The sequence below is a fragment of the Triturus cristatus genome, chromosome 11, assembly GCF_964204655.1.
Source record: "Triturus cristatus chromosome 11, aTriCri1.1, whole genome shotgun sequence".
NCBI lineage: Eukaryota > Metazoa > Chordata > Amphibia > Caudata > Salamandridae > Triturus > Triturus cristatus.
The window spans coordinates 114536749-115690181 of NC_140594.1; the positions used below are offsets into that span (position 1 = coordinate 114536749).

At 47.4% G+C, this 1153433-nt stretch overlaps 4 protein-coding genes, 1 long non-coding RNA gene and 1 pseudogene across 20 annotated transcripts; 3 read left to right on the forward strand and 3 right to left on the reverse strand.

Annotated features, from left to right (window-relative positions):
- Positions 1-13814: 13814 nt before the first annotated feature.
- On the reverse strand, positions 13815-669478 carry GGT1 (gamma-glutamyltransferase 1). 16 transcript variants are annotated; one of them, XM_085636048.1, is made up of 14 exons: positions 669462-669478; positions 606984-607120; positions 124541-124711; positions 121474-121604; positions 91363-91452; positions 78701-78893; positions 70439-70599; positions 63953-64102; positions 46336-46472; positions 40476-40663; positions 37236-37363; positions 36981-37093; positions 17669-17782; positions 13815-14592 (listed from the first exon to the last, which is right to left on the reverse strand). In XM_085636048.1, the coding sequence occupies exons 2-14, from the start codon at positions 607061-607063 to the stop codon at positions 14446-14448; spliced, it is 1803 nt and encodes a 600-aa protein (XP_085492174.1). In that variant the 5' UTR covers positions 607064-607120; positions 669462-669478; the 3' UTR covers positions 13815-14445. The 16 variants fall into 16 exon arrangements, with proteins under 16 accessions (XP_085492174.1, XP_085492173.1, XP_085492180.1 ...); XM_085636047.1 differs by lacking the exon at positions 669462-669478 and adding an exon at positions 645341-645560; XM_085636054.1 differs by lacking the exons at positions 606984-607120; positions 669462-669478 and adding exons at positions 178261-178445; positions 211295-211426 and having other exon boundaries at positions 124541-124708.
- LOC146783449 (uncharacterized) lies at positions 19479-20149 on the forward strand (annotated as a pseudogene).
- LRRC75B (leucine rich repeat containing 75B) lies at positions 551509-732091 on the forward strand. The gene is made up of 4 exons (XM_085636064.1): positions 551509-553968; positions 707917-708045; positions 713828-713940; positions 719463-732091. Exons 1-4 carry the CDS (start codon positions 553714-553716, stop codon positions 720007-720009), a joined length of 1044 nt encoding a protein of 347 aa, XP_085492190.1. The 5' UTR covers positions 551509-553713; the 3' UTR covers positions 720010-732091.
- Positions 585031-589967, forward strand: OPA3 (outer mitochondrial membrane lipid metabolism regulator OPA3). Its single transcript, XM_085636436.1, has one exon. It carries the CDS (start codon positions 585455-585457, stop codon positions 585923-585925), a length of 471 nt encoding a protein of 156 aa, XP_085492562.1. The 5' UTR covers positions 585031-585454; the 3' UTR covers positions 585926-589967.
- A 121462-nt stretch (positions 732092-853553) lies between the features above and the next one.
- LOC146783452 (uncharacterized) lies at positions 853554-879842 on the reverse strand. The gene is made up of 3 exons (XR_014970431.1): positions 879297-879842; positions 855980-856039; positions 853554-854548 (listed from the first exon to the last, which is right to left on the reverse strand). It is a non-coding gene; the product is annotated as an uncharacterized LOC146783452 (long non-coding RNA).
- A 44099-nt stretch (positions 879843-923941) lies between these two features.
- On the reverse strand, positions 923942-938664 carry SNRPD3 (small nuclear ribonucleoprotein D3 polypeptide). The gene is made up of 4 exons (XM_085633387.1): positions 938531-938664; positions 926877-927026; positions 924935-925127; positions 923942-924175 (listed from the first exon to the last, which is right to left on the reverse strand). Exons 2-4 carry the CDS (start codon positions 927000-927002, stop codon positions 924114-924116), a joined length of 381 nt encoding a protein of 126 aa, XP_085489513.1. The 5' UTR covers positions 927003-927026; positions 938531-938664; the 3' UTR covers positions 923942-924113.
- Between the last annotated feature and the right edge of the window lie 214769 nt (positions 938665-1153433).

The following is a 1153433-nucleotide window of genomic DNA, read 5'->3' on the forward strand; positions in this document are numbered from 1 at the left end:
GATCTGGTGACACATTCCCCAATATATGTGGGGTCCTTTGGTGCCGTTTTATATTTATTCCATCCCTAGGTGTGACAGCTCTGGTTTTGCCTGGGTCTCTAAATAAAATTTCCAGTCCAGCGTTTACGCATGCTTTGTAGCATCAGCAGATGGCGTATCAATCTCTCTGTGTTAGACTGTGTTTCCTGAGGAAGTTCCCTTCTTCCTCTACCACATGGAGTTTCACCTTGTGATGGTCTGCTGCACACTGGATGATGTATGGTATGAGGTGGCATTATCAGGTGTGGATGGCTTGATGCCGTATGGGTCCAAAGACGGGTCGACCTAGGGATCATTATAATCACGCCAAGGCATTTGCTTGAATTTGCTCTTCGTAGTGGTCTGGAAGATCCGCAGTAGTGTCAGGAGCTGCGTTTGTGTGAACAGAGAGTGACAGGACAGGGGCTGTTCGGGTGCCTGTGCTAGTGATGGGTTGAATCCATAGGATAGTCTCCTTAGGGATAGAACATACCCAGAGCATTTCCGAGATTGCCTCCTGAAATGTAAGATGGCCTTTTTACATGTGAGACTGGCCAAGTGGAGGTGATGCAGTTTGAGGAGGAAGAGCTAACAATGTCCCTTGGAACCGGGTCTATGTAGATTTTCTTTTATCTCACTTCAGACCACTCGCCTTGCTCTTTTTGTGGTGTCGGGTCACTCGGCATCAAGCTGGTGGCAGTTTTGTGCACAAATTCAGAGATGACCTTGATTCTGAGAAAGGGAGCCCTTGGACTCTGGGCCAAGAAGGAGTCTTTCAGTGTTGAGGGTCGCACTTTGCTGGGGCCCAGATTGTCTTTTGGGGCTGAGATCGCTCTGAAGAAGTGGTCGTTGACAACTGTTGAGGCCATTGTGGAGGTGGAATAGGGGTCGAATCATGATTCTGTGGAGACCGTTCTTTGCCCTGGATCTGAGGTTTACTTGAAGGTGGAACCCAAAAGAGAGGATCCTCAGAAGGCGCTGGCTGGGAAACCGGAGGTGTAGTCTTTATTCCAGGTATGGATTTCACTAGGGTTCCTGGAGAAGGATGTTTTCCAAAGTCAGTCATTAAATGAAACATACTCTGAACTCTGTTTCCCTGGGTTCCTCAGATTACCCGAGAGCCCTCCCCATTCTCCTGCCAAGTAGGTGCTCTTGACATCTACACCATCAGGCACGGTTGACGGCTCCGAAGCATCCCAGTGCCTCATTGTATCATGCGCCCACCACCTTTCCCTGTTGTACTGAATGGCCGTTTAACACTTGAAAGCAGGGCCAGCTGAACTGGTCGATCCTTCTTAGGCCCCTTGTTGTTGGAAGTTGCTAACCCTAGGTTGATCCAACCACAGGAACCTGCTATTACACTTCGGACAAAATTGGAAGGTGTATTCTCCATAACCACCCCCTGCCCTCCATTCTCATAGGACAGATCTTCCAGACGTTTGGTCAGAATCTGTTTAGAAGTGGTCAGCAGTCACATAATGTCTTCATGTGTTGAAATTATCAATTCCAGTGAAACTATAAAGAGGTTTTTGCTATTGTTGCAGAGCTCCAAAAGAATCGGCTGAACACAATGGTGGGAAAAACAATTTAAGGTGGAGTCTATGCCCTGGTGGATTGTGTTTCAAGGGCGGTATCACGAATCACCTTGAAATCTAAATCTCTGCTTCAAACAAAAACAACTTGCAACATCCACACTCAACACTAGATAACAGGAGTGTGCATTGTATATGATCAATTGCAACACAGACTGCAAACAAATGAGTACTGTGCCTAACATTTTTTACGTTTCGGCTAGACGGCGCTTGCGCTTTCTCTCCAAGACATGTTGTATATACTTTGTGGGCTTCAGCTGACCCATAGGCTTCCCATTTGCTGGCTCCATCATCGCTTTCCTATTCTTTCTCCCCATTTGTCCATGGCATGGATGGATCATGCCTCTTCCTGTGTTTAGACCTCCTTGAGAGCATGGACCAATTTCTATATCAAATCACTGGTTTCATTTTAGCATCTATTTTAGGAACTACATTTTTCTTTGTTGTAAAGCAATTCACACGATCGGTCCTGTTTTCAATTGCTCCAGGCTCTGCTTCGTTTCTGTAACAGCCCTGTAAATCTTGTTCTTATCTTGTCACATTTGCTAATCATTCAAACTCAGAGATCAAATGTCAGACGCTGTTTTCAGAGGGCACCTGTTCCTAACCCCCACCTCTTCCCTCATCGCTGCTTGTTTTATTAGGAAGGGCTGGATGTCTGCTTTCGGTGATGAGACGACACAAAAACATTTAAATCCAAGAACTCAGTCTGCCTACTGGCACAACCCCGTCGCATGTGGCTTAAAAAAAAAAAAAACCTGTATGCACGGTCAACACTCTCTGTGTGAAATGAGTAAAAATACATTTAAGGAGCTGTTTCCATTTTAATGTGTCATTTTCATGGTACGCATTTGAGTGTCATCTTACGTTTAGATGGTCTTAAAGTGTCGTGTTGTGGTAGTTTGTTTGATTTGCCTGCCTCTTAATGTAAATCAATCAAATGAAATTGTCTGTACTCCATACTAGCAAACTAAGGATATCACAGACCCTTCAAACATTTTGCTTCAAGACTGGAGTCTTTTTTACTATGGCCCACTTGTATGTCTTTGGGATGTCATTATTTGTTAATAGTAGCTCAGGGGGAAGTCAGCAAATAGTGAAACACCTTCATGTCACAGTTAGTAAATAAAAAGCATTGGCAAAGGAAATAGGTTTCTTCCAAGTGAGATCTATTGACTTTGTCAAAGTTTTTTACATGTGGCACACACTCGTGGCTTAAAATAAAAAAAAGTGCTATAACACAGTCAATGCAGGTTCGCACTGCTGTGTAACATGTAAAAAAACATTGACAAAGCCAATAGATCTCACCTAGGCAAAACCTATTGGCTTTGCCAATGCTTGTCTTAAGAAGACACTGCCTGTTTCCACTGCTAGGGCCAACGCTTCAACCCTGGGCACTGCACACAGTGCTGATGCATCTGCCCACCAGTGCAGAACATAAACAAGGGCATCAGAAGTCCAGCTCCTGGACCTCAGTGTGGCACAAGGTGGGTGCTCTGTAATGTGTGATGGACTGGATTAGGAGGAACGGAAAGTTACTCTGAATTCATAGAACACAGAGAGAGCACAGTACAAGTACATCCACAGTAATGCTACCTGTAACTTTTCCTATTGCAGGAGGAGGTGTCTCTTTGGATGAATGCGCTTTTAATGTAATTTCAGCTCAGGTGTTACCTGTCCATAGTTTAACCAACACTTTCCATTGCAGAGCTCAAGGCTTGTAGTTTTTATTGATCATGGCCAGCATCAGCTCAAAAGCCATAGAATGCAATGCCAGGACTGTCTGAAGCTGGCACAGATGGCATGGGGCCTCTTGGCAGCTCTAACGGTTGGATTCAGTCCCTCTGATCTCCTCTGATATCTGGGGTTACGGTGTCTGCTTTAAGACACAGTCGGACCCCTCACTACTCCCACATGATGTAGAGCAGTCACAATGAAAAAAACAGCACTTCTCATGTTTCCAGTTGTGTCTCCTCAGTCAGTGGTGCAGTGAGACTGGAGGGAACACTCGGTCGCACAGGTAGAACCCCTCTTTCCTCTGAGGGGTTTCTTGCACTGCCAAATACATGTCAGCATCAAATCTCTTACTTCCTATGATTTAGAGCCTGCAGTGCTACTGTTAGTGTCCTCGTTCACTGCTTCACAGAGTAGGGACTCTGCAGTTTGTACTAAATGGACACAAGTGATTCCAGTGCCCCGACCCCTGTTTAATGACGGCTGCTACGCAACCGTGCCGCCGGCGCACCAAAGTCAAGCTCATCTGCGCCCGTCCACGACCCGACTGCAACCAGCACCAGGAACCCTGGATCTCTGCACCACCAACGCTACGACCCAGCGGCACTCCACGCTCTCAACCCAGGCCGCAACAACAACTGCAAGCTAGCATCACCAGCCGACACCCACGGACCCTTCAGCTGTCACCGCTGTCGGCACACCTGCAGCACCGCCAAACCCACAGACCCAGCGCAACCCGCCCGCAAGAACACAACCGAAATGAAGACCCTGCAATGCATCCTCCTCAACATCCGATCCCTCCAAAAACACGCCACCGAAATCTGGGACCTCCTCGACAGCACCGTTCGGACGTAGCATTCTTTACTGAAACCTGGACCAACACCACCTCGGGACCGGACATCGCCATCGCCATTCCCCAAGGACACAAGATCTCCAGGAAGGACCGCCCCACCCGCCCGGGAGGAGGAATCGCCAGTGTCCACAAATCCACCCTACGCCTGAGCACACTCCCCGATGAGCCCACAGACCTGATGGAACACCTTCACTTCAAGATACTGGCCATCCCTACCTCCACCCTCCGAGGAGCCCTCATCTACCGACCCCGCGGACTTTTTTCGCCAACTCCATCACAGACATCATCTCCCCGCATGCCATCTCGTCCACCAACTACACCCTACTGGGAGACCTCAACTTCCCCCTCGACAACCAACTGGACCCCAGCACCATATCCCTCCTGGACAACCTCCACAACATTGGACTCCGCCAGATCGTGACCGAACGCACGCACTCAGCAGGACACACCCTCGACCCCCTGTTCACAACAGGAAACTCCATCACCTTCAGCCACACCACCGAACTCCCATGGACTGACCATCGATGCGTCCACTTCACTTTCAGAACACCCACCATCCACAGACACCAGCACCTGCTCCCATGAAGAAACTGGACCAGAATCACCGACGACCAACTAACCTCATCACTCAGCAACACCACCCCAATCATTGTGGAAAACGACGACCCCAACTCCGCAGCCCAAACCCTGCACAGATGGATCTCCGACAGCGCCAACACCATAGCCCCCCCTCAAGAAAATCCACAACACCCATGCCATGAAAGCTAGATGGTTCACCACCGAACTTCGTGAGTCCAGATGCACTTGCCGCCGCCTCGAAAAGGCTTGGAGGAACACCAAATCCACAGAAGCCCACAACAACCTTAGTGCTGCCACCAACGCCCACCACGAACTCATCAGAAAAACTAGGAAAAAAGTGATTGTAGAGAGAATCTCCACTCATGCACACAACAGCAAAGAACTCTTCAACATCATCAAGGAGTTGGCCCAACCCACCAGCGAGTCCACCGACATCCCTCCCTCACAAGACCTCTGCGACAAACTCAGCACCTTTTTCCACCACAAAATCAAGAGCATCTACGACAACTTCGACGAAGACAACCAACACACTGAACCCTCACCAACCACCCCCGACACCCAGAAGCCAGTGATCGACAACTGGACAGCCCTCACAACCGAAGACACACTGAAGACGATGAAGTCAATCCACTCCAGGGCCCCCACGGACCCCTGCCCCCAGTACATTTTCAACAGAGCCGCCGACACCATCGCACCCATGCTCTGCCAGACCACGAACCGCTCCCTGGCAACCGCCTCTTTCCCTGATGACTGGAAACACGCTGAGATCAACCCCCTCCTGAAGAAACCCTCGGCGGACCCCAGCGACCTAAAAAACTACAGACCCAGCTCCCTGTTCCCGTTCCCAGCGAAAGTCATCGAGAAAGCCATCAACAGCCAACTCGCCACATTCATCTAAGAGCACAAAATCCTCGACTCCTCCCAATCCGGCTTCAGAAAAAACCACAGTACGGAAACCAACCTCCCCGCCACAACAGACGACATCCGTACCTTACTGGACAAAGGAGAAACAGCAGCCCTCATCCTCCTCGACCTCTCAGCGGCATTTGACACAGTCTCTCACCGCACCCTAATACGCAGACTCCACAACGCAGGGATCCAAGACAAGGCCTCGACTGGATACGCTCCTTCCTCTCCGGCAGAACGCAGCGGGTCAGCCTCCCCCTTTCCTCTCGGACCCTACACCTACCACCTGCAGAGTCCCCCAGGGGTCCTCCCTCAGCCCTATGCTCTGCAACGTCTACATGGCTCCGCTCATCCCCATCGTCAGAAGCTACGGACTCAACATTGTGTCATACGCAGACGACACCCAACTCATCCTCTCCTTATCCAACGAACCCAACACCACCAGACACAACTTTCGAGAAGGCATGGAAGCAGTCGCCAACTGGATGAAAAACAGCTGCCTACAACTAAACACCAACAAAATGGAAGCACTCTTCATGGGCCCAAACCCCGATGCCTGGAACGACACCTGGTGGCATCCTGCCCTCGGAAGCCCGCCCACCCCCACGGACCACGCACGCAACATGGGAATCATCCTAGACTCAGAGCTCAAAATGGATTGCCAGATCAACTCCGTCTCGTCCTCCTGGTTCCACACCCTCTGCCTCCTACGTAAGACCTTCAGATGGATCCCCCTTGAACACAGAAAGACCATCTCTCATGCCCTGGTCACCATCAGGCTCGACTACGACAACACACTCTATGCCGGAATAAACAAAAACCTCACCCGCAAGCTACAGAACATCCAAAACGCCGCCGCAAGACTGGTCCTCAACCTGCCAAGAAACTGCCACATCTCCCAGCACCTGCGCACACTCCACTGGCTCCCCCATCGAAGCTAGAGTCACCTTCAAGATGCTAACTCACGCTCACAAGGCCCTTCACAACACTGGACCTGCATACCTGAACAGCCGACTCAAATTCCACGCACCCCAAAGGACCCTACGATCAGCCCAGCTCTCCTTCACCGTGGTCCCCCACACCAGAAAGACCAGATCAGGAGGCCGCTCCTTCTCCTTCCTCGCGGCCAGAGCCTGGAATGCCCTTCTGCTCCACCTCCAACAGACAGCATCGCTTCCCATCTTCGCAAGAAACCTCAAAACCTGGCTCTTCGACAGACCCCCTCCTTGATGGACTGGAACTAGCGACCCCCCCCCTCCCACTCCCCAGCGCCTTGAGACCCTTATGGGTGAGTAGTTGCGCTTAACAAACACCTGATTGATTGATTGATTGATGAAGTGGGAAATGGATCTAGCTTCTTGGATGTGTAGGGTGTCACTGCACCACTGAGCCAATGCAACCTGAAGCAACGAGAGAGGTTCGCTAAGGAACCTTCCATCTCAGTGACAATGTTGTAAGTAATAGAACTGATTGCCAGGTTATAACATTGAGCAGGCACTGCAGGATGTGGGCAAGAGGACAGGTGTCGGGGGAGCGGAAAAACACGTGTCATACCACCTCCTGGCTCTGAGGCAAAGTTCAGGCTATTTCAGAAACAAAACTCAGGTCAGGGCAAAGATCACTCCATCATCCAGACCTGGCATGAAGGAAGTCTGACACACTGGCTCCCCTTAATCCACAGTTCTGCAAACCAAAGGGACTGTCAAACCTACCTTTGTGGTTAGAAACTTAGTGTCTACTCAGGCCAATTCAAAAGGATATACCTGTAAGGCTTGCAAGTCCAGAGCTACATCCCAAAGAGGGGAAAAGCACAGGAAGGACCACAGGAGAACTTTAGAAGTAGATAGATAGAGCACAATTGTATCGCGTAGAAAACCAAGGATTGAGGGGAAAACCTGAGACCAAAGGTGACGCAGAATGACATGTTCACCTCTGGAATGTCCACCGACAGCAAGCATGTGACCCCAAAGTGGACTCACTGCAGGATGTTCATGTAATCATCTAAATGACTAGGGAAACCCGTGTTCTGCAATATACACCTTCCAACCTTGAAAGTGGAAGGAACCATCTCCTTGTGCCACAAAATACCTAAGTACTAATCTGTACTGGAAGACCAGTGTTGAGGCAGACAGCTGATCACACTTAATGCTCCCCAAACACATCCCCTTCTTACAGTGCAGGAAGGGAGACATGGGATAGGCAAGAGACAGCTGGAGCGCTGAAGAACATCTGTACAACGTCTTCTTTATATGTTCCTAAATAAAGCAAAAAGTATATATTTCTCCTGTGAAGATTGCTAATCTTAAATATGAACAAAATCCCTCTTTAGTACACACCTAGAGATATTCGGAGTTTATCTCTGCCTCTGACTCTATAAAACAAAACTTGTTATATTCTGGATAAAGAAAATAAACTTGGTATATTCTGGATAAAGAAAATAAAAAAATAAGTTTACTACTTTTACATGTATGATACATTCATGGAAGTATGTTAAATATAAACACTAGATACTACACGAATATCAAAATATTTAGTTGTGTTACTTGACTGCAATCATTACTGTATTATAGTTGTTAGAATCCGGTTAGCTCCCACAAAAATGTTTATGAGAAACAACCACATCACAATATTTAAGGAAAATGTTATAAAATATATAACTCGCAGATGAGCACCAAAGTTCTCTAATCATATCGAACTAAAAGTATAACAATAAACAAAAAGACTCCAAGACTCTATGGAATCCAAAAAGTGGAATCCTCAAAGAATAAGATGGTTTTCTTCTTACCGCAAACAATACCACCCTCTCAGTCAAGAACTCTCAATTAGTAGACAAAATAGAGCAACCTAAGAATTCAAGAGCTCAGTAAACAGGAACCAAAACGATGGAAACTGACTTCAAAGTGCAGCCAGGTCGGATGGGAAGCACCGTTTGTTGTTACCACTAGTGCTTAATCTGTGCCAGTGCTTGCCAGTGCTCGGCACAGCCACGGGGATGTGGAATAGGCATATACGTCACCATGAAATCCCCTGATGATATTAGCGGAATGGTTCTCTGAAGTGTCTCCATTTTGAAAGACATTGCTTTTACCCATCAATTTATAACCTTCAAGTCTAGGGCTATCCTGAAGTCTCCACCATCTCCGGGACCAAGGGGCAGAGTTGATCCCATCACCATTTCTCGTGCTAGCGCTGAAAACACTGCACTCTTCCACCAGACACCCCTAAAGCTCCTGAGATTGCAGCTCTCTTTGCTGGACATTTTGCAAATGAGTCAGTTTGAATCCTGAATCCAGCGGGGAGAGGAAGACTCAATCAGATGACTCTCTCAGGACCCTTCTAGCACCCAGGAGTCTGAAGAAGTCAGAAAGGGCTAAATGCGAATCTTCCTTTTCTCCCATCTTCAGATGTGCGCCAAACAGGCAACCCCCCTCAGATGGCATGCCGTTGACTGCTTTGAGTCATCTGTATCCCAGTCTTTCAGGAGAAGGTTGTGGGCTGCTGCCACCAAGGATCCACGGTCCAATGCCTGAACAACATCAAAAGAGACATATGATAGGAACGCGAGCTCCTGGTCCATTGCATCCCAAAAATACACCGCTCCCTCTTCCGCAGCCTTAATCAATTCTTAAAATATTGACGTACAAGTCAACAACATCGCCTCGGAACAATCTACAGGAGCAGGTCCTGGTAGTTTAGACTCCACACCTAACAGAGGATAGAGGCGAGCCATGCAATGATTCTACCTAGAATCTAGATCATTCTATTCCCAGAGAACCTCTTCGAGGGCGCAAGCTTAGCTAGGAAGGCCACCAGAAGAGAACATTCAGTCTGATGCAGTTAACGGTCTGCTGTGGAGCCAGCGTACTCAAGAGCCGCTGATCCCAAGGACTCTCAAATATGAGAATCAATTCTAGGCAGATCCATTCGTGTCCTCCTCAGGGGTGCCCCTCATTGTCCCCTTCTTCCGAGTTAGAATAGACCAAGTTAGACCTCTTCTCAGGGGAGCCTACATCAGGAAGGAAGACACCGTGGGGAGATTTCTCTTTAAGACGGACTGTCATCTCCTTCACTATATGCCTCAGTCTCTGCTCTTCAAACGTCGCTTGAAACGTGACAGGTGCTTGTTCTGTCTGGTGAAGGGACTTTGAATAGTAACAAGAAGTGGAGAATTTCAACTGGTGGTGCTTGCTAGAGTGCTTGCTCATACTACACTAAAGGCGTGAAGTCGAAATCAAGAGAACATAGTCCAAGACACAGAGAGCTATCACAAACCACGTACCTCAAAGCCCAATGAATGACAGGTGGGCCTTGCAATTTCCGAGAGGTTCCTCTTTTAAGATGGGATTCATCTCACAAGTAATGGCTGGGATGAGGAGATACTTACAGGTAATTTGCCTTATTGCACACACTTAACTGCTCTGTTCAGCATGCGATTAAGTGTTACTCAAGTGTCAGACATAAGGTTCACAAATGTCACTCACAAGCATACGGCAAACATGGAAATGTCACAAATGAAAACTTTACTTCTGTGCATTTACTCTGTATTAGTTACTTGTCTTCAACAAGTGGGGTTCACAGGCAGGGACACCACACCGCAAGGGCTGGTGATATCGCCAACTCAGATTGTCACCCAATCCGCAGCTATGTGTCAGCGACAGTCGCCCACCCAGCTCGAGGTGCACACAGATGCCCCCCCCCTGCTTTAAGGGTGCAATGCAACACATGGTCAGCACAGAGATGGGCCTGATCTGTCTGGGGTGGGTGGAATGTGACTTGAGGGTCCAAAGTGGTGGGGACAAACAAGGCATGAGTGGGCAGAGACGCGCTCTTGCGAGGTCTCTCCTGTGTGGCTCGAGGTGGACCTCGCTTTCTTGGCCTGTGGTCTCCTATATGTAGTCTGGGTGTCACCTGTGCTAATGGTATGTCTCAGGCATGTGCTTCAGTCTGATGAGAAACTCTTATGTCGACTGAGGTCTCACCTGCTGTCTGTCTTGAGTGATTTCAATGTCCCTGGTTTGGTCCGCAGTCTGCTGTTACTAAGGGTATTCTTGTATGTTCTGAGGTCTCCGCCGTGTAGGCTGGGCTGTTTCTCTTGTGCATAGACCTGTTTGCATTATGTGCTGGTTTTCCACTGGTGTGTCCTGGGTGGGATGGTATTTGGTGTGTGGACTCCAGACTCACTTGAATGAACTAAGGTCTACATTGTATGGACTGTGCCCTGTGGATGGGTTCCCTCTTATGTGGGATGGGTCTTTCTTGTGTGGTGTTGGTATGGTCTTCTATGGATGGCATTTGTCCTGAGTGGTCTAGCGTCTCTCCTGTGAGGACTGAGCTCTCTGGTGCCTGGGCTGAGCTCTCATCCTGTAAAGTTTGGGGCGCGGCATAAGTCTGCTGAGTTACCACTTTTCAGGGTGTGGTCTTCCTTTGTGTAGCATGGCGTCATGCATATGTATGTTGGAACCTCCACTATGCTGGATGGGCCCCCTATGATGCCGCCTGTCTCTCCACTGTGTATGCGCCGGGACTGCCCCCTTGTATATGCTGCAATCTCTGCTACCTGGCCTGAATTGGGTGGAAGGACCAAGGTGGTGGGTCGCCACGAGAAGGATTGTGTAATAGGAGTGACTTTTTACAAGCAGCTTTGGGTAGGTTAGTCTGTAAGGCGCTGGCGCCAGTTGCTGCAAATATTGATGTAAAGCTCTGAAATTTGTCAATAAAGAAGACTTTTACCAAAGAAAGTTGGTGCTGTTGTTGATATCACCCAAAGTCTCCATGCCAACCTCTCCCAGGTTGAGCCAGCTCCTGTAATCTTGTGCATGCGACAAGCTCAGTAAACCATGCAGCCAGTCAATAAACCCAGGCAGTCTACAGTGGAAAGTGCCAACCAAAGACCTGCATTTAGAAGTAAAAATCAAACTTAAAGAAACAGCCAAAAGAAAAAAAAAGAACCCAGATCCTCCTTCTACCATACAGAAGCTTCTCACCCCAAATTCTTAGGCTGATTTTGCCAGGAGTAACTCATGGCAATGGACTAATGCAAGTTGCCGGGGTGCCACTTTTCACTCCAGTTCCCTCCTAAGTGATGCGACCCAAACCAGGGTCAGAGCCCCACTCATGCACAACACAAGAACACCCACCCTTCCAACCACACAGTCCCTCGCGTGTCACCTGTAGTATGCCAAGGCAGATAATGAGCTGCAAGGGATAGAAATGGCTACACAAAGGCAAGTGTAATTACACTATATTCCTTTGAGACACAAATGGTTTCTGGGGTGTGGGGACGTTCTATTATTCTTACCGAAGAGACCCCCACTGCCATCTATTTCCTCCTTCCAGCTCCACACATCCAGCATTTCAAAAGCCATTCAAGGTGGACCCAATGGGCAATCATATGGTAAGCAAATGGCTCTGGATTGCGAGCGGCGTGGTGTGGCGTGGAATAGGAATCATGAGACGGGGCCAGCAGCTGCAGTCCGTGCAGGTAACAGTGGTGGGGCGCTGGGGCCAGGTAAGGGGGGATTTCCGGGTACAATGCGGAGGGAAAATTAATTATTTATTTAATTTTCCCTCGGCATCGTCCCTCGAAATCCCCCCTTATCTGGCCCCACCGCTGTTACCTGCATGGACCGTGGCTGGGGGCCAGTTGTTGCCCACACTTTGGGAGTTAAGCGGCAAGGGCATGTCAACGCATAGGCTACTGATCCACCTGGGGGAAAACATCTGGTGCCGTTAAGGGGGTTAGAGCTGTTGAAGATGGTCAAAAGGGAACCGAAAGCAGCTCAAGATAGATGGGAGTGCACCAACATTTTTTAGACCCGGTTGTTGCCGAGGAGCGTGTGCTTGCAAACCGCAGCCATCAATAGGGCATGTAAAGAGGTAAACAGAGAGATAGCTTTCTGTAAAGCTGCAAACATGGGATTAATATTTCGTGAGGACATTCAGGACAAATGTCCAGTGCTCGGGCAGCATGGTGTGCGCGTGTCCCTCCTGAAGAACATGATGTACCTGGTGACGTTGATGGAGTTCTTGGAGCGTTGGCACGGACAGACAGTCTGAAGAGTGAAGGGGGGATTGAAAGAACACCGCAGGAGAGGCGCTTTATGGTGGCAGATGAGAGCACTCAGGTTAAGGCATGGGGAGAGCAAGGATAGTTTACCGGCCAAGAAGTAGCGATAAAGGTGGTGTTGGACCGGCCTGCTGGGCAGTCTGGACTTGCCAGATGGGTGAGCTTGACAGGACCGGGGTGCAAACTGGTTCTTGTAGTCCCTTCACGGCCCATGGAACCAAGAACATAATGGCCCACCCTTTCAAGCTGGCCCGACTGACAGAGCTAAAGTATATCAAAAAGTGATGGGTGGAATGCTTGAATTAATCTCAATCACTGGTCATCACTTGGACCACATCCCAGTCCGTCATTCTTTCGCACACCAAGCCACATCAGTCTGGATCCAGCCATACACCAATCAGTCTTGACACTGCTCCAATAGGAACAGTTCAGCCTGACAGACCAGGTTCTCCCCGAACCGGAACACTAGCACCCCAAGACAGGTTTTGCCCAGATTGGGGGCCTTCACTCGGCTGTGCACTTGAACACTTAGGGTGACCGACTGAAGTATACCAAAGAGTGATGGGTGGAGTGCTAGATTGCCAGCCTGCCCAGCATATCAATCCAACTCCAGTGAAAGAACAGCAACCAGAAAAAACAGAGACAGCCTGGGCCTGGTGTGGTCAGTTTGGATAGGAAACAGTTCGAGATTATGTTTGAAGTTTTTTAAGTTGAACGGTAATGAAGTTTGGCAATAAGGAAGAGGAGGGAAGTTAGACATTTGTGGAGGGCATGTTTTAGGGTGGGGGATGGGTCCAATTTAATTCATTACTCAATGTTAGGGATCTTAGTGTGTACAGTTTGACCAAAAGGTATACTATTGATAGCTCTGTTTCCTTCCAAACAAAACTGCCTTTACCACAAAAGAAAACTGTGTCAGGAGTCGGTCTTCCCAACAATAGTAGAGAAACACTAAGAAATATTATAGAGATTGCAAGCCTTGTAAGATCCCCTCCACCCTGCAGCTAACCTCAAGGACAGGCATCTCCGAGGTGCAGCTAAAAGACCACAATATCCTGAAAACAAATTCAATCATTCCCACCATATAAAATTTAATGTTGTCGATTCGGATGCAGTAAAGTGCAAGACAATGCAGCCAGAGAACAATTTAAAACATGGCTTCCTCAAACATTTGGTAACATTTGGTAACATATTCAAGTAGACCACCAAGACGCAAAAAAGGTAGCGATCCATGTATATCTTCAACGAGAAGAAAGCTGATGAATGTTGGTCCAAACTGTTCCTTCTTTCTGTAGAATATGTTGGCGTACAATGGACGACGACTTGGTACATTGACATTTGCTAGATCTGTACTTGAGTTACAACTTTTTCGCTCAAAAATCGTTAAAATCTCTGGACATTTCATTCGAGGCAATCATGTGAATGTCTACAAAGGCATCAGAAACTGGGAGAACCAGCCCCACACTTCCAGAGTGCAATACCATTTCTGATCTGTGGACAAAGAGCAGTAGGATGTGTGTATAAAAAAGTAGCAGCCATTAACAGTCGAGTGGATAGAGAGGATTGAAGGACGGGTCCTCTCTCCGCTAAACCAAGCCTTTGGCATTGGGGAGGCCCCAGCTGGGCCAAACCCCATCTTCTCTTTAAAAGCAGATCTGAATCCCTGAGATGTGTCTCTCTGTGCATTGTAAGCATGGCTAGTAGCCAGCTGGGAAGCCCCCTTTCCTGGAGTCGGAGGCAGCAGCCCACTTGCCCTCAGCGCGCACAATGGCCTGAACGACAGAACCAGCATTGTTAAGGAGCTCGACAATATGATTCCTCGCCTTCAGTCGTTCTTCTATACCCTGTGATGGAGACAAATAAGTAGAGCATATTGGAAATCTTCAATCCATGTACCATAGAAGAGATGTTGGGTACAATAACTTGCACTATAAAGTGGTTTCTAGCTGTGCCGACATGGGGCACGAGGTGGGTATATGCTGTAACAGAGCATCTATCCTATTTGCCATTTTTATGTGCAACTTAATTCAGTGTTGGGAGGTATTTATAAACAATGGAACCTGTTTAGGAAACTTCTATCCCAGCCGCAATGTAACCCAAGTCAAGCTAAATACAGGCCTGGTCATGACGTGTTTGGACCAGTGCTTAGTTTGTGCCAATGTTGATGGTGCTTGGCACTGCACGTAATTCTTAACAGCACTGTTGGTACTGTCTGTCTATTTTTTAACACAGGACATGTCCACAGTGGTTATGAGTTAAATATACATTAAATATCCTTACAACTTTAGTTGGCCTGGAATAGTTCAAATGGTCACATTAGCGGAAGTGGGATACCTCTGGGCAGTGCTGGCCGGGGCAGCAGGTGGTGCAATCTGCAGTGGTCTCCTGTAAAATACCTTAGGACCAAGCACTTCTTTTCCTAAAAATGAGGCACTGATTTGGACTATGAAAGTATAATGTACACTTATGGTAAACAGATCATTCCATGTTGCTAGGTAATCATTTTACCAGTGATGGCCTTTTATTTAAATAATCGGTGAATTATGAGATTCTGCATATGTTTGTTTCAGTTGAGCCGATGGGACTAACACACCAGGTAGTGGTTTGTAAAAATGGAAAGCTCTGGACTGGAAACATGAGCTGCAGCCAGACTCAATCTCGACCTTCCCTGATGAACCCACATTACACCCCACCTCAAGCAACTCTACTGGCTCCCCGTATAGAAGAGATGCCAATTCAAGTTGCAGATCCATGCACACAAGGCTTTACACAAACAAGAACGTACCTACATTAACCACCGCCTGAACTTCCACCAACCGTCAAGAAGACTACGCTCTGCCTCCCTGTCACTTGCCCCTACTCCCGCATCTACCGAAGCAGAGGTGGAGGATGTCCCTTCTCCCGCACTTCAGCAAAGACCTGGAACAGCCTCCTCATGCAACTCGAACCATCACCTCACTTCCAGAATTCCGAATGGCTCTCAAGACCTGGCTTTTCAAATGAGCCTCCAGGACCTGCAAGCACCTGGATACCCATGAGGTGATTAGACATGCTTTATAAATCCCGACTGACTATTTGATGCTGTCCTGCAGACACAGAGTGATCTGCCACTCCCATCTCTCTAGGAGTCACAAAAAAAGTTTATGAAACTCTGAAGGGTGCACAACACAGAATTGAGAATGTGCTTCGTGCACTGGCTACTCATTGAAACAGCACTGTGTTATGAAATGATGGGATCGTTTTATGCAAAATGTATTTAGGGACCCACAACATTCCCATCACTATAACCTTATAGTCCACCTAGCAAGGAATACACCGGTTGTTAAAGACCCTGAACCCAAGTTATAGACCGAAGTCGCAGGTGAGGGCCTAAAATGAGGGAGAGGGCCTTTAACAACCAGTATAGACCATGGTAGAAGGGCAATAGGGCTATTAGAACATTCCAGCCATTCAGGCTAGAATGTTCTAAATTAAAGAAGAGGGAAACAGAAAGACAAAAATTGGAATGTTGGAGCAGAAGGTTCATTCCAGCCCTTATTAGCCCTGAGCCACTACAGTGTTTTCAATTGAGGTCTCAGCATCCCAATGTCCTAATATAGCCTTTGAACCCGCCATAGTGGACTCTACCCGGCCATTAAAATCCCGCTCCAGCGTTTAAGGCCCTAGCCTTCGGCTCGGGCCTTTTATCAGGGCAGCGGGCCTTTAATGGCCAGTAGAGCCTGCTACAGAGGACTCTCAGGCCATTAGAAAATTCCGCCCCAGAGGTCAGAATGTTCTAATTTGTAAAACAAAGGCCTTACGGAGCCTGAGGGGGTTGAAATCCCCTCGGGCTCTGTGAGGCCTTTGATAAACATTGGAATGTTGATGCTCCCGGCGCTCAACATTCCATTGTTTTAATATGGTGCATACACTCAACAAGAAGCCTGCACTGCTAAGCCCAAAAACATGTCCCCTTAATGACAATGTAGCATTGCTGTTCTTCCCCCAGTTTTAATGAGGGTTTGGACCGCCTGCAAGGGACTGCAGGAACTGCAGCGGTATTTGTTGACTTTGAGGGTCAGGTTCTTGCCATGTAAAGGTTGCAAAAGATACTCTGGGGCAACAATCACAAACAGGGCTGACTCCAGGGAAACTCACGAATATTTAGCGCACAGTCTTCCTCTGGGGAGGGGAGAGTGAAAAATGTCACTTAGCTTAAGGTGGCAGAAAACCTAGCCCAAACCCTGTCAAGAAGCATTTAAGAAACATGCCTCCAGATATCACCCCTCAAAAAACACAAAAATTGGCCAAAACTGAATAATCAATCAAGTAAAATATGGAAGGTCTGGGCTTGGCAGTAGGTTCTTGCATGTCAACATTTAAATCGGCAGGTCTCTAATCTGCAAATTTGGTTGTGTGAATCTGAACAGTATCACGGCTTTCAACTCAGAGTACATGTGTTTTTCAATTAAGGGTAGCAGTGCTATTTGGGCAGCTAGTCATAGTTTTTAAAAAAAGGTAGCAATGGGGGAGGGAATAGGCCCGATGCCCACCACCCCCCTCAATTTCAGCATCCTTTATGACCCTCCGACTCCTGCTTCACGCCCCTGTGGCCCCGTACCCTCCCCGGCACCTCACTGGCTGGTCTTCCGTCGAAAAGGGTCCAAATCTGAAACCGTGCAAAACTTCACAGGTGGAAACAAACTTTGCACATGCTAGATTTTTACAGTGGTCAAGGGATTGTAGGCTAATCTGGTCTGCCGTGTAGTCGACTATGGCACTAGAGACCCTCTTCAGTCACTAGCTCTGTTATTGTTGTTTGTTCATAGGTGGGAATTGTTCCTGCCCCATTCCTAGTTAACTAGTTGTTGGCCTATGCTTTCCTGGTACAATTTTACTACACACCTCCATAACTTCCACTAATTTCCCAGGAGCACCTACCTGCTCCATGGTATGTTCCAGAAGGGTGGTGTTGGGAAACAGTTGGTTATGAAACCGGGGTTCTTCCACAGCCTTCTTCACGTCATAGCCAAACCACAGAGCATTCATTATCACCTGCGGGAAGGAAGGAAGGAAGATCTGAGCACAGACGGACTACTTTAGCAGAAGTACAGGCGACTTCAATTACATACCTTTAACATAGCGCTTAAACCCAAATTGAATGAATGAATGAATGAAATCAAATTTGTACCGCGCTACTAAGCCCAATGGGCGTCAAGGCGCCTAACCAAAAGCTAGCTAAATAAAAGAGGAAAGAACTTACTGATAGGCTTTAGAAAAGCACCAGGTTTTAAGGGCTTTTTTGAAAAGTGCCAGAGAAGGTTGGGACTTAATCTCCAAAGGGAGAGTATTCCATAATAGCGGAGCAGCGATGGAAAAAGCTCTGCTGCCCCATCTAACCTTCTTGGAGCGAGGGACTACCAACAAATTAGAGTCTGAGGAGCGAAGACGCCTACTGGGAACATAGCGGGTTAACAAAGACCCTAAAGCATCTGAGGAACCATCCAGAAGAGCTCTATAGGTAAATTAGGCATCCAAGCACTGTATAAACCAGGTGAAGTTATTACCCAAGTTCATGCCACTAATCTGATCACTCTGTCGGCTTCTGGTTCGAATTGCCTCACTAGTCTTCCTGCTAAGGGCCATGGTAAATTCCAAGTTAAATAACTAAACTTAAAATAAATCCATAAGGGGGAGATGTCTTTTTAACAGGTAGGTGTGGTAGCTGGAATCTTAGAATGCAGCTGTGATGCGGTAGAACAGCATCACAGCTAGGATTCCAATATTGACCAGTATTCTCTGTAATGCTGGATGTTGTAGACGTTATTTCTACTCAGCAATAAACTTCATGAAGAAACTGAAATTGAAGCTGTGTGGATTACTACAAATTTTGGCAATGAGTTGGTCCTGCGCAGAGAGCAGGAGACACTACAACTTTCACCTCTGGAATGCCGTTAATTAATTATTAGCACTATTGAAGAATTTTCCATGTTGTTTTGAAAGACAACTGCATCAAACTGTGAGTTATATGTGGTAGAGTTTTCTGCCAGCACTCTTATATCTTGGATTTCTTATTTGGCCTTTTATTTAAAAACAAAAAATGTGTTCCTCGCTTGCCCTATTCGTTAACAAGACATTGAGCACGAGAACCGCGTTTAAACATCACACGCGAGTGTCTTTTCCTCGTGCTGTTCGCTGCCTAGTAACAGAGCACCGTATTTGTACATGCGAGTGTCATTTCCTCGCGCTGTGCGCCATCCAGTGCTGAAGCATGAGTACTGCGCTTGTCGATGCAAGGTTTTCTGCCAAGTGAAGGAGCACTGCTTTACCTTATGTGTGAATGCCTTCGTTTCTTCTGCTTGATCTAGAACAAGTATCAAAGGTAGAGTGAAGGCCAAAGAAGAGAGCTTCATCGTGATATTAAAAGATTAAAGGAAACTGTTGAAGGACTCCAAGTTAAGGAAATTGAAGAAAGACTTTTAAATATCTTTCTCTATATTGAAAAGGAAAAAGGGACTCAAAACTCCTGCTTCGAATCAAACAAGAGCCTAGAGCTAGAATTCCTTATTTATTTCAATTGGTTATTTTAATTAATTGTTTTGATTGGTTATTTTAATCCGTTATTTTAATCCGTTATTTTAATTGGTTATTTTAATCAGTTATATTAATTAATTATTTTGGATTGTTATTTCACCTTATATTAAATTGTTATATTATTCTCCTATTTTAGTTTGTTAATTAAACTTTAGGTATGACAGAACAAAGTATGTCTGCACCTCCAAGTTTTTTACCAGTTCCAGGGGAACCACCTATTCCCTGTAAGCGATGGAAAAATATTTTTTTTACTTACCTCTTAGCAATTGGAGGAGACAAATATGGTCCCTTAAGGAAACAAGCCATACTTTTACATCATCTTGGAGTAGAAGGGAGGAGAATATATGATGATTTGCCTGAAATATCCTTAGGCATGGGAAATGGTCAACCAATGAATCTCTACAATATGTCTTTACAGTTGTTAGAGAAACATTTTACTCCTAAAGTGAACGTCGTTTTTGAAAGACATACTTTTTTTGTAGAGTACAGAACCAAGATGAGGATATAATGACATATGTGGCTTCTTTGCGTGGCTTAGCCGTTACATGTGAATTTCAGGGTCTATTTGACTCTTTGATAAGGGACCAAATTGTGAGATGTACAAATAATAAAAAGGTGAAAGAAAAGTTACTCTCGAAGGATCCTACTTTGGAAGAAGCTATTCAGATCGCTCGTAGTATGGAAAATCCTACTGTATGGATGAAAGAAATTGACAAAGGAAAGAGTCCGAGTGCAAGTGCGGTAATAACTATGGGAAAGGAAGTACGTGCTGAAGTAAAGGAGATTAAAAGAGAAATTGTTAAGAAGCCAGTTAATAAAAAACAGTGAATATGTGCCTATAAAATTTGGAGAGAGACGACCCATAATTTGTTATAGATGTGGGTGTCCAGGGCATGTGAGTTCTAGTTTTCCATGTGGAGCAAGAAATTCTACATGTAGGTCGTGTGGAAAAAAGGGACATTTGGCAAAAGCTTGTAGATTGAAAGGGAGTGCGCAAATTACCAGCGTCAAGGAAATTGAAGATAAAACTGACAATCGTCAGGAGTTATTCTTGTCTGTAGAGGGTGCAGAATTGGTTTCATCTCAAGTTATTGAATCTGTGGAAAAGTTCAATTTTGACTCAGTTATGACTATACAGGAGAATAATTTAAATTTGAAGAAAGAAAGTACAGAGCAACTGGAAAAACCTCATTGTAAAATCATTTTAGATAAAGGAAGGGTCAAATTATTGGCTGATTCTGGTAGCTTATTTACTTTACTTTCTAAAGAGACTTTCGAAAAGAACTTGGGTGGACAGATCAACAATTTATTACAAGCAGATGTGAAGGCAGTTGGATATGGTGGAACAAAAATTAACATTTTGGGAATGCAACGGATGAACATTGTCTTCAATAAGAATGGTGTTCATGGAAGAGTTTATGTCACACATGAAGGATCCGATCTTTTGGGTTGGCGGCATCAGAAGGACTTGAACATTATACTTGATACTAATGCTGCAGAACCGGTTATGGTTGTTGAGCCAGTAATTGGGAATATATCATCTAAAGTGGACATGGAGGAGGAGTGGGAAAAAGTATTTATGAAAAAGTATTCTCATGTTTTTACTGATGATTTAGGTGTGTTAAAATGATTTTCTTATCGAATACTTCTAAAAGAATAATGCTAAGCCTGTTGTAAATAAGGTTAGGACAATACCATATATGATGAGGGAACCAATTCAAGGTGAATTAGAGAAGTTGGTGAAGGCCAATGTCATTGAACCTATATAGTCATCTGAATGGTTATCTCAGATTGTTGTTGCTCCTAAGGATGGTAACAAAATTCGTTTATGCATAGATTTGAGAGATTTAAATAAAATATATGGGTAGATAGACAACCTTTACCAAATATTGGAGAAATGATAAGCATGATGGGGGTGGCAGTGTCTTCAGTGTTCTGGATATGTCATCTGCTTACCATCAGGTAAACCTACACCCTGATTCACGTCCTTTGCCATCTTTTGTAACACCTTTAGGGGCATTTCGATATTGTAGGATGCCTTATGGTTTGGCATCTGCCTCTGCCGTTTTTCAACGAATCATGCAAAACATTTTTAAAGGAATGGGAAGGGTGTTATGCTTTCAGGACGATATCATGGTTGTGGGGAGGTCATTTGAAGAACATGATGGATTAATGGAAGAAGTTTTGCAAAGAATTGCTATGCATGGATTGACGATCAAAAAGGAAAAATGTTAATTAAGACTAAGACAAGTCAATTATTTAGGTCATCTGATATCCGCTAGTGGTATTAGACCAAAAGGTAGCATTGTAAAGGCTATAAGATATGCTCCTTGTCCAATTAACAAAAAACAGTTAAAATAATTCTTAGGACTTGCTGAATATTGTTCTAAATTTCCACCAAACTTCGCAGATCTTGTAGAACCCATGAGACTTAGTCTTTAAAAAGGAAGTGTATTTGAATGGGATTCTATATGTGAGGATGCGTTTGTTAATCTAAAAATAAATTCTTTCCTGTGCTCCATCTTTGGGACGTTTTGAACCAAATAAAAAATCCATGTTGATCACTGACGCAAGTAATGTTGGGCTTGGGGCAGTTCTAATGCAGATGTCTGAAGAAGGTGAGAGAATTATTGGTTTTGCGCAGATTACACGGAGCCGAAAGTTCTTTTTCAACCATTGAAAAAGAGGCATTAGCTTGTTGTTGGGGAATGGCACATTTTCGGTATGACTTGTGGGGTTTGCCTTTTGTTGTGAAGACTGATCACAAGCCACTTGCACATATTTTTAAAGGTGGTCGTGGTCTAGATGGAAGCGTAACTCCTTGAATTTCAAGGTGGCTTTTATCGGACTAGATTACAATTTTGTTGTGGAGTACGTTCATGGTAATAAAAATGTTATCGCGGATTGTCTTTCTTGGATGCCTGTGGACGATGATTCTTGTATGGAAATTATGGAGGACCAAGGGGTTAATGTGGATGATGAGTTTGCAGTTGGACAAGAAGAATGGAAAGAAGCAGTACAAAATAATGAGGAATATAAGGTGTTGATGGAGCTCATTATGAGTTGTTGGAAGGATTTTGATGGTTGTGAGGAAGTGGCAAAGCAATTTTTGACAGTGAAAGATGAGCTTAGTGTGCAAGGTGATAACATTTTAAGGAGGAGTCGTATAGTTCCCCCTAGTTTGTTGAGATCGAGATTGTTAAGAATTGTCCATGAGGGACATTTGGGAAGGAGTTTAACGAAGAGAAGATTGAGACAGTTTTTTTGGTGGCCGGAAATGGACAGGAATGTAGAAGATTTAGTGAAAAATTGTCATGCATGCAGGAATAGTGACAAGGTGAAAGTAGTCAGAGAACCTCCTTTGAGATGTATAGATTTGCCTATGAGGCCTTGGGATAAAGTGGCATTGGATGTGTTAGGTCCGATTGACAAATTGGGTACCAGTAATCGTTTTTTAGCTGTGTTGGTGGACTACCATAGTAAATGGTTTACATGCAAATCCATGGGTCAAGTTACTACTGCTAGTGTGATAAGATTTCTTGAGGAAGTATTTTTTGAAGAGGGTGTACCTAGAGTTTTGGTGACTGATAATGGTCTTCAGTTGGTTTCTTCTGAAATGGGAAATTTTCTTGCTAGACTTGGAATCAGACATGACAAGGTGGCTTTGTTTCGTCCACAGGCAAATGGACTTGTTGAGAGGGTAAATCGTATTGTGATGGAGTGTAGGCAGCTTTCTCTTTCAAATGGTTTATCATGGAAAGAGGAGTTACGGAAGATGATGTGGGCTCACAGAATCACACCTCATTCTGTAACGGGGGTTTCTCCTTTTATTGCATTGAAGGGAAGAGAGCCTGGTACTAAGGAATCTCCAATGTGGCTCGATGAGAAGAATCAAGTGTGGGTTGATAGAGAAGAAATGAGGTCAAGGGTTTCTGATTGTCAGTGGTGTAATAAAATTCACATTGACAGTAGGAAACATGTTAAGGAGTTGGACATTGATGAGGGTGATTGGGTAGTTGTGAGGAAAACTGGTTTTGTGAAGAAGGGTGAGAGTAAGTTTTCACAGCCCCATAAAGTCATTCTAGTCATGAGGCCAGTGGCTCAACTGGACGATGGTAAGAAATTGAGTTTTGGGGATTTGTGTATAATATCCCGTTCCAGTAGTGTACAATGATATTGTAATGCATCTTATTCTTAGAACATATATTATTATTGTTATGTTGTTAGTTTATTGCTTTATCTGGCATTAATGTACTATTTTTGTGTATTGTTTTTCCCTTCTTTAGGATAATATTGGGGGGAGCTATGTGGTAGCTGGAATCTTTTGATGCAGCTGTGATGCGGTAGAACAGCATCACAGCTAGGATTCCAATATTGACCAGTATTCTCTGTAATGCTGGAGGTTGTAGACGTTATTTCTACTCAGCAATAAACTTGATGAAGAAACTGAAATTGAAGCTGTGTGGATTACTACAGTAGGTAGTCTTGAGTAACAGAGGCCCAGGGATAAAAAGGCTTGGGACAATCGAAAACATTTTAGTCTAAAAGCTCTTAGGTGTGCAAAGGTAAGGGTTATGGTCAGGTGTGGTATAAGGCGTAGGATTAGATTAAGGGATAAGGTTATAGTTGGAGATGGGGGTTATGATTTATTCAAACCTGGACCAGAAACAGAGCACTGCTAAGGGAACCAGAAGCCGAAAGGTGTCAATGGAATTCGGTGGTTTTTAGAGTACAGCGGCACTGTATGAAGGCTGGTCGGCACAGCCTGGCACGTGAATGACTCTGCTTTCATAGCCAGGGTGTGATGCATCCCTCTATAGACCTTATAGCTCAGGAAGCTTTGTCTCACTAGAAAGATGATGTTGCTTCCAAACACTGACAGCAGGCCAGAACTCCATCGCCATATCCATCCTTAAGAGTGTGTTTGTCAATATGGGTGTCGTGTGTATGGATAGCGGGTTATGCAGAAATCTCGGGCACCGCACCAAAGTTTTAAAGGGGCCCTACTTTTTTTTGGTAATGCTACTACCATGGGGCTTTTAGAAGTTGACCTAAAAGCTTTAGATTCCCCTATATGCCAACTATATGTAAACGTGCCTTTGTCTCTTCCCCACAACAGTACCCACCCCATCAATACATAAGGTTGTATTGTAAATAGCGTGTTGACAACTTGTTCCTTTTTCTGTATTTTTAAATATAATTAACCAATTTAGAATGTAAAAATGTGAAAATACCTTTATCTTTTGCCTTTCTTAATTTGCCTTTTTATGTTGTAGTTTAGATGATTGACAGCAAAAGAAGCTAAGATTTTACTGCTATAGTGCATACAGAAGATTTGAATAATGTCTAACAGAAGACTTTTGTGATATAGACCTAAAATTATAACAAACATACACAAGAACCAGTATAAGAAGCCGCTGCTAACTAAGGTCATAATCACAGATGATAAGCATAAACAACTGTAAACTATGTTTGAACAGATATTTAATGTAAAGAAAACAAGTACAGCAATAGATTAAAATATAGGCAACTGGCAACATTTGTAAAATTAAGATGTGATTTTGCCATTAAAGTGGAGACGGTGTCTATCATACGTTTGGGAGTAATTCTTCGCCTGATTGGCACATCTAAATCTTTTATTTAAATGGAAAGGCATGAATATGTACAAATCTTTTTATTTAAATGGAAAGGCATGAATATGTATAAATCAGGGGAAGTTAATTTATACTAACTATTTGGGGCTGTATGTTATGTTAAGTATGTGTAGTGCAAGCTTTCATGGCAAGAGATTAGCTGATTGAGGAGAAAAGGCTGAGATAAGCTTATCGATAAAGCCTCATTGTCAGCCCACAGCTCAAGCAGGTATAATATTTTTTAAAAAATTTAAAAGTCAGCAGGTGTACATTTCACACCTTTTGCTGCCTGGACTGAAACAATGTGTTTTCTTCACCTGGCACACCTGAATTTCAGACTACATAGCTTTGCTTTATTTGCAGATCTCAGTTGCTTTGAAGATTGGCATCTTTTGAAATGTTTTAGGAAAAAGGCTGCCCTGAAGACCAAAGGAACCTTTGGCCCACAGAGAGAAAACAATGTAGTACAGATATTGGTTAATACTGAAACTGGCAAAACATAACATCAATCAAAGAAGCAGATGTCAAGCGAGTAAGCAGATGTCAATCAAAGAATCCAATACATATATTAATCAAAAGAATATAAAAAAATACAAATGAAAACAAGAAATCACTCAAAAATATATCAACCTAGCAGATTTCAAATGGGTAGATAGGAATGAAACAAGCAGATATCAAAGTTATACACACCATTCATACAATATATACTAATAAGCAGAAATCAAGCAAGTGTATATGTATTATGGAAATTAATGACAGTTAAAAAAAGACATCAGCAAAAGTATATATCACTTTAAAGCAGATATGGGAAAAAAGGTTGCTATCAAACGTATAGTTCCACCAGATGAGTAGATATACATTTAATAAGCAGCTATCAAGCAAGCAAATATCAAATGAACATATATGAAGTAAGAAGATGGCAATACAAGAAGCAGATATCAAACAAGTAGATATCACACAACATAACATCGAACAGGACAATAACAAACAAGCAGATATCATCTATGCAGATAGCTTTCAAAAAAGCAAATATCAATCAAGCAGATTTAAAACGATTCCAGTAGAAGTAGTCTGTATGATAAAGTACATCTCAATCAAACACATATTAAGCACAAATTACAAAACAAGAAGACAAGAAACAAGCTGTGATGAAACATGCAAATGGCAAGAGAGTAAACAGGAAGTATGTAGATATCAAAAAAGGCAAAGCAATATCTGTGAGACAAGTATATATCAAACACACAGATATTAAACCAACAGATACTAAACAAACACAAACCAAAACAGTAGAAATCAACTGAGCAGATACCAAACAAGTTATTATCACACAAGGAGATATAAACTTAAAAAACAGAGAACAAGTAGACTCAAATGGGCAGAAAAACACAAACACTCAGATACTAAATGGGAAAACAATATCATAAATTGTCCCATCTATATACACCAATCAATTTTTCTGTGATTGTTGTATCCCTTGTTGTATGTTCAGTGAAAGGATAGGCCCTGACTTATATTATGCTCCAGTGGCCGACCTGTAGACTATATTTAATTAAGAGGCGATAAATTCATTCAGTACCTTGGGCTTGTCATCATAGGCATGCTTCTTGAGTGAGAGTAAGAGGAGGAGGCCACAGATCTCTACCTTGTCTAAAACAGGATTTGTTTCTGGGTTAGTTGTGTTTCCCTCTAATGAGCTGCATCCCAGTCAGTTCTTCTGTATGTCATTGTTACCCCTTTTATTAGAGTGGCCTTCTCTTATTAAAGACAGAAATTATGTTGTCTTTGTAAGTAAAAAAATGCGTCTTAGATAACCATTGATCTTTATTTGTCTGTGCCACACAGCACATGAATAACAAGCATTTGCAATGCAATAGGTCTTGCATTACTGATAGTTTGAGGTATTGGCATTGCAAATAATAATGCAGAGCCAACAGCTCATACTTTCAGTAATGCGAGACCTAGTGTATTGCAAATGGTTGGGTAGTGAGCCAGGAACATACATTGTGTGTCTCAGTGCAATACCGCAAGCTGTTCCTAGAGTGCCCCAGTGAGCAAGGCACCAGCACTGCATGTCTATGTGCAGTACCGTAAGCTGCTCCTAGTGGTCCCTAGTAAACAAGGCACCAGCACTGCATGTCTAGGTGCAGTACCGCAAGCTGCTCCTAGAGGTCCCTAGTGAGCAAGGCACCAGCACTGCTTGTCGAGGTGCAGTACCGCAAGCTGCTCCGAGAGCTCCCTAGAGAGCAAGGCACCAGCACTGCTTGTCTAGGTGCAGTACCACAAGGGCGGCGGAGAGGCAAGTAAGGCTGCACCTGCAAAACCAAGCACCAGGGCTGGGAAGGCTGGTCCCCAGAAGGACTCCGTGCCTAAGGCAGGTGTATCTGAAACCCCCACTGCTGCCAAACTTGAAACCCTAAGCTGAATTCGCCATCTCAGCAGGATGGGAATTGGCATCGACGGAGAAGAGGATCATGGTTGAGATAACCAACTCCCACATCCCAGACAAGGACATCGCGTAACTTCTCCAATGGTAAGGTACTATCAAGACAGGACCCACCAAGGTCAGAGACAGCAAAGGAATCTGGAACACGACCTGGCAAGAGATTGTCAGCCTTCAAAAGGACCCAGCATCAAGGGATGGCCTGAGACACACCAGTGAGCTTCTACCTAGGAGCCGACGAGGTAAAGATCAAATACCAATGACAACCCTTCAAATGCCTGAAGTGCCAGGCCATGGGACACAGCAGAAAGGAATGCCTGAAGTGCCAGGCCATGGGACACAGCAGAAAGGAATGCCTGGAGAAGTTCTGCTGGATCTGCAAACAGACTGGACACGAAGCAGGCTCATGCAGCGGGATCAAGAAGTGCACCTTCTGCGCAGGAGAGGGTCACACCTACTACCGATGCCCCAAGTCTGACCTGCCAAAGACCTACACAGCGGCAGCAGCAGGGACCCCAGCCTGGAGACACACCAGACTGGCGGTATCCCGAGCAGACAAAGCCATGTTGAACGCCTTCCTACAGGATGCCAAGCTACAAGCAGCCAAAACATAGTAAGCACTCAGGAAGGCTGAGCAGAAGGGCCAGGCCCCGAAGGGCCCAAAAATCACAGAGGACCCCAAGGCAGGACCAGCCACAATGGACGAACCAACGCCACCGACTGGGACGGCACAAGCCAAGGAAGTCCCTCATCCCGAGGGCGCCCCCGAGGAAGGAGCACAACAAGTAGCCCCGCCAAAGGAAGCCCTAAAGGACACTGACCCGGCACCGGAACCAGAGGCACTGGAGGAAGAGAAGGCGACAGAAGACACTGCAACGGCAAAGGGAAAGAAGAAGAAAAAGAAGATGGGGAAACAACCCAAAATGAAGGTGGAAATCAGCAGCAAGGCCGACGATTTACTTCAAGAGACATGGAAACAGGTTCAGTCCCAGATGCTGCGCCAGAAGACTGCAAAAGAGAGGGAGGAGGCAGAGGAACGGAGACGGTCCAACACCAAGGCCCAGCAGGCAACCCCGCATGAAATACCACAGCCCGGACCCAAGCCGGAGAAGTTGGAGGAGGAAACACCGGACACAACACCCCAGCAGGGAAGCAGGAAGAGGACACTGGCGAGGAAAGAGGACTTCCTGGCCAGCAAGAAGTTGAACAAAGCAGGCATAGAGGAAGAGGACGACTAGGTCATTGCAGAAAGTGAAGAAGACAACCACAACTAAGAGATGGAGGACGAGGAAGAAAACCAGGAGGAGCTCCAGTCGTTACTCCAAGAGCTCCATCAGCAGCTAAACATGATGGGAACCACAGAAGAGACAGCACAGTGAATCCCAGACATGGGATCAGAGGTGTTCATCGGGAACACTGAAAACAGCACAGGAGAGGGAGAGCAGTACCACCAGGTGGCTTAGCACCCTAAGAAGAGGACCCCAGGGCCTTCAACCCCAGTAGGTTTCGAACCGGAAACTGATTGCTAGCACGGAGGCAATGGCTATATCATTGTTCACCCTAAACGTCAGAAGTGTGAAGGATCAGGTTACGGTGGGTTGGCACATTGCGCTTCCTGGCCGCTCAGAACCGAGATATCTACTTTCTGTAGGAATGCGGCATTCCGTACACCCAGTCGTACAGCCAGCTCTGATCAAGGGGAGGCATTTCACCGTGGACAAGGTCACGGAGCAGGTCAACGGCAGAGTGCTAGTCGTGGACGGCTCATGGGACGGTGAGCCAGTTAGGCTCAATGTCTATGCCCCCCCAGGGAAGAATGAGGGACTTGAGATGTTCGGAGTGCTCAGGATGCAACTTGTGACCTCCCGAACCATGATAGATGGTGATTGCAACTGCATAATAGAGTTGGATGGACGCACTGGGTCAGACTCTGTTGGGATAGACGAGACGTCCAGGCTGTTGGTAGAGATGGTAGGTGAGATGTTTCTCCAGGATGTCATCGAGAGAATAGGACGAACACCAGGAATTCTTCCTGGAGGAGGCTGGACGGATCCGTGCGTTCATGGATCGACTTCCTATTCACCTCCCCAACGGTAAAGCCTGGGCGAAGCTCCATGGTCGCCGTACACTTCTCCGACCACAGAGCAGTCACTTTCAAGGGGGAATTTTCAGTGAAGTTTCCCTCCAGCCCAGGATTGTGGAAACTGAACTGCTTGTTGCTGGAAAACGAGGAGTTAGTGGCGAACCTCAGATTCGCGTATGTAGAGTGGAGAGACATGAAGGACCTCTTTCACGCCACCAGTGAGTAGTGGGAATGGGTGAAGGACAGGTTCTGGAGTTTTTTCCAGGATGCAAGCAGAGCTGCAGCACGGGAAAAGAAGAGGTCGTTCAGGAAGCTACAGAGCAAACTGTAGGAACTTGAGCTCGGAGGATGGAACATGGATGATGAACTGGAGGAAAGCAAAAAAGGGCTCAATGGGCACTTCAGGGAGGAATCCAGGAAAATCATCTTCCGGACCAAAACTGAGAAACTCGAGAAGGACGAAAAATGCAACTCGTTCGTCTTCAAGAAACTTCACTTCGCCCGCACACCGCTGGTAGAGCTTCGGGACTCGGAGGGCAACCTCCAAGGTGAGAAAGAGCAGGTCATGAGAGTCGTAACCGACTTTTATGGCAGGCGTTACTCACCGAAGTCATCAGAGAGAGCCTAAGCGGATAATTTCCTGGAGGGCATCTCAAAGACACTGGGTCCGGCAGAGAGAGAGGGCCTGAAAGCACCCTTCACCCTGGAAGAGCTGCACTTGGCCGCTACGACCTCCAAAAACTCCCAATGGAACTTTATTTCAAAATGTGGGACCTGATCGGGCCGGACTTGCTGAACCTCTACGAGGAAATGGTGGGCAAGGGCAGTATGCCGCAATCCCTGCGAGAGGGTATGATAACACTTTTGTACAAGAAGAAGGGAGAGAGAGAAGACCTCAAAAATTGGAGGTCTACCTATCTCCTCAATGTGGACTACAAAATTCTCGCGAAAGTGATGGGCAACCACTTAATGAAGGTAATAGCGAAGATAGTACACCCAGACCAGACTTGTGGGATACCGGGTCGGCAAATCGTGGACAGCCTGGCCCTGGTCCGGGACACGATCGAGTACGTCAAGAGCCGCAAGGTTCTAAATGCCTTGATCAGCCAGGATCAGGAAAAGGCTGTCGACCGCGTTTCCCATGAGTTCATGGACCGGACACTCAGAGCACTGGGGCTGGGAGACTTCTTCTGTGACGGGGTCACCACAATGTATGGAGATATCTCTTGCACGGCGTTGGTTAGCGGCTAGAAAACCGACCCCTTTCCCATCCTGTAAGGCAAGGCTGTCTGCTCTCGCCTCTTCTGTTCATCTGCGTGATTGAACTACTCGCCGAACGCATCAGACAGAACAGGAACGTCAGAGGAGTGATTGTCCCAGGAAGCAATGGAAAGGGCGAAGTGAAGTGTTCCCTCTACATGGAAGAAGTCTCTATCTTCTGCACAAACAGACCATCTGTGAGAGAACTGGAGAGGACTTGTATCAAATTTGGAAAGGCGTCAGGAGCGAAGAGCAATAACGCCAAGTCAGAAACCCTACTCTTCGGACACTGGACCCCCACCTGAGACCCACTGCCATTCCCCAGCAAGCAGGACTTCCTGAAGATCCTTGTAGTCTGGTTCGGCAGAGAACATGCTGCGGAGAAGACATGGGAAATGAGACTGCGATGACAAGGCAGCAGCTGGAACTCTGGAGCCTCCAGAAGCTGACGATCGAAAAAAGTCTTTGGTCCTGCAGAACGAGACCCTGCCAGTGCTCCATTATGTTGCCCAAGTGTGGCCTTTGCAGTCCCACACGGCCAGAAATATCACGAGAATGATCTTCTACTTCATTTGGAGCTCAAAGAGGGGAATCTTCATGGTCCACTGTGTGAGGAGCACTCTGAGGACCAAAGACAAGAGCCACGTTGGCTTTCTGATTGCACAATTCTTCCTGTTGCCAACGTGGAGGTGCCTTGGATGGGCAGAGTGGGCGAGTGCCGTCTCGTACAACTGGGAGACCCTGTGGTTCTACAAGGAAGTGGAGAAGTTCATGGAGGAGTTCGGGCTGGAGGCTGCTGCCCCCGCCACATGGACCCCGAAGCTTGTCCAATGCCAGATACGAGCAAAGGATATTAGTGACATACCATCTCTTCTGGGAGTGCACATATGCACAGGACCTGCTGAAGGCCCTAGGCACAGAGCTTAGGGCCTGGATACCTACACCCTGCATCAAAGCGGACTCTGTGATGTATGGTTTGTTCCCAGGGACAAATGCACTGAGTGACCTCCAGAACCGCTGGAGGCTCCTGTGCTGTTTTAAAGATGTTCTTCGGTTTTCCAGAAAATGCCTGGTAGTAGGGAAGAAGAAGACATCAACCCTGGCGCGCCAGAAGATCATCCACAGCCTCCTGCGCAACTACGCAGCACTTGACGGATCAGCTGAAGACATCGACGACAAAACCTGAGGACATACCCGTTACTGATAGTACCTGCGGTGAAACGTAAGAGTATTAACAAATTTGACTCCCAAGTTTTTGGCCACTTCTACTGTTGATGGGTGGGGGAGGAATAGAATCTGGCCACCACATCAGGGGAGAAAACAGACTTGATTGCCCGAACAATAGTATTTCTGTCTTGTCAGTGTTACATTTTAGCTGTTTATTTCCCATCCAACGAATGGTGTTAACAAAACTGTTTATAAAATTCTGTTCGGTCCCGTAGGAACCCTTGTCCAAGGACAGGATCAATTGGGTGCCATCTGCATAAGAGGTAGTTGCAATTTCAAAAGCTGTAATCAAATTTATGAAAGGGGCCATATAAAGATACAGTAGGGCTAAAAGAGGAGCCCCGCGGAACACCAAATGCTGATGATCTTTCTTGCAAGGCATACCGACAAATAGATACTACCTGTGTTCTGTCAGTCAGAAAATATGTCAAGCAAGCCCAGGTTTAACCAGAAATGCCAATATCTAGAAGATGTTGGAGCAATATGGAATGAGAGATGGTATCAAATGCTGCTGACAAATCTAATAAAATTAGGGCAGCATTGTTACCAGAATCTAGTCATCTTCATAGTTTGAGAGATCTATAGGATCCGATTCTGTAGAATGCCTGGGTTTCAAACCATATTGGTAGAAATGTAGTGACTTGGAATCTTAGGTGATCAGTGGCATATTAACGAATTTTCTAGGGTTTTACCTGGTGCTGGGAGCAATGAGATGGGTCTAAAATTGGCCAGCATAGAGGTGTATGCCGAAGGCTTTTTTAATAGAGGCTTAACCACTGACACTTTCAAAGACCTAGGAACCTCGGCTAGGGAAAGCGATAGATTTAAAAAAAAAAAAACACTTTTTATTTGAATCAATGCAAAGTTCAATCCTATAGCACTTACATATATTGCAGTCCATTGTTAAACTTTCTTTTGACATTTTGCACATCATTATTATCCACAGGCATAGGTATAGCAGTATTCCCTGTGTTATTCTCATATCTCCCCTCCATCCTCCTCATCAGAGACCTCGTCTGTCTGCAGCCTGGGTGGTTCACAGATGTAACCCCTGAATTTATTCCAAGCCCCCCCATACTTTATTCCATTTTCGAGGACATCCTCGATTGATGAACACTGCTTTTTTCGGCCACCATCGCTGTGTCCATGTCTTTGCACCATACGGTGAGTGTTGGCGACTCTCCCGAACCCCATTTTTGGGCAATATTACGCTTTGCAATCATTATCCCCAGTGTAGCCCAATCTTGTGCTGGGTGAGTAAGGTCATTCGGCTCCCAAACATTCAACAAACACCTCTTGGGTTCTGGCACCAATGACACCTCCTCTGTTTGTGATATCGATCTCATTACCTTTACCCAGTATGCTTCAATCTTCGGACATTGCCATATGGTGTGATAAAACGTACCCTCCTCCCCACATCCCCTCAAGCAGTACGGGTGCGGGGTCGCCCCTATTCTGCAGAGGGTTAGTCTAGTGTTAGTAGGTACAATGTAATATCTTGAGTTGCACTAATCTGAGTTTCGAGGGAATTCCCACTTCACGCGGGGACGCTATTGCCTCCTGCCACTCGGTGTCGTCAAGTTCCCCTACATCTCTGGTCCATTTTTCCCTGAGTGCCACCGTAGGATCAGGTAAATTGTTAACGAGCTTTCGACAGGTGAGGGAAGTAGCCTTTTTGTGCATGTATTCAGTGAATAGCCTATCTTCTAGGGGAGTGGCCTCTCGGACCTTGGTGCCGGGTGATAAGGCTGCCTGCAGCGCATGTTTGACCTGTGTGTATCGAAATATTTCCGAGGGTGCCAGCCCATACTGTTCTTTAAGGCATTCAAATGTGACCACCTCTCCTTTATTCCATAGGTCACCCACCGTGGAAATGCCGATTGCAACCCATTGGGCAAACCCCTTACTGTTCTTGAGTCGCCCAAGCCGCCGCGTATCCCAAAGTGGAGTAAGTTGGGTTATAACTCCTTGCCAGACCAATTTAGTGTGTGCCATATGTTGACTGTCTGGAATGTAGGCCCGATTAATGAAGGGGGTCGTTTTTTGTTGTAAAGTGCTGACATAATTCCTTCTTCTCCCAACCCATGTCTATCTGCTTGGAACGCGGGGTCTGTTTGCGGGGCGTGTATCCACGGATTAATGATTTTCAACTGAGCTGCCCAGTAGTACAATTGTATATTTGGAAGAGCTATTCCGCCATCATACCATCCCCTAACTAATTTGACCTGTGCGATGCGCGCTGGCTTGTTCCCCCATAACAGACTTGAGATCTCTGCCGCTATCGACTTGACGTAACCCGGAGGTACTGGGAATGGCATGTTTTCCAATGCGTACAGGAATCGGGGGAGCACCATCATTTTAAAAAGCGCTGCTTTTCCTTGCAGTGTCAGCGGTAAAGCGCCCCAGTGTAACGCATCCCTTTTTAAACGTCCTAGGGGAGGTACTAGATTCCTTTTTAAGAATTCATCCGGGTTAGCCGTTATATAAATACCCAAATAAAAAGCGATAGATTTAATAATGGGTTTATCACTGGGTTCACCGTATCAGTAGCCTTATGCAATATCACCGGTGGACATGGATCTTGAGGGGAGCCTGATTTACATGAGAGAATAGCTTGACATGATTGAAATAATGAGATGGACTGAAAATTGGATAGGGTGCATTGAGACAACGGGGCACTCAACACATCACCATGTAACTGACATGATTCAGGACAGTAGACATCAAAGCCCTGGTGAATTTTTTCTTCAAAATAAGCAGCAAGCCTGTTGCACGTAGCCGGAGAGTGGAGAATATCCCTTGATAAGGCTTTTGGTTGTAGATATAATTTAGCAATTGAAAAACAAACTTCCGGGACAAACTGTAGTTGTTCCACTTGGGACGTGAGGTGGACTTTTTTTGCATCCCTAATCCATTTGTGATAGGGTTTCTGGGCTAGCCTGAACTGGTTGAGGTCCTCGGATTTGTAGGCAGAGCGCCCTTTATAAGTTGTGTGCAATGTAAGTTTTCTTTAGCGAAGTCTGACATGTACCATGGGGCGGATGGAGTGGGCTGGTCTTTGCCTGTATACACCACAGGTGCTAGCTGATCAACAGCAGCCAGCAGCCAGTAAGTTAATGCATCAAGGTCGTCCAGGAACCTTCCCCTAATGACGGAGTAAGCCGTGGCCAACAATGTTGAAATGTTGGAGCTCATGAGTTTCCTCCATTTCCGAGAACCGGAAAGGTTCCCATCAGATGATGTGTAAAATAATGGGCTGGCCTCTACTGTTAATGTAAAAGGGATAAACCAATGATTGGACCACTCCTGGATCACCGGTTCGCCTGGGATTAGTAAAGGGAAGTTAGGGCCAATCCTGTCAAGCGTATGGCCGGCAGCATGAGTAGACCCCCCCACTAACTGGGAGAGACCTAATATTGTGAAGATTTGTCCAAGATCTTTTGTATTCGGATTCTCTAGTTCATCAAAATGACAATTAAAGCCACCTAGCAAGGTGAAATGTGTGCAATGAAATCGAGCTGGGGCAACAGCATTGCCTAAAGAGCCCAGGAAACTAGCACAGGACATCCTGCAAATGACGGTGAGTGACAGATTTTGAAGCAAAAGCCCAAACCCTCTGCCCCTCTTAAGTTGGGCAACTCAAAGGAACTAGCTTGGAAGGATTCTCCAAAAATAATTGCTAAACCTCCACCACGCCTCTCAGGTCTGTCACATCTAAGTAAAGCATAGCCCGGGGGCAGTGCGCTACAAATGTCTGGATTAGACCACGGCTTAAGACAGGACTCAGTGACAAAAAAAAAATCCAAATTGTGGTCATTTAACAAGCCACACACTTCTTGCGCGTGTTTGGGAAGGGACCGTACATTGGGGAGTCCCCCAGAAAGTGATTCAATAGCCAGAGTCCGTTCAAATGAATCCTCACCACAGGTCAGGCACCAGAGCTTAATGTAAGCCAGGAGCTATCCTTTCACTGTACAAATAACAAGAGATACAGCTATGACAGAGAAAATGACTGGTGTATGTAGATTGGGGAAATTTTGATATTATGATAAATGGGTGGCGGGTGTGCCATCTATTTCCGCTCTAGGCTCCTATATTCAGATAACTAAACGACAAGATGCCAAACAAATAGATATCCATCAACCAAGTTAATATTAAGCATGTATACATTAAACGCATAGATACCAGTCACTAAGGTATCAGATAAGTCGGTATCAAACAAGTGAATATCAAACACGTACATATCAGACAAGCAACTTTTAAATAATAGATCTGAAACAAGAAGATATTTCATCTAATCAAGCCGATTTCAACCGAGCACATACCAGACAAGCAGCTATTAAACAAGCAATTATCAAACAGGTAAATACCAAATGTTTGGCCACCAAATGAGATGAAACGTGTAGATATTGTACACATAGGTAATCAAAGAAACATGGATCAAACAAGCAGGTATCAATACCCGCTTCATACATATGATCCAAACATGCAACTATCAGTTAGGGAGGATTATAGGAAGTGGATAGCAACACAACAGGTATCACACAACAAGTGTGAGAGCATACAGATGTTAAACAACTAACTATGAAACAAAAACATACCAAACAAGTAAATACTATATAAGCAGATAAAAATTAAACAATCAGATATCAGACAGGTAGATAGCAAAAATGGAAATTGCAAAGAAGTAGACACCAAACACACAGAGATTAGGGGTACTAAACAAGGAGATACCAGTGTGTAAAATCAATACAAAACACAGATGTCAAACAAAGATATCAGAACAAACGGATCACACTCAAAGAAATAGAATAATATTTCCACCAATATATCAGATTAACATAGTCATCTTTATTCCTAAATATCGATTCAGGCAAGGATTAATCAATCTCCTTGTCTGCATATCTTCCTACTTTCTCAGGCACATCCTCTAATGAGTGTATTCATCACATTATCACTGTCAGTTTACCCCTACCATGTCCCCATCAGCTCATCATTCCACAGATTGCACCATACCAATGCTGTTGCCGTGGTAATTCGCGACCCTCCAGAAGCCCCAATGACCATCTTGACTTTCTTGTCTTTGTCCAGCAAGAGTACAGGGCACATGGAAGATAATGGGCGTTTCCCTGGAAAAAAATGCAAATAAAAAACAATCAGTCCATCACCAGGGTAGGATTAGCAGAGGTTAAGCAGACTCTGAATGAGAAGCAATCACCCAGTAAAGGCTTCCTTTCATGGTGATTGTCCGCAGAGGAGGAGAGACGCTACCTGGCTTAATGAAATTAGCAGGCGAGGGAGGAAGCCCAAATCCATTCACAAAGTTGGGGGAGCTAAAGTCATCCATCTCGTCGTTGAATATGATTCCACTTGTAGGAGAACGAACTTTAGACCCAAAGCTGTCAACAGGAAAACAGCAATAAAAATCCCAAATCACTGAAAATTTAAACAAGTAAAAAACTGCATCAACCCTGATGCTAATGTGTGTCAAATGGGAAACAGCCATTACAACGAATCTGTAACAACGCACGCCATTACATCGCATGCCATTACAACGCAAGTGGCATTACATCGCATGCTATCACAATCCATGCCATTACAACGCATATGCTTTTACCATGCATGCCTTCACAATGAATTTCGTTGTAAAGGTATGAATGGTAAAGGCATATGTGTTTTACATCCAAGTATAAAGTAAGTGTAAATATATATACATACATACATATATTATATATATATATATACACGTATATATATATATATATATATATATATATATACACACATACATATTTTACTAACGACACTACATGCCCTTCGAGAAAATACTGCTGAGTCCAGTGGTGAGGAGCCCAATACACAAGACATTGCCCAAGCAGAAGGCATCAATATATCGTCCCCTGGCCACAGTCCATTTAAAGCACCGTCTTCCTTTGTGCTGATCATGCCACGAGACGCTTTGGACATCTTCCATGATCGTATCACAGATGAACTAAAAATATTGTACCGTAAATCTCTAAGGTATAAACACAATCGGAACGGTAAAAACAGTGAATATTTTCAACTCACGGATAAACTCAAGAACAATGATGCTGTGGTCATTAACAATTCAGACAAGGACGGTAACATTGTTTTGTGGGACAAGCAACTTTATAGAGCAGAGGCTTACCGGCACACCAACAACGAACAATGGTATGAACTATCTGATGCCTCTTTTGTCAGGAAAATCAATAGAGACTTCAAGAGTGAACTTATGTCTTGGCAAAGGGAAGGTCTTGTATCTAAAGATGAATTCAAATTCTTATTCAAGGAATTCCCGACTCTACTCACGTTTTACCTTATTCCAAAGGTGCATAAAGGCATTGATCCGATGCCCGGTAGACCTATCATTTCTGCTAAAAACAGCACATTTGAGTGCACCTCAAGCTATGTAGACTTTTACCTCCAAGAGCATGTTACCAATTTGCCTTCATACTTACGTGATTCAAGTGATTTTTTATTGTAATTGAATGCAGTACAATGGTCCAATGAATATCTGTTTTTAACATTAGATATCGCCACTCTTTACACTAGCATAAGACATGATGATGGGTTAAAAGCAGTTGACTTGCACCTCAAACAAAGATGCATCTCTATGTACAAACATAACGCCATGCTGATGAAAATGATACATTGGTGTCTCTTCAATAATGTTTTTATGTTTGATGGTAAAATCTTCAAGCAAAAGCAGGGCGTGGCTATGGGGGCATGCTTCTCCCCCAGCTATGCATGTTTACAAGTAGGCTGTTGGAAGGAGCATGTCCTCAATGTCAAACATGGTGCTCTTTTTAACGAAAATGTCGTGCATATGTGGCGATATATTGACGATGTGTTCATTGTGTGAAAGGGAACCCATGCTGAGGCCTGTAACTTCATTAATGTCATCAACACAAATGAACTTAATTTAAAGTTCACGGCACACTTTGACTCTGTTACCACCAATTTTTCATTGAACAAGGGATTATCAAAACTTGTTTATTTAGGAAGCCTACTGCAGGCAATACTTTATTACATTCATCAAGTTTCCATCCCCACCACACCATTTCTAGTCTCCCCTACGTATTCGTAGGGCGTGCAGTTCTGTAACCTCTTTGACATTTGCACAACAAGCTGCCACTTTTACCAAGTGTATGCCTTTACCACTCATGCCTTTGGGTTGTAATGGCATGCATTGTAAAGGCATATTCGTGGTAAAGGTTTGCGTTGTGATGGTAGGTCATGGTAAATGTATTGGTGGCGTAATAATACCTGCATTGTAATGTGCCAGATTGGGATAAAGGATTTGATTAGTGGGGAGCAACAGGAGTTTCGCAAAGTTTGAAGCTCTGAAATGTAAACTATAATATAAGAGGCTCTATCTTTGTAGTGGCAGGAAACAATTTTCCTGGGTGGAGAACTTGCTCAGAACAAATGGGCGACTCATGCAGATCTGCATGTCTTCGCTCACTTCTTGGTTCCTGATCTGAGCTCTTCCACTAAATTTTTCCTGTCTGGCTCTGCCCTCCAGAACGCACCCTCCACGCTGCACAAAGACCAAAGCTGGCCCGATGCCCAGGCATCGATCACCCACCACTCCAGACTTTGGGCCACTCGCACCATGCACACATTAATGCCCCCCAGGACTCTCACTGCCACCTATAACCACTAGTCATGGGCGATTCCGCCATTTCCGTTTCTGAGATGTTCCACCCATGGAGCATCATGGAGTAGACATTGATCATGGTGAGGTGGACTAGATTTTTTTAAAATATACGTTGTGGAATTGGGTATAATTGGAACAATATGGCCAACTTGAAAAAGTCTATAATTTCTTGATTTCGCATGGCAAATTGGGCTTAATAAAAAGAAAAATAAGTTTGCTTATTCCTCAAATTGACTGTATTCTACTCACTGTTTCCAGTGAACTCCTGGAACTTAATTAAATGAACTTAATCCCAATGGTATCTTGAGGACACCTCATGTGCAATGCTAACCACCACAGATAGCATGTTTAATTCTACCAGCCGCAGTCCGTGCAGGTAACAGCAGTGGGGCGGTGGGGCCGTGTAAGGGGGAATTTCGCGGGGCGATGCAGAGGGAACATTTTATAAATAAATAATTTTCCCTCTGCATCGTCCCTCGAAATGCTCCCTTACATGACCCCACCGCTGTTACCTGCATCCTACTCATTTACACAAATGCAAGTTGGGTTGAGCAAACTACATTCACCACAATGCATTAGGAGCTGAGACCATGGGCTGTTAAATTCAGGACTGGGTATAGCAGATGACCTATGAACATACAAGTACAAGGTCCAAAATGCAGTGGGAGATCTGAAAGCCATGGATTCAGGTCCCTTTGACTGGACCATGATATGCTTTTTTTGACTGAAGTTGCGTTAAGAGTTATTGATAATGTATTGAATCCTGCCATACTTCACGCATTAAGCTCTGACTGCAAGACTGGCCCATGGAAGAAAGAATGGATTCTTACTATTGGTTTATGGTGCTGGTGGCTGCCACAGCGCTGCCATCTTCCGCTACAATGGAGATGTGTGATGTGCCGTGGTTGTCAGGAGAGTAGAAATCTGGTTCATAGTAGGACTGTTCGTGGGTTGTGTTGTCGGTGATTTTTAAGCGGAGCCGCTCAGCGAAATACTCCGATGTCATGTTCTGTACGACCTGTTAAAAGAAATGATGGTTCTGCCTGAGTGCATGTAACTTTTATTACAGCTGTAAAGACCACAACTCTAGGAGACCAATGTCTTGCCTACATAAGAGGGAACCTCCTAGACTCAAAATTCCTCATGTACAAAGCACAGTGGAGAATGATGGGGTAGTGCCAGCAGGCTTAAATGAGAGAGTTGCACAGTGGATGCATTGTCTATATACACAATTCACAGCCCCTGATGCGACTAGGCTCAGGGTATACGTGGAGGCAGCTGGCCTCCTTTATGTAGTGAAGGAACATCATGCCTTGCTGGACCGGGCATTGACTAGCGAGGAACATTCTTGCTAAGTTGGAGATCAAAAATGTTAGGACTCCTGGCACAGGTAGGTTACCAGTAGAATTTTAGCACAATAACCCTGCACGGCTTATTGGTAAGCCCCTGGAGGTGTGTGGTGGAGCCCTTGCGACTGGCATCCTTTCTGCTACTACTATGTGAGAGATTGTCCCAAGCGGGATAGAGACCCAGCACACTGTGGGTTTTGTCGCCCGCTATTCATGCTAAATAGTGACTTTAAGTTTTTGAGTAAGGCTCTCATTGAGGGCGGATTGTTCCCTCAAACATGTAGGCTGGTTGGGTTTGTCCATCGGAGGAAAGCAAATAATAATTTGAGACATCTTGCAGTTATTTGCTACAGCCTAGAGGGCAGCGAGGGGATGACTGGGCAGTCACCTTGTCTGACCCTGAAAAAAACGTCCAGACTGTAGGATGGGATTCCTCAATTGCCACACTGCAGAATTATCATTTTGCCCTTATATTCTTGCCTGAATTTGGTTACTTTATAAGGGGCCCATGGCCTGTGTGAAGACTGGAAAGATAATCTTATTTCATTCGGACCTTCAGAGAGCTCCAGACAGGGTGCCTTATCTTACCACTTTTGTTTACCTTAGCAACAGAACCCCTGGCCGCCATGCTCAGGACTATGATGAACCCCTGGGAATGCGATTCCCATCTAAATGGACTTAATAAAGGCAATGAATGATGGAGGTCAGCAACTTGGAAAACCGTATAAATATCACAAAATCAAACAGATGGATGTAAGAGCTTCCCTATATGGATTTCACCTGGCTGGGGAATGATACTGCCATGGCCTTAAACAAGTTAATGAAGTTCAAGGCTCAAGAAGAAGTATGTAATCAGAACAGTGTATGCTAGGACTCACAGACCGCACATCAAGGGAGCTGATCAACCTGGGGATTCATCAACAGGACTGTAATGAAGCGGCTGATGGTCAGACTTCACCAACACAGGCTTACTGAAGGAAAAAAAGGAGTTTCTCTCAAATGTAGACCTAATCCACTGATGAATGTGGGAAACATCACCGCCGGCCTAATCAACATGATGAAGGTCAGGGCACAGCAAGCACAGACTTTTTGAAGCCGCTGAATGTCAGAGCCCCACGACATGGAACTATCAAACTTAGAAATAAGAAGTGTCATCAGCAGGGACTTGATCGAGCATTCGAATGTTCAAATTCATCAATATGACTTAATGAGGACTTAATGTGAATCTACCCAAGGCAGGGAGTGTTGGAACTTACCTCACCAACAGTGACTTAGACACGGAAACGTTTGTTAGGATTCATCAACATGGACTTAATCAAGCAGGTGAATCCTGGAATTCATCATTATTGACCTTAATGAAGCGGACACATTTCAAAGCTCAACAATGTCATATCTAGTCAAGTCAGGGAATGATAGGACCCGCCAACAGCGGCTTAGTTAAGGAAGTGCAGATTAGGATTCATCAGCATGGACTTAATCAAGCACATGAATGTCAAAAATCATCAATTTAAGGGAAGAGGGTACATTTCCAATTTCAACTCAAGTCAGGGAATGTTAGGACTTACCGTCAGTGATTAACTCGAGATAACACTCATTCAGATTCACCCACATGGAAATTATCAAGCTGCTGATTGTCAGAGATGTCTATCAAAGTATTATTGAAGGAAAAAGAAGCAATTACACACCAACATTGATTCAAACACATGAATGTGAGGGACTGATGTGGACATAATGAAGTCCTTATGTGTTAGTAATCAGACTCACTGATGGAGACTGGTTCAACTGGCCAGAGCCAGAACTAATTAACATGACCTTAATCAATCAAAGTCAATGATAGCCAATATCCAACATCTTTAGGGCCCGATTACAAGTTGCAGCAGTGTGAGGGGTGGCGATACGCCACAGCCATGCCCCCGAACTGCTGAGATGCGCCGCTGTCCACCTGCCAGATTGCAACTTTAAAGTGGTCTGGCAGGCGGGCGGTGTGGCAGTCCTGCGGTGGTGTTAGAATTGAAATATTACTGCCATATTGCTTATGCTTAATTCTGTGTTAAGTTAGCATTCATTACACCATTTTCTTGTTCAGCGGCCATTTTGAATCATGATTGAAACTTATTTCTGCTTTCATTGCTAAAAGCTTTGCTGATGCATTTGTGTCTCCAAGGTTAGGCCTCGCTGAAGCACATACCTTTACTGCTAGATAGAGGTTCGCACCCACTATTCCAGCTGCGGGTACAGAGAGGATGACCTTGCCAGAGAGATAGGGTGTGCCCAGTCTCAGACTCTAAGCTCATCTCTGTGTGCCCCTTTGTTTAAGCTGTCTCCCTGTGGAAAGTTACTGGGTGGGCGTGTACCTGTTTAGTTCCGAAATGTATAATTGTTACCTTTATGCTTGTGAAGATCAGACCCTCAGCAGTCATCCTAGGAGGCTGGTCAGACTGGGCTCCGCTGCAGCGCAATCATAATAAATAACTAGGCTTGTATTCTCTACTGTCTGACTGACTCTTCCTTTGTGTGGAAGGCTGAGAGGTGGTTACGAGAGACCCGGGTGGCCCTAATCGGGTCACTTCCTTCAGTGGTGCCTCTGTCACAGGCGGCGGTGCCTTTGAAAACAGCACCGCATGGGGACCACACAACAAGGTTCCTCATGGCATGGACTTGAAAGTCCATGCCATGCAGGAACTGGTGTGCATGCACACAGGGGGCACGTTATGCCCCTCTACGTGCATACACATGCTGTGGAGGCACAGGGGGTCCTGTAGGACCCCCTTATTTTTCCTCTCTGCCACGTTGTACATGGAGGAGGAACCTCCATGACACCACCAGTGGAGAGGAAACTCGAAATATGCTTGGCAGGACCGCGGCGGTCCCGCCCAGCCTATTGTAGCCTCTGACTGCAGCACCATCAACAGGGAACGGTGGTTTCCTGGCGGAAGCAACTCGCACAGGTAAGAGCGGTGGGGGGGGGGTGTAAGTCGACAGACATTGGGTTAAGTAACATTACATTTTTTTTAAAAACACTTCCTTTACGCTCGCGCATCTGAGCGCAAAGTATGTCAGTGCAAAGTACGTGGTTTTCATTATTTATTTACTTAATATTACTTATCCCGTCGTCTGTCAACTTTCTCCACCACCCCGCCCCCCTCCCCTCCCCACGGCTTTTACCTGTCAGTCTCAGTCGCAGTCACGGGCGGTCCGACTGCCCAACTTATAATGGGGCAGTCAGACCACTGGTGGAGTGGTGACTTGGGGGTGAATAAAATCAATCTGGCCACTGTGTGACCACTCCATCTTGCTTTATTTAGTTATTTTTCACATTTTGAACCTTTCATTTCTCTGTCCCACGGCTTCACTCTCGAATAGAAAAATTTCAGAAAAAGATGACATTTCAAGCAAAAGTGTTTTTCTTTTTTGGATCCATTGCAGGAGGAACAATTAAACAAAAGGAGAGGACAGAGGGAGTAATAACTGTTTATTGAAGTCATGGTTTTCAGTAAGTGAGGAGGAGCAAGACAGAAAGAGCAGGAGGCAGAGTAAGAAAAGGGGGGGGGGCAGCTGCCAGCGGCAGAGAAGCAGACGTGGACACTGTCCTGGTCTTCTCTTTCTCTGGGCAAGAAGGAAAAAACAGAGTCCTTTTCGTTCTCTGCCCACACGTCCCCGAAAGGCCACGTAAGCTGAACCTTATCTATAGGCCTTGGCTATTCTGCCGTCCTGGGACGCGTGTTTAAATTTAAAAAGTAGGGGAACCAAATCTATTAAATTAAAGAAGTATGGGCATGCTGTGTCCTGCCGATCCCACCCACTTCGACCACTGCTTACATGTAGGTATAATATATTATATGTATATTACCTACTGGCGGTCGCCAGTAGGTAGATATAGTTAGGACCTATTTTCCATAGGAAATCTGCAACTTTCTATTTGGAATAACTTTGGCGCCGATTGACGAATCTTCGCGAAAGTTTCAAAACTTTTGGCCAGCTCTGGTCCGCTCCTACCCTGAAAGTTTCACGGTGATTCGTCAAGCGGGGGCCGAGAAAAAAGGGGGGGCCCAAAATGAGTTTTCCCCATGCAATTTCCCATAGGACCTTTAGCCGCAGCTACAGCCCGAACTGCTGAACGGAATTACACCAAATTTGGCAAAGAGGTAGTCCTTAGTTCAGACTCGTGCCTTTTGCTTCAATGGTGTAAATCCGTTCAGTAGTTCCTGAGAAAATGACATTTAAAAGTACATATATATCTATGGCCTCGGAGGATCCGCACACCCTATGCGCACCCAGCGCAGAACCCTGCCGTGCACAAGCTGTATTCTAATTGGCTGTCCACACTCCAAATCAGGAAGTGTTAGCAGCCATCTTGTGCCTCGGTAGAACTGAGGCACAAGAAACCTAAGAAACAAAAGCGCAAAACACGAAAAGGGGGCAGGGTAGAAACACCCTGACCCCCTAGGCCTGCTCAGGGGGTCCCGCAAGGACCCCCAGGGCCAAAAAAAGCATTTTTGTTTTTAAATAAATGGGCGAGATTCTCGCACCCAGCGCGAATTTTGGCCGAAAAAAAATTCCCGGCGGCATAAAAAAAATAGTGTGGGGGGGTCCCAATCCCCCCCACACTGCCCCGGGGACCGCCACCCCCCAGGGCTTATTATTATTGGGTGGGGGGCTCTCAGGGCCCCCCAGCCCCGGTGACCGCCACCCCTCAAGGCTTATTATTATTGGGTGGGAGGGCTCTCAGGCCCCCCCAGCCCCGGGGACCACTACCCCCCGGGCTTATTAAAATTGGGTGGGGAGGCTCTTAGGCCCCCCCAGCCCCGGGGACTGCTACCCCCCGGGGCTTCTTCAAAATGTGGGAGGGGGGCACCCCCCTCCCCATTAAGATAAAACAAATTAATGGCCGGCCCCGGGGGTTAAGTTTCCTTGCCCGAGGGCCTTGTCTAGATATGGTTGAGCAAAACCAATAAAGGCTTGGCACAAAGAGGATTCACACTTTTACTTAGGACCTACACCTCTAGTGGGAACACCTATCTTCCCCCCAATCTCTGGCATCATGCCCAATGTAATGTAGTCCTAGACCTCTTGGATTTAAGAAAAAATGGAAATAAAACTGCAAAACAGCACTCCGCTACCTGACAGTAACTCCCCCACAGTAGGTGAGTAAAGAAAACTCAACAAAATAAATGTGAAAGTGAGAAGGCACCTCACGTACGCAACACCAGGGAGGCTACCAGACGGTTCTCGCCAGTATGCCCACGATATGGTTGAGGACAGAACACAAGAACGGGGCATTCTGCTTGAATTGAGCAGTATTGGAGAACTCCCTTGAGCAACAAGAAGCCTGGGTGCTTACCGCTGTAATGTTCTCAAAGTTGGGGTCTCCCAGGAGGGTCCTCTTGGCGTAGGCGAATCGAAAGGCTTCCAAAATCCGGTGGTAGGTCAGCGCCTTGTTGTCAATGGTTTTCACACTCTCACTTGTGAACCTGAAACCTGGTGAAACAGGTGATCAAAGAGGGTAGTCAAGCTGAGGAACGATATCACACACTAAACAGAGATGGTGGTAAACACATGCAGGTTGGCACACGGTACACATATGTTGGTGGGTATTTTCCACTGAAATGTCCACTACATTTGCACAGACACAGATCTACTGATAAAACTATGCGTTAATCTGTGGAAATGGGGTTTCAGTAAATATTTCATTTGAGCATCACCCAATATCACCTTGAAACCAGCCACTTGACCTCAAGAGACACACAAAAGGCAAGTACACGGGGAAATAGAGGAGGGGAAACGGTAAATGAAGCGGAGACAGACATTTTGCCACAGAATAATCACTGATGTAAAAACTGCATCTGTTAAGCCAGCTGTGAAAGGTCAGCAAATCCATTCCGTCCAGGGGGTCTTCTACCCTGCGTTAATAAGCAAGGTGGTGCAGACAGAAACACACTTGACATGTTGTTCGTGTGCTCTGATACCAGAAGGGTCTGCCTCCGCACCAGCATATGTAAAACTGTGAAATATATGTCACTGCTTGAAATACCATAGCCCTCTCTTCCTCTTTCTCTTCTCTTTCTCTCCTTTCCCCTCATTTTGCTTGCCTTTCTCTTTTTTCCTTTCCCTTTTCTACTAGGGTTCACTTGGGTTGGATTCGTGTTATCCATGTAGGCGTATCAACACCACTATACGACTGTCACGTGATAACATTGCCTCACACTTATATTATATTGTTTGCTAACCCTGAGACAGTATTATTTTGTAGATGTAGTTCCTTCCCAAAAAATGTCAATAAAGTGTTTTGAAATTAAAAAAGAAGTCCCAGTGCTTGGCGGGCATAAGTGATATAATTCTCCAAGTAGTATTCCCACTTTGTGTGCCTGTCTTTGTAAATAAGAGAAGTGATGGGCAGTTCGACATGCTGCTGAGAGATCTGCAGACATCTCGCCGCAGTCCAAGCAAACCTGCAAATAATCCCATATGCAGCACACACGCAGCATGCAGCAAACCTGCAATTAATCCCATACGTAGCACACATGCAGTACGAAGCAAACCTGCAAATAATCCCATACGCAGCACACACGCAGCATGAAGCAAACCTGCAAATAATCCCATACGCAGCACACGTGCAGTACGAAGCAAACCTGCAAATAATCCCATACGCAGCACACATGCAGTACGAAGCAAACCGCAAACCTGCAAATAATCCCATACGCAGCACACACGCAGCATGAAGCAAACCTGCAAATAATCCCATACGCAGCACACGTGCAGTACGAAGCAAACCTGCAAATAATCCCATACCTGCAAATAATCCCATACGCAGCACACATGCAGAACGAAGCAAACCTGCAAATAATCCCATACGCAGCACACGTGCAGTACGGCAGGTGATAAAGTAGACAATCTTCAACTGCTGCTGTGTGTTGGAACAAAACTCAGCTTTTTTGTACAGACCCAAATGACAAGCAGAGCAAGTGCCACAGGTATGAAAACCTATTGGGCATTTGGAAAGCCAATTATCCACTTTCAAGATCTTTGGGAGCCATAATTTGGGCGGATATACCATAAAGGTTTTTCCGTCACACGCAAGGGATTGGCATAAAAATAAAATACCGCCCGATTTGAGCCACATGAATGAAATGTCCCAGCAAAGTGAGCGACTCGGCGACCCCCACCTCTTCTATTAAAGTGTCAGTGGGCTTTGTCGCCCAGAGGAAAAAGCTTCAGAATGATTCATTTTACAGCATGATTTGAAAAGAATGCACCTTTACTAGCACTGACTTCTTTCTTTGATTTATTCTTTCCTTTCTTCTCTCCATCTTTCTTTCCCACATTCTATTTCTTTCTTTCATCCCTTCCCATTCTACTCTCATTCCATTTTTCCATCTTTCTTTTGTTCTGTCCATTCTTCTTTCAGGTGTCTTGAGCTTTCTGTCCTTCTTTATATTCATGTTTAATTTTCCTTCCTGCTTTCCATTGTTCCTTTCCTTAATCTCGTTCTCACATTATTGTTCCTTCCTTTCTTCTTATAATCCTCTTTGCCTTGCCACTTCTCTCATCTCTTTCTTCTTGAATTCTTTTCATTTGCTAATTCTTTATTTTCTTTCCTTCTACCTCCCCACCACCATCTCTCATTTCCTCTTTGCATTATTAATATTGTCTGCCTTCCTTTCTTTCTCTCCTCCCATTTTTATTTCAGTTTTTTCCTTTTTCTTTTTGCTACTTTTTCCTAATTTCATTCTTTTCTTCTGCCTCCCATGTTTTCCCTTTCCATCCTTCTTTTGTGCCTACATTCCATTCTACTTCCTTTTAACTTTCCTCCTTTCTTTTCTTATTTGCATTCTTCTTTCCTTCCTTCAAACTATTTCATTGTACTTGCCTCCAACTTACTTTTTTCTTTTATATTCAAAAAATTATCTTTCATTCTGTCAGCAATTTAAGCTTTTTTCTGAACGCCTCCACCCCTTCCCCATCCCACAGTTGTACTTATATATTATTTTATAATTTATAGCTCTTTCCTTTTGCCTTGCAATGAATTGTCAGCCAGAGATAACAATAAAGAAGGGCCGTTAATCAGTACAACTCACCCCCACTTATGCTGCGAAAGCGGGGGCTTTGCTACGCCCTTGGTCACACGTTAAATCATACCCAAGATAGAGCTTGTTACATGCGCCGCTTGGTGGAATGTTCCATTGATGGCGAATCTATTTGGTATGGATGTTACTAGGTATGACCTATGAGTTTACCTCAATTAATATGTCCTATTGGAGAATTTTACTAGCAACCACTAACATGCTCCCAAGAGAGTTAGTTGCGCTACATATACATTTATTGAGTTTCCTCTTTGGCACAGAAATGCATCGAACAGTCTACAATCAAGAGCACACTACACCCTGGCAACAAAAAGATGCCAAGTCAATTGTAACTTGGAAAATAAGAATTGTATGTATAAGCTTTCATCGTTATTGAGGCATTTTGAGTAGGAGTGTAAGGTATATCTGAAAAGAAATGACTTACTGCTACCTTGACGGTGACTGATGATGGAGCAAGGTTTCATAAAGAAGAAACTTGCTCGGATGCAATCCTCTCAAATAACGCACAACACTTTAATCAACTTGTTTGTAAATACTAATATTGAATTACACACAATATATGGTATCTAGGGGAAGCTCTCCTATGTGTATTACTAACCAGTAACCCGAGTGTCTTAAAATGGCCGACAAAATGCAGGAATATCACTACGCATGCGTCTACAGCATCTACGTAGTAGGACGTTTTCTATGCTTGGAGGGAATCTTTTGCAGCTGCGCAATAGCGTTTAAAATGGCCGCTTGAAACTCACATGTTAATGCGCATGCTACTGCTTAATCTAAACCTTGCAAGTTCTACTAACTGCTCATGCGAAAGATTATTATAAGTAAATGAGATTAGAGTAGTGATAAGTGGTATACAGTGAATTCATTTATTTTCGTATTCTAACATTTCTTTTTCTGACTTTATTATTAGTTATTATTTGGGCCTTGAGGGTGACTGAAATCCCTACCTTACCTGACTTATGCGCACGCGCACTAAACTCTGCCCATAACCATGACGACACCGTTGAAACCCAGCCAAGGACAAGCTGTGGAGAATCTCGTGAGAACTTAACCCATCGACCCAGACAAGAGCAACAATTATAACAAAGTGTTTAAATTGTATTGATCAAAATATGAAATGCGGGTGGGAATAAAGCTTTGGGAAAGTAAATTAAGGGGCGGAAACATAGAACAAAGAGCCTAAAGAAAAATATTACATTTAATATGCGGTGATGAACTCACCACCTTGCCCTGTCCAATCAGAAGTAGGGGAATACACGATATTGAAACATTTGGGGGTGGTACACGAACACAGAATAGTATAATTGAGGTAAGTTAGTTAGAGATCTGTCAGACCAGAGCCCGAGACCCGTCTGTCAGACCCGTCATTCTGAATCCGACACGTATGCTGCCACAGACGCTGTCTCAGACTTTGCAAATGCCAGAGACCCTGAATGAGAGCCTGAAATACTGATAATCCAGTCACCTAGACGGGGAATTGAGGAAGAAAGATCGAGGAGAGTAGTGCCAGAGAGGGGTGCGACGCTGGCGTTGCACTTAGAAGAGGTCACCTTCCCAGTTCTGAACCTGTCCCGTTGGGACTCCATCTGGCCCATCTTCAAGGAGTTGGGTTCATCTATTAACTTAGGTAAATCTAAATCTGTGAAATCTGTCCTTGTACCTGCTCTCTTCTTCTCCCTTTACAGGTACTGTCATCATAATATTGTATTGAGACTTATTATTTGAATTAAACTTGATTTCTTTCCGGAATGAAACTTGATGTTAATATGTATTTGATATTTGACTCACAAAATTGTTGATTAGATAAAACTTTTAAAACTTTGAGTCTGTGATTATTGGAGAAACCCTTTAATGTTATTTCTACCTATACTATTAGCTCCTAGATTGATTGACCAGAGGAAATTTATTGTCAAGGAGATTGTATTGGTAAGATTTGGGTAAAGGTAACAAAATCTTGCAGGTAAACAAAATTGACTCCGGCGGTACTACTAGCTTATTTGTATGAATGTTTATGGGCCCAGGTGAGTATATGGTGTGTGAGTAACCCAAGCTGGTAATCTGCTGGATTACTGATATTAACTCTACATTGTAGGTATAAATTGATCATGCCATGAATATATGGACCTTTAGAATAAAATAAGGAGCTCGGGGTTATCTCTAAAGGTATGTAGTCGATATAATGTTTTCATAATTAAATTAAATTGTACATGTATAAAAAAATATATATTTTCGTATGGATTCCTCCCATATCTGCCACATATTGATACCTGGACTCTCATTTCTTGATAAAGAAATCACATTTGTCCCATTTTTGATCACAATAAAAAGAAAGAGTCTTGGTATAAGAGGAGTGTACAATATAATGCAAGAATGTATGAATACGGTGAAAAGCATACCTAGGATCCGTCAAATATTGTGACACATTTGTATGTGGTATAAGGAGATGTTGATTACGTTTTGATGGCAGTCTTTTGATTCCTTATTTATAAACTCTTTGGGTAGAAAGAATTTAATTGAGATACATTTTCTTTGATTAACAGCCCTGAGGAAGTTCCTTCTTGTGGAACGAAACGCGTAGGCTGCATTTTGGATGTCTTTTGATAAGATGAATGAAGAATTGTTTTAAGAAGAATAGAAGCTGTTGGAGTTACACACGCACTTCCTGCGATTACACACTTAATCCAGTCCCTGCCATTCAGTGTTAGCCTGCTGTAGACATGAAAATAAATCAAAGTGTTCGCTGTTACCACCACACTAAAAGGGATTTCAGCAGCATTTTTATTTACCTTTAGTGGCTTCTTTAAAACATGAGCAAGTGGTTTGTTAGGTCTCCCCTCAGCAGTGCATGCGCTGTCTCTTCGACACGTGCTGTATTCAGGATATGTCTGTGTACAAACAACAGCTGTGATGCACTCGAATTCAATCTCTTTTCTTAGTATTCAACACTATTCAAATTCATCAAACTTGGTGTGCACTCTCTGTTACATGCACAATAGTGTTACATAGAATAATATCGGGACTCTTAATGGACTTGTTCCTTTTATGTTTGTTAATTTAATGTACCGATCGGCACAAGCGCAATATATCTATAATAGTAAGACATTTCTGAATACTTGTAAGGCTTAGTCATATTGTGGTTAGTCCATCTTTCATTTCAATAATGTAGAAACCCATCATAAGTTGTATGCAAAGTAGTGTTGTACATTTGTTTGGCGTATACCTCAGAAGTTATAAATGTGACAACGTGGATTATTTTTGATTTTGTTTTGATGAAGCACTATTATGGTTATTCTGCTCGCATTTTCAGTGCATTGTTATTTTTTCCTATTCTCTCATTACTATTCCAGCTGCACATGTTTCCGGCTATCGCTACTTTTATATTTTATCTCTAGTTGAGCTTGAAACACTCAGGCGTTCATTCGTTTTTCATTTATCTCTGTCACTCTTCTATGTTCAATATGGCCGCAGTCATTTAATAGGGACTCTAGATGCCGCAGGTCCCATTTCTATGTTTACATTCACGTAACGCGCGTTCCACGATTTGTTAGACACGAGGAAGCCCTTTTTAGGTCTCGCCTGATCCAGCGCTTGCGCTGATCTGGCCGAGACATTTTGTATACAGGCTTTTCAAAGTGCTGCCGTGGCCTAAAGCTTCAGTGCACGTGAACGTGCATGCGCGCAGCGCCATGTGTCTTTCCAATCGCGATCGCGATCACTTTCACTTTCGTGGCTAAAGCCATTTGTTTTGCTAATACCAAAGGAAATGGCTTTAACTTAATAAAAGGCGAGGCTTATTGCATTTTCAATGCTTTTTTTTTGTGGCCGGCTAAACTCTCCATTGATGGGGCTGCGGGAGTCTCTCCTCACGCTGTTTTTTTTTTTTTGTATTGGAGACTCCAGCAGGTCTCCTCGGGTTTCAGGTTCACTTCGTGTGCAAGGAGAATTGGATACGTAATTCTGATGGTTCGTTTGTTATCAGTATACACAGCTTTAAAAGTCAGCAGCCACACTGGAAGCACTGTGCTTTGCTAACGTGCTCTCATGGGGACACGTGCGTGATTAAACTCGTAGTGCCGCAGTGTGTTTTCCTGGATTGCTGACTTGTAAAGACGTGCATTTAAGGGGTATGCATATTGTATACAGCACAACCTTAATGTTCTTTATTTGTATTTTTAGACGTTCGCTAAAACTTGAAATGTTTCGGGGAAAATGCAGTGCGTGCTGTATAAATGAATCCCATACATGGATTAGCGTGCCTCGTCCGTATGTCAGATTCATTTTGTAAAGCACGGCGCTAGCTTGGAAACCGCGCTGTGAGCAGTATCCACAAAACGCAAGTGCATGTGGCAGTAAAATATTTGCCTGGGACAGTGGCCAATATAAGACTGATGACCCTTAGAGATGGAGCCTATAACTTGCGTGATCGTTCGATATAAATATTAGTTGTGAGAAGGTTACCACACGTAGGTCGCGGTTCTTCAGTTTGGCGACTAGGGCTCGAAAACACCATTCCAGCAAAAACATTACTTATCGAAATTAACACAAAAACTACTTTTTTTTTTTTTTAAGGTCACTGCCAAATTAGTACATAATCGTGGATATGGCTCGGCCAGTGGTATCGCTTTCTTCCGTGCTCCGGGCACTACCCTTGCTCCCTTTCATCTCAGGGGTTCTGAAGGCATTTTCAGGAGCAGAATGTAATCAGTCGTAGGGTTGCCTTTACATTCTATATGCATTATGGGTATGCTGAATTCACCATATCTTCTTTTTTAGATGCTCTCATTCGAGATTTCCTGCAGGCTAAAGACTGAAATTCTACTGAAGACCGACAGAGGGCCGCGCTCGGAATTAGGTTGTCATCCCTGCTGTTATGACTGCTTCGAACAGCTAGGGTGACCACCTTGCACTGTTGCAAATTCAGGACTGTGAAAGTAAAAATTCAGGACAAGCATTTGCAATGCAATAGGTCTCGCAATTGCGAGATATTGAGCTATTAGTATTGTAAATGACAATGCCTTTTGATTGTTTAAAAAACCTGCAGTAATAAAAGGCATTGTCGTTTACAATACCAATAGGTTAAAGTTTTGAAAATGCGAGACCTATTGCATTGCAAATGCTTGTTTTAAATGCGCGGTTAGATGAACGCGCTTTAAGCGTCTTGAACTTTTTTGGAGCAATGTTTAGAAGTGGTGTCTTACCTGTTGCTATCACTACAAAAGTAAGTATAACACTGCTGGGTTGAGAGTTGGCAGGGAGGGCGAGCCAACCTTCGCTTATTGGTCTTTCCACACAATTTGTTGCAGACCTACGCACAGTGCCGGATTGGCAGCATCTAACCGCATTGAGGGGAGATTCTCTATTCGATTCGGAGCATCAGAGTGCCGGTGAGTTAAGCTCCAAGAGTCTAGACATTTAGCACGATTTAAGTTTGCCCATTAACACGTGGTTTATTTAATGTATATTCTCATTACAGGACAGCGCTTAATTTATCGGGTGGTTTGTCTTAATTCGACCCTGCAGGAAATTGGGGAAGAATTATTGCGCTGCACATTAACGCATCTCAATTGAGGCTGTTTTGGCCTCAGACAGACTTGTGGAAGGTATATTGGTTTACTGGTTTCTTGTATCTTTATGGTACAGGTACAATGGCGGACATATTGGGATAATTAACACCTGACTTAACTACGATAGCTTTTCTGCGGTCACACAATTTTCATGCTGTATTGTTTGTCTGGATGGTGGTTTGGTGCTTTTCTTTACTATTGTCTATTCTAGTGGTATTTCCATCGACTAACAGTGCCTGAATGTTGCCTTACACTTCACAGAGGTTTGATCTGTATACTGGATGCCCTATTCTTCTCTATCAACACTGGGATCTAAACCTTTCCCAGATTTTAAGGGTCTATTTTTGAGTTATGTAGATGTTTAAAATCTTACAGCACTCATTTAAAATGGATATGATTTGTTTGTAGAATTCCCCTGACGAAGGGTGTTGGATACACCCGAAATGCAGTGGGAATGGTATCATCTACGTTTTTTAAGCTTTCTTGAATTGATTTTAAAGTTGCACATGATCTTGAAGTATACATTTAGGAAAAATAAAAAAGAAGCACTACAGCAATGACGGATGAAGTTATTGGTCTTTTCTTGAGAAGAATCAACAATCATCCTTGTTTAATTTGATTGTTTAAAAGTGTTATCAAATTGTGAAAGAAGATATTGAAGATTTGTTAATACACACTCGCTTTGAGTGTATCCAGTAGTGCACGCTCTGTCTAGGACAATTTGCTCTGGGAATTTGTATTCAGAATATGGGCATTAAGCTCTGCCCATCTTCTGCCCATGTATTTAACTGGCTTTTTTAGTGTCTTTTGTAAATGTTTTTTTTCATTGGTTAATTTGCTTAGGAGTACCTCCTTAGTATCGCCTTTTCTCCTGTTGTAACCTCCCATGCGGACTGCCCTGTTACATGTGTTGTTACTCAGTATGTTTTATTTAAAGTTTGTGAGCACTGCTTTCTTAATGACTTTCTTTTGAATGCTGGTGCAGGCTCGACACGCTCTTCCACAACCCGTCCTGGTTCCACTGGCTTTGGTTCTTTCCGCTATATTTTGCAACGCTTCATCACACAGAATGGCCTTGCTGATTTCTCTTTAAAGTTCAGCCCCGAAGGAAAGCATAGGCCTCCGTTTGCTTTTGTGGATGCTTTATTATGCACATACAGCGTGGCCTACTGTGCTTTATCACAAAGAATGGCCACGCAGCTTTCTTTATTTATGCACGGACATGATGCTTCCCCGTAAGTCTCCCCTCAGATCCCAGTACCAGACAACAAGCTCCACAGGAGACGAAACAGAGCAGTGACGACAGAACGGAGATCCGAAGGAACAGTGTAGGAGGTTGACTAGGTCAGGTGACTGGTTCGGTTTCTATTCCTCCTCCCTTGACTCTAAGCTGGCTTCCCAGAGAATTGTATTATCTGTGGTCCACAAGCAACAGCACGTTATGCAGGAGCTTCGAGTGTAAATTACAGTCCACACGATGCAAAGCGACTCGCTAGCTATAGCCTTTCTGCAGGCGCTGCCACAATACACAGGGGGAGGGCAGGGTGGACCTAAAATCATTTCTATTCCTCCCTTTCATGCAGAGTCCTAGAGCATTGTTGGAGTTGTATTCTAGGTACGTTACCACAGTTCTGAAAAACTGCCATTGTACACCACAAACCCCGGCTGGCAGAGTGGCTAGTTTGTTGCACGGGGTTTTTGACAGTACCGATGACAATGCAATTTGTTGTAGGCCTCAGGCTCTATCGAAGAAAACATCTTATCAAAAGAAACTCCTCTCTTTGCTTCTTTGAGTGGCTTACTGGACCAGTCCACAGGGAGAAACGCTTGTTAGTTGTTAGCTGAGCTTGACAAGTACTAGTCAAGCACTCAACCATTTGGAAAGTTACCTTTTTAATTTAGTAAAATGTGCATTAGTCATGTTGATAAAGTTTGAATAAGTAGTGATGCTTTGCTCATTAAACATTTTAAGTAGCAGCATAAGAAATCTTTAGTAATTCTCCTCAACCTCCCTTAGCAGCTTAAAGTAAGATTTTTGCACTTGATTCACCCCAAAAGTAACTTTACCTTCATCACACAGCATGGCTTCGCAACTTTATTTATGCACAGCGCTGCTTTCAGTTTAAATTTCAGTCCTGCCGGGAACACGTGGGCTTTTGCTTTCGTCGAGTTCAAAAACCCATTCTTTATTCATGCATGGCATGCCGAAAGACTCAACATTCAGCTCAAGGCATGGTGCCATGCAAATTTCCCCAGCAGTCTCATTGGACAAGTGAAGATTTTCTTTTCAAATATGGCCGCCCTAATTGCAATCGGTCTGTTTGTGTTCTGCTAGGCTGCCCGGGGGGGGGGGGGGGGGGTTGCGCAGCCCCCTACAAGGGCGGCCGCCTTAGTGCCGCATGAAGGCACTGGGGGCAGCCGGTCTAGTTCCTGGTCTTGGGCCAGGGAAGACGTCCGGCAAAGGATACTTCCGGCGGGAGGGGGCAGGGGTATATAGGCTGTCCCCGCCCCTTCCTCGCCCTCTTGTCCCTCCCGTCTCGCCTTTAATCGCGCCAGGCGCATTTTCACAGAGCTAAGAGGTTTCAGGCATGGTGTTATACACGCCGAGTCCACAGGGTGCTTGGAGGGAGATGGGGTGCACCTCTCTAGTTTAGGCATGGATCTTTTCCTACTGGACCTAGTGGAAGCTTTGGCTGCATAAGGTTGTAAGAAAATAGGTCTATCCCTGTGGGGGGCCCTGGTAGTGACGGTGGCCACTCCCAAGGCTGTGGAGGAGTTACAGGGCGATCCAGAGTCTGCAGATACCAAGGGGTACTTCATGCAGCAGCACAGCGTGGTGCTAAGCAAGGATACCCAGGGATGTTTAGCGTTGTCCCCTGGAAGAACTACTGCACCCCGTTAGTCCTACGGGCGGTTGTGGGTCTGAGCTACCGGGGGCTGCCATAATACGCGCCGCCCACCTCTTTCGGGGGGGGGGGGGGGTGGGTGAGTAAGCAAGTGGACTGGTGGTCCACTGATGGGAGGGGTGGCCCCTCCCAAAGTTTGGTATGCACCAATTGGCGACTGCCACGGTGTAATTTAGGCTTATCAGACGGGCAGGCGGCATAGGGGTTTGCCTGCCCTGGGATCGGATCGCCCGTAAGATAACCCACCATGTTTGCATATTTGGTTATGCTAATAAACCTGCAGCAATATTTCTCCAACTACATATGTGTCGTGTGGTTTATTTATGTACTTATGTGTGTTGTGACAACAGTTGCCGATATTGTCACTATGTACGGTATTCCATTTTCTGTTTTTACCGCCACTGTTCCGGGTATGCTCTGGCGTTTTGAGTACAGCTCAACGGTTTAGGAATGCCTTGCTGATAGGGGAGTCACAGACGCCCTGTGCCGCCCTGCTGTAAGTGCTATAGAGCCGCCAGGGCTTAGCAGGGTACAGCCCGCTCAGAAAAGAGTGTTAGGCGCTGCAAATGCATATCTCTTCCTGTGGCATTGCTGCTTCCACTCTCATGCCAATTAGCTTGGGTTATAATATGACCTCTGGCATCTAGCAAGAATTCCGTATCTTTCGTACCGCAATCTTTGTGTATGCTCATTCACACGGCTTTGCTTACATCGGCCTTTATTTACATAATACCTTTCCACTACACACACTACCACATAATTCCAACAAGCAAATCCACTACACACCACACACAATGTCACAACTAACAATTCCAGTACAAACAACATAATTCCACTACACACCACATGCATCCACTACACTACAAACTTAAACTCATACGTAAAACATATTGTCATTTAAAACGTCAATAGCTCTAAGTTCTATTGTATTGAAAATGCTTGTGTTGAGGAAGGCACAATGACTGTGTTTTCCTAAGGAAATATGGTATAGCCAGTGGAGGCTGGCAGGGAACAGAGGTGGCGGGGCATGGGGATGGGGGAGTTTGAAAAAAAAAAAAAAAGAAAGGAAAGAAAAAGAACACTTACCTTTTAAATGGCCGCTGTCTCTCCGTCGCGTTGCCGCTGTTCTCGGCAAGGTCCGAACCGGAAGCACCTAGGCTCCCCATAGCCAATCACAACGCTCCAAGGCAGCGTTGTGATTGGTCCAAGTGCCGACAGGGAGCCTGTGTATGCTCAACCACCAGGCTGTGCATTACAGCGTGGTGGGGAAGATGCAAAATGCGCATGACTCTTTGTCCGGCCCATGGCGGCCGGCAAAACAGTCATGCCCACTTGGACTGTGCAAACCACTTCTTACCCTGTGATCCCAGCCCTGCCCCGCCCTAACCCAGCCCCATAGCATAGAAAAATAAAATGATAATAACGAGGTTATTATCGTTGTATCTTTATTTTGTTTCTGGTCTGTGAGCAGTGGGGCGACGCTCCCCCGCCTCAGTGGAGGAGCCGCTCCTGGGTGTAGCATCGCGCTACAAAGAACCACAGACACTTCTTGTGGTACAACAGGAGCTTTATTACTTCACGTGTTATCTCTGCCTTGTCCCTACTCTAACTGCCCCTATCCTGTCATGACTCCTCCTCTTCCTTACACCACCCTGGCTCCGCCCTCCCCGACTACTAGGCTGCTAACTCCATTACATCTCCCCCTTTCTTAATAAAACAAACAATCAACAGTGTTTCAGTCCATTTCTACAATGAGTCTCTTGGGTGGCTGGATTTCACGACGTGGCCGTAGTGACATGTTCCCAGTGGGCACACTCGGCACTGACTCACTCAGCTGACCTCTGCCTCCAGTGTCACTAAGGTCAGGTTCTTCACGTGCAGGCGTGATAGTCGGGTTTATCCCTGGTCCTTTCGGGTCTCGCGGACACCTCTTGACATGGGAGACATTTCTGGTGATCCTACGCTGTTCAGATTCCGCTGTCAGCATAGTGCCCTTCTGTTGGGTAACTACCAATGGCTCATCACGGAAGCGGGAATCAGTCTTTTCCTGCTGCTCTTGTTTGATGAACACATGATCCCCTTCATGCAAGGACGGAGACCTCGCTCTTCTCTTAGCATCAGCATACGATTTCATTCTGTCCTTGTTGTGCTTGTCAGTCACAGCCATTTCCTGGTGAATGTCGTTTGGCGATACCACTTGCAAGGCACCTTCCCATGTTGGGATGCGATTTCTCACCGGCCGCCCTAGCATGAGCGCTGCAGGGCATTTTCCGGTGGTTGAGTGAGGAGTTGTCCTGTAGGTTCTGAGAACTTCATTCAGAGCTGCCTGTAGTTCTTTCTTCTCAGCAGTGGCGTGCTGAAATGTCTTTTTGATCGTAGCCATAAACCTTTCGATGGTGCCATTTGCTTGGGGCCAGAGTGGTTTGACTTTTCTGTGCTTAAAGTCCATGTGTTTCGCAAAGGCACTGAATTCGTGTCCATTGAATGGGGGTCCATTGCCCGTTGTGATTACTTCGGGGACACCCCATGTTGCAAATACCTCATCTAGCACCTTGAGAGTGCAGGAGGCGCTCATAGACGATATTTGTGCGATGGGAAATCGTGAATATTCGTCAATTATGGCAACCACATATTTTCCAGACTGCAGCGGTCCATAAAAGTCCATGGCAATTTCTTGCCAAACTCCACTGGGTAGGGTGGTCATTTGTAGTGGTGCCGGTGGATTGCTTTTGCTGGTCAGCTGACAGGGGTGCCAATCCTTTAGTGTAGACTCCACCATCTGGTCCAAAAAGAGGAACCAGACGCGTTCCTGTAGAGCTCGTTGAGTAGATACTACTCCTCTGTGGCCTTCATGGGCCAAGTTGATGACTCCCTGCCGTAGTTGACTGGGGATGACGAGTCGTTGACCTCTTAGAATGACTCCATCAGTGGTGACCGACAGCTCATCACAGACGTGCCGGAATGCCTGAATCTCTTTCTGGATTGTCGAATCTGTGTCTTTTTCTTGCGGGTAATAAATCCATCTATTAGTTTGGATCCGGTGTAGTACCATTTGCAAGATGGTGTCTTGGGCGGTGACCTCCCGAATGACATCCATGGGAATGGCAGGTGGCAATGCTCGGTCAGCCACAAAGTGGATATATTCCTCGGCACTAGATGGTTTAGATTCTGAGGATGGTTGAGGGTGGCGGGACATGTAGTCAGCCGTGTTCTCCGCCTTCCCCGGTTTGTGAACAGACTGGATGACACCGTTCCGATCGTCGTTGACTTTGAATAGAACTTCCACCAGATGAAGACGCTCTGCGGTGGGGAGGCTAAGTAGGCAGTCGGCTTCAGGTCCTTCGATGACATGTATAACCGCCTGTACGGTGATGTCATCATGGGTGAGAGTTGTGAGGAATTTACCCAGACAGGGTAGTGATTTCTTGGACATCCACGTGAAGACACGGACTGGTGCAAACGTTAGTGGGGGTTTCGGGACCATTTTCTCATGTTCCGTAACTGGAATATAGTTCAGCGAGGCTCCGCTGTCCAATACGAATTTGGTGTCGTGATTCCCCACTCTAATGTCTAGGCGTGGATACTTTTTCAGTTGATCAGGGTCCACAATCATGTTCACGTATTCAACAGTGTAGATCGAGTCTGTGGGGGAAGATGATCTCGAGTCCCGAGATGGGGAACGGCGTTCCCATCGTGACCTGTATGATTCCCGGCTGGAATCTGATGAGCCTGGGGACTGCATGGACTCTCCTTGAACAGTTGGTATGTGATGTTTCTTTGTGTCTGAGCAGGACGATCTCGTTGTTTCACTTCGCCTTTCCTTGTGATAGTCCCCGCACATTGCTTCGAAGTGGTTGGATCGCCCACATTTCCTGCATCGCTGACCCATGGCCGGACAGGTGTCTATATGAGGATAGTCATACCCACACCGATCGCATCGTTTAGTCCTTTCTGGCTTTCGGTCCCTTCGCCCGTGGTCCCTTCTCCTGTACTCCGGGCGTCGTTGGCGAGACGACAGCCTGGGTCTCCATTGATTCTCCTGCGCATATTTCCTTCTGCTACGATGTTGATCTTGAACGCGGTGTGCTTGTTCATGACTGACGTTGTGTCCTGTTTCAATGGTAGCGGCGTGTTCATATATACGAGTCATTTCTTCAATCTCCTCCAATTCGTGGGGTTTCCTCAGTAGCCGTCTCCGGAGTGTTTCTGAGTGACAGCCGGTTATGATTTGTGATTTAATGGCAGCATCAGGCGAGAAGGTTTCAAACTCACAGTGTCTCAACAGCCGTCGTAACCGGGTGATGAATGCACTCATGGCTTCCTCCTTCCCTTGACGTGCTTGGTGGAATGCGTGGCGCTCATAATCCACGTTTCGTTTATGAAGAAACTTCTTATTCAGTGCCTCACGCACTTTGTCATACGTTCCCGTATCTGCAGGCGAAAGATCCTTGATGATTTTGCTTACTTCCCGGCTGGCTAAGTTGCGGAGGGCTATTAACTTCTCTTTGTCTTCCGTCACTTTGGATCCCTCAATATAGTCCTCGAAATCTTCTAACCATTCTTGCCACTTGGGGCCCATGCTCCCTCCTGTGGTCACGGTCAGAGGTTCCGGAGCTCGCAGGTGTGATCCTCCCGCAACAAGGGGCTTCCGCTGTGGTGAGGTCGCCATTTTGTCGTTGTCTTCTTTCCACCCCTTTGTTGGTGCCTGTTTCTTTATGTATTCTCACCAATGCTTGTTTAGTTACTCTTGACAAGGCTAGTTTATTTCTTCTTGCCAATGCTTGTTTATTGGCTCTCGTCAATGCTGGTTTATTTGCTCTTGTCGGTGCTTGTTTATTTGCTCTTGCCAATGCTTGTTTACTTGCTCTAGTCAGTGCTTGTTTACTTTCCTTTCCGCCAATGCTTGTTTGTTTGCACTTGACAATGCTTGTTTGTTTGCGCTTGACAATGCTTGTTTGCACTTGATAATGCTTGTTTACTTCTTCTTGCCAATGCTTGTTTATTTGCGCTTGACAATGCTTGTTTGTTTGCACTTAACAATGCTTGTTTGACGTCTCCCCGCCAATGCTTGTTTATTTGCACTTGACAAGGCTTGTTTGTTTGCTGTGCGCCTGACTTAAAAATGGCCGCTCTGCAACAATCAAGGGGTCTGTCTTGAGAAACGCCTGACTCCAAGATGGCCGCCGTCACTGCACACGCACGAGACTTTCTCTCCTGGCTCATTCAGTCCTTTTCATGCTGGACTCACCGGCGGGCAGCTTCAAGGGTGGCACTCCTCAGTCCCCGCTTCTCCCCAACGGCGACAGCTATCAGGTGAGGTCGGGGTGAGCTCCCGCCTTATTCTGTAGCTTCCCGCGTTTCTCCTCGCGACAGCGTGCCGAAACTCACGCATCGGGCGTGCGATCTGCCGGCATCAACGGGCTTTCCAGCTTCTACTTCAACGCGCTCAACGGCGCTCGCTGGCAGGCCTTCAGGGACAGCGTCTCCGACGTGGGGGCACTTCTCTTTCCGCTCTTGGGCACAAAGCAGGGTCGGGGTGGGCTCCCGACTTCGGCACTCACTAGCGTCATCCAAGACACACGCATCTAGCGTGAGTCGCGCTACGGAGCAAATCGGCCTCGTCACTTCGGGCAGGTCCACACTTGTTCCTGTGGCTGCTCCCGGCTCCTCTACGATCTCTGGGGCTCCTTGGTCAGTGGGGCTTGGTCATCCCACCCTCGTCTCCAGTTGTAGCATCGCGCTACAAAGAACCACAGACACTTCTTGTGGTACAACAGGAGCTTTATTACTTCACGTGTTATCTCTGCCTTGTCCCTACTCTAACTGCCCCTATCCTGTCATGACTCCTCCTCTTCCTTACACCACCCTGGCTCCGCCCTCCCCGACTACTAGGCTGCTAACTCCATTACACTGGGTTTAACAGAGAGTTTTCCATTTGTATCTAGGACCGAAAGCCTTGAGACCGAAACTTTATTTCAATGTTTTTTTTGTCTGCAAACACAAATAAGATACTTGAGATAAAGAAAACATATTCACCACATTCAAGGATTTCCCTTGCACTGTGCTTTTTCCCCAGATCTTCAGGCTAGCGGAAGTAACCTCACTTTTCCCTTGAAGCCCCACTGGCCCTGTAGGAACAGACATCATGGTGCACAATGATGGTGCGTTGTACATTTACAATATTTACAGAAATATCGGAGTCTGGTGCATGTACAAAACCACTGAAGGCTAAGAGACACTGAAGCTGCTACAAAGAGCCAAGACTCACGGTAATGCCAGTAGGCAGGCTGGTGTGACTGCAAGGCCGGTTACCAGTCTGCGGGGCTTGCAAGCAGCAACCTGGGGATAGCAATGGTTCCAGCGGGAGATCTCAACGCGAGGTCCCAAGCAAGCCGTGGACTCACCTTTCAGAATATTCAGGATCAGCATGAGCACCGGGCCACTGAGAGGGGCATCTGGCCCATACACCGTGTAGTCCCCGATCTGGATTTGGAGAGGGTTTTCAATCAGTTCCGCCTTGTAGTTTCTCAGGTCTTCATCTGTAATGATCCCACCTGCAACAGAAAGACACCTTGCGGAAGCAACGGTGACCCTGGGCAACTGGGAATGACAGTTTACTCTAGTGTAGTCTTGCAGTGCAGTTCTCCAAGTGATCTGTAATGCATGTGACCTCTTTATTGCACTCTGCCACCTCAAGGCGCTACAGAGAAACCGGTAATACCAACGGACCCGTTAAGGAGCTAAAGGTCCCATAAGGGTTAAAAGAAGTATTTCGCCCTGAGACTCCAGCTGCTGCAGTCTCATTCTCTATGTACAACGACAGTAAATAAATAAAATATAGTTACAGCAAACACCGACAGATTCACCGGCACTGAGGCCCTGGTGAAGGCAGGCCTACAGCGCTAGGCAAACTGGTGCCTGCTGTGGTGCACGCAGGGTGAGAACCAGGACCAGTGGTACAGGAAAACACGCTGTACACTGCATCTGGGTTGAGCACCAATCAGAGGCGGGGATAAAGCTTTGTTTCAAGCTACACCCTGCATGTGAGAAAAGCACCAATCACAGGCAGTGTTTATGCTTTGTTTCAAGCTATGTAGTGCACCTGTGGAAAGTAACCAAGCAGGAGTGGGGTTATGCTTTGTTTCTGTGGAAAGAACTCACCAAAAGTTGCACTAAGCAATGCTTCATTTGTGCCGGTGATTTCTGGTGCTTGACAGGGGCACTTATTCGTGAATACCATTTAAAAAAATGTATTAAACCACCACATGGTGGCGCTGTGTTCGTGCATTTTTAAGAAGCACTTATTAGTGCAGCATTAAACTATGTAATATAACTTTACAAAAATGATAAAACTTGGGGAGGAGCCTAGCGCACAACCAAGATGGCCGCGTAGGTGCGAGGCTCCCGAGGACCTCCGCAACCTCCTACGTTTATCCTGTCTTCATCCTGCATCGGTTGAGGGAACTGTGTCGGTGAGCCTGAGCCGAGGTGGTACCCGTTTCCCGTTTTCGAATCGGACCTCGGGTGCCAGAGTGAGCACCGATTGAAGTTTGCGGCCTACTTCTCTCCTGACCCCGGATTCGCGTTTGGGGGCGACCCGGTGGCAAAGTGAACAACAACGGCGGGCTGGGCCTGGCGAGTCGCGTACCCCGCACTTTCACTTTCACTTTCGCGCTCCCTTGCTGTCTTTGCAAGTGGGATCGCGGCGCTCTTTGTGTTGGGGTGGCCTCGCTGGGAGACCCTGTCTGCCTGCCTGCTGTGGCCCGCTCCGCCGTCCTGGGGTGGCCCCCCGGAGCTCGTGGCCTTGATTGCTCGCTTTTTACTGCGTGGCTGGTGAGGGTGTGAGACCCGCGACGATGGCCACTAAACAAGATGGAGATCGGTTGAAGGCCAAGTCGACCCGGCGTGGCGCCGCACATCAGGCCAACATCATGGACCGCTACACCCTCCCGAAGGGATCTCCCGGTGGACCGCACAAGTCCTCTGAGTGCCCCCCGGATGCCCCGGATTTGCCCACAGATCTGACTCTGCACGACGTCATGGGCGCCATTGCTGAGATGAAGGCCTCGGTGGGCCAGCGGTTTGACACGTTAGCGCATAAAATCGACGCGGTCCTCGTTGATGTCAACCTGGTGAGAGCTGATCTCTCGAAGACCAATGACCGGGTCGATTCTTTGGCCCACACCGCGTCGGGCCTCACGACTGAGGTGGCGGCCCTTCAGACGGAGGTACACCGGCTTCGTCAGGCGAGTGCGCTCATGGATCGGCGCCTGGAGGATTCCGAGAGCCGGGCCCGGAGGAATAATATCCGCATCATCGGAGTACCTGAGGGACGGGAGGAGTCGGCGGCGGATCTTTTTGTGGAGGACCTGATCACTACCCATCTCCAGCCTCGGGGACTGAGTAAATTTTTTGCGGTGGAGAGGGCTCAGAGTTCCCGGGGGAAGGCCGAAGGTCGGAGCCCCTCCGCGGCCTCTTATTGCCCGTATCTTTAATTTTCGGGACAGGGATGCGATTCTGCAAGCCTCCAGACTGCAAGGGCCGATTAAGTTGGAGAACATGGAGGTGAACTTTTATCCTGACTTCACCCAAGCGGTCCAGAAGCAGAGACTGAGCTTCTTGGGCGTCAAGCGGCGGCTTCGGGACATGAACTTAAAATACGCCATGCTCTTCCCGGCCAGGCTGCGGGTGGAGGTGGATGGTCGCACTCACTTTTTTGACCGTCCTGAAACGGCCGGGGACTGGCTGGACACTTTGTCTGGGGGTCGGGATCGGGATGGCGGGGGGTGGCTGCGGGAGGAGAAGGCCCACTGGACCGGGACTGAGGTGCTGATACTGGGACTCACTCTGGACGAAGATGCTGCCGCTTTCGGCCAAGCTTAGGGTCTCTCGTTTTTTGTACTCGTTCTCCCTCCTTTGTAGGTGGTGCGGGGTCTCGAAGGGGTACTCTTTCCTCCTCTAGGGGGTTTACCTAGTTTCAACTATATAGGGGCAACAGGCACACTGCAAGTTGGGGGGGCTGTTTGGGCTCATGCAGGGGTGCAGGGAGGGGGGAGTTTTGTTGGGGCGGTTGGGTTGGGGTGGGGTGTTGTTCATTTGTACCACAAGGCAAAAGTATCGTCGTGCTATTCCCAAAGTGCTCTCGGGGGGACGAGTGATTGCTTTCGTTTATGATGGGGGGTAGGGGACTGAGTCTTTTGTCCTGGAACGTTAATGGACTGGGGGACAGGATAAAGCGAGGTGTGGTCCTGCAGTTCCTGAAACGAATTTCACCTGACATAGTTTTTCTGCAGGAGACGCACCTCATTGGCAACTCCTTTCGTGCTATGAACCGACGGGGCTACCGCCTTCTGGCCCATTCGGGCTTCACGTCGGGTTCAAGGGGTGTGGGCATCATGGCCAAGACCTCGCTCCCGTTGGAAGTTGATGAGGTGCTCCATGATGACAGGGGACGTTACACGGTTCTGGTGGGTAGAATGGAGGGCAGAGTGATTATTTTTGTTTCTGTCTATGTCCCGCCAGGGTTGCAGACGACCACCTTTGCGGATCTGGGGCGCCTCCTCCTTGGCCTTCCGGAGGGGATTCTGGTGGTTGGGGGGGATTTTAACGCTGTGGTTTCCGGAACTGAGGACCGTCACCCCCCTAGGGATCTCCCCCGTGCCCAAGCGTGGTTGTCTGGCCTATTGGATGCCTTGGGGCTGGTGGATTGTTGGCGTTTGAAACATCCTACGCAGAAACAGTACACTTTTCATTCCGGGGCCCATGGCAGTCTATCAAGGCTAGACTATGTCCTGGTGCCGGCGGCACATGCGGGGAGGATCGGGGAGGTGCGCCATTTGGCGCGGGGTATTTCAGACCACTCCCCGCTCTTATTGCACTTCGATATTCTCCCGAGGGGAGAGGGTAGGGTGGCCCCAATTAATCCCTGGTACCTGCGTGACCCCACCATTCGCGCAGAGTTGGTTAAGTCCCTTATGCGATATTTTGATGATAATAATGGGGTCGGTGTCATCTGCGGTCTCGCTATGGGAGGCATTTAAGACGGTGATTCGGGGGGATGCCCTGTCCCTTATTTCCCATTCCCGGAGGCGCGAGCGGGAGGAGGTGACCCGTGTTGAAACTGAAATAACTGAGTTGGAGGGCGACCTCGAATGTGGGGAGACGGATGACAAATTACATGTTCTCCGACTCAAGCAGGCGGCCTATAAGGCCCTCGTCACGGAGGCGGCCAGGGGCCTCAGTAGAGAGCAACAGGGGAGACTGTATGATGTGGGTGATAAGGCTGGGAAATTGATTGCGTGGCTGGATAAAAAGGAGAGAGCGAGTCGAGTTGTCCCGTCGATTGAGAAACTGGATGGTGTGTGTGTCACGGAACCGGAAGAAATAGTCGATTGCTTTGCAGAATATTTCCGTGGGGTGTATTCCCCGGTGTCCTCCCGCTCGGAAGAGGATTCCCATGCCCTGCTTAGGGATATCGCGCTGCCTTCCCTTTCGGAGGAGGACAGAGTGTTGTTGGACGCCGCCCCAACCTCTGAAGAAATTGCCCTCGCCATACGCTCGGTCGCTTCCGGCAAGGCCATGGGTCCTAATGGTCTTCCCATCGAATTGTACAAGCTGCGACCAGATACGCTGGCGCCGCATCTCCGTGCGATGTTCCTCGCGGCCCGTTCGGCGGGTTCCCTCCCGCTAGACCAGCGTCTGGCTACTATCGTGGTCATTCACAAGGAGGGGAGGCCGCGGGACCGGGTCACGTCCTACCGGCCTATTTCGCTGCTGAATGCGGAGCCCAAAATTCTCGCCAAGGTGTTGGCCAATCGGCTGGTTGGCGTGGTGTGCGATTTGATTCACCAGGATCAGTCCGGCTTTATCCCCCATCGCAACACTGCGCTTGCATGGGGTGCTCGCGCGTGTCCCGTTTATACGGGAACCGGCCATTTTGGCATCCCTGGACGCCACTATGGCGTTTGACACGCTTGAGTGGCCATATATTTGGGCGACACTGGCGAAGTTTGGGTTTGGCCCGGGATTCATCGGTTGGGTGAAATTGTTGTACTCAGGACCGCTGGCGCAGGTGGTTGTGAACGGTAGAGTGTCGGCTCCGTTTGAGCTGGGCAGGGGCACGCGGCAGGGCTGCCCATTATCACCGCTCCTCTTCGCGCTTGCCCTGGAGCCCCTGGCGGAGTGGCTGCGGTGGGATCCTTCTATTCGTGGTCTCCGATGGACCCCCGAGTATGAGGACCGCGTATCTCTTTACGCTGATGATATTCTTCTGTACCTGGCTTCCCCACGTAAATCACTGATAGTACTGGTTGATGTATTGCACTCATTTGGCCTCAACTCCGGCCTGGTCATCAACTGGGCTAAATCGTGTGTGTATGTCCTCTCTGGGGAGGATCCTATCCTTCCGCGGGGTTGTCCTATCCAGATCGCCCCGCGGGGATTTAGGTACCTGGGTGTCTTCATTACCCTGGACGCGGAGGCCCGATATAACCAGAACTTGCTTCCCCCCCCCCCTCCAGCGCCTGAAGGAGGACGTCGCGTGTTGGAGGCGCTTGATGGATTGGAGCTGGATGACGAGGACTGGGTGTCTGCGGTGGCCTCCCCGAAAGAGGTGGCCATACCGGCCCGCCTTCGCTTCGTCCAGCTCAAGATACTCCATAGGGTCTATGTTACGGGGCCGAGGCTGATGCGTATGGGCTATGCTGTGGACGGGTTGTGTAAGCGTGGGTGTGGTTCTTTGGGGACCTTTCTCCATATTCTGTGGGAATGCCCGGAGGTGGTGCGATTCTGGCGTGGTGTGCATGAGGTTTTGCAGGTAGTTACGCATGTGCCGCTGTTGCCTGAGGCGAGGGGATGTCTTTTGAATGTATGGGAGCCAACCGACTACTCAGTGCCGCAGACGTGGTGGGCGACTCTGGGATATATGGTGGCCAAACGTGACATTGCGCAACAGTGGTGTTCCCAGAAGTCGCCGACTGTCTCGGCGTGGAAGGACAACATGGATTGGTGTATGTTTCGGGAAAAGGTGGTGTATGTTGCGAGGGGTAAGCCTGGGACATGGGTGAAAGTATGGGGCCCCTGGAACGCTTACCGTGGGGGAATCTGTACCCCGCCGCTACTGTCTGAACCGTCACCTGCCCCGTCTCCTTAGCCTGTTTGTCTTCCCGGTTCTGGGCAATGAGTTTACTTAGTCCCCGTCCGAACCTATTCCCCCCCTCGATATTCCTATGAATCGGTGGGGTCCCCCCCCTAGGGGAGCACATGCTGTTGTTTCCGATTGTGGGTTGCCTTGTGGACTTGTTTTTTGTTGTTATTTATATAAAAATGAAACCGTCGTGTGGGGTCCGGATGGTGTGGCTGCCAACGCCTCTTTCAACTCCTGTAAATTCCCTTTTGCCGCAGCGTGCGTTCTATTGTCTGTATTACATGCTCCTTCTGTTTGCTAGTGGCCGGCCTGAAGGTTGTAGGCCCATCTTTGTATATTCTTTGGATTCTGTAATAAACGGTTTAAAAAAAAAAAAAGATAAAACTTGAACTGAAACCTGCAGTGGAAAAACGAGGTAGGTTGTGCAAGGTACAGTGCACCAGTGAGTAATATCTTGGGCCCTGGCGCTTCATATTTTACAACTCAAGCACTGGTGTTAAGGGTGTGCTTCAAGTTTGTCTCTGCTTCTACAGAGAGATTGCTTTGTTCTCCTGTCCACCTCCGAAAAGGCACCTAGAAGAGATGGGCTTTGCGGTTTCTTTCAATACCGCCCATCTGTGTGTGTGTGTGTGTGTGGTGGTGGGGTTGGGGGGGGGGGGGGGGTCGGTGGGGCAGTGGTTTGTTTCACGCATAAATCTCCCCACCGCGAACCGAAACCTTCATGCACATGGAGGCGCACGCTTACCTGCGGCCTTGATGTCTTTCACCACCTGCGCAGCCAGGGACCCCGTGTAAAAAGCTTCCGCGCCCTCTGTGGCTATGGTCTCCAAAGTCTTGGCGAGCTGTGGAAACTTGATTATTTCCCCCTCGGTCAGGACCTTTCCTTGGGGATTGCAGAGGATGTCACTGGGGAAAAGCGAAGAAACAAGAATTCAAGACAACAAAAAACAGCTTTTCTAAGAGATGGCGTTAACGGCTCCATACACAAACCCGTTTTCCATAGGCAGCACAGCTCCTTGACACCCTCAAGGCGCTTTATAAGACCTTGACTGATTGGTTGGTTTCGTTGGGATTTACCATTAGAATTTAGGAACCACGTCAGGAGTAAAAGGTATCTATTGAACTGGGACCACAATTTTCACTTAACAATGCGAAGGCTACACCTGTGTGGGACAGTATAACAGGCCCCTATTCTAGTTTTCAAAGGTCTCGCTCCATATGTCTACGTAGCTGTGATGTCCATCGTCCCTGGAGAGGGGCAGCCTCTTCGCTCGGAGAAAACCCTGGACCTGGTCTTTACCGGGCCATCCCTTTGGAAGAAAGCTCAGGACAGGCTAGATTAGGAAGACGCGAGCCACATTTATTGTCACCTCTGCATTGTGCCATATATTGAGAGGAATCCCTAATTAAGGGGTTCCACAGCATCGATAACAGATCCAAGAAGAGCCTCGAGCCTTTTCTATCATGAGAACTACTTCTGGTCGAAGAAAACAGTCCCAAACTACTAATGACTGATAATTGCTTCATTAGTGGCCACATTACAATAGTGACCACACCTTACAGGATTACTAGTGGCGACCACCCAGGTGTATGTCACAATATTGAGTTTGGAGAACATATATCCAGAAAATTGACCAATACAATATCATGAAGGTGCACATACACAGACACACACACACGTTCAGTATAGATTTCCTATTCTAAATTTCACATTTACATACCTTGAAAATAGATAGCTCTTCAAGATAAATAAATGTGGCATTACCAATGTAAATCAAACCATATTTAATAACCTTCGTGATATGGCAGCCTATATTCTGGAGACAATAATTTGGCTGGGCAATATTTAAAATTATACTAGCAATGTCAGGAAAAGCTTCATCATAATAAAATGTGTTCAGGTGACTACTGAAAACAGCCACAGCAGCAGGTGCCCACTGACAGAAAGGAAATACTAAAAGCTAAAATCTCTACAGCTCAGTATGACCCATGATTCGAAGAGCGGCTTATACAGGTTTTGGATTTTCATTCATTTTGTTTTCAAACATCAGCATATCTGTTTTTCACAATACATGGCTATCTATCAATATGCACTTTCCAATTTGGGTTAACACACTCCATGTTGATCAAAGCTCAATTTCTGACTCAAAAATCAGATTAAATGCATGGGCTCCAAATGTCAGCTTGTGATGTCCCTGGAACCAATGCATCATATGGATTCGGCCTCTACCTAGGATTTACCAATCATAAGCCAGGGATGTCCACTATATTGACAATGATGCCTACCTTATGCCAAGGATGCCCACCATTATATAAGGACCACAATTGTGGCATTTTCTCTCTGAACTGCCTCCCTGCTGCCCCTTGGTCTTTAGGTCACTTTACAGAAAATAAAGAATATTAAATAGAGACACTTTCACTGATGTACCCTCTCTCATTCAGTCTCTTTCTCTGTGCAGGATACGCATTAACCTACCAGTCTGCTTTGCTGGCATATGAACCACTGACCTGCAAGTTACACACATCACTGCAGCAAGCATACAACCTCCGGAACTATCTTTTTGGGATTGCTGCCCATTAACTGCAGTTGTCACAGTTTCTATTGTATAGCATCCTGTTAGCTGCTCTAAAGCTCTGTTTATCTTTTAATGCAACACACAGAGAGTGCACAGAACATTACTTACTTTTCAAAACATCACCCTCTCTCTTACTGCTGTGTTACTTGTTATGTTATTTTATGCTTTTTGTTATGTGTTGCTTTATAATATAACATAACACAATAACACATACACTATTTGATGTGAAGTTATGTTATGTGTATTTGTATAGTGCACTACTCACCTGGGAAGGAATCCTGGTTCAGAAGCTGTATGTGCCAAGCCAGGGCCTGGACTAAGTGAAGAGGCAGGACTTCAGTGTCTTTTGGAATTCAAGAACTGAGGGGGCAGCACTGATGTGCTGGGGCAGGTCATTCAAGCTTTAGGAGTGAGGTAGGAGAAGGCATGCCCACCGGATCTGGTTCTGCTTTTGTGCGTGTGTGGGGGGGGGGGGGGGGGGGAAGCAGGAGTCCGGCTGAGCAGATGTGTCTGGTAGGTTTGTGGAAGTTTATGCGGTTGTTGAGGTGCATTGATATAGACAGTCTGACCTTGACACCTTGTATTGATACACACATTAGAAGTTTGCGATTGACCATCACAACGTACCGCTGTTACTTTGGATCCTAATGAGGAGAGTGGTAAAGGCTATAGCTCACAGATACTCTCCCTTGTAGCCCCACAATCTGATCAAGGACTCTTACCATTAAGAGTTCAACAGACCACTTCTGTAGTGGTATCACAGGCTCCCATCGAGAATACATCTTCGGTGAGCCTTTCTATGATGTCATGGAATGTTGCTGGATTGTCCTCTAAACTTCCTTCTAAAGATTGGTCGGATTTGGTGGACTGTCACGACCTATTGTGTTACAAGAGACTTGGTCACTGTCCATTATTCACCGACCGGGTTATTTGGCCTATGGGAAAGTGGCCACTACCAAAGGGAAAGGACGGCCTAGTGGGGGATTATTAATCTGGGCCAGGCAGCACTCATCCATTCGTATTAAGGAAATGCCCACGGACAATGGTGACATTTTGGCTTTAAAAGTTTTGAGGGAAGGCGAGTTAGCTTTCATTCTAATTAATATCTATTCGTGAGGGTTAGCGGGGGGTAGATCATCCCCTACTATTCAGCATCTGGACACCCTCATTGATTGGTTTGAAAACCTTAAATCGTTAGTGATTATTGGTGATTTTAATTGCACTTTCGAGCCCCTAGGGATTGAAGATGGTAAATTTACTGCTGAAGAGGATAGTAACTGGGGTGTCCCATCACTGTCTATAGCTCCTATTAAAAAGTGCTCTGAGGCGGCCCTTCAACTAAAAAGTTTTTCCTTGGGGTGGGGATTGAGAGCCGCTAATGGGAGAACTGTATCAGACAGCAATGGCAGTAATACCTTCTTTAATGGGAAGAGTGGTAGTCGGATTGATTATATCTTCGTTAGTTTGGATCTTTGGTCTAAAGTGCTGGATATGGTCGTGATTACCAGACCAGAAAGTGATCACGACCCTCTATCCATGAGGTTAGAAACTAAGCCACTTGTGAGTAATAGCTCATTCCGAGAAATAATGGAAGGAGATATTGTATTATCAAACGATCTACGTCGACTGAAGTGGGCTAAAGTATCTGACAACGCAAGCACTCAAAGCCTGCTTCGAAAGTCTCTTAAGGACTCACTCTCTCCTTAGAAGAACCCCGTCAATGTTTAAAGGGAGAGCATGAGGCTCTTTTTGATAGATTAAAATTATTACTTACTACCAAAAGGAAGGCAAATAGACCCATCCTATCAAAATCATCAAAATGGTATGATCAAGATTGCTCAGCAGCCTTTAAATTGCTTTCCCTAGCAATTAAATCTAATGATGTTCAGGCTATTAAAATAGCTAGGGTTACATATAAAAGGGTGCTTCTTAAGGCCAAAGAGAGCTTTGATAAGGACAGATGGGAGGAATTAACCAAAGCCTCGGAAGAGAAGAATTGGCTGAGATTTTGGCATCTAATAAAATGGGGTAGTGGGGTGTCTGAGCCTACTCCCCTCAATAATGTTCCTCCAGATAAATGGGTGTCTCACTACCAAGCCCAGTTCACCTGTCCCTTAACCTCTGTGTCTGGTTACAATGATATTGTAACTACGGAGGTTTTAACTTTCGGCCTGGCGGAGATTGAGGCAGCTATCGAAGCAGCACCGGCAGGCCGGGCGCCCGGTCCGGATTGTATTCCTACGGACCTTTTTAAATCAGATTAAAAAAACTGGGCCACTTACACTCTTTTTGATAAACGCCTTGGCACGGGGTGCACCCCTGCCTGCCTCATGGCAAGGCGCGGAAATCATACCTATTTTTAAAAGGGAGATCGTTCCAGCCCATGTAATTATAGACCTATTAGTCTAATTGATTCTCTCCAAAAAATTGTGGCTAGGACCTTATTGCTTAGGGTCAACGAATGGATAGATGAGTCTCAGGTATTATCCACATATCAAGCTGGCTTCCGGTCTCATGTCAGCACTATTGACCAGGTATTTAGATTCACAATGATTTATTGGAAAACGGTCACTCTATCGGGGGGTACCCTGTTTGCAGCTTTTGTAGACCTAAAATCTGCTTTCGATCTAGTCCCCCGTAGTAAGTTATGGGACTCCCTCAAGGAGGCAGGTATGCCTTTGGCGCTCCTATCCTTTATTGTCAAACTTCATACCTCCAACTATGCTCAAGTTAGATGGGGACAACAGGGTGAGCTTACTGATAAATTTCCTGTTAATAGGGGCGTAAGGCAGGGGTGCGTTTTAGCCCCGACCCTGTTCTCCTTGTTTATTAACAGGGTTATTTCATACTTTACCAACTACCCAACCGATGCTCCATCATTAGAGGGTTCTAAGATCCCACTTCTTATGTTTGCAGATGACACGCTTATACTGTCCAAAACACAATCAGGTCTACAGCGGGCCTTAGACAGATTTCTGGTCTTCTGCAATGACCATGGCCTGGCCATTAATGTTGATAAGACTAAATACATGGTAAGATGCACAAAAGTAAAATATTTAAGAGTAAAGTGTCAATGAATTATATACCTCTAGAACAAACTGACACATTTACCTATCTGGGGATCACCATGGGCCGGAGGTTGTCCTGGAAGCCACAAAAAGATTTACTTGTTCTCAAACACAATCAACTAGCTGGTGCCCTTCTGAAAGAACATAAAGCTTCATATACGAAACCTGGCGGGCCTGCCATGGCCCTGTATAAAGGGAAAATAAGAGCCACGATTATTTACGGGGCTGAGATATGGGGCTTTGATAATCTTTCCCCCTTAGTTATAGCCCAAAATAAATGTTTGCGCTCACTGACTGCCCTTCCCCAGTCGACACCCATCCAGCCTCTACTGCTCGATCTGGGCTGTAGGGCGTTTGACGATGATGCTGGGTTTAGACCCCTCTCTTATTGGAGAAGACTGTGGACTACACCTGAGCTACTTCCTTATGCAAATGAAATCTGGTATATTAAAGATCAAGATAAGCTTAGGAGAATAGCCTGGCTCCAATATATTAAAAGTGGTTTGCACGACATGGGATTGGGCCACCTCTGGTTGATCCTAGGGGCAATCAATTTCCCAATAAATTGGATTTCAAAAATGTATACTGGGAATCCAGGATTGGGAAATTATGGTCAGTGACTAACAGCAGTTCACTATCTGGTCTCTTTATGGATCATAAGTACTTTTGAACCATACTGGAATTTCATCTCCAGACCAGATGATCGCAAACTATATCATCAATTTAGAGTGGGGTCCCTCCCTCTCAACTCCTTTAGGAATAAATGGTAGGGTGGTCACGATAGGTTCTGTCTTACATGCTTAACACAGGAAGAATCAATTACCCAGGTTTTGTTTGTGTGCCCTGCCTTCGCTCAACCTAGGCATAAATGGCTTAAACCGATTTGTTCAAACTTAGGCACCAGATCGCATATAACAGCATTGCGTATTCTGAGAACCCATACTTGAGAGGATATAGTTATTGCAATGGCCAAATTTTTGAGCTGGTCATGGGCCATTCGTAGATCTATTGCGAAGAGGGCTATTCCTTCAGAACCTCCTATTCATGGTATTTAATTGTATAAAGGGCCCAGTTGTTATTATTAAGCTTATTATTGATCTCATCACGTAAGGAAAGATCGCAACGCTGATTTTATGAATTGTATAGTAGCTTTCTCCTGGGCTGGACTCAGTTATAGAGATATCTAACGCTTTAAAGGATTTTAGCTTCTGTTTTGAATCTTTATTTGCATTTGTATTTGTACCCTTTTTTATTCTGTCAAAGTGTATCTTTCATGATGTAACAATCGAATAAAGATTTGTTGATGATGATACACACATTCAGACCTTGACACCTTGCATTGATACACACATTCTGGCCGTGACACCTTGCATGGATACACACATTCTGACCTTGACACCTTGTATTGATACACACATTCTGACCTTGACACCTTGCATTGATACACACATTCTGACCTGGACACCTTGTATTGATACACACATTCTGACCTTGACACCTTGCGTTGATACACACACTCTGACCTTGACACCTTGTATTGATACACACATTCTGGCCTTAACACCTTGTATTGATAAGAACAGTCTGGCCTTAACACCTTGTATTGATACACACATTCTGGCATTGACACCTTGTATTGATGCACACATTCTGGCATTGACACCTTGTATTGATACACACATTCTGGCCTTAACACCTTGTATTGATACACACATTCTGGCCTTGACACCTTGTATTGATGCACACATTCTGACCTTGACACCTTGCATTCATATGCACAGTCTGGTCTTAACACCTTGCATTGATAAGGACAGTCTGGCCTTGACACCTTGTATTGATACACACATTCTGGCTTTGACACCTTGTATTGATGCACACATTCTGGCATTGACACCTTGTATTGATACACACATTCTGGCCTTGACACCTTGTATTGATGCACACATTCTGGCCTTGACACCTTGTATTGATGCACACATTCTGGCATTGACACCTTGTATTGATACACACATTCTGGCCTTAACACCTTGTATTGATACACACATTCTGGCCTTGACACCTTGTATTGATGCACACATTCTGACCTTGACACCTTGCATTCATATGCACAGTCTGGTCTTAACACCTTGCATTGATAAGGACAGTCTGGCATTGACACCTTGTATTGATACACACATTCTGGCCTTAACACCTTGTATTGATACACACATTCTGGCCTTGACACCTTGTATTGATGCACACATTCTGACCTTGACACCTTGCATTCATATGCACAGTCTGGTCTTAACACCTTGCATTGATAAGGACAGTCTGGCCTTGACACCTTGTATTGATACACACATTCGGGCCTTGACACCTTGTATTGATACACATTCTGACCTTGACACCTTGTATTGATGCACACATTCTGACCTTGACACCTTGCATTCATATGCACAGTCTGGTCTTAACACCTTGCATTGATAAGGACAGTCTGGCCTTGACACCTTGTATTGATACACACATTCGGGCCTTGACACCTTGTATTGATACACATTCTGACCTTGACACCTTGTATTGATGCACACATTCTGACCTTGACACCTTGCATTCATATGCACAGTCTGGTCTTAACACCTTGCATTGATAAGGACAGTCTGGCCTTGACACCTTGAATTGATACACACATTCTGGCCGTGACACCTTGTATTGATGCACACATTCTGGCTTTGACACCTTGTATTGATACACACATTCTGGCCTTGACACCTTGTATTGATGCACACATTCCGACGTTGACACCTTGTATTGATACACACATTCTGGCTTTGACACCTTGTATTGATACACACATTCTGACCTGGACACCTTGTATTGATATGGACAGTCTGGCCTGGACACCTTGCATTGATACATACATTCTGGCCTTCACACCTGGTATAGATACACACACTCTGGCCTTAACACCTTGTATTGATGCACACACTCTGACCTTGACACTTTGTATTGATACACACACTCTGGCCTTGACACCTTGCATTGATACACACATTCTGGCCTTGACACCTTGAATTGATATGGACAGTCTGGCCTTGACACCTTGTATTGATACACACATTCTGGCTTTGACACCTTGTATTGATACACACATTCTAGCCTTAACACCTTGTATTGATACACACATTCTGGCCTTAACACCTTGTATTGATACACACAGTCTGGCCTTGACACCTTGTATTCATACGCACAGTCTGGCACAGTCTGGCCTTGGCACCTTACATTCATACGCACAGTCTGGCCATGACACTTTGTATTGCATTCATGCGCACTCTGGCCTTGCTACCTTCCATCCACGGACATGCGCAGTCTGCCCCCGGTACCTACCACAGAGACTCGTCGGCCTCTATGAACGCGGCGGCCTTACTGATTCCTTGAAACAGACCCTTTCCTACGGGAAAGCCTTCTCTAGCCAGCCTGATGCTGGGCTCGAACAGCCGCCTCCACGGCAGCCTCCCGTGGCGCTGGTAGGCCAGCTGGTAGCCTCGGAGCTCCCCGGGCACGGCTATGGACAGTCCCCCTGCGGCAGAGAGGAGACAAGAGGAGGAGAGAGGGGCACTGGATTACAGACCTGTCAGAAGCGATGTGGGCACCAGGGCACGTGAACACAACAGACATCAGCAGTATTACCAGCCTGTTCATGTGCACCGGGGCCAAGTCCTTTCCAGCACAATCATGTAGCGCCTACACATTTCAGAGCCATTCCAAGCACAATGGATTGTCCGTGCTGTGGGAGAATACAAGGCTCAAGCGTGGGAAGCGGCTGCAGTATCTATGACCCCACAATCAAATGCACACACACTAGTGAGCACCACAATCAAATGCACATACAGCGGCGAGCACCCCAGTCAAATGCACCTACACTGGTGAGCACCACAATCAAATGCACATACAGCGGCGAGCACCACAATCAAATGCACATACACTAGTGAGCACCACAATCAAATGCACATACAGCGGCGAGCACCACAATCAAATGCACATACACTAGTGAGCACCACAATCAAATGCACATACAGCGGCGAGCACCACAATCAAATGCACATACACTAGTGAGCACCACAATCAAATGCACATACAGCGGCGAGCACCACAATCAAATGCACATACACTAGTGAGCACCACAATCAAATGCACATACAGCGGCGAGCACCACAATCAAATGCACATACAGCGGCGAGCAACACAATCAAATGCACATACACTAGTGAGCACCACAATCAAATGCACATACAGCGGCGAGCACCACAATCAAATGCACATACACTAGTGAGCACCACAATCAAATGCACATACAGCGGCGAGCACCACAATCAAATGCACATACAGCGGCGAGCAACACAATCAAATGCACATACACCGGCGAGCACCACAATCAAATGCACATACAGCGGTGAGCACCACAATCAAATGCACATACAGCGGTGAGCACCACAATCAAATGCACATACACTAGTGAGCACCACAATCAAATGCACACACACCGGTGAGCACCACAATCAAAGGCACATACACTAGTGAGCACCACAATCAAATGCACATACAGCGATGAGCACCACAATTTAAGTGCACATACATTAGTGAACACCACAATCAAACACACATACAGTGGTGAGCACCACAATCAAATGCACATACACTAGTGAGCACCACAATCAAATGCACATACAGCGGTGAGCACCACAATCAAATGCACATACACCGGCGAGCACCACAATCAAATGCACATACACTAGTGAGCACCACAATCAAATGCACATACAGCGGTGAGCACCACAATCAAATGCACATACACTAGTGAGCACCACAATCAAATGCACACACACCGGTGAGCACCACAATCAAAGGCACATACACTAGTGAGCACCACAATCAAATGCACATACAGCGATGAGCACCACAATTTAAGTGCACATACATTAGTGAACACCACAATCAAACACACATACAGTGGTGAGCACCACAATCAAATGCACATACACTAGTGAGCACCACAATCAAATGCACATACAGCGGTGAGCACCACAATCAAATGCACATACACCGGCGAGCACCACAATCAAATGCACATACAGCGGTGAGCACCACAATCAAATGCACATACAGCGGTGAGCACCACAATCAAGTGCACAAACAGTGATGAGAACAGTCAAATGCACATACAATGGTGAGCACCACAGTCAAATGCACATATACTGGTGAGCACCACAATCAAATGCACATACAGCGGTGAGCACCACAATCAAGTGCACAAACACAGTGATGAGAACAACAGTCAAATGCACATACAAGGGTGAGCACCACAGTCAAATGCACATACAACGGTGAGCACAACAATCAAATGCACATACAGAGGTGAGCACCACAATCAAATGCACACACAGCGGTGAGCACCACAATCAAATGCACATACACTAGTGAGCACCACAATCAAATTCATATACAGCGGTGAGCACCACAATCAAACACACATTCAGCGGTGAGCACCACAATCAAATAAACATACACTAGTGAGCACCACAATCAAATGCACATACACTAGTGAGCACCACAATCAAACGCACATACAGCGGTGAGCACCACAATCAAATGCACATACAGCGGTGAGCACCACAATCAAATGCACAAACACAGCGGTGAGCACCACAATCAAATGCACTTATACAGCAGTGAGCACCACAGTCAAATGCACATATACAGTGGTGACTACCACAAACACATGTACATATACAGAGGTGAGCACCACAGTCAAATGCACATATACTGCGACGAGCAGGCGAGCACCACAATCAAGTGCACAAACACAGTGATGAGAACAACAGTCAAATGCACATACAAGGGTGAGCACCACAGTCAAATGCACAGATACTGGTGAGCACCACAATCAAATGCACATACAGCGGTGAGCACCACAATCAAGTGCACAAACACAGTGATGAGAACAACAGTCAAATGCACATACAAGGGTGAGCACCACAGTCAAATGCACATATACTGGTGAGCACCACAATCAAATGCACATACAACGGTGAGCACCACAATCAAATGCACATACAGCGGTGAGTACCACAATCAAATGCACATACACTAGTGAGCACCACAATCAAACACACATACAGCGGTGAGCACCACAATCAAATTCACATACACTAGTGAGCACCACAATCAAATGCACATACACTAGTGAGCACCACAATCAAACGCACATACAGCGGTGAGCACCACAATCAAATGCACATACAGCGGTGAGCACCACAATCAAATGCACAAACACATCGGTGAGCACCACAATCAAATGCACATACACTAGTGAGCACAACAATCAAATGCATATACAGCGGTGAGCACCACAATCAAACACACATTCAGTGGTGAGCACAACAATCAAATGCACATACAGCGGTGAGCACCACAATCAAATGCACAAACACATCGGTGAGCACCACAATCAAATGCACATACACTAGTGAGCACAACAATCAAATGCATATACAGCGGTGAGCACCACAATCAAACACACATTCAGTGGTGAGCACAACAATCAAATGCACATACAGCGGTGAGCACCACAATCAAGTGCACAAACACAGTGATGAGAACAACAGTCAAATGCACATACAAGGGGAGCACCACAGTCGAATGCACAAATACTGGTGAGCACCACAATCAAATGCACATACACTAGTGAGCACCACAATCAAATGCACATACAGCGGTGAGCACCACAATCAAATGCACTTGTACAGTGGTGAGCACCACAATCAAATGCACGTATACAGCGGTGAGCACCACAGTCAAATGCACATATACAGCGGTGAGCACCACAAATAAATGCACATATACAGCGGCGAGCACCACAATCAAATGCACATACAGCAGTGAGCACCACAATCAAATGCACATACAGCGGTGAGCACCACAATCAAATGCACTTGTACAGTGGCGAGCACCACAATCAAATGCACTTATACAGCAGTGAGCACCACAGTCAAATGCAAATATACAGCGGTGAGCACCACAAATAAATGCACATATACAGCGGTGAGCACCACAGTCAAATGCACATATACAGCGGTGAGCACCACAGTCAAATGCATATATACAGTGGTGACTACCACAAACACATGTACATATACAGAGGTGAGCACCACAGTCAAATGCACATATACTGCGACGAGCAGGTGAGCACCACACTAAAATACACATATACAATCAAATACATATATGCAACGGCGAACACCACAATCAAATGCACATGTACAGTGGTGAGCGCCACAGTCAAATGAACATACAAAGCGATGAGCACCACAGTCAAATGCACACAAAGAGCGGCAAGCACCACAGTGAAATGTTCATTCACCTGTGAGCACCACAGTCAAATGCACATACACATCGGCGAGCACCACAGTCAAATGCACATGGGAGTTAACACGGACGTCAGAAGGAGCTAGTCCTATCCAAACCAGGTTATGTGAGAGCGAATGGTAAATATTATGAATCTTTTGTTGAAAATGCGCTGCAGGATCATCGCAGAGCACCTGGGATGTGGGGATCGTAGAACTACAAGTGGTCGGATTGGTGAATTCTTTTAGCTTTTTAAAAAGCTCTTTTGAGTAATTCTTTGCAGAATTAATACTGTCAACTATGTGGGTCCTTCTTGCAGTACTGCAGTTTAAGTATTTCCTTAAGGCTGTTTCATGGATGTGTTTTTCCTCTTCTGATTTAGTTTTTCCTCTATTTCCGCCCACGTCTTCTTCATATAGACTTTTCCTTTTTCAGGGTTTCAGTGTACCAGGGAGCGAGAGTATTTTTTCTTTACATTTATTGCTCAGTGTCAGAGGGGCAATGGTATCCAAGGCCTGTGTAAATGAAACCTCAAAAATATTTAAAGCAAGATCTAGGTCTTCATAGTCCCTAAAAAAATGAGGAGTAAAAACAGGGAAGAAGGTGGAGGAGAGAACCTTCCTCCAAGGTCTAGTAGGTTTCAAGACATTGTGGTGGACAGCACTAGGTTTCTGAACGTCTAAGAGAAAATTTAGAGAAAAGTGATCAGTCCACACCAGCGCAACTGGGGGATCAACCACTAAGTTAGGGGCATTGGTGAAAACTACATCCAGGGTATGCCCGGCTATGTGGGTGGGACCCACTATCTTTTGGTAGAGGCCAAGAGATTCTAAATCTGCGAGAAGATGAATAGAGTCAGAGTGAGATTGATTATCCATATGGTAATTAAGACCCCCAAGAGCAAAAAAGCATCCGCTGCGAAGATATGTGGGGCTAACCATTCCATAAGCTTCGAGCTGAAATCTTTCTTTTCGCCAGGTGGGAGATAAGCCAATGCCCCCTTCCAGTTTAGATTGGAGGTGGTTTCTAATTGAAATCTTATGATCCAGCCAGGGAGTAGAGCAGGAGTCCAGGAGTTTCATCTTTAACGGATTTCGTCCGCCCCCTTTTTTTAGCTGCCTATCAAGCCTAGTTAAATTATAATCCTCCGAGAACGCTACTGCACTAGATGGGGGGGGCAGAAGAGTGTAGCCAAGTTTCAGTGGTGAAACATTGGTCTGGTTTGGTTGTATCTAGGAGATCCCAGAGCTCCGAGCCATGCTTTGGAATAGAACGCGCATTAAGATATAAGCCATGTAACCGAGGGGAGGTACGCTGGGCGACATCAGGAGAGATACTATTACTGCCAGTTAAAGGGTTGTGTCCTGTGGGTCCAAGAGCCTCATACTTGCTTTGGGGAAGGAAGGAACGCGGGACAAATTGCACATATTGCAGTGCTATGGACCTTCCTTATCCAAAGGAGGTAATTCCCCTATACAAGAGGCACTAGAGTTAAGATTCCTTATCTTTAAAACTGGTATAAGATAGGAAGCACATGGTTTACCTAATAAAAAATACCACCTTTCTGCCAGCAGGCGGCGTCCAGGCACGGACGGGTGCAGACAGGATTGCCTTTGGCGCGCCCGCTGCGTGCGTCCGCGGCGAGTCCACATCGGGGCTCCGTTTAAATAGCCAAGTAAAAGCCCGGGAAAAGAAGTATGTTAAAAACCTAGCGGTACAGAGAGGAGCACTGTTCAGACACAGGGCGAGTAATTCTTATTAAAAAGTTATTCTAATCCTTTAAGATCGCCGATTAACATCTGTACCAAAAGAAGCAGAAAGATAAAATGTCGCCTACAGCTATTTCAATCAAACATAGTAATCAAGTGTGACCTGCATCTGCTGCTGCATCTCACTCTCTCTCCCTCTCTCGATCTCTCTTTGCCTCTATCGCTCTCTCTCTCACTCTCTCTGTCTATCCCAGTCACTCTTTCTGTCTCCCTCACTGTCTGGATCTCCCTTTCACTCTCTCTGCCTCTTTCTCTTTCTCTCACTCTCAATCTCTCTTTGCCCCTCTCTCTCCCTCTCTGTCTCACCCTCTTTCCCTCCTTCTCTCACTCTCTGGATCTCTCTTTCTCTCGCTCTCTTGCTCTCTCTGTCTCTTTCTCTCACTCTCAGGATCTCACTTTGCCTCAATCGTGCTCTCTCATTTTCTCAGTCTCTCCCAGTCACTCTTTCTGTCTCTCTCTCTCTCTCTCTCTCTCTCTCACTGGACCTCTCTTGCACTCTTCTCTGCCTCCTTCTCTCCTTCTCCCCATCTCTCTTCATCTCTCTCTGCCTCTATCTCACTCTCTGTCTCTCTCTCTCTGCCTTTCTCCCTCTTTCTCTCACTCTCTGGATCTCTCTTTGACTGTCGCTCTGTCACTCTCTCTGTCTCTCCCATTCACTCTTTCTGTCCCTCTCTTGATCTCTCTTTCTCTCTCTGCCTCTTTCTCTCATTCTCTCGGTCTCTCAGTCTCTCTTCATCTCTCTCTACCTCTCTCTCTCTCTCTGGATCTACTCTTTGCCTCTGTTGCTCGCTCTCTCACTCTCTCCGTCTCTCCCGAACACTCTTTCTGTCTCTCTCTCTCTGGATCTCTCTTTCGCTCTCTCTGACTCTCTCATTCTCTCGATCCCTCTTTATCTCTCTTTGTCTCATCCTCTCTGCCTCTTCCTCTCACTCTCTGGATCTCTCTTTATCACTCTCTGCCCCTCTCTTTCACTCTTTGGATCTCTCTTCATCTTTATCTCTCTCTGTCCCTATGTCTCTCTCTTTCACTCGCTCGGTCTCTTTCTCACACACACACTCTTTCGGTCTCTTTCTCTCACTCTCTCTGCCTCTCTCTCACTCGCTGTATCTTTATTTATCTCGCTTTGCCTCTATCTCTCTCTCTCTCTCTCTCTCTCTCTCTCTTTCTAACTCTCTCTCTTTCTCTCTCTCTGTGTCTCTGGCTCACTCTCTCTGCCTCTTTCTCTCACTTTCTGTATCTTTATTTAACTGTCTTTGGCAATATCTCTCTCTGCCTCTCTCTCACTATCTGGATCTCTCTCTGCCTCTTCCTCTCATTATCTCGCTCTCTCTTCATCTCCCTCTGTTTCTCTCTCTCTCATTATCTCTCTTTATCTCTCTCTCTCTCCCCCTTTCTCTCACTGTCTCTTTATCTCACTTTCTGGGTCTCCCGTCATATAGGTCTGCTTCTATCTATCTCTCTCTCTCTCTCTCTCTTACTTTCTGGATCACTCTATCTCTCTATAACTATATGTCTCACTCTTTCACTCTCTCCGTCTCCCTCTTACTCTCTGGATCTCTCTCACTCTCTCGGTCTCTCTCACTCTGGATCTCTCTTTCACTCTCTCTGTATCTCTCTTTGCCTCTCTCTCTCACTGTCTCACCCTCTCTGCCTCTTCCTCTCAATCTCTGGATCTCGCTTTATCACTCTCTGCCCCTCTCTTTCACTCTCTGGTTCTTTATTTATCTCTCTCTCTCACTCACTCTCTCTCTGCATCCTTCTCTCACTCACTCTCTTTGGCTGTCTCTCTCTTTGGCTGTCTCTCTCTTTGGCTGTCTCTCTCTTTGGCTGTCTCTCTCACTCTCTCTCTTTGGCTGTCTCTCTCACTCTCTCTCTTTGGCTCTCTCTCTCACTCTCTCTCTTTGGCTCTCTCTCTCACTCTCTCTCTTTGTCTCTCTCTCTCTCTCTCTCTCTCTCTCTCTCTCTCTCTCTCGGCTCTCTCTCTCTCTCTCTCTCTCTCTGGCTCTCTCTCTCTCTCTCTCTCTTTGGCTCTCTCTCTCTCTCTCTCTCTCTCTCTTTGGCTCTCTCTCTCTCTCTCTCTCTCTCTCTCTCTCTCTTTGGCTCTCTCTCTCTCTCTCTCTCTCTCTTTGGCTCTCTCTCTCTCTCTCTCTCTCTCTCTCTCTCTCTTGGCTCTCTCTCTCTCTCTCTCTCTCTCTCTCTCTCTTTGGCTCTCTCTCTCTCTCTTTGGCTCTCTCTCTCTCTCTCTCTCTCTTTGGCTCTCTCTCTCTCTCTCTCTCTCTCTCTCTCTCGATCTCTCTCTCTCGATCTCTCTCTCTCTCTCTCTCTGGATCTCTTTCACTCTCTGCCTCTTTATCCCACCATCTGCTCCTCTCTCCATATCTCTATGCCTCTCTCTCTCTCTCTCTCTTTCCACCTGTCAGTCTCTCTAGCTCCCCTCTCTCTCTATTTCACACTCTCTTTAGCCCCCCTCTCTCTTTCACACTCTCTCTAGCTCCCCCTCACTCTAGTTGCCCCTCTTCCTCTCTCTCTTTAACACTCTCCCTAGCTCCCACCTCTGCTCTTTCACACTCTCTCTAGTTCGCCCCTCTCTCTCTTTCACACTCTCTCTAGCTCCCACCTCTGCTCTTTCACACTCTCTCTCGCTCGCCTCTCTTTCGCTCTCTCTCTTTCACACTCTCTCTAGCTCCCACCTCTGTGCTTTCACACTCTCTCCAGCTCCCCCCTTTCACTCCAGCTCGCCCCTCTTTCTCTCTTTCACACTCTCTCTAGCTCTTCCCTGTCTCGCTCTTTCACACTCTCTACCTCCCTCTCTCTTTCATACTCTCTAGCTCGCCCCTCTCTTTCACACTCTATCTAGCTCCTCCTCTCTCTCTCTAGCCCCCAATATCTCTATATAGAAGCCCCTCTCTTTCACACTCTCTCTTGCTCCCCCCTCTTTCACACTCTCTCCAGCTCCCCCCTCACTCTAGCTCACCCTCTTTCTCTCCCTCTTTCACACGATTTAGCTCCTCATTTTTTCTCTCTCTCTCTCTCACACTCTCTAGCTCGCCCCTCTCTTTCACACTCTCTCTAGCTTCCCTCTCTTTTACACTCTCTCTAGATTCCCCCCTCTCTTTCACACTCTCTCTAGCCCCCCTCTCTTTTACACTCTCTCTAGATTCCCCCTCTCTTTCACACTCTCTCTAGCCCCCCTCTCTTTCACACTCTTTCTAGCTCCCCCTCTCTTTCACACTCTCTCTAGCTTCCCCGTTCTCTTTCACACTCTCTCTAGTTCCCCCCCTTCTCTTTCACACTCTCTCTAGCTACCGCCATGCCTGCCAAGTACCACGCATCAGGTGTGACGCTCACACATTTCAGTGTGGTGTTCCGCATCACCACACTGAAATGCATTGTCAAGCATTATTGCCCCACTCTGAAACTCTGGCTATGCAGGGTGCCAGCGGGCGCCGCTGGCGCCTGTGCACCTGTGTGCTGGCTTTCAGTGCTGCTCTGAGACGTGCTGCCAGCAGCTGCTGGGCTCAGTAAGTTAATAGTTAATTGTCTGCTCTCAGCTCGAGTGGCTGAGAGTGACTGCTACAATGTTACAATTGTCCTGCCCAGGCCAGCGGCCTCCTGTCATGCCTGGCTGCAGATTACCTGCCGCGTGGCTTTGACACTAATCAGACGTCGGGGCGGGGCCTGCCCTCAGTGGTTGCTACTGGCTGTGGCACACCATGGGGGGCCCGGGATAGGATGTGACCGTAGTACCTGGTCACGTCCGGAGGAAGAGGAAGTGAGGTAAGGTGGGTCAGAAGCGGCAGGGAACTCAATCAACGTGTGGAGTCGGTGGACGGCCGACTGTCTGTCTGTCTGTGGTGCGCAGCACTGCAATAAATCCCCCGACATTCACGTTGCCAGACCGGCGGGGAGCCGAGGCCAGATCAAGACCAGAGAGTGACTGAATAATTTCTGTTACTGACTCACCGACAGGACTGTGGACACTGAGGGTCGCCCGCGCAGCGCGTCAGAGGCATCAGTGATCGCGGGCGCAAACTAGTGCAGCCGGACGGGGGACGAGTCAGTGAGTCTGCACTCAGTGTCTTGGAGAAGAAGACTGCTGTAGAGTGCATCATGCAGTGTCCTGCAGCTGCTGTGCGGCTGCGGGTCCCTGTGCGGCTCATGCCGCGGACGCCGGACATACTGGGACGACGACGCAGAGACAGCAGTCTGAACTCGTCTAATTCATTAACGAAGTGATACAGTTACTTACTTTGGCCAACGCGCTGCACGAGAGGCAGAGCCGTGAGTGACTGACTTTAGTACTGTACACAGTTAGTTTATTGTACTGGTCACGTCTGTCAGCGCCGCCATGGAGCGGCATGCACAGTCTGATCAGAAAAATTAATTTCACACACAATATCATTTTTCTTTTTCGTTTTGTTTTCAACGAAAGGGTGCATTTAAACATTTGTGTTTGACGCACTACCAAAGTCTTTTCATAATTTATATTTTGAATTAAGATTGTGAGGGTTCTGCATCATCAGGTTTAAAGTCATAATTTATTGTTAATTTAGGCAGCAATCACTGCATTTTGGGCTTTCTACAATTGTTGTGATTATCACTTTTCCTTTGCATTGTGCTTGGTCTCATTCGCACGTAGTAAACATGGTGAATGAGCACAGTATAACTGCAGAGAGTCACGTATTTCTTTTATTTCTTTTCTTGGCTCAGCTTGCAGTCACATGTTTCTAGATTAACTCCGCCGCATGTCTAAAATGATTGTTTCCGCGTGAGCGTCGAGGACACCATCAAGACCATGAGCACAATCCACTCCGGCTCTCCGTCAGACCCATTCCCGCACTACGTCTTCAACAAAGCAAGCAGCTCCATCGCACCCCACCTGTGCAACGTCATCAATCTCTCCCTCAAGACCGCGACATTCCCAGAGAGCTGGAAACACACCGAGATAAACGCCCTACTCAAAAAACCTAAGGCAGACCCAAGAGACCTCAAGAACTACCGGCCCATCTCTCTGCTCCCCTTCCCGACCAAGGTCATCGAGAAAATCTTCAACAGACAGCTAACCCGATACCTCGAAGAAAAGAGAATCCTGGACCCTTCCCAGTCAGGGTTCCGCAGCAACCACAGCACCGAGACTGCTCTCATTGCCGCCACCGACGACATCAGAACCCTGCTGGACAACGGTGAGACCGCAGCACTCATCCTCCTAGACCTCTCCGGCACCTTCGACACCGTCTGCCACCGCACACTAAGCGCACGCCTCCACGCCGCAGGGATCCGAGACAAGGCTCTGGAATGGACCACCTCCTTCCTCTCCGGCAGAACCCAGAGCGTCCGCCTACCCCCATTCTGTTCCAAAGCCTCCGAGATCATCTGCAGCGTACCCCAGGGATCCTCCCTCAGCCCGACACTGTTCAACATTTACATGGCCCGCTCACACATGTCGCCCGACAGCACGACCTCAACATAATCTCCTACGCCGACGACACTCAACTGATCCTCTCCCTCACCAAGGACCCCATCACCGCCAAAGCCAACCTCCATGAAGGAATGAAGGCCATCGCCGACTGAAAGAAGATCAGCCGTCTGAAGCTGAACTCGGACAAGACGGAGGTCCTCATCCTTGGCTCCAACCCTTCAGCCTGGGATGACTCCTGGTGGCCGACGGCACTGGGGGCAGCCCCGACCCACCGAACACGCACGCAACCTGGGAATCATCCTCGACTCAACGCTCTCAATGACCAAGCAAGTCAACGCTGTCTCCTCCTCCTGCTGCTTCAACACCCTCCGCATGCTCCGCAAGATCTACAGATGGATCCCGACAGATGCAAGAAAGACAGTCACCCAGGCTCTCATCAGCAGCAGACTCGACTACGGAAACGCCCTCTGCGCGGGAGCCCCGACCAAGCTCAAACGACTACAACGCATCCAAAACGCCTCGGCACGACTGATCCTTGACGTACCACGACACGGCCACATCACTCCCCACTTGAGAAACCTGCACTGGCGCCCCGTCAACAAGAGGATATCCTTCAAGCTCCTCATCCACGCACACAAAGCACTCCACAAGACCGGCCCAGCCTACCTCAACAGACGGCTCTCCTTTTACATCCCCAACCGCCAGCTACGCTCCGCCGGCCTCTCACCTGCCACCGTCCCGCGCATCTGAAGAACAACCACCGGCGGAAGATCCTTCTCCCACCTCGCCGCCAAGACATGGAACACCCTCCCACTGAGCCTAAAACACACCCAAGACCTGCTGACCTTCAGGAGGATACTCAAGACCTGGCTGTCCGATCAGTAGCGCCCCCCAGAGCCTTGACACCCTCGCGAGTATGTAGTGCGCTTTACAAATGATTGATTGATTGAATTGTTTATGACGAGTTTGCCAACTATCACTTTGTTTGGCGGATAACTTTGTTTGTATTAGAGTTGGTATTATGGGCGGCTAAGTTGCTGACATTGTCCTGAATATGCCGATTTCCACACTGGCTCTTCTCTCTACACATGTCGTAAGTCAAGCATTTGCTTATGTTTGGCTTATTATTAGTTTTCATGGATGCTTTTACTCAGGCCACCACGCAGTGCGGGCGCATTGATTGGCAGAGGAGCTCGCCGTCGCTTTTTGCACCCCACCCCTCTTAGTGCACTTTACTTCAATTACTTCTTAGAGTTTCTTGTTGCTCAAATGGATGTAATTTCTGATATTTATATGTTTCCCTATATGTTTAATTGCTTGATTTTTGATCGTGAGAAAGTGTCACTCATATTCGTTGAAATGTCACTCATAACTACACTGAAATTATTAAAATGTCACACATAGCAATCTGAAACCTTGGCCGCTATGTCCCGTCTTTCTCTCTCTCAGGTTCTCACCTGTTAGTGCCAGCTCTGTGTTGTTCCCGTACATGTCCACGGACGCGTTGCTCGGCGCCACCTCTCGTGCGTTGATGATTTCCACTCTTCCTGTAAAAAGATACATTTTAGGATCAGAGGAGGTTCTTGCCTCCCTGCTCGGCCAATGGCTTTTAAGGAGACCTTTCTAGAAGCCAAGGGGACTCTATGCAATGACAGCAGCACAGGCATGGGTTCTACTGCTGTGTCTCAAATGGAAGGTAACTCACACTTGATTTAATTATGTGTTTATTGATAAAGGGGTGGCAGGGCCGGCTTTAGGGCAGTGCGACCGATGCGGCTGCACTGGGCGCTGGCCTGTGGTGGGGGCACTGACCTCAGGTGGGGGTGCTGCGTTAAGCAATAATTTATTATTGGAGAGATATGGGACACTGTTGCCAGGTGGAAGTGAAAGAATCGTAGGAGGCGGTCATGTGGTGTGGGGGCGCAAAAAATTATTGTTGCACCGGGCGCCTCCAGCACTAAAGCCGGCCCGGAGGGGCGGGCTGCACTTTTGAGGCTGTTGTATGGTACATGAGTGTAAGCAGAGGCGCATCTAGAGCCAGATTTCTGGGGGGCTACTAAAAATTTCAGGGGGGGCTAATTCTTCCAACGACGGTCAGAGTAGAGATGCAGGGGCTCTAAGAAGGGGGGAAAACACAACAAATCCTTGTTAACAAGTAAATGGTCTTTTAAAGACCTGTGAAGTACTCAGATGTGGCTGCAATAAGAGGGTCCCCAGCCCGGGAAGCTGTCTCAGCCCAGGCTGACACGCACAAGGGGCCCTTTGAGCCCGATGGGCGTTGCGCGTCTGAGTATAAGTAAATACATAAATATTGACGTGTATATAATACATGGGTTTCTGTAAGCCCTGTATATTCACCCATCTCTAATTTCTTTATAATAGGCGGTTTATGTCAGGACTCAGTCCAGTTTTGACATCGCAATGCGTGCTCCCAGAGCCAGCACTCAAGGTGAGGCAGTGGCGTAGAAAGGGGGGGGGGTGAGGTTTGGGGGCAGCGATAGGCCAGGACCCCGCTACTCCTTTCGCCATCCGCGGGCGGCAAACGCAGGCGCTACAATAGGCGGCATAAGGCCTAGCTACGCCACTGAGGTCAGGTCTCAGAACAAAGCATCTGTTTAGAAACACTGCTTTTCTTTTTCTTTCTCCTGCTCTTTTTAAATAGCTTACAATGATAAACAGAGAGAATTTGTTTATTTTTTAACTCCTTAGATACAGAAAAGCTAGAATCTTTCTGCATGCTTCTACACATTCCGAGCTACTGCAATTTTTATTTTTAAAACTGACCTGGTATTGAACTGCTTCTAATATCTGTTTGCAACAAATCTCTTACAGGTTTTTGATGTGTTTAAATTTGCACTAGAGTTTTATCTTTATTCCTCATGTTTGAAAACATGCTCACTCTTTCAGATGAAGGAGCTACGCACCAAGGGTTTGAGTGTGTTGTGGGAAAGGTGATCCTGTGACCATAAATTATATGTAGAACCACTGGAATTATGTGGCAGGGGAGGGCCTAATTTTGGGGCAGGGTTGACTTAATTATGTGGCAAGAAATGCCACATTTTGTGGCATAATGCGCACATTTTGTGATAGAATTACTTCATTATTTTTACACTTATTAACACTGTCTTGGCATAGGTTGCCCCTCATTAGTACCAATTTAAAACCCAAATATAGCAATAAGCAACAGAAAGGTGACCAATCAACCTTCAGCAGCACGTCATTGTGTTTTTATTAACTTTTGAACCGTCTGAGTTAGAAACAAAATCATTTTTGTTCAAATCTGCAGATTATGCACTTGATAGATTATTTGGCAAAAGTGGTAAATCAATTATTATGCTAGAAAAATCATGGGCCCTCAATCGCATTACTTCGGTGGCTCTGATTATGAGGGACAAAGCGCCCCCTGGCGTACATAAGGGATGTATGACGTTACAACGCACACTTTTACAACGCATGCACTTACAACGCATTTTTTACAACGCATAATCCATTACAACGCATGACATTACAACGCATGACACTACAACGCATTTTTAAAAACTACCTTTACAACGCATTTCCATTACAACGCATAATACCTTTACAACGCATACCATTACAACGCATAATATTAAATTGCATTTAAGGTAAGTATTAGATAGTATAGGGGTAAAAGTTACTTTTCTAACTCCAGGGGGTGCAACAGTAGGGTAAGTGTTGGATATTATAGGGGTAAAAATTACTATTCTAACTCCAGGGGGTGCAACAGTAGGGTAAGTGTTGAATAGTATAGGGGTAAAAATTACTATTCTAACTCCAAGGGGTGCAACAGTAGGGTAAGTGTTGGATAGTATAGGGGTAAAAATTACTATTCTAACTCCAGGGGGTGCAACAGTAGGGTAAGTGTTGGATAGTATAGGGGTAAAAATTACTATTCTAACTCCAGGGGGTGCAACAGTAGGGTAAGTGTTGGATAGTATAGGGGTAAAAATTACTATTCTAACTCCAGGGGGTGCATCAGTAGGGTAAGTGTTGGATAGTATAGGGGTAAAAATTACTATTCTAACTCCAGGGGGTGCAACAGTAGGGTAAGTGTTGGATAGTATAGGGGTAAAAATTACTATTGTAACTCCAGGGGGTGCAACAGTAGGGTAAGTGTTGGATAGTATAGTGGTAAAAATTACTATTCTAACTCCAGGGGGTGCAACAGTAGGGTAAGTGTTGGATAGTATAGGGGTAAAAATTACTATTCTAACTCCAGGGGGTGCATCAGTAGGGTAAGTGTTGGATAGTATAGGGGTAAAAATTACTATTCTAACTCCAGGGGGTGCAACAGTAGGGTAAGTGTTGGATAGTATAGGGGTAAAAATTACTATTCTAACTCCAGGGGGTGCAACAGTAGGGTAAGTGTTGGATAGTATAGGGGTAAAAATTACTATTCTAACTCCAGGAGGTGCAACAGTAGGGTAAGTGTTGGATAGTGTAGTGTAATATTATGCGTTGTAATGGTATGCGTTGTAATGGTAGTATGCGTTGTAATGGAATGCGTTGTAAAGGTAGTTTTTAAAAATGCGTTGTAGTGTCATGCGTTGTAATGTCATGCGTTGTAATGGATTATGCGTTGTAAAAAATGCGTTGTAAAGGTAGTGCGTTGTAAAAGTTGCGTTGTAAAGGTTGTTCCCCGTACATAAGTATATTGCAAGTCACCACGAAGTTTCATAATCTTATAAAGGACTCAGCCTTCAGTTCCGCTCCTCTATATGGCTATGGAACTGCTCAGTGACTTGCAATTTCCTTATAATGTATGGCAGGGGGTACTTTATCCCTTATATTAATGGTATGTGACATTATAAAGTCACCCATTGCAATTGTGTGAGATTCAAAATTTTGCAGTTTGATAACGTTACTATATATCAAGTTGCTATATTTTCTTCAGTAACGCTACTGGAGAAAGACTCACATTTTTTAGAAAAAAAAAATTCTGCAAAGAGTAAGTTTTAATTATAAGCAAAATAAGAGATATTTGTAAGGGGGTTTGTTTTCTTTTGCTTTAAAAAAACATAAGGAACATTTTAACATGCAGTTCTTTTCTTCAACAACAAAATATCTTGTTGACTTTTTTTTCTGAAAATGAAATATAAAACTTCACAAACTTATTGGACTTTCATAAAATTTGGAAAGTTTACAAGAAAGCTTCACAAAAGCAGTAAAAGTGACGCCTCCTATTTTCATATGACCGAAGAGGGAAGGAAAGGGTAAAAGTGTGTGTGAGAGAGAGAGAGAGAGAGAGAGAGGCCAGAGAGAGAAAGAGAGGAGAGATTGAGATTGAGAGAGAGAGAGATTGAGAGAGAGAGAGAGAGAGAGAGAGAGAGAGAGAGAGAGAGAGAGAGAGAGAGAGAGAGAGGCCAGAGAGAGAAAGAGAGGAGAGATTGAGATTGAGAGAGAGAGAGATTGAGAGAGAGAGAGATTGAGAGAGAGAGAGAGAGAGAGAGAGAGAGAGAGAGAGAGAGAGGCATTGAGGGGGAGAGAGGGAGTCAGAATGAGAGACGGCAAGAGAGAGACGTTATGCACACTTATATTAGAGACGGCAAAGGTCATGTTGCATTTGATATAGTGTGGAGCAATGTCAGGCCTTTTGTTGGGGTGCTGGGATACCCTGGTGTTGCTACTGAGCAGTGCCCTTGTGATTAACAGACCTTCACCACTGTGCACCACGGCCTCTGGGCACTAGTCCGCTGCACGGCGATTGCCAATTATTCTTACAAGGGCAAAGAGGTGAGCAGGGAAGTCTCACTTTTGGAAGATATCGGGCTTGTATAGCAGAGTTTGGGCAAAAAGTAATGACATTGAGCAGAGGTCACTGTTACGGCTTAGTGCATATATTATGTAAATTAATAAAATTACACAATAAAACCGTTAAAATGAATGCAAACACAAAAAAGAGAGTGCCTCGGCGCCTTCTGTAGCCAGGGTATAGCCCAGACTGGCTTCTAGCACTTAGAAACTCTAAGCATGTGCCCTACAAATTCTGCTATAACGATGCTATGATGGTGACTGGTTGGCATTCACTACTCTGCACACCGTGCCAACGGCATCGGTTACTAAAAGGTCAACGGGTATCCACCTGTGTAGCATGTCCAAGCTTCTTACAGTCACATCTAAAGCTCTGGGTTCAAGTGAGGCAGCTCAGTGTGCCTGCGCGCATGCGACAGCGACTGTAATCCAAGCTCAATATCCCACCTTCACCCAAAAGTGAACTGGACCCCATCCTACAAATAGAAGTGCTGCTGGTTGGCACCCAGTAATCTGGGCAGCCTCTTAGCTTTGGGCCACTGGGAACTCCAGTGGTCAGTGAGGACAGGAGTGGACACTACAGAGCCCAGTCTCTTTCGAAATGTTCACATGCTGATGTTACGGGAGCCGCTTCTGTAAGGAAAGTAACTCACCACTCACCCTGCAAACTAGGGGTAGATGCCCCACTCGAACAGCTAGCCAAGGTGAAGGTTTAGGTGCAGGGGAGCTGCAGGGTCTTGGGCAGCCCTGATTCTCAAAGGTAACTGAGAAAGACAAGGTTCGGAAATACTGGACCCTTAATGATTAAAACCCTTAGAACTGTAGGCATTGGAGAGACGCTTCACGTGTAGCAAAATGAGGCTGACCAGCCTCGGCCGACAGAATAGTTCTGAAGGAACAAAATAAACTGCTCAGAGCCTTGTGTTGGGACGAGTAGTCTTCTGCGTGTCTCTGGAGAGCGTGCTACCCCTGCCGTATGCGGATCTTCATGAAAGTCACGTAAAAGCTACTGTATGTTTTCTGGATCCCTACTCAGTGAGCATGACAATCATGCATGTCCGCTGAGGGTCTCCCTGTTTACATGGATGGAGACACTAAAGCTTGGCTCTGAAGTCGAGCTGGGGTCATGCATAGTGCACCACTACTTCAGAGAGTGGCTACGGCCCTCTCTACCCAGGTGGTGGGCGATGGACACTGGTGGCAGCAATAAATCTGTAGTCAGACATCCCTGTATTCGAAGACGGGTGGGTTACTAGCCACCCTCCTGATCAAGTCTGTGCAGTCTCCCTTGCCTGGGGGCCTGTTGCCTTTGTCTATCTGGGACGTGTGTTTGAGATACAGTGGGTGTACTGGGAAAGGATTGTGAGATGTGCAATGTGAGCTGTTCTGCTGGACATTCCAGCTCAGAGTGCCTCCCCTTATTCCTCGTAGAAGCCTGGTGGGCTGGGGGTAGACACTCGCTCTGATCTGTGTTTAGCTGTACTAACTCTGCTAGGAGGGACCGTCTCCCCCTTTTCTGCTGGGTGATGGTCAGGGCCTCCTGGCTTGGAGAATAATTTAAATTCTTCTCTTGGGAATAGCCCGGGCTGGTACAATGAGAGACAGTACGTCATCGTTTGCACGCCTTGGAAATGCAGTGAACATGCCACAAATGTGTCTCACGACTGGAGGGGCAACCAGGATTCAAAAGTAGCAGACCCAATGATTGGATCAGCCTACCAATCAGAGGTGATAAAAGCGTGGCTTTAGAGGTCAGTTTGTATTCAAGACTGGTCTACTAGTCTGAAAGGGTGACCCTACACGGGTCCATCTAAGGCAGCCAATCACACCCCTTGGTTTGATGGCAATATAATAAACGTGCTTACCGCATCTTTGTCCCCCTCCCCACCCCCGATAAGGGTGGATTTGAGGACGTTTACTCTGTGACTGATGGATTATGCTGCAAAGGAGTTGGCCAGTTTGACAAGGAGCAAGAGCATCGGCCAGAGAACCAGCTATTGTGAGGCTTGTGAAGCTGCCGCTTGGGAACACAAGGAAATTGCAGACAGCAGCTCAAGATAAAGAAGCTTGCAACATATCAACAGAGATGGGGAAGCTTGATCCGAGTCCTACAAGGTGAGATCACTTTGACCAGACCCTCCCCTGGGCTGTGGGAGCCTGTGTGGTACTTCCAGTTACAATCTGTAGCTGGTGAAGAGTGTCCCGCAGTGCAAGCCTCACCTTCCTTTTTGAGACATCAAATGGTATAAGGGTGACACTCTGGCCAGTCACTACCCTCCCACAGCTAGCCAGTGGCTACTGTTCTAGTGGGACTCTAGTAAACTGTGCCAATATTATCAGGCACCTGTGATCGGATCCCTGAAGCCACTAGAGCCGTGGCCACTCTCAGGATGGAAGGCACTTCGGTTTCGTTGAGTGGCAGATTAAATGCCGATCAAGAACATTTGACTTCACATCAAATGCTGAAACTATATTATTTCAATGCAAGGATTAGTATCACGGCTCAAGCGAATATGAGCAAAGTCTGTGCAACACGGTCTGTCATATGCAATGCTAATGGAGATGTTAACTGTGCTTTTGTAGTGCTTGGCGTCTAGCAGCTCTAATACTGTTTGAGGTCAGAATTCTAGCCCAGAGGGTGGTAGAGACATCTGCCTTTCACTGTTAATCCTAATTGTATGTGTAGTATAGTTCTCTCATGTGTATTAAAGTACTTTTCTTCTTAAAAAGTAAAGCACTGACTGGACATTGATTTCATCAGCTGGTAGTACGGTGCGCACTGTATTCTGAATTCTAAACCCACCGCACCTCTTTGAGTAAGACTTGGACTGCTCTTTCTCACTACCCTGAGAGAATCAAGTGCTGGAGAGGAGTACTTAGTTATCCAGTTTTGCGTCCACTAGTATTGAGACCGCAGGACACCAGTGGGGATCACTCCAGTTCATACGATTGGAGCAGAGTAACCTCTGAAACCGGGTCTAACACCTTGTGGCTCTCTTGGACCGAAAAGGAGGCAAAAAGGTTCCCATAGAATCCATCAGGAAAAGGGACAGTGCAAGCTGACCGGGCAGGGCAGTCCTTTTATGGTCTCAGTGCATGCACAAGATGCAGTGCAGGCTGACCAGGCAGGGGAGTCCTATGGCCTCCGCTCATGCAAGAGGGTCAGTGCAGGCTGACCAGGCCTGCACATACACAACCATCTAATGATGCAGATATCTTCAGTGTGGGCATGTCCAGTTGGGCTACGGATTGCAAGAAGGCTCACTTTCACTCGTCACTCTCCATGCAAGGAATCTGGTATTTACCAAGTCATGGTTAGCTCTTCTCTCACTGCTCTGCCAGGCACGTGCCCTAGCCACCATTACTAACAGCCACCATTTACCGTCAGTTAATATTCTGCAATCCTGCGTTACAAGCAGCCACAATCTACCTCAGTTACATTCTGCAGTCCTACGTTACTAGCTGCCACAATCTACCCAGTGGCGTAACGAAACTTGAGGGGGCCCCCCTGCGAAGAATACAGAGGGGCCCCCCCTGGCAGTTCAGCTCACCACCTACCACTTTGCCCCACAGCCCAAAAATCTGATATATTTTGATTTGAAACCTCAAACATTTAATGAAATGGTTCTATATTGTCTTTAGCAAAAAATTTTTAAGAAAGTGGGAAACACTCTTAACATATAAACTTCGCCATTTGTAACATTGCGAAGAGCAGATTATTTAACTGAGACAGCAATTAGAGCAATGCCAAGGAGCGATCCTATTGTCTCAGGACCCACCTATCGCTAAAGAACAAAGAACAACCATGAAGGGTCAGACTCTACTGACATATACATGAGTACACAAGCTATAAAACAGTATCCTGCCAACTCCAAGAGAAAAAAACATGAATTTGTGGGCATGCCACACACTTGTGACTGTCCAGTGTTGTGCATGATAGGGGGTGTACTCAGCTAGGTAATTTCATCCATATAATCAACGTTATTGGCAGGAGGTGCATGAAGTGATCAGTGAGGTTCTGGCAGTTGTTCTCCGCCCGGAAGCACGCAGGTGCCTTTTAAACATCTGAGAACCCACTGATCTCAACACTTACACAACACAATGGGTTACACTTGGACTTATGGAGGCCAAGAGGAATATCGCACAGACCTGGGGAGCTTTGCATACACCCACAATAGCAGATTGGAAGAGAGACCTCGACTGGTGTATGCACAGGGAAAAGACAGTCTACATAGCCCAAGGTTGCCCACATAAATGGTCTAAGATTTGGGACTCCTGGAACTCGTATCGTGGGAATAAATGTGTCCCACCCCGGAATATCGACTGCGATGATGTCCCTTCTCCATGACACCCAATGTAATACCCTACTGTTCTTGTGATTGTAATTGGTCTCCACTGTGTTTTCAAATGTCTTATCCACTCTACTGTAAGTTTATGTCGATACATATAAATAAAAAGATATGTAAAAAAAAAAAGTGTTGTGTATGATAATAACATGAACAGTGTAAGCAATTCAAATTTCTACCATCATGTCTTTATGAGTAAGCAGGACAGAAACAGGCAGGCAAGAGGCTGAGGATGAAAACTGCTTGGGTGTTTCAGAACATTGATGCGAATGTTTTTCAGTTTGTAAACAATGCTAATTACAAGATTTAAGGCCTACGTATTACAAACAAGTGCAATCAACACCATAAATAGCACAAAATGTAGTATTAAAACAAACCATATCAGCAAGTACCTAATTACAGAATCTATACAAACTGTAGTTGGTAAAGTAAAGGAAAAAGTGCAGATACTTTCAAAGTGCATAATAAAACAATCACCAGTCCAGCAATATACTAAAAAAAATCAAGCATGTTTTGTAAAACAATTCCCCTTTACTCTTGCATCAAGGTGAAAATACTTTTATAGTGCATGATAAAAAAAAGTCCAGCAGTATTAAAAAATAAAGCCAGGTTAGTCTTATAATTCTCTCTTTGGTTTGTGCATAAAGGCACACTTGTATCAAAGCAACTGACAAGTACAGCTCAGCACCAATAATCAAACCAGTTTAGGCAAACAATTGCCTTTTTGAAGGCACACATATTTCAAAGTGACTGGTAAAACGATAACAAGTACAGCAGGCAGCAGGATACAAAAATCAAACTAGTTTAGTCAACCAATGCCCCTTTGGTTTGTGCACGAGGGTGCAAATATTTCAAAATGACTGGTAAAAAAATAACAAATATAGCAGGCAACAGCATAAAAAAGAAAAATCAAACCTATTTAGTCAAACTAATTTGTCTTGTTTGTGCATGAATGCACACATATTTCAAAGTGACTGGTAAAGCAATAACATGTTTAGCAGCAGAAACATCAAAAATAACAACGCCCCTTTTATTTGATCATAAAGGCACACACTTTTTAAAGTGACACATGGTGGTGCTGTATATCGAATTTAGACATGCAGACAACAACTGTTGTCTATTCATTCAATAAACCGTAAAAATGACTAATCCTTGCCACTCAAGTCATTCTTATAGCACTGGGACATGGAATATTCTGAAATGTCACACTTGTAGGAGTGTGATGGTTAGTAGGTATGTTGGTACTGGCATTTGCAGCACTAGATGGGGCATTAGGTGTTGCAAGCTGCAGTTACCTCCTTACGAGGGCCCTAGCAGTTATTTTTTTTTACAAATTAAGCACTACTCTGAGGCCACTGTTCACCCACGTCGTGGTGTGAAATATTTGGAGGTACATGCACAGTGTGCTTGCAAGTGTACCTCATGTGAGTATTGTACGGCGTGGTGTGCAACTCGCTCCTGGCAGCCAAATATGAATGTGGGCCAGTAACACAATCATCCCAAGTATAGAGGAAACTCCCAAAGTTGCATGGTACAGGGTGCCACTGCTGATTGTTCCTTAGACTAAGCTCTGTCCTCACAGCTGATTGGAATGATTACAGAAGCAGGGATGCTGCTCACACTGTATTATGTGGTCCTCTTCACCAGAACTCATCATCAGATGGAAGATCGGTCTCTGCTGTTATTGACAACCTGAGCTACGTAATGTCACATGATGCAGATATCAGGCCAATGTGGTCACCTGAGACCTCACACACCAAGGATAGGGGAAGTAATCAGTGGTGACCTTCAGACAGCAATCTGTCTGCCAAATACCATGGCATTGTCTTCTGGGGTGCTCTATTCTAGGCCTTTGGCTTCTTTGTGGGTTTCAGGTCAAGAACGAGAAGCTACAACTCCAGGGGATAGAGATTCCTGGCTGTTCTGAGGGTAACCAGTGACCATAGCGAGGTCAGTCCCATCCACATTTAACATTGTCATTTACAATTTGCAAAGCTCATTGGGGGAACATTTTTATTTTGGACCTTTGTGTATTTAAATGTTAGGTTTTTACCACCAGTAAACCCCAAGGATGACACCTGCATATTCGAGGCTGCTGGTTTCTTATGTAGGTTGGAGGACTTCATAACTTTGTCTGAGGATCATCAGGGTTTATTTGCATTCAGTCCTAGGGCCCTTTGCAAATAACAAAAAGAACTTCATAGCTGAAAGGAAAGGGGATAGAAAATGGAGGGAGGACAGCAAGAGTTTAGTGATGGCATAGTATACTAATAAAAACAAGCATTGGCAATGCCAATAGCTCTGCCTTTAAAGTGATAAAACATGCAAAGACCAGCTTACACAAGTGTGCAATTATGTAGGCGTGTGTTTGCATGTGCTAGCATGTTAAAGCCAGATCTATTGGCATTGTTAGTGATCATTCCTAATGCGTATTCCTGCTCCATCAGGTGAACAAAGTAGGTTGGCGTGTCTGTGCATGATGAAGCACTGGCTATGGGAATTACATTTGATCTGTTACGATCACTTTATGTTTTCATCCTCAATTTGGTTTTGAATTTTAATTTACTAGATATTACACATTTAGATAGTAAACTATGGGTATTGTCATTCAAATGATACCTCCATTGTGAGATAATGCACAGCGGCCCATGTTGATTACATCTTTTGCAGGCAATCCTTTTCATGTTTTTTTCAGTTCTCCCAAAAAATAATTTCCTTCGCTATGTGCAAAGCTAATTGAGGCACACACAATACTACAGCAAGCAAAAAGAACTCTAGATTTAGGTAAGCCACAAGTACACCCCAAACATCCCATCAATATAGCCATGCTGGCCAAGCAAATCATTTATATGGGCAAATGTGACAAATAATAAAGGATTCCAGCGTGCAGCAGACAGCAGTGTGCAGCACACACTAAGCATAACCACACCTCCTTGGCAAGTGAGAAGAGGCATCAGTGGGTGTAAATGAACCTGAATCTAAAGAAATACACACGCAGTAAGCCTTTGGAAATAATTATGTAACAAGTGAAATCAGAAGAAAAGAGCACTGCAAAGAATGGAGTCAGTGAGAAAAAACACAAGGAGGAAAGATAAATAGGAGGAAAGACAGAAAAAGAAGTTTAAAAAAACACAGGGATGGGGAAAAACGAGTGTATAAATGGAGAAAAAAGTGAAAGTAAAGAATAAAGAGAGCAGGCCCAAGTTCGGAAAGAAACAGACCAGGAAGAAGAGAGGCGAGCTGAGGAGCATTTGACTTGATGCCACCTGGCCGTGTTTGCTTCAGCTACAAACAACTCATTTTTGCACTCCAAAGGCGCTTGAAGGTTACCTGAGGCACAGAGATCAAGAGCAATTAATAATAATAAAAAAAAGGCAAAAATGTCCTGCCGTTATTTTAGTAATGAGGTGATGTGGGAGGCTGTGTGAATGCTGAGTATATGAGCAGGGTTGGTTTGGGACCACAAATTGGCCTGGGCAACCCGTAAAAAGTGGCCCACATTCGTGGAGTGCAGCTTTTCACAAAACATTGCTTGGTTAATATCAGGCATCTCATTTTTGGAGAAATGCGGGGGTAAATTAAGCATTGTAAAGCTTGTAGGGTCAGGACTGGAAATACTGCAGATGTTAAAAGTGAATAATCATAGCAGTCTCAGCACCGTGTACAATGTAGTGCGACAACCATTCCCAATCAACTGTGCCTTTGACCAAAATTACCATATAAATCACAAATTGAACACCAAGCCAAGGGGTAAAGGGGCTAGGTCAGGATCTTTGGGAAGAGAACAAATAGAAGGGACTCTGAAAACCTCTTCCTGATGATTTACTATAGAGGGGTTTCAGAGAATAAACACTTTCATTTTCAGTGGCAGCTCTCCCTTGTGTCTGCCCCCTTCTTTAGCTCTCACCTGATACCGTGCATGGCCTGTCGCTTGCAAGGCATTTCGTAAACCTACAGTGGGCTTAGAGGCTGCCCATCGCTCACCTTTAGTTTGCTTTATCATCATTTTGATTTGCTTGCAGACTTCCCTTACTCTTTGTTTATTTGTCCCTCTCCTGAAGCATGACCAAGTACTTGTGTCCGTCCACTGCTTGTGCATTTGGAGCTACTTTTTTCATTTTGTTGAAATACTCCATAAGAGTACATGGTTTTGAAGGCTGTCTCCCTCCTGTGCTACTCTCCACCCTTCCTTACAGATGTGCTTTTGACCCCCTTGCTGCTGTTGCTTGCACCCACTTACTGTCTGTGTTATTGCTTGTCACCACCAGCTGCACATGCGGTTGCTTGCCCCCTTCCACCCTATGCTGCTGCTTGCCTTCAGTTGCTGTCTGTGCAGTTGCTTGCCCCTCTCTTCCTCCGGATTGTTGATTGCCTTACCCACCCTGCTCACCCCACTACCCTCTCTGTGCTGTTCTTCCTGGCCTCGTTCCATTGTCCATGTTCCCTCTTCACTCACATGACATATAAAAAAAATGCTAGGGCGTGGCCAGTGCTGGCTGCATCAGAGCTTTAAAAAATAAATAGATAGAGAGATAGAGAGATAGAGAGATAGAGAGATAGAGAGATAGAGAGATAGAGAGATCAATCCCTACTCCATCCCTCCTGTTGTTGTTTCTTTTCCCCATCCCTGTGGTTACTGCTTGCCCCCACCGAGCTGCTATTATACAAAAATGTCCTATGACGAGGACACTAATGGCTTGGTCATAGAGCTTTTTTTTTCAATTTCAGGCATGCAACACAGAGCAGCGTCGCAATATCACTAACAGATTGACAAAGCCAATAGCTTGCGTAGCGGATATCTTTTAGCTTTGCCAATGCTTGCTTTTAATACTAACATTGTTGTATAACATATTATTTACTTTCACTACTAAGAAGACTTTACTACACCCAAAGAAACCATTATATCAGCTTTAGAATAAAGAAAATGGAGAAAAAAAGAATACGGTTCTATTCCGATGCCTTGCAGTTGCATGCTGCTCCTTGATGCTAAGTCGAAGCTCTCTCCTCTCTGTGCTACAGTGGAAGAGTTGTAAGCTATGAACTCCATGTAACAATAGGATCTCTATGACAAAACTAGTAACCCACATACTTATCTACATAAAATACCATTCTGCAATCAGCATGTTACATGTTGTGCAGCAAGCACATTTACCCTCCGTGTGAACTTAAGAGGAGTCAAAACTGTTGTCAGATAAAGCACTGATCTTTCAGGCAAGAACTTTTATTGGTGTTTGAAAAATTGAACATGTGCAGGTAACTTAATTATTGGAATTGGGGAAGCTCGGTCGAGGTTAAAATGTTCTCAGCCTCTGCACACTCCCACACTCTGCATGGCCTGAAAGTGATGGTTTGTTAGAGAGGTCAGCTGAAACATATTGCTTCTGCGCTGGGCTAGCGCCTTAAGGCTGATGTGAGAATGGCCGAAAAGGTAGAGCAAAACCTCACCTCTCAGCAAGGCCTGTGAATACTACCTGCACTCCCCCGCCTACAACGGAAAAAACACAACTTTTAGGCTGTCGAGTAGTCCTAGGGCCCATTGTCCGCAACACCTGGCCTGTCCTCCACAGTCCCCTGTGTATCAAGGCACAGTGTGGCGGAATGGCAGAATGGACTGTGGAATAGTACTGCTTGTGAGGTCTGGGCTAAGGTGACGATGGCCCAAAATAGTACAGCCACAAAACTAGCCTCTCACTTGTTGCAGCTCCCCACCTCTAAGCACAGCATTTTGTGCTGTAGTCTACTTACACATTCGATAGTAGCCTAATCAGGATCGCCATAGTGGGGGCAGGGAGGCCAGTATGATATTGTGGGTGATTGTCCTCCATGAAACCGGCGCACAGGTGGTATTTAGGCATCGTCCGTCCGCCGAATGCCCGCTTTGCTAATCCAACCCTCTTTTATTTAATTATTGCTGTGTATGAGTACAGTCAAACCAATGCAGCGACTACTGTGCTTTTGTTAGGCTCCTATCCCTCTTCTTTCATGTGATGTCAGCCCCAGGCCCCTGAGGCCTCCCAGAGGCTCGGAAAGGGGGACAAGCAACCGCCTCCTCTTAATTACGTTTTCCACCACCCACCGGACTCTGGTCCACACCGGGGGGTATTTATTTCAGTAGCACACATTTTTTAAGAAAAGGTTTTTGGGCCCCAGAAGGGGTCCTTCTGGGACAACCCTCCCCCCATGCCTAGGTGGTCAGGGTATCCTTACCCTGCCTCCTTATGTCTTTTTTTGAACTTTTTTTTTCAGGACTCGGGTCTAAGTCCTGAGTCCTAAGATGGATGCCGCCACATCGTTGCTGATGTGGTGGCAGCCAATTAGATCTTATATTGAGATCTGACAGTGCTGCAGAGCTTCAGTGGCATGATCGATCAAAAATGTTTTGCCTTAATTGCTCAAAAACTACTGAACGGCTTTACACCATATCAGAAAAATAACGCTTTTGGTACAAAGATCTTGATTACTGCCAAATTTGGTGTAAATCCGTCCAGCAGTTTTTACAGTATCAATGTTCAATTTTACTATGGAAAAATGAATGGGGAAAAGTTGTTTTGGGGGCCCCCTTTTTCTTGGCCCCCGCTTGACAGATCACCTTGAAACTTACCAGGAAGGAGCTGAGGTGGACAAGACTGTTTTTTGTGGAACGTTTCGTAAAGATTCATGAAATGTGTCAAATTCATTAGGAGAAAAAAAAACATTCCTATGGAAATGCAGACCGAACCATATATATATTCACTGAAAAAACCATAGGTTTCAGGGGTGTTATAGTTAGCTGGACTTTTCACTTGTACAAAACCATTGAAATTACCCCGTTATAGTTAGTTCAGCTAACTATAACTCGCGCGCCCGCAATGCACTGCTGATGACGTCACATATTACATCACTCATGACATGGTCAGTGACATCACTCATGACATCACTGATGACATCTCAAATGACATCACTGATGACATCACTGATGACATCATCCAGTGAATGTGTGTTTTTCTGAAAATTAAATATGTTTTATATATGTATATCTCAAGGTCGATGGAAGAATAAATGGGTATATAAGTGTCTAAATGGATGATTTGTTTTTGAAAAATTGATTGTGTAACTGACTGATTAAGTGTATCATAGTGAATACATGGCTTAGTGAGTAATGTTTAAATATGTAAATATCTGTATCAGTCTCTCACTTTGTGTATAAGTGGCTGCATGGGTTGGTGAGTAGCTACATGGGTGTCTATATAGGTTATTAGTTGGTTTTTTGAGTATCAGTCTGAGTGTCTGCATGGTTCGGTGGGGGGTATTATGTAGTGCATAGGTGCATGAATGAGTGACTCACTGTTTGTATGTGTTGAAGACAGCATGTGTGCAGGACTGTATGGGTGGAGGAGTGTGTGTATGGGTGTGTTAGTGAGTGAATGACTGTCTCAATAGTGTCTTTATGAGTAACTACATATGTTTTAAACTAGTATATGTGACTATTGGTGTATATAAGTGAGTATATGTGAGAGTGAGAGATTGAAAGAGTTCCTGTATGAATAAGTATGTGTTTCTATAAGTGATTGTTTAAAAGACTAAGTATGTGTAAGTTTCCGTAGAAGTAAGTGTGGTGGTGTGTGCATAACTGTATATGCAAGTAAATGTATGTTTGATTCTTTATTAGCATGAGTGACTATGTGTGTGAGTAACTCTATGGATGAGTGGCATTGTGTAACAGGATGTATAGGTGTATGAGTACATATGATGAGTGAGTACATGTATGAGTGACTGTATAGGACTGTTGGTGAATGAGTGGATGTGTATGTGGATCTTAGAATTACTGAAGAGGTTGTTGTAACTGGTATTGGTATGTCCATTGTTTTGAAAATTTTAGTTTCTATTTTTGAATGTGTGTATCAAAGGTTATATTAGGGTGAGAGGAGGTCTGCCACTCTATCACACGGATGATGTCATCAGTGATGTCATTTGAGATGTCATCAGTGATGTCATGAGTGATGTCACTGACCATGTCATGAGTAATATGTGACGTCATCAGCAGTGCATTGCGGGTGCGCGAGTTATAGTTAGCTGAACTAACTATAACGGGGGAATTTCAATGGTTTTGTACAAGTGAAAAGTCCAGCTAACTATAACACCCCTGAAACCTATGGTTTTTTCAGTGAATTTCTGAGGTTTTTTAAATGCTAATTTCTAACTATAACATGCCTGAAACCTATGTTTTTTTCTGTGAATTTCAAAGGTTTTTTAAATGCTAATTTCTAACTATGCCTACAGAGATAGGACATGTGAAGAAAGAAGAAAAAATGCACAGAAAGAAACAAAAGAAGTGCAGAAAGAAGCAACAGAAGTCCTCAAATACGAAGATAAGTGCAGGAAGAAGGATAACGTGCAGAAAGAACAAAAAGAATAGCAGAAAGAATCCTTGTTGCAAAATCATCCAGTACCCTCAACTTTTTAAGACGGATTCTGGTGGTAACTGAGTCTGACTAACCAGTCCTAGAGCCAGTGCTATGTTAAAAGACACTTAGAATACAGTGAAAACACCTACATACACTAGGGAACATTATGCGTTGGGGTCCCCCTGTGATTAGCATGACCTCCTCTGTAAGCCCCTAGTATATAATAGGGCAGGGGGATTAAAACTACCTCTTAAAACAGGCCACAGGGCGTTTTTGCACACGTTAACTCAGGCCCCGTCCCCTCCCTTCACCACTGTGTAAACACGCCCTGTGTCCGTTTTTAGTTGGGAGATTACGTTCATTTGAATCCTGAGGGTCCCTAGGGTCCAACTAGCCCACTAGGTACCTCCAGTAAGTGCCACAGAGCTGCGTTGCAGAGAGGAGTAAAAAGTGGCACAGCCTGGACCACCTCTCTGCAATGCAGCTCAGTGGCGCTTACTGGAACCACTTGGTGGGCTAGTTAGCCCCCAGGGGCCCTCAGTATTGAAGGGAAATTATATCCCCAATTTAAAACGTGCCATAGTGCGTGTTTGCACACGTCACCTCAGGCCCCGTCCCCTCCCTTCACCACTGTGTAAACGCACCCTGTGGCTGTTCTAAATTGAGAGATTAAGTTCCCTTGAATCCTAAGGGTCCCTAGGGTCGAACTAGACCACTAGGTACCTCCAGTAAGCGCCACAGAGCTGCGTTGCAGAGAGGTGTAAAAAGGGGCTTGGCCTCAGAACACCTGTCTGCAGCGCAGCTCCCTGGCGCATACTGGAGATGCCTGTTGGGCTAGTTGGCCCTCAGGGACCCTCAGTATTGAAGAGGAATTAATTCCCCAACTTACAACTCGCCAGGGGGCGCGTTTGCAGAGTGCTGCAAGGAGGGGGCGTGGCCTCCGGCACGATGCCAGTCTTTTATTTATTTTAATTTTTTAAGAAGGGGGGGCTGTGTGATTCCCCTTCTTATTCTAATTTATTGGCCCTGATGACCCCATCCCCCAGGGCCTGTCTCCCAATTATATTTTTTTGACCCCAATCCCCAGGGCCGGCCACTGTTTTTTACTATTTTAAAAAATATATAAATTTGTAGACACACCTAGGACATGCTGGACAAACCGTACGTACCTATCACCATGACGATTTGAGTGATATTCATTAAAAGGCGACTATGCATACAATGAATCCACGTGGAATGTGTTTACACGACTAGTGAAGCTCTGACATGTCTGATGCCCTACCGTGCCTAATCCCGGTAGACACCCTTGTCGTTTATTTATACAAACATGGGTAGCTATTGACGGGCACATTTAATACACATGCACACCAAGCCATTCAAAGGAGATTCGACAAAAATTCGACCAAAACTATGTAAGAAACCCCCCTCATGGTTAATATAACACACATCCACTGCCGGATGTGTAATACTTTTTATTTTACTCTCTGGAAAGGGGACGAACATCACTTGAGAGTCACAGCGTGCTCCTGGCAGAGCCCAATGCTGTGTTACACCCACCATTGCCTGCCGAGTGCCACACACCTCTGTGTTGTATTCCACCAGCTAGTGCATATGCTATGACACTCTCTAGCCCATGTGCACTGTAACACCACCCTGTGAATATGTCATGCCACACTTGTCTTCGCACGGGTTATATTGCCCCATCTAACGTGCCTTCCTCGCTGCCTATGTTATAACGCACAGTGCTATGCCATACATATTACAATCTGGGATCCATATCTTTGTCACAGTGCATATGCAACGTTACACTCCCCAGCACATATTTTATATTACAACTTTAGAGACTAGTTAGGTTACACAACACTGCCCTGTGCATATTACACTACAAGGCGCACATCGCATAGCACGCGCTAGTGCCTGTGCTATCTCGCGCTCTCCAATGAATCTGTCATTGCGCACAATGTATTGCATATTATATTTCACGCCCGGTTCATCTTATATCACACTTTTTGGTGCATACTTTATACCATACACTATATCTAGTTTTCATTTTCAATCGTGCTCTCAGGACTATGTTCTATATAACACTGTGTTCACCTACCCTTTTCACGGGCATTACATTTTGCGATATGGGGTGGAGGGTCAGGGGGTGAGTCACAGTCACAAACGTCCTCTTCTTCCTGAATAAAAGTGAGATTATGCTGCATACTTGTTCATATTTTAAGTAGTTCGCACAGACACACGTTTTAAAAACAATAAAGTTCCTAATACCCGCCTTCTCTGAACAGTTAGCTTGCTGCCCCATCCCCCTCCTCCCTATCCTCTGTTGTGTGAATCCATGGACTAGCCTCCTCCCTCCTGCCATGCATGGTCTGATGTGCTGCCACTGTCCTCAATTTAGTATGATGTACCAGTCCCCTCCTCCTGCCCTCCATTGCCCAATTCTATGCCCCATCATTGACCCCCTGCTTAAACTCTGTGCTTAGCTTGCTGCCCCTATTCTCCTTCCCCCTGCCCTCCGATGTTTTTGTGCATGCCCCTGCTCCAACCTTTTTGCCCACCATGTTCCATGGACCTGCCACTCCTATCTACTCTGTGTTCTGTTGAGCTGCCACTCCCCTCCCACCTGCCTAGCATTGTCAGATGACTGTAACCTGTCCCTGCCACCTCCACCCTGCCTGTCCACATGCCATGTCCCTATCCTCTTCCTCCTGTCCTACATGGTCCATTGTACTGCCACACCCTTCTGCCCTCCCTGGTCTGTTGTGCTGCAACTGCTCCTCCTGCCTGCCCCGTGCGGTCTGTTGTGAGGCCCCTTCCCCTGAACTTTGTCTGTGCACAGGTCCTGACCCTCCCTTCTATCCTCCATCGTCCTTTGTGCATGCCCCTGCACCCTCCTTCTTGCCCATCATAGCCATTGTGCTGCCACTAACCCTCCCACTTGCCATGCATGGTCTTCTGTGCTGCCATGGCCCCTCCCACCTTCCCTCTGTGGTCAGTTAGCTGCCCCTGACCCCCTTCCACCTTCCCTCCATGGTCTGTGTGTATGACATCACAGTCTCACTGTTGCTCTTCATGGTGTGTCTTGCTTCTAGTGCCCATACTGCCTGACCTCCATGTCTATCTTGCTGCTCCTGCCCTGCCCCCTTGCCCCCAGCCCTCTGTTTACATGTGAAGACCCCTACTCCCTCCCTCCTGGCTTGTCTGTTCCATTGTAATGCCCCTGATCCGTCCCTCCTGCCCTTTATGGTCTGTTATGCTGCAGCTTTCTCTCCTGTCTGTCCATTATGGTCAGCTAGCTACCATTGCCTCTTGCCCCTCTGTTCTCTGTTGTCCATGTGCATGGTCCTGTCCCCTCCCTCTTGCTTTCTATGGATTGTTGTGCTGCACTCCCGTCCCGCATGCCCTGTGTGGTGTATTGTGCTGCTGCAAACCCTGATGCCTGCCCTGCAGGGTCAGTTTGGTGCACCTCTCCATGTCCCTCCTGTCCTCTGTTATCCAAGTCCATGTCCCTACCCCATTTCCTTCCATGATCCAATGTACCATACTTGCGAACATTTTGAACTTGGTAAGAGGGAGATTTTGAAAAAAAACTGGGGTATTTATTTTCCCCTTTGAGTTACATTGAAAAAGAGGAGATTGTAGACAGGAGACAGATCAAATAAAGCCCATTTGAGCTTAAAAACATTGGACATTTCCTGGCTGAATCGGGTTTGTTGGCATGTATGGTTGTACTACCATTGCCTCTTCCTTCTGCCCACAATGGTCTATTACATTGCCACAGCCTCTCTTGCAAGTCCTGTATTATTGGTTTGTTGCCCATGCCCCCCTTTCCACTGCCCTCCATAGTCTGTTGTGCTGCCACGGCCCTTCCTGCCTGCTCAGTGTGGTTAAATTTTTTTGCCTTTGCACCCTCCTACCTGCCTTCAATTTTCAGAGTCCGTGCCCCTGGCCTCTGCCTCTCAACAGTATCCTAATGAACAACTAGATTGCTAACATTCTATATTTATTACAAAAGTGTGGAACGCCTGACGTCATCTTGATGTAATCAAAACTGGAATACCTAGAGCATTTCCTTTAGAAATTACATATATGAGAGGGTCTTATTGGCATCAAAATTATGGTTAGTGCTCTAAAAGACTAAAATAAGGACATATTTTCTGAGTTTTCAAATAGAGACAAAGCACTTTGAAATTATTTGTTATCTTTATGTTTTTTTATCCAGTTGACCACTTGATTAAATGTTGCACTTAGGGGAGAGGATGTGGTGTTACTTCCAGAACTGCAGACTTTGCAACTGGGGAACCAGGTTGGAGTTTCTGCTTCAGCTCGACATTCTGTGATTCTGGTCAAATCACTTAGTCTCCCCATGTCTACAACCAAAATGAATTTGTTCTTGTGTGATGTAACCAATGCTCATGTAAAGCACTCCAATACCTGACAAGTCTGCACTATATAACACTGCAAAAACACAAAATAATAAGTGTTTTGCACACTTCTGTCATTGGGCTATATTTGGGCTACATCTGGGTGATTTTGGGCTACATTTGGGCTCTTTTGTCTCCGGTGGCCATCTTGGGAGATTTATTTGTTATGAAGTTTCCTAATTTCCTCATGTACTGCAGTCTCCTCAGTAGGAAATGCTTTCAGTTTTTTACTTTGATTCCATCATGAAGGTATTCAGATATGTCACACATTTGCCATAAATTCTGAAAGTTAGCACTCTAGTTGCTCATTAGATCACTGTAGTAAAACTACTGTTCACTATGGAAGTCTGCTCCTGGTATTAAAAGTGCATGTTTCAGTCTGCATGTCAGAATTTTTTAATGAAATAGAAGAGGATTTGAGAAGTCACTCAAAATGTGCCCTCGTTTTCTTTCTGCAGCACTAATCATACTTTTTATGGAAAAATAAACCCCCTCGTTTTCTTTCTTCAGCATTAATCATAATTTCTATGGCAAAATGAACCCCCTCATTGTGTTCCTTTTTAAATTAAATGTTTTAAGTGTTACCAGTTTATTCCAATCAAGATGGCTTCAGGTGTGCCATACTTTTGTCATAATGAAGACAGTAAGCGCCCTAGTTGTTTTTAAGAACACTCTGGGACATTCTGTCATTGGGCTATACTTGGGCTACATCTGGGTGATATTTGGGCTACATTTGGGCTCTTTTGTCTCATTAGATCACTGTAGTAAAGCTACTGCTCACCAGGGAAAACTGGTGCTGGTATTGAAAGTGCATGTTTCAGTCTGCATGTCAGAATTTTTTAATGAAATAGAAGAGGATTTGAGAAGTCACTCAAAATGTGCCCTAATTTTTCTTTCTGCAGCACTAATCATACTTTTTATGGAAAAATAAACCCCCTCATTTTGTTCCTTTTTAAATTAAATGTTTTAAGAGTTACCACTTTAATCCAAGCAAGATGGCTTCAGGTGTGCCATACGTTTATCATAAGTAGGACTGTTAGCGCTCTAGTTGTTCTTTGGAACACTCTGGGAAGCTGCAGTAGAACACAAAGGAATCAACTGACAGTCTCTGCCCTTGTTGGATGTACATGTTTTACTGAGAATGTCAGACTTCATTCTCACATGACTGAGAAAGATAATGTAAATTTACAGAAAATAAGCTCTCAGTTTAGCTTATAGATCACCTTCCAAACCTCTGTGGGAAAAGCATGAGAAAATATTTTTCTCTCAATCATGATATCCCAGCAGAAGGCTTTTTCACATGGTGAAATCACCTTAGAACATACCACAATTCCTAAAATGAGTATGGTACCATCAACAAATGATTTATAATGTAACTAAAGTATTAAAACCTTCTATTAACTGAAATGCTTTTTAATGAGGTGCTATCATGTATATTGGTCCCAAGATGGCTGCCAACACTTCTTGGATGAAGTGCTGACAGCCAATCAGATCTCAGGATGAGATGTGTGGTTAGGCTCCGCCCACATATATATATGATTTTACTTTTGATTTTCTCAGGAACTACTGAACAGATTGACACCAGACCTGCAAAAGGCACTTCCCTGAGCTGAGGACTACCTCTCTGGCAAATTTCAAGTAATTCTGTTCAGCCGTTCGGGCTGTACCTTGGACTAAAGGTCCCTATGGAAAATTGCATGGGGAAAACGCGTTTTGGGACCCCCCTTTTATCTCAGCCCCCGCTTGACGAATCCCCCCCGAGACTTTCAGGTTAGGAGCGGAGCGAAGCGCCCCACCTATTTTGAACATTTCGCGAGGATTCGTCAACCGGCGCCAAAGTTATTCCAAATAGAATGTTGAGGATTTCCTATGGAAACACGGTCCTAACTATAACTATCTACTGGCGACTGCCAGTAGATAATATATATATATATATATATATATATATATATATATATATATATATATATATATATATATATGTCGCTCCAAGTACACCAAAATACGAGTCACTCGTTGCGGGCGGGTGCCGAGTGCGGTGGTGTACCGCACACGATATGGGCTCCAAAGATTCCTCCGTTTTCTGGAAGGAAAGAACGGCACTCACGGGGCTTCGTTTCAGCAGAATTTAATAATTTAAACCGAATGCAAACAGACGCGTTTCAGAATAGATCCTTCTTCAGTGTTTGCCTAATGCGCTGTGAGGCGCCATTAAAAAGAGTTACATCGATTAGCCTAGAAACAAACAAGGGGCTGGCGCATTTTCCATCATGAGCGCCATCTTGGAATGGTCAATTATGCGAGGTCTTTTTTAAATAAAGTTGATTGAATACAACATTTTAACCCCTTCCATGCTGCGCAGATTCCGCCGCTGTGCTGACGGAATCTTGCGCGGGCGTGGTCATGACGGAACGGTTCCGTCATGAGCACAGCTCAACCGTGGCTCATGACGGAACCGTTCCGTCATGAGCACCGAAGGGGTTAAGCATTTCACGAGACAATTCATAAACATGCTTGATTCTGTTATCATAACCTTGCCATGACCCATCAATTCATTGCATTTTTACCGTGGATCAGTTAATTGCACCAAACAGATTATGTTACATGTTTCCCTCGTTTGTCATTATTTAGCCGTGAATCGGCAGAAGCTTTCGATGTTCCAGGTTTTCACCAGTCAACATTTCAACGATCAATGATCACTTTAAATTACATAACAATTAGTTACCCAGATGAACTGTCAATTCTTCCCCACCGTTTAACCCATTTGGGGACTTGGATTGGAGATCTATAATATATCGTGATTCAAGTCTTCGCAACTTCAGAACTCTGTCTCCTCCCCTTACATCAAATGGAATGCAGTCTATGCTGAAGTACTGTAACAGATCCCTGTTACTATTGTGTTTAAGGGCAAAATGACGTGCCACGGGATAGTTAAAATCTTTTTTGGCAATTGCACGCATGTGCTCTAAGATTCTAAGTTTCACACAATGTATCGTACTCCCTATGTATCTTAACCCACAGGGGCATTTCAGGCAATAAACTGCGTGGGTGGTATTACAGGTCATGAACTTCTTGATTTTTTTAGGTGCTTTCAGGCCTTTGATCTCATACGTAAGCACCCTTTTGCTATACGCACAGGCCTTACATCTCCCACAAGGGAAGAAACCCTTCATTTCACTAATGGTTCCCTGTTTAGATGGTATAGTATCCAGATGGCTGTGAACCAAGCTATCTTTGAGGGATCGGGCCTTTCTGAAGGTGATTAGTGGTCCTGCTGGAATGTCTGTGCCAATAATGGCATCAGTTTTCAATATGTGCCAATTTTTTCTCATTATTCGTCTTAGACTGTCGGCATCTTCCGAGAAGGTGGTTATTATACGGAATTTGCCGGTTTGATCATCACGGACCTTTTGCTGAAATAAGTCCTTTCTAGGTATTTTTTCTACCTTCTTGAGTGTATTCTCAAGGAGGCCTGAAGTATAGCCCCTTTCAATAAATCTATTTATGCTTGCTCTGGCTGCCAATTTAAAATCGTTTTCTTCAGAGCAATTCCTTTTCAGTCTAAGAAATTCCCCATATGGGATGCTGTTCTTCAGTTTTTGGGGATGGCTACTAGCAGCATGTAGCGTGCTATTTCCAGCAGTCAGCTTTCTATATAAGGCTGTTGTAATCTTCCCTTCCTGTATCTCGACTCTCAGGTCAAGATAGTTTACTGCCACCAAACTTATCTCGCCTGAGAATCGTAGATTGATCTCGTTCTTATTTAGGTGTTCAATATATCTTTCTGCCTGATCAACCGTGCCATTCCATACCAGGAAAAGGTCGTCTATGTACCTATACCACGATATGACTTTATTAGTCCAGTCTGTTTTCTTCAGACCATGCCACCTGCTCCTCCCACCAGCCCACGAACAAGTTCGCGTAGCTGGAGGCGAAGCAGGTGCCCATCGCGGTACCCGAGATTTGCCTAAAGAGGTCCCCCTGGAAGATGAAGATGTTATTGTACAGACAGAATCCGATAAATTCCAACAACATCTCGTTGTGTATGCTGAATTTCAAGGATCGTTTCTGGAGAAAATATCTCACTGCGTTTATGCCTTGTGTGTGGTTAATGCAAGTATATAAACTCGTGATGTCTAAAACAATTAGGCAATAAGATGGTTGCCAAGTGAGTTTCTCAATCTGTCTTATGAAGTCGGTAGAGTCTCTAATGTAGGATTTTAGTCCCAATACGGCTTCAAAGAGGAAATGATCCAAGAATCTGGAGAGATTCTCTGTCAAGCTTCCTATAGAGGAAACTATCGGTCTACCCGGTGGTTGAGTTCTATTTTTGTGCACCTTGGGTAGGTGATAAAACGTGGGTAAGACGGGGTTATTGGTTCTTAAAAACAAGTATTCATCAAAGTCCAACATTGAATGCTCATACCACTTTTTTATTAAAGTGTGTAATTGTTCTATGCTTGTCTGGTATTTTGCCATTGTAGTTGTCTCATAACAATTTTTATCTCCTAACTGTCGTATGGCTTCTGCTACATACAGTTCTCTTGGAATCAGCACGATGTTTCCTCCTTTATCAGAAGGTTTATAGATGGTTGTATTGTCCTGTTCCAAATCCTTAATGGCAGTTTTTTGTGCTTCAGTTAGATTGTCTTTTTTTCGAGTTTTCCCATTGTTGTTTCCTCTGAATTTGATTAGCTCCTTAACGACAGCTTCGGAGAAGGTATCAATGGCGTCGAAAGGCATCTGTGGTAGAAACTTAGAGGGTAGTTTCATGCCGCTTTTGGGTGATTCTTGCTCTATGCCGACTCGTGTGAGTCTTTGACTCGTAGTAGTTGTGGACTCTGGATCTTCCAATGTCCCTTCTTGTCGTAGGTCTTCTAGGATTTCCAGGGCAATTAAATCATCACCCACCAGGAGATCGGTGGTGTTATACACTTTCAGCATTTTCGTTTCTTTTGCTGTGGGTTTTAGTTTGAAATGTTTGTGTTACTTTAGTTTTCGAACAAATTTAAATAAGTCAATCCTTGTTTGGGTAAACTCCATTCGATTTTGTGGGCAAAACGTTAAACCCAATTTGAGTACTGATTCTTCCACTGGGGTCAGTACCTTAGATGTTAGGTTGACTATGGTCAGATGGTCACTTTCTACCATCTGCCCCCTCTTTTGTTCCTGGAACCTCTGGTCGACTGATTCGCTCTTGTTCTTCCTCTTCCGGCCCCCCCTTCTGGTTTTTCGTTTTCCGGGGGTTTGCTTTTGCCTCCCCGCAGCCATGACTGTCTGATGACATTGAACTCCTTTTGAAAAGGGGTTTTTGTTAGATCTTCCGTCATGCCGGCTGCGTCATCTTCCGACTGTTCGTTCTCTGTTACATCGGATTCTGAGGTATCCACCCTGGGAGGTTTTTCAGTGGTTCTTACTTTGTTACCGTTTCTCACTTCTCTTCTAGATTGCTCGAATTTTTTCGCGAAGGTGAGAACTCTCCCCATTGTGTAGTCCCTTTCGTCCCGATCAGATTTTTCTTGTTTGCGTGTTTTGATCTTCACTTCGTATTTCACGAGTCGTTGTTTCATGGCATCTCTTAGTTTCTCTTGTTGGTCTTTGTTTGAATCCTTGGTCAGCTCTTCTTCCAGCGTTTCTATTTCTTTTAAGGTTTTAGTGACAGAGATACCAGTTTTGCTTGTAAAACGCAACGATCCCCAAAGCCTGGAAAGGTTCCCTGCTTCAACCGATCCACAAAAAGGGCGACACCGGAGACACATCTAATTATAGGCTGATAGCCCTTTTGGATATTGAGGCAAAAGGATACACAAGCCTCTTGCTGCAAGACCTGCAAAATTGGGCAACGATAGAGAAATCTTACCAGTCTACCAATTCGGATTCAGGCCGGGGGCATCAACACTGGATAACATCTTAGCCCTTGCTTATCTGGTAGAACAGTCTACTCAGAAAAACCAGCTTCCACTCGGTGCATGCTTTGTGGACTACTCTGTAGCATTTGACTGTGTCAACAAGAACCTGCTGTGGTGGAAACTACAAAACTGGGGGATTCCGACTATGCTGCTGAAAGCAATTATCACCCTCTATAGTGGAACTTGGGTACGCGTGAAATTATCGACGAACTCAGCAACAAAACAAATCTACACAGATTGAGGGCTAAAACAAGGGTGCGTACTGGCACCTCTGCTCTTTAATCTCTACACCGCTGACCTAGGTAAAACAATATCAAAAGCCAATTTGCTAGCACTGAAAATCGGGTCAACCAGACTATTTCTAATGCAGTACGCTGACAACATGGTGCTAATGGATCACACTAAAACAGGCATGCAACGAACATTGGATGCATTAAACATTTATAACAACGAAAATGATTTAATAGCAAACGCAGGAAAAACAAAGATAGTAATTTTCGGCAAGTATGCAAATAAACTTAAACAACAATGGAGAATGGGCAATTTGAAAATAGCAACAACAACTAAATACAACTACTTGGGGGTACGGATTATGAGCAATGGGAAGTCTGCAGCATATACTGCATCCATCGAATTAAAGGCCAAGGCAGTGACATACGCCCTATGTAAATTGAACCCATTGGAAAGGTTATAAGAGCTAAGCTACTCCCTTCAATCACATACGGTCAACTTGTATTTCCTGCGGCATTAATTAACATCACGGAACGTGCCAACTGCGGAGCGTACAAACAGATTTTTCACATACCCGCTCATGCCCGGAACGTCTTGGTACAACTTGAATTCAGGCTAAATAAACAACGCTACGAACATTGGGCATCGATTTTTTGGTACTATCGAGGGGCCTGTGCTTCACCACCGAATACAATAAAGGCTATTCTGAAGGAAATTTTTGTGAAAGGCAATAATCCATGGGCCAATGGCCTTCTTACTGCTTGCACTGAACTGCGCCTTGACCTGTCGAAAGGGCAAGATTTTATCCACCAACCTGAAATTTTAAAATCCATCTTATAAAAACATGTCAGACTACTATCGAAGGAAGATGACATGAAGGAATTAAGGTCTTCCAGTAGCAACATTGGGCTATTAGCTAGTTCCTTCCATGACAAACTGAGACAGCCATACCTTCATTCTGCCTTAAACAAGACAGTTTAAAAGCAAATTCTGGCCGTGAGGCTGATGGTATTGCCAATAAAAGATATCAACTCTCACTGGAAAACATTAGAGGCGGTCACCACTTGCAGACTGTGCCACCCGTATGAGGAATCCATGGCTCACTTGGTTTGCACGTGCCACTGTTTGGACTATGCACGTCGCACTTTATTGAAACCTCCGTTTTTAAAATATGGCATACGCACCTGCACAGAGGCTTGAATTTGGAGACTCTAATGGAACTGGCCAGATCAGCGAAATTTGTATATCAAGTGAAAGAACTTTTAAGTAAACACTCAAACAAGGACTAAAGGTAGATTGTAGTTCTAATTGAGTGTTTCTCACTGCTACCTTTTGCTCATTGTTTAGTGTTGCGACTACTAGATTTGTTTCATGAAATGACTATGCTTTAGATATAAATAATAGACTTGTCAAATTAAATTATTATGTTTTAACTATGATTGAAGGAAGCGATCGGATGGAAAGATTCCCGCCCAGTCTCTTTTGTAACAATTTTAACCAATTGAAACAATATTTGAATTCATTCATTCACAGGTACATAGAGAACGGTTTCTGAGTTGTAACTGTAGATCTTGTAATATGTACCGTTGGCCACCAGAGGGCACAATTTCATCAGAGTTTACCTACACAAGCACACAAATAAAATAAAAACAGTCTCTCTTTGCAGTTCTTTATTCAGAGATTCTTCCCAAGCCAAGGCAAACACAGAAGCCGAGTGCATGTAGATTTTTTTCCAGTCAGCGTCCAAATTTTAGCTTCTATGATTCGAAGCAAAAACTATCAATAATGACATGATCTGACAGCTGTGTTTAAACTTTTAACCGAACTGGTATTTTTAAGTATTGTTTACAGCGGAGGCTTAAAATATAGCTGAAGCCTAGGTCCAAGGTCAGTGTTCACCGTTATAAAATACATTTTTATTGTAGCAGGAGGATATGGAACCTGAGGTGCTTTACGCACATAAGTCTTGTGTGTGTGGAGTCTGGTGGGAATCAGATTGCAGAACTAGATGCGATGATGGGGTTGGAAACGTGCAATTCTGGCAGTTTTCGCACACTGCATGGTTTTTGTTTTTTTTAAGTTACGTGTACACATATGTTTACATTTCAAATATATTCATAATTTCATGCACATCAATGGAAATCAAGGTTGCAAGCTGCAACTTGCCTTCTGAAGCTAATAAACCAAACTATTCCAGAACCAACGGGTTAGGGTTCCAAACTTGATCCATGTTAACAGGACATCCTGTTTCTTTCCTTTTAAAAAACAGTTAACAGCTGCATTAGTCCAGTTGGTTCAATAGAAGCAACCAAACTACAACTCCCACAATGCATTGATTTAAAATAAATAAATAAAAGCGCTTGGGGAAGGGAACACGACGCGCTGCATAGTAAAAGTTATTTCACTAGTCCTCTTGCAACCATAATATGGACCCAATCTGCCGATCCAATGATGGGCCCCGCGAAATCCCACTCTTCGCTAGTGCCCAGTGCCACGTACCGGTCTGGGCGTCATAGATGGTGAAGTAGAGCCCGCCTCCGATGCCCATGCTGTGCGCATTCATGAGCCCGTCACAGATGAGAGCCGCGATGGCTGCATCCACCGCCGAGCCCTTCTCCTTCAGGACGTCCCTGCACGTAATAGAAGGACAACCAATCAGAATGTCTCCTCACAATGCACAGAGGAGGGATGTGTGGAGGCCCTGGTCCCAGGTGTGAGATACACCCTCACTCTGATGAGGGCCAAGGCCAAAGAAGTCATAAGGAGGTGAGGTGGCAAGGCAGGAGAGTAACCAGCTAGCCATAGGCACTGAAGTTAAGTGGGAGAAAAGGTTAGATGTTATGGTCACAGAGCTGTCAAGATCCCCAGTTCCTTACATGAACAAATCATTCAATTCAGGTTTTTACTTTGCATGCTGGTTGGTACCCGAAGTCCTGTCTGTGCTATTAACATGTGAGGACTACAAGACCCAGAATGCAAGGAAAGCATCTGTAATAAATGAGTTAATCAGGCACAGAACTAGGACACTTGAGAGCTCTGTGGGCAGATTAGTCTGGTTGAATTTACAGGCACTACCACAGAGAATGACAGGGTGCCGAAGCAAATATAGTGACCGCTTGTGGCCTGGCTTCATGGACAATGGTGCGTTACAGACAGCTGTGTCATCACTCAAGCCACTAGAGGGCGCTCGATTGCAATAATTTGTCTCAAAGACAGCCTGGTTTGATCAGAGAGTCTGAATCAGTGATACCTAAAGTACGACTCGGTGGCCGCCTGCGCCCCTCTTGACCTTTTAATGCGCCCCCTGGTGACCAGCACCAGCTGCTGTTTATTTGCTAGCACTAATATTTAGAAAAATATGTTAAATAAATGGGCAAGCATTTATTAACCTGCAAATAAATGCTTGCCCATTTATTTAACATGTTTTTGAACCTCCTTACACAATCCATGACCCACCCAGACCCCCTCCCGCCACCCTGCTGGCATCAGTGAGGCCCTTGGTCACACCACAAACCGTATTTTGTGGCCCTTGGGCAAATGTTTGTGAGTAACCATGGTCTGAATCATGGCAAATTGTAATTTTGCTTGGGGACCTGAAAATCATTGTGCCAGAGCTGTCATTCTTCAAGCAGCTGGAGACTGCCTATGTTGTTGCGAGAAGGAACACCCTCCCACTGAGCCTACGACAGACCCAAGACCTGCTGACATTCAGGAGGATACTCAAGACCTGGCTGTTCGATCAGTAGTGCCCCCCACCAACCTCCCTCCAGCGCCTTGAGACCCTCGCGGATATGTAGTGCGCTTTACAAATGATCGATTGATTGATTGATTGATGAAAACCACACACATGTGCGTGCTATGAGATGTCCGGTTTCTTTTTTTTGTTGCAGTTTTTATACAGCGGAAGCTTGACCCAAAGGTATTGGAGCGCTTTACATTAGCACCAGTTACGTTACACAAGGACACATTCATTATTTGGTAGGCATAGGCGCGGGGAGATCAAGTGATTTGCCCAGAAGATGTTGAGCCGAGGCCAAATGCAAAACTAGGAGGATGTGGCATAACTTTGGAGCTGGGAAACCAGGTTCAAGGCTCCGTCGGCTCAACATCCTGCGATTCAGGGCAAATCACTTACTCTCCCTGTGCCTTCCAAAAATGAATGTGTCCGTGTGTAATGCAACTGGTGCTCATGTAAAGCGCTCCAATACCTTCGGGTCGAGTTAGCGCTATATAAAATTGCAACAACAAAAAAAAGTCGGCAGCTCTGGCGTTGTAGCACATCATTGCTTGCCAGAGGTATCATGAGCCTTTGTGAGACCGACATCTTGAAAGCACTTCAAGCTCCTTTGCTCTCACAGCCGAGTGCGCCTCAACTCTTCAGTGTCTGCCCCACGAAGCGTTAGCTGGCTGTTAGCAGCGCTAATAAAATGCATAACTGCTGACTCAGGCCTTCTTGTGGGTTTACATTGTGAGATTGACAGCATTATACTTGCATGTGAAATAGCTACATTTTGTGCTTCACAGTTTTGTACGTTATGAATAATGGCGCCACCATGTGACTACTCCCTGTATTACAGGGAAGCCACGTGTGTTGTTTTTGCCAATTCTTGTCATTTTTAGGTGTCGCCTAGACAGCGCACCTGCTGAATCTTGAAGACATTTTGTTTTAAATCAGTGATCTTAGAGACCACCTATTGCTTAAAATGAGTTGGCTTCACTGTCATTTCATTTCATTACTTCATCTGCTGTCATGTGTTGGTCCCTCCCCACGAACATGGACGCATTACTTGTGCCCTTCCACAAGTCCTTTTTAGGGTGCTAGAAATGCTGCCCACACTCTTTTCAAGTCTCTGTACCTCTCACTGGGTATAGGTGCATCAACCAGAGCTTGTCAGCTCATTAGCTTAAAGGAGCTTCATCAAACGTATGAAGGATGGAAGCGCCCTGCCTCCCATCAGCATTTCCAGCACATCTAAAGAAAATTGTTACTATCTTCTGAAGGACAACAATGCTGAAACATGTCTAGAGAAACATAGCACTGGCTGCACCAACAATGGTGAAAACTAAAGACTTTTACTGAAGTAAGTGTTACCATGCACTGCATTTACCATAATGCATCTGAGCGAACGGAGTGCTGGGATGTGAGGAAGTGCGCTCCCTTCCCCCTTTGAGCGGAGGAGATAATGCGCTCTGGTTGACGCGCCTGCGCTCTGTGAGTGGTAGAGAGACCTCAGAAGACTGAGCAGTATTTTCAGCACATCTAAAACAAAATTGTTACTCTCTACTAGAGAAGGACAACAATCCTGAAATGCGTATCAAGAGATACACACCATTGGCTGCACGAAGAATTGTGCATGTTTGAGTAGAATCTCCCCAAAATCTAACCATTGTGTTGAAATTTGTGGAATGTATTATTTGCAAAAAAGCTGCCATTTCATGTCAAGAATTTGTTTTAAACTCCGCAGGATTTGGCAGAAGAAGTAATGTGGCATTGAAGAGCTTGGACCCAACAGTCCACTGTTGCAAACCATTGGACAACCACAAAAAGGACAGTTATGAGAGGTACCTGCCGATCTCCGAGCATGTGCCCGCATCTGTGGCCACTGCGGCTTTCCCGTAGATATGGCTGCTTGTCGCCGGCTTTGAGCGGAGTCCAAAAAACAGCCCCAAAAACAGTGCCACGGCCACCAGGAGCACGGCGAGGATGCCAACTGACACATACCTTTTCTTCATCCTGCTGGGGAGACAGAGTGTGAATTTGTGTGAAACCGGGGCAACAATCTCCTGTATTTGACAATTTATAAAATTGGCGAAAGTTGCTACAAAAATAAAGTTGTCTATTCACAGAAAAAAAAAACACGCACACACACCTCCGTCTCACACTTTTGAATACACCGCAGTACAGATTTAACACACCTTCATTGCAAGCCCCTATCTCACACCCACACACTCTTGAATACACACGCAGTACAGATTTAACACAGCTTCATTGCAAGCCCCAGTCTCACACCCACACACTCTTGAATACACACGCAGTACAGATTTAACACAGCTTCATTGCAAGCCCCTATGTTATGTTAATTAAATTTATACAGCGCACCTATACCCTCAGGTGTCTTGGCGCTACCCGTGCTGCATACTGTGCTATGGACTACTGCTCCTAAAAGAGCCAGGTCTTCAGGTATTTTCTGAACTCAAGAAGGAAGGGAATTTTTCTGAGATATAAAGGAAGGGAGTTCCATTCCTTGATGGTATTATAACTGAAACTCCTCCCGCCCCAGTTCATCTTTTTGATTCGGACCACCAGCATCAGATTGGCATTAGCCGAACGCAGAGGTCTATAAGGGGAGTACCATCTAAAAAGGTCCGCTTAAAATGTTTGCCCTTCTTTGTGCAGTGCCTTGTGGGCGGTGCAGAGTGCCTGAAACGTTATCCGCTGACCGACTGGCAGCCAGTGAAGGTCTCGAATTGCTGATCTAACAGACTGATATTTAGGTATGTCTAGAATCAGTCTTGCGGCAGCGTTTTGTACTGCCTGCAACTTTGAGAGGAGTAGATTGCACATGGATATATAATCCATTGCAGTAATCAAGTTTAAACAAGACTAAAGCGGTTACAACCAGCTTTCTAGAGGATTTTGGAATGAATGTGAGAACTTTTCTTATAGTCTTGATTGTGAAGAAAGAGGAAGACACAACCTTGGAAACTTGAGCTTTAAAGCTAAGTTTCTCATCTATGATAACCCCAAGGTTCCTGGCTTTATCCACAGGGGTATCTCACTCCCTCACCCGTGAATACACACGCAGCACAGATTTAACACAGCTTCATTGCAATCCCCTATCTCACACCCTCACACACTTGAATACACAAGCAGGACAGATTTAACACAGCATAAATGCAAGCCTCTATCTCACACCCACACCCTTGAATTCACACGCAGTACATATTTAACACCGCTTCACTGCAAGCCCCTATCTCACACCCACACACACACACATACACACGCAGTACAGATTTAACACAGCTTCACTGCAAGCCCCTATCTCACACCCACACACACTTGAATACGCACACACTAGAGATTTAACACAGCCTTATTGCAAGCCCCTGTCTCACACCCACACGCATGTGAATACACACGCAGTACAGATTTAACACAGAATCATTGCAAGTACCTGTCTCACACCCACACGCACACACAGTACAGATTTAACACAGCTTCATTGCAAGCCCCTGTCTCACACCCTCACACACTTGAATACACCGCAGTACATATTTAACACAGCTTCATTGCAAGCCTCTATCTCACACCCTCACACACTTGAATACACTGCAGTACATATTTAACACAGCTTCATTGCAAGCCTCTATCTCACACCCTCACACACTTCAATACAAACGCAGTACAGATTTAACACAGCTTCATTGCAAGCCCCTGTCTCACACCCTCACACACTTGAATACACCGCAGTACATATTTAACACAGCTTCATTGCAAGCCTCTATCTCACACCCTCACACACTTGAATACACTGCAGTACATATTTAACACAGCTTCATTGCAAGCCTCTATCTCACACCCTCACACACTTCAATACAAACGCAGTACAGATTTAACACAGCTTCATTGCAAGCCTCTATCTCACACCCTCACACACTTCAATACAAACGCAGTACAGATTTAACACAGCATCATTGCAAGCGCCTGTCTCACACCCACACACACTTGAATACACACGCAGTACAGATTTAACACAGCCTTATTGCAAGCCCCTATCTCACACCCTCACACACTTGAATACACTGCAGTACATATTTAACACAGCTTCATTGCAAACCTCTATCTCACACCCTCACACACTGCAGTACATATTTAACACAGCTTCATTGCAAGCCTCTATCTCACACCCTCACACACTTCAATACAAACGCAGTACAGATTTAACACAGCTTCATTGCAAGCCCCCATCTCACACCCTCACCCGTGAATACACACGCAGTACAGATTTAACACAGCTTCATTGCAAGCCCCTATCTCACACCCTCACACACTTGAATACACACGCAGTACAGATTTAACACAGCTTCATTGCAAGCCCCCATCTCACACCCTCACACACTTGAATACACACGCGGTACAGATTTAACACAGCGTCATTGCAAGTCCCGGTCTCACTCCCTCACCCCAGAATACACACACAGTACATTTAACAGCTTCATTGCTCTTCTAAGGTAAATAATAAAGCCATACATCGCCATTCTTATTCAGCAGCTACCTTACACAAATTACGAACACAGCATAAGACCAGCCGCACACAACAACTCCTATGCGCAAAAAGCTATCCACATTTACCAGAGGGTCCCATGGCATGCTATAAATGTCATTTTCAAGGTAAACTATGACTCTGGGTATTGTACGGGGAAAAGCCCCCCCCCCTCACCCCCCCCCCCCCAACACAGCTGAGTACGAGTTAAAAAGCTTCCTCTGCAATGTAAGGTCGCAACCTAAACATGCAAAGGAAATATGGGATACAATCACCTCCCGGTCTCCGGATATCTGTTTCTTAACAGAAACATAGCTAAATGCCTCCAATCTTCCAGCTATTGCGCCAGCAATCACAGAGAACTACAAACTCATTGAAGTTGATCGAGGCATAAAAACGGGTGGGGGTATTGCCGTAGTTTTTAAAAACACTAGAAATGTAACATGGATCACTACCTTCCTTTCCGACACTATGGAGCTAGGTATGTCTAAAATAAAAGTCTCCGCAAAGGATAGTTGGAATGGAGCCTTAATATATCACCCACCTGGGTCCAAGACCAACTTTAGCCAACAGCTGGTGGAAAGGATAGCCACTTATGTCCTAGCCTCAAAGAAATTCCTTCTCCTTGGTGATTTTAATTTCCACGGGGAAGACCTCGCCAACCTGGAGGTAACGAAACTACTAACGGACCTAGAGACCCTGGGACTCTCCCACAGAATTAGAGGTCCCACTCACACCGCAGGCCACACACTTGACCCACTATTCTCAAACCTTGACTGTGTGGATTGTAAGGCTCCAATACTTCTCACGTGGACAGATCATCATTTAATTCCTTTTGGTGTACAGTCAGCACATCCCCGGTCTAATATCAGGAACAGTAGACAAGCAGGTGACACCTACAGGACATGGCATAAACTTATTGCTGAATCCTTTCAGAAAGTTTTCCATCTGAACCTGCCACAAAATTATTAAATGGTCTCGAAGCGACTGGAGTCTTTATAAACTGCTCTGACAGCGGCATTGAATACAATCGTCCCTCTTAAAACCTGCCGTTCCACCCATCATCGGCCCTCGGCCCCCTGGTGCACACCAGAAATAGAAAAATCTAAATTTAAGAATTTAGAGCGGTGTTGGGGTAAGAGTAAAAGCCCCTGAGACAAGGATGTGTACAGACAAACGCTGACCTGTTACCACCACAACATCAAATTAGCCAGGCATAGCTTTATCATCAATCAAATCGATCCGGCAGGGAACTCTTCCAAAGTCCTTTTTAATATAGTCCATGACTTTATCATGCCTGTGGCATGCTCTCAGTCTCTGCTTGAGTCCAAGAATTTCTGCCACTCGTTGGCCAATTTTTTCCAGGACAAAATCTCCAACATTTATTCAAAACTGCATATCGTCCCTCATCAAGACCCAAAAATTTCTACTTCTAAACCTAAGCAGCCAACAACCACCTCTCACATTTTAGAGAGTTTTGAGCCGCTCACTGAAAGAAATCCATAGCTCCTTGGTATCTGCAAAGTCAGGTTCTCCGTTGGATACCTGTCCACCTAAAACAATGTCCTTGGTGGCCACTCTTTGCACCCCAGGAATCTTAGAGATCTTTAACTGTTCAATCAAAACAGGTACCATTCGGTCAGAATGGAAGATGGCCTGCGTACGTCCCATTCTGAAAAAAATACTTCTTTGGATCATAAATCGCTAGCCAACTATCGACCTATATCCTTATTTCCTCTTTTGGGTAAACAGCTTGAAGGTCTTGTCAATAAGCAACTCAGCTCTTATCTTGAAATTAATCAGATCCTTGACCCTTCCCAATTTGGCTTCCGCCCAGGCCATAGCACCGAGACAGCACTTCTGGCAGTAACTGACTCTCTGCGTCTGTAAGTGGATGCAGGAAACCCAATGATACTTGTATTATTGGACATCTCCTCAGCCTTTGACACCATTTCCCATTTGAGGCTGATGGAAAATCTACAAGAAATTGGCATTCAGGGTCTGGCATTAAAATGGCTCCAACATTTCCTGAATGATCGACATCAAACTGTCATCATGGGTTCTTATTCCCCACGCAAAATAACCCTAAATAAGGGCGTGTCGCAGGGCTCATGTCTGAGTCCCACCTTGTTTAATATCAATAGGGCACCTTTGGCTGGGATTGCAGAGCGCTTTGGCTTCGATATAATCTCTTACGCTGACGATACCCAGCTGATGATTACACCAGGCCAGGACTTGGCAGCGGAAAAAGAACGGTTTTCCTTAGGCATGCTAGCCATCTCAGACTGGATGAATAAGAACTATCTCCAGCTGAATGCAGATAAAACCGAGATCATGCTGTTCGGTTAAGCCCCTGAAATCTGGGCTGATGATTGGTGGCCGCAACGACTGGGCGCCTCCCCTGCGACCAATCAAGCAGTAAAAAATCTGGGGATAAAACTGGACCAAGCCTTAACTATGAGAGATCACGTTCTGGCCACCACTGGCTCATGCTACCACTACCTATGCCTACTGCGCAGAATCTTCCCTTACCTCCCAATCTCCGCCAGGAGAACGCTGGTTAAGGCCATAGTAATAAGCAGACTGGACTATGGCAACGCCCTGTTGGCCAACGTCAGTGAAACACTTATCTCTAAACTTCAGGCTGTTCAAAATACAGCAGCAAGTCTTGTGCTCCACTGCCCTTCTGGCACCTCTTCGGCGCCTCTGCTGAAAGAACTACATTGGCTTCCTGTGAGGAAACGCATATATTTCAAAACTTGCCGCCTCACATATAATGCCTTAAAGGGCGAAGGCCCACTTTACCTTCAGAAAAGATTAAAAGCGAATGCCCCCTGCTGTAATCTAAGATCTGGCTCGAAAGCACGGCTGTGGACCCCACGCATCCATCTATCTAGAAGCAGCGGAAAGGCTTTCTCCCTTCTCGCCCCCGTGTACTAGAAGAAGCTCCCTCTTCACGTACGTTCCTGCCCAAGTTACTGTTAATTCAGGAAACAACTCAAAGCCCATCTATTTTAATAACACCCGCACCGACTCTTGTCTTTAATCAACAAGCAGCGCCGAGATGCCCTGGGGTGATTTGTGCGCTATATCAAGTCGCTCTAACATAACATAACATAACATTGCAAGCCCCTATCTCACAGCCTCCCCAAGAATGCACACAAAGTGCAGATTTAACAGCTTCATTGCCATCCCCTATCTCACTCACACCCACACACACTTGAAAACACACTTAGTACAGATTTCACACTGGTTCATTGCAAGCCCCTATCTCACACCCACACCCACACCTGTGAATACACACGCAGTACAGATTTAACACACCTTCATTGCAAGCCCCTATCTCACACCCACAAACACTTGAATATACCGTCATTCGTGAATACACACGCAGTACAGATTTAACACACCTTCATTGCAAGCCCCTATCTCACACCCACACACACTTGAATACACAAGCAGGACAGATTTAACACAGCTTCATTCAAGCCCCTATCTCACACCCTCACCTGTGAATGCACGTGCAGTACAGATTTAACACAGCTTCATTCAAGCCCCTGTCTCACACCCTCACACACTTGAATACACACACAGTACAGATTTAACACAGCTTCATTGCAAGCCCCCAACTCACACCCTCACACACTTGAATACACAAGCAGGACAGATTTAACACAGCTTCATTCAAGCCCCTATCTCACACCCTCACACACTTGAATACACACACAGTACAGATTTAACACAGCTTCATTGCAAGCCCCTGTCTCACACCCTCACCTGTGAATGCACGTGCAGTACAGATTTAGCACAGCTTCATTCAAGCCCCTGTCTCACACCCTCACCTGTGAATGCACGTGCAGTACAGATTTAACACAGCGTCATTGCAGGCCCTATCACACACACTCACTGCAAACCACTAATCCCTTGACACACGCAAACACAACAGGTTGACACAGAGATTCTGCACAGACATGCAAGGGCTATTATAAAGAACACAGATTCAGCACAGATTTTATTTCAAACTCCTACCACACCTAACAAATTCAGCCCTTACAATAATGGTGCAAACTCTTTTAACACACATAAGCAGAAAGTCCTGTCGTACAGAGAACAATTACTTCACACATAGCCTTGGTGCACACCCCTATCACACAAAACAGATTTAGCATGGTCAACATCAGTGCTAGCTTCTAGCACACCAACAATTGATTTATGTAACACAGTCAACATCAGTGCAAGCTTCTAGCACGCTGAAACAAGATTTATGTAACACAGACGATCATCAGTGCAAGCTTCTAGCCCACCGAATCATGATTTATGTAGCACAGACCGCATCAGTGGAAGCTTCTGGCACAGCAAAACATGATTTACATAACACAGTCAGCATCAGTGCAAGCTTCTAGCACGTTGAAACATGATTTATGTAACACAGACGATCATCAGTGAAAGTTTCTACCACACCAAAACATGATTTATGTAACACAGTCAGCATCAGAGCAAGCTTCTGGCATGCTGAAACAAGATTTAAGTAACAGAAGATCATCAGTGCAAGCTTCTAGGACACCAAAACATGATTTATGTAACACTGTCAGCATCAGTGCAAGCTTCTAGCACGTTGAAACATGATTTATGTAACACAGACGATCATCAGTGAAAGTTTCTACCACACCAAAACATGATTTATGTAACACAGTCAGCATCAGAGCAAGCTTCTGGCATGCTGAAACAAGATTTAAGTAACAGAAGATCATCAGTGCAAGCTTCTAGGACACCAAAACATGATTTATGTAACACTGTCAGCATCAGTGCAAGCTTCTACCACACCAAAACATGATTTATGCAACACAGTCTACATCAGTGCAAGCTTCTAGAACGCCGAAACATGATTTATGTGAAGATGCATGTAGTTTGCCGAGAGGGAGTTCTGGACCCCTCTGTCTCCACCTCACCTGGCTCTGATGATGCATGCAGTGTACAGAGTGGGAGTTCTGGACCCCTCTGTCTCCATCTGACCTGGCTCTGAAGATGCATGCAGTGTACAGAGTGGGAGTTCTGGACCCCTCTGTCTCCATCTGACCTGGCTCTGAAGATACATGCAGTGTACAGAGTGGGAGTTCTGGACCCCTCTGTCTCCATCTGACCTGGCTCTGAAGATGCATGCAGTGTACAGAGTGGGAGTTCTGGACCCCTCGGTCTCCATCTGACCTGGCTCTGAAGATGCATGCAGTTTGCTGAGAGGGAGTTCTGGACCCCTCCATCTCCGTCTCACCTGGCTCTGAAGATGCATGCAGTGTACAGAGAACGAGTTCTGGACCCCTCTGTCTCCATCTCACCTGGCTCTGAAGACGGATGTAGTGTACAGAGTGGGAGTTCTGGATCCCCTCTGTCTCCATCTGACCTGGCTCTGAAGATGCACGCAATGTGCCGAGAGGGAGTTCTGGACCCCTCTGTCTCCGTCTGACCTGGCTCTGAAGATGCATGCAGTGTGTAGAGAGGGAGTTCTGGACCCCTCTGTCTCTACCTGGCTCTGAAGATGTATGCAGAGTGCAAAGAGGGAGCCCTGGACCCCCCTTGAGCTGACGGGTAGAAACATCCCTGTTTTTGCCTCAGCTGGCTTTGAATATATATGCAGCGTGCAGAGATGGAGTTCTGGACCTCTCTGGAGCTGACAGGATGCCTCTATCTCTGACTCACCTGGCTCTGAAGATACATGCAGCCTACAGAGAGGGAGTTCTGGACCCCTCCAGAGCTGGCAGGTAGAGACCCCGCTATCGCTGACACACCTGGCTCTAAAGACGCATGCAGTATGCAAAAATATGTCCTTAACCCCCTCAGGAAGTGGCATGTAGAGATGCCCCTGTCTCCACCTCGCCTGGCTCTGAGCTGCAGAGGGCTTGTGCAATGTGCAGAGAGGGAGTTCTGGAAGCCTCTGCAGCTGGCAGGTACAGCCACATCTCTCCCAGCCTCACCTGGCTCCAACGATGCATGCAGCATGCAGAAAGTTAGTTCTGCACTCCTCTGGAGCCACCAGGTACAGACACACCTCTCCCAGCCTCACCTGGCTCTGAAGATGCATGCAGCATGCAGAGAGTTAGTTCTGGGCTCATCTGGAGCTGCCAGGTACAGGCACACCTCCTAGCCTCACCTGGCTCTGAAGATGCATGCATCATGCAGACAGAGTTCTGGACCCCGCTGCCAGGTACAGGCTCATCTCCCCAGCCTCACCTGGCTCGGAAGATGCATGCAGCATGCAGAGAGTTAGTTCTGGGCTCATCTGGAGCTGCCAGGTACAGGCACACCTCCTAGCCTCACCTGGCTCTGAAGATGCATGCATCATGCAGACAGAGTTCTGGACCCCGCTGCCAGGTACAGGCTCATCTCCCCAGCCTCACCTGGCTCGGAAGATGCATGCAGCATGCACAGAGTTAGTTCTGGACTCCTCTGGAGCTGCCAGGTACAGGCACATCTCCCCAGCCTCGCCTGGCTCTGAAGATGCATGCAGCATGCAGAGAGTTAGTTCTGGGCTCATCTGGAGCTGCCAGGTACAGGCACACACCTCCCAGCCTCACCGGGCTCTGAAGATGCATGCAACATGCAGACAGAGAGTTCAGGACCCCTCTGGAGCTGCCAGGTACAGGCTCATCTCCCCAGCCTCGCCTGGCTCTGAAGATGCATGCAGAGAATTAGTTCTGGACCCCTCTGGAGCTGGCAGGTAGAGGCCCCTTCCTCGGCATCGACTGCATCGGAGCTGTAGAGTGCCTGTTGCGATAAGATATCTGCAGTGTGCAGAGAGGAAGTTCTGGAAGCCTCTGGCAGGCCGAGGCCATAAATGAGTATTGACTGGCCCTGAGAAACGCCATCAGTGCTCGGCACAGTCGCGAGCCGTGGCTTTCCGCCAGGTAAAGTTGGAAAGAGGGATGTAGTTTTCTTCTGTAATAACCTCTCTACTTATTTCTTTGAGAAAATACTTGAAAGCAGGAGCACTCTCGGTGTGAATGCTAAGCAGGCGGGTGCCATGATTACCTCAACCCTACATGGGCGAGACGCTACCCTCATGAACGTAGCTTTTAATTTAGCATGTTTATTTTGGACCGGTTACTCAAAGGTTTGGTGCCTATCCAATGTACAGAGATGTCCATGGTGGGCTCTACTAAAATCATTGCCTTCACTCAATCCTTGCTGAGGTCATCTCAGTGCTGGTGATAAGACAACATCTGCCCTTAATACTCCAAGTCTTAGAATGTTGGGGACAGGCTCTTTCCCCTTGGCATCTACGAATGACCGGATCTGCCCTGCTGTCAAGAATCTAGACCTGGAACCATGAAGATCAAGCAGCTACCCACCACTGCTGACGGACGGATTGCAGCAACCATTGTATCTATGTTGGGTACTTGCTCCTAGTCTAGGGTTTTGTCGAGCATTACATTTGACGGTATCTGTGCCAGTCAGGGTAGCATCCTTGGCATGCCATCCGTGCTGCCTCTTTGGGAAGATGTACCAGTGGCATCTCATTCTCCTTAGTCTTCTTGATATGAAATTCAGCAAATGGTTTGAGAAGTTTCTCGCTGAGCGCTCAAATGACTTTCCGCTGGAGTCTAAGGGGGATATGTACAAGGAAGTGGGAGAGTGAGGCGTTAGCCATCATGGCTTAACGCCTCACTTCAGAGACGCAAGGCTGCACCATATTTACAAGGATAGGGTGAAACCTTGTGTTTCCCCCTGCACTGACACTACACTTAGCAGTGTAGTGCCAACACAGGCACCCTTGCACCATAGTGCAAGGGAGTCTGCGTGCAGGGGAAGATTGTTTATGTGCAGGAAGGTCCCCCTTCCTGAACGTAAACAATCTTTAAATGGTATTTTGTCACTTCTATGTATGCTGCTTAACGCGGCACACATAGAAGTGACAAAATGGCATTTTTAAAAAGATTGTTTATGTGCAAGAAGGTGGACCTTCCTGTACATAAACAATCCAAGGCATTTTGCTTTTCCCATGTGTGCTGCACAAGGCACGAGGAGAGATGATGCATTTCTCTTCGTTTCACCAAGTTAAGACCAGGTTTTCCCTGGTCTTAATTTTGGCACTGCCTCCCATTTACGCTGCCCTTGGCAAATAAGGGGCAGCGTCAAAATGAATTGGTGTTGCGGTGAAAGTAAGCTAAGCATAGCGTGAAAGGGTTCCTTACTTACGAGGCAGCGTTAAGCCACATTAAGTGGCTTAACGCTGCCGTGTAAATAAGGCAAAGGCCCTGCCGCCACCACAATGTCGTCAAAAGTGACATTGTGGTGGCGATAGGGGCTTGTAAATATGCCCTTAGGTTTGTAGAGATGCCAAAATGGCGGAGAGGTAGTTGCAAGTCCAGTACCCAGTGCAAGTCATACTGTGGGATTATCAGAACCCCAGAAGAGAGGTTAATCCAGAGTTCTGACCTCGACTATGTCATCCATAATACTTCCTGGATTTCAAAGATGATCTGAAATGAGTCAGCCATGGCATTCCTCTTACCTCACATAAAGTCACCAACTCAGCAACTTTCTATGTCCCTTGTCCCTTCATGGTCCTCACTTTAAGGGGTCCCAAGAGTTCCATTTCAACCTTACACACTTCAATATTTACCCTTTGCTCCATCCCACACCTCATTCCTAAATCTGGGACATTACTACAACCCTATACAGAAGATACACCTTCCTCAAACGGGCCAGTCATCAATGTGACCAGTTTATCATTCACTGTACTTTTTTTATGCCAAAAAATCATAGATGACTGATCGCTTGACTCAACCCAAAGAGGGGGAATCGAATGCCTCATTCGAGATGCCCCGGTAATCAAACCCCGCCTGCCCATGTCCTCGTTCTGGACTTCTTGTGATCCCTTCGTACTCTCAGGCTTGGCCCTGGACTCTTGGAATACTGGCACGTTTTTCCAGGTCCATGGAACCAGTCAGTACATCAACAACCACTACATTGTCAACGTTCACGTTGTCAGACCACAACACCTTCACTGTATACTTAGTACGTATGTTACCATCACATTCGAACCATTCCACTGTCATTGCCTTTCATTGTCTGCTACTCTAACCCAACCCCTAACCTCAACGAGAAACGAGTAAATCGAGTGGATCGAGCAGGTGACCGCAGACTGATACGTGAGGTCGATTGGAAGACAGGGGCGCAGTGGAGAAACGGGCCATGTCAAAGAGTGGGATAGAAAGAATACGAGGGTGCAGGTGAAGTGAGAAAAGTGCCGTGACCAGGCTCTCGAGCGTCAGTCCTCGGTTGCCTCCTTGAATCACTCGGCTTCGTTCTTTTGCCCGTGCACAGATGCCCTTACCTTTGTTTACTTCTTCTGTCTTCCTGATTTGCTCATTGCTTGTCTTTGCTCTCTCCCTTGTTACCCCCTCATCCGTTGGTTATCCCTCACTTTCCTTCCTCCTCCCTACACACCTCCATCCTTTTCCCCCCTCCACTTTCCCTCCCCTCCCACCCCTTTTTTCCCCCTCCCTTCACCCCAGCCGTTTTCACTTACGCGCATTTTCCTGCACCTCATTGGCTGCCTAGGATTCTTTCACCCCCGGTCGCCTACCACCGCCCGTAGTCACTAGCAACCACTCCGTTGCACGACTTTCCTTTCCTCCTTTTACTGGTCCATTTTAATTGAGTTCCTTCCTGAGATATGTTTCTCTGTTACCCTTAGCACTGCCCCAAGTATGTGTAACCAGTCCTGATGATGGCCTAGATCGTTACAGGCCGAAACGCCGTCGACTTCAACAGCGTTACTTTTGGCGCCCTTTTGGCCATGGGCATTTGCTCTACTGTTCCTTGAAAACCTCCAACATTAATTGTCTGAATGCCCTAAATTCGCCAGATTTAATGTACCATTGTTCTTTCTGTTGCGCCCCTTTTTCACCGCTGTATATACCACTTTATGTGTCACTTGCGCCGTCACAATTTTCACGAGCACTTGTGCACAGTATTTTGTTGGTTACATTGCCAGTAAATGTCACGCAGTGCTTCTTGTGGGACACTCCGAATCCAGCTCCTGGTGGTCGTCGACACCTCCTGGACCACGTGGCTGAAGAGTCAAAACACCCTTGATCACCTGAAATCACCTGACGACTGTGGGCATCCATCTTCCTGGGCCCGGGTCACTGGCAAGTGACATTGAACACTGTCTCCTCTGCTTTCAGGTCTTCTTTCTTCTCAATCGAGCCTTGGATTCCACCGGACACTTCTCCTGTCTTCACAAGCAGCAAGTCTTCTTTGGCTCCCATTGAAAACGACGCCGCAACCAGACACCAAAAGACACCTATGCACCCGGCTTCCCTGGGTGAGGTAACTCCAGTACTACGGTGCTCCTGTGTGTGTTGGCTCTAGAACTACTTACCCTGAAAGTGACTTGCTTGTAGACTCTCTCGAAGTATCCTAAAACTCTAAAATTCCAACCGCGACTTGATCCATTGAAGTCTATTGGGATCCTTGGCTGTGTTCTCACACTGAATGCGTCTCCCGTGGGTCCTTTACTTACCTGCCTTGGGTTGATTAGTGAGGCCCCAGCGCTTCTGAAGGCCCTAGGCCTTGCCCCTTCGCAAGTCGATATTCCCAAGTCTCTTTTTTAGTATATGGTCTGGTACACCCCTAGGGCCCCAGCCATATTTGTGCTTAATTTATTGTGAAACGTTGATTTGTGCATATGTTCCTGACTTCTAATCTTATAAAGAGATTAGTAGAGTGTGTCTAGTAATAAATACATATATATTTAATATATATACACCTGTGTGGTGTTCTTTTATTTAGTGATTCAAGCGATTATAAGGTAAAACAAGCTGCTTTACATTCCTCTAAAGACTTAGCCTGAAGGCTGCTCTCCACAGCTACCACTAGGATAGCTTTCCTTGAAAGGTTGTCTTAAACCTATCTACCATAAGAGTCGAATTGTACTGGTGCAAGGTAGCCACTTTAACTAGTGACCAGCATATACCAGGCCAACTTCTCACAACAAGCAACCAGTTTCACCCTGATTGCAGATCTTCGGTCGGGTCTAGCTTGTTCGGGGCAATCAGGGCGATACTGGTCCTGGGTTGCTTGTGTTGCAGTGCAAAGAGAACCTGGCTTGGCAGCTCGGATGGACTGTTCCTATTGGAGCAAGGTCAAGACTGATTTGCATATGGCTGGGTCTAATCTGAGGAGGCATGGTGGGCAAAGTACGATGGGTTGGAATGCTACTCCAAGTGATTGCCAGGGGTTAGACTTCTTGCAAGCATCTTCCCATCAGCCTTTGGGTGTTTGATGTATCGCCCCAAGTGGTAAGGGTGAGTCCTCATGGGTTCTTGGCTCACTGTGCACTGGATCCAAGCTACACCTAACGGAACAGCCCGAATCTGGGCGACGCCAGCCTTAGAGTGCTTCTGTTCCTGTTCAGGGAGGACAAGGCCTGGCAATTCGGGCTGGACTGTTCTTATTGGCGCAGGGTCAAGACTGATATCGATGTGTCCAAACTGAGGTGGCATAGTGGGCAAAACAACAATGGGTTGGAATGCCAGCCTCAGCAGTTGCCAGTAGGTAGACTTATTGAAAGCATTCCTTCCATCACATTGTTATCAAAATAACACATGATATCACTTCCTGTGATATCACTGTGGGACAAAGGGCATGTGATGTCACGTCCGCCACTCCTGGCTTTATAGCAGCTCTGGCCCCGTCCATTAGCAATTACTCTTTTGCCACTAACAGCTCGCCATGGGCACCATTTCTCATTTTTGGGGGGCAGGCCTTATTTTGTATCATTAGTGCTTGAGTCCGAGTACAGCCCCTGAAAAAAGGAGAAAGTATGGATGAGAAAGAAGCTAAAGAAATGAAATAAAGAGAAAAGAAGTGTGGGCAGGTGGAAGACAGAGGCTTGAGGTGGACTCGGGACTAGGGTTCATTATCACCCCGACATTCGCAGCGCTGGCAGAGGGCTTCCTACAATAATAACTAATGCAACTCTTAATGGAAACACTGTGGTATGAGATCAGCAGCGTGGAGGAATCTGAGGCAGTGCTTAATTTGTTCCACTGTTTGCCTGTGCTCAGCACCGGCCTTTATTTCTTAACAGCAGCCCTAATTTTGATAGTGCACTACATGGTGGAACTCTCTCGCTAACTTTTCTTTTTTTTTTAGCAGCACACATGAGCAACGGTTTGTTTCAACTGAATACACATTATTAAAAACAAATACCAGGTCGCTAAGTACATTCTCACAGCCTGGGAGACCTGGTATTTTCAGTGGGTGACATGGAATCGTTGGAATTGTGACATTAATTGGAGTGTGATGGTTAGTGGGCATCGAGGTCACTGGCATTTGCGAGATCTGTTTTTAGGTCAAGCTTTCGAGACCTCCTGTATGTACTTTAGTATATACTTATATGTGTATGTATTTTGTGGACTCTGGAGATCCGCCCTAGGACTTGTCTGATTCCGCTTAGGGGACTTTTTTTCTGCTCAATTGCCTCCATTTAACGGTCTTAATAGAAAAAGACCAGCAGAGGTCCCAAAGGCGAGACCAATTGCATTGCAAATGCTTGTTGGAATGTGCGACTGCCTTCGTCTGAAATTCCTTGGACCTTGGCCCTTTAATTTTTTTTATACAACTGAAGTCCTGGTTTGATGTTTTCCGTCAGGTGAGAGGTCGTGCCCTTCTGCGCACGGATGTTGCCAGAGCATCGGAAAGTTACTGCCCTCGAAAGTGGTATGAACAGGAACAAACCATTAGATTCGCGTCACGCGGGGGAGGTGTGGAAACCGAGCCTCTTATATGGAGCGCACTTTGAACAAATACGTGACATATTGTGAACGCAGCGGAGCAGTGGTTTCCTGGATGCAGATGCAAGCGTGAGATAGGGTGGACACTTTCAGTAATGCGAGAACAATTGCATTGCAAATGCTTGTTTTCAGAGCTGCTTTTGATTCCCTGGTACGACCTTGCTAGCAACCAGGCCCATTCAGAAGCCTTTTGTTGTATTCTGGCACCCTCTTGTGGCGGGTTGTGTTAGCGTCCAGCATCAGCCTGTAGAACCTAAAATCTAGGTAGGCCAAGTGCTAAAAACTTACAACAGAAATGTCCTAGTAGGAAAAACATGCACTGGTCCGAGGACGCATCTCCTGTTCGCAATTATGAACGTCAGTGTGGTTTTTAACTCTCGGATCTTATTCAGGGAGTTTTGGGATGATTTGCAAGTGTGAGATGTTTTTTTATCAACCCCCTGTGAATTTAGTGTCTTCTGGGTGACGTGGATTTAGTACCTGTGGGTTGTCGTCTGGAGTCGCCCAAACCCTGTGCCACCTTTCGTGATGCACGAAGTGCCAGCTTTCTCAGGGCCCACTAGCCCCATCTGCGCATAATGTTCACCAGTGGCAGCTTCTATCAGCCCCCCTCCCCAAGCCACCTCTTCACGCTGACCACGGGTACCGGTTTCTCATGGTGCATAAGAGGGCCAGATTCTCCCCCTGCCCACAAGTGCCACATTTCCACAATGCTCACTGATGCCAGCTGCTCCCACTGCACCCACGGTGCCATACTGTCCACCAGTAAGAGTGTCTCTCCACTCATGGCAACTTTGCACAATGTGCCCCAGCGCCAGCTCCTCACGCTTTACTCCATGGCCGGCTTGTACACTGACCACCAGAGCCAGTTACTCACACTGACCACAAGAGTGTCACAGAGTCCATCAGGGACAGGTCCAGATACTGCCCTCTACTGCCCTTTTCAAACACTGGCCCTCTCTGCCAGCCCACAGACTGGATGCCCTTATATCAATCAAACAGGATTTATAAGCACAACTAATCACCTGCAAGGGTAATCAGGCGAATCCAGACAAATCCAGACAATGCTAAAAACGCTATTTTTCGGCTCATAACTTGGACTCTAAACATTTCTTCCTGACCCCCCCCCCTTTTGCCTGATTTCTGCCATATTTTACAACTCACTGAAATTTCTGTTGTTGTTTCTCCTTCTTCCTTCCTTAACTTCAGAGAGCCTGCTCTCGTGTCTCTCTGAACTGTAAAGCGCTTTGATACACCCAGGAAATAACAGCATATAATAATAAATCACTGAATAAAAGTGCCAGTGCCCGCTCACCATGCCCACAATACCAGCTGCTTACTCTGCCCACCTGTGCCAGCTCTTTACCCTCAGCACTGGTAAGGGATTCCCTCAGTGCATGCCCGCTTCCCTGAGCGCCTCTGCTGCCTTTCCGCACACGCTGCCAGCAGCCGCGCCAGCCAGGAGCCTGCGCGGAGCATCGCTGCGGGCAAAGTAAAGAGGCCCAGCATCCGTTTCAGGGAGAGTTGAATTCCCTTCCGAATGACAGGGATTTTCAACGTCACATTTAAGGTTTGTTTTTCTTAGGAGTTAAATGACACAGGGCTCAGAGCGTCTGAAGTTAGATGTTTGTCATTGATCTCTAAGCAATACTCGCTGTGCCGTTTACCACTCCAAGTGATTAGTGATTAGGCTTATTGTAAGCATCCTTCCACCAGCTTTGTGTGTCCAAGCGGCCATGGGTATGCCAAGACGTGGGCTCCAGACGTGGGACGTGTTACTGGGCCACGAAAAGTGAGCTACACCCGACGGAGACCCAATCAGGGCGAAGGAGGTCGTGAGCTGCTTGTGTTGCGGTTCAGAGAGGACCTGGCCTGGCCCTTCAGGCGGGGCTGTTTCTATTGGAGCAGGACCAAGACTGATTTGCATATGGCTGGGTCCAAACTGAGGTTGTGTGGTGGGCAAAAGAGCGATGGGCTGGGATGCTACCCTGAGCGATTGTCACGCGTTGCAAGCATCTTCCTGTCATCTTTGGTGTGTTTCAGTTTGTGCAGGAGACTCTAGAAGTGTGATGTCTTTGAGGAGGGGTGGGTCCTTTGCTGTGATTCACTGATAAGGTCCAATCAGGCGGAAACTGATCTGAGGTTGCTGGAGTTCCTGTCTAGAGAGGACTTGGTCTGGTATTTCCTGCGGCTACTGGAGCAGGACCGAGACCAGTGCTTTAAACGGGTGAAAATGAGAAGCGCAGGTACTCACTAAACCTGGTGTAGTGGGGAGGGCAGATTTAAATGCATTGTTTATAGGAGGGCATTAATGCAATCTAATAGCCGTGCAACAGCTGTGAAAGTGGCGGGCTTTTGAAAGTACACTAGTGAAAACTTCCAAGTCTCTTCAGGAGTACTGTATTCTCTCAGATGCCTTAAGACAGTTTTGAGAGAATGGTGGCAAAGTGGAACATATTTCAGCACAATTACCCCCCCCCCCCAAATCTCTAAAAGTAAAACCCCTCGGTGACAGAGGTACTTTCCATTATGAAGGTGAGCTTGGTCTCAAATCAAGGCCAAGTGCGCACCAGTTTTCCTCCACATTTAGGGCCTCATGTAGGTAAATAAAATGTACCGATTCTTAAATACCGAACCGTACCGAATCGGTATTTAAGAATCGGTAAGTTATATGTAGGTAATAATTCGGTAATATTTACCGAATCGGTAACATTCGGTATTCAAGAATCGGAATTTACCGAATCGGTAAATACCGAGGTGGTATTTACCGAATCGGGAAAAGAAAATCACATGACTGGATGAAACAGCCAATCCTGTGCAACCAAACCCCACCCAACCAGGAAGTGGCCACACCCAGGCAGGTGCACACAATCAACAGACTCTTGAGAGGCTTGGAGTGCAGAGGAGAGGCAGGGAGCCAGTGCCTGTTTGTGCAGCTCAAAATCATCATGTCCAGCCAGAGGACACAGAGAGATGGAGGGGAAAGGAGGAGGAAGTTGAAATTCAGCCCCAAGGAACTCCAGGTGCTAGTGGAGGAGGTGGTGAAGCAGCACCAGAAGCTGTTTGGGAGGCAGTCCCTGCAAGTGCCGGAGTCTGAGAAGCGCACTATATGGCTGGGTATCCAGGCGCAGGTCAATGCTGTGGGAGTGACCCACAGGGACATTGAGGTACTCAAAAAGCGCTGGTACGACCGGAGGATTGTGACAAAGAGGAAGATGGGGGAAATCCAGAAGGAGGCCAGCCAGACTGGAGGTGGAATCAACAGGGCACCTGCCCTCACCGAACTGGAGGAGCTGGTGGAGGCCACAATAGAGCACGAGAGCGTCGTGGGGCTTGGAGATGCCGACAGCTCTGCCAGAGCCGCCACCCAACAAGGTAACACGAATGCACAGCAATGTAGCCCCTCCTACCCCTATCCCACATCCCCCATTGTGAAATAAGTATCCCACTCCAGTCCATGTGTTAGTGCAGACAGGCAATGCATTATGGGAGATGTAGTCAGGGAACCCCCAACCATGAAGTGAATAGCACAGGACAACAATGCATGGTACACACATTAGCCAAAAGCAGGCAGAGGACAATGTGAGAGTGTTACATGAATTTATTGTGATGCTTGCAATGCAGCCCTTCAGGTACACTGAGCTGATGTTGCATTTCTGTCCACAGATGTAACATCGCGCAGGACTGCACATGGTACAGGAGAGAGGGCACACCGGCAAGACAGGTCAGCTCTGGCCAGCACGAGTACTGCACAGCCAGCATCACCACCACCACAGCCTGCATCACCACCACCACAGCCTGCATCACCACCACAACAGCCCGCATCACCACTCATGCATGAGTCACCGCCCACATCACCACTTGCAATTGTGATGCCGAGGAGGCGTGCTGCTGGCAGGTTGGCAGCGTTAGAGACCTCATCCGACGACAGCAGGGGCCCGGAGCCAAACACAATGCCCCAGGATGGGAGCCATGCGACTGTGCCCTCCACCTCACAGGGAGCACACACGGGTGCAAGACGGCGCCGCAGGTCGCGGGTTCAGAGTCCACCAGCAGACGGTGACAGCCATGGGGTCTTTGCGGGACTTGAGGGCAACATGCTCAAGCAGCAGCGCCTACAAACAAAGGCAGTCATGTCAGTTCAGCGGCATGTGCGGGGACTGAGAACCACATTCAAAAACATGGACAGGAACATCAGCGCAATGGCGGCGGGGATTACTGACATGGCAGCGGGCCTGCGGGACGTGTCACAGTCCATGAAGCTGTTGTGCAGCAAGTTAGACGCAGATAGAGCTGCAAGGCGCCGGGAACGGCAGAGGGGAGACAGGCACACCAGGGCACTCAACCGCCTGGCAACTGCAACTTCACTACTCTGCCGGCGCTCAGTGAACATGCAGGAGGGCCTGACACACTGCAGCAGCGACGTTACTAGGGGGATGGTGCAGGTCACCAGTGCCCTGGAGGTGCTATTGACCAGTCAGGCGGCCACAAGTGGTGCAGGGGATGCTGCTGAAAGCATCGACACCAGCAGCAGGAGCAGCATAACACCCCCGGTCCCAGAAACACGCAGGAGCAGCAGGCGGCATGGGGCTGGCACCAGTGAGGAGGCTGAATCCGTGCCATCCCACACTGTAGCGCGTGGCCGCAAACATTGATGCTGCTCCGCGTAGCAAAAGACAATTGGGTGACGTAACCCTGGACTTCAAACTTGTCAATACGCAATGTTGCCAGATTGGCATAATCTTGGTTTCGTGGCGTAGTGCCGCATTATTAAACTACGTCATGACATACAACAACTGGCTGTGTCCCCTTACTTACTCAGAAATAGTTGCATGTGATCTCTGCCCGTCTCTCTCTCCCATCTGTTGCTGTTGGCACTCCAGCAGCGTTGTCCTCTGGCTGACCTGAATCATCATCATTGTCCTCAAAATCTGTTAGTTCCACCTCTGTACCTCTCTTTGTGGCAAGGTTGTGCAGCATTGCACAAGTGGCAATGATCTTGCAACAGATGATGGGTGTGTACTGGCGTGCGCCTCCGCTTTTGTGGAGGCAGCGGAACCTGCTTTTCAATAGTCCAAACGTGCGCTCCACCACGTTGCGTGTAGATTTGTGTGCCACGTTATATCGTCTCTCACTCTGGGTTGATGGGTGTAGGTAGGGAGTGAGGATGAATGAACGCACGGCATATGCACTGTCGCCTAGGTGAGTGAAAGTGAACCATCAGTCACATGTCTCAATACACTATGATTTGCAAGTCTCATGGGGCGTCACTGTTACTTACCTAGCAGGTATCCGTCTCCAAATTCTCCAGCAAGCAGTCGTGTGTAGATCCCACTGTTCTGGAAGATGTAGGAGTCGTGGGTGCTCCCAGGAAACTTCGCTACAATATCAGTGATGATGTTCCCTGCATCGCAGATTACCTGCACATTGATGGAGTGGGTGGACTTTCTGTTCCTGTAGATGTGCTCAGTGGCAGCTGGTGGGCAGATTGGGATGTGTGTGCCATCAATACAGCCAATGACATGGGGGAACTGTGCCATGTGATAAAAGTCAGTTTTAGTTTTCTGCAGTTCAGCCTGTGTGTTTGGGAAGCTGATGTAGTGGTGCATTCTCTGCATTATGGCATCCAGGAACTTCCTGAAGAAACGGGACAGGCAACTCTGGGATACACCGCCCACCGCAGCTATCACCCCTGGTAACTGCCAGATGCGAGTAGATGTAGGCTGCAGAGCACCTGCACATGTGGTGGTATGGCATGCGCCCTTCTTGTTGGCTGGTCCAGGAGTGGGTGCAGGTCCCTGATCAGGTCCATGATGGTTTGGGGGTGTAGCCTGTACCTTTCATGTATCTCTGCGTCAGTCTGTTGAAAGAGTGTGATGCGCTGTCTGTAGATGCGTTTCTCCCGTCTCCAAATCCTCAGACCTGCTGCCTGTAGACGTAGGCGCCTTGCAATGACATACAGAGCGGCCATGTTGTCCACGCTGTTGCATTTTGGGATTGCTTATATGCACTGTTGATGCTTACCACCTGCTTTCAATCCGTGTTAATTACCGACTCTTAATTACCGAATTTCATGGATTTCTTAATTACCGAATTTACCTACATGTCTTTTTCAGTTTTACCACTTCATATTTACCACTTCATATTTACCACTTCGTATTTACTGATTCGGTAAATCTGTATTCGGTAAATATAAATCGGTATTTACCGCTTCATATTTACCGAAAACTGGTTTTTGGCCTCCTACATCTCACTTGACTAAATACCGATCGGTAACGGCATATTTACCGAATTTCGGCCGTTACCGACCGGTATTTAGCTACCTACATATGGCCCTTAGTGGGCTGGAAAATGGGCTGCAGTGTGCTAGTGCATCATTGTGCACAACTATGTTTCTGGCAACCTATCCAAGGCAAGTCTGATTGTCACTATATATTTACAATGGCAAGGGTTAAGCGGTTTAAAGACACTCTCTTACAAAGTCCAATGTTGAGTCTTGATGTCTGGTTAGTCATTGGTTGCTAAGTCAGCCCTCTGGAACTGGTGCACACTTTTCTTTCTTTATTGCTCCCCTAAAGAGATCGAATGCCCAAAGTCCATTCGCTCATAATATCCCAAGAAACAGGAGGTTAATGGTCACAATATTTTACACCTTTGCTCTGTTTTGGCTTCTCATCTCGAACCTCTCCTTTTAAAAAATGTGCACACTGTTTTTGTATGGCTTCTAATACTAATGATTAGTGTGCACTCTGGCACTGTCCTATTGGGCAGAAAACAGGAATATCACTTAGGCTGGGCACTGAGGCGATTTGCTCAGAATCACACAATTTAGAAAAGGAGGAGGCCGTGAACACATTTAGGGCCATATGTATCAAAAAAGAGTTTTGCGATTCTCAAATTGCGATCTTTAGCGAATCACAATTAGAGAATCGCAAAATGCAATGTATGTAGGATTTGCTAACATTTTTGCGAATCCTACATATTTCTTATTTGCGAATCGCAAATTGAGATTCGCAATTAAGTACTACCTTCCCATTCATTCCTATGGGCTAGAAGGCCCACATGAATGAATGGGAAGACATTCTCATTTTGCGATTACCAATTAGAGAATCGCAAATTGAGAATGCAATTTCAAGGTTGCAAGGGTGTCAAAAGGACACCCTGTTGCACCTCTGAATTATGTATGTGTGCACATTTTCTGCACATACATGCCCTAAGGGCATGTATGTGCGACATATGGCACTTAAAAAAATCCAAAAAGTGCTTATTTAAAGAAAATCGCAAATTACCACCAACTTGAAGTTTGTGGTAATTTGCAATTCCTTAAGGCCAAATAGCACATTTCCGGTGCTTCCAGAATTGCATTTAAGGAATCGCATTTGCAATTCCTTAATTGCATTTGCAAAATAGAGAATCGCTAATTTAGCAATTCTCTATTTTGCGATGGCCTTTTGGGATGATACATCTCAAAAGGCTTTTTCCCGATCGCAAACGGGCCGATTCTGATAATCGGCCCGTTTGCGAACGGGTTTAAGGCTTGATACATATGGCCCTTAGTCTCATGTATCCACAATGACATCTTTAACCCCTTTCCGTGCTCATGACGAGCTGAGCTCATCATGAGTCACAGTGGAGCTGTGCTCATGACGAGCTGAGCTCGTCATAACTGCCGCGGCCCGCCCACGTGCGATTAATTCCCCGCCTGTGCGGGAGAATTAATCAGTGGGCGGGATCGTGACGAGCTCAGCTCGTCATGAGCACAGCTCCACTGTGCGTCATGACGAGCAGAGCTCGGCCGCGGCCCCCCCGCGCCGCAGTGGAATTACCCCCGCAGGGAAGGGGTTAAACATGAAACTGCATTAACATCCCTCAGCCCCTAATTTATCTGTCCAGATGTCCTTTAATTACTGGTGTGGCAGAACTATCCAATGGACAACCGGGATTTGGTTTTGTTCAAAAGAGGTGAAGGGGTCATAATGCTTCCTTGTTCAGTGACATTATTACTCACCAGGGGCAGAATTCATTCCAAACATAGACAATAGCCCACTAACCTATGCCCCATATTCTGCATGTGAAATGTGATGGTATCTACCTAGGGATGGAAGAGTGTGCTGATGTTCTCACCCACAGAAAGGATGGTCACCCAATAGGAAGCTTTGTAATATGCGATGTTAAATGGAGAGCAGAATACTGTTATATTCCCTAACCTAGGCCTAAGTAGCAAAGTGACCTTTTACCTACATTTGTCCTACCTTGCTCTGCATAATGGTTCTAGCAATGACCTTTTACCCAGTTATGTGCTGAATAAAGGGAGCATCACCTCTGACCTCGGTCCGAGGCCTGCTCTCTCCCCAGCAGCTCCGCAGTGCTCTGCCGCAGAAACTCTCAGCTCACCCAGGCAGGGTTCGAGGCCACCCTGTGCAGAGTGCCCACCTCGCTGGTATTTGTGTTATTACCCTCTTGCTGTGATTGTTGTTCTGTTTCTACACTTGTCCCCTCTCGTTGTGTTGTTGTGACCTTCATTGTAGTTTTTTGCGCCTGTCCCCCATGCTGTGATCATTATTGTAGTCCTTTTTCCCCACTTGGTGCTATTTTGTGTCCTCGCATTCTGCCCAGTTTGTTGAAATTCATTGCTCTGTAAATTGTGCCCTCCGTTTTATTTTGCTTGTGTCTGTTACTTTCCCGCCGCCCCTACCGGCGCCTCTGCTCCCATGACCCCTCCCCCTGTACCGCTCCCGCCTCCCAGCTACACGTCCCTTCCCCCTCCCCTACTTAATGGCAGCCGCGCCGCTATCGCACCAAAGGTGCGCATAAAGCAAGCCCGTCTGCACCCATCCGGGACCCTACCAGCGCCAGGAACCCCGGATCTCGGACCGTCCATCACTATGACTCCCCCGCCCTCCTGGCACTAAATCCCGGAAGACCCAGAGACTGCCAACAGGCCTCACCGCACTCGACCCATGGCCAGTTCTCCTGCCTCCACTGCCGCAGGACCTTTACCGCGACCCAGACCCTCAACACCACCAACGCCAGCACCGACGACACCCTCAGATGCATCCTCCTCAACGTGCGCTCCGTACACAGACACGCCATGGAAATCTGGAACCTACTCGACTCCCTCTCACCAGACATCGCCTTCTTCACAGAGACCTGGACCAGCTCCACCTCCACCCGACATCAACACCACCATCCCGGACAGATACAAGATCCAGAGGAAGGACCACCCCAACCACCTGGGAGGAGGCTTCGCCATCGCCCACAAGCGCGCCCTCCGCTCACCACCTCCAGCAAAACCGTCCTTACTTATAACAGGTTTTATTGGGGCCCCATGGAGGAGATGTTGTAGGAGTCCTCTGTGGTCACATACCAAAAATAGATCACTGGTTAAAGGAACTATAGGCCATCTTTATGCTTTTATAGTAGAGAAAGGAAAGGGTCTTACTTCTTTAAGAGAGACTCGTAGTTCATGACCTATGTGCCCAGTGCACCTCCATTGTTATGCAGTTCTGGGTGATCTAATATCTTCTAAGGAACAAAAAGAGGATGTGGTGATACACATATATTGAGTACTGCAGCAGGTCACGCAAGTAGTAATATTAAAGATGGCTCATCAATTATTGTTCACAGAATCATAGTTACAATTCTAGGCTCTGACAAATATTAAAATGTTTCATAACAAGTGATCTAATATCTGAAGATATAAAGATCAATTGTGTAAAATCACTTAAAATCTTGCCGTGCTATGTTTACGTCAGGGGACACTGAAATGTTTGGGAGCAATGTATTAACATTCTGTACATCCTGCGGTGATATTAAAACTCTCCGGTCTCTTCCGACATCCAGTATTATGTATATAATGCAACAATACTTAATTTATTATGGCTTGATTGTTTTGTTAGAAGATATTAGATCACGCGTTATGTTCGTCATACATCTGGCCATGAGAGGAATTGCTAATTAAACTGTGGTACTAGGCACGGATCTACCAACCCTGATGAAGTCCTTATGGATGAAACGCGTTGGCTGGGCTGAATGACATTTGATAAATAAACTCCTCGCTCGATGATGAATGAACTGAATTTGATTGGATGGTTGATGTTTGAGACTTTCGGATGAAAAACGTGATCTTCGAACCTCCATTACTCAAATGAGACAAACAAATTGCGATTCCTAGAGCTACTTTTTCCATTTTGCGTTGAAAAGTTTGGATACAGTGTGATCCCCAAGCAGCAGTGTCACTAAAAGTTGAGCCCACCAGGTTGAATTTATGAAATAGATAACAATATGCACTAGTGCAGTTCTAGACGGCCTGCACGGCTTCTGTGGTTGTTTCACCCTTTATGAGACATTGCTGCAATCATACAGGCCAACCAGAGCCGGCCTTTGTCACGATAATGCACTGAGCAGAGAGACATTTAGTACCCTTGCTGATGCTAGTTCATTAAAGGAGACAGCAGCAGCAGCCCCATTAAAAGGGCAGGCCCCGGCAGAGCAGTGACTGGCCCCTGACCACAAACATCCCAGGACCTACCCCCGCACACCTGAATCACCGACAGCTCAGCTGCCACGCTGCTGATGATGGGTTTGTTGGTGTGCGTCATCAGCGGTGAAGGGAGGGCAACGGGGTGGTAATGGGATGCTAAAAAAAACAGTGCCCACAGTGAGCTAATGAAGGATTAAAACCAATTTAAACTGGCAAATCAGACAGAAATGTGCACCCAGGCACGGACAAGGCTGGAGCAAGATGACAGGGGTTCTGCTGTTGGCATTACCTTAATGCACACAGCTCCGTGCGCTGTCAAAAGTAATGGTGTTCTGGGCCGGAGCCCAGATCGCCCATGCTAAAGGCCAGCCCTGATGCCAACATTTTACAAGAGGAAAGTGGGAGGTTTTTGAAAAAAAAAAAATCAGGAGAATTAATTTTCCCGAATGACTAGAAGTAGAAGCAATTTCAGGCTAGAGACTGCCAAAATAAAGCCTTTTCTTGGCTTCAGACAGTAGCTATACATCCATTAAAGATTTGACCCTCCATTATACTAATGACTCTAATAAGCATCTGTTCCCTTTTGAGGTAACACTGCTTTTGACGTCTCTCATGGCCACCGTGGTGTGACCCACGCTACCTGGCAATGCCAGGACGCTTCAAGCTGCCATTGTACCTCGAAGGAACTCCCGCTGAAGGCATCTGTGGCTCTAGGAGGCGCGCCAGGCACAAAGGTAACAAAGCATCAGCCTCTCTTGACGAAGAAAGGCCCTTTCCCCTGGGTTGTACTATTGACGAGCATACACATGGCATTTAGTTCCCTTACCCAGTGCCCTATTTTCAGTTTTGGTGTGTGACTTCAGAGGGTTCCTGTGGCATCTCCTCCAGGGGACCCCAATAAAACCTGTTATGGGTGAGGACTGGCTATCTGCACTTGTGCACCATTTTGAAAATAAATAAATGCACGAGTGTGTCACTGATGCTGGGGGCAACGGTTGTGTATGTGTTTGCAGTGGGGTGTTTTGCTTGTGTTGGAAATGACATGACATTGCACAAAGAGACTGAAACAAACGAGGTGGAATTCCACATTGCGAGTTGTTTGGTTTAGCTTGCCAACTGGCATTTATCTTTACAGGTCCCCAACTCTTCAAGTATGAAGAACATTAACACACGCATTGAGATGCAAAGCATGGATGTGAATGCATGGCAGGGAGCGGGGCAGGGCCACCCACACAATCTCCCGGTCGTCCTTCTGCGGCAATCGAGAGGCAGTGAGGGTAGAGACACGGCCTAAGCGGGGCAAGGATCCGGGTCCTGAAGAAAGCCGGGGACCTTCAGGGAAGTCAATTCACTCAAATGCCCGGGGTAGCAGAAGTTGCATAATGTGCCCTTTGACCCTGAATTACGTCACAGGAAGTGACATCTAACCAATTCACAGTATGTGACACCCTCTGACATTTTCAGTGATAAAATCACAACATGTGACATGATGGAAGCAGATTGAAAATTATTACAAATTTGAATCTCCAAATTAAAAAAATTGCTAAACTCTTGCTGAAAATACTTCACATATGTTGGCAGTGTCAAACACTCCCCTTAGATGTAGTCATTCACTAAATAAAACGGTGTGACGATTTAGATAAAATCAAATGATTCCGATCCGGCTCATGGCCTTTCAATGAGTTCTGCCACTACTCATTATATACAAACGCATATCATTTTTATGTACTCATTATATTAAAAAAGTGGGCAAAATTCAGACTTGTCCAGGGTAGGCGCTGGTGTTTTAAATAGTACTTCCTACTACAATTCTGCCATTTCTAACTACCGTAAATAATGTTATTACCAGATAAAATGATGCTCAGTTTACTGGCCTCGGGGGATAGATGGCCGAGTTTGACAGCCGGGATTCAAACTCTACAAAACTGTGATGTGAAAAGTATGCATGGCTCACTGCAAACATTCAACTCACTGAGATATACTGTCAGCTGAATTAATATCAACATGAAGCCGAGAAAAAAGAAAGTCTAAGTTGTCCATTGAAAGACTCAAGTGTTGTAAGTTTGACGAAAGAGCTAAAACCAAGGCAGAGGGAATTTTTGAGACAGAGCGGATCAACGCTTTCTTTAAATACGCAATCATCTGCAAAAATGATCTATAACAAAAAAGGGCTGACTCAGATAACTAGTGCCATTCATTATGCAACAGCCGTGAAGTAATTTCATACGGCAATATATGTATCCCTTTTTTAATAAACTGGGACTCACCCGTTAAACACGCCATTTCAATGGAAAGTTCTGGTTCAGCAGGATTCAAAGCAACAATTACGTTAATTGAGCCAGTGCTTAATTTGAGCTGGTGGTTTCCGATCCTCGGCACCACCACTCAATTGTCAACACCAGCATTGTGACAGTCTGCCACATGGTGGTGTTGTTTGCCTAAATTAGACATGAGCACAACAACAGTTGTTTATTATTAAATATATTTTAAATAGGGTTGATACCTGCCACCCAAGCCATTCTTATAGCTTTAGGAGCCTGGAATAGTCTAAATGAGAACACTTGGAGGAGCGGGATGTGTAAGAGCTGTGTTAATACCATCATTGGCTGCGATGGCAGAAGCAATGGGTGGAGCAAGCTGCAGTGGCCTCATGATGAGGTCGACGCCTCTCCAAGCCATTTAGCCCATCACTATGGGTCATAGGGAAATCCAGATTTGGGTGGGAGTTTCTGTATGAATCAGGATTAGAAGGTTTTTGGGAATACGACACACCATAGTTCCTTTCCATAGGCATCCAAAAAGCATTGTGCAATTTACATGGGGTAATGGCTATGAAATGATGGAAACTATGTGAAAATCAGTGGCAAACACCAATTTCCTCGGTAATTCATCATTCCCAGGTTTACAAATGTTATAATGATGTGGCAGTACCACACCCTTGCATTACTGTTGTCTGTGGTGTGAATAATGTAGGATGCCTCATTACCCAAGCGGTTATCCATCAATAATCCGATGAGGCCCCTAGTTGGTTAAACATTTGCCACTCCAATAGTACACTCAGTTCAAGCATTAAACACCTTTAGCTCCAAAAATACATAACACATTCAGCAAAACTCCAGACTCCATCATGCATAGCAGGCTCCAAGCCATCCACTGAGGGATTTCCATCCCAATGGCAAATCTAGATCGAGCTAAACATGCATCGGAACTTTGGCCAGCAGTGCACTTTGGAATTACCCCCAGACGCCCTGTTTGCACAACACTGCCCCATGCAATGTTGTTAGTTGGGCATTTCCCGTATAACTGTACACTTATTAACTATCCTGATGACACAGTCACACACGAAATCCACATTACGGTCAAAGATTTTTTGAAATCACACAACCACCTGAGCTGAGCAACAGATAACAGTAGACCACAGCAGAATAAAAACAAGAGGCAATGTTCTTCAGCACACACATACATTCCACACAGAACAGGAACTGCCAGGCCATTCCCAATATAAGCCATCACTGGCAATACAATAATCGACCTCAACGCCGCCAGCTGTTATCCAATGTGTCTCACACCTCAAACAGTGCGAAACACAAACAAAAACAGTTCCACCAGACCACTCTACCGGAGTATTCCAGAACCATAAGGATCCTGGATTTCGAAGGTGAATTAGGCGAAATATTTGGAAGGAATGCGCTATATTATTGCACTTAACATAACGTGGGTGGCCGTGTCAGTGGGTCCTTCCAATGAGTGCAACATGCCAAGTAGTGGGTGGCTTGATGGCAGGCTTTTCAGAAGGCTTTGTGAAGCCTGGTGTAAAAACTTGATAGGGGACCCTCTGGACGTTTCATCTGTTTTTTTGCCGTGTGCCAGAAGCACCTATTTCTTTCTATGTGTTAAACTACTCGAGGGAAAGAAAAAATATGGCACCTGAGTTCATTAGTGTTATAGCCATGTGTAGTAAGGACGTCCAGTAGCCGAAGTGCAGTTAAATATCATTTATTTAGCCTTAGTTAGAGGTTGGAAAGTTCATGTAGAGCAGCCCCACCAAGAGCAGTCTGCCTGCTGCTCAGCCTATACTCCGACTGTCACACTCCACCTCACAGATACCCCAACATTCCATTACGCATCACCACACGGACATTCCTCGCAGCACATTCACACTGGCTGAGCAGCTAGGGAGAAATCAACAGGATTCATACATATACAGGATCCTACATATTCTCCCCCCTTTATAGAACACAAAAATAAAACTGCAAAACTGAATACGGTTTTTACCAAGAATAACCATAAAAAAAAGAAAATACACTAAAGTACAAAAATGCAAGCAGGAATAAAGCATAAACCAGAAAGAGCCAAAATACCTATACAATGAAAAACCACAGTAAGCATTAAAGAAAAATATAAAGAAGATGCACAGGAAAATATGCAAGAGAATATGAAGTAGATGCAGTAGATAAATGTACAATATACAATGAAGAAGAAGCAATGGATGCAAGATAAAATGGAGAAGAAGATGCATAGATAAATATGCAGGAATAAAATATCACACATCATCCCCCCCTCTATGAATTTCTTAAAATATGACATAAAAAAATGGCAGAAGAAACAACATGTTAGATAAATGACACAATCGCACCTATGACTACCAACAACCACACCCACTGGCCAGACAGGCATAAAAGGAGTCACAACACAACCCAACATGAACTAGCCGTATGAACGACTGACACTCATGTATAATATAAAAGTAATGGGTGTAGTACACCTGACCAAACATCCCCAAAACAAAAGTGAGTGGTGTAACCTGTAGCAACAGGTGACACTCACACCCAACCAACATCCTAGAGTAAGGAAGAGTAGAGAACACTGTGAAAATGGGTGAATCCCACCCATACAGCATCTCCTCATGTGAACGCAGCAAACAAATGTGTGAAAACGGGTGTCTTCAGCCAGGCGTGCAACGTCCAAAGGGCTAAAAGGGCTTCAGCCCCCCCCCCCCCCCCGTCATGTGTCTCAGCCCGGGCTGCTGCAGTTCGAGCTGCTGTGGGCTCGGCTAAGCAGAGTCTGCAGTCTTATCTCCAGCACGCATGAGTTTTTCACAGGTCTTTTAAAGACCATGTGCATATTTACACACCTTTGTAAACTCGTTGCCGAGGCTTCGTTTTTAGGTCTCGCCTGAGACAGCGCTTTAGCGCTGCTCTGGCGAGACTTATAGTAAGCGACTTTTGGAAGTGGAAACGAGTGCATTTCAGGCCGCCAACTACAGTGCATGTGCTCCGGGCGCGCGCACCATTTGGCAGCCTGAAAGCATTCGTTTTCTTTCACTTTCGCGGCCGCACGGCCGCCCGCGAAAAGTGCTCACCATTTGCCAGCCTGCATTGCCGCTCTCCCCTACCCCCTCCCTTATCCCACTTCCTGCTTGTTGTTCTTGTTCTGGAAATGTGCCAATTACCCTAACAATTGTTTGATGGTGACATCTAAAGTCTAGAACCGCATGACTTCTAATAGAAGGTAATACTCTATGAAACCCTAAACTGAATAGACCGGGCAGAGCACTGGCAAATGCATTATTGCCTCGTTTTGTATTTCCGAGCTTTCACAACCGTAATTATACGGTTTCAGAGCCTGATTCACATGCGGTGCAATGACATGTCTGGCAGGCTCCACAACTCTTTAGTGTCTTTGCAAATGGTGGAAACATAAGAACAATCAACCTGCCCCCGCAGTTCTCTCCTCTCACCAGAGCCGTAATTGCACGCCCCTGTTCCGGGTTTATTTAAATATCACACCTCTTATGGAGTCTACCGCAGTCTGAGGAAACGCACAAGGGACTTTGATTTCGCTTTGATTACACATGAATCTACAAGACTGCACCCAGACGTTGCTTAAGTGAACAGAAATTATTCACTTTCGTAATTATCCCAAACCACTATTTCCAGAAGCTGCTAGCTAGCCCGTTCCATAGAAAACTAGTAAAAGCAGCCACCTGAAAGTCCCTGCTGCTAAAACCCGTGCACTCGTATCTTAGGTCATTAGCCACGTTTGGAAGGGGGGCGTAGCATGAGAAAGAAGTCTTGCCGAATAACAACAACTTGGGTAATTGCAGGGCTCTGTCAGCGCTGCCCACACCTATCATTGTGCATGCGCTCAGCTAACTAGCCTGTGGAGATGGCGTCGACAGCAGCAGCGCGGTGTCTGAGGAATTTAGAGACGCTTTTGTGCCGAGCTCAGTGAGAGCGCAGGAATTACACCTCTCCCCCCCCCCCTCCCCCTTCCCCCCCCAATAGAAACCCATCTGCCTGGGAAAGGCCGCCCAGCCCCCCACTGGGCCATTGGCGGCATCTGAGACAGCCCAAATCGGCCACCACACTGGCCAAAAGGCAATTTAGGGCTGCATCTCCAATACACGCCCATTGCCCGAGTGCCCGCCTTAACAATCGCTCCTGTTTTGCAAGTGAGCTGTGGGCCAATTTTTTTTTTTTTTTACAACCGGTGGTGCTTTTTGACCAAAATGGCAATAAAGAAATGTAAACAAAGTATGTGCTTTACAAGGCATGGGAGACGGCATCGTGCAGGCAATGTTTGTTGTAAAATTCGGGGAATCCACAGTAAAACCCGGCCCACTCGCCCACAAACAGTCAGACAAGCATTTGCAATGCAATAGGTTTCGCATTTATACGAGTTTGAGCTATTGGCATTGTAAATGACAATGCTTTTTATTTAAGTTTGGTTTTTTTAAAACATAAATAAAAGGCACTGTCATTTACAATGCCAATAGCTCAAACTCGTATAAATGCGAGACCTATTGCATTGCAAATGCTTGTTTTTCTGGTTACAGTAGCCCCTGGGCCCCCAATCTGCCTATTCCTTACGTTTGTATTTTACATTTACTGCCAAGGTGTGAGAATGCATTTCATGAAAAGGAATATAAAGTAGGGTTGCCAATAGAAAAATGCCAGCCACGTGTGATTTAAAGACTCTGCAAAGACCTCCTCTTCACACTAATAAGGGTTATAAATAAAAAAAGTATGTATTCATTTGTAATGCGACTTTTCTGTCTTTGTTCCCTTTAATTGTCATTCATGGATCATTCAGGCAGCCCTAGAACACAATTAAAAGTGATTTCTATTTATATTTGCTGTTCGAAGTATGCACAGATGAGTGCTGAAAATACAGCTCTTGGTGACCGTTTATTTTTGTACAGTCTGGGACATCAAAATAATGAGCTGGCAACCCTAATCATAAGACTGGAAGTTTGTTGCAGGATCAGCACATTATTTATTTTCCTCCACCCTTGGTCCCTGATAAATGCCATAATAGCAATACTTTAACTTATATCTGAAACCCTATTCCGCCCTCAATTACATGCGGAGCTACTTCAAGTGTCTGGGAATGCACCCTGCAATCTTACAACTCACTCCTCATTCTCGTCCTTCACTTTCATGCTCACCCTTCACTCACAGCGATCACCATGCACTCACACCATTCACCTGCTCACCCTGCACTCACTTCACTTACCTGTCCCCCTCACTGCTCAATCTGCAATCTCACTCAAAGAAGACCATCACTAACCATACATTAATTCGTCCCACTCTGCACTTACATCCGCACCCAAATTCATATGGTCACCTCACTCACCCTGCAGTCACTCCTCTTACCCTACTCTCACACGGTTGCATCACTCACCATGCACTCACATGGGCACTCCTGCCACCCACACAGCTCAGAGGGTTAATGTGCCTGCTACAAAGAACGTCTACCATGCAGATCACAGACCTAAGTGTGAGTAAACTATGAGTAGAGCTATAAAAAAATAAAACGTTTGTCAGAAGGGTGCTATAGAGATATGAGGTGCATTGTTGGTGAGTGGTAGTGAGGGTATTCATGGAGAAGGAGGAAATGGGGGAGGGGTGCCAAAAAAGACTTGCACCCTGTGCGACCAGTGCTAAGGCCATCCCTGGCTGGGAGTGTTAGCCCCCCCTGAAGATCGGGTCTAGTTGCGCCCCTGACTCCAGCTCATAACACCACTCCTAACCTAAGGGCGGTAAACAAAACGTGCAGCACAGGGTGACTTACACACCGTCCAATCATCCCTCATGTGAGGGTATGAAACCTGATCTGCATAAAAGGGACTAGAATCCATTGGACACCCAGAATGTAAAGGTCTACAGGGTAAATTGTAGAAATAGGACTTACACCCATTTCCACCCCTCATGTAAGGGTGTGTAACAACAAATATAGAAATAGGGGACAGCCATCCACCTAGAGGGTAAACTAATAGACTTTGAAAAGGGGCAAATCCCACCCATAACGCAATCCCACATGTCAAGGTTAAACCAACTTCAATTTAACAATGTAGAGAAGATGTAGCGTAAAATGTCAGCATAACTCAATAGCGTAAACTGTGAAAAACTCACGCTCCAAGCAATAGAATTAAAGCCCAACACCACGCACACTCACAGTATACGCTAAGAATAAAATACAAAAAATCACCACACCACCTCAGTAGCGACACCAATGCAAACTTGTGCACAGAATCAGAACAAAACACTGTGAAAAAAACCCTGCTATAATGTGAACAATACAGCAAGAGCAGTAATGTTTACATATTGGAAAGCAGTAATGTATGACGAAAGCAGTAATGTATGGCATTGGAAGGCATTTAAAACAGGGTCAAAACCAGGCACACAAAAACTATGATTGTACAACAGCAGAACACTACTCCAGTGAGCGACCTCTCACCCGTGTATTGCACACTGCCCAAAACAATGCAGGGGTGTAACAAAGGCCCCCGCAGCCCCCGTGGTGCGGGGTGACCCAAGGACCAGGGGGCCCCCTCAGCGCATTGCAGACTGGCTCAAAATATCATCGCACGGTGTCACCTGCACGCATCGGCTGGACACGGTCTCCGAGGCAGGAGAGCATTTAAATAATGATACTGGCCTGCTGCCCGTGCACTGCAGAGGCTGACTCTGAGCACGGGCGGCAGGCCATTATTAAAACAGGCCCTCGACCTCAGAGACCGAGTCTTGGATCACGCAGCCGCACGTTAACTTTTGGTGCGCAATCTGTGCGCCATCACGCATGGTGGGTGGGGCAGGGTGGGTCATGAGTGCAGTGTAAACTGCATGTGCGATAGCACCAGCAGTCTGTGCCCGCCTCCATGGACACTACAGAAGACTGCAAGCAACTAAGTTAGGTACGTTTTTTAGGTCTCGCCTGACCCAGCGCATGCGCTGGTCTGGCGAGACTTATTGAGAGGGCTCCAAAAAGTGCTACCAGGCCAGCCTAGAGCTACAGTGCATGTGCGCGGGCGCGCGCGCCGCTTTTAACCGCAATTACTTTCACTTTCGCGGCCGCTTTGATGTTTGATCGCGATCACTTTCACTTTCGCTGCAGCACGGCCGCTTGGCATAGCCAATAGGTCTCGCTTTTGGGACCTTATAAGTATTTAGTTATGCAACTGTTGCATGGCTAAACACTTATAAGGTCCCAAATGCGAGACCTATTGGCTATGCCAATGCTTGTTTAATGTGGGGATGGAGCTGTTTATAACTTTTTCCACCACTATCCCACTCCCGATGATGGATTTTGTCACTGACCTGGACGGTGAGCGCCAGATTTTGATGACTGGAGTCCTCTTATTGGGCCCCGCTTTAGTGCACACATTTCGTGCTAACGCTTGCTTAGGCAGACCCATGGCCTCTGCAGGACTTGGGGGCTATCGCTGGAGATCTGTGAGTGTGCTGCTGCACACGTTTGTGGTCATCAGGGAATATGGGGCTGGGAGGTGACTGACGGTAGTTCTACCCCCCTTCCAACAGCTGTGTAAGGCCACCCCAAGACCCATGCAAGGGAGAGAAGGATTTTGCAGGGGTGGAAGAGAAGGGAGGCTCCGAAGAGGACACGGTCCTGGGAGTGTTGGCCACGTTAAAAAGCGGTCACCATTGTGCTGTCTTTGCTGCAACTCCAACTGGGCAGGCCCGTGGAGGTAAGGAGAGGCTCCCTGCCCTTACCTCGTCACAAAGCAGCACTCAGCCCTGCATGCAATATTTTTGGGTCGAATTAGCGCTATTGAACTGCTTAAGATGTACTGGTGAGCCAACGCCGCGCAGCAGATGTAGGAACGGTTAGGCTTTAAGGTACTCACTCACAGAGGCGGGCTCGGCTTGATGTGCGTGATAATTAAGCATTGAGGTTGCCTACAGTCTGTTCACAGACATGCATGTGTGACCTTTAAATCGTAAGTTCGATTCAATCAAGACTGACTCGACCCTTTAACCTTCTAGCACTGATAGCAGAGTATTGCATTCATTTTAACCCGCAGAAGTCGAGTATTCTCTTTATGTGCAGCTGCTGCCGCCCTGACTTTACGTGCGCGGCTGAATCCAACTCTGTGTAGACAGACTGGCTGCGTGCAGAGCTGCTGTCTGTAACTGAAGCACTCCTAAAAGTAAATTACATTAGGAAGACAAGAACAAATAGCAGCTTGACACTTCACTTACTGTGTCAGCTGCGAGCACGGTCATTGAAGGTACGAGCCAGCTCTGCGACCTTTGCCCTGGTACAGTCCCGGGCAGCGCGGCCACAGACCAGATCGGACACTCCACTCTGAATCTCGTGGCATCGGCAGAGCTGGCTGCACTGGACTGCACGCAGCAGCTGAGCAGTCATGCTGATGCATCACCACGGCCGAATCATTACGCCGGCCGGGCCGCGCGTGGCGAGGTGAAGCGGCAGGCCCAAAGTGCACAGGCTGCCAAAGAACGGAAACTGTGCTGCGCAGCCGCGCCCACCCACAGCGCCTAGGGTGATTGGGCAAATTAAGACTCATGAGGTGACCTCAGTAAATGCGCGGTATCGGGTGAAACATTGTAGCCAGCAGTGAGCTAAGCCAGCCCCCAAGCCTCCCGCCACGAGCTGAGCCATCCCCCAAGCTCAGAGCTTTGGCAGTCAGTGGAGGTGCTGAATAGCAGCGTTCCTGCAGACAGCTGAGGTGCTATAAATGCGCGACAATGCATTTCATAGCGGTGATGCGGACCACCACACTGAAATGTGTTAGTCTAACGCCTGATGCGTGATATTTGGCAGGGCTGTTCAGCTGGAAGTCAAGCCTTGACAGTGTGTCTGCAGGTCATTGTGAAAAAGCCGCATCACCTTGGTTTCTAAAGCTACGCATTCTCCATCTTCCTCTCAATGACTCCTGCAATGCAGGAGTATTTATTTATTTTTATAAACTCTGTACTTCTATCTTTTTAAATCAAGTCTGCACCAAAGAAATAAAGTTACAGTGGTGCAATGCTAAATTAAACTATGCATGTGAGAATAATAGGTACGATCAAGCATAAAGCACTCGTACTTGATGTGAGAGTGTAGTGCGTGTGGAATTTGGCTACAGAGGGTCTTGCTCTTAGACATGAGATAATTCATTGCCCTCATTTGCTTGCAGAGATATACGCCAAGCACCGCACCAATGATTAAGGACGAGAGACATCTTAAGGATTTTGGGGGCCCCTGTTCGGAGCAGTTTTGAATTTTGATTCAATATCAGGGCTTTCACATTTCAAAGTATTTTATTGATTTTATATACAAGACATTGCGATTTCTGGGCTTTCATGCGGGCAGTGCACAGGCACATTGGTTCAAATTCTAAATGTTATTCAGGGATAGTGACGTGTGTTTTCACTGCTGTAACACAGCAGCAGCCCACTAATATTACTGCAAATAATCTCTGTGACATCCTCCCATTTCTTATCTGTGAGGCCCTAGTGTGATCTAAAAGAAACTATTTTTCATGGATTTTGCATGAAACATTCCATGCAAAATGTGTGTAATAGACTCTCATACGTTTCCTATGTTAAAAATATGTTAAAGGAAAACTGCATTTAAAAGAATCAGTTTTTGAATTATTCAAGGTTATCAGGGCAAGACTCTCTGCAGAACAGAGCTAGCTGTATGGGGGCCCCCTGAAAGCCTGAGGCCCTGGGCCAGAGCCCACTTTGCCCATGGCTTAAAACGTCTCTGTTAAGGACAGGGGAACCAGAGTGAACACTACAAATGCTCCTGTCATGGCAGACTCTGGTTATTCTGGCACGAACATAGAAGGTCCAGGATACCAATGTAACCTTGGAACCTTGAGGGTCTCCTATTTCATTTGACTGAAATCCATTTATTTACTCTGCACCATTTTTGGTGACACCTTAAATTGGCGTCCCCAGAGTGCCTACCCGATGACCCATGACTGTTGCATGCTCTACTTTTATAACCATAGTGAGAAATATCACTTTAGCATTCAAAAGAGATTGCAAAATATTTTAATCTTGAAGAGAAATATTAGTGCTTACCTACTGTGGATCTTTCTTAACAGGAAGAAACTCAAAATAGACAATAAAGTAAGAGGAGATGTTAACAAATCCTATGCATATTCCTTCAAAGATAACGCACACGCAGAAACGGTTGGATTTGGGGCCTGGACTTTTAAAATAGCGCCTGTGACCTTTAGATACTTAGGCATACACATCCATTGGGAAACACAGGACCTACTGGATGGTAATTTAATGCGCACTATCACACTTCAGTCACAGATAAAATTTTGGATCTCCCTTCCCCTATCAGTTGTGGGACATGTGGCAATTAGCAAGATGGTGCTGTTACCCAGGCTGCTATACTATTTCACTAATCTTCCAGTGCTTATATGGGGAACTGGGCGCAGGTGAATAGGCTTAAAGAAGCTGCAACTGGACACAAGGAGTGGTGGGTTGGGGGCACCGGATTTGAAAGCATACTGCTACGCGAGCCAATTAAAATGGTTAACATACTGGATTATAGGCAGAAATCTACAGGCAATTGATATGTCTCAGCAATCTTGGGAGCATGGAAGTATACATAAGTTTACATTACCGGGGGGACGGGGGGGGTGGTGGGGGGGGGGGGGGGGGAAGGACTACTCCAATTAAGCCTCATTTATTGAAAGTGGCGTTGTCATATTGGAATAAGGCAGTGCGCTACACACAGCAACTACCCCCATATGCCCCTAACGTACCATTACTTGGACTGCCACTACAATCGGGGACGGTCACATGTAGGAATATTCTGGCTTGGGTAGACGAAGGGGTCAGTACTATCGGGGCATTCTTTACTGATGGTACCATCATGACTCATGCCGCCTTTGTCCGAAGGTACGGGGTACCAAATACACTATTTTTATTACACGCCCACATAGCCAGTTATATACTCACCACGTGGGCCCCAAATGTCCAGGAACCTCTAACGCATGAACTACTGAACATGCAATATCTGATGGGAAACGGTAGCCACATAACCAAATGGTTATATAGGGGTATCCTACAGTGGTGGCGACCCCACTCCTCTCCACTCGCGAGAAATGGGTCACAGAATTGGGCCACGAGTTTGCTGGCAAGGAATGGGAGGCTATACTGGAACAACCCAGGAAAACTTCCAGAAACCCCAAGTTTAAATGTATTCCGTTAATGATTGTGCATAGAGCTTATTTAGCACCACATAGACTGCACAAGATGTTCCCTGGGGTAGCGGACAGTTGCCCCCGTTGCCATGCGCCAAACGCAAAATTGTTACACATGATATGGAGCTGCCCAAGATTACTCCATTATTGGTCAACAGTGCACAAAATCCTGCATGAAATTGCACCGGGATTAAATGATGACTCCCCAGAACACTGCATACTCGGCTTGGGTGCTAGAGGCAAGAAGGCCCGCACTGTCCGTAGATTCATGAATCTTGCACTTATATTGGCAAAGCACAATATTACAATGAGGTGGAAGACCGCTAAACCCCCGTCATTACTAGGCTGGTATACCGAAATGACTAGATGGGGCAGAGCAGAGGGTGCTGAAATTCAAAGAGAAGAAAAAAGGGGCCTGCGTAAAAATATGATGTCCTTAGACCGGAACGTGATGCTGAAGGGGTTTATAGCTATGGATATACAAAAATACTGATTGAGAGAATTGGTACACATCAAGGTTATTGTGCCCGGTTTTGGCTAAATAAGAGATCTAATACGTGCAACCACTGATTTTTCATTTATAAAACTTGAATGGGATATCCATAAAGAAAGACGAGAGTACTCTGATTTTCTGAAAGTTACCTGGAAATGTTTATTACAGCTGAGTCGGTGGGAGGAAGGTTTTAAACAAATGTTCACTTGACAGAAAGAGATAAACAGAGTTTATTGCACAAGACGAAACTGGTCATGCTAACAGATCATTATGTAAAGAACTAGGATAAACGATACACAAGAGGTTAATAGAGTATACATATGTTGTTTATTGCTCTATAGGTGTTTATGGTGACAAAGATGGAGACCGCGTTATTGCTATGATTCCTTTGAATTTTGCACTGTTATCAATGCTAGCGTGTTACTATGTATGCCCATTTCCTGGAAGGAAATGTTGGACATGACTTATTTTATGTTATAAAAACCCAATAAAACTATGTTATAAAAAAAAAAAAAGAGTAAGAGGAGATGTTATAGAAAACCTAAGTGTTACGCCAACTGCTTACCTTCAGGCTTGAAGAGAAGAGTAACAAGCTATTTGCCTACAGAGATAGGTTTTCGAAACCTACAATCATGATCTTGAGCATGGCAAGAAATGCCTTAATAATGGCATTCAAATTAATTTTTCCCTTTAAAGAATATGGTGTGTATATGTACTGTTGTCTGGATTCCAAGTGCTGATTCTTTTGTCATAGGTGAGAACAGATCACGTGGGTGAACATGACATAGGCCGGTCTCACGGAATGCGATCTTGTTGGACCAGGAGGGGCACCCAAAGTGTTACCCTCGTAGTGGTAGAAGGCTACCGCCTTCACCAAGAGTTAAACAGCACAAGGGAGGTGGTGGCAGCATACTGTGTAGGGATCAGTAGTAGTGAACAGGTCCTTTGTAGGTCTCGCCTAGCTATCGCGTAAGCGATCGCTATGCGAGACTATAGAAAGGGGCTCCCAAAAGTGCTCCGAAAAGCGGATTGCATGGCGAGCACGCGCACAATCACGTGCATCATACCGCCATGCAATCCACTTTTGGGAAGCGCTTCAGCCCACTGGCGCCCTCGGCATCAAACGTCAAAGGGTCCGCTCCCCCGCCTGTAATGCACTCCCCCGCCCCCGCCAAGCGCGTGCGCCACTCCGCCACGTCACAAATTTACTTTCACTTTTGCGGCGGGCGCTCGTTTATTTCAGCAACACAGTTTATTTCAGCAACACAGTATTTTGTGTGCTTTTGATACATGCACAACGGCCACCACTGCCTCATGTAACGTAACTTTTGTTTTAGTGTTTTGAGTATCTGCCATTTATTGCAATTTTTTTACCTCTACGTGTACCCAATATGCTCTTTTAACCTGCACACGTCACTTTTTCCTTTTGTAACGTATCATTTGCTACCTCTTGTATTTTGTTTGCTCTTGATACTTGCACAATGGTCACTATTGCCTCCTGTAACGTACCGTTTCATTTTGTAACATGCTTACTTGTAATTTTTCTCCTTATGTATTATTACTGCTCCTATTGTGAAGCGCTCTGACACCTTCGGGTAAAGTCCGCGCTATATAAAAACGCATTAATGAAATAAATAAACAGCTCGTGCCAGTTTTCCGCCGGGCATCCCTTCCCTATCCTATCTCGTATCTCCATTCCACCGCTGGATGCACAGCATACTCGTTTAGGAATGTGGAACCAATTGTGAAAGACAGTAGGGGGCCAGACTACAATGAGAGCAAACTCAGGAACATCTTTTGCAATATCCCCAGTGGCTGCCTCGGTGACCCTTTCTGAAAAGGGTCTTTGCTGCTTGGGTTGTCAGGTTGTACCAAAAGCAGGTTATTCAAGTACAATGGAACGCAGAATAACAGCGCCACTGTGAAGGTTGCCTGAGTCACTTCTTTCCACTACAATCGTGTGAAATTCCACTGTGCTCGCTGTTAAATACTGATACTGATGCTAGCCATGATTATTTTTTCCCCCCCCCACAAAAACAAACCTCGTGCGGTCGAAACAGCCAATGGAGCACCCCATTAGCAGGGAGACACATTAATACCTAACCCACCTACAAAGCTCGTAAGATCTGCTTTTATATTGCAAAATCATTTGCTTAACCAGACACCTGCTAGTCAATTTTTTTATTTTCTTGTCCTTTCTCCCAAATGGAACTTTGCGCGGGTGCTGTAGGCTTCGGTATGCCCCTACTGGCCCTCCTGCCTCACCATTGCCACCATCTCTGGCGCCCTCGGCATCAAACTTCAAAGGGTCCGCTCCCCCGCCTGTAAGGCACTCCCCCGCCCCCGCCAAGCGCGCGCGCCACTCCGCCGCGTCACAAATTTACTTTCATTTCTGCAGCGGGCGCTCGTTTATTTCAGCAACACAGTTTATTTCAGCAACACAGTATTTTGTGTGCTTTTGATACATGCACAACGGCCACCACTGCCTCATGTAACGTAACTTTTGTTTTAGTGTTTTGAGTATTTGCCATTTATTGCAATTTTTTTACCTCTACGTGTACCCTATATGCTCTTTTAACCTGCACACGTCACTTTTTCCTTTTGTAACGTATCATTTGCTACCTCTTGTATTTTGTTTGCTCTTGATACTTGCACAACTGTCACTATTGCCTCATGTAACGTACCGTTTCATTTTGTAACATGCTCACTTGTAATTTTTCTCCTTATGTATCATTACTGCTCCTATTGTGAAGCGCTCCAACACCTTCATAGAGCTATGACGCCACTATCCCCTCTTCACCACCCCACCCGATTACCAAAGCCAACGGCTCGCTGGTGATAGTGCGGAATTAAGCACTGATAAAACCTACCGCTCTGGGTTTTGTATATCTTTACGTTTCAAGGACTAGCGTTCGGTCTATAATTATACAAAACCAAATGATATTAAACTAGTGAGCATGATGTACCTTGTTTGGAGTTTAAAATGATTACTATGATCTGACGTCACCGTTTCAAAAAAACATCAACCTTCAGTTACTTTTTCTCTGCTTATGAGCTAAATGAAAAAAAAAAAATTGGCTGTTGCACAGTTATGGAGCCGCGCACATAATCTACAAATATGAAAAACACGTGTTTGTTTTAGGTTTGATGTTATGGTTGTTGTGAAATTCTAACCCGTTAGTTTTCTAGCTGCCTCCCTACATTGTGAATTATTTATTTTACTGCATTTTTGAAGGCTCCCATGTGAGTGTTTTGGATGTCTGAAAGACTACACTAAACGCTGCACTTTTAATTTGTAATCTCCCCCTCCTGTTTCTCCTCCAAGCCCCATCCTGTTTCTTCTCCCCCTCTCTGGCGCCCTCGGCATCAAACTCAAAAGCGTCCGCTCCCCCACCTGTAACGCACTCCCCCGCCCCCGACAAGCGCGCGTGCCACTCCGCCGCGTCACAAATTTACTTTCATTTTTGCGGCGGGCGCTCGTTTATTTCAGCAACACAGTTTATTTCAGCAACACAGTATTTTGTGTGCTTTTGATACATGCACAACGGCCACCACTGCCTCATGTAACGTAACTTTTGTTTTAGTGTTTTCAGTATTTGCCATTTATTGCAATTTTTTTACCTCTACGTGTACCCTATATGCTCTTTTAACCTGCACACGTCACTTTTTCGTTTTGTAATGCATCGTTTGCTACCTCTTGTATTTTGTTTGCTCTTGATACTTGCACAATTGTCACTATTGCCTCATGTAACGTACCGTTTCATTTTGTAACATGCTCACTTGTAATTTTTCTCCTTATGTATCATTACTGCTCCTATTGTGAAGCGCTCCAACACCTTCATAGAGCTAGGACGCCACTATCCCCTCTTCACCACCCCACCCGATTACCAAAGCCAACGGCTCGCTGGTGATAGTGCGGAATTAAGCACTGATAAAACCTACCGCTCTGGGTTTTGTATTTCTTTACGTTTTAAGGACTAGCGTTCTGTCTATAATTATACAAAACCAAATGGTATTAAACTAGTGAGCATGATGTACCTTGTTTGGAGTTTAAAATGATTACTATGATCTGACGTCACCGTTTCAAAAAAACATCAACCTTCAGTTACTTTTCCTCTGCTTATGAGCTAAATATAAAATAAAAAATGTTGGGCTGTTGCACAGTTAATGGAGCCGCGCACATAATCTACAAATATGAAAAACACGCGTTTGTTTTATGTTTGATGTTATGGTTGTTGTGAAATTCTAACCAGTTTGTTTTCTAGCTGCCTCCCTACATTGTGAATTATTTATTTTACTGCATTTTTGAAGGCTCCCATGCACTGCTATGTGCACTTACACTTTCCAAACAGCCAGGGGCAATAGCAGCAGCTTCTTTCAAAGGAAATAGGTCTTGCATTTACATGCGAGGAGCTATTGCCATTTTAAATGACAATTGCTTTCATTTATTTGTTAATTATAACAAGAGATAAATAAAAGGTATTGTCATTTGCAATGCCAATAGCTTTAACTCTTGCTAATGCGAGACCTATTGCATTGAAAATGCTTGTTACCCTGTGTTACTGCAGCGAGGCCTACAGGCTTACTCACTTTTTTAAAAGCTCAGCTGCTGTGTGATTGACTCACCCTTGGCCAACTTCAGGTAGATGGGCAGTGATGCGCAGGAGTAGTGACTGACCTAGAGGTTTATGTGCCTGGGAAGGGTACAGTACATGGATCTTTTTATGCAGTTGCTTGCTGTAATTGCTATTGTTTAAAAAGTCACTGTGACATATTTATACCTTCAAGCACAAACCAAAGGGCCATAGTTTGATTAAACTGGTTTGATTTTTGTATGCTGCTGAGCATGTTATTGTTTCACCCGTCACTTTGAAATATTTGCGCCTTCATGCACAAACCAAAGGGGGAATTGTTTGACCAACCTGGCTTCATTTCTGAATACTGCTGGACTTACATTTATCATTTTACTTAAAAGTGTTTTCACATTGATGCAAGAAGAAAGGATTGTTTTACAAAACACACTTGGGTTGTGTTTATTGGTGGATTGCGGATTGTTTAATTATGCACTTTGACAGTATTTGCACTTTTTCCTTTGCTTCTCCGGCTACAGATAGTATAGATTCTGTCATTAGGTACTTGCTGATATGGTTTGGTTTTATCCTAAATGAGGTGTTATTTATGGTGTTGTGTGCACTTGTCTATAATCTGTGGACCTTAAATCGTGTAATTAGCATTGTTTACACTAGAGAGATGATGAATATAGACAAACATCTGCATCTATGTTCTGAAGCATCCAAGCAGTTTCCATCTTCAGCCTGGTTTGCCTGCCTGCTTTTGTCATGCTAACTAATAAAGCCATGATGGTAGAAATGAAAATTGCTTCTTCAGTACATTTTAAATACTATAGAATGGTTATTATCATACACACCCCCTGGCAGAAACAAGTGTGTGGCATGCAGATCATTTACACCAGTTTACTTCTCTTGGAGCTGGCAGGTTACTGAGTTATATCTTGTGCACTACTCGTGTATATTGTCAGTGGAGTCTGTGAAATTGCAGGTTTGGGATTGTCTTTCAAGGTTTCAAGTTATTTTCCATCCATGTCAATTCTAATCCAGACCCTATGCAGTTATTCTATGTTCTTCAGCCATAAGCAGTTCCTGAGACAATAGGATTGCTCCTTGGCATTGTTCTGATTGCGGTCTCAGAAAAATAATCTGCTCTTAACAATAATGTTACAAATGGCGTAGCTTATATGTTAAGAGTTTTTTTCACTTCCTTATTCAAACTTTGAGCTAGGCAATATAAAGGCATTTCATTAAATGTTGGAGGTTTCACTTAAAAACATACCAGATTTTTGGGCAGTGGGGCAAAGTGGTAAGTCTTGGGTGGGGGCCCCCTCCATGTACTTTGCAGGGGAACCCACTCAGGTTTCGTTACACCACTGAAACAATGTCTTGTGTGCACCTCTGACCTGAATAAAGAGTCCAGGGCAAGACCATCACCTCTCCGATCCGAAACGTACGATGGAACCCCAAAGTAATGTACACAGATAATTCTCCATCCTTAACACCTGCAAATTACTGCAAGATTTCAACGTTGCCGAACGATCCAAAGCAGCAGAAAATTTGTGCTCGAACAGGACACCGGTTTGACCTGCTGATTGCTTAATGTCATAGTAGCTTACCCAATCTAAAACCATCGAATTGACGGAGACCATCTTTTTAACTTTTGAACCTAGAATCCTCTGTGGTGAAAGCGCTACACGATACCCAAAACTGGGAGTCATGTGTGATACAAATATGCGCTTTGGATCATCACACTATCATCCTCCTCCGTGATGGCAATCAAAGATGGCGGAATGCACATGACGTAGCGCCAGGTGGCTCTAGGCGTGTGCGAGCACCAAAAACATCATTGACGCGCTTGTGCCCCGGATGAGAAGAGACATGTCGAAGATCTTCTTGCAGACCATCACGTGACACCGAGGCAATGGTAAGGGGTGCACGCGCAGCACTTCCGTAACAGCAAACACAACTGTGAGGGGTGCGCGTGCCCCATTTTCAAAATACGCTACCCGACACTGACTTTCGCATCAAAACAGCAGTGTGCAGTTAACAAAACATGCAAAATTCCTGCACGTTGCTGAGCCGGAACCGTCTCATAAGGATTCATCAAACAGTACATACCGCTGCTGGGTTTTTGCAGTGTCAAAAAAATTGAACATGCCTTGACAGCATAAGCAGGCTCCAACCATAAAACGCAACGTGGCTGGTCTCAACCAATACTTTAAAAGTTGTTTATTTGTTTAAATTTAATTTTATTTTACAGAGTTTTATATAGCGCAAACTTGACCCGAGGGTATCAGGTATTAGAGCGCTTTACATGAGCACCAGTTGCATTACATGAGGACACATTCATTTTTGTTAGGCAAGGGGAGATTAATTGATTTGCCCAGAATCACAGGATGTTGGACGTCCTTGCGGAGACTCGAACCCGGTTCCCCAGCTTCGAGGTCGACCGCCCTAGCCGTTAGGCCAACTCCTCTCCCCATTGTTACTGGATACAGGAGAATAAAATGATGTAACCAGACACATGCTCTGCCTGGGGCCAACCGATGTAGAGGTCACTAGTGGGGCTGGAAAACTGTAGAGCATTGTGTCTCTCCTCACTCTTAGTTACCTACATTTTCCTAAAAAAATTCTACTTTGTCACCTCATTTGTAGCATGCAGAGTTTCCTTTAGTTAAATCGTCGTCAAAAATGTGTAGTAGGGACGTCCAGTAGCCGAAGTGCTGGAAAGGGTGGGGGTCTGTGGCAGAATGCCCTTCTGGCCTCTCCTCGCCCACTTATGACAGCCCTGCTTGATGGGTATACAATATACAACAGTCATTGACCTCATCAAAGTTTGGGTCACCAAGTATGAGAAGTTCCAGGGAGTAGTAGCCAGTCTGAGCTTTGGTATAGATGCCTATTTCAGAGAAAAAGACAATCCCTTAGTTGACAACACTCTGCACTTCACTGAAAATACCGGAGGAACTAAATAGTTTTGGGCTTAAGCCACATAGAGGTTTCGGCCTACTTAGGCCTCGTCAGCGGGATGTAGCTGGAGTCCTGTGGTACAGTGAGCGCGGGACCCATGTCTGGGCCTACCCATCGCACTTAGTAAATCTACTGCAACAAAGAACAAAGTGATGGAAGGGACGCTGCATTAATCTCAGACTCTGGTGATCACTTGGGCTGCATTGCATCATTTTATTCCCCACTGCAACATTCTAGACACAAACAAGCCATATGCAAACCAGTCGAGAGCCCGCCTCAATAGGTACGGTCCTGTCCAAACTGCTAGACAAGGCCCAATCCTTGAACACAAGCAGCCCCAAGACTGGTTTCTGCCTTGTTAGGTCTCATCAGTGAGTTACAGCTCGAGTCTTGTGGCACAGTGAGCACAGGACCAATGTCGGAGAATACCCGTCGCTCTTATGGCATCTACTACGACAAACAACAAGATGATGGAAGCCATGTTTAAATTAAACTACAGGTGATGGCTCAGGCTGCTCTCCAGTCCACTGTTTATGACCCACTGTGGCACTCTACACAGAGACCAGCTAGCTGCACATCAGCCTGGACCCTGCATCTACAGGCACAGCACAGCCGGAACTGCCAGGAGACGTGGCCACCAAAATGGGGCACAGTTAACCCCGATTAATTTTATAATCAAGCTTCATCCCATGAGCTTCTTGGTTCCCATTTTTCCAAAACATATTGCTAAATCCACTCATAATTACAAAGGCAATTTACTCACTCTTGGTCCAATTCTCAGGACCGAAGCAATTTGCATTCAATCAACACCATTCATACCAAGTGATAGTAGTGACTGAAACCAGAGCACGTCTGCATGCTCCCTATATTTAACCAGCTTCATTCTTCAAAACGATGTCCTGAAGAAGCAGTAATTCTCTTCTCTCGAAAATCCACTATCACCTTTGACTATTTGGTAATTCGATTAACAGAGAATTTGCGATGGGGCAGCCAAATACAGAAGGTCACACTAGTTTTGAGACAATAGCCTGGAGCAGTTTTAAAGTTTAGACATCAGGCCGGTGCCAGAAGTAGGAGTGTTATTTTACAAATATATAAGCAAAGGGTAGTGGCGGCCGCACTGTATGGTGCGGAACTATTGGGGTTTGGGAATGTCCTCCCACTCCAAGGGGCCGAGAATAATTTCCTCCGAAGTTTGCCGGGGCTTGGGCCAGGTACACCTCTAGCCGCACTGTACGCAGAGCTTAATCTCATTCCTATATCAGAAACTATTGCTTCCAGGCCAATTTTTTATTGGGTAAGACTGGTAAGAAACCCTAAGACCACAGTTTATTTAGAAACCCTTGAGGAAGTCACAGCTAGTTGCTCCTGTTGAGGCCACACATGGTCATCACATGTACAAAAAAATGTTAAAGGAACTAGAGTTGATATCTTTGTGGTAAGCTCCTGGTAGTGTTAGACAGGATATTGCAGCTTTGATTAAATAACAGTATCATGAATAAATGCAGATTTAAAAAAATGATGGGGAGCTAAAGCCGGGATCTCTTACGAGCAATTATTTCAGTAACACCTATGGCTTTTCGGGTCCAGTCTATCTAAACATGCTATACGCTAAATAAAAGTGAAGATTGTACTTAAGATTCCGTCTAGGTATCCTCCCACCCAGGGATTTCTTTATGCGTATACATTTGTTTGATGGCCGATCTGTTTACTATGATTGTAACTTTGGTGGTCTGAATAATCTAACCCATTTTATGCTGTTTTGTAAAAAATATCCAGCGACCCGGAAGAGGCGGCTCTTTCGTCCTTTCGAAATGCTATGGGTCAGATGTGTTAAGCCAGCAATGGAGCTATGCATTAAACCAAATGATATGAATGCGGTTACCTTCGTAGCGTCATATTTATGGGTTTCGTGGCCCTGCCTGAGAGAGTTGCCCTCCGCTCTAGGATTGTGTTTAAAGCAGGTAAGCTCCATGAACCTGGTTGTTTCCCATTACGGAATATACGGTTACTTTATGCAAAAGTTGCACAATTTTGCACTACTTTCCTGCACTGGACTTTTACTCCGTAGGTGGGTCGACAAACTGTTTACGGCTGAGAACAAGACAACTCCCAAATGTTCTCATGTTTTTTTTAATTAATAGTGATGCATATGTGTTTTTTTCTTATTCAGGAGGTTGCCAGTGACAGTAATGTGTGCCTTTCCCATTCCACTCGCACTTTACTGTATCTGAAGACTTTAAACATGCTCTTTGTCTCAGTTTGTATGCCTTAGATGAAAAGACACTTTTCTAGCATTTTATTGTTTTTGTATTTTCATTTTTTTCCAATGAATTTATTGATAGAGTGCTGTGATCACGTTTGTCAGCCGAAACAATAAATAAATAAACTAGAAACGATCACCTTTTTTAACGTAAACGCTACAGGAGGCTGCCACCTATATGTCTAGGAGACACACATCCTGCTGGAATGATCTTGGTGTATCTGCAGCTTGAAAAGGAACCCGCTCCACGCATGGAGATAGATTTGGGTGCATGGAGTGGTCAAGCAACCTTCACCTGGGGGTGTCCGCCCCTCATTTACAATTATTAAAATAAATGACAAGTTTCCTCTAGTGACATCTACAAGGGCATCGCTGCCAGGTACCCACGTGCCAAGGGTGCTTTCTTCAGTCAGTCCTGGTAATGTAGCCAACCGCACTTGGGGTTCTGGCACTTGTAGTTCCTATATTCAGATTGCAGGAACGGGCCTACATTTCCCAGCTAGAAGCCAGGACTCCCTGGAGGTGGAACAGCTAACGTGTCCATTTGAAATAACTATAAGGACTTGAAGTATAAGAGAAGCCTGATTATGGCTGTGACAGGTTAAACAAGCATTGGCATAGCCAATAGGTCTCGCCTTTGGGACCTTATAAGTGTTTAGCCATGCAACAGTTGCATAACTAAACACTTATAAGGTCCCAAAAGCGAGACCTATTGGCCATGCCAAGCGGCCGCAAAAGTGAAATTGATCGCGATCAAACATCAAAGCGGCCGCGAAAGTGAAAGTAATCGCGGTAAATATGGCGCGCGTGCCCGCGCACATGCACTGTAGCTCTAGGCTGGCCTGGTAGCACTTTTTGGAGCCCTCTCAAAAAGTCTCGCCAGACCAGCGCATGCGCTGGGTCAGGCGAGATCTAAAAATGTATATGTACCCCACTATACCCTGCATGGGCTGAGCCAGCAGGGAGGGCTGCCCTGGGCAACTGCTGGCAGATCTGTGCCCTCCCCTCGCATGGACAAGGAGGCCAGTGGAAGAGAGAGTGTTCAGGCCAGGGGGGGGGGGGGGGGGGAGATGGGTCCTCTGGCCTTTATGCTGTACTGTACAGACCGTACTCGTAACCCCAGAGTCCGTGATGGTCTGTCGGTGGTGATCGGTATGGCGAGAGGGAAGACGGCTGGTTCTGTGAAATCAAGGTAAGTTCACTCCGGGGGGGAAGGGATTTCCTTTATGAAAAGTGTGCCCAGTCCTCCTGGCCCTATAAATATGTATTTTATTTACCCTCCTCAGGACCTAGTAAGTGTTTTAATGCCACTCTCGGTACAAAGGACCTTGAGAACTCGGTTTGTGTGCCAAACTGCAAACCATGCTTCTTAAACCAGTGCTTAATTTGAGCAGGTTCACCGGTACTAACCATCAACACCTGCGCACCTGTACTTCACCAAACACCTGCGCTTTCCATTCATTCATGGCAGGCAACTGACAATAAAGTAATTTGCCCAGAATCACAGGATATTGAATTGAACCGTCGCCGAGACTCGAACCTGGCTCACCAGCTCCGAAGTCGGCAGCTCTGGTCATTATGCCACATCCTCTTTCCACTTTCATGGATCGTAGTTGGTTCTGTTTTAGGCCGCGCTAACAGGAGAAATGGGCTGGTGGAAACTGCCTCCTGACAAGAGCCCCGTCGCTATTTCTTTTTTTTTTTTTCAAATGAACCAATGTTCTTAACATGGAAACAAGGCATTTTAACCTGATGCGCTCTGGCACCTCGGATGTCCTCACATGGCTCCAGGAATGTCTTTAGACAATGGTCTCGATGACCCCGAGGGCGAGTTTGTGAACCATGTAATGACGTCAGACCTAAAATGGTGAGCTCTTCTCAGCTGGTTCGGGAGGTAGCCCAGCTGGTTCAAGCACCTCTCAAGCTAATATTGCACTTACACCCCTTTAGGTTGTGTCCTCGTCCCCCGAGGTTGGGGCGTGCTCACTTTGTGACCACACTGCCCTCAAATACCTTATTCACAGCTAAGAGCGCCCTCAACCGCAAAATGCCCGATTGGGCAACAAATGTCTCAGCCAGTCACATACCAGATTAAGTTCACAGCTCAACTGCCAGATATATGCTATTCTATTCATTTGTGAATATATGAATATTTAAAAAAACACAACTGGGCAGATTTATATCAAACAAAAAAATCATTAAAAGTTGGACGATGTTGGACTAGCTTCATGCCAGGGGTGGTCGATCCAGCAAGCACCGGCTCAAATTAAACACTGCCCATCCCATTTACGTGTAAGCATACTTACACTGCCAAACTTCATGGCGATTCGCTTTTCTTTTGGACTAATAGATTTAACCACAAACCTAGATGGATTCCACGAGCCCCTAGGATGCAATAGTGAAAGAGAGTAGTTCCCACATTTTGCTTCTCAATTGTCCTGTTGTTGGTGGAACGCCCTTGCACACTTATTCCTGGCACGCGACAGACTCATATGGGGTGACCGCAAGTAACTGACTCTGCCCCAGACCCACTTGCCTTTTCGAGGAGAATGCAAAAGTGACTAAGCTTCTCTTATCCCCTACAGATTTCAGTGTGATCTGTGCATACATTTTCTATAGAATACATTTTCATGAGGATGCCTGCGCATCGCACATGAAAAGACAATCCATGCTGCAGAAATTGATGAATGTTGTTTAAATGATCTTGCTTAAAAGGAATGGACGATGCATTCCTTCTCATAGCCTCCCTGCATGGGGGCGTGACTTGCAAAGGGTAAAGTCTGACACCACAGGGTGAAGTTAAATCAAGCCTGGGTGGGTGGATGGAGAAGAGAGAAGGTAAAATACTCTTCACCTGTCGATCATTCCCAGAGCACTTCCACCATCTCTAGAAACTCACAGAAAGCTACTTTTCTTGAATTAAGCCTGTGCATCTGTAGAGTAGACATGCTCCACAGCCTGCGAACATTGAACTGAAAATCAGCTCTCGCTTATGAGCAGCATTTAGCTGTCTGTTGTTGAAAAGACCTATTGAGGACTAAATCAAACAAGCATTGGCATAGCCAATAGGTCTCGCCTTTGGGATCAAATAAGTGTTTAGCCATGCAACAGTTAAATTTATTGCACCGAGGATATTGTGCTGGATACAGAAACACTTATAAGGTCCCAAAGGTGAGACCTATTGGCTATGCCAATGCTGTATCATCACAGAAATGGGGGAGAAATCAAATACCTGTTTTGTTTGAGAGGAGTGATCCCGGAGAGCCGAAAAACATAGGTTTAGGCTTTAGGATTGGCAGTGGCCAAGAAGTTCATTTATCCTTTACCAAAACAACATTAGCAGTAAAATAAAGTGAATACCTTCCAGCTAAGAACTGGAGGGAGCGACTCTTGCCCTTTCTGGTGCTAGATGGAGAAATCCATGGCTACCCTGAAAAGATTGTGTCTGATATTTTCTGTCAGAGATTTTTTCCTACTCTTTGTGAAAGCTAATGCCTTACAGATAGCAGACCATTCAATGTGTAGTGACCTTGAAAACACTTAACATACTATACTCAACTGGTGACGAGGTACCTTTTCCAAGTGTAAATGAGGCAATGGCAATGCATTTTAACAAAGACGTATTTTAAAAGAGATTAGCTTAATATTAATCAGTTAACTGTTCCTGCTGACTCCATCTAAGACTATAAGATTGACTGGTAATTTGGTCGCATAATGATGCATGCAGAGAGGCGCCAATGAAACAAGAAGTATGAACTGAAATATGGGCAATACAAAAAGGGTACTTTTTTAGGGGGGGATATCACAAGAAAATATACTGCAGCTAAGCAAAAAATGTAAACCATTATACAAGCAATGAGAAAAGTAAAGTATAAAACGTAAATTATCAAATAAGTCCATACAATACCAGCTGTAACAGAAAATATTAAAACAGTAGAGGGCAATCTGGAACAACTTACATTAAGGGACTCTAATCGAAAATGACGACCATTGTACAAGCTGCAAAAATATGTTTTATGGTTATGGCTGAGTGGGCATCTGCAGAGAACAGCGGGAGAGGAGCACATGCCTCTTTGACCCTGGCCGCCAGATGGTGCAACACGGAGGAGAACGAGCACATTGTTACACAAGCGCGCGCCTCGCTCTGTAGGGGAAAAAAACAAGCACTGAGTACAAGTATTGATTAGTGACGCGGATGAGTACAAGTATTGATTAGTGACGCGGAGCAGGGGCAAAAAGTTTCTTAAATTAAAAAAGTAAAGGACGGTACTTTACAAGGGACATTGCTGCGCGCGCATCCCTCGCGTGCTTAGCACGTCATCGCGGTGAAAACGAAAGTGATCGCGATGACGTGCTAAGCGCGCGAGGGATGCGGGCGCAGCAATGATTGGAGAGGTGGAGCCCCTTCCTAACGTCGAGCAAGCAGCGCATGCGCTGCTCTAGGCACGACCTAAAAACCCAGATGGCAGCTGTGCACGTTCTCATGCACTCAAGCTTTAGGCCTGCAAAATCATGTGGGCAGCACTTTCAAAACCCATATACTAAATGCTCTCCGAGCAGCGCATGCGCCCTGGCTCAGCGAGACCTTAAACTGCAGTGGGCTTTAAGCCAACACACTGATTGTCATAGGAGGGCTTTCTTATCAGCCTTGGTTTCTTGCTTCTTATTCGAAGGCTTTCCTGCGTCTTCTTACATTTGCTTCTCCTCTGGAGCATAGCTTTTTTACCATCCTGTTGATGGGAAGATGTGTGTCCTTCCATTGTTTACATTCACTGAACTACTATTTTAGTTTGCTTCCAGCACTCGAGAAGAGCGCATGTGTTTTCTTGCTCTCGGCCTCATGTGTTGCATCTACCCCCAATTATCCCCTACACATGCACAATGTTGCTGCCTTTTGTCAGGATTCACACAAGAAGAGGTCATGCCTCACACTCTAAGAGTTGCAGATGCACATGAGAACCAAGGGTCAATCGCCCAATGTGAAGATAACATGGAGTCTAATAACTAGGAGAGGGGGGAAGGACTCACATGTGTCAATGGACTAAAGTCTCAGGGAGATTGTTTCGGAGACCCTCAACCACACTTTAACAGCTTGCGGTGTACGCTCATGTGGCTTGGTGGACAGTGTTATTATAACATAACACTTGTATTTGTAAAGCGCACTTCTCACCCATGGGTCTCAAGGCGCTGAACAACAGATGTTTATTGTTAACCAACTCAATGGTACTCATTTTATCGACCTCAAATGGATGAAAGGCCGAGTGGACCCGCCGGGATTTGAACCTGTGACCATGAGGTCAAACACAGGCCCCTGCAGTGGATGCATTAGTCCACTAAGCCAACAGACCTGGCTTATCTCCTATCCTGGTCCAGAAACTTTATTAAACACAATCAACCAGGAAAGGGATAAGATTAAAAGAAAGAAAATGATGTTCAGTGGATAAATAACCAGTCAAGTCAACATGTTTCGGCACGAGAGAGACCAGCAGTACGTTCTTGCAGCGGCGGCTCCTATTAAGGCCTTCATTTACCTGCCAGTGCCCTCTTATTTTCCCTTGGGGTAATAACAACCCCTTTATCAGTTATGGGCCAAAGTCTGTTCCTATAACACCATGCAGTCAGGAGCAAAATAGTAAGCCCGGACAGGCAACTCCACTCCGCCAGCGGAGTTTACGGAGTTTTGCCTAATCTGCGCTTTGTTGCATATGCAGGTTTAGGCAAAACTCCGACTCTGTGGCGGAGCAGAGTTAGCCGTCCCCTCCCTAATTAATTATAATTTTTAAAAAGGCACTAACCGGCTGTGGCTACCTCCTCCTCGCCATGGCTGCTCTCCTTCCTCGTCGTCCTTGTCCATTGGAAACCCCTACGTTGTACGTCTTGCGTGTGCGCATGTACAACGTAGGGGTTTCCAAATTACAATGACGGCAAGGACGAGGAAGGAGAGCGGCCATGGCGGGGAGGAGGCAGCCACAGCAGGTAAGTGATTTTTTTTAAAAAGCATAATTAATTAGGGAGGCGGGAGGGAGTAAAGCGGAGTTTTTTTCCAACTCCATGGAACTCCGCGTAGAGGCACTACACCAGCTCCACCCGGGGTTACAAAATAGACTCATTGATGAAGACGGGTGAGGGATTTTACTTACCCACACTACATGTGGAGTGTCTAGAATTTGGTGGCCCTCCATTCCATCATTCCTGATGAAGGGCAGTAGACCTTTAGGGCCACCTTGCATGGCTGAAACATGTCGACCTCACTACTAGGTGTTGTCGATCAGATACTTATCCACTAAACACAGTTTTCTTTCTTTTAATCTTATCCCTTTCCTGGTTGATTGTGTTCAATAAAGTTACTGGCACCGGATAGGAGATCATTTTGAGCTCCTCACAACTGTCAAAACCCAGACAGTCTCCCTTCTGGTGGAGGCCAATGGAGTCACTTGGAGAACAGAACACTCAGACAACTGACCCAATGATGACACTATCCACCAAGCCACACGAGCAGAGATAAAATATACACCGCAAACTGTGGAAGCGTGGTTGAGGGTCTCCGAAACAATCCCCCTGAGACTCTAGTCCATTGACACATGTGATTCATTCTCGCCCACCCGCCCCGTCCTGATTATTAGATTTTTGTCTTCGGAATTCGAATGAATCACTGCTTCTACCTACCTCCTTTCCTTTTGAAAGATAGCATGGAGTCTACAGCTGCCTGGGACCTAGACACTGGGTAACTAAGCATGCAGGAATCCAGTGTCTTAACCATTCTAACATAGGGGATGTGCACTGTTTAGTTTGCTCATACCTCTATAACCTATTTAATATGTGTATAATGCATTTTTATTACGGTGGAGAACAGGACTCATAACATTATATATCCAGGTGTTTCTTCCTTTCTGTTCCCTTCTTCACTGTTTCCCCAGGACCTTATTCCATTCGCTTGTTTCACTAATATAAGTACCAAGCATCCAGAATCCTACACTTCATGTCACGGAGGCTTGGGCCTATCTGCCTGGATTGCAACCCTACCTAAGATCGACATATCTTCCTCGCCTGCCAGCTGCGATTTGCTGCCACGCTGCTCCATGTTTAGCTTTCATGCATATACATATATTTTAATTTAACACTACAAGTGGCATTGCCATCTTGGAAGAGGTAAATAAATTAAAATTAAAATAGTTGGTGCTTCGTGCCATATGTGCACCATCAGCTGGACTGTCACGCCATGCACACTTTTTCATATTTTTTTTGGCTGATGCTATAGCATCAGTGAAAAACATTTCTTTTAGTTGATGCTGCACAACATTAGAAAATCCAATATGTCGAAATGGTTTGCTTTGCCAATGCTTGCCTATACAAACATATACAAAGAGTTAGTGTCATGTAGACACTCCCAAGGTTAGCAAATAAAGGGATGTGGCCAAGTGAGGCATTCGCTCGGATAAAGACCCAGGTTTCCTGCTCCACGGCTGGCACTTTACCCCGTACCAGTGCCCAGGCCTTATGGCTTCTGTCAAACACATTCACGCACAAATTGGCAACAGCAGCGCCTCGGCTCATAAACACCCGCAAGACCTAAGAATATAAGGGGAGAGGCCTAATTAGCGTACAACATGTTATAGTGTCACAGGAAGTGATGCTGTGGGAAGTGATGTCACAACCATGTGACAGACATCCCTTTAATGGGAATGGAAAATGCTAATGAGCATTTAGTGAAGTCAAATAGATAAATACACATTTTTGGATTTATCTAGAGCAGATCTACCTGGGAATCTGCACAAGTGCAGAGGAAGGTTCATGTGGGTGGAGTATGTTTACACATTAGACATGCTGGTTTTTCCCAGTAGGTCTCTTATTTATGCTTTCGAGTTAAAATCATACATGAATTAAACTCATCGTGATAAGCACTCATACCACAGATTTGAGTGGCCCGCAGGCACATGTTCCGATTTGTTGGCCTTTCATCATACCAAGGCCGATATAATGAGTGCCAGGTGGGACATGTTCTGTGTAAATTGCTTTGGAACTCATTTGCTACAACAACGTGTTCTTCTTTCAGTTGAGAATATGTAACGCTTTTGATTTCTTCACATACTGTTGTAACCGGAGAGAAAGCACAGAAGTGCTTATCTCGGCCTTGACACACGGATCAGAGTGGGGCGAGAGGGTGCAGTTCTTTCTGAGAACAGTTAAGAGCTCTCTGTGAGCCCCCATCCTTGGCGGGGGTGGGAGGAGGGAGGGGGGGGGGGGGAAGGGTGCGGTGCGGGCGGGGCGGGGTGGTGGGGTGCAGCGGCTTGGTTGTTTAAAGCACCAGGCGTCGCCACATTGCGCCTGTCCCACCACAGGACATGACGAGTACACGTTCTAACACTGCACCCGCCTCTCTCTAAAAACGCTGGTGGGGGGCTGTCCACTAGCTTCCGCTGTCCACCCGACCCGGCATATTCGGTCTTTCAAGGCACCTTCATATAATAAGTGAGACGGCCTCCAAATTAAAGGCAATTTAATGGTAGTATCATCTTTCAAGGGTAGAAAGCAAACTGCAAAGATCTGCCCTTTAGGACAAGCATTGTTCAAGCCAATAGGTCTCGTATATGTGAGAGCTTTTCGCTTTGCCAATGTCTTTTAGACATGTTGTACAGCAGCGTGGCTGCTGTTGAGCATGGCTAAAAGTTAATGGTGTGGAGCAGAGTACAGTGGTGTATAGGAGAGTGGAGTAGTGTGAAGTTGAGTGGCATAGACTGGTGTAGAGTGCATGGGTGGCGTAGCATGGAGTGGCTTAGGGTACAGTGGTGTAAGGTAGAGTGGGTTAGAGTGGAGTGGTGTACAATACAGTGGCGCACAATACAATGGCATAGAGTAGAGTGGCAGAGAGTACAACGGTTTAGAGTAGAGTGGCATAAAGGGGCATAGAGTAGAGCAGAGTGGCGTAAGGTGCCATAGAGTGGCACTGTGTGGAGTGGATTGGCAGAATGGCATAGACTAGTGGCATTGAATAGAGTGATGTAGAGTGGAGTGGCATAGAGTAGAGCGGCATGGAGTTGTGTTGAATAGAGTGGTGTAGAGAAAATTGGAGTGGCGTAGAGTAGAGCGGCACAGAGTAGAGTGACACAGCGTAGAGTGGGTAGAACGGCATTGTGTGGTGTAGAGTGACGTAGAATGGAATGGCGTAAAGTGGCCCGGCGTACAATGGAGTGGAGTAGAGTGGCATATAATAGAGTGGCATGGAGTGGGGTGGCAGAGTGGGGTAGAGAGGCGCAGACTGGAATGGTGTAGAATAGCTTGGAGAAGTGTAGTGTAGAGTAGAGTGGCATGGAGTGGAATGGCACACAGTGGAGTGGCGTAGAGTGTTGTGGCATGCAGTGGAGTGGAATGGTGCAGCCTGACTTAGTAAGTGGCGCAGATTACAGTGACGTAGAGTAGGGTTGCATAGAGTGTTGTAGGGTCGCATTGTATGCAGTAGAGTTGCTTAGAGTGGAGTGGTGTAGAGTGGAGTACAGTGGAGAGTAGTGGAGTGTAGTTATGTACAGTGGCAAAGAGTAGAATGCTGTAGTATAGAGTGGCAAATACTGGCATAGAGAGGATTGACATAGAATAGAGTGGTGAAGAGTAGAGTGGCGTTGCATAAAGAAGTGGCGTAGAGTAGAGTGAGAATTTGGAATGGCATAGAATAGTGTAGAGTAGAGTGGCATTGCGTGGAGTGGCATACAATTGAGTGGCGTAGGGTATAGTGGATTGGTGTAGAGTGGCATAGCTTGGAATAAAGCAGAGTGGGGCTGAGTAGAGTGGCGTAGAGTAGACTGCTGTAGAATAGGGTGGGGCTGAATACAGTGGCGTAGAGTAGGCTGGTGCAGAATAGAGTGGGGTTGAGGGGAGTGTCATAGAGTGGAATGCGTTGAGTAAAGTGGCATAGAGATGAGTGGCATAAGGTGGCATAGAATAGAGTGGCATGAAGTGGATTGACACATAGTGCCATAGGGTGGCATTATGTGGAATGGGGTGGAGTGGCATGGAGTAGAGTGGTGTAGAGTAGAGAGAAGTGGAGTGCATTAGAAAGGAGTAGAGTGGAGTATACTGTCAGAGTGGAGTCGACTTGCATAGAGTGGCGTGAGTGGTATAGAGTCCACTGGGATAGAGTAGAGTGGTATAGAGTAGAGTGGTGTAGAGTAGCATATTGTGAGGAGGAGTGGAGCAGAGTGGTGTTGAGTAGAGTGTCACAAAGTGGAGTGCTGCACAGTAGCGTGGCATAGGGTGGAGAAGTATAGAATGAAGTGGCGTAGAGTGGAGTGGTGTGGATTAGAGTGGAGTGGCATAGAGTGCCATATAGTGACATTGTGTAGAGTGGAGTAGAGTGGAGTGGTGTGGAAAACGTATACACGATAGAGTCGAGTGGTGTAGAGCAGTATAAACTGGAGTGGCACAGAGTAGAGTGGCATAGAATTGCATTGTGTGGGGTGGGGTAGGGGGGCATAGAGAGGAATGGCGTAAAGTGGAGTTGTGTAGAGTGAAGTGGCATAGAGTGGCATAGAATAGAGTGGCATTTAGTGGGGTGGCAGAGTGGAACGGTGTAGAGTGGCTTGTAGTGGCGTAGAGTAGAGGGGTGTGGAGTGGAATGCTGTAGAGTATGCTACAGCAGAGAGAAGTGGTGTAGACTGGCATTGTGTAGAGTGGCATAAAGTATAGTGGCACTGTGTGGAGTACAGTGGCGTTAAAGGGAGTAAATTAGAATGGCGTAAAGTGGCATTGAATGGCATATAGTGAGTGACGTACAGTAGCACAGAGTAGAGGGTAGTGGCATTGAGTAGAGTGGTGTGACATGGAGTAGCGTGGCGTAGAGCAGAGTGGCATAGAGTAGAGTGGCATAGAATTCCGTTGAGAGGCATAGAGTAGAGAGGCCTAGAGTGGCACTGTGTGGAGGGAGTGGGCGTGGATGGGCATACAGTAGAGAGGCATAGAGTAGGGTGGATTGGTGGAGGGTGGCATAGATTGGAATAGAGTAGCTTTGGGTGGTGAAGTGTAGAGTGGCGTAGAGCTGATTGGCATAGAGTGGTGTAGAATCGAGTGGGGGTGGAGTAGATTGGCGTAGAGTAGAATGGTATAGAGTGGAGTGGCAAAGAGTGGTGTGGCATAAGGTGACAGAGTAGAGTGACGTAAAGTGATGAGACCTAGTGTGGCACTGTGTGGAATGGAATGGAGTCATAGAGTAGACTGGATTAGAAAGGAGGAGATTGTCATAGATGGAGTAGACTGTCGGAGAGTAGAGTGGTGTAGAGTGGAGTGGCATAGAGTGCCTTAGAGTGGCATTGTGTGGAGTGGAGTGGTGTGGCATAGAGTTGTGTGGAGTAGAGTAGCGAAGAGTAAGGTTAAGTGGAGTAGAGTTGAGTAGAGTGGCATAGAATGACGTAGAGTAGAGTGGTGTGTCGTAGAGTGGTGTGGAGTGTGCGTACAGTAGGTTGGAGTGTCAGAGTAGAGCCGCGTAAAGTGTAAAGTGGCATGGAGTAGCGTGGCATTGAGTGGAGTGGTGTAGAGCGGAGTGGAGTTAAGTAGCATAAAGTAGAGTGGGTTAGAGTAGTACAGTTGTGGGTGTAAGTAACTAAAGCATCAAAAGAGAAGGCAGATAGTATGAAAGCGACATTAATGAAAAGCTCTATGCCTGTGTTAAAAGTAGGAAAGCATATTGTACGTACAGTGCAAAAGATGAGGAAGAACAAAGAGGGGGGAAGAGCACATGTACTTCCTGCATGCTTCAGGGAGGAGCCAACACAAGAAAAGAAGGGAAACCTATGAAAGCTAAGCTATCAAAAGATTGCAAATGACAATGACAACAAAAAGAACTAATGCTATTCTGTGGACAGGTTGTAAGCCCACTGAATTGTAATGTAAACAATATGTCTCACAGCACAACGCAAGCAAGATGTAAAAAAGACTCATGCTGCACCAAACAAGCCTTGGCACCTGCAGGGGACCAGTGTATGCAGTCAGAACAATTCCAGGAAACAAACGTGTGCACAGAAAGTGGATTGTGTCATTTGTAGGCATTCTGCCCCTCACGGGTGTCGGTTCAGACGTCGGGGAGTCCTTGAAGTCACACCCGGTGCAGATCGAACTCCATGAGATCAAAGCCAGGAGCGCTGACGTTCAGCCGTGCCAGGGATGTGGGGTCATCACAGGTGGCGCGTCGTGCACTTCACAATGCGGTGTTCATGGCTTTGGTGCAGGCAGTGGCGTGGCATCGGTGCAGAGTGCTGGCGTCCGAGTCGATGACTGCAGTCGGCAGCCCAAGTCTGCAGTGTTGTTGAGGTCAGTGTGGTCAGGTGGTGCCCACAGCTGCAGTGCAAGCAGTGGAGTTGATGACACACCTTAGGCGGTGGCGGTGAGACCAATGTTGTGGTGCAGTAGAAGTTGGTGGGACGAGACGGTGCCCACGGTCGTGGTTCTGGCAGTGGCGTAGATGTCCACAAGAAGTGTCGTCGTCGGTGAAACCAGGGCTGCAGTGTCATCGAGGTCGGTGCTGTGCTCACCCAGTGAGTGGTAACCATGGCACCGGTGCAGGCAACGGCGTCGTTGACTTGTCAGGAATGCTTTTCTTGAAGTTACAGCTCAGCAAACACCTCCAATGGCCCAGAACTGGAATTTACACCACTTGGCAAGTTCAGGACTCCCAGCAATAGAGTCCAAGGACTGTCTTTGATGACCATGAGACTTCCAACAGGAGGCAAGTACACACAAGCCTTTGGAGGAACTTAGAAAGCAGGATTTCAGAAAGCAAAGTCCGGTCCTTTCACTGCTTACAGGCAAAAGCAGCAACTGCAGGCCAACCCAGCAAAGCAACACACAGCAAAGGGGCAGTTCTCCTTCTGACAGCTCTTCCGCTCCTCTTCTTGGCAGAGTCCTCAATCCCAAAGGGTTCTAAATGTCTAGGCGTTTTAGGTCCAATACTTATATGCCTTTTGGCCTTTGAAGTAGGCATTCTTCAAAGGATTGTCTTTGTAGTGCACAAGTTCTTATCCTGCCTGATCTTGGCTCCCGACACACTCCAGGAGTCTATTTAGGTGTATGGGACAACTCCTCCCACCCCTTAAGCTCAGGAAGGCCCATCATTTTGGTGATAAGCTATCAGGATATGTTGTGTAGTTCCTACTATTCCGTAGGATCTGCGCATTGTTTGGACAACATAAACTAAGGGCTTGGTGTCTAGACTGGTTCCGGTTACCCCGCAGGATATGTTGGACTATAGACCAGCTAGCTCACAGTCCCATCTTAAGCTCCCCCACCCAACCTACCAGGGAGAGAATAGTTTCTGGCAACCACTGAACATGACAACCCTGATCACTGAGGCATTGTGGAAACAGTCCATAATCTTTTGCTCAGTCACTCGTGTTTACTTTTTCTCAGAGAAGTATACAGAATACACAGTAGGACGTTTTCAATATGTTTATTGAACCAACGTTATTCTTGTATAAAATACGTGTGCTGCAATGATTAGGAGACAGAAGCAAATATAGGAGATTACAAGAACCAAAAGAGTGAACAGTAGATACATTTCTACCATGGTTCTGAAACAATGAATATATGCAGGCATCTATGCAAAATATGGTAACCGAACGTACTCCTATGATGCGGACTCTACTCTGGGTGCACCTAGAGTGTGTATGGTTGTAGAGCCAATAATGCCCCCAAGGGACGTTCCGACCCCATTACCTGATCGAATAGAGTGCAGGACCCCGTCTTGGTCTCGAGTTGGACACCCCTCATTGAATGTCAGAGTGGTGCGTGGTTGATTCTCAGCATCCATGGACCTTCGATGTCAGTAGAAGTGCCTCCTCTACCAATCCATCGGGATGCCTATTATTTATAATAAAATCAGCCTTCGCGATGTGCGTGTTAGAGTAGTGATGTTATGGATATGTAGATAGCCCTGTCACCTCGCGGATGAAGATAGGACGACTTTTGTAGAGAGGCCTAGTGCATGATGTTCAAGGCATCGTGATCATGCTGTGTGAAGCTGGAAGTGTAAACAAAGTAGTTCCAGAGAAACTAATCCAACATTGTCGTGCATGCAAAATGTAAGAAATAGGCTGCTTCGCTACATGGGTCAAATTCGGGAATATACCAGATATTCAGAGACAACCTAAACTCCCTTTGTGTGACTGTCTAGAGTGAATGCATAAACAACCCAGCTGTCAGTCTAAAGTAAACCAGACGTTCATTCCACAGGCAGGCAGAGGTACAGGATGGTAAAGCAAGAAAATGCCCATTATCTAAAAGTCGCATTTTCAAATACACAATTTAAAAACCACCTTCACTAAAAGATGTATTTTTCAGAGAACCCAAACTCCAAATCTCTATTATTTCCCAATTGAAATTTACACTTGTAAGATGTTACAAGGTAGCGCCAATGATAACCTATGGGAAAGATAGTCCTTACAAAAGTGAAAAATGAAATTGGCAATATTTCACTATCAGGACATGCAAAGCACACCAGCAAATGACCTATCTTCCACATACTTGACCCTGCCATGGGGCTACCTTAGGTCTACTTTAGAGGTGCCTTACATGTAAGAAAAGGGAAGGTTTGGGCCTGGCAAGTACATTTGCCAGGGTGACATGGCATTTTAAAACTACCCTCACAGACACTGCAATGGGAGGACCGAGACATGTTCAGAGGACATGGTTTTATGTTATGGATATTTGTAGAGCGCATGGCTACCCAAAGGCGTCCCAGTGCTAGCCGAGTGTGAGGCAGGTCATGACAGCTTAATAGCAGGGGTTTTGAAAAAAGCAAGTTTTCAGAAGTGAAGGAGATTTGGTTCCGATCGTAGGTGGAGTGGGAGCGTGTTCCAGAGCTTGGTGGAGGTAAAGCGGAAGGAACGACCACCACTTCTCATCCTGTTGATTTTAGGGACCGCAGCTAGGTAGCGACTGGATGAACGTAGGAGTCTATTAGGGTGGTAAGGGGAGACGAAGGCTTGGTGGATGGGGTGGCCTTTCTTCTAGAAAGATTTGTGGGCAATACATAGAGACTTGAATTTTATTCTTTCCACAACCGGGAGCCAGTGCAGGGTTTTCAGAGCAGGCCTTGCGGAGTGGCGGTAGGGACTCATAAAAAGCATCCATGCTGCACAGTTCTGGATGACTTGCAGTTTCTTCGTGGTAGCCCTAGGAGCTCCTAAATACAGAGCATTTCCATAGTCGTGGATGGCACTACCAGTGCTGCAGGCTCACTAGTTGAATTTGATTTACAGGTCCTGGGCACCCATAGTGCACTTTACTAGGGACTTACTAGTAAATTAAATATGCCAATTATGTATAACCAATCATAATTTACACAGAGAGCACTTGCACATTAGCACTGATCAGCAGTGGTAAAATGCCTTTAGAATACACAAACCAGCAAAAACGAAATCCAGCATACCAGGAAAAATACGGGAGATAGAGGCAGGAAATCACGCCAAGTATGCCGGGTCAAACAGTCATACCTACTAATCCAAAACCCTCACTGACTCAAGCGAAAACAGGATTGAAATACACATGTAAGCTGGCTCACAAACAACCTGTTTGTTTAAGGTGTGTGCCTGTATTTAAGCTGTCGCTAAGTGAAAGGAGACCTGTAGGTGGTTAATAAAGCGTTGTAACAATCAAACAGTTGACGGATACAGCATCATCTTGTAACAAATACATCAAAAGCACAAAACTAAAAAAAATAAAACAAAGCTGAAAAACGATTAAAGGACACAACACACTTAAATTACATAAAGCTGGTATATTTCAACCTCAAAAATACCTAAACCTCTTTGGAAATAAACTCAATTAGCAAGACATAATGAAGTCTGGGAACCTGGCTGATAAAATAGTGTGCATGTGTGAATTGAGGAAATGAAACATCTGCTGATAAGAAAAGGGCTCAAGAGCATTAGAAAAAGTACCGATGAGACACTAGGTCTGGGGCCGAGTGAATCACATGTAAGTCAGAGGCTCAGCCTTTCAAAGTGATTAGGCCCTTGAAAATTCTCTTGATGTGCCAGAAGGCTGCCAGTTTGAGAATATGTGACAACATGAATGAAACCTTTTTTGTTATGTTATACAGCGTTCTAGCTCACTATCACCTGGGAGGGTATCCTGGCGCTGAGCAGGTGTGAGTCTAGCTACACCTGGGCCTAGTGGGACTACTGGAAATGCCAAGCTACTTGCAGGATTCAAGAAGTGAGGAGGCAGCTCTGATGTGTAGCGGCGGTCGCTCCACACATTAGGAGTGATGTCGGAGAAGGCTCGACCGCGAGATCTGGCTTTCCGCATTTGTGGAATGTGTGCAAGTAGGAGCCCGAACGAGCAGAGGTGTCTGGAAAGTTCGTGAAAGCAGATGCGATTGTTGAGGTGTGCTGGCCAGTGTTATGTAGTGCCTTGAAGGTGTGGTCAGGAGCTTGAATTGTGCTTGTTTGTGTATAGGGAGCCAGTGGAGCTACTTCCAGAAGGTGCCGCACAATGATGTTCTCTCCAGGTTCACCTACTAACACACTGCTGGATGCGCCCAAAACACCCACATTTGTAAGATTGTTTTTAAGTTCTTGTTGTGTAGCTTCTCTGGACTCACAAACAGACGAATCACGTGGCGTACAGGAATAAATCCTTTGAGCCATACATGAGTCGCTTTGTGTGAACATAGGGAGAGTGCAGAAGTCAATCATATCTACTAATATCCAACAAAACCAACAGTTGGCATCTGTGGTGCCAATATGCAAGGGATTGACTTGGGCTTGATGCACAGGGCACATCAGTCGCACCCCTGGGCACCCTTCCCGAGCGGGGTCCCCACAGGGGGAGGTGTAAATCTGGCACCTCCTGTTCTTTCCCATCCGACACTGCATCACTGCAGGTATTAATCTGACAAAAATGAAGGTACCATCGACGGCATGAAGAACTGTTTCAAAGACATTTTAATTTTATTGACTATTTTTTATTTGAGATATGTATATTTAAACACTACATAAAATGGTACATCTTCAAGTTATTAAAAACATTTTTTGCAAAATAACTTGTTTAACATCCTGCTTTACATATGCATTTCATGCTAATGCTCAACGTGAAAAATAACTTTACATCACAGACTAAATATCTACTGTTATAATCAAAAATGTAAACTAAAATGCACAGCTACTGAAGCATATGGAGAGCAAAACACACAGCCATGCTAACACTGAAATATGAATTGGAAAATGAATCAAAAACAGAGATGATAACGCTAGAAGGCGCCGTCATGACAGTAAGGCCGGGCATTCAAAACAAGCAAAGCACCACAGACATTTAGCATCACTTGTACAGGCACGTCACAACCGCAGCATGACGACAGGAACAGTCATTGGTCTGCCTGGTGTTATGGATGTGGTCAGGATGGTACCGCAGGAATAGCACTGTATCATCCGTAAAACATTCTAAAGGGGAGATGATGCCAAAGAGTGAGATCTCTGCTGGGAGGGACTCACTGGAACGAATGACTAACCAGGCACCTGGGAGAAGAGCCGGGAAAAGGGCCTTACTTGGCATAGACCTTTCAAAGGCTGCGTGGTTGGCACCTAAAAGTGTTTTTGTCATTCACACTGTATCCTGCTTGGAGGATTATAGGGGTGGGAGGGGAAGGGGGAGAAGAGGGTGAATAATATTAGTGAAACGCAGATGACATGCTGAGCACACTGGAGTGGAATGGGAAAAGTGAGGTAGAGCGGGGGACACTGGTCCCAAGACGAATGTCCTATGACCTCAGTTAAGGTGAGTGTGAACCAAAGGAGTCTCGCCACCTCAGGGGCTGTATTGCAATGGGGCCTGGGCGGGGGGAGGCGTAAAAGGCGGTTGCGAGCACTGTGCGCGCCCCCAGGGCACTTTGGTATTATAGAAGGGGGCACAGACGCTGTTGCGTCTGCTTCTATAATACCGATAGCGCTGGCTAACTGAAAGCGCCAGCACTATCACCAGAGGGTGTTCCCTCAGTTGCATAGGAGTGTGCCCTATGCAAATGAGGGGATTCCTTTGACTCTGTGCCCGCGCTATATTACAGGCGTGGGCACTGAGTCAAAGAAGCCCTCAGAAGTCGCACAGATCGTGTGCAATTTAAAAGGTGGAACAGGGTCAGTGCGCCCCCTGAAAGCAGCCCTCTGCAGCGGGTCAAGGGGGGTCCCATGGACCACCCAGACATGCCCTTGCAGGCGGGTACAGTCACTGACTGCACCCGCCCACAAGGGGATCTCTAAATCCAGTTTGAAAGTGTAAGCGGATGCCGCCTTGCTCCGTGTTTTCACATGAATGCGCTGCCCCCTGGGCAGGGCATTCACCATAATGGGGTGAATTGGCATGGTGCACGACATTGTGAATGCTGTGCAGTGTGACTAAAATCCACAGGCAAAGCCAATAAGACACAAAGGCGGGATCTATTGGCTTTGCCAATGCTTGTTTGAAATTACTAAGATTCCAAAGTTACGCATGTAAACCTGCAACAGTGTCAGGTTTCCATGAGAACTTCTGGAAACCTTTAGGGAATAAGCAATCGCGAGAATTTTAAGGCATTTCGGTGTGCGGAGTTGTATATTGTGCACAACTGAGCATGAGGAAATGATATCACATTTGAGCCACGATTTATTTATTTTTCGGTAAAACAATTTAAAAATTCTTCACAGGGAAAATATGTTTCCCTTTGAAGAAACGCCTGTCCCTCCACTGCCACCAATTGTGGAGGTTCCGATAGCCTTCCTGTAGTGGGCAGGTATTGACACTGTCCTTTTCCAGGAGGGGAGGGATCTGAGAGGAGTTTGTGAATGCCTATGTTAGTTTGGGGGTGTGCAGAAACTCACATGACATTCTACTACTGCAGCACCTACTCTCTGCCTACTACTACCTACTCCTGTGAGTACCTTTACTCAAACAAACTCTTCATTTGAGAAAATCCTTTTACGGGTGTGAAATGAACTTTTAAGAACTCCAGAAGTGTTTTTGCACCTTATAAAAAGAGCTCTTTTTGTATGTTAACCTAAACTGTCACATGCAAACAGATATATGAATGGACGTCCGGCACCCTAAATACCACCTCGGACGCACACAAACATGGGAGTATGGTTTGAAGGGAGTCTAGAGTGGATACATCCAGACAAGTCCAAGTCTGTTAGTTTCCTGTTAGGAGAACACCGCGGACTGAATGATAGTGCTTCATTTGAACCGGGGGTTGCTGGTGGTGCCCACCCGCACATTTTAACGACTGGCACATATGCCAGTGGAAGAGGTGTGGTGCAGCGGCCAGGGCGACAGACTCCAGAACCTGGGGGCTTGTGGTTCGATCCCCAGTGCCGGCGGCAGATCAACTTAGCACCATGTGACTGGGCAATAGCTCGCTTAATCTTCCCGACGGCCCCCAGCGTCTTGAAACCTTCGAGTAATTGTTCGCGCTTTACAAATACTGGACATTTACATAGGTTTCTTTACTTTGACAGAGAGCAAGAAAAAGACAAACACACAAGGTGTAAAAAGAAGGAACGGAAAGACAAAAGAACCGTGACAAAGGGAGAAAGCAGGGATTAAAAACAACATGCAAGAGTGAGACAGCTGGGCAGGCAATGTTTGGTGGTCAATGAAAGACCTGGGGTTGATTCAAGACTGGGCAGCCTCAGAGTCCAGCACCCCAACATTAGCTAGTGTGGAGGGTCACTGAACTAGACTGTGGGCCTATCACCTATTCATTCACAGATGAACAGTGGCGTAGCTAGGGGGGGCGGTCCGCCCCAGGCAGCACTATTTTGGGGGCGGACAAAGGCATTCAGATAAGGCTCGGCTTGCTTTGATGGACGTTCGGGGACGGGCAGAGAAGGAATAGGACTCGGGCAATGTCCTCTTCTCTTTTGTGCTGGCAGTTGTCCCCCCTCTCTTCCTATTATCCCCTCTCTTTCTGTCTTGCTCCTCACTTACTGAAAACCGTAACTTGAAGAAACGGTTCACAACCTCTTTCCTTCTTTCATTTAGTTGCTTCCCTGTGAAAAGGATCCAAAAAAGAAAAAAACACTCTTGCTGGAAATGCCCTTTTTTCTGACATTTTTCTATTCCAAAGTGCAGCGGGATGGAGAGAAATAGAAGGTTTTAAATATGAAAAATAAATACATATCTAAATAAAGCAAGACAGAGTGGTTGCAAAGTGGCGAGATTGGTTTTATTCACATCTAAACACATTAGCCTCACTTTACACACTTTACAGTGAAGCGCTACTTTTGTTTTCTCGTCTTTCTTTGAACAGCATTGTTGTCCCCAGGTGGGGAAGTGCACCATTCCTGGAGGTACTGCAATACCTGGTTGATGGATGGATGGATTGGAAAACAAAATGTGTACCATGGCTCTGTTTATGGATGTGGTCTTTTTAAACCATACTGCTTACGTTTATTAAGGATATAAGCAATGGACATCGAAACGGTTCCCTTCAGGGCCCTGTAGTCATGTCCTTAACTTTTCAGGTAAAACCACTCGCTGATTTCTGAATAGTGAGTGAGAGATCGTTAAGGTAACCATGTTGTTTCTGCTTACATTTCACATGCTTTACTTAATCTTGCATTCCCTATGACTGTTTGCTTTTACTTTTATTTTTTTGGCAGCATTTTACTCTTATCAAGTGCATAATTTGAATTGAGCCACATCCAAGTGTTTATAGCGGGCACAATTAGGTTGTAGCTGAAGGCAGTGCGAGTTTCTCTCAGTGGGGCAGTATAGTGTTTAGTGGGGGAGAGGATGTGGCACTATGGCCAGAGCTGTCGAATTGGGAACTGGGTTCAGCCTTCATGACCAGTCCACCAGACCACTCTACTGAGGGGGCATATTCCCATGCTAGACCTTACAAGGCCCCACTAGACCTTAGAAGGCTTGATGTCTTAGCACAAGCAGGTGTACACTAGTGGTGTCAATTGTGAGTTAACCTTGAAGGCCTGTCCACCACAATCCATACTGAAGTCCATCTCCAGTCTTGCGGGCAGGCCTACGAAGCAGCACACCCTAGAGCAACAGTGATCCAGTCACTGTGACTCTGTCACTGAGGTCACAGGAACCTGGAGCAGGTTAGGGCGGTGCGAACAGTGTGGCCGCACTGGGTACCTATTACGGGTGGGTGCGTAGTGTTTGCAAGTATATTATGGTTTTTAAAAAAACTTGCTGCCACCTTCCTGGCCTCCAGCAATTTTCAGAAACAATAAAAATGTCATGATAACTTCGGTGATTAATGTTCCTCCTAGAGAGAGATCCGAGTTTTGTCTAGTGGAAGGGTTGACTCCTGGAAAGGTAGCACAGAGGGTTAATATGCCTGCTGCAAAGAACATGTACCACGCAGATCACAAAGTGCACTGCTTTAATGGGGGGACCATGATGAATGGTCATTTAATGTCAGCTGTCGATGATGGATCCCTGTACAGTGTCATGTATGTGCATGTTTGCATTGTGCTGAGGGGATTACCAGGTAATTGTTCACGCAGCTCTCTGATGGATGTCACATGTGGTTTTCCTGGGTCCCCAGATAGATCATGCAGTCTGTGTATTCTCTTTTGTACTGCCAGTCACCGGTGTATTCAACTGTGTAGCCTTGGACCGTGTCATGTATGTGCATGTAACTTGCATGATCGAGGTAACTATTAGCGGCGATACTACGTGTCTCTCGGTCCTCTTTCAAGTGCATGCCGTCCTTTATCCCCAGCATCCCCCCCCCCACCCCCCAGGGGCAGCAATCTGAGGGATAGTCCCGGGCGCCACAAGCTCTAGCTACGCCTCAGCGGATGAAGCACTGATATATTGTGCTTTACAATCTGCAGTCACTTCCACTAAACCAATACAATTCTAAATATTTTCCTGGAATAGAAAATCAGGCAAGCGTTGCCAAAATTAAAAGATAAACTTTATTAGATGTCTGCTAACAGAGTAAATATTTCTGTTTCGAGGCTATTTCGAAGCCTCTGTTTTATGCACTGTGTTTTTTTGGGGATATCAGTAGACATGTTGGCGCCCTCTCCACTGTATTTAACAGGCTGATGCACAGTTTGTCTTGCTCACTTTATTAGCACACACTGGGTTGCGTTACACACAAGTGCCTTGTTGCTCCCCCAACCTCTCTGTGTGGCAGCCGCGTTACTCGTGGCTCTCAGTAGCAAGGCTTGTTCAGTCCCCTGCACACAGTTCCTGCATGCTACCCAGACCTCCTCTGGCGCTGTGGTGAGCCGTGGAACTCCCTCCTATCCAGTGCAAGGGTCAGTGGAGCCCAGCTGAGATGAGCATTTGCTGTTCAGGCGCTCCCCGTCTCCACACGTCATTTATCGTGCCACCCTTACATAGCCCTGACTTTTAATTAGAATTAAAGACTTATCTGTTCCGGAATTATCCTGAGTAGGTATTTTTGAAAACATACTTTATTGCACCTCTGTAAAGAAAAAAGCTTGGTAATTATTTTATTGGTGTGTATTGCTTCATGTTTTATTGCGTTTTTTTATAGTGCTCAGACGACCAATTTAGCAAAGTTTGCACTGTTAGCTATGATAGTGAAATGCTGCCAAGCAGGGTCCCCAGAGAAGGGCCTGAGGGCACCTGGTGAACAGATCAGAGGAGCTCAAGGCCAGAGCCAACTTCCTGTGATCCCCTGGCCAGCCAGTGCATAATTTGTAAGAGAATGTATGCCGGGGCCACAGCCCTGCTCGGAATTCTGCGCCCGGCGCTATTAAATGTTGGAGCATTGAATACAACAGCAGCGCCGTTTTTATTCCACCTGGTGCCTCTTTAATCCACTACTAGACATACCTTACCCCTTATATCGCTTCTGTAGGTTCCTGATTTTCCCATTTGAGACTTTTTAGGTCTCGACCTGACGTCAGCAGCGCATGCGCTAATCTCGTCATATGAGCCTTCTTGGAATCGATACGATTCCAGAAGCCTCGTCCCAGCTCTGCCTTCAGCTTTCATTCGTGCATGTCGTTTGGCGTCACAAATTATGCCAAAGGCAGTGCAATGATTGCACTGAAGGCATGCCAATCATTCCTTGTTGCCACCATGTCTCCTTTTAGGCACGCCCACCAGGATTGGATCGTTTACGGGTGGATTTACACTCTTTCCTTTAAAGGACTCTAAGCACTATTTTTTTCTCATTTGCAGCGCCGTCCACACGCTTGTAATGGCCGCTGACAACCTCTCCTGCTTCAGCCCCCCACCCTCGCAAAATGTGGAATTCTGCTGCATCATCAACGCACCTTATCTCTCTGGTGTTTAGCTTTTTAAAGCAATCTATTCATTTGCGCATTATGATGAGCTGACAAGTATATTGTGTGAGGCGGGGTTGGACTACAGAGGTATGTTTGAATGGTCCTAGTTAAGGATACAATGTATATTTGTAATACATGTTCTGGTTTGCGGACATGAACCCAGTGGTCTTCGGGTAGTTAGCCAGGCCTTGGAAGAAACATGGGCTCTCGTCACACAGGGAGTGCAGCGTCATCTTAGATCTTGCACGGCAAGGATGTAATGAGCCCCAGTGGGACAGTCATCGCTTAAAGGTGATGCAGACACACCACAGAATGAACACAAGTGCCTTTTGTGCACCCCGCATGTGCGTCTGTTGTGACTCCGCGCTTGTGCCCTGGTGCTGTGCACACGGAAGCAGGGCCGCGGGATGCAGGGCTGCGGGAACAGAGGTACCTGGAGGGTACTCGGCCTTTGTGTACATTATCGTGACCCTCTATCGGGCAGCAGCTCAGTGCTGTATTTAACGATTGGAGGAGATGAGACCCCCTGATGTACACACACTCTCTGTGCATCAAGAGGCAGAGAACCAGGTCAGCAGAGCTAGCTGCTGTAGAGCCAGAGAAACCAGGTCAGCAGAGCTGCTTTAGAACCATAGAACCAGGTCAGCAGAGCTGCTCTAGAGGCACAGAACCAGGGCAGCAGAGCTGCTCTAGAACCAGGTCAGCAGAGCTGCTTTAGAACCAGAGAACCAGGTCAGCAGAGCTGCTCTAGAGGCACAGAACCAGGGCAGCAGAGGTGCTCTAGAACCAGGGCAGCAGAGGTGCTCTAGAACCAGGTCAGCAGAGCTGCTCTAGAGCCAGAGAACCAGGTCAGCAGAGCTTCTGTAGAGCCAGAGAAACCAGGTCAGCAGAGCTGCTTTAGATGGAGAGAACCAGGTCAGCAGAGCCGCTCTAGAGCCTGAGAACCAGGTCAGCACAGCTGCTCTAGAGCCTAAGAACCAGGTCAGCACAGCTGCTCTAGAGGCAGAGAACCAGGTCAGCACAGCTGCTTTAGAACCAGAGAACCAGGTCAGCAGAGCTGCTGTAGAGCCAGAGAAACCAGGTCAGCAGAGCTGCTGTAGAGCCAGAGAAACCAGGTCAGCAGAGCTGCTGTAGAGCCAGAGAAACCAGGTCAGCAGAGCTGCTTTAGAGGGAGAGAACCAGGTCAGCAGAGCTGCTTTAGAGCCATAGAACTAGGTTAGCAGAGCTGCTTTAGAGCCAGAGAACCAGGACAACAGAGCTGCTTTAGAGCCAGAGAACCAGGTCAGCAGAGCTGCTCTAGAGCCTGAGAACCAGGTCAGCAGAGCTGCTCTAGAGCCTGAGAACCAGGTCAGCAGAGCTGCTCTAGAGCCAGGGAACCAGGGCAGCAGAGCTGCTCTAGAACCAGAGAACCAGGTCAGCAGAGCTACTCTAGAGCCAGAGAACCAGGTCAGCAGAGCTGCTCTAGAGCCAGAGAACCAGGTCAGCAGTGCCGTTGTAGAGCCAGAGAATCAGATCAGCAGAGCTGCTCTAGAACCAGAGAACCAGGTCAGCAGAGCTGCTCTAGAGCCAGAGAACCAGGTCAGCAGTGCCGTTGTAGAGCCAGAGAATCAGATCAGCAGAGCTGCTTTAGAGCCAGAGAACCAGGTCAGCAGAGCTGCTCTAGAGCCAGAGAACCAGGTCAGCAGAGCTGCTTTAGAGGGAGAGTACCAGGTCAGCAGAGCTGCTCTAGAGGGAGAGAACCAGGTCAGCAGAGCTGCTTTAGAGCCAGAGAACCAGGTCAGCAGAGCTGCTTTAGAGGGAGAGAACCAGGTCAGCAGAGCTGCTCTAGAGCCGGAGAACCGGGTCAGCAGAGCTGCTCTAGAGCCAGAGAAACCAGGTCAGCAGAGCTGCTTTAGAGGGAGAGTACCAGGTCAGCGGAGCTGCTTTAGAGCCTAAGAACTAGGTCAGCAGAGCTGCTCTACAGCCAGAGAAACCAGGTCAGCAGAGCTGCTTTAGAGGGAGAGAACCAGGTCAGCAGAGCTGCTTTAGAGCCAGAGAACCAGGTCAGCAGAGCTGCTTTAGAGCCAGAGAACCAGGTCAGCAGAGCTGCTTTAGAGCCAGAGAACCAGGTCAGCAGAGCTGCTCTAGAGCCAGAGAACCAGGTCAGCAGACCTGCTCTAGAGCCAGAGAACCAGGTCAGCAGAGCTGCTCTAGAGCCAGAGAAACCAGGTCAGCAGAGCTGCTTTAGAGGGAGAGTACCAGGTCAGCAGAGCTGCTTTAGAGGGAGAGAACCAGGTCAGCAGAGCTGCTTTAGAGCCAGAGAACCAGGTCAGCAGAGCTGCTCTAGAGCCAGAGAACCGGGCCAGCAGAGCTGCTGTAGAGCCAGAGAACCAGGTCAGCAGAGCTGCTCTAGAGCCTAAGAACTAGGTCAGCAGAGCTGCTCTACAGCCAGAGAAACCAGGTCAGCAGAGCTGCTTTAGAGGGAGAGAACCAGGTCAGCAGAGCAGCTCTAGAGCCAGAGAACCAGATCAGCAGAGCTGCTTTAGAGCCAGAGAACCAGGTCAGCAGAGCTGCTTTAGAGGGAGAGAACCAGGTCAGCAGAGCTGCTTTAGAGGGAGAGAACCAGGTCAGCAGAGCTGCTTTAGAGCCAGAGAACCAGGTCAGCAGAGCTGCTTTAGAGGGAGAGAACCAGGTCAGCAGAGCTGCTTTAGAGCCAGAGAACCAGATCAGCAGAGCTGCTCTAGAGCCAGAGAACCAGATCAGCAGAGCTGCTTTAGAGCCATAGAACCAGGTCAGCAGAGCTGCTCTAGCTGACACTGACTGACTGACACTGACTGACACTGCCTGACACTGACTGACTGATTGACTGACACTCACTGACAGACAGACACTGACTCACACTGACTAAAATTGACTGACTATGACTGACTGACTGACTGACACGGACAATGACTGACAGACTGAAACTGACTGACTGACACTAGGTCTCGCCTTTCATTAAGTTAAAGCCATTTGCTTTGCTATACAACACCATTAGCAAAGCAAATGGCTTTAACTTAATCAAAGGTGAGACCAATTGAATTTTCAATGCTTGTATTTCCGTTTTTCTCATCCTATTCCTTCCTCCTTTGTGTGTTTTCCCCTCTCTTTCTCTCGGTAAATGTACAATGAGGACAAATAAGTTGATGGTCCCTAAAACCAGGGCACAAGTCCAAAAGAGGAAGTGGGGGATAAACCAGGATAGGCAGTATGCAAGTGAAATCATGACGCGTGCCATCACAGTGCATGATGTCATGAAGCGCGACATTGCACGTGACATCAAAGGAAGTGACCTCGTTGGAAGTGACATTGCAAGAAGTGACATCAGATTAAGACCTCACACATATGTTTATCAGGTATATCATGAGTAAATTTAAGCGCATTATGAGATTTAACAAATGAGATCTGGGGTTTGCCAAAAAATAGGCGCAATCCCGACTCAAAATCTGGGCCTCAGTTAATACATTTATTTTTTGGGAAACCCTGCCACAAAGAAATTGTCAACAGGGAGAAGCATGGTAGTAGATCCGTTATGCCTAATTGGTCGCAAAGTCTACATTTTAAAATATTTGATTGGGTTAAGGCATCTGCTGTGAAGGTGCCCAGTAAATCTCAGGGAATAGTAATAGTGGGGAGATAGCTCTGCTGGTTAATGCACTTGCTGGAGAGATCTGTGCTTTGTAAAGTCCCATATTTGAATCAAAGTAGTAGAGAAGGTAAATGCGTCTCCTGCAAAGCACATCATCTAACACGCAGATGACAGATTTTGAATTTATGTATGTGGTAAAGTGGGTCACTGCCTTTAACACAGAGATCCTGATGTTACCTGCAGTTCATAAAGTGTAATCCTTCTAAGAGATCCCAGTGAGGGATGAACGACATGTGTCTCCTACACCTTGTAACCGTCACTGTCTCATGTAACTCATCTTGTACAATGATTAACACATGTACATGACTTATTGTCAATGTATAATGTGCATGTAACGTAAAGAGCTCTGACACCCTGCATTGGGTTGCATAGCGCTATAAAAGAAATAATACAGCGCTATTGAAACTATTATTTGTGTAAATACTGGGACAGACAAACCCACCTGACAGTCTTAGTGCATGCATCTCTGGTACACAGGGACTGAACAAAGGTAAAAGCTGCCTCTCTTAAGTGCCTGCGAAGAGATAACAAGCTATGTGCCTTTGTTACTCCTCCATGGCATTTACATTCAAGTGTGGGATTCCAGGCCACCCCGAGTCAGGATATTCAAACAAAAAGGGGCCTGATGGCCCCTTAACTAACCCTGGGCGTAGTACTACGCTAGCGTAGTTTGCGCTACTTCGCACTACGTGAATTGCACGTAGCACAGTGCAAAAACACGTAGCAGGCATTTTTTGCTTGCTTGCGGTCCTCAACGTCAAGTTGGTGACCGCGAGCGAGCAAAATGACATCCAGGCGAGACTTTTTCCTCATTCGCAATCAGCAACATCAAGTGCAAGTGGTCGGTTTCTGCTGCTCGAGTAGATTTGTACTCGAGCGGCAGGCAGTTTTCTCAACGCGGGGAGGTCAGGTTTCTCATTGCGAGTGGTCGCGTATGCTCAGAATGAGAAACTACCAGTCCGCATTGAGAAAACTGCCGCTCGAGTATAAATCTACTCGAGCGGCAGAAAACGACTGCTTGCACTGTGCAAGATGCCGTTTGCAATGATTGCACAGTGCGGACAAGCATCCGGCACTGTGCAATCAGTGTGAACAGCATTTTCCCTACCGCACTATGCAGCTTGCGTAGTGCTAAGTGCACTTCACGTAGCGTAGCGCTACTACGCAAACTACGCCCAGGGTTACCCTTAACTTCGGCCCAGCTGGAGGGGAAAGACAGCTCACTCCACGCCTGCAGCAGGCTGCCTGCACATTGCTGCTAGCAATCGAAAGCAGATAATGCACAGGCCCTGCTGAAACGTGTCTGAAAATCACACCAGGACAAGTTCAGCATATTTATGTGGGGCCCAACTTCTTGGCAGGGGAGATGGCGTCCACTCTGTGAAAATAGGAGGTGAAGGCCGTGTACCTGCGTGTACCCCCGACTTGTGCCCTGCCCAAAACTGAGCGACGTGTGGCCCACCGGCTCAGATAAAGTACTGCTCTCGGCTCCCTCTCCCCAAGTATTTTCTTGGTGCTTACTGTAGCGCTTCTCTTCTAAAGGAGGCACTATGCTTTGTGCTGGGCATGGGAGGTGTGGAAGGACCTTCTGCCGCTTCATAGTGGCTTAGAGCACCATTAAGCAATCCGTTTTGTGGGCGAGTGGCACCGGAATTTGCAAGAGTACAACTGGTCAGTATTTTCTTGCAGAGAATTGCACAGTTTTCTTTGTTTGCATCATATCCCACCATATCATTATTATTTTTATTTCTGCTGACGGTAGCTCAATAAATAACGGTTTGCACAAAAATTCAAATAATACCTATAGACTTTCTTGCGCGCACATTTAAAATTGTTTACTGATCTGGGATGTACTGCTGATAAAGTGAATGCAGCCACTAAAAGCTGATCACGTGATGTAGAACTAGGGCTTCTGGGAGGCCTGGGACGGAGCACGTGTTTAGATGAATATCTCAGGCAGAGGCTTCAGCGCTGGGGGCACAATGTGTGTTGTGTAAATCAGCGTATAGGAATTGTTACATCAGACAGAGGACTACAGGGTGGAGGAGTGACATCCATTCTTGTAGACCGGATAGTTTAAGGGTGCTTAGCCTGTCAGCGCTCTCTGCTTAGTCTGCTCGGGGTAGGCTAGCAAGGAGCCGGCTGTCAGTGCTCTCTGCCTAGGATGCAGGGGGGAGGCTAGCAAGGAGCCGGCTGTCAGCGCTCTCTGCCTAGGATGCAGGGGGGAGGCTAGCAAGGAGCCGGCTGTCAGCGCTCTCTGCCTAGGATGCAGGGGGGAGGCTAGCAAGGAGCCGGCTGTCAGCGCTCTCTGCCTAGGATGCAGGGGGGAGGCTAGCAAGGAGCCGGCTGTCAGCGCTCTCTGCCTAGGATGCAGGGGGGAGGCTAGCAAGGAGCCGGCTGTCAGCGCTCTCTTCCTAGGATGCTCGGGGTAGGCTAGCAAGGAGCCGGCTGTCAGTGCTCTCTGCCTAGGATGCAGGGGGGAGGCTAGCAAGGAGCCGGCTGTCAGCGCTCTCTGCCTAGGATGCAGGGGGGAGGCTAGCAAGGAGCCGGCTGTCAGCGCTCTCTGCCTAGGATGCAGGGGGGAGGCTAGCAAGGAGCCGGCTGTCAGCACTCTCTGCCTAGGATGCAGGGGGGAGGCTAGCAAGGAGCCGGCTGTCAGCGCTCTCTGCCTAGGATGCAGGGGGGAGGCTAGCAAGGAGCCGGCTGTCAGCGCTCTCTGCCTAGGATGCAGGGGGGAGGCTAGCAAGGAGCCGGCTGTCAGCGCTCTCTTCCTAGGATGCTCGGGTAGGCTAGAAAGGAGCCGGATGTCAGCGCTCTCTGCCTAGGATGCAGGGGGGAGGCTAGCAAGGAACCGGCTATCGGCGCTCTCTTCCTAGGATGCAGGGGGGTAGGCTAGCAAGGAGCCGGCTGTCAGTGGTCTCTTTTTAGGATGCAGGGTGGTAGGCTAGCAAGGGGACAGTGTCAGCACTCTCTGCCAAGGATGCAGGGGGGGTAGGGTAGCAAGGAGCCGGCAGTCAGCGCTCTCTACTTTGTCTGCTCGGGGTAGGCTAGCAAGGAGCCGGCTTCAGCGCTCTCTGCCCAGGATGCAGGGGGGTAGATTAGCAAGGAGCCTGCTGTCAGTGCTCTCTGCTTAGAATGCTCAGGGTAGGCTAGCAAGGGGACAGTGTCAGCACTCTCTGCTTAGGATGCGTGGGGTAGGATAGCTGGGGGCTGGCTGTCTGCGGTCTCTGCTTAGGATGCAGGGGGTAGGCTAGCAAGGGGCCGGCTGTCTGTGCTCTCTGCCTAGGATGCAGGGGGGTAGGCTAGCAAGGGGATGACAGTCAGCGCTCTCTGCCAAGAATGCAGGGGTGTAGGCTAGCAAGTAGCCGGCTGTCAGCACTCTCTGCCTAGGATGCAGGGGTGTAGGCTAGCAAGGAGTCGGCTGTCAGCGCTCTCTGCCTAGGATGCAGGGGGGTAGGCTAGCAAGGATCCAGTTGTCAGCGCTTTCTGCTTAGGATGCTCGGGGTAGACTAGCAAGGACCCGGCTGTCAGCGCTCTCTGCCTAGGATGCAGGGGGGTAGGCTAGCAAGGAGCCGGCTGTCTGTGGTCTCTGTTTAGGATGCATGGTGTAGGCTAGCTAGGGTCCGGCTGTCAGTGGTCTCTGTTTAGGATGCATGGTGTAGGCTAGTTAGGGGCCGGCTGTCTGTGGTCTCTGTTTAGGATTCATGGTGTAGGCTAACTAGGGGACGGCTGTCTGTGGTCTCTGTTTAGGGTGCATGGGGTAGGATAGGTAGGGGCCGACTGTCTGTGGTCTCTGTTTAGGATGCATGGGGTAGGCTAGCAAGGGTCCGGCTGTCAGTGGTCTCTGTTTTGGATGCATGGGGTAGGCTAGCTAGGGTCTGGCTGTCTGTGGTCTCTGTTTAGGATGCAAGGGGTAGGCTAGCTAGGGGCCGGCTGTCATTGGTCTCTGTTTAGGATGCAGGGGGTAGGCTGGCAAGGGTCCAGCTGTCTGTGGTCTCTGTTTAGGATGCATGGTGTAGGCTAGCTTGGGGCCAGCTGTCATTGGTCTCTGTTTAGGATGCAGGGGGTAGGCTAGCTAGGGGCCGGCTGTCTGCGGTCTCTGTTTAGGATGCATGGGGTAGGCTAGCTAGGGGCCGGCTGTCAGTGGTCTATGTTTAGGATGCATGGGGAAAAATAGCTTGGGGCCAGCTGTCATTGGTCTCTGTTTAGGATGCAGGGGGTAGGCTAGCTTGGGGCCGGCTGTCTGTGGTCTCTGTTTAGGATGCATGGGGTAGGCTAGCTAGGGTCCGGCTGTCTGTGGTCTCTGTTTAGGATGCATGGGGTAGGCTAGCTAGGGTCTGGCTGTCTGTGGTCTCTGTTTAGGATGCATGGTGTTGGCTAGCTAGGGGCCGGCTGTCTGTGGTCTCTGTTTAGGATGCATGGGGTAGGCTAGCAAGGGTCCGGCTGTCTGTGGTCTCTGTTTAGGATGCATGGTGTAGGCTACCTTGGGGCCAGCTTCCATTGGTCTCTGTTTAGGATGCAGGGGGTAGGCTAGCTAGGGGCCGGCTGTCTGCGGTCTCTGTTTAGGATGCATGGTGTAGACTAGCTAGGGGCCGGCTGTCAGTGGTCTCCGTTTAGGATGCATGGGGTAGGCTAGCTAGGGGCCGGCTGTCAGTGGTCTCTGTTTAGGATGTATGGTGTAGGCTAGCTAGGGGCCAGCTGTTTGTGGTCTCTGTTTAGGATGCAGGGGTAGGCTAGCTAGGGGCCGGCTGTCTGTGGTCTCTGTTTAGGATGCATGGTGTAGGCTAGCTAGGGGCCGGCTGTCAGTGGTCTCTGTTTAGGATGCATGGGGTAGGATAGCTAGGACCCAGCTGTCAGTGGTCTCTGTTTAGGATGCAGGGGGTAGGCTAGCTAGGGTCTGGCTGTCTGTGGTCTCTGTTTAGGATGCATGGTGTAGACTAGCTAGGGGCCGGCTGTCAGTGGTCTCTGTTTAGGATGCAGGGGTAGGCTAGCAAGGGGCTGGCTGTCATTGGTCTCTGTTTAGGATGCATGGTGTAGGCTAGCTAGGGGGCAGCCGTCAGTGGTCTCTGTTTAGGATGCATGGTGTAGGCTAGCTAGCGGCCAGCTGTTTGTGGTCTCTGTTTAGGATGCAGGGGTAGGCTAGCTAGGGGCCGGCTGTCATGGTCTCTGTTTAGGATGCATGGGGTAGGGTAGCTAGGGGCCGGCTGTCTGTGGTCTCTGTTTAGGATGCAGGGGGTAGGCTAGCTGGGGGCCGGCTGTCTGCGGTCTCTGTTTAGGATGCAGGGGGTAGTCTAGCTGGGGGCCGGCTGTCTGTGGTCTCTGTTTAGGATGCATGGTGTAGGCTAGCTAGGGGCCGGCTGTCAGTGGTCTCTGTTTAGGATGCATGGGGTAGGATAGCTAGGGGCCAGCTGTCAGTGGTCTCTGTTTAGGATGCAGGGGGTAGGCTAGCTAGGGTCTGGCTGTCTGTGGTCTCTGTTTAGGATGCATGGTGTAGACTAGCTAGGGGCCGGCTGTCAGTGGTCTCTGTTTAGGATGCAGGGGTAGGCTAGCAAGGGGCTGGCTGTCATTGGTCTCTGTTTAGGATGCATGGTGTAGGCTAGCTAGGGGGCAGCTGTCAGTGGTCTCTGTTTAGGATGCATGGTGTAGGCTAGCTAGCGGCCAGCTGTTTGTGGTCTCTGTTTAGGATGCAGGGGTAGGCTAGCTAGGGGCCGGCTGTCATGGTCTCTGTTTAGGATGCATGGGGTAGGGTAGCTAGGGGCCGGCTGTCTGTGGTCTCTGTTTAGGATGCAGGGGGTAGGCTAGCTGGGGGCCGGCTGTCTGCGGTCTCTGTTTAGGATGCAGGGGGTAGTCTAGCTGGGGGCCGGCTGTCATTGGTCTCCGTTTAGAATGCATGGGGCAGGCTAGCTAGGGGCCAGCTGTTTGTGGTCTCTGTTTAGGATGCAGGGGTAGGCTAGCTAGGGGCCGGCTGTCTGTGGTCTCTGTTTAGGATGCATGGTGTAGGCTAGCTAGGGGCCGGCTGTCAGTGGTCTCTGTTTAGGATGCATGGGGTAGGATAGCTAGGGGCCAGCTGTCAGTGGTCTCTGTTTAGGATGCAGGGGGTAGGCTAGCTAGGGTCTGGCTGTCTGTGGTCTCTGTTTAGGATGCATGGTGTAGACTAGCTAGCGGCCGGCTGTCAGTGGTCTCTGTTTAGGATGCAGGGGTAGGCTAGCAAGGGGCTGGCTGTCATTGGTCTCTGTTTAGGATGCATGGTGTAGGCTAGCTAGGGGGCAGCTGTCAGTGGTCTCTGTTTAGGATGCATGGTGTAGGCTAGCTAGCAGCCAGCTGTTTGTGGTCTCTGTTTAGGATGCAGGGGTAGGCTAGCTAGGGGCCGGCTGTCATGGTCTCTGTTTAGGATGCATGGGGTAGGGTAGCTAGGGGCCGGCTGTCTGTGGTCTCTGTTTAGGATGCAGGGGGTAGGCTAGCTGGGGGCCGGCTGTCTGCGGTCTCTGTTTAGGATGCAGGGGGTAGTCTAGCTGGGGGCCGGCTGTCTGTGGTCTCTGTTTAGGATGCATGGTGTAGGCTAGCTAGGGGCCGGCTGTCAGTGGTCTCTGTTTAGGATGCATGGGGTAGGATAGCTAGGGGCCAGCTGTCAGTGGTCTCTGTTTAGGATGCAGGGGGTAGGCTAGCTAGGGTCTGGCTGTCTGTGGTCTCTGTTTGGGATGCATGGTGTAGACTAGCTAGGGGCCGGCTGTCAGTGGTCTCTGTTTAGGATGCAGGGGTAGGCTAGCAAGGGGCTGGCTGTCATTGGTCTCTGTTTAGGATGCATGGTGTAGGCTAGCTAGCGGCCAGCTGTTTGTGGTCTCTGTTTAGGATGCAGGGGTAGGCTAGCTAGGGGCCGGCTGTCATGGTCTCTGTTTAGGATGCATGGGGTAGGGTAGCTAGGGGCCGGCTGTCTGTGGTCTCTGTTTAGGATGCAGGGGGTAGGCTAGCTGGGGGCCGGCTGTCTGCGGTCTCTGTTTAGGATGCAGGGGGTAGTCTAGCTGGGGGCCGGCTGTCATTGGTCTCCGTTTAGAATGCATGGGGTAGGCTAGCTAGGGTCTGGCTGTCAGTGGTCTCTGTTTAGGATGCAGGGGGTAGGCTAGCTGGGGGCCGGCTGTCTGCGGTCTCTGTTTAGGATGCATGGGGCAGGCTAGCTAGGGGCCGGCTGTCAGTGGTCTCTGTTTAGGATGCACGGTGTAGGCTAGCTAGGGGCCAGCTAGTTGGCAGTGTTCTCCCCTTGAAATACCAGGGGCAGATCAGCAAGGTGCAGCCTGGCAGCGGTTCTAGTTGGGACCCGGGGGCACAGTGCCAAGGAAGAGCTGAGTCAGAGCTCTGTAAATGTTTTCTATGCAAATTGTGCGACAAACATAGAATAATGTGATAAATACTCCTCAAAATGCAGAAATGTGTGTTTCTTTAAAAAAGGGAAGAGATTCACCTTAGTACATCAGATTCTATCACTACTCTGAGAGGTGTGTTAAAAATGTTAGTTTTTAACATGAACTTTGAGACATTAATGCCCCTCCGCCCGGACTACATTGCCGTTAGTGACCGAGAAAAGGCAAGTCATTCGTCACGTGAACCCTGCTTGTGGCCTCAACTCTTATGACACACGGACCAACATTATAGTCCATTAAATCAAACTCGGGAGCTGTTTGTACTGCGCACGGCTCACTCACCTCAAGGCGCTGCCATATGGGATTATGAAGAAAACGAATTTTAGATGAAAAAAAACATTCGCCTAGGATCGCACAATTCGGTCAAGCAGGGAAGCCGGGATTGATCTCATATCTTCTGGTTTTACATTTTTCAATTCAGTCACTAGATTTGCACCTCTTTTATTTCGTGCACCCCGCCAGGAGGAAACGAGCGGAAGGATTTACTGAGGCCGGCAAGGAAAGAAGAATTCTTGAATGCCATTGAAATGGAGCTTTAAACTGACACAAGAACACTGCACCACCACACTCCGATCAGCCATGCCCATGCACAGAGTGGGAAAGCCTGCCACGCAACACGAGCCATCCCGGGCCCAGGGCTCATGGTGCAGCTAGAAGCGAAGGGAAATAGCGGCACCACCGCGACCGGTCATCAGACGCGCTCAGGATTGGTTGAAACAGGCATCCCAACTGGAAAATAATGTATTTCTATCCAAAACCTCAATCTTACAAAGTTTTGCCATCAACAAGAGACAAGACTCCACAGAGTTTATCCAGTCCTAAGGCCCTGAGGAAAACCCCATAACTGACACGGGGGTCGAAACGCGTCGGCGTTGACTGCTACTGGGATAGAATAAGAATTGAACATTTCTTGACTGTTGGGAGCGAGTTATACACAAGGTCTTGCCCTAGCAGACCACTAAATGCGCACTCCGTAGACCACAGCCCTTACAGTGGAGATACATTGTTGTAAGGCAGATTCACCCCGCTGTTGCTTTGAATATGGACTGGATTTAACCAGAATGCAATTTTGTTTATGTTTTTTTTTGTAAATATCGTTTGTGTAAACTGTATGTTTTGTATATATTTGTCAAGAACTGGTGAAGGTAGGTGGTGTGTCTTATGGAATGACATGCTCCAATAATGAAATGAACGCGCAGAGAAAGTCTTAAAAATATAAGTTAATAAATACTTAAGACTATTCGAATCAGGGATAGTTCTTGGTCTGTTAGAAAGCAAACAAGCACGCTAAAATGTGACGGCTAAGTACTTTCTTTGTTACATAATGAGTCCAGTGAGTCCAGGCCCCACCCAGCAGTCCTCCGGCCAAACCCCTCCGTTTGCTTGTCTCTAATTCTAGGCACGTGATTTTACAACAGGGTCAGAGGCAGAAACCGCGCGGGAACTTGGCTCGAGGGTCAAAGAGGACCCCGAGGAGAGCCAGGCATCTGCCTCGAGCTTTCAGTGGTTCGCCCACCTCTACTTCGGATACAGGGGGCCGGCTTGCGGATGCAGGGGGCCGGCTTGCGGATGCAGGGGGCCGGCTTGCGGATGCAGGGGGCCGGCTTGCGGATGCAGGGGACATGTTTTTTTTTTAAAGAGACAGGCGAGCAGAGGTTAGTGCACGCGGGGGTTAGGCTGGCAACAGTCTCCGCGAGCGGGGGGCAGGCAGGTTGGCATGCACCTGGGCCGAAATAGGACAGGCTGACATGGGGCAGTGGCCACCCTCCCCCGCCTGCCCTTACCTGCCGGTGCAGTGCTTCGCTCAGCACATTTAACGCTTCTGCTGAGCTCTGCACTGCTCCAGGGATGGACTTGTACCCACACAAGCGGCTTCTGGAAACACCTTGCCATACTAGCGAAGGGCGCCCCGAAGCCATGCTAATACGAGGATTTGCGCTATGTAAATGATAATGTACACACTGGCTGTTAATAATAATGATCGCCGCTCGTGTTAAGCTTAAAATGCGAAATTATAACAAGAAGGATCATTCTGGTTTCTAATGTATCCAACAAAGCGCTTTCATGCCGAGAAATCCTATCAAAGCACTTCCTTTGTTTTATGAACAAATATTCCTACCCAATGGAAACTGGTCCTCATTTTTCTGCCGCCGATTGACTACCTGGCAGACTCACCACTAATGGGAGGTAAACCCCAGCAGCAGGTCGCACCGCAGACCTCAGCAGGGAGCGTTTCACCCCGGCTGCTAGGCGTTCCCCCACAGAATCGAGTATTAATTATTGTTGTGCCAGAGAACTGGTACCAAAACACAGTCCTCTACATTATTGTCAAGGTAACTAACTATACACAGGTGAGTATGCACGTGCTATACATATCTCCACATGTACACACATCTTCAAAAGGATTATAGTTAAGGAGACTAAATCTGTACTTACATCACAAGATTATGGTGGTGGATACTTTGGCCACAATATTGCGGCTGGGTGAGATTTTGCCACTCAATGGTGGGGCATGCAATACTGGGCTATCTTCGCTCGCCCAAGACGCACCTGCAAGCACACGGGCTGCACTAAGATTTCTGCAGCAGACGCATTAACCCACGGAGCTATCCTACCAGCTCCAGTTCCATGACAAGGTAAGACAGAGGGGAGACTGGCCACTTACCTCTTCTGAGAGGACGCCGAGGCTGCCGTGACTCCTAGCGCCCAGGTGTGCAGCACCGTCCACTCTGCGCTCTTCCCAGGTGAATGGCCGGGTCTGCCCGCATCGCGCTCTCTTCCCTGGCTCCGTCATATTTAAAGCCGTGATTCAGAACTGGTTACTTTTTGCCAGAGGGGCGTGGCTGAGGAAACGCAACAGGTGAGCAGCGGCATTCCGCGGTAATCTACGGCGCGGTGTGCCGGGCTGTTCCAGCGCTGCCTGCCAAGTACCTCTCTGCCAGCTCCGAGGCGCTGTAGAGCCCTGGATGCTGAGGTGGGAAACCAGGAAAGACTCACCGGGAGAGGAACAGAGACCCCGAGTAAAAAAAAAACCCGATTCAAACCATCACATAAGGTTTAGCTGAATCTTTAACGAGTCAGCAGTCAATGAGCGGTCTGGAGTGGGGATCGTCCTGCATAGGTTGTCGTCAATTATTGGTTCCGAGTACAGCTTTTTGTGGCTCCTCGAAGGGAGGCCAGCGATTTGGAAATGCACAGTCAGTGATGTGCACAGGGCACAGCGGACCCAAATGCAAGGGAAGGAATTGGGCCCCATCCCCTGGTGGTTTTGTATTTTAAAATAGAGCTACTAATTAGGTTCCAGGTTGGCTCTTAACACTCCTGTGCGACTGCACCCGCCGCACTATTGATAGCCATGCCCCTGCACAAGTGAAATAAAGGGCCCTATTACAATTTAGGCGGTGCAATGTGCCAGGTTAGGACACTGGATGTTGCTCTGCCTGGTCACAACCGGCCTGGTGTTCCTGCACTCAGAATTATGCATGAGAGCAGGGTCGGATTAAACCCTGTGGAGCCCCCTAGGCAGTCGACCCCCACCCCACCCCCGCAGGTACGTTTCTAATTTAACCAAACAACAATTTAAATAAATCATTTTTATTGCACAAAACTAAACATTAACAACTATTAATGTTATTAAACATTTTAATTTTTTTTTTAAAACCCATAAAACTTTAAATTATCACTTTCCTCAATTTGTTTGTGGTGAAATCTTTCCGGATATCTTGGAGTCTACCATTTGCAAGACTTCTTACTCATTGGAGTCTTTAATGTAGAGTTTTGGTTTCTTTGAGTTGATTATTTTTTTTCCTATCTTTTGGAAACAGTTTAAGAAAGCTTTATTGTAATTTTCTTTCAAGATCAAATCAATATTTTTTTGATCCATTGTCGCGGGGCCCATAAATGGAGTGGGGCCCATAGGCCGGGGCCTACTTTGCCTATGTGGTAACCCGGAACTGCATGTGAGAATGCTGGGTGGATTCAACCGGTATGCATCTTCCTTCGAGCAAGCGCTCAGGGCAAAGGTACAGGCTGGCTTCCACAGACCACCCCATCCCCACGGCAGATAAACCCTACAGGGGGACATGGGAGTCAAGTCAGCAAAATGCCTGGGGTAGCGGAAGTGACATCACACACCCACTGACTTAATGACACTACAGGATGTGACATCATATGACCGTTATTAATCACAGAAAGCTGCTCCTAGAGTAGTGTGACCCTACTACAGTTCTAGAATTGTTGTGAGTTGGGACATCTCACAAAAAGTGACGGACTGGCCTCACACACCACCTGGTGTCATGCTTCATCATCGGCCAGTCCTCGCCCTCCAAAACCTTCGTTTGATGGAGGGCGGGCATACACCTGGAGACAGGGATGCACTTCTAAACTAAAGAGTGGGGGCCCGTGGGGTGGAACGTGAGGATAAAAATCATTATAGTTACCAGAAAAATTATTTATTGTGACCAATAACTATATGATAATAAAAACAAAAGGACGGTGAGTGGGGTATTTAGTGTCCCCTAGCCGTCTTGTGCAAGGTCGACATGTTTCTGCCTAGTTGGCCCGAGCGGGTCCAGGGCATTCATCAGAACCTAGAGTTACAAAATGGGGCTCCGTTCTTACCAACAGGTAGCAAGAAAGTACCACTGCGCGGGTGTGGCGGGGGCCACACTCCACTACCTAATTGGCTTCCAGCTGTCAAGCCTATAGGGGAAAGTGAACAATCAAATGTAAAGAAAAAAACTGTAGAAAAAGGGTCAAGATATGAAAACATTAAATGGAAAGATACACGCATGCGTAATACCTTACGGTGAGTGACTAATCACGTGACATGTGCCACTCTATGTGAGTACACAAACATATCGAGAGTCAAAAAGTGCTCTCGTAAGGCTTACCCTAATTGGAACAACTACTTGCCACATGGGGGGAAGGGAGGAGACACTCCTGTTCAATCTAAAGGGAGAGAAGGAAAATATAATAGTCAACAGACTATAAGTGCCCAGAGTATGGACCCTTGCAAGCCTGCACGCAGGAAAAAAACACAATCATTCATACTGTAACCCACCAGAGGGGTTAAGTTACGTAGTATTAGCATTCATACTCTTACTGTCTGAGGCGGGGTGTCCCGTGTTCAGCCTATGGTGTTGCTCCTCGTCCTCCCGAATGTGGGAGTGAGACCGCGGGGTCGAGTTTAAATAGTGTGCTTGATGGTTAGATTAGAATCAGCCTGATGTAATTGCGGCTATGAAGAAGTTCCTGGTGCGTTACTTCCAGAGTCCGGAGTGAGCGTGAAGGGGATGCATGCAGCGCGGTGCCTGGTTGTGCAATGGCCGTTGGAAATGGCCAATCAAATCGTCCCGGCTGCAACGTGAGCCCAAATAAGGGTGGCGAGTCAGCGAACCCGCCCACGGAAGTCGTCACGTGTGAGCGTGCGCGTCCTGAGTTGTCTGGGAAACGCAAAGGTGACGTAGTGAAAGTAAACAACGACACGTACTACGAAGCCCAGTCGAGGGTGTGGAAGTGGGCGTGGGCCAACATGCAAAGCCCGTAGTGCTTGTAGAGACGGGGAGAGCGTAGGGGGTTGTCAAGGTGATGTGAGGATTGCGTGATGCAACGGTAGTGATCCGCAACAGACCCCCTACAACACTCAGAGCTAAAGTTGCCTACAACTTGGTTAAATATGAAAGAGCGACTCAAAGATGGGGGGGAGGAACCAAAAAGCCACAGAGACGTGCGTGGAGTTAGTGTGTTGTCGAGCAGCTTCTGTCTCTCGGTTTTTGTGCTTAAGAGTAAGGGGGGACAAGGGGCGATATTACCAAGCCCTAGAGGCGCAATGGGAGACAGATGAAGGGGGGGTCGGTTATCGTAGCCATAGAAGGTATTACCAAGGGTATGGTACAATGGACAATGGCACAGAGGGGAGGCCAGGTTCCAGTCAAAGACGGTAGATGTACATAGGTAGATAGATTATCTATGCAGTTGAAGCCATGGGATGTCGTCGTTAAGGCCCTTCTCGTGGGATCGCAGGCGGAATACCCAACGTTGTTCTTTAATATGAAGGGCTTTAGAGAGGTCAAATCTGCTTCTGTTCATGACTTCGAGGATGGTCCAACGGAGGTCAGTGTCTTTATGGTGTTTTTCCAAAAAGTGGCGTGTGAGTTTTGTATTCGTTTTTTTGCATCTTATGGTGCTGCAATGTTCATTGATGCGTACCTTGATTTTTCTGGTTGTCATGCCCACGTACTGGAGATCACAGGGGCATGTTAGAAGGTAAACAACATTCTCAGTATTGCAATTGCTAAATTTGCGGAGTTGCCACGGTTTACCTGTGCCTATGTTGACTTCTTTGGTGTTGGTAGTAAGCTTGCAGGAAGTGCATCCACCGCACGTGAAGTGTCCCATCACTCGTGGTTGATCCCAAAGCCTCTGTTGTTCCGTGACCTCTGTGGTTGGCATGGTGGCGTGAACAAGTTGGTCTCGCAGGTTTTTGTTCCGTTTAAAAGCAAAAAGTGGGGGGTCCCACTGTTTTCCGGCGCTGTTCAGGATGTTCCATCTTTTCTTGATTATCTTCTGTACTGTGTTTGAAACAGGAGTGAATGTTGTAACACATACTGTTCTTTCAGTGTTCTCCTTTGTTATATCCCACCGACAGAAATAGTCTTCTACTCTACGAGAGCTACCACCCCAAGGCCCTGAGACAGAACCTCCCGGTTGGACAATTCCTTCGAGTTAGAAGGAACTGCTCTGATATCTCCACATACGAAGAACAAGCATCCCACCTTGAGAAAAGACTTGTTGCTCGCCACTACCCCAAAGAAATGGTACGTAAGTCTAAGAAACGAGCAAGGAACAACCCTAGGGAAGCACTTCTGGAGGATATAACAAAGGAGAACACTGAAAGAACAGTATGTGTTACAACATTCACCCCTGTTTCAAACACAGTACAGAAGATAATCAAGAAAAGATGGAACATCCTGAACAGCGCCGGAAAACAGTGGGACCCCCCACTTTTTGCTTTTAAACGGAACAAAAACCTGCGAGACCAACTTGTTCACGCCACCATGCCAACCACAGAGGGCACGGAACAACAGAGGCTTTGGGATCAACCACGAGTGATGGGACACTTCACGTGCGGTGGATGCACTTCCTGCAAGCTTACTACCAACACCAAAGAAGTCAACATAGGCACAGGTAAACCGTGGAAACTCCGCAAATTTAGCAATTGCAATACTGAGAATGTTGTTTACCTTCTAACATGCCCCTGTGATCTCCAGTACGTGGGCATGACAACCAGAAAAATCAAGGTACGCATCAATGAACATTGCAGCACCATAAGATGCAAAAAAACGAATACAAAACTCACACGCCACTTTTTGGAAAAACACCATAAAGACACTGACCTCCGTTGGACCATCCTCGAAGTCATGAACAGAAGCAGATTTGACCTCTCTAAAGCCCTTCATATTAAAGAACAACGTTGGGTATTCCGCCTGCGATCCCACGAGAAGGGCCTTAACGACGACATCCCATGGCTTCAACTGCATAGATAATCTATCTACCTATGTACATCTACCGTCTTTGACTGGAACCTGGCCTCCCCTCTGTGCCATTGTCCATTGTACCATACCCTTGGTAATACCTTCTATGGCTACGATAACCGACCCCCCCTTCATCTGTCTCCCATTGCGCCTCTAGGGCTTGGTAATATCGCCCCTTGTCCCCCCTTACTCTTAAGCACAAAAACCGAGAGACAGAAGCTGCTCGACAACACACTAACTCCACGCACGTCTCTGTGGCTTTTTGGTTCCTCCCCCCCATCTTTGAGTCGCTCTTTCATATTTAACCAAGTTGTAGGCAACTTTAGCTCTGAGTGTTGTAGGGGGTCTGTTGCGGATCACTACCGTTGCATCACGCAATCCTCACATCACCTTGACAACCCCCTACGCTCTCCCCGTCTCTACAAGCACTACGGGCTTTGCATGTTGGCCCACGCCCACTTCCACACCCTCGACTGGGCTTCGTAGTACGTGTCGTTGTTTACTTTCACTACGTCACCTTTGCGTTTCCCAGACAACTCAGGACGCGCACGCTCACACGTGACGACTTCCGTGGGCGGGTTCGCTGACTCGCCACCCTTATTTGGGCTCACGTTGCAGCCGGGACGATTTGATTGGCCATTTCCAACGGCCATTGCACAACCAGGCACCGCGCTGCATGCATCCCCTTCACGCTCACTCCGGACTCTGGAAGTAACGCACCAGGAACTTCTTCATAGCCGCAATTACATCAGGCTGATTCTAATCTAACCATCAAGCACACTATTTAAACTCGACCCCGCGGTCTCACTCCCACATTCGGGAGGACGAGGAGCAACACCATAGGCTGAACACGGGACACCCCGCCTCAGACAGTAAGAGTATGAATGCTAATACTACGTAACTTAACCCCTCTGGTGGGTTACAGTATGAATGATTGTGTTTTTTTCCTGCGTGCAGGCTTGCAAGGGTCCATACTCTGGGCACTTATAGTCTGTTGACTATTATATTTTCCTTCTCTCCCTTTAGATTGAACAGGAGTGTCTCCTCCCTTCCCCCCATGTGGCAAGTAGTTGTTCCAATTAGGGTAAGCCTTACGAGAGCACTTTTTGACTCTCGATATGTTTGTGTACTCACATAGAGTGGCACATGTCACGTGATCAGTCACTCACCGTAAGGTATTACGCATGCGTGTATCTTTCCATTTAATGTTTTCATATCTTGACCCTTTTTCTACAGTTTTTTTCTTTACATTTGATTGTTCACTTTCCCCTATAGGCTTGACAGCTGGAAGCCAATTAGGTAGTGGAGTGTGGCCCCCGCCACACCCGCGCAGTGGTACTTTCTTGCTACCTGTTGGTAAGAACGGAGCACCATTTTGTAACTCTAGGTCCTGATGAATGCCCTGGACCCACTCGGGCCAACTAGGCAGAAACATGTCGACCTTGCACAAGACGGCTAGGGTACACTAAATACCCCACTCACCGTCCTTTTGTTTTTATTATCATATAGTTATTGGTCACAATAAATAATTTTTCTGGTAACTATAATGATTTTTAACCTCACGTTCCACCCCACGGGCCCCCACTCTTTAGTTTAGAAGTGCATCCCTGTCTCCAGGTGTATGCCCGCCCTCCATCAAACGAAGGTTTTGGAGGGCGAGGACTGGCCGATGATGAAGCATGACACCAGGTGGTGTGTGAGGCCAGTCCGTCACTTTTTGTGAGATGTCCCAATTCACAACAATTCTAGAACTGTAGTAGGGTCACACTACTCTAGGAGCAGCTTTCTGTGATTAATATTTGTAATGGAGGCCGCTAGCTCCTAGAACCCCGCGCCTCTCGTTCCCCCCTCCACACACTGTGGAGTTCCTCTTGTGATTACATCATATGACCGTTGACACATTTTCTTTCCAGGAAGTGATGTCACATGACTCTACACCTAAGGATATCACAATCATTGCCATAACTGATGTTCAATAATAACTGCATGATTCATGTAAAAATAACACATAGAGAAATGTCTATTTTAGATACCACATATAGTATGGACCGACATGATCTTTGAAAGTGATGGGCAACAATCCTTGCCCTGAATTGTAACGAGTGAAGCAAATGAGGCGGACCTCCTCGAGGGAGTGTGTAGAGGGGTTCTCAAACCGAGAACATGTTTTAAAATATTGGGTTAAAATAGGGCATTTTAAAGTACATTTTGCACATGAAATAGGTAAAAAAAACCTCTATAGCCTCTGAAACAGCACTCATTAAATATTTATGTCCCTGCACGATGTGCCAAGCCAATGAACCACATTTTTTCGAAATGTGCTATGGGGAACACATATGTAAAAAAAAAATATCTTCATTGAGTCTTGGTCAGCATTGTGTCATGCCACCCCCACCCCTTCATATGCCAAGGATCCCATCTCTTGCCAAAAATCACATACATAATGCCAGTGCCAGAATTCTGCCATTAATGCCAACTGTATAGCACGGTTAACCCTTGGGTAAAAAAAAATCCCTAAAATGTCAGGACCAGCATTTCATCACAATAGCCCCCCATATGCCACTGTTGTGCCCCCTTACACCAGATATTCCCTCCAACATGCTAGCACCAGTATTTTGTCACAGGGGCCCGGTATGCTAAGAATTGCTTCCAGTATGCCGGCACAGCTATTTTGCCACATAAGTCTCTATAAGCTAAGAAATACTTTCAGTATGCCCAAGCCGACCAAAGACATGCAAGCATAACCACCACATTCTCAGTCTCGCTCACTTACATTCACTCATTCGGACTCACTCTCACTCATTTACACTCACTAACCCTCCTCTTGTTCTACGCTACCCCTTATGCAGTGGAGTAACGAAAATTGATGGGGCCCCCCCTGTGAGGTACGTGGATGGGCCCCCTCCGGACTCTATCAGGAGCTCTCTGGCCGAAGTGCTGTGCTGAGGGGGCCCCCTGGAGCTTGGGGATCATCCCCTGCACTGCAGGGGCCTGTGTCACGCCCCTGCCCTTATGCACTTGATGAGCTGATTCAATAATTCTTTCTCTTCACATTTTGGGAGGAACAGACTTGTTTCCACTCTTAATACCCCACTCATCTTCACACAGTTCATCTTCGGCACGATCAAAGCATTCTAACCCTATATGACACTTTGGCCAACCATCTCTGATCCAATGTGAAACGATTCTTACCTCTTCATCATATTCCACAGCTTTTTACACTTATCCTCAGGAATTGCTTGTATTTCCGTACATGCAACAGCTGCCACCCATGCTAGTTCTACTTTAGTCTCCAGGTTTGTACCTGGTTCACCTTCCTTACTGATTATGATTCTGACAATTGACAAATCCATTGATCGTTCCTGCCAGGTATTCCACTATAACATCAAACCCCTCAAGACTTGCCAACCATTTCATAATTCTTGGAAAAGCTGACCCTGACTGTCACATAGTTAATTATTGTATTGTATTGTATTGGAATAGCATTTATATAGCGCTTACTACCCATGATGAGGGGTCGAAGCGCTTTTTCGGCGAGTAGCACGCTACTCCAGAACCCATAAAGGATTAGTGTTGAATAAGTATAGTGAAATATGAAAAGAATTTGAGTGGTGGATAGGTTAGTCAGTTATTTGGATTCAGAAGCATACTGGATGGATAGAAGAGGGAAAAAGTGTATTTATATAGCGCTTGTTACCCCAGATGGGTGTTGAAGTGCTTTTTTTGGCGAGTAGCATGCTACTCCGGGAACCATAAAGGATTATTGGTGAATTAGTATAGTGAAATATGAAGGTAATTTGAGTGGTGGGTATTAGTGAATAAGTACATTTTTATTGCATAAGTTAATTAAAACCATTGCATAACAATAAAACCATTAAAAGAACACAACAAAGATCATAAACTTTTAAACCTCGAGATAAGTGCATTGATTATGTCCTGACGTTTATTTCTGGGCTTCCTCACCTATGTGGCTGGTCCCCTATGCGAGTAACAGCCATCTCACTCCTCGCATCCACTGGGATTCTGTCGTTACCGTGCCCGTGCGTTTTTTTGAAATAGTCCAGTATCAACGTTTGGATCTTGCGAGGGTTAGAATGAGGGGCAGCTCTCGGGTGTATAGAGTCTCTGATCAATTGGACAACTCTTCCACAATGGGCCAGGATATAAGGTTCTTTTTGGGCGAAGCATACTGCCGAGGCCTCATGACAGGCGGTTGCTTTTTCTCTCAGGCATAGTTCTTTCAAAAGAAGCCTCCTTTCCTTGGCTAAAGACGGACAGCAGCACAAAAATGGAAGCCAAGATTCGTGATTGGATTCACACTGTCGGCACGCTCCTTCTGTATTTTGGCTTGCCCCGGCACTCCCAAAGTCCATAATTGGTAGTGCCAGCAGTCGCATACACATGATCTCTCTCCTGGCTTTGGGGTTGAGCAGGACAGTAGGGTAGAGCTGAGGTTTGTTTATTGTATATAAATTATTTAATGAAATCAGAAAAGATAGTGTTTTTAGTGTGGCCTGATCTTGCTGGAAGGAGACTAGCTGGATTTGTTTATTAATGCACGATTTCCAGGTGACGTATGAAAGACAGGGGATATCAAGTGCTAGTTTGTTAATTTCCAGGGAGGTCATGGCTCTCGAAAGCTGTTTATTGTGGTGGGTATTAGTCAGTTATCTGTATTGAGAAGGATAGCAGAGGGATAGAAGAGGAAAAAGGTTTGCATTTATATAGCGCTAATGGGGTGTTGAAGCAATTCTTTGGCGAGTAGCACGCTACTCCAGAACCCATAAGGCTTCGTAGTGAATTAGTATAGTGAAATATGACATTTGAGAAGTGGACGTGTTAGTCTGTTATTTTGATTGAAAAGTGTAATGTAGGGATAGAAGAGTGAAGGATTTAGACTTCTTTAAAAAAAAAAAAAATTATGGGATGTCACAGCAGTAGTGGCAGCCTTGGGATGAGTACAAAGGGAAGTGGAGGGGAAGAGTCAGAGGGAAGAATTTAGAAAGGATTGTTTTGGAGGATCAGTATATTAAAAGAGGTGTCAGATGGTGCAATTATTATTTTTTTTTTTTTTTTTTTTTTTTTGAAACCGTTTATTGCAATCTCAAATATATACAAGTATGGGCCTACAACCTTCCGGCCGGCCGCTAAAGTGACAGAAGCAAATGACATACATACAATGAGGCACTTGGCTTTGCATAGACGATAAAGCAGGAGGTATCAACAACGCGGGCCACATAACTCTGAACCCACAATACGGTTTCGTTTTATACAACACAACAACATAAAACCACACCCGCAAGGCAACCCACGATCGAAAATGACGACACGTGCTCCTCAAGTGGGGGACCCCAACCATCCAAAGAAATCCAGAGAGGGGGAGGGAAACAGATCCGGGACTGGGAGAACAATGTGCCCAGGGAGGGGGTCAACTATGGGGATGGAGCTGGTGAAGCGGGAGGCAACAACGGCGGCTCGCAAATACCCCCGCGGTAGGCGTTCCAGGGGCCCCATATCTTCACCCATGCCCCAGGCTTACCCCGCGCCACATATACCACCTTTTCTCGGAACATGCACCAATCCATATGTTCTTTCCAGGCCGACACCGCCGGGGGTCTCTGGGATCCCCACAGCTGAGCAATGTCACGTTTAGCTATCATATATCCCAGAGTCACCCATCGCGTCTGCGGAACCAAGTAATCAGTCGGTTCCCACACATTCAGCAGGCATCTCCTCGCTTCAGGCAACAGCGCGACATGCGTAACCGCTCGCAGGACCTCATGCACACCACGCCAGAATCGCTCCACCCTCGGACATTCCCACAGAATGTGTAAAAAGGTCGCCAAAGCACCACACCCACGCTTACACAATCCATCCTCGGCATAGCCCATACGCAGAAGCCTTGGCCCCGTCATATACACCCGGTGGAGTATCTTAAGCTGGACGAAGCGAAGGCGAGCCGGGATGGCCACCTCCTTCGGAGAGGCCACCGCGGAAATCCAGTCCTCGTCGTCCAACTCCAGCCCATCGGCAACCCAAGCCTCGTGGAGGCCAGTTAGTAAGCCCGAGCGGTCATTTATCAATTTCTTGTAAATGAGGGAGATCGTGCTGTCCGGAACGTGGCCATCTAGCACTCTATCCTCCAGGGGGGAGGACTCCGGGATGGAGGCCACGTCTGGGAAGACGGAACCCAGTGCGTGACGGACCTGCAGGTAGCGAAAGTATTCACTGCCCTGCAGCTGAAACTCCGCCTGCAGCGTCTCGAATGTTTTGAATCCTCCCCTCGTCCAGAGATCTCCCACTGTACTGATGCCTATCATGTCCCACCTCTCGAAGCCCTTCGAGGTCCACAAAAAACCAAGCCTCTCCGACGCATACAACGGTGACGCCCGGGTCAAACGGTCCTTCCATCCCATAGCTGCATTAGCCGCGTGCCATACTCGCACCATGACACGCGTGGGTCCCGTCAAGCGGGAATCGGGCACGCTAGTGTAGAGCGCTCGATTGTAGTCGCCACCGGGCAGGAGCATTTTGTCCATTTCAAATGCCGGGTTTAGGGCGGGCCCATAGAAGCCGTGATTAATTGCAGCTAACTGGGAGGCCCAGTAATACCGCTTAATATCCGGGAGGGCAATCCCTCCGTCATACCACGGGAGCGTCAATTTTGCCAGGGCTATACGCGGCCTCCCGTCCCAAAACAGACGGCGCTGTAAGCTTTCCACCTCACGGAAGTAGCGCGCTGGGACCAAGTCCATAGTGTTCTGGAGAGCGTACAAAAAGCGCGGCAATGACATCATCTTGAACAATGCCGCCCGGCCGAGCGGCGAAAGCGGCAAGCGCCGCCAGCGCGCGACGTCCTCCTTCAAGCGCTGGAGGGGGGGAAGCAAGTTTCGCTCGTAGCGGGCCACCGGGTCCAGCGTAATATAGACCCCCAGGTATCGAAATCCCTGCGAGGCAATCTGGATCGGACAGCCCCGAGGGAGGACAGGAGCCTCCCCGGAAAGCACATAGACACAGGATTTAGCCCAGTTGATGACAAGGCCTGAATTACGGCCAAAGGAGCGCAGAACATCGACCAGGACAATCAGTGATTTGCGCGGGGAGGCTAAGTACAAAAGGATATCGTCAGCGTAGAGGGACACGCGGTCCTCATACTCGGGGGTCCAACGGAGACCTCGGATAGAAGGGTGCCACCGCAGCCACTCCGCCAGGGGTTCCAAGGCCAATGCAAAAAGGAGCGGCGACAGGGGACAACCCTGTCGCGTGCCCCGTCCCAGCACGAATGGGGCCGAGACTCGACCATTCACCACCACCTGTGCCAATGGGTCCGAGTACAACAATTTGACCCAACTGATGAATCCCGGGCCAAATCCAAATTTCGCCAACATCGCCCAGATGTAGGGCCATTCGAGCGTGTCGAACGCCATGGTGGCGTCCAGGGACGCCAAGATGGCCGGCTCCCGCACGAACGGAACACGCGCGAGCACCCCGTGCAAGCGCCGCAGATTAAGGGCCGTATTGCGATGGGGAATAAAGCCGGACTGGTCTTGGTGGACCAAATCGCCCACCACGCCGACCAGCCGGTTGGCGAGCACCTTGGCGAGGATTTTAGGCTCCGCGTTCAAGAGCGAGATAGGCCGGTAGGATGTAACCCGGTCCCGCGGTCTGCCCTCCTTGTGGATAACCACGATGGTAGCCAGACGCTGGTCCGGCGGGAGGGAGCCCCGCGAGTGAGCCGCAAGGAACATTGCGCGGAGGTGGGGTGCCAGTACGTCCGGTCGCAATTTATACAACTCGATAGGAATGCCGTTCGGGCCCATGGCCTTGCCAGAAGCGACCGAGCGGATGGCGAGGGCAATTTCGTCCGAGGTGGGGGCGGCATCCATCAACTCCCTGTCCTCCATTGAGAGGGAGGGCAGCGCGATGTCACGCAGCAGGGCATGGGAATCCTCCTCCGGGCAGGGAGAAACCGGGGAATATACCTCGCGGAAATAATCCGCGAAGCAAGAGACAATGCCTTCCGGCTCAGTTACACGTACACCATCCATTCTTTCAATCAGCGGGACCACACGACTAGCTCTCTCCTTCTTATCCAACCACGCAATCAACTTGCCAGCCTTATCACCCACATCATACAATCGCCCCTGTTGCTCTCTGCTGAGGCCCCTGGCCGCCTCCGTGACGAGGGACCTATAGGCCGCCTGCTTAAGGTGTAGAACGTGCAGCGCAGCGTCAGTCACCCCACTCCCCAGATCACCCTCCAGTTCAGTAATTTCGGCCTCCACCCGGGTCACCTCCTCCTGTGCGCGCCTCCGGGCATGGGAAATAAAGGAGAGGGCCTCCCCTCTAAGCACTGTCTTGAAAGCCTCCCACAGGGAAATGGCCGACGGGACAGACCCCACATTCTCCTCAAAATACCGTTGCAAGGATTTAATCAAGTCAGCACGAATAGTGGGGTCGCGCAGGTACCAGGCATTGATTGGAGCTACCCTGCCCTCCCCCCTCGGGAAGACATCAAAGTGCAACAGGAGTGGGGAATGATCTGAAATACCCCGCGCCAGATGGCGCACCTCCCCCACTCTCCCGGCATAGGCCGCAGGGACAAGAACATAATCAAGCCGCGAAAGGCTACCATGGGCCCCCGAATGGAAGGTGTATTGCAGCTGAGTGGGATGCTTTAGACGCCAACAGTCCACCAATCCCAGCGTGTCCAAAAGGCCAGACAGCCACGCTTGTGCCCGGGGGAGGTCCCTAGGGGGATAGCGATCCAGAGTCCCAGAAGCCACCGCATTGAAGTCCCCCCCAACCACCAGAAGCCCCCCCGGAAGGTCAAGCAGGAGGCGTCCCAGGTCCGCAAAGGTGGTGGACTGTAACCCCGGTGGGACGTACACTGAGACAAAGACGACTACCTTGCCCTCCATTCTCCCCACCAAGACAGTGTAGCGTCCCCTCTCATCATGGCGCACCTCGTCTATTTCTAGCGGGAGCGAGGTCTTGACCATAATGCCCACCCCTCGTGAGCCTGATGTGAAGCCCAAGTGGGCCACCAAACGATAGCCACGTCGATTCATGGCACAATAGGAGTTACCAATGAGGTGTGTCTCCTGCAAAAAGACCACATCAGGCGAAATCCGTTTCAGATATTGCAGGACCACACCCCGCTTAATCCTATCACCCAGTCCGTTTACGTTCCAGGACAACAAAGTCCGGTCCCTACCCCCCATCACATACAGAAGCCATCATTTGTCCCCCCGAGAGCATCTCAAAAACTCCAATACAATGAAAGGTTTGCCTTGCGGTAGAAACGAACCACACCCCACCCCAACCCACCCATCCCAACAGAACTCCCCCCACCCTGCACCCCTGCATGAGCCCAAACAGCCCCCCCAAAGTGCAGTGTGCCTGTCGCCCCATAGAAAGAAAACGAACTAGTCCCCCAGAGGAGGAGGGAGATCCCCCAAGAGACCCCACACGACCTCCACAGGAGGGGAACTTACCCTAACAGTCAATGGTGACAATAACACAGTCCAGAGCAAGGCCTACCATTAGTCCCTCAGTCCTGATCCGGCGGGCCCTCCCCACCAACCGCTCCCCCCCCACCCCCCCCGGCCCCGATCTCCGGGCAGAGTGTCCAGCCAGTCCCCGGCCGCCTCGGGACGATCAAAAAAGTGCGTGCGGCCATCCACCTCCACCCTCAGCTTAGCCGGAAAAAGCATCGCATATTTGAGATTCAGGTCCCGTAGGCGACGTTTGACACCGAGAAAACTCAGTCGCTGCTTTTGGACCGCCGGAGTAAAGTCAGGATAGAAATTGATATCCATATTGTCAAGTCTGACCGGCCCTTGTAGCCTGGAGGTCTGCAGGATAGCGTCCCTGTCCCGAAAATTGAAAATCCGGGCGATGAGAGGCCTCGGAGGGGCTCCGGCCTTAGGCCTACCCCCGGGGACCCTGTGGGCACGTTCCACTGCAAAGAATTTACTCAGCCCCCGAGGCTGGAGATGGGTGAGGACCAAGTCCTCCACAAACAGATCCGCTGCCTCTGCCTCGCGTCCCTCCGGCACCCCGATAATGCGGACGTTATTTCTCCGGGCCCGACCCTCGGAATCCTCCAGTCGACGATGCATCAGGGCGCTCGCCTGGCCAAGCCTGCGCACCTCCTGTTGGAGGGCCGCCACGTCAGATGTGAGGCCCGAGGTAGAGTGGGCCAAAGAATCGACCCGGTCATTTGTTTTTGAGAGATCGGCTCTCACGAGGCCCACGTCCACGAGGACCGAGTCGATCTTCTGCGCCAGAGTGTCAAAGCGCTGGTCCACCGAGGCCTTCATCTCGGCGATGGCGCCCATGACGTCTCGGAGGGTCAGGTCCGTGGGCAGAGCAGGAGCGTCAGTCGGGCCCGTAGGGGATCTACGCAGCGCCTCTGGAGATCCCTTCTGGAGGGTGTAGCGGTCCATATTGTTGGATTGATGGGCCGCGCCACGACGGGTCGACTTCACCTTAGCCCGGTTGCCATCTTGTTTTGTGGCCATGGTCGCGGTCCCAAATCGAGCCAATCTCCTCAAAAAGGGGGTAGACAATCCCGTTCAAGGGCTCCGGGGGGGGGGCGACCACCGCTCCGCAGGACGGACCGCAGCCGGCGGGCCGGCAGGGCACCCCAACGCGGCCACACCACCGCACACCGCTTCGCGACCCTACCTCGCCTGGCAGCAAGGAGGGCGCAAAAGCGAAAGTGAAAGTGCGGGGTGCGCGAGTCGCCCAGCCTTGCCCGCCGCTGTTATTCACTTTGTCGCCGGATCGCCCCACAACTCCAGTACGGGGGGCCGGTGTGGAGAAGGCCGCAAACCTTAATCGGTGCTCCCACCGGTGTCCGAAGTCCGAATTGAAAACGGAAAACGGGCGTCACCTCAACTCGGGTTCACAAACACAGTCCCCTCATCTAGGACAGGATTCGGTCAGGATTTATGCAGGAGGTCGCGGAGGTCCTCGGGAGCCTCGCACCTACGCGGCCATCTTGGGTGCGCGCTAGGCTCCTCCCCCCGATGGTGCAATTATTGAACTATTTTTTATGATCTGTGTGGATCTTGAATAGTGTTACAGTTCTAGTGCATTTTATATCTACTTCGGTGCTAATGACGGCTCCCGGCCGACATGAGTCCAGTAGGGAAGGTGTTGGTATATTCCTTATGTTGGAGCACCATCTAGAGCAAGTCCAGTAGGGAATGTGTTGGAATAGTAGCGCGCAATGCTTTCCAATGGGGCGACCAGATGGCCGGGCTTCCCTGGAAGTCCAGATGAGGGCTCATTTGCCTCCCCGATCCCAGCCAGGGCTCCAGGAGGTCGGGCACGTCCATGCCTTCGGTCCCCTCAGTCTCGGGGTGCGCACGGGTTACCAGAAAGAGGGGTAGCCTTCCTTTGGATTACTAAGGGCAGGGTATGCCAGAACACCCCTCCCGGGCTGGCGGTTCTCTGCCGGGGACCAGATGGGCTATGCCCGGGCATCACCTCCCAGGCATCTGGGGCAATCCTCACATCACCTTGACAACCCCCTACGCTCTCCCCGTCTCTACAAGCACTACGGGCTTTGCATGTTGGCCCACACCCACTTCCACACCCTCGACTGGGCTTCATAGTACGTATCGTTGTTTACTTTCACTACGTCACCTTTGCGTTTCCCAGACAACTCAGGACGCGCACGCTCACACGTGACGACTTCCGTGGGCGGGTTCGCTGACTCGCCACCCTTATTTGGGCTCACGTTGCAGCCGGGACGATTTGATTGGCCATTTCCAACGGCCATTGCACAACCAGGCACCGCGCTGCATGCATCCCCTTCACGCTCACTCCGGACTCCGGAAATAACGCACCAGGAACTTCTTCATAGCCGCAATTACATCAGGTTGATTCTAATCTAACCATCAAGCACACTATTTAAACTCGACCCCGCGGTCTCACTCCCACATTCGGGAGGACGAGGAGCAACACCATAGGCTGAACACGGGACACCCCGCCTCAGACAGTAAGAGTATGAATGCTAATACTACGTAACTTAACCCCTCTGGTGGGTTACAGTATGAATGATTGTGTTTTTTTCCTGCGTGCAGGCTTGCAAGGGTCCATACTCTGGGCACTTATAGTCTGTTGACTATTATATTTTCCTTCTCTCCCTTTAGATTGAACAGGAGTGTCTCCTCCCTTCCCCCCATGTGGCAAGTAGTTGTTCCAATTAGGGTAAGCCTTACGAGAGCACTTTTTGACTCTCAATATGTTTGTGTACTCACATAGAGTGGCACATGTCACGTGATTAGTCACTCACCGTAAGGTATTACGCATGCGTGTATCTTTCCATTTAATGTTTTCATATCTTGACCCTTTTTCTACAGTTTTTTTCTTTACATTTGATTGTTCACTTTCCCCTATAGGCTTGACAGCTGGAAGCCAATTAGGTAGTGGAGTGTGGCCCCCGCCACACCCGCGCAGTGGTACTTTTTTGCTACCTGTTGGTAAGAACGGAGCCCCATTTTGTAACTCTAGGTCCTGATGAATGCCCTGGACCCGCTCGGGCCAACTAGGCAGAAACATGTCGACCTTGCACAAGACGGCTAGGGGACACTAAATACCCCACTCACCGTCCTTTTGTTTTTATTATCATATAGTTATTGGTCACAATAAATAATTTTTCTGGTAACTATAATGATTTTTAACCTCACGTTCCACCCCACGGGCCCCCACTCTTTAGTTTAGAAGTGCATCCCTGTCTCCAGGTGTATGCCCGCCCTCCATCAAACGAAGGTTTTGGAGGGCGAGGACTGGCCGATGATGAAGCATGACACCAGGTGGTGTGTGAGGCCAGTCCGTCACTTTTTGTGAGATGTCCCAATTCACAACAATTCTAGAACTGTAGTAGGGTCACACTACTCTAGGAGCAGCTTTCTGTGATTAATATTTGTAATGGAGGCCGCTAGCTCCTAGAACCCCGCGCCTCTCGTTCCCCCCTCCACACACTGTGGAGTTCCTCTTGTGATTACATCATATGACCGTTGACACATTTTCTTTCCAGGAAGTGATGTCACATGACTCTACCCCTAAGGATATCACAATCATTGCCATAACTGATGTTCAATAATAACTGCATGCTTCATGTAAAAATAACACATAGAGAAATGTCTATTTTAGATACCACATATAGTATGGACCGACATGATCTTTGAAAGTGATGGGCAACAATCCTTGCCCTGAATTGTAACGAGTGAAGCAAATGAGGCGGACCTCCTCGAGGGAGTGTGCAGAGGGGTTCTCAAACCGAGAACATGTTTTAAAATATTGGGTTAAAATAGGGCATTTTAAAGTACATTTTGCACATGAAATAGGTAAAAAAAAAACTCTATAGCCTCTGAAACAGCACTCATTAAATATTTATGTCCCTGCACGTTGTGCCAAGCCAATGAACCACATTTTTTCGAAATGTGCTATGGGGAACACATATGTAAAAAAAAAATATCTTCATTGAGTCTTGGTCAGCATTGTGTCATGCCACCCCCACCCCTTCATATGCCAAGGATCCCATCTCTTGAAAAAAATCACATACATAATGCCAGTGCCAGAATTCTGCCATTAATGCCAACTGTATAGCACGGTTAACCCTTGGGTAAAAAAAAATCCCTAAAATGTCAGGACCAGCATTTCGTCACAATTGCCCCCCATATGCCACTGTTGTGCCCCCTTACACCAGATATTCCCTCCAACATGCTAGCACCAGTATTTTGTCACAGGGGCCCGGTATGCTAAGAATTGCTTCCAGTATGCCGGCACAGCTATTTTGCCACATAAGTCTCTATAAGCTAAGAAATACTTTCAGTATGCCCAAGCCGACCAAAGACATGCAAGCATAACCACCACATTCTCAGTCTCGCTCACTTACATTCACTCATTCGGACTCACTCTCACTCATTTACACTCACTAACCCTCCTCTTGTTCTACGCTACCCCTTATGCAGTGGAGTAACGAAAATTGATGGGGCCCCCCCTGTGAGGTACGTGGATGGCCCCCTCCGGACTCTATCAGGAGCTCTCTGGCCGAAGTGCTGTGCTGAGGGGGCCCCCTGGAGCTTGGGGACCATCCCCTGCACTGCAGGGGCCTGTGTCACGCCCCTGCCCTTATGCACTTGATGAGCTGATTCAATAATTCTTTCTCTTCACATTTTGGGAGGAACAGACTTGTTTCCACTCTTAATACCCCACTCATCTTCACACAGTTCATCTTCGGCACGATCAAAGCATTCTAACCCTATATGACACTTTGGCCAACCATCTCTGATCCAATGTGAAACGATTCTTACCTCTTCATCATATTCCACAGCTTTTTACACTTATCCTCAGGAATTGCTTGTATTTCCGTACATGCAACAGCTGCCACCCATGCTAGTTCTACTTTAGTCTCCAGGTTTGTACCTGGTTCACCTTCCTTACTGATTATGATTCTGACAATTGACAAATCCATTGGTCGTTCCTGCCAGGTATTCCACTATAACATCAAACCCCTCAAGACTTGCCAACCATTTCATAATTCTTGGAAAAGCTGACCCTGACTGTCACATAGTTAATTATTGTATTGTATTGTATTGGAATAGCATTTATATAGCGCTTACTACCCATGATGAGGGGTCGAAGCGCTTTTTCGGCGAGTAGCACGCTACTCCAGAACCCATAAAGGATTAGTGTTGAATAAGTATAGTGAAATATGAAAAGAATTTGAGTGGTGGATAGGTTAGTCAGTTATTTGGATTCAGAAGCATACTGGAGGGATAGAAGAGGGAAAAAGTGTATTTATATAGCGCTTGTTACCCCAGATGGGTGTTGAAGTGCTTTTTTTGGCGAGTAGCATGCTACTCCGGGAACCATAAAGGATTATTGGTGAATTAGTATAGTGAAATATGAAGGTAATTTGAGTGGTGGGTATTAGTGAATAAGTACATTTTTATTGCATAAGTTAATTAAAACCATTGCATAACAATAAAACCATTAAAAGAACACAACAAAGATCATAAACTTTTAAACCTCGAGATAAGTGCATTGATTATGTCCTGACGTTTATTTCTGGGCTTCCTCACCTATGTGGCTGGTCCCCTATGCGAGTAACAGCCATCTCACTCCTCGCATCCACTGGGATTCTGTCGTTACCGTGCCCGTGCGTTTTTTTGAAATAGTCCAGTATCAACGTTTGGATCTTGCGAGGGTTAGAATGAGGGGCAGCTCTCGGGTGTATAGAGTCTCTGATCAATTGGACAACTCTTCCACAATGGGCCAGGATATAAGGTTCTTTTTGGGCGAAGCATACTGCCGAGGCCTCATGACAGGCGGTTGCTTTTTCTCTCAGGCATAGTTCTTTCAAAAGAAGCCTCCTTTCCTTGGCTAAAGACGGACAGCAGCACAAAAATGGAAGCCAAGATTCGTGATTGGAATCACACTGTCGGCACGCTCCTTCTGTATTTTGGCTTGCCCCGGCACTCCCAAAGTCCATAATTGGTAGTGCCAGCAGTCGCATACACATGATCTCTCTCCTGGCTTTGGGGTTGAGCAGGACAGTAGGGTAGAGCTGAGGTTTGTTTATTGTATATAAATTATTTAATGAAATCAGAAAAGATAGTGTTTTTAGTGTGGCCTGATCTTGCTGGAAGGAGACTAGCTGGATTTGTTTATTAATGCACGATTTCCAGGTGGCGTATGAAAGACAGGGGATATCAAGTGCTAGTTTGTTAATTTCCAGGGAGGTCATGGCTCTCGAAAGCGGTTTATTGTGGTGGGTATTAGTCAGTTATCTGTATTGAGAAGGATAGCAGAGGGATAGAAGAGGAAAAAGGTTTGCATTTATATAGCGCTAATGGGGTGTTGAAGAAATTCTTTGGCGAGTAGCGCGCTACTCCAGAACCCATAAGGCTTCGTAGTGAATTAGTATAGTGAAATATGAAATTTGAGAAGTGGACGTGTTAGTCTGTTATTTTGATTGAAAAGTGTAATGTAGGGATAGAAGAGTGAAGGATTTAGACTTCTTTAAAAAAAAAAAAATTATGGGAGGTCACAGCAGTAGTGGCAGCCTTGGGATGAGTAAAAAGGGAAGTGGAGGGGAAGAGTCAGAGGGAAGAATTTAGAAAGGATTGTTTTGGAGGATCAGTATATTAAAAGAGGTGTCAGATGGTGCAATTATTGAACTATTTTTTATGATCTGTTTGGATCTTGAATAGTGTTACAGTTCTAGTGCATTTTATATCTACTTCGGTGCTAATGACGGCTCCCGGCCGACATGAGTCCAGTAGGGAAGGTGTTGGTATATTCCTTATGTTGAGCGCCATCTAGAGCATGTCCAGTAGGGAAGGTGTTGGTATATTCCTTATGTTGGAGCACCATCTAGAGCAAGTCCAGTAGGGAATGTGTTGGAATAGTAGCGCGCAATGCTTTCCAATGGGGCGACCAGATGGCCGGGCTTCCCTGGAAGTCCAGATGAGGGCTCATTTGCCTCCCCGATCCCAGCCAGGGCTCCAGGAGGTCGGGCACGTCCATGCCTTCGGTCCCCTCAGTCTCGGGGTGCGCACGGGTTACCAGAAAGAGGGGTAGCCTTCCTTTGGATTACTAAGGGCAGGGTATGCCAGAACACCCCTCCCGGGCTGGCGGTTCTCTGCCGGGGACCAGATGGGCTATGCCCGGGCATCACCTCCCAGGCATCTGGGGCTCCCTCCTCCGGCCAGTGGTGTGGCAGAGTGCCCAGGACGGGCTCCATGGGTCCTGGGCAGTCCTACCCCGGGCGTGTGGGCCCCGAGAGCTCCTGCGGCCTCCCCATGCCTGAGGCCCAGCCGGGGTCTCCGAGCCCCTGGGAAGCCAAGCCCCCGAGCCCTGCTAGGGCAGGCGGGGCGGCCTACCAGGAAGGACCGTCCCGGCTCGGGGCAGGCAGATGGGAGTCCTTTCGTTCCCGGCCATCTGGTCGCACCTTTCCCCTCGGCCATCTGGTCGCACGCAATGCTTTCCAATGGAACAATCAGATGGCCGGGCTGCCCTGGAAGTCCCGATGGGGGCTCATTCGTCTCCCCGATCCCAGCCAGAGCTCCAGGAGGCCGGGCTGGTCCGTGCCCTGGGTCCCCTCCGTCACACGGTGCGCACGGGTTCCCAGAAAGAGGAGTAGCCTTCCTCCGGATTACTAAGTGCAGGGTATGCCGGGTCACCCCTCCCAGGCTGGCGGTTCTCTGCCGGGGACCAGATGGGCTATACCCGGGCAACACCTCCCAGACGTCTGGGGCTCCCTCCTCCGGCCCGCGGCATGGCAAAGTGCTCGGCACGGGCTCCATGGGTCCCGGGCATCCTCCCCCGAGCGTTCGGGACCCGGGAGCTCCCGCGGTCCTCCCTGTGCCTGAGGCCAAGCCAGGGTCCCCGAGCCCCCCAGGACGTGCAGCCCCCGAGCCCTGCAAGGGCAGGCGGGAGCCCTACCGGGAAGGCTTGGCTCGGGGCAGGCAGATGAGAGTCCTTTCGGTCCCGGCCATCTGGTCGCACCCAATGCTTTCCAATGGGGCGACCACATTGCCGGGCTGCCCTGAAAGTCCCGATGGGGGTTCATTCGCCTCCCTGATCCCAGCCAGGGCTCTAGGAGGTCGGGCGCCTCCGCGCCCTGGGTCCCCTCCGTCACTCTGTGCGCACGGGCCTGGCTAGGGCTCAGAAGGTGGGACAGACCCTGGGGCTTGAGCTCCGCCTGGCGGTCCCAGTGGTGTGGGAGCCCCCCGGCGTTTGCGCTCCGTCCAGCGGGCCCCGGGGTGCGTGAGCCCCCCGTCCTGCAAGCCATCGGAGGGTCCGGGCGCTGGGGACAGGGGTCCACTGGGATCTGGGGAGGCTCTCGCCGGTCTGGCTAGGGCTCAGAAGCTGGGACTGGCCCCGGGGCTTGAGCACCGCTTGGCGGGCCCAGTGGCGTGGGAGCGCCCCATCCTGCAAGCCAGCCGAGTGTCTGGGCACTGGGGACGGGGGTCCACCGGGGCCTGGGGATGCTCTCCCCGGCCTGGCTAGGGTTCGGAAGCTGGGACCGGGCCCGGCGCTTGAGCTCCGTCCGGCGGGCCCCAGGGTGCGTGAGCCCCCTGTCCTGCAATCCATCGGAGGGTCCGGGCGCTGGGGACGGGGGTCTACCGGGGCCTGGGGAGGCTCTTCCCGGCCTGGCTAGGGTTCGTAAGCTGGGACCGGGCCCGGTGCTTGAGCTCTGTCCGGCGGGCCCCGGGTTCATGAGCCCCCTGTCCTGCAAGCCAGCCGAGGGTCCGGGCGCTGGGGACGGGGGTCCATCGGGGCCCGGGGAGGCTCTCCCTGGCCTGACTAGGGGTCTGAAGCTGGGACCGGGCCCAGGGCTTGAGCTCCGTCCGGCAGGCCCCGGGGTGCGTGAGCCCCCCATCCTGTAAGCCAGCCGAGGGTCTGGGCACTGGGGACGGGGGTCCACCGGGGACTGGGGAGGCTCTCCCCGGCCTGGCTAGGGTTCGGAAGCTGCGACCGGGACTGGCGCTTGCGCTCCGTCCGGCAGGCCCTGGGGTGCGTGAGCCCCCCGTCCTGCAAGCCATCGGAGGGTCCAGGCGCTGGGGACGAGAGTCCACCGGAGTCTGGGGAGGCTCTCCCCGGCCTGGCTAGGGTTCGTAAGCTGGGACCGAGCCTGGTGCTTGAGCTCTGTCCGGCGGGCCCCGGGTTTGTGAGCCCCCTGTCCTACAAGCCAGCCGAGGGTCCGGGCGCTGGGGTCCATTGGGGCCCGGGGAGGCTCTCCCTTGCCTGGCTGGGGTTCGGAAGCTGTGAACGGGCCCAGGGCTTGAGCTCTGTCCGGCGGGCCCCTGGGTGCATGAGCCCCCCGTCCTGCAAGCCAGCCGAGGGTCCGGGCGCTGGGGATCGAGGTCCACCGGGGCCTGGGGAGGCTCTCCCCGGCCTGGCTAGGGTTCAAAAGCTGGGACCGGGCCCGGTGCTTGCGCTCTGTCCGGCGGGCCCTGGGGTGCGTGAGCCCCCTCTCCTGCAATCCAGTCGAGGGTCCGGGCGCTGGGGACAGGGGTCCATCGGGCCCAGAGAGGCTCTCCCCGGCTTGGCTAGGGTTCGGAAGCTGGGACCGAGCCCAGGGCTTGAGCTTAGTCCGGCGGGCCCCGGGGTGCATGAGCCCCCTGTCCTGCAGGCCTTTGGAGGGTCTGGGAGCTGGGGACGGGGTCCACCAGGGCCCGGGCAGGCTCTCACCGGCCTGGCTAGAGCTCAGAAGCTGGGACAGGCCCCGGGGCATGAGCTCTGCCTGGCGGGCCCAGGGGTGTGGGAGCCCCCATCCTGCAAGCCAGCCAAGGGTCTGGGCACTAGGGACGGGGGTCCACCGGGGCCTGGGGAGGCTCTCCCCGGCCTGGCTAGGGTTCGGAAGCTGGGACAGGGCCCGGTGCTTGCGCTCCGTCTGGCGGGCCCCGGCGTGCGTGAGCCCCCCGTCCTGCAAGCCATCGGAGGGTCTGGGCGGTGGGGACGGGGGTCCACTGGGACCTTGGGATGCTCTCCCCGGCCTGGCTAGGGTTCGGAAGCTGAGACCCCACCATGAGCATCGCAGTGCCACGCCCTCCCCCTAGTCCCCCCCCACACCCCCCCCCCCCACACCACGGCAGAATTCGAGCCACAGCGAAGGGGATATTTTTGTGGATTACTAACAACAAAGAATATGGATACAATTTCACATTTATTTGTGCACACTGACATCATGCTATTACATTTGAAATCAATTTCCTATGACATGTAGAAGTCTGTTTTCCTGGCTTTTGTTAACTAGGCCTCATTGTAGGCCCACACACAGTCTTGCATCTTGTTCAAAATGCATGTCTCCCCCTGCACATTTCACTGTTCATTATTTCTGCAGCACACAGTCAAGCAGAGTCAACTTTATTTATATCCATTGATGCTGTTCTGATTGTTCTCGATTAAAACCTTCCACAATAATGTTTCTTCTCTCAAGAACCGTCCACTAGGTCACTATAGCCTTTCCTTTACAACAGTTTTCTGCTGTTCTTGTAACTAGTTAACTTTGTGTTTTATTTTTTTGCTTTTATTATCTGTGTACCCTATCTTTTGAATTTTTGTAAAAAATCTTTTAGTTTTATTGGTGATCTAGAACTCACTCGTTTAGTGAGCCCTTATTTGAGTACTGTATTTTGATATGCTGTGGGATGCCTTGCCTCCAGGACATAATGCCTCATAAAACTGAGTTTTAAAACTGTCTCCGATACATCAATCCGTGACAGAGTTGTTAAGGTAATATTTTGGGATGCATAATTTTAAGGACTCCCCCTGCATCCACAATAGTATATCCCATATATGAGATCTGATGTCTTTTACTGCCCAATATTGCTAAAGTCCCTCAGCATAACCTACAAAACTGCTCTATGTTTCTCTCAATGAAGAAGAAGCACGGCCATTTTGTATCAGACTTAAAACGGAGCCCAAAATACAAGAGCTTGCATCTATAGGAAGCAGCTTTATTAAATATATTTCAAGTCAAATATGCCTAGAAGTGGGGCATTTATGTTTTCCTCTTTTGCATTTTCAAACTTGTTTTGAGAAAACTTGTCCCATTCATTTTTTTCACATTTCCCTAATAATTCTTGCATTGCCATGGTCTTGTCGGAAACATGTAATACAAATTTGGAATGGAACTTAATTACACCAAAAAAGATCTAAACTCATCCTTGTTGGTTGGTACCAAATCATTTAGCATAGAATGTACCAACTTATTTTAGGTCTTGTGCCCTTTTGATCAATAACATGACCCAAATATGTTACACTGTCACCTTCAAGCTTGCACTTTTCTGCTTTGTCAAACAAAACCCTTTATTGTAAAATGGTTAACACCCTACTCAACCCGTCATCCCGCAGTACGTCTGCCCCTGCATGGACCAAAAGATCACCTTGAAACCCGCAAACGTCTGTTAAATATCACTGAAGCCTTCCCTCAATCTCTTAGACATGGCTGATGCTAGCACCAGGTCCCATTCTACATTCAAGCTGAACAGAATGCCCCTGCATGCACAGTCCAGAGCCAGTAGATGTATTTGTGGTGGATCTCTCCGGTCTCGAGGTAGGGGAGACTTATAAAATGTTTTCTAACTACGCAGGCGAGATGCAAGACTATATGTTTGGCCCTTCCAGGGAGCAGAGGTCAGTGCATTTCTATCGTTGGTGTGATATTCTTGGCAAGGTGCAGAGTTCTGCAGAACCTGAAAGTTACATGAACTGGACATTGCAGTCATCTGTTGGCCTGCAAGTCCCGCCAGTGAAGGACATCCCTTCTCACATCCAAACCAGAGAGTCAAGCGCATATCACAAGCTAAGCTCCTTGACAATGACGCTCGTACACCACGGCTCACTTCCATGGCCTTGACTGCTTCTCTCTACATTGGGACGCACGCGCCAAATAGGGGCTGGCATGCCTTTGAGAGGTGCTCTCAAAAGAAAACGCAGGCCTGGCTCTAAGTGGCCCAGAAGACCAACATGAAACCTTACCACGATGAACCAAACTTTCATGCAGTGATCCAAGCCCTGCCCACGTGGATGGTGAACAGCATGCACCCCGTAGAGGCTCATGGTGAGTATTCTAGCAATGATCCACGCCCTGTCCACGTAGATGGTGAACAGCATGCACCCCTTAGAGGCTTGTGGTGGGTATTCAAGCAATGATCCACTTCCTGCCCACGTGAATGGTGAACATCATGCCCCCCCTTAGAGGCTTGTGGTGGGTATTCAAGCAATGATCCACACTCTGCCCACGTGGATGGTGAACATCATGCACCCCTTAGAGGCTTGTGGTGAGTATTCAAGCAATGATCCACACATTGCCCACGTGGATGGTGAACATCCTGCACCTCTTAGAGGCTTGTGATGAGTATTCAAGCAATGATCCACTCCCTGCCCACGTGGATGGTGAACATCATACACCCCTTAGAGGCTTGTGGTGGGTATTCAAGCAACGATCCAAGTAGGACCCGGACATGTTGACTTCCATTACTCGCTTGTAATAAAACTATTACATGCGGGTAGCAATATAATTATTTTATTTTAGGTGCATTCTGGCATCAGAACATGCCTCCAATATGGCTATTATGCACTACTACTAATAATAATAACATTTTAGGTGGCTTGGCGCTGAATAAACATGGCCACCTAACAAAAGAGCTTGGGCGGGCAGACGGCCCATAATTTAAAAACCCGTAGTTCCATTCGATCTCCACAACCTTAAAAGTGCTGGTGTTGGGAGCCTTACCTGCAGGGATCACTCGAAGTCGACTGCCGGGTTTCGGGATGACCGGAATGACCATGAACCGATCGAGCACTCAGGCAAAAGAAGGTACGCCACATCCTGGCTGAGGCGATTCAGGCAAAGCCCCGATCGGCAGCGGAGAAAAGGCAGGGCAGGGAATGACAACGACAGGGGAAATGGTGACCAGTGGAATCAAGATCCGGCAGCGAGAGTAAATCCACAGAGACGAGCGCAAAGGAATCGAGCCGCGTCGGAGTGAAGTAAACAGCGGTCACACGGGGTGGACTCCGACATATGAGACATCGAGGCGGGCGCAGTAAGGCCTGAAATAAAGGGCGGCGCTAGGAGACCAAAATCGGAATACTGATATAGCGGGAAGGGTCCCCCAATCTGCCCCAAACAGTATGATCAGCAAGACTGAACAATCCTGGGTGGCTGGAGGATAGAGAATCAGTAGGCGCCCGGCTCAGAGACATAAAGCGTAAAGAGGTGATGGAGCCATCCCTGTTTGGGGTGCCCGGGATGACTGCAACTTCGGGTCCGAGTCGTTTTGGGACTGGTAAACTACAGAACAGAGACTGGGCATTTGGGTCCTGGTCTATTTAGAGGGCCAGAAGTGTTGTAGAAGAACCACAGGAGTGCAAAAGCTAACAAATAGACAGACCTGAAGAATAAGGCGAACCCCGAGCTGGTGCGGGGTGGAGAGAAGACCCAAGAGCGAACTTTCCCACTACAGGGAGACAGGCATCAATAGTCCAGTTGGTCGCCTCATGAAGTCGGAAGGGACAGACCCAGAGCGATTGGGACCCGGCGGGATTGGCCTGGAGGAAAATGCTGGGGGAGATGCCCCTCCACCCCCCTTGGTGCAGCAGGGAAGCTCTAGGTGGAAACGGAGGGCAGAGGCCTGTGGACCCCGGGGGCGATTTGCCTCTAGGGGGTTCACAACAGTGTCTGAAAAGCAAACAGAGTCTAGAAATAACACTAACTAAAGAACTCATCAGGAAGGAGGAAATAAAGCCCAAAGTGAACCCACTGCCGTAATCTAACGAAATGGAAAAGTACGTGGTCCCTAGGACCTATCTAGAAGAAGGCGCGGGTGCCACGGGACCAGTGCCTGCAGAGGAGCCCTCCCTGGGAGCCATAATGGCAGCAATTCAAACCCTTCAGTCCTTCCTGGAGCCTAAAATAGACTCAGTGACAACGGAGGTGGGCCTCCTTCGAGTAGATCTACACAAGATGTCTGGAAAAGTTTATACGGCGGAGGTAGATATTCGGGATCTTCAGTCCTCATCGAAATCAGTGGCGGAACAGCTGCATACGTTAACTAAGCAGCAGGAAGTGTTGGAAGCGAGAGTGGAGGATCAAGAAGGGAGATCCAGACGAAACAATCTACTTATAGTGGGAGTCCCTGAGGGAGCAGAGGCCCAAAGTGTGGACCTCTTTGTGAAAGACTTGATCTTTCAATCACCTGCAACCCAAGTGCCTGCCAAAGTTTTTCTCAGTTGAACGTGCCCACAGGGCCCCGGTCCCATGTCCAAAACCAGGAGCCCCGCCATGTACTATCATAGCCAGGATGCTGAACTTTAGAGATCGAGATGTCATCCTGCAGGCAGCCAGATCAAAAGGAGATCTCAAATTCAAGAACTCCACAATCTGTTTCTTCCCTTACTTCACATACCAGGGTTAAAAACAAAGGAGGGGTTTTGAGGAAGTAAAGAGGTCCCTGAGAGAGAGAGAGACATCATATATATGATGCCTTTCCCAGCCAATCCAAAAATCATGGATGATGGGAAGTCCTGGTTCTTCACCACACCGGAGGAAGCAAGGGATTGGCTGGAAGGGTGGAGGATGAAAGGTCCCAAACACCAGAGAGGTCCAAGAACGACCCACCCGAGGGTCTCAGCTGAGGAAGGTTCCCAGGCGAGCGACGACGACACACGAATGGAGAGGGGTCTTCGCCTGGGTCCTAAACCTGAAGTGGAATAAAAGGGAACGGACCGGAGCTCGAAGTCCCACGCCCTGAAATGAGAATTGTGGGGATGTAGCACTCGGAGCAATTACAACGGGGTAGCCAAGCCCCCTCAGATGTTTTTTTAAAAATATTTATTTTTATTAAACAGTTCGACCAAAACACATCAATTAGTTACAGGCAAACAACTTCATCATTTCTCATTGACATTGTACACATTCCAAAATATACACGGTTATTATAGTGAGTAGATCAAGGGGATTCAAGCGCATCAGTCTCTATCTGCCGGTCTGGCGGGTGACAAATATCGCCCCAGAAACGGTTCCATGCTTCCCACACCTTATTCCATTTCCCAGGGCATCCCCTGGCAATGTAGACTGATTTCTCCCTGAACATGCACCAGTCTAGATCCTCCCTCCACCTCCCTACTTGAGGCGGTTGACAGGCGCCCCACTGTTGTGCGATGTTACGCTTCGCTACCATGAATGCTAGCGTTGCCCATTGTGTGGTGTAAGTGGTGAGATCTGTGGGTTCCCAGACATTTAATATGCATCTACGAGCCTCTGGCTGCAAGTCGACCCCCAGGACCGCTGGCAATGTGTGATGGACATCTCTCCAGTGTGATTGTATATATTGGCAGTGCCACAATATTTGAATGAATGTGCCCAGTTCCCCACATCCCCTTCTGCACACTCCACTTTCTAAATGACCCATTCGAACCAGGCCAGGACCCATAACGTAGGTTCTATGCAGTATTTTAAGCTGCACTAATCTCAGCCTGGCCTGGATTGCTACCACCCGTGGGGAAGAGACCGCCTCCTGCCATTCTTCATCGTCTAATTCTAGGCCATCTTCGTTCCAGTATCTTTTAAGGGTTTGCAAAGGATCCTCCATATTATTGACTAATTTCCTATATATCAGAGAAATAGTCTTTTCTGGTAGGTGTCCGTCTAGCACCCTGTTTTCTAGGGGAGAGGCGTCTGGTAGAGTCGCATCCTTTGGGATTTGGGTGAGCAGGGTGTGGCGAACCCAGAGGTAACATCTTTGATTCGTGAGATCCCGATGAGATCCCACTTGTCAAAACCCTTAGATTCCCAGAGGTTCCCCAGTTTCTCCGAGTTCCACAGTGGAGTGGCTAGTGTGAGTTTGTTTTCCCACTTCAGGTGTCTAGTGACTGCATGCCATATCTGGACGGCGTGCGCCATTGGGCCAGTCAGTGGGTATCTGCGGGGCCTAGCATATAATGCTCTACTATACTCTCCCCCTGGGAGCTGCCACCTATCCATGGCGTACCCCGGATCATTGGGGCAGCCGCAAGCTGGGACGCCCAGTAATATTTCTTTAGGTCGGGTAATCCTATTCCCCCATCATACCAATTGAGAGTTAACTTCGCAAACGCTATTCGCCCCCTCAGATGGTTGAATTGCAGTTCTGGGTGACAGGCGCTCTGCAAATTGGGGAAGTGGAAAGTTTAAGTCCCACTGTGCAGGGTGGCAGGGAGGGGGGAGTTAAAAGATTTAAGGTTTTATTAGTTGAAGTGATAGTAGTTGATCAAGATACTAAAACTGAGAATGTGACATATAATGAACGACAGGAAATAGTAAGTCAGGGGGCATGCTTCAAAATCCAAGAGGGCTCGGAACAAGGAGGAACACACAAAAAAGTAAAAGATGCAAGATCAGCGTAGGCTTAAAATTATGTCATGGAACGTAAATGGCTTGGGGTCCAAAATCAAGCGCACACCAGTACTTCAGTTCTTCAAGTGACACAAACCTGATGTGGTTTTACTACAAGAAACACACCTGCAAGGGAGTAGCTACAAAGCATTAGATAGGTGGGGCTATAGATTAATAGCATATGCCGGGTATACGTCAGAATCACAAGGAGTGGGTATTCCCCTCAGAGCCACTGTCACATATTTCCCGGAGAGGACATGGCGAGGTCCACTGGGCAAAATAATATTGCAGTCCGGGGGCTGGGATGGTGGAACTTTGAACCTGGGCTCAGTATACGTCCCACCAATGCTACAAAGTGAAACAAGGGCAGTTCTAGGAGCGCAACCTTAGGGGCGCAACCACTGGAGTTACCGATAGGCATACTAATCATAGGGGGTGACATGAATGATGTAATGTCTCTGTCAGGAGACAGGTGGCTGGGGAGGGCAGTCACACACACTGAAACTTTCCTGGAAGGCTTTACAAGGGCACTGGGTTGGGTAGATCTTTGGAGAGCCCACAACGGGGCGGAGCGCCAATACACACATCAGTTGGCGAGGCATGGAAGTTTATCAAGGATAAACTATCACTCCCCGGTAGTCACCTGGTGCAAGGGGTAAACAACAAGTGGGGTGCTACCGCCTAGGCTGGAGTTGTGGCATTTAATAGACAAGGAATTTGTAGAGCAGATACGAGAAGTCACTAAGAATTATTTTCAACAAAAAGAAGGAATTGTGGACTCAAGTTGTGTTCTATGGGAAGCATGTAAGACGGATATAAGAGGACAATATCAGGCCTCAGCTGGCATTAAAAAGAAAGTGGACAGACACAAATAGCATGAGCTTGAACATAATAAATATAGAATCTGAGTTGGTGGGAAGGGAGGACCAGGAGGGGGCCCTGAAACGCCAGTTAAATCTAGCACAAAAGGAACTAGCAGAGGGAGCAGCAAGGGCCCATGCATTGTCAATACAAAGGAGGGTTTACGAGGTTGGGGACAAGGCCACGAAGCACATCACCTGGCTCGAGAAAAGAGATAGTGAAAGAAACTGGGTGAAGGAAATCCTTGATCAAGAAGGAGTGGGACATACGGGAGATGAGGCGATAGCCGCAGTAGTTGCAGATTTCTATGAAGAAGTATATACCCCTAGGTCCACTAGGTCTAATAAAGAATGTGCAGAGCTGTAAGAAACAATGAACCTAAACACTTTATCAAAAGATGACTCAGAGTCACTAGATAGTGATATAACAGTAGAAGAAATAAGGGGAGCCTTGGGAGATCTCCAATCGGGTAAGGCTTCGGGCCCAATTGGGCTACCCCTGGAGCTATTCAAGAAAACTGCACAAACATTGACACCCCAGCTCCTCAACATGTTCTTGGAGGCTAAAGACAAGGGGCAAATGCCAGAGGACCAAAGAACCACCACTATAGTGGTGATACAGAAAAAAGGCAAGCCGCAGAGGGTGTGTGCATCATACAGGCCCAATTTTCTGCAGAATGCAGAACCTAAAATACTAGCCAAGGTCCTCGCAAACAGGTTAGCAGGAGTGCTATCTTCACTGAATCACCCGGACCAATCAGGCTTCTTCCCAAAGCGCAGTACATGTCTAAACCTAAGAAGACTATATGGGGTACTACACCTAACAAGGGAGTACGGGGCAGAGGATGTGGCAGTCCTGTCTCTGGACGACTAAATGGCTTTTGATAGCGTGGAATGGAATTACTTATTTGCCTTATTGCCTCGACTGCGAATTGTCCCATATTGTTGTGCATGGTTTGTTTACTATATGAGGGACCGAGAGCCAGAGTGAAGGTGAATAGTTGTATATCGCGAGCAATAGAACTACGGAGGGGCAAGAGACAAGGCTGTCCCTTGCCCCTCATGATCTTTGCATTGGCTCTGAAGCCGTTAGTGACATGGGACCGCGGGGACCCGCTTATACGAGGAATAGCAGTAGACGACAATTGGGAGGAAAAAATATCACTGTATGCAGGTGATACTCTGTTGTATATAAGTAGGCCCTGTACCTCCATTACAATAATTTTACATACTTTTAGTCTTTTTGGGAGCTATGCAGGGTACCAAATCCCTGATGTTGCCGCTCACCCAGGGTCCCCTGTTCTCATCGAATAGGTGCCCAGTCCCAGTAACCACAGATGGGTTCAAATACCTAGGAATTGAAATTACTAGAGACGAAAACCTCTTCCTGACTCACAATGTTGTTCCCCAGATTGATTACTTTCGGGCGTATGTGGGTCATTGGCGCGCACTCCCTCTCTCGCTGATGGGAAGAGTGGTTCTCTTTAAAATGATGACCCTCCCTAGAATCCTATATGTTTTCCAAAGTACACTGTTAGACCCGGCCTCGTGGCATGGCCATCCCTGTCCCCGCACCACATATCCTGACCCATGCACCTCATGCAGCCCCCGAGCACACGGCCTAGCCGATCCTTCCCACCAGAACACACACACACACCCGACCCGGACTTCCCCGTCCGTGGCCTTCCTCCTTTCGGCCACACCGGGCCCACGTGCCCACTTCATGCACCAAGATGGCCGCCCGGCCCCAGCGCGACCCTGGCCTAGAGGCGCCACTCCGGCTGGAGGACATCGCGCTCCCATTGGGATGAGAGAGGGAGGAGCAGTTTCCATCGCACCTCTGAGCTCCCCTGGGAAAGTGGGTTTCGATCGGCCCTCCGGCCTCCCCGAGGGCTGGCTCCACACCTGCTGGGTGTCTGGGACTCCTCACAACCCGGCCCTGAAAGGATCAAAAGACAATGGCAGGAAACCCCGACAAGCGACCCCCAGGTGACAAGACCCCTGCCTGCACAGACTCCGGACATCAAAGAGGGGTCGACCTATAACAAGGGGTGCTCTGGGACTATCCGGCAGATTCGCCTTTGGAAACACCTGAGCCCTGCTGAGTGACTCGCGGCTCCCTGAAGATCGTAAGACCTCCGAACTTGTGCTTGAGCCCTGCTGAATGACTCGTGGCTCCCTGAAGATCGTAAGACCTCCGAACTTGTGCTTGAGTCCTGCTGAGTGACTCGCGGCTCCCTGAAGATCGTAAGACCTCCGAACTTGTGCTTGAGCCCTGCTGAGTGACTCGCGGCTCCCTGAAGATCGTAAGACCTCCGAACTTGTGCTTAAGCCCTGCTGAGTGACTCGCGGCTCCCACAGACTCTCCTGGTCCCGCCGGACCCCGACGACGACAAGCGTATCCCCCAGCTCGAGGATTGTGAGCTGTGCGCCGGGTAGGCCCCTGCATTTGATCCATATCCCCAAAGACTGTCCCGCTACCTCCTACCCCCCCCCCGAGACTCTGTGAGCCCGTGCTCTACTTGTATATATTTGCCTTGCTGATCATAAAGATCCTACGACTCCGATTTGATAGAGATTTGTTCTTAAGAACTCACGGTGTGGCGTCTCTTTGTCGTGTGGTGCTGAGTGTACGATCCTAGATACGAGATTCCTCCCCTGAGGAGTCTCCCACCAGTGCCCGGCTACGATACCCCGAGGGTTGGTCTCAGGATAGTCAGGGCCCCCTCCGGGCTCCTCTGAGGTCGCCTTCTAACATTGGTGGCAAGGGACGGGATTCGGGCCCATAATCTAGAGATCGTACCGTGAACGGCTGACGCACCACCGACAAAGATGGCAGAAGGAAACACCATGATTCTCACAGGAAACGACACCAGTACCGTGTTCCAGGCGGAACAACTGGAAGAGTACACGCACAGAGAACTGAAGCAATTCTGCAAAGAACTAAAAATCGCTACCACTGGTCTCAACACCAAAGAAGATATGCAGAAGGCACTAAAAGCTTGGGTGGATTCTGGAGCCCCCCGCCCAGAAGGAGCGGTGGAGCTCCACGACGAAGCTGGACCCTCCCAAGGAGAACGCAGCAGCAACCAGGTGCGAAGCTTCGTACCAGACGGGGGCCTACCCCCGGAGGAACTCGCAGAAAGAGAGAGAAGTCGCCATCACGAACTCGAATTGGCCAAACTTAAAATCGAGGGCGAGTTGAAATTAGCCGAGAAAAAGCTAGCAGTGGAACAGATGCGAGTACAAGGAGAACTAGAAGAGAAGAAACTCCAACGGGAACACGAAGGAAGGAGGCTCCAACTGGAGCACGAACGCAGCTTGAAGGAAATCGAGCTAAAAGCAAAAAGCGAAGAAGCGCGGCCCCCGGGAAACTGAGAGGCGGACTCCCCGGCGGAGCAGAAGGTCCACATTCCCAAGGATGTGGTCAAAGAATATTACAAAAACGATGACATCCAACAGTGGTTCAGGGCATACGAGGTCGCCATGACCTCCCATCGGGTCCCGCAGAAGGATTGGGGGGCCGGGTTGTGGGGACGATTTCTGAGCGAAGGGAGAGACACCTTGCTCGACCTACCAACCTCCATGCAGACCTCCTACAACCACATGAAAGAGGCCCTCCTCACAAGGTACGGCCTCACCCCGGAGATGTACCGCCAGCGGTTCCGGGACTGCAGGAAGATCCCGGGCACCACCTGGGTGGAGTATGTAAACTTCTTCAGCCGTGCATTCGATGGGTGGATCAAGGGCAGCAAGGTAACCACCCTAGAAGAACTAACCGACCTCCTGTTGTGGGAACACCTGGCTGCGAACTGCTTTGTGGAACTACGCCAGCATCTGCTCGACAGCAAGCTCACGGATCCGAGAAAGCTGGCTGTCGAGGCGGATCGCTGGACCAACACCCGGGTCTCCCGGGGCCCCGTAGGAGAGTACCCCCGAGCCAGTCAGGGACCACCCCGCCAGAGAGGGGGGGAAACCAGGGAGGGCAGAGAGAGTCCCAGTCCAGTCCCCCGAAAACCCAACCTCCGCCTTTCCCGGCGCCCCCACCAGCTGTATCCGGCCCACCCGTGAGACGGGGGCACCGGGTGACCATCACTTGTTTCCGTTGTCAGAAGCCCGGGCATTACGCCAACGACCCTGAATGCCCCATGGCCCCACACATCACCCCGACAGCACCCCCCGCTAGACAGATAGCCAATGTAGCACTGGGGGAGGAGGTTGAGGAGACCGTAGAGTGGGAACCCGCCGCCATGGCCCTAGCATCATTAGGAGATAGAGAAATGGTCCCTGGAAGCCTCCTGCCCTCCAACACGAAGAAATATGGGCAGCTCGTAACGATCAATGGCCACCAAGTAGAGGCCCTTCGTGACACCGGGGCCAGCATCACCGGTGTCCTCAGTCATTTAGTCAACGAAGACCAGGTCCTCCCCAACGTCTTTTGCCCGGTAATTTCCACTGACAATACGGAAAGTCTGTGTAAGGTAGCCCTGGTGCCTTTTGAATGGGGAGGGGTGGTCGGTAAACTGAAAGTCGCAGTGAGAACCTCCCAGCCAGTCGACTGTCTCCTGGGGAACGACCTGGAAAGTTCCCCCTGGAAACAAGTCGAGCGCAAGACCCACCTAGGGATGATGGGTCTCCCTGAGTGGGTGTGCGCCACCACCCGGTCTATGGCAGCCCGACTGACCCCCCTTGGGGAAGTCGAAGGCGCCCCGACCACAGAAGACAGGATGGTCCCCGCTGAGGGTCCCCACATCCCCCCACAAGGAGGGTCGGTCGCCAGCGACGAACCCCCACCTTCCGACTCCGCACAGGTCACCGAGTTAGGCGATCTGCCCGAGTTGGCCCAGTGGCGCCACGAGGGGGGCCCCTCCCGAGAGGAGTTCTGTCGGGAGCAAGCTACCTGTCCTTCCCTGGTCGGGCTCCGGCAACAAGCAGCGGCCCAGGCCGCGGGCGACCAAACTGGAACGCACCGGATGTATTGGGAAAATTACCTTTTGTACAGCGAGCAGAAGTCGGTGGAGCTAGGATCCGCCCGGGTGCTGGTGGTACCCCTACGCTTCCGAGACCTCCTCCTGGGCTTGGCCCACGACTTCCCCCTCGCAGGCCACTTGGGCCAGGACAAAACCTACAGTCGCCTCGTGACTCACTACTACTGGCCCAGAATGTAAGCGGATGTAGAAGCCCACTGCAAGTCCTGTCCCACGTGCCAGGCTAGTGGGAAGAGCGGAGGAAAGCGCAAGGCTCCCCTCCAACCCTTCCCTGTCGTCAGTACCCCTTTTGAACGGGTCGGGATCGACATCGTGGGGCCCCTGGACCCCCCAACCTCCCAAGGTCACCGCTTTATCCTCGTCCTGGTGGATCATGCCACCCGATACCCTGAGGCCATACCCCTGCGCACCGTCACAGCCCCCGTGGTGGGCCGGACGTTGATGGGAATCTTTTCCCGTATGGGTTTTCCCCGCGAGGTCGTGAGCGATCACGGTACGAACTTCATCTCCAAATACATGACGTCCCTGTGGCAACAATGTGGAGTGTCCTATAAGTTCACCACCCCGTACCACCCCCAAGGAAATGGCCTGGTAGAGCGGTTTAACCGGACTCTGAAGGGGATGATCGCGGGCCTGGAAGAGCCCCTCTGGCGTAAGTGGGACGTCCTGCTCCCCTGCCTCCTGTTCGCCTACCGGGAAGTCCCCCAGAAATCCTTGGGGTTCAGCCCCTTCGAGTTACTCTACGGGCACCCCGTCCGGGGGCCCCACAGCCTGGTCAAGGAAGGGTGGGAGGCGGCGCCCCGAGGCCCCCCCGAGATGTGTTCCGATACGTCCTGACGCTCCGAAACCAGACTAGGAAGTTCCGAGAGCTGGCCGAGGCCAACCTGGAGGCGAGCCAGGAAGAGATGAAGCGCTGGTACGACCAGAATGCCACTCTGGTCGAGTTCCAGCCGGGCCAGCAGGTATGGGTCATGGCCGCCGTGAAACCTTGCGCCCTCCAGGATAAATGGACCGGGCCCTTCAAAGTGATTGAGCGGAAGAGCCAGGTCACGTACTTGGTGGACGTCCAGTCACCACGGGACCCCCTCCGGGTCCTTCACGTGAACCGCCTCAAGCCTCACTTTGTGCGGACGGAACTGAGCCTCCTGCTGGCCACCGATGACGGGGCCGAAGAGGAGTCGGATCCCCTCCCTGATCTCCTGTGTACCAAAGAGAAGGATGGCTCCGTAGAGGGAGTGAACCTCTCCCCATCCCTCACTTCCCAGCAACGGGAGGATTGCCGCCAGCTCCTAGGGCAGTTTTCCGGCCTATTCTCTCTGGTCCCCCAAGTCACCGACTGTTGTGTCCATGACGTGGACACCGGAGACAGCCCACCGGTGAAACACCGAGCCTACCGAGTCCCTGATCGTGTCCAGTCCTGCATTCAAGCCGAGGTCTCGAAGATGTTGACCTTGGGAGTGATCGAACCCTCAGACAGTCCGTGGGCCAGCCCCGTGGTCCTGGTCCCGAAAGCAGCTGCCCCCGGTGTCGCCCCAGAACTCCGCTTCTGCGTGGACTACCGGGGACTCAATGAAGTCACCCGAGCCGATGCCCACCCCATTCCCCGAGCCGACGAGCTCATTGACCGACTCGGGGCTGCTCGGTTCCTCTGCACATTCGATCTCACCTGCGGCTATTGGCAAATTGCGCTCACAGAAGGAGCCAAGGAGCGGTCCGCCTTCTCCACCCCGGATGGGCACTATCGCTTTCGCATGATGCCCTTCGGGATGAAAAATGCCCCGGCCACCTTTCAGCGACTGGTGAATAGAGTCCTGGCTGGGCTGGAACAGTTCAGCGCTGCCTATCTAGACGATATCGCAGTTTTCAGTTCCGAATGGAGTGAGCACCTCCAGCACCTCCGGAGGGTGCTAACCGCCCTGCGCCAGGCAGGCCTCACCGTGAAAGCCAGCAAGTGCCAGATTGGGCAAGGTTCGGTAGTCTACCTGGGGCACCAGGTCGGAAGCGGCCAGGTCGCCCCTCTACAGCCCAAGATCGACGCCATCCTAGCCTGGGAACCACCCACTACCCAAACAGAGGTCCGAGCCTTTCTGGGCCTCACGGACTAGTACCGGAGATTCATCCGGGGGTACGGCAGCCTGGTCGGTCCCCTCACGGAACTCACGTTCAAGAAACAACCCAAGAAAGTGCAGTGGACCTCTGCCTGCCAAGAGGCGTTCGATGCCCTGAAAGCGGCCATGTGCACTGCCCCCGTCCTCCAGGCCCCCGACTACTCCAAGGAGTTTGTGGTACAAACGGACGCCTCCGAGCATGGGATTGGGGCCGTCCTGTCCCAGGTGAATGACCAAGGCCTAGACCAGCCCGTAGCCTTCCTCAGCCGAAGGCTGTTGCCCAGAGAACAGAGATGGAGCACCATCGAGCGCGAGGCGTTCGCCGTAGTCTGGGCCCTCAAGAAGTTACGCCCTTACCTGTTCGGCACCCATTTCAAAGTCCAAACCGACCATCGCCCCTTGCGATGGCTCATGCAGATGCGAGGAGAAAACCCCAAACTACTGCGGTGGTCAATCTCCCTCCAGGGGATGGATTTCACCGTGGAACATCGCCCTGGTACTGACCACGCCAACGCCGATGGCCTCTCCCGGTTCTTCCGCCTCAGCGAAGAGAACCCCCAAGAAGATGGGTAGTTCTCTCCGGCTTTCAGCTGGGGGGGACGCGTGTTAGACCCGGCCTCGTGGCATGGCCATCCCTGTCCCCGCACCACATATCAGCCCCCGAGCACACAGCCTAGCCGATCCTTCCCACCAGAACACACACACCCGGCCCGGACTTCCCCGTCCGTGGCCTTCCTCCTTTCGGCCACACCGGGCCCGCGTGCCCACTTCATGCACCAAGATGGCCGTCCGGCCCCAGCGCGACCCTGGCCTAGAGGCGCCACTCCGGCTGGAGGACATCGCGCTACCATTGGGATGAGAGAGGGAGGAGCAGTTTCCATCGCACCTCTGAGCTCCCCTGGGAAAGTGGGTTTCGATCGGCCCTCCGGCCTCCCCGAGGGCTGGCTCCATACCTGCTGGGTGTCTGGGACTCCTCCCAACCCGGCCCTGAAAGGATCAAAAGACAATGGCAGGAAACCCCGACAAGCGACCCCCAGGTGACAAGACCCCTGCCTGCACAGACTCCGGACATCAAAGAGGGGTCGACCTATAACAAGGGGTGCTCTGGGACTATCCTGCAGATTCGCCTTTGGAAACACCTGAGCCCTGCTGAGTGACTCGCGGCTCCCTGAAGATCGTAAGACCTCCGAACTTGTGCTTGAGCCCTGCTGAGTGACTCGCGGCTCCCTGAAGATCGTAAGACCTCCGAACTTGTGCTTGAGTCCTGCTGAGTGACTCGCGGCTCCCTGAAGATCGTAAGACCTCCGAACTTGTGCTTGAGCCCTGCTGAGTGACTCGCGGCTCCCTGAAGATCGTAAGACCTCCGAACTTGTGCTTGAGCCCTGCTGAGTGACTCGCGGCTCCCTGAAGATCGTAAGACCTCCGAACTTGTGCTTGAGCCCTGCTGAGTGACTCGCGGCTCCCTGAAGATCGTAAGACCTCCGAACTTGTGCTTAAGCCCTGCTGAGTGACTCGCGGCTCCCACAGACTCCTGGTCCCGTCGGACCCCGACGACGACAAGCGTATCCCCCAGCTCGAGGATTGTGAGCTGTGCGCCGGGTACGCCCCTGCATTTGATCCATATCCCCAAAGACTGTCCCGCTACCTCATACCCCCCCCGAGACTCTGTGAGCCCGTGCTCTACTTGTATATATTTGCCTTGCTGATCATAAAGATCCTACGACTCCGATTTGATAAAGATTTGTTCTTAAGAACTCACGGTGTGGCGTCTCTTTGTCGTGTGGTGCCGAGTGTACAATCTTAGATACGAGATTCCTCCCCTGAGGAGTCTCCCGCCAGTGCTCGGCTACGATACCCCGAGGGTTGGTCTCAGGATAGTCAGGGCCCCCTCCGGGCTCCTCTGAGGTCGCCTTCTAACATATACCATTCAAAATCCCAGACTCTTATTTGAAACACATTAATGGTATCTTGCGATTCCTATTATAGGATGGGGGGAGGGGGGTGGCACGAATCTCGCTGGCAAAACTGCAGCGGTTAGTCTATGAGGGTGGTCTGGCAGTCCCAGACCTCAGGGCCTATTACTGGGCTGCCCAACTAGCTGTAGTGAATGACTGGGTGTTTGGGGATAGACAGGAACCGGCATACAGCGTTCATCGCCGGGCCATGGGAAGTAGAGACTACCCAACGTTCATTTACGGCAGGGAAGGCCAAAACCGGCTTCCGCCTCACAAGCTGGCGGTAATAACAGCTTGGAGGACAATCAACAGATGCTTGGGATGGGAAGGGAAGCTTACAGCAGTAACCCCACTAAGGAACAGTGAAGGGCTAAGTGAAGTCAAGAAGTTGAGAACATACACAAAATGGCACATGATTGGAATTGAGAAGCTGGGGGATGTTTGGAGATCAGGCACTCTAGTTACTGTCGAGGCACTAACGACTGAATTTGACCTGGCACAGAGAGAAATGTTTAGGTACCGACAGTTACAACATGCCCTAAAAAACCATCTGCCTGAGGAGGAGACGATTCCAGAATACTCTCCCCTTGAGGACACGCTGCTATTGGATCCGATGCCCTTTAAGGCAGTATCCCGGACATATAAAATGACTATGAATACTATGCCTGACAATCTTGGTCCGCTAAGAGAAGCGTGGTCAGCCGACCTGGGAGAAGTAGACGACGAAGAATGGACTGAAGCACTTCAATGCCCAAGAAAGATAGCGATACGGGCCAAGTTCCGACCAGTGCAGCTCAGGATACTGCACAGATCCTACCTGTCCAGGACAAGAGGGTACAAAATAGGTCAGATAGACTCGGCCGACTGACCAGGGGATGCGGGGAGCTGGGCACATTTTTTCACACACTTCGGTCCTGCCCTATCATACAAAATGATTGGTCCAGAGTAGTAGCAACAATGAGAGAGGTAACACGTGTGCAAATACCATTAGAGGCTAAGTGGCCATTGTTGGGAATGTCAGTAGAGGAAAAGTGGCCTAGACACGCCAATACTTGGCTGGAAGAGGCGGCTATAGTGGCATAGCGCCACCTCGCCGGGCTGGGGAGCAGGGAGCCCTCCAGCCATAAAAGATTGCAAGGAGGACCTGGGCCGGTGCCAGCAGGCGGGACAGACAGCCTATCGCGCCAGGGGTTGCCCACGCGAATTCCAGAAAATATGGGGTCATTGGATGCAGTACCAGGGGGTGCTTAATCAGACTGGGGAGGGGGCGGGAAATGTACTTGAAGCGTTGGAAGGGAGGTAAAGGAATGGGAGTCGTAAACCGCCGATGACTACGCAGAACATTAATAGAAGCCAGAACTGACATTGTAAAGGAGACCCGCCCCCTGCGAGGGGCCCGCGAAGGGAAAACTGACCCGCATGATTGCTATGTGTCATGAATCAACTGTTAAATAAAAAGATGTTTTAAAAAAAAAAAAATAACATTTTAGTTCATTGGTATTAAACTATTAAGTTATTGGGAGGTCGGTCAAGATAAATTTGTTAGTAGTTTATTAGTTGTCTTAAGAATTCGGTTTAATAAAGGAATGAAGAGTATATTTCAAACACCTAATATGATAACATATGAAGAGTGAATATATATCTGTAATATTGTAAACTGTAATCTGGGTGTTTTGTCTACTGTGCCGTATCATGTTAAGGTTTGTATAGTGTATTCACAACTATTGTGTTGGTACTCACATATATGGATTTCACGATCTCAAGAATTCGTCATGCCCTGTCAGACTCTTTAAGGAAAAAAACTTCTGAAAATGTAATTCAACTGTGTAGAAATAATTGGCAATTTTCGGGACATTTCATAACATTTGCATGGCTTTTTTCCACTTGTGGGAGAAAAGTCAGCATAAATCGATTTTGTTGGATGAAAAAACACGCACATTGACTTTGAATTTATATGCAGCAGACGGGAGAATTTTAAGACGGGCTTGGTACAAATTAAATATGTTGCATCTAATTGTAAAAGAATGAATTTCACCCAAGTAGGTGTCGTAGTTGCACACATCCCGTGTTAACTCGTGTAACGAAGAAAAAAAATACTAACAGAAGTGAAGAAATGAAAGTTGGATATAACAGGCATCCAAGAAGCCACCTGAAAGAGGTCGAAGGTCAAAAATTCAGAGTTGGCTGGGAAGCCACAGTTGATTAAAATGCATACACCCCAAATGATGAATAAAATACTAGATGAAAAAGACGAGGAGGGTGCCTTGTGGCCTGAGTGAGGATTATAGTTACAGTGGCAAAACTCAGGACTAAAGGTTTAGTGGCCAATATACATGCTCTGTACTCTAATCATAAACTATATTGTCTGGCCTTGGAATCAGGGGATTTGCTGACGGGCGGTATCTCTTTCCAAATTAGGACCATTTACTGGACAGATCAATGACTGGCAATTTGTGAAAGGTCATAAAACACTAGTTAACTTAAAATAAGACTTTGAATCGATGGATTTATGGAGCTAATTAAATCCATCTGGTAAAGAATTAACCTTAGACTCAACCCTTCACTTTAGTTTTCTCACAATGGACCAATCCTACCCTCTCGAAATTCAGTAAAGTAGTTTCTTTATGTGGTTTGCAACACGAAATATCAGATTCTAATCTGTAAAATCCCCTCCCACTTTTTAGGCAGCAAGATGGGGCAAGAATCCACAAACTGCTAGTGTAAAATTCTACTTTGAGATTTGAGGGAGGGCATATCAAAACTGAGACATCCTGCAAAAAGTTTTATTCTATCTGTACCGTGTGCCCATCATCACTCAAGTGGCTCTCATAGGGTGAAGCAAAGGAATTTAAGATGAAGGGGATGTTTACATAGTTTGCAGCGATGTATGGCTCTACTCCCAAGGCTCCAGCCTGTTCCCCTGCAGGAACAGGCTGGAGCGGGATAAACAGATTCTGATTGCAGGTTCCTCACTGGGGCCCCTAGGAGCAGTTCTGCTGACTCAGGTTCTGTATAGAAGGTAAACATTTCTGGTTGAGAAAGATCATTGCGTAGAATATTCTGCCTTCCCTCATTCGACTGACCTCAGACCAGATCTCCTTTAGGAAAGAGTTGAAGATCTGGGTGTTTGACAGATGCGTTGTGTTGTCCCCAGGGGGTTTCCCTCTTATCGATTGGTCAGTATCCAGAATACCCCTAAAGGCTCCACTGCAAATATACAAATCAATCACTCAGTCGCGCTCCTGGAGTCCGCTTTGATGACGGCTTATATTAGACTATCGCATAAATGTTTTATTTTATCTCAGAATCATAATACCTATTACATTTATACAGCACACTATACAAACAGAGATGTGCCAATATCCTGGTAGCCCCAAAACCAACAAGGTGATGGATGGAATGCTTGAATTAATCTCATCCACTGTCTACCGCTTGGGCCTCATACCAATCCATAGTTTTTTGCCGACCATGACCCCTCAGTTTGGTCCCAGCCATATGCAAATCAGTCTTGACCCTGCTCGTCATGGGAACAGCCCAGCCCGCACTTCCAGGTCAGGTCCTCCCTCAACTGGAACACAAGCAATCTTGGACCAGCTTCATCCTGGTGAGGGCTCTTCAGCCATGTATAGCTTGGTTCCAATGGAACAGTGAGCCTGGTACCCACATCTGGGCATACTTGGCGCACTTAGGACCAGGATTCTTGATTCCGATTTGCATATGGCTGGGTTTAAACTGGAATGGTGTGGTAAGAAAAAGATTATGGATTTAATCCGATCTGTGACTGGTGGTGAATGTTTATTTGTCCAGCATTCCGTCCATCATCTGTTCTTTTTGCTTTTGTTGCTCTAAGTGGGAAGGGTATTACCAGATGTGGATCCCAGGCTCGCTATGCTACCAGATTCAAGCTAGCCTGGCTGATGAAGGGTGATACCTCGAAACTGGTCCTAGGATGATTGTTTCCATTCCAGGGAGGACCTGGCCTGGCATTTCGGGCTGGACTGTTCCCATAGGGAGCCGGTTCATGACTGATTTACATATGGCTGGGTCTAAACTGGGGTGGCATGGTGAGCAAAACAAAATGATGGATTTAACCCAGATCTGTGACTGGGGGTGAATGTTTGATTTATTCAGCCTTCCGTCCAATCTCTGTTTTTTTCTCGCAAATATCCTGGTAACAGTTGTTGTTGTAGGACTGAATAGTGCTCATTTTATTAACCTCAGGTGGATGAGAGGCTGAGTGAGTCCACCAGGATTCAAACCTGTGATGTTCAGATTACACTCAGATACTTGCGGCAGATGCATTGATCGCCTGAGGTGATCCTCTACGCCTGGCATACAAAGCACACAAGCAGAGAAAGCACTGCCGTCACCAGTCACCTTCTTTGACTGTGATTACAGCACCGTGTGAAGAAGAGGCAGAGACAGAAGGTAAGATCAATTCTCTAGCAATGCTCTTTGAGAGGAGGCGCAGCTCACCTCTCTACAACTCCTACCACTACATGCAACCGCCCCACAGGATGATCTAAGCACAGTCTAACCAAAGTGCATGTGGACACCCACACACACTCACAGCACTGCACACTGACATGCTCACGAGACAGGCCAACACTTCTCATAAGGATACAACAGACTGGATCAGGGAAGCAGCTTGATGCAAGCCCTCTACCCCAACACCACCCTACCCAGTGGAGCACCACCACCTGGAAATCAGGCTTGCACTGGTGCAATTCGAAGAAGCACCGCCTCGGTTCATTGGACGCTGGCACTAGTGCCTCTCATGCCCACGTGCCCTGCCACAGTAGGCCCTGCAGTCCACCCTACCGTACCTTCGACTCGCATCACCAGCGCCTTCGGTCCCACCCACCACCATCCCTTGTTATTCCCATTCTTATGTTTTTCTCGTTGTTCATATTATTATTGTTCTTATTAAGAGTTTTTATAGCACCAAATTGGCCCTGTAGGAGCAGTTTACAAGTAGGAAAGTCCAAGTCAAGATATGAGCAGAGGCGTTATCTTTACATTTTACGACATGATGGAGGAAAAACTGAATAACAGAGGCTAAACAAAATAACCAGCTGACAGGAGTATCCCACTTACACCTGAGGTGAGAGAACCATTAACAGAAGGAGTTTCTTCCACACAAGGAATTACACCATGCCAATGATATCAACCCTCTAGGGCATGTGTGGCTTAATGCTGGGGCTGTACAGTGTGTAGAGTAGATAGGGATGAGGGATATTAGACAGAGATGCCAAGTGGAACCATTATTCATATGATTTGCCTTACAAGTTGTTGTACATTTTCCCTGGTGTATTTATGTTTCTATGTGAATAGTTTGAACCTTTTAGCTTAAAAACGTCACTGAGCCCTGGAGATTTATGACCCGGCCTAAGTGTAGACTTACTAGTTTTTAGGTCTGACCTAGAGACTGCTTTAGTTGTGTTGCAAGCCTCATGTAACCAAAAAAAATGAATAAACAAAAAGTATATAGATGTACATATATAGTTTGAAGGCCATTGGGTCAGCCCTCTTTATTAATTGGCCTGTTCAACTGTCATTCAAATTTTTGCTTCCACCCACCATACAATACAATATAACATAGGTTTAGCCATTGGCTCTCATGCACTGTGAGAGACTGTATTTTACCTCATCACATGTGCACATCTGGCTTAAAGAAGTACACTTCAGTGCCTGGGCTGGTGGACCAGTTCTTTGCCAGAGCTTATTTAGTATCCATTCTTCATTCTGGTCGTAGTCACCCTTCTGTGTTTAACCCTTTTACTGCCAGTGTTTAACAAAATTGCATTGGATTGTTCAAACACATTTATAAGCTTCATACCAAATGTTTTTCGAACTATATATTTCAATCTATTAGCCAACTATTGTATGTAGCGCATTCCGTTGCATGACAAAATAAGTCTGAGCTTTACAAATAGCAAAGTAGAATAAAGGTCCAAACAGTGCCAGGCTCCTTTCTGGGGCGAAGACACTAACATCTGTGCCCCAGGAAAGAACTGGTCATGGTTCACATTTTTCCTTATATTTAGAAAAAATGCCAACAGTACCTGAGCCAGTGGCTGGAGTACAGATGTACACACAGAAGTCTGCACTCTAAATGAGAATCTGAATGCTGTTTGACTTTATTTTTGCTTCAGAAAAAATCCAGCTCATCGCTGAGGAGCCCTAACGAGAACCCCCAGACCAGTGCCAGGCTCCTTGCAGGGGCACAAAAACACAAATCTAATCCTGGGGTTGTCCAGAACCTAGGGAAACCTACCATCCTCAGACATTTCTGAACACTAGACACCAGAAAGAGTCCTGGGTGTTGTGACCTGCATGAATACTACCCCTTGTTCTTAACCAGAAAGCCCTGCATAGGTCAAACATTGGTTAAAAAAAGAATTTACTTATATTTCTGTAATGGACAATTCCAGAATTTGTGAGGAACAGCAGATGCATGACTACCCCAGTTCCCACACTTCTATCAATACAAACAGCATTTCACATGTGTGGGTGGGTCAATCGTAAGTGACAGGAACAGGACAAATATGTACCATTTCAAGTCAATGTAGTGTCAAAGTGGTGTTCACATGGTTACAGATCTGACCCATTGCTCTGTGCAGCATATTCACCCACGTGTGGTGTATTGCTTTTATTGGGAGAATTATGAAAACAGTGGATGTCAGGACCTTTTATTTTATTACTTAAACACAAAAAAGGAAGAATTGTGATTTTCTTTGCTAATACTTTGCCAGCTACAGGTGCTTCTGTGTAACAAATGGTGTTGGTATTCATGCACACCACATCACTGTATAAATCCAGGTGTATCTGATTTTCAGAAACGTTTGAGGATGGTAGGTTCCCACTGGGTGCTGGCCGATGCCGTGCCCAAATGCCATAGACATCCCCCTGGAATCTCTCTTCATCAAAAAACATTCCCTTGTAGCGCATGAATCCGTGCTCGAAACCAAAGAAAACCCATGTCTGCTAACCCGACTCTCGGAAGACCTAAAGGAACGGAGCTTTGGGTCAAGCCTTGGGAGGGATATCTTCCTGAATGAGGAACATAGAAGGAAATTTCCATGTTGTGAGATACTAGGTTCTTGTTACAGTATGCCCCAAGCGTTGCCTGGTTTTTGATGCAACTTTGACTGAGGTGTACTGGGTCCCTACTAACCAGGTTCCCAGTCCCAGTGTTCTTTCCCTAAAACTGTACCACAATTGTCACAACTTCAGCAACCCCAATAAGTCTCTAGTAAATGGCACCCCTGGTAGCTAGGGCATTGGGAGTAAAGAGTTCACTGGGGCTGCAGTAGAAATTATACCACCCCAGAGACCCCTCACCAAAACCATGCAAACTGCCATTGCAGGTTGCGTGCCTTGGTATAGAGTCAACATGGCTGTGTGCCATGGCCCCATACACTGCATGCGGTCACCCCTACTGCAAGCCTCCCAGCCATAAGGCAGGTTGCACTATATCCCATGTGTGAATGTATCTGCATGGGCAGATATGACCCTGCAATATCTGAGCCATTCTTGGATTTTGGAAGTGCACAGGGAAGCCATAAAGAGTACATGGACTGGATACTTATCATCCCCAGTGTCCTCGCTCCATTATGGCTTCACTGGACCCTAAGATGTTTGGTACCAAACATCATGTCTTAATAAATTATCGCTGATGCCGGTGTTGGATTTATTAATAAGTGCACGCAGGAGACCCTTTAGAGGGTTCCCCGAAAACCTACCATGCACTGGTGTGGTCTCTGACTAGTCTTAGCCAGCCTGCCACCACCAATCATGTGTCTGACCTCGTGGAGTGAGACCCTCTGCTCTCAGAAGCCAGAATCAAAGACTGCTCTGGGCAGGGGTGCTTCACACCTCCGCCGGGCCAGGACGGCCTTCCAGGGAGAGAAGCTTCAAAAGTGATGCCACCTTTGAAATGCAACCCAGGCAGCTCCAGATAGTGGAGGATGCCAGCCCCTCTTTCCTGCTCCACATTTGGTGGGAGGACCAGTGGGAATATTAGTTTAATTAGGAGTTGGGTCCCCATTCAGCCAGCACCACCACTAAGGTGGGGCAGGTGATGTGAAGCCCACTTTTAATTTCCCTCCATCTTGGTTTGTGAGGAAATTAGCCAATTAGGGTCAGGGTACTGCCACTTCCCATAGGAAGTCGTCACTTAGAGGGCGTAGACACCCTAAAGGTAGGTAGCCCATTGGCTACTACCTGTCACTCCCTTTAACGCCTCTAAATTTAGTATTTAGGTGGCATCCCTAGACCCTGAACTTAGATGGACACATGGAAGAAAAGGACAGAGAAGAACTGTTGATTCGGGGACTGAAGCCCTGCTACAGAAAAGAGGGACAAAACCGTGCCTGCTGCCTTAAGAACTCGACAGTTGTGGTGTGCTGTCCCGTCCTGCAACTGTGAGGCCTCCAAGAGCACCAGAGCTCGTTCAGCCTTCTACAAATCACCAAAGAACTCCCTTGGAGTGGAGGTACTGCTCTCCTGCAGCCCCAAGGCACAGAACCGCAGAATCTGGTTGTACCGACTTGCTGCTCCCTGGCGACTCCGATGCAGCAGCTAAACTGAAAGCGGTGCACCAGCAGCTATGGAGAGTCATATCTGTCCCCCTACCAAGTTTGAAGACCCCAGGAGCCACCGAAGCCGTGCCGCATCAATACCCAGGGTGCCGGACCCTCTGCAGCATTCACCGAGATAAATAGTGCAATCTGGACTCCAACTGCCCAGAAACCAAGCACCCATCAGTGGACACTGAGACCACTGCACCCCACTTTGTGAGTGGCCAGGCTGTCCCGAAATCGCACCTCCAAGCTGTCTGCTCCTGACCGCGAGGACATCTTGATATGCACGGCCCAGCTAACCTATTCTCTCTTGACCCAGCCTGCCCGGCCTGGGAACCGACGAATCAGCTGTGCTCCTCTGGTCCTGAAGGCCCTTACAACCTGCTCTCCTGCGTGGAAACATTCAGACTTACCTTTAAGTCCCTTCGAGCAGTGTGTTTTCAGGTGGACCCCTTCCCTGTAGCGCACCAGTTACCAGCTACCAACGACCTCCGCACCCTGCCCCTGGCCAAATCCGGGACACTTCGAGAATCCGCTGGTGGAACATTGAGCCTGGTCTTGTAACCTACATAAATTCCGAAGGTGAACCTTGAAATCAAACTGTGTGATTTTATATGCATTTTTATCTTTTCTCCCATTGACTTCAATTGTGAAAAATTGCGCACAAAAATAATTCGTGTTGCGAACTTGTAAAATTCATAACTTAAAAAGTACTTACTGTAGAAGAAATTTCTTGGTCTGAAAAATTACATAAAAATCAGTGTTATGTTTATAAATTGTTCTCGGATTTATTCTTGAGTGTGTGTCTCATTTGTTGCCTCTGTAAGTGCAACAAATGCTTAGCACTACCCTCTGATGAGCCTGGCTGCTCGCCCACACTACCACAAATAGAGCGTTAGTATTATCTACTTTTGCCTCTGTATACCAATCTGGGTTTCACTGGACTCTCTGCACAGTGTACTTCATTTTAGTGCACTAAATAACGAGCCAGCGTCCTATGCATGCTCTGGAAAGAAAATGTTACAAAACTGACAAGCATCATGTTCACCGGCCAGCCATTTAGGCATGGGCGGTTAACTCTCTTTGCAGAGTTTGCAGAGTTATCTGCAGTCCGCGCTCCGTGGAGCTTGCGGATTGCAGAAAACTCTGCTACGAGAAGTGCAGCGGAGTTTTTCCCGGCTCATTCTTGCAAGCGGTGAGTTAGCGAGCCCGGTCAGCAGTTTGGGTAGAATTTCTACCCGAGCAGCAGGAAGACCAGCACGAGCGGCAGTTCGGACTGCACTTTGCCACTTGCGGAACTCCGCAGAATTTTTGGTCACTTCGCGGAGTTCCGTGTGGCGAAATTCCGCGAACCACACCAAGTCCTGCCATTAAGGGAGGCCTGGCCCCTAGCGATAGAATCCATAGGGCATGTAAATGATAAAAATATATGGTTGTTTAGTTTCCATAGAACCCAGGGGTGATATCTGTGACCAAGCCATAGGCGCCCTGAACCAGGATTTCACTTGCAGCTGATTTCTAAATTCTCAAAATGCACAGCACCCTGCATATTGCCTGTGGGTACCCTGAACCCTTAGAAAACCCGCACATATCTGATATCGCTATGCCCATAAGACCAGGAGGAACAAAGTTGGCTGTCAAGCCTGGGCAAGTTATGTTCTTGAGCAAGGAAGACTGGAGGAATTTACAATGTATAAATGAAAGAATACTGAAAATCTGACAAACGACATGTTAATTGTGTTCCACGTTCCGGTAAGTCATTGCAAGGGAGGTCTGAATGCAACCAATAGTTTCCGTAGTTCATAAAAAATTATAAAAAATATAGTTTTTATTGTTTCTATGTAGTATTGACTTTGATCTTTGTCCTGAAAAGAGCCGAGCACAGTACACCAGGACTCTGCCTGGATTTCATGGGCTGGCATTACATGCCAGGCACACAGGAACCGCGGATACCTCTACAGAGAGGGTCGCCACCAACTTCAGGGAGTTTGTTTTCATCCATACATATGTGACTTGAATATTTTGCATATTTAAACGCCATACATGCCAACATTTTGAAAGTAGAAAGAGGAACATTTTGAAAACAAAATCAGTGGACCTTATATTCCCTAGAGACGTTCATTGCAGAAGCAATGTTGGACAGGAGACTTCTAAAACAAAGCACTTTTTAGCTTTAAATAACTCAGGGGTCTCGCGCCTGAACCTGGTCTGTTGGCACGTATGATAACCATGGATTGATGCACGACCGAAAAGATTACCCGGATGAAGTGTATTGTGAAACACGTCTTGGCATTTCGGTATCTTGGAATAGAATTATGCAACAATTAAGTTGGCCAGTGAATGGGGCTGCCAACTTATTGTTCAGAGAAACCATTGCGCAATCAAGTATTGGGCGAATGCGAATGATCGCAGTGGTTGTGTGATGGAGCCTAAACACTGAAGTCTGACATGGCATAACTGATTGTGTACACTGCATCACATACGTGGCATAGCCAGGCTGCAGGAATTCCGGATGACATTTATTGGTTAACGTGCTGGTATTTGAGTTTGACCATTTGTGAAATGTCACAAAAATATTGTGCAAATTCATCAAAATGTTAAATAGCTCCACACTTTTCATGATATTGTCAGGCCACAATGAGATATCGATATGGGGTTTACACCAATACTTAGCACCGCATGTGCTAAAAACAGGTATACTTTGTATGGGCGCACACAGAGACACATCTGCAAACGAATGCAGCTTAAAAAATAAAATCTCCAGCTCAGAGGAGCACACACACACACTGCGGCAGAGAAAGGGTTAACAAAAACCTGCAACCTGTGTCCTTCTCAGGAGGATTGGAGGTGTGACAAAAACGGGCTATGACAGAAAACCTCTGCACCTGTAATCGCAGAGCTTCGTTGGTAAAATAAATAAAAACGCAGAGCCAGAGAGTGTTTCTTATGAGCCCGCCGATGGTGCTGAAGAATGCCAAGGTTGCCACATACCAAGATGGCCTACACTGGACCCACCTCGTGCCTCTCTCCTGTGCCACCCTACATTTCCTGTCTCTTTAACTCACTCCTGCTGTTTTTTTCCCCCGGTTTTCTCCTTTGCTTCTCGATCTGAGGCAAAGTTGGAGGATGGAAAATATGCGGTAGACCCAAAAATGAGTGCCACGGCCCACTACCTGCAACCACCATCACAAATTAAGCACTCTTCAAGTCCCTGCAATCCAAAGCTGCAAGCTGCGGTCCCATCCCTGCTGTGCAGCAGCGCTTTGTCCTGAGCCCTGCTCTCAGTTCTTCATTCGCTCCAGCAATTCAGGAAGGGCCTCCAGACCTGGATGATCAACCAATGGGAGAGCAAGCAGCATGATCAGATAGCGCCTCGAGACCCTCATGGGTGAAGCTCTACAATTCCTGATTGGTTGATTTGGTTAGTGTCTTGTTGGCATGGGCTGAACTCTTATTACAGATGGAGCGAAGAGGGTTTGAGCATGACTGCAACGAGGAGTTTATTGCAATAATGCAGAACAACAGTACCCCATCTTTGGCTCCGCGAAGGGTATTCACTAGTGGCATCTGGGTCTGGCAACCTTACTCCGTGGTTCACAGTAGAGCCAGAGCTGGGCTAGTGTTCAGAGGCAACGTGCAGTAGGCCTTTGGTAATCCCTAAGTAAATGCACTGTGATTGGTGCAGCATTACAGCTTTAAGCTTCAGTGGAAATTCAGCCAAGCATGTTCAGGCATTGGCAGTCCTTCAGGCTACTAACTCTAGGCTTTAAACGTCAAGCACCCTACGAGCTTTCGGCTTTTGTCACTGTCCAGCCAAGCAGCTTTAGGCTTCAGTGGCTAGTCAGCCAACCAGGTTTAGGACTGGTTACAGTCCAGCCAGCCAGAGTATGCCTTCAGTGGCTGACCAACCACCTGTAGGCTTTGATGGCCATCTGGCCAACCACCTTTATTCTGCAGTAGTGAGCCAGCCAACCAGATTTAGGCATGAGTTGTCATCCAGACAACTCGCCCTTTTGGGAGGAGATTCAGAAGTGCTCTATGCATCTTTGCTAAAAAGAAATAACTTTTCACTGTCACATGTTTGTGGATTTATATTTATAGAGAGATTACCAGAGTTTGATCCGAGGGAGAAGGTTTCATTTCCTGGTTGACTAATTGCTCTTCGTTAGGCTCCAACTCGACAAGAAGACCCCTGAACTATACTCTGTAAGACTCACCAGGTAAGACCCGAGACCCCTGAACTGCTGGCTCACTGCAGGTTTCTCAAACATGTTCTGATCGCCACTACGAACCTTGTGTGCATCCTGCACCCTTTCCAGCAGTTGCTTTATTTGAATCTATTTATTTCTACGCCAATGCACCCGCTTGTGTATGTTTTCATTTATATTAACTGTATTTCATCTGTACTTCCTTCCCGTGCTGCCCTGCACCTCGCTTTATACAAGTCTGAAGGGTGCATTGCTTGCTACAGAAACTAGCTTTTTGGTAGATTTAAAATGAGTTTTCCGAATCTGCTCCGATAAACCCATTTAGGCAGTGGTGTTGGATTGGAAGATTTCAAAGTATTTCACGAATCTAGTGTCCTTTCAACAGGTAGAACAATGTCTACTCCTTGTAGTTTTCACCCCTAAACACTCCTGTGCACCCCATGCCTGCCCTCAGATGTCTCCTGTGCGTGCGTTTATGTGTTTATATGCAGGGCTTTAAGTGGGATGAAAAAAATGGGTTGTCTCTCAAAGGGGCGTGGCCAATGCATTTAAGGGTGTGGCTTAAAAACACGTAACCTAAAATCTGAGCTTAGCATAGTGCGCCGCCCGACTTGTATTTTGCTGTTTGTCTTTGCATCTAGATATATGATACAACAAGTAACATCATACCTACAACAAGTCAGGCCTATTGGCTTTGTCAATGGTTGTTAGTTGCATAATATAAATAAGCACCAACTATGGCTTGTTGTATATAATATTGAAAGAGCTTCCACTTACAGCCCTGGTGACATCACAACAATGTTGCTGCTCCTGAGTTTCAAAAAGAGAAGGGAAATCCAGCGCAGTGCTTTAAATGGGGAAAAAATAAATGCAGGCACTCATTAAATTGAGCTAGGGGCGTGGCTAGTGGGCGGGGTTAGAGGCGGAGCGAGACATGAGGTTACTACGACATTTCTATAGAGTATTCATTTTGCCCGTGCATTCCCTTTGATAGCAGTGGCGTCACTAGGGTTGGTGTCACCCGGTGCGGGTAACTCATGGTGTCACCCCCTCACGACTTACCGCATGGACCTCCTCCGCTCCGAGTCCGGCTTCCTCCTCATTTCAGGGCGTGCCTGGCGGTTTAACCAGATTTAACAAGTGGATGCGTTTCTGCCAGGCAGCTCTCCACCATGGTGGAGTCGTGTGACAATAACACCGTAGTTGAGCCTCCCACCGAGGCGTGGACATCGGGGGGAGGTGCTCCTACAAGCTATTCCAAATAAAGGTCTCAGATCAATAGCACATAAATGCCCAATAAAGGGCAGCCAAATATAGCCCCCGCCCCCCTTCCTGTACTCTTATGGGAGTGACAGAAGTAAATGGTCGGTCTGAAAAATGATAGCGCCACAGATTCACCCCTTGTGTCGTCTTCACATTTCAAATTACAGATGGCTGCCAGGACACCAGGTCACATGATAGTGAATTTTACAGCACATTTTTCATTACATATTCAAATTGTATCAACTTTCAAAGCACAGTAAATAGTAGATGATGACCTTAAAGAACATCAGGTTACCCACCCAGTCATATGTACCCATAGACATTCTTTCAGAGAGCACCAAAAATAGACACAAGTAGTGAATCAGAGGGAACAAAGTAAAAGTGAGACCAGCCCCCACATGGTGTGTAGCGAGCAAGCGCAGTGAGCAACCACTACTAGGGGGAGTTTGGGGGGTTGAACTTCTCCACCCCAAGAAAATTTGGGAGACAGAAAGGGCAAAACAAAGCATTTTTCAACACATTGATCATTACATATTAGATTGTATTAACTTTTAAAGCATAGTAAATGATTACCTTATAGAGCACCAGGATATCTAGTCATAAATCACAGACATTCCTACAGAGAACACTAAAAAATGAAATGTCGAGCATGAAACATGAATTTAAATATAACCAATTTATTCTTCTACCACCCAAATCTGTGTAGACAGTGAGCGCCCAGCCGTGCCTCAGCAGACTGAGACCCCTATGCCTGTTAACAACAGTGTGATAATGACTCATTAATCAGGTTGTACAGTGGGCTACCTGCTAGTCAACAGTTTATTGGAATTTATAATATCATAGGTATGGTACTTTATACTGGTGTGGTGTTCCCACTATCCGGCAACATGAAATATCAGTGGTCGAAGTGGGGGGGAAAAAAGTAGGGGAACTGTGGGTGGAGAATCAGAGGGCGGGAATAACCCAAGGATTGGATCAGTGGGCGGAGCCAGAGGTGTGGCCAGAATGCGCAAACATCCCTATTTTTTTGTATTTGGTTTGACTGCCCAGTTTAATCAACCAATGGATACACATGATTATTTGAGGTTATAATGAGTTATTGACAGTAAAATGTATTCACAAAGTGGGATATACTTCTAATCACAGAATGTCCCCAAATACGATAAAAAGCACAAGCCATTTGTCTCCGAGCCATGGAGTTTCTGTCATCAGCACTTCTCCCTTTTCCACAACAGCAGTTCAAACATGAATGGCTAAAAATCCTAGTTTGCAAATGTTTTCTAAATAATAATGGCTCTGCCATATTTGCCTCATAATGCAAGATCTGCAGCATGATCTGACCATTTAAACGAATAAAATGTTTGTAGCTCAAACGTATCAAAAGTTAATAAAAAATGTGACTTGTGTTGCTGCGGAGTAGATGACAGTTAATAGCTCACTGTTCTATGTTAGGATTTTAACTTATAAACTGCAAGTAACAAAAGGTTCTCTCTGCCAAAAGCAGTAGCCCACTGGCCTATTTACATTATGTGCACCTTGTGATCTGCATGGTACATGTTCTTTGCAGCAGATACATTAACCCTCTGAGCTACCTTTCCATGAGTCAAATTTTACATTAGACAAAATTCCGATCTCTCTCTACGTAGAACATTAATCACCAGAGTCATCATGACATTTTTATTGTTACCGAAAATTACTGGAGGCCAGGAAGGAGGCAGCAAGCACTTTTAAAACCATAATATACTTGCAAAAATGATGCCTCCACCTAAAGTCAGCACCTGCTGCGGTCACAGTGGTTGCGCCACCCTAGAGCTGGCCCTTATCAAGGGTCCTGTGATCTCAGTGACAGGGTCACTGTTGTTCTAGGGTGTGCTGCTTCATAGGCCTGCCCTCAAGACTGGAGGTGAACTTCAGTATGAATAGCTACGGTCTCCCTGCTGGTGCTACGACACCGGGGCTTCTAATATAAGGTCTAGCATGAGATAGTGCTCTCTCAGTAGAGTGGTCTGATGGACTGGTCATGAAGGCTGAACCTGGTTCCCCAGTTCCAAATTCAGCAGCTCTGGCCATAGTGCCACATCCTCTCCCCCACACTGAACACCATTCTGCCACACTGAGAAAAACTCACACTGCCTTCAACTACAACCCAATTGTTGCCAGCTATAAACACCTGGATGCGGCTCAATTGAAATTACACACTGGGCAAGAGCAATATGTGGCCTACATTTACAACAAGAAAAAAGTGACAGCATCCTGGAAAAAGCAAACAATCATAGGGGATGCAAAATTTCACAAACCATGTGAAATGTAAGCAGGAACAACATGGTTACCTTAACGCTTTTACACTCACTGTTCAGAAATCAGTGAGTGCTTTTGTCTGAAAAGTTAAGGACATGACTACAGGGCCCTGAATGGACCTATTTCGATGGCCATTGCTTATATCCTTAGAAAACGTAAGCAGTATGGTAAAAAAAAGACAACATCCGTAGATACAGAGCAGCAGTACAAATTTTGTTTTTCAATCCTCACATTGCAGTACCTCCAGGATTGGTGCACTAGTTCCAAGCCCAGGGAAAACAAAGCCAAGACAACAAAAATAGCGCTTCACTGGCAAACTCTGTAAAACTGGCGCTAATGTGTTTGGGTGTGAATACAATAAATCTGGCCAGTTTGCTACCACTCTGTCTTACATTATTTAGTTATTCATTTTTCATATTTTTAAACTTTTATTCACGATGCTGCCCTTTGGAATTAAATGTCAGAAAAATACGACATTGATTTCCAGCAAAAGTGATTTTCTTTTTTGGATCCATTTCACAGGGGTGCAAATAAAAGAAAGGAGAGGAAAGAGAGTGAGAACCCCGTCTTGCAGGCAGCCACTGTTTTCAGTAAGAGTCAGACTAGAGAAGAACTGCCGCGCTAGCAGGCGAGACTGAGGCCTGAAGTTATTTACAACAAGAAGAGATACACACAGTATAACACCCTTCGAGGTACAGACACGAGCGGAGATCCACCTGACCCACATGGCTTAATCAATTGGTGCCGCCCGGTCTGCAGTGCCGGAGAGAAACACTCACCTGCTGAGTTGGCAATGGTGGCAGACAGGGGGGGGTGGGACTACGTCGGTCGGTCGGTGGCTAGCCTTAAGCCTGGCTCCTTAGAATAAAATTAAATTATGGCGGGCGGTCAAACCTGCTGAGACCTCCTCCTCAACCCTCGTGATGCCGACTAGTCACGCGCACTTAGGGCCCAATGCGCATGCCGGATTCCCGGTCCGGGCCGGATTCAAAATTACGATCACTGTGACTGCACCCCTCTAGTGACGATGCCGAGGCGCGCAGACGCGGTGGAGGAGGAGACAGTGCGCACTGTGACTGTGCACAGGCACCTCCTCCTCCTGAAAGCAGGTTAGGTTGCGTTGCGCCACGGTTGCGTTGCTCTGCACAGCCACTGCCACACACACCGGCCCATTGGTGTCACCCCATGTGAGGGTGTCACCCGAAGCGGTCCGCACCCCCCTAGTGACGCCACTGTTTGATAGTAGCTTCAAACTTCCCATATATGCAAATTAACAGCTGCATATGATGATAAAGAGTAGTGTGAATACCTGCTGGGAGCAGGCCCTAAATCAAAATAGAAGGAGCTTTTAAATCAATGCATTCAAGCCAACAGCACTATTCAGGCTAATTATCAGTGTGCCTCAGAATAAAAGAGATTTTGGAATACCAGCATTAATAATGAGTACTACGCCAGTTGCAGGACATACCAAAACATGTGAGAAAAGTATCAATATAAACAAAAAAACGTGTTCACTCATTACACAAAATAAAGACCTAACACAATATGTTAAGGTTTCCTTGTCTTGCAATATTTGTAGCCTCTCACTGTCATACTGTTCCTACTTGGTTGCTATTGGCACAATACTTCAAATACACACAGAAACAAGCAGACAATGTACACACAAAAGCATTCGACGCATTTCTTTAAAATTACCTCCTGAGATTGTCCACATTCTTTTCCTCTCTGAGCTTGCTTTTTCTCTCACACTGAAACATACACAGAAGCAGGCGCGCACACCAGGTGTGCAACGCCCATTGGGCTCAAAGGGCTTCAGCCCCCACCCCCGCGCCCCCTCCCCTCCATTGTGTGTGTCAGCCCAGGCCGAGACAGCTTCCCTGGCACACACAGCCGCACCCGAGTACTTCACAGGTCTTTAATAGACCATTTGCATGTTCATGAGGCTTTGTTGTTTTTTTCACCCCTTTTAAGAGCCCCTGCATCTCCACTCTGCCTATTGGTGGAAGAATTAGCCCCCCCCCCCGAAATTTGGCTCTAGTTGCGCCTCTGGTGCACACACACACTACACTTGGGATTGTTACGGCACAGCAAGCACAGTGTGAATGTGATTGACAGAGAAGGGCCTTAATGGGCCCTTCTCTATCAAACACAGCAGGGCGTGAAAATTCAAAAACAGGGCCATCCTTTGCATAACGCACGAGTCGCTGCTGAATGGTTCAGCAGGTACTCACCTACGAGCTAGAGAGGCGCTTTGGTTATCAGAGTGCCGTACAGATCTGCTCCCCTCTGACTGCCTTGAGCTCCGCAGCACTAACACCAATTAAATTATCTCCAATGAGTACCGGTACTCTCCTTAGCAGTGAAGAAGTGCCGGTACTCTGATCGGTAAAAATAAGAAGTGCCGGTACTCAGTACGGGTGAGTACCGCCCATTTAAAGCACTGAGAGAAAATGACTCTCTTTACAGGATTTCCCTTCCCCTACAAGGCTCACCTGGCATGACGTCATGCCACAACTTCTCCACTAGTGAGGAGTGAGCAGCGTACATCGATGTGCCTGTGAGGCTGTCACTGCAGTCCAGGAAAAAAACGGACCACCTGTGCCAGGGCACAAAACAGAGCCCGATAGAGATCCGTTTCGAGGCCCCCTTTAATAAACTGTCGGTGCTCAGCACCGGTGAGACCCGGCCCACTTAAAGCCCTGTTGATATGCCTACTCTGACCCGCTGTCACCCCATGCACCTTCTGATCTCCCCACATATGCCCCCTTTCTCTACCTCAAACCAGTACTCACACATCCCATACATTTGCGGTCAGCTGACCCTTTAGCCCTTCATGCCTGCCTCACCCCTCCACCTGCCATAGCTTTCCTTCACAGAAAGAAACCTGCCCACCCCTCAGCCCTCCCCTACACCTGCTCTTAGGCGACCTTCCTGTTTACCCTCAGTTATCACCCCTGGCTCCATCAGAACTCCCCTTAAATGACCTCTGGTTTCCTATACCAACCCCTCGACATCTTCCACACCTGCCATCTACTCTCCTCCATAGCAATATACCAGCCCGCCCGGAACACTTTCCATCCCTGCAGCCCCAGGCCCGAAATCTCTGCCCAATTTAACGGCTCTCTTCCTTCACTACCTCGCCTGAGTTACTCCTCAAAGGCTCTAATGGAGCATAGATTCCCTTCTATGCCACAGCCTACGTGTAGTGCGTCATGTCCGGAATCCTTCCCACACTACTTAGAGGGTCCGGTATCTTGCAGGGCATGTTCCTTCAGCTGTAAACTAAACAGCTCAACTAGCTCGATGCCCGACGCCTCGCTAGACACAGGCGGCCTGAGCCCAATTTTCATTCTATGTAACACTAGGTCTCTAGCCAAACACCCTACCGAAATCTGGGATATGATCAATTCACATTCCCCAGACCTGTGTTTCTTTACAGAAACCTGGCTAAACCCTCTTAATCACCCCCAGATTAGTCTAGCTATCCCAGACGGATATAAATTCATCCATTTAGACAGGCAGGGGAAAACGGGGGGTGGAATTGCTATTGCTTTCAAAGATCATCTAAACGCCCAGTGGACTGCCACTCACCTCTCGGCTACACTAGAAGTAGGCTTTTTCAGGCTGACAATATCTCCATCTGTGACTTGGAATGGGGCCCTGATCTATCGCCCGCCGGGGCCTAGGACTAACTTTTCAAATGAACTGGTAGAGCTGATCGCTCTCCAAACACTATTGTCCAACAACTTTATCTTGCTGGGAGAATTTAACTTTCATGGGGAGGCCTCAGAAAACCCTGAGACCGATAATCTCCTAACAAGTCTAAAACAAATTGGCCTTTCCCTCCTCTCAAAGGCCCTCACACATAGAGCAGGCCACGCTCTGGATCTGATCTTTTCTAACATGACTTATCTCGCTGACCTCCCTCCCCTTCCCCTAATATGGTCTGACAATTTTATGGTCCCTTTCATGTGCCGACCACAATACCCTACCTCCTTACCCGAATCTGAACCTCGCTCCTCTCAATTTCGGAGACCCTGGAATAACCTATCGCTAGAAGCCTTTTCGGCTGCCTACGACGCCTTACCACCATTACCCTCTACGTCAGGCTCAGACACGTCAGAGTTGCTGAAGTCTTTCTCGTCCAAACTTACCACAATGTTTGACTCTCTAATCCCTATAAAAAACGTTTGGTCCTTCCAAACAACGCAAATCTGCCCCATGGTATACAGAAGAACTTAGATTAGAAAAATCAAGGTGCAAAGCCTTAGAGAGATACTGGAGAACTAGCCAAACTCTTGCGGACCGAAGGACATCTAAACTCTCTCTGACAAAATATCACCAGAATATAAAATCAGCAAGAAAAACGTATATATTAAAACAAACTGACCAAGCTACCAATTCTGCTAAAACTCTTTTCAACATAGTTAAAGACTTTGTTAACCCACAGGCGTGTAGATTGCCTCAAATAGAGTCTCAAACTGTATGCGACTCCTTAGCAACCCATTTTGAGGAAAAAATCAACCTGATATACGCCAACTTTGCCCCCACGCGAACTCACACCAATACCCAATCCACAAGCTATACCGAACCTAATCTACAGCCTTCAAGCCAGTTCAGTCAATTTGAACCGCTAATCATTAAGGATGTACACTCCTTGCTCGCATCTGCTAAGTCTGGGGCTCCCAGTGACCTGTGCCCTCCGAGGGTTATGGCCATTATTGCACCATGCTGTGCCTCAGAAGTCCGAGCTATATTCAACAGCTCTATGGAAACAGGCACCATCCCTCCTAGCTGGAAGGAAGCCTTCGTTCACCCTATCTTGAAAAAGCCAACTGCAGACCCCCTCATGTTCGCTAACTATCGGCCCGTATCACTGCTCCCTCTACTGGCTAAATCACTAGAAGCAGCCATAAACAAACAACTGAACCATTATCTTGAAGCGAACGATCTCTTGGATCCTTCGCAATCAGGCTTCAGACCGGGCTTCAGCACGGAAACGGCTATCCTTGCGGTCACAGACTCCCTGAGGCTAGAAATGGATGCAGGAGGATCAGCCATCCTGGTTCTCTTAGATCTCTCCGCGGCATTCGACACAATTTCTCACTCTAGGCTGCTAGAGAGACTGAGAGGTTGTGGCATTCAAGATCTAGCCCTGAAATGGCTTCAAAATTTCCTGACTGATAGGAATCAAACAACTATGCTAGGGCCTTTTAGATCAAATAAACATAGTTTGGATAAAGGTGTCCCTCAGGGTTCATGCCTTAGTCCTACCTTGTTTAACCTTTACATGTACCCTTTGGCCAAAATAGCTGAATCATGCGGGTTTGAGATTATCTCATACGCGGACGATACCCAGCTTATTTTTAAAATTGACCCTAATGCCACGTCAGAAAATCTACGTTTCGCAGCAGGAATTAATACTATCTCTAACTGGATGACAGAGAATCTTCTCCAGTTGAACCCTAGCAAGACGGAAATCTTGTTAGTAGGGAAAGCCTCCTTCTCCTGGTCCTCAGAATGGTGGCCTAAAGAGCTTGGATCTGCCCCGGTTCCGAAGCAAAGGGTGAAGAACCTGGGGTTCACACTAGACCAGGCCCTTTCAATGAAAGACCATGTTGCTACAATCATTAGTTCCTGTTACTACAGCCTGCGACTGCTGCGGAAGATGCTTCCTTATCTCCCCATTAAGCACCGTAGAACACTGGTACAGGCCATGGTCACCTGTCGTCTCGACTACGGCAATGCGATGCTCGCCGAACTTGGCCATTCCCTGCTAAGGAAACTGCAGGTTATTCAAAACACGGCTGCCCGGATGATCCTTGACCGTCCGGCTGGCTCACCCTCAGTCCCCATCCTATCAGAGCTCCACTGGCTCCCCATTAGGAAGCGTTCCCTTTTTAAGACCTGCTGTCTGACCTACAAAGCCCTGAACGGCTTAGGCCCCAAATACCTGAGGAACAAATTAACAAAAAAGTCCTCAACTATTAACTTATGGTCCAATGCCATGGAACTGCTAAAGATCCCCAGAATCCGCCGCGCCCGATCAGGGGCTAGGTCCTTCTCTTGCCTCGCACCGCGTTACTGGAATTCACTTCCTATCACCATCAGGAATTGGCCCTCTCTCGCTATCTTCAGGAAAAAACTGAAAACCTTTTTATTTTTGACACTTTAATGTTTGACGTGGTGCCTCTTCCCTCCTCCCTTCCTCAGTGAACGACTAAGCAAGCGCCGAGATGCCCCCGGGTGAGTTGCGCGCTATAGAAATGGTCATAACATAACATAACATGCCTGCCTCACCCCTCCACCCGCCATAGCTGCTCCTTCCACCTGTCTTCGGCTGCCCTACCCACATGGCATCCTGCCCGTCCCCGCCTCTCCTTCACACATTATTTATTTAGACTTTATGAGGATACATCGAGACATTACAGTAAATTAGCAAGGGAGAACCTCTCTAAACAAACATGGATTAGAAGTAACTGATAAAAAGAAAATGAATGTCGCAAAATAAATATCGAAAGAAAGAAACACTTTCTATAATAAAACTCCACGTCCCTGTTCCTGTGGCAGGTCAACCATCCTTTCAGAGCTGGGAGGTTTCACATCTATGTTCCAGTGCTCTATTTTGAGTATTTGGTTACATTTTCATTATCTTAGGATATGTTTCCTTTCCTTGCTGTAGGTATAACTTTCTGTATCCCCAAAAAAATCACCGAACTTGTATTTTGTTTTATCATCAACCCATATCTTCCATCGGTTGTCAAGCTATCCTGTACCTGCTCTCCGCTGTCGTCACAGACCATTCCTCTGCTGTCCCTTAGACCAAGCAGAATCAGTCACTGCATGCCTGCCTTCAGCTGTCATCTTACACGCTCGCAGCTATTCCTGCCCTCAGCTGTCACCCCATATGCTGTCCTCTATACCTGTCCTCAGCTGTCACCCCATATGCTGTCCACTATACCTGTACTCAGCTGCCACCCCATATGCTGTCTGTTATACCTGTCCTCAGCTGTCACCCCATATGCTGTCCTCTATACCTGTCCTCAGCTGTCACCCCATATGCTGTCCGCTATACCTGCCCTCAGCTGCCACCCCATAGGCTGTCCTCAGCTGCCACCCCATATGCTATCCGCTATACCTGCACTCGGCTGTCACCCCATATGCTGTCCGCTATACCTGCCCTCAGCTGTCACCCCATATACCTGCCCTCAGCTGTCACCCCATATGTTGTCCTCTATACCTGCCTTCAGCTGTCACCCCATATGTTGTCCTCTAAACCTGCCATCAGCTGTCACCCATACAGTATCCTCTATACCTGCCTTCAGCTGTCATCTTATACGTTCACAGCTATTCCTGCCTTCAGCTGTCACCCCATATGCTGTCGCTATACCTGCCTTCAGCTGTCACCCTGTATGCAGTCCACTATACCTGCCCTCGGCTGTCACCCCATATGCTGTCCGCTATACCTGCCCTCAGCTGTCACCCCATATACCTGCCCTCAGCTGTCACCTCATATGTTGTCCTCTATACCTGCCTTCAGCTGTCACCCCATATGTTGTCCTCTAAACCTGCCATCAGCTGTCACCCATACAGTATCCTCTATACCTGCCTTCAGCTGTCATCTTATATGTTCACAGCTATTCCTGCCTTCAGCTGTCACCCCATATGCTGTCGCTATACCTGCCTTCAGCTGTCACCCTGTATGCAGTCCACTAAACCTGCCCTCAGCTGTCACCCCATATGCTGTCCGCTATACCTGCCCTCAGCTGCCACCCCATATGTTGTCCTCTATACCTGCCCTCAGCTGTCACCCCATATGCTGTCTGCTATACCTGCCTTCAGCTGTCACCCCATATGTTGTCCTCTATACCTGCCCTCAGCTGTCACCCATATGCTGTCCGCTATACCTGCCTTCAGCTGTCACCTCATATGTTGTCCTCTATAACTGCCATCAGCTGTCACCGCATATGCTGTTCGCTATACCTGTCTTCAGCAGTCACCCCATATGCTGTCCTCTATACCTGTCCTCAGCTGTCACCCCATATGCTGTCCTCTATACCTGTCCTCAGCTGTCACCCCATATGCTGTCCGCTATACCTGCCCTCAGCTGTCACCCCATATGCTGTTCGCTATACCTGCCCTCAGCAGTCACCCCATATGCTGTCCTCTATACCTGTCCTCAGCTGTCACCCCATATGCTGTCTGCTATACCTGCCCTCAGCGGCCCCCCATATGCTGTCCTCAGCTGTCACCCCATATGCTATCCGCTATACCTGCACTTGGCTGTCACCCCATATGCTGTCCGCTATACCTGCCCTCAGCTGTCTCCCCATATGCTGTCCGCTATACCTGCCCTCAGCTGTCACCCCATATGCTGTCCGCTATACCTGCCTTCAGCTGTCACCCCATATCTTGTCCTCTATACCTGCCCTCAGCTGTCATCCATATGCTGTCCGCTATACCTGCCTTCAGCTGTCACCCCATATGTTGTCCTCTATACCTGCCATCAGCTGTCACCCCATATGTTGTCCTCTATACCTGCCATCAGCTGTCACCCATACAGTATCCTCTATACCTGCCTTCAGCTGTCATCTTATACGTTCACAGCTATTCCTGCCTTCAGCTGTCACCCCATATGCTGTTGCTATACCTCCATCAGCTGTCACCCTGTATGCTGTCCGCTATACCTACCTTTAGCTGTCATCTTACATGCTCTCAGCTATTCCTGCCTTCAGCTGTCACCCCATATGCTGTCCTCTATACCTGTCCTCAGCTGTCACCCCATATGCTGTCCGCTATACCTGCCCTCAGCTGTCACCCCATATGATGTTCGCTATACCTGCCCTCAGCAGTCACCCCATATGCTGTCCTCTATACCTGTCCTCAGCTGTCACCCCATATGCTGTCCGCTATACCTGCCCTCAGCTGCCACCCCATAGGCTGTCCTCAGCTGCCACCCCATATGCTATCCGCTATACCTGCACTCGGCTGTCACCCCATATGCTGTCCGCTATACCTGCCCTCAGCTGTCACCCCATATACCTGCCCTCAGCTGTCACCCCATATGTTGTCCTCTAAACCTGCCATCAGCTGTCACCCATACAGTATCCTCTATACCTGCCTTCAGCTGTCATCTTATACGTTCACAGCTATTCCTGCCTTCAGCTGTCACCCCATATGCTGTCGCTATACCTGCCTTCAGCTGTCACCCTGTATGCAGTCCACTATACCTGCCCTCGGCTGTCACTCCATATGCTGTCCGCTATACCTGCCCTCAGCTGTCACCCCATATACCTGCCCTCAGCTGTCACCCCATATGTTGTCCTCTATACCTGCCTTCAGCTGTCACCCCATATGTTGTCCTCTAAACCTGCCATCAGCTGTCACCCATACAGTATCCTCTATACCTGCCTTCAGCTGTCATCTTATATGTTCACAGCTATTCCTGCCTTCAGCTGTCACCCCATATGCTGTCGCTATACCTGCCTTCAGCTGTCACCCTGTATGCAGTCCACTAAACCTGCCCTCAGCTGTCACCCCATATGCTGTCCGCTATACCTGCCCTCAGCTGCCACCCCATATGTTGTCCTCTATACCTGCCCTCAGCTGTCACCCCATATGCTGTCTGCTATACCTGTCTTCAGCTGTCACCCCATATGTTGTCCTCTATACCTGCCCTCAGCTGTCACCCATATGCTGTCCGCTATACCTGCCTTCAGCTGTCACCCCATATGTTGTCCTCTATAACTGCCATCAGCTGTCACCGCATATGCTGTTCGCTATACCTGTCTTCAGCGGTCACCCCATATGCTGTCCTCTATACCTGTCCTCAGCTGTCACCCCATATGCTGTCCTCTATACCTGTCCTCAGCTGTCACCCCATATGCTGTCCGCTATACCTGCCCTCAGCTGTCTCCCCATATGCTGTCCGCTATACCTGCCCTCAGCTGTCACCCCATATGCTGTCCGCTATACCTGCCTTCAGCTGTCACCCCATATCTTGTCCTCTATACCTGCCCTCAGCTGTCATCCATATGCTGTCCGCTATACCTGCCTTCAGCTGTCACCACATATGTTGTCCTCTATACCTGCCATCAGCTGTCACCCCATATGTTGTCCTCTATACCTGCCATCAGCTGTCACCCATACAGTATCCTCTATACCTGCCTTCAGCTGTCATCTTATACGTTCACAGCTATTCCTGCCTTCAGCTGTCACCCCATATGCTGTTGCTATACCTCCATCAGCTGTCACCCTGTATGCTGTCCGCTATACCTACCTTTAGCTGTCATCTTACATGCTCTCAGCTATTCCTGCCTTCAGCTGTCACCCCATATGCTGTCCTCTATACCTGTCCTCAGCTGTCACCCCATATGCTGTCCGCTATACCTGCCCTCAGCTGTCACCCCATATGATGTTCGCTATACCTGCCCTCAGCAGTCACCCCATATGCTGTCCTCTATACCTGTCCTCAGCTGTCACCCCATATGCTGTCCGCTATACCTGCCCTCAGCTGCCACCCCATAGGCTGTCCTCAGCTGCCACCCCATATGCTATCCGCTATACCTGCACTCGGCTGTCACCCCATATGCTGTCCGCTATACCTGCCCTCAGCTGTCACCCCATATACCTGCCCTCAGCTGTCACCCCATATGTTGTCCTCTATACCTGCCTTCAGCTGTCACCCCATATGTTGTCCTCTAAACCTGCCATCAGCTATCACCCATACAGTATCCTCTATACCTGCCTTCAGCTGTCATCTTATACGTTCACAGCTATTCCTGCCTTCAGCTGTCACCCCATATGCTGTCGCTATACCTGCCTTCAGCTGTCACCCTGTATGCAGTCCACTATACCTGCCCTCGGCTGTCACCCCATATGCTGTCCGCTATACCTGCCCTCAGCTGTCACCCCATATACCTGCCCTCAGCTGTCACCCCATATGTTGTCCTCTATACCTGCCTTCAGCTGTCACCCCATATGTTGTCCTCTAAACCTGCCATCAGCTGTCACCCATACAGTATCCTCTATACCTGCCTTCAGCTGTCATCTTATATGTTCACAGCTATTCCTGCCTTCAGCTGTCACCCCATATGCTGTCGCTATACCTGCCTTCAGCTGTCACCCTGTATGCAGTCCACTAAACCTGCCCTCAGCTGTCACCCCATATGCTGTCCGCTATACCTGCCCTCAGCTGCCACCCCATATGTTGTCCTCTATACCTGCCCTCAGCTGTCACCCCATATGCTGTCTGCTATACCTGCCTTCAGCTGTCACCCCATATGTTGTCCTCTATACCTGCCCTCAGCTGTCACCCATATGCTGTCCGCTATACCTGCCTTCAGCTGTCACCCCATATGTTGTCCTCTATTACTGCCATCAGCTGTCACCGCATATGCTGTTCGCTATACCTGCCTTCAGCAGTCACCCCATATGCTGTCCTCTATACCTGTCCTCAGCTGTCACCCCATATGCTGTCCTCTATACCTGTCCTCAGCTGTCACCCCATATGCTGTCCGCTATACCTGCCCTCAGCTGTCACCCCATATGCTGTTCGCTATACCTGCCCTCAGCAGTCACCCCATATGCTGTCCTCTATACCTGTCCTCAGCTGTCACCCCATATGCTGTCTGCTATACCTGCCCTCAGCTGCCACCCCATATGCTGTCCTCAGCTGTCACCCCATATGCTATCCGCTATACCTGCACTCGGCTGTCACCCCATATGCTGTCCGCTATACCTGCCCTCAGCTGTCACCCCATATGTTGTCCTCTATACCTGCCTTCAGCTGTCACCCCATATGTTGTCCTCTAAACCTGCCATCAGCTGTCACCCATACAGTATCCTCTATACCTGCCTTCAGCTGTCATCTTATACGTTCACAGCTATTCCTGCCTTCAGCTGTCACCCCATATGCTGTCGCTATACCTGCCTTTAGCTGTCACCCTGTATGCAGTCCACTATACCTGCCCTCGGCTGTCACCCTATATGCTGTCCGCTATACCTGCCCTCAGCTGTCACCCCATATACCTGCCCTCAGCTGTCACCCCATATGTTGTCCTCTGTACCTGCATTCAGCTGTCACCCCATATGTTGTCCTCTAAACCTGCCATCAGCTGTCACCGTACAGTATCCTCTATACCTGCCTTCAGCTGTCATCTTATACGTTCACAGCTTTTCCTGCCTTCAGCTGTCACCCCATATGTTGTCGCTATACCTGCCTTCAGCTGTCACCCTGTATGCATTCCGCTATACCTGCCTTCAGCTGCCACCCCATATGTTGTCCTCTATACCTGCCCTCAGCTGTCACCCCATATGCTGTCTGCTATACCTGCCTTCAGCTGTCGCCCCATATATTGTCCTCTATACCTGCCCTCAGCTGTCACCCATATGCTGTCCGCTATACCTGCCTTCAGCTGTCACCCCATATGTTGTCCTCTATACCTGCCATCAGCTGTCACCGCATATGCTGTTCGCTATACCTGCCCTCAGCAGTCACCCCATATGCTGTCCTCTATACCTGTCCTCAGCTGTCACCCCATATGCTGTCCGCTATACCTACCTTTAGCTGTCATCTTACACGTTCTCAGCTATTCCTGCCTTCAGCTGTCACCCCATATGCTGTCCGTTATACCTGTCCTCAGCTGTCACCCCATATGCTGTCCGCTATACCTGCACTCAGCTGTCACCCCATATGCTGTCCGCTATACCTGCCTTCAGCTGTCACCCCATATGTTGTCCTCTATACCTGCCCTCAGCTGTCACCCATATGCTGTCCGCTATACCTGCCTTCAGCTGTCACCCCATATGTTGTCCTCTATACCTGCCATCAGCTGTCACCCATACAGTATCCTCTATACCTGCCTTCAGCTGTCATCTTATACGTTCACAGCTATTCCTGCCTTCAGCTGTCACCCCATATGCTGTTGCTATACCTCCATCAGCTGTCACCCTGTATGCTGCCCGCTATACCTACCTTTAGCTGTCATCTTACATGCTCTCAGCTATTCCTGCCTTCAGCTGTCACCCCATATACTGTCCTCTATACCTGTCCTCAGCTGTCACCCCATATGCTGTCCGCTATACCTGCCCTCAGCTGTCACCCCATATGCTGTTCGCTATACCTGCCCTCAGCAGTCACCCCATATGCTGTCCTCTATACCTGCCCTCAGCTGTCACCCCATATGCTGTCCTCTATACCTGCCCTCAGCTGTCACCCCATATGCTGTCCGCTATACCTGCGCTCAGCTGCCACCCCATATGTTGACCTCTATACCTGTCCTCAGCTGTCACCCCATATGCTGTCCGCTATACCTGCCTTCAGCTGTCACCCCATATGTTGTCCTCTATACCTGCCCTCAGCTGTCACCCATATGCTGTCCGCTATACCTGCCTTCAGCTGTCACCCCATATGTTGTCCTCTATACCTGCCATCAGCTGTCCCCCCATATGCTGTTCGCTATACCTGCCTTCAGCTGCCACCCCATATGTTGTCCTCTATACCTGCCCTCAGCTGTGACCCATATGCTGTCCGCTATACCTACCTTTAGCTGTCATCTTACACGCTCTCAGCTATTCCTGCCTTCAGCTGTCACCCCATATGCTGTCCGTTATACCTGTCCTCAGCTGCCACCCCATATGCTGTTCGCTATACCTGCCCTCAGCTGCCACCCCAAATGCTGTCCTCTATACCTGCCCTCAGCTGCCACCCCAAATGCTGTCCTCTATACCTGCCCTCAGCTGTCACCCCATATGCTGTCCGCTATACCTGCCCTCAGCTGTCACCCCATATGCTGTTTGCTATACCTGCCCTCAGCTGTCACCCCATATGCTGTCCTCTATACCTGCCCTCAGCTTTCACCCCATATGCTGTCCGCTATACCTGCCCTCAGCTGCCACCCCATATGTTGTCCTCTATACCTGTCCTCCGCTGTCACCCCATATGCTGTCCGCTATACCTGCCCTCAGCTGTCACCCCATATGCTGTCCGCTATACCTGCCATCAGCTGTCACCCCATATGTTGTCCTCTATACCTGCCCTCAGCTGTCACCCATATGCTGTCCCCTATACCTGCCTTCAGCTGTCACCCCATATGTTGTCCTCTATACCTGCCATCAGCTGTCACCCATACAGTATCCTCTATACCTGCCTTCAGCTGTCATCTTACACGTTCACAGCTATTCCTGCCTTTAGCTGTCACCCCATATGCTGTTGCTATACCTCGATCAGCTGTCACCCTGTATGCTGTCCGCTATACCTACCTTTAGCTGTCATCTTACACGCTCTCAGCTATTCCTGCCTTCAGCTGTCACCCCATATGCTGTCCTCTATACCTGTCCTCAGCTGTCACCCCATATGCTGTCCGCTATACCTGCCCTCAGCTGTCACCCCATATGCTGTTCGCTATACCTGCCCTCAGCAGTCACCCCATATGCTGTCCTCTATACCTGTCCTCAGCTGTCACCCCATATACTGTCCGCTATACCTGCCCTCAGCTGCCACCCCATATGCTGTCCTCAGCTGTCACCCCATATGCTATCTGCTATACCTGCCCTCGGCTGTCACCCCATATGCTGTCCGCTACACCTGCCCTCAGCTGTCACCCCATATACCTGCCCTCAGCTGTCACCCCATATGTTGTCCTCTATACCTGCCTTCAGCTGTCACCCCATATGTTGTCCTCTAAACTTGCCATCAGCTGTCACCCATACAGTATCCTCTATACCTGCCTTCAGCTGTCATCTTATACGTTCACAACTATTCCTGCCTTCAGCTGTCACCCCATATGCTGTCGCTATACCTGCCTTCAGCTGTCACCCTGTATGCAGTCCACTATACCTGTCCTCAGCTGTCACCCCATAATATGCTGTCCGCTATACCTACCTTTAGCTGTCATCTTATACATTCACAGCTATTCCTGCCTTCAGCAGTCACCCCATATGCTGTCTCCTATACCTGTTCTCAGCTGTCACCCCATATGCTGTTTGCTATACCTGCCCTCAATTGTCACCCCACACGCTCTCAGCTATTCCTGCCTACAGCTGTCACCCCATATGCTGTCCGCTAAACCTGCCTTCAGTTGTCACCCTGTACGATGTCTAGTATGCCTGCCCTCAGCTGTCACCCTGTATGCAGTCTGCTATACCTACCTTTAGCTGTCATCTTACACGCTCTCAGCTATTCCTGCCTTCAGCTGTCACCCCATATGCTGTCCTCTATACCTGCCCTCAGCTGTCACCCCATATGCTGTCCGCTATACCTGGTCTCAGCTGTCACCCCATATGCTGTCCGCTATACCTGCCCTCAGCTGTCACCCCATATGCTGTCCGCTATACCTGCCTTCGGCTGTCACCCCATATGCTGTCCACTATACCGGCCTTGAGCTGTCACCCCATATGTTGTTCTCTATACCTGCCCTCAGCTGTCACCCCATATGCTGTCCGCTTTACCTGCCTTCTGCTGTCACTCTGTATGCAGTCCACTATACCTGTACTCAGCTGTCACCCCATATGCTGTCCAATATACCTGTCTTCAGTTGTCACCACATATGCTGTTTGCTATACTTGCCCTCAATTGTCACCCCACACGCTCTCAGCTGTTCCTGCCTTCAGCTGTCACCCCATATGCTGTCCACTATACCTGCCCTCAGATGTCATCTTATATGTTCACAGCTATACCTGCCGTCAGCTGTCACCCCATATGCTGTCGCCATACCTGCCTTCAGCTGTCACTCTGTGTGCAGTCCACTATACCTGTCCTCAGCTGTCACCCCATATGCTGTCCGTTATACCTGCCTTCAGTTGTCACCCTGTACGATGTCCAGTATACCTGCCCTCAGTTGTCACCCCATATGCTGTCCACTATACCTGCCCTCAGCTGTCACCCCGTATGCTGTCCTCTGTATCTACCTTTAGCTGTCATCTTATAGGTTCACAGCTATTCCTGCCTTCAGCTGTCACCCCATATGCTGTCGCTATACCTGCTTTCAGCTGTCACCCTGTATGCAGTCCACTATACCTTTCCTCAGCTGTCACCCCATATGCTTTCGCTATATCTGCCTTCAGCTGTCACCCTGTATGCAGTCCGCTATACCTGTTCTCAGCTGTCCCCATATGCTGTCCTCTATACCTGTCCTCAGCTGTCACCCCATATGCTGTCCGTTATACCTACCATCAGCTGTCACTCTGTATGCAGTCCACTATACCTGTCCTCAGCTGTCACCCCATATGCTGTCCGTTATACCTGCCTTCAGTTGTCACCCTGTACGATGTCCAGTATACCTGCCCTCAGCTGTCACCCCATATGCTGTCCACTATACCTGCCCTCAGCTGTCACCCCGTATGCTGTCCTCTGTATCTACCTTTAGCTGTCATCTTATAGGTTCACAGCTATTCCTGCCTTCAGCTGTCACCCCATATGCTGTCGCTATACCTGCTTTCAGCTGTCACCCTGTATGCAGTCCACTATACCTTTCCTCAGCTGTCACCCCATATGCTTTCGCTATATCTGCCTTCAGCTGTCACCCTGTATGCAGTCCGCTATACCTGTTCTCAGCTGTCCCCATATGCTGTCCTCTATACCTGTCCTCAGCTGTCACCCCATATGCTGTCCACTATACCTGCCCTCAGCTGTCACTCTGTATGCTGTCCTCTGTATCTACCTTTAGCTGTCATCTTATAGGTTCACAGCTATTCCTGCCTTCAGCTGTCACCCCATATGCTGTCGCTATACCTGCTATTAGCTGTCACCCTGCATGCAGTCCACTATACCTTTCCTCAGCTGTCACCCCATATGCTGTCGCTAAATCTGCCTTCAGCTGTCACCCTGTATGCTGTCCTCTATACCTGTCCTCAGCTGTCACCCCATATGCTGTCCGTTATACCTGCCATCCGTTGTCACCCCATATGCTGTTCGTTATACCTGTCCTCAGCTGTCACCCCATATGCTGTCCGTTATACCTGCCGTCAGCTGTCACCCCATATGCTGTCCGCTAAACCTGCCTTCAGTTGTCACCCTGTATGATGTCCGGTATGCCTGCCCTCAGCTGTCACCCTGTATGCAGTCTGCTATAACCTACCTTTAGCTGTCATCTTACACGCTCTCAGCAATTCCTGCCTTCAGCTGTCACCCCATATGCTGTCCACTATACCTGTCCTCAGTTGTCACCCCATATGCTGTCCACTATACCTGTCCTCAGCTGTCACCCCATATGCTGTCCAATATACCTGTCCTCAGTTGTCACCACATATGCTGTTTGCTATACCTGCCCTCAATTGTCACCCCACACGCTCTCAGCTATTCCTGCCTTCAGCTGTCACCCCATTTGCTGTCCGCTAAACCTGCCTTCAGTTGTCTGGTGTGCCTTCCCTCAGCTGTCACCCTGTATGCAGTCTGCTATTCCTGCCTTCAGCTGTCACCCCATATGCTGTCCACTATAACTGTCGTAAGATGTCACCCCATATGCTGTCCACTATACCTGTCCTCAGATGTCACCCATTATGCTGTCTGCTATACCTGCCCTTAGCTGTCGCCCCATATGCTGTCCGCTATATCTGGCCAGATGTCGCCCCATATGCTGTCTGCTATACCTGTCCTCAGCTGTCACCTCATATGCTGTCCGTTATACCTGCCGTCAGCTGTCACTCCATATGCTGTCTGCTATACCTGCCCTTAGCATTCGCCCCATATGCTGTCCGCTATATCTGAGCAGGTGTCGCCCCATATGCAGCCCGCTATACCTGGCCAGCTGTCACTCCATACGCTGTCCACTACACCTGCTACCCTGTACGCTGTCTGCTATACATGCCCTTAGCTGTCACCCGTACGCTGTCCACTATACCTGCTGTCCACTGTACCTGCCTTCAGCTGTCACCCCGTTTGCTGTACGGATACCTCACGATACTTCGCTCTACTGTCACCCATCCGCTGTCTGATAAACCTGCCCTCAATTGTCACCCCACATGCTCGCAGCTATTCCTGCCTTCAGCTGTCACCCCATATGCTGTCGCTATACCGGCCTTCAGCTGTCACCCTGTATGCAGTCTACTATACCTGTAATCAGCTGTCACCCTGTATGCAGTCCGCTATACCTGCCTTCAGCTGTCACCCTCTATGCTGTCCGCTATACCTGCCGTCAGCTGTCACCCCATATGCTGTCCGCTATACCTGCCATCAGCTGCCACCCCATATGCTGTCCGCCATACCTGTCCTCAGCTGTTACCCCATATGCTGTCCGCTATACCTGTCCTCAGCTGTCACACCATATGCTGTCCATTATACCTGCCGTCAGCTGTCACCCCGTATACTGTCCACTAAACCTGCCTTCAGTTGTCACCCTGTATGATGTCTGGTATGCCTCCCCTCAGCTGTCACCCTATATGCAGTCTGCTATACCTACCTTTAGCTGTCATATTATACGCTCTCAGCTATACCTGTCCTCAGCTGTCACCCCATATGCTGTCCACTATACCTGTCCTCAGCTGTCACCCCATATGCTGTCCACTATACCTGTCCTCAGTTGTCACCCCATATGTTGTCTGCTATACCTGCCCTTAGCTGTCGCCCCTTATGCTGTCTGCTATATCTGGCCAGGTGTCACTCCGTATGCTATCCACTATACCTGCTACCCCATATGCTTTCTGCTATACATGCCCTTAGCTGTCACCCCATACACTGTCCACTATATCTGCTGTCCACCATACCTGCCTTCAGCTGTCACCCCATTTGCTGTACAGATACCTCATGATACTCCGCTCTACAACACCCCACTCTATGCCACAACACTCCACATTACTCTACTCTACACTACTACACTCTGCGCCACTCCATTTTATGACACTCTGCTCCATTCCATTCTCCAACACTCTACTACAGTCTATGCAACTCCACGTCACTCTTTGCCACTCCACTTTATGATACTCTACTATACAGCACTCCACACCGCTCCCATTTAGGACACTCTACGGCACTCCAGTCTACGTGAGTCTATGCCACTCCACTCTATTACACTCTACAACACTGTACTCTATGCCACTCCACTCTAAGACACTCTACTCCACTCTATGCCATTCTATCCTACTCCACTCCAGGACACTCCACTCTACACCACTAAATACTACAACACTCCACGTTGTGACACTCTCCTCTATGCCACTAACCTTAAGCTATGCTTGTGTATAGCATGGGTAAAACACATTGACAAAACCAATAGATCTCGCATGTGCGGGAGCTATTGGCTTTGCCAAAGCTTGTTAAATACTGCTGGAGCTACCTTGAACATCCACCCACTTAAGCTCTGATATACACACACATTCTCTCCTACACACACACATACTCTCTCCCTCTGCCTGCAAAGACAGACAGTAACTACTCTCTGGAGGGTTGACCTAAATGTTTTTGATCTCGTCAGATAGAGAGATCAGTTGTGTGGTCTTTACTATCAGCCTCATGCATCAACCCAAAATCCAGTCGGTAAAATACCGATTCGGTAATAGCTCCCGGTATTAAGGAAAAAATACCCAATCCCAATGCATCAACCCAAAAGCAGAAATCGCTATTTAAGGAATCCTTAAATAGCGATTCTTTAAATAGGGATTCCTTAAATACCGATTCCTTAAATAGCGATTGCATTTAAGGAATCCCAAAGTGAGATTCCTTAAATGCAATGCATCAAAGTTAAAAAATTAGCGATTTCGCTAATAGGGGGAGCAAATTACCATGAAGATGAACTGCATGGTAATTTGCAAAAACTTTGAAAAATGCACTTTTGTGCATTTTTCAAAGTTTCATGTTGCGCGCACACATGCCCTTAGAGCATGTGTGTGTGCAACATATGTGCACATATCATTTTCAGGGGTGCAACAGGGTGTCCTTTTGACACCCTGGCACCCTTGAAAGTGCTCCCGCTATTAGCGATTCGGTAATACCGAATCGCTAATACAGACTGGCTTTACATTCATTCCTATGGGCCTCCAAGCCCATAGGAATGAATGGGTAGGTATTCCTTATTACCGATTCGGTATTACCGATTCGGTAATAAGGAATATTAAGGAATCGCTATTTGAATAGCGATTCCTACATGCATAGCCTTTTGCTATTCCTTATTAGCGATTCCTTATTTTTCGCTAATAAGGAATCGCAAATGGCATTGTTGATGCATAGGCCCCTATATCTCTAGAGAATGTGGGATCTGCACCCAGGTAAATTAGTGCAATCCTGGCATCTCAATTGATATTTTTATAGGATCCTTGCCCACAAGTACCACTTGTGGCGTGCTTCATCATCGAATCCTCACTCACTGCACCTGGTGTGAGTGGGTGGGGTCAACCCAATTTGTAAGCGGAGCCCTTAAAGTAAGAGCAAGAGATCATGAGTGAGTTAAAATTGCCTGCCAGATCCTAACTTTCTTTACTGTAAAGGTCCTTAGGCAAGGGTAAAAACAGCGGGATGTCGCATGGGTATTATAGTCCAGAACATCAATAGGTAGACATGTTCAGCATGTCAGTAGGCTTTCTTTAGGACCAGGAGATGTATTAAATCCCTACGTTGCGTGGTTGGTAGATCCAACCATTACACCCATGCAGTCAAACAAACATAATGGAGCATGCACGCAAACATCCAGACCATAATGGACCTTTTCTTCCTGATGGTCTCTACTAAGGAGAAAATATACAATTAAATGTCATGTTATGGGGATTGTTAGTCCCCTGCATTGTCTTGTCTCATGTTTTGGCACAACATGTCTATTGTGTGCATCGAAGCATGCAAACACGTGCAATTACCAATTCATCACATCAACAGGTTTCAATCTGTACAAATATATACAACTAAAAGGCACACACAACATAAGGAAAAATATAATAAACAAAGTGAAGGACAGTGCACGGCATACACACACATGTCAATAAAAGAGCGGTCTCATCTGTGACCTCAGTGTGAAAGGACACCAGATCCCTCAGAAGAGGCAGCTGCACAAACCCTCAGTGTAGAGTGAGATCAGATCCCTCAGAAGAGGCAGCTGCACAAACCCTCAGTGTAGAGTGAGATCAGATCCCTCAGAAGAGGCAGCTGCACAAACCCTCAGTGTAGAGTGAGATCAGATCCCTCACAGGAGGCAGCTGCACAAACCCTCAGTGTAGAGTGAGATCAGATCCCTCAGAGGAGGCCGCTGCACAAACCTTCAGTGTAGAGTGAGATCAGATCCCTCAGAGAAGGCAGCTGCACAAACCCTCAGTGTAGAGTGAGATCAGATCCCTCAGAGGAGGAGGCTGCTCTAGCCCTCAGTGTAGAGTGATATCAGATCCCTCAGAGGAGGCAGCTGCACAAACCCTCAGTGTAGAGTGAGATCAGATCCCTCAGAGGAGGCCGCTGCACAAACCTTCAGTGTAGAGTGAGATCAGATCCCTCAGAGAAGGCAGCTGCACAAACCCTCAGTGTAGAGTGAGATCAGATCCCTCAGAGGAGGAGGCTGCTCTAGCCCTCAGTGTAGAGTGATATCAGATCCCTCAGAGGAGGCAGCTGCTCTAGCCCTCAGTGTAGAGTGAGATCAGATCCCTCAGAGGAGGCAGCTGCACAAACCCTCAGTGTAGAGGGAGATCAGATCCCTCAGAGGAGGCAGCTGCACAAACCCTCAGTGTAGAGTGAGATCAGATCCCTCAGAAGAGGCAGCTGCACAAACCCTCAGTGTAGAGTGAGATCAGATTCCTCAGAGGAAGCAGCTGCTCTAGCCCTCAGTGTAGAGTGAGAGCAGATCCCTCAGAGGAGGCAGCTGCACAAACCCTCAGTGTAGAGTGAGATCAGATCCCTCAGAGGAGGCAGCTGCACAAACCCTCAATGTAGAGTGAGATCAGATCCCTCAGAAGAGGCAGCTGCACAAACCCTCCGTGTAGAGTGAGATCAGATCCCTCAGAGGAGGCAGCTGCTCTAGCCCTCAGTGTAGATTGAGATCAGATCCCTCACAGGAGGCAGCTGCTCTAGCCCTCAGTGTAGAGTGAGATTAGATCCCTCAGAGGAGGCAGCTGCACAAACCCTCAGTGTAGAGTGAGATCAGATCCCTCAGAGAAGGCAGCTGCACAAACCCTCAGTGTAGAGCGAGATCAGATCCCTCAGAGGAGGCAGTTGCTGTAGCCCTCAGTGTAGAGCGAGATCAGATCCCTCAGAGGAGGCAGCTGCACAAACCCTCAGTGTAGAGTGAGATCAGATCCCTCAGAGGAGGCAGCTGCTCTAGCCCTCAATGTAGAGTGAGATCAGATCCCTCAGAGGAGGAGGCTGCTCTAGCCCTCAGTGTAGAGTGAGATCAGATCCCTCAGAGGAGGCAGCTGCACAAACCCTCAGTGTAGAGTGAGATCAGATCCCTCAGAGGAGGCCGCTGCACAAACCTTCAGTGTAGAGTGAGATCAGATCCCTCAGAGAAGGCAGCTGCACAAACCCTCAGTGTAGAGTGAGATCAGATCCCTCAGAGGAGGAGGCTGCTCTAGCCCTCAGTGTAGAGTGATATCAGATCCCTCAGAGGAGGCAGCTGCTCTAGCCCTCAGTGTAGAGTGAGAGCAGATCCCTCAGAGGAGGCAGCTGCACAAACCCTCAGTGTAGAGTGAGATCAGATCCCTCAGAGGAGGCAGCTGCACAAACCCTCAATGTAGAGTGAGATCAGATCCCTCAGAAGAGGCAGCTGCACAAACCCTCCGTGTAGAGTGAGATCAGATCCCTCAGAGGAGGCAGCTGCACAAACCCTCAGTGTAGAGTGAGATCAGATCCCTCAGAGGAGGCAGCTGCTCTAGCCCTCAGTGTAGAGTGAGATCAGATCCCTCAGAGGAGGCAGCTGCTCTAGCCCTCAGTGTAGATTGAGATCAGATCCCTCACAGGAGGCAGCTGCTCTAGCCCTCAGTGTAGAGTGAGATTAGATCCCTCAGAGGAGGCAGCTGCACAAACCCTCAGTGTAGAGTGAGATCAGATCCCTCAGAGAAGGCAGCTGCACAAACCCTCAGTGTAGAGCGAGATCAGATCCCTCAGAGGAGGCAGTTGCTGTAGCCCTCAGTGTAGAGCGAGATCAGATCCCTCAGAGGAGGCAGCTGCACAAACCCTCAGTGTAGAGTGAGATCAGATCCCTCAGAGGAGGCAGCTGCTCTAGCCCTCAATGTAGAGTGAGATCAGATCCCTCAGAGGAGGAGGCTGCTCTAGCCCTCAGTGTAGAGTGAGATCAGATCCCTCAGAGGAGGCAGCTGCACAAACCCTCAGTGTAGAGTGAGATCAGATCCCTCAGAGGAGGCAGCTGCTCTAGCCCTCAATGTAGAGTGAGATCAGATCCCTCAGAGAAGGCAGCTGCACAAACCCTCAGTGTAGAGTGAGATCAAATCCCTCAGAGGAGGCAGCTGCTCTTGCCCTCAGTGTAGAGTGAGATCAGATCCCTCAGAGGAGGCAGCTGCACAAACCCTCAGTGTAGAGTGAGATCAGATCCCTCAGAGGAGGCAGCTGCATAAACCCTCAGTGTAGAGTGAAATCAGATCCCTTAGAGGAGGCAGCTGCTCTAGCCCTCAGTGTAGAGTGAGATCAGATCCCTCAGAGGAGGCAGCTGCATAAACCCTCAGTGTAGAGTGAGATCAGATCCCTCAGAGGAGGCAGCTGCATAAACCCTCAGTGTAGAGTGAGATCAGATCCCTCAGAGGAGGCAGCTGCACAAACCCTCAGTGTAGAGTGAGATCAAATCCCTCAGAGGAGGCAGCTGCTCTAGCCCTCAGTGTAGAGTGAGATCAGATCCCTCAGAGGAGGCAGCTGCACAAACCCTCCGTGTAGAGTGAAATCAGATCCCTTAGAGGAGGCAGCTGATCTAGCCCTCAGTGTAGAGTGAGATCAGATCCCTCAGTGGAGGCAGCTGCATAAACCCTCAGTGTAGAGTGAAATCAGATCCCTCAGATGAGGCAGCTGCACAAACCCTCAGTGTAGAGTGAGATCAGATCCCTCAGAGGAGGCAGCTGCACAAACCCTCAGTGTAGAGTGAGATCAGATCCCTCAGAGGAGGCAGCTGCACAAACCCTCAGTGTAGAGTGAGATCAGATCCCTCAGAGGCGACAGCTGCTCTAGCCCTCAGTGTAGAGTGAGATCAGAACCCTCACAGGAGGCAGCTGCATAAACCCTCAGTGTAGAGTGAGATCAGATCCCTCAGAGGAGGCAGCTGCACAAACCCTCAGTGTAGAGTGAGATCAGATCCCTCAGAGGAGGCAGCTGCACAAACCCTCAGTGTAGAGTGAGATCAGATCCCTCAGAGGAGGCAGCTGCTCTAGCCCTCAGTGTAGAGTGAGATCAGATCCCTCAGAGAAGGCAGCTGCACAAACCCTCAGTGTAGAGTGAGATCAAATCCCTCAGAGGAGGCAGCTGCTCTAGCCCTCAGTGTAGAGTGAGATCAGATCCCTCAGAGGAGGCAGCTTCACAAACCCTCAGTGTAGAGTGAGATCAGATCCCTCAGAGGAGGCAGTTGCATAAACTCTCAGTGTAGAGTGAAATCAGATCCCTTAGAGGAGGCAGCTGCTCTAGCCCTCAGTGTAGAGTGAGATCAGATCCCTCAGAGGAGGCAGCTGCATAAACCCTCAGTGTAGAGTGAGATCAGATCCCTCAGAGGAGGCAGCTGCATAAACCCTCAGTGTAGAGTGAGATCAGATCCCTCAGAGGAGGCAGCTGCACAAACCCTCAGTGTAGAGTGAGATCAAATCCCTCAGAGGAGGCCGCTGCTCTAGCCCTCAGTGTAGAGTGAGATCAGATCCCTGAGAGGAGGCAGCTGCACAAACCCTCAGTGTAGAGTGAGATCAGATCCCTCAGAGGAGGCAGCTGCATAAACCCTCAGTGTAGAGTGAAATCAGATCCCTTAGAGGAGGCAGCTGCTCTAGCCCTCAGTGTAGAGTGAGATCAGATCCCTCAGAGGAGGCAGCTGCACAAACACTCAGTGTAGAGTGAGATCAGATCCCTCAGAGGAGGCAGCTGCACAAACCCTCAGTGTAGAGTGAGATCAGATCCCTCAGAGGAGACAGCTGCTCTAGCCCTCAGTGTAGAGTGAGATCAGATCCCTCAGAGGAGGCAGCTGCATAAACCCTCAGTGTAGAGTGAGATCAGATCCCTCAGAGGAGGCAGCTGCACAAACCCTCAGTGTAGAGTGAGATCAGATCCCTCAGAGGAGGCAGCTGCACAAACCCTCAGTGTAGAGTGAGATCAGATCCCTCAGAGGAGGCAGCTGCTCTAGCCCTCAGTGTAGAGTGAGATCAGATCCCTCAGAGAAGGCAGCTGCACAAACCCTCAGTGTAAAGTGAGATCAAATCCCTCAGAGGAGGCAGCTGCTCTAGCCCTCAGTGTAGAGTGAGATCAGATCCCTCAGAGGAGGCAGCTGCACAAACCCTCCGTGTAGAGTGAGATCAGATCCCTCAGAGGAGGCAGCTGCATAAACCCTCAGTGTAGAGTGAAATCAGATCCCTTAGAGGAGGCAGCTGCTCTAGCCCTCAGTGTAGAGTGAGATCAGATCCCTCAGAGGAGGCAGCTGCATAAACCCTCAGTGTAGAGTGAGGACAGATCCCTCAGAGGAGGCAGCTGCATAAACCCTCAGTGTAGAGTGAGATCAGATCCCTCAGAGGAGGCAGCTGCACAAACCCTCAGTGTAGAGTGAGATCAAATCCCTCAGAGGAGGCAGCTGCTCTAGCCCTCAGTGTAGAGTGAGATCAGATCCCTCAGAGGAGGAGGCTGCTCTAGCCCTCAGTGTAGAGTGAGATCAGATCCCTCAGAGGAGGCAGCTGCACAAACCCTCAGTGTAGAGTGAGATCAGATCCCTCAGAGGAGACAGCTGCACAAACCCTCAGTGTAGAGTGAGATCAGATCCCTCAGAGGAGGCAGCTGCTCTAGCCCTCAGTGTAGAGTGAGATCAGATCCCTCAGAGGAGGCAGCTGCACAAACCCTCAGTGTAGAGTGAGATCAGATCCCTCAGAGGAGGCAGCTGCATAAACCCCCATATAGTAGGATAGGAGACAACCCAGAATCCCCACCACCCACTGTAGAAGAACCAGGACTTAATACCACGCTGGCCAGAGCTGGCTTGTTCCTAATTATGCCTCAGCCTTGCGTGAAAGAGAATACCACGTCACTGAGAGGAGACACCTCCACCAGCCCCCGCATGTAAGAAAATACTAAATCTTTCAGTGAAGATAAACATTGTGTCACAAGAGTGCATCGCTCATAATCATTTGCGAGGAGACATTTGTAAATCATGATTAGGCCAACCAATACAATCCTCTCAACCCCTCCCTGGATGCCCTGGTCTGAGCAGTAACAAAATGTGGAGGTGCTAGAGCCGGGTGCTGAGGCTCATTTGAGTGTTGTGTCATAATCAGGAGGAAAGATGTGTGGGTCAACCAAACATCCTGTGAGAAGCCCAGTTTTGTGGCTTCACCTCTAAACACATCGCATGGAGACAGCGGGGTCGTTTAACATCTCTATTCAAGCAATAAATGCACTGGCTTTGGAGTTTGCTAGAGTGCACCTAGTTGGCCTGCAGCCTCTGCAGAATGAAATTTACTCTGTTGGTGCGGGTGATGGTTGTTGTCAGAGGAGCCCAGTGGTGTCTGCAGGCATAGTTACACCTTAGGAGTAGATTGCAGGTGTTTCATGTTTTGAGGCTGCTCCTGCCTCCCTTTCTGGCTTGGAGTCATGTTGGTGACTCGGAATGGCTTCTAGTAAGTCATGCCATCATTAGCACAGAAGCCTCGATATGCAAGAAACATTTACAAAGGCTTAATCTAAAGCTAAATGGAAGCCATTTACAAAGTCAGTATCTATCCTTGAAATCAGGCCTGGATGTGGCCCACCTGGATCTGTAGCTCATACTACCCCAGGCTGTGCGCTGAAGCGCTGTAGGATGTCTTGCACGCAACTCTAGAACCCAAGGTTAGTGATTTGTCCAGAGAATATCGATGGTTATTATCATCAGGCGTGTGCTCTCAAAGAAACCATTCCATGCCTTGTGTAGGGCACATCAGGACATGGATTTGGTACTTTCTTCTACCAGGATGCAGTGGCTTGATGGTAAGTCTTGGAATAATCAGGTTGACGTAGATCCTGACCTTTGTTGGTTTGCATCCTGTGCAATGCCTGGTATTTTTTTGCACGTGCCCACGTACAAAGTGATGCACTAGTTTAACCATGAGAAAACCCAAGATCCGGTTAACTTTAAGCAAAGGTCAGATTGTTTTAGAGGTAGTTGTTTTCCTTTCACATTTAGGTGCTAAGTAATTCCTTTGGCAGTGGACTTAGGTCAAGATCTCCATCAGAAATGACCTGGCCTGAGGTTCCACAAGGAGCCCCCAGACATCTGGCCCAAGTAAAGCCGAGGTGGCTTCTAGTTCAGGCATTCACCACCAGTACCTGTGTTTTCTTGCCGTGGAGACTCAAGACACACATCTGTTTGTACTCTTGACATCTTGAAATGTAGTTCCATTCCCCATCCTCCATCCTCCAGGTCAGTATGGATGTCATTGCATAAATCTCGACCGCAGAGTCCTCCAGAGTGACTCCACGTCTCTTGTTAAACCTGCTCACCCTGAAGTCAGCTCGTGCTTTGGCCTTTATACTACTCTCCACATGGACTTCAGACAACTTTGGTCTGCAAATTAGGCCACAGAGTAGTGAAAAACAGAAAGCTTTGTGTCAAGGGGTCTGGATTAGGTGTCAGAAGTTAACAAATATCGAGAACCTACTACAAGCTTCACCTGAAACCTGTAGTGTGAAGCAACCACGTTGTGAGCAACCTCCCATGTATCATCTCATATATTGTCGTAAACGAAGGTCACAGGTTCGAACCGAGGGACCAGCTCATGGCGTCTTTTATTCTTCTCGTGTGAATAAAATCCACACCACTCGCTTAAGTAGTAACTCCTCTTAATTTCGCTACTAAACTGCAGCATACACTCTATGTAGTAGAGAAGAGAGTGTGAGTGTGCGTGTATGTGTGTGTGTGTGTGTATTCACCTACATGTCAAAAAGTAATCGTGTCGAAAAGGGCCATTCACTTTTATGAGGTTGGAACTTAAAGCAACTCTGCTGGGACTGCGGGAGAGATAGCTTGAAGACCTCGGCTATGGGAGAAGTACATGCTGAGCAGGAGAGAGGCATCGAGGACCATTGTGGCTCCCCAGGTTATCCCGGACACACCTGTTTGGGCCTCACCTATTTAAATATGTTGCCTCTGCTGGAGAAAGGGATCCAGTTGGGGCAGTTTCTGGCACCCCGTGATAGAAACATCATTTACCCGGCAGTCTTTACAGCGACCAGCCTTTACAACGAGGTTGCTACCCCGCTTGCAAGGTTACCACCAGTTACTTTACAACACAAGTCGTTACAATGACTTGCTATAGGGGGAGCATTGCTGGACTGGTGTTGGATTTTTAAGTCCAATCCTTCCCTACTGTTTTGTATACTGGAGTTAGAATAGTAATTTATACTATTTCAGACTCCAGCTCCCCCTAAAGCAAAGTAACGACTTGTGTGCTAAAGTAACATGCGGTGCCGTTGCACGCTGGGTACTGACTGCGTTGTAAAGGTGTGCAGGGTAAATGCCTGCGGGGTTCTATCACGCAGACAGGCCTCTGAGTAGCATCTCTGGTACTCCATGTCAGAAGTGGTGGGCAGTACGAGGAGGATCAGGTCCGCTGGCTGATGCTCTTCCTGGCGTTGACTTCTGACCGTGTGTGCTACATCACACGTGTACATCTAAAATCCACCTCATGGCCTTGTTCCACTCTTCACATTGTTCGGGGGACCTCACTCTCCAGAATCGTATGTTGCCAAAGGTATTTCTGAAGATGTTCACTCCCTAAATATAGACCCTAGAATAGCAATGAAACACAACATCGAGGACAAAAGATTGAAAAACAGTTGACAGCTGTGTAAGTGCAGGTTGTTTTTATACCTAAATCCACATATATATGTGGCACATATATCTTCAAGGTATGGTGATGTGGAGTTAGGAATAGTAAATCTATACCTCCCTACATGCCCCATGCTTTGGATATTTTGTTGTGTGATGTTCTTGTACCGCGTCATTGTTGGTGCCGATATCCAGCAGTACAATCGGGCCGGGTGAAGATGGCAGGGCTGCGGAGTCGGTGGAAGGTGACTGCCAGGGCAGGCTCAGGACTGCATGCTCAGACAGGTTTGTGATGACACAATGGGCTCTGCTGATCCCAGTTGGACCACAAACATGCCAATGCAATGACTAAAGGTGACACTTTGGAAACTCCATACGGGGCACATCTCTACCGTATGCCCTGTGAACGTAGGGAGGCGGGGGCTGCCTGCCAGGCAGAGACACTCAGAGGCACAATCTGCAGAGAGATGGGAGTTCGTGCACCACTGTGCACATTAGTAGCAAACCTCCATAATGGGTCTAGTGTCCAGTTGTATATTTAACAGGCCCGCTTCACACAACTCAGGCAGAACGTGACTCTGCTTGGGTTTCACCGAAGTCTGAAATATATTTATGGCTTATTGACAATTCATAAAGTCTATTAGGAGCCTCCCTTTGAAACTACCACTGTCCTGATTTACTCCTGCTCTGGTAGTTTGTGACTACCCTACATTTCACATACCATTCTCGTGTAACGTTACAGTTTACACATGTAAATTCATGACCTTATATATCGCACACAAGGTCGAACGGTCGCCAGCCCTTGACAGATACAGGCTGCGATGACTCCCTGCTGTAACAGAGCGCTGTATGGTTCCATACCTGTACACTTGGCGCTCGCCGGCTCCTTGTACTCACACACACTGTGAATGTCTGTCAAAACACCCACCACTGAGATCTGTTTGATTATGTGGATTTTATGTTTACGGGTTAGTCTTTTCTTCATGTTGTTTACATTGACTGCGCAGGAATACTTTCATTTTTTTCTTAACTCTTTAAAATGTTAACCATGAAAGGACTCCAAAGTGAACCACCGTTGCTAATGCGTTTACTTCCCCTGGTTCACAATGGCAGATTGGGCTGCCCTTCTTTCTTATGACTCGGTCCCCAGAAGGACAAGAGGCAATGTCTGGGGGCTAGCGAGATGGTAAAGCGTGGGGGCTCCGGCAGCCTGGGTGAGCCTCCGTCCCCTTGATTTAAGGAATGGGCAAAGTGGGTGATTACCCAGGGCCCTCGACCGCTAAAGTGCCCCCTGAGCAGTGGTCAAAGTGGGCAGTTGCCCAGGGCCCTCAGCCTCCATGGTGCCCCCTGAGAATTTCTCTCTAGCTCACCTTTGCCTATTTCTATACCTCAAACTCTTTCAATGTCTCGGCATACCTCCTCCTCTGTCTCCAACTCCTTCCTCTGACTACGCCTACCTCTTCCTCTGTCTCTACGAACCTTTTCCTCTGTCTCCTGCCACCTTTTCCTCTGTCTCTGACTCCTTCCTCTGACTCCGTCTACTTCTTCCTTCGTTCTCCTCCTACCTCTTCCTCTGCCTAACCCACCTCTTCCTCTCTCTAACTTCTTCCTCTGTCTCCTCCCACCTCTTCCTCTTTCTTCATCCACCTCTTCCTTTGTCTCTACCAACCTCTTCCTCGGTCACCACCCACCTCTTCTTCAGTCTCTGCCTCCTTCCCCTGATTCCGCCTACCTCTTCCTCTGTCTCCTCCCAACTCTTCCTCTGTCTTTGCCAACTGCTTCCTGTCTCCTTCCACCTCTTCCTGTGTTTCCTCCCGCCTCTTCCTGTGTCTCCACGTCCTTCACACACTACACCAAAGCACTCTACCACAGTCCACTCTACGCCACTGCCATCTTCTCTACTTTGGAACACTCTACTCTGCCACTGAACTCTAGGCCACTTCACTCTACTTTGCACCACTGTACTCAATGCCAATGCACTCTATGCCACTCTACTCTAAATCACTGCACTCTACGCAACTGAACTCTATGCCACTCGGCTCTACTACATTCCATTCCACTGCACTCTGTCACTGCACTCCTCAGCACTATATTCTACTCTGCACCACTCTATGCCATCGCACTCTCTGCAACTCATCTCAACACCACTCTACTCTACATCACTGCAGTCTACGCCACTGAACTCCACACTACTCTACTCTACTGCATTCTATGCCACTGCACTTTGTTATTGCATTCCCCAGCACTATATTCTACTCTGCACTCTGTGCCACTCTACTCAACACCACTCTGCTCTACATCACTGCACTCTATGCCACTGAATTCCACCCAACTCTACTCTACTGCATTCTATGCCACTGCACTCTGTTACTGCACTCCTCAGCACTATATTCTACTCTGCACCACTCTATGCCACTGCACTCTGTGCCATTCTACTCAACACCATTCTACTCTACATCACTGCACTCTACATCACTGAACTCCACACAACTCTACTGCATTCTATGCCACTGCACTCTGTTACTGCACTCCCCAGCACTATATCTACTCTGCACCACTCTATGCCACTGCACTCTGTGCCACTCTACTCAACACCACTCTACTATACATCACTGCACTCTACGCCACTGAACTCCACACAACTCTACTGCATTCTATGCCACTGCACTCTGTTACTGCACGCCCCAGCACTATATTCTACTCTGCACCACTCTATGCCACTGCAGTGTGTGCCAGTCTGCTCTCCACCTCTCTACTCTACGCCACAGCACTCTATGCAACACTCTAATCCATGTCGCTGCATTGTACACTGCTGAATTCGTTGCCACTGCACTTTATGCCACTATATCCTTCAACACTCCACCCCAATGCCCTCTACACCAGTCCCCACCACTCTACTCCACTGAACGCCTCCATAAGCAACTCCACTCTATGCCACTCCAATGTGCGACATTTTCTGCCATTTGACTCTACAAAACTCTACTACACTCTTCATCATTCCACTCCACGCCACTCTTCTCTACGCTACTAACCTTTATGCATGCTGAACACCAACCACGCTGGTGTACAACATGCATAGGCTTTGACAATGCTTGTTTTTTACCGTTGTATCACCACAGATAAGAGGACGGCAGTCATCAACCTACATGGATGTCTAGGTCTGGCTTGACAGTGCAACTGTTACCTGAATTTTTAACCTACTCCAATACAGCTCTACAGTTGTTTGCTTTCGCCCAAATCCATATTCATTTCCATGCTACTGCTTCTAGTGTTTCCCATTGCCATATAACATTTCTTTAAAGCCAGACCTATTGGCACTGTCAATACTTGTTCTGTTTCTTGGGTGGAGATTTTAAAACCCGTGGGTCCCTCGAGTTGTGGGTGTCAGCCTTAAAGGCCACTGGTTTCAATGATGTTCAAGGGTTCACTGACCCCTTTGAGGCAAAGGTCTCGCCTCGTTAGGGTGCGGACGAGCGTAAACACCCACGTGTATCCCACGTGTGTTCCATGCAGGGGGTGGGGGCACAGTATGGCACTAAATGCCAGGGGTGCACCTTCCATTGGTGCAGCAGGTGCAGTAGCACCAGGGCCCAGAGGCCTGAGGGACCCCCTGATCCCTGATTATTGCTATATTTTGTAATTCAAACTGCAGCCAGAGGGGCCATTTCCTTTCTTGCACTAAGGCCCATGATACACTGGCTACCCTACTGGGGAGGGTTGGTTCCACTTCCTCTCTTGCACCAAATGGAGCCTGGGAGGCGCAATCCTCTCTCTCCCAGGTAAGCACCACAGTCACCAGCCAGCCCCCGAGCTCAGTGGCACTCACTGGGGAATCTCCGCAGTGCTTTCTTTCAGCAGGTGCAGTAGCACCGGGGCCCAGAGGCCCGAGGGACCCACTGATCCCTGATTATTGCTATATTTTGTAATTTAAACTGCAGCCAGAGGGGCCATTTCCTTTCTTGCACTAAGGCCCATGGCACACTGGCTACACTACTGGGGAGGGTTGGTTCCACTTCCTCTCTTGCACCAAATGGAGCCTGGGAGGCGCAGTCCTCTCTCTGTCCCAGGTAAGCACCGACGTCACCAGCCAGCCCCCAGCTCAGAGGCACTCACTGGGGAATCTCCGCAGGGCTTTCTCTCTCTTTTATTAGATCCATGTACAGCTCTTCTGAGTCAGTGAGTGTCTATAGGGAACATCCCCTACAGTGTTGGCCGGGATGACGTCAACTTCCTTCCCTTCCCAATGTCCCTTCATTCTGCCGATAGTTTGACCCCGATGTGCCAAAACTACGGCCACCTCCTGTTTGGGACAAGGTTGGGAATTAATTTAAAAAGATGTATGAAAAATACGTGAAAATGTATTTTAATTTCCCCAAAATATGTGAAATGAATTGTAAACAAAAAAAAAACACCAATAGGAGAAACTGTACATCAAGTTCCAAATTAAAACAAATAGACACAATAACTGGAGGTGTGTTCGCTGTGCCTGTTCCATTTTATAGAAGGTCTGAGGTCAAACGGAGTCACTGCTGTGGCAAAGGTGAGTTAAATCGATTCATACAGGGGTGCATGGGGGAAGCTTACCCTACGCCTCCGCATTTGAATAGGCGGTTCTTATAGCGCTAAGGTGCCACCTTCCGGCCGCTACAGAATACTCCGAAGCATGGTAAGAATGAAGAAATACCAAAACAAGTCGGGAAACAGACAGTTGTGGTGAACAGAGTTAGCATTGGCCTGCCTCTGGTGAGTCTTGAATCCCTCCTGGTGACCCCCATAGTCCACGAACACCAGAATCAGCAAGGAGGAGAAGCACGGTGCTACAATCAATCAATCAATCAATCAGGGGAATTGTAAGCACACTACTCACCTGTGAGGGTCTCAAGGCGCTGTAGGGGGGGTAAGCAGCTCCGTGCAGTCGAAGTCTTGAGTGTCTTCCTGAAGATGTTCAGGGAGGGGGTGTGTCTGATGTTGATCGGGAGCTCGTTCCAGGTCTTGGCTGCGATGTAGGAGAAGGCCCTTCCACCTGTTCTGGCTCTGTGGATGTGGGGGATTTCGGCGAGGTCGGCGGATCTGAGGTTTCTTTTGGGTCAGTGGATGGAGATTCTCTCATTGCGGTATTGGGGTCCGGTGTTGTGTAGGCATTTGTTTACGTTGGTGAGTATCTTGAAAGTACCTCTCTTCTCAACGGGGAGCCAGTGGGGGTTCCGCAGGTGTTGGGTGATACGCTTGTGTCTAGGGATGCCGAGTGCGAGTCTGGCTGCGATGTTCTGTGTGGTCTGGAGTCTGTGAAGTAGAGACGTGTTGATCTCGGCGTAGAGGGTGTTCCCATAGTCGAGTCTGCTGGTTATGAGTGTCTACAGAGGCAAGGATGAGCTTTGGACTGAAGATACTCTAAGTACAAAGGTCATGATTAGAGTCTGCTCAGTGCACTGCTGCTCAAGCAGGATTGGAGGCTGGCCGTGGCCCTGCTGGTTTCGGATTCATTTTAGGTCGGACTTTGATCCCTGTGGGAATTATTTGAATCCAAGTAGACCAATAATTGATGCTTGGTGTGAGACTAGCTCTTTCGGCGGGCCTGTGCTTGGCTGTTATGGTTATAGGTAGCTGTGGGTGGGGGGCTCACGTCAGGACGAGGGAGTCTGCGATGTACCTGTGCTGTGTGGAGGGTCTGCATGCTGACACCCATACACTGTATCTTTCCCGGTTGTGGTTTCTGAAGCTTGTGCTCCTGCTTCTGCCAGTAATGTATCAGGACTGTTTGTAGTCTGTAAAGCTTTAGCTGCTGCTGCAGGCACTGTATCTGTTGTTTGAAGTCTGTGAAGCTCGCACTGCTGCTGCCGGGACAGTATCTGTTCTGTTTAAAGTCTGTGCAGCTTGCACTGCTGTAGGGAATGTATCTGTTCTGTTTGTAGTCTGTGAAGTTTGCACTGCTGCTGCAGGCACTGTATCTGTTCTGTTTGTAGTCTGTGAAGCTTGCACTGCTGCTGCCCAGACGGTATCTGTTCTGTGTGTAGTCTGTGAAGCTTGCACTGCTGCTGCCAGGACTGTATCTAGTCTGTTTGTAGTTTGTAAAGTTTGCACTGCTGCAGTGACTGTATCTGTTTATTTTCTACTCTGTGAAGCTTGCACTGCTACTACAGGTACTGTATCTGTTATGTTTGTGGTCTTTGAAGCTTGCACTGCTGCTGCCAAGACTGTATCTGTTCTGTTTGAAGTCTGTGCAGCTTGCACTGCTGCAGGGACTTTATCTGTTCTGTTTGTATTCTGTGAAACTTGCACTGCTGCTATAGGGAGTGTATTGGTTCTGTTTGTAGTCTGTGAAGCTTACACGTCTGTTGATGGAACTTTATCTGTACATTTTGTAGTCTGTGAAGCTAGCACTGCTGCTGCAGGCACTGTATCTTTTCTGTTTGTAGTCTGTGAAGCTTGTACTGCTGCTGCCGGGACTGTATCTGTTCTGCTTAAAGTCTGTGCAGCTTGCACTGCTGTAGGGAATGTATCTGTCCTGTTTGTAGTCTGTGAAGCTTGTTCTGCTGTTGCTGGGACTGTAACTGTAGCTGTTCTGTTTGTAGTCGGAGAAGCTTGCACTGCTACTGCCCGGACTGTATCTGTTCTGTTTGTAGTCTTTGAAGCTTGTACTGCTGCTGCCGGGACTGTATCTGTTCTGCTTAAAGTCTGTGCAGCTTGCAGTGCTGCAGGGACTGTATCTGTTCTGTTTGTAGTCAGTGAAGCTTGCTCTGCTGTTGCTGGGACTGTATCTGTTCATTTTGTAGTCTGTGCTGCTTGCACTGCTGCAGGGACTGTATCTGTTCTGTTTGTAGTCTGTGAAAGGTGCACTGCTGCTGCCAGGACTGTATCTGTTCTGTTTGTGAAGCTTGCATTGGTACTGCAAGGACTGTATCAGTTCTGTTTGTGATACTTGCACTGCTGCTTCAGGGACTCTGTCTGTTCTGTTTGTAGTCTGTGAAGCTTGCACTACTGTTGCTGGGACTGTATCTGTTCATTTTGTAGTGAGCGAAGCTTGTACTGCTGCTGCTGGAGGCACTGTATCTGTTCTGTTTGTAGTCTGCGAAGCTTGCACTGCTACCAGCACTGTATCTGTTCTGTTTGAAGTCTGTGCAGCTTGCACTGCTGCCGGGACTGTATCTGTTCTGTTTGTAAAGCTTGCACTGCTGCTGGGACTATATATGTTTTGTTTGAAGTATGTGCAGATTGCACTGCTTCCGGGACTGCATCTGTTATCCTTGTAGTCTGTGAAGTTTGTACAGCTGCTACTAAAACTGTGTCTGTTCTGTTTGTGAAGCTGCACTGGTACTGCAAGGGCTGTATCTGTTCTGTTTGTAGTCTGTGAAGCTTGCACTGCTGCCGGGACTGTATCTGTTCTGTTTGTAAAGCTTGCACTGCTGCTGGGACTATATATGTTCTGCTTGAAGTCTGTGCAGATTGCACTGCTTCCGGGATTGCATCTGTTCTCCTTGTAGTCTGTGAAGTTTGTACAGCTGCTGCCAAGATTGTATCTGTTCTGTTTGTGAAGCTTGCATTGGTACTGCAAGGACTGTATCAGTTCTGTTTGTGAGGCTTGCACTGCTGCAGCAAGGATTGTATCTGTTCTGTTTTTAGTCTGTGAAACGTGCACTGCTGCTGCAGGTACTGTATCTATTATGTTTGCAGTATTTTAAGCTTGCACTGCTGCTTCAAGGACTGTATCTGTTCTGTTTGTAGTCTGTTAAGCATGCACTGCCGCTGCCTGTACTCTATCTGTTTTGATTGTAGTCTGAAGTTTGAACTTTCCCGTTTGTGGTTTGTGAAGCTTGTGCTCCTGCTTCTGTCAGTAATGTATCAGGACTCTGTCATCTGTGAAGCTTGCACTGCTGTTGCTGGGACTGTATCTGCTCGGTCTGTAGTCTGTGAAATGTGCGCTGCTGCTACCTGGACTGTATCTGTTCGGTTTGAAGTCTGTGCAGCTTGCAATGCTGCAAGGACTGTATCTGTTCTGTTTGTTGTCTGTGAAGCTTGCACTGCTGTTGCTGGAACTGTATCTGTTCATTTTTTAGTCTGTGAAGCTTGCACTGCTGCTGAGGCACTGTATCTGTTCTGTTTGTAGTCTGTGGAGCTTGCATTGCTGCTGCCTGGACTGTATCTGTTCTGTTTGAAGTCTGTGCAGCTTGCACAGGTACTGTACCTGTTCCATTTGTAAAGCTTGCACTGCTGTCGGGACTGTATCTGTCCTGCTTGTATTTTGGGGAAGCTTGCACTGCTGCTGCTGGGACTGAACCTGTTCTCTTTGTAGTCTGTGAGCCTGCACTGCTGCTGCTGGGACTGTATCTGTTAGATTTGTAAAGCTTGCACTGCTGCTGGAACGGTATATGTTCTATTTGAAGTCTGTGCAGCTTGAACTGTTTCCGGGACTGTATCTGTTCTCCTTGTAGTCTGTGAAGTTTGTACAGCTGCTACCAAGACTGTATCTGTTCTGTTTGTGAAGCCTGCACAGCTACTGTAAGGGCTGTATCTGTTCTGTTTGTGAAGCTTGCACCGCTGCAGCAAGGATTGTATTTGTTCTGTTTGTAGCCTGTGAAACTTGCACTACTGCTGCAAGGACTGTATCTGTTCTGTTTGTAGTATTTTAACCTTGCACTGCTTCTGCCTGTACTTTATCTGTTTTGATTGTAGTCTGAGGTTTGCACTGTTGCTACCAATACTGTATGTGTTCTGAATGTAGTCTCTGTTGCTTGCAGTGCTGCTGAATGTACTGTATCAGTTGTGATTGTACTCCTTTATGCTGCACTGGTGCTGCCTATATGGTCTGTGTTCTGGTTATAATCTTTAATGCTTGCACTACTGCCGTCGGGACTGTATCTGTTCTGATTGTAGTATGTGAAGCTTGCACTGTTGCTGCTGGGATTGTATCTGTTCTGACTTTAACTGTGAAGCTTGCACTCTTTCTGCCAAGATTGTGTCTTTTCTGATTGTAGCCTGTGAAACTTGTACTGATGCTGCTGGGACTGTACCTGTTCTGACTGTAGTCTTTGAAGCTTGCACTGCAGCCCCCGGGACTGCATCTCTTCTGATTATAGACTGTGAAGCTTGCACTTCTACTGCCTGTACTGTATCTGTTATGATTGTAGCCTGTGAAGCTTGACCTGCTGCTGGGACTGTCTATGTTCTACGTGTCGTACAGGAGTTTAAGGAATCCTAGCCTCTGTAAATAAGCACTGGCAAAGCCAAAAGGTTTCCCCAGTGCGAGACCTTTTGGTTTTATTAATGTTTTTTAAAGATGCTGTACAACAGCTCGAGCTGCTGTGCATCATGACTCAAAGTAAATAAAAACAAAGTGCTATGGCAAGGCCATCGTGAACCGCGTCACAGCGCTTTTTTATGTTTACTTTAAGCCATGTTGCACAGCAGTCCACCCTGCTGTGCATCATCTTTAAAAAGCATTAACAAAGCCAAATAGGTCTGTTCCTGTACAATTAAACATCGGTGTGCCGGGGGTGAGGGCTCTAAAGAGCCCGACCGCAAGATAGCAATCTCTCTGTGAGGCTCTGCGGGCTGGACAGCTAATCCGCAAATTATCCATCACAACAGGCAGACATCGCAGCCGCAAAGGGAATGGTGGTAGTTCCGCTGTTACTGGGGGCTTGGAGGGTCCTTCCTCCGGGACGATAAGTGCCAATGAGAGGGCTGTTGTGGAGAATCGAGCAGTTGCGCGGCCCGCGACATAAGATAGCAGAAGGGTGAGGCCTGCAAAACTTTGCACCACAGAGAGCTTTTCTTGATGCCGGTGGCCAGCCAGAACTGCCGTGGCGGTGCCCAGGGGAAAGGCCTAAGTGCAGCGATACATAGGTAGGCACAAGTGAAGAGGCGGAGAGGCGCGTGGACCCAGAAACTCAGCAGTGATGACCCTGTCAGAGCTGACACCTTAGAGGACGCCGGAGGTGGATGTGAGATGCCAGGAAGGAACAGTGGGAAAAGTGAGGCCATCAACATTGGAGTGAGCAGGCCTCCCTTGCCTGAGGTTTAAGCTTTATGCCCGGGTAGAAGACTACCCGCACTGACAGGGCCCCCGGGTGCTTGGCAGGCTGAGGCATTTCCCCCACCCAGGAACAAGCCGGCAGGTCCAGTAGTGCTTGAAACTCTTTCCCAGGTTGGCAACAACCTGTGCAGCAGCACCCGACCAGTCGCTCTACTGGGGAACCAGGTTGCAGCACTGAGGACTGCAAGCCCCGGAGGGCTACTTTTGTAACCGGCTCGTTAACCGATGGAACAGCGATCATGAGCACCGGGCCGGCCACTATAGGGTAGATGTGGGGTGTACCCAGGAGAGCACTCGAAAGTAAGAACACCATGGGGAAGACAGACGTCCGAAAATCTAAGCTGGTATTCGAACAGTGCAAACCATCTAGAAGCACAACACCCATGGAGGAGGGTCAGCAGGAGATAGACACAGAAATGGCGTCCCCACACAAGCCAGATATCTGAGAGATGTTTAATGACTTCAAGCAATCTCTCATGGCTATTGACCATAAAATTTACCCCCTTTCGGACAAACTAGACCGGCTGAAAGACAAGGTGTCCAGTCATGACGAATGTATCGGGCAACTTGAACAACGCACCTCTACATTAGAGGATGATGGAGCAGCAACACACGAGAAGCTGCTCAGTACGGAAAAAGTCCTAGAAGAGATCCGAAACGAAAACGAGAACTTGAAAGCCAGGTCCATGCAGAACAATCTGCGAATAATGGGAATCATGGAATCCAAAGCCATGACACGGGTAGTGGACTATGTGGAGGAAATGCTGTGGTCCCTAAATGGAAACTCATTGTCACCAGTATGTATAGTGGAAAGGGCACACAGGACTTAGGGCCAAAACCCCCAACGGGAACCCCCGCTAGACACATAATTGCTCGCTTGTTAAACTATAGGGACAGAGACGTTGTACTCCGGTTGGCGAGAGATCAGCAAGCAGTTGTCCATCAAGTGAACACTGTGTCATTCTACCCTGACTTCACCCTGGCGGAGCAGGCGGCTAGACGAGCGATTAGGCCAGTGAAGCGGTTACTCCAAAACAGGACATCAAGTACTCTTTGCTCGGCCCAGACAGTTGCACTTTGGCACCGGGCGACAAAAACGCTGGGGTGGCATAAGAAATTGACACTGCTCACTCCCCTGTGGGAATCAAAACAACTTGGTCTATTGAGTAGATGTCCGGATTTTGATAAATGGGACTTAATTGGCATCTCTTCCGTTGGGGATCTATGGAAACGTAGTGAGATGATCCCATTCAGTGAACTACAAGCAGATTACCAACTGGCAGAGTCAGAAACGTTCCGTTACTTACAAATCCGTCACGCACTGACCTCGGTTGTAACTAGTGGTGAGGCTCTACTCGTGGCATCCCCACTGGAGGACCGACTCTTAACAGACCCCCTGACATGCAAGGCTATATCGCTCACATACCCAAATTAATGAACAACAAGCCTGACCCGCTGGTGTGCCTCCAACAGCTGTGGGAACTGGACCTTGGGTATTTAGAGGAAGATGACTGGCAGGAAGTCCTCTCCACCCCCAAAGAAGTTGCAATTCCAATGCGATTACGACTGATTCAACTCAATATCCTACACAGAGTTTACTTAGCAGCACATACACTGGTTAAGAAAGGACGTCGACCAGATCCAGGGTGCCTTAGAGGGTGCACAACTAAGGGTACCTTTTTCCACACGTTTTGGGAGTGTCCAGCCCTTCAGCCATACTGCGTGAAGATCGTTCCCACACTCACTAGGGTAAGCGGGAAGAATATCACTCACTCCCCGCGACTTTGTCTATTGGATGTGTGGGAGGCTACTGATTTGACTCACACTGAGCACACATGGGCATCACTGGGGTTTGTTCGAGCTAGGAGGAATATTGCCCAGATGTGGGGGACCAGGGATCTGCCTAACTACTCAAAATGGGCTAACGACATGGAGAATGCGATGATCCCAGAGAAGGCTGTTTTTGAACACAGGGCTTGCCCCACGAAACGGGATCATAAATGGGCTAAAGGGAATGCATCATGTGGTGAACTGTGTGTATCTCCATCAGTCGAATTGCGCAGGACAGATTTGGACAGTAATCTCTCCCCTCCCAAATGATATGTAATGCAGATGTCCATTGACGCATGGTATGTGTCCTTTTTTTATATTTATCGTGGATTGCTATGTGGCCTCGTGGCCGTCCACGGTACTATCACAACTGTTTAATAAAAGAGAATTTGTTTTTAAAAAGTACTCTTTGCTCTACCCAGCGAAACTGCACATCTTTCATGTGGGCAAGACCTCGTATTTCACCGATTCAAAGACTGACACAAAATGTGTGCGTAGTCTCTGTCCAGCTAGACAGTCCCCGCGCATGGAGAAGGACACTGGGCAAGTTAGCTGCATCAGCGACCACAATTAAAAGGGACCTGACACACCAGCCCCTTATAGATTGGGGCCGGGACCGAGACAAAAGGGCGGCTACTGTCAATCCACAAGAATGTAACTATTCACCGCTATTGAATTGTCTGCTGTCTGCTTTACCAGCAGCTGGGAGTTGTCTCCCTGCTGAGCTCACATGGTCCAGCCACCCAGTTACCTACAGCTGGGAAGTGCTGAGCGCCTAGTGTTTTCCCTCAGGGATGATTCCTATTTTTTGTATACTTGTTGGCCACAGATGGCTTCGTCAGGGGTGGGGGGTCTTTATTCAGCCAGGTTGGGTGGCTGTAGTGGGAGAGGGGTGGGCCATACCGGGGTTATAATGGTGGTTAACATGTTTTCTTGCTGTTCTTTGTCCCCCTCCGCCCCCGCTCTCGCCGGCCTCCTCCTGCATTTGTGAGCCTAGGGTTTGGCCCTTAAGCGTGAGAGGGAGGATGCTATGGAGCATCTGATTGTGTGAGGTGAGAGTAGGACCCGAATAAAAATAATAACCTAGAATGTCCAAGGCCTGAATGATAGATGGAAAGCTTCTTGGTAGCCTCATAGTTGCACTGCCATGGAGCGGACATTTGCTTCTTGCAGGAGCTAAACTTGATGGAACACACGTGCACACGCCTCTGGGCACACGTGCACGCGCCTCCGGGCAGGGTGGCTGGGAGAAAAACATGTAGCATGCTACTCTAACTACGCACGTAGGGTGGCCATGATCAGCAGGCAGTGGCTGCGGCGGTGCACGCAGCAGGTTCTTTGCAATGTACAGGGAAGATAAGTGATGCTGGAGGGCACAATGGGGGGACACCCAGCCAGGCTAGTCTCGATATACGGCCCAATGTAGATGACCCGGACTTCTTTGGAGAGGTCTGGCGGCTGATTGACACTTTAGAACTTGGCACGATCTTGTGGGAAGGTGACTACAATGTAGTTCTGGACCCTCGCAAAGGTAGATGGGGCACCGCACTGTGCCCTCACCCAAGAGTGACAGCACAATTACAAACCATTATAGCTGGCAATGATGTGTTAGATATGTGGCGCAGTAGAAACGCAAACAGCGAGGAGGGTACCTGCATGTCTTCTGCTGGTCCCTCCCGGTCAAGAATCTAAAATCGTCTCACCTCGAGAGATGCGCTCGCCTGGGCCACCACTGTTACACATTTAGCTAGAACCCTGTCTGACCACTCCCCTGTACTCTGCCGGTGTATCTGAGCAAAGTATTTAGTTGGCAACTCCCGCTGAGCGCATTGCGAGACCAGGTATCCAGGGAAGCTATCTGGATGGCAATAATAGATTATTTTACATTCAATGAGGGCATGGATGAGTCCCCCTCTATGCCCTGGGAGGCGTTTATAGCCATGATGCAGGGTGTATGCATTGCACAACAGGCAGGTGTGCTGCGCTCACTGTAAGGGGACCCTAAGCGCCAGGAAGAGGAGATACAAAGCCTAGAGAGCTAATTCTTTGCCACCCGCAATAATGAAATCCTAGGAAGCATTAGGGGCAATATTGGGAGTGGGAGAGGCAGCTGTAGGACACCAGCAGAATTACTAAAAGAGCCCTGGGCTAGCAATTATATGAGACAATTATGGACCTCAGAAATTGAGGCAGCCGTCAAGTCCGAAATGATCTCTTTTTACTCTTCATTATAAGAGGCGAATCACAGATGCCGCCTCCCCCCCCAGCCCCTCCGGATCTGGGTGATTCTTTTGGCTCAATCCAGCTGCTATGACTATGGAACGGGTATCGAAGGTATCTGGACGAGCCGTTCTCTGAGGAGGAGGTGACCAGGGTCATTCGTGCTTTACCCGGCGCGTGAGTGGCGCGTTGGCCGCCCTCTACAAAGAATATGCACCATTGTTAGCACTGCATCTTATAAATATGTATGAGGAATCACTGGAATGGGGAGTGCTTGCCCCGTCGTTTCGAGAAGCGCTCATCATCACGATCATAAAACCTAATAAGACCCATTGAAATGTGATTCCTATAGGCCGTTGTCTATGATTCATCTGGACAACAAACTCCTGGCTAAACTCAATGCATCAAGACTTCTGCCCCTTGTAATGCGTCCTGACCAGTGAGGTTTGTCCCTGGCAGGGCTAGGACTCACAACCTGCGCAGTTTTTTTGCCACAATGCAGAAAATTGACCCCCTCGCTTCAAGCTGCTGTGACATTTCTGGATGCTACTAAGGCGTTTGATTCACTTGAATGGCCATATCTATTCGTACTTCTTTCCCGTCTAGGCATTAGTTCCAAATTCATGAAACTGATTGCTCTACTATACCCTAGTCCCACGGCGAGGCTCTGTGTTAATGGAGTGATATCCCCCCTTTTCCAGTATCCCAGGGCACAAGACAGGGGTGCCGATTGTCCCTCCTTCTTTCCGTCATCGCTATGGAGCCCCTGGCGGCCCAGTTGATGCAGCACCGCTGTGTTGCATTCATTCTGCGGGTGATACTTGTCACCTAATATGCAGAGGATCTGACTCTGTATTCAAAACGCCCGGCCAAATATTTAGAACCTCTGATTAGGGAGCCCATGTTGTCGGAGGACTCTCGGAAATGTACATCAATTGGGGAAAATTGGTAATCTTCTCACTAACGGCAGTTAGAGAACAGTTCCAATCAGAGTATCCACTCTGCTGGGCGGAGGGCCCGGTGAAATACCTGGGAATCTGGTTGAGTCGCAATGTTGAGGAACTTTGGCGCTTCAATTATCAAAGACTCATGGAGTGAATGGAGAGACAACTGAAGCGGTAGTTGGAATTGCCGCTGTCCCAGGCCGGGCGATTGGCAATAGCCAAAATGGCCATTCTCCCCAAATTCCTCTACATGTTCATTAACCTTCCGCTCCCTCTCAGAGATCGAACTTGATATCCCTTCCCTGGGCCGGAAATCAACCCAGGGTCTCTTAGGAAACCTTAACCTTACCCTTTGACCAGGGTGGATTGGGCGCCCCAGACATGGATCTTTACTATAGCTGCGCTCAAGCTCAATTCGGTTTTCACTGGCTATATCCAACACAATTTATGGCATATACAGCGTCAGAAAACGACCAAGCGGCCGCAATACCTTTGAATTCGGTCCTTTACTGACCACGGCTTAGACTGCGATTTAGGGTGGATACGATTGGCTGCACGGTGTGAACATGGCATGGGCTGAGACTCAGGGTGTGGCCGGCGGCGCTGTTTGCCCCCTCCGTGCCGCTGCTCAGACACCATGCACTGCTGTTCTCGGTGGCAGTGGGGTCCTGCACCAGACTAAGGAAACTCCAACATCATACAATGGGAGATGCGTTCCCGGAAGGAACCCTTCATAGAGCCATGCAGGGTGCTGGCGGGGGAGGAGAAGGAGTGGTACATAGAATGACTTACTATCGCCTTCAAGATGCATTGCACGCGAGTTTTGCTTCCTTCCCGGCAGTGCCGCTCACGTTTTAGGTGCTGGAGGACTTCCTGACTAATCCCTCGCCCCACAAACAGATCACACGGCTATACACAGGCATGCAGCGTACAGTGCTGATATGCGTTCCCAGGGCACGGCGGGAGTGGAAGGCACAGTTAGACATACCTATATCAGAGGACCAATCGGCGTACTGCTGCAAGCAGGCATGGGAGCTGTCCCTCAATTACAGGCTGCGTTTAATTCACTTTCACTTCCTACATAGGCTATACAGGAGCCAGAGTGGTTACACAAAGTCGGCTTGAGTGTGGATGTGTGATGCTTGAAATACCGTCTTTCCTGCACCTGGGCTGGGACTGCCCTGATATTAGTCATTACTGGGGAACCATTGTCAATGCTATGGATGGGATGCTAGAGTTTCATGTAGGAAGCTCCCCCTTGACTGCGCTGCTTGGTTGTGTGAGCATTGGGCCTGGGGACAGTCGGAAGCTAGTGTCCATGCTCCGGGTGCTTGCGAAACAGCGAATAGCGATGTGCTGGGGCCGCCGCCAGGTACCTCGAGCTGCAGATTGGCTCAGAGATGCGGGATTCTGCCATGGGCAGCTGTCTACCTACTGGGAATTTATGCCTGTACAGGCACGCCCCAGGGACATATGGGGGCCGCTGCAGACGGACCTCCAGATGAAAGCACAGGATCCAAGTGTTCCCCTCCTTCTGGCCCGGGGGCGGCCACACAGACCTAAAGAGAAATGTATCAAACGGTCGGCGGTCGATAAAGATGGATTAACAGTGCATATTTTGAGGAGGCCGGCTCCCCCTCCTTCTCCCTCCCTTCCCCCTCTTCTTGGTTTCCCTCTTCTGTGTTGGGGGCGCGTTAGAACGCCCTGTGCTCAATGCAGGATCTAATGGAAGATATAAAATGTGGACTTATATTGGTGGCTGTTATGTATGAGATAGACTAGAACAAGAAAAGGGTTTAGGCTCTACTCAGTAAGGCCGTGCCTTATAACCAAAGTAACAATAACAATGCCAGTACTGATGGACTTTTTGACTCCACTTTCTTATGTGGGAACATTTCGAAAGAAAACAAAATGAACGGGGGACCTTTTGTTTAGTCGATTTAATCAATCTGTTTATGCGTTTTGTTTTTAATTTCACAAAAAACTTTTTTTGTGTATTTCCACAATTAACATTGAACTAATAACACGAAATATTCACTGTACATAAATAGACACATTCAACCACAGTCGTATTCACATTCATTCCCATACCGCACTGGACAGTCCAGAACCAAACATACTATGTATAAACAAGCAATCTAAATTCTTTTTAAAGACACAATTTACAATTTGGCCATAGAAAAAATGGTGTATTCTGTAGGGAACAATATTGAGGGTTCCAAATGTTTCTTTACGTTCATTAGGCCAAAAGATAGAGGTCGACGCGTTTCAAGCCCCTTCTAGTACTGGGGCTCTCATCAGGACCTGGGAGCTGAAAGGAGAACACAAAAGGACTCTTACTAGACTGCTTCCTCCTTTTAAATGCAACAGCCTCGTTATTAAAAGTGAGTTGTACCTGTGAATGATGTGTCCACCAGATCTTTTGCCGTGTAAAATCTAAGTAAAAAAGTTAGACCAAGATTCAATCCAACTATGTCGTATTACCAACCAAAATTCAAAAACAACCAAACATACAAGTGACATTTATACTGTTTGACTTACGTGTATAGATGATGGGACAGAATTAATCTAAAGAGGAATAAAGGAACGATGTCAGGTCGTTGTCTTATCAGGCACGGGATGTTACAATCAGATACCTGTGATGTATCAGATGCGCTGTACACGCGGCTCAGAGGCGAATAGCCTACCTTGAATCTCCGGGTTGTAGGCAAAAATCTATTGCTTTCGTCGATTGTCATGCGTCGTGATCAAATCACTGAAAGAACCAAAAAAGGGGGGAAATTTGTCAGCGGAGTTGACGGCCGCCAAAGGCACAGATGTGCTTAAATGCATTAGAATCGTCTTCGTACCTTTGTTCGTTTCTTCTCACGCTTCAAACTCGGAGGAAATGAGCTTCCGTGTTTGTATTCCAAGTCTCGTGTGAATATAAACTTGTTTCACGCGCTGGTTGTATTCTGGGAAATGTAGTTTATACTGTGTTTGCCGTTTCTAATGGAGCATGTAAATACACTTCTCTTCACGCAATTTGGGTGTCCATGTGTGTGACGGACAGATAAAAAAGTGCGGCCAGTCCCGTACTCGAAAAAAAGCGCTGTGTGAACCAACAGCGAACTTAGAATTGGTTAGCCGGGAAAAAGTCTTGGGGAAGGAGTGTCAAGCTTTTAATGGAAAGCGCAAACAGGAGTTTTCCATTGTCCTCCACTGCGGTTTAGATCAATTCAAACCTGATGGTGTTTGGTCAAAGATTATAAATTTCGGATAGTTCATTGAGGCCGTTGATGGCTGAGTTAAATTTAACAATGAGCATTGCTTCACGCTGCGAGAGTTGTCGTTCGAGGTCACCACCTCTTGAATCAGCATCCACTTTTGAAATAACAGTCCATTTTAGATCGGTTACTGAATGGTTGTGCGTTTTCCAATGATGGACCAGCGGAGCATTTTGGACATTTTTATTGATCCGCGATTTGTGTTGCGATATTCTCACTCTGATTTCTTGGCTCGTTTTCCCGATATACAATAGTCTACATGGGCAACGGATCGCATAGATCACATTTTTACTTTTGCAATTCGTAAAACAGTCATGTTTCCAGTATATTGAGTTGTGTGTAAATAAATCCCCTTCTTCTGTTGACGAACAACAGGCACATGTGCCGCATTTATGGTGGCCAGTTATTGGAGGGAGGCCTACATATTCTCTTAGGGATTTGTTAGTTGTTGATGGCATAGAAGCTCGGACTATTTGATTGGAAACGCTGCGATCTTTTTTGAACGCAAAAAGAGGATAGTCACTTAGAGAGGGGTCCAGATTCTTGACCAAGTGCCAATTTTGTCGAATGATCCTTTTCAATGGGTTAGAGTTTGGACAGAATGTTGAAACACATACAATCTTCTGGAGAGGCGATTTTTCTTTCTGTTTTAAGAGATCTTCACGTGGTGTCCACCACGCTCTTTTCATGGCTCTTTTTAGTAATTTTTTCGGATAACCTCGCATTTTTAAGTTATCAAGCAGATTACTTGCATGAAGGTAATACTCATCTTTAAAGGTGCAGTTTCTTCTAATCCTGAGAAACTGCCCGTAGGGCAAGTTCTCTCTTAAGTTCCTCGGATGGCTGCTGGTGAAGTGTAGTGCTTTATTCCGATCAGTTGGTTTTTTGTACAGAGTTGTCACTAGTCCATTGTTCGCTGGATATACCTCTACATCCAGAAAAGGTATCTTGGTCTTAGAATGGTTCAGGCTAAATTTGATGTCCTCCGTACGATTATTGAGCCAGTCATGGAACAGGACCAAGTCCTGTTCATTACTTGTCCAGATCATAAAAACATCGTCGATATAGCGAACCCATTTACCGATGTGGTGGGAGAAGGGGTTGCTATTATAGATGAATTTCTCTTCATACTTGGCCATGAAAAGGACTGCCAGTTCAGGAGCGAAAGGACAACCCATTGCAACTCCTCTTATTTGATAATAGAAGTCACCTTTGAACTTGAAATAGTTCTTTTTCAGAGCGAAGCTTGCTAGGTCCATAATGAATTCCGTGGGAACTCTCGTTGGTTTTGGTCTACTCTCCAAATACAATTTGATCACTGCCAGGCCTTCTTCTTGCGGTATTTGAGTGTACAGATGTCGTTTCACTTTCAACGAGAGTTCCCACGGAATTCATTATGGACCTAGCAAGCTTCGCTCTGAAAAAGAACTATTTCAAGTTCAAAGGTGACTTCTATTATCAAATAAGAGGAGTTGCAATGGGTTGTCCTTTCGCTCCTGAACTGGCAGTCCTTTTCATGGCCAAGTATGAAGAGAAATTCATCTATAATAGCAACCCCTTCTCCCACCACATCGGTAAATGGGTTCGCTATATCGACGATGTTTTTATGATCTGGACAAGTAATGAACAGGACTTGGTCCTGTTCCATGACTGGCTCAATAATCGTACGGAGGACATCAAATTTAGCCTGAACCATTCTAAGACCAAGATACCTTTTCTGGATGTAGAGGTATATCCAGCGAACAATGGACTAGTGACAACTCTGTACAAAAAACCAACTGATCGGAATAAAGCACTACACTTCACCAGCAGCCATCCGAGGAACTTAAGAGAGAACTTGCCCTACGGGCAGTTTCTCAGGATTAGAAGAAACTGCACCTTTAAAGATGAGTATTACCTTCATGCAAGTAATCTGCTTGATAACTTAAAAATGCGAGGTTATCCGAAAAAATTACTAAAAAGAGCCATGAAAAGAGCGTGGTGGACACCACGTGAAGATCTCTTAAAACAGAAAGAAAAATCGCCTCTCCAGAAGATTGTATGTGTTTCAACATTCTGTCCAAACTCTAACCCATTGAAAAGGATCATTCGACAAAATTGGCACTTGGTCAAGAATCTGGACCCCTCTCTAAGTGACTATCCTCTTTTTGCGTTCAAAAAAGATCGCAGCGTTTCCAATCAAATAGTCCGAGCTTCTATGCCATCAACAACTAACAAATCCCTAAGAGAATATGTAGGCCTCCCTCCAATAACTGGCCACCATAAATGCGGCACATGTGCCTGTTGTTCGTCAACAGAAGAAGGGGATTTATTTACACACAACTCAATATACTGGAAACATGACTGTTTTACGAATTGCAAAAGTAAAAATGTGATCTATGCGATCCGTTGCCCATGTAGACTATTGTATATCGGGAAAACGAGCCAAGAAATCAGAGTGAGAATATCGCAACACAAATCGCGGATCAATAAAAATGTCCAAAATGCTCCGCTGGTCCATCATTGGAAAACGCACAACCATTCAGTAACCGATCTAAAATGGACTGTTATTTCAAAAGTGGATGCTGATTCAAGAGGTGGTGACCTCGAACGACAACTCTCGTAGCGTGAAGCAATGCTCATTGTTAAATTTAACTCCGCCATCAACGGCCTCAATGAACTATCCGAAATTTATAATCTTTGACCAAACACCATCAGGTTTGAATTGATCTAAACCGCAGTGGAGGACAATGGAAAACTCCTGTTTGCGCTTTCCATTAAAAGCTTGACACTCCTTCCCCAAGACTTTTTCCCGGCTAACCAATTCTAAGTTCGCTGTTGGTTCACACAGCGCTTTTTTTCGAGTACGGGACTGGCCGCACTTTTTTATCTGTCCGTCACACACATGGACACCCAAATTGCGTGAAGAGAAGTGTATTTACATGCTCCATTAGAAACGGCAAACACAGTATAAACTACATTTCCCAGAATACAACCAGCGCGTGAAACAAGTTTATATTCACACGAGACTTGGAATACAAACACGGAAGCTCATTTCCTCCGAGTTTGAAGCGTGAGAAGAAACGAACAAAGGTACGAAGACGATTCTAATGCATTTAAGCACATCTGTGCCTTTGGCGGCCGTCAACTCCGCTGACAAATTTCCCCCCTTTTTTGGTTCTTTCAGTGATTTGATCACGACGCATGACAATCGACGAAAGCAATAGATTTTTGCCTACAACCCGGAGATTCAAGGTAGGCTATTCGCCTCTGAGCCGCGTGTACAGCGCATCTGATACATCACAGGTATCTGATTGTAACATCCCGTGCCTGATAAGACAACGACCTGACATCGTTCCTTTATTCCTCTTTAGATTAATTCTGTCCCATCATCTATACACGTAAGTCAAACAGTATAAATGTCACTTGTATGTTTGGTTGTTTTTGAATTTTGGTTGGTAATACGACATAGTTGGATTGAATCTTGGTCTAACTTTTTTACTTAGATTTTACACGGCAAAAGATCTGGTGGACACATCATTCACAGGTACAACTCACTTTTAATAACGAGGCTGTTGCATTTAAAAGGAGGAAGCAGTTTAGTAAGAGTCCTTTTGTGTTCTCCTTTCAGCTCCCAGGTCCTGATGAGAGCCCCAGTACTAGAAGGGGCTTGAAACGCGTCGACCTCTATCTTTTGGCCTAATGAACGTAAAGAAACATTTGGAACCCTCAATATTGTTCCCTACAGAATACACCATTTTTTCTATGGCCAAATTGTAAATTGTGTCTTTAAAAAGAATTTAGATTGCTTGTTTATACATAGTATGTTTGGTTCTGGACTGTCCAGTGCGGTATGGGAATGAATGTGAATACGACTGTGGTTGAATGTGTCTATTTATGTACAGTGAATATTTCGTGTTATTAGTTCAATGTTAATTGTGGAAATACACAAAAAAAGTTTTTTGTGAAATTAAAAACAAAACGCATAAACAGATTGATTAAATCGACTAAACAAAAGGTCCCCCGTTCATTTTGTTTTCTTTCGAAATGTTCCCACATAAGAAAGTGGAGTCAAAAAGTCCATCAGTACTGGCATTGTTATTGTTACTTTGAGATAGACTAGAGGCATGTCATTTCCCAGCGCTACAATGTTTGTAATTGGTCTAACTACCTGCCTTTACACACCGCTGTTTTCAACAAAAATAAATACATAAATAAAAACATTGGTGTGGCGACGAGCAAGGCTGGTAGTATTAAATCCACCTCATGCCTCTTTTTTTCCACTACCAGACACTCCCTGGTCATCTCACTCTTTCAGGTTCATGCTTTTTAGGTCTCGCCTGACCCAGCGCATGGGCTGGTCTGGCGAGACTTATTGAGAGGGCTCCAAAAAGTGCTACCAGGCCAGCCTACAGCTACAGTGCATGTGCGCGGATGCGCGCGTCGCGCTTTACCGCGATTACTTTCACTTTTGCGGCCGCACGGCCGCTTTGCATAGCCAATAGGTTTCGCTTTTGAGACCTTATAAGTATTTAGTTATGCAACTGTTGCATGGCTAAACACTTATAAGGTCCCAAAGGCGAGACCTATTGGCTATGCCAATGCTTGTTCTCTTTGGGATGGTTTTTCCATCTCTCTCATCCTCAGTCTTCACGATTTGTGTGTTTTTCCATCTCTTGATTTCAATGCAGGAAAACAAGAGCTGGTCGCCAAAAATAAGTGCCGATGGCTCCCACCAGCTCAAACTAAGCTCTACTTGCTTGTTGTTTTGTTTTCTTTTGCTCTATCCGTTTCACTGACTGCAAGATACATCTTTCAAATTACTCCTGGAATACAAAATTATTCTTAGTTACTTCAAAATTAATTAGAAAGGCCAAATGTGGTGTAATTAAAATTAAAATAAATGTTTTTGAAGCAGATGTTAAAATCATTGCTCATTTCGCCAATGTCTGATATTGCAGAAAAGTATTATCAGAAAGATACAATTGATCACAAAAGTCACACAGTTTTAAATGTAGTGAAATAAAGTTGTGTAAGGTGTTAATACAAGCATTAGTATCAGAAAAAAGACTATGTATCAAAATGTAAGATGAAAGTATTAGAATAAGGTGAATGTGACCCCCCCCAAACTCACTCTGGGTGAGGTGAAGTGTTACCCAGGATCTTGGAAAAAGGGGAAAGAGGCACAGGGTGGGGAGTGAGGACATGATTCACTGCTCCCCGGCCTGGCCCTGCTCACAGTATTCTTTTAAGGATTATTAGAACCCAGAACAAGATATATTTCGAGGACCCCTGTTTCTAGTAACTTTGAATTTTGTTACCCATTTTCTGCTAATTGTTCCGCATCATGCAAGTTTTAAACTTTCAGAAACTGGGTTCACACAAAAACTATTGAAATATGTCTTTTCGTGGGCCCAAACGTCCTAAAGATGGCCCTAGGGAATGTGACAGGAAGTCAGAGGAAGAGGTAGAGGTAGATGGAGGCAGAGGAAGAGGTGGAAGGAGACAGAGGAAGAAGTAGGCGGAGTCAGAAAAAGAGGTAGGCAGAGGAAGAGGTAGACGGATGCAAAGGAAGAAGGAGACAGGAAGAGGTAGGCGGAGAAAGAGGAAGCGGTGGAGGGGACACAGGAAATGGTGGGAGGAGACAGAGGAAGAGGTAGGCGGAGAAAGAGGAAGCGTGGAGGGGACACAGGAAATGGTGGGAGGAGACAGGAAGAGGTAGGCGGAGTCAGAAGAAGAGGTAGGCAGAGAAAGAGGAAGAGGTGGAGGAGACACAGGAAATGGTGGGAGGAGACAGAGGAAGAGGTAGGTGAAGTCAGAGGAAGGAGGCGGCAACACACAGTAAGAGGCAAGCCGAGACATGGAAAGAGGTTGAGATATAGAAATAGGCAAAGGTGAGGTAGAGAGAATGTTTACTTTCTCTGGGGCAATGGTCGAAGTGCATTAAAAATGTAAGGAGACTGTGATGCTGCGCAAAATGGGGTGGGTGAGTAATCATGGGGGTGGGGTTAAAGGTGTGACTACAAAAACTAAACAAGCTGTAACTTTTTGGAGCCTTTTACCTTCATCAAGTATGTACATATTAAAAAATAGAGAGCTTACATGTCAAATAAAAGCAAGTTAAGTTAATCAGTGGGATTGCACTATCATACTTTATGAAATCTCTATTAGAGGTGCTGTGTCTGTAACCAGAGAGCCACAGAGTTGAATCTTGGTTGGAGCAGTGGAGAATAGAGGCGTACACAGAACCCTGCAGCCCCCACAGCCCCTGCAGCCCCCGCAGGGGCCTGTTTACGCCCTTTTAAAAAGAACAGACTTCACAGCTCAGCTGATAACTGCTTTCCAAAACCACTCAAAAATAACAGATCTGTCTCCTCATAAGTGGCAAGTGATTCCATTAATTATAGTCAATACGGGCATCCAAGCTCGTTGTGCAAATTTACATTTCTTCTGGTAAGCAGGCACCCTGGTAAGAAGGCTTGTTTAGCAGTCTGCCCGCCTTCGGCTTCACAGCACAGACGACTCCCCGCCTTACACTGTGTTGGACTTGGCCTTTTTTCCCTGAATTTTTTAGTTTTTTAATGCCTGTTAGATCAAATAACCAGTGTTTATGTGCAGGTGTTCCCTTCTCCCAAGATGGCTGCCACAGGCCCCTGCTACTGCAGAGTGGCCTTTCTAGTAGCACCCTAGCTGCCAGGAGCTGGCTGGAACCCCACAACAATGTTGCGACACCAGCCCGCCTTTTTTGTCCCATAGGTAGAATGGGGAAGCTCCTGGAATGTGCTGGAACCTTCTAGAAGGGAGGTGTGGTTTTACTTTTGCCGCCTTGGATAGAGGTCACCTGACCTAGGGCTACTTAACAGAGGGGGGGAACTTTTTCTAGTCAGTTGGCCAGTGGGAGTAAAGCAGACCTGGGGAAAATCCACGCAGGAGTTTTAGGCGGTAGGGCCTAGCCAGGGACTTATGCCTCTGAAAGTGACAGGACTTAGGTACTGCCTTTTAAGTGAGTGAGGGATCTTGTACAATCCACTGATCTAGCCCAGTGATAGGAGAACCCAGGGGCCATCTGCCAAGCTTGACTAGGAAGGAACTAGTCACCAACTCAATCCCTAACCCCAAGGAACAGAACTCCCCAAGGGCGCCAGTGACAACTGCGCCACAAAGACTGAATGCTGAAACTTCATGCCAGAACTGAATGCTGAAACTTCGTGCCAGAACTGAATGCTGAAACCGATTGCTGAAACTTCATGCCAGAACTGAATGCTGAAACTTCAAGTTACAACTGATTGCTGGACTGCTGGGGATCAACACGGTACTAGCGCTGTGACCCCTGCGCTCCCTGACCTGGCCTGGGATCCCCTGCGTCAGTCCCACGTTGAACGCTGAGCTCGTAGTCATCGCGCTTAATTTGTCAAACCCCCCCCCCCCCCCTGGCGTGGGGACCAGAAGCGCACTCACCGCCGCGGCCCAGAGGCCAGAGGTTGCCCTTCAGCGAGTCGGGGCCCGCGGAGAAGCCCAGGGCCCCGTTGCTGCCGTTGCCGCCGCTGCCAGGGTCGTAAGAAGCTGTGGACCGTCCCCCGTCGCGGAGCACATTACCTGTGGGGCCCGAGGCGGCGAATAACGCCTGCCGCAGTGAAGACTCCTAGGACGCCAAGTTCAAGGGAACCCCCGGGGGCTGGGAGGTAGCGTGGCCGTGCGGAGGCCTGGGACTCACCCCCCTGCTCCCCGGGAGACTTGGGAAGGACCCAGTGCGCCCCCTGTTGATCGGGAGCGGCACCGCACTCGGAGACTCGGGATCCCCTCCGTGGGATTCCCTCCTTGCATCGGAGACTCGGATTCCCCTCCGAGGGATTGCCCCCCCTTCCTTGAGACTGCCGCATATCAGGAGACCGCCTGCTTGAGGCCTGTTAAGTACGGGTAGCGCTGAGGGTTCACGAACTGCTCAGAAGGGTGCAATGCCTGAATATGACGAGTAGTGCTATGTTCCTAGGCCCTGCTCAAAAGTGTTTAATGCTTGCTTATTACGAGTAGCACTGTGTTCTTAAGGTCTGCCCAGAAATGCTTAACGCCTGATTATTACGAGTAGTGCTATGTTCTTAGGTCCTGCTAAAAAGTGTTTAATGCTTAATTCTTGCGAGTAGTGCTGTGTTCGTCAGTTCTGCTCAGAAGCGCTTAACGCCTCATTAGTTCGAGTAGCGCTGCGACCTCCAGCTGAAGCGCTAGTGGTGTCATGAGTAGCGGTGAGCCCGCGAAGTGTGCCCTGAGTCGCTACTAGTTACCAGGTGTGGCGCTACGGTTCCCAGTCCTATTTCACCGCGCTGATCATTACCAGACGCTGCGCGAGGTGCCACGGCGGAGCAAAACGCTAGAGGTGGGAGGGGCGCAGCGCCAAGATTAACCGCTGTATTTACCGCTCCCCCCAGGTTCGCCAGGTATCACCATTGAAACTATGAATAAGGGCTCACGAATCTGATGCTAAGGTATACAGGCGTGGCCATTGCCTCTTAGTGAATCGCTGGTGAATATAATGCTGATGTATTTAGGTACTGCCTATGGCACCATCATGAAATGCTGGAGAATCAAATGCTAATGTATTAAAGTAATGCCATTGCCATCTAATGAACTGCTTTTACATCTGACTGCTTAGATAAACTTGAGTCATTTGCATAAATCCTACTGTGTGGCGTCCCTTATTGTGTGCGTCTCCTGCCTCAGAGGATGTGTGTGTTGTATGGTCGCTTTACACATAAGCCTTTGGGTGCCCAGCCGCTCGAGTCACGTTACCCCCTTAGGGCTTGGTGACCCCAGGTCCTACACACTGCAGCGGAAGCATTTCAACTCTCGGAATTAACCGTCCTGGGGTGGTTATCTTTTCACAGAAAGGAGGGGGACCGTTTTCCTTAAATTAAAAAAGTATGGGCACATCGTGCCCCTCTGATTCCGCCCACTTTGACCACTGCTCAGGGGGCACTTTAGCGGTCGAGGGCCCTGGGTAATCGCCCACTTTGCCCATTCCTTAAAACACCGCTGCCTTCTCAAGGGGATGGAGGCTCACCCAGGCTGCTGGAGCCCCCGCGCTTTACCATCTCGCTAGCCCCCAGACATTGCCTCTTGCCCTTCTGGGTACCTAGTCATAAGAAAGAAGGGCAGCCCAATCTACCATTGTGAACCAGGGGAAGTAAACGCATTAGCAACAGTGGTTCACTTTGGAGTCCTTTCATGGCTAACATTTTAAAGAGTTAAGAAAAAAAGGAAGTATTCCTGCGCAGTCAATGTAAACAACATGAAGAAAAGACTAACCCGTAAACAAAATCCACATGATCAAACAGATGTCAGTGGGGGGTGTTCCAGGGCTCAGGTGGACAACCGGAAGGACAGACATTCACAGTGTGTGTGAGTACAAGGAGCCGGCGAGCGCCAAGTGTACAGGTATGGAACCATACAGCGCTCTGTTACAGCAGGGAGTCATCACAGCCTTTATCTGTCAAGGGCTGGCGACGGTTCGACCTTTTGTACGATATATAAGGTCATGAATTTACATGTGTAAACTGTAACGTTACACGATAATGGTATGTGAAATGTAGGGTAGTCACAAACTTTAGCAAAACGCAATGACTCTTCCTGCAATCTAAAATGTACTCCTTTAAGAGCAGGAGTAAATCTGTTGTAGACTGAGACTGGCGCAGAAACACCCCCAAAACAATCGCTGTTTTGGAGCAAAAATGCTTGCACAGGGAAAATATTTTCCTCGTGGAAAAAAACAGTGAAGTTCTCTCGCACATTGCATGGGGTTGCATAAGTGCATGTAGACATGAACAGTAGCTGGGGCGAGATTGGAATTCACAAGAGGCTCAGGAGTACTCCGGGAAACACGAGGACAGTGGTAGATTCAAAGGGAGGCTCCTAATAGCCTTTGTGAATTGTCAATAAGCCATAAATATATTCCAGACTTCGGTGAAAACCTAGCACAGTCACTTTCTGACTGAGTTGTGTGAAGCGGGCCTGTTAAATATAGAAGTGGACACTATACCCATTATGGAGGTTTGCTACTAATGTGCACAGTGGTGCACGAACCCCCATCTCTTTGCAGGTTGTGCCTCTGAGTGTCTCCGACTGGCAGGCAGCCCCCGCCTCCCCACTGACACAGGGCATACAGCGGAAATGTGCCCCGTATGGAGTTTCCAAAGTGTCACCTTTAGTCATTGCATTGGCATGTTTGTGGTCCACCTGGGATCAGCAGAGCCCATTGTGTCATCACAAACCTGTCTGAGCATGCAGTCCTGAGCCTGCCCTGGCAGTCACCTTCCACCGACTCCGCAGCCCTGCCATCTTCACCTGGCACGATTGTACTGCTGGATATCAACACCAACAATGTCGTGGTACAAGAACATCACAGGACCAAATATCCAAAGCACGGGGCATGTAGGGAAGTATAGATTTACTATTCCTAACTCCACATCACCATACCTTGAAGATATATGTGCCACATATATATGTGGATTTAGGTATAAAAACAACCTGCACTTACACACCTGTCAACTGTTTTTCAATCTTTTGTCCTCGATGTTGTGTTTCATCGCTATTCTAGGGTCTATATTTAGGGTGCACACCTTCCATAATACCTTAGGCAAAGTATGATTCTGGAGAGCGAGGTCGCCGAACAATGTGAAGAGTGGAACAAGACCATGAGGTGGATTTTAGATGTACGCGTGTGATGGAGCACACGGTCAGAAGTCAACGCCGGGATGAATATCACCCAGCGGACCTGATCCTCCTCGTACTGCCCACCACTTCTGACATGGAGTACCAGAGATGCTACTCAGAGGCCTGTCTATATGCATGGGTGGTTGCATGGCGGAACCCTGCAAGCATATACCCCGCACGCCTTTATAACAAAATCAGTACTCTGCATGCGTCGTTATTGCGAGTTACTTTAGCACGCAATTCATCACAACGACTTGCTTTAGGGGGCCCTGGAGTATAAATTACTATTCCAAGTCCAGTCTGTGCAACAGCAGGGAAGGTTTTGGACTTGAAAATTCAACACCAGCCCAACAACGCGCCCCCTACCACAAGTCGTTGTAACGACTTGTGTGCTAAAGTAACGTGTGACAACATTGCATGTGGGGTACCATCCTCGTTGTAAAGGCTGGTTGTTGTAAAGACTGCGGGCTAAATGATGATCCCCTCACAGGGCACCAGGAACTGCCGCAACTGGATCCCTTTCTCCAGCAGTGGCAACGTATTCAAATAGGTGAGGCCCAAACAGGTGTGTCCGGGGTAACCTGCTCGTTTGTGGAGGTGACCGCTTTCACTCTGAAATTATCCGTTGGGACATGTGCGCCATTGGAGGAGTTTCTGTGTGGATACACTAGATGAAACGTGCTTGTTTACTCGACTTTGAGATGGAGCCATGATGGTTTTTTAAATTGACGAGAAGAAAATGACATTATGACAAGTTGAAAATAAACATCAAAGGAGTAGTTTATTGACAACAGACTGGTATCGACATTCATCTTGATACACAGCATTGAATTTTTTGGGAAGCGGGTGTCCTCCTATATGTTATCGGGTGTATATCATATACCTCAGTGGTGGATAATTGGTAACAGAATCCCGAGGGTGTAGAGAACACTGGCTTGTTATCTGGCGAGTCCTGATGAAGGTGGCACTTATTTTCTTTCTATGCCACCGAAACCCGTTGACCAAGGCCATTTAAATCCTGCTATATGTAGTTGTCCTGAAAGGGTCACAGAGACTGAAACCAACATTATGTCTCAGCTTGCACAGATATATGTGGTTGTGAATGGAATATGTATGTAGCCCTAGATCTATACCGTCACTGAATCAGTATCCTTCCTGTGATTCACTTACAGGCTTAGCATGTGGTTTCCAGCCTCAGTCCCGGGCCCTGCCTCCGAGCACTTTCAAGATGGCCGCTGTTTCTGTGAGGCCTGTCCCAGTCCCCAGCACTGATCTGGGCCCCTGTACGCGGAGCAGTGTAGCTTATCTAACTTTGGGGCAGTACTTAATACTTAGCCCTTTTGCAGATGAGCTCACAGCCAGCAGCCAAGGAGTATCATGGGGGGGCCAGGCATAATTTACTGCCCATTCATTCTAAAGGGCTGCATCGCTCCCCTGCATGTCCACAAGTCTCCAGCAGTGGGGCCTGGCCGGGTCACAGGACAAATACGGTCGTCCCTGATGTGGCCGATCACTTGGGGGCGTCTCAAGACGTCTCCGGCGCTATCCTCAGTTTCCCTCAGTACTTAGAATGGGGCCTTCCAGTCCGCCCCTCACCCAGTCCGCTCATGGCAGCCTAGTTGTCCTGGCAGCGCTCACCTTAGCAGAGCCGCTCGTGGGCTATTTCTCCACTGGCAGTGGCGGCTCCCATCCAGGGCTTTTCAGCTATTCCCTGCATGAGCCTTCAGCCCCCAGGCTGGCCGCGGCTCGCCACAGTATTATCGCATTGCGGCCGGTCGCCTAGGTCACACACCTCGTTTCTCTCCCAGTTAAGCCTCAGCCACACCAGCCGCTCACTTCGCGGCTCGGCCCAGGCACCGCCGAGCCCATCCTCCCACAGCAGGTAGCGTCCTTCTCCTTTGGACGACACTCCCCCTCACTCACATACACCTCCACGGGCAGAGACCCAAAGCCCGGCCTCTCTGCTTTTCATCGCTCTTCCACTGGGCCGGCACCGCAGGGCATCACCGCCGCAGATCATGGTCCGCCGATATCCTCAGACCGCGTTCCGTTTCCACTGTCTGTCCTTCAGGTCACGGGACGCTTTCCACCTTGTTTGGGGTCCCAGATTCGCTGTGTTTCTCGGCCTTGGCGAGCGGAGCTCCGGAGAAATGCTGCTACTCCGCCTTCTTGGCAAAGCCCCCAGATCTATGAGCATGATAGTTTAAATAAACATTGAAAACTTCCTTCATGTCTCTGTTATATCTTATTGTGGATGAGTGTGAGAGCGAAAGGGAGTGTCCGGTTACCGCGATCCCTGAGAGGGTCAGGAGAGTTGAGTTCTGGGGTGTCAATTCACTTGTCTCTCTAGGTATGGTTAGGAGGGCAAGTGAGACACTTTAGCTAATCGGACACGGGCTCATAGGTCCCGAGGTGGTATGGTGACTCAGTCCCTATTTACTAACGTTCTATGGTCACAAGCACAGTTCTATTCCTGAGCAGAATACCTGCGACTGTGTCCTTCTACATTGAGGCTTAGAGCAGCTGTCTCCTCTGGGGGATCTGGTCTCACTCTACATTGAGGGCTTGTACAGCTGCCTCCTCTGAGGAATCTGGTGTCCTAGAGGAAGGATCTGTGCAGTTTCCTCCTCTGATTCCTCTGAGGGATCTGGTGCCTTCTACGCTGAGGGTTTGTGCTGCTACCTCCTCTATGGGATCTTGTGCTCCTTCACATTGAAGGATATTGTGTCCTCCTACACTGAGGGATCTTGTGTCCTTCCACATTGAAATTTAGTGCAGCTGCCTCCTTCAAGGGACCTGGTGACCTTCTACACTGGAGGTTTGTGCAGCTGCCTTCTCTGAGGGTTCTTCTGTCCTTTCTACACTGAGGGTTTGTGCAGCTGCCTTCTCTGAGGGATCTTCTGTCCTTCTACACTGGAGGTTTGTGCAGCTGCCTTCTCTGAGGGATCTTCTGTCCTTCTACACTGAGGGTTTGTGCAGCTGCCTTCTCTGAGGGATCTTCTGTCCTTCTACACTGAGGGTTTGTGCAGCTGCCTTCTCTGAGGGATCTTCTGTCCTTCTACACTGAGGGTTTGTGCAGCTGCCTTCTCTGAGGGATCTTCTGTCCTTCTACACTGGAGGTTTGTGCAGCTGCCTTCTCTGAGGGATCTTCTGTCCTTCTACACTGAGGGTTTGTGCAGCTGCTTTCTCTGAGGGATCTTCTGTCCTTCTACACTGAGGGTTTGTGCAGCTGCCTTCTCTGAGGGATCTTCTGTCCTTCTACACTGAGGGTTTGTGCAGCTGCCTTCTCTGAGGGATCTTCTGTCCTTCTACACTGGAGGTTTGTGCAGCTGCCTTCTCTGAGGGATCTTCTGTCCTTCTACACTGAGGGTTTGTGCAGCTGCCTTCTCTGAGGGATCTTCTGTCCTTCTACACTGAGGGTTTGTGCAGCTGCCTTCTCTGAGGGATCTTCTGTCCTTCTACACTGGAGGTTTGTGCAGCTGCCTTCTCTGAGGGATCTTCTGTCCTTCTACATTGAGGGTTTGTGCAGCTGCCTTCTCTGAGGGATCTTCTGTCCTTCTACACTGGAGGTTTGTGCAGCTGCCTTCTCTGGGGGATCTTCTGTCCTTCTACACTGAGGGTTTGTGCAGCTGCCTTCTCTGAGGGATCTTCTGTCCTTCTACACTGGAGGTTTGTGCAGCTGCCTTCTCTGAGGGATCTTCTGTCCTTCTACACTGAGGGTTTGTGCAGCTGCCTTCTCTGAGGGATCTGGTGCCCTTCTACACTAAGAGTGTATGAGGCTGCATCCTCTGAGGGATCCGGTGTCCTTCTACACTGAAAGTCAGCAGAGCTGACCTCCTCTGGGGATCTGATGTCCTTTTACATTGGGGGGGGGTTGTGCACCTACTTCCTATGATGGATCTGGTGTCCCTCTACACTGAGGGTTTGTACAGCTGCCTCCTCTGGGGGATCTAGTGTCCTTCTGCACTTAGGATTATGTAGCTTCCTGTCTGAGGGATCTGGTCACCCCTGAAGGTGGGAATTGGGATGGTCACTTCTACAAACCCCTGAGTCCAGCTGTGAGATGGCAGAAGTCTCCACCATGAACAGAGTTTACCATGGGAGACATGTTGTCTGAAGAAATGTTTTAAATTTGGACCAATTGTGGAAATTTAGCTCGCAAACTGAACATTATCTGCGCCATCTTGCCCCTCCCCAGCACCACGCACAAGCGAACGCACGGCCGCCATTTTAGGCACCCCACTCTCTCCCCGCTCACTCTCGACCGCCAGCGCTTTCCCCTGGCGCTGCAAGCATCCCCCGCGCGCTGGCCACCCCCGCTCTCTCATACAGGCCATAAACCCTCTCCTTCTGCGCGACCCTGCTACGGAACCACTTCCGACCGACAACCCTTACATGGTCATGCCTCTCCTTTGATAACCCCCTTCCTCTGCGCCCCATTGTCTGAACTGGTCCCAGGCCATCGCCTAGCCCTGCGGATGCAGTTCATTGCCCCTACTGTAAGGGAAACACCCCACATCAAAGGGATTACAGTAGAATCAAAGCCCCTACCCCTTGAGACCCGGCCGGTTGCACACACCCCCGGGAATTAGCGGAATTCCCTGCTGCGCGATAGCCATCTCCCACTGCGGGTAGGGTGGGAACTTCTACTGTATCTATGTGTGGGATCGGATCTGAGCCGGGGCTTCAGGGGATGTTCTTTCAGGCATCAAGGGAATCTCAAGAATATACTGTGTGTAATAAAGCAATAAACCAGTGTATAAGAGACCAGGTCTCAGAGATGCAGTTAGAGCACCTCGTGACGATACCTTGCTGTCTGATCTGATGTGTTCTGCTCCGACGGAATAAAACCTTGTTTCCTGCCTTCCAGTCTCCGGCGCCTGCCTCTTTTATTGGTAAATTATCGAGTGGTATGAGAGGCGATTACCGCCGGGCAAATACTTGAAAGGTTATCGACTGAAACTGCCGCTACCATTTAACAATTGGCGTCCCAAACGTGGGGCCCATCAGCGACACGTGGATCCAGTGGGAGAGGTCCCGACGACAGAGTGAACGACTGCAACGATCGGGAGAGCTCCTGCCCAATAGACCCTCGTCTGGCAGCCGATCATCCGAACTTCACTGGTTCCGAGCAGACCTCTCTCGAGTGATCTACGGTCCTGACTGGGAACCATCAGGAGTGCCGCGGCAAATACAGAGAGTAGAGGACGATCGGGCGCTGGAGGCGGAAGACGAGAAACTGTCCACGCGGTCCGGGTAAGGTCGTGAAATACGACAAAAGTGCGAAATAATTGATTGATTGTTTGAATACTAGTATTGCTCATTGATTGTTCTCTTTGAGATATTCGCTGTCTACAAACGGGGAGGAGTAGAAATACTCTCTCTCTCTCCCTTTGCAGATAGTGAAGGGTAGGTAACGCAGACTTTTGTCCCCGTTGAAACCCGTCGTGTCTATCTTTATCTCCCCATTGATTGATTGTCCGAACATTGATTGTTTTGAAGAATAGTGCTTTTTGAGATATTCTCTGTTTGCAAATAACGTAGAATAGGAATATTCTGTCTAGTCTTTGCAAATAGTGAAGGGTAGGTAACGCAGACTTTTGTCCCCGTTGAAACCCGTCGTGCCTATCTTTATCTCCCCATTGATTGATTGATTGATTGTCCGAACACTAGTTGTTCGATATTGGTTCTTTGGAGGTATTCTCTGCTTACAAATAACGAAGAATAGAGATATTCTGTCTAGTCTTTGCAAGCAGTGAAAAGATAGGTAGTGCTGACTTTTGTCCCCGTTGAAACCCGTCATGCCTATCTTCTCCCCACTGATTGGTAGTTGGTTCTGCCCGGACCGCTTATTAGAGGTGAACCACCCGGCTCCACTGGAAGGCACCCCTAATAAGGACATGTTCACTAAATATGGACTAGTCGCCGTAGCTTATAGCAAGCTGTGGCATAAATATACCAAGAAGGACCCCGAAAGTCAGTGGCCACTGATGGGATCCTTCGACGACCACAAGATAGAAGCGCTAGAAGTAGCTCTGCGTAGCAATAAGACGACGCCTACTATGCTTGACAGTATTGGCATGTGGCGCAAAGAAGCGACGCAACGGAAAAAGAGGGAAGAAGTAAAAGCAGAAAAGGAATTACGAAAGGCAGCTCACCTTGCCGCTAGAAAGTTAGAAGAAGACATAAAGGAGAGAAGGGAAACTAAACTAAGACAGGAGCCCGAAACCTCAGGCCAGTACGCTGTTAGGACCCCTTCTTTGCTCTACCCTGAGTTGTCCTCCAAGCAGCGAACGAATGACGAATTACTGTTAGGTCCCCCGATTATTTACATGCCCCCTCCGTATGCACCCTCCCAATCAGTAGTGCAACACCCACAACCCCCGAACACGAGCGAAAGCAGTACAGGGGCCTCGGCCCTCACGGCCTCCGCGCCGGCTGAGCCTCTTGTACTGAACCCAATGTCGACTACAACGCTAGATGACCATGAGATGGGAAAGAAAGAGTCCACCAGAATGAATCGATTAACTAAGGATGAACGAACAGGAATCGACAAGATAGTAAAGGCACTGGTAGGATCCTTTTTGACCTTACAAAAACTAAAATAACGCTAGGAGTTAGCCCTTTGTGGGACATATGAAACCAAGGGAAGGAGTCAAGCTCACGGTCGAGACGACCACGAGATAGCCCGACTCCATTACTCTCGCTACCTAAACATGTCTGCCCTACTGCCCACCCCGCCCAATAAGCATGACAAAATCCCGCACAAACGGAAGCCTGCTGACACCCACCATCGACGTCACCGAACTAGGGCTAGATCGCGCACAATTGGGCTATGTTATTTTTCCGATTGCACAGTAACCTCCTTGTGCTCGTCATCAGACTACAAATATGTACAAACACTCCAACGAAGTAATGTAGTTATAACATTTTAATAACTTATAGGATATAACAAACACACCAACAGGGTAAACAGGTTAAAACACGTTTTAAAACAACTATTTACATGACAGTCTGCTGCAACCTCCATCCCAAAGCCTTAACGTCCATGTGACACCGTCCTCGCCTCTCCTTCCTCGAAATTGCAACATTGGCCTGTTTTGGGCGGTCCCTCTTAGTTGACTTTGGGCTATAAAAGCCATGCAAAAATCCATTGACATCAGTGGCGAGCGATTGTGCGAATAGGCCGGAGGCTATACGAAGCGCCGAAGTTCTGGCAACACCAAGGCGGAGCCCGCCACGCTGTGCGGGCCTTTCCGCTTTCTCTTCTTCTTTCTTTAATGAGGGCTGGTGCCCTGGCGGGGGGAAGCGACGCGGACGGGCCTCCCCCACCTCCCCAGGTGGAGGCTTGCCGGGCACCCCAACCGTCTTTGACTCTCCGGCCAGCTAAGCTGCACCCAACCGTCTTTGACTCTCCGGCCAGCTAAGCTGCACCCAACCGTCTTTAATTCGCCGACCAGCTAAGCTGCACCCAACCGTCTTTCACTCACCGGCCAGCTAAGCTGCACCCAGCCATCTTTTTCATCGGCCTGCTGAATTTCACCCTGGCACGCTGTGCGGGTCTTCCCAGTCACTTCTTCCTTCAATAACGGAGGGTGCCCTGGCGGGGGGAGGCGACGCGGACGAGCCTCCCCCACCTCCCCAGGTGGAGGCTCGCCAGCAGATGAGGGCACCCCAAACCGCATCTTTCACACGTCAGCCAGCTGAGTTGCGCCTTACCACTTCATTCGCCGTTCGGCTGAGCCGGCACCCCTGCACGCGGCCGCCAGGCAACCACCCAAGCACCGGGTTCACCAGGACTGCCGCTAGCACCCGACGTGAGGAGTGGGCCCCCGCAGCAAGGTAATCGGGGACCCACCCCGGTAGTGATACCATCCAAACTGCTGTTGTCACTGCTACTGGAATCTCCCCGGTGGCAGTACCATCCGAACTGCCGCTGTTACTGCTGCTGGCTCCTCTCCGGTGACTGTACCGAAGAGCTGCTGCTACTGCTGCCCTTGAACTCCGGCGGTTGACCCCTCCGGTTCCAGGCCTGGCCCACCGTGAGACAATTCTGGACTCGAAAGCTTGTTTGCTAGGGCATGGGCCCCACCCTTGACAGAACGCTCCCCTCAGCCTTGCAGAATTGGTTGGAGTCATTTGACGTTCGACTCCTGCGGACTTCCGGTAAGGACAAAACCACCACCATTGCTCTTTTTGCCCCCGGGCGGCAGCCACCTTGCCTCCGCTTGATACAGTGAGACAGTAAAGCGTCGGCGGAAGAACCCGCCTGCTGCCCCGCCCTAAGAACAAACCGTGGCATTGCTACAAGGTTGCAGTGACGCCATGCTGACGCAAAGTTGACGCTAACGAAAGTTCTCGAACTACCGAAAGGGATTCTGGTTCAACTGCTAATTCATGGAAAGACTTAGACTGTGCACTGGCCCGACCCCGCCCTAAGATGGCGCTGATGTAGGAGTGGCCTACAACTCCTTGTGGCGTTCCAGTCACGTGACATTCGTGTTAAAAAGAGATATATATACATGTATGCGATGCTTTCACACATGGCGGTGGGGGAGAGGGGGGAACCGATTTTTATGTTAATCCAGTGTTGCTCATGTTGCTCGACGCCTCTCACACCGTGGCCGGTCTATGGCGGCTGTAGGCCCGTACTTCCATACTGACATTGTTTTAAATAAAGGGCTTCTTAAAAAGGAATTACGAAATCAGTGTCATGACTAATCATCTGGGTTGTTGAAAGTTTTTTTCTTTTAAATAAATGATTGTTACTCCTAAGCGAAAGCATACAGATAATACAGACACAATTTGCCTAAAAATCTTTTTGTTTAACGGAATTTGTACCCATCACGCCTGCCCTTTTTCCGAGAATTGTCGAATCAATAATGAACTATAACTTAAGGTACATGTCGCATGCAAGGTATGGTATCCTGCACCATAATACACGACCAATTGAGAAATACATGCACGACCAGGGAACGCGAATTTAGGAGATGAATGAACTAGAGCATCTTTGCCTCGAACTAAAGAATAATGGGTCCGTGGTATTACCCACCCCTGCGGCTAGCCTGGTACATGGTAGGTAGAACCTTTCGTGTCTGCGCGCGCTGGGGTATTTTGAATACTGCACCTCCCCTCCCCTCTTATTTCCCCTCTATAGGTCACGACGAAGTTCCGACTGAAGAGTGGAGTGGACCTGGACCGCACCGAGTTCAATATCAGGGAAAACATAGACAAACGTTGTGAGATAGTGCGTAAAATTACAGACCATCATTGGGAACATGAAAAACCGTATGATATGATTGTGCGTGTGTACTACGATTATACGCTATGAATGTGTATGCATTTCATGTTTGGATCACTTGAAGAGAGCGTCACTGTATGATTGGAGTGCTTGTCCACCGATCAAAGGGAGGAGAATAAAGGGTCAGACACCCCCTAAGATAAACTACAAAGTGCTAAAGGTACGCCACATGCGTAGGAAATTGGGGACAGGAAAGGAGAGGTCCCCGTGCTCAACGCAGCCCCGAGTCTCCATCTTGATGCATGTACTGTCACCCCCTATCCGGCATTTGTGTGTACGCGATCACCGAATTTATGTCTTTTCCCCGCTTGTGTTTTCTTACATGGAACAGACCCATGCTACTCCATGTTGTGTGTGCACCAAGTGGCCTATTATCTTACCCATCTCTCTCTCTCTCGTTTTGTGTCGTATGTACGCCAGAATAGCCTACTTGATGCACACGTCTCTCTCTCTCTCTCTCTCTCTCTCTCTCTCTCTCTCTCTCTCTCTCTCTCTCTCTGTCTCTCTCTCTCTCTCTCTCTCTCTCTCTCTCTCTCTCTCTCTCTCTCTCTCTCTCCTCTCTCTCTCTCTCTCTCACTCTCTCTCCCCCTCCCTCGCAAAAGGCTCTTTCTTGTCCTCTTTCTTCTTGAATAAATTAACGACATACACCTCTTTGGTAAGTGTATAATTGGCCCAAACACGGTGGTGTTCGAACAAAATTGACAGAAACAAAAACGACCATACTTTACCACGATTACTACCTCTCCTTTCTGCGAACGTTAAGCCTAATCGGCTGAGAAGGAAAGGACAGGTAAGACGACTGATGTCTCCCAATCTGACCCTCAACACGGGGACTATATGTCAGTGGTTTTTGTTCTTAAAGGACACCATCTCCACCACCCAGAATTACCCCTGACCAATTAGCCCGAAATAGAATGTCTAAAGCACCCTGTTCTCCCAGAGATAACTCCAGCCCTATACTAAGCCGTCTCAGAGTATCCCGAACGAAACAACTGATGGCCCTGTTTTAAACTGATAAAGGGTCACCTACTGTATGAAAAGGATACTCATGAACGCATGACAGTAGCACCTCGCACTTACGGGTACTACCAAACCTTGTATTATAAGGCGCAGAAACCGACACCTAGAAGGCCAGACGATGGACAGGGACACCCATAGAACCCTGCACCACAGCAGTAATTAATAGATTAGTAACACGCACATTAACATCAGAGTTAATAGGCACCAATCATGTGGTAACAGATAAGAGCATTTCCGCAACTACTCAGTGGTTGGGAGAGAGAAATGAAGTATGTAAATGTCTTCCCTGCCAAGATCTCTAAGACTTTCGTTTCTTATAACCTATTCAAGGATAACCTGCAGCCATCGGAAGAGAGGGGTCGGACGTGACGCACAGTCTGGCTGCGGATCATAAAACATCTATGACATCGACCAAGGGGGAAGCGACGAAGCAACAAGGGTGTGAGACGAGACACCGTTATCAGAACGATGAGCGCGAAGGGCTACATCGAGGCCCCTGCTCACTGACCAGCGTGCCTGAAGTCTCAACCCGTCGGGCCCGATTGATGGGCCCAGTGCTGAAAAGATTCTGCTCTCCTTGGTCCGCATTTTTGATCCGATCCCATGCCACCCCATTCTCTCTTCCTCCTTCATTTGGGCTATGAGTTTGACCTACTACCGAGGAACAAAAGGCCGGCACCCTGTCTCAAAAGTACCTGTGGTGAACTGTGTTAAGGAACAGGACTGTGATCAAAGAACAGTGAGTGGTCACACCCTGCCACGTGAAGAAATCGGATTTGAGCTGGACCTTAGTTCCACCGCCGGTGCTCAACAGTGCCAACGAAAGAAGAACAACAATGAGAGCTTACCAGTGATAGCTCTTTATGAAACAAGGACACTGGAAAGAAGAACCCATGTCAAAGTTGAAAATCCTCTCCCAACCACCTTATTATATTAACTATCTTCTTATCAAGTTTTTTATGATGTTGCATCAATCACTTCCGACTGTACACTGAGAAGTTAAGAAAATGTAACTTTGTATAGTAACATTCATACAACACCAGCCATGTACACGACTATACTGCAACTTTGAATGTACTTCCTCCTCGCCTACTTTATCAAACTGTATGAGACAATGTACAAATGTGTCAGATTACTCCTGCCTACCCTAAACGACTCTGTATCTTTAAAATGTGTGACGAACATTGACGATACTGTAACTGAAAGGCTAACAAAGGCGAATATTGGCCGGACAAGCTGGCGAGATATGTTAAAAGGGAGGACTGTGGAAATTTAGCTCGCAAACTGAACATTATCTGCGCCATCTTGCCCCTCCCCAGCACCACGCACAAGCGAACGCACGGCCGCCATTTTAGGCACCCCACTCTCTCCCCGCTCACTCTCGACCGCCAGCGCTTTCCCCTGGCGCTGCAAGCATCCCCCGCGCGCTGGCCACCCCCGCTCTCTCATACAGGCCATAAACCCTCTCCTTCTGCGCGACCCTGCTACGGAACCACTTCCGACCGACAACCCTTACATGGTCATGCCTCTCCTTTGATAACCCCCTTCCTCTGCGCCCCATTGTCTGAACTGGTCCCAGGCCATCGCCTAGCCCTGCGGATGCAGTTTATTGCCCCTACTGTAAGGGAAACACCCCACATCAAAGGGATTACAGTAGAATCAAAGCCCCTACCCCCTGAGACCCGGCCGGTTGCACACACCCCCGGGAATTAGCGGAATTCCCTGCTGCGCGATAGCCATCTCCCACTGCGGGTAGGGTGGGAACTTCTACTGTATCTATGTGTGGGATCGGATCTGAGCCGGGGCTTCAGGGGATGTTCTTTCAGGCATCAAGGGAATCTCAAGAATATACTGTGTGTAATAAAGCAATAAACCAGTGTATAAGAGACCAGGTCTCAGAGATGCAGTTAGAGCACCTCGTGACGATACCTTGCTGTCTGATCTGATGTGTTCTGCTCCGACGGAATAAAACCTTGTTTCCTGCCTTCCAGTCTCCGGCGCCTGCCTCTTTTATTGGTAAATTATCGAGTGGTATGAGAGGCGATTACCGCCGGGCAAATACTTGAAAGGTTATCGACTGAAACTGCCGCTACCATTTAACACAATAGGACTGTGTCATAGTGTGCCCACATCCTACAAAGACAGGAGACCTGCGAATGGGAAGACCACAGAGTAAAGCAGCGTTCCCAGTCCTGTTAGACGGCCGCAGAAATTTGCACCCAGCGCCTGCAAGCAAGAGCACTCCTGGCTCCAGGCTAAGTGGCCAGGTGCCTCATTCACAGGCCCTTACAGGGCCAGACAAAATTTTGTAAGCCTAAGAGCTTCACAGGCTGCAGCTGGAGTTTAATGTCAGTTTTCAGTACATGCAGAGCTTGTCTTAGCTTAGCAAGCATCAGGTCAACAGTAAAGGATCACAAATAGATTTCTGATGCCAATTCAGGCTCCAGATTTTGGGGCCCAGAACCTAAAAGGCACTGCTGCATGCACAGAAAATGTTGAAAGCAAGTAACGTACTGGATCCGCAAAGAGGCAGATCTTAAGGGCCTTACTGGAACATAAAGTGGTTACCAAATTTGATAGAAAAACACAGTGGCTGCCATGAGCACTGCTCAGTGTGGTGTGATAAGAGGTTTAAAGAGGGCATTCAGCGTAGAGAAAACAGTTCTCATTGCCTAGTCCTGCATTTCTAACAGTCTCCAACAAGAAACATTCTAACATGTTTGTTTGATGAAATCAGCTGGAGTCTTGAGATCTACTGTGACGTCAGTCACCGGATGGCCCCTTTAAAGAGAATACTTACCTCTTTTGAAGTCAGCACAGCTACCAGATGTGGGTAAACTTGAGTCATCCCAAGGCTAGTTTCATGGCCATGTTTTTTATTCTATGCATCTTGATCACTATGATATTGCAAAGCCCTAGATATAGAGCATTCCAAAGTGCAGGGGAATGGTGGCCCCAATCACCCCAGCATGGCGGTCTACTGGGAGAAAAGAATGAGTTTCTGCTCCTGAGCGCTAAGCGTGAGATTTTGGTCAAAGTTAGCACCCAGGTTTCTTGCTATGTGGACTAGAGCTGGGAGGAGCCCTGAAAGGGCCTCAGCCCACCTTTTGCCCAACAGGACTGATCTCCACCCAAGATCAGCCCATCCTCTTCTCACCCCAGACTTAAAGAAAGCTCTGGATCTCCAGCTCTGGATGGAAGGAATATATTCTCACGATTGGCCAATGGAGTTGAGAGACAGCTGATCCGACGTCAGCAGTGATTCCTCTGCGTGCGGAGTGTAGTGAAGGACATGGCCCAACGCGCACCTCAGCGGAAGGACATGTAGATTGAATGATGTGGAACCAGAATACAGGAACAAAATGTCATCCAACAATATCTAGTCCTATTAGGGTTTGAAGCGTATTGCCCCATTGGAGTTAATAATGGAAGAAATAAAACCATTGAAGTCATATTTTTATTTTTGCAAATGATATTCTGGCAGACAACTAGATTGAGTATGATTGGTGAAATGGCCGACTCTTGCAGCACCCCACAGACCACATGCTATACAAAAAGTGCTATTCAAAGTTACAGTAAATGATTACAAATAATATGGTGTTGAGGGCTGCCCATAGAAAATTAAATGTTTATAGTGATTCAAACAGGGAGTTAGCAATCTGTATGGACAAAGGGGTACCAAGGCATAGTCTCAGTCCCGTGGCCAGCAGGATAGGAAGCACCTTTACCCCGATTGCTGAGGGCGGGCTTCCACCAATCAGAGGTCATTCTGCTGGACACTCACCTTCAAACTTCTGATGTTTGAGATAGGGCCGGGTGGCCAATCACGGAGACTAAATGGCCACATATTCAGATTTTCCACCTTCAGAACTTCCGCTTTATGAGAACCAATATCGTTTCTGTACAATGAGACCCCCAGTAAACACTGACTGTAAAACAAAAGTGCGGGTCCTAAAGTTGTTAGTAGGAGTCCATCGCAGGAGTTGGTAAATTCTAGGGGCGCCTATTCTTGATTCTACTTCTTAGAATCAATATAGAGGGGCCCCTCACCTCCTGGGGACAGGGCACCGTGCAAGACTACCAAGTCAAAAAAGTCTCCCCTTGCATTCAGTCAGAAGAACATACATTCATTCAGACTTCTACACCTTCAAACTTCGTTCAATATTTGGTTTCTGAACCACAGTCCACCCAAAATGTGATGCCACACTGATCTCCAAAAAATAAGAACTTTAATATCACAATTTACATAAACACATCGGGCCCGATTCACAAAGGAGAACGGAGACAAAAGTCTAACTTTACGACTTTCGGCATTCAAACAAAGCGCATTTACTATTCGTAAATGCCCATTGTGAATACTGAAAGTCATAAAGGTAGACGTTCGTCTCAGTTTCCTTTCTGAATGGAGCCCATCCACTTTGAATGATAGTTATTCTTTTACAAATAATACAAACAGCAGACTTATTGTTGATGTATAGCACCAATTTAAAACAGTGACATATATTTAAAAATAGTGCAAAGAATGTATCAATCAATCAATCAATCAGAATGTATAAAGCGCTGCTAATTACCCACTAGGAATCTAGGAGCATGCAGTTCCCGGAGGCTTATTCGAACAGCCAGGTCTTGAGGGCCATTTTGAATTCCGTAAGAGATGTGATGGTCCGGAGAAGCATGGGGAGGCTATTCCAGGTCTTTGCTGCAATGTGGGAGAAGGAGCACCCTCTACTTCTGCTTTGGTAGATGCGGGGAGTATGGGCAAGTGAAAGGGAGGCGGAGCATAGTCTTCTCAATGATTGGGGAAAATTCAGGCATTGGTTAATGTAGAAGGGTCCTTGGTTGTGTAGAGCCTGGTGTGAGTGGGGCAGCAGCTTGAATTGGCATCTCTTCTGTATGGGAAGCCAGTGGAGTTTCCTGAGGTGGGTTGTGATGTTATTTTGTCGGGGAAGGATTAGTCTGGCTGCGACGTTCTCTATGGTCTGAAGTCTGTGGAAGGAGTGCAGCGAGTCTTATGTAAAGGGCATTGCCATAGTCCAGCCAGCTGGTGATGAGGACTTGTGTCACTGTATGTAGGGGTAGCCACTTGAAGATCTTACGTAGCATGCAGAGAGTGAAAAAGCAGGCGGAGGAGACGATGTTGATTTGTGCTTTCATGGTGAGCTTATCAATGATGATGATTCCGAGGTTACTGGCTTGGTGGTGTTGTGTAGTTCCTAATAATCCATAGGATCTGTGCATTGTTTGGACAACATAAACTAAGGGCTTGGTGTTAAGCCTGATTACAGACACCCCCACAGGATATGTTGGCCTATAGACCAGCGAGCTCACAGTGCCACCATAAGCCCCCCTAACCTCACCAGGGAGCGAATGGACTCTGGCAACCACTGAACATGACAAACCAGCATTACTCAGGGATCGTGGCAACAGTACAGAATCTTTCGCTCAGTCACTCATGCTTACTTTCTCTCAGAGAAGTATACAGAATACACAGTGTGATGTTTTCAATATATTTATTGAACCAATGTTATTCTTGTATAAAATACGTGTGCTGCAAGGATTAGGAGACAGAAACAAATAATGGAGATTACAAGCACCAAAAGAGTGAAAAGCAGATACATTTCTACCATGGTGCTGAAGAAATGAATATATGCAGGCACATATGCAATATGGTAATCTAACGTACTCCTACTATGCAGAACCTACTCTGAGTGTACCTAGAGTGTGTACGGTTGTAGAGCCAATAATACCCCCAAGGGACGATCCAACCCCTTTACCTGATCGAATAGAGTGAAGAACCACAACTTGGTCTCGAGTTGGACACCCCTCACGGAATGGTGGATTCCCAGCATGCGCGGACCTTAAGTGTCAGTAGAAGTGCCTCCTTAACCAATCAATAAGGATGCCTATTATTGATTATAAAAGCAGCCTTCGCGATGTGCTCATTAGAGTAGTGATGCTATGGATATGTAGATAGCGCTGTTGCCCCGTGGATGAAGATAGGGCGACTTTTATACCTAGTGCGTAAAGAGGTACATGATATTCAGGGCATCGTAATAATGTTGTGTACAGCTGGATGTGTAAAAAACAAAGTTGTTTCAGAGAAACAAATCCAACATTGTCATGCATGCAGATGTGTTCACAAGTTCACCTCTGCCATGTTATTTTCTAGGACAATGTAAGGAATAAGCTGCTTTGCTACATGGTCCTAACTGGAGAATACAACAGTGGGAGGGAGTGTGTGTTTCCTAGATCTGATGGCTACCAGGAATAGTTCAGTGTGTTGCTGCTATTGCCAAAGATCAGTACTTCCAACTTTTCTGTGTCCAGCTGTAGGCAGTTGTTCTTCATCCAGTCGGCGGTGTTTGTCATGCATCTGTGGGAGTCGGTGAGTGAGAGGATGAGTTGGGTGTCATCTGCGTAGGAAAAGTATGTTGAGACCGTTGGATCTGGCGATGTTGGCCAGTGGGGTCATATATGCGTTGAAGAGTGTAGGGCTGAGGGGTGATCTCCATGAGATCAGAGGTGAAAGGTGGGAGCTGTTTGTTGGGTTACACTTTTAATGTAATTATGCATAATTATGGGTAATTTTGTGGTAATTATGCAAGAGAGAATTGTGCCAGTCATGCCATCCCGTAGTCCTAATATCCCTGCATTGTCTTACCTGGACTGAATTGTAAGTGTTATGGGCTCTTCTTCTACCTGTACTGTTCTCGAATGAGCGTTGCCGATATGGTTCAGCGTTGTGGTGGCCACGCTGGGATCTAGCTAAGTGGTACATCACCACAGTCTTGAAAGGGTGAGGCGATCCGTCTGAAGTGTGCTGGAAGCAAATGCTTGTTGATGTTTAGTGTAAAGGGTTACTGGGAGCACACTGACAAGAAACTGACTCTAGTGATTGCCTTGCAATGTTTGCTTATTCAGAGCTCTGCCTCATGTGTTCGGGAGAAGGTTGCGTAAGGTTTGGGAGGCCTATGACAGTCATTGAGGGCATAGCTGAGGTTTTGTTGGGTGCACCCATATGAGGAAATACTAAAATAAATGTTTGTCTTAGAGATAGAATTATTTAATCTACAAAAGGATCACTTGTTCCACTCTGTAGAGGAAGTGGATAGAATGAAAATGCTCCCTGTAGCCACGCCCTCGACTTTGAACTGTGACAATTGCACAAGAAAAAGATCCTGTAACAGGTGACTTGTCCACAACCTATTTCCTGCTTCCCCGTCATAAATCACCTTAATCTAAAAATAATATAAATAGGGCTCTGAGGATTAAAGTAGGGGTATGCAAAATAAAAATTCCAGTAGTAAAGTTCTCAGCTATTACATTTCGGATAGTTTTGGAGCTTTTTAAACTTTGCTTTTCACCAAGTTTCCGGCAAAAAAAAAAGACTCAGAATATTACCTCAAAATGCAGCCACGGCCGTGCAGGTAAGAGCGGTGGGGCCGGGTGGGGGGCATGGGGGGGGGGGGGGATTCCGACACATGACGGCAAGGGAAAAATTAAATACATTAAATAAATAATTACATTTCCCTCGTTGTTGTCTGTTAAAATCCCTCCCACCCGGCCCCACCGCCCCACCGCTCTTACCTGCACGGGCCGCGGCTGTCAAAATGGATTTTTGGTATTTTTTTCTGACAAAAATTATTTTGAATTCGGTTTCTTATCTGCTTTTGTTTTAAACATTGTGAAAACGTTTTCATCCTGTGCAGTTTCACTAACCCATTATTACAACACTTAATCCATCACTATAAGTTTTGATAGCTCAAAAATTGAGAATGCAGAGTATATCTCTTTCACTTTTACAGGTAAAACAGTAGCTCCACCCAGTTACCAGCCATGTCGAGCTTTTGGGCCCAAATAAGGGAATAGCCTGTGAAATTCAGAATGACTAGATCTAGTACTGGATGAGAATCTTGGCCCTTTTTCCGCAAACATTTTCCACCTGCTTCCGCAAATGCAAGACATGCACAGGAAAGCATTCTTTTCACCTGGTGCTGAGTGCTTAATTGGAGCCGGTGGTTGCTGGTGGGCCCACAGAGCTCATTATCAGGGCCCGTCACTTATTTTTCATGATCCGACATTTACCAAAGGCAAGAGAGGGAAAAACACACAAAGGCGAAAGAAGGAGAAAGAGAAAGCAGAAAAACTGTTTCAGAGGGAGGAGGCAGGAACGGGCGGAGTGAGATAAATGGACAGAGCGTGTCTGGCGGTCGATTAAAGCGCCATGGGATGGATTCAGCTCCATTCAGCCTTGTTATTCGGCATGCCGACATTTAACTGTGCCAGCTGCAGGCTTATGAGCACAGCTTTGGGCACCGGCACTTATTCCTTCACAAATTAACCACTCCCAGGATAGTGCACTGTGGTGTCTGCACAGGTGAAGCCACTCCACACAGAGTGCAAAGGGTGCCCTGTGCTGAGAAATAAAAGTACAAAGTAGACTGAAGGCGAGACGGTAATTGCTCGAGTCGGCCCTGCTGGAACCTCAAGCCCATAACGAGCCAAGCTTTTATGTGGCTTCTGCTCGCCACTCTGCCTTCTGCCTGCCACCCTCCCTCCCTCCTCATGCACAGAGGTAAAAACTAAGTATTAAAGTTTGTGGTAAAAAGAAGAGACAAAGAGATATCCATTTAGAGGCTGTTTTGTACTAAATGAAAACAAAAAACATGCATTAATCACAGCTTCCCTGCTTAACCAAATTGTGTGATTGTTGGCAAATATTTATTTTACTATTCCTCCAGTTTCTTAACTATTGCCTATGAGAGCACCTTCAAATACGGAGTTCAGAATGCCAGCTGTGCAAGGTTCATGCGACCAGTGTCTTGCCGCGTAGCTCTTTAATGACACTGTAGCAAGGATGAGGGCGGGGCAGAATGGGTTTTTTTTGTGCATATTTATATAGCGCGAGCTCGACCCGAAGGTATTGGAGCGCTTTACATGAGCGCCGCATTTACATTACACGTTCAGGCACGGGGAGATTATGTGATTTGCCCAGAATCAATGGTTCTATGTGTTTACAAAATATCACCTTTAATAAGTACTTGTCCGTGCAGTGCTATAATGTGACGTATTAGTGTCAAAGATTCCACATGTTAAATAAATATACACATTTATAAATGTTGAACAGATGTGATATTTGTTGTATGATTTACATAGCAAACATGTTCCGGGTTCGGGTCGTGCACGGGCTGTACAGTCACGCCAGACCCTTGGCGCGGCTCGCCCTGGTCATTTGCTGGCACGCCCCCCTCTATAGACAGTGAACCACAGGTGAATGACCCTTTCTACAGGCTTCACCGTTACTGCTGACGAAAGAGGAAACACCTTCGGCCCTGGTTCTGAGAAAGCACTGATTTTCAAGGATATTGTCTGCTATCTACTGTGCCAGCCGTTCTATGACGTCTACGGCGCCCTGCTCCAAGACTAAGCCAAATGCATGCACTGTGCAGAGGTTCATAGCGCTTTGCAACCACCGCTTATGCAGCGCGGAGTCTGCTGGGCAGTGGTTGAAGTGCATTATGCAGAGGTTCGTAGCGCTTTGCAACCACAGCTTATGCAGCGCGGAGTCTGCTGGGCAGTGGTTGAAGTGCATTATGCAGAGGTTCGTAGCGCTTTGCAACCACCGCTTATGCAGCGCGGAGTCTGCTGGGCAGTGGTTGAAGTGCATTATGCAGAGGTTCGTAGCGCTTTGCAACCACAGCTTATGCAGCACGGAGTCGGCTGGGCAGTGGTTGAAGTGCATTAAAAAAATATGGGAACTGTGATGCTGCGCATAATGGGGCGGGGTGAGTGAGCGTGGGGTGTGGTCAAAGGTGCGGCTAAAAAACACAAAATATCCTGTAACTTTTTTCAGGCCGGCGCCTTCAGGTATCAACATATAACATAGCGCACAAGTAAAATAAAAATGAAATGCAAGTTATGCTGATCAGTGGGAAATGCACGTTATGAAACTTGTATTTTATAAATGAATCAGACTCCAACGCAGGTAAGACCAATAACCTTTATTCTGATCATCCACCCTCCTATCTCTCAGAACTTGTACTCCAACATTCTAACATGAACTCCCATGGGGGATACCAAGTGCTAGGAATGGAGGGGGGGGGGGGTTGGATAAATTAGTATGATGTGTATGAGATTGCTCTTATGAAATTAGAGACACACTTTGGAGACAAAGTCAATGTGGTTCTGGAACGCCACAAAGTTATGTGAATTCGGGGATCTAAATGACTCTCTCATACGAGACCAACTTGTCCGATGCACGAACAACAGCAGGGTTCAAGAAAAACGACTTGCTAAAAACCCTACTCTTAGAGATGCCATTTCGATTGGGGGGGTGGACATACCATTAGAGGAATCACACATTACAGTAAAATTACAACAGAAACCTCTCTTAGTAATTGCACTGCACCAGAGTCCCAGATCCGAAACCTGGCTGGTGCGGTGGAGAACTGTGACTTGTGTATGTTTAGTGCTGCGAGGTCCCAGTCTGTGACATAAAGCACTGTGAATATGAAAGTCATTATTTTAAGCTTGCATTAGTCATACTTGTGTTGATGTAACCGAACCTTGACGCCAGGGCTCTGTTAGAATGTCAATATTTGAAATGCTGGTCAGTTTGTGCCGAGGCTGACGAGGGGAAAGCCATGTTGTGGCGCGCGAATAAAAGAACCCTTAATGGCTTCCTGCGAGCGGTTCATCTTCATTTACAACACTTTACACACTGTATGTATAAGACAGGCAGCTCCAAAATGCTCAAAAAGGGTTACGATAAAAAAGTGTTTTCAAAATATAGATTTTAGTAATACCCAGACTGTACATAGTGCAATGTTTTTTATAACTGTTTTAGCTGCCACTTAGTTGGTCGCTCCCTTACAATACCTCTCCAAAAGAATAACCGTGCGCCATCACAAAGCTATTTTGTTATAACTGTCTTTTAAAAGCACACACCTCACAGCTTAGCTGGTAGCTCCCTTACAATGCCACTCACAAAGAATACACGTGTGCCAACAGGAAGCCTCAAGTGATTCCATCAGTGAAAGCCAGTACCGGCTGCCAAGCACCCTTTACATTTGCGGATTGCCCAGTTCCGCACCTTTGCATTTCTTTCAGAGAGGCCGGCACCCTGGCGAGAAGGCTTGTTTACCTGTCTGTCCCTCCCTGGGTTCTAGAGCCCAGGAGACTCTTTGCCTTACACATTAACTGAAGCATTTCAGCTCTCTGAATAACCATCCTGGGAGGGATGTCTTTTCACAAAAAGTAGTGGAATTGTTTTTTTAAATTGAAAAAGTGTGGGCACGTTGTGCCCCTCAGATCTCCAGCACTTCGACCGCTGCTGGTGGGGATGGGACCACAGCCCGAGTGCGATCCCTCCTATATTACTATTGTTGTTATTGTCACATTCATTGCGCTCTTTAACGCCACATGCAGTATGAGACTGCTTCAAGGCGCTGCATGAGTTGGGGGAAAATGAAGGGGAGAAGACTCAACAGGATTGGGCCTGTCGGAAGAGATGTCTTCAAGGCGCTCATAGAGACAGGCTGATTGCATACCTGCCAACTTGAAAAACAAGCATTTGCAATGCAATAGGTCTCGTATTTACGCGAGTTTAAGCTATTGGCATTGTAAATGACAATGCCTTTTATTTATGTTTTAAAAACGGACACAAAAATAAAAGGCATTGTAATTTGCAATGTCAATAGCTCAAACCCACGTAAATGCGAGACCTATTGCATTGCAAATGCTTGTTATTGGGAGGAACGGAGAGAATAAGTGATTTGCCCAGAATCACAGGATGTGTAGTCGACCCCGATTCTCGAACCTTGGTTTCCCATTTCCAAAGTCGGCAGTCTAGCCATTAGACCATATCCTTGTCCGAAGTACGGCAGGTGCTCCTAGTGATTGGTGTCTCGTGTCTTAGCGCGTGCTAGTATTTCAATGTAGAACTCTTGAGAGGCGCCTGATGGAAGTTAGAGGGTGGGCACCAGGGAGACCTGTGCATGCTGAGAAAAGAAGGAACATGCCTGGATTCTGACTGCGGTGAAACTCAAGCGAGGGCGGGTGTAGGGGAAGTGGAGGGCAGAGGGAAGGGGGTCGGAGGATTGCTGACAACAACAGTGAAATGCTGCTAACATGACAAGAGTACATTTAAAAGCACGCTGAAAAAGCGTGCAGCCAGGGGGAGAAAAACAAAGGTAAACGGCAAGCGGAAGGCTTACTTACATTGGACTTTGGTAGAGGAACGGTACTGTATGCAGAAGAGAGCAGCCTAGCAATCATCTCTGTATGAAAGAGAGCGCGTCACAGCAAGAACCGCTCCGCGAGGTTTCCTGCTGAAAAGCTTCACAGCTAGCTCCTCCACAGTGGCCACTCTCACAAGCGCTATGCACACAGCGGTTTGAAAGTTAGAAGTAGGGCAACTTCACCATCAAGAAATAGAACTGGAAGCAAGCAAGCGGTGATGTCGTGGGACGGCAATGTTTATTTATTTAACGCACAACAGGAAGCGTGAGGAGATATTTTATATAGCTCACCTTAAAAGCAGAAGCTTGGTCTGCGCAGTTATTGAAAGCGTACTTATTCACATGTTGTTTTGAATGCTAGCAGGAAAGCGTTTTCTCAGCAGGAGGGCAAGCAGCCAGGCGTTGGGATGGCCAACACAACAAGCATTGGTCGCGGGAATGCAGCGGGGGAGAGAGGCGAAGGCACGCGCGCCCCCGCAAACATGCGAGTCGTGCGCGCGCAGCAGCGCACAAAGTGAAAGTAACTGCACGTTCACGCGAGTGTGAACGCAAGCATTAGGCCAGCAAATGCTGGTGGGAAGCACTTTTAAATCCCACTTACAAAAGTCGAGCAACAGCGCATGCACTGCTGTAGGCTCGACCTAACAATCTCACAGTGTGAGGAGGGGCAGGGCCTTGAATGGGGCAGGGGCTCGTGCCAAGAAGTACCTACGAGGCATTTTTGACCCCCCCCACCCCCAAACCCCTACTGCCCCCCGCCCCCCCAAAACAAATAGCTAGCTGAGGCTGCCACCGATGTCCTGGGGTGTTTTCACATCCCTTAATGGATGTCTGCAATTTAAAACCTCGGAAAACAAGCTGGAAAACCTCTATTTACAGTGGTTTTTAGCTCGTTATCCCTGCCACTGTGTGATATTGGCTCCTCACTGGGAGACCGTATGATGGGAGCCGATATCGTGCGTCACACGGTGGCACCGTGTGAGTTGGCAGCTCTGTGGTTGACTTGTTGGTCTAATGATGTAGGGTGGTGTTCCAGAGTCTGGGCCTTGACCTGAGAAGCCCAGGTATCTGCCTCTGGCATGCGTAACGCAGTGGGCACAGGGTGGGCAGAATTACAGGTTTCGGCTGGGAATCTGCGCGTTACTGAAGTCTTGCAGGTGGGATGGGCCTAATTGTAGGAAGGTGGATATCTGACTATGGTTACCCCCAAATTTTTGCCTAGTGTCTAGCTGGTTTTTCGACTTAGTTGGCCTGAGATCCTGCCATTCAGGATCTCAGCCTGGCTGTTCTCTCTTTAAAATGGACTCCATGTACCCTAGGTACATACCCAATTGGTTGGATCACCCTGTCAGCCCCTGTACCAGTGTACACTAGGTACCCAGGGCATTGGTGTATCCAAGGCCTGCCAGGGGCTGAAGCATGTATTATACCACCCCAGGCTTGGCCTAACAAATCTGACACAACTGGCTGATCACTCAGCTGGGGTAAGTTGGTGTAACCACCTCTTACTTAGGTGTAGTATACCTATACCTAACCTTAAATGGGACACCTGGTAACCTATAAGTCACTCCTATGGCAGGCCTTAACAATCCTGAAGGCAGAGTGCTTGGTTCCATGTGAGATGGTGCTCTGGCATGAGCTGAGCCTGTCTGCAGTGGTCGGAACAACTTCCTTCTACTGTTTCCAGATATCGTCATACCATATACTCTTAAGTGCATTATGAACCTCGCGGTTAAATGCTAACTTTGGTTTGGCTTTATCAAAACATGTCGAGTAAGGTGTCATACGAATTGGAATACTAACCCCTCGCCAATTCTGGCGACGGGGTTAGCATTCCACCCTTCTAGAGGGACACGACATGTACAGTACCTGAAACCCGGGTAAAATCAGACATAGCCTCAGCTCCACAAAATGGATGCTGCCACCACAGACACAAGTCTGCCCTCCTGCTGCTGGGAGTCCTTCCAGCTTGGGAGGTGTGGACAAAGGGTTTCCTGCCAGGGGAGGTGCGTGCACCACCCCAGACAGGATTTTGTGTATTGGTCAGGTAGGGCTTGAAAGAAACCAGACATGCCTGAGGCTCACAAGGAGCCTCGGTGCATATGCCAGTTCAATCCGGTCCTGGGGCACACCAGTCCCGGGCCTGGGGCGAGCTGGACAAAGGATTGGGGGTGTAACCACCCCCCTTCCTGGTCCCACCCTTAGGGAGGGACCTAGCACGTAGTCCGGCCCCTAGAATCCGCTTAAAGGTAGGAGCTGTGTCCTAAGACTTCAGACATCCTGGAATCAACTTGAAACTAAGAAGAAGACGGGAACTTCGACGCTCTGCCGCACAGAGGACTGAAGCCAATCTCCCCTGTGGTCAGGGAGTGACCACCTTGCTAACGCAAGCACCATCCAGCGAATCAACGTCTGCTTTGCCGCCGCCTCCCGCCGGAGCCCGAGCCCAGAGACTGACAAGACCTGGACCTCCAGACCTCTCACCACCCGATCCACAGTCCCTGAGAAGAGGAGACCCGTGGAGGCACCGAGACACGTGGAGCCAGCCATCTTGAAAAGACCACGACAAGCTGCAAGCGCAACAACCGAGGCTCCCTCCAAGTTGTGCTTTGGGATCTGAGAAGCCCAACACCCGAGCAGCATCTGCACCAAAGGTGAGCCCTCCAGCATCTCCACGATCTGCGTGGGGCCCTTCTGCATTTTGCCACTCGACGCGCCTAACCGGTTGCTGGCCCGCTGGCTAGTGGCCATCTTGGCGACGAACTTCAAGAAATACACCGCTGGTCTGGTTGCTCCAGACTGGCCCTTGCTCCCCTCCAAAGGAGCAGTCCCTCTGACCTTGCTGGTCAGAGCCATCAGCTTATTTTGTTTTCCACAACAATTGCTTTTGCCAAGGCTTGTTTGCTTCGACCAAGTCGCCGACACCGCCGACAGCGAGAGCCTGCGTGGGACAGCTCGTGAACCGACTCCTGGACGTCGTCGACCTTCAGGGACCACGTGGCTGTAGAGACAAGCTACACCTTTCTTCCTGTTTGCACCCGACATCGCCTGGTACCCACCTGGTGCCACGCTGGTCACTGGCTAGTGACTGTGAACACTGTCCCCTCTGCTTACAGGTCTTCAACATCTCCTATCCACTCTTGGATCCACCGCATCTCTTCCGGACCGACCGGCTGCAGCATCTTTGTCTTCAGGCTCCATTGAACAGATAGAAGAAACCCGACGCACTTCGACGCCTATGCACCCGCTTCCTGTGGGTGAGGTAAAGCTGGCACTCCGGTGCCCAAGTGTAGAGTATCATCTCTAGTGTCTGTGTTTCCAATCTTGAGTTCATAGTCCATCCGGAAGATTCCTTTTGCAGTAACTTTGTACTTTTTACGCACCCATTGAAAACCTATGGGAGCTCGCGTGTGACTATTTGCTCTGCACACGCAACCCGTGGACCTCCTGGTCACTAACTGAAGTTAGCTCCTTGTAGGCCCAGCGATTCTAGAGGCCCTAGGCCTTTTCCCTTTTCTGTTCGTGGTACTTATACCACTATTTTAGTATATGGTTTGAGCGGCCACCAGGGCCTATCCATATAAAGTGCAACTTCTGTGTATTCTACTGTAATCTTGTTTAACGATTTGTGTTCCTGTGCTCATAAAGAGTCTAGGGGTTACTTTGAGAAATAAATACATATATATTTTCAATATATATCTGTGTGGTGTCCTTTCATTGGTATAAAAGGGGGTTACATTTGGTAAAACAGCCTGCTTAACACGCTTCACGAGTTTAGCCTCAAAGACTGCTTAGCCTACGCTACCACTAGGGCAGCTAGTCCGAAAAGGTTGACTTACAACCACACCATAAGGGTTGCTTGGCATGGTACAAGGTGATCACTTTAACTAGTGAGCATCATATACCAGGCCAACTTCTCACACTAATGTATTAATTGCACGGTTGTTCTAAGGCTGATGTTTAAATGCAAACCTCTTTGTGACAGCTTGCCACTGGGGGACAATGCGGAGGGGAAGACAAGATATTTTGGTTTGAGTTCAACGATCCATCACGTGACTCGGTTTTGGTCACAGTTGGCCATCATCCGGTTTTTGATGCAAACATTAGTTTGTTCTCGAAAGAGGATTAGAGGCTTAGCCCAAGCACAAACTGAGCACTCGGGCATTTTTGCCAGTCAGATTTTCGTCATGTAAATAATGCATGTTTAGCTGCTTAACATGCACTGTTTGTGACCTCAGAATGTGGAATAACATGCACAAACAGGGCATCAGTGCCCCCTTCTAGTGTACAGTGTATTGGGAACCCTTTACATTTTGAAACCCACACCATTAGTGTTAACTGGGTCAGCAATCATGCAGTAAAATTTAAATATTGAACCCCAAAGCTTTAGTGTTTACAGAGTGTGCAGTCACATTTATTTACTGAGTTTGCAATCTCTATGAACCCCACACCTTTTGTTTTTACTAGGTGTGCAGCCATGCAGCGATACTTAAATATTGGACCCCTCACCTTTAGTGTTTACTGAGTGTGCAATCATGCAGTGATATTTAAATATTGAACCCCACGCCTTTAGTGTTTACTGAGTGTGCACCCATGCAGTGATATTTAAATATTGAACCCCACACCTTTAGTGTTAACTGCGTGTGCAGCCATGCAGTGATATTTAAATATTGAACCCCACACCTTTAGTGTTTACTGAGTGTGCAGCCACGCAGTGATGTTCAAATATTGAACCCCACACCTTTAGTGTTTACTGAGTGGGCACCCACACAGTGATATTCAATACTGAACCCCACACCTTTAGTGTTTACTGAGTGTGCAGCAATGCAGTGATATTCAAATATTGAACCCCACACCTTGCAGTGATATTCAAATATTGAACCCCACACCTTTAGTGTTTACTGCGTGTGCAGCCATGCAGTGATATTTAAATATTGAACCCCACGCCTTTAGTGTTTACTGAGTGTGCAGCCACGCAGTGATATTTAAATATACAACCCCATGCCTTTAGTGTTTACTGAGTGGGCAGCAATGCAGTGATATTCAAATATTGAACCCCACACCTTGCAGTGATATTCAAATATTGAACCCCACACCTTTAGTGTTTACTGAGTGTGCAGCCATGCAGTGATATTTAAATATTGAACCCCACGCCTTTAGTGTTTACTGAGTGTGCACCCATGCAGTGATATTTAAATATTCAACCCCACGCCTTTAGTGTTTACTGATTGTACACCCATGCAGTGATATTTAAATATTTAACCCCACGCCTTTAGTGTTTACTGAGTGTGCAGCCAAGCAGTGATATTTAAATATTGAACCCCACGCCTTTAGTGTTTACTGGGTGTGCAGCCATGCAGTGATATTCAAATATTGAACCCCACACCTTCAGTCTTTACTGAGTGTGCAGCCACGCAGTGATATTCAAATATTGAACCCCACGCCTTTAGTGTTTACTGAGTGTGCACCCATGCAGTGATATTCAAATATTGAACCCCATGCCTTTAGTGTTTACTGAGTGTGCAGCCATGCAGTGATATTCAAATATTGAACCCCATGCCTTTAGTGTTTACTGAGTGTGCAGCCATGCAGTGATATTTAAATATTGAACCCCACACCTTTAGTGTTTACTGAGTGTGCAGCCACGCAGTGATATTTAATTATCAAATCCCACACCTTTAGTGTTTACTGAGTGTGCAGCCATGCAGTGATATTTAAATATTTAAACCCACATCTTTAGTGTTTACTGAGTGTGCAGCCATGCAGTGACATTTAATTATCGAATCCCACACCTTTAGTGTTTAGTGAGTGTGCAGTCACTTTTATTTACTGTGTGTGCAATTACTTTGAACTCCACACTTTTAGCATTTAATGAGTGCACACCGTTGCAGTAATATTTAAATATAAACCCCACGCCTTTAGTGTTTACTGAGTGTGCAATCAAGCAGTGATATTCAAATATTGAACCCCACACCTTTAGTGTATACTGAGTGTGCAATCAAGCAGTGATATTCAAATATTGAACCCCACATCTTTAGTGTTTACTGAGTGTGCAATCAAGCAGTGATATTCAAATATTGAACCCCATGCCTTTAGTGTTTACTGAGTGTGCAGCCACGCAGTGATATTTAAATATTGACCCCACACCTTTAGTGTTTACTGAATGTGCAGCCATGCAGTGATTTTTAATTATCGAATCCCACACCTTTAGTGTTTACTGAGTGTGCAGCCACGCAGTGATATTTAAATATTGAAACTCACACCTTTAGTGTTTACTGAGTGTGCAGCCATGCAGTGACATTTAATTATCGAATCCCACACCTTTAGTGTTTAGTGAGTGTGCAGTCACTTTTATTTACTGTGTGTGCAATTACTTTGAACTCCACACTTTTAGCATTTAATGAGTGCACACCGTTGCAGTAATATTTAAATATAAACCCCACGCCTTTAGTGTTTACTGAGTGTGCAATCAAGCAGTGATATTCAAATATTGAACCCCACACCTTTAGTGTATACTGAGTGTGCAATCAAGCAGTGATATTTAAATATTGAACCCCACACCTTTAGTGTATACTGAGTGTGCAATCAAGCAGTGATATTCAAATATTGAACCCCACACCTTTAGTGTTTACTGAGTGTGCAGCCATGCAGTGATATTCAAATATTGAACAACACACATTTAGTGTATACTGAGTGTGCAGCCATGCAGTGATATTTAAATATTGAACCCCAAACCTTTAGTGTTTACTGAGTGTGCACCCATGCAGTGATATTCAAATATTGAACCCCACACCTTTAGTGTTTACTGAGTGTGCACCCATGCAGCGATATTCAAATATTGAACCCCACACCTTGAGTGTTTACTGAGTGTGCAGCCACGCAGTGATGTTCAAATATTGAACCCCACACCTTTAGTGTCTACTGAGTGGGCACCCACACAGTGATATTCAATACTGAACCCCAAACCTTTAGTGTTTACTGCGTGTGCAGCCACGCAGTGATATTTAAATATTGAAACTCACACCTTTAGTGTTTACTGAGTGTGCACCCATGCAGTGATATTTAAATATTGAACCCCACACCTTTAGTGTTTACTGAGTGTGCAGCCATGCAGTGACATTTAATTATCGAATCCCACACCTTTAGTGTTTAGTGAGTGTGCAGTCACTTTTATGTACTGTGTGTGCAATTACTTTGAACTCCACACTTTTAGCATTTAATGAGTGCACACCGTTGCAGTAATATTTAAATATTAAACCCCACGCCTTTAGTGTTTACTGAGTGTGCAATCAAGCAGTGATATTCAAATATTGAACTTCACACCTTTAGTGTTTACTGAGTGTGCAGCCATGCAGTGATATTCAAATATTGAACCCCACACCTTTAGTGTTTACTGAGTGTGCAGCAATGCAGTGATATTCAAATATTGAACCCCACACCTTTAGTGTATACTGAGTGTGCAATCCAGCAGTGATATTTAAATATTAAACCCCACACCTTTAGTGTTTACTGAGTGTGCAGCCACGCAGTGATATTTAAATATTGACCCCACACCTTTAGTGTTTACTGAATGTGCAGCCATGCGGTGATTTTTAATTATCGAATCCCACACCTTTAGTGTTTACTGAGTGTGCAGCCACGCAGTGATATTTAAATATTGAAACTCACACCTTTAGTGTTTACTGAGTGTGCAGCCATGCAGTGACATTTAATTATCGAATCCCACACCTTTAGTGTTTAGTGAGTGTGCAGTCACTTTTATTTACTGTGTGTGCAATTACTTGGAACTCCACACTTTTAGCATTTAATGAGTGCACACCGTTGCAGTAATATTTAAATATAAACCCCACGCCTTTAGTGTTTACTGAGTGTGCAATCAAGCAGTGATATTCAAATATTGAACCCCACACCTTTAGTGTATACTGAGTGTGCAATCAAGCAGTGATATTTAAATATTGAACCCCACACATTTAGTGTATACTGAGTGTGCAGCCATGCAGTGATATTCAAATATTGAACAACACACATTTAGTGTATACTGAGTGTGCAGCCATGCAGTGATATTTAAATATTGAACCCCAAACCTTTAGTGTTTACTGAGTGTGCACCCATGCAGTGATATTCAAATATTGAACCCCACACCTTTAGTGTTTACTGAGTGTGCACCCATGCAGCGATATTCAAATATTGAACCCCACACCTTTAGTGTTTACTGAGTGTGCAGCCACGCAGTGATGTTCAAATATTGAACCCCACACCTTTAGTGTCTACTGAGTGGGCACCCACACAGTGATATTCAATACTGAACCCCAAACCTTTAGTGTTTACTGCGTGTGCAGCCACGCAGTGATATTTAAATATTGAAACTCACACCTTTAGTGTTTACTGAGTGAGCACCCATGCAGTGATATTTAAATATTGAACCCCACACCTTTAGTGTTTACTGAGTGTGCAGCCATGCAGTGACATTTAATTATCGAATCCCACACCTTTAGTGTTTAGTGAGTGTGCAGTCACTTTTATTTACTGTGTGTGCAATTACTTTGAACTCCACACTTTTAGCATTTAATGAGTGCACACCGTTGCAGTAATATTTAAATATTAAACCCCACGCCTTTAGTGTTTACTGAGTGTGCAATCAAGCAGTGATATTCAAATATTGAACTTCACACCTTTAGTGTTTACTGAGTGTGCAGCCATGCAGTGATATTCAAATATTGAACCCCACACCTTTAGTGTTTACTGAGTGTGCAGCAATGCAGTGATATTCAAATATTGAACCCCACACCTTTAGTGTATACTGAGTGTGCAATCAAGCAGTGATATTTAAATATTGAACCCCACACCTTTAGTGTATACTGAGTGTGCAATCAAGCAGTGATATTCAAATATTGAACCCCACACATTTAGTGTATACTGAGTGTGCAGCCATGCAGTGATATTCAAATATTGAACAACACACATTTAGTGTATACTGAGTGTGCAGCCATGCAGTGATATTTAAATATTGAACCCCAAACCTTTAGTGTTTACTGAGTGTGCACCCATGCAGTGATATTCAAATATTGAACCCCACACCTTTAGTGTTTACTGAGTGTGCACCCATGCAGCGATATTCAAATATTGAACCCCACACCTTTAGTGTTTACTGAGTGTGCAGCCACGCAGTGATGTTCAAATATTGAACCCCACACCTTTAGTGTTTACTGAGAGGGCACCCACACAGTGATATTCAATACTGAACCCCAAACCTTTAGTGTTTACTGCGTGTGCAGCCACGCAGTGATATTTTAAATATTGAACCCCACACCTTTAGTGTTTACTGAGTGTGCAGCCACGCATTGTTTTTGAAATATTGAACCACTCACCTTTAGTGATTACTGAGTGTGCAGCCACGCAGTGTTATTCAAATATTGAACCCCACACGTTTAGAGATTACTGAGTGTGCACCCATGCAGTGTTATTTAAATATTGAACCCCACACCTTTAGTGTTCACTGATTGTGCACCCATGCAGTGATATTTAAATATTGAACCCCACACCTTCAGTCTTTACTGAGTGTGCAGCCACGCAGTGTTATTCAAATATTGAACCCCACACCTTTAGTGATTACTGAGTGTGCACCCACACAGTGATATTCAAATATTGAACCCCATACCTTTAGTGTTTACTGAGTGTGCAGCCATGCACTGATATTCAAATATTGAACCCCACGCCTTTAGTGTTTACTGAGTGTGCAGCCATGCAGGGATGTTTAAATATTAAACCCCACGCCTTTAGTGTATACTGAGTGTGCAATCATCCAGTGATGTTTAAATGTTGAACCCCACACCTTTAGTGTTTACTGAGTGTGCAATCATGCAGTGATATTCAAATATTGAACCCCACACCTTTAGTGTTTACTGAGCGTGCAGACATGCAGTGATGTTTAAATATCGAACCCCACACCTTTAGTGTATACTGAGTGTACAATCATGCAGTGATGTTTAAATATTGAACCCCACACCTTTAGTGTTCACTAAGTGTGCAATCATGCAGTGATGTTTAATTATTGAACCCCTCACCTTTAGTGTTTACTGGGTGTGCACCCATGCAGTGATATTTAAATATAGAACCCCACGCCTTTAGTGTTTACTGGGTGTGCAATTCAGCAGTGATATTCAAATATTGAACTTCACACCTTTAGTGTTTACTGAGCGTGCAGCCATGCAGTGATATTCAAATATTGAACCCCACACCTTTAGTGTTTACTGAGTGTGCAGCAATGCAGTGATATTCAAATATTGAACCCCACACCTTGCAGTGATATTCAAATATTGAACCCCACATCTTTAGTGTTTACTGAGTGTGCAGCCATGCAGTGATATTCAAATATTGAACCCCATGCCTTTAGTGTTTACTGAGTGTGCAGCCACGCAGTGATATTTAAATATTGACCCCACACCTTTAGTGTTTACTGAATGTGCAGCCATGCAGTGATTTTTAATTATCGAATCCCACACCTTTAGTGTTTACTGAGTGTGCAGCCACGCAGTGATATTTAAATATTGAAACTCACACCTTTAGTGTTTACTGAGTGTGCAGCCATGCAGTGACATTTAATTATCGAATCCCACACCTTTAGTGTTTAGTGAGTGTGCAGTCACTTTTATTTACTGTGTGTGCAATTACTTGGAACTCCACACTTTTAGCATTTAATGAGTGCACACCGTTGCAGTAATATTTAAATATAAACCCCACGCCTTTAGTGTTTACTGAGTGTGCAATCAAGCAGTGATATTCAAATATTGAACCCCACACCTTTAGTGTATACTGAGTGTGCAATCAAGCAGTGATATTTAAATATTGAACCCCACACATTTAGTGTATACTGAGTGTGCAGCCATGCAGTGATATTCAAATATTGAACAACACACATTTAGTGTATACTGAGTGTGCAGCCATGCAGTGATATTTAAATATTGAACCCCAAACCTTTAGTGTTTACTGAGTGTGCACCCATGCAGTGATATTCAAATATTGAACCCCACACCTTTAGTGTTTACTGAGTGTGCACCCATGCAGCGATATTCAAATATTGAACCCCACACCTTTAGTGTTTACTGAGTGTGCAGCCACGCAGTGATGTTCAAATATTGAACCCCACACCTTTAGTGTCTACTGAGTGGGCACCCACACAGTGATATTCAATACTGAACCCCAAACCTTTAGTGTTTACTGCGTGTGCAGCCACGCAGTGATATTTAAATATTGAAACTCACACCTTTAGTGTTTACTGAGTGAGCACCCATGCAGTGATATTTAAATATTGAACCCCACACCTTTAGTGTTTACTGAGTGTGCAGCCATGCAGTGACATTTAATTATCGAATCCCACACCTTTAGTGTTTAGTGAGTGTGCAGTCACTTTTATTTACTGTGTGTGCAATTACTTTGAACTCCACACTTTTAGCATTTAATGAGTGCACACCGTTGCAGTAATATTTAAATATTAAACCCCACGCCTTTAGTGTTTACTGAGTGTGCAATCAAGCAGTGATATTCAAATATTGAACTTCACACCTTTAGTGTTTACTGAGTGTGCAGCCACGCAGTGATATTTTAAATATTGAACCCCACACCTTTAGTGTTTACTGAGTGTGCAGCCACGCATTGTTTTTGAAATATTGAACCACTCACCTTTAGTGATTACTGAGTGTGCAGCCACGCAGTGTTATTCAAATATTGAACCCCACACGTTTAGAGATTACTGAGTGTGCACCCATGCAGTGTTATTTAAATATTGAACCCCACACCTTTAGTGTTCACTGATTGTGCACCCATGCAGTGATATTTAAATATTGAACCCCACACCTTCAGTCTTTACTGAGTGTGCAGCCACGCAGTGTTATTCAAATATTGAACCCCACACCTTTAGTGATTACTGAGTGTGCACCCACACAGTGATATTCAAATATTGAACCCCATACCTTTAGTGTTTACTGAGTGTGCAGCCATGCACTGATATTCAAATATTGAACCCCACGCCTTTAGTGTTTACTGAGTGTGCAGCCATGCAGGGATGTTTAAATATTAAACCCCACGCCTTTAGTGTATACTGAGTGTGCAATCATCCAGTGATGTTTAAATGTTGAACCCCACACCTTTAGTGTTTACTGAGCGTGCAGACATGCAGTGATGTTTAAATATCGAACCCCACACCTTTAGTGTATACTGAGTGTACAATCATGCAGTGATGTTTAAATATTGAACCCCACACCTTTAGTGTTAACTAAGTGTGCAATCATGCAGTGATGTTTAATTATTGAACCCCTCACCTTTAGTGTTTACTGGGTGTGCACCCATGCAGTGATATTTAAATATAGAACCCCACGCCTTTAGTGTTTACTGGGTGTGCAATCCAGCAGTGATATTCAAATATTGAACTTCACACCTTTAGTGTTTACTGAGTGTGCAGCCATGCAGTGATATTCAAATATTGAACCCCACACCTTTAGTGTTTACTGAGTGTGCAGCAATGCAGTGATATTCAAATATTGAACCCCACACCTTGCAGTGATATTCAAATATTGAACCCCACACCTTTAGTGTTTACTGAGGGTGCAGCCACACAGTGATATTTAAATATTGAACCGCACGCCTTTAGTGTTTACTGAGTGTGCAATCAAGCAGTGATGGGACGGGAAACAAGCATCCTAGGACCGGTTACGGGGTTTCACCCCTCTTCAGCCAGGATAGCTTGATTCCAGTGGCATGGAGAGCACGGGACCCACGTCTGAGCATACCCGTCCCACTCGGGGTGACAAATGCAAAAACAACAGTTGATGGACAGAATGCAGAACAATGTCATACAGTCATCCCAGAACAGAGATCTGGGCCTGAATCCATCGTTTTTTTTTTCTCACCATGCCATTCCAGTTTGAACCCAGCCATATGCAAATTAGTCTTGACCCTGTGCCTCATGGGTACAGTCCAGCCCGAACTGCCAAGCCGGGTCCTCCCTGGACTGGAAACAAGCATCCTAGGACCGGTTTCGGGGTTTCACCCCTCTTCATCCAGGATAGCGTGATTCCAGTGGCATGGAGAGCATGGGACCCATGTTTGAGCATACCCGTCCCCCTCGGGGTGACAAATGCAAAAACAACAGTTGATGGACCGAATGCAGAACAATGTCATACATTCACCCCAGTACAGAGATCTGGGCATAAATCCATCGTTTTTTTGCTCACCATGCCATTCGTATAATTTTGTTCGCCCTAAGTTGGCAGGGTATGCCCAGACATGGGTCCCTTGCTCACTTTGCCACTGGATTCAAGATAGCCTGGCTGATGAGGGTTATGAACCTGAAACCGGTCCCAGGATGCTTGTTTCCGGTCCAGGGAAGACGTGGCTTGGCAGTTCAGGCTGGACTGTTCTCATAAGGCACAGGGTCAGACTGATTTGCATATGGCCATGTCTGAACTGGGGTGGTGGAGTGAGCTAAAGAATGATGATGGATTAAACCCAGATCAGTTGACTGGGGGTGAGTGTTTGATTTGCTCAAGCGCTCCGTCCATCATCCCCTTTGGTATCGTGCTGTAGACAAACAGGCAGCTTATCCTGCACTCTTCTAATGTATCTAGGACTGGGCTCGCCATAGCACTTGGCAAAGGCCAAGCTACGCAGCAACATTTATAAAAGTTTCTTTTAGATCAAAATCAGGTTTTCATATAAAAGAAACTGGAGGGGTCTCAGAGAGTATTTTGCAGCAATATTAATGAGCTGCTGCTGTCTTCAATATTGAGTTGGGTCTGGTGGCTTAGGGGACTAATGTGCCCACTATAGGGGCCTGTGTTTGACCTCATGGTCGCAGGTTTAAATCCCGGTGGGTTCATTCAGCCTTTTATCCTTCTGAGGTTAATAAAATGAGTACCATTGAGTCGGGTAACAATAAACATCTGTTATTAAGCGCCAAGATGCCCTCTGGTGAACGTGAGCTTTGCAAATACATGTTATATGAAATGGTGGCAGAACTCCCAAAGATGGATATTCAGGGGTTTAGTTGAGGGCTCTGGTAACATTTCTGCATCAGAGTTTCAACCAGTGGCAGGCTTCCTAAGATCATCAACAGCGCCAACCAACTTCCAGAAGGGGTCAACTGAAAACAGAGGGAGTCATATGCTCACATGTTTCAATGCAGAAATACTTAGACACTCTACAGAAAGCAACTTAATTAACACAGATATACTGTGCGTAAAAGGTATTGTTCTACACCACAGTGCCTCACTGTCTGTGTGTTCAATGTATTTTCAGATTTGGAGCTGTCAGTGTATGCACTTTGTGTCCGTAGCTAGTTGTGGTTTTCTGAACCTGGCCTCCCTGCTTTATTTTGAACAATCCAGCAGTCCTCTGTTTACTGCCCTCCTTCATTGTCGCGTTGATGGCACCGCTGAAAGCCGCGCGCCTCCTGCCAGAATTCCATTTCCGGCCTGTTGGTGCACATGCCCCGGTGACTCTCGTAAACACAGCTGTTAATTTATGTATTTATTTATAGAGAGCAACATTCATCCAATTGGGATATCACGGCGCTAATGTAGCGGGCGGTCAGTTGAGTTGGTCCAATTAAGGTCAGTGGCAGCAATTCTAAGGAAATAGATATGCTTTAAGTTTTTTCCTGAATGTCATATAGTCTTCAGTTAGCCGTAGTTCCAGCGGAAGCTTGTTCCAATGTAACGCTGCAAGGTGTGAAAACGAGCGTCCACCTGCCCTGCTTCTATTGATTCTTTTAGTCTCCGCTAACACTAGAGAGCGTGACCTTAAGCACCTGGGCGGGACGTAGAATTTGATTCTATTCTGGAGAATCTTGGGGCCAGTACGATGGAGTGCTCTGTGCGCATGTCCTAAGAGTTTAAATCTTGCTCTTTGGCGCATAGGCAACCAGTGAGGTTGCCTCAGGCATTCCGTCGCAGAGCTGTATCTGCCATGTTTGCACACCAGTTTGGCCGCTGCATTTTGTATCACTTGCAGACGTTTAAAAAGATATTCTGGCATGACAAAAAAAAAGTGCATTTCCATAGTCCTGCCTACTGACAAGCTGGGCTTGTGTGACCGTCCTCCTGCTTTCCAATGGAATCCAGGGAAAAAGCCTTTTTAAGAGCTTCAGCGTGGCAAAGCTTCTTCCACACAGGATCCGCACGTGGTCCTGCATTGATAGGGTGTTATCAATAGTGATACCCAGATTTTTTACACAGTGCTTTGGTGCTGGGGCCACGCCCAGAGTGGGGCCACCATGACGCATCCCAGATATGGTTGGCTCCACCAAGAAGCATGATTTCGGATTTCTCGGCCTTGAGCTTTAGGCAGTGCGCTGACATCCAAGTTGCCATTTCAGTGAGACAGTTATTGAGGTTGGCTTTAGTGTCATCACTCCTGTTTCCGATGGCTGTTGACAGTTGTGTATCATCCGCATAGGAGCAAATCCCAAAGCCCCATTTCGTACCAATTTTTGCCAAAGATGATACATAGACATTAAATAGTGTGGGGCTCAGGGATGCTCCCTGCGGGACACCACAGCTGAGTTTTTTGGGGGTATATTAGGAGTCACCCAGTTGCACAGTTTGACTTCTGTTACACAGAAATGAACTGAGCCATTGAAGGGCTTTTGCATGTATCCCTTTTTCATGCAAAATTTCCAGTAAGATTTGGTGGGAGACCGTGTCGAAAGCCGCCGACAGGTCTAACAGGATCAGGGCCACTGCCTTTCCTTGGTCCAATAACGATCTTATGTTATCTAGGACAGCTAGGAGAGTTGCCTCCGTGCTGTTTGTGGCCCTGAAACTGGTTTGTGAAGGGTCCAGAAACTCATTAGATTCTAAATAGTTAGATAGTTGTCTATTGACTAGTTTTTCCAGTACCTTGGAGAGATAGGGGAGCTGGGAGATTGGCCTATAGTTGGCTGGGTTGTTTACATCTGAGCCTATCTTTTTTATTTGCGGAGTCACTATGGCTTGTTTCCAAATCTCTGGGAAGACTGCTGTCTCCAGAGATTGGTTAAACCGCTTTGTAATATGGGGGCACAGGGTAGGTATGATTTGTGAAAAAATAAAACGTGGGCAGGGGTCGAGAGGGATCCCGATTTGACCTCCCCCATTGCCTTAGCCACCTCTTTTTCTGTGAAAGGAACTAAGCTGCCTAAACGTGCAAGGGTGTCGGGTTGAGGGTCCCTGCTTTCCCAGTTGATGAAATTTGCTGGGGTGATGGTATTAAATGACGAGTAAATTGTGCATATTTTGTCCATAAAAAATTCGCTGAGTTTTTCACAACTTTCTGCTGAGGGATGCAAAGTTTGGGATATACAGGTCGGTTTGCATAGTTTGCGCACTATTTTATATAACTCTTTTGCAGAGTTTGCGTTCTCGTTTATTCGTTGTGCAAAGTATGCCCTTTTTGTCTTCTTAATTGCTTGGGTGTAGCCACTAAGTTCTATTCTATACGCCGATTTATCCAGGTCCGTTCTGGACAATCGCCAGTTGTGTTCCATTGTTTTGCACTTTTTTTCAGTGCTTTAAGTTCTACTGTACACCACTTTTCGGATACTGTATTTCTCGATTTAGATTTGAGTTTTGGTACGCATTGCTCCAGTGTCTTAGTGATCTCTGTTTCAAGGTTCACTGCACCTTTATTAGTGGGTAGTATTCCCAGTGTTGCTAGATCGTTAGAAGCGAAATGGAGATGAAATGAGTCAGGCGTGACTAATTTCCAGGCTCTACAGGTTCCATGTATGGATGTATGACGTTACAAAGCACACTTTTACAACGCATGCACTTACAACGCATTTTTTACAACGCATAATCCATTACAACGCATGACATTACAACGCAGGACACTACAACGCATTTTTAAAAAATACCTTTACAACGCATTACCATTACAACGCATACTACCTTTACAACGCATACCATTACAACGCATAATATTAAATTACATTTAAGGTAAGTATTAGATAGTATAGGGGTAAAAATTACTATTCTAACTCCAGGGGGTGCAACAGTAGGGTAAGTGTTGGATAGTGTAGGGATAAAAATTACTATTCTAACTCCAGGGGGTGCAACAGTAGGGTAAGTGTTGGATAGTATAGGGGTAAAAATTACTATTCTAACTCCAGGGGGTGCAACAGTAGGGTAAGTGTTGGATAGTGTAGGGGTAAAAATTACTATTCTAACTCCAGGGGGTGCATCAGTAGGGTAAGTGTTGGATAGTATAGGGGTAAAAATTACTATTCTAACTCCAGGGGGTGCATCAGTAGGGTAAGTGTTGGATAGTATAGGGGTAAAAATTACTATTCTAACTCCAGGGGGTGCATCAATAGGGTAAGTGTTGGATAGTATAGGGGTAAAAATTACTATTCTAACTCCAGGGGGTGCATCAGTAGGGTAAGTGTTGGATAGTATAGGGGTAAAAATTACTATTCTAACTCCAGGGGGTGCAACAGTAGGGTAAGTGTTGGATAGTATAGGGGTAAAAATTACTATTCTAACTCCAGGGGGTGCAACAGTAGGGTAAGTGTTGGATAGTGTAGGGGTAAAAATTACTATTCTAACTCCAGGGGGTGCATCAGTAGGGTAAGTGTTGGATAGTATAGGGGTAAAAATTACTATTCTAACTCCAGGGGGTGCATCAGTAGGGTAAGTGTTGGATAGTATAGGGGTAAAAATTACTATTCTAACTCCAGGGGGTGCATCAGTAGGGTAAGTGTTGGATAGTATAGTGTAATATTATGCGTTGTAATGGTATGCGTTGTAATGGTAGTATGCGTTGTAATGGAATGCGTTGTAAAGGTAGTTTTTAAAAATGCGTTGTAGTGTCATGCGTTGTAATGTCATGCGTTGTAATGGATTATGCGTTGTAAAAAATGCGTTGTAATGGTAGTGCGTTGTAAAAGTTGCGTTGTAAAGGTTGTTCCCCTCCATGTATGGGTTTGGTGACTGGCTGGTATCGTGGGTGGGGAGAATGAAAAGCTAATTAATGAGTGGTCAGTCCATGTGACTGGTTTGATCTCCTTGACTAAGGTGGATTCTATGTTGGAAAACAATAGATCCAATGTATGCCCTGCAATGTGTGTGGGACCCTTAATCCATTGTTTTAGTTGAAGGATGAACATATCATTCTCTAGATGGGTTATCGCAGTATTGTTGATTTTTTCAAAATGGACGTTGAAGTCTCCAATGACCAAAAAATTATCAATTTAACTGGAAAACCCAAGCGTAATTGTCAGTTGTGTTGCCTCATTAAACGGTGTCCGTTTCAGGATGCTGGGCATAATAAGGAAAAGCAACGACAAAGTATTGATTGCGTCACAGAACTGCCTTGTGCAGCAGCATTACAATATTGTGCAGTAGCGTAAAAAATGCTAGGCCCGAGCGTATTTTTGCTAAATTATTCTCTCAGTGAACGCTTGGCCTGTAGCTTGCTAACTGCCTGCAAAGAGCTGCAATTTTTAGTTGTTCAAAGCAGGTGCTTAGCAATGCTATGCTGAGCAGCAGACACCAATGAAAGGTAACAACATGGAAAGTAAAGTGTCAGCCAGGTTGTTGGCAAAATAATGAGGGAGGGTCATGTGAGTAGCTGAAAAATCCTCTTCGTCTAGCTTCGGGCACAAACCATCCGCAGTACAGGAAGAGATGGTGAGGGACACCTGTCGGGCACACAGTTACGTCGGTCTTGGCCCTCTGCCCATCATGGGCAGAGGCCTTTAGATTCAGGGGCACTACTGATCAGGTCCGATAGGACATATGCCCTCTGTATGAATTGTGACAGTGATTGGTTTTGCCATGAGTGGCATATGGGATTTACTGGCAAAACCCTAGAAAAGTGCAGAATGTGTGCCAGGGCCTGAAAAGTAAATGCTACTAGTGGGATTACAGCTGGTTTTGCCACCCACATAAGTAGGCCGGTAAATGTATCACAGACTTACCACCGCTGGGTTGTTTTGGCATGTGATTTCTATCCGTTTAACAAATGTTAAGAGGACTAATCATCTGTGTTTGTGTTTATTTATTTATGGAACGGATTCCGAGTGATAACGGGGACGAACCACATCACGAGGACGGCAAGATGCTTGCAAAAAATTGGACCGGAGGATCCGGAACAGGCATGGTCTAGGGCCGAAGGATCTCACAGGTCAGGAGTTCAGCTCCTGCTATACTGTCATGCTGCCCTGAGGTGGCAAAGTTGTTACATACTGCATTTAACAGAGTTTAGTGGCAAATGTTAAACACTGTTTTTTCTACTGCTAGGCTGTCGGGTTGTCATGTAGTGGCAAAGGTGCACATATTGCTTTTAAACAAGATTTAGGGGCAATTGTTCAAACTCTGTTTTAACAAAATTCGTAGTAGCAGAAGGGATTTAACAGTCGTCTGCGAATCAGAGTGAATGTCTTGCCTTTCATGACCAAACTGGGGAGGCGGCCAGTTGAACAGGTATCTACCAGAGGGCAATATTCTACTGCACGTGTGCATGCAGGGGCGACTAGCTGTTCTCCGCTATCTGGGGGATAGGTCTGGCCAGCATGCCTAAACTCAGGCGGCCGCATAGAGAGGCAGCACATTGGCAGCTTATTGAACGGGAAATAGTTGGGACTGAATGGTTAAGGCGATGGACGACAAATCCATTGGAGTCTCCCAGCGCAGGTACGATCCTGTTGAATATGGGTTCAGTTAGGTCAGTAGGCTGAAAGGGTGCAGGGGCCTGCGAGTCACTCTTCCAGCAGGGACGGCCCCCCCACATGTGAGGCAGTAGTTTACTGCACTCATGCACGCAGGCGCCATCCAGCAGTCCGCTGCGAACCAAGGACTAGGTCTGGCCAGCGAGCCCAAACTCTGCAGTGCTTATAGAGCAGCATTGTATAAATCCAGCCATTTGATCGGGCGAGCTGGGGTTTTCCTGCGTGAATCATTCCAACACGGGGATTTGTTCCAGCAGTTAATGATGGCAGGGGCAGGGATGGGGGAAACAATTCCCCAAGGCATGTTATAGGTGATCAGACATGACTCCCCATATCACAGTAGAAGGAGGGGTGAGGCTGTCGGGGATCCTGAATCAGGCAGGAGCACTATTCAGGAGTAAAAAACTGGGAGCAGTAGGGCAGTGGTGCCTTCATGAGAAGTACTTTTGGCTACAGCATGGGATACAGCTTCTAATGATGGGGGAGGCCAGGTAGTCGGGCAACTATACAGGCCTGTGGCGGTAAGGTCATGATTGTTGAGCATAGTTTCGGTTCGTAGCGGGCATCACCAGTTATCAAATTGGGGACGCCCCCCGAGGGGGAAACAGAGGGTCTCACATTGAGTAGGCTGCCGCACGCGCATGCGCACAAGGGCGCAAGGATGCAGAATTGCAGTGCCCCGTTATGGCGTTAAGGCTCAGGGCGTAGGGGGGCCCCGGGGGAGATATCTGTCCCGTAAGCTGGACCCCCTACGCAACGTTTACAACTCCAGGGGCAGTGACAGCCGGTCGGTAGGCTGTCAGGTTGCGGGGGCCAGGTGAGTTACTCTTTCCAGTAGGCCTGTGACTACCCTCGCACACGTATGCGCATCAGGGCGTAAATATGCAGAATTGCAGCCTACGTTATGTAGTTAAGGCTCAGGGCGTAGGTGGGGCCCGGGGGAAAATATGCAGGCCTACTCCAGTGGAGTCTTTTTGTCGTTTTACCGGGATCTGGGGCTGCCAGTCATTGACCTTGCCGTAGGCTCTATCGGGGACACGCAGAAAGTAATGTATATACATGTGTGGATTACGATAGGAATGATGTTGTATTAGAAACATGTTAAGGTTAGCCAAGTACCGCATGTATCGATCAAGGTACCCGGACTTTCTGCGTAATTATACATAATGTAAATAAAATCAATGTTTTAATTATGTAATAAATACGGCCGGGGGGCTTACTCCCCCTAATCCTAAAGAGTGTGGTCTGAAATGCTTGCCTTAGAGGAGGGAGGGAGTCCTCATCCCAGGGTGGTCTTGGGTTTTTAAAGAAACGGGGACTTAGGCAGTACCAGACCATATGGGCAAGGCCTAGTGCGACCTAGCATGGGCAGCCACTATGGCGGTCGTGCCAGTCCCCGGTGCTCGGAGGAGGTGGGGGGTCAACGTGCCCTCTGACGCGGGTCCCCACCTCCCCCGAACAACCAATGACTGTGCCTGTGGGAGCGTGAACCGGAAGCACTTTAGTGCTTCCAGTTCAGCGCGACCTGTACACACTGGGGTAGGCCGGTTTAGACCGGTCTGCCCTGTGCCCCCCCTTTTAAAAGGGGGCGAGGGGAGCGGGAACAGTCTCTTGTTCTCTCGCTCCCCCAGCATACGGGTCCGGGTCGTAAGAGGGCCCGTAACTTGTTTTTCCCCACCCATCATCCCCTAAGGCAGGCAGTTCATATGAGTGTTGCAGTCATAGGGGTATGGCTTTGTTTTTTTTAAATTTTGTTGCAGGTATCTCGAGGGACAGGGTTAAGAAATAATGGTGATTATTGATGAGTTTGGTATTTTGTAATAAAGTGTCAGTATATGTCGTTTTCAGTTACAGGTAATGTGTAGCGTATAGTTATGTGTTGATGCTATGGTAATGTGTAATAAAAGTGTCAGTATATGTCTTTTGAGTTACAGGTAATGTGTAAGGTAAAGTTATGCGTTGATGTTATGGTAATGTGTAATAAAAGTGCCAGTATATGTCGTTTTCAGTTACAGGTAATGTGGAACGTACAGTTATGTGTTGATGCTATGGTAATGTGTAATAAAAATGTCAGCATATGTCTTTAATTTACAGGTAATGTGTAATGTGAAGTTATGTGTTGATGCTATGGGAATGTGTATTAAAAGTTTCAGTAGAGTGTATGTTTGTTGCAGGTAATATTGTCGTATTTTTTTTTAGTTTGGTGTCCTTGGTCAGGCGGTAAGGTCATGATTGGTGAGCATAGTTTCGGTTCATAGCGGGCATCACCAGTTATCAAATTGGGGACGCCCCCCGAGGGGAAGACAGAGGGTCTCACATTGAGTAGGCTGCCGCACGCGCATGCGCACAAGGATGCAGAATTGCAGTGCCCCGTTATGGTGTTAAGGCTCAGGTCGTAGGGGGGGGGCCCGGGGGAGATATCCGTTCGGTAAGCTGGACCCCTACGCAACGTTTACAGCTCCAGGGGCAGTGACAGCCAGTTGGTAGGCTTTCGGGGTGTGGGGGCCAGGGGAGTCACTCTTTCCAGTAGGCCTGTGGACACCCTCGCACACGTATGCACATCAGGGTGCAAATATGCAGAATTGCAGCCCACGTTATGGAGTTAAGGCTCAGGGCGTAGAGGGGCCCGGGGGAAAATATCCGTCTGCTAAGCTGTTCCCCCTACGCAGGCCTACTCCAGTGGAGTCTTTTTGTCGTTTTACCGGGATCTGTGGCTGCCAGTCATTGACCTTGCCGTAGGCGCTAGCAGGGACACGCAGAAAGTAATGCATATAAATGTGTAGATTACGATAGGAATGATGATGTATTTGAAACATGTTATGGTTAGCCAAGTAACCTCGTATTTCAATCAAGGTACCCAGACTTTCTGCGTAATTATACATAATGTAAATAATATCAATGTTTTAATTATGCAATAAATGCGGCCGGGGGGGGGGGGGGGGTTACTCCCCCTAATCCAAAAGAGTGTGGTCTGAAATGCTTGCCTTGGTGGAGGGAGGGAGTCCTCATGCCAGGGTGGTCTTGGGTTTTTAAAGAAAAGGGAACTTAGGCAGTACCAGGCCATATGGCGCCTGTAGAGCCGGCCATGCAAGCTCTCTCTCCCGGTCAACCCTCCTCCTGGTATGCCTTGAGTCCGTCAGGAATTACATGTACAGGGGTGCGGCAATTTTCTTTTGGACATGATCTCAGTTGTGCACGATGCCTATTTTTATCTACATTCACTCTCAATATCGTGCCTTCCCTGGTGTCTCCCTTGTGGTGCTTGGTCAGGACGTGGCACAGCCTCTCCAGCAACCGCGATGCCCCCGAAGATTGTAAGAGGAGCGAAAGTTCGCCGTCCGGCTGACACTTATGAGTCAGCGAAGGGCAGCTCCGGTGTGCAGCATGGGGGGGGGGCAGGCACTACTAGCAATATGGAAAGCACTGCAGCGAAATCCCGGTCTACCTATCCCGGGAAGAAATCTATCCCGACGCTCTTTTTACCTGCCAAAAACAGAAAGAGCCAACTAACTGAGATGGACAGGGAGGTTATCAGCACCGCTGCGGATGGCTGAGTTGTCAGCACAGGCACTCAGAGGAGCCAGCAAGAGGAGGCTGCGCCATCCGGCCATACTATTGCGGTGAGCCTGGTCAGTGGTGATAACCCAGGTAATGCAGGTGAGGCTTCTAAGCTCAAAGGGGTGTTGAAGAAGAGTGGCGGGCCTCTGTTGGGGCAGACCTAGGGCTTATACCTGCATCAATTAAAGAATCAATACCGATGCCGCACTACTGCAGAAACTATCTCTGAGTGCGAGAGTGTAGCATTCTGCATAGAGTTCAACGCAAACAGCTCCTTCTCAGGCACCCTGATCTACCGCCCCCCTGAGCCTGTAAAAATTTTCCACAGGTCTCTTCCTGAAATTATAGCGGAAAGAATTCTTTCTTCCGCTATCTACACGATTCTAGGGGACTTGAATCTCCATTTTAACTCCCCGTCAGACCATATTGCTCAGGAACTACTAGACGACCTAGAAGCTCTCCAACTGTTTCAGCTGGTTGAAGCCCCGACCCATGAAAAAGGCAACTTACTGGACCCTATATTCAGTAACTGCCCGGATATAACTGTTGACCAACCCATCCCTCTTCCATGGACAGACCATTTTTTGGTCCCGTTTACCTGGGTCACACCCAAAACCTCCAAAGCACCTCCTCAAGCCACCACTAGGAGGAACTGGTCAAAACTCCCTTTGGAAACCTGGCTGCACAACCTGGACGCCACTCGCCCGGCACCCTGCCTAGACCCTAATGTGGCAAACGTCAACTATGAAAGTTGGATCAACCATTCGCTAGATTCGATCCTCCCGTTTCATAGATCCTCCTCGAAGAGATCACAGAAATCTGCCCCCTGGTTCTCTGACTCTCTAAGACAGTTAAAACGCCGTTGCAGGCAACGAGAGAGAGCCTGGCGTTTAGACTTCCTCCCAGACAAAAAAGCCGCCTATAAAGAGGCGATTAAAGCCTACAAAGAAGGGATCAGAGCGGCCCAGGCAACCCACTACGCTGAGAAAATTTTAGGAGCAAAATCAAAACCCAAAGAAATTTTTCAAATTATAAAGCAATGTACCAGTACCAACACGGCACCCCCTCCTAATAAAACCCAGGACCAATGCAACGAGCTTGCAGATTTCTTCTACAATGAAGTTTTAAAAATGTATTCTTCTTTTTCAACTACAGCAACTACCGCGGACGTGGGGGGCGCTAGAGGGCGCCGAACCAAGATGGCCGCACAAGAGTGAGGCTCCCGCCAGACCGGGCACTTTCAAGATCCTTTCTGCCATCCTGACCAGGCTATCCTCTGCCTCGCCTCCACGGCTGTATCCGCAGTGACCTACGCTGCTCCCCGATACCCTCCACATCTCTGGAGCCTGCCGGAGTGCGGAGATACTCGCTGGAGTTCCCGCGGCCGGGGGTGAGGGCTCATCTGCGGCCGGCGAGCTGCGGGAGGCACGATCCACGAAAGCCCGGGGCTCCGGGGCCTTCGCGACTCTGGACGGCTCCGATTGGTGGGGCTGCAAAAGACGCTGGAGGATCGGCGGCAATCCCTACCTGGGACAGTTGCTTCGCAGCAGGCGTGCGGCGACATCTCCGAGGCTGGGCCGAACCGGGGGGCCCTTCGCCCGCTTGGCCTCCGCTGGCTGAGGCCTACACCCGAGGCTTACGCTCGCAGGCTGCCGCCGACCCCACTTTGGATATCCGAGCACTGGCTTGGGGGCTATCCTGCCCCTCCCCCTCCCCCACACGCATCTTCGTGAGGAGAGACACCTACCCGGGGCCTGGCTGCCGGATCGCGCCGAGGGGGGCTTCGGAGCGTGGCCCCGTCGGCGCGTGCTGTCCTGCATTGACCGGCTGCGCGGTCTGAGGGGCCGCGACGTCTGCTCCCCCCTCCTCGGTGACTGTGGCTGCGGGCGTGGGGGTTTGCGGCTCCGAGGACGGAGGCTGCTTGGACCCCTTGACCCGCCATATACTGCAGAGACCGCGTCCGAGCTTGACCGGCCATTCCTTGCTGCTGGCCTCCACTGGGCGGATTGTGGCCCACTATCTGCTATCCTGTGAGTGCGGGGCCCGGAGACTGCTGCCGCCCCCCCCCCGTTACCGGCCTCCCTGGTCGCTCGCTCGCTTGGGGGCTGCCCCTGGACTGGCCGCCTCCCTCACTTCAGCGATCCTCGAGGCGGGCGTGAGTGGCCGCGCCACCCCTGTCCACTCGCGGTGTTGCGGCCTGGCTTGGACAGAGCCCCCTGCCTCGCCTGGACTGCTGGCGGGGTGACCAGGGCGGGTTCGTCCGCCGTGCGCCATGGGGTGCAACGACGCGCGACAGTCCAAGCTACCATTTGATGCCAAGAAGGCCCCCGTGCCGGCGGCCGAGCCTGGCCCACCCGCCGCCGTCCCTCCTGACGAAGACTGGAAATCTCTCCTGCTGGGATTAAAACAAAGCCTAACAACCATAGACTCTAAAATTGACACCATCACTACCAGGCTGGATGGTGTAGTGGCCAAACTGGAGCGGCACGATACCCGCATCAAAGAGACGGAGGACAGGATCTCCACACTGGAGGACGGCGCCGCCTCTTCAGGCCGACATGTTTCCCAAATGGATCGTCTCCTTAAGATCATTGCGGATAAGAATGAGGACCTAGAAGCGAGGTCCCGTCGCAACAACGTCCGCATCCTGGGCCTTGCGGAGACCACCAACACCGGGAAAATGGAGGTCTTCATCGAGAACCTGTTGGCCGACCTGTTCGGGCGGGAATCCTTCTCCCCTCACTTCATTGTGGAGAGAGCCCACAGGTCCCTTGCTGCCCGCCCCCCCCCTGGCGGCCAGCCCCGGCCCATAATTGCACGCTTCCTTAATTATCGAGACCGGGATGTGGTGCTCAGACGTGCGCGGGAGATGGGAACAGTGCTCTACTGCAACACTACGCTGTCCTTCTTCCCCGATTTCACTGCATCGGTGCAGGAGGCCCGTCGGAAATTTGCTGGGGTAAAAAAGAAGCTGCAGGCCCGGGAGATTCCGTATGCAATGCTATACCCTGCTAAACTGAAGATCTCACACCAGGGCAAACAATTGTTTTTTCAGCAGCCGCAGCAGGTGGAGGACTTCCTCAGGCGGCAACGTGGAGATTCGGCTGGGGGGGCTGCTGGGCCGCGGCCCTCTCGGACACCATCGCCCTCACCGATGGAGCAGCAGGACTGAACATATCGGGGATGCTGTTCCCCCCTCTAACTCGCACTGCTGTTGGGACAGCACTTGCCCGACTGGATCAACGTCACTCCTGGTGAGGTACCTCTCTTTGTTTCATGACAATATCACTTGGCTTGGTCGTTGTTATATTTTGTGCCCGGTCGCCCACCTCCGTCCCACTTTGAGGCAGGGGTAGTTGCTGTATTTTTTCTGTTTGTTGGGTTGGGTTTGATGGGAGGGGGAGGGGATGGGTGGGTACTGTTTACCCGGCCAGTTGGGGTAGCCGGCGTGGGTGGTCGAATACTTCAATCCGTATCTGGATTAGCTGCCTCCTCAGTGCAAGATGCGGGAGGACGGGTGGGGGGGGTAGTTCAATGGGGTTTTGTTATGGAGTTCGTTACTAAGTGCTACGAGCAATTGCAAGCTGTGAGAACATGCCACTTATGCCTTTACACGGGGTAATGGGGGACTTAACTGATAAGCGCCCTGCGCAGAACTTTCAGTTGCTTTCATGGAATGTGCGCGGGTTAAACAACCCGAGGAAGAAGAGGCAAGTCCTTAGCTACCTGACTCGGCAGGGAGTGTCCGTTGCCATGCTCCAGGAAACGCACCTACAACCGGGGATGACCCCCCCATTTGCGTCACGGTGGGCTACGAACAGGGTGTTCTCGTCATACTCGAGTTACGCGAGAGGGGTGACCATACTAGTGAGACGGGGGATGGGGTTTACATTGGCGGGTACTGAGGTGGACTACTGCATGGCTTGGGGGACACTACACTCGCATACAATATTGTTTGCCTGTTACTACGGCCCCAACACGGATGACCCTTCTGCACTCCTCACTATGTGGGGTAAGATTCAGTCCCTAGGTATTTCCCACATTATATTGGGGGGCGACTTCAACACTGCACTCAGGCCTGGGATGGACAGGTCACACCCGCAGGCGTCGCACTACACGCACACACAACGCGCGTTGTTGAACATAGTGGACGAGCACCGCTTAATTGATGCTTGGAGGCACTTTCACTCCACGCTCCGGCAGGGCACCCACCACTCCGCAGTACATTCCACCTGGGCGCGTATTGACTACGTATTCCTTTCATCTGGCCTCTCCCCTTGGTTGAGTGGAGCACTCCATCTTGCTCGCACATTCTCTGACCACTCTCCGGTCCTTCTGTCCCTGCGTCTTCCCCTCACGGTCTCCCCATACCTGAGTTGGCGACTGAATCCTGCACACCTCACAGACTCGGTGTTTCAAGCGGAACTTGAGCAAGACATAAAGGACTTTTTTGAGCGAAATATAGATTCCGTTTCCAGCCTTACTACAGTCTGGGAGGCGTTCAAAGTTACCGTGAGAGGATGGTGCATAGCTAAGGGAGGTGGGGTCCTTAAGTTTCTACGCGGAGATTTAAGCAGGCTCGAGGCTGAACTCCGTCAGTTGGAGAACGAAATGGAGCGAAATGGGCGAGAGCCCGGCACAGCGGCGCAGATGCGAGAGAAGCTAAATGAGTACACGGAAGCCGCAGCCAAGGAGAGTAAGTTTCTGGGGAGACCCTATGTCTCCCGAGTGTACGGCGAGGGCGACAGACCTGGCAGGGCATTAGCCTCCGCGACTCGTTCCCCTAGGTATAGCAACTATGTTGCTGCCTTGCTGGATGAGCATGGTACCCCGCAGCGGGATCTTGCTGACCAACTCAAGGTCCTCACGGATCACTACACTAGGCTATACTCCTCCCACAGGACCGCTCCGATAGTGTTGCATGATTACCTTGATGACACCGCGCTTGCATGGCTGGGCCCCACACAGCAGCAGTTCCTCCATCATACACTGGAACTAGATGAGATAACGGACGCAATTATGTCCATGAAGTCGGGAAAGGCGCCAGGGTCGGACGGGTTACCGATCGACTTCTACAAAGCCTTCAAGCATGTGCTGGCCCCCATTCTACAGCAGGTGTACTACTCTTCATTAGAGGAGGGATCCCTGCCTGCCACGATGCGAGAGGCCCTCATAACGTCTTTGTTAAAACCTGGTAAGTCGCCGGAATATTGCGACTCCTACAGGCCCCTCTCGCTGTTAAATACAGACGTTAAAATATTAGCGAAGGTCCTGGCTACTCGCCTTAATCTCCTGATGGAGCGCCTCGTGCTCCCAGACCAAGCCGGGTTTGTTCCCAACCGTGCAACTTCTCATAATTTGCGCACTCTCCAGGCGGTGATACAGGATATTGACCCGAAGAGCGAGGCAGCCGCGGTCTTTCTCGACGCCACTAAGGCGTTCGATTCCCTTGAGTGGGATTACCTCCTGGCCTTGCTGGAACGGATGGGCATGCCCTTCAATTTCCTGGACTGGATCCGACTGTTGTACTGCCGGCCTCAAGCAATGGTGCTGCTTAATGGTGCCCGCTCCCCCCCTTCGCGATTCACAGGGGGACCCGACAGGGTTGTCCCCTCTCCCCGGTGCTGTTCGCACTTGCCATAGAGCCCTTAGCAGCCAAGCTTCGGCAGCATCATAATCACCGATCTCTTATCTACCCTGAGCGCCAACTGCTCATTGCACTATATGCCGACGACATGACTCTTTATGTGCATAAGCCGCGCGAAAACTTGAACCCTTTGCTGCGGGAAGTCACTAAATTCGGGGCCATCTCGGGGATTCAGATAAACTGGACGAAGTCTGCCTTGTTCCCCTTGACGGACAACACTACACGGTTCCCTCTTGATTATCCCCTAGTGTGGGAGCAAGAGGAGATCAAATACCTGGGCATCCAGGTGACTAGAAATCGGGAAGCCCTGATTAGAGCCAACTACGGGACTGTTGTGGATAAAATCACGGACAAAGTTTCCCAATGGATCCGTCTGCCATTGTCAATGGCGGGACGGATCTCACTGATTAAAATGGTGGTCCTCCCCAAGCTGCTGTATCTCTTTACAAACATACCATACAGTCCTGGCGCTTATTTCTTCCGCGCCCTCAACTCCCAGCTATCTCGACTTATCTGGGGAGGCAAGCAGGCCCGACTCGGGCTGCGAACCCTTATGCTACCTTACCACCAAGGGGGGTTTGATGTCCCCAATTTCCAGTGATATTATGATTGCGCACAAGGTCACTTTGCCGCTTATTGGCTTCACCCCCCCCCCCCTTTATGGCTCACTTGGCAGTCGAAGATGGGTATATGAGGCCGGAACAACCTTCCGGATACTTGTACACGTCAGCCCGAATAGAACATAGAGACCCCACCACGGTCGACTGCACTGTCAGTGCCTGGAAACGACTGGCGGACCACATGGAAGTGAAATTCCTATACTCCCCACGTATGGCCTTGGCCCACGATCCAAGGGTGAGTGTGGCCCGTGAGGAAATTGGCCGTAGAATGCTCGCAAAGCTTGCGGTGCACACCTGGGGAGATCTGTACCACCAGGGGAGTTTCCGCACGGCTACACACTTCTTCAGGGACACCACTCCTTCCGTTATGGATACCTTTCTCTACATTCGGCTCCGGCAAAATATCAAGGCAGTCACCCCCGACTTTCCGAGCGAGCCTGATACCATGGCGCCCCTACATGCCCTACTGCAGAAGGGGACTCCGACACATGTGGTCTCCATGTTATATACCCACGCGCAGGCTGCCCCGTCCCCCCCCACTCTCCGAGCGCGTAATGACTGGGATTGCGATCTGGGGGAACCACTGTCGGACGCCCAGTGGGAGGAGAGCTGCTCCCATACCAGCGCGGTGACGGGAAATGCCCGCCTCCGCCTGGTTCATTTTAAATTTTTGCATCGCCTCTACTTTACACCCGCTAAATTACACCGCTTCGGACTCCGGGACAATGATTGCTGCCTGCGCTGCAGAAGGCCAGGGGCGGACTTCATGCATCTGGCGTGGTCCTGCCAGGCCGTTGCCGCCTATTGGGGGGCGGTGTTTACAGCTCTCACTGAAATGATTGGGGTAAGCATTGCTCCTTGTCCTAAGATTGCCCTGCTGGGCCTCTCCAACCACGCGGTTAAGGCGCACCGGAAATTCTTTGCGATGGGCCTTCTGTTGGCAAAGCGCCATGTCGCTTGCAGGTGGGGGCGAGGACGAGCGCCTAAATTCAAAACCTGGCTGGATACGATGACAACTTGGCAGGAACAACTGCACAACTATTCGGACCTTCTACCTCACAAATCGCGCCCCAAGGACCTTTGGGGTCCCCTCACTGCGTATCTTCTAAAAATACAGTTCCCAGACGAGCCCACGACAGGCGCGAGTGGGGATGAGCCAGTGGAGGGTCGGTCTACCTCGCCGGCTCCAGCACCTAATCCACTACCAGCTGACACCGATTTGGCCCCCTCCCCTCCCGCACTCCTTTAGTTCCCCATACATGCTACGCCGGCGCTCTCGCTACACTCGGCTGGGCTTCACGCGTCCCGTGGAATCACCTAACACTCACGGGTTATGCGGGCGGAGGGAGCCGCGAGCTTATTGTGTCCCCCCCCACCCCCCCACCCCACTACGGCATAGCATGCACGACACTACAGGAAGCAGCATCATGTCATGCTCTCTAAATAGGGCCATTGCCATGCCCTCCCAGCTAACTAGACAGTGCCTTGGGGCGCGGGACGTCGGCACCCTGGTTGATGCCGGCGCGCCATGGCATGATACGCGATCCGTACAGCCAAGCGACACATTGCCATGGATGCCTCGGGCTGGGTGTGCTGGATCTCTGCTGGAAGGGCACAGTTTATGTAGCACTTGTTTGGTTCCGTTATTAAAGTTGAATGAAACCTCATGTTCCTCATACTGGATCACTTCATGCAGCTCTGATTGTCCACTACTACATGCCTACACAGTTCTAGTTCCTATGCTACGCGGCCGGCCCGTTTGGGTTGTAGGCGACATGCTGTGTAAACCAGAGATTGCTTTTCGAAATGTGTTCATCGATGCCCCCACTGCATGTTGTCGCTGCCGGCCTGATTTTTCAGGATGTAGGCGTACAGCTGTGTACTGTTTCTTCATGCTCAATAAAGGTTTTTTAAAAAAAAAAAAAAAAAAAACTACCGCGGACGTGATTAATCCACCCCCCCCTAGATCACCCTGCCACCCTGACCAGCCTCGTCTCGATCACTTCCCTCCTCTGGACCTCGACACTTTAAGCAAAGTGGCTCGACAGGTCAAGTCGGGCTCTCCCTGTGATCCTGCCCCCCCAGAAGTCCTGATGCAGGCTAGCAAAGCCATCCTGCCTGTAGTTCTGGATCTTCTGAACTCGTCCATATCTGCCTGCTCTGTCCCCACTGCTTGGAAGCAAGCCATGGTACGGGCGCTATTGAAGAAACCTAGTCTAGACCCAGACGACCACTCCAGTTACCGCCCCATCTCACTTCTCCCCTGGGCCAGTAAGGTACTAGAGAAATATATAAATGCACAGCTTGTCCAGTTCCTGGAAGAGCATTCTCTATTACACACATCCCAGACAGGCTTCAGACCAAAACATGGTACGGAAACTGCCTTGTTAGCGGTCACCGAAGAAACTAGAAGGATACTGGATCAGGGAGGATCAGTGGCAGTGATCCTCCTTGATCTAAGTGCCGCCTTCGATACGGTCAGCTACACCACCTTGCTGGACCGTCTCCATAACATCGGAGTTTCAGGTGATGCTTTAAGGTGGTTTGATTCCTTCCTGTCTGGTAGGTCGTTTCGGATCTTCGACGGTGAGACAACGTCCTCTAACAAACCCTTGAGCTGCGGAGTACCACAGGGCTCCTCCCTAAGCCCGGTTTTGTTTAACGTGTACATGGGGCCGCTGGCGGGTGTTGTCGAACCATATGGCATTAAAATGGTGTCATACGCCGACGACACCCAGCTTGTGGTCTCGCTGACAACTGGGAATGATAGGCACTCCCCAGCCAATCTGTTAAAATGCTTAGAGGACATCAAGGGATGGATGACCACCTCCTCCCTCAAACTAAATGGAGAAAAGACGGAGCTCATGCTCCTTGGTCCAACCTCTCCTGTACCTCTCACCTCCCTGTGGCCCAGTACTCTGGGACCCCCCCCCCCCCCTCCCCTAAGGAAAGTGTTAAAAGCCTGGGAGTATGGTTGGACAACAAACTTTCCTTCTCCATCCAGGCCACAAAACTGTCCGCCTCATGTTTTGGCCTACTTCGAATCTTGAGGAAGGTTCTCCCGCTACTTCCCTTAGAGGCAAAAAAGGTGGCTGTACAAGGTCTCATACAGTCTCGCCTGGACTCGAACAATGCCCTATACGTGGGGGCTCCTGAGATGACCCTCCGAAAATTGCAGGTTGTGCAAAACTGTGCAGCACGCTCTCTGCTGAAAGTCCCGCGCACCCAGTCGGCTAGACCTGCTCTAAAAAGCCTCCACTGGTTGCCAGTGAGGCAGCGAGTGGCCTTTAAGGCACTGTGCCTGTCGCACCGCGCCTTCTGGAAAACGGGCCCAGCAATTAATAACGACCTTGTCATCCCCTACCACCCTAACAGGAATCTTCGGTCGACGGAGGCGTTCCTTGCCGTTGTTCCCAGAGTGAAGCGAGCCAGGTCTGGGGGCAGGCTGTTCTCTTTGAATGCCGCCAAGCTATGGAATGCTCTCCCTTTTTCACTTCGTTCCAATCCGGATCTTTTCTCATTCCGTAAAAACCTGAAGACACTGCTGTTCGCCAAATCCTGCGTACCTTAGCTCCTTCTCCCTTCACCTCTCTGATCAACTTAGCGCTTGGACGCCTACGGGCAGCAATCGCGCTTAATAAATACTTTTACAATTACAATTACAATTACAATTTCTCCGGGCATAGCAGCAGTTGGTGAACATCTAGAACCAGCCCCGATAAACAATATAACCCTCTAAGACAATCTATGAAGAAACCTGAGAAGCCTAAGACAGGGAACTACAAGAGCCAGAGCTGATTGCAGGATTTATGCAGGAAGAGCCTTAGTCGCGAGGACTCTGAGCAACTAATACTTCGATCACACTAGACAAGTTGGAAGAAGCTATTAACACATTGGCCATAGGTAAGGCATGCGGCCTTTAGAATTTTATGAAGTCTTCTTCCAAGAGTTGAGAGACTGATATGTTGGTTACATTCCAGGAGGCACAGATGGGGCTGGCCCCGCGGTCCTGGAACTTGGTGAATATTGTTATGTTAAAAAAAAAGATAAGCCACCTACATTACCGGGGTCGGATAGACCCATCTCTTTGTTGAATTGCGATGGCTAAATCTACGCAAAGATCCTGCCAATGCGTTTAGCCAGGGTCATTAACCCGTTCGTCTTGAATTGTCAGCACAGGTTTATCCCGTGAAGAGGCACAGTCAATCTTATCAGCAGGGTGGTGACTTTATTTGGTCTGGCCAATGTGCACCAAACCCGCTAGGGCTGGTGTTACCTGATGCTGAAAAGGCATTTGACCTTGTCTCTTGGGAGTTTTTGTGGATGGTTCTGTGACGGCTGGGTTTTGGGACAGGTTTTATTAAATTTATAAGGGCCATGTATAGGACATCTACAGCCGGAATTTGTGGGAGGGGCTTAGATTTAGGGCTGGTTGCTATTTCCAGGGAGACGACGCAGGAATGGCCATGTTCTCCTTTATTGTTCGCTCTATATATTGACCTATTGTTGACCATGTTGGAGCGCAGTATGATTATTAAAGCGATCGAATATAGGCAGGAAGATTTTAAGGTGTTTGCCTATGCGGATGATGTGGCCAGTGTTGCTGCTGAACCAGCTGCAGCAATTTCTGAAATAGAGCGATTGGCTCTTTTATTTTCTGGTGTAAATTAAATATAGATAAAACCCAGATTATCTGCATAAATCAAGCTTGTTTTGGTGACTTTAGGGTTACTGATGAAGTAATGTAACTTGGCATCAAAATTAGAACATGTCTGGATGAATTGGTAGCTGTGAATTAGGGTGCTATGCTGGCCGGAATAAAAAAAACAGCTCAATAGAATTGAATAATTACATCTCTCGCTGGTCGGAAGGTGTGATGTGCTTAAAATGAACATATTACCTAAAGTGCCTTACTATTTTAGGTCGGTGCCATTAGAACTTAGCAGCACGCAGCTTCAGAACTTGCAGTCGATATGTGGCAGGTTTATTAGGAGCCAGAGGAAACCCTACAGGGCAATGAAATTTATGACTCTAACCCCAAAGTGGGGCGGTTGAGCAGTCCCAAATGTTGCACTTTACTATTGTGCTTGCCTTCTGCAGAACATGCAGAGCTTACGTACCGGCAAAGGCATTAGCGATGTGGCAGAGGATCGATCTATCTATCTATCTATCTATCTATCTATCTATCTATCTATCTATCTATCTATCTATCTATCTATCTATCTATCTATCTATCTATCTATCTATCTATCTATCTATCTATCTATCTATCTATCTATCTATCTATTGCTGCTTTGTTCAGAGACAGAGAGGTGTTTATTTAAGATGGTTGAACCAAGCTACTATAAGAAGACTTGCTTTAAGGTTCTGTTAGCGGCCTTTAAAGTTTGGAAGAAGGTTCGTAGATGTTTTAAGTTAGATGGGGTCTATTATTATACACCCACTTCTGCGTCAGTGGTATTGCCCTCTATCTTTTGGGACACGATGATGGCTAGATGGAGACAAAAGGGGTTGATAGTAGGAGAATTTTATAAGAAACATTATACTCTCCCATCTCCGCATTGACTGGAAAATAGCTTCTCACCATACAGATTTCTTTCAGTTTTTACAGATTCCGGATTTTTTGCAGAGAAAGCTGAATCAAGTAGTCGTAGCTGAAAAGGCTTTGATCGAGGCAATTAGACAGAGAGATAGGGTTGGCAACCTGAATAACTGTTTTGTTGAAACTCAGCAGGATGACTTGGAGGCTCAAAATCTTAAATGGAATATTACACTGTGCCAAGGCGGGGAAATTTAGTTGGAATAAATTGAGATGGCGGAGAAGATCTTGATTTTTTCTAATTAGAAGGCACAGCATTTTAAAACTATTTTTAACCTTTATTATACTCTGGCTAAAATGTTTAAATGGGGGGCGGATGAATTTTGGCAAATGTTTTCGCTGTGGGGTTGATCAGGCAGACATTCTCCATATATTTTTTGCATGTTCTCTATTAAGTCAATTTCTGGGGGGAATGGAGGGCTTCTTAACTGATTTGATTGGCGCAGAAATTACAATTACCCCTACAACGATGTTACCGGGCCTGGTGGAGGGGTCGGTGACTAGCCGGGCTACGCAGCGAGGCAGGTATTTGATATTTATGGCTACTGCAGTTGCCCGACTCACCATAGCTTCCTCCTGGTTAGAGAAGGAAACCCGAACTTTCGAGATGCGGAGAGCAAGATTTTATGCCATCTGTAATCTCGTGCATAGCTTAAACGGCCACGTAGACCCAGATTCGGTTTAAGGATTTGGGGGCTAGTGTTAGATCATATGAATGCCGAATGAATCGTGAATCTTTCTGTTATTCACCATTTATTCCCTCACTGCGGTGATTATCTTTCTTAGGCCTTTTAAGACTCTGATGAATTTGTGATATATGGTATTTTTTGATATCCTTATGCTCTAAATAAATGTAACCTGCTTAATTGTGACATGTCCTGGCAATAAAAAAGAAAAAAAAAGAAAAAGAAACAGGTAGTTATGCAACCCTATTATGTTCCATAAATTGATGGCTTTGCGCATTTGACACATATCCACTATATGCTATATAATTTGTAGATTTTTCAACAAAGAAATTCTTACTAAATTTACTGGACATGCAGCTCCCCACAGGTTTGAAAATAATTACAATAGTTAGGCATCGGAGAGGTGAGAATGTTGCCTCTGAGGTATCAGCCCCATTCTTTGCCTGAAGCAAGAAATCAAAAATTCAATTCGAGAGGGTGGAAAGGATCGTCCATTCTTTGGCATAAAACGATTTTGTTTCACTGTTTATTCGCACTCGTGCATTTAACACCGTGTTCTCGACCCTATGTTTGGATTACAAATACCTGCAAACTGAGGCCAAGGAGATAAGCATTTGCCAGGAATAAGAGGATTAATGCCAAGTGGCGAAGGTGGAAACAGAACCCAGGTCTCCAAGCTGCAATGTAATAATAACGTGTTTCATTTATAAATTATTACAACTTTGCTGTTTGCGGGTTCTATAAATATCAGGTGTCACTATTCGCCAGGATAAGGCTAGTCCCTGCGCTCGCGCCCATTCACCTGGAGCTGTTCACTCCATGCAGTTCTATATTTTGTCATAGAGTTCTGAGCAGTCGGGTTGTATTGTTTACATGCCATAGTAGGCAGGCCATTATTTTAAATTACTTTTGTGTGCAGTGCTGTTGTCCCTTGACTTCAGCACTGCGGATTGAAAAGGCACTCACAGCTGGAAAGCCCATAATTGCCACAAAGCTTTATATGAATGAATGAATGAACGAACAAATGAATGAATCAATAAATGAATATAAGCTTTGTAAAGCGCGAACTTAGCCCAGGGGCATCAAGGCGCTGCGGAATATCCGCCAGGAAGATTAAAATCGACGGACAATAACAAGAGATAGTAATATATTATAACAATTAATAATATATAACACTTCATGCCACACATCTACTGTTCCTAAGTGCTGTAAGAAAGTCATCGCATTAACCAATGTTTCTAGGAGTGGCTGGTGAACGGTGAAAAGCAATCTAAGTCTGTATGACAGGCAATACAGCTTCTACGCTTTGGCAAATGCATGCCACCTCAAAGAAAAAGGTTTGTTGTTAAAAGGATTAATGCAATCGAAATGTTTAGAAAGGTCTGAAACAATATACTACGTTTGTTAGGACATACAGATGGCATTTGTACTGGTTAATTCTATCCCTATAAAATGTCTTAAACGTGTAGTAATATATAGGGATGTTGCAAAAGCACTTCCCATCGACATTATCAGTGCACCGACCCTACTCCCTTTCATGTAGGAAATGGAATGTAAGGCGCTTTGCGCCTCACACAAAGATCCTACCACCCCCTAAACATTGTAAACAATCCTGAAACATCTCTGGGCTTTATCCTGGTTCAATACTCCCTTGCAATCCAGGAGGGTTTGCATTACACACATACCATTCCAAACATACATTACATGCAATTGATCCATGTTGTCTCCTTCCTTACCTTAAACAATGTAAAAGTAAGAGATTCCTATAAAAGGACAATTTCTCCTAACCTCTCCCTGCATGCATTGCCAGAGCCTTTTTACAATATATTACCCTACTGGTGAAGAAAACTTTGTCCTGGAAATGTTGAGAGGAACCTGTGATCATTGGCCACCATGTTGGCCCTCTGCTGCTACCACACACTGGGTTTTGGACATGTGTGGAGAATACTTCAGTTGTGGTGTGTGACTGGGTGTTGGTAGCTACTGGCAATCATCTGGATGTATGACACAATCACACATGCTCTTGCAACGCATGCCATTACAAAGTGGGCAATACAACAGACGCGTTGTTACCAGTTACCACGCGTTCCATTACCAGGCAAGTCGTTACAATGACTTGCCTTAGGGAAGCGCTGGACTTTGGAATAGTATATATTAGTATTCCAACTCCAATCTGTGCCACAGTAGGGAAGGTGTTGGATTTAAATTTCCAACAACTCGTTCCCTAATGCAAGTCATTGTAACGACTTGTGTGGTGATGGAACGCGTCGTAACAATGCATTCGTTGTATTGTCCGCTTTGTAATGGTACTGCGTAGTTCTAGCTATATAGTAAAGGCTGTTTCCTGCCCATCTGATCCAGGTGAATTTAGCCCATAGAGCGTCTCTTATTTTGAGCCTTTTCATATAGTGCACATTCTCCAAAATTTCTATGCTGTAACTGAATCCAGTAGAAAACATTCCTAACTGGTAAACTCAAACTTCTACCAGTTCCTGTCTTCTCCAGCCGTATGCAGGCGGCGCGGTGGCACCTTCCCTAATGCTATCATGAGCTGGAGTCAGAGCCCCGTAAGGGCAGGAATGGGGTTTGAAGGAACCTGGTGGTCGTGACGAAGTCGTAGAGACCACAGCTAAGTGCCTCCAACTAATATGATGAAGACCACAAAAAGCTAGGAGCAGAAGATGTTATTTTACACACCATTACAGTCTGATATGATCAACACCTTATCTTGCCCAAGAGCTACAAACATGGAAAAGGGTTTTAGGGCGTTAGCACAGGGATGTTCCTTTCTCTGGGCACCGCCCTGTACTGCTGGCAACGTCCTCAGACACTTAGGGAATGATTCACAACGGGCCTCCGCACTGGTGGTGGCGAGGTCCCGCACTCGTAGCAGGACCTCCGTACTGCAGTTACCCATTGCAGAGGTCCCTCCACGAGTGCGGGGCTCCCACCACAACTGCGGGGCCTCCGCCACGAGTGTAGACCTCCTCACACAGCTATGAAGTGAAGAGGGGGTGGCTTGCTGATAAACCTGTAGAAAACTCTCAAATTGGCTGGTGCTGCTGAAGGCTCACATATGCGTGGTTAAGGCATATTCGTGGTTTAGACAAGTGTGGTACCACCTGCCTGGTTCAGCCCCACGTAGGTCACACTGTGTGGTTAAGGCTGTTTCCCCATACAGTGCACATATGTGGATGGGTGCGTATTGTTTTCATTTCGAGCATGAGCTCCCTGAGAGTGTGGCCCAAACTTGTCACCGCAGTATGTTAACACACCCACACTTAAATCTGTATCCAAAGGTAGGTTTGAGTGGAAGTGAAGTTCATCTGCGTGGCTTTATAGGAGAGTCTTTTTAGAAGTCGCACTGTGTCAGCGGACTGTGTCTACTACATGACCATCTGTCTCCACTCTTAAGCTGGCAAACTTACGAGGATATTGGCCACCTTGTAGAAGCTGCTCCATCAGTCACAGTATCTGTGTGAACACTTGGGAAGGAAAGAACAGTGCCAGCAGTAGCTTGAGCAATAGTCAGTGTGGACTCAGGGAAGAGTGGGACTGGAGGAGCCAGAGTGAAAATGTGTGAGTTGCATGAAAGATCAGGCCAGAGGCTGAGGAGAGCAGGGTCTGGATCCAGAGTGGAGGCAAGAGTCTCAAGTGCATATGTCTGAGTGTGTTTTTGTGCCTGTGGCCCTCCCCAATAAACAGCATACAATAAATCCCCAGAATACAAGGACTAGCAGAAGTATATGCTGTCCTTCATCATAAGGGGTTCATCTTTGGCACAACTATATCTGTTCATGGAATAATAGTGGTAATGGCATAATAATGGTCATACTTGATATATTTTGGGCATTCCTGGCCTATTTTTGGCATACTGGTACTAGGCGCAGGTGTGAAATTCCACTCTGCTCGCAGAGTTTTTCCCTCTCGTGTTTGCCGTAGCACGTGGGGTTCCAAAACTCTGCTCCGTGTAGTATTTTCCTCATGCGTGCTCATCAACATTCAGTTGCGAGTGAAGAAAATCCTACTTCAGACCACCTCCCTGCGAGATTTCTCAACACGGGCGGTCGCAGATGGCCGCTACTGCTTGCGTTGAGAAACCTTCCATTCACATTGAGGAAGCTGCTGCTCGAGTAGAGGATCTACTCAAGTGGCAGAAAGCAGCACCCTCTTGCACTGCGCATAGTGTCGTTCGTGATCATTTTACAGCATGGGACAAACACCTGGCAATAAAAATCTGTGTGAACGGCGCGACCTAACAAACTCCATCACTTGTGGAACTCCGCATGGCACGACAGTGGTTTTTGGTCATTTCACGGAGGTCTGCGGAACTCCGAGAACTCCACCCAGGCTATCTGGTATCATATCATTGACATATTAAGAGCATGACTGGCCCACGTTTTTCTGATTTGTTGGTCACCCCTTGCATTATAATGACCGTGACAGACATATTGTGCGAATCCCAGCCATTATGTTGTCCAGGCTGGTGGCCTTGGTGTAATGGTGGGCATTATTGACATACTATTGGTTTCCATATTGTTATGAAGAACGTCCACGGCCGGCGATTCTAATACTTGAGCATTTGAAGCAGAATCTGTCCATGTGAGGCATCTGTGATAAAGATGGCCAGCTGATTTTTGGCTCTGCGTACTTCCTAAAAATTAAAACTAATATTTTTTTTCTGAAAAGTGTTTTCATATGCAAGATTGAGTTTGTTTGCCCAAAATGGAAGGTGGTATTTGATTTTTAAAAAAGGGGTATTTTTAGAAACTGCTAGTCTGATGAAGACAACAAAATGCATTTCCCAAACACATATAAAGCTGTAGGTCACTAGAAATGTTTGTGCGGTCATTATAATCCTTCTCAGGTGATCACTAGCGTGATTTCGTCTCCATTTTACAGTTTAGTAATAGTTCAGGAGGATATTCCTTGACAGAAGTAGCTCTTTTTGTAGGAGAGGTTGAAGACCCCTGTCCTGGAATGTGAATGTCGAGAGTACCATGAAAACATTGAAGATCAGGATTTTACAGCATTTCAGAGCCATAAAGAAGAAAGATACACCGAGTCCAATTGCAAAACATCAGTGGGATTGTTAGACCTGGCACCATTGGCGTGAGTCTCCCTTCCATTTTTCGCTGTGTCTCCTCTGTTTTTGCTGGTTATAGATGCTCTGGGCGCAGTGCCACTGCCATTCAGTGCCACAGCGCGAATGCTTTCTGTGTAAAGTTGACATGTGAATTGGTATATCCGTGATTGGCTTATTTGGTTTACCTGTTAGTCCCCAGTAGCGTGGCCTGTGTGTGCCCAGGGCTGGTAAACCAAATGCTGCTGGTGGGCCTGCAGCGCTGGTTTGCGCCACCCACAGAAGCAGCTTGTAAAGTGTGTCTCAGACCTGCTACTGCAGTGTCTGCGTGCAGTCCAGAACTGCCATCTTGGCTGTGAAGTTCACCCACTTCCCAGCCCCTGAACCTTCCCTTGGCATCATGTAAGCCACCCCTATGGTAGGGTGCATTGTATGTGTAAGGTAGGACATGCTCTGATGCGTGTAGCATGTCCTGGTAGTGAATTACACCCAATTTTGTTTTTCACTACTGTAAGGCTACCTGTTCTTCATAGGCCAGAATGGGAGGTTTGGCTATTACATTCTATAGTCCTAACTGACCCCCAGAACATGGTAGAAAAACGAATTTAGTATGCCTGAGCTCAGAATATTAAAATACATCTTTTAGTGAAGTTTATTTTTATATTCTGCGTTTGAAAATATCACTTTAAGAAAGTAGATCCTTCTTGCCTAAGCCTTCCAGTGTGCTCTGCTGGTATGTGTATTGGCTGTCTGGTTTTGGAGGGACAGGGCAGGCTGAGTCAGACCTGGGTTGAATAGAGAGATCTGCATTGGAGTATGGGGAGGGGTAGCTCCTGGACCTGAATAGGGCTGTGTCTGGCAAGGTGAATGCTGGCTCCACCTCCCACTGTGCGTCTGATGGCAGAGCCCCTCTTTCTGAAAGGAAGGATGCAGCCTGGTAAACAAAGTGCTCCAGGGCTGGGCAGAACTGGTTCTGGCTGGGTTCAGTGACTAGAAGCTTCTGAGAACAAAGACTTTTGGGGTATAAATTATCTGTGCCCCAACCCCTACAATTTGTATTGCTCCTGGACAACAAGAAGAACCTCTGTCTGTGTAACTACAGGAATCTGCAGGAGAAGGACTATCCTTGTGCGTATGTGCTGTTTCTTGGACTGGCCTTCAGTGGTTACTACTGGACTTGGAAGAAGAGGAAAAGGACTTTGAAGGAACTTTTATTTTTGCTACAGCAATCACCCAAGGGCTAGAAGAGAGCTAGCCTCCTGCAGGAGTCTCAGGCACATCAGACTCCACCACCAGCCTCCTGTTTCCTCCCAGCAAGGATTTCTATCTGCAGGTGAGGCTCCTGTGAGTTCCAGGGCCTCTAGTTCTACTGTGGAGAAGAGAGCGCTGAAAATCGTCGCTAACCCCCGTTAGCGAGTCGCTGCAGCTGGAAAGCGTGAGGAAAATCGTCGCTCTGCTGCTGCCGAGTGCTCGCTACCGGAGATCATCGCATCACCTGTCGACGGGGACTGAAAACGCTCGCTAACCCGAAGATTATCGCATTGCATGTCAGCGGGCCCCAAAACGCTCGCTAACCCAAGTTCGTCGCATCACCTGGCTGCGGGCCTGAAAACGCTCGCTAACCCGAAGATTATCGCATTGCATGTTATCGGGCCTCAAAACGCTCGCTAACCAAAGATCATCGCATCGAGTTCTTCGCTTCACGACATCGCACCGTGGACGCCGAGCGTTCGCCATTTTCATCGCATCACATCAGGATCGTCGCTCCCCCACGGAGTGCCATTTTCTTTCATCACAACAAGATCGCACACGCAACAGGCTCGGCGCATCATCCTCCCTTCGCGGCAAGGATTTTATCGCATCGCCGGCTTAGCGTGCAGAAGTTTGTCGCTTTGTCCTGCACACAATCCAGCGCATCATCCTCCCTTGTGGTAAGGATTCAACGCATCGCTGGTTAGCGTGAGGAAAATCATCGCTACAACTCCTTAGCGACATTATTGTTGCTTTGCTACAGAATCCAGGTACCTTGTGAGTAAAAGGGTCGCAAAGACCACCTCTTTGTGCACCTTGAACTATTTTTGCATAATTTTTAGAGTAACCCTATTTTTTTTAGTATTGTTGCTTTTTACTGTTATTGGTTTTGTGTTAAGTCTATATATAAAGATACTTATTTTTTTATAACTACATGAGTGGTGTCCATTTGTAGTGTTCTTCACTGTGTTACTGTGTATGGTCATAAATGCTTCACACACTGCCTCTGAGATAAGCCTAGCTGCTTGTGCTACGTTACCACAGGATTGAGCAGGGGTTATCAAAGGATGTAGTCTGCTTACTCCGACTTAGGCAGAAGGGTCCCTACTTGGACAGTGGCCAGCCATTGCCAACTAGAGACCCCCATTTCTAACATAGATCAACATAATGGAAACCCACAGAGCCCAATCTTCCATGACATCAAACATATTATGAAAAATCTACATGGCAGAAATCGTGAGAAGACTCAACAGAAGAAGAAATCAAAGATTATTTTGTTATTGTGCAGCTAATTTCTTTGGAGGAATAACCAGGGTGCAGAAATGTTTGCTCACTCCCAATGATGCCCAATAATCTGATTAGGGGATTTTCTTATTCATATTTAACATCTTGTCCACGGATTTATTGATGTGGCTACAACTCTGAACTTAGAGCAAGATTGAGACTCTGGAACTTTGCACAAATTTGGTCAATCATATGGGGCCCGAAGACCGATCACTTGATGCTATTGACTTTGATTGATTTTGCATTGACAATAACTTGAAAATGATTAGTCACTGAGCAAGACTTAGACCAAGAAATTACATTCTCTATAGTTTTGCAAGAAGTGACTCATGATCCAAGGATACTATAGATAGGTGATGTGTGTTGACAGAAATCCAGGAAAGGTGAATGCATCTTTTATTTAGGAGACCTACACTGATCATTTGCACATATTGATTTTGACAGCATACAAAATTAATTTTCCTGCAGTATTCCCAGGCTTCTGACATATGCTACCCAGACAAGGTAATAACAGGGCTGTGACTGGACTCTAACACCGCAGCCTGGGGCGTTTTGTGCATCCATAGCCAGTCATTACTCAGGTGTGGTCACAAACTTTAGACAATTCTTCGCATGCGTCAACTCTACACGTCATTAGCATACATAAAGGCTTGTGGCCTCTCCACAGTGGCCTCTCCAGCAGCGCTGTCTTGGCCTCAGGTGTCCTACGTGTTGTATTAGTTCACAGTACTGTGCAATCCTTTATTTATTTTTGCTGTTTTTATATAGTGCAAACATGGCCCGAAGGCATTAAGAGTGCTTTACAAGAGAGCTTGAAGTATGTTCTGGTTAACAAATATAATAAAACATCCTCTTAGCTCGAGGAAAACAAGGAACAAACAGTTCATACCAGGAGGAACATTACATTATGGTACTCCCTCCACTCTGGAGGTCCACAGGTTTCAAACCTTGTTCACAAATGAACTGCCAGAGGCTCCAGAGAAGATTTGACTGGTGACACGTGCTTTTGGCCATGGTGGAGATTTGCCTTTGGAGGTCTAGATGGTTTTCAAGGATAAAGCCCAGAGATGTGCCATCCTCCACAATGGCTGGTCTGCTGAACTGCAGTTCAGGGGAGAGAAAGATTCTAGATACTTTTGGACAGAGAGGTTGGATATTTTCAGAGATATTAGTAGATATTCAGTTTTATTTGGATTTTTTGATGGTGGGTAGCCATGCATTTTTTAAACTTGTCGAGGGTGAAGGAGAGAAGGGGAGAAGGCAGATGCCTTCAGAAAACGATATCTTCAGGTAAAGCTGGGTGGCATCTGCAAATTGATGATAAAGAAATCTAGATTTTCTCATTATCTTGCCAAGAGGTTCAAGATATAGATTAAAAAAGGGCTAGGGAGAGAATTGAACCCCACTGGCCCCTTGTTTTAGGGTAGTTTTGCTCTGGAATGAGCTCCATATTTTCACTGCCTGCTGGTTAGACAAATAGGAGTCAAACCACCTTAGGTCGGTCCCATCAATGCCCATCCGTTCCTTCAGGATGCTGATCAGAGAGTGGTGGTTGACTGTATCAAAGACAGCCAGGAGGCCCAGCAGCTCAAGTAGACAAAGTTCCCTGAGTCAAGGAGGCAAAGGGTCACCCACATTTTGCAGAAGGGCCATTTTTGTCCTACAACCCTGCCTGAGGTCAGATTGGGAAACATTGAGAATGTTATTGAACTGGATTTGGAACGATGGCTGTGATACTTCCAAGCTTTCTAATACCTAACCTCGGAAGGGAAGTGTTGAAATCAGGTGACTGTGTACCCGCAGTCTTAATTCTTTTTTTCTTCCTTTTCTTTCTGTCTTTTCATTCCTTTCATGTACATACATCACCCATCCAATTTTTCCTTCTTTCCATCTTTTGTTCCCTTCTTTATGCCCATCCTCTTTATCTTATCCTCTTTTTTTAGGTTGACGCCTACCAGACACCGCAGCTGTTTGGTTGCAAATAAATATTAGGAAGGTGCTGAAAGCTTCTGAGGGAATGCATTTTGCCCATTGCTCACTATTGACTTTCAGCTTTGTAACTCACATTTGCTTGCTTTTTATTTGCTGGCTTTTTTTGTTTTAGGCTGCCCAGCATGTCTTTGTCCCTCCAGTAGAGATAGTCTGCTTACCACCTACCTCTATGGCTGACTTCTTGTATTGTTCTTTGAATGTTCCCTTCCTCAGAGCTCTTTTTTTCTTTTTCATGAGTCACTCCATAAGGGTACATGTGTTTTTAGTTGTTTCCCATGTGTGCTAGTTCAGGAAGCAGTAAATGTGCTGCATTTCTTTGAAAACGTTTTCTACCTCTCATCTTTGTGCTTGACTGATTCTACTTTATCAATCTTGCCGTCGCGTGTACGTTAAGAACAATGATTTATCTACAAGCTTGTTTATTTTGGTCAGTGTTCTTTCCTGATAGCTTAACTTAAACAATCCTCTTCCTCAATTTCACACCCATGCCATAGGTGATGTAGGTAGGGGAGCTGGGGGTATTGTAGCACCCCCAAAATAACCACGCTGAAGTTCAGAAGTGAATAGGCAATAAGCAGGCTTTGAAATTTGGTTTTTATCTTGTCACGTTTTCTGTGCATTCAAAGACAGAAGTCAAATGTTAGGCTCTGTCTTCCAAGGAGGTTGGTGTTTACTTTTTTGCTCTGACTGCAAAGTGACAGGATTTATAGGACCACGAGAGTAGCCATAAAATTAAAATACCCCCCCACACACACTTTGAAACAAAGCTCTTATGGCACCAAGCAAACTAAGCAAGTCAACGCAACCCTCCCCAGAAGAGCTCTCTTGTCTCTTTCTTCTAAGCATCTGATGGACCTGACAGCCTTATGGTGGTCTTCCCCCAACTTTTTGCAGTGCTTCCCTCCATTTCTCTGTGCTCGTTTTTGCTAGCTTTAGGACTCCGCACACTCGACCACCGCTTACCAGTGCTAAGGTGCTTGTGCGCTCTCCCCTAAGCAGAGTGATATTGGCTCATACCCAATTGACATATTTAATTTACTTTTTTTAGTGAAAATCTTTTTATTGAAACCATGCTCATCATACATTGTATACCATCGAGACATATCAAATATCGTAATACATACATGGCAGTCAAGTAGCAACCATAGCCAAAAAGCAGAACATTAATCACAATCGTTTGGGGCGTTTGTATGGCCCATCACACTTTATGTTGTAGGTGTCCCTCTCTCACCACTCTTATAGAACCATCTGTCATCTGGAACGCACTGCCCACTCATCAATAGCCCCTGTAAGCCTACCATGCCCCAACGCCTTTTCCCACTTCCTGGGGCAGCCCCTGCTTTGGTGGACTATCTTTTCTTCTCTCCATCTCCCAACCCTTGAGTCGCGGTGGATCTGCACTACCTCATGTTCTCACAATATTCCGCTTGGATACCTCGCGGCCAGCAGCAGCCAAATTTTCAAATATTTTGGCCAGGGCTCCTTTCCCGATAAGTAGCCTCTTAATCATTTCTCAGGCCGTCACTGCAGGGCCTGTGTGTGCAATTTACTGCCACTTCGACTTGGCATTTCAAACTACTTACCAAGCCTTGAACTCCCCTTTTATTACATATAAGTCACCCCTAGGGAAGGCCCTCAGTAATTCAAAGGGCAGGATGCTATGTAAGTAAAAGGTAGCGCATGTACGTTTATGTTTTTACCTGTTCTAGTAGTGACAAACAGCTAAATCTGTTTTCACTGTTGGGAGGCCTATCCTTCTAAAAGGGTAGCACCAAGAATTCCTTAAAATACCTTTAAGCTGTAATTCCTGATCAGAAAGGAGTAGCTTTTTCATGTTTTATATCTTTGAAATTGTAATGATAAATCCTCTTTCTTCGTAAACTCAGGTTTAACATTACTATTTTAGAAATGCCAATGTTAGTACGTGGACATTTCTCTGCTTTTACTGCTCTGTTTGCCTTACTGCCTTTCTCTAATACACATCTGGGCTATGTGACAGTTCCCTTGGTGCATGCCTTTTAGACAGTCACAGGCACAGGAAGGGCTGGGTGTGATGTAGCACACATCTGCATTCATCTGCATTCCGATGGGACTTCCTGGGCAGGTGGGAGGAAGGGGCTCACCCCAACACTTCAAAGGCTAGTGGCCTAACCCCACAGAAAGGACTGATAACCCCCCACTGGTAGTATGGACTGTGGTCTGGGTTGGAAAGGCTCTTGGGGCACTTCAAAATCACTCTTTGTAAGTTTATCTCACATTAAAGGCACATTTGGGTTATGAGGTCAGCTGCCAGGAAGGAGACCAGGACTCATGCAGTACTCCAGTTGTTGTTGACTATGGGGAATATAAGACACCTGGTGAAATGGCTCTATAGAGAACTGTTAGAAATGATGCAGAAACCACTTCTAGCTCTGAGAACTACATTGGCCACCCTACTGGGATGTGGGTATCAACAAACACGTGCCTGAAGTTTACACAATTTAATTATACTCAATTGACCTATATAACACCCCATAGACTACAGGTCATTTATGGTGGAGAGCCATGCCCCTGCCCCAGATGTGCTGTATTGGATGCTGATTTTGAACATATGACGTGGAGTTGCCCCAGCATGTGCACATTTTTGGGAAGAGGTGGTGTGTAAATTGACCAGAGTATTAGGTTGCCCACTTTCCTATTCCTTGGGCTCATGCCTGCTGGGTCTGTTCCCTAGACCCAAAGCAAAGAAAGTGGGGTTGGCTAAGAGGCACATAGCTCTTGAATGGAAGTCAGAGGGGGTGGCCCCCAGCTGGAGGCCTGGGCATGAGCAGTGATGAACTGGGCTCGGGCAGACGAGAGAGCCCTTATCAGGGAAGATGCTAGAGGAATGCTCAGGGGCCCTATCCCAGACTTGTGGTCCAAGATACTGCGCAAACTGGGATGCCCTGGAGATGCCGATTGTATAGTAGGAAGCGAGGGAGGCAGTGAGGGAGGTTAGTCCCTCGCAGGACGGGTTAGACACTGGAGACGCAACATATGTGATCCTCCAAACTAGACACAAAGAGATCTGTATCTGACCCAGAATAGGGGTGGGCGTACCCTTGATCATATGCTGGTCCGCATGCTCAGAGACGAAGGTGCACACACCACAGGATGAGAGACGGCTGCAGCATGCCCCAGCAAACCTTGATGTATGTACACATGTGCACACACTCCCACTGCCATTAATACTCCTCTCTCTCTCTTTAGAGTGCTAAATTGATGTATGGTGGACTGGCGGTAGGCCAGCCCTGATATGTGACCGTGAAGACCCTCCCGATGATAGTTAAATTACACACATTGGTTGCAAATTGTTTTTTTTCTTTTTCCTTTCTATATGGACTAATTAAATGGTTACTGCAAAGGACCTGTCCTAGCAGTGGCGTAATGCACTATGACATTGGAGACGGTCTTGTATAATACCCAGGTCTGCTAACCAATGCTTCAGTGGCCTAAGGTTATCAGGTGGGCAGTTCCCCTTGGGCTGGCGATTGGTTTGGCTTGGCTGGCCTGAACGCTCGAATTGCTGAAAAAATGAGATGGTATAACTTTAATTGTAAGTGGAAGGATAATGAGGGGTTACCCAACTGTTGCATATGTTGCCTAAAACTAATGGAACCTATTGTTGCGATGTGCATTGACTATATTGTGACAGTATAATGCAAAATGCCAATACATGTGTGTTTAAAAAAAAAAGGCACATTTGGGTATAAGTATTGGATCTCTGAACCCATCAAATCAAACACTTGTGGATCTGCACTGAATCTCTGTCAGTGGATTGCGGTGCTGCTCAACAGACTCAACTGGACTGCTTTTCTGGAATGACTGCTTTCCTGCTTGTTGCTCTGCTGTTACCTCACTCTACTGGAAAAAGAGCTGGTCTCCATCTTCGTTCCAAAGTGATCTCCAAGGGCTTGTTCACTTGCCTCCTGTTTCTGAAATCTCAGGGACACAAAAGTCTTCCTGCTGTTCTACTGGTGCTGCTGGCTTCTGTGAGTCCTACCCTTGCCTGAGGTGCCCCCTTTAGGTTCGGGGCTTCAGAAGTGGGTTCTGCAGCCGAGTTTCTGCCGAATCCAACATGAAGCAATGTGAAGCCTTCTAAAGCCTTGCCTGTCAGCCTCTCAGAACCCACGCTGGATGGGGCAAAGCCTCGCCACGCAGACTGCACCCCAGGATCCAAGGTACTGTGTTCAGCTGGCCCAAGTGCATTCCTGTAGCAAGTCCGCACTCCATCAAGGTCAGCCTGAACTTTGGATTTGCACCAGTCCCTGGTGACCTGAAGTAACCTCATGAGCATTACCTGCTTCTAAGCGCTTCATTGCAATTATTTCTACAAAATTCAAGATCTTGACTTCTACTTGATGGATTTTGAACATTTTGGTCTTGTTTTACTCAGATAAATATTATCTATTTTTCGAAACTGTTTGTGTTGTATTTACTGTGTCGTTGCATGGATTATTGCACAAATACTTTACACATTGCCTTCTAAGTTAAGCCTTCCTACTCTGTGGCAAGCTACCAGGGGGTAAGCACAGGATAATTTGGGATTGTGTTGTGACTTATCCTGTCTAGGATTGTGGTCTCTACTTGGACAGGGTGCAGATCTCTGCGACTAGAGCCCCGATTTCTAACAGCATCTATCCATTCAACTTTTCTTCCACCTGCTGATATCAACCATTTCACTTTTACATTTTGTCATCCGTTCATTCTTTCATCCATCATTCAGTCTTTCACCATTCAGTCCGTCCACCCATCCATATCCAAACCTATCCATCCATTTCCAAACCTATGCCTTAAACCTATCCATCCATCCATCCTCCCTTTCACTCATCCATCCACTCTTCCACCCATCCATCCATCGATCCACGCTTTTACTCATCTGTCCTATTCACACTCCCTTTCACTCTTCCATCTGCTCTTTCACTCATCATCTCATTTTCACCCTTTCATCCATCCACACATCTTCCCTTTCACTCATCCATCCACCAACCCTTTCATTCCATTGTCCATCCTCCCTTTCACTAATCCATCCACCTCTCCATCCATCCATCCCTGCTTTCATTCATCTGTCCATCTATTCACACTTTCTTTCACTCATCTAGCCACTCTTTCACTCTTCCTTCAATTCACCCTTTCATCCATCCATTCACCCTACCTTTCACTTATCCATTCACGTCCAACCTCCTTTCACTCATCCATCCATGCTTTCACTCACCGATCCTCTCATCCATTCACCCTTTCACTCCCTCCATCCGTCCATCCTCCCTTTCACTCATCCCATTCATTCTTTCACTCACTTATCCATCTATCCTTTCATCCATCTTTCCATCAATTCAACCCCTCTTTCACTCACCCATCAATCCATTAGTTCTCTCATCCATCCACCCACCCTTTCATCCACCCTTCCTTTCACTCATCCATTGGTTCTTTCACTCATCCATGCTGTCATTCATTCATCCATGTACCCATCCATCATTTCACTTACCCATTCACCCCATTTTAACTCATATTCATCCATTCATCCTATCACTCATTCACCTTTCTCAAGTTGCAGACAGAAGAGTCCCATAAAGAACGTCACCCCTGCTATAGCTGTTAAAGTTGGGGGTACATGACACGCCAGCAGCTATCCTTATACTCATACTTTCGTTCACCCATCTATCAACTCTTTCAATTCATCCAGCCAATCACACTTTTACTTCACCCATCCATCCTTTCCCTCAGCAATCCATCCTTTCACTCACTCATGCATTCATACTTTCTCTCATCAGTCATTTTACTCATCCACCCAGACACCCTTTCATACATACATCCTCCCCTTCATTCATCCATTTACTTATCCATCCATCCACCCTCTTTTTCACTCATCCATCCTTATATTTAATCTTTCACTCATTTATCTATTTACCACCATCCAACCGGTCACTCACCCTTCCATCCACGCTTACATTTACACTCCCATCCATCCATGCAGCCATACTTTCAGTCACTCATGCACCCACCCACCCTTTCAGGATGTTTAAGAGCCTTTGTCTGCCAAGTTGTGGACAAAAGAGTCCCATCAAGAACTCCACCCCGCTGTTGCTGCTAAAACATGTGACAGTATGTTCCTGTATGTGGCCATCTTGCTAGGTAGAGGGAGTCGAAATGGAAAGCTGTAGGATGTTATGTTTTACTAGCACACGACAAAATGTAAATGCCAGCAAATGAACTGTACAAATATTTCAGAATATACCAGAATTAGAAAAGCACAAATGAAGCACTTTTTTTTATAATTCTGAAGTGTGATGGAAACAAATATTTAATTCATAGATCCAATAGGTGTTTGATAGGTCTTTCCCCACTTTAATATTCCTCCATATTGGACTTAACCCTAACTCCAACCTTTTTAATTCCAGGTCCGATTGATTCGGCATCGTTCTGGTTTTCACTTCAAGTTACACTATTTCTTTCAATCATTAATTCAGCCTGCTTTTTTATGCTGATGTATATTGATTTGCAGCACTACTATAGGCAGGATCCTTTCAGGCCCTCCATGTTCTTTATCTTTTGTCTAAGGTCGTCCCGGCCTAATTTTGGATCCTGGTGCGACCACAGTTTAAAGAAATAAAAACACATAGGCGAGTCCACCATATAATTTCACGACCTGCATCTTTGTTCGGCTTTCTCTCCATACATTTTAATTTTATTGATTGATGTGCCAGTAATTATTTCCAGCACATCCATTGATTGGATCCCTTCGGACCACTGTTAAATGCTATGCTGATCTTCTGGACTCCAAGCGCCTTTTTACCCTGAACTCGAGGCCCACCTTTAATTCCCTACCTGTGACATCTAGGTGAGTTACACCACCTTTATGTTGGTACCCTGTATATACACTCTAATGACATGGGAATTGATTAGATCACCCCTACCTGCATTTCTTCACAGGCTGCTCTTCTCTCTGTCCTGAGGAAGACCCTGTTGTAAGGAATAATCTACATGCCCTCCATTTAGGGTCGAAACTTGACATCTAGAACTATATAGCTACCTGTACTGGAGATACTATCCTCTTCTTAACTTTCTCTAAAAATGATAGGGTGCTTTATAAGACGGTGGATGATAGTTTTACAAGGTAGTTCCAGCCAGGTTGTATTTGTATATATTTGTTCTACATATTGTATTTTGGCACTCAACTTTCGCCCCTTTCTTGATCTCTTCACATGCACTTTTTCCTATCACTTCCCTTCTCCTTACTCACTGTTGAGCAACTTCATTAAATTAAGATATCTGAAAAAACATAGTGGCTATTTAATTTATGATAAAGCTATGAATTTTTTGTGTGCATTTTTTTTTTTTTATTTATTTATAGAAAATCCACAGTATCAAAATAAACACAAATCACAAATCACAAACCAGAATACATTAAAGGGAACAGAACAGCAAGGGAGAAAAGAATATAAAAATAATCATAACATATTAATTTCATCCATTCAGATGCTTATGCATGACCCCCCAGATGTACATACCAAATTTACGCTTTCTTAATCCTTTGAATGAATATAAACTAAATTCCATATTATATGTATTATAAAACCTTGCACGCCACATTTCGAAAGATGGTGCCTCTGGATGTAACCATGTGGAAGTTATACACAGCCGTATTACTGCTACAGCAATAAACAGGGGATATCTAAACTTATACATTGGTCTCCCCGCCAATAAATCTTTCCCAGTCCCGAGCAACATAATCGAAGGTGATATTTTTATAGCTACTCCAGTAATCTCTGTTAGCACTTTCTCAATATTTTGAATAAACACCGTCAATTTAGAAAAGGAGTAGAAAACATAAAGGATGTCAGCATCATCTGCACAACATCGAAAACAATTCCCATCATAAACACCACCCCATTTCTTCATCTTTGCGGGAGTATGATACAGATTAAATATAGATTTATAATGTTGTGTTTTCAAATTTGCAGCCATAAAATTTTTTCCAGCCATATCTATTGAATCTTCTAAGTAGACCTGTGTTTCTCCCAAAATATCCCTCCACTTCAAATTAGGTTTCTCTAAATCACCTACTTCGGCGGTTTGCAACTCATTATAAAGAACCCCAATTCTTCCTTGCCGTCTAATAATTTCAACTATCTTATATTGTTTTAGCGCGGTAACATGCTTATTTAAGAAGTCGCATATCTGTAAAAACTTAAAAAATTGGCTTTTAGGTAACTGATATCTTTCCGCCGAAGCTGAAAAAGAAGAGAGGGAGCCACCAGCCTCCATAAGATGCCCCAATTGTGTAATGCCGGCCGATTCCCATCTTCTCGCTATATGATCATAAAATATCGATGGAAAGATCCCTACAGCAGACAGTGGTGTATAAAATGATATCCCCTCTGGCTGAAACCTTCTCCGTACCACCTTCCAAACCTTATATACAGCGCTCAATATTTTAAAGCGAGTTCTTTTGTAATAATTACCATCAATTTACTTAAAAAGACAGTTTTTGCCCTCAGCCTCCAATACCATCTGATAAATTGATGGAGACTCAGCAAGGTTATCAATTCCCCAGTTAGTAATAAGCGTACGTTGCTAAAATGCACGCATAATAATATAATGCAAAATTAGGAACTGACCACCCCCCTGTATTATATGGCACGGTCATATACCGTACAGCGCGACGTGGTTTCCCAGGGGCCCATAAAAATTTAGAACAGATTTGTTGAAGCTGTTGCAGTTGCATATAAGAAATCTCCAAAGGAACAGACCTAAAAAAATATAGCACTTTCGGCAATATATTCATTTTAAGATTAGTAACTCTCCCTACCAAGGATAGATGGAGACATTCTCATCTCGAAAGAGCTTGTTTAATATTTCCGGTAATAGCCCCCCAATTGGCATCAACCAGCTCCTTCAGACACACCCGTATCTTAATACCCAGATATATAACTTCATCATCACTCTCGGGTCATTATTCATGATATGGTTAGTACACAGAATCTGAGTTTTAGCAGAGTTAAGTTTATAACCAGATAGGCAGCCATATTCATATGCTAGATGTTCAATTCCGGGTAGTGCCAATACCGGATCTGATGTTACTACTACTACATCATCAGCATATGCGAAAACGCAAAACTAGTCCTGTCCTACCGTAAATGGTCCTATCCTAGGGCTTCTCTCCAACATCTCCAAAAGAGGGTTAATATACAACGCAAATAAGAGCAGGGAGCAGGGACAACCCTGGCGTGTACCTCTAGAGATTGAGACTGGTTCAGATGTCATTCCCATAGTACATATCCTAGCGACCGGAGAACGATATAAAGCCTGTTCCGATTGGACGAACCCTTGGCCAAACCCCATCGAATATAAAACCCCTCAGAGGAAATCCCATGACACGCGGTCGAACGCCTTATTGGCATCAAGAAGCACTATTCCTAAGTCTCGAGACTCTACTTGAGCAATGTCAAGCAGAGTAATAACTCTAGCGATGTGATTCACAGTTCCCCTTCCGGGGATGAACCCATGTTGCCTTAAAGAAACCAATGGGGATATGACCTTAGCCAGTCGATTGGCAAGAATTTTAGCATATATCTTTCCATCACAATTAGTGAGGGAAATTGGATGATAGGACCCTGGAAGATCACCTGGCTTATCCCGTTTTTTAAAAACCACAATGTTGGCGTCATCCCATGTCTGTGGGGGCATGCCCCATTGAGCGGCCTGAAAAACAGCGAGAAGATCCGTTTGAAGTTCCTGAAAAAAGGTCCGATATACTTCAGATGGAAGTCTAGCGGGCCCGGAAGCCTTACCCCTCGATACATTTTTAACAGCCTCCTCCAGTTCCTCCATTGTAATCGGGCTATCCAATATAGCACTCTACTCCTGGGGCAAACGTTGACATTTTAAGTTAAGAAACCCCCGATCTATAACATCCCGCTCAATCTCTTGCTCTGTATAAAGCTCTTGATAAAACTTGCGGAAAATCTCCAAAATTTGGTGGGGATCATACACCATGATACCCGCAGGGTCCTTCATACCTTCTATACTATGTGCCGCCTCTTTGGCGCGCAATCTCTGCTCTAGACACCGACCGGTCACTTCTCCATATTCATAACATTCTTTTTTTTAAAGCTGATACCGTGTTGCGTTTTCTTTACTCCAGACCAAATTAATGTTGGATTTAAATCTAGCTACAAGGGTTTGAAGCACACTAATATTGTTGCCCTGCGTTATCCCATTTGCCAGATTTTCTTCTGCAGTTTTCAGTTCATTATATAGACCCTGAATTATGAGCTTTGCTTGTTTCTGTTTATGTAATCCGAAGCTTAGCACTTCACCTCTAAAGCATGCTTTGAAAGTATCCCAAACAGTCCCCAGGCTCACGGTATCGCGATTATTTTGAAAAAACAAGCATAATCCAATTTCTCATATGTTCAATAAACACATAATCTAACAAAAGCTTCCTATCAAAAGTAAACCCCCTCGGAGTTATATTCATACCCAAGGCAGGAATGTCCAAAACAACAGGAGCGTGATCAGAAGTAATTCTGTGGAAGATTTGTATCTGAACATCTGTAAATAGTGAAGGTGAAATAAAAAAAAAGAATCCAACCAAACCAATTTGTTGTGTGGGCAAGAATAAAATGTATGTCCTGAATTCGGAGTATTAAGTGCACCCCACACGTCAATTAACCCATGATCTAACAATAAATGGTATAAAGCCTTAAAGACCTTGGGTTTCCGTCCATGATAACTCTGAGCACCTAACTGTAATTCCCGCCCCAACAGACTGATATTAAAGTCTCCACAAAGCACCAATGGAGTGGGCCACAGTGTTAATTCAAGATTAATTTGTTCGAGGACAAGAGTTTTGTCAAAATTAGATCCGTACACGGTACTAAGCGTGAACCTAACACCCCCCCATTATACACTCTACAATTGCCCCTCGTCCCTGTCTATCCGTTAGGGTACGCCCGGAAGTTTGAATCCTAGAGTTCGCCAACACCACTACCCCTCGAGTCATTACAGTCTGTTGCGAAGAAGCTAAAACAGAATATCCAATTTCCGACAACAACCTACGCTTCGCCCAGGGAATGTGAGTCTCTTGTAAGCAGACTATATCCAGATGAATCACCCTAAGTTCTGCAGCAGCCCTCTGTCTTTAATTATAGTTATGAAGCCCACAGACATTAAATGAACAAATTCTGAGGCTTACCTTAGCCATAAAATAAACAGATAAACCATCTCTTGTTCACTTCCCTTAGTTAACTTCTGATTTCTCTGAATCTTCGTAGGTTTAACTATACTGTGGATTAATGCTCTTTTTTTTACCCCAACCCATCCCCCCTCTCCACCCCTCCCACCCGTGCCCCCCACCACCCACCAGACCTCCCCCCGCAACTCCCCACCCCACCCCAACACTAAGGCAATAGGACTCATGTCCCAGTGATGACAAGCTCCCACCACCCGGGTGGCCCCACTCCACTCAGACCAACACAATCTATTCTAATAAGCTCTCCATAGTGAAGCAAACCCCGATATTCAAACGGCCCACATATTACAATGTCTAAAGTGTGTTAGCATGTACACAATTCCTCTAGAAATTGCACTACAGATACCAACCGAACTAACCTACCCCCTATATACACGGTACACTGGAAACCCGGCAATCATCGGGTAATCATTCCACTCATGTTTTCTGGCGGTAGAGTAAAGAATAAAGCCACTAGGTCCCTGCAAGATGCACATGTAGAGGGAAGTGTGAATGCATTAGAACCCCCTGACCCTGTTCAAAATATGGGGGAGTTTGATACTACTGTTCCTGGCAGCAAGGTGGCTCACGGTAATCCCGCGTCTGTAACATCAACGGCAGATGGTGTGGTTGGGAGGCTCATTCATAACGTTAATAGTAATAATACCCCTATTATCGAAGAAGGTCCGGAGCATTTATTGACTATGGTGAATGACAGAAATGCTAAACAAGAGTTGGTTGCAGAAAGGGACGCACGAAACAAAGAAATTCCCTTGAAGGAAACTGACTCTGGTGATAAGTTCTATTCTCTATCAGACCATTCTTACTCCTCTAGTGAAGAACTGGAGCTGGGATCAAAGATATATGAGGGATTGCTCGGGGTTGGTGGCAACGATCTCAGCAACACTCAGCTGGGCGATGCAGACGGGGATATTTCCAATGATAGTCCTCGTACGGTTCCAAAGAAATATGAGCTCAAAAAGGGCCCGCATGTCTAGATAACAGTAATGGTGATAATGCTATACAATGGGATTATTCTTTAACAACCAAGTGGTGCTGGGATTGAGGCAGTCAAAGGAAATGCATCAGGCCCATCTGAAGAGATTTCACTGGCTCTGATATATCAAACTATGTTGACTCATAGGGAAGAGACACGGATAGAGAGCCAGAGAATGCAAAGCTCCTGTCGCAAGCTCCAGAACCCGATGCGTCATATTACGAATACCTGTATGGAATTTACAACGAGGTTCAATGAAGTTGAGACACGGATTTCCACCTTAGAAGACGAATTGGTTGTACAGAAAGCTGTGACTGAGACTTTATGCTCTGTTAAGGATGATATTCAGTGGAAATTAGATGACTTAGAAAATCGAACTTGTCGTAACAATCTTAGAGTCCTGCAGATTCCGGAGGAGATAGAAGGGCAAGACCCTCGCAAGTTTATCGTCGAGCTATTTTCGGAGTCTTTTCCTGAACCTAAACACTGGGACTGGCAGAGAGAGGTGCAGAGGGCACATATATTTCCGTTCTCTATTTGTTCTGGTCCTGGTCAAGCTACTGCATGACCCAGAGCTATTCTGATTTCTCTTAACAGTTTCCTTGCTCGGGAAGCTGTGTATGAATTGGCCCGCCCTGATGGGAAAAGGGCAGGCAAGGGTTTGGAATTTTTTGTACGTTCTGACTCTTGCCACCATACTGTAGAAAAACGTTGGCAGCTTCGGCAACTTATAGCAACATTTCAGGCTAAAGGGGCACAAGTCTTTTTGCTTAATCCTGCTAAGTTAAAAGTTGTGTTTAAAGACCATACCAGATTTTTTACTTCTGAAGCCCAGACTAAAGAGTATTTACAGTCTTTGTAATTTGGCATGATTTAATGTTGAGGTACTGTGTGCATTTTTTAAGTGTTTGTTATTAATTAATTTTTGGGTACCGGAGAAAAGATATTCCTTTTGGGGCCAATTGTGTTTTGTACCACTTCATACCCAGGTCCTATGGTTATTTGGGTTCCCCCATTGTTTTGTAATGCTTTTGCTCTCATTGTGAGAGCAACGTCGGGATTGGCTGTAGGGAAAGCTGGGAGCTTCAACCTGTGCCAAGAGGAGAAGCCCGAGCAGCACAGCCGCGAGCGGCAGGCTGGCGGTTAAGCTTTCTTTAAAAAAAAAATATTTTAGACCCCTGGCGCTGCCTATTCCCCCTGTGTTCCCCATTGCGCTGCCCACCCTGCCCCACCACATTTATCATACATCAGCTGCTACTGACTCTATGACACTGTACACCACTCCATGACCTTACACCCCTCCGCTTTATGCCACGTCAACGCCAATCCACTCCATACAACTCTCCTCTACGCCATTCATTTTTAGCCATGCTGAACATCAACCATGCTGGTGTTCACATGGCTTAAACACCTAGGCAAAGCCAACAGCTCTCACTTAGGCGAGGCCTATTGGCTTTGCCAACGCTTGTCTGCCTTCCCCTTCTTTAACTTTTTGGTTTCCTATCTTCTCTTCCTTCCATTACCTCTTTTCTCTTCTCATCCCTTGTATTCCTCATTTGTTTTCTATCCCATTTTCTCTTAATTCTTGCTTTTTTGTTGCTTTCTGTCCTTGTTTCCCATTATTCCCTTTCTGTTGTCCCCTCCTGGCTTCCCTCCATCTGCCCCCTTTCCCTCCTGCCTCTCTCTCCTCAGTCTCAGGTACACGGAGATCTGCTGCTTGGGTGGCCCAGGGCCTGGGTGCTACCAGAGCCACCAGGCCCCCTTAGCTCCTCTAAAGGTCAGAAATTCTTTCTGAAGCATTCAGGAACTTGAATGCCCTTTGTCGCGAAAGGGTTGCAACTTTCAGGCCAAAGGTAATGAAAGAAACAGGGGTGCTGGGGCCCAGCAGTTGCCCTTAGTTCTCCTTCAGTTGTATCTTGTTCCTGTTGCTCCAGAAAATGTGAAACCCCTTACCCATTGATTTATGAATATGTGAGAAAGTTTTCTGAGCATCAGGTAAAAATATTAGGTGTGAGGAATTAATTCCGATGTGTAGAATCTTCTCTTTATTTCACGGACTTCCAAGCCTTGGTTTGTGTTTTTCACAAGTCTTTTTAATACATGCATGTGATCATAGGACAGCCATTTTACAAAACAGATCAGCCAACATGTGTTTTGCCCTTGGCCCTCAAGCCGGGGCTTTTTCAAGGCGTTAATAAATAAGGTTGTCCCAGCGGCGTCACTATGGGGATGCGGGGGGTGCGGACCGCACCGGGTGACACCCTCACATGGGGTGACACCAACAGGGTCGGTGTGCGCCTAGCAACCTACCCTTTCAGGAGGAGGAGGTGCCTGTGCGCAGCGCGCACTGTCTCCTCTCCTTTCTTTTATTTGCTTCCCTGTGAAATGGATCCAAAAAAGAAAATCACTTTTGCCGGAAATCAATGTCGTATTTTTCTGACATTTAATTCCAAAGTGCAGCATCTGGAATAAAAGTTTAAAAATATGAAAAATATATAACTAAGGGCCTTATGTAGGTAGCCTAACATTTACCACTTCATAAATACCGAATTTTACCGATTCGGTATTTATGAAGTGGTAAATGCTATGTAGGTAATTAGTCGGTAAAAATTACCGATTCGGTATTGGTCGGTAATTAAGAATCGGTATTTACCGATTCGGTAATGGTAACTGGCTTCCCATTGATTCCTATGGGCCAGGAGGCCCATAGGAATCAATGGGAAGCCAGTTACCATTACCGAATCGGTAAATACCGATTCGGTAATGGGGGGAGCACAATCAAGGGTGGCAGGGTGTCACAGTGACACCCTGTTGCACCCCTGATTCCTGCATGTGTGCACATGTGGCACACATACATGCCCTAAGGGCATGTATGTCTGCCACATTGCACACTTCTAAGGGCCAAATAATGTTTTGTCTAAGACATTAGTCATTTACCACCAACTTTTAGTTGGTGGTAAATAACGAATCCACACTACACCCACACACTCCCCCTACATCTCATTTCAGGATTCGGTATTTACCGAATCGGTAAAATTACCGATTCGGTAATTTTACCGATTCGGTAAATTACCGAATCCTGAAATGTCCCCCCTACATACCAAAAGCCTGAATACCGGTCGGTAACGTGATTTTTACCGAAAATCGGCCGTTACCGACCGGTATTGGGCTTCCTACATATGGCCCTAAATAAAGTAAGACAGAGTGATAGCAAACTGGCCAGATTGATTTTATTCACACCCAAACACATTAGCTTCACTTTTACAGAGTTTGCCAGTGAAGCGCTATTTTTGTTGTCTTGGCTTTGTTTTCCCTGGGCTTGGAACTAGTGCACCAATCCTGGAGGTACTGCAATGTGAGGATTGAAAAACAAAATTTGTACTGCTGCTCTGTATCTACGGATGTTGTCTTTTTTTTACCATACTGCTTACGTTTTATAAGGATATAAGCAATGGCCATTGAAATGGGTCCATTCAGGGCCCTGTTGTCATGTCCTTAACTTTTCAGGCAAAAGCACTCACTGATTTCTGAACAGTGAGTGTAAAAGCGTTAAGGTAACTATGTTGTTCCTGCTTACATTTCACATGGTTAGCAAAATTTTGCATTCCCTATGATTGTTTGATTTTTCCAGGATGCTGTCACTTTTTTTTGTAGGCCACATATTGCTCTTGCCCAGTGCGTAATTTAAATTGAGCCGCATCCAGGTGTTTATAGCCGGCAACAATTGGGTTGTAGTAGAAGGCAGTCTGAGTTTCTCTGAGTGTGGCAGTATGGTGTTCAGTGGGGGAGAGGATGTGGCACTATGGCCAGAGCTGCTGAATTTGGAACTGGGGAACCAGGTTCAGCCTTAATAACCAGTCCACCAGACCACTCTCCTGAGAGAGCACTATCTCATGCTAGACCTTAGAAGGCTTCGCAAGACATTAGAAGCCCCGGTGTCTTAGCACCAGTAGGTGGACCCTAGCATGACAAGTGTAGGTTAACCTTCAAGGCTTCTCCACCACTATTCATACTGAAGTTCACCTCCAGTCTTGCGGGCAGGCCTATGAAGCAGTACACCCTAGAACAACAGTGACCCTGTCACTGAGATCACAGGGCCCTTGAGAAGGGCCAGCTCTAGGGTGGTGTAACCGGTGTGACCGCACCAGGTGCTGACTTTAGGTGGAGGCATTATTTTTGCAAGTATATTATGGTTTTAAAAGCACTTGCTGCCTCCTTCCTGGCCTCCAGTAATTTTCGGTAACAATAAAAATGTCATGATGACTCTGATGATTAATGTTCGTCCTAGAGAGAGATCGGAATTTTGTCTAATGGAAGATTTGACTCATGGAAAGGTAGCTCAGAGGGTTAATGTACCTGCTGCAAAGAACATGTACCATGCAGATCACAAAGTGCACATAATGTAAATAGGCCAGTGGGCTACTGCTTTTGTCAGAGAGATCCTTTTGTTACTTGCAGTTTATAAGTTAAAATCCTAACATAGAACAGTGAGCCATTAACTGTCATCTACTCCGCAGCAACACAAGTCACATGTTTTATTAACTTTTGATATGTTTGAGCTACAAACAATTTATTAGTTTAAATGGTCAGATCATGCTGCAGATCTTGCATTATGAGTTAAATATGGCAGAGCCATTATCATTTAGAAAACATTTTCAAACTAGGATTTTAAGCCATTCATGTTTGAACTGCTGTTTTGGAAAAGGGAGAAGTGCTGATGACAGAAACTCCATGGCTCGGAGACAAATGGCTTGTGCTTCCACATTTTATCGTATTTGGGGACATTCTGTGATTAGAAGCATATCCCACTTTGTGAATACATTTTACTGTCAATAACTCATTATAACCTTAAATGATCATGTGTATCCATTGGTTGATAAAACTGGACAGTGAAACCAAACAAATACAAAAAATTGGGATGTTTGCGCATTCTGGCCACGCCTCTGGCTCTGCCCACTGATCCAATCCTTGGGTTATTCCCGCCCTCTGATTCTCCGCCCACAGTTCCCCTACATTTTTTCCCCCACATCGACCACTGATATATCGTGTTGCTGGATAGTGGGAACACCACACCAGTAAAAAGTACCATACCTATGATATTATAAATTCCAATAAACTGTTGACTAGCAGGTAGCCCACTGTACAACCTGATTAATGAGTCATTATCACACTGTTGTAAACAGGCACATTTTGTAAATATAGGGCCTACATTTACAAACGTTACTAAGGATTCTGTATGGTCCCGTTATTTGCCAACTGTGTCCACTGGCGGAGCGGAGGAGGTCCATGCGGTAAGTCGTGAGGGGGTGACACCATGAGTTACCCGCACCGGGTGACACCAACCCTAGTGACGCCACTGGGTTGTCCTTACTACTGGTCAGTTTCCATTCCATTGTTCCTTAAGGTAAGCTACCTTGAAGCTCTTATGACTCTTTTAAAGACCGTCCTTCTATTTTTAGCGTAGTCAGTGTGTAATTTAGACGCATCGGTTTCCCAAGTTGGTAATGTCAGTCAGCTGCCAGCAAGGCTTGGAAGTCCGTGATATAAAGAGAGGATTCTACACATCGGAATTAATTCCTCACACTTAATATTTCAGGCCAAAGGTGTGAGTCCTGACTGAGATGACCCAGGTTTCCATGCTGGATTGTATGCCTGTCATTGAGAGCCTGTCCCACAAACATCTGAAGAAAACCCTCACCAGAGAAGTGGACCAATCATTTGTGGCCTGTTTCTGACAGGGCTCCATTGCTGACATTAATTCAGACAGGGAAGTAAATGAGTAAAACTCTATCAGAGAATAAAGCAAGAAATGAAGACCTCAAGGCACTATCACGCTACAACAATATCTGCATAATTAAGATACTGAAATCTTCCTATATTGGCAGAGTTGGATTCTTTTTTGTGTTCCTATTAATCAAAATGTTCGGCTGGGATCAATTCTCAAGCACCTTGATGCTCATCGGTCACTTGGTCCTTAGTGCCACCCCACATCCAGCTCTTGCTAGATTGTTGAACTACAATGATAGAGATGCTGGGATCCGGCTGCCTAGAGCTAAACAAGTCTTGACCTACCAGGCCATAAGCTGTCAATATTTCTGGAATTTCCTGCTGGGGTGCAAGAGGCGGCCTTGTATTTATATATGTGAAGAAGAAAATTATGACAGCAGAAGTTAAGTATGCCATTCTAAACATGGCAAAGTTAAAAGTTTAATATAATGGGACAAAACTAGGCCTGGAGGGGGCTCACTGAGTTTCATTCTGCTGAATTCCACAGAGATGCCGAAAAACTCTGCCAAATTCCGCAGAGATCCGTGAGCGGGCGGAGTATTGCTCGACCACTCCTAATAAAGTCCTCTTGGCTGCTGAGGTCATTGGGGGACAAGAACCCGTATTGTTGCTACAAGTAAGTCCCTCACAGTGGGATTGCTAAGACATCGTAGGGAGACCACACCCTCTTTCTCAACCACTCTGCAAAGGGGCCTCCTGACGCACTACCGGTTGGAGGATGAAGTCCCCTTGGCTGCTGAGGGTTGTTGGGGCCAAGAACCCCTATGGTTGCCAGATGTAGTCAGAGGCCCGCCCCCTTTCTCAACCACTCTGCAAAGGGGCCTCCTGGCGTGCTAGTGGTTGTGGGTGAAGTTCCTTTGGCTGCTGACGGTCGTTGGGGGCCAAGAACCCCTATTGTTGCCACAAGTAAGTCCCCGACAGCAGGATTGCCAGACCTCGTTGAAGGCCCCACCCCCTTTCTCAACCACTCTACAGAGAGGCCTCCTGACGCACTACTGGTTGGGGGATAAAGTCCACTTGGCTACTGAGGGTTGCCCAGCTGCTTGCAAGCACCCATCAAGTCTTGTCGTGCTCCCCACGCGTGCGAAATGTTGTGAAGAGCGCACAGATAGAAAAAAAAATCCGCTCAGTTGCAGAGTTGATTTGTTAACTCTGCATTCTCAGCAGAACGTGGAGTTTCGGAATCCGCAACCTCCGCGAGCAGAGTGGAAACTTATGCCCAGGCCTAGAAAAAACACTTCTTCACTTTCCCATCAGATGGCAATGGGTTTATCAAAAAACATTGGATAAGATGATAGCAGATGACGACTATAACAGAACATAATGTGCATTTGTAAAGCGCACGTTCAACAGTAGGCCTCTTGCTGCTGAATAACAGATGTTTATTGTTACCCAACTCAATAGTACTCATTGATACAAACTCACAGATACAAACCGTGACTCCAACAAGAACCCATCAACATCTTATACTATATGACTTTGAATGATGTTATAACCCATCAAGTTCCAGATTACAGATAAGGTAATCTTTTAAGCTGCCCAGCTGAAATAGCATAGCTGTCACCTTAGATGTGATTTGTGATCGTTGAACACTTTGTCAATGCATGCGATCTTTGATTCTGTTGCAGTATGTTTGTGGGTATGGTTGTGCCGAGACAAGAATAAGTATGGTGGAAGACTATACGAATGCTCAATCCAAGCACCTAAAAATCCTTGAGCGTTCCATTTCCTTAATGAAGAGAGAGCTCAAGAAACAGGAGGACTTCAACTGAAGGAGCAACCTTCGTATCTTTGGTTTGTTGGAAGGAATTGAAAACTCTGGCTGCTGGGTTGCCGACTTCGTAATTACTTGGATCCCAGAGGTCCTCCAAATTTCCTTCAACAAAGACTTTGAGCTCGAAAGAGCCCATAGGGTTCCAACTTTTAAACCACAAAACATGTCAGCTCCAAGACCAATGATCTTCAAATCTGTATGCCATCAACACATGGAGCACATCTTGGCACATATGAGGAAGGTTCGGATGATCCAGTGGCAAGACCACAAAATCTCCATCTCTCAGGACTATGCTAGAGAAACTCATTTGCCGAAAATGCTTCCTTAATTTACGGAAACGGCTCTCAGATATGGAAATTCCATTTTTATTCTCGGGCCCCTCAAAATTTCGAATTACGTTTAGAGGCCAGACCAAAATCTTCTCGCAACCGGCAGATCTAGCAGACTTCCTAGACAACAAATTGGAGTCACAGATAGACTCAGACTCTTTTCCTGGCACCTGAACAAGGCTTCACACTCCCTGACCTACAGGAAGATATTTATATGCTGAAGTCGACATTATGGATATATCCTTTTGTTCAGTCAGAACTCTGTTGGCAGGGGCGTAACACAGGCCCCCGCAGCCCCCGCGTTGCGGGGGGGCCCCCACGCTCCAGGGGCCCCCTCACTTCGTCATGAATTAAATGGTGCACACAGCACGCACGCCTGGGCCCCGTTCGGGCCTCAGAGGCACTTCATTGAATTAAATGGCGCGCAACTGCTGCGCAGTGCGCACGCGCGGGCCCCTGAGCCTCTTCCTTACTTAGCGCAGGGATGGCAAACTCGAGGCAGCGTCGGGATTCGGCGCTAATCCTGCACAAGACAGACCTCTCCTGGTAACAAAGGAAGGGAAGCAAAATTCGCACTATTACATCCATTCCGGACCTAGAAGAGGTATGTAGCCGGTGTTTGCAGCACTTTGATTACAGCTGCGTCCGTTTTACGTAGTTATTAATACAATTGGGCAGTCATTTTCTAAGCATTAACAAGTGTATCAAGATAAAGTGATTTGCGGATTGTAGTGTCGCGGTCTAGTGGACGCGCGCACTACGGAGTGACGTAGAGGCGCGTAGCGGACGTCGGACGCTACAGCGCATGCGCGAGGCATAGCGCGCGAACGAGGGACGCGATCGGAGCGTGTTGCCCGGCGCTCTCTCCATAGGTGCTTTAGAAGTTGAAATAAAGGTCTACCAGCACAGAGAACGTCTCCAGTGAATCTGTGGGGGGTGAGCAACACTTACCTGGCACCCAGCATCATTACAGTGGCGACGAGACTGGGACAAGAAGAACCCCAGGTGCAACAGGCGGAAGGTGCCCCCCCTACCTGCATCAGAGAGAAGCCCACCAGGAGAGACACCACCATACGCGGTGAGAGACCGGAGAGACAAAAAAAGCAGACACCTACGCACCGGGAGAGCGCGGCAGAGGCAGATAGAAGCCGGAGAGTGGCACGTGGGCAACGAGGAGCCAGCCACGTGGTAGGGGATATCGCGGACGGACGGCGGAGCCGCAGAAGAGACCCTGGCGGAGTCAGGGGACGACGGAGCAGCCGGCTCGAACGCAGTCCCAGGTACCCGAAGCAGGGGAGTGGGGACGGACGCACCAGGTAGCCCAAGGAAGCAAGTGGACGCCAAAATGAGTGCACAGTCAGCGACCCTGACGACGCCGATACCTTTCCTACCACGCCCGGGAGAACCCATAATGAAGTGGGAAGACTGGAGGGAGTACTTCAGAAACTACCTGGAAGCGCTAGAAGATGAGAACGAGGAGGCGTTCTCTAGCGCCAGGAGGAAGAGGATACTTCTACACAACCTAGGACCAGAAGGGATACGGGTGTTCCAAAATCTCACACCGATCACCAGACCAGTAGGAGACACAGACGTGTTCACCCACGCCATAGAAGATTTAGACAACCACTACCGACCAGCAGTGTACACCTCCATCGACCGCTATAACTTCCAGCAGAGGAAGCAAGAAGCGGGAGAATCCGTGGATGACTACGTGGCGGCACTGCGGAAGCTGGCGATGACGTGCAGGTATGGCGGACTGCAGGACGAATTCATCAAGGACCAGATCGTCATGCACACGACAAGCAAGTCAGTACAGGACAAACTATGGGCGAATGGAGATGCGACGCTGAACGAAGTGATCGCCATAGTGAAGAGAGCGGAGCTAACAAAACGCTGTGCGGAAGCAGCCAAAAGAGAACAGGCCCCCAGACTCACAGTCAACAAAGTAGACGACGCGGACTACCAGGCGCGGGGGAAACAAACGACGGGGGAGTACAGAGGAGCGGCCACAGGGAAACCAAGACCCGGACCGACATGGAAACAGGGCAAAGGCGAGGCCATGAAATGCTACAGGTGCGGCAGCTCGAATCATGCAGCGCACGACAAACGGTGTCCCGCATTCAGAGCCAAGTGCGCGTTCTGCGGCCTAGTCGGCCATTACGAAAAGGTTTGCCGCAGGAAAGGAAGACAGCAGGCGGTAAAGTTCGTGGCACAGGACGAGGGGGAAGAAGCAGAAGGCCGTGAAGAAGACGAGGAAGTCCTGTGTATAGAAGACCAGGTACTGGGTATAGAGGAGAGAAGATCGCGCAAGCCCCAATGCGACATGATAGTAGGAGGCATACCCATCACCATCGTGGCGGACTCAGGATCTCCTTACACGATCATTCAACGTTCAGTATGGAGCGAGAAGTTCAGACCCACGTGGGGCGCACACCTAGAACCCCCCGACATTCGACCGGTCACCTACACAGGGGACCCAATCCCGATGGTAGGGTTCAAGACAATGAAGTTCCAGTTCAAGGAGAGGAGTGCGATCTGCAAGCTGTACGTCGCGGAGAAAGGACCGTCAGTCCTGGGCTGGATGGACCAAGGAGTGTTGGGAATACAGCTGAACGCAGGAGGGGACACCCAAGTGCTGGCGACGCTGGACGGAGAGGAGTCGACGGCAGGAAAATGGCGGAGCGGGCACCCGAAGGTCTTCGGCGGGAAGATAGGGAGGCTGGAGAAGTTCTCCCACAAAATCGTCCTCAAAGACAACGCCCGGCCAGTTGCGCACAAGGTACGGAACATCCCGATTGCCGTTAGGGAAGCGGTGCAACAGGAGCTCCTCCGACTGGAAGAAGGAGGAATCATTGAGCCCATTGACAGCGCGGAATGGTTGGCTCCCTTGGTGGTGGCCATGAAACCGTCAGGCAAAGTGCGCCTCTGTGTGGACCTCAGGGAGTTGAACAAGTGCATAGTGGTGGAGAGGTTCCCCTTGCCACGCATTGAGGAAATGTTGGCCCGCACGAAAGGAGTAAAATGGTTCTCCACCATAGACTTGCAATCGGCGTACCATCAAGTAGCACTACATCCGACAAGCAAAAAGTTGACATCGTTCATCACGCCGTTCGGCTGCTACCAATTCTGCCGCATGCCCTTCGGTCTCGCCTCGGCAGCGGCGGTGTTCCAGAAGCTAATGGCCCGCCTATTCAAGGACATTGAGGGAGTGCAATACTTTCAGGACGACATCTTAGTGATGGGGACGGAGCAGGAGGACCACGACAGGAAACTGTCGGCAGTACTGAAGATCCTGGAGGAGAAGGGCCTCACAGCAGAGTGGGAGAAGTGCCATTTTGGGATGACATCTGTCACCTACCTGGGACACGAGATAGGGGCACAAGGAATAACGCCGAAGAGAGGGAACGTAAAGGCCATCTGCGAAGCACCGCCACCCACGTCCAAGGAGGAAGTACGGTCGTTTCTAGGGATGGCAGAGTACTACAGCAAATTCGTCCACCACTTTGCCACGAAAACCCACCACATGAGGCAGCTCACGAGAGACAAGACGGCGTTCAGATGGACGGAGGAGACGCAAAAAGAGTTCGACACAGTGAAACGGGAGATTGGCGGAGCGATCCCGCTGCAAGGATTCGACCCCCAGGGGCGGTCGATATTGATGACGGACGCGAGTGAAAAGGGGCTGGGAGCCGTGCTCATGCAGGAAAGACCAGAAGGCGGAACGGAGACGATCAGCTTCGCGTCCCGGACGCTGACAGCATCGGAACAAAAGTTCAGCGTGATAGAGAAAGAGATGCTAGCGGTAGTGTGGGCCATGGCGAAGTACCGTCAGTTCCTGTGGGGGACCAGATTCCAGGTGAAGACAGATCACAAGCCTCTCGTGAAAGTACTGACATCAGATGGCCATGCCAGCGCCACGCCCCGGATAGCGAAAATGACACTGAAACTCCTGGAGTACAGGTACGACGTGGAGTACATCCCGGGCTCCAGGAACAAAATAGCGGACTACCTCAGCAGGGCATCTGCGATGGACAGCGCTTCCAACGACAGGGAAGATGACGACGAGATGGTGGCTCTGACGGACGATCCGGAAAAGGCCATCAGCAGGCAGGACTGGAAGGACGCATATGAGGTGGATGCCGACATGGAGGAAATCAAGACGTGCATTGTGCGGGGATGGCCGGACAGGAGGAGACAAGGTCCAAAAATCAGGCAGTTTTACGAAGTCAGAGAAGAGCTGTCGGTGGGCAACGATGGAGTATTCGTCTACAGGGGTGACAGGGTGGTGCCGCCGGAGAACATTGTACCTACCCTGCTAGCCATACTTCACGAAGGCCACCTGGGAATTGTGAAGACAAAGGCCAGAACAAAACAAACTTACTGGTGGCCAGGGATGGACACGCATGTTGAGAGGCATGTGAAGGACTGCGCGCAATGCCAAGGGGCAGACAAGACTCTCAAACCGATGAGACCACCCCTAGGGAAATTCACTAACCCCAGCAACCCGTGGGAAGAGGTGGCAGTAGACATCCTGGGACCAATACTGGACGACCAAGGCATCCCCAAATATCTATGTGTATTAGTGGATAAATACTCGAAATGGCCAGAAGTGCACATCAACGAGGTCATGGACACGGACGAGATACTACGCTTCCTCAAGGCTATGTTCCTTCGGGAAGGCATACCCAGGAGCATTATCAGCGACAATGGCCCCCAGTTCATCTCCGACAAGTGGGTCACGTTTGCGAACAGGAATGGCATAATACTCAAACACACCTCGATATACCACCCATCCAGCAATGGACAAGTAGAGAGGTTTAACAGGGTGCTGATGGGCTCCATACAGGCGGCCATCACAAGAGGTAAAGACTGGGAAAAGGAGGTGCTCAGCACGATATGGGCATACCGCATCACCCCCACGGGAACGGGGTACAGTCCCTTCCAGATCTTACGGGGACGGCAACCCTTTACCAAAGACAATGTGGCATGGCAGGAGAAGACCATCACCAGCAAATGGTCCCCCAGCAGTGGTGCAGCACAACCTGCAGAAGGCACAACGCATCTACACGGAGCACTACAACCGCCACAAGAAGACAAAAGATACGGCGTTGGAAAAAGGGGAGTGGGTCAGAGTGAAGCTGGCTGTCCTTAAGCGGAAAGGAGAAAGCAAGTACTCCCCACCCCTCAGAGTAAGAGAGGTGTATGACCGGGCGGCACTGCTCAGTGATGGTAACGTGTGGTCACACGAGCGCATGGCCAAGTGCAATAAGATCTTACAGTGGCCCCGAGAGGGCACGGAAGGGGAAACCCCGGCAGAGGGGGTGATAAAGGACACAGACTCATCCGAAGGAGGCCCCGGAGAGGACATGGGCGGTGAGCAAGAGAGAGAGAGAGACAACTCAGGGAGAAGACCCTTGGGGGAGACCACGAGAGAAGATGGCGAGGTAAAAGAGAAAGAGAGTCCGGGCACTCCGAAAGGTACCGACGGAGGCCTGGTCACAGAGGGAAGCCGAGAAGGACATTCCACTCCGGTAAGACACACCCGGGGGGGAAGAGCAGTGGTGAGACCATCCAAGTTCAGAGACTTTGAAATGGACTGACCTCCGGGTCGGGGACTTTGTGTGAGTGGTGTGAAAAGGGGGAGATATGTAGTGTCGCGGTCTAGTGGACGCGCGCACTACGGAGTGACGTAGAGGCGCGTAGCGGATGTCGGACGCTACAGCGCATGCGCGAGGCATAGCGCGTGAACGAGGGACGCGATCGGAGCGTGTTGCCCGGCGCTCTCTCCATAGGTGCTTTAGAAGTTGAAATAAAGGTCTACCAGCACAGAGAACGTCTCCAGTGAATCTGTGGGGGGTGAGCAACACTTACCTGGCACCCAGCATCATTACACGGATCACACCCTGATAAGTCGGCAAGCCGGGATTGGAACTCGCTGCTTGCTGCTTCTTTGGTCAGTAACTTCAACAGAGACCACGTTTCCTCCCGTGAAAAAGATATTTGACATTCAAGTCACCTGGCAACTGATTTGGATCTGGAGTCTTACTGGGAGCGGAACTATAAGCACGTTCAGGATTTTTGTTTGAGAAAAAGACAGGGCGATGATAACTGGAGTGCGCCCCTCCCCCCTAAAAAAAGGAAGCAGTCAAATCCCTAGAAAAATCTGGGTAGGACGTCATATTATTTTTTACTAAATTCAGTGCCAAACATAATCATCCAAACTACATCAAACTGCACTCAGTGTATTTTATGTATTGTCTACATTCAATGTATGGCTGTCGAGCGCACTGAAGCATGAAGGGTCTGTGCTCAAGGACGTCACGAGGGCTTCTGCAGTTTACAGTGGGGTGTTGGACAGTGATGTCACCTCACTAAAGGCAAAGAGGATATGTGACAGTGTGCGTTTGAAAATACAACAGATGCTGCCAGAACCAAACATTTGAATGACCCTTTTATTGTTCATTCCCATTATAACCTGTTACAAGATGTATTAATGGGGGCGCTTCCTGCCCCAGCGCCATGGATCTGTGTGTCCTGATGTCTGTGCCTCCTTACCCCTTCACCGACATTTCCCTTCAGCCTCTCTGTGCACTGATGCCAGAATCTCTCCCCGCCCACCTCTTGCCTTGGCCGGTTTGGCGCGCATGGGTACCTAAGAGCAGGTGACGTAGGTCATATCAGTAAAGGGATAGAAGTGAGCCCGCGCCATGTTACTCAGCACCTGAAGTAGTAGCTTACTGTGCGAAGAGTTACTGCGCAGGTAACCGCTGCTTGGCCTAGTATGTCAAGAAACTGAGTTGCTAGTACTTAAAACAAGCATTGTCAAAGCCAGTAGGTCTGGTGTTAACTGCCAGCCTTTTGGCTTTGTCAATGATTGTTTTGACATGTTTTGTGCAACTTTATAGTTGGGAAATCAGCCAGGCCCTCCTCAGTCTAAAAAAAAAACATTGGCTAAAAGCAGAAATAGCGTTTGTTCTCAAAATGCACACATAGCCAAAGTAGTCCCTGTCACCGAACGGAACTACATTGTGTGTGGATGTTATTTTTTTTGAATGGGTAGAATGTCGTCACCTGAGGTAAAACAGCCAATGGATGAAGTGGGCTGACCCATTACCCCAAGCTGCATGCTATAGCGGGCGTATACAAATGTTAATGACTCAACAACAGACCAATGTATAAAGAGGGCCTGCTGAAGGCCCTATAAGTAATTATATCGCACATATTATTTCTAGATTCTGTAAGATCAAAAGGTCTTGACGAGAACCAGACCTAATTCTGTTTATATGAAGTACTGTCAGATGTATCCATAGCCCTGGATCTTTAACATTGTTCATTACTCCTTCGTTATGATGGTTTTGCCGACTGTCGCCTTCTTTAAATACAAAAAATTAGACCATTTCGAAAAATCTGCAGGAAATTTACAAGATGTCCCCAATCCACAGGAAATTCCAAAATCTGTGACTAGTAGGAATAGAGGGAAAGTGTTGTGGGTGGCATGGCTGTCCCCAAAACCTTGATATCTCACTGAAGAGCATTACGAGCATCTGGGGCTGGGCCTGTGGCTGGAAGGAAATGGGAAGAGAAAAGAGAGGTATTGGGAACCAAGAGGTAAGGGGTAAAACTGGGTGGGAGGCTGACAATGAGGAATCGGGGCATGGGGAGAGTTGAGAGTCATGGTGAAGTGTTGGAGAGACTAAAGCAGTCCAGGAACAGCCTCCTCCCATCTGGACACTCTCTACAGACGGATCAGTCACGCCGCCTGCCTCTAATCCATGCTTTTACCAGTCTGCCCACAGCAGAAAGGCTGTTGGGTGCAGTACAAATAACTCGATTGCAATAGAAAGTGGGTGATCCGTACACCAGAATCCAGAATCAAAACCACTTTATTCGATTAGTTAAAATCATAAAAGTGTACAATACATTTACACAGATAAAGACGAAAAACAATCCATTCATATACATATTAAAAAAATAAATAATTTACCCCAATATAAAAACTAATTGATCTCTTCCAAAACAGTCAATCTTGATTTCCTTGATCTAATACAGGCAACTAAAAAGCTAGCCACACAAAACATAGTTGTTGGTGATTCCATTAATTGCAAAAATAATAATGCTGGTTTTACCTGGACAAAAGCCACCTTTCTTAAAATAGGCCGGATAAACCTTTTCCTGGCCTCTAAGTACAATGGACAAAAAAATAAGAAATGCATCACATCTTGGGCAGAAAAGTTGTCACATCTGCAAGGAACCCCCTCTTCAGAACTAAACCAACCCTGCGGAACACTTGATGTATTTGGTTAAAACGAAACTTTGTCAAAAGCCACCTATGATAATTGTTCGTAACCATAGACAAATATGGGTGCATGACCGTGGATAAATTAAGCAAGAGGTGAGCCCTGACTGAGATTTTACCGAGCTCCTGAGATTCTCTCTCAACCTCGCAGTGCTTAATAAAGTACGTCTTGACCCACCCTAAATCAGCTTTCCTTAAACTTTCGGGGTTGGAAAAGAGTTCAGGTCGTCCTACCGTCTTTGCAATTAATTTAATGTAAGACAGCCACTGAATATTCTTCCAATTATCCAATTTAGAACATTCTTTCAAGATATTGTGATTCATTGTGAGATCCGGGTTCAACCAGGTTCTTATCCATAGCAAAAGTGGGGCTAACTTTAAAATGTCAGAGATATATCCCGTCCCCAATTCTAGATGTACTGAATAGGTCGCAGTGGATTGGGGGAGGCCAAGAAGGGCTCGGAAAAATTTATTCTCTTCTACTTGGATGGGTTCAAGATTAATATACCCCCAAATAGCGGCCCCATACCTAGCTACTGATATAGTTTTAGCTTGGTAAATTTTCAAAATAGCCTCACAGGGTTTCCCTCCCAACCTTTTTGCGAAGCTCAAAATTGCAGCCGAGGAGCTACGCACAGCTTTCACCTTTGTAGTTACTTGGGGTAACCAATTGCCTTTGTCGTCAAAAACGATGCCCAAGTAGGTGAAAACTCTTACTCTAGAAATAGCCGCTCCATTGCAATAAAACGTTTTAAGATGGTTTTTTCCCTTCCCCAATGCCATTATGTGGGATTTGCCGTTATTAACCACCAGGTCCAGTGATGACATAAAATTACCAAAAGAATTCAATAGTCTTTGAAGACCAAGTGGAGTCCGTGCCAAAAGAGCGGTATCGTCCGCATAAAGGAGCACAGGTACGGGAATACCATCAATCCTAGGGATATCAAGGGAGGCAGCTAGCAAACTATCTTCCAGGGAATTTATATACAAAGTAAATAGCAAAGGGGCAAGAATACACCCCTGGCGTACCCCTCTACCAGATTTAAAGCTAGCAGTGCATTTCCCCTCCTTAGTCATCCTAATTGAGGCCTTCAGGTCTTTGTGTAGTTCTGCCATAAAATACACGAGGGGCTTGTCCAAGCCTAACTCTATGAGTATCGACCAAAGCGTAGACCTGTTAACCAGGTCGAAAGCCGTAGACAGGTCCATAAAACCTGCATAAATCGATCCCTCAAAAGCTTTGGTGTACTTTGCGATAATTAAATATAAATTCAGGCATTGGTCCTCTGTACCCCTCCCTGATCTAAACCCATACTGGGCGTTAGAGATAACCCCTTTGTCAGTTGCCCAGTTATTTATCCTGGCCAGGATAACTTTTCCCAAAATTTTGAACGAGGAATCTAACAGGGATATAGGTCGATAGCATCTAGGATCACCCCTTTGACCCTTCTTGAACACAGGGATTATAATAGACTGGGACCATGATTTCGGTGGGGCTACTGAAGATGCAGAGTTAAAAACATTCAACAAAACTTTGGCCCAGTACTTGGGATTAGCCTTGTACATGTCCGTAGGCACCCCATCCGGACCTGGTGCCTTACGACCGGCCGAGCCCTCAATTGCTTTCTCCACCTCTTCGATAGAAAAAATGATAGGAGGGAGGGGAGAGCTAGAAATTGGGATCTTAAATACTTCCTGCTCAAGATTACTCCCATAAATATTTTCAAAGTGGGCTAGCCAGTCTTCCTCCGGAATATTTAATTCCAACGCCATGTTCTGGGAACCGGATAAAAAAGGAGAAATAATAATTTCCCAGAATTTGGAACTATTTTTCAGGGTAGCGTTATCCATTAGGGCTACCCAAGCTTCTTCTTTTATTTCCCTCTTCCGTGTCATTATTACTTGAGAGTATGCTTTCCTTAACTGCGTGACCAATCCTTTGTTCCTTGGTTTTTCATTAAGGGCTTTTTTAAGTTGTGTTAGAGCTGAAGTACAGCTATGATTGAACCAACCTTGGACAGTTTTGGGTTTAACAGGGCCTCCTTTGGTGGTAAGTTCCGTAGCTACTTGAGAACAAATGGTTTCAAAGGCCATAATTATATCTTTGTCATAAGAAGATGGGTCGGTACATGTATTTAATTCGAAACCAACCTTTGAGACAATTAAATTAAAAAAATCTTCAGGGATAACCTTGGACCATTGTAATCTCCTCCCTTGATCTTTAGGATTCACCGAAACCACCACAGGAGTCAAGTTACGTTTATCTATAATTGGAAAAACATTGGCCAAGATCAATATCACCGGGTTGTGATCGCTAAAACAGGAGCGCTGGGCGTTATAAAAAAGTACATAATTTAAAAGCCCTGCTGATAAAAATAAATAGTCAATTATGGTTTCCCTATCCCTAGCAACATAGGTGGGGACACGAGAATGCATATCCCGAAATCCAACCTCATAGAGATCGGAATTTGCCAAAAGGGACTCCATGGCAACCCCTTTAGAACTATGTTCAAAGTTTTGGGGGTTTGAAAATTCAGGGCCATCCTTATCTCTATAGTGACAATTAACATTACATGAATGAACATTAAAATCACCCATCAAAATATAATGGCAAAAAGTGGTATGATTGTCCTTATAGGATTTTAAAAATTCGGTCAGCCAGAGGATATGCTCGTTAGGGGACTCTTCTTGCTGGGAATTATAGCAGTTGATTAACAAAAACTTAACATCATTTGCCAAACTAACTTCCAAAATAAGACAATTATAGGAAGTACTTACAACCTTCTTGACACAGCCCAAAATATTTACAGTAACGAGGAACATGAGGCCTCCCCTATCTCTTCCCGCATTAGAACTCTGGGCCGGTACAAAATAAGAGGTATAGCCATCCATCCAGAAGTCACAGTCCTTGTCCCAAGTCTCTTGAAGGGCAATGATGTCATATAGTTGTAAAGTATCTAACCAACCACGGTCACTCTTCTTTGACCGTAAACCCGCAATATTCCAACTCATAAATTTTATGGTTTCACCTGAATTAGAAACAATATTAACGGAGTTTGATTGTGAGGTTTCATGGTGCATTAGGGTTTCAGCATTTACTCTGGGGACAGGATTTACCACACCAGCGCTCCCCTGAATTACAGAATCCTCCTGTCAATCACAGGCGTCTAGGCCTGAGAGTGCCTCAAATCTATTTCGGGTAATAATGTTATGGTCTTCCCTACAAAAAGTTGCCCTATTGTCCCACTGGGGTTCTGGAAACCTCTAGGGGGCCCTAGCTAGAACGGGTTTTGACACCACTCTGTTCGGGAAACTCCCATAAAATTTGTAGAAATAACCCAACGAGCGCGCACACACACTAGTGTTTTCAGTTGTCAAGGAAGCTGCACGTATCAGGACTGTATTAACATGTTGTGGGGATCTAAAATTAACTATAACACAGTCCCCACTGCAGCCTTTCTGGGACGGACCAACCCACTTAGTCCTTCTGGTGGAAATAATTTGATCAGCAAGATGTACTGGGAAGCCACATCTTCTATTGAGCCAAGCTATAGTTTTGTTTTTTAGCGACTTGTGTGTTTCCTCACCAGAATGGGCGTGCAGATTTCCTAGGACGGGCACATTAGTCAAGACGACCACATAAGGAGCACACTCGGGGGGAAGATTAGTAAAACCAGAGGAAGTTCCAAATCTAGAAATAGAAGTACCATCCTGTCTCACAGAGGGTAGCTTAACTGGAATAGTGGGAGGTGGAGGGTCAGAACAAGCAGGAACTGGAAATGCGGGTGCCTGGGAAGGTGGTAACGGAGATTTTATAACATTATCATCAATGACCCCAACACAGCCAGTATCTGGCGACTTAGATTCCCCACTACGTAGCAAAAGTTTTGCTACCAGCTCACCAAGCCTCTGTACTTCCTTGTTGGAATTTTTTAATTGGAGCAGTAAGGATTGCGTATGCTTGGCTAACAGGGTCTCAAATTTAGCCTCAAGAGTAGCTATTAGTGACGCAAATTGGACTGTGTCTAGAGTATTACCACCAAGTCTACTTATTTCCTGTGGACCAGACCCCGAAGCAGTATTATTTTGAACTTTGTGTAAAGCTTCTGCTCTTTTTTTGACAGGCCTCCCCCCCCTTTTATTTAAAAGTTTCCTACAAGCTCTTACTGGTCTTGGGCTAGGGAGAACCTCCTCAGTAGCATCGGAGGCCAAATCCTGAGGATCGAAACATTCCTCCGAGTTTTCAAATAGAACCTGGCCTTCTATCGATGCAACTGGGCTAACACATACACTAATATTATCGTCAAAAGGGTTTACAACCACAGGTATACATGTGGTATCAGGCAGAACGGAGGGGCCCCCCTTCCCAAGTGAAAGCCTACGATCATTATTAATTTTATTGACCATTTTCACTAAATAATTATCCATAGGGCCGGCCACAACTGTACCCGAATCCGGTTTGTTGCTCGACATAGTCAGAACACAAATCTAACAAAAATGTCAACTCCAAAAACGAGTAGGTATATACTGCCCCCAGTCAAAGTTCTCGTTAAGATATCGTAACTATATATCACGCAAGTCCACAAGCATCCAGTTCGTCACGACGAAGGGTTAACAGCAAACTCACGTGTCTTGGGCTCAGGAATGAAGTCACAAGAGTCGTGGCCCAGCCCTGCCACGGTCTGCCCCGGACGGCCACAGACGGTCCCGCCCTTGTCCCGGGCTTCTCCCGGCGCCCGCCCGCGCGCGTCCCGCGACGCGGGGGAAGCAGCAATCTTTTATGCGCCTCCGGGCGCTTCGATGTCGTCAGGGAGCGCCGGGGCACCTGGGAGTTGAAGTTTTCCCCGCTCCGGTCAGCGCGACGAAGTGGCAGCCCACGGCCAGCGAGGGAGCACCAACAGAGCACCACCAAAGCCAGCGGCGCAACAGGGAGGGCAAGGACGGCACCCCCGTCAAGGAGCAGGAGCAGGACAGTCCGGTAGGTTTTTCTGTTTTCGCGCTTTCCCCGATCCGTACACCTTCGAGAGAGAGAGAATGATCCCCCCCCCCGCTCTTTCTATTTTTAGGGAGCAGTCAACTTTGGAACTGGGGAGCTAAGTTCTAGTCTCGGCGCTGGCTCAACATCCTGTGATTCTGGGCAAATCACTTTAATCTCTCAGTGACTATAAAATAAATGTGTCCTTGTGTAATGTAACTGGTGCTCATGTAAAGCGCTACGATGCTTAGGGAGAGTTCACACTATGTAAAACTTCAGCGAAAATTTTAATAGATAGGGTGGAACATCATCAAACTAGTCCTGGAAGAGACTGTGCATCGCATCACTGGACGTCATCACATCTTAACACAATTACACAACATTTGAGAAAGTATAGAAAAATATACCAAGTATAGCATCAAATTCTACATCTGAATCCTCACAAGAGGTTGAAAAGTGCTAAGTGCCAGCACAATGCAGCGTTCTTTCCTTGCTGTGCTTGTGTGATCTGTTATTTCACTTGCTGCGTGTGTTGTAGGTTGTTTCAGTGTCAGTGATGGGTCAGAGCAGCCTTCAACGTCTGCTGTTGGAATTGCAAGCATACTGCATGTGAAGGCTGTGGAAATATGGATTTTTCTGATCAGTTATGTCCCCTATCTTGGACCCCAACGGTTTCATGTATGAATCACAAGTACATGTATGTTCCCTCCAGTTCCAGTTATAAAGACGCAAACACATGTGCGTCCACCGTCAACATGTCCTCTGTCAGATCCGCCATGAATAGGCCGGATATTCCATTCCTAAGTATGAAAGGCCACCGGCTTTATATGGTTCACTTATGCTATTTTTCAGTCCAGGCAAGTAGGCCCTGATTCTGTCATCAAACTCTTCTTGCCTTCTGCCTCTGAAAGCTCCAGTCTGAGCCTGCATCTGCGACCATGAACTTTGTCTCATTCTCTGCGCGGCTCACGAAGCCTGACATCAGCCTGCTGTCTGCCAAAAACTGTATTTCACCTTCGAAGTTATCTGCTCCGTTCCCTGCCCGATGCATTCTTGTCTAGCAGTTTAAGTAAACATTCTTCCAGCTACCGAGCAAAGGCTCGGCTTCTCTGTCTTTACGCAAGTAATTCATAGCCCTATTACTATGGAAGATTTCCGCCCTCGCATCTAGTGTAGACACTTAGACGCTTGTACACGCACTAACAGTCAGTATAGTCAGTATAGAATAAGATTCTACTCGAAGAGACCTCTCTTTTGGATAACTTAGTTCTTTAAACATAGGATGTTAGATATGATTTGGGATTAGGTTGACTTGACCCTCCAGACTTCTGTCGCCACATGTAGAGCTAAATGTCAAGTCCCCTTCACCCCCTAGTTACACGTCAATTACACGTCATGCTGCTGCGCGCGCATTTCTGCCAAGTATTTCTGCTGACATTGCGAAATTCTTTCATGTAACCACCCTCTTATGACATCACATCTGATGACGTTCTTTCATCACTCCCAGTTACGCCTATTTTTGCTACGCACGAATATATTATCACCACTATCAATTGTTACGCCTCTTGTATTTGCTTCACTGTAATGCCTATTGTATAAAAGTAATTGATTGTCAATAACGTATGTACTTCACTTCCTGAACCTTCGTGGTGATGGAACCTGGAGCAACCGATTATAATCGACCACTGGAATAAAGCCCATTCCGAACCTCTAATACCACGGATTCTGCCTCTTATTTACTGAGCTAATTTATTATGTTTCTGTATCAAATTAAGTCCCGGTAATTAAATTATTTACCACATGAATGGCGCCCGAATAGGGACACTTTCTCATCTCACGCGCCGGCGGTGCGTTGCAGGCCCGGTCTCCTGCCACAGCTGGACGGACAATAACGCGTACCAGCAGGATTTCCTGTATCTCCCTCCGGTCAAGCGGGGGCGACTGAGGCTGCGATCAACACCCAGACGAGGCGGTGAGAAGTGCGAAGTATCCCGACCAGAGCCTAGCTGAGAGAGCAAGATCCGAGGTATACAGAGGCCCACCAGTTTCCGAAGTCCCAAGTCGAGTCCAGTGTCCGAAGTGTTCGAGTCGAGTCCAGTCCGGTTCAAGTTCAGTTCAGTTTCCGAGGCCTTCCGTTTCCGAGCTACCCGGTGAGTACCATTACTGGGGAGGCGTTCTGACGTGCACATAGGTTGTGCCGGTCAAGACGGGTTTGGGTACACAAATCCGGTCTGCACTGTTTCAGCAGTGTATCTGTACTGTTTAGCAGTATATCTAGTATATCAAGTATATAAATTCAGAATAATCCAGTTAAAGTCGAGTATTATGTTTAGTGATTAAGTTTTCCTTAGATCGTCATTATCATCGTTGCTCAGTTAAATGTTAAATGTTAAATGTTTTAATAACGTTCTGCATATTGTGGTGTGAATGACTGTTCATTATTGTGTTTAATGTATTAAGTTTGTTCAAAATCAAGTATCAGATCAGTTTTCAATATGCCGCTCTTTTCGAAATTAAGACAGATCACAACAAGAAAAGGGGTACTCGAAGAAGCCGTTCCTATTCCTCCTAGGGACACTCCAGGGTACTTCATGTATCATAAACATGGCTTAGACGCTATATTATTTCTTGATTTATGGGTAGACTACACCAAGGAATTACCAGAAAGTCAGAGGTGGCCCGCGGCTGGGACCTGGGATGCAGAGTGCATCGTGAAAGTAGAGGAAGAATTATGGAAAAAGAAAGCTAGACAATCACAGAAAGACGCCATTGAATTATGGCGTAAAGAATCGTATAGACGTACAGAAAAAGCACGTAGACAGGAAGAGAAGAGTAAAGAGAATTCAAATGAAGTCCGAGAAAATCTATTAATTGAGGAAGGTACCCGAGTGAAATCAGAACAAGTAGACAGACAAAGAAATATAATATCGCCATAGGTAATACAAAAGAAAGACCACGGCCACCTAGACAGGATCAGAATGAACAAGGAGCCCCACAGCATGCGCAGTCCATGCCAGCTCCACCACAGTCTATACAGTTTGTGCCTGCTGCACCAGCGCTGCCTGTTGCTGCCACACAAACGACGACAAGACAACTGTACCAGACCGCACAGTATGACTATCCTGATTATCAACGATACGCATGAACAAGCCTAGAGAGGGAAGTTGACTTACCCCTTATCGAGATCCCTGTAGATCAAGAAGGACCTTATGTACATAGTGAATTATTAGGCCAAGACAGAAAATTTTTACTCGATACAGGGGCAAGTCGAACAACTATAAAACGTAGTGAAGTTCCAGGGGCACCCCTCTCAGGCTCACAGAATATTTCCCTTGGTTTTTCAGGAAAACCTATTGTTAATGAAGTGTCACAACCTCTTCCACTTACGATAGGACCTTTGACCCGAACTACAGATTTGTTGCTTACTAAATCATGTCCAGAAAACCTGTTAGGAATAAAAACACTGAAAGCTCTAGGAGCTATAATATGTTGTTCTCCGGAAGGAGTAAGATTGTTTTTACGTGATTTTAAAGGTCATTATGTGTCTAGAGACATGGATCCCCGATTGCAGACTTTACCTACACATCTATGGGCACAAGGCCCTACTGATGTTGGTTGCATGAATATTACACCATATCGAGTCACACTAAAGGCAGGAGTGGTACTACCACGAATGCGACAATACAAGTTACCACCAGATGCTGTAGTGGCTTTACTGCAAATCATTGACAAACTCATTGCCCAAGGAGTGGTTGTGGAAACAGACTCCAATGTATGTAATTCACCGATAATTCCGATTCTTAAACGAACAGATCCGAAGGCCCCGCCAGTATATCGATTGGTTATTGATCTACGCGAATTAAACAAGTGCATTGTGCCACAATTCCCTGTGGTCCCCGATATCTCATCATTACTGACAGCTATTGATTCCGAAGCAACATTCTTTACCGTAATTGATCTCAAGAATGCTTTTTTCAGCGTCCCAATAGATCCGGAAAGCCAATATTTGTTCGGATTTAGTTTAAATGGACGTAGCTTTAAATTCTCCCGCGCACCTCAAGGATTTACAGAAAGCCCCAGCATCTATAGCCAAGCACTGAAACGAGAACTCGACAGTATCCACATGCCAGTTAACACTGCTTTGCTTCAATATGTCGATGATCTGCTGATCACCGCGAGAAGCGAACCCGAATGTGAGAAAGCATCACTGACAGTTTTACAATTTCTAGCCGAAAAGGGGCACAAGGTGTCCCCTTCTAAGCTGCAATTCTGTGTCCAGCGAGTTGTTTATCTTGGACACTCGCTGTCCAAGGAGGGAAGGCAGCTTACACCCGACCGCATTCAGTTAATAGCTAACATGCCAATACCCAAGACACAAAAGGAGGTACGGGCTTTCATAGGTCTCACTTCATATTGTAGGCAGTGGATCCCTCAGTATGCATTTCTAGCAAAATCACTCATTCAGTTGACAACACAGGAGGCAGCCACATCGACTGATCTCCCTTGGACTCAGGAACATACACAAGCTTTTGAAAGCCTAAAGAAAGCTTTATGTCAAGCACCTGTTTTAGCAACACCATGTTACAGTAAACAGTTTATACTCTTTGTTACAGAACGCGAAGGTACTGCCTTGTCAGTACTCACACAGGAACAAGCAGGAGCACACAAACCATGTGCTTATTTTTCTAGTACATTAGATCCCGTAGCTCAGGCTTTGCCTGCGTGTCTGAAATCAGTGGCAGCGACAGCTTTAGCAATCAGACAAAGCGATGCCATAGTGTTAGGACATCCATTGACAGTTCAAGTACCACATGCAGTAGAGGTTCTTGTAAATAGAACGCAAACACAACACTTGACTATAGCACGACTTACAGGGTATGAACTAACATTGTTTCAGCCACATATAGAAATCAGACGTTGTAACACATTGAATCCTGCCACACTTTTACCTGTAAATGGAACAGACCCACTAGCCCATGACTGTATTGAAGTTATTACAATCACGACGAAACCCAGACAAGATTTAACCGATGTCCCATTATCAGACCCAGACCTGACGTTGTATGTAGATGGTTCATGTATGAGAACAAGTACAGGGGAATTAGTGGCCGCTTACGCAGTCACAACAGATACTGAAATCATTGAAACAAATTGCATAAATACCTTGTCAGCTCAAGCCGCAGAGCTCATCGCTCTGACACAAGCCTGTATTCAAGCCACAAATAAAAAAGTCAACATATACACTGATTCACGTTATGCATTCGGAGTTGTACATGACTTCGGCGTGCTGTGGCGAGAGAGAGGTTATTTAACTTCTCACGGTACCCACATTCAGCACGGACCCCTCATTCATGCCTTATTAGAGGCAATACATCTACCCACTGCAATATCAATTATGAAATGTAAAGCTCATACGAAAGTTACTGATATCATTTCTCAAGGTAATGATCTAGCCGACAGAACAGCTAAACAGACTGCTCAAACTCAAACATCCGACATGACAAAGACAATAGTCCCGACGCCAACACATTGTATGACGGTTAAAGATCCTACTCTTGACGTAATTGACATACAGTCACATGCTACACCAGACGAAATAAAGAAATGGACTGAATTAGGAGGGATCCAAACCGATCAAGGATGGATGATGAAGGAAAAGTCTGTGTGGTTCCTTCCTGATTCAATGGTCCAAGTTATAATTAACACTGTACATAGTCCCGCACATCTAGGAGAAAAAGCTATGCTAGATAGCATTCAACACATTTGGTTCAATAAACATTTACGAGCAGCAGCCAAACAAAAAGTTCGTACCTGTATGATCTGTTGCCAGTTCAACCCAGGAAAAAGCGTTCCCGTAGAACAGGGTGGATTTCAGCCTCCTGATCACCCTTTTGAAGTCCTCCAGATGGATTATATCCAGATGGAACGATGTAGAGGATTCAAATATGTTCTCGTAGTTGTGTGTGCTCTTTCCCGTTGGACGGAGGCATACCCGGTTTCAGATTACACTGCCCCGACTACTGCCAAACAGTTGGTTCGAGAATTCTTCCCACGATACGGTTTACCACGTGTTGTTCACTCAGATAACGGCCAGCCGTTCTCATCCGAATTAATGAAACACGTTTCACTTTTGTTAGGCTATCAGTGGAAATTCCACTGTGTCCGACACCCCGAGGCAGCAGGTCTCGTAGAAAGACATAATCAGACTCTGAAAATTAGATTGTCCAAAATATGCAGAGAGAAAGGTGTCGACTGGGTAGTAGCATTACCAGTTGCACTCTTTTACACAAGAATGGTAGCACACTCACGAACAGGGCTATCCCCGTATGAAGTGATCTTCGGCAGACCACCAAATATGTGGGGGACGCCTATACCACGCAAAATAACGGATATTGACTGTAACATGCTGACAGATTACTTGGCTTCCTTGATGTCTGCACTACAATCTTGTCGTTCACAGGTAGCTGCAGCTTTTCCCGACAACACCGAGGTGAAACCCCATGACGTAGTTCCGGGAGACTTGGTCCTCGTGAGGAACTTTGATCGAAAGACTCAGCTGGAACCTAGGTGGAAGTTGCCTCAGCTGGTGTTGCTCACCACAAGGACAGCCGTGAAGATCGAGGGCAGAAAAGGCTGGATTCATTCAAGTCATATCAAGAAATTTCATGGACTACCAGCAGATGTGAATACCACACCTCGTGTGTCTTCACCCATTGACTCAAAACTTCCTCTTGTTGAAAGGAGTAATTCCGAACATTATAAACTGAAACTCAGGTCCAATCAGTCGAGCAATTTGATTGTTTAAGTCCTCTCCAAGGTGAAGCGGTTGAATTGTCTCTGACATGTATCCCTTGGACCTGAATAGAGAAAACACCCGAAAAATGTTGAAACGACAGGCGTACTGTAAATCACTGCGTAGTCATTGCATAGTGACATTAATAATTTTGTTTTTCTTAAGTCTTTTAATAATTACTGCAAGTATATTGTTGCACATATATTATCCTATTTCTAGACATGTTTACAATGTTACTGCTGAACATTCTTTTAGTGAATTACCTCCGCTTGAGTTGTCTTATAGATTTGCGCTGCGCAATAACACGTTTATCAGTATGTTACATCATTCCCATCAGGTTAGCAATGCTACAAATTGTTGGATATGTGGCCGACTCCCTCCCTATCAGAATTATAAAGGAATTCTACCTCTCTTTCCATACCCGTTCACACACAACGGCTCCTGTGGAGCATGGTTTAGTTTAATTAATTCTCTAGATTCGAATTCTGCAGTTTATCAAGATAACTGGGTATGGGGAAATTTGAACTTAGTTTTGCTTAAAGTCTGCCACCCTAACAAGGAGGGACTTCCCCAGAGAACAGGAACTGATCTAGAAAATGAAGTGTATGGATTAGGTAATTTTACGCTTAATCTTATGATCCTAAATGTCGAATCAGAAGCTACTCCAATTTTGCTCGCTATGTCAATATTTCCAGTAAAGGGTGAACTATGTGTAAGAAAAAATGGTTCCATACACATGGGCCATAGTAGATGCACCACTGTAGTAGAATTTAGTGATCAAGGCAAGTCTACATTTAGAGCTTCTCGCCATTCCTATTTCATATGTGGTCAGACGGCATATGTACGTTTGCCTCTAGATTGGGATGGTACTTGCTATATTGGATTCCTTTTGCCACCTGTTTTTCTAGCTCCTCCTGATTATCACAGAAATACTCATTTAGTATATAATAGAGTAAGGAGAGATCTCCCAATAGTCGATTACACTGAAACAGCATGGGAAAAATACACAGATTTCAATAAGGGTCTCTTTCCCTATATAGGTACCGTTACTAATAGTAAGCTGATACGTAGATTAACTAGGACCCTTGAAGCAGTAGTGAACGAAACTATTTCCGCCTTAGGCAATTTAACAGAAGAGCAGTCTGCTATGCGGATTGTTGTGCTTCAAAATCGTCTTGTCCTTGACGTCATCCTGGCCGATAGGGGCGGAGCTTGTAGGGTCATCGGATCAAGCTGTTGCATTTTCATACCAGAAAATTCGCCATCTGTATATAAAGCCATAACTCGCCTTCATAAGATTGTAAGCCAGATACATCAGAACCCAGGCACCTGGACTTGGTCCGGTTGGTTTTGGAGTATATTATCTACCTTTGGATGGAAGGTCCTATCTTTCCTAGGTATTGGCCTTCTCATACTATTCAGTTGCTGTCTATGTCTACAATGTGGACCAGCGATCTGTGGTCTGTGTGCCACATCGTGTGTCCCATCACCAGGATTTCATTCGTCACAGAAGAAGAAAGAAGAACAAATGATGCTATATGAACAGATCAATGGATTGATGAAGACTGATATCTCTTGACGGGCAAGTAGGGGACAAGGAGGGAATGTGGAAATATGGATTTTTCTGATCAGTTATGTCCCCTATCTTGGACCCCAACGGTTTCATGTATGAATCACAAGTACATGTATGTTCCCTCCAGTTCCAGTTATAAAGACGCAAACACATGTGCGTCCACCGTCAACATGTCCTCTGTCAGATCCGCCATGAATAGGCCGGATATTCCATTCCTAAGTATGAAAGGCCACCGGCTTTATATGGTTCACTTATGCTATTTTTCAGTCCAGGCAAGTAGGCCCTGATTCTGTCATCAAACTCTTCTTGCCTTCTGCCTCTGAAAGCTCCAGTCTGAGCCTGCATCTGCGACCATGAACTTTGTCTCATTCTCTGCGCGGCTCACGAAGCCTGACATCAGCCTGCTGTCTGCCAAAAACTGTATTTCACCTTCGAAGTTATCTGCTCCGTTCCCTGCCCGATGCATTCTTGTCTAGCAGTTTAAGTAAACATTCTTCCAGCTACCGAGCAAAGGCTCGGCTTCTCTGTCTTTACGCAAGTAATTCATAGCCCTATTACTATGGAAGATTTCCGCCCTCGCATCTAGTGTAGACACTTAGACGCTTGTACACGCACTAACAGTCAGTATAGTCAGTATAGAATAAGATTCTACTCGAAGAGACCTCTCTTTTGGATAACTTAGTTCTTTAAACATAGGATGTTAGATATGATTTGGGATTAGGTTGACTTGACCCTCCAGACTTCTGTCGCCACATGTAGAGCTAAATGTCAAGTCCCCTTCACCCCCTAGTTACACGTCAATTACACGTCATGCTGCTGCGCGCGCATTTCTGCCAAGTATTTCTGCTGACATTGCGAAATTCTTTCATGTAACCACCCTCTTATGACATCACATCTGATGACGTTCTTTCATCACTCCCAGTTACGCCTATTTTTGCTACGCACGAATATATTATCACCACTATCAATTGTTACGCCTCTTGTATTTGCTTCACTGTAATGCCTATTGTATAAAAGTAATTGATTGTCAATAACGTATGTACTTCACTTCCTGAACCTTCGTGGTGATGGAACCTGGAGCAACCGATTATAATCGACCACTGGAATAAAGCCCATTCCGAACCTCTAATACCACGGATTCTGCCTCTTATTTACTGAGCTAATTTATTATGTTTCTGTATCAAATTAAGTCCCGGTAATTAAATTATTTACCACAAGGCTGTTGTAGTAACCAGTCTGTCATTGAAGGCTTTTGGGTCTATATTTTCAGAGTTGTTTGGCTGTCTTTGCTGCGTTGGTGATCCACCACCAAACTATTTGTTTTCTGCCATTCCAGTTTATTTGCTTTGTTTTATGCATTGCTTTGGTTCTGCCATTGCAGTTTTTGCATTCAGTGTTTGAAGTGTCGGTGATGTGTCTGATGCGGTTTTAGGTTCTGCCATAGCAATGTTTGCAATATGTTAATACAGTGCCTGTGATCTGCACTTGCAGTGTTTCTGATACTGTGGTCATTATCTGGTATTGCACAGTTCTTGATGCTGCATTGCAAAGTTTGTGATCTAAAATCTCTGTATTCATGATCTGCTGTCTTGTTTTTTTGTCTGCTTTTGCAGTGTTCTTGTACTGTACCTGCAGTATCTGTGTTCGATGATTGCAGCAGTTGCAATGTGACTTTGCAGATTTCTTTATCTGGCTTTGCAGGTGTTTTTTTACTTGACACTGCAGTGTTTGTGATTTGTCTTTGGAATGTTAATGATCAAGCATTGTGTTGTGATTTTAGAATGTTTTTGGTTTATCACTGCAGTGGTCTTGGTCGAGTTATTTCACTGTTCATATTGTGTCTTTGTTCTGTACCATTGCAATGTTAATGATCAGGCTGTCCAGTGTTCATGATAGTCCTTTGCAGTGTTCGTGATCTGCCAGGGTAGTGCTTTTGGTTTGTTTTTGCAGTATTAGTGCTTTTCATTGCAGCGTTCATGTTCTGTAATTGCTCTGCTCGTGCTTTGTCAATGCAGTGTTCCCAATGTGCCACTGCAATGTTCATCTGTTGAAAATGAATTGAATGGAAAAGGACACATCTCTGGTGTCTGATCTGGGTCTGGCCGCGCCTAAATGTTGAACATAGCCACACCAATAAAAGAGAGGGGCACTCTAATGGGGAAGCAGAAGTTTTAATTTTTGGGTCTGCCCTATCAGACAGCAGAATCTGTCTGGTTGCAAAATACCTATTGTGAGCTTACCAAGAACGTACAGTAGGCTTAAATCCCCCCATTAATTACCATTGGTTGACTTTATTGACACCGTCATTTCCCTGCTTTTTAATTAGTGTTTTTTCTTGTCAGTCTTGGTCCATCTGGTCTTTGTCCCTCCCCTGGAGCATAGCCTCTTCACGATCCTTTTGGTTGGCTGACTTGCGTTCTTTAACCGCTTACTTTTAGGTACCTACTTTTTAGATCAGGATTGACAGCACATCTGTCGCCAGATGTAATGTGAAAAATATTAAAAAGACCTTTAGCGGCACTACAGAGAGGATGGCTTTGGCTCCGGACACATGTTAGGCAGGAGTACTTGTTATGATTGAGCAAAAGTTGTGTGATTCCACAGAAGAAAGGGCTTCCTCTCCATGCAACTGTGATTATTTTATTTATCCAGCTCCTGAGCCAGCCGCAATATGGCTGCCAGAGCATGAACTTTCAGGAGCACACACCTGACATCATAACACTGTTAAAGTGTCTTAGATAACTAAATAATTGACAGCGTTTGTTTTCCTCTGGTAGCAGTACAGATGGTAATAGGACATTCATGAGTAATGTACTGCTTCCCTTCCATTATTAACTTTAGACTTCTGAGTGCAGTTTTGTGTATGAGAGCTGTATATGAAGTCCAGGGCGACACAAATCTAAACAGATTTTTATGTCTTGCTTGATAGTGTAATTGTTACCTTACTTTATGCTATCAACAAAAAAGAGCTTTCAGACTACTACTGAGAGAGGTGCTAAGGCTCCACCCACCTGCTGGTTGCTCTGAGGGCGGCATCTGATTGAGCCAACTTTGTCCACTAAAAAGACTGTTTGTATTGCACTTTTTAGCTTGTAGCAAAGCTTATGCCTAATACATCAGAAGTTACTTTTTCTGGGGTAAGCCAATCAGTGGCGTAACAAAGGCCCCAGCAGCCCCTGCAGTGCGGGGGGGGGCAGTAGTGCGGAGGGCCCCCCAGCTCTAGGGGGACCCCTCCAGGCAGTACCCTGGCCTGAGAGCTCCTGAGTAAGTCTGGAAGGGGGCCCCTCCATGCTCTTTGCAGGGGGGCCCCCTCAGGTTTCGTTATGCCACTGTCTGTTGGCTGTCGTTGGTTGTTTTCTATTTCAAGATCACCAGGTCTGTTTTTCAGTAACACAGTCTCTACCTGTTTATAAGCCTGTATGTTTTCACATATCACAGTTATGCCTGTCTTAAGCTCAGATGCACTATTCTCTCATCATTTTCTTAGGGATGATTACAGTCACACATTTTGCCACACACTTAGGACAATAGGTACAGTAATAAGTCAGACTCTATCCTCTTAGATGTTGTTCTCCATTCTCACTCAAATACATGGCACCTTTATCGCTTGTGACCTATCAACCCCATTCTGCTGTCGCACTTGTAGTGTGCTAGAGCTGATATTCATCAATAGGCCCAGTCCATTGCATTGGTAGTGCACTTATAGGCAGTCATTGGTTCACACACATTGCTCCTTTAACTCTGCCAGCTGTTTTGGTGATGATTCTCCAGACAACCCTGGTTAATAGCACGTTATTAGGCTGGTACTAGTTGTGAATAATACACTTAATCTCCTGACCTACACATAAGATACTCCCTGTAACCTTACAGGAGCCTGTTACCACTGAACCATGTGCTAATACAGGTTTGTTTTTGCAAATAGATGTTTCAGCAATTACCATCAGTTGCAATGCTATTCTAATCACTCACAGTGGTAATCCTGGGCTGGTCAGAGGGCAGGCAAAATTGCTTCCTTACAAATTGGTCAGACGACTCCTCACACAGCTCCGGCTAATAGCATGTCACTACGTATGTACTAGGCATGGACACATACGTATTCTCCTGTCTTAAACATTAGATACACCCTGTAACCTTACACCTTGTTACAACGGGATCATGTGCCGATACATGTTTCTTTCTGTATAGAGACGTTTTAGCCATTGTCACCAATTGCAGTGTCATTCCACACACTCCCAGGTGTAGCCCTGGGCTGTTCGGAAAGCCAAACTACTTCCTTACAATCTGGTCAGAGTACATTCTGCATAATTATGAAGCATGTAAGACTCTGTAACACCAATACCCACAAGTGTTGGTATATTGAATCATGCAACTAACTGGTATTCAGTGCTGGGCCGTGTCTACTTTCCCCCAAGAGGATCCTTGATTGCTGCCTTTTACGCCCCCACCAAGAACAACTGGTCAGGAAACATAAGCCCTTCACTAACACCCCTATTAGCTTAGGTGCTTAATATTAAATTACTGTGCTATCGGATAACCTGTATCTCTATCTACCTGTTACAAGTATGTCTTAGGTATATATGTATTTTATTATCAGGTATGTATATGTTTTTTAATATTAGGTAATTATGTTTTCGCACAGATTGCTAAACTGTATTTTGCTCTCCATCTGTGTCTAATGTGTGCTGAACTTTGATTGTGTTCACCCTCTAGCGTAGAGCTCAACCTTTACTGGGCTGCCTTACTTTAATCATGTCTGATTGTGTCATATGTTTTCTCTGTAGTGTAGTTCCTATAGTACCCTTCATGCAGGACCTGCACTGTTTTTGGATAACATATACTGTGGGTCGGGTGGTGGACTGATTCTGTGCACCCCCACCACGTATGTTAGCCGTGTTTTGCATTAGCTAGCTCACAGTGCCACTAGAGTCTCCTTTTATCAGAGAGTTTCGTTTTTGGCAACCTCAGAACACAACAAATCCTGATTCCTCAGACTCGTGGAAACAATATACTACTTTTCACCCAGCCACTCATGCTTTCTCATTTTCTCTCAGAGAGGTACACAGAAGAAACAGTTGGGCATGTTTACAATAAGAATTTATTGTACCTTTGTTCTTCTCATGTAAAATATATGCGGTGCTACAACTGTTACACAGTAGCAGAGATATAAGATCAGCAGTACAGTGAATAAAAAGGAATAGTACAGTTCTACCATTTTGCAATAGTCATGAACATATACATGAATATAAAATGCATTTATAAAATAAAGCGCATACTCCTAAGATGCCTGTCTAGATGTACCTAAGTGTACCTAGCATGTGAGTAGGTGCAAAAGAGCTAATAAGCCTAGAGCCTAAAAGTCTAAGAGCCAAGAATCCCGCTAGGATTTAGTCGAACCCCATTACCTGAATAGTGAGAGTGTGGGACTTCAGCCTGGACTTGAGTTGGACACCCCACAAGGGATAGTCAGACCAGTGTCAGCTGGAGCGATTGCATGTCGGAGCTTCAGCGTCTCTGGTCAGTGTGTCGGCCTTGAAGTCTCGGTTCCCTCCTGCCTACTGATAGCAAGAGGTGCTGTATTTATACAGTCCATGTGAGTGTGTTAGCCATTGTTCAGTATGAGGATGATGTTGGGGATTAAACCTTGTGCGTAGATAGGAGAGGTGAAGTATACCCCCTGGAGAGTGTTCTCATAAATTATTCATATGTGCTAAGGATGAAGTATTAGTAATATCGATTGGGAAAAACACACCCTTGGCATGGAACTAGGTGAAAGGTTTAGTCCTTAAAAGGCATCAGTCCTTATAAGGCTCTATGTCCCAATAAGGCATTCTGTCCTTATTTGGAGTTATGTCCTTATAAGGCTCGTTCATATGAAATGAAGGCGAGATGATATAGGAAAAGTGTACGATGTTCCCTAGACCTATATTAGGGTACCGATATGAAATATAACACTCTTTACACAATTGTATGATTAAGATGTTCAAGTTATGCATGCCATGCACAATGACACTTCTCACGCCATCATACTTACATTCACCCTTCCCCCGCATTACTTCTTACCCGGCCGGCCTCCTATGCCGGACAGAGCCACTACATCTGCACTTCACTACAACATTCCCCACGCACCACTTCTCTTCCAGACATCCTTTGTTGGAAAGGGGCGCTAGCTTGTCTCTAGGATCCTCCGGAGCTCATGCGGGCCCCCCTAGTTATTTGTTCTCCCACTCTCACTCCTCCCTAGTTCCCCTCCCAAGTGGGTTATCTGGTCCTATGAAGAGTTGCCTAAAATTAAGACGGCCTTTTTAGGTCCCCTTACATGAAGACTCCCATCAGCGACCAAGAAAAATGTCCAATGTCTTCAATAAACATTGTCTCCTCGAATAACATGGGGTTGAACCATCCAGTAAAAAGATCCAAAATCCTAGACTATTGTAAGGAACTTGCAGGCGACTTAGTACTCCTACAAGAGCCCAAGATCAGTTTCAAAGAAGCCAGGTTAATGAGGAAAGGTTGGGTGTAGGACGTGGCCTGCTCTGAAGCTCCAAGAAATCTGGTTTAAATATAGTCGCATCGGAGCATGACACCAATGGCAGATGGCTACTTAGTAGGCTAAACAACGCTGCACATGATCTTTATGTCATGAACATATATGCTCCCAATGTAGACGACCCAATTTTTTTGTCATACCCTTAATAAAAAATTAGAAGACATCCCACATGATTTAAAAACAATAGTGGGGGGGGGGGATTTTAACCTTCCACTGGACCCCTTTCTTGATTGACACCCAGCGTACAAATTTAGAACTCCCAGGGCACATAATCAGTTGTTCAACCTTTGCTCCTCACACCGCCTCCTTGATGCTTGGAGAATACACAACCCTAATGGCAGTGACTTTACATTTTTCTCTCCATCACACTCTAGTTTTTACCGTATTCATTATCTTCTTTCAAATCCTCACATGTAGGGCCACTTCTGATGCTAAGATCCACCCAATCCTTGTACCACACTATTCTGCAGTCTCAACGTCCATTCTTAACCTTTCTGACAAAGGAGGAAATTGAACCTGGCACCTAAACATTAAAATTCTAGAAAAGGAACCAGACATTGCGGATCCACAAAACTAACTAGAACACTTCTTTAGAGAAACCGAACATTAGGTTAAATACCCGGTAATTCTATGGGGCACGTTTAATGCGCTGTAAGAGGGCAAATTATTAAACGAATGTCCCTAAAAAGCGGTGAAATTAAGAAAACAATACAATCGCTAGGCCATACTTGGAGTAATAAAGAGGAGGCGTTTAGACATTCTAACAGCAAGCAGTTAAAATTCATCCTTCACTCCATAGTCAGTAAAAGGGCTTACCTTGGTATACATGCCAAAAAATCCAGACACTTTATACTCCGCAACAGAGCTGGAAAAATGCTTGTCACCGCTCTCAAGTTTAACAAACTCAGCAGCCAAACTACTCATATTAAAGCCCAAGACTGTTCTAAAAAATGTGAAACCAAAGAGATTCTTGAGGTCTTTACAGAATTTTATAGGAAATTTTACACCCCACAATCATCATGCAATAAAACTAAGTGCCTAGAATTCATCAATTCTCTCCCTATTGCCTGAGTTTCCGAAGATGGTAGAGTACGCTTGAATCAGCCATTAGAAATGGAGGAGACTGTTAAGGAAATAAAATCTATTCATTCAGGGAAGGCACCAGGACCCAACGGCTTCCCCATTGTTTTTTTATAAAAACCTTTACATCCTCGGTCATCAGGCACCTCAAAAATACCTTTGATCACTTTGCTCTACATGGCAAGGTCTCTGGCACAGCCTACGGAGCCAAAAACAGTGATTATTCCCGGAGAGGGCTAAGATCAGTCTGACCCCAAGAATTTTCATCCTATTTCTCTTCTAAATATGGAAGCTTACATTTTTGTCATAATCCTGGCCAACAGGCTTCGAAAACTGCATACCCAAACTTATTTATAACTCCTGAATGGGGTTTGTCAAAGGGCGTCTTGCCAGAGACAACATTCCTACATTCTGCCATCTAATTGAAAAGGCCCGTCTTTCCTCACTCCCGACAGTGGTGATCGCACTTGATGCCGAAAAGCTTTCGATAAAGTGTCCTGGCCTTTTCTCCATACTATGCTTGAATCCCATAAACTTGGCAACTCATTTATTAAGACGATGTTGGCGCTCTACACGAATCCCAAAGCAAATATCAGCATTAACAGCACCTCCTCCACATATTTTGATCTTCACCAAGTTACAAGACAGGGATGTCCGCTCTCCCCCTTGCTCTTTTTACTTACTATTGACCCTTTATATCATCTGTAGGCTCCGAGGGGTCTCTGGATACAACTTAAATAAGGACAAAATTGAGCTATTTCCTTTCAAACCACTATGCCTCCCATCACACTAAGGTGACTCAGGACTGAAGTGGCAGTCCAAATGTCTTAAATATCTGGGGATTTGGTTATGCAAAAACCTAACAGACTCACTACTTTATAATGAATCTCAGATAGTCGCCAAAGTTAGAGATCTCCTGACTGCGTGGTCGCCGAAATTTATCTCATGGTGGAGTAGGCTTCAAATGCTCAAAAGGATGATCACTCCAATAGTGAATTTTCGGTCATTCATGCTACCCTTGAACCCCCCCCCTCCTTTTTCCAGGAAATATATAAAATCACCTCAAAGTTCCTTTGGAATAATAAAAGAGCTAAGATCTCATACAAATCCCTTAGGAAGAACTTCCCTCAGGGAGGCTGAAACCTGCTGAATTGGAACCACTACCAATTAACCTTCCTGGCATCTCAAGGCACGGTCTGGCTAATCCCAGAAACACCAAACACCCCACTTTGGGGGAGGAGCCTAGCCTGCAACAGAGATGGCCGCCTGAGCCCTCGGCTCCGCCGACTCGTCCGCTTCCCTCCCGTACCGCTTCTTCTCCTGATTGCGGAATCGTGCCTCTTGTGCGGTAACGGGTCTGGGAGGCGACGCTGCATCCGATGGTAGGCTCCCCGTCGTTCCTCCTGCACCGGGAATGAAGAAATGCCCTGAACTCCTGCAGACAGCTGCTGAGTGGGTCCGGTCCTTTGTTCGCGGCAGCGTCCGGCTGGAAGGCAACAACAGCGGCCATTACATGAGAATCTGAAACCGCCGGCGAGACGCGACAAACCACCGAGATCCTCAGAAGTGGCGCAACAGTTTCTTTTGGAGTCTCGCCGCTACGCTGCTTTACTACCACCGATGCAACAAATGTATCCCCCTTTTTGGAAGTTTCTCTTTGATTTCTCGCTACGTAGTGTAATGGAAGGGGCCATTTGTATTGAGTGATCGGCGCTTATACACGGCGCCTGGTTGGACCGTCACTGTGCTGTCCCTGTGCGTGGCGCTGGACTAGAGGTTGCTGCCCTGTCCCCGTGGTTTGGCCCTGTCTTTCTGGGAGCTGACCTACTAAACAACGCCTAGACATGTATGCTAAAGACTGGGCTCGAGGGTCGCCATACGCTTGCGGATTCCGGGGACAGGGAGCTGGCATCTCTTCCTCTCACGTTATGCCCGTGAGCATCGGCGACGTCCTGGAAGCTTTGGCTGCTATGCGAGCTGCTTTTTGTTCCAACGCCCGTGACCTGGAGCGCCGGTTGGACGACGCTGTGCCCGTTCTCTCCTTGGCTGACCGGACGGGCGGCTGTGCGCGGAGCGGATCGCCGAGCCCAGGACTCGGCAGTCGTGTGCAGCCTCTCCGGGGAGACGTAGAGGAACTGACTGTGAGTGCACTTAACATCACCGCCGCTCGGACTGTCGCAACTATGGAGGACACAGGGCATTCTATATTTGGACGGAAACTAGAAGTTCGCCGTCGGATGCCAGGACTACCACCGCCAGCGGGTGCTGCTGACAAGATTGCTCTGCTTACTTTGAACATGTTGCCCGGGAGTGAGTTGCCTAATTTCGGTGGGCTATCACTGTACGCCTGCCCGTACTGCACTCTTGGGGATAACACTGTCCTGCTTTGGATGGCGATTACTGGCTGTTGCCATCTCTCTAGGTGGTCACATCGGATGCTCTTCCTACTCTACGGGGCTACGCCGCAACTGCACTTTGCTGGCGCACTGGAACGTAGGGGTCAGGGTTGAGTTTGTCTTTTTCTTGCCTTGATACCGGTCACTACATTCCTGGGACTGTGCTGGACTGACGAGGAAGCTGGACTTTGGGTATGGTTTGCATAGGGGTCCGGGAAGCGATGGCCGGATACACTCCTGTCGATTATTTTTGTTATCATGGGTTGGCCCTCCTCCGTTGATAAATGTTTTGCACCGTTCTGGCGAGTGGGGCAGCCGGGGACCTAGTTTTCTCTGAGTGACCGGGACATGTATCGGTGGTGCTAGAAGACTATTGCGGGGGCTTACGCTTATCAATCATGGCTTGAAGATTCCTTGTTGATATTTTGGATGTTTCGGTTGGGTGTTGCTGCCTTACTTACCCTGCGCGCTGCTGCTGTGACCCCAGTTTTCTCGTCATATTGGGCATGTTATTATTATTGGGTGTCAGACTACTGTTGCTATTATTGGTGCGAGATGGCGGAGCTGGGGGACGAATAGTGGGCTCCTCCCCACCTTTCTCAATTTTATGAGAGTCTTAGGCTTCTATCCTTTTCTTACTTTCTATATTTCGGGACTCCTTTTCTTGGGCGACAGGCACACTGCTAGGGGGGGACAGGCCGTAGCCAGCTGCAGGGGTGCAGGGTGGGGGGTACTTGGGGGGTGGGGTTGCTTTCTTTTTTGTTTTTCTTTTTTGTTCTATGGGCCTTCTATTCTTTGTCCTTTTTCCTTCCCTGGGGTTTAGACGTTCCTTTCTGGGTGCCACGCAGCGACCCTGGTGTTTTCTTCTGCTATAAGATTATCTATCCTGATTGTCCAACACCAGTATTGACTTGTTGTGCTACGATATCCTGCTTATGTCTATCCTACAAGGAAAACTTTTAAAACTAGACCTCAGTCCTTCTGTGATGTATCCTCTGTGCTTTCAGTAAGTTGTAATGTACCGTATGTGTGAGCCCCCAGGGCTCTTTGTTGATTTGTATTTGTTTTTTCTCTCAATAAAGGTCTTTCAAAAATAAAAAAAAAAAATAAAAAATAAAACACCCCACTTTGGTTGAAGAATGAACGTGACCTGTTCCCCCTTTAACACGTCTTCTTTTATTACAATGTCGAAATTTATGCCACCTGAACCCTAGAGCTGCTAGACAAACGTTTGCCGGAATCTATGCATAGTTCCAGATGGGAGCCATTATTGCTCAATCTAAAAGTCAATGCTGACGTCACTGCTACCATTCCACTTTCGTGGGCCTCCAAAGGCATCAGGCTAATCAGGGACATTTAAGACAATAACAACAATCCGCTCCCTTTTCAGCACTGGCGGAAACATACTAATTCTCCAACTTAGACTACAGTTTCCTAAAGGTTTAAGTTCAACTCTCCAAGCTCAACCATTCTAAACACTCGATTCTAGTGATCCGACTCCCCTTATGGTAACACTCAGGGCATATTGCCTCTAAAATTTACACATTTTTATCTGACCCACAACCATCACAGATTTCGATTGTACATACCAAATGGGCCAAACATCTTGACACAGAGGTATTTGACCGCATCACTGTCGATAACTGGCATAAGATTGGCAAACTCTTTCTATGCAATGAAATTGGTCCCTCTCTTATACAGTCCAAAATCTTTACATTGCATTGGATGGACCCCCTCCAGACTGCATGAATTAAACTTGTGAGAAGACGAAAAATGCTGGAATTGCAACCCAGAGCCGGGCTCACACCGACGCATGTTTTTTTAATGTCAAATTCTTGGCTCATATTGGATACCGATTAAAAAAAGAGTTGTCTGCTATATTTAACATACCCATAACGTAAACCTTTCCCATGGTAGCACTGAGTCCCTGGGCCTCAGTGACCGCTTTGACCCTAGAAGACAAATATATGGCACTGCTGGACCTTCTCCTGACCACTGCAGTAAAAGTCATTCTTTCCGTATGGAAATCGTCCAACCATTTATCTCATCACACTATGTGGGCATGGGTCACATATCTTCAAGGGGCACATAGCTTACAGTCCAAAAACCAGTCCACCCCGCAATCTCCAGTGCAGAATGGCGATCCCTCGAGAAATACATAGAACTAAATTCTTAAGGAATTGAAGCACAACCTATAACAGGTTCTTGAACCTGAACACCCACTTACTCCTAAATAGCAGATTTCCCACCCACCCTCCTCCCCCACCAGTTCTTTTTCACATTTGTTTTCTCTTACTACTAAGGCGATACATCATTCTGATATACGCCTCTGGCCAATGTACACTTGCTAGATATTAAACATAGAAGTCACGACAGCTCTGTCCCCATCTGCCTACGTAATCTTCTTGGCTTACTGCAAAAGTTGTTTGCAATGTGGGTACCCAGACCCAGCAGTGCTTTCATCCTTGTGACTTGCATATCGTATCCCCATCTCGATTGATTTGTTTACCTAACTGGGATTGATATAGAAGTTATAAGTGTATGCAAGTCAACAGCGCTTCGCCTGTAATCTGTATATCATGTGGCTAGCAGTACCGATGCAGCTGTCCAACCTTTTTCCGTATCACAATGATATCTGACTGTATGCTTGTTTATTTTCTTAAAATAAAATACTTTGGAATAAAAAAAGAAATAGACTGAAAAACTACTGGGGTTGCTTGAGAACACACCTTACCAGCAAGAATAAGACTCCACCAGCTTCCGAAGACTGAATGCACTACTTTTGTAATGCTGACAGTCATTGCAGGGCGTGCTTCTGAGGATACTTGGGATGTTTCTAGTGATAACACCTGATATACAGGTGCAAAGAGATGATTCCTGTTGGAGCAGCCATCACAAGCTGAGATACTGGCTCATTGTGTCCTGCCTACTGTGCACCTGAGCATGACGCCTGAGTGCAGTTATTCATAGCAGGCGTCTGGGCAGACCAGGGTCTGGTGAACGGGTAGGGTCCAAAGCTGAGACAAAGCAGCATATTGTGCAGTCTCCCACGAGGACAAGGGGAGGCCATTCTCAAGGAGCAGAGATGACAGATCCAGCTGCATTTCAGTCATTTTTAAGATTCCTTAGAAAGTTCCTTAATGTTCCCCCCAGAACTGCTTCTAAGCCCCTCCTGGAACAGCTACACTGGCTGTCGATCCGTCAGAGGATAAAATTTAAGATATGTTGCCTTATCCACAAATGCATAAATGGCCAAGGGCCCGTTTACCTACAAAATAAATTTGTTCCCTACATTCCGCTCCGATCACTAAGATCTAGCAATAACCTCCTCCTGGTGATCCCTCGTGCAAAAAAAGCCAGACATGGGAATAAAGCTTTATCCATTACAGGCCCCACATTGTGGAATAAACTTCCTTTATCATTAAGACAATGCAAGGAACATCTTACCTACAGGAAACTTCTTAAAACTGTGCTGTTTAGGAATGAGATCTAACACCTCTTTCATCTTATCCTTGCTTTACTGATTACTGAAAAGCGCAGAGATACTCCATTGGAGTCGATTCTAGCGCTATATAAACTAATAAATAAAATAAATAAATAAATAAATAAAGTGTCCGCGTGCCGTGGGCAGAGACCCTTCCCATCTGAAGCCATGGCTTGGAAATGCAAATCATGCTGTTAGACCTGGTACCATTGGCGTGAGTCTCCCTTCCTTTTTTCGCTGTGTCTCCTTTTTGCTGGTTATAGATGCTCTGGGCGCTGTGCCACTGCCATTCAGTGCCACAGCTCGAATGCTCCCTTTGTAAAGATGACACATGAATTGGTACCTCCATGATTGGCTTATTTGGTTTACCTGTTAGTCCCTAGTAGCGTGGCCTGTGTGTGCCCAGGGCTGGTAAACCGAATGCTGCTGGTGGGCCTGCAGCACTGGTTTGTGCCACCCACAGAAGCATCGCCGCAGCACCTGTCTGCGGGCCTGAAAACGCCCGCTATCCGAGGATTGTCGCATTGTTTGTTAGCGGGCCCCAAAGCGCTCGCTAACCCCAAATTATCGCATCAAGCTCATCGCAGCGCGGACGCCGAGCGTTCGCCATTTTCCCCGCATCGTATCCAGATCGTCGCTCCCTCGCGGAGCGCCATTTTCTTCAACGCAGCAGAATCGCACACGCAACAGGCTCGGTGCATCATCCTCCCTTCGCGGCAAGGATTTTATCGCATCACCGGCTTAGTGTGAGGAAGTTTGTCGCTTTGTCCTGCCCGCAACCCAGCGCATCATCCTCCCTTGCGGTAAGGATTCAACGCATCGCTGGTTAGCGTGAGGAAATTTCTCGCTACAACTCCTTAGCGACATTTTTGTTGCTTTGCTCCAGGAACCAGATACTGTGAGTAAAAGGGTCGCAGAGACCCCTGCCTTGAACTAGACATAATTTTGTGCATCCTGAACTATTTTTCCTTGCAGCAGTTCTAAAGTAATTATATTTTTATAGTATTGTGGATTTTTTACTGTTATTGGTCTTGTTATTAAGTCTATATAAAAATACCTATTTTTCATAACTACTTGAGTGGTGTCCATTTGTAGTGTTCCTCATTATATTACTGTGTATGGTCATAAATGCTTCACACACTGCCTCTGAGATAAGCCTAGCTGCTCGTGCTACGTTACCACAGGGTTGAGCAGGGGTTGTCAAAGGGTGTAGGCTGCTTACTCTGACTTAGGAAGAAGGGTCCCTACTTGGACAGTGGTCAGCCATTGCCAACTAGAGACCCCCATTTCTAACATTGGTGGCAGCGGTGAGGATCTGGACTTGCATTTATGATTGCATACAGTAATTATAGTGTACACTACTAGTGAGTGCAGACCATAACATAACCACGTACGTTTTTCAGATTTTTTGATTCTATTTTTGATCGTTATTGCCAGTTATTGCTACAATGGGCAAGCCCAGATCTAATGCCTCTGAGGATCTCTCCTGCGAAGAAGAGAAATTAGAAACCTACAATGCCAAGCAGCTCAAATATTTTTGGAAACGCTTCACAGTCCGTATCACAGGTCTCACTAGAAGGGAAGAGTATTACAAGGCGCTGAAGGCCTGGTTAGAAGCCAGGGATGCCCCTAGGAATATGGAAGGGCCTGTGGAGGGGGGAGAGAATGCAGGAGAGCAGCAGGACGAAATTGTAGATTTGGTAGGGGATAAAGCAGTTTCCAGCCCGGGCACTAGTGTGTCCTCAAGGGGCCTGACTCCAGAAGAGATGGAGGAAAGGGAGAGAGATAGGCGGCATAATATGGAGATGGCTAAGCTTAAATTGGATGGTCAGAGAGACCTAGAGAATAAGAAGTTGGAAGTTGAGATAATGAAGATGAAATTTGAACATGAGAGAGTTTTGAGGGAGTTGGAGATTAAGGACAAGAGTATTGAGATCTCCCCCTCTGGTGGCAGCATACCAGTAGTGCATACTGAGAGTAGAGTGTATATACCTAAAGAGGTTATTAAGGATTTTCATAAAAGTGAGGATATTGGGCAATAGTTTGCCGCTTATGAAATAGCCCTGGTGTCCCACCGGGTCCCTGAGAAGGATTGGGGAGCGGGGTTGTGGGGACGCTTTGTGAGTGAGGGGAGGGATACCTTGTTGGACCTACCCCCAGAAAGTAGGATGATTTATGCCCACATGAAGGAAGCTTTGATTACCCGATATGGTTTGACCCCTGAAATGTACAGGCAGAGATTTAGAACCTGCAAGAAGATAGAGGGTACCACGTGGGTTGAATATGTGTCTTTTATTGGCAGAGCAATGGAGCGCTGGGTAAAAGGCAGCAAAGTAGAAACTTTTGAGCAACTGTATGACTTGATTGCATGGGAGCATTTTTCTAGTAACTGTTTTCCTGAGCTACGCCAGCATCTGATAGATTGCAAGCTGACTAACCCTAGGAAGCTTGCTGAGGAGGCGGACCGCTGGGTGAGCACCCGGGTTCGCAAGGGTCCAGTGGGAGACTTCGCCAAAGGTGGGCAGGGTCCCCAGCAGAGAGGTGGGGGGGACAGGGGCAAACCAAGGGAGTTCCACCGAGGGCCCCAAGATAATTCCCAAGGGAACCAGGCAGTGGTGTCCCAGCCTCCCCAAGATAAGAAGCCAATGCCCCCAACAGGTAGGCCTGTTCCAAGGGGGCCCCCTACTTGTTTTAAGTGTGGCCAGGTGGGCCACAGGTACTTTGATCCCCAGTGTCCCCAAAGGCATACTCCTGCACCACCCCGTGCACCACCCCGCCAGCTTGCTAGTGTAGCCCTGGGGGAAGAGGAGATGGGTGCCCAAGGTGGGTGGGATCCCGTAGAATTGACCCTTGTCTCACTAGGAGACTTTGAAATGGTTCCTAAGCCTGCACTGCCTGATAACACTAAAAAATACAGGCAGTGGGTAACCATCAATGGCCATAGAGTGGAGGCTCTGAGGGACACCGGAGCCAGTGTAACTGCTGTCAGCTCCCGGTCGGTGTCCAAAGAGCAGGTTGTGCCCCATGCATTCTACCCAGTAGTATCTGCAGACAACACAGAGAGCCAATGTGAGGTGGCTCAGGTTCCCTTTGAGTGGGGGGGGGGGGGGTCTCAGGAACTCTTCAGGTGGCTGTGAGGCCTGCCATGCCTGTGGACTGTCTGTTGGGCAATGATTTAGAGAACTCACCGTGGGCTACAGTGGAGAGGAGAGCTCACTTGCAAATGTTGGGACTGCCTGAGTGGGCATGTGCTACCACTCGGTCCATGGCAGCCAAAGAGAGTATTGAGAAAGACCTGGAGCCTGAGAATATGGCCCAGGTCCCTGCCTTAGAGGGAGGGGGCAGGGGGCGCGGGAAACCGGCCCCCTTGGTTCCCACGGCCCAGGAGGGAGCAGACCCTGAGGGGGATGTCCTGGAGCCTACCGGGGAGCAGAGTACCAACCTGGGGGACCTGCCTGAGCTGACCCAGTGGCAGCAGGAAGGGGGGCCCACCAGGGAGGAGTTTTGTGAACAGCAGAGAACTTGCCCCTCTCTTGAGGGTATGCGGCAACAGGCTGCAGCCCAGGCAGCAGGTGATATGTCCGGTTCACATCTGATTTATTGGGAGAACAGTCTCCTGTATAGCGAGCCTAAGGTTGCTGAGCCGGGGTCAGCCCGTGTGCTGGTGGTACCCGAGTGCTTCAGAACCTTCCTACTGGGGTTGGCTCATGACATTCCATTGTCAGGACATCTGGGGCAGACCAAGAGCTTTGAAAGGCTGGTCACCCACTTTTATTGGCCCCAGATGCGCAAGAGTTCAGATACGTATTGTAGGACCTGTGAGACTTGCCAGGCAAGTGGGAAAAGTGGGGGGAAGATCAAAGCCCCACTCCAACCCTTCCCAGTTGTTAGCACCCCATTCGAGCGAGTGGGCAATGACATTGTGGGGCCTCTGGACCCCAAGACAGCCATGGGCAACAGGTACATCCTGGTCTTGGTGGACCATGCCACCCGGTACCCTGAAGCCATCCCGCTCAGGACAGTGACTGCCCCCGTGGCGGGACGTGCACTGATGGGGATTTTCTCCCGTGTGGGGTTCCCCAGAGAGGTGGTGAGCGACAGGGGGACCAACTTCATCTCCCAGTATATGAAGTCTCTGTGGAAGGAGTGTGGGGTGACTTACAAGTTCACCACTCCTTACCACCCCCAGGGTAACGGTCTGGTTAAGAGATTCAACCGGACCTTGAAGGGCATGATCATGGGCCTAGAAGAGCCCCTGAGGCGTAAGTGGGACGTCCTCTTGCCATGCCTGTTGTTTGCATACCGTGAAGTGCCACAGAAGTCCTTAGGGTTCAGTCCCTTTGAACTGCTCTATGGCCATCTGGTAAGAGGGCCTCTGAGTTTGGTCAAGGAAGGCTGGGAGCAATCTCCCAGGAAACCTCCCCAGGATGTGTTTAGCTACATCCTGGCCTTCAGGAACCAAACTCGGTGTTTCAGAAACATTGCTGAGGCAAATCTGGAAGCCAGCCAGGAGGAGATGAAACGTTGGCACGACCAGAATGCCACTCTGGTCGAGTTTAAACCTGGTCAAAAGGTTTGGATACTGGCCCCAGTGGAGCCCTGTGCGCTCCAAGATAAGTGGACCGGTCCATTTGAGGTGGTGGAGCGAAAAAGTCAAGTTACCTATTTGGTGGACTTTAAATCTCCCAGGAACCCCCTGCGGGTCCTGCATGTGAATCGCCTAAAGCACCACTTTGAGAGGTCTGAAGTGGGCATGCTTCTTGCCACAGATGCAGGGATGGAGGAGGAGAGTGAGCCTCTTCCTGACCTCCTGTGTGCAGGAGAGAAGGATGGGTCAGTGGAGGGTGTGGTCCTCTCCACCACACTGACCCAAGAACAGCAGAGAGATTGCCACCAGCTGTTGGGGCAATTTCCAGATTTATTTTCCCTGGTACCTGGTGTCACTGACTGGTGCGTCCATGAGGTAGACACCGGGGACAGTCCTCCTGTCAAGCACAAGGCTTACAGAGTGACGGACAGGGTAAGGGCCTGCATTAAGGAGGAGGTCTCCAAAATGTTTGCCCTGGGGGTAATTGAGTCCTCTAGCAGCCCTTGGTCCAGCCCCGTGGTCTTGGTACCAAAGGCTGCAGCGCCTGGTGACACCCCAGAACTTAGGTTCTGTGTGGACTACTGAGGTCTCAATACGGTCACGAGGACCGACGCGCACCCCATCCCCAGATAAGTCCATAGATCGGTTAGGGGCTGCCCGGTACCTCAGTACGTTTGATCTAACGTCTGGGTACTGGCAGATCGCCTTAACTGATGGGGCAAAGGAGAGGTCAGCATTCTCCACCCCCGATGGGCACTACTAGTTCCGTGTGATGCCCTTTGGAATGAAGAATGCCCCTGCCACCTTTCAGACGTTGGTCAACCAGGTGTTGGCTGGGCTGGAGGATTTCAGTGCCGCCTACCTGGACGACATTGCCGTATTTAGTTCCTCATGGGAGGACCACTTACACCACCTCTGGGAAGTGTTGATGGCGCTGCGCAGAGCAGGCCTCACAATCAAGGCCAGTAAGTGCCAGATTGGGCAGGGTTCTGTGGTGTACTTAGGACACCAGGTAGGGAGTGGCCAGGTGGCACCTCTACAACCCAAGATTGCAACCATCCTGACTTGGGAGCCCCCAAGGACCCAGACCCAGGCGAGGGCCTTCTTAGGACTCACGGGTTATTACAGGAGGTTTGTCAAGGGGTATGGCAGCATCGTTGCCCCCTTGACTGAGCTGACTTCCAAGAAGCAGCCAAAGATTGTGAACTGGACTGACACCTGTCAGCAAGCTTTTGATGCCCTCAAGACTGCCATGTGTACAGCACCCGTACTCCAGGCGCCCAACTTTGCTAAGGAATTTATTGTCCAGACAGACGCTTCAGAGCATGGGGTGGGGGCTGTTCTGTCACAGATGAATGAGGAGGGACTAGACCAACCTGTAGCCTTCATCAGTAGGAGGTTACTTCCACGGGAACAGAGGTGGAGTGCGATTGAGCGAGAGGCATTCGCTGTGGTCTGGGCACTGAAGAAGCTGAGACCATACCTGTTTGGGACTCACTTCCGGGTTCAGACCGACCACAGGCCCCTCAGGTGGTTGATGCAGATGAGGGGTGAGAATCCCAAGTTGTTAAGGTGGTCCATTTCCCTACAGGGTATGGACTTTACGGTGGAACATCGCCCTGGTACAGAACACGCCAATGCTGATGGTCTGTCCAGATTTTTCCGCCTTAGTGATGAGAACCTCCCAGGGGATGGGTAGTTCTCCCCACATTTCAGCTGGAGGGGACGTGTGTTAGACCTGGCACCATTGGCGTGAGTCTCCCTTCTTTTTTTTGCTGTGTCTCCTCTGTTTTTGCTGGTTATAGATGCTCTGGGTGCTGTGCCACTGCCATTCAGTGCCACAGCGCGAATGCTCCCTTTGTAAAGATGACACATGAATTGGTACCTCCATGATTGGCTTATTTGGTTTACCTTTTAGTCCCTAGTAGCGTGGCCTGTGTGTGCCCAGGGCTGGTAAACCGAATGCTACTGGTGGGCCTGCAGCACTGGTTTGTGCCACCCACAGAAGCAGCTTGTAAAGCGCGTCTCAGACCTGCCACTGCAGTGTCTGCGTGCAGTCCAGAACTGCCATCTTGGCTGTGAAGTGCACCCACTTCCCAGCCCCTAAACCTTCCCTTGGCATCCTGTAAGCCCCCCTTATGATAGGGCGCATTGTATGTGTAAGGTAGGACATGCTCTGTTGTATGTAGCATGTCCTAGTAGTGAATTACACCCAATTTCGTTTTTCACTACTGTAAGGCTACCTGTTCTCCATAGGACAGAATGGGAGGTCTGGGCTATTACATTCTATAGCCCTAACTGACCCACAGAACATGGTAGAAAAACGAATTTAGTATGCCTGAGCTCAGAATATTAAAATACATCTTTTAGTGAAGGTTATTTTTATATTCTGTGTTTGAAACTACCACTTTTAGAGTATAGGTACTTTCTTGCCTAAGCCTTCCAGTTTGCTCTGCTATTATGTGTATTGGCTGTCTGGTTTTGGAGGGACAGGGCAGGCTGAGTCAGACCTGGGTTGAATAGAGCGACCTGCCTTGGTGTGAGGGGAGGGGTAGCTCCTGCACTTGAATAGGGCTGTGCCTGGCAAGGTGAATGGTGGCTCCACCTCCCACTGTGCGTCTGAGGCAGACCCCCTCTTTCTGAAAGGAAGGATGCAGCCTGATCAACAAAGTGCTCCAGGGCTGGGCAGAACTGGTTCTGGCTGGGTTCAGAGACTTGGGACCCCTAAGAACAAAGACTTTGGGGCTATAAATATTTGTGCACAAACCCCTACAATTTGTATTGCTCCTGGACAACAAGAAGAAGAACCTCTGTCCGTGTGACTACAGGAATCTGCAGGAGAAGGACTGTCCTTGTGCTTGTGTGCTGTTTCTGGGACTGGCCTGCAGTTGTTACTACTGGACTCAAGAGAAGAGGAAAGAAACTTGGATTGAACTTTTATTTTAACTACAGCAACTACCCAAGGGCTAGAAGAGAGCTAGCCTCCTGCTGGAGTCTCAGGCACATCAGACTCCACCATCAGCCTCCTGTTTCCTCCCAGCGAGGATTTCTATCGGCAGGTGAGGCTCCTGTGAGTTCCAGGGCCTCTAGTTTACAGTTGAGAAGAGAGCGCTGAAAATCGACGCTAACCCCCGTTAGCGAGCCGCTGCAGCTGGTGAGCGTGAGGAAAACCGCCGCTCCGCTGTCGCCGAGTGCTCGCTAACCCCGAAGATCGTCGCAGCACCTGTCTGCGGGCCTGAAAACGCCCGCTATCCGAAGATCGTCGCAGCACCTGTCTGCGGGCCTGAAAACGCCCGCTATCCGAGGATTGTCGCATTGTTTGTTAGCGGGCCCCAAAGCGCTCGCTAACCCCAAATCATCGCATCAAGCTCATCGCAGCGCGGACGCCGAGCGTTCGCCATTTTCCCCGCATCGTATCCAGATCGCCGCTCCCTCGCGGAGCGCCATTTTCTTCAACGCACCAGAATCGCACACGCAACAGGCTCGGTGCATCATCCTCCCTTCGCGGCAAGGATTTTATCGCATCACCGGCTTAGCGTGAGGAAGTTTGTCGCTTTGTCCTGCCCGCAACCCAGCGCATCATCCTCCCTTGCGGTAAGGATTCAACGCATCGCTGGTTAGCGTGAGGAAATTTCTCGCTACAACTCCTTAGCGACATTTTTGTTGCTTTGCTCCAGGAACCAGATACTTTGTGAGTAAAAGGGTCGCAGAGATCCCTGCCTTGAACTAGACATCATTTTGTGCATCCTGAACTATTTTTCCTTGCAGCATTTCTAAAGTAATTATATTTTTATAGTATTGTGGATTTTTTACTGTTATTGGTCTTGTGATTAAGTCTATATAAAAATACCTATTTTCCATAACTACTTGAGTGGTGTCCATTTGTAGTGTTCCTCATTATAGTACTGTGTATGGTCATAAATGCTTCACACACTGCCTCTGAGATAAGCCTAGCTGCTCGTGCTACGTTACCACAGGGTTGAGCAGGGGTTGTCAAAGGGTGTAGGCTGCTTACTCTGACTTAGGAAGAAGGGTCCCTACTTGGACAGTGGCCAGCCATTGCCAACTAGAGACCCCCATTTCTAACACATGCATCTTGGTAGAATCAGGACAGCCACTGGTACTGCAAGACTCTTCCAACCTTTATGCCTGGCTCTAAAGGCCCTGGACCCTCGAGCCCAAAACGAGCCGAGTTTACACGTGGCTTCCGTCTGTCAGAGACAGTGCTATGCCAAGAATGAAAGGCAACGCATTAAGCTTTGATGCAAAATAGGAGAACAAGAGAAGCACCAAGTGGCTGCATTGCAATATGTGAAACTAGAAAACCTAGGATCGTTCCTGCCTTTCCTACTTCATCTCCATTATTTTCTATGGAAGAGTGTTGCAGTACTAGTGGTTGTCCATGTTTGGTGCTGGACTTACTTTGGCTCTGAGATGGAGTAATTTACTACTGCTTTGGGTCTCTTTTTGGCTGTAGTAACATTAAAAGTGCAGTTTGAGAATAGCAATGGGCTTACTCTCTTGTGGGTGGGTGCACATTCCTCAACAAACCCTTCCTTATTCCTCCCACTCCCCTCCCTTTTAGTAGTAAGTATTCCCATTTTCCACCCACTCCCCTCTGTCTCTCCTTATTCGCTAATAAAATGTATACTTATGAGTGTGGAGACTCCACAGTCAGGATGGAGCTCTCCACGCAGAAAAAAAGGAGAAGACGTAGACGCCAATCTGTACAATAAGATTTATGAATACCATTTTGTAACACTAATGTAGTACTACAAAATATAGTTTGTGAATAGGCTCCTTAATTCTTCTTTAAACACTACTGCCATGTCCCACCTGTTCCTGTATTTCTCGCCATCTTACTGACTCTACACTCTTCTGCAATTGCCAATGCAACCTCAGGAGTTGATGTATCTCGAAGTGAGGTTTCCATTAGAAGTAGCACGTCCAGGCATCAGCCCAAGAGTCTCAAACAGGTTGATTTCGAGCTACCGCTAGCTTTCAGCCTCTTCAGGGTAGCTCGCTTTCTTCCTCTTGAGTCTGGGAGGATGGAGCTGCCTCCTTGCAGATGCTACGCTTTTAGGGCGAAGACTGCCAGACAGCACAGCTGTCTAGTTTGCTAAAGACATCTTGGGGACATTCGGAAAGCTTCGCCGGGAATGCATTCCGCCCACTGCTCATCATTCGCTTTGTGGTTTGTAACTCACATTTGCTTGCTTTCTATTGGCTAGCTTTATTTTAGTGTGTTTAGCCTTAGTTAGTCCATCCCGGCGAGCATAGCCCGTTTACCAGGTCTCACCTTTCCACGAAAGAGTCCATGAGTGCTCTTTTTCTGTAAACAGAACTTTAAATGTTCTTCTTATCTTGTCACGTTTGCTGTACGTTTAAAGCAGAGGTGAAATGTAAGGCTCTGTGGTCCAAGGGAGCTTGCTGTTTACTTTTCTTTCTCTGACTTCAAAGTGAGAAAATGTATGTAACAATCCTGCTGGGTACCCATGTGAGACAAAAGGATGCAGGATGTTATTTTTTTTCTAGCACACAATAAAATTTAAATGTCTGTATATGAACGGTACAAATATTTTCGAATATATCTTTTTTTGTAATTGTGAAGTGTCGAGGAAATATTTTAATATGGTCGAAACAAATCAATACACTTGATGATGCCATTTCCACACATTATCGTTGAATAGTTTTATCAGCAAAACTGTATGTCTGTCCAAATGTAATGGCCATTTTAATTGCAGATGGGTTGTTTGTAATGGCAGTGTGCTTTCACACCACTTCACTCTAAGCAACTTCACTCTACAACACTCCATGCCACAATATGACACTCTACAACCCTCTCAGTTACGCAATTCCACACCACTCTACGTCACCCAGCTCTACGACACTCTACTGCAGCCCCATAAGTGCAACTGAAATGCATTTAGATTTATAGAGAGTTACCCTCACCTTCACTGGCCTAAGCCCCAGCATTAAAGCAAAATGAAAAACTGCTTCAATCGTTCTAGAGAGTGCGCGCTCAGTGTCCGCAAGGAGCCCCAGTCATGCTGGGTACCAAAGGAATACCTAGATAACAGAAACCTTCTACTCTGGGGACGAAGCTCCCTCAATTTGATGGGCTTTCGATTTTGTGTATTTGTGCCCGCAAATCACGATACAGGACTTTGAGCGATTTACGTTCAAATCCAGTGAAATCATAAACTCAAAAAAGGCATCCATCAACCGCTGCAGGATATTTGTGGTCCTTGCGATCAGGACCACGTCATCAGCATATATTATTATTTACGTATTTTTATAGCGCACTTCTACCCGAGGGCGGGTGAATGCCCCCCTTCGGGGTATATAGCCTGTTATGGAGTAAATATCCATCAAGACTTTATATAAATTCAAAATAAATTCAGCACTAAAATGGGAATGTGATTGGCCGCAAGCCAGCGCTGGGATGCCTAAGGGTAGCCATGCGCTATAGCAAGAATCGATTAATAATAATAATAATAATAATAATAAAATACACCCTTGGCAGACTCCTTGATTGCTGCTTAAAAGTGATGTGCTTTACCCCCTTAATCCGGAACAGATTTTAGCCAAGGTATCCCTGGGGGAGTCGGCATAATAGTGTAACTAGAGTTCCACCCCCCCCCCCATGTTATCTCAAATTGCCCAAAGCTTAGAGCCGTTCACTATGTCGAAAGCATGAAACAAATCCGCAAAAGATAAATGCAGTGCGCATGTCTTTACTTGAGCGTTCTTGCCAATTGAAAGAGAGGGGGTTAAACACTGTTCTACAGTACCAGGTCCTTGTCTAAAGCCATACTGGACCTCTGAAAGGATATTGTTTGTCTCAGCCCAATCCTCCGACCTCGCAAGAAGTACCCTGGCCAGAATCTTCACTGTGGAATCCAGCAAGGATATTGGACGGTAACAAGCTTGAAAATTGGGAAGATCATTTTTCTTTCTATGTGGGTATTTTTTTTTTTTTTAAATATCCAGGGGACTCCAAAACCGGGGCCTTGCCACCTTGACTCTTCTTAATTGCACCAGCAATATCCTTGAACCCAGAGGTATTACTAAACTAAAGACCTAACTTCCTGTGAAACGCTGACAGTTCTCGATCGCTGAGGGGCTAGATGTCAAATTTGAACACTTGGGTAAAATAGGAGGCCCAGTAGTCAGCTGGAATTAAGCAATCTATTTTTGAGGGGGGCCTAGTTCGACTTCCTGTCCCTAAGCACCTCTTTGTAAATCTTGAGGGCTGAATTAATGTTTTCCCACTTTTTCAGATGGCTATTTAAGGCTGCCTTAGGCTGTTTATGGGCATTGGAACAAACTGTGTTAAATCTGCGCTGCGGGGTAGAGGTAGCCAGCGTATGTTTTGGTGTTAATAATTGGGAACTTGAGTGACAGATGGTAATAAAACTGTGTATTATGGAACAAGCCAAAGTGTTGGTGGATGGACACTTCTTAACTGCGTCCAAATTTCAGACACTAAAGTCGCAGAAAACATTATCGGATTGACTGAATCCCGTATACTCTACTCTACGCCACTCTGATTTACTCTATGCCACTTCACTCTATGCCAATTTACTCTATGATACACAATGACACTCTACTCCACTCTATGCCACTCCACTCTAGGCCACTTTAGTCCACTCTCTGCCCCTCAACTCCAGTCTACTCTTCCCCACTCTATGGCACTCTACGACATTCCACTGTATGACAATCTACTCCATTCCACTGTGTGACACTCTACTCTACGACACTCCACTCTACGACACTCTACACCATTTCACTCTAGGCCACTCCACTCTACGACACTTCACTCTATGACAGCCTACAACACTTAACTCCACTCTACGGCCCTTTACTCCACTCTAAGGGACTCGATTTCCCTCTGCTCCTCTCCATACCTTTCCGTTGTATGCCCCTCCACTCTACTCCGCTCCATGCCACTCTATAACCATCCAGTCTATGACACTCTACTCCATTCCATGACAGTCTATTCTAAGACACTCCAGAACACTCTACGACACTCTATGCCATTGACTCCACTTTTCACCACTCCACTCTATGCCCCTCCACTCTATTTCCCTCCACTCCACCTCACAACACTACTTCAAGGCACTCTACTCCATGAGACTCTAAACTCTAAACCCTCAACCCTACAGACCTCCACGACACTCCAGTGTATGACACTGCACTCTACGACACTCAATTCCACACAATGCCAATCCACTTTACCCCACTCCATGGCACTCTACTCTACTCTTTGACACTCTACCCCACTTTACAACACTCCACTCCATGCTATGCCACTCTAAATCCCTCCATGTCACACTACTCCACTGTAGACCACATCACTCTATGCCCCTCTACGCCCCACCATTCTACATCATGCCAATACCCTCTACTCTAATTCATGGCACTTCACTCTACAACACTCTATTCCACTCTATAACACTCCACTCTACGCCACGCCATTCTACTCCATGACACTCTAAGCTACTATGCTCAACCCCATTCTGCACCATTCCACTGTATGCCCACTGTAAAAAAAGAAATCTGAATTGCTTCTGAACATTTCTTTGCTTACCACGTGGCAAGAATTCTAACCAGTGCCAAAGTCCCCCAAAGTGTCACCTAGCCAAATCTCAAGGAGATGTTTCACATATACACCAATTACACTGAACACTTGGTAGAGAAGGGTGTTTTCAAACTCTAGTTTTTTACTTATGTCCACTACAGCGGTTATGTTTTCCTGTAAAAATCCAAGAATGAGGTAGCGTGTGCTTTTTTCACATCACTATCAATGTGAGAACAAAGATCCAAGTGACACTGCATTCCACGGTTTCCAAACGTCTGGTGTCATGTTTTCACCACTATCCCAGCTGCTTGGTGACAGCACTCTTTTCACATATACCTGTCACTACACCTTGCACTGAATGTTTAATGCGTGGGTTGTATGGCAATTCACCTGCTATCAATACTGACTCGCTAGAAAAGGGGGCTAATGTATCAAAAGAGTTTCACCCATTCTTTGTCTGTTGGTAAATTTGATGGTACATATTGGGAAAGATTTTTATGAAACCAGCCATGTTACCTATCAGTAAAAGAATCAAACATAGCCAAAATATCAAATATGATTTTGATATTTCCTAATTCTCCACAGTTTATTAAATAATTAAATAAGACCTAAAACATGCTTCTAAACCCTGCATCTTTAGACCTAAGACAACACAACTGAATAAAGCAAAAGGAAGAAGAAACAATATTTTAGTTACATCCCTAAACAACAACAAGCATTGAAAATGCAACAGGTCTCGCCTTTGATTAAGTTAAAGCCATTTGCTTTGCTATACAATACCATTAGCAAAGCAAATGGCTTTAACTTAATCAAAGGCAAGACCTATTGCATTTTCAATGCTTGTTTGATGTTTCTTGCCTTTATTGTGCATGCAACACAAAACAATAAATGTTTGGACAGAATGTGGCGCTGTTTTAATGTATCTCAGTTTGCATAAGAGGAAACACCAGACACACCATTCCTGATATGTTAGTGAAGTGTATTAGAACGTGTGTACGGTAACCCATTCGCTTTTACGAGCTGCTGATGCACCTAGTTATTGCGTAAAGGTGGGATTTATTGGCGAGAACTGGCTCAGTGTGCGTCAGGCAGGGCTTGACCCTGAAAAAGAGTAATTGGATACAGCCTATGTGTCATCGTGGGGGCCTAGAAGTAAATCACTAAGTCTTGGTTGCGCATGGCATTGAGCTTTGCCCTGGAGTCTGCTTTCGGCAGGTCTGTGAACTGTGTGTGCGCCCTCGAGCTGTGCACCTGCGCTACTGGCTGCAGCTCTGCTTAAAACGGTTGGGCTGTGCGGCTATCAGCCTCATTCAGTAATACAGACCCTCCCAAAAACCATCATGCCTCCATGGATGTCCATTAGGCCGCCTTCTTTGCAGGCCAGTGAGTATCGCCCGCCAAAAGTGATATTCACCCGTCGCCTATACGTGCCATGATCCCTCTTAAGCATCGTCCCTCGCCCTCATTTGATGAGAGCCACCTGGTTGATAGGTGTGCTAAAAACTCTAGAGCTGTGCGTTGAAGCTACTCTGTGGAATTAATTTCAGGAACTGCAGACAGACATTCGCCCTTAGCACTGTACATGTGTTTGTTGTTGCAGTGTGCTTTAAAGCATTGGGACCATGTTTCTCTGGACACGTGCCTTGAATATTTGCTCATGGGCGTAGGACAGGGGCAGATGACGTTAGAAACTCAACCCACGCTGCCGTTGCCTCATTCCCAAATAAAACAAGCGTTGAGATGAAAATACTCCAGTGAAAAAGTAAAAATACATGTTGGAGGGGATGTGGCATAACGACCAAAGCTGCAGACTTTGGAACTGGTGTTCTAGGTTCGAGTCTTGGCATCGGCTCAACATCCTGACCAAATCAATTTATCTCCCCGTGCCTACCAAAAATGAAGTGTAATAACAAGTTCGCGCTATAAACAACCGCAACAAAAAAGATGCAAATTAGTATTACTTTTCAATGAGACTTTCAGTAACAGAGAATGCTCTGCCGGAGAAAGCTGGCTTCGCCTGGATCATAAATCGATGAGCAGGCCTTTCTAGAGGCTGATCTCACTGAAGGAGCTCGTTATGCCCTGTCAAGACAACATGGTACAGCTCTCACTTATGAGAGTTCACTACTAGGGAAAGCTGACAAAAGATGGTATCTAAAGCACTGATGTGTTCTTACTCTGGCCCTGAACCCTCAAGCACTGAGAAGGCACCTCTAGGGGGAGGGTACTCTGCTGGAGACCTCCGTTTCAGACAACACCTCCACTTCTAGAGGAACGTTACGCTCTTGCACCAGGAAGATTCACGGGGGGAAGGCACAGTGCTGGACCACCTAGTGCCGAGAAGAGACTTCTGGAAGAAAGGCGCTCTGCTGTGTATAGCAGTATGAAGACACTTGTGGAGGAAAGGCACACTGTTTAAGCTCTGTGGCATGGAGGAAGTGCACGCTGCTGGTGCCCCCTGTAGGTCTGAGAAGACACTTATAAAAAACAAGACTTCCTTGTTGTTAAAGTGATCTCTTTGGCTTCAGCGTAGGGCTCGCACCCCCTCCCGCCCCTCCCTCCTGCTGTCGGTGGGCGGCGAACACTTCTGTTCGAGGAGTCCTCGGCCTGCCTTGTTTTTCTGGAAGACAAATGGCTTCCGAGCCGTTGTTCATTACCCACGCTCAGGGAGACAGTTCCGTTTAATGAGCAGCGCAGAGTGTACCCCCTCGGGGACGCAGGTCCTCATCAAGGCATCAAGTTTAATTCCGCTAATCCAGCGCACAATGAAGCTCGCATGCTCAGACGCAGGGGACGACTCTGCAGGCGCGGCGGGCTGACTGAGCTGTGCAGACAAGCGGTGCGCTGTGCAGACAAGCGGTGCGGGCAGGCTCGCGACAAGAAGGATCATGGGAGGGAACCTGTACATGTCCTGATAGTTACAGCACAGGCACATCAAGCAAGACCCTATACCGATAGGAAAACAATGTTATTGCGTGCTTTTGACTAGAAAAGAAGCACCATTCTCAACTGATGTGCTGTTTCACTTTCAATATGTATCAGCTCCACTGAAGGTTCTAACACCCAGTGGCGCAACTGAACCCACACTTCGGGGGCTAACACTTCCGTCAATGGGGCGGCACGAGCATCCATCAATGGTGGTGAAGCTGTCCTCTTAGCCACTATGAGAACAAGGAGTGTCCTTAGGCAGAGCAAAAGGCAAGCGCTGTCCCGAAAGTGAAATCAGACCACGCTGCATACGATTTCTTGTCTTTATGGGGCCATGTGGTTAAAACACATGGCCCCATAAAGATAAGAAACCTTTTGCGATGCACTGAAGGCAGACGAGCCAGTCCAAGTGGGACGGCTCAAAAAGTCGAACAAAAACGTCACAAAGAGCTCTTTTCCAATGGCTGGCCACCGTTTAGCATAAACGGTGACGCCAGCCAATGGAAAAGAGGGGCGGGGCTTAATGCCCTTTACAGAAAATACCCGAAATCATTAAATCTCGCCAGCGAGACTGCGCATGTGCGCAGCCTACGCTAGGCGAGACCTAAAAATCAGGCAGAATAATGGTAGCCCAGACTTTCTTGCTGCTGCCTTGTATAACAAAGTTACATTGTATAGGCTCCTTAAGGAAGAAATAAAAATAACTCTTTCACTCACCTTTTCCTTTCTTCGAATGGCATTTAGTTTGTGGTTGCAAAGGTGTTTTTTCAGTGTTTAAATGTTTATACTGGTGAGGCTATTTTCCTTTCGGTGGAGTTTTATCAGTTATTATAGGTTTAGACCTAAAACAGGATAACCTAAACATGGCTAAATACATTGGCAAAGCAAATAACTCTTACATGGGCAAGTCCTATTGGCTCTACCAATGCTTCTTAAACTTTCTGCACTTGTCCTATTATACAGGCTCGGTGATAGGGGGAGTAGGCACAGCAGCGTCTCCTTAAATAAACAATGTTGGTGCTTGGGAAAGAATCTTAACTATAAATAAATGTTTGAGATTAGAGCATACTGTTTGAAATGTTTAACCCTGAAAAATATTGCTTTCATGAACTTGTATTTAATTAAACTCTATGCAAAATGTTTGGAGGGTTATTACACTACATTCAAAACACACATTTTTCAGAGTTGTACCACACTTATTTTGTCTCTTCATCTTTATTTCTCTCCCGTTTTCTTTCTCATCATATTGTGTCCCCCTTTTTTCTTTCTCTTCATCTTTATTCCTATTTTCTTTTGTTTCTCTTTCCTTCTCTTTTCCTCATCATCTTTCACTTTCTTTCTCCCTCATCTTTCTTTCTCTCCAATTTCTTTCACAATATATTATCCCTCCTTTTTTCTTTCTTGTCCTTTTTTCTCTTCATCTTTTTCTTGCTCTTCATATTTCTTCTTTCTCTTCATCTTTCTTTCTCTCTTCTTTTTCTGTTTTCTTTCACTACCTTTCTCATCATCTTTGTTTTGCTCTCTACAATTTTCTCTTTCTCTTTATCTTTCTCTCTCTTTCTCTTCATCTTTATTTCTTTCTGGATGTCTCTCCTTTCTCCACTGTCTTTCTGTTCTTTCTTGAAGTCCCTCTTTTCTTTCTCTCCTACTTATTGTTTCTTCCTGTTTCTCTATTCATCTGTCTTTTTACCCCTCTTTTCATGCTTTTCTTTGTGCCTTTCCTTGTTGCTTCCCATTTCCAAGTGTGTTTCTTTATTTTTTGCCTTCATGTCTTCTCTCCTTTGTTCCTTTCTAGCTTTCCTTTCACCCTGCATTAAGTTGTTTCTTTCTTTTTCACCTTCTAAGATTCTCTTTAATTATATCTATCTAAAATGTGTTAACTATCTGCAGTCCTACTTTCCTTTCCTACTCAGCTACTCCATTCTTCCTTTCTTTCCTTCTCTTTCCCTATTTATTCTTTATTTCCTTTTTGTCTCTACTTCAGTTCTTTTTTTTATCTCTTCTTTGTTCCTTTTTTTGTTACTTTGTTCCGGCTTTCCTTTTCTACTTTATTTTCTTTCTTTCTCTGTGCCTTTTCTTTCTCTCCCTTCTTTCTTCCTTCTCCTCCTTCCTTTCCTCTTTCTTATTTCTTATCCTTCATCCCTGCCCCTTCCTTTTTTCATTCCTCTCATTTGTTCCTCCTCTTTTCCCTTTTGAATTTCTTACATTCTCATTTTCTTTCTCATTTCTTTCTCTCGCTTTTCTCTTCATTCTTTCTTTCTCCATCTGCTTTCTTTCGTTTTCTCCTTCCTTTCTTCAAGAGGACTTTAATTCCTAAAATAATCTCTTAGTTCAATAATTTGTGTTTAATTTTTGCCTCAAATATATATACATGGCAATCGGTCTGGCTGCATAAATATGTTTACTTTTAGAGCCCCATGAAGTCTGCATGGACATATTGCTCACGGTCATAGTTAAGGATGAAATGTATATGCTAAAAATAAAGTTCCTATTTAGTTTGTGTGTCTACGTGTGCCTCAGAGTGTTTGGGGATTTCCTCCTAGAGCAGAGAATTCTCAATAGCTGTTCCAACCATCACAAATCTTTAAGGCAGGGTAGATGTCCAGATCTCTGACAGCAACTATGCTATACTTACTTACTATCAGATGTAAATTCAGGCACCGATTCACCGTACCTAATCTAGGAGGGAAACCATATTGACATAAAATTGGATAAAATACTCTTATCTACAGCCCATATCTGCAAGAAGTTAAAAATAACCCTCCTCAATATCTTTATAGAACTATGCAACAAAGAGATAGGTCAATAATATTTTGGTGACCACGTATCGCTTTATTAAAAATAGGCACAATTATAGATAAGGACCAAGACTCGGGATAATGCAACATAAAGAGTTGTTAAAAAGGTTTGCAGGTAGGGGTCCCCAGGGTTCAGAATTACATTTCTAAAAATCCATAGGGATCCCGTCGGTGCCCGACGCTTGCTTCTATAGCATCTTCAACGTCCCCGGTAGTAAAGGGTAATAGGATAGGTGCAGTAGAAGAGATAAAAAGTTGTTTCAATGCATCCTCTGGTTCAAAAACCCTTTCTGAGTGATAAAAGCCTGTTTACTGTTGCCTCAAAAATCTTACTGCATTTTTGTGCCACAGCCAGTTCTAACATCTCCCAATCCTTAAAAAAAAAATAAGTTTCCTTTCTTTAATAGTAGATCTATAAGACTTCCTAGCCGCATGGATTGCCACAGAATCCCTAGGATATCCGTCTAACATTTTTCTCAAATGGCGATTAGCAGCAGAGCATTTCCCTTCAAACCACTGTGGATTTTCAGATACAGATGTAGGGGGTTTCAACAAAGAATTCTTGATGATAATACATAATTGCTGATAATAATGAGATAACTCGACTCTAGATTCATCAACTAGGCATCCCAAAAAAGTGGTAAATTCTTCTTTAATAGATCCCTTAGAATAACCGAGGGATCTTTCATGCGCCAAACTAACCTTAAACCATCTTTGGAATGTTTGCTAATACCGTCTTTTGATGATGGGCTTTTGTCCCTAGATAATGGGAGGACTCCTTCAACAAAAAGGCCATTGTGATCACTCCACTGTGTTTCTTTTATAGTGCTTCGCCGGCACTGCTCCCAAAAATCTTTGATGGGAATATATAATCAATGGTAGACACTGGCCCATTTCCTCTGTATGTTGGTTTGACTAAGTTACTCCCTTGAAAAAACTAATCACATCTTTCGGGTCCATTTCAGCAACTAAATCCCTCAATTCCAAACCCCTGGCATCCCAAATCGCAGTATCTGTACCAATGCATCGCATGTCCACGTCGTCAGTTACACTCCCCATTTTTGCACAAAATCTCCACGAATTAAAATCCTTGGCAAAGGACATTTGCTATTCCCTGTGGTTTCAAACCTGCCAAAAAAATCAAATAATTTGTCGAATAGGCTAAGATAAGACTTTGTGAAATCATTATTATAAAAAATTAACCAACTAGAAACTAAAAAAACTTCTAATATCTTTAATTAACAAAACCTGGAATGCAGGGCTACCAGTATTTATTATAGACACTATCAGACGAAGGTCAAGCTTAACCCGGGTGGCGAGGCCTCCTTTAGCTCTCCAATGGGGCGAGGCAGCAGCTGGTCAAGAGTAGCTTGAAAACCCAATGCACATTATAGGATTTAAAGCGCTGTATTTCCTGAAAAGCGATGAAATCATAACAATTTTTAAAGGCAAGCCGGTCCGGGTTAAAGACCTTACTTTTGACCGCTACTGGAGATAAAGAATTATTAATTGAGCTAGTGTTGATTACATTGACCATAATATCTTTGGCGGAGACCATTTCGTCATTACTCTTTTGCAGGGCAGCCAATCCATTAAAACCAGAAGACAATTCACGGGTACTCACTCAAGGAGTCTGACACTGAGTGCTAGTGCCATTGGCTGTAATATCTGGGATAAAGATGATTCCACCCTTGCTCTTTTGCAAAGCAATAATCCATTAAAACCACTAGTCAGTTTACAGGTATTGACACTAGGGGTTCTAATCTGAGAATGAGTTGCATTAGCCATATTGTCAAAGACAAAACCAGTTTCATTGCTGCGGTTTTGCAGGGCATCTATTCCATCGGATCCCAGGGGCAGTTTACTAACATTGGGACAGAGGGTCCTAAACTGGGGACCCAGAAGACGTCAATCCTGGCCATCCAGATTCGCTAAGGGTGCCAATATTAAAATTCTCAGTACCTGGGTGCAACAACGGACCCTGGGACCACTCAGAGAGTGACTCAAAATAGAGCGGCATGTAAAAAAAAACCCACGTGGAAGAGTGTGAATATCAGTATTCGCGCCCTGGGCTGAAAGTGCCGAGACAGGATTCTCCCCGCAATTATTGGGTGTCTAAAGATCATGATGATACAATCCCCTGGAGTACTCTTGTGGGAAGGACCAATCCATGCAACTCGAAGTGTCATTAAGATATTTCTATGGTCCTGCACACTAGAATTTGAATTTTAAACCAACCAATGACCACCTTATTGTAGAGCTCAGTAGGGGACTCTTGGGAAGAAATTGACACAGGGGGTACACCTGCTAAAACAACAACATATGGACAACATGGAGGTGGCAAATTAATCACCGGAAACAGAGAATGCCTTGTCACAGACAGAGAGACCCTGGAAGTGTTGGTCAATACTCGAATAGGGACAGCAGAACTCGGAGCGCTAGAGACTTGAGCTGGAGTGCCCAAGGACTGGTTGGACTGCATATTCAACACAGATCTCTGGCTGGCATCAGCCTTTGTTGGTGCTGGAGTGCAGTCACTCACTAAAGGAGGGACGACAACTCTGAGCTCACACGTCAGCTATGTTAGCATTCATATACAAGGCCAGAGACCCTTACTGGAGGGATTTTTGTTGCTCCTGACTCACAGATAATAATTTCCAACCATTGACTCCAAAAGATCTAATCTTTACCTTAAAGGCCTCAAACAATCCTTTAAAATTAAGGTAAATTTACACAACATTGTGTCCCACATAGAGTCTTGCATATCTCCCGTATGATGTGTAACACCTAAGCCTGACCTCGGAGTGAAAGAAGGAGATACCGGGTCTCCAAGTCGCCTGGATTTGTCGCTTGCGCTTAGTATCCGTCTGACTTACTGGTGGCGAGATAACTGAATAAACTCGCTGGACTTAGTGACACCAATTCCACCTGGGCAGTTTGTCGGAGTTGGAGTCTCGGAGCTTGACCTAACTTTATCCTGTTGTTCATTCCTTGCTGCTTCTCTTCTCTGTCTCGTATACCATGATCGGGAAGGGGGCACTCCCACACACCCACTTTGACAGGCGTCTCTCGGCTAGATCAATTTCCTTGGAGACTGCACTCACTACTCTTGCCACTGTGGTGGGATTGCCTCCTGTGTTCGCCTTGGTGTTGATGGCTCTCTTTTTGCTCATTTTTAACGGACTTTAACGCATAGTAGTACAAGGTATTGGATTTACCCCCAAACACTTTTGATGTCCCTTTTCCCTGTGGACTCCTTAAATGATATACGTTGCAGCCTGTGATTCAAAGGGAAGATGCTATCTTCATTCCATTCAAAATCCTCCTTATTTTTCTAAACACATACTTTGTGAAAAAACCAGGGGGGAGAGGAGGGGGGGCGACCCACCCAGGTGCGACCCACTCACGTCCCATACTGCGGGACGCCTCTAGGATTTATGGTGTTCCGGCACCCATAATCAACATTGTGGCCTCTGGGCAGGGAATGCTGGGGGGGTGTAGTCTCCCTTCCCCCAGCAGGACAAACACAGCGGGCAAGCAGGCACATAAGTAGGGTCCATGCTGCTGGACGCCTCTCTTGAATTTATGAAGCTTCTGCACCCATAATCAACGTCACGGACTCTGGGCCGGGAATGCTAGGGGGTGTAGTCTCCCTCCCCCCAGCAGAGGGCAGGCAGGCACAGAAGCAAGGGTCCCATTCATGCAAATTCCTGTTAATCCAGAGCCGTGCTTAATTTGAGTCAGTTGTTTCTGGTGTTTGGCACCGGCATTTAATTGTCAACACCGGCACTTATAACAGCCTGCCACATGGTGGCACTGTTTGTCTAATTTAGGGATGAGCACAATCACATTTCTTTAATGATTTAATATACATTGAAAATGACTAATACCTGCTACCCAAGTCATTCTTCTAGCTTTGGGGACCCTATAGTAGTCTCAATTGTCACCTATGTAGGAGTGTAATGGGTATAAGTTGTGTTGGTACTGACATTGGCAGCGCTGGTAGCAGGGCCGTAGTGGGCACCGGCCATTTCACCGGTGGGCCGCCAGGGTGGGGGCCGGTTTTGGCCCCCTGGGGGCTGTTTTTATTACCGGGCCGCAATATCAGCCCCCTGTAACAAAATCGGCCAAAACCGGCCCTTGCAAACAGCTCAGCCGCACCCCCAGGCTGGTAGTGGCAATGGGTGGTGCAAGATGCAGTGGCCACCTGATGAGGTCCCAGGAATTTTTTATTTATTTTTTTACTAATTAAGCACTGATCCAGAGACACTCTTCTCATAGCACAATATTTCAAAAGAGTAATTGGAGAAAAACCTGAACATTTTAGTTCTCTTTCTAAGGTTCAATGATTTAAATCTTGCAGTGAATGAGAAAAATCAAGCGCTAGACCACCTCCCAGCCAGATTTCTCAACGCAGGCAGTCACGGCAGGTCACTACTGCTCACGGTGAAAAAGTTGCTGCTTGCGTTGAGAAAGCTGCCAAAAATCTACACAAGTGTCAGAAAGAAGCAGCGCCCTCTGGTGCGCCGCGTTGTGCCGTTCACGTTGGTTTCACAGCACTGGACCAGGCCCCACCACAAAAATTCAGCACGAGCAGTGCGACGTACCGAACTCCGACGCTAATGGAACTCCGTGAAATCTTGCAGAGTTTTAAGGTAACTCTGCAAAATTCCACAGAGTGAAACTCATCAAGTTTCGCCCACCCCTAATTATTACGTGGGACTGTGTTTAATGGAAAGAGGAACACCCTACTTTTAGAGGGCCACAGCGTGTCTACAAGAAATAAATCCAAAACTGAGGATAAGCTATAAAACATATTTAGGATACACACAATAAAAGCGGTGGACCTTTTATTACAAGACATGGGTACATATAGACTTATTTTCTGACAAGTGCTATGCTGCATGTAGTACACAGCACTTGTTGGTATTTAGAAAGGAGCGTGCAAAAAAAATGCTCTATAATGCCGCGTAATCTGCCTTCCCTCGTTCCATAATGTAGTCACATAGTTTGGTAGTCCGCTGCTGCATAGTTCCAGTGTCACTGCTTATACAATGAAATCTAGCATCTGATCAAGGGGAGCCCTTCCCATACCCTGGTTGGATCCCGATCTCCTCCAGCCCATTACAGTCTATGTAGCCTTCGTCACTAAGAGCCTGCTAAAGTGTTTATAGCACTCTGAAGTAATCAAAAAGAGACATATAGTGCTTTATAAAACTAACAAATAGAGAATTGCAGACACATCACCCAGAATTTTGTTTATCTCCTGTAAAGTTCCATCTGCTCATTATTCAAGGGATGGTCTCTGAGTCCATGCACCACCACCCTGGTGCCAGCACTATGTCCTGCCCCCTGGGCCCTTGATCCTGGTTGGCTGGAGGGCAGCCGCGGTCCGTGCAGGTAACAACAGTGGGGCGGTGCTGCCTCGTGAGGGGAGAACGAGGGACGATGCCAAGGGAAATGTAATTATTTATTTAATTTACCCTCTGCATCGTCCCTCGAAATCCCCCCCTCGTGACACCAATGCCCCACCGCTGTCACCTGCACGGACCGCGGCTGCTCCTGGGCCCTTGATCCTGGTTGCTTGGAGGGACACAAAAAGTACCTGATTCACAAAAGACCATCGCACTCGTGGGGAGGCCCCTCACTCGTGGGGATTCTCCGCACTCGGGGCCAAATCTCTACAATGGCAATTCCCATTTGTGAATCAGGCTCTCAATATCTTGTTGAATCTCATGCATGGACTCCCTTGTCTGCTTGTTGGGAGACTGCTGAACAGCTTTTCACTGTACGTCTGGGCGTGAGCTCTATTGATCCCATAGGATAAATCTAAGCAGGTCCCCATAACTGTATCACAAATTAACATTAATAATTAATGTTTGGGTAACAGGAAAATGTGCCCGGCACTTCACTCCCAGATCACCGGTAACCCAACCAGTGTGTAACCCATGTCCACATCAAATAGATCTGAGAAACTGAGCACTCCAAATGCAACTATTTTGTCTTCAATATAAATAACTCGTTATTGAAGATAATCTCTGAATTAATAGGTAAAAATGTCATCATTCCATTGATCTCTGCAAATGTGCAACTCATGACATATCACTGAAATGAATTATGAACATCACATCATTCAAGGGGGCATGAGAGTTAATAATGAAACAACACAGAGTCTTATCAACATTAATTAATCATGCCATAGGGAGATCTGTACCTCTCCAGCAGAGGATATGGCGATGAGGAGCACTCGGAACAGGGATCTGCCAAATTTTAAAATATTTGTCATCTATGTATATTGAACAGCCTTTAAGGGGAGATCTAAACCTTTCTATCAGAAGATGCGGCAATGAGAGGAAATTGTAACAGTAAAACCTCTAAATTTTCAACTAATTGTAATCTATGTATAATGAGGTACTATGGCGCACGTAATTTGAACTTTAGTGTGATATTGTATTGATGACTCTGTGCTTTAATTCTAATAAAAAATTATAAAAAATAAAATAAAATTAATCATGCCATAATCAACCCATCCAAAGTCCACATAACCTAAATGACTGTAATACTCTCTCAATTACAGTCAGAATATTAATCCTCCTCCCATGCTGTCATGGTTATATCCCATCGGTGTGAACATTCCAATCTGAGATAACTTACGTTCACCTCCCTATTTGTAAAGGACTAAGAATCCAATTCATCAAGTTATCAAAAGAAAAATGAACTCATTATGATCTCATATCTCTCATGGTTTCCATTCAGTAGTTTTGAGAAATTAACATTCAAAAACGTTGTATATTTCATGCCACGGAGGATCCACGGAGCCAACAGACCTCAAGATAAGATCTGATCGGCTGCCAAGATATCAAGAAAGATGTGGCGGCAGCCATTTTAGGACTCAGGGACAGAGTCCTCAGTTATGAGAAAAAGATTTTAAAAAGATAAAAGGGCAGGGTAGGGCCCAAGAGGGTGGCTTTAGTGCTGGTGGTGCTCAGAGCAACAATCTTTGTTGGTGCCCCCCAATGACCTCTGCACTGACAGATTCCCTCATTATCACCCTCCAACAGTGGCCCTCATCTCTCCATAGCCCATCTCTCATACATACATTTCCATTTATAATAGTATTCTTTAACAGTGTTGAGTGTCGGAGCACTTTAAATCACATATTACAGAAACAATTAAGTGTGTAAATCAGTCTATGGGAAACGTTGCATAAAACAATGAGGATTACAAGGTGTACGAATCACGTCATCCATATTGGGAGGCAGTATATTTTAAGAGTGTTTGGTCTAGAGAAACACAAACTCAGGATTTAAAACAAACCCTAGTGGTTTAGATTGGCCCCGCTGGTTGGGGTTGGCTTTACTAATAAGAATTGATTTCCACCCAAAACACCTTTTAAGCAACATTAGCATAATAAAAGACAGAGGAAAAAACAAAGTTCTAACCTATACAGTACAGCTAGCAAGCAGCTCTTTGATGACAGTTCATAAGTCACTGTGCCATACTAGGAATATTAGCTTAGGAACTTCAAGTAACTAAATGATCTCTGTGACAAAAGAAGTGACCCACTGAGCTATCCACATAAAATAGAGTTCTGTGTTCTCCATGGTACACATGCTTTGCAGCAGGCATATTAACCCTCTGTGCTACTTTACGATGAGTCAAAACTTCCACTAGACAAAACTCCTCCTCTCTCCAGCGGAGCATTAGTCAACACCACCCTAAGGAAGCCCTGCTCCACAGCCATTCTGAACCCACGTATTTGAGGGCGCTCTTGTATATCACAATGAACGAAAAAGAGGCTCAGCATATAAATATTTGCCAAGTCTTAAAACAAAATAATCCAGTTCAACGTTTCATTGCTCTGTCAAATCACATATATGTTTATTTCACACTGCAAGGGATCAGCCTCCTAAAATGCTAAAAAAAAGATAGATAGATAGATAGATAGATAGATAGATAGATAGATAGATAGATAGATAGATAGATAGATAGATAGATAGATAGATAGATAGATAGATAGATAGATATTCATCAACAATTCCTAAGTTTAATGTGCATGGAATCACAGAACACCATGTTGATAATACTGTCATTTCTACCTAAAGTGTGCACTCCAGGTATGTTTTAATACTGCCCTTTCTCTGGCCTACAGTGACTCCCCACTGCAGAGCCCCAGAAAGTGCCTCTTTCCAATACAAAACAGACTTGCTGAACATTAGAATCTGTTTCATACTTATTATTTTTATGTCTCACTGGGATTTCTAACATCTATCCAAGAGGGTTGGATCCACGTCACATTTTGAGAACATCCATGTAAGATCAAGGTACATACAATAAATCAAATGAAAGCCTTGTATGTAGTCAGTGAGTCTATACAGCTGGCATGGATCTGCCCCCCTCGGGTCTACGTTGCAAACTCCTGCACAAGTACTTCGAAATTAAAGGCACTAGGACTTAAAAAAGAAGATGCAACATGTTTGTGATTTTTCTAAAAGCTGAGCTCCCTCTTGCAATAACTGTAGTTCTAGGTCTCGGCTGGCGATAGCAGCGCGCATGCGCTGCTTTGGGCATTCGAGAGCTTCTTGAAATAAATACGTAGTTATTAGGTCTAGGCTGGCGATAGCAGCGCGCATGCTCTGCTCTCGGCATTCGAGAGCTTCTTGAAATCAATACGGTTGAGGAAAGGGACTTGAAGCCCCGCCCCCTCTTCCCATTGGCTCGCGTCATAGCTTAGGCTAAACGCTGGCATTCTATTCTTAAGGAGGCTTTTTAGTCCCTCCTTGTTGCCGCCCTGTCCACTTTTGGCCCCGCCCACCGGGACTGGATCTTTACTGGCGGCAGTATATCGGCTGTTTTTTATTGCTTTTAAAAAGTGCGCTCTTGCCGTCCGCCCGTGTTGGGCTTTTGTGTGCATCAGCACGCCTCCTGTGACTGTGAAGACACACGGTTTATTAGGGCGGTGCGTGCTCCATTGCTCATGTGTGCGCGTCGTGGTATTTTATAGCAAAGCAAATGGCTTTAACTTAATGAAAGGCGAGAACTATTGAATTTTTAATGCTTGTTAGAAGAGTGTCTCTGAGGTTGCAAGTCTCTCCAACAGGAGTCATTATATTGTAATCTAGCGCCCTCTCTTGGCCAATTGCGATGGGGCCATCAGGCACCTGTCTGCAGTGGACTTACTGCGGCACCCCACACATTCTTTAGTTGTAGTCGGGGCTTCTGGAAAAACATGATTTTGTGGCTTCTTCCACATTTTTCATAGTTGTAAAATTGTAATAAAAATAAGAACATTAATCAAAATTTGTGTGCTGCACAGATGTATCAAATGTCTCCCTATACAGTGACTCAGAATTAGTGACCTACGATGTAGGGCATACGATGAAGTGGGGGTGCATGCTCTGATGTAAACATTAATTTGCAAACATAGTGAAAAAAAAGTTTTCATAACAAAGATGGAATCTTCCACCCCGTTTGAATCATATTATTGTGTTTTTTAAATCTCCAAATTATGTAGCAAGTAGTGAAGAATGTGGAAAGTGCTGCAGATTCACCGGTACTCCCGCCTCTGGGGGATATGTGCCCTTTGTTATTAAAAAGAAGTATAAAGTGACGGTTAGAACAAGTGTGGAAGGCCAGGACAGTATGTGACACTCATTTTAAAAGTGATTTTTACGTGGAAGGTTGGACCAGCATTTTACTGTCGATGAAAGGCATTAGACTGAAAAGATAATTTTGAGGGTCATTGCTGGAAAACTCAGTTTTCGCCCTTAGTTTGGTTTGCCAGTGCCCGGGGCAGGCAAGTATCATTCCACTTTTCTTTTAACATTTTGCTCCCTTAAGAATGCTCCTAAGAATTTTGCGCCAAGGGCAAACGCCCCTTTGCTCCCTGCTGAGTGACCCAGTGACGTCATCGTGATCCCTTGATCTGCAGAGACAGCCGGATCTCAGTCGAATGACTGAGTGTTCATTTTCTAGAGCGCATCATTAAGCAGGTGTGTCCTGAGCTTAGAACGGGGGAGCAGGCCAAGATTATGAAGAGTACTTGTGGGGTTTGACTTTCTTCCTGAGAAAAAGATGGTCTTAATTTGAGTAGCGGAAACAGGAAAAGGGTTCAGAGGAACCGAAGCGCCACTTGAAAAGGAACTAAACAAGCACTGGCAAAGCCCATAGGTCTCGCCTATGCAAGAGATATTGGCTTTTCCAATATTTTTTAGCGATGTTGTACACCAGAGTGGCTGCTGTTCAGCATGGCTAAAAGTTAGTGGGGTAAAAGAGAGTGGTGTAGAGTGGAGTAGGGTGGAGTGTTATGGAGTGGTGTACAGTAGAGTTGAGTGGCGTGGCGAGGAGTGAAGTGGAATGACGTGGAGTAGCGTGCAGTGTTGTAGAGGGTTGAGGAGGGAGCAGAGTGTTGTAGAGTGGAAGGGCGTAGGGTTGAGTGGCGTAGAGTTCGAATCCAGGCAGGTTTACCAAACATTTGATCGTTTCAGGTTTTATAAAATGAGTACCAAGGAGTACCACGGAAATAGGTAGCAATAAACGTCCGTCATCTGTCAGTAGAGCGCAGAGATGGACTTGCAGATGAACAAGCACTCTACAGAGATACTAATTATGTTATGCTACATTAGGATATATATAAGATGGCTGTACAGTCCAGGGAGCCTGGAAGAGCTGGAGCCTGAAGTGTTTGCTAATCAGGGTCTTGCGAGGGTTGGAAGGGGTGAAGGACACATGGAAATGAGGATGCTGTGGGCAGCTGCATGCTGCACTGTTTGAAGTACGCTCAGAAGCCCAGTCCGAGGGTGTTCTCATAATAGAAGCAGCAAACATAGCGGGTTGGTTGGGGAGACATGGGCCTTCGGTCAGAAGGAGAGAAAGGATCTTTCGGAGCGACTTCAGCTGGAAAAAGCCGGTAGATGATGCCTTGTTCATTTGAAGGATGAATGTATGAAAGCATCGAATGTGGCAGGCTCTGAGCTTTAAGCACAGTTCTGTGCACTACTGACCCAATGTCTCAAGGTTGGTACAAAGCATTCAACGCGCTCCTGGCCCTGTGATGTGACCGCAGTGCTGAGCTCAGTGGATTTATTGATTGAAATGTATGGACCTCCTTCCCAGAGGTGTAACAGTCCCTCCTAGGAGATGGTGCACTGCCGAGATCTGAAGAAAAGCATTTTGTGAAATCCGTAAAACAGTTCAATGTGACATCAATGCAGACCAAATCAGCAGCTGTTGTGAGCGCACGGACGGACATGCAACTCCTGCCGACCACCAGAACAACCAGTCAATCAGAAGCAGTCACTATCTCCTGTCACCAGAACAGAAGGCAAAAAGCAAGAAATTCAACTCTCTCCACCTCCTGATAGCAACAAGGGAGAAGTCATATGATCCCCACAAAACTCCAGAGCCACCAGCCAATCAGAAGCAAGCCTCGTCGTGGTCCTCCTTAGATCAGCATGTCCAGGCAGCTACAGCAGCTACTGACTTGCAGCTCCTTTGAGTTCCTCTATTGCCACTTCCCAGAGTCACTAGATGAGATGTTCCCTTCTATCTGACCATCCATTCACCAGCAGGTTGTACAATATCTTAACCGCATCTCGACCCACCAGCCAAAAATATCTTGCTCTGAGGTTTTAACCTCCCAGGCAGCACAAATATTGGGACCATTAAAAATAGCCTTCCATGAACTGGAAATAACTGAACTCAAACCGCCGGTCATGCTGTGGGACCAAAATCAAGGCAACGCCATGGACATCATCTGCTCACCCCGCATCTACCTCACCTGTCACGCCCCTAAACACTAGGTCTAGACAAGCCATGCAGGAAGCGCTTTCAACCGCTGCACTCACAACCTTCCATCCAGAACCGCCTAAAAAGAAAATAAAAATAACAGCCTTAAACAAAACCGACAAAGCAACAGTTGCTGTCTTTCAAGAACATCCCAACAACGCACTCCTTGAGAACCCAACCCTGCTGGCTGCGACATCAAACAAGGACAACAATATCAAATCCTTGCATTCAACCTCAACAGCATCCTCACGAAGTAGACACACATGCTTCCACCAAATCACACTCATCAGAAGCAAGTCCAACACACCGTAGAACACGCGCGAGCTTACAGAGAGCAAAAGTTGCACAAAAAGACAAATAGAGGAACAACTTTGCATGCAGCTGAAAGAATATCTCATGAGCCTGAAGGACCCGTGCGCAGCCGACAGAAAGTTCAGCACAGCAGGAAAAGCATCCTACTGCACAACCACCCTCAACAAAACCTCCACAAAACCTATCCTCACCAAACCTTTGAACAATCCATTGAAAACACACCTTACCACCAAATTCCACGTGTCAAATGTGGACAAAAAACAGCAGCACATTGAAAACACATAGGCAGTGACATTCCCACACTCCTAACACACCATCGTGAAACCAGCTCAATGCGCTCTCCATTGACGACGATCAATCACGACTTCTCAATTAATGGAACTTGAATCCTGTGAGGACAAACTATATCCCAGCACTGACAGTCAAGACCATCTCTGGAGAGCAGAAGATATCAGAATCTCAGGTGGGCTGTGCAACACGGCTGTAACACTGCAAGGCGTAAAGCAGAAGGCGTAGGAAGAAGATGTCAGATGGCAAGCCTTCTTCTGCTATGCATCAACGTCCTGGAATTCCATTCCCACCCCCAGCCCCACCTGGAAAGCTCTCTCTCTCCCACCTTGTGGCTGAAGACTCATCTTTTCAAGCAACACCTCTGCCCCCAGACAGTCGTCTGCCTCTAAAGAGCCACAATAGTGGGCCTTTCTCCACCCCTAACCCCTCTTCAATCCCCATCCCATCTAGAGCTCTTTATTGCTTTGCAGCTGGGTTTGCACTTTATAAGTATCGCATATAAATACGTACAATTTGGAAACGTCTTGCGCAGGCTGCGGAGGTAGCCCAGGAAGGATGGCACCGTGGGCAGCAGCCAAGCAGGAATCAGGAAAACATCTTCTTTGCTGATTTTTCAGCTTCGCTCTGCTCCTGCTGGCAGGTGGGCAGCGAGTACAGTGCCAAGCTGGCATCCTTCACCAGTACCAGCTCCTGCGAGGGTGTCTTGTCTCCGACAGCGCGTTTCTAAAGAGTTGGCTTGAAGGAGGGGTGTCGTAAACAGCTCCCCAGGCACTGCCTCCCTCAGAATCACGCGGTTGGGTTCGTCCGGGTGCTGGTGCCCGGTTCATGTGTATCACCACCTCTCTCAACAATGCCCCACACAGATCATTCAGTCTAGCACCCTTGCCACCAGAGAGAGGTAGGGGTGCCCTCCTTACTGAATATTTAAGGCCTCATCACAAATGATGGAGGGTTAGAGAACAGGAAACCACGGATCCAACGGAGTTCAGTTCTCCCCTACTGCAGCGCTGCCACATAATTACAGGTTCTGCGGGTCAGAGTGAGGGGTAACATGTTTTACACATTTTGCCCTGTACACATAGTGCAAGGTTTTGCCTGAGAAATTTGTGGGTAGGGAAAACTGCAGATTCAGAGCAAACTTTGTGCCAGTCCTGGGACCCTCAGAAGTGAGCCCTTGTGGAACAGGAGTAAATTCCATAAATTCAACCAACACTTCTCCGGTCCGTCCCCTCGTCCCTTCTCCCCATGCACACCTTGAATGTTGTGATTACTTACCGGTAATTCCATTACTCTGACTTGTTTCTTCCCCATGGGACCAGGGAAGGTTGTGTGGGAAGAGATACGCTCCTCATTGTGTAAAGAGGAAGTAAACACTGAGGTAATGTAGCTTCCGTAGATGCTCAGACACAATATGAATGCGGATTAAGCGTATGCGCAACATTAAAGAACTGTGCATTTTGCAGAACCCCTCTGGGGGGGCAGTGCCTTCTTTTTCCAGAGGAAGCAGGATGAGCTGGAAACTTGTCTTTTCCACAACTCCCAAAACCTTCACCCAGAAAGAGTTGCCACAGAGTGGTGGGGAGGAGGCAAAAGGACGGTATTAAGATGGTAACTGAAGACCTCATAGATGCAAAGGCAGGTCAGAGATCACGTGCGCATCCAGTACTTGATTCCGTGGTTTTGTACCGCACCGCTTTGCCATGGGTCATTAGTGTACCATACGGAGACCTGGAAGATACAATAGAACAGGACGATTTGGGCAGTAGAGCCTGGCTCCTAAAACTGGCAACTGAGGGAGTGGGGGGAGGTGCCAAGTGACCACTGGCCTAGGGGCTTAATGTAAAGTGGACGCAGAGCCTCTGCTCCATTAAGGCCACTGCATGCAGCTGCCTTAAGGCACTACCACAAAAGGCCACAAGGTGGTGCCATATTGCAACAATCTAAACAAGCACTGGCAATGCCAATAGGTCTGGCTTTAAAGGAATGCTGTATGGTAATGTGAAGCATTACAAGTAAATGGCATGTGAATAGATATGCATTTGTTTGGAAGCAAAGAACTGAATAGTAAAATTGGTGTAGGTTAAAAGGTCAGGTGGCAGTGGCGCTGTCCATCCAGACCTAAACATTGATGTAGGTTAAAGACTGCACTCCTCTCATCTCTGCTGCTGTAAGAGAAAAACAACAAATGATCCTGTTATTTAAGGCAGTTTCATAGCATTCCAATGCAGGGCCGGCTCCACTGTTATGGCGCAGGAGTGTCGCCCCACTGCAAAATAAAATGATAATTAAACTTCTTTATTATCGCTGTATTTTTCATTACTCTCAGCCAAGGTTAGGGCGTGCGGAGCCCTCCTGCCGAGGGCCACAGTCAGGGAGGAGGAGTGTTTGGGCACTTGTAGGTGCACATGTCTGTTTAGCCGGCCGTCTCAGGCAGGGCAGACATGCACACTCATGTTTCTCCAACCCAGCTGTGTTGTACAGCCCTGGGCCTGAGCGAGCGTCAAGTCAGCCGGCTCAGGCCAATCACAGCTCTGCTCTCATGCTGGTATTACCCCGTGGGGGCCTGTGCAGCATGACCAGCATTGGAAGAGGAGCACCGAGGCAGCCGCCGCAGGAGCAAGTACGTTTAAAAACAAATATGTATAAAATATTGATCAGGTCCATGTGAAATCATCCCTTTTTTCGTGCGTAGAGGGGGTGGGGGGGGGGGGGGGGGCAAAGGGGCGGTTGCCCTGGGCGCACAAATCTTAGGAGCATTCTTACGGGCGCCAAATGTAAAAAGAAAAGTGGAGGATACTTTCCTGCCCCAGGCACTGGAAGACCAACCTAGGGGCGAAAACTGAGTTTTCCAGCAATGACCCTCATAATTATCTTTTCAGTCTAATGCTTTTCATCTACAGTAATTTGCTGGTCCAAACTTCCAAGTAAAAATCGCTTTTAAAATGAGTGTCACATACTGTCTTGGCCTTCCACACTTGTTCTAAAGGTCACTTTATACTTCTTTTTATTCAAAAAGGACACATATCCCCCAGAGGCGGGAGTACAGGTGAATCTGCAGCACTTGCCACATTCTTCACTACATGCTACATAATTTGGAGATTTAAAAAAACACAATAATATGATTTACACGGGGTGGAAGATTCCATCTTTTTTATGAAAAAAAAAGTTTTCTCATCATGTGTGCAAAATAATATTTACATCAGAGCATGCGCCCCCACTTCATCGTATCCCCTACATCGTAGGTCACTAAATCTCAGTCACTGTATGGGGAGACATTTGATATTTTACAACTATTAAAAATGCGGCAAATTCATATGTATGTGGAAGAAGCCACAAAATCATGTTTTTCCAGAAGCCCGGACTACAACTAAAGAATGTGTGGGGTGCCGCAGTAAATCCACTGCAGACAGATGCCTGATGGCCCCATCGCAATTGGCCAAGAGAGGGCGCTAGATTACAATATAATGACTCCTGATGTAGGGACTTGCAACCTCAGAGACACGTTTCTAAATACTGCAGTGAAACATCAACAGAACATCATCATGAAATAATAATTCAAACTGAACCCCTGTACACCCAATATTTAGACCTCCGAGCCCTGCACATGTAACCCAACATAAAACAGTCTTAGCATCGGGGCCAATAGTAAATAGCCGGAAACAGGGCAAGAGAGAGGGTTCAAAAATTATTGCACCAGAGGCCATTGCTGTAGATTTAGTACTATTTATAGAGCCCAGAAGACGGTGTCACAAAAAGTGCAGCTACACAAGTGCCAGCAAATAGCACCCAAGTTATATGGTTGGTTGAAATTTTATTTAATTATTTAGTTAATTAAAACCAGAACAATTTTCCCACATAAACCAATTAATAATAAATCAGCATTTAAAATCACGTTAACTAAGTTACCATGCAAGTCCCATAAAATAATACCTAAACTCAAACCTTACAAATCTGTCTAAATTGACCAACAAGTCATCAATTTCAGAATGGAGTTAAAATTACAATATAAACAAGCATTTGCAATGCAATAGGTCTCGCATTTGCGAGATTGGAGCTATTGGCATTGTAAATAACAATGCCTTTTATTAATTTGATTTGAAAACCTGCAACCGGTGCATAAACACGCACTTTGTACGTATAGTCCTTGCTTACGAGAAGCATGGCTGTCAGTAAAATAGACTGCCAGCTTTGCTTCTCATAAGCAAGGACTATAAGTACAAAATGCTTGTTTACGCACAGCTTGCAGGTTTTCAAACGCATAAATAAAAGGCATTGTCATTTACAATGCCAAGAGCTCAAACTCTCGCAAATGCGAGACCTATTGCATAGCAATGGCATGTTCAACAAGCATTTGCAATGCAATAGGTCTCGCATTTGCGAGAGTTCAAGCTATTAGTATTGAAAATGACAATGCCTTTTATTTATGTTTTAAAACCAAAAACATCAATAAAAAGCATTGTCATTTACAATGCCAATAGCTCAAACTCACGTAAATGCGAGACCTATTGCATGCAAATGTTTGTTTTAAAATATGCATTGCATCCTTCCAATATGTCTGTTTGCCAGTTCTGTTGCATATGCATGTGCAGGGAAGCCATTGAACTTTTTTTCTCAGGTGATATGACATATGTGTAGGACACAGTTCTCCTTTTGCATAAGTTCAACACAGATGTCTCAGGAAGTAAACAATCCCACTGGTGGTTACTCTGCCTATGGCGTGGAAGATTTGCCACATTACAATCGGCAGCGATACCTGTGTCCACACCTACGTGTTTGCTAGCACTTGTATTCCTGGATTATGAGTGAAACCTAATGGCTAATGCCACACACAAAGAAATGTGAGAGCGTGCTCTCTGAAGTCAGGAACGGCGTTACTTACATCGCCTACATTTTTGGGATGAATATTGAGGCCGCATTTGGCAGAGTAAAAGTCAACCTGCTAGCCACTTGAACGAATATAAAAGTCACAGGGCCCTGGGGCGGGAGGGGGCAGCAGGCGGCAGGCGCCATTTGTTGTGTGCACAGTGTTAATTTAAATAAAAAAACAATGGTGCCGAGTGCACAACAAAAGAAAGTTGTGATTGTGCCATATTAAAGCTTGTGGCGTGCCCCTGCGCACTCCCGCAAGGTGGATGCCACCACAAGCATGAGTATGTGCTTCGAAAAAGAGCTGAACGACGGCTAAAGGTCCTCCTATGGAACGCCTGCGCGCTGCGTAGGTGAGACCTAAAAACTTCAGTTGTCAAGCTGTGCCTGGTTAATTGCGATTCTGTCCAGCACTGGTTTGTCCACTTTAATTAGATTTCTAGTTCAATGTGTCCCAGACCTGCCGATCAGTGACCTTACGATGATTTGCGTAATATTACTTCCTGGGAGTAAATCAATGTACGTAAACCCAAACTATATGTATCTCACATATATGTCAGAAAGTGAAGACGGATCATACTAGAGACGAATGCCTATTGGAGTATTGTACAAGACAACAATTCATCCCAGAGGATATTGCCGCAGGACATGATGTCAAATGATAAAGCCACCATGACATGAAATATGTGTCTACTTAGACTCTGAAACATGTCACCTAATATTAGAGCATGGTGTGACGCTCTAGATTCCCAGCTGTTGACGGTGCTCGGGGGATGTGCCATAAAATAACCCCACAGAAAGCATGAGCGAGTATTGTGCCGGATAATCAGGATTTATGATGAAGAGCAATTTTGTCTGCGACACACGGCACAACGTTTTTAGGTCTCGGCTAGCGAAGGCTGCGCTTGCGCAGTCTCGCTCGCGAGATTTAATGAGTTTGAGAAGAGGGGCTTGCACCCGCCCCTTTTCTCTCCTGTTCTCCATTGGCTGGCCTCTTAAATGCTGGCCAGCCACTGGAGAAGAGGTCCAGTCACTCCGATTATGCCCCGTCCTTTTCGGATCGGGGGGCGTGTTTTTTGCGAGAAGTCTCAGGGAGGAGACAACAGCAAAACACGCCCCCCAATCCGAAAAGGACACTCCCTTTCTCCGAGGCATTTTCTGCTGTGCCTCGGAGAAAGGCGGTCGTGTCTTCCGGTGCCCTCGTCGTAGATGTTTAAAGGTTAGTTTTGTTCTTTTTTATTAAATGGCTGGTGGAGGGGAAGCTGAGATCGTGCAGGGGGTGGGAGCGGTGGTGGAGAGAGGTCTCGTTGCTATTCCACAGCATCCGGCCGTTGTTGCGCCCCCCAGCCCTTTCCACATTCTGTCTGACTGAAACAATACAGGTTCTTCTTAAGTCAGAGTTCGAAATTCGTTTTTAAAAACTGTTGTGCCATGTCGGAGGGTCCTAGGGGCGACTGGGTGTAGTAGGCGAGTACCGGATCTGGCGGTGAGGATAGTAGGCGGGGTGTAGGGCAGCATCATTGTGTCGCGGGACGAGGGACTGCGGGGTGAGCCCACGGGGCCCGCGTCCAGGGCTTTCAGGGTACAAAATGTATCCTAAAACCAATGCTTGTTTTGGTTGCTGGGTCGCCCATCCTAACCCAGAGAACCCTCGTCATGCGTGTATCTTAAGTTGTAAGCTTAATCCTCCACCCTGCCCACCTCACCACCAGTATCTACGCCCCGCAATTAAATGCCGCGTGTGTTTCACAACTCCACATTACGTTGAGGGATGCTTCCTTATCTGAAACCCGAGACTGCCCCGCGACAACCTCCACTCTCAAGATGGCACCCGCTGCCGGCCAGTATAACTCCGCCCTGTATCCAACCTTAGACTAGGAAACGAGAGCAGAGCTGGGAATGGAAACCGAAAGTGCTCCGGGGCTGAGCGGGTGCCTGGGCTTCTCGCTGCCTCACTCGATGCAGGCGGGCACAGGACGGCACTCGGCCTAAGAAGTCACCCGGGCCAACCATGGCCACTTAATGATTCCATCGGCACAAAACCTCTAAGCCCCGGACCTCCAGCGACCCGCGGAAGCCGTGGCCTATCACCAGCCTCCCGCCGACCCACCCGGCCATGGTCTATGGCTGACAACCGGGAACCGAGCGCAGATTTGCATTGGCCCGGACACGCCCCGACTCGGAAGCAGAGAGGGCCACCGGGGCTTGGATTCCAGCTCCCCGAGGCCGCCTCCATGACTTTCATGACGCCGCCACACACTGTAAGAGCTCAACAGGTAACTGGCGCGTGGGCGGGAAGTAAACTACGAATGCAGAGGGTACAAAATGTATCCTAAAACCAATGCTTGTTTTGGTTGCTGGGTCGCCCATCCTAACCCAGAGAACCCTCGTCATGCGTGTATCTTAAGTTGTAAGCTTAATCCTCCACCCTGCCCACCTCACCACCAGTATCCGCCCACAGTTCACAGCAGTGCTTCTTAACTTGTCTGTAGATCCCCACTTCACTATTGGAAGTCCGGGGCTCCAGCCACAGCAGTTTCTACGAATTGATCCTCAAATACACGAAACTACACAAGTATCCATCAAGCAAATACACAAGCTATTAACTGCTTTCTATAATTCACACTAAAAATGACACAAAACGAAATTGTATTTATTAGGTTGGTTGTAGCCAGTGCCCTAGGTTTCTACAATTTTATTGTGTTTTTTTGTTTTTACTCCTGATGCATTCTCACTTTTTATTTTTGTATACTCGTCCTGATGCATTCTCGCTTATTATTTTTGTATACTGGTGCTCCAATTTAGGCCACCAATCCTCCATACTTCTTTCTATGTCGTTCTCCCACGAACCAAGCAAACATGTCAACTTAATTTTTAGCCTCCAATTTCACTTTCCTTCATATTTGGAGGGCTTCTTGACGTTTTCAATTTGTCTTTATGTGTTTATTATTTATTAATCTGTTAATATTCTATAATTGTCTAAATGTTCACAGACTCCCAGAGATGACATCTAGGACCTGTGGTGTCCACGCATCTTGGGTTAAGAACTACAGGTCAGCAGGGGAGCACCGTATAATCTCACTGCGGCCACTTTTACTGGAATTGTAGCTAAATTGCACACAGTTGGACATCTGAATTGAAAGTTTCAGTGTACGCCTCTCGCAATGTCTCATCCTGGCATGTTACATGTTTTTGTTAAATGATTTTTATAATCACTTTGCTGTCACATTGGTTGCACATACAAACCCATTAATCCAACTTTTATGTGCTGTGTAAATATTTCAAGAAGGGAATAAATGCTTGAATTTGATCAGCCTCCAGTGATCACTCGTGCTATATTCCAGACCATCGTTTTCCTCTCACTTTGCCACTCTCTACAAGGTACCTGCTATATGCAAATGAGTCATGGTCTTGCTCCAATAAGAACAGTCCAGTCTGAACTGCCAGGTAATTTCCCCTCTAGACAGTAGACTAGCAACCAGAGACCGGTTTCTGGAGTGGGCCTCACCTGGGAATTTGGGAGGTTCTAGCCCCACGATGAGCAGAGTACGTACCAAATTGCATCAGGTAGGGCTGAATCAATAGAAGCAGAATGGCCGAAAAATGATGCCCAGAGTGGTTGACAGTGGTTAGAATATTTGCAAGCATTCCCCTCAACCTTTTTTGTGTTTTTAATGTAAAACAACCACAACGTTTCCCTGATGTATTGGTTCTTTTTACTATTTCAGATTTTTACTGTATTATCCCACCCAGAATCATGATATTCATATACTACCACATCTTTCCTATCATCTTGATTGCCGTAGGAAGTAGCTTTGTTTTATTGCCTCATGTATGCCGTTTTACCATTTCATCCAAAATAAATACACTTTGTTGTATTCCCATATAACATAGTTTATTTGTAAAGCACCAACTCTGACCAAAAAACATTTTAAAAGCAACGATCAAAAGTGTGTTAAGATCCGGCTGTCAGGCCGGTTTGTTGTATTTTGTGTAGTATATTGCTCTTCAGCTTACTATGAGGTCTTGTGTGGACCGTAGTCTAGAAATGCACCAAACACTAATCTGTGCAGATCTTAAGAGTCTACACCAGATTGTGTAAGGGGCAAGGGGGTGCACTTTATGTTTGAAGAAAGGAGCAAAGACCATTTTTTTTAATGGTCTTGGTTGACAGCTTAGCTGTCACCAGACAGTTATGCGAGTACCACTAGAGAGGGGCTCTGTCCATGTGTTGTGTGCCGATATATATGTGTACGCTTTTCCTCCTTCTCCCACTCATTCAATAGCTACTCAGGAAATTCAGACACTAATCACTCAAAATGATCCCCATAGTTCCAACATGGGCACAACAGCCAGGGTACACTACATTACTAGCGCTGTCCCTAATACATCACAAAAAACTTCCCAACGTTCTAGATCTTCTAACTCAGCAGCAAGGGCAGAGTCGGGCACCCAAATGCACAACAACTCAACCTTGGAATCTGGATCCTGAGGTTGTAGAGTTTGGGTACTTGCAATTACCACCAGAATGTATGGACATTCTAAAGGAAGCCAGGAGACCAACCACAAGGGCGTGTTGTGCAGCAAAATGGAAACACTTTTTGTACACTGTCCTGGATGCAATATAGACCCATGCACTCCATTTGAACAGCAACTGGTATGTTACTCGTTATATCTACAAAAATCGCATTAAGCATATACTTCAATTCGCATTTAGCAGCAATTGCTGCATATCTTCTGAACAGAACACATACATTTTTTTATTCTCATACCAGTAATGAAACCTTTCATGGAAGGATTTGAGTAATTTCAACACATACACCTCCTCTACCATCATGGGATTTAACAGTGTTAACAAGATTGATGCCCACACCTTTTGAGCCTATGCATAAATGCAAGTTGCAGTTTCTAACATGGAAAGTGGCTTACCTCTTCACAGTTGCATCCTTAAGGAGAGTTAATGAAATACATGCCCTAACTATTGAGAAACTTTATTTCCAGGTTTTCCAAGACAAAATCAACCCAAAGTTTCTGCCAAAAGTAATCTCACCTTTTCACTTGAATCGCTCTAGATCTACCGGTTTGCTTCTTCGAGCCAAAGACCATTCAAAAAGGGCACCACACACACTTGATATAAAAGGGCCCATATGTGCTATGTGGAAGGAACCAAAACCTTTCGAAAAAAACAATTGTTGCTTTATCAAACCCAAGGAGGGGTAATACCATCTCAAACGCAGAAATCGCGAGATGGATTCTTAAATGCATTCAAATTTGGAACATAAAAGTGAAAAGAGTACTACCTCAACCCCTATGGGCTCACTCCATAAGGAACAAGCATTTACAATGCAACGCTCTCGGCATTGTTAAAGTTAGAGCTATTGGCATTGCTCATGACAATGCCGTTTCTTTAAATGTTTTAAAAACAAAAACAAACAAAAACATAAACAAAAATAATGTCATGAGCAATGCCAATAGCTCTAACTTTACCAATGCCGAGACCATTGCATTGTAAATGCTTGTTATTTATCTGTTGTGGCTCTCAAACAGGAGTGCCATGAAGAGGACATAAAAGCTGCAGAAAGGAACCATTTACAATATTGTGACAAATATATTACCATGTCCCTTTAAAGCCAGAAACAGCTAATTACGTTTTTACTTTTCCCTCACCCCTATCTCCACCTGCCCCCCCCACCGCCGCATTGCCCCACCACCCAAAAATTGGAGCAGCTGCCCTGGGAGCCGGGAGATAAGCTCGTTTGTGGAATTTGTGTTCTCTGGTGCAGCATTGTGGGGCACTTGTCATGGTTACAAATCCAGATCGGTGCTCTGTGGCAGTCTGGGCTTCTGGGGCACTATCATCTGGCACAACGTTATGAGGTGCATTGTAGGTCGCCCGTGTAGTTTTCAAGTATTATCTTATGAGAGAGGAGTTAATGGCATGTTTTCTCTTGCACAAACGCCTCACACATTATCCTGCATCAGTTTCCAGGGCCACCGTCCCCTGCCCTAATACTCTCAGACACTATTCTCTGTGCAGACTCCAAGTATGAAGGCCTTCTGATGGGTCCATGACTTTCTTGGACAATACTCCAACATGCACTATTGCCCTCTGGCGCACGCGTTCTGTGGGTATTCGACCCTGCCACAATTTCAAGAGAATCAGCTGCTGTGTGGTATTATCATGTAATGCAACAGCATGGGAAGCTGGGCCCTGGAACAGTGTCAGGAAGTGCATCACCCCCAGCACAGGCTTCATAAGGGTTCATCTTTGTCACACATTCTTCAAATAAGATATGCTCAGCGTTTATAGTTTTTTTTCTCAAGAAACCCTTTTATTTTATATGGAGCTGGTATCTATTTTGTATTAAAGTGTGTTGAAATATCAAAATGGCATCGTAAATCGTGCACAGATAATTCTCCATAGTTTATTTCCTTGCTGCATAAGTTGGAAAATCCAGATGCACAAATTAGCCTATAATCGCCACATTATTCCTGTGGCCCTTCTTCCAATTTATAACCCTGTTTGTTTATTTTTAAAAAAAGATTTAAAATGCTCTGCTGACTAATGAGGCTGCCTTTGTTCCAGAATGTCTAAAAATACTACATACACCAATATTGCAAATAGTGCATGTTGTTGAAAATGTTGATTTTTAAAGTGATGCTCATCTTGTGAATTACTCTGCTGTGAATCTATTGATTGCAAATGTTTTATGTTGGTGCAAGTATTGTTGAAAATCTATCTGAAAACCATATTTTTGCTGAAGTGAGGAAAGGGTGGAATCGGTTTTCTTTTGTTAATGGTTGTAGTAACAGGTAGCGCTAAAGCATGGATGAGCTGGATGAGAGGAGCTAACCTTGGAAAAGTTCTGGTGCTCTTTCGGTCTGGTGTTGTGTCCTGCGAGACACGTTCTAGTGTCTCAACAGGCACAGAGTTAGTAGACACTCCCCTATGGGAGTGGGCACACACACACCTGACACCCGTCCATCACCGGTGTCACGAGTGACGTGACCCGGCTAATAAAGGGGCCCCAGTGCACGTGCTCGTGGCCAGTCATCTAACTATCGCAACTGTGTCTGTGTCAGTCAATCAGCAGTATGTGGGCCTAGCGCCCACAATACAACATTTGGCAACGAGGCGGGCCTGACCCCGCGTGCCTGCATCTCAGCGCTTCAGCATCCCTAAAGGGGAGGGAATGAGCCCGGGATGTGACTTTCAGACAGGCTGAGGAGCGAGCTCGCCACCGTCATGGTGTGGCGACCGTAGATTGGCTGTCTCTCACCCTCGCTGGCTCGGGTGGAAAAGGAGAGGCAACGCCGATACCCCACTCCGGTGTGAGCGTGATAAACCTGCTGCTGTTATCAGGCTGCCACGGCAGGAGCTGAAGAGCCCACTGCCCCTACTGCGACGCTGGCATCACCCCGAATGCAGTGGTGGCAAACTACTGATGCAGTGGTGGTAAGCTGTAGCGTTGGCCGGCTGGCGAAGCAGCACAGCAGAATACCCCCCTGAAGCACCCACGAGCACCTCCCTTAAAGACGTGGCTTGCACTGGAAGAAGGCCTTGATCAAATGTGCCTGCAATAGCGGCCTGCCTGTGGCGAATTGAAGCGTTACAACAAACAAATGATGGACGGAATGCTGACAATGCAGACATTCTCCCCCAGTCAAGAGATGGGTTAAATCCATCGTTCTTTTGCCCACTACGCCACCCCAGTTTAGACATGGCCATATGCAAATCAGTCTTGACCCTGTGCCTCATGGGAACAGTCCAGCCCGAACTGCCAAGCCATGTCTTCCCTGGACCGGAATCAAGCATCCTAGGACCGGTTTCTGGCTATCAGCCGTCATCAGCCAGAATAGCTTGACTCCAGTGGCGTAGTGAGCACGGGTCCCACGTCTAGGAATACCCATCCCACTTAGGGCGAAAAGCGTTACAACAAACAAATGATGGACGGAATGCTGACAATGCAGACATTCTCACCCCAGTCAAGAGATCTGGGTTAAATCCATCGTTCTTTTGCCCACTACGCCACCCCAGTTTAGACATGGCCATATGCAAATCAGTCTTGACCCTGTGCCTCATGGGAACAGTCCAGCCCGAACTGCCAAGCCATGTCTTCCCTGGACCGGAATCAAGCATCCTAGGACCGGTTTCTGGCTATCAGCCGTCATCAGCCAGAATAGCTTGACTCCAGTGGCGTAGTGAGCACGGGTCCCACGTCTGGGAATACCCATCCCACTTAGGGCGAAAAGCGTTACAACAAACAAATGATGGACGGAATGCTGACAATGCAGACATTCTCCCCCAGTCAAGAGATCTGGGTTAAATCCATTGTTCTTTTGCCCACTACGCCACCCCAGTTTAGACATGGCCATATGCAAATCAGTCTTGACCCTGTGCCTCATGGGAACAGTCCAGCCCGAACTGCCAAGCCATGTCTTCCCTGGACCGGAATCAAGCATCCTAGGACCGGTTTCTGGCTATCAGCCGTCATCAGCCAGAATAGCTTGACTCCAGTGGCGTAGTGAGCACGGGTCCCACGTCTGGGAATACCCATCCCACTTAGGGCGAAAAGCGTTACAACAAACAAATGATGGACGGAATGCTGACAATGCAGACATTCTCCCCCAGTCAAGAGATCTGGGTTAAATCCATCGTTCTTTTGCCCACTACGCCACCCCAGTTTAGACATGGCCATATGCAAATCAGTCTTGACCCTGTGCCTCATGGGAACAGTCCAGCCCGAACTGCCAAGCCATGTCTTCCCTGGACCGGAATCAAGCATCCTAGGACCGGTTTCTGGCTATCAGCCGTCATCAGCCAGAATAGCTTGACTCCAGTGGCGTAGTGAGCACGGGTCCCACGTCTGGGAATACCCATCCCACTTAGGGCGAAAAGCGTTACAACAAACAAATGATGGACGGAATGCTGACAATGCAGACATTCTCCCCCAGTCAAGAGATCTGGGTTAAATCCATCGTTCTTTTGCCCACTACGCCACCCCAGTTTAGACATGGCCATATGCAAATCAGTCTTGACCCTGTGCCTCATGGGAACAGTCCAGCCCGAACTGCCAAGCCATGTCTTCCCTGGACCGGAATCAAGCATCCTAGGACCGGTTTCTGGCTATCAGCCGTCATCAGCCAGAATAGCTTGACTCCAGTGGCGTAGTGAGCACGGGTCCCACGTCTGGGAATACCCATCCCACTTAGGGCGAAAAGCGTTACAACAAACAAATGATGGACGGAATGCTGACAATGCAGACATTCTCCCCCAGTCAAGAGATCTGGGTTAAATCCATCGTTCTTTTGCCCACTACGCCACCCCAGTTTAGACATGGCCATATGCAAATCAGTCTTGACCCTGTGCCTCATGGGAACAGTCCAGCCCGAACTGCCAAGCCATGTCTTCCCTGGACCGGAATCAAGCATCCTAGGACCGGTTTCTGGCTATCAGCCGTCATCAGCCAGAATAGCTTGACTCCAGTGGCGTAGTGAGCACGGGTCCCACGTCTGGGAATACCCATCCCACTTAGGGCGAAAAGCGTTACAACAAACAAATGATGGACGGAATGCTGACAATGCAGACATTCTCCCCGAGTCAAGAGATCTGGGTTAAATCCATCGTTCTTTTGCCCACTACGCCACCCCAGTTTAGACATGGCCATATGCAAATCAGTCTTGACCCTGTGCCTCATGGGAACAGTCCAGCCCGAACTGCCAAGCCATGTCTTCCCTGGACCGGAATCAAGCATCCTAGGACCGGTTTCTGGCTATCAGCCGTCATCAGCCAGAATAGCTTGACTCCAGTGGCGTAGTGAGCACGGGTCCCACGTCTGGGAATACCCATCCCACTTAGGGCGAAAAGCGTTACAACAAACAAATGATGGACGGAATGCTGACAATGCAGACATTCTCCCCCAGTCAAGAGATCTGGGTTAAATCCATCGTTCTTTTGCCCACTACGCCACCCCAGTTTAGACATGGCCATATGCAAATCAGTCTTGACCCTGTGCCTCATGTGAACAGTCCAACCCGAACTGCCAAGCCATGTCTTCCCTGGACCGGAATCAAGCATCCTAGGACCGGTTTCTGGCTATCAGCCGTCATCAGCCAGAATAGCTTGACTCCAGTGGCGTAGTGAGCACGGGTCCCACGTCTGGGAATACCCATCCCACTTAGGGCGAAAAGCGTTACAACAAACAAACGATGGACGGAATGCTGACAATGCAGACATTCTCCCCCAGTCAAGAGATCTGGGTTAAATCCATCGTTCTTTTGCCCACTACGCCACCCCAGTTTAGACATGGCCATATGCAAATCAGTCTTGACCCTGTGCCTCATGGGAACAGTCCAGCCCGAACTGCCAAGCCATGTCTTCCCTGGACCGGAATCAAGCATCCTAGGACCGGTTTCTGGCTATCAGCCGTCATCAGCCAGAATAGCTTGACTCCAGTGGCGTAGTGAGCACGGGTCCCACGTCTGGGAATACCCATCCCACTTAGGGCGAAAAGCGTTACAACAAACAAATGATGGACGGAATGCTGACAATGCAGACATTCTCCCCCAGTCAAGAGATCTGGGTTAAATCCATCGTTTTTTTGCCCACTACGCCACCCCAGTTTAGACATGGCCATATGCAAATCAGTCTTGACCCTGTGCCTCATGGGAACAGTCCAGCCCGAACTGCCAAGCCATGTCTTCCCTGGACCGGAATCAAGCATCCTAGGACCGGTTTCTGGCTATCAGCCGTCATCATCCAGAATAGCTTGACTCCAGTGGCGTAGTGAGCACGGGTCCCACGTCTGGGAATACCCATCCCACTTAGGGCGAAAAGCGTTACAACAAACAAATGATGGACGGAATGCTGACAATGCAGACATTCTCCCCCAGTCAAGAGATCTGGGTTAAATCCATCGTTCTTTTGCCCACTACGCCACCCCAGTTTAGACATGGCCATATGCAAATCAGTCTTGACCCTGTGCCTCATGTGAACAGTCCAACCCGAACTGCCAAGCCATGTCTTCCCTGGACCGGAATCAAGCATCCTAGGACCGGTTTCTGGCTATCAGCCGTCATCAGCCAGAATAGCTTGACTCCAGTGGCGTAGTGAGCACGGGTCCCACGTCTGGGAATACCCATCCCACTTAGGGCGAAAAGCGTTACAACAAACAAACGATGGACGGAATGCTGACAATGCAGACATTCTCCCCCAGTCAAGAGATCTGGGTTAAATCCATCGTTCTTTTGCCCACTACGCCACCCCAGTTTAGACATGGCCATATGCAAATCAGTCTTGACCCTGTGCCTCATGGGAACAGTCCAGCCCGAACTGCCAAGCCATGTCTTCCCTGGACCGGAATCAAGCATCCTAGGACCGGTTTCTGGCTATCAGCCGTCATCAGCCAGAATAGCTTGACTCCAGTGGCGTAGTGAGCACGGGTCCCACGTCTGGGAATACCCATCCCACTTAGGGCGAAAAGCGTTACAACAAACAAATGATGGACGGAATGCTGACAATGCAGACATTCTCCCCCAGTCAAGAGATCTGGGTTAAATCCATCGTTCTTTTGCCCACTACGCCACCCCAGTTTAGACGTGGCCATATGCAAATCAGTCTTGACCCTGTGCCTCATGGGAACAGTCCAGCCCGAACTGCCAAGCCATGTCTTCCCTGGACCGGAATCAAGCATCCTAGGACCGGTTTCTGGCTATCAGCCGTCATCAGCCAGAATAGCTTGACTCCAGTGGCGTAGTGAGCACGGGTCCCACGTCTGGGAATACCCATCCCACTTAGGGCGAAAAGCGTTACAACAAACAAATGATGGACGGTATGCTGACAATGCAGACATTCTCCCCCAGTCAAGAGATCTGGGTTAAATCCATCGTTTTTTTGCCCACTACGCCACCCCAGTTTAGACATGGCCATATGCAAATCAGTCTTGACCCTGTGCCTCATGGGAACAGTCCAGCCCGAACTGCCAAGCCATGTCTTCCCTGGACCGGAATCAAGCATCCTAGGACCGGTTTCTGGCTATCAGCCGTCATCATCCAGAATAGCTTGACTCCAGTGGCGTAGTGAGCACGGGTCCCACGTCTGGGAATACCCATCCCACTTAGGGCGAAAAGCGTTACAACAAACAAATGATGGACGGAATGCTGACAATGCAGACATTCTCCCCCAGTCAAGAGATCTGGGTTAAATCCATCGTTCTGGCATGGTGAGCAAAAAAACGATGGATTTAGGCCCAGATCTCTGTACTGGGGTGAATGTATGACATTGTTCTGCATTCTGTCCGTCAATTGTTGTTTTTGCATTTGTCACCCCGAGTGGGAAGGGTATGCTCAGACGTGAGTCCCTTGCTGTCCATGCCACTGGAATCAAGCTATCCTGGCTGACGAGGGCTGAAAGCCCGAAACCGGTCCTAGGATGCTTGTTTCCAGTCCAGGGAGGACCTGGCTTGGCAGTTCGGGCTGGACTGTTCCCATGGGGCACAGGGTCAAGACTGATTTGCATATGGCTGGGTTCAAACTGGAATGGCATGGTGAGCAAAAAAACGATGGATTTAGGCCCAGATCTCTGTACTGGGGTGAATGTATGACATTGTTCTGCATTCTGTCCGTCAATTGTTGTTTTTGCATTTGTCACCCCGAGTGGGAAGGGTATGCTCAGACGTGAGTCCCTTGCTCTCCATGCCACTGGAATCAAGCTATCCTGGCTGACGAGGGCTGAAAGCCCGAAACCGGTCCTAGGATGCTTGTTTCCAGTCCAGGGAGGACCTGGCTTGGCAGTTCGGGCTGGACTGTTCCCATGGGGCACCGGGTCAAGACTGATTTGCATATGGCTGGGTTCAAACTGGAATGGCATGGTGAGCAAAAAAACGATGGATTTAGGCCCAGATCTCTGTACTGGGGTGAATGTATGACATTGTTCTGCATTCTGTCCGTCAATTGTTGTTTTTGCATTTGTCACCCCGAGTGGGAAGGGTATGCTCAGACGTGAGTCCCTTGCTCTCCATGCCACTGGAATCAAGCTATCCTGGCTGACGAGGGCTGAAAGCCCGAAACCGGTCCTAGGATGCTTGTTTCCAGTCCAGGGAGGACCTGGCTTGGCAGTTCGGGCTGGACTGTTCCCATGGGGCACAGGGTCAAGACTGATTTGCATATGGCTGGGTTCAAACTGGAATGGCATGGTGAGCAAAAAAACGATGGATTTAGGCCCAGATCTCTGTATTGGGGTGAATGTATGACATTGTTCTGCATTCTGTCCGTCAATTGTTGTTTTTGCATTTGTCACCCCGAGTGGGAAGGGTATGCTCAGACGTGAGTCCCTTACTCTCCATGCCACTGGAATCAAGCTATCCTGGCTGACGAGGGCTGAAAGCCCGAAACCGGTCCTAGGATGCTTGTTTCCAGTCCAGGGAGGACCTGGCTTGGCAGTTCGGGCTGGACTGTTCCCATGGGGCACAGGGTCAAGACTGATTTGCATATGGCTGGGTTCAAACTGGAATGGCATGGTGAGCAAAAAAACGATGGATTTAGGCCCAGATCTCTGTACTGGGGTGAATGTATGACATTGTTCTGCATTCTGTCCGTCAATTGTTGTTTTTGCATTTGTCACCCCGAGTGGGAAGGGTATGCTCAGACGTGAGTCCCTTGCTCTCCATGCCACTGGAATCAAGCTATCCTGGCTGACGAGGGCTGAAAGCCCGAAACCGGTCCTAGGATGCTTGTTTCCAGTCCAGGGAGGACCTGGCTTGGCAGTTCGGGCTGGACTGTTCCCATGGGGCACAAGGTCAAGACTGATTTGCATATGGCTGGGTTCAAACTGGAATGGCATGGTGAGCAAAAAAACGATGGATTTAGGCCCAGATCTCTGTACTGGGGTGAATGTATGACATTGTTCTGCATTCTGTCCGTCAATTGTTGTTTTTGCATTTGTCACCCCGAGTGGGAAGGGTATGCTCAGACGTGAGTCCCTTGCTCTCCATGCCACTGGAATCAAGCTATCCTGGCTGACGAGGGCTGAAAGCCCGAAACCGGTCCTAGGATGCTTGTTTCCAGTCCAGGGAGGACCTGGCTTGGCAGTTCGGGCTGGACTGTTCCCATGGGGCACAGGGTCAAGACTGATTTGCATATGGCTGGGTTCAAACTGGAATGGCATGGTGAGCAAAAAAACGATGGATTTAGGCCCAGATCTCTGTACTGGGGTGAATGTATGACATTGTTCTGCATTCTGTCCGTCAATTGTTGTTTTTGCATTTGTCACCCCGAGTGGGAAGGGTATGCTCAGACGTGAGTCCCTTGCTCTCCATGCCACTGGAATCAAGCTATCCTGGCTGACGAGGGCTGAAAGCCCGAAACCGGTCCTAGGATGCTTGTTTCCAGTCCAGGGAGGACCTGGCTTGGCAGTTCGGGCTGGACTGTTCCCATGGGGCACAGGGTCAAGACTGATTTGCATATGGCTGGGTTCAAACTGGAATGGCATGGTGAGCAAAAAAACGATGGATTTAGGCCCAGATCTCTGTACTGGGGTGAATGTATGACATTGTTCTGCATTCTGTCCGTCAATTGTTGTTTTTGCATTTGTCACCCCGAGTGGGAAGGGTATGCTCAGACGTGAGTCCCTTGCTCTCCATGCCACTGGAATCAAGCTATCCTGGCTGACGAGGGCTGAAAGCCCTAAACCGGTCCTAGGATGCTTGTTTCCAGTCCAGGGAGGACCTGGCTTGGCAGTTCGGGCTGGACTGTTCCCATGGGGCACAGGGTCAAGACTGATTTGCATATGGCTGGGTTCAAACTGGAATGGCATGGTGAGCAAAAAAACGATGGATTTAGGCCCAGATCTCTGTACTGGGGTGAATGTATGACATTGTTCTGCATTCTGTCCGTCAATTGTTGTTTTTGCATTTGTCACCCCGAGTGGGAAGGGTATGCTCAGACGTGAGTCCCTTGCTCTCCATGCCACTGGAATCAAGCTATCCTGGCTGACGAGGGCTGAAAGCCCGAAACCGGTCCTAGGATGCTTGTTTCCAGTCCAGGGAGGACCTGGCTTGGCAGTTCGGGCTGGACTGTTCCCATGGGGCACAGGGTCAAGACTGATTTGCATATGGCTGGGTTCAAACTGGAATGGCATGGTGAGCAAAAAAACGATGGATTTAGGCCCAGATCTCTGTACTGGGGTGAATGTATGACATTGTTCTGCATTCTGTCCGTCAATTGTTGTTTTTGCATTTGTGGCGAATTGAAGCCAGTGTGGCAAGAAACGCCCAACCAGCCGCGCTGGCATAGCGCAGCCCCGACGATTGCGGTGTGAGCCTAGCCGGTAGATGTGGCGCCTGCATGACGCAATCACGGCCCCCAGCACCTGAATGTCCAGCCCGGGGGCGAGTCGCATCCACACCAAGCCTGCAGTACACTAGAGAGGGTGGCTGGAGCGCCACGGTGCTGCTGTCCACTACAACGCACTGAGGCATGGGGAGAGTGCCCGGAGTGCAAAGCTGTATGCTCAAAGCTGCTGCAGCGTGCGAGAGCGGCCGGCAGAGCCAAGGAAGCAGCACTCCTGCCATTGCCGCTGCGCCCTGCCCCTAGCATTGAAAAGGAGAGTGGATCAGCTCGAGAGAGCAGGAAAGCTGCCACGACTCCCGAGCAACTGCTGTGCCCCCACGTACCGTTTGGAAATTCACAGAAAGAAGGGTGGTCCTCCCTTCTCCGCTCGAGGGAGATGTAGGAGTCAGCAGCGTCAGGCAAAGAATACGGGAGCCGGCCATAGGCACAAACACTGCCCTGCCACCTAGTGGCCACCAGTGGTACTACACCCAACAAAGCAAGCACATGAGTGCCTGGGCCGGTTGTTACCTGGGGAAGAGACAGCCAGCCCTCAAAGGAATAGCCAGGTCGAATCAAGCAGCCTGTTGCAGCCACAAGCCTGTCAAAGCAAAAGCAGGCCCCCAGTAAAACACAGAACTGCTGCCAAATGCCCAAGTCGCAAGGAAGCATGCATGAAGCCCGCACACCACCAACATGTAGAGACGCTGCTAGAGCCCCGAGAATTGTGCGCACAGGCAAGCACGACGAAAGTGCAGTTAACCGTTTCACAATGCAGAAGAACGCGCTGAGTGAAACTCCTCAGCACTGTGACAGCCCTAGTACTTACACAGGGAGAGCACCTGCAGTTCCCACTATAACCCCTTACACACAAAAGAGAGGCCACAGCGTTTCCATGCCCCAGGACTCTGTCAGTGAACGGAGCACTGCCTGCCACCTCTGCACCGTACGGGAAGAGACGGACAAACCTCGCAGGGAGGTGCCAAGCCACTACACAGCCCTAAGGATGAAGAGATAAGGCGCAGCCAGGCACCAGGAGTTAAGGAACGCAGCGCCAAGCACGTGCGCAGCAACACAGTGAGTGCATGAAGTAACACAACACTGCACCTAAAACGACAAGCTCCCACACCCACTGTACTGGTCACCCCAGCCAAACATAAGGAGAGGACAGAGTGGGAGACACTAAGCAATGGTCAAGACGTCACAGCAATAGATGGACCAGAATGATGCCACCTGCCCCATGAACTGCATGTCAGGTTGACAAAAAGAGACTGATGCATCCAGCAGAGAGCCTCAACAAGCCCCAAGTTGCCCAGCCAAGTATGCTGCCAAGGGTCCAGTGATGCCAGGAACAACCAGAATGCAAAAGCCTCCAGCCCGCTGTACCCATCTCAGCACACAAGAAAGACTGGTGCAGAGTGCAACCCCAGTGCCAGTCTTACGCCACCGCAAGTGAGACGAGTGCGCCACATGCCCCTGGCAGTGAATGACCATCACCGCAAGGAGAAAGAGCAGGCACAGCCGGTGCCAGGAGGGGGTGCCCTCACAAAGAGGAGCACGCAGTCCGAGACACGCGCCGCATGCACCCAGAAGCGCGCCAGCACAAGCGCATGCCCAGAAGGAAGAGAGATCTCTCCAAAGAAGCACTGATGGAATCAGCAGGGAGATCTCAGACATCTCCACAGCAGCCATGAAGCAAACGAAGGGCGCAGTCAGAATCTCGCCGAAGCGATGCAAACAGGGAGAGCACAAAGAAGTGGTTGCGCAGACACACAGAAGCACGAATACCCAGAAGAGGGTAGAAGAGCGCCACGTCCGAGGTGCGCGACAAAGGCACCCAGAAGTTTGATTGCATGGGCAGTCGCCCAGGAGAGCAAGACCTCTTCGAAGAGAAGGGGCCAAACGCAGAACAGTGTCCTCCCTCACACTGCCTCACACCGGAGTCGTCAGTAACCCAAGGCTGACGAGAGGAGAGTTGCACACCACAAGTGGACAGCCACCCCTACTAGCTCACTACTGCCCACGGAAGTCATTCCCTGGAGAGGGAACTCCCGGAATAGGGGCGTCAAGAAGCTGCCTGAAGAAGGAGCACCCAAGATGAGCGGCTCGCCATGCAGCTGAAAAGAGCGATTGAAGTCTCACCTGGATAGTCAAGAGACCATTGAAGTTAATAGGCCCGTTGGCCTTGTTAGCACATGGTGCATGTCACTGCACCCGGAGGAGAAGCAAAAGAAGAGAGAAGATCGTGTCACCACCACGACGAGCTGGACAAACGGAGGTGTGTCAAAGACACAGGAAGGAGAAGCAAGAGGACTCATAGCACCACAAGCCAAGAACACCACCAAAGACACCAGACAGCCACCAAGGGGGACCGACGGCCCTGGCGACAGCACCAAGGGAGAACCACACGTAAGCCGCAGCACGCGCAAACCGCGTTGCTCCCATCGCTTCACAGTGAGACCGTCTGGCCCGAGCGTCGGCAGTTGGAGTTGAGTGGCATCCCGGCCCCTGACTGCAAATGCCAGATGTGTAAGAGAAGATACAGAAGAAGCAATCATGTGGCTATGACGTCCATCCAGAAGCTTCATCTCCTAGTTAATCATCACCACTTGTCGTCCAGTCCCAATGGCAGCTATGTCATCAGTGCCATATACATGACACCGCACTCAGCAAGAAAATGTGGAAGTGTGACCGGAGGGTCCGCACCGAGAATCGGACAACCAACTGAGGCCAGAAGGGGAAGTCATGAGTGGCAGGGCCGGACGATGAAGAGAACCCAAGCTACAACAGGAGTGAGTCCTGACACAGCGACAGCAAGGGAAGAGGATGATAGCCCAAGAAGGAACTGGCAGCCGCACAGCGGGAGTCCGAGAGTAAGCCGCACAGCCTGCGCGAACCGAGTCTCAAGCCTTATGTTCCTCAGCGTGTTCATCACTCCTCTGTCATCAAAGTCCCAACAGCCCAAGAAGCACAAGTTCACAAATGCCAATGCCTCCCCAGAGAACATGGAAGTACCTGGCCACTCCCTGCCTCAGGTGATCGACTCCCGACTAGATGCTTGCACCCACTGGCTACTGGCTCCTCGGTGGCTTGCAGCTGCCCCCAGCCGGCACATATGCAGCCCCAATCGCAGCCTATCAGCAGTCCCGTGGTAAGCCTGAAGAAGGGCCTCCCCTGGCGGGAGAGCTGGAAGAGACATTGTCCCACCGACAGGTCACCGGACACAGCAAAGCAGCCTCATAGAGACTTCCGGCTATACAGAAATAATCCAGTGAACTTTCACCATGGACTCCAACCATGATCTTGACGCACCCAGTTGATGAACTGTTGTTAATCACCACGCACCATCCTCAAGGTCAGCGAAAGGAAGTCATCTGAAACCAAAGGGCATGATTCCACAGACACGTTACTAGAGTACCTCAGACATCTTCAAGCAAGCATTCGTGTCCTGAATCACACAGGTTAAATGATGAAGGCTCGCCGAGATCGTCCTGCGACCGTTGGAATCACCCGTCCTGGTCTGCTGTCTTCTGGATGCCTGACCCGAGAAACTCTTGGACCCTGTGGTGTATATCTCATTGTTATTTCTCCCTACAGGTTGGACTAGGGAACTTTTGTTTTATTAAAATTTGGGAGGAATGTTGTGTCCTGCGAGACACGTTCTAGTGTCTCGACAGGCACAGATTCCTCTACCATTGCGCTCAGGGACCTCCACTGGCTGCCAGTCCCTCAGCGGATCGAATTTAAAGCCCTCTGCATAGTTTTTAGGGCCCTTCATGAACAAGGTTCCATCCCTTTGCAGAACATGTTCTCGTGGTACACTCCGTCTAGATCTCTCCGCTCTGCCACAGCCTGCTTGGCGGTAGTCCCTAAAATCCTGAGGACTCGGTTGGGAGACCGGTCTTTCAGGTTCTCAGCAGCAACTTTGTGGAACTCTTTACCGCTGGCTTTGAGGAGTGTGGGAGATCTTCCTTCTTTTAAGAAAGCTTTGAAAACACATCTCTTCCCAAGAGTGGCGTAAATCATACAGTGGTTGATAACATCGTGCAGGTTCCATCAAAAGTCTAAGCGCCAGGATGCCCATTGGGTGACATTTAATGCGCTATACAAGTGTACCTATACATACATACATACATACATACATACATACACAGAGTTAGTAGCCACTCCCCTATGGAAGTGGGCACACACACACCTGACACCCATCCATCACCGGCGTCACGAGTGACGTGACCCGGCTAATAAAGGGGCCCGAGTGCACGTGCTCGTGGCCAGTCATCTAACTATCGCAACTGTGTCTGTGTCAGTCAATCAGCAGTATGTGGGCCTAGAGCCCACAACACAACATCTGTGACGGTGGAGCGTATATTGGATTTATTAGGTATTTGAAAACATATTTGGTCCATATCATTGCTCAGACCCTCATAGAATTTAAAGACGATTTTATGTAGTAGGCTATCTACCATATTAACCTTTTCCCCTCTTCTATCCCTCCACTATCCTTCTCAATCCAGCGAACAAACTCACATGTCCACCACTCAAATTACTTTCCTATTTCACTATACTAATTCACCACTAATCCTTTATGGGTTCCGGAGTAGCGTGCTACTCGCCAGAAAAGCGCTTCGACACCTCATCAGGGATAGTAAGCGCTATATAAATGCAATTACAATACAATACATCTAGACAACAACTGGCGGAGTCTGCTTTAAAGGGACATGGTAATATATTTGTCACAATATTGTAAATAGTTCCTTTCTGCAGCTTTTATGTCCTCTTCATGGCACTCCTGTTTGAAAGCCACAACAGATAAATAAAAACGTTGTGCCGTGTGTCGCAGACAAAATTTCTCTTCATCATAAATCCTGATTATCCGGCACAATACTCGCTCATGCTTTCTGTGGGGTTATTTTATGATACATCCCCCGAGCACCGTCAACAGCTGGGAATCTAGAGCATCACTCTATGCTCTAATATTAGGTGACATGTTTCCCCCGGCCAGAGTCTAAGTAGACACAATTTTCATGTCATGGCGGCTTTATAATTTGACATCATGTCCTGCTGCAGTATCCTCTGGGATGAATTGTTGTCTTGTACAACGCTCTGATAGGCATTCGTCTCTAGTATTGTCCGTCTTCACTTTCTGACATATAGGTGCGATACATATAGCTTGGGTTTACGTACATTGATTTACTCCCAGGAAGTAATATTACGCAAATCATCGTAAGGTCACTGATCGGCAGGTCTGGGACACATTGAACTAGAAATCTAATTAAAGTGGACAAACCAATGCTGGACAGAAACGCAATTAACCAGGCACGGCTTGACAACTGACGTTTGTTATATTGTAATGTTAACTCCATTCTGAAATTGATAACTTGTTGGTCAATTTAAACAAATATGTATGGTTGGAGTTTAGGTATTATTTTATGAGACTTGCATGGTAACTTAGTTAACGTGATTTTAAATGCTGCTTTTATTATTAATTGATGTATGTGGGAAAATTGTTCTGGTTTTAATTAACTAAACAATTAAATAAAATGTCAACCAACCATATAGCTTGGGTGCTATTTTCTGGCACGTCGTGTAGCTGCTCTTTTTGTGACACCGTCTTCTGGGCTCTATAAATAGTAATAAATCTACAGCAATGGCCTCGGTGCAATATTTTATGAACATTTTTCCCTCTCTCTTGCCCTGTTGCAGGCTATTTGCTATTGGCGCGATGCTAAGACTGTTCTATGGCACAGCATCCGGGGGCACCCTTCGGTGGCACCACAGACTGGAAGCCTGACCAATGCCACCTCTCTCTCTCACGAAGGAAATACCCCTTCGTCGCTCAGCTTGACCCCTCCAGCCCAGGCCATCATCTACTCTCCATAACAGCAGTCAATTAATCTGCACCTTGTATATGAATTTTAAGTGCCTTAGCGGTTATGCCGCTCTTTTATGATTTAAATTAAATCAATAAAGTAATTTTTCATTCATCCATAACAGCAGTATATAATACAACTTGAAGCTAGACACCGGATTGCATATGAAGCAGTGTTGTGATACTGGAGCAAGTAACCACACGGCCAGCATACCTATTCCATCAGAGCCATTCCTGTACCTACAGCAGAGCAGCACACTTCTGACAGGAGTCTTACAATACTGCTGTGTCTTCCTTCTGAAATACCAACACGGTTTTTAATGTCTTCTGTTTTTTCTTTGAGGTGTCCTGATCCCACCAGATTTACAACGCCATATAGTATGGATAATTATAGTGGTCCTCAGTATGTTACTCTCAGCACCCTAAAATGTTTCTCTCCCGAGCATCAGTCCCTCACTAGGCCTTCTCTGTCAGCTTTCCAGTGCGCATCCAATCTATTTGGGTTTTTAGGGTGGATAAGAATCATTTTGCGATTGGCTATCATGGACTGCTTCCTACCGGACATGTGTTATACAAGGAAATGGCCTGGTGGAAGGATACTGAATCTCGAGAAACCCTTGCGGCTGCCTTAACACTGAGCCAGTGCTTCTGGAGGGCACCTTTGAGGGCGACTCTTCTTTCCCAGACAAAGCTCAGAGTGGGAGGACGCTTGTGGTGGCAAATGAATCTTGTATCTGAGCAAAAGTTGAGACCTTCTTCCACATCAACAATAGTCTGGTTGGGTTACATGTGCAGGACTCGGAGGGCTAAATATTGGGTGTACAGGGGTTCAGTTTGAATTATTATTTTATGATGATGTTATGTTGATGTTTAAATGCCATTTCGAACTAACATAGCTCCTCGCCAGTGTTTAATTTGAGCAGGTGGTTTCCGGTGCTGGGCACCTGCACTTAATTGTCAACACCGGTGCTTGTGACAGTCTGCCACAAGGTGGCGCTGTCTGGCTAATTTATAGATATGACCACCACAACAGTTAAATGAATATACATTAACAATGACTATTATCTGCTGCCCAAGCCATTCTTATAGCTTTGGGGGCCTGGAATAGTCGGAATTGTCACACTTGCAGGAGTGTGATGGTTGGTAGTTGTGTTGTCACTTTCATTGGCAGCGCTGGCAGAGGCAATGTATGGTGCAAGCTGCGGTGGCCTCCTGATGAGGGCCCTGGCAGCTATTTTTTATTACAAATTAAGCACTGGCTCCTGCTTCCAATGAGAACACAATATTTACACACTTACTGTACTTAATTTAACACTGTTGAAAACACAGTAAGTGTTCATGTACAATGGACACTTGCAAGAAAACCTAATAAAGAGTGATGAAAAAACCCAATAGTCTGGTATCGGTATCCTATTTTAATTCAGGTGAGTGGAGTCCTTACTTGGGCTGGTGCAGGCCCACTGGTGGCAGTAGTACAGTGGAGTGCAAAGCCTGACTGACTCAACACCACACAGTGTCTGACCCAAGTCCAGCCTATTCACTCAGCTACCAGGGCCCAGGAAATCATAGCTGTAAATCATGTGCCACCAGGGGCATTATTGAGCGAGCGGTGTGCTTACTGGGGGCATTATCAACAAAGTGCGGAAAATATGAGGTATGCAAACTGTCCATGTATGTGAACTATCAGACTGTACCAACTGGGGCATCACAGAAACCTGTTCTTGTGCAAATTGGACTTTATCATTTGTGCAATGTCTACAAAGAGTACTAACTACTCCAACGTGGAAAACTGCAACATTGTAGTTGTCGCATTATGGAATATAAGCAAAAGTATATTTAGAGGAAACCCACCAAAGTCTTCTACGAAGTGGGGTTTGAGCTCTAACATTTTTCACAATTTGGCCATCATCTTTTTCAAAAAGTTTCATGACAATGTTTTTCAGCTTTCTTTAATTTGGCCTTTCAATTCCTATCAACTTTTTATTCATTTCACTGGCCTGTATTGTGCAATGCAGCGCACATCCTGCCATTCAATTCCCTCTAAATTTACTGTAAACTTTCTGTTTGTTTACATGTGTCTTGTCTAATGTGGAGTTCATTAGTTGTAATTCATTCTTTCTGAAATCCTTGTACCAGCGCACGCATGCCGAGAGGTTCCATCAAGGGTCCGATGATGCTCAGCATTTTCTTTCATATACAAGTGTTGCTTATTGCCCACAAAAGGCTGGAGAACTCTGCGATGAATGCTACACTCTTCCGTCACTCACCATAATTCTTTCCTATCATCAGCGTTGTTTTATGCCAATTTAATCTCAGCCAGTGGTGTCCACACACATATGATGCATTAAGTCAATGCAAGTAGCCAAGGTCCTAGTTCATACCTGTAGGCCCTATTCCCCCTTTACCTCTGCCCTCTTTGAGTCCCGGGGGTCCAGGTCCTCTCTCCAAGGTCATGGTTGTAGTCTTCATGACCCCCTTGCCCTTGCGAGGTACTGCTGAAGTCGGTGACCTGGAAGAGTGTCCTATTTCCAAGGTCATGGATGTAGTCACTAGTACCCGTGCTCCCGTGCGATGTGTTAATGTAGGTTGGTGTCGTGGGGGGCAATCCTCTCTTCAAGGTCACGGCCGTAGTCCCCATCACCCCTGCTGCATCTGATGTGTGAAGTCAAGGTCAGTGTCTTGGGGGTGTCCTACCTCCAAGGTCGGTGTCCGGAGGGGTGTACTATCTCCAGGGTCATGGCTGTAGTCCCCATTACTCCTGCCCTCCTGGGGTGTATTTAGTCAAGGTCGGTGTCCTGGGGGGTGCTATCTCCAAGGTCATGGATGTTGTTGTCTCTGCCCCCTGATATATATTACCCAAGGTCGGTGTCCGGAGGGGTGTACTATCTCCAAGGTCATGGCTGTAGTCCCCATTACTCCTGCCCTCCTGGGGTGTATTTAGTCAAGGTCGGTGTCCTGGGGGGGCGCTACCTCCAAGGTCATGGAAGCAGTTGTCTCTGCCCCCTGTGATATATTACCCAGGGTCGGTGTCCTGGGGGTGTGCTTGTGGGAATAGTCCCCATTACCCCGGACATCTTTGATGTAATAAGCCATGGTCGGTGTGCTGGGGGGTGCCCTGTCAATCACCAAGACAGACTTATGCACCCCTGCCGTCCTGTGATGCATTATCCAATGCCGCTGTCCAGGGGGCGCCCTACCGCCGAGGCCGCATCTGTCTGTAGCCCCCGTTGCCTCGTCTTCTTGTAATGGTGGCGGGCTCGGAGCTCCCTTGGGTCTATATTTTCGTTTGTGAGTGAGGCAGACACGGCACAGAGTTCAGCCCTAAGCCAGTGATTTATTCGCCCATAAGCGTCAGTTTCCGCCGAAAGGATGTCTCCGCGGCTCGTGAGGAGACTGCTGATGGAGCCTGGAGACGGAACCGGGGACTTGGGCTCTGGAAGCGCGCAGCCTCCCGCCTCTGCGTGCCCGGGACCGGGTACAGAGGGCCCAGGAGAGCGCCTGTCGGAAAACGCCACGTCCGCAGTCCTCAGTGGCGCGTCGTCTGATCTTATACGTGGTACATACAGTACAGGTTTAAAAACATATAAACTCTTATATACCCCATTAGAACAATTTACGAGCACTGCATGAACAACATCTTCAAATTAATTTACTTTAATGCACTCAGTCGTTACTTAAGTCCTTAGAGTGCTCCTGAATGCGTATTTGCTCAATGACGTAAACCTCGCAACCTATCCTTTAAACAACAGAGTATCCAACAAACACAGGAAAGGAAACTGGGTGCACAGAACATGTACCAATGCCTGCAACTCCTTTAGGGGCAGTTGGCGCCTTTGCTCAGTTGTTACAGCCTGAGGGCAAGGGGTCTGAAGATGTGGGTCATGGACTCACAGTCTCATAGGACTCCGGCTGTAGCTCAAGGGCGAGGAGCATGTGCAGACAGTGGACCTCTGCCCACTGTATCATGATAGGACTCAAGCTGTACCTCACTGGCTGAAGGATACACACAAGACGTGGGCCCCAGGCTCAATGTATCATGATAGAACTTAAGACATCCCTCATTGACCAGGGGTGTGCACAGACATGGGTCCTGCACTCCCTGTATCATAGGACTTAAGCTGTACCTCACTGGCTGAAGGGTATTCACAGGTGTGGTTCTTGCACTCACTGTATCATGATAGGACTCAAGATGTACCTCACTGACAAGGGGTATGAACAGGAGTGGGTCTGGGGCTCAGTGTATCAAAGGACTCTGGCTGTACCTCACTGCCGAGGGGTCTGCACACACTGCATCATAAGAGTCAAGCTGCACCTCACTGACAAGGGGTATGAACAGGAGTGGGTCTGGGGCTCAGTGTATCAAAGGACTAAGGCTATACCTCACTGATGAGGGGTCTGCACACACTGCATCATAAGAGTCAAGCTGCACCTCACTGACAAGGGGTATGAACAGGAATGGGTCTGGGGCTCAGTGTATCAAAGGACTAAGGCTGTACCTCACTGATGAGGGATATGCACAGGCGTGGGTCCCATGTTCACTGTTTCATAGGGCTCGAGCTGAACCTCATTGACGAGGGGTATGTAGAGACTTGGACTATGGTCTCACGGTGTCATAGGCATCAAGCGGTACCTCACTGATGAGAGGTATGTATAGACGAGGGTCCCAGGCTTACTCTATTATAGGCATCAAGCTGCACCTCACTGACGAGGGGTATGAACAGAGGTGGGTCGGGGCTCACTGTACCATAGGACTCAGGCTGTACCTCATTGACAAGGGGTAAGATCAGTAGTGGGTCCGGGGCTCACTGTACCATAGGACTCAGGCTGTACCTCACTGATGAGGGGTATGCACAGGCGTGGGTCCCATGTTCACTGTTTCATAGGGCTCGAGCTGAACCTCATTGACGAGGGGTATGTAGAGACTTGGACTATGGTCTCACGGTGTCATAGGCATCAAGCGGTACCTCACTGATGAGAGGTATGTATAGACGAGGGTCCCAGGCTTACTCTATTATAGGCATCAAGCTGCACCTCTCTGACGAGGGGTATGAACAGAGGTGGGTCGGGGCTAACTGTACCATAGGACTCAGGCTGTACCTCATTGACAAGGGATAGGAACAGGAGTGGGTCTGGAGCTCAGTGTATCAAAGGACTCAGGCTATACTTCACTGTCAAGGGGTAAGATCAGTAGTGGGTCCGGGGCTCACTGTACCATAGGACTCAGGCTGTACCTCACTGATGAGGGGTATGCACAGGCGTGGGTCCCATGTTCACTGTTTCATAGGGCTCGAGCTGAACCTCATTGACGAGGGGTATGTAGAGACTTGGACTATGTTCTCACGGTGTCATAGGCATCAAGCGGTACTGATGAGAGGTATGTATAGACGAGGGTCCCAGGTTTACTCTATTATAGGCATCAAGCTGCACCTCACTGACGAGGGGTATGAACAGAGGTGGGTCCGGGGCTCACTGTATCATAGGACTCAGGCTGTACCTCATTGACAAGGGGTAGGAACAGGAGTGGGTCTGGAGCTCAGTGTATCAAAGGACTCAGGCTATACTTCACTGACAAGGGGTAAGATCAGTAGTGGGTCGGGGCTCACTGTACCATAGGACTCAGGCTGTACCTCATTGACAAGGGGTAGCAACAGGAGTGGGTCCTGCACTCACTGTACCATGATAGGATTCAAGACATACCTCAATAACAAGGGTCCTGCGCTCACTGTATCATGCTAGCACTCAAGCTACATTTCACTGGTGAGTGGTATGCACAGACGCAGGTCCTGCGCTCACTGCATCATAAGTCTCAAGCTGTACTTCATTGACAAGGGGTATGCACAGAGGAGGGACTGAGGCTCACTGAATCATAGGATTCAAGCTGTACCTCACTGACGAGGGGTATGCACATATGTGGGTCCTGCATTCAGTGTATCATGATAGGACTATAGGATGACGATAATACACAGAGATAGGTCCTGCGTTCACTGTATCATGATAGGACTCAAGATGTATCTCACGGATGAGCAGTAGACACAGACGTAGGTCCTGCACTCACTGTATCATGCTAGGACTCAAAATGTACCTCAATGGCAAGGGTCCTGCACTCACTGCATAATAGGACTCAAGGTCTACCTCACACAGGCTTCGGTCCCAGCTCCACAGTTTCATAGGGCTCAAGCTGTACCTCACTGATGAGGGGTATGCACAGGTATGTGTCCTGCACTCACTACCATGAAAGGACTCAAGATGTACTTCATTGACGAGGGCTATGGTCTCATTGTGTCGTAGGCATCAAGCTGTACCTCACCGACGAAGGGTATGCATAGACGAGGGTGCCGGGCTTACTGTATCATAGGCATCAAGTTGTACCTCACTGACTATGGGTATAAAATGGGGTGGGTCCAGGGCTCACTGTATCATAGGACTCAAGATGTACCTCAATGACGAGGGGTATGCACAGGCCTGGGTCCAGGACTCACTGAATCATGATAGGATTCAAGACATACCTCAATGGCGAGGGGCATGCACGGACGTGAGTCCTGCACTTACTGTATCATGATAGGATCCAAGACATAACTCAATGACAAGGGTCCTGCGCTCACTGTCTCATGATGGGACTCTAGCTACATTTCACTGATGAGAGGTATGCACGGATGCAGGACCTGCACTCACTGCCTCATAGGTCTCAATCTGTACCTGATTGATGAGAGGTATGCTCAGAGGTGAGACTGGGGCTCACTGCATCTCAGGATTCAAGATGTACCTCACTGACGAGGGATATCCACATATGTGGGTCCTGCACTCATTGTAGCATGATAGGACTAAAGATGTATGTCACGGAGGAGGGGTATACACAGACTTAAGTCTTGTGATTACTGTATCATGATAGGACTCAATATGTATCTCACGGACGAGGGGTATACACAGACGTAAGTCCTGCGATCACTGTATCATGAGAGGACTCAAGATGTACCCCACTGATGAGGGGTATGCACAGACAAGGGCCATGGGTCCACTGCATCATAGGACACAAGCTGTACCTCACTGACGAGGGGTATGCACAGGTGTGATTCCTGCACTCACTGTATCATGAAAGGATCAGGATGTACCTCATTGACGAGGGGAATGAACAGACATGGGCTACAGGCTCACTGCGTAATAGGCATCAAGCTTTATGATGTTCCTGGGCTCACTGTATCATGAAAGGACACAAGATGTAACTCACTAATCAGGGGTATGCACAGGCGTGGCGCCCAGGCTCTCTGTATCAAGATGTACCTCACTGGCAAGGGGTATGCACAGGCTTGGATCCTGCACTAACTGTATCAAGATAGGACTCAAGATTTACCTCAATAACAAGGGTCCTGCACTCACTGAATCATAGGACTCAAGCTGTACCTCACTGACGAGGGTTATGCACAGGCATAGGTTCCAGGTTCACTGTTTCATAGGGCTCAAGCTCTACCTCACTGACAAGCGGTGTGTAGAGACTTGGGCTATGGTCTCACTGTGTCATAGGCATCAAGCTGTACATCACTGACGAGGGGTAGGAACAGGGGTGGGTCTGGGGCTCAGTGTATCAAAGGACTCAGGCTGTACGTAATTGATGAGGGGTATGCAAAGGCTTGGGTTCTGCATTCACTGTATCATGATGGATCACTGACAGAATATCGACAGTGAAAATATCAAGGTACAAAAATATCGAAGCAAAAATATCGATGTTCAGAATATCGAAGTTCTATCCACATAATGGTAAGTACAAAGATATCGGTAAAAAAATATCGTTGTTAAAAATATTGTTGTTAAAAATATCGGGTTTTTTAATGTTTAAAAAATAATGTAAAATAAAGTAAATAATACATGTAATTAAAAAAGCAGTTCGAATTATTAGAAAATGTTTAAAATTATAAGCAATACATATAATGTAAAAATAAATTAAACATACATATATGTGAAATATAATATAGATGCTTACTTAATAATATTTATAAATAATTATTTTAATAAATTATAAATTGTTAGAAACATAATAAAAATGATAAATACATATACATACACATAGACCAAATTTTACACTACATTAACTAAAACAGTAGAGAAAATATTGGATAGCAGAGCGGATAAAATTACTATTCCCACTCTAGAGAATGTAACAGTAGGGAAAGTGTTGGATAGCGTAGGGCAGTGGTTCCCAAACTTTTGACTCCTGAGGACCCCTATTGAGTCACCACTGGAAGCCGGGGACCCCCAAGCAATTTGCCGGATTTAAATTTCAAACATTAAAACAGTAATTCGAAAAAAATAAACACACGTGTGCACACAAAACAAATACTCCAATTACTAAGGATTTTAGGGGCATATTTACAAGTCCCTATCACCATGGGAATGTCACTTTTTGCGATGTTCCTGTGGCGATAGGGGCTTCGCCTTATTAACAAGGCAGCCTGGTCTTAACTTGGCGAAACGAGGAGAAATGCCTTATTTCTCCTCCTTTTTGCTTTATCCCACGGAAAAAGCGAAACACCTTGGATTGTTTATGTTCAGGAAGGTGACCCTTCCTGCACATAAACAATCTTTAATAAAAATGACGTTTTGTAAATTCCATGTGTGCTGCATTAGGCAGCACACATAGAGGTGACAAAACGGCATTTCAAAATTGTTTGTGTGCAGGAAGTGGGAACTTCCTGCACATAAACAATCTTCCCCTGCACGCAGACACTCTTGCACTATGGTGCAAGGGTGCCTGTGTTGGCTCTACACTGCTAAGTGTAGTGCCAGCGCAGGGGGAAATGCAAGGCTGCACCATATTCTTGTAAATATGGTGCAGCCCTGCATTTCTGAAGTGGCGGAGTGTATTGTTAAGCCAAGGAGACTAATGACACGCTCCACCAATTATGTTGTAAATATCCCCCTTCGTATTTTATATTGAAAGAATTTGCAAAGAAACCGAACCTTTCAATGGGACGGTTGGTGCTGCATCTCCGTAACTAACTTTTGAATAGTTGGTTTTATTTCGCAGTACGAGGCTCCTGCTCGGGTCTGACTGGTAAACCAAAGCAGCCATGGCAAATGTTTTCAGACCAGTCCCTATACGGTGCACACAAAGTGCAGTGAATGAGCCTCACCACTACAAAGGGGGCTTTGGGAGGCTCTCCCCACAAAACAATTTAGGAAACAATGGTGCAGTCTACAACACTTTTATCATTATATAATGAATTGTATTAGCTTTTAAAGAATAGTAAATAAAGACCTTACTATGCACCACGATACGACAATCTTTGTTGGGGTTCTTCAATGATTCTCTTATTATCACCCTCCAACAGTGGCTCTCATCTCTCCATAGCCCCGCTGTCACATGTATTTAATTTGTTTTAGCATCTCTTATACCATTGTAGGATGTCAGAGCACTATGCATCACACACATATAGAGATAATGAATCATATGTGTAAATCAGTGTATAGAAAATGTTACATAAGGCAAAGGAGACTACAAGGTGTAGGATTCACATGTCATTCATACTGGTAGGCATTTTTCAAGAGTGCTTGGTCTGGAGAAGCACAAAATCAGGATTCAGAACATAACACAGTGGTTAGCATTGACTTTAACAAGAAAAATGTATTTCCACCCTAATAACCCTTTTTTAGCAGCATCAGGATAATGATAGACTGGGAATAAACATATGTTACTAACTTTCACCATGCAGTTTGCAAGCAGCTCTTTGATGACAGTATATAGGTCACTGTGCTAGATTACGATTGTCACTTATGAACTGCACAGTAACAAAAGTATCTCTCTGACAAAAGCAGTAACCCACTGACCTATGCACATAAAATACAATTTTTTAAAATGCATTGTACACATTCTTTGCAGTAGGTATATTAACCCTCTGTGTCACATTAGATAAGTCAAAGCTGCCACTGGACAAAACTCTCATCTCTCCAGCAGGTACATTAATCACTGGCATTTTCTTGACACTTTTATAGTTGCTGGAAAACTGCTAATTTTACAATGAACTTTGCAGTGCTTTTAAAACTGCTGCCTGTGGACCCCCTGAGAATAGAGCGCGGGGATGCCCAAGGGTAACCAGGCGCGTTATAAAACTCTTTAATAATAATAATAATAATAATAAATGTGCCACGGACCCCTGGGGGTCCTCGACCCCAGTTTGGGAAACACTGGCGTAGGGGTACAAATTACTATTCCAACTCCAGAGAGTGCAATAGTAGGGAAAGTGTTGGATAGCAAAGGGGTAAAAATTATTATTCCCACTCCAGTGAGTGCAACAGTAGGAAAAGTGTTGGATAGCATATGGGTAAAAATTACTATTCCCACTCCAGAGAGTGCAACAGTAGGGAAAGTGTTGGATAGCGGAGGGGTAAAATTTACTATTCCAACTCCAGTGTGTGAAACAGTAGGGAAAGTTTTGGATAGCGGAGGGATAAAAATGACTATTTCCACTCCAGTGAGTGCAAAAGTAGAGAAAGTATTGGATAGCGGAGATGTAAAAAATACTATTCCCACTCCAGAGAATGCAAGAGTAGGGAAAGTGTTGGATAGCGTAGGGGTAAAAATGACTATTCCCACTACAACGAGTGCAACAGTAGGGAAAGTATTGGATATCAGAGGGCTAAAATTAACATAATTATCAATTAAATAATTATTAAAAATAAATAACCAATTAATAATTAATTGATGATAAATTAAATATAAATACTAATAAATATTAATAATTACTTTCTTATAATTTAATTACTTCCCACCCTATTCCCTTATAAACCCACAAACTACTCCTAAAAAAACAATTAATATAATTATCATTTAATTAATTAAAGTTATTAACTAATTAATAATTCATAATAAATTAATTATAAATACGAATAAATAAAAATTCATAATTACTTTATTATAATTAAATTATTTCCCACCGTATTCCCCTATAAACACACAACCCGCTCCTAAAAAGTAACACAATTAATTTAATTATCTATTAATTAATAAAAAATTAATAACCAATTAATAGTTAATTATAAATTAATTATAAATACTAATATATAAAGATTAGCAATTACTTTTTTCTAATTAAATTACTTCCCACCCTGTTCCCCTATAAACCCACAACCCGCTCCTAAAAAAATAACACAATATAATTATCTATTAATTAATACAAATTAACCAATTAATAATTAATTAATAATACATTAATTATAAATAATACATAAAAAATCATAATTACTTTATTATTATTAAATAACATCCTACCCTATTCCCCTATAAACCTACAACCTGTTACAGATCTAAAATACGGAAAAATTGATGTACATGAAAGTAATTGTTAAAAATGTAACACATACATTATAAAGAAGCTACACTTATACCAAAATATTACATTACAAATTTCTAACACACATACTAAAATACGGAACACTAATATAAATATCGATATTATTAACAACAGTGTTTTTTAAAACGATATTACGGTCTTCAATATTTAAAAAAACGATATTTCTTACCTTACTGTCGATATTCTGTACCGCAATATTCTTGCAGTCGATATTGTTGTACTTCGATATTTAAAACACAAAATTATGGTACTTCGAAAAAAACAACTCGATATTCTATCAGTGCACCATCATGATAAGACTCAAGACATACCTCGAGGACAAGGGTCCTGCGCTCACTGTATCATGATAGCTCAAGCTACATTTCACTGATGAGAGGTATGCACAGACAGGGGTCCTACGCTCACTGTGTCATAGGTCTATAGCTGTACTTCATTGAAAAGGGGTATGCACAGAGGTGGGACTGGGGCTCACTTCAACATTGCACTCAAGATGTACCTCACTGACTATGGGTATGCACATATGTGGGTCCTGCACTCAGAGATTCTTGATAAGACTAAAGATGTACCTCATGGACGACGGATAAACACAGACCTAGGTCCTGTGCTCACTGTATCATGATAGGACTCGAGGTGTACATCATAGACGAGGGATAGACACAGATGTAGGTCCTGCACTCACTGTATCATGATAGGACTCAATATTTACCCCACTGATTGGGGGGCAAGCGCAGACGTGGGGCATGGGTCCACTGTGTCATCGAAAGCAAGTTGTGTGACACTAACAAGGGGGTATTCGCAGACATGAGTCCCAGGCTCAATGTATCAGTACATTCAAGCTGTACCATACGGAACAGGCCCAATAGCCTGGATTGGTAGGGGGATTCTTCTTCAGAGCGGGCCTGGCCGTTCATGCTGGACTGTTCCCATTGGAGCAGAACCAAGCCTGATGCATGAGAGTGGTTCTAGTCTGGACAGGCAGTCTCCAATACTTTACAGGCAGGAATGCAGTCCACAGTAATTGCCAGCAGCTAAGATTAATTCGAGCATTTCATCTGTCACCTTTTTTTGTTTTCCTCAGTTGTTGCTAGGCCAGCCCATGGCCCAGGAGCATCTAATAAATATTTCAGCTTGAGGCCAAACTCACAGAAAGAGCTCTTTCACTGGGTTCATATAAGTGCCCAAGTATTGCAGAAGCTTCCAACTAGGAGATGAACTCCAAGTGGGTGGAAGATTCCACCCCCTTATGAGAACCCGCTTGGTCAGAAGTGGTGAATCTTGTCAGTGGTGGATTTTCACCAGTCGGGGCCTTATCCATTGACAGAAAGACAGACTGGGTATCATTTGTATAGGGCCAATCCCCATGTAAAACAGACCCTCCCCATCACAGTTCTCACTTCCTTTACTATGAGTGATGTAATAGGTGGGGTAAGTAGCAGTGCATGGCGGGAGCGAGAGTTACTTTAGGGAATTGTACCACCAGGCCTAGGGGGTTAGGGTATTCCTACCCTGCCTCCTTATATCTTTTTTTAAACTTTGTTTTAGGACTCAGGACTGAGTCCCGAGTCCTGCGATGGCTGCAGCCACATCATTGTTGATGTGGTGGCAGCCAATCCCATCTCTTTAAGAGTTCTGTTGGCCTGTAGATCCTCTGCAGTGTGATATATATACATATATATATATATATATATATATATATATATATATATATATATATATATATATATATATATATATATATATAATACAAAGTTTTTGAGCGTTCATTTCTCAAAAAGCACCAAACAGATTTACACCAACTCACAAAAGCACTCTTTGTGGACCAAGCTCTAGCTTTCTAATACATTTGGTGTAAATCTGTTCTGCGGTTTGGACTGTAGCTGTTTCTAAACTATGGAACAATTAATGGGGAAACACATTCTAGGATGCCTCCTTTTTCTTGCCCCCCCCCCTTTGACAGATCCCCCCTGAAACTTTCTGTGCACAAACTAGTCTAGAAGAATCACTTTTTTGGAAAGTTGTGTGGAGACTCGTCGAATGGCGCCAAAATTGTTAGCTATACAAATATAAATATATAGTCGCTTCACCACTGGGTTGGATATATATATATATCAAGCAATCTGCTTGCAAGCAATTCCTTAACCGGAACAGACCGACACGGACCATCGTTCTTCATGCTAAGATTTGTTTATTATTGGACTGTCTGCTAGAACGCATTTCCATTGCCTACTACGGCCTTGATCACATGACAGTGCTGCAATGTGAGATCAATTATTTAAAGTGACATGTGCACTAACATTTCCAATGGACATAAAAAACAGACTGCTTCCACATCTAAGTTGATGAATTTGTATAAATATTTATAAACAAATATACATAAATATATAAAAATATATATAGTCACGTCAATATAAAAGTTGCTGGTTTACAGGGATATATACACGGATAAGTAGTTGCATAGGACTCATGACACAGGTTTAAAATCACTGTAAAATACCATATAAAAACCTGTACTGTTTGCATTTCCAATATTGCAATGTATGATAGCATCTTGTCATATGTACAATTCACTTCTCATGTAAAGTATTGGCATAAACTCTCCTTGTGTCCCTATTGTACCTATAGTTTCAACATATATTCGAGCTGTCTGCAATGTTCCATTTAAAGTGCCAAAAAGAATAAAGTGCAAATGTGCATCACCACCATAGTAAACACTTTAAGTTACTGTAAAAAGTGCCTAAGTGCATTATGATATTTCTTCAAATATGAGGGCAGCAGTAATCCCTTCAAAACTCCATAATAATTTTCTGCAGGTTCACATAATGACACAAATTCTAAATCTCAGGTTCATAAAGTGACAGTGCCAACAATCAAATTTGTTTAAAATTGCATCACAGATGTTGGTAGGGAATAATAGATGATTATACATACAGCATGGCCTAGTCACAATCATATTTCAAAGTTATAAACAGATGTATAGATCTTCGCTGGTATTGAGACCCCGCGGACGTTTGGTATCACACTCTAAAATATAACGTGCTTCCAACTTCCTAAGTAGGGCTTCTCTATTGCCTCCTCTCCTAAGTTTTGGGACCGCGTCCAGTAGGAAGTATTTAAGGTGATTCAAATTGTTATCATGTGTCTGTGTGACGGGCAACCGGGTAGGTAGAATCAGAGTTGGTGATGGCCCTAATGTGTTGTAATATGCACTTGTGGGCTTGTAGTTTGGTGTTCCCAATGTACTGGAGTCCACATGTGCATTGCAGCACATAGATCACATGGCCCGTCTTGCATATAAGAAATGTATTAATTGTCTTCTCTGTCACAAATGGGGTTGAGTATAAAACTTTATTTTCCCCAAATTTACATGCTCTGCAAGTAGTGCACTTAAAAAAGCCCTTTCTTGTAGATAACCATGTCCCCACTTCCCCTATTTCTGGACAGCTTTTCACCAAAGCGTTACTGATGGAAGCAGTTTTCCTGAGCCCCACCCTCTTCAACATCTACATGGCCCCTCTCGCAGCCATCGTCAGAAGCCACAGACTCACCATCATCTCCTACGCCGATGACAACCAGCTGATCCTCTCCCTCAGCAATGAACCCTCAACTGCCAGAACCAGCTTCCATAGTCTTATCCTAGGACCCAACGCGTCAGCCTGGCATGACTCCTGGTGGCGGCCAGCCACCCTGGGTAGCCCCCTCACCCACAACAGACCACGTACGCAACCTTTGCATCATACTGGACTCTTCTTCGCTCATGATGGACCGCCAAATCAATGCAATTTCCTCAGCCTGCTTCCACGCGCTTCGCCTGCTCCAAAAGACTTTCAGGTGGATTCCCACAGAATCCAGAAGGGCGGTCACCAATGCACTCATCATCAGCAGACTCAACTACAGCAAGGCACTCTACGCCAGGGTCACACAGAAACTACAGTACCTCCAAAATACCACCATCAGACTGGTCCTCGACACCCCCTGCCACCGCCACATCATGGAACACCTCAGACAAATCCACTCGCTTCCAGTCAACAAGAAAGTCATTTTCAAGCTCCTCACTCATGCCTACAAAGCCCTGCACAACGAAGGACCAACGTACCTTAACCACCATCTCACATTCCACGTACCCGCCAGACAACTCTGATCCTCCCAGCTCACCCTCGCCTCCATCCCCAGGATCCATAAGACCAGAACCAGAGGAAGATCGTTATCCTTCCTCACCACCAGGACAAGGAACTTCCTGCCCCTGCACCTCAGGCAATCGGTGTCACTGACCCAATTCAGGAAGGACCTCAAGACCTGGCTCTTCAAAAGATCCTCCATCCAGTCCAGACAGCAGCTTCCAACCATCCTCTCCCCCCAGCGCCTTGAGACCCTCATGGGTGAGTAGCCGCACTTTACAAGCCCCCAATTGATAGATTGATGAGTGATGTAAAGTGTGAGGTCATAAGCAGTGCACTGCGGGGGTGTAGGCTATGCTTAGCTCAGGTAACTATAACTACTGAATTGCATTGATTTTGTACGAGTGAAATCTGAGCCTAACTATAATGTCCCTGTAACCTTTGGCTTTTTCTCTGAATTTCTAAGGTTTTTTAAATTCTATTTCCTAACTATAACGTCCCTGTAACCTTTGGTTTTTTTCAGTGAATATTCTATCTCTAGTATAATTGCATGTATCAGCAATAAAACCAAGTTATAAATATCAGGGTCATCATTGGGATAGAAAGTGTTAAGCAACTGTGTTAGAATGTTATGGTGGCCATGAAGGTTCAGGAAGAAACAAAGGACTGGAGTTACTGCAACGAGGTCCTGTAATCATGCTTGATAAATTAATTTAAAAAAACACTCCCAGGAAATTAGGAGCAGTCAAACAAAGACATCAATCATGGTAAAGTATCAGTGTGAATATAAAAACATGAATAAACCCTGATGGGTCCATCTCTACAGATTGGCCTTCTGTTGGGGTCTCCGCTCGGTCACAGTTGGACTTGGTTCTTGTGGGCTGCTTTGCTAGCTTTCCCCTAGTGCTTTCCAATTTGTGGGGGGTCCTCTTCCTTCTTTGCTAGGAGAGGGTCCCTTTAACTTTTAATTTGGGCTTCTACCCAAACCAACTTCCTTTTTAGGAATAGATATCCGGGGAGGTGGACTGCAATGTTCACTTATTTTACAGCTTCTGAGCGTGGCTAGACTTTTACTCCAGACTGGCACCCCTGCCCTGTTTATTCTGCTTCATTCTGCTTTCGTATTCACCTGTGGGTGTGCTTCTCTTGCTTCCCGTTAGACGTGGGGCTTGTAGTTGCTGGCCATGAGTTCCTTGGTGTCTCTTCATGCCGGTCTTCCCTCACTTGTATTGATTTTTGAGCGCCATGGCAGTTGGATTTGAGTGACCTTCCCAGTTTGTAATTTGTCTCTTCAGAAAGACATGTTTTTGTGTGTTTTAAGCCCCTCTCATCACTTTGGTGTGCAAGATGGATGTAGGCTGTCCCATGTGCGTCATGTTGGAACTTATTCTTCCTCATGGGTAGTATCTTTATATCCTGTTAGCAGTCCTTTCCACAATCCATGGTGGTCTGGCTGTCCCACTGCTCATCTGGGCAGATCTTTGCTTTGAGGCATTCCCTGCCTTGGCCTAGCTGGGGGTTTCAAGGCCTTCTAGGGTGACCATATCTTACTTACTAGGTTCTTTACTGTGTGGCTCATGCTTGGCCTCTCTTCTGGCTCTCTAAGGGCCCGAGTATCAGGACTAGGCTAAACTTGAGGTAGGTTCTGATGATATTCCACCATTCTCCTTTCTGGGGGAGCAGGTAAGTAAACAGAGATATAGAGGCTCACCACAGTGAAATCGATAGGTGATGATGGAGGGCAAGGGATTAGAAAGTGGATAAAACGCTGATGTTGCACTTCGTCTACTGGATTCAGTGTGAAGTTCCCTCCCTATCCGGTTTACAAAAAAAAGCGCTTCTGATTACTGACAGACCCCACTTCGCAGCCCCAGCTTCCACATCCAATATGATACCTTCTCTAAACTAGGCAAGTTCTCGCTCTACATGTCTTGTTCTGTGCTCTTTTTGTATGTGTCAATCTTAAGGCAAGACTTTCTCTCTTCCTGTTGAAGTGCTTGTCTTGGAAACTCTGTCTAACTGTTTTCTGATTCTGGGGCTGGGCATTACTGTTCCCATGATTTAGCCCTTTTATCCTTCGGGTGTATGATGCTCAAACCTTTTTTGCCCTGTGCCTTGTAGCCTTGTGGTAAATATTTCATTACCGGTACTATTTTTTATGCGGTAAAGTCTAGTAAGAATAACTCAGTAAATATAAGAGGCAGAATCCGTGGTATTAGAGGTTCTAAAAGGCTTTATTCCTATACAAAGGAATACAATTCGAATTGTAGGCTTCTGTTCCATCACCACGAAAGTTCAGGAAGGAAGGGCATACATTATTGACAGGTAATCGTATTTATATGGAAAGCATTACATTGAGATAGATGCAAGAGGCGTAACAGCTGATAATACAGATAAAATAGGCATACGTAACTAAAAAGGCGGATATTTAGGCGTAACTTATAAAACGTCATTATACATGATGTCACAAGTGGGTGGATCCATAAGAGAATCCTGCAATGTCAGCAGAAATATTTGGCAGAGATGCGCGCGCAGCCGTATGACGTGTGATTGACGTGCAACTAGAGGGTAAAGGGGACTTGACATTTAACTCTACATGTGGAGACAGAAGTCTGGGGGTTATGTCAACCTAATCCCAAATCATATCTAATATCCTATGTTTAAAGAACTGCGTTATCCAAAAGGAAAGGTCTCTAGGATAGAATCTATTCTATACTGACGGTTAGTGCGTGTACAAGCGTCTAAGTGTCTGTATGAGATGCGAGGGGGCAGGAATCTTCCATGGTAACAGGGGCTATGAATTACTTGCATGAGGACAGCGAGGCCTGGCCCTTTGCACGGTAGCTGGAGGAATGTTTACCTAAACTACTAGACAGGAATGCATCGGATGAGGAGCGAAACAGATAATCTTGAAGGTGAAATACAGTTTTTGGCAGGCAACAGGCTGGATCAGGCACCGTTAGCCGCGCAGGGAGTAGGACAAAGTTCATGGATACAGATGTAGGCTCAGACTGGAACTTTCAGAGGCAGAAGGCAGGAAAAGACTTGATGACAGAATTCTGGGCCTACTCGCCTGAATCTGTAAAATGTGGAAAGGGAACCACATAAAGTCGGTGGCCTTTCATACTTAGGAATGGAATATCTGACCCATTCATGGCGGATCTGAAAGAGGACATGTTGACGGTGGACGCACATGTATTTGCGTCTTCAAAACTGGAACTGGAGGGAACATACATGTACTTATAGCATGCACATGGAGCCGTTGGGGTCTACGATAGGGGACATAACTTGATCACAAAATTCATATTTCCTCATTCCCTCCTTGTCCCCTACGGACCCTCAGGAGATATCGATCTTCATTAATCTATCGATCTGTTCATATAGTATCATTTGTTCTTCTTTCTTCTTCCGGGATCTTGAACGAAAACTTGGATGTGGGATACACGATGTGGCACACAGACCACAAATCGCTGGCCCACATTGTAGACATAAGCAACAACTGAATAGTATGAGGAAGCCAATACCTAGGAAGGATAGGATCCTCCATCCCCAGGCTGACAACACGCCCCAGAACCAACCGGACCAAGTCCAGGTGCCTGGACTCTGGTGTATCTGGCTTATAATCTTATGAAGGCGGGTTATGGCTTTATATACTGACGGCGAATTTTCTGGTATGAAAATGCAGCAACTTGATCCGATGACCCTACAAGCTCCGCCCCTATCGGCCAGGATGACGTCAAGGACAAGACGATTCTGAAGCACAACAATCCGCATAGCAGACTGCTCTTCTGTTAAATTGCCTAAGGCGGAAATAGTCTCGTTCACTACTGCTTCAAGGGTTCTGGTTAATCTACGTATCAGCTTACTATTAGTGACTGTACCTATTTAGGGAAAGAACCCTTTATTGAAATCTGTGTATTTTTCCCATGCTGTTTCAGTGTAATCGACAATTGGGAGATCTCTCTGTTGTCTATTGTGTACTAAATGGGTATTTCTGTGATAATCAGGAGGAGCTAGGAAAACCGGTGGCAGAAGGAATGCTATGTAACAGGTACCATCCCAATCTAGAGGTAGATGTATATATGCAGTCTGGCCACATATGAAGTAGGAATGACGGGAAGCTCTAAATGTAGACTTGCCTTGATCACTGAATTTTATTACAGTGGTGCATTTACTATGGCCCATGTGTATGGAACCATTCTTTCTTACACATAACTCCCCTTTTACTGGGAATACTGACATGGCGGGCAAGATTGGTGTAGCTTCGGATTCAACGTTCAGGATCATGAGGTTAAGTGTAAAATTACCTAATCCATATACTTCATTTTCTAGATCAGTTCCTGTTCTCTTGGGAAGTCCCTCCTTGTTAGGGTAGCAGACTTTAAGCAAAACTAGGTTCAGGTTTCCCCATACCCCGTTGTCTTGATAAACTGCGGAATTTGAATCTAGGGAATTAATCAAACTAAACCATGCTCCACAGGAGCCATTGTGTGTGAACGGATAGGGAAAGAGGGGCAAAACTCCCTTATAGTTCTGATAGGGAGGGAGTCGGCCACATATCCAACAATTTGTGGCATTGCTGGTCTGGTGGGAATGATGTAACATACTAATGAATGTGTTGTTGCGCAGCGCAAATCTATAGGACAACTCATGCGGAGGTAATTCGCTAAAAGAATGTTCTGCAGTTACATTGTAAGCATGCTTAAGAATAGGGTAATACATGTGCAATAGTATGCTGGAAAAGATGATCAGAAGACTTAGAAAAAACAAAATTAATAATGTTACTGTACAGTGACTACGAAGTGATTTACAATACGCATGCTTTTTAAGCTGCATCTGTTGATTTCTTTCTCTATTCCGGTCTAGAGGATACATGTCAGAGACAAATTCAACCGATTCACCTTGGAGAGGACTTAAACAATCAAATTGTCTGACTTGCTAGACCTTAATTTTAGTTTGTAAAGTTCTGGTTTTGACTGCTCAACCAAGGGGAGCTTTGAGTCTGTCTGTGAGGGAATACAAGATTGAGTATTCACACTGGATGGTAGTCCATAAAATTTCTTGATATGACTCGAATGCAACCACCCTTTTCGTCCCTCGATCTTTACGGCTGTCCTTGTAGTTAGTAGAACTAGCTTCGGCGACTTCCACCTAGGCTCCAGTTGGGTCTTCCGGTCGAAATTCCGGACCAGAACCAGGTCACCAGGAACCACGTCATGGGGCTTCCCCTCAGTATTATCGGGGAAAGCTGCGGCTACCTGTGAACGACAAGATTGTAGTGCAGACATCAAGGAAGCCAGGTAATCTGTCAGCATATTACAGTCAACATCAGTGATTTTGCGAGGTATAGGCGTCCCCCACATATTTGGTGGTCTACCGAAGATCACCTCGTACGGGGATAGCCCTGTTCGAGAATGTGCTACCATTCTCATGTAAAAGAGCGCAACTGGTAAGGCTACTATCCAATTGACACCTTTTTCTCTACATATTTTGGACAATCTAATTTTCAGAGTTTGATTATGGCGTTCCACGAGACCTGCTGCCTCGGGATGTCGGACACAGTGAAATTTCCATTGGTAGCCTAACAAAAGGGAAACGTGTTTCATTAGTTCGGATGAGAACGGCTGGCCGTTATCTGAGTAGACAACACGTGGTAAACCGTACCGTGGGAAGAATTCTCGAACTAACTGTTTGGCAGTAGTCGGGGCAGTGTAATCTGAAACCGGGTAGGCTTCCGTCCAACGGGAAAGAGCACAGACAACTACGAGAACATATTTGAATCCTTGACATCGTTCCATCTGGATATAATCCATCTGGAGGACTTCAAAAGCATGATCGGGAGGTTGAAATCCACCCTGCTCTACGGGGATGCTTTTACCTGGATTAAACTGACAACATATCATACAGGTACGAACTTTTTGTTTAGCTGCGGCTCGTAGATGTTTGTTGAACCAAATGTGTTGAATGCTGTCTAGCATAGCTTTTTCTCCTAGGTGCGCTGGACTATGTATTGTGTTAATGATGACTTGAACCATGGAGTCGGGAAGAAACCATATAGATTTTTCCTTCGTCATCCATCCTTGATCCGTTTGGATCCCTCCTAATTCAGTCCATTTCTTTATTTCTTCTGGTGTAGCATGTGTCTGTATGTCAATTACATCAAGGGCGGGATCCTTAACTGTCATGCAATGTGTTGGTGTCGGAACTATTGTCTTTGTCGTGTCAGTTGTGTGAGTCTGATTCTGAGCAGTCTGTTTAGCTGTTCTGTCAGCTAGGTCATTACCCTGAGAAATGATATCGGTAACTTTTGTGTGAGCTTTGCATTTCATAATCGATATTGCAGTAGGTAAATGAATCGCGTCCAATAGGGCTTGAATGAGGGGTCCGTGTTGGATGTGGGCACCGTGAGAAGTTAAATAACCTCTCTCTCGCCACAGTACGCCGAAGTCATGGACGACTCCGAATGCATAACGTGAATCTGTGTATATGTTGACTTTCTTATCTTTGGCTTGAATACAGGCTTGTGTCAGAGCGATGAGCTCTGCTGCTTGAGCTGACAAAGTGTTAATACAATTTGTTTCAATGACTTCAGTGTCTGTTGTGACTGCGTAAGCGGCCACTAACTCTCCTGTACTTGTTCTCATACATGACCCATCTACATACAATGTCAAGTCTGGATCTGACAAAGGGATATCTGTCAAGTCTTGTCTGGGTTTCGTCGTGATAGTAATGACTTCGACACAATCATGTGCCAATGGATCTGTTCCGCCCACTGGTAACAGTGTGGCAGGATTCAACGTATTACAACGTCTGATTTCTATGTGTGGCTGAAATAATGTCAATTCGTAACCGGTAAGTCTCGCTATAGTTAAGTGTTGTGTTTGTGTGCGGTTCAAGAGAACCTCTACTGCGTGTGGTACTTGTACTGTCAATTGGTGTCCTAACACTATGGCATCGCTTTGTCTGATTGCTAAAGCTGTTGCTGCCACCGATTTCAGGCACGCTGGAAGAGCCTGAGCTACTGGATCTAATGTACTAGAGAAATAAGCACATGGTTTGTGTGATCCTGCTTGTTCCTGAGTGAGTACTGACAAGGCAGTACCTTCGCGTTCTGTAACAAAGAGTGTAAACTGTTTACTGTAACATGGTGTTGCTAAAACAGGTGCTCGGCATAAAGCTTTCTTTAAGCTTTCAAAGGCGTGTGTATGTTCTTGAGTCCAAGGGAGGACAGTCGATGTGGCTGCCTCCTGTGTTGTCAACTGGATGAGTGGTTTTGCTAGAAATGCATATTGAGGGATCCACTGCCTACAGTACGAGGTGAGGCCTATAAAAGCCCGCACCTCCTTTTGTGTCTTGGGTGGTGGCATGCTAGCGATTAACTGGATGCGGTCGGGTGTAAGCTGCCTTCCCTCCTTGGACAGCGAGTGCCCAAGGTAGACAACTCGCGGGACACAGAATTGCAGCTTAGAAGGGGACACCTTGTGCCCCTTGTCGGCCAGAAATTCCAAAACCGTCAGTGACGCTTTTTCACATTCATGTTCACTTCGGGCGGTGATCAGCAGATCATCGACATATTGAAGCAAGGCAGTGTTAACGGGCATGTGGATACTGTCAAGTTCTCGTTTCAGTGCTTGGCTATAGATGCTGGGGCTTTCTGTAAATCCTTGAGGTGCGCGTGTGAATTTAAAACTTCGTCCATTTAAACTGAATCCGAACAGATATTGACTTTCCGGATCTATTGGGACGCTAAAGAAAGCATTCTTGAGATCAATTACAGTGAAGAACGTTGCTTCTGAGTCAATAGCTGTTAGTAATGAAGAGATATCTGGGACCACAGGGTATTGTGGTACAATACATTTATTTAATTCGCGCAGATCAATAACCAATCGATATACTGGTGGTGCTTTTGGATCCGTTCTTTTAAGAATCGGAATTATCGGGGAATTACATACATTGGAGTCGGTTTCGACAACCACTCCTTGTGCAATGAGCTCGTCAATGATTTGCAGCAAAGCCACGATAGCATCTGGTGGTAACTTGTATTGTCGCATTCGTGGTAGTACTACTCCTGTTTTTAGTGTAACTCGATATGGTGTAATGTTCATGCAACCAACATCAGTGGGGCCTTGTGCCCATAGATGTGTAGGTAAATTCTGTAATCGGTGATCCATATCTCTTGACACGTAGTGACCTTTGAAGTCACGTAGAAATAGTCGTACTCCTTCCGGAGAACAACATATTATAGCTCCTAGAGCTTTCAATGTTTTTATACCTAACAAGTTTTCTGGACATGATTTAGTAAGCAATAAATCTGTAGTACGTGTCAATGGACCAATCGTAAGTGGAAGAGGTTGTGTTACGTCATTAATTATGGGTTTTATACATCTGTTGTGTTGTCGCTTGTGTTGCAGCAATAGGCTGCGTTTGTGGTGGTGCTACGGTCTGTTGAGGAGCTGCCTGTTGCGTAGCTAGTTGTTGCAGAGCTAACCTGGGTTGTGCATGCTGAGGGATTTGTTGTTGATTCAGATCCTGTCTAGGTGGACGTGGTCTTTCCTGGGTTCTACCTGTGGCAATGTTATGTTTCAGGACTGGACAATCGTGTATATAATGACCTAGTTGTTTACAATAGTTGCATGTCCCTTTCGTAGGACCTGCGGAATCACCCTTTTGATGACCATCAGCTGGAACTGACTGAGCAACATGCATTTTCATTTTTGTATCTTTCATACGTCTTTGTTCGTGTTCTTGTTCTTCTCTAATTCTATTGTGGTGATATTGTAACATCTGTAACATCTGTGATGGGGTATTACCTTGCCAGGCACTTTCGAATTTCAATACTCTATTCTTGACTTGCAGCAGAGAATTTTCAACTAATTTTGTCACAAACAGATGTGGATATGACTCACTACTGGCTTTTATGCCACTATTTATACCAAAACATTTTTCAAATCGGGAATAGAAATCACTAGTGTCTTCATCTGGCTTTTGTTTACAGGCTGAGATTGCACCCCAGTCTTCCTTTTTCGTAGTTAATAAACGTGGCAATACCTGTACTAGTAGTCCTGCTAGTGCTGTAGTCTTTTACCCAAGTCCTGCTCCTGCAGCTCGGGCCCTTTCTTCGTTTTCTAATGCTGTCCAATCTATCTTTTGGTCTCCCACCTCCCATTCCTTTTCTTTGAGTTTCTCGTAAACACCGGCGGGTAATAGGACTTTTAATATTTTCATAATGTCGGGGTAGGTATACTCTCCCATGAGTAACATGTCTTTTATCTCGCGATGGAAACCTGCTGGGTCCTTGTCATGACTGGGTACTACTTTCTTCATTTCTAATAATTCCAGTTTAGTTATAGGCGTGTACACAAACACGCGTGTAAAGTTATTACCGTCACCTCTGATTGGGTGTACTTCGCGTAACGGGTTCTGTCTATCTATGTGATACATTTTTCTTCCCTTAATGGGAACTGGAACGTGTTCTGGGCATACGAAAGCTATATACTGGTTTCGAAATTCTAGAATTTAATTAATTAAATCAGTACCTGACCCTCTCCATTTATTCGTGAGTAGTTCTGTCAATATGTCAGGTAAGGGTCCTGGATCGGAATGTTGGCTTTTATATAATATAAGGAGGTGTTGAATCATGTATATACTGGCTAAACGCTGTTCGTAGGGGTCAAGGTTCAGAAACGTGTGTGCTAGTGCATCATCATTGTATTCGCTGGGACTGTCAGCCCATTGTACTGCTGACCTGGCTAATTCTTGTTCGTCCATGGAATCAAGCATATGGTACCCCCTTCGATCTCGGAGTAGTTTATCAGCGGCTTGGAATAGGTGTTCAGGGGATCTTGTATTTAACATAGGGTTTGTAAAATGTCTATTACATTCCGGACGCATCGGACGTATCGGATCATTAAAGCCTCTAGTATTATTATGGGGTCTTCCTCTACCTACGTAAGCTATTGTTTCTAATTGCTCTGATTCTTGCTCCTCCTCTTCCTCTGATTCAATTCTGTCTGCGTCTCGTCTTTCTTTATGTATTCGTTCTATTTCCTTGCGGATCTTTCGACACATAACTACTATGCATGACTGTTTATCATGTTTCTCTTCTGATATGTTCTGACCCCATTTGGCAAGTTTTTGCATGGTATCATGATCTGCCCCAGGCCTGTCTTGGTTCCTAATTACGCAATTTATGAAAAAGCGTAGTAGTTGTCTTTGTACATCCACTTTCTGGTATTCCATAGCTTCGTTAATACTTTCTGGACCTCGCCCTGTTTGGACGAAGCGATATATATTGTCTAGGTGTTCAACCATTCCTGGTATCGTCATTAAATACAATGTAGCTCGTCGTATACGTAGTGATGATATGAGCAATTTGTCCTGTCTACCTGGTACTGGGTCGTATCTACAATCCACAAGCTGTTCTTTAAACATGTCGGATGTCGCTAGTTGGGGTGTACGCTGGAGTGCTAAATCTCTAAGGGTCTGTTTATTTCGCGGCGGTGTGGCAAACATGTCTGTCGTACCTCCTGTAGCACCATCTGAAGTGCTGGGCAAGAAAGGATTCGTTGGACGTAAGATAGAAATCGTAGATGCGGGAAAAACTGTAGAAACGGACGGACCTGTGGGAACTTGTGTAGGAGTTTGTAGTTGCGGGGATACAGACGGATGCTCTTGGTGTTGAACACCATCGGCAAGCGGTGTGTGTGGTATGGCATTAGCATACTCGGGAGCTACGTCATCTAAATAGGAGGAAAGGAAAACGTCCTTTGCTGTTTTGGGATGTGTTTTGGGATGTGCTTTTATCGGGAGCAATGGAGGAGTTAAGTCTTTTGGTATTTCCGGGGTAGCCTTAGGTAACCCTTCGGCCAGAAGAGGATACATACCATTCATAAGAGTATTTCTTTGTCTATCTACTTGTTCTGATTTTACTCGGGTACCTTCCTCAATTAATAGATTTTCTCGGGTTTTATTTGAATTCTCTCTACCTTTCTCTTCCTGTCTGAGCGCTTTTTCCGTACGTCTATATGATTCTTTACGCCATAATTCAATGGCATCTTTCTGTGACTGTCTGGCTTTCTTTTTCCATAATTCTTCTTCTACTCTCATGATGCAATCTGCATCCCAGGTCCCCGTTGCGGGCCACCTCTGACTTTCTGGCAAATCCTTGGTGTAGTCCACCCATAAATCAAGAAACAATACGACATCTAGGCCATGCTTATGATACATAAAGTACCCTGGAGTGTCCCTAGGTGGAATGGGAACAGCTTCTTCGAGTACCCCTTTTTCTAGTTTTGATCTGTCTTAATTTCGAAAAGAGCGGCATTTTTAGACGGTTACTAGAACACACTTTATACAATAAACACAATAATGAACAGTCATTCACACTACAATATGTACAAAACGTATTAAAACATTTAACACTTAACAGTTTTACGAATGATGATAACTAATAGAAAACTAGTTACTGACATAATACTGACACTAGATACTACCTTTTTTATATGCAAGACATACTATATATATACTGCTAAACAGTACAGATACACTGCTGAAACAGTGCAGACCGGATTTGTGTACCCAAACCCGTCTTGACAGGCACAGACTATGTGCACGTTAAATGCCTCCCCGGCAATGGTACTCACCGGGTAGCTCGGAACGGAAGGCCTCGGAACGGAACTGAAACTGGACCGGACTGGACTCGACTCGACTGGACTCGGAGCTTCGGAACCTGGTGGGCCTCTGTATACCTCGGATCTTGCTCTCTCAGCTAGGCTCTGGTCGGGATACTTCGCACTTCTCACCGCCTCGTCTGGGTGTTGATCGCAGCCTCAGTCGCCCCCGCTTGGCCGGAGGGAGATACAGGAAATCCTGCGGGTACGCGTTTTTGTCCGTTCAGCTGTAGCAGGAGACCGGGCCTGCAACGCACCGCCGGCGCGTGAGATGAGAAAGTGTCCCTGTTCGGGCGCCAATTTATGTGGTAAATATTTCATTACCGGTACTATTTTTTATGCGGTAAAGTCTAGTAAGAATAACTCAGTAAATATAAGAGGCAGAATCCGTGGTATTAGAGGTTCTAAAAGGCTTTATTCCTATACAAAGGAATACAATTCGAATTGTAGGCTTCTGTTCCATCACCACGAAAGTTCAGGAAGGAAGGGCATACATTATTGACAGGTAATCGTATTTATATGGAAAGCATTACATTGAGATAGATGCAAGAGGCGTAACAGCTGATAATACAGATAAAATAGGCATACGTAACTAAAAAGGCGGATATTTAGGCGTAACTTATAAAACGTCATTATACATGATGTCACAAGTGGGTGGATCCATAAGAGAATCCTGCAATGTCAGCAGAAATATTTGGCAGAGATGCGCGCGCAGCCGTATGACGTGTGATTGACGTGCAACTAGAGGGTGAAGGGGACTTGACATTTAACTCTACATGTGGAGACAGAAGTCTGGGGGTTATGTCAACCTAATCCCAAATCATATCTAATATCCTATGTTTAAAGAACTGCGTTATCCAAAAGGAAAGGTCTCTAGGATAGAATCTATTCTATACTGACGGTTAGTGCGTGTACAAGCGTCTAAGTGTCTGTATGAGATGCGAGGGGGCAGGAATCTTCCATGGTAACAGGGGCTATGAATTACTTGCATGAGGACAGCGAGGCCTGGCCCTTTGCACGGTAGCTGGAGGAATGTTTACCTAAACTACTAGACAGGAATGCATCGGATGAGGAGCGAAACAGATAATCTTGAAGGTGAAATACAGTTTTTGGCAGGCAACAGGCTGGATCAGGCACCGTTAGCCGCGCAGGGAGTAGGACAAAGTTCATGGATACAGATGTAGGCTCAGACTGGAGCTTTCAGAGGCAGAAGGCAGGAAAAGACTTGATGACAGAATTCTGGGCCTACTCGCCTGAATCTGTAAAATGTGGAAAGGGAACCACATAAAGTCGGTGGCCTTTCATACTTAGGAATGGAATATCTGACCCATTCATGGCGGATCTGAAAGAGGACATGTTGACGGTGGACGCACATGTATTTGCGTCTTCAAAACTGGAACTGGAGGGAACATACATGTACTTATAGCATGCACATGGAGCCGTTGGGGTCTACGATAGGGGACATAACTTGATCACAAAATTCATATTTCCTCAGCCTCTGCTAGGGAATTAAGTTTGAGCAGTCTATTGGGCCTATGAGAATAGACTAACATGTGGGGGTCCTGAAGATGTTTCTTTTAGCTGGTCCACCTTTTCTTCTTGGTCCTGATGGGTCAACCTGTATGTGGGTTCCAGAAGTGGACTACCTGGATGAGGATTGAGGATTGAGATGAGGAATGAGGAATGAGGATTGAGGATTGAGATGAGGATTGAAATGAGGAATGAGGATTGAGGATTGAGGATTGGGATGAGGATTGAGATGAGGAATGAGGATTGAGGATTGAGTATTGGATTGAGGATTGAAATGAGGATTGAGTATTGGGATGAGGATTGAGGATTGAGATGAGGATTGAGGATTGGGATGAGGATTGAGGATTGGGATGAGGAATGAGGATTGAGGATTGGGATGAGGAATGAGGATTGAGATGAGGATTGAGGATTGGTATGAGGATTGAGGATTGAGATGAGGAATGAGGACTGAGATGAGGAATGAAGATTGAGGATTGAGATTAGGAATGAGGAATGAGATGAGGATTGAGATGAGGAATGAGGATTGGAATTAGGATTGGGATGAGGGATGAGGAATGAGCATTGAGATGAGGAATGAGGATTGAGATGAGGAATGAGGATTGAGATGAGGATTGAGGAATGAGGGATGAGGGATGAGGGATGGGGGAGGGAGATGGAGATGAGATGTGATGCTGACTGGGTTGAGCTAAATGGGATGGGACAAGTAGGTAGGAAGAAGCTAGGTAGTGCAGAGGAACAGGCACCTAGTGAGAAGTGTTTAGACCAGTGATACTCAAAGTACGGGCCAGGGGCCGCATGTAGCCCTTCTGACCTTTACTTGTGGCCTCCAGGTTAATAGCAGCCCTGGGTTTCGACTCAGAAAGAACATTAAGAAGATGCTAAATAAACAGGCATGCATTTATTTATCTCAAGGTTAATTTAAGTGTAAGAAGTAAAGTAGCCAAGTTGCCCTTCACAGCTTAAATTTAGAAACGCCTTTTAAAAGAAGTTAAAAAATATGATAAAGTCTGTTCAAATTTCAAAAAGTGTATATCATTAACATGCAGAACCGTTTCACCATAGTACATCAGATATTATATTGAGAAAAAATATATATTTAGAGATATATATATATATACACACATACAAACATACATACATACATACATACATTTTCGGAATCCCACAACCTCTTACACCCCTCTCAAACTGGCTTTCGACCGCGTCAAGGAACAGAAACTGCTCTTTTAGCAGTTGTCGATGAAAATCCTATCAAGATCAAAAAATCCACGTTTTTTCGCGCCGCGCTGGACAGTGCAAGAAATAGACCCAAGGAGCTCTATAACATCATCAGGCAACAAACCTCCAAGCCCGCGACTTCCTCAATACAGGCATCCAAAGAACTTTGCGCCAACTTCGCCAACTTCCTTAATGACAAGATCACCAAGATCAAACTCTCACTGGACACCAACAGCACCCCCCCCCCCCCCCCACAAAGAGCAGCACGGCGCAGGCGTTTGATAATGCTCCCATACCCACTAACAAATCCTGGCTAATCTTCCACCTCATTCAAGAAGCTGAGACAGTCAAACTTATCTCCACCTCCAAACCCTCTTCTCACGCCCTAGACCCTATACCCCCCCAACTGACCAAAAAACTGAAACTCTCCCTAGCACCGCAGCTCCTTGAAAAACAGAATCGTTCCAGATTGCCTTAAAGTAGGGCAAGTCACGCCACTGCTGAAAAAACCCGGCCTTGACATAAAGGATTTGAACAACTTTAGACCCGTCTCCAACCTTCCTCTTTCCAAAATCCTAGAAAGATGTGTACTCCAACAACTAACCCAACACCTGGACAACATCGACCTCCTTGACTCCCATCAGTCTGGCTTTAGAAAAGGATGCAGCACTGAAACCGCGATCCTCAACACCATCGACGATATCCACAAATCACTTGACTCAGACCATTGCTGCCTCCTCATCCTCCTAGACCTATCAGCAACTTTCGACACGGTAGACCACAAACTTCTCATTAAGGCTCTCCAAGAAAGAGTCGGACTTGGCGAGGTGGTCCTCGAATGGTTCTCATCCTTCCTACACAACCGCACCCAAAGAATCAAAATCAAAAACTTTGCGTCCGACCTGCATCCAGTCAACAAAGGAGTCCTGCAAAGTTCAGTGCTCTCCCCGCAACTTTTCAACATTTACATGGAACCCCTCACCAAACTACTCAAAAAAGCCAAAATCCACTTCCATCTTTATGCAGACGATACGCAGATCTACCTGGAAACCTCCTCCATCAAGGACATCCAAAGACTCAATGACATACTGAGAGACATCCAACATTGGCTGTCTAGAAACCACCTTAAACTAATTCCTGATAAAACCGAAGTTCTCCTCATCTCGAACAAAGAGGAGAACCCTAAATTGCTGAATGGCTAAAAGCTATTGATGCGCTCAACGGGAACCCCACCCTGGCCGACTGTGTCAGATCACTAGGTATCACGCTAGACCCGAAACTGGACATGACCTCACACATCAAGAACTCAGCTAAGAGCGCCTTCCTTAACCTAAACCTACTGAACAAAATAAAGCCTTTCATCCCGCCCAATGATCTCAAACAGGCCACCCAAGCATTGGTGTTGTCAAGACTAGACTATGGGAATGCAGCCCTCACAGGATTAGCAAAATCACATCTTGCTCCCCTCAAAACAACGCTCAACGCGGCAGCCAGAATGGTCACCAGAATCAAGAAATTTTATCACATCTCTCCGGCACTCAGAGAACTTAAGTGGCTCCCAGTGGAAATGCGGGCTAGCTTCAGAACAGCCTGCCTCACACACAAAGCCTTGTACACCGGCAAACCCGAATATTTGGCGGCCAAACTCAAAAAAGCCGGTCAGACCAGGAACCTCAGAAGCTCGAACTCTCTTCTACTCATTCCGCTGAAAACTCGAAAACAAAAAGCTGCGTCTCGATCCTTCGCCGGGAGCGCGCCCAAAATCTGGAACTCTATTCCCCCCACATCAGAACTACTACCTCTTTTGCAAAATTCAAAAGCCAGCTCAAAGTCTTGTTCCTCGACCGCTGCCTAGGGAACCGATAGGTGCAGCCAGAGCGTAGAAGCAGACACCTCTCGCAGCTTCGACTCTATGTCCATAAGCCTCAGAACCAAACTTGCTGCTAATTGACCTACATTATTACTGTATTTTGTGATTCTCTGCATTGTAGCTGTTGTAAAGCGCGCTTATACCTTCGGGTCAGGTAAGCGCTATAAAAAACTTCTTAAAATAAATAAAAAGATTCTTGACACCAGAGGCTCCACAGCTGTTATCCTCTTGGACCTCAGTGCAGCCTTCGACATGGTCAACCACAAAATCTTGGTCCAGCAACTCAGAAGTTTGGGGGTGACCGGAGTAGCTTTAGCATGGCTGCAATCATTCCTGGAAGAGAGGTCCTTCCAGGTTTTGGAGGGGGATATCACTTCAAAATCCATGCCTCTCAGCTGCGGAGTCTCTCAGGGATCATCCCTGAGTCCCTCCCTATTTAATGTTTATATGACCCCGCTTGCGGAGTTTGTGCTCCATTTTGGGGTTCACATAGTGACCTACATAGATGATACCCAACTGGTCGTAGCACTGAATCATTCTGATAATGCCTCCATCGGCCTTTGTCCCTGATTAGAAGAGGTGCTTCCATTCCTTCCCTTCCAGGCAAGAAATCTGATGGTGCAGGCACTCATTCTCTCCCGCCTGGACTACGGGAATACCCTTTACCTTGGAACCCCTGACTCGACCTTCTCAAAACTCCAAACGGTGCAAAACTGCGCAGCGAAGATTCTTGTGGGGACCCCGAACTGGCAATCTGCAAAACCCGCCATGAAGTCTCTCCACTGGCTTCCTGTCCGGGAAAGAGTTAACTTTAAGGCTATGTGTATCGTCCAAAGGACGTTAGCAGGGAATGGACCAGCAATCAACCATTCCATTGCGCAGCCTTACCTGACAAATAGACGGCTGCATTCAGACGATTTGTATCTTGCCGTCGTTCCCAGGATCAAGAAGGCCAGAAGTGGTGGTCGCCTTTTCTCCTATAATGCCGCTAGGATGTGGAACACCCTTCCACTCCGCTTACCGAAGGAACCCAGCCATCGGCCTTTCGTAAATTGTTAAAAACTTGGCTCTTCCCTTAAGTGGTGCTGTGATGCTCTTGGTTTACTGCCATCAGCGATGGAATGCCACTGGGTAGCTACGCGCCTAATAAATGCTGTTTTCATTTCATTTCACATATATTAATTTTTAATGCGCTAGTTTTTAAACATTAATTTATAAACTTTCATCCTCCACCACCCGACCCTGACAACAATGCCAATAGTGAACTAAAAGGCACGGCAGTTGTTACATGCGCTATTTGGGTGGGCTAGGTTTATATTATACATGAACAACATTATGGTTTATTTAGTCAAACACAGGAGTAGGTTTTGTACAGCACAAATCCTGAAGTCATGTATTTCGAGATCCTCATATGTGATAGTGAAAAAGAAGGGAAAGTGAAATAAAGCAATTGCCTAGGGTCACACAATTTAGTTAAGTGGAGAAGCTGGGATTAATCCCAAGTTTTTGGTTTCCTATTGTGCGATTCAGACACTAGATGTATATGCTTCGCTACCCCTACACCCACATTATTGCCAATGATCCCGAACTCCTGACTGCCACCCTGCTGTCATCAATGCGGCCCTACGTCCCATCACGACCAAGCTTGGTGGCCCCTGGGAAAATGTTTGTGAGTACCCATGGTTTAGACAGATGGTGTTTGAGTGGAGATGCGTGGGAAGAAACAGAGCAGAAACAGGAGATGAGATGGAAGCAAGAGAAGTAGAGGAAACAGGCCTGGTCCAGAACACTGATGAAGGAAAGGTGACAAACATGAGAACTAAAACAGAACACACTGCCTTTTGTCATCTAAAATGGTAGCTATGAGTGACTCACATCACCATTTTAGATGAGGCGAGCACTAGCATTTGATCCCATAGGGATCAATTTGTTGGGAGTGATTAGTGGCCAGGTGAGGCTCACCGTATTCTTTGTGAGGATTAATGCAGGTTTACCCTGTGTTCTTCCGTCTGACTGTATTGGGTGATGGCAAAAAGAATGAATTCCTTATTAAACTACTGGCCATGTTTCTGTATGCATGTGTGTGGCACTACCCTATATGAGGTGTTGCATGCCTCATCATGTATGACACGATATAGCATGTGGAAATGGGTTTCAAGGCTGAGATCGCTGGTCCTATTTTGTGTTGGCAATCAGAGACAGGAGGTTTTCTGCATAAAAAGAAACACTACAAGCACTAGAATGCAAAGGAATACTGAATGATTGGATGAACTACTCCCATTTCCCCACTAGGCAACTGAACAAGTCAAGTAAGATCTCCGAATTAGTCCCGTGTCAGAACCCAACCAACTTTCTTCTTCTGATTTGGACACCTATTTCATTCATTAGAACAGTGAAAACATTGTGTGTTTCAAGCGAAATCACATTCCAACACTTTTGACCATATGTTTTCCATTATCCACCTCTACAGGCAGAAACATCACTGTATTTTTCCAGCATTCACAGCTGCTCCAGTAAGAGATGTCACTATGTTCCCACTAAAACCATGTTTAAACAATAAGCTAGACAAGACAAGTGGACCTCACTTTCCAGCATCTATCTCTACAGGAAGTGCCATCACTGCACTTCCCAGCATACACCTCTACAGGAAGTGACAGTACTGAATTTCCCAGCCTCCACCACTTCCGAAAATGTTACCGCTTTTGTGCATTTTAATCAAAATGTGCATTATTAATCACGCGTAGAGCAAGTAATCTACACTGATTTCACATGTGTATACAGACATGGAACTATTGTCGTTGAAATGAATTTGCTAAGACCTGTTAAATTGCGTTTTCCTGGTTTAGGCTAACTAGGCCTTAGCTAGGCCTCAACGCAAATTTGTATCCGCAATGGATGCGGCATTAGGTTTATTCTGTTTATAATTCTTCCTGACACTACATGCAGAAAGATGTGAATTTGTTTACTTCTGAATGACACTGTTCTCGAAGAGGTCCTGGAGATTTGTAACATATTTTCAAGGACGTTCCGCTTGCACGCAGTATTACATTCATTCACTATGGTTCTCTTCTATTTATGTAACTATTTTTTTCTGACATTAGGTTAGAGGGCCTGAATCAGTATTCATGTAGTGGGCTATTGCTAAGGTGGTGGGGTTATGTGATGATTCAGAAATCAGTAATTTGATTTGTTAAAAATGTATTTCTTTTCTCACACCATATTGAGGGGGCGAGCCAGATCTTTTTGGCCTCAATTTGGGACGCTGCCCAATATCTTACTGATTTTGCTGCACATTTGAGACTTAGCCTGTTATTGGTTTTGCCTATTATTCAGCATTGTTCATATTGCTGAGAGCCTTTATGGCAATAAATGTATGCATTTAAATGATATTATTGCTGCATCTGCATTTTGATATTTTTGTACTGTCCTTTTGAATTTTGTAATAAACATTATTGTTTTATCTAAATTCACTCTAGAACTCACTTTTTGAGTCAGTCACTTTTTATTTGACAGTATTCTGAAATGCTGTTTTGAACCTTGTCTCTGGGACACATTGCCTCGTGATTTGAGGTTATCACCCTCCCCAATCCACTCAACATTCTGGGCGCGCCATTGAGTTGTAAAATTTAGGGGTACAGCTCACCCACTCTGACATCACTCTTTTTCTTCCAAATCCATCTTAAAAGCATAGACCTTACATAATGAGATACCAATGCATTTCCCAGCATCCATCTCTTCAGGAAGTGACATTTCCCTAGCACCCACCTCTTCAGAAAGCGACTGTACTTTCTATCTGAAAATGCTTACCTCCTTCCTACTTCAATTAACTCCTCAAGGTGTCCCATTGCAAGACATTCAGAGGACGGGACCACCATGCCGACTGGTTAATCGCAGTAGCGTTCTGTTTTTCAGTCTCTGCAAATGGAATCTGAATTTTTCAAAGTTAGGAGAACACCAAAAAAACTTCTCTTCAAGTAGACCTCTGAATGGCCTCCACCATGCCTGTCTCCATCCTTCTTCTTTCCTCATGTCTACTGGTTAGATGCTTACAACGCGTTCTGTCCCTTTATCCCACAGACTCTTCACCAGGCTTTGCCTCCTATCACCATACATGGTCGATGGATTCCTTCAGTTGATAATGCCGCTCTAGCAGGTGCTCGTTATGATCCAGAACTTGTTTAATTTTACGTCTATGCATTGGCTTCAAAGCACATTTAAAGCTACAAGGTGATTTGCAGTGCTTTAAAAGGCCCCCAAAATAAATTGGGGGAAAGTAAACCTATGTATCATTTACCACTGATGACAACCTATTGAGAAATGCGGTCAAGGAGAAGCTATTGACTGATGCTGTTGAATGCGACTGAGAGGTTTAATACTATCAAGGCACAGGATATGCCTTTAAATAGGGTTCTGGGTAGTTCTTTCCTGATAATTAACAGTAATGACTCTGTGCCCTACAGGATCTGAATCTGAGACAGACAGACTGCTACAAATTCTAAAACAGGTGTTGAAAAGGCAGGTACTAATAAGTCTTGTGCCTAATCAAACCTTAAACATTCTCAAAATGTTCTAATTTTGCTTTACTTTAATGTTTGTATTAGAGAATTTCATGCAATTTTCACCTGCACAGAAAATGTCTCTCTAAAAGACATTTGCTGCTCGAACCAGTCTCCTGCCTGTATCTTGTGCGACTTTTTCCACGCAAATTATGCTATTGCCTCTTTTGTATATCTTATGCGGAGCTGGAAATGTCGACGCATATTCTACTGTCACCTACCATGGCAATGTGTCTTTCCTATTATAATGATGTTAATTGCGCGAGGATTCGCAATTCAGACATCTGTGTGTGCTTTACCTAATGCCTGCATGCACTGAGAAATGAAAACACAGTCTTGATGAATACAAGTGGTGGAAGGACTTGTATACAAAGGAAGAGGATGTCCCCAAAAGAATGTCAACATCTGGGAGGCATGGGCCCAATACCGGTGTCGGGTCGAATGAATATTAACCAGTGCATGAATGCTCTGGATATCACACCCTGGATAGCATCACAGGTGACAAGAAGCACTCTACAAATCTACTGATTGATTGTTTGAACCACTCTTCCTCGAGGAGTCTAAAAAATCAGTGCCTGTGTGGGATGTAGCTATTGTTCCACACAGCTGCTCCTCAGCGTGTAGGTTGTATTGACATTGGAGACATTCACTTTTTGATTTTATGTTTACATTGGTATTAACAATGCCTGGCTGTTGAGAGGTGAAACCCCGAAACCGGTCCTGGGATGCTTGTTTCCGGTCCAGGAAAGACCTGGCTTGGCAGTTCGGGCTGGACTGTTCCCATTGGGCACAAGGTCAAGACTGATTTGCATATGGCTGGGTCTAAACTGGGGTGGCATGGTGAGCAAAAGAACGATCGATTTAACCCAGATATGTTGACTGGGGGTGAATGTTTTGATTTGTTCTCCATTCCATCCATCATTTGTATGTCTTTTGCTCTGGTTGGTTTAGGGGACTAAGCCACCTGCTGCAGAGACAATCTGTGTGCATCCAGTATCGCTTGGTATAACAATTCAAGTTGCTAAAGAGGTCTGTGTGTAATCTAATGCTGACAGGTGTGAATAATCAGACTCCTGTGAAGGCGCTTCAAAGTGCTGCATGTAGCCTGCCAATCACATGTTCGAAAAACCTCCTTGATCCGAACCTTGATGTCCTGAAATTAGTAGGTTCCAAGCTGCTCATATTTCGATTCGCAGTGGTGCGGTCCTTTTGTCCCAAATGGAACTATCCATGCCCCAACTTCTCTCAGGCTTTGAGAACTATTGCACCAGCAAATATTGACAATAAACATCTCCAAAACCAAAGTTCACGGTAATTAAACCTTCAAAGCGGAGTGATTTTTTAAATTGATGGAGTAAAACTGGAAAGAATCAAATATTTTGACTACCTGGGCACACAAATTGATGATAACTTGTTCTGGCTCCAAGAGTGAGTCCTTGAAGAGCCAAAGTTCTGGTGTAATAAGCTGCTTTGCCAACAAGATTGGAGGAAGATCTCTGGAGTCCACCATCAGTGTGTATATATCAAACGCCATGTTGGCAACTTCCTATTCGGCATACTTTGGGGGCATAGGGCGTGCCGTAGTCTAACATTACGGAATATACATTTTTGTAGCAGCTATTCCACCTAGGCCCCAGTACTCCAATGGTGGCCTTAAAGGCCGAGCTCGGTCTCTGTGGGATAGAACCCCTAATTTCCATCAGGGCTATCCTGTACTGGGTTGGACTGTGGACAAATACGTTTGTAGTTAGCTACAGGGCTGCACTTTCAGACATTCCAGCAAACAGAAGCTTGACAAAGTTGCAGTGGTTGGATCACATTACCACCACCCTTGAAAATATAGGATGTCTTGGTTTCTAGACCAATCCTGACTCAGTGTCTCCGGACAGTGCAAGAATTGTCAAGGAGTCACACATGGGCTACATTGGAGCACAATGGGTCCAGAAGCTGTTGAACAAAGGCGGGCTCTGAACTCAAGTCATCATTCTCTAAACACCTTAGTCCTATAGGTGAACCTTGTACCTAAAAATGTGTGTGGGCATCTTGCCAGTCCTGGCTCACACTAGAAAATCAACAAAGAAATTCAACAAGCATGGACCAATGCACTCACAAGATGGGAGGTCAAGAGCTGTGCTCTATTTAATGCCTTTATGCTGTCATACCCTGAAAATAAGAAGGCAGATTCTTCGATCAATGCTTTTACCCTACAACATAAGGACATGTAGGGAGGACGTGGAGTTCTTTATTCCTCTGACTTCGAGCTGACATATAACTTCTGTCCAAGAGGATGGCAATTTACATCCCCCAGGAATGGGCATTGACCAGACTCGATTCTTCTTTTTTTTTACTAAAGAACATAGCAAGGCCTTGCAGAACTAACAGAGATTACCTGCACCACATTAGTCAGTGTTTTAACATTGTCTTTTTATTGTACTGATCGATATAAAGTTTTACTCTTGATGGTTAGTATTTCGCATGGCCCTAGGGATGAAACAATGAATAATTGATTGATGGAATCCTAATAAGATGCCACCGGCATGTGAAAACACTGAGGGGAACAACACAGGTGGAACACTGGGACCTTGGGGGAGGAAAGCAAGCAGGCTAGCTGCAAGGTAAGTTGAAGGTGCGTTATGGATGCTGGTGTCTCATCAAAGGCAGCACTGACAAAGCAGAAGCAATTTTCTGGTAGGGGAGCAAGGATGTACTAATGCTTTTGGAGCAGCGTAATTTTGGCTCCACCCTTACACATCACAAATACGCCATATATATGTGCACTTAGCACATGTACTCTGTGTGCCCTAACGACATTAATATAAAGTGTTGCACTTGTAATCACTATTGAAGTTCATTTATTGTAGGATTAGAGACTCATATATACACTGTGAGCCTTAATCTTATTAAATGATATTTATTATTTAGGTGATTGAATAAAACCATCCTCCCACTGTAAAAATTTATTTACTTAAGAAACTAAAAGGATTTATGTAATGTGTGCACTAATGTTGGATAGTCGCATTTATAATGTAGTCTTAGTCACATGTACTGAGTTATTTTGCCTTTCTGAAATTGGAACATAAATCTAATGTACTGACATTTCCATTCATTTGTGGTTGAATGTGCACCGTTGATTTAATACATTATACTGCCATGACTAGGCCCATATTTCTTTCTGCATAAAATACCAGTAGCGGCCCGTGGTGGGAGTGCTGCTGGGCGCTGACGTGGGGCGGGGGAGGGGCAGGGTGGGGGGTAGTAAACTACAGATTATGGCTGATTAGAGGTAAGTAAGCATATAAATAAATAAAACGAATTTCGTTGCGCGCGCTGCATTGCCAAATGCGATGCAGCGCACACAACGAACTTCGTTTTATTTATTTATATGTTTACTTACCTCTAATCAGCCATAATCCGTAGTTTACTACCCCCCACCCTGCCCCTCCCCCGCCCCACGTCAGCGCCTAGCAGCACTCCCACCACGGGACGCTACTGTAAAATACTGTTTTCCAATTCTTGCTTTTGTGTCTTTTACTTGCAGGAATATACACATGGGGGGAGGGAGGGGGGAGAGGGGGAGAGAGAGAGAGAGAGAGAGAGAGCGAGAGAGCGAGGGACCATGAAGAGCCAGAGTGTCAACGGAAAGCTTCCATTTATTAATGCTGCGAGGAGTCGCAGGTATCCAAGGACACTATCGTTCCCAGGTTTGACCTGGGATACTTGGTAAACGTTGCAGCTCACAACGTGAGAACAGGAGGGACAATGGAGCCCCCGATGATGGAAACAGAGGGGTGTTACTTTGGAGACTCTGGTAATAATTGGCGTTCACACTGTCTGATGTCAAGAGCACTTTCCCTTGGACTTTCAGAGATGTAGACCTCTATGCTTATCGCAAGGAAACACCAAAATCTTCCCCCTAAGTTTTCAATTGGTGGTACATCCAAAAGAGATATGAAGCTGTCCCACAAATTTGTGGGACAGCTTCATATCTGTTTTGGATGTACCACCAATGTTTTGAAAACTTAGGGGGAAGATTTTGGTGTTTCCTTGCGGTATTTTCCCTGCTCTCTTCTCCCTTATTGAGATTTCAGGGACCCTCTGTTGTTTATGTTGTTGGACATCTATGCTTATCCCCTTCGACTCCTTGCTGAATGTGGCTTAGGCTAACAGTTATACTCCTATTCCAAGAACCTCTTGACTGAGCTTCTGAAATGGTCACACCTTCATGCACTTCCCCTCATTTCCCTATTTTTCTACAGTTCCCCGATTTCTGAGATCCCTATAGATTTAATCATCCACATTCGGTTGGACTTTAAATTGGATACTTTTAGACTATCCTCATGTTTAGAAGAGAGGATCAGAAACTCTTCTTTGAGCATCAAATTCTATTATGAATTTTCTGTATTGAAGTGACTGAAGTTCTTATCCTGGTACGCCTGAACTTCTTTAAGAGGTTGTGTCATCCAGTTTTTTCCCATTATCTTTACAGCATGATATTGAGATTTGTTTACCTTAACTTGACTGCTAATTTGTAATAAACCTTCATACTATAGTCACTGATTCCTGGTCCTCATTGTTTAGCCAAATGGGTTGCTTCGTAAATTTAATTTGTTTGATTAGATGCTAAGTCCTTTTAACTCTCAGACTGCGAAAAAAGTCTATTGGATAACAGAGGGTTGGCCCAGCGCTGGATCACTTTTATCAGGGCTTTAAGTGGGCCAGGTCCCTCCACTGCTCAGCACTGGCAGCTCTAAAAAGCAGGTGCAGAGACGGGTCCTTATCGGGCTCTCCATTTTGCCTCGCCCTCAGGGTGAAAACAAAACTTAACTCTGCAGCAGTACCACTTTTCACTGCCTTTGATGTCACTTCAAAGAAACTCGATATAGTTTTTTCTGTCTCATCATTTCAAAACTGACACATTTTCATTGTTCTGTACAACGAAGCAGTAGTTGTTGCTTATTTATCTTGGGTAACAAACAACCATTGACAAAGCCAATAGTTCTGGCTCGTTGTAGGTGTATTGTTACTTGTCGTATTATATAAATATGCCAAAGAAACAATTGATGGACGGAATGCTGGACAATGCAAACATTCATCCCCAGTCACAAGGATCTGGGTAAAATCCATTGTTCTTTTGCTCACCATACCATCCCAGTTTGGACCCTGCCATATGCAAATCAATCTTGACCCTGTTCCTTGTAGGAACAGTCCAGCCGGAACTTCCAAGCCAGGCCCTCACTGAACCGGAAACAAGCATCCTAGGACCGGTTTCAGGGCATCACCCAGGCTAGCTTGAATCTCGTGGTGTGGTGAGAACAGGACCCACGTCTGGGCATACCCTTCCCACATAGGGCGACATATGCAAAAGAAACAATTGATGGACAGAATGCTGGACAATGCAAACATTCACCCCCAGTCACAAGGATCTGAGTTAAATCATCATTATTTTGCTTACCACCCCAGTTTGGACCCAGCCATATCCAAATCAGTCTTGACCCTGTTCCTTGTGGGAACAGTCCAGCCGAACTGCCAAGCCGGGCCCTCACTGGACCGGAAACAAGCACCCTAGGACCGGTTTCAGGGCATCACCTCTCATCAGCCAGGCTAGCTTGAATCCAGTTGTGTTTGCTTTGTTCGCCCTAAATTGGCAAGATATGCCCAGACCTGGGTCCCTTGCTTACTTTGCCACTGGATTTAAGCTAGCCTGGCTGATGAGGGCTGTTAGCCCGAAACCAGTCCAGGATGCTGGTTTCCGGTCCAGGGAAGACATGGCTTGGTGGTTCGGGCATGACTGTTCCCATGAGGCACAGGGTCAAGACTGATTTGTATATAGCCAGTGTTTTAAATGGGAAAAAATAAGTGCAGGTACTCATTAAATTGAGCTTGGGGCGTGGCTAGTGGGCGGGGTTAGAGGCGGAGTTAGACATGATACAAAAACACTTCTATTGAGTATTCATGTTGTCCTTGCATTGCCCTCGATAGTGGTCTCACACTTTCCATTGTGCAGAGTAACAAGTAAAACCCTGAATGAGCCAAGCCACCAACAGCACTTTTAGCACTTTCAGGCTAATAATCAATGTGCTCTAGGGCGAGAGAGACTCTGGCACTTACACCTATTGCAGGACAGAGCAAAACGTGAGAAATGTATCAATCCAAACAAAATGTGTTAACTCCTTACACAAAATGAAGGTGAAATACCAAATGTGCATGTTTTCTTGTTTTGTAATATTCGCATCTTTTTAATATCATAATATTTCTAATGTTCCTACTTGGTTGCATTTGGCGCAATATTTAAATATTCAAGGGTGCACACACACAAACAAGCATTCCACGCATTTCTTTTCAAATACCTCCTGATTCTGTTCCTCTCAAACACACTCTCTGTTTTCACATTTCTAAGCTCGAGACCCCTCCCGCACTCACCTCTCTCCCATTTGTAGCTAATTCTGTCCCACGCTTGTTACCCAAATTGTATCCTATCACTCTCTCTCATTACTCTTTCTATTTCTAATCTGCCCTCTCTACCTCTTTCCATTACCGTCTAGATGTCTTCCATATCTTTGTCTGTACTTACCCCTTCTGCCTCTCTACCTTTTCGTACTTTAAACTCTCTGCTCCGTCCCCCTCACTCTTCACCTTCACTCACCCCCATTTCCACTCCTCTCCCCTGGGCAGGGTGCCCCACGGCTGGAGAGCTTGCAGTGGCAGGCAGTGAACACTGCAGGGTCTCCAGTATGTACAGAGTCCCGCAGGGTAGTGGTCGGTGGGAAGAACAATACTGGCCTCCAATGGTAAGGTCAGTTGACCTCCCCCACCTCACCTGGGACCCAGGAAGCTGCTTAAGCCATCTTCACCACCTCATCCTCGCCCACCATGGACTCAAAGTCCCAGCGGGCGGGGTGGTATCGCAGGGACAAGTGAATCATGCGAAAGACAGTCAGACTCAGTGGGAGGCCAAGGGGTGAAAATGGCCCTTTGTGCCTGCGTTCCTCCACGGATCCAGCATCATGCCTGGCAGCCAGGTGACGAGGACAAGGAGAGGCTCCAGATGAGTAGGAAGGGAGCAGAGGCCCTCTTGCCCCTGCAGCAGGCCTGCAATAGGCTGTCAGGCCCCATCACGCTGCTTCCCACAGCCGAATAATGCATACGGCAACGTCCAACATGCTACTAAACAAATGGCATGCAGCTGGTCATCGGGAGCCAGTCCAGTGCCCACCTTATTAATCCGACCCTGAGTACCGGTACTCTCCTTGACAGTGGAGAAGTGCCGGTACTCGGCTCTGTAAATTTAAGAAGTGCCGGTACTCAGTACCGGTGAGTACCGGCCCATTTAAAACACTGTATATAGCTGTGTCTGAACTGGGCTGGCGAAGTGAGCTATAAAACATTGATTGATTCAACCCAGATCTGTGACTGCGAGTGAGTGTCTGAAAAATTTCAGCGCTCCGTCCATCATCTCTTTGAGTTTGCTGTATTATATAAATGGACGCTATGACAGAAGCAGCAAAATACCAGTCGAGTAGGACACTATGCTAAGCACAGACTTTACTTTTAGGTGTTTGTAAGCCACGCCCTTATCGACTACGTCTACGCCCCTTGGAGACCCCCCCCCCCCCCCAGCTTTTCCATTCCAATTCAAGACCTGACTTTTATCTTTTTGTTAAGGAGGGAACATCACGTTTCACTGCTGCAGTTCCTTAAAATTGCCACAAACATGTAATACACTGGTAAGAAGACCACCCTTCCATACCACTCAGACTGTAAAAAAGTACAGAACCCTGACTGGCAAAGACAGTCCACTTTTTCACGACCTGATTCGCAAAAGGGGACAATATTTCTTTTGGAGCCAGGCACTGTTATCCCAGTTTCTTGCATTGTAGAGCTTTCTAAATCTGTTCTCGTGATATTTGATAAGCGCTTATTAGTGGTTTAAGGCTACTTGATGATGGAGCGATAACAGATAAATGAGGACTCAAAAATGACAGGCATGTTAATGTCACATTGGCTGCTTGTGTAGTGCTGGGGGCGGGCAAAGGGAGGGCGAGAAGGGAACACGCTGCAGACATGTGCACAATGGCGCAGCACGCATTCTACGAAGACAGGTGTTCCAACAGAGAGAGACATTCCTCGCACACCATCAGACACGTGTTCTCTGCCTCACAAAGGAACACACACACACACAAACATGAGCACGCACATTTTATCCACGAGCACGCCCGGTGGGCGCAGGCTCACATGCACCCAGACACAGGCAGCAGGCGCCTCGCGCAGGGTGGGGGAGGGGAGGTCCAGCGGGGACTAGTCTCAGACAGACACTCCTCCCGCCTCCAGACTGAAGCGCGGCCTCTGATTGGACGTGACCAGGAAGCAGGGACATAAACACAAACAGAGAGCAGAGCATCTTCCATCACCGCCCGTCCCCAGCCTCTGCCCTCATCCCGGCCGGGCCCCTGCCTCCTCTGCCCCGGAGAGGGAGAGAGGAGGAGAGGGAGCTACCCGTCCTGCCGCCCGTGGAGAGGGAGACCCGCCGCCGCCCGGACAACCCACCCTGTCCCGGAGAGAGACACACAGGAGGAGAGGGTGTTGCATCCGTGCCTGGGGGGAGGAGATGCACCGCAGCCACGGGTGAGGGAGCGCAGTCGAGGTGAAGAGGAACCGACCCCAGTGAGCAGAGGGACACCCCAACCCTTTCCGGGAGAGACTGTACCCCCTGTCCGTGGAGAGGGAAACGCCCTCCTCCAGAGACTGAGCGCTGCACCCACTGCTTAGGGAGAGGGACTGCCAACCCAGATTTGTGGGGGACTTTCAAATGAGACGTGGGAGGGAGCGCCCTAGCTCAGGAGTGAGACCCAGATAGCAGGGAGACTGAGTGGTAGAGGGAGCATCATCTCCCCGACAGGCGGGAGAGGAGAGCGCAGGGCATCACCAGCCTTTTTCTGGCCTCCTCTGCTTCGAAGAGAAGAAACAGAGGTGAGGAGGGAGCGGTGTCCACGTCCAGGTGAGAAGGAGACCTAACGTCGGTCAGAGGAAACAGAGCTGGAGAGGCCCCAGGCGGCAAGGAGTGCAGAGCCCTGCCCCAGCCCTGGTTCCTCCCTCCACTGCCCCGAGAGGGAGAAGCAAAGAGAAGTGGGATCTCCAAAGTCTTCGCCTTCTGCCCCGAGGAGCACTTTTCTCCCCTGGGCACTTGGGCCTTGGTCTGGGTGAGGCACAGGGGGTAGAGCATCACCCTGCCACGGTTCTCCCCTGGTAGGGAGGAGGGCACCTGTTATCTCTTTCTGCAGCTATACATAACCTTGATTCCGACCCTTCCCTAAATACCTCGCGGAGTGGAGAGCATATCTTGTCCCTGGTCCCAGTCCCTAGACAGGAGAGCCAATCCCAGCTCTGGTTTTGACCACGTCCAGGAGAGCATTTTTGGGCCCTTTCACCAATCTTACCCTGGGAAGGAGAAGCTCAGCCCGGGTGCTAGTGTCTAGGGAGGAGAGCGTCAGCCAGCGTTGGGCTTGGTGCATAGAGGGTAGAGACTCACCTGTCCCTGGTCCCGACTCTACCCTGATCTGGCCTCAGTCTTTGCATGGAGCTCGGATCCTGGACTTGGGGAGCACCATCTCGCCTGACCTAGAAAGCCAAGTACCTTCCCACCCTAGCTTCTGCCCTGAGCAGCATCACCAGCCATTGGTTCCTATTGTGGTCCTGGTGAGCTTCGCCCAACCTAGCCCTGATCCCGGCACTAACTAACACAAACGTAATTTGTTCCTGCCCCTGATCTCTGTCCTTGAGAGTGTCATAAGGCTCTAGCCCTGAGCACTACACTGGACAGCATTGCTGGGCCTTGTTCCCAAGCACGGCCCCACAGGCCACCACCAGGCCTTGCTCACTATTCCTCTGGTGTGGAATAAGAAGATGGCAAAATCCCTTCTTCATGGAATTTTGGCTATGGGCAATTTCCTTCCGCTGCCACTCTTCTGAGCCCGCACCCCATGGGTGTGAGATGAGAGCTGGTTTTCTGAGCTCCCAAAAGACAGTGTCAACACCCTGATTTCTCTTGAACAGGAAACTGTTGGACACCTAATATCCTGGATTTTCAGATGTTTTTCTTTTCCTGAACTATTTCTGCGTATCTACAGGCAGGTTAGTATAAGGACAGGTGTCTGGGTTGCTTATCAGTTTTATAGGCCCTCCTCCCCTGGAGTTTGAGATGTTGGCCACAGCTAGCCTCAACCTTCAGGAGATGACTGAAAAGTGTTCAATTTCCTGGACCAATTATCCAACTAGATCTTGAAAAGTAGGTCAGATTTCCTGAGCATCTCAACGCGATTATGGGTTTGGTGAGTTTCCTGAAAATCTTAGATACCCAGGACTTGGTCATGTTCCTAGGCATAGGTACCTAGGTTTGACGGCTGGTCAGTTCATGGACACCCATCAGATTTTGAGGAGTTAGTTACCTAGATGCCTCTTGGGCTTTGAGGACGGGTCAGTCACCAACAACCCTTACACTCTGAGGGCCTGATCTGTTTTCTGGACATCTAGTTCTGAAGTACTAGGTCAGTTTTCTGGATAATCCTTCTACCCTAGAAGGCAAACAGCTCACCAATGGGTGGTAAGTTGAGCCGGCACAGCAGCCTGGTGGCAGGCAAGGGGCAGCAGCCCCCTACTACTGAAGGGGAGTCTCGGGGACCCTTCACCCTCACCTCGTTGATCATCAGTCCTGATCGGCTGCCCGATGTGCTGAGAAGAAGCAGTCCAGCGCCCTACGTCCGGCGGGTAACCTGGCTGCGGGAGATCCAGATCTTGCTGCAGGAACAGAAGCCAGAGAAAGCCTACCACGTCCTGAGAATGCTACGAAAGGTAATCATGGGGTGTAGGGGCTTAGATGAGAATGGGGTATCAAAGATCACCATCACACAAGGGCAAACCATAAATGCCAGTTTATACTACTGCACTCAATCGTACATGCAGGGAGAAGGCATCATAACAAACTATAGCACATAAAGTAAAAAGATAACCAAAAGGAGCACCCATTGTAGCAAGACATTCGATAGTGGAAAAAATATAAAACCAGGGCCACTCGAATTATGTAACTTTGCATCCGCTGTGTTTTCGCAGGTTCATGGATTTGCACATAATTCATCATCTGCTGCATACTCTCTCGATTTTTCCAACCAAAAAAATGTTTCTAGCTCCAACAGCTCAAAAGTTACTAAAAATGCTACAAAATGTGTTGCTACACAAGGCAAACCCTTTGCAAAGGTTGGCTGGTCGCCTTTCTGTTGCTTGTTTCTGTATTTGGTTGTTACACCGGTACTAATTATGTTAAATATTTACCCAGACAGTCTTAATCTGTATGAAATGAGGACATAAGGAAGTAATACTATCACAAAATATGGCACATTAAGCTGCATAATTTGCCTTTCCTTGGCACATCGTTTAGTCAAACCTGCCACATAATTTGGTCCTCCTCTGCCCGCATAATTCCAGTGGCCTTGATTAAATTGTAGTACACCAAGGAAACCACTGCATTAGTGCAAACCACTACAAACCATTGCAAGCAAATATATTCCTGGAGAAATCATAACAGCATGGACAATGATGATTACACGTGCGCCAACCACACAACCAGAGCACTTTAGTTGAAGGTCCTAACTCTCACTCGCTCATAAATCAGAGTGTTGGACTCTGCCAGATACCTTCAGACTGAAAGGATATTCCCTGAGCAGAGCTCTTGACTCCAGCAGCAAAAGTCTTCTAATAGTTCTAAATATGTGCCTGCTTCTCAGCTGGTGATCGCTCCTTGTTGTTTCTTGCTAGACAGCTATGAAACTTGCTACCAAAAGCCCTATGGTCCATTTGTCAACTTCTCCTCTTTAGGACATTTTTGAAGACCTGTCCATTTTAATGAATGCCTTCTGGTTAGTACTAAAGATAGCACTGGGAGCCCTGGAGTGGTTAGTGCGCTACAACTATGAAGACAATAACGGTGACGATGTATGAAGATAGAAGAAACACTGTCATGCAGCCATTCTTTAGCTCATAGGGATTAGCTGATCCCTCCTTATGGTTATTCATGCAAGCGTGAGTCAGTCATGCTTTAGCTCATTGGGATTGGCTGATGAGTGGATCCCTCCTTATGGTTATTCTAGGAGGTGCGAGTCAGTCATGCTTTAGCTCATTGGGATTGGCTGATGAGCGGATCCCTCCTTATGGTTATTCTAGGAGGCGCGAGTCAGTCATGCTTTAGCTCATTGGGATTGGCTGATGAGCGGATCCCTCCTTATGGTTATTCTAGGAGGCGCGAGTCAGTCATGCTTTAGCTCATTTGGATTGGCTGATGAGCGGATCCCTCCTTATGGTTATTCTAGGAGGCGCAAGTCAGTCATGCTTTAGCTTATTGGGATTGGCCGATGAGCGGATCCCTCCTTATGGTTATTCATGGAAGCGTGAGTCAGTCATGCTTTAGCTCATGGGGATTGCTTGATGAGCGGATCCCTCCTTATGGTTATTCTAGGAGGCGCGAGTCAGTCATGCTTTAGCTTATTGGGATTGGCTGATGAGCGGATCCCTCCTTATGGTTATTCATGCAAGTGTGAGTCAGTCACGCTTTAGCTCATTGGCTGATGAGTGGATCCCTTCTTATGGATATTCTTGCAAGCGTGAGTCAGCCATGCTTTAGCTCATTGGGATTGGCTGATGAGCGGATCCCTTCTTATGGGTATTCTTGCAAGCGTGAGTCAGTCATGCTTTAGCTCATTGGGATTGCTTGATGAGCGGATCCCTCCTTGTGGGCATTCTGGAAAGCTTGCCAGCCATACTTTAGCTGATTCGGATTGGCTGATGAATGGATCTCTCCATTTGGGTATTCCTACAAGTGTGAGGCTGTAAGCAGCAGGGCTCCATGCCTGGCGTCAGGCACGTCCGAAGGAGGTGTTTAGACGCTGCCAGCATTGCATGCTGGCTTCTGGCCCCAAGTAAACACCGCTCCTTATGTGAACAGTGTGGACATTGAGCCGCAGTGTACAACGTAGATTAAGGAGAGCCAGGTACATGCCCTGGTTTGGTTAGCCATGTGATCGAAATATGCATTTACCGGATTGAAATGGAAATTACTGATTTAGTCAGGGGCTATTCTGAAAATCTAGCATGTATTCAGCCCTCCTGCCCCGACGCTGGACAGTCCTGATTTAGAGGCTGTGTCCACCAACAATTTACCAGAGATCAGGAATGACAAACACGGTCTATAGAATTTCAAACAAAACGCAGCGTGCCAGCTGACAACCAGAGGAAGAGTGTCCCAGGGCACACACTACAGCACAACCATCCACTCTGTAACCATCATAGCTCTAGCGCCTGGTGGAACCGGTGGCGCTTACTCACAGAATCCCTGATAAGGGCCACAGGGCAGGGCTAATCCGAGAAAAGTAAATGTACACAGGGTGAAACGACAGCACAGCTGTGCAAACACCCACAGACCACTGTACCGCTTCACCAGAGAAAATCTGAACACGTGCCTGAAAACTGGCACAAGTTAATCACTCCAAAACACGCCACAGTAACCTGTGGCACACCTGTGTAAATCATCCGCGACTAGTGAAAGCACTGGCACTCTTTAGCCACGCCAGACAAGCTAAAAGCACAACAGGCGAAATATCCGGTTACCCCGTGAAGAGCCAATACAAATCATACCAGAGCGCACAGCAGACCAGTTCTTGCCACCACAAACAAGTGCAGAACAAACGAATTCTGTAACATTATTACACAGCATTGCAGACTATTATGTTGAACTCCAAATCACAGCACATTACTCTAAAGCATTACTTACAGCACAAATATTAGTGCAGCAGTGCAAAAAACTACATGGCAGCACAAAACATGCCGCATCATTTCCAGCTATTATGTTTGTGCACCAGAAGAAGCCATTATATGCCTGTGCAAACGATTGCACAACTTTATAAACCGTTGCACTCGGCATACCATCATACAGCTGTGCAAACCACAGCACACCAGTGCAACTCCTAATAAGCAGATTATTAGACGTCATGCTTTTATTTAAGTTCGGTCGAATTATTTTATAGCATGACATACTTGATGCATGTTTAAATCGCGGTGTGTTATAACTGATACATATAGGGACAGTTAAAGCATGCATTGACTTGTCACTAGATAGGAGCATATTGTGTAACTGGTGAATATGCATGTTATACGAGTTGTACAATTACTGTGTATTATTGGTCGGTCAGTCTACACCATGCCAGTTTCCTGGGAGGTGTAGAATTCAGAGTGATTTGTTATAGCGGCAAAGGAGGAGTTGACTTCAGTGGTGGCGGCTCCTCCGCAGGGGCGTCTAGAGTTTGCACACATTAGTCCTAGCAGAGGAGGAGGAGTTTGGCAGATTGGTCTACTGCACTCCTATTCTCGACCATCACCCCACCCTCCCCAGTCTCCCAGAACCTGAGTTTGGAGGAACCGTTCCAGGAGCCAAAGAGTCGCCAAGCCTGGAGCATCCATGTATAGCAGAGTTCCATCCATGACACATTGTAAGCACTCATGGGAACATACTGGCTGTTTCCAAGTACAATTGGCCCATCCATGATGCAATGCAGGTAGTCTTATCCATGTGCTGTATATCCCTGCAAGCAAAACGCACACAATTGATGGACGGAATGCAGAACAAATCAAAACATTCACCCCCAGTCAAGAGATCTGGGTTAAATCCATCATTCTTTTGCTCACCATGCCACCCAAGTTTAGACCTGGCCATATGCAAATCAGTCTTGACCCTGTGCCTCATGGGAACAGTCCAGCCTGAACTGCCAAGCCAGGTCCTCCCTGAACCGGTAACAAGCATCCTAGGACTATTTTCTGGGTTTCACCCTTCTTCAGCCAGGATAGCTTGATTCCAGTGGCACAGTGAGCCCAGGACCCACGTCTGGGCATACCTGGCGCACTTAGGGCGAGAAAGCAAAACACACACAATTGATGGACGGAATGCAGAACAAATCAAAACATTCACCCCCAGTCAAGAGATCTGGGTTAAATCCATCATTCTTTTGCTCACCATGCCACCCCAGTTTAGACCTGGCCATATGCAAATCAGTCTTGACCCTGTGCCTCATGGGAACAGTCCAGCCTGAACTGCCAAGCCAGGTTCTCCCTGGACCGGAAACAAGCATCCTAGGACCAGTTTCAGGGTTTCACCCCTCTTCAGCCAGGATAGCTTGATTTCAGTGGCACAGTGAGCCCAGGACCCACATCTGGGCATACCTGGCGCACTTAGGGCGAGAAAGCAAAACACACACAATTGATGGACGGAATGCAGAACAAATCAAAACATTCACCCACAGTCAAGAGATCTGGGTTAAATCCATCATTCTTTTGCTCACCATGCCACCCCACTTTAGACCCGGCCATATGCAAATCAGTCTTGACCCTGTGCCTCATGGGAACAGTCCAGCCCGAACTGCCAAGCCAGGTCCTCCCTGGACAGGAATCAAGCATCATAGGACCGGTTTCAGAGTTTCACCCCTCTTCAGCCAGGATAGCTTGATTCCAGTAGCACAGTGAGCCCAGTCTATCCCTGCAAGACAGTGGCCTATCAGTGAGATATTTGTGGACAGGCTTCAAGCCACGCCGATTATCCTGACGTCACAGTGGCCACTACATTAAATATTATGAGCTTTTTGCAAATCTCCGGCTATCTCTGGCATGAAAGCAGCTCACCGCAGACTTCTTGTGGCGCTTCCTCACATTATTGTAGCTAACTCCGGCTTGATCGTGGTGAACATCCTTCCACACGACGGACGTCCTTGATATTTCATGATGACAAATGGACTCTAAAGTGAGAATTTGTTCATGGTGACAAAGGTGTATATGTAAGTCCTTGGTGAAAATGACAAGCTGATGTTTAGGGATAGGGTTGCTGAAAGTAGACATCTTGTACTTCTGGTTAAACACATTGTTTTTCTTTCTTGAAAAATGCGAACTTCTTTTTGGAAGAAACCAGCTCATTGATCTAAAATTAAAAGTTAGCATTTAATGGTGAAATATCTACTTGCAGAAAAGGGAAAGCTGATGTTTCAGACAAAATAACCACATTTATGAAATCCATTTAAAGCTGATGTTTGGGTGACAATTCAGTTTGATTTTGACCTGAAGGTCTCTGGAAACTCCATCTTTCACCTATTGCCAGCGTTTTTCGAGGATCTGTGTGCGGGCTGGGGGTCCTGCCCTCACTGCTGTGGGCATGCTGGTTCTGCATCACCATGTTTACACCACTAGTAGCTGTAAAGTGGCTTCTTGTCATGTGCAACACCTTCAGTCGACCCTGGCTTTATAGCCAATTGCATGATGGTACTTGTAGTTTTTGCGTTTATGATTGAAAGTGTGGGCTCTAAAGCCCTTCCACGCAGGCTTTTTATGGTGATGTGCTCTAGTCTCCCGCTCTCCATGTTCCATGGTTTCTTTCTATGGAACATGGAATGCAGGTTGAGGGGGTTGAGTGATTCCATGAAGCAGTTGGCTGGGAGTCGGAGATGATGTGCTGTGGCCAATATACCCTTTACTGGATGAGGAATGTTTGACCGCCACAGTGGATGTGTGTGACGGTAATGCTTTCACAGAAGATGAATGGTGTATCAGAATGTCAGAGGATGGGGATTTGGTACAAGTTAAGAAATATGTGGTGGACGGTTGTCCTAAAGAGAAGGTGTTGCTAACTGAATTGCAAGCTTATGTGAAAATTGCAGATGAGCTTTCAGTTGAAAAGAATGGTATGTTAATGAGACAAGACAAATGTATCCCACCTTATGGGTTGAGAAATAAGATCATTTCATTTGGTCACAAAGGTCATCTTGGGCAAACCATCAACAAAAGAAAGATCGGGAAGAACTATTGGTGGGCCGCAATGAATACTGAAATTGTGTCAAACATTAGAGCATGTGTTATTTGCGCTATTAGTGAGAAGAGCATAAAAACTGAGGGTTTATTACATCAACCTAGTACTTTCCCAAGTGGAGCATGGTCAAAATTAGCTATTGATTATTATAGGTCCGTTCAGCACTTTGCCACAAAATTCAAGATTTGCCCTTGTTATTGTTGATTATTACAGTAAGTGATGGGAGGTGATTTTCTTGGAAGAACCCACAACTGCTGTGGTTTTAAGATGTTTAACCCGTTCGCTGCTTCTGTCGGCCAACGGCCGTCGCGAGCACTACCTGGCTAGTGCTGCGCACGTCCGTTGACCGACGCAGCCCCGCCCACTCTTTAAAACCGCTGCACCGTGGCGAATTTTGCGCTGCGGTAAAGGGGTTAAGGTAACTGTTTTTAAGAGAAGGTTGTCTAAAGGAGGTTATTTCAGGCAATGGTGTCCAGTTTGTTTCAAAGGAAATGAGGACGATTTTGGAAAAGAAGTCTATTTAGCACAAGAGAGTAGCATTGTACCATCCTCAGGCCAACGGTGTTGTAGAAAAAATTAATCGTACTTTGATGGAGTGTATACAATGGGTGAATCAGAACAAGATAGAGTTAAAAGGTGCTGTGGAAAGCATGTTGTAGGTGCATTGTACGCGTCCTAATGCCATGACTGGTGTGAGCCCTTTTGAAATTATAAGGGGTCGTGTTCCAGCCTACTCATTGTGTCTAGTTTGGTGGCAAGAATGTCAGAAGGAGTCAAATCACTGGATGCAATCATACGACCTTGTGTGCAAAGTGGAATATGATGTCAAGCACAAGGTGAAAGAGGCGAGATGTGAGATCAAAGTCGCTGACTGGGTACGTGTTAAGGATCCTACTCATGTTGTTATAGGATTGTATAAATTTATGTCTCCAGAGAGGGTTCTAAAAATACCATACGCATTAAAGGCCATGAGTGGTGGAGCAGTGGGAGGATTGTCAAGGTTAAACCCAGTGGGGGAAATGTGGACAGTAATTCCTCTATTCCAAGTGGATTTCCTGCTTGGAAAAAGATTTTAAAAATGTTACAGGGGGTGAGGAAGAGTGTGTAGCTAAAAACAGATTTCCTGTTCAAAGCAAAAGTGTGGTGGTTAAACCAGCCAGATATCGTGATGTATAATTCTTGTAGTGTTTTATGAAACTTCGGTTGTATTTATGGGATTGTTTTTCATTTGGTTTTGTTTAATTGCAAAGAGGAAGATGTTGTGGTGATGTGCTCTAGTTTCCCACTCTCTTGTGTTCTAAGGATACTTTCTATGGAACATAGATTGCAGGTTGAGGGGGTTGCGTGATTCCATGGAGCGGCTGGCTGGGAGTTGGAGATGATGTCCTGGGCCAATAAATCCGTTACTTATACCAAATCGTGTATGGATCGTTCTTTTGTCACCACACTTTTGCTAACCAAAAAACAGGACTGAAAGTGTCACACGCCTAGTTAGTTCTGCCATCAATTATGCAGTAGAGGTTCGTGGACATGTGCTTGGTGTAGGTAGCAAAGGAGGGGCCCATTGCGTTAGGTTATGGGCGACTCTACTACTTCCAGAGTGGACCGCATCTTTTCAGGTAAGGTGCGGCTGCCATGCCCTGGTGAAGTGACTTCCGGCTTAAAAAGGCAGGACAATGCTGATGGAGTGCACGCTTGTGGGCACACGTTTCACAAAGAGAGCAGAATTATTTGGAGTGATGGAGGGAGTTCTCAGCTTATGAGACAGGCAGGACCATTTGCTGATGTCCTTAGAAGAGCAGGCACATGTATTGATGAAGTGAGTACAGATGGCATGAGACATGCATGCGGTGATGGAGTACCGACTTGATGAGGCAGGCGGAATGATGTAGTAAATCAGTGAATGCTGATGCCACGAGACATGCATGCATTGATGGAATGAGTACAGACTCGATGAGACAGGCAGAGTGATAAAGTGATAGAGTGAATGCTGATGCCATGATACATGCATGCAGCAATGGAGTACCGACTTGATGAGGCAGGCAGAATGATGCAGTGACGGAGGGAATGCTGATGTCACTAGACATGCGTGCAGTGATGGGGTGAGTGAGTCCCGACTTGATGAGACAGGTAGTGCTGGAGTGAATGCTGATGTCACGAGACATGCATGCAGTGATGGAGCGAGTACAGACTTGATGAGACAGGCAGAATGATGTAGTGATGGTGTGAATGTTGATTTCACGAGCCATGCGTGCAGTGATGGAGTGACTACAGACTTGATGAGACAGGCAGAATCACTTACTCACGTAATGAGTGTTGTGCTGATATCAGGAGAGGAGCATGTCTTGATGGAGTGAGTACATATACCGGTAGACCGGGTGTTTACAATTGTGTGAGTACTGACTTAATGAGGTAGGCAGGGCATGGTACTGATGGAGGGAGTACTAACGTCATGAGCCAGGCAAGGCTCTGTATATATCTTTAATGAACATTTGATCCAAAATAGAATTATATAAATTTGCTTAGAATAACAATTATGGGCAGATATACAATTGTTTTAGTAATCCTCGCTGCAAAATATTTATTTTCCTCTCTATTCTACTCAGGGGTGTGGAATTTAATAAAGTATCTACTTGTCCATGGGGCAGGTTGCTTCATAAATCTACTTGTCCTGTAACAAAATCCACTTACCCCTTTGGTGCCATGTAGTGCAGCAACAAATTATGGCAGCAATCTTATTATATAGGAGCTCTGATCTAGTCTCTCTGATTATGCCAGGGCCCATGCCATAGTAGTGTTTGAATACTTGCAATCCCCTTATGTTGCCATGTTTCCACAGATCTACATACTGGGGCTGAAGGTAGTGAAGAAATAGTTAGAGGGTTAGAATGCCATTTTGAGTCTGTGCAAACTTACTAACTAGCATGTTTTAAGGGTTTTCAACAACTGTTCTCTAATCTTTTCCCATACTGAGAAGTGTTGGAAATGTACTCCTGACAATGGCAGATGTAAACCTTCTTCCATAGTTGGGAAAAAAGTGGTTGGAGGGAAAGTGAACTTACAAATACTCAGATTTTCGCGTTAGCAAATCTAAATATGCATATTTGCTCATGCTAAAATGCAGTTCACAAATATTTTCTAGCAGTACTATTTATTGTCCTACCTCTGTAAATTCTTGGGTATTCACGAAAGCCGTATAGCTGCCCTTAATGCAAGAACAAATAGCCTGGGTGCACTTATGAGACTTTCTTTAATAACTGGGCCTCTAATTTGGTCTGGCATGGACTGTGACCTTTTGTGTTTATTTATTAAAAGTCTGTCTCTCTCTCTCTGTCAGCTGGCTTCACTGTGAGTGACAGCATTCTGCTCTTCCACAAGGATCATATCAGCACACAAAGTAGTTTTGTTCCGTGCCAGTAACTACTGTGGCAGTGTGTGCTTTTTGAGACCAAAAAACAATTTTTGCTCTTGCAAATGTTTGTTATAATAGTGAGGGCCCAACAGCTCCCACACCATTAAGGTTTTACAAAAACCATGCCAAAACAAATCACACATTGATAAAACTAAAAAGCTGACCACCAATTTCAGACCTACTGGCTTTGCCAAGGCTTGTTTATTTTTGTTTCCCATAATCCTATTGAAACTGGTTACACTGATTTTCCATTATGAATATTTTTTAGAAATACTAGCATGCATCAACAAGTTACTTAACGATGTTGCAAATAAATGGCACCTGAACCTATACAGTAGTTTAGCAACATGTTTTTTTCCTGCTTTCATTTTTTTAATGAACATTTTATTTTGAAAGCAAAGAATCATCAATTTTGCTTTCAAGCTTTTGCAAATATTTGCATCAAATCAGAGAGCATTCTGGGAGCATTATCCATAGCCTCATATTGCTAAACATTGAAAACATGTGTATACATTTTTATACTGGAACCACTGTCAGTAGTGCAGTCGGAGCTCACTACATTTACTTAGAGCGCACACCCTAATAATAAAGGCTTTCAATTAATGAGCCATAATCACAAGTTTAAACAGCATTAAAACATAGACAAACACATATTATCTTAACTGCAGACTGTGCCCTTCCTTGATCCATAATGTGGTACTGCAAATTGGCAGCCAAAGGGTTTGTGCTGAAGGGGGTTAGGCCTACTTGTCCCAAGGACAAAATAGAGATGAAAACTTGATGCCCTTGACCCCAAACAATATGTTCTGGGCGTTGGGCTATAGGAATTCCACATCCTTGCTACTGTGAATGTTTACTACCAACAAGCTTAGAAATATTCGTCACTATAAAGAGTACAGCATGCATGTCAAAATAAATTAGTGATTTAAAAGAAGTGTTTTTGTTATCCAGCACTATAGTAATGAAAGGCAGAGTCCATACAGATCTCTGTAGCGGGAGCACTGCCGACTGAGCTAACATCAGAAATCACCTTCAGCTAAGAGGACTCCATGATTGCATTAAGAGGCTGCTTACTGTTAAGCTGGTTTGCGAGGCACACACAGGCAAAAGATTCACTATTGGCCAATTCTGAAGTTGTTAATTGCTACGAAAAAGTGATCTCTAATTGTTCACTTGTTCCGGGTGCGAAGTGGGAATTGGATATCAAAGGTCATGATGCGGTAAACCCATCTTTGTTCTTTTTGAAACAGAACCTGTTCTGCGTCCTTGCTCTTGTCATCTAGTGTATCAAGGATCACCCATTCTAAGTCATTGGCTGTGTGTTGTAGAGAGAGGAAGTGGTTACTCATCCGAGTAGTCATTTTCTAGCACCTGATACTGCTCCTGTGTTCTCCGATCCGAGTCTTCATTTTTGTGCAAGTCATGCCAATGTATCTTAATTTACAGGGACAGGGATCATATACATTGCATATGTGGTGTTGCAATGTGTATGTTGTCTTAAGGTCCATTTGAGATTTTCTTCAAGTTGTAAGACTTTTGTTGCCTCTGTCAAATGGCATACTGTACACGTGCCAGATAGGAAATGTCCTACCACTGGTTGCAGGCCCCATGCAGTTAGAACTGTGCTTGTCTTGGCTTGTGTGGTTACAGGTCATGTATGGGCTAGTTGGTCGCGGATGTTAATGCTCCTTTTGTGGTCAAATCTGGGTTTGGGCAAGTGTAGGTTTTATTAACCTCTTTTATCATCAAGTTCGAGGCCGTCCTGTAAGTTGTCACACATGTGAGGATATACTTCTCTGTGGTTTTAACTGTCGGTTCTAGAAGGTTTTCCCGATTTGGTTCCTAGTTCTCTTTTGACATTTATTGATGATGTGTAGAGAGTAATCGCTCTTATAGCTTTTCTGCTAAATCCTTTGCTTGTCTTTTAAAATCTTGTATTTCTCTGCAATTGAGGCGAAAGAGCAAGAACTAGCTATAGGGTAAATTTTCCCTCAGTGTTTGTGGGTGGAAACTGTTAAATGAGAGAAGACTGTTCTTGGCAGTGGGTTTGTGATTTGTGCCTTCAGCATAAGTGGTGACATCCAAGAGGTCTAACGTAGCGTGTGCTGTATGTGTGAATTTGAGGAACTTGTCACAAGTGTTAAACTATTCAAGAATGCTGTCAGAAGGCCCCTTCCAGATCATAAGGATGTCATCTATGAATCTCTTTCAGAAAAGTATCTGGGTTTTAAAAGGGTTTGAGCTGCGCACGATGTATTTGTCTTCAAAGAAGCTGGTTTAAAGCCCTGCCAGACTGGGTGCAAAAGTGCTCCCCATTGATGCTCCGTGGGTAGGACGGCCTCCCAGTATGGTGAGTGAAACGGCAGCTTTTTAATACCACGACAATTCCTTATTGCTGATTAGGGATTTTAAAGCTTCCTTCTTCTCCCCGTTGTCCTCACTTTAAGGATCTAGCCATGCTGTACCTTGCAGTCCCCAACCCCAGAGGGTGAATTATACTCCTTTAAGAAGTAAGCTTTTTTGACTTCAATATCTGTCACTGCACTTTACCCCCTTGATTGACATCAAACAACGAAGATGTATTCTTTTCGGTATTTCATTTCTGCTCCCACATATTTCTTAACAGCACAGCGGTGTGCCAAACTTGAGGTTTATAATAAATCACACCTCAATTTGTCTGGGGGGGTAACCAGCACCAAACCCCTTGCATACAAGGGAAATCTGTGAGATTCCATGTAACAAAATACCTATCTGTAGGCTTTAATTCAGAGTAATAGCAATCCACCCGTAAATCCCTATTGACTTTCATATATGTTTTTCACAATAAGTATTTCAGGCCTACTGCACTTATCATGACTTTTCATTGTAAATAATCACACCTGTAACTTTTAGAATTGATTTGTCACCATAATCAACTCACACCTTTTGCGCTGGCCATAAGCCTTCTCACAAGGCAACCATCAGGTATACCCTATCAAATTTGTACAATGTAGAGTTGCAAAACCAATGTTAAATCCCCACTAATAGAGCTTAATAAGGGTTTGTTTGACCTAGCCCATTCTGCAGGGTCACCCCCAAACATTTGCCTTTACTGTCCGCTTTTTGCTGAATTCATTTTTGCTGGTCTTAGGACTCTGCTTTTTATGCCCGTTAACCAGTGGTAAACTGCAGTGCTCCCTCCTGTACACATGGTAGAATTGGCCAACATACAACTGGCACATTTAGTTTACTTCTACGTCCCTAGTAAATTGGTACCTCTAAGTGCCCAGGGCTTGTAAATTAAATACTACTAGTGTGCATTCCGCCCATGGCCTATTGGTGGCGGTTACCCGCACGGCCCCCATGTGGTTTCAATCATCGTGCCCAGACACGGGCGCGATAATTGAAACCACATGCAGAGATGTGGAATTCCTATAGCCCGATGCCCAGGACATATTGATTGGGGTCAAGGGCAACAAGTTTTCATGTGTATTTTGTCCTTGGGACAAGTATTCCCAACCCCCTGCTGCACAAACCCTTTGGCTGCCAGTTTGCAGTACCACATTATAGGGAAGGGCACTGTCTGCAGTTAAGGTAGTATTTTTTCCCTTATGTTAATGCTGTCCAAACTTGTATTTATGGTTCATTAATTGAGAAGCCTTTATTATTAGGGTGAGTGCTCTAAGTAAATGTAAGCTTCGACAGGACTACTGACAGTGGTTCCTGTTTAAAAATGTGTACACACGTTTTCAAAGTTTAGCAATATAAGGCTATGTATAATGCTCCCAGAATGCTCTCTGATATGATGCAAATATTTGTAGGAGCTTGAAAGCAAGATTGATGATTCTTTGCTTTCAAAATAAAAAGTTCATAAAAAATTAAAGCAGGAAAAAAAACATTTAGCTAAATTACTGTAAAATTTCAGGTACCATTTCTTTGCAGCATCATTGAGTAACATGTGTTGATGCATGCTAGTATTTCCCCAAAATATTCATAATGGAAAATCAATGTAACTAGTTTTAATAGGATTATGGGAAACAAACATAAACAAGCATTGGCAAAGCCAGTAGGTCTGAACCTGGTGGTCAGCTTTTTAGTTTTGTCAATGTGTAACTTGATTTGGTATGGTTTTTGTAAAGCCTTAATGGTGTGGGAGCAGCTGGGTCCTCACCATTATAACAAACATTGGCAAAAGCAAAAATTGTTTTTTGGTCTCAAAAAGCACAATCTGCCACAGTAGTTACTGGTACTGAACAAAACTACTTTGTGTGCAGATATGCTCCTTGTGAAAGAGCAGAATGTGGTCACTCGCAGTGAAGCAAGCCGATGCAGAGAGAGAGAGAGTCAGAATTTTAATAAACACAAAAGGTCACGGTCAACGCCAGACCAAATTAGGGGCACAATTATTAAAGAAAGTCTCACAAGGGCACTCATGGTATATGTCCTTGCAATAAGTGCATCTATTCGGCTTTCATGAATTCCCAAGGATTAACAGAAGTAGGAAAAGAAAAAGTACTCCTAGAAAATATTTATGAACTGCATTTTAGCATAAGCAAATTTGCATGTGTAGATTTGCTCACGCGAAAATCTGAGTGTTTGCAAGTTTACTTTCCCTCCACCACTTTTTTCCCAACTCTGGAAGAAGGTTTCCGTCACCATTGTCAGGAGTAAATTTGAAACATTTCTCAGTATGGGAAAAACATTGAGAAGAGTTGTTGAAAACCCTTAAAACATGCATGTTAGAAGGTTTGCACAGACTCAAAAGGGCATTCTAACCCTGGAACTATTGCTTACCACTACCTTCAGCCCCAGTATGTAGATCTGCGGAAATGTAGCAACATAAGGCGATTGCAAGTATCCAAACCCTTCTATGGTATGAGCCCTGGCATAATCATAGACGCTATATCAGAGCTCTACATGGCACCAAAGGGGCAAGTGGATTTTGTTACAGGACAAGTAGATTTATGAAGCAACCTGTCCCATGGACAAGTAGATATTGTATTAATTTCCACACCCCTGCTCATGGCTCGCTGTGGCGCGCGCGCGCTCTTGCGCCTCGTTCTCTTTTTTTCAGTCTTTCTTTCTAACACATTTCTTTCACAACTAAAAGGCTGAGTTTGTTGTTTGCCTGGTATGTTTTACTGAAACCAGTTGAGTAGAAATCACACATATGCTTCATACTTTCTGCCTATGGCAATGCTGAAAGGGTATGTCTGGCCTTCACGTGCATAAGTTAGCTAAGTGGGTTGAGTGCCTCTGCCCTACCTATGAAACTTTTAGGTCATCGGTTCAGAGCTGAACTGAGCGGGTTCCCCCTTTCGTTATATAAGAATCCTGGTGCATGTGCGATGGGAAGGGTTATAGTAAAGTCTACTTTTATTATGTTCTCTTAGTCTCCTGCTGCCAGAGCACCATGATAACTAATAATTGTCTTATTTCATTACTATTATATTATCAACTGTAAAATGATGTTCGTGAACCATCCCCGCGCTGTGTATCCCTCAATTCACAAATCCCCAAATTATTCCAAAACCTGATATTTGATTTAAGGCGTTTAATCGCCCTGTACTATAGAGCCTTCCGCCGTCCTGACTGCGTGACTTGTGTTCATTCACAAATCCCAGAGGAAGGCAGACGGCAGCCCCCGGTGGACTGGTGATGTACGGACGCCAGGCAGCACTAGAGCGGTGCGGGCGAAAAGACCTCTACGTCACAGGCCGCGGCACCGCCGCTCAGGGCGCGGCGCGCGCACCGGGACCGGAATGTTCAAGGATGGGTTGGACGCAGGCATGGCTCAGGCGCCTTAGAAGCCCCGTTTTCATTAAATAAGGAGAGCATGTTATAAGGGTAAAGCAAACATTGATTATGTTTTGACAACGCAGTCCGGGTGCTGCCAGGCATCTGTAACACGGAAAATGTATATTATTCACAAAGGGCTCGAAAGCGGAAACCTAGCTCATAATGTATAAATCCGTACTGTAACTGGGTACTCGGGGCCTGCATTACAGTCAATATTTAAATGAGGTGTTCCCAAGTTCTAACTACCGATGCTCTCTCCCTGTCTGTCGATGCCGACTGAAGGTCTCGCATTTGCGAGAGTTTGAGCTGCTGGCATGGTAAATGACAATGCCTTTTATTTACGTGTAGGTTTTTAAAACATAAATAAAAGGCATTGGCATTTACAATGCCAATATCTTAAACTTTCGCAAATGCGAGACCTATTGCATTGCAAATGCTTGTTAATACATGTAAGTCACCATGAGGGGGAGGGGGCTGGACAGCCCAGAGGGCAGGGTGCAATGCATTGTAAAAGTAGGGCATGTACTGTGTAATTTTTACATGGCCTGGTAGTGAAAAACTCTTAAATTAGTTTTTCACTACTGCAAGGCCCACCTCTCCCATAGGATAACATTGGAATTATCTTATTGCATTTACTAAGCTAATTTCCTAATGGAAGTAGGTAACCAGTAAATGTTTGGTGCCTCTGGAATTGTAAGGAAAATTCATCTCTTTTGGTGAAGTTGTATTTTAAATTACAACTTTGAAAATGCCACTTTTAGAAAGTTGCCATTTTTCTGACTCAGCCGCTAAGGGCCAGATGTAACACCTAACCAATTTTCGGCCCGCAATTTGCGACTTGCAAATAGGAATGTACAACAGTGTCTACACTGTTTGTGATTCCTAATGGGGTCGCAAATTGCCTGCCTCATTAATATTCATGAGGCAGGTGCAATTTGCGACCCCATTAGGAATGGTTAGCACTCCCAGGGATGATGGCCTGCTGCGTTCAGCAGGCCACCATGTCTGTGACTGCTTTTTAAATAAAGCAGGATTTTTTTCAAATGCAGTCCGTTTTCCTTAAAGGAAAACAGGATGCATTTAAAAAAACAGAAAAATGAAATGTTACTGTTTCATTTTTTAAGAGTAGGCAGTGGTCCATGAGACCACTGCCTGCTCTTAAAAAATATTTTGAATGCCAATCCCAAAAAGGAAGGGGTCTCCTGGGGACCCCTTATAGTTTGCGAGTGGCTTACCACTTACTTGAAGTAGGTGGTAAACTGCAAGTGTTTTTGCCAGTTACAAACCCTATTTTGCGAGTCAGTTATAGGTTACAGACTCGCAAAATAGGGTTTGTACATGGGCCAGACCTATTTTGCGGTCGCAAACGGTCGTACTTCTGGCCTCAAGGGCCTGCAGCAGTCTCTGGGTCAAATGACTAGCTGTAGTTGACGGTTGGGATTTGTATATTCCTCCCAGCCAGCTACACACAATAGGGAGCTAAGGGGTGCCTAGATGGGCCGCCACTGGCAGGTTTGGGGTGGGGGCTGGGCACAGCCTTGCTTACACTTGAATAGGCTGTGTCCTGCCTCCACACAGAGGTCTGCATCCCCGTGGTACTACGTCCGGAGCCAGGACAGGGAAGGCAGGATGCCTGGGGACTTCAAAGGGAATTTCTAGAAGCTTCTCCCACCTTTCAAGAGAAGGGCACCAGGTATAAATATTGGACCTAAGACACCACCTCTTCAGTACACTTCTGGACCTGTGGATACTCTGCCAGGAAGAAGGACTGATGTACTGCTGAAAGGGTTGCCACTCTGCTGGACTGCTGCTCTGAAGGACTTCTGTCCTGCTGTGCTGACCTGCTGACCTCTTGCCTGGGTGAGCAGGACAGGACCTGCATCTGTTGAACCCAGGCCAACAGAGTGATTTCAAGGGCTAGTTGGCTGACCTCCTGAGTTGAGCCTCAGGGACAGAAGGCTCAAACAACTGTGACTCCAAAACCTGGACTCTGCTATCTGTGAGCCTACCATGCCAAGTGGGGCCACTTCTGTCCTAGACCCATGGAAGTGGACCTGGGGTGCTTTGCCATTCCCTGTGGACCCAACGGAACCAACGCATCTCTTCTGCGGCATGGCACAACCCCGAGCAGAACTGACGCATCACCGCTGCTGCGTGGATCAGATCCATCGCAAGGGCCCACATCGCCTTCGCAGCGTCTTCAGAACTGTCGCTGCCCAATGGATCCTTGGCACAGGCTCTTGCATCCCTCGTCGAGGGTCGCCTCGACGATGATGCCAAACTCCGCATTGCGATACCAAAGGGGATGATGGACGGAGCGTTTGAGCAAATCAAACACTCACCCCCAGTCAACCGATCTGGGTTTAATCCATCATCATTCTTTTGCTCACTCCACCACCCCAGTTCAGCATTGCAGCTCCTCGGAGCCAACACATCGCCTCGACTGCAAGATGCATCCTCGACACTTGTCTTCCCATTGCAAGCTATCGTCGACGCGATCATCAGTGACAACATAGGACCTCGCATCGCAGCCTCGCCGCATCTCAGAACCAAAGCATCGCTTCTGCTGCACAATGCATCTTCGATGCAGATCCTCACAATGCACGGCAAACCAGGATTTAAGGTGCTCTGTTCAGCTTGTCTGTGTCCCTAAAGACGGCCCACGCTCCATCGTGGTTGGCCTGAACTTGAGACTTTGTCCAGCGCGGCTAGATATCCACAGTTGATGCTTGTGGGCGCTATTTTTACTGACATTTTTAAAATTGCATATCTCCGATTCTACTGATTAGATTTTTGTCTTGTTTTACCTATTAAAAATTACTCTATATTTCTAACCTGGTGTGGGATCTTTTTGTGGCACGCTTTCACTGAGTTACTGTTTGAAGTGTTGCACCAATACATTACACACTGCTTCTGTCTGACTTCTCTGTGCCAAGCTACCTGATGGTTGCACACAGCTTCATTTAGGGTTGGCTTGTGCCACCCTGACAAGGTCTGTGGTTGCTGCTTGATCATGACTCCCAACCCAGTCAACCACAACCCAAAATCTTATAGGATGATATTTTGCAAATACTCATTACCCCTTGTTTGTTCAGGTGAGACACCAGCACCAAAACCTTTGGCTACTACGGTCATCTGTGAGATTATATGTAACAAAACACCTGCCCACAAGCTTTGCCCCAGTGTAGTAAAAACCATGATTGCCTTTAACACAAGCTTTTCACAAAATGTAAGGACAACTAGGTCTGTCATAACATTTTATTATAAACAGATGACACCTAACGAATCTGACATAACGTTTCCCATTGAACCAATGATGCATCAAACCTTTAAAAATTGCTTGAGTATATACAACACTGTCCTGCTGAAGAGTGCATAAGCTGGAGACCATCAGGCTTACATTTATAAAATTATAAATATGTAAAATTACAGTTGGCAAAACAATATACAGCTCCTCTAAATAGGAAATAACAAGGCCAATACCAAAACCATGCCTGCTATGGTAATCTGTGAGATGACATGTAAACAAATACCTTTGTATGGCCTGTTACAATGTGATAACAATCCACTGCTAGGGGCCAATTGGTTTAGGCCATATGCTTTTCACAATAAATAAACCAAGCCTACTGCCTTTGTAATATCTTTTCATAATAAACAGGCCTGGTATTTGGCATAACATTGTCCTTGCACACCAATCAAACCTATACCTGTGATCATGTCACTATAATCAACTCGGGCTCACTGTACTGTGTGTAAGCTCTCCCATAAGGCGACCACAAGGCATAAAGTCATAAAATTGCAAACGTGTACAAAATGACTGTTGGCAAAGCAAGAGACACTTTCCTAATAGCGCTTAACAAGAATTCTCATAGTGCAAATCTTAAATTCCAATGGTTTGTCAGAGGGGGTAACGAACACCAAAACCTTTGCCTACAAAAAAGTCTTTAGTTCTGAGTTATAATAATCCACCATTAAATTCTTATTGACTTTAACATGTACTTTTCACAATCAATATGCCGGGCCTATTGCCTTTATCATAGTTTTCCATTTTGAACACTCAGGGCTATAGTTTGTATCATTGCCTTGTCACCATCACCAACTCAAGCCTTCTGTACTGAGCATAAACTTTCCACAAGGCAACTATTTGGTACACAATCCTAAAAGTACAAGTGTAATTAAAATGACATCTGGCAAAGCAAAATACTATCTTCCGTAAGAGAGCCCAACTAGGTCTGTTGTAGTGCACATCTTCTACCCCCATGGTTTGTTTCTGTGGATGACAAACAGGAAAACCATTGCCTGCTGTAGTAATCTGTGAAACTCCACGTAACAGAATGCCTGCCTATAGGCTTTAGCACAGTGTAATTACAATCCACCCTTAATGGCATATTGCCTTTAACACATGATTTAATAAGTAGGTCATGCCTATGGGCTTTGTCATGGCGTTTTAAAATTGAGCAAACCTATGAAATGTGACATTACCTTCCTATTTAATCGATGAAGCCTTTTCCATTGGCTTTACACCTTACCAATCACCGACCAATTCATGTGCACATAAACTGGCAACCATAATGTATTCAGTTATAACATTACAAATGAGTAGAATAATACATCTTGCAAAACAATATATAACCATGTTCAACAGGGTCTAACAAAAATCATCACACTGATAACACCCAGGGTTTGTCAGAGTGGGTGTCCAATGCCAAAACTCTTTCATTCTATGGTATTCTGCGAGATTACACGTAACAAAATATGTGTATATAGCTTGTAACAAAATACCTATATGTAGGCTTTAATACAGAGTAATCAAAATCTACACTTAAATGCCTAGTGACTTTGAAATATGTTTTACAATAAATATCTCAGGCCTACCGCCTCTATCATAGCATTTCATAATAAACAGATCAGCCCTACAGCCATGGCCGTTCGTTTGCCACCAATAGTAACTCAGCCCTGCTGTATTGAGTATACCCTTTCCCAAAAGCCAAAATGTGCAATCCAAGCAGTCTTTTTTGTGGTAGCACACAAATTTGGCCCATTCAACATGTGGGTGAAGCCTTAGCCCCTCTCTCAGTAGTACTCTGAAAGCTCTTTTTTGTCGCTCACAAGTGGTCAGGTGACTGTTAAGCCAGACCTAAAAAAAACAACATAGATTTGTGTAACCCTGGGAATTCCATACTGCTCTCAAATACAAATATGAACTCTTAAGTCTAAAGCTAATGATGGAAGGGCAGGGTGCTGGGGCTGCAAAATATTCCCCATGATCGCTCTCCTCCCATCTGTGCTGCTGCCAGAGAAAAACACTGTAAATTGAAATTATCTGGTTATCTAAGACACTTTAACAGCATTACAGTGCAATGTGTGGGCTCCTGAAGTTTCAAGCCCAGTAAGCCACACTGCTGCTGGCTCAGGCATCTGAAAACATAGACACATTAATCACAGCAGTGTGGAGGGGGAGGGGGAGTACTTTTTTTATGTGGAAGCACACAACTTTGGCTCAATCAAAATATGTACTCCTAGCTACCACCAGTTGGCCGCTAGTGCCATAGCCACTCTCAGCAGTTTTATTTTTTATTTTTATCACATTATGATTGGCAACAGCATACCTCAGTATATACTATCCAGGCATAAGACTGAGTCAAAGGGAAACTGTTAGAGCAGCTGCAGCCATGCCTACAGAGCATGCGGGTGACTGGTTACCTTACTTTCCATAGATGGCAGGTTTTGAGCTCTGCCATTGGAAGCCAGTCTGCTGTGTTACATCTGGTGGACACTGAAGCCATGAGTGTGGGAGCACTGCTTGTACAGCAGAAGGCAGTACAACAGTGTTAACAGAGCTCTGTGAAGGCCCAGACAGCTCACATTAGTCAGCCACATCGCTGTGTGCACTTTCATGTCTAAACAGAACAGCATTTTTTTGCAGTTTTATATAGCATGAACTCGACCCGAAGCTTTACATGAGCAACAGTTGCATTACAGACCTACACATTAATTTCTAAGCTCAGGGGGAGATTAAGTGATTTGCCCAGAATCACACGATGTTTGAGCCGCCCACCAGACTCAAACCTGGTTCCCCAGCTTCAAAGTCGACTACTCTAGCCGTTAAGCCACATCCAGCACTGATGCTTATGTTCCCTCTTCAGGCAGCTGATCAGTCAGACTCCTCTCAGAAGTGGTCTGTCAAATAGTGCACCTTGTTACAGGCCCTGCTGCTCCTGCATACCCCGGACCTGCAACTGTCCCCTGGCTACATTTTACTGCTTATTTCACATTACCAAATGTGCTTTCTGAATAAATATCAAGCATTGGCAAAGCCAAAAGGTCTTGCTTTGAGACCTATTGGGCACTGTTTTTTTAGCCATGCTGCGCAGCATCCATACAAGAAAAAAGGTTTTTGTAATGGCCTGCTGAGTCATTTTATAGGTGTGCGTAACACACATGCTTGCGCCTACAAAATGATCAGCAAATAAAGAGGCAACATGAGGTGGTGGGGAAGCTCAACCTAAAAGGGGAGCTTGGAGGGGCAGGCAGCCACATAAGAGCGGGTGTGGAATGGGGGAGTTATTAAAAGAAAAAGCTGAAAGTATAGGGGAAGCAAAGGATGAGCTGGAAAACACAGAGAGCGAGGGGGCCAGAGAGGAGGCTAAAGGAAGAAGGAGCACACAGGAGAGACGGAGAGAGAGTAAGAACACACATGCACTCTTATAGAGTATTGAACGCAAAATAAAACAAGCATTGGCATAGCCAATAGGTCTCGCCTTTGGGACCTTCTAAGTATTTAGCCGTGCAACAGTTGCATAACTAAATACTTATAAGGTCCCAAAAGCGAGACCTAATGGCTATGCCAAGCGGCCGTGCGGCCGCGAAAGTGATCGCGATCAAACATCAAAGCGCCCGCGAAAGTGAAAGTAATCGCGGTAAAGCGCGGCGCCCGCGCACGTGCACTGTAGCTCTAGGCTGGCCTGGTAGCACTTTTTGGAGCCCTCTCAATAAGTCTCGTCAGACCAGCGCATGCGCTGGGTCAGGCGAGACCTAAAAAGTGGTTACCTGAATGTAAGCATCATCAGCTGTGGAAATAAGTCAACCAATCACAACACTGTAAGACTGACATGCGCATGTGCTGTCCAAACACAAGAAAAGGGAGGAATGCCATTGACTAGGGAGCAGGGAATTGAGGCTGACAAAGCTATCCAGTCTTGAGGAAGGGGCTGGCCCGAAGCCGATTTGTTTACTGTAATGTAGACAATAGGTCGTTGCCAACAGATAGCTAAAGCAGTCTATTGGGCAAGACCAGAAAAGGACTAAGTCACGTTGTGCCTGAAAATGAGAAATGTATTTGTGTACACCGATCTTGTAGATCATCTCGCAAGTCCACCCCCCACGTAACGGAGAACGTTCAGTAGCTTTCTAGCTAGATTCATGCAATATAAATACTACTACATACACAACTTGGGTACCTCCCGTTATATTCTAGAAACAACTATCTTTTTGGCTGAATCTAGTGCTCAACTTGTCCTGGTGTTTGGCTGTGATCTGCACTGGCAATTATATATCAAACCAAAGCTTATGCTTTTGTGGCAGGCCAGCACATAGTGACACTTCCTGCATAATTGTGATCAGGGCAAACAATTCAACATACTTTTATTTATTTTTACCAATTTTTATTGATTTTTAATCATCCGGCATACAGCACACACTGCAGTCCTACCCCGGCGGCAGCATCAGATGTACAGTACATTGCATATCATCTATGACAGGAGAACATGGTTCAATGCTGTAAAACTCAATATCAACACAAACCAAACATGATAGCAGAACACAAGTACATAGTGGGTGTCAATAAGGACAACATATTTTATACCGTGCAATCCAGTGGTGATGGGTATACCCCATGATATCCCTTGCTAGAACCCCGAGAAACGATCAGACCACGTTTGTGAGTAGTTCCAGAGCTCCCCCCCCCTCCTCCCTTGCAGAAAAAGAGAACGACAATCACCCAGTCCAGCCGGAGCCCCGAACAATTCAACATACTTAAATAATAAAATCAGCACCTCCATTCCATACTTACAGCATAAGGTGATCTGCAACTGTCCAAAATGTTCCACTGGTATGAGCGAGATGGTTAGTAGGTAATGGTGACACTGGCATTCAGTGGTCAGTAGGTAACATTGTTACTGGCATTCAAGCATCACTTGCTTGGGCATTGGCCAGTGCCAGCCATAGCGGCTTCCTAAAACTTGCCTTACTGCCTAGCACTTATTTTTTTAAACAAATAAAGCACTGCCTGTATATACATGTACCATTGTACAGTGAATACTTCATACATACATGGCATTAGGGGTGCAACTAGACCCAAACTTCAAAAGGGGGCTAGGAGGCTAACCCTCCCAGCCAGGACCGGCTTTAGTGCTGGCAGTGCCCGGTGCCACAGTCTTTTTTGGCGCCCTCTCCCCATGACCTCCTTCTCCATTAATTCCCTCACTACCACTCGCCAACAGTGTACCTCATCTCTCCTTAGCCTCTTTCTGATGTACATTTCATTTTTTATAGTCCTGCTCAGTTCATTCACACTCAATTCTGTAATCTGCATGGTACATGTTCTTTTCAGCAGGCACATAAACCCACCGCGCAACTTTATGATGAGCCTAAACTGCCACTAGACCAAATTCCACTGTCACCTGTAGCAACATTAATCACCAGTTATCTTGACATTTTTATTGTTGCCTGAAAACTGCTGGATGCACAAGGAAGTTTATGTGCTTTTAAACCAAAGATTATTTTTCAACGCAGTGCCCACCCACCAAAGTCAGAAGCAGTTGCAGCTGCACTGGTTGCACCGCCCTAAAGCCAGCCCTGCTCCCAGTAATGGGGCAGGACAAGTATTTCCAGAAATGGGGTAGCAGCTACCCTCATAGCCGTTATATGAGGAAAAAGAAGTGACAAATTGTGCGGTTTAAACATATTGGACAAACCTGATAGTATAACAAATATATTGTTATAGATTTGACACTGTTCCTAGGCTTCAACTCGTTGCAAGTCCAGAAAAATGCTCCTGACCCATTGTTGGCCGAAAGCACAGTTTTAGTTTATCCAATGAGATGTAAAATATTCATGGGTGAGGCTGCCCTTATGTACAGGTATCAACATATTAGGCTTAGTAGCAGTGCTCAATTTGAGCCAGTAGTTGAAGGTGGAGGCCACATGCACTCATTTTCAGGGTATCACACACATATTTCCTCCAAATTTGTTACAGAACAAGAGAGAGAAAAGACCAAAAGTGAAACAAGAGACAGGGAAAGATGGCAAAATTGTGGCCAAGGAAGAAAGCAAAGATTAAAAATAACCTGCAAGAGTGAAATAAAAGCGCTGGGAGTGCCCGGTGGTGGATGAGAGTGGCACACAGTAGAATCACGTCTAGGCAGTCTTGGTATTCGTCTTTCTCGACATTTGAAATTGCCAAGTTCAGGCTCCTGAGCAAGACATTGGGCCCCTGCATTTATTATTTTACAAATTAAGGACTGCTTAGTGGGTTACCACATATTACGTTAAGGTGTGTGACTGGTAATTCACAGATTCCAAAATACCATTCCTTCTTTCTGAGTTGATTGTGTGCAATGAGTTGGCAATATTGCTGCTTGTAAATGCACTGCCATACCCCTGTGCTACACTAAATAAAAATCTGATCGCTACTGTTACCAGCCACATTGAGCAGTTCTCATATATGTAGCATATTGAGCCACATCCAAGCAGGAATGCACCAGGCTGGTATTGACGTGCTGGCAAAATAAGTTAGCAAGTAGGGAGTATTATTGGTAGAGGGGCCAGCCTCGATGTCAGAGGTCTAGCTAGAATACAGATGTAAAGTTATTTGTTTAGGAAGATTGGTCAAATTCCCAGCACAGATGAAAAGAATAAAAGGCAAAAGAGAGACCAAGGACAGGTGTTCTGGTTCACCATTTGAATCCATTGCAGAGTTTTAATTATCCCGTGTGGACGTCAGTGCTGCTTTTGTGCCACATGCAAAAAGCAAACACAAGGAGATGATGGACGGAGTGCTGAAACTTTTCAAACGCTCACCCCCAGTCACAGATCTGAGTTGAATCCATCATCATTCTTTAGCTCACTTTGCCACCCCAGTTCAAACACAGCTATATGCAAATCAGTCTTGACCCTGTGCCTCATGGGAACAGTCCTGCCCGAAATACCCAGCCATGACTTCCTTGGACTGGAAACAAGCATCCTGGGACCGGTTTCAGGCTAACAGCTCTCTTCAGCCAGGCTAGCTTGAATCCAGAGGCAAAGTGAGCAAGGGACCCACGTCTGGGCATACGCTGCCAACTTAGGGCGAACAAAGCAAACACAAGGCGATGATGGACGGAGCACTGAAACTTTTCAGACACAGCCATACCAGAATCTGTTTAGGTAATCTGAGAGACGGTTACTTTCCTAGATGAATGTAGATATTTGTCTTGAAGCCGATCTTGAAATTTGTTTGGCTAGAAACAACTGGTTATTGACCAGAAGTTAGAAGAAGCCTTTGTGTGAAGGCCTTTTTGTTTTACGAAGTTCTTTTGGGAATAGACCTTTAGCCAAGGAGTTGTTGATATTTCTGGTTTCATTGGCTGCAGAGCTATTAATAATAATATTCTTGTATATATGAACTGGACCTGGGTCTGACGGTGGAGTAACGGAAAGGGAAGCAGGGGGTCTAAAATTATTTGGAGGGTTGGAAAGAATGCATGTGTGCCAGGCACACAGCAAGAGCAAGTGGCAAGGCCTTCGGCCGTGCTGCCATGGCATCAGGATGTCCCAAGTTACTGCCATTGCAGGTACTGTGGTTGGAGGACCCTTTATCCTGTGAATTCTTCCAGCAGATCTGTTTGTGTGACACTGAGGCCCATCATCAGCTCTCTGTGTTGAGAACTCTTGTGTCATGTTAAGGTCTCTTGACCACCGTCTACTCTTCAGGCCACATGTAGGATTTCCAGGACATAGGGCAGGTTACTCTAAAGCAAGGCAGGCATCAGGTCTCATGGCGTTGCTGGCACCAGTCAGGGTTTCATGCTACCCACTCCTGGGTTGTGCTTCAGAAGAAAGAAAAAGGAAATTAAACATCCGTGCTGCTCACCATTTATAAAGGTTGAGCAGTGGCTATTCCTCTAGGTGTTTGCTGTATCGACATATGCGCAGTTATTGGAAAAAATATATATTTAGTTCAATGATTAAACACTGAGCCACCAGTTTAGTATCCATGCAATGACACATTTAATGGAGCCCACTAAACATGTACAGAGTGAACAAACCATATGTGAGCCTATGTTATTTTAAATATGTCCTACTAGAAAGGATACATATTGTGACAGGAAAACTGTGCACTACCTAGCTTCTTGTAGTCACTGTCATTCACTTACTAAGATTTCAATGAGTCAGAGGCACAATGGGTGCAGATGGGAACTGTGCATTATTTGAAAACAATGTGATTTTTAATAAAGCAGCGTGTAATAAAACCACTGCACTGCTTCTGGATAATGACTAATACCCTGCAACCATTGACATAACTCCATGCATCAGTCTGGAAAAGTTAAGATACTTGTATAGTGTTGTGATCCTCTTATCTTTAAAAAACACCTTAGTTAGTGGATGTGTTTCAGAACTCCTGAGATTCCGAGTTTTACTTTTTAGGTCTGGATGCACATCGCAGCAGTCACCTGACCATAAGTGATCAACAGAAAAAGTGCTTTAAGAAGCACACCTAAAAGAGGGCCCTTGTCTCTGCCCACATGTTGGTTACCTTGAGTACAGTATTTGATTGGGCAGAAGGCGTATGCTGCCATTGAGAAACAGAGCTTGTCGGTCTCCTGTTGGATCCTGAGGGTAGTTCAGTCCCCTAAAAAACGTAATGATGTGGCAGTCTGCAATGGAAAGATTTCTTAACTACGGGGTAATAGTATTGGCTAATAATATTCCTAAAGCATCATGAATGCTCACTGTGGACTCCTATCTAGCCACACACCCTTCTCTGACATCTCTCTGAGGCCAAACAAAGGTGTATCCACTGCATTCATTTTTCCCCTCCTGTGGGCTGTTGCACTGAGGCCCAAATCAACACTGACAAGTGTACAGTGCGCCCTAATGCTAAGAAGGAAGGATAGTAAACATCCATAATTAAGGTTTAGCTGGCTCCTCATACCTCTGGCTCCTGGTGCCACTGTACCTGCAGTACCAGTGATTCTTTCTGCAGCCTTTATGTTAATAAGCAGCAAGGGTAACCTGGGCTCCGATACTAACAAGGAAAATGGGCACCCATCCACTTCATGGTAAGACGCCCATAATTGAGCAGCAGTGGCCACTTACACACCCGACAGCATTACCTGCTGCACTAATAGATGGCCCTTTTTTATATATAAAAAAGGCTCCCTAAGATCGTCCTCTTCCTTGGGGTATCTCTCTGAGGAAGCGGTCTCTGACCATTTGTAACCATAAAAATGAAGCCCTCACACAGTGCTTTCTCTTCTGGGCCATCTCGTTGACTATATTTATGAATCTCACTCTTTTCCTCTTTTTCCTGGACCATTACTCAGAGGTCCCAGGGGTCAAGAGGACCAGAGCTCTGCATCTGAATGGGACCCTGCTGACTTCCTCCCTGCTACCCCCTGGACTTACCTTTTACAAAAACAACTGCCACTGAATGGTTAGTGCTGACTTTGAGGTACCTCTGCTTGAAAGCAAGGGTGGGGTGGTAGCGCAAACAGTTAAAGAAGAAACAAGGCTTTTTGGGCATTTTATATATTCCGTACTCGACCCGAAGGTATTAGAGCACTTTACATGAGCACCAGTTGCATTACCGAATCACAGGATGTTTGAGCCTCCCGTCAAGACTCAAACCTTGTTCCCCGGCTTTAAGGTCGGCCAGTATGGCTGTTACACTACATCCTCTTACCAGCCATTAATTTATTAGTCACTTAATTCCAGGGCCACTGGAATTGTACATTTCTGAGACAGAAGTATTTTCTGCATTGTTATGGATTTATCGCATTTGCTACATAACCCATCATCTGTTGCATAATCTGCAGATTTTAACAAAAAAATGTGATTCTAGTTCAAAGGGATCAAAAATTATGTAAAACGTGCCTGGTGACGTGTTCCAGAGCAGTAGAATGCCCTTCATAAAGTTTGATTGGTCATCTTGCAGTTGCTTATTGATATATTTGGGTCTTAAATTGGTACTAATGAGGTATATTTCACCTCAGTGTTACCATTACTAAAAATGAAATAAAGATAACCATAAAATCAGTCAGATTCTGCTGCATAATTTACCTTTTCTTCCTGCATAATTTAATCAACCGTGCTGCATAATTTGGTCCTCTCTTACCACATAATTCCAATGGCCCTGCTTAATGCGGCAAAGTGACAACGATTTTTGTTAGCGGTATTGTAAGTGTGTTATACTTCAGAAAATGCTTACATTAGGTACAGTCTGATCACTTATTATTAAAGGCTATATTTTGTAGAAAGGTGTTTTTATTTCAAACACTGCATCATTTTGCAGCAGCCTATGTTAGACGGTGTGTAATGCAACTTGATTTTATTTTTCAGTGAATCTGTTTGCTCATTATTTCATATACAGTCTCGCCGACAGCGAAAAAAACAAAATACTCAAACTAGTTAGTTCTTTTCCTTTAGGCAACTTATTGACACTCCGTGACCTCCCTTCACAGCACTCGGGCTGTGTGTAAATGAAGACAGCCAGGAAATGCAGCAGATAAATAAGGCCGCAGTCCCAGGCCATCTTCATTTACATGTAATTGCAGAGGCATTCGCGCCCCCCTTGGAAACCATCCATGGACCCCCAGGGGGGCGCACCCCACAGTTTGAAGACCTCTGGTATACGGTGAGAAGAGGGAGTGCAGGGTGAGTGGTGTGACTCCAGTGTGACTGATGCGCTAGTTTGCGCGTTGTGAGTGCAGGGCCCTTTTGGGTGATGGGTGAGCTATGCGAGTGACAGTAGTGCCTATGCCGGTTAGCGATGCAACAGTGTGAGAAGAGTGATGTGAACATATGAGTTTGGGTGCAGATGAAGTGCAGAGTGGAACAAATGAATGCATGGTTAGTGATGAGCTTGTTTGAGTGAGATTGCAGAGTTTGAAGTGAGAGTGGCAGGTAAGTGAAGTGTCACAAGAGTACAGGGTGAGTAGTGTGTTTGTGTGACTGGAGGGTGAATACAGGGTGAACAGCGCAAGTGCATAGTGAGTGGTATGAGTGCAGTGTGATCGCTTTGAGTGCAGGGTGAGCACTGTGCTCATGTGACTGCAGCGTAAGTGGAGGGACAACGGCGTAAGTTCATGGTGAGTGGCATGAGTGTGGTGTGGGCGCTGTGAGTGCAGAGTGCAAAAACAACAGTTGATGGACAGAATGCAGAACAATGTCATACATTCACCCTAGTACAGAGATCTGGGCCTAAATCCATCGTTTTTTTGCTCACCATGCCATTCCAGTTTGAACCCAGCCATATGCAAATCATTCTTGACCCTGTGCCTCATGAGAACAGTCCAGCCCGAACTGCCAAGCCAGGTCCTCCCTGGACTGGAACCAAGCATCCCAGGACCGGTTTCCGGGTTTCACCCCTCTTCAGCCAGGATAGCTTGATTCCAGTGGTGGCATGGAAAGCACGGGACTCACGTCTGAGCATACCCGTCCCACTTGGGGTGAAAAATGCAAAAACAACAGTTGATGGACAGAATGCAGAACAATGTCATACATTCACTCCACTGAGTGCAGAGTGAGCGGTGTGCTCATGTGAGCGAAGGATAAGAGGAGGATGAACAGTGTGATTGCAGGATAACAGCGTGTGTGCATGGTTAGCAGTATGAATACAGTATGATCGCTGCATGTGTAATGTGAGCGGTGAAAGTGACAGGTGAGTGTGGATTGTCATGTGCGTGCAGTCAGAGATGTGCTCATGTGAGTGCAGAGTGGGTGAATGTTGTGAGTGCATGGTAAGTGAGCAGTGTGATCACTGTGAGTGCAGGGTGATTGTAAAAGTGATCAGTGAGAATGAGTGAGTTGTCTGAAGGCTGCATATATTCCCAGACACTTGGTTCTCAGCATGTTACTGACCGCTGACATAGGATTTCAGGCATGAGTTCAACTATTGCTATTATGGCATCAGTCAGGGATAGAGGAAATAAATAATCAGCAGATCCTGCATGCCAGCTCAGTATTTTGATGTCTTGGCCGTTACAAAAATAATCAAAATCACCTAAAGTCGATATTTTTAGCACTTCTCTCTCCATACTTCAAACATCAAATATAAATAGAAGCAATTTTAACTGTATTCTAGGGCTGCAATAACAATCAATGACTAATAATTAAGTAATAAATAACAAATTAATATATATTATTATTATTACAGCCCTATTTAGTGTCAAGGCGAGGCTTTTGCAGGCTCTTTAAACAACAAATGGGCAGTATTTTTTTTTCTTTTGGAAAGGCGGCAACCCTACTCCTGCTATGCATTTTCATGAAATGCATTCTCCTGCTGGGGCAGTAAAATACAATTGTAAAGACTAGGCACAGTAAGGACAAAGCCTTGTTAACCAGTTCACAATGGCATGTAAACGATCTTTTAAAGACCCGTGAAGAACTGGTCTGGCGTGAATAATCCTCCAGACACTTCTCAGTCAATACCGCAGCATCCTGGGATGAGATTGACACATGGGAAGGGGGGAGGGAGGGGTAAAGCCCTTTCAGCACTGCGCGCCTGCACTGCATGTTGTCTGAGGCCACCGACTCGCTACAGTTTTATTTACTTATTTATTCCTATTTTATACATTTTTATATAGCGCGAACTTTACCCAGAGGCGTCAGAAGTTTTTGCCACAAAGGGGAAGAGCAGGCGGTGTAAAACTGCCCCATTCAAGTGAGCAAACTACAAAACTGATTAAAATAAAAAAACACACACCGTGTATTTAAATCTCTATGGCAAATTGGCATGATTCCACAGTTCTGCCCTTGTGTGCATGCGGTTGTTGTTATAAAATGTCAACTCTGCTCTCATGACAGTTCTTCGCATCGCGACACGCTGCTCCGATGTTCCAAACTTCCTTTTACAATTTTTAATCCGGGGATGCTCATACCAAGTCCAGGAGGGGCGGATCCGTGTCGGATTTTCAGGCTAACCGCCGACAACATGACTACGTTCCCCGGGAGGTCGGTAGTTTGCGTCGTGCGTGACTGACGTCATCGCGTTGAAGATGGTGGTGGGCGCTTTCCCGATCGCTAAACTCCTGTACCTGGGCATCCGGCAGCTCAGCAAGCCGGTGGCCAACCGCATCAAGGCGGGCGCGCGCCGCAGCGAGTTCTTCAAGACCTATGTCTGCCTCCCGCCGGCGCAGTTCTACCACTGGGTGGAGATGCGAACCAAAATGAGGGTGATGGGGTTTCGGGGAGCCACCATCAAACCTCTCAACGAGGAGGCTGCCGCGGAGCTGGGCGCCGAGCTGCTGGGCGAAGTCATCATCTTCACCGTCGGCGGGGGCTGCATGATTGCGGAGTACGCACGGCAGGCAATGAACAGCAAGAAGAAGGAGGAGGAGCTCAGCACGACCTTGGGTCACCTACAAGAGCAGATTTCCGAGCTCAGCCTGACGATAGAGACAATGGACGCTCAGCTGCGGGAGGTGACCCGGCTGGCGCATGCCACCCCAGTGCAGAGCAAGAAATGACCCCGTCAGCCGGGACACGGTCACAGCAAATCACAGTTCCGCCGAGAAGCCAGCCCCATGTGCCTGCTGTTCTGTAAGGTGACTGCTGCATTTGTGGGTTAACATGACCTGGAGAACACGAGGGTTAACATGACATGGAGAACAGGGGCCCGTTTTCTAAGGTCTGCATCAGTCAAGCCACATGATTAAAAGGCCAGGTTAAATTGGAAGGATGATTGATGGTGAAATCTGTTCTAAACGCTTGTAAATAATAATAAAAAAAGGTAGTATGTCAAAGCCATGGTTACTTCAAGTGAAAATTATTTTTCTTTTTAAATGCACTATAATCATGCCTCTCTGGTCCTCCTTACAGCCTAGCGAGCAGGCCTGTTACATCTGCAACTTCATGTTTGAACAGACGTTATGAGGCTCTTTTCACTTGACACTAACATCCGAGATAGTATTATCTAATTTTTTATTTAAGCGTGACACTGTTATATTGCCCTCGTCTATATTATGTCACACGGTTTTGGGGTTGGGCCGCATAACAACTTTTCTTTCCCCATCATTGTGGTCCTCTACTAGAACCTTTCCGACAACCCACCTCACAGGAAGATGGGACTGGCACTGATTGTATCTCGAGAGATTCAAACTAATGGAAAACAAGTTTAGAAACATTGATTTCTCCTTTCATGATACAGAGGAAGCCTCTCAAAATGTTACTACTTAATGTCATGGATCTTTGTCATATGTTTTTATATTTTTGATAAATACTTTTTAGGTTCCCTTTAAATTCATTGTATGTAAATGGATCTTTTTAGACTATCCTGAAAACCTGTCATGGATCCAGTCCAATTGACCCTACTTTGAACACCCATGGCCAGTTATTTATGGTTATAAAGGTTATGTCTGGAAGGAATATTGATTTCTATTAAAATCTGACAGCACTCAAATTTTTTTCATCCATTAAACTGGTCATTGCTACTTTGCTTCCATACTTCAACTTGCGATTACCCTGATGTTATTTTCACTTCAACCTGCTGATACTGTGACTCACAATATTTCACTTCCCAACATAGCTGCTTTTTAGGTCCGGCTTGCCAACGCATCTGTTTGCGGTACCTATAATGGGCTTGCAGTTCGCCCCGTGTAGGATTTCTCTCTCACTTCATGCTATTGGCGGTTTCGTGCACCATTCCACCTCCTATGCATTGCCTACATTACAATGCTTGAGGGACCATTTTCCAATAAAAAAAGTGCCCTGAAATATCACATTCTAATTTTTAATCTCATAGATGCATTTAATACAGAAAGTAATAGTTTTCTGTATTTTATTTAACTGCAAAATGCTCTTCATTGTTGTAGTCAGAACTCAAAATTCAGGGCATACCTTTTGACTTTGCCAATGCTTGTTTAAATATGAGTATACAATTTGATTGCAAACACAAGGAAATTATGGATGGAACACTAAAACTCTAAAGACACTCACCCCCAGTCAAAGATCTGGGTTTAATCCATCTGTGTTCTTTAGCTCACTTCGCCACCCCGGTTCAGACCAAGCCATATGCAAATCAGTCTTGACCCTGTTCCTTATGTTACAGTCCAGCCCAAACTGCCAAGCTAGGTCTTCCTGGAACAGAAACAAGTTTCCTATGACAAGTTTCGGAGTAACACCCCTCCTCAGCCAGGCTAGATTGAATCCAGTGAGAAAGGGACCCAAGTCTGGGCATACCCTTCTAACTTGGGGCCAACAAAGCAAACACAAGGCGATGGACAAAGCACTGAAACTTTTAAGACCTTCACTCCCAGATCTGGGTTTAATCCAGCATCGTTCTTTAGCTCACACTGCAACCCCAGTTCAGTCCCAGCTACATGCAATATCAGTCTTGACCCTGTCCCATATGGGAACAGTCCAGCCCGAACTGCCAAGCCAGGTTTTCTCTGGACCGGAAATAAGCATCCTAGGACCGGTTTTGGTTGACCATTCCAAATCTGACTACATTATGGAGGAAAAAGCCTAGGAAAACCTATATTAAAGTGCAGCTCTGCATGGAGCTGGGAGGGGGTCGGAGGAGCCATAATTGTATGAAAAAAATCAGACTGAAAATGAGAAATAAGAAATCTGCAGTGTTGAGACAGGTAGCGGTAAATGGGCAGTTAAGGGGGTGAAGGTTTGTACCGTAAACACTAACACAATGTGTTCACAATAAAAAAAGGACCAGGTCAAGTCAGTCGTATTGCTCTTAAAAAAACTATATTTTTTATAATATATATACAAGTTAATAACACTTTTGAAACAATAGCATTTAGTGAAATCCAGATATGTCGTCCACGAGGTTCATAAGTCATTACTGCAGGCAGAAGGTATTGTTACGGTCACAGGAAGTCACGTAGATTCCGAAGTAAGCTGGTCAGGCCACAGGAAATGGAGTAGATTCTGCAGTCAGCTGTCTTGATGAGCCTGTGCTTCCAGTTACTAAGATCCATAGTTACTATAGGATAGCATGAAGAGAGATGGGGTTCTTCTAAATATGACACTGGATGAAATGAAGTGCTCTTGAATGCTTTTGTGACTGCTTAGTTTGTGAGAGTAGTTTCATTTGTTACCAGGATTACTGGCACAGGACAACATAAACAGACATGTAGCCCTGCCCAGGCCATTGTTGGTAGGATGTTCACGTTCCCAAGAGCACTATGGAGCTTAAGGTACCTTTTGATCACTATTGTGCCACATGAACATAACACCAGCAGGGTAGCAAGGGTGCCATGGTTTCTAATGCCAACTAGTAAAATGGGCTCCCTCTAGCCTTAGTTGGTTGGTAGGAAACAGCAAGAATTAGGGTGCAGCAGACCTTTGAGCCCTGGTGTTTTGGCACCTAATGCACCACTTCTTAAAAAATGCCCATATCTTGGAACGTACCTAGATGCTGTTGTACCCTAGAATGGGCACAACAGGGGGTGTGTGCCTAGGATAATGGCATCCTGTGTTAGAGTTTGGTGTATCGATGAATGGGGTGCCGGTCATCTCTTAGACCCATCATTAACAAGAGACATTTTCTTTAGGAGGTCCTGTCTCTGTGGCCTCTCTTCACCAGCGAGAAGTGCACATGGGTGTAGGGAGCAGCGTTTTTGTGTTCTTTAGGGACAAACAGCAGCTTCCACATATACCAATTCTAGCTGTTTATTACCGAACCTTCACAATGCCAGGTGGGGGTCAAGGGGTGGATGAGGGTACCATGGAGACATCTTCACTGCATGCAAGTGGAAGTTGACTGACCACAGCTATGGAGCCAGAGTAGGTGTCCTAGGGGAGCATAGGTACAGGCAGACCTTTGACGGAGCTCTATGTTCCTCAGGGACTTCCCGGGCAGAGGGGAAGTAGTTCTTACTGGAGTCAGTGGTCGAAGTGGGGGGGAAAAAAGTAGGGGAACTGTGGGCGGAGAATGAGAGGGTGGGAATAACCCAAGGATTGGATCAGTGGGCGGAGCAAGAGGTGTGGCCAGAATGCGCAAACATCCCAATTTTTAGTATCCGTCTGGCATTTCACTGCCCAGTTTAATCAACCAATGGATACACATGATTATTTAAGGTTATAATGAGTTATTGACATTAAAATACATTCACAAAGTGGAATATGCTTCTAATCACAGAATGTCCCAAATACGATAAAATGTGGAAGCACAAGCCATTTGTCTCCGAGCCATGGCGTTTCTGTAATCAGCACTTCTCCCTTTTTCCACAACAGCAGTTCAAACATGAATGGCAAAATATCCTAGTTTGCAAATGTTTTTTATATAATTATGGCTCTGCAATATTTGCCTCATAATGCAAGATCTGCTGCATGATCGGACCATTTAAACTAATAAATTGTAGCTGAAACGTATTAAAAGTTAATAAAAAATGTGACTTGTATTGCTGCGGTGTGGATGGCCTATTGTAAAGGTTGACTGATCACCTTTCTCACTGCTGCATTTGTATGTTACACTGGTACTAATAAGGCAAAATCTTTCCAGAGACTGTTAGTATGGGTAAACATGTCAAAATAATAAAATATCAGAAAATATACTGCATTACGCTGCAGCCTTTTTTTAATGCTTAATTTAGTCAACACTGAGGCATAATTTTGTCCCCCTTTGCTGCATAATTAATTCCAGTGGCCCCACAACAGGCAGCACATGTTAAAAGTGCTTGTGAATGAAGCCGAGGGACTGTGAAGTTTGCGGCCTTAGCACTAGTGGTGCCCTGTGCATTATTGTTTTAGTGCCCCCCCCAATGACCACCTCTGCCATGGATTCCCTCACTACCACCCTTTAAAAGTGCCCCTCAAGTCTCCATAACCACGCTCTCTCTCAGATGCATTTAATTTGATTTACAGCGCCAATTATACCATTGTAGGGTGTCGGAGCACTTTACATCACACACATTACACAGAGACAACCAATATGTGTGTAAATCACTGTATAGAAAATGTTACATAAGACTAAGGACTACAAGGTGTAGGAGTCACATGACACTCATACTAGTAGGCCGTGTAGTTTAATAGTGATTGGTCTGGAGAAACACAAACTCAGAATTTAAAACGTAATACCATGGTTGGGGGTACTCTTTAATTATCAGCTTTGATTTCTGTCCAAAAGAACACTTTTTGCAACATTAGGATAATCAAAGACGGGGGGGTGGGGGGAAACATAACACACTAATTTATACCTTGCAGTTTGTATGCAGCTCTTAGATGACAGTTAATAGCTCACTGTTCTGTGTTAGGATTGTAACTTATAAACTGCATATAACAAAATGATCTCTCTGACAGAAGCAGTAACACACTGACCTATTTACATTATGTGCACTTTGTGATCTGCATTTGCAGCAGGCACGTTAACCCTCTGAGTTACCTTTCCATGAGTCAAAACTTCCACTAGACAAAATTCCGATCTCTCTAGGAAGAACATTAATCACCATAGTCGTCATGATATTTTTGTTACCGAGAATTGCTGGAGGCCAGGAAGGAGGCAGCAAGCGCTTTTAACCATAATATACTTGCAAACATAATGCCTCCACCCAAAGTCAGCACCCGGTGCGGTCACACCGTTTGCACCGCCTTAGAGCTGGCCCTTCTCAAGGGTCCTGTGACCTCAGTAACCGTCACTGTTCTAGTGTGTGCTGCTTCATAGGCCTGCCCGCAAGAGTGGAGGTGAACTTCAATATGGATTGTGGTGGAGAAGCTTTGAAGGTTAACCCACTGCTAGGGTCCACCTGCTGGTGCTAAGACACCAGGACTTCGAAGGTCTTACGAAGCTTTCTTAGGTCTAGCATGGGATTGTGTTCCCTCAGGAGAGTGGACTGGCCATTAAGGCTGAACCTGGTTCCCCAGTTCCAAATTCGGCAGCTCTGGGCATAGTGCCATATCCTCTCCCCCACTGAACACCATACTGCCCCACTGAGAAAACTCACACTGCCTTCAACTACAACCCAATTGTTACAAGCTATAAACACCTGGATGCGGTTCAATTTAAATGATGCACTAGACAAGAGCAATTTGCAGCCTACAAAAAGAAAGTAACATCCTGGAGAAAGCACACACTCATAGGGAATGCAAAATTTAGCAAACCATGTGAAATGTAAGCATGAACAACAGGGTTACCTTAACTCTTTTGCACTCACTATTCAGAAATCAGTGAGTACGTTTGCCTGAAAAGTTAAGGACATGACTACAGGGCCCTGAATGGACCCATTTCAATGTCCATTGCTTATATGCTTACAAAACGTATGGTAAAAAGACCACATACCTGAACGCAGAGCCGCAGTACACATTTTGTTTTCCAATCCATGCATTGTAGTACCCAAGCCCAGGGAAAAAAAAGACAAGAAAACAAAAATAGCGCTTCACTGGCAAACTCTGTCAAAGTGGCGATAATGTTTTTGGGTGTGAATAAAATCAATCTGGCCAGATTGCTACTTTATTTAGTTATTTTTCATCTTTTATTACTGATGCTGCACTTTGAAATTAAAATGTCAGAAAAATACGACATTTCCTGCAAAATAGTTTTTCTTTTTTGGATCCATTTCACAGGGGAGCAAATAAAAGAAAGGAGAGGATAGAGAGTGAGAACTCTGTCTTGAAGTCACCGTTATCAGTAGGAGAAGAACTGCTAAACAAACAGAGGGAAGAAGAAAGGAGTGTGGGGGGGGGGGGGCAGCTGAAACAGCAGAGCAGAAGTGGACACTGTCTTTGTCTTCTCTGGGCAAGAAGCAGAAGACAGATTCCTCTTACTTCTCTGCCACCCGCCAGTCACGAATGCCAGGAACGCAGAGCTTTATTTATAGGCGATGGTGATATATTGCGTCCTGGGACGCATTTTCAAATTAAAAAAGTAGGGGAACGGAATCCTTGGAATTAAAGAAGTAGGGGAACGCTGTGCCCTTCCGATCCCGCCCACTTCGACCACTGACTGGAGTGCACAAGTAAGGTAGTGAGAGAGAGTGTGTCTGTCAAGGTGACTGCTGCTTCTGCTCACCTGCGCTTCTTGTCAGTGTTGGTGGCCAGCTGGTCAGCCGTCTGCTAGGTATTCAGTTGGTCCACTTCCTTAGAAACTTGACAGTCTATAGAAGGCTGGCGCTGGACTGAGGGGTGCTCTGCCAGCCCATGTGGACCCTACGGAACCAACGCATCTCCTCTGCTGCGCAGCACAACCCCGAGCAGAAGTGACTCATCACCGCTGCTGCGTGGATTAGACCTGTTTCAAAGACCCGTATTGCCTTTGCAGTCTCTTCGGAACAGCTACAGCGCGACGGATTCTTTGCGCAGTCCCTTGCATCCCTTGTCGAAGGCAGCCGCGATGCAGACTCCGCATTGCAGCTCCTGGGAACAGACTCATCCCTTCGACTGTGCAAAACATCCTCAAACGGTTTTCCCATCTCAAGCTCTTGTCAGAGAAGGACATCTACTTTAGACCCAGATCCTTAGAGGTGATTTGTCTTAGTCGCGGGATTGAGGGATCTAGTGCTTATGCAGTTTGGACAGATAGAAAGCGGTTCCGCTCCCAGTGAAATCAGAGCATTTGCGCTTTTATGAATCCATTGTGATTCACTCGAGGACATTGTGTACTTTTTTAGACTGATTCCACACTATTGACATAAACGGTTTAACCCAATTGGGAAGTTGTTGAAATGCTCTTGCTTTATCTCTTTGCTACTGTGAAACAGTGTAGTATTTCTATACATATACGATGCATGGACGCCCTACACTCTGGGCACCTGACCACCAGATTAATCCTGGACATGGGAATGATCAATTGAACACACCTATGAATATGAGAGGTACGTCAACCCAGTGAGTGCCTGGAGTCAAGAACTGTACACTACTTTTTTATGAAGTGATTACCACATGCTTGGATGTAAACACCTGAATGTTTCTGTCCATTATTTGTAAAACCTTAATAAAGAGTAACTGTGAAAAAGAAAGCTTTTTATGTGTGATCAATGGCTGTGATTTAGCTGTAAATGAATCATAAATTCAAATTTGTTGTAAACCGGGACCCCCCATAATGTTTAAGATGTCCCTGACTTAGTGACCTATGTAACAGGGATGTGGAATTCCTATAGCCCAACGCCCGGGACATATTGTTTGAGGTCATGGACAACAAGTTTTCATGTGTATTTTGTCCTTGGGACAAGTAGGCCCAACCCCCTGCAGCACAAACCCTTTGGCTGTCAGTTTGCAGAACCACATTATGGATTGGGGAAGGGCACTGTCTGCAGTTGAGGTAATGTGTGTGTCTTTGTGTGCATTCTGTTAAAACTTGTATTTATGGTTCATTAATGCAAAGCCTTTATTATTAGGGTGTGCACTAAAAGTAAATGTTGTAAGCTCGGCCTGCACTACTGACTGTGGTTCCAGTATAAATGTGCACATTTATAACATGAGGCTATGTATAATGCTCCCAGAATGCTCTCTGATTATGTGCAAATATTTGCAGTAGCTTGAAAGCAAGAGTGATGATTCTTTGCTTCCAAAATAAAATGTTCACAAAAAAATGAAAGGAAAAAAAATGTTTTGCCAACTACTGTAAGATTTTAGGTACCATATCTTTGCAGCATCTTTAGTAACATGTTGATGTATGCTTGCATTTCCCAAAAATATTCATAACGGAAAATCAGTGTAACCAGTTTAAATACGATTATGGGTTAAGAAAAATGAACAAGCATTGGCAAGACCAGTAGGTCTGAAATTGGTGGTCAGCATTTTGGTTTTGTCAAAGCGTGACTTGTTTAGGCATGGTTTTTGTAAAACCTTATCGGTGTAGGAGCTATTGGGCCCTCACCATTCTAACAAGCATTGGCAAAAGCAAAAATTGTTTTTGGTCTCAAAAAGCAGACCTTGCCACAGCAGTTCCGGGCACTGAACAAAACTACTTTGTGTGCCAATATCCTCCTTGTAAAGTAGCAGAATACTGTCACTCACAGTGAAGCCAGCTGATGGACGGAGAGAGAGAGACAGAATTTTCTTAAACACAAAAGGTCATGATTAACGCCAAGGCTCATTTAAGGTCCAATTATTAAAGAGTCTCAAAAGTGCATCAAAGGTGTATACATACTTGCATTAAGTGCATATATACAGGTTCTGTGAATTCACAAGAATTTACAGAAGTAGGCCTAGACATAGTACTCCTAGAAAATATTTGTGAACTGCATTTTAGCATGAGCAAATGTGCATGTGTAGATTTGCTCATGTGAAAATCTGAATGTTTTAAGTTCACTTTTCCTTCAAACACTTTTTACCCAATCCTGGAAAAAGTATTATGTCTGCCACTGTCAGGAGTTGGTGAAAACCCTTAAAACATGCAAGTTAGAAGGTTTGCACAGACTCAAAAGAGCATTCCGACCCTTGAACTATTGCTTACCACTACCTTCAGCCCCAGTATGTAGACCTGCAGAAACGTAGCAACATAAGGGAATTGCTAGTATTCAAACCCTACTATGGTACGAGCAATTGCATAATTGGAGAGGCTATATCAGAACTCTTATATAATGAGTTTGCTGCTGTAATTTGTTGCCGCACTACATGGCACAAAAGGGACAAGTGGATTTTGTTACAGGACAAGTAGATTTATGAAGCAACCTGTCCCATGGACAAGTAGATATTTTATTAAATTCCACACCCCTGATGTAAATACTCGCTAACCAAGTTACAACAATTTATACTAAATGAACTTACAACAACATCCTTAAAGGAGCTGTCACCTAGCCTGATAGTTGGCAGCTCACTCATCCTTCTTTATCCGACTCGTTATATATTTAGAAAAAAACCATTCGGGGGGAAAAAGGGCCCAAAGGTTGAAAGGTCCAATGAATGGTTTGACCACATGTGCAAACGTGCTAGGGGGGCTCTCACCCATGCCCTGAGAAGCAAAAATAGATCACACATTGCTAGGGCTAGGAAGGAGTATGCTAGCACCATCAAAAATAGGAAAGCTGTATGGGAAGAAGTAGTCTGGGAAAATCTTCTGGCTGTGGCCAGGGCAAATGACAGCAAAAGCTTTTGGGAATTGGCATCCAAAAAGGGGCTATCAGATGCCATGAGACCAGATTGTCATTTTCGGTCAGAGGAATGGATTATTTATTTTGGCGGTCTTTACCAGACAAGTATCCCAGCAGCTGTTAGCACTGTGGGACCATTACTAGCCTCAGTAAAAGAAAGGGAGACATACTGCGAGCAATTTACGCCTTAAGAAACCACTTTAGGTATATTGGCACAGAAGTCAGGAAAGGCTCCAGGACTTGATAAAATTCTGCCTGATCTGCACAGAAGTGATCTGCAGACCTGGGCACCATATATAAACGTAGTTTCTAATGCCTTGATGGCGGGGGACCCTGTGCCTGACACATGGAAAGGAGCTATTCTAGTTCTGATACGCAAAAAAGGAGATAAGGGTTCCCCGTGTAATCACAGACCCATAAGCCTAATTGATCATTTCTAAAAAATGTAGTTCTCTCTTGACTAAATAAGCTATGGGATTGGATTGAGCAAATGACAGCACTTTACTATATACAGGCAGACTTTGGTCAGAAAGTCAGTACAATGGCTCAAATCATATGTTTCCTAGCCATAAAATGGAGGAATGTAGATTTGGATATGGGGAGGTTATATGTGGCCCTTGTGGATCTTTGATCTGCTGTTGATCTGGTCCCAAGGATGTAACTATGGGAAACCTTGAGCAGGTTAAGGGTATCAATGGGCTTACTGACCTTAATCCAGACTCACATGGGTGGTCGGCGCAGTTGAAGAAGATCACTCTGTTATTAAAGCAATCTGCTGGGTCTATTGTGTAGTTTGCTCATAATGCTCCGTCTTTTCCCTTTTACCCCCATTTGTAAATCTAGAGGAGCCAAACATATGGGGCAGCCTTTTATGGAGCAGATATTTGGGGACATTGTAATCTGGAGATGTTGGAAATAGCAGAGAACAAGTTTTTGAAATAAATCGCTGTTAAAAATCCCTTTGTGCACCCCCACACTATCTATCCTCGGGGATCTAAATTTGAGATCCATTTCAGATATTGCCGCAATGAGACCTATTTTGTATTGGCTACTGGTCTGGGCGACAAGAGAACTGGAGCACTATAGAGAGTGGCTCCAGGACTTTTAAGAGGGTTCTTGGGCAGATAGGATCCCTTGGCGTGCCTACATAAAGTCATGGCTGCTCAAGTTTGGCCTAGGGGACTTTTGGTCAAACCCAAACGATATACCAGGCGATGCCGTTGGGCAGCTTAAAATGGCCTATTGGTCTCACGTCCTAGGAGAAACCATCACTAAAACCAGGTAAGGCACTTTGATGTTTTCCTTTTATTCAAGTGTGGCTTTGAGTTTCGAACCTTATTTGGTTATGGTTGTAAACCCACAAGCACTCTTTTTCAAGCTCAGGGTGGGCACTTTACCGCTAGCTCCTTTTACCGGTCATTGGAAGAAGGGGCTGGGTGCATCAGCTGAGTGCCCCATAGGATGCGAAGTCACTGAGTACATCAAAAATGTCTTCTGTTTCTGTCCTGCATACAAAAAGTAACGGAAGCGATGGATAGCACCATTATGCAGAATGCTAGGCCTCAACAATCGCACCATCGAACTTAGAATATGCATTAGACACAAGTGCACCAGTTGTTTTTTCCATCTGTACCTTCCTGGCAGCCATATGGTATTTGAGGACAAAGAAAATTAACTAGGGAGACCGGTTCTTATGGATATTTTTTCATTGCTTAACTGCTTGTATCTTCCTGTCACAAGGTCTGCAAGCGATTTTTATCATTTTTTATTCCACAGCATCTCTATACGTTTACATATGCACAAGCACTTTATATTGCCATGGTTTCCCAGGGATCGATATAAAGGTTAGTGCGTCCATATCTGCTAGGTAGAAACTTTATGGCACATGGCATGCTGCACTTCTTACAAGCGCAATAACTTCTTCGCCTCAGTACCTAATGCACTTTATGCTTTTTTTGCACACTACATATGTAGTCCTGGCACCTCTTTCCTTTTTTCCCCCACATCTCCCTACCACAAGATGGCGCATTTACTTGTTTATTTATGTGATACAGTCCTGTGCTGACTTATCCTATGATGTTGTTTTAACATTTGCCCTACATAAGGTGGCCAGACCTTCAATTACTGCGGTCAATATTTTTAAATATCTTTTAAATGTTATAATTCCTAAGATGATTTCTTGTTATGTAGCACTTTTTGTCATCTTTGGAGAATCCGATAGGAGTGATTGGGACTTACATGGCGGACCTTTGAGGTTTTTGTTCGTCCACCACTTTTGTATTGAACACATTTTGATTAAAATCAGTTTTATTAGCTTTTTTATACCATTTTTGTCTATATTACCAAGGCATCGACATATCGTACTGTTGTATTCAGCGAGTTTTAAACATTAATCACTTATGCTTAATTGTGTTTTAATCCTGTATTTTAATTGGGTGTTTTCTTGTTACCATGTACACTTTTATGGTTATGTATTGTAACTGAATAAAGTAGTTCTTGATATACGACATATGAAAAATATTCCTTGGCATATGATGGATGTGTCCTGGCATTTGTTCTTTTGACTTAACATCTGGGGCTGTACCTGGACATTGAAGGTTCTGCCAAGACACTTGATGGCTGTGTCCAAGTATTGGGAGTTCCCTAGGAACATGGGGCTTGGTCATGGTAAACAGTGGCTTGATGTGAGCATGTGAAGCTGTGCCAGGTCACAGAAGGTTCTCTTGGGAAACTGGGGGTTGTATATGAGCATATATGGCTGTGCCTCAGCATTAACAGATGTCCCTGCACACTGAATCTTGTTCCTGCAGATTGATGAATGTGCCTGGGCATGCATCGTGCAAGGCCACAGCATGGAATATCAGTATGTGCTTAAACATTGTATGCACTGTTAAGGAATTTAGGGCTGTGGATGGTTATTCAGACTATTACTGGGCCCTTATTGTTATCTCCGTGCACAACAGACTGTTGACAATCAGTCGGATCACTGACACAATATTGTGGTAAACTATATCGTTGACAGAAATACAGCTTACCACAGTATCATGCACCTCTACTAATAATGGTAAGTACCAGAAGCTCAGGAAAAAAATATCGTAGAAACTAATATCGTCCAAAAACACTGATTAAAATATATATATTTAAAGAGTTTAACCTAGTAAATGTTAAATATCTTAAGATATAAATTTAATATATTGTATATTAAATAAATAAAAATTAAATACTATATATAAATAGATACTTATATAAACAAACGCATATGTTTGTGCATATATATATAGTAACAATTAATAAAAATATGTTCAGTATATTTTTTTAATATTGTAAATTTAGTACAATGAAAATACGCACAAAAGTTATACAGTGAGTGAACAAGGCTCGCAAGAGCTGAAACGCGTATTGACGACAATGGAAGAATAAATATCTCATAAGCACCTATCTTGGGTCTGTGTCCATCACTGGTTTCCTGTCTATTCGGAATCTTGCTGAAAAGAAGTTATATATATATAGACACACTTGAACCATAAAAATATAAACAATTCAATAGCAAAAAAAATAATTGATTTAGCCAATAACTAAAATATTAAATCTAAAACCTCCTCAAAATACATTTAATAAAAATAGTATGAACATTAAAAATAAAAACATAGTATAAAATTTAAAAAAACAAACAATACTATAAAATCTATTTAACCAATATAATGACTATTGAAGTCTAAGAATATAAAATATACTTTTCTCCCTCTAATTTATGCAACAGTAGGGAACGAGTTGGACTTCAGAGGGGTTAGATTTATTATTCCTACTCCAGTCACCACAATGGTATAAAATGTAAAAAAAAAAAAAAAACTATGCTATAAAATCTAACCAATATTATGAAAACTATTGGAGTAAAAACATATTAAATATACTATGCTCAATCTAGTGTATGCAACAGTAGGGAAAGAGTTGGAACTCGGAGAGGTTAGATTTACTACTCCAATGACCGCAATAGTAAAAAAAATTTTAAGACAGCGAAGGGGTTCGATTTACTATTCCCATCCTATCTGTGCTTCAGCAGGAAAAGCAACAGTACGGAAAGTGTTGCACTTTGGAGGGGTTCAATTTACTATTTCCACTCTAAACCCCGCCGCAGTAGAGCAAGTGTTAGCCATCAGAGAAGTTAAATTTGCTGTTCCTTCTCCAAACAACACAACAGTAGGTAAAGAGTTGGACTTCGCAGCTGTTAAGTTTGCTATTCTCACTCCAAACAGGGCAACAGTAGGAAAAGCGTTGGTTTTCGGAAGGGTGAAATTAACGATTCCCACTTTAAACAGCGCAACAGTAGGGAAAGTGTTGAACTGCAAACAGGTTCATTTTACTATTCTTACTGCATTTTAAGCAAAAGTAGGGAAAGTACTTCCCGTCAAACACATCACAAATAAGTAACCCCATGAATGTAGAAACAATATTGAACTCCTAATATAAAAATAATTAACATGAATAACATATTTGTGTATTTAAAAAAAACTTGGAACAATCAGTTTTCCTAATTACCATTCAATAATTATTTATCAATTAATAAATAATTGTTATACCTAGGGCCCCCTGAATTATACAATTTTGCAGCTGCAGCTTTCTTCCCATAATTATAGATTTGCTTAACTTGCCACATAATCCACCATCTGTTGCATAATCTGCTAATTTTAACCCCAAAAAACCAACGTTTCTAGCCCAAACAGTTCAAAAGTTATTAAAAGCACAGCAACATCTGTTGCTGCGCAGTGGAAGCCCTTTCCAAAACTTGACTGGTCAGCTTTCTGTTGCTTATTGCTATATGTCTGTGTTAAACTGGAACAAATGAGGTGCAACAAATGCCCAGACATTGTAAACAAGTGTAAAAATGACAAACTATCATAAAATGTTCCACATTACACTGCATAATTTAAATTTTCTTGCTGCATATTTTGTCCCTCCCCTCCGCATAATTCGAGTGGCTGTGCCTATACCCCTACAAACCTAGCAACCCGCACCTAAAATATAACTTAAAAAATAATTATTCCATAATTTATATGTTTAAAGACAATCAACTAATTCATTAATCATTAATTGTTAATTCATCATTACCTGATTTACTTTCCAACCTAGACCCCTACAAACCTAGCATCCAGCAACTAAAATAAATCAGTATTCTATAAATCACATAATTAAAAAGAAATTACATAATTAACAATTAATTGTTTATCACTTGATTAACTTGCCATCCTATACCCCTACAAACCTAACAGCCTGCAAATAACATATAATGAAAATAAATCAGTATTACATGATTTAAAATATAAATATCAATGATACAATGAAATAAAATGTATTAAATATTTCTTAATTATTACCTAGTTAACTTTCCACCATAACCCCCTACAAGCCTCTAAACCCTCTGACAGAATTTCTATTTATAATTAAATAAGAACATTTGAAGTCACTTAAAATGACAAGCTATATTTAAAATAGTAACAAAATTAATATCAGCTAAAACATTTAAAAACGATATTTTAACACTATATTACTGAAAACAATATTAAATACATCGATAAGATGTTACTTACCTCAGAAAACAATATTCTTGTTGACTATATTTATGCATCACGACATTTGCGTGTCACGATATTACATTTTTTATATTTATGTCTCCCGATATTTTAAACTGGATATTTTGTCAAAACACCAGTCAGTGCCCTATAAGTAGTCAAGGGAACATCTGGGGTGACATTTAGGTGTCCCCCTACTTTGGGCCTCATTACGAGTGCCCTGGACTCTTTACTGTTAAGTCCGCTAGCCAAGGTTAGTAATCCCAGGGGTGCTGGTAACTCCAGGGCTGGAGTTAACAGGTTTGCAAGGTGGACCCTGTGAATCCTTTTAGGAATGAGGAATTAACAGCGGAATTGGGAATTCCAGGTTGGAGCCCTGCAAGTAATAACTGATTTTCCCCCAAAAATGGCAGATGTGCACCATGAGGTGCTAGATAATTTAAATTATTTTTATTACTATTAATAATATTAACCATCAGCAATAGCCTTTTGGTCTGATGTGGAGCACTCATTGACTCTAATCTCTGCCTTTGCCTCTCTACAGTGTTCAGCTGCCTTTCAGCTAGGTTCACACTCTACAAATACCACATGTATACATACATAATAAATACATTATAATTATCATGATCGATATCTTCGAAGCCTGCATTTGGTGCAGGACACCTCTGCTAGGATTATCACCAAAACCCCATGTCAGACCTACACTGCCCTGTTCTAAAGTCACTCCACAATTGCCCATATGCTCCAGAGTTAAATTTAAGGCCTTAACAATTGATCACAAAAACTTTATATCACAGCACTTCCACATTGCATTCAAGTTTTCGTTTCATCATCCCACTTGTACACTTTGTTCATAATCTCATTACAGTTCCAAGACCTTGTATGGTCAGCTATGGGGACAGTCATACGCGGGTGCCGCAGCCTAGTTGGGAAACTATCTTCACTCCATCTTACATGCTGAAACAACATTTCTGGAGTTCAGGAAGCTGTTAAAAACTTGGCTATTCAAAGATTAAGACAAATAGTTCCTATTTGCACTAATAAAAAAACTTTTAGAAATAACAAAAAACAATAATTCCCTCAACCCCGTGTGGGTTTTTAGGTGGTATACATATTGTTTTCGTTGCATTGTGCTCTTTGTCAGTGCCAAGAAGCACAGCATATATGTGCTTACAGATAACATTGCATAGGCATGCAGGTGGTATCTGGAGTCAGAAACCACAAAGTCAGAAGTTGAAGAGGGAATCATGCTGGGATCAGGTGAAAAAATGCTGGGTGGGCAAGCTACTTCCGATTTCAACCCTTGCATCTATTATTGGGTAGTCTAGTTTATCGATCCTAGGGCCAGATGCATCAGAATATTTTATCCATTCTGAGTCTATGGGAAAATGTGTTTGTACATATGGCCCCTAGTCCTGCAACTCGTTGAGTGTAATGAAATGCAGGATTTGAGGTTTTATACACAGAGTACTGATCCTCTCAAAGTGTTTCTAAAACAAGGTAAAGTGTAAAAACAAGGCAATATCACAAAAGCAGGAATTTGCTTTAGTTTTTTTTAGTTTTAGCGTTGTGATCCTTTAGAGCCGTGGTACTCCGAGTACTGCCTGCGGGCCACCAGCGGCCTGGCAAACCTTGCTTGGTGGCCCACAGATCTTTTTGACCTGCACAGCTGCTCCGTAGTGGGCTCCCAGATGCCTGATGCTTTCAGTAAACATAAAAGAGGGCCGCTGGAGCATGCACGAAAGTAAATTCACTGTGCATGCTCCAGTAGCCCACTTCTGTGTTTACTGAAAGCGGCTGGGCGCCCGCTACGGTTGACGTCATACTCCTGGCAGTGGCAGGAAGCAAATGCCCTCTAAAAGTCAGCTGTTGCACATTCACAGCTAACTTTAAAGAGCCTTTCTGAAATCTTTCTGGACGCCATTGCCAGCATGCTGAGTCAGCCACCTTCACCCTGCTCTCTCCATCACTTCTCTCTCATACATAAATACATACATATATATATTACACTCCAGTTTTAGGTTTTATCTGTGCCCCCCCACCCCCCCTTAAAGTGTACCTCTAGAGGTGAGCAAATATCCAGTATTTTTAACTGAGAAAAGTGGCAACCCTAGTTCCGGTACATTTAAAAATGCTAAAAAGCTTGTCTTGAATCCTTATCTATCACCCTTAAAATATGCTACAGTCCTGTATTAATTTGGTTTTCTGGCATTATTTTCTTCCACAGTTGATTTCCGTTTTGTGAGTGTCTTTTTGATTTTGTTCAAGATTGCAGGCAGCGCACAGGTGCTGTTGCTTGGTGAACTATTGCATCTTTAAAACAAAAAAAAAAATGCAAGGCCAATATGTGTGTTACTAAGGGGGTCATTTTAATGGCGGAAGGCCCGCCACCGCCCGCCAATTACGATTGCCTGGCGGAGCAGTCAGCATGTGTAAAATGGCCGCCATACTACGATGCTAGCCGCAGCCAGCCTTTCTGTGGCGGGTAAACAGCCATTAAAATGTTGGCGGGGATTGGTTTTGGGGTCCAGTTGCGGGCCCCCCTTGTGTTGGGGGGAGGTGGTTGTGCATTGGGGGGGGGTACCCATGGTACCCTCCTGCATTTCCCTGCACTGCGTGGCAGGCACCGCACTATTGCGGCGGTTACTGCAGCCAGAAGCACCCGCCACAATGGTAAACATGCAAGATGCGACCACCACGGTGGCGGTCGCATCGTAATTTCACTTGCGGGACTGCTGCGTTGCAGGCAGGCGGTCCCAGGCACGGCTACAGTGGCGGGCGGACTTGGGTCCGTCTGCCATCGTAATGACCCCCTAAATGTTTAATCGCAATGTGCATGCTTCACTTTTTAAGTACCACTCTGCATGTTTAAACAAACAATATTGCTTTTGTATTGCTCACAGAGGTCTGTAGCCAAGACACGTTGGCGGACCATTTTTTGTCAGCCGACGTGGGTCCCTTGCTCACAGTGCCACTGGATTTAAGCTAGCCTGGCTAATATGGGGTGATACTCTGAAACCGATCCCAGGATGCTTGTTTTCCGGGCTAGGGAGGACCTGGCTTGGCAGGTCGGGCTGGACTGTTCCCATGGGGGCCAGGGTCAAGACGGATTTGAATATGGCTGGGTCCAAACTGGGGTGTCGTGGTGAGCAAAAGGACAATGGATTTAACCCAGATCTCGACTGGGGGTGAATGTTTGATTTGTTCAGCATTAAGTTCATCATTTGTGCAGCATTTTTCTACCACTGCAAGGACACACAAGAGGAGGAGAGACACTAGAGAACATGTGCAACTACTTTGAAATACATCACATCCCATTGAACACTCTTGCCAACATCACAACCGATGGGGCTCCTGCCATGGTAGGCCGTGACAGAGGGTCTGTATCTCGGCTTAAAATGAAGCTCAAGGGACAGATTGTAATAGACTACCACTGCATTATTCACCATGAAGGTTTGTGCGCAGAATTAAGTCACAGAGAACTGAATAACATCCTAAAACCTACAGTGGAAATTGTTAATTTTATTTGTGCCAAAGCCCTTAGCCATAGACTAATTAAAGCAGTGCTGCAGGATTCCGAAGCTGAATATGCAAACCTCTCGATGCACGCTGACCTGCGATGGCTGAGCAAAGGGAAAGTTCTGATGCTTTTCATCTCTTTGCTTCCTGAAATTGAACATTTTGTTGACAGTAGAGGTCAATCATTCCCAGAACTAAAGGATGTGAAATGGCTTATAATGCTCCATTTTCTTTCAGATCTATTCACACACTTCAGTGCTCTCAATTTGTCTCTGCAAGGCAAACAACTGCTTGTGTGCTCTATGATGAATGGTATTTACTCATTTGAAAGTAAGCTTGAGGTATTTAAAGAACAACTGGATGATGCTGACTTTACCCACTTCCCAAAACTGTTGGCTGTGACTCGGAGGTTTCCAAATGCATAATATGCTGTCAATGAAAACCTTTGTGCATGTCTTGAGGACATTTCTGGGGAGATCAAAAGGCGATTTTCTCAATTCAGATCCCCCTCCCTCCCTCTGTCCAGGCTCGTTGAAAACCCCTGGACGGTGAATGCATAAAATCTTGACACTGTTGAACTTACTGGCATGAAAGAGGCTCAAGCAGAAATTGAGCTGATTACAATGCAGTACAGTTCAGCTCTTGATGCATCTTTTTTGGGACAGGCACCTGTGAATTCTGAAAAATTTGGCCTTCTGACAAATTTCCTAATCTTTGTTCAGTGGCCCAGAAAGTCATTAGTATATTTGGGTCAACATACGTTTGTGAAAGTTGGTTCTCCACAATTGGAATGTTGAAGAGTAAACTCCGAAATAAGCTTACAGACTTCCATCTGAATCTGCTCTTAAGGCTTGCCGTTTCAGACATAGTACCAGACTGCAGGACAATAATAGGAGACATGATGTGTAAAATAAGTTCCTAGTATATCTGTCTTTAACTTACCTATTTTTCTGACTCAGTTAAACCTGTGCTGAATATCCAGTGAATGGGAATTACCATGCAACGCCTCTTGAGAATGCTATTGTCTAATATTAAAAATGTATTATCAAAATGTCCGCCTTGTAGCTTTGTAGTTACATCTGCTTTCGAAATACAGCATTGTCTAGTAATGTTTTAGGAAAGGTGGTGATTTTCTTTTTACTCTAGCTCCACCCTCACCCGTTGGCCCATCAGTGCGGCCCTTGACCACAAACCAGACTGTAATTTTAGCCCCTGAGAGAAAGTTTGTAAGAACCCCTGCTTTAGGGCCACTAGGTAGAAATTGCTGCATTAGTATTACAGGACTAGTGGGCTCTAGAGAAGGAAGTAGAATACCTTAATGTATATAGTGAATCTGCAAAACAGCATTTCCACAACTGTGCCTGAGTGCGCACTAGTGTAAGCATGGTGCACTGATCCTGTTTTATATAAACGCTTAATAAAAATTAAGTGTGTTGATTCCATATTGATATGCATGCACATATCTTAAAACATACGAAAGTTTGCAAGCAAACTACATTTGGAAATGTAAAATCAGAACATATACTCACATAGATGCACATCTTTAGACCTGCTAGCATCTCATCAGTTAAGTGACAGAAGGGAAACATTTACAAAGATGGAAGAGCAAAGTACTACCTTCATAGGATCACAGGTTAAACACCCCTATCTGAAGCACATTTCGGTGAGAATCCGGTCAAACTCAGAAGATGAGGTTATGCTATTTTGCAGACCAACACGTGCCTGTGCCTAGATTCTGCTGTTCAAAACCCGTAATAGTAGGAGTTCAATCAGGGGTGCTGCACAGGGCCATTTGGCTCACCCTACCATCCAAAAATTAAAGCTCCTATCATACGTAATTCATGTTAATGTTTACAGTTTATTCTGTGGATCACAGCAAAGCTGCAGAAAATTTGACTACAAGCCCACCTGTTTCCTAGTCCACTCTTTACACTCTGACACTACAAAGGTCCAGATCACAAGGTCTCACTACGAAGTACGAAGACACTACTAAGGCCCAGATCATAACTGGTTACTCCATAAACTGCGACACTGTGAGTGTTGTATTGGCAAGGTCTGCTAAATACATCATATTCCCAGTCCAAGCTTGGCACCAGAGTATAACATATGGAGTTTGGTACATATGTACCAGACACTTTCCTCTTTGTAAATGTTGGCAGGTTTGATCGGCCAAAATTGATCTTGGGAAAATTACAGGGGTCATTTGGGGTGTGGTAAACTCTGCATTACTTGGAATTCCAATCGGAGTACCAAAATAGGTTTTCCAAGGGATCAGAAGTTTTCATCCTACTTTTGAATGGACCCCCCAGTCTTCAGCTGTACTCTTTTTTTCATTGGTGTCAGTGTGTCCTCATGTTAAATCTCATCCCTGGTTGCATTTCTGCTGCAGGAGGTAACAGATCATGTGATCAAGCACATATTCAGCTTATAATCCCACACACAGCCCACGAAGGTACCTTTTTGACTGCCTAAGGGCAGAGTTGCCACGCCTCAGCTTCCGCAAGATTACCGGGGCAATCAGTGTCCCTGCATACATCGTGGAGCCCTCCGGGAGTGCTGCCTGGCTGTCAGGAAATCACAAGGACAACCACGTCTGTAACATTTACAAGGAAAGATGGCAACAAATGAAACATGGTCAAAGCAAGGACACCAGAAAAACACTGTGAAACAGGATCTATAGCAAAAACAAGGAAATAGAACAAGAGCATGCCTCTTAGTCTCAGTAGATTATGGCAAGAATTTAGGCAACAGTATTCTTCAAGAGCAGTTATAGCACATCTGATCTATAGTCAAGAAATAGTACAATACATTTAATACATTTGAACAGTGAAATTCTGTTAAACAGTAGGTAAAAGGCTATAATACCTCATATTTGCACAATACTCATATTTTTTGCACAAGAAACACTCTCCTAGTAGTTTCATTTTATTGTATGAATAGAGTTTTATATATGAAATCACAGTGAAGTTCCCAAATGCAACAAAATGGTGGTGGTAGCATCCTCTATTAACTAAGAACTCTATGGCCATACATGTTGTGAATTAACCATTACAATCCTATGGTTAGTCACCCCTCTGATCAATATTATCCTGGGTCCCCAGGGAGAGCAACTCACAGATCTGCTCCTAGACAGAAAGATTGCACCACCCAGGAGCTTGCAGGTGGGTAACATGGCAACGCCTCGTAAGAGCTACAATCACCCTTTATTTTCCTGAAGTCTAGCAACTTACCAATCACACTAGGCAATGAAGCGCCCCAGGTAAAGTACTCGAACACTCACCAAAAGTATCCTGCCAAGCTGTGACTAGTTTCAGCAGCATCTATGAGTTTTGCGGCACTGCGGGATATAGAACTCCAGGTTTCGTCCCAGACTCACCTATGGGCTGATCACGTGTTATTGTTTCTCAGGTGTGGCAGTCACCGTATTGGAGTGGTTTATTATGACAGAGGGTGTCTAGGTGCGTTCTAAAACTATTGTATCTCTAGTTTATGTCCACGGGTGTGAAATTGATTCTACTTAAGATGTTACTCCTAACAATAACCTGTATCATAAATATATGGTTTCACCAGGCAGGGTATGGATGTGGGTAGGTAAGTGCTTGAAACTCTTGTGGAGGAAAACCCATGAACATATAATACACTGAGTCACAAGGATTCAGTTAGGAAACCCTATGAGACCCATGTTGTCATATTTCTAGCAGGGAAAATCTGCTGGTGATCCCATGTGCTGAATGACTAGGGACTCCATGGAGTGCTGGAAACCTCTGGAGAAAACTATATTGTGTCCATGGTGGAGTAATATACTGAGCCCAAATTATTCTAGTCAAAGACAATGTGAGCTCCATGCTGTCATTCCTACAAGTGAAAATTTACTGTTTCCCCATTACCAAGACATACTTCATCAGGAACATCATCTTGGTCAACTATAGACGATCTCACTGCTCCATTCCTGGCCAAGGCCTTAGAGAAAATCATCAACATACACCTCACCGAATGCCTCGACGACCACCGGCTCCTCGAAACAACTCAGACTGGTTTTAGCCCCCTACCACAGCACAGAAACCTCCTCATTGCTGCCACAGATGGCATCTGCATGACTCTGGACAGAGGATATATGGCTGCCCTCATCCTCCTAGACCATTCTGCAGCATTTGACACAGTCTCCCACCTATCCTCATCCAATGTCTACAGGATATCGGAATCGAATGACACACACTCCGACGGATCTGCTCCTTCCTGACTGGAAGGACCCAGTCAGTCGGCCTGGCACCGTTCACCTCCGATGCTTGCAACCTCATCTGCGAACTTCCGGAAGGATCTTTCCTCAGCCTGACCCTCTTGAACGCATATATGATCCCTCTACCAAGCATCATCCACTCTCACGATATCACTGTCCTCAACTATGCCGAAGACACTCAACTCACCCTCTCCCTTATGGACAAGATGCCCTATACCCAGATCAAGTTCAATGTCTGCATCACTGAAATCCGCCCAGTGGATGAAAACCAACTGTCTAAAGCTGAAAACTATATCTACCAACCGAATCCACAAGGATCCCAGAAAAAACCTAACAAGGAATATGTACTCTAAATATAGTAGAGTCCTATACTTGAAAAACAACTTGTTTTTCTAGAGTCCCCTCACTCACCTAGGGTTGCCCCAGGGAGAGATGCTTCATCATAGGGGTCCTCCTAGGCATCTACTGTCTGGGGCGTGCTGCAACTTGCAAAATACGTAGGAGCACTTTTTACATTAATGCTATGTGTAGTGATGTGTTTGTGGAGTGAAAAAAAGTGAAAAAAATAAGATAAAAATTACCTAGACAGTGAGCCCTAACTTTATTCTGCTCCTGTCTGGTAAGTATATAGTAAAACGGGGCTAGTAACAGAGAACGGTAACCATTATGTGAAGCTGTCCCTATTTACTTGGTCGACATGTTTCGTGGTTACCCCAACCACTTCTTCAGGACCACAGAAGGACCAGCCCCGCGTGTACCACTCCGTGCTTCAAGAATACTAGGTTATATTTAAACTTTTACAGCAAACGCACTTGGTTTGCTACATACATACGATTCCCTAGTGACAAGATTTTCTTAGTCGCATTAGGTTGATGTATTTATCAGGAGGATTTATTCTACTCCATGGTATTGCTGGGGCGGAGAGTCTCTAGATATTTGTCTAGGTCAGACCTCCAGTCGTAAAGTCTACCAACTCCCAGGAACAGCGCAGATCAATATGATCAGAAGTTAATAAAACAGATCAGAAGTTAATAAAAATGTAGTAACGTGTGTCCCTGCACACTGGAATGCCCCGCATAAAGGTTGGTTGGTCATCTTTCAATTGCTTATGGCTGCATTTGAGTGTTTAACTGGCACTAATCAGGTGAAATCTTTGGTAGTAGGTGCGCTATGGAGAAGGGGGCCACCACCAGACAACACACTGCACAGTGGGACTTAAAGATTAGTCCGAGGGTCCCGCTCGAGGGTGCATGTCACAAGAGCCTCATGACCACGGGTGGACAGCTGGTTTGTTGCTACCCAGGCCAGGCGGCCGGGCTGGGTGCAGAGCAGATTGGTCAGCCAGGCAGCGTGCGTTGAGATGTCCTCGCGGTCAGGGGCAGACAGGTTGCAGGAACGATTCTGAGACAGCTGGGCCACTCAGAGTGGGTCTCAGTGGTCTCGATGTCCACGACAGGTGCTTGCTTCCTGGGCAGTTGGAGCCCAGATTGGACTCTTCAGCTCTCTATATGTTGCATGGGGTTGGGTACCTCGGGTATTGGTGCAGCATCACTCCGGTAGGTCCTGGTGTCTTCACACTAAGTGGGGTGACAGAATTGAGCCTCTAGAGCAGATTTACCTCTTCTTGCTTGGGTGCTGCATCGGACTCGACGGTGAGCAGCAAGTCGGAAAACCGTATTCTGTGGGCCCTGTGTCTACGGCTGCAGAGTAGTAGTTCCTCTACCCCAAAGGAGTTCTTTGGTGAAGGGGTGGAGGTGCTCCAGGGTTCTTTTAGGCCTCACAGTTGCAGGATGAGACAGCACATGACGATCGCCGAGTCCTGGAGGCAGCAGGCAAGGTTTCGCATAAAACTTTTGCAGCAGGTCTTCAGTTCTCGGGTCAGCAGCTCTTCTTTGTCTATTTCTTCTTTGCGTCCATCAAATCTAAAGTTCGGGGTCGAGGAATGTCTCCTAAATACTAAATTTAGGGGCGTTAAAGGGAGTGACAGGTAGTAGCCAATGGGCTATCTATCCTTAGGGTGTCTACACCCTCTAAGTGACCACTTCCTGTGGGAAGGTGCACTAGCCTAGTCCTGATAGTTTAATTCCTGCCATCTCAAGATGGAGGAATTGGAAAAGTAGTATCCACATCACGTCCCCCACCTTAGGGATGGTGCTGGCTGATCGTGGGCACACCTCCTCATCTAACTAATGTACCTGCCTGTCCTCCTACCAAATATGGAGCAGGGCAGGGGGGTTGACATCCTCCACTATCTGGCTTTGCCTGGGTTGCACTTTAAAGGCGACATCGCCTGTGAAGCTTCCTGCCTTGGAAGGCCATTCTGGCCTGAGGGAAGTGTGAAGCACCTCCACAAAGAGCAGACTTTGTTCCTGGCTTCTGAGAGCGTTGGAACGAGGTCAGAAACATATCTGGTGGTGGCAGGCTGGCTAAGACTAGTCAGAGACCACACCAGTGCATGGTAGATTTTCAGGGGACCCTCTAAGGTGACCCTCCGTGCATTTATGTATAAATCCAACATTGGCATCAGTGAGGATTTATTAAGAAAAGATGTTTGGTTCCAAACATCGCAAGGTACAGTGAAGCAATCATGCAGCTAGGAAACTATAATGACGAGTATCCAGCCCACGTACGCTCTTTCCCTTTGCACTTAAAATATCAAAGAATGGAATTAGATATTGTAGAGTTTGTCCATACATGGGATATAGTGCACCCTGTCTTAGGGATGTAAGGTCTGCAGTAGGGGGGGACTTACCTATGCCTCATGCAGGGTCTGTGGTCATGTCGACTCTTCAGATTTCCCTGCCCCTAAACACGCAGCCCGCATGGACAGTGTGCGTGGTCTTGGTGGGGGTCCCAAGGGTGGCACAATTTGTGCTGCAGCCCTAGGGTACCCTCTGTAGTCCCAATGCCCTAGGTACCAGGGGTACCATTTACTAGGTAGTTATAGTGGTTGCTGAAGTTGTGCCAATCGTGGCACACTTGTAGGAAAGAGATCTGGCACTGGAAATCTGGTTAGCACGGATCCAGTGCACTTTCATTCAAAAATCACATCATGCATCAGGCAAAAAGTGGGGGCTAACCATTTCAAAAGAAGCACTTTCCTACATGACCCCACCCCCCATATGAAAGCGGATCAGACTAACATTTCCCTGGTGAGTATTCATCTTGTAAGTGGAAGAACCTGGAAAGGTCATCTGCATTGGCATGGTCAATTCCGGGTCTGTGTTCCTCTGTAAAGTCCATTCCCAGTAGAGATATGGACCACCTCAGCAGTTTGGGATTTTCACCTTTCATTTGCATAATTCATCTGAGAGGTCTGTGGTCTGTTTGGACAAGGAAGTGAGAGCCAAACAGGTATGATCCCAGTTTCTTCAGGGACCAAACCACAGCAAAGGCTTCTCCCTCAATGGCAATCCAACACTGCTCTTTGGGGAGAAGCCCCCTGCTAATAAAAGCGACAGGTTGGTCTTGGCCATCATCATTGGTCTGGAATAGGACCGCTCCAATCCCATGTTCAGAGGCATCTGTCTGCACTATGAACTGCTTGGTATAATCTGGTGCTTTCGGAATGGGTGCTGGACACATTGCTTCCTTCAAGGTGTCAAAAGCCTTTTGACAGCTCACTGCTGTAATTAAAGGTTTTGGGCATCTTCTTGGAGATCAGTTCCGTGTGGGGGGCATAATCAGACTGCCTGTAGATTTTATGTTTGACAAGTAGGCTATCACCAGTGTCCACATCATGTGTACACCAGTTAGTCTGACCAGGGGTCAAGGAGAAGAGCTGAGCAAACTGATTTAGGACTTCCCTGCAATCAGTCTTATCTTCTTATAAAACTTTATTTCAGTCAATTTGACCATGAAATCATTTGAACAATATCTTACATTTCATTTGTAATAAAACAAATAGAAAATATACAGTCATCGTATGGCATTGTACACTAAATACATAATATAACCTGATAATCTATATTACAATCAATCCGAAGACCACAATCTGCATTTATGTGCGTATGCAGTGCATAAGTACAATTTAAATTTTCAGGGTTTTGTTCCGCTCTTGCTCTATCTCTCAGATCAATTATTCAAACAAAGAAATGTCTGTTTGTATAAAGTGCTAGTAGCAGTCAATGAGGAGATTATAGCATCATCCCTGGTTACATTAAAGTGCTTGTGCAATATATAATGGACAATTTACAATGCCTTACTTAATACCTGAAAGGTTTATATATTAAAAATTTGCTTCGATCAAAGAGAAGGCTAAAAACATTGTTGTAGACCCTTAGACAGCAATTCTACTTCTTAATGGTCCTGCCTGCCGAAATAATGGACATCATGATACTAATACTTTGTTAAAATAATACTAAAATGCACATACAATTCATATAAAATTCCTTCAGTTAAAAAGGGATGTACACAGATGGGGGGCATTTTTAGGAAAACTGTACAGATACACCACATAGAAAATAGGAAGCCTGCCACCGAAAATGCTATAGGGAGACTAGCATCATATTTCAGTAACCTGAAAGCCCCTGAACATTGCCTGGTTCCCAAATTTCTGCATATCTGGATCAGGCATCGTTTCCTTGCTTTCTTATAGCCAGTGCAGAAAAAAAACACGTGGTATTCAGATTCTTCTGCGCCATTGCAGGCCGGGCAACCCAATGTTTGTAGGCACACCCAATTATTCATAAAAGCACGCAGTGGCAATACCCCGTGCCTAAATTGAAAATAAAGCTTCCTTGCGGCAGCCGGCTTGATGACTTTGAGTACCGGCTCTAGTATGTACTGCTATTGAATTTCCAAGAAGGCTACAGTGAGCTTTCCTATTGAATGGTTCCCCTGTAGTTGGGCCAGTTTGTACTTCCAATAGCAAATCTTTAACTCTTTCCTTGACACTGTGGAACATGTTGTTTCTGGATTTTCCCACAGAGTACCCTGACCCATGAGCGTGAGGGTGTTCCTGACATAGGTAAGCCATGGTAGTCTTCCCCGCCCCAGGTAGACTCATCACCTCCCTTAGTTCTCTCCTGTAGTCGACCAATTCTGGAGTAACCCATAAGCGTCTCCAGAATAAAAGGGGTCTCAGGGAAACTTCTTCCTCAATTGACCTGCCCCCCAGATCTAATCGTAGTGGTATGAATGGTGTACTACGGGGGAGACCAAACAATTGTCTAACAAAGGAGTTTTCCACTTGTGTTAGGCTATCAATGCGACAGTGGCCCCACATTTCTGCTCCATAAAGAGCAGCACCTCTAGCTTGTACCTTGTATATTTCTAATACTGGCCCACCGGTTTATGGCTAGAGTTTCGGTTTGGACAAGGAAGTGAGAGCCAAACAGGTATGATCCCAGTTTCTTCAGGGACCAAACCACAGCAAAGGCTTCTCTCTCAATGGCAATCCAACACTGCTCTTTGGGGAGAAGCCTCCTGCTTATGAAAGTAACGGGTTGGTCATGGCCATCATCATTGGTCTGGAATAAGACCGCTCCTATCCCATGTTCCAAGGCATGTGTCTGCACTATGAACTGCATGGTATAATCTGGTGCTTTCAGAATGGGTGCTGGACACATTGCTTCCTTCAAGGTGTCAAACGCCTTTTGACAGCTCACTGCTGTAATTAAATGTTTTGGGCATCTTCTTGGAGGTCAGTTCAGTGTGGGGGGGCCACAATAGACCCATATCCCGTCACAAACCTCCTGTAGTACCCAGTCAAGCCAAGGAATGCCCTGACTTTTGTCTGGGTGGTTGGAGCTACCAAGTCCAGAATGGTCTAGATCTTGGGTTGTAGGTGTTGAACTTGGCCTCCACCTACAAGGTGGCCCAAGTATACAACTGTGCCCTGCCCTATCTGGCTCTTGCCTTGATAGTGAGGCCCGCACTCTGCAGAGCCTTCAAAACCTCACCAGGGTGAATCAGGTGATACTACCAGGTGGAGCTAAAGACAGCAATATCAAGATATGCTGCACTAAAGGCTTCCAGCTCAGCAAGGACTTTGTTCACCAGCCATTGGAAGGTAGCTGGTGCATTCTTTAGTCCAAAGGGCATCGCAGTAAACCCTGGGGTTGAGAATGCTGATTTTTCTTTGGCTCCCGGGGTCAGGCCTACCTGCAAGTACACTGATGTGAGGTCAAATGTACTGAGATGTTTGTCTGCCCCTAACCTATCAATTAGTTCATCAGCCCTAGGAATTGGATATGCATCAGTTTTTGTCATAGAATTAAGGCACATATAGTCCACACTAAACATAATTTATTTATTTCCACCCTGGGGGTCAAATTTGGGAACTAAAACAACTGGGCTCAATGACACCCAATTTCAGCAGCTTTCTTACTTCAGCCTTGATGCAGTCCTTGGCATGATCAGACTGCCTATAGATTTTATGTTTGACAAGTAGGCTATCACCAGTGTCCACATCATGTGTACACCAGTTAGTCTGACCAGGGGTCAAGGAGAAGAGCTGAGCAAACTGATTTAGGACTTCCCTGCAATCAGTCTTATGTTGGACTGTGAGGCTGTCTAACTATACCACTCCATCAACGGATCCATCTTTAGGGTTTTTTAAAAGGAGGTCAGGGAGAGAGGTTCACTCTCTTCTTCCCGCTCCTCATCTGTGACCATGAGCATGGTCAGTTTAGCCACGTCATTACAGGGTTTAAAGTGGCTCATATGGATGACCCTCTTGGGGTTCCTGTAAGTGCCAGGGTCTACCAAGTAGGTGACCTCCCCCTTTCTCTCGAGGATAGGGTAGGGCCCAGTCCATTTGTCCTAGAGGGCCCTAGGAGTCACAGGCTCCAAACCCCATACCTTCTGCCCTGGTTGAAACTCCACCACAACAGCCTTTTGCTCATACCAGAGCTCTTGGAGCTTTTGGTTGGACTCAAGATTTTTGTTTGCTTTTTTCATGTACTCTGCCATCCTGGACTGAAGGCCAACCACATAATCCACAAAATCTTGTTTAATTTCTTTGAGAGGTCGCGTCCATCCTTCTTTATTAAGACACAATGGTTCTCTTGCAGGATGACCAAACAGAAGTTTAAAGGGGGAAATCCCTACTCCCTTCTATCGTACCTCTCTGTAAGCAAAAAGCAGGCATGGTAGCAAAACATCCTATCTACTTCTGAGCTTTTCAGGAAGTCCACAGATTTCACCTTTCAGGGTTTTGTTAAACCATTCAACAAGCCCATTTGTCTGCAGACGGTATGGGGTAGTGAACTTATAAGTCACTCCACACTCATTCTACGTGTTTTAAGTAGGCAGACATAATGTTTGTTACTCTGTCTGATATTGTAACACTGTCTGATACTACCTCCTTTGGAAAACCAACCCGGGCAAAAATACCAAGGAAGGCCCTAGCCACTGCAGGGTCAGTGGCAATCTTCAGGCGAATGGCATCAGGATACCTGGTGGCATGATCCACTACTACCAGTATAAATCTGTTTTAGATGCTGTCTGAGGGTCAAAGGCCCAACAATGTCAATCCTAACCCTCTCAAAGGGCACCCCAACCACTGGAAGTGGCATAAAGGGGGTCTTTAGGTGGCTACCTGTCTTGCCACTGGCTTGATAGGTGGCACAGGAGTTACAAAACTCCTTTACCTTCTGGGACATCTCTAGCCAGTAGAAGCAGTTCACCAACCTATTCCACGTTTTGGTCTGGCCAAGATGCCCAGCTAGGGGAATATCATGGGCCAATTGTAGGAGAAACTCTCTAAACTGCTGAGGCCAAACCACTTTCCTGTTGGCTGCAGGTTAGGGGTCTCTGGCCTCAATATAAAAGAGTCCCTCCTCCAAATAGGTACTGTGGGAACCACTGACACTGTCCCTTTCCTGATGAGCAGCTTGCTGCCTCAGGCTTTCAAGAGTGGGACAGGTTCCCTGCCTGGCATAGATGGTCCTCCTGGGCCCAAGAGTTCTGCTGTGTAAGGCCCAGGCTCCTGGGGCTCACTTCCCTCTGAGGCTTCCAAGTCTTCTCCCTGGGGAGAGGGGACTTGATTTGGTGTCTGTTTAGATGCTGGTTTCCCAGACTTCTTCCCTTTTCTCTTGAAAGGCTGGTCCATAGTTTTAGGCTCCAGCACTTCTTTTTTTACCCTGGGTTCTACTCTGTGCTCTTGTTTTACACACACCCATTCAGGTATACCCAGCATGGCTGCATGGAATTTTCATTCTACCTCAACCCATGCTGTGGACTCCAAATCATTGCCAAGCACTGTACAGGAATTTCAAAAGCTACCACCACCCTTTTGTGGCCAGTAACCCCTTTCCATTCTAAGGGCACCAATGCCATTGGATGCACCTTAGCCTGATTGTGAGCACTGAGGACTTTATAAGTCTCTCCAGGCAAGTAGTGGTCCGAGGACACCAGTTGCTTAGTCACCATGGTGACACTGGCACCAGTATCACGCAGAGCTACAACTCATATGTGGCTGTTGTTTGTATTGCTCCAGATTACTGGGCCAGAAAGCCAGGGTAGCTACATCCAGTCCACCCTCTGTGACTAGAGTTGCTTTAGCAGGCGCTTTGACTTAGTCAAGGCCCACCTGTGATCCCATCTGGAGAATTACCAGTGCATTTACTGCAGGTGTACTAGAGGCATTCTTTTTGTTTTTACAGGTAGGGTCTTCGGTGTCCAAGGGCCTTACAATCATGACACCAAGCCTTTTGGAATCCCAGTTCTTCCCCTGGTACCCACCCCTTGGCTGTGGAGAGTTTCTGGGCCCACCCTCCTGACCAGATTTTTGGGGGCCTTTAGAAGACTCAATTTTATTTTTGTCCTTTTGGTCACCATCTTTCCCTTGGGGGCTCTTTTTGGCCCCTTTCGTTTGGTCACCCCCACCAGTGACAGTCTTTGTTACCATTGTTTTGACCCAGTGGTCTGCCCTCTTCCCCAATTCTTGAGGAGAAAGTGGACATAGGTCTACCAGATGCTGATGTAACTTCTCATTGTAACAATTACTCAACAGATGCACTTTCATGATTAAATTATAAAGCCCTTCATAGTCATGCACATGGTTACCTGTTAACCATTCACCTAGTGTTTTCACTGAAAAGTCTACTAATTCGACCCAGGACTGACTCTGGTTTGTTCGAGTCTTCCTGAATCTAATCCTGTATTCGTCACTGGTGAGCCCAAAGCCCTTAATCGGGGTACCCTTCATGATGTCATAAGACTCAGCATCTGCCTCATTCAATGTGAGGAGTCTATCCCTGCATTTACCTGAGAACAGTTCCCACAAGAGCGCCCCTGTCCTTTTTGTCTACCTTTATACTGATACATGCGCTTTTGAAACAAGTAAACCATTTTGTGATGTCCTCAGCCTCTACATAATTTAGGGCCAACTCCTTTGGGGAGTTTGGGGTCAAAAGATTCCTCTCTCTTCCTAGTTAGGATATTGCTGCCACCAGGGATGGGTCCTAGGCCCAACTATTTTCTCTGTTTCTTTATGTCCAGGAGTTGAGCTTCTAAAGTAAACCTCCTGACCAATCTTTCTAGGGCAACTCACCTCATCTGAGGGAGCTTCTTCTTCTGAGGCAGGGGTCTTCACCACCTCCTCGGCATCTTCTTCTCTTGTTTAATGTTCCTTCCGGGAATCATCTTCATTTACCTGGTTATGTCTCTGTTCTGCCAAAATCTTGTCTTTGATAACATGAGAACCAGTTTTAACCCCATATCCCTTACAGAAAGGCCATAACTGGGAGTATGACAACTCCTCATATGGTGTCAGGTCGAGCTCCTGATCTTGTTCCTATAGGTTAGACATTATTGTAAAGTCAAAAAACCTTAACACAAGTTTTTAAATTCGAATAACTGGGTTCAAGGATTTAGCCAAGGCTCTAACAGTTAATTTTAAGTATTTGTAAAAATAGACCAATCGAACAATACAACTGGCTAAAGGCAATTTTTGGAATTATTTGTGTGGTCACTTATTGACAGAGTGGTTTCAGCAAACGCAAAGTCGTATACCCCACCGCTAATCCACCAATGTAGGAAGGTGGCTCTCTATATAGTACACTAAAACAAAGTACACTTTGTAGAGAGTCCAGTGAGACCCAGATTGGTATACAGAGGCTAAAGTAGATAATACTAACGCTCTATCTGTGGTAGTGTGGGTGAGCAGTTTGGCTTATCAGAGGGTAGTGCTACACATTTGTTGTACTCACAGAGGCAATAAATGAGACACACACAAGAATAAATCTGAGACCAATTTACAAAAATAACACCAATTGCGTTCTAAGGTAAGTACTTTTAAAGATATGACTTTTCAAAGTTCGCAAAATAATACTATTTTGCGGACAATTGCGCACCATAGAAATCTATGGTAGAAAATAGAAAAATGCGCATAAAAGCATACCGTTGGATCTCAAGGTTTACCTTCTGAGTTTAGGTACGTAGCAAGGCCAGGTCCAATGTTCCACCAGCGGATTATCGGGAGCATCCCGGATTCGGCTGGGAGCAGGGTGCTGAGGTTGTTGGTAGAAGCTGTGCTATGGAGAAGGGGGTTACCAGAAAACACACTTCACAAGCGGATTTAAAGGTAAGTCCGGGGGGTCCTACTCGAGGGAGTAGGTCACAATGGCCTCAGGACCAGGGGAGAACAGCTGGTTCATCAGTATCCAGGCCGGGTGGGCTGAGTCAGAGCAGATAGTTCAGCCAGGCAGCATGCATTGATATATCCTCGCAGTCAGCGGCAGGCAGGTTCCAGGAACGATTCTGGGACAGCTGGGCCACTCAGGAAGTGGATCTTAAGGTTCTCGACGTCCCACGACAGGTGCTTGCTTCTTTGTGAGTTAGAGTCCGGATTGAACTCTTCGTCTCTCTCTGTAGGTTGCAGGGGGGTCCAATACCACAGATATTGGTGTGGCATGGCTCCAGTAGGTCCTGGTGTCTTCACACTTGCTGGGAAGACAGATCTGACCCTTCGGAATGGATGTACCTCTTCTTGCTTGGGTGCTGCTTCAGAGTCGCCGTGGAGCAGAAACTTGGTAAACTGTATTCTGTGGGTTCGGTGCCTGCGGCTGCAGGAGAGTAGTTCCCCTACCCCAAGGGAGTTCTCTGGTGATTGGCGAATGGTTGGAGGTGCTGTGGGGCTTTTGGAAGCCTCACAGTTGCAGGACAAGACAGCACACCATGATGGTAGAGTCCTGGGACCAGCAGGCAGGGTTTTGCACCAAACATCTGCAGCAGATCTTCAGTTCTCCGGTCAGCAGCTCTTATTTCTGTCTGTTTCTTCTTTATGTCCATCGAATCTAAAGTTCAGGGTCCAGGGATGCCACCTAAATACTACATTTAGGGGTGTTAAAGGGAGTAACAGGTAGTAGCCAGTGGGCTACCTACCTTTAGGGTGTCTACGCCCTCTAAGTGACCACTGCCTGGGGAAAGGGGCACTGCCCTTGCCCTGATAGGTTACTTCCTGCCATCTCAAGATGGAGGAATTGGAAAAGTAGTGTCCACATCACCTGCCCCACCTTAGGGGTGGTGCTGGCTGAATGTGGGCACGCCTACTCATCTAACTAATTTTCCTGCCTGTCCTCCTGCTAGATGTGGAGCAGGACAGGGGGGGTTGGCATCTTCCACTATCTGGAGATGCCTGAGTTGCATTTGGCTTTCACCCCATGAGGTCAGAAACATGTCTGTTGGTGACAGGCTGGCTATGTCTAGCCAGAGACCACACCAGTAGGTTTTCAGGGGACCCTCTAAGGCGACCTATGTGTGCATTTATTAATAAATCCAATACTGGCACAGTGAGAATTTATTAAGACAAGATGTTTGGTACTGAACATCTTAGGGTACAGTGAAGCCATCATGGAGCTAGGAAACTCATAATGACAAGTACTCTCCCTGTGCACTTACAATATCCAAGAATGGACTTAGATATGTCACCACATGGAATAAAGTGCACTCCGCATTAGGGCTGTAAGGCCTGCAGTAGGGGTGACTTACCTATGCCTTATGCAGTGTCTGTGGGCGTGGCACACAGGGCTGTGTGCCATGTCAACTCTTCAGTTTTTCCTGCACCAAGAGACGCAGCCTCCAATTGTATTGTGAATGGTTTTGGCGAGGGGTCCCTAGGGTGGCAGAATGTGTGCTGCAGCCCTAGCGGACCCTCCTCAGTCCCAATGCTCTATGTGTCAGGGTACCAATTACTAGGGACTTATAGGGGTTGCTGAACTTGTGACAATTGCGGTACAGTTTCTGGCACTGGGAACCTGGTTAGCAGGGACCCTGTGCACTTTCATTCGAAATCACATCATGTATTAGGTAAAAGGTGGGGGCTAACCATGTCAAAAGAGGCACTTTCCTATTTTATATGCAGTTGTCTAAAGTTTAATATTTTATTCATTTTAGCCACCTGTCTGAGCCTGCCACTACAGAGTTCAGGAGTAGATTGCCATGTGTTTATGTGCACTTGAAACGCTGCATGTGAATGAAGATAGCTTGTAAACACGACAAATAATAAAATTCCGGGTGCCAGGCGATCTTCAACACTCATGCCTGCTAGTACTTGTAAATGATGAGTTAAGTGTCCATTTCTAACAGTTTGGAATTATTTTTGAATAGTTTCACTCTGTTGTGAAAACCTTGCTGTGGACACTGTTCTGTTTTTGTCAACTTTCTTTTTCTCTTTAAGCAGGTCCTGTCTGTGTACTTTATCAATTCTCCTGGACACTTTCTCAAGGCATGTCTTGGGGTACCCTCTCTGTTGGAATGTATTAATCATTTTAGTGTTGTTGATTATACATTTCTGCAGATTAGATGTTATTCTCTTCATCCTTCTGAGTTTGGAAAATAGGAGATTTATTTATTTCCTAGGTAGAATGATTAGTGATGCAGCATGTTGCGTCTATCCGTGGGTTTCGAGTTTAGCTCTGTATGCATCAGTGTAGTAAATAGGATGTGGGGTGATGATGGTTGGTAGAAAGAAAGCTTTATTTGATTACAGGTGCCGCGCAGCAGCCGGCAGAGGCAATGGTCAGGCAGCAAATGAACTCGTAAAATCAAACCAACAATCTACATTCTCAAGTAGAATGCTCTAGGCCAAAACACCCTGGCGCGTGCATCCTGTACAACTAAACATGAGGAGCAGACCACTAACTTATCCTCCTCCTCATAAACAAACAAAAGAAGAGAAAAAGACACCAAGAAGGAAAGAAGGAAAGAAAGAAGAAATTAAGGCACAACAAAAGAAGAGAATAAACATAAGACAAGATAATGACAGACAAGCATGAAGAAACAGATAAAAAGAAACAAAAGAATTAGAGGTATCTGGCAGGAACAAAACGTTGCCTGTTGCTCCTGCGTAAACAGGACAGCAGAGAGTCTAGAAGAAAAAGACTCATCTTCGTCACTTTGTTCGCAACGCAAATTATTACTAATATGACCTCCAGAATTTCTTACAATTCTTGACACATTCCACCAATGTTTGCTATCAACTCTGACAGCATTACCACAAACTTTATCTACAACTAAAGGATCAGTGAACTTCAAATTCCCCTTCTTGCTGTTAACAGGAATCTTCACACATACCTAGGCTGTCCGGAAATCGGTTAAAACCGATTGTGCCCGACAGTACCCTACCGGCTGAAAATCAGCTGACCCGGTTTAAACCAAGTGTCACTGATTTTCATATTTGTTGTACCTCCTGGCCACTTGGTGGAGCCAAAGCAGTACAATGGCCCCCGCTCGAAGTTCATATGGAAGCAGAAGTGGAGCAATGTGCGGGAGAGGAGGTAACGGTGTGTGATAATGGGTGGTAGGGACATCCAGGCACTTGCCGGTGTACACTCACGCAGCCCTGGCCCCTTGTGGGCACCAGAATTCTTCTTGGAATTCTTCTTTTACTCTTTTCGGTAATCGGGGCTGCTCGCCTCACCAAGAGCTGGCTCTCTCTGTTAGCCTGATGGGACAGTGCCTCCGTTGAATAACCTTTCCCCATTGATATTCACAGGTCCCACCGGTTGCCGCAGCGAGGACCTCGTACAGAAGGGGCCAACAGAGGTGAGGTAGGGAGGGTTCGAGAAGTGGGCGCGTGGCTATACAGCTGACTTCAGGATAGAGCCACAGCTTCCTCTGGGGTAGAGCGATGTTCCGTCTAGAGCTGCTCTGCTACTTATTGCCGCCTGCAGAATCAGCACTACAAATGCAAGGGTGGAAACGGGCTCTAAGTGTGTAGAGTGGGAAAGGCCGGGCTTGTTTGTTTACTAAAGGAAGAGCTTGTGCTTGTTATCCTGTAAAGGGGAGGTGACTGTACGAACCTCAGTGGATGAAGGTTTAGTTGGCCCTGCTGCTGGTAGGTTACACAACCATGTCTCCAGCAGCCAGTCATCGTCAGTAACATTACTCGAAGCCAAGACATCACCTCACCAAAGGCCAGCCATTCCTGGGGCGTCATTACTGTGAAGATTAGCAGGCAGTGAAAACGAGTTCCTGCTTTCCTTATGCACGAATTAAGAGGCATCTGAGATAAACACTGACCCGCGTGAGAGAGCACAAGACCTCCCCCACCCCACCCACCAGCAGAGAAGCAGCCCTTCTAAACACTCAAGAATTAAAGAAACAGGCAGTCACAAAAATAATTTCCGGAAATATGGCCTGCTGGCTAAGTTATTCGCAAGAACCAGCAGACCCGAGTTAGAGCCACTGTGTGATTCTGGGCAAATGGATTAATCTTCCATAAACTTGATTCACAGAGAACTGAAAAGTGCACTAGGCTCTCTAATGGACCAGATTTCTGTAATTTTCAGATATGGCCACTATCCGTTTTTTCCTTATTACCTAAAACCAGCGTGAATTGATTCTCACACGGCCCTGTGAACTGTTTGCTCCAGGAATGATGTAACTCGGAATCCAAAGCTGACCCATGACCGTGTCTTCGGTCCTTGTCAAGGGTAATTGCCCAACCCTTTATTTCATTGGTTTAAAAGGTTTTCCCTCTTGTCTGTAATGCAATGTTATCTTGTTTTTATTTTTGTTTGTGTTCGGGCATGATCATAACCTGCTGGCTGCCACTAGCGCGCCTTTTGATTGTCTTCTGTTCTCGGACTAAAACGGATGGAAGCTCAGCCACACCATAAGAAAATCTTGGCTGCGCTCGTAGTTTGAAGGAATAATCTTCACCAGGTTTTAAATGTTTTTCATTGCGAGAGAGAGTTTTGGTAAGGAAATAAGGAAGTTAAAAGGAAACATTGCGAAGGCATTTTTCCGTGGCTGATAGCTTACTTGGAGGGAGCCCATGCGATGACACCCCCCGACAAAGAGTTAAACGCTTAGAGAAGTAAAACCGCATTATCGGCACATACTTCAAACAGCAAAAGCATTTTACAGGGCTTCAATTATCCCGGATTAGTAATTAGAGGACACAATGAGCAGGAAGCCATTCTACGAATAAAGCAATACAAACTTGTTTACAGGTACTATTTAGTATCATGAAGAAGTTATAATGTGCGAGGTGGCCTTTTCCCCCAAAATGTGGGTACAGCACAGTGTGTGTCTTGTCTTCCTGTACTGCTTGGTCTCATCTGGCCCCCGCATCATTAAGGTTCACATGCAGTGCTTAATTTGTAAACAATTAGGTGCCAGGGCTCTTGCCAGAAGGCTACGGCAACTTAAACTATCCATTGTTGCTGCCAATGACTGTACCAAGACAACTACTATCCCTTACACTTTTGCAGGTGTTACAATTCATACCATTCCCGGCCCCAAAGCTCTAAGAATGGCTTGTGTGGCAGTTATTATCACTTGCTTATATTTATTCAGTAGGGATAATTTAGAAACACATAGCATACACTTTTGAGTACACCAATGGCAACGACTGGCTGATGAGAAATATCTAAGCCAGTGATTTGATTAATTAGTTTGTCTGGGTAGGATTAATGTTCACATTTGACCCTTCCCCATCTGCTACACAGCGGGGGGCATTTAGACAGACGAGGCACAAGTTGCTTTTCTGATGACCACTAAACCCAATGTTACCTAGGAAAATGGCGGAGGTATTTCACCAAACCTTGGCACTGAACTTAATAAGAATTTATGTGGCCTGCACATATTCCAACCGGAGTTCCTTTCCATAGGTATAGGCCATTGCCTTAGAACAAACCACTGTGCCAGCTGTAGGTAATTTTCTAAGTAGACAGTAGGGTCATAAATAGAGTGTGTGATAAATGCAAACCTTTTCCCCTTTTCTACCCCTCCCCAACCCTTCTCAATCCAATTAACTGATTAACATATCCACCACTCAAATTACTTTCGTATTTCACTATACTAATTCAACACTAATCCTATGGGTTCCAGAGTAGCATGCTACTCTCCAAAAAAGCGCTTCAAAACCCCATCAGGGGTAGCAATTGCAACATAAATATAAATTTCTTCCTATCTTCTGTCCTGCCACCTACCCTTCTCTATCCAAATAACATATCCACTTCTTGAATTACTTCATATTTCACTATACTAATTTTCAACACTAATCCTTTACAAGTTACAGAGTAGCGTGCGAAGGGGCGCAATACAGGGAGAAATGCAAGGGAGGCTGGAGGTAGTTTGCGCAGATGTTTGGGGAGCGGACGGTCACCTTCATGAAGGCGGGGGGCTTTCATGGCGCAAGGCAGTAAGGACACACGGGGATGATGCTGGAGATGGAAGGAACAGTGGGTGGCGCGCTGGTGGGCACACACAGGCGGTGGAGCGTGCAATAATTTGAGTGTCTGGCATGGCGGCAGCGAAAAGATTACAGAAGGCTAATTGTGCCCTCCCCCCTGTCGACGGACAGGGAGCAAGGAAGATTGTCTGGGTGGTGCCTGGGACCTGCCAGTGCTACTCCGGGAGGGTGGGGGGGGCATAATGTTGGGCCGCAGGAGAGGCTAATTTGGCCTATTGGCTGCACCATTCGTTGGGGGTACTCGTACGAGGAGACCGGAAGTTAGGTCAGGGTCCGCGATAACGTAGTCAGTTCTCCTCCCTCAAAAAATCAAAGGTTGCACACACCGAAAAAAATATACAGCAAAAAGCAACTGTTAAACCTTACTCTGGTTATGCATTAGCTCTACTATGAAGTTGCCTTAATGAAGCGCCAAAGTGTTAGACATTCCAAATTATATTTGATAAAATATTTTAACTCTAAATATTTTTGCTCTTGCGTCAACCCCCAATCCCCATGCGTTTTCAAATGCAGAAGGCTGCTTATACATGTATGACTACTGTGCTGGTTTTGTTCGACTTGCATTTGTTTGGTAAAAGGCACCTCATCGCTATTGTTGATGGGAAATGAAGCAGCTTCTGGACTCCTTCTCTTGGGAGAAATTGAATGACCACATTTTTCAATTCAGGTTGTTCTTCTCTTTCGTTATTGTGAACCGTCTGTTTTCCAAAGATTTACTGAAGAAATATTGTATGGTGTACTACAATAAGTTTGACTTGTAAAAATGTATTTGGACCTCATATACATTGTACGTACACTGTCTATATACCATGCATCAGTGAAGAAAGCAAGCCATAATAAAAGCAAAGCGTTCCATAAACACCGGTAAAACACTGTTTCTACTGTTTTTTATGGTGCAAAAATGAGTAACCACTGAAAAGCACTGTTTTTTTAAGAGTTTGAAATCACTGGAAAACACTGAAAAAACACCACCAGAATTTGCCAAAAATAGAAACTGAAAACAGGAAAGTCTACATGTACCACATCACCAACAGTAAAAGAGTGGGGAACAGATCTTTTCCTGAAATCAAAATACGTTTTTTTGTCTAGTTTGAGCTTGGAAAACATTCTCTCTCACAGTTTCATCCATGTCGATCACAGAGTTCATCTTCACCCACTTCGACATCCATCCAGGGCACACTTTAGAACATGGTTTCCTGCCTCGCAAAAGTTCATAAGGACACACTTTTGTAGATGAGTGGGGTGTGGTACGATAGGACCAAAGCATGGATCTAACAGCATTCTAGACATTGCACTTGCCTGCCAACGCCCACTGCACACAGTTGTTGAGCACCATATTCATGCGTTCCACTAAACCATTCGTTTGTGGGTGATAGAGAGAACTCCTGGAATGAGTTATACCCCCTTGCTTAAAACAAAACTCAAACTCTTGACTGACAAATTGCACACCATTACCACAAGCAGGAAGGACATTGAAAGGACCAACAAGGTCAATGCCAATTTCTCCCATGGCCTGGCAGGTAACTCAATGGGTTGAAGGGGCAGAGTTCTCAGATTGAAACCCTTTTCAGCACTGGAACACACCACACACGCACCCAGTTACACATCAACATCTTTGTCATCTGAGGCCACCAAAAATATTCTCGCAACCTCCTTTTCGTAAGCGTCTTGCCCAAGTGCCCCTCATGTGCTCCTTTGACCAATCTCGCTCTCAGCACATCTGGGGGAACAAGCCTGTCACCGCGCACCAACAAACCATCTTCCACAGAAAGTTCCATTGAGACCTTCACAAAAGTTTGTAAAGAGTAGGACACATTTTTATTCTCTATGCCAACCATCCTTGACATATTTGACAACACGGCAGAGTAAGGCATCTTTTGCAAGTTCGTCTCTTCATTCTTTTACACTCACGGCACACACGTCATTCAGGGCCAAACTTGCAACAAAACTGTCATCCTCATCATCTTCATCAACTTCACCATCATCTTCAACTGGAAACCTAGAAAAATAATCAGCTCTTCCATTCTTGTTACCAGGAATGTATGATACTTCAAAATCGTGCTACAATAGCTTAGTGGACAAACGAGCGATTTTAGGAGTGTGTTCTTTCAGCCTATCCCCTGAGAGAATAGAGACAAGGGGACTGTGATCAGTGCGTAATTGGAAATGTCTACCCCATATGTAGGGATTAAATTTCCTGACAGCACGCTAGGAGCTCTCTCTCGATTACAGCAAAACACATCCTGACAACGGTCATCCCAAACAAAAAAAACACTCTTCTTGAGCATGTTAGTGAGTGGCTGAACTCTAGCAGCATAGTCTTTGACAAGACCAGGTCTGAGCTCAACACCATGCTCCGATAGAACATGTCCCAAGTATTCTACCTTCTGGACTTTAAACACACACTTTTCTTTCTTCAATACAACCCCACTATCCTGCAAAACGTCAAGAACGCAATACAGATTTTCGTCATGAGATTCACTTGAATCACCATAGATCAAAACGTCATCTTGAAAAACGACAACACCTTTGATACCTTTAAGCATGCAAGACATAATTCTCTGAAATACTGCGGAGGCCAGCCCAAAGGGCATGCAACAGTATTGGAAGGAATCGATAGGTGACACAAGCGCAGTGAGATGTCTAGAAGCAGGATCTAAAACAACCTGGTGAAAAGCTGATGTAAATCCAGCTTGCTGAACCACTTGGAACCACTGATCATTGACAACATGTCAGAGATCTTTGGAAGAGGATGGGAATCCACCCAAATGTTCTTATTGAGGCTGCACAAGTCAACACAAACGCGAAGTTCGCTATTTTCTTTCTTCGTGACAACCAAAGGAGATAGCCAAAGAGAAGATTCTATTGGCTCTATAATTCTTTTCTGACACAAACCATTAAGCTCCTGTTCCAATTGGTCCCTGACACTGAACTGTACGTTTCTGATCCTGTGCTTAACAGATATGGCACCATCCTTAACTCTGATGACATGAGAAACCTTTTATCTGGCCCTGTTCCTTGCTAAACACAGAGGAATAATACTCAGACACTTTATCAACAAAATCATCAGAGCGAATAATTTAAACCTGATCTTTTGTACCAGGTCGAAGCAATATTTTGAACACGCCCTGGTGAAACCATCCAAGGATGGACAATCCTTTGATCGCCACATACACCTTGCCATGTATTCCTCTGCCCCTGAACTCCAGGATATCTTCAAAATATCCAGCCAATTCGATTCTCCTCCCGTCATATGAAACAGGGGACCTGTCTGGTAGCATCAAAGAACGAGTACTCCAAACCTCACCAAATAATGCCTGGGTAATCATCGTTATCCTTGCTCCTGAATCGACTAATAAACACACACTCTTCCCTCCAATGTCAATATCCACATAAGGGTCAACACACTCGGGAATGTCACCTTCAGTGACGTGCATTTCACTTACAACAACAACAACCATATCCTTCAGGTCATCTTGTATACTAGTGTAATTTTCATCGCAGCGCTGTGCTATGGACACATTCGCAATAGGAGAAGAGACTTGCTTTGCATCAGTAGTGGAAGAACTCCCACGCTTTCCACTTAGACAAACCTTTGCAAAATGTCCTAATTTCCCACACACTACGCAAACAACATATTTTGCAGGACAAGGTCACCCAGACTTGAAATGTGAAAGATTACTACAACGGTAACTAACATTAGATTGTTTGAGTAATCTGTTCTCTGGATGCTGAGTAACACTGTTCTTCATATCCCTTGTGCAAACCACAGTCACGATTTTATTAGTTGCTACCTTTTCATCTAATTCTTTCACAGAAACCTTTGAAAGTTCAATGCATTTAGCAGTACGTATTGTCTCATCAAGAGAGGCATTGCCCATGGATAGCAATTTCTGCTGAATATTCTTGTCAGAACATTTACATATGTATTGGTCTCTAATCAATTGCTCTGTGAAAGCTTCAAATTGACAGTCATCTTTGAAGGTATCAACGTCCTCTCCAGGTCTTTGTTTATGTTTGAAAACTTTGTGCCTGATCACTACAAGACTGGGCTGAACGTCAAAGCGTAATTCCAATTTCTTGACGGCCTCCACAAATTCATCTAGTTCTTCTTCATCTTGGGCACGTACTAAGGCAGGCAAATGTTTGTGCACAGACCTTCCTTCAAAGCCCAAAGAAGGCAGCAGAAGATTCTTTTTTCTTTCAGCCCTATAGCGTGATGCACCAATGGCGCCAAGATAGGTTACACCTGCGTCATACCAATTTTTCCATGAGATTGGTGGATTACCTGGTGACTCACGAAAAGGTGGAGGAGGAGATAGAGAAAAAACGATTTTCTGTAATGAACGTTGAAAACTACCAATTTTTTTAATCTCCCCCCAAAAAAAAATATGTAGAGATCTGAATGCTTTAACAGAACATCATTGAAAGTATAAACTTACCAACCGTACATCATAAGCTAAGAACATTACAGTGCAATTTTCATGTTTTCAGTAAATAGAAGGAATGCATACAATGTATATGGCACTGAGACGCAAGAAGTGCATGTCTTTGATGTGAGCAACAAACTGGAATGTGTGAACCATAACCCCTTCAGCGCTCATGACGGAGCCACTCCGTCATGAGCCACGGGTGCCGTGTGCTCATGACGGAGTGGTTCCGTCATGCTGCGGCCGTTGGCCGCCGCTCCTCCCACGCTGCGCTGATTCCCCGCCTGTGCGGGCGATTAGCGCAGTGGGCGGAGTCATGACGGAACCACTCCGTCATGAGCACAGCTCAACCGTGGCTCATGACGGAGTGGCTCCGTCATGAGCACAGCGCCACCGCGCTGCCCCCAAACCCCCCCCAGCGCTGCGGCGGAATTCCCGCCACAGCGAAGGGGTTAATGACACGCCAGGTGTGCATGCCACCGATGAGAACAGTTGACTGACACACTTGGTGTGCGTACCACTGATGTGGATAAAATGTGCATAAAAAAATTACTTGAGCTGGCACTCCGGTAATGCACTTGTACACAATGTATAGGCTGTGAACTGACACACTTGGTGTGCATGCCACTGACGTAGAGAAAACTGCAGTAAAATTCTTGTGTTGACGCACCAGTATTATGCATATGGGCGGACAAGAAACATGGAATGTGTGTGCCACTGTATTTCAACACGCTAGACTGAAAGAAGATGCAAGCTCCTGCTTGCGGTGTAATTTTGTAGCCAAGCTAGACAAAAAGATTTTTTTTTTTTTAAGTGAGCGTGTCACTGTACTAGTCACGCTCATGACTGCAATGAGGTTCAGACTCCAGTTCGCAATTCGGCTTTGTTAATCCTCGTTATTCAATAAAATTTAGTCTTTTTTCCTACTATCAAAATGGCTGTTGCGTCTTGCGTAGACGTTTCTGTATTTCCAATGCATTTTCTACTTGTAAAATGGCTGCCACGTTGTACATTTAGTGGAAACGACAACACGTAGACAAGACGTGCTCGTGAGTGAAAGACTACTACCAAAATGGCGCTTGCGTGTCAAAAACAACTAGCACGCAGACCGCACTGACCAAGCTGTGTGCAGTACGTTACAAGCGTCTCACCTCTTCAATCCTCTTGCATGCCGAAGCTGCTTAACTTTGAAATAAAAACAATCAACAGTACCCCGCAGTCTTGCCCGGGGTGCCTCACCAGAGTTCTTTACCGCTTCGTCCCGGAAGGAGGTATCTGCACTGATTTGGTGGACTGGCAAACACAATGAGCTTCAACATCGAAGACCGTGGGTTCAGCGGACACCTGAAACTCGTTGCCAACAATTTTGTAGTAAATAGGACGCGGGCCGATGATGGTTGGTAGAAAGAAAGCTTTATTTGATTACAGGTGCCGTGCAGCAGCCGGCAGAGGCAATGGTCAGGCAGCAACTGAACTCGTAAAATCAAACCAACAATCTACATTCTCAAGGAGAATGCTCTCGGCCACAACACACTGGCGCGAGCATCCTGTACAACTAAACATGAGGAGCAGACCACTACAATCAGGTCAATGCCTTTTTTTAATTCTCACATCAAGATAACATATGGCCTCATTGTTAACCTTAAGTGTGAACGTACATAATCCGATTTGTTCCAAATTCAAAAACTGTCATAAATTAATCTTAAATATAACTTGAGACCAGTTTTCCATGTTCCTTTTTAAATTTATACATGTAGATATTTATGAGGGTGCTTCCCTGAAGAGGGGGCGGGGGGTTGAGTGTGTACGCAAACGAATACGGCTCCGTATCCATCCCACTGTTTTATCCCTAAGTAAATAGATATAATCCAGCTGCAGGCGTGAGGACCCTCTGAATAATTGGAGTGTTGAAGCCAGGGAAGTAAGAAAGCCTTGAATCAGAACTTGGCGGTAGGACGAGTTGGGCGGCAGCACCCTGCACCGGATCGCCAGGGCCTATGGCTGCAACAAAGCATCGTTACCACACCGAGCAGCATACTGCACACCGCCCGCAAGGGAGAGGTATGGATTCCGGTGAATCGGCAGGAGCAGGGAGAGAGAGGCAAGCACATTGGTGGAGCCAACACTCAAGACTTCTGTGGAGGGCTGCAGCCGAGGCGCGGAAGGCAAACCCGGACCAGATGACCCCTCAACGGAGGCATACAAGACTGGCGCACGAAGCGGGCCCGGCCGCACATGAGCATTGGAGTGGAAGCACGGTGCGGCGGACTGGTGCTCACAGCTCATTGAAGGTTGTGGCCGCCTAGGGAGGAGGAGGCATCAGGGACAGGCAGAAAACTCCCAGGCGAGCCCCATCAGCCCAACAGTTGGATAACCTTGGAATCCCGGTTGGGGCATGGAGGCCGAATCAGGACTGGGCTGCATCGCGGTGATCCTGGACTGGACTCGGAGGGCAGATCAGGCTAAGGCCCATGCCTGCTGACGTATTGACAGCACTGAGACGGTAAGGCCTCGTCGGGCCTTCCACCCCCCCCGCTTTGAGACTTGAGACATCCGAGGCATTAAATAACAGATGCGGATGGCTGTATGCATTGTCTGAGGAAAAGGAAGTCATATTACCCCAGGCAGTAAAATACTGCAGCCTATTAAAAATGGGCGGGCCCGGGGGTCTCATCGGGCATAGGCCTCTCAGCGATGACACGTCCTCAGCAGGGAGGTGCCAGGGGTGTGCTAGTGAACCACCCCTTCATGCACCACCCCTCCATGCAGACAAATGGGAAATCCCAGGCATGAGGATAGAGGTCTGTGCTAGCAACCACACCAAGTGTTGCTCTATCTAAACATAGAGGAGAATTGAAGTGGCCCCGCCTGGAAAACCTACAATGCAAGACAGATTAGGAAACAAGCATCATGATGCACACACTGTAGAGCGGGCACTCCCACACCAGTTGGGCTCTGCCAGGGCCTTGTGGCAGCTGCCGACAAGGCGAGAATGTCTCTACTATGGGAAACAACAGTTGTGCTCTAATAATTTCCAGCAACATAGCCGAAGACTAGCCTGTTGTAAATCCATGCCGATACCCAAAAGATCTGCGGGAAACCACCGGGAGTACTTTGTCACGTATCCTGAGCAAGAACATTCAATCCCACAGCAACAGACATTGTGCGAAGTGCGAACCCTACATGCCTTCGTCGCAAAAACTGGTCATGGGCCGGCAAAGGTCAAACAACTCACAATCAACCATGCACTCGGATGCGGGTGAAGCATCGTATCCAGGGGGCGATAGAATCCAAGAACCTTCGCAGGCAGCTCTATCAGCTAAACTGGACTCTGTTCTAGTCGCAGTCAAAAAAATAGATTGAATCAAACGTGCACATTCTTGGAATCTAAAATAGACAAAGTCACATCCTACTTCACTCTCATGAGGACTGATCATCGTAATCTGGCTGACAAAGTCCACGCCAATGAACTTGCATTAACAAATCTACAGCCAACCACCCACAGACATGCGGTGGCGCTGCAGGACCTTCTAGATCGAGTAAATTCTTTGGAGGACGCGGAAGGGCGCTCGTGCCGCAACAATGTCAGAGTGGTAGGCCTCCCAGAAGGAGAGGAGGGACAAGGCCCCGTGGCATATTTTTACCGGTGGCTACCGGAACTCTTACCGAATGATGCACTGTCGCCCCAGTTTGTGGTGGAACAAGCCCATAGGGTGCCATCCCGCAAACCACAACTGGGGGTCAGGCTGCGCCTGCTCCTATTCAGAATGCTGAACTACAGAGACACCATCCTGAGGGAAACGTGCAAACTGGGTGACATCAAGATCTAAAATTCACAAATTATGTTATTCCCCGACTACACAGCGCAAGTGCAGAGGCAGTGGGGATCCTTCGGAGAGTTGAAGTACCAGCTTCGGGGGCTGGATATCCGTTACTCTCTGCTGTTCCCAGCCACGCTTCGGGTATTCGCAAAAGGCACCGCTCGCTACGTTGACATGCCATTAGATGCCTGTGACTGGCTAGAGGAAACAGGTCTAGCGACAGGACCTAGGCCATCTAACGAGCCCACTGCACTCCAGCGAGACAGAACAGGCCGAGGCAGGGGCAGAGGTCTGGTCTGCACCACCCTGCAGTCAAAAGCTCTCAACTTGGAACAAATGTAGACGGAGCGACTGGAGGCACTCAACATGGCAGCAACAATCCGATCTACAGCACAGAGCTCAAAACAAGAGGCGGAATCCACAAGGTCCCAGAGTGAAGATGATCCGTGGACCGGAACTCCCTGCACCTCCCAGATATCACGTCACAAACATCAGATGATATAATCTGAATAGCCATGAAAAACAGAGGACACTGGACTGTCGCATATAATTTATGTACGCAGAAAAAACCTGATCTAATGTTAGAAGCTCTACAACACACATACACGATACAGGAGGGACCTCATCTCCTCCCCACCCTCCCTCTTTTTCGGGGTAGGCTAGGATGGGGCCTGGGAGGGCATGGCGCTCTGCCTGCCTGATGGCGCGTGCATTAACACTTAGTTTTATGGGACACACCTGGCAGCATGTGAGAACATCAGGGAGGTGGACCGGCACCAACAGTGCAAGGTGCGAGACCCCCATTGCCAGACACCAAAGCTTATAGTAATTCCCATGATTTGGGTGATATCATTTAGGCGAGCTACAGTTGCGAGTTTGCCCTTGTAAGTTTTTGCAAAGTGTATTACAACCTCCTGTTTGCATTTTATTTTTGGCACCCCACGAAGCACTGACTGATCACGTGGTTCCCCACTATGTGTACAAACATACCCATAGCGGTAGACATGCCATGCCCATCCAGTGAGCCATTCAAACATTTTCACATGGAATGTGAGAGGAATACATACGCCCATGCTTAGATATGCTATAAATTCATACTTACAATGCAGATCAACCATCATAGCCTTCCTACAACGAAACACACCTGACTCAAGTAGAAGCAGATCGCCTACACCGGCATTGGCGAGGCCAGGTATATAGCACTAACTAATCTGCCCATGTAAGAAGGACCATGGTATGGATAAGAGCGTGGGTCCCTTATGTGGTGGAGAAGGAGGAGATTGACGAGGAGGGCAGATAGGTGTTAACGAGAGGCAGGCTGAATGGCCAAGCACTCCTCATTTGTTCTGTATACACTTCCAATACAGAACAGAACTTGTTCCTTCATCGGTTGACAGACGTTTTGGCCCGCAGGAGTGGAATTCCCTGGCTGATAGGTGGCAACTTCAACTCGGTGTTGGATGTGGAGCTGGATCGATCGTTTCTGCCCCGGACATCCACTACAGCCACATCAAATGCACAGGCGTTGACCGAGTGGCTAGCCCATTCGTCTCTGGCTGACATATGGCACACTTGCAACCCAGGCGCGAGCATCTACTCATTCTATCCCCCTGTGCATGGCCTGCACGTCAGGCTGGACCGCATAGTGGGATCGCAAACCTGGTCTCCACTTGTTGGGGGAATTGACTACCTAGGGCACGCGCATTCCGACCACAATCCTCAGCTCTTACCGCTAAAGAGGGAGGTAGGCCCACAACCTGTCCCCACCTGGCGCCTTCTGCCAACGGCACTGGAATACCAGTTATTTTGTGCCTCCTTGGGGGCTGTGACTGTGACATTCTATGAGGTCAGTGACGGTTCCCACAGGCGATACGCTCCTGGAATGGGATTCTTTTAAGGTAACTGCTAGAGGGCACTGTCTACGACTCACATGGAACAATTGTAAGCAGCTTGCGGATGTCTTCAGTGGCGGCGAGGAGGGTGGTCTCGTGCTGTGGTTGCTGCGGAATCCAGACTGGGAGGCGTCTAGGATGGAGTTCTCTTCGATGAGGGCGGTCAGCTGGGCGTTTACGGGTCTCTCGGTGACCTTGGCAGCGAAGGGGAGGAGAGAGATGGGCCTGTCGTTTTTCAAGTCTGTAGGGTCGGCTGTTGGTTTGTTGAGGAAGGGTTTAACCTCCGCCCACTTCCAGTTGTCTGGGCAGATGCCAGATCGGAAGGAGGCGTTGATGGTCCGTCCTAGTTCGGGTGCGATGGCGGCGGCGGCCCTGTGGTATATGTGAGGTGGGCAGGGGTCCATTGGGGCTCCTGAGTGGATTTTCTTCATAGTCGCGTGATGTGTTCAACTGTGGCTGGGTCCCAGGTAATGATGGCTGGCTTATCGGCGGCGGTGGGTAGAGGGGGTGGTGGTGTCCGGCGTTGGTTCGCTGAAGTTATCGTAGAGGACCTTGATCTTCAGATGGAAGTAGGCGCTGAGCTTGTCGCAGAGTTCCTGGGAAGGTGTGACGTCTGTGGCTTCACTGGGGGGTTTGGCGAACTGCTGTATGACGTTTAACAGCTCCTTGGCGTTGGTCACGTTAGTATGGACTTTGTCTCATATGAAGGTCCGTTTGGTGTCTCTTATGCGCTGGTGGTATTCGTTCAAGGCGCTCCTGTGGTTATTTCGTGCTTCTGTGGTTTTCTGGTTTCGCCAGGTTTTCTCTAGGCATCTAGGAAAGGTCAAGCAATTGTGGTAAGAGGCCATTGCGCCACAGTGGGGTATCCTTAGTAAGTTTGCCCTACCACCCTATCCTGCGCAGATTCTGCTGCCAAGTCACAAAGACGGACCAGGTCGCAGGTGGCAGCGACTTGAGAGTCGTGTTGGCATACAGAATCATGTTTGGCAATTTAGAGCCCATCAGCCATCATTCAAGCGCATAGGCAGGGGTCACCGCGATCCCCATACCACCAATCGTTAAGGATAAGGAAATGTGATGCTGCATAGTATGACTGAATATCTAGGGTCGTAAGGCCCCCGCAGTAAGTGGACGGATAGCACGTTCGTAGGGCGACTCGCACAGTGCCCCCCCAAAGAAAATGGCTGAGGATTGAGTTTAATCGCCGAAACCAGGCATGTGGTATGGGGTAGGAATGATTTCAGAGTTGATATAGTAAATAGGGCAATGAAACCACTTTGAAGACGGCCGATCTGCCAAGCAGCGTCAATGGCAGCTGTGACCAGAAGCTCACCTGTTTAATCCGGGGCAGCAGTGGGGCCAGGTTTTTAATCCAGGAGCCGGATTGAGATGAGGACAGGAGCAACCCAAGGTATTTAAAGCCGCCTGGGACCACCGTGACCTGTTGCACCCAGGTTCCGAGTTGATCGCCCCCACATAGAGGCCACAAATAGGACTTGAAGGCATTCATGTATAGACCAGAGCTTTGGCCAAAGATTTCCATTATTCGAAGCAGGCGCGGACCAGATCTATTCGGACGTGTAAAAAAAATTTTTTTAAAAAAGGAACAGCATGTCGTCTGCATAGAGCGCTATGCACTCGGATACCTCACGCGACCACTCAAAACCATATATCTGGGCACCGATAAGCACCCATGCCGCGAGTGGTTCCATAGCGAGTGCAAACAGGTATGGAGAAAGAGGGCATCCCTACCTAGTACCTCTGCTGATACGGACGGTCGCGAAGTTGCGTCAGCGATTCTTACGGAGGCTGTAATGTCGTTGTACAGGAGGCGAATATATCTAAGAAGTTTAGGGCCAATGTTCCGGCGGTCCAAGAGCGCGAACAGATAGGTCCAGCTAAGGGAGTCGAATGCCTAATCCATGTCTGCAAAAAGGAGCGCAGACGGTTCATGCAGTCTGTCGACGGAGGCAATCGCATTATGCACGCGATGAATATTGTGACGGGTGGAACGATCGGCCATAAAACCAGTCTGGTCAGGGTGGACCAGTGTAGTGATATGTGGGACAATACAATTGGCAATGATTTTGGCCAGGAGTTTGGCCTCGATATGGAGTAAAGAAATAGGTCTATACGACGCATGCAGCTTTGGGGGCCTGCCAGGCTTAGGGAAGACTATTATCTCGGCATGACGCCAGTCAGCCGGAAGACGGCCGTCCTCCGCGGCAGCTTGTAGAGCAGCCAAATAGTCCACCGAGAGCTGGGATGAGTATTTCTTATAAAATTCACACGAAAAAACGTTGGGACCCGGCACCTTATATGCGAGGGCACTTTGGACCTCCTATGCGGTGATTGGGGCATCTAAGTCATCACGCACTGAGTCTGGCAGGGACTGCGGGGGCAAGTCAACCAAGAAACGGTCAACGGTGGCCACTGACAAGGTCTCCCGTGGAGCGTCAAGATTTGTATAATACTCAGCAAAGCTGATCGCGATGTAGGTCGGGTCTGTGAGCACCTTGTCCAACGGTCCTCGGATTGCAGGGAGGGTCGCTGGTCGATGCGTGATTGCACAGAAGATGCAATAGGGCGCTAGATTTGTCACCCCACTGGTAAATGCGGCTGTAAGCTAGTACAGTTTGGCTTCGCCCAGGAGGTCGCTGGCGTAGAGCCGTTGGGCTACGGGGAGTTGGCAGCGAGCCGCCGCGCCATCTGCTGCCCTGCTCCTACGCTCCAGGTCCAGGATCTGCGCATCAGTACGGACTAGCCTCTTGCATAGCAGTCTACACCGCGCAGTGCAGAAGGGGATGTCCTCCCCCGCAAAGTCGGTTTCATGGCTTCCCAAGGGGTCCCTGGGGAGTCCACCCTCCCAACATTGTATGTAAAGTAGTCAGTGAGGGCTGCAAACATCTGTTGATGATAGGGATCATCCAGTAGCAGCCATGTCGAGTGGCGCCAGCGGGGCGGGGAACGGTTTGGGCCGAAACGCATGACCAGTGCAAGTGGAGAATGATCAGACAAGCCTCTGGGCAAGATCTCTGCCGTCTGGAGTTTATGGGCGTGATGAGCAGATATGAATATATAATCAAGGCGCGAAAAGGAGTTGTGTGTGGTTATAAAGTATGTGTATGCATTTTCAGTAGGATGCATATGTCGCTAGGCATCTATTCATCCCAATCCCTGAGTCAGCGCATGGAGTTTTGACTTGCGCGTGTCAGTCTGCTGCCCTGTGCTGCGCCATCTGTCCATGGAGGGGCACATAACGTCGTTCCAGTCCCCCCGGCCAACAGTAGACCTGTGGAAGCTCAGCTCAAAGGGGAGGAATCCGCTCCACCAAGGACGACGATAAGGGAGGGGGGCATACACACAGACCAGAGTGACCCCCTCACCATAAAGCGTGCCGGACACTGCCAAATACCTGCCCTGAGAATCAAACCAGGACAGGTCATGAACAAATGGCAGTTTGCGGTGGATTAGTATCGCCACGTCCCCAGAGCCCCTAGTGAATCCAGAGTGGTAGGTCTGAGTGAACCTAAAACGCACCAGGCAGAGCATCTGATTACCTAATAGGTTTGTCTCTTGCAGCATTAGGATGTCAGCCTCATGTCGCTTGACCTGACGGAGCACCGCCCCTCTCTTGATCTTATCTAGTAAGCAGCGAACATTCCAACTAATAATGGTCAAGCCCCTAGCCTGAACGTCCATCAGGCCGGGTGTATGTCATGCAAATGGACCAGCAAGCGGGTATAATGCGAGCGGAGCCTAGGAAGGATATATAGGACTGTGACACAAACAGAAAACATAAGTTTTCCAAAAACCCAACCCTCCCTCCCTCCCTAATACCTCAATAACGATGAAGCATCAGTTTCGGCATGGCGAGCTTCCCACCCCCAACGGGGGTTAGGGTCAGCTTCCAGCCAATGTATCCCAATAAAACATGTGTACATTAGAGCGCCAGACGAAGGAGTGCAAGGGGGGCTTACACTGTTTCCAGGGGCACTCCGGTTGGAGAAAAAACTCCTAAATTCTAATTACATCAGTACGTTTCGTATAGTTCAAACACGTGTAATCGAGGTAATCATGCTTGAAAGGTCGTTTATTTAGTGGGTCACATATTAAATCTTCATAGTAACTCCTTTGTGAAACGAAGCATTAAGGAAAACGATTTAAACAACATCCATGGATCTATGCATTATCCCTATGCATTTCGGGCGGAGCCCTTCGTCAGGGGATAGCGAAGAATCTGCAAGTAAATAAATCGATATCAGGAAGGGGAGCTCGCAACCACAGATAAATACAACGTTCTATGTGGGTGAAATGAAAACATGCATGTCTAAATTGACGACTGAAAAAAAGGAAAAGAAGCGAAAAATGAGCCAGTGTCGACCATATCGTGTTGTCAGGAGTTAAAGAGAAATCACCGTGTCATAGATGAAAAAAAACGGAAAGCACCCGATAGATCCGAGAACCGTTGCGTGCGTGTAAAGTTGGTGACAATCGGAAACTGGAACTTCAAATGGTGGAGTTTTAGCGAAGTACCAGTGAAAGAAATAGCCATACGAGTAAGGGTGAGGAGGAAAAACGCTTACCGATGGGTCAGAGTCGCAACGCGCCAAGCGCCGTGTTGCCAAAGGTTGGTGAACAAACGAGGGTGATGCGGAAGGAAATAAACTGCCGTGAGAGTAAAAGACGGACTCACGAAAGTGTGGGTGGGTGGAAATGTCGTATCTGTAAATACTCAATCAAGTTAGAAACATCATAAAGTACACAGGAAAGTGTTGTGAAACATTAATCCAACGTTTCGGGTGAGGATAAAAGCCGAAAATTTGCGTGAGCTTACACGACACTAATACTCGAAAGTGGCGGCCATCTTAAAATGGGCTCTGGGTGGTATACATACACAGTAGTAGCCTTGCTGATATAACGGTGAATGGATGAAAAATAGACAGAAGGTATAAGTGAATAGTAAGTGAAACAAAAAAAGGTGGAAAAACAGCTGGAGTAAATGACAAAGACCAGAAGTTTGAGAAAAAATAAAAAAGGTAGGGAAAATTCTACCAGAGAGATTATAGACAGGGGGAAAATAGAGTGTACAAAGTCAGACGAAAACGAAGCGAAAAATTGCAGTGAGAAACCACTTAAACAGAAGAAGAGGGGAGAGTAGGGAAGGTGAGAACGTGGAAAAACACAATGTAAGCATGTGATTTCAGACAGAAAACAAATGAATGTATATGGGTTGGGAAAACGATTATCTATAAGAAGCAACTATATTCCAGTCTGTCATTAAGCCCCTTAGGCTGGCAGGCATCCAGTCTCTTGATCCACACTGTTTCCCTTTGGAGTAGTAGTTTCTTGTTATCTACCCCTGCTTTCAGTGGGACAACCTCCAAAACAAGGAACTTCAGTTGGCTCACGTTGTGCTGGTGTGTGGTGAAGTGAGCAGCTAATGGTGCTTTAGTTGATCTGTTCCTGATAGTGCTTGCTTTTGTGTTCGGTTAAGCGAACTTTAATCTTTCGTTCGGTTTTGCCTACATAAGGCAGTCCGCAGGGACATTTGAGTAGATACACTAAGTTCATAGAATCACAAGTGGCGTTGGTTCTCAATTTGATGGCTTTTCCTGACGATGGATGGTTGAAGATATTGCCCGGAATTATGTTGTGACAATGACTGCAATTGTGGCACGGTATGGTGCCGCAGTAGTTGGTGGAAGTATCAATAGGTTCGGTCTCAAGAATGTTCTTTAAGTTTTTAGCTCTCTGGTATGCAAAGAGTGGTCTGGTGTTGAAAATGCCATGAAAGTCTGGTTCAAAGCGAATCATATCCCAACTCTTGAGGATGATGTTTTTAATGGCCTTGCTTCTGGTTGAGTATTTGGAGACGAAAACTGGTCTCTGTTCGTCAGTTAATTTGATGTTGGTTCTTAGAAGTTCTGCCCGAGTTTTGGTGGCCACTCGGGTTTTTGCTGCTTGTAATGTGACCTCGGGATATTTTCTGTCTCTGTACTTATGTAGTATTTTTTCTTCAGAACTTACATAGGCTTCTGATTCTGAGCAGATTCTTTTAGCCCTTAGAAGCTGAGAATATGGCAAATGAGTTTTGAGTGGTGTCGGATGACAACTGGTGAACATTAAAGCATTGTTCCTGTCCGTGGCTTTGACGAATAGATTAGTTGTCAGTTTGTTGTTGAGTAATGTAACCTGGACGTCCAGGAATGGCAAACTTTGAGGACTGATGGAATGAGTGAACTTTATATGATCATCCAAAGAGTTTATGTGTTTCAGAAATTCCAAAATGTCATCAGGTTGGCCAATCCAAATGAGGAAAATGTCATCTATGTACCTCCATAGGGTGAGAATGTTGTTGATCCATTTGTTGTGACTCAAGATGTGATCTAGTTCCATCCGGTGCATGAACAGGTTGGCGTAGCTGGGAGCAGCACAATTTCCCATTGATGTTCCAACGAGTTGGAGATAGTATTCGTTGTTGTATGAGAAGTAACTGTGGTACAACGTATACTGCAGAAGTTCAAGTATCAGAACTTTCAAAGTGTCATCGATGGGATGGTGTAGTAAGAAAGATTCTATGGCTTCCAAGCCCCTATTGTGCGGAATCGATGTGTACAGGGCACATACATCTATGGTTACCAGAGTGTATACTTTGTCTGGTTCAATGGTGACCTCTTGGAGGCGCTTCAGAAAATCAGTGGTGTCACGCAGGTAAGTAGACATGGATGTAACAATGTCTTGTAGGTAAAGATCAATGAACTTGCCGGTAGGCTCATGGATAGAGTTTTTTGTTGAAACGATGGGACGAAAAGGAGGCTTGTGTACATCCTTATGAATTTTAGGGAGCATATGGATGCTAGGGCATTTAGGATGGGGTTGTGTGAGATATTTGTGGTCCTTGTCTGTGATCGTTCCCATAGTGAGTGCTTTGTCCAGAATGACTTTAAGCGTATTGGCAAAGACACCAGTAGGATCATTGGGTAATTTCATGTATAGATTCTTATCATTGACATGTTCACTTACACTGGTGTGGTAGAAGTCACTGTCCATGACAACAAGTGCACCGCCTTTGTCAGCTTTACAGCACGTGATTTCCGGGTTGTTAACAATTTGGTTGAGTGCTCTGGATTCCTTAAGATTGAAGTTATTGTATTTAGAGTGGGGTTTTTTGAAGATCTCTCTGATGGAATTCAAAGTGATGGTTTCAAAGGAGTCAAGTATTTTGTGACTGACAGGAGCCACAAATGTGCTTTTGCTTCTTAACTCTTTGCAAGCATGTCGTGTGGGTGTGCTAGTTGGAGGGCACACATTAGAAAAAAAGTGTCGAAGTCTCAAGGTTCTCAAGAATTTGTATAAACTTATCTCGGTTTCCAATTCGGTGGAATTATATGTTGGGACAAAAGAAGTCCCACGTTCCAGGGTGGACAATTGTAATTGAGATAAGTTGATTTTAGAGATGTTGATCACGAGGGTTTTTTGCTCCTGGTGGCTTGAGCGATTGAAGTTGTTGTTTCTCTTGGAGTTTCTGCCCCGCCTGGTTCGACGTTGACGGTTTGGCCTGTTTCTAAAAAAGAAACACCAGAAGTCGAAGCTGCGGTTAGGGGGACATTATCAGATGGTTTCGGTGATGCAGTGTTCCTAGGTGGTCTGCCATAGTTAATGTTCCCTCTTTGAGAGGTAGAACCATCTGTAGAACTCCCTTCATCCGAGGACGGGTTGTTGTATGGTCTTTGTTGTCTGCGTTGGGCATAAACTTCTGCCCAACTATAAACCTCACCCAGTTTATAGTCCATGGTGTCACGTCTATATTTTCTGATTTTTCTATCATTTATCTCTTTGGTGTACTTATCTAATTGTATATTGATGTCAGCAAGAGATTTATCGAGATCTTCTTTGGACATGTTATTCTCTAGGTTGCGTGAGATCTGTGTAATTTCTTTGTCTAGATCATCGATGACTTTTGAGAGTTCTTCTACAATGAGAAGAATTAAATCCAGTGAACAACGATTGAGGATGGCGTACCATCGTTCCGTGAATTTCGGGTTGTTCCGACAGAGGGTAGGCTTCAAAGAAATTCGTAATCCTCTGGGGATGCGTTGGTCTTTGTGGTAGAGCGCCCACAGTCTCGCTCGATTGTACAGGAACCTAAGTAGGCGACATATAAGTTGCCATCGAGAGAGGTATGTCACAGGTACGATTCAAGAGCGTTTCTTTCTCACGTAGGCGATTGGGATTGGCTACACACCGTTGCACGTCTGCGGGAACTATCACGAGGTTGTGATTTCCGTCTCGAGCCCGACCTGCGCTGTTGCTTCACGTTGAGGCTGGACATGTTCCGGCCGGAACCCACCGATGAGGCGACAGAGTCTGCTCCAGGAGGGCTGTTGAACTTGCTCGGAATGGATTTGTCCGTCGAGTTGAAGACTTCTTCAGGGGAGTTGAAAAAGTAGGTTAGTGAATTGTATGAGACACGGAGGTGGGCTGAGAATAGCAAGGAGTACTGAATTTTCAGGCCGCGCAGGCGGGCCTCAGTGAATGACTGCTGCCGCTGTTGAACCAGTTTAGTGTAGTCAGGGAAGATCATGATGGGCTGGGAGGAATATGTAAGGACTCCTTTGAGCCGAGCCTGTTGGATAATCGTATCCCTGTCTCTGTAGTTGAGAAAGCGGGCGATCAGCAGACGGGGACGTGCCCTTGGGGGCGGCTTCTGCTGTAAAACACGATGCGCCCGTTCAATGATGAAACGAGAGGAAAGGGTGTCACCCCGGAGCCACTCCGTAAGCCATTTAATTAGGAAGGCCGCAGCGTCATTGGTCTCACAGCCCTCCGAAAAGCCCACGAAGTAGAGGCTGTTTTGTCGAGTTCGGCCCTCCATGTCCTCCACTCTAGCCGCCAGGCCGTGCGTCAATGACTCCAGGCCAGACACCTTCTTCTGAAGGGTGGTCACTGTGTCCTCTGTGTCGCAGAGATCCACGTTTCTGCTTCAGTAATTCATTGGACCGCGTTGCAATGGTCCTGGTGAAGGAGCATGACATCGGACTCCACCGCGCCGATTTTGGCCTCCAAGGCATCTCTCGACTGTGTAATAGCAGCCAAGGGTGCAGCATTGGCAGGGATAGAAGCTGCGGCGTCTCAGGACCCAGCAGCACCCGTGCATTTGTCTATGATTGACTACTTAGACGTGGCACAGGTAGGCTTATCCTTAGCCATCATGAAGCAGGCAGGAGGGAGGTAGTTGAGGATGCCAGTCCAAAACAGGTGGTGTGCCAGTAGGTCTCCAGACTTCAACTCGAAGCGCAGGAGACTACCCCAGGGCAGCCGGGAGCAGCGACCGGGGTGGGGGGTGGCCCGACACCCACAATTCGCACCAGGACCTAGCCTGTCCACTTCCTTCGGTGGTGACCCCCTCACCCCCCTAGCGGGTGTCCCCAGCCCGTCCGCCGCGCAGCAGACTCCAAGCCGGAGCCACCTCTGTCCAAGCAGGTGAGGAAGTCAGTGGGGCACACAGCAAAAGGCAGGGCGGTAGTGTCCTCCAGCCCCAGGCGGGCGACAAAATACGTAGGCTAGGAGTCCCTGGGGTAGCACACCAACTGAGAGGCACCCCCCAGCAGAGAGAGAGAGAGCAGCAGAGGAAGCACGGGGCCCAGAACACTCACCAGGGCCCTGCCAGAGAAGCGCAGGCCGAAGACCACGCACACACTCCACACCCAGTCTCCACCACAGTAATGACTCACAGAGGGCACAGTCAAGACAGCCCGTGGGGATCTGGAGAGGACACTCACCGCCGTCGAGAAGTCCGCAGTCCCAGCCAGGGCCTACAGGGTGGCAAATGGTCACGGCAATACAGGTGGGCCGGGAGTCGGCATGCCGTACGCTCAGGGCCCCACTGCAGGCAAGAAGAACGGAGGCAGGAGGGGGGCCCTCGGCACACCCAGGTCCGCCGTGGCACGTCCCACAACAGACTCGGCCGCCCGAGGCAAGTCCGCGATTCTATCTGCACCCGGAAATGGCAGCTGGTTCGCGGTCGGATCCAACTCCTGACGTCGCGCAGCACACCTCAGGGTCGGCTGGGCAGCGACGAAGCAAGAGGCGCGGCCTGCGCAGCCCCGGCCCGCGCAGCCCCGGAGCAGGCCATCCCCAGTGATCTGTGGTCCGCTCTGCACGCGGACGGAGTACGGTAGGATCTCCGGGCCACAGACGATCACATATTCGTTTAGGGCCACCAGCCTACAGGCACACACAGCCCGCGCCAGCCCACAGCTCGCGGCGGCCGGTCTGCCGTCGGGGCGCAGGACGCACGTGGGCCGGCTCCGGGGCTCAAGCACACAGACCGGGACAATCGCACCACTACGGGAACGGCACCCAGAGTCGACAACGCCGGAGTCCCTGTTGTGACCTCTGTAATTATGAGTCTGTGTTTGCGATTTATACAATAAAGTACTGCTTTATTTCACTCTCGACTTGCCTCAGTACTTTACAGTCCCTTAGCTGTGCCACGTCTCCCAGACGCTCGGCGTAGTGTAGTGACCGCAGGATGGCAGGATTAATGGAGGATTGTGGGCAACGGGAGCGACGTTACAGCGCGTCAGCCGTGTCGGACCGCTTGGCCACGCCCCATTGCAGTTTCTTGATTACAGGTGTGCCATAACTACCCCTGAACAAGACCCATCGGCTCGAAAAAGCATTAGGGACACTTCCTATCTCTTCATCTTGCTCTTTGTTGCTGCTTCCTCTTTTCTGGTTTTCCCTTTCTCTTTGGCAAAGTTGTTATGATGCAAAAGTACTGGTTCCCAAAAATGAGTTCTGGAGTCCACCTCATGCAAGCGCAGCACCAGTTAAGCACTGGTAGTTGTGTAGACTTTAGATAGGATGCTTCTTCCGTGCTATGAGGATCATTTGAGTTGCAGAATAATACACTTCTGCGGCTTGAGGAAAGAAGCCTGCAAACATATGTGTGGCAGATCATGTTATCCCACCTACCCCTGTTGGAAGAAGTAACACCTTTCTCGTAATTCCCTACAGGTTACCTTTTTCTGTTCAAGCGAATGGTCAGTATTGTAACAAATTACCGGCAGGTAAGGTGGGTGGGCCTGGGGAGATACTGGACTTACCCCCTGCTGCGCTACACCATATGCTGTCATTGTAGCAAACGTGCCCACTTTACAAGAGGATGAATTTGAGCTTCGGAAGCTATGAGAAACAAATCCCTTAACTGGTTGGGTAGCAAAACTAGCCTACGTGGCACACCAGAATGCGAGGCAATTCATTTTAAAATCTCTATTCTTGATCAAGAGACATTTAACGGAATACTGATATACCGTCCACCTGGCCCCAGAAATAGCTTTCTGACTAAGGTTCATCCTGTATTAGAATTAGGGCTCCAATCTAAATTTTCCACCATCTTAGATGACCTGAGTTTTCATCTTGATTTACCAGATGATAGGGACACCAGGGAGCTCCTTGACGTCACATCAGAATTAGGGCTGCAGCATCTTATATATGATCCCACCCATTTAGCCGGACACACTTGAGACAGACTGTTTACTAACAACCCAGCCATCTCTAAGATATCTATTTTGCCCCTGACCTGGACTGACCACTGTGCTGTCTTATTTAGTTATAGTCGGCCCAGATCTCACACTGGTAATACGTCTAGCAGTAAGACCCTCGGCAGACTATAGCATAAAATTGACCAGAGCACACTGGAAAACCAGCTAGTACAAAGTCAACCTACTTTGAACTGGGAAGTAGAAGCTTCAGCCATAAACTACACAGCATGGCTGAAGTCCAACTTTGCTATTGTAGCACCTACCACAGTGATAAATAAAAACAGGAAAGTGCCATCAGCCCCTTGGTTCACGGAAGCCTTACGATTAGATAAACAAGCCTGTAGAAGGCAGGAAAGAAGATGTAGGAAAAACTATGAAGCATATGAAAAAAAGATCAATACAAAGCCATACTGGTAGATTACAAGAAAAAGTTAATTGCTGAAAAAAAGCCAATACTTTATGATGCAAATTGAAAAGGCTAGTACGTCCAGCAAGGAACTCTTTAAAACGATAAAAAACCTAATTTCCGTCCCCAAGGATTATACCGCCAATTCAAATCAAATTTTTTGTAACACTCTTGCCCACTTCTTTAAATCCAAGGTGGACCAAATATATGACCAATTTGCCAAGCACGAATCTATCGCTAATGACATAGTACAAGTAGCTTCAGGCAAAGTGTTGTTTGTAGATTTCTCCTCGGTCTCCTCCATTCAAATAGCTACACTTCTCTCGTCAACTAAATCAGGATCCCCAGACGATCCCTGTCCCCCTAGCATCAAAGCATCAGTCATATTATTAGTCCACTTCTAACTAATATGTTTAATCTGATGCTATCACCAGGGCTCTTTCCTTCGATATGGAAGCAGGCATGCATACTGCCTCTTTTAAAAAAAGCGAATTTGGACATAACAGATCCAGTCAACTACCGTCCTATTGCAAGGCTCCCACTTCCCGCAACATTTTTTGAGAAACTGTTAAATACTGAGCTCTCCACCTTCATTGCAGAGAATCAAATCTTGGATCAGAGTCTGTTTGGTTTCAGAGCGGGTCATAGTACCGAGACGGCTCTAATAAAAACTACTGAGGAAATCTATAAGACTCTAGATGGGGGAGGGTCGGCAGCCCTCGTTCTCCGCGACCTGTACGTGGCATTTGATACCGTGGACCATACGCTTTTGGTCAAACGCTTAAACACCATAGGGATAGGGGGAAGGGCCCTCTGCCTTTTAACTACATTCCTTTCGGATCGAACTCAATCTGTGTAATTGGGCAATTTTAAATCTGCACCTTTTATTTTGCCATGCGGGGTGCCTCTGGGGTCCTCTTTAAGCCCTACGCTTTTTAATATTTATTTTTCCGAATTAGCATCCTTGATTAGAAGCTTTGATTTAATTCCCACCTCCTATGCCGACGACACTCAGTTGGTTATTTCAGCAGTAGACAAGGACATCAACTACTCTTATCAAACTTCATGACTGTATGGTCACCCTGAGCAACTGGATGGGTAGGCACTGCCTGAAGCTGAATTCTGGAAAAACTGAGGTGGTGTTATTTGGAAACCTTTCCCCTCAGTGGTCACCAGTTTGGTGGCCAGACACACTAGGCTCTACTCCTACACCAGTAGCCAAGGCAAAGAATTTGGGGGTCATCATAGATGAAAAACTCAACATGACGTCCCAAGTTTCTAAGGTGGTCCTTCCCCACTATCAGAATTGTACGTAAAATCCTGCCTTTATCCCCATAAATACAAGAAAAACAGTACTGACCTCCCTTGTCTTATCAAAATTGGATTACTGTAATGGGTTGTATATTAACTTACAAACCAATTTAATTAGAAGGTTGCAGGCAGTACAAAACGCCGCGGCTAGACTGGTCTTGGATGTTCCTAAATGCCAGTCTATCAGAGCAAGCATTCAGGAATTGCACTGGTTACCAGTTTATTTTACAGAGTTTTATATAGCGCGAACTTGACCCGAATCGGGTATCAGAGTGCTTTACATAGCACCAGTTGCGTTACATGAGGACACATTCATTTTTTTTTTGGCACGGGTAGATTAAGTGATTTGCCCAGAATCACAGGATGTTCAGCGTCATTGCCGAGACTCGAACCCCGTTCTCCAGATTCGAGGTCGAACACCCTAGCCGTTAGGTCAACTCCTCTCCCCAGTTGGTCAGCGGTTCAAATTTAAGGCTCTTTGCACTGCATACAAGGCATTGCATAGAGAAGGACCACGATTTCTGTTGGATCTTTTTAGCTGGTATTCTCCCAACAGATCGCTTCGTTCAGCAAATGCCTACCTGATGCCCACCCCTAGAATCAAAAGGACTAACTGGAGGGGGAAGGAGTTCCAGCTACAACACTATAAAGGAATGGAACGCCCTTCCACTCTCCCTTAGGAAGACTTCATCCCTACTTGAGTTCAGGAAACTGCTCAAGACATGGCGTTTTAGAAATTAGCTTTTCCTGACACAGCATGGCAGACCGTGAGCGCCTAGACACCTCCGGGTAGTAGTGCGCATAATAACATAACATAACTCTTATTGATGACTTTAAAATGGTTAGAAGGGTAAAATGGGTAGGTAAGGGCACAAAAAAACTGTCAGGGGATTGTGTAGTGCTGACTGTCCTCTAGGCTAGTAAATACTATATTGTCCTGAACCAGATCCCATGAAGTTTTTCTCACACCATTTTGTAATACCAACCTCAAATCGTTTTGAAGGTTTGTGATCTTTATTTGGCATAGATTGACTCGATGTAGAAATAAATACCACCAGTTGCCATCTTAAAAACTGCTAACCTGAGAATACATGGCGGCCCCAAACCCCTCTTCGCACTTTCACCACCTCCGTCTTTGGATAGTACCATTCTTTTCCCGCCTACTTGTAGTGATAATCTGGGCGACCATATCCAACCAATCACCCGAGCGAAGTGTCCAAGATCTAGTATGTAGAACTCCGTGATGGAATGTGGCAGGGTTGCGTGGAAAGATCGAAAACACAAAAGGAGTGAACTTTGTTTTCAAATTTCAGATCCTATGTCTACAGGAGACCTGGAGTGTTGAACCTATACATATCAATGGAGGATACAGGACTTTACATTTACCTGCAACTGCAACACAAGCCAGAAGACCCAAGGGTGCGCTAGCTGTTTACATTTCTAAATATCTGCCATTCTGTAATGCATCTACCCTGGCAACTTCTTGGTATTATCAATTGATCAACATTGTTATCTCGCCCACTACTCAAGTTATATTGGTTAACTTTTCTAGTAATGTTCCACCAAGCGAACTCTTAAGTATCTTAGGACAACTTGAGCACGAGTTGGAGACGGTTTGTAATAATGGCACAAAAGATGTTATTGACCTTTGGGGCGGTGATTTTAACATGTATTTGCGCCCCGTGGTAAGGCCTATGGTTTGACAAACATGCATAGTTTTGCTCTATCTCATTTTAAGCATAGCAGTTATGCAGATAAAGTAAATGAACTACTATTCAAATATGATCTTGCTTTTTCCAATGAAATATGTGTTCCCTATGCCGATTTTAAGTGCACCCAATGGTAGAGGGGAAAATATTGTTATTGATTGCATTTTATCCTCCTACAGACCTTCCATGTTCTTCCAGCATCTCTGCGAGGGATCACTATCCCCAAAGTATAGATCTAAATCTAAAATGCTTGACCACTCAAGCGACCCCAGCCAGACCCTGTTTTGTCAAGAATATTGAGATAATTAGTCTAGTAAGGGATTTCCCTGTGGGTGCAAGTCAAATCTGCAGTTTCACTAAACACAAGCATTCCAACAAAACAAACACTAAGACCAATTTCACCAAAATCACCAGGATATTGCTAAGAGGTATGCAAATTAAGGATTTTTATTATGATACATAAAATTTCTTTTAAAACCAGTCAATGTTGCAATAAATATGTGCAAAATAAAAATGTGAACAAAGTTATATAGTTTGAATCATAGACACTTCTATAAAAAAACAGTTCATGTCCACAAAACCATTTCCTTCCTGTTCGCAATTCATCAAGGTAAGCTTAATAGAATCTTTTAAAACATAAAAACATTTACTACTTTTATCAATGACCTAATCACAACAGCAAAAAAAACTATTTTGCTAGAAGGGAGAATACATTAGACATTCATACTTGTCATTAGAGATACACTAATCGTAAACCAAATCATTGATCAAGATGCACTATAATATATCAGATTTTCCTATTTCCATCAATATCAAAGTCTGTTTAGTGTCACAAAGACTGCTTCAATGAGTTCTGGTGGGTTTATGTAGATCCAAACCTCCATCTTCAGGAAAGTATTGGATGTCACCCACAAGAGTTTCAGGGTGGTGCCCAACATGCTCTGCTCCTATTGTAAGGAGACCCCAAGTGTTTTATCCAGGTGGCTCCACAATGATCCGCTGGATGTAAATTCATCTATGCTTTAAGCGTTTGGCTGATTTTTCTTGTAATTCAAAGGAGAACTCAACAGCTTCACCTCATTCAAATGGAGTCTCTTTCGTAGACTTCGCATGGCCTAAAAGGTGCCAGTGCTGGAAATAGCAATCGATCTGTCTCGCTAGCGTCCCGCATTAAGGAATATTGAGGTCAGAGCACGTAATGTTTTTTCCCTTTGTTGGACGCAGATAAAACCTGACTATTTTACGGCTTGATTGGTCTCCTCATATAGACTAGCTTTTGACACGTGCTTTGATGACTCTGCCTCCTTCAAGAGACATTATCACAGCTTACCATGAGATAACGCAGGGGTTCAAGGAGGGCTTATCTGCAGTAACACTGTGCCTTTTTGGTGACAGACAAGGGTTGGATCGACTCATTCTGTACTAAGGCCCATAAACGCTTATTAAAGGAAGCTCTACTTAAAGGAACGTACAGGAAGCTCAGGAGAGGAGGAGCGAATACAGCGCTGGGGTGAAAAGCAGGAAAAAGATGGAAGGAATGAAGCATGGGATTCACTCTATGAATCTAGCCTCTCTAAGGGCAGGGCAGCCTTCTTCTGGTGCGTGATTAATAGTCCTCATCTGAGAGAGGACTCGGCCCCTAGATTGAGGCCCCCATTTCCGACACAGAGTAGGTAGCTCACTTTAGTGGTGTCTATTCAAACCCTGACAAGAAGTGTGGCAGATCAGCACCCTCTTCCTGCGAGGCCTCTTCTTTAGATTCCTATAGTAGCATTTCAACCCTAATGTTCTCCCTTGAGGAGGTCAACAGGGCCATTAAGGACAGCAAAAGTGAAAAAGGCACCTGGCCCGGATGGTGTTCCTGTTGACCTCTTCGAATCTTACATCTTCCTTTGAGGCCCTCTATTAACCCCGGTGCGAGGTGCAGCTTGTATAGTAGGCTTTTTTATTACAATGGTCAGAATCACCGATAGGCTCATTCTACAAAAAGGGTGACCGCACTTCACCAATCTGCTATCGTCCAATATCATTGCTTGGTTCCTTAGTGTAAGTGGCAGGGTGTCTTATTTTGGGAAGACTGGGAAAGTGGGTTGTCAGATTTGAGCAGGGCTTGAATCTAAACTTGTTGCTGGTAAATATACTCTGATTAAATGGACCAATGTGTTTTTAGCTTTTGTTGACTTATCTTGTGAAATGGATTGCATAATACATGACAAATTGTGATCCATATTGTTTATGCTTGGGGTGAATCCTCCCATCATCCAGTTTCTGAGGGAGCTGTACTCGGTCAGGAGGGCCAGTGTTCACTGCGGACTTATGGGGGAAATGTACCAACTTTTTTAGTATAGAACGGGGAGTCAGACAGGGCAGCGTCCTTGCCCCATTTTTATTCAATTTATCTATCAACTGTCTAGGTAGTACTCTAACAGAAAATTGTGATAAACTTCCTCAAGTTGGTCAACGGACAATTCCGGCCATCCTTTATGCAGACAATGCCCTTCTTATGGACCGCTCCCCTCTGGCACTGCAGCGTCTTCTTTCCTGTTTTGTAGACTATATGAAAGGCTTGGGCCTGTTAGTCAACATTGGCAAAATGTTGTTATGGAATGTGGGAAGAGAAAAATGAGCTGTCCTGGTTTGAGGATAGGTGATACCAGAATTAATGTGACCCCTTCCTTCTCCTATCTGAGCATTGGGTTCGACAAATGGGGTTCTTGGAAGCAGGTGATCACTACCAGGAAACTGCATTTCATGAGGGCCATTAATGCGCTTCTAAATTTTGTAACCAGATTAGGCAAGAAACCACCAAAGGAAATGCTAGCTATTTACAAGGCCAAGTGTTTATCATCTGCCCTATATAGGGCAGGGGTCTAGGGGTACAGCAATTGCCAACCTTTGCAGTCTGTGGAAAACTCATTTTTTAGGAATCTTTATTGGTCCTCAGTAATCCATCACTTTGAACTAGGCAGTGGCGGCTCCTCGTGGGAATGCTGCGGGCCGGCGTGAGAGAGCTGTGGGGGGGGGGGCAGGGTGAGGGGGGTAGTTGAGTAAATAAATAAAACTAATTACCTCACGCGCGCTGCATCGCCGATTGCGATGCAGTGCGCGCAATGTAATTTGTTGTATTTATTTATTTACTTAACTCTGTTCGGCCGTGAACAGGAGTTTACTACCCCCCACCCTACCGCTCCCCGCCCCGCAGCACTCCCACGAGGAGCCGCCACTGGAACTAGGTGCCCCATTTTTAGGTACCGCCTGGCATTGCAGCGCTGCTCGAGAGATTTTGTAGGAGAGTAGATTTGACAAGGGGACTTGAAGCCCCGCCCATCATTTTCATTGGCTGGCATCACCGTTTATGCTAAACGTTGGCCTGCCATTGGAAATGAGGGTTTCTTGTTGACGCCCGTTCGCCTCCGATCCTGACTGGGTCGCCTGCTTTGCTGCTGTGCAAAGCATTTTCTTATCTTTATGGGGCCATGTGTTTCTAATTAGTATGGAGGAGCACACTGCCCCCATATTCTCAAAGGAAAAAAAATCTTGGTTGCATTCAATAATTTTTTCCTTTGAGAGGTCAGGGGCAGTGCCCGCCTCCACGCTAATTAGAAACACATGGCCCCATAAAGATAAGAGATCGAAGACGAAACCAAAGCTCACCAAGCAGGGCTGAGAGGAACTCTGCTCCTCCTGAGCTCCTGGTGCTTTGTTTCCGCCTGGCGTGAAGTGCACTGCATGCTTGTTTTAGGACTTGTGCCCTGATGAGACATCATATCTATAGCAATAACATACATGGCAGAAATACAATCACATTCGGCACCATAACACGCTGCACCACCATGCCAGACTAGGTAATACACTGATATGTTTGAAGTTGTGCTATAAAAGAGCGCTACTAAGGTGGGAAGTTTTTCAGTCGTATGAAGGGGGCAGTGCCTAGGGCTAGACAACTGCCTCGACTGTGGTTTCTCGTGAACATTTCATATTTTTAAAACATGCGTTGAGTTTTGTTCACTAACGGCATTTACACTTTTAAGTAGCGCCACGAAGTCCGAACAGCACAGTGACTGTTTAAACCCGGTCGAGAGTCCTAGACTGAATTGGTGTTGTGACGGCACAAGTCGCGCGCTAATTGCCACCGATGGTGGGGGCGTTGTCAATCGGCATTTTTCCGTCATTTCTCACGTCTCAGTTATTTTTGCAAGCTGTTAATGGACACTCTCCGTGCGCAGTGCAATGCTGGCGGGCCGCATGCCTGGAGAATTTGCAGGAATGGCTCTTCCTGTTCGCTGGGGCGCCCGTGCCAAGGGCAGTGAGAGTGTGGGAGGAGTTTGCCGCAGGGCCAGCTCTGAGCGATACCCTGGGTTTCCAGTTTGGTGGGAGGAATGAATGATGATGTCAAGGGAGGAGCAGAGCTCGAAATGGGCAAATCAAATAACTGAGGTGCCCTAAGCAGGGCCGACTTTACAGCAGTGCGACCGGTGCAGCCGCACCTGGCGCTGACATGGTGGGTGGGGGCGCTGTCTAAAAAAAACTCATGACTTAAAACTGCAAATCCTTCAAGGATCCTTGTGTATTAAGCAGTTTCTAGGTAACAATACAAATTTCAACATAACTGCTTGTAGTATTTTACGGTCTAGTTGTTTGAGGACCGCCCCACTACATCCGCGGGCCAGGCGTGGCCTGCGGGGTTACAATAAAAGGAGCCGCCCGCTTGTGGGGAGGTCTCCAAGCACAGCGCATGTGTGGGCTGAGGCTGTTCGCCGGCTCCGCTAGGATTAGGCCCAGATTACATTGGCGACGAGCGGGGGATCAAAGACCCACGCACCAGCTGCTGCGCACCCGCCGTGCACTGGGCCTAGCAGAGTACACTCGTCCAAGCAGTGTCACCGATAACAGCGAAAGGGAACACGGTGAGTGCATCCTCACGCGTTTACCCCACGAGAACAGCCAGCCCAATAAAGAGGAGGGCTGCAAACAAACACAGGGCCAAAACCAACCCCTGTGAAAGAACACCAATAGGGAGTCGAGTCCCAGGAGAGGCTGCTAAGGAAAAGAAAAGAACACGGGCCCACAGCACACCACCTTGGAGAGCCACTGCCACCGCACTGCAACATACCCGCAGTAACACAGGGTCACACAGCAAGAGGCCTAGTCACTCACTCTAGGGTACCACAACCGATACAATAAGCAAGCAAGGGAGGGGTAAACCACCTGCCCCACGAGGACAAGGTAGCAACTAACAATAAGCACAATGGGAGACAACGACCAAGGGGCAGCCCCAGGCCCAGAGGCAGCACCAGGCCAAGCAGCAGCACCGGCCCACGTGCCATTCCAACACGCGGCATCAGGAGTTCTACCCCCATTCAGTGAGCTCGAGGACCCCGCGACAGCCTCTCCCCGATGGTAAATTTGGATAGAACGGCTCAACAACTACTTTATCGCAACCTGGGAGACGGACAACGCAGTGAAAAGATCCCTGCTCCTGCATTATGCAGGAGACGAAATCTTCAAGCTGTTCAAGCACTTGCCCAACACAGGAGCGGCCGACGATTACAACGCGGCGGTGGCCGCACTCGACGCCCATTTTGATCGACAGTTGAACCCTGATTTCGAACGGTTCAAATTGCGCCAAGCCTGGCAGAGAGAGGGGAAGTCGATGGACGTATTTTATGCCCGGCTTCGTGAACTCGCCAGCACATGCACAGAAGATGACCAGCCAAAAGAAATACGCGCACAACTGATCCAGGGGTGCGGAGATAAGACGTTGAGAGGGCTCATCCTGCGCCAACCGAAGATCGCGCTCGAAGACATGCTAGTACTAGCAAGGTCACATGACCTGTCGGCAGCCAGAGCAAACGAGATGGACCAAGCACTTATCAAACCCCAGGGACGGTCCGAAAATATCAAAACAGAACGGGCAGACGCTCTCCGAGTCAAGCCAAGAGGAGACCCATTCAGAAGTCCAAAGCCGGAAGAGGCCAAACCAAGTAGTGGATACTGTGGACATGAACCACATGCCGCAAAAGACTGCGCAAGGGAAAACGTGCACCAACTGCGGAATACCCAACCATTTTGCCTCCGTATGCCGAAGACGCACCAGAGGTCGCGAGTTCCGAAACCAAAGGCCCCGGACAAAGGCAGTACGACAACTATCAGTAACAGAGGTGATGCCACCAGAAGACTCGAAAAGGAAGGGCAGGAGATACCAAGAAGCGAGTGAAGACTCGTCAGACGATGAGGACGGAGAAGCGTACCTGATCTTGTTTGCGCGGGAACTCAAGCTACGCCGCAGGCCCCAACCAACGTGCATGATCCACGTGGCGGGAACGGAAGTAAAAGCAGTCATCGACACAGGTGCCACAGTTAATGTTATGGGCCTTCAGCAATATCGACACCTACGGCCCTGCCCTCCAGTGAAGCCATCCAAAACCAAAACCAAAATCTACGCCTATGGAGCGGACACCCCCCTTCCATTGAAAGGAAAAATCACAGTTCCCGTCAAGGCAGACGACCTTGAAGTAACAACGACAATCCACGTCATCGATAGGGAAGCGGACATCCTACTAAGCAGCCACACCGCAGAGGACCTTGGACTGATTTCTTTCGCAAGGAGAATCCAGACTCACCAAGTAGAAGAGCTGCTCAGCCAGTTCCCTGAGCTATTCCAAGGACTTGGATGCATCAGATGCGATCCGGTCAAACTACACATTGACAAAACAGTCGTCCCAGTCGCCTTGCGACACAGGAGAGTCCCGTTCCACCTGCGGCCGCTGGTGGAAAAAGAGCTAGAGACCCTGGAAAAGCAAGGCGTCATTGAAAAAGTGTCGGGACCAACGCCCTGGGTGTCCCCAATGGTCATCGCGGAAAAGCCTAAGCAGCCGGGAGCTATACGACTTTGTATCGATATGAGGCTGCCTAATAAAGCCATACGGAGGGAACGCCACATTACGCCAACAATGGATGATATTATCGCAGATGTAAACGGGTCAAAGTGGTTCTCAAAGATCGACTTAAACGCAGGATACCACCAGCTCCCGTTATCAAAGGAAAGCCGCTACATCACCACCTTCAGCACCCACCTGGGGCTACGAAGATATAAAAGACTCAACTTCGGAATATCTTCAGCGGCGTAAGTGTTCCAAAACACGATACGAGAAATGCTATCAGGCTTCCCCGGTGTGTTAAGCGTCAGCGACGATATTTTAATCCACTCAGCGACGGCCGCGGATCACTACAAACATCTTCGCAACACGCTGACACGCCTCAAAGAACACGGGGCAACCCTACACAAGGACCAGTGCCAGTTTTTCCTGCCTTCTCTAGAGTTCTTTGGGTACGTGTTCAACCAAGAAGGCATCCAGGTAGACCCAAGGAAATCACAATCCATCAAGGACGCACCCGCACCGACAACACTGACGGAAGTGCGCAGTTTTCTAGGTATGGCAACCTACTGCGGGAGGTTCATCCCAGGATTAGCCACTCGAGCAGAACCCCTACGAGCCCTCACAAGATCAGACGCAAAGTGGCAATGGGGGCAGAAAGAGGAGGAGGCGTTCCAAGGAATAAAGGATGCCCTTCTAGGAGAAGCCACGCTGGCATACTTTGACCCAACAAAGCGAATCGAAGTACTCGTAGGCGCAAGCCCAGTAAGGCTCGGCGCCGTGCTGGCCCAGGAACACGAACCGGGTCACTGTGCAGCACTATCCTTCGCCAGTAAGTCCCTGACACCTACAGAAACCAGATACGCTCAAATCGAGCGAGAAGCGTTGGCTATCAAATGGGCCTTCAACCACTTCCATCTATACCTAAAAGGACAACCGTTCACGATAGTCACAGACCACCAACTGCTCGTGCCACTCTTCAAAGGGACGGCGCCTCACCCACCTCCGCGTATCGAGAGATGGGCAGTTCAGCTGCAACCGTATGAAATGGAGGTGGTATACCAGCCAGGAGCCAAAACCCCCGCAGACTTCTTATCCAGACACCCGATCGAAACACAGGAGGACACGGAAGACGTCGAACATTACGTTCACCTAGTCTCCACAGGGGCCTGTCCCCTGAACATGACCCTGGAGGATATCAAAGAGGTGGCCACCACAGATGCGGTGTACAACAAGACTCTGAAAGCAGTCCAGGAAGGGTCGTGGACAAACTATCTGCAGCAAGCTAACTCCTGGAGTCTGGAAGAACGAGAACACATAGCGAAGATGTGGCACATACGAAACGAACTCAGTGCTACAAACGACAGGATTCTGCTCCGAGGACCCAGGCTGGTGATACCGCGAGCCCTGAGACACAGAGCGACACAGCTAGCCCACAGAGGGCATCAAGGGATCACAAAAATGAAAGCAAGGATGAGAGAGAAAGTCTGGTTCCCGGAGCTGGAGAATATGGTGGAAGAATATGTCCGGCGATGCCCGTTGTGCCAGTTGACCAGCAGCTTAGAAAAACCTGCTCCGGTGATCACCGAAGACGCTTGCACCGTCCCATGGTCAAGGGTAAGCATGGACTTCGGAAGCTTCCCCGGAGGGAAACACACGCTGGTGCTCATGGATGCATTCTCGAAGTACCCTATAGTAGAACCAGTGACATCCACAGCATTCGCCCACATAGAACCCATCCTAGAAAAAGTGTTTGCCATGTTCGGGTTCCCACACGAAATCCGCAGCGACAATGGACCACCATTTCAGGGAGCCAAATTTGCCACCTTTCTAAGACAAAGAGGGATACATCACCGGCGGATAACCCCTCAGTGGCCACAAGCCAATGGCGATGTGGAACGTTCTATGCGCACGCTAAACAAGATGTTTCGCATTGCGGGCGTAGAACAAGCGGATCCGGAAAAGCGACTCCATGAATTCTTGCGGGAATACCGAAGCTCGCCACACTGCCCCACCCAGAGGAGCCCGTGGGCACTGATGCTTCATGACCCACAGAGAGATCTGCTTCCCACCTGCCCGGGGTGGTCACCACCCCCAATGGATGCCGAGGACGTGCAAGACCGGAGAGTCCGCCGAAATCAACGAGCAAGCCTCTGTCGCCGGGCCACACAGAGGACACTCCACACGGGAGCCACCGTCCTCCTGAAGGACCGCCGCCCCGGAGGAAAGTTCAAAACGAACTATGAACCAGGGCACTGGACAGTCACCACGAATCGTGGGACCATAGTAACCGCCCAAAAAGGAGGAGAGGAGGTGTCCCGAAACGTATCCTGGTTCAAGGAAGTGCCCCCAGGACACCCCGGGAGGCACACGGAGGGACTAACAGGGGGCGCACTTACCCAAACACCAGAGACCATGGAGACCATCACCGTGCCTATGTCCAGCCCAGCCCCAGAGGGCGGACCTACCACCAGTCCGCGGCTGCGAGGCTCTCCGCAGCGGTATAGTCCGAGGCCAAATCCTCGCCCCAGCCAGCGGTTGAAGGACTTCGCTTGCTGAGAACATCCAGATGCTGCAGGCGGAAGACACGCAAGTACCACCACCTATGTGGTTGAACTGTCTGAACTATTGAGCTGTGGTTGTTGTTTTCATTGACCAAGTTGGATAAGGATGTAGTATTTTACGGTCTAGTTGTTTGAGGACCGCCCCACTACATCCGCGGGACAGGCGTGGCCTGCGGGGTTACAATAAAAGGAGCCGCCCGCTCAGGGGAGGTTTCCAAGCACAGCGCATGTGTGGGCTGAGTCTGTTTGCCGGCTCTGCGCTACGCGGCCCGCTAAATACTCTAGGGCCTAGGATTAGGCCCCGATAACACTGCTGATTAATGTTCCTGCTGGAGACAGATCGAATGGTGGAAGTTTTGATTCATTCTACCCTAGGCTCGCGCAGAAGGTTAAGGTGCCGGCTGCAAAGAACTCCTATCGTATAGCGATCACAGAACTGAGTGTCAGTAAACAATCCAGCACAATAAAAAATAAAATTAAATTCATGTCAGAGAGGAGGCTATGGAGAGGTGAGGGGCAGTGTTGGAAGGTGGGAGTAAGGGAATCCTACAGAAGGAGGGCAAGGGTATAATAACTCTATATATAAAACCATATCTCTCTGGTTCTTTCCTTTTAAAACAAAAGGAAAAGGCACATACAAATGTTACCAGGCTTGCAGCGGGCACCTCCAGCACTACAGTCGACCCTGGCGCTAAGGCAGATAGATGGTATAGGGAATCAGGGTGGGGTCGATGAAAAGACGAAGGGGCTGGCACAGAGTCAATAGCACGGCCTTCCTGTATACTGACAGAAGCAGGATTTCAACCTCCCTCTGCTCACACAGGAATCTTAAAATTTTAGTAATAAACTATTGACAGCTTGCACTCGATTCTTAGTGGGATTGTCCACATGTGACGAGTGGAAAGAAAATGTATTTCCTGGGGTAATATAGCAATAGGTAATGTCATGTGACATCTTGCACGGAGTCCTGTTCTCCCCGTGCATAAATCCACATAGTGTAAAGGAGACTAGACCCCAAGCCTCTCGTGAAAATGCACTTTTATACCCCGATGCGAAAACATTATTTTCCTTACACTCCTGCCAATTCAGGGGGTTGTCTGTTCCCCTTCCCACCTGCATTCCTGACCAGATCCAGGGCTGGAAGGGGTCAGACTGGAGTTTGGGAATTGATACAAATATATATGTTTCTGTGCATTCACAAACTTACAAGGCAACCCATGCATCCTAACAGATTTCAGAAGGTGTGGCTGGAATGTCTGCAAGTTAACATAAACTGAGACCTTCTCCTTCATGTTTGAATGATTTACCTTTTAATGTAGCGCGTTCCACGCCCACCCTCAAGGAGTGACAATGCACTTTACACCCTTTACAGTAAGCTCAATAAATTCAGGACAAAGAAAGAGTTAGAGTAACAGTAAAACACAGAACAACATAAGGAGTATTAGATGCTCAAGAAGCTAGAAGAGGAAAGGAGAAGCCACAATCGAATGGGAGGGAAAATGTGTCATTCCGAAGCTGCCTTCGGTTGTTTGTAGCGCTTTACAAAAACCCAAATAAATAAATTCAGTGTGCTCACAAAACAGTAAGAGAAGGGGAGAGACGAGAGTGATTTTGAGGAATGTACGTTCTTATGACGCATTCTTTTCCCCCACAGGGAATCACAACGCGGTCGTTACAACGACCGCGTTGTGATTCCGCATACCATTACTCCGCAAGTCGGAACACTGATTTGCGGAGGGGGGGGGGCGCTTGATGTTGGAATAGTATAATTTACTATTCCAACTCTAGTCTGTGCGGACAATAGGGAAGGTGTTGGATTTTAAATCCAACACCACCCCCCCCGCAAGTTGTTGTTCCAACTTGCGGAGTAATGGTATGCAGAAACACAACGCGGTCGTTGTAACGACCGCGTTGCGATACCCTGCGGGGAAAAAGATTTGTGGTAAGTGTTGTTTACCATCTGGAAGGTATGTGGAGCATAGTTTGTGAAGGAGACGTTTAAGAGGAAACTGGGAGTATTTACTAAATTATCGGTGAGGCGCTTTTTGAGTAAGGTAAAGTGTAGACACCGTTTAATATGAGTTGGAGGGAGTCCAAATGTCATGGAAGGCCGACTCTAGGGCGGTGCGACCGGCATCAGTGTTTGCACGTTTATTTTTGTTTTAAAAGCACCTGCTGCTGCGTTCCCTGCAGCCAGCAATTTCCAGGTAACAATAAAAATGTCAAGATAACTCTGGTGATTAATGTTCTCCCTGGAGAGAGACGGAAGTTTTGTCTACTTGCGGTTTTGACTGATCATAAAATAGCACAGAGGATTAATACGCCTGCTGCAAAGAGCGTGTACAATGCTGATCACAAAGTGTATATAACGGAAATAGGTCAGTGGGATACTGCTTTTCTAAGCGATATCCATTTGTTACTTGCAGTTTATAAGTTTAAATCTTAATATGGGACAGTGAATTGTTAACTGTCGAAGAACTTCATGCACACTGCAAAGCATAGATTAGAGCATATATGAATATTGCAAAAAGGGTTCATTTGGTTAAAAATCGATTCTTCTATTAAAGAGAAACCCCAACTATGGTGTTCTATTTTCAATTCCGAGTTTGTGCTTCCGACCAAGCACTCTTAAATGTTACTGCCTACCAGTATAAATGACAGGTCACTCTATATCTTGTTGTCCTCTGGCTTATGTAACATTTCCTATAAGCTGATTTACACACGTATGATTATTGGTCTCTGTGTAATGTGTGTGGGATGCAAAGTAATCTGACACCCTACACTAGTGTGAGTTTTGCTTTATAACTAATTAAATGCACCTGAAAGAGAGTGGTTATGGAGACTTGAGGGGCACTACTAAAAGGTGGTGGTGAGGGAATGCGTGGAGGAGGTGGTCACCACCTCCACCATGGATGGGGGGGGGCACCAACAAACATTGTCGCGCCACCCGTGCTAAAGCCGGCCCTGTTGTCAGGAGCATTCCTTGTGAAGGATCAGCTCAGGATTTTTCTCCAATGCTATTATGCATAGAAATATCGGCTTATTATAGACTTTGGTTGGGGGGATTCTGCATACATTTACAATTGTGCTAAGTAAATCTCTGTAGAAGGACAACTTGAAGGTAATTTGCCTTCACACAGTTTTCGTCCTGGTTTAACACTTTCGCTGCGTTGCCTTTCTCTAGTAGAATGTTATGCCCTTTTTTGGCTATTTGGGGTAGTTTGCACATAGGCCTCCATCATTTCTTTTACACATAAAGTATGCACACCTAGTTTGTGTCTTTTCTCCTGACATCCTGGAGATTCCAAAGGTACCCAGGGTTTGTGGATTCGCTAGAGGGCTCTATGAAAATAGACAAAATACAGCAAATGTGAGGTTCTTGGGGGAAATTAAAAAAAAAAAAAAAATGCATCACAGAAAGCTTTTTTTTTTTCCTAAAAATGTCAACAACTAAGGCTTGTCGTGCTAAAGTCACTATTTTTCCGGCTATCAGGAACATGCAGAGCTGAATCGAAAAACAATGTTTTACAACAGTTTTGGCATTTTTCAAAGAGGTAGCCTATTTTTCCTAATTTTTTTTAACTTTAAGCCTACCTCCAGTTTGTGATGGAATCTAGGGTGAAACCAATGGGTGATCCAGGAAAGCTATAAGTTATAAGACAAAATTCTGAATTCAGCAAGGGATAACTTGTGTAGATCCATCAAGGTTTTAAGAGATTTAAAAAATATTGAAAATACGTACGAAACATTTGGAATGCAATAGGTCTCGCAGTTACGCGGGTTTGAGCTATTGACAGTGCAAATAACAATGCTTTTTTTTGTTGTTTTCGTTTTAAAAACATAAACAAAAGGCATTGTCATTTACAATGCCAATAGCTTAAACTTGCGTAACTGCAAGACCTATTGCATTGCAAATGCTTGTTATCAGCTGCTGCTAGAACACAGCCACCTCTACTCCGGCACAAGACTTGGACCTCGTCGGAGAGCACTTGCAACCAGGAGATTATCAGGAATTGCCTTTAGTCATCCTTTCCCCTACAAATCCCTTGGCTGAACTACATTAAAAACCTGTGCCCTGATTTAGGGCACCAAGAATATTTTAACTCTTACAACACATTACCTCAATCAGCAGAAAATACCTCAAACAGGGCCGCGTCCAAGTTATTAAAGTCCAGTGTTCTCAAAAACCAACCAACACTGGTTCCTTACGATAATCAGCCCTATCTAGTTTTTGTCCAGAAGGTTAGATATAGATTTTTTCTCACCCGATTTAGGTTATACACATTTCATTGACTGATAACCTATCCGTCAGTCAACTACTGGTCAAAGTCTCTCATTAAATGCTCTTGCGATATTGTGTCTGATCAGAGCACAATGCACGCCGTCCTACTTTGTAAATTTTACAAGGCCCGGAGGAAGAGAGCTCTATTACCTTGTTTACTGCACGATGTCGTCCAGCGTTTCTGTTTTTACAGTCCCTGTCCACCCCTTCGCTCTGTTGTATTATGTCCGCTTATCTATCAGCAGTTTTTAATCGGAGAAAGTATATTGCATCTCTGCCATGATCTGGTCAGCTTATGAATTAATGCTCTTAGGTTTTGCCTGTACTTTCTCAGACCTATTAGGCAATTTATATAAGTTATTATAAAATGTTTTAAAAATGTTTCTTGATGTTTTTATATTTAAAGTGTTTGGGTTTTTATGAATGTATTATACAATTTGAGTAAAGCATAGTTTGATGTAATGCATTCTGGGTTTTGTAGTCTTTGTTTGCTTCCATGGAACTAATTAGACAAACATGCCAGTAAATGTGATTTGTAGGTGAACCGTTCAAGACTGGAGACAGGCCTGCCACCCTCAACCTGTGTGACAAGCAGGCGCGCAACACCCATTGGGCTCACCGGGCTTCAATCCCCGCTGTCATGTGTGTCAGCCCGGGCTGAGACAGCTTCGCGGGCTGGCGACCGTCTAATTACAGCCGCACCGAGTACTTCAGAGGTCTTTTAAAGACTATTTACTTGTTAATGAGGCTTTTGTTGTGTTTTCACCCCTTCTTAGAGCCACTCTGCCTATGGCTGGAAGAATTAGCCCCTCCCCCCGAAATCTTTCAGCCCCCCGCCCGAAATTTGGCTCTAGTTGCCCACTTGGTGAGAAGAGGGTGGGGCTTGATGCTGAGAACTGCCCGAGAGGCCCAATCAAACTCCATCCCCTCCCAAAAACAAGCATTTGCAATGCAATAGGTCTCGCATTTATAAGAGTTTGAGCTATTGGCATTGTAAAATTACAATGCCTTTTATTTATGTTTTGGTTTTAAAACAAATAAAAGGCATTGTCATTTACAATGTCAGTAGCATAAACTCGCATAAAAGCAGTGCGTGGAGTGCAGCAGTGTGCGGCGTGCAGCAGTGTGGGGCGTGCAGCATTGTGTGGCGTGCAGCAGTGTGAGGCGTGCAGCAGTGTGCGGCGTGCAGCAGTGTGCGGCGTGCAGCAGTGTGTGGCGTGCAGCAGTGTGTGGCGTGCAGCAGTGTGTGGCGTGCAGCAGTGTGTGGCGTGCAGCAGTGTTTCGTGTAGCAGTGTGAGGCATGCAGCACTGTGTGGCGTGCAGCGGCGTGCAGCAGTGTGCGGCGTGCAGCAGTGTGCTGCGTGCAGCAGTGTCGTGCAGCATGCAGCAGTGAGTAATGCAGCAGTGTGCAGCAGTGTGGGCGTGCAGCAGTGTGTGGCGTGCAGCAGTGTGTGGCGTGCAGCAGTGTGTGGCGTGCAGCAGTGTGCGGCGTGCAGCAGTGTGCGGCGTGCAGCAGTGTGTGGCGTGCAGCAGTGTGCTGCGTGCAGCAGTGTGTGGCGTGCAGCAGTGTGTGGCGTGCAGCAGTGTGTGGCGTGCAGCAGTGTGAGGCGTGCAGCAGTGTGCGGCGTGCAGCAGTGTGCGGCGTGCAGCAGTGTGTGGCGTGCAGCAGTGTGTGGCGTGCAGCAGTGTGCGGCGTGCAGCAGTGTGTGGCGTGCAGCAGTGTTTCGTGTAGCAGTGTGAGGCATGCAGCACTGTGTGGCGTGCAGCGGCGTGCAGCAGTGTGCAGCGTGCAGCAGTGTGCTGCGTGCAGCAGTGTCGTGCGTCATGCAGCAGTGAGTAATGCAGCAGTGTGCAGCAGTGTGTGGCGTGCAGCAGTGTGTGCCGTGCAGCAGTGTTTTGCGTAGCATTGTGGGGCGTGCAGCAGTGTGTGGCGTGCAGCAGTGTGTGGCGTGCAGCAGTGTGTGGCGTGCAGCAGTGTTTCGTGTAGCAGTGTGCGGCGTGCAGCAGTGTGCAGTGTGTATTATACAATTTGAGTAAAGCATAGTTTGATGTAATGCATTCTGGGTTTTGTAGTCTTTGTTTGCTTCCATGGAACTAATTAGACAAACATGCCAGTAAATGTGATTTGTAGGTGAACCGTTCAAGACTGGAGACAGGCCTGCCACCCTCAACCTGTGTGACAAGCAGGCGCGCAACACCCATTGGGCTCACCGGGCTTCAATTCCCGCTGTCATGTGTGTCAGCCCGGGCTGAGACAGCTTCGCGGGCTGGCGACCGTCTAATTACAGCCGCACCGAGTACTTCAGAGGTCTTTTAAAGACTATTTACTTGTTAATGAGGCTTTTGTTGTGTTTTCACCCCTTCTTAGAGCCACTCTGCCTATGGCTGGAAGAATTAGCCCCTCCCCCCGAAATCTTTCGGCCCCCCGCCCGAAATTTGGCTCTAGTTGCCCACTTGGTGAGAAGAGGGTGGGGCTTGATGCTGAGAACTGCCCGAGAGGCCCAATCAAACTCCATCCCCTCCCAAAAACAAGCATTTGCAATGCAATAGGTCTCGCATTTATAAGAGTTTGAGCTATTGGCATTGTAAAATTACAATGCCTTTTATTTATGTTTTGGTTTTAAAACAAATAAAAGGCATTGTCATTTACAATGTCAGTAGCATAAACTCGCATAAAAGCAGTGCGTGGAGTGCAGCAGTGTGCGGCGTGCAGCAGTGTGCGGCGTGCAGCATTGTGTGGCGTGCAGCAGTGTGAGGCGTGCACCAGTGTGAGGCGTGCAGCAGTGTGCGGCGTGCAGCAGTGTGCGGCGTGCAGCAGTGTGCGGCGTGCAGCAGTGTGTGGCGTGCAGCAGTGTGTGGCGTGCAGCAGTGTGTGGCGTGCAGCAGTGTTTCGTGTAGCAGTGTGAGGCATGCAGCACTGTGTGGCGTGCAGCGGCGTGCAGCAGTGTGCGGCGTGCAGCAGTGTGCTGCGTGCAGCAGTGTCGTGCAGCATGCAGCAGTGAGTAATGCAGCAGTGTGCAGCAGTGTGGGCGTGCAGCAGTGTGTGGCGTGCAGCAGTGTGTGGCGTGCAGCAGTGTGTGGCGTGCAGCAGTGTGCGGCGTGCAGCAGTGTGCTGCGTGCAGCAGTGTGTGGCGTGCAGCAGTGTGAGGCGTGCAGCAGTGTGCGGCGTGCAGCAGTGTGCGGCGTGCAGCAGTGTGCGGCGTGCAGCAGTGTGTGGCGTGCAGCAGTGTGTGGCGTGCAGCAGTGTGCGGCGTGCAGCAGTGTGTGGCGTGCAGCAGTGTTTCGTGTAGCAGTGTGAGGCATGCAGCACTGTGTGGCGTGCAGCGGCGTGCAGCAGTGTGCGGCGTGCAGCAGTGTGCTGCGTGCAGCAGTGTCGTGCAGCATGCAGCAGTGAGTAATGCAGCAGTGAGTAATGCAGCAGTGTGCAGCAGTGTGTGGCGTGCAGCAGTGTGTGGCGTGCAGCAGTGTGCGGCGTGCAGCAGTGTGCTGCGTGCAGCAGTGTGTGGCGTGCAGCAGTGTGCTGCGTGCAGCAGTGTGTGGCGTGCAGCAGTGTGTAGCGTGCAGCAGTGTGTGGCGTGCAGCAGTGTGAGGCGTGCAGCAGTCTTTCGTGTAGCAGTGTGAGGCGTGCAGCAGTGTGAGGCGTGCAGCAGTGTGTAATGCAGCAGTGTGTGGCGTGCGGTAGTGTGCGGCGTGCAGCAGTGTGCAGCGTGCAGCAGTGTGTGGCATGCAGCAGTGTGCGGCGTGCAGCAGTGTGTGGCGTGCTGTAGTGTTTCGTGTAGCAGTGTGAGGCATGCAGCACTGTGTGGCGTGCAGCGGCGTGCAGCAGTGTGCGGCGTGCAGCAGTGTGCTGCGTGCAGCAGTGTCGTGCAGCATGCAGCAGTGAGTAATGCAGCAGTGTGCAGCAGTGTGTGGCGTGCAGCAGTGTGTGCCGTGCAGCAGTGTTTTGCGTAGCATTGTGCGGCGTGCAGCAGTGTGTGGCGTGCAGCAGTGTTTCGTGTAGCAGTGTGCGGCGTGCAGCAGTGTGCAGTGTGCAGCAGTGTGCTGCGTGCAGCAGTGTGTGGCGTGCAGCAGTGTGTGGCATGCAGCAGTGTGTGGCGGCATGCAGCAGTGTGTGGCGTGCAGCAGTGTGCGGCGTGTAGCAGTGTGCGGCGTGCAGCAGTGTGTAATGCAGCAGTGTGTAATGCAGCAGTGTGCGCTGCAGTGTGTGGCGTACGGTAGTGTGCGGCGTGCAGCAGAGTGCGGCGTGCAGCAGTGTGTGGCGTGCAGCAGTGTGTGGCGTGGTTTGTAAACAACAAGAAAAGCGGACATCAAAGAAAGGGTGGGAGGGAATGAGCATATGGGGTGTGAGTTATAACGAAAGTTCTGGAGAAAGCAGTCTGCTGCTTTCAAGTCCGATGCCGGATGCCAGCTTCGCGCTTGAATGCCTCACATGCACTGGCCATAAACCGCATTCCTCAGGTCTTGTGCCGTTACTAAATCTCTCTGAATGCGTGAGGCGGCGCACGCGCAGGAAGTAGCTGGTGGCAAATGGAATGCGCGTGGTTGTGCGTGTAACCGCCACCCGATCCGCCTGGGAAGCCTTTGGGAGCATTTTCGGAAGCCCCTACATACGTCTCGCTGAGCGATCGCTTACGCGATAGCCTACGCGATAGCCAGGCGAGACCTAAAAAAAAACTTTGCAAAGGCTGTGCTGATGTCCTGGGGTGTTGTCACACCCCGTCAATGGACACAGACTGCTTCAAGCCTCCAAAGACCAGCTGGAAACCCAGTGACCGCAGGGGTTTTCACCTCGCCTTGGCTGCCACCGCGTGATAACCACCTTATCTTCCATGCTGTATTTTTTATCCCTGGTTGCTTCCTTACTGCCTGCCTACTATGTAATGCAATTTTCGTTCTTTTTTTTCTGTACAGTATGTAGGTAAAGCGCTCTGATACCTACGGGTTAAGCTAGCGCTATATAAAACGTTTAAAATTAAAATAAAAAAAATAAAAAAATTCACTGGGTGACCGTGTGAAGGGAGCTGATGTCGGGTGGAGGACTAAGGAGACATTATCCGTAAAGACCTGGGAGGGATGCTCGCCCTCTCTGGCTGTCTGGCCCACAGTGACACTTGGTTCCCTTCCTGCAGCTAACAGGTGTGCCTGGGATCCTGCAGGGGCCGGCCAGCCTGCTCTGAGAGCTGCCCACCTGACCTGCGGCCTACCTGGGAAATGGCAGAGTACCCAAATGCCAGCCGGGGCCTGCTTCAAGTGGGAGGGATGCAGTGCCAGTTCAACACCTTCCAAGCCGCAGCAGCTGCTCGTACAGGGAGGCCTGGCTTAGCGCCTCGTTGGTCCGTGTATCCCTTGCTGCTAATGTGTACAGTGGAGGAAGGAGACTCGCCAACGAACGTGGCTTCCTCATTGGCCCACGAATCAGGCCACGCCCCGTCGACAGGTGCTTCTCTCTGATATTTGAGTTCTTTTCATAGAGAGGACCCGTGAAAAGCCACGTGGCGCAGATCCTGAGATACGGGCGAGAGCACATTCTTTTCTCAAATAGGAAATAAAACAAAGCCGTTTTACTCTTTTTGTTTCACAACAAATGATACCGTCGTACAGCAAACGAATAACAGTAGATGTATGAAGCCTCCAGTGACCCTCACCGCAGGGCCCGCTGGCTTCAGTTCAAAGTTTAGAAATAAACAAAATGCCGGGGGAGGGAATGGGTGGAGGGGCAAGACGTTTTGAACAAGATCACAAAATGGGGAGTGGCGGTGAAGGCAATTAATGCACCGTCCAGTGCAGACCCAGCGGGTGAAGCATTTCAGAAAAAAAGACGCCACTTGGGGTGCCAACTTCTACGGCAAGAGGGTGGGGACACCGTTGATTACATCCTGCAGCTATTGAATTGTGCGCCATGCGCAAGAGAGCCGGTTGGACACCTGCAAGGAGTAAACGATGACTTCAGAGCCAATCAGAACGAGGAGCTGATGCAGGCGTTGAACCACGCCCACAACGGAAACAGGACCTGAGGGCTGGTCGCAAGTGGTGAAAGTGCTCACAAAGTGCTCCTAAAATCGAGCCAGCCTTCGTCCCGGTTACTTTCGAAGAGGTGGCGGTATTGCAACATATTTCATGGACTTTCGCCTCGTCAGAGGTAGTAAGCGCTATATAAATGCAATTTATATAAATACATAGCTTGCTATCAGGTGGGTCGGTCTCATTAACATCAACCAACTCCCACAATACACAGATATGCAAAATCCAGCAATGGAAAAATGGTGCCCATCTGGGCACCTTGTCTAAGAGCCACAGCACAAGCAGATACATCAATAGATTTGCCATGCACGTGGCACAGAAATTGTCATGTAAAAAGGTAATCATTTTAAGAAGAAATTATTCACAGGCACATTCTTGAACAGGTTTTGAACACATCTCTGCTCTGATATTGGTTAAAAGTAATATTTTTTTAACATGTACTTTTACCCATTTCAGTGCCCGCACAACAGTGCCAAGAGTGACCCCAGAGATTGCAGTGTGTCATTTGCACTGTACACTTTGTATTGTACACGTGACCAATGTTATTGTATGTGGAGCGACGTTATTGTGTGATGCAGTCCTTGGAAGGGACAACTCTTTATCCCTTTTACCTCCCAAGGACAAGGCTTTGTGTTCAGTTTTTGACCTAAATTGGTACACTTTTTTTCAATAAATATACGCATCACATACGTGTTAATTCAATTTGACACAATATATGTATAAAATGCCCTTCCTGAAAAAAGTACTAAGTTCGTGTAAGGGAAGCCAGGAGTTTTGTGAAATATTGTTGCCTTACTAATATCAATCAATTAATCAGGGGTTTATAGAGCGCGCTACTCACCTGTGAGGGTCTCAAGGCACGGGGCGGGTGGGAGGGCTGCAGCTCCGGATCAGTCGAAGAGCCAGGTCTTGACGCGCTTCCTGAAAGTGTGCAGAGTGGTGGAGCGTCTGATGTTGACTTGTCTTTGCTGCGACGTAGGAGAAGGCTCTTCCACCTCCCCTGCTTCTATCGATGTGTGGGGTCTCTGCCAGGGTGAGGTCAGCGGAGCGGAGGTTCCTTTTGGGTACGTGGAAGGAGACTCTCTCGTTGAGGTATTTGGGTTCAATGTTGTGGAGGGATTTGTAAGCGTGGGTGAGTAGCTTGAAGGTTACTCTCTTCTCGATGGGGAGCCAGTGGAGATCTCAAAGGTGCTGGGTCATGTGCTCGTGTCGTGGGATTCCGAGGACAAGTCTGGCTGCAGTGCTCTGGATGGTTTGGAGCTTGTGTAGCAGGGTTTTGTTAATTCCGGCGTAGAGGGCGTTACCGTAGTCCAGTATGCTGGTTATGAGTGCATGGGTGACGGTCTTTCTGCATTCCGGGGGGGTCCACTTGAAGGTCTTGCGGAGGGAGTTGAAACAGGTGGAGGCAACGGCGTTGATCTGGCGGGTCATAGTGAGGGAGGAGTCAAGGATGATGCCAAGGTTTCGGGTGTCGTCTGATGGAGTGGATGGGTTTCCGAGGGCGGAAGGCCACCAGGTTTTGTCCCAGGCGGTGGAGGAGGGCTCAAAGACGAGGACCTCTGTCTTCTTCGAGTAGAGCTTAAGGCAGTTGATGTTCATCCAGGCTGGGACGTCTTTCATTCCTTCCTGTAAGCTGAGTCTGGTGACTTCGGGGTTCTTTGTGAGGGAGAGGATGAGCTCGGTGTCGTCGGCATAGGATAATATGCTGAGCCCATGCTGTCTAACGATGGCGGCAAGGGGGGCCATGTAGATATTGAAGAGTATGGAGCTGAGCGAGGATCCTTGGGGTACTTGATCTTTGTGGGTTCGAAGAGGAAGGGTGGGAGTATGATCCTTTGGGTTCTGCCAGTGAGAAAGGAGTGGATCCAGTCGAGGGCGACGTTATTGTGTGATGCAGTCCTTGGAAGGGACAACTCTTTATCTCTTTTACTTCCCAAGGACAAGGCTTTGTGTTCAGTTTTTGACCTAAATTGGTACACTTTTTTTCAATAAATATACGCATCACATACGTGTTAATTCAATTTGACACAATATATGTATAAAATGCCCTTCCTGAAAAAAGTACTAAGTTCGTGTAAGGGAAGCCAGGAGTTTTGTGAAATATTGTTGCCTTACTAATATCAATCAATTAATCAGGGGTTTATAGAGCGCGCTACTCACCTGTGAGGGTCTCAAGGCACGGGGCGGGTGGGAGGGCTGCAGCTCCGGATCAGTCGAAGAGCCAGGTCTTGACGCGCTTCCTGAAAGTGTGCAGAGTGGTGGAGCGTCTGATGTTGACTTGTCTTTGCTGCGACGTAGGAGAAGGCTCTTCCACCTCCCCTGCTTCTATCGATGTGTGGGGTCTCTGCCAGGGTGAGGTCAGCGGAGCGGAGGTTCCTTTTGGGTACGTGGAAGGAGACTCTCTCGTTGAGGTATTTGGGTTCAATGTTGTGGAGGGATTTGTAAGCGTGGGTGAGTAGCTTGAAGGTTACTCTCTTCTCGATGGGGAGCCAGTGGAGATCTCAAAGGTGCTGGGTCATGTGCTCGTGTCGTGGGATTCCGAGGACAAGTCTGGCTGCAGTGCTCTGGATGGTTTGGAGCTTGTGTAGCAGGGTTTTGTTAATTCCGGCGTAGAGGGCGTTACCGTAGTCCAGTATGCTGGTTATGAGTGCATGGGTGACGGTCTTTCTGCATTCCGGGGGGGTCCACTTGAAGGTCTTGCGGAGGGAGTTGAAACAGGTGGAGGCAACGGCGTTGATCTGGCGGGTCATGGTGAGGGAGGAGTCAAGGATGATGCCAAGGTTTCGGGTGTCGTCTGATGGAGTGGATGGGTTTCCGAGGGCGGAAGGCCACCAGGTTTTGTCCCAGGCGGTGGAGGAGGGCTCAAAGACGAGGACCTCTGTCTTCTTCGAGTAGAGCTTAAGGCAGTTGATGTTCATCCAGGCTGGGACGTCTTTCATTCCTTCCTGTAAGCTGAGTCTGGTGACTTCGGGGTTCTTTGTGAGGGAGAGGATGAGCTCGGTGTCGTCGGCATAGGATAATATGCTGAGCCCATGCTGTCTAACGATGGCGGCAAGGGGGGCCATGTAGATATTGAAGAGTATGGAGCTGAGCGAGGATCCTTGGGGTACTTGATCTTTGTGGGTTCGAAGAGGAAGGGTGGGAGTATGATCCTTTGGGTTCTGCCAGTGAGAAAGGAGTGGATCCAGTCGAGGGCGGTTCCTCGTATGTCGGAGTTGTGGAGTCTGGCTGCGAGAATGCGATGGGAGACAGTGTCGAAGGCTGCGGAGAGGTCTAGCAGGATGAGGACCGCAGTGTGGCCCTGGTCCAGCATGCAGATATCATCGCTGGCGCGAGGAGGGCGGTCTCGGTGCTGTGGCGCGGAATCTGGACTGGGAGGAGTCGAGGATGGCATTCTCTTCGATGAATTGGTCAGCTGGGCGTTGACAAATCTCTCGGTGAGGTTGGCTGCGAAGGGAAAGATAGAGATTTGGCCGATAGTTTTTCAGGTCCGTTGGGTCCCGCCGTTCGGGTGCTATGGCGGCGGCGGCTCTCTGGCAGATGTGCAGTGGGCAGTGGTCCCGGGGGGGGGGGGGGTTCCTGAGTGGGTGTACTTCATGGTCGTGGCGGTGCCCTCGGTGGTAGCCGGATTCCAGGTGGTGATGGTGGGCTGGTTGTCGGTGGTGGAGAGGGGAGTGGTGTCAGGGGTCTGTTCACTGAAGTTGTCGTAGAGGGCCTTGATTTTCAGGTGAAAGTAGGAGCTGAGTTTGTTGCAGAGGTCCTGGGATGGTGTGACATCCGTGGCTTCGCTGGGGGGTTTGGTGAACTGCTGTATGACGTTGAATAGTTCTTTGGCATTACTGGCGTTGGTGTGGATTTTATTCTTGATAAAGGTCAGCTTGGTGGCTTCTATGCAATGGTGGTATTCCGTCATGGCGTTCCTGTAGGTGTTCTGGTCTTCGGTGGTTTTCCTGTTCCTCCAGAGTTTCTCGAGGCGACTGCAGGAGTGCCTGGCTTCTTGAAGGTTGGTGGTGAACCAGGCGGCCCTCAGGGGGCGTTGTCTGACGGGGTGGCGGAGAGGTGTGACCTTGTCTGCGCAGCTGGTGATCCAGCGGTGTAGTTCTTTGGCTGCAGAGTTGGCGTTGGTCGTGGCGGTCGTGGAGGAGGGGGGTGTTGAGGTGTTCCTCTGTGACCTTACTCCAGATCCTTTGTGGCGGGCACGGGCGGATGTGGGTGCGGTGGTGGTGTTGAAGGTGAAGTGCACACAGTGGTGGTCTGTCCAGAGGGGTTGCGTTGTGTGGCTGTAGTGGATGTTTGTCCCTCCTGCGAAGATGGGGTCAAGGATGTGTCTGGCTCTGTGGGTGGGGGTGGTGACAAGCTGCTTTAGTCCGAGATTGGCGAGGTTGTCCAGGAGGGTGGTGGAGTCGGGGTCGCTGCGGTTATCGAGGTGGAAGTTCAGGTCTCCGATGAGAATGTAGTCTGTGGAGGCGATGGCGTGGGGTGCAACGAGGTAAGCAATGGTGGTGGCAGAAGAGGCGCAAGGCCCGGGGGGTCTATAGGCGAGGGTCCCTTGCAGCCTGGTTCTGGAGCTGGTCTGGATCTGGAAGTGGAGGTGTTCTGTGTTGGAGAGGTGGTCGCTCATGCTGGAGGTGGAGAGTCGGAGGGAGCCCCTATGTGCGATGGCGAGTCCTCCACCGGAGCGGTTCGGGCGATCCTTTCTCTGGATCTTGTATCCGTCGGCGATGTCGGGGGCGGAGGTGGCGTTGGTCCATGTTTTCGTGAAGAAGGTGAAGTCTAGCGAGAGGGTGTCGAGCAGGTCGCAGATCTCTACGGCGTGTCTGTGTAAGGAGCGCACATTGAGGAGGATGCACGTCAGGGCTTCGGTAGTGCGGGCGTCCGGCATGGGTTCAGCGGTCGTGTGGGGGCTGTTGATGGTGAAGGATTGTCGGCAGGAGAACTGGCTGTGGGTGGTGTTCGGTGTCGTTTGCTGGCATCTATCGTTCCTTACGGGGCTGAGTGCGAGGAGATCAGCGGAGTTATAGCGGTGGGAGGTCATAGATCCAGGGTTCCTGGTGCTGGCTGCGGTCGGGTCGCGGAAGGGCGCAGATGGGCATGCCTTTGGCATGCCAGCGGCGCACCCATTGCACGTGCCTGCGCAGCGGCCACCATTAAGTAGGGGAGGGAAGCGCAGCTGGAAGGCGGGAAGTGGGAACCGACGGGGGGGAGGGGGCGCGGGGGCAGCAGCGGCAGGAAGGGCACAAAGGGCAAAACGGGCACGGAGAAGGAAAAATGACTAAAACTGAGAGAACACAGGTACAATTACTGGCACAATAATACTGAGAGAACACATGTACAATTACTGGCACAATAAAAGATACAACAGAGCTAGAGTGAGGAGGCTAGAAGGAAGACAGAGAATGGGCGCAAAGTACAGAAAAACAGCACAAAGACAGACAAAGACAACAGCGGCCAGAAGAAGATCAAGGCTCTCCCACTGGACCACCAGGGATGAGGATGAGGAGCCTGCGGGTGGAGGAGAGCCTCAAACACCTACCTGGGCAACAGCGCCCAGAGCACAGTGCCAGAGTGGTGGCACTTGACAGCGGAGCTGTGGGGGGAGAGCAGGTCTCTGACCTGGAGGTCAGAGGTCTTGCTCGCACTGCCTCGCAGCAGCCGCCATTAAGTAGGGGATGGGGGAGGGAAGCGCAGCTGGGAGGAGGGAAGCGGGAACCGGCAGGGGGGGAGGGGCCGAGGGTGCAGCAGCAGCGGGAAGGGCACAGAGGGAAAAACGGGCACGGAGAAGGAAAAAGGGCTAAAACAGAGAGAACACGGGTACAGTTACTGGCACAATAAGACAGAGAGAACACAGGTACAATTTATTATTATTTTTTTTATATTTGTTTACTGAACAGCTTGCATAATACACAATAGTTCCCCTAATGGGGGCCAAGGCAGCCATCAAGGATCACAGACAGAACAAGCATTTTTCATAGAATAAACAACATCCCTCTGAACTTCCCACCACCCATATCCCCCTCTGAACACAGGTACAATTACTGGCAAAAAAAGACACAACAGAGATAGAGTGCGGAGACTAAAAGGAGGACAGAGAACAGGCACAAAGGACAGAAAAACAGCACAAAGATAGAAAACAGCGGCCAGCAGAAGAGCAAGGCTCTCCCACTGGACCACCAGGGATGAGGCGCAGGCAGGAGCCTGCAGGTGGAGGAGGGCCATTAAGTAGGGACACACCTACCTGAGCAACAGCGCCCAGAGCACAGTGCCTGGGCAGTGGCACTTGACAGCGGAGCTGTGGGGGAAGAGCAGGTCACTGACCAGGAGGTCAGAGGTCTTGCGCGCACTGCCTCGCATCGGCCGCCATTAAGTAGGGGATGGGGGAAGGAAGCGCAGCTGGGAGGCAGGAACGGGCAGGAGGGTGGAGGGGCCGCGGGGGCAGCGGGAAGGGCACAGAGGGCAAAACGGGCAGAGAGAAGGAAAAAGGCTAAAACAGAGAGAACACAGGTACAATTACTGGCACAGTAAGACAGAGAGAACACAGGTACAATTACTGGCACAATAAAAGACACAACAGAGATAGAGTTAGGAGGCTAGAAGGAAGACAGAAAATGGGCACAAAGGACAGGAAAACAGCGCAAAGTCAGACAAAGACAACAACGGCCAGCAGAAGAGCAAGGCTCTCCCACTGGACCACCAGGGATGAGGCGCAGGCAGGTGCCTGCGGGTGGAGGAGGGCCTCGAACACCTACCTGAGCAACAGCGCCCAGAGCACAGTGCCGGAGTGGTGGCCTTTGACAGCGGAGCTGCGGGGGGAGAGCAGGTCTCTGACCAGGAGGTCAGAGGTCTTGCTCTCACTGCCTCGCAGCAGCCGCCATTAAGTAGGGGAGGGGGCTTATAACACTAAAGAGGGGCAAGGCCAGCACCTCAATGACAACAATTAAATCGTCTGGTTGCAGAGCTTGAGTAAGACTAAGACATCAGCAAACTGCATCTCTGCTGTGCTGCAGACACAGCAGATCAGCATATGTTTAGGGGCGGCATTACGCAAAACTTTTAATTTTAGTGAAAGGGGCTTTCAGTCAGACTTCTTTATCTATTATTCTGTTATTGTGTCATTCACATTTTTCTTCTACGCTTCAACACACCGCACGGGGCAATGGCCAGCCCACTTCAGCAATTGATTAAATATTCTCTTTCACAAGTGCACATCCACACGCAAAGTTGTTCCGGATAGTGCCTGGGACTACTGTAGCAATGTGTGCTTTTTCAGATGAAAAAATATTTTTGCTTTTAGACAATTTATTTTTAGATTGATGACAATGTGGCAGCTTCCCCAACTATCAAGTTTTGCAAACTTTGACAAAACTAAACAAGCATTGACACAGACAAAAGGCTGGCAGCTAACGGCGGATTTACTGGCTTTGCCAATGCTTGTTTGATTTCATGCACCCAGCTGTCCAGTGTCTAGTGGTTTTTGTGTTGTAAAACTGTGTCAGGGAGCTAGGGCGCAGGAATCCCTGCATTACAATAATGCCAGTATTCATATATTTCCGGACTACACGAGACTAGTTCAGCAGCAGCGTCAATCGTTCATTGCGACGAAGGCCCGCTTGCGGGACCTTAAGCTCCAGTATGCCCTACTCTCTCCGGCACGCCTTAGGGTGGTATTCCACTCCCGCACCCATTTCTTCGACACCCCGGAAGAGGTGTTCAAATGGACAGATGAGACGGTGCGAGTAAGGCCACATACCCCGCCAGGCAGGGAGCCTGACTCGTCATCGGGCGGGGTGGCTCGGAAGGGCCCTCGGGGACTACACCAGAAAAGCAGCAGAAGATCTAGATCCCGGAGGCGCTCCCGGTCCGGCAGTGTCTCCTCTCGGGGGGGGGGGGGGGGGGTCTATATCAGGGCACCAAACTTTTGATCCCTAAAATAAGATGCTAAGGGGGCATTGTGGGGAAGTGGCAGCTGTTTTCGTAGGGGGAGTTACAATGTGGGTGGGTCTCCCAGCCACGACCGTGGGGGTGGGGGACACGCTCAGGCGATATGGGCTGTGAGTTGGGGATCCATTGGTCGGGGTGGGTCTTATCCCCCTGTTGGGGACTGGGGCCCGGTCCCGCCGCAACAGATACTTCAGAGTTCTTTGAGGTATGGGGTGGGGGGAGTTGGGGTGGGGTTGTTTCAGTTTTCCGATCGCACTTATGCTGGACACTTGTTCTTCGTCTCTGCGCCGCCACGATTCTATGCTCGCTGGCCCGGGACGTGCGCCATCACATGACAGGAATGCCTAATAATAGTAACCTACACCTGGGCAGTCTTCGTATTATTAGCTGGAATGTGCGGGGGCCCTGGACAAAATCAAGCATGGGGCGATACTCCATCAGGCGAAGAGGGCTAGGGCGGATGTTTTAATGCTACAGGAAACGCATTTGTTGGGTACAATGGCCCTTTGCTTACAACGGTATGGCTTTCAGCAGGTATTTCACGCTGGCTTTACAAGGGGTTCGCGAGGAGTGGCGATATTGATACATCGTAGGGTCCCGTATGTACACGTACAACAGTGGGCCTATACACGGGGCGGTATCTATTTATTAGGGGCAGAATTGGGCAGGATTTCCTCATCCTGGGTAGTGTGTATGCTCCCCCTCCTTTACAATGGAAACTGGTAGAGAAACTGCTCTCCTTGTGGGCTGATATGCCAGATGGATCATCAGATTGGAACGATGTGATGGACCTGACCAAAGATAGGACTAGAGTTGGGGGTTGCCTGGGGAGTGGTCTTTCCACGAAACTATACTCGCTAGTTATGGGCTTGGACTGGATAGATGTATGGCAACGGAAGCATGGCGATCGGCGGGGATACACATACCTTTCGGCGGTTCATCACTCATTACCTAGGCTTGACTATATCTTTGTTCCTCGGGTGGCAGTAGGGAAAGTGCTGTCAGTGGAAATTCTGCCTCGCGGCCTTTCGGATCACTCTCCGGTGTCCGTTGAGATATGTATAGGTAGGGGGAAACAATTGTTTCGATGGAGATTATCCACTTGGCACTTACAACATACGGAGTATGGGTCCCATATGAGTGAGGCAATTGCTCGGTACCTGTCGGACAATGAGTGATCTGTCAATGGTGCCACGCTTTTGTGGGAAGCGATGAAACCCACATTGCGAGGAATTGATATATCTTGGTGTGCGGCGGCCCGTAGGAAGCGCAGGGAAGAGCTGATTCTTGCAGAGGCGGAGGTGGAGGCACTTGAGCGTCGGTGTCAGGGGGCTGGGAGGGATCAGAACGCGCGGCAATTGCTCTATGCACAACAGGCCTGTGCAGCTCTGCTGCTGGATGAGGCACGTCAGGTCTGGTTGGCGACGCGTAGCAGAGTATATCAATGGGGGGGACAAGTCTAGTAAAATGTTGCATCGTCTCTGTCAGGGTACCTTCCATGCCCAGGATCTACCGGGTATTTTGGATTCGGCAGGGAGGCCGATCATGGATCCCCCAGCCATAGCAGAGAGCTTCGCCGTCTATTTTGCAGAATTGTACGCTCCGCGGGAAGGTTTACCAGGAGCTACCATAGATGGGTTCCTCGCGGACTTGCCTCCCAAAATGGTAAGGCACCGGGACCCAATGGGTTTCCTAGCGAATTTTTCCGAAGGTATAATATGCAATTGGCCCCGTATTACCGAGCAGTAGTGGAGGAGGCCCGGGAAAGGGGGGCGCTCCCATTGTATTGGAGGCACGCGGATGTGGTGGTATTCCACAAGCCGGGTCGGCCTCCGGATCAGCATGCCTCATATCGCCCCATATCCTTGTTAAACGTAGAGGCTAAAATACTGGCGAAGGCATTGGCAAATCGTCTTTTGCCTCATAGCACTGCCTTAGTGCACCCGGACCAAGCGGGATTTATGCCCCAGCGGGCGACTAGACACAAAATATGGAGGGCGCACGTCGCAGTGGCGGCAATACGGAAGACGGGAGAGCCGGCGGCTCTACTACTGGCAGATATGGACAGGGCCTTCGACTCCCTTAGCTGGGTTTACCTTTTTGCATTGTTACGTAGACTCAATCTTGGTCCCCGCTTCCTCTCATATATAACGCTCCTCTATACGGAGCTCACGGCGTCGGGTTCGGGTGGCTGGAGCGTCCTCCCCCACCTTTTCCATAGGGCGGGGTACAAGGCAGGGGTGCCCGCTGTCTCCCTACCTCTTCGCCCTAGCCATGGAGCCGTTGGCGAGGTGGGTACGCATTGATGCGCAGGTCCGGGGATTTGACTGTCCGACCGGATTGCGTTATACGCAGATGAAGTCCTGTTTTTTCTTACTGACGTGGACAGGACAGGACGGCGGCTGCTGCGCATCATGCATATTTTTGGGGAAACATCGGGTTTGCATATGAATCCTCGCAAGTCTATTTTGTGGGCTCTGGGGGAGCCGGCACGAGTGGGTGCCTGGGCTTCCTTGATCCAATTGGAGGTGGGAAGCCTGAAGTATTTGGGGGTATTCCTGTTAGATGTGCCGACTATCTCCTGGGAACGGAATGTGGCTCTGGTGTGGGAGCGAGTTCGCTCAGACATTAAATCTTGGTCCCATATGCCCCTGACCCTATCTGGAAGATCAGCAATTTTCAAGATGGTGGCGCTCCCTCGGCTCCTTTATCAGCTGCAGAACCACCCATACCGGATTCCGCCTGACTGGTTTAGGCTGGTGAATTCGGTGCTCGGGCAATTTTTGTGGGACGGGGTAGGGTACGTGTGGCAATACAAACGTGCTTTCTGTCCACATATTGCGGATGGCAGGCGACCTCGGATATCTTATCATACTACCAGGCTTCGCACTTGCTAGTTCTTAATGAATGGTGGTATGGGGAGAGGGGAGATCCAGCATATGCGCTAGAGCGGCAGCTTATGGAGAGTCACACCTTACACACGCTCCTATACTCGACGTCGTTGAGAGGTGCGCTGCCACCGGTCACACGGATAGTGTTTCAGATCTGGAGGCAGACTCTGCGTCGCATGGGATGGTGGAACACCTTGACTCGGGAGACCCCTCTGTGGAATAATGGGTGTCTACCCCAATTGGCGGCACTACAGGGATTCAAGGGCTGGAATGATATTGACATTTCAACACTGGGAGATGTAATGAGGGGTAGGACACTCAAATCCTTTCAGGATCTACAGCACATGCCACGGGCACAATGTTTTCGATATCTACAGCTCCGTCACGCCCTGTCACCTAGTCTGGTGGGTTTAGATTCCCTCCCTGAATTTAGCCCACTGGAGGCGAAAGTCTTTATGGGGGATCTTAAAGAAAAAACAATTTCCAAGATATATCAATCCCTGGTCACACACAGTTCCCCCACACTGAGCAAACTGCGGGGGGATTGGGAGGCAGATTTGGGCGCCCTAGAGGAAGAGGACTGGAGGGAGGCACTGACAGTGCCGCGGGGCGCAGCTATAGCCATGAGACTTCGACTGGTTCAGTTTAAATATCTTCACAGGGTATATTTTACAAGAACACGATTGTGCCGGGCGGGATTGATTGCGTCCCCGAAGTGTCTGCTGTGTGGTATGGAGGAGGGCACATTTCTGCACACAATATGGCAGTGCACGTCATTATATCGTTTTTGGAGGGGAGTGTTGGCATGCCTTTCGGAGGTGCTGGGGTGGGAGCTCCCCTGATCGCCGCGGCTGGCTATACTTCATGTCATGGAAGGCATAGGGGGTAATATTTATAAACGACACCTTATGTTGTTGGGGTTTACGCTGGCTAAGCGAGATATTGCTAGGGAGTGGAAGGCTGCACGAGCCTCGTCCATGACAGTATGGAAGAATGGATTAGATTTTTGACTGGGACTGGAGCAGCCCATCTTTGCGGCCAAGGGGTGCACACGCAAACATTACAAGATCTGGAAAAGGTGGGCGGACTATCGAGGAATATGGTTAGAGCCGCCGGTGGAGGAAGAGACCCGTAGGTTGGGGTAGCTGCTAGTAGGGTCCAGTGGCCACGGAGTGGGTACGTGGGGGTACGAGCCATGAGGGTGGGATATATGGTTGGTGGGAGTGGGAGAGCAAAATTAGGCGGCAGTAGTGCAATCACAAGGGAGTTGGGGGAGGGAGGGGGGAGTTCAGGGAGGGGATACTAAGAGTTTTCAAATATGCATTTGTTATGTATCGTGATTTTACCCCTTTTTCTTGTTTATCTTTTGTTTTAATATACATGTCATTTGCTTGCCGGTATATGTATGATGAATATGGCAAACGTCTCTGGAGTGCAGAGCCCTGCGCTGTGATAGTCAAATTGACACAATAAAATATGTTTTAAAAAAAAAACTGTGTCAGGGAAGAAAATGGGTAGTACCCAGGCTGCTTGGCTCAGCTCTGTTGTTTGCCTGCCTGTTCCCATGGGATAAGGCCAGACGTTGGGCCCTATCCATGCTCGAGCGTTGCCTGACTTCGCCACCTGAACTTCTTGACATACACCCTCATTCACCATTACACCTTACGGTGTAATGGAGGAGGACATGTGAGAGACAGGCACGCAAAATGGAATTGTAGTTTGATGGTGGGTACAATTTACTCTGCAAGTTCATAGTTTTTGTTTCACCTGCAGCACAGCATTTTTACCATCCTTTTGATTGCATGACTTGTCTACTTCCACTTCTCACATTCAGAGAACTACTTTTATTTTTTGCTTTTAGCACTCTATGGTAGTGCATATATTTTTTTTCTCTCTCCCCTTGTGCTGCATTCCCACCCACATTGCACCACGTGCTCTGTGTTGCCCCCAATCTTGTTAACTGCTTCTCCACTCACATCCCAATCGCTCTTTGTGATTTCTTTTAAATGTAACCCTCCTCCACCTCCACTGATGCTCCCCTGGTTTTCCATTGCTGTCTCTCTTCAGAATCATTTACTTTTCCTCCTACCCTTTGCCCACTCCACCGTTCCACCTTTGTCACCTGCCCATTGTGCCCTTTAAAAAAAAAATTATTATTCCCTTTTTCGGAGTGCCTGGCAGCAACAATTTGCTATTGGACTGCTCCTCTATGAAAAGGAACTTTTAGACACATTTAACTTATTTTTAAAAGGATTTTCTGTTGCAAGGTTGGTCTCTGCCATCTTGGAAAGTTACGTAAAAAAAAAACATATTGTGGTCACATTACGACTTATGCGCACATATGGTTATGCACGCCCCATATACGTCATCACGCTAAACCGCTGTAGCATGCTCTTCATCAAATTTTATTTCCCAATGCTGTTCTTTGTAACACTATTTTCTTTTTGCTGATGCTGAACAGCAAAGTCAACAAGTCTTCAGTGGGAAATCCAAAAGGTGAAAGCTATTGGATTTGCCAGTACTTGTTTCAAACATAGAAGTTGCCTCCTGGTGTGAGCCGATATTTGGTGGGTCGTGAAAGTCCAAGCAATAAATAAACATGCCTTTAAATTGTGTATTTACCTTGCCACGTGTGCTGTGCTTCAATTACAGAGGTCAATTGTCAGTTTGTATCTTTTGACAAATTGCTGCTTATGTTTATAAACACAGTGACAAGTGTTTGCAAACTCCTCTCACTTTGCAGTCAGGAAAAGAAAAGTAAAGTGAATTATGTGGCAATCTTGGTGGGGTACAGAGAGTATGAAAGAAAGGTCTGTAGATGTCATTTTTTGTAACACACAAAAAAATGTAAATACCTGTAAATGAACTGTACACATTCAGCAGTTCAGAAAGGAAAAATGAAGCACATTTTTTTGTAATTCGGAAGTGGGATGGAAACAAAGATTTTAGTATGATCAAAACAAATCAATACACTTTTTCTTGGTGATGCGCAAATGATACATATTGACTAAACCCAATTTCCACACCTTTTGTGTACAATACACTTTTATCAGTAAAGCTGTACGTCTGTGCAAATTTAGCGGCAATTTCCATGGAAAATGTGCTGTCTGTAAATGACAGTGCGCAACCACTAAATGCTTTAGTTGCATTAAAAAAATACACGCTTCATGCCCATAAAAGATAAAGGGTCGAGAAAGTTGTTGATCTAAAAAGTGGTTCGTGGTTCTAAAAAGTTTGGGAAGCACACGTCAAGAGAATAGATAGGACAGTGAGTGTGCTACATCCGAGACAGGTTTTATTTTACAGTTTATTAATGGGTTTGCTATTTATAAAGCCAGATTAGAATTCACAGCTGGCAAAAAATGCTTAAAGAAATTTGTAACACCCCAAGGTAACAAGCATTTGTAAAACCAATATATCTTGCCTATTGCCAATTTTTTTGTTTTACCAGGCCTTATGACCTACACTTGTGAAAGATGGCCAGCCATTGGCTATTTTGTGCACGATTTTATCATAGCTAATTATATTTAGAGTTTGTGTTGTATTTATTAAATGGACTATTATGTGTAAAGGTTTCAATAGAAGGGGACACATGGTTGGCTGGGTGATTGTGTGAATGCTTGGATAGATGTTAAGTGAATAAGTGTATGTGTTTGTCAGTAAATGTTGGTCCGACAGTCCTGTTACTTTTTCTATTTAAAATACGTGTCCTGGTTTTCGGAGAATAGGTGGAGTGAATATGAATAGCAGCATTATACTTCAAACAGTATCACACTAGCGTAAAATCCCTTTATTTACCAGTGGTGTAGGTAGGGTGCCATGGGCCTTATTGCAACTAAGGGAAATTGGCCTCCAGTCCTTTAGTTTGGCAGAAACAAGTGCTATAATTGGGTAGAGTGTGCCCCGCCAAATTGTGTGCTCCGGTGCCACTGCACCTGCTGAAATATGGATAGCTACACCCATGGTAATTATCACCCATGTCGTTAGTAAAGGACATTAGTGAAGATCACAGAGTCCTAATAAAACCGTAGAGCCCTCCGTAGCGGGCTCTACCGGCCATTAAAGGACCGCTCAAGCATTGAAATCCCCTCAGGCTCCGTGAAGCTTTTGTTGACAGCAACAGCTGTGAACAAACATTGGATTGTTGATACTCCAGGCTTCTACCAGCCATTAGAAGCCCGGAGCCCTCCATTGTCTTCAAAGGATCGCTCAACATTCAAATGTTCAAATAAAGTACTAGAATCTCCATCTAGATCACATAATATGCCTGCACTTTGAATCATGCTACAATAGAAGACATCTTTTCAATTATAATCCAGTGCAGAAGGTTGAATATTTACACGGAAATATTTCTTATCTTTGCTGGTACAAATTCCTGAAATAAACAAGTTCCAGAAAACCTTCCTTTCCGTGTATTAATGTTATACATTTAAGGTGTTCCTAGTCAGTGAAAAGTGTGTTGTCTGTGGCATTTCTCTCTCATTTTTTACAGAGTACTCTCTTTGTTTCATCTGATTTACAATATGAATAATGTAAAAATATGTTTCAATTAATTATTTTGCAATGTAGCTGTTTAAAGGTATTTAGAAAAATATTTTTAAGGACACCAACTATATATTTTTAAATGTTTTATTACTTTCTTATATTTAACTCACAAAACTATTTTGAAGCCAACGCACATTCATATACAAAGATATAACTACTGACAAGAGGAAGAGGGAAAAAGTAAAAAAAAAAAAAAAAACAAATTGTCTAAACAGCAACTCCTTCGGAGGGTCTTGCTGTCACAAGACACTTAGGGCCTCATGTAGGTAGCCAAATACCGGTCGGTAACGGCCGATTTTCGGTAAATATGCCGTTACCGACCGGTATTCAGACAAGTGAGATGTAGGAGTCCAAAAACCAATTTTCGGTAAATATGAGGCGGTAAATACCGATTCATATTTACCGAATTCCAAAATACCGATTCAGAGTTACCGAATACATAATTAACGAATCGGTAAATATGAAGTGGTAAATATGAAGTGGTAAAAATGAAAATGACATGTAGGAGCACTCGGTAATTAAGAAATCCAAGAAAATCGGTAAATTAGAGTCGGTAATTAACACGGATTGAAAGCAGGTGGTAACCATCAACAATGCATATTAGCAATCCCAAAATGCTACAGCGTGGACAACATGGCCGCCATGTACGTCATTGCAAGGCGCCTACATCTACAGGCAGCAGGACTGAGGGTTTGGCGACGGGAGGAACGCATCTACAGACAGCGCATCACACTATTCCAGCTGACTGATGCAGAGATACATGAGAGGTACAGGCTACACCCCGAAACCATCATGGACTTAATCAGGGACCTGCACCCACTCCCGGACCAGCCAATAAGAAGGGCGCACGCCATACCCCCACATGTGCAGGTGCTCTGCAGCCCACATCTGTTGGCATCCGGCAGTTATCAGGTGGTGACAGCTGCGGTGGGTGGTGTATCCCAGAGTTGCCCGTCCCGTTCCCTCAGGAATTTCCTGGATGCCATGATGCAGAGAATGCACCACCACATCAGCTTCCACAACACACAGGCTGCACTGCAGTAAACAAAAACAGACATTTCTCACATGGCACAGTTCCCCCATTTCATTGGCTGCATTGATGGTACACACATCCCAATCTGTCCACCAGCTGACACAGAGCACATCTACAGGATCAGGAAGTCCACCCACTCCATCAATGTGCATACCGAATTGAATGATTTTGGGAATGGTCCTGTGGGTGGCAGAACCCAAAGGTGGGCGTATGCTACTTACAACGAAGTCTGCAAGTTGTCGCACAGTGAGGCGGCTTCCAGATTGAGAGCTATTGACCAAGCAAACATGGAGAAGGCTTTTGCCGTCATAGATAATAGCTTTAGCACTCTCACTTCTAGGATTCATACATGAGACAATAGGCACATGCAAGTACACGGCGCATGCAATGTACAAGCCCCGATTTTGGCGTGCGTCCTACGAGGTATCCCAGTGCCTGTGATTACACCTTCTTCCACTCTGCTTGCAAACGGTATTAATTTAATTTTGATTAATGAAGCTTGCTGCGGGATGTGAGTGGGAATCCCGTACATAACTGTCTCGCATAAAGTTGTCTGCTGCAATACTGTTCTTTTTCCACCCCCGCATGTGCGGCGGGATGTTTCCATCTGGCCTTCGATTCCAACCTTGAAAGCAGAGTTCAACAAGTTGAGCAGAATAGAGCGCCATTGTCCCACAAAGAGGTGCCTTTGACTTCCTCTCGTGAAACATTTGTCCTTCACGTTGCTAATACGCGCACTGAGGTACAGGCGCCTCTGAATACTGACCTCCCCCTGCATTTCAGCTCTTTGATCCAAACTATTATCAATGCCTCGTCCACGACCGGCCTGGCTCATTTTTTTTACATGTGGGCTCAGGGCCCCGTGACCTCTTTCCGAACTATTTTTGGTGTAATTCCGGCATTTGTTCATTCACTTTTCTCGAGCATCTTTGGAGGTGTTCCGCTGCTTCTGGCGCTAGTGGCAGGTGTGCTGCTTTACCTTTTCGTACTCCGGAATGGCTGCTCCTTCTGTGCCACACGAGCACCTATCCCGTCTGCATCTTCTTCGTGATAGGATGCTTGACTTCTATGGTACTTTGCCATTGGCGACTTTGAGCCTGGCTTATGGATTATCCTTCAGGTATTCCTACTTCACCTGCGTACAACCTGTATTACACTGCCTGGATTGTCCCTTTGAATGGCCTCTGGATTTGTGCTTGACCAACATGGTGTCTCCGGTGCCGGATTTCGATCGACTGATGAGGCCCTTAGTGTCTCACGAGTTGTCCTGTTCTGGTGTCCGGATCATGGCGTGTGGTGCGGCGCATGGTATCCTGGGTAATTGGGACATCTCAGCGGCAGCCTACGACTTCTTGTCCAGGAGCTATTTGGAGGAACATTCCGGGTGCCCTCTGATTGTGCTAGAGGCTCCGTTGGTTGGAGAACACGTATGTTCCTTTTCTTTACTTAATTGGATGGCTGAGACTTTTAGTGGCCCTGCAAACGATTTTTTGTTGGAAGCCGTGGCCACATATGCTGCCTATACATTCATGGATTAACTGGATTGTCGTCCATTGCGCCTGTGCTACTGGACAGCACCCTGGCGCAACATTTATTTCTCTTATTTCTCGTTTTTCTCTTCCTGATGGTCGGCTTGAGTTTTTCACTATACTTGCATTGTGTTTTTTGGCATTTTATGCTGCAATGAATTGGACTTTAGGACTTTGGCGCTGCATTGGTTACGCCTTGTTCTGCTCTGACGAAACTGAACTCTGCGTTCTCTCTTTTCTTGCCTATTACATGTTGCTTCGCTCAAGGGGGCGTGTAGTGAGTTCTCCCTGAATACGTACATGCATTGTTCAGTTAGCATAACCACGTTGAATATTATGTAGCCATCTTTTTGTCTTTGCACACGACACTGCGTTTACATGTTCTTTCTTGAATAAACTGCTGACTCGAGACTTCCTTCAGACGAGTGCATTCTGTTGTTCCCATCCCAAGCTCTGCGCAGCGACCTTGGTCTGTACATGCTGTGACACACAGTCTGGAATTTTACACGATGCATGTTTTCCACTCTAGGTTGTTCGACCCACTATTTAGCCATGACACACGCGCAGCTGCAAATACCTGAAAGTTGGTGCTTTTCATATCACAGACATCATGTTTATTATTCAGACCGAAGACGTGCCTTCCTGCGAGACGGCTCCTGATGCTCCTGTGGTGTGATTTCACTGAGCTGATTTTTGAGGTATGGGGTCCCCTATTCAAGCCTGAGAGACCTTCTATTATAACATGATTATGATATTGGCTACTTGGTTAAGGGAAGGTGGTAGTATCCTCGGTATTTTCCGATTCGCTAAATACCACCTCGGTATTTACCGATTCGGTGAATTCCGATTCGTGATTACCGAATGTTACCGAATCGGTGACTGTTACCGAATTTTTACCTACATATAACTTACCTATTCTAATTTACCGATTCGGTACGGCTCGGTATTTTAGAACCGGTAAAATTTATTTACCTACATGAGGCCCTTAATTTTAAAAATGAGATCTGTTTGCAAGTAGGTCCTGCAACTCTAGAAAATCCCCTCATATTAAATTTAAATAGATTAAAAACATTTGAAGTCTAACAAAGTGTTACTATTTTAGAATTAAGGTGGTAGTAAATGAGAGAGAAGATGGGTATCATGAGTAAACAGATGTGGAAAGGGGGTGGTTTACTTGTGTAGGGATCTCTCACTTAAGCTATTTTTATACTATTTAAACATATGTATTATTAGCAGATGCACTTAAGGAGCTGACAGAGGCAGAGGTGAGCTCATATGTGAACAAGAAACAGCATTCAGTGCGCATGCGTGCTATAATCTATTGTAGTTGTTTGTACATCTTCCTCATTGCTGTCCTGTTCCTTGCTGCTCAGCCATGAGTGATGTCACTTGGAATGTTGAGTGTGGGGGACTGGAGGAGTTGGCAGTTGGAGGAGATGGGCTGAGCAGCAGGGAGGCTGCTCCTGGTGGGGCTTTACTGGGGCCTAGCTGAGGCCTTACATGAGATCTACATGGACTTTATGACTAACCAATAAACCTATAACTTCTTCTACGTAACCTGTCTACGAGACATCCTTGATTATTACACTGGCGACGATTTGGAAGGACTTACGCGTGTGCTACTTCAAAGGATAATGGTTTCTGGAGTCTAAAGGAAGGAATTACAAGGAAAAAGGATTTTCAAGGTTAAGAGAAATTAAAGCTGCGTTTTTTTTTGAGGAAGCTGACAATCAAGCCCCACCAGTGACCACTCCATCGGTCGCCCTGTAAGTGCCTACAGTTTCTTCTGTACCGTGTTGCATGGAAACAAGTGATTCTCACACGTTAGAGTGAACTTACATGTTGAGGAGAGATGGTTGTGAATACCCTATTATTAGTCAGCTAACAGCTACTGTGGAAATTGCCGGTGGAGAGAGACTGCTGAGGTGAATGCTGACAAGAGGAAAGAGAGCGATACAAAGAAATCGGCACCACACGCAAAGAAATTAGCAGCTGCGATTGGGGGATTGGCAAATTTACGTTTGATTCTTTTGCTGAAGTGCATCGTTTGTCCTGTGAAAAAAGCTGTAATGATGTAACCTTTAACACACAAGAGGAGTTTCAGGACCAACAAGAATGTGTCACTCGCAAGTTTTCCCAGAGCCTCACAGGGCAAATGCTGTCAAGTTTCCCCAGTGACTTTAAGAAATAATATTATAAGATATTTAGACTGACATTTGGGATTAGCGCCGCAGTCTTTGTTGGAGGAGCCTTTCGTTTCTTTGGGAGGAACATCGCGTGAGGAGTTTACAAGCGTGTCATGGATACCGGCACCTTTGGACTGAGTTGTAGAGTGCAAGGGGAAGTGTTGAAGCAACAACTTATGGCTCGCTTGGTCATGGTCTAACGCCTGGGATGTGTCTTGCGTGTACTGGCGTTTGGAGAGTTGAGCAGTCCCTGATTGTTTTTTTTTTTCTCTTCTTCCCTGTTTGTGTACCGGCACAGTACACGTGTGGTGAGGCATTTTGTCAATGTAATCCGAGTTTTTGTGGTTTTTTTTGCCACACGTTTCTGTAGGCAGTTCAACCGTCACGCTGAACATTTGAAGTTTTGCACGAGCGCGAGTTTGCGCGAGTAGTGCACTCACCTGATGAGAAGCTTCGTGGCCATTCTGACGTGATGCAGAGTTTTGCTGCTTCTACAGTGCTCACAGCATCAACGTGCCGTGAGCCACCCGGTGCAGCGTGCGCTGCGTGCCGCCATTTTAGGGCTGGCGTTTTAGACCTATTTAGTTACTGCTATCTCAGCACACGTTGCCAGCCACGTTAATACACGTTTGCCAAAATGGAAATGAGCATATGCTCAACAGTTCGTCGCAGGCCTGGTTTTGTTAACAGCGCTGGTAAACTCTTCGGAGGGCCTGTGAGGTTTGGACAGACATTTTTTTAATTCGGAGCTGCATATAACATTGGCAAATTTTGGGACGCTAACCTGGCTGTGTTTACTGCTTTGGATGTTATCAGCTGAGTGGACCCTTTGGTGAGAATCTCGGGTGAGAGATCGCTCACCGGAGTATGAGATTTCTTATTTCTTTATTTTCATTACTGCAATATTGTTTTGTGGGGGTGTGAGTGAGTGCCTTTATCCTGTGAGGTTGGTGTGTGTCTCCATTCTTGTTCAAGGGTGTTGTGTCATGTTAGTGGCTGGTGAGTACCCATTGTTTTGGTAGGGTTGTGGAGCTGTGTGGAGCGATGTGTTCAATTTTGAGGTGTTTTGGGGGCTAATTGCCCGGTTTTGGATCATAGGGGGTTGTTCCCCTATTTCTCAGTTTTAGGGAGGTGTTTTTCCCCTATTACAAGATTTGATATCTTGGAGTATCATAGGGAAAGTTTTTCCCTATTACAGTGTTCGCAGAGTCTAAGGGAGGTGTTTTCCCCTATAGGGAGGTGTTTTCCCCTATTACAGTATTTGGAGTTTCATAGGGAGGTGCGTTTCCCTATTTCAATGTTCTATGTGTCTAAGGGAGGTGTTTTCCCCTATAGGGAGGTGTTTTCCCCTATTACAGTATTTGGAGTTTCATAGGGAGGTGCGTTTCCCTATTTCTATGTTCTATGTGTCTAAGGGAGGTGTTTTCCCCTAGAGGGAGGTGTTTTCCCCTATTACAGTATTTGGAGTTTCATAGGGAGGTGCGTTTCCCTATTTCTATGTTCTATGTGTCTAAGGGAGGTGTTTCCCCTATAGGGAGGTGTTTTCCCCTATTACAGTATTTGGAGTTTCATAGGGAGGTGCGTTTCCCTATTTCTATGTTCTATGTGTCTAAGGGAGGTGTTTTCCCCTATAGGGAGGTGTTTTCCCCTATTACAGTATTTGGAGTTTCATAGGGAGGTGCGTTTCCCTATTTCTATGTTCTATGTGTCTTAGGGAGGTGTTCTTTTTGGTAGTGTGTACCCATCTAATTAGTTTCCCTAGGGAGGGGGATGGGGTTCATTATTCTTTTGTTATAGTTATTTTCTTGCGACTATTTGTTGATTTGATGTATAATTATTTGCATAATGTACTTTCTTTTTATTTCTACTTTATTTAAGCAAAGGTATTTTGTGCTATCTTGATTCAATGCATTTATATCTTTTGCTTAGTTTTTCTAAGGAAGGGAGATGTGCTATAATCTATTGTAGTTGTTTGTACATCTTCCTCATTGCTGTCCTGTTCCTTGCTGCTCAGCCATGAGTGATGTCACTTGGAATGTTGAGTGTGGGGGACTGGAGGAGTTGGCAGTTGGAGGAGATGGGCTGAGCAGCAGGGAGGCTGCTCCTGGTGGGGCTTTACTGGGGCCTAGCTGAGGCCTTACATGAGATCTACATGGACTTTATGACTAACCAATAAACCTATAACTTCTTCTACGTAACCTGTCTACGAGACATCCTTGATTATTACAATGCGTTTCTCTATAAAGTCTTGATTAAGCAGAAGTATGGTGTCTACTATGGGAAGGTCAAAGACAGCTCATTATGGGCAGAGGAGGAAACACAGGGAGTCCTGCAAGGAGTCTGCAAGCAAAGTACAACAAAAAGTAGTTCCCTGAATGTAGGCAGTGAAAGGGTACCAGTCATCTAATAGCTCTGTTCCAGAGAAGGGACAAACACAAGGAAAGGAAGGAGACTATTGAATAACTAGCACACAGATGCGAAATGTCAAGAAAGCCAACCAGTGGTAAGCAATGGGCCGACCCAAAGCCACGTGTGGGCACTGGTAATGTCCACAGTAGGTCTCTCTACAACAGACAGCTAAAAGCTGCCATAGGTGAGACCTAAAAAAAAGAACAGGAAAATGTTGCTATTGCAGAAGGAAACTGGAGAGCTCTTGTCAAACAGTGAATATCATTTTAACTTGCAAATGAGGCATGCACAGTTCTGCATGTTTTGTCTTTTTAATTCAGGCCTTTTTAATTTTACATTAAAATTTTTAATTTCAGCAGGTTTAACCTGTTGGTATCTATGGGGCATAAACTGTGACGGTGCCCTCACTCCTTTTCCCATGCTCCTGTGTGCTCCACAGCTCCTTTCTCCTGCAGTCCACTTGTTCTTTTTTGGGGGTGCACCAGCTTTCCCCTGCTCATACACCTTGAGTTGTTGGGTTTTGGGGTACACCATATTGCCCCTGCTCCTTTATTTTCTCGGGCTACTGAATTTTGGGGTGCACCCCATTGCCCCTGCTCTTGCGATGGCCTTTTAAAGTTTCTATAAAGTATATTTAGTAAAGACTATCCGTAACATGTCTGCTGTTGAAATATACAACCGGTTGCAGCAAAACTTGTTCAAAGGTTTACAAGATACGTTCTTGAACTTTGTCAGAGTTACAGACCTAAATACTACTTTGGTATTGTCAACATAATTGTTTAACTTTCACCTCAAGGCCTCCCAACACTCGATGGTGAAAATGTTAAATAACAAGGGAAACAAAGAGAGCCTCTGATATAATCTGTATGTCACTGAGGCCGGTGCAATGAAAAAGATCTGAAATGTATTCTTGGAATCCTGGTTCCTCATAGATGTCTGAGCCAATCCAAGACAACGTCTGATTGTCCTATCCACTCTATCCTTGCATGAAAAGGGGATGGTTGGGCAAGACTATGATTGCGGCTGACAGGGTTAGCGTTATCATGGAAGGGGATGAGCTGGTCATGGTGCATCCTCGGCTCCCAAATCCGCCCTGTGGCATGGGAGCCCCCTGAAGGCAGAGGGGGCACATGCAGCCCCTCGTGACATGGCTCTGCCCACTATTCCTGAACACTAATGGTTTTACAGCTAATCTCTGCACATCACTCATGATGCATCCGTTCCTCCTAAATTACCAATCAACAGCTGCATCCCAAATCTTATTTCAGCAAGGCCCATTTTTGTATGGATTAGAGAAGCTGTGCGTAAGCAATAAAGTTCTTTCTAGACAGACATCATAAGGTATAGATAGAAACAAGAGTGATTGTAGTGTATGTATTATCTATATATATCTTAAACCATAGGCTGTCAAAGTGCTCACTGCTGTAAGTTGAAGTAGCAGAAAGTAGCCAATCGCAGCGGCCATCATCACCCTGGGCCTAGTTTGCAGCTTCAAGGTGGTGTCTGGTGGAACTTCTGAGGGTACAGCAAGCAGGCCCCCCACCATCCCAACCTACACCAGGAGCTGCACCCATCTGCGCCCTACCCTTCCTTGCTGATCTTGTTGCTCCCTTCTTGTGCAAGCTCTTTCTGAGAAAAGCGTTGGCTGTGAATGTTGACCCTTATTCCCTGGCCTCCTGGGTTTGCAAATCACCAATCACAGGCTCTGGTATCTGCTGTTGTAGGGTTCAACTCACAGGTACCCAGCTGAGTTTTCAGAAGCTCTGGCGATGTGATTATTGTTTGTAAACACAACAAGATGATGGACACAGTGCTGAAACGTTTGAAACACTCACACCTAGTCAAGAAATGAAGGTTAAATCCATCATTCTTTTGCTCACCATGCCACCCCAGTTTGGGCCCAGCCATATGCAAATCAGTCTTGACCCTGCTCCCCATGGGAACAGTCCAGCCCGAACTGTAAACAACACTTTCTAGTGATGGCTCTTTCTGGGGTATCAAGGGCTATTTTTCCCTTCTCCACCACTTCCTCCAGTTATGCAGTCTTCTGTTGAGGAGCATGCGGGATGTCCCTTCACTCCCTCTAGGTGGATCTTGGGGTGTGCTTCCATTGACCTGCACCTCTCTCAGGTTGTAGTATTTTGGGATGTACTTCCTTTGCCATGCTCTCTCTCTCTATCTCTCTCTCGCTCTCTCTCTCTCGTTGTTGGGTTTGTAGGGGCACTTCCTCTGACCTGCTCGTTCCCTCTCCTCTACTTGTTGGATTTTGGGGTGCACTTCCTTTAACCTACTCCTTCTCTCTCTAGTTGTTTGATTTTGGGGTGCACTTCCTTTTACCTGGTCCTTCTCTCTTAACTTGCCAGATTTTGGGGTGCACTTAATTGGACTTTCTCCTTATTCCTCTCTTGGGTTGTTGGGGTTAGGGGTACACTTAATTGGACCTGCTTCTTCTCTCAGGAGTTGTTGGATTTTAGGGTATCACTTCCTCTGACCTGGTACTTCTCTTTCAAGTTGTAGGGTTTTAGGGTGCACTTCATTTTACCTGCTCCTTCTCTTGCCAGTTGTTGGATTTGGGGTGCACTTCCTTTGGCCTGCTGTTCCATGTCTAGTTGTTGGAGTTTGGGGCGCAATTTTACCTACTCCTTCTATCTCTAGTTTTTTGGTTTATGTGTGCACTTTCTTTGACCTGCTCATTCTTTCTCAACGTCTTGGATTTTGGGGTGTACTCCCTTTGACCAACACCACCTCTCTCTCTCTAGTTGTTGGATTTTGGGTTGCACTCCCTTTGACCAACACCACCTCTCTCTAGTTGTTGGATTTTGGGGTGCACTCCCTTTGACCAGCACCACCCCTCTCTCTCTAGTTGTTGGATTTTGGGGTGCACTCCCTTTGACCAACACCACCTCTCTCTCTCTAGTTGTTGGATTTTGGGGTGCACTCCCTTTGACCAGCACCACCCCTCTCTCTCTAGTTGTTGGATTTTGGGGTGCACTCCCTTTGACCAACACCACCTCTCTCTCTCTAGTTGTTGGATTTTGGGGTGCACTCCCTTTGACCAGCACCACCTCTCTCTCTCTAGTTGTTGGATTTTGGGGTGCACTCCCTTTGACCAACACCACCTCTCTCTCTCTAGTTGTTGGATTGTGGGGTGCACTCCCTTTGACCAGCACCACCTCTCTCTCTCTAGTTGTTGGATTTTGGGGTGCACTCCCTTTGACCAACACCACCTCTCTCTCTCTCTCTCGTTGTTGGATTTTGGGGTGCACTCCCTTTGACCAGCACCACCTCTCTCTCTCTCTAGTTGTTTGACTTTTGATTGTTTGAATTGTGTTGTGCACTTCCCAAGTCTTGCTTCTTCTCTGCTCCTTCTCCTTCTCTCTCTCTCAAGTTGTTGGGTTTTGGGGGGAAATTCCTTTGACATGCTTCTTTTCTCTTTCCCTGTCTCATGTTGTTAGACGTTGGGGTACATTTCCTTTAAACTGGTTCCTCCCTCTCTCAAGTTGTTAGTTTTGGGGTGCATTTCCTTTGACCTCACTAAGCAGGTTTTTGAGAGGCATAGCTATATAGTGGCTAAGTGGCCCTGGGCTACCGAACACATTCATCCAGGCCTGGCTTTTTGACCAGGAGCACTTTGCATTTTGGGAACTGTGGTTTATTTTTCTTCCAGTTTACATACATGTTAGCATGTCTTAGCAAACAAGGAGTTAGCCATTAAAAAGGACTGACTATCTCAAGGTATCACACGTCAATCAAGAGTCAGCTAGCCGCGGTTCGGGGGGCTGCGCACCGGATTAATCTACACTCACGACTGTGGAAATGTGCAGTGATTGGAACGGACCATTCACACTTCTCAGGTACATGTATAGATTAAACATTCTTATACAAAATATACTTATTTCCTGTGCAACATCCAGACACCAGTTTAGCTTTACCACTGGAATCAGCGTCGGCAAATGTGTGTTTTTTTGCACTTTGAAAAATATGTTAGAGTTAAAAAACAAGTGATCCGATAAAAGGTGAAGACACTGTACACAAGATACCGCTGGACTCAACTAGAATTGTCTCCATAACCACAGCAGCCCACGGGCACAATTGGTATGCCTGGAGATGGACTAGCACAAACCAGCTGAAACTGGTCAGATGGAATTTCCACCAGAGTTTACAGACGGGAAGCCATTTAACGCAATGTTTAGATCACTGGACCTAATATTTTGCCACCCGAGTTATATGTTCTCCAGAGGGCAAAGGTTAACTTGACTGTATGAGAGACTGCAGCTTGTGAAAGTTCCAGAGGCCTGTAGGGCAGAGTCAGTGTCAGTCATCCAGTCAGCTGGTGTCTCTGATTCTCCAGTCGGGAAACGTCCTTTACAAGGATGCCTTTACAATGAACCTTTACCACGCATGCCTTACCCACACGCTAAGTATAGGTAAGGGAAGTATTTCACTCAGTGCCAGCCACAGGGGTTGGTTGCAGGGCCTGGCCACATGCCATGCTCTGCGCCCAACCACACCCAAGCCGCGATGCTCGTCTTACTTTACATTAAAAACCCTTCGAATATCACTAAAAAAACAAAGCTTTGCAAAAATATCACTTGCAGTATAACATTTTAAACTAACAAAACCACTGAAATCTGCGAGTTATAGTTATCTTAAGTCAACTATAACTCATGCCCTCACCGTGCACTGCTAATTATCTCACATATTACATTACGCATGTTCCATGACCGCACTGATAACATCCCCGCAGCATCTGAGAGGCCAACACTGTGCATGGTAAGGGGGCGAGATATAGTCAGTTTAGGGCACCGGTTATAGTGACTTGAAATAACTGTAACTGGGCAATTTCAGTGGTTTTGTTACTTTGAAATGGTATGTTTTAGGTCAGATTTTCACATAACTATAAACGCCTGTTTAACTTTTGTTTTTTTCAGTGAATTTCTAGTTTTTTTGTTTTAATGTAAAGTAAGCTATTATTTAAATTCCTAACTATAATGTTATTTTGGTTTTTCAGTAAAAAAAATATATATTCCCTTAAACTCCTCACATAGCTTCACCAAAAGGAGAGACGGCCCTGCAATCGCTGTGAGCCACAACTTCCTTTATTTTATTTTAAGGATCTCCACAAAAGTGCAAACGCGCATCAGACGACCAACGCTTTTCAGCGCTTTCTCTTCAATATATTTATGTATATATATTACTCAGTGGCAGCTGCCGCAGGGTCGTTTTAGGTCATATAGGATTCCATAGGAAATGCCTTTTTTGTGTTGCTAGTTAATTTGGCGCCGTTTACTAAATCTCTGCGAAACTTTCCAAACAAGTGCTACCTTTTGATTAGTTTGTGCATGGAAGGGATCGGGGTGATCCGTCAAGGGGGGACAAGAAAAAAGGGGGGTCCCAAAACGTGTGTTCCCCATTCAATATTCCATAGGAACTTTAGACACAGCTACACCGTATGGCACTCCACTCTTTGCTATTCCACTCTATGCCACTCCACTCCAGTCCATACCACTGCACTCTAGACAAATCCCTTCTACACTACTCCTGTCTACGCTATTTCACTTTCGCAACTCCACTCTCCCCACTCCACTCTACGCTATTCCAGTCTATGCCACTCCACTGGACGCCATTCCATTATACGCTTTTCTACTCTACAACATTCCACTGTACGACACTCTGCTATACTCTATTCCACTCTACGGTACTCCCTTCTATGCTATTACGCTCTACCACACTACACTCTATGCCACTACACTTAACTGGACGCTATTCTACCATACACTACTCCATTTTACGCCACTCCACTGTACAACACTCCACTCTGCTGTTTCACTCTACACCACTCCACTATATGCCACTTCACTCTACTGTACTCCACTGTACAACACTCCACTCTGCTCCACTATAGTCTATGACAGTACACTTTACAACACTCTCCTCCACTTTACTGTACCAACTCTCCACTCTACCATGTACTATGTTCTCACAAAAGGTTTGATTTGCAATGTCATAACTGTTCGTGTAAATGCTAATATTTAACATGGTATAAGTGAGACAATTTAAAACCGTATGACCAGTCCAGGGAGAAGGCGTGAGTTATAGTTAATGTAGTGTGGCTACCGAATTGAATACACTGTGTACGGAGGTGCATGAGTTATAATAATTTGAAGGTGTAGCGTAAATTAAATGAAAGGAATATGTATGCATTTAGAAATGTACATTTTTGTGTACTTTAACTTTTGTTTGTAGCTAAAGAATAAATAGAGTTATATTAATTTAAAGGTGGTGCGTACATTATACATTTAAGGTATAACCATAACTGAAGAATTTCTAATGTTTGTGTATTTCAAGTTTGGTTTGTATAGAAAGTATAAATAAAGTTTTCCTAACTGTAAGAATGGTTTAACCTTTGTTTTTTCAGCAAATACACATATATATGCCGAGCTTAGCAGTTCCATGGCCTGCATCTGTGTTACTCAAGATGAAACGTATAGAACGCAGGCTTTGAAAACAGTTTAGCTTTCCATATGTACTCTCGAGAAGAGCCGCAATCCCTCCAACTTTTATCTCTTCAATACAGAACTAATGCTGTAGTCTGATTGTACCAAGCTTCAATGTGCTCATGCATGTAAACGCCGTCATGCACAAAGGTGCGCTGTCTATATGTGTAGTGTGAAAGTTTTACCTGCTGTATTGCACTGCAAGCATGGAGAATAAATGAGGGGCTTATATCTAGGCAGTAGAAGAAACCTACAAAGAGAACTTAATTTCCTATCAACCATCTGCACAGAAAGGGACTTCACTGGATTTCCGATCATCCATCGTACAGGAAGGGACATAACTGGTTTCCGTTTCCTGCCCACGGCACCCTGCACTCCTCCTCTTTCCCACGAACTACTTAATGGCAGCTTCAAAACGGATGATGGAAGGATGCGTGCAGCAGGCACAGCTACGCCTATCTACACCTGCACCGTGTCCAGCACCAGGGACCCTGGTTCTGTCCCAATCCCGCTACCGTGCTGCACTCCTCTGTTCTTTCAGGCCTGGCTGCCGCTCACCGCACTGCTGCCACACTGCACCACAAAACATTGAAGGAGAGTTCACATGTGTCTCCTGCAAGTTCTTATGATCAACCACTCCTACGCCAACATCATCCAGCAGCCCACTTGCCAATAGCTCAAACTCTCGACATGCGAAACCTATTGCATTGCAAATGCTTGTTTTTTCAACTATGGGAATTACAGGAAATTAAAGAGAAGAACTTTTTAATTAAAAAGTTGTTAAGAAAAATACAATTTACTCTTTATCACCAAATTTGTTTGTAGAGCCCCAAGAGATACAGTGGGGCAGATCTGCCACAAAGCACAATAACACAAACATTTGCAATGCAATTGGTCTCCCATTAGTGAAAGTTGGATCTAATGGTGTTGTAAATGACAATGTTTTTTGTTTATGGAGTGGAGGTATGTAGTGTGGAGTTTAATTATATGGATTGGATTGAACTTGTTAGTTGTGGAATTGTGTGGGGTGGAATAGTGTGTATTTGTGTAGTGGAATTATGTGGATAGTAATTATGTGGTATTAAATTAACTGGAATTATGTAGAATGAGTGAGTGTTATGGAGTGTAAATATGTGTATTGGTATGTTGGCTTGTGGCGTGGTATGTAGTGGAATTTAATTATGTGGTGAGCTTTTGAATTGTGTGACATGATGTTGAATTTTGAGGTGTGGATTGGATGCATTTGTTGTGTAAGTGAGTTGATTTGAATAATGTGGTTTGTTGTTGAATTATGTGGTGCAGAATGGAAATGTGTGGAGCTAAATTACGTGGCGTGGAACTGTGTGGTATTTTGAGTGAAATTATGCTGATGGGAATTATGTGGCATGGTGTGGAGTGTATTTGTATGGATGTTTGCTATGTGGCATAGTGGTTTTATGTGGGATGTATTTATCTGATATTTAGTAGAGTGTAATTAGGTGGCAATGATTAATGTGCACGTATGTGCAAAGGAAATATCAAATGTCTTTTATTATCCTTTATGAATAACGGTAAAAACAGCTGCAGGAGGACTGTCAAAATTATATGTGTTTGCAGGGCCTGTTTTAGCCTTAGTAAATTGTTGGATACAAAGTTACCAGGCAGAAACCGCCACAACATTTTCAAAAAATAAATAAACACAGATCCTGGAGATGCTGCCAGAAAGAGTACTTACATGAACGGTTTCAGGCGATATTACAATTTGGATGCAGCACTTTAAACCATCCCTTGCCCATGACTTGGAAAAGAAATAACTTTTTAAACATAATTTAGGTGGTGAATGCAGGTTTAATGAATAAAGCTTCAGCAGCATTTCAGATGTTTAAAAATGCAAACTCTAAACATGTTTCTTGAAATAGGATTAAAACCCAGACATACAAAGTGCACTGTAATCTAAGTACAAAGGCTTGATCTGCTAGTTTGCTGGGTTTATGACACTGCCCTAGTGACATTACATGTGAAGTCTAATGGCTCACTGTAGGAGGGTGGAGTAGCAGACGCAACCATGATTTTTGACAGGGAGCTCATTTATGGAAAAGAGCCACTTAGCGAAGCAAAGAGGCCCAGCTCGGCAGGCGCTCATGTGAGAAAATAAATAGCTGTTATGTGTGAAAAGTGTGGCAGAGCAGAAAGAATACAGAGGAGCAGGACAGCATGCCAGGTCTGTCATGTGGAGGAAGTGCACGGAGTAGAGATGCACACTGGCGAGAGAGCCATAAAAGCACAGATGTGGGGGGAAGAGCAACAGAAGGGAGACCTCTGAAACAGCTCTGCCGCTGCGTGCCGGGGTTGAACTAATGCCAATTAAGTCGTTTTTCCCTCATTCCAGCACAAAAATGAGAAACATTGAGCAATAAATCTTACAGGCTATAAATAAATTAATAGTGCGCTAAACACAAAACATGTACAACAAAAAGCACCCGTAAATGTGGCCTGAAAATAAAGTGCCCGTTGCGTTTCAAAATCAGAATGTTTTTATTTATGTAGCTAAAAGAAAGCACTGCTTTGTTAATTCGCTCAAGCACAGTGGCACACAACAATGGGTGCAGACTGCAAATAAACAGCATGCTTCGTGGTGAAATTTTGAAGAGTGCTTCACGTTTGCAGTTAGCCTCGAGACAAATGCTTTAGAGGAATACGAACCGCTGCAGTGCTGGGGACAAGGTGCCCTCTGTTAGCCTTGGTCGGGGGCACACACAAATGCACCAGTAAAGACCCCGGCAGTGGGGTATCAGGGGGGCAGCGAGGATCGGCAGCATGCAGCTGAAGTGCTCCCTGGAGTCAAAGTGCAGCAGCAGTAACCTGAAAAGTGTGAGGAAGAGCGGCTACTTGCGCAGGCACACAAGAGGTTTTTCGTGCAGCTGGGGCAGGGAGCGACGCCTGAGGAGCCGGCCCAAGAACTAGGAGATTGAAAAGAAGTGGCACAGCTGGCCGCCCATGCGCAGCATTTCGCTCGACTCCTCTAAGTAACAAGATGTAAACAAATGTAAAACCATGATGGAGTAGCGTTTATTGCAGTTTTATATAGCGCAAACTCCACACAAAGATATTGGATCACTGTGCATGAGCACCGGTTAAATTACACAAGATCACATTCATGTTTTGAGGCACGGGGAGAATAATCCCCGTGACAACTAGTGTCAGTGCTGGTGGTTGTTGGACTGGACCTTCTTTTGTGTCTGACTCCATCCCGCCTGTCTTCAGGGCTGAGGAGTCACATGAAACCTTAAGCTTATGGCTGCGTAAAGGATCTACCTGAAGTCCTTTAAAACAGAAAGAGACATGCCCAGCAATAAACACACACATGCATACAAAGAAACTCAAACATATTCAAACACATACTTTCTCTTGTTGGGTTTTGAAACACTGCTTGTTCAGAGCCTCTGATAGGAATACAGTGCACGCCAACAATGGGACAGGGGGCGTCTTCTGCGACCGACTATAACAAGCATCGATCTCTTAGCTTTATGGGGCCATGTGTTTCCACGCTAATTAGAAACACATGGCCCCATAAAGATAAGAAAGTGCTTTGCGACCCAGTCCAGATGGGAAGCGAAAGGGAGGCAACCCAAACAGCTAATTTCCAATGGCAGCCCACCGTTTACCATAAACGGTGACGCCAGCTAATGGAAATAAGGGGCGGGGCTTCAAGCCCTTTTCTCAAACTCCTCGTTAACAGTAAATCTCGCCGAGTGTGCAGCGCATGCGCTGCAATGCTAGGCGAGACCTAAAAAAGAACACTATGATGCAACTGCAGCATCATTTTGTAAGGGCACGCATGCTTTTAACTTGCATGTGCACACCTACAAAATGATGCGTTTGGTTTATTTTTCTTTACTGATCCAAGAAGTACACAGACGAGAGAGAACCACATGAGTGCATGGGGGAGAAACTCATCAGCAAAAGAAAATGAGGGGAAAATAAGCACAGGAGGGACACAGCTGGAAAACACATGTACTCTCATGGAGAGCTTAAACAAGATGGACATGCTGAAATGAGAAAATCCCTTCAATAGAAAGCAAGCAAATAAGAGTGATACTAAAGCAGACCAATAGTGAGCAATCGTTAGTTAGCAAGCCACTGTATGTTTTTTGTAAGTTCACCATATTTTGAATCCAGGCAGCGCTCAACCTAATAACAGGCCATCTGGAACTTTATTTTCGAAACTGTCTAGTCTAAATCAGCCTTTTTAGGTCGAAGCCTACACTGTCTGGCTTACTAACGACATCTTGAGGACATTCAAAAACCTTCCCTGGGAATGTATTCCGCCCATTTTTCACCGTTGGCTTCGTAACTCACAGTTGCTTGCTTTCTATTTGCCAGCTTTATTTTTTTTAAGCTGTCCAGCTTGAGTTCGTCCCTTCCATTACCCAAACCCTATTTATTGTAATATTCTGTCAGTCCTGCATTACTGTAATCAGGCCTTTAAATCGTGTTCTTATCTTGTCACATTTGCTGTGCATTCCAAGACAGAGGTCAGATGTCATGCTCAGTCTTCAGAGGGAGCTTGGTGTTTACTTTTCTTTCACAGACTTCAAAGTGAGAGGATTTAAATGACAATTGAGCTGGCTACTGGAGGTGTGTTTGAGGAAGGCTGTACGATGGTATTTTTGTTCTGGCCCACAGCAAAATTAAAAATGGCAGTAAAATAACTGTGCAGATATTTAAGGATATATCAGAGTTAAAAAAAGGCACAAATGAAGCACTTTTTTGGGTAATTGTGCAATGAGGTGGAAACAAATATTTTAGTATGATCAAAACTAATCAATACACTAGGTGATGACATTTCCACATATCATTTGTGCGCTGTATACTTTTATCAGTAAAACTTTGTTGTGCAAATGTAATTATCATTTGAATTGAAGCTGAGTTGTCTGTAATAGCAGTGCGCTACCACACCATGCATACTAGACTATACCCCTCTCCAGTCTACTCTGCACCACTCCACGCCACTACAGTCTACTTTGAACCAGTCCACAGGACCCCATTCCACTCCACGCTACTCCACACTGCGTCACTGCACTCTACTCTGCAACTCTTCACTCTACGGCACTTCACTCTTTACTTCTCTACTCTACACAACTCTACTCTGTGACAATGCACTCTACCCCACACTACTCTACTATGCATCACTGCACACTCTATACCACTCCACTCTGCGCTACTGCATTCTTTGCCACTCTACTCTGCAACACTGCACTCTACAGCGCTGCACTCTACTCTACATCACTGCACTCTATGCCAGTAAACTCTACACCACTTTACTCAAAACCAATGCACTCCATTCCACTGCATTCTATGCCAATCTATTATGCACCACTGCACTCTCTGCCACTATACTCTACAACACTTAACACCACTGCACTCTTCGCCATTGTACTCTACACAACTCTATTCTACTCTGCATTACTGTACTCTATGCCAATGCTCTCTATGCCACACTACTCTGCACCACTCTATGCCACTGCAATCCACACCAATGCACTGAAGTATACACTACTGCACTCTACAACAGTCTATTCTGCAACACTGCACTCTCTGCCACTGCATTCTATTCTGCACGCCACTTTACGCCAAAGCACACTACGCCACTACACTCTGCATCACTCCGCCCTACCCTGCACCATACCACTCTGCACCACTCCACTCTATGCCACTTCACTCAACTCCACTCTGCTCTGCAATACTGCACTCTCCGCCACTGAATTCTCCAGCACTCTCCTCCGCACCACCGCATTCTATATAACTGCACTCCACTCTACACCCCTTTATTGTACTCTATGCTGATTCACTCTATGCCACTACACTATGCCACTCTAATCTACTCTGCACCACCGCACTCTACGACACTGCCCTCTACACCAGTGCACTCTACGCCACTCTACTCTACACCACTTCACACCTCTGCACTCTACAACATTCTAGTCTGCAACACTGCGCTCTCTGCCAGTGAACACTAAGCCACTCTACTCTGCACCACTGTACGCCATGCCACTGCACTCTACTCTGTACCACTCTACTCGGTGCCACTCTACTGTACTGCAAGCCAGTGCACTCTACTTCACTTCACTCCATGCCGCTACACTCAACACCACTGTAATCTACTGTGCGTCACTGCACTCTATGACAGTCCACTCCTCGCCTCTCTACTCTACTCTATGCTAGTGCACTTTACTCCGCTTTACTATGAAGCACTGCACTCTTCACCACTGCACTCTAAACCACTCTAGTCTAGGCCACTCCACTCTACTCTGCACCTCTCCAGTCTGTGCTATTGCAGGGATTCTGCGAAACCACAGAACTATGCTCGGGATTAGTAGGCAGGGACTGAGTTATCCTACCAAATTAGTACCCATGAGCCTGGGACTGACTAGCTATAGTGTCTCACTTGCCCTCCTACTCACTCAAAGAGGAACAAGTGATTAGACATCCCAGAACACAACACTCCAGACTCTCTCAGGAATCGCGGTTGCAAGACACACCCTTTCGCTCACACTCTTCTACTCATCCACAATAAAATCTGACCGAGACACAAACAAGTTTAAAATATTTATTTTAACTAATGTGCTCTAGTATGCAGTATACGTGCCACAATCTGCAGAAAAACACAAATACGGTCAGCATAGCAAGTAGTCCGTAAATCATAAAAGGAGCTGTCATGGTGAAAAACATCGTAGCCTACCCTCCCTCTCCTTGTATATAAGCCAGATGATTATATATTAGAAGATCTCTGGGCGTTATTTGCATGCCGCGTACCTCAGTCTATAGGTGCTAGATCTACATCACAGGTGCTGTCTTGCTCTTCTCCCTGGGAAGGTCCCTCTCCAAGTGTGTGTTACCCATCCGTGTACCCTCAAATGAATAATGTACGTGTTCCCAAACAACAGCTGCATCTGAATGTTTTGTCTAGGTGCTGGGGCCTGACCAGAACAGAATAACAAGGGGCATTGTTGTTCGACCTTGTTCACGATGTTCAGACCAAATCCCAGGAAGGAGCAAAGCGCGAAAACAACAGCATGTTCCATGTGAAAGTTTCAGTGTGGCACCAGCAAAATAAAAATGTGTAGTAACATGCGCAACACAGCAGACAGTCAGCAACGTGCTCATGGTAACATAGGGAAGACGACAATACCCATATGGGCCACGTGACAATGCCACTCTACTCTGCAATACTGCACTTTATGCCAATGCACTCTACGCCACTGCACTCTACCCTGCACCACTCCATTCTACGGCACTTCACTCTACTCTGAAACAATCTACTCTATGCCACTGCACTCTATGCCACTCTGCGCCACTCCACTCTATGCCATTGGACTCTACACCACTCTACTTTACTCTGCGCAACTGCACTTTACATCACTGCAATCTATGCTGTGCCATTCTATGTCACTGTACTCTGACACTGCACTCTATGCCCCTCTACTCTAAACAACTGCACTCTACGCCACTGCACCACTTTACTCAAAACCCATGCTTTCTATGCAATTACACTCTATGCCAACTACTCTGCACCACAGCACTATACTCTACGCTCCAACACTCTGCTCTACGCTACCGCATGCTAAGCCACTCTATACAAAGGCACCGACTAGCTTGCAGACGCCGCATTATGGGTAGAAGGCGCTATATAAATTCAAAGACCAGCAGCACATTGTTTTTAAATGGCCTCCAAGCCTGAACAGGAGCGAGGCGCGGCCATGAGAACTAAAATGCGATAAGCGCTGTGCGTCACTATAAGGAAGTGTGGCCACCAGAAGCACTGAAAACAGATCCCAGCAGATCCTGGTGTCAAGACCTAGCTCTCTAGGCAATGCGCCTACTGAAACCAAACTGAAAATGTAAATATAATAAGCAAACTAATTGTGCAAAATAACCATAGAAGCAAAGAAAGAGAGATTTACTCTCCTTGTGCTGTGTGAGCCAGACACCTCGCAATATACAAGCAAAGCAAATCCAGAAAAAGGCGTGTGTGGATTCAAAAAGTGATCAGTAAGCTCTGAGGAGAGTAGAGGTAAACTCAAGACTCCGCTCCAAGAGGCTTCCTGGCACCCACCATCTTTAAATGGCCGCCGCCTTGATAGGAGATAGGCGCGGCCAGGAGTAGCTAAGCAACGATAAGCGTTGCATTGCTAAAAGACGGTGTGGCCAAGTGCACCTGGGGAGGCTCATGGATTCCTGGCACACCATGAAAGTACTGGAATGCTTAAGTGTCCTTTAAGAACACGTGGCTCTGTGGCAAACATGAACATTGTGCTATAAAGTATGCAGTTTGGCCACATTCTTCCAAAGTAGCCTCATTGGGAGTGCCTCCCCCTCCAAATCCTCTGACCAAAGTCAGGCTCACTTGCTTCGCTCTCACTGCAGTTGGGGGTGCGTGTTTACACCCTAGCATGGTGACGGATCACCAGTACTCGCTGGTGTTCCATACAGTTCATTGTTGCGGAGCGTGCTTTTGAAGTGATTAGTGTAATGCACACGTAGCTTGCTGTTGTGTTCTTCAAGAGCTTGGCCAAGCGCCACGCATTCACATATCTCGCTCACTGCTCTTCTGTGGTTGTTTTTTGACAGGACCTGGGCCTGGAGGGGTCCCTGCTGAAGGACATTCTCTACCGCCACGCCACCTTCCTGAATCTGGTGGACCCCATCTCCCACGAGCTGCTGATGAGTCTGGCCCGGAATCTGCAGTGCCCCAAAAAGGTGAGTCCTTCTCTGCATCAAAAGAAAACCCAGGAACCAACTGAGTCGGCCAGATCTATGCAGCAGAACATTGTATGTAGCAAAATGATGCTGTGTCTGGAAGAGAGGCTCATATAAGTTGGGATGTGGGCCCACACATCTGAATGAGTGTTATGTACTCTCTGTTAGGGACCATACCTATCACGGGGCAGTGGACCATGGCTATTACTCGAAGCCTGGTGTCCTTAAAAAGTGGTGCTTTTCATGCACGCCTGGTTGTAGTTTCCGATCTGTTGTGGAATTTGTGTGTATTTGAGCAGTAAACATTTAAGGTGTCCAGATCTGTACATTAATATATTTGATCAAATGTACAGACTGTGTGATAATCGCAGGCCTCCTCTCCATACACGTGTTCCGTATAGTTGCAGGCATGTGATGTTATGCCATCTTATTTCCTGTAAAAGCTGTGATGTAAAGCAGAAAATACTGCTGTCTTGTGTTTGGAGATTCACGTCCAGTGTGTTGTCAGAGCTCTGGATATCAACAACCAAATAAAAACATATGAGTTAGTACTAAAAAGAGACAGTCTGCAGCCACACATACAAAAAACCTAGCATTAGCAAAGTCGGTGGTTCTGACGTTTCTGCTGCATGCTGTTGGTTTTCCAATGCTTGTTTGTATACCAGAGCTACAGAATAGAAAGCAAAGTCTTTTTTTCTGTAACATTCATTTTCAGGTGCTTTAGTGCTGCTCGGCCACTTGCAGACTGTAAATAGAAAAACTCAAATGCCAATGATACACACAGCTTCCAGTACAGAAGCTGCACTGTTAATTCTCCTGCACCCACCCACAGTTGTCAATAGATTTAGCTCCAACCCCCACAAAATGTGTTTCCTGTAGTATTGTGATATCTGCCTTTTCGTCTTCAAACATTGTCATTGATGCTGAGATGTTATGTTTATTATGGAATCAATCAAAATTCACTGGAGTGATTTTCACACTATCCAAAAAAACAATAGAGAGAGTGAGGGTAATGAGGATCCCGAACCCCCGGTCTGGATATGAGTATAAAACAAAGGAGGGAGAGAGATGCAGTCGAAAAAGATTCAATCGAAAAGAAGGGGGAGAGATAGAGAAATTCAGGGCAAAAGAATTTCCTATTTGGAAAAAGACCCATCACTCACCAACCTGGTTGGTGACATGCTTCATCATCTGGGTCCCACCCTGACCGCCGAATGCCGTCAGGGTGTGCTTCGACGCCTGGAATTCCAGCGGAGCGGGTTTTCGTGTGTGTAGGTGAGTGAAAACGTGAATGATGAAAAATAAAAGTGATATATTCAAAGTGTCAGCGGTGTGCTTCCTAATAATTTAATATGAAGCCACTTGGCACAATTAAAACCCGTGAATAGATATCGTAACTGGTATTAATGGCCAGTGATATCAGTGTTGGTATGTGTGTGTGGTCAACATGTTTCAACCTTTCTAGTAATTCTTAGGTTTTCGTCAGGACCAGGAATTTGAGGAACGGGGGGTCTGCACTCGCTAAGGTGCACCCACACCCTGAACCTCTGTGTACTACACCTTTATTAGAGAGTAGTTTGTTGTGCCTTCAAGCCGTTCTTGAAGGATGATTCGGATGTTAAAAAGGCTAAATATAAAGCCTCATGGTTCCCGTGGGGAGCGTGGGCTCTGAACCATTGGTTCTCTCACCGGTACGCCCGTTTACACACCTACTTCGGGGTCCCACAGTTACCGAATGCTTCAATAGATTTAGCTCCAACCCCCACAAAATGTGTTTCCTGTAGTATTGTGATATCTGCCTTTTCGTCTTCAAACATTGTCATGGATGCTGAGATGTTATGTTTATTATGGAATCAATCAAAATTCACTGGAGTGATTTTCACACTACTCATTTCTTAATTCAAATAAACGAAATTGTGGAAAGTCCTTCTCATTTTACTGCCTTTCCTTTTTAGGTCTCGCCTGACCCAGCGCATGCGCTGGTCTGGCGAGACTTATTGAGAGGGCTCCAAAAAGTGCTACCAGGCCAGCCTACAGCTACAGTGCATGTGCGCGGGCGCGCGCGCCGTGCTTTACCAGGATTACTTACACTTTCGTGGCCGCGCGGCCGCTTTGATGTTTGATCGCGATCACTTTCACTTTCGGCCCCACGGCCGCTTTGCATAGCCAATAGGTCTCGCTTTTGGGACCTTATAAGTATGTAGTTATGCAACTGTTGCATGGCTAAACACTTATAAGGTGAGACCTATTGGCTATGCCAATGCTTGTTTCACCCTGCCCCTAGTTTGATCTGTGAAGGATCCTCCCCCGTACACCTTTCTTAGGGGCCCGAAATCCCATCGCTCATGGCAGTTTGGAATGCACCCAGCATCCACCTGTTGGGAAAATGGGCTGTAGGGTCATCCTGTTGGCCCTATACTAAAAGATGTTTTGTATAAATTTATTTGGATTTTGTGCTTGGTCGGTAGCCTCCTGACCGTGAACTGTCGCGACAGGCTGTGACCGCTGTGTTGGAAAAATCTCGGCAGGTGTCCTCCTAGCAACTGAAAATCACGTTAGTGGACGCCAAATCTTGCGTGCGCTCACAAACTTACCATTTAAGCGCACACAAGTAAAAATTCTACCATGCGACAATTGGTGGAATTTGACTTGAAATCCATCTTACAAGAGTAACGCGGAATCACCAAAATGCTTCCAGTTCTGCCGGAGGAACGGAACATTTCGCCCACTCCTAGTGCTAATAAAAACTTGCAAAAAAACTTGATTTATCCCTGCCGACGAACTCTGAGATCAGACAGATGAACAATTTGCACCTCTGCTAATGCGACTCTGAATGCTGGTGTCAGTAAGCTCATGGCCTTCACACTATGTACAGTTCCGTAGCCAGACCTCGGAAGATGTGAAATGAGTGACCAGTCGGAGAGCTGATTCTTCTCTTTAACCTCGCTTTTTCCGGCTTAAGTTCCTTGACATAATTGGATGGGTATGGGTAAGGTACCTCAGGGGGGCTTCTGAGTGGGAACTATATGGGCTTTTGCAATCTGTAAACCCCTAATGGAGCAGGGGGAGTTTGGTAAAACTGCCTTTTTCATTAATTGGTCAAGGATGTCCCACCAGAGCACTTCCTTCAGCACTCTTGGGGGCAGGAAAATAAATCACATATTGATCCCACTCGGTTTGAGCATACAAAAAGCAGCTGCTCCCTCTAGGTGGAAACAATGCTGGCACCTGCATCATGCGGTAGCTGGTTGGGGAGGCAGGGGCCCAGCGACTCCGCCTGCTGCCTCTAACGTGGTGCTTGGTTTCCCTGGGTGGTCAGCCACCTATTATTAGTGGTGGCCCTAGGGATGGGGTCCCCAGGGCCAAAGTAGGCTCAGGGAGTGGGGTTGTGTGGCCTCACTCCCCTTTTAAAAAATACAGACAGCCTCAGGGGATCGGGTCCCCGGGGCCTAAGACGTCTCTGGGATGGGCCCTCTCCACTTTACTATTGTATTTGGCTCCAGAGGATGGGGTCCCTAGGGCTTTATAAGACTCGGGAGGGGGATGTACCCCCCCCTCCTCTTAACATATATGTTGTGGTCTTGGGAAATGGGGTGCCCAGGGCCGCCCGAACGCCAACCCTGTGCCGCGCATGCCAAAGGCTGTGTGTAGTGTGGGGTTCGCTGCCTGCTGGGGGTTTTGCCACAGGGCCTGGTGGCAGGCCAAGTCCTGTGGCCAAACCCCTGCTGCACATGGCCTTTGGCCGTGCACAGCATGGGATTTGTGCTTCCTACGCGGGTTCACCGCAGGGTGTAGCTGCATGCCAGGCTCTGCGGGCAACCCCCGTGGCACACGGCCAAAGACAGCGCATGGGGGAGATAGTTTTTACGATAGGTAATATAAAAAAACAGTAGAAATTCACTGAAAAAACCAAAGGTTAAAGTAATGCTATAGTTAGGCGTGATAAAAAGAACTGCTTTTGTTTGTTTTTTTAAACTTGGAAATTTACTGAAAGAAACAAAGGTTAAGGTGACCTTATAGTTAGGTGAATATGTCAGTGACAAAATTCACATTTTAAAGTAAAAAAACACATACATTCACTGGTTATAGTTAGCAGACCTAACTATAACATGCACCCCGCCATGCACTGTTTATGTCCTCACATATTACATCACTCATGACATGTTCTACAACATAATTTATGACATCACTCTTGACATCTCAAATGATATCATCATTATTGACTTCCGATGCATGGCCTGTGAGGTAACGATAACATACCATCTGTGGGGCTTGTCATGGCTCTAAATTAGAGCCGCTCGCTCCCTGTGAGGGCAAAGGCAGATATTTGTTGTGAGTCGTGCTTATCTTGCCCACCTCAACACCACGCCCCCTCAAGCCTATGGCTCAAGAAATCCTAAATCTAGCTTACATACTGCTGCACTCTCACTGCCTCATATGAAAAACAGACACAAGGATACAGCGTGTCTGTGAGGCCGTGTCATTTTCAGTGTATATGAGTATGCGTCTCTGAACTTCAGCGTGCCCTGGACTTTCAATTAACAACCCGATGCATGCTCGCAGACGTAGACTTGGTTCTGTTGAATTAAACCATCTAGACTGTACTACCAGACGACATCAATTTATTAAAGGAAAGTCACAGATTTGAACGTTGTTGTCTCGGTAGCATGGCGTCATCTGACATCTCTACTTATCTGGGCCTGTATTACCGGAGAGCCATGGTGGCACAGTGGGCTTTTGCGCCTGCTTTGCTGCGCCCCCGGGACCAGGGCCGGCTTTAGGGCAGTGCGAATGGTGCGGCCGCACTGGGCGCTGACCTGTGGTGGGGGCACTGACCTCAGGGGAAGGGCGCTGTGTTTAACAATAACGTATGATTTGAGAGATGAGGACCACTTTTGCCTGGTGGTAGTGAGAGAAACTGAGGCAGCGGTCATGGGGTGCGGGGGCGCCAAAAATGATTGTGGCACCGGGCGCTACCAGCGCTAAAGCCAGCCCTGTCCGGGTCACTTTGGTATTACAGAAGGGGAGGCAAACGCTTGTGCATCCTCTTCTGTAATACAGATAGCGTTGGCGCACATAGAGCACCAGCGCTATCATCAGAGGGAGTTTGCTCATTTGCATGGGGCGTGGCCTCATGCAAATGAGGGAATCCCTTTGCCTCAGCGCCTGTGCTGTATTACAGACGTGGGCACAGAGGAAACGAAGCTGTCAGGCGGCGCACTGAGAGTGCGTCCACTGATCGCAGCCCTCTGGAGGGCTCACACACTGCACCCACCTGCAAGGGGATCTCCACTCCCCCTTCAAAGTGCACGCGGGTTGCCACCTGCACTGTGAAACACAGAGCGTCTTCAAAGCAGCAGCTCAATTTTTCACCTGAATGCGCTGCCCCAGGGCAGCGCGAGTTCGCGGCTGCCATTGCGGCAGAGCATTCACTAAAATGTGGCGCATTTTCCTGGTTAGCGCTGGGCGCTCTTTTTGAAAGGTGCGCCCAGAGCTAACCAGGAAAATGCCCTCATACCGTAATCCGGCCCCAGGTCTTTTATCATTGCTATGCTAACGCTATCTCTACAGAGCCTCTTTCCATGGCTACTTGCAAACACAGGACCTATTGCCAGGGCATTGCTGGCACTATGCGCACATTCAACCTGTTGCCATGGATTTATGCCATCCCTGTGTACATACAGTGCCTGTCATCATAGCTCCAGTCTGGCTGCTGACTAAACATACATTTGGTTTGTGGTTAATTTCTGGGTATTCCACTGAATTCTGCCTCTTTTTCCAGGACTGCGACCCCCTGAAGTCCACCGACCGGATCTGCAGGCAGCTCATCTATCACCTGACCCCCCACTCCAAGTGGCACCGGCACAGTGTGCCCAGGCGGAAGTCACAGGCATGGTAAGCATGCATATTCTCATAACCAGGTTATGGCATGGTTGTTAGCTGCTTGCCTGGTGAAAATACTGGGAGGTCCAGCACTCGTGTACTGTTGAGGGGTTTCTGGCATGGCAACCATCAGTGAGTCCTGGAAGACAGGCAGGGCGTGGCAAGTGTTGGTGAGTCCTGGAGGGTGTGCCGGGTGTGGTAAGCACCAATAGTTCTAGGTGGAGTCCCGGACCAGGTCAGCACTCGTGTACCCTTGAGGGGTCTCTGGCATGACAAGCATCGGTGAGTCCCGGAAGGTGTGCAGGACATGGTAAGAACTCATATGAGCAGGGCATGGTCTTCACCTGTATTCTCAGTGAAAGAACCAGGTGGGGTCAGCACTCGTGTACCCTTGAGGAACTCTCTGGCATAGCAGGTGCTGGTGAGTCCAGAAGGGTGTGCCGGGAGAAATGGTTACCATGGTTAGTCATTGGGGGTTTGCCAGGCATGCTAAGCACCCACAGGCCTTGGTAAGAGCATATGTGCCCATTAAGAAGTACTAGGCATGGTCGCAATGATGGACCCACCAGGAGGTCCGAGTTACTGTAAGCACCTGTGCGCCCTGCAGGTAACGCCAGCACTGGTCTGCTCCCGTGTGACGAAGAGGAAGTCCCAGGTGTAGCAAAGCTCCTACCTGTCAGAGAGGAAGTCATGGCTATAGTGGCAGAGCGCTTTACATCACTTCCTATGATGTCAATTCCTGTGATGCCCCATGTAATGTCATGCGCTGTAATGTCATGTGCCGTGATGTCACGCGTCGTGATGTCACTTAAATACTGCTTAACTAGAGTAGTCCCCCCACATCTGTTTTTTAGGACTTGTGCCCTGGGCATAAAGGCAAGAGACAGCGCGGGGGCAAGTGGAAGCAGGAGAATGTTCTGAAGCACAGAGAGCAGGGGCAGTAGAAGCAGGGGGCAGGGTATGGAACGGAAGCATGGGATCACATGAAGCAGGGTCTGCAGAAGCAGGGAACAGGGTAAGGGATGAAAGCATGGGATCACATGGAGCAGGGGCAGCAGAGAGAGAAGGGGCAGATGAAGCAAGGAGCAGGGGACAGGGTAAGGAATGGAAGCACGGGCATCACATGGAGCAATGGTAGCAGAAGCAGGGATCAGAGTAAGGAATGGAAGCATGGGCATCACATGGAGCAGGGGCAGCAGAGAGAGAAGGGGCAGATGAAGCAAGGAGCAGGGGACAGGGTAAGGAATGGAAGCATGGGTATCACATGGAGCAGGGCCAGCACAAAGAGCAGGGGCAGCAGAAGCAGGGAACAGGGTATGGAATGGAAGCGTGGGATCATATGAGGTAGAGGGCAGCAAAGAGAGAAGGGGCATCAGAAGCAGGGAACAGGGTAAGGAATGGAAGCGTGGGATCATATGAGGTAGAGGGCAGCAAAGAGAGAAGGGGCATCAGAAGCAGGGAACAGGGTAAGGAATGGAAGCGTGGGATCATATGAGGTAGAGGGCAGCAAAGAGAGAAGGGGCATCAGAAGCAGGGAACAGGGTAAGGAATGGAAGCGTGGGATCATATGAGGTAGAGGGCAGCAAAGAGAGAAGGGGCATCAGAAGCAGGGAACAGGGTAAGGAATGGAAGCGTGGGATCATATGAGGTAGAGGGCAGCAAAGAGAGAAGGGGCATCAGAAGCAGGGAACAGGGTAAGGAATGGAAGCGTGGGATCATATGAGGTAGAGGGCAGCAAAGAGAGAAGGGGCATCAGAAGCAGGGAACAGGGTAAGGAATGGAAGCGTGGGATCATATGAGGTAGAGGGCAGCAAAGAGAGAAGGGGCATCAGAAGCAGGGAACAGGGTAAGGAATGGAAGCGTGGGATCATATGAGGTAGAGGGCAGCAAAGAGAGAAGGGGCATCAGAAGCAGGGAACAGGGTATGGAATGGAAGCGTGGGATCATATGAGGTAGAGGGCAGCAAAGAGAGAAGGGGCATCAGAAGCAGGGAACAGAGTACGTAAAAGAAGCATTGCCATTCCATGGAGCTGGGCAGCACAGGAAGCTGGGGGAGCAGGGGGCAGGGTATGGAACGGAAGCACTGGATCACATGAAGCAGGGGCAGCAGGGGGCAGGGTGAAGAATGGAAGCATGGGCAGTGCATAGAGCAGGGGCAGCACAGAGTAGGGGCAGCAGAAGCAGGGATCAGGGTAAGGAATGGAAGCATGGGCACCACATGGCGCAGGGGCAGCAGAGACAGAACGGGCATCAGAAGCAGGATACAGGGTAAGGTTTGAAGAATGGGCAGTACAAGGAGCAGGGGCACCACAGAGATGAGGGGCAGCAGAAGCAGGGGCAGGGTGAAGAATGGAAGCTTGGGCAGCAGAAGCAGGGGCAGGGTGAAGAATGGAAGCATGGGCAGCAGAAGCAGGGGGCAGGGTGAAGAATGGAAGCATGGGCATTACATCATAGCATACAGCCTGGGGCAGTGGGTCTGCCCACCTAAGCCATTGGTTCTCCTCACTGGGAGTGACGGCGTTTATCCTCTTCTGCGCATGTGAACATCCGCCTGGAAAGTAGTCCTCTTCAATAAATACATGCCCACTACGGCTCCTTTTTACAGTGGCATTTTTACTACTTATTACTATTACATTTCAAATGTCTATTCCATATGTTTGTTATTAATCCATAAATAAAACACTGGAAGCTAGCCAAGGCAGGCATATTAGCTTTGCCAATGCTTGTTCTTTTATGCAGGCAGAGGAATGCCATTTCTAAACAATATTCTCCGACCTCCCAGGGTAACATAAATGTGTGTAATACATATACAGTGATGCAGGAAACGAGCCCACCTGTGCATACTTCTTGTAACACTCACACCAAGATGCCAGGGAGAGCACCGATCTACATTAGGGAAACACCCCTCCAGGCAGGGTTGTGAAATTCATACTTATGTTCATTCTCCCAAACTCTCAGCAGCCTCGTAGTCTAGCTGCTGCATTGAGAACACTGTTTGTTAAGTACCTTCCACTATCAGCACAGTGTCTGTTTATAAACATGACATTTACACGAACACGGGAATAGTGATGCGACACATGTTTGTGCCAAACATCAATTATTCTTCCCATCTTATGTGGACTTGCACTAAATATGTTGTTATTGAGTTATTGGTTCCTGCGGCAAACAAAATCCTTCCTTTAGTTGTTGACAGTAACCCTACCGGGGCAAACCTGCCACCTCTTTCAATGCCAATATGCCACAATCAAGAGATGAAAGGTAACAGTTAACATGTGCAAGTGTCAGGTGCCCCTTGGCACTCGAGAGTGCAGGGCATTTAATAAATTTTGATCACATTGAGCCAAATCTGCAAATGATCCTGCAAAGAGTGAATCAGGATTATATGGCAAGCAGGTCAATTTGCTATTTATGCAGAATAAAGCTGCAGAGCTGACTAATCCCAGTGATGCTTCTAGCACCCTTTGAACTAAGGGGATGTGGTCCATGAAGCTGACCCCCTGGAGCCCGGATTACAAGTGGAGGTGCTATTTATTGCAGCCGATCAATAACGATATCATGGCGCATGTATTACAAGTTTGTGGGGAATAACATGCAGATGTTGATGTTTTAACACACCAACATCCACACGATACGGTAAATACCTTCGGAAATGTAACGAAGATTGAGATATTTAACGTATCCCATAAAGATGCGTTAAATAACTTCCAAGTTGTAATTCCAACCCGTGCGTAAATAGGGTTTTACGCACGGGTCACAATACACCAACAGACTTGTAGTCAGGCTGCAAATGTTCAGCGACTCACTCACTAAGAAGTGGTAACTCTAACGTAGGTTTATGCAGCCAGAGGCTTTAGACTGACTCACTGGGAGGTTGTGCACTAAAAGCGCCTAGAGGCCGTAAGTGAAGAGACGGTGCGCCAAGAGGCTTAGCTCTAAAGGTTGTACACTGCAATAAGAGGCTCTATAAAATGATGAACGGAAACTGAGTGGAAGCTCTGTTGTAGGTACCGTACAGATGGAACCTGCCCTCAACCCTCTTCTTTCTCCTTCTAGTGACTTGGCCATGCTAGGCACTCTACCATGCTAGACACTGACCACCCACCACTCAACCACAGTCCATCCAGCTCTCACCCTCTGCTCATCCGCTATCATCTCACTGCCTATCAAGGGCCAATGTAATACCCTCCACTCGCCACCTGCGTTGCTTTATAGACTTAGAAATGACAAAGAGTTCACAGTCTTGGCGAGATGCCAGTCTTCGGCTGCCAAAGTCCCATCAGATGTAGCGCGGCCTGCAGAAAGCGACACGAAACTGAGCATTTACTTCTCGCTCATTCAAGCTAAGATTGAACTTTCTTTTTATCTTATATATTTGTTTGAATTTTTAGCTTGGGTTCAGAGACTGCGTTAGCTGTCCTGCTGGTCATACCTTTTCCAAAAGAAATCCTAATAAAAATGCACACATGGAAGCAAACATACTTGGGCTTTCTGTCAGTCACTTCATCCATTGGTCTGTTCAACTGTCATTCACATTTTGCTTCTGCTCACTACAGCCTGCAGCATTGGGCAGGGAGTCAACAGGCTTCAGCAGCTAGCTGTCTTATGCTGTGAGTGGCGGCATTCCAGCAGTTCTCATGTGCACAGCCTTTTGAAAAAGAGTTCCTTTCAATGCTGGGGCAGTTGCACTTGGTTGCTGGGCCACGTCTTTATTTTCATATGAATATATTTGCGCATATTGCTTGTTTTCAAAAAGTAAAAATATATTTTTAAAAAGTATGTTCCCCAAGGCTAGGCCTGTCGCCTTTGCCGATGCTTGTTTATATACCGCGAGTACAAGGCCCTGGAACATCAGCGCGCCTCACATAAATGCTAATGAAATTACGAATGGCCACTGTGTAAATTGCTCATTGGGGGCTGTGTAGTCAGTTACCTTGATCAGGGGAATTGATTTTTCTTTTGCACATTACAGTGTCATGCAAGACACTGACCCTAAGCACTAACTCACTATTCACTGCATCACTTGTCCATCTCGTGCCCATCCACAGGCCACCTACTGCCTAGCTCAGTTTTCTTAGTTGCTGCAACATCAGAATTGTTGGTATTTCCTACTGTGCTTTGAGCCGGTATCTCAGGGTCACCACCTACCAGTGCTTAATTTGAACCAATGGTTTACAGGGCTCAGCACCGGCGGTTAATTGTCAGCACCAGGACTTTTGGCAGTATACCACATGGTGGCGCTGTGTGTCTGATTAAGAGCTAAGTACAATAGTTTCTTATTAATTCAATATACATTGAAATGACCAATACCTGACGCCAAAGCCATTCTTATGGCTTTGGGAGCCTGGGATAGTCAGAACGGTCGCTCTTGTAGGACTGTGATGGTTGGTAGTTGTGTTGTTGCTGTATTTGGAAGCGCTGACAGTGGCAATGGGCGGTGAAAGTGTGAGTGGCCTTGTGACGGGAGCCCTGGCCCTTGTTTATTTGCAAATTAAGCACAGCCACTAACCTTTGTCTGTCTGTCCCTCCCCACGCAGCTTGAAGGCCAGCCTGCAGAAGATGGTGCGCAGTGACACCATGGACCTGTCGGGTATCCCGCTGACGGTCAGAGACACCCACCGCGTGGCCTACTACGTGCACCACCACGGGGGGAACCTGCTCACCATCGACCTGAGCTTCACCGAGCTGACCGACGACGCCTTCGGCCTGCTGCTGCCCATCCTCAGCTCCCTGCCCAAGCTCACACAGCTGGCGCTCAACGGCAACCGCCTGACCAGGGCCACCATGCGGGACCTGACCGAAGCAGTCAAGGACGCGGCCAAGTTCCCCTGCCTGGCATGGGTTGATCTGGGCAACAACGTGGACGTGGCGTCCATGCCGCAGCCGCTGCTGGTGGGGCTGCGCCGGCGGCTGTGCCAGCAGACCACGCTGCCCACCATCTACGAGAGCCCTGATGGCGGCGACGGGCAGCTCGCGGTCCGCTGTGCCCAGCAGCTGCCAGACGAGGAGGGCGCCCAGCTGCGCTCTCCGGAAGCGGGCCGGGACCGTGCCCTCTCCCTGCCATTCGACAGCTGCGCCAGGTGAAGAGACGAAATCTACCCCAGATATTGCCTCTTGCAAAAGAGCTTTCCAGGGGAAACCCCAGACAGACAGCTGAGCACCCCCATCAGCAATGTAGGCAACTGCCTCTAGTGCCCGCCGGCAGGTGGCGCAAACACCGAATGCAGAATTAATTTTTGAGCTGCTATTACTAGAGAGTGCAGCAAAGCGACACTTCGCCTAAAGTAGCAAATCCCATGGTACTTGGTAAAAAAAGAGGACACAGGCCCTGCCTACAGTTTCTCAGCCTACTGTCACCCGCCTGCACCCCAGAACAACTGATGCCACCGCAGCGTGCCCCGTGGTACAATTCTGCTTTTATTGAGCACAAAGCATAAAAACTCGCCTCATTTACTCGTGTCAATGCGGGATGGGGGTTTGATGCCCAGGAAAGGTGTAAACTGAGAGTGCCTCATCCCGAGGGACGGGTGCGACGCGTTGGCTGACGTTGCAAAACAACTTGTTTCAATGTACTCACTGCGTAATGACGCAAGGCCTCGACTGTTTGGAGACGGCGGGCGATGGCATGAGTGGTGCCCACTGGAAACAAAGACTCGTCAGAAGGCTTCAAGCGATGTTAACATCCAGTGGGGGTGCCCGGCCTGCTGATTCCCTCCTGGGCGATGACCGATGCCTAGCCCCAGGACGGGGGCGCGTCGGCAGCGGGCCGGGCGTGGATGCCTGCGCCCCTCGGCTCATCACTTTCATGGTATGCCACGGATTAATCTCCAGAACAAAAGGCAATCGGGGACTCACCGGAGGGTGCCGGGGGAGGCGCGTGACCACCCAGAACTGCAGTGTCAGGAGGCGGCGAGGGCAGGGTGGCTGCAGCCGAGCAAGCGGTTGCCCAAGGGAGCACATCGTGAGAAACGCGCACTGCTCCTGGGGCTGTGCCCTGCAGCTCCTCCGCTTTTCCATCTACAGACATGCTGGCCCCCCCAGAGCTGTTCTTTCATCCCAGGACCCAGACGGCCAGGGGCCTGGCTATCTACAGTGCATCAGATGCAGTGACAACGGGACCGGTGGGTCTGAGGGGCCCGCTGAGTCTGAGGGGCCCGCTGCACTACAGTTACAACTGTTTGTCGCCGCCAAACGCGCGGAGGTGGGGGGCGCTCGCTTGCATTAGGGCCCAGGCCCCTCTTGCTTCGCCACTGCATTCGTAGTCGGTGGGTTTAATGTAACCGCACACATTATGTACACCTGAACCTCTGTTCCCACCACCCACTCAGCTAGAGCTCTCTGTTCTCGTGTCTGAAGACGAGTCTGCAGGAACTGACGCATGCAAGTGAAGACAGAATTGCATACATGTGGGGAATGGAATGTGCAGGTCACTATATTAACATATGGGAGTATAGCTGCGGAATCAGGTATGAGTGGAAGTTTGCCAAGTCTCGCGAGAGGTTTACACACGCTGAATAAATATTCATGCGACACATGGCCATGGCTGCCGTCCTCTGTCTGGGCTTAATTCGAGCCCGCCAAGAAACATGCCTGTGTTTTTGAAACATGTGCTGATTGGGAGCCTCCGATGACAACATCCTTTCCTTCCAAGTGGCCAATGGATCACATCCCTTTTACTGTGTCCGGTCATTGAAGGACAGCATTCCCTCTTTCTGTCTTGGTAATGGCAGCATTCCCTCTTTCTGTCTTGGTTATGCTGCATTCCCTCTTTGTGTCTTGGTAATGGCAGCATTCCCTCTTTCTGTCTTGGTTATGCTGCATTCCCTCTTTGTGTCTTGGTGACGGCGGAATTCCTTCTTTCTGTCTTGGTTATGCCGGCATTCCCTCCTTGTATCTTAGTAATGGCGGCATTCCATCTTTCTGTCTTGGTAATGGCAGCATTCCATCTTTCTGTCTTGGTAATGGCGGCATTCCAGGCAGCATTCCCTCTTTCTGTCTTGTCAATGACAGCATTCCCTCTTTCTGTCTTGTCAATGGCAGCATTCCCTCTTTCTGTCTTGGTAATGGCAGCATTCCCTCTTTCTGTCTTGGTAATGGCAGCATTCCCTCTTTCTGTCTTGGTTATGCTGCATTCCCTCTTTGTGTCTTGGTGACGGCGGAGTTCCTTCTTTCTGTCTTGGTTATGCCGGCATTCCCTCCTTGTATCTTAGTAATGGCGGCATTCCATCTTTCTGTCTTGGTAATGGCAGCATTCCCTCTTTGTGTCTTGGCAATGGCAATATTCCCTCTTTCTGTCTTGATAATGGCAGCATTCCCTCTTTCTGTCTTGGTTATGCCAGCATTCCCTCTTTGTATCTTAGTAATGGCGGCATTCCATCTTTCTGTCTTGGTAATGGCAGCAATCACTCTGTCTGTCTTGGTAATGGCAGCATTCACTCTTTTTGTCTTGGTATTGTCGGCATTCCTCTTTGCGTCTTGGTAATGTCGGCATTCCTTCTTTGTGTCTTGATAATGCTGACATTTTCTCTTTGCTTCTTGCTAATTCTAGCATTCCTTTATCGACCTTGGTAAAGCCGGCATTCCCTCTTTGTGTCTTGAAAATGGCGGCATTCCCTCTTTTTGTCTTGGTAAAAGCAACAGTACACCTTTCTGTCTTGGTAATGGCAGCATTCCCTCTTTCTGTCTTGGTAATGGCAGCATTCCCTCTGTCTGTCTTGGTAATGGCAGCAATCCCTCTTTCTGTCTTGGTTATGGCAGCATGCGCTCTTTCCGTTTTGGTAATGGCAGCATTTACTCTTTGTGTCTTGGTAATGTCGGCATTCTCTCTTTGTGACTTGGTAATACTGACTTTTCCTCTTTGCTACTTGCTAATTCTAGCTTTCCCTCTTTCGATCTTGGTAATGCTGGCATTCCCTCTTTGTGTTTTTGTAATGGCAGCATTCCCTCTTTCTCTCTTGGTTATGTCAGAATTCCCTCTTTCTGTCTTGGTAATGTCAGAATTCCCTCTTTCTGTCTTGGTAATGTCAGTATTCCCTCTTTTTGTCTTGGTAATGCCGGCATTTGCTCATTGCTTCTTGCTAATTCCGGCATTCCCTCTTTGCGTCATGGCAATAGAAGTCAACAACGACCACGTTCCTTCTTTTCTGTCGGGGTGTTGGTTGGACAGAAGTAACTATATTCCTACTTCATCTGAGCATTGGAAGGGGCTCATGATCACATTCCTTCTTTTTTGATGGATATTGGGAATCAGCGAGAACCTCATTCCTTCCATTCCACTGGGGACTGGAACTTGTAATATCATTCCCTCTGTTCCATGTTGGCAATGGGAGACAGTGATTAAGACATTCCCTCTGTCCGGACAGTGAGATTCCTTCTTTCCATCTTGGGAATGGAAGGCATCAGTGACACATTCCATCTCTCCTGTCAGGGTATTGATTGGTCATCAGAACCATATCCCTGTATTATCTGGGCATTGAGGGGTTGTAATGACCACATTCCTTTTTGGGTTCTGAAAAACAGCAATGACCAGTTATATTTTCGCCTCCTCATTGGAAGTCGTTTCTTTACGTTCTGTCTAGACAATTGGGGGCAACAATGACCATATTTCTGCTGGAACGTGCATGCAGCGATGCCCACATTTCTTCTAATCTGTCTATCTGAGAGGCAGCAGTTTGACCACATCCTCTCTTGTCTGTCTTGGCAACGGGAGGCCGCAACGCCTAAATTCCTCCTGTTTCACCAGGGCAACAGGAGTCATAACATCCCTTCTGTTCTGGTTTGGTAAGTGTAGGCAGCAGAGGGTCATCCTTTCAACTGGTCTCGGCCCATTCCTTCAATGTTTCTGGGTTTTGGAAGATAGCACGCTTAACTGCTTACGTGTCGCCTTTTCCTTCTTTTGAATGGGAGCAGCAGTTACCACGTTCCTTCTTTTCCACAGAGGCAATGGAAGTCAGATAATTCCTTCTATTTCATCTTGGTGGCAGCAAGGACCATATGCCTTCTCTTCTGCTTGGAATCTGGAAGCGTGTGAGGTCCACATTGTTCTGTTCTGTAGGAGCAGTGCAAGGAACTGATTACCATATGTCCCTATCTCTGGGCATGGGGGGAGGCTGAGATCCCCACATACTTTGCTGTCTGGGCATTGCAAGGCAGCAGTGACATCATCCTTCCGTCTTGTTATTGCTTGGCAGGAATGGCCACATTCTTTCGATTCCACACGACCCTTGTGATGTGGTGATGACCACATTCCTTCTGTTTCACTTGACCTTTGTGATGTAATGATGACCACATTCCTTCTGTTTCACTTGACCTTCGTGATGTAATGATGACCACATTCCTTCTGTTCCACACAAACTTTTGTGATGTAATGATGACCACATTCCTTCTGTTCCACACGACCTTTTGTGATGTAATGATGACCACATTCCTTCTGTTCCACATAATGATGACCACATTCCTTCTGTTCCACATAATGATGACCACATTCCTTCTGTTCCACCTGACCTTTGTGATGTAATGATGACCACATTCCTTCTGTTCCACCTGACCTTTGTGATGTAATGATGACCACATTCCTTCTGTTCCACATAATGATGACCACATTCCTTCTGTTCCACATAATGATGACCACATTCCTTCTGTTCCACCTGACCTTTGTGATGTAATGATGACCACATTCCTTCTGTTCCACATAATGATGACCACATTCCTTCTGTTCCACATAATGATGACCACATTCCTTCTGTTTCACTTGACCTTCGTGATGTAATGATGACCACATTCCTTCTGTTCCACTTGACCTTTGTGATGTAATGATAGCCACATTCCTTCTGTTCCCGATGGTTATTGGAAGGCATGATCACATCTATTTCGTCTTGGGAATAGAATGCAGCAATGACATGGTTCCTTTTATTCCCTTTCCTTATGAGCACAGTGCGGCAACAACATTCCTTGTACACCACATGAGTGTGTTGTGAGGCAGTGATGGCCACATTCCTTCTAAACTTTTTTTTTGTTTTGTTATTGGGATACAGCAATCTTCACTGCTGGCATTCCTCCTTTTCCGTCATGGCAATGGGAGGCAGCGATGACCCCATTCCTTCTATTCCAGTGGATTTTTGGAATGCATAGCTTCTTGGGAATAGGAAGCAGCAGTTACATCATCCCTTGTATTCAGACTGGTCTCTTTAGGCATCAAAACATCCCTTCTACTATGTCTTGACAATGTGTGGCTATGATAACCACATTCCTTCGTGAGGTAACATTACCCATTCCTTCTATTCCTTCTGTGAGGCAACATTACCTCATTCCTTCTGTGAGGCAACAATGACCACATTCCTTCTATTCCTTCGTGAGGTAACATTACCCATTCCTTCTATTCCTTCTGTGAGGCAACATTACCCCATTCCTTCTATTCCTTCTGTGAGGCAGCAATGGCCACATTCCTTCTATTCCTTCTGTGAGGCAGCAATGGCCACATTCCTTCTATTCCTTCTGTGAGGCAGCAATGACCACATTCCTTCTATTCCTTCTGTGAGGCAGCAATGGCCACATTCCTTCTATTCCTTCTGTGAGGCAGCAATGCCCACATTCCTTCTATTCCTTCTGTGAGGCAGCAATGACCACATTCCTTCTATTCCGTATGTGAGGCAACATTACCCCATTCCTTCTATTCCTTCTGTGAGGCAGCAATGACCCCATTCCTTCTAGTCCTTCTGTGAGGAAACATTACCCCATTCCTTCTATTCCTTCTGTGAGGCAGCAATGACCACATTCCTTCTATTCCGTCTGTGAGGCAGCAATGACCCCATTCCTTCTATTCCTTCTGTGAGGCAGCAATGGCCACATTCCTTCTATTCCTTCTGTGAGGCAGCAATGACCCCATTCCTTCTATTCCGTCTGTGAGGCAGCAATGACCCCATTCCTTCTATTCCTTCTGTGAGGCAGCAATGGCCACATTCCTTCTATTCCTTCTGTGAGGCAGCAATGACCCCATTCCTTCTATTCCTTCTGTGAGGCAGCAATGACCACATTCCTTCTATTCCTTCTGTGAGGCAGCAATGACCACATTCCTTCTATTCCTTCTGTGAGGCAGCAATGACCACATTCCTTCTATTCCGTCTGTGAGGCAGCAATGACCCCATACCTTCTATTCCTTCTGTGAGGCAACATTACCCCATTCCTTCTATTCCTTTTGTGAGGCAGCAATGAGCACATTCCTTCTATTCCTTCTGTGAGGCAGCAATGGCCACATTCCTTCTATTCCTTCTGTGAGGCAGCAATGACCCCATTCCTTCTATTCCTTCTGTGAGGCAGCAATGAGCACATTCCTTCTATTCCTTCTGTGAGGCAGCAATGACCCCATTCCTTCTATTCCGTCTGTGAGGCAGCAATGACCCCATACCTTCTATTCCTTCTGTGACGCAACATTACCCCATTCCTTCTATTCCTTCTGTGAAGCAGCAATGACCCCATTCCTTCTATTCCGTCTGTGAGGCAGCAATGACCCCATACCTTCTATTCCTTCTGTGAGGCAACATTACCCCATTCATTCTATTCCTTCTGTGAGGCAGCAATGACCACATTCCTTCTATTCCGTCTGTGAGGCAGCAATGACCCCATACCTTCTATTCCTTCTGTGAGGCAACATTACCCCATTCATTCTATTCCTTCTGTGAGGCAGCAATGACCACATTCCTTCTATTACACCAGTGCAGCAACAACGACCACATTCCTTCTATTCCATCAGGGCAGCAAAATTGACCACATTGCTTCTATTCTTTCTATGAGGCAACAGTGACCACACACCTTATATTCCTTCTGTGAGTCTACAATGACCAAATTCCTTTCATCATGATATTGGGAGTCAGCAGCAACTGTGTTCCCTTTATTCCAATTAGGCATTGGGGTGCGGTGATGACCATTTCTTTTACTCTGTTTGGAAATTGAGCCTCTTGGTACCCCACAGGATATCCAGTGACATTCCTTCTAGTCCATCCAGGAGGAAGCAACGACCACAGCTTTATTCTTCAGTCCACATATTGGGAGTCAGCAGTGACCACATTCCTTCTTTTGTAACTGGGCTTTGATAGGCAGCGATGAGCGCTTTCTTCCTTTTCTACCAGGTTATCGGGAGCTGTCAGGGATCACATTCATTCTATTCCATATGGACAAGCAGAGGCTGTGACAACCAACCTCCACTTATTGTGCCTGGGTGTGGGATGGACTCTGAACGTGTTCCTCCTGTATGGATTGTCCTTGGGAGCCAGCATTGATCCTATTATTCTACGACATCCACGCATTGAGAGATGTGGCAGCCACATTCCTTCTCCTTAGTGTGGATATTGAGAGCCAGTGAGGACCACACACTGTCTGATCCATTTTGCAATTGGGAGGAGGCGATGTCCTCATCCCCCCTATTCTCATTTGACTTTGGGAGTTAGCGATGGCCACTGCTTGGAGGTAGCGATGGCCACATTCCTTCTGTTCCTCGTGGGTGCTGGAGGTAGCGATGGCCACATTCCTTCTGTTCCTCGTGGGTGCTGGAGGTAGCGATGGCCACATTCCTTCTGTTCCTCGTGGGTGCTGGAGGTAGCGATGGCCACATTCCTTCTGTTCCTCGTGGGTGCTGGAGGTAGCGATGGCCACATTCCTTCTGTTCCGCGAGGATGCTGGAGGTAGTGTTGACCACATTCCTTCTGTTCCTCGTGGGTGCTGGAGGTAGCGATGGCCACATTCCTTCTGTTCCTCGTGGGTGCTGGAGGTAGCGATGGCCACATTCCTTCTGTTCCACGTGGGTGCTGGAGGTAGCGATGGCCACATTCCTTCTGTTCCTCGTGGGTGCTGGAGGTAGCGATGGCCACATTCCTTCTGTTCCACGTGGGTGCTGGAGGTAGCGATGGCCACATTCCTTCTGTTCCTCGTGGGTGCTGGAGGTAGCAATGGCCACATTCCTTCAGTTCCGCAAGGGTGCTGGAGGTAGCGATGGCCACATTCCTTCTGTTCCGCGAGGATGCTGGAGGTAGTGTTGACCACATTCCTTCTGTTCCGCAAGGGTGCTGGAGATGGCGATGGCCACATTCCTTCTGTTCCTCGTGGGTGCTGGAGGTAGCGATGGCCACATTCCTTCTGTTCCGCAAGAGTGCTGGAGGTAGCGATGGCCACATTCCTTCTGTTCCTCGTGGGTGCTGGAGGTAGCGATGGCCACATTCCTTCTGTTCCTCGTGGGTGCTGGAGATGGCGATGGCCACATTCCTTCTGTTCTGCTAGGTTGCAGGAGGTAATGATGACCACAGTTTCTCCATTCCACCTGGACATGAGAAGCCAAGACAACCAACCTTCAATGGCAGAACATTTTTCCAAAGATGCAAAAAGGAAGGGCATTTCCAAGGGTGCACTCTTGAGCACCCAGGGCTCTGCCCTTCTCACCACCAAGTCATTTGCATCTAGTCCTACCCAGCAGGAGTTAACTATGGGTGATAGACTTTAGTTATCTGGTTGTGTGGTGAAGCATCTCCTCAGAAAGCTGCACATGAGCACAGCCAGGCAGTTCCGTAGCAGGTGGTTTTTATTATGAACCTCTACTAAAAAATCAAGTACTGGATTCGATGCCGACAGGACTGTAACACAGTAGGTGCGTAGTGGAGGCTGGTTGGGCTGAGGCAGAGCACAGGATAGTACCTGGATCGTGCATGGTGCCCACCGACAGCACAGGTTCCGCCGGATGAGTGTCCTCCTAACGCATCCTTTTCAGTTTCAGACGTCCCAGGGCAGACTGTGGTTTGTGAGTACATTTCCAGGAGTCCCAGGGCAGACTGTGGTTTGTGAGTTCTTTTTGAGAACAGTGCCAGGGCAGACAGTGGTTTGTGGGTACATTTTCTGGAGTCCTAGGACAGACAGTGTCTACTCCCACCTGCCTTTCTCCCATCCCTTCTCCTCCCCCCTCCCCCCCCAAGGCATCTATCTCCTCAATGTAGTTGGCTTTACCAAATCCTTCTCAAGGACATTGGTGATCCTTTTCTGCTGCAAAGAGAGACGGTATGGGCAAGGGACCGATGTGCAGTCTGAATCCAGAGGTTCTTAATAGCCAGGATACAAAGTAATGACAGATGCATGCACTGGAGACTGACACCAAGAAAGAAATATAGGATATTTAACAGCAATCAGCATGACACCGTGTAGTGTGTTTGGTTGGCTGTGCTCTGACATACAAGGCTAAAAGTTGTGACTTTCACAGATCAGTTTAAACAAAAGAATTCAAAAAGCCCGCGTGCATACACAGTACTTTTCTATCATTTACTGTTCTCTCGATGAAGGAAAAGGGCATTTTGCCTCCGTATCCTCGTGGACCCTCTGTGTGTAGAACAGTCCAACTGGGTTAGGGAGTAAGGAGTAGAGATGTCCTAGTCCATGGCCGAGGGAAGGGACGAAGGAGAGGAGTTGGAGTTGAGCTGGTCCCCGGCACATCCCAAGGCCCTTCTTCCAGAGCATGGGCCGACGCATGGGGGGGGCAGGAGAGAGCTGCACCTTGATCTCTAATGAGACAGAGGACAGGTCGGAGACTAGTTTAACCTCAACGTCTACCGTTATAGAAGCCTAAAATGTGACACATGATTATACACTTATAGGCAATCCAATGATAGCTCAAACAAAATATTAAATCAATCTAAAGCCTACAAACGACTACACCAAGCATCCGCTGGAATTCTACACTAACCTCAGTCCCATACACATAAAGAACAAGAGAGAATTAACATTCCACAAAATTTAAAGAGCCATTGGTAAATAATACAAACACATATATCCGTCCCCTCGACGGTGTAGCTAAGCCAAATGCCTCCAGCTCCATTTAGTATTTAAACTTAAGAAATAGAAAATTCTCAGTCTCATTGGTGGAGCAGGACCGGAGCAAACAATGGACCTTCACCACATAACCCTAGCCTTTGCCAAATAAATCTGCTCAAATGCCAATTGCAACTGAAAGGGGTTATTGACAAGAGAAAAATGAATACTCGCTGATCCATAGATTTAACCATCAAGAGTCTCCTCCTACAACAGTCTGCGGAGCGAGTTCCCCAAACTAGGGTACATACAAATGTATACCTTGGCATCACCAGTTTTATAGTAAGGTCACGTGGTGAATTCCTAGGATGAATGCAAGCACTCTCCTAGCCTGAGATCTTGGACTCAAGAAAGGTCTTCAGATATTAGCAGAAATGTCAATAGTTTTGACTGAGTGAGTTCTTCTCACCTTAGCTCGGGAGGCAACACACAAAAGTGGCTTCACACCAGAGATGGACACGCCCCGTGATCATTGTTAGCGTCTGCCAGAAAATATGGCATAAGTAGGTCACAGATGCACTAATGCAAGTAATTATAATTCACGTTTTTTCACACCTCCGCCAGATATCTTACGCCACAAGGTGACACGGTACATGAGATCCGTTTGGAGATCCCAGTCGGCGACTCTTCCTGGAAGGCTTTCCATGACACTGGAATGTGTGGCTGCTGCCACGGTCGGTATTGTGCAGTTCAGTGAGTGAGGGTATTCACACTGAGAACAGGAGGGTCCACATGGTGTGCAAGTCCAGATCACAGAGCCGATATCTGGGAAACCCCTGGGGCACACTCATGGTTACGAAGTGTGCTGAGGCAAAAATTTAAAACTCGCGATGGCAACTTTCCAGTACAAATCAGGGTTTGTTACAGAAACTGTACCGCGGCCCTCCCAATATTCATATCTCTATTAATATGCCATATGCAAATCAAACACTCCACATATATTTGATGTAGCATCTCACAATTTACACAATTAATACATGAAGGTCCATGTCTAGGCAGCAACCATGTTTGTCAACAATGATGTTGCAAGAAATGGACCTGCATGTATTAATTGTGTAAATACAGTTGGAATGTGATCAATACATGTATTTTGTACTGAAATTCGAACTAATTACAATGTACAGAGTGAAACATTGTTACAAGTTATTAAATAGTATGAACATTTCAGACTAAGTCTCTACACTGGTGCTTTCTGTGAGATGCTACATCAAATATATGTGCATTGTTTGATTTGCATATGGCGTATGAATAGAGACATGAATATCGGGAGGGCCGAGGTACCGCCTCTGTATTAAATTTGGCTCGAGGTTCTGGCTGAATTCTCGTGCAGTGACATCCAAGGCAGCGGGGTGTTGTTGTTACCTTGAGAGGCACCAAGACATTTTTTTGGCATTAACTGACGACGCTGGTCACAATATTTTCTTCCCAAAGGATTGACGTGCGACTGCCTATACCACCACTACCCCCTGTATATATGATAAAATCAGGATTTGTGTTGGATAGTAAATCCCAACACAACAGCTTACACTGGATTTGTGTCTCTCTTTGGATGGAAACCCGGCGTAAAGTCTTGGTAAATCTTCCCTAGGGTCTTTTCAATCCATGGAATGAGCCTTTTTGAAAGAACTTTTACCTACTTATTGAAGTAGTTTAAAAATACTACAGATCAAAAAAGACGCAACAAAGAACAATAAGCGTTGCATGATCACTGCTTCGAGAGAGTGCAAAGATGTGGGTGGCAACTAATGAAATAGAAGACAGACTAACACAACGCTTATGGTGTCTCTGCCCCCATGCTGGAGGACACTTGAACCGCGAGCACCGCCTGCGTTGCGCTGGAGCGTTGTAAGAGGTTTTTACAAACTGCTCCATGTAAGACTTGGAACGGCAAGTATTTTAGGTTAAGGGGGCAAAAACCTGAACTGCTGCTCCACATTGTGGACATATCTGGATTAGACGCGTCCTTTTTCAGCCGCACAAGTTCGGTGGACTTTTTCTGATAGCCCGCTTTGATTCACACTTAGGGATTCAATGTGATTACTATTTTTGAACGGATTGTTAAAAACAATATTTTGTGTATTGCAAATTGTTTACATTGTGTAAGAACCATTGAGACACCAATTGCAATGTCTGTTATTTGTTTTTTCACTTCTGCTTCAGTGAATCAACAGCTTAATGTGCAGTAATTTATTTCTACTGATGAAGGTCCCCAGGGATAAGAACTGCAGAAGAAACCAGTAACGGGATGAACATGAACTCTCCTTTATGAATGTGAAAGAAACATACTATGAAATGACTTGTTAAGAAGAAATAAAACAGAAATAAATAAGAAGAAAATCTGTTGCGGAGATACAAATTTGTTTGCAAATGATGTAACTTTGAAACTTTTAGGCTGAGAGGGATGCTTGGGGTGGCGTTAGCAAAGTTTAGTGCAGCACAGTTAGCGGAATTGAGAAAGCCCAGGCCGAGAGGTGCGGGGTGGGGTCAATGCACGCCAAAATAGAGTACATGTAACTCAAAATAGGTTTACACATACATGTGCAAGGAAGTAGGATTCAGCTATAAATAAAACCAGTGAGCAGCTACCATCTTTAAATGTAGAACGTACTTGGGGACGTGCAAAAGTTCAAATGTTTATGTTTTTTAATCTTACAAACTTTGGAAATCTACATTGTTTGCTGTATTGTTTTTTAAAAAAATGAAAAGTGAAGGGCATGAAATGCACAAACATGTTTTACAAAAGAAAAACACTTACAAATATCCACTCTTTGCATACCATTCACAAAAAGATCTTTTGAGGGGATATTTCACCCATAGACAAAGTTGTGGGAGCTCAATCAGTCAGTAGGTTTGTAGAGTGCTTCATGTCACCGGTTAGGGTATCCAGGCGCTGGCAGGGTTCAGGTGATTAGCCGAACAGCCAAGTCTTCAAGGACTTTGGGAACTCCGGTAGAGATGGGGCGTTCCGGAAATGAAAGGGTAGCTCGTTCCATGTCTTCGCTGCTAGGTAGGAGAAGAAGCGACCTCTGCATTTGCGGGTGCGGGAGAGTTAGAGAAAGGGAAGAGGAGCCGACAACATTTGTGGAAGGTGTGACCAGTGGCTAGGCAAATAGCAATGAAACCGTACTATTCACCCAAACCCTGGCTAAATAGCAGAGATTTTGAACTATGGGCAGCAGTTATACTAGATAGCTGAGAAATGTTAGTATTTCCTGGGAATATGATTAAGTACGGCCTAATCTCTGGTGGGGAGTTGTTAGCCCAGCCAAAAGTGTTCATATTTTCTTGGCCACTGTAAATACAGATTACAATCTCTCTTATTTAGGCTCTAGCCAGGTAACCAGCAAAGTTTGTATGCTCTTTGCCCGGCAGCAGCCAGGTAAATAGTGTAATTTCTTGCTATTTTCCAGCTGCTGAGCTAATAGTACATAATATGCTGCTACTGGCATGCCATGTGGTAATGAAGCTTTTTTATTGCTTGCCTGACCATTAACTAAATAATAGATACTCTTTTCTATTTAGTCTGTGGTCTTGTAAATAGTGAATTTTCAGATTTTTTCCCCATAGCCAAATTTTTAAATTCTGCTATTTGACAGTATGTTTTTTGACAAGCTACAGGCCAAGCAGTACATGAGCTCTGCTAATTAGCCAGTCGCCAGGTTGTCAATATACTTTATTCAACTTTCATAGCCATAAAAGACGACAACACAGTAAAAGCGTGCAGTTAAAATGTGAGCAGTACAAACAATGCATCAATAAGATAAGCTAAAGGCCCAGATATAGGGGTGGAAACTGTCAATGGATCGAGCCAGTCATTATCTGAGAGGCCGGAAAGCAGTGCAAATCGATTCTCATGCATGTGGAATTCCGAGGGGTGACTGGGCAGCACAGCTCTTTGCCCGGTCAACCCAGTGATTCACCCTGGTGGAAGTTATGGGCGGTAGAAGAAACCTAGGGGAAGTGCACACATCTTAACATAGCCAGTAGCTAGGTAATCCAGGCGATGAAGTAGGAAGTTAACCAACCAAGGACTTCTAAAATGTGTAACAACCCAATCTCCTTGAATAGACTTGAGGGCATGGCCAACCCTTCGAACCATAAGAATGTCATCCACCAAGTCATTCCTCCAGCCTGATTTTGACATGAGCCAATGGGCGACTCTCCTTTTAGGCGATCAACAGCCTTCAGGAGGGCCTTCCCTCGAAGGGGTGATGCCCGTGAGGACTCTCACATGTGGCGTGCAGTCAGGGGGTAATTTCTCAGTAGGGCTTGGACTTTGCTCGATGTTAGCATGGTTGAGTTGTACCTAAGGTTCGCGTGGACATCTGGGCACAGGTTGGCTGGGGACCAATGTTATGCTTGGTGCATTGACCGTGAGGGCAGGGCGAGCACAGGATTGCAGGGGAGGGCTGCTGGAATGGATCTGGTGGGGGTCATGTTAGAAGATTAAAATGTGAAATTCCTTCAGTATAAGAGTTCCACATTATCAAAGAAAGGTTTACAAGTTTTTCATTAAACGTGACTGACGTCAGTGTCAGGGGCACTGATAGGGGCTGGGTTAGTGGATGAGATCACAGTTTTGGCACTAGGCTTGACAGTCTTGGACTCTCCCCTCTTTGTTTTGTATTCATTGCGCTTGCATTTAAGAGGTGTCGGTTTGGGGGCATTAGTGGAGATTGCAACAGAGAAGTCATCAACAGAGTCATTCAAAATACAGGGGTTTGAGTAGGGCGGGGGTAGCTTGCTGGGAGTTTTTCTAGAGTTTGCTCAGGTGGACAGCAGTCCCCCCCCCCCTCCCCAGATGGGAAGATGGTAGTGGCCACGGTGGAGTGTTTATCAGTTTTTGCACGGCATCAAAAGGGGCTTCCACCAGTTTGAGTTCAGTGGAAATAGCTCCCATAGCAGAGGATAAATATTAAGCCTGGGCAAAGCACTATGCTACGCTTGCGTAGTTTGTGAAGTTTGCGCTACTTCGCACTATGCGAATTGCATGTAGCACAGTGCAAGCACGCGTAGCGTAGCATTGCGTAGTGCAGCGGTAATTTTTTGCTTGCTCGCGGTCCTCAACGTAAAGTTGGCGACCGCGAGCAAGCAAAATGACATCCCGGCGAGACTTTTTCCTCGTTCGTGATCAGCAACATCAAGTTGGCGATCGCGAGCGTGGAAAATAAACCTCCCGGCGAGATTCTCAACGCGGGGAGGTCAGGTTTCTCATTGCGAGTGGTCACGTATGCTCGTGACCGCTCGCGATAAGAAACTACCAGTTCGCGTTGAGTACAAATCTACTCGAGCGGCAGCAAACTACAGCTCACACTGTGCAAGATGCTGTTTTCAATGATTGCACAGTGCCGGATGCTTGTCCGCACTGTGCAATCATTGAAAACGGCATCTTGCACGGTGCGAACAGGGTACTACGCAGTTCGCAAAGTGCTACGTGTAGCTTGCGTAGTGCGAAGTGCACTTTGCGTAGCTATGCGTAGCGCTACTTCGCAAACTACGCCCAGGGTTAATAAATATGAGGTGATTAGGGGTCCTTTGGATCCCAGTTGGAGTGGCTGCGGGGGCTCTTCTTCCCCATAATTATTAATAAGAGTAATGAATGAGTTGAGGGGAATCGGGGCGTGAAGCAGATGAATCCTACCTTGCTACTGGTACCCAGCCTAGTTCAGCCGTGCATGGGCACAGACAAGTCCACTCTTGGCCCAGTCTTCGCCCAGGGACGCTCCCGGGCTCATTCCGGGCTACAAGGCTTTAGTGGCGCTTTAATAGCACTGGTGCCAGCCAATTCTCCAGGCAAGCAGGTGCAGGTGTGGCAAAAGAATGAAGAAGTGCATGCTGGGAGATGAAGTCCCACCCCAGCACTAGCCCCAAACAGTATCTGCTGATCCTGCGCCGCGGGGCTTTAGTGGCGCTTTAATTGCACTGGTGCTGGCCTCTCCCCTAGGCAAGCAGGGCCAGGTGCAGCAAAAGAATGAAGACGTGCATGCTGGGGGACAAAGTCCCACCCCCACCCCAAACAGTATCTGCGTGTCACCAGTCAAATGTTGAAGTGTGTTGGCTATTTCCAGATTTACCGGCCAAATAGTATCTCTACTCATCTGTTTAGCAAACAGCTAGCTAAGTGGAAGAGAAACTTTACCAGTTACCCACGAGCAAGCTATCATACCACCCCCCCGAATTGAAACATTGCACATTAGATTTAGTAGGAAAAGGTGAAGTTAAACACTACTATGTATCTTTCAGCTACAGACTTAAAATAAACTTGCATTTCCTCTGTGAGAAGGGCTTGTGCATATAAAGGAACCAAGTGCAAGAAATAGTGGAGAGACAGGAGACTTGATAAGGAAGTGAAGAGCTGCCTTAGAGGGCGCTACCTGGGAACACGCGGGCCGGAGAGTGTCAGCGCTTCGGAGACTTACAAGACCAGATGCCGCAGCCCACCTGACACGCAGACTCACAGAAGACACGTAAGTGTGGAACAGAAGGTGGGACCACTGACTAACCTGGAGAGGTGAGGCAGGGGGCTGTCCTGGGTCGAGACCTCCTGGCCAGATTCACTGGAGAGAGACTGTCAGAGAAGAGACAGCCCAGGAAAGATCAGCAGAAGAGACAGCATAGCCAATGCGAGCTTGCACAGTGAAGATTGCCGCCATGTGGGCATTGGTCGTCTTTCCAGGACTCATCTTGACTGCGGGATACCAGGAGGTGTCTGGTGTTGCAGGAAGGTCACTGACTGTAGCCTGTACCTACGCCAGCCATCTTGTGGGACATGGGCATTACTGGTGTAAAGAAATCGAGTGGGGCGTCTGCTCCATTGCAGTACAGACGACAGGATATGAGGATGTCGTGGAAGAGGGACGGTTTTCTATCAGAGACCACAGGATAAACCTCACCTTCACAGCGACCATGATGAATCTTACTGAGGATGACTCTGGTCTGTACTGGTGTGGGACTGATGACTCTGGCATTAAGGAACTATCCAAATTTAAAGTGACAGTTTCTTCATTTGATCTGAATTCTGCTTTACCCACAGGGCCCGCCGCCAGGAAAGTGAGTCTCCCATCGGTTTCTCATTCCTCAGCAATCGCAGCATCACATCTCCCCTGGACCTCGTTTGAAGAGAGGAGCTTCACCCCTGCTCCCCCCAACACTGCCAGTGCTCCATCAACACCGCCCACATCTTACCTGGCTCTGCAGTGGCCTGTGAAAGCTGCCATGTTGGGTATAATTCCACTTACAGCTGTTAGCATCTGGATAGCATCAAGGAATAGAAAGACTTCCATGGGTGGACAGGGTAACGTGCCTTCAGAGGACGTGTTGTAAACCTTGCCCAATGGGATAGAGGAGGGATGCCGGTGCCTGCGAATCACACCCCGCCTCTTTCATGCAACAACTCAATATGTTCATGCTTCTTCTGTCCATAAGGTCAGGAGCTCCTACTCAGAAGCTAAAACTCAGAGGAAACCTAGAGCACGACTCAAAGAGGATACACCCAGAGCAGTGTGACAGAAGATAAGAAGTATCCTCTAGCACAACCAAGCTTGACCATCACAGGACCAGAGTGTAGTACCACTGAAGGGACCGTGTACCCCACGGCAAGATTTCTCAACAGCGATCCAGCGCACACCGTGACTATAGATGCACAGTACTCGAAAGTAACGCTGTCCAACGTAGAAGTGCAACTGAAGAACCATAGAGCAAGGTTGTCCATCGTAACTCCAGCGTGCAGAGGGATTGCAGATATGGAGCAGGCAAGACCAAGGTTGTCCAACTTAGATCCAGCATGTAAAGGGGCTGACGGAAGGCGTGGATTACTTGCGTGCAAGACTGCTGGCTGTAGGCCCAGGAAGGCCGGATGTATGCCAGGTATTCAGGTTTTCCAAATAATATGCATTTACTTTCAACAAATCTAGAAGGAGCTCATTTGAGGTGCCTTTTTGCTCACAGCATGCCGGGTAGTCCTTTGCACTGGGGCACCACTGGCAGCGATGCAGTTAAGAACTTACCTTCAAACCAGCACCAGGGCAACACCTTCACCCTCAGGTCTGAGCTGAGCAGAGGATCTGAACTCAGCACCTTCACATGCAGGGACTCTATGCTGGACCCCTTCACTTGCCTCTTCAGGGAGGAAACACCGACTTATCTTGTCCGGTATGAGAAATACACACTTACGACTTCACTCCTGTCATTGAGATCTCTGCTGGGGTTTGACATGGCTTTGAAACCCCTTCCATGAGCTCGTGCCAGTTTCCAGATCACTGTTTCTTGAATGCCGGACACGGGGAGTTGGCCTGATGAAGGGTTAAATGAAGTGCAGTTCTGCTCATTGCTGCTCTGGAAATGCCCCTGCCCTGGTCTGGCTCTGGAACCAGCTTAACTACCATCATCCCATGAGTGTAAAACATTTACTGTGACTCTGAGGGCCTGAGGGCATCTTTTTGGACTGTCTCGAGGAGAGGTCAAACTTCATGGCACATTAGTGTGCAGCTGAGCGCCCACAATACTCAGCCAACACCCCCACCTTAAAAGCAGTGTGTGGGAGACAAACAGCATTTACCCCCAAACAATTTTTATTGTATACATTTTTTCATCACACAGGTGAACTATGCTTTTCTTTTTATCCCGCATCATTGAGATGGGCTGTTGGACTCCTTGCCATGTTGATTTAAAAATTAATAAAATTATCATTAATTTGTAAATGCACCTCTGAACCTGCTGATATAAAACTACGTTGGCATCCTACTAACAATGTGAGCCTATATCTAACTCTGAATTGAAAATGTGTCCAATGATGTACTAATGCTAACACCTCTTTGGTACAGTCAGGGCGCTATCGTGCCCTAGCATCTATTTTTTATTATACATTTTTGTGGTCATCAATCAATCAATCAGTCGATTCCTATTGTAATTGTCTCAGGGTTACATCTTGCAAAGTCCTTTCCTACTGGCTCTTCCTTGGGAAAGTTTCTATCAGTTTTAACCAATTGAACTACTTCATAGGTGGGCTAACACAAATGCTGCCCAATGAAATTGCTGTAAAGTAGAAGATGATTAAAGGGGCAGATCCAAACCCATTCTCTGTGTACTTTTTTCAAATTCTTTTTTGTGATTGCATGAGCTCTGGCTACCAGCTAAAGCTGTCTCTAGCAAACCCTAAAAAGAACAGCCTATAAAATACTTCTTACTTTTCTCTATTGCAACCTGGGGTGCCTAATCTATATGTTTTTGGGACGAGGCACAAGGCTGTCTATCAATGTTCTTTAGATGGGAATAGAGCTAAACTAATGCACCAACAGCTACAGCAAACAAGTTCAGCAAAAGCAAATCAGGTTATATCTACTTAAAAGTGTCCCTTTCCATTGGCAACAAGATTTCTTTAATTGCGGTACTTAGGGCTGAAGAAGAGTGTTAATGTTTTTGTTAAAAGCATGTTGTTTCAATTAAATGCTTGGGGGCCTCACTTTTGCGGCGCCAAAGCGTCATTTTGTTACGCTCCGGTGGAGTAATGTGCCGCAGCATATTTTCACGGCCACGCAAAGCCATTGGTGAGACTCACTGCTTCAAAAGAATCCAAGCGGCATATCATCAAGTGACTTTTCGCCACTTTATCGGCACTTTTCGGCCGAAAAGCGGTGATTTAATTATCGCACTATTAGCAGTACCGCCCTAAGATGATGTAGCGCTAGTATACTTGCAATAGCAGCTGCTTTGTTAACGCTTTGCATGTCAGCGATAATTATCGCTAATGACATGCAAAGTTAGCTTTCCTTACATGACTGCATGAAAAATGACACAAGCACAACACCGCACTATTTACAATGCAGCACCAGCAATAAATAAAGTAGCGAGTATCGCAGGTATTGTACGCCTGATCAAAACTTGACTAAACCATCCTTACAATGGGAGGGGGATTCTAAGTTTAAGTCCATACTTGTGTATTAGCAAGATTTACCATTATCGCCGAAAATCATCGCAGGATTCATCCCGCTATAGCTGCATTACGCCACTATCGCTGGATTTCACATCGCCTCTGTGCAACGCGTTGATGATACGCCACTAACAGGGCAAGAAAATCCAGCGATAGACGGCAATATTAAAAAACACACTAAGCGCGATTTGCGATACTTATTGCATTTTGTTGATGATATGCCCCTTAGAGTCTTAACTGGAGTTTTGTTTTCTAATAATAGTTATGTTATATTCAGCAGGATTTGTTTGCTGTGCATTATGCAACACGAGGCCTCCTTCTAGGCAGGGGCAGAGCGTTCATTCAATGAAACATGTGCCAAGAGCTTCAAGAAAGGGTTGAGGGTCTAGCTCTTTAACTAACTGGCCTTGAGGTCTGTGTGCAGCGCCTGGATGCCTATTAACACTATAAAATGTAATGAATTTCCCGCGCTAGTCTGTTTGCCACATAGGTTTCCTTAAACATGACATACTGCAAGACAGGAAGTCACTGCCAACTCAATCAAATTTATCATATGTTCATTTTTAACATACGATAAGCTTTTACACAAACAGGACATTATGCAACTGCAAACATTCAATTTGACATGACCTAAAAGGAAGCTGAGGCATCTCTAACACAACACCAAACATTTGTATGTATTCAAATGCCAACACTGTTGACTCTGACAATGCTTGTTACATATGTTAACTAAACAGGGCCTTATATTTCATCTGTGTTTTGGACAAAATATTAGAGAAAAAAGATTGTGTGGACGAAATATCGTGTCATGGAAATCGAGGACAAAATATTGTGAAGGAAATTTTCTATAGGTAAGCAAAGTTTTACTATACTTAACTCCATATGCATGTACCTTGACGCTATATAGATAGATAGATAGATAGATAGATAGATAGATAGATAGATATATCTTCTAGGTACGTAGATGTGGAGTAAATCTATACTTACCTATATTTGAACTTACCTTCTTGATATTTCAGTCTCCAATATTTTTGCCACAATATTCTGTCCCAACAGTATTTCTTTCTTCTATATTCTGGTGCCAATTCCGATCCGGTAAAAAAATTCCCCGTCCGACTCGTATCCGGATTTTTTTCCGTCCGAATCGTCAAAGTAGCGTACAAACTGCCAAGTACGATTCGAACGGAAAAAAGTCCATACGAATCGCATTGGGAAGATTTCCCCACACGTCCTCGGGTCGGGAAAAGTCACCGACACGTCCCCGGTCGAAAAACCCACCGTGCGGAAAAATAAAGTCCGACTGCACAAGTACGATCCCTCCCGTCCTCCCCATTTCACAACCGTACGCAAAAAACACCGTCCGAACCGAACTCCCATAGCAACCATGGAGACATGTGCCCGCATACGCGCCGAACACCCCACCACCCCCCCGCCCGCGTATGTACGCACCGAGCCCCCACCCCAGCAGTGCATGTACGCCCCGAACCCCCACCCGTGTATGTACGCCCGAACCACCACCCGTGTATGTACGCACCGAACCCCCACCCCAGCAGAGTATGTACGCCCCGAACCCCCACCCGTGTATGTACGGACCGAACCCCCACCCGTGTATGTACGCACCCAACCCCCACCCCAGCAGTGTATGTACGCCCCGAACCCCCACCCGAGTATGTACGCACCGAACCCCCACCCGTGCATGTACGCCCCCAAACCCCCACCCGTGTATGTACGCACCAAACCCCCACCCGTGTATGAACGGACCGAACCCCCACCCGTGTATGTACGCACCCAACCCCCCCCAGCCGTGTATGTACGCACCGAACCACCACCCGTGTATGTACGCACCAAACCCCCACCCCAGCCGTGTATGTACGCACCGAACCACCACCCGTGTATGTACGCCCCCGAACCCCCACCCGTGTATGTACGCACCCAACCCCCCCAGCCGTGTATGTACGCACCGAACCCCCCCCCAGCCGTGTATGTACGCACCCAACCCCCACCCGTGTATGTACGCCCCCGAACCCCCACCCGTGTATGTACGCACCGAACCCCCACCCGTGCATGTACGCCCCCGAACCCCCACCCGTGTATGTACGCACCAAACCCCCACCCGTGTATGAACGGACCGAACCCCCCCCCCCAGCAGTGTATGTACGGACCGAACCCCCACCCGTGTATGTACGCACCCAACCCCCACCCCAGCAGTGTATGTACGCCCCGAACCCCCACCCGTGTATGTACGGACCGAACCCCCACCCGTGTATGTACGCACCCAACCCCCACCCCAGCAGTGTATGTACGCCCCGAACCCCCACCCGAGTATGTACGCCCCGAACCACCACCCATGTATGTACGCACCAAACCCCCCCCAGCCGTGTATGTACACACCAAACCCCCCCCCAGCCGTGTATGTACGCACCGAACCACCACCCGTGTATGTACGCACCAAACCCCCACCCCAGCCGTGTATGTACGCACCGAACCACCACCCGTGTATGTACGCCCCCGAACCCCCACCCCAGCAGTGTATGTACGCCCCGAACCCTCACCCGAGTATGTACGCACCGAACCACCACCCGTGTATGTACGCACCAAACCCCCACCCGTGCATGTACGCCCCCGAACCCCCACCCGTGTATGAACGGACCGAACCCCCCCCCCAGCCGTGTATGTACGCACCGAACCCCCCCCCCAGCCGTGTATATACGCACCGAACCCCCCCCAGCCGTGTATGTACGCACAAAACCCCCACCCGTGTATGAACGGACCGAACCCCCCCCCAGCCGTGTATGTACGCACCGAACCCCCCCCCAGCCGTGTATGTACGCACCCAACCCCCACCCGTGTATGTACGGCCCCGAACATCCACCCGTGTATGTACGCACCGAACCCCCACCCGTGTATGTACGCCCCCGAACCCCCCCCCAGCCGTGTATGTACGCACCGAACCACCACCCGTGTATGTACGCACCAAACCCCCACCCCACCAGGGAATGTACGGACCGCACCCCCACCAGTGCATGTACGGACCGTACTGACGCCAAAAAAACACGTACTGAACCAGGACAAACCATATTTACACAAGGAGAGTCAAGAAGAGTTTCCCCACACCACCAAACATGCCCAACAACCCCACAAACATCACATACACTCACCTGCAACTGCCAAACTGCCAAACAGAGGCCCAAAACTCAATCACTCCTCATAACACACCCACACAAATTTCAAACACAGCCACACCCACAAATGGACCAATAAAAATGGACCACACACACAAACCATGAGCCTTTGCAACAGACCCACTGCTGCCAGAGCCCACAGACGACCCACACCACCATACTTGAACCTCACACTTGCATACCTTCACACAACCACCTACACAAACACCCCCTCATCACATTCACACACACACCTCCACTACCACACCCACACACCCACAACCATCCACACCCACACCCCCACAACCATCCACACCCACACCCCCACAACCATCCACACCCACACCCCACGCCATGTCCACCACCAAGAATCCAAAGTTCACAAAGGAGGAGCTGGAGATCCTTGTCGACGAAATCCTCAGAGTCGAGCCACAGCTCTTTGGGACATTGGTCAGACAGACCAGCATATCCGAAAAAACGGCCATGTGGCAGAGGATCGTCGATTCTGTGAATGCTGTTGGGACCACCAGAAGGACCAGGCACGAGTGCCAATCCAGGTGGTACGATCTGCGGAGGACGGTCAAGAGGAAGATGACTGACAATCACAACCAGGGGAACATCACTGGAGGAGGGCCGCCCCTCAGACCGGTACAATACCATCCCTGGGAGGAGAAGGTGATGTCCACGCTGGCGGTGGAGGGACTACACGGACTGCCAGGACTCCCAGACCCTGGTGAGTACACAAACAACTCACCTCACATGGGGGGGATGCCATACACAATCAATCATGCATGCCACCCCCCCCAAGCCACCACCGGACACAACAACACTCCACAAACACACACATGCCACTAGCGCCTCCATGCCCCATGCATCAATCAGGGCCATGCCAAGTCACAGGCCACACAAAACACCAACACAACACAGGATGTGGTCGATGCTGGGAGTGGGGGCATCAAAACTAACATTGAGCAACTCACAAGCACACAACAATGCCCTCAGCCCATATGGCCCAGGGCACAGCCATACAAACTGTGTGTACCCACACAGTACTGTCTTGCCTGCAAATGGTGGCTGCCATGCAGGATGACATGGGTCTGAAGGCACAATTTGCACATAACAGCAGACAATGAAGATGCATCGCTCTGATAGAGTCTCAGCACACACCGCCACAGCAGCAGCCTACACTCAGACACACTGCCCAATGGGTGCCCGGAGAACAGGGACTAACTCACATGAACAAGCCAATGGCCATTCAAAGACCGGCTAACTGTGTGTGCCCAGGAAGCTGGCCTGAGGTGACAGAGAGTGACAAAGAGAGGGAGGGAGAGGGGGAATGAGAGGGAAGGAGACAGAGGGGGACACAGGGAGACAGACAGAGGGAGGGAGTAGGGTGACAGAGGGAGACCGACAGAGGGAGGGAGGAGGGTGACAGAGGGAGGGAGGAAGGGAGACACAGGGAGACTAAATCACCCTTGGGTGGTGTGGCCATGTCCACTCGTCAGCCGGTGGACTGTGTGCATGCAGACCAGGTCTGGCAGTGCCTCAACCCCCCCTTCCGTAGATGAAGACCGGTCCATGTGTCAATCTGTGCACGAGTCCATCCGTGCTGCAGGCACAGACCTAACCACACACCCAGTATACCCACCCACTGTGTCGGTAAGAACCCTGTCACAAATGCTTCAGTCCCCTACCTGCAACATCAAATTGCCTTGGCAAAACACCATTTGGCCACGTACAGTGCAACACGTAAGGCGCCTCTGCATGGCTCGCTACGCCCGCACACCACACTGCTGACTGTGTACCCAAATAGATGCATCAACTAAGATTGTGTCTCACACATGCATAAAGCCCTGACAGCTGTGGCCAAGGGACATAGCCATGCACAAGTGCACTGTGAGAGGAATGCAGGACAGATCCAACTACCCAGAGGAAGAGTGCCAAATCAGAAATGCATGCAACATGGATGCCACATGTGACACTGTTAACATTGTCTCTCTCACACACAGGTCAACGTCGACGAACACCCCCCAACACTGGGGGGGAAGTCTCACAGGACCAGGCTCCGCGGGATGAGGACCCCACCGCCAGCGATGACTCTCACCACTCCGTGGATGACCCAGACCAACCTGCCCCCTCTGGTGTCCAACCACCTGCAGCACCTGCGTCAGGTACAACTGTGCCAACCACCACCCCCATTCCTGCCACATCCCAGGAGACGTCCAGGAGCCCTGCCCGCACACGACCACCCAGCCAGTCTGCCCAGGAGGGACACGGTCCTCCGGGCACCCAGGAGGAGGCAGGCGGCAACGCAGATGCCATCCCTCAGGGGTCCCGGAGACCCGATGCACCCACAACGGCAGGCCAGGTGCACGTGGGCAGGGGTGGCGGGAGTGGAGGACGGCGGAGGCGCGAACCTGACCAGGCAGCTCAGGACCCGGTAGTGTCCCAGGTCAGCAACATCCTGAATACATACCGGCGTGACACCAGGGGCATGGACCAGATTGCGTCCACCCTCAATGACATCAAGGGGACCCTCCAGGAGATGAAGACCCTGCAGTCCCAGCAACATGCCTGTCAACTGCAACACCAAGGAAGGATGGAGGATAGACAGGCTGAGCTCGTGGCGGTGCAAACCCAAATGACCGGTGTACTCCGTCGGATTGCCGACAACATGGGCAACCCTCCCTGTGGCACCAGGCGAAGGCCATTACCAGACACAGGGAGGGATCAGGAGGAGGAGGATTCATCCGACGGAGCGTCACAGACATCGTCACGGACTGCTTCCGAGGGTCCCCGCAGGAAGGTGGGTCGTCCACGAAAAAGACTGTGAGAGTCAGCAGAACATCACCATCTCCCAGGTCACCTGGCCTGGCACCTGGCCCTCTGGCCCAATAGCAGCACATGACATTCTCTGCCACATGGACTTGCTGGTCACTGTCTGACCTATGTTGACGAAGACTGTGGCATGGACTCTGACATTTTGCTACGGCAAGGATACCAACTCCCCCAGTGAACTTTGGATTCTACACTCCCGCTGTGCACCTCTTGTCATCCCCACAAACCCGTACCCCACCACAAATAAATTAATCACACTTACAAGATGATGCCGTGATTCTGCATTATTACAATACATGTGTGTGTCGTAAAGTCAAAGCATGCCTGATCTCAGAATTAACTCCAACCATCCAAACCGTGGGGTCGCAGTCTTGCCCAGGACACACATGGTTCCCAATGTATCATCTGATACAGACATGGAGTACCATACTCACCTGTGCTGGGCCCAACCAGCTGAGTGGTTCCCGCACAACTGTGGCTACAGACACATTCAGGGGAGCAACAGTCATGCGCAGAGGTCAGGGATCATGTGGAGTGACCTGGCTTGCCGCTCCCAGGTATGTCTAGACATGTGTCCCTACAATGTGCAGCATGCTTGCGTCAGGCGGATGTTGAGAATGGTGGCTAGGCCAAGGTTGGATGCATGGAGATGCCAGAATGCAGTTTAGGATCACAGTGCCACATGGTTGTGTTGGGGTTGTGGGCTGCATCATGAGTGTGGGCGTGGATCGAGAAGGTCATCCTGCAGCTGGCTGTGAAACATTTCCCCCATCCCGTTTGGACGTTGATGTGGCCTGGTTGCCCGACGCAGTAGCAGAGCTGTACAGATGCACTCCGGATATGGACAAGTACCATGGGAGTCGTAAGGCACATGTCCGTAGACTGCAGGGTAGGATTCGACACGGATGTTGTAGTTGCCCTGGGGGATGGTCTCTCTTGCCTTGAGGTGGATGGAACTGTGCATCTTGTGCATAATACAGTTCCCACTCCCTGACAAACCCCTAGCATCTTGTCACTCTACACATAGACACATATGCACCACCTATGAAAACTATGCCAGACATGCCGCACGCACAGTGGCAACAGGCCACCATTGACAGGGAAGAGGCACCTTGGAGACAGAGGGACAAATTTATTAGTCATGTGTGTTGGAATGACAATGATACTCTGTCAACACATACACAGGTCATGTGGATGAACATGTGGGAGCAACACTGGCACCCCCCATTGCAACACAGATGCTGGTATCCCATTGACCTGGCACACAAGTGACGGATAACAGCTAAACACCCCCTGCTGCCACGGAGAGGCCGCTATACACCATTGAGGCCCTGATGGGGCAATCACACACCATGTCAACCCGGTGCAACCTGTATGTTTCCGAGGCCAGTGTTACACACAATGATGGCCTCATCACAATCCCCAATCCCCTGCCACATGACAGTCACCAAGTCTGACCATGGCTCCAGGTGAAGCCTGCCCCATGTCATGTTCCCCATGTAGGATCACCATGTATGCAAATGGAACACACATGAACCGGAGAAGTGCACACAGACTACAAACAATTCACACACCCAAAACGACGTGAGGCATCCCTTACCCTAAGGAGATTTCAACACTTGCCCGTGCATGTGACGCTGAATCAGCACATGTTGCTGTGTTCATGAGGAGTAGCAGGAGCACAACAATGCCACCAGCAGACAGCATGCACATGGACCTGTGGAAGAGAGACACACAAGGAGTCAGCACAAAGGAGCACATCCGCAAGCATGTACTCAACACGTATCATGTTGTCAACATGACAGGTGACAATGATGACCCTCAGACAACATCCTTCCATTGCGCCATCACTTGAGTGACACTTCAATACACACCACTGACTCACTTGGCAGACATGCAGATGGACCCACACATTGCAACACATGCCACACACGGCCCAATGCGTGCACACTCAGACACTGGAACTCACCACTAAGCAAAGAAGTTGCGTATGAGCCGACTCCGCATGTCCTCCACAGCCTCCTCCTCCTCCACATCACTTGCCCCGTCACCAAGGCCTTCATCCTCCACGGGTGGATGGTCCTGGTCATCTTGATCCAGTATGAGTGGAACAGCTTCCTCCACTGCCATGTTGTGCAGCATGCAGCAGACGATGATGATCTTGCACACCTTCACCGGGGCATATGGGAGTGCTCCGCCGGTCTTGTGGAGGCACCGGAATCGGCTCTTCAGAAGTCCAAACGTCCTCTCAATGACTCTCCTGGTCCGCCCATGTGCGTTGTTGTAGCGGTGCTCGGCAGCCGTGCTGGGGTTGCGGACAGGCGTCATCAGCCATGGCATGTTGGGATAGCCAGCGTCCCCTACAAGGAAACATCATGGACAGAAGTGTGTCAGCACAGGCAGTGAGATTGGAAGATGACGCCAAACACTGAACTGCCAGAGTCTACCCACCAACAATACATGCTCGCTCGTTCCGCAGCTGCAGCATCATTTCAGGCAGCCTGCTACGCCTCATGATGAAGGCATCGTGTGCTGATCCTGGAAAGCGAACACAGACATGTGAAATCACCATGTTGGACAGACACACCACAAGGGCATTAATGGAGTGATAATGTTTGCGATTCCTATACACCACCTCCTGTGCCTGTGGTGGTACCAACGCAACATGTGTCCCATCTATGGACCCAATGACATGGGGCATCCCTCCCAGGGCATAGAACTCACGCTTGACATCTGTCAACTGCTCACGAATTGGGAATTTAATGTACTCATCCAGGTGAACCAACATGGCCTCTAAGAAATCATGCAGAACACGGCTGAACATCGTCTGGGACATGCCCCCGACATCAGCAATGGTATGTTGGAACGTACCCGTGGCAAGGAAATGTAGGGCTGCCATCACCTTCAACTTGGGTGTCAGTGCACTGGGATACCTGTGGCGCGGGAGGAGTTGTGCTTCCAGCCGGCCAGTCAACTCATCAATCAACCGTTGGCTGAATCTGTAGCGGCGTATACAGTCCCGTTCATGCAGGGCAGCAATGTCTGGCATACGTCGAGGGAGAGGCGGAGCCCTGCAGTGAAATGGAAGGAACACCGAAGAGTGAGCACTGTACAACGACATCGTCAATGCACTGAGCACATGTTACACAGCCAATACACATATGCCACGTTGTGAGTCAGGTCTGTGCCACATTTCCTGGACACGTACGCCAGTCAGGTGACACTCCTACCAAGGGACAGCCACTAACGGAGGGGGGCAAGATCACGATGACATGGCATGAGACTAGCTGTGGGCCAGTGTAAGTGAACATGCACACGCATCACAGGATTCACAGACATCCACACATGTGCAGAAGTAGTATGCGTATGGTACAGACAGGTAGTTGGATGCGATATGCACTGGTCACATGTCATAGGAATAGGACAGGCCACACACATTGCCTTTGAGGAGTACATGTCGAGACACAACATACATAGGGAGCATGTGGATATGTACTTGTGTTGATACTCCGTGTAGTTGCATACATACACACCTCATGGCAAATCACATATGTGGGCTGGTGTGCGGAACAGTGTGCCATGCCCATCGACACACAGACACATGTTGGCAGCAGCAACTGCTGATGCATTGAACCACACACCTACAGCAAAATCATGGAAAGACATGCCACACACATGACATGGTTGCAGCGTGCAACGCAGCCATACACATGTCATGTGTAATATTCCGTGTACCTGGCATCAGGGGACAGGTGCGGGTGTCCGTGACTGGGACATGCAAGTGACTCATGGCTCCACTAGTGTGTACGACATGCACACATGTCAAAGGAGTGCAGGGGATGTGTGGTACAATGCGCACCATCACACACGACATGTGTACACAGCTCATCGTACATGTGCTTTGCCCACACCTCAGGGGTAAAGTGCCACATCACATCCTGACACACCTGTGTCACACACATGTGGTATTGCACAGACAATGCATTGGTGTCCACCCTTGGCAATACCTGTCCGCTCCATTCCTGTCTGTGTGCCGCCTGTCACCACTGACAGTTGTGAAACGCACCGTACATACGCTCGGAGTGCGTGTATAGGGTCCCTGGGCCAATATTGCCGCTGGCGTATGCGTACGCCACAGTAGTACGGACCGTACAAGCGCTTGTGCGGTCCGGATCACAATATGGGCGCTGGCGTATGCGTACGCCACAGTAGTACGGACCGTACAAGTGCTTGTACGGTCCGGATCACAATATGGGCGCTGGCGTATGCGTACGCCACAGTAGTACGGACCGTACAAGCGCTTGTGCGGTCCGGATCACAATATGGGCGCTGGCGTATGCGTACGCCACAGTAGTACGGACCGTACAAGCGCTTGTGCGGTCCGGATCACAATATGGGCGCTGGCGTATGCGTACGCCACAGTAGTACGGACTGTACACGCGCTTGTACGGTCCGTACTACTGTGGCGTACGCATACGCCAGCGCCCATATTGTGATCCGGACCGTACAAGCGCTTGTACAGTCCGTACTACTGTGGCGTACGCATACGCCAGCGCCCATATTGTGATCCGGACCGTACAAGCGCTTGTACGGTCGGTATCACTGCTTGTGGGGTGCCCTAGGGCGTGGAACGCACCGTACCTGTGTGTAAATGTATGAAAACACATAGGGGACACATGAGGGACAAGTATAAGGGCCTAAATGCATGATGGTTGCCATGGAGACTGAGTTAAATTTTCGAATTTGAGCACCAGGTGCACAGCAGAAGTCAGTTTGAAAGAATCTAGATTGTTGCAATGTGGATGTTGACTTGACATCATTATCAAAACTGAAACCATGCAAAGCCACACACTGGGGTAGGTTTGAAGGGATTGGATGAAACGTAGGATGCTAATGTGACTGACCAATCAATCTGTACTCCTATACATGAACAGGCCAGCCAGGCATATATAAGGCAGCCAGGTCCCATGAGAGAGCACTTGCCTGCACATCCATTCATCCATGACCACTGCTGCTGATAGTGATTCCTCTGGCACCATGTCCAGGACTGTGGAGAGGTCACAGCCATTCACCCAGGAGGAGAACCTTGCCCTGATAGATGTGATCCTCCCACAGTTCCAGAGCCTGTATGGTCGACCAGGGGTTCAGGTGAGTGCAGACTCCACTAGCTTAGACTGTGCCCCTTTTGTGTGACAGTGACTTCTGGCATTGTGTCCATGTGTGACAGACATGCACTGTTGTTTGGAGTGGGTCCCAGGGTGTGGAAGGCCTCATGTCACCCATGCAGAGCATGCTGTGTTTCCTGTGTGCACTCCTCACTTGCATAGTGCCTACTGTGACAATGAATGCAAGGTGCATGCCACATTCTGCCTGCATACTCCTCCTGGGGATGTTGTTTCCACAGTCCTGATGTGATCCTGTGTTCCCCCCAGTGTGACAGGTGTCAGTACCCATGGATGTGTGTTTGTTCAGTGTACCTGTGCTGTGAGTGTCCAAAGGCCGTGTTCGTCCCCTGCACATTGGTGTGTGTGTTAGTCCCCTGTCATGTGGGTGAGTGCATATGGGGAGTGTTGCACACAAGCAGCATGAGGGATGGATATGGCCTGGCCATCCGATGTGAGCAGGGAGCAGTGCTGTGTGCATGCCGTGCTGAGCCAGCCCCACACCTGTGACACCCCCGTCTACTGGCACATGGGCAGAGTGAGGTGTGTACCCGCAGTTGGCAATGCCATGTGATTGTCCTGTACCTGTGTGTGTCTGTGTACTCTGCTGAGGTAGCATCAGTGTGCTGGGGCAGGTGACGGCTGTGAGGTGCTGTACATAATCCTGGTGTAGCCTGTGAGGCACAGTGTGATCCCTGGTCAGTGAGTGTGTGGTACCCCTCATGCCACCCGTGTGCTTTCACTGGCACGTAGTGCATTTGGCCTTCCACAGTGGATAATGTCCCTATGACAAAGGTGCAATTAGTTGCATGCATACCATGGCCTGTTCATAATGAGGATTGTTCTATATGTGTGTCTCTGTGTCTTTGCTCATGTGGATTAATGTATTCTCTCTTTTGCATCCTCACAGGTAGGCGCCATTGCCAAGGGGGAGATCTGGAGGGAAGCCGTCAGTGCCGTGAGGGGTACAGAGGGTCGGAGGCGGAGCCTGTCTCAGGTGAGGAAACGCTGGCAGGACATCCGGTGCTGGACGAGGAGGATTGCACGGCTCCTGCTGGGGGACTCACCTGAGAGCCGTAAGAACCGTGGGCGCCGTCGTCTGACCCACATCCAGAAGCGTGTGCTGGCGGTGGTCTTCCCCGATATGGACAGGCGCCTACAGGAGAGGCAGCAGCAGGAAGGGGGTAGGTACATGTGTGTCAGTTGTGTGTCCCCAGCCAATGTAAGTGTGCAGTTGCATGGATACACTGCCAGGGTTTGATTGTGCAGTGCGTCAACATCTCCACAAAGTAGCACAGTGCTGTTCTCACTCCCTCCCTTCCCCTCCTTGCAATGTGTTCCCTGGTCTGTCTGTAGCCACTCTTGCACAAGGTTATTTAGGCAGGCAGTTCATGCAGGTGCCCTATGCTATCAGCATCATGTGTGGGGGTGATGTGCCACAGGTATGGGGACCTTGCGTGTGCCATGGCCAATTTCAGTCATTGTGGTGTCCATGTCACTTGGCACTGATTGTGAATCACGACATAGGGGTGTGTCTCCAAAATGTACAGCCTTCCAGCATGCATGTCCAATTGTGTGCCCTCTGACATGATGTGCCTGAGTGGGAGGCCTGCTAAGTGCAGGGACGGTTGCTTAATTTGCAGTCATGTCCATCCTGGACCATGGAGGAGTGTGGGCACTACTGTGCCCTGGGGCACCTCTTCCTAGGTATCATGTGCGTCATCCAACAATATGGCCATTCACTGTGTCTTCACCATGGGTTGGGTAGGGTGGCATTGTACCCTGGGCTCAACTGTTAGGACCTACAGGTTGCTACATGTGTCCACTGTACAGGGGGACCCATTTTGCTTGTGCATACTCACAGTGGGCATTACCTGTGTGTGTTGTTGAGACAATCTGATGATGTTTGCCTGTCAATGATGTGTGGACATGGCCACCAGGGGCTGTGTGTGTACAGTCATGAATTAGTGGAGGCCATGTGTTTCCATCCCAGAGTAAGAGGTGTACATACTTTCTCCGTCTCAATGAGATTGTCTCAGGTGTGGGTGGTTTGTGCGTACAAGGCCTACATGTCAGAAGCTTCATCCTCCTTGCTGGGTTTAGCCTGTGTGTGATGTTTGACTGGACATACGCTCAAGGTGCAGTGACCCTGTCATGTGTGGCCTGGTTTCATGTATTGCCTTTGCAGCATGCGGCAAGAGTAAATGGATATGATTCATGCTCATCCCTTTTTGACGACGCAGTGTGGTGCAGGTGCTGTGCACATTTGTCCCCAGAGGCTGGCTCCTCTCTAAAATTTCAGGTGCAGTGATTTGCTGTTGTGTCATGATCTCCATTGTGTCTCAGTGGCATGGTGGGTCGAAAAACTGTGTGTTCCATGGCCTACATGTGTACATTGTTTTGTAGGTGTTACTCCTGTTGCTTTTCAGGCTATGCAATGTGACCTATGTATATTTGACTCATGTGACATATGTGTACAGGTGTCTGATTTTCTCCTGTCTCTTCACCTTGCCCACAGCATCGCCGGGGGACACGGAAGGAGACACTAGCACGGACCGGGAGGAGGGATTGAGCACCAGTGCCAGCAGTGCTGTCCTGTCTGGCACATGGAGTGGCACGGAGGCCGAAGGGAGTGAGGCAGAGGACCTGTTGACTGCCAACACAGACTATGACGCAGACGGGTCCGAGGCTGAGCTCCCAGAGGTGGCGGAGTCTGCCCCCCCAGCTGATGGCAGCCCTCCACATCCCCCCGCCACCTCAGGTTCCATCACCGGCCTCCCACATGCTCGTGGCCCTTCCCTCCGTGCTCGGTCCCCACATGTCTCCTTCCTGCCAGGCACCGCACCCCCTGCCCCTGTCACCACTGCTGCGGTGAGTGCGGAGTCTGTGGACATCCTGAGGCAGTTGCAGGTTGGTCAGACTGCGATGCTAAATGTCCTCCATGCCCACACCCAGGTGCTGACCCAGATGGAGGCATACATGGAGGGCATGTCGGCTGCGCAGTCTGACCAACGGCAGTTGCTGAGGTCCATAGACTCCACACTGACTGCAGCACTGGATCTCCTGCAGCGCTGCGTAACACCCCCTACCCCTGCCCCATCCACAATTCCCACTCCCGTGCCTGTCCCACGCACATCCAGACGTCAGCGTGCACGCACCCCAACAGACACAGGCACCACACCACCAGGGAAGTCGAAGCGCACACCTCCTGTCACGCACACACAGGGTGAGGAAGGCACACCCACTGGGTCGGGGGGGAAACGTAGAACACGCAGCCACAGTGGGAGTCCGCATTCCACACAACCCACTCCCTCCAAATCCACTCCCCTTAGCTCTCCTGGCCAACAGTCAGTGACAGCATCATCCACTGCGAGTGTGCCCCCCAGCCCCAGGATGACACCACCCCGCAAGCGGTGGAGGCGGGACCCGGCCAGGGGAGTTGAGTCCCCCACCCTGTCCACACCCTCCCCCAGTGGCGCTGCGACCCATCCCTTTGCCCCCCCCCCTCCTTGGGGCCTGTGGTTGGATTGGGTGCGGGGGAGTCGCTGGGGGAACTTGCCGACGTGTGCAGCGCCATTCTGTCCTCCACCTTTGGCGCTGGCACCCCCCCTGTGGCAGAATCATCCCTCCCTGCACCCACAACACCTACCCTTTCCCCTCCTGTCCCTGCGGTGCCTGTTTCCACCCTCCCCCCTGATGCCCCCTCTTCTGTGGATGAAATGGACTTGTGAACTGTGCAGGCAAGCTAGGGGACACACGTCCCGATGTGTACCCCCCCCCCGGACTTTGCTGCTGGGCTGGCCCATGGCCCTTGTACATAGTGGACATTTTCTCAGATATATTTTCCTGCTGAATAAAGCCTTTTCTTTTGGTTTTGCACACTGATGCTTTCCTGGACTTGCTGTTGGTGCTGGTGCTCCCTGCGTTGGGGTGGTGATAATGTGTTAGGGGTCTGTGAAATGTTGGAGTGTGCTGCTCATGGGGTGTACCCTGCCATCTGCGTGCCATCACAAAGGTCTCTGCCAATGGTATTTGGTCATGTTTGCTCTCACTGTATGGTGACATTGTCCCAAGGTGTGTTCCATCCTCTGTGGAGCAGGCCATTTTCCCTGCAGGGTGTCTCCCAAATGCTGTGCTGTGCTGTGTCTACATTTCCTGGATGTGTGAGGGTTGCCGTTCAATATAGCCATGCTGGCTCAGCGATGGCTCCGCCTGCATCTGGGGTATCACCCTTGTAGGTCACTGAACTTGTTGATGGGGTATATTGTCCTATGTCTGGGCACTGCTGGGAGTGATAGGTACACACCCCTCCTGTGTCTGGGCACTGCTGGGAGTGATAGGCACACACCCCTCCTGTCTCAGGGCACTGCTGGGAGTGATAGGCACCCACCCCTCCTGTGTCTGGGCACTGCTGGGAGGACTCTGCACCCACCCCTCCTGTGTCTGGGCACTGCTGGGAGTGATAGGCACACACCCCTCCTGTCTCAGGGCACTGCTGGGAGTGATAGGCACCCACCCCTCCTGTGTCTGGGCACTGCTGGGAGGACTCTGCACCCACCCCTCCTGTGTCTGGGCACTGCTGGGAGGACTCTGCACCCACCCCTCCTGTGTCTGGGCACTGCTGGGAGGACCCTGCACCCACCCCTCCTGTGTCTGGGCACTGCTGGGAGGACCCTGCACCCACCCCTCCTGTGTCTGGGCACTGCTGGGGGTGTTTGGCACACCCCATTCTTATTGCAGGTTCGGTGCGTACATACACGGGTGGGGGTTTGGTGCGTACATACACGGGTGGGGGTTCGGTGCGTACATACACGGGTGAGGTTTCGGTGCGTACATACACGGGTGGCCGGGTGGCGCTTGGGTGCGTACATACACGGGTGAGGTTTCGGTGCGTACATACACGGGTGGCGCTTGGGTGCGTACATACACGGGTGGGGGTTCGGTGCGTACATACACGGGTGAGGTTTCGGTGCGTACATACACGGGTGGCCGGGTGGCGCTTGGGTGCGTACATACACGGGTGAGGTTTTGGTGCGTACATACACGGGTGGCGCTTGGGTGCGTACATACACGGGTGGGGGTTCGGTGCGTACATACACGGGTGAGGTTTCGGTGCGTACATACACGGGTGGGGGTTCGGGGCGTACATACACGGGTGAGGTTTCGGTGCGTACATACACGGGTGGCGCTTGGGTGCGTACATACACGGGTGAGGTTTCGGTGCGTACATACACGGGTGGCGCTTGGGTGCGTACATACACGGGTGGGGGTTCGGTGCGTACATACACGGGTGAGGTTTCGGTGCGTACATACACGGGTGGGGGTTCGGGGCGTACATACACGGGTGAGGTTTCGGTGCGTACATACACGGGTGGGGTGGGGGTTCGGTGCGTACATACACGGCTGGGGGTTCGGGGCGTACATACACGGGTGGGGGTTCGGGGCGTACATACCAGGGTGGGGTGGGGGTTCGGTGCGTACATACACGGGTGGGGGTTTGGTGCGTACATACACGGGTGGGGGTTCGGTGCGTACATACACGGGTGGGGGTTTGGTGCGTACATACACGGGTGGGGGTTCGGTGCGTACATACACGGGTGAGGTTTCGGTGCGTACATACACGGGTGGGGGTTCGGTGCGTACATACACGGGTGGGGGTTTGGTGCGTACATACACGGGTGGGGGTTCGGTGCGTACATACACGGGTGGGGGTTTGGTGCGTACATACACGGGTGGGGGTTCGGTGCGTACATACACGGGTGAGGTTTCGGTGCGTACATACACGGGTGGTGCTTGGGTGCGTACATACACGGCTGGGGGTTCGGGGCGTACATACACGGGTGGGGGTTTGGGGCGTACATACCAGGGTGGGGTGGGGGTTCGGTGCGTACATACAAGGCTGGGGGTTTGGTGCGTACATACACGGGTGGGGGTTCGGTGCGTACATACACGGGTGGGGGTTCGGGGCGTACATACACGGGTGGGGGTTCGGGGCGTATATACACGGGTGGTGCTTGGGTGCGTACATACACGGCTGGGGGTTCGGGGCGTACATACACGGGTGGGGGTTCGGGGCGTACATACCAGGGTGGGGTGGGGGTTCGGTGCGTACATACACGGCTGGGGGTTTGGTGCGTACATACACGGGTGGGGGTTCGGTGCGTACATACACGGGTGGGGGTTCGGGGCGTACATACACGGGTGGGGGTTCGGGGCGTATATACACGGGTGGTGCTTGGGTGCGTACATACACGGGTGGGGGTTCGGGGCGTACATGCACGGGTGGGGGTACGGGCCGTACTTCCACGGGTGGGGGTACGGTCCGTACATACCCCTGCCCACGCTCTGCGTGCCTGGGTACGGGCCGTACCCATGCCTTTGGTGGGTGGGTACGGTGCGTCCCCCCATTGTTGCGGTGCCGTGGGGTCCGCACCGTACACAGGCCTTGGGGGCGTGGCTACGGGTCGTACCACGCGTACCCCTACATGACCCCAGCAATGCTGGTACGAGCTGTACCAAGGCCTTTCTGACGTGGATACGGGCCGTACCGCCATTGTTGGAGTGACGTAGGGGGACGCGTGGTACGTTCCGTACCCACGCTCTTGCGGCCTGGGTAGGGTACGTACCGGTTCGCGTGACCATCCACTTCCGTTGTGGCGGACGCTTGCGTTGCTGGCCTCGCCCCCACACCCTGGCAGTGTCCAGGCCCTGGTGGTCAGGTATGTCCAGGCCATGTGTGATTTGGTACCATGTGTTGGTGTTGTGTGTCCTGCCCCTGCCCCCCCCTTTGCCCCTGGTTGTTGTGCTGACCTTCTGCGGCGTCTGCGTCGGTTCCTGTACGCCAGGTGGACTGCTAGGAGGGCAGGGATGGCACGTAGGTTCGGGTCCATGTCTGTTCGTCGCGTCCAGCTGCTCCTTGCGTGTGTCGTCCTGATTTCCCGGCAGTTTTTGGCAGCCGGTAAATATTTACCGTGCGGGATGACGTCGGTTCGAATCGTACTTCCTGGTTCGTGAAACGTAGGCTGGATGCGTACCGACGTCACGTCGGCGCCTTTCAGGATCGGAATTGTGTTTAGTTTCTGTTCGGTCGGTGTTTTGTTCGATTCGTACGGAAATGGTGTTTCCGTATGAATCGTACTTGCATTTTCGGATGGATTTCGCACCGGGTACGAGTCGGACGGAGAAAAGGCTCCGTCCGACGGTTCGTACCCGGTTTTTACCGGATCGGAATTGGCACCTCTGTCGGATAACCCTTTCATCTCCTCCACTAGATCGATCAACCGTATCTCCCCAGCACTCGATGACTTGGTTGCCCAGTGAGGCGAAAATTAAGTTTAAAATTCATGATCTCGCTTACATCCAGAAGAAGCCATGCCAAGTGGCTCTAAGCACATCCCGTGTATTACAAGGGCTTAGGAGCAACATCCCTCCGCGTGTGAATACCAACATCTAAAACCTCTGAAGCTCCAAAGCAGGCCGGCACAGGCACGGAAACTGTCCATCCATCAGGGATCTCAAGCCAATCGTCTTCCTTGCCGGAAGCCATTGAAAGACCTCTATTCAGTCACCCCCTGATCTGACTTGATGTAGATGTTTCAGTGGTTGTATCCTGTGGTTGAACCCAAGATCTTGACACCTTTCACCCTCTATGTGCTCTGTAGCACCTTCTGGTGCAGCAGGGTTTTAGAAAACTGTTACAATAAAATACCAATATATGAGAAACACAAATCAAAACCTTGAATTGCACCAAAATGTTAAGCATTGTACATTATGTTCAGTATGCAAAGATTGCATCGAGCCGAAACATTTGCCTATCAGATGCAGACTCAAGATAGACTTGACTTTCCTCTAAGAAAGGGAGTTGTGCTTATACAGCAGACTCCGCTTGCTTCTAAAGAGACAGCTTCTCCTGTGTCTTTATAAGCAGACCCCACTTGCTTCTAAAGAGACAGCGTCTCCTGTGTCTTTATACAGCAGACCCCACTTGCTTCTTCTATGCTTATGCAGCAGACCCCATTGCTTCTAAAGAGACAGCTTCTCCTGTACTTATGCAGCAGACCCCACTTGCTTCTAAAGAGACAGCTTCTCCTGGGTTTTTTTATACAGCAGACCCCACTTGCTTCTAAAGAGACAGCTTCTCCTGTGCTTATACAGCAGACCCCACTTGCTTCTAAAGAGACAGCTTCTCCTGTGTCTTTATAAGCAGACCCCACTGGCTTCTAAAGAGACAGCGTCTCCTGTGTCTTCATAAGCAGACCCGCTTCCTTCTAAAGAGACAGCTTCGCCTGTGTCTTTATACAGCAGACCCCACTTGCTTCTAAAGAGACAGCTTCTCCTGTGCTTATGCAGCAGACCCCACTTGCTTCTAAAGAGACAGCTTCTCCTGTATCTTTATAAGCAGACCCCACTTGCTTCTAAAGAGACAGCGTCTCCTGTGTCTTTATAAGCAGACCCTGCTTGCTTCTAAAGAGACAGCTTCTCCTGTGTCTTTATACAGCAGACCCCACTTGCTTCTAAAGAGACAGCTTCTCCTGTGCTTATACAGCAGACCCCACTTGCTTCTAAAGAGACAGCTTCTCCTGTGTCTTTATACAGCAGACCCCACTTGCTTCTAAAGAGACAGCTTCTCCTGTGTCTTTATAAGCAGACCCCACTTGCTTCTAAAGAGACAGTGTCTCCTCTGTCTTTATAAGGAGACCCTGCTTGCTTCTTAAGAGACAGCTTCTCTTGTATCTTTATACAGCAGACCCCACTTGCTTCTAAAGAGACAGCTTCTCCTGTGTCTTTATACAGCAGACCCCACTTGCTTCTGAAGAGACAGCTTCTCCTGTGTCTTTATAAGCAGACCCCGCTTGCATCTAAAGAGACAGCTTCTCCTGTGTCTTTATACAGCAGACCCCACTTCCTTCTAAAGAGACAGCTTCTCCTGTGTCTTTATACAGCAGACCCCACTTGCTTCTAAAGAGACAGCTTCTCTTGTGCTTATACAGCAGACCCCACTTGCTTCTAAAGAGACAGCTTCTCCTGTGTCTTTATACAGCAGACCCCACTTGCTTCTAAAGAGACAGCTTCTCCTATGTCTTTATAAGCAGACCCCACTTGCTTCTAAAGAGACAGTGTCTCCTGTGTCTTTATAAGCAGACCCTGCTTGCTTCTTAAGAGACAGCTTCTCTTGTATCTTTATACAGCAGACCCCAATTGCTTCTAAAGAGACAGCTTCTCCTGTGTCTTTATACAGCAGACCCCACTTGCTTCTGAAGAGACAGCTTCTCCTGTGTCTTTATAAGCAGACCCCGCTTGCATCTAAAGAGACAGCTTCTCCTGTGTCTTTATACAGCAGACCCCACTTCCTTCTAAAGAGATAGCTTCTCCTGTGCTTATACAGCAGACCTCACTTGCTTCTAAAGAGACAGCGTCTCCTGTGTCTTCATAAGCAGACCCCGCTTGCTTCTGAGGAGACAGCTTCTCCTGTTTCTTTATACCGCAGACCCCGCTTGCTTCTAAAGAGACAGCTTCTCCTGTGTCTTTATAAGCAGACCCCACTTGCTTCTAAAGAGACAGCTTCTCCTGTGTCTTTATACAGCAGACCCCACTTGCTTCTAAAGAGACAGTTTCTCCTGTGCTTATACAGCAGACCCCACTTGCTTCTAAAGAGACAGCTTCTCCTGTGTCTTTATAAGCAGACCCCGCTTGCTTCTAAAGAGACAGCTTCTCCTGTGTCTTCATAAGCAGACTCCGCTTCCTTCCAAAGAGACAGCTTCACCTGTGTCTTTATACAGAAGACCCCACTTGCTCCTAAAGAGACAGCTTCTCCTGTGTCTTTATACAGCAGACCCCACTTGCTTCTAAAGAGACAGCTTCTCCTGTATCTTTATACAGCAGAACCCACTTGCTTCTGAAGAGACAGCTTCTCCTGTGTCTTTATAAGCAGACTCCGCTTGCTTCTAAAGAGACAGCTTCTCCTGTGCTTATACAGCAGACCCCACTTACTTCTAAAGAGACAGCTTCTCCTGTGCTTATACAGCAGACCCCAATTCCTTCTAAAGAGACAGCTTCTCCTGTGCTTATACAGCAGACCCCACTTGCTTCTAAAGAGACAGCTTCTCCTGTGTCTTTATAATTAGACCCCGCTTGCTTCTAAAGAGACAGCTTCTCCTGTGTCTTCATAAGCAGACTCCGCTTCCTTATAAAGAGACAGCTTCGCCTGTGTCTTTATACAGCAGACCCCACTTGCTTCTAAAGAGACAGCTTCTCCTGTGTCTTTATACAGCAGACCCCACTTGCTTCTAAAGAGACAGCTTCTCCAGTGCTTCTACAGCAGACCCCACTTGCTTCTAAAGAGACAGCTTCTCCTGTATCTTTATACAGCAGAACCCAGTTGCTTCTAAAGAGACAGCTTCTCCTGTGTCTTTATACAGCAGACCCCACTTGCTTCTAAAGAGACAGCTTCTCCTGTGCTTATACAGCAGACCCCCCTTGCTTCTAAAGAGACAGCTTCTCCTGTGTCTTTATACAGCAGACCCCACTTGCTTCTAAAGAGACAGCTTCTCCTGTGCTTATACAGCAGACCCCCTCGCTTCTAAAGTAACAGCTTCTCCTGTATCTTTATACAGCAGAACCCACTTGCTTCTAAAGAGACAGCTTCTCCTGTGTCTTTATACAGCAGACCCCACTTGCCCACTTGCTTCTAAAGAGACAGCTTCTCCTGTGCTTATACAGCAGACCCCACTTGCTTCTAAAGAGACAGCTTCTCCTGTGTCTTTATAAGCAGACCCCACTTGCTTCTAAAGAGACAGCTTCTCCTGTGTCTACATAAGCAGACCCCGCTTGCTTCTGAAGAGACAGCCTCTCCTGTGTCTGCATAAGCAGACCCCGCTTGCTTCTAAAGAGACAGCTTCTCCTGGGTCTTTATACAGCAGACCCCACTTGCTTCTAAAGAGACAGCTTCTCATGTGTCTTTATACAGCACACGCCGCTTGCTTCTAAAGAGACAGCTTCTCCTGTGTCTTCATAAGCAGTCCCCGCTTGCTTCTAAAGAGACAGCTTCTCCTGTGTCTTCATAAGCAGACCCCGCTTGCTTCTAAAGAGACAGCTTCTCCTGTGTCTTCATAAGCAGACCCCGCTTGCTTCTAAAGAAACAGCTTCTCCTGTGTCTTCACAAGCAGACCCCGCTTGCTTCTAAAGAGACAGCTTCTCCTGTGTCTTCAGAAGCAGACCCGCTTGCTTCTAAAGAGACAGCATCTCCTGTGTCTTCACAAGCAGACCCCGCTTGCTTCTAAAGAGACAGCTTTTCCTGTGTCTTTATACAGCAGACTCCACTTCCTTCTAAAGAGATAGCGTCGCCTGTGCTTATACAGCAGACCCCACTTGCTTCTAAAGAGACAGCGTCTCCTGTGTCTTCATAAGCAGACCCCGCTTGCTTCTTAAGAGACATCTTCTCCTGTGTCTTTATACAGCTGACCCCACTTGCTTCTAAAGAGACAGCTTCTCCTGTGTCTTTATAAGCAGACCCTGCTTGCTTCTAAAGAGACAGCTTCTCCTGTGTCTTCATAAGCAGACCCCGCTTGCTTCTAAAGAAACAGCTTCTCCTGTGTCTTCACAAGCAGACCCGCTTGCTTCTAAAGAGACAAAAGCAAAAACAACAATTGATGGACAGAATGCAGAACAATGTCATACATTCACCCCAGTACAGAGATCTGGGCCTAAATCCATCGTTTTTTTGCTCACCATGCCATTCCAGTTTGAACCCAGCCATATGCAAATCAGTCTTGACCCTGTGCCCCATGGGAACAGTCCGGCCCGAACTGCCAAGCCAGGTCCTCCCTGGACTGGAAACAAGCATCCTAGGACCGGTTTCGTGCTTTCAGCCCTCGTCAGCCAGGATAGCTTGATTCCAGTGGCATGGAGAGCACGGGACTCACGTCTGAGCATACCCTTCCCACTCGGGGTGACAAAAGCAAAAACAACAATTGATGGACAGAATGCAGAACAATGTCATACATTCACCCCAGTACAGAGATCTGGGCCTAAATCCATCGTTTTTTTGCTCACCATGCCATTCCAGTTTGAACCCAGCCATATGCAAATCAGTCTTGATTCTGGTCCAGGGAAGACATGGCTTGGCAGTTCGGGCTGGACTGTTCCCATGAGGCACAGGGTCAAGACTGATTTGCATATGGCCATGTCTAAACTGGGGTGGCGTAGTGGGCAAAAGAACGATGGATTTAACCCAGATCTCTTGACTGGGGGAGAATGTCTGCATTGTCAGCATTCCGTCCATCATCTGTTTGTTGTAACGCTTTTCGCCCTAAGTGGGATGGGTATTCCCAGACGTGGGACCCGTGCTCACTACGCCACTGGAGTCAAGCTATCCTGGCTGATGACGGCTGATAGCCAGAAACCGGTCCTAGGATGCTTGATTCTGGTCCAGGGAAGACATGGCTTGGCAGTTCGGGCTGGACTGTTCCCATGAGGCACAGGGTCAAGACTGATTTGCATATGGCCATGTCTAAACTGGGGTGGCGTAGTGGGCAAAAGAACGATGGATTTAACCCAGATCTCTTGACTGGGGGAGAATGTCTGCATTGTCAGCATTCCGTCCATCATCTGTTTGTTGTAACGCTTTTCGCCCAAAGTGGGATGGGTATTCCCAGACGTGGGACCCGTGCTCACTACGCCACTGGAGTCAAGCTATCCTGGCTGATGACGGCTGATAGCCAGAAACCGGTCCTAGGATGCTTGATTCTGGTCCAGGGAAGACATGGCTTGGCAGTTCGGGCTGGACTGTTCCCATGAGGCACAGGGTCAAGACTGATTTGCATATGGCCATGTCTAAACTGGGGTGGCGTAGTGGGCAAAAGAACGATGGATTTAACCCAGATCTCTTGACTGGGGGAGAATGTCTGCATTGTCAGCATTCCGTCCATCATCTGTTTGTTGTAACGCTTTTCGCCCTAAGTGGGATGGGTATTCCCAGACGGGGGACCCGTGCTCACTACGCCACTGGAGTCAAGCTATCCTGGCTGATGACGGCTGATAGCCAGAAACCGGTCCTAGGATGCTTGATTCTGGTCCAGGGAAGACATGGCTTGGCAGTTCGGGCTGGACTGTTCCCATGAGGCACAGGGTCAAGACTGATTTGCATATGGCCATGTCTAAACTGGGGTGGCGTAGTGGGCAAAAGAACGATGGATTTAACCCAGATCTCTTGACTGGGGGAGAATGTCTGCATTGTCAGCATTCCGTCCATCATCTGTTTGTTGTAACGCTTTTCGCCCTAAGTGGGATGGGTATTCCCAGACATGGGACCCATGCTCACTACGCCACTGGAGTCAAGCTATCCTGGCTGATGACGACTGATAGCCAGAAACCGGTCCTAGGATGCTTGATTCTGGTCCAGGGAAGACATGGCTTGGCAGTTCGGGCTGGACTGTTCCCATGAGGCACAGGGTCAAGACTGATTTGCATATGGCCATGTCTAAACTGGGGTGGCGTAGTGGGCAAAAGAACGATGGATTTAACCCAGATCTCTTGACTGGGGGAGAATGTCTGCATTGTCAGCATTCCGTCCATCATCTGTTTGTTGTAACGCTTTTCGCCCTAAGTGGGATGGGTATTCCCAGACGTGGGACCCGTGCTCACTACGCCACTGGAGTCAAGCTATCCTGGCTGATGACGGCTGATAGCCAGAAACCGGTCCTAGGATGCTTGATTCTGGTCCAGGGAAGACATGGCTTGGCAGTTCGGGCTGGACTGTTCCCATGAGGCACAGGGTCAAGACTGATTTGCATATGGCCATGTCTAAACTGGGGTGGCGTAGTGGGCAAAAGAACGATGGATTTAACCCAGATCTCTTGACTGGGGGAGAATGTCTGCATTGTCAGCATTCCGTCCATCATCTGTTTGTTGTAACGCTTTTCGCCCTAAGTGGGATGGGTATTCCCAGACGTGGGACCCGTGCTCACTACGCCACTGGAGTCAAGCTATCCTGGCTGATGACGGCTGATAGCCAGAAACCGGTCCTAGGATGCTTGATTCTGGTCCAGGGAAGACATGGCTTGGCAGTTCGGGCTGGACTGTTCCCATGAGGCACAGGGTCAAGACTGATTTGCATATGGCCATGTCTAAACTGGGGTGGCGTAGTGGGCAAAAGAACGATGGATTTAACCCAGATCTCTTGACTGGGGGAGAATGTCTGCATTGTCAGCATTCCGTCCATCATCTGTTTGTTGTAACGCTTTTCGCCCTAAGTGGGATGGGTATTCCCAGACGTGGGACCCGTGCTCACTACGCCACTGGAGTCAAGCTATCCTGGCTGATGACGGCTGATAGCCAGAAACCGGTCCTAGGATGCTTGATTCTGGTCCAGGGAAGACATGGCTTGGCAGTTCGGGCTGGACTGTTCCCATGAGGCACAGGGTCAAGACTGATTTGCATATGGCCATGTCTAAACTGGGTGGCGTAGTGGGCAAAAGAACGATGGATTTAACCCAGATCTCTTGACTGGGGGAGAATGTCTGCATTGTCAGCATTCCGTCCATCATCTGTTTGTTGTAATGCTTCTAAAGAGACAGCATCTCCTGTGTCTTCACAAGCAGACCCCGCTTGCTTCTAAAGAGACAACTTTTCCTGTGTCTTTATACAGCAGACCCCACTTCCTTCTAAAGAGACAGCGTCTCCTGTGTCTTCATAAGCAGACCCCGCTTGCTTCTTAAGAGACATCTTCTCCTGTGTCTTTATACAGCAGACCCCACTTGCTTCTAAAGAGACAGCTTCTCCTGTGTCTTTATAAGCAGACCCGCTTGCTTCTAAAGAGACAGCTTCTCCTGTGTCTTCACAAGCAGACCCCGCTTCTCCTGTGTCTTTATACAGCAGACCCCACTTGCTTCTAAAGAGACAGCTTCTCCTGTGTCTTTATAAGCAGACCCGCTTGCTTCTAAAGAGACAGCTTCTCCTGTGTCTTTATAAGCAGACCCTGCTTGCTTCTAAAGAGACAGCTTCTCCTGTGCTTTATAAGCAGACCCTGCTTCTTTCTAAAGAGATAGCTTCTCCTGTGCTTATACAGCAGACCCCACTTGCTTCTAAAGAGACATCTTCACAAGCAGACCCGCTTCTCCTGTGTCTTTATACAGCAGACCCCACTTGCTTCTAAAGAGACAGCTTCTCCTGTGACTTTATAAGCAGACCCGCTTGCTTCTTAAGAGACAGCTTCTCCTGTGTCTTTACAAGCAGACCCTGCTTGCTTCTAAAGAGACAGCTTCTCCTGTGTCTTTATACAGCAGACCCCACTTGCTTCTAAAGAGACAGTTTCTCCTGTGCTTATACAGCAGACCCCACTTGCTTCTAAAGAGACAGCTTCTCCTATGTCTTTATAAGCAGACGCCGCTTGTTTCTAAAGAGACAGCTTCTCCTGTGTCTTTATACAGCAGACCCCACTTGCTTCTAAAGAGACAGCTTCTTCTGTGCTTATACAGCAGACCCCACTTGCTTCTAAAGAGACAGCTTCTCCTGTGTCTTTATACAGCAGACCCCACTTGCTTCTAAAGAGACAGCTTCTCCAGTGCCTATACAGCAGACCCCACTTGCTTCTAAAGAGACAGCTTCTCCTGTATCTTTATACAGCAGAACCCAGTTGCTTCTAAAGAGACAGCGTCTCCTGTGTCTTTATACAGCAGACCCCACTTGCTTCTAAAGAGACAGCTTCTCCTGTGCTTATACAGCAGACCCCCCTTGCTTCTAAAGAGACAGCTTCTCCTGTGTCTTTATACAGCAGACCCCACTTGCTTCTAAAGAGACAGCTTCTCCTGTGCTTATACAGCAGACCCCCTTGTTTCTAAAGTAACAGCTTCTCCTGTATCTTTATACAGCAGAACCCACTTGCTTCTAAAGATACAGCTTCTCCTGTGTCTTTATACAGCAGACCCCACTTGCCCACTTGCTTCTAAAGAGACAGCTTCTCCTGTGCTTATACAGCAGACCCCACTTACTTCTAAAGAGACAGCTTCTCCTGTGCTTATACAGCAGACCCCAATTGCTTATAAAGAGACAGCTTCTCCTGTGCTTATACAGCAGACCCCACTTGCTTCTAAAGAGACAGCTTCTCCTGTGTCTTTATAAGCAGACCCCACTTGCTTCTAAAGAGACAACCTGTGTCTACATAAGCAGACCCCGCTTGCTTCTGAAGAGACTGCTTCTCCTGTGTCTGCATAAGCAGACCCCGCTTGCTTCTAAAGAGACAGCTTCTCCTGTGTCTTCATAAGCAGACCCCACTTGCTTCTAAAGAGACAGCTTCTCCTGTGTCTTCACAAGCAGACCCCGCTTGCTTCTAAAGAGACAGCTTCTCCTGTGTCTTTATACAGCAGACCCCGCTTGCTTCTAAAGAGACAGCTTCTCCTGTGTCTTCATAAGCAGTCCCCGCTTGCTTCTAAAGAGACAGCTTCTCCTGTGTCTTCATAAGCAGACCCCGCTTGCTTCTAAAGAGACAGCTTCTCCTGTCTTCACAAGCAGACCCCGCTTGCTTCTAAAGAGACAGCTTCTCCTGTGCTTATACAGCAGCCCTCACTCGTTTCTTAAGAGACAGCTTCTCCTGTGTTTATACAGCAGATCTCACTCGCTTCTTAAGAGACATCTTCTCCTGTGTTTATACAACAGACCCCACTCGCTTCTTAAGAGACAGCTTCTCCTGTGCTGATACAGCAGACCTCACTCGCTTCTTAAGAGACACTTCTCCTGTGTTTATACAGCAGACCCCACTCGCTTCTTAAGAGACAGCTTCTCCTGTGCTTATACAGCAGACCCCACTCGCTTCTTAAGAGACAGATTCTTATGTGCTTATACAGCAGACCTCACTCGCTTCTTAAGAGACCGCTTCTCCTGTGCTTATACAGCAGACCTCACTCGCTTCTTAAGAGAGTTTCTCCTGTGTTTATACAGCAGACCTCACTCGCTTCTTAAGAGACAGCTTCTCCTGTGTTTATACAGCAGACCTCACTCGCTTCTAAAGAGACAGTTTCTCCTGTGCTTATACAGCAGACCCTGCTTGCTTCTAAAGAGACAGCTTCTCCTGTGCTTATACAGCAGACCCCGCTTGCTTCTAAAGAGACGGCTTCTCCTGTGCTTATACAGCAGACCCCCTTGCTTCTAAAGAGACAGCTTCTCCTGAGCGTATACAGAAGACCCCTCTTGCTTCTTAAGAGACAGCTTCTCCTGTGCTGATACAGCAGACCCCACTTGCTTCTAAAGAGACAGCTTCTCCTGTGCTGATACAGCAGACCCCACTTGCTTCTAAAGAGACAGCTTCTCCTGTGCTGATACAGCAGACCTCACTCGCTTCTAAAGAGACAGCTTTTCCTGAGCTAATACAGCAGACCCTGCTTTCTTCTGAAGAGACAGCTTCTCCCGTGTCTTTATACAGCAGACCCCCCTTGCTTCTTAAGAGACAGCTTCTCCTTACTGTCAGGAGGATCACAGGACCATCTTGAGAAGCAAAAGCAAGAGCAGATGTGTTGCAGAGGATGAGGCTGTGCTGGTCTGAGTGCCTCGGAGAGTTACCAGAACCAGCGCCCCCACTGACAGCAGTTCCCTGTTCTGCAAGCACTGCCTGCACTGGATGCTTTAGGTTTTGACAGGCTTGAGCTGGCTAGTTGGAAGTGTGAAAAAAACAGATACCCGAGAAAACTCATAGAAGACTAATACATGTTTAATGCATAGAAACAGGCGAGCAAGTGTCAAACATAGTTTAAGTGCAATTCCCAAAGTCACTGTCTGATCAGTTGGAACAAATAATGCTAAATTCTATGCATATTCACACTACTTTTATACCATGGCTCTATGCAGTAAGAGGAGGACAGAGCATGTGATCAAATCTAAACTCAAGGTAGACACCAACCAGCAGATGTCTCCTGGAGGGAAGAATGTGGGTAGGCCTTTGGATATAGATATGGTACAGTACGGTGAAACGATGACCGCTGAATCTTCACTTCTCGCTTGGCTATACCAACTTCAGAATGAGGCTGTGCCTCACTGGAAGAGTCAGGATATATGTGCAAAGTTCAACCCTAAGAATGACGGCGGCAGTGCAATAATGGTAAGGCTTTTAACAGTGTTTTAAACGGCTATAAAACAAATTCACAAGTGTTATAACAAACAGCTGTGTATACATAAAAATTGAGGGGCTATTTATGAAAAAATCATGCAGCACAGCTCAGCAAGTCACCTTGCTGCTCTGCTCTGTGTGATAGGGAAAGGGCAGCAATGCACTGTATCTATTTTTGATAAACATGTTTTTATTGGTGTCATTACTTCACAACAAGTCGCAGTGCAGTTCATACAAGCACCCAAAGAGGTAAAACACATTTTATGCATTACAGTAACAATAGGGATAGTCCCATACACTGATGTGACCACCCCCCTTCTGGAAGTACTCTTAAAGCAGGCCCAAGTTCCCCCCCCTTCTAACCATTTGCTCCAAACATTGGCATGTTTGGCTGGGCAACCCCGTGCTGGATCACTGACAGAATATCGATGACAAGAATATCGACCTACAAAAATATCGAGGAAAAAATATAGAATGCCAAAATATCGAATGCCTATCTACAAACAGGTAAGTACTAAAATATCGATTCCAAAATATCGGTGTAAAAAATATAGTTAGTCAAAATATCGAATTTTTTAAATATATTAAAAGTAATGTAAAATTAATGAAATAATAAATATAATTAACTAAAACATACTTACAAATACTTAAATAACTTTACAATTAATAAATAATTATTGTAAGTTTAAAAAAAAAATGTAATACCTATATATATTAACGTAATATTAATAAAGAATATTCTATATTTTTAGCGTAGGATAGCGGGCGGGTCAAATTTACTATTACCACTCCAGTAAGTCCAACAGTAGGGAAAGCATTGGATAGCGGGATGGTAAAAATTACTATTCCCACTCCAGAGAGTGCAACAGTAAGGAAAGCGCTGGATAGCGAAAGGGTAAAAATTACTATTCCCACTCCAGAGAGTGCAACAGTAGGGACAACATTGGATAGCGTAGGGGTAAAAATTACTATTCCCACTCCAAAGAGTGCAACAATAGGGAAAGCGTTGGATAGCATAGGGGTAAAAATTACTATTCCCACTCCAGTGACTGCAACAGCAGGGAAAGCGCTGGATAGCGTAGAGGTAAAAATTACTATTCCCACTCCACAGAGTGCAACAGTAGGGAAAGCGTTGGATAGCGTATGGGTAAAAATTACTATTCCCACTCCAGAGAGTGCAACAGTAGGGAAAGCGTTGGATAGCGGGAGGGTAAAATTTACTATTACCACTCCAGTAAGTCCAACAGTAGGGAAAGCATTGGATAGCGAGATGGTAAAACTTATTATTCCCACTCCAGAGAGTGCAACAGTAGGGAAAGCGCTGGATAGCGGGAGAGTAAAAATTACTATTCCCACTCAAGAGAGTACAACAGTAGGGAAAACATTGGATAGCGTTTGGGTAAAAATTACTATTCCCACTCCAGAGAGTGCAACAGTAGGGAAAGCGTTGGATAGCGTATGGGTAAAAATTACTATTCCCACTCCAGAGAGTGCAACAGTAGAGAAAGCGTTGGATAGCGGGAGGGTAAAATGTACTATTCCCACTCCAGTGAGTGCAACAGTACGGAAAGCGTTGGATAGCGTAGGGGTAAAAATTACTATTCCCACTCCAAAGAGTGCAACAGTAGGGAAAGCGTTGGATAGAGTAGGGGTAAAAAATACTATTCCCACTCCAGAGAGTGCAACAGTAGGGAAAGCGTTGGATAGCGAAGGGGTAAAAATTACTATTCCCACTACAAAGAGGGCAACAGTACGGAAAGCGTTGGATAGTGTAGGGCTAAAAATTACTATTCCCACTAAAAAGAGTGCAACAGTAGGGAAAGCGTTGGATAGAGTAGGGGTAAAAATTACTATTCCCACTACAGAGAGTGCAACAGTAGAGAAAGCGTTGGATAGCGAAGGGGTAAAAATTACTATTCCCACTACAAAGAGTGCAAGAGTAGGGAAAGCGTTGGATAGCGTAGGGGTAAAAATTACTATTCCCACTCCAGAGAGTGCAACAGTAGGGAAAGCGTTGGATAGCGGGAGGGCAAAATTTACTATTCCCACTCCAGTGAGTGCAACAGTAGGGAAAGCGTTGGATATCGTAGGGGTAAAAAATTACTATTCCCACTCCAGAGAGTGCAACAGTAGGGAAAGCATTGGATAGCGGGAGGGTAAAATTTACTATTCCCACTCCAGTGAGTGCAACAGTAGGGAAAGCATTGGATAGCATAGCGGTACAAATTACTATTCCCACTCCAAAGAGTGCAACAGTAGGGAAAGCGTTGGATAGCGTAGGGGTAAAAATTACTATTCCCACTCCAGTAAGTGCAATAGTAGGGAAAGCGTTGGATAGCGTAGGGGTAACAATTACTATTCCCACTCCAGTGAGTGCAATAGTAGGAAAAATAATAATTTAATATTTTATTAAAAATAAATTAATTATTAATAGTAATAAAAAATGTATTAACATTATTTACCAATCACACAACCTTTAATAAATAATTATTTATAAATACCAATAAATATTTTTTTAAATTAATTACCTATTAATAATTATTTAACAACCAATTAATGTTCAATAAAAAAATATTAATAAATACAAATACAAATTAATAATTAATTCATGATAAATTAATTATCAATATACAAAAATAATTTCAAAAAAATATTTATTTACAATTAAATAACTTCCCACCATATTCCCCTATAAACCCACAACTCACTACAAATAATAAATTAATACAATTAACATAATTATCAATTAAACAATTAATAAAAATTAATTACCAAATAATACACATTAATTACCAATTAATAATTAATCAACAACCAATTATTTTTCTATACCAAAAATGGATAAATAATAAAAAATACCAATTAATAATTAACAGTAAATTAATTATTAATACACAAAAATATTTTCAATAATTACTTAATTATAATTAAATTACTTCCCACCCTATTACCCTATAAACCCACAACCCGCACCGAATAATAAATTAGTACAATTAACATAATTATCAATTAACCAATTAATACAAATTAATTACCAATTAATAAAAAATAATCACCAATTATTACAAATTAATTACCAATGAATAATTAATTACAATAAATTAGTTATTACCAATTAATAATTAATAATAACAATTAAATTACTTCCCACCCTATTCCCCTATAAACCCACAACCCGCTACAGAAGTAAAACGCAAACTTAAATTACAAATAATTAATAATTCCTAAAAATTATTATCTATTGTACTATAATTAAATTACTTCCCACCCTAATCCCCTATAAACCCACAACCCGCCACGGAATTAAATTACAAAAAAATTAAATAACATAAAATTCATTACTTTAAAAATATTCAAACATACATTCCAAAATTAATACATACTTTTAACACATATACTAACACTTAAAACACTATAAAAAAATTCGATATTTTTAACAACTATATTATGGCTGTCGATATTACTTACTTCGATATTATGCAAATCGATATTTCTTACCTGATTTACGATATTCTTCACCACTATATTTTGGTATGTCGATATTCTGTCCATTCTATATAAAACTCGATATTCTGTCCACTCAATATTTTTTTTTCGATATTTTGGCTGTTTACCCCCGTGCTTCATAAACTGGTTTCTCCTGTTGGGCGCACCAGTTCACCCGCTTCCTCCACTGCACCAGTGCAGGAGGACTGGAAGCTTTCCAGCAGGCTGCGATGTCTCACTGGCTCACCAGTAAGGCTGTCCCAAGCAATGCCCTGTCTGCCCTGGTTCCCCCAACCCCCTCCAGGACCCACAGCTGTATCATTAACGGGGAAAGTTCAAGCTCTTCACCCACCACCCTGGTAAGCTCAGCAATGATTCTTCTCCAGAACCCATGTATGAGGTCACAGGACCACGCCATATGAAAAAAATCACCTGCAAGTGCGTGGGAGCATTGGAAGCCAGCAAATTTGCATGATGGAGCCTGTCGGGGGACAGTGTAGATAGTATGTCTGCACCAAGCACAGGCGCAATGACATGGTTAACACACAAAGGGCCATCAATGCATCCCTCCAGTCTGCATCATCCATCGGCACAATCCATTCCTCTCAACAGGCTCTAAGTGCCGGTGAGGTGTCCGGGGAATTGACGATAAGTGTGCGGTATGTCTTGGAGACTCCCCCCCACCAGGAGCTACCATTAACGTCTTTGCCTCCACTGGGTTAAATTCTGGGATCTGCATGTCCGGAGGCACATGTAGCCTACGGGCATGTCTGAGCTGTAGATATTTGTAGAACTGGGTTCCTGACACGGCTCAGGTGTTTTTAAGGTCTTGAAAAGACCATATGGGTTCCCATCTAGACATCCTCGAGAAGCGTAATGCCGATGGCGTCCCAGCTGGAAAGCACTTCCAGTGACGCCGTCTCCCTCAGCCACCTGCCCTGCCACAATAGAGTCTCACTTGAGCTTGGACCTCCACCCTGTGTGTTTGTGGACTGCTCGCCACCCTTCAAATAACAACCGGGTGATCTCTTGGAGTGTGGAGGGAACCGTGCCCCATAAAGCATTGCAAGAATCCTGTGGAAATCCATCTCACTGAGCTCTAAATTGTATGCCGGGTCCGTCCACCCTCCTCCCATCCACTCATTGATCACTCAAAATTGTGATGCTAGTGAATAGAGGAAAAGATTGGATACTCCCAGACCACCTTCGTAAGGGGTGCATTGACAGGTCTGAAATGCAAATTGAGGACACAAGTTGTACCAAAGTAATGTTATCACCGAGACCATCTCATGGTTTGGAAAATTGGATAGGAGATACAGGAAGCGTGGCAGTATCCTCATTTTGTACAGCGATGTCCTCACTATTATGTTCAATGGGAGAGACTGCCATCACTTGAGATCCTTCTTGCTTTTGCGAATAAGCGGGGTGATATTAAGAGACCATGTTAATTGGGGACTCAGAGCCACCAACATGCCCAGGTACTTAAAGCTGAGGTGGCAAATAGGAATGGTTGTCTGCTAGTCCACACAGTCACGGTAGAGTGCCAGAGGGACCAGCACCGATTTGGCTGTGTTAACAGTAAATCCCAAAGCCTCCGCAAAAAGTTGCCGGATCCGTAAACACCAGGGGCCACTTAAGGCTAGGTCAGCCAAGTATAACAGAACATCATCCGCAAACAAGGGAATGCTGTATTCATGTCCTCCCCTCCATTCCCACCTGCGTAGCTGCGCATCACACCGTATGAGCCTCGTCAGGGTTTCAATTGCTAGTGCAAAGAGGAGGAGGCACAGGGGGCTGCCCTGCCAGGCTCCTCACATATGGGGAACATCCCCGACACTGCGTCGTTAACCTGAACTCTGGCAGTAGAGTCTGAATAAAGCATCTTTACCAGACTCTGGAACTGGGGTCCAAAGCCTGCTCAGTCAAGAACCTTTGCCAGGTACCCCCAATCAGCAGTATTGAACGCTTTCTCAAAATTGACTAAAAGCAGAGCCAAGGGATGCGGCAGGTGTTTGCGATGCACAAATGCTACATGGAGACGTCGGAGACAGTGTTGCGTCCTCTTCCCGGGCATGAAGCCACACTGGTCAAAATGAATTAGGAACCAGAGGACCTGTCTGAGGAGTATGGCAAAAATCATGGTGAAGATTTTCACTTCCTCTTTCAGGAGGGAGATTGGGCAGTAGTTGGCACAGTAGGTCGATGGGGGGCGCAATTTGAGTATGACCTCTATCATGGCTCAGTCTATCTCTTTAGCCGAGATCTATGGCCTCCATATACATATCCAGGAGGTGGGGGCAAGAACATGCCATTATTTAACATAAACCTCAGTCAGATACCCATCTGGCCCAAGAGTTTTTCCCGCCACCATCAGTGTAATGGGCTTATCCAGTGCACGACGCTCAGCCCGTGACAGACGCGGCAGCGGCACCTCATCAAGGAGAGGTGCCTCCAACTCACCCTTAGGGTGTAGGATAGCTGCATAATGGGATGAATAATAGCTCCTAAATGCTTGTGCCATGCGGCTGGAGGTACGGTGGGCACAACCCGTGCCAATCAAGATTTCTGGGCTCACCCAGCCGGCTAAGGGTCGTGATACCAGCCAGTAAAGTAGCTTCCCATATTTGTCTCTCCACCCGTAGACCCACGCTATGGATGCCAGCCAAAGCAGCTTTGCTGCTTCAAGAGATAAGAGCCTGATCTCCTCATGAATCAGTTCCAGTTGCCTACCAGTATCATCATCTGGACATCTGGCTAGTCGCTCTTCCAAGAGCCGTGCCTCAGTCTCTAGTGAGGTCACCCAAAGGTGGCGCTGTCGCTCAGTTTGCCTAAGGATGGTCCAGCGTGGCCCGGACGGTGGCTTTACATCCCCCCCCCACAGGATACCTGGTGATTGGACCAACCCGGCTTTAGCTGAAAGTACTTCTGGATTTCCTTACCTACTGCCTGAGTGTAAGTCTTATCCTGAAGATGCCAGGTATTAAACCGCCACATTGGACAGCAGTGCAAGGTGGGGTCACAATATCTCCTTTGGTAATGGTGCAAGCTTAAGTTGGGAGCCCACTAGACCCATTAAGTGTCTCGGTTGGGGGCAGAAAAGTGCCTTGGACCCATTGCCACTTGCAGAAGATCATACGATTACGACAACCTGAAAGGAAAAACATGCACAAACAAGCAATAAAACAGTAACAGGCACACCAGCAGCATGCAACCCCCTGTCCCCCCCAACTCCCTCCCCTCCCCATACTACCCTAGACGAAGCATCTGTTGCCCAGGTTACCAAACTTAGAGTAAACAAAGGGGAAAATAAACTAAATTGGACCCTTCTCTAACGAGGCATGGTATGGGGGATCCCTCCAATATTAGGATCAGGATGACTATAAATTGCCTCCAGTTGAACGCTAATAAAACAGAGGTCCTGTTGGTGGGGAAGAATACGAGCTTGTGGAGTAAGCAATGGTGGACGAATGCTCTTGGTAGTACCCCCACCCCTAAGTCGGTGGTTAAGAACTTGGGGGTTTGGATGGACTCCACCCTTAGTTTTCAAGACCATACTAAAAAAAGTTGCCGGTACTTGTTTTGGCCTCCTTCGGGGACTTAAGCCCCTTTTGAAGTTCTTTGGTCCATCTACGCGTCAGCTGATTGTTCAATCTGCCATTCTATCCAGACTAGACTACGCTAGTTCCCTCCTGTTGGGTGCTAATCAGGCAGAGATTATGCGGTTGCAGCGAGTTCAGAATGCTGCCGCTAGAGCCTTGTTGGGACTCCCGCGTAGGTGCCCCTCTTCTGGTGCCCTCCGGAGGCTCCACTGGCTACCTATGGCTAAGCGAATCCAATTCAAGACGCTTTGTCTATCTTTTAAGATCTTGAAGCTTGCCTCACCCAGCCTGTTAACTAACTTGCCTGCCCCGTATGTTCCTACTCACCAGCTGCGCTCATCGGGGCAGCATCTGGTTAGAGTTCCCCGTGTGAAGCACCTTCGGGCCGCGGGTCGTTCCTTTCGCTGCTTGGCAGCCAAGTTATGGAATTCTCTGCCTCTCCAGATCCGCAGGATGGAACGTTTGTTGGACTTTAGGAAAGCTATTAAAACTTTTCTCTTTCCCTCTGCCTAGTCATTTTATCCTCTTACCTGTTCCTTTTGCCTTCCTACTCTGGTTCATAGCTCCGTTCTTCTGATGCTGGCAGCGCCGGGGCGCCTCTTTGCTGAGGCAGCTGCGCGCTATATAAATTCAGATAACATAACATAACTCCCTCGGAACCCTACAAGGATAGTTCAAAGCCTGCAGTAATAACACTTAAGGTTCTCTACTGGCCAATCCCTCAACCCTGAGTCTAAACCACTTCATTTAATCAGTGAGGGGTGCGGCTCAGACGACCTTTCGACTGGGACTGCTCCCGGTGGCCCATCCTGGTAGTGACCGAGGACTTCAGTTCAGGTGGGTTCTGAATCTCTGAGGCTTTGGATCGCGGAGACAGTGACCTGATCTCTGCCCGGTCGCCGCAGGCGAGAGCGAGTGCGGACTCTCTTTCGGCAGTGGGGCATCTGTTGCCCATTGGACTGCGTGCGGGGATGAGAGGGCAAGGGTCTCCACTGGTCAGGTCAATGTGACCTACCCTCATGGAGGATTTTGAGGCGTGCAGGGAATAGTAGCATGTAAGACAACTGAAGGTCTCTGAGCTGCTGCTTGACGGTCTCAAAGGATCTGTGTTTCACTTGGACTTCCCGTGTGTAATCAGGAAAGAGCCGAATTTTGAATTCCGATAATAAAGATCCTTCTCCTCCATCCAGACCTCTGCAACGCCACTGGCCGCATAGCTGAAGCAGTGGAATGACTATTTACAGTGGAGGACAAAGTTACCGATCTTAAAGCAAAAGTGGCCCGCCTTCTCACCCGCTCAGGGGAACTCCACCACAGCGCTGAGGACATGGAGAACTGATCGCAAAGTAATAATCTGCTTTGTGGTGGAGCGGGCACATAAATCGATGTGTGGAGACTGTTGCACCCGAATATAAGGGAGTAGTTATTTTACTCCCTGGTACACAACGTACACGCACAACTTGATCTGTTTATCTCTTGCTCTCTGTAGTGACGATGTCCGCCAAAGAACGTCAAAGACGGAATGCCTTGCATGCACCGATTCCGCTCACTGCCCATTGTTGTTGGTTTTACAATTGGGCAGGAGGAGGGCCAAAATACTAACTTGGCGGGTGCGGATGGAAGCCCTTCATGACATGCCATTCTGCGACATACTATTATCCCGCATTGCACAATCCTTCTACATTAACGATGGCACCACCTAGGTTAGAGCTAAGGAATGGGAGGCCCACAAAGGGGCCATGCATGGCCACTGCATCTAAACATCATGGGGAGTAAAGCAAACCCGGCTTTAGGAATTGTTAGCAACTGAGAGATAACTATGCGATATCGAACACACTGTCCCAATACAGCCGGACTGAGCGAGGCGCCTCCAAGAACTTGGACACTCGCAGACTGAATTGACCGCCAGACTCTCGAAAACTTGACAATAGGAATACCTACCACAACAACATTCACGATTGCAATGGCATACCAGGCATGTTGGTTGCATTCAAGGGCCTGACAGTGGGGTGTTCGGGCGTTTGACGAGTGGCACATCATGTCACTATATGCAGAAGATGCCCTAATAAACTTACTCGACACACACATCTCTCCCATCTTTGATAGAGATGCTTTACAACTTCAGGGAACTGTCAGGTGTGAAGCACTCTATATGGTGCACTAAAATGAAGTACACTGCCCAGAGAGTCCAGTGAGACCCATATTGGTATGCAGAGGCAAACGTTTATGATACTAGCGCTCTATTTGTGGTAGTGTGGGTGAGCAGTTAGGCTTATCAGAGGGTAGTGCTAAGCATTTCTTGTGCTCACAGAGACATTAAATGATACACACACTCAAGAATAAATACAAGACCAATTTACAAAAATAACATTGATTCTTATAAAATTTTTCAGACCAGGAACTTCTTTCTACAGTAAGTACTTTGTGAGATATTAACTTTTCAAGTTCACAGAATAAATCACTTTTGTGCGCAACAACGCACCATTGAAGTCAATGGGAAAAAATAGAAAAATCCATATAAAATCGTTCATTTGGATTTCAAGTTTCACCTTCTGGATTTAGGTAAGTAGCAAGGCCAGGTCCAATGGTCCACTGGTGGATTCTCTGGAGTGTCCCGGATTCGTCCGGGAGCAGTGTGCTGAGGTTGTTGGTGGCTAGTGTTCTACGAAGAAGGGGGCCACCTGAGAACACACTGCACAAAGGGACTCAAAGGTAAGTATGAGGGGCCCCACTCAAGGGAGCAGGTTGCAAGGGCTTCTGGACCATGGTAGCACAGATGGTTTGTCGGTATCCAGGCCGGGTAAGCTGGGTGCAGAGGAGATAGGTCAGCGAGGCGGCGTTCGTCAAGATGTCTTCAGTTCTTGGGCAGGCAGTTCCAGGGGCAACTCCGGGACAGCCGGGCCACTCACGAAGGGGGTCTCAGGCGTCTTGACTTCCCTCGATGGGTGCTTGCTTCCTGAGAAGTTGTAGTACGGATTGGACTCTTCGTCTCGGTGTAGGTTACAGGGTGCCCAGTGCCCCACGTATTGGTGCAGCACAGCTCCAGTAGTTCCTGGTGTCTCCAAACTCAGTTGGGACACAGATCTGACCCTCCGGAACTCATGTACCTCTTTTTGCTTGGATGCTGCATCGTAGTTGTTGGGGAGCAGCAAGTCGGTTAATTGGACTCTGCGGGTTCGGTGCCTGTGGTCTGCAGGAGTGTAGTAACTCTATCCCAAGGGAGTTCTCTGATAATTAGCAAAGAGCTGGGGGTGCTCTGGGTTTTTTGGAGTTCTCACGGCAGCAGGATGAGACAGCAAACCATGATTGTCGAGTTCTGGAAGCAGCAGGCAGGGTTTCATGCCAAAATTCTGCAGCAGGTCTTCAGTTCTCGGGTAAGCAGCTCTTCTTTGTCCTTATCTTCTTTGTGGTTGTTGAATCTGAAGTTCTGGGTCCAGGAATGCCACCTAAATGCTAAATGTAGGGGCGTTAAAGGGGGTGACAGGTAGTAGTCAATGGGCTACCTATCTATAGGGTGTTTACACCCTCTAAGTGACCATTTACTGTGAAATAACACTGGTACCTGGTTAGCAGGGACCCAGTACACCTCAGTCAAAGTTGCATCAAACACCAGGCAGAAAGTGGGGGTTACTGCAACAACAAAAAAACAGTTTCCCACATCAGGCCTTCGAATTAACTGGACTAAGGGCCTGATTCTGATTTCGTTCCTAAAGCATACTGACCGAATCGGTTCCGGAATGCTTTCCTTATGACTCGGATCGGGGGAGTCCGACCGGCCGAGTACGATGCATCCGTATGCACCCGGATCCGATTCGGTCGGACTCCCATTGACTTCAATGGGAGCCTGTGTTCCTTTAATGAACACAGGCTCCCTGAAGAAAGGAGTGGCTGGGGAAAACCTTGCACCCTGTGGCGGGCACCCCATAGTGTCTGCCACACTGTGCATGGCTGGAAAGGGGGGTCCCATGGGTACCCCCACGGGCCCGATTCAGAGGGCCCCAGGTGAAGGGGGGGGCCTGCGGCAGGCCCCCAAAGACCGATTCCGAAAGCCGTTTCGTTCCGGTCAACCCGAATCGGAAAGGCAGTCCGAATCGGTCATCGTTCTCCCTCTCTCGGAAACCGAGTCCATAGAGCTGTGCGAATCGGCTCTGGAAAGGCTCGACCTGTCCGAATGCCTTTCAGAACCGATTCGGTCAGCCCTAACAGTTTCTAGGCATCGTACTTGGTCATTCCGACCTTGAAATGAATCGGTCATAAAGCAAGGGCTCCAGATCGGATTCGGCAAATCCGAATCCAATTCGGAGCCCTTCTGACGGACATCGGAATCAACCCCTAAGTCTTGCTTATTGCAGCTTCATTAGATACCTGAGCTTAGGAGAGAGTCTCTGATGCCAAGTAGACTTCTGTGGCACTTCAATGCAATCAAATACCTGCAGGTAAATGTTTGTACAGGGCAGTTCTTCAGTGACCTCTATGGCCTGCTGTTGTACTTGATTTGGGAAATTGGTTGAAAAAGAGTCGCACTGCATATAACACAGCACCACTTAAGGAGGGGGGCTGGGGTCCCCAACTACAAGTTATACTATGCGGAGGTGCAACTGCAGTGCCCATTGCAGTGGCTAGGGACTTGCCCGAATAGAGAGAGGGAGAGAGTCACACGTACCTTAAACTGTGATAGTATTCTTATTGGCTATTATGCAACACCCACTCATGTACACATGCAACTAGACAGATGGTGGTTGTGCATAGATTCTGGCACAAATATTTACACGGTAGAGGGAAGCACTCATTATATGCCCTCCAATCCCACTTTAGCCAATATTGACAATAAGAGACATTGTTGGACAGAGGGACACACAGACATGGACAGAAGCGGGTATGCTACTCGCTCAGGATCTATACAAGGAGAGATCTCTATGGTCATTCGAAGAAATTAGAGGCATAAATGGGATACCGGCAGTTCGATTCCTAGAACACAACAATATACAACATGCCATCACCACCTAGGGGCAGGGGCGCTACGGGACGACCATGTCACTACCTCTGCAAATCATGCTATCACATGCCAATGCGAGGAAAGGGGTCCCTGTATTTTATGAGTTACTGCACACACAACATCACGCAACAGAGTTGCCAGTCAGGGACAAGTGGTCAGCCTACTTTGGGATGGCACTGACCAACAAACAATGGGAGGGTGCTAAGCAACTGGTAAAAGAGATCTCTAGAAATCCACGGTTCTGTTACACACAGTTTAATTATCTACACCAGGTCTACTTAGCCCCAAAACGCATCAAGCGTATGTTAAATGTGCCCCGTCGGAATGCCTCCTGTGTCGCTTTCAGGATGCCGGCTTTTACCACATGGTGTGGGAGTGCCAGGTGCTCCAACATAAATAGAAGGGAGTGGCACAACTGTTATCAGACTTAGTGGACCATACAATACCACTCTCCCCCGAATGCTGTCTTCTGGGTTTGACTCCTAGAACCAAGGATGACAAATATATCCGTAGGTTCATAGACTTGGCCCTAGAACTATTTAGGAGACAAATTGAAATGTCCTGGAAAGCCAGTGTGGCATTGGACGTGAAGTGCTGGCTGCGGGAGCTTTTGTGGTAGGCTAGGGTGGAGGCAGACTCCATCACCCCGAAGGCTTGCCTCCTGAGCGGTAAAAGTCCCATTGGTTTTATCTGGGATGTGTACATCCCAAAACTGGAGGCCAAGAGCGGCAAGAGACCCTCCTGAGAAGGGAAACAGTAGATCCTGGGCTCTCCCTTACCCCAATGTTCAATCATCACATAACTATGATCCTGTTGCACGAAGTCCCTACAAGAACCAAGATGAGACTACATCAATCACTTCCAGATCATAGCTGGTGTAAGACGGGAGGAGGGAGTCCCCCCTGCGAGACATCTGTGATATGATAAACACATCCCGTAGCCCAAACACTCCACAGAACACATTATGTGTTGTGTGTATGTCTCCATGCCTCCCATAGCACACAAGACCATATTAGAGCTAGGGTCATCTGCAAGTGTTGCTTTATATGCTCTTTGCCTGAACAAGCATTGTTAGGAGCATATTCCCCATGCTCAGTAGGGGTGGTTACCCTGGATGGGCAACTCTGGCACTGTTAACTACGTATAGGCATGTGCCCACTTGGTTGGCTGTCCTACTTTACTTTGTATTCAAAACCTCAATATAGCAATACCCCAAAAAATATCTATTAAGATATGGTGCCTTTTTCCCTCTCCATGCACTAGTTCACTTACGGCAGCCTTGCGCCAATGCACACACCCTTGTGCGATAATACAAGGGCCTCTGCAATCTCTGAAGCATAGGTTGTTTACTGGAAGTCACCCCTTCCAGTACTAAAACTATGCTTAAAAGCTTTTCCTACTTTGCATGTGTGCTGTGCAATGCAGGACATATGCAAAGTTGGAAAAACAAGGAGAAATGAAAACATTTCTCCCAGTTTAGCCTGCCTTGAGAAGGTGTAAGATTTTGGTGTATATGCCTGTCTACTAATGTTTGTAGCTAGAGATTTGCATAAAAATCCATGGATAGTTGCAGGGAAAAGCCCAAGCGCGACCCCTGGACGTAAAATAACCCAAAGCAGCACTCTGTTACTTCAGGATACTATCCAACACAAATCCTGATTTCAGCTAATTACTAAATCCCACCTCAACACTTTGCTCGGGGTTTGCATCACAAAAATGGTGCAAACCCGGCACAAAGCTTTAGTGAACATGGGCCTGAGTGTCAGTAAATAGAGTGAGTGAGATTAAAAGTGGCTGCAAGTGAGTGATTGAAAATAAATAAGAATAATTGTAAGAGATTGTGAGAGTGAGTGAGAGAATGGTTGTGAGTGAGTGAAGGTCAGCGAGGATGTGATGCTTGTGAGTTTGTCGTTGGTCCACCATGCTGAAGGTAATTACTGTCTCATAGGGTTACCCAGGGCGAAATACTGGTGCTGGCATACTTACAGCAGTTGTTAGCATGACAGGCAGCTGTGACAAAATACTGGTACATTGGGGGTAATTCTTGGTATAAAGGTCACCAATAGTAAAATACTGCTATTGGCATACTACAGGTAGTTCATGGCATGAAGGGCACCCATGGAAAAATACTGGCATACCTGAGCAAATTCTTGGCACTTGGAGACCAGTGGCAGAATCCTGGTGCTACCACAACAGATGGAATTCTTGGCATAAAGGTGGATAACTTGGCAAATGGGAGGGTGGCAAACATGTCTAAATGCTGGCCCTGACATACTGGAGTCATTTTTGATATAAAGGTCACTTATGATATACAGACTGCATAAATTCCAAAATTCTGGCACTGGCATATGTTATGTCATTTTTTATATGAAGGGGCACCGATGGAAAATTGTGCCATCCATGACAAGATGCTGCCCCTGCCACAATGGAGGTAATTATTGACATTTTGGGGCACCCACATCACATTTAAAAAAAAATGTTGCAAGTTGCCTCGTGCAGAGTTGCATCAAGATGCCAGTGGACTAATAGTCAATTGATTGCACTTCCTGTGATGTCATTTCCTGGGTTGGCATGCAGTGTGCAAGTTAACGGGCCCTCCACATTCCCTTTCTGCCCGGGGCCTCCCAAACCCTAGAATCGACCCTACTCACTCCCTCCACATTTTGCGCTATGCGAACAAACAAAACACACTGTCTCTGTTCAGGATTTCTGCCAATTTCCTTTCGAGTTAATTGAAAGCGAATTCATCCAAACAGATTTCTGTGCATATTAACGAGCTGATGTTCCATTTTCTGCCTTCATGTGTGCTTCAGCACACCCCCTCGGCATCGCCCCTTAGGCAGCTAGGATCGTAAACTGCTGCTGTGTGTGCGAGCCCGTGGGGGCATTTGTAAACGCTCCCAAAGCTGGTGCCTCTGTAGGGCCCTCTGGCCAGACACCAGCCTGCTAGAAAGGTTGCCAACCCCCTTCTATGCCAGTCCGGGTTTGCAGAGGACAGTGCAAGAAGCTCGGCGAGTACTGAAGTTATTTTTAGCTCTGAAATGTGGTTATCATGAAGGCAAGGAACCGACAACAGCCATCAAGGCAGACAGATTGCTGTGCGCCGCCTCCCATATAAATCAGTTTGGGCGCTTGTTATTACACACAGCGCGGTGGCACGTGGCGCGCGCCTCAGGATCTGCCATGCAGTCACTCACACGCCCTGCATAACTCTGCGGGCGTCACAGGATGGTGCGCGCTCACCTGCCACCCTGGGCACCATGGCGCGTGCTCAACTGCCACCCATTGTTGCATCGTTGCGTCGCGGCACCAGCGGACGAGACACCGCAGTGCATGAGAAAGGGGAGTGATGAGGGGCCTGGCGGCGCTGAACAAATGATGGGGTCACTGAGTGGTGTAGTATGCACTGCCACGGCCTCTCCTCTGACCTCACACCCGGCCGGGGTCATATTTATTAACAGCGCACCACGTGGGGCGGAACAAACCAACAGTCATGATTCATGAAAGCTCCCAGGGGCACCACATAATACCGACCCCTCCTATCAGAGCACAGTTCACGGACCCTCGACGCTCCAGTTGCATCACTGGCGTGACCCTACCTTCCTCCCTAAAATACAAAAGAAAAACTGCAACATTTTGACTGTATCATGAGAACATTTCACAACTGAACGGCAATTCGTAACTCCCGGAATTCACAAACACAGAACATCAATAGGTGTTAAGGTCAAATATACCTGAATATGTAGGCAATACCTGATAATAGATATAACGTATAAGTTCTTACACCAGATGATCTCTCTCAGTCTAGTAGACGGCATTGGATTGCTTCGTAGACCATACCGGGTACAGTTACTGCAGCTGGTCTGCAAATGAGAGGATCTGGGAGGGGAGCTCCCCACTGTGATCTCGGCCCTACTAGGAACTTCCGGAACGTCAGCACTCGGCTCCAACAGCGCCCCTTTGGAATAGTCCACTTCAACGCTATCCTCTGTCTCCTCTAATGCAGGAGTTATGTCATTGTCTTTTATTGACTGCCTTGGTCGTTGATGAAAGTTGAAATGTTTTGAGTGAGTGTTTCTTGTCTCCGTCACACAGTTACTCGGGTAACCCGCAGAGAGATGATGGTCCAGGGGGTTCGCTCAAATGGCAATATGAATTTGCTTCCAGGGCATCCATCTTGGATGAGCACCAGATCGCCCGCCTGTAAATCAGACACCTTAGCTCGACAGCAACGGCTTGCTTGCTCATTGGACTTCTGACGCCTACCATGGACCTGACAATCGTCAGCTGGATCTGGCAATCAACCTGGATGGTGAGGAATGGATGCCACAATGACCCGGCTATTAGAAAGGTGCCCCGACCAGTGGTAAAGTGGGGAGTCTGGCGACAGTCTCGAAGCAAAGTGTATATTGCAAGTTCGAGAGGTTGTTGGCTAGCACAGGCAATCCGAATGACTTTGTTCAAAGTTCTCATAAATCTTTCGGGTTCCCCTTCCGCCTGGGGCCACCGCAGGGTAATCTTCTTGTAAGTTATTTTTAGCTCTGAAATGTGGTTATCATGAAGGCAAGGAACCGACAACAGCCATCAAGGCAGACAGATTGCTGTGCGCCGCCTCCCATATAAATCAGTTTGGGCGCTTGTTATTACACACAGCGCGGTGGCACGTGGCGCGCGCCTCAGGATCTGCCATGCAGTCACTCACACGCCCTGCATAACTCTGCGGGCGTCACAGGATGGTGCGCGCTCACCTGCCACCCTGGGCACCATGGCGCGTGCTCAACTGCCACCCATTGTTGCATCGTTGCGTCGCGGCACCAGCGGACGAGACACCGCAGTGCATGAGAAAGGGGAGTGATGAGGGGCCTGGCGGCGCTGAACAAATGATGGGGTCACTGAGTGGTGTAGTATGCACTGCCACGGCCTCTCCTCTGACCTCACACCCGGCCGGGGTCATATTTATTAACAGCGCACCACGTGGGGCGGAACAAACCAACAGTCATGATTCATGAAAGCTCCCAGGGGCACCACATAATACCGACCCCTCCTATCAGAGCACAGTTCACGGACCCTCGACGCTCCAGTTGCATCACTGGCGTGACCCTACCTTCCTCCCTAAAATACAAAAGAAAAACTGCAACATTTTGACTGTATCATGAGAACATTTCACAACTGAACGGCAATTCGTAACTCCCGGAATTCACAAACACAGAACATCAATAGGTGTTAAGGTCAAATATACCTGAATATGTAGGCAATACCTGATAATAGATATAACGTATAAGTTCTTACACCAGATGATCTCTCTCAGTCTAGTAGACGGCATTGGATTGCTTCGTAGACCATACCGGGTACAGTTTCTGCAGCTGGTCTGCAAATGAGAGGATCTGGGAGGGGAGCTCCCCACTGTGATCTCGGCCCTACTAGGAACTTCCGGAACGTCAGCACTCGGCTCCAACAGCGCCCCTTTGGAATAGTCCACTTCAACGCTATCCTCTGTCTCCTCTAATGCAGGAGTTATGTCATTGTCTTTTATTGACTGCCTTGGTCGTTGATGAAAGTTGAAATGTTTTGAGTGAGTGTTTCTTGTCTCCGTCACACAGTTACTCGGGTAACCCGCAGAGAGATGATGGTCCAGGGGGTTCGCTCAAATGGCAATATGAATTTGCTTCCAGGGCATCCATCTTGGATGAGCACCAGATCGCCCGCCTGTAAATCAGACACCTTAGCTCGACAGCAACGGCTTGCTTGCTCATTGGACTTCTGACGCCTACCATGGACCTGACAATCGTCAGCTGGATCTGGCAATCAACCTGGATGGTGAGGAATGGATGCCACAATGACCCGGCTATTAGAAAGGTGCCCCGACCAGTGGTAAAGTGGGGAGTCTGGCGACAGTCTCGAAGCAAAGTGTATATTGCAAGTTCGAGAGGTTGTTGGCTAGCACAGGCAATCCGAATGACTTTGTTCAAAGTTCTCATAAATCTTTCGGGTTCCCCTTCCGCCTGGGGCCACCGCAGGGTAATCTTCTTGTGAGTGATTCCCAGGGAGGTTAGATAGGCCCCCATCTCCTGCCCTTGGAAGGGAGGGCCATTGTCAGTTCGTATTTCTTTGATCAAGCCTTGGGTGGCCATGACCTTCTCCAATTTGGGTAGCACATCGCTGGCACTCAGAGACGAGAGGATCTCTACCTCCGGATATTTGAAGTAGTCATCAATTATCACAAACGTATGTCTCCCATCTGGGAGGCTTCCAAAATCGAGACTAGCACACAACCATGGACGTTGGGGTCCCTTCTCTGTCACTACTGGAGGGGGAGGATAGACCTCCCCAGATGCCTGGCACCAGGAACAGGATCTGACTTCTTCCTCAGCCTTTTCAACCATCAAGGGAAACCACACTTTGGTTTGCATTCGATTCTTGGTCTTGACTATGCGCTGAAAACCCGCCTGGGCAAGTTGGATGACTCGGTCCATATGGGCGATGGGTATGACTAGACGATGTCCTCTCAAGAGGCACCCATTTGGGTCACCGCTCAGCTCCTGACGAATGTGATGAATATTCTCCATGACTCGTCGTGCCTCAGGGGTAAGCAGAGCCAAATTCTTCTTGAAAGTGTTCCATCAGTTTGACTTTGCTGTCTGCAGGGCTTTCTGAAGACATTCATCTTGGCTGGTAGCATGGCAAAGGATGTCCCTAGAACGTTGAATGGGACAAAATCAGGCTGTCACATACCGGACATATTCTTCAGTCTTTTTAGCATCTGCTTCCTCCTCAGGAATGGCCGCCCAAGGGTGTCAAGACGAATAATCAGCTGGGTTGTGAGACTCAGGGCTGTACTCCACCTGACATTGTACTCTTGGAGTTGGACTATCCACTTTTCAAATTGTGAAGGTGGCTTAGCAGCTGCACCCTTGAACAAAGAAATTAGCGGCTTGTGTTCGGTCGTCACGGTGAAAGGGTTTCGTATACCAAAAGGTGGAAGTGGCAACATCCCTTAGTTGATGACTATCGCCTCCTTCTCAATTAAAAAATATCTCTATTCAGAGCTCATTAGCGAGCAACTTGCCAACGCCACCGTGACTCACTCATCAACCTCAGTAGATTGCGGCATCAGAAAGGCCCCTAATCCTTTAGGGCCTGTGTCCACAGCTATCGTAGAATCCTTGCGAGGGTCGAAGTAAGCCAACTTGTTCTTAAACGAGAGAGTGTCCCTAGTGGCCTGAAAATCAGGTTCGTGCTCAGGGCCCAAGACCAGGCGACGGACATTTTGGAGAGTTCACATAGAGGCTGCATCAAGGTAGTGTGGTCTCGGATAAAACTGCCACAATAATTGACCATTGCTAAAAAAACTGCGCACCTCCATCACAGTGGCAGGAGCAGGGGTCTCCTCGATATCTCAGACTTTGTCTGAATCCAGAGTCACTCCCTCAGATGAGAACACATATCCATAGAAGTGTAACTTGTTATGTTATGTTATGTTAGGGTAATTTTGTAGAGCGCATAGCTACCCAACTAGGGTTTCCCAGCGCTAAATCTGACAGAGGACCAAAGCAGTAAGAAAAGTCAAAAGTAAAGATTATTGGTTAAATAGCCAGGTTTTTAAAAGTTTTCGAAAAGTCGGAAATGAAGTTTCATTACGAATTGCAATGGGGAGAGAGTTCCAAAGCACTGGACCAAGATAGGCAAAGGAGCGACCACCCATTCTTTTAAGTTTAACATTAGGCACTACAAATTTACCTTGGGTGACTGAGCGAAGCACACGAGAGGGTAAGTAGGGGTGGACGAAAGTTTGTAAGTACTTTGGAGAAGAGCCAATTTTATTTTTGTGCATATAACACATGGCTTTGAACTTCACACGATTTTCAATCTTAAGCCAATGAAGTTTATGTAAAGCACTGGAAGTTGAGGAGTTTTTGGGGAGCCGACATAACAACCTGGCAGCAGAATTTTGAACCACCTGTAGTTTCTATATAACATCCTTATTGGAGCCCAGATAGAGGATGTTTCCATAGTCCATTCTCGAGGTCACAAGCGCCTGGACTACGGTTTTCTGGGTGGAAACAGGGAGCATCCAAATAATTTTTTTCAACCTTTTTAAGATGGTGAAACAAGTGGCAACCACTTTTACAGCCTGCTGCTTCATAGATATGTTATCATCAATCAAAACTCCCAAGTTGCGGACACAAGCAGAGGGCTGAGGGAGAGCACCCATTTCACATGGCCAATGCTGAGGGCCCCAGAGATCCTTATTCTTCCCCAAAATGAGGACCTCGGTCTTATCTCCGTTAAACTTAAGGAGATTAGCTTGCATCCACGATGCAATATTACTTAAGCCAGTCTGAAGCACCGAAGGTCCGCACAGCTGTCCCGAAGAAAGGGAAAAATGATCTGGGTGTCATCGGCGTAAGAAAACAGGCACAGTCCTGTGATTCCTCTGGTATTGTTGCCAGGGGTTTAATGTACAACTTAAATAAAATAGGACTCAAAATGGAGCCCTGTGGCACCCCATACGAAGAGGGGTACATTTTAGAGGTGGCTCTAGATGAAAAAACTTGAAAAGTCTGCTTGGCAAGAAAAGACGTGAGCCAGCCAAGTGCTGTGCCAGTAATGCCAGAGGACTGCAAGGATTTTAATAACACAGTGTCGGACACCGCATCAAATGCAGCACTCAAATCGAGCAATATGAGAGCTACGGTGTCCCCAGCATCCAATTACTGTCGTAACATCTCTGAGACTCCAAGCAAAGTTGTCTCAGTAGAAAAACCAGCCCGAAAACCGGACTGAGAGGGATGTAAAAGGCTAGTTGAGTCCACAAAGTGAGTAAGTTGCTGATTAATATGTTTTTCTAAAACTTTGGAATAAATGGAGATAGGCCTAAAATTAGACAGCTGAGAGGGTCCGCGTTGGCCTTTTTCAGGAGAGGAAGAACCATCGCATGCTTCCAATCAGAGGGAACAACAGCTTCTCGGATCGAGGCATTTAGTAGCTGCATAATGAGCAACAAAGAGAAAGAATCTAACTGCTGCAGCACAGTTGCCGCAGTTCTTCTGTGAGAACGCGTACTTTTTGCTGTGAAGCGTCAGACCTGACTCCCGAAGCCTCTGGAGCATCTTTTTCAACCTCACATTGTGTTCAGGAAGCGTCGTCGCGTAAATTAAAATGTCATCGCTGACATTAACAACTCCAGGGAGGTCAACCAGAAGTTCCTGAATAGTGTTCTGAATCACTGGAAATGCCAAAGCTCAAACGCTTGTAAGTCTGCAGGCCTACGTGGGTTGAGAAAGTTGTAAAGTAGCGGTATTCCTCATCCAGCACTAACTGGTGACATCCGGAGCCCAAATCTAGTTTTGAAAAACAGCTGGCTCTACTAAATTCACCAATCAAGTCATCAATTGTTGGCATTAGATGTTTTCTTTGATCACCACAATGGGCATGTGCATGTCTACACATATTCGCACCTCACCAGGCTGTTTGGGTTTTTGGGTTACCACAATGGACGATACCCACTGCGTGGGCCCCTTTTCTCTTTCAATTATGCCTGCAGCCTCAAGTTTGGCCAATTCCTTTTCCACAAGAGGTCTCAGATGAAACGCCATACTCCTATGACATAGGGCTATGGGTCACAAGGATTGATCGATATGCAAGTGGATCACTTTGTCCTTCAGGCGCTCAATTCTTCAAAAAATGCGGGGAATGCTTCCAGAATGTGAGTGATAGCCTCCTGATGTATCCCAAAAGCAAATGTTACAATGCCAAGGTCTTCAGCCGCCATACAGCCAAGTAGCATGCCATGGCCTTCTTCGGCAACATATACCTGAGACTCCACTGAGTGGGATCCATAAGTTATGGTCATCTTGAATTTTCCCCGCATCACTAGAGGCTTGTCTTGGCCATATGCGAACATCTTAATTGTCTCAGGATTCAATTTTGGGGCAGGTTTCACAGTACCGTAGGGCTCAGCAGAGCTGATGTTGGTGGTTCCCCAGCATCTATCACAGCAGTGGTGAATTGGTCTCTGACAAGTATCTGGCATTGTGGCAGGCGACATGAGGTTTGTGCGATGGTGCCAATGGTGAAGATGGAATGGATGGTATATTATTCACTTTCATCGTCATCCATATCACTGCCTCTCTCTCTCACTTTTGGGAGATTATTGACGGTGGTTCGCTGCCCTTGCTCTTTGCCCGAGCGACACACTCTCATTAAGTGATTGAGTTTGCCACACCCTACACATATTTTTCCTCTTCATGGCATTCAGATGGGTGATGGCTGCCTTCCCCACAGTATCCACAGTATCCGCAGGTTCGTGATTTGGTGCCATCTCTCCTACCTTGTTTCACAATGGGGTTTGCTGTGATAGCATTGACTGGTTCTGTCTTCACCGGGGTTTGTAAATCCACTTTATGTGGGTTGCTCTGGCAAGTTCCTTGGTCCTGTCCAGCGTTAGAATGTCTGTCTAGGGATTTTCTGGACTCATCTAGTATCTGCTTGCAAAATTTTGCAGAGGCACACCCTGGATGATCTGCCTCTTATTTCCTCATTTTCATCGTTAAACCCACATGTGCTTTAGGCGCACGTGAAAAACATCAAAGGGCTCCTCGGCCTACTGTCTTGCTTGATGAAACACAAACCTCTCATAGTCCTGGTTCACCATTGGCTCGAAATGCGCAGTGAGGGTCGCTATGAGGGTGTGGTGTCTCTTGGGAGCCACTTCATTAATGGACTTAGATATTCTATAAATGTCTCTTCCCGCTAAATGAAGAATCATGGCTCTCTTTTGTGCATTATCCTCTTTGGTGGCTTCAAAGAAAAGCAGTACTCTCTCAGCCTATTCCTTCCACTTAGCAGCTTGCGCTAACGGGGCGCCTTCCATTGTGAACAGCTCTACAGGTGGTATGCTCGCCATGGTGTTGGTATGAATGGGGTGTCACCTGTTTTGACTATTGCCGTGTCACCCTTTTATTTGACTTGTTCTTTTTTGTTTGTTGGTATCCAGTAAGCAGCAACAACTGTCTTCAGAAACATACACTGATCACTCAGGCGGCTCCCCACTACAATGGACTACTAGCCAGCACACTCAGCCATTAGCACCTTGGCCACACAGAATGGATGTATGACGTTACAATGCATACATTAACATGGCGGTACATTACATCGCGGTTTTGACAACGCAAGTCGTTACAACGACTTGCGTTGGAGGGCGCTGGACTTAGGAGTAGTATAATTTACTATTCCAACTCCAGTCTACGTACAGTAGGGAAGGTGTTGGATAGTAAATTATACTATTCCTTGTCCTAGAGCGCCCTCTAGCGCAAGTCGTTGCGTTGTAAAAACCGCGATGTAATGGCATCGCGATGTAATCTCCGCGTTGTAAACAATGTTTCCCCACAGAACTTCTTACAGGCCCCGGGTGTTTCACTTATTTATTTTTCTTTGATGCCGTGTGAATGCAGACACACTCCAGAGCAGGTCTGACTTGTAGGCCAGCAGAGGGCACTTCTCCTCACCGTCTCGGCCAATGACCAAATCCACACGGCACTCACCACACTAGGGGACACCTTTTGGCTGAGATAGTCAGCCCGGATCCGGAGGCTCCGCCCTCAGTGTATTTCAAATCGGGGACCTCCGAAAGCAGCACAGTGTATGCCGGGATGCTCGGAGCCGCACCGGGCATGTGGCACGAGCACAGCATACATCTTAACTATGTAAACAGCCGCCACACGGTCCCAAAGGCGGCGGGGAGACACCAGTTTATAGCCAATGTTGGGTCGTTGTGTCGTGGCACCATTTAATGAGACACCGTAGTGCATGGTAAGGTGAGTGATGAGGGCCCTTGCTGCACAGAACAAATTACGCAGACATTAAGTGTGGTATGTACTGCCCGGGTATCTCCTCTGACCTCACACCCGGCTGGGGTCATATTTGTTAACTGCGCACCACGTGGTGCGGAACAAACCAACAATCATGAAAGCTCCCACGGGCACCACATAATACACCTCCTATCGGAGCATAGTTCATGGACCCTTAACACTACAGTTGCATCACAGGTGTGACACTACACCCATGCTGCCATGGAGCGTGCTCACCTGCCACCCATGACACTATGGCACGCGCTCACCTGCCACCCAGGTCTAAGCTTTACACCTGCCTAGCAGCGGCAGACACCAGGGACAAGCTGTGTGCCCCTGACCGGAGCCACTGTAGGCATCTCATTCACCAGTCCGTATCCAGCATCATCACTCGAAGCAAGGACAAGGGAGGCCCGTCAGGGATGTCAGTCAGAGGTGGCAGCTTTTGCCACTGGCTCCTCTTGGTGCCCCTAATGCCGCCCCAGTGGACCCCGGTGTACTCCTATTTTTAGTGCCAAGAATGCGACCGGTGTACGTGCGCTCTAAAAATAATTTTAACATAACATAGTGGTCTTAAAGGCAGCAGAAGGAACTGAAAGATCCCTTTAAAGGGGCTGACCTGTGAACACACCCATACATGACGTCTTCAAACAAAGGGACATTTTAGAACCCTTGTTTAGGTCTCGGCTGGCGTGGGCTGCGCACATGCGCAGTCTCGCTGGCGAGATTTAATGATTTGGAGTAAGTTCTGTAAAGGGCTTTAAGCCCCGCCCCTCTTCCCATTGGCCGGTGTCACCGTTTATGCTAAACGGTGGCCAGCCATTGGGAAAGAGCTGTTTGTGACGTTTACTTTTGGCTCTTTCAGACGGCCCACTTGGACGGCCTCGTCTGACTTCCGTGCGTCGTGAAAGCTTTCTTATCTTTATGGGGCCATGTGTTTCAAACACATGGCCCCATAAAGACAAGAAATCGGCGGACTATGCTTGTTTTTGCTTCCTGATATTCAACGTTAATGTTATAAGTGTAGGAGAGAAAGACAAGATTGTTGTCGCATCATTAGTTTGACAAATATCAATGAGAAAGATGCCAGTTTTAGGAAGCTTGTAATATAAATTCTGTTCAAGAAATCGAAAAAACAAACGTGTTGATGTACTTACAAACAGAAAGTGAGTAAAGCAATATCAGAAATTCAAATATGTACGAGAGTTTTACACATAAAAAGCAAATGTAGGACCCATGTATTTTACTATTAGCATTAACAAAACGGGCTTGGTGTTTTGTGTGCACACACACAGCCATAGGATGGGGTGAATTCTGTTGCGAACGAGGTGTGCACACTAGTAACGTTTTTGCCCAAACATTGTTTCTGTGCAGTGCATTAATAATGCTCCGCAGACACACACATAACGGTGTGATCGGGCCCTCGGCGGACGCTGCCTGCGGGAAGGGGTGGGCGGGTTGCGCACACACTACACTGCTGATGTCGCGTCTGCACTTTTCCCTTGTTCTGAAATCGTTCTGTTGTTCCAGTTTACCTCTTTTATTCATCGTCTCTCTTGTGTGCTCCTTCCTGCTGTTATCATCATGTCCTGCGTGGGAAACGCAGGCCCACGGACCCCAGCCGGGCAGCTCCGAGTCTGTGTCACAAAAAGGTTATAAGCGGCGAACTGCACCTCTCGAGAGTGTACTCTGTTACCCTGGAGTACGTGTGTGAACCTGGAGAGAGAGGGTGGCCACAGAGTCCTGAGAGATGAGAGCAGTATCCCGGGGCCCCAACAACAAGGGGAGTGCGCGAGGGGACACAACAACAGTAGTAAAATGATCTGGTTAAACCAATCTGAACCACTGGTTATTACCGTAGGCGCATACCATTCCATGAAATCATGTTAACTACGCCATATGCAGGTGAGAGAAAAGGCAAAACGAGATAGACAGACCCCGTTACACAGCCGCCCCCCCTCACACACACACACACCCCTTCCCACAATGTGAATCCCTACCAGTGGGGAGGAAACGAGGTCTCTGGCCGCGTGCCCTCAGAACAGAAACACACATCATTAGGCGCCTCTTGGGCGAGGTGCCACTCGAGTTCCCATGGCACAGCCCTCGAGGGATCCTGCCTGGCATACCGTGCCAGCCCCACATGTCAACTGGGTAACCGGGTACTACCAGGGCTCTGCCCACTGACACATTCACACTTTCCCTTCCATGGGCAACTGTCGAACCCTTTCAAAGCTCTGCACGCACTGCAGAATTTTCCCATCAAATAAAAAGTTAACATGCTAGTTTTTTTGGTGTTTATCAAAATCTCCCAGAATTTGTACATTTTGCTGTAAAACTCAGCAATTCCTTTCCCGGGATCCTGCAAAGTACTGTGCAGATGAGTTACAAAAACGCACAGATGAAGTGCCTTCCCGGTTGAGTAGGCAGGTGCTCTTCCCCGTGGCTCCTGCAAAGGCACCTCTATGCATGCTCAGCTCCCCGTATAACACACCTACCCAGTTTGGTACCTTTGACACCTCTAGTGTTTAACTGACAAACTCTGCCCCTTCCTTTATGCATCACCCAAAAGAAAGAGATAAGGAGTGCAGTGGTGGCGGGAACGGGGCGGGAGATGGTAGAGTGCAGTGTATTCTGCCAGCTCCATTAATTTTCTATTTTCTTTTTTTTTCTTTTGCAAAAGCGAATGCACGCGTTAAGCCCTGACCCGGAAACCTTGGAACGACGGGGAACCAAAGCTGGGGTGTGTGGGGTAGGGTGACGGGGGGCCCACCTCCTGCTGTACAACTAACTACCTACCGGTACCCCTCTCTCAGTGCCCCCATCCCACCAACGTGCTGTGTTGTGAGCCTGGTTCCTGTATCCTAATAGTGTTATTTCTGTTTATTGTTCTGCACTTCCCTGCCCATGGAGCAGAAAACGTAAATTTTTGTACATAATAAAAAGTTTTGTTTTTCTATGTTGTAAAAATATATACATTTAACTACCTAAATGTCCGAATTTACTGTATCAAGTTTTGGTCTTCTCTACCTCAAATGTGTGACCGCTTTCCTATCAGATCAAAGATTGCAGAGGCCAAATATTTATTGGTTTTTTGACAGAAAATAAAGTTTTTATAGAAACATATCTGCTGATCTGTCTGTGTGTTATAAACTTTTCAGACTCTGTGTTGCACCAAGGAACACGGCCTAAGGGGCCGACTCAGAGTTAGGCGGCTGCAGGGCAGCTGCTAAAAGTGGCAGACCCCCAGCCGCTCCACTTTGCTCCCCCAAACACACACACATATTTCAAGGGTGCGTGCGAGAAAGCAGCGTTCCAGACTAGGCGTCCTGCTGCTGGGAATGGTATGTGGGGCCTACATTAGCTGGCTGCCATGTTATTTTCAGCAGTACCCACTATGTGCAAGACCGCCATGTAAACCCCCCAGGTCTGCAAGCAATGGCATACAGGTGCCTCTGCGTTAGGGGCATTTATGATATGAGTACTGGCAGTGTAGCCCCCTGTCAGAGGGCACGGATATATTGCCAATCCACATGACGCCACAACTATTTGGCCATGCCGCAAAAGCATGATAGAATGGCTGTGCCAGAGTTCTCCCCCCCCCCCCCCAAGACTCCTGCAATCATTTCAACAGAAGCCAATTTGTAGACGGACATTCCTGCTACCATGGTGCCAAATTGTAATAAGTACTGGCAAAGGCAATTGGTCTCCCCTTCAAGGTCAGTTACCTCTGCCAGTGGCTTTTGTTATGCAGTACAGCATCAGCCAAAATGCCAATGCTGTACAGTAATAACAAAAGGGGCGATAGAGGTGCATCCAAGCAGATGCAGGCAATCATCTCCTTTTGTAGGGGCGCATGTGTCATGACCCATACTGAATTTTTTGTACTTTCATGTATATAAAAATAAATTTAAAAATGAGGTAGTGATACTGACCTTTTATTTATAAAGCGGAAGGGAAAGCACCAATTTGGTGCCTGGACATAAAAAAAAAGGTAAATATTAAAATAAAAACACAGGACTGCAGGGCAGATGTATATAGGGGACAACAGAGGGACGACAACAAAGGAAAAAAAGCATTGGGATAGCCAATAGGTCTCGCTTTTGGGACCTTCTAAGTATTTAGTTATGCAGCACAATATCCTTGGTGCAACAACATTAACTGTTGCATGGCTAAACACTTATAAGGTTCCAAAGGCGAGACCTATTGGCTATGCCAATGCTTTTTTTTACTAATTTGCTAATGCACATTTTCCTTTTCTTTTTCGTGCACTTACCTTTAATATGCCAAGAAATCCCCTTACAATCCAGGTTTACTCTGCAGCATACATATTGGAATCTGAAGCTACTTCTGTAGATTGTCAGGGTATACCTCCCGACATTTCAGAAATTACTAGTTGAATTTAATATAAAGGAGAACAACGGACGTGTTTCCTTTGTCGCTTAAAAAAACAAGCATTAAAAATGCAATAGGTCTCGCCTTTCGTTAAGTTAAAGCCATTTGCTTTGCTATACAATACCATGGATTTCACTTAATCAAAGGCGAGACCTATTGCATTTTCAATGCTTGTTTTGGTGACTGTAGATGATTTAAGATTGGGTAAGGACAGGCTATTTTTTCCTTTCTACTACATATCCCCCTTTAACTTTTTTTTATTTATTACTTTACACTCAGGACCTTTTCCCTCAGCAGCAAATAAAAAAACTGTTGAAGTGAGAAACAGTGGAAAAGTGGTCAACCTTATGTTGTCACTGGGGGGTAAAATTTCTGTTACCCCCCTGGGAAACAGGTGAATCGCAGTGCTTAATTTGTAAAATAATAAGTACCAGGGCTCTTGTCAGGCCACTACTGCTTGCAACACCCATTGCCCCTGCCAGTGCTGCCAATGACAGTACCAGAACAGATACCAACCATCACACTCCTGCAAGCGTGACAATTCAGACTATTACAGTCCCCCAAAGCTAAAAGAATAGCTCAGGTGGCAGTCAATAGTCAATTTTAATGTGTTTTGAATTAATAAGCAACTGTTATTGGACTGATGTCTAAACTAGACAAATGTCGCCACCATGTGGTACACTGTCATAAGTGCCAGTGCTAACAATTACGTGCTGGTGCCAAGCATTGGAAACCACCGGATCAAATTAAGCACTGGTGAATCTTCAGGAAGATTGTGCAAACCTTTGTCTTGCTACCCATTTATATAAACAGGAGGCACGATGTCTGCCCATTCGGTGCTCACATTTGGTGACTACAGCATGCTCATTGCCACTCTGATCCCAACAGATTGCAGAAACAACAGGTTATATACAGCCACAAGAGGGGCATTTTCAGAGCCCTAGGCATCATAATATGTTATAGTTTTGGCCCTTCAGCACCAGCAGCAATACATTTTTTAGGCCATTTGATGCAATAGAGCATTTTATTGTGGCCTTGCATGGTGGTGCCGTAAGGCTGCATCCTTTGGCAGCATTAATGTACCAACAGATCTGCTTGCGCATTAGAGATGGAGTTGACTTCCTAGAGATGACATCCAACAGGCCAGGACCTACAAACCAATTTGGCCACTGTCTCCTTTCAAAACACAACATTTTTAATACTAAGAAGATGACTTAGAACCTCAAACAGCATTTCCCTCCCACCACTACGGGCAAAACCATATGGCACATAGACGTCAGCTCTCCACTGGATGGAGAGCCGAGAGGCGCAGAACTGACAGGCGCCGACCATTTCAGGCAGCATGACTGACCTTACTGACAACAAATGGAGCTGCACAGCGTAGACCTCCACATTCCAATGCCAGGGACTCGGTGGTTCACTCTGGGGGCATGGTCAATCTAAACAGGGCCTGCATTGCTAAACCAAGTGGAACTGGTCCACATTGGTCACCAGTGTTCGTTGGCCACACAGACTGCTCAAATAGTCACCCAACACGGCACGGCAATAGAATGCAATATCATTAACCGTAGGTGGTGAGAGGGCTGCATAGCCATTGTTGGTATGGATTCATGCCACATTTTCAGGTATTGAGATGAATTGCTGCTAAAGGAGGGCGAGCCACTGAAGGATCGAGCCACGCTCGAGCTCAACACTAGCCTCTGTCTCAACTGAGATACGTGTCGCAAAAAAAGAGCTGAGCCTTCATATGGCTTTGTCCGCCCACCCTCTTACCTCCATCACCAAGCCCTACCCCTGCCACTCCTGCAGGAGAAGAGGTGCTGCCCAGAGATGTGCTGTGTTCATTTTGCAGGTCGGTTGATGGTGAAGTCCATGCAGAGTGCTATGAAAGTGTTCGGAGAGAGATATTATGCTAATCATTTTTCTCTGAGCACTTTCAAAGCATTCTAAGGGGTTGTGATGGTCAGCCCTTTTGAAATAACAATTCCAACCCAGGGGGTAAATGAATAATGTAAAAAGCCCACACAGTGTGGACTCTTTGTGAAAGTCTGGCAGCAGCTGCCCTCTGCACTTCACTTGTGTCATGCAAACTTTGTCGGCTTATCACAGACCTTGGTTTTGTTAATATGTGTAATCACCTTTCCTGAAGGTGTTTAGACTCTTCTGAAGTTAGGATCAAATGTCCAATTTTTGGTTTTGCAATTTCCTAATGTAAGAAAACGTACAACTCTTAAATAGCAATTTCTAGTGAGTCGCAAATCAACTTACCTCATGAATAATAATAAGGTTGGCTGTAGTTGGAGACCCACTAGGAATCGCAGCCATGACCGAGATGGTGGCCTGCTGGGGTCAGCTGACCACCATGTCTGTGATTACTTTTAAATAAATAAAAAAAATTTTTTTTAAATGCAGCCCGTTTTCCTTAAAGGATAATAGGATGCGTTTCAAAAACAGATAAGGAATCATTTAAGTTTAATTTCTTAAGAGCAGACAGTAGTAAGTTGGACCACTGCCTTCTCCTAAAAAAATGTTTTTGACATTCTCAAAGGCGAAAGGGTTCCTTGGGGAACCCCTCCCATTTTTGAGTAGGTTACCACCTCCTTCGAGGTGTTGAATATTAATGGTTTGTGACCACATTCTGGCCGCAAAACATTCATACTTCCCATCCAGATTCGGTATTTGGAAGGATCGTCCTAAACACGCCCCTGCAAAATACCAAATCGGTATGTATTTGGAATTTCAAATGAATCGCAATTTGGAAATTATACATACCAAAATGCTGTATTGCATTAAAAAATGGGCTAATTCTGCAAATCGGTACATATGCAACTGCAAAAAGGTTTTATACACCTGGCTCTTGGCCTCTTTGTTAAGACATGGAAAACTTGTGATATCAACAGAGAAAGTATCCTACCTTTTCTTAACATACCTTTTCAGTTTTCTCTGTAAAATCTTTTTTTCACTTCAGCTTGATTTAACATGTAGGGGCATATGTACAATAAAGTGGCAAAGTGTGTTGTTAAGCTAAGAAGGCTAACGACATGCTTTGTCACTTTAGAAACGCAGGGCTGCAGCATATTTACTAGAATATGGTGCAGCACTGCGTTTTCCCCTGCGCTGGCGCTAACTTTAGCTGCCTAGCGCAGAAGCAGGAACCCTTGCAACATGGTGCAAGGGTGCCTGTGTTGAGGGGAAGATTGTTTATGTGCAGGAAGGTGCCTCTTCCTGCACATAAACAATATTTAAATGGTGTTTTGTAATTTATATGTGTGCTGCTTAATGCAGCATACATAGAAGTTGCAAAACTGCTTTTTTTGTGTGATTATTTATGTGCAGGAAGGGGGACCTTCCTGCACATCAACAATCATAGGCAATTTGCTGTTTCTATGTATGCTGCACTAGGCAGCACACTTGGAAACAGCAACAACGAGGAGAAATAAAGCATTTCTCCTTGTTTCGCCAAGCTAAGACCAGGTTTTCCCTTGTCTTAATTTTGCCGCTGCCTCCTATTTAGCTGCTCTTGTAAATAGGAGGCAGCGTCAAAATCAATGGGTGTTGCGGTGGAACGCCCACCGCAACACACATTGCCCTCCCCTTTCACGCTAAGTACAGCGTGAAAAGGTGCCTTATTTACAAGGCAGCGTTAAGCCACGTTAAGTGGCTTAACACTGCCTTGTAAATAAGGCGAGGCCCCTATTGCCATCACAACGTCACTTAAAGTGACGTTTGCAATAAGGGCTTTTTAAGGGGGGCGTGGCTTGGAGGCTGATGGGGATGGACGCGTGAGCTGAGAGCTCCGCATCCAGCCTGGCCGTAATCCTGACTACCGACGCCCCGGACCTGCTGTGAGCCTCCCGGGGGCCGGACCTGACCGCCCCTGACTCCCGCTACTGTGCCGCGGCCGGCCGGGGGCCGCCGCGGATGGACTGGCTCCGGAGGAGAGGCGGCGGAGCGGGCTGCCGCCGGCCATTTTGTGAGGCCTGACCTCGGAGAGGAAACCTCGGGGTGGCGTGCCGGAGGCGCCGGCCGGAAGTGCGGGGCAGCCGGCGGAGAGCACCGGAAGCTATGATCGGCATCGGAGACCCGTACGCGGCGCTGCAGTGGTGGCATCTGCGGCAAGACGGCGGAGTGCGGGCGCCGGGACAGCAGGTCAGTGCGCAGCCCCAGAGCCCTTGCAGCGGACCCTGTGGTTGCGAATAGCCCTCAGATAACGGGACGAAGAGAGCGGCTCCCCCTGCGAGGCGCCTGCTGCTGGATCCGCAGTGGAAGAAGCGTCTGGAGCTGCCGTGGCAGAAGCAGAGGGGGCTGCGAGGCTTCATTTGTGGGGTGGCGCCCAGCGCTGGAACGAGGCGATCAATCTGGTGCCCAGCCCTGAGTGGCGGAGGGGGGGCCCTCCTGGAGTGCTGTGGGCCGGACCGGCTTACCTGCCTGTGTGAGGTGCGGAGGGTGGGGCCCCCCCCCTGCACCCTGTGTCGGGTCGGAGGGAATACCCCGGCGGCTGGACAGGCCCCCCGTGACGGCGGCGAGATCTACCAGGACGCGGAGCGGGGTCGCTTCGCTGCCGCCCATAGGCCGTCGCGGAGTTGAGGCCTCACCCAGCATAGCGTGAGCAACCGGCGGTTGGGGCAGTGGGGCCCCGGACGAGCCGCCCCTGATGGTACGTGGAGCGATGGGAAAGACACGCCCGAGGCAGGGTGCCGCTGCCGCGAACGGGGACACACTTGGCAAAAGGGATGGAGACGAGGCGGGGGACCCCTCGGGGGGCCTACAGCAAAAACAGCTGGACCAGATCCTACAAGCCATATCAGACACACGGATTGCGCTGCAGAACGACATAGCGCAGGTCTCCACGGACCTGTGGTTGCTTCGGGGGGGATCATCGGAAGCTGGTTGATCGAGTCAAACAGACGGAGGTCACGCTTGAACAGCTGGCACCAGCCCAGAAAGCTTCGGAGGCTGCTGTGGACGATCTGAAACGGAGGGTGCAGCTACTGGAGAAGAGGGCTGAGGATGCGGAGGGACGTAACCGCCGCAATAACATACGGGTGGTGGGGCTGCCGGAAAAAATTGAAGGGAAAACATGCTTGCTTACCTGGAGACTTGGCTGCGAGAAGTGGTTGCGCCAGAGGGGCTAACACCGTTCTACACGCTGGAGCGAGCGCACAGGGTCCCGGCTCGCCCCTTGGATCCTGGGAGACCGCCGCGTCCGGTGGTTGCACGTCTTCTGCACTTCAAAGACCGGGACATTATACTCCAGAAGGCCAGGACACAGGGCCCCTACCGGGTGGAAAACGCGTCGGTCACTATCTACCCCGACTACCCCTTCGAGGTCCAGCGACACCGGTCATCGTTCCTGGCGATCAAAAAGGCTCTCAGGGACGAAGGTATTCAATACGCGCTGTTGTTTCCTGCGCGTCTGCAGATCATACTGGGCGGCAAAACATTCTTTTTTAATGACCCTGAAGCCGCATGGGGCTGGTTGGCGACGCACAGAACCGGGACAGGGGCTCGCGCCGCAGGAGGGGAATCGCGGATGTCTTCGACGAAGTCTCGTCGAGGCCGACGTGCCAGGACTCGGCTGACTGGGAGGGGCTCCCCCCTGGCGTCCCAGACGGAGTTGGAGCGGAAAGCAGCGTTGCACGCAGTCTCCGCCATATCCGGTGCCATGGTGGTCGCCCCTGCTGGGGATTCGGGCTCCAACAAAGGGTCTAACACTCAACGCAGCGATGAGGCAGAGGAAGAGGAAGATGCGACAGTGCTGCCACATGTCACGCCGGGGACGGCAGACGGCATAATGGACACCTGAACTATTCCTGATGTGCCGCTGACAGTAAGGAGGCTAGCCGGGGGCTGGAGGTGCGATATGCTGCACTGTTGACTCTACGCTGGGGGATGGGGCTGCCGCGGATCTTCAGGGGACTGCCAGACTCTCCATGATTGCGGGGGGGGGGGGGTTGGGGCGGGGATACCGGGGGCGGGATATATCCGGGGAGACACTGTGGAGACTGGGCTAGGATTTCTGTTGGGAACACTTTCTGCACCCGTTCGGCCCCGGCCTACCTCCTCCTACTCACACCAGTTGTGAGGCTCTGGTGGCTATCAGAGAAGTTGGTTAATCGTATTGTATTTGGATGGGTAACTCCGGTTGGGAACCTGTTCTGGGGGCGGGCGGGATTGGGGGTTGTTGGGGAGTTGAGAGGGGTTGGGGTGATGTCAGTGTGCCTAGGACGGGGCATGGTTGGATAGTATGTGTTACACGGTGTGATGGCTTCCCCCCCTGAGTTGAAGTGTATAACCTGGAATGTGAGGGGGCTCACCTCCATGACGAAACGCTGCAAAGTCCACGCTTACTTGGTGCGCAGGGGGGTGCAGGTGGCCTTTCTCCAGGAGACTCATTTGGATCAGACGGACGGGCGGGCCCTTCATAGGCGCTGGCGGGGTCAGTTGTTTTACACCACCTATTCCAAGTTTGCAAGGGGTACCCTTATCTGGGTTAGAGCGGGTCTTCCCTTTCAGCCCCTCGCCACGCAGGTGGACCCGGAGGGACGGTTTGTGGCAGTACAGGGCCGGTTGGATGGGAGAGACGTGACATTATGCAGCCTTTATGCCCCGAATATAGAGCAAGCGGCCTTCTTTACGCGCGTCTCAGGCACCTTAGCGGAGTATTTAAAGGGGCCGACCATACTGGGGGGTGACTTTAATTCAATCACTGATGTCCACCTGGATCGTTCTCACCCACCCTTGGCCCAATCAGCAATACATCGGGCGGCTAGAAGCAGACGGGACTGGCAGACTGCGTGGGGGTTGGTGGATACATGGCGGGAGCATCATCCACTGGAGAGGGACACTCCTTTTATTCTACCCCACATGAGCTGCATGTGCGCCTGGATGGCATATTATGCTCTCCGGGCGTACAGGCTCTGACTCGCCATAGTGAATATTTGGCGAAAACCATATCGGACCACAACCCCTGCTTGGTTATAGCGCACTGGAGTAGGCAGCGTCAGACGATACCCACCTGGCGCCTGAATCCGCGGATGTTGGAGGACTCTGTCTTCCACGCGGAAGTCCAGGATGGAATCACAAATTATTTCACAGAGAACACGGGGACAGCGTCCAGGAGGGCATGGGAATGGGACTCGTTCAAGGCGGTCATCAGAGGGATCTGCATCTCCTCCACGTCCAGGGTCCGGAAAACGCTATTGGGAGACATAGAGAAGGCGGACTCTACGCTGCGCACCACGGAAAGAGCACATCAATCGGGGGAGCAATCCCAAGATGAGGTGGTTGCGGCGCGCGAATATGTGGCAGTGCAGTTAGAGCGGCTCCGCTGTTTTGACTACAAGACATACCTCACTAGGGCGCATGCAGAGAGGGACAAAGTCGGGTCGCTCCTGGCCTGGTTGGCAAGTCCGAATGCGCGCGGCTCTCCCATACTCTCGCTGACCACCGGGGAGGGGACAACGGTGTGCTCTCAGAGTGAGATTAATGGTCAATTTTTGGCGTATTATACCACCCTTTCTACTGACACCATGCAGGACGCTACCGGGGAACTGGAGGAATTTCTGGCAACGGCCCAATTACTGAGCCTCGATCCCACTTACAAGGAGGCGCTGGGAGGGGACATCTCGCTAGGCAAGATTCGTGTGGCGATCAAACATATGGCGCATAGGAAAACTCCGGGTACGGATGGGCTTCCTGTGGAGTTTTACGCGGCCTATGTGGACCTGCTTGCTCCACAGTTACAGTCAGTCTACAGGGAGGCCTGGAAGGAGAGTCAGTTGCCCGCCTCAACACGTGAGGCGCTGATTATACCGCTCCTGAAAAAAGGAGGGGACCCGGGTGCCAGGACGGCTTATCGTCCACTCTCCATGCTCACAGTGGACTATAAGATTCTGAGCAAAATTTTAGCCACGCGACTGTTGGCACATATGCCCTCCTTGATACACCCTGATCAGGCTGGGTTCATCCCTCGACGGAACACGTCGACGTATATCCGGAGGCTATTGCGGGTTATGGAGGTGGACTGCATGGATAACCCGGCCGCCTTGACGCTGTCGGTCGACATAGAGAAAGCCTTCGATAGTGTGGAGTGGCCTTACCTGTTTAGGGTCTTGCAGGAGTTTGGTCTGGGGGATGGGTGCGTGCGCTGGACGAGGCTGCTCTACGCTAACTCGGTGGCTAGGGTGCGAACGGGGACCACGATATCGGCTCCCTATCCCGTACGACGGGGAACGAGGCAGGGTTGCTCGTTATCGCCATTGTTGTTTGCCCTGGTGGTCGAGCCCCTGGCGGCCCATGCTCGACTGGGACGCGCATATGCTGGGCTGCTACTGCGGGGGGAAACCCATTTTATTTCCCTCCATGCGGATGATTTATTGCTTGTGAGAAGTTGGCCTGGTATATGATGTTCACTAATTAAAGTGACCACCTTGTACCATGCCAAGCAACCCTTATGGTGTGGTTGTCAACCTTTTCGGACCAGCTGCCCTAGTGGTAGCGTAGGCTAAGCAGTCTTTCAGGCTAAACTCGTTTTGGCATGTAAAGCAAGCTGTTTTACCATATGTAACCCCCCTTTATACCAATGAAAGGACACCACACAGATATATATTCAAAATATATATGTATTTATTACTCAAAGTATCCCCTAGACTCTTTATGAGCACAGGAGCACAAATCGTTAAACAAGAAAGTATCACAATATACAGAAGTTGCACTTTATATGGATGGGCCCTGGTGGCCACTCAAACCATATACTAAAATATTGGTATAAGTACCACGTCTAGGAAAGGAACAAGGCCTAGGGCCTCTAGAATCGCTGGGCCTACAAGGAGCTAACTTCAGTTAGTGACCAGGAGGTCCACAGGTCGCGTGTGCAGTGAGGAAAGTTACACGCGGGCTTCCATAGGTTTTCAATGGGTGCGTAAAAGTTCAAAAGTTACTGCTAGAAGGGTCTTCTGGATGGACTACGAACTTAAGACTTAAAACACAGACACTAGAGATGTTTCTCTACACTTGGGCACCGGAGTGCCAGCTTTACCTCACCCACAGGAAGCGGGTGCATAGGTCTCGAAGTGCGTCGGGTTTCGTCTATCTGTTCAATGGAGCCTGATGACAAAGATGCTGCAGGCGGTCGGTCCAGAAGAGATGCGGTGGATCCAAGGGTGGATCGGAGTTGTAGAAGACCTGAAAGCAGAGGGGACAGTGTTCACAGTCACTAGCCAGTGACCGGCGTGGCACCAGGTAGGTACCAGGCGATGTCGGGTGCAAACAGGTGAAGAGGTGTAGCTTGTCTCCGCAGCCACGTGGTCCCTGAAGGTCGACGACGTCCAGGAGTCAGTTCACGAGCTGTCCCACGCAGGCTCTCACTGTCGGCGACTCGAAGGAAGCAAACAAGCCTTGGCAAAAGCAGGAGTCGCAGGAATTGAAGAAAGATGATTACTCTGACCAGCAAGGTCAGATGGGCTGTTCCTTTGGAGGGAAGCAAGGGCCGGTCTGGAGCAACCAGACCAGCATCGTAGTTTTCAAACAAGGTCGCCAAAATGGCAACTAGCCAATGGGCCAGGGACCAGGCAGGCGCGTCGAGATGCAAAGTGCAGAGGGGCCCCACACAGATCGTGGAGATGCTGAAGGGCTCACCTTTGGTGCAGATGCTGCTCGGATGTTGGGCTTCTCAGGACCCAAAGCACAACTTGGAGGGGGCCTCTGTTGTTGCGCTTGCAGCTTGTCGAGTGTCTTTTCAAGATGGCTGGCTCCACGTGTCTCGGTGCCTCCACGGGTTCCTTCTTTGCAGGGACTGTGGATCGGGCGGTGAGAGGTCTGGAGGTCCAGTTTTTGTCGGTCTCTGGGCTCAGACTCCGGCAGGAGGCGGCGGCAAAGCAGACGTCGAGTTGCTGGATGGTGCTTGCGTTAGCAAGATGGTCACTCCCTGACCATAGGGGAGATTCCCTTCAGTCCTCTGTGCAGCAGAGCATCGAAGTTCCCGTCTTCTTCTTTGTGTTAAGTTGATTCCAGGATGTCTGAAGTCTTAGGACACAGCTCCTACCTTTAAGCGGATTCTAGGGGCCGGACTACCTGCTAGGTCCCTCTCTAAGGGTGGGACCAGGAAGGGGGGTGGTTACACCCCCAATCCTTTGTCCAGCTCGCCCCAGGTCTGGGGCTGGTGTGCCCCAAGACCGGTTTGAACTGGCATATGCACCGAGGCTCCTTGTGAGCCTCAGGCATGTCTGATTCTATTCAAGCCCTACCTGACCAATACACAAAATCCTGTCTGGGGTGGTGCATGCACCTCCCCTGGCAGGAAACCCTTTGTCCACGTCTCCCAAGCTGGAAGGGCTCCCAGCAGCAGGAGGGCAGACTTGTGTCTGTGGTGGCAGCATCCATTTTGTGGAGCTGAGGCTATGTCTGATTTTACCCGGGTTTCAGGCGCTGTACATGTCGTGTCCCTCTAGAAGGGTGGAATGCTAACCCCGTCGCCAGAATTGGCGAGGGTTTAGTATTCCAATTCGTATGACACCTTACTCGACATTTTTTGATAAAGCCAAACCAAAGATAGCATTTAACCGCGAGGTTCATAATGCACTTAAGATTATATGGTATGACGATATCTGGAAACGGTAGAAGGAAGTTGTTCCGACGCCTGCCATAGGAGTGACTTATAGGTTAACATGTGTCCCATTTAAGGTTAGGTATAGGTATACTACACCTAAGTAAGAGGTGGTTACACCAACTTACCCCAGCTGAGTGATCAGCCAGTTGTGTCAAATTGTTAGGCCAGGCCAGGGGTGGCACAATACATGCTTCAGCCCCTGGTAGGCCTTAGATACACCAATGCCCTGGGTACCTAGTGTACACTGGTACAGGGGCTCACAGGGTGATCCAATTCCAATTGGTTATGCACCTAGAGTGCATAGTGTCAATTTAGTAGAGAGAACAGCAGGCTGGGGGTCTGATTAGCAGGCCCACAGCCTCAATATGTCAAAAACCAGTGAAGCAAAAAGCAAAAATTTGGGGTGACCATAGGATAGCAGACCCTACTCTCCTACATTGCTTTTCCTGGCTGACGCGGAGGGGGCCCTCCAGGGCGCCAAGGCACTACTGAAGGACTTCAGACACCTCTCGGGCCTGAAGGTCAACTGGGGCAAGACTTGTGTGTACCCCATTGCACAGTGGGAGCGGACCCCCCCCTCCCTGGGGGCAATCCGCTGTGAGGATAGCTGTCTGCCGTATCTGGGGGTGCATATCTACTGCACCCAACACGACCTGTTGGAGGGGAATGTAGGGAGGGCAATCAGGGGCCTGGCGGGCAGTATTGGATTCTGGAGCACTCTCCCACTCTCGGTAGCTGGGTGGGTGGCGCTACTGAAGATGGTGGCGCTCCCACGCCTGTTGTATTTCTTCCGTACGCTCCCTATTTGGGTGCCGGTATCGCTCTTCCGCAAGCTCACAGCTATGATCACGGGCTTTATCTGGGGAGCTGGCAGACGATGGGTGGCGCTGGCCACACTGCGACGGCCCAGAGCCGAGGGAGGGCTTGCGGTACCCGACTTTGAGTGGTATTATTTGGCTGCCCAGCTACAATGGCTCACGCAGGCAGTGGCTAGGGAATTTAGAGGCCCTGACGGCCCACAGGGCAGAATGATCCCGCGACACGTGCTTTCTTTTATTGTCTTCCAACGGCGACTCGAGCTGTCATAACTAACGCTTGAGGAGCGAACGCTCCGGCTGTGTTGGAACCGAAGCCTACGAAGGGTCGGCACTGATCACCCCTACGCCCCGGAGATCCCATTGGGTATGTGCACGGCCCTCCCCCACGGCGGGGATTGGTCGGGGCTGGCTCACTGGGAAGACCTAGGGATACAGATGGTGGAGGACCTGTACCTAAATGGAGTGCTTCAGCCATTCCAGGGGCTGCGGGACTCCTTCGGGATCCCGAGGGGAGACTATATACTCCACGCAGCCCTGGTGGCAGCTCTACAAAAGCACTGGAATGCAGGACTTTCTGACCGGAAACGGCTGCCGGCTGTCAAAATGTGGTCATAGCGGCGGGCACAGTCAAGGCCATTACGTGCCTCTATCAGAGAATGCCGACGGAACATCTAGCCCCTTTGACTGCGTTGAAGGAGAAATGGGAAATAGACATCGGGAAACCCATCCCAGATCTGACGTGGCCCACGCTTCAGAGACGGGCCTGGAAGAGCACACGTAATGCCCGGTTTCAGCTCGTGCAGTACTTCATCTTGCATAGGGCATACTTGACGCCAGCTAAATTATTTCAGTATTTCGGGGGCCCCACACCGCAATGCCCTCGCTGTGGGGAGGAGGGGGCTGACTTTAAACACATGTTTTGGTCCTGTGGCGCGCTGAGCTGCTATTGGGGGGAGGTCATCGATTGCTTGACCCAAGTGACAGGGCGGGAATTGTGGGTGGAAATGGGAGTTTGTCTGCTGCTATGGGTTCCCCACACGCCGCGCACGAAAATCACGAGCAAGTTTTGCGACTTAGGGCTGGTGGTGGCCAAAAGAGAAATTACCCTACACTGGAAATCGAGGGCTGGTCCCAGCTTTACGAGGTGGAGAGCGACCTTCACGAAATGGGCAGGTAGCGAGGGCACGCTCCGGCTGCAGCTAGCGCTGCAGGGAAACGATGAAAAGGCGTTGGCCATGGCACATGCATGGCTAACACGGCTACTTATACGAAAGACTTATCCCGGTACCTGATGTTATGGCACCCTGACATGTGGGTGGGGAGAGGGTGCATTTGCTTAGGGGAGTGTTGGGGGACAGTGCATTGGTAGCTGGAAGTGGTCTACACTGTACTATGCAATGGTTTCTATCTGCGGGAGACGACTACTGATATGATGGAGATTGTGGATTGCAATTGTAATTGAGGAATGCAATAAAAATTGTTTTTGCAAAAAAAAAAAAAATAAGGGCTTTTTAAATATGCCCTGTAATGTGTATAATTATGTGTGTATTTATTTCACACGATGTACTGATGTAGCTCCTCAGAGAATTAAAGACAAAGCTTTAACCTTCGATATGAAATTTAATATAGAAATAGATCCTCATATTGTGGATGCATTACACATGAAACCAGGAAACCTATGATGAATCTTGGCTTCCCCACTTCATCGAAATGTGTGACCCTAGAGAATTAGATTTCGCCAGTGTGCCTCCTTTCCCTTTAGTATCATATCTGAGAGCACTTTGAGATATGTAAGTTGAGGGTGAGAGCTGCACAAAAACTCCTTTTATAGATGTTTTGATATACTGTAATGTTGCTCCATCTAAAAACAAAACAAATAGACGTAACAACTGAGTTGCTTCTTGGTTCAATAAGGGTACTTTGCTTAGGGGGTGGAGAGAGGCATGAAGGTTCCTTAGTTCACATTTAGGAACTATACTTTCCAAAAAATGCCACTCATTGCAGTGATATGGAATGAAATGCTTCCTCATATTAAAGAAAAACACTTTTTTAACTTCAAGGATTTTTTATCATATTTTTACATGGTTTTGTTGCATGATTTACATGCTGAATAAGCAGGGCCGGACTGGGAACCAAAACCAGCCCTGGCAAAGTGCTTGGCGGGCCACCCGGGGCTTGGGGGAGCCGCCGAGCTCTTTGCGAGGGCCGGTTTTTGGCCGATTTTGTTACAGGGCCGCTTTTGCAGCTATGCTGCAAAAACGGCCCTGTAACAAAAAAAACGGCCCCCACTGGTGCGGCGCACCGGGGGATTGCCCAGTGCCCTCTACGGGCAGTCCGGCCCTGTGAATAAGTTGATTGCTCGGCTCGTGCTCTGGCTCTTAGAGCCGAGCCAGACCCTTGGCATGGCTCTTGCTCGGCTTGCCTATCTCTGTTGCAGCAGTGCACAGTAGACATCCAGGGTCTCTTGAAGGCCTGTAAGGACACGTGGACGGCGGAGGGACATGCTGGGTGGTGAGGCCAGAGCATCTCCTGCTGTTCCCCTGCCGCCCTCTGTTCTGCAGAGACTTCGGGGGGGGGGGAGGGGAGGGGGGGGGGGGCAGAGGTTCATCGTCAGCTATTCCACCCCTTCATTCCAGTCTTCAGGGACGTGGGATTAGGGAAAGGTGGCTGTGCAGGGCTGACGTTCCACGATACCTTTCGGGTCCTAGGTGACTCAGGGGAGTACTGGGGAAGCATCGACATCATGTCAAGGATAAAGCAAGTGCTGTTACTCAAAATGGCGCCCCCCCCCCTACTGCGGAGGAGCGTCGCCCCCCACCCTACTGCGGAGGAGTGTCGCCCCCCTCCTCCACCAGCTGTCTCAAAACTTCAAAAAATAATAGGATAATAAAATGGGTTTATTATTGTTTTCTTTTTTTTCCCGGGCCGAGTATTGGGGGCGGGCCTTATCAGTGACACGCCGCAGGAGGACTGGTGCGCACTGCTGTCAGTGTGCATGTTGGTTTGGCCGGTCGTCTTAGGACAGCCTAACCGACGTGCGCACTGAGATGTCTCCACCCGAGCTGCGTTGCCGGGGTGGAGACAGCAGGCATAGTCTTCCAGTCTCTCTGGGAGCGCAAATCCAGGGCGCTCAGGCCAATCCTGATGCTGCTCCCATGCGTGAGAGCAGCGTCTGGATTAGTCATAGGGGAGTCTGGGAGCCGGTGCTTGCAGTGGACCGGAGCCAGAGAGGAGCAGAAGAGCGGCGATGAGGCGGGCGGCAGGCAGGTTCTTTTTTTGTTGTCAGGTCTAGCTGAGCCCCAGCGCTTGCGCTCGCTCGAAGAGACATTTTGTATGTGGGATTTTCAAAGTGCTGCTGGCTGGCCTAACGCTTGCGTTCACGCGATCGTGCACGCGCGCAGCCGGCCGCCGGCAGCACTTTGAAAACTCGTGTGCGTCATCGCGATCACTTTCGCTTTCAGAGCGATCGCGATGACGCACGCGCACACACAACTTCCGCTTCTCCCCCTCCCCCACCAGATTTTGCGCCTCCGGCCGCTCGCGCGCGGCCAACGCTTGTCTTCCTTCTTTACACAGGAGTTCAAGTGAGAGGGAGCACAATTTTCTCTGGTCCGATGCAGAAGTCCTTAATTACCAGGCTTCACTGCGCACACATCCTAACCCTCTAACTGCACCCATCTCCAACCAACGTACACGAGTCACACTTCTCTTTCTCACCTCATGCAACTTCGCCACCCATTCAATCCATGTTCGTAAATACAAAATACATAATTTTGCAGCGGCAGTAAAGTACCTACAGTGAATCACTATTATTGGGAGAGCCATTTTAGGACACTAAGAAATGCCACATTTCTAATAAATGGATGCTACTTTACAAGCGGCATCTAAACCTACCCTACAATTCTGGTCCAGAAGCGCTACAGACAGGAGATAAAAATACAGCAGCAATTGGCTTTACTACCATTGTTAAGCCCACTTTGCTACACAGCTCTTACGATTCCCTAGCAGCTACAATACAGGCTGAAATGAATTTGCACTTTCTTCAGCTAAATGCATATGGCAACCAAACTGGACTGCAAAACCGTTCTGTGCAGCAAGTGGCAGAGCAAGAAAATTATATTCTATATCCAAGGTTTTAAATAAAATCATCCCTTTGCCATGTTGGAGTGAAGCTGTGTTTTCAGAGCTTCACACGACGCAGCGGTTTTCACCTGCACATTAGCAGGGGTGAAAACGTTTTCAGTTCAGGGCAAGAGAACATTTCCCTACCTGCCGTGAGGACCAGAGATGCTCAGCATCTGGCTTTTGGGTGTGCCACAACCTGGACTACTCTTCAACAGGGGCGCTAGCTTCCGCAGGGCAGAGGGTCTCAAGATACAGCAATATTTCAGCTAAGTAGCACACCTTTTGCAGAGTCAACACTGGCGACTTTCAAAGTGCAGTACCTGAACTAAGGACATTACACACAAGTGCAGCGGGTGAAGAACTTCAAAGTGCACCAAAACTCGGCTCTGGAACACAGCAGCCAAAAAGGACCATTTATTTTCCCTATGTCTTCAAACAAGGTCAGCTGCTGTTCCTATGCATTGTGACAAAAGTAGAGGTGTGAGTTGCAGGTGACTAGCTTTTGGAACACACTTCACATGGGGATCTCACTGTGGTATACAGCAGTGGCATTTGAACAATGGGTCCAGCAGGTACCTCAGCACCCCTAGACCTGTAGATAAACTAACAAGCATTTGCAATGCAATAGGTCTCGCATTTACGCGAGTTTGAGCTATTGACATTGCAAATAACAATGCCTTTTATTTTTGTTTTTGTTTTTAAAACATAAATAAAAGGCATGGTCATTTACAATGCCAATAGCTTAAACTTGTGTAACTGCGAGACCTATTCCATTGCAAATGCTTGTTTTTGGTTTGTATTTTCGTCGTCCCTGCCCCCCACCCCGCCACTCTGAGGTGACAGCAGCCACTACTGCTTACTCACTGAAGTGAGTAAAGGGATTTGAGTCCCATTTCCATACTAATGGATTGAAAGGACGTCACACAGAGTCGGTAGGATTTTAGCAACTGTAAAAACAACCCTTTAGTGAAGTTTAGGCGGCAATAACTGGTAGGTTGATCAAACGGATTTCACCATACTGTGCTGCTCCTGACCTAGGGTCTGATCAGCCTTATATATTATTGGAGCAAAGAGACTGGGTTGCACAAAATTGTAATTCTCCTTTCTTAAGACACTATAGAAATCAATAGCTTTATGGGTGACGAAGAGCACCATACATTTTATTCTATACTTGAGGGGCAACAGCTATGCCTGTCTCATAAACCACACACCATCCCATGTGACTATTACAGCACTTAATGTAACCTCCAAGAAGCCCACAGCACAGACGCCAACACCTTGAGGGGTGGATCCAACACCAGGTGATGGGAATCTGTCCTAGTGAACTGACCAACTCCCAGCTGAACTCAATGAAACCCAAGAACTCAATGAAACACACGGAACACCCACAGCGGCAGCAAAGCACACCCACTCCGGGTAACAGCAATTGCCCCAATCTCAGTCCCCTATCTCTATGCTTTACAGGTAGGCTTGTTTAGCAAAGCAAACTCCACACAGGCAGAGATGTGTGATAGCCCACTATCCAAAGCCTTTGTGTCAACCTTCAACATAGACAGCCCACAGTGCCAAGAAGTCATACTAATGATCGATGCGCTATAAAAATACATAGAATATGAACTTCTCAGTAGGCACTTGCAGTGTGACCCCTCCCTCTTGTCCGCATTATTAACTACTCTCAACGCTGTGTTGTCATGAACCTGCGTGCCATTTATCGAATAGGTGGGGGTTCACCAGCTCTGGGGCTGTTAAACGTCCATGCTGGATCCAATGCCAGCCCCAGCCACCAGCACGTTGCACTGATTTCAAACAGAGGAGCTCTCTTTGCAGAGTTCCCTTGAATATGTTGATTGTTGGTAAAGCGCTTCATTTCACTCTAAGTTTGCCTCAAAGCACGCTGTCTGCATCACAGCGCTTTTTTCTAATGTTACTTTTAACCATGCTGCTGTGCAACATGGCAAAGCCAGTAGCCGTTGCATAGGCATGACTGCTTGGCGTGGCTAATGTGTATCTAATGTTACTTCTGAACACAACATCAACAAGCGACCCTTGGACTTGACATTATTTTTCACTGGTTAAAAAATCCCCTCAAGGAGGGTGTCGGAGCAATGGAAAAGAGCAATATATACATTCCCCACATCAAAGGACTCTCTTCATAGCTGAGAGCATTAGTACTAAAAACAAGCTCAAATACGCTTCCAATGACAACAGGCTTTGTTAAACAAGGTGCAACATTTACATATATGTTGACATTCACAACCGCAACATACACTAAAGTTTACAAAAGTGGATAGCCCTGGGCTTGACTATGAGCATACAGAAATTGCATGCTGTACAGAATGGGCATTGCCGACTTCGGCAATGACTTGTAGCTATACTATGTAACAGTGTCACTGCAGTGAAGCATGGCTAAAAATAATAATTTAAAGAAAACGGTTATGCATCCAGCGCTAATGCACTTTTAAAAAAGCTCAGTAGCCCGGACTGCTTCATACCGCTTTCTTAAATTCGTTTTAGCCACACTGCAAAGCATCTGCACCACTGTATAGCATGGCTACAAAACATTGCCAAAGCCAATAGCTCTCAGAGGCGGGACCTATTGGCTTTGCCAATGCTTGTTTTAAAAAAAAGATATACAGAGATCACTTGATTTGCCCAAAATCATAGGATTTTGCGCCGACGTAGAGACTTAAACCTGGTTCTGCAGATCCAAGGCCAGAAGCTAAGTCCACAAGCAAGCGTACCGTGGGTGAGTTGGAACGAAAAATCAACATTTCCCCCTGGTCTTGATTATTGACTCAGAGAAAACCGGTCTCTGCAATTAAAGGTACGAATTTCTAACCCAGTAAAGCGCACATTTCATCAAATGTGTGAATCAGGCTATTGTTCACACGGTATACAATTAATTTTGTGGGAGCCCACAGCCTTGCCGCTCACTTGTACCCCCATTACTGTTTCAATCCCTCTGCCCCATTCTCTTAATTTTTTTTATTTTTTTAAATAACTTTTTATTGAAAGATTTGGCATGTTATACAGCGTGGATCCAACATTCCCAAGGCACATGATAACTTAAGGTACAATAAACATTAGAGTCTCCTGTATCACATTTCTACCTAAGAGCATTTGGTGAATGGCACCTTATCCAACATCGTCAACCCCCACTCCCCGACCTCCAGGCGGCTCACATATCTCCCCCCGGAACATATTCCAAGGCCCCCAGATGTGAGACCACTTCCTCGGGCATCCCCTGGAGACATAAATAGGTATTTCCGTCACCATACACCAGTCCATGTCTTTAGCCCATTTCGCGATACTTGGTGATGCCGGAGCCCTCCACAGTCTAGCGATATTTCGTTTTGCCACCATGAAACCCAGTGTGACCCATATCCTCTCTTTGGCCGTAAGATCAGTGGAGTCCCATACGTTTAACAAAATCAATTTAATATTGCATGGTATTTGTTGCCCTAAAACTTCGCCCATCATTGCCACCACTCCTTCCCAGAATTTCTGAATTGTCTCACATTCCCAAAGTGTATGAATAAAATTACCCTCCTGCCTGTAACCTCGTGTACAGCCACTATCTTGGGTGTATCCCATATGAACCAATGTGGGACCTGACAAGTACGTTCTATGGAGGATTTTTAGCTGAACCAGCCGGAGTCTGGAGGAAATGGCAACCTCCCAGGGCGAAACCACTGCGGCTCACCACTCCTCATCGTCCAGGCCTGCAACATTGTGGTCCCATTTGCCTCTTAGCTTTAACAGGGGATCGGACATATTATTGATAAGTTTCTTATAAATGAGAGATATGACCTTTTCAGGCAGATTGCCATCCAGGATTCTGCCCTCGAGAGGTCTGTTCCTTTAGGGAGAGCCGAGTGTAATGCATGCCTGATTTGAAGATACCGGAACTGTTCGGAGCTGGCCATTTCAAACTCTTGGCGTAACTGGGAGAATGATACAACATTCCCAGAATCCCAAAGATCCCCAATTGTGGAAATACCAATGGTGTCCCACTTATCAAACCCCAGGGAGCGCGATAGCCGACCTAACTGATCACTGTGCCAGAGTGACGTTACTTGGGTGAGCCTGCCCTCCCATCCCAGGCTTCGGGTAGCAGCCTTCCATATTTGCAAGGCGTGTCTAGTCGGGCCGGACAAGTCAGTTTCCAGAGATTTAGTGTACAGTGCTCCCTCGAACCCACCCCGGGGAGCAGCCATCAATCGATTCGGAATGCCGGGTCATCGTGCCTACTATAGGTGTATTGGTTAATGGCCGTGAGTTGCGAGGCCCAATAATATCTTTTCATGTCAGGAAGTCCGATGCCTCCATCGAACCATCCCAGCGTGAGCTTGTGTGTGGCGATGCGGGGTGGCCTACCCTCCCATAGCAGATCTTGCACCGTGCCCTCCAGTTCTTTAAAGAAGGACGCTGCGACCGGAAGGGGAGCATTTTGCAACACATAGAGAAGACGGGGAGGGACATCATTTTAAATAGGGCAGCACGGCCCAGGAGGGTCAGGGGGAGGGACTTCCAGTGTTGGACATCTGATTTAAGGCGCGTTAGTGGTGGCCGGAGATTGGAACCATAAAATCACGTTAGATCCTTGGATACCCAGATTCCCAGCAACTTGAAACCTTCACTGGTCTCTTTCAGCAGGCAATTCCGGGGAAGTCGAGGTCGCCGCCCATTAAGAACGTAAAGCACCGACTTGGACCAATTGATCTGATAACATGCAAACCTATCAAAAACGTGGAATATATCCATCACCACATTGAGAGACGCTGCTGGGGAGGCGAGATAGAGCAGGATATCATCCACATATAGCGATATGCGGTCTTCCCACCCATATGTCCATTTGTGGCCCCGAATAGCAGGGTCCTGCCGGATCCACGCCGCGAGAGGTTCCAGGGCCAAGGCAAAGAGGAGCGGCGACAGGGGGCAGCCTTGCCTTGTGCCCCTACCGAGGGAGAAGACAGACGATTTCTGATTATTTACGACCACTTGCGCCAACGGTTGACAATACAGGAAACGCACCCATTTAATAAATTCCAGACCGAAACCTAGCTTGTGAAGCACCGCAAACATGTAGGGCCACTCGATGGTGTCAAATGCCGAAGCGGCGTCTAGTGATACCACCACTGCATCTTCCCTGATCGTGTCCGCCCTACAGAACACTGCATGTAGTCAACGGAGGTCAAGTGATGTATTTCTTGCCGGCATAAATCCGGACTGGTGCCCCAAATCAGGGAGAACTCGTAACAGACGGTTGGCAAGAACTTTTGCAATGATTTTGAGCTCGCAATTGAGAAGTGAGATGGGCCTGTATGAGGAACACTGGTCGGCGGGCTTGCCCGCTTTATGGTTAACAATAATGTTGGCTAGTCTATGATCCTCAGGAAGAATTCCTAATTCTTTACTTTCTCTATACATGGCTGTGAAAAAGGGAGCGGTTTTGCCGGCTGTCAATTTGAACAATTCTTTCGGGATCCCGTTTGGGCCCGACGCTCACCCCCCCCGCAAAGCTTGAATGGCCTGCTCTACTTCGGTCACCGTGATATCCCGATCCAATTCGAGACCCTCCTCCACCATAATAACCGGCATCCGTATATCTCGAAGAAAGGAAGAGGCCTCTTCCTCAGTATAGGATGTACTAGAAGAGTACAGGGTTTGATAATATTCACCAAATGCGTCTGCAATATCCTGTGGAGCTGTGATATGGGGTTTCGAATCAGTAACAAGTTTGGCCACAACACGCCGCGCCCCATCCCGTCGGTCCAAGCAGGCCAACAATTTGCCCGCATTGTCACCTACATCATAGACCCTGCTCAGGGTAGCCCGATAGTGCTAGGAGCTCCTTCGTTTTAATGTGGAGGTGTTGGCGCACTGTTTCCGAGTCTTGCGATTGAGCTGCCCGTTCCAGTTCCAGGATCTCATCCTCTATACGTGTAATAGCGGCAGCCTTCTCCTTGCGGTGCCCCACGATTAGTCCCAGGACCACCCTCAGAACGACAGTCTTATAGGCCTCCCAAAATGAGACAGATGAATCCACGGACCTCAGATTTTCTTGGAAATATAATTCAGTTTCAGACAGAACCTTGTCCCTAATGGGGGAGTGTTGAGATACCATGAGTTGATCGGCGCCACCCTGCCAACGGAAAATTCACCCACTTCTAACCTACACAAAACGGGGGAGTGATCCGATATCCCCCTAGCCAAATGTCGTATCTCTTTAACGGTGTGTAGATGGTGCGTGAGCACATAGTCGATGCGTGACATGGTCCCATGGGGACCCGAGAGATGTGTGTATTGGAGATCAATCGGGTGCAGGCTCCTCCAGACATCTGCCAGTCCCATTGCACCCAAGAAACTATGGATCCATTTTACGGGATTGCGGCAGGTCTTTCTGGGGCCAACGGTCCAAGGAATCTGAAACAATAGAGTTAAAGTCCCCTTCAATCAACAGCTGTCCATCAGGTAAACCCAGGAGTGGCTAGTATAGACCGATTTCCCTCCTAAACGCCGAACCTAAAATCCTGGCCAAACTTCTGGCGATAAGCACCCTGGTGCACCAGGACCAATCTAGCTTTATGCCACACAGAAACACGAGCCTGAACTTATGCAGGATTCACGGTGTGTTGGGCAGAGCTTCAACCCCACAGGAGTCGGCTGTGACTATGGCGTTCGACACGGTGGAATGGCTGTATCTCTGGGCCGTACTGGTAAAACTGGGATTTGGGCCAAAATACATTCCGTGCGTATGTCTTCTGTATCATGAACCCCTGGCGCAGGTTGTAGTTAACAACAAACTGTCAGCCGCGTTCCCACCCAGCCGTGGAACCCGCCAGGGCTGCCCACTCTCTCCCCTTTTGTTTGCCCTTGCCCTGGAGCCACTGGCGGCCTGGATCCGACAGGACCAGATGATACGAGGGCTGAGATGGTCACCTGGATGGGAAGACCGTATTTCACTCTATGCGTATGACATCTTATTCTATCTGGCCTCCCTGTCGAAATCCCTGATAGAAATTCTGGACATCCTGGCAGTGTTTGGTAGATTCTCCGCATTTGTGGTTAACTGGGGTAAATCCTTGGTGTTCGCTCTAAGGGAAAATCACACTATTCCCCTTGGAAATTGCCTAATCCAGGTCAACACAACGGGGTTCACATACCTTGGCATCTTTATCTCTCATGATTCCTCGGTCCGATACGCGCAAAATCTCCTCCCACCCCTGCACAGACTCAAAAAAGACATCAGAAATTGGGAATCGCTTCCCCTTCCCCTACTGGGTAGAGCAGCCCTGTTTAAAATGATGTCCCTGCCCCGCTTTCTCTATGCCCTCTGCCTTCTGTCCATCGACTGTTGTTTCTGCAGAATGCCTTTGACCCGGTACCTGCACAATACTTTAAAGAAATAGAGGGCCTTCAGAGAGAATTACTCTGAGATGGTAAACCACGTATCGCCTTCAATAAATTGACCCTGAATTGGTACGATGGAGGTATAAGCCTTCCAGATATTAAAAAATATTACTGGACTGCGCACTTATGGATGGGGCGACGACCCAGGTTGCGCCATGGACAAATGGCTCCTCCCTGGAGGAAACTACAACAGGGTGCTCTACTCGCGGCCCAACAGATATTTCTTGACAGGCCTCACCAGACACTCGATTCAGGTTTGGCATGATGCAACCAACTCTCTTGGGTGGGGACGTAAACCAATGTTGGTGACCCCACTTTGGGACTCTGAATCCCTGGGCAGCCTATGGAGAACAAAAGGCTTTGACAGATGGGACCTCATCGGCGTTACGCAAATCAAGGACCTCTGGGGGGGAAGGGGGAGTTAAACCCTTCAACACACTACAGGTTGAATATGACCTGGCAACTACGGAATACTTTCGCTATGCCCAAATCCGACACTCACTCCGAACGCTTCTACCGACAGGCACAACCCCTCCTGAGGCCTCACCATTACAGGACAGAATCCTAGATGGCCACTTCCCCAAAAAGACGATTTCCCTAATATATATATAAAAAAAATAATATGACCGACCCCCTTCAAGTATTAAGGGTGAAGTGGACGGGAGACGGATTGAGATCGATGATGAAGATTGGCAGGAGGCGGTGTCATCTCCTAGAGTGGTCGCCATACCGGCGTGCCTTAGACTGGTACAGCTAACAATCCTCCATTGTGTGTACATCACCGGGCCATGCTTGGTCCACATGGGGGTCACTGACAAAGGGGATTGCAGGACAGGGTGCGGTCAACTAGGAACCTTTTTACACACCATTTGGGAATGCAAGTTTGTTAGCGTTTTTTGGCACAAGGTACACAAGGTAATGTTCACAGTACTGCATACCCGTCTTTCACCGAAGGCGAGACGCTGCCTCCTCAACATATGGGAACCCACAGACCTTAACACTCACCAGACACAATGGGCCACCCTGGGGTTCATGATAGTGCTGGAGCAGAGTTTTCAGTTTGAAAATTCTGGGGCTTTTGAAGCTCTGGCATGTCTATTCGTTATACTAAAGTAATAATAATTAATAATTAATTATTTGTCTTGTGCAAGTGCGTTTATATTAATCAATCCGTTTGTCCTAACAAGAAAGAGTTACACGTGAATGTGCTTAAATGTGCTGACTGACAATAACGCGTGTGTTAAATGTGTTTTCATGTTTAAATGTTGCAATGTGCTGTTTATTTTTGAGCACAAAACGCTTTTGAATTAATGCTTTTTATGTTGCGAGAGCTAGATAAATGCATACACATAAGGGTATTAGTGGGGTTAACACTGTTTAATCATTATGCTGTAGTAACGTTGTTTTTATTTCTTTTAATTGAGATGGTCTATTGTGGCCTATGGAGGCCTAGTCCATGATGGCTGATTTTGTGAGCCTGGCCTCGAGTGAATATGTGAAAACTGAGACGAGGGAGACCCCTGCTGGAAATGGTCCTGAAGCTAACTGACCATGGTCCTTGTTGAGAAACTTTCCATGAGGACAGCAGCAGTTTTTGGGAGTTCTCCAAGAGAAGTGAAAGTGTCCTTGGCAATCTTGAAAAACAAAGGAGCCTTAGAGGGAAACTCTGAACTGTGGCTCGATAGCCGAGGAGAAGCCGGATTAATGTGATACATGTTTTATTTTCTTGGTTCCTGTTCCGTAGTTTTCGCTATGTGTATTTTTCCTGAGCGGAGATTCATAAATGTTGCAATGTTACATCCTTTCCTTCTCGCTCTGCTCAGCAAGTCCGGCGGATATTATGATTTTTCCTATGTTCCAATGAATCTTTCCTTTGTTCAATTTATTATAAGAACTGTTAGCTTAGAGAGGGTTCTTGCCACCCCATTTGCCACTTACCATTTTGCCTTTGCTGCGTGATGAACTTGCGTTGCTGAGGATTGATGCTGACGGGACTTCGTCTTGAGAGACATTTACCGAGAGACTTGTCCTGACCCGTTCTGACATTTAGCTAGAATAGGTAACTATGAGAAATGATTTACTCTGATTGATTTTCTTTGACTAATTTTAGATAAAGCAATATAATTTTAAACATGGAGTTGGACATTCATTTTTGTCAATTATTGGGTTTGCATTGTTGATTATTGTTGTATATATTGTATAGACTAAGTTTAGAGACAGTCACAAAACCAGGTCTTATCGGCCTCGATATAGATGCAGGGTGTTTAGGAGAGTTTTCTTTCCACAGGTTTGTTGCTGGTAGAGTATTTGAGCGTATGTTAGTGAAATGGGCCCTAGCGTATGATGTATGCATGTGCGTGTAACTGTGAGATTACTCTATCCGTGGTAGTGGGAATATTATATACACCCTGATCTCTATCAATTTCCTGGTAGCAGAGATTGATGGTTTTGATGGTTGTCTTGATCTGATAAGATTGCTTGTACATTAGCTTATTGATTATTGATTTTATTTTGTCGATATTGGTATATGTACTAATACTATATGTTGAAGTCGTCATGTTGAGTTATATGTAGTGCTTCTGGAACTTGGAAGCTGTTGTAGCAGTTCCGTAGTAGGGCAGAGGGAAGTATATGCTGCTCTCGGGAAAGACGGAATTGTAAGGAATAACGTGTGACAATTGAAGTTGCGCGTCACATTGTCTGGGTTCGGAATTAGTGACATCGTCGTATGTTACTATTAGATATTTCTGGTATATAAGGAGTGTGTATAATAGTGAAGGTTATCTGTGAAACTCTGGTCTTAAGTCCCAGGGATCCGTAAGGATTTCCGTTAAAGCTTATCGCGGGAGGAGTAATAGGTATTCTCTGAGCTTGTTTGAGGAACTGGGCAAAGTTGCTTAGTTAATGTATGTTATAATTCTGTAGTGGGACAGATTGTGCGCTGTTCTCGGGAAGCAGGATTCTGTGTGCATGTACTATATTTTTCTTGCATGAATGTGCGTGAATGTATATACATTTATTGATTGTAAGACTCTTTGGACAAGTCCTAGAGGAAACAGTTATGAGATGTATGAAAGTTTGTTGACTCTTGAAAAATAGACTCTCTTTTACTATTCTGTGGTTAGCGAAGCAGACAATGGAGATGTTTTTATGTTGTAACTAATAGATTTTGTAGAAATCTTGACACGAAGTCTACTGAGAGATTTTGTAAAGGAGGGGTAGACGAGTGACAGAAAACAGGAGACAAGCGACTGCAGCAACTGTTGACGTCAGAAAGTCCGCGCTCTGATTGGACAGTGGATCAGAATAGGGTTCGCGCTAGGATTGGTGCGTTAGTGTGAGTCGCGCAGGGATTGGAAGAGCTGTTTAGTGACGTAGACGCGCTAGGATTGGTGCGTTAGTGTGAGTCGCGCTGCTATTGGTTGAGAAGCTCGTATTGTATATTTATAATACGGAGAGAGTAGAGAGTTTTGGTAAGCGCTAAAATGTATTACCAAGAAGAGAAAAAGAAAAAAACATTCTTTGGGAAAGTTAAAAAGTGGTTTAGCAAGGATAAAGAGGTTAAAACGAGAGAGGGTGAGTTGCTACCTCCAGCGAAAACACCTGCATCCTTCATGGCTGCGAAATATGGATTACATACCTGTATATGGTTACAGAATTGGGTTAGGTATACTAAAGAAGATGGTGTTCTAGCATTTCCAGAACATGGTTCATTTAATTTGGCCGTGTTGAGAAATTTACGGGAAAAGATGGTATGTCTGGACCCGAAGCCAAAACCTACACAGTTCGAGGCTTTAGTAGAATGGGAAGAGGAAGTTCATGAGCGAGAAAAGCAAAGATCTGGAGGGTACTACAGGCATATGTTTGGGAGGAGACATGATCGTGAAACACATCATGATCGGATGAAAAGATGGAGAGATGTTAATATGTCAGAGGGATTATATCCTATGAGAACAATTGAAGAAGGAGCAGTTGGAGTTAATGAGTATGATGATGAGGTCTTAAATGACATGATTTACAAGAGACCACCTCCATATAGACCAGAACCAGATGAGAGTACACCAGTTGTTTCTCCGATAAGAGATACAGTCTGTATTATTGAGAAAGAAAAAGTGACACCTGAATCAAGAAGTAGTAGTTCTTTCAGGGAGAGAGAGAATCGAAGTAGTGAGGAAAATGCCAGAAAATTAGCAAAAACGACAACAGAACTGACTGAGAAAATTAGGGAGTTAACGAAGAATCTAGAAGCTGTTACGGTGCCTGTAACAATAGGTCCAGTTATGCCTGTGTTTGACAAACAGAGAGCAGGTGAGAATGGACTGGTGATTCCATATGTTGGGAATAATCTGACAAATTCAGTTGGTCCTTCAGGAGATTCAGGCAAAAGAGCAGAAAGAAATGACCTGAGACAATCAAGACATGACACATGTAGTGAAATATTGGATGCTAGTGAAGCTAGTTGTTCAGGGATGCCGATTTTAGAACCGCAAAAGAGAGTGGTTCCAGTGAGAAAAACTGCTGAAATAACAGTTGATGATTTGAATGATTGGATGAAGGTTCTTCAGAAAAAGGATAAGGATTCACAAGTTATTGATGTGGCTAAGTTACGTGTAGAACTAGAAGAGCTTGTGACAGGAACAGTTCCAACAGAAATCCTGAAGAGTCATCATGATGGTGAGCTGATGTTTATGTGTAAAAGTATTACCTGGAGAGCAAGACATACACATGACAGGCTGAGAACAATAGCAAATGAGCTGGGAGTTGACATTGATAAAGTAAAGGCTTTACAGAAAACCTACAGGATGGATTTTACAGAGAAGGACATTGAAAATTTGAATGCTACTGGTAGAACAGGACAGATTAAGGAAATGGTAGCATTATTGCGAAGATGGGGTGATGTTGAAAAGTGGAAGGATAGGTGGTATAAGAGAAGAGATGAGACTGAAGATAGAAAAACTTATTCAGCATTTCCAGTGAGAGAAAAAGAGAAACCAGTGGATAATTATCCTATGAGAGAAATACCTGGAGGAGGATATGTACATGTTCCATGGACCAGACAGGATATTTTATCATTTACGAATGATTTCCCTCGATTGAGAGAAAAGCCCGTCGAGTGGTATAGGCAGGTAGATAGGTTTGTGAAATTGTCAAAAGTGCTGTGGGTTGACCTGAATAGTCTGTTTGATATAATTGTTCCAGCAGACTTGTGGACTGAGTGTAAAATAGTTGTGAGTTGGCCTACTGAGGAGTATCCAAGAGATCCAAGAACAGGGGCACCAGATCCAGAAGTAATGAGAAAATATGATCAGGTGATGGTATACCTGAAGAGTAAAGTTCCTCCAAAAGAGACAGACTGGGTTAAGATAGATCGAAGACAACAGGAAGCAAAAGAATCAGTTCATGCTTTTTACGAGAGGCTGATACTGGCATTTAAACAATTCAGTGGAGATGAACACCTGGGTGACAAAGATTTGAGTCACTTTGTATACAGATTTGTATATGGCCTTAGACCTGAAATTGGTGAGAGAATTCGTGAACACACAGTGGATTGGCAGAGTAAGAAAGTAGATGAGATTCTGAGACATGCAAAATACTTCAGTGATGAAATTGAAGCAAAACAAAGAAAGCTGAAAGAGAAAGCAATGTGGGCACAAGTGAAAGTTGCGGAGAGACAGGAAGCACAGTTAGTGGAACAGGCGAATAATCCAGGAAATAATGCAGGAAATAGACCAAGATATGCAGGAAAAGGAAAAGGAAGTCTTGAGGAAGCGAAGAAAAAGTTCCCTTGTCACAACTGTGGCCAGTTGGGGCATTGGAGATCAGAGTGTCCTAATCCACCATTAGTGAGTAATGAGAGTAAACCTTTAAATCAACAGGTGCAGAACCAGAACGAAGGAAATAATCAACAACAGCAACAACAGAAAGTTGTGAAGCAGAGTCAAGAGCCAAAACCGCCCTTGCCGCAGAATAGAGGGGTACAAAAGTATAATCAGGATTCAGGATTCTACAATGATGAACAGGTAAACAAACCAAGACGTTCTAACAAGGTACAACAGTACTTGTTAAAGAGTGAAGGGAGTGAGTCGGAGGGTGATTATTGACGGTGCCGAAGAGAGGAGGAAGAGTGCATACTTGGTGCAACTCTAGAAATAGACCAGGCAGGACCATTTGTGGATGGGAAAATAAATGAGGAGAGTGTTACTTTTTTGGTAGACACAGGTGCGACAAGATCAACTGTCAGGTCAACAGATGTTAGAAATCTTCCTCTCTCGGATGAAGCAATCCAAGTAGTTGGTGTAGCCAATACACAAATCAGAACACGTCTTACTGAACCAGTAAGAGTACAGATAGGGAAATTTTCAGACATGCACAGATTTATTGTCTGTGACACGAGTCCAGTGAACCTGTTAGGTAGGGACCTATTGTGTAAGATGAACTGCACAATTTTTTGTACACCAGATGGAATAGCTTTTGAGACACCAGATGATGATGTTTTCTACCGAATGACTCTAGAAAATAGAGAAAGTGAGTTAATTGGTGCATTTGCTGTGTTTAATCCGGAGGATTTGCCTCAAGAGCTGAGAGACACAGTGAAAAGAGCAGTTTGGGATTTTACAGGAAAGGATGTGGGATTGATGAATAATGTAGATCCAGTGAAAATTGCAGTGAAAGAGGGAATTACATATCCTAACATTCCTCAGTACAAAATGACACCAGAAATAATTGAAGGGATAACTCCTATAATTGAGAAAATGATTCAGCAAGGAGTTTTGAGAGAACTACTGAGTAGTCCGTGTAATTCACCGATAATGGGACTGAAAAAGCCCAATGGGAAATTTAGGATCGTACAGGATTTGAGAAAAGTTAATCAAATAGTGGTGGCATGTTGTCCTATTGTGCCAAATCCATCAGTGATCCTGTATCAAATTCCACATGATGCTGAGTGGTATACAGTGATTGATTTGTGTCATGCGTTCTTTTCAATTCCATTGCATCATGACAGCCAGCCGATTTTTGCATTTAGGTTTGGCCAGCGTATCTTAGCATGGTGTCGAATCCCACAGGGGTATACGGAGAGTCCTTCGATATTCAATCAGTTATTGAAGAAATCGTTGGAGAGTTTGATTATGCCCGAAAGTTCAGTGCTAGTGCAGTACATTGATGACCTACTGGTGGCATCAAAGACACGTGAAGCTTGTGAAGTAGATACCATAGCTTTACTGAATCATCTGGCAGATGGAGGGTTAAAGGTATCTCCAGCCAAATTGCAATTTTGCAAGAAAGAGGTGCATTATCTTGGACACAATATTGAAAAGGGTCTGAGAAAAGTGACTACTGACAGGATCAAGATAATCAGAGAAATGAAAGCTCCAAAGACCCAGAGAGAAGTGAGAATGTTCCTGGGTATGGTGGGTTATTGTCGTCAGTGGATAATTAATTTTTCCCTGATAGCAAAGCCACTGATTAAACTGACAAAAAGTGAAATGACAGATCCATTGGATCTGGATGCAGAACAAATGGCAGCATTTGAAGAGCTCAAAAGTAAAATGTGTGAGGCTCCAGCTTTGGGTATGCCTGACTATGAGAAAGAATTTGAGCTGTACTGCAGTGAAAGAAATGGATGTGCACTTTCAGTGTTAATTCAGAAACATGGATTACTGAGAAGGCCTATTGCATACTTTTCATCGACACTTGACCCTGTAGCTGTGGGTTTACCAGGTTGTCTGAAATCTGTGGCTGCAACATGCAGGAGTCTGGAACAGAGTGAAGGAATCATAATGGGATATCCTGTAAGGGTATTTGTACCTCACAATGTGGCAATTCTTTTGACAAGAAGCAGAACTCAGTACATGTCACATAGTCGTTTGACCAAATATGAAAAAGTGATTCTGGGAGCATCAAATGTGACTCTCGAGAGATGTGTGAATGTGAATCCAGCGACGCTTTTGCCAGACATTGAAAATGTGGGTGTAAAAATGGAAGATGATCATGATTGTTTGGATGTGCTTGAGTACTGTACAAAACCAAGACCAGACATAAGGGATTTACCCTTGAATGAGAGTGATCATGTGTTGTTTGTGGATGGATCATGTCTGAGAAATGATGATGGTGTGCTATGTGCAGCATATGCGGTGTGCAAAGTTTCGGAGGTCATGGAAGCATCACCATTGAAAGGAGTGAAATCTGCGCAAGTTGCTGAATTAATAGCATTGACAAAAGCTTGTGAAATTGGGAAAGATTTGAGGACGACTGTGTTGACTGATAGTCAGTATGGATTTGGAGTGGTGCATGATTTTGGCCAACTTTGGCTACAAAGAGGTTTCTTGACATCGAGTGGAACTCCAATAAAGAATGCTGAAATGATTGGTAAATTGCTTGAGGCGATACAGCTGCCTAAGGAGTTAGCAGTTGTAAAATGTGCTGCCCATGGTCTAGGGGAGGATTTTATAACGGTTGGAAACCGTTATGCCAACGATGTTGCGCAATATTGTGCCAAAACGAATCAGTCCATTAACAGGGACAGAGAAAGGGAAATGTCTTTTCTATCTGTGATGTTTACTAATGTCCTAGAGACCTGGGATGAAGTGAAACAGTTGCAAGATGAGGCAGGAGAGGAAGAGAAAAGAGATTGGATTAAGGCAGGATGTGCTCCAAGAGAAACAGACCATGTTTGGGTCTACAGAGATGGCAGACCAGTGATGCCGAACTCCATCTTGTCGTCAATGGCAAGGATGTATCATGGCCAGGGACATTTGGGGAGGGACGCGATGGTTAGGTCATTTAAACAGACCTGGTACAATGCAAAGTTCAGGACAATTGCAGAAAGCATCTGTCAGAGGTGTTTAGTTTGTCAGCAATTTAACACTGGGAAAAAGACAGTGGTGAGTCTGGGAACAATAGGCAGAGAAGGAGGTCCTTTTACAAGAATGCAGATTGATTTCATTGAAATGCCCCAAGTAAACAGACTGAGGTATGTTCTAGTGGTAGTCTGTTTGTTTTCAAGGTGGGTGGAAGCTTACCCGACTAGAAGAAATGATGGATTAACAGTGGCAAAGTTACTGTTAAGGGAGTTGATTCCTAGGTACGGGTTTCCAGTAACAGTTGAGTCTGATAGAGGTAGACATTTTCAAAATGAGCTCATGGGTTTGATTTGTGAAGCATTGAAAATACAGCAGAAGCTACATTGTGCATACCGACCAGAGGCTTCTGGTGTGGTTGAGCAGGTTAATGGCACAATCAAGAATAGAATTGGAAAGATGTGCTTAGCCACTGGCATGAAATGGCCAGATGTTTTGCCTCTAGTTCTGATGACTATGAGATCTACTCCAGATAGAACTACTGGTTTGAGTCCGCACGAGATAATCATGGGACGTGCTATGCGCCATGCATTCGTGCCTGTCAATAAGTTGGTGACAATAACTGATGACATGATTTTGGATTACTGTAAAGGCCTGGCTGACGCAGTTCATTCTGTGTTTCACCAGGTCGGAGAAGAAGCTACCACACTTGAGAAGAAGCAAGCCCATGATCTGAGTCCAGGAGACTGGGTGAGGATAAAAGTTCACAGAAGAAGAAAGTGCTTGATTCCAAGGTGGGGAAGGCCAAGACAAGTTATTCTGACTACGACGACTGCAGTAAAGTGTGCTGGAGTGAAGCACTGGGTACATGCAAGTCATACTCTGAGAGTTCCAAACCCGAAAGAAGGGACTGGTAAAGAGTATTTTGAAGAGTCAGATTCCAGCCATGATGAAGATACAGAATCAGTGGGGAAAGAAGTAGGAAGAGCTTCGAATGAACCACTGCGAGTATCAGAGAGGAGATCAAATTCTGTAAAAGAGCCTGAAGTTTCAAACAGCAGTGAAGGAAAAAGAAAAGAAAAGAGAAATCACACAGAGACTACTCCTGAATCAGAAGAGGAGGAGATTGAAGAACCACTTGAGATTATACTTGAAGAAGGAGGGTCAGAAAAAGATAGAGAGGGACAGATTGCGGAAGACCCCCGAGGAGGTGTAGGGAGCATTCTTGATGAGTCAGGTGAAGGGACAAGTAGACAGCAAGAAGATTGCGTGTCGGAGACCCGAGGAGGGACAGGAGTAGGGAAGTCTCAAACAGTGGTGGAAAAATCTGTGGAGAAGAAAAAGGCTGCTGGAAAACGGAAACAAGAGGCACTTGAAACAGATGATGAAGATGAACAAACAGAGGGTCGAGTTCTGAGAAAGAGAACTTGGATTGGAGAAAAAAGTAATAAAGAAATAAAACCGAAAAAGGTGTTAAGAGGAGACCGTTGGCCTAACAACAGAGTTAAGAGGCTGAGATACAAAATAATAAGAGCAAATACATCGAAAGCTGAACAAGTGAATGAAGTTTCGAGTCAAAGTTCAAAAGCTGAAGGGGAAGAATCAAAGGAGTCAAATGAACCAGTAGAAATAAAGAGAGTAAGAAAACCCAACCAAAAGTACAGATCACCGGAATGGTCTTATGTGGCACTGTCTGAAAGAGGAAAAGAAGAAACAGTGACTCGAGATAATCCGGAAGTGGTCTTGAGAGAAGTGGTTGAGGAAGATACTGGTGAAATTCTGAAAGTACTCTTGACTGACATTGGAGAGGAGTCGAGTACTGAGGATTTTGATGTTGGAGATCTGATACAATTTGATGTTGGAGAAATTGAAGTGAAGAATGACAAGTATCCAAACTGAGTGAAAGAAGGATTCACTTGGATCAAGTGAACGAAGAGATCATTTGGATAAACTGAAAGCTGAAGAATTATTGAAGAATTGAAGAAGTTCAAACAGTAGTGGAGTAAAGAGGCTAAACTAAAATGGCTAACATAGAGGATAATAGAAATAGATGTGCCTTCTTTAAGAGGTGGTGTAGGATGTGCTGCTGTTGTACTGGATTATTAATGCTTCTATGGGGTGTTTTAGTTTTATTAGTTACATTTAGAGTAGAGTTTGGAATGCATATAGAAAATGTGACAAATGTTGGGAAAAATTCACAAAAAGTAGTTCCAATTAGAATTAGTAATGCTTACACACACAAAGATAGGTCAATTAATAACTTTTCTAGTAATGTTTTTTCGAAACTGTTATATGAATATGTGAAGACAATGGAAGTAAGGGATTGCTACGTTTGTATGCAATTACCTGCATCCGTCTCAGAGGGTGTTACTTATCATCATTTACCAGCTACATATGGTATTTCCTGTAGTATTTTAAGTAGTGTTTTTTATTTGTTAGGGAAAGTAGATTATAAGATGTCTAACAGAGATAGTATTTTTGGGCACTTACCAATGAACAAAGAGCTGAATCCAGCTAAAGAAGCTAACACTTTTGGTGAGATTTTTATTGAAGAAAAAGGATTAACATTAGATTACATTTTTAAGAATAATTTAACTTGCAGTTTGAAAGGAGAGGAGAAAGCTTTCCTGGATATGGTAGAAGAAAGGAGATTGAACAGGCATGAGAAAGCAGGGAAATATAAAGTGAGTGAGACAATTTGGGACATTGAGATGGGAAAAGAGTTGAAGAATGGGGCTAGTCCAACTTTAGCTCTAGATGCACCACAGAAGGGTAAACTTTGTATTACAAGAAGGAAATCCCAATATGATACATATTTTGTTGGGACTAGTGAGTGCCATGATACATACTTCATTGCAACAGGTTGGGGTTTCAGAGGTGGAGAAGATACGATTTTTCCAGGAGTATATTATGTTTGTGGGAATAAGGCTTATTACAAGTTGCCTGACCATTGGTATGGCACGTGTTATGTGGGCCTAGTTTTTCCAAAGATTTTTCATATAGATAAAGTAACAGATGTAGAAGATGTTAACTTACTAATGCGTTTTAAGAGAGAAACTTGGTCTGAAATAGTGGGTGATATTTTTGGGGTTTTGATTCCAGCAGTGGGAATTTCTTTGAATGCTTATGGAATTCGGAAGCTGTCTACAGTGGTTGATCGCTTATCGACAAATACCGCTGGAGGGTTTCTTTTGGTAAATACGGAATTAAGTGCCGTACGTGCCATGTCTATGCAAAATCGACTTGCCCTTGATATTCTATTGGCCAAGGAGGGTGGAGTCTGTGGAATGCTGAAAGTTCAACATTGTTGCACTTACATTCCAGACGAAAGCAGAGACCTAAAGGTCTATATCAAAAATATTACTGATTTGCATGAAGAATTAGTACCACTTGAAGCTGAGAGTTTGTGGACTAAAATAGCTAATAAAATGATAGCTGTTAAGGATTTTATTACAAAAATAGGTAGTACTATTATAGGTAGAATATTGTTTCCCTTGTCTTGTATAATTGTGGCTTTATTAATAATAAGATTGGTGTGTGTGTGTTGTAAAAACAGGGGAGGGAGGAAGAAATTGAATAAGGAAAAGAAAAATAAGAGGTTGAAGAGAGAACCTCAAGAAATTGAATTAGAAGAATTGAGGGAGAGTGTTTACTTAGGGACAAAAAGGGATGATGAAAGAGTGACTGGTGTTTAATGTTGTGTAAAGGGGAAAAGACATTTCTGATTTCTCCTAAAATGGGACTAAATTTTCACTAATTTTTTTTTTTTGGGGGTTTATTTGGTGATAAAATCACCAAAGGGGGGATTGCTGGAGCAGAGTTTTCAGTTTGAAAATTCTGGGGCTTTTGAAGCTCTGGCATGTCTATTCGTTATACTAAAGTAATAATAATTAATAATTAATTATTTGTCTTGTGCAAGTGCGTTTATATTAATCAATCCGTTTGTCCTAACAAGAAAGAGTTACACGTGAATGTGCTTAAATGTGCTGACTGACAATAACGCGTGTGTTAAATGTGTTTTCATGTTTAAATGTTGCAATGTGCTGTTTATTTTTGAGCACAAAACGCTTTTGAATTAATGCTTTTTATGTTGCGAGAGCTAGATAAATGCATACACATAAGGGTATTAGTGGGGTTAACACTGTTTAACCATTATGCTGTAGTAACGTTGTTTTTATTTCTTTTAATTGAGATGGTCTATTGTGGCCTATGGAGGCCTAGTCCATGATGGCTGATTTTGTGAGCCTGGCCTCGAGTGAATATGTGAAAACTGAGACGAGGGAGACCCCTGCTGGAAATGGTCTTGAAGTTGACTGACCATGGTCCTTGTTGAGAAACTTTCCATGAGGACGGCAGCAGTTTTTGGGAGTTCTCCAAGAGAAGTGAAAGTGTCCTTGGCAATCTTGAAAAACAAAGGAGCCTTAGAGGGAAACTCTGAACTGTGGCTCGATAGCCGAGGAGAAGCCGGATTAATGTGATACATGTTTTATTTTCTTGGTTCCTGTTCCGTAGTTTTCGCTATGTGTATTTTTCCTGAGCGGAGATTCATAAATGTTGCAATGTTACATCCTTTCCTTCTCGCTCTGCTCAGCAAGTCCGGCGGATATTATGATTTTTCCTATGTTCCAATGAATCTTTCCTTTGTTCAATTTATTATAAGAACTGTTAGCTTAGAGAGGGTTCTTGCCACCCCATTTGCCACTTACCATTTTGCCTTTGCTGTGTGATGAACTTGCGTTGCTGAGGATTGATGCTGACGGGACTTCGTCTTGAGAGACATTTACCGAGAGACTTGTCCTGACCCGTTCTGACATTTAGCTAGAATAGGTAACTATGAGAAATGATTTACTCTGATTGATTTTCTTTGACTAATTTTAGATAAAGCAATATAATTTTAAACATGGAGTTGGACATTCATTTTTGTCAATTATTGGGTTTGCATTGTTGATTATTGTTGTATATATTGTATAGACTAAGTTTAGAGACAGTCACAAAACCAGGTCTTATCGGCCTCGATATAGATGCAGGGTGTTTAGGAGAGTTTTCTTTCCACAGGTTTGTTGCTGGTAGAGTATTTGAGCGTATGTTAGTGAAATGGGCCCTAGCGTATGATGTATGCATGTGCGTGTAACTGTGAGATTACTCTATCCGTGGTAGTGGGAATATTATATACACCCTGATCTCTATCAATAGCAAAAAGAAACATCGCTCAATTGTGGGGAGCGGCTAAACCACCTACTTTAGAGGCCTGGGAGAGAGATCTCGATTGGTGTATGTTTAGGGAGAAGATGGTAGATGTCGCTAGGGGTTGCCGCAAAAAATGGGCACGTATCTGGAGCCCTTGGAATAGCTATCAGGGTGAAATCTGGGCACCGCCTGAATGCCCTGAACGAATACCCGTCTTACCCCATGATGTTCCCTCCTTATGCTGTAATGTAGTCCTTCTTGTCCACATGTTGTTATTGTTTATTCATTTACGGTGTCCTCTGTATTGTCTATATGAACCGATGCTTGTTTCAATAAAAAGAATTATAAAAAAAAAAACTTCTGGGCAGGGTTGACAACATGGTGACATTTTCCTGGGAAAGGGAGTCCCTACTTCGCCTTGCTATCAGGATCACTGCCACCCCAGTTGTGTTCAGTTAGGCATGTTTTGTAATCTTAAGCCTTCCCATCTATTCAAGTTGTGTGCTTTCTGGCAACCACTCTGACTTATTCTTCTGCTCTCATTTGATGCCAAGAATAGGATCCTTTAATAGCAATCTAAAAACTTCTAGTAGATGTGTGGTAAATAAAAGAAAAGAAAAAACACAGGACTGAATATTGCCTCCGGGTTGGAGGGAGTTTCAACAGGCCCCCAGCCTTGTCTGGTCATTAAAATGTTATAGATGATTGAGCATGCAGTGTTGGGTTTATTTTGGCAGTGTGTTTACCTTGGGCAAATCATGCTCTCTCCTTGCTGTGATCCCCTAAACTGAAAACATGTGAGCTCTTTTAAAGATGTTTAATGGAAGAAATAAACAGAGACATATTTCCAAGATATAACCGCAAAAGCACTTTCACTCACTGATTCAGGGTCTTTATATGCAGCTGCCTATATTTAGCATTTGCATTTCTAATGGTGTCCATCATTCATGCAAATCCTCCCGATTAAGGCGGGAGACTACCGATTTCAAGGCTAGTTTCCCAACTCCCGATTCCAGCATGCAGAAACCCGATTTGAAGTTTTGTAAAAATGCCAAAACATAATGTTTATGCCTGTTACGCATGTTCCAATCTCCCCCTCCATGAATTACTTCTGACATCAAAGGTTAACACTTTGTCCTTAATTCTTGTAGAGGGAGGTTAGGGCATGTGACAGGCCTCAACATTTTTTGGGCAGATTCTAAACGGAGTTTAGAACTCTGCTTTTGTTTGCCAGGGTTTATAACTCTGTTTTTGTTTGCCCCATATTATTAAGCTGCCAAAATAAAAAGGCTGATTACTGTCACCGTACACAGCAGTGGACATGATTCAGGAAGGTCGCCTCTGCTTCAATATGTCAATTAGGAAAACATATTTTCCGAACTATTTTTTGAAATCTCCCTCTTGCCTGCTCTAAAGTGTTGGCATGTATGGACCATGTCCTTAAAGTTGCATTTGTTCCAGACACCTCCAGTTTGCAGCTCCTCCATCCCAGCCTTGCAGTAAATAACAAGCATTGGAAAAGCCAATAAGTTTCGCCTACGCAAGGTCAATTGGCTTTGTCAGTTTTTTTACATATTGTACAGCAGCTACTGCGCTACATGCTAGGCTGCTGTGCAATATCTAATACAGCGGGTTAAGAGTCAAGCAACAAAAGGAGGGCGTGGAGTAGGTAAAAACAGACGGTGGGATGGTGAAAACGGACAGTGTGAGGAGGGCACGATTGAAGAGCGGACATGGGTGTAGTGCGGGAAAACAACAAAATCAATCTCGCCTCTTCCCCCTTCCCATTTTTTTCATTATTTCTATTTTTCCTCAGATCACCATATTTACAGCCATGATTATTCTTATACAGGTAGATTTCTTTTGCTTATATTACTACTCCCTCCTAACGCGCCCGACGACGTTACTTTTCAGTTACTAGCGTCTGGTCTTTCCCTTTTTCCCTTGTGCGCCTGCCCTTACTGTCCTCTCTCACCCACCCCCATGCTCTCTCTGAGATAATCGCCAAATGTGGACTAAGATAAATTACTGTATTTGTTTATCATCACTCTTGCTGCACCACCAACACGGTTATTTCACCACAATCGCCGGTTTTCAGTACACTTATTCGGTCATATCTTTTCACTTTTAGATTAGGATGTCACTTTAATGTGTCGCATATTGTTTAGGGTTGTTTCCTTTTCCAGAGCTATGTTATTGATCTATTTTTGGAACTACGATATTTCATTTTACTACTTAAAATCATTTTTTACTTCCAGATCTAAAGCTAAATGATTCTCTTTGGGCTGACCCTGTTACATATATGTTTTACTCCTTTTCCTTATCCTTGGCAGCGTGTTATTTTGTAACGGTTTTGATTATCGCCTAGATTTCTACCTATTGTACTTGTTCTTGACATGTCACATGTGACCAGGCACCTGTTATACAATTAGGACTTGGCCTTCCTTAATAATTGTGTCGCACCTTTTCACTTATCACGAGACACTATTACAGTTATGCATCATTGCACTTTTCTACACCACTCTTTTAGGGTCTCCATCTTAACTGGGTGCTCTTTCGTCGTCATCACCCTCACTCTTGTTTTAGATACATTGTTTGTATACTTTATCCCTTTTCTTGTGTCCTTCCCAGCCCTGAAGAGTCACGGGATGTTTCCCGCATGACGAAACACGTGTCGGCTGGTTTTTTCCTCTATATCTATTGAAGAAACGCATTTCATTTGAAAGACATTTCCTGGTGTTGACCTTAACATTTTGTACAAACAACGAATCCAAACAATGGTTTTACACCATTAACTTACATCCTGAGAAACGTGTGCGCAGAACTTGTTCAAAATCAAAGGTCTTGGCTAATTATCTAATAGAAGTACCCAGAGTAATTATCAGTGGTAAATTATGTACTGGGATGCACCAAGGGTATTTTCAATCATTCATTTTTCTCCCAATGCTAATTCGCAAGTAAAACTGCTACATGGCTGTGGCAATGAATTGGCACCTGTGTAATCAATCGTAACGGAGAAACTGGAGCTTTAATTGGTAATGCCTCTGCGGAAGGTAGCACAGGCTTGTGTATTGGTCGTGCAGATAGGTGTGGATGAATTCGAATCCCGGGCTCCCCACTTTACACACGTGTGCAGTTCAGGCTAACCACTGTGCAACAGTACTCATTACTTGCAAAAAAGGGGAGTGCCTTGAACCCGGGTAACTAACGGTGTGTGGAAAAACGGAGGGGTATATGTACAAGGACTGGCGATAACTATCGCTAACAATAGTTAGCGGTAATTTTTTTATTGCCGCGTACCACTGAAAACTATCGCCATGTTAGCGACGTATGTACAAGCCGTTGCTACATGGCAATAGTTTCGCATCTCGGCGGAAATTTTCGACGTTAACAACAGTGTTACGGTGATAAACATCTTGCCGCTAATGTGAAAAAAGTGGTGGCAGGCCACTCAGCAGCCAGAAACTGCACGCCAATTAGCGTTACGCCACTTTTTTCATGTTCGGCAGGAAAAGTGACTACAAAACGCCTGCGAAGTATCACAAACAAAAAAAAAATTCTGAAGAACCTTGGAGGAAGCTGAACCCAGTACTGCAGGAGACAACAACCATCCAAACAGCCAGGAGGACCAGCCAGAGACCCAGGAGAAGGGCAAGGGGAAGAGGAAAACCAGGTTCAGCCAGCAGGAAAACCAGGTCCTGATTGCAGAGGTGACAGAGAAACAACACCAGCTCTTTGTCAGCTCCACTGTGTCATTGGGGACTAAAAATGCAATATGGCAGTTCATCGCAGCCAAGGTAAATGCTGTCGGAGAGGAGAGGAGGACAGTGAACAACTGCAAGAAGTACTGGCATGATGCTAAGCGCAAGACCAAGGAGAAACTGTTGGCCAATGGGAAGGCAGCACTGCAGACCAGAGGTGGGAGTCCAGTGCCTCAGGAGGAGCTGGATGCGTTGGAGGAACAGGTGTCCGCAGTCATCTGCGAGGAGTCGGTGGTTGGAGTCCAGGGACAGGATAGTGCTGAACATGGCTAGCCACATCAGCAACAGGGTGTGTAACAATCGGGAACTAGAGGGACGGGGTGGATGGACCCAATGTCACTCATGCACAATTAAACATCTCCCAGTGCACATCCACAATGACTGCAGATCCTGTCCCAGATACTCCCTGTCCCTGGGGTTTTAGACACACCCTAGTTAACAAATATATTGCACAACACATATTGGTGGGGTCACAGACTTAGAAATCTGCACAGAAAAGTAATTTAAAATATAGCCAAAGATTTATATCAGACCACAAAATATAGGCGACATGAAAGAGCAAAGGGGCACATTGCCTGGAGATGGGACAGGGTGTCAAAATGGCCCCCTTGCCTCCACACCACACATATACAATTTGTCTTCACAAGGCTGCATCTCTTTGATGACAATATGAGGATGCACTGTGAAAGCGACCGATTAAGTACAAAAGTGAGCATGCCACCACCAATGTCAGCACACATGCACCATTGTGCAAGGGTGTCTGAGTTGATTTGAAGATTGTACATGTGCATGAAGGGGGACCTTACTACACATACACATTCTTGCACACAACTCAGACACATGTGCATGTGTGCTGATATTGGTGGTGGCATGCTCACTTATCAGTTGCGTTAACAGTGCATCCTTATACTGGCATCAAAGAGTTGCAGCCCTTTGCGGACAAATTGTATATGCGTGGTATTTAGGCAAGGAGGCTATTTTGGCACCCTGATGCATCTCCAGGCAATGTGCCCCTTTCCTTATTCATGAGATGCAGCCCAGTGGACACCAAGTGCGAAAACATGTGGTGAGTCTGAATACCATAAACACATGCATTGTCACAACATAGTGATCATGCAGCCTTCTATCTAAAAGGTGCATATCCCACAATGCACACATTCAGCACTGTTGAGTCAAAAAGTGATTTCATACCATAAGCAGGGGGGACATGCCTTCAATAGTACAGTGCATGGACTACGCATATCAGGAATGTGTCACCATGATGTTTTGCGTCATGTTTTGTCTGTGAACCATACTCGCAGAAGTAAAAAGTCCCTGTAAAGAAGTATGACAAGTCAAGTATGACACCAAGCAAGAATAGAAATGTAGCACCAAAGAATGTCAAATTGCCAAATGACACCATCACCCCTTGGGTCAAAATGCACTCCTCTACTCTCAAGTGTACACATGTGCCATACCGAAAACAGTATTCTACATTATTCCTGGGGTGGGTTGCCCATTACACCTGGATGTGCACGTAAACAAGTATTTTGGGAAAGTCAACAGTGTCAGTGAACAAATATGCTGTTATCATCCGCACACAAACCCCGGCATCCAATAATGTGAAACAGGACAGCATGTATCATCCATGTGACAATCTGCGTGGCATATTCCCAAACACACATCACCCTGCCAATCGCACCTGATGTGATGTTGAGGGGGGCTGATAGGGCCTGACCACCACTAATACGCCTTTTGAAATCCACAGCCCTGAAATCTAGGCCCACATACACACTACACGTGTTGTCCACGTTGAGGGTAATGGGTGTTGTTGCTGTCTGTTCCGCCTGCAAAAACAATAGAAATCCATGCTGCACCATACTCACAATGGTGAAGCCAACAGGAGGGCAGTAAGCAATGCATGTAAGGAAAGAAATGACCGACAACATGCACACAAGAGAAATCACAATAGCCAAAGCTATTTTGATGTAGTTGTGTACTGCATTGTGCAGCACACACAGAAACAGCAATTAGTCCATCATTGCCAATGTGCTTGAAGGGGTTCCTCCTCACACATAAACATTCTCGCACCAAACCCATGCACATGTGCACTACCCAGCAAAGCTGCATGTCTGTGAGCCACACTGACAAGGCAATCAACAGTGCATAATGAAATGCATGCCTGTACCATAAACATGTTAACATGGTGCAGGCCACGGTCACTGAAGTGGCTGGGTGTGGAGTTCATCTTTAAACGAGCAGGTCACATACTGTCACTTCCGTGTGTTCATACAACCCCTGATGTAAGAAAGACATCTGCTGGCCAACAATGCACAAGTGTCCTAACTGTGACCAAGACCCATATTTCCTCAAGCTTGCAACACCTCATCATTGGAAATGCACATAAGTGAAAGGGTCACAGGCTGAAAGGAATAAGGGCAGTAAAGCCAAAACTGTACCCTACCTGCAGATCACCATGCAACCATTAAGATGTCATCACTCCCTTTGGCTTACCAAAATGAAGAAGTATCTACACTGTGTGAATCATGGCAAATGAAGCATACCTCACTGCCCATATCATGTGGCACATCAACCCAGATCAGAACAGTGGGATAGCCCTAATCATGGCACAACAACATTCATGTTGCATTGCCAACAGCAAGGTGTGGCACCATGCAATCCACCCCTCAAAAAAGATCAATCTTGAAGAGTATCAGGGTGTACTGAGGAGGGGTGACTCTCCCACAATGCAGTGCACAGACACATAAATCTGAGCTAATCAACATTGACAACAATGTGGTACAAACTGCATCACTGTCACTACTGAACAGAGGACACAACTGGTGCTGCATGTGTGTAGAAATTGGTCACTCACATTTGGCATACTTGTAAATTGTGAGATGATAATGTACAACTATACCGTCACATCCATGATGTTGTACAATGAACCATCATCCGGCATGTAATAGGCATCTCCTCCTAAACATTCTGAATGGACATTGTCATGCAGTCTGCTTGTAAACTTATCCAATGTATGATCATACTTAAAACACACATACAACTGCATCTACCCTTTACATTGCAGCGGGAAAAACATCACCTCCTGTACAGCAACCTGTCCCACTCAGGCATTGCAAGCATCGACCAGGACACCCTCCAAGAGCTGCTCAACTCCATTGGCAGCCCGTCTCTGGAAGCAGGGCCATCCAGCAGCGTTGTGGAAACTCCACCCCCAGCACAAACCACCCAGCAGCAAGTACCTACCACCACAGCTGTCTACCAGGACCTTGAGGACCCACTTCTGGCATTCCAACGTTGTGCGGTAGAGGTCCAGCAGGAGATGGCTGGTCAGGTGCGGGTGGGGTTTGACAGCCTGGAGGCCAAATTAGATGGGGTACATGGGTGTCTCAGTCCCATTCAGGACTACCTACAGACCATCACAGACACCCACAGTTCGCTCCATGCTCTCCAGCATTCTATGGCTGACATCGATGGACTACTGACTCACAGACAAGAGCAACTGTCCAGTCACAGTGGCTCCAGAGATGTCAGCATGGAGTTGCATCACATGCGAATGATCATGGAGAACATGGAGTGGATGCAAGCCTCACAAATGGCTGCCACAGCTGCACACCACAGAGACGTTGCTGGAATCTTCCATGCCCTGCAGCTGCTCATCACAGCAGTGCTGCCTCAAGGTTTGGCGCACATGAATGCTGCTGCTGCTCCAACATCTACATCTCAGCCTCTTGATGTGTCAGTGCCTCAGAGTGCCGCAGCCAATCTACCAGCACACACACGGGAGGCACATGTCACATCAGAGGATGCAAAGAAGAAAGCTGTAGCATTAATATATGCCAAATGGAGTGTTTCTCCTTGGATCTGTGCTTAGCATCATGCCCCGGAACATCAGCTTCCACTGTCCCCAGATTCACTCTGCGACACTCACCCTGGACCTCGATATGGACTGCCATAATTTGTGTTGTTCCCAATGACACTGCAATCAGCCTAATGACTGAACTCTGCCTCTTCCTCTGGGCATGTTACCCCCAAAGGTCTCTGTCAGGCCCTCCACTGGACATCTATGGCATATGGGGGTTGTTTGACCAAGTACTGGGCCAGTCTTCACCAAAGTCAATGCACATGCAAATAAAAATATTTAAGTCACACAGATGTGTGTTGCCTATGACCATTGAAGAATAGAAGTCTTAAAAAATGTTGGGCCAGTGAATCCATCAAAACGTACACCGAGGGTCCTATGATAAATGTTTATGTTTCACTGTGTTCCAGATAGGCAGTGAGATGACTGGGTATGTGTGAAATAGCCATGCCCTCATTTCTCAAATACAAAATTCTTGCAAGATTTCAAGATTGCCCTACGTACATGATGGGAATAGGCATGTGCGGAAATATGTCCAAGTCAGTGCCATGCCACAAGTAGTGTCTCCATTTAGCATTGCTAAAAAGTCTCACTTGGCAGATCTACTGACACTCAACGGGGTGGACAAAGCTTGTTGTGATGGGGGTCATTGCATGTCACATTCCAAGAAACTGGGGTGGCAGAGTGGGCTAAAGAACGGTGATGGATCAAACCCAGATCTGTTGACTGGGTGTGAGTGTTTGATTGGTTTTGAAGCTCCGTCCATTACCACCCCCTTTTGTACCGCTTTGTTCGCCTTAAGTTGGCAGGGTATGCTCAGACGTGAGTCCCTTGCTCACTTTGCCACTGGATTCAAGCAAGCCTGGCTGAAGACGGCTGAAATGCCAGAAACTGGTCCTAGGAAGCTTGTTTCCGGTCCAGGGAAGGCATGGCTTGGCAGTTCTGGCTGGACTGTTCCCATGAGGCACAGGGTCAGACTGATTTGCATATGGCCATGTCTGAACTGGGGTGGCAGAGTGGGCTAAAGAACGGTGATGGATCAAACCCAGATATGTTGACTGGGTGTGAGTGTTTGATTGGTTCTGATGCTCCATCCATTACCACCCCCTTTTGTACCGCTTTGTTCGCTATAAGTTGGCAGGGTATGCTCAGACGTGAGTCCCTTGCTCACTTTGCCACTGGATTCAAGCAAGCCTGGCTGAAGACGGCTGAAATGCCAGAAACCGGTCCTAGGAAGCTTGTTTCCGGTCCAGGGAAGGCATGGCTTGGCAGTTCGGGCTGGACTGTTCCCATGAGGCACAGTGTCAGACTGATTTGCATATGGCCATGTCTGAACTGGGGTGGCAGAGTGGGCTAAAGAACGGTGATGGATCAAACCCAGATCTGTTGACTGGGTGTGAGTGTTTGATTGGTTCTGATGCTCCGTCCATTACCACCCCCTTTTGTACCACATTCCAAGAAACAGCACACCATATTCACATAGATTAAGATAAGTAATGGCACATATCTACCACACACTATTGGAGCCACAAGGTCTGTTTCAGTGAAGCTGTGTTGGAAATAGGGACTTATCCTAAAGTGCAAGTCCTCAGTCAGCCCCTTCCCGTGGCTTAACAATGCCTTGGAAATAGGGAACCCTCTCATGCTGTGCTCACTGTGAAAGGAGAGGGCAAGGTGTCCAGGGATGTGTAGTGCACTGCAATTAGCATTAGTCAGATGCTGTACCACCATTTCATAGGTGGCATCACTATGACGCAATGCTAAAAGTAACACCTAGGAAAAGTGGGTATGGCACTGTCACTACAGGGATCAATGCTACATTTCCCCTCATGTTTGCTGCAGAACTGTGGACATTTGATACGCAAAATAATGTTGGCACACATGCACTACGCAGCAAGTGTGCCTATGTCTGTGCATGGTATATGGACTCTGCGTCAGGCTCATGTGAAATGCAGGTTGGGGCCATAATTGCGATTCTCCTATTACCATGACAAGAGAATCTGGATTTCATTAGAGACACAGAGGCTAAAATTATGTATATTTCTTTTAATGTAACTCCAAGCAGCCACTTGAAGGCATTACATCACAAAGTGAAAAGGTTCTAGAACAGAATCTTCAGTCTATACAATAACCATGATCACAGAACAGTCTGCCTCTTTTAAATGTGGAGAAATAGTGAAAAGTTCCCAAATTTTAATTTTTTTCTTCTTGCTCTTCTTCTTTAACACCAATGAGAACGTAGACAAAGGAAAAGCCAGCAAGTCCAAAACTTCGGATGGTGAATCAATTATGAAGAGTTACCTGAAATAAAGAAAAGTATGAGTACTCCATTTTTTGGTATTGACAAGAAGAAAAGGAGAATGAGACAAGCAATAAAATGCAATACGTCAAAACGTTATTGCAATAAACCATTTACACACAGTATGTTATGAAAAATAAACAGAATAAAAGTTTACCACCCATTGGGAAGGGACGGGTGGGATAATGTTAGCCTCCGTGTCTTTAATGAAATCCAGATTCTCTTGTCATGGTAAAAGGAGAATCGCTATTTCATCACAAGAACGGAGGCTACCATTATGCATATTGGTAGCTTTGTAAGACTACATCAGACATTTGTTCAATTGGTTTGCAATAGTGTTGTGCAAAGGTGTTTGCATGAGACCAGCCAGCTGCCTTGAGAATGTCATCCAACTTACCTCCAGTCTAGAAGAATTTACTGGCCATAGCACCTCTGAGGGTGTGTGTTTGGAATTTCTTTAAATCAATGCCCGCTAATTCCATTGCAGATTTAACCCATCTAGCAGTAGAAGTAGAAGTTATGGCTTTAAAAGGTTTTACAAAGGATAGAAGTAATTGACTTACACCGTGAGCACGCAAGTCTTTCATTCTACTTTTGTATTCTTTCATGCAAACTACAACACAGAGTTTCTTGCATAAGTCAAAATGAGGATAAAAAATGTAATCCGACATAGTTTTAGTTCTTCTAATTATCTCAAATGTAAAACCAAACATATTGTAAGAACTGTTGGTGATTTCAAGTGCTTTGACGTCCAAAACCCAACGGCAAGATATTAGGCACAACAAGGTTGTGAGTTTAATGGAAAGTTTGTTCCTATCAAGCTGTGTGTTATCTGGGGAATTAGTGAAAAGATCTAAAATTGCTTTAACATCCCAAAGTGTCTCGTACTTAGGTTTAGGAGGTCTCCTTAGTCTTATACTTTTTAAGACTCTACAGACTAGGACGTTATTACCTACCATTTTCCCATTGACTGGGGCGTGACCAGCAGAGATAGCTGATCTATAACAAGTAAGCGTTCTATAAGTGAGACCCCTTTCGAACTGTTCTACAAGGAAGTTAACTATGTGTATGATAGGAGCCTCCACGGAATCCAAGCTCCTCTCCAGGCACCAACGTACCCATGTTCGCCAGATGTTGTTGTACCTATAGTGTGTACAAAGCAAACGCAAGGAGATGATGGACGGAGTGCTGAAACTTTTCAAATACTCACCCCCAGTCACAGATCTGGGTTTAATCCATCATCATTCTTTAGCTCACTTTGCCAACCTAGTTCAGACACAGCTATATGCAAATCAGTCTTGGCCCTGTGCCTCATGGGAACAGTTCAGCCCGAACTGCCAAGCCATGTCTTCCCTGGACCTAAATCAAGTATCCTGGGACCGGCTTCGGGCTAACATATGGCTGGGTCCAAAATGGAATAGGCTGGTGAGCAAAAAAACGATGGATTTAGGCCCAGATCTTTGTACTGGGGTAAATGTATGACATTGTTCTGCATTCTGTCCATCAATTGTTGTTTTTGCATTTATCACCCCGAGTGGGACGGGTATGCCCAGATGTGGGTCCCGTGCTCTCCATGCCACAGGAGTCAAGCTATCCTGGCTGATGAGGGCTGAAAGCCTGAAACCGGTCCTAGGATGCATGTTTCCAGTCCAGGGAGGACCTGGCCTGGCAGTTCGGGCTGGACTGTTCCCATTGGGCGCAGGGTCAAGACTGATTTGCGTATGGCTGGGTCCCAACTGGAATGGAATGGTGAGCAAAAAAACAATGGATTTAGGCCCAGATCTTTGTACTGGGGTGAATGTATGACATTGTTCTGCATTCTGTCCATCAATTGTTATTTTTGCATTTGTCACCCCGAGTGGGACGGGTATGCCCAGACGTGGGTCCCGTGCTCTCCATGCCACTGGAGTCAATCTATCCTGGCCGATGAGGGCTGAAAGCCCGAAACCGGTCCTAGGATGCTTGTTTCCAGTCCAGAGAGGACCTGGCCTGGCAGTTCGGGCTGGACTGTTCTTATTGGGCGCAGTGTCAAGACTGATTTGCATATGGCTGGGTCCAAACTGGAATGGCATGGTGAGCAAAAAAACGATGGATTTAGGCCCAGATCTTTGTACTGGGGTGAATGTATGACATTGCTCTGCATTCTATCCATCAATTGTTGTTTTTGTACCTATAGTGAGTACCAGGGCCCCATGACTCTCCGAGGAGAGTAGCAGCTGTTGACAAAAGTCCAGACATTTCATTGGATTTCCTGACACTTTCCAGGCAAGAAGATTACAACTCCCTGTCTGTACTTGGGGGTGATCTCTTTCATCTAAGCCTGTTAGGAGCTCCCTCTCAGCTGGAATTAAAAAGGGAGTTTTGCAAGCTAATTCCAGCGTCGTGGGAAACCATGCCTCAGAAGGCTAAAAGGGAGTTATAAGCACTAGAGAAGATTGTTCCTGTCTCACTTTCTGTAGGACTCACTGAATCATGGCAAAAGGAGAAAAGGCATAAGCTTGGATATCTTTCCAGCACTGGAGAAAAGCTTTTACTGCAAGAGCACCCAGGTCTGGCATACAGCTGAAGTAGTTCTCTAACTGTAAGGTCAGTCTGCTCGCGAGCAGGTCTACTTCTAATGGGCCCCAAAACTGATTGGAGGCTCTGAATACATTCTGGTTGAGTTTCCAATTGCTGTGATCTAAGAGGAATCTCCAGTTCCAGTCTGCTGACACATTTACCTTCCCTGGGAGGTATTCTGCTTTTAGGGCAATCTTGTGCTCCAGGCAAAACATCCAGAGATTCTTGGCTAGGTTCCATAAATCTTGTGATTTGGTCCCTCCCAGACGATTTATATAGGCCACAGCTGGCATAATGTCCATCTTCAGAATGACTGATCTCCCTTGAAGGGAATGTCTGAAGCTCATCAGAGCATATAACCCTGCAGTCAGCTCTAGGAAGTTTATATGGTGTGAACTCTCTGCTTGAGACCATACGCCACCTGTGTTCTGGTAGAGAAGATAGGCGCCCCAACCATGAAGGCTCGCATCTGGCTCCAGGATAAATTCTGGAGTTAACCTAAAAATTGCTTTGCCGTTCCATGCATCTAAATTCTCTAACCACCAAGTCAGTTCTGATCTCGCTTCCTGATCTAGGGTTATCTAATCTCCGTACCAGAGGCCAGATCTTAGAGCTCTCGCTATTACCCTTTGAAGAGCTCGGTAATTCAAAGGTCCCAGGAAGATAGCTTGAATAGAAGAAGAAAGTAGACCCAGAAGCCTGGCTAATTCTCTTAGTGTTAGGCTCTCTTGTTTGAAAAAAACCCTTATTTCCTTGCAAATTTTGGTTATTTTCTTTGAAGGAAGTGAGAGGAGGCATTCCAATGTGTCTACGATAAACCCCAGGAACTCCAGGGATCTGGAGGGAGATAGTATCGATTTCTCTTTGTTTATAATGAATCCCAAGCTTTCTATGAGGTCCATAACTACCTTCAGGTCTTGCAAGATTTGTGTGTAGTGTTGGGACATAATGAGAATGTCGTCCAGATATATAATTAATTGAATTCCTCTTTCCCTTAGGAGTGAGGCGATAGTTCTTATTACTTTGGTGAAGCACCAGGGGGCAGATGATAGCCCGAAAGGAAGAGCTTGAAATTGGAACAATTGGTTGTTCCAAACAAACTGCAGGGAGGGTTGATGTTCTCTCGCCATCGGGATGGTAAAGTAGGCATCCTTTAGGTCTAGTTTGACTAACCAGTCTCCTTCCAATAAAAAATCCCTCAGGAGGTGGATGCCTTCCATCTTGAAGTGTCTGTAAACTAGGAATTTGTTTAGTTCCTGAGGTTTATAAAGGGTCTCCACCGTTTGTCCTTTTTCTGGACAAAGAAGAGAGTGCTTACAAATCTCTTCAATTCCCATGGTACCTCTATGATTGCCCCTTTGTCGAGCATGGAGGCTATTTCCTCTTCCACTATTTTTTGTTGTTCCTTGGTCAGAGGAAATTCTCTTGGGTGTGAAGATTGTGTAGGTGTTTCTTTGAAGTCTATCCTGAAACCTTTGACAGTTTGCAATACCCATGGAGCTTGAGTGATTTGTTTCCAATTCTGATAGAAGAATCTGAGTCTGCCTCCCACTTTTGAGGGAAAGAAGATGGAGGAGGGGGTAGGGTACACACTCTGAAAGTTGTTGCAGACCCCCCAGGATATTGCGGCATGGATTAGCAAATTTAGCAGCACAAATATGGAAATTTAGCGGCACAAATATGGAAATTTAGCGGCATTTTTGCTGCACTTTATTTTACTCATAATCATCAATTTTTAGCTTTAAAACAATGGAAACTGTTTTAGCAGAGTATTTCACTTTGCAATAAGCAACCTGGGATATGGAACAGAGGAAGCAGCCCACAGGTGAAGGCTGCTATCCCTTGGAAATGCAATCCTCCATTTGCTTAGCCCATTCTTGTAATCGGCACACCGAGTGAGAGAGGGAGGCATTTGAAAGACTGTATCCTGCTTCCTGGACCTGTGACTTGGCGTGAAGCTTCAAATGAGTCTTCATTGGGACCACCAGGGCAGCTTGTAATTCTGAACACTGAATGAAGGAAATGTGTTTTTTTCTTAATTGCAAGTACCAAATGTCACCAGTGGCTTGGCATGGCACATTTTGTACTACCCATGTAGGTGCACTAAATGGCCCCTAATTATAATTTTACTCATCCCTAGAGGCAGTGCACCATGCAGATTTTGCATATATCATTTTTGCCTGGTGAAATCTGCTGCAGCTTAAACGGGCATGTGCCACGCGTTAGAAATGGTGCAGAAATCGCATGCTCGGTAAATGCTGCATCCAGTGGTGTCGGTATTTACCGGGTTGGCTCAGCATTTGTCCTCTGTTGGCAGGGCAATTCGAACCACTGCTCCATTAAGGGTGTACTGCATGCACCCATTCACTAATTGGCCTCTCTCAGATTGGTTAATCCCAACTAATAAGAGGGAAGTCTAGTCCCTATTTCCTTTTAGCCCTCGCTCGCTCTGCAGTTCACTCTTCATAGAAATGTAAAAACCTTTTCCCTATATTCCTTCAATTTCACGGGCACTTATGTAAAAATCGCTACATTTTTACAGAAGTGCCGATTTCGCTGGCACGTTGTAAAAATAGCGGCATTTTTACAAAAGTGACGATTTCGCTGCAAACCGTGAAATCGCAAAACCCCGGGTCTGTTCAATGTACATGAAGAATGACTAATACCTGCTTCCAAATCCATTATTTTAACTTTGGGGTCCTGAAAATGTCAGAATTGTTACAATTGTAGGAGTGTGACTTATTAGTTATGCTGTTAATGAAATTGACAGTGAAAATGGGCAGTGCAAGCGGAAGTGTCCTGCTGATTGGAGCCCTGGCACTACTTCTTTTATTTTTTTACAAATTAAGCACTGTAGTGCAGGTTCATACAGCCTGCACTTATATTTGAATTCTAACACACAGAAGCCCCAACTACAAGTGTCTTGTGTACAGTTAAGTCATTTACTTGCTCCGGTAAATACTGTCATCTTGGCGCGAGGACTTTACTGGGGTCATGAAATACCTCCTGTTCAAACTTTTTATTTGAGCATGAGGCATAACATGTAGATGTCGCTGCATACTGCATGTCTTGGTAATCACTGTTCGTTTTTCCTCCTGGTAAATTGTGGCAGGTTTAACATGCCAACACTGGCCTGGGGGAAATTGTGCAGAACTTTTCAGGGCTCAGAATTCTGACCCTTAAATAATCAGGAGTTTGTGCAGAAATCAAAATGTTATCCTTTATTCACAATCTGGGCTGTACAGGGCCCTCACAGTTCTCATGTATATTACCCGGCACTGTACATTGACATCCTAGTGTTGCGGCCTTTGGATACACATTTAATAGCCTGCCGATGTGAACTCATATTGCCAGAACCATGCAACCTACAGAAAGATACTCGTTAAACTTCAATAAGATAACTCAGAGGTTTGACACCTCCCACAGAGATTTGCGTGTAACCTGCAGGTCAGTTTTCAATACAACTGATTGATGGGTTAATGCACTTCCAGCAGAGATGCTCTGCAATCTGCACGTTGCCAGGTCTAATCTCACTCATACAGCATACCTCTTTAATGCAACTGCAGAAGTATCTGTTTGTACCCTGCAGGCCAGTACTCCAATATGAGTATTATAGTTTGGAGGGCAATGTACCTGCTGCTGCGCCGCCTGGGACCCTTGCCAGGTATCAGTTTAGTCCCTATAATTTATACAATGGCAAATTAATGGAAATAGAGAACATAGTTGTGTAGCCTGAACGGTCATAGATTTCGATGCCAGGAAGTTCTGTAAATGGATTTATGTATTCAGTGCAAGTGAAATGACTCCTGGTGGGAATATTTAAAGTGTTACATTCACTATGAAGTACAAAGTAATACATTCTTTCATTTTCGCGGGCACTTAAGGAAAAATCGCAACATTTTTACAAAAGTGCCGATTTCGTGGGCACTTTTGTAAAAATAGTGGCATTTTTACAAAAGTGCCGATTTCACGGTAAACTGCGGAATCGCGAAATCCTGGAGAGCCTGGTTGTTGTTGTTGGGTAGTCCACAAGATTTGACTCCTCTGTTATGTGAACCTATCCCTCTCTGCGAATAGGATTGGGGAGGGTTGGATGACTGGAAACATCTTCCGAAACCTCTGAACCTAGAGTAGGGCCTTGAGCTTAAGCAGCCGGAGGAAAGGCCCCTTCTTCCGGCTCATCCAAAAAGGTTTGGATTGAAGACACGTCTCATATTGAGCTGAGCTTTGGTGAGCGCCGTGAATTTAGAAAAGTATTTGCCAAGCGTTTTAATCGTGTCTTCACCCAAGAGTAAGCTTTCAGGGTTTTGTGAAGGTTCCTTATCTGTCATATCGCTCAGCTTAGGATTAATTTTGGTGAGAACTACCCTTCTCCTTTCGACATTGAGACTGGTGTGAGCATTTCCCAGTAGGGTCATTGCCCTCTGGCTCCAACCTCTAATAAGCTCAGTATCAAGAGCCATCCCATTTATATGGCTTTCTTCAGCTGTATCAATAATTCCGTCCAGAGGCCCAAGGACGTCGAGAAGGCAGTCTTGACGTGCCTTAAAAGATCTCTCTATCCCCTTCCTGGGGTCTCTCCCAGGTTTGAAGAGAAACTTAATTAGTTCGGGGTCGAGGTTGGGAGTCTGACAGACTTTATCTTGATTAGAGGGTCTTGAGCATTCAGCTCTGAGAATGTTACGTGTATCTTTCTCAAAAAGATTCCTGAGCCATTTCTTAATAAATTTGGCCACCACTCTGAGCTTCTCGGATGCTCAATATTATAGGGTGAAAATATTTCTTCACCAAGAGGGTTGATTATGTTATCCTTGGAAGAAGACGGGAGTTCGTCTTCAGTAGGTTGGCTGTTAAATTCATTATCATCTTCATCTAGATCGAGGACATATTCGCCAAAGGTGTTGTTAGCCTCTTCGTCCTCCATATTATTATCATTAATATTGTAGTGAGCACTTTGATAATTTGTGCCGCTAAGGACACCCATATGCGTTGTGCCGCTGTGGACACCAGGGTAATTTGTGCCACTAGGGACACCTAAGGCATTCGAGGTGCGAAGACCTCCTCTAAGAGTTGAGGTGCGAACACCTCCCATATTGTTTGAGTTGCTAAGACCTCCGAATGTGCTCAGGGGGTCTAGGTATTCAATATTTTTAGTCTTTTCCCCATATTTTCAGAGAGGTCATCATTAACTTGTAAAATAGGGGTTTCTGTAATGTCATCCTCCTGTGTAGGGAGGGATCTTTTGGATGACATTACTTGGTTTAGAGTCTCCAACATACAAGATCTCATTTCCCTGTGAATGATTTTCTTGAAAGCCTCATTATTCATTTTAGGGGTACAGGCTAATGCATCATCCAAAGCTATCTCTTACATTTTAAGTAAAATATGATGAAGCAAGAATGGCTCAGGGTCAGATTATAGCAACTTAAGTAAATTAGTGGATTTATTTAAGTTTTTTTTAAATTAGGTTTTAGTTAATTTAATTTATTGTAAATAGAAGGCCAAACAGAGGTTAAATAAACTAATTAAAACTAATGTGAGCAATTAGGGCTCTAGTATACAAAGCCAACCGGAGGTTACATAAACATATTAAAACTATTGTGAGCAATTAGGGCTCTAGTATAAAAAAGGTCAGACCGCCTTTATAAATCAATTGTTCAAAAGAGTTGTTCATCTATGGCACCAGCAGCTGATCAGGAAGGCAGAGCAACTGTCACTTCTTTGCTTGAGAGACCCGATTAGCTACTGCCGGTTGCCAGGAAACAGAGGGAACACAGGCCTTGTTCCTCGTGGCTGCGATTATTGAAGGAAAGCACCTTGTCAAAGGGACAACGCGACAGCTGCGCTGCCAGGTTACTTTCCTTCATTGGCTTCCTTTACTCCGATAACAGAGAAGGAGCTGAAGGAGCTAACTCCAGCAGGGATAGAGGGCGCATGTTCCTTGCGGTATTGCCTGTGGGATTGCTATGGGGAGAAAGGCGTCGGTACTCGGCGGCGCTCTCTCCAGTTGCCCACTCGCAGAAGCGGGATTTGAGAACGGAGTTCTCCACAAGCGGGAGTCCGGGATGAGGTAAGCGCCAATAAAATAGCACGTGCCCGCTTTCGAAGGAATAACAAGACCGGGGAAAGGATGAAAGAAAAGCTTATCTCCGTAAATTTGAGATCAGTTGTCGATAAAGAGTGAAAGGAAAGGGGGGAGTTCCCATGAGGGTATAAAAGAACTTCAGTAAGCGATTGAAAGTTAGGGTTGAAAAAGCAATAAGAATTAGTAGAGTAAAGAGAATAGTAAAACTTTTACTTATCTGCTTGGAGCCCCATTTAAAAGAGGCAGACAGTTCTGTGCTCATGGTTATTGTATAGACTGAAGATTCTGTTCTAGAACTTTTTCAATCTGTGATGTAATGCTTTTAAGTGGCTGCTTGGAGTTACATTAAAAGAAATATGCATAATGGTAGCCTCCGGTCCTGTAATGAAATCTGGGGAACACGGCACATACATACATCTTCCTGATGGATAAGAATTGCAATGTCAATGTTTGCTCAAGGCCATGTTCCTACGTTGTGTTGTAAATGGGCAACAATGTGCTGTCCAACTCTGTGAGTCACACATAAGCTGTTAAACTTCACAAAAGAGTGTCCCTAGCCTAGGGCATAACTCCGACTTGCCACCCTGTAATCCATGCAAGTTTCCTGTGCTCAAATCAAATGGATCCCGACACTATCCGTCCAGCTAAGTAACATGTCATGACCACGCGTACACATTCAAATGATTGTTCTGTGATTGAATAAGTTGTATTGAAGGTAGGAAGCACCACTCCACCAAATCACTTCTGACATAAGTGCAACCAGAATTCAAAACCAGGAAACATTTATTATCAATTAACAAAATGAACTACCCTAAACTAACACTAAGCACTACTACAACTAACATAATCATAACTAACTGGAAATAAGTGAATGCTAATCTAAACTATCTACCGTAACCAGTCCTAAACATGCAACAACATATCTAAGACATCAACCCCCCTCCCACCCTTAAAGCACAACAGAAGACAAGACTAATACATCTTAGCTAAACATAAACTAACTACACAGTTACCCTACACAAATATATATATTTTTGGTATTTTATTTTTACATAACAACAAATACATCAACCCCCCCCACCCAAAGAAAAAGGAAACGTATCCCCAAATACTATAAGAGAATAAAAATCTAAAACTATGTTAAAATCTTACACTACCTATTCCTACACTACAACTATACTACCTAACATTTAAAAAAACGTACTTAGCACTAACTATTAATATGAAAAAACATTGGGGGAACAGAGAAAAGGGGGATGGGTCACTATTTTTCAGAGTCAAAGTGGAAGACCCAGGGCAGCCTTAAGGTCCTGCATGTGGGTGATGTGCTAAGCCATTTCCCGTTCAATTTGTGCCAGTCTAACGTTCATATCCCTCATGCAGCGACGGTCCCTCATGGTAAATGCAACTACTTGTGTCGGTGCTGTAGATGGCATTGTCCCTTGTCCGTGTGGCTGTGAGGGGGCACCAGATAGTGTGCTGGATCCAGACGTAGCAGCTTGTCTGTGTGGTGTCTCGGGGTGATGTACTAATCTCTGTCTATGTTGGGACCCACGCTTGTCGCCAGAAAGGCCCGGTATGGCCGGTTTGTCCCTCTGCATCCAGTGGAGTACAACTTTGGGCACAGACTTCCACCTCCCAGCTGCCCGGCCAGCTCGGTGCCTCCTTGCCATGCTGCGATAGCCCTTGGCCACCCTGCGTATATGCAGATATCGGTCTTTCCTGACCTGAAACACGTGGCCCTCCTCTGGCGACATGTTGTCTGTAAAATAAGATCAATGACAATATGTGAATCCTGATGACTATGTCAATGATCTCCATTTAACTCTGAAACACAAGGTCAGTGAAACATGGGAGCCTACACTCTAACGAAACATTGTTAAGTTCGAAAGTCACATGGACAATGCAATGTTGATTTAAGGATCATTACAACATGATGGTGACACAGACATAACAGTGCATGGCATGTGACATGTAGAGTCACAACACAATGAGACTGTCAGTGTCAAATGATGGTACTGTCACATACCTTGACTGAGGGGGACATGTATAAGGAATTGGAGGAGAGAGGCATTAGCCATCCGGGTGTAGCGCCTCGCTCCTCCAATTGTGTAACACAGGGCCGCATCATATGTACAATAATGTGGTGCAGTCCTGCGTGTCCCCCGGCGAAGGGTGTGAAGTTTATCAACCCAGCACCAACACAGGCACCCTTGCACAAGAGTGCAAGAGTTTCAGTGGGCGAGGGAGGATTTTTTATGTGTAGGAAGGTGTCCCTTCCTGCAAATGAACAATCCTGGAAAAGCCCTACTGCCACTTTCATTTGTGCTGCATCAAGCAGCACACATGGAAGCATCAAAATCACATTTTCCATTTTATTTGTACATGCACAGGAAGTGACACCTTCCTGCACAGAATCAAACTATGCATTCAGACTTTTTCTATGTGTGCTGCACACATGGAAAAACAACGTTAGGTGGCTGAACACCGACTTGTACATGAGGCGCAGTCACTCTCGCCACCACAACTTCACAATAGTTGACGTAGTGGTGGCGAGAGGGGCTTGTACTTTTGCCCCTGAGTCTACTAGGGGAATGACCCCAAGGAGACAGCTTGATAACACTATTGCAGTGCCAAAACATGGCAATTAGATACATAGGTCCATCTTTGCTAGGTGGTTGGGGAGCGTGCCATTGGTATCCTTGGCTTAAACCTACGCCGTGCAAATTCTGGAAAGCTGGAATGCAGCATACCTACAATAGTACTGTGCAGACCTGTGTCTGACCCCGCACAACTTGAAAAACACTACCTCCTTGTGCATAATCTGGCCCAATTGCACAGTCATCTCAGTCAAGGATGTACACTCATTTCATGTCTGGTCATACTAATCACAAACATCAATCACATGTCTCCTCTCCAGGTTGTACGCTCTGTAATCCAAATGCATGTGCTGTAGTGACAGAACCCATTGATATTTCTTGCACGGGTATCACTGACTGGGGATGTGCAAAGTTACATACGGAAGACATATGCATTGCTCCAGCTTCACTTACCGATTAGTTCACGCTTCACACTGCCACGAAACATCATCACATTGGAGGCAAGGTACATGTGATACACACCCATACTGCATAGTATTACGTACAGACATTCATCACATCTCACAATGACAGTATTTAATGGATGAACTCACCAGTGGCGTGTGGGTACCTGAAGGCGTCGATGTCCCTGTGTGTGATCAGTGGTCTGCCAGCTGTGAGACATGAAAAGAAACGCTTGTTGGTATAAGATGTAAATTCACATGTGTCCTATTCATCATCCGATTCATCAACATCAATGACAATGCTCTGTAACTGTACTGTTGCAGTTCAGGTTGCGTACATGATTGTGTCTACTTTGCCTGTTATTCCCACAAGACATGATAATGCAGAGTTTGGCCGACACAGGACAATCCTGCTTGCACATTTGCACACACTACTTGTGTGACACATTCCCATGGCCCCGTTTCTACCAACAACATCATGTTCTCCATGGTCTGTAGATAATAGCATTGCTGCAGATCGCACAAGGGTGTGTCACAACTATTGATGGTGTATGATGGAGATATCCTATTTTGAATGAACAATTTTCCCTATCTCATCAAACGTTACATAAAACCTAGGTACAAGGGCAGCGTACATAGGAGGCAGGGCCAAAGGTTAAGGTCAGGGAAAACCTGATCCTAACTTTGCAAAAAGAGGAGAAATGCATTATTTTTCATCCTTTTTGCTTTCATGTTTGCTGCCTTGTGTGGTACAGATGGAAAAAACAAAATGCCTTGGATTGTTAATGTACAGGAAGGTCACCCTTCCTGTATATGAACAATCTTTGCCCTGTACGCAGACACCCTTGCACTATGGTGGAAGGGTGCCTGGCTTGGCACTACACTGCTAAGTGTCACAGCAGTGCAGGGGGAAAGGCAAGCCTGCACCATATGCTTGTAAATATGGTGCAGCCTTGCGTTTCTGAAGTGGCAAAGTTAGGTGTGAAGGCATGATGGCTAACGCCTCACTCCACCACTTTCTTGAACATATACCCCATAGTGTTAGACAACATTTTTGATTGGTTATTAAAGTGTTCATTTAACAATTTTGAGGTTGTACTTACCACCTTGTAGGCCAATGAGGACTCCCAGGTGGTCCAACATGTCACCATCACGGCCCACGCATTCGTGTCATCGGTGCTTCCATTGTCTGACAGTCCTGTCCACACCAAAGACCTGCAGCATCTAACTTATCACATGCTCCCACCTCACCTTCTGCAGACGTATGGCATATCCCTGAATGATCCGACCTCCACTCTCAACCATCAGGGGCAAGTAGTACTTAACTAACCAGAGAAAGTCCCCCAATACCCCCTCTGACATCCTGCCCTCCCTGCCCACACCCACCATCTCCCTGAAAACACCTAAACCCACTCCTACAAAAATAAAGCCCAAATATATACCCCAACAACTATTAATAATGTAAATTACTCCTTGGACAAACACCTGACAAGATTTAGTACAAGACGCAAAACGCACTTAAGGACAAGTACACAAGACTTCACAGAGACACTGGGGACAGTTCACAGGACACAACAGCACTCTCAAAATCCAAAATCACCAGCACACAACTCCAAACACCTCCAACACTCTCCACAGTCACCGGCAGTGTCTTCAAAAGAGAAAGTGAAAGTGCAAAGTACTCCTACAGTACACAGGATGCATGCTTACATCACTTCCTGTGTGTTTGCGGCACGTTTTTTGACTATGCGGTGTTATTCAGCATGCAAATTGGCTTTAGTGGTAATATTCTGTGTTGTTACTTGTATTTAGCAATTATTTTCCATAGTGGTTATGATAAAATTATCGTGTTTGCGTTAAGGCAGCCAAAATTTCGATGCTAAGTGCAAGTTGTTCCTCAGATGAACAGGATTTGATGAAATTTCATCTCTGAGCCCAAAACACACCCTAAAATTCATATCTGACCCCAAAACACACCCTAAAATCCATCTTTGACCCCAAAGCACACCCTAAAATGCATATCTGATCCTAAAACACACCCTAAAATTAATCTTTGACCCCAAAAACACATACCCACCCTAAAACTAACAATTCACCATTACTAACCGCACAATGTTTAACTTTCACTTGTCAGATATATGAACTTATGCAGAGAATCAACATGCACACAAGGTTTTGGTGTAGTGATATTTTATTGCACAAACTATGCGTATGTGCATTTTCCAAAGAAAAGAAAAAAAGGCATGTCATATTTTGACGTGCTTATGTGACGAAATTATTCATAATTAATTCCCTCCGTGCGGTTGCTGCAGCAGAAGCTGTGGTGTGTGTGCAGCATCTGCCTCATCTTCCTGGTCATCCTCAGGATTGTCTGGTTCATCTGTCACTTTAAGCCAATGGTACATTTGTGCGGACACATATGTTGTGCAAAACGCAACATGCCAGGATTATTTTGCACACTAGTTCTTGTCTTTGCTGCAATCTGCAGCCTGATATGTCGAGGCACTGGAACCTTGGCTTAAGCACGCCAAATCTCCTTTCGACAATGGACTGTAATGTCTCTGTGCCTGTGTGTCTGTGGCTCTGAGGGGTGTCATCAGCCATGGAGAGAGTGCATATCCTTGATCACCTGAAACATATAATGGAGAGATGTGTCCATTAGTATTTGTGCCTGCTGTGTTTGCAGAGTTTCTATTTTGGGGTGTGTGATTTGTGCTACTTTGGAAATTCAGGTTTGTCATGTGTAGCTTCAGACAATTGACCAGCATCAATGCAAATTAAATTGCCTATACTTGACAGACTACACATCACCATGGTGGCATTGTATGGATCCTGTGTATTGCCTCCATGTTGTGACTGTCAGAATGTATGTTTAACTTGTAGATGACAGTTTGTTTACAGGCCCATTGCATATACTGACCCTCTCATATGCACATATTTAATGGGGTGCACCATTGGCACATGTGCCCCCTTAATTTTTTGACGAGTACTATTTTGGGACATCATCTATATGCCTCATTGTGCGTGATTGTGCTGAGGGTAGCTCTGAGAGAGATTCCTTGTCTGCTAAACGTTGAAGTCATTGTGGGATAATTACATCCACCTTGTCCCAAAGGTGGGTCAGTGTTTGAGTGACAGTGGCACAGCGACCTAGTGCAATGTACTCACTGGGACATGTGATGACAACATACATATGCATTGATGTCCTTGTGCATGAATTGACTTTGACTCTGCATGCATGCATGTTTGAGTAATACCCATCAATATTTCAGTGTGTGTTAGTGTGTGTCAGTTAACATTGGACACACATAGTGATTTCAGCTTTTGTGCATCATATTGCTGAACCTCATCAGGGTAGTCATATGCATGTTATACTTGGCTAAGGTAGAAGAGCCCTTCACCTAAGCCGCAAGGGTAGAGAGGTATTCCCGGGTGTGGATACGTCCTCCGAAATGAAATGCTATTCACCAGAGGTATCCCATCCTGTGTAATGAAAGCTTGGCACTGAACTCTCGTGGCGTGAACCGCTCAAATGCAGGGAAGGACGCAATTACGTTTTGTTAAATAACCCTCACACACTCTAGTGGTGTCATGCTTCATTGTCAAGTTCACCCTGACTCCTAAAGAACAGGGTGGGCTCAACCATATCTCAGGGTGCACTTAAGAGAGATAGGAAAGGGGGTCTGAAGATTACAAATCCTCCTCCGTCTCCAGGTATCCCTTTGATGACTGAGTCGCAGGGGATGTGAGAAAGAAAATGAACGGGTGTCGTCAGGAGATGATGGTCCTCATGCCAACATGTTTCACCCCTACTGGGTGACCCACATGGGTCCTAGGATTTCTTTATGGCGAAACGGGCTTACCTCCCTGGTTCTTCAGTGAGGGTGTTTCCCTATCTTGTTCTCAATTGAGGGCGCAGACAGCTGCACTCTCGTGAAAAGGTGGAAGGTATGCGTATCTCCCATCCAGTCCTGTAGTATTTTCTGTGTGCCCTATTCAGGTGGATTTAATGTGTCTCCAAGGACTGCAGTTGAGGGGGTAGCCTTGTGTTCAACTTTCCTCATCGGTCCTGACCCTCTATCACACCTACTTGGTTCCCATCTCTCCCAGCATTTGCAAATGTGTGATGGAGGGGCAGGACCTATGATTAAAGTTTGTCTACAAGGCTACCCCCACTAACCGAAGTCCCTTGCTTTCTTGTGTATGGAATGTTGTATTTCATTTGCTACATGTGCATTATCACATTTATGAGGTACATGATTGGGGACTTGAGGTGTGTAGTGTTTTCAGTTAGTACTTACCAACAAGCAGTCCATTTCCATATGTGCCATTCTCAAACCGCTGATTGATGATGGACTGTCGAAAGATGTAGGAGTCATGCACACTCCCTGGAAACTTAGCAACAACATTGGTGAACAAGCCCCGGTAGTCCTCAATTTCCTGCACGTTCATGGAGTGTGTGTGCTTCCTGTTCTGGTAGATGTGTGGAGTGTCCGCAAGAGGCACTAGCAGAACATGGGTGCAGTCAATTGCCCCAACACATGTGGGAACCCAACAATGGCATAGAGCCTTGCTTGGTGTCAAGTTGTTCTTGCGCAGTGTTGGGGAAGCGTAGGTGCTGTGGCGTTAGGCTTATAATGGTATCCAAGACAGTTGGAAGGAACCTTGAAGAGGATGACTGGGAGACTGCAGCTACTCTGGCAGTAGTTGGTTGGAAGGTACCAGAGGGTAACATGTGCAGCACTGCTAGTAGCCTTGTCTGTGGAGGGATGTTGGTGCTACGCTGCGATGGTGCCTGCAGCCTGGGGGCTATCTGGGTCAGTATGCGGAGGATGGAGCTCCTTTTAAGCCTGTAGTGAGCTATCACATCCTCTGGTGTGAGGTCTTTCAGGGTGGTGTGTTGTCAATAGACCTGCTGTCTTCTTTGGCGCTGCCTCTGTGGTGGTCCTGGAGGCGGTGGCGGTGGTTGTTGTGGTGGTCTTCTTGGGGCTCCGAGCTGCAAGAGTAGTACCTCCATGGCATCAGTAGGTTAGCAAATGAGGCTCTGGGGTAGTCTCCCTTATGTACTGGTTTTTTATCACGATTTTTAAGACCACCTTTTTTCTGGTCTTAAAATCCAGCCGCTATCGGGCCTTAGCAGCTTTTTTTTGGAAAGTATCGCCAGACCCAGAATCCTGTGTAAATATCGCAAAGTGGGGTTAGCGGCCGTTTTTGCACAGGAACGTCTACCTTGCATCTCATTTTCGTTAGCTATCCCTAACAGAAGTGATGATTGGAAAAACAGACGATTTCGCCAGCAAACTGTTGCTAACCGCGGTTAGCAGCAACTTGTAAATATGGCAATAAAAAAAAGCCACCATAACGTAAAATAATTGACTCTATGGCAGCGTTAACTCCTTGTACATATGCCCCTGAATGTTTACATGCTCAGTGTAAGCAAAGTGTCTGCAGACAAGCACAGCCCACTTGCAAAGTTTGAGAACCAGGCTACGGTGGTGAGAAATGGAGGGTGGGAGGAGGTGGGGAGGATTAAACAACATATACAGGGGTGGGGGGGCGGGGAAGCAACCGATATGGGAGAAGGGTGGGGTGAAGAGACAAGGACACCGCGGCCGGGTGAGAATACACAATAGGGATTGGGAGGAGGGTTAGGGTGACCAGACGTCCCGGTTTTCCCCGGAGGGTCCCAGTTTCTCGTGAAGGGTCCCGGTGTCCCGACACTTTCCTCCAAACTTAATAAATGTCCAGTTTTTTGGATAGTAGCTGGAATGAGCACAAAAATGTCCCGGTTTTTGAGTAGTGGCTGAGTACGCACTGGTGTTAAAAAGATGTGCGCATGCTCACTTCTTACTACTAGAGATGTTACGGCGTGACGTCACTCCAGAGGAGGTTGTTGTGGGAAGAGAAATCCTTTAAAGAGAGACATTTTCTCTCGAGATTGCCCATCCCTTTCTACAAAGCAGCAAGAATGTCATTATGCCAGCCATAGGGGCAACAGCGTGTCTGAACCGCCAGCATGACCCTGCTCACTGCAGTCAGAGGTCACTACCTGCACCAAGATCCAGCCAGCCACCAGTGTAAACTGTAGTCCTACTTATTTGTTTCAAACCTGTCCCGGTTTTTTGTTTTGGGAATCTGGTCACCCTAAGGAGGGTGGGGTGAAGCATTGACCATGCCATAGAAATTTTTCTCTTAATTTCACTTAAAGCATGATGCACAGTAGATCGTGCTGCTATGCAACATGTAAACAAGCATTTGCAATGCAATAGGCCTCGCATTTTCGAAACTTTGACCTATTGGTATTGTAAATGAAGATGCCTTTTATTATGGGAGCCTGGGGGGCAGCCGAGCACCGCGAGGTCTGCCGCCCGGGCAGATTGGGAGGGGGGAGGGGGGGGGGGGGGGGGAGTGGCCGAACGGCCATTTTGTAGAAATTGGGCTACATTTGGGGATAGCCCAAATGTAGCCCAAATACAGCTAAATAAGCCCAAGGGGTATATAGGGATTTTGCGCGCCCGCCCAGTCACCATTTTAGACTTGGTGACCTGGTGGCTGGGTGTGCGCAGTTTAAAATTGTTTCGTAGGGGTTATAGGCTGTTGTAGCGGGTGGTCGACTGCTGCTTATTCGGAGGCGGCCTCATTGATTTTCGCTATCTTTCAATGGTCAGCAGTACTGAGAAAACAGTAAGACTGTTTATTCGCTAGAGATGCACAGTACACACTGCAGATTTTATTGTGTTTTAAGTTTACCTCTGCATGATCCACCGGCCGGATGAGGGCCTTAAAGATGTTTATATGTAATTTTTGTATACTCTACCAGATAGCGGCCTGCCTCCGGGTTGTTGGCGTGACGCAGTGTACAGCATCTGTTTCATTTGTTAATAATAAATGTCTTACAACCAAAAAAAAAAAAAAAAATTGTTTCGTAGGGGTAGTGGTAGGCCTAGAGTAGATTACTTACGGAGAGCATGGCGGCTGGTGATTTTCGCGTCCTGGAGGCAATACGATTGCTGAGTGAGGCGGGTCGGTTGGATATGCTGGTACAGGATGCGAATTGGACGCGGCGCCCGGCGAGGCGCGCGTCCGCGGGGGTGGCGGCCGCCGTCGCGGCGTGTTCGCCCCCCGGGAGTCCGTCGAGGGGAACGGTGAGTTTTCGGGGCAGCGCGTATACCAGGAGCGCTGCCCCCGAGGGTGTGGCGGAGGTGAGCGCGGCGGGGAGGGTGGGCGGGAGGGGGCGGGGACGAGCGACGAGACGGGGGCAGACGTCGGGGGCCTCCCTCGCGAGGCCACGATCTTACGCGGGCCGCTCCTCCAGCAAGGGAGCGGCCGCTGCCAAGGCAACGGCGGGGACGCTCCTGGGAGGGGCGGGAGGGCCCGTATAGCGGTAGGCGGAGTGCGCAGGGGCGGTCGGAGCAGCTGGTGGAGGAGGTGGGGCTGACGGAGGTGTCCGATGAGGACTTATTGCAGGCGGTCGGGGCAGGGGGCGATATAGAGTGGCACCACGCGGCGACGCGGATGGGGGCCGGAGGGGAGGGGATACGGGGGCCAGGTGCAGGGGCAGGCGATTTGGAGCACAGCCTGACAAGAGAGGCGAGGACGGGGCAGGCGGCAGTTGGGGGCTGCGCGACGGGGAGGGGTGAGATGCTCAGCGGGGGGGGGGGATGGCACAGGGGCGGGAAGCGCCCGTGGACGTGTGGGGGAGGGGTGGGGGGGGCGTAGCGCAGGCGGTCAGGGGCAGGACGCACGGGGCGGGAGCGGGGCGAGACCGGGCGGCGGCAGGAAGGGCTGGACGGCAGTTACTGGGGGGGGAGCAGCGGGGGGGAATCCCCCGTGCTTTTTGAATCGGAGGGTAGTGAGAGGGACTGGGACGGCCTGGACATATTTGAGTCCTGGGCGGTGGGGTTGGGGGAGGAGACGGGGGCTGGGGACGGGGGCGTCACGGAGGGGGGGCCGGAGAGTACGGAGAGGGGGGGGCGGAGGGGAGCGCGGCGGGACTGGGGGCGAGCGGAGGCGGAGGGGGGGAACGGGGACTGGGACTGGAGTGATGGTGAAGACGGAGTAGGGGGGAAGGGGACGGGGTGGAGTTGAGCGCGGTGGGGCAGGCATGGGTCGCGGGGAAGTTGGGGGTAGGTAAGCGAGGATGGGATGGCAGGAAGATAACAGGTAGGCCCAGCACACCAGACCATGCCTTTTCTTTGCAGGTAGTGGAGCGCCAGCGGGAGCATCGCGGGGTGCCGGACTTGGCAAGGCTGGGAGCGGCCTGGCGACGCCAAGGAGAAGGGAGGGTGGAGCCTGGGGCGGCGTACCCAGTACCAGCGAGGGATCTCGGCGCGGCTGGCACAAGTAGGCCCGAGACGGGCTCGCCAGCCCCAACACCCACGGGGTCACAGCGCCCCAGGGGGCAGCGACGGAGGAGCACCGCCAGGAATGTTGTTTGTTTTCCTAAGCAGCAGGTGGCAGGTCCAGCGGGGAGCGCTGGGGGTGCAGGACAGGAGGAATTAGATTATGATGAGGAGAGTATGGAGGAAGGGGAGTTGCGTGAGGTGGGGGACAGTAGGGACGGGGGGCCGAGTAATGTTGTGGATAGTTTCTTACAGGTGTCACGACGCCAGGCGCGGCCCACGGGTCGGACATCGCGGTGGGAAAGCATCTCGGCCCCCAGGACTGGACGCCGGGAAGAGCGGCGGACGGAGGACTTGGCGCCAGGTAATGAACATTTGCTCGGGCGCGCAAGGATGGTGTCAAGAGGAGTGGGGGGGGGAGGAGGGGGGGACGGGGGCAGACTGCGCAAGGGCACTTACGTAGTAGATGTGGCGGTGGGCACGGAGGGCACAGGCCAGGACACGGGGGCGACCAAGACAGGGGTGACGGAAGACAAAGGGTCAACAAAGGAGGGGGACAATAAGTTGGAGAGCAAGGAGTTGAAGATTAAAAGGTTGCCATATATGGGGGTGACCAAGCCATTGGGGGCGCACCTGATGTTGGCAACGAAGGAAAGAATTTGGAAGGGGTAATACGTGGAGATGCTTAAATTATTGCATAGGGAGGTCAGGGCAAAGGAGGGATCTAAGGAGGAAGAGTTCGAGCTGGCCAAGAGGCCTAAAGTGCCCTTAACGATAGAGAACTGGACAGCGGCGTTTCTCATATATGCCAGCGTGTACTGTGAAAAGTTCCCGGAGAGGTCAGTGGCCATGTTTAAATACATGGATGTAATCCGAAAGGCGGAGATTACAGGGGGTGGATATGCCTGGGCTCAGTATGATGAGGAATTCCGGGCTCGCATGGCATGGGATGCAGAGGCAAAGTGGGGTGAGCTGGATACGGACTTGTGGCAGCATACTATGGGGCTGGCTGGGTCAGGGAAGACTATTTTTACGGCCAGCGGGCTACCGCTCGTATACCAGCCCTTTCGAGGGGGTCCCACCCGGGGGGGGTGGGGGGAGCCAGCAAGGGGACAACAGGGGAGAAGGGGGCCTGCTGGGATTATAACAAGGGGCTCTGCACCAGGGAATACTGTAAGTTCCGGCACGAATGCTCAGGGTGCGGCAAGCGGCATGCGCTGGTCAAGTGTAGGGGCGCCCAGGGACAAGCGCACAGCGGTCAGCAGTGGCAGTACGGAGGGGCTCAGGGGCCAGCGCACGGCAGTCAGCAGTGGCAGTACGGAGCCCTTAAGGCTGGGACACAGCAGCAGGCGCAGCAAGGGGGAGGGGGGCGGGGGGCTAAGGGGCCTGGGCCAAAGGGCTCGTACGCCGGTTAAGGTGGAGAGATTGGAAGGGGCTCTCGGGGGTTATCCGGACAGGGAGGCGGCGGAGCAGCTGCGAGTGGGGTTCCGGGAGGGGTTCAGATTGGGGTATGAGGGTCCGAGGGTCCGGAGATGGGCGGACAATTTGAAATCGGCACGGGAGCACCCGCAGGAGGTGCAGGCGAAATTGGACAAAGAGGTGCAGGAGGGCCGTTTGGCGGGCCCCTTTACGGGGTGGCCGTTGCCAGATTTGATGGTGTCACCCATTGGAGTAGTGCCCAAAAAGGAAGCGGGTCAGTTTCGCCTTATACAACACTTGTCATGGCCAGAAGGTGGGTCGGTCAATGACTTCATCGCGGAGGGTGCGGCCACCGTGTCTTACTCCTCTGTTGACGTGGCTATGTCACTGGTGGTGGCAGCGGGCGCAGCAGCACGGATGGCAAAGTGTGACATAAAGTCAGCTTTCCGGTTGCTGCCAGTTCATCCAGATGACTGGGATCTGCTGGGCATACAATTCGGCGGTCACTGGTATGTGGACAAAGCATTGCCGATGGGCTGCTCCATGTCTTGCGCACTTTTTGAACGCTTCAGCACGTTCCTACAATGGTTGTTTACGGAACGGACGGGTCACCAAGGAGTGACACATTACTTGGATGACTTTCTTTTTGTCGGCACCTCAGACTCCGCGGACTGCCAGAAGGCTCTGGACAGTTTCCATGAGATCATGGGGGACATGTGTGCCGCTGGCCCCAGAGAAAACGCAGGGGCCCAGTACGGTACTGGTTTTCCTAGGTATCGAACTGGACTCCGTCCTGATGGAGGCGCGCCTCCCGGCGGATAAAAAGCTAAACATGTTGGAATTGCTGACCGGGGTGTTGGCACGCCACAAGGTGACGGTTAGAGACATCCAGGTGTTGCTGGGGCACCTCAATTTAGCTTGTAGAGTGGTCAGAGTAGGGCGGACGTTCTGTAGGCGACTGGGGAGAGCATTGGAGGGACAGAGACCACCACATCACCATGTGCGTCTGTCGGCCGGAGTAAGGGAGGATTTACGGATGTGGCAATTTTTCTTGCACCAGTTTAACGGAGTGCCGCTGATGAGAGAGGTGGACATGGTGTGGGACGTGCAGATTTTCTCGGACGCAGCGGGGAGCAAGGGGTTTGGACTGTACTGGCAGGGGAGGTGGTGTGCAGAGCCCTGGCCGGTGGAATGGTTGGAGGGAGGCAGGAGCATTGCGTTTTTGGAATTTTTCCCCTTAGTGGTGGCGGTCACACTGTGGGGGGTATTATTGGCCCACAAGAAGGTTACTTTCAGGATCGACAACATGGCAGTGGTGCAGGTGGTGAACAGGCAGTCGGCGCGGGACGCGCAGGTGCTCAAGCTGTTGAGAGTCTTTTTGCTGGAGTGCTTGCGACATGATGTTGCGTTTCGCGCGGTGCATGTACCTGGGGTGGACAATGACATTGCGGATGCCTTGTCTCGTTCACAGTGGGGGAGATTCCGTGGGCTCGCCAAGGAAGCGGACGTGAACCCGACCAGGATGCCGCACCAACTATGGGAAGTAGGCAATACAGGATGTTACAATTGGTTCTAGGTTCATTGGCGCAATCTACGAGGCTGGCATACCGGGCGGCGTGGGATGAATTTATCCGTTCGGGGGCGCGGTGGCGAGCGGCCGAGGCAGAGAGGCGGGAGGATGTTGTGCAGTTCATATTGGATCTGGTGGAGACAGGGCGGACGAAGGTGACGATAGGGGGCAAGTTGGCGGGGGTCGCGTTCGTCGGGAAGTTGTTGTGGGGATATGCGCCTTCCGCGGGGGAGCTGGGGACCCGGATTTTGGAAGGCTGGGCAAGGGAATGCGGGAGATGGGCCCGAGTGAGGAGGCCACTATCTTGGGAGTTGTTAGATAGGGTGCTGGGGGTCCTGCCCGAGGTGTGCTGGAATATTGGGGAGGCAGCGCTATTCTCCACACTCATGTCTTGGATGTTTTTTGGGGCCTTTCGGGTGTCGGAAGGCAGGGCGCTCTCCGGCGGTTTGTCCTGTTCGTTGGGGGCGACGGTGGAAAGCGTGTTCGGAAGGTTTGGGGGAACTGGTTTTTTCCCATCAGCAGGGGCGGGGCGTTAAAGCTTCACAACTGCTGGCAGTGCTGAGGAAAGCGCTCCGGAGATTGGGGATTGAGGAAAAGGGATTTGGTACGCATTCCTTCCGCATTGGGGCAGCGTCGGAGGCGCATGCGAGGGGTTGGGACAGTGGGGACATCATGAAGTTGGGTAGGTGGTCGTCGAATTGCTACCGGCGGTATGTGCGCAGCGCAACAGGGGGCGGTTTGTTAAAAAAAAAAAAAAAAAAGTTGTTTTTTAGGGTGGATTTGGCTGGTTTCTCATTCTTGTTTTCTTTTCAGGTTCAGTGATGGGACCCCTCGCCAGAGAAATGTCAATTTGGATCGTGGGGCACTCGTTCGTGAGGAGGGCGCAAATTCAGGCGCAGGAGAGCTATTTTGGGGAGCAGTTGGGTTTTAACAATGCAGTGTTTTCAGTTGGATGGCGGGGCAGGGGTGGTATGCGATGGAGAGAATTGGTGCCGGTGTTGAACGGTATTATGAGAGCAGGTCGGTGTCCAGACGTGTTGGTGCTCCACTTGGGGGAGAACGACATGGTCAGGGAGACGGGTTTGGCGCTGATGCGGGCGATGAAGAAGGATTTGGTGCTGATTAAGGAACGTTGGGCGGGTTGTTCCATTGTGTGGACGGAGTTTGTTCCGCGGAGGAGTTGGAGGGGGGCGATTAACCCAGGGGCGGTGGACAAGGCAAGGCGAAAGCTTAATACGGAGATGGTGAGGTTCTGCAGGCATGTGGGGATTGGACGCATGGGGCATCGGGACATTCGCTATGACGCACGGGAAATGTTCAGAGACGATAGGGTTCATTTGTCCCGGATGGGGATGGACCTTTACCTTTTGGAATTGAGGGAGGTGTTGGCATGATTGTTGGGAGTTGCCAGGCGTTAAGTTACGCGGGTTCGCGGCGCGCGGGAGGTGGGGGGGCAGGAAAAGGGGACGAAGAGGCGTAAGAGCCGACACTTCCCCCCTTTTCCTGGGTGGCGGGGTGGTTTGACAGTTGGCCGGGATTGGCTAGAGTTTGTTGTTATAGGTTTGGTAATTTGGGTACAGGGACAGGTAAAGGGGATCCAGGTTGGATAAGTTTAGATTAAAGGTTGGATAGTTACAGTTGCACAGAAGGCAGGTAGGGGTTACGGTCAGGGGAGTTTGGGAGTTAGGAAAGGCTACATGGTGTAGGATTGGGTTATATGTTGGTTATGGAATGTTATGTTGTATTTTGGGGGAGGAGGGAAATGATGTGGGATCGTAGGGGTGGGGGGAAGACTCAAGGGGTCAGGAGGTTATTGTATAGCGAGGTATTAGTTTTGTAAGGCAGTGGCCAAGGAGTTTATTGTGATATGCACCTGTTTCAATAAAGCGGCCTTTTTCACACACAATAAAGTGGTCTGGTTGTCGGCTTGCCCCCCTACTCCCCCCTTAATCTCCCAATTGCAGGTTTTTTAAACCCATAAAAAGCATTGCCGTTTACAATGCCAAAATCTCAAACTCTCGCAATTGCGAGACCTATTGCATTGGAAATCTGAAACAGAGAGCGCGGTGTCCCTGAAGTGGGTGCTGCACTCAGCATTAGTGTTAGCAAAAAAAATTAAAACAAGCGCAGTGCCCCTGAAGTGGGCGGCCCTCTGAGCATTACAGCAGCACAGATTTTCCTTTCAGTGTGCAATCGCGCCCTGTGGATCCTTTGGTTTTCAAATATACGTTTATTGGATGGTCTCTAGTTAGAGCGAGGAAGCCTCTTTGAATATTACACAGTAAAAAGTGAATGCAGCTTACTCGGTGAAAGTCTTTCGAGACACATTGGTCCAGATGTTTTGACAGATGGATCTTTCGCTTATATTTACGTCATTGGTCGGCGAGTCTACTTCTGCCGCCGCATCAACACTAGCGTGCACACCACTGGCATAACGAAACTTGAGGGGGGCCCCCCTGCAAGGTATGAGGAGGGGCCCCCTCTGGACTAAATCAGGAGCTCGCGGGCCATAGTACCCTGCCAAGGGGTCTCCTGGACCATGCCCCCTCACACCGCAGGGGCTGCAGCGATCTGTGTTACGCCACTGGTGCACACACAAACAGTGGAGTATGCAAAATAATTGTACCCCATGATGGAAACTAAGAAAGAACAAAGGCCAGCGTGCCTGGCTAATGTTCTGCCAATGCAAATAAACGGCCATCTTTGAATGGTAAACTAAAAAAGCCAGGGTGATGTGACTATAACACTTTGAGATAAACATCTGCATAGCAGAGGTGCCTAACAGCAAGATCGGAGAAAAGAGACACAAAGTAACTCAGCGTTGAACTAAAAACTACTGTTTGACGGGTAAAATAGATTAATTATCATGTAAGAAATAATCATTCAAATTAACTTCAAAACAGTACTACAGTATTTCCTTTCTTTACATTTTTTCTTTTGTTAATATGGCACGAAAGAATCGTTGGTGCACTCAAATGATCGTTGTCTATGCAACCACATACTATACATTGAAATTCCATTGCATGATTTAAACACCCCCGCGGCCTGGAGGAGGTAATGATTAAAGAAAATAGTGCTCACCGAGTTATAAAGCAGACTGTGTAACACCACAAGTAAAAGGTCCAGTCATTATGGGAGGTTACAAATGCAGACAAGGCGGTACCAAGGAGGGACTACTAAGCCTTCTCACAACGATTTTGCAAGGACAGTAACCAGAGACAATTGGAAAGAGGGGCGGGAAATGGGCGGGGCTTCTATACCATACCTCAATGCAGCATGGCTCACAGAGCAGCTCCTACGCTGCCAGGCTCGAACTAAAAAACAGCATGGGGGGTTTTGGGGTGGAGCAACATGAGGGAGGAGGGTGGGAGAGACATCAGGGGGCTGGGGGTGTTGGGTGAAGTCCCAGGGAGGAGGAGGTGGTGAAACAATAGGTGGTTACAAACATTTAAATAAACAGTGCAGGTTGGGGAGTCAACAGCATGAGGGAGGAGCAGGTGGGAAAGACATTGGAGAGTGGGAGGGAGGTCTGGTGAACCCACGGGGAGAGGAGGAGGAGGCGGGAGTGAAGGAGAGCAGCAGCATGTAAGCACTCTCTTAAAAGTGCATGCCAAAAGTAAACAAGCATTTACAATGTAATAGGTCTCCCATTACTGAAAGTTTGAGCTATTGGGGTTGCTAATAATAATGCAATGCCAATAGCTCAAACTTTCAGTAATGTGAGATCTATTGCATTGCAAATGCTTTTCTTCATTATTTAACATTAAAATAGGCAGGTAGACTGCAGTCATACCATCTCAAACACTGTCTTGGATTCACCAAGTGTCTGGTGCGCGGAGCCGCCCATTCCTAACTGACCTCAGAGACGGCTGATAATACAAAGTGATAGTCAGCCTAATGAGCGCCACGCTGGGAGGGGAGATCACACGTCAGAGTAGTTTGTAGCTGCTTGGGGGCAAACCATGCCTGATTTCCGTTAAGAGCTGAGAAACCTACTGCAAGTCTAACGTTCGGATTCTGGCACCATACTAAAGACGGGCGCTCAGCAGGAGACCGCAGTCTCCTGTGAAATGCAGCTGCCCGAGGCCCCCGCAGGGGGCCACTAAAGAGGGCAGCCCTCTAATGCCCCCCTCCCAGCCTTGTGCGGCGCGCAAGGTGGCGTCACTTCCGGTGCGCGAGGGCTGGGGGAGGTCTATTTAGGCCTCCCCCACCATCCGGACGTCCTCTTTCACGTGCCGGACACGTGCAATAGTGCAATAATAATAATAACATTAGGAGCAGCAGGGTAGTTTATGTGTGCATTGTCGACCATGAAGCCAAGTATGCATTGCGGGTCCCTGCTCACACTCAAGTGGGCCACGATCACACAAAGCATAGGATGAGAGTGCGGTGTCAGCCATATATGGCGATTTATGAGAAAATGCCAGAGGTAGCGACTATGACATCACAGACTTGATTGCACTTTGCGGGCGGGGCGTGTGCCTTGGCAGTAACCGGACAGGGTGCCCTGGGTGGGGCAAAACAGTATATCAGTTTGGGATTGATTATTGGTGCGTTAAACCAATTTGTACAGCCAGGGGCCATAAAGTGGGAAGGCCACTGGAGGGCAGACTTCTCACTTTGGCTGCACATGAATGAACAATGTCTTCATTCACTAATACCAATAATGGGCGTTGCTCCATGCTTTTCTTTCATAGAACTATTTCTGCTAATTTTAATCAGTGGTTTTGGACGTCACCATGTTTCAAATCCAACACGATTGCATTGATGATCTGATGACTCGCATTTAAGGGGATGGTCATGGTTCTTTGCGTGGCTAATTAATGTTTTCGGTACACAAAGACACCCGTTGCTTAAGGCCGCATGCTCCTATTGCTTTAGCCTTGGTTTGGTCATACCATAATGGGGGGCAGTCACTCACGTATAACGCGTAGGTTGGTTATGTTAGATAGACTTTTCTCATACCTGAGCTCACCGGGAGCCCCCGATAGCGGAAAATTCGGAGGAGAACTGGACAGACCACTGCCTCCAGTGGGCCGGCTGTCCACCGGTTCAGGTCACCGAGGGCATTGCTTCACTGTTCCCGAGCTAGCATTGCCAATAAAGTAGTATTACGAGTTGTTCTACAGGGAAGGCAAGTCTCTATTAAGCACGAAGCCAACCTCATCTGCGATGGCTTAAAGCCAAGTAATTATTAATGTTATACACACATCCCAACTGGTATTCAATCCAACCTAGTTGGGGTGTTAACGTACAAAGGGGAGGATGATTGTTCTTGCAGGTCTCGTCGACTAATGATTTTGGGACCGCGTTTGCGCACTGTTTTACGCAAGCTCAATGGTAATCCTTGTGCTTCTGGTGGAGCATGCTCCCACAAGACAAGGGTTCAAATTCTGCCATTGTTCTCAAGGTATCCCATAAGCTGAATGTTCATGCACTGGCCCTAGCATGCATTTCACATGTTCTCCTCGGAAGAAGTTGACTTGTTATACGCTTGTGAATAGGCACGGCGTCAATTGATTAAGTTTGAACATTGTTATCGAGCACCACGTGTTGGACCGGTTTTTATGTAGGTACTGTTGTACAGGTCTGTATAGTACAGGGAGTCAATGTTATTATTATTGCACTTTATTGGGGAGCACGATGCGCATGACCTGTTCATTTTACGTACTTGTTTGGCAAGATTGCATGGTGCTAACTAGTGTCATTTCTCACGCGCGGGGTGGAGTAAGTGCTGAGATTTAAGTCCCCAGAGCTCGGTACAAACTTCGGCTTGTCCCGTTGGCATCGGGGGGGGCGCTGTGGGGGCCGTGCGCTGGAGCAATCAGTTTTGTTTTATTACATTGAGTGAAGACTTCACTGCTTGGCCGACAAGGTCCTTGTGCCACCAGGGGTTATGCAACATGTGTACGTCGCTCAAGGCGCCCCTAAGCCCGGTAATGCACACAATGGCAGCCCTAAACCTTGGTGGTCTCAAAGTTCCTCGTTGGTCTAATGGGGTTTATTACGGATATCGATATGTCACCCTCATCTTCTTGTTGATTTTGCTCGCAATAAAGTGTCCGTCTTCGTCCTTCAATGTCACCCATAGTTCATCCTTTGTCCCAACAGGGACAAAAGTTACGGACAGGCTCTGTTTTGCAAAGAACAGTTATATGGTACCCGCATGGGCTTCGTTCACAGTTCAGCAAGGTTAATTTTGTCTCCTACCCGGAGATGGTGCACCGTATTCCGTTTCCAAAGAGATCCCGCTTTCCGCTGTCGGCACCTGGCCCATGTGCAGGTGACCTGTCTGGCTGTTGCGGAAGCTGAGTAGTGTAATGGTCCCATTTGCGGTAGAGCTTGCTATTCATCGAAGGGAGACATTTAATGTATGTTCAACGTTAGGGTGACAGTCCCACCAGTTCAGAACGGAAGCATTTTCAACATGCTACGCAGGGAAGCCAAGTATTGTGGCTTCAGTTATCTTATACAACTAACAAGCATTGTTCAAGCCAAGGGTACTGGCGTGTTATGGTACTGTGGTTTTGTAGTATATATCCGGAGTCAAGGTCAGAAGCTGCAAAATAACAGCCTGCCTTTCCCACCGGTTACCAGCCCATTGGTGGGAAAGTCTAATGTTACACGTACTCAGGAAACTTCAACGCAAAAAGAGGTACTGCTAAATACTGAGACTGCATTGTGCAATTGACTACGATGGCCCTCATGGGGAACACCTGCGGGCACCATATAGAATCAGGTACCATGCACACTGGGCGGGCATCCCCCTGCAGCTGAGGGCCAGTATCGGGTAGCTTCTGTTAAGACATATTAACCCGCGCTTTACCAGGGCGGCAGGAGGGTGGTGGTAGTTGTCGGCTAACAGTGTGCTGCGGCACAGTTAAGTTTGGTGAACACTGCGTTAGTGCCAAATGGCGACAGGGTATTACCGACCATATTGGCGTCCCAAAATTCAGGAAAGGGCGAGTATTTGCACATAACTTCCCCCTGGGTCCACAGACTTGTCTGCCCCCCTGGGTTATCCTTCTGAGGGCTAGAACCAGACAATAGAAGGGGCATCTTTTGGGACGGGGTCCCGAACTCATTGATAGTCAAGTGCTGGGGTAGATGTACCATGAAAGGCATGGTCACTACTTGGGTTGCCCCCAAGTTCTGGGGTCAAACTGGGTTGGAGCATTAAGTCTTCAGTCCTTGGGTAGCATCAAGCACTCCTTCAATCGAAGGAAGGGCAGTTAGCGATAGATACGTATCAGCGAGTGGGTAACATACACTGGCTTGTCACTGGCTTCGTGCCCCGGGGGCATGCGCGCTTTACAAATACACAGAACTGCAACAAGAAGGGTGCCAAGGGGCAAAAAACCAGTAAAGAGGTGTGTCTCTAGCATCCGAGCTGGGTGGAGCCAGTCCCATCTAGAGGTACACCCGGGGGAATATGGTGTGCTCCTTTAGGTTCCCATGACCGAGGCAGTGTGTGACATCTACCACATCAAGTGTTAGGCACTAGATTACAGACAGTGCGCCCTGTATCAAATCAGACAGATTCTCTGAGAGGGTATGCCTAGGGGGCTTCACCAGAGGGAGCGGAGCGTTCGATAGTCCCATAAGGAATAAGGGATGCAGGGCACGTGCTGGAGGGCAGCCGTGCTCATTGTCTCATACGCCTGTTTGGACATTCCTGTGCGCATGGATTTAGCAAGTAAAGGGACTGTGCCAGGGTTAAGCATATCCCCCTTCGCCCGTATAGCCTAAGCTAGCAAGCAAGCAGGGGTAGGAACGGTCTTCCAACCTGTGAGCTGCTGTCCCAGAGATGGGAGACACATGTGTCCAGCCACACACGGTGCTAGAGGGCGGGTGTCTGAAACTGTCCCGCCCAGAGTGGGACGGGGCTGAGTCATGTGACGCAGTGGAACTTTGCCGCGTACGTTGAATAGTGCTTGGCACAACATCACAGTATTTGGGCGTTATGTTTCTCCAGACACTAGCTGATCCAAGATAATGTCTAGGGCTATTGGGTTATAGATAGGGCATCGATAACCAGTAGGGATGTTCTCGTTCATCTAGATTTGCAGGAGGCTCTAGACAGGAGAGTTAGCGGGCTAGACTATAGCTATTTTGGTGGGGGGCTCTGGCGGTGACGGTGGCCGCCTCCAGAGCTGGGGCGGAGTTACAGGGCGATCTGGAAGCAAATGGGTACAGAAGGGTACCCCTGCATGGCACCAAAGGGGTTGCCAGAGCCAAAGACCAGGAGCTTCATGGGAGGTTCCTGGAAAACCATGTCGGCGCCCCGTTAGTCCTTCGGGCGGTTGTGGGCCTGAACAACCTGGGGCTTGCCTTGCTACGCTCTGCCCTGAAAGGGGTGTGAGTAATAAGGGACCATGCGCCACGTGATCCGGGAAGAGGATCACCAGAAGAGGCAGCACAGACGGGGTTCGCCCCAGTGCCTGCCCTTGGATCGCCCGTAAGATAACCCACCATATAACATAACGGTGTATGTAATAAACCTGCAGCAGTTTTTTCCCAAACAAAAAAAGTGTGGTGTGTTTATTTATTGGCATGCATGCTATGTGTGGGGGGTGGGTAGTGTTGCTCATGGTGGTGCTATGCAGCTGCCCGAGGCCCCCGCAGGGGGCCACTAAAGAGGGCAGCCCTCTAGTGCCACTGGGGTTCCCCACACCCCCCTTATGGTCGGGGACCCTGGGAGGAGTCCCCCCCCCCAGCCTTGTGCGGCGCGCAAGGTGGCGTCACTTCCGGTTCGCGAGGACTGGGGGAGGTTTATTTAGGCCTCCCCCACCATCCGGACGTCCTCTTTCGCGCGCCAGTCATGCCTACTGCTTACCCGGCGTGGTTGTGGCAGGCAGGAGGCATAGAATGTTGTAATGTTGTCCTTTTTCATTGCAGGCGGAGTTACAGGGCGATCTGGAAGCAAATGGGTACAGAAGGGTACCCCTGCACGGCACCATAGGGGGTGCCAGAGCCAAAGACCAGGAGCTTCATGAGAGGTTCCTGGAAAACCGTGTTGATCGCCCCGTTAGTCCTTCGTGCGGTGTTGGCCTGAACAACCGGGGGCTTGCCTTGCTATGCTCCGCCCTGAAAGGGGCGTGAGTAATAAGGGAGCATGCGTCACGTGATCTGGGAAGAGGATCACCAGAAGGGGCAGCACAGATGGGGTTCGCCCCAGTGCTGCTTGGCTCATCAGGCGGGCAGGCGGCCCAGAAGGTTGCCTTCCCTTGGATCGCCCGTAAGATAACCCACCATATTACATAACGGTGTATGTAATAAACCTGCAGCAGTTTTTTCCCAAACAAAAAAATGTGTGGTGTGTTTATTTATTGGCATGCATGCTATGTGTGGGGGGGGGGGGGTAGTGTTGCCCATGGTGGTGCTATGGCATTGCCCGTCGCTCTCTCCCGCAGCCTGTATTCGGAATAATTAGGAAACGCCTTCGAGGTCTATTATGGCGTCCGAAGGACTCAGAGCATTAACTGGGAAGTATGCTTGCGAGAAGTCCATTAAAGAGACGGCAGGCAGCAGATTCACGTTAGTTAAGGGAGTTTAGACAGCAATTCAGGAAGAACAATTAAAAAACACTCAATGCAGCTATGATTCTTTCCCCAGTCTGAGTAACAGAAGATCCACAAACACAGCAATGAAAAGAAGATAATAACTGAGATCGTTTGGAAGAGGTTAGGGTCATTGCCCGTACACAACCATACTGACCCACGAGGCACGTTAGGCAGACAGCCTCAAGATCCGAACTTCCACTGTAAACCAGCAGGAGACACAGTCTACACACCTGACAGCGGAACAGGTTAAGCTGGAAGGTTCTACCCTCTCCCTTAACAAAGCACCCTTTTGAAGGAAATGCTCTGTACGAAAATCTTGGATTACAACTGCAGGATGACGTCTGCACAAATAGCCAAGAAGTACTTGGTGTATGCTACACAGATGCACCGTCACATAGCTTAAGAGTGGCTGGAAGAGGGTGAGTTTAACATTCACCACTTAATATTTTCACTTCTGCTCGTATTGCTTTTTTCAATTTGAAGGCAATGTTTGGATGCAAAGACATTCATCAGCTTCTCCCTTCATGCCCGTGTCAAAATTCAAATTTATTTATTCAACTGTTCGGTCTTTTAAAAACCACTACAGCAAAGCAACATGTTTTACAGCTTAAAACATCCTAATAAAAATCAGTTATAGAAAGTTGAAACAATTGATACTTTTTCTACATTCAATGTATATTGAGTAAAATGTCAATTATCCATAACAAAAGCAATGTATAAGACTATGATTCTGTGACAGCTCGTTTTCTTCACAAGTTTTTGTAGTGTCCGGTAATTTTAAGACTCTGTTTGGATTTCCACTGGAATTTGACCTTGTTCCTTTAAATACAGATTAAAAAATGTTACCCCCCCCCCCTGCAAACTAAGGGATTGAGGTCTAACCTAGCCAGGTGATTACTGCTTCTCTGCTTGTTCGAATGTTCTTGTTATTAAATATTTATTTTAATAATAACTTTCTTTTTTTTATTAACTTTGGGCATGCACATAAAATATGTTGGAGAGATTCCTACTTATAATCACACAACCTGCTGTCTCGGTTATGCTTTTGGTCTTTCCAGGAAGGAATGAGATCCTTTGTTTCCCACATACCAAGGAGTCATTTCATAAATTGATGTTTTAAAGCTGCTGAAAAATGAGCTGATAAAGATTCCTGACACTTCCTTGTACCATATGAGCTGATCACCGCCCAGGCGTGTAGTAGAATGTTCTCGTCTGTTGAATGTGACAGGAGTTTTGTTATTAAATTGATTGCTTTGTTGAAGGCCTTTTTCCCGATGCTGGAATTCTAAATGTCTTGAGAGCATAGATCCTCTCTGACCTGGGTTAGATAGCAGCCCTAGGATCCTTGAGTTTTATTCTCTTTTTGCATATCTATTTCTTTTCAGCACAGATTTTCAATGGAACCAGTTTCAGATGCTCATAGCCTCCTACATAGTTTAAGGAATGTGCCTTTGCTCCGGAATATCTGATTGGACAACCTAAACTCAAGTCGAACTTGAGACAGTGATGCAGATTGCTGTATGTGGAAGATGTTTTTGTAAACTTTTGTTTGGATGTTGTTCAAAGCTGGAATTTCGCGACCCCTCATTGTTTCTGTTCCACGGGTCACGGTTGGCAGTAGCTGTGCGAGAATAACATATAGTAGACATAAGTGGGATGGACAGCTTAATTTCTTTTTTAGTAGTTTGAAGCCATAGATGAGATTTTGGGCTTTGGCCCGCATTGCCGTGAGCTGTGATTTATAACTTCACCCCCATGTCACACCCGACCCAGCGCGCTTTGTCTTCTTTCTGACCCCGAGTCAGAGCTTCTTCAAAGCATTTCTGTGTACACACCTGAGTTCTTCGTAAACTGGAGTAAACAAAAAAAGGGCGGCTCGTGCACAAGAAAGTGTCCTACAAGCAAGGCAAGCAGCTGTGAATAAGGTTTGGCTTGGCCATATCTAAGCAGATAAGCCATTCCTTGCCAGGCAGCGAGGGTTTTAAGAGGGAGAGAGAGAAGCACTAGAAGGGCTGTGCTGGGAGGGCACCAGGGGAGCACAATTCCTGGCACTGGCCACTTCTCAAGCTGATGGCAACCTCGCCACTGCAGCACAAGTAAGGTCATCGCAAACTGCGCTGTTAAACTCACAAACATCACCGCCTTTCTTGCATAAATACGCATCTCTACAATTATGTTGGTCATGATTAAGTGGGCAGATACAAAAAATATGGTCCCTGTAACGTAATGCCACTGCTACTCAGGTTCACGTAATGCTAAGCATGAGCAAATGACAGAGTCCATTTGCCTGACCCTAATATGACCGCCAATTACGACACTCAACTTTTTTGCACCTGCACTAGCTGCTCCTTTCTATGTAGAAATTTACAGTCCAGTATAGCAGGCGTAGAGGAAGGACTAAGCTCGCCTTAGTCTGTTCTTTAGAAAGAAATTTGTGACTTGCAAGCCGAACTGAACTTAAGTTATGAGATTGCGGCTCAGCATGTGCCATTTAAAAAAAATATATACCAGCGACGTGGAAAACAAGCATTTTTAACTTAAAACACCACTTTGTGCTTTCACTTCAAAGTTACCTGGAATTACGATTCAACTGTGGCTCCAACGAGGCTGCAGCTCTTGTAAAATGGCAGTAGGGATAGGCCAGGAGCAACAGGCACAAGGGGGAGTGGGAGATAAGACTTCAACAAGCCAATCCCCTTCAAAAGAAAGTCAAAAACAGAATGAATATCCTACCAAAAAGAAGCCCAACTGACGGTGGATATGAAAAGTGCAAAAAGGCTAAATATATTAAATCAGTGGAGCAGGAGGCACGGCATGGGTGGCAGCACTACCACAACTCTGGCATTAAGATGAGTTGGGATGGAGGAATCCTAAATTTACATGTAAGCAGCTATGGCGCCGAAGCTGAACACAGGCAAACAGTAACAGACCAGGAAACCAAGAAAAAACAGTCCCCCAAAGAACACAAAGAACACAAAGAACCATTGCGGAATGAGACAGTACTTAGTCCCTGCTGTGTGGGTGGAACAGAAGGGGAAAAGGAGGGACAAAGAGGCAGAACTGACCACTAGCAAACAAATATTTTTAAGAGACACTGCAACAACCAAAATCAAAAGCAGGCGGGTAGTTTTAAGCCCACACGAGAAGTTACAACAGGTCTCAAATGCTCGACCTAAAAAGGAGTGCCTACGGTCAGTGGCAATACACTGGCCATAGGAAGCAGTAGTTGGTCCATGCTCCATAGCATGGAGGAAGACTCAGAAGCCCATAAGGAAGTCTGAGTCCAGGAGGAGCCGAAATCAATAGGAAGACTGGAATGATGTGAGAAACAACCAATGGTAAGTAGAGGTAAGTAATGGGCAAACTCTAAGCCCTTTTCAATTATCTATGTTTTTTTAAAAACCCTATCCCATAGAGCACGCAAAACTGAGTGGTGCACCCTTCTAGGCCGCTCAGTTGTTCTAGACGAGCCCTTCGTATGTTTGTCCTGATTATAGCAAAGTGCCGGATTTTTTGAGCTACCCACCGGTGCTAGGTGAATATGAGCAAAGGCCGGCCCTGCTCTACAAATCTCTGAAATACATTACTGCGGTGTTCTAAAAGGCAGAGAGCCAGCGCTGCTTTAAGCGTGTTGAAGTGGCTCACCAATGGGACGGCAGCGCCACCTGGTGGAACTTACACTTCATCAGTTCTATGTAAAAATACATGACGGTACGAGTGCTGACACTGGAAAGCAGGAGCTGTTGATGAACCGACCCATATGCCGATGGCTGCCTTACAAGTGGCTTTGAGGTGAATATCACTTTCCTTCTTGTGAAATTTGATTTTGGCATGCTTCATAGCGGACAACAGTTTAACCGCCAGCTGCTAGCACAGGTGAATGAATGCAAAAGTAATTATTTTTGAAGTTGACTTTAGAGACTCTCCATTCAATTGCTTGTCAAAACTCCTCAAATACATACACAAAACATGTTTTTAAAACATTGGATTTGTAGGTGAGTTCATGTGATTATGGCTAGACCCAATACAGAATGAAAAAGCTTTAAAAGAAGCATTAATGAGAAGGGGGGGCTGCAGGCTTGGCACACACAGAGCTCGATCTCCTCTACAAGCTTCTAATTGGACAAAAAGTGTGTGCTTCCTTTTAAATGGTGCGCGCATTGCACCTTTTTGGCCTATGGGAAACGCCCAATATGATAGGCCCAAGCAAATGGCCAAGACTACAGTTCTGTTTCGTTCCTTGTTTATTATCAAAAGTTACAATAAAGGAAGGAGGCCTGACTTAATGTGAAAGCTATTTGTTAAAGCCAAAATGGTCTCACAGTGTGGATTCCCCATCGTAGATTTTTTTATTACATGGAGTCCCACGGATCGCCGCAGTAAGCAGAGGTTTTCGTTTGGTTCCTGCCTCTGACACACCCAGAGAGGAGAGGAGTGTGCATCCGGCAATGGGACATGTCCACTTCCGCCATTGCTCCCCTGTAGGTGGCAGCATTTTGCCGAATGTCCTACATGCGGAAGTCAGTAGCTCTCAGTTTAAACTATACAGCTCTGTAAACTTATTTACAACAAACATTTTAGAAAACGTCTGGATGCAGAGGTATGGAGCCCTAGCACTGGGCAATCATTAGATCTAAATCTGTAGTCATCTGACCCCGGAATACATCCTGCACTCACTGAACGGCATGAATTTTAAGACTGCTTAAGGCATGGGTACTCACAAACTTTCTGTCGGGGGCCAAAATTACAGTGTGGTTTGTGGCCGAGGGCCGCACCGGTAGGAGTGGGGGTCAGTGGGGGGCGGAGTCAGTGGGAGGGGTGGGGCTAAAGTAAAAAAAAATCAAACCCGTTTCAAAACAGACAATGCGACAATGCTGTATTTTAGAGGAGATGTAACTACAAAGAGCAGATTTTGATAATACATTTGTATCAGCAGACAATAGCAATCTTAATAGGCATTGCATAGCTTCATACACACTTTGACTCCAATTCCATCACAGCCTCTCGCTCTCTGTCAGTCAGTCTCTCTCAGTAAGTTTCTCTCAGTCAGTCAGTCTCTCTCAGTCAGTCAGTCTCTCTCAGTCTGTCAGTCTCTCTCTCTCTCTCTGTCAGTCAGTCAGTCAGTCTCTCTGTCTGTCAGTCTCTCTCTGTCAGTCAGTCTCAGTCAGTCAGTCTCTCTTAGTCAGTCAGTGTCTCAGTCAGTCTCTCTCATTCAGTCTCTCTCATTCAGTCAGTCTCTCAGTCAGTCTCTCTCTGTCAGTCAGTCTCTCTCTCTCTTAGTCACTCTCTCTGAGTCAGTCCCTCTCTCTGTCAGTCTCTCCCTCTCTCAGTCAGTCTCTCTCTCTCTCTCTGTCAGTCTCTCTCTCATCCAGTCTCTTTCTCAGTCAGTCAGTGTCTCTCTGTCATTCAGTCTCAGTCAGTCAGTCAGTCTCTCTCTCTCTATTTCTCTGTCAGTCAGTCAGTCAGTCTCTCAGTAAGTCAGTCTCTCTCTTTCTGTCAGTCAGTCTCTCTCCCAGTCAGTCAGTCAGTCTCTCTCCCAGTCAGTCAGTCTCTCTCTCTCAGTTAGTCTCTCTCTAAGTCAGCCAGTCAGTCAGTCTCTCTCTCTCTCTCAGTTAGTCTCTCTCTCTCAGTCAGTCAGTCTGTCTCTCAGTCAGTCTCTCTCTAAGTCAGCCAGTCTCTCTCTCTCTGTCAGTCAGTCAGTCTGTCTCTCTCTGTCAGTCAGTCAGTCAGTCAGTCAGTCTCTCTCTCTCTCTCTCTCAGTCGGTAATGCAGTCAGCCTCTCTCTCTGTCAATCTCTGTCTCTCTCAGGCAGTCTCTGTCATCTCTCACTCTGTCAGTTAGTCTCTCTCTGTCAGTCTCTTGCTCTGTCAGTCAGTCTCTCTCTCTCTCTTTCAGCCTCTCTGTCTCTCTCTCTCTGTGTCAGTCTCTCTGTCAGTCAGTCTCTCTACCTCAGTCAATCAGACAGTCTCTCTCTACCTCAGTCAGTCAATCAGTCTCTCGCTACCTCAGTCAGTCAGTCTCTCTCTACCTCAGTCAGTCTCTCACTCAGTCAGTCAGTCTCACTCTCAGTCAGTCAGTCTCTCTCTTATTCAGTCTCTCTGTCAGTCAGTTTCTCTCTCAGTCAGTCAGTCTCTCAGTCAATCAGTCTCTCTCTCTCTCTGCCAGTCAGTCAGTCTCTCTCTTTTTCTCTCTCTCCCAGTCTCTCTCAGTCAGTCAGTATCTTAGTCAGTCAGTCTCTCTCTCCACTCCCTCTGTCTCTCTACTCTCCCTCTCTCCACTCTCTCTCTCCACACTCTATCCTCTCTCTCTCTCTGGGGGGCCATGGGTACATTACCTGAAAGGTCGGTCCGCGGGCCGCCAAGGAAGGCCTGCTGGGCCGCTGGCGGCCTGCGGGCCGTACTATGAGTACCACAGTACTACACTAAACTCCACATCCATCTGCCTTGACAATATGTATATGTGGAGTTCAGTATATGTACATTGTCAAGGTACTTACCCATATATAATTAACCCCACAATATTCTGGGAGTGTATATTTAGGGTGCAATATTTTTGCAAAATAATATTTCCTTTTAATATTCTGGTACTATATCCTGAGCTTAATTTGCAAAGGAATAAGTGCTGGGGCCCAAAGGTTATTTAAGAAGCCCACTGCCCGCACTATCAGAAGTCGGGGTGCACAATACCAAGGCTGCAAAATTCCACCTCATGCCTCTTTAATCTACCCCAGACAGTCCCTGCCGCTTTATCTCACTCTTGTAGGTTTTATTTCCATTGCTGCTTCCTCCCTCTGCTACTATTTTCCGTTTTTTTCTTCCTCCTCTTTCTCTCCTTTTGTGCGTTTCTCTCTTGTTTCCATCAAAATCTGTTAAGGGAAAAGAAGTGTGCGTCCCAAAAATGAATGTCGGTGGGCCCCACCTGCTCAGATTAAGCACTAAATTCCTCCCTGTAGGAGAGTAGGGTCTGCTATCCTATGGTCACCCCAAATGTTTGCTTTTTGCTTAACTGGCTTTTGACATATTGAGGCTGTGGGCCTGCTAATCAGACCCCCAGCCTGCTGTTCTCTCTACTAAATTGACACTATGCACTATAGGTGCATAACCAATTGGAATTGGATCACCCTGTGAGCCCCTGTACCAGTGTACACTAGGTACCCAGGGCATTGGTGTATCTAAGGCCTACCAGGGGCTGAAGCATGTATTGTGCCACCCCTGGCCTGGCCTAACAAATTTGACACAACTGGCTGATCACTCAGCTGGGGTAAGTTGGTGTAACCACCTCTTACTTAGGTGTAGTATACCTATACCTAACCTTAAATGGGACACATGTTAACCTATAAGTCACTCCTATGGCAGGCCTTGACAATCCTGAAGGCAGAGTGCTTGGTTCCATGTGAGATGGTGCTCTGGCATGAGCTGAGCCTGTCTGCAGTGGTCGGAACAACTTCCTTCTACCGTTTCCAGATATCGCCATACCATATACTCTTAAGTGCATTATGAACCTCGCGGTTAAATGCTATCTTTGGTTTGGCTTTATCAAAACATGTCGAGTAAGGTGTCATACGAATTGGAATACTAACCCCTCGCCAATTCTGGCAACGGGGTTAGCATTCCACCCTTCTAGAGGGACACGACATGTACAGTACCTGAAACCCGAGTAAAATCAGACATAGCCTCAGCTCCACAAAATGGACGCTGCCACCACAGACACAAGTCTGCCCTCCTGCTGCTGGGAGTCCTTCCAGCTTGGGAGACGTGGACAAAGGGTTTCCTGGCAGGGGAGGTGCGTGCACCACCCCAGACAGGATTTTGTGTATTGGTCAGGTAGGGCTTGAATAGAATCAGACATGCCTGAGGCTCACAAGGAGCCTCGGTGCATATGCCAGTTCAAACCGGTCTTGGGGCACACCAGCCCCAGACCTGGGGCGAGCTGGACAAAGGATTGGGGGTGTAACCACCCCCCTTCCTGGTCCCACCCTTAGGGAGGGACCTAGCAGGTAGTCCGGCCCCTAGAATCCGCTTAAAGGTAGGAGCTGTGTCCTAAGACTTCAGACATCCTGGAATCAACTTACTACAAAGAAGAAGACGGGAACTTCGACGCTCTGCTGCACAGAGGACAGAAGGAAATCTCCCCTATGGTCAGGGAGTGACCATCTTGCTAACGCAAGCACCAACCAGCAACTCGATGTCTGCTTTGCCGCCGCCTCCTGCTAGAGCCCGAGCCCAGAGACCAACAAGACCTGGACCTCCAGACCTCTCACAGCCCGATCCACAGTCCCTGCAAAGAAGGAACCCGTGGAGGCACCGAGACACGTGGAGCCAGCCATCTTGAAAAGACACTTGACAAGCTGCAAGCGCAACAACAGAGGCTTCCTCCAAGTTGTGCTTTGGGTCCTGAAAAGCCCAACACCCGAGCAGCATCTGCACCAAAGGTGAGCCCTCCAGCATCTCCACGATCTGCGTGGGACCCCTCTGCACTTTGCATCTTGACGCGCCTGCCTGGTCCCTGGCCCGTTGGCTAGTGGCCATTTTGGCGACCTTGTATGAAAACTACGACACTGGTCTGGTTGCTCCAGACTGGCCCCTGCTTCCCTCCAAAGGAACAGCCCCTCTGGCCTTGCTGGTCAGAGCCATCAGCTTTCTTCACTTCCTGCGACTCCTGCTTTTGCCAAGGCTTGTTTGCTTCCTTTGAGTTGCCGACACCGCCGACAGCGAGAGCGTGCGTAGGACAGCTCGTGAACCGACTCCTGGACGTCGTCGACCTTCAGGGACCACGTGGCTGCAGAGACAAGCTACACCTCTTCACCTGTTTGCACCCGACATCGCCTGGTACCTACCTGGTGCCACGCCGGTCACTGGCTAGTGACTGTGAACACTGTCCCCTCTGCTTTCAGGTCTTCTACAACTCCGATCCACCCTTGGATCCACCGCATCTCTTCTGGACCGACCGCCTGCAGCATCTTTGTCATCAGGCTCCATTGAACAGATAGACGAAACCCGACGCACTTCGAGACCTATGCACCCGCTTCCTGTGGGTGAGGTAAAGCTGGCACTCCAGTGCCCATATGTAGAGAAATATCTCTAGTGTCTGTGTTTTAAGTCTTAGGTTCGTAGTCCACCCAGAAGACCCTTCTAGCAGTAACTTTTGAACTTTTACGCACCCATTGAAAACCTATGGGAGCCCGCGTGTAACTTTCCTCACTGCACACGCGACCCATGGACCTCCTGGTCACTAACTGAAGTTAGCTCCTTGTAGGCCCAGCGATTCTAGAGGCCCTAGGCCTTTTCCCTTTCCTATTCGTGGTACTTATACCACTATTTTAGTATATGGTTTGATCGGCCACCAGGGCCTATCCATAGAAAGTGCAACTTCTGTATAGTGTAATACTTTCTTGTTTAACGATTTGTGCTCCTGTGCTCATAAAGAGTCTAGGGGATACTTTGAGTAATAAATACATATATATTTTGAATATATATCTGTGTGGTGTCCTTTCATTGGTATAAAGGGGGGTTACATATGGTAAAACAGCTTGCTTAACACGCTTAAACGAGTTTAGCCTCAAAGACTGCTTAGCCTACGCTACCACTAGGGCAGCTAGTCCGAAAAGGTTGAGTTACAACCACACCATAAGGGTTGCTTGGCATGGTACAAGGTGGTCACTTTAATTAGTGAACATCATATACCAGGCCAACTTCTCACATTGGTGAGCAGCAGTTGGATTTGAGCTTGCTGTGTTTTACCTCTGTAATCTCTTTGTTACCAATTGAAAGATCATACAGGTACCTGTAGGTACATATAAAACAAGAATAGTTATATACTTAAGTTCTACTGAACTTAGTTGTTGTAGAGAAAAGGGAGTAGCACACCCTGACTACAACTACTAGATAGGTTTAGTAGGAAAACCCAAGTGTAGGTAGTTGCAACACATCCACCCACACTTAAGAGCAATGGCTGGGGCAGAGGGGTCCAATGTACCCATCTCTGTCGAGAGTGACCCCCAGAGGGCACCAATTATCTTTGCTACCCAAAACCAGAATGAGCTCAGGCAGTTGGCAAATATCAGGGGCCTTAAACAGCCCAGGAACCCTACCTCTGCTGAACTCAGAGAACTCTTACAAGCTGATGAAGATCAGAGAGCTCTCAAGAAAGCCTCCCAGTTAGACCCCTTAGGGACAGAAACAGGAGGCCCTCCTTCTGAAGATGCTACTGAAGTACCCCTTTCCAACAGTCGCCCCTTAGTTGAGAATCAGACTACAGATGATGAGAATCAGCATAGGGACAGGGATGACAAAGGGGGTGAGTCTGACAGTAGTAGTAGTTCTGATGGGAGAGATAGCCCAGTGCCAGGTGCTATACCTGGCTCAGCAAACTTAAGACTACTTGGGACTGACAATGGGTTCCTCCCATTGAATCTCCCTAGTGGACTTAACCAGGGGTTTGGGAGACAGAGGAATCACTCAGGTGACTCTAATGCTTCTCATGCCTCTAGAGGCTCTCAAGGTCACTCCAGAAGGAGGATGACCAGCCCTCAGAGGAGGGAGCATGAGGCCAGAATGAATGAAGCCCAGCTGAGGATCAGGAAGCAGGAGCTAGAAGTAGCCCTGATGGAAGAGAAACTGAGCAAGGCTAGGCAACCTAGAGAGAGTGGGTCTATACCCACTGGTGGCAGCATTGTCCCTAGGGACAAAGATAGGGTATTTGACAATAGGAACCTGTCCAAGGTTGTGCCCCCCTACAAAAGTGGGGATGATATCCACAAGTGGATGACTGCTTTAGAGAGAGCCTGCAAAGTGCAGCAGGTTCCTGAAGACCAGTGGGCAGCAATCTTATGGCTCTCCTTTGAAGGTAGAGGCAGAGATAGACTCCTCACTGTTAGAGAGGAGGATGTCAGAAACTACAGAGCCCTGAAGAGTGTCCTGGTTGATGGGTTAGGCTTAACCACTGAACAGTACAGGTTAATGTTCAGGGATACCCAGAAGACACAGACTCAGGACTGGTCTGAATATATTGAATGTGCCACTAAGGCTTTGGAGGGTTGGTTGCTGGGAAGTAAGGTGTCTGATTATACAGGATTGTACAATTTGATGATGAGAGAACAGATTTTAAATAACTGTCAGAACCAGCAACTGCATCAACACTTGGTTGACTCAGATCTGACCTCTCCCCAAGAATTGGGAAAGAAGGCAGACAAATGGGACTGAACCAGGGTTAAGCAAAAGAACCAGAACCAGGGCCAAGGGGGTGATCAGAAGAAAACAGACCAAAAGGGTGATCAGAAATCCAAAGACCAGAAGTCTTCAACAGGGCCCCAAACTAGTACTAATGAGGGTGGGTCCCAACAACCTAAAGGGAAGAAGAAAGAAGGTCCAAAGAAACCCTGGTGCAAATCTTGCAAGAATACAACTCACTGGACTAGTGATTGTAAGAAGGGTGGAGCCCCCAACACTGTTGCCCCTAAGGCACCTGCTCCCAGTACTACTGTTAGCAGTGTTGGTCCCCAGACAAAGGGTGTAGTGGGAATCACTATGGGAACTGAAGGAGATTCTGACTTAGACAGAACCCTGACACAGGCAGTCTTGATCTGTGATGGGGACATGGATTTGTCCCTGACTGTGAGCCCCAGTAACCTGGGCAAGTACAGACAGACTCCTTTAATAAATGCAAAAGTGGCTCAAGCCTACAGGGACACATGTGCCAGTGTCACTATGGTGACACCAGGCTTTGTGGATCCTGGACAGTACATACCAGGTGAGAATTACCTGGTGACCAATGCCAGCAATGCCACTACTTCACATAGTGTGGCTATTGTTAACTTCTCATGGGGAGGGGTAACTGGCCTCAAAAGGGTTGTGGTTAGTGCAGACCTCCCAGTAGAATGTCTGTTGGGCAATGACCTAGAGAGTTCTCTATGGTCAGAAGTGGAGTACAGGACGCATGCAGAGATGTTAGGTATATCACCACATATCCTTGCTGTGACCAGGTCACAGGCCAAAAAGTGCCTTACTGAACCTCAGGTCTTGGATCCTGGAACAATGGACCAAGCACCTACCAAGAAGAAGAACAGGAGGGTTAAGGCTGTGCCTTCCCCCCTGCCTCCAAGTGATGATCAGCCTTCCCAGGAAGATTATCTAGAGAACCCTGAAGGAACTGTTCCTGAAGAGCTTGAACCTTACCAGGTTGAGTTTCTGGGGACAGGGGGACCTTCCAGGGCTGACTAGTGGCAGGCTCAGTTATCCTGTCCATCTCTTGAACCCCTCAGACAGCTGGCTGCTGCTGAGGCTGCTGGGAATGCTCAAGGTACCCATAAAGTGTATTGGGATGATGGGCTCCTTTATTCAGAGGCTAGAGACCCAAAACCTGGTGCAACCAGGAGGTTGGTTATACCTCTGCAATTCAGGGGCTTCCTTCTTACCTTGGCCCATGATATTCCTCTAGCAGGACACTTAGGCCAGAACAAGACTTGGGACAGGCTTGTCCCTCACTTTCACTGGCCTCACATGAATGAAGATACCAAGGAGTTTTGTCGCTCCTGTGTGACCTGCCAAGCCAGTGGCAAATCAGGTGGCACAACAAAGGCCCCCCTAATACCACTACCTGTGGTGGGGGTTCCCTTTGAAAGAGTGGGAATAGATATAGTGGGTCCCATGGATCCCCCCACTGCATCTGGGCACAGATTTATACTGGTGGTAGTGGATCATGCCACCAGGTATCCAGAGGCAATTCCCCCTAGGACCACAACAGCGCCTGTTGTGGCCAGGGCCCTACTGGGAGTATTCTCCAGAGTGGGGTTTCCTAAGGAGGTGGTTTCTGACAGAGGTACCAACTTCATGTCAGGATACTTGACAGCTATGTGGAAGGAATGTGGTGTCAACTACAAATTCGCCACTCCTTATCACCCACAATGCAATGGGCGTGTTGAGAGATTCAACAAGACCCTAAAGGGTATGATCAAAGGATGACCTGAAAAGCTCAGGCGAAGATGGGACATCCTTCTACCCTGCCTTCTGTTTGCTTACAGAGAGGTCCCACAAAAAGGAGTTGGCTACAGCCCCTTTGAATTGTTGTTTGGGCACCCTGTAAGAGGCCCCCTATGTCTGGTGAGGGAAGGATGTGAGTTACCTCTCAAAAAGCCTAAGCAAGACATAGTGGACTATGTACTTGGTCTCCGCTCCAGGATGGCTGAGTACATGGAGAAGGCATCCAAAAACCTTGAGGCAAGCCAGGCCTTACAGAAAGCTTGGCATGACCAAAAGGCTGTTTTGTTTGAGTTTCAGCCAGGACAGAAGGTATGGGTGTTAGAGCCAGTGGCCCCAGCAGCACTCCAAGACAAATGGTCTGGACCCCATACAATCCTGGAAAAGAAGGGAGAGGTTACCTACTTGGTGGACCTAGGCACTCCCAGGAGTCCCCACAGGGTACTCCATGTTAACAGGTTAAAAGCATATGTTGACAGGGCAGACATGGGCTTGCTCATGGCTACAGATGAGGGACAGGAGGAAGAGAGTGATCCTCTCTCAGACCTGTTGTCTCAGAACCCTGAAGATGGTTCAGTTGAAGGAGTGACCCTTGGAGGCAACCTCACTGAGCATCAGCATATTGAATGTAGACAGGTTCTACAATCATTTCAGCATATGTTCTCACTGATACCTAGTCAAACTGACTGGTGTACCCATGTGGTAGACACTGGTGACAGTCTCCCTGTAAAGAACAAACTTTACAGACAACCTGACCATGTCAGGGACTGTATAAAGGCTGAGGTACAGAAAATGCTGGAACTGGGTGTCATTGAGCCCTCAGAGAGCCCCTGGGCTAGCCCAGTGGTTCTGGTCCACAAACCTCACACCAAAGATGGCAAGAGAGAGATGAGGTTCTGTGTGGATTACAGAGGACTCAATGCTGTCACTAGGACAGATGCACATCCTATTCCAAGGGCAGATGAGCTCATAGATAAACTGGCTTCTGCTAAGTTTTTGAGCACATTTGATTTGACAGCTGGCTATTGGCAAATCAGGTTAGCTGAGGAGTCTAAGGCCAAAACAGCATTTTCAACCCCAGGTGGGCATTATCAATTTTTGGTGATGCCCTTTGGTCTGAAGAATGCACCTGCCACCTTCCAAAGGTTGGTAAATCAAGTCCTTACTGGGTTGGATGACTTTTGTGCAGCATATCTTGATGATATTGCTGTCTTTAGCTCCACCTGGGAGGATCACCTGAGCCACCTGAAGAAAGTACTTGAGGCTCTGCAAAAGGCAGGCCTCACTATCAAGGCTACTGAGTGCCAGATAGGGCAGAGTAAGGTTGTGTACTTGGGCTACCTTGTGGGTGGAGGCCAAGTTCAACCACTGGAGAGTAAGATACAATCCATCAAGGACAGGTCCCCTCCAACCACCCAGACTCAAGTTCGAGCTTTCTTGGGCTTGACTGGGTACTACAGGAAGTTTGTTAAGAACTATGGGTCCATTGTGACTCCTCTTAATGATCTGACATCCCAGAAGATGCCCAAAAAGGTTCAGTGGACAGTAAGCTGTCAAAAGGCATTTGATGACCTGAAGAAGGCCATGTGCTCTGCACCTATCCTGAAAAGTCCTGACTACTCCAAAGAGTTTATTGTCCAAACAGATGCTTCTGAGTTGGGTGTGGGAGCTGTGCTGTCACAACTTAATGTAGATGGTCAAGACCAACTCATTGCTTTTATTAGCAGAAGGTTGACCCCCAGAGAGAAGAATTGGTCAGCTATTGAGAGGGAGGCCTTTGCTGTGGTGTGGGCCCTGAAGAAGCTGAGGCCATACTTGTTTGGCACTCACTTCAAGATTCAGACCGACCATAGGCCCCTTTTGTGGCTAAATCAGATGAAGGGTGAAAACCCCAAACTGCTTAGGTGGTCCATTTCCCTACAAGGGATGGACTTCACAGTGGAGCACCGGCCAGGTACAGACCATGGGAATGCAGATGGTCTCTCCAGGTACTTCCACTTAGGACATGAAGACGAGACTGGTCAAGGCTAGTTTAATGTCCGTGCGTTTGGGGGGGGGGGTTGTGTAGGAGAGTAGGGTCTGCTATCCTATGGTCACCCCAAATTTTTGCTTTTTGCTTCACTGGTTTTTGACATATTGAGGCTGTGGGCCTGCTAATCAGACCCCCAGCCTGCTGTTCTCTCTACTAAATTGACACTATGCACTTTAGGTGCATAACCAATTGGAATTGGATCACCCTGTGAGCCCCTGTACCAGTGTACACTAGGTACCCAGGGCATTGGTGTATCTAAGGCCTACCAGGGGCTGAAGCATGTATTGTGCCACCCCTGGCCTGGCCTAACAAATTTGACACAACTGGCTGATCACTCAGCTTGGGTAAGTTGGTGTAACCACCTCTTACTTAGGTGTAGTATACCTATACCTAACCTTAAATGGGACACATGTTAACCTATAAGTCACTCCTATGGCAGGCCTTGACAATCCTGAAGGCAGAGTGCTTGGTTCCATGTGAAATGGTGCTCTGGCATGAGCTGAGCCTGTCTGCAGTGGTCGGAACAACTTCCTTCTACCTTTTCCAGATATCGCCATACCATATACTCTTAAGTGCATTATGAACCTCGCGGTTAAATGCTATCTTTGGTTTGGCTTTATCAAAACATGTCGAGTAAGGTGTCATACGAATTGGAATACTAACCCCTCGCCAATTCTGGCAACGGGGTTAGCATTCCACCCTTCTAGAGGGACACGACATGTACAGTACCTGAAACCCGAGTAAAATCAGACATAGCCTCAGCTCCACAAAATGGACGCTGCCACCACAGACACAAGTCTGCCCTCCTGCTGCTGGGAGTCCTTCCAGCTTGGGAGACGTGGACAAAGGGTTTCCTGGCAGGGGAGGTGCGTGCACCACCCCAGACAGGATTTTGTGTATTGGTCAGGTAGGGCTTGAATAGAATCAGACATGCCTGAGGCTCACAAGGAGCCTCGGTGCATATGCCAGTTCAAACCGGTCTTGGGGCACACCAGCCCCAGACCTGGGGCGAGCTGGACAAAGGATTGGGGGTGTAACCACCCCCCTTCCTGGTCCCACCCTTAGGGAGGGACCTAGCAGGTAGTCCGGCCCCTAGAATCCGCTTAAAGGTAGGAGCTGTGTCCTAAGACTTCAGACATCCTGGAATCAACTTACTACAAAGAAGAAGACGGGAACTTCGACGCTCTGCTGCACAGAGGACAGAAGGAAATCTCCCCTATGGTCAGGGAGTGACCATCTTGCTAACGCAAGCACCAACCAGCAACTCGATGTCTGCTTTGCCGCCGCCTCCTGCTAGAGCCCGAGCCCAGAGACCAACAAGACCTGGACCTCCAGACCTCTCACAGCCCGATCCACAGTCCCTGCAAAGAAGGAACCCGTGGAGGCACCGAGACACGTGGAGCCAGCCATCTTGAAAAGACACTTGACAAGCTGCAAGCGCAACAACAGAGGCTTCCTCCAAGTTGTGCTTTGGGTCCTGAGAAGCCCAACACCCGAGCAGCATCTGCACCAAAGGTGAGCCCTCCAGCATCTCCACGATCTGCGTGGGGCCCCTCTGCACTTTGCATCTTGACGCGCCTGCCTGGTCCCTGGCCCGTTGGCTAGTGGCCATTTTGGCGACCTTGTATGAAAACTACGACACTGGTCTGGTTGCTCCAGACTGGTCCCTGCTTTCCTCCAAAGGAACAGCCCCTCTGGCCTTGCTGGTCAGAGCCATCAGCTTTCTTCACTTCCTGCGACTCCTGCTTTTGCCAAGGCTTGTTTGCTTCCTTTGAGTTGCCGAAACCGCCGACAGCGAGAGCGTGCGTAGGACAGCTCGTGAACCGACTCCTGGACGTCGTCGACCTTCAGGGACCACGTGGCTGCAGAGACAAGCTACACCTCTTCACCTGTTTGCACCCGACATCGCCTGGTACCTACCTGGTGCCACGCCGGTCACTGGCTAGTGACTGTGAACACTGTCCCCTCTGCTTTCAGGTCTTCTACAACTCCGATCCACCCTTGGATCCACCGCATCTCTTCTGGACCGACCGCCTGCAGCATCTTTGTCATCAGGCTCCATTGAACAGATAGACGAAACCCGACGCACTTCGAGACCTATGCACCCGCTTCCTGTGGGTGAGGTAAAGCTGGCACTCCAGTGCCCATATGTAGAGAAATATCTCTAGTGTCTGTGTTTTAAGTCTTAGGTTCGTAGTCCACCCAGAAGACCCTTCTAGCAGTAACTTTTGAACTTTTACGCACCCATTGAAAACCTATGGGAGCCCGCGTGTAACTTTCCTCACTGCACACGCGACCCATGGACCTCCTGGTCACTAACTGAAGTTAGCTCCTTGTAGGCCCAGCGATTCTAGAGGCCCTAGGCCTTTTCCCTTTCCTATTCGTGGTACTTATACCACTATTTTAGTATATGGTTTGATCGGCCACCAGGGCCTATCCATAGAAAGTGCAACTTCTGTATATTGTAATACTTTCTTGTTTAACGATTTGTGCTCCTGTGCTCATAAAGAGTCTAGGGGATACTTTGAGTAATAAATACATATATATTTTGAATATATATCTGTGTGGTGTCCTTTCATTGGTATAAAGGGGGGTTACATATGGTAAAACAGCTTGCTTAACACGCTTGAACGAGTTTAGCCTCAAAGACTGCTTAGCCTACGCTACCACTAGGGCAGCTAGTCCGAAAAGGTTGACTTACAACCACACCATAAGGGTTGCTTGGCATGGTACAAGGTGGTCACTTTAATTAGTGAACATCATATACCAGGCCAACTTCTCACACTCCCTAAGGAGCGTCTCATCAAACACCGCCAGGAGCCTCCCTGTTCTTGGCTTTCCTGGGCCAAGGTTTCTCCCAACCATACAGACAGTACCCGGTGACCCGCAGCCATGCATACATTTTCTTTTTTGCAGATTTATATAGCGCGAACTCAACCCACAGGTATTGGAGCGCTTTACATGAGCACCGGTTACGTTACACAAGGACACATAAAGAGGGGGTGCCTGTTTACTCATTCCACAGCATGAAGTCTAAGGATTGTTTTACAAGGAACATTTTTAAAAACAAAAAGGAAATTAACAGGATTTATTAAAAAATGTGTATGTCCCTCCTAATTGCGAGGCGTTGCTTTTCTGAACATGTTACTTACCAAATCTATTTCAAATGTCTCCGAAAATGACACACAGGAAGTGCCCGGGGGCTGCAGGTTAATCGCAATAAACACAACAAAATAAACAAACAATAGACCATCTCTGACGCCAGCACTGGTGCAGTCACTGGGTGCTGCGAAGGGTTGATGTTATTTTCAGAATTCAAAAGAGCGCGAGAGTAATCCCATGATGCTATGCGTGGCGCATTATCACCTTTCACAGCCCATTTGCTGGCAGGCGGCAGGCACCACAGGGCGGCCCCCCCTCTGTCCTGCCACCTTCTGCACACGCCACAGGGGGCAGGCGATCAGGGGCAGCTTCTGGAAGAGTCCAAATGGGAAGGGGGAGGGGGGCAAAAGAGGGATTTAATTAACAACTCAGCCTGGATCTGAGTCCGTGCTGCTGCAACCGGCGGTGTTTGCTGACACTAAAAAAACACAGGTACGATGTCTGCCAGGTCCGCCGGCCGCCAAGGAAGGCATGCCGTGCCGCTGGCGGCCTGCGGGCCGTACTATGAGTACCCGTGGCTTAAGGGTACTGTATGTCTCTCACAAATTTTCCACAAGCACTTTCTGCACTTAATGTTTGATGATCACATTTGTAGATCCTTTAGATTATACTAAAACATATTGAGGCTTTCAGCCATTCATTGTTGTATTGTATAATTCACCTTTTCTTCCTCCTACTACAATATACCAATCAATCAATCAAAATAGCTTTATTTCGACGCAAATCCATAAAAACAGAATAAAACAATTGATAAAATAATACATAAAACATCTTCAACGAGACACACAATAAAAGAGGCAGTGCATTAGTCTAAATACTTCTTCCACTGAATCCTAAATTAAAATACATTCTCTCTCTCACACATAGAAACACTTTACTTAAATAAATTGTAAAAAAGAATGAATACACATCACCACTTGAAGTGACTAGTGAAAAGTCGACTAAAACTACCAGTCTCTAGCATACATAATTTATCAAGGATACGTTACTAAATATAATGATGGTAAAATTCCCCCTAAATCATGCCTCACTTGTACATATACAGTAATAAAAATATAAAACAATACACTAGATGATTTACATGCCCCGTTCTACCAAACCGTAACGCATCTTTTGTCTTAGTCTCCACATTCCCAACAGGAACCTGCTAACACCAAAACAAATTAAACGATTATAATCATATTTGAACATCCTAATGGCCTCTGTGTATTTTCGTACTCCCAGTCTTTTACACGGTGGAATAATCCATCTTTTCCTACAGGTGCTACAAAGGGGACAAAAAAACAAAACATTCAGTGGTTTCTTTGGGAATGCCACACATTGAGCACTGGGCGACATTAGTCTCTTTGTTTTGGGCCAAATTAGCTATGAATGAGCCGACAGGCAAAGATCCATGCCGCAGCTGCAGATATCAACGACTAGCTTGTGGCTGATGCATGCCGTCCAGACAGTTCTCCTTCCTGAAGAAGTTTTTAACAGAGAGGAAAGTTTCCATCAAAGATCCTTGGTTCTGCTTAAAGAGCTGCGCAAAATCTTAGGCCTGCCAATCCACTCAGTGCCCTAACTCATGGGGACTCCACTAACTCTCAAGACACATTTCCATTAAGAATGTCTTAATATACCTTAACCATGGAATATTTAAGGAACCAGAAATAGTCAGAATTTCTTCCAGGCCTTTGCGTTAGATGAGCTCTGGTGAAAACCAGATTCTCCTCCAATAGAGCAGTGGGCGTAGCCCTATTTTATGAGAAATTGGTCTCAACCCCAGGTCTGGCCTAAGTGGCAGCAGAGGTGTACTTACAGGTAATCCTATAAGCTGTCTCATAAATCCATTTCTACAGCAAAACAAAAGGTTCACTTTAAGATGACCCCATAATTTGGCTCCATAACACGCTGACCCTAGTGCTTCAGAATTATATATTTCTAGGGCAGAGCTGATTGGTCGGAACTGAGACCCTAATATCATCTTAATTATTCCTTCCGCTACCAGTTCCAACTTAAGTCTGCGGCACATGAGGTGAGTGTGCCACCCCACCCGCTCTGTCAGGGTTACACCCAGATAATCAAATCTTCTCACACGCTCAAGGGAGATGCAGGCTAAATTATCTTGCATACGTTGATCTCCAAGCCCCTCTCATTACAGATGCTGGTGAAACGATCCAGCGCCTCTGTAAACCCATAGGTGTTTTAAAGAGGAGCCACGTATCATCCACAAACATAAGTGCAGGGATCCTCAACTTGGTCAGCCTGGGTGCATCATTATCGATGAGCTCAAGGTAATTTACTCAGTCACTGATGTACAAAGAGAACTGTGTGGGAGCAATGACACACCATCAATCAATCAATCAATCAATCAATCAGTGAACTTGTAGAGCGCGCTACTTACCCGTGAGGGTCTCAAGGTGCTGGGGGGTGGTGGGGGAGGGGGGGGCTGCTACTGCTCGAAGAGCCAGGTCTTGAGGAGCCTTCTGAAGGTAAGCAGGTCTTGGGTCTGCTGCAGATGGGTGGGGAGGGTGTTCCAGGTCTTGGCGGCGAGGAAGGAGAAGGATCTGCCGCCGGAGGTTGTTCGTTGGATGTGCGGGACGGCGGCGAGGGCGAGGTTGGTGGAGCGGAGCTGGCGGGCGGGGGTGTAGAAGTTGAGTCTGTTGTTCAGGTAGGCTGGTCCGGTGTTGAAGTGCTGTGTGTGCCTGGGTGAGGAGCTTGAAGGTGATCCTCTTGTTGACGGGAACCAGTGCAGGTCTCTTAGGTGGGAGGTGAAGTGGCTGCGGCGGGGGACGTTGAGGATCAGTCGGGCGGAGGCGTTTTGGATGCGTTGTAGTTGTCGCAGGTGTTTGGCCAGGATTCCTGCGTAAAGTGCGTTGCCGTAGTCCAGCCTGCTGCTGACGAGGGCTTGGGTCACCGTTCTGGTTTCAGTCGGGATCCACTTGTAAATCCTGCGAAGCATGCGGAGGGTGTTGTAGCAGGAGGAGGAGATGGCGTTGACCTGCTTTGACATGGAGAGGAAGGAGTCGAGAATGAATCCTAGGTTGCGTGCGTGGTCCGTGGGTGTTGGAGCTGTTCCCTGTGTGGTCGGCCACCAGGAGTCGTCCCACGCTGGATTCCGGCTTCTCGGAGGCGTGTTCTTAGTGTGCGGTGGCAGACCGTGTCGAAGGCGGCTGACAGGTCCAGGAGGATGAGGGCTGAGGTTTCGCCGTTGTCTAGTTGGCGCCTGATGTTGTCTGTCTCGCTGCTGTGGTTTCGTCTGAATCCGGACTGGGATGGGTCTAGGATGTTGTTGTCCTCGAGGTGGCGGGTCAGCTGTATGTTGGCGATTTTCTCGATGACCTTCGCCGGGAAGGGGAGCAGGAAGATAGGCTGGAAGTTCTTGAGGTCTTTGCGGTCCACCTTGGGCTTTTTGAGGAGGGCGTTGATTTCGGCGTGCTTCCAGCTTTCCGGGAATGTCGCTGTGTCGAAGGAGATGTTGATGACCTTCCTTAGTTGGGGTGCGATGGTTTTGTCAGCTTTGTTGAAAACATGGTGTGGGCAGGGGTCTGACGGAGACCTTGCGTGTCTCGTCGTCGTTGACGTGGGACCAGGAGGTCAGCTGGTTGGTGAAGATGGTGTTCGGGGTGGGGTCTGTTGCGGTCGAGGTGGATGAGGTGTTGAAGCTGTCGTGGATGTCGGCGATCTTGCGATGGAAGAAGGTGGCCAGTGAGTCGCACAAATCTTGCGAGGGCGGGATGTCGTTGGTTTTGGCGCTGGGGTTGGAGAGTTCCTTCACTATGTTGAAAAGTTCTTTGCTGTCGTGTGCATTGTTGTTCAGTCGAGCTTTGAAGGACGATCTCTTGGCTGTTCTGATGAGGTGGTGATGTCTGCGGATGGCGTCCTTGTGGGCTGCGTGGCTGTCTGGTGTGTGGTCGAGGAGCCATTTCTTCTCCAGCTTCCGGCATGTACGTTTGGAGGTCTGGAGTTCTTCGGTGAACCAGGTGGCTTTCTTGCTGGGGTGGTTGATGGAGGGTTTCTTGAGCGGGGCGAGGTTGTTGGCGCCGTCGTCTATCTATTGTCTGAAGTTTCGGGCAGCGGCGTCTGTGTCGGTGGGGTCGGTGGGTGGGTTCTGGGCGAGGGTGGAGGTCAGCTGGTCTTTGGTGACTTTGCTCCAGCAGCGACGAGGCAGCTGTTGGGTGCGGTGGTGCATGGTTGGTTTCTTGAAGGTGAAGTGGATGCATCGGTAGTCGGTCCAGTGGAGTTCCGTGGTGTGGTTGAAGGCAATGTGGGTGCTTGTGGAGAAGACGGGGTCGAGCGTGTGGCCGGCGGCGTGGGTGGGTTCAGTGACGAGTTGTCGGAAGCCGAGGTTAGTGAGGTTGTCGATCAGGGTGGCAGAGTTGGCGTCGTTGTTGTTCTCGAGGTGGAAGTTCAGGTACTCGAGGAGGATGTAGTCCGTGGAGGCGAGTGCGTGGGTGCTGGCGAGGTCGGCGATGGAGTCGCTGAAGAGGGCCCGGGGTCCAGGAGGTCTGTAGACGAGTGTTCCTCTGAGGGTGGTGTTGGGGTCACGGTGGATCCGGAAGTGAAGGTGTTCGGCGGAGTTGAGGGAGTCGTCAGCGAGGGTGTGGACCTGGAGGGTGGACTTGTGGACGATGGCTATTCGTCCTCCAATTCCGTTGATGCGGTCTCTGCGGGAGATCTTGTAGCCGTCTGGGATGGCTATGGCGATGTCAGGTGCCAAGGAGTCGTTCCACCAGGTCTCGGTCAGGAAGGCGAAGTCTGTGGCGGAGGTGTCGAGCAGGAGAAGGGTCCGTGGGTGCATTTCGGGGCGGCCTGGAAGGAGCAGTGGTCTCGGCCGATGTTGAGAGCATGGAGGGTGGTGGCGTCGTAACGGAGTCTGGCGTTGCGGCTGGTGTGGGGTCCAGGGGGTCTGGCGCTGTGCGCGGTCCAGACACGGACGGGCACAGACGGGCTTGCCTTTGGCGCGGCCTTCATCAGAGGGGGAGAGGGAGAGAGGAGCAGCTGGGAGTGGAGTGGCCAATGGGAATGCGGGGGGCGGGGCCGCAGGGACACAGCGGCGGGAAAGCTGAAAACGGCAGGAATGCGGCGATCATGAGCCGGTGGGCACCGGGGAACCTGAGGAAAATACAACAGTTATGCAATCAGGGAGAAGGGCCCAGAAACAGTCAGCAGAGACCAGGGAGAAATACAATCAGGGAGAAGGGCACAGAAAAACGGTCAGCAGAGACCAGGAAGAACACAAGATACAGGCACCGAGCAGCTGGCAGACGTGTGGTGGTGTGGGGGGCGACCTACCTGCGGGCAGGGTCAGAGGTCGCCCATGCCTTACTCTTGTTCCCTGGGAACACCTGGTTCATTCAGAAATAAATCACCTGGTATTTTGTCCAAGCCTAGGGCTTTGTTTAGGACTCTCTGGGGCATATTCTCAAGAACGTGTGATAACTACCTCAAAAGAAGCTTAACGCAACTCTTCACATCGCAGTCTATCGTGGGAAAATAACTCAGTGTTAACATACAAAAATCAGCGAAAACCAGCGACAGTCCTGCAATTCCCACACGTCAAGCGGGAAAAGGCACCATAAAATCAGAACAAAAACGAAGGGAAACAAAAATAAACCGCGTAGTCCCATGGATGCACCCGGACCTAGTGCAGAGGCCTACGCGAACCCCACAAGCCCCTCAGACAACCAGCAAGGAACCTCAGGGTTGGGGAAGGCCAAGTAGAAGAGGAAAACGGGGTGCAGTCCGCAGGAAAACCAGATCAGCATCACGGAGGTGTCAGAACGCTACTATCAACTGAACTACAATTTGACAAACGTGAATGCAGTCGGAGTGTCGAGGAGGTCAATTGAGGAGGCCAAGAGGCGCTGGCATGATGTGAAAAGCCAAACCAAGCACAAACCCGCTGCCAACGGGAAGGCAGCAACGGCAATAGGAGGTGGGAGTCCTGCACCATAGGAGGAGCTGGAGGAAATGGAGGCCACAGTCATCAGTGTGGAGACAGTGCAAGGAGTTGGGAGTCCGGACACAGCTCGATAGGACTTGACACATCGACAGGGTGAGTAACGACCAGGGACTGGGGGGATGGGGGGAGATGGGCACAATGGCACACATGCACAACGATATGTAGCACACTGCACACCCACAATGACCCTGGATCATGACCCTGATCCCCGTGGCACACTGCAGCACACACAGAAACACCAAGAAGGCCCCTGTCCACCATGTGCTCAAAGGGGTCCCACCCCACACGTCAACAATACCACAACCAACACATGCACACGTGCGAAACCCTGCACAGATGCGTATTTGCGAGCCACACTGACAATGCAAGTGACATTACATGACGATTAGCATGGCTGCACTACAATCATCATGACATTGTGCACGCCACGACACTGAGGTGGCTGAGTGTGGACCACATCCGGAAGGAGCAGGTCACACTATGGCACATCCACGTGCAGAAACAAGCCCTGATGTCAACAACACATCTGCAGACAAACAATGCACAAGAGTACAATAACCGTCCAAGAGCACAAATGACCCAAGTCGCCAACATCCCAGCACCGTAAAAGCACAAAAGTCAAAGGCACACCGCCTCAGAGGGATAAGAGCCAGCAAAATCACAGCTGCAGGAACGACCTTCCCACAATGCTGTAGTCCAAATGTCCACTGTCCCGCATCCAATATTCAGCACCTCCCAGTCACAATGTACATTCTCATACAGTCTGCCTGTAAACTAGGACAATGTGCAAACATACATGTCAACACACTGTCAAAATGCATCTCCCCTTCACATTGCAGAGGGACAAACAACACCTCCAGCAGAGCAGACCAGACAACTCATCAGTGGTGCTGGATAGGATCACCACGCCTTCGAACCCAACGCCCTACAACAGCTCATGGACATCTTAGGCAACCCACCCCCAGGAGCAGGGCAGCCAAGCTACATAGAGTAGACCCCAGCCCCTGCACAGACCACACAGCAGGAGGCACCCACCACCATGGATGGCTCCCATCACTTCACCGCAGCACACATCGCATTCCAATGCCAGGTGTTAGAGTGCCAAAAGGAGGTGGCTGAACAGGTGCGGGTGGGGTCCGACCTCATGGAAGCTGAACTAGATCACATACATGGGTGTCTAAGTCCCATCAGGGGCCACCTACACCCCACAAAGGAGACCCACAATGCGACAGAGGCACATGCATTCACACATTTCCTGTACAGAACCACGCCCAGAGCCCTAGAATTATCATTCACACACCCACGCTGGACCTGCGCACAACGGCCCAGTCCACTCCTATTACGTATTGAGTGGGTGATGACAAAGCTACATGTCCAAGGTCTTACCTGCTGCCTGCGTTGACATGTTTGCATCCGCTGTACACAGTACAATGTAATGTTGTAGGGCCCGGGGACCTCACGCATACATCATGACCACACGCAGAAAGTTTGTGGAACTGGCTATGGGCACGTGCGCCCGGCACCTTTATTGGCAGGGTCACATGTACAGTGACGCCTGTGCTGCATGGGTGTGGGGTGAGTGTGAACCAGCCCTCACGGAGTGGTTGGTGCTGGCAACAACTTGAACAGTGAGCACTATTAAGACAGAAACAGAAAACAGCAGCATTACAGAAATTACTGCGAAGCATCATGGTGGTAGCTGTAGCAAGTACAGAGGTCACCCAATATGCAAACAGAAGTGTCAGTGAGTTGCAGTGCATCGAGGTTGGGGCACTAGAGCTGAGCGTGCTCAAGTGAATAAATTGTCTAGGATTGTGTCCCTTCGGGATATTCCTGATGCAGCTGCAGTGGGGTGTGTTACACCTGCATCATCGTCCCAGGTCTCCCACACAGTCTGAGGTGACATTGCTGCCTGAGCTCTCCACAGCACACAACTCAATCAGACATGGACCATGAGTTGTGATGCACTGAGGTAGTGGCACCTGAAGAGCTGAGCAGGGTATCAGGCATCCACGACAGGTGTGAGCAACTCTGTTAGTCTGCCAGTATGCCTGTTTCGACTCTGGCACTTGTCGTTTGGAGGTGGTCCTGGCGGTGGTGGTGTGTGCCCCCTACTGTGATGCGACGTCCGGGCCGGTCAGGACTCGATTTGATGTGTGAGCCCTGGTACACCGCATTGAGGCCGGAGGCAGCGGACAGCGCAGGGCCACAGATACATGGCATTGATGACCCCAAGGCCATCGACACAAAGGCCATCCCATATCCTATCAGTCAGGGTCCCTAACTTGAGCTACACAGAGTTAGTGGCCTCGGATGCACTGCGGCCGGCACAGGCACACCGCCACAGGACAGTGACTAGCACTGCACTGAGGTAGGGCCACGCAGACTGAGCGCGTCTTCGTCGATGTCGAAGGTGAATGTAGTGGAGGGTTGCGGTGGACAGTGGAAGGTGTCCTCCAGGGCATGATGCAGAGGGCAGAAGCCGCAAATTGAGGAGTAGAATGCTACAGTCTCATTTTTATCACCAAGTCGGTATCAGCTACATGAGGATGAAGACAACCCCCAGTCCATAGACTCAGACGCCAACAAAGTCCAACCAGAGAGTGTCCATGAATGCCGGGGAACAGACTTAGTGGCACCGGGGCTGAGAGGGGATGCAGTCTGCGATGTGGCCGGTACAATGATATAAACTCTGCCATGAATAAATCAAGACTCAGTCCCAAATGTGTGACCTACTCGACCGCAGTGTAGGCTGTAGGCAGCGGTCAGCAGGGGCCCACAACCACGTGTCGTCGGCTTGCGATGCACAGAGTTAGTGACACCAGAGCAGTTGTTGGTAGGGTTCAATCACCTCCGTAGCGATGATCCTTTTTTCCTCCTGACTGAAACGTGTCTTCCTCTTACACCTCTCCTTGCGTGCAATGATATGAACTCGGCCATGAAGAAATCAAAAATCAGTTCCAAATGTGTGACCTACTCGAGCGCAGTGTGGACTGAGGGCAGTAGTCCGCGAGAGCCCAAAGACACTCGTAGTTGGAATGCTATACACAGACTTGGTGGCACCACATCAAAGGGACTATAGTGACATGAAATCAGCCATGAATATGTACTCTGCCATTGTGTAATCAAGACTCAGTTCCAAATGTGTGACCTACTTGTCCCCTGTGAATGCCGATGGAGTACGTCAACAAGAAAGGAGTACTGCAGGCCTTGCTTGCGGAGGCCGTGATGGTCTGAGGAGGCTGCCATGGTCGCAGGCCTTGGACTTGGACCTTGCGTCGGCACGTGGTGGGCCCTCTTTGACACACGCCGGTGTCGGCAGGTGAGCAGTGAGGCCTGGCTGCGCAGGGGCAGGCAAGACGGGTTTGGATACCAGCAGCCCGGGGTGCAGCAGGTGCACAGGATCGCAGGCAACACCTCTCACGGTGATGGCGTCGGCCTTGTGGCGGGGTGGGAGGCGCCGCCCAGGCAGACACATTGAACATTCTGGAAGAGAACCACGCCCAGAGCTACGTGCTTTTTATTCACACCCCTACGCTGGCCTGGCGTACGCTGGGCCAGCCCAATACGCACATGCTTACAGAGGGGGGATGTCACAAGCTACATTTCCGCGATCTTCCCAACTGACTGGGGTGACATGGCTGTGTCCACTGTCCACTACACTCCAAACACCCGCAGTGCATGTAGACATTGATATGCCTGTGGTATGCATACTCTCTAAATCTCTCTCTCTCTCTAAATCTCTCTCTCTCTAAATCCCTCTCCCTCTAAATCTCTCTCTAAATCTCTCTCTCTCTCTCTAAATCTCTCTCTATTAAAATCTCTCTCTATATATAAATCTCTTTCTCTCTCTCTCTTTCTCTCTCTCTCCAAATCTCTCTCTAAATCTAAATCTCTCTCTCCAAATCTCTCTCTCTCTAAATCTGGCTCTCTCTCTCTCCCTCTCTAAAAATATCTCTCTCTAAATATCTCTCTCTCTAAATTTCACTCTCTAAACCTCTCTCTTAAAATATCGCTCTCTCTTAAAATATCTCTCTCTCTAAATCTTTCTCTCTCTCTAAATCTTTCTCTCTTTCTAAATCTATCTCTCTCTAAATCTCTCTCTCTAACTCTCTCTCACTAAATCTTTCTCTCTCTCTAAATCCCGCTCTCTAAATCTCTCTCTCTCTAAATCTTTCTCTCTCTCTAAATCTCTCTCTCTCTGAATCTCTTTATTTCTCTCTCTAAATCTTTCTCTCTCTCTCTCTCTGAATCTCTTTCTTTCTCTCTCTCTCTCTCCAAATCTATCTCTCTCTCTAAATCTTTATCTCTCTAAATCTCTCTCTGAATCTCTTTATTTCTCTCTCTAAATCTTTCTCTTTCTCTCTCTGAATCTCTCTTTCTCTCTCTCTCTCTCTCCAAATCTCCCTCTCTCTCTAAATCTGTTTTTCGCTCTCTTTCTAAATCTCTCTCTCTCTCTAAATCTCCCTCTAAATCTCTCTAAATCTTTCTCTCTCTCTAAATCGCTCTCTCTCTGAATCTCTCTCTCTCTCTTTCTCTCTCTAAATCTGTCTCTCGCTCTCTCTCTAAATCTGTCTCTCGCTCTCTCTATAAATCTCTCTCTCTACATATCTCTCTCTCTCTCTCTAAATCGCTCTCTATATAAATCTCTCTCAATATATAAATCTCTCTCTCTCTAAATCTCCCTCTCCAAATCTCTCTCTCTCTTTAAATCTCTCTCTCTCTAAAGATATCTCTCTCTCTCTCTCTCTCTCTAAACCCCTCTCTCTCAAAATCTCTCTCTCTCTCTCTCTAAATCTTTCTCCCTCTCTAAATCTCTTTCTTTCTCTCACTCTCTAAATCTCTCTCTCTAAATCTCTCTCTCTAAATCTCTCTCCAAATCTCTCTCTCTTTAAATCTGTCTCTCGCTCTCTCTCTCTAAATCTCTCTATAATTCTCTCTCTCTCTAAATCTCTCTCTCTCTAAATCCCTCTCTCTATCTCTCTCTCCATAAATATCACTCTCTCTCTAACTCTCTATCTCTCTATAAATCTCTCTATAGATCTCTCTCTCTCTATAAATCTCTCTATAAATCTCTCTCTCTAAATCTCTCTCTCTCTCTCTCTCTTCCCCCCTCCCCCTCCTCTTCTCAATTGTTACTCCTCCTTTCAGCATTGTCTCACTTTCAAACTCATCCAGAATCTTTTATTATTTTCCAACTAGCGCTTTGAAACCCGCCGGGTCGAGTTCGCGCTCACCCACAAATCCTCTCCCCCTACCCAGTTTCCCTCATTCGTTCTCTGTGGTAAGCGTTTGGAAGAACCCGCAGAGCTACAAGGCGCTATATAAATGCAATTAAGATCCAGCCAATGAAAGATGGTTCACTCTGGGTGAGCGTTACTCAGCAGCAAAGCAGGCTGTAGCTCTCTTTCTCTGGCTGTCTCTCCAAATTCTCAGATTCGCAGGAACTACAATCTCAGAAGTGCAGAGTAAGACCCCATAGACACAGACAAGTAAGCACTGGAGAACGTGTCACCGCCTTAAGGTGACGACAGCCTGACAGGAGCCGGACGCAAGGGTCGCTCCTTTGCAGCCACTTTGGGACTCTACTGATGCATAGGAACGTAGGTCTGCACACCAGTAATGGAAGAAGGAACAAGCATCTGCAATGCAATTGGTCTAAATACACTCCACATAATACCACACAGTGCCACATAATTATATGCTACATAATTACATTGCACTCAATGCAACATACACTCCTACTATCACTCAGTGCCACATAATTACCTCCTACTATCACTCAGTGCCACATAATTACACTCTACTGAATGCGTGTGGAGGAGTGTGGCTCAATGGTTAGAGCGGCAGACCCTGAAGCAGAGTTCTGGCCAGGGACCAGGGTTCGATTCCCGCCTCGGCGGGGCTCGGGCTCAATTTCCTCGGACCGGTCTATTCTCGCCTCGGTGCCTATTCTACTCACGGGCCCCACACTGCAACTCTGGGCAATAGCTTGCTTAGCCTCCACACCGGCCCCAACAGCGCTAAGGTTGCCTGGCTTCACCCTGGGGGTGCCCAGGAGTGGACACTTCACAGGGAAAGCCAGGAGGGGTTCCACAGCGGTATGAGTATCAGCGCCAGGAAACCGCAAAGGCGACACTGCAAGGTGGCCGTCTGGTGACAGTGCGCTCTATAAGTACCTTGACATACACTCCACACACTACCACTCAGTGCCACATAATTATTTGCTACATAATTACACTGCACTCAATGCAACATACACTCCAAATAATACCACTAAGTGCCACATAATTACACGCCACATAATTACACTCTACTGAATACAACATACACTCCCCATAATACCAGTCAGTGCCACATAATTACACTCTACTCAATACAACTTAAATACACTCTACATAATACCACTCATGCCATATAATTACACGCCTGGGCGAAGCTAGGTGGATTTTGGCTTCCTTGTTGGCAGAAGGCAACGTTTATAAGTTGCAGACTGTGTATGGATATTGAGGTTTTGCTGTGTTATGCTATTGAAACTTTCTAATAGATCGGTTACAGATGTCGAGATTAAACATTGCTTGCTGCTGACAGGGGAGCAATAATGCGGGTCCACATTCCATACTTCCTTTCACCTGTCCCTCCCACAACATATCTCAGCAAACGGTGCGCGCGCATGGAAATAAGTCACAGGAGGGTGGTACTCTATACCTGAGAGGGAAACACCCAGCCTGTCACTGGTGTTATCTATATCAATGAGGACACAGCAGCCCGTGATATAGTTGGGAGCGAACTAACTCTCCGTTCGCCCGCCCGTTTATTATATATGCGCGCTCACATCCCTCGATGTGAGCGCAATCTACGCATTGCGTCTGGCGCTCTAGCCAAAGGCTAGAGCGCTAACTGTAACATCCCTTTCCAACTCAGTCCTTGACGGCAGTTCAACTCTTAATTCGCGGCATCACTTACTTGGCACGCAAAGTCTCTCAGCCGACTGCTGGGCCTGGGGTTCTCCCTCAGCTCATACCTCGAGGTTCTCTGCGAGGCCAGGGCTTGGGTCTCGGGTGCCGCCTCTTGCCTTGGTTCACTGCCCGGGCGTTCGGTGCTGTCTGGTTCAGTCCCTGGGCCGCCCCGAGGGGCGGGGCTGGGTGCACTCGCTGGGAGGTCCTCCGGGTCATGGTCTTCGTCGACGCCCGCCACTTCTCGGTCGTCTGCGTGCCTCCTCACCACCTTGAACCATGATATGTTCCGGGTGACCAGGTCTCTCCCTCGGCGCGCCGTCACCATGGTCCCTCGGCGGTCGACTACTCTCCAGTATCCTCTTTCATACCGTGTCTTAAACTTTCCTCCTGGCCGGCGCTCTTTTAGGACCACCGTGTCTCCAGTGCGGACCTCTCTGGTCACGGCCCTCCGTGCCTCGCTGACTCAGTTATTGCATTCTTGGCACCTCCGGAACACATCCTCCTCGCTGAATGGCGGCGCTGTCCAGCCTGGGGCCACTGGTAGCCCGTCTCTGCGAGTTCCTTGGAGCATTAGGGCCCAGGGCGCCTGACGGGTGGAACAATGGGGAGTGCTGCGATACTCCCCTAAGAATCGCTGTAGTTCTTGTTCCGGGTCTAATTGTTCGGACACGGCGATGCGCAGAATTTTATTGATGGTGCGCATAAACCACTCCGCTTCCCCATTGGCTTGGGGCCACTGCGGGGTGATGCGCCTGTGTCGGATGCCATGCGATTTTAGGAGTTCTTCGAACTCGTGTCCTTGAAACGGGGGCCCATTGTCACTCCGCAACTCCTCGGGGCATCCGAACATCCCAAACACCTTTTCCAGGGCGGGACCCAAGTGCACGAAGGCGGTGGACGGTAATGCCTCTACTATCGGGTACTTCGAGTAGCTGTCGATGACTACTAGCGTGACTCGCCCGTCGGGCAGGCTCCCAAAATCCACACTGATTTTCTCCCACGTGCTTCGCCCGTGCTCTTCCGTTATGATGGGCGCCGGAGGTTGGGCTCCACCTGTCAGCTGGCATGACTGGCAGCTACCGACAGTGTCGTCGACACAGTCGTCCATACTCGGAAACCAGACCTTTTCTCTCATCCGAGCCTTCATTCTCTCCGTCCCCTGGTGTCCTTTGTGGGCTAGCAGTGTAGCGCTTGTCCTGAGGGCAGCAGGGACGACAATTTGGGAGACTCTTAGGAGGAGCCCCCCTCTGGTCACGCTCAGCTCGTGGCATACCCTCCACATGTGTTGAAGGTCGTCTCTGTCTTTGTTTGCCCACAAGTTTGCTGTCTGAAGAAAGTGCTGCCAGGTTCCCTCGAGAACGGTGCTCTTGACCTTGACCATTACTGGGTCCTGGTCAGCTGTTTCTAGGATCTCTTCCATCATTAGGGCCCGGGGACACGTCAGCGCAGCCACCATGTCGAGATGACCCTCAGTCTCTTCCTCGTTGTCTTTTGGCTCAGGCTTGCTACAGCTTTCCGGGTGTCGGGACAGGAAGTCCGCCGGGTTCTTGGCTCCTGGCCTGTACACAACGCTTAGGTGGTACTGTAGCAGGCTGATGGCCCATCGCTCTATTCGCGGGGGTGGGTGTGGCGCTGTCCCTCGGAACAGTGGCACCAGCGGCTGATGGTCGGTCACCACGGTGAACGGATGTCCGCATACGTACAGATGGAAATGACGGCAGCCCCATCGGATCGCCAGTGCTTCCCGCTCGATTTGGGAATACCGTTTTTCAGTGTCCGTGAGGGCCTTGCTGGCGTATGCTAGAGCTGCCCACTGTCCCGGTTCTTGCTCTTGGGTCAGGACTGCCTCTAGCCCTACGGGGCTGGCATCCACTAGGATTTCGGTCTTCTGGCTCAGATCAAAATAGACTAGTGTTGTTTGATCCAGCTGCGCCTCCTTGATCGCCTCAAACGCTGTCTCTTCGGTGTTGGTCCACTGCCACATCACGTCTGTCTTGGTGAGGCGCCTGAGAGGCTCTGCCAGGGTGGCCAGATTTGGGACGAATCTCCTGCAGTAGGTGGCCATCCCCAGGAAGCTGCGTACTTCTGCCACTGATGCGGGGGCTGCAGCCATTTTGATGGCATGCGACTTCCGGGGGTCTACTTGGATGCCTTCCTTGGTAAAAATATAGCCAAAGAATTCAATTGTTTGTTGAAACAGTTGGCACTTTTCCCGGTGTAGAGTGACACCGTGTTCTTGTAGGCTTGCTAGAGTGGCTCGGACATGATTGTAGTGCTCCTCCACTGTTTTGGAGTAGATGAGGATATCATCGCTCACGTTCAGGACGCCAGGGAGTCCAATCAAGATATCTTTAATAGTGTTTTGGAAAATTTCGGCAGCCGATGAGATCCCAAAGTTTAGGCGTCTATACCGCCTTAGCCCTAAGTGCGTACTGAAGGTGGTAATGTACCGGCTCTCCTTCGCTAAGGTAAGCTGGTGGTAACCCGCATTTAGGTCCAGCTTTGAGAACCATCGGGCCCCGTTTAGATCGGATACAATGTCATCCATGGTCGGCGTGATATGCCTCTCCCTTTTGATAGCTTTGTTTGGGAGGCGCATGTCGATGCACAGCCGGATCTTCCCAGGTTGTCGTGGCTTCTCGGCTATCACCATCGGTGAAACCCACGGTGTGGGTCCTGTGACCATCTCGATTACTCCTTGTTCCTCTAGCCTTCGGAGCTCCTCTTCTACTAGCGGGCGGAGGTGGAATGGAATTCGCCTGTGCCTGAGGGATGTCGGTTGTACAGCGGGGTCTATGTGAAGCCGTACTGGCGGCCTTTTAATCTTCCCTAGTCCTGAGAACAGGCCTTGGAACGCTTCCAACAGGTCTTCGACTTGCCTGTCTTGGACCATCCGGAGAAACGTGACCAGCCCTAAATCCTCTGCGGCGTGTCCGCTGAGCAATGTGTCCACCTCTTGGTCGATCACATGAATGTCGATGACTATTTCTGATTTTTCCGACTGTACTGCCACCGTCATCTTGCCTTTTAGCAGACGCGGCGTGTCACTCCCATAGGCGAATATCTTGGCTTTGGACTGTCGGAGCTCCGGCCTCGGTTTGAGGCGGTGGTACTGTTGTACGCCCATCACTGTCACCGACGTGCCTGTGTATCACGGCATTCACCTTCGATCCGGCTACTAGTATGTCACACCGTGGCTGTGGTCGCCGGGTACTTTTGAGGGCTTTGGTGAACGTCACGAGGTATGTTTCTCCCTCGTCGTCGGACTCTGTGCTTGAGTCTGGATAGCCTCTGGTCTGCTCCCTTCTGGGCTTCGGCTGTGACGACAGCGACGTGCGCGACAGTTGTCTCACCAGCTTCTTCATCGGCCTGTCTCACTTGTGGCCGCTTTTCTGTGTCTTCCTCCGGCAGACCGATGCGAAATGGTTGTCGATGCTGCAGTTAGTGCATGTTTTCCCTCGAGCCGGGCATGCCTTGAGTGGGTGGTCGTCGTATCGCATTGCCTTGCTTGAGCCCGCCGGTCGCGGGGTCTCTGTGGCCTTTCTTTCGCCCGGACTGCGTCCGTCTTCTCTATCTTCACTTCCACGATCCTGTCGGTCCCTTTTACTAAGGCCAGGTCCATCTCTTCTGCTCGCGCCGCTGACAAGTCATGCGTTCTGGCCAGGACGAGGATCTCATTCATCGTGATGTTGGGTTTGCGAAGTATCAGCCCACGCAGCGTCTTACTCCGGAGTCCTAGTATCAGTTGCGCCCTGATTTCTTCTTTGGCCCGGTCTCCTACGAGGTGCGTGTCCGCGAGGGCTCTCAGCCTCGTGTGAAAGGCGTCAACCGACTCCCCTTCGCGCTGCTTCGCTTGGCATAACTTGAAGTGTTCATAGTCTGGGTTAACTTGAGGGTCCAAATGTGCATTCAGAGCTGCCACCGCTGCTGCGTAGTCAGTAGGGGTTCTTGTGTCGGGCAGGTGTTTAAATAAAAGGTACACCTCTTCCCCTGCATAATGTAAGAGGAGGGACCGTTTCACCGCTCTGTCCGTCTCTCTGGACCCAACGAAATAGTTCTCTAGTCTGCCCAGCCAAGTCTGCCACCGCGGGGCGGCTGTCGTGGGGTCAGCGGCTTCGCTGAATGGAGGAAACACTCCAGATGCGGGGTGATGGGGCAGCGCCCCTGCTGGACCGGGTGCCTCAGTGTCGCTCATTTTGACGCAGCAGAGACCACCCACGTGCTCGCTGTGACTTCTGCAATCTGCCACTCACTTGGGGTATTGGTGACCCTTTACGGGCAGGTTCGGTGTGCTGCACCGCCAGGCGATGCCTTCTTGTGTCTCCAGCCAGTGGACAGGCTCTCGGGGTTCAGCAGCTGCTGTAGAGGCCCACTCTCATCGCCAGTGTTATCTGTTCCCCTCCGGATTGTAGCTGGGAGGGGTGGGAGCACACGACACACACAGGCAGCAGGTGTGGGGGTCCAGCGCGCGCGCGCGGGGCAATGAGGACACAGCAGCCCGTGATATAGTTGGGCGCGAACTAACTCTCCCGCCCGTTTATTATATATGCGCGCTCACGTCCCTCGACGTGAGCGCAATCTACGCATTGCGTCTGGCGCTCTAGCCGAAGGCTAGAGCGCTAACTGCGAGGATTAGGCCTGGTCTGTCATGGTGAAGGTTAGGCCTGGTCTGGTTTGCGGCGGTGAAAATCGCCTCTTTGGGGCAGTCCGCCCGGGATCCCACAGTACGAAGGGCGGCACTTGGTCCGGAGCCCGGACCTTTGAAGTAGATTAGGTTGTGCCTGCCAATGTTGTCATAGATAAGGATCTTATGCACTTTTACAGCCGGATGGAAATGTTTCATATTGTCGCAGGCCAACAGGAACTGGTCCCGATTTGATTAGGGCTATGCCTGCCATGCTACCAGTGAAAAGGAGCAAATGCTCTTTTACGGCTGGATGGAAATGTTTCCAGTTGCGCATGCCAGCTGAAACAGGGTCCCAAATTTCAGAGCGGGTCGGGTGTCTAAAGCAGGGATATTTAGCAGCTGTTATAACAAAGTAATGTAATAACAGGCTGAGGCCTGCTTTAAAGAAATGCATTTTGTTTATGTTCTTACTGCCTCTCTGTAATTTATGGTGTTTAGCGCGGTCATTTTGTGACACGGTTGAAGTAAAAGGGTTGTGTTCTTCTAATTTTCTCTCGGATTTTGGCTTTAAATGTCGTCACCCTATGCAGAGGGCCAGGACGAGCAGCCAGGGGATGAGAAGAGACGTGTGTATCCTGCCGTTGTTTCTCACAGAGCATTAGTAGGTCTGGGGTGAGTCTGGCCACTTCCGGTGTAGGTGCTGTGATGCCGGACGTGACTTGTGATTGGCTTGTCATTGCCGGCAGTGTGGTTCCAGTAGTATAGTCTGGTTGTATTCCCTCCCTTTACTAATTAAGCCCCTCGGCCTGACGGTCAGCATGATTGAGATCGTAGGGGAAAGGGTGGTTGCACATCCCATGGTGCTGCTAAGCGGTGTGGACCACGTTTCAGGATGGCCCGGCACATCCTGGCTCAGCGTTGACTCATGGCAGCTCTCAATAAGGAACCTAAGAGACAAGCCAGCTAAGCCACCCGGCAAACCAGCAAGTATCTTATGGTCAGGAAAGACCCTTTCCTGGGTGGGAGGGCACTGCTGCCAGAAATAAAATCCTCCTGGTGTAGGTTAAGCAAATTGTGGCCATGTGTATTTTGATGGGCAGAGATAATCCCACTGTTAATGTGGCGAGGGGCCCAGTCGGGGTTGCCAGGGAAACCTTACGCAGGAGAGTTAACAGTGCCATACGCAGAGTCACTGAACAGAGGGGTTTTGTTTATCAGGCATTGCATGCTGCATGCCAAAGTCCACAGGGAATTTTGAAGAGGATGGGGTGCACCTGTCCAGAGTGGGCATGGACTTTTTTGCTGGACCTGGGAGAAGCCCTAGAATCAGCAGGATGTAGGTAAAGATGCCGACCTGGGTGGGGGACCCTGGTTGTGACGGTGGCCACACCCAGAGCTGTTGGGGAGTTACAGGGTGACCCAAAGGCTGAAAGAAGATGCCGAAAACAGATTGCAGGGCAATAACATCAGACTTGTCAGCCTACTGGAGTCCCTGGGGCAGCAGGGTCTTGCCCGGGCATTGGAAGACTGGTTCGAATCATGGGTCCCCGGGAACAAACTGTCTGCCTTCTGTGTCAGAGAGCACATCGCTCCCTGCCACCAACACCCCCACCTGGAGCCTCATCCTATGGCTCCTAAACTTTAAAGACCAGGACGTCTTCCTGCAGCAGGTCAGCGCTCTGACTTGCAGTTTTCCAACTCCTGAATCCTTATCTTTTCCAATTATATCAGGGGGGTGCAGCAGCGCTGAAGATCATTTGCTGAAGAGAAAGAAAAACTACGGGCACTCAACCTGCATTACATGATCCTCCCCTCTGCTCAACAAAGTCTGCTTTCAATCAAGTACTCTCATCTTTGACACTCCGGGCCAGGCTTGGGAATGGGTGACAAAGTAGCTGCTGCTGCAGCAGGCTTCTCCCGGGCAGCTCCGCTCAAGTGAACCATTGGAGCATGCCCCGGCACAACTTCAGCAGAGGGGAACCATTCCCGCTCCCAGAGGTCCAGAGCTGAGTAGCTGGAGGAGCCAGACTCTTTCGGTGGAGGCTGTCTTGCCCCCGCCCTCATTGACATCAAATGGCAAATTATTAAACTCTCCCATGATTTTCCGACCCACAGACATTGACCTGGATGTCCCCTCAGAGCTCGTCATACCGCCATGACGGATTGGTGTTGCCTTTTCCAACATTATCTTTTTTAGGTCTAGCCTAGCGTCACAGCACATGCGCTGCACGCTCTGCGAGATCTTTTGTTATCGAGGCGGTTTTGGGAGTGGAAGCTCCGTCCATGCTTTGTATTGGCACGCATCATCCTTTATGGTAAACACTGGCCTCAGATTGAAAGTGAACTTTTTGGTGACCGTCCTGTCTCCTTTAGGCCCTGCCCATCCAGACTCAATCGTTGGCTTGCTGCGTTACACTCGCAGTTTCCATAAGTCTGCGAGTACTCTATTTTTTTTGTTATTTGCAGCACGCTTGTTTACTAAATGTATTTGCCGCACAGTCCGCTTTCACAGCACTTGTTACTGCGCTCTCTTGAGCAGGTTGCATAATGTCTTCCTCTAAACACAGGTTTCATTGTACTCGGCTGGCTCCCTTCCAAAACCACTGTGCGCTTCCCCCCCAAGGGATGTGTTTTGGGTTGTAGCAATAACAGCTCTGTTCTCCGAGCACTCCATGCACCTCTTGCTAGGTTTCCCTTTAAAGTACTTGGCAGAATGTTAATTTTGAGAATGTACCTGCAGCATTTTCTGTGCGCTTGTTTATTAAATTTATTTGCTGCTCAGGCCGCTTTCACAGAGCTGGTAGGCTAAGCAATAATACCTTCTTGGGCAGCACCAGACTCCATATATGATTCAAAGTATATCTGTACAGCATAGATACTGGATGTACAGGCGCAAGTTGTATTTTCTCCATATTATGCAGCTCATCCCCATCACCAGTTAGAAAGGGGCTCCTCTGGATGCTGTGGAAAGAAAATTTCTCTTAGGAAATTAGGTAATTGCCAGTAGATCCCTTCACATCTTGAGCCATGCTGCTTACAGGTCGTGTTTTAACTGTATTACAACTTTCCTGGTTACCAATTTTTCGGCCAAGAATAAGCACGATGTTTACAAGCTGTGACCAACGTGACAGAAGTTTGAATCCTACCAAAGCTAACTCCGCACTTAAGCCGTCAAGAGTCGATAAACCAAGCACCTTACCTGTGGTAGTAGTTCCACCTGTTTGCAGCGCTTTAACAGCAAAACTGATCTTATGCGCTTGAGTTTATTATTGTTTTGCCACTGTAAACGAATAGCCTATTGTTGGAAACACTTCTAAATGCTCGTGAGCTTGATGCAGGCCCTTGTAATTTGCCCAGCAAAGCCCCGCCCTAGGGATGTGAGCAATGTTCAGCCTTGGGCATCCCTGTAGATGCCCCAATCAGCCTCCGCCCTCAATCCCAGGGTCCTCTTCCTGGGCTGTGGTCTGCAATTAAAGCCCATCGCGTTGCGCTCTACTCTCGCGGGGGAGGGGGGGGTCTGTTATTGTTATCCTTTCCCAGTCCCTCCACCCCCAGGTTTCTGACACCCCGCACTCAGGGGCCATTTCCTCGACCCCTTCATATGCAGATGTTCACACCTCGGACCTTTTCCATGGCCAAGAGCACCTGCCTGGGAGCTAGCATTGACCGGGCAGTTCAGCTGGGAGGAGGGGCCGGTGGTTTATCAGCTGTCAACATGGTGGTCTTACCTTTTCTCTTTTCCTTATGTACATGTGGGTTAGTGACTCCCTCCCCCTCTAGCCACTCAAAAAGCTACAGCAATCACTCCCACAGGCACCTGTGCACTTAGGTACACCTGTCAAACTGTAAAGCGCTTAGAAGCAAACCAGGACAGACAACAGTCAGCACAGCTCAGTTCTGAAGCCTGTAGCCCTGCAGAACAAGCATTTGCAATGCAATAGATCTTGCATTTACGCGAGTTTGAGCTACTGGCATTGTAAACGACAAAGCATTTTATTTATGTTTTGGTTTTTAAAACAAAAATAAAAGGCAACCATTTACAATGCCAATATCTTAAACTCGCGTAAATGCAAGACCTATTGCATTGCAAATGCTTGTTTGATCTTGGGAGGTGCCTGAACATGAATGAGTGTGGTGGTTGATGTGTCTGTCTGGAGCGGGTAGGAGGGGGGGGGGGGGGGGGGGGGAGGAGTGGGAAGAACACCCTCCCTCTGGTGGTCTCAGACAGTATCTCCTCGCATGCTTCCCCGTAACTGTTTTGGTTTATACTCACATTGCTCTTAGTTGTTAGGCTCTGCATCCTTCCTGGGCTCATCTTGGCAACAGGCATTCAAAATTAACTTGTTGTGGGTAGTTATTCAAGGGCAACAGATGCTTCCTGAGGTGAAGTGTGAAGTAGAGGATGTGGGGTAGGTAATTCAAAATGTTTCTATTGTGTTCTTTTCTTACAGGTCGTCAATGGCAGACCCTATTATTTCTGAACTTGCAGGCACTTGAGTTCCCATACTTCCCATACTCGATCCTGTGCCCCTGCAGGAACCATCTACTGTTCTATGCGCAGGTCGTGCCCCCCTAAATTAGCAATGGTCTCATAAATTAACAGTCTATTGGACTGGTTTAAGGGCTCAGCAGTCCTCCGGTACCTTGATGAGAAATTTATAAAGCGCAACAAATAACCTGAGGTGTCTAGGCGCTGCCTTTGGTACATTTAACTCAGAACGGACCCCGAGGTACAATTATGCTGTAAACAATCACGTTTTAAGCCTTTTCTGAATTTGAGGGGACTGGGCTCTTTTTCAGCATAGTGGGAAGAGACTTCCATAAGCTAGCAGTTGTAGCTGTGGAGCTCTTGCCGCCCCATCTGGCCCTGCTGACTGTAGGAACAAGTAGATTTCCCAGGTTGGTGGATCTAAGGACTCTGGCCAGGATATATGGCTTTAGAAATGTTGCCAGATGTGTTGGCCCCCTGTTGAGGGATTTGAATGCGATGCAGAGATTTTAATTGAATCCTCTTGGCTACAGGTAGCCAGTGGAGTCGGGCCAAAGGCGTAGAGACTGAATCGAATTTGGAGATGCCCAGCAGTACTCTTGCTGCAGCATTCTGTACCGTCTGCAGTTTAATGCTACGCCTTGGGGAACTGGAAAAGAGTGTATTACAGTAGTCCAATCTTGAGGATAAACACTGTTACCACCATCTTCCTTAGGGTCCATGGGTATTCCCAGGAGGATTTTCCTCAGCATTTTCAGGATGAAGAAACATGCAGAGGTAAACAAATTGATGTGTGCCTCAAAGGACAGCTTGGTGTCAAAGATCACTTAAAGCTTTTAGGCTTTGAGCACTGGTTTGGGCAGGGCGCCAAGTTTGACCTGCCACCAGGTATCTGTCCAAAAAGATGGATTGTTCCCCAGCAACAAAACTTCGGTCTTAGCAGGAGTTCAACTTCAAGCAGTTCAATCCAGTTGGCTATATGGAACATTCAATCATGAAACCTAGAAGTTGTCTGGCTGAACTTGTTACCGAGATGATAATCTGAGTGCTGTCCGCGTACGACACCAGCGTAAATCCATAGCTTCTTACTAGGTTTGCAAGAGGGGTGACAAAGGTTAAAGAGCGTTGGGCTCAGGGATGAGCCCTGGGGAACTCCACAATGCAGCCAACACAATGTTGGCCAGGGCCACTTCCTGGGATCACTGACAAAAAGGAGCCCAGCAGGGACAGCGCCCATCCTCTGATTCCGATGGAAGTCAGCTTCTACCTCAGCAGCCCATGATTAACCGTATCAAAGGCTACAGACAGGTCCGGAAGGATCAGAGCTGCGTTCGACCCCACCATCAAGTATCAGCCTAAGCTCCTCCGTGGCAGTGATAAGAGCCAGCTCTGTGCTATGCTGAGCAGGGAAGCCAAACTGGGAGGAATCCAGAATAGTGTTTGATAAAAAAAACCAAACGTTTGGTGTTAATCGCTTTTCACCTACTTTTGCAGAAAACAGGAGTCTAGATATCAGCCTGTAATGGAGTCTCCTTAGCATTGAGGTTGGGTTTCTTTAATAAGGGAAGAACTGAGGCTTCTTCCATTTCGTAGGAAAATGTCCAGTTAGGAACATCGTATTAAAGACTACAGTTAATTGGATGGCTATAATTTAAGGCGTCTGAGCCAGGCGTTTATCCAGCTGTGCAAAAGGGTCAAAGACAGACTTGCCCTCATGCTGAAAGGATTCTGTTAAAGAATTGCAGAATTCTTAACTAATGTTGATGTCAGGCGCATTCGGCAGCTTTGCTAGTATAATTTACAGTGGTGAACAGAGTTTCAGGACAATTATTGGCCGCTGTAATTTCCTCAGCGGAGTACAATGCCTTCCCCCCCCTCCCCCCACCGGGGATAAGCTTCTTGTAGGTGTGGAGGGATAACAGTCCATGGTAGTCTTTGCATTACTTTAAAGTCTCCACTTACTCTCCGATGTGCGACAGCTTTTTGTGGGCTTTCAATGTATTGTTGAACCAGGGTTCTGATGGTAACCTCCTGGATAAGACACTGTTTGGGGGGCGCTAGTTGTGTCATGGCAGAATCAAGCCAGGCGCGATAATCTGTGGCAGGGTCAGAGGACATGTCAGGTTTCTGAAAGAGTAGTTAAGGGAGTTAACCTCAACTTTCTTTCAAGGGCGACTGACATTGGTTGATTATTAACAACAAAATTAAACAATGGCAAAACGGCAAGCAACTATAGAATATTGCCCAGTACCTGAGAGCCACTGCTCTGGCCATTGGAGAGTTGTACACAGGGCTTGGTTCCTGAAATGCAGGATGGTTATTTGTGGCAGCCTCGCACACGGAGCCACATTGCAAACTGAAAAGCAAGTAGTCCTGCTGCTGGTAGGCACATGGTGTCACGCATAATTTTTTGAAGAAGGAGGGGGGGGAACACAAACACGATCATATGTGAAGAGTTCCTAGACAGATCAGAAAACGACAAGTCCTGGGGCAATACTCTAGGGGAGTCAATGAGTTGCAGAAAGGAGGGACAAGCAGGAACCATTACTGAATTAGAAGCGACTTTTTTTTCCGAAAAAGGACAGACAAAAGCCAATCAAAAGCTGGAGGCGTAGTCTGAGTCCAAAGTGAATACAGCAACGCAAGGACAGTCTAGGCTCGACCTACCAAGCGATCAGAAGGTGGAGGGTGGGGTGCAATTGGGTGCAAACAGCCAGTTTGGAGTGGTGGGAGAAGAGGGGGCAGCAGCAATAGAGGAAAGGGTAAAAGGAACATGATGAAGCGAAACGGGCTGCAGAGACATTCACCCTAAGAGTGCTTGTTGAAAGGTTAAAAAGAGTTCTTGCAGGAGTCTGAGGCCAGTGAAAGGACACTGGGGCAGTAGACAGGAAGCTGTACTTGCTCCATGCTTGACAGCAGGGGGGGTGCGGGGGAGACTCAACCCAAGGAGGAAAGTGAGAAGACTCTGGACCAACGCGTAGCAATAAAACAAGGACTGGGCCACGCAATGGTAGGTAACAGGAAGGCTCCAAGCACATTAAGATTTTAAAGAGATGGCTCGACCTAGACTCCCCGATTTCCTCAGGTAATCTGCAAACACTGGGCAACCACAGCATCTTCTCAATCTGCACAAAATGCCTGGAAAGAAAATGCCTGTGTAGGGGTCAACTATCTAGGGGTCAACTGTTCAGTTCGATATGTGCACATGCAGCCTGTAGCAACGCTCACTACATTAGTCCTACGCTTGAATGGTATTTTAGAAAACATTCTAGACTGTAGTCCTCTTCAATGGTATTTTACATAACATTCTACAGACTGTGCAAACCATCCAGCTCATCTAACCAGCAGTGCCAGTCATGCAGCCCCATGCCCTCTGAAAGCTAAACCAGACCTTTCAACTGGATGGGTTTCCCAGCTATTGTACATGCTCCTCCACTTAAGACAGTTGATGCAAATCTAAACTCAAAGTCATTGGTTTCCTGACCAAGCACCCTCGCTTGTTAGACTTGCGTTATGTAAAAGGCTTGAACCAGTCCAATTACTTTGCCGCCCTTTCTTTTGACAGCGCATGGACAAAGCACAGATTCAAGAAATGTTAGTGTCCCTCCTCCACTGGCCATTTGCTGCTCGACCTGTGATTCAGGTATAATTTAAGAAGAAAAAGTGAAGTGATCAATGCTTGCCACGTCAGTGTTTAACCCTATCCACCCCATCCGGTTTCCTCCCCCCCCCCATGTATTTAGTTTTATTTGGCCATGTTGCTTCTTTCCCATACCATGCATCACTCCTGAGTTGATGCCAACCCCTCCCCCGTCGCATCTCCGCTGCTTGCACTGTGATGGAGCTAATTTACATTGGTTTCCCAGAGGTTGATTTTAACCTCTTTCACGCTAACATTGGCACACATTTCCCACTGATGCGGTAGAAATATTTATAAATCTGCACCCATGACTATGCTGGCTGAAGAGGGGCGATACCCCGAAACCGGTCCTAGGATGCTTGTTTCCAGTCCAGGGAGGATCTGGCTTGGCAGGTCGGGCTGGACTGTTCCCATGAAGCACAGGGTCAAGACTGATTTGCATATGGCTGGGTTCAAACTGGAATGGCATGGTGAGCAAATGGATGGATTTAGGCCCAGATCTCTGTACTGGGGTGAATGTATGACTGTTCTGCATTCTGTCCATCAACTGTTTTCGCATATGCCGTTTGATGTGACATCTGCTCACCAACTAAACCGTGTCAAATGATATTTTTGCATGCATCCATCTGTGGTATATCCGAATTTGTTGCATTCCTTCCTGGTTAGATGGTGTTCTTTGGCCTGTTCAGGTAAATAGTAGACCTGTACTGCGCATTTCACAGCAGCTGCATGCTGCTTTTCTTTATCACAGGCACCATGTGCGTGTGGAAGGCAGAAGTGCCACAGCCTGGCTACTTCTTTGTGGCAGGTCTGCCATTTCCTGGGGCAAAAATCCAGGACGGGGTGCTGGCACACTGATCTCAGGCACTTGATCAGCGTGAATACTTCACCTTTGGACTCTTGGGCACCATCAACCATAGAGGATCTTGCACTCTTCAGGGACAGGCGTCGGAAAAGTTGATTAATCGCTCAATGCGCCATTCACTCCTCTGCCCCAAGAAACTCAAACAGTATCCAAGGACGAGGCCAAAGAACCATACCCTGTCCTCACTTTGTAGTGCTCTGTGGCAGCTCAGACCAAACACCTTCCTATCATAGGGAAATAAATACAAACCAGACTCCCTGATCTTAGCAGGGCGATAAAATGAGTAAAACTAAGCATGATGGCTACAATTATGCAATGCAAGTGCCTAGGAGTGTATGGTGTACACTACACTATCCTGAAAGGGACGGGTCTGACATGGTGCAAATTCGACCACTAAATACACCCATTGTCATGGTTAGTGTAGCTCTTTTCTGCATTCCAGTACATGGTCCTCTAAATAGAGGTGTGTATGATCTACCACAGCACCCAACGTGTTTGTTGATGCTCCATGCGATGTACAAATTGTGTCCCATCATTTAGGTCCAGGAATTATGAATCAGTGAGGTAATCTTAGATTCATCGAACGTGATAAAGACATACCGCAATTGGGGAGAGATTTAGAAGAGTAAACCACCCAAGCAATATTCTGAAGCTGTACCAAGTGCGCACGAACGCGCAAGAAAAGCAAACATGCACTCAGCTGCATGACCATTTCTATGAGATTGCATCCACAATTAGAATCAAGTTGGGCGTTTTAGGCAAAACCGTTGACAGCAAGATGCTCTATACATTTCATACAAGCATACGTAGCAACAACTGGGCTGAACATGAATGACCCCATGTGGCGAAATTTCATTGCAACCAAGAGTTACCGACTGTCCACTTTTTGCATTGCACTCCTGGAGCAGTCTTTGCAGCAACAGTTTTCATAGAAATATGTACCGCTCACCCTCAAATGTTTGTATCCATCTCTGTTAACTCTCAGAAGCTACTGTAAGATGACAGGCAGCACTTTACAAAACAAATTACTGATGTAGGTCTGTCTATTGATCTAGAATACATTTGACTATCTGTGAAGTAACTTATACCTGCAGCCAGTATTGTCTGACATTCCACATCCTGCTGCACTCGAGATGTGTGTTGCATTGAGGGGAAGCTTTAAACAAAATTACCGTAAAGGCTCTAAAACGAGCCCTGATGATTTTTTTGTTCACTGCTGTAGCGGTGAAAGTGCGTATCCTGTAACTAACGTAATAGTATTATTTTTATAATCAGACAGCATTTTACATGTGCTTCTGGCCTCTGCTCATTCAGCGGCTGTTTGGTCACTAACAAGTAACAGGAGGATATACGCATTAAGAGACTTTTGAGCCTCGATAAACAGGCTTTGTTTAGAAGAGAGCAGACACTTAGCAGAGGCTCCGTTAACCCGAGGTGCGCAGCCAATTATTTTATGGAAAGTTGTTGCCTCGAGGCACCACGCGTTCGCTTTAACGAGATTATACGGTAACATTTTATCGTTCCCTTTCAGACTATTGGCGGGGTCAGACGGGAGTAAATTGACGCCACCTGATTCCCCGGATATTGGCGAATCCCTCTGTATCCGGTAGAGCGGCCCGCTTCTTTAAACACTGGTAAAGAAGTCGCCCCAAGCTTCCACCCCACCGGTAACAGGGAGCGGGGGTTGGCGAATCCCAGCTTCTTTGTGCTGTGTCCGCTCTGCAGCCATTCACCCTTCCCTTGTTGATGTGTGTGCACAGGGTGCAGTGAAGCACCGGCCAGGCCGGCTGCTAAGAAGGCTTTGTGCATTCACACACTGCAAGCGTCAGGGTGGCAGAGAAAGGGGCTTGAAAAGACGCAGCTGAGGGGTGTTTATTAAAAGAATAAAGTGTTTACTAAAGGACATGTTCTTGGAAACTTTTTCTTGGAAACTTAGACACGGATGCACTTACTTTTACTCAAGAACAGCGTGAGTTTTGTTTAATCCACGTGGAGTTCACGAAGAGTGGAGAGTTAAAAACAAGCATTTGCAATGCATTAGGTCTCGCATTTACGCGAGTTTGAGCTATTGCCATTGCAAATAATGCCTATTGGCATTGTCATTTACAATGCCAATAGCTTTAACTTGTGTAACTGCGAGACCTATTGCATTGCAAATGCTTGTTTTAAGTGCATCAGCACTGGATGCATCTTAGTCCTTGATTACATTTAGCCATGTTGCTGTACAGCATGGCTACAAATCATTGCCAGAACCCACAATGAGCATGATGTAAGCATGAACAAATAGGTCTCGCCTACCAGCCGCAGATCTTGCCCCTGGCAGGGCCGCTGAACTTGCTCTTCGGCCCCACCCGGTCAGCAGAAAATCAGTTGCGGAGCTAGGGTTACAGGCCCCGCTCCGCTTTCAGATGGACTCCACTTCCCTTCACTAGGACAATTTAAACCGTTCTGGTAAGATTTAATTGGATTTTAATATACAAAAATGTCTGGTGGTTGCTGACAAAAATGAGTGCTGTATGCGACTTGTTTGGGGAAACAGATTTATTAAATCAAAACCCTGGGACACGTTTAACAGTTCACAAAACGTCTGCATTAAAAAAAATGGATTCTTGAAAACTTCCTCATTCAAAGAGCAATTTAGTAAACAAAAACCCTAAACAATTTATATAAAAAAAAGGTCTTGCACAGGAATAAATTATCGCCGCTTCTGGAAAATATTTCCTCTTCCCATTCCACGACCTCTTCCTCGTGCAGCCACTGAAAGAGGAGAAAAAGTTACTTTATGCACCAGTTCAAAGTAACAGAAAAATGTAAAACAATTCAGCAAAACGCGAAGCAAAGACATCATTGCGTTACACTTGCGAAAATGGCTTCGGCACAAGCTGAAGCAACTCTACTCCAACCTGCAGAGCTACCCATAACATGTACCACATTAAGAGATGCTTGTCCAAACCAGGGAGATTTCACAACGTTTCCTCGGATACCAAGCAGGGCGGCTATTCTTTAACAGAGGACTTACAATTTCCAGAAACCTGCTTCCCTAGCAGTGTTACACAGCTATTGGTTCGCCTCAATCATTAGCACAGACATTCTCTGCAACGAGGAGTGCTCACTCAGGAGAGTGAGTGGACTGAAGAACATCAGTGAAGCATTAGCCAACACCAGTGCTGGCAAAATGTTTTACATTAGCAGGCTGTACCTGTGCTCAGAGTAGTACTTAGTCATACCACAAGCTTTTAAGAGCAACATTATACTGCAGCCTAGTGTCAGCCCTCCCAGTATTTACCTTTCTGAATTACTAAGGACATTACAAATGACCTTAGGTTGCACCTCAGTATCAATAATCCACTTGTGTAAATATACACGGCACATTTAATCGTAGCATAGAAGAAAGGCTCTGTAAACTGTGCCACTGAGCAGGACGAAGTTCAGGAAAAGCTTTTAAGAGGGGACAGACAAAGCGGATAAGATTTCTCCAGTTGCACCCAAATCCTATACTGAACAGAAAGCACTCACCTTGAGCTTTGAGGATGGCAGCCTTCCCTCGCCCAGCACCAGAGCCCTGGTTTTTGTTTTTCATGCTCTTTAACATGGGCGCATTTTTTAACATGTCCGGTAGAATCAAGAACCGAATTTTGCTGCCTCGAATGTACACCTGTTCAAGCTGTGCTACTCTGCCATCTCTGTATGTAACGGTAATATTGGACATCTGCAAAGCAAGACAACATTAGAAGACATGCCCAGGTGTAAAGACTCAAGTTGAAGTCCAACAGACGAGCAGGAAGCATAAACGACCAAAACGTTCACTCCACAAAAATGGCTGCAGTAGCAAATCCGATAGTGTTAGTTTCAAAAACTCGTACTTAATGCGGACGCACAGTTTAACTCCGAAAGCATTTAAAGAATATAACCAAAAATTGCAGAAAACCTGCAGGACTGAGGTTAGTCGCTGAACACTGATCATACCACTAAAGGAGAGCGAACTGATTACCAAGGCAGCCTTTGAAGGACCGCTGTAAGCGGTACACCGATTATCACAATACTCCATTCAAGGTGTGCACTGCTTATACAGGACTGTAGAGATGCATGTTCATTGCATCATACACAGTATGTAGTTCTAATGTAGGATCAATCCTATTACAATGGTTGAGCTTAGTCTGTAATCTTATAAAGGCTGGTGCTGTTCACTTAAAAGTAAAGGTAAGCTTTCACTGGTGATCATAGAAGGTGCAGGTAAAGTAGCCTAAAAGGCAAGGTTTCTTGGAATTTAGGGATGGGTGAGAATAGCAAAGAGTTGTTCTACTGAACTTCAAAGCTCAATGTTTAGCTGGGAGACATAAGGAAGCAGGAGCTACAATGTTTACATGCATTTTCACATATTTGGTCAAAAGTGCATGATCGCTTTCATAGGACTTTGTCCTGGTGTACTCCTCCACAAGTATTCCGATTTATTTAATCCTGTTCACATGCAATAAACCTAGCCTAACGTCCAGGACATTGTGCGAGGTCAAACAAGTTCTCGTGTTTATTTTGTCCTTGAGACAAGTAGGCACAACCCCATGCAGCACAAACCCTATGGCTACCAGCTTACAGTACCACATTATGGATCAGGGGAGGGCATTGTCTACAGTTGAGGTAATTAGTGTCCATTGGTTAGTAAAGTTCAAACTTGTATTTATAGTTCATTAATGCAAAGCCTTTTTTAGGGTGAGTGCTCTACAGAACTGTTGTAAACTTGGTGACTACTGACAGTGGTTCCAGTACAAAAATGTATACATACGTTTGCAAAGTTTAATGAGACTACATAGAATGCTCCCAGAATACTGTAATCAGATGCAAACATTTACAGAAACTTGAAAGCAAGATTGAGGATTCTTTGCTTTCCAAAGTAAGAGGTTCCTGAAAAAAATGGCACCTGGCAAAAACGTTGTGCTAAAAGACTGGAATACTACATACCATTTCTTTTAAAGCATCATTTAGAAAGTTGTATTGGTGCATGCATTTCCAAAAAACTCATAAGAGAAAAGACAGTTTCAACAATATTATAAGAAACTTGAAAATAAAAAACGGACAAAGCCATTAGTGATTACATTGGTGGTCTGCCTTTTGGTTTTGTTAATGTGTCCCCTATTCCGGCATAGTTTTTGTAAAACTGCTTTGGGCGCTGCCATGGCCTCACAGTTATAACAAACATTGGCTAAAATCAATAATGTCTTTAAAAAAAGCATATGCTGCCACCATAGTTCCTTGCACTGGACAAACTTTGTGCCCATACGCTTCTTGTGAAACAGACTGCGGTCACTCTCAGTGATGTCAGTCACTAGAGATAAATTCCACACCCCGGCAATAAAGATTGAAATTGTAAAAAAAAAAAAAAGTAAGAGGCTGCATTCAAGAAGGACTCTGTCTATGCACACCAAAGATAAGTAGGAGGTACACTATCAGGACCTATCCATACCTGGCAGTTCATGTTGTCCTCTGCCTCAATGAGTTTGCCGCGGTACACCTCCCCGGTATTCGTCTCGCATGTTATGACGTGGCCTTCTGCTTCATGCAGCACTTTGATGGGAACACCAATAGACATATCTGCAGAGATGAGATTCAAAACCTAAAAGGAAGACGACAGAAGTCATGCAGGTTACAGCTTCCTCTTCCTCGCAAGAACCAAAAGGAACATACACAGCAACACTTTACTAATGCTCCTCACACAATGCACATTAAGACATGAAGCTAAAGCCCTGCACTTACCCAGTTGTTTCCCCACCCATTGCAATCATCAAGTATTATTTTCTATCAGCCAGAGGCACGTAAGATTTGCTGTTGGATGCTTCCACTCTGGTTTTACAGCATATTCTTCCTTTTAACCAATCAGGTTGCTAGGGGAGGGTGTGGATTTGTGGTCAAGGACGACACACGATGCTCAAATTAAAAATCTTCAAAATTTCTACACCTGAGAAAACCATGACTGCCAGAGCTCAAACTTCATTGCCAGGGTCATGAATAGATGCAAGCATCCAAGATGTATTTAGAAATAAAAAAACAAGCCCATTATAAACTTTTATTCAACGCTGCATCCAGCTGTCAATATTCGGCCTGGGCTATGAACTCTGCTCACGGAGATTTCCACTCTGAGATTTTTTTCCTCTTCACTTACGCTAGCCAAAGCTAAGTTGGCGAGCAAGGGAAATCCAAACGTGGGAGGGGTGGTCAAGGAAGAGGCAGGATGCCCAAATTAAAAATCTTCAAAATTTTGACACCTGGTAACACCATGACTGTCAGAGCTCAACCATCATTGCCAAGGTCATGAATACATGCGAGCATCCAAGATGTATTAAAAAACATGGGCTCAGTTTAAACTGTATTCTACACTGCATATAGCAGTCAAGATTCGGTTTGGGCAATGAACTATGCTCCAGTCGCAGCGTTTTCCCCCTCACTCACGCTAGTCAACGATAAGTTGTTGAGCAAGGAAAACAAACAAAAAAAACGAGACCTCCTAGCGAGATTTCTCAACACAGGCAGTCGCGACCACTCGCATTGAGAAATCACCGGTGCAGGTTGAGGAAGTTGCCACTCGAGTGAAAAATCTGCTCGAGTGGCAGAAAGAAGCAGCGCCCTCTTGCACAGCGCATGGTACAGCTAGTGTTGATTTTCCAGCAAGGGGTAAACAACTGGCGCTAACAATTAACATGACCTAGCAAACTCTGCTGTTTGTGGAACCCCTCGTAGCACGCCTAAGTTTTGCGTTCGTGTAGCGAACGCCAAGATCTAGTCAAGATTGTGTCAGCAAAAACATGCACCACTGAAGCCACTGCAATGTGTCCGATAAAAAGGGCACCCACAAATTGGAAGTTCAGAGCCTACTAAGCAATTTATATCAATGCTTCCCAAGATTTTTAGAACTGCGACCCACTTTTAGAACAAGCTTTCACAATCCACCTAGCATTAATGGACAGGGATGAATTGTTCTTATAGCCCGACGCCTAGGACATATTGTTTGGGGTCAAGGGCAACAAGTTCTCATGTGTAGTTTGTCTTTGGGACAAGTAGGACCCACCACCTGCAGGACAAACCCTTAGGCTGTCAGTTTGCATTACCACATTATGGATCAGGGAAGGGCAATATCGCCAGTTTTGGTAATATTTTTGTCCATATGTTAATGCTGTTCAAACTTGTATTTATGGTTCATTAATTGAAATCCTTTATTATTAGGGTGAGCGCTCGAAGTAAATGTTGTAAGCTCTGACTGCACTAATGACAGTGGTACCTGTGTAAAAATGTGTACACATGTTTTTAAAGTTTAGCAATATGAGCCTATGTATAATGCTCCAGAATGCTCTGATTTGATGCAAATGTTTGCAGAAGCTTGAAAGCAAGATTGACGATTTGCTTTCAAAATAAAATGTTCACTAAACTACTGCAAAATGTCAGGTACCATTTCTTTGCAGCATCATTTAGTAACATGGGTTGACGCATGCTAGTATTTAACAAAAAATATTCAAAATGGAAAATCAGTGTAACCAGTTTCAATAAAATTATGGGACGCAAAAACAAGCAAGCATTGGCAAAGCAAGTAGGTCTGAAATTGGTCAGCTTTTTAGTTATGTCAACGAGTGAATTGTTTTGGCATGGTTTTCGTAATACCTTATTGGTGTGGGAGCTGCCGGGCCCTCGCCATTATAACAAACTTCGGCAAAAGCAAAAATAGTTTTTGGTCTCAAAAAGCCCACACTTCCACAGTAGCTACTGGCACTGAACAAAACTACTTTGTGTGCCGATATGCTCCTTGTGAAAGAGCAGAAAGCTGTCACTCACAGTGAAGACAGCCGATAGAGAGGCGGAATTTTAGCTTTAACGCAAAATGTCATGGTAAAAGCCAGACCAAATATGGGGCTCAATTATTAAAGAAAGCCTCACAAGTGTATCCATGGTATATGTTCTTGCAATAAGCGCAGCTTCACGGCTTTCGTGAATGCCCAAGAATTTACAGAAGTAGGACAAGAAATACTCAAAATTTTGGAACTGCATTTTAGTATGACCAAATATGTATGTGTAGCTTCGCTCATGCAAACATCTGAATTTTTCTAGTTCACTTTCCCTCCAACAACTTTTCCCCAACTCTGGAAGAAGGCTTACATCTGCCATTGTCTGGAGTTAAACAACATTTCTCAGTATGGGAAATGATTAGATTAGAGTTGTTGAAAACCCTTAAAACATGCACGTTAGTAGGTGTGCACAGACTTAAATGGGCATTCTTAACCCTGAAACTATTGCTTAGCACTACCTCCAACTCAAGTATCTAGATCTCCGGAAATGTGGCAACATAAGGAGATTGCTAGTATTGAAACACTACTATGATATGAGCCCTGGCATAATCAGAGAGGCTATATCAGAGCTCTAATATAATGAGATTGCTGCCATAATTTGTTGCTGCATTACATTGCACCAAAGGGACGGGTGGGTTTGTAACAGGACAAGTAGATTTATGAAGTAACCTGCCCCATGGAGAAGTAGATATTTTATTAAATTCCACACTCCTGTGGACATGAGGTACAATGTTTAAATATAACTGATGCTTCAAGTGGTCATTTGGTGTTGCAAATGTTTTAGCCATGTTGTGGCGCACCAGAGCATGCATGCACACGCCTACAAAATGGCGTAGGCATTTTTTTTCCTAATTTTACAGATGTAAGTCTGATCAGGAAATCGTTTTTTTAAAGTAAACTAAAGTACTTAAAAAGGTTAATGGGCGAGCAGATGGGGATCCAAGTAGCACTGGGCTTGGGAAGAAGCAAACAGTGGGAGGATGATAAAGAGGAAGAGAAAGCGGGGTGAAGGAAGTGAGCAACATGGAGCGCAGAGGAAACAATGGACAAGAAACCAACATTAGTGCGGGCGGGAGAAGCAAATGAGCAGAAAAAAAGCACTCTAGGGAGACCGCTGGAAAAAACACGCATCCTCATGGAGTGTTTAAACTAAAAGAAAGTAGCTCACTAAAAGCGATCAGTGGAAGCATAGTAACTAGCCAGCCAAAGACAGTAAAGTTTCTATGTTCCAAGCAAGGACTAAAGATGGAAACAGGGAAAGCAAGACAATAAAACACAAGTGGTTACTAATGGGCAAGCTTTCATGTCCAAGTAAAGCCACAATATGTGTTTGCAACCTACGCTTGACCTAAAAAGTCAAGTCAATTGCGAAAGTAAATTAGGCAATCATTACTCGCAGCAAAAGGAGAAAAAATGTTATACTGTTCGGCAATTATGCTAGCAGCCAAGAACCATGCCTGTGCAGCTTACAGCTGGCAAATACTGAAGCCAATAAAGATGTGAATCAATATATCCAAGGGTACAAAGATACACCAACCAACATAAGCAGTTCTTAGAAATGACGCCGTTTACTTCTATGACAGTGCCCATTTAAACGTGTTGCCAAGCACCCCATATACAAGTGTGAGCACAAAGATGGGTGCATCATGGAGAGGATATATGGTGAAAGATTTTACTCTGACAACTTCAGGGGTGTTAAGGTTTGAAAGTCTATTTATAGATGCCAAACACCAGTTGATGTAAGTGAAACCCAAGCAAAGGAGCACAATGTGTAGTTGTCTAACTTTGAGGACATAGCTCTGAAATAATTACCTAGGTCTGAGTGACTAAGTTTGAGGCCTACACGACTAGCTGTCTACGCAGTAAAAGCAAGAAGTTTAGACTTTAATGCAGTAAATGAAGCACACCTCAGTGCCCAATCAATGAATGACCAACGGAAATGTTTCTTACAAGCAGAGAAAGGGTCTACAAAGAAAATCCAATTTGCTAGTTCTTCCAGGGACATAGATGCAGCCTAAAAAAACTTTTAATATCGTGCATCAACTAAAGTTTCTTCTACACTAATCACCTGGTCAGTGTTCTCCTAAAATCATGCATTAGACAGATACCCTAGGATATTATAGATTGGTTGATCAGATTTTGAGTTCTCAAAGCAAGCAATGGAAGAGCCAATAGGTCTGGACTTAGTATGCCAAAGCATGCATACAAAAATGTTGTTCAGCACACTAAAGTGCCAGAAAGAGTGCACATATGCACACAAGCTGTCTCCATGGCTGCAGGCAGGCTATGAGGAGGCCTTTATGCAGGACAAATGCCACCTCTATGCATGAAGCCCCCAAATCCCTCAAGCCTAGTTACCCCCATCTCCTATAAAGATTGACTCCTACAGACCCCCCCCTCTAAATTATTACAGCTAATAAAATCTGTGATATTGGTACCAAACAGAACACAACTATTACTCCCCCTACTGATCCACCAAGACCAGTCCAGATTCGTCCTGGGAAGATCCACCCCACACAACTTTAGAACTCTGGTCACACTCCGTGTAGTAGCATGAATAGACTGGGGGCGGTTTTCCCAGACAATACCAAGCTGCTAGATTCCCTTGAGTGGCATCTTTTTCTATGTGCGAAAGCAGCCACAAATTGGAGAAAAAGAGATAGGGGTTAACCTACAGTATGAAGAACCTAAGGCACTACCATGTAGGAACGGAATGATCTGACCCCACACAGCTTTCGGCACCAGACAAGGCTGCTCCCCCCACTGTCCTATCTGCCCTGGCAAAGGAACCCCCATTCTCTAGACGAAGACAACACTAAATGGGAAAAGGCTCAGATTTTCCACACCTAGTAATATTGATATTTGCACACTACGTTACATTGTGCATGAAAAAACAGCTGTTTCACCAATAACCAGAGAGTTATTAGGATTCGCCAGATTATGTTGCATCACCAATAACTGGGGTAAATCTTCCATGCCATTGACACACTGGGCAGCAGAGAGTTGGAATACTCGCTCTGATAGGAAATCACACCTGTCAAATATCTAGAACATGCACTTCGAACAAACTGCAGCACACTGCTTACCAGAAGAGAAGCAAATTTATAGATTAATAAAACCACTACTGTTGCTTGCTCCAGAAGCAATACATTTATCTATTTAAAAGCATACCAATCCCTCTTAGAGGTGGTCATTAACGCAAAAAGCTCTGCCCTGACTTTACAGGTATGGGCAGTGAGGTAGCCTTGTGCAAGTTGGGGGGGGGGGGGGACACACACTAGTGAAGCCTTATGCAAGAGGTGGTATGGCAGCGCCTGACTTCGAATTATGTTACTTTAGCCCCAAGTTCTAAACTTGCCCAGAACACAGGCCTATACCAAAGACCAGCGTTATCAGGCGCTGTCATCCGCTTTCTGGCCACATCGCGGGAGACTCGACTCTGCCACCCGTACTATGACTACCCCATGACTTCAGCACACGATTTGATTCCGAAACTAATTTTGGGGGAATCTCGCCTACTCTCCTAGTTATACATATGGATATACGCCGCTATTCTCTATGCGATACTGGATTATACCATTAATCCTTCTGCGAACGTATTACGACTACTGAACTTTTTTCTAGTTTCTATCTTCATTCAATGGGGTACATTTCCTTGTGCTATTTCATGGACGTACTTTGCTACTCAGCATTTTAACATTGGACCATACCATCAGTCCTATGGATCATTAGCTCATGTGCCTTGAAAAAGTCTTTGTACTTATTTGTGTACAGACGAAACACGTGTTGGCCATTCCTCCGTACACCACATGCATTGAAGATTATTAAAACTCATCGACTACATTGGGACCTAGTTGGATCGTCATTTATCCTCGCCGTATCTTTGTGAAAATCCTGCAAAATTTTCATACTATGAACTTTGTTTGACACTAACTATGCTACTGGTCTGCGTTACATTTTTAGTGGAATTGACCTAGCGTGTTACAATTGGGAGTGCTGTCTAAGCCAAATCTTCTTGAAAACCACTACTGTTGCTTGCTCAGGAAGCAATACATTTATCTATTCAAAAGCATACCAATCCCTCTTACAGAGGTGGTCATTAACGCAAAAAGCTCTGCCCTGACTTTACAGGTATGGGTAGTGAGGTAGCCTTGTGCGAGTTGGGGGGACACTAGTGATGCCTTATGCAAGAGGTGGTATGGCAGCGCCTGACTTCGAATTATGTTACTTTAGCCCCAAGTTCTAAACTTGCCCAGAACACAGGCCTATACCAAAGACCAGACACTATGAACCTCAGGTCCCTTGAGGACCCTTACCTAGGGAATACTTTCATCCTGCCAGACACATTTACCCATAGATTATAGGCCCCAAGATACTCTACTAAAGACTTAGAGCAGCCTGCACCGAAATCTGAAACGAATGCCCAGCACTGCCACCCACCTTCAACACCCTAGACCCAAGAGACTGGTGTCACGCATATACTGTCCAAGTAAGGACAAAGCCCAGACACCATGTCCATTGGACTGTCAGGCATGGCAAGAGGACTTACAATTGGAGATCTCTGGTGTGCAATGGGACTACTGTTGCAATAAGACCCGAACTATAAGCCTCAGCGTATACATTTTAAATTACCACATAGAATGGATTACACCCCTGACAAGCTAGGCCTTTGAGATGTACCCAGCTGTGATAGATGCAGAATGACACCGGGTGACTGGATCCTTGACGTGGATGTCCCATCCAGTGCAAACCTTCTAGGAGCAGTGATATTCAAAGTACAGCCCAGGGGACACTTGGGGACCTCCTGACCTTTCCATACAGCCCTTCGGTAAACAGCAGCACTGTACTAGTCTGCTGTTTACTGGACTCAGCGCCAACATTCAGAATGGAAGTAATTAAGGCACCCTACACCACAACTTTAAAGAGAGCTTAGTTTTTAAAGCCATCTAACAACAAACGTGTAAAAATATGATAAAAGTGATCTTCGATTCACCTGGCCTTCATGGACTTGTCCAGTGCTTTTGACACTGTTTGCAGGGGAAAATTATGGACAATGACAGGGGAAATGGTTTTTGAAGAGCCCCTTCTCACCCAGTTACGTAGGCTGCACAAATCCACTACCGTCACTGTTCGCTTTGGCCCAGGAGGAGAGAAGACCAGGTCCATAGCGTCTACGGAGGAGGGTGCGTCAGGGCTGCATTCTGGCTCCTTTCCTATTCCTTATTTACACAAATGGCCTTTAATCATTTTTGATAAAACAGCAACTGGATTTTCCCAGTATAGATGGCAAACCGGTACCCCTGTTATATGCCGATGACACGGTATTAATGACCCTAAGGGCCAATAGTCTACAAAAGGTACTGATCGCCTTCACTGACTGTCAGGATTGGACCTCAAAGTAAACTTAGATAAATCATCATGGTATGTGGCCCAAAAAATCTAAAACCAGAAGTTTATCATGAATGGATGAACGATCGAGAAGGTTCCCAATTTTACTTACCTAGGTAATGTTTAACAACAACAAACTGAATTGGGACAAGTTAGTCACGATAAGGGTCCAGCAGACTAGTAGAATAATAGAGGGGCTGTTTCGTTTTGCATGTAGACTGGGACATAAACCGGTCACAGAAATGATATTATCTAAGTGTTTGTCTGTAGCCACCTTTGGGGCTGGAGTATGGGGTTACCACAAGAGCTATCAGATCCAGGTCTTAGAAAATAATTTTTTAAAGAGACTACTAATGATTCCTAGTAGCACCTCAACATTATTTTGTCATTCAGAGATGGGCGTGAAAGATCAACATTGCCCCACTTATTTTATGGGAGAAAATTTGGTCTTCAGAAGATCTGCTTTTTTCTAGCAGTATACTTAAAGATTGTATGAGCTTGTATAATGCAGTGTCAATTCCCTGACTTTGTTAGGTTAGGGATGCTCTTAAAATTGGCCTAGATGATTACTACAACAACCCAGATACTATCGTGCCCAATACGAAAATTATTGAAAATGCATACTGCACCGAATTAAAAATGTCTAAGCCAGGATCGGGGAATGCTAGCTGATGGGACAATAAATTATCAGCAATATTACCCGTCATTCACTGTACATGTTCAATCGCGTTTTCTGTCGACTAGGTTTTGGTTTTGTATATTGCATTTTTTAGTGGCATATCCAAAACAGGTTGGCTGGTGTGAGACTAGCCACCTGTCCCTGTAATAGGGCCAAACAGAGCACAATGCATCTCACGTTCTGTTCTCTTTATAAAGATCCTAGAGCACGCTTTCTAAACCACTTTTTGAAAGCTATTCGCCCCTGTTCTTAGAGAGGGCTTTGTTTATTTGAGGTCACTTTCTACAGCCGCAATTTGCAGTGCAGTCCTTAGGTTTTTTTTTTTAGAATTGTGTTCATAATTAGGAAACGTTATGAATTACGAAAGGAACTAAAAATGTTAGTTATAAATAGGGATGTGGAATGCAATGATGATTTTTAATACTGATAATTCTGCTGGTATATGGAGATTTAGGGAAGCAAATAGGTATAAATCCTGTAAATGTTTAAACTTATGATTCTTTGAATCGAATAAAGTTTATTTGAACGAACAAACAATACAAGTGTCTTCAATTAACATGCATAACCTTTTCACTCAAGTACATCTGATGAGTTCACTGCATTGAGGTTCTTAAATGACAAGTTTTCAAACATGAATTTAGAAACATTCATTCTTCCGCCAATAGAGGACAAAGGCAAGTCAGCTGTTATGTGCACACTCTGGGTGGCCATGGTTGCTATGGTATATGGACATCATAGGATATTAAATTAAACAAGAGCAGGAAAAAAGAGAAAACAAAAATTGCATAGGATCACACAATGGTCAAATGGGGAAGGTGGGATTGATCCCAAATTTTTGGTTTCACATTGCTCAATTCAGCCACTATATGTACTTCGCTTCACCTACACCCACCTTACAAACCCCAAATCACCTGGCATCAGCATGGCCCTCAGTCACACCACAGACGGCCCCTGGGAAAAGGTTTGCGAGTACCCATGTTCAGGGTAGGCGAGGCAAGTTATATCCAATATAGTTGGAGCTCACACCTTTGGTGGCAGTACTGGGACACACTAAGGACACTCCTGCCACAAACTAAACATGTCACCTTTAGTACCTGCTGAGCATACAGCGGCCATGAGGTTGGGTCAGGGCCTGGCTCCAAAAAGCAAAAACTGTCTATGTAATGTGGCACACTTAAATGAGCAACAAACTACTGGGAGATCATTCCTCTGAACAAGTGTCCGAAGGATACATGTGCATACATACAAATACATTTTGTAATCACGGATGGCAGACGGGGCCAGATAAAGTCCGAACTTGTGACAAACTCAAACGACATAAGCATGGGCCACAGAAAACACTGATAATCAAAGGGGAAGCAATCTGTGAACATGTGCATGATGGGTGTTCTAAAATACGACAATTGTGACCTCAGGCCATTTTATATAACAAATCAACAGAGGTTGGTTTTATCACTTAGCAGAAAGCACATGGGGTACTGCATTCAGGCCAGGAGGCCACTTCTGACTTGCTATGCCAAGATTGGGTGTAAAATGAGTAGTCAACCGATTAGGATGATTATTTGGCAACAGGGACCTGAGCTGTGGATTGAAGAATCACTGATTGGCAACATGACCACAACCAGGTATGCTACAATGACACCGATTTAAGCAAATGGGATTCAAGCAACCAAATGGTCCTCGAACCATGTATGCTAGAACAGTGCAACCTTGGCATCAGTGGAGTGGATTCAGCTGGTCCCCCTCAGTACCATAACTCATGTTTGCCTACTCCTGCCTGCTTGCCACAGAAGTGGGGGTGCAATACACATTTCAGTAACCTGATCCTGCTAGCAAACAGGAATAAGAAAAGCCCCACATAACGGGCTTGCTGCTGCTTTCCCCAAGTGCAGGGGAGGTACAACGCTGGAGAAACCCCGCTGCTAATTACTGTCTGCTATGGAGAGAGTAGCAGGCCCCTTTACCACGGCAGAAAAAAACAAGCTAACTGATGCCTTAATAGGCATGGATAATTGTCCCCTTCGTTTTACATCTTTGGGCAATGCCCCATTGGTATCCATCTAATCATTCAGATTGGTCAGAAGTATCATAGGTAAACAGCATGTAGAGTTCTGCCTAGTTTGTGTCCCCTTATTGGTATGCTAAAGTAACCAAAGCCCATAGCATAAATTGTATTTCATTGGATATACAATTCCAATCAGGTAACAAATTATCGGGCTATATGCAATTTAATTTGTAGTGTCTGATCACCCAAGTGCTTCATCTTTGCGCTGGGGCTCTTTATAGAATCTATAAGATAGAACAAAAGAGGAAGGTGCACCAGTAAGAAGTCCAGGTCCAAACAATATCTTTGAAGTATTCTTGTAATTTTCTTGTAAAAAAACTCGCAGCCAACGCGTTTCGTTCCACACTGGAACTTCTTCAAGGCAAAAAACAGGCTTCTGTTAGAACAGTCAACGTAGTTGAGGAAGCAACGTAAAGCTATCCCGCACGTGTGGAGAGTATATATTCACAAACAGATGATAAGTATATCAGTAGAGTAATATAACATGGCTTCGTCTAATATTCAAGTTCGAAACAGGAAGAGTCACCGCGACAGCATGGGTAGCTATACAATACAGGTGACCGGAATGGCGGCTCCGTAATACGAGCGCGCAATTTTCAGGGATTCCAATATTCTTGGAATCCACTGTCTCCAACCCGTCCTCGGAACGTGTAACAGCAAAAGTGACAGAAAACACAATGCAGGCTGCTCCAGATACCTGGGTGAAAAATAATGGACATTGTATCGCAAAAGATGTAGTGCAATAAAGAAAACTGTCTCAAACAATTGTGGTTTTAAGATATACCAGACGATTCCTCGTCATTTCAGTACTCTCACAACCAACCCCACTTCAGGCAGGAGTACTGCACAGGAAGGAGGCTCCGTTCACTCGAGTACCCGCTCACCCACCAAAGCCCTCCGATCCACCCGTGACGTCCGATAGGGTAGCCTACGTACCCCCGACAAAGCCACCAGACTCCACTTTCGAAGCAGGAACCGCCTATCCACATGTAGTACAGAAGTACTGGCAGACCGCACCGCGTCTCGAGTCTGACACCTAGGCCCGCAAGCAATGTGCCAGGTAGGCGATGAACGAAGGAATGCCGCGGCACCCACGCCTAATACCACCATAGAGCCAACCCCACACAGCCCAGCACGCCCGAGCCCACTCTCACCGTTTATCTTTCTTCTCTCCGGCGTGGCTCCCGCTCTACGAACTAATGGCGTCGTTCTAAATCCCAGAAAGCACTGCGAGAACGGAAGCACTTCCGGTAGAAAGCTCAAAAGAACCACGCCTCCTACTCAATACAATGGGGTATGGAAAGAAAGGAAGGACAGCTGAAGAATGAAATAGAAGAAAGACTACCGCCCAATCCCTGTTGAATAGCCGTTTCCATTTTTTAAAACAAGATTTATTGATCGATATCAGGCATAAAACAAGTTAGTAGTAAGAGGATCTGCACAAGGGTAACCAGATTTTGCGAGGCCAAAACAGGGACAGGTCAGAATTATAGGTCAGACTAAAGCTTTTAGTCTTACTTCTATGTATGGCTTGTCCTATTTTTTTTATTGCTATATACACATATACAAATATCTATATTTATATGTATGTATGTGTATGTGTGTGTATATATATAATATATACATATATTTATCTGTGTATGTATATATGTGTGTGTGTGTGTATATATGTATATATCAATGTAAATATATATATATATATATATATATATATATATATATATATATATATATACATATAAATATATATATATTATCTACTGGCGGTCGCCAGTAGATAGTTATAGTTAGGACCGTGTTTCCATAGGAAATCTGAAAATTCTATTTTGAATAACTTTGGCGCCGGTTGGCGAATCCTCGCAAATTTGTCAAAATAGGTGGGGCGCTCCGCTCCGCTCCTACCCTGAAAGTCTCGGGGTGATTAGTCAAGCGGGGGCTGAGAAAAAAGGGGGGTCCCAAAACGCGTTTTCCCCATGCATTTTTTCATAGGGACCTTTAGTCCAAGGTACAGCCCGAACGGCTGAACAGAATTATTTGAAATTTGGCAAAGAGAAAGTCCTCAGGTCAGGGATGTGCCTTTTGAATATCTGGAGTCAATCTGTTCAGTAGTTCCTGAGAAAATTTCAGTTAAAAGTACATATATATCTATAGGCGCGCACCGTGCGCGTACGGTAAGCATACCGTACGCGCACGCTGACGTGCGCAAGCGTAATTCTGATTGGTGGTTACATGACAGTAAACATTTCAGTCGGTCGAAATCAGGAAGTGTCGGCCGCCATTTTGTCTCTCGCAGTCTGAGGCAGTGAAAAACAAAGGTGGAGAATGTGAAAAGGGGGCAGGGTGGACAGTTCCTGACCCCCTAGCCTTTGTCAGGGGGTTACTGAAGGACCCCCAAGGATGAAAAAAACAAGGCACGCACACCGCGCACGGTGCGCGCACGGTGAAGAACCTGAAAAAAAAAATATTAATAAATACATAACTTAGCATTTAAAAAACCGTACAAATTCACTTAAAAAACCATAGGTTTCACACACGTTATAGTTAGGAATTAGCATTTAAAAAACCTTGCAAATTCACTTAAAAAACCATAGGTTTCACAGATGTTATAGTTAGCTGGACATTTCCCTCGTAAAAAACCCATGAAATTCCCCCGTTATAGTTAGTGCAGGCAACTATAACTCACTCGACCGCAATCCTCTTCTGATGACGTCAGATATTACATCACTGTATTTAGACACCTATTTACCCATGTCTTCTTCCATTAATCTTTAGCTATACATATATTACAAATATTTATTTTTCAGAAAGACACATATTTAATCAGTGATGTAATATCTGACGTCATCAGCAGAGGATTGCGGTCGCGTGAGTTATAGTTGCCTGCACTAACTATAACAGGGGAATTTCATTGGTTTTTTACGAGGGAAATGTCCAGCTAACTATAACATGTGTGAAACCTATGGTTTTTTAAGTGAATTTGCAAGGTTTTTTAAATGCTAATTCCTAACTATAACGTGTGTGAAACCTATGGTTTTTTATATATTTATTATAGCTGACAAGGTTTCAGAAATGGAAGGTTAAAACTTGCTTTATAATTAGCACAAAATCTCTGCATATTTTGTGGCACCTACGTTATAGTGTATGCAATACAATTTGAAAACAAAGTATATCTACAGTGCTTTCAATTACAGGCTGGGATTTTGTAGAACTATAATGTAGAAGTCACTACACCCCACTGTGCCAAGCAGGAAAAAAAATATGCTTCTCTCTGGTTACATACATATCATCTTCTATAATTGCATTAACCAAATGGGGTTTCATAACGTTAACCTAAAATAATGCATTTTTCATCGATTTCTTTAACTTGTATGATTTATCATCTTTCATTTAGGTGTATGCTTATTGTGTATGCAGTTACATAAATTGAAATATGAACAAAACAGCTATAGAATATTTTTTCCCAGATTCTGTTTATTGTGAGGCCTAGGCCACATTGACCGATGGAGCAGTCAGAGTGCAAGCCTATTTACGGATTATCACCTTTGCAGTTTCAAATTTCAGCAGATGTTTACATCTGGCTGCAGAGCAGGGCATCGTAGCAGCATATTTCATAGGATACTGACAGCTTGGCTTTTACAGCGACATCATACATGCCAATAGAACCGATTCAGGCGGGAGACTACCGATTTTTCAAGCAAAATATGTCTTTCTTTTACCTGTCTCCCACCTGAAATTGCCTCTCCTTCAATAGAAGTCAATGGGGCAAAATACATTCTCCCGATCATTTCTTTCAATCTCCTACTTTCCTCTTCCAAAATGTTGGCACATATGCTACATGGAGCTGGAAATTGCCACACACCATTTTGGAAATTCATACATAAATACCAAGCATTCTCTGTGTGAAACACAAAATAACCCCCCTTCATCCCCTGGCATTTCTGTGCTCCCAGCTTGAAATATTAAAAAAGAAAAACATGCCTATGAGCAGTTTAAACTAACAGGAATTGCGGCCTAGACAATGAAGACAGTGCAGTCATTAGACTGAGAGTGTGTGACTCACATGAACTGCTGCCATTCCACAAGCGCCTGGGGATCATCTTCCAAGCTGAGCGCTTCGCTCGCTAGCTTTATCTTCTGCTAGAAATGCCTTGAGACTGGAATGGACAAGGGGTTATGGGCTGCAGTTTGTGTCCTACCATGCTGAGAGTCACAGGCATCAGCTGTCCTCTTTTCTCCTAACTACTGTGTAAATAATAAAATAATACATTATGCATCTGTGATCAATAAGGCCCAGACGAAAGTGTAGAGAGCAATGAAAAGTTTTCTAGCTAAGGTGCCAAGAATTTTCCATTCTATTAAGGACACAGGGCGAGTAGTATACTTTTCTTTCTTTACTGTTAAATTCACATCAGCCAATCAAAACACTTAAAACTTTAAACTGCATATCCCATGAGCCCCAATAGCCCAATGTCCCATCCAATCACAGCGGTCATGCTTCTCCTTATATGTCTATATCACAATAGTCTTTCCTCTTTCTTTGCAAACCTCAACTTAAAGCCTCAAAACATAAGTCTAACATAAAACTTTGATCAAACCAACATGTCCAATCCACAGAAGTAACCGAACACAGCAAATGAAGATGAACATCTGTTGCAGCGATACAGGTGGTCAACCGCCAGCAACTCAATATCCAGCTGCAAGCCGAATTAATATCTGTTCTCCAATAGGCAAAGGTGAATTCCTTTCTCATCAACAGCTGATCAACCACCAGCAACATGATAATTAGCTTCAACCCGATTTAACAACTGTACCTGAAATGAAAACATCAAGGTAATAGCCATTCCATAAAAATAGTTCAATCAATTACGGGTGGACAAAATGGGGTACAGCAACAATGCATCATAAAATGGAAACATCATGTATAATGAACATATAAAAGAAACCATCCCCATTATTCTAAAGTCTCAGTGTGGGATAATCCCCACCTCCGTGTCCTTAATAGAATTAAAAATTCTTGGTGCGTTAGCTAGAAAAGTTTTCATTCTATGTCAGAAACTGTGGCTTTGGATTATGGTAGTTTAAAGTTGAGCCACCACCATCAATGCCACATCCAAAATAGGCTTCTGTTAGAAGACCTTAAAGGTAGAATCAGAAGGCCCGTCCACCATAACCATAATGTCCTCTAATCAAGAACCACATAAAAGGCTTTACAGGCCATAGCTCCTCTCACAGAATATGCTCCAAAAATGGATGCATCTATACCAGCTTCACCCAACAACCCTTTAACCCATCTGGCCAGGGTTGTTGAACAGACTGGGTGGAAAGGTTTCTGTAATGAAATAAGTAATTGACCAGCAGAATCCCTCTGCCTTAACCGTTCTGGCCAGGGTTGCTTAAGAGATAGGGCGGAAAGGTTTCTGTAAAGAAATAAGTAATTGACCCGCAGAATCCCTCTGCAGTTCACTTGTACATTCTTCATATACCTTGAGGCATCTAACGACACAATTTCTGATGGTGAGGAAAAGCAAAATAGCTGATACATCGTGATTCAGTTTTTGTACGTCTTGAAATAGTATAAGACACCCCGGAGGGAGTAAATACTCTACCTGTTAAGTCCAGAGCTCTTACATCCGAAACATATCTGCAGGAAACTAAACATAAAAGAAGCGTTAGCTTTGCAGACAACTGTTTACAAGAAAGATCCTCGTTAGCAGGCCAAGACTTAAGAAAACGCATAACCACTTCAACGCTCCATAACTTTGGTTGAGGGGGGCTGACCATCCGAATACCTCTAAGTAACTTTCACACCAATGGATGCTCACCTACAGGTTTACCATCTAAATGGGGGTGACCAGCAGAAATAGCAGAACAGAAGTTGTTAACTGTCCTATGATCAAGACTCTGCCTGGTCAAATTAGATAGAAAATTCACAATCATATGTATACCTTCCCCCGAGGAATCAACACTTTGTTCATTACACCAACATACCCATCAGCGCCAAGCTGTCTCATGTTGCTTGTGTGTAGAGGGAGCCCAAGATTGCCACAAGAAGAACATTGCATCTGCGAAACTCTTGTCACTTGTCAACGACACCAGAAAGTCTTCACGCCATGAGGAATAAGAGCCCTTGAAGTCACCAATGAATGTGGAAGACCCATCGGGTCAGAGACGAGATCCGGAAAGGGGAGAATCCATACCGGCAGTGGGCAAGATAGCGACATCGTTATCGGAAACCAAGACTGGGCCTTTGAACAAGGGATTACTAAGACCAGATCCGCCGTCTGTTGACTCAACTGTGAGAGTACCCTCTGGATCATCGAGAAGGGGGGAAGCGTGTCCAGAAGACCCGTTGTCCATGAGTGGAGAAAACGTCAGAAGCAGCCGCAAGAGGGTCCAGCCTCCAAGAGTAAAAGATCGGGAGATGCGCATTCAGACATGATGCAAAGAGATCAATCAAGCACAGACCCCAGAGCTGATTCAACTTGTGAAAGACTTGTGGATGAAGTAGCCAATCGCTGGAATCACGTAGGAAGTAGCAGTAAAACATTTTCTAGCATTTGCGACAAGAATTTTCAATTCTATTAAGGACACAGAGGCCAGGATTATTGCTTCTCTTTCTTTACTGTCAAAACACAGCAGCCAATGAAAACGTTTTTACATCACATAAAACTACATTTTCCATGATGCGCTTGCACCAATCAGGTTCCATCAGACCCTATAAGAGCCCTCATCTCCTTCCCATGAGCCTCTTTCTTTGCTCGAGCTTTTAGTCCAAGTGCGAACATTAATTTGTAAATCTACAAACATTATCCTCCAACGTGAATGAATTAACCAAGAACCAGGACCTTGTCCAATTTCTTCAACCCAAAGAGTTTCCTATTTGGTTTTCTTTTCAGAACCTGAAATAAATGAAATAGAACAACACGTAATATCCGTTGATCAGAAATCTTGTTACATACGGGTGGGTAATTATTACAATACATTCTGAAATACAACTGGGTGGGATAATCCTTGCCTCCGTCTCCTTAATAGAATTGAAAACTCTTCGCAGGAATGCTAGCAAATGTTTTATTCTATTACAGGACCAGAGGCTTCGGATTATAGCTCGTTTAACGCTTATCAAATACTACTGAAGTTATATCACCCACCGGTTTATAATGAGGTCAGCTGATTGGTCAGATGACCAATCCACTGACCTCATAATGTCTTGAATAGGTGATCTCAACATAAATGGTTTTGATGCCATAGCACCACGTACAGAATGTGCTCCAAAAATCTGAGTATCAATACCAGCCTCCTGCATGACTGACTTTAACCATCTGGCTATCGTAGCCACTGACACTGGCCTAAATGGTTTTTGTAAGGCAATCAATAATTGTGTAGAACCTTCTGGCCGCAAGGACCGAGTGCAGTCTTCGTAAGCTTTAAGACACTGCACCACACATAATTTAGCATTAGTGGGAAAAGCATTATATTTGATACTGCGTGAAAATGTCTTTGTTCTACCAGTAATATTTAATGAAACACCTTCAGGAGTAAATACTCTACCTGTAAGATCCAGGGCTCATACATCAGAAGAACGTCTGCATGCCGATAAACACAAAAGCATAGCTAGTTTAGCTGACAACTGCTTCCTCGATAATAAGGCATCGGCCGGCCATTTATCAAAAAGAGAAATGACTAGTGACACATCCCATAAACAGGAATACTTAGGTTTAGGGGGATTGGCCACTCTAATTCCTTTAAGCAACTTACACACGACTGGATGCATACCCACAGACTTACCATCCACCTGTGTATAGCCTGCTGATACGGACGTTCTGAAATTATTAACTGAACGGTATGCTAAACCTTCAGAGGCCTTGTCCGACAAGATATTTATAATATGGGATAACTCTGCCCCCATGGGATCCACGTGCCATTCCAGGCACCAACATACCCATCCTTTCCAAGCTGAAGAATATATTTTCCTTGTTTAAGGGGCCTAGGCCGGTTTAATGAATGCGGAAGCTTTGTCTGAAAATCCAGGCATTTCCCATTGTTGCTGGAAAGCCTCCATGCCATCAGGGACAACTGCCCCAATGTCACCATCGGATGCTGTTTTCCGTGATGGCCCTGGAGTAGCGTCTGAGACCAAGGAAGCATCCTGGGGAAGTCGCTGCTCATCTCCAATAATATTGGCAACCAGGGCTGCAACTTCCACAGGGGGGCACCAGAATCACTTCTGCCTGTTGTCAGGTTATCTGGGACGTCCATCTGGGAATCAGAATGAAGGGGGGAAAGCATAATTCAGACCCCCTGACCAATCCTGAAGGAAGGCGTCTGTCGCCCTTGCTAATGGGTCCAATCTCCAGCTGAAGAACATCTGTAATTGACTGTTCGGTCTGGAAGCAAATAGGTCTATCTGACAGGTACCCCATACCGTCTGTAACCACTGGAACAATTGAGGTTGGAGTTGCCAATCGCTGTAGTTCTTTAGATATCTGGAATTCCAGTCCGCCACAGTGTTCGCCTGTCCCGGAATGTATTCCGCTACAACCGATATCTGCAGACTCAGGCAATTGTGCCAAAAGTCATTTGCTATCTCCACTAGTAAAGACAACCTCGTATCTCCCAACTTGTTGATATATCTCACTGCCGAGATATTGTCCATCTTGAGAAGGATGCAACAAGAGACTGTGTTACATCCTGCTTTTCCTTCTCCTCTGTCCTTCTTCTGTGTTTGTTCTAAGCCCCTCAGCCTGTATCTGTGATGTCACCCAAGAGTTCCTTTTGTGTATGTTTGATTCTACTGCCAGTTAGATCTGAGGCTGAGCAGCAGGGCAGCTGCTCCCGGTGGGGCTTAACTGGGTTTTAACTGGACTATAACTGGATCTTAACCTGTGCCTGTATCCTGTACATTGATTCCTGATTAATGAGAATAAACCTATATTTGGATACAGCAACCCAAGGACACATCTTTATTTTATGAAATGTTACACTGGCGACGAGGATGGGATATGTTCATGCTCAGTTTATTCTTTATTTTTGATGAACCACATTAGTGCTCAAAGTGTTTTGAGGTGTTCATGTTCATGGAGTTTGGTTGCTCCAGTGTTTGGACTTTTGGATATGTATTGTTGCGGAGCCACATCGGTGCTCATTTTTGAGGTGCTCCATTTTATTCGAGTTTAAAGGTAAAGCTGGAGATTGTTTGCTCCAGTGTTTGGATATGTATTGTCGGAGCCACATTCGGTGCTCATTCTTTTGAGGTGCTCCAAGCTTTCAAGTTTAAAGGTAAAGAGCCATAGTGCGCTCAGTTAAATTCTTGCTCGCTTTCATGTGAGAAGTCTTAGGGCTTCATTTATTCAAGTTTAAAGGTAAAGAGCCAGAGTGTGCTCAGTTCGTGCTCGCTTTCATGTAAGGAGTTTTAGTGCTTCTTTGTTTATATGTGAACCACGTATGTGCTCTAATGTTTTAGAGGTGTTCATTTTCAATTGATGAGGAGGTTTTGGGAGCAGTGTTCTCCAATATTTTAAGAAGTTTTGGAACTTGAGGTAGAAATGTTTTATTGGATTTTTCCCAAGGGAGGGAAATGGTGATCTTTTCATCTAAATGGTGTTATATTTGAAAATCTCGTTATATTTATGAATATTTTGTAAATGTTTCCATTTGATCTCTATCCTCTTTCACTTACTTGGGGAAGAGGGTTTTCTTTTATGTGCTGTTTGTTCTATCATTTACTTTTCTTCTTTCTGTCGTTTCCGTATGTCTCTAATTTCCTTTAAAGGTGAAGTTGTGTTACTTTCATCTCTGCTGTATGTACTATTTCACATCTGTCTCTCATTTCTGTCAAGGAGGGAGATGTGTTACATCCTGCTTTTCCTTCTCCTCTGTCCTTCTTCTGTGTTTGTTCTAAGCCCCTCAGCCTGTATCTGTGATGTCACCCAAGAGTTCCTTTTGTGTATGTTTGATTCTACTGCCAGTTAGATCTGAGGCTGAGCAGCAGGGCAGCTGCTCCCGGTGGGGCTTAACTGGGTTTTAACTGGACTATAACTGGATCTTAACCTGTGCCTGTATCCTGTACATTGATTCCTGATTAATGAGAATAAACCTATATTTGGATACAGCAACCTGTTTGGGGGATAATGTGCGTATCGCGAAGGATACCCGCCAGCAACTCCAGGCAGTTGATATGGAGGGATAGATCCTGAAGGGACCATCTTCCTCCTGTGGAGATATCCCCGCAACATGCCCCCCAGCCCCAACGGCTGGCATCTGATTCTATAATGACTTCTGGTTGGGAACCGAAGATTGCTCTGCCGTTCCACGCTTCTACGTGTCCCAGCCACCATTGCATTTCCTCCCTTACATCTTGAGATAACGGACCGAGATCTGTGTACGACAGATCCTTCCAAAGGTGCTGGATTTTTAGTCTCTGAAGAGCCCAGTAACAAAGAGGGCCCGGGAAGATCGCCCGTATGGATGAGGCCAGTAACCCCACTACTCTGGCAATTGTCCTGAGGGAGACCGACTGTTTGCTCAGAACCGATGTGAGTTCTTTCCTGAGATCCCTTAATTGTGCTTTGGGAAGACTCAGTTGAGTTGTCTGTGAGTCTATTACAAAACCCAGAAAATCCATTGTCTGAGAGGGACAGAGAGCCGACTTGGGTTCGTTGATCACAAAGCCCAAGTTCTGCAGAAGGGATATTGTCATTTGTAAATGCTGAGTGGCTAAGGAGGGAGTCTGAGCCATGATGAGTATATCGTCCAGATAAACTATCATGCGAATACCCTGTTCTCTTAAGTGAGCTATCACCGGCTTCATTACTTTGGTGAAAACCAAGGAGATGAGGAAAGCCCTAAAGGAAGGGCCGAATACTCCAACCATCGGTTCCTCCATTAAACCTGCAAAAAAAGTCGATGGGGAGGAAAAATGGGAATAGATAGGCAAGCATCCTTTAGGTGTAATCTGACCATCAAATCTCCCTTTTTCAGTAAATCCGCTAATAGATGGATAACCTCCATCTTGAAGTCCTTGTAAACCATGAAGTGATTGAATTCCTTCAGGTTCAACCTTAACCTGTGACCACCACCCTTTTTCTGCACTAAGAAGACATTGCTGCAGAATCCGCGAGGTCCGTTGTCGCAATAAGCAATCGCGTGTTTCTGCAGCAACTCTTCTATTTCTGCGTCTATAAAAACACACTCTTTTTGGGAAAAACTGAGTTGTCTGGGATAAGTGTCTTGGAGTGGTGTTTGGTAGAAGTCTAGATGGAAACCTTGAACAGTCTGCAAAACCCATGCATCTTGTGACAACATTCCCCAATTGTGGACGAAGAATTGAGTACGACCCTGTGAGAAAGTGCCATCTTTCTTGCATGGTATGCTCCCACTTTTTGCTGAATTGCTGAATGTACTTTGACTGAGTGTGCCCTGGGCTCCTGCCAATCAGGTGCCCAGGGCCTATGTTCCTTCCCTAAAACCTAAAACCCAAATTGGCAAACCCTGGCCACATGTCAGCCCCTGGTAAATGGTACCCTAGGTACCCAGGGCCTTGTGACCAGGGAAGGCCTCTAAGGGCTGCAGCACTTATTGTGCCACCCTTAGAGGCCCTGTACCCTAACACAAACACACTGCCCTTGCAGGCTGAGTGTATGGGTACAGGACAAAACAGAGAGTCGATGTGGCACACATCCCTGTGTGCCATGCCCACAACATACACTGCCCTGGCATACATCAGCCACCCCTCTAGCTGGGTGCCCTATGCCAGTGGTGTGGGCACAGGAGCACGAGCCCTGTGCCCCTACAGTACCCAGGTCCATTCCTGGGCACTGTAAGTGCAGTGCTGCCATTTAAGAGTATATGGTGCTGGGAGATCGTCAACACGAACTCCACAGCACCACGATGGCTTCAGTGAAGACTGAGGAGTTTGGTATCAAACTCCTCAGCACATTAAACCCGCACTGATGCCAGTGCAGGATTTAATGTACAATGCATGACAGAGGGCATCTTAGAGATGCCCCCTGAACCTAACCTACAATCCACATCTGGTCTGAGGGGCTGCCTAGGCTGCCACACAGCAGACATGTTGCTGGACCCCTGGGTAGAGAGCCATCCGCTCTCCTGGACCTGCAACAATGCACATCCTGGGCGAGGTGCTAGGTCTCCTCCCCCAGGATGGGCAAGGGGAAGCTTCAAAGGCATGCCACCTTTGTGAGCTTCTCCAGGCCACTTACTGTACCCAGTAACTGGCCCTTACCGGTTCTCAACCCCCACTCTGGCGGGAAGACTGGCCGGAAACCCCAAGGAAGGACAGGGGGTGTGCCAGCCTCTGCCAACCCCAACCCCTCAGGTGGGGGAGGCGAGGTGAAGCACGTCCCCGGGCTCTCGCCATCTTGAAGATAAGGAGCCCTGCCCAATCATGACTAGGCCACTGCCCCCCTCCCACAGGAAAGTGGCAGAATAGGGGGTGTACCCACCCCAGGGCAGGGACCCAGTGGTCCCTGCCCTTTACCTACCTGTATCGCCCCTAAATTTAGTTTTTAGGGGCACCCTGAACCTTCCTTCCTAAGATTCCAGATTCCAAAACCTCAAAGAAGAGCAAGAAGAAAGAAGACCTGCCGTGCAGATGCTAGGAAGAGGCAGACACCAACTGCTTTGGCCCCAGCCCTACCGGCCTGTCGACCCTCGAACCTGCTCCTGCTAAATTCTGGCACCTCTTGTGGCCAGCAACCTCACAAACCCCGGAGGACCTGGCTACCTTGTGACACTGAGCACCTGGGACTCCCACAAGCAGTGGCTCTGCTCAAAGCAAGTATCTAACCCCTGGCATCAGCCCGGAACCTCAAACCCTGCACACTCTGCACCCGCCAAGCCTGGCCTGTGCTGGAGTGGACAAAGACCCCGAGGACGTCCCCCCGGTGACTGTGACCCCGAATCCTGTACCCAAGGACCTAACTCAACGCTCCTGACGACGCCTGCAGCCTCAGAACCAGGGACCCCCCCAACCGCGATCAACAGAGGGTAAGATTTCCTGACGCCAAAAGGCACCCCTGCACCCGGCGCCCTGCGGCCCCCTGTGCCCGACTCCTGGGTACCTACCTATCCTCCAGCTACCCAACTTACCTCTCGAATTGGTGGTTACACCAGAAGAATCTTCGTCGCCGAGCTTGCAGCCTTTGTTCGTCCTTGAGCTTTTCCATTACAATCTATTGAGCGCCCGAAGGCTGAAAAGCACCTTGCACCCAGCCGCCCGAGTGGCCCTGGCAGTGCAACTTCTACTCCTACCTACTTCCCCATTTGCCATGAGCAAGTGACCAGGAGCCCAGCTCCCACAGCCGCGTGGCCTGCTAGTCAGCAGCCACCAACCAAGGGCCCCCTGCCTTCCATAGGATAACATTGGGACTAACTCACTCTGCACCCGGCTGCCCCTGTGCTACTGAGGGTGTAACAACTGTACTTACCTGACCCTGGGAGGCCCCTGAGTTTATGCCCAGAACCTTAACTCTGCCAGTCGAGTACTTACCCAAAAGCCGGTAACTCACTTTTCTTCCCTAGGGTAACATTGACTGGTTTCTCTTGAAATTTCTTCTACGTGTGGAGTTTCTAAACTTTAAAATATTCACCTAAAATCAACCGAGTAACAAAAACGGAAATACTCACCTGCTATTCGGAGAGATCGCAGTGCTGGATCTTGGTGCCCAGCACTGACCCTGAAAAGTACATACGACCGTACTTACCACTAACTCAATTTTCTCCCATAGGAAACCATTGACTGCTTTTCTGGGAAATTTCTTCGAAGTGTCAATTTTTGCAAACTACAAATATACTTAAAAAATTGTATCAACTGTGAAAACGTAATTTCTTACCTGTTTTAGATAGATGCCCCAGTACTGAGCCTAGGTGCCCAGCACTGGATTACACAAAAGTAACGAGAACATACTTTACCCGTAACTTGAATTTTCTTCCATAGGAAACCATTGACTGTTTTTCTGTGAAATTTCTTCTGTTGATTTTGCAAACTTATAAATATTCCTTAAAAATCGCCTGTATAACTTAAACGCAGTTTCTCAACTGCTTACAGGTGGCACACTAGTGCTGGATCCAGGATCCAACACTGCCCTAGAAAGAGTAACCATAACCCCACTTACCTGCTAAGTGAATTTCCTTCCATAGGATAACATTGGTAATTTGATCAGAAAAAGTTTCTGTGGCAACTTTTAAAATAGCAAAATATTGCTTAAAAATCACAACAGTAACTAAAACGTATTTACTCACTTGTTTCCAAGAACTGTCACAGGACTGAATCTAGGATCCAGTCCTGGAGTTAGAAAAGTAATCCTAAAAGTAATTAATTGCATATAACTTAATATTCCTATTGAGCTCAATGTATTATTATGTTTGAAATTGTGTTGCCTATTGCAACAAACTGTAACTATTGCATTTCAAGTGAATTGCCTCTTGCAAAGTATTTAACTAAAGCATCTCATTCTGAGAAAGTATATTTTGATACCTATTGTTGGTTCTAAAATAAAACAACCATATATTTTTATATACAAACCATTGACCTAGAGTTCAGTTCTTGATGTGTGAGACCATTTGCTGACTGAGTGTGTACAACAAATGCTTTACACTGTCCTCTGATACTGCCTTACTGCTCGAGCAAGCTACCACTTTAGAGAGTAAGGTTATATCTAACTTTAGCCTCTGCCAAACCTCTGTTGGCTGTGGACTCTATACACACTGTACCTATTTGGGAACTGTATATACAGAGCCACTTTCTCACATTGGTGGATCAGCGGTGGGATACAAACTTGCATTTGTTGGACTACTTGGTTACCATCTGATCACACAACAGAACTCTTAAAATTAGCTTTAGAATTCTGATTGGTCCTTTCCAAAATACTAAAAGTCTTGTGAGGGCCTTGCTTAAGTCCCATTAAAATTTTAGAAAAATAAAAGTCACAATAGTCAGGGTAGAGGATTAGAACTGTCGGGTTAGAATGACTCAAATAAAACCCAGCTATTAGTGAAAATAATACCATGCAGGACCTGGTGGAGAGCTCAACCTCACACCTTACCCACACTTGTCTTTCAAGGAATTGAGGTCCCTATGCAAACTTAAAAAATTACCAATGGGCCTGCATCCAACCAAACAAGGGCTCCAGGAGCTCATGGCTGAGTATGCTAAGGACCACCCATCTGAACATGGTGATGGCCAGTCAGATGAGGAAAGGGAAGAGGAGGAGGAGGATAATAACCCCCTCCATTAATCCCTAGGGAAGAAAAGGCCCCCATACCCTTGAATCCAAGAATCAGCATCTGGGAACTATAGATCACACAGGTGAACCAGGTACCAGAAAGTTCACTCGGGGACCCACCAGTGAAGAGGACAGCTTTTTGGCAAAGCTGGCCAAAAGGTTGGATCTAGAGTCCAGGCTCCTGGCTCTAGAAAAAGAAAGGAGAGAGATGGGTTTAGCACCCATCAATGGTGACAGCAATAATAAAAACAAGGATAGGGACGAAACGTCTGATCCTAAAATCCCCAAAGGGATTGTCCCTAAATTTGAGGACGGTGATCACATCACCAAATGGTTCACAGCCTTTGAGAGGGCTTGTAAAATAAGAAGAGTAAATAAATCTCTCTGGGGGACACTCCTGATGGGATTGTTCTCTGGTAACTGCAGAGACAGGCTTCTGACCCTCTCTGGGGCAGATGCAGGGTCCTGTGACATCATGAGGAAGACTCTGATTGAGGGATTTGGATTCACTACTGAGGAGTATAGAATTAGATTCAGGGGGGCTCACAAAACCCAGACCCAGTCCTGGATTGACTTCGAGGACTTCTCAGTAAAGACACTGAATGGTTGGTTAGCTGGACATGGTGTGCATGATTTTACTGGATTGTACAATTTATTCATGAAGGAACATATATTAAGTAATTGCACAAATGAAAAGTTGCATCAGCATTTGGTAGACCTAGGTCTAATGTCTCCTCACAAATTGGGAAAGAAGGCATACCACTGGGTCAAGACTAGGGTGACAAGGACAGCCACTGGGGGTGACCAGAAGAAGGTGGTCACAAAACCTCCCCAGGGGAAAGGTGGTGAGAATCCCCAAGATAAAAAGTCTGAGTCTTCCAAAGGTCCCCAAAAACCTGTTCAGGGGAGTGGGACCCAAACCACTCTCTATGTGCCTCAACCCTATAGGGGGAAGAACTTTGATCCCTTAAAGGACTGGTGTAATAACTGTAAGAGGTCAGGACACCTAACTGTGGATAAATATTGCCCCCACAACAAAGCCCCTAAGGCACCCAGTACAGCTACTCCTGGGGCAGCAAGTTTACAGATGGGATCTGAAGTGTGCCCTGAGCAAATCTGGGAACACACTGAGGCAAGTCTAGTCTCACTGGGGAAAGAGGAGTTTGCCACTGTAGCTGTGTGGCCACCCAACTTGAAGAAATATTTGCAGTACCCCTGGGTGAATGGAAATAGGGTAGAAGCTCTGAGGAATACAGGTGCCAGTGTCACTATGGTGAAAGACACACTGGTTTTCCCTGAGCAATATTTGATTGGGAAAACTTACCCAGTCACCAATGCTGACAGTGTTACCACTAGTGATTCCATGGCCATGGTGACATTAGACTGGGGGGGGGGGGTTGCTGGCCTGAAACAGGTAGTGGTCTTTCCAAAGTTACCAGCTGCATGTCTGCTAGGAAATGATCTGGAAACCTCAGCCTGGGCTGAGGTTGAGCTAAAGGCTTATGCAGCCAGGATGGGCATCCCTGAATTGGTGTGTATGCAAACCAGAGCACAGAGCAAGAGGAAGGGTGAGAAAGTAGGTCTGGAGCCTGAAATAATGGCCCAACCAACCAAGAGAAAAGGTAAGAAGACTGGGGAACCAGCTTCTGTACAGCAAAACACGCAGGACCCCTCTCCACAGGGAGAGGACTTGGATACACCTGAGGGAACGGAGCCCATGGAGCTTGACCCTTACCAGGTTGAACTCTTGGGCCCAGGGGGACCCTCTAGGGAAGAGCTGTGCCAAGGTCAGCAAGACTGTCCCACTCTTGAAAGCCTGAGGCAGCAAGCTGTTTTAGAAGCAAAGGGAGATGTCAGTGGTACCCACAGAGCTTATTGGGAAGAGGGATTACTGTATGCTGAGGCAAGAGATCCCACTCCTGGAACCACCAGGAGAGTGGTAGTGCCACAGAAGTACAGGGAGTTCCTCCTAACTTTAGCTCATGACACCCCCCTAGCTGGACATCTGGGGCAAACCAAAACTTGGGAAAGGCTAGTTAGTCACTTTTACTGGCCCCAGATGCACCACAAGGTAAAGGAGTTTGTCAGCTCCTGTGTTACCTGTCAAGCCAGTGGCAAGACAGGTGGCCACGCAAAGGCCCCCCTAATCCCACCACCAGTGGTGGGGGTGTCCTTTGAAAGGGTAGGTGTGGACATTGTGGGTCCACTTGAACCACCCACAGCCTCAGGGAACAAATTCATTCTAGTGGTAGTGGATCATGCTACTAGGTACCCTGAAGCAATTCCACTTAGGACTACTACAGCTCCTGCAGTAGCCAAGGCCCTCTTGGGTGTCTTCACCAGAAGAGGGTTTCCTAGGGAGGTGGATTCAGACAGAGGTTCCAACTTCATGTCTGCTTACCTGACACATATGTGGAAGGAGTGTGGAGTGCAGTACAAGTTTACTACACCCTACCATCCACAGACCAATGGCCTTGTTGAGAGATTCAACAAGACATTGAAAGGCATGATCATGGGGCTCCTTAAAAAACTCAAAAGGAGATGGGATGTCCTGTTGCCATACCTGCTTTTCGCTTACAGAGAAGTGCCACAGAAGGGAGTAGGTTTCTCACCCTTTGAACTTCTGTTTGGTCATCCTGTGAGGGGACCACTTTGTCTGGTAAAAGAGGGACGGGAGAGGCCTCTGCAAGAGCCCAAACAAGACATAGTGGACTATGTGCTTGGCCTAAGGTCCAGCATGGCTGAGTACACGGAAAAGGCATCCAAGAATCTGGAGGCCAGCCAGGAGATTCAGAAGCACTGGTATGACCAAAAAGCTGCACTGGTTGAATTTCAACCTGAGCAACAGGTGTGGGTTTTGGAGCCAGTGGCACCAAGGGCCCTCCATGATAGATGGAGTGGCCCTTACCCTATGCTAGTGAAAAAGAGTGATGTCACCTACTTAGTTGACATGGGCACTAGCAGGACACCCAAAAGGATTATCCATGTGAACCGCCTTAAACTCTACAATGACAGGGCTGACATCACCATGCTGATGGTGACTGATGAGGAACAGGAAGCAGAGAGTGAGCCTTTTCCTGATCTCTCCTACAGCCCACAAGATGGGTCAGTAGATGGTGTAGTCTTTTCAGACACCCTCTCTTCCCAACAGCAGACTGACTGCAAGCAAGTCTTGCAACAGTATGCTAGCCTCTTTTCCCTAACCCCTGGTCTGACAAACTGGTGTACCCACGATGTGGACACTGGTGACAGTGCACCTGTCAAAAACAAAATCTATCATCAGTCAGACCAAGTTAAGGAGAGCATCAAAGCTGAAGTCAGCAAGATGCTGGAGTTTGGGGTTATTGAACCCTCTGAGAGCCCCTGGGCTAGCCCAGTGGTTCTGGTCCCCAAGCCTCAGCAGCAGGGTGGAAAGAGAGAGATGAGGTTCTGTGTGGACTATAGAGGGCTAAACTCTGTCACCAAGACAAATGCTCACCCTATTCCAAGAGCAGATGAACTGATAGATAAATTGGGGGCAGCCAAATTCCTCAGTACCTTTGACTTAACTGCAGGGTACTGGCAGATTGGCATCGCCCCAGGAGCAAAAGAGAAAACAGCATTCTCCACACCTGATGGGCATTATCAGTTTACTGTGATGCCTTTTATGTTAAAGAATGCCCGTGCCACCTTCCAGAGGTTGGTGAACCATGTCCTGGCTGGGTTGGAATCCTTTAGTGCAGCTTATCTTGATGATATTGCTATCTTCAGCTCCACCTGGCAGGGTCACCTGATCCACCTTGGGAAGGCTTTAGAGGCTCTGCAAACTGCAGGCCTCACTATCAAGGCATCCAAATGCCAGATAGGGCAGGGCACTGTGGTATACTTGGGCCACCTTGTAGGTGGAGGCCAGGTACAGCCCTTACAACCCAAGATCCAGGCCATCCTGGACTGGGTAGCTCCAACAACCCAGACCCAAGTCAGGGCATTCCTTGGCTTGATTGGGTACTACAGGAGGATTGTGAAGAGATATGAGTCCATTGTGACTCCCCTCACAGAACTCACCTCCAAGACGATGCCCAAGAAGGTTAACTGGACAGTTAGTTGCCAAAAGGCTTTTGACACCCTGAAAGAAGCAATGTGCTCAGCGCCAATTCTAAAAGCTCCAGATTCTGCCAAGCAGTTCATAGTGCAGACTGATGCCTCTGAGCTAGGGATAGGAGCGGTCCTATCCCAGACCAATGATGAAGGCCAAGACCAACCTCTTGCTTTTATAAGCAGGAGGCTACTCCCCAGAGAGCAGCGTTGGAGTGCCATTGAGAGGGAGGCCTTTGCTGTGGTTTGGTCCCTGAAGAAGTTGAGGCCATACTTGTTTGGTACTCACTTCCTGGTTCAAACTGACCACAGACCTCTCAGATGGCTAATGCAGATGAAAGGGGAAAATCCAAAACTACTAAGGTGGTCCATTTCCCTACAGGGAATGGACTTTGAAGTGGAACACAGACCAGGGACTGCCCATGCCAACGCAGATGGACTTTCCAGTTCTTCCACTTAGACAATGAAGACTCCATAGGGCAAGGTTAGTCTCATCACCTTTTTTTTGGGGGGGGGGGGGGGTTGTGTGAGAAAGTGCCATCTTTTTTGCATGGTATGCCCCCACTTTTTGCTGAATTGCTGAATGTACTTTGACTGAGTGTGCCCTGGGCTCCTGCCAATCAGGTGCCAGGGGCCTATGATCCTTCCCTAAAACCTAAAACCAAAATTGGCAACCCCTGGCCACATGACAGCCCCTGGTAAATGGTACCCTAGGTACCCAGGGCCTTGTGACCAGGGAAGGCCTCTAAGGGCTGCAGCACTTATTGTGCCACCCTTAGAGGCCCTGTACCCCAACACAAACACACTGCCCTTACAGGCTGAGTGTCTGGGTACAGGACTGTTAGAAAACCCACTCCCACGCCGGAAGGGTGGTAGTGTTCTCCCAGACATACACTGTGGTAGCTTGGCTCGAGTGGTCAGGGATCAGGCACCGTGCTAAGCATACGTCATACCCACACAATAACCATGCGTGCATCCGTTCCAAAAACGACACTACACCTTAAAAATTATACTGAAAATATATCTCTTTATCTTCTTTTCTCTTAGTTACTGATTAAATAAATAATAATACAATCACAGCACACAAGGCTTTTCCTGTGGAAGGGTAAGTCAAATAAATAATACTTCAACGATTCAATAAATAAGGTAGATCATAAATAATCAAGGCATAAATATAAGTGCATTACATAAAAGGCAATTAAATATTATGAGGCAATAAATACTGCGAGACAATAAATATTGTGCGACAATAAATACTGTGAAACAATAAATACTGTGAGGCAATAAATACTGTGAGGCAATAAATAGTATGAATACAATAAATACAGTGCTCTCAATAAATAATAAAAGCCAACAGTGACACTTGAAAATCAGTTCACATTCCTGAGGTACTATGGGACGATTTGGCCCAATCCTAGCTTGTAGAGTTTTGGATGACCTGCGGGGTGTACTACCTGGCTTGGACAAGGCTGAGGCCTAAACTGAGGTAGATCAAGGGGGAATCTAGAGATCTGGCTCTCCCACACTACACAACCCCTCTGTATTAGTCTCAGCTCACCCCTGGCACTATCAAACTGGTTCCAGCACCTCTCTAGCCTCTAGGATGGTCTCTTAGGGCTTCACAGGGCCTTAGGCGCCCTCTATTCCACTTACTGCCCTTTTTATGAAGTTCCGACGCCGCTGGAGTCGTGTCGACGCCGTGAGGCGGTTCCGGTTCGATGTCGGCGGCCTCGGCTCAATGACAGTTCTTGTCGACGCCGGTAGGCGGTTCCGGTTCGATGTCGGCGGCCTCGGCTCGATGTCGACCTCCGGTTCGATGACGTCGGGCAGTCTTGGCTCGATGTCGACTTCGGGCGGCTCCGGTTCGATGACGTCGGGCGGCCTCGGCTCGATGTCGACTTCCGGCGGCTCCGGAGTGCGATCTCCACTCCCGACCTCCGGTGCTCCTTTCCTCGGGTTCCGGCGACTCCGGAGTGCGACCTCCACTCCCGACCTCCGGCACGATTCTCTTCAGGTTCCGGCGACTCCGGAGTGCGATCTCCACTCCCGACCTCCGGCACGCTTCACCTCGGTCTCCGGCGACTCCGGAGGGCGGACTTCACTCCCCCGTCGACGCCGCTCACTCGACCTCGGGTGACTTCCTCCTCGACCTCTGGTACTCTCCACGACCTCTGTCGGCGCCCTCTCTCGCTCTCTGGCGGCTCCGGGTACGACGTCTGCTTTCCAGTCAGCGCCGCTTCTCCACCTCGGGCTCCAGGTCTCCAGGCTTCACGACGTTGGACTTCAAGAAGTTACCAGTAACCAGGTCAGGAACTTGCTGTTCTTTACTTTTAAGGCCTGTTCCTGCTGTCCAGGTCCTTAAGATGGTTTTCTCTTGCTTTCTCCCACACAGGGCTCCAGGCTGGGCTCAGTCAGTAGGGACTGGTATCAAGGGTGGGTTTATGGACCCCACTCCAGGCACAAGTTTCCACCCCTGCTGCCTCACTCCTTCCTCCTTCAGGTTTCTGCTCCTCTCTCTTCACCAGTCAGGTGCCAACTGCCCACTCCAACTGTCAACTCTGACTTAGCTTCCCAACATTCTAAACCGCCTCCAACTGTCACAGGGTTCCAGAATGTTGCAGAAGGTTCTAGTAGGTTCCAGTGATGTCACAGGTGACAATGGGTGGCCTCCATTTTGTGCTCCAGGCCCTCAGACAGAAGTTCCAGGGGTAGATAAAATGGCTCCCTGAATCTGCATCAATACTAAAAAGTCTGGTGGTTCCCAAAAAGGAAAAAATACTAACAGGGTTTGAGGCAAAAGTGGGACAAAATAAATAATGATGAGGAGGGACCACCCAAAGGGCTGACAGGTCTAACACGCGTCCCCCCCTGCTGAAAGTGGGGAGAGCTACCCAACCCCTTGGGAGTTCTCATCACTAAGGCGGAAATACCTTGAGAGACCGTCTGCATTGGCGTGGTCCACTCCAGGCCGATGTTCCACCTGAAAGTCCATTCCCTGTAGGGAGATAGACCACCTCAACAACTTGGGATTCTCCCCCTTCATCTGCATCAGCCAACGAAGGGGTCTGTGGTCGGTCTGAACTAGGAAGTGGGAGCCAAACAGGTATGGCCGCAACTTCTTCAGAGCCCATACCACGGCAAAGGCTTCACGCTCTATTGCACTCCACTTCTGTTCCCTGGGAAGTAGTCTCCGGGATAGGAAGACCACGGGTTGATCCAGACCCTCTATAAGCTACAACAGAGGGACCCTGAACTAAGGAATATGTGAGGAAAGTGTCAGGGAAAAATATAATCAATAACAACAAGGACTTCCTACACCTATATACTTGGATTTAAGGCCGTGCGTCCATATGAATAAAGTATTGCCCACAGACTAGGTGTACAAAAATATATGACTAAGTCATTTATTGAATTTTTTTCATTTTTTAGAAAGACTATTATTTGTCCATTTTAAATTGGAAATGAATTACAACATTTAGACAAAATCATTATGTCAACAACAAAACACACCATATCGACATAAATAGAAAACAGCAATAGAAAACATCAAAGCACCATACAAAACTAACAAAGGTACAAAAAAGATTCATGTGAGACAATGCAGTTTTTTAAAAAAAAGACAGTACATCATAAAAAGTGCAACAAAATATAAACGCCAAGACAAGCGCCAACGCGCGTTTCGGAGCTAAACAATATACAGGCTCCTTCCTCAGGGCATATAAGGTAGGTCTTTCAGGCGACAACACGAACTACGCACATTTTCTTGACATGCGTCAAATGGTGTAGAAGTTGACAGAGGTTCAGAATTTACAACCATAGGTCTGTGGGCAAAAAATATGGATAAGTACATATACTAATTTATTATAATGGTTTAAAGCTGGAATACCAGAGGAAAGAAGTAAAAATAAAAAGTGATGAATAAAGAGCGACCCAGAAAGTGCAAGGACTTTCTTTTTTTAGTAATAAAAGAAAAAAATATACACACCGAAAAGAATCAAGGTGCCCAGTGAAGGAAAAAATGATGAAAGGAATGAATGGAAAAAATGTGTATCAGAAAAATAATGATAGTAAAAATACCAATCACCAATTGTGCGCCAATTTAGAAAGAGGATCACCTACTTGCGACGTTATTAATTTCTGAAAAGACATCCAAGCTAGGATAGCTAATATAATTTACTTTCTGTAGCTAAAGGGAAAAGATAAGACATAAATAAAACACACTAATGGGAAAAAAACCGTCATTCACTATATTTATTACTAACTAGATTAGAGGTAGACAAAATAATGCAAATATTTGAACTTATACACAAATGGAAACAGAAGGAATGACCCTAGTTAATACACAGCTTAGAGAGATACCAGATAAACCCTTAGTGTATAAGCTATATAACCCAGGGCATGATGTAATAGAATAGCGCATTCATCTAAGTGATTGTTCTGCTAATTTAGATAAAAAATTTAATATGCAGTAGTATGAGCTTTAGGGTATAAGCTTTATTACTAAGGGCATAATGCGCATGTAATCCTAAGGTTCCATGGTATCTGTTCTATATTAGAAACTAATCACCTACTACTGGACCGATACATGGCAAGATGATTTCTAAAGAAGTCTAAAGGAAAGACATTTCTATCTCGAAGAATAAGAAAAAGAAAGTATCGCTAGCTACACTCATATTACTCTTAAATTTGCGTTTAGTTAATTCGTAACGTGAGCTGAAGAGACTGTAATACAATCATTCTAAAGATCTAATAAAGCTAGCTTACTTGAGATTCCGACGAGTTTAAGTTCTACTGTTTAAGAAGCTTCCACAAGTTAGGAGCATCATTGGTAGATTTGTGCAAAAAGCAACCAATCAGCTTCTACGACAAAATAGAATGAAGAAACGTATACAAGAGTCCATTCCGTAGAGTTAGAGAAAAAATAATAAGAAAATAAGGCTCCACGGGTATACTTACCGATAGGAGTGAAAAAATGAAACCTGAAAAATCTGTAACTTGACCGACCCGTAGAATTACTCCCCGTATCACAAGTGTCCTAAATAGACAGAATTCAGCGAAGTATCTAAAGGAATTAGAATATTCAACACACAAGCAAACCGGAAAATTAATTAAAAGTGTCCCTGATATACTACTCGGGAGAGTGAATCAGATGCTAACAGGCTAATAGTAGTTTACCTGGAGTAGAGATTTACAGCAGCTTACGGGATCGGCAGCGTCCATGCAACGGCAGAGATCGGAACCGATCTGAGCGTCTTCCTTAAAAGGAGTTAGGTTCAGAGACTGTGCACAAGTTCAACAGAAATAAAAAGAGGACTAAAGGAAGTCTAATTAGAATAACAGGTTGTTTTACCAAAAAGAAAGAAAGGACAAAAATTACTACTGCCCAATAGCCCGTTTCAATAACACGAAGTGAGAGGCCATGTTGCAACGGGAGTAAGATAGATTCCACAATAGGGGTCTTTAGTTATATATACGAATAAACTATTACAATGAAAGCGAAACAACGTACAGAGTTTAACTAAATAAAAATAAGAAGATAAAAATGACATACAGTGGCCAAAAATGGACCTGAATTCGTCCATAAAGAATAAACAATATAGAAATGTTCAGATGAAATAAGTATCTAGGAAGCAGAGATGACACAGACCTGTTCCATTAGGGGCTAATACGCAAATGGCAAAAAATAATAGAGGCCATACAATGATGTTACCTAAGGAATGTGCCAATAATGAGAGGAATTAAGGCCAATTGAAAGCGTAACCCAACAGTATTAGAGGCTTATATGATAGCATTTTCCCATGGGAGGTGTTCATTCAGACCTTTTTCATAGGTCTTCAAAGTAAACATCCAGAACACCTCTCTTTTTCGTCTAAGAGCGTCTATGTTACCGTCCTTGGGAGATCGAATATGTTCCAAAATCATCCAGCGGAGATCAGGAATAGTGTGTTTCTTTTCAGCCCAATGTGAAACCAGGGGAGCACCAGGGCGCTGATTAGAAATGGCCGACTTATGTTCACTAAGTCGAACTCGAAATTCCCTACTGGTTTCACCCACGTAGCCAAGGCCACATGGGCAAAGGATGAGATAGACTACATGTTGGCTATGGCAATTCGTCATATCTTTGAAGAAAAAGGTTTTCTTGTCCCACAAAAGTTTATCAGTAACCATAGCAAATTGGCAGGCATGACAGCAACCACATTTATGTGTGCCCATGATGGGATTAGTACCTGTGATAGATTTCTGAATGAAGGAGTTATTAACAGATCCTTTGGACTTAACTAGCGCATTCTTCAGATTCTTATTGCGTCGAAACGCAAAGATAGGCTTAGGAAGAGTCTTTTTGCAGTGATCCGAGTTGAGAATATGCCATTCACTGTTGATAATTTGTCTGATCTTATGATTTATGTTAGAATGTGTAGTCACACACACCAATTTATCTTCAGTTTTAGACTCTTTGTTCTGGAACAAAACTGTCCTATCGTAGTATTTGGCTCTTTTGTAGGCGTTTTTTATCAATCTATGTGGATATCCTCTGTTATAGAGTTTGTCTTTAAGTTGTTCAGCATGAAAATCATAATTCTGTATGGTGGTACAATTCCTGCGCAGACGCAGGAATTGGCTGAACGGGATGTTATCTTTTTGACTACGGGGATGGTAACTTGAGTACTGAAGAAGAGTGTTTTTAGCTGTAGGTTTGGTATAGAGACTAACCTCAATCTTTTCATCAACATTTTCGATCCAAATATCAAGGAATTCGATTTTATTTTGACTAATATTGGGACTAAATTTGAGATGAGTGTCGCAGAGGTTAATCCACAGAATAAATTCATCTAGCTGTTCTTTAGGGCCTCTCCAGATGAAAAAGATGTCATCGATAAATCGATGCCACCTTAGGATGTTCTCACTAAATGGGGCCATCTCATTGAATATGAACCTAGTTTCAAATTGTCCCATGTAGATATTAGCTACATTAGGCGCACAGGCTGCGCCCATGCTGACTCCCTGTATTTGTTTAAAAATTTCGCCTTCAAATTCAAAATAGTTTTCTTTTAAGACGATGGCCAAGCATTCAAATAAAAACAATCGGTCACCTGAGTAGTTGTTGTTGATAAGAGTATGTTTAACCGCTTCCAGTGCTCCCATTAATGGAATATTAGTATATAGGGCTTCTATGTCCATAGACACAAGGAAATCCGTGTCAGTATTAAAATGAATGCCCTCAATTTTACTAATTAGATGTCCTGTATCCTTAATGTGGCCCTGTAACTTGGATGCCAGAGGTTGTAAAAAGGTATCTATGTATTTGGATAGCGGTTCCGTCAGTGATCCAATGGTGGATACAATAGGCCTAAAGGGAGGAAGAGTCAAGTTTTTGTGTATTTTAGGAATTCCATAGAGAATGGGTATTCGGTGAAACTCTGTATTTAGATAGTCAAACTCTTGCTCACATATAGACCCTCTTTCCAGAGCTTTCTGAGTAATGTTGAGAATCTGGGCTTTGATGCTTCGTTCAGGGTATGTCCTATATTTGGTATAGTGTTCAGGGATGCCGAGCATAGCTTGAATTTGTTGTTTATACATAGTGCTATCAAGAACTACAATCCCTCCTCCCTTGTCCGCCGGCTTAATAGTCAATTCAGAGTTGTCTGCCAAAGATTTAAAGGCCTGATACTCCGAGTAGTCTAGGTTATATTCTGGTTTTGGTACAAAGGTGAGTAGTTTTTGTATTTTTGAACTCACCACTTTTTCAAAGATATCAATTTCAGCCCCGATCTGATCTAAGGATGGAGTAAAGATAGATTTGGGCCGGAACCCAGTGTTATTCTCTTCATTTAGAGGTGGTCTGTCTTCAAAAAATCTTTTAAGTCTTATCTTGCGAAAGAAAGACTGGATGTCAGTAGTAACTTTAAATTTGTCTAAATAGGTGGTAGGGACAAATGAAAGTCCTCGAGATAATAATTTAAGAATAGGAGTATCTAATTCGATTTTAGATAGATTGAAAACAGGGATAGTCAGAGGGTGTTTAGCCAAATCGCTATCAACAGGAGTGTCAAGTCCCTTCGGTGTAGGTTCCTTAGAGGTAGAAGGAATAGGGACTAGAGCTAAATTGCTGGAAGTATCCAGAGCATAGTTACTTTCATGTATAGGTTCTATTCTCTCCAAAAAAGAAAGTCCTTGCACTTTCTGGGTCGCTCTTTATTCATCACTTTTTATTTTTACTTCTTTCCTCTGGTATTCCAGCTTTAAACCATTATAATAAATTAGTATATGTACTTATCCATATTTTTTGCCCACAGACCTATGGTTGTAAATTCTGAACCTCTGTCAATTTCTACACCATTTGACGCATGTCAAGAAAATGTGCGTAGTTCGTGTTGTCGCCTGAAAGACCTACCTTATACGCCCTGAGGAAGGAGCCTGTATATTGTTTAGCTCCGAAACGCGCGTTGGCGCTTTTCTTGGCGTTTATATTTTGTTGCACTTTTTATGATGTACTGTCTTTTTAAAAAAAAACTGCATTGTCTCACATGAATCTTTTTTGTACCTTTGTTAGTTTTGTATGGTGCTTTGATGTTTTCTATTGCTGTTTTCTATTTATGTCGATATGGTGTGTTTTGTTGTTGACATAATGATTTTGTCTAAATGTTGTAATTCATTTCCAATTTAAAATGGACAAATAATAGTCTTTCTAAAAAATGAAAAAAATTCAATAAATGACTTAGTCATATATTTTTGTACACCTAGTCTGTGGGCAATACTTTATTCATATGGACGCACGGCCTTAAATCCAAGTATATAGGTGTAGGAAGTCCTTGTTGTTATTGATCCAGACCCTCTTCATTGAGTTGCGATAACACTGCCCCAATGCCATGTTCTGATGCATCTGTCTGGACAATGAACTTCTTGGGAAAGTCTAGGGCCCTTAAGACCGGGGCCTCGCACATGGCCTGCTTCAGCTTCACGAAGGCCTGCTGACAAGCCTCCGTCCAGACTACCCGTCGAGGTTGTTTCTTGGACGTGAGCTCCGTGAGGGGGGCTACAATGGTTCCGTACCCCTTCACGAAGCGGCGGTAGTATCCCGTGAGGCCCAGAAAAGCTCGGACCTCAGTCTGTGTCTTGGGGGGTTCCCAGGCCATGATGGCCTCGATCTTCGCCTGGAGGGGTTGCACCGCTCCCCTACCCACCAAGTGTCCAAGGTACACTACCGACCCCTGCCCGATCTGGCACTTGCTGGCCTTGATCGTTAACCCAGCTTGTCTCAGGACCTGGAGAACAGCTTGCAGGTGACGCAAGTGATCCTCCCAGCTGTTACTGAAGACGGCTATGTCATCCAGATAAGCAGCAGAGAAACTCTCCATTCCGGTGAGGATCTGGTTTACCAGGCGCTGAAACGTGGCAGGTGCGTTCTTGAGCCCAAAGGGCATCACACAGAACTGGTAGTGGCCATTGGGCGTGGAGAAGGCTGACCTTTCCCTTGCTCCATCAGTCAACGAGATCTGCCAGTACCCAGAAGTAAGGTCAAAGGTACTCAGATATTGGGCAGCTCCCAGCCGGTCAATCAATTCATCCGCCCTAGGGATCGGATGAGCATCAGTTTTGGTTACTGAATTCAGTCCCCGGTAGTCCACACAGAACCTCAGTTCCGGTTGGCCACCCGGTGGTGCGGCTTTTGGTACTAACACCACCGGACTGGACCAGGGGCTGCTGGAAGGTTCGATCACTCCTAGCTCCAGCATCTTAGTGACTTCACTGTTAATGCTGGCCTTCACCTTGTCTGACATCCGGTAGATCTTGGACTTCACAGGTGGGCTGTCTCCTGTGTCCACATCATGGACGCACAGGTGAGTCCTACCCGGAACAAGGGAGAGCAACGAAGAGTACTGTCCCAGGACCTGGCGGCAGTCCTCCTGCTGTTCAGGAGTTAGAGATGGGGAGAGAATCACTCCCTCCACCGACCCATCCTTCTCTTGAGACGCAAACAAATCGGGGAGAGGCTCGCTTTCCGCGTCCTCTGCTCCGTCAGTCACCATCATCAAAATGACTTCGGGCCTCTCGTGGTGGGGTTTGAGGCGGTTGGCATGCAGCACCCGTAGGGGCTGACGAGGGGTCTTAAGATCCACCAAGTAGGTAGCCTTACCCTTCTTCTCCAATACCTCAAAGGGTCCTGACCAGCGATCCTGGAGGGCGCTAAGCTCTCCTGGTTCGATCACCCACACCTTCTGGCCAGGCTCCAACTCCACCGGGTGAGCGTTGTGGTCATACCACGCCTTCATTACTGCTTGGCTGGCCTCCAAGTTGTCAGAAGCTTGCTTCCACAACTTAGCCATTTGGCTCCGGAAGGCCAGCATGTAGCTCACCACATCCTGGGGGAGCTTTCTGGGTGTTCTTTCCCATCCGTCTCTCACCAGGTTGAGAGGTCCACGTACAGGGTGCCCATACAAAAGCTCGAAGGGGCTGAAGCCCACTCCCTTCTGGGGCACTTCCCTGTAGGAAAACAATAGACAGGGTAGGAGGACGTCCCATTTCCTCCGCAGGCTTTCAGGCAGACTTCTGATCATGCCTTTCAAGGTTTTGTTAAACCTCTCCACCAGACCATTGGTCTGGGGGTGGTAAGGAGTTGTGAACCGGTAGGTCACTCCACACTCCTTCCACATGGCCCGCATGTACGCTGACATGAAGTTGGTCCCCCTGTCGGACACAACTTCCTTGGGAAAACCCACTCGGGTAAATATTCCCATTAGGGCCCTAGCCACAACAGGTGCTGTAATGGTCCTTAGAGGTATAGTCTCTGGGTACCGTGTGGCATGATCCACCAAAACCAGGATAAACCTGTGACCAGCTGACGTAGGCGGATCTAATGGACCCACAATGTCGATGCCCACCCTTTCAAAGGGGGTGCTAACGACAGGAAGTGGTTCCAGGGGAGCTTTCAGCTTCACCCCTGTTTTCCCACTGGCTTGGCAAGACACACATGTCCGGCAGTAGGTATCGGACGACACTTTCATCTGAGGCCAATAAAAGTGTGGGACAAGACGGGCGAAGGTCTTGTCTTGCCCCAGGTGTCCTGCCAATGGGATCTCGTGAGCCAACTCCAGAAGGAAGGCTCGATAACGTTGAGGGACTACCAAGGCTCGTGACGATCCATGTAGGGGTGCCTTGGGTTCACTGTAGAGGAGGCCATCCTCCCAGTAAACACTGTAGTTCCCTTCAACGTTCCCTGCTGCCTGGGCTTCGGCCTGTCGCCTCAGTCCCTCAAGGGTAGGGCACTCCTTCTGGCCATGACAGAATTCCTCCCTGGACGGGCCTCCCTCCACGTGCCACTCGGCCGGGATGGGTAGGTCCTCCAGTTCGGTGACATCCCCCACCGCAGACTCCTGGTCCACCACCTCCGGTGGCCTATCCGTCCTACGGGGGGCGGACGCCGAGGCAGGCTCCTCCTGTCCTCGGTTCTCCCCTTGACTGGCAGCTGGCTGGGCCTTTGTTCCAGGCTCCAGCCGAAACGAACTCCCTCTCCGGGTAGTCGCGGACCCTGTGCTCACACAGGCCCAGTCAGGTGTACCCAGCATCTCAGTATGAGTCCGGTATTCCACCTCCTTCCAAGCATTGTGCTCCATGTCATTCCCCAGTAGACAATCGACTGGCACGGCAGGGCTTACAGCAACTCGAAGTGAACCTGCAACCCCCTCCCATTCAAAGGGAACCTCGGCCACTGGATAGTGGCCTGTTCTGCCGTCAGCCATCGCGGCTGGGTGGAGTACATCGGGAATCACCTGCTCTGGAGACACCAGTTGGCTACGCACCATAGTCATACTGGCTCCTGTGTCTCTCAGAGCCTCCCCTCTTTGGCCGTTGATGGTGACCCACTGCCTATACTTTGCGGTATTTGCGGGCACCTGGATCTTAGGAACCATCTCCCGTTCTCCCAGGGACACTAAAGTGACACCCGCCCACTCCCTTCCCTTAATTAAAGGCATCTCCTCCCCGAGCACTACACTAGCTACTCCGGGGGCCTTTCCTCCAATGGGAGGGGGTGGTCGTTTTGGGCACTTCGCATCTCCCTTATAGTGTCCAACGCCACCGCACTCGAAGCAATGGACAACCCTTGGCTGCTGACTCTGGCCAGGAGTAGGGTTTCGGGGTGGGTTAGCCCTAGGGGTGAATCCTGTTCCCTTACCTTGGAAATTATTTTGGGGGCCTTTGGAGAACTCCTTTTTCTTTTCCCCTCCCTCTTTCTTCTGGGGGGCGCCCTGTCCGGCCTTTTGAGTATCCCCTCCAGTCCCTCTTGTGGACACCCGGGTACTAGCCCAAATGTCCGCCTCCTCAGCAAGCTTCCAGGGATTGGTCAGCTTGCTATCCACCAGGTGTTGACGCAGTTCAGGGAAACATTTTTCGAGCAGGTGTTCCTTCAATACTAAATCAAACAACCCCTCGTAGTTCCTCACTTCACTGCCCTGAATCCAACCCTCTAATGCCTTCTTTGCATAATCCAGGAAGTCCACCCAATTCTGTGTGCCCAGTTTGTGGCTACCCCGGAACTTCTGTCTGTATTTCTCGGGTGTTAGTCCAAACTTTCGTAGGAGCGCCACTTTCATGGTGGGGTAGTGGGTCTGCTCATCCTGCTCTAGGGCCAATAATTCATCCCTACCAGCTGGAGGCATGTACCTGTACAATCCCCCTCCCCAGTACTTCTCTGGAACCCCATGGGCCCTTAATGAGACCTCATAGGCCGCTAGCCACTTGGCAATATCGTCGCCCACACCATAGCTAGCCACTAGGTCCTTCGGCAAATAGGGTTTGGGTTCCCTGGTGAACTCTCTTTCTTCGCTGCCACCATTAGGAATAGGGTGTGCCCCGGCTCGTAGGATCTGAAGATCTATCTCTCTCAGCCTTAGCTCATGAGCCATCCTCTGTTCCTCCTTCTCTTTCTCCAGCCTTGCTAAGTCCCATGTGAGCTGTCTTTTCTCCCTCCGGTCTGTTAACTCCACTTCAGACAAGCCACCGCTAGAGGCACTGCTGCCCTTCCTAGAAAGTGTCCTGGGCCCCGCTAACAGGTTCCCCACCTCAGGTTGGTACAAACCAGCTCCCTCACTGTCGGGCTCTCTATCCCTGTCCTCCTCCTCAGCCTTGCTTTCTCGTCGTGCCTCCCCCCAAGCCCTTAAGCTGGTTTGGAGTGCACCCTTCTTTGCTCCTGGGGGACAATACACCCCCTCCCGCTGACAAAACTCCCTGAGTTGGGCCACGGTATAGGTTTCCAGGTCTTCTAGCACAAACTCCATTTTGCCCACTCAGGTCAGAGGACAGTTATTTGCAGAAGCTATGCAGGGGGGTACCTTATATAATACCTCCTCCCACCACCAGAGTAAATTTGGAAAAAACAAAAACTCACAATTAGGAAGGCCGCTTGGAGAAAACTCCCGGTGTAGGCCTATGGACTACCCACAGTTATTGTCGAGTATACGTAGGCACAGCTCTATCCCACCACTGAACACCAGTTATGTTAGAAAACCCACTCCCACACCGGAAGGGTGGTAGTGTTCTCCCAGACATACACTGTGGTAGCTTGGCTCGAGTGGTCAGGGATCAGGCACCGTGCTAAGCATACGTCATACCCACACAATAACCATGCGTGCATCCGTTCCAAAAACGACACTACACCTTAAAAATTATACTGAAAATATATCTCTTTATCTTCTTTTCTCTTAGTTGCTGATTAAATAAATAATAATACAATCACAGTACACAAGGCTTTTCCTGTGGAAGGGTAAGTCAAATAAATAATACTTCAACGATTCAATAAATAAGGTAGATCATAAATAATCAAGGCATAAATATAAGTGCATTACATAAAAGGCAATTAAATATTATGAGGCAATAAATACTGCGAGACAATAAATATTGTGCGACAATAAATACTGTGAAACAATAAATACTGTGAGGCAATAAATACTGTGAGGCAATAAATAGGATGAATACAATAAATACAGTGCTCTAAATAAATAATAAAAGCCAACAGTGACACTTGAAAATCAGTTCACATTCCTGAGGTACTATGGGACGATTTGGCCCAATCCCAGCTTGTAGAGATTTGGATGGCCTGAGGGGTGTACTACTTGGCTTGGTCAAGGCTGAGGCCTAAACTGAGGTAGAGCAAGGGGGAATCTAGAGATCTGACTCTCCCACACTACACAACCCCTCTGTATTAGTCTCAGCTCATCCCCTGGCACTATCAAACTGGTTCCAGCACCTCTCTAGCCTCTAGGATGGTCTCTTTAGGGCTTCACAGGGCCTTAGGCGCCCTCTATTCCACTTACTGCCCTTTTTATGAAGTTCCGACGCCGCTGGAGTCGTGTCGACGCCGTGAGGCGGTTCCGGTTCGATGTCGGCGGCCTCGGCTCAATGACAGTTCTTGTCGACGCCGGTAGGCGGTTCCGGTTCGATGTCGGCGGCCTCGGCTCGATGTCGACCTCCGGTTCGATGACGTCGGGCAGTCTTGGCTCGATGTCGACTTCGGGCGGCTCCGGTTCGATGACGTCGGGCGGCCTCGGCTCGATGTCGACTTCCGGCGGCTCCGGAGTGCGATCTCCACTCCCGACCTCCGGTGCTCCTTTCCTCGGGTTCCGGCGACTCCGGAGTGCGACCTCCCCTCCCGACCTCCGGCACGATTCTCTTCAGGTTCCGGCGACTCCGGAGTGCGATCTCCACTCCCGACCTCCGGCACGCTTCACCTCGGTCTCCGGCGACTCCGGAGGGCGGACTTCACTCCCCCGTCGACGCCGCTCACTCGACCTCGGGTGACTTCCTCCTCGACCTCTGGTACTCTCCACGACCTCCGTCGGCGCCCTCTCTCGCTCTCTGGCGGCTCCGGGTACGACGTCTGCTTTCCAGTCAGCGCCGCTTCTCCACCTCGGGCTCCAGGTCTCCAGGCTTCACGACGTTGGACTTCAAGAAGTTACCAGTAACCAGGTCAGGAACTTGCTGTTCTTTACTTTTAAGGCCTGTTCCTGCTGTCCAGGTCCTTAAGATGGTTTTCTCTTGCTTTCTCCCACACAGGGCTCCAGGCTGGGCTCAGTCAGTAGGGACTAGTATCAAGGGTGGGTTTATGGACCCCACTCCAGGCACAAGTTTCCACCCCTGCTGCCTCACTCCTTCCTCCTTCAGGTTTCTGCTCCTCTCTCTTCACCAGTCAGGTGCCAACTGCCCACTCCAACTGTCAACTCTGACTTAGCTTCCCAACATTCTAAACCGCCTCCAACTGTCACAGGGTTCCAGAATGTTGCAGAAGGTTCTAGTAGGTTCCAGTGATGTCACAGGTGACAATGGGTGGCCTCCATTTTGTGCTCCGGGCCCTCAGACAGAAGTTCCAGGGGTAGATAAAATGGCTCCCTGAATCTGCATCAATACTAAAAAGTCTGGTGGTTCCCAAAAAGGAAACAATACTAACAGGGTTTGAGGCAAAAGTGGGACAAAATAAATAATGATGAGGAGGGACCACCCAAAGGGCTGACAGGTCTAACAAGGACAAAACAGAGAGTAGACATGGCACACATCCCTGTGTGCCATGCCCACAAAATACACTGCCCTGGCATACATCAGCCACCCCTCTAGCTGGGTGCCCTATGCTCGTGGTGTGGGCACAGGAGCATGAGCCCTGTGCCCATACAGTACCCAGGTCCATTCCTGGGCACTGTAAGTGCAGTGCTGCCATTTAAGAGTATATGGTGCTGGGAGATCGTCAACACGTACTCCACAGCACCATGATGCACGACAGAGGGCATCTTAGAGATGCCCCCTGAACCTAACCTACAATCCACGTCTGGTCTGAGGGGCTGCCTAGGCTGCCACACAGCAGACATGTTGCTCGACCGCTGGGTAGAGAGCCATCCGCTCTCCTGGGCCTGCAACAATGCACATCCTGGGCGAGGTGCTAGGTCTCCTCCCCCAGGATGGACAAGGGGACGCTTCAAAGGCATGCCGCCTTTGTGAGCTTCTCCAGGCCACTTGCTGTACCCAGCAGCAGGCCCCTCCGGGTCTCAACCCCCACTCTGGCGGGAAGACTGGCCGGAAACCCCAAGGAAGGACAGGGGGTGTGCCAGCCTCTGCCAACCCCAACCCCTCAGGTGGGGGAGGCGAGGTGAAGCACGTCCCCGGGCTCTCGCCATCTTGAAGATGGGGGGCCCTGCCCAATCAGGACTAGGCCACTGCCCCCCTCCCATAGGAGAGTGGCAGGATAGGGGGTGTCTTGAGCCTTTGACTGAGTGTGGGGCGTGCGCGACGTGCGTAGCCCAAAACCAGCCCAAATGTAGCCCAATAGGGCTACGCACGTCCGGTCACGTTAGGCTCTGCAAATGCATCTGGCCGATAAGGGAAAGCCTGGAGGACTAGGCGCGAAGAGCGCACAGCCGAAAATCGGCAAGAAACACCTTATATTACGGTGCGGTACTCCCGCTCTCAATCGGAAGCTGATAGCAGGTAGACAAAGCCTGGACGGGGCTAACGAACCAGCAAGCGCGGCTGCCTCACGTGCGCTACAGGCACCTAGTGAGGGGTAATTGCAATTTACACATTAACAATACACAATGGCATAAATAAAGCCCAAAGTTCCCAGCGCATGCGCTTTAAGTAAAAGGCACTCAATCAATGACACTTAGTGTAATGAATATGAATAATTATAGAGCACTTATCTCTGCCATGGGCAGCAAAGAAAGAGAAGCTCATGGGGAGGAGATGATGGCTCTTATAGGGTCTGATGGGACATGATTGGTGCAAGAGCATAATAGGGAATGTAGTTTTATGTGATGTAAAAACGTTTTCATTGGCTGCTGTGTTTTGACAGTAAAGAAAGAGAAGCAATAATCCGAAGCCTCCAGTCCTGTAATAGAATTCCAGTCCACAATCACATTGGACTGGCCCAGAATATATTTTGCCATCATGAGATTTGATGTTGGAGACAATAAAACTAGAAGTCTTTGACGATCTGTACCAGAAGACAGGATGTCATCCTGCTCAGACAGTTGATATACCGCACCGTCGAATCATTGTCCTTTCAGAGAAGAATGCAGCAACTCATCTTGCGCGGGGATAGATTTCAAACCGCAAATGACCCCGCCAAGAGCTCCAGACAATTGATATGGAGATGAAGCTTGTCCGGGGACCACCTGCCCCCATCTCAACCGGGCCACACCTGGCCCCCCAGGCCCATTGTTTGGCATTAGATTCTTTTATCACCTCCGGAATCAAATCAAAGATTGCTTTGACATTCCAGGCATCTATGTGATCCAGCCATCAGGACATCTCCATCCTGGCCTTGTCTGATAGCTCTATTAGCTCCAAATAGGACAATACCTTGTGCATATGCAAGATCTTCAATCTCTGAAGGGCCCAGTAATGCAGGGGACCCAGGAATATCGCTTGGATGGAAGACACTAAAAGGCTCACAAGGCGAGCCAGGATCCTCAATGATATAGTCAGAGAGGCAAGTGCTCTCTTCAACTCATTCTTGATAAACATTCTTTTCTTCAGCGATAAAAGGAGTTGGGCCTTGACAGAATCTACTTGAAAACCAAGAAACTCTAGAGTCTTGGAAGGAACCATAACTGACTTCTCTGAATTGATGACAAATTCCAGATTCTAAAGGAGCTGGACTGCCCAAGAGGGATGAAGAAGAACCATGTCCCTGCTCTGGGCCATGATGAGAATGTTGTCTAGATAAATAATTAATCGTACTTTCCGCTCACGGAGATACTGGACCACTGGTCGAAGCAACTTGGTGAAACATCAGAGAGCTAAGGACAGACCAAAGGGAAGGGTGGTGAACTCGTACCAAAGGCTGTACCACCAAAATTGGAGAAACCTCCGATGGGGGGAAAGATGGGGACTGCTAAATAAGAGTCCTTGAAACAACTTATCTCCACCCCCCTACACACGGTAGGACACACTCTCGACCCAATCTTCACCGGAAAAAACAACATTTGCTTCAGCCACCCCACAAAAGCGCTCTGGACAGATCACCACTGCGTCCATTTCTCCTTCTCGAAACGCACCACACACAAGCGCACGCCATGCTTCCCATGCAGAAACTGGAACAAAATCACAGAAAAACACTTTACCTCCGCCCTCAACTGCATTCCTCCCCTTACTACAACAGATGCCAAAACAGTAGCAAACAACCTCGACCAATGGATCGCCAACTGCGCCAAACACTCTCGCCCCCTCCAGAACTCCATCAGATTACACAACGCGAAAGCCACCTGGTTCACCATGGACCTCGGAGAATCCAAGCAATCTTGCCGATGACTGGAGATAACATGGAGAAACAGCAAAGCCCCGGAAGCATGCTATCCCTACAGGGTCGCCACCTCAGCACACCACCAATTTACAAAGAGAAATTTCATCAAAGACAGAATCCTTTCCAACTCCCACAACTCCAACGAACTCTTCACCATCATACAAGAATTCAGTAGACCCAACAGCGAAACTACCGACGTCCCCCTCTCCCAAGACCTCTTCAACAAACTCAGGTCCTTCTTCCACCACAAGATCAAGACGCACTACGACAATTTCGATGACCAAGACCACGGCACCGACCTAACACCCCCCCACCAGTGACGCCATCCAGCAGAACCTCCTTACCTGGACCCCGCTCACCACAGAAGATACCGCAAAGACTATGAAAAACATCCACTCCGGAGCACCTACTGACACCCCTGCCCGTGGAACACATTCCCCAACGACTCGAAATGCGCAGAAGTCAAACCCCTTCTCAAAAAGCCCTCCGCAGACCTGACAGATCTCAAGAAATTCAGGCCCATCTCTCTTCTACCCTTTGCCGCCAAAGTCATCGAGAAAGTCGTCAACACCCAGCTAGCGCACTTCATAGAAACCAACAACATCCTCAACACCTCTTAATCTGGATTCCACATAAACCACAACACCCAGACCGCCCTCATTGCTGCCACTGACAACATCCGCTCCCTCTTCGACCAATGCCACACAACAGCCCTCATCCCCCTGGACCTCTCAGCAGTCTTCGACACTGTCTCCGAACGCACACTAGCTGCCAGACTCCACGACGCCGTTATCCAGGGAACAGCCTTAGACTGGATTGGATCTATCTTCTCAGGCAGAACACAAAGAATAAGACTACCGCCCTTCCTCTCAGAACCTATAGAAATCAGATGCGGAGTACCCCAAGGATCCTCCCTTGGTCCCACGCTCTTCAATGTCTACATGGCCTCCCTCGCAACCATCATCAGAAAACACGGACTCAATGTAGTCTCTAACTCCAAAAACACCCAGCTCATCCTCTCCCTCACCAAGGAACCCAACATCACCAGGCACAGTTTCCAAAAGGGATGAAGGACATCGCAACCTGGATGAGCAGCAGCTGCCTGAAGCTCAACTTGGAGAAAATAGAAGCCCTCATCCTCAGCTCCACCCCCTCTGAATGGGACAACACCTGGTGGCCCCCCACCCTTGGAAACCCACCCACGCCTATGAACCATGCTCGCAATCTCAGCATCATACTCGACTCTTCACTCACAATGAACTGCCAGATCAATTCTGTGTCCTCCACATGCTTCACCACCCTCTGCATACTCCGCAAGACCTTCAAATGAACCTCCCCCGACTCCAGGAAGACTGTCACCCATACACTCATCACCAGCAGACTGGACTACGGAAACGCTCTCTATGACGGAGTCAACAACAAAACTCCTCTGAAAACTCCAGACCGTCCATAATGATGCAGCTAGACTTATCCTCGACATCCCACGACATGACCACATCACCCAACACCTCTGCGACCTCCACTGGCTCCCCATCAAAAAATTAATAACCTTCAAAACTGTTCAATCACACCTACAAAGCCCCCCATAACACTGGACCCCAATATCTCAACGAACGAATCTCCTTCCATGCCGCAAGACAAACCTCTGGTCTGCCAACCTAGCCCTAGTCATGGTCCCCCCGCATCCACAGGGCCAGAGCGGGTGGCAGATCCTTCTCCTACATCGTGGCCAAGACCTGGAACGAACTTCCCCTCCGCATCAGACAAAGCCCAACAACGCACCAATTCAGAAAGGATCTCAAGACCTGGCTGTTCGGATGACCTATGGAGCTGCTCTTACCCCCTAGCCCCCCCCCCCCCCGCCATAGGGCCTTGAGATGGTGGGTAGCGCGCTTCAAAAACCTTGATTGATTGATTGAACCTCTCTTCCACTCTCTTCCACTTGGTGCTCATACAGCACTTCTGTCTATTCCATATATCCTTTTCCTCATCAGTGTAGTGCACCATTCTGCTTTCAGGGAAAATAGAGCAAGGGGTTGGAGAAGTTTAAGGGGGATATGAGCCCCAGAGCAGGTGTAAGAAAGCCTAATAGGCAAAAATTGGGCAAAATTGGCCCAAAACCAGCCAAATTTAAGTGCACGGAGCCACTTGCCTGTATCCCTAGGGCAGAGCCATAAATTAGCATTTATTTAACCAGTCGGGTGTTTTCAGGGGACTGGAGCATTTGAAAGTGCTGCACGCAGCGTGCGAAGCTGAACAGATACTCTGAGGACCTGGATCGGCTTCATGCATGCGCTGTGGAAACCGACAGAAATCGCTGTTAGCATGAGCTGAAGCCATTTTGGTTGTGGCAGCCATTTTAGTTAGACATGTGTTAGCCATGTGCTTCTTCCGTCTTCACTGTTGCCTGCTCTTGTATTTCGAGTCATCAACTATAATTAACTTTGTCAGTGCTGAGCCAGAGCCTTGCGCATGCTCAGAAAGGTCTGTAGCTGGCAGAATGCACCTGTCTTAGTTTGTAAATGTCAGGCTGTTTTAACTGATGCAAACAGAAATGTCTCCCATCCCACTTTGCTGACCAAGACATGTTTGTATGCCCATGTTAGTCAATAACTATTCTTGTATGTGCCAGTACCTCCCCTTGGTCTCATGCTGACAATGCAACTAATGCATATAAAAGACCCCTGGTTTTTGTACTCCTTGTACTGCCTCATACATTGCCTGAGGGTTCTGTATCGATGTAGTCCTACTCATGAGTGATAATAAACTATTGTTTTGATATTACAGCTTCCGAGCCAATCTCTATTTTGTTGGTTTGAGGACTAAAGGACAAAGAAGGGCGAACCCTTGCACTGGTGGGCCCCTGAAAAGGCTCACTTCCACAAATTGGCACCCAACGTGGGGCTCATCGGAGACGCGGCCGCCCGACGGAGTGGCTTGACGGAGATTTGGAATCTCGCTGAGGACGTACGCTGCACGAGGAGACCCTTGTCTTTGCAGAGCTTTTCCGATTTTCCCGATTTGACCCTCCAGGTGGTGACTGGTCCCGGCTGAGATACCTTTGGAGTTCGTCTTACAGTGACCATTAGGTCAAATTCAGAACTTGGCAGTTGGAGGCTGGAGACTTTTGTTTGGTAAGGTAGCTATAGCGGCACTCTTGATTTCTGGTGTACTTGGGCAAGATTCTGGTTTGATTTGGGTAATATGTACATTGCAACATACATAGGCAGGCAATGAAGAGATTTTTCTCTAACTTTTCAATATTTGGAATGGTACTGTATTTGTGATTAGTACCCTTTTGTTATAATATTATATTTACTATAATATTTGCGACAGGCCTGTTTCTAGCACGCTTCGTAGGATGTGTTGCATTTTTTGGAGGTACCAAAATGGATTTAGAACAAAGTCAGCCGGCTACCCCTGATGGGACACCGAATAGGTACATGTATGCTAAAAACTGTATTTCTTCCATAATGTATAGTGCATTGTGGAATAAATACACAAAAAAGGATCCTGATTTACGATGGCCACTGAGTGGGTCATTTGATCTTAGAAATATTCAGTATGTGGAACATTGTGTGTTCAAGCATAAAAACAGACAAGATATGTTTGACTGTGTACGAATGTGGGAGAAAGAAGCGCATGAGAGAGTGATAAAAGAGAAAGCTATAGCAGATAAAGAACAGCGCAAAAATATCTATATGAAAGCCCTGGAACCAAAAAATAAAGAGATGAAGGAAATGAAAGAGAAAGAGGATAGGGAGCGTTGTCTAGAGGTAAATGCCCAATACCCTTTCTAGTGTCCCCTTTATCCTGTCCTTAATAAACCTCAGGATGACTCAATTTTGTTAGATCGATCTCCGCCTCCATATACTTTTCCCTCTGACCCATAGGACAATTTAGATGCCCATGTATCTCTCTCAGGTCAGAAAGGGATAGATGTAGAAAGTAAATGACAGACTTGCTCTCTGCTGTCTGTTGAGCGTGCGGCCACTCTTAGATCTGCGCTCGTAAAGCAGCTTGCGGTCCCACCTTATAGTGATGGTTCAGCATTGGCCAGAATCAGAGCAGTTATATTTTGCAGAGTTGTTTACTGGGGAAGTAATTCTTAGTTTTAGGAAATTTTCCGATGATCTAGAGCCTGCTGATATAAAATCTGATCATAAACATTTGAATGATGGTCTTTTTCTCCCTTCCCAGGTGGCTGATTAAATTAGTCGAGTGGTTAAACTACGAACTGATGCATTCCGTTTGCGAGAGAAGAAAAAGACAGCTGGTACAGTTCCAGCTGAACAAACAGTTTGGACCCCCATGCCACATGATGAAGATATAGGGACAGATAAGGAAAAACATATTTCTGTAGTTCATGGGAAACCAATGTGTGAAGCTGCCCCTTTATATGTTCATCCTAGGGGTGCGGGTACAAGTGACAATAAAGATTCAACTGATGCGAAAGGATATTTTGTTTACAATTGGGTTTATACTCCTTGGAGTAGAGCACATGTCATGGCTCTTAAAGCTGCTTTACCTGACCCGCGGAAAAATCAGGCTGCTTTTTATGAAGAGGTTGAAGGGGCTATTAGTTCTTGCACTATGATTTTGCCTTATATTGACATGTTTTTTGGGCTTATTTTGCCCCCTGATATGTGGCGATCAATTCGGAAAGTAGATGACCGCACAGCTTTCGGGGATATTTAGGTGGAATTGGAGAGAATAGATGCAGCAAGGGAACCTGCACAGAAACCGCAACAAGAGATATTAGACCTCCCAAAGGCCATAATAACTAAGTTGAAAACTCTTATACCTCCTAAAAAGGTAGATTGGACTATGTTAGCGTCTTGTAAGCAGAAAGTGGACAAATCAGTTTCTGATTTCTTTACACGTTTTGAGGAGATATTCCATGACTTTAGTGGGCAGTCATTTACTGATGACACAGACAAGCATCTGTTCGTTGACAAATTTGTCGCGAACAGGTTGCCAGAAATAGCTAGTCCCCTAAAGGCCAGTAAGAGTTCATGGACTTCGTCTTCCCCTGTCTCCCTTTTGACTATGGCCCAGTATTATGAGCGTCAGGAATTGGAAGCGAAAGGCAAGGAGGATAAAAAGGTTAAGGATTTAAAGACGAAAGTTATGTTGGCTCATCAGTTAGAGGTGGTGGTAGAGGAGGACGTGCTATGTATCGTCCTAGTGCACCCCTTTCCCTTGAGCAACTTTGTCTTCTGATCAGTGTGCTTATTGTAAGGAGACTGGATATTGGCGTTTTGAGTGCCCCCTTTTGCGCGGTCAGCAGCATCAGCGAGGTAGAGGAAATATGAGAGGTCGTCCTGGGAATTCAGGCAATAGGGGAGGCATGGATAGTCGTCCTAGATTTGAGGCGGTTGCACACGATCCAAATTCTTCTAATACTTTTGACAGACGGAATCAATGTCAAATGTCTGATTATTCGATAGATGATCCCAAGGATTCTGATTATGCATAGGAATGCCTAGGATGGGGTAAGGAATCAGTTGAAGTCCCAGTAGATCAGAAGGGTACCTATGTTGATGCAAATGTCTTGGGTTCTAGTGATTGGTTTCTGGTTGATACTTGGTTCCTAGGGCTCCCCTGTCTGGCTTAATGATAACTTAATTTAACTTAACTTAAAGTTTAATGATAACATTGATAGGATTCGATGGGACACCTTCCCTTAGCCCACTGTCACAACCACTTGCATTTCATGTTGATAAATTCTCTGCTGCATGTCCTTGTCTGCTTTCCCCTAACACGCCGGACAACATTTTTGTGCTACGATACGTGTTTCCCCAGAAGGTGTGTGTGTTATTTTGAATGATAACTATCCTATGGTTGAGAAGTCTTGTCTCATTAGAAAAGATATTGCTTTAGCATCACTACCTAGTACCTTGTGGGCTACATCAGATACTGATGTGGGACAAATGGTTATCCCACCAGTATTCAAGTACAGGAGGGCGCTTCATTGCCTCGACTGCCTCAATATAAAATACCTGGAGAAGGTGAAGTGGCACTGATACGTACTGTTCAAGATCTGATTAGAGTGGGGATTTTGGAAGAAGTCCCTTACAATATCTGTAATAGTCCTATCCTTCCCATTTTGAAGAAAGACGCTGATACTAAAATATACAGGTTTATCATTGACTTACGAGAGGTTAATAAGATTGTAGTGCCCCAATACCCAGTAGTCTCTGACATCACAACACTTCTTACTATGGTTCCTCCGACTGCAACTACATTCAGTGTAATCGACTTGAAGAATGCTTTCTTCTCGATACCTATTCATCCTGACAGCAGTTATTTGTTCGGCTTCACTTTGAATAATCGTTCCTTCAGATTTTGTAGAGCTCCACAGGGGTATACAGAGAGTCCTAGCATTTATAGCCAGGCATTGAAAAGACAGCTTGATTCTTTTTCTGTACCAAAAGGGGTGGCTCTCATACAATATGTCAATGATATCTTGTTGGCTGCTGATACCCCTGACCTGTTTGAAGAAGGAATGCTGTCATTACTATCATTTCTTGCATCTCACCATCACAAAGTTTCTCGGAAGAAATTGCAATATTGTAGACAGCAGGTTACCTATTTAGGTCACCTCCTGTCTAAGGAGGGACGTGCACTCACACCAGATCGCATTCAAGCTATTTTAGACACGCCAGTGCCCCGTACTCAGAAGGATGTTCGTGCACTGATTGGCCTTACTTCCTTCTGTAGGTGGTGGATCCCTAGCTTTTCTCACATTGTTAAACCCTTGTTGGCCCTTTTGACTAAAGACACTCCGATGCCCCTCCCATGGGCTGCTGAATGTCAGGATGCTTTCCAGCAGTTACGTCAAGCTCTTTGTTGTGCACCAGTATTAGGAACACTAGACTACACTAAGCCCTTCACACTTTATGTACACGAGAGGGATGGATGCGCTCTCTCAGTTTTAGTACAGACACACGGTGATAAGCAGCGTCCTTGTGCATATTTCTCAGCTGTCCTTGACCAAGTCACCCGTGCGTTGCCTGGGTGTGTTCGAGCAGTGGCAGCAACAGCTGTGTCCATACGTCAAAGGGAGGGAATAGTGTTATCACACAGATTGCTTGTGTTAGTGCCTCATTCAGTCGAAGCCCTTTTAAATCAGACGAAAACGCAGCATTTAACTAGTGCTCGCTTGACAGGATATGAATTGACACTCTTGCACCCTCATATCACACTGAAAAGATGTTCGACTTTAAATCCCACTACACTATTACCATTTCCAGCTACTCAGTCTCAGTCACAAGAGTCTCATGATTGTATATTCCTTACTGAGGAACAGACAAAGGGTCGGGTTTACCTACAAGACATGCCTCTTTCTGAAGTTGATGGGGAATTGTGGGTTGACGGGTCTTGTTTGAAGTTGCCCGATGGCACGACATCAGCTGCTTATGCAATTACGACACTTCAGACGGTTGTTGAGACAGCTCGCATCCCACAGAAGTCAGCTCAGGCAGCTGAGTTGATAGCACTGACAAGAGCGTGTGAGCTTAGCACAGACCTGTCTGTTAACATCTACACCGATAGCCGATATGCCTTTGGAGTGGCTCACGATTTTGGGCTACTCTGGAAGGAAAGAGGTTTCCTTACATCACACGGAACACAAATAGTGCATGGGGAATTAGTACATAATCTCCTTACTGCTTTGACATATCCTAAGAAAGTAGCGATTGTTAAGTGTAGCGCGCACAAGAAAGTGACTGATAAAATAGGACAGGGCAATGCCTTTGTGGATCACACAGCCCGTGAGACTGCAATGCAGCGAAGTAATACATCCATGTATGTGGTTAAGTCACAGGCTGAACGTTGGCATGATGCCAGGCATGAAGTGCTGGACATGCAGCAATCTGCCTCTGCTGATGAACTAGACCAATGGTCCAAGGAGGGAACATTAGATGATGAGGGCTGTTGGAGAAATAAAGACATGACCAGGTGGAGATTACCCACAGCCTATTTACATCCTATGATTCACATGGCACATGGGCCGGCACATGTGGGAGCATCCTTCATAGCAAAGTTACTTACGCAAGTTTGGGATCATCTAGAGATTGCCGGCACGGCTAAAAAGATAGTCCAGTCTTGTCTGATTTGTTTCCAGTATAATCTTGGAAAGGGAACACAAACTCCAACAGGAGGGTTTGCAATACCAACTGCACCTTTTGAGGTTCTGCAAATGGATTATATCCAGCTAGAACGTTGTAATGGCCTGAAGTATGTTCTAGTAGTGGTCTGTGCCTTTAGTAGATGGATAGAGGCATAGTCTACAAAAATAATACAGCTCTTACTACAGCAAAGTTGCTCCTAAAGGAGTTTTTCCCCATATTCGGTGTTTGTCGAGTTTTGTGAAGTGACAACGGACCCCATTTAATTGGGCAAGTTGTTGAGTACCTTATGAAAGGATTGGGAATAAAGCAGAAGTTCCATGCAGCTTTCCATTCACAATCAGCAGGGTTAGTGGAACGATACAATTCTACCCTCAAGTTTAAGTTGGCTAAAATACAGGCGTCCACATCTTTGAATTGGCCTGATGCGCTGCCCTTGGTATCCAGTAGATCGGTGCCACATACACGATTGGGCCTCACACCGTATGAGGTGGTATTTGGAAGGCCAATGAATATTTGGGGAACTCCTAAACCACGCCCTATACATGATGTACCTTGTATATTGATGAACGACTATTTGTCTCAGTTGACTGACAGCTTGTCTTCTATTTATCAACAGGTTTGAGAAGCTCTACCTGACAGGTCGAAGGGTGGGGGCCATGGTCTGCAGCCAGGTGACTTTGTCATGACGAAGTCCTTCCAGAGAGCCAATTCCCTAGCCCAGAGGTGGCGCGGCCCTGAGCAGGTGCTCTTGGTGACCAGAACTGCAGTCCGAGTGACCAATCGGAAAAACTGGATCCATTCCACCCACTGCAAGAAAGTACCGTCCACCTTAGTGGAACCTGCTGCACTGAAGGACTATCGGGACATCCTGGACACAGAGAGGGGCCAAGCTACGTCACCTGAAGAACCTGAGGAAGTGTTCTCGGACCACACGATCCCTGGTACATCTCGATATCAGCTGCGACCCCGGAAAACTTTGTTGTTGAAAGAGACTAGTTAAGTCACTGTCCTGGGTTAGTGAAAGCCTGAGTAGCAAAGGGGGGAACCCAAATAGCGATACCCATCTCAACCTCAGTGAAGAAACCAACAGCTGCCCAGGACCTTAGTGTGAAGATCTGCTTTGTTGTTCAACATTGAGATAAACATGCCTGCGGAAAAGAAATTAAGAGTTTGTGATCGAAAGATAATGTTCATTATTGGACTCACTTCAATTATTGCTCTGATCGCTATAATAACCTGGGTTGTAGAGAGAGTAGCTCCTGCTCGAAATTTGCTGGCTGTCACTACTCCTGTCCCCATTGAGCACCACTACTTCACCATCCCGTATCATGAGCAGAAGCATAGACAGTCTTATCTCAACAACACGTTCATTCAAATGTTGCATCACACACTTAAAGCTACGAACATGACCAACTGTTGGGTGTGTGGAATGATGCCAGCTCATCAGAAGAAAGGAGGAACACCTTTTATTCCTCTGCCATTTTCACACAACGGCTCCTGCAGAAGCTGGTTTGCGCTGCTATGGGCTACTCATGTTGCTAACATCACTGACTATGGTGTCGGAAGACTGAACTTTCAGCTAAACAGAGCCTGTTACCCTGATGAGGAAGGAGATCCACAGGCCAAAGGAACTGTATGGGAAATGGAAGAGTATTTCAGAGTAAATTCCTCTACATATTATGTTTTCCCAATCACTCGAACTGCCAAGGGTAATGGACCTTTTGTTATAGCTGTTACTAGGGCTCGAGCAGACCTGTGTGTGAACAATGTTCGTAATTTTCCTGTGGGAAAAAGCGACTGTACTCTGGTATTAAATATTACTGGAGTAAATAACAGCAGTTTTACGTCATCACACAATACCTACTTCATATGTGGAAATAAGGGATATTACAACTTACCCATTGGCTGGTCCAGTACCTGTTTCGTATCCTTTTTGTTACCACCTGTGTTTTTGGCACCTGCATCCTATCATAAAGACTATAAACTGTTTAATGACATTTCCAAAACAAGATTTAAGAGGACAATAAATCATGATGAGGTGGATCAAACTGACACTGCACTGCATCAATATGTTGATTTCAATTTGGGACTGTTCTTCTTTGTTGGTGCTACCTTAAACAGATGGAAAATCAGATGTTTGACACGTGTTGTCAAGGCTGTAATCAACCAAACAGCTATGGCCCTTGGAAACATCACAGAAGAGCTGCAAATTGCGAGGATAGTGGCGCTCCAAAATAGAATGTTCCTCGACGTAGTGTTGGCTGACCGTGGTGGTGCAAGTCGCATCATCGGGAGCAGTTGCTGTGTTTACATCCCTGATCACGCCCCTTCAGTTTTTGATGCAATCTCTAAATTACATAGGATAGCCGCTGAAATTCATCCTGATTCAGGAACATGGACTTTAGCTGGCTGGTTATGGACATTGTTTATTACCTGGGGCTGGAAACTGTAGACAATTCTATGTATATTATTTGCAATCCTACTGTCATGCTGCTTATGCATACAATGTGGCCCAACGCTTTGTTCCCTTTGTATCTCTGCTTGTTTACCCACCAAACACAACATTAGAATGTGAACGCCCAATATGTGTTAGACCAAGAAGTTAGCGATATGATGAAAGTTGATGTGCAAGATGTTTCCTTTGTTCCTTCTAAATCATAGAGATGTCTTCAGCTAATGTTAAAAGGGTCGTCTGTGGAAACCGACAGAAATCGCTGTTAGCATGAGCTGAAGCCATTTTGGTTGTGGCAGCCATTTTAGTTAGCCATGTGCTTCTTCCGTCTTCACTGTTGCCTGCCCTTGTACTTCACTTGAGTCATCAACTATAATTAACTTCTTCAGTGCTGAGCCAGAGCCTTGCGCATGCTCAGAAAGGCCTGTAGCTGCCAGAATGCACCTGTCTTAGTTTGTAAATGTCAGGCTGTTTTAACTGATTCAAACAGAAATGTCTCCCCTCCCACATTGCTGACCAACACATGTTTGTATGCCCATGTTAGTCAAAAATTATTCTTGCATGTGCCAGTACCTCCCCTTGGTCTCATACTGACAATTCAACGAATGCATATAAAAGACCCCTGGTTTCTGTACTCCTTGTACTGCCTCATACATTGCCTGAGGGTTCTGTATCGATGTAGTCCCACTCATGAGTGATAGTAAACTATTGTTTTGATATTACAGCTTCCGTGCCAATCTCTATTTTGTTGGTCTGAGGACTAAAGTACAAAGAAGGGCGAACCCTTGCACTGGTGGGCCCCTGAAAAGGCTCACTTCCACAGCGCGAGCACATCAACAAAAAGAGGGCTGTGTCCTCGCACCGAACGGACCGCCCGCTCTGATTCCCTGCTCTTGCTCCACACTGGAAGGCAATGGCCTGTGAGAAAACAATGAGCCCTGAAGAGTGGAACCCGCTCAGCCACTACTCTATAACGAAACACCACAAGCAATTATGAATAAGTAGCACACATGCAAATAAGCCCTGAGAAGGTGCTCTTGGTGACCAGAACTGCAGTCCGAGTGACCAATCGGAAAAACTGGATCCATTCCACCCACTGCAAGAAAGTACCGTCCACCTTAGTGGAACCTGCTGCACTGAAGGACTATCGGGACATCCTGGACACAGAGAGGGGCCAAGCTACGTCACCTGAAGAACCTGAGGAAGTCTTCTCGGACCACACGATCCCTGGTACATCTCGATATCAGCTGCGACCCCGGAAAACTTTGTTGTTGAAAGAGACTAGTTAAGTCACTGTCCTGGGTTAGTGAAAGCCTGAGTAGCAAAGGGGGGAACCCAAATAGCGATACCCATCTCAACCTCAGTGAAGAAACCAACAGCTGCCCAGGAGCTTAGTGTGAAGATCTGCTTTGTTGTTCAACATTGAGATAAACATGCCTGTGGAAAAGAAATTAAGAGTTTGTGATCGAAAGATAATGTTCATTATTGGACTCACTTCAATTATTGCTCTGATCGCTATAATAACCTGGGTTGTAGAGAGAGTAGCTCCTGCTCGAAATTTGCTGGCTGTCACTACTCCTGTCCCCATTGAGCACCACTACTTCACCATCCCGTATCATGAGCAGAAGCATAGACAGTCTTATCTCAACAACACGTTCATTCAAATGTTGCATCACACACTTAAAGCTACGAACATGACCAACTGTTGGGTGTGTGGAATGATGCCAGCTCATCAGAAGAAAGGAGGAACACCTTTTATTCCTCTGCCATTTTCACACAACGGCTCCTGCAGAAGCTGGTTTGCGCTGCTATGGGCTACTCATGTTGCTAATATCACTGACTATGGTGTCGGAAGACTGAACTTTCAGCTAAACAGAGCCTGTTACCCTGATGAGGAAGGAGATCCACAGGCCAAAGGAACTGTATGGGAAATGGAAGAGTATTTCAGAGTAAATTCCTCTACATATTATGTTTTCCCAATCACTCAAACTGCCAAGGGTAATGGACCTTTTGTTATAGCTGTTACTAGGGCTCGAGCAGACCTGTGTGTGAACAATGTTCGTAATTTTCCTGTGGGAAAAAGCGACTGTACTCTGGTATTAAATATTACTGGAGTAAATAACAGCAGTTTTACGTCATCACACAATACCTACTTCATATGTGGAAATAAGGGATATTACAACTTACCCATTGGCTGGTCCAGTACCTGTTTCGTATCCTTTTTGTTACCACCTGTGTTTTTGGCACCTGCATCCTATCATAAAGACTATAAACTGTTCAATGACATTTCCAAAACAAGATTTAAGAGGACAATAAATCATGATGAGGTGGATCAAACTGACACTGCACTGCATCAATATGTTGATTTCAATTTGGGACTGTTCTTCTTTGTTGGTGCTACCTTAAACAGATGGAAAATCAGATGTTTGACACGTGTTGTCAAGGCTGTAATCAACCAAACAGCTATGGCCCTTGGAAACATCACAGAAGAGCTGCAAATTGCGAGGATAGTGGCGCTCCAAAATAGAATGTTCCTCGACGTAGTGTTGGCTGACCGTGGTGGTGCATGTCGCATCATCGGGAGCAGTTGCTGTGTTTACATCCCTGATCACGCCCCTTCAGTTTTTGATGCAATCTCTAAATTACATAGGATAGCCGCTGAAATTCATCCTGATTCAGGAACATGGACTTTAGCTGGCTGGTTATGGACATTGTTTATTACCTGGGGCTGGAAACTGTAGACAATTCTATGTATATTATTTGCAATCCTACTGTCATGCTGCTTATGCATACAATGTGGCCCAACGCTTTGTTCCCTTTGTATCTCTGCTTGTTTACCCACCAAACACAACATTAAGAATGTGAACGCCCAATATGTGTTAGACCAAGAAGTTAGCGTTATGATGAAAGTTGATGTGCAAGATGTTTCCTTTGTTCCTTCTAAATCATAGAGATGTCTTCAGCTAATGTTAAAAGGGTCGTCTGTGGAAACCGACAGAAATCGCTGTTAGCATGAGCTGAAGCCATTTTGGTTGTGGCAGCCATTTTAGTTAGCCATGTGCTTCTTCCGTCTTCACTGTTGCCTGCCCTTGTACTTCACTTGAGTCATCAACTATAATTAACTTCTTCAGTGCTGAGCCAGAGCCTTGCGCACGCTCAGAAAGGCCTGTAGCTGCCAGAATGCACCTGTCTTAGTTTGTAAATGTCAGGCTGTTTTAACTGATTCAAACAGAAATGTCTCCCCTCCCACATTGCTGACCAACACATGTTTGTATGCCCATGTTAGTCAAAAATTATTCTTGCATGTGCCAGTACCTCCCCTTGGTCTCATGCTGACAATTCAACGAATGCATATAAAAGACCCCTGGTTTCTGTACTCCTTGTACTGCCTCATACATTGCCTGAGGGTTCTGTATCGATGTAGTCCCACTCATGAGTGATAGTAAACTATTGTTTTGATATTACAGCTTCCGTGCCAATCTCTATTTTGTTGGTCTGAGGACTAAAGTACAAAGAAGGGCGAACCCTTGCACTGGTGGGCCCCTGAAAAGGCTCACTTCCACAGTGCGAGCACATCAACAAAAAGAGGGCTGTGTCCTCGCACCGAACGGACCGCCCGCTCTGATTCCCTGCTCTTGCTCCACACTGGAAGGCAATGGCCTGTGAGAAAACAATGAGCCCTGAAGAGTGGAACCCGCTCAGCCACTACTCTATAACGAAACACAATAAGCAATTATGAATAAGTAGCACACATGCAAATAAGCAATCAATATAAATGGAGTCACTTAGCTTGGCTGCTGCTGCAGCAACGAAAGAGGAAAGACTATGGTGATGTCGACATATATGGGAAAGCGTGACCCATGTGATTGGATGGGACATTGGGCTGTAGGGGCTTATGGGATATGCAGTTTAAAGTTTAAAGTGTTTTGATTGGCTGCTTTGAATTTAACAGTAAAGGCAGAGAAGCATAATCCGAAGCCTCCGTTCTTGACATAGAATTAAATGACTCTCGCTGCTCGTGTTAAACAGCATTGTGTGCCCTCCGGCACGGCCCGCTCTTTCCTCCTGCCATCACTAGTAAGTGGTGTACTCACAGGTTATACGCGGGCCAACCGCGCCACTCGGTAAGTGCACCCTCATCCTGGTCGCGCATGGACAAAAAGGCACCACTCTGGTGGCGTGAGACATGGGCAATAAACAGCAAAGCAGGTGCAGCTCATTGTTTGCCTGTGGAGTCAATCACCCTGCATGGTGAGTGCAGTGGGGCAGGTGTAGGAGAGTAGGATTTGCTTCACATGGGTACCCCCACTTTTTGCTGGTGTTTCACTGTTTTTCGACCTAAGTGCCAGATAGGGCAGAGTCAGGTTGTGTACCTGGGCCACCTTGTAGGTGGAGGCCAGGTTCAACCATTGCAGAGCAAGATCCAGACCATAATGGAATGGACTGCTCCAACTACCCAGACTCAGGTGAGAGCCTTCTTAGGCCTGACTGGGTACTATAGGAGATTTGTCAAAGGGTGTGGATCAATAGTGACACCCTTGAATGACTTAACATCTAAGAAAATGCCCAAAAAGGTTCAGTGGACAGCTAGCTGTCAAAAGGCATTTGATGACCTGAAGCAGGCCATGTGTACTGCTCCCATTATGCAGAGTCCTGACTACTCCAAAACGTTTATTGTTCAAACTGATGCATCTGAATTGGGGGTTGGGGCTGTACTGTCACAATTGAATGAAGAAGGTCAGGATCAGCCAGTAGCTTTCATAAGCAGAAGGCTGACCCCTAGAGAGAAACGATGGTCAGCCATTGAGAGGGAGGACTTTGCTGTGGTTTGGGCTCTGAAGAAGTTGAGGCCATACTTGTTTGGTACTCACTTCTCTGTTCAGACAGACCATAAGCCCCTCTTATGGCTAAAACAAATGAAGGGTGAAAACCCCAAACTGCTTAGGTGGTCCATTTCCCTACAGGGGATGGACTTTACAGTGGAACATAGACCTCGGAGTAACCATGCCAATGCAGATGGACTCTCTAGGTATTTCCACTTAGAACATGAAGACTCAACTGGTCAAGGTTAGTTTAATGTCCCTGCGATTGGGGGGGGGGGGTGTTGTGTAGGAGAGTAGGATCTGCTTCACATGGGTACCCCCACTTTTTGCTGGTGTTTCACTGTTTTTCGACCTTAGTCTGGCTGTGGCCCTGCTAATCAGGACCACAGCCTAGCTGCTTCCTCTCTAAAATGGTTTCCATGTACATTAGGTACATATCTAATTGGATTCTGGAGTGCCTTATAAGCCCCTAGTATGTGGTATACTATGTACCTAGGGCATAGGTACCTCAGAGGCCTACCAGGGGCTGCAGCATGTAATATGCCCCCCCTGGTAAGCACTCCAAAATGAGACCACAGGTCTGCTAATGCAGCCTGGGTAAGGGTGTGCTTGCACCCCTTACTGTGGTATAGGCTACCTATATCACTACCTTAAACAGACACATATAAACCTATAAGCCACTCCTATGGCAGGCCTTGACAATCCTGAAGGCAGAGTGCTTGGTTTTATGTGAGAGGGTGCCCACGCATGAGCTGAGCCCCTCTGCAGCTTTCGGAAATACTTCCTCATGGCTGTTCTGTGATACAGCCATACCATATACTCTTAAGCGCATTATAACCTCGCGGTAAATGCTAACTTTGGGATGGCTGCATCAAAACATGTCGTGTTTGGTGTCAAACGCTTTGGAATACTACCCCCCCCCCGCCAATTCTGGTGGCGGGGGTAGCATTCCACCCTTCTAGAGGGAGGGACATGTTCACACTGGCTAAACCCGGTAGGACTTTCCTGAGCCCTGGCATCACAAAATGGATGCCTCTGCCACAGACACGGGTCTAACCTCCTGCTGCTGGCTGAAACTCTGGCAGGGGAGGCCTGGAAAATAGGTTTCCTGTCGAGGGGAGGTGTCCCCACCTCCCCAGACAGGCTGATGTGTATTGGGGCTGAGCAGGAGCACTCTCTGGTGCTTTGAAGTCCTGCACTGGGGGCACACTTGGTGTCCCTGTGCATACTCCAGTTCAAACCGGTTGCAGGGGCTACCTGCCCCTGCTCTGGCGCGAAACTGGAAAAAGGAAATGGGTGTAACCACCCCTTTTTCCTGGCCCACCCATAGGTGGGGCCTTAGAGTTAGTCCATCCCCTAAACTCACTATAAGTATAGGAATCTAGTCCCTAGGACTTTAGATTACCCTGGATGAAACTCTGCAACGTACATCCTGGACCTTCGACGTTCTATCCTGACTAGAAGACTGAAGAGATCTCCCTTTGGGTCAAGGAGTGACTCCCCTGCTTGGCAGGCACTAAAGAAGCAACTGTCCGGTCTGCAATTCTGAAGCTCCCACTGGACGCCGAAGTCTCTGCATCCCCAGAGGTGGATTTTCCAACTTGCCCGAGGCTACCCTGAGTCCACAGCAAGGCTGAGGCCCGTGGCTATCGTGGGTGACGTGGAACCGTGACCCCTGGACACCGTGAATTTTTGCAGCAACACTATCTTCCTGGTCCTCCTCGAAGTTGTACTTTGGTCTGTGAGTAGCCCCAGCCTTGAGCACCTTTTGCACTGAAGATTGTTGGCCTCCACTCCACGAATGACCCGTGGGTCAGCTTCAAGTGTGATTGCTTGAGGCTCCTTCGCGATCACAAGCCCGTTAGCTAGCAGGTCCCCACGAAGGTGACTCCTTTTCTGATTGGGCTTATCTGGTTGCTCCAGATGTGCCCCAACTTACCCTTGCCGGGTGAGTCCCTCAGACCTTGCTGGTCTGCACCGCAGTCCTTTCTCTGAATTCCAGTGACTTGCAGTTGCCAAGGCTTGTTGGGTCCATTCTGGTCGCAGACACCGCAGCACTTGACAGACTTTGTGGAACAGCTCGAATCCGGCTTGGGGACTTCGTCGACGCTTCCTGGACCTCGTGGCTGAAGAGTCAAGACACCCATCAACTCACCTGAAGCACCCGACATCTGTGGGCATTGGTCCATCCTGTCCTAGGTCACTGGCAAGTGACCCAGACTCTGTCCCCTCTGCTTTCAGGTTCCTTACATCCTAGATCCAGGCTTGGATCTCTTCGGACACTTCTCCTCTTCACGGCAGCAGCAGTTCTTTGCAGGCTTCCATTGAAATCGACGACGCGACCCGACACCAAAAGGCACCTATGCACCCGGCTTCCCTGGGTGAGGTAGCTCGAGTACTCCGGTGCTCTCGTAGGTGCTAGCCCTAGAACTTCTTAAGTCCAAAAGGGTTTGGTCCAGGCTCGATTAGAAGTGTCCCTAATCTTTAAATTTCCAACCGCGACATTTCCCATAGAAGATAATAGGAACCCGCGGTTGTGTTTTCACACTACATACGGTCTCCGTGGGTCCCCTGTGTCACTACCTTGGGTGGTTCCTAGGGGTCCCAGCGATTCTAGAGGCAATAGGCCTTTTGCCTATTCCAGTCATGGTTCTTACACCACTTTTTTGGTATATGGTTTGGTACGCCCCTAGGGCCCAAACGTGTATTTGTGCTTTTACTGATGCTTGTTCACTTGTAAACTAAGTACTTCAAACTCCAGTCTCATAAAGAGACTAGAGGGGTGTGTGTTATCTTAAATACATATATTTTGAATATATACCTTGTCTTTTCAAGAGATTATAGACTGGTAAAACAAGCTGCTTTACATTCCTTCAAGACTTAGCCTGAAGGCTGCTCTCCATAGCTACCACTAGGATAGCTTTCATATAAGGTTGTCTTTAACCATTCACCATAAGGGGTTGTTTGGACTGATACAGGGTGCCCACTAGAACTAGTGTACAGCATATATCAGGCTACCTTCTCACATTGGTGTGCAGCGTGTGGGATTCCAGCTTGCTATTGTTTTACCAAATAATCTCAATTGAATTCATCAACTGAAAACCACTAAAGGTACCTGAGGTACACATAATATCAAGTTTAGCTACAGTAAGTTCTACTGAACTTAGAGTTGTGTGTTAAGGGATAGCACACCCTTTCTACAACTCAAGAGAGTTTAGTAGGCCACACTAGTGTAGGTAGTGCAATACACCACACCACATTAGTAATATCTAACCAGCCAGGAACCAGTGGGTCCCTACCAGGAACCAGTGAGCTCCTTCCCTATAGATATGAGGATCTCACCCTTGCTCAGCTTAAGGCCTTATGTTCCATTAGGAAGCTGAAGACAGGCAAAAGTCCATCCACCCAGCATCTCATAAATATACTGAAACTGGATGATATCACAGGGCCTAGTGGGCCTGATGATGGAGACAGTGTGGGTGGGGCAGCACCTGAGGGTGGGTCCAGGGGTGGAAACTCCCCTGACCCTAACTCTAATGCTGACCAGACTGGTGACAATGACCAGACTCTGGTGAACGCAGACCACCAGGATGAGGATGAGGAGGATGACAATAATGCCACTTCCTTTATTCCTCCTGGTAGGCCTGACAACAGGGCTAGAAGGGATAGATCTCTGTCAAGGGGATCTATCCAGTCTAACTCCTCTATAGGAACCTCTGTTTCTTCTCACAGAGGGAGGGAAACCTCCCAGGAGAGGAGAGAGAGACTGCTGAAGTATGAGCAAGACAAGTTCAACCTCAGAAAGCAGCAGATGGCCTTAGATAGGGAAGCCCTGGAGCTCTACAGAGCTAGTAAAAAGGAGAGACTAGAGTCCCTTGGTGGCAGCAATTCCCTAGAGATAGGGAGAGGTCCTATGACCATAGAAACCTAAGTAAGATTGTCCCTCCCTACCAGAGTGGGGATGACATCCACAAATGGATAACTGCCTTGGAGAGGGCCTGTAAAGTACAGAAGTTTTCTCAAGGTCAGTGGGCAGCAATCTTATGGCTCTCCTTTGCAGACAAAGGTAGAGACAAGCTCCTCACTGTAAGAGAAGAGGATGCTGATGACTACAAAGTCTTAAATAGTGCTCTAATAGATGGGTTTGGCCTAACCACTGAACAATACAGGTTACATTTCAGAGACACCCAAAAAGCACAAAATCAGGACTGGGTTGACTTTGTTGACTGTGCTGCTAAGGCTCTGGAAGGTTGGTTATTGGGTAGTAAAGTGTGTGACTTCAAAGAATTGTACAATCTGATAATGAGAGAGCAGATTCTTAATAACTGTCAAAATCAGCTGTTGCACCAGTACCTGGTAGACTCTGATCTGACCTCTCCCCAAGAATTGGGAAAGAAAGCAGACAAATGGGTCAGAATCAGGATGAGGCAGAAAGTACAGAACCAAGGTGGTGATGCAAAGAGGCAAGATTCCAAAAACTCTGATAAGGGTGGGGACAAGGGTAAAGACCAGAAGTCTTCACAAGGGCCCCAAAAATCTTCTTCGGGTGGGGATTCACAGGCTAACAAAGGGAAAGGCCAAAAGAAACCTTGGTGCAAAATCTGTAAACAGAAAACTCACTGGACTAGTGACTGCACCAAGGCCAAAGAGAATACTCCAACCACCACCAATGCCCCTAAGGCACCTGCTCGCCCTAGTGCAGTTACAATTGGTGGTGGGAATACACAGAATAAGGGTGTAGTAGGGTTGACCCTGGGTTCTGAGATGGACTCTGGCCTAGTCAGAGTACCAACTTAGGCTGTGCTTGTCAGTGATGGGGGTATGGATATGTCCCCTTTGTGAGCCCCAGTAACCTGGGCAAATACAGACAGCAGCCTTTAATCAATGGAGTAGAAGCATGGGCATTCAGGGACACAGGAGCAAGTGTCACAATGGTGACAAAAGATCCTGTGGATCCTGGGCAGATTATACTTGGTGAAATGTACCAAGTGACCAATGCTAGCAATGTCAGAACAGACCATTCTCTGGCAGTTGTTAGCTTCTCCTGGGGAGGGGTAACTGGCCTTAAGAAGGTTGTGGTAAGTGCAGACCTACCAGTACAGTGCTTGCTTGGCAATAATCTGGAAACTTCAGCTTGGGCTGAAGTGGAGCTCCGGACACATGCAGAAATGTTAGGGGTCCCTGCACATGTCTTTGCTGTGACTAGGTGACAGGCTAAAATGTCAAAAGCTGGACAGGCCCTGGATTCTGGAATAATGGACCAGGTGCCTCACAAGAGGAGGAACAGTAGGGTTAAGGCAGAGCATTCCCACCTGACTCAGAATGCTGATCAGTCTCCTCAGGGAGATGATCTTGAGCCTGAAGAAAGAACTGTCCCAGAGGAGCTTGAACCTGACCAGGTTGAGTTCTTGGGGACAGGGGGGCCCTTCCAGGTCTGATCTGAGCCAGGAGCAGAAAACCTGCCCCTCTCTTGAAACCCTCAGACAGCAAGCTGCTGACTGATGAGGCTGGGAATGCTAGTGGCACCCATAAAGTTTATTGGGATGATGGACTCCTATACTCAGAGAGTAGAGACCCCAAGCCTGGTGCATCCAGGAGGTTGGTTATACCCCTGAAGTTTAGGGGTTTCCTATTGACACTAGCCCATGATATTCCCCTAGCAGAACACCTGGGCCAGAACAAGACTTGGGACAGAATTGTTCCTCACTGTCACTGGCCCCACATGTCTGAAGACACAAAGGAGTTGTGTCGCTCCTGTGTAACCTGCCAAGCCAGTGGCAAAGCAGGTGGCACTACAAAGGCCCCCCTGATACCCCTACCTGTGGTGAGGGTGCCCTTTGAAAGGGTAGGGATTTACATTGTTGGTCCCATCGATCCCCAAACAGCATCTGGGCACAGATTTATACTGGTGGTGGTGGATCATGCCACCAGGTACCCAGAGGCAATTCCCCTAAGGACCACTACAGCACCTGTAGTGGCAAGAGCTCTCTTGAGTGTGTTCTCAAGAGTAGGCTTTCCTAAGGAGATAGTATCTGACAGAGTTGCAAACTTTATGTCAAATTACTTAACTGCTATGTGGAAGGAGTGTGGAGTGAATTACAAATTCACCACACCCTATCACCCACAATGCAATGGTTTAGTTGAGAGATTCAACAAAACCTTAAAGGGCATGATCAAAGGACTCCCAGAGAAGCTTAGGCGAAAATGGGACCTGCTCTTGCTCTGCCTTTTATTTGCATACAGGGAGGTGCCTCAGAAGGGGATTGGCTACAGCCCATTTGAACTTCAGTTTGGTCACCCTGTCCCATTGTGTTTGGTAAAGGAAGGATGGGAGTTACCTCTCAAGCCCCCAAAGCAAGACATTGTGGACTATGTACTTGGTCTCCGCTCCAGGATGGCTGAGTACATGAAGAAGGCAAACAAAAACCTTGAGACTAGCCAGGAACTGCAAAAAGCCTGGCATGACCAAAAGGCTGTACTGACTGTTTACCAGCCAGGACAGAAAGTGTGGGTGTTGGATCCTGTTGCCCCAGCAGCTCTCCAGGACAAGTGGAGTGGACCCCACACTATTGTTGAACAGAAGGGAGAGGGTACTTATTTAGTAGACCTAGGAACTCCCAGGAGTCCCCATAGGGTCCTCCATGTCAACAGACTGAAGCCATATGTGGACAGGGCTGATATGGGCTTGCTCATGGCAACTGATGATGGACAGAAGGAAGAGAGTGACCCACTCCCTGACCTCCTCTCACAGAACCCTGATGATGGGTCAGTGCCCAGCAGCAAACTGATTGCAGACAGGTTCTCAATCAGTTCAGACACATGTTCTCACTGACTCCAAGTCAGACTACCTGGTGCACTCAGGAAGTGGACACTGAGGACAGTCTGCCTATTAAAAATAAGATTTATAGACAACCTGACCATGTCAGGGACTGTATCAGTGCAGAAGTCCAAAAAATGTTGGATTTGGGTGTGAGTAAACCCTCAGATAGCCCTTGGGCTAGCCCAGTGGTCCTTCTGCCAAAATCTCACACCAGTGGTAGAAAAAGAGAGATGAGGTTTTGTGTGGACTACAGGGGTCTCAATGCAGTCACTAGGACTGATGCCCATCCAATACCAAGGGCAGATGAGCTTATAGATACTTTGGCCTCAGCCAAGTACCTTAGTACATTTGGCTTGACAGCTGGCTACTGGCAGATCAGACTAGCTGATGATGCAAAGCCAAAGACAGCATTTTCTACCCCTAGTGGGCACTATCAATTTGTGGTAATGCCCTTTGGTTTGAAGAAGGCACCTGCCACTTTCCAAAGGTTGGTGAATACAGTTCTCACAGGCCTGGAAGACTTTAGTGCAGCATATCTAGATGATAATGCTGTTATAAACATCATGCTCTCTCTATACATTGTTTATGCTCCCTGTTTATGTACCAGCAATATATACAGTGGCTCTGTCCCACTACTGGATGTATAATCTGCTATGACTATCTGATGGTTATGTTTGATGGACAATGTCTGAAATATGAAAATGGCAATAAAAATAAGTTTTAAAAAAATCTAGATGATAATGCTGTCTTTAGCTCCACCTGGGAGGATCACCTGGTCCACCTAAGGAATGTTTTGGAGCCCCTGCAAAAAGCAGGCCTAACCATCAAGGCTACTAAGTGCCAGATAGGGCAGAGTCAGGTTGTGTACCTTGGCCACCTTGTAGGTGGAGGCCAGGTTCAACCATTGCAGAGCAAGATCCAGACCATAATGGAATGGACTGCTCCAACTACCCAGACTCAGGTGAGAGCCTTCTTAGGCCTGACTGGTTACTATAGGAGATTTGTCAAAGGGTATGGATCAATAGTGACACCCTTGAATGACTTAACATCTAAGAAAATGCCCAAAAAGGTTCAGTGGACAGCTAGCTGTCAAAAGGCATTTGATGACCTGAAGCAGGCCATGTGTACTGCTCCCATTATGCAGAGTCCTGACTACTTCAAAAAGTTTATTGTTCAAACTGATGCATCTGAATTGGGGGTTGGGGCTGTACTGTCACAATTGAATGAAGAAGGTCAGGATCAGCCAGTAGCTTTCATAAGCAGAAGGCTGACCCCTAGAGAGAAACGTTGGTCAGCCATTGAGAGGGAGGCCTTTGCTGTGGTTTGGGCTCTGAAGAAGTTGAGGCCATACTTGTTTGGTACTCACTTCCCTGTTCAGACAGACCATAAGCCCCTCTTATGGCTAAAACAAATGAAGGGTGAAAACCCCAAACTGCTTAGGTGGTCCATTTCCCTACAGGGGATGGACTTTACAGTGGAACATAGACCTGGGAGTAACCATGCCAATGCAGATGGACTCTCTAGGCATTTCCACTTAGAACATGAAGACTCAACTGGTCAAGGTTAGTTTAATGTCCCTGTGATTGGGGGGGGGGGGTGTTTTTCGACCTTAGTCTGGCTGTGGCCCTGCTAATCAGGACCACAGCCTAGCTGCTTCCTCTCTAAAATGGTTTCCATGTACATTAGGTACATATCTAATTGGATTCTAGAGTGCCTTATAAGCCCCTAGTATATGGTATACTATGTACCTAGGGCATAGGTACCTCAGAGGCCTACCAGGGGCTGCAGCATGTATTATGCCACCCCTGGGAAGCACTCCAAAATGACACCACAGGTCTGCTACTGCAGCCTGGGTAAGGGTGTGCTTGCACCCCTTACTGTGGTATAGGCTACCTATATCACTACCTTAAACAGACACATATAAACCTATAAGCCACTCCTATGGCAGGCCTGGGCAATCCTGAAGGCAGAGTGCTTGGTTTTATGTGAGAGGGTGCCCAAGCATGAGCTGAGCCCCTCTGCAGCTTTTGGAAATACGTCCTTATGGCTGCTCTGTGATACAGCCTTACCATATACTCTAAAGTGCATTATAACCTCGCGGTAAATGCTAACTTTGGGATGGCTGCATCAAAACATGTCGTGTTTGGTGTCAAACGCTTTGGAATACAACCCCCCCCCCCGCCAATTCTGGCGGCGGGGGTAGCATTCAACCTGTCTAGAGGGAGAGACATGTTCACACTGGCTAAACCCGGTAGGACTTTCCTGAGCCCTGCCATCACAAAATGGATGCCTCTGCCACAGACACGGGTCTGGCCTCCTGCTGCTGACCAAAACTCCGGCAGGGGAGGCCTGGACAATAGGTTTCCTGTCGAGGGAAGGTGTCCCCACCTCCCCAGACAGGCTGATGTGTATTGGGGCTGGGCGGGAGCACTCTCTGGTGCTTTGAAGTCCTGCACTGGGGGCACACTTGGTGTGTCTGTGCATACTCCAGTTCAAACCGGTTGCAGGGGCTACCTGCCCCTGCTCTGGCACAAAACTGGACAAAGGAAATGGGTATAACCACCCCTGTTACCTGGCCCACCCATAGGTGGGGCCTTAGAGTTAGTCCATCCCCTAAACTCACTATAAGTATAGGAATCCAGTCCCTGGGACTTTAGATTACCCTGGATGAAACTCTGCAACATACATCCTGGACCTTCGATGTTCTATCCTGACTAGAAGACTGAAGAGATCTCCCTTGGGGTCAAGGATTGACTCCCTGGCTTGGCAGGCACCAAAGAAGCAACTGACCGGTCTGCAATTCTGAAGCTCCCGCCGGACGCCGAAGCCTCTGCATCCCCAGAGAAGGATTTCCAGACTTCCCCGAGGCTACCCTGAGTCGACAGCAAAGCTGAGGCCCGTGGCTATCGTGGGTGACGAGGAACCATGACCCCTGGATACCGTGAACTTTTGCAGCAACACTATCTTCCTGGTCCTCCTCGAAGTTGTGCTTTGGGCTCCGAGTAGCCCTAGCCTTGAGCACCTCCTGCACTGAAGATTGTTGGCCTCCACTCCACGAGTGACCCGTGGGACAGCTTCAAGTGCGATTGCTCGAGGCACCTTCGCGATCACTAGCCCGTTGGCTAGCAGGTCCCCACGAAGGCGACTCCTTTTCTTATTGGGCTTACCTGGTTGCTCCAGACGTGTCCCGACTTACCCTCGCCGGGTGAGTCCCTCAGACCTTGCTGGTCTGCACCGCAGTCCTTTCTCTGAATTCCAGTGACTGGCCGTTGCCAAGGCTTGTTGGGTTCATTCTGATTGCTGACACTGCAGGACTCGACAGACTTTGTGGGACAGCTCGAATCCGGCTTGGGGACTTCGTCGACGCCTCTTGGACCTCGTGGCTGAAGAGTCAAGACACCCATCAACTCACCTGAAGCACCCGACATCTGTGGGCATTGGTCCATCCTGCCCTAGGTCACTGGCAAGTGACCCAGACTCTGTCCCCTCTGCTTTCAGGTTCCTTACATCCTAGATCCAGGCTTGGATCTCTTCGGACACTTCTCCTCTTCGCGGCAGCAGCAGTTTTTGCAGGCTTCCATTGAAATCGACGACACAACCCGACACCAAAAGGCACCTATGCACCCGGCTTCCCTGGGTGAGGTAACTCGAGTACTCCGGTGCTCTTGTGGGTGCTAGCCCTAGAACTTCTTAAGTCCAAAAGGGTTTGGTCCAGGCTCGATTAGAAGTGTCCCTAATCTTTAAATTTCCAACCGCGACATTCCCCATAGAAGATAATAGGAACCCGCAGTTGTGTTTTCACACTGCATGCGGTCCCCGTGGGTCCCCTGTGTCACTACCTTGGGTGGTTCCTAGGGGTCCCAGCGATTCTAGAGGCAATAGGCCTAGTGCCTATTCCAGTCATGGTTCTTACACCACTTTTTTGGTATATGGTTTGGTACGCCCCTAGGGCCCAAACGTGTATTTGTGCTTTTACTGATGCTTGTTCACTTGTAAACTAAGTACTTTGAACTCCAGTCTCATAAAGAGACTAGAGGGGTGTGTGTTATCTTAAATACATATATTTTGAATATATACCTGGTGTGGTTGTCTTTTCATTTGATCATTCAAGAGATTATAGACTGGTAAAACAAGCTGCTTTACATTCTTTCAAGACTTAGCCTGAAGGCTGCTCTTCATAGCTACCACTAGGATAGCTTTCATATAAGGTTGTTTTTAACCATTCACCATAAGGGGTTGTTTGGACTGATACAGGGTTCCCACTAGAACTAGTGGACAGCATATATCAGGCCACCTTCTCACAGCAGGTGTCTAGTTAGTAAATAACAACAACCTGGGCAGCATCCCCGTATCCACATGGGCCACTGTCACCCGCTGATGGGAATTAGTTAGCCTGCAGAGCGCAAGATTTTATTGGATCAATAAGCAAGGCAGCATGCCCACACATATCCACATGTGGCATCGGACAGTCTGTCTTTTATTGTTTATGACCACCAGGCGTGTCCCAATGAAAGTATGTAGTTGGCAGCTGGGCTTGCCTGATGAGGGAGCTTTCCCCGAGGCACCCAGAGTTCATGTATTGTGTATTTATATTACCTAGAGCACACACACTGTCTCTATAGCCACTCTAGTCAAAGAGAAAGTTCCCCTTTTGGCACAAATGAGCTTTTATCAGGTTTTCATATGAAGAAAATCAATGTATTTTATTAAAAATATAATCATGTAACATCACACAGTCAGATTTTCATACAACACAAAATAAAACAGTTAAAAACATTAGAAGCTATTCATTCTAATGAATGCTCAACAATACACAAAATATATACAAAAAAATAAATACAAAAGCATAGGGAGAAACAGTAAGAAAAAAATATTTTCTTATCCACAGGAATAAGGAGGCATATGATCAAGATCAACCATTTTCCTAATTGTTTCTCTCAACCCTCAATAATTTGGAAAATAGATGTCAGTACAATCTATAGTCTGCCTCCTAGACTTGCGTCGACGCGTTTCGGTGGGAATCAAAAGATAAGCGACCACCTTCTTCAGGACAACTATTATATTCTCCCATGGAATCTATCTGTATTGTTTCAATGAAGTTTTCTATTCTTTTTACAGAGACACAGTACTGGGGAGACTCTTTTCTTCCCTCCAAGTATCACAGCACACTCACAAGATTCTTTTAGTGCTTTATAAATTCAATGAACTTGTACAGAGACGCAGTAATGGGGAGACTCTTTTCTTCCCTCAAGATATCACAGCACGATCACAAGATTTCTTTAGTGCTCATTGAACGCACGTGTACGTCTCATAGCCGTCTTCGGGTCCCAGCGTCTCGTTGTCTACTTGGTGCTCCACCCCCTTTTGTGGTACGGGCCCCTCTCTTTTTGTCTATAGCCACTCTGCCAGTCATGCACTTGCTGCAGCTTCTCTTAGCACACCTCAGGGTAGTTGGAGGGTGCTCTGATGCGTGACTAATGTATTTTAGTGCGGTGATGAGAACACGGGCACTAAAATGCGTTAGTCTAACCCCTGATGCGTGGTACTTGGCAGGGCTGTTACATTTTTCTACACTGCACTAGGCACTAGATATTTTAAACTTTGAGGAACTTTGGACACAAGCGTCTCGGATTACAGATAACAAGTAACTTCAGCATAACTTTAAAAGAAACAGGAGCAGTAGACCCAAGAAAACTAAATATCTGTACAGAAGATTGAGCTAAAGAAGACGTGCTTTACATGCTAAAAGAGAGCAGGGTAAGAAAGGTTTACAGAAAGGGCAAAACTGGATCCATTCCACCCACTGCAAGAAAGTACCGTCCACCTTAGTGGAACCTGCTGCACTGAAGGACTATCGGGACATCCTGGACACAGAGAGGGGCCAAGCTACGTCACCTGAAGAACCTGAGGAAGTCTTCTCGGACCACACGATCCCTGGTACATCTCGATATCAGCTGCGACCCCGGAAAACTTTGTTGTTGAAAGAGACTAGTTAAGTCACTGTCCTGGGTTAGTGAAAGCCTGAGTAGCAAAGGGGGGAACCCAAATAGCGATACCCATCTCAACCTCAGTGAAGAAACCAACAGCTGCCCAGGACCTTAGTGTGAAGATCTGCTTTGTTGTTCAACATTGAGATAAACATGCCTGCGGAAAAGAAATTAAGAGTTTGTGATCGAAAGATAATGTTCATTATTGGACTCACTTCAATTATTGCTCTGATCGCTATAATAACCTGGGTTGTAGAGAGAGTAGCTCCTGCTCGAAATTTGCTGGCTGTCACTACTCCTGTCCCCATTGAGCACCACTACTTCACCATCCCGTATCATGAGCAGAAGCATAGACAGTCTTATCTCAACAACACGTTCATTCAAATGTTGCATCACACACTTAAAGCTACGAACATGACCAACTGTTGGGTGTGTGGAATGATGCCAGCTCATCAGAAGAAAGGAGGAACACCTTTTATTCCTCTGCCATTTTCACACAACGGCTCCTGCAGAAGCTGGTTTGCGCTGCTATGGGCTACTCATGTTGCTAATATCACTGACTATGGTGTCGGAAGACTGAACTTTCAGCTAAACAGAGCCTGTTACCCTGATGAGGAAGGAGATCCACAGGCCAAAGGAACTGTATGGGAAATGGAAGAGTATTTCAGAGTAAATTCCTCCACATATTATGTTTTCCCAATCACTCAAACTGCCAAGGGTAATGGACCTTTTGTTATAGCTGTTACTAGGGCTCGAGCAGACCTGTGTGTGAACAATGTTCGTAATTTTCCTGTGGGAAAAAGCGACTGTACTCTGGTATTAAATATTACTGGAGTAAATAACAGCAGTTTTACGTCATCACACAATACCTACTTCATATGTGGAAATAAGGGATATTACAACTTACCCATTGGCTGGTCCAGTACCTGTTTCGTATCCTTTTTGTTACCACCTGTGTTTTTGGCACCTGCATCCTATCATAAAGACTATAAACTGTTTAATGACATTTCCAAAACAAGATTTAAGAGGACAATAAATCATGATGAGGTGGATCAAACTGACACTGCACTGCATCAATATGTTGATTTCAATTTGGGACTGTTCTTCTTTGTTGGTGCTACCTTAAACAGATGGAAAATCAGATGTTTGACACGTGTTGTCAAGGCTGTAATCAACCAAACAGCTATGGCCCTTGGAAACATCACAGAAGACCTGCAAATTGCGAGGATAGTGGCGCTCCAAAATAGAATGTTCCTCGACGTAGTGTTGGCTGACCGTGGTGGTGCATGTCGCATCATCGGGAGCAGTTGCTGTGTTTACATCCCTGATCACGCCCCTTCAGTTTTTGATGCAATCTCTAAATTACATAGGATAGCCGCTGAAATTCATCCTGATTCAGGAACATGGACTTTAGCTGGCTGGTTATGGACATTGTTTATTACCTGGGGCTGGAAACTGTAGACAATTCTATGTATATTATTTGCAATCCTAATGTCATGCTGCTTATGCATACAATGTGGCCCAACGCTTTGTTCCCTTTGTATCTCTGCTTGTTTACCCACCAAACACAACATTAAGAATGTGAACGCCCAATATGTGTTAGACCAAGAAGTTAGCGATATGATGAAAGTTGATGTGCAAGATGTTTCCTTTGTTCCTTCTAAATCATAGAGATGTCTTCAGCTAATGTTAAAAGGGTCGTCTGTGGAAACCGACAGAAATCGCTGTTAGCATGAGCTGAAGCCATTTTGGTTGTGGCAGCCATTTTAGTTAGCCATGTGCTTCTTCCGTCTTCACTGTTGCCTGCCCTTGTACTTCACTTGAGTCATCAACTATAATTAACTTCTTCAGTGCTGAGCCAGAGCCTTGCGCATGCTCAGAAAGGCCTGTAGCTGCCAGAATGCACCTGTCTTAGTTTGTAAATGTCAGGCTGTTTTAACTGATTCAAACAGAAATGTCTCCCCTCCCACATTGCTGACCAACACATGTTTGTATGCCCATGTTAGTCAAAAATTATTCTTGCATGTGCCAGTACCTCCCCTTGGTCTCATGCTGACAATTCAACGAATGCATATAAAAGACCCCTGGTTTCTGTACTCCTTGTACTGCCTCATACATTGCCTGAGGGTTCTGTATCGATGTAGTCCCACTCATGAGTGATAGTAAACTATTGTTTTGATATTACAGCTTCCGTGCCAATCTCTATTTTGTTGGTCTGAGGACTAAAGTACAAAGAAGGGCGAACCCTTGCACTGGTGGGCCCCTGAAAAGGCTCACTTCCACAGTGCGAGCACATCAACAAAAAGAGGGCTGTGTCCTCGCACCGAACGGACCGCCCGCTCTGATTCCCTGCTCTTGCTCCACACTGGAAGGCAATGGCCTGTGAGAAAACAATGAGCCCTGAAGAGTGGAACCCGCTCAGCCACTACTCTATAACGAAACACAATAAGCAATTATGAATAAGTAGCACACATGCAAATAAGCAATCAATATAAATGGAGTCACTTAGCTTGGCTGCTGCTGCAGCAACGAAAGAGGAAAGACTATGGTGATGTCGACATATATGGGAAAGCGTGACCCATGTGATTGGATGGGACATTGGGCTGTAGGGGTTTATGGGATATGCAGTTTAAAGTTTAAAGTGTTTTGATTGGCTGCTTTGAATTTAACAGTAAAGGCAGAGAAGCATAATCCGAAGCCTCCGTTCTTGACATAGAATCAAATGACTCTCGCTGCTCGTGTTAAACAGCATTGTGTGCCCTCCGGCACGGCCCGCTCTTTCCTCCTGCCATCACTAGTAAGTGGTGTACTCACAGGTTATACGCGGGCCAACCGCGCCACTCGGTAAGTGCACCCTCATCCTGGTCGCGCATGGACAAAAAGGCACCACTCTGGTGGCGTGAGACATGGGCAATAAACAGCAAAGCAGGTGCAGCTCATTGTTTGCCTGTGGAGTCAATCACCCTGCATGGTGAGTGCAGTGGGGCAGGTGTAGGAGAGTGGGATTTGCTTCACATGGGTACCCCCACTTTTTGCTGGTGTTTCACTGTTTTTCGACCTAAGTGCCAGATAGGGCAGAGTCAGGTTGTGTACCTGGGCCACCTTGTAGGTGGAGGCCAGGTTCAACCATTGCAGAGCAAGATCCAGACCATAATGGAATGGACTGCTCCAACTACCCAGACTCAGGTGAGAGCCTTCTTAGGCCTGACTGGGTACTATAGGAGATTTGTCAAAGGGTGTGGATCAATAGTGACACCCTTGAATGACTTAACATCTAAGAAAATGCCCAAAAAGGTTCAGTGGACAGCTAGCTGTCAAAAGGCATTTGATGACCTGAAGCAGGCCATGTGTACTGCTCCCATTATGCAGAGTCCTGACTACTCCAAAACGTTTATTGTTCAAACTGATGCATCTGAATTGGGGGTTGGGGCTGTACTGTCACAATTGAATGAAGAAGGTCAGGATCAGCCAGTAGCTTTCATAAGCAGAAGGCTGACCCCTAGAGAGAAACGATGGTCAGCCATTGAGAGGGAGGACTTTGCTGTGGTTTGGGCTCTGAAGAAGTTGAGGCCATACTTGTTTGGTACTCACTTCTCTGTTCAGACAGACCATAAGCCCCTCTTATGGCTAAAACAAATGAAGGGTGAAAACCCCAAACTGCTTAGGTGGTCCATTTCCCTACAGGGGATGGACTTTACAGTGGAACATAGACCTGGGAGTAACCATGCCAATGCAGATGGACTCTCTAGGTATTTCCACTTAGAACATGAAGACTCAACTGGTCAAGGTTAGTTTAATGTCCCTTTTATTTGGGATGGGGGTGTTGTGTAGGAGAGTAGGATCTGCTTCACATGGGTACCCCCACTTTTTGCTGGTGTTTCACTGTTTTTCGACCTTAGTCTGGCTGTGGCCCTGCTAATCAGGACCACAGCCTAGCTGCTTCCTCTCTAAAATGGTTTCCATGTACATTAGGTACATATCTAATTGGATTCTGGAGTGCCTTATAAGCCCCTAGTATATGGTATACTATGTACCTAGGGCATAGGTACCTCAGAGGCCTACCAGGGGCTGCAGCATGTAATATGCCCCCCCTGGTAAGCACTCCAAAATGAGACCACAGGTCTGCTAATGCAGCCTGGGTAAGGGTGTGCTTGCACCCCTTACTGTGGTATAGGCTACCTATATCACTACCTTAAACAGACACATATAAACCTATAAGCCACTCCTATGGCAGGCCTTGACAATCCTGAAGGCAGAGTGCTTGGTTTTATGTGAGAGGGTGCCCACGCATGAGCTGAGCCCCTCTGCAGCTTTCGGAAATACTTCCTCATGGCTGTTCTGTGATACAGCCATACCATATACTCTTAAGCGCATTATAACCTCGCGGTAAATGCTAACTTTGGGATGGCTGCATCAAAACATGTCGTGTTTGGTGTCAAACGCTTTGGAATACTACCCCCCCGCCAATTCTGGTGGCGGGGGTAGCATTCCACCCTTCTAGAGGGAGGGACATGTTCACACTGGCTAAACCCGGTAGGACTTTCCTGAGCCCTGGCATCACAAAATGGATGCCTCTGCCACAGACACGGGTCTAACCTCCTGCTGCTGGCTGAAACTCTGGCAGGGGAGGCCTGGAAAATAGGTTTCCTGTCGAGGGGAGGTGTCCCCACCTCCCCAGACAGGCTGATGTGTATTGGGGCTGAGCAGGAGCACTCTCTGGTGCTTTGAAGTCCTGCACTGGGGGCACACTTGGTGTCCCTGTGCATACTCCAGTTCAAACCGGTTGCAGGGGCTACCTGCCCCTGCTCTGGCGCGAAACTGGAAAAAGGAAATGGGTGTAACCACCCCTTTTTCCTGGCCCACCCATAGGTGGGGCCTTAGAGTTAGTCCATCCCCTAAACTCACTATAAGTATAGGAATCTAGTCCCTAGGACTTTAGATTACCCTGGATGAAACTCTGCAACGTACATCCTGGACCTTCGACGTTCTATCCTGACTAGAAGACTGAAGAGATCTCCCTTTGGGTCAAGGAGTGACTCGCCTGCGTGGCAGGCACTAAAGAAGCAACTGTCCGGTCTGCAATTCTGAAGCTCCCACTGGACGCCGAAGTCTCTGCATCCCCAGAGGTGGATTTTCCAACTTGCCCGAGGCTACCCTGAGTCCACAGCAAGGCTGAGGCCCGTGGCTATCGTGGGTGACGTGGAACCGTGACCCCTGGACACCGTGAATTTTTGCTGCAACACTATCTTCCTGGTCCTCCTCGAAGTTGTACTTTGGTCTGTGAGTAGCCCCAGCCTTGAGCACCTTTTGCACTGAAGATTGTTGGCCTCCACTCCACGAATGACCCGTGGGTCAGCTTCAAGTGTGATTGCTTGAGGCTCCTTCGCGATCACAAGCCCGTTAGCTAGCAGGTCCCCACGAAGGTGACTCCTTTTCTGATTGGGCTTATCTGGTTGCTCCAGATGTGCCCCAACTTACCCTTGCCGGGTGAGTCCCTCAGACCTTGCTGGTCTGCACCGCAGTCCTTTCTCTGAATTCCAGTGACTTGCAGTTGCCAAGGCTTGTTGGGTCCATTCTGGTCGCAGACACCGCAGCACTTGACAGACTTTGTGGGACAGCTCGAATCCGGCTTGGGGACTTCGTCGACGCTTCCTGGACCTCGTGGCTGAAGAGTCAAGACACCCATCAACTCACCTGAAGCACCCGACATCTGTGGGCATTGGTCCATCCTGTCCTAGGTCACTGGCAAGTGACCCAGACTCTGTCCCCTCTGCTTTCAGGTTCCTTACATCCTAGATCCAGGCTTGGATCTCTTCGGACACTTCTCCTCTTCACGGCAGCAGCAGTTCTTTGCAGGCTTCCATTGAAATCGACGACGCGACCCGACACCAAAAGGCACCTATGCACCCGGCTTCCCTGGGTGAGGTAGCTCGAGTACTCCGGTGCTCTCGTAGGTGCTAGCCCTAGAACTTCTTAAGTCCAAAAGGGTTTGGTCCAGGCTCGATTAGAAGTGTCCCTAATCTTTAAATTTCCAACCGCGACATTTCCCATAGAAGATAATAGGAACCCGCGGTTGTGTTTTCACACTACATACGGTCTCCGTGGGTCCCCTGTGTCACTACCTTGGGTGGTTCCTAGGGGTCCCAGCGATTCTAGAGGCAATAGGCCTTTTGCCTATTCCAGTCATGGTTCTTACACCACTTTTTTGGTATATGGTTTGGTACGCCCCTAGGGCCCAAACGTGTATTTGTGCTTTTACTGATGCTTGTTCACTTGTAAACTAAGTACTTCGAACTCCAGTCTCATAAAGAGACTAGAGGGGTGTGTGTTATCTTAAATACATATATTTTGAATATATACCTTGTCTTTTCAAGAGATTATAGACTGGTAAAACAAGCTGCTTTACATTCCTTCAAGACTTAGCCTGAAGGCTGCTCTCCATAGCTACCACTAGGATAGCTTTCATATAAGGTTGTCTTTAACCATTCACCATAAGGGGTTGTTTGGACTGATACAGGGTGCCCACTAGAACTAGTGTACAGCATATATCAGGCTACCTTCTCACATTGGTGTGCAGCGTGTGGGATTCCAGCTTGCTATTGTTTTACCAAATAATCTCAATTGAATTCATCAACTGAAAACCACTAAAGGTACCTGAGGTACATATAATATCAAGTTTAGCTACAGTAAGTTCTACTGAACTTAGAGTTGTGTGTTAAGGGATAGCACACCCTTTCTACAACTCAAGAGAGTTTAGTAGGCCACACTAGTGTAGGTAGTGCAATACACCACACCACATTAGTAATATCTAACCAGCCAGGAACCAGTGGGTCCCTACCAGGAACCAGTGAGCTCCTTCCCTATAGATATGAGGATCTCACCCTTGCTCAGCTTAGGGCCTTATGTTCCATTAGGAAGCTGAAGACAGGCAAAAGTCCATCCACCCAGCATCTCATAAATATACTGAAACTGGATGATATCACAGGGCCTAGTGGGCCTGATGATGGAGACAGTGTGGGTGGGGCAGCACCTGAGGGTGGGTCCAGGGGTGGAAACTCCCCTGACCCTAACTCTAATGCTGACCAGACTGGTGACAATGACCAGACTCTGGTGAACGCAGACCACCAGGATGAGGATGAGGAGGATGACAATAATGCCACTTCCTTTATTCCTCCTGGTAGGCCTGACAACAGGGCTAGAAGGGATAGATCTCTGTCAAGGGGATCTATCCAGTCTAACTCCTCTATAGGAACCTCTGTTTCTTCTCACAGAGGGAGGGAAACCTCCCAGGAGAGGAGAGAGAGACTGCTGAAGTATGAGCAAGACAAGTTCAACCTCAGAAAGCAGCAGATGGCCTTAGATAGGGAAGCCCTGGAGCTCTACAGAGCTAGTAAAAAGGAGAGACTAGAGTCCCTTGGTGGCAGCAATTCCCTAGAGATAGGGAGAGGTCCTATGACCATAGAAACCTAAGTAAGATTGTCCCTCCCTACCAGAGTGGGGATGACATCCACAAAAGGATAACTGCCTTGGAGAGGGCCTGTAAAGTACAGAAGTTTTCTCAAGGTCAGTGGGCATCAATCTTATGGCTCTCCTTTGCAGACAAAGGTAGAGACAAGCTCCTCACTGTAAGAGAAGAGGATGCTGATGACTACAAAGTCTTAAATAGTGCTCTAATAGATGGGTTTGGCCTAACCACTGAACAATACAGGTTAAATTTCAGAGACACCCAAAAAGCACAAAATCAGGACTGGGTTGACTTTGTTGACTGTGCTGCTAAGGCTCTGGAAGGTTGGTTATTGGGTAGTAAAGTGTGTGACTTCAAAGGATTGTACAATCTGATAATGAGAGAGCAGATTCTTAATAACTGTCAAAATCAGCTGTTGCACCAGTACCTGGTAGACTCTGATCTGACCTCTCCCCAAGAATTGGGAAAGAAAGCAGACAAATGGGTCAGAATCAGGATGAGGCAGAAAGTACAGAACCAAGGTGGTGACGCAAAGAGGCAAGATTCCAAAAACTCTGATAAGGGTGGGGACAAGGGTAAAGACCAGAAGTCTTCACAAGGGCCCCAAAAATCTTCTTCGGGTGGGGATTCACAGGCTAACAAAGGGAAAGGCCAAAAGAAACCTTGGTGCAAAATCTGTAAACAGAAAACTCACTGGACTAGTGACTGCACCAAGGCCAAAGAGAATACTCCAACCACCACCAATGCCCCTAAGGCACCTGCTCGCCCTAGTGCAGTTACAATTGGTGGTGGGAATACACAGAATAAGGGTGTAGTAGGGTTGACCCTGGGTTCTGAGATGGACTCTGGCCTAGTCAGAGTACCAACTTAGGCTGTGCTTGTCAGTGATGGGGGTATGGATATGTCCCCTTTGTGAGCCCCAGTAACCTGGGCAAATACAGACAGCAGCCTTTAATCAATGGAGTAGAAGCATGGGCATTCAGGGACACAGGAGCAAGTGTCACAATGGTGACAAAAGATCCTGTGGATCCTGGGCAGATTATACTTGGTGAAATGTACCAAGTGACCAATGCTAGCAATGTCAGAACAGACCATTCTCTGGCAGTTGTTAGCTTCTCCTGGGGAGGGGTAACTGGCCTTAAGAAGGTTGTGGTAAGTGCAGACCTACCAGTACAGTGCTTGCTTGGCAATAATCTGGAAACTTCAGCTTGGGCTGAAGTGGAGCTCAGGACACATGCAGAAATGTTAGGGGTCCCTGCACATGTCTTTGCTGTGACTAGGTGACAGGCTAAAATGTCAAAAGCTGGACAGGCCCTGGATTCTGGAATAATGGACCAGGTGCCTCACAAGAGGAGGAACAGTAGGGTTAAGGCAGAGCATTCCCACCTGACTCAGAATGCTGATCAGTCTCCTCAGGGAGATGATCTTGAGCCTGAAGAAAGAACTGTCCCAGAGGAGCTTGAACCTGACCAGGTTGAGTTCTTGGGGACAGGGGGCCCTTCCAGGTCTGATCTGAGCCAGGAGCAGAAAACCTGCCCCTCTCTTGAAACCCTCAGACAGAAAGCTGCTGACTGATGAGGCTGGGAATGCTAGTGGCACCCATAAAGTTTATTGGGATGATGGACTCCTATACTCAGAGAGTAGAGACCCCAAGCCTGGTGCATCCAGGAGGTTGGTTATACCCCTGAAGTTTAGGGGTTTCCTATTGACACTAGCCCATGATATTCCCCTAGCAGAACACCTGGGCCAGAACAAGACTTGGGACAGAATTGTTCCTCACTGTCACTGGCCCCACATGTCTGAAGACACAAAGGAGTTGTGTCGCTCCTGTGTAACCTGCCAAGCCAGTGGCAAAGCAGGTGGCACTACAAAGGCCCCCCTGATACCCCTACCTGTGGTGAGGGTGCCCTTTGAAAGGGTAGGGATTGACATTGTTGGTCCCATCGATCCCCAAACAGCATCTGGGCACAGATTTATACTGGTGGTGGTGGATCATGCCACCAGGTACCCAGAGGCAATTCCCCTAAGGACCACTACAGCACCTGTAGTGGCAAGAGCTCTCTTGAGTGTGTTCTCAAGAGTAGGCTTTCCTAAGGAGATAGTATCTGACAGAGTTGCAAACTTTATGTCAAATTACTTAACTGCTATGTGGAAGGAGTGTGGAGTGAATTACAAATTCACCACACCCTATCACCCACAATGCAATGGTTTAGTTGAGAGATTCAACAAAACCTTAAAGGGCATGATCAAAGGACTCCCAGAGAACCTTAGGCGAAAATGGGACCTGCTCTTGCTCTGCCTTTTATTTGCATACAGGGAGGTGCCTCAGAAGGGGATTGGCTACAGCCCATTTGAACTTCAGTTTGGTCACCCTGTCCCATTGTGTTTGGTAAAGGAAGGATGGGAGTTACCTCTCAAGCCCCCAAAGCAAGACATTGTGGACTATGTACTTGGTCTCCGCTCCAGGATGGCTGAGTACATGAAGAAGGCAAACAAAAACCTTGAGACTAGCCAGGAACTGCAAAAAGCCTGGCATGACCAAAAGGCTGTACTGACTGTTTACCAGCCAGGACAGAAAGTGTGGGTGTTGGAACCTGTTGCCCCAGCAGCTCTCCAGGACAAGTGGAGTGGACCCCACACTATTGTTGAACAGAAGGGAGAGGGTACTTATTTAGTAGACCTAGGAACTCCCATGAGTCCCCATAGGGTCCTCCATGTCAACAGACTGAAGCCATATGTGGACAGGGCTGATATGGGCTTGCTCATGGCAACTGATGATGGACAGAAGGAAGAGAGTGACCCACTCCCTGACCTCCTCTCACAGAACCCTGATGATGGGTCAGTGCCCAGCAGCAAACTGATTGCAGACAGGTTCTCAATCAGTTCAGACACATGTTCTCACTGACTCCAAGTCAGACTACCTGGTGCACTCAGGAAGTGGACACTGAGGACAGTCTGCCTATTAAAAATAAGATTTATAGACAACCTGACCATGTCAGGGACTGTATCAGTGCAGAAGTCCAAAAAATGTCGGATTTGGGTGTGAGTAAACCCTCAGATAGCCCTTGGGCTAGCCCAGTGGTCCTTCTGCCAAAACCTCACACCAGTGGTAGAAAAAGAGAGATGAGGTTTTGTGTGGACTACAGGGGTCTCAATGCAGTCACTAGGACTGATGCCCATCCAATACCAAGGGCAGATGAGCTTATAGATACTTTGGCCTCAGCCAAGTACCTTAGTACATTTGGCTTGACAGCTGGCTACTGGCAGATCAGACTAGCTGATGATGCAAAGCCAAAGACAGCATTTTCTACCCCTAGTGGGCACTATCAATTTGTGGTAATGCCCTTTGGTTTGAAGAAGGCACCTGCCACTTTCCAAAGGTTGGTGAATACAGTTCTCACAGGCCTGGAAGACTTTAGTGCAGCATATCTAGATGATAATGCTGTTATAAACATCATGCTCTCTCTATACATTGTTTATGCTCCCTGTTTATGTACCAGCAATATATACAGTGGCTCTGTCCCACTACTGGATGTATAATCTGCTATGACTATCTGATGGTTATGTTTGATGGACAATGTCTGAAATATGAAAATGGCAATAAAAATAAGTTTAAAAAAAATCTAGATGATAATGCTGTCTTTAGCTCCACCTGGGAGGATCACCTGGTCCACCTAAGGAATGTTTTGGAGCCCCTGCAAAAAGCAGGCCTAACCATCAAGGCTACTAAGTGCCAGATAGGGCAGAGTCAGGTTGTGTACCTGGGCCACCTTGTAGGTGGAGGCCAGGTTCAACCATTGCAGAGCAAGATCCAGACCATAATGGAATGGACTGCTCCAACTACCCAGACTCAGGTGAGAGCCTTCTTAGGCCTGACTGGTTACTATAGGAGATTTGTCAAAGGGTATGGATCAATAGTGACACCCTTGAATGACTTAACATCTAAGAAAATGCCCAAAAAGTTTCAGTGGACAGCTAGCTGTCAAAAGGCATTTGATGACCTGAAGCAGGCCATGTGTACTGCTCCCATTATGCAGAGTCCTGACTACTTCAAAAAGTTTATTGTTCAAACTGATGCATCTGAATTGGGGGTTGGGGCTGTACTGTCACAATTGAATGAAGAAGGTCAGGATCAGCCAGTAGCTTTCATAAGCAGAAGGCTGACCCCTAGAGAGAAACGTTGGTCAGCCATTGAGAGGGAGGCCTTTGCTGTGGTTTGGGCTCTGAAGAAGTTGAGGCCATACTTGTTTGGTACTCACTTCCCTGTTCAGACAGACCATAAGCCCCTCTTATGGCTAAAACAAATGAAGGGTGAAAACCCCAAACTGCTTAGGTGGTCCATTTCCCTACAGGGGATGGACTTTACAGTGGAACATAGACCTGGGAGTAACCATGCCAATGCAGATGGACTCTCTAGGCATTTCCACTTAGAACATGAAGACTCAACTGGTCAAGGTTAGTTTAATGTCCCTGTGATTGGGGGGGGGGGGTGTTTTTCGACCTTAGTCTGGCTGTGGCCCTGCTAATCAGGACCACAGCCTAGCTGCTTCCTCTCTAAAATGGTTTCCATGTACATTAGGTACATATCTAATTGGATTCTAGAGTGTCTTATAAGCCCCTAGTATATGGTATACTATGTACCTAGGGCATAGGTACCTCAGAGGCCTACCAGGGGCTGCAGCATGTATTATGCCACCCCTGGGAAGCACTCCAAAATGACACCACAGGTCTGCTACTGCAGCCTGGGTAAGGGTGTGCTTGCACCCCTTACTGTGGTATAGGCTACCTATATCACTACCTTAAACAGACACATATAAACCTATAAGCCACTCCTATGGCAGGCCTGGGCAATCCTGAAGGCAGAGTGCTTGGTTTTATGTGAGAGGGTGCCCAAGCATGAGCTGAGCCCCTCTGCAGCTTTTGGAAATACGTCCTTATTGCTGCTCTGTGATACAGCCTTACCATATACTCTAAAGTGCATTATAACCTCACGGTAAATGCTAACTTTGGGATGGCTGCATCAAAACATGTCGTGTTTGGTGTCAAACGCTTTGGAATACAACCCCCCCCCCGCCAATTCTGGCGGCGGGGGTAGCATTCAACCTGTCTAGAGGGAGAGACATGTTCACACTGGCTAAACCCGGTAGGACTTTCCTGAGCCCTGCCATCACAAAATGGATGCCTCTGCCACAGACACGGGTCTGGCCTCCTGCTGCTGACCAAAACTCCGGCAGGGGAGGCCTGGACAATAGGTTTCCTGTCGAGGGAAGGTGTCCCCACCTCCCCAGACAGGCTGATGTGTATTGGGGCTGGGCGGGAGCACTCTCTGGTGCTTTGAAGTCCTGCACTGGGGGCACACTTGGTGTGTCTGTGCATACTCCAGTTCAAACCGGTTGCAGGGGCTACCTGCCCCTGCTCTGGCACAAAACTGGACAAAGGAAATGGGTATAACCACCCCTGTTACCTGGCCCACCCATAGGTGGGGCCTTAGAGTTAGTCCATCCCCTAAACTCACTATAAGTATAGGAATCCAGTCCCTGGGACTTTAGATTACCCTGGATGAAACTCTGCAACGTACATCCTGGACCTTCAATGTTCTATCCTGACTAGAAGACTGAAGAGATCTCCCTTGGGGTCAAGGATTGACTCCCTGGCTTGGCAGGCACCAAAGAAGCAACTGACCGGTCTGCAATTCTGAAGCTCCCGCCGGACGCCGAAGCCTCTGCATCCCCAGAGAAGGATTTCCAGACTTCCCCGAGGCTACCCTGAGTCGACAGCAAAGCTGAGGCCCGTGGCTATCGTGGGTGACGAGGAACCATGACCCCTGGATACCGTGAACTTTTGCAGCAACACTATCTTCCTGGTCCTCCTCGAAGTTGTGCTTTGGGCTCCGAGTAGCCCTAGCCTTGAGCACCTCCTGCACTGAAGATTGTTGGCCTCCACTCCACGAGTGACCCGTGGGACAGCTTCAAGTGCGATTGCTCGAGGCACCTTCGCGATCACTAGCCCGTTGGCTAGCAGGTCCCCACGAAGGCGACTCCTTTTCTTATTGGGCTTACCTGGTTGCTCCAGACGTGTCCCGACTTACCCTCGCCGGGTGAGTCCCTCAGACCTTGCTGGTCTGCACCGCAGTCCTTTCTCTGAATTCCAGTGACTGGCCGTTGCCAAGGCTTGTTGGGTTCATTCTGATTGCTGACACTGCAGGACTCGACAGACTTTGTGGGACAGCTCGAATCCGGCTTGGGGACTTCGTCGACGCCTCTTGGACCTCGTGGCTGAAGAGTCAAGACACCCATCAACTCACCTGAAGCACCCGACATCTGTGGGCATTGGTCCATCCTGCCCTAGGTCACTGGCAAGTGACCCAGACTCTGTCCCCTCTGCTTTCAGGTTCCTTACATCCTAGATCCAGGCTTGGATCTCTTCGGACACTTCTCCTCTTCGCGGCAGCAGCAGTTTTTGCAGGCTTCCATTGAAATCGACGACGCAACCCGACACCAAAAGGCACCTATGCACCCGGCTTCCCTGGGTGAGGTAACTCGAGTACTCCGGTGCTCTTGTGGGTGCTAGCCCTAGAACTTCTTAAGTCCAAAAGGGTTTGGTCCAGGCTCGATTAGAAGTGTCCCTAATCTTTAAATTTCCAACCGCGACATTCCCCATAGAAGATAATAGGAACCCGCAGTTGTGTTTTCACACTGCATGCGGTCCCCGTGGGTCCCCTGTGTCACTACCTCGGGTGGTTCCTAGGGGTCCCAGCGATTCTAGAGGCAATAGGCCTAGTGCCTATTCCAGTCATGGTTCTTACACCACTTTTTTGGTATATGGTTTGGTACGCCCCTAGGGCCCAAACGTGTATTTGTGCTTTTACTGATGCTTGTTCACTTGTAAACTAAGTACTTTGAACTCCAGTCTCATAAAGAGACTAGAGGGGTGTGTGTTATCTTAAATACATATATTTTGAATATATACCTGGTGTGGTTGTCTTTTCATTTGATCATTCAAGAGATTATAGACTGGTAAAACAAGCTGCTTTACATTCTTTCAAGACTTAGCCTGAAGGCTGCTCTTCATAGCTACCACTAGGATAGCTTTCATATAAGGTTGTTTTTAACCATTCACCATAAGGGGTTGTTTGGACTGATACAGGGTTCCCACTAGAACTAGTGGACAGCATATATCAGGCCACCTTCTCACAGCAGGTGTCTAGTTAGTAAATAACAACAACCTGGGCAGCATCCCCGTATCCACATGGGCCACTGTCACCCGCTGATGGGAATTAGTTAGCCTGCAGAGCGCAAGATTTTATTGGATCAATAAGCAAGGCAGCATGCCCACACATATCCACATGTGGCATCGGACAGTCTGTCTTTTATTGTTTATGACCACCAGGCGTGTCCCAATGAAAGTATGTAGTTGGCAGCTGGGCTTGCCTGATGAGGGAGCTTTCCCCGAGGCACCCAGAGTTCATGTATTGTGTATTTATATTACCTAGAGCACACACACTGTCTCTATAGCCACTCTAGTCAAAGAGAAAGTTCCCCTTTTGGCACAAATGAGCTTTTATCAGGTTTTCATATGAAGAAAATCAATGTATTTTATTAAAAATATAATCATGTAACATCACACAGTCAGATTTTCATACAACACAAAATAAAACAGTTAAAAACATTAGAAGCTATTCATTCTAATGAATGCTCAACAATACACAAAATATATACAAAAAAATAAATACAAAAGCATAGGGAGAAACAGTAAGAAAAAAATATTTTCTTATCCACAGGAATAAGGAGGCATATGATCAAGATCAACCATTTTCCTAATTGTTTCTCTCAACCCTCAATAATTTGGAAAATAGATGTCAGTACAATCTATAGTCTGCCTCCTAGACTTGCGTCGACGCGTTTCGGTGGGAATCAAAAGATAAGCGACCACCTTCTTCAGGACAACTATTATATTCTCCCATGGAATCTATCTGTATTGTTTCAATGAAGTTTTCTATTCTTTTTACAGAGACACAGTACTGGGGAGACTCTTTTCTTCCCTCCAAGTATCACAGCACACTCACAAGATTCTTTTAGTGCTTTATAAATTCAATGAACTTGTACAGAGACGCAGTAATGGGGAGACTCTTTTCTTCCCTCAAGATATCACAGCACGATCACAAGATTTCTTTAGTGCTCATTGAACACACGTGTACGTCTCATAGCCGTCTTCGGGTCCCAGCGTCTCGTTGTCTACTTGGTGCTCCACCCCCTTTTGTGGTACGGGGCCCCTCTCTTTTTGTCTATAGCCACTCTGCCAGTCATGCACTTGCTGCAGCTTCTCTTAGCACACCTCAGGGTAGTTGGAGGGTGCTCTGATGCGTGACTAATGTATTTTAGTGCGGTGATGAGAACACGGGCACTAAAATGCGTTAGTCTAACCCCTGATGCGTGGTACTTGGCAGGGCTGTTACATTTTTCTACACTGCACTAGGCACTAGATATTTTAAACTTTGAGGAACTTTGGACACAAGCGTCTCGGATTACAGATAACAAGTAACTTCAGCATAACTTGTACAGAAACAGGAGCAGTAGACCCAAGAAAACTAAATATCTGTACAGAAGATTGAGCTAAAGAAGACGTGCTTTACATGCTAAAAGAGAGCAGGGTAAGAAAGGTTTACAGAAAGGGCAAAAGAAGTCTAAAACGGAAAAAGGCCAAGGGTCATGGAAAATAGAACAAGCTGTAAGACAGTCTTTGTCAATAAATGTTATATAAGTATGCCACAAGAACTATTCTTACCAGTTTGTGCATTGTGACTTGAGTGAATTATTTAGATTTTCACGCTTTTGATCTTTGTGCACAATTAATGCCTTAGCCTTCAATCTACATCATTTAACTGCTTCGGATTTAAAAACAATAAAAGAAATAAAGAAACTGCATGCCTTGAAGGGTAAACAGCGCATCAAAGAGATTTTTGGCATGTCTTTGGGATGGAAAACGAGACTGTTATTTTACGGGCTATATCTGCGAGCGGAAAAGCAGCCACCACTAGGAGTAAGGGTGAGGGGAATATAAACAAGCATTGGCATAGCCAATAGGTCTAGCCTTTGGGACCTTATAAGTGTTTAGCCATGTAGCACATTATCCCCCACTGGGCAAATTTCTGTTATGGAACTAGTGCTTATGTAAAGCGCTTTGATACTTTGATTTGCACTATCTAAAAATGCAAAAATAAAAAGGAATGAAAGGAGAAGTGCTTGCAGGTTCCTGAGGTGGGGGAGCGAAAAGATGCACTCTGTAGAGTGATTAAATAAAGCATGCTTGGCTGTGAGACAATCTGGCTGGGGTTGAATGAGAGGGGGTAAGAGGTGACGGAGGAAAGGTGTGAAATGAACAGGTAGTTAGTTGTTCCACAGTGAGGAGGACAGATCTTAGATGAGCAGTTAGGTGTTCCAAAGTGATGAGCCCTGCACACAGCGGAATCTGCCTCCGTGGTTCTTGAGTCAGGCTGGGATGGTGAGAAGTTTGTTTTGAGTGGCAGATTTCAGGGAGAAGTGTGATAAGGCTGGAGACTAACAGAAGTAATCTGGGGTTCGTCTTTGGATTACCATATAGGTAACGCATGGAACCTTGGAATGTCCTCTTTCATGGACAGAAGGTTAGCGAAAATATAAGCCGGGCCGCATCGTTCTATACACTCAGAAGAATGGCGAGCAAATTACTTGGGAGGCTAGTAAAAACAAGCACTGGCAAAGTCAATAGCACTCGCCTTTGCGACCTATTGTCCTTCCAATGCCTTTACATCATGCTGTACAGCATAAACCATATAATAAACAAGCATGCACAGTGCACTGGGGGAACAACAAATGAAAAGAGGGACAGCAGGAGGAGGATGGAAGGGGTTAACAAGATAGGGATGAAGTGGGAGAGGGGCAGGAGAAGTCAGGTTTTAAAGCACTTTACACATGTCCACAAACCAGTAAAGGGAACCACATCAAGCAGGAACCATTTGTAACTTGTCACATGTAAATGCACCCAGAGTTCTACGTACTTCATAAATGTAAACACACCATGCTATAGTGAAGAAACAACTTTGGTCTCTCTCAACCCGTTTTTCTGCACCTAAAGACCTCTGAAACAAGCATTGGCATAGCCAATAGGTCTCGCCTTTGGGACCTATTAAGTGTTTAGCCATGCAGCACTTGATGTTGTTGCACCAAGAATATTGTGCTGGATAACTAAACACTTATAAGGTCCCAAAGGTGAGATCTATTGGCTATGCCAATGCTTGTTCTTATTCCCTTGGATGCTCGTGAGCTACACATTATTTATAAACCCAAGCATGGTGCTGCTTGGGCCAAATTTCTAAAATTCGGTATTTTGAGGTTGAGATGGGACTTTTTCCTCAAGGTTGTCTCATGTGAGCTCACTTCCATTTATACTTTTGTTCGGTTTCTTACACAAGAGAAATTAGTTAGAATAAAAGAAAGTAGCAGGCCTGGAGATTTTCATGGGCTCACTGTGTTGTTGAAATAAATGCTGTTCTACAGTGTCTGGTTTAAGCACAAATAACAAAATAAAAGATTTTCAATAAAAAGACACGATTATTTCCACCCTTTTAGTGATACAGATAATAGCACTTCCCAGTCCATGAACAGAGGACATTAACACTGTCTGGTTAGCAGTGTATTTCCTTGGTACCAGCCTAACACCTGAATAATAGTGTCACTGCATTAGTACCAGTTCACCATCTAAATAATCAACAGCTGAGAGGTGACCAGTTAACTTTTCCAAAGTGCACTGCAATTAGAGTGTTTATTAATATTTAATGTTCTAAGCAGTTGTGGACCACCTGAATAGGCTTTACGGAACCCCAGGAGTCCCCGGACCACAAGTTAAGAACCTCTGCTTTACGGTATGAAAATAAATTAAGGGTGTCCGCGCTCCCCAACACCTCAGTGTGTGCAACGTCTTCCTCTTGCATCAAGAGTAGATAGGAAACTAGACAGAGGATACATCACAAGTACAAAAAACAGCAGCATGTTTTGAACACCCTAAAGCATGCAAAAAGACGGGTGTTCAACTTTTGTCTATGTGGCCTAGAATCATTCCCGATAACCACAGAGCTTTGGGGTGATCCCTACTCCGATTCTGTAGAGGCAAAGAGAGCTTGTGGGTATCCCAAAAAACAACATGGACCCCGCTTTAACGCACCAACTCTGGACACCTGTGCGGCAGGGCCTACAGGTGATACTTACAGAGCAAGGGGATCTCAGAGCAAAATCACAGGAGATGAAAAGCATGAATTATGTTATGAGTGTGCTGGAGTCTTGATGGCAAGCACTGGGTGCTGCGGCCATTTTAAACTTCCAGTACAGACTAAAAGGTAGGGAAGAAACAGTAAGCAGCATCCCATCCAGACAAGCCTGCTATTCCTGTCTCAGACTCCTCAATGTACCCTTCTCTACAGATGCCCGCAAGGGGCTGCCTATATAAGTGGGGGGCAGCACTGCCCACAGCAAGATCAACGTATATGCACGAGGGTCGGAGGGTGCTGTTGAAGACTACCCACAGAAACAGACTGCGCAAAGAGATTTGAGACACCTGTTCAATTTCACTATTTGTGTTTCGCACTGAGCCATCCCTCACTTTCCCGCCACTTTGCAGTGATGCAACGATGCACCCCTTGGCAGTAAAGACTGAGAATCCCACCTTCCACATACCCAAGAGGAATGGGCGTGAACTTGAACTTTGAAAAGTTGAACTACTTACTTTGCAGTTAGTTCTACAAGATAGGTGCAAAAGGAACAGAATTTAGCTTTCTCACTAATATGACATCTACTCTTTTTATTAGTGGTGCACTGGTTCTATGAAAAGAAAACAGAGCTTCTAATTAAATCAAATTGGTGAACTAAGACCTGAGAATGGTCGTGAACTCAGAGTGACGAAGAAGTCCACAGATGCCCAAAACTAATCCCCAGTTGGTTTGTATTTTTTTTCTAATCTACAAATGTATTCTTAACTACAGAGCACAAAAATGTGCATATTAAAATTAATATTTATTTTTAAAAAAATCATCTATAAAAAAGTAGTGATAGTTGTACCACTAACACAACTGTCATTACCCTTTTCAGCAGCATTTGTTTTCTGAAACTCTCATGGATAAAGTGCTCATCCGGACAATATTCCTACTGGCATTCAATGACCTGACTTAGATCTGGGAGTGGCACTGATACAAATGGAATGCCCTTAAAATGGCACACGGAAAATCAACTGCCTCCGCTTTCCGTGAGCGGACGGGTAGCTCTGAATAAAGTTTAACTCATTTGCTTCTTTGCCTTCATTTTGGAACGGAGTGTTTTTTTTCTTTTTTCCAGAGTTTTATATAGCACGAACTTGACCCGAAGGTATTGGGTATTGTTAGGCACGGGGAAATTAAGTGATTTGCTCAGAATCACAGGATGTTGAGCGTCATCATTGCCGAGACTCGAAACCGGTTCCCCAAATTTGAAGTCGACTGCCCTAGCCGTTAGACCACATCCTCTCCCCTAACTGATTACTTTCAGCAAATAGATTAGATGACAAACGATTGAGTAAAGTTCTAAATGTTTATGTAAACATTTAAACTTGATAAGGGAGCATACATAAATCCTAGGAAAGTAGGAAACGGGACCCTATGCAGTTCAGTGTAAAATATTCTCCTACCTAAAATTACGCAAATTTGCTCAATGACATTGTTGACAACAAATGTTCTCTAACCCTACAGGTGATTGGTAGTTTCAAGTCAGTTTTCAATGTGGTTTTTTAAAGTGCCAGATCCCTCATCAGGAGGCCCCTTCCGATTGCGTCGCCCATTGCCGTGGTCAACTCTGCCAGGAAAGACAGATGGCGTGAAGGCTGGCGGTTCGCGCATGCACGCTCGCTTGAACGCAAGCTTGTCGCCAGCCAGCAGCACTTTGAAAACTCACCTACTAAAGTCTCTCCGAGCAGCGCATGTGCGCTGACTCAGCGAGACCTAAAAAGAGACGAGGGGGTATACAGGTGACGTGCAACCCAAGATTCCAAGAGCCAAACTGCAAAAATGTTCCAATAAACATAACATTTCTACCTAGCAACTGAAACATGTTTTTATATGTACTGCATAGACGGGGCATTTGTTGGTACAAAATGTCGCTGCACGGGGGCAAAGTTTATTTTGTTCTGTACCAGTACATTCAGTGACGTCATAAGCTAGTTGGTGAACCCTAGTGTCTCTCCCAGGTCAGCCCTTGGCATTATGTGTGTCCCTGGGCAAAGACCAGTCCTCTCTGTAGTCTTCAGAAAAGTATTTTTCAGTGGTCTTGAGTTTTGGACCCTTCTCACACCCTGAAGGAGGGAAGCTGCGCTCTTGTAACTGGGTTTAGTCACACTTAACAAGACACCGGGATAGCGTAAATTGAAGTGTGAGTACATTTTCTCACGTTAGGATTGTGCACTGTACAGTGGGGACAGCTACAAAAGGTGGTGAACATCCGCAAACTTGTGAGTTCGCAGTAATTCTCAACCCTTTTGCGAGTCGTTGAAAACCTTCAAGTTTCTTATGTAAAAAGGTAGGTGTAAATCTGCATTCTCAGTGGGTAAGACGAGGGAGGAGCCACTAAAGTGGCAATGGTGTAGGGTAATGAGGTTCTGGGCAGGGGAAATGTTTTCTCATTGGAGAAGTAGTGAAAAATGCAAATATTACAAAAACTCTCATGCGCTACATATACCCTGTAGAAATATAAACTTTCAACATGTTGGTAGCCGCAATTATTTACATTATGGAGTATCCTTGGAAATCTTTGTCACTTACAGATTTTCTGGAGTGCTCTTTGATTTTCTTTTTAATTTCAAGATAGTCGGAATTTTGCTCCAAGGATTTTTCTCAGTTTAGGAGTAGTAAAGTTAGGAGTCCTCACTTTAGGACAACTAAACTGAGAAAAATCCTAATTTTAAGACTGTCGGTATTCACAGAAGGCATTTAGGAGTCCTAAAGTGCTGCTACCAGCCTGTGGGACTTTGTTTACTTTACTCACCTCCTTGTGTCCGGTTTCGCTCCCTCCCGCTGCCGCATTTTTTATTCCTGTGGCTGCTGAGTGGAGGGGACTTCAATCCCCAGGATTCCCAGCACCGGAACCCGGAAGCTGGCGGTGATTCCTACGCGCCTGGAGGCGCTTCAAATAGCGCCACGGCCCCGGTGGAGCGGGTGCCGCTATCAGCCTGTGGGACTTTGTTTACTTTACTCACCTCCTTGTCTCCGGTTTCGCTCCCTCCCGCTGCCGCATTTTTGATTCCTGTGGCCGCTGAGTGGAGGGGACTTCAATCCCCAGGATTCCCAGCACCGGAACCCGGAAGCCGGCGGTGATTCCTATGCGCCTGGAGGCGCTTCAAATAGCACCACGGCCCCCGCGTCGCGGGACAGCGCGCGGGCAGTGCCGGGCTAAGCCCGGGCAAAGGGCGGGCCCTTTGTGGCCCTCAGTGGCCAGAGGAGGTCGGGCCGGGCCACGAACTTTGGACCTGTCGGACTAATTGTTGCATGTAGTGAGTTTCCTATATCTGTTAATAGAGGAAATTGCCTGTGTTTATGTATGCTGGTTATTTGTTGTGTTCTGTGAGACATAGGCAAGTTGGATCATGGCCAAATCTAAAATTGATAAAACTGTATCCGGGCTAGGAACTATGGACAACTTCCTGGTTAAAAAGGTGAATCAAATTAATAATGAGCGCAGGGCTTCACTAGGTAAAGGAGATCATCCCGCTGTACACGAGGAGGTGCCTTTTTCTCCGCCGGTCCGGCCTGCATCTGACATTCTGGGGGGGGGGTGACAGGGGCACGTTTACGACAGCAGTACAAGTTCATGTTGATTTCAATAGTGCCCTACCTGATACAAGTAATGAATCAGTTGTAGAAGAGATACCAACTTCCCCTAGACCAGTGCACTTATGTAGAAAGGCACAATCTGAACGCGGGGGGAAGACCAGCAAAAAAAGAGTAGGAAAAAGTCATTCTGCCTCAAACAGTCCTGGGGCTATTATAGATTGCCAGGAAAGTATAAATATGGCAGGTACAAATTTTAACTTAAAAATGGAGCAATTTGCCTTTCTAACTCGCTCCATAGAAGCTAAGATAGAGGCAAAAGTTATAGAGATGATGAAACCCCTGCTTTCTAAACTAGATATGGTGGCATCTGAAGTGGAGAGACTGGGTAGGCTTCTAGTAACTTACAAGGCCTTAGTGGAAGAAAGATCTAAGGTAGTGGATAAGAGCTTAGATGCTGAGGGGCAGGGCTCACAACAATTTACTCAACCAATATCTGTAATTGAGTTAGTCCCACCAGAGTCTAGTTCCATAACCACTCAGCATAAAAAGGCCACAGCAGCTTCTGAGGGCCCGCCAGCTCTCATGCATGTAAAGGAAAAATTGCCATGTTAATCTTCCTCCTGACTGTGCACCTTATGTGGTTGTACTTACAAATGTTCCCCCCATTAAGCGCCTTTCTCATCAGGTAACTGAGGAATCCCATGATTCACTAAAAAATAGAACTGTATCATGGTTGAACAAAAATTGTGGGTTCCCAGTTATATTTGCTGATCAAATACTGTCCACTAGGAGGGTGAGCTGGATTGGCACATCCAGGAAATCAATAACTGGTGACTGTATTATAGTTAATTTTAAGCATCCACAGCATGTTGCCACAGTTCTACTATGAGCGGCTTCTCTAGTCCATAATGTGATTGGTATAAGCGTACGTCCCCTTGGTTATTTTTATACCCACTTGATTAAAGCTCCGCCGTCTTTTGGGTCATTTCGATCCCCTACTCCTATTCAGCCACCGATTTCCAACTCAGTTTGTACAGAGACAGAGAGTATTCCCATCTTTAACCTGTCCCACCACCTCCTATCCTCCTCAGAAATTTCACTATTGAGTAAGGGACTATCCTTTGTAATCACAGAACGTACGAATTTTTTCAATTTAAAAACAGAGCTTTACCAGTTCTTCAGAAAGATTCGTTTAAAATTATTTTTTGCAGATAAGGATATCCCCATAAAGTATTCCAACACGAACCTCAAACCACCATCAACTTTCTATCCCAGTAATGGGATGATGCCACCTGAGTTATTGACTTTCGAAAAAGTAATTTTAACAGGGATTGATAAACTGAAAGAGAGTACAAAATTTATTCCATATAACATCAGCATAGATGAGCGTAAAGCCTTATTGGCATTAAAAAATGACAAGTCAATCGTTCTGAAACCTGCTGATAAAGGCGGCGGGATTGTTGTACAGAACAGGGTCGACTATAACATCGAGATCAGAAAACAAATAGGAGAAGAAAAACACTATAAAAAATTGGATATAAATCCCTTGGTGGATATTAAGAAAGAAATACTAAAAATAACGACAGAAGGCCTGGAAGAAGGTTTTCTAAGTAAGAAAGAGTTTGAATTCCTAAATATCGATTGTCCTAGAACTCCGGTTCTGTACACCCTCCCGAAAATACACAAGAGCATCACTCATCCCCCAGGACGTCCTATACTATCAGGATGTGGTTCAGTCCTTGAACCCATTGGTCAATTTATAGACTTTTTTATAAAAGACTATGTTCCTCTTCAAGAGACCTATGTAAGAGACTCGATGCATATGATTAATTTATTGGAAGATCGACCATATGACATCACTAAAGATCGATTAGCGACACTGGACATCACCTCATTATACACAAATATACCACAGCAGGAATGTATACAGGTGATCCAGGATTTACTTGAAACTAGACCAAAACCCCATCAGGTCCCCACTTCATTTATTGTCACTCTCTTATAGATTGCATTGACACACAATTACTTTGTATCAGAAGGCAAATACTACCAACAATGCTCCGGGACCAGTATGGGTGCAATTTTTGCGCCAAATCTGGCAAATATCTTTATGGATAACCTAGAGCACAAATTTGTCCTCAATAATGTAAACATATACCACTCAAAAATCAATTGTTGGAAAAGATATATTGATGACATTTTTTTGATTTGGTCTGACACAGTTCCTGAGTTTAATAATTTTGTGTCTTATTTAAATTCAGTTCAACCACACCTTAAGTTCACATCCACCATACATGACTCTTGCATCGCCTATTTAGATCTTAACATCTCACATGATGAAGGGAAACTCTATACTTCATTGCACAGGAAACCAACTGAGCGTAATACACTACTCGCTTACAATAGTCATCACTCTCGTGCCCTGAGAGATGGATTGCCTCATGGACAATTCTTGCGAATCCGTCGCAATTGTACCAAAAAAGATGACTATATGAGAGAGGCATACATTCTGCGAGACAAATTGTTGTCTAGGGGATATCCGAAAAAACTAGTGAAGAACTCTCTGAAAAGAGCTTGGTTCTGCCCCAGAGAGACATTACTCATTCCTAAAGAAAAAACCAAGGTTGACAAATTAATCTGTGTCACCACGTTTGGTATACACACGAATGCCATTAGAAAATTGGTCACAAAAAATTGGCACATTATTCAAAACATAGACTCCAGCATTGACATACCAATGTTTGCCTTTAAAAGAGGCAAAAATATTAAAGATCACCTTGTAAGATCATCAATGGAGAGTCCATGCCAAAATTTGAGATCATTGGAATCAACCTGGGCTTACCAGATGTTAAAGGTCACTACAAGTGTGGCAACTGTGTCGCCTGTGAATTTACAACAAATACCAAAAAATTCACTCATGGAAAGGTCGATCAACTACTAAATTTCTTTGCCAACTGCAATACTAAAAATGTGGTATATTGTATACTGTGTCCTTGTGGGCTACCATATATTGGACAAACCCAACAAATTGTTAAAGCACGCATAGGACAACACCGCAGTAGGATTAGGAATTCTGTTCCCAATGCCCCATTGGTCACTCACTTTGAAGAGAAAGGGCACACGGCAAATGACATTCGTTGGCAGGTAATAGATAAAGTGATCGCTCCGAAAAGGGGTGGAGATTTATCACAGATATTGCAACGATTAGAGTGTCGTTGGATTGAACGTACTAACTCCATACTACAGGGGCTGAATTCAGCTGAGGAATGGCGTGGGTTTATCACTACCCTCTCCTAATCAATGTTGCTTGCGTACTCAGTATGTCTTTCAACACAGCCCTTTCAATACAGCTCTAACTGAAATTTCAAAGAGGTTCCGTCGTGCTTTTCAATAATTAGCCCGAATTGTACTTATGTAACAATAAGTGATGTATAATCTATATGGTTAGAGATCTATTGTCATATGTACTTTGTAAAAGCGAATGTACAGTACTATAATGTTTTTGATTGAATAATTAATAATTGGTTGAGGCACATATTGTCTTTGATAAGAAAACTATTTTAAGCCTTTTTGTAGTGTATGTCATGCATTTGCATTATTATTATTTATTATTTCTTCAAACTAGTGAATATTTTCACCATTGTTTTGGCGCTGAACCGTTACATTCATTGCGCATTGTTCAAATAATTGAAGTAATTGCAACTGTTACATGCAATAACCAATGAACGAACGAAAAAGCCTGATATTAGCAACCACTGTAATTTTTGTGTTTATTGTAAATGAAATTATGTAACTGTCACGATAATTGTTTTTGTACCGCAACCCCATTTACAAAAAACAACTGATCATTTACTGCCGTAGGATGCAGGACTGGTTCTATCAAGTCTAATGACTGTGAACATTTATAAGTCTATTATCACCTTCCAAATTATGATATTCAATCCGACAGTCCCGTCTTTCTATTAGTATAAACACTATTAATAACACAGCGGTATAGAACGTAGCTCAGCTCTCACTCAATTCAATGTCCTTTAAAAACTTTATTCACAAGCTTCAAAATCACGCTAGAATGATCGACTGCAGTTGCCGGTAACTAGGCAACGTCACGCTCGCCCCACCGTTACATTATTGTTGGACACTTTAGATTGGCCATTCTTTAGCGAATCAGGGTTAAGTATCCCATTACCCCGACCAACCGCTGTGATCGTACCAAGCAGACAGGACTTTGGTTGCCTGCTGCAGCACTTCTCGGGACATTCGTAAACCCGGAAGGAGGAAGAAAGGTAGGAGCGGCGTCTCCACTATAATGTTTTTCGTTATAGGTCATTTATAGACCGATGAGGATATTTCCCCTGAATGCACTTACAATATCATAGTCCTCCGTTTTTGTATATTTTTTGAATAGTTTACCGGACTCGTTATTACGAGGCGACAGCTACACAGCAGTCTGGAGCTTCTGTAGGTGTTATACATTGAAGGACCCTTACATCACGCTAAAATCAAAACCGTATTGAATTACAGTGGGCAACTGCCTCCGTGTGAGTCCTCTCTCACAGGGGTAAGTAGAAACTTGGGTATTTACTTGATAATTAAGTAATTGGATTATGGTGGTGATAATAATGGTTTTTTTCGTCCTCACACAGCACCCGGCTGGGTACCTGTGAGTATTTTATCCTTTCACTTTGAACACGGTGTCACTGTACACTTACACGCTAGACCTGTCCTGGACGATAAGGTAGATAGGCTCATCACCTATATTTCTTTCTTTGAGACACTTTGATCTCCCTTTTTTTGACACATATTTTCCTCATCCCTTTTTAGGTGTCCCTATATTAGACAGTCCTGACGAGACCCTTTAACTTGGAATAGGGTCGAAACGCCGTTGACGCGATAAGCAAATCACTAAATCAACACCTATAATAATTGAGTGTTGCTAATTTGAATTATTAATTATTTGTGATTGCCTTTGTAAAGAGAAATGGAAACCTTGTTTGTATGTCGTATTTTATGTTATTTGTTTGTTTAAAGGTTTTTTTCATTGGGACACTAATTTGTAATTTGTTTGTTTAATGTCAATTTGTATTGTAAATTTATGTCCACTTCTTGTGTAAATATTCTAGTAATATAAACGAAGAACATTCTTCACAAAAAAGACCTAACGTGTATGGCTTTGCCTTTTCTTCTGACATCTTTCATAATCCCCTTTTCTTTTTTTCATCATTATTTTAGATTACATACTATATTGTTAAGTATTAATCCGCATGAGCTATTGTTTCCTTACAGCACCGATTTCCAACGGCGCATATTTGTACAATGTTGATAAACAGTGTGGGCCTGGGTTCAATATTGTAACATATAACAGATTTGACACCCTTTCAGGTTTAGAATCTTGTGATTGACGTGAGAAACTTGTGGGCCAGGAAAATGGGAGCATGGGTCGTGCTGCGCCAATCTGGACAAAAAGAAGTCAAAACAATGTTATTTCGTGGAATATTGCGGGTTTGGGTGCTAAGATGGAGGATTGCAATTGGATTAGGTTTATTAAGCAGTACCAAATCATTTGCTTGCAGGAGACTTGGTCTACTGATTCTAATCATTTTCTAGAAGGGTATAAGGCTTATTATGTCCCCGCTATAGCAACAGCAAGGGGCAGGCCCAAAGGGGGTATGGTTACATTCATCTCGGTTGCACTATCCTGTAAAGTACGTAGAGTCTCAACAAGTAGTACTGGTATTATTGGTTTAGTTTTAATGGGGGAAAATCGTTTGGCCGGTCTGGTTAATTTTTATAATGCTATTAATCTTTGCTTAGCTCACAGTCAGATAGCTGCACTGAATGTTTTTGTTAGTAACTCCATGAAGGATTGTGTCCATAACCTCCTGATCATGGGGGATTTTAATGTCCATCCCTGTAAGGATCCTCTTTTTAAAAGTATTACAGATTTGAATTGTCCACGATCTGCCGATTTTCACTTTGAACATACAAACGAGGGGGAACATTTAAATGATATGCTTAATGACCTGGACTTAATGGCGACAATGGCTCTGACGGACCCCACTATGGGCCTCATGTAGGTAGCTAAATACCGGTCGGTAACGGCCGAAATTCGGTAAATATCCCGTTACCGACCGGTATTTAGACAATTGAGATGTAGGAGGCCAAAAATAAGGATTCGGTAATCATGAATCGGTAAATACCGATTCATCATTACCGAATTCTAAATTACCGATTCTGAATTACCGAATCCTTATTTACCGAATCGTTAAATGAGAAACGGTAAAAACGAGAAAAGAGATGTAGGTAAATTCGGTATTTAAGAAATCCGTGAAATTCGGTATTTAAGAGTCGGAAATTAACACAGATTGAAAGCAGGTGGAAATCAGCAACAGTGCATATAAGCAATCCCAAAATGCAACAGCGTGGACACCATGGCGGCTCTCTATGTGATTGCAAGGCGCCTACGTCTACAGGCAGCAGGGCTGAGGATTTGGAGACGGGAGGAACGCATTTGCAGACAGCGCATCACACTCTTCCAACAGACTGAGGCTGAGATACATGAAAGGTACAGGCTACACCCCCAAACCATCATGGACCTGATAAGGGACCTGCACCCATTCCTGGACCAGCCAACAACAAGGGCGCATGCCATACCACCACATGTGCAGGTTCTCTGTAGCCTACATCTACTTGCATCTGGCAGTTACCAGGTGGTGACAGCTGCGGTAGGCGGTGTATCCCAGAGTTGCCTGTCCCGTTTCTTCAGGAAGTTCCTGGATGCCATGACGCTGAGAATGCACCACTACATCAGCTTCCCAAACACACAGGCTGAACTGCAGAAAACCAAGACAGACTTTTACCAGATGGCACAGTTCCCGCATGTCATAGGCTGTATTGATGGCACACACATTCCAATCTGCCCACCAGCAGCCACTGAGCACATCTACAGGAACAGAAAGTCCACCCACTCCATCAATGTGCAGGTAATCTGCGATGCAGGGAACATTATCACTGATATCGTAGCTAAGTTTCCTGGGAGCACCCACGACTCCTTCATCTTCCAGAACAGTGGGATCTACACACGACTGCTTGCCGGAGAATTTGGAGAAGGATACCTGCTAGGTAAATCACTGTGACGCTCCCTAATACTTATTGCAAATTATTGTGTATAGAGGCATGTGACTGATGGTTCTCTCTTACTCACCTAGGCGACAGTGCATATGCCGTGCGGTCATTCATACTCACTCCCTACCTACACCCATCAACCCTGAGTGAGAGACGATATAATGTGGCACACAAATCAACACGCAACGTGGTGGAGCGCACGTTTGGACTATTGAAAAGCAGGTTCCGCTGCCTCCACAAAAGCGGAGGCGCATGCCAATACACACCCATCATCTGCTGCAAGATCATTGCCACTTGTGCAATGCTGCACAACCTTGCCACGAAGAGAGGTACAGAGGTGGAACTAACTGATTTTGAGGACAATGATGATGAGTCTGCACAGCCAGAGGCCAACGCAGCAGGAGTGGCAACAGCAACAGATGGGAGAGAGAGACGGGCAGAGATCGCATGCAACTATTTCTGAGTAAGTAAGGGGACACAGCCAGTAGTTGGATGCCATGACGCAGTTTAATCATGCGGCACTACGCCACAACACAAAGGAAAACCTGTCCTCTCAATATTGTGCCATCACTAGTTGCAAGTCAAGGGTTACTTCACCCAATTGTCTCATGCTATACTGTGCAGCATTAGTGTCTGCGCCCACGCACTACAGTGCGGGATGCCATTGATTGTGCGTCCTCATTAGTGGCAGCCCCATGCCGCCTGCTGCTCCTCCGTGTATCTGGGACAGGGGGGGTAATGCTGCTCCTGCTGGTGGTTTCTTCGCTGTCCACAGCATCCACAGCACCAGTTGTGGCAGACTGGCTTGTCAGTAGCACTTCCAGTGCACTGGTGACCCTCACCATCCCCCTTGAGACGTCATTGCTGCAGTGCGTAAGGCCCTCCTGCATTGCCACAGAGTGCCTGCAGAGCAGCGAAGTGGCAGTTGCCAGCCGGTTGACTGCCCTTGTGTGATGGTCTTGTCTCTGCCGTTCCCGGCGCCGTGCTGCTCTGTCCTCATCAAACTTTGTGCACTTTTCCCGCATGCCCGCAGCCATCTCACTCATTCCCTCAGCCATAGCGCTGATGCCCCTGTCAATATTTCCAAATGTATCTTTGAGGCCCCGCATTTGGCGCTGCACTGACATCATTGCCTTTGCTTGTAGGCGCTGTATCTTTACCATGGTGGCCTCCAGCCCTGAAAACACACCATGGCTCTCATCCTGTGGTGGTGGACTTTGCACCCGAGCCCTGCGGCGACGTCTGGCACCTGTGTGTGCTCCCTCAGCGGCGGAGGGCACACTGGCATGGCTACCATCCAGGGGCACAGTGGATGGTTCCGGCCCCCTGCAGTCTGGAAGCAGCACGCCTCCTCGGCCTGAGCAATGCAGGCGGTGATGATGCCGGTGACTCCAGCAGGAGTGGCGATGCTGGCTGTGGTGGCGATGCTGGCTGTGGTGGTGAGGCTGCGTGTGGTGCTGATCTCTGCCCAGAACTTGTGGTGGCCTTCCCTGAGCTGTCCTTCCGGTGTGCCCTCTCTCCCGTCTCATGTGCAGTCCTGCGCAATGTGTCGTCTGTGGACAGAAATGCCACATCAGCTCAGTGTACCTGAAGCCCTGCATTGCTAGCATCACAATTCATCTCTGAAACACTCTCTCATTGTCCTCTGCCTGCTTTTCGCTAATGTGTGTAACATGCCTTGTTGTTCTGTGCTATTCTTCTCATGTGTGGGGTTTCCCAGACTACATCTCCCATAATGCATTGCTAGTATGCACTAACACCTGGACTGGAGTGGGATACTCATTGCCCGATAGGGGTAGGGGGGGCCACATTGCTGTGCATGCGTCTTACCTTGTTTGGTGGCGGCTCTGGCAGAGCTGTCTGCATCCCCAATCCCCACGACACTCTCGGGCTCAATTGTTGACTCCACCAGCTCCTCAAGTTCTGTCAGGGCAGGTACCCTGTTCCTTCCCCCTCCTGTCCGGCTGGCCTCTTTCTGCAGTTCCCCCATCTTCCTCTTCGTGACGATACGGAGGTCGTACCACCGCTTCTTCAGCACGTCTATGTCCCGGGGGGTCACTCCTATTGCATTCACCTGCGCCTGGATTCCCAGCCAGATTTTCCTCTTCTCCGACTCAGGCACTTGCAGGGACTGCTTTCCAAACAGCTTCTGGTGCTGCTTGACCACCTCCTCCACTAGTACCTGCAGTTCCTTTGGGCTGAATTTTTGTTTTCTCCTCCTTTCACCTCCATCTCTCTCTGTCTCCTGGCTGGACATCGTGTCAGTTTGTTGTTCACAATCAGGCACTGGCTCCCTTGCTCTGCTCTGCACTACCAGCCTCTCCAGAGTCTGATGATTGTGTGCACCTGCCTGGGTGTGGCCACTTCCTGGTTGGGTGGGGTTGGCGTTGCACGGGATTGGCTGATTCATCAAGTGATGTGTATTTGAATTTCCGATTCGGTAAACTCCGATTCGGTATTTACCGATTCGGTAAATACTACTTCGGTATTTACCGAATCGGTAAATACTGCTTCATGATACCGGCCGGTATTGTGGATTCGGTATTCATTTACCGAATTTTACCGATTCGGTAATTGATACCGAATGTTTACCTACATACTATTTACCGATTCATAAATACCGATTCGGTAAAATTCGGTATTTATGAATCGGTAAATGGTATGTTACCTACATGAGGCCCTATGTGTTTTGAGATACCGACCTCTAAGGGTCACGGGAGGGGTACCTTCATTGACTTTGTATTAATATCATCATTAATGCAGTCATTTGTGGGTTCCTTTACCATTGAAGCCAGCGAGTTCAGTGATCATAACCCCCTCACTGTACATATGAGGGGACCGTGGTCAGTGAAAGAAGGTATGAATACTTCTTCAGGCAGGGTGAGCACGACAGATGGAAGACGTCGCTTAAAATGGTCTAAGATCACCCCAGATCTATTGTCCAAAGAGATTAAAGCTGCATGTGCAGATGAGATCATGGTCTGTACACAAGATGGTGCTCGGCCATATAATGTCCTTAATGCCTTCCAAAGTTTAGCGGATAAGGTCTCAAAGCTGCTGTCAGCTCCAACAAACAAGTTGGAGATTAAGGGACCTAGATGGTTCAATCACGAATGTTCTAAAGCTGCTAGAAATTTAAAAATAGTTCTGGCAGCTAAACCTAGGATAAAGGTAGAATTTCAGGCTTGTCGAAAGATATATAAAACCACTATTGCCAGACATAAGGACATTCTTAGGGAAGAGGCATGGAGTGAGATACTTGATCCTTCTACTCTGCAGTGTAGCTCTAGATTCTGGGCAGTGATGAGGAAACCTTTTTTGGCCCAGGAGCAGGGTGATGGCCTGGAATGCCATATTTCTAAGGAGGACTGGGAGGCACATTATGAGAAACTGTACTGTAGCTCGGAAGTCGAGCCTCCTAGTTTTGCCACTTCTGTTGGGGGTGAAACAATTACCTTTTATCGAGGTGAAGTTATCGAGGGTATTGTGGGGCTAACAGCCGGTAAGGCACCAGGACCAGACGGGATTTCTCCGGACCTGTATAAGTCTGAGCCTAATTTTTGGGCACCCATACTAGAATCTGTTTTTAATGCTGCTGTGAAAGAGGGGTGTCCACAATCATGGGGAGTTTCTACAATTGTCCCGGTTTTTAAGAAGGGGGACAAAGGCAGCCCACATTGCTACAGACCTATTTCATTAATAGATTCTATGGTCAAAATTGTAGGCAGAATTCTATTGCAGCGACTTTCTGACTGGGCAGAGGGGAATAATATTATGTCCAATTCACAGTATGGATTCTGTAGAGGTCGTTCCACAATAACTCAGTGTCTTAACCTTTTTCTAATACTAAGTAAGTATACTGTAGTACAGAAGGGCACCATCCACCTCGCCTTCATGGATCTGTCCTCAGCTTTCGACTGTGTAAACAGGGGAAAGCTGTGGCAGTCCATGAGGGAGAAGGGGGTGGATAGCGGTGTGGTTGATTTTTTGGCTGACTTGCACAACAACACCAGAGCTAATGTGAGATATTCTCAAGAACTGTGTGTATCAAATAATTTTAAAATTAGAAAAGGTGTACGTCAGGAATGTATCTTGGCCCCCTTTCTTTTTAATTTTTATATTAATGAGCTAGATAGCGTATTACAGAATGTTCAGGCTGACTATCCTAGAGCCGGCAGGCGGGGAATTCCTATTTTACTGTATGCAGATGATGCGGTTCAAATTTCAAGAACGGAGAAGGGCCTTCAATCACTCCTAGATGCTTTTAATCTATTTATGACGGATAGAGATCTTTTGGTTAATAATTCTAAATCATTTGTCATGCAAGTAGGACAGCCACCAAGGGGGACTTTCACATTTAAAATTGATGAAGCTATAATTCCGTTAACAAAAACATTCTCCTATCTTGGGGTTCTTTTTGACACTAAACTTAATTGGGCCCCTCATCTTGCAAAAAAGAAAGGAGAACTTGTAAGGATTAATGCCTCAATATTTAACTTTGCTGCCAAAATTGGGAAAAAACCGATTTGTGCCATGCTTAAACTGTATATTGCAAAGTCAGTGGCAACTGCAATTTACGGCAGCGAAATTTGGGGTTATGCTGATGGTGAGCATCTGCAGACTGCCGATAATTCTTTTCTGAAGCGTCTTTTATGTGTCCCTACAGGCACATCTAACTTTGCTGTGCATGAAGAGTTAGGGGCGCAATACTTAAGTGATTTGTTCTCCTTACGTCCCTTGACCTGTTGGCTTAAATTATGGTTAAATCAGGACATACCATTAACGCATTTGATTATGAGGGATTTCTTGGGTCGGGACAAGGTAATGTGCACCCCTTGGATCAAATATCTGAAATCAAATTTTTCCAGGCTAGGCCGACTAGAACTGTTTGAAGATCCGAGCAAAATTGTACAAGGGGACCTGGAGCTCATCAAACGGGCCTTCCTTATGGATAGGAGGTCCCGGAGGGAAGGGGTGGAGCTCCAGAAACAAAGCGTGAGGAAATTTGCCATGCTGAAAACTTGTGAAACAATAGAACCGTACCTGACTGGCTCATTGACCACCCATGAAAGTTTTTTGCTGACAAGGTTTAGGTTAAACCTTTTTCATCACCTGCTGATCAGACCAAAAACAGATATTTTAACAAACTGGCAGCACCCTGCGGCTGCGACGAAAAGTCTCCGCCGGATATGCCGCATTTTATATTTTTATGTAAGTTTTATGAGTTCCCCCGTAAGCGTTATCTGGTGACCCTTTTACAAAAACTTGATTTTACTCAAATCAGACCGGCACTAATGTATCTACAACTCTTGCATAGTGATTGTATCCTCCAAATGAAGGAATTTTTAAAACTAACTGTCAAACTGAGATTTTGTATTGACCAGTAATGACTCATTGCGTATTTTGCACTATTTTTATGTCTCTATCTCTAGTAATGTGGTATTTTGTGGAAAAATGTAAAACCACTCACTATCTGGCACTTTACTTGAAATGTGTTTATATGTGTGACATGTATTTTATATTGTATATGTACTTTTATGGTCTATAAAAGAACCGAAATAAAGTATTTATGATGATGAGTCCTAAAGTTAGGACTCCTAACTTCTGTGAATACCAAAATGAGTAAGTGCCTTCTGTGAATATCAAAATGGTAGTAAGTTTATGATTTTGTCTTAAGTTAGTTCTGTGAATCGGGCCCTCAGAATTTAAAACGTAACACCATAGTTGGGGGTTCTTTTTTAATAATCAGAATTGATTTATATCCAAATTAATCCTTTTTCCAACATTAGAATAATGAAAGACGGGGGAAAAATCATAATGCTCTCTAGCTATACCTTGCAGCTTGCATGCAGCTCTTTGATGACAGTTAATAGCTCACTGTTCTATGCTAGGATGTAAACTTATTAACTGCAATTAATAAAAGGATCTCTCAGACAAAAGCAATGACCCACTGATCTATTTAAATTATATGCACTTTGTGATCTGCTGTTACAGGTTCTTTGCAGTAGGCACATTAACCATCTGCGCTACCCTACCATGACTCAAAGCTTCCACTAGACAAACCTCCGATCTTCCTGTAGGAAGAAATTAATCACAGATATCTTGACATTTTTATTGACGGCTAAAAGCTGCTGGAGGTCGGAACGCTGGCAGAAGGTGCTTTTAAAACTAGTATAAACTTGCAAACACAACGCCCCTTCCTAGAGTCAGCGCCGGTGCGGTCGCACCGGTCACACTGCCCTAGAGCCGGCCCTGACAGCGGGTGGGTAATAACAAATAATGATGGCTCTGCGGCTCACCCCCTCCCACCTCCGAGGGGGCTGCCCTTTGCGGCGAGGCTGCAGATTGCTCGGAGATGGGCTCTTCTGACACACGCGGGGCCAGAGAGACAGTGTGTAAGACCTGGGGTCACCAGGCTCTAAGGGGGTAACGTGACACGAGCGGCTGGGCACCCAAAGGCCTATGTGTTAAGCGACCATACAACACACACATCCTCTGAAGCAGTAAACGCACACAATAAGGGGCGCCACACAGTGAATGTGAATGCAAATTAATCAGATTTATCTAGTCAAAGAGCACGCACCGTTTCTCAGATGGCAATGGTTCTCAATTTGCACATATTTACATTGGTACTACCGCTTCTCATGGCGGTTCCTCCAGCGATCCCTACAGCGATATTGAGCATCGGTGCATGTGCACCCTCTTGAGCTCACCCCAGTGGTAAAGCATTCCTGATATGACCTTAGGCACCCCCGAGCATAACGCGAGGTTGAAGCGCTGCTCATTCAAAGATTTATTATAAGAAACAATGGTTCTGTCGGGTGTGGACCATCAATTACTTTGTTCTACGAGTGGATCGAGAAAAAATCAATTATAGAAGAGAGTATTCTCTTTGTAAAAGGGACCACATGAATTATGAGGTACAAGTCACAAACACAATGTCAAAATACAAATCACGATAAAATCAAATTTGGTGGGTGAAATGCTGTTCTTTATATATAAATTGCATCATTTATATAAACACCCATATCATTTATAGCAAAGCACGGTTACCAAGGTAGCAAACCATAAAGCGAGTTTGTGAATCAGTGAAAAAGTGACATGAGTGACAAAATTGTGCATAATATATACAAAAATTGAATACAAATGATTTTTATGTACACGATATAAAAAGGGGGGGCCAGTTTTAAAGAGAATTGCAATGACACAGTTTCATGAATAAATCAAAGTTTGTATGAAAACAGGTCTTGAACTGGTCCTAGCTATTGTCGTCGACGTTTCAACCCAGTGTAAGCGACATTAAATTGTCATGCGGGTCTTCATCAGGACTTTAAAATAAACGATGGCAACCTGCAGAGGCAAGTAGAGTGCGTATCAATGCGTGATATGTAATGATTTAGTGTGTGGTCCTAAATCTACAACAATGTAAGATTATAATAAAGAGGCCATGACTCACCTAGCCGTTGGTCTAGGATGGCCTAATAGTCAAGTATTCAAGAGAAGAGTCACTCATCCAATGGAGTTTCTGAAAATAAAATTAAGCGCGGGATGGTATTAATTTAAAAAAAAAATATATAAAAAAAAAAAAATCATCATCATACCGCTATCACCAATAATCAAAATCCTTACGAGGGGCTTCCACTGCGGTAAAAGGGGATTTATGACATTCGAAAAACCTAGTGCATCATGATACACTGAAGTCAAGCCTAGACGCCAGTGAAACGCACAGGATACGTCTAAAAAGCGGTATCCGATTTACCAAAACGGAATAGCCCCGTTAGAACCGTCACTAAAACAGTCAGTTAGAGGAGTGACCTGATAGAGTTAATTAGAACAACCCAAAAGCGCTTTAGGATGTTTTTCGGTCAAGAAATAAATTCTTAAACAGGAGGCTACAGTGACAATCTCGTTAAATAAATTACGAAGCAAAAACATGAGCGAGTTTAAGTTACTGAAAACAGCTCACCTCAAAAGCATTTTCCTACATGCAAAGCCGTGTTTGTTGATTGATTTTTGGTTTATATTTATATAGGCAATGTAAATAATGAAATTTGATGCTTCATTGAAACAAATGTCATTGTGAACATTGAATGCTCTCTTGCAACTTGTTGTGTACGTCTGTATAGGTGTTGTAACTAACAAACTCTGATGCTTCTCTGAAACAAACGTCAGTTTTAACATGCTTCATTGAAACAAATGTTATGTTGAACAATCCTTGTGTACCACTCACTTAGTGCTCTGTTCCAATCCATTTTGGGCGCATGACCATTCTACGAACTGCCACGTGTCAATGGCTATTCTAGTTACTTTTTACAGCACTGGGTTGTTGACAACGCAGTAATGTTGTTCATTGAGTGTTTTGTTTTCATTCCATTTGTGTACAGCACATTGATGCTTGTCTGTAATCTTATTCTGTATAGTACAAGGTTGTTGACAACGGAGTAATTTTGTAATTTTGTGCCATACTCATTGAATCCATTGTCTGTACAAATGATTAGTCCACGCACAATTACATACGAATGCTGGTTCACTTGTTGATTTAAACTTCGTTAAGCAATGGCAGTACACCTAACAGGCTGACGCTTTAAATTCCTCCAAAAACCTTCAAATTCCTCCAAACCCTCACGGCTGACGTCAGCCCAGCACTTTGAGATGCTCACGCTAATCCTCTAGCTGCCTTAAGTTTTTGACGCGACCGTGGTTGCTTGGCAACCTCCCCGGTACGTCATTCTGCCTATGTCAAACAGGGTTGAGACGCTCACGCCATTCCTTCAGCTGCCTTAGGTTTTTGACGTGACCGTGGTTGCCTGGCAATCTTCTCGGTACGTCATTCAGCCTACGTCAAACAAGGTTGAATTAGCTTGCTTACATATAGCAGCCGGCCTGTCATTTGCGGTTTCCGACAACAACGAAAGGTGGTGTGGCAGCGTGATTTGATAACGCTGGATAGTAAATACCTTTGAATTCAACCAAAGTGAGTATTCTTCCACAGCGTTCTCTCGTGAATTTTCGCTCAGCCATGAGCCTCTCATTAAGTGCGCCTTTGTCGTTCTTTGCAGACGCTGGTAGATTTTTTCTCAAATTCTAACATCAGATTGGATCTGACGCACAATAATCAACAAACACGGCTTTGCATGTAGGAAAACGCTTTTGAGGTGAGCTGTTTTCAGTAACTTAAACTCGCTCATGTTTTTGCTTCGTAATTTATTTAACGAGATTGTCACTGTAGCCTCCTGTTTAAGAATTTATTTCTTGACCGAAAAACATCCTAAAGCGCTTTTGGGTTGTTCTAATTAACTCTATCAGGTCACTCCTCTAACTGACTGTTTTAGTGACGGTTCTAACGGGCTATTCCGTTTTGGTAAATCGGATACCGCTTTTTAGACGTATCCTGTGCGTTTCACTGGCGTCTAGGCTTGACTTCAGCGTATCATGATGCAATAGGTTTTTCGAATGTCATAAATCCCCTTTTACCGCAGTGGAAGCCCCTCGTAAGGATTTTGATTATTGGTGATAGCGGTATGATGATGATTTTTTTTTAATTTTATTTTTTTAATTAATACCATCCCGCGCTTAATTTTATTTTCAGAAACTCCATTGGATGAGTGACTATTCTCTTGAATACTTGACTATTAGGCCATCCTAGACCAATGGCTTTATTATAATCTTACATTGTTGTAGATTTAGGACCACACACTAAATCATTACATATCACGCATTGATACGCACTCTACTTGCCTCTGCAGGTTGCCATTGTTTATTTTAAAGTCCTGATGAAGACCCGCATGACAATTTAATGTCGCTTACACTGGGTTGAAACGTCGACGACAATAGCTAGGACCAGTTCAAGACCTGTTTTCATACAAACTTTGATTTATTCATGAAACTGTGTCATTGCAATTCTCTTTAAAACTGGCCCCCCCTTTTTATATCGTGTACATAAAAATCATTTGTATTCAATTTTTGTATATATTATGCACAATTTTGTCACTCATGTCACTTTTTCACTGATTCACAAACTCGCTTTATGGTTTGCTACCTTGGTAACCGTGCTTTGCTATAAATGATATGGGTGTTTATATAAATGATGCAATTTATATATAAAGAACAGCATTTCACCCACCAAATTTGATTTTATCGTGATTTGTATTTTGACATTGTGTTTGTGACTTGTACCTCATAATTCATGTGGTCCCTTTTACAAAGAGAATACTCTCTTCTATAATTGATTTTTTCTCGATCCACTCGTAGAACAAAGTAATTGATGGTCCACACCCGACAGAACCATTGTTTCTTATAATACTCATACCCAGGTTCTGAGGGACACAGGGTTACCCCATTGTTCAGATAATACATTCAAAGATTTAGGCACTCCTGGGCGCAACGTAAAGCTAACGCGCTACCCGTACACCTAGGACCTTGAGGACCTCCAAGCGTACCCTGAGGATAAAGGGCTACATGTATATATGGCACATTGGGCTTTGGGGCATACCCTGAGGATAAAACGTTACTCATACTTATGGCACATTGCACTTCTGAGCGTACCTTGAGGATAAAGCATTACTCGTACATATGACACATTGCACTTCTGAGCGTACCCTGAGGATAAAGCATTACTCGTACATATGACACATTGCACTTCTGAGCGTACCCTGAGGATAAAGCATTACTCGTACATATGACACATTGCACTAGGAATTCAACCGGGAGAGAGATCGCTACTCGCACCTGGAGTGCGTTGCACGTACGAACACAACTTGAAATTAGAGCGCTACTCGCACATGGAGCGCACTGCATTGAAGAACTTAACTTTCCGATAGAGCGCTACTCATACATGGAGCGCATTGCATTGAAGAGCACAACGTCCAGATAGAGCGCTACTCGTACACGGAGCGCTTTGCATCTAAGAGCACAACTTTCAGATTGACGGCAGTCCCCAGGTAAGGGCAATCCCACGGAGGGGGGGAGTCGAGTCCCAGACGGAAGGGGAGTCTCCCGCGGAGGGGGGATAGTCAAAGTCTCTCCACGCGGTGTCGCTCCCACTCGGCAGGGGGCGCACCGGGGCCTTCCTAAGTCTCTCGGGGAGCGGGGGGGCGAGTCCTGGGCCTTCCCACGGCCACGCTACCTTCCAGCCCCCGGGGGTTCTACCTCTGTCTCGTCGTCCGGCTTCGCTCCGGGCCCTTCACTTCAGACGCGCAACGGCGCGGGACACGTCACGGCCAACAGCTCCTCTTCACCACGCTGCGACGGCAGCGACGGGGCCCCGGGCTTCTCCGCGGGCCCCGACCTCGTGCTCACACGTCCTTGAGGCCTCCGGGCCGCGGCGGTGATCGCGCTGCTGGCCCTCGCGCCGGGGGGGGTCCAAATTAAGCAGGAGCCTTGCCAGCTCCGTGCTCGACGGTAGATCGACGCGGGGGATCCCAGGTCGGGTTTAGAAGCGCAGGGAACAATGCGCTAATACCTGGTTGATCTCCAGCAGTCAGGCAATACGTCTTGGCAGGAAGTTTCAGTAGTCAGTTCTTGTCACGACGTTTAAACATTCAGTTTCTGTCATGCAGTCTCAGCATTCAGTTCTTGCGGTGCAGGTGATACTGGCGCCCTTGGGGGTTCTGTTCCTTGGGGGAAGGGGATGAGTTGGCGACTAGGTCCTTCCTAGTCAGGCTGGGCAGAGGTTCCCTGGGTCCTCCTACTGCTGGGCAAGATCAGTGGGTTTCACAGGATCCCTCACTCACTTAAGAGGCAGCACCTAAGCCCTGTCACTCTCAGAGGCATAAGTCCCTGGCTAGGCCCTACTGCCTAAACTCCTGCATGGATTCTCCAGCTCTGCTTTACCCCACTGGCCAACTAACTAGAAAAAGTTCCCTCCCTCACTTAAGTAGTCCTAGGTCAGGTGACCTCTAGCCAAGGCGGCAAAAGTAAAACCACACCTCCCTTCTAGAAGGTTCCAGCACATTCCAGGAGCTTTCCCATTCTACCTATGGGACAAAAAAGGCGGGCTGGTGTCGCAACATTGTTGTGGGGTTCCAGCCAGCTCCTGGCAGCTAGGGTGCTACTAATAAAGACCACTCTGCAGTAGCAGGGGTCTGTGGCAGCCATCTTGGGAGAAGGGAGCACCTGCACCTTAACACTGATTGGCAATGAAAAGGCGCCCGAAGACCTAGTCCAACATAAAAATGAGGGTGGAAGAAATGAGGCACGGTCAAAAATAGAAGGGGAGACCACCCTAGGGCTGACAGGTCTAACACGTGTCCCCCCCAGCCGAAAGAGGGGAGAGCTACCCAACCTCTCGGGAGTTCTCATCGCTAAGGCGGAAAAACCTGGAGAGACCGTCAGCATTGGCGTGGTCAACTCCGGGCCGATGTTCCACCCGAAAATCCATCCCCTGTAGGGAAATGGACCACCTCAACAACTTGGGGTTTTCGCCTCTCATCTGCATGAGCCAGCGAAGGGGGCGGTGGTCGGTCTGAATGAGGAAGTGAGTTCCAAAGAGATATGGCCTCAACTTCTTCAGAGCCCAGACCACCGCGAAGGCTTCTCTCTCAATGGTGCTCCATCGCCGTTCCCGAGGGAGGAGTCTCCTGGATATGAAGGCCACTGGTTGATCTTGGCCCTCAGTGTTGAGTTGCGAGAGCACCGCACCTATGCCGTGCTCTGAGGCGTCTGTCTGCACAATGAATTCCTTGCTGAAATCTGGTGTTGCTAGTACTGGAGCGGTACACATCGCCTGTTTCAGTGTGTCAAAGGCTTCTTGGCAAGCAGCTGTCCATACAACCTTGCGAGGTTGCTTCTTCGAGGTCAATTCCGTCAAGGGGGTTACGATGGTACCATATCCCTTGACGAACCGGCGGTAATACCCAGTGAGGCCGAGGAAAGCTCGGACCTCTGTTTGGGTCTTGGGGGGCTCCCAAGCCAAGATGGTCTCTATTTTGGCCTGGAGGGGTTGCACCTTACCTCCGCCCACCAGGTGTCCCAGGTACACGACAGATCCCTGTCCAATCTGGCACTTGCTGGCTTTAACTGTTAGGCCAGCGCGTTGCAGCGCCTGCAATACCTCCTGGAGGTGTTGCAGATGGTCCTCCCAGGTGCTACTGAAGACAGCTATGTCATCCAGGTAGGCCGCTGAGAAGGACTCCAGACCAGATAGTACCTGATTCACTAACCGCTGGAATGTGGCCGGAGCATTTTTGAGCCCAAAGGGCATCACTCGGAACTGGTAGTGGCCCTCGGGGGTGGAGAACGCTGTCTTCTCCCTTGCTCCATCGGCCATGGCAATCTGCCAATATCCGGATGTCAGATCAATGGTGCTGAGGTACCGGGCTGCTCCCAGCCGGTCCACCAGCTCGTCTGCACGTGGGATGGGGTGAGCATCTGTCTTCGTGACAGAGTTCAACCCCTGGTAGTCCACACAGAACCGAAGCTCCGGCGTCGTACCCGGTGGGGCCGCTTTCGGCACCAACACCACTGGACTAGCCCACGGGCTGCTGGAAGGTTCTATCACCCCCAGCTCTAGCATCTTTGCCACCTCACGCTGGATGCTATCCTTCACTCGGTCAGAGAGCCGGTAAGACTTGTTCTTCACCGGGGGGCTGTCCCCTGTGTCCACATCATGGGTACACAGATGAGTGATTCCAGTCGTGAGGGAGAACAACGAGGCGTACTGTCCCAGGACATGGCGACAGTCTCTCTGTTGCTCTGGGGTCAAGGATGGGGAGAGGACTACACCTTCCACCGAACCATCCTTCTCCTGTACCGCTAGAAGGTCAGGAAGAGCTTCACTCTCTTCCTCTTCGCTCCCATCCGTCACCATAAGGAGAGCAAGCTCTGATCGCTCATGGTGCGGCTTCAGGCGGTTGACGTGGAACACCCGGAGGGGCTGACGGGGGGTCTTCAAATCTACAACGTACGTGGTCTGGCCTCGTCGCTCCACAATGTCGTACGGGCCAGTCCACCGGTCCTGGAGGGCACAAAGCTCCCCAGGTTCCATAACCCACACCTTCTGTCCAACGTCCAACTCGACCGTCCGAGCGTTGCGGTCATACCACTCCTTCATAACGGTCTGGCTAGCCTCTAGGTTCTCTGAGGCCGCCTTCCACAGCTTGGCCATCTGGCTGCGGAACGCCAGCATGTAGCTGACAATGTCACGGGGAAGCTTCTGCGAAGTCTTCTCCCACCCCTCCTTCACCACGCTGAGGGGCCCCCTAACGGGATGGCCATAGAGCAACTCAAACGGGCTGAACCCGACTCCCTTCTGCGGGACCTCCCGATAGGAGAATAACAAGCAGGGGAGGAGGACGTCCCACTTACGCCTCAAGCCCTCTGGCAGGCTTCGGATCATTCCCTTCAATGTCTTATTGAAGCGCTCTACAAGTCCGTTAGTCTGGGGGTGGTAAGGGGTGGAGAACCAGTAGGTCACCCCACACTCCTTCCACATGGCCTGCATGTAGGCCGACATAAAATTCGTGCCCCTGTCCGACACCACGACCTTGGGGAATCCCACTCGGGTAAAAATCCCCAACAGTGCCCGCGCCACCACCGGTGCAGTGATGGTCCTCAGAGGAATAGCCGCTGGGTACCGAGTGGCGTGGTCCACCAAAACCAAGATGAACTGGTGTCCCGCTGCGGTCGGAGGGTCCAATGGCCCAACAATATCAATACCGACTCTCTCAAAAGGGGTCCCGACCACCGGGAGCGGTTCCAACGGGACCTTCAATTTAGTCCCAGTCTTGCCTCTTGCCTGACAAGACTTACAAGTCTTGCAAAAGGTGTCTGAGGCAATGCTCATCTTGGGCCAATAAAAATGTGGGACCAACCGTGCAAAGGTTTTGTCCTGACCCAGATGTCCGGCTAAGGGTATCTCGTGCGCTAACTGCAGCAGGAAGGCCCGGTAACATTGGGGGACCACTATGGCCCTTGAAGATCCATGTACCGGGACCCTGGGCTCACTGTATAGGAGACCATCCTCCCAATACACATGATATCCTCCCATCTCCTGACTGGCCACTTGGGCTTCGGCCTGTCGCCGCATGCCTTCAAGCGTGGGGCACGCCCTTTGTGCCTGACAAAATTCCTCCCGGGAAGGCCCTCCTTCCACATGCCAGTCAGCAAGGGTCGGCAAGTCCTCCACGGGAACGACATCCACCTCCGCGTACTCCGGGGGCACCTCTGCGGTCTCCCCATCCATCTCACGGGGCGTGTCCTCTACCACCTTCTTCTTTCCATGTTTGGCGTTGGGTTGGGCCATGATTCCAGGCTCCAACCCAGGGTGAGTTCCATGCCGGGCAGCCATGGACCGCGTGACTACGCAAGTCCACCCTGGTAATCCCAGCATCTCTGTGTGAGCTTGAAACTCGCCATCTCTCCATTTGGTGTGCTCCAGGTCGTTCCCTAGCAAGCACCCCACAGGCAAGGCAGGGCTCACAGCAACTCTCAGTAGGCCTTTGACTCCTCCCCACTCAAATGGAACACGAGCCACTGGATAGTGACTCACACTGCCGTCAGCCAATAGGGCCGGATGGAACTCCTCTGGGACTACTTGGTCTGGGGACACCAGCCGCCTCACTACAGTGGTCATGCTGGCACCTGTGTCCCTCAGAGCCTCCACCTCCTCCCCGTTAACTCTCACCCTCTGCTGATATTTAGCAGTGTTCGGGGGCAGGGACACTACGGGGACCACCTCTCTATCCCCGAGTGAAACCAGTGTCAGGCCTGTCCACTCCCCTTCCCTATCTAAGGGCAGCTCCACCCCAAGCGCTATACTACTCACTCCGGGGCTTTTCCCGCCCGTTGGGGCTGGGGGTCGCTTGCGACACTTGGGATCTCCCTTGTAGTGTCCAATCTCCCCACATTCGTAGCACTGCACAATCCTAGGCTGCTGACTCCTGTCAGGGTAAGAGGGTCTTGTGGAATTGGACGGGGGTGGGGTTCCTACTCCCTTCCCAAACTTATTTTGGGGGCATTTTGAGAACTCTACCTTTTTATCTCCCCCCTCTTTCTTCTGGGGGAGACCCTGTCCGCCTTTCGAGCCATCTCCCCCGGGGCCCTTGTGAGACACCCGGGTGCTCACCCAAATATCCGCCTCCTCCGCAAGCTCACGGGGATCCATCAACTTGCGGTCCACCAGATGTTGGCGCAGCTCCGGAAAGCTCTTATCCAAGAGGTGTTCCCTTAAAAAAAGATTGTACAACCCTTGGTAGTCCTGCACCTCGCTGCCACGCACCCAACCATCTAGTGCCTTGCGGGCACAATCAAAAAACTCCACCCACGTCTGTGTGGACAGCTTATGGCTGCCACGGAACTTCTGCCTGTACCTCTCGGGGTTAAGACCAAATTTCTTGAGTAAGGCCTCTTTCATGGGGGCATACCTGACCTGATCCGCCTTGGCCAAATATAACAGGGTGTCCCTGACATTGGGAGGTATATACCGATATAAACCACCTCCCCAATTACTCTCGGGTACCCCATGGGCAGTCAAGGCTACCTCGTATGCCTCCAACCATTTATCAATGTCGTCCCTCACTGTGTAATTGGCAATGACTTTCTTGGGTAGGTAAAATTTTGACTCGTGAGACTCTTTAGGTATGCTGCCACCATTGTCCTTATTGGACGCATTCAATTGGAGGGCGCGCAGCTCCAACTCTTTTAGCTGAAGCTCGTGTGCCAGCTTCTTTTCCTCCATTGCCCATCTCTTGTTTTCTCTTTCTCTTTCTCTTTCATGTTCCAATTTCGCTAGCTCCCATTTTAATTGCCTCTCTTCCCTCCTGTCCTCGTACTCCTCTGGAGACGCGCTCCTCCTAGACCCTGTCCTACTACTGGCCCCAGAACGTCTCCCTGGTGGCACACCTTCAGACTCGTCTATATTTAGTACCTCTAGTACTTCCTGGGCGCTCTCCTCCTGAGGTGCATCTGGCACTTCCTGTCCCTCATCCCCTCTCCCTTCTGGGTGGGCCTCTACCCATGCCCTGATGGCGGTGCGGAGTTCCGGTCCTTTGGCCTTCCGCACCCCAGGCACCCCCATCCCCTGCCCGAACTCTCTCAGTTGCTTTACTTTACTGAGTACCCGTCGAGGTCAGCTAACCGGAATTCCATCTTGACAGGTGGGGACCTAGATTCTAAGGAAGAAATTCCTAGGATATGGGTGACAGTTACCAGCTAACCAGGATTCTTTTACACACTCAGCCTGGACAGTGGAATCAATAAACACAGCAATCAATGGTTTCAGAGCTTTAAAAAAACAATAGGCGTTTAATTGTGGCGCCCTCCGCTTCACGGAAGGATGCTGTATGGTCACAGGTCCTAAAATCCCACCGCTCGCCAACAATGTAAGACCTGGGGTCACCAGGCCCTAAGGGGGTAACGTGACACGAGCGGCTGGGCACCCAAAGGCCTATGTGTTAAGTGACCATACAACACACACATCCTCTGAAGCAGTAAACGCACACAATAAGGGGCGCCACACAGTGAATGTGAATGCAAATTAATCAGATTTATCTAGTCAAAGAGCACGCACCGTTTCTCAGATGGCAATGGTTCTCAATTTGCACATATTTACATTGGTACTACCGCTTCTCATGGCGGTTCCTCCAGCGATCCCTACAGCGATATTGAGCATCGGTGCATGTGCACCCTCTTGAGCACACCCCAGTGGTAAAGCATTCCTGATATGACCTTAGGCACCCCCGAGCATAACGCGAGGTTGGGCGCAACGTAAAGCTAACGCGCTACCCGTACACCTAGCACCTTGAGGACCTCCAAGCGTACCCTGAGGATAAAGCGCTACACGTATATATGGCACATTGGGCTTCGGGGCATACCCTGAGGATAAAACGTTACTCATAAATATGGCACATTGCACTTCTGAGCGTACCCTGAGGATAAAGCATTACTCGTACATATGACACATTGCACTTCTGAGCGTACCCTGAGGATAAAGCATTACTCGTACATATGACACATTGCACTTCTGAGCGTACCCTGAGGATAAAGCATTACTCGTACATATGACACATTGCACTTAGGAATTCAACCGGGAGAGAGATCGCTACTCGCACCTGGAGTGCGTTGCACTTACGAACACAACTTGAAATTAGAGCGCTACTCGCACATGGAGCGCACTGCATTGAAGAACTTAACTTTCCGATAGAGCGCTACTCGTACATGGAGCGCATTGCATTGAAGAGCACAACGTCCAGATAGAGCGCTAATCGTACACGGAGCGCTTTGCATCTAAGAGCACAACTTTCAGATTGACGGCAGTCCCCAGGTAAGGGCAATCCCACGGAGGGGGGGAGTCGAGTCCCAGACAGAAGGGGAGTCTCCCGCGGAGGGGGGATAGTCAAAGTCTCTCCACGCGGTGTCGCTCCCACTCGGCAGGGGGTTCACCCTGGCCTTCCTAAGTCTCTCGGGGAGCGGGGGGGCGAGTCCTGGGCCTTCCCACGGCCACGCTACCTCCCAGCCCCCGGGGGTTTTACCTCTGTCTTGTCGTCCGGCTTCGCTCCGGGCCCTTCACTTCAGACGCGCAACGGCGCGGGACACGTCACGGCCAACAGCTCCTCTTCACCACGCTGCGAAGGCAGCGACGGGGCCCCGGGCTTCTCCGCGGGCCCGACCTCGTGCTGACACGTCCCTGAGGCCTCCGGGCCGCGGCGGTGATCGCTCTGCTGGCCCTCGTGCCAGGGGGGGTCCAAATTAAGCAGGAGCCTTGCCAGCTCCGTGCTCGAAGGTAGATCGACGCGGGGGATCCCAGGTCGGGTTTAGAAGCGCAGGGAACAACGCGCTAATACCTGGTTGATCCCCAGCAGTCAGGCAATACGTCTTGGCAGGAAGTTTCAGTAGTCAGTTCTTGTCACGACGTTTAAACATTCAGTTTCTGTCATGCAGTCTCAGCATTCAGTTCTTGCGGCGCAGGTGATACTGGCGCCCTTGGGGGTTCTGTTCCTTGGGGGAAGGGGATGAGTTGGCGACTAGGTCCTTCCTAGTCAGGCTGGACAGAGGTCCCCTGGGTCCTCCTACTGCTGGGCAAGATCAGTGGGTTTCACAGGATCCCTCACTCACTTAAGAGGCAGCACCTAAGCCCTGTCACTCTCAGAGGCATAAGTCCCTGGCTAGGCCCTACTGCCTAAACTCCTGAATGGATTCTCCAGCTCTGCTTTACCCCACTGGCCAACTAACTAGAAAAAGTTCCCTCCCTCACTTAAGTAGCCCTAGGTCAGGTGACCTCTAGCCAAGGCGGCAAAAGTAAAACCACACCTCCCTTCTAGAAGGTTCCAGCACATTCCAGGAGCTTCCCCATTCTACCTATGGGACAAAAAAGGCGGGCTGGTGTCGCAACATTGTTGTGGGGTTCCAGCCAGCTCCTGGCAGCTAGGGTGCTACTAATAAAGACCACTCTGCAGTAGCAGGGGTCTGTGGCAGCCATCTTGGGAGAAGGGAGCACCTGCACCTTAACACTGATTGGCAATGAAAAGGCGCCCGAAGACCTAGTCCAACATAAAAATGAGGGTGGAAAAAATGAGGCACGGTCAAAAATAGAAGGGGAGACCACCCTAGGGCTGACAGGTCTAACACAGTGGAAGAAAATGTCAAAGAAATCCGAGATCATTAGGGCGATGAGTCACGCAGAAAGAAATCCGTGGGTAGCGCTGCGGAGAGTGGATTAGCTGAGGCCATCTCCCTGATGGAGAGGGACGCTGTCAGAGCCCGGCTCGCAGGCCTCGCTGTCTGTTTCATTATCACCAAAACACAGCTGGGGAGGGCGGGGAGGGGGGCAGCGGCGGCTTCACGGGTCTCAGTGCAGGTGAGTGGTGAATGGCGCCTAGGTGAGAACAAGCAGCTCAAGAGGAGTGGTGGGGTCGACACAGGGAGACAAGGGGGAGTGGTGCAGGGGAGACAAGCAGGAACTGCAGATGCCGCCCTGCGCACCGCTGCTCGCTCCTGCCAGCAAAACGCCGTGGGAGTGAACATTTCCAAAAGAGGTGGGACATGCCCCTACCTTTAGCCATTTGCAGGCGAGGATTACAAAATGACACATGGAAAAGCCAACCCAATGCGTAGGGGGAGTCAGACCCACACAGAGTAGTTTAGAGTAGTTACAAAAAGCCTAGCAGTGCAACGCATGCGTGCTGCGCTAGGCTCGACCTATAAAACAAGCAATGATACTGGAGGGCTGGAGAGTTACAAAGCATATGCACCCGATTAAGTGAAGTGCTTTGGTGTGTGTGTCGAATCTAAAGAAGGTGCAACCCAAATCCTTCAAAGCTGTCTGGAGCAAGATGGGCAAAATGAAACCAGCTGCCACTTGTGAGAAGTTGGCCTGGTATATGCTGTCCACTAATTAAAGTGGGCACCTTGTACCAGTCCAAACGACCCTTATGTCAAAGATAACCTTTATAGAAAGCTATCCTAGTGGTAGCTATGGAGAGCAGCCTTCAGGCTAAGACTTGAAGGAATGTAAAGCAGCTTGTTTTACCAGATCAGAACCTCCTGAGTGATCAAATGAAAGGAGAACCACACAAGTGTTATATATAAAATATGTATTTATTACTAAACTCTATCTACTAATCTCTATGTGAGATTAGAATTTAAAGTGCACAATACTTAATCAATAGAACTTCAGTAAATAGCACAATACACAGCGGGCTCCAGGGGGAGACCGAACCATATACTAAAAAAATTGTATAACAACAATGACTTCAATAGACACAGGGCCTAGAGCCTGTAGAATCGCTGGGACCCCAAGGAACCACCCAAAGGAGTGACACAGGAAGCCCACAGAGGAGGGGTGCAGTGTGGGAACGCAGACGAGTGCTCCGTACAACTCTATGGGAAAGTCGCGGTTGGAAAATTACAGTTTAAGGACACTTCAAGGAGGACTTCAAGCAAACCCTTTGGAACATAGAAGGTTCTAAGGCCAGCACCCTTGTGAGTACAGAGGTCCCCATGTTACCTATCCCAGAGGAGCTGGGTGCATAGGGGTCAAGTGGTGTCGGAAACCCTCGTCGTTTTCAATGGCGTGATGCGAAGAACTGCTGCTGCCGGGAAGATAAAAAGTGTCCAGTGGAATCCAAACCTGGATCCAAGGTGAGAAGAACTTGAATGCAGAGGGGACAGAGTCTGGGTTACTTCACGGTGACCAGGGGCTCGATAGACAAATGTCCACCGATGTCGGGTGCTTCAGGTGTGAAGATAGGATGCTTGACTCTGCAGCCACGTGGACCAGGAAATGTTGACGATGACCAAAGTCGAAAGGTGAGCTGTCCCATGATGGATGTCGAGTGCTGAGGGGTCAGTTACCCAGGGGTGTCCTGGTGCTAGTTACAACTCCTTTGGCAAGAAACAGAAGAAAGTGTATTGAGCGAAGAGCCAGGTTTTTAGGCTTTTCCGGAAAGCTAAGAGGTCCGTGATATTTATTAATTGAAACAGCAAGTCATTCCAGGCTTTTTCCGCACCGTACGTAAAGCTTCTGGCTCCCCATCGAACATTTTTTATGTGTGGCACTGAGACCAACCTGGCCCCTAATGAACAAAGTGGTCTTTTCGGTATGTACCAGTGGAACTACTGTTTTAAATAGTCAGGTCCTGTACCTTGCAGCGCCTTAATAACCAGACAAAGGGCTTTAACCAAACTCGGTTCCTTACTGGAAGCCAGTGCAGTTTTTTTATTTCCTTGGAAATAGGAGCAAACTGAGATGTGCCTGAAAGCAGTCTGGCAGCTGCATTCTGCAACATTTGAAGTTTGTTCAGGAGCCTTTGTTGAACATTAAGTTAGAAACTGTTACAGTAGTCCAATCTCGACATTACGAGAATCGCGACTACTGTTTGCCGGATGCTCGGGGGCAGGAACGGCAATATTGTCCTGATTGTTTTAATCACATAAAAGGTTTTTGACGCCACTGAATTTACCTGGCGACTAAAGATAAGACTATCGTCCATTATCACACCCAGGTTTTTCACCTTTTTGCGGGCGAGGGGAGAGAACCCATCGAATCTGGCCACCAATTCGGAGTCCAGAAGTTAATATTGTTGCCAAACAATATGACCTCAGTTTTACCAGTGTTGAGTTTTAGGCAGTTCTCTGCCAGCCAACTCCCCACTGATATCATGTGAGTCTTAGAAACGATTGTCTAATCCTGCCTCCTTACCGGGTAGCAGAGTCACCACAATTTGGGTGTCATCTGCATACAAGGTGAGGCCGAAACCGAACTCACTAATAATGGGAGCCAGGGAAGAAACGTACACATTAAAAAGCGTGGGGCTGAGGGAGGACCCCTGTGGAACCCCACAGGGCAGTGCAAAAGGTTTTGACTGATGATCTCCAAGTGCAACAATTTGTCTTCTGTCTGATAAAAAGGATCTTAAAAGGTCCCAGGCTTTCCCATGGATTCCGCATGCCTTTAGACGGTCCATCAAGATGTCAAGATGGACTGTATCAAAGGCAGCGGATAGATCCAATAAAACCAGAGCTGCCCTGTCACTCCGATCCACGGCTCCCCTAATCTCCTCTGTGGCCTTGATGAGAGCGAACTCGTTACTATGGCCTTCTCTAAAGCCATATTGGGAAGGATCCAAAGCTTGTGTCTCTGCTATGAAGGCACTTAGTTGTGTTTTCATGTTTTTTTCTATCAGTTTCGCTGGGAGCGGCAGCCTAGAAATGGGGTGAAAATTATTTGGATCCTTGGGGTCCAGGCTGTTTTTTTTTAAAGGAGGCAAGATTGAGGCTAGTTTCCAACATGTAGGAAACTGCCCAGTTCCAAAGATGGCATTAAAAATTGGTGATAGCAACAACGCAATCGGAACCAGGGTCAATTTGGCCACTGCAACCATACATGGGTCATAAGGAGACCCTGAGTTTGCTGCCATGAAGAGCTCTCGAATGTCTTCAAGGGACACTGGTGAGAAATTCTCAAAAATGGCAGTGGGAACTCTTGTTGGCTTTGGTTCCTCCCTAGTTGCATTCATCCCACCCGTGCTTGGCCGGCTAAAAGAACAAAAGATGGACTCTACTTTGGTCAGGAAGAACTTGGCCATATCTTCGCAAAGTTCCTGACTTGGTTGAACTCTGGCTGGACTTGGGGAAGCCAGACTAGAGACAGTTCTAAACAACTCTTTTGCTGAATTATTCGCCAAATCAATGTGGGTTGCAAAATACTTTTGTTTAGCAGAAAGAATGAGTTGTTTGTAATTTTGCAGGCTGAGCTTATATAACGTTTTCTCAGTTTCTCCATAGCACTTCATCCAATTCCGCTCCAGCCGTTCACACACGAGTTTCTGGTTTCTCAACTCCTCCGTGAACCATGGCGCAGAGGGTTGTGATCTTTTGGGGCGGAGAGTCTTAACTGGGGCTATTGTCTCACAGGCTTGTTCCAGCCAATTTGTATAAACCATAGAAGCCTCATCCACTCCCACTGGCAGTTGACTCGCCGTGGCTGTAAAAAGCTCCTGCAAGACTGTCCCTTCAATTTTGTTCCATGCTCTAGTTGTTATAGGGCCTTTTCGGAACTGCCCACTCACGCGCTGCACCATCAATGTCAACTCGAATCGGACGGCGGCATGATCCGACCAAACGAGTGGCAGTAGCCCCATAAACTTGAGACATGGATGGTTAGAAAAAATACCATCTAAGGTATGTCCTGCCGCATGAGTGGGACCAGTTACCAGCTGCCTCAAGTCGGCGCCATTCATCATATCATTCAGAGATAAAGGTGCCAATTACGATCCGGTAAAAAAAATTCCCGTACGACTCGTATCCGGTCTTTTTACCGTACGAATCGTACAAGTGCCGTACAAACTGGCAATCACGATTCGCACGGTAAAAAGCCCATACGAGTCGCATTGGGAATAATTCCCCACACGTCCTCGGGTCGGAAAAAGTGTCCGACACGTCCTCGGACGAGTTACCGTACAAACGTGAAAAGCGAAGTCCGACCGGGGAATCACGATCCGTCCCAGGCGTCCGATAGTACAACCGTATGGTTAAAAGACCGTCCGCACCGAACTCCAATAGCAACCATGGAGACGTCCAAACAGGTGCCCGGTACCGTACCCCCCCCCCAGCCCCCGCATGTACGCGCCGTACCCCCCCAGCCCCCGCATGTACGCGCCGTACCCCCCCCAGCCCCCGCATGTACGCGCCGTACCCCCCCCAGCCCCAGCGACGCGCTGGGGGTACGCACCGTACATACACGGGTGGGGGTACGACTCGAACGTACTCGGGTGTACGTACACGGGGGGGTTCGACACGTACTCGGGTGTATGTACATGGGGGGTTCGACACGTACTCGGATGTACGTACACGGGGGTATGGCGCATACATGCGGGGGCTGGGGGGGTACGGCGCGTACATGCGGGGGCTGGGGGGGGTACGGCGCGTACATGCGGGGGCTGGGGGGGGTACGGCGCGTGCATGCGGGGGCTGGGGGGGGTACGGCGCGTACATGCGGGGGCTGGGGGGGGTACGGCGCGTACATGCGGGGGCTGGGGGGGGTACGGCGCTTACCGGGCCACCTACTCTGGTCGTTTCGCGCCGTACTTCGCATTTCCGACACTTTTTGGGTGCCGTAAAAATATTGCCGTCCGGACTGCTGTCGGTTCGAATCGTAATTCCTGGGTCGTGAAACGCTGCCTGGAAGCGTCCCGACGTCACGTCGCAGCATTCCCGGATCACATTCGTATGCATATTTTCGGCGGTCGGTGTTTTTTACGATTCGTACGGAAATGGTGTTTCCGTGCGAATCGTAATTCCATGTTTGTAATGTTTTACGACCGGGTACGAGTCGGACGGAGAATACGCTCCGACCGACGGTTCGTACCCGGTTTTTACCGGATCGTAATTGGCACCATAGTGTCCGGGTCAGTAAGTGCCTCTAAATAAAAATTAAAATCTCCCATAATTGTATAGGCGTCAGTGCATAAGCCTTCTTCCTGTACATTACCAAGTGAGGTTATAAAGGAGTTTCTGGCTCCTGGTGGCTTGTACAGTAAACTTTCTTTAAAAGTATGATGGTGAGATAGAGTGAAATTGAAAAATAAGGCTTCACATGCCTCCGTTGGGATGGGCTGAAAAGCTGCCTTGATCAAACCATGGTAAATCACAGCCAATCCTCCACCTTTCTTGCGAGGCCTGTCTGAAGTGTAAGATAAGAAACCCGGAGGGGTAGCTTTCACTTTATCTAGGGCCAGAAGAATTATCCGTCCATGACTCTGTGATGAAGGCAATTGTTATCTCCTCTTCCTCTATAAGGCTTGCGCACTCCAGGCTATGCTTGACCAAGGACCTAGCATTAAGCAGTATGCATTTAAATACTTGATCAACGCATCCAACTGGCCCTGAACTCTTATCGACCCTTGAGGCAATGGGATGCACTAGGATCTTAGGGAGGGACATTCTATAATTGGAGCATACTTCTGGAATGGAAACCGGCAGTGCATCAATTGAAAGGCAAATACAATCCCTGCCCCTGCCCGCCCCATTTAAATCCAGCAGTGTTGTTTTTCCATAACAACGGGTAGGAGGCTTACCTGGCCCAAAACTGCCAGGGGTGCTGGCACTGAGCGCGGGCCAAGCACAGATGGGCGTAGACGGGGTTGCCCTTTAGCGCGCCTTTGCAGCCTAGTTTTTTAATGTTTAGGTCAGGAAAAGCCTAGTCCGCTGACCAAAGTCCTCCCCAAGATGACGGCCCTCCGTGAGTCTGAGCCGAATCAGCCCTCTGAATTGGCCCCTGTAAGCCGCAATTGCCTGTAAGTAGGTAATTTTCAGTTTAAAATCAACTAAAAAAGGCTATTTTTAAAATACAGTGTCTCAATGAGCAATGTGCAAATAGCAAAGTGCAAAGTGCAATGTGCAAGCCAGACAACAAATGCCTCCCTGTTCTCCCGGCACAAGCCTCAGGAGATCTAACGCTGCGCACTTGCGCCAGCCTCGTTTTTTAATGTTTAGGTCAGGGAAAGCCTAGTCTGCTGACCGAAGTCCTCCCCAAGATGGCGGTCCTCCGTGAGTCTGAGCCGAATCAGCCCTCCGAATTGACCCCTGTAAGCTGCAATTGTGTGTGAGTAAGTAATTTTCAGTTTAAAATCAATTAAAAAAGGCTATTTTTAAAATACAGAACTCTGTGAAACTCAGCATCTCAATGAGCAATGTGCAAATAGCAAACTGTAAAGTGCAAGCAAGACAACAAATGCCTCTGTGTTGTCCCGGCTCAAGCCTCAGGAGATCTAACCTTGCCAAAGGCAACCCACGCGGGCAGAGGAAACAGGTTACGGTGAGGACCAGCAAGGTCCAGGAGACTCAGCAAGCGATGGGGAGTCAGGGCACGTCTGGAGCAGCCAGGGAAGCCCAAGGAAAATCAAAGTGACCCTCGCCAGGAACCACAGGCCAACGGACCAGGGATCGTGAGGGGACCTCGAGCAGATTCACAAAGCACCAGCCCACAAAGCACTCATTGAGTGGAGGCCGAAGATCTTCGGTGGAAATGCTGCTCGGGGTCGGGACTACATGTAGTCCAAAGCACAGCCTCAGGGATCACCAAAAAGCATATGCTGCTGCAAAAGTACACGCTGCACAGGGGTTCGGGTTGCACGGTACCACGAGGGATACTGGTCTCAGGATTGCTGAGAGAGCAGATCGACCTCAGGGACGCTCAGGAACCCGCCTCCTGTGTTGCAGAAATCTTCGGAGTCCTCAGGAGCTCGGGAGATGCAAACCGGTCAGATGAGTCTAGGGGCCTGCTCCTGCAGGGGAGTGACTCCTTTACTCCAAGGGAGATTCTTCTGTCTTCCAGCGAAGTGTAGACCGTCGAAGTACTTGGTTTCTGTTGCAGACTTTAGTCCAGGTAAAATCCAAAGTCCTGTAATCAGGTTTCCCACTTTATACCCAGGGAAGGGGTTGGACTGACTCTAGGGACCCTCCTAGGGGAGGGGCAGAATAGAGGGGTGGCTACACCCATGTTCTTTGTCCAGTTTCGCACCAGAGCAGGAGCAAATGGCTTCTGGAACTGGTTTGAGCTGGACTTTGCATGGGGACACCAAATGTGCCTCCAGTGCAGATGTTCTGGCACTCTCAGAGTGCACCCACCCAGCCCCAATACACTAAAGCCTGTCTGGGAGGTGGTCACACCACCCTGTGACAGGAAACCTATTGTCAGGCCTTCCCCTGCTTGAGCTTGGCTCAGCAGCAGGAGGGCAGATTCGTGTCTGTGGCTGGCAGCATCCATTTTGTGATGCCCAGGTCGAGAAAGCTGGTACAGGGTATACCGGTGTTCCACATAAGTCCCTCTAGGAGGGTGGAATCATAGCTCCCCCACCAGTTACTGGCGGGGAGGTATGATTCCATGGTGTTTGACACCCAACATGACATGTTTCGAAGCAGCCATTTTAAAGTTAGCATTTGCCGCAAGGTTATACTGCTCTTAAGTATATATCACAGACAACCCCGGAGAATAGGTTCCGAAGGCTGCAGAGGAGCTCTACTCATGCAGGGGCCCCCTCTCACACAAAACCCAGCACCCTGCCTTCAGGATTGTTCAGGACCCACTGCCATAGGGGTGACTGATATGTTTAGATGTGTAGTGATTTAGAATGGAAAAGGGAACCTATATCTAAGTAAGGGGTGTATGCACCTCCTTACACAGGCTGCAGTAGTAGACCTGTGGTGTCATTTTGAATGGTCTCTCGGGGGTGGCACAATACATGCTTCAGGCCCTGGAAGGCCTCTGGGGTACCTATGCCCTGGGTACATGGTGTACCATATACTAGGGAGTGATAAGGGTACCCCAGAATCCAATCTGAAGTGTACCTAAAGTACATGCAATCAATTTACTGGAGAAAGCAGTCGACTGGGGTCCTGAATAGCAGGATCGCAGTCAGTCTAAGTCAAAAACAGTGAAACATCAGCAAAAAGTGGGGGTAACCATAAGAGGCAGATCCTACTCTCCTACACAACCCCCCCAAATGCAGAGAAATTAAACTAACCTTGACCAGTTGAGTCTTCATGTTCTAAGTGGAAATATCTTGAGAGTCAATCTGCATTGGCATGGTTACTCCCAGGGCTATGTTCCACTGTATAGTCCATCCCCTGTAGGGAAATGTACCACCTCAAAAGTTTGGGGATTTCACCCTTAATCTGTTTCAGCCATAAGAGGGGCTTATGGTCTGTCTGAACACAATCAAGTGAGTGCCAAACATGTATGGCCTCAGCTTCTTCAAGGCCCAAACCACAGCAAAGGCTTCCCTCTCAATAGCTGACCAACATTTCTCTCTGGGGCTCAGCCTTCTACTAATAAAAGCTACTGGCTGATCCTGACCCTCTTCATTCAGTTGTGATAACATAGCCCCTAGCCCCAACTCAGATGCATCAGTTCGAACAATAAATTGTTTGGAATAGTCAGGACTTTGCAGAATGGGAGCAGTGCACATGGCCTGCTTCAGGTCATCAAATGCCTTTTGACAGCTAACTGTTCACTGAACATTCTTTTGGAAGTGAGATCATTCAAAGGGGTCATTATAGATCCGTATCCTTTGACAAACCTCCTGTAATACCCAGTCAGGCCCAAGAAATCTCTGACCTGAGTTTGGGTAGTTGGAGCAACCCAGTCCATGATGGTCTGGATTTTGCTCTGCAATGGTTGAACCTGGCCTAGGTATACAACCTTACTCTGCCCTATCTGGCACTTAGTGGTCTTGATAGTGAAGCCTGCTTTTTGCAGAGCCCCTAAAACATTTCTCAGGTGGACCAGGTGATCCTCCCAGGTGGAGCTAAAGACAGCAATATCATCTAGATAAGCTGCACTATGGGCTTCCTAGCCTGTAAGGACTTTGTTCATCAATCTTTGTAAAGTGGCAGGTGCATTCTTCAAGCCAAAGGGCATAACCACAAATTGGTAGTGCCCACTAGGGGTTGAAAATGCTGTTTTTGGTTTTGCATCAGCTAATCCGATTTGCCTGTAACCAGCTGTCAGGTCAAATGTACTCAGAAACATGGCTGAGGCCAAAGTATCTATAAGTTCATCTGCCTGGGTATTGGATGGGCATCAGTCCAAGTGACTGCATTGAGACCCCTGTAGTCAACACAGAACCCCATCTCTCTCCTACCACCCTGGGTGTGAGGTTTTGGTACCAAGCCTACTGGACTAGCCCAAGGGCTATCTGAGGGCTCAATTACTCCCAATTCCAATATCTTCTGGACTTCAGCCCTTATACAGTCCCTGACATGGTCAGTTTGCCTGTAAATCTTATTTGTAACAGGCAGACTGTCACCTGTGTCCACTTCATGAGTGCACCAGGTCTTCTGACTTGAAGTCAGTGAAAACATATGTCTGAACTGAATCAGGACTTGCCTACAATCAGTTTGCTGCTGGTCAGTGAGGCTACACCATCAACTGAACCATCATCAGGGTTCTGTGAAAGCAGGTCAGGGAGTGGATCACTCTCTTCCTCCTGTCCCTCATCAGTAGCCATGAGCAAGCCCATGTCTGCCCTGCCCACATATGGCTTGAGCCTGTTCACATGGAGCACCCTATGAGGGCTCCTGGGAGTTCCAAGGTCCACCAGGTAGGTAACCTCTCCATTTTGCTCAATGATAGTATGAGGTCCACTTCACTGGTCTTGGAGGGCTGCTGGGGCCACAGGCTCCAACACCCAATCCTTTCTGTCCTGGCTGATAAAGTCACAACAGCCCTTTGGTCATGCCAGGCCTTTTGCAATCCTGACTAGCCTCAAGGTTTTTGGATGTCTTCTTCATGTACTCAGCCATCCTGGAGCGGAGACCAAGTACATAATCCACAAAATCCTGTTTATGGGGTTTGAGAGATAACTCCCATCTCTCCTTCAATAGATATAATGGACCCCCAACTGGATGTCCAAACAGAAGTTCAAATGGGCTGCAACCAACCCCCTTCTGAGAAACCTCTCTGTAGGCAAAGAGAAGGCAGGGCAAAAGGATGTCCCATCTAAGCCTGAGCTTTTCAGGGAGACCTTTAATCGGTAAACAGACATAATATCGAATAAAAAATATCGCCAGGACAGAATATCGAGTTTTTAATATAGAATGGACAGAATATCGAATTGCCAAAATATAGTGGTGAAGAATATCGAAAATCAGGTAAGAAATATCGATTTAAATAATATAGGAGTAAGTAATATCAACAGCCATAATATAGTTGTTAAAAATATCGAATTTTTTTATAGTGTTTTAAGTGTTAGTATATGTGTTAAAAGTATGTACTAATTTTGGAATGTATGTTTGAATATTTTTAAAGTAATGAATTTTATGTTATTTAATTTTTGTGTAATTTAATACCGTAGCGGGTTGTGGGTTTATAGGGGATTAGGGTGAGAAGTAATTTAATTATAGTACATTAAATAATAATATTTAGGAATTATTAATTATTTTTAATTTAATTTTGCGTTTTACTTCTGTAGCGGGTTGTGGGTTTATAGGGGAATAGGGTGGGAAGTAATTTAATTGTTATTAGGTAATTATTAATTGGTATTGAAAATTAATTGGTTGTTGATTAATTATTAATTGGTAAATAATTTGTATTAATTGGTAATTAATTTGTATTAATAGTTTTATTGATAATTATGTTAATTGTATTAATTTATTATTTGTAGCGGGTTGTGGGTTTATAGGGGAATATGGTGGGAATTAATTTAATTGTAAATAATTAATTATAAAAATCATTTTTGTATATTGCTAATTAATTTATTCTTAATTAATTGGTATTACTTTTATTTATAAATTTTTGGAATTGAAAATTAATTGGTTGTTAATTATTAATAGGAAATTAATAAAAAAAATATTGGTATTTATAATTAATTAATTCATTATTAAATATTGTGTGATTGGTAATTAATTGTAATACTTTTTTTTGGTATTAATAGTTTATTTATTTTTAATAAAATATTAAATTATTATTTTCCTCACTATTGCACTCACTGGAGTGGGAATAGTAATTTTTACCCCTACGCTATCCAACGCTTTCCCTACTATTGCACTCACTGGAGTGGGAATACATTTTTTTACACCTACGGTATCCAAAGCTTACCCTACAGTTGCACTCACTGGAGTGGGAATAGTAAATTTTACCCTCCCGCTATCCAACGCTTTCCTTACTGTTGCACTCTCTGGAGTGGGAATAGTAATTTTTACCCCTACGCTATCCAACGCTTTCCCTACTGTTGCACTCTTTGGAGTGGCAATAGTAATTTTTACCCCTACGCCATCTGACGTTTTCCCTACTGTTGCACTCACTGGAGTGGGAATAGTAAATTTTGCCCTCCCGCTATCCAACGCTTTCCCTACTGTTGCCCTCTCAGGAGTGGGAATAGTAATGTTTACCCCTACGCTACCTACGCTATCCAACGCTTTCCCTACTGTTGCACTCTCTGGAGTGGGAATAGTAATTTTTACCCCTACGCTATCCAACGCTTTTCCTACTGTTGCACTCCCTGGAGTGGGAATAGTAATTTTTAGCCCTACTCTATCCAATGATTTCCCTACTGTTGCACTCTTTGGAGTGGGAATAGTAATTTTTACCCCTACGCTATCCAACGCTTTCCCTACTGTTGCACTCACTGGAGTGGGAATAATAAATTTTAACCTCCCGCTATCCAACGCTTTCCCTACTGTTGCACTCTCTGGAGTGTGAATATTAATTTTTACCCCTACGCTATCCAATGCTTTCCCTATTATTGCACTGTGTGGAGTGGGAATACTAATTTTTACCTCCCGCTATCCAACGCTTTCCCTACTGTTGCACTCTCTGGAGTGGGAATAGTAATTTTTACCCTCCCGCTATCCAACGCTTTCCCTACTATTGCACTTATTGGAGTGGTAATAGTAAATTTTACCCGCCCGCTATCCTACGCAAAAAATATTGCATATTTTTAATTAATATTACGTTAATAGATATGTATTATTATATTTTTTTTACTTACATGAATTATTTATTAATTTTAAAGATATTTAAGTATTTTTAAGTATGTTTCAGTTAATTATATGTTTTATTTCATTAATTTTACATTAATTTTAAGACATTTAATAAAATCGATATTTTGACTAACTATATTTTTTACAACGATATTTTGGAGTCTATATTTTTGTACTTACCTGTTTGGAGATAGGGCTTCGATATTTTGGCATTCTATATTTTTACTTCGATATTTTGGCAATTCGATATTCTCCTTCTCGATATTTCGTCAGTGATCCCTTTAATCATGCCCGTGGGTTTTGTTGAAACTCTCAACTAACCCATTGCATTGTGGGTGATAAGAGGTGGTAAATTTGTAATTTATTCCACAGTCCTTCCACATAGCAGTCAAGTACCCAGACATAAAGTTTGCATCTCTGTCTGGTACTGCCTCCTTAGGAAAACCTACTCTGGATAAAATTCCCAGGAGGGCTCTAGCCACACAGGAGCTGTGGTAGTCCTAAGTGGAATTGCTTCCGGATACTTAGGGTCCGATTCCGATCCTGGAAAAACCGGGTACGAATCGTCGGACGGAGCGTTTTTTCCGTCCGACTCGTACCCGGGAAAACCACCTTACAAACCCGCAAGTACGATCCGTACGGAAACACCATTTCCGTACGAATCGTAAAAAATACCGACCGGCTAAAATATACCCACAATTCCGATCCGGGACACAGCGGGCGCGACATTCGCACGGAGTCAGGCAGCGTTTTACGGACCAGCAAGTACTCACAGCACTTCGCACGGCAAAATTTTTACGGGACCCAAAAAGTGCCGGAAAAGCTAAGTACGCCACGATGCACGACAAAAAGGGGGCCCGGTACGCACCGTACCCCCATCTCTACACGCCCGCACCGTACCCACAGCCCCCCCGTACGTCCGGAGCGTACCCCCCAGCCCCGTAGGTACGGAGCGTACCCCCAGCCCCCTATGCGCTGGGGGTCCGCACCGTACCTACAGGGGTGGGGGTCCGCACCGTACCTACGGGGGTGGGGGTATGCTCCGTACCTACGGGGGTGGGGGTACGCTCCGTACCTACGGGGGGGCTGGGGGTATGCTCCATACCTATGGGGGTGGGGGTACGCTCCGTACCTACGGGGTGGGGGTACGCTCCGTACCTACGGGGGTGGGGGTCCGCACCGTACCTACCGGGGGGCTGGGGTACGCTCCGTACTTACGGGGGTGGGGGTACGCTCCGTACCTACGGGGGTGGGGTTACGCTCCGTACCTATGGGGGTGGGGGTCCGCACCATACCTACGGGGGTGGGGGTACGCTCCGTACCTACAGGGGTGGGGGTCCGCACCGTACCTAGTGGGGGGCTGGGGGTACGCTCCATACCTACAGGGGTGGGGGTATGCTCCGTACCTACGGGGGTGGGGGTACGCTCCGTACCTACGGGGGTGGGCTGGGGGTATGGCGCGTACATGGGGGTGGGCTGGGGGTACGGCACGTACATGGGGGTGGGCTGGGCGTACGGCGCGTACATGGGGGGGCTGGGGGTACGGCACATACATGGGGGCTGGGGGGTGTTCGGCGCGTATGCAGGCACATGTTTGGACATCTCCATGGTTGCTATGGGAGTTCGCTCCGTACGCTGTTTTTTCCATACGGTTGTGCATTCGGACGGACGGGACGGATCGTACTTGCACGCTCGGACTTCAGTTTCCCGATTCGTACGTAAAACTGTCCGGGACGTGTCGGACACTTTTTCCGACCCGCGGACGTGTCGGGGAATTTTCCCAATGCGATTCGTATGGATTTTTTAACATACGAATCGTACTTGCCAGTTTGTACGGGACTTGTATGATTCGTACGTAAAAAAATCCGGATACGATTCGTACGGGGAATATTTTTAACGGATCGGAATCGGCACCTTAGTGGCATGGTCCAACACCACTAGTATGAATGTGTGCCCAGATGCAGTTTGAGGATCCATGGGACCAACAATGTCAATCCCAACCCTCTCAAAGGGAGCCCCGACCACAGGTAGTGGTATCAGGGGGGCCTTTGTAGTACCACCTGCCTTACCACTGGCTTGGCAAGTGATACAGGAGGGACACAACTCCTTTGTGTCCTCTGACATGTGAGGCCAATGAAAGTGAGGAACAAGTCTGTCCCAGGTCTTTTTTTGGCCTAAGTGTCCTGCTAATGGGATATCATGTGCCAGTGTCAATAGGAAGCCCCTAAACGTCAGAGGTATAGCCAACCTCCTGGTTGCACCAGGTGTGGGGTATCTACCCTCTGAGTATAAGAGTCCATCATCCCAGTAGATCCTGTGGGACCCACTGGCACTCCCAGCAGCCTCAGCAGCAGCTTGCTGTCTAAGGGGTTCAAGAGAGGGGTAGCTCAGCTACTCCTGGCTCAGATCTGCCCTGGAAGGGCCCCCTGTCCCCAAGAACTCAACCTGATCAGGATCAACTTCATCTGAGACAGTTCCTTCTTCAGGACTAAGATCATCTCCCTCAAGAGACTGATCTGTATTCTGAGGCAGGGGGTAAGGCACTGCCTTACCCCTACTGCTCCTTCTCTTGCAAGGCACCTGGTCTGTTATTCCAGGATCCAGAGCCTGGTCATGGCTCCTGAGTTCCACTTCAGCCCATGCTGAAGTCTCCAAATCATTGCCCAATAAGCATTCAACAGGGAGGTCTGAGCTAACCACAACTGTCTTATGGTCAGTTACCCCTCCCCAGGTGAAATCCACAACTGCCAAGGAATGGTCTGTCCTGACATTGCTTGCATTGGCCACTTGGTACATCTCGCCAAGTATGATCTGTTCAGGGCCCACAAGATCTTTTGTCATCATGGTGACACTTGCACCTGGGTCCCTGTATGCCATGGCCTCATTACCATTGATCAAAGGCTGTTGTCTGTACTTGCCCAGATTACTGGGACTGACAAATAAGGAGGCAATATCCATGCCTCCATCACAGACTAACATAGCGTGAGTTGGAATTCTGAATAGGCCTGAATCTATCACAGATCCCAGGGTTAACCCTACTACACCCTTATTCTGTGTACCACCACTTTGAACTGAGCTAGGGGAAACAGTTGCCTTAGGGCAGTGGTGGCTGGAGTAGATTCCTTGGCCCTTGGACAACTGGCATCTTTTGTTTCTTTTTGCCTTTTCCCTGGTTTGATTGTGACTCCTCCCCCACCCCCCCAGATGAAGACTTTTGCCGCGCTTGTGAAGACCTCTGGTCTTTACACTTCTCCCCACCCTTATCTGAGGTTTTAGAATCTTGCTTCTTGGAGTCACCACCTTGGTTCTGAGCTTTCTGCTTCACCCTGGTTATGACCCATTTGTCTGCCTTCTTTCACAATTCTTGGGGAGAGGTCAGATCAGGGTCCACCAGGTACTGATGCAACAACTGATTTTGACAATTATTAAGGATCTGCTCCCTCATAATTAAATTGTACAATCCTTTAAAATCACACACCATACTGCCAAGTAACCAGCCTTCCAGAGCGTTAGTAGCACAATCTACAAAGTCAACCCAGTCCTGAGTCTGTGCCTTCTGGGTGTCTCTGAACTTAATCCTGTACTGTTCAGTGGTTAAGCCAACCCCATCTATGAGATCACTCTTCAAGACTGAGTAATTGTCAGCATCCTCTTCTCTAACAGTGAGGAGCTTATCTCTACCTTTGTCAGCAAAGGAGAGCCACACGATAGCTGCCCACTGCTCCGGAGGGACCCTCTGTACTTTACAGGCCCTCTCAAGTGCAGTTATCCATTTGTGGATGTCATCCCCACTCTGATAGGGAGGGACTATCGTGTTCAAGTTCCTATGATCATGAGAATACTCTCTAGTTCTAGGGACACTGTTGCTGCCACCATGGGACTCTAGTTCCAATCTTCTGGTTGCTCTCTGGAGCTCTAGGGATTCCCTGTCTAGGGCCAATTGCTCTTTCTTGAGCCTGAGCTTGATTCTCTCAATCTCTAGAAATTGGCACTGCCTATCATAAGAGTATTCCCTCTTATTAGATATGGAAGTCCCTACAGAAGTACCCGAGTGATTAGATTCCAAACAGGGTGATCTAGATCTCCTAGGTATACTCAGCACTCTTCCTAGTGGGGTAAAGAGAGGGCCAATGGGGTGTTCTCCCCCACCTAAAGAAAGACCTAAGTTGTCCAGGTTGGAATCATTTTGATTCTCCTGGTCAGGGTTTGAGTCCAGGTCACCACAGATTTCACTGTCTGGCCTTTCCTCATTCCCTGTTCCAGACGCTCTACCTACCTCATCAGACCCTGGGGTCTTTCTGAGGTCATCTAGAAGCAATATCTCTATGAGGCGTTGAGTGCTGGCACTTCTCCCTGTCTTCAGCTTCCTAGATGTGCACGTGTTTCTCAATTCTTGAAATGAGAGACTATCATACCTAGTTGTCAAAGAGCCACTGGCTTCTTCTCTAGAAGCCATACTAGTGTTATGTGGTGTAGGCACCTACCTAACTTAGTGGAGACTAAACTCTCTTGAGTTCGAGAAAGGGTATGCTAGACCCTTGACTTACCCAACTCCAAGTTCAGTAGAACTTACTTTATTCTAATCTTGATGTAACATATGTACCTAATACTTTTAGTGGTTTTCATTTTATCACTCAATGAGATGTATCTGGTAAAACAATAGCAAGCTTGAATCCCAACTGCTGCACACCAATGTGAGAAGTTAGCCTGGTATATGCCAGTCCAAACGACCCTTATGGTGATTAGGTCAAATATAACCTTAATAGAAAGCTATCCTAGTGGTAGCTATGGAGAGCAGCCTTCAGGCTAAGTCTTGAAGGAATAAAGCAGCTTGTTTTACCAGAACAGAATCTCATGAAAGGAGAACCACACAAGTGTTATATATAAAATATGTATTTATTACTAAACACTCTCTACTAATCTTCATGTGATATTAGAACATAAAGCACACAATACTTAATCAATAGAACTTCAGTAAATAGTACAATACACAGCGGGCTCCAGGGGGAGACCGAACCATATACTAAAAAAATGGTATAACAACAGCACCTTCAATAGACACAGGGCCTAGAGCCTGTAGAATCGCTGGGACCCCAAGGAACCACCCAAAGGAATGACACAGGAAGCCCACGGAGGACGGGTGCAGTGTGGGAACACAGATGCGTGCTCCGTACAACCCGATGGGAAAGTCACAGTTGGAAAATTACAGTTTAAGGACACTTCGGAGAGGACTTCAAGCAAACTCTTAAGAAAATAGAAGGTTCTAAGGCCAGCACCTTTGTGAGACCCGAGGTACCTGTGTTACCTATCCCAGAGGAGCCGGGTGCATAGGGGTCAAGTGGTGTCGGAAACCCTTGTTGTTTTCAATGGCGTGATGCGAAGAAGTGCTGCTGCCGGGAAGATGAAAAGTGTCCGGTGGAATCCAAGCCTGGATCCAAGGTGAGAAGAACTTGAATGCAGAGGGGACAGAGTCTGGGTCACTTCAGGGTGACCAGGGGTTCGATAGACGAATGCCCAAGATGTCGGGTGCTTCAGGTGTGAAGATAGGCTGCTTGACTCTGCAGCCACAGGGACCAGGAGATGTCGACGACAACCAAAGTCCTGAGATGAGCTGTCCCATGAAGGGTGTTGAGTGCTGAGGGGTCAGTGTCCGGATTGAACACCAACAAGCCTTGGCAAAGGCAACCCATGCGGGCAGAGGAAACAGGTTACGGTGAGGACCAGCAAGGTCCAGGAGACTCTCCAAGCTATGGTGAGTCAGGGCACATCTGGAGCAGCCAGGGAAGCCAAAGGAAAATCAAAGTGACCCTCGCCAGGGCCCACAGGCCAACGGATCAGGGATCGTGATTGGACTTCGAGCGGATTCACAAAGCACCAGTCCACAGAGCACTCGTGGAGTGGAGCCCGGAGATCTTCAGTGGAAATGCTACTCAGGGTCGGGACTACACGTAGTCCAAATCACAGCCTCAGGGATCGCCAAAATTCATATGCTGCTGCAAAAGTACACGTGCACAGGGGTTCGGGTTGCATGGTCCCCACGAGGGATATTGGTCTCAGCATTGCTGAGAGAGCAGATCGACCTCAGGGACACTCATGAACCCACCTCCTGTGTTGCAGAAATCTTCGGAGTCCTCAGGAGCTTGGGAGATGCAAACCGGTCAAATGAGTCTAGGTGCCTGCTGCTGCAGGGGAGTAAGGATAAGTTACATACCTGTAATCCTAGTTCTCTTCCAGGGGTATCCTCATCAAAGTCATAAGCACATGAATATTCCTGCCCATGTGCGGGACCCTAGAAACACATCACATATATGTGAAAACCATATATGTAGCTCTATATATATATCCATATATATATAAAAAACACACAATGCAGCCTCCCATAGACATGCTGAGCAATGTTGCAATGAATTCTCATATACATAAATACATTTCAATATAGCAGAAAGAAAGTCTTTGAAAACTGCTTTAATATACAGCAGAAAGCACAATCCTGCAAGGAATAATGAAAGAAAACATTGCCAGCACAAGGGCTGCATCGTAGAAACATTAGTGTAGAAAGCTCAAAAGCTAACCCACATAAACACTCAGATAAACTGGCACCGTGCCTTTAAGGCGGCCATGACCCCCCGCTTCCCATCATGCCTCAGGGGTGACAGTTAGGTCAGTTGTTCTTTCCGGCTCCTTCTGACAAGACCCTGATTACTTCAGCTCTATTTTTGTTTCTGATTTCTGTCAGAAAATACTTCAATTTTTGGGTTAAACTTTCTGGCACTCTCAGAGTGCACCCACCCAGCCCCAATACACTAAAGCCTGTCTGGGAGGTGGTCACACCTCCATGTGACAGGAAACCTATTGTCAGGCCTTCCCCTGCTTGAGATTGGCTCAGCAGCAGGAGGGCAAACTCGTGTCTGTGGCTGGCAGCATCCATTTTGTGATGCTACGGTCGAGAAAGCTGGTTTTAGGTATACCGGTGTTCCACATAAGTCCCTCTAGGAGGGTGGAATCATACCTCCTCCAGCAGTTACTGGCGGGGAGGTATCATTCCAAGGTGCTTGACACCAAACACGACATGTTTCAAAGCAGCCGTTTTAAAGTTAGAATTTACCACGAGGTTATAATGCACTTAAATATATATGGTTGGCTGCATCACAGACAACCCAGGAGAATAGGTTCCGAAGGCTGCAGAGGAGCCATACTCATGCAGGGGCCCCCTCTCACACAAAACCCAGCACCCTGCCTTCAGGATTGTTCAGGACCTCCTGCCATAGGGGTGACTTATAGGTTTATATGTGTAGTGATTTAGAATAGATATAGGGAACCTATATCTAAGTAAGGGGTGCATGCACCTCCTTACACTGGCTGCAGTAGCAGACCTGTGCTGTCATTTTGAATGGCCTCTCAGGGGTGGCACAATACATGCTTTAGCCCAAGGGAGGCCTCTGGGGTACCTATGCCCTGGGTACATGGAGTACCATATACTAGGGACTGATAAGGGTACCCCAGAATCTAATATGGAGTGTACCTAAAGTGCATGCAATCAATTTACAGGAGAAAGCAGATAGACTGGGGTCCTGAATAGCAGGATCCAGTCAGTCTAAGTCAAAAACAGTGATACATCAGCAAAAAGTGGGGGTAACCATAAGAGGCAGATCCTACTCTCCTACACCACTGACCACAGAGAAGGGAAGAAATGAGAGTGATGATGAAGCCAAACAACTGTAAGCAGTGGGCGGCTTGAAGCTCTGTTTTTTAGATACAAACTGTAACTCTGCAAGTGACAGTGCATGCAGACTCAGGCAAGACCTAAAAAGGAGAAACAAATAGAAAGAAAAAAATCAGTGTGAAAGTAAAGTATTGGTTCAGTAGCTTTGGCACTGAAATGCATTCTGTTTTTTGTTCGACTAAGCACACATAACTGGGTAAAGGCTGTTCACTCACAGTGCAAGAGAGAAAATGTCCGACTCATTGCCCCGCGCTGTATGATGTGGTGGGCTTCAATGGCTTGAACGGGGTGGCCCAATGTGCCTCTAAGTATACAGATATGCATTTTATTCTTCATTTATGAAATGTTTGTCTACCTGTTCAACACCACCTGGAGAAACCTGCCAAACCCAGACGTTTCTGAAAACTAGATACAGAGGGACGTCCATGGTGATGTTCCTCACCTAGATCCCTCAATGTTATGTTATTCACAATGTCCTGCCATCCTCAAACTTTGCCTAAACTTCAGAATGCACAGGGATCCACAACATTCCTATCACCAATTATTCCCCCTCTTAGCTCAATAAAAATACTACCCCACTTGGTGGGTGGGCGATAGCACCCACCACACAAAAGGTCCCAAAACACAACTTGGAGAAATCAGCATCAGTACTCCCATTGACTCGGTTTTGATCCTTTGCTGTTGCCAGCATTAAGCCCAGCTACACAAGTGGGGTTGAGTTTTTATCAGGACAAGCGGGGAAAAGGCTAGATGGTAAGAATTTTGTGGATCTCTACAGATTTCTCTGTAAGTGATTCTCTCCCTTCTAAATTCTTCTCTCAAGCAAGGATATGCTCCCCAATCGTTCAAAGAAGCTGTGATAATTCCGCTACAAAAAACATATGGAGAGGACACACAGATGCTAAAGAATTATAGACCTATCTCCCTCCTCCCATATCCAGCTAAGAGTTTAGAAGCACATGTAGCAAAGCACCTTTGTTCTTTTCTACAAGAGACAAATTGTCTCGACCCCCACAAGGCAGGGTTTCGCCCATCCCACTCTACTGAATTAGTCATTCTTTCAGTGGTAGATGATATGAGACTGATGAAGGAAGTACTCAAGCGCTGGTCCTGCTGGATCTGTCCGTGACATTTGACACCGTAGATTATGGCATTCTGGTGGACCAAATCTCCAATGCTGGCCTAAAAGGCCCAGCCCTACAATGGATGAAATCCTTTCTGAAAGACCAAACCCAGTTGGTCCGTCTTGCCCCATAGGTTTCATCTTTAGTCCACGTGAACTGTGTAGTACCTCAGGGTTCCTCCCTATCCCCACACCTTTTTAATCTATATATCCGTCCCTTGATAAAAACCCTCCAGCAGAAGAAGGCGAAAATATATAATTATACCGCCAACATTTTTTTTTTTTTACTGAGCTTTATATAGCGCGAACTTGACCCGAAGGTATCGGGTATCAGAGCGCTTTACATACCACTAGTTGCATTACATGAGGACACATTCATTTTTGTTAGCCACAGGGAGATTAAGTGATTTGCCCAGAATCACAAGATGTCCAGCGTCATTGCCGAGACTCGGACCCGGTTCCCCAGATTCGAAGTCGACCACCCAAGCCGTTAGGCCAACTCCTCTCCCCAAATGCAACTGATTTTCACTATCGATGAGACACGTGACTCGAAAGAGTTATTTCAAAACACCATGACCTACATCAGAGACTGGATGAATGACAATCAGTTAAAGCTTAACCCGGATAAAACAGAGATAGTCGCACCCAATAATAGAGTAAACCATTGGAACCCTGCCTGTTGGCCAACAGATATGGCTTCACCCCCTGTCCCTTGGACTGCTGTAAAAAGCTTAGGCATCCAGATCAATAAAAACCTAGCCATGACATCTCTGATAGGCACAGTGACGTCCTCCTGTTTCCTCCAATTTCGGAAAGTCAGGAGATTATTTTCAATGGAGGCTAGTATACAAATCGTCATGGCACTAATCCTGTCCAGAATCGACAACGCAAACACCTTATTTGGGGATTTCAAAAAATTTAAACTATAGACTCCAACTGGTGCAAAACGAAGCCGCTAGCATTATTTTCCAACAACTCCGACACTGCCACTTCAAACCATTAATGAAGACGCTACACTGGCTTCCAGTGACCCAACGTACCATGTTCAAAACAGGCTGTATTATATTCAAAGCCCTCCATAACAAATGCCCTAAGTTCATAATTACCAAAATCCAAAAATATTCTCCGAAACACAACCTTAGGTCTTCTCAAATGAACCTTCTCACGATCCCAAGTTTCAAAAGAAAGAGACTAGGAGGGCTTCACTTCCCAGTTCAAGGTCCTCATGTCTGGAAATCATTGTCTACTGCAATTCGACTAGCAGACAACTACATGAGTTTTAGAAGAATGCTGAAAACCTGGCTCTTTTCTCAGGCATATAGTGGCTAATTATTCGACCTGATGACCTCCCTCAGTCTCTCAGGTCTGAACCAATCGAAGGGGACTTTCCGAAAAAAGTAACAAACCTGGCTCTTCCACATTTAGTTCCTCTGTGTCTTTTAGGTGTATCTTATGTTACCAAATCATGATGGGAGACTAGCTGCAGCGCGGGCACATACTAGGTAGTATAACCAGGCGCTTTAGAAACTCATTTATTATTATTATTATTATTATGACAGCTCCTATACTAGCGCCAAGAGACCTTTTGGTGAATGTGCTCTATATAAATAACCAATAACATCCTAAATCCTCCCCTTATGCACACCTGAGCCGGTTCGAGATCATTGATGCTTAAAACATGGTCCCTTAATTACACAATAGTCTTGTCTCTACCTGGACTGCCATCCTATGGCCACGACCTCAACCCACAACAAACGGGCAGAACCTTGCACGTATATCCTCGACATGTTGTAGCTTTGCCCACATGTCTTCTGCTTATATCTGAATTTCTATATATGTGACCTGGGAGGGATTGGTTTGTTAAGTTAAAGTTTTGATGATTAGTTTGTGGGGACTTTCATCCGCTAAATGCATTACACAGAGTTTTGATGCAGATATCTGCTGTTGCTATATTCTGTCCAGCCCTGGCGGTAAAGTTTATTTTATATGTGATTTCTATTTTCCTACAATTTTCACTAACTACAGGAAAAGTCCTACCATGTTGCTCTGTTGTTTCTCGAACTTATGTAATGTTGAAATCTTGATGTATCTGTATGGATTTCCTGATGCCGGTTGGCTTGAACCCTCAATAACTAATAAAAACGTTTAAAAAAAATATATATATCTCCTGCTTTTATCTTACTCTATGGCTGCATATAAGTTAGCCCTGTTTGTAACCTTTCCAAAATGTGAATAAAGACATTTTAACAAAAAAATAAATGACCCATAACATAGCATAACATAATAGTTCTGAAGTTTACGTAACAAAAATGCAAGGAAAAAGCGCAAGTTTAGGCACAATTAGAGGTTTGCAGGGCATTGTGGGTAGTAAAATGGCATGGAATCCAAGCAAGGCAAGGTGTCTAGTTTTCAGAAATATCTGGGTTTGATAGGTTTCAATGGGTGACCGCTAAGCCTGGTACAAATAGGATTTTCTTTGGACAGTAAATGTTGATGTCTCCACATTGCGTTTTTGGCCCCTGTTTTGTTGAGAGCACTAGACCCACCTTCACAAGTGAGGTATAATTTTAATATGTGTCATTGGGGGAATGCATGGCGGTAAGAAATGTGTGGCTCCCCACAAATTCAAGAGCTTTCGATCACAGAAATGTGAGGAAAATGTGTGTTTTTAGACAAAGTGTGAGGTTTGCAAGGGCGTATGTGTAAATAAAAAACCTCATGAGAGCCATGCAAGTCATGCCACCCTGGACTCCCCGGGTGCCCAGTTTTCAGAATGTGCTTTGTTGAAGAAAAGGGTCAGATTTTTGGGTGGAAATATTTGATCTGTCTATGTTACATTTTGGGCCTTTACTTGTTGTGGGCTCTAGGCCCACCCACACAAGTGAGGAACCATTTTTATCAGGAGCCTTAGGGGAAGACTGGGTTGTAGGACATTTGTGGCTCCACACAGATTCCAGGACTTGTCCTCAAAGGAATACGCGGAGAATGTGTTTATAGACACAGTTTGGGATTTGCAAGGGCTTTTGGATGAAAAATAAACTCATTAGAAACACACAAGTTACACAACCCTAGACACTCCTGGGTATCTAGTTTTCAGAAATATCTACGTTTGGCAGGTTTCCCTGGTGGCAGCTGAACTAGGGCTCAAAATCCCAGCTACCCACGTTGTTAAAAAAAATACTGAGGAAGTTTTGGGGTGTATTGTGTCACAAGCGCTAAGCCCATTCACACAAATGAGGTACGATTTTTATCAAGAGATGTGTGGAAACACAGCACATTAGAACATTAGGTGCTGATTCCGATCCGGTAAAAAAAAATACCGTACGACTCGCATCCGTATTTTTTTACGTACGAGTCGCACAAGTACCGTACAAACTGCCAAGTACGATTCGCATGGGAAAAACTCCATATGAATCACATCCGGAAAACTCCCCCACACGACCTCGGGTCGGAAAATGTGTCCGACACATCCCCGGACGATTTACCGTACGAATCGGAAAAATGAAGTCCGACCGCGCTAGTACGATCACTCCCGTCCTTTCGATTTTACAACTGCATGCAAAAAACACCGTACGGACCGAACTCCCACAGCAAGCATGGAGACACGTGTCCGCATACGCACCGAACACCCCACCACAGACCTCGCATGTACGCGCAAAATGCCCCCCGGCCGCGGATGTATGCGCCGAACCCCCACCCCACCCGTGTATGTACGGACCGAACCCCCACCCCACCCGTGTATGAATGGAGCGTACCAACACCCCACCCGTGTATGTACGTACTGTACCCCCACCCCACCAGTGTATGTACGGACCGTACCCCCACCCCACCCGTGTATGTACGGACCGTACCCCCACCCCACCAGTGTATGTACGGACCGTACCCCCACCCCAGCCGTGTATGTACGGAGCGTACCCCCACCCGTGTATGAATGGAGTGTACCAACACCCCACCAGTGTATGTACGGACCGTACCCCCACCCGTGTATGAATGGAGCGTACCAACACCCCACCCGTGTATGTACGTACCGTACCCCCACCCCACCAGTGTATGTACGGACCGTACCCCCACCCCACCAGTGTATTTACGAACCGTACCCCCACCCCACCAGTGTATGTACGGACCATACCCCCACCCCACCCGTGTATGTACGGACCGTACCCCCACCCGTGTATGAATGGAGCGTACCAACACCCCACCAGTGTATGTACGGACCGTACCCCCACCCATGTATGAATGGAGCGTACCAACACCCCACCCGTGTATGTACGGACCGTACCCCCACCCCACCAGTGTATGTACGGACCGTACCCCCACCCCACCAGTGTATGTACAGACCGTACCCCCACCCCACCCGTGTACGTACGGACCGTACCCCCACCCGTGTATGAATGGAGCGTACCAACACCCCACCAGTGTATGTACGGAACGTACCCCCACCCGTGTATGAATGGAGCGTACCAACACCCCACCCGTGTATGTACGGACCGTACCCCCACCCCACCAGTGTATGTACGGACCGTACCCCCACCCCACCAGTGTATGTACGGACCGTACCCCCACCCCACCCGTGTACGTACGGACCATACCCCCACCCGTGTATGAATGGAGCGTACCCCCACCCGTGTATGTACGGACCGTACCCCCACCCCACCCGTGTATGTACGGACCGAACCCCCACCCGTGTATGAATGGAGCTTACCAACACCCCACCCGTGTATGTACGGACCGTAGCCCCACCCCACCAGTGTATGTACGGACCGTACCCCCACCCCACCAGTGTATGTACGGACCGTACCCCCACCCCACCCGTGTACGTACGGACCGTACCCCCACCCGTGTATGAATGGAGCGTACCAACACCCCACCAGTGTATTACCGGAACGTACCCCCACCCGTGTATGAATGGAGCGTACCAACACCCCACCCGTGTATGTAAGGACCGTACCCCCACCCCACCAGTGTATGTACGGACCGTACCCCCACCCCACCCGTGTACGTACGGACCGTACCCCCACCCGTGTATGAATGGAGCGTACCCCCACCCGTGTATGTATGGACCGTACCCCCACCCCACCCGTGTATGTACGGACCGAACCCCCACTCGTGTATGAATGGAGCGTACCAACACCCCACCCGTGTATGTACGGACCGTACCCCCACCCCACCAGTGTATGTACGGACCGTACCCCCACCCCACCCGTGTACGTACGGACCGTACCCCCACCCGTGTATGAATGGAGCGTACCAACACCCCACCAGTGTATGTACGGAACGTACCCCCACCCGTGTATGAATGGAGCGTACCAACACCCCACCCGTGTATGTAAGGACCGTACGCCCACCCCACCAGTGTATGTACGGACCGTACCCCCACCCCACCAGTGTATGTACGGACCGTACCCCCACCCCACCAGTGTATGTACGGACCGTACCCCCACCCCACCCGTGTACGTACGGACCGTACCCCCACCCGTGTCTGAATGGAGCATACCAACACCCCACCAGTGTATGTACGGACCGAACCCCCACCCGTGTATGAATGGAGCGTACCTCCACCCGTGTATGTACGGACCATACCCACACCCCACCAGTGTATGTACGGACCGAACCCACACCCGTGTATGAATGGAGCGTACCAACACCCCACCCGTGTATGTACGGACCGTACCCCCACCCCACCCGTATATGTACGGACCGTACCCCCCACCCGTGTATGTACGGACAGTACCCCCACCCCACCAGTGTATGTACGGACCGTACCCCCACCCCACCAGTGTATGTACGGACCGTACCCCCACCCCACCAGTGTATGTACGGACCGAACCCCCACCCCACCCGTGTATGTACGGACCGTACCCCCACCCCACCAGTGTATGTACGGACCGTACCCCCACCCCACCAGTGTATGTACGGACCGAACCCCCACCCCACCCGTGTATGTACGGACCGTACCCCCACCCCACCAGTGTATGTACGGACCGTACCCCCACCCCACCCGTGTTCGTACACACCCTACCCCAGGCCCACACACCAGCACCCTCACCCAACATCAGGCATGTACGAGTCGTACTAAGCCATAGCAAAGGACAGCACTGTACAACAACATGGCCCATGTACGCACCGTACAGACGCTAATAACACTCCTACTGAACCAGAACTAACCAAAAAAACACAAGGACAGCCAATCCGAGGCACACAACACTACAAAACATATCCAACAGGGCCAAATACATCCTATACACTTACCTGCAACTGACAAACAGAGAAACAGAGGCCCAAACCACTACCACTCCTTATAACACACCCACCCAAATTTCAAACACAGCCACACCCACAAATGGACCAATAAAAAGGCCCAACACACACAAACCATGATCCTTTGCAACAGATCCACTGCTGCCAGACCCCAGAGACAACGCACTGCACCATACTTGAAACATCAACACACCTTACACTTGCACTCCTTTACACAACCACCATCACAAACACACCCTTATCACATTCACACACACACACCTGCACACCCACAACCATCCACCCCCACACCCATCCACACCCCCACCCCCACACCCATCCACACCCACACCCCACACCATGCCCACCAACAAGAATCCAAAGTTCACAAAGCACGAGCTGGAGTCCCTTGTCGACGAAATCATCAGAGTCGAGCCACAGCTCTTCGGAACATTGATCAGACGGACCAGCATATCAGAAAAAAACTGCCATGTGGGAGAGGATAGTCAATTCCGTGAATGCTGTTGGGTCCACCAGAAGGACCAGGCATGAGTGCCAAGCCAGGTGGTACGATCTGCGGAGGACGGTCCGCCGCAAAATGACGGACGAGCACAACCAGGCCAACATCACTGGAGGAGGGCCATCCCGCAGACCGGTACACTACCATCCCTGGGAGGAGAAGGTGATAACCACGCTGGAGCCGTTGGGAGTAGACGGACTAGAAGGAGTCCGAGAGCCTGGTGAGTACACAAACAACTCACCTCACATGGGGGGAACGCCATATACAACCCAAATACCAATCATGCACGCAACCCCCACAAAGCCAGCACAGGACACAACCACACTCCAAAAACACTCACATGCCACCAGCGCCTCCATGCACCATGCCCCAAGCAAGGCCAGGCCAAGTCACAGGCCACACAAAACACAAACACAAGACAGGATGCCCCCGATACCGGGAGGGTGGGCCTCAAAACTAACATAGAGCAACTCTGAAGCACACAACAATGCCCTCAGCCCATATGGCTTAGGGCACAGCCATACCAACAGTGTGTCCCCACACAGTACTGTTTTGCCTGCTAATGGTGGCCGCGTTGCAGGACGACATGGGTATGAAGGCACAATTTGCACATAACAGCAGCCAATGAAGACGCAGCACACTGAAAGAGTGTCAGCACACACCGCCACAGCAGCAGTGCAGACTCACACACTCCACCCAATGGGTGCCCGCAGAGAAGAAACAAACCCACATGAACAAGCCAATGGCCTTTGCAAGACCTGCAAACTCTGTGTGCCCAGGAAGCTGGGCTGAGGTGACAGAGGGTGACACACAGAGGGAGGGAGAGGGGCAGAGAGAGGGACAGAGACAGAGGTGGACACAGGGAGACAGACAGAGGGAGGGAGGAGGCTGACAGAGGGAGGGAGAAAGGGAGACGGACAGAGGGAGGAGGCTGACAGAGGGAGGGAGAAAGGGAGAGGGACAGAGGGAGGAGGCTGACAGAGGGAGGGAGTAAAGGGAGACGGACAGAGGGAGGAGGCTGATAGAGGGAGGGAGAAAGGGAGATAGAGGGAGACGGACAGTGGGAGGAGGCTGACAGAGGGAGGGAGTAAGGGAGACAGAGGGAGACCAAATCACCTTTGGGTGGTGTGGCCATGTCCGCTCGTCAGCAGGTGGATTGTGTGCATGTAGACAAGGTTTGGCAGTGCCTTAACCCCCCCTTCAACCTTTGATAAACACTAGGCCATGTGTCAATCTGTGCACGAGTACATCTGTGCTGCAGGCACAAACAGAACCGTACACCCAGTATACCTACCCACTGTGTTCGTCAGAACCCTGTCACAAATGGTTAAGTTACCTACCTGCATTCTCAAATAGCATGGAAAAAACACCATTTGGCCACGTACAGTGCAACACGTAAGGCGGCTCTGCATGGCTTGCTACGCCCGCTCACTACACTGCTGACTGCGTTCACAAAATATGCATCAACAAAGATTGTGTCACACATAGGTAAAGTGTCGAAAGCTGTGGCCAAGGGACATACCCATGCACAAGTGCACTGTGTGAGGAATGCTAGCCAAATCCAACCACCCAGAGGAACTGTGCCAAATCAAAAAATAATGAAACATGGATGTCGCATGTAACACAATTAACACTGTCTCTCTCACACACAGGTCAACGTCGTTGATCTCCCCCCAACACTGGGGGGGAAGACTCACAGGACCAGGCTCTGCGTGCAGAGGACCCCAACGCCAGCGATGACTTTCACCACTCCGTGTATGACCCAGACCAATCTGGCTCCTCTGGTGTCCAACCACCTGCAGCACCTGCGTCAGGTACAACTGTGCCAACCACCACCCCCATTCCTGCCACATCCCAGGAGACACCCAGGAGCCCTGCCCGCACACAACAACGCAGCCAGTCTGTCCAGGAGGGACAAGGTTCTTCGGGCACCCAGGAGGAGGCAGGCGACCCCGCAAATGCCATCCCTCAGGGGTCCCGGAGACTCGATGTGCCCACAACGGCAGGCCAGGCGCAAGTGGGCAGGGGAGGTGGGAGTGGAGGACGGCGGAGGCCCGAACCTGCCCAGTTGGCTCAGGACCCGACTATGGCACACGTCAGAACCATCCTGGACGCATACCGGCGTGACTCCAGAGGCATCCCCCAGGTAGTGGAGACCCTCAATGAGATGAAGGCCCTGCAGGTTGAGCATCATGCCAGGATGGAGGCAAGACATGCAGAGCACTTGGCGGTGCACAGGGACATGAGCCAATCCCTCCGTCAGATCGCCCAAAGCCTGGCAAACCCTCCCTGTGCCAGCAGGCGTAGAGCAGCACCAGCCCCAGGGAGGGAGGAGGAGGAGGAATCATCTGACGGAGTGTCCCTTGCACCGTCAAGCCAGGCGTCTGAGGGTCCCCGCAGGAAGGTGGGTCGTCTACGCAAGAAACCGTGAGAGTCAGCGGAACATCACCATCTCCCAGGTCACCTGGCCTGGCACCTGGCCCTATGGCCCAACAGCAGCACAGCAGCAAAGGACATTCTCTGCCACATGGCCTTGCTGGTCACTGTCTGACCAATGTTGACAAAGACTGTGGCACAGACTCTGATGACTGTCAATGGCAAGGACACCAACTCCCCCTGTGAACTTTGGATTCTACACTCCCGCCAAGCACCTCTTGTCACCCCCCCAAACACATACCCCAGCACTAATAAAATTCATCACAATCACAAGATGATGCCTTCATTTTGCATTATTCCACTACATGTGTGTGTTGTAAAGTCAAACCATGGCTGATTTCTGAATTAACTCTGAACCACCATACCCTGGGGTCTGAGTCTGGCACAGGACACACATGGGTCACAACGTACCATCCAAGACAGACATGGAGCACCATACTCACCCGTGATGGGCCCAACCAGCTGAGGGGGTGCCCGCACAACTGTGCCCACAGACCTATTTAGAAGAGCAACAGTCATACGCAGAGGTCAGGGATCATGTGGAGTGTCCTGGGGTGGGAGTCCCAGGTATGTGTAGACACGTGGCAGAACCATGTCCTGCATGCTTGAGTCAGGTGGATGTGGCGAATGGTGAGCCAGCCAAGGTTGGATGCATGGAGATGGCACAATAGGGTGTTGGAGCACAGTGCCACAAGGTTGTATTGTGGGTTTGGGCTGCATCCTGAGGGTGTGCGTGGATTGAGAAGGTCATCCTGCAGCTGGCAGTGATCCACTCCCCCCATCTCTGTTGGACGTTGATGTGGCCTGGTCGCCGGATGTAGTAGCAGAGCTGTGCAGATGCACCCTGGATGTGGACAAGTATCATGGGATTTCTAACGCACATGTCCGTAGAGTGCAGGGTAGGATTAGACACAGATGTCATAGTTGACCTGGGGGATGGTCTCCCTCTTGCCTTGAGGTGGATGGAACTTGGGATCTTGTGCATAATGCAGAGTGTGCTGCCGCATGAGGCACAGATGCTGCTGATCAGCATAGCACATGTCAGCAAGCAATCCATGATGGACACCAGCTCGTTTGCGTGGACACTGGGTGCCCTTGTAGCAGGGCCTGCAGCAGCATGCGTCATGTCAAGGAAACAATGCCACAAGTAGCACACACAGACAAGGATCTCAGGAAGGAACCCTGCAAAAGGTGCATGTCAAGGAAGGAATGTCTGGTTCAACATGGCACACACACACAATGGATTCACATGCGGCACAGTGGCCGTCGTGGAGACTGACAGGCCACAAAACCTACACAGCCATGGACATCATGCACAATACAGAATCTAATCCCTGACAAACAGCTTGCATCTTGCTACTCTACACATAGACTCATATGCACCATCTCTGAGAACAATGCCAGACATGCCGCATGCACAGTGGCAACAGACCACCATTGACAGAGATGAGGCACCTTGGAGGCAGAGGGGCACCTTTATTAGTCATGTGTGTCGGAATGCTAATGCAACTCTGTCTACACATACACAGGTCATGTGGATGAACACGTGGGACCAACACTGGCACCCCCCTTAGCACCACAGATGCTGGAAATCCATGGCACTGGCACACAAGTGACGGGTGACAGCTAAACACCCCCTGCTGCTCACGGAGAGCCTGCTATACACCATTGAGCCCCTAATGGGGAATTCACACACCATGTCAACCCGGTGCAACCCGTATGTTTCCGAGGCCAGTGTCACACACATTGATGGCTCCATCACAATCCCATTACAGATGACTGTCACCAAGTCTGACCATCAATTCTGGTGAATTCTGCTCCAGGTCATGTGCCCCATGGTGATTCTACATGTATGCAAAGTAACCAAACATGAACAGGAGCAGTGCACACACATTCAAAACAAATACCGCTCCCAAAAAGCCGTGCTGCATCCCTTACCCGAAGGAGATTTTCAAACTTGTCCGTGCATGTAACGCTGATTCAGCACATGTTGCTGTGATCATGAGGAATAGCAGGAGCACAACAATGCCACCAGCAGACAGCATGCGCAAGTACCTGTGGATGGGAGACACACCAGAAGTCAGCCAAAAGAAGTACATTTGCATGCATGTGCATGTACTCGACACGTATTAGGTTGTCAACATGCTAGGTGACAATGATGACTCAGGAAAGACATTCTTCTATTGCACCATCACTCGAGTGACACATCCAAACACACCTCAGACTCACTTGGAAGACATGCAGATGGACACACACATTGCAACACATGCCACACACAGCCCAATGCGTGCACACTCAGACACTGGAACTCACCAATAAGCAAAGAAGTCGCGTATGAGCCGACTCCGCATGTCCTCCGCCGCCTCCTCCTCCTCCACATCACTTGCCTCGTGCCCAAGCCCTTCATCCTCCACGGGTGGATGGTCCTGCTCATCTGGATCCAGGATGAGTGGCACAGCCTTCTTCACTGCCATGTTGTGCAGCATGCAGCACACGAGGAATATCTTGCAGACCTTCACCGGTGCATATGGGAGTGCGCCACCGGTCTTGTGGAGGCAACGGAATCGGCTCTTCAGGAGGCCAAACGTCCTCTCTATCACTCGCCTGGTCCGCCCATGGGCGTTGTTGTAGCGGTGATCGGCAGCCGTGCTGGGGTTTGAAACCGGTCCTAGGATGCTTGTTTCCAGTCCAGGGAGAACCTGGCTTGGCAGTTCGGGCTGGACTGTTCCCATGAGGCACAGGGTCAAGACTGATTTGCATATGGCTGGGTTCAAACTGGAATGGCATGGTGAGCAAAAAAACGATGGATTTAGGCCCAGATCTCTGTACTGGGGTGAATGTATGACATTGTTCTGCATTCTGTCCATCAATTGTTGTTTTTGCGGGTTGCGGAGAGGCGTGATCAGCTATGGCATGTTGGGATAGCCAGCGTCCCCTACATGGAAACATCATGGACAAGAGTGGGTCAGAGAAGCAGTAAGACAGGAAGATGACGTTAAATACAGGACTGGCAGAGTATACCCACCAACAATGCATGCTCGTTCGTTGCGCAGCTGCAGCATCATTTCAGGCACCCTGCTACGCCTCATGATGTACGCATCGTGTGCTGATCCTGGAAAACGAGCACAGACATGTGAAATCACCATGTTGGCAAGACACACCGCAAGGGCATTAATGGAGTGGTAATGCTTGCAGTTACGGAAGGCTACCTCCTGTGCCTGTGGTGGTACCAAAGCCACATGTGTTCCATCTATGGACCCAATGACATGGGGCATCCCTCCCAGGGCATAGAACTCACGCTTGACAGCTGTCAACTGCTCAGGAGTTGGGAATTTTATGAACTCATCAAGGTGCTCCAACATGGCCTCTAAAAAAATCATGCAGAGCACGGCTAAACATGGTTTGGGACATCCCACCCACATGGGCAATGGTATGTTGAAAGGTACCCGTGGCCAAGAAATGTAGGGCTGCCATCACCTTCACCTTGGGTGTCAGTGCACCAGGATACCTGTGTAGCGGTTGGAGGTGTGCTGCCAGCCGTGTCGTCAAGTCCTCAATCAAACATTGGGGGAAGCGGTAGCGGCGTATACAGTCATTTTCCTGCATGTCAGCCAAGTCCGGAATTGCTCGAGGGAGAGGCGGAGCCCTGCAGTGAATTAGAAGGGACAACGAAGAGTGAGTACAGTACACCACCAATGTCAATGTACTCAGCACATGGTCAACAGGCAATACACATATGCTACATACAGAGTCAGGTCTGTGCAATATGCCCTGGACACGTATGGCAGCCATGTGACACTCCTACCAAGAGACAGCTCCAAACGTTTATTCTCAACCTCATAATGCCATGCCATGAAACTAGCTGTGGGCCAGTGTAAGTGAGCAGGCAGACGCATTACAGGAGTTACAGACAACCAAATATGTGCAGAGGAAGGATGTTTATTGTACAGACAGGTTGCGGAACACTAGAGGCACAGGTCACATGTACTAGAAAAATGACACACCACACACCTTGCCATTAAGGATTATATTTCAAGAATGATCCCACATACATTGAGAGTATGCAGATATGTCCTTGTTGTGAAACTCCGTGTCGATGCATACACACACACCTTACGTCGGATTCCACATGTGGCGTGGTATGCGTAACACTGTGCCATGGCCATCTACACACAGATAAGCAAAATGAATAGAAGATGGCGGCACTCGGAGTGTGCAACGTTCATCAAGTGAATAAAGTAAACCAATGGTAAGTATTTTAGGGTGCCAGGAAATAGTTCCTTCCGGCCGGTAGGGACTAGAATTTGAACAACAGACGAAGGAGTGCAAGGGGGGCTTACACTGTTTCCAGGGGCACTCCGGTTGGAGAAAAAACTCCTAAATTCTGATTACATCAGTACATTTCGTATAGTTCAAACACGTGTAATCGAGGTAATCATGCTTGAAAGGTCGTTTATTTAGTGGGTCACATATTAAATCTTCATAGTAACTCCTTTGTGAAACGAAGCATTAAGGAAAACGATTTAAACAACATCCATGGATCTATGCATTATCCCTATGCATTTCGGGCGGAGCCCTTCGTCAGGGGATAGCGAAGAATCGATGGGTCAGAGTCGCAACGCGCCAAGCGCCGTGTTGCCAAAGGTTGGTAACCTGACCCATCGATTCTTCGCTATCCCCTGACGAAGGGCTCCGCCCGAAATGCATAGGGATAATGCATAGATCCATGGATGTTGTTTAAATCGTTTTCCTTAATGCTTCGTTTCACAAAGGAGTTACTATGAAGATTTAATATGTGACCCACTAAATAAACGACCTTTCAAGCATGATTACCTCGATTACACGTGTTTGAACTATACGAAATGTACTGATGTAATCAGAATTTAGGAGTTTTTTCTCCAACCGGAGTGCCCCTGGAAACAGTGTAAGCCCCCCCTTGCACTCCTTCGTCTTCTGTTCATCTACACACAGACACATGTTGGTTGCAGCAACTGCAGATGCATTTGACCAAACACCTACAGCAAGCCCATGGGAACACACGACACATACATGACATAGTCACATCGTGCAACGCGGGTAGTCACATGTCAGGTGTGAAAACCCCTGTAGCTGGCATCAGGGGACAGTTGCGTGTGTTGTTGACTGTGCCATGGCAGTGACGCTTTTCACAAGTGTTCTGTACTACATGCACACATGTCAAAGGAGTGAAGGGGATGTCTGGCACATACTCCACCATCACACATGACACCTGTACACATCTCATCATACATCTATTGCCTTCACAACTCAGGAGTAATGTGGCACATTACAGCCTGACACACCTGTGCCCGACACATGTAGTACTGCACAGACAATGTGCAGCCTTGATGTCCAGCCTTGGACATGTATGTCAGCTCTATTCCTTTCTGTGTGCTGCCTGTCACCACTGTCAGGTGTGAAATGCACCGTACATGCGCTCTGAGGGCGTGTGTACGTTCCCCATCACTATGGGAGTGCTGCCGTAGGCCTACCCATAGTGAAACGACCCGTACACGCGTGTGTACGGGGGCGTATCACTATGGGTACGCATACGCGAGCAAAGCCATAGTGAAACGGCCCGTACACGCGCGTGTACGGGGCGTATCACTATGGGTACGCATACGCGAGCAAAGCCATAGTGAAACGGGCTGTACACGCGCGTGTACGGGGCGTATCACTATGGGTACGCATATGCGAGCAAAGCCATAGTGAAAAGGCTCGTACATGCGCGTGTACGGCCCGTTTCACTATGGCTTTGCTCGCGTATGCATATCCATAGTGATACGCCCCGTACACGCGCGTGTACGGCCCGTTTCACTATGGCTTTGCTCGCATATGCGTACCCATAGTGATACGCCCCATACATGCGCGTGTACGGGCCGTTTCTATGCATGTGGGGTGCCCTAGGGCCCTGGAACTCACCGTACCTGTGTGTGAATGTCCAAATTACATAGGGGACACATGAGGGACAAGTATAAAGCCCTACATGCATGCTGGTTGTCATGGAGACCGAGTTTAAAGTTTGAATTTTTTTCATCAGGTGCCCAGCTAAAGTCGGTTTGAAAGAATCTACATTGTTGCAAAGTGGTTGTTGAGTTGACATCATGCTCAATAAAAAAAAAAGGAGCAAAGCCACTGACTGTGGTAGGTTTAAAGGGATTGGAGGAAACATAGGATGCAAATGTGAGTGACCAATCACTCTGTACTCCTGTGAATGAAACAGGGCAGCAAGGTAGATATAAGGCAGCCAGGTCCCATGAGAGAGCACTTGCCTGCACATCCTTTGATTCAACTACACTGCTGCTGCTCGTGAATCCTCTGGCACCATGTCCAGGTCTGTGGAGAGGGCCCAGCCTTTCACCCAGGAGTAGAACCAAGCCCTGCTGGATGTGATCCTCCCACAGTACCCCATGCTGTACGGTCGACCAGGGGTTCAGGTGAGTGCGGAGTCCACTAGCAAAGACTGTGCCCCTTTTTTGTGACTGTGACTTCTGCCATTGTGTCCAGGTGTAACACACATGCAATGTACTGTAGGGTGGGTCCCGGGTGGGGGAATGCCTAATGTCTCCCAGCCAGAGCATGCTGTGGTGCATGTCTGCTCTCCTCACTTGCATTGTGTGTACTGTGACAATCACTGCATGTGGCATTACACATTCTGCCTGTCTAATCCTCCTGGGAATGTTGTTACTACAGTCCTCATGTGAATCTGTGGTCCCCCCAGTGTGACAGGTGGCAGTACCCACAGATGTGTGTTTGTTTAGTGTACATGTGCTGAGAGTGTCCAAAAGATGTGTTTGTCCCCTGGACATTGGTGTGTGTGTGTAAGTCCCCTGTGATGTAGGTGAGTGCATATGTGGAGTGTAGCACCCCAGCTGCATGAGGGATGGATATACCCTGCCCATCTGATGTGAGCAGGGAGCAGTGCTGTGGGTCTGCGGTGATGGGCCAGCCCCACACCTGTGACACCCCCCCAGTCTAGTGGCACATGTGCAGAGTGAGGTGTGTAGCTGCAGTTGTCAATGGCAGGTGATTGTCCTGTGGCTGTGTGTGTCTGTGTACTCGGCTGAGGGCGCCTCAGTGGTCTGTGGCATGTGACTGCTTTTAGGTGCTGCACATAATCCTGGTGTCGCTTGTGATGCACAGTGTGAGCCTGGATGATTGATTGTGTCGTACCCCTCATGCCACCTGTGTACTCTACAATGCCACCTAGTGCTTTTTGCCTTCCACAGAGGAAAGTGTCCCTATGACACAGGTGTAATGAGTTTGATGCCTTCTATGCCCTGTTAAAACCAGCCAAATTGTTCTAATGTGTGTCTCTGTGACATGTCGCAGGTGTATTGATGTTGTCTCACTTTTTCATCCTCACAGGTAGGCGCCTGTGCCAAGGAGCAGATCTGGAAGGACGCCGTCAGTGCCGTGAGACAGACGGATGGTCGGAAGCGGCGCCTAGCCCAGGTGAGGAAACGCTGGCAGGATATCCGGTGCTGGACGCGGAGGATCGCACGGGTCCTGCTGGGGGACTCACCTGTGAGCCAAAAGAAGCATGGGCGCCGCCGTCTGACCCACATCCACAAGCGTGTGCTGGCGGTCGTCTTCCCTGACATGGACAGGCGCTTACGGGAAAAGCAGCAGAAGGAAGGGGGTAGGTACATGTGTGTTTGTTGTGTGTCACCAGCATTTGTAAGTGCACAGTTGCATGGATACACTGCCAGGGTTTACATGTGCAGTGCAGTTCCTGGTCCCCAAAGTGTAGCGGTGCTGTCCTTCCTCCCTTCCCCTCCTTGGCATGTGTACCCTGGTCTGTGTGTAGTCACACTTGCACAAGGTTATCTAGGCTGCCAGTTTATCGATGTGCCCAATGCTTGCAGCTTCATGTGTGGGGGTGGTGTGTAACAGGTTTTGGGACCTTGCCTGTGCCCTGTCCAGTTCAGTACTTGTGGGGTCCATGTCAGTTGTCACTGATGCTGAGTCCAGACATAGGAGTGTGTCTCTAAAGTGTATTGCTTTACAGCATGCATGTCCTATTTTGTGGCCTGTGACATGATGTGCATGAGTGTGAGATATGCAGAGTGCAGGGATGGTGGCTTGTGTTGCAGTCAGTACCATTCAGGACCATGGAGTAGTGTGGCCACTACTGTCCCCTGGGGCATCTTTTCCTAGGTATCATGGGTGTAATCCAAAAATCTCGACAATCTCTGTGTCTACAGCATAGGTTGTGCTCTGTGCCATTGTACCCTGGCACCATTTGTGTCTACGTAAACTCTGCTACATGTGTCCACTGTACAGGCTGACCAAATGTCCCTTGTTCATACTCACGGGGGCCAGTGCCTGTGTGTAATGGTAAAATGATCTGATGATGGCCATTTGTAGATGATGTATTTGTACCGGCGCACCAGGGGCATTTTGTATCCAATCAGGATTTCTTGCAGGCCATGTGTTTTTATTCCAGACTAAGAGATGTAAGTGCTTCCTATGTCTCAATAAATTGTCTCATGTAGGGGGTGGTTGGTGCGGGCAAGGCCTACATGTCTAGACCTGAAGTCTCCTTGCTAGGTCTGGCCAGTGTGTGATGTTTGTGTGGACATACACTCAAGGTGCAGTGACCCATTAATGTTGGGCATGTTTTTAAGTATTGCCTTTGCAGCATGTGCCTACAGTTAATAGACATGGTTCCTGCTCATCCCTTTTTACGCCAACGCTGTGTGCTGCAGATGCTGTGCTGGATTGTCCCCAGTGCCTGGCTCCTCTGTCCAAATCCATATCATGTTATTTGCTATTGTGTCATGCTCTCCATAGTTGTTCAGTGGCATGGTGGGTCAACCAACTGTGTGTTGCAGGGCCTACATATGTGCCTTGTATTGTAGATGTTACTCATGTTGCTTTTTAGGCTATGCACTGTGACCTATGTGGATTTGACTCATGTGACATATGTATACAGGTGTCTGATTATTTCCTGTCTCTTCACCTTGCTCACAGCATCGTCGGGGCACACCGAGGGAGACACTGGCACGGACCGTGAGGAGGGATCGAGCACCAGTGCCATCAGTGCAGAGTTGTCTGGCACATCGAGTGGCACGGAGGCCGACGGGAGTGCAGCGGAGGACCTGTCCAGTCAATCCACCACCGACTATGACGCAGACGGGTCCGAGGCTGAGCACTCCGAGGGGGCGGAGGCTGGTCCCACAGCTGACACCAGCACTCCATCACTACCCGCCCCCTCCATTCCGATCACTTGCCTCCCACTTGCTCGTGTCCCTTCCCGCCGTGCTCGGTCAGCACGTGTCTCCTTCTTGCCAGGCACCGCACCCCCTGCCCCTGTCTCCACTGCTGCCACCAATGCCGAGTCTGTGGACATCCTGCGGCAGTTGCGGGTTGGTCAGACTGCGACGCTTAATGTCCTCCATGGCCACAGCCAAGTGCTGAACCAGATGGAGGCATATTTGGAGGGCATTTCAGATGCGCAGTCTGACCAACGCAACTTGCTGAGGTCCATCTACTCGACACTGACTGCAGCAGTGGGTCTCCTGCAGTGCTACGTCCCACCCCCTACCCTTGCCCCATCCACACTTCCCACTCCCATGCCTGTCCCACGTACACCCAGACGTCAGCATGCACGCACACCTCCAGACACAGGCACCACACCAGCAGGGCAAGCACACACCTCCTGGCACGCACACACAGGGTGAGGTAGGCACACCCACTGGGTCGGGGGGCAAACGTAAGTCACGCAGCCAGAGTGGGAGTCCGCATTCCGCAAAATCCGCTCCCTCCAAATCCACTCCCCTCAGCTCTCCTGGACACGAATCCAGCAAGGATTCCTTCATGGCCGCTCTGTCCCTGAGCCCAACAGTGACACCACCCAGCAAGGGGGCAAAGGAGCCCCCGGTCAGGGTAGTTGAGTGCCCCCCCCTGTCCACACCCTCCCCCAGTGGCGCTGCGACCCATTCCTCCGCCCCCCCTCCTCCTTGGGGCTTGTGGTTCCTTCGGGTGCAGGGGATACGCTGGGGGACCTTGCTGGCGTGTGCAGCGCCATCCTCACCACCTCCTTTGGCGCTGCCCCACCCCCTGTGGTGGAGTCCTCCGTCCCTGCACCCACAACGCCTGCCCTTGCCCCTCCTGTCCCTGCGGTGCCTGGTCCTTCCCCCCCACATGATGCCCCCCCCCTGTGGAAGACAGGGTGGTCTGAACCGTGCAGGCAAGCTAGGGGACACGCGTCCCACTGTGTCCCCCATCCAGCTGTGACTCATGGACTGCCCTATGGGCTTTGTAAATATTGAACTTTATCCACACACACTTTATTTGAAAATGCTGAATAAAGCCTTTTTTTTCCTTAGAACACTACTGCTTTTGTGGTATTGCTGTTGGTGGGGCTGCTACATGATTTTGGGTGGTGATCATGTGTTGGGTGTGTGGGAAATGTAGTAGTGTGCTGGTCATAGGGGTACCCTGGTATCTGTGTGCCATCACAAGGTGTTAGCTAAGTTTCTCTGTTCATGTAAGCAGTTACTGCATGGTGAAATTGTCCCAAGGTGTGTTCCTTCCTCTGTGTACCCTGACATCTTCCCTGCAGGGTGTTTCCAATATGTTGTGCTGAGCTGTGTCTACATTAGCTGGGTGTGTGACGGACCCCATCAACTTTGGCCATGCATGCAGAGCGATGTCTACACCTGCATCATTCGTGGCATCCTTGGTGATCACTGTACTTGTGTATGTAGTCTGTTGACATGACTTCATGTGGATATGTTCCCTTTTAGGCTGTATGCATGTGTGTACTCCCAGCCTCGCACACATGTGTTACATGTACTGCAGGGTCTTTGTGCACCTGACTGACAATTGTGGCAATTGGATCTGTGGGTACTCCACCCTTTTTTTTCCATGGGCACTGCTGGGGGCCTCTGCACCCACCCCTCCTGCGTCTGGGCACTGCTGGAAGTGATAGGCACCCACCCCTCCTGTGTCTGGGCACTGCTGGGAATGATAGGCACACACCCCTCCTGTGTGTGGGCACTGCTGGGGGGACTCTACACCCACCCCTCCTGTGTGTGGGCACTGCTGGGAGGACTCTGCACCCACCCCTCCTGTGTTTGGGCACTGCTGGGAGGACTCTGCACCCACCCCTCCTGTGTCTGGGCACTGCTGGGAGGACTCTGCACACACCCCTCCTGTGTCTGGGCACTGCTGGGAATGATAGGCACACACCCCTCCTGTGTGTGGGCACTGCTGGGGGGACTCTACACCCACCCCTCCTGTGTGTGGGCACTGCTGGGAGGACTCTGCACCCACCCCTCCTGTGTCTGGGCACTACTGGGAGGACTCTGCACACACCCCTCCTGTGTCTGGGCACTGCTGGGAGGACTCTGCACCCACCCCTCCTGTGTCTGGGCACTGCTGGGAGGACTCTACACCCACCCCTCCTGTGTGTGGGCACTGCTGGGAGGACTCTGCACACACCCCTCCTGTGTCTGGGCACTGCTGGGAGGACTCTGCGCCCACCCCTCCTGTGTCTGGGCACTGCTGGGAGGACTCTGCACCCACCCCTCCTGCGTCTGGGCACTGCTGGAAGTGATAGGCACCCACCCTCCTGTGTCTGGGCACTGCTGGGAGGACTCTGCACCCACCCCTCCTGTGTCTGGGCACTGCTGGGAGGACTCTGCACCGACCCCTCCTGTGTCTGGGCACTGCTGGGAGGACTCTGCACACACCCCTCCTGTGTCTGGGCACTGCTGGGGGGACTCTACACCCACCCCTCCTGTGTGTGGGCACTGCTGGGAGGACTCTGCAACCACCCCTCCTGTGTGTGGGCACTGCTGGGAGGACTCTGCACCCATCCCTCCTGTGTCTGGGCACTGCTGGGAGGACTCTGCACCCACCCCTCCTGTGTCTGGGCACTGCTGGGAGGACTCTGCACCCACCCCTCCTGTGTCTGGGCACTGCTGGGAGGACTCTAAACCCACCCCTCCTGCGTCTGGGCACTGCTGGAAGTGATAGGCACCCACCCCTCCTGTGTCTGGGCACTGCTGGGAGGACTCTGCACACACCCCTCCTGTGTCTGGGCACTGCTGGGAATGATAGGCACACACCCCTCCTGTGTGTGGGCACTGCTGGGGGGACTCTACACCCACCCCTCATGTGTGTGGGCACTGCTGGGAGGACTCTGCACCCACCCCTCCTGTGTCTGGGCACTGCTGGGAGGACTCTGCACACACCCCTCCTGTGTCTGGGCACTGCTGGGAGGACTCTGCACCCACCCCTCCTATGTCTGGGCACTGCTGGGAGGACTCTGCACACACCCCTCCTGTGTCTGGCCATGTACGCTCCATACATACACGGGTGGGGGTACGGTCCGTACATACACTGTTGGGGTGGGGGTACGCTCCATACGTACGCGGGTGTGGGTACGCTCTATGCATACACGGGTGGGGGTACGGTCCGTACATACACTGTTGGGGTGGGGGTACGCTCCATACGTACGCGGGTGTGGGTACGCTCCATGCATACACGGGTGTGGGTACGGTCCGTACATACACGGGTGGGGGTACGCTCCGAACATACGCGGGTGTGGGTACGCTCCATGCATACACGGGTGGGGGTACGGTCCGTACATACACTGTTGGGGTGGGGGTATGCTCCATACGTACGCGGGTGTGGGTACGGTCCCTACATACACGGGTGGGGGTACGGTCCGTACATGCACTGTTGGGGTGTTGGTACGCGCCGTACATGCACGGGTGGGGGTGCGGCCCGTACCCAGGCCTTTGGAACATGGGTACGGGCCGTACCACCATTATTGGGGTGACGTAGGGGTGGGCGTGGTACGACTCGTACCCACACTCTTAAGGCGTGGGTACGGTACATACCGGACTTGTTGTGTTGCCGGTTCGCGTGTACATCCACTTCCGTTGCTGGACACGCCCCCACCCCCTCGAAGTGACCAGGCCCTGAAGGTCAGGTATGTCCAGGGCATGTATGATTTGTGACTTGGGTCGGGGTTTTGTGTCCTGCCCCTGCCCCCCCCCTTTGCCCCTGGGTGTTGTTCTGACCTTCTGCGGCGTCTGCGTCGGTTCCTGTAGAGCAGGTGGACTGCTATGAGGGCTGGGATGACACGTAGGTTCGGGTCCATGGCTGTCCGTCGCATACAGGTGCTCCTTGCGCGCGTCGTCCTGATTTCCCGGCAGTTTTTGGCAGGCGGAGAATTTTATCCGTGCGGGGTGACGTTGGTGCGGTTCGTACTTCCTGGTTCGTGAAACACTGCCTGAAAGCGTCCCGACGTCACGTCGGCGCTTTCCCCGGATCACATTTGTATGTATATTTTCGTCGGTCGGTGTTTTGTACGACTCGTACGGAAATGGTGTTTCCGTATGAATCGTACTTCCATGTTTGTAATGTTTTTTTCCCGGGTACGAGTCGGACGGAGAAAACGCTCCGACCGACGGTTCGTACCCGGTTTTTCCAGGATCAGAATCGGCACCTATTGTTACTAATTGGATTTCTCTGCAGTTGTGCCTTGCAAATATAAGCCAGTATGCAAGAAAGAAGGTATTTAGCAAAATACCCTCTGAATCACATGCTTGTATGTATAATCATAAATTCAGAGATGTACAAATAGCCATTGCTACTAAACTAAGCATCTGGGCTTGTATTAGTGATAGTGTGCACTGTCTTTGTTTGCGCAACGGCGCACCTATAAACACAGTGCGACCGGAACACTGTGTACTATTATAATGAATGCACTGGCCCTTGGGCAGCCATGAACTTGCTGAGCCCTGGGGAGGTTTGAACCCGCCTTCGCTTTGAAGAGGGGAGAAAGACCCCCCTGTAGCCAGCTACAGTGAGTGACTGCACCCACCAGCAGGGGGATATCCGGGTGTCCATGAGACTCTCTTTACCCCTTCTAGAGGACTGCCTGCGAGGGGTGCACTGGCAGCGTGCCACCTTTCTGTGGCGCACTGTCAGTGCACCTCCTGATGTTTGCCTCTTCGCATGAGTCCACAATACTGTGCGGGCACAGAGTCAAAGTGATTCCCTGTCAGGAAAGCAGTATATTATACGGTGTGGTTGTGCGACCTCACCGTGCAATAAACGTACAACCCCGTCTTGGGTCCAAACACGTTTTTATGTAAGACTTCAGCTCAACCCTGGGTAGCTGCAGCTTCGAGCTGTCAGGCTTTGCCAAAGGACGAAGCGCAAAGCATATAGAAGTACCAAAACAGCCGAATAAGAATGAAATATCACACAAAGAAAATCGGCGGCCAATTTATAAAAATATCTCTTATGTTTATACATTTTTAGACACCAAAATGAAGAAAATACATTGGAGGGTTCCAGAGTTATAAATAATTAAGCAAATAATAAATCAATGCTCTTCATTCAAATCGCAGACAAGCATTGGCAACAACCATAGTTAGCAGTTACTTTGAACTTACTTATGCCTACTACCCCTCCTGGGATATGGGCAGTCAACCAGGACTCTCCAGTCATCTCTGTCCAGGGCTTTTCTTTCAATCTGACTTCAGGTGTAAACCATCTCCTTGCATTCCGGCTCGAGGCCTCAAAACCAGGTGCTTCTTGGCCTTCCTCGTTTCCTTTTCCCTTGAGGGTTCCAGGTAAGGGCTTACATGGTGGTGTTTGATGCAGGCGTGTGGAGGGTGTGACCTATCCAACTCCGGCATCTTTTCATGATTTCTTCATGGATAGAAAATTGGAAAGTCTGCTGTCCTAGGTTGTAGTTGCTGATGGTGTTTGGCCAGCGAATTTGGCGGATTTTCCTCAGACAGGTGTTGATGAAGATCTGGACTTTGTTGATTGTGGTCACTGTTGTCCTCCAAGTGTCTTCTCCATACAGAAGGACCAATTTTCCACTGGTATTAAAAAGCCTGATCTTGTTTGCAGCGTTAGGTCCTTGGAGCTCCAGATCTTCTTTAGCTAAATGAAGGCGGCCCTTCCGTTGCCAATTCTTACCTTGACGTCTGTGTTTGTGCCGCCCTGCTTGTCTCTGAAACTTCCCAGATGTATCACCTGCTGGAGTGTCTGCAGTTGTGGTGGCCGTGTTAGTCTTCAGGATCTTGTTTTCTTCCCTGTGGATGTTGAGGCCAAGTTGTGCTGATGTGGCTGCCACTCTGTCGGTCTTCTCTTGCTTCTGCAGATGGGTATGGGAGAGTGAGGCCAGGTCCTCTGCAAAGTCCAGGACATCAAGCTGCATCTAAGGTGTCCACTGTATCCCATTTCTTCTCCTTGCTGTGGATGTCTTCATGATCCAGTTTATGGCCAGCAGGAAGAGAAAAGACCATAGCAAACAAATTCTGTGAGGTGTCCTCCATGGACTATCTTGCTGCCTATTACCTCATAAGAGTTAGGGATGATTCTCACTTGTTTATCTGGCACATAGTAGTGGTGGAGGAGTTTCCAAAGGGTCTCTGCGTCCATGCTGTCAAATGCCTCCTCATTTTCAATGAAGTTGACATCGAGAAGGGAGTTCCATTCCACAGACTGCTTAATGATGATGCGCAGTGTTGCAGTCTGCTCTGTGCAGGATCTATCTTTGCGGAAACCAGCTTACTGGGCTCGCAACTGAATGTCTATTTGCTTCTTCATTCTGTTCAGGATGACTCTGTTGAACACTTTGCCCAGGCTGATAGAAGAATTCCATTCCACTTGTTAGAATTATTCCGCTGTAGTTTGAGCAACTACATAGGTCACCTTTCTTGGGAAAATGGTAAGGATTGCCGTAGCTGCTACCTTTTTACCATTTTAAGCTGTGTATTTTAACCTGGGTATCATACGCGATTGTATCTATGTTACTTGTTTAATATGCGCTAACTAGTGAGCCTTCTGTGACCAGCTGCTTAGGGATTTGCACATTTGCACTTTAGGAATAATGCACGATTACTCCAGGTCTGACCGTTTTCCCGCCGTTACCTTATTCTAGCTGGGTGAACGCAGGAGGTGTCCTGGGAGGATTGCAGCCTGGTTTCCTGCCCGGGTCCGGTCCGCCGCGGCAATTGCTGATTGTGCGGAGGGTGTATTCCTGGGCTCCTAGTTCTCCCTCACTTCTGGGGCAGGCAGACACTCTCGGGCGGTGCGCAGGCTAGTCTTCCCGCTGCACACCCTACTTAGCCTGATGCCAGAGTGGATGCGCAACTGGCTGTGGTAAGGATTGCCGTAGCTGCTATCTTTTTACCATTTTAAGCTGTGGATTTTAACCTGTGTATCCTACGCGATCGTATCTATGTTAATATTTTAATATGCTCTAACTAGTGAGTCTGTTTATGACCAGCTGCTTAGGGATTTGCACATTTGCACTTTAGGAATAATGCACGATTACTCCCGGTCTGACCATTTTCCCGCCATTACCTTATCATAGCTGGGTGCAAATGAAGGTGTCCTGCGAGGTTTGCAGCCTGGTTTCTGGCCGCGGTCCGCTGCGGCAAGTGCTGATTGTGCGGAGGGCGTATTCCTGGGCTCCTGATGCCAGAGCGGACACGCAGCCAAAGCGCGCTGCTGGCGTGCCCAAGGCGCGCCAAGGCAAGCCCGCCTGCGCCTGTCCGCGCCTGGACTGCGCCCAGCGCCAGAACCCCTGTATGTTTCCCCCTTGAAGCAAGTGCTATTATTAAATACTCCCAGGACTAACTACTCAGGCTAAACAAGGTTGATTCAAACCCTTGCTGCCCTCTATTAGACCTTCAGAGTGAGCCTAAGCAGTGCCAGCGCTGTAAACTGCACCTTAGCTTCATTACAGTTAAGACCACACTCTTCCAGCACAAACAATCACATGAGGGAACCACTAAGGTATTCCAGGCTATGCTGATCAATACACGGTCGCTACCAAAACATAAAACCGATGTTGCGGAAATGGTGGGCGCTCTTAAGCTTGACATGGCATTTGTCACAGAAACATGGGCAGATGAATCTTCTGATCCCAACCTTGCCTTAGCAATTCCAGCAGGATATTCTATCATTAGAGCTGATAGAGCAAACAAGCGCAGGGGGGGGACTAGCAATTATCTTTAGAGATAACTTGCAAGTTACTGGAACATCTGCTGGAAGATCCGCAGACTGTGACACGCTTCCCTTTCAGATCTCGCTAAGCAATAATTACACATTAAAAGGCCTTCTTTTATATAGCCGCCCAGGGCAAGAACCTCTTTCCTGAATGCCATCAGCCCTCTCTTAGAATCCAGTCTAGATGCATCTGATTTTACAATAGTAGGCGACTTCAACTATCACTTGGAAAAACTGGTGGACCATAATATAGCCACACTACTTGGTCCAATGACTAGCCTCTCCCTGACACAGATCGGCAAGAATGACACGCACGTCGCAGGGCACACCCTAGATGGTATCTTTATGTAAAATCCATCTCTTAAAGTTTCAGAAGTGATTCCTGTCCCCTGGTCGGACCACAAAGCCATCATTTTTACTTTAAGTATAGATCAGCACCTGCCAAGATCCTCATTTCCACCATTCCCAGTCAACTGCTGGGACTGGGCCAACATCAACCCCTTCACTCTACAAGCGACCTTACTTCGCTCAAAACCAGACCTTACTACTGACACTAATTTGTCTGTTCATAGGCTGTCCACTTGGATCAAATCAGCAGTAGGTCTCTTAGCCTCTTCGAAGAGTTTTCTTTCCAGGCAGAAAAACCCATCAGAACCATGGTTTTTTGATAAGCTTAGAGTTCAAAAACAAACCTGTAGAGGGGCTGAAAGACAGTTGAGAGCAAGCTATGACCCCACAGAAAAATTAAGTATGCTCAATCCTTGGCAGATTATAAGAAACTGATTCTTCAGGCAGCGAATTCCAGCAACGAGCACTTCTCAACAGTAAATAAATTAGCCAAGCTACCAGAGACACCTAGGACGGAAAGCGAAGCTGAATTCTGCAACACACTGGGGTAGTCGGTTAAGGATAAAGTTGAGAGGTTGTATAAATCCTTTAAAGACAGCACTGACCCCATCCCTAAGAACATTGCGGCATTTACGGATTCCACTCCCGCCAATTCGTCCATGGCTTTTTCTCCCCCCACATTAGAACAGATTATTCAGATGGTTAAAAACATCTAAATCAGGGTCCCCAGTGGACCCCTGTCCTCCTACAGTTCTGCACCTGATTCTGGAAATACTAAGTGAACAGAAAGGGTAGTTGTCAACGCGATAATTCAGTCGGGCACTTTCCCAGACACCTGGAAAATAGCCTCTATCCTTTTTTTTTTTTTGTAATTTATTTATTTCGGAGTCAACAATCATGGTGGCGTACACATCTACTCGCCTACAACCCTAAGGGCCGGCTGCTGTGTGTCCAAGAATCATTGCGTGTCTCAGCGTTTCCCACATCCCGGAGGCCGGGTATCGCTGTCTTATTCATACCAGAATACAATAACTCCATACATGAATGCCGCCCACCATGCATATTCTTGTAGTCCGATCCCTAAATGGGAGCACAAAGTTTTCTAGTTTAAAATTCACCAAACTGAACATCAACACCCCCCTCCCCCCCTCCCGCAACTATTGAAAGGCTCTGCCAGTTGCGTCCAATGGCTCCCCCTCGCACTCAATGCCTGTTCTGGTCCTCTCATCCAATCACTCTGTTTCGACGAACCGATGCGCGCACAGACCAACCGTGTCGCGTGGCCCCCTATACTCTCCAGTTCACGTTGTACACCATAGTATGCATACACCCCTCTGCGCGCCATGGGTTAGAACTGCGCTAGCTGTCGTATAACATTATTAGCCTACCTCCGAGTCTGGAGCAAGCGCCCCCTCCTCCCCCGTGCTAGGACCCGCACCCGCTCCCCCACTCCCGAGATAGTCCGCATACAATCCCCAAAAGTTCTTTGGCCTGCTCTTTGGAGGGAGCAGTTCAAAATAGCCTCTATCCTTCCTCTCCTAAAAAAACTGAATCTTGACCCCAACGATCCCGGTAGTTACCGACCCATCTCCAGACTACCATTTCCGGCCAAGGTGCAAATACTAAATGTTCAGCTTTCTACTTTCATTACCTCCAGGAACCTCCTAGACAGTGGCGGCTAGTGACTTTTCAAAGTAGTGAGGCATAAAAGTCAGGGATGAGTGTGGGAGGGCGGGCCGGACAAACAGACGAGGAGGCTGTATATAGTGGGCCAGTTGGACTGTTTTATTCAATACAAAGAGGGCAAGGTGTCTCTCCAGGTATCCACGGCTATTGTTCGGGATTTTCTTCTTTGATGGTTCTGGGTCCCCTCCGTTTTCAGTTGGGCCGTCTTTGTGCTGGATGGTCCTTCCCCGGGATTCTCAGAAGAGGAAAGAAACAAAAGGGAGCCGTCAGTCGTTTCTGGGTTTCCTGCTCTCCAGACAATACCGTCACCGTCACCACACCCGGTTGGTGTTTTCAGGGATACCAGGGTTTGAAGGGAAGGTGAAGAGGGGTTGGTTTCTTTGTGAGGGAAGGCAGTGGAGGAGGAATCTTGGGTGTATATCGTGCACAGGGGTAACAGGCGAACAGAAGAGGAGGTGAAATACAGGTGCCACTAATTATTATGACCTGAGGTACTTCTCGCTCTCACATATAATGTGGTAGAGAGGATGAAACTAAATGCAATCCTCCTGGGGTATAGTGCAATCTCGCTCCCCGGCTGAGTGCGATAGTGAGGATAAAGGGAAACAACAAAAAAAACGATACGTCGTATAAAGAAACCGCCCCCCTTTTTATCTTACAAACCTCCCACCACCCTCCTGTACACCCTTAAACCACCCGCTTCCCCGCTCCCTTTTCCCCCTGATTCTGGCCACTCACCGGCTCCGCCGCAACTCTCCTGAGTTGAGGCTGCTCTTCAGCCACCTCCGGTGGGGACCACCAGTCCTCGCACCACGTCTCGTCTTCTTCTTCCCGTTCTCCTGCGACTTCTCCTTCCTCGTCTCGGTTCCCTCGGCACTCTTCCTTCCTTCCGGCTTCTTCATGTCCCTCGTTGGTTTCTCTGGCCCTTTTCACTTCCCTCGATGGACCACTTCCGGGGTTAGCTCCGCCTCCTTTCACTCCGGCGATGTGGGTGTCACGACGCTGTACGGGCAGAGGACACGGGTGAGGAGTTACATAAGAAAACAGCGTCCTTCCGCTTTTGCACCTCGTTGTGGCCATCCTGACCGGTAAGTCATTGTGAAAAAAGGTGCGGGTAGAGCCCAACATCGGGCACGTCAGGTGCAGCACCCCCTCACAATGAGTTTTACATAACAAGTTAAGTGCGCAAGATTGACTATAGTGAGGGGAATTAAGTGGGTTTCTCCCTGTGAGAAATGTTTTGCACATGGTGTATTTTAAAGTTAATTTCAATAAAGAAATTTGTGAGACAACAAGGTTAATAAAACAATTCTAAACCTGTAGTCTTGAATTATTACATTACTTAAAAGCATTAAAGACTGCCTCGTACTTTTGTGCATTAAATATGTTCTCAACAGTTACTCTAGTGTGCAACTGTACAGTGCCACAACTAAGGGTTTTAATTGTCTATTTGGATGTTTTTTTCTGCATCAATAACTTGCTTTCATGCAGGACATCTTGAAGACGCCTCTTTTTGTTTAGAATAAACTGATCACTTGTTTAACATAAAAACTGACAAGGGTTATTTTAGAAGCAAACAAGGCTAGTAATATCCCCACTCTATTTGTCTTGTCCTGTTTGCACTTCAGCAAACTCAACCATATCACAACCCCCCTGAACAGGGACATTTGGCATAGGCTCTCTTTAGCCTTGTCAGAGCAGTTCTGCGGTGACATCTCTCTACAAACTGCACATTGCACATGTATCGTCATGAGAAATTCTGCGCTGTGGCTTATGTTCAGGAACAGAAAATCCACAGGGCTACCCACCTACATTAACCTATAATATCTGCATGCACATATTATCTACTGGCGGTCGCCAGTAGATAGTTATAGTTAGGACCGTGTTTCCATAGGAAATCTGAAAATTCCATTTTGAATAACTTTGGCGCCGGTTGACGAATCCTCGCGAAATTTTCAAAACTAATGGGGCGCTCCGCTCAGCTCTTACCCTGAAAGTCTCGGGGTGATTCGTCAAGCGGGGGTTGAGAAAAAAGGGGGTTCCCAAAAAGCGGTTTCCCCATGCATTTTCCCATAGGACCCTTAGTCGAAGGTACAGCCCGAACGGCTGAACAGAATTACTTGAAATTTGGCAAAGAGGTAGTCCTCAGGTCAGGCATGTGCCTTTTGCATATATGGTGTCAATCTGTTCAGTAGTTCCTGAGAAAATTGCAGTTAAAAGCACATAAATATCTATAGCCGCGCACCGTGCGCGTACGGTACGCGCACGGTGCCGTGCGCGAGCATAATTCTGATTGGTGGATTCCTGTCAGTCAACATTCGAATCGGTCGAAATCAGGAAGTGTTGACCGCCATTTTGTGTGTGACAGTGAAAAAGAAAGGTGGAGAACGTGAAAAGGGGGCAGGGTACAGAGTTCCTGACCCCCTAGCTTTTGTCAGGGGGTCCCTGAAGGACCATGAAGGGTGAAAAAAACATTTTTATTTGTTTTTTAAATCGCGGCGTGCGTGCACGGCGGAATCATAAAAAAAAATAGAATTAAAAATCAAATTTAAGTGTTTAGATGTTAGGTGGCTCTAAAAAGAGCCGTTGTGTTAATTGAGGGACAGAGGAAAAAAAGGACATGGCAAAAATTATAGGGTGCCGCACGTGTGCTGCTGTATCTTGCTCTCTATTAGCGGAATGCTGGTGTCCGCATAAGAGAGAAGAGCATTGAACGCATTGCACCGTATATGCACCCTCTTAAACAGAGGGTGTATATCCAGAGGAACCGAAGAAGGTGAAGCTGCCGCCGCAGATGAAGTGCTCGGCTGAGCTGCCGATGATGTGCTTGGCTGAGCTACTGCGGATGTGCTCGGCTGAGCTGCTGGAGGGTTTTCTCTAGCAGCTCGAGCATAAGCCACAGGATGTACATCTCTAACGTGCCTGATCATAGTGAAGATACTAAAAGAGTATTTCTTTTTAGGATCTCCTCTTGAGAAGAGACGATCACAAAGAGTGCAGGTGACTTTTGGAGCATTCACCTTCTTCTGCCCCTGTGGAAATGACAACAATTGCCATATAAAAGAGTCTTTCTGTTTCCTCTGTCTCTGTCTCTGTCTCACAAGGGTCTCCTGCTCACTCCCAGAAGATGACTGCTGCTCTGCCATTCTCAAGTACTGGAGTACTGGAAAAGCTGCTCAGCTCCTTCTCCCAGGGAATCAGAAGTAATAATGAGGGGAGTGGGTGTGGTGTTGGAAGTTTCTGGAACTGAAACTACTATAAACCAATGAAAAGTGTTGTTTCTAAATCACATGACTTGCCGTGCGCGCACAGAGCACGCACGCATGCGCGTACGGAGCACGCGCACATGCGCGTACGAAGCACGCGCGCAAGCGCGTTTTGCGCACGGTGCAAGTACGCATGCGCGTACGGAGCACGCGCGCATGCGCGTACGCGCAGGGATCACGCACGCATGTGAGTACAGAGCACGCGCGCATGCGCGTATGGAGCACGCGCATACGGAGCACGCATGACGTACGCATGCGCACGTGGAGCACGTACGCATGCGCACACGGAGTACGTACGCATGCGTGCACCGTCAGAAACCCTTAAAAAAAAAATGTTTTAAAGTGTTTATAAGTTTATGGAAGATATTAACTATGGTGTTCAACTCTATCCAAATAAAAAATAAAAAAACAGAGCCATTCCATATTACAGGATAAAGTTAATCTATAACTATATATATAGGTAACTTATTGTAAAATAAATATTTTAAAAATATAAAAATACATTCATAAATTAGCATTTAAAAAACCTTGCAAATTCACTTAAAAAACCATAGGTTACACACGGATGACGTCATCAGTGATGTCATCAGTGATGTCATTTGAGATGTCATCAGTGATGTCATGAGTGATGTCACTGACCATGTCATGAGTGATGTAATATGTGACGTCATCAGCAGTGCATTGCAGGCGCGCGAGTTATAGTTAGCTGAACTAACTATAACGGGGAATTTCATTGTTTTTTTACGAGTGAAATGTCCAGCTAACTATAACGCCCCTGAAACTTATGGTTTTTTCAGTGAATTAACAAGGTTTTTTAAATGCTAATTCCTAACTATAACGTGTGTGAAACCTATGGTTTTTTAAGTGAATATACATATATTTACAGTTCATCTGGAGGCATTGGAGCCCTTTAAAAGAGCACGTGACATTGAAAGAGGTTTTTTATGCACAGGGTCATTCATTGACTTGCTCAGGGTCACAGGGTGGTTGAGCTAGCGCCGTGACTTGAACTTTGCTCTCCTGCTCATAAGAGGCAGCTGGGGGTGTAACGCTGGCAGAGCAGCAGCTGCCCCTTGGTGCTGCACACGTTAGTGTTACTTTTCAATCCAGCGCTGCTCAGCACCCACAGCGGCTGTACATGTGCGAGGGACACCAGCCGGAGCCTTCACCTCATTGATTGTATTGGCCGCCTTCACCCAGCACCTCTGTTCCCGCTCCGTTAGGATGGCAATGGGGAAAACGCCGATGTTAATAAAATATTATCGTTATTGCAGTCATTATTTAGTATTTATGAAACACGCTTGAATGTTTTGCCACCATCACTGGAGCCTGTCAATGCGCATCTCCCCGCAGTTTCTTTGAGATAACCTCTTAAATTAATCTTGTGTGCGTCCCGCTCGCTTCCGCCCGTTTTACGAGTGCCGCCAGCTTCGCCAAGCCTCCGATGAACGTACATTTTAGGCCCGTTTTTGTCAGGCCGTATACTTTGATATGCACCTCGAATATCGCCCACGTTTATTATATTGTACACCTACCTGCTGTTCTGTGCCGGTAAAACTAACTTAAAGCGGCCTCGAACTCACCCATCCCCCATCACCTCCCAGGGCTTTTATGCAGCGGGTGAATTGAGGTGAGCAGGTGGTACAGCACAGAAAGTGGTTTCACATCGGATGTCCTGACTCACACCACAGGCTCATTGCACGCGCGCACTGATCTCTTGCATTTGAAAACACATTGTTTTTCCTTTCCTTTAATAATGTATTTCACAATGCACACGACGACAGACAGACAAAGTTATGGTGGCCATTCAAGTGCTTAAACAAGAAAGTGTGATGCTGAGACTTACAGATACTGGCTGCCAACGGGTCGGCGTCTCCTGGTGACGCGAGGGTGTCCGTTCCACTGGCCATTTCCGAGGAGAAGGCACCAAAACACACGTGCTTGCATACAGGCCTACTTGTGACAAATGTAACAAGCATTTGCAATGCAATAAGGCTCGCATTTGGGAGAGTGTAAGCTACATTGTAAATGACAACGCCTTTTATTTATGTTTTGAAAACCAACACGTAAATAAAAGGCATTGCCATTTACAATGCCAATAGCTCAGACTATCACAACTGCGAGACCTATTGCATTGCAAATGCTTGCTTTCACAGGCAATAGATGCACACTACGAGCGAGAATCAGGACCCTCCCTTCGCCTTCATCCGTTCCTTAGGCACTGGGAATAACAGTGTCACATTGCTCCTGCCAGTTAACTTGGAAAGCACCTGGGTGCCGATCACGATCCGGTAAAAAATTTCCCTGTACGACTCGTATCGGGTCTTTTTAACTGGCAATCACGATTCGCATGGTAAAAAGTCCATACGAACCGCACTGGGAATAATTCCCCACACGTCCTCGGGTCTGAAAATGTGTCCGACACGTCCTCGGACGATTTACCTTACAAACGTGAAAAGCCAAGCCCGACCGAGGAATCACGATCCATCCCGTGCGTCCGAGCTTACAACCGTATGGAAAAAACACCGTCCGCACCGAACTCCTATAGCAACCATGGAGACATGTGCCCGCATACGCGCCCAACACTCCCCCCAGCCCCCGTACGTCCGACACGTACCCCCGTGTATGTATACCCCCACCCGTCTAGGTACACCCCAGTACGTTCAAGTCGTACCCCCACCCAAGTACGTGTCGTACCACCGTCTATGTACACCCCAGTACGTTCGAGCCCCACCCCCACCCCTGTACGTGTCGCACCACCGTGTACCTACACCCCAGTACGTTCCAGTCGTACCCCCACCCCAGTACGTGTCGCACCACCGTGTACCTACACCCCAGTACGTTCCAGTCGTACCCCCACCCCAGTACGTGTCGCACCACCGTGTACCTACACCCCAGTACGTTCCAGTCGTACCCCCACCCCAGTACGTGTCGTACCACCGTCTATGTACACCCCAGTACGTTCGAGCCCCACCCCCACCCCTGTACGTGTCGCACCACTGTGTACCTACACCCCAGTACGTTCCAGTCGTACCCCCACCCCAGTACGTGTCGTACCACCCTCTATGTACACCCCAGTACGTTCGAGCCCCACCCCCACCCCTGTACGTGTCGCACCACCGTGTACCTACACCCCAGTACGTTCCAGTCGTACCCCCACCCCAGTACGTGTCATACCCCCGTCTATGTACACCCCAGTACGTTCCAGTCGACCCCCACCCCTGTACGTGTCGCACCACCGTGTACCTACACCCCAGTATGTTCCAGTCGTACCCCCACCCCAGTACGTGTCGTACCACCGTCTATGTACACCCCAGTACGTTCGAGCCCCACCCCCACCCCTGTACGTGTTGCACCACCGTGTACCTACACCCCAGTACGTTCCAGTCGTACCCCCACCCCAGTACGTGTCGCACCACCGTGTACCTACACCCCAGTACGTTCCAGTCGTACCCCCACCCCAGTACGTGTCGTACCACCCTCTATGTACACCCCAGTACGTTCCAGTCGTACCCCCACCCCAGTACGGGTCGTACCACCCTCTATGTACACCCCAGTACGTTCCAGTCATACCCCCACCCCAGTACGTGTCATACCCCCGTGTACCTACACCCCAGTACGTTCCAGTCGTACCCCCACCCCAGTACGGGTCGTACCACCCTCTATGTACACCCCAGTACGTTCCAGTCGTACCCCCACCCCAGTACGTGTCATACCCCGTGTACCTACACCCCAGTACGTTCCAGTCGTACCCCCACCCCTGTACGTGTCGCACCACCGTCTATGTACACCCCAGTACGTTACGGTCCTACCCCCAACACAACCTCCTAAGTACGGAGCGCTTCCCAGGCCCCAACATCACAACCGCATGTACGAGTCGTACCAACCCACACACAAGGACAGCACCGTACAACCAAATGGCCCATCTACACACCGTACACACGCTCAAAACGCACGTACACAACCAGGACAAAACAAAACAACACAAGAAGACACTATTCGAATGGCACAAAGCCACTAAACATGGCCAACAAACAATACAAATACACCTTCACTGACCTGCAACTGCCAAAGACAAACAGAGGGCCAAAACACCACCACTACTTATAACACACCCACCCAAAATTCAAACACTGCCACACCCACCCATGGACCAATAAAAAGGGCCCACACACACAAACCATGAGCCTTTGCAACAGACTCACTGCTGCCAGACACCACAGAACCATACAACAAGCTACACCACACCTTACACTTGCACACCTTCACACAACCACCCTCACAAACACCCCCTCATCACATTCACACACACACACACACACACAACCATCCACACACCCCCCCCAACATCCACACCCCCCCCCCACCATCCCCACCCACACCCCTCACCATGCCCACTACCAAGAATCCAAAGTTCAGTAACCGAGAGTTGGAGGTCCTTGTTGATCAAATCCTCAGAGTCGAGCCACAGATCTTTGGAAAATTGGTCAGAAACACCAGCCTGGCAGCAAAAACAGCCATGTGGCAGACCATCGTCGATGCTGTGAATGCTGTTGCGGACACCAGGAGGACCAGGCAGGAATGCCAGAACAGGTGGTACGATCTGCGGAGGAGGGTCAGAGCCAAGAGGCAGGAGGAACACGACCAGGCCAACGCCACCGGAGGAGGGCCCTCCCGCAGACCCGTACAGTACCATCCCTGGGAGGAGAGGGTGATGGCCATACTGCCGGTGGAGGCAGTCGAAGGATTAGAAGGACTCCGAGACCCGGGTGAGTACACAAACAACGCACCTCACATGGGGGAACGGCATCCACAACCAAAATCACTAACAGGCACGCAACCACCACAAGCCATCGCATTACTCAACCACACTCCATGAGCACGCACATGCCACTGCTGCCACCATGCCCCATGCACCCAGCTGGACAATGGCAAGTCACAGAAGACAACAACACATGACACGGTAACCCGGATGGCGGGAGGCTGGGCCCCAAAAATCACATAGTGCGACTCCGAAGCAGACAACAATGCACTCTGCCCATATGGCCTAGGTCACAGCCAGACAAACAGTGTGTCCCAACACAGGAATGACTTGCCAGCAAATGGCGGACGCCTTGCATCAACACATGGGGGTGAAGGCACTGTTTTGCACATGACAGCAGCTAATGAACAGCCAACATTGTGAAAGAGTGGCAGCACACACCACCACAGCAGCAGCGCACAGACACACATCACACCCAATGGGTGCCTGGAGATCCGAAACAAACTCACATCAACAAGCCAAGGGCCACTCAAAGATCTGCTAACAGTGTGTGCCCAGGAAGCTGGGCTGAGGTGACAGAGGGTGACACACAGAGGGAGGGAGAGGGGGACAGAGAGGGAGGGAGAGGGGGACAGAGAGGGAGGGAGAGGGGGACAGAGAGGGAGGGAGACACAGGGAGACGGACAGAGGGAGGAGGCTGACACACAGAGGGAGGGAGAGGGTGACAGAGAGGGAGGGAGAGGGGGACAGAGAGGGAGGGAGAGGGGGACAGAGAGGGAGGGAGACACAGGGAGACGGACAGAGGGAGGAGGCTGACACACAGAGGGAGGGAGAGGGTGACAGAGAGGGAGGGAGAGGGGGACAGAGAGGGAGGGAGACACAGGGAGACGGACAGAGGGAGGAGGCTGACACACAGAGGGAGGGAGAGGGTGACAGAGAGGGAGGGAGAGGGGGACAGAGAGGGAGGGAGAGGGGGACAGAGAGGGAGGGAGACACAGGGAGAGCAAATCAGCCGTGTGGTGTGTGGGAATGTCTGCTCGTCAGCAGGTAGACTGCGTGCATGTAGCCAAGGGTGGCCCGTGCCAGAACCCCCCCTCTTCTCCATGGCAAAACACAGGGCCATGTCACAACCTGTGCACGAGCACAATGACAGCTACCTGCATCACATAAGTGTGTGGAACAAATCCATGTGCACATGTACAGTGCTACACGGAAGGCGCCAATGCATGGCTCGCAACACCTGCCCACTCCACGGCTGACTGCAGTCACACTTGACGCAGCAAGTAAGACTGTGCCACACATAGTGAAAGGTGCCAAAGTGGTGCCCAAGGGACACACCCATGCACAAGTGCACTGTGAGTGGAATGCAAGACAGATCCTAATTCCAAGAGGAAATGTGCCAACTTAGGAAATGATGAAACATGGATGTTGCATGGACCAAAATTAACATTGTCTCTCTCACACACAGGTCAACGTCGTGGTGCACCCCCCAACACTGGGGGGGAACACTCACAGGACCCGGATCTGCAGGAGCCCGATCCCACCGGCAGCGACCACTCTCACCACTCTGTGGACGACCCCGACCGACCTGGCCCCTCTGGTGTCCTACCGCCTGCAGCACCTGCGTCAGGTACAACTGTGCCAACCACCACCCCCACTCCCGCCACATCCCAGGAGACACCCAGGATACCTGCCCCAACACCACAATGCAGCCAGGCTGGCCAGGAGGGACACGGTGTCCCGGGCACCCAGGAGGAGGCAGGCGACAACGCCAATGCCACCCCTCAGGGGTCCCGGAGACCCGATGTGACCACAAGGGCAGGCCAGGCGCAAGTGGGCAGGGGTGGTGGGAGTGGAGGACGGCGGAGGCACGAGCCTGACCAGTTGGCTGGGGATCCGGTATTTTCCCATGTCCGTAACATCCTGGACTCATACCGGCAGGACACCACGGGCATGGCCCAGGTTGTGTCCACCCTCAATGAGATCAAGGGGAGCCTCGATGAGATAAAGACCCAGCAGGCCCAGCAACATGCGGAGCTACATGCCTGTCTACTGGTACACCAACGGAGGATGGAGGACAGACAGGCTGAGCAAGTGACGGCATTCCAGGGGATTCACGCTACACTCCGTCGGATGGCCGACAACATGGCCGACCCTCCCTGTACCAGAAGGCGGAGAACATCACCACCCACAGGGAGGGATCAGGAGGAGGAGGAAACATCCGACGGAGCATCCCAGATGTCGTCACGGCCTGCTGGTGAGGTTCCCCGCAGGAGGCCGGGTCGTCCACGGAAAGGACCGTGAGGGGTGGCGCTACATCACCATCTCCCAGGACACCTGGCCTGGCACCTGGCCCACTGGAGCAACAGCATCACAGCATCAAGAGACATTCTCTGCCACATGGCCCTGCTGGTCACTGGCTGACCAATGTTGACAAAGACTGTGGCATGGACTCTGAGGACATCCAATGGCAAGGACACCAACTCCCCTACTGAACTTTGGATTCAAAATTCCCGGAAAGACACTCACTTTGTTTCCCCCCCCTCCCAATAATAAATCACACTATGAAGAGTAGATGCCTGCTGGTAGCATTATTACCTAACATGTGTCTTGTAAAGTCAAAACATGCCTGAGTCATCTTTTGTCTTCAACCACCCACACCCTGGGGCCTGATTCTGGCACAGGACACATGGGTCACAGTGTATTAGGCAAGACAGACATGGAGCACCATACACACCCGTGATGGGCCCAACAAGCTGAGGGGGTTACCGAACAACCGTGCTGACACACACATTGAGTACAGCAACAGTCATGCGCAGAGGTCAGGGATCCAGTCCAGTGTCCTGGGGGGCACCCAGGTATGTGTAGACAGGTGGCAGAAACATGTCCTGCAAGCTTGAGTCCGGTGGATGCAGAGAATGGGGGCCTGGCCAACGTTGGATGCATGGGGATGGCACATGTCACAATACCCACACAGTCATGGACATCATGCCCAATACACAGTCTCAGCCCACACACACAGCTTGCATCTTACCACTCGACACATTGACACATAGCCACAATCTGGGAATACCATGCCAGACAAGCAGGATGCACCGTGGCAACACATCAGCATTGACTGAGAAGAGGCACCTTGGAGGCATAGGGACACCTTTATTAGTCATGTATTCGGGATTGCAGAGGCAACTCGAAGTACACATGAACACATCATGTGGAGTAACATGTGGGTCCAACACTGGCACCCCCCTTCAGCAGCACACATGCGTGTTCGCCATGGAACTGGCACACAAGCGTCGGCTAACAGCTAAATACCCACAGCTGCACACGGAGAGCCTGCCTGTTGGACAGGCCACACGAAGGGCTTGCTCCCTCCCCGCACGACAGGGCCCAAGCCCCGGCCCGCCAGGCGTGACCCACAAGAATCACCCGCACCCCGTCCCCCGACGGAACTCCTGCCCCCGGACCTCCATGTATCACGGGACCGAGCCACCACCGGCTCCCCCGGCCGGCTCAAGCCGCCATCTTGGGCCCTGCACCACGAGGCCGCGTGGCCTCCACCCGACCCTAACCCTGGGCCTGGCCGGCCCGACATCCCGGCACCACCATCCACCCAGGAGGTGAGCGGACCACTTGGCAGGTCAATGGGAAAACGAAGCGTCAAGGGCTCTCCCCTGCCAGGTGCCGATCGCCTCCAGCTCCCCCAGGCACTGGCTCCACCCCCTGCTGGGTGTCTGGACACCTTCATCCCGGGCCCTCCGACCTCCAAGTGCGAGGGTCCGGACATCAAAGGGCGCCAGACCTATAACTAGGGCAGCTCCAGAGCAGGACGACAGTTGTATCCTGGAGTCGAGAGGCACCGAGAGAACTCAGCCTTGACGGACTACTGGCGCTGCCGTAGCCCTACCTTGTGAACTATCGTCCTGCCTGCTGGCGCTGCCGCGGCCTTCTGCAACATCCATCCTCGTCGGGACCTGCTGGCGCTGCCGCGGCCCGTTGTAACGACCATCTTCACCGGGACCTGCTGGCGCTGCCGCGGACCGTGTACCGACCATCTTCACCGGGACCTGCTGGCGCTGCCGCGGACCGTGTACCGACCATCTTCACCGGGACCTGCTGGCGCTGCCGCGGACCGTGTATCGACCATCTTCACTGGGACCTGCTGGCGCTGCCGCGGCCCGTCCCAGCTAGAACACCGAGCTCGAGGATTGTGAGCTAACCACCATACCACCTCAACTACCAGACTGGTAACCAGACTGTCCCGCTACCCCCTTTCCCCACCTTGAGAGACTCGAATCGAGGGGACCCCTGAGTCCAGACCTCCTTGTACCATTTCATCGTACCGTAAGAAATTGCCTATAAAGAACGATGAATCTTCTCCTTGTGTGGTGTCTGTCTGTGGGGGAGAAGTTATTTATCTGTACGATCGCTGGAGACGGCTCTCCCCGGAGACCTCTCCCATTGTCCTCGGCCGACCCTCCCGGTCCGTCTAACATTGGTGGCCAGCGGCGCGATCCGAATCAACGCGTAATCGTACAGAGAGTAGCTCACCCCACGACAAAACCACGATGTCAGCCAAAGATAGCGGTTCCACTGACAAGTTCCAAATGGATAAGTTGGAAGAATATAGCCACCGCGAACTTAAACAATTCTGCATGGAACTAGGCATTGCTACCACCGGCCTGAGTACCAAAGACGATTTGAAGCGCGCCCTTGAGTCGTGGGCAGAAACTGGGGTCACCGGATCACCCGACCAAAACAGTGTCGCACCAGAGGGGAACGCCACGGCTCCCGAGGAGCGGGGAACGGGCCTCTCGCAGGAGGAGATCCAAGAAAGAGAAAGAACCAGATTACATGAGTTGGAAATGGCACGACTCAAGATGGACGGTGAACTAAAGTTAGCCGAGCAGAAACTAAATCTAGAACATCTGCGGCTCCGAGAAGAACGAGAAGAAAAACAGAGACAGAGAGAGCTCGAGGAAAAAAGAATAACACTCGAACACGAGCGCAAACTGGCGGAAATAGAACTTCGGAAACAGAATAAAGAACCGGGGGTGCCTGAGCGACCGCACACCCCGGGAGCAACCGAGAAAAAAGTCCACATCCCCAAGGATGTTGTCCGAGAATATGTCCGAGAAGACGACATACAACAGTGGTTCAAAGCCTACGAGATCGCCATGACCTCCCACCGGATCGACCGGAGTGATTGGGGAGCCGGACTATGGGGGAGGTTCGTCAACGAAGGCCGCGATGCCCTATTGCAGCTCCCAGATCACCAGATGTCGTCCTACGACCACATGAAGGCTGCCCTCCTCACCCGCTACGGCCTCACGCCCGAGATGTACCGCCAGAGGTTCAGAGACTGCACCCGGATCCCGGGTACAACTTGGGTGGAGTACGTCAACTATTTCAGCCGAGCCTTCGAGGGTTGGATCAAGGGGAGCCATGTAACGACCTACGAGCAACTCTTTAACCTTATGGTATGGGAGCACCTGTCGAACAACTGTTTCGTCGAGCTCAGGCAGCACCTCCTCGACAGTAAATTGACTGACCCCCGGCAACTCGCCGCCGAAGCTGACCGATGGGAAAGCACCCGAGTGGGCCGGAGAGGACCACACGAGCAAAACCGAAACAACCCAGGCCAGCACCGTCCCCGGGGAGGAGGAGGAGGCCAGGGGCGAGGGAGAGACACCATCCCGGCAACACCTGTGGCCAGCACCACGCCCCCGGCCGGCCGGGGCAACCCCCCGATGCGCCCGGGGTTCCGAGCCAACGTCACGTGCCACCGATGCCAGCGAGTCGGCCACTACGCCAATGACCCGAGCTGCCCGCAGAACCAAACACCAAAGCCCCGCCAGGTAGCTGCCGCCGCCCTGGGGGGAGAACGACTATCAGAGGAACAGGAAGAATATGAGCCGGCCCAGCAGGAGTGGGAACCGGCCGCCATGGTTCTAGCGTGCCTAGGGGGAAAAGACATGGTCCCGCGGGCTCCCCTACCCGCCAACACCCGGAAATATGGCCAGTGGGTGACCATTAATGGACGTCGGGCCGAGGCCTTACGTGACACAGGCGCCAGTGTGACGGCCGTCCGCTGTCACCTGGTGAAGCCCGAGCAGATCATTCCGAACATTCTCTGCCCCGTCCGCTCCGCCGACAATTCCGAAAGTCTGTGTCAGATGGCCTGCGTCCCCTTCGAATGGGGAGGGGTCTCCGGCCTGTTGAAGGTGACGGTCCGGGATGATGCCCCCGTGGACTGCCTCCTGGGGAATGACCTTGAGAGTTCCCCGTGGGCCACCGTCGAAAGAAGAGAGCACCTGGGGATGCTGGGCCTCCCGGACTGGGCCTGCGTAACCACCCGGTCCATGGCCGCCCGTGCCGTCCCCCGATCAGAAGAACCAGAATGGCCAGCACCTCCGCCCCCGGTCGCCCCAGTAGAGGACAACGACGAGGCCAACCCCCCAGAACCAACGGCCGAAGGGGTCGCGCAACCCCCGGACCTTCCCGGCCTGGCTCAGTGGCGTCAAGAAGGGGGGCCCACCCAAGAACAGTTCCGCCAGGAGCAAAAGACCTGCCCCTCTCTCGAGGGACTCCGCCGGCAAGCCAGCGCCCAGAGCGCAGGGGACTCCACCGGAACTCATTGGGTCTATTGGGATAACGACCTGCTATACAGTGAACAAAGAATCGCAGAGCTAGGGGCCAGTCGAGTGCTGGTGGTACCTCTCCGCTTCAGAGACTTCCTACTAACTCTGGCCCACGATGTCCCCCTGGCTGGACACCTGGGCCAGGACAAAACCTCCAGTCGCCTAGTGACTCACTTATTCTGGCCGAAGATGCGGAACGACGTCCTTAACCACTGCCGGTCCTGCCCCACGTGCCAGGCCAGTGGGAAGAGCGGCCGTAAGCTGAAAGCCCCTCTGCAACCCTTCCCAGTGGTCACCACCCCGTTCGAGAGGGTAGGAATAGACATTGTGGGGCCCCTGGACCCCCGCACGGCACAAGGACATAGGTTCATCCTGGTACAGGTGGACCACGCCACCCGCTACCCCGAGGCGGTGCCCCTACGAACTGTAACAGCTCCGGTGGTTGGCCGGGCCCTAATGGGGATCTTCTCCCGGGTGGGCTTCCCCCGAGAAGTCGTCAGCGACCGAGGCACGAACTTTATCTCAAAATATATGAAGTCCCTCTGGCAACAGTGCGGGGTCACCTACCGATTCACGACCCCCTATCACCCCCAAGGGAACGGACTAGTGGAGCGATTCAACCGCACCCTCAAGGGGATGATTGGGGGATTGGAAGAGCCCCTCCGTCGCCAGTGGGATGTACTACTCCCGTGCCTCCTCTTCGCCTATCGAGAAGTTCCCCAGAAGTCCCTCGGCTTTAGCCCTTTCGAACTCCTGTACGGGCACCCTGTGCGAGGGCCCCTCAGCCTGGTCAAAGAAGGTTGGGAGATGGCCCCCCTAAAGACCCCTCCAGACGTCTTCAAGTACCTCCTGGCCCTACGCAATCAGACCCGGCGCTTCAGGGAGATGGCCAAGGCGAACCTCGAGGCCAGTCAGGAGGACATGAAAAAATGGTACGATCACAATGCCTCCTCCGTCGAGTTCGAACCTGGTCAACAAGTGTGGGTGATGTCCCCCACCGAACCATGTGCCTTACAAGATAAGTGGACGGGGCCCTTCAAAGTGGTCGAGCGCAAAAGCCCCGTCACTTACCTCATCGACATGGGGACCCCCCGGAACCCCCTCCGGGTCCTCCACACCAACAGACTCAAACCACACTTTGTGCGCTCAGAACTCAGCCTCCTGATGGCTACGGACAGTGGGGCGGAAGAAGACTCTGAACCCCTCCCGGATCTCCTGAAGACTCAGGAGAACGACGGCTCCGTGAACGGGGTCCGGCTCTCCGATGCCCTCACCCCAGAGCAACGCCAGGGCTGCCGGGACCTCCTGCGGCGGTTCACTACACTGTTCTCCCTCACCCCCGGGATCACCCCTTGGTGCTTGCACGACGTGGACACCGGGGACAGTCCCCCTATCCGACACCGGGCCTACCGCGTGCCAGATCGGGTACGGGCCTGCATCCAAGAGGAAGTGGCCAAAATGCTCACGATCGGGGTCATCGAGCCCTCGGACAGCCCCTGGGCCAGCCCGGTTGTACTGGTCCCCAAAGCCGCTGCCCCCGGCACCACACCTGAACTGAGATTCTGCGTCGACTACCGGGGCTTGAACGCTGTCACCCGGACCGACGCTCATCCTATCCCCCGAGCGGATGAATTGATCGACCGGCTGGGGGCCGCCCGCTACCTCAGCATCTTCGACCTAACAGCGGGCTACTGGCAGATCGGTCTCACACCCCGGGCTCAGGAACGGTCCGCCTTCTCTACCCCCGATGGCCACTACCACTTCAAGGTCATGCCCTTCGGCCTGAAGAATGCCCCCGCTACTTTTCAACGTCTAGTGAACCAGGTCTTGGCGGGGCTCGAAGAGTTCAGCGCCGCCTACCTGGACGATATCGCTGTGTACAGCCGCCACTGGTCCGACCACCTCCTCCACCTCCAAGAGGTCCTGCAGGCCCTCCAGCGGGCCGGCCTCACGATTAAGGCCGGCAAATGCCAAATTGGTCAAGGGTCCGTGACCTACCTCGGGCACCAGGTGGGAAGCGGGCTGGTGGCCCCGCTGCAACTTAAAATTACTGCCATCCAGGCCTGGCAGCCCCCCGTCACCCAGACCGAGGTCCGAGCCTTCTTGGGGCTCACCGGCTACTACCGGCGGTTCGTGAGGGACTACGGCAGCATTGTGGGGCCCCTCACGGGTCTCACGTCCAAAAACCAGCCGAAGCGGATTAACTGGACCCCCGACTGTCAAGCGGCCTTCGAAAAGCTGAAGGCCGCCCTGTGCACTGCCCCTGTGCTCCAGGCCCCCGATTACAGTCGGGAATTCATTGTACAGACAGACGCCTCCGACCACGGCATCGGAGCGGTTCTTTCCCAGCTGAACCCCGAGGGTCATGACCAGCAGGTGGCCTTCATCAGCAGACGTCTCCTGGCCCGAGAACAGCGCTGGAGCACAATCGAGAGGGAGGCCTTCGCAGTGGTGTGGGCCCTCAAAAAGCTCCGGCCCTATCTCTTCGGTACCCACTTCCGGGTACAAACTGACCATCGACCCCTGCAGTGGCTGATGCAGATGCGGGGGGAGAACCCAAAACTATTGCGCTGGTCCATCTCCCTGCAGGGAATGGACTTCACCGTGGAACATCGACCGGGCCAAGACCACGCCAACGCAGATGGCCTGTCACGCTTTTTCCGCCTCGACGAGGAGAGTCCCCAGGAAGATGGGTGACTCTCCCCGCCTTCAGCTGGGGGGGACGCATGTTGGACAGGCCACACGAAGGGCTTGCTCCCTCCCCGCACGACAGGGCCCAAGCCCCGGCCCGCCAGGCGTGACCCACAAGAATCACCCGCACCCCGTCCCCCGACGGAACTCCTGCCCCCGGACCTCCATGTATCACGGGACCGAGCCACCACCGGCTCCCCCGGCCGGCTCAAGCCGCCATCTTGGGCCCTGCACCACGAGGCCGCGTGGCCTCCACCCGACCCTAACCCTGGGCCTGGCCGGCCCCGACATCCCGGCACCACCATCCACCCAGGAGGTGAGCGGACCACTTGGCAGGTCAATGGGAGAACGAAGCGTCAAGGGCTCTCCCCCGCCAGGTGCCGATCGCCTCCAGCTCCCCCAGGCACTGGCTCCACCCCCTGCTGGGTGTCTGGACACCTTCATCCCGGGCCCTCCGACCTCCAAGTGCGAGGGTCCGGACATCAAAGGGCGCCAGACCTATAACTAGGGCAGCTCCAGAGCAGGACGACAGTTGTATCCTGGAGTCGAGAGGCACCGAGAGAACTCAGCCTTGACGGACTACTGGCGCTGCCGTAGCCCTACCTTGTGAACTATCGTCCTGCCTGCTGGCGCTGCCGCGGCCTTCTGCAACATCCATCCTCGTCGGGACCTGCTGGCGCTGCCGCGGCCCGTTGTAACGACCATCTTCACCGGGACCTGCTGGCGCTGCCGCGGACCGTGTACCGACCATCTTCACCGGGACCTGCTGGCGCTGCCGCGGACCGTGTACCGACCATCTTCACCGGGACCTGCTGGCGCTGCCGCGGACCGTGTATCGACCATCTTCACCGGGACCTGCTGGCGCTGCCGCGGCCCGTCCCAGCTAGAACACCGAGCTCGAGGATTGTGAGCTAACCACCATACCCCCTCAACTACCAGACTGGTAACCAGACTGTCCCGCTACCCCCTTTCCCCACCTTGAGAGACTCGAATCGAGGGGACCCCTGAGTCCAGACCTCCTTGTACCATTTCATCGTACCGTAAGAAATTGCCTATAAAGAACGCTGAATCTTCTCCTTGTGTGGTGTCTGTCTGTGGGGGAGAAGTTATTTATCTGTACGATCGCTGGAGACGGCTCTCCCCGGAGACCTCTCCCATTGTCCTCGGCCGACCCTCCCGGTCCGTCTAACACTGCCATACACCAAAGATCCGCGGATGTCGAAGTCCCACACCATGTCAAGCCAATGCTAACCGAATGTGTCCGAGGGCAGTGTCACACACATTGATGCCATCATCACAATCCCCTATCCCATCACTGATGACTGTCAACCAGGCAGACCATCTATTCAGGTGTACACAGCTGCATGTCGTGTCCCATGGGGATGCGACATGGCTGCAGAGGAACCAAACACCGACAGGGGCAGTGTGCACACATCGTGAACAACTGCCACACCCAATACACCCCAGATGCATCCCTTACCCCATGGAGACTTCCAAACGTGTCCGTGCCTGTAACGCTGAGTCAGCCCACGATGTCATGTCCATGAGGAATAGCAGTGCCACAACAATGCAACCAGCAAACGGCATGCGCAAGTATCTGGGGAAGAGAGACACACAAGAAGTCAGCCACAAAAAGCACAGCCACTTGCATGTGCATTTACTCGACACATGTATGGATGACAACATGCTAGGTCACAATTATGACTGAGGAAGTACACCCATCACTGGCACCATCACTCCAGTGACACACCCACACACACCTCTGACTCACGTGCCATACATGCAGGTGGAGACACACATCACAACGCATGCCACACGGGGACCAATGCGTGCACACTCAGACACTGGTACTCACCACTATGCAAAGAAGTCGCGTATGAGCCGAGTCCGGATGTCCTCTTGCGGCTCCACATCCTCCACATCACTAGCCCCATTGCCAAGCCCTTCGTCCTCCACTGGTGGATGGTCCTCGTCATGTTGATTCAGGATGAGTGGCACTGCTCTTTCAACTGCCATGTTGTGCAGCATGCAGCAGACCATGAAGATCTTGCAGACCTTCGCAGGGGCATATGGGAGTGCGCCGCCGGTCTTGTGGAGGCACCTGAATCGGCTCTTCAGCATGCCAAACGTCCTCTCTATCACTCGCCTTGTCCGGCCATGGGCGGTGTTGTAGCGGAGCTGGGCCGGCGTGATGGGGTTGCGGAGAGGTGTGAGCAGCCAAGGCATGTTGGGATAGCCAGCGTCCCCTACATGGAAAGCACATGGTCATCGTTAGAAGTGGTGAAGCGGTCGTGCTGGTAGGCTATACAGAATACAGGACAGACAGACTGTACCCACCAACAACACATGCCCGTTCGTTGTGCAGCTGCATCATCATATCAGGCATCCCGCTACGCCTCATGATGTAGGCATCGTGTGCTGATCCTGGAAAACGAGCACAGACATGTTAAATCACCATGTTGGACAGACACACCACAAGGGCATTGATGGAGTGGTAGTGCTTCCGATTGCGGTACGCCACCTCCCGTGCGTGTGGTGGTACCAAAGCTACATGTGTCCCATCTATGGACCCAATGACATGGGGCATCCCTCCCAGGGCATAGAATCCACACTTGACCTCAGTCATCTGTTCAGGGGTTGGGAACTTGATGAAGTCATCCAGGTGAATCAACATGGCCTCTAAGAAATCATGCAGCACACCACTGAACGTGCTCTGGGACATGCCACCAACATGGGCTATGGTATTTTGAAAGGTACCCATGGCAAGAAAATGTAGGGCAGCCATTACCTTCAGCTGGGGTGTCAGTGCCGTGGGATACCTGTGCTGCGGTTGCAGGTGTGGTGCCAGTCTCGCCGTCAACTCCAGAATCAACGGTTGGGTGAAGCGGTAGAGCCGGATGCTGTCATTATCCTGCATGGCAGCCAAGTCTGGAATTCTTTGGGCAAGAGGCGGCGCTCTGCAGTAATTTGGAAGTGACAACGAAGAGTGAGTGCACTACGACAACAACTCATGTGTACTGAGCACATGTTAATCTGGCAATACACACATGCTACATAGGGAGTCAGGTATGTGCTACATGGCCAGGACACGTATGGATGCAAGGTGACACTCCTTCAAAGACCCAGCTACACACGGAGATTGAGAACCTCCCCATGCCACGCCATGGGAATAGCTGTGTCCCAGTGCAAGTGAACAGCCAGACGCAAGACAGGAGTGACATACGCCCACACATCAGCAGCAGTAGGATGCCGATTGCAGAGATTGGTAGCGGAACACTGGAGCCACAGGTCACATGACATTACACTAGGCCAGCCCACACACCTTGCCATGAAGGTGCACATGTCATGACTCACCACACATACCTTGTGAGGATGCTGACATGTCCTTGTCACACTACTCCGTGTCCCATGCATACATGTGCACCTCACATCCGATACCACATGTGGCATGGTGTGCGGAACAGTGTGCAATGACAATCTACACACAGACACATGTTGGTTGCTGCAACGGCTGCAGCTTTTGAGGGTGCTCCAACATCAACCGGATGGGAAGCCCCCACACATACATGACATAGTCACATTGTGCACCGTGGGTAGTGACAAGTCAGGTGTCATGACCCCTGTACCGGGCATCAGGGGACACTTCCGTGTGTTGGTGTCCGTGCCATGCCAGTGACGCTCACCCCAAGTGCGCAGTACGACATGCACACATGTCAAAGGAGTCAAGGGCATGCCTGGCACACATCGCACCATCACACAGTACATCTGTACACATCTCATCATACATCTGGTGCCTTCTCGACTCAGGAGTAATGTTCCACATCACAGGCCTTTCACACCTGTGCCCCACACATGTAGTGATGCACAGACGATGCCTCGATGTCAATTAATGGACAAGTATGTCCATCCATGGAGAAGTATGTCCGCCCTATCCCTACCTGTGTGCCGCCTGTCACCACTGTGATGTGTGAATACCGCTTTACTGCTGCAAAGAGGGCCTGTGTACGTTCCCATATCACTATGGGAGTGCTGCCGTATGTGTACCCATCGTGATGGCGAGCGTACAGGCATGTGTACGGCCCGTACCACTACGAGTACGCATACGCGAGGCCACACATACTGATAGGGAGCGTACAGGCGTGTGTACGCTCCCTATCAGTATGTGTGGCCTCGCGTATGCGTACTCGTAGTGGTACGGGCCGTACACACGCCTGTATGCTCCCTATCAGTATGTGTGGCCTCGCGTATGCGTACTCGTAGTGGTACGGGCCGTACACACGCCTGTACGCTCCCTATCAGTATGTGTGGCCTCGCGTATGCGTACTCGTAGTGGTACGGGCCGTACACACGCCTGTACGCTCCCTATCACTACGAGTACGCATACGCGAACCACACATACTGATAGGGAGCGTACAGGCGTGTGTACGCTCCCTATCAGTATGTGTGGCCTCGCGTATGCGTACTCGTAGTGGTACGGGCCGTACACACGCCTGTACGCTCCCTATCAGTATGTGTGGCCTCGCGTATGCGTACTCGTAGTGGTACGGGCCGTACACACGCCTGTACGCTCCCTATCAGTATGTGTGGCCTCGCGTATGCGTACTCGTAGTGGTACGGGCCGTACACACGCCTGTACGCTCCCTATCACTACGAGTACGCATACGCGAACCACACATACTGATAGGGAGCGTACAGGCGTGTGTACGCTCCCTATCAGTATGTGTGGCCTCGCGTATGCGTACTCGTAGTGGTACGGGCCGTACACACGCCTGTACGCTCCCTATCAGTATGTGTGGCCTCGCGTATGCGTACTCGTAGTGGTATGGGCCGTACACACGCCTGTACGCTCCCTATCAGTATGTGTGGCCTCGCGTATGCGTACTCGTAGTGGTACGGGCCGTACACACGCCTGTACGCTCCCTATCACTACGAGTACGCATACGCGAACCACACATACTGATAGGGAGCGTACAGGCGTGTGTACGCTCCCTATCAGTATGTGTGGCCTCGCGTATGCGTACTCGTAGTGGTACGGGCCGTACACACGCCTGTATGCTCCCTATCAGTATGTGTGGCCTCGCGTATGCGTACTCGTAGTGGTACGGGCCGTACACACGCCTGTACGCTCCCTATCAGTATGTGTGGCCTCGCGTATGCTTACTCGTAGTGGTACGGGCCGTACACACGCCTGTACGCTCCCTATCACTACGAGTACGCATACGCGAACCACACATACTGATAGGGAGCGTACAGGCGTGTGTACGCTCCCTATCAGTATGTGTGGCCTCGCGTATGCGTACTCGTAGTGGTACGGGCCGTACACACGCCTGTACGCTCCCTATCAGTATGTGTGGCCTCGCGTATGCGTACTCGTAGTGGTACGGGCCGTACACACGCCTGTACGCTCCCTATCAGTATGTGTGGCCTCGCGTATGCGTACTCGTAGTGGTACGGGCCGTACACACGCCTGTACGCTCCCTATCACTACGAGTACGCATACGCGAACCACACATACTGATAGGGAGCGTACAGGCGTGTGTACGCTCCCTATCAGTATGTGTGGCCTCGCGTATGCGTACTCGTAGTGGTACGGGCCGTACACACGCCTGTACGCTCCCTATCAGTATGTGTGGCCTCGCGTATGCGTACTCGTAGTGGTATGGGCCGTACACACGCCTGTACGCTCCCTATCAGTATGTGTGGCCTCGCGTATGCGTACTCGTAGTGGTACGGGCCGTACACACGCCTGTACGCTCCCTATCACTACGAGTACGCATACGCGAACCACACATACTGATAGGGAGCGTACAGGCGTGTGTACGCTCCCTATCAGTATGTGTGGTCTCGCGTATGCGTACTCGTAGTGGTACGGGCCGTACACACGCCTGTACGCTCCCTATCAGTATGTGTGGCCTCGCGTATGCGTACTCGTAGTGATAGGGAGCGTACAGGCGTGTGTACGGCCCGTACCACTACGAGTACGCATACGCGAGGCCACACATACTGATAGGGAGCGTACACACGCCTGTACGCTCCCTATCAGTATGTGTGGCCTCGCGTATGCGTACTCGTAGTGGTACGGGCCGTACACACGCCTGTACGCTCCCTATCAGTATGTGTGGCCTCGCGTATGCGTACTCGTAGTGGTACGGGCCGTACACACGCCTGTACGCTCCCTATCAGTATGTGTGGCCTCGCGTATGCGTACTCGTAGTGGTACGGGCCGTACACACGCCTGTACGCTCCCTATCAGTATGTGTGGCCTCGCGTATGCGTACTCGTAGTGGTACGGGCCGTACACACGCCTGTACGCTCCCTATCAGTATGTGTGGCCTCGCGTATGCGTACTCGTAGTGATAGGGAGCGTACAGGCGTGTGTACGGCCCGTACCACTACGAGTACGCATATGCGAGGCCACCCATACTGATAGTGAACGTAGTCACGCGTGTACGGGCCGTTGCAATGCATTTGGGGTGCCCTAGGGCCCCGGAACGCACCGTACCTGTGTGTGGAGCTCAAAATTACATAGGGGACACATGAGGGACAAGTATTAAGGCCTACATGCATGCTGGTTGTCATGGAGACCAAGTTCAAAATTCGAATTTCTTCTGGAAGGTGAACAGCAGAAGTCAGTTGGAATAAAAATACTTTGTTGCAGTGTGTTTGTAGAGCTGACATCATGCAGGAGAATGAAACCGATAGAGTACACACAGACTGCTAGGTTTGAAGGGATTGGTGGAAACATAGGATGCAAATGTGAGTGACCAATCACTCTGTACTCCTGTGCATGAGACTGGGCAGAAAGGCACATATAAGGCAGCCAGGTCCCATGAGGGAGTACTTGCCTGCACATCTTTGAATTCGTCGACCCAGCTGCTGCTACTGATTCCCTGGAACCATGTCAAGGGCTGTGGAGAGGTCACAGCCATTCACCCTGGAGGAGAACATGGCATTGCTGGATGTGATCCTCCCACAGTACCCCATGCTGTATGGGCGACCAGGGTATCAGGTGAGTGCATAGGCCACTGGCACAGACTGTCCCTATGTTGTGACTGTGACTTCTGCCATTGTGTCCTGGTGTGACACACATGCCATGTACTGTTGGGGGGGTCCCAGGGGGGGGGGATGCCTGATGTCTCCCAGCAGTGCCCTGAGACAGGAGGGGTGTGTGCCTATCACTAACAGCAGTGCCCTGAGACAGGAGGGGTGTGTGCCTATCACTAACAGCAGTGCCCTGAGACAGGAGGGGTGGGTACAGAGTGCTCCCAGCAGTGCCCTGAGACAGGAGGGGTGGGTACGGTGTGCTCCCAGCAGTGCCCTGAGACAGGAGGGGTGGGTACAGAGTGCTCCCAGCAGTGCCCTGAGACAGGAGGGGTGGGTACAGAGTGCTCCCAGCAGTGCCCTGAGACAGGAGGGGTGGGTACAGAGTGCTCCCAGCAGTGCCCTGAGACAGGAGAGGTGGGTACAGAGTGCTCCCAGCAGCAGTGCCCTGAGACAGGAGGGGTGTGTGCCTATCACTAACAGCAGTGCCCTGAGACAGGAGGGGTGGGTACAGTGTGCTCCCAGCAGTGCCCTGAGACAGGAGGGGTGGGTACAGAGTGCTCCCAGCAGTGCCCTGAGACAGGAGGGGTGGGTACAGAGTGCTCCCAGCAGTGCCCTGAGACAGGAGGGGTGGGTACAGAGTGCTCCCAGCAGTGCCCTGAGACAGGAGGGGTGTGTGCCTATCACTAACAGCAGTGCCCTGAGACAGGAGGGGTGTGTGCCTATCACTAACAGCAGTGCCCTGAGACAGGAGGGTTGGGTACAGTGTGCTCCAAGCAGTGCCCTGAGACAGGAGGGGTGTGTGCCTATCACTAACAGCAGTGCCCTGAGACAGGAGGGGTGTGTGCCTATCACTAACAGCAGTGCCCTGAGACAGGAGGGGTGGGTGTGATGCACAGTGTGAGCCTTGATCATTGATTGTGACATTGCCATCATTCCACCTGTGTACCCACTATGGCACGTACTGCTTTTTCCCTCACCAGAGGATCATGTCCCTATGACAAAGGTGCAATGCGTTGCCTGCATGACATGCCTTGTTGTTACCAGCTAATTTGTTATCAAATGTCTCTCTGTGACATGTGGCTGGTGTATTGATGTGGTGTCACTTGTTCTTCCTCACAGGTAGGCGCCACTGCCAAGGAGCAGATCTGGCTGACCGCCGTCAGTGCCGTGAGGGGTGTGGATGGTCGGAGGCGGAGCCTGTCCCAGGTGAGGAAACGCTGGCAGGATATCCGGTGCTGGACGCGGAGGATTGCACGGGTCCTGCTGGAGGACTCACCTGAGAGCCACAAGAACCGCGGCCGCCGCCGTCTGAGCCACCTCCACAGGCGTGTGCTGCCGGTGGTATTTCCAGACTTGGAGAGGCGCTTACAGGCGAAGCAGCAGCCGGAAGGGGGTAGGTACATGTGTGTGTTATGTGTCACCGGCATTTGTAAGGGCACAGTAGCATGAATTCACTGCCAGGGTTTAAAGGTGCTGTGCAGATCCATTTTGCCCCAGTATAGCGCTGCGCCCCTGCCACCCTTCCCCTCCTTGCAATGTGTTCCCTGGTCTGTGTGTAGTCACTCCTTCACAAGGTAATGTAGGCTGGCGCTTTGTCCACGAGAACTATGCCTGTAGCATCATGTGTGGGGGTGGTGTGTAACAGGTTTTGGGACCTTGGCTGTGCCCTGTCAAGTTCACTGCATGTGGGTTCCATGTCAGTTGGCACTGATGCTGACTCCAGACATGGGAGTTGGTCTCTCATGTGTCATGCCTTACAGCGCGCATGTCCTATGTAGTGGCCTGTGACATGATGTGCATGAGTGTGCGATACGCATAGTGCAGGGATGGTGGCGTGGGTTGCAGTCATTACCATTCAGGAGCATGGAGTTGCGTGGCCACTACTGTCCCCTGGGGCACCTTTTCATCGGTGTTGTATGTGTCATCATAAACGTGGACACTCTCAGTGTGTACAGCGTAGGTTGTGCTCTGTGCCATTGTCCCCTGGCACCATGTATATAGACGTGCTATTCTGTACAGGTGTCCACTGTGCAGCCTGACCTGAATGTCCTTCTTCATACTCACAGTTGCTAGTGCCTGTGTGTCTTGTTATACTCATCTGAGGATGGGCACTGGTACCTCATTATTTGTACAGGCGCACCTTGGCTGTTTGGCGTCCAATCTTGCATTTTGCCTGCCCCTGTGTTTATCACCCAGACTATGAGATGTTGGTGCCACATGTGTCTCAACTATTTGCCTCGTGTAGGGGGTGGTTGGGGCGGGCAAAGCCTATATGTCAAATCCAGATTTCTACTTGCTGGGTCTGGGCAGTGTGTGATGTTTGTCTGGACACACACGCAAGGTGCAGTGACCGAGTCATGTTGTGCATGTTTTCAGCATTACCTATGCAGCATGTGTCTCAAGTTCATGGATATGGTCCCTGGTCATCGGTATTTTCGCCAACGCTGTGTGGTGCAAATGCAGTGCTGGATTGTCCCCAGGGCCTGGGTGCTATGTCAGACTCCGTTTCCTGTCTTTAGCTATTGTCTCATGCTCTCCATGGTATTTCAGTGGCATGGTGGCTCAACCAACTGTGTGTTTCATGCCCTACATCGGTACCTTGTTTAGTAGATGTTAGGGATCTTCCTTTATAGGCTATGCAATGTTACCTATGTAGATTGGACTCATGTGACAGATGTGTACAGGTGTCTGATTAATTTCTGTCTCTCCACCCTGCCCACAGCATCGTCGGGGGACACAGAGGGAGACATGGACACAGACCAGGCGGAGGGACCGAGCACCAGTGCCAGCCGTGACATCGGGGCTGGCACATCGAGTGGGACAGAGGCGGAGGAGAGTGTGGCCGAGGACCTGTCGACTGGCACATCAGAATACGAAGCTGACAGGTCCGAGGAGGATGTTTCGGAGTGGGCGGAGGCTGCACCAGCAGCTGACAGCGGAACAACACCTCGCACCGCCCCCTCCGTTCCCATCAGCCGCCTCCCACTTGCTCGTGTCCCTTCCCAGCGTGCCCGGTCACCGCATGTCTCCTTCATGCCAGGCACCGCACCCCCTGCCCCTGTCTCCACTGCTGCCGCCAATGCTGAGTCTGTGGACATCCAGCGGCAACTGCAGGTTGGTCAGGCTGCGATCCTTAATGTCCTCCATGCCCACGGGCAAACCCTCAACAACATCGAGGCATACTTGGAGGGCATTCATTCATCGCAGGCTGACCAACGCAACTTGCTGAGGTCCATAGACTCCACACTGACTGCAGCAGTGGGTCTCCTGCAGCGCGACCTACCCCCACCTACCCCTGCCCCATCCACACTTCCCACTCCCATGCCTGTCCCACGTACACCCAGACGTCGGCATGCACCCACATCAACAGACACAGGCACCACACCAGCAGGGAAGGTCCACCGCACTCCTCCTGACACGCACACACAGGGTGAGGTAGGCACACCCACTGGGTCGGGGGGCAAACGTGTGACACGCAGCCATAGTGGGAGTCCGCATTCCACCCAGTGCACTCCCTCCAAATCCCCTCCCCTCAGCTCTCCTGGCCACATCTCCCCCAAGGACTCCTTCATGGCCGCTCTGTCCCTGAGCCCCACAGTGACACCACCCCGCAAGCGGTCAAGGAAGTCCTCGGTCACGGTGGTTGATTCTCCCCCCCTGTCTACGCCCTCCCCTGGTGGCGCTGCGACCCATCCCTCTGACCCCCCCCCCCCTCCTTGGGGCCTGTGGATCCTTCGGGTGCAGGGGACTCCCTGGAGGACCTTGCAAAGGTGTGTAGTGCCATCCTGGCCTCCGCCTTTGGCCCTGCCCCACCCCCTGTGGTGGAGTCCTCCATCCCTGCACCCACAACGCCTCCCCTTTGCCCTGATGTCCCTGCGGTGCCTGGTGCTTCCCCCCCCCCCTGATGGCCTCACCCCTGTGGAAGACGACGGCATGTAACTGTGCAGGCAAGCTAGGGGACACGCATCCCACTGTGTCCCCCATCCAGCTGAGACTTATTGACTGCCCTATGGGCTTTGTGAATATTTAACTGCCTGCAATCCACGGACACTGTGATCATGCTGAATAAAGCTTTATTTTTTTTTTCATTCTGACACTACTGCTATGCTGGTATTGGTGTTGGTGGCGCTGCTACATGGTTTTGGGTGGTGTTTATGTGTTGGGTGTGTGGGAAATGTAGTAGTGGGCTGCTCATTGGGGGGACCCTGGGATCTGTGTGCCATCACAAGGTGTTAGCTAACTTTCTTTGTTCATGTAAGCAGTTACTGCATGGTGCTATTGTCCCAGGGTGAATTCCTCCCTCTGTGTACCCTGATCTCTTCCCTGCAGGGTGTTCCCAATCTTCAGCGCAGAGCTGTGTCTACATGAGCTGTGTGTGTGACGGAGCCCTTCTACTTTGGCCATGCATGCAGGGCCATGTCTCCACCTGCAACATTCGTGGCATCCTTGGTGATCACTGTACTTGTGTGTGGAGTCTGTTGACATGAGTTCATGGGGACATGTTCCCTTGTAGGCAATATGCATGTGGGTACTTCCAGCCTCACACACATGTGTTGCACCCCTCCTGTCTCAGGGCACTGCTGGGAGTGTTAGGCACCCACCCCTCCTGTCTCAGGGCACTGCTGGGAGGACTCTGCACCCACCCCTCCTGTCTCAGGGCACTGCTGGGAGGACTCAGCACCCACCCCTCCTGTCTCAGGGCACTGCTGGGAGTGTTAGGCACACACCCCTCCTGTCTCAGGGCACTGCTGGGAGTGTTAGGCACCCACCCCTCCTGTCTCAGGGCACTGCTGGGAGGACTCTGCACCCACCCCTCCTGTCTCTGGGCACTGCTGGGAGGACTCTGCACCCACCCCTCCTGTCTCTGGGCACTGCTGGGAGGACTCTGCACCCACCCCTCCTGTCTCAAGGCACTGCTGGGAGGACTCTGCACCCACCCCTCCTGTCTCAGGGCACTGCTGGGAGGACTCTGCACCCACCCCTCCTGTCTCAGGGCACTGCTGGGAGTGTTAGGCACACACCCCTCCTGTCTCAGGGCACTGCTGGGAGTGTTAGGCACCCACCCCTCCTGTCTCAGGGCACTGCTGGGAGGACTCTGCACCCACCCCTCCTGTCTCTGGGCACTGCTGGGAGGACTCTGCACCCACCCCTCCTGTCTCTGGGCACTGCTGGGAGGACTCTGCACCCACCCCTCCTGTCTCAAGGCACTGCTGGGAGGACTCTGCACCCACCCCTCCTGTCTCAGGGCACTGCTGGGAGGACTCTGCACCCACCCCTCCTGTCTCAGGGCACTGCTGGGAGTGTTAGGCACCCACCCCTCCTGTCTCAGGGCACTGCTGGGAGTGTTAGGCACACACCCCTCCTGTCTCAGGGCACTGCTGGGAGTGTTAGGCACCCACCCCTCCTGTCTCAGGGCACTGCTGGGAGTGATAGACACACACCCCTCCTGTCTCAGGGCACTGCTGGGAGTGTTAGGCACACACCCCTCCTGTCTCAGGGCACTGCTGGGAGTGTTAGGCACCCACCCCTCCTGTCTCAGGGCACTGCTGGGAGGACTCTGCACCCACCCCTCCTGTCTCTGGGCACTGCTGGGAGGACTCTGCACCCACCCCTCCTGTCTCAGGGCACTGCTGGGAGGACTCTGCACCCACCCCTCCTGTCTCAGGGCACTGCTGGGAGGACTCAGCACCCACCCCTCCTGTCTCAGGGCACTGCTGGGAGTGTTAGGCACACACCCCTCCTGTCTCAGGGCACTGCTGGGAGTGTTAGGCACCCACCCCTCCTGTCTCAGGGCACTGCTGGGAGGACTCTGCACCCACCCCTCCTGTCTCAGGGCACTGCTGGGAGTGATGGGCACACACCCCTTCTGTCTCAGGGCACTGCTGGGAGGACTCCACACCCACCCCTCCTGTCTCAGGGCACTGCTGGGAGGACTCTGCACACACACCTCCTATTTCTGGATATGTACGCTTGGAACATACACGGTGGGGGTACGCTCCATGCATACGAGGGTGAGGGTACGGGTCGTACTTACACTGTTGGGGTGGGGGTACGCTCCATGCATACGCGGGTGAGGGTACGGGTCGTACTTACACTGTTGGGGTGGGGGTACGCTCCATGCATACGAGGGTGAGGGTACGGGTCGTACTTACACTGTTGGGGTGGGGGTACGCTCCATGCATACGCGGGTGAGGGTACGGTTCGTACTTACACTGTTGGGGTGGGGGTACGCTCCATGCATGCGCGGGTGAGGGTACGGGTCGTACTTACACTGTTGGGGTGGGGGTACGGTACGTACATACGCGGTTGGGGTGGGGGTACGCTCCATGCATACACGGGTGAGGGTACGGGTCGTACTTACACTGTTGGGGTGGGGGTATGCTCCATGCATGCGCGGGTGAGGGTACGAGTCGTACTTACACTGTTGGGGTGGGGGTACGCTCCATGCATACGCGGGTGAGGGTACGGGTCGTACTTACACTGTTGGGGTGGGGGTACGGTACGTACATACGCGGTTGGGGTGGGGGTACGCTCCATGCATACGCGGGTGAGGGTACGGGTCGTACTTACACTGTTGGGGTGGGGGTACGCTCCATACATACGAGGGTGAGGGTACGGGTCGTACTTACACTGTTGGGGTGGGGGTACGCTCCATGCATACGCGGGTGAGGGTACGGGTCGTACTTACACTGTTGGGGTGGGGGTACGCTCCATGCATACGAGGGTGAGGGTACGGGTCGTACTTACACTGTTGGGGTGGGGGTACGCTCCATGCATACGCGGGTGAGGGTACGGTTCGTACTTACACTGTTGGGGTGGGGGTACGCTCCATGCATGCGCGGGTGAGGGTACGGGTCGTACTTACACTGTTGGGGTGGGGGTACGGTACGTACATACGCGGTTGGGGTGGGGGTACGCTCCATGCATACACGGGTGAGGGTACGGGTCGTACTTACACTGTTGGGGTGGGGGTATGCTCCATGCATGCGCGGGTGAGGGTACGAGTCGTACTTACACTGTTGGGGTGGGGGTACGCTCCATGCATACGCGGGTGAGGGTACGGGTCGTACTTACACTGTTGGGGTGGGGGTACGGTACGTACATACGCGGTTGGGGTGGGGGTACGCTCCATGCATACGCGGGTGAGGGTACGGGTCGTACTTACACTGTTGGGGTGGGGGTACGCTCCATGCATGCGCGGGTGAGGGTACGAGTCGTACTTACACTGTTGGGGTGGGGGTACGCTCCATGCATACGCGGGTGAGGGTACGGGTCGTACTTACACTGTTGGGGTGGGGGTACGGTACGTACATACGCGCTTGGGGTGGGGGTACGCTCCATGCATACGCGGGTGAGGGTACGGGTCGTACTTACACTGTTGGGGTGGGGGTACGCTCCATGCATACAAGGGTGAGGGTACGGGTCGTACTTACACTGTTGGGGTGGGGGTACGGTACGTACATACGCGGTTGGGGTGGGGGTACGCTCCGTGCATACGCGGGTGAGGGTACGGGTCGTACTTACACTGTTGGGGTGGGGGTACGCTCCATGCATACGAGGGTGAGGGTACGGGTCGTACTTACACTGTTGGGGTGGGGGTACGGTACGTACATACGCGGTTGGGGTGGGGGTACGCTCCATGCATACGCGGGTGAGGGTACGGGTCGTACTTACACTGTTGGGGTGGGGGTATGCTCCATGCATACGAGGGTGAGGGTACGGGTCGTACTTACACTGGTGGGGTGGGTGTACGTTCCATGCATAGGGGGGGTGGGGGTAGGGTCCGTACATCTCTATCCCCACGCTATGTGATGCTTGTGCGGGCCGTACCCAGGCCTTTGCCACGTGGGTACGATCCGTCCCGCCATTGTTGGGGTGACGTGGGTGTGGGCGTGGTACGTCTCGTACCCACGCTCTTGAGGCGTGGGTACGGGACGTACCGGTCTGGTTGTGTTGCCGGTTCGCGTGGTGACGGACTTCCGTTGTGGCGGTCGCTGGCTTAGCTGGACACGCCCCCACCCCCTCGTAGTGACCAGGGCATGGGTGTCAGGTATGTCCTGGGCATGTGTGGTGTGTGACTTTGGTGGGGGTTTTGTGGCCTGCCCTGGTCCTGCCACCCCCACCCCCCCCCTTTCCCCCCTCCCTTAGTTGTTCTGACCTTCTGCGGCGTCTGCGTCGGAACCTGTAGAGGAGGTGGACTGCTATGAGGGCCGGGATGACACGTAGGTTCGGGTCCATGTCTGTCTGTCGCATACGGGTCCTCCTTGATCGCGGGGTCCTGTCTGTCCGTCGCGTACTGGTGGTCCTTGTTCGCGTCGTCCTGTCGCGTACTGGTCCTCCTTGTTCGCGTCGTCCTGACTGTCTGTCGCGTACTGGTGGTCCTTGTTCGCGTCGTCCTGATTTCCCGGCAGTTTTTGGCAGCCAGAAAATATTCACCGTGCGGGATGACGTTGGTGCGAATCGTGATTCCTGGTTCGTGAATGGCAGGCTGCGAGCGTCCCGACGTCAGGTCGGCCCTTTCCCGGATCGCATTGGTAGGTTTATTTTGTTCGGTCGGGCTTTTTTACGAATCGTACGGAAATGGTGTTCCGTGCGAATCGTAATTCCTTGTTTGTAAATTTTGACGACCGGGTACGCGTCGGACGGAGATTTTGCTCCGTCCGACGGTTCGTACCCGGTTTTTACCGGATCGTGATCGGCACCTAAGTCGGTCTTTGTAATTCCCGCACTCACACGTTGGCCAGGTCCAGCCCACGCCTTCAGCGCAGGCGACCTCCAGAGGAAACAGACAGAGGCTCCTCTCCCACTGCGGGGGCGATCCTGGGGTCCTCTGCAGCCACAGCCCATTCATGAGCCAGCAAGGCAGGTCACAGTGTAAGTGAGTAGCGTGCTGCCTTGGGCCAGTGCACAGTACATGTAGCAGGGCCCTACGTGTCTGGATCTCCACCCTCCAGCCGCAGGAATGCAGACACTATGCTTCCAATGACTGGAGAACATGTCCCCATCCTGCACTGTGTGTTATGTCAAACTAGAGTCATCCAAAATGGATCCCACCGGTTTCAGTACTACAAGACTTATGCACATAGAGAATTACTACCATACATATACAACACATACACCATTCACAAACAGGATGTCTTTGCAAGGTTCTGGGTCCTACATAACAGCATAAATTTACATAAAATGTATCAGTAGGTCACACACTCACATACACAGATAACAAGATCTAGTCAACTATAGTTTGCTGCAACTGCCTTTGTTATGGGGGCTTGCTTGGTGTGCTCCTCCAGAACACAGGAGAGGTCATGGGCCTTGCATTGTCAGGGACAGCCCTATGCATCGGTACACAAGATTAGTGTGATGTCAGTGCCAAAATGAAAAGCAGGATACCAGACAAACCAGCAGCCAGGCAGGCTCGGCAGGAACACGTGCTAAAAAGCCATGCAGGAGCATTCACATCCCAACAGGTGGCAGCAATGGTTTTCACAAGATACACAACACACCAGGAAGCACAAGTCCCTCTGGACACAAAGCAGTGGTACCCGATGGCACACTGTTATTCTGGCTTGTAGTTCCTTCACTCCTTTTGCCACATACATTTCACAGGGGGACCAGGTGATCTTTCACAACGTCAGTCAATGCTGGCTTCAATCCTGGGTTCTCCACATGCTGGGAACATGGGAGGGTTTTTCCCCTTGACAATCTCTCCTGCCGCAGGAGCACACACTCCCTTCTCTGAACAGGCATGCAGGTTTCTAGGCCCTGGGCAGCGCTGCTACTTCTCCACCAAGTTACACAGGCTCAAGGTAATGTTGCCTTACCTCTGGGAGACTGACTATAAGGCAGACACCAGCCCTGGACTCTCAGTAGCTCTAGAATATCAAGTGAAGCACTCTCTTCTTCGGCAAGAAGAAGTTGGAGCTGGGCCAAAGTTGGATGGTTGGATCCCATCTTAACACTCATTTTGCAGATAGGGATTGTGGATCCAATGCCAGATGTCTTGGACCAGATATCTTGGACCAGATTGGGGTGATTCCCTTTTACAGAAAGAGGCTTTTTGCAAGGTGCTGGCTCTCTCGGCAGGCAGAGGTGATGCTGGCTCCAAGGAGGGATGTCCAGAACATGGACACATTCAAGTGTGATAACTCTGCCCTTGTCTGTCATCAGCCTTTATCAAGTAGCAAATAGGGAAAAACTAAGGACCAGGCCCTGGGCAAAACCTTCTTTACCATTCACAACAGAATCTGCAGGTGCGTCCCCTCAACACCACCATCCAACAAACGGCAATGGTCAGGAAATCTAATCAGCAATCACCTGTTGATAGGTCCTCACAGAAAAAAACTTTTAAGGAAAGCTCTGTCTCCATCGTCCCTCACTTCAGTGTCTGGGTCTCCACCCTCCAGGTTCAGGAATTCAGTCAATACACTTCCACTGACTGGGGAATCTGTATCCACCCTCCATATTGTGCAATCCTAAACCAAGGGCTTTCCAGCATGCATCCAACTGGCCCCAGAAATAATATTCTCACCATATAGTCATGCTACCATATTTGTGCCATATATTCACTATAAATACATACATGTAACATGCACACCACATGTCAGCGCTAAGGTCTGGGTGTTGCATGTAAACCAAACTTTACATACGTGGTGCCTCTGAAACAGAAAATCAGTCTGCTGAGGACTATTAATGCACAATATCGATACGCTGCCACTACTGCTTTGTGTCAACACCCAGGCCATGAGCAGTAGTGCCATGTCAGTAACATGTAAGAATGGCATGGTTGGAGCACCCGTCCAGGTCACAGAACAGGTTCTGGTACCAGGCTTTGCAGTGGACAGTCCTAGGCATCAGTGCACACTCTAGATTAATGTGTTAGCTGGGCCAATAAACAGTCAGGATAGGTGATTCACATGTGGTCGGGTCATTCCGGACAGCGTAAACCCACACTATCTATGAAGGGGACATGACCATCCCAACAATTGCCAGGGCTGGGTGAGAGGTCCACAAGAGATTAAAGAGCTGTTGAGTTTGTGATCTCATTAATCATAGCTCTCAGTTGCTCTGGGTTTCATAGACCCTCTGCCCTTTTCTACTACACTAGGGGGCAAGGGAGCCCATTGTCCTTGCTTGTATTATGCACCATAGCGCTGCTGCTATGCCACTGCGATGCTCTTTGCACCTGCATGGATCTGAAGAGAGCTGTGTAGGAGAGCTGCCAAAAACAAAGCTGCCGGTGTGTGACTGTGTTGTTTTGCTTGAACATCCCTGAGATCTCCAGACGGCCATCCATAGTTCACACAAGGCAAGCACCAACTAAGAGAAGAGCGTTCCCAAGGTCCTTGTGAGGCCTCTCAGGTGACGTTGCAGCTCGACTCACCCCTGAGTGTACAAAAGGGACTCCAGATGGTTCTCAGTGACCCCCGTCTAATTATCAGCAACGGGAACAAACTGTGAATCCCTCCAGACTTGTTGAAGAAAGTCTCAAACCAAAATATTGCCTGACATAAATACTGTAAAAAAATATTATTCACAAAATGATCACCCCGTTGGGGTTATTAATAGAACATCTACGCCCAGTAGAACAATATTTTTTAATACGATATTAAGAATACAATATTTTTTCTAACTATATTCTGCCATAAACCTCTGATCTACCACTCCCAACCTTTGATGGCATCTTAAATTTGCCATGTGTCTCACAAGACAACAATATCCAGCACCTTACATTTTACGTTACCCTCCTTGAAGAATAAAACAACATAATGAGGCACAGCAATGAGAAATTTACATTTAATAAACAGTGCTATTCCATGTGACATTATCTCCCACAGAAGCCCTTGAAGAGCTGTCAGGGGGCAAGTCACCATCAACACGACTCTTCTAGTCTTGTAGCCATACCACCAACCCTTTCCACATCAGCTCTTCTCTGGAGGTCATCCTCAGAGAAGCCTTTAGTCAACTGCACCCAACCCTTGTTGGACTTCAGTCCTAGTGCGTCACTTCAGGCTGAAGCCAATCGCATCCAGGCAGTCGCTTGTAGTAAGGACATCCTAAGGCCAGTCGTCGCCATGTTTCTCGTGTAGAAATAATCTTGAGCCAGAAAGGCTCTACCGGCCTCTGACTCGGTCCCTGATACGGCAGACACCTCACTGCGATTGTCAATGCTGGCAGCTAACACGGTCACATTGAGTAATCAACCTGGCATGTGTTTTAAGGCATTAATGATATATAGTTGTACCCGCTGTGTACTTTTGAAGACACTACTGTGGTTCTTGTTTGTTTACAAGTGGATTTAATTTCTTTGTTTTTGTTCCTCATTATGTAAATGCTTCAAGTATGCATCTATGTAATGTACTATTCATGTTGCTCAGCTAAAAGAAGCAAGAAATGTTTTATTAATATGTGTACCTCATTTAATACAACAATAAAAAAAAATAATAATAATAATTATCTTGAGCCAGCAATCACCTCTCTGCGCCACCCAAACATCTTCACGGCATCCTTAAAAAGTGCAATAAATTTTTAGGAGAGAATGATGCCATTTCACGGAGTCCCTAAAAACACCGGCTCCGGATAACAATGCGTGACACTTTTCCTATGCGATGTGTGTGCTTTTCTCAGGACTTATGTACAGTGCAGAGTCAGGGCTTTGGATTTTTAACATAATAGCTTTTATTCAAGAAACAAAGTGCACACAGAAGTTGCAGATATTTTGCCTAAATGTTAAGGAACAATTCACGGGTCTTGGCTTGGCTCCTAGAAGTGGTTTGGGGCAGGTGACCTGGCACTCAACAGCCATGAATGGATCACCGGGTCTACCATTTGGGCCTGGACAGAGAAAGTCAAGTAGGAATCCCATCGGACTCCAGGGGAGGACTTTCATTTTTTGGGCTGGATTCAAAGAAGAATGCGGTATTAGTAAACACGCCTGCTGCTCAGGGCCTGGGTTTAAGGTACAGCGATTGGCCATTTTGGCGCTATCTCAAGAAAGCGGGCCAGTCTGTGTCTCGACGCAGATCCTTTTCTAGCTCTTCAAAATGCCACACAGAATCCATTCCCCCGGAAAGAGGCGCAGACGGGACAATATCCTTGAAGTTATGCGCAAGTGTCCTTTTTACTGCTGAGGTGGGGGCAAGAGAGCATACTTTGTATGGGCAGGGTAGAAACTGCCCATGCCCCCACTCTTTTGGCATAGTTTGTCCAAGTACCCTTCTTTGCACCAATTAAACCCGTCCTCCTTCTGGATGTCAGAGACCACAAATGACATCTCTGGACCCTGGGAATGGGTAAACAGAAAAAAACATATTTGCACATAGCGAGAATTTAGGAAGCTCTTCAGTGGTAAAGACGAACCCAGCCAAACCGACTGGAAATCTTCAGAGCAGCAGCTACGGCAGGAGGGGCAAGCGGTCGGGTTATTTTTTGGAGTCAGATTTAACACTGGGTGACTTTAATAACAAGCGCGGTCGCGAAACTGAAAGAGGACCGCGCTGCAGCCGGAGCATGGGGATCTCTTGTCTTTATGGGGCCATGTGTTTAAACACATGGCCCCATAAAGAAAAGAAACTGCTTTGCGACAGCAGCAAAGCAGGCTATCCAGTCTGGCTCGGAGGCCAAAGGAAGTTACCCAAAAACCCTCATTTCCAATGGCAGGCCACGTTTAGCATAAACGGTGACGCCTACCAATGGAAATGAGGGGCGGGGCTTAAAGCCCTTTTCTAAAACTCCTTGTTAACAATAAATCTCGCCGAGGCGAGCAGCGCTTTGGGCGCTGCAACGCCACACGAGACCTAAAAAGGGTGGGAGGATCTGTGCTTGTGAATGACGGATTGGATGGCTGCTCTCACACAGGGAGGGAGAATCCAACGCCCCAAACCATGACGTTGACAACGTCACTGGCCTAAATAGAACACTGCCATAGACTACAATGGCAATGCTTAATTGTGAAGGGCTTCAGAGCAGCAAGCCCTGCGTTGTGCGTCACAGTTAAAAAAGTTCATTTACTGCCTGGCTTCCGTCTCCTGCTTCAGAGTGAGGCGGGGCAGGCAGCCAGAGACACAGCCCAGACTTAATACATCGATTTGTTTAGAGATATGATCTTATCTCTAAATAAATAGATGTATTTAATATTAGCATCAGAACCTGAAGTAATATCAGGGGGTGCAGCCCCACAGCCCTAATTGAGAATCCGCCCCTGTTCCTAGATCCCTCCCAGTACGAGTTCCAGGACGGGCATGGAATGGAGACAGCTCTGGTTATGGCTGCAGAGGAACTAAGAGCAAAATTAGACACAGGGGGCAAGGCCACTTTGATTTTGTTAGATCTATCGGCGGCCTTTGACACTGTGAACCATGAAATTAGCCAGGAGGCTATTTGAGTTGGGGATCATAGGCACCGCCCTCACATTACTGTCATCTTTTCTTGCCAATAGGTCTTTTTCAGTGGAAGCCGGAGCCTTTTCTTCCGAGCCTTGTATTGGATATCCCCAGGTTTGACCCAGTTTCCCATGGTTTTTTAAGAGCCGTACACTGGCTCCCAGTAGATAAGAGGATTAAATTTAAATCCCAATGCCTTGCCTATAAAGCATTACATGGCGCCTGGCCTCAATTCCTGAGGACTCATCTGAAATGGTAAGCGCCGTCTAAAAGTCTAAGATCCGCACACAGCAAACTTCTGCAAACACTCAGGTTTAAGAAAGCACGCTGGGGCGGAAGAAGCTTCCTCTCACAAACGTGACACAACAGCGGCGTAAAAGAGGCGCAAGGGGCTTGTAAATATGCCCCTTTCAGGGCAACCAGACAGATGTGCAGTTTAATCCAATGAATCTATGTTATTCCAATGATAAAACAGCAGCCTATCCGAACGGATGCACGCAAAATTAGGGGTGGACATAAAACGTCCACCCCTAATTTCCACCGCTACTATCGGACATAACATTATATTGCTTTCGGCCATCGTGACAAAAGGTTACAGATGAAAATGCTGTCATTTTTCTTCTCATTTTCAATATCTTTTTTATTTTAACAGTTCGTTTTTCTGGGAACTGTTGAGGGACCTACACAAGTGTCCCCTTGCTAAATTCAGAAATGTGCCACACCTGCTTCCACCACTTTTGGAACAAGCATTTGCAATGCAATAGGTCTCGCATTTAGGAGAGTTTGAGCTAATGGCATTGTAAATAACAATGCCTTTCATTTATGTGTTCTTTTTAAAACATATAAATAAAAGACATTTGTCAATAGCTTGAACTCTCGCAAATGCGAGACCTATTGCATTGTAAATGTGCGCTATAAAAATCTTTAAACAGTCGTAGAAGAGAGCATGTCCTGCTTGCAGGCAGGACAAAGCTATTTGAAAAAATAGTGCTCAGAGGGTGTAATTAAAGCCTACTAAGTAATAACACACTTAACAGGGTGTGTCGCCATGGAAGGTTACAAATTGAGACAATGCAGTACTAGGGAGGAACTACTTAGCCTTTTGACCAATGAACAGCCACAGCTTACAGTGGACAATCACACACACCAATGAAAAATATGGGCGGAGAGTGGGCAGAGCTTCAATTCCCTAACTGAATACAGCATGCCTCGCAGAACAGCTCATGCGCTACCCTGGCTCGACCTAAAAACAGACCAAGGTGACCCACATTATGCTGAACTCTGTCATGCACAGAAATCCACCATTCAGAAAGCACAACTTCTGCTTTGTTAACTCTCTATTTTGAACCAAATGTGCCAAAGCAAATGAATAAGAGAATCCCCATGCTAGCAAAAAGCAGAAGGTGCCTGTGTGGGAAAATGGTCATTAAAGTGGTGCAAAAACTAAGCAGCCCGATTAAGTTGTATGCACCCAGAATGACAGCAGAAATTGCAACAATTAAGTGGACGATGAAATGCAACAGATCTGAATATATATAGAGCCTAATTAATTAGCAGATACCACTAAATTCTGGAACATCTCCTCAATTCAATGAAAAAGCATTGAGGAACCTTAAATTATCTTTAAAAGCGGATACACATTGAGCTGAGGCTTGTAACAGAGCTGAGGCTTATAACATACATAAAGTGTTCTCCAATATCCAGGTAAGACAAGATCAACTCTACCCTAAATCTTTTCTTGCAACCCACTGTCTTAGGGAATTGCGTTTCACTGTAACCGCTTAGTAAGTGAGAACTGTAGCAGGAAATCTTCAAATTATCCCACAAAAAGTCAACCACAGCAAATACAGAATCGAGGGTGAACACCCAGAACCTCGGATTATTTGTTGGTAGATTTGCCTGGCTTTGAAAGTGCCCTTCCTATCACTTTATAGCATACACACCAACCTTTTAGAACTGAAAAGCAAGAGACTTTGAAGAAAAGAAAGACAAATCGGGGGGGGGGGGGGTGTTTTCTCCATTGACCTCTTTTGAAGCAGGGACAATTTTAAGCTAAAAAAAGTTTTAAAAAAATATAAAAAAATAAAAAGGCATTTTTGCTTCAAAAATCGAGAGACTCCCATCTGAATCGTGTCTGTTGGCATGTATGTTACAGTGTTGAGTATTTGTTAACAACTCAGTGGATCTATAAACTACAAATGTACTATTTTCCAAATCGCTTTTGCATTTAATGGTGAAGCGGTTTATATACAGAACACAGCTGATCCATAGAATGATGGAATCTCATTTCTCATCATTGGGCTGCAGATTCTTTCAGTTCTAGGTGCATTTAAGTCATATTCTGGCTCATACAGCTCACCTCCTCGAGCACACAAGTTGGTTTACTGTTTGCACAATTCCCACTTTTCAGCTAATGCCTCATAAACATGCTTCATATTAGCAATCTGACTGCCTTCTCCACTTACAACGGCCATCATTATGAGCCAGTTTACTCAGGGCCACTGGAATTATGCGGCAGGGGAGTCTGAAAAGAAAGTGGATTATCAACCTTTACTACCAGATTCTTACCGATGATTAAATAAAAATTAGAAGTCCAGGGACAACCTTACATAGCATAGCGCATTCCATGGTTTCCATGTTTAATCAATGCATAACTGCTGCACATAAACAGGTTTGAAGAAGGAATGCCAAAAGCAGAGTTATTTAAAACTAATAGAAGCCATCTGTCAGGTTTTTCTCCGCAATGGCCATTTCACCCTTGCATATAGCCATGAGGCATTTTCCACTTGACTTTGTTTTGTGTTTCATGGCTAAAACTCAACTCCAGTTCTGGCCATCAGTATATGCTTAAAATTCACATCCGCTGCAGCCACTCTTGAAGCATGTGTGTGGCTAGCTTAGATGTTTCAGAGAGCTCACCAGCACAACTATACTGTGCGCCTAAGGCGGTGGGCGCGAGGTGGGTAATAACACGCTAGTATCGAATGAATGGCCTCACTTTATACCTTCGTTTAACTGGGCAGCTAACTTCCAACCCGAGCATAAAGGCCCTCTCACAGGGCTCGCAACCCGGAAACAAGTGCCCTGTAACCTAAAGACTTTTTTTTTATAATTTACATCCGCAGACCGACGTTACGGTACATGTAAAAATGGCAGAAACAACGTAGAATTGTTCTACCAGATTCTACGTAAATGTATTGTAATTGCATTTACATAGCGCTCACTGCCCCTGACGAGGCTTTGAAGCGCTTTAATTCAATGCATGTACCGTACGCCACACCCCACACTGACTGGTGTCTTGCCAGTGGTTTGTAGATTACGGAGAATCCAACGCACACTGCAAAGTCTTTGAAGTTGATGGGCTTGCCTGGAGAATGTTGTTGGGTGGGGGCGGGGCGGAGTGTAAGGAACACTGGAGGGTCTGTGCAAGCTGACCACCCACAGCAGGACACCGCCTGCCAGTTGTCTTTCAAGCCTGTGTCGAGCCCCAACAGCGAGACAGGCATTCCACACACTCCTGGTAATTTGTGTTTCGAATGCAATTAGGCGTTCATTAGACCCTTTCTGGTGTTTGCGACTAGTGTGCAACAATTGGGGGAAGGGGGGGGGGGCGCTTCCGTCCTTGCCCACCCTCGGAAGGCAAACACTACACAATATGAAAGGCAAATTGTTTACTTTCTGCAGTGGGTACAGTGAGCCTTTCTATCACTGTAGGGATTCCTTCTGCTGAGACTGTTTTGTTTAATGATTATTCTGCAGGAAAGCATTTAAAATGCAGAGAGAGTGGTTTCCTTCATGCAGGCCTGCATAAGCAGTTTCACCACGGCTGGTGCGTAGCATAAATAAACATCGCAATTCGATTGCCATGATCTCCAGGTGTCCAGACCAGACCGTCATTTAGTCTTGGATTTTAATTTAGAGCACGGCATAAACGGGGCCCAAGACCAAAAAAAGAAAAACAAACACACACAAAAAACAAGTAACGGAGTGCAAAAAAAAACAAGCGCGCACTGAAGCTGACTAAGTGGGAGGGGGGAGTGGGGGCGGGCACGCAGGCTGCCAAATGGTGCGATGAATCACGGCTAAAGTGAAAGCAAACAAGTGGTTGCAGGACTCCAAATGGTGCGCGCGCCCGGACGGGTCACATGCACTGTAGTTGGAGGCCTGCAAAGCCACTGTTTGCACTTCCAAAACGCGCTTACTATAAGTCTCGCCAGAGCAGCGCTAAAGCGCTGGTCAGGCGAGACCTAAAAATGGTACTTCTTAAAAAAATGTCCTAACTAGTTTTTTGATTCATTTCTGCTTGTTCCTGAAAGCTGGGAGGAGGGTGATTTTACCACAGCAAACCTTTCATTCCTGTCATTTATAGGAAAAAACTGACATTTACTTGCACATTACTTTTTTCTTATTTTTCACAAAAAAATTACAACAATATGTAGCTTTATTTTGGCTATTTTCTCTGTCCCGTCCACGGGAATGTACAAACTCTGGGAACCCTTAGAAACCCCATGGTATTGAAAAAAAAGTATGCACATTTTTCATGGATACTTTATGTGGAAAGAAGTTATGGAGGCGTAAGCACAAAGTACCTCAAATAGACAACAAGCATTGGCATAGCCAATAGGTCTCGCCTTTGGGAACTTTTGAAGTGTTTAGCTAGAGCTATTGACTATGTCAATGTGTTAAAGTTATGGTGTAAAAAAGGGTGGCTGCTGTGCAGCATATTGAAAAACTTTAATAAATAAAAAAAAAATGTGTTAGTAGCAAAAGCCTTATTTATCCAATTGTTACACCCTTCTGTGCTAGAATAAAAAGTTGCGTTAGATTTCTGAAAACCTCGTCTTTTAAGTCACTTTCACACTGGGTAAGTTTTATATCATAAATATCTGCAGAGTTTTCAGGCCGCATGAGAGGGAAGAATAAAAGTGTCGCACCTTTTACTCCACAGAATGCACTAGGTCATCAGGAAGGGCTCACGCATGGGTTAGCCAACAGAGGAGTTTGTCGCCCCCCACTCACCTCGGATGAGATGCAGCATCCGCCGCAGGTAGCTCTCGAAGGAGGTGTAGTCGCTGTACAATGTGTTCATGCCTATGCTGCGGCTATGTAGTGTAATGTCTAGCAGTGGCGGCTCCTCCATTAGGGCGTGGGGGCATCGCCCCACTGCTTTCTCGCGGTGCGAGAAGGCAGAAACATAAACGGTAAAAACGACCATTTATGTTTCTGCCTTCTCGCATTGCGAGAAAGCAGAAGTGCCTCTGTGCTTGGTTGGGGGCGGAAGGGTAGGCGGTCCTGCTCGAGGGCAGGGGGGGAGTGGCTTGCCCACTGCTGTGGGTACTGACTGTTTGGTCGGCCCTGGAGCCGGCCAAACAGTCAGTACCTACAACAGTGGGCAAGCCACTCCCCCCTTGCCCTCGAGCAGGACCGCCCACTCTCCCTTTTTCTCTATGCAGAGAAAATGGCCCCGGCTGGGGCGCTCGCCTGCTGCGCCTACCAGCGTTTTGATTGGTGTGCGTAGTGCGTTGCATAGGGGAGAGAAGCAGGAAGCTGCCTGCTGGCTGCTTCCTGCAGCAGGAACACGAGGACTCACCAGTGACTGGCCTGGAGCGGAGGTGGTGCAGTACCTCGGCACTCACTCAGGTAGGTTTAACGTTTTATTTTAATTGTTTCTTTATTCCCCCCCCCCGCGACACCACAAACCAAGTGTTATATCTGGTACATGTAGTTTTTACTTCCCATGCCCCATTAATAATGCTTTACAAACAACGTGTATGACAACTTAAAAGTGTGTCTATGGCTTTCGAAGAGTTGTTCCCTTCAGTTGAGACAAGTTAATAGCTCTGTCGCTATTCTGAAACAAACCGGTGCATTTCACTTAACTGGGCAAAGCATGAAAGGAAGATATGACAACCTTGCTCCCTATGTGGCTGTGCTTTGATACTAGTAAAACTAACAGATATTGACAGGCAACACGGTATATACAACACCCATTGGGGCAGTTTGATTGAAAAAATCATTGCAGAATGTCTCAAACACAGTACAGGCCCCTACACAGGAAGCGTGGATTAGCTAGACCAGATTAAAGCTCTGCTTGTTAGCATTCGTAGTCCATTGTCAGATGGACGGGCAAAGGGTAGGGGGCTCAAAAATACCCCCACTGCCATCTAAAAAGCGGGCAAGATGGCTTGCGGAGTTTACCGCTCGCCACTGACACCCACCGTCACTCTCAGATCACGATGTCGGTTCTGCAAGGCCATGTCAGCCTTCCAACCCTGAGGGGTTGGGACATACACTACCATTAAGTTGGAGGGTGATAGTAAAACAAATTCCGGGACTGAGGGTGCACAGACGATCGTGCTGATTAAATCGACCTCAGAACAAAGATGCCTTTCTTTCAATGAAAACTAGCATTGAGATTTGATGCGAAATGACAGATGGTGACCATAACAACTCGGCAGAAAGGTGGGATTCATGAGAAGCGGTGGGGAGCGTCCATCTTACAGTAGAGTCAGGAGCCCCCTAGCCGGGGGTCCAAAATGTTACGTTGCAGAGGTCCCGACTTGAGAACTGAGGTACCTGGTTCGAGTTTCGATGTCGCCACAACATCCAGCGATTCTGCGCAAATCACTTAATCCCTGAGGCTCACAAAAACAAAAATATGACCTTTCCTTTTTGTAAGGTAACTGGGGCTCGTGTAAAGGGCTTCAATGCCTTCGGTGCGAATTGGCGCTATATAACACTGAAAGAAACAAACATTTTTCATAGTTTGTCATTGTGCGCACTGAAATTTTTCTTGTGTGCAACTTCATAAACTTGCTGTGCCTGTGATTGTGAAACTCATGGTTATGCGGCATGAGGGTTACACTTTGGCTGATGTTTCCACTCGTTTGCACTCATTGCTCAGCGCTCTGACCTCCAGAGAGCTGGCTTAGTACTATTATTGTGAAATTTTGATTTACATGTGGGCGAGAGTGGACACTGCAAGCTGTTTCACAGTTTTTCACAATGGACTTGGGCTGTTGTATCATTCCGTCTGACTCCTCCTGAGCCCTTGCCTCAGCCCTGTGTGCTGTCTTTATGGCCTGACAAATGGCTTGGATGCAGCCTACACAACACTCACTGGTATGCTTGAAGCAGGCCGTGTCAAATGCAAGCAGTAAAATTCAAGCTATTTGTCAGGAAATAAACTAACAAATACAGGGCCTGCCTGGTGACAAATTTTCTTGAAAATGCACCATTTGCCCACTTTTCCTCCCAAAAAGTTCCCAAGGAGAGAATCCTCTTGATCCCCTTACAACAGTTGGGCTTGTTCGCTACAGGGCACTCATCCCAAACTTTTACGCCCCACTACTTTAAAATGTCACCAGCCACCACTGATGTCTAGTGAGAACGGCGTTACTGCTAGTTTGCGAGGCATACTACCAAGGGTTCTCTGAAGTTGCAGCAGTTTCTTTAAAGCAGTCTTTCACATTTAACTGACTCGTGGTGTATGGCTGCGCTGCTTCACCCGACTGCAATCTCAGGTGAGTCATTTTTAGGTCTCGCCTAGCTATTGCATTTACGCAATCGCAATGCGAGACTCTAGTAAGGGGCATTTCAAAGTGCTCCCAAAAGTGGATTGCATGGCGAGCACGCGCACAGTCACGTGCATCGTGCCGCCATGCAATCCGTTTGGGGAAGCGCTTCAGCCCACTGGCGCCCTCGGCATCATACTTCAAAGGGTCCGCTCCCCAGCCTGAAATGCGCTCCCCGCCCCCCGCCAAGCGCGCGCGCTTGCTTTCACTTTCGCGCGGCGGGCGCTCGCTCGCATCCGGACCAATTTGTCTTGTTAAACTCGTCCTGTCTTCATTGAGAGATACATTCTATTCAACCTCTGGGCTCTATTATCCGGATACTTTCTATCCGATAAAACTCTATTACCGCACTCGTTCTAATGCGGAAGTACGTGAACGTGAACACGTTCTATTCCGCTACTTAACGGACATGATTTCTGGCGTCTTTTGATTTGGGCAGAACGCAATGTAGATACGCCTCGGTACGCCGCTCGGGAAGTACGACAGCTGCATTTAAGAATGAAGCTCGACCCATATTGGAATTCCGTTTTCTAATATTTTCGTAGATCATTACCCTTTTAAATATGGTTCCCGCAGTTGCCGGCTTCTTCTATTAGAGCTCGTTACATCTTACCAGGCTCCTTACCAGTAGGACGGTTTACATGTATTTTACGCATTAGCCATTTCATTGTAGCTTTTTTGTTTAATATATCGGCCAGTCCATTTAACATCTCTTTTTTTCATTTAAATGATACTAGCGCTAAAGCGATGTCATTACCGCATGTATAGTATTCTTGGCGTCTAGCTTCTTACTTCTGCCCACTGCATTTTCCGAACGCTGACTATCTTTCTGTGTTTTTATATTCTGTTGTATTAGATACCCGGCATGTAAATTTAAACTCTCCAGCAACACTGGTGCTGTAAAGAGAACACATTTCCTAATTTAGTCACCGTTTCGAGATTTCGTCCTTTGAAGGTATTATTAGCTCAGCCTTCAAACCTTTTTACTCAGTTTTCATCTGACTTTGTACGTATTCTCACATGATTGTATGTTTGCACTCCCCTTAGATTATCGTGCAACAAATATGCAATTAGCAGCATAGTGAACTGGAAAACTACTATCCAAACATTACCACAGGTCTGTTCCTCAGGACTGTTAGACTGATGGCCACATCCTTAGACCGCATTTTCTGACTCCAACGATCCCTCATAAAGCGTATTTACATCATTACAGAACATTATTGTTATGCAGATAACTATTTTCATTACCTGTCCACGAGCTAGCATTATTTAGAGGATTTATCCTGCTCTTGTTTTTCATTGACTGATCTCTATTGCAATATTGTTCACCTGCGCCTCTCCATACCCAGTGTCTGAATCGTATGGTATTACCCATTGGGTAAGTCTCAGCATGCTATTGTGTATGAGTCTTTGTAATACAGGGATCACTGCATAATAGATGTATATACACAAAACATATCATTTATTTTTTGCATGACACTAATTAGGGTGCACATATGTGGGTATTTTACCACCTTCTTTATTCTGAACTGAACTGATATTTTTCACGTTAATTTTCTTGAACACACACTTTTATCTTTTCCTACTTTCTCTCTGGAATTCCCTTTATAAATTGTTGTTGTATAGCTCTAACTTCACTCAACTGAAATTCTTCACGTCATTTTCCTTGCACAGATTCTTTTACTCTTTTCTAGCCTTTTTCAGGAGTTCCCTTTGTAAATTGTATTGTACAGCCTACATCCCCGCATAAGTTTCAGTGTACAGATATGTGTTTGATATGAGATTTATATGTGTGTTTTTTTATTGAACAGAATTTATTGTGGCTCTTCCTGAAGAAGGTGTCGTGTACGCCGATACGCGCGTAGAGGAAATTACAAACTATATTACATCTTAGCCACTTGTGGTTTCTCCACTGGAATTGTTCATTTCTTCTTTTTTTAGGTCTCGCCTAGCGACGCAGCGCAAAGCGATGCGCGCTATCGGCGAGATCTACTGTTGCCGACTTGAAGTCGGAAGCGGGACAGGACCTGTGCACGCGCGTACCGCAAGACATGAGCTGTGCACGCGTACGGCTCGCGGCGTTATTACAACTCCTACTGGCACCATACGCGTGCACATCTCCTGTCGTGAACATGTGTGACCAGCGTGTAATTAAATCTACAATCCCCAGCTGTCCTTGCACCCCCTCCAGTGTCAGCCAGCCATGCGTTGGAAGGGAGAACCAAAGGATTTCAATTGTGAACGCGTTCGTGAACGCGTATGACGGCGTTAGATTAACTTGCAGGAGAAAAAACAAACAGACTCGCGTTTTTTTTGTCTAAAATCTTTCATGTCAATTGCAAGCAAACCTACCCCACCCTGCACGTTCTAGCTCACTGCTCTGTTGGCAGACGGCAGCTCCACAATCTCCACAGCCCACTCACAGCTGCCTCTGCCTCACCCTTGTCTATAGTTTTTTGGCATGGTGGTGCAGCAGTCATCCCCTGCCAAGTCCCAGTTCGTGGCTAGGCTTCTAAATTGCGTCGCATCACCATTGCCCAGCGTGCACGGACAGCCAATGTACACGCTCACGGCGTGTCTTCTCTGGCCATCTCAGCATGCCCGGACAGGCAATGTGCGCGTACAGCTTGTGGCGTTTGAACACAGCGCGCGCATGGCACACGTTCACTTCCCTCCCTCGCGCACAGCAGATGGAGCGGCCCAAAGAGCAATGCCGTTTTACCTCCTTGCAGGAGCGGGTTGTGACAAGCGATGTCCACGCTTCTGCTTTGTAGCAAGGGATCGGTTCTTCCTGCAGCTATGAATGCAAGCGTAACATAGACTTGAACTTGCGATGTTGCCTTGTTTTCTCCAGCAGTGGCGTCGGCAGGAAATTTCTATCCGCACACGGCGCTATTAGAGCAAGGTGATGTGCCAGTAACCGTGGCTCTCTGCCATGGCACATTATTGGGTAGAGACAGGCGCTCAAAAATCGGCATTTACCGAGCATGGATGACTGCACCACCTATATTTGTAAAGCGCACATTAACAATCGTGAGGGCACTTAAAAGAACTTCTCAATAGTTTAGACAATGTCTCAACCAGAGTTATTATTTAAATTAGTCTAGTTCAGTTTGTGGTGTTAGGCAAGCAAAATACTTTTTATTTAGAAGGGTGTGGGATAACTATCTTTCATGAAAAGGTTTGTTTTGCGCTGCACATCAGCTAAGTCACTTCAAAGTATTGGAACAGAAACAAAAAAAGCATTTGCAATGTATCTCGCATTTGCGAGAGTTTGAGCTATTGGCATTGTAAATGACAATGACTTTTATTTATGTGTTGGTTTTTAAAACATATAAATAAAAGGCACTGTCATTTACAATGCCAGTAGCTCAAACTCTCGTAAATGTGAGACCTATTGCATTGCAAATGCTTGTTGTTGTTTAAATGCAACCATGTCTGTATGAACGCGCTATTTAGGAAGAGGTCGAAAAATGAGTTCTGACTGAACACATTCCTTGGCAAGGCAAGTGCAAGCGCTGCACAGTGCCCATAGACAAAACTAATATGTATTTTCGAAACGGAGAACGCTATGCAAAGAAAGGCATCTGAATGAACCATAATGAAATTAAGAACAGGGAAACTCCATGCACGCATAGGGAAAGAGAAACTAGCGGTCTCCTTGATGGCTGCAGTGCGTTTGTAAGTTGGTAGTGCACACTGTGACTGAGTAGCTACCACTACACAGTGTACTTGGTTACTGCCTCTAGGCACTGTCTAGTGAGTGTTGTGGCTTCCACTGCACACTGTGGTAGTGACGCTTTGTGCAGTGCCGAGAGTGCAGCTGTCATTACCGCAAGGCCCTGTCCATACCATGGGGCTTGTGTGAGGGTGCTACGAAGGTTGCCTGCCATACAGTACATGACTGTCACTGATAGCACGAAGAGAGGGTTAGTTGAGGTGAGGGACGAAGAGAGGGTTAATAGGTGAAGAGAGGGTTAGGGGCAAAGAGAGGGCTGAGTCAGGGGACGGTATAGCAGAAAAGGGAGAACACGCAAGGAACAGAAAGGTGGGACACGGATACAAGCACTGTGGAGAGAGAGAGAAACAAGAATAAAAGTTAAGCAAGTACACACTAGGAACAGAAAGGTGGGACATGGATACAAGCACTGTGGAGAGAGAGAGAAACAAGAATAAAAGTTAAGCAAGTACACACTAGGAACAGAATGGTGGGACACGGATACAAGCACTGTGGAGAGAGAGAGAACCAAGAATAAAAGTTAAGCAAAGCCTGGCGAAAGATGTAGCCACCATAATTACAGTAAACATCTCTTCAGCCTGAACTCTCGCTCTGTATGCAGAAGCCCCAGTCATGGACACGGTTTCCTGAAGGGGTTAAATATCAACTTATCCTGTTCACCAGACCGAAATTCACCCTTTGCACCAAGCCAGACGCTGACCATGCTCCTTACCTGCACTAAGCCAGGAAGAAGGTTGTGTACACCAGGCAGAACAAAAGAAAGTCCGTGGCCGGGGAAGCACTTCAGTGGAAACCACCTAATGCACAGGATCTCTATGCTGCAGTGAATTTAGCCTGGGACCTGGGGAAGGCTGGCTCTGACACTGATTTTCCAGTAGGGACAAGACACAGTAAGTACTTGGCATCGAGAAATGTTGCGCCGCAGTTTTACGTTGTCCATATACAAATAGATTCTTGCTTTTAACTTTTGGCTCTTCTACAAACAGAGCCGTATGAGCTCCCGGACCCTGCAGATGTTGGACGCTGCGGTACATTTCTGTTCTCTGCTCTTGCTCACTGTTATCAGAGAGGCACCATGTACACAAACACAGCGTGGTAGAAACCAAACACATCTGCCCCAGAAAGATTTCCGTCCGATAAAAAACGCTGCTCAGTGCTGTTTGCGGGGATCCCAAATAACATTTTCCTGCAACCTACCCTGTGACATGCAGCTCTCTCACTGCACTTGTGCTTACTTCTAACCCATTCTATTTGCTTTTGCACTGTGATGTATCCAGCCTCACTTGACGTTATCCTACGTTCACCCTATATGATGCACTGACCCATGAGGAATGCCCCTAGAGCAGCAGTGGGGGGGGTGGGAGGGGTGGGAGAGGCGGGTCGGGCCAGAGGACAGAGACTGTGGCAAGGGGCTGGCTAGGTTGTGAGGGGGTGGATGGGAGGTGAACCCGTCTCGCAGCTGGAGCACATCTGGACCCAATCCTTTGAGCCCCGCCGCAGACAAGCAGAAGCAGAGAAACAGGATCTTACATGCAGAGAGGCACGAGCCGGAGCAGGTAGAGAGGTAAGAAGAGAGACAGCAGGAGCAGTCAGAAAGATAAAGCGAGAGAAAGCAGGAGCAGGCAGAGAGAGGTAGGAATAGGGAAGCCGGAGCCGGCAAGGAGATACAGGAGCAGAGCAGGCAGGCAGGCAGAGGGACGGACGAGACAACAGACAGATAGGAGTCTAG

Bases quoted from the DNA above. Each gene is read 5' to 3' on its own strand.
- SNRPD3 (XM_085633387.1), bottom strand. From the start codon at position 927,002: ATGTCTATTGGTGTTCCCATCAAAGTGCTGCATGAAGCAGAAGGCCAC. The intron at 925,128-926,876 runs GTATGGATAGGT...CTTGCTTTGCAG, and splicing joins AGGACAACATGAACTGCCAG to ATGTCCAATATTACCGTTAC. The intron at 924,176-924,934 runs GTGAGTGCTTTC...CTCCTCTTTCAG, and splicing joins TGCCATCCTCAAAGCTCAAG to TGGCTGCACGAGGAAGAGGT.
- GGT1 (XM_085636048.1), bottom strand. From the start codon at position 607,063: ATGTATGCAGGGACACTGATTGCCCCGGTAATCTTGCGGAAGCTGAGG. The intron at 124,712-606,983 runs GTACCTTCGTGG...CTGTCTCCCCAG, and splicing joins GCCCTTAGGCAGTCAAAAAG to CAGGATGAAGAAAAGGTATG. The intron at 64,103-70,438 runs GTAAGCGTGCGC...TTTCTGTTGCAG, and splicing joins GAAAGACATCAAGGCCGCAG to GTGGGATCATTACAGATGAA.
- OPA3 (XM_085636436.1), top strand. From the start codon at position 585,455: ATGGTGGTGGGCGCTTTCCCGATCGCTAAACTCCTGTACCTGGGCATC.
- LRRC75B (XM_085636064.1), top strand. From the start codon at position 553,714: ATGGGTGGTAAGTTGAGCCGGCACAGCAGCCTGGTGGCAGGCAAGGGG. The intron at 553,969-707,916 runs GTAATCATGGGG...GTTTTTTGACAG, and splicing joins TCCTGAGAATGCTACGAAAG to GACCTGGGCCTGGAGGGGTC. The intron at 713,941-719,462 runs GTAAGCATGCAT...CTCCCCACGCAG, and splicing joins AGGCGGAAGTCACAGGCATG to CTTGAAGGCCAGCCTGCAGA.